The 966,131-nt window shown below is 46.4% G+C and overlaps 4 protein-coding genes and 1 non-coding gene across 14 annotated transcripts in view; 2 read left to right on the forward strand and 3 right to left on the reverse strand.

Moving 5' to 3' along the window:
- Positions 1-112,076: 112,076 nt before the first annotated feature.
- NEUROG2 (neurogenin 2) lies at positions 112,077-114,553 on the reverse strand. Its single transcript, XM_063941583.1, has 2 exons — positions 114,066-114,553; positions 112,077-113,875 (listed from the first exon to the last, which is right to left on the reverse strand). Exon 2 carries the CDS (start codon positions 113,866-113,868, stop codon positions 113,218-113,220), a length of 651 nt encoding a protein of 216 aa, XP_063797653.1. The 5' UTR covers positions 113,869-113,875; positions 114,066-114,553; the 3' UTR covers positions 112,077-113,217.
- Positions 114,554-196,724: 82,171 nt separating this feature from the next.
- LOC134940997 (5S ribosomal RNA) lies at positions 196,725-196,843 on the reverse strand. Its single transcript, XR_010181414.1, has one exon. It is a non-coding gene; the product is annotated as a 5S ribosomal RNA (ribosomal RNA).
- A 15,969-nt stretch (positions 196,844-212,812) lies between these two features.
- ZGRF1 (zinc finger GRF-type containing 1) lies at positions 212,813-576,677 on the reverse strand. Of its 6 annotated transcripts, none has more exons than XM_063920146.1 (28): positions 576,454-576,667; positions 493,622-493,680; positions 493,463-493,543; positions 449,813-449,872; positions 447,227-447,403; positions 444,492-446,187; positions 443,652-443,800; positions 403,689-403,782; positions 383,056-383,147; positions 382,525-382,639; positions 375,034-375,653; positions 324,759-324,897; positions 308,291-308,475; positions 306,599-306,795; positions 305,156-305,295; positions 288,775-288,921; positions 287,477-287,591; positions 286,544-286,791; positions 285,955-286,114; positions 251,741-251,818; positions 249,466-249,616; positions 245,667-245,794; positions 244,618-244,741; positions 243,012-243,188; positions 237,793-237,927; positions 228,984-229,248; positions 227,001-227,134; positions 212,813-213,231 (listed from the first exon to the last, which is right to left on the reverse strand). In XM_063920146.1, exons 2-28 carry the CDS (start codon positions 493,640-493,642, stop codon positions 213,226-213,228), a joined length of 5,634 nt encoding a protein of 1,877 aa, XP_063776216.1. In that variant the 5' UTR covers positions 493,643-493,680; positions 576,454-576,667; the 3' UTR covers positions 212,813-213,225. The 6 variants fall into 6 exon arrangements, with proteins under 6 accessions (XP_063776216.1, XP_063776215.1, XP_063776212.1 ...); XM_063920145.1 differs by lacking the exon at positions 212,813-213,231 and adding an exon at positions 216,729-217,095 and having other exon boundaries at positions 576,658-576,677; XM_063920142.1 differs by lacking the exon at positions 212,813-213,231 and adding an exon at positions 216,729-217,095.
- LARP7 (La ribonucleoprotein 7, transcriptional regulator) lies at positions 576,494-726,955 on the forward strand. Of its 4 annotated transcripts, none has more exons than XM_063920150.1 (13): positions 576,494-576,586; positions 611,563-611,772; positions 613,761-613,861; positions 613,938-614,021; positions 632,600-632,764; positions 666,357-666,465; positions 667,147-667,488; positions 667,648-667,786; positions 706,937-707,073; positions 710,036-710,121; positions 711,472-711,631; positions 725,078-725,169; positions 726,411-726,955. In XM_063920150.1, the coding sequence occupies exons 2-13, from the start codon at positions 611,571-611,573 to the stop codon at positions 726,489-726,491; spliced, it is 1,698 nt and encodes a 565-aa protein (XP_063776220.1). In that variant the 5' UTR covers positions 576,494-576,586; positions 611,563-611,570; the 3' UTR covers positions 726,492-726,955. The 4 variants fall into 4 exon arrangements, with proteins under 4 accessions (XP_063776220.1, XP_063776221.1, XP_063776218.1 ...); XM_063920151.1 differs by lacking the exon at positions 576,494-576,586 and adding an exon at positions 576,619-576,802 and having other exon boundaries at positions 710,039-710,121; XM_063920148.1 differs by lacking the exon at positions 576,494-576,586 and adding an exon at positions 576,620-576,802.
- A 235,417-nt stretch (positions 726,956-962,372) lies between these two features.
- The window catches only part of LOC134915769 (carcinoembryonic antigen-related cell adhesion molecule 3-like), a 93,031-nt gene continuing 89,272 nt past the window's right edge, over positions 962,373-966,131 (forward strand). For both annotated transcript variants that reach the window (XR_010177398.1, XM_063920152.1), the window contains exon 1: positions 962,373-962,531. Coding sequence is in view for 1 of the 2 variants with exons in the window: in XM_063920152.1 (XP_063776222.1) it covers positions 962,477-962,531 (55 nt within the window). In the remaining variant the exon portion in view is untranslated. The remainder of the gene's footprint in view (positions 962,532-966,131) is intronic.

Genomic DNA, 966,131 nt, shown 5'->3' on the forward strand with positions numbered 1-966,131 from the left:
GTTTGTTTTTATTGTGAAGCAGACAACAAATAGAACAAAATAACAGAAAACTTCAGCGTGCATAACTATTCACCCCCCTAATGTCAGTACTTTGTAGAGTCACCTTTTGCTGCAATTACAGCTGCAAGTTGCTTTGGATAAGTCACTATGAGCTTGCCACATCTTGCCACTGGGATTTTTTTCCATTCCTCAAGGCAAAACTTCTCCAGCTCCTTCATGTTGGATGGTTTCCGCTTGTGAACAGCAATCTTCAAGTCTGTCCACAGATTCTCAATTGGATTGAGATCTGGTTTTTAACTACGCCATTCCAACACATTTAAATGTTTCCCCTTAAACCACTCGAGTGTTGCTTTAGCAGTATGCTTCGGATCATTGTCCTGCTGGAAGGTGAACCTTCGTTCCAGTCTCAAATCACAGGCACAGGAACTAGGAAAATCTGTTTGCCATCCTTGAAAAAGTGCGCTGAGACGCACGAAACGCATTGGGGCAGGAAACACAGCACCGGGAGTTACAAGTGCGCTACCCGCTATCCGGTTCCCAGCCGGCGGCCCTGCCGTGACGTCACCCGCTGAGACTCGTGACCGCTGGACGCAGCAGTTCACGTTGATCCTAACAAAAGACACCAGCGCAGTCTGGTCGGGACACGGACAACATCACATGGCCGCTACGTAGGGAGAGGCAGGGTCACCACACATTTACAACGGACTCTGTATACGGACTGTGTTTACCCAGTCTAACTCCTAAAGGAGTTGTAAACATTGTTTCATTATTTTAATATTACTTTTTCTTTACAGGTGCCACATTTCAGTTTTTTAGCGCTCGTTTCTATCATTTTCAAATCACAGGCAGACTGAAACAGATGTTGCTCAAGAATATCCCTGTATTTAGCACCATCCATCTTTCCCTCGACTCGAAACAGTTTCCCAGTCCCTGCTGCAGAAAAACATCCCCACAGCATGATGCTGCCACCACCATGTTTCACTGTGAGGATTGTGTTCTTGGGGTGATGGGATGTGTTGGGTTTGTGCCAGACATAAGGGGTCATTCTGAGTTGTTCGCTCGCTAGCAGTTTTTAGCAGCCGTGCAAACACTAAGCCGCCGCCCTCTTGGAGTGTATCTTAGATTAGTGATATGGTGTTTGGAAGCACCTGTATTCTGGAAGCAGATACCAGGTGGTTGGCGTGACCCAGAGCAGAGGCGCGGAGTCTAACACACCGGGGGGTGTTCACCAGGGAACCCCGCAAGGGGATTTGGGCTTCGCTGCCCCTGATGTGCAGGTCGCGGCCCTCTGCCTGGTATCTGCACAGGAGTCCACAAGGTATAAACAGGATAATTTACCTGGAGAAATGCAGCTGGTAAGGCAGGGGTTAATTGCTGAGTGACTGACACAGCAGGGCTAATGGCAGAGGTTTGATGAGAGCTGAACTGGGACACAGAGGGAAACAAACTTGCAGGCTGAAAGTTCTGGATTGCAGAGCTGGAATTTGGCAGGATTCACAGGAGTTTGTTTGGAGTCTGGATACAGAATTGCAGGTACTGAATGGAGATCAACATGCAGAAAGGTCTGTGTGATTAGAGTGCTGTTTGCAAAACTGGACAGGTGCAGGATTACTGAGGCAAGATGCAAGACTGGCTGGAATGGTGCACAGATATCTTGAAGCAGGGATTCCAAGGCAGAAGGACACACTGGATATATAATTGTAGTAGATACAGGTCCAAGATGAACTGGATGCAGGACTGGCAGGAATACTGGGACCAGTTACCAGGACACAGGAGACTGGGAACTTGCACAGCGTGCAATGTTCAAGTGCTGAGCACACAGGAACAGGCTCTAAGGAGTCCAGACTAGAACCTGACACACTCTGATACTGAACTCTATCACTGGCACAGTGGTATGTGGATACTCCCTAGTTAAAGGGAGACAGACCAATCACATGATAGTCAGGCTGAAGTTGCAGGCAATGAGGTCCAGGTGATCAGTTGCTAGGAAACGAGAACAACAGAAGGGAGCAGCCGGATCCAGGTGCTAATCAATGCAGAAAGCAGAACTGACAGATTTGCAGCTGCTGCACACATAACAGTACCCCCCTCTTCAGGGGTGGACACCGGATACTCCACCTGGACCATGGAGAACTAATAACAAAACAAGAACAAGAATTGACAAGACAGACTCAATTCCTCCGACGAGACTTCTTCTTTTTCTTTTTCCCAGGTTGTTTAGGTTTGAACACAGTAATGCCAAATATATTATCTGAACTGAAGGTACCTTCAACCAAAGGAATTTCATCGGCTTCAGAGTTGTAATCTGAGTTGGAGTCCACATCCAAGGGAAGGATTACGGTTTTCTTTGTAATACAGGTTGAGTATCCCATATCCAAATATTCCGAAATACGGAATATTCCGAAATACAGACTTTTTTGAGTGAGAGTGAGGTAGTGAAACCTTTGTTTTCTCATGGCTCAATGTACACAAACTTTGTTTAATACACAAAGTTATTAAAAATATTGTGTTAAATGACCTTCAGGCTGTGTGTATAAGGTGTATATGAAACATAAATGAATTGTGTGAATGTACATACACTTTGTTTAATGCACAAAGTTATAAAAAATATTGGCTAAAATTACCTTCAGGCTGTATAAGGTGTATATGTAACATAAATGCATTCTGTGCTTAGATTTAGGTCCCATCACCATGATATCTCATTATGGTATGCAATTATTCCAAAATACGGAAAAATCCCATATCCAAAATACCTCTGGTCCCAACATTTTGGATAAGGGAGACTCAACCTGTAGATGGTACGGAAGAAGTAGCATGGCAAGATTTAGCATATGCAGGACTCATGACCGACTGGATGGACACTGGATATTGTGGGACATGCTTATTCATAACTTCACAGGACGGAGACAGAGAGGCATAGCCAGCAGTTAATATCCGGACTTGTGGTTTAGGTGAAGATGGTACTGAGCTGTGAACAACCTGAGACTGACAATCCTTAGACACTTGATTTTTCTTGTTAGAACCCGAATCCTTGCTCAAATACCTAGAACTCTCAGGGGATTCAGAAGGTACTAACTCAGGACCACCAAACTTCCTGATCACCGCCCGGCTGAAGGCATCAACGTTCTGCAGAACATGATCACTGGACTCAATTAACTGGTTAGCCCATTTTCTTGCCTTCCCTCTGAAAGACATAAGAATTAGTAAGACAATCTCTGCCGGAGAGGTACAGAGTGGAGCCGTCTCCATAATCTGTAGCATTAATTTGTGATACTGTTCCAGTTTTCCATAGAAGAGAGCTGGATCTGGATCTTGGTCTTTAGAAGGAGTCTGTGAACTTTGTGGTTGGAGTTTCTTCCCAGATTTTATAGGGTTGGAAGCAAGATCAGAAGTTTTTTCAGAAGTCCTCTCTAAGTACAAAGCATGAACCACCCCTCCTGGGGTCACGGCTGGAATTCTCCCTTCAAGGGATTCAACAACATTTACTCCTCTTAGGGTACTGACTGAAATGTCTCCTTCTGGAGTCGCAACAGGAATTTCCTCCCCTGAAATCTCAATAGGACTTTCCGCTTCAAGGGTCTTGACCGGAATTCTCTCTTCAGATATCTTGGCTGGAATCACCACTTTTGAGGTCTCGGCTGGAATTTCCCCTGCTGAGGTCACAACAGGAGCTACTTCTTCAAGGGTCATGACTAGAATCCTCTTTTCAGAGGCCTCAACTGGAGTCACCCTCCTTTCAGGGATCTTGGTTGGAACTCCCTCCTTCAGAGGAACCTTCCTTTCATGGGCTTCAGGTAGATCTGATGCACTCTCAGGAACTGATAAATCCAATGCTCTTTCTAGGACTATGCAATCATATGCCCCCTTAGGGGCTCCAGGCTTGGATGCTCCTTCTGGATTCCGAACATCGTACCCCATGCCTGAGGTCGGTAGAGTGGACTCTTTTCTTGGGATCCATACATGAGATTCCTCTCCTAGGGTCGGCACCTGGCACAAATTTTCTGAAGGCTGGACATCCCATATCCCCTCTCGAGTCCTAACATTGGACTTCCCTTCTGGAGTCAAAATATCGGCTACCCCTCCTGGGGTCAAGCCATAAGCAGACACATCGAGTACTTCTCCAAAGGCCTGGATATCAACTTCCCCTCCAGGGATCAAATCATTGATCATGAAGTCGGATGCCTCATTTGAAGATAAAGAAAGGTTTTCATCTTCTGAGGCAGGAACATAGCTCTCCCCATCTGGGGTCTGAACATTGGACGGAACATCAGATACTTCCTCTAGGGCTCGTGAGACAGAGCCCCCTCCTGGGGCTGGACACTCAGCCCCCACCTGGGGCTGGACACTCTGAGCCCCCACCTGGGGCTGGAGTGTAGGATGTACTTCCTAGGGCTGAAGAACCAGGGTTTACCCCGGAATAGAGGGATTTACAAAGCCTCAATTGGTTCCCAAATCTTAGCTTGGGGCGTCGGGTAAAGGGACCCCAGTTGTAGGCTGGACTGTCCTTTTGGGAACCTTTGGCACCTTCATTGGAACTTAGGGAGTTTGAAATGACCGTTAGAGTGGACTTATCGGCCTGGACCTTAATTAGTCGAGAGTTGTCACTTTTTCCTGACCTGCGGAGGGAGCAGTCCTTTATGAAGTGACTAGCGTTTCCGCAGTATATGCAAAGCAGGAGCTCCTTTCGTCGCTGGCGCTCAGCCTCAGAAAGTTTGGGGCGCCGCAAACTCTGGAATCTCCTTTCCATCACCTCCGGAGGAGTTACCCCACAACTAGGGGAACCAGAGTCGGCGACCTCTTCTGCTTCATTACGTACGGAAGCGACTCTCATGGTGTTCGAAGAACTTCCAATCGTTTCTGAAAGTAAACTATTTAATTCAGAACATGGTTTAGACAATTGCTGTAAAAGAGACTGGAACATCCTCAGTTGTTCAGGACTCCCACTCCTGGCAAACTGAGGAGATAATGGGCCTAATTCTGAGTTGATCGCAGCATCAAATTTGTTAGCAGTTGGGCAAAACCATGTGCACTGCAGGGGGGCAGATATAACATGTGCAGAGAGAGTTAGATTTGGGTGTGGCGTGTTCAAACTGAAATCTAAATTGCAGTGTAAAAATAAAGCAGCCAGTATTTAACCTGCACAGAAACAAAATAACCCACCCAAGTCTAACTCTCTCTGCAAATGTTATATCTGCCCCCCCTGCAGTGCACATGGTTTTGCCCAATTGCTAACAAACTTGCTGCTGCGATCAACTCAGAATTACCCCCAATGAACAGTCATCTTGAGAGGTGCCTTTTTCTCTTTGTCCACAAGACTGACAAAGATTGGATTTGAAAGATTTTTTTTTGCATGCAGGAATCTGTTGCTGCAGAGCATCTACACGAATTGTGAGCCCTAGGAAGGCTTGTGATAAAAGATTAAGCATATCTTCACAGACTTTCACTTTGCTGTGCAAAATCTGACCGGATTCACTTCCTGGATTCTGGATTGAAGTGGAAGACTGGACCGGATTAGACATGACTGCACTTGAATGTGCCTGGACCGGAGTGGATTTTCCTGGATTGCCCAGAGTGGAGTGAATTTGCCTGGACCGGACTAAATTTGCCTGGACCGGAGCTGGACCCCTCTTGCTATTCTCCAGTAAATGGCTATTGATAATGTTATGGTGTTTGGAAGCACCTGTATTCTGGAAGCAGATACCAGGTGGTTGGCGTGACCCAGAGCAGTGGCGCGGAGTCTAACACACCGGGGGGTGTTCACCAGGGAACCCCCGCAAGGGGATTTGGGCTTCGCTGACCCTGATGTGCAGGTCACGGCCCTCTGCCTGGGTCACCTGGTATCTGCACAGGAGTCCACAAGGTAAACAGGATAATTTACCTGGAGAAATGCAGCTGGTAAGGCAGGGGTTAATTGCTGAGTGACTGACACAGCAGGGCTAATGGCAGAGGTTTGATGAGAGCTGAACTGGGACACAGAGGGAAACAAACTTGCAGGCTGAAAGTTCTGGATTGCAGAGCTGGAATTTGGCAGGATTCACAGGAGTTTATTTGGAGTCTGGATACAGAATTGCAGGTACTTAATGGAGATCAACATGCAGAAAGGTCTGTGTGATTAGACTGCTGTTTGCAAAACTGGACAGGTGCAGGATTACTGAGGCAAGATGCAAGACTGGCTGGAATGGTGCACAGATATCTTGAAGCAGGGATTCCAAGGCAGAAGGACACACTGGATATATAATTGTAGTAGATACAGGTCCAAGATGAACTGGATGCAGGAATACTGGGACCAGTAACCAGGTAACCAGGACACAGGAGACTGGGAACTTGCACAGCGTGCAATGGCCACGTGCTGAGCACACAGAAACAGGCTCTAAGGAGTCCAGACTAGAACCTGACACACTCTGATACTGAACTCTATCACTGGCACAGTGGTATGTGGATACTCCCTAGTTAAAGGGAGACAGACCAATCACATGATAGTCAGGCTGAAGTTGCAGGTAATGAGGTCCAGGTGATCAGTTGCTAGGAAACAAGGACAACAGAAGGGAGCAGCCGGATCCAGGTGCTAATCAATGCAGAAAGCAGAACTGACAGATTTGCAGCTGCTGCACACATAACACTTAGCAGAAATACGAACGAATGCATCGCAGAACGGCTACAAAAAAATATTGTGCAGTTTCTGAGTAGCTTCAGACCTACTCAGCGCTTGCGATCACTTCAGACCATTCAGTTCCTGCTTTGGCGTCACAAACACGCCCTGCGTTCGCCCAGCCACGCCTGCGTATTTTCGAGCACTCCCTGAAAATGGTCAGTTGACACCCAGAAATGCCCACTTCATGTCAATCACTCTGCAGCGGCCATTGTGACTGAAAAGCTTCGCTAGCCCTTGTGTGAAAATACATCGGCCGTTGTGAAAGTACGTTGCGCGTGCGCACTGCGCCGCATACGCATGCACAGAAGTGACGGTTTTCACTTATTCGCAGCGCAGCGAACATTTTCAGCTAGCGATCAACTCGGAATGACCCCCATAGTGTTTTCCTCAGTGGCTGAAAAGTTAAATTTTCTCTGGCAGTGTCCACAAGTTATTTACAGGATAATAATGGGATATGATGAAGCGACAGCGGATTTGCACCAATCGGTCAAAGCTTTTCCGGCCTCCCAGCATGAAACGGGCCCATCCATATATCCCCGCCTCCTTGCTCAGGCAAATCATTTTTTTGTTTGGTGCGGCAGGAGCCGGACCATGGTCAGAGGGCTGCTGGTTTTTAGCAGCCCTAAGCTTGCTTATTTTATTTTTATAGTCTTACTATTTTTTCTTGAATGATCTTTCTAAACAGTGTGTTATACATACCTTAGAAAGAGCCACTCCAACAACTCTCCGCTGGGTCGTGACAACGCTTACCCAAAAGTACAGTGCTGTTTCGGCGGACGTCTGTGTCGGATATACTAGCAGGTCCAGCAGACATTACCAGGCTGTGGCCGGAGCACGGGGAGAAGGTAAGGCATCGGTTATGTTTAGAAGGGGAATACGGCCACAGATGCACTGTTTTGGGAGGAGACCACCAAACAGTCGCTGACGCGGCTGCCACCTCGGGTGCACCAGCGCTAGGCCTTAGGGATCAGAGACTCCAGGCATAGTATGAGGCAGCGATCCCTAGGGTTGATGTCAGCAGTGGGGAGTCAGATGCTCTCCTGGTCACCCCTCCCCCCGGTTCATGACCAGTTTCTCCCGCCTTGAACTGTTTCCCGCTTCCGTCTCAGACGCTGTACACGAAGGGGACCCAGTCGCAGCATAGGCGACGTTATGACTAGTGCATCGGTGTTCACTGAGCGTCTGTGTTCACTATAGGTTCATGGAGCAGCAGTGTACACTAGTAGCGTCTGGATCCACTCAGCGTTCGCTAACGTATTGATCGGTCCTGGAAGCGAGGTGAGTTTCCCTGTATCCCACTCAGGGCCGGCAACAGAAATCTCAGGGCCCCGTACAGTGATATCTGTGGGGCCCCATCTAATTTTATATATATATATATATATCCACACACAGAGGCTCCAGCAGGGGCTATGCTGCAGACAAGACCAGCACTCCATTCATAGCATAAAGTTATTTAATGTCATCCAAGACACGACTAGTGCAAAGTCAGCATATGGCATATTGGAATATTCTCACAAATAACGTCCATGCTGGGGACATGTGTCCAACCCAGCTGTGGCTCCCTCAGTCTGTCTGTCTCCAATGACTACATGCTGCATTCCCAGCTCCCCTGCCCTATGCCAAAGCAATATATACCCTCACCAATCCACTCTTATCCCGGGGAAAGATTCACCTGCGCTGCACTTTCCACTATCCAGACCCGCACACCACACAGCAGGTACCATGTGGCCCTCACACCCCACCAGAGGAGGCCAGCACAGGGCACAGGAATCCTGCCCAGCGGAGCTGCTGCCATGTCCCATAGCTGCTTGCAACAGATAGGGACCCGGAATAGCAGGTGCACACTTGTGCCGCATAATGACTGTGTGTAAGAGGCTCCTGTCACTCTGAGGCTCCATTATAGAGAGAGCACACCCCCTTTTTCATTTTGTACTGAGCCCTTAGGGAGCCCTGGCACTCTCCACATGGCCAGCTGTCTCAGTCCTATACAGCGCAGACTTGCTACCCCCGCCCTCCTGTTTACTCTGAGGCTGCGCCCACACCACCTACAGCTCGCTGCCCTATTTGGACAAGACGGCTCACATCCCTGACGGTCACTAAGTGGCATATCCTTGGGGCCCCCTCTGACCCTTGGGGTCCGGTACAGTTGTCCCCTTTGACCCCCCTGTCGCCGGCCCTGATCCCACTCTACTGAGTATGGGTTATACAGCACTACGTCTCTATCTACCCTTTGAGTATGAATAGTTAGATAAGTGCCTATTGCATATGAGTCTGTATACATTTACTGTTGTTTCTTTCGCAATTGCGTCTGAATATGTTAGATCTGTTTAAACATGATGCAGTAATATGTTCTCCTACATACTTAAAATGTAGTTGTAGTTGATGATATGCTCATATTGCTTATTATACTAATGTATAACATGTGACTGACTGCTAGTGTGATTGCTGACTTTACTATATTTGTGTCAGTTTGTTTATTCCGATCCTCAATGCTGGTGCATGGGTAGGGTCGGATTGTATGTCACTTTAAGAAGTTTAAAGTGATTACAGTCACAAATTGTGTAGTACACTGTGGAAGTGTTGATTATTTATCATGTCTAAGAGCAGCAAAGGTGAGGAAGGTACACCCACAGCAACACCAACACTCATATCATGTTTGTCTTGCAAAGCTGTGTTATCCTCTCAAGATCTGGTTCAGGATGGTTTGTGTGTAAATTGTTTTAGCTTTCACCAGGGGTTATTGAAAAATACAAGGCAGATTCAGGTGCAGATGGATCCACCTTGGGCTATGTTTGCACAGACTTTATCCAGTATAGCTGAACGGATAATTCTTCCAACTCCTGTACCAGGGATAGGTTATACTATTAACCCTTACATGCAGCTTCCCACCTATGGTGTATCACTTCCAGCAGCAGCCTCTCAAAAGAAACAAGCTGATAAGACGGTGGTACGTAAATCTTCACCCTCACAGGCTACACATGATTCAGATGAGGATTCATCGGAAGATGAAAGCTCAATAAATTCTACTTCGGCATACGAAGAGGAGGAGGAAGGTCTCAGCTCAGTGGATATAGCTGAGTTAATTAAAGCAATGAAAGCCATTCTATCCTTAAAGGATTCAGCAGAGCATGTGTTAAAAACCAAGGCACCTGTGTTTAAACGTCCCAAAACAGTTAAGACTGAGTTCCAGGGTCAGATCAGCTGACGGAAATTATGGAAGAGGCTTGGGCTATGCCCAATAAGAAGTTTAGAATTCCTAAGAAATGGAATTCCAATTATCCTGTTCCAGCTGGAGATTGTTTAAAAAGGGAGGTGGCTCCTAAAGTAGATACGCATGTAATTCAATTAGTGCGAAAATCTACATTACCTTTGCCTTCAACATCATTAAATGATGTCACGGATAGGAGAGTGGATGGTTTTCTAAAACAAAAAACATTTTTCCTGTCTAGGGCAGTCATAAGGCCAGCCATGGCTTCAGCTTGGATGGCAAAGGCAGTGGCTGCCTGGGCTGATGCATTGGAGGGGGATTTTTCAATAGCTTCTAGAAAGCAAAAGTCCCATATAGCTCATATAAAACAGGCTGCAATGTTCGTGGAAGAAGCAGCATTGGATATGGGTACTATTGCCTCCAGGGCATCAGTTTCAACAATAGCTGCTCGCAAAGCAATTTTGCTACGTACGTGGAAAGCTGATTCAGAATCTAAGAAGGTTTTGGAATCTTTGCCCTTTTCTGGAGATATTCTTTTTGGTAAAGAATTGACAGATATTCTGGAGTCAGAAGCAGACTCCAAGAAGGTCAAGTTTCCTTCCACATACAATTTGAAACCTAAAGTTACGGCTTTTTGGCCCTTTCGGTCTCAAGGAAAAGCTAAAGGAAAAAGTGATGGTGTCAGCGTCCGGGCTCTTACCGGGATGCCGGGACCGCGAGGTCTGCCGTGCGGGCGGCTTGTGGGCAGCAGCGGAGGAGGGCTGCTGTGATGGGTAGGCGGCTGTGGTGGGTCCGCTCGCGGTGGCGGGATGCCGCTGCAGCGGATCTCACTCAGATCAGTTGCTGTGAGGCCAGAGACAAGGGAGTGTCTAGGCACCAGCAAGAAGGTCTGCATTACAGGGAGCCGCCATGTTGGAGACCAAATCTGAGCAATGGTGCAGGCTTCCTGTTGTATCCAGCAATCCAGGGAAACCTCTCCTTATAAAAAGGGTCTGGTTTATGACAGGGGCGCCAGTGCTTCAAGTTACTACTACGTTGTAGGTGTTATAGGCCTGTGCTCCTAGGATTCCTTCCGTGTCCTGGTTACTCCCTGGCTTTGCTCTGCCATCATTTAGTTGTTGCTGCAGCCCTGCCGTCTCTAACCTACTGCCGTTTGTGAGAGCGTTCCTGGAAACCCCGACCCAGTAAGAGTCTCAGGTCACAGCCTCATCTCTCAAGACAGTGTACAAGTCCCTGCTCCACAGCCTCGTCTCCCAAGCACAGTTTGCAAATCCGTGCTCTTCAGCCTCGTCTCTCAATCACAGTTTACAAGTCCGTGCTCCACAGCTTTGTCTCTCAAGCACAGTTTGCAAATCCGTGTTCTTCTGCCTCGTCTCTCAAGCACAGTTTACAAGTCCGTGCTCCACAGCCTCGTCTCTCAAGCACAGTTTGCAAATCCGTGCTCTTCAGCCTCGTCTTCCAAACCACAGTTCACTAGTCTGCAGTTCAGTCTCATTGTTCAGAAACACCACTTACCAGTCTGCAGTTCTTGGTCTTCAGTTCTGTTAACTACCATACCTGCCTTCTAGTCCTGCCTACGTTCTTCAGTGGTCTCGTGTCCCATGCAAAGGAACTATATCTAGCCCCCTCGTCTTCTTCATCCGCAGGCAATCACTTCCCCGAGCAAACCTCAGTTGCCGGATCCTCAAACTCAGCCAAGCGTGACAGTAAGCACTGGCCCCATGGATCCGACGGGTGATCAGGTTTCAGGAGGTGATTCCACAGCGGACATTTGGTCACGTTTGAGTAAGCCGGAGGCCACACAATCTCAAATTGTGCAGTTCATGCAGAATATGTCTGATCGCCTCGACTCTCTCTTTGTAGCCATGATGGCACCCCAAGTATCTACGGCCGCTCCCACATTAGTGCCTCCAGCTCCAATTCCTCCTGTGCCGGTAATACTTCCACGGTTGCATTTGCAAACACCCAGTAAGTTTGATGGAAATCCAAAACAATGTCGCGTATTTCTCAACCAGTGCGAAATTCAGTTCGAGCTGCAGTCAGCTAATTTCCCATCAGCACAAACCAAGATAGCCTACATAATTTCTCTGCTTACTGGGCAAGCGTTGGAATGGGCTTCACTGTTGTGGGAGAGAGCGGATCCCATCCTTTCTAACTATTCGGAGTTTGTAGCCACCTTTCGTAAAATCTTTGACGAGCCAGACAGGACCTCTGCCACTTCATTGGAGATCCTGCGCCTACGTCAGGGCACACGTACTGTTAGTCAGTACGTAATCCAATTCCGTACCCTCTCCTCTGAACTAAACTGGAATGAAGAAGCCCTCATTGCAGCTTTCTGGAAGGGTCTCTCCGATAAGATCAAGGATGACCTGGCGACGCAGGACGTACCAGACAAATTGGATAAGCTAATTTCTTTGTGTAATAAATTAGATCTGAGGTACAGAGAATGCTATCTGGAGATATTGAGGTCAGATCATCCCAGGCCTCGAGTCATCCCGCCACCAAGACCGCCATCTCCAACTACAGAGGAACCTATGCAGATCAATCATTCCCGTCTCTCCAACGAAGAGCGCCAGAGACGGCGACAAGGGAACTTATGCATGTATTGTGGCGCATCCGATCATTTTGTTAAATCCTGCAAACAACGTCCGGGAAACGCCCGCTCCTAGCTTGTGCCGGAGAGGTTAAGCTAGGAGAATTCCCAGAATTACTTACCAAGAAAGAGTCTGTTTTGTTAACTCACCTGGAGCTCCCTTCTTCCGTCCTTCTCATCCCTGCACTACTCGACTCCGAGCCACCGAAAGCTTCATTACATCAGCTCTGGTTAAACAATCTGGAATACAAACGGTCCGTCTGGATCGTACTATTTCTGTTACTGCGGTGGATGGTAGTCACATTCCTGAGGGGATTATATCTTTTCGTACTATTCCTCTCAAAATGAAGGTTGGAGCTCTTCATTCGGAAAACATCTCTTTTTCCTTGTAATTCCTAAAGCCTCTCATGAACTGATCCTAGGATTCCCGTGGTTGATAAGACACAATCCTCGCATAGATTGGCAAACTATGGATGTGCTCTCATGGGGAAAAGTTGTTTCCAGAGTTGTCTACTCACGGTGAAACCCCTCTGTTCCTCCAGTCCATCCAGCCTTCTGATAAAGCTAAATATTTATCGTATATAAAACACTTTAAGAGGTCTAAGAACACTGTACGCTATCTACGTAAGAAGTACCGTAAGGGTACGCAAGTTGTGTAGCGATCGCTCAACCGTAGTCGAGACGCTCAAGCGTCACGTTCGCTTACGGTCCAGTGATCACAGGCAGACACGCTATTGGCTGCCGACTAACGTAATGATTCGCTATAGCGTAGCGTACGCTCGGGACCACGAGGAGATCACCAGCGGTGCAGACGCTTACAACGTTAAAACCTTTATATCTATACCTTTAACAACAAAATATACAGTATACCTTAGTGTAGAGACAGAGTGTAAGTGCAACCTGGTGTAACCTGATTAACTACAAAGCTGCTAGTGCGTCACCGACGCTCAGAGAATACTTAACCCTATAAAGAATACACAGATACCTGGGCTTAGGGTCCAAAACCTATTATATGTATTATAACTATTATACTTGCAAAAGGAATCACAGTACAAATGATACACTACAATATAACATAAACCAACTAACCAGATAACTACACAGGAAATACAATACAATACAATTTAAGGAAAATACGAGAGAAAGAGTAGAGAGAGAGAGAGAGAGAGATGGCTCACAGTAAGACAATATGATTACGGAGAAAACTTACGCACAAAGGGAAACGATCGCATGCGCCTCGATATCCAGCTCCCGATTATCAGCAATGAGAACCGTTGAAGAGAGTGAACTGGATACGGTCGGCCTGCCTATTTATGCCCCACACACAATACAATTCAATGGTCCCTACAATCTCATTGTCCATTGGACACAGGAATTCGGCTTCGCATTATAACAAAAGGTCATAGGTTGATTCATACAGGTGGGCTGTGACTATTTCCAACTGCTCAGGTGGGAGGGAAACTGGGTTTCCCGCCGCATGGGTAATAAAGTGCAAATAAAGTAAATGTTCATAAACTTCTTATGTCCATAACTATTCGCACGAGCGATTGATCTGCTTCAAACCAACACCGGAATATTTCTAATTAAATATTCTTCCGATGGATACTAAACACCACTGTATTACTCCTGTCTGACCCTTCGTATCAAACAGAGAGGGATTTCTCTGTTCATGAACATTCTATATTAACCAAACTTTCAGAATCTATCAAAGGGACCATGATCTACAAAATACATTATTAGTGAAAATATGTAATGATTGAGTCGCACGCTACGATCGCATAAACTCTACCGTAAATACGCATACCATGCGCCTGCGGGTGCCCGCGACTGTGAGTATGCGCACGTACGGGAGAGCGTACGCATGCGCAGCACGGACCTGAATGAGGTGCAAATATGGCAGTGTGCATAGAGATATTTTTCTGACTTTGACAGTCCACCCTTTGGCAGTCAATAATAACTGCCACTTCCTGAAAACATTTCAAAAGGAGAAAAATATATGTTAGGGGTTAATTCATTTCCATGGTTGGGTAAGGGAGGAGAGAGGAGTAGGTGTGAAGAGGGTATGACCTAGTGAGATAGCAGAAGCATGTGTGTATGAATCCGTGTTTGGGGGGTCATGTATCATCGTGCCGTACGTGTTGTAAATCAAGCTTCGAGGTATTGCGAAGTATACATTTGAATTCCTTCTTATCCCGTGGTACGGGTCTGTGGATGGGCTGTCAAACTTTACCGAGCTCTTTTCGGATTTGAACAAAATGGGGAGCACATTTTAGTTGATGATACATGGATGGGGGAATATGTGATTGCTGATATCTGTGCCTGTATTCCCTATACTATGTGTGTCATTACCTGAGGGTTGTAGAAATGAAGAAAAGACATAATTACGATAAATGCGGTGGTATTCTATGTCAGGTTAATGTACATCTGTCGGTTGAAGTTTTGTTCGGTATCAGTTGAAAGTCGTCTTCTTTGCGCTGTGTTGCCCATTAGGTGTGAGCAAGAAGCTTTGTCAATGCCATTAGATTTACAAAAAATGTTGGGCTAGCGTAAGTTTAAGAATTCTAGGGAAACTGGGGATCCATGGCAAAGTTCATCAAATGTCCATATCTCAAGTGGTCAAAACTTCTTCTTTGGTCTATCCGTTGTCTGTATAGCGTCTCGTCAACTTCCTCGTCCAAGGGGGTCTTTTTATCTTGGAGAAAAGCAGAAAAACACAGGTGAAAGAAACGGACCGTAGAAATCGCATTTTCATTACATCATTGTTTCTATCATTGGGTCATAAATCAAATCCAGGTTAATTACAGTTTCTTCACTCCTCAAACTCATTACCCTGGTACGATGTTTGCACTTCATTAAAGCCTGACCGCATCTAAATATCAATCCAATCGATATGACAACACCTAAGATACATAGGAGAAACTTCCCAACATCCATTATGACTCCTTGAGCCCAGTCTCCCAAACCGGAGAACCAATTTCGCGGGTTCAACCATGACACCCAACCAGTCAGCTCATTACCTACAGCAGCAAGAGTGAGATTGTGTTTTCGGCGAAATTCCCACTTCAATTGGAGAATATCGTCCATCTTTTGGTCTATGACCTCGACCGGATCCTCGGTGCTATTCGTGATATACGTGCAACACTTCACGCCGTACTGTGTTGCCAATGTAACACAATATCCGCCTGTCACTGCTGTGAGGTAATTGAGAACCATTCTATGCTGCACCAGTTCTGTTTTATAAGCTTGAAGTTCCCTTCCAGTATATCTAAACGTGTCATCATACATTTCAGTGATATTATCTAACAAATTTGCGAGCGCAGAAATGTATTTATAATTTAGCACTCCTCTAGCGGTGCGGGTGAAATCTAACGCGATTAAGAATTGAATCCCGGTGGATTCACTTATCAGATCAGAGGCCGGATGCTCTGTCTTCTCTATCAGGTGCCTTTTAACAACGTGCTCGTAATGGGTGTGAGTATAAGGAGCTTGGGCACCACGATGTATGTCTTTCATTTTGTCATGTGTTACAGTCATTACTTCAGGCAATACTTTTCCAATATAACACAATCCTTCAGAGTTTGGGGCAAGCCACTTGTACGCCTTTCTCCCGCATATGAAATATGCATCATCGGGGAGAACATATGGGACGGAGAAGGACATAACCATATTACAGACCTTCCAGGTGAAATCTCCTAACCCTAATTCTTCCATCTGCTTAATACACGTATCAGGTTGTACGATATGTGCACAGTATCCTGGTGATACTTCTCCAACTCTCGTAATCCTATTTCCTAAGGTGTACCTATACCGGAAAGATTTTCCTCTACTGGCTATGTGGCGTACAAGCTCTGTATCTGTAGGCATTCTATCTGCTCTATGCGAAAAGGTCATGGTGTGGTTACTCCATGACACTTCCCAATTTCCCGGCTTTCTGGGATTAGAGATGTTGAAACATAATAGGGACCTATCCACATGGTATTGGTGGAGCTTCAAACTAAGAGGGCTGGAGATATTAAACCTCCTGTCCACCGGTCTCCCACCATTTAACTCAAGTACCTCCCCTATCGTTAAAGGAAATGGTACTAGCCCTGATTTGCTATGACCTTGAGGTACTTGAGAGCATACCCAACAATCTGTTTTGTTTAACACATTACCCACTAAGGAGTGATAGTCACTCAATGGATGCCGGTCCATATGGATATTAAAACTGGATTGGCATTTCTTAATGCACCCATCTTCAATGACATTGTTACAGAGCCTACAGATACAGTTTTCCTCAGCTAACAATCCATCACAATTCCTTCTATGGTCAATGCTATCGGATCGTTTTCTGATACTCGCCTTTGCTTGTTGGTTAGGTTGATCTTGGAAAACTACGCCTCCATCTTTATCATCAGAACCCATTCCAGAACCTCTATCGACCTCCATGGTACTCTCGCCGGAACAGACTGCTCTGGTCAACATCATGGTCAACAGGAAAATCCGGATCACAGTCTCTTGGGGCAAGTCCATCTTATAGGAGGAAACGGAGAAGAATGAGAAGGAGGAAAAAGAAATTTGAGGGAGAGGGGATGGGAAGTGGAGAAAACAATAAAAGGGAGTGGGGAGTCGACAACAGCTCTCGGTCTTCAAGGCTCAGGTGCCGCCTCAGTCCTCCTGGAACAGACACTCCAGTGATACAACCTCTACCGTCTGTTCCTTATCACGGGACTTCTCTGGATCAGCAACCTTCTTGCAGTGGGATGAATGGACCCAAGTCTCTCTCTCAGCAAGCTTTAATGCTGTAGTGCTAGTCAATAAGACCTGGTATGGTCCTTCCCATCTGTCAATAAGGCAACCTGAGCGTAGAAAATTCCGTATCATTACATAATCCCCAGGTTCAATGTCATGACAATTACTATCAGGTAGATCAGGAATCACCAACTTCAGATTATCATTTTGATTCCTTAACTGTTTACTCATGTTAATCAAGTACTTTACAGTTACTTCATTGTTACATTTCAAATCATCCTGAGGGTTAATCATGGCATGCGGTTGTCGACCAAACAAGATTTCAAAGGGAGACAGATTAAGAGGGGACCTGGGAGTGGTTCTGATACTGTACAATACAATGGGTAAAGCTTCTGGCCATGTCAATCCTGTCTCTGCCATCACTTTACTCAATTTATTTTTAATAGTGCTGTTCACTCTTTCGACCTTCGCACTCGCCTGTGGCCGGTACGGAGTGTGCAGCTTGCTATCAATTCCCATCAACTTACACATTCCTTGAAAGACATCACCTGTAAAATGGGTACCCCTATCACTTTCGATTATTCTAGGGATACCATATCTACATACAAATTCCTGCACAATTTTCTTAGCAGTAAACATAGCGGTATTTGTAGCCGCAGGAAATGCTTCGACCCAATTTGAGAAAACATCTATACAAACAAGTACATATTTCAAATTCCGACAAGGGGGTAATTGTATAAAGTCAATTTGTATTACCTGGAAAGGGCCGCCGGCAGGTGGGATATGGGATGGTTCTGTAGGTATTGCCTTTCCAATATTCTTTCTCAAACAGGTAAGGCATGACATTGCTCTTTTACTCGCATGAGAGGAGAATCCTGGGGCGCACCAATATGCTCTCACCAATTTGCACATCCCTTCCTTGCCTAGATGAGTCAGCCCGTGAGCTGCTTCAGCCAGACATGGAAGATATGCTCTGGGGGCCACTGGTTTACCATGTCCATCCGTCCAGAGTCCTGAGGACTCCTGGCCATATCCCTTTGCCTTCCAGACTGCCTTTTCCTGTGTGGAACACAAATTTTGCATTTCACACAACTTCTGTGTGTTAATGGTATTAAATACCATCAATTGTGTGGTGTCTGTCTGTATGGGGGTAGCAGCTGCTAACTTAGCAGCTTCGTCTGCTCGGCTGTTACCAAGTGATACCGGGTCTTGGCTATAAGTGTGTGCTTTACATTTGATAACAGCCACTCTGTCGGGTTCCTGTATCGCTGTTAGAAGCCTTTTTATGTGAGCTGCATGCGCTACCGGTGTACCAGCGGCCGTCATGAAATTTCTGAGACGCCATAGGGCTCTGAAATCATGGACTACCCCGAATGCGTATCTAGAATCGGTGTAGATATTGGCTGACTTACCTTTAGCCAATTCACATGCTCTGGTTAGGGCGACCAGTTCAGCAACCTGGGCTGAGTGAGGTGGGCCTAGCGGTTCCGCTTCTATGGTGTCTTGGTCATCTACGACTGCATATCCAGTACACAAGTCTCCCGAGTCTGACTGTCTATGACAACTACCGTCCGTGTAGAACGTGAGTTCTGCATCTTCCAGTGGGTTGTCACTGATGTCAGGCCTTGCGGTAAAATTTTGGGTCAAATATTCCATACAATCATGTGTATCTTCCTTTGTATTAAATCCTCCTTCCCCATCACTCTCACCTTCCACCCTTTGTGCCTGACCAGGCACACCTGGGAGATACGTTGCAGGATTTAATGCACTGCATCTCCTTATGGTGATGTTTACGGGGGCCATTAGTGCCAATTCCCATCTTGTAAACCTCGCTGATGAGACGTGTCTGGTTTGGGCAGAATTCAATAAGGCTGATACTGCATGTGGCGTATGGATTGTGAGGTTGTGGCCTAGCACGACATCTTCGCTTTTTGTCACTAGCAATGCTATCGCAGCAACGCTTCGCAAGCATGTGGGGAGGGATCGCGCTACCGTGTCTAGCTGAGCGCTGTAGTATGCAACTGGCCTACTGGCATCACCGTGTTTTTGGGTTAGTACACCTGCCGCGCAACCAGCACTTTCTGTTCCGTATAGTTCAAAGGGTTTCCCATAGTCTGGCATACCTAGTGCTGGTGCCTGCGTTAGGCACTGTTTGAGTCTCTCAAATGCTGTTTCGGACTCGTCTGTATGCGAAATCCTATCAGGTTTGTTTGAGGAGACCATTTCCTGCAAAGGTAACGCCAAGATGGAAAACCCTGGGATCCAATTACGGCAATACCCACACATTCCTAAAAACGTTCTGATCTGTTGCTGGGTTTGTGGCAGAGTCATGTCTCTAATTGCTTGGATTCTATCAGCGGTCAGGTGTCTCAGTCCTTGTGTTAGACAGTGTCCCAAATATTTTACCTTAGTTTGGCATAATTGTAACTTGTCTTTGGACACCTTGTGTCCGGTGTCTGAAAGATGAAACAGGAGCTGTTTCGTATCCTTCAGAGATGCTTCCAGTGAATCTGAACACAGTAGTAAATCGTCCACATACTGTTTCAATACTGATCCACTGTCTGGTTGAAAAGACTGTAAACAATCATGCAAAGCCTGAGAAAATATACTTGGACTATCTATGAAACCTTGGGGTAATCGAGTCCACGTGTATTGGACTCCTCTGTATGTAAATGCAAACAAATATTGGCTGTCAGGGTGCAGAGGTACCGAAAAGAAAGCGGAGCAGAGGTCAATAACAGTGAAAAATTTGGCAGTGGGAGGGATTTGCATTAGGATGACGGCTGGATTTGGCACTACGGGGAACTGACTCTCAACTATTTTGTTAATCCCCCTTAGATCCTGCACTAGTCTGTAACCCCTCCCCCCACTCTTTTTAACAGGGAAGATGGGACTATTGGCAGTGCTGGACGTTCTTACCAGAATGCCCTGTTGCAGCAAGCGCTCTATTACTGGGTAAACTCCTAACTCCACCTCTGGCTTCAGAGGGTACTGTGGGATTTTTGGAGCTATCCTACCATCTTTTACTTGTACAACTACTGGAGCTACGTTTGCCATTAATCCAGTGTCTTGTCCGTCTTTTGTCCAAAGTGACTCTGGTATCTGAGATGTCATCTCTTCTATTTGGGATGGATTCCTATTTGTCATAATGGTATGTGACATTAATTTTGATGGGGAGTCTAACATGTCTCGCACTTCCTGAGCGTGTTTCTCAGGTATGTCCAAGAATACACCTTCAGGAGTACAATAAATGACGCACCCCATTTTACACAGTAAGTCTCTTCCCAGGAGATTAGTTGGTGCCGATGCAGCCAGCAAAAAGGAATGCTTGGTATGCAAAGGCCCTATTGTAATCTCGGCTGGTTTGCTAACAGGGTAGTGCTGGACTACTCCTGTTACTCCCATGGCTGGAATTGTCCTACCAGTGGTTCTCATGCCCACTGTCGAATTTATCACTGACTTGGCCGCCCCTGTGTCTACAAGAAAGTTTAAAGTTTTACCAGCTACATTAATTGCGATCTCGGGTTCACTTCCAAGGTTGGCAATTAATTTTACTGGCTGCAGATTACAGGTATGGCCACACCCCTATTGGGTATGGTGACCTTCCTGAATCCCGCTGGCAGCAACTAATTGTGAGGGAGATAGTTGGGAACTACCAGAGGCATGCCAGTCTCTGTTCGGGGGATATCTTTTTGTTTCCCCTGTATGTGGCTCATAACTCCGTTTCTGTGGACCCCGATCCCAATGTCGTGTGTCGTGTCGTTGTCTAGGGGGTTGGTATGAGTTTCGTGGATTCTTTACTCTACAATCTCGTGCCATGTGTCCCTGTTTGTGACAAGAATAACAAGTAACCATACTTGACTTACCCACAGGATTTGGTGATACAAACAAAGGCTGCCTTGTGGTCAGAGCCTGTATACTTACTGACATTAATTTATCACCTTGTTGTTCCCTGTGTCTGGTGATGTTTCTATCGTGATCAATAGCAGCCTCTCTCAGAGTAGCCACAGACAGACCTCGCCAACATGGTTGTGTGGTCTGTACCCTAGTCTTCAATGACTCTTTTAAACCATCCATCAGTACCGATACTGCTACTTCCCGATGGTTTGTGTCTGTTTTAATGTCCTCTATGCCTGTGTATTTTGCCATTTCTAATAATGCTCTGTGAAAATACTCTGCAGCTGTCTCTGACTCCTTCTGTTTAATGGAGAATATCTTATTCCATTTAGCTACCGCTGGGAAATACTCTTTTAACTGCAAGTTTATTCTTTTCACATTATCTTGGTTGTACACATCTGTAAGAGGTACATCATGATCTAGTCCGCAATCAGCTAAAAATTGAGTTGCGTCGACATTTGAGGGTAAACATGCTCTCAGCAATATCTGCCAGTCTTTATTGTTGGGCTCTGCAGTGTTACCTAAGTCTCTGATGTATTTTTGACTGGCAACTAAATCTTTTCTAGGGTCAGGAAATTCAGACACTATGGTCCTTAATTCCATTCGGGAAAATGGGGTGTACATGGCAATGTTCCTAATGGGAGTGGCTCCTGATGTGTCTGTTTTCCCATTTGGCACTGCTATTACTCTAACAGGTGTAAATTCTAACAACCTCATTCTGTGTAGATTCTACAGGCTGTGGTGAAATAGTCTCAGCATAATGCATGGTGCCGTACTTACCAGTTGATACGACCTCACCTATCCCTCCGCTAGGGGCCTTTACTAATCTCGTGGGTGGAGCTGTGCCTACTGTGGTCTCTGCTATGGTGGCTGCTAGAGAGAGCGCTGAAATCGTTGCCGATTCGTCCTCTTGATCACACTCCTGAGGAAAGTTCAAAACAGGGTACAACTTGCACGGGTTAATACTTGCATGGGTTAATGGGTTAACATTATCATTAACATTTACACAGTTACTAAGTGATTTTGTGTTACACCTTAGTGCGTCTTTCTCCGCAATCAACTTCTCTCCTGATATATATGGTGGCGGTGGGGCCGTGGCAATCAGTTTTCTGTTAGAGCCAGATCCCGCCGCCTGAGCCAAACCTCTCTGTATCTCACCTTCCTGTTGCCACAACTGTAAATAATCATAATGCTGGATTCGTCTCTTTGTTGATTTTATGAGACATATCCTCCTCCTTAAATTTTGTAACACTTCTGAGCTGAAGCTCCCTACTCTTGGGAATTTCTCCCCGTCATGTACAGTCATTCTCTCCCATTCATCACATAAAGTTTCTGTGTGACTTCCATATTTCTCACACATTATATACCTGGCCGACCCAATTGGTCGGACCACTGAATCAACCCGAACCGAGGTTGATCGCCCCCTACCTGAACAAGTGGCCCCCATAGTTCGAAAGTGTTGCTTTTTTAGCCAACCCTTACGCAAAACCAAATGTCCACAATAGGCTGACGGTGGCGGTTTACCGAGTACCCCACTCACTCGCCCACGCCGACCAATACGACCTGATCACACCGATATGGTGCTGGCGTACTCGACCTAGGGCCCCTGCGACCTGAACCTCTATTTACTGGAACCTGCGAGGGTTATCCGAAGAACACTTACTCTTTCCAGTAACTATTGGTTGCTGGATAGTTCCTGAGTGAGCAGCAAACTTCCCTTAAAATAAAAAAATTACACAAATCACGTTAGAGTGTACAAATAGCGTTTGTGACCCCTTTACTCTAATGGTATTAGGTCAGATTACTAACTACTGCACACACTTACGTGCGGTCCAGTCGTTCAGTACACAAACAACTAAGCTTATGTACGGAAAGACCAATGGAATCGAAACTTACGACTGCGAATTCCTTCAGCCAGAGCTTATGTGGCCTATATGGGTGTTGCACCAACCCTTTTCGGTGTTGTGCCTGTGAACTGTATAGCGGACTTCCTTGTCGGCTGTACCTGGACCTCCTGGTCTGCTATGACCTCCTGGTCTTGTTACAGTACGACCTCCTGGTCTTGTTACAGTATGACCTCCTGGTCTTGTTACAGTATGACCTCCTGGTCTGCTATACTCTAATGCTCAAAATTGTATATTTAACCAGAGATGCCTCCCTAGCCACCGTGCACGTCACTTACACGCATGTACCTCACGAGTACTCGACTTTTCTTGTGGTTCAACCTTTAAAGATTGTAAAAACACTCACTCATCACATGTACACTTTTGTTTCTATTTCTATTTCTGCGCAGAAATTTTTCTTTAGATCAGGTGTGTTACCAATTAGGAGCAGGATCTGTTAATTAAATTTCGGACACCCAAAAATAGACTTGCGTTATTTCTCGCCTCGCGTTATTTATCGCTTTGCGTTATTTATCGCTTTGCGTTAAAAATCAACTTATCGTGACTTGAGCTACGTGGGCGTAACCGGACGCTCCGTTGCGTAATATACGCTGCGTGCGTCGGCCTTTGGATTGCGTACGCAAGTCTTTGTTAGAGACACGTATACGCAAAGCAAAGATCCACCGTAACACAATTTATACTTTTATCAATGTAGATGATCCTTGATCATCTACCACACAACACACTGACTTCGCCTTATCTCCCAGGCAAAACTGTGTGTTTGTCTATCTTTTAACTATATTACCTTTACTCTTAAACTATGAAATAACGGCAAATCTCTTTTAGCACTTCTATCAACTATAAAACTGGCAGACAGGAGAGTGATATACGAAAATGAAAAAGAAAAAGAAATGCAGATATATATATATGTGTGCGTGCGTGTGTACGCAAGACAGAAAAATAAACAGTTTTAAAAGACACTAGCGTTTTGTTCTTACCTCCAGTTCCCGGATTCCTTCAGCACTCTTTACCTAAGCGAAGCAGACGCTTATCCTGTCAGCACTGCGAGGGATACAACCTCCCGCCCTTTGCTGAGGGATAATGTCTGCTGATCTACCTAGTGCAGATATGTGAAGGACGGGCGAGCCGCCAATTGATAAAGCTAAATATTTATCGTATATAAAACACTTTAAGAGGTCTAAGAACACTGTACGCTATTTACGTAAGAAGTACCGTAAGGGTACGCAAGTTGTGTAGCGATCGCTCAACCGTAGTCGAGACGCTCAAGCGTCACGTTCGCTTACGGTCCAGTGATCACAGGCAGACACGCTATTGGCTGCCGACTAACGTAATGATTCGCTATAGCGTAGCGTACGCTCGGGACCACGAGGAGATCACCAGCGGTGCAGACGCTTACAACGTTAAAACCTTTATATCTATACCTTTAACAACAAAATATACAGTATACCTTAGTGTAGAGACAGAGTGTAAGTGCAACCTGGTGTAACCTGATTAACTACAAAGCTGCTAGTGCGTCACCGACGCTCAGAGAATACTTAACCCTATAAAGAATACACAGATACCTGGGCTTAGGGTCCAAAACCTATTATATGTATTATAACTATTATACTTGCAAAAGGAATCACAGTACAAATGATACACTACAATATAACATAAACCAACTAACCAGATAACTACACAGGAAATACAATACAATACAATTTAAGGAAAATACGAGAGAAAGAGTAGAGAGAGAGAGAGAGAGAGAGAGAGATGGCTCACAGTAAGACAATATGATTACGGAGAAAACTTACGCACAAAGGGAAACGATCGCATGCGCCTCGATATCCAGCTCCCGATTATCAGCAATGAGAACCGTTGAAGAGAGTGAACTGGATACGGTCGGCCTGCCTATTTATGCCCCACACACAATACAATTCAATGGTCCCTACAATCTCATTGTCCATTGGACACAGGAATTCGGCTTCGCATTATAACAAAAGGTCATAGGTTGATTCATACAGGTGGGCTGTGACTATTTCCAACTGCTCAGGTGGGAGGGAAACTGGGTTTCCCGCCGCATGGGTAATAAAGTGCAAATAAAGTAAATGTTCATAAACTTCTTATGTCCATAACTATTCGCACGAGCGATTGATCTGCTTCAAACCAACACCGGAATATTTCTAATTAAATATTCTTCCGATGGATACTAAACACCACTGTATTACTCCTGTCTGACCCTTCGTATCAAACAAAGAGGGATTTCTCTGTTCATGAACATTCTATATTAACCAAACTTTCAGAATCTATCAAAGGGACCATGATCTACAAAATACATTATTAGTGAAAATATGTAATGATTGAGTCGCACGCTACGATCGCATAAACTCTACCGTAAATACGCATACCATGCGCCTGCGGGTGCCCGCGACTGTGAGTATGTGCACGTACGGGAGAGCGTACGCATGCGCAGCACGGACCTGAATGAGGTGCAAATATGGCAGTGTGCATAGAGATATTTTTCTGACTTTGACACTTCCTATAAAATACCAGGCCTTCCGGGATGTCTTTAGTAAACACGGGGCAGACATCTTACCTCTGCATCGAAGTTGGGACTGTCCCATTGATCCGGTACCAGGCAAAACTCCACCCCGGGGTCGAACTTACCCTCTCTCACTCCCTTAGACACAGGCAATGTCGTAGTATATCCGGGAGAATTTGGATAAGGGGTTCATCCGGTCCTCCACTTCTCCGGCAGGGGCGGGGTTTTTTTTGTCAAGAAGAAGGACGGGGGTCTGCGGCCCTGTATAGACTATAGAGGTCTCAATGAAATAACAATTAAAAACAGATATCCGTTACCTTTGATTCCAGAACTTTTCGACCGAGTTAAAGGGGCTACTGTATTCTCCAAATTGGACTTACAGGGGGCCTACAATTTAATACGTATTCGCTCGGGAGACGAATAGAAGACAGCGTTTAATACCCGCGATGGGCATTACGAATACCTGGTGATGCCCTTCGGTTTGTGTAATGCCCCAGCTGTTTTTCAAGAATTCGTTAACGAGATTTTCAGAGACCTCCTCTATGTCTGCTTGGTGGTATATTTGGATGACATTCTCATCTTCTCTAGGGATCTGAAGACCCACTGAGAACAAGTTAAAGAGGTTCTGACTTGTTTAAGGAGGAATCAGTTATTTTGCAAATTAGAGAAGTGTACCTTCGAAGTATCCACGATTCCATTCCTCGGTTACATTCTCTCGGTGCAGAAGTTACAGATGGATCCCGCTAAAGTCCAGGCGATCCAGGATTGGTCACTGCCCGCCACCCTTAAGGGGGTTCAACGTTTTCTGGGATTCGCCAACTTCTACCGGAAATTCGTTAAGAATTACTCATCCATCATAGCTCCCATCACCGCATTAACTAGAAAAGGAGCGGATCCTGCCAAGTGGTCTTCGGAGGCTTTAGAAGCCTTTTCATCATTGAAGAAAGCCTTCATGACCGCCCCTATCCTTCGACAACCCGATCTCGGTCGTCCATTCCTGGTCGAGGTGGATGCATCCACTGTAGGTGTGGGAGCAGTTTTGTCCCAGCTCTTCGAGGACAAGAAAGTCCATCCCTGTGCGTTCTTCTTGCGAAGATTCTCTCCCGCTGAACAAAATTACGCTATTGGTGAACAGGAGCTGCTGGCAATCAAGCTAGCCTTCGAGGAGTGGAGGTATCTGTTGGAAGGAGCTCAACATCCAATCTCTGTAACTACGGATCATAAAAATCTCCTATATTTACAATCAGCTCGATGCCTGAACCCACGCCAAGCAAGATGGGCTCTCTTCTTTACCCATTTCAGGTTCAAACTCCGTTACCGACCAGGTTCTCTCAATAGAAAAGCAGACGCACTATCTCGTTCTCTAAGTTCTGAAGAACCCATTGATCACTCAAGGGAACAGTTTATCTTGGAACCCACCTCTTTCTCAGCGACTCGCATGTCTCCGCTTCCTCCACCCGGAAGAACGTTTGTTGCCCCTAATCTTCGAAAGAGACTCCTTACATGGGCTCATTCCTCCTCCTTCATGGGCCATGCAGGTGGTCAGAAAACTTTCAAGTTCATTCAGCGTTCCTACTGGTGGCCTCATCTCAAAACTGATGTCCAAGAATTTGTAGCTGCTTGTCCGAAGTGTGCCCAACATAAAATTCCTAAAGGTCCTTCATCTGGTTTACTCCACCAACTATCTGTGCCACAAAGACCATGGACACATATCTCTATGGATTTTATTACCGATTTACCTGTTTCTGGCAGACGAAATACCATTTGGGTCATAGTTGATCGGTTCTCTAAGATGACACACTATGTTCCTCTCTCCGGGTTTCCATCTGCGTCCCAGTTGGCAAAGTTGTTTATAGCAGAAATCTTCCGACTTCATGGCCTACCGCAGGACATTGTATCAGATAAAGGTCCTCAGTTTGTGGCCAAGTTTTGGAGATCCCGATGTTCTGCCCTTGGTGTGAAGCTGAACTTCTCAGGATATCATCCCCAAACAGATGGCCAAACAGAAAGAGTGAACCAAGACCTGGAGACTTTCTTACATTTATTTATGTCTTCTTCTCAGGACAACTGGCTGGATTATCTCCCATTTGCTGAATTTGCCCATAACAACCTCTACCATTCCGCTACAAAATCTTCTCCATTCTACATAAATTACGGTTATCATCCAAGAGTTCCTGACTTTCAACTTTTACCTACACTTGAGGTTCCTGCCGCAGAATTAGCACTTCAACAGTTCACCAAAATTTGGAAACAAGTTCACGAGGCTTTGCTAAAGACTTCCAAGAGATAGAAAACTTATGCAGATTTGAAACGAAAAGCTGTACCGAACCATAAAGTGGGAGATCGAGTTTGGGTTTCCACACGTAACCTGAGGCTGAAGGTACCTACTAAGAAGTTTGCTCCCAGGTTTATTGGACCATATCCAATCGAGAAAGTATTAAATCCAGTGGCTTACAAGGTGAAGTTACCTCCTCATCTGAGAATCCCAAATGCGTTTCATGTTTCTCTTTTAAAACCTTTGGTGCTAAATCGATTCAGAGCTGCACTGCCTAAGACTCCCAAGATCCAGTCGGCGCAAGGGGACGAATTTGAGATTCATAAGATCCTCGACTCCCGCAGACGTTATGGTCGCCTCCAATACCTTATTGATTGGAAGGGGTATGGACCCAAGGAGAGGTCTTGGGTGGTAGCAGAAGATGTCCACGCTCCAAGACTACTTCGAGCTTTTCATGCCAAATATCCAGCCAAACCATTTAGGTGTCCGGAGTCCACCCTCAAAGGGGGGGGGGGGTACTGTCAGCATCCGGGCTCTTACCGGGATGCCGGGGCCGCGAGGTCTGCCGTGCGGCGGCTTGTGAGCAGCGGCAAAGGAGGGCTGCTGTGGCGGGTCCGCTTGCGGCGGGTAGGCGGCTGTGGTGGGTCCGCTCGCGGTGGCGGGATGCTGCTGCAGCGGATCTCACTCAGAGCAGTTGCTGGGAGGCCAGAGACAAGGGAGTATCTAGCCACCAGCAAGAAGCTACCATGTTGGAGACCAAATCTGAGCAATGGTGCAGGCTTCCTGTTGTATCCAGCCAATCCAGGGAAATCTCTCCTTATAAAAAGGGGCTGGTTTACGACAGGGGCGCCAGTGCTTCAAGTTACTACAATGTTGTAGGTGCTATAGGCCTGTGATCCCAGGATTTCTTCCGTGTCCTGGTTACTCCCTGGCTTTGCTCTGCCGTTATTTAGTTGTTGCTGCAGCCCTGCCGTCTCTAACCTACTGTTGTTTGTGAGAGCATTCCTGGAAACCCCGACCCAGTAAGAGTCTCAGGTCACAGCCTCGTCTCTCAAGCACAGTTTACAAGTCCGTGCTCCACAGCCTCGTTTCTCAAGCACAGTTTGCAAATCCGTGCTCTTCAGCCTCGTCTCTCAAGCACAGTTTACAAGTTCGTGCTCCACAGCTTCGTCTCTCAAGCACAGTTTGCAAATCCATGCTCTTCAGCCCTGTCTCTCAAGCACAGTTTACAAGTCCGTGCTCCACAGCCTCGTCTCTCAAGCACAGTTTGGAAATCCGTGCTCTTCAGCCTCGTCTCTCAAGCACAGTTTACAAGTCCATGCTCCACAGCATCGTCTCTCAAGCACAGTTTGCAAATTTGTGCTCTTCAGCCTCGTCTTCCAAACCACAGTTCACTAGTCTGCAGTTCAGTCTCATTGTTCAGAACCACCACCTACCAGTCCGCAGTTCTTCGTCTTCAGTTCTGTTAACTACCATACCTGCCTTCTAGTCCTGCCTACGTTCTTCAGTGGTCTCGTGTCCCATGCGAAGGAACTATATCCAGCCCCCTCGTCTTCTTCATCCGCAGGCAATCACTTCCCCGAGCAAACCTCAGTTGCTGGATCCTCAAACTCAGCCAAGCGTGACAGTTGGCAAGCAGCCCCAATACAACAAGTCTGGTAAGACTAAAAAGCATTGCGCTACCAGAGGACTGGTTGGGAAAACAGATAATAAGCCATCAGCCTGATGGTGCAGGCCTCCACCTGGGGGACCGACTTCAGTTTGCACAGATCTGGCAGCAGTCTACAACAGATGCCTGGGTGCAGGAAGCGGTAACTCTAGGTCAGTTATATCCAAACTGCGGCCCTCCAGCTGTTGAGAAACTACACATCCCAGCATGCCCTGACACAGCTTTAGCATTCTCTGACAGCAAAACTGTGTCAGGGCATGCTGGGATATGTAGTTTCACAATGGCTGGAGGGCCGCAGTTTGGACATGCTCTAGGTTATGCTTTTGCCTTCAAGAAGCACTCTTCTCGAAGGTTTTTTTGTACCAGCCCGTCTCGGGTAGAGACGAAGGCCAGTGCTTTGTTAGAGGCAGTTCAGAAATTGCTTCACTCAGGAGTAGTCAATCCAGTTCCTCCTGCACAACGAGGACAGGGTTTTTACTCCAACCTGTTTTTAGTTCAGAAGCCAAATGGGTCATTTCGGCCCATTCTCAATCTCAAATTACTGAACAAATTTGGGTACCTCGGTTTCACATGGAGATGTTATGTTCCATCATTTTGGCCATGGAGCCAGGGGATTATATGGTATCCCTGGATATACATGTTCCTATAGCACTGTCCCATCAGTGCTATCTCAGGTTTGCTATCCTCCAACAGCATTTTCAGTTCCAGGCCCTACCTTTTGGGTTAGCCACAGCTACCAGAGTTTTTACCAAGATTATGGTGGTAATGGCAGTTTATCTCCGCCAGCAGGGGATAAGAATATTTCCATACCTCGACGATCTTTTAATCCTGGCACAGACACAGGAATTGCTCTTTTGTCATCTGCAACATACAATAACGTGTCTGCAGAACCACAAGTGGCTCATAAATTGGGCAAAATTGTCTCTGGTTCCGTCACAGCGGATGACTCACTTGGGGGCTGTACTGGATTCAAGTCTTCAGAGAGTAATTTTACCTCTGAACAAGATATCCAAGGTTCAGTCAAGGATTCAGGACTTGTTACACATTCAAAAGGTATCCATTCACGCAGCAATGCGCGTGATGGGTTTGATGGTGTCAACATTCAACATGGTGGAGTATGCACAATTCCACTCGAGGCCTCTGCAGCATCTGATTCTTGCCAAATGGAATGGGTTGCAGACTATGATTCTTACGATAGAAGTAAGAAGGTCAATAGCCTGGTGGCTACAGACATCCCATCTGGACAAGGGGAGACCCTTTTGGATATCGGATTGGGAAATTCTGATGACAGATGCCAGTCTCCAGGGCAGGGGAGCAGTGTCAGGAAGGTTATGTTTTCAGGGGCAATAGACCAAGGAAGAAAGTTGCCTGCCAATAAATATATTGAAACTTCGGGTCATATACATGGCACTCATTCAGGCAAAGGACATTCTTCGGGGGAAAACCAGTCCAGATCCGCTCAGACAATGTGACGGCAGTAGCGTACCTCAACCATCAGGGAGGAACTCTCAGCCGAAAAGCGATGAAGGAAGTAAGTCACATACTAAAGTGGGCAGAACTTCATCATCCAGCCTTGTCCACAGTGTTTGTTTCGGGAGTCCTAAACTGGGAAGTGGACTTTCTCAGTCAACACGCCATTCAGGCAAGCGAATAGGCTCTACACCCGGAGGTCTTCCAGTCTCTAGTAGACAAGTGGGGGTTGCCAGAGATATATCTCATGGAGTCCCGGCTGAACAACAAAGTGCTCGCATATGGGTCAAGAACAAAGGATCTCAGAGCGATCCTTGTGGATGCCCTGTCGGTGAGATGGGATTTTCATCTGGCTTATGTGTTTCCTCCAATCACCCTATTACCCAGGGTGGTGAGAAAGATAAAGCAAGGAAAAGGTGCCGTGATACTAATAGGTCCGGCTTTATCCAGAAGACATTGGTACAAAGATCTGCAGAGGATGTCGATGGATGTTCCACTTCTGCTCCCTCAACGTCCAGATCTACTGATGCAGGGTCCTTGTTATCACAGACATCTGGATCGACTGTCTTTAACGGCGTGGCTCTTGAAAGCTTTATCATGAAGTCAAGAGGATTCTCACAACAGGTAATTCAAACTATGCTCAGAGTAAGGAAACCTTCCTAAGCTCGCATTTAACACCGAACATGGCAAACCTATATTCATTGGTGCAGTGAATGGAAAATGGATCCTAAGTCTTTCAGAATTTCCAGGGTCTTAGAATTCCTTCTGGCAGGAATGGATAAAGGTTTGAAGGTGGCTTCCTTGAGAGTGCAAGTGTCGGCATTGACTGTATGGTTCCAAAAGAAAATTGCCAATTTACAGGATGTGTGTACTTTTTTCCAGGGAATGCTACGCATTCAACCTCCTTTTGTTCCTCCTACAGTGCCTTGGGACTTAAGTCTAGTCCTGAAAGCCTTTCAAGTTGCCCTGTTTGAACCACTTAATAAAGGGGATCTTAAATGGTTGACAGCTAAAGTTCTCTTTCTACTGTTTATGGCATCAGCTAGAAGAGTATCAGATTTAGGGGCATTATCATGTCATTCCCCATTTCTGATTTTTTTATCCAGATAAAGAAGTTTTCAGAACTAGATCTGGGTATCTTCCGAAGGTGGTGTCTAAATTCCACCTTAATGAAGAAATTGTCGTCCCGGATTTCCAGGTACCGGGCCTTTCTGCGGGAGATGCATCGCTGGACGTAGTCAGTGCATTAAGGATCTACGTGGATCGTACCAGTGCCATCAGAAGGACAGATTCTCTCTTCATTCTCTACAGATTTCACAAGAGAGGATGGCCTGCTGATAAGCAGACACTGGCAAGATGGCTTCGGATGACAATTTCAGAAGCATATTCTCAGGCTGATCTCCCTGTTCCGCTAATGTCTCTGCTCACTCTACTCGTAAGGTAGGTCCATCATGGGCAGCACAACAGATATGTAAGGCAGCCACATGGTCTTCCATAAACACATTCATTAGACATTATGCTTTGGATACCTTTGCCTCTCATGGCGCTGAATTCGGGTGAAGGATTCTCCTGTCCAATCAGGAGCATCCCCACCACTAAATTGCTTTGGGAAATTCCATTGTTAGCCTGTGGATAACCTGTGGACTTTGCCGGAGAAATATACGTTATGGTAAGAACTTACCGTTGATAACGGTATTTCTCCTAATTCCACAGGGATACCACCCTGATGCACCTGACTTGAGGATCCTTTTACTCACTAATCTCTTCCTTCTTGTACGGAAGGGTGTGCGTGTGTGTTCTTATTGCCTGATTAGGGCTATCTATGATGCTCCTGCCTTGAGCTTTGGAATACAACTGATTTGCCTGAGCAAAGAGGCAGGGATATATGGACGGGCCCGTTGCATGCTGGGAGGCCAGAAAAACTTTGACCGATTGGTGGAAATCCGCGGTCGCTTCATCATATCCCATTGTTATCCTGTGGACTTAAGAGAAATACTGTTAGCAACAGTAAGTTCTTACCATAACGTATATTTAGTCTCATTTGACCAGAGCACTTTCGTCCATACATGTGGGGAGTCGTCCACATGCCTTTTGGCAAACTCAAAACGAGCCTTCTTATTTTTAACACTGAGTAATGGCTTTTTTCTGGCCACTCTTCCATAAAGCCCAGCTCTATGTAGTGTACGGATTATTGTGGTCACATGCGCAGATAAACCAGTCTCTGCTGTGGAACTCTGCAGCTCCTTCAGTATTACCTTTGGTCACTGTGCTGCCTTTCTGATTAATGCCGTCCTTGCCCGGTCTGTGAGTTTTGGTGGCCGGCCCTCTCTTGGCAGTTTTGTTGTGGTAACATGTTCTTTCCATTTGAAGATGATGGATTTGATGGTGCTCCGGGGGATCATCAAAGATTTGGATATTTTTTTTATAACCCAACCCTGACTTTGTCCCTGACTTGTTTGGAGAGCTCCTTGGTCTTCATGGTGTGATACCTCTTGCTTAGTGGTGTTGTAGCCTCTGGAGACTTTCAGAAAAGGTGTGTTTATACTGACCTCTGATTTTCTAGCTACAGCTGTGCAAGTTAGAAAGCCTGGATTTATAAACTTCCACTACAGGTGCAGAAAGTGCAGGCCTTGTTTTCTTCTCCCTTGGAGGAAGCTAATTCCACCAGAATGTGGGCATTTGTGGCGAGACACAAGCCCTCTCACCACAATATATAAAATAGGTTGTCGGCAAAAAGTACAAGTCAGAGATCATTTGGTTAGAGTAGACACTGGGATAGTTCATCATGTCTTGCGTATACCCCTTTTCCACTAGCTCAAAAAACACGGGTAAATGCATGGGGGCGCGCATTTACCCATGTTTTTTGCTAGTGGAAAAGGGTCAACCCGGATCAAGGGTAGTTTGCCGGGTTGAACACGAGTTCAACCCGGTAAGCTCTGCAGTGTAAACGGGAGCCATGTCGATGCGACACGGCTCCCGTTCACAGTCTATAGAAGGGAGGCGCTGGGAGATCATGTGATCTCCCAGCACCGCCCCTGCTGCGTCGCTAGCAGCGTCACCAACCCGGCAATATGCCGGGTTGGTGAGCGCAGTGGGAAAGGGGGCTGAGCATGGGCCGCAGCCGGGTAGCACCCGTGTCAGGCTCCTGGCTGCGACCCGTGCTCAGTAGGTGGAAAAGGGGTATTATACTGTACACTATTTCATTTATGACAGGTCGTTTGGGCTATTCAGTTCTGCAGACGAGGTGTGTGCATTACAGCACAGGCAGCCAAAAATGGACACATTTCAATTCAGTGCCTGGGTATAATAGTAAATGATTGCATTGTCATCACTTGGGGAGAGGTGATTCATGTTTTTATGCTAACACATTAAGTAACTCAGTGATCTGGGGTAGTGTAAATCACAGGGAGATAGACACGTGGGGGAGCAACATGTCATAAATCTAATTTGTATATCGTGCTGATTAGATCCCCCGTCCCTCTCATTTGTCCTAGAAAGTAATGAAGGGGTCACAGACAAGTCATATACATAACACAGCATGGTGCTTACCATTTACAGGCCATCTAATGCCAAATAAAATCCTTGCTGAGCTACTTTATATTGTTCTGTACATCAGTCCCAGAGGTTATGACTTTAATGAGAGCAGCACCATTGAAAAAAGTGACAAAACCTGGAAATATAACATTTGAATCCCTGCATGAACCATTAGTGTGTATGTGACATGCTGTCAAAGTTCATGTGGTGGATTATATGTTAATTCACTTAATGGATCATCTGGAATATGTTGAAATACCTGGGGCAGTCCAAAAAGCTATTAGATGGTTTTAGAGACAAAACCAGACCCAAAACCACATATTGCTCCATGAAAAGTCATAAATATCAATGAGGTGTTTTATATCTATCTATAAGCTGCTAGCATTACATTTGTTTAAAGTTTGCACTTCTCAAGCTGATGTCGGGGCAAACAGGTTTAAAGACATTTATCCATCAGTAGAAGCTGCTTTGTCATTTTTCATTATATTTTGTTCTTTTATTGCATGTATACTATTGCAAACGTTAGTGGTTGTGACAACTATTAAAGTAGGAGCAATGACCTAAAGACACTAGTTTTCTACTTCATCTGTCTTACAAGTGGAAAAATATTTTTTTTCTGTGTGCAATACACAGAGTGATGGAAGTAGAATTTCTCATTCATTTTAAAAGGGACAATTCAATTCTTTCTGGGTGTTTACAAAGTGCTACCGGAATGCTGGCACTTCATGGACACCAACACTATCCCCCCACACCAAATACAAGTATTATGTGCATTGTGTGAGTTCTAGTTGGCGCCGCGGATGGCTGCCTCGTTGCTGCTCTGCCAAGCAGCCTTAGTTTTTAGTCTTAAATGTATAATATGTCTACTGTACAGTTGCATATGTGCAGTATGAACTCATATGTGTAATGTTTGTAATGTATGCTACGTTTTTCCTCCATGTTGCTGCTTGGCTATGCATTGTACCACAAAGAATTCCTAGTGTACGTGAGTACACCTGGCCAATAAAGCTGATTCTGATTCTGATACTGCTGTACCATAATTCTTAGGGATGTTAGCAGGATACTCCAAACATGCACACTGCAGCCTGCACAGCCTCCTGTACTTCCTGACACTGGTGGCCCCGCCTCCTCAGCATGACGTCATGACATAATTCAGTCAGGTGGCATGGCCAATGCAGGGAGCTGTGCCACTGTGTTACTGCACTGATTGCAACCGCTTATGGCCAAGAATGGAATTAGCCTAAATGCTAAAGAAAACTGCCCTATATGATGTGTATTATACTGTATATGATATTTTTCTTAAGAAAAAAAGCAAGGCACTGATGGAATTCATGTGTGCACTGTTTTGTTTGTATTTTCTAAAAAAAAAAATATGTGAGTAGCTAATTGTTGGTACTGCCTGATTTTATTAGCTGCAGGAACCCCACGCACCAATTACATAATTTTATGTGGAATGAGTGGGTTAGCACGCGTTAACCCTGTACGGGGAAAAGGATAATTAATTGAATAGCTTTTCCTCGCACGGCGCACTGGCATATTTATAATGGGTGCAGTGCACACGGGCCCCCAGGGTCCAGGGGGCCCACACTGCACATCCAGCACCCATTGTTATTAATACTTACCCTCCAGAGTCCCACGGCGCAGCAGCAGCGCTGCATCAAATCACTGGGATAATGGTGTAACGCCATTTTCCCAGTGTTTTGCGATTGTGCAGCAGGAAAATCACTGGGAAAATGGCCACCGCTCCACTTTCCCGGAGATCTGCGCATGTGCTCTAGACCTGGGATAGCACTAGGGTGCCCTAGGGACCCTAGTGCTCAGAGCTACAGTGCTGCCGGCTGGAGAGGAGGGAGCCCAGACGGATCCTACACACAAGCTTCCTCCTCTCTAGAAACGCCCCTGGCACGTAGTGAGTGATTAATTACCTGCAGAGTAAACACTGCTGCTAATTCAATATGCCCCTAATGAATTTAGAGACTGTTTGAGGCCACATTTCTAGCCAACTTTAAAAAATAAGGGCCACGAAGATGTTATATGGATTACAAGTACCTTGGATGCAGTTTGTCAGGAGTTTTCTAGTACCAACAGGTCATGTTTTGTTTATTACTTTAATCATGCACAGGTGAATTAATCTTTTTTTGCTTGGTTAGTAATTATCCCACCATCTTCCACAGACAGACATGCTCAAAACATGACCTGTTAGGAAAATGTGGTGGTTGAGGATGAGAATCACAGTAGACTGTGATTGGTTGTGCACTGTTGTTCGGCCATCTCTTACGGCAACATCTGAAGCCAGCCATATTTTCCTACCTGTCTGATAAAATCTGATCTTTATTTTACCAACCTGATCTGATAGTATATGGTCGACACACTTGGCAATATCAGACCCTATCACAGCAAATGTGACTAACTTTAAATTAATATTTACTGAGTTAAATATTAAATGTAACTTAACTCTGTGAAGCATTAAAAAGTGTTATACTGAACATACCCATCAGGGCATTCTTCTTGACTACTGTTTTCACTTGACTCCTACTACATTATGGCAAAGCGTTGACACAGAATTGGTCACATATGGCATATTTCCTCTTGTGGATCGATCTACTGTATATTTTACACACAAATGTCTCAATTACTCTTTATGAACTGTCTGGGATCTATTAAATCTATCTTTATTGAGCATTTCCTGCCAGGTTTTTTATTTCAACACCACTATGCCATCTTACCATCATGCAGAATTATGCATTTCACTGATTTCGTTCTTTTTACAGTATGCTGTGTTACTCTTAATTTGTATGTTTATGTATAAACATAGCACAAAACTCCTTTATGGTTCAAAATTAAATTTAGATAAATTATCCAGAATGTGTAGCCTGTCTAAACACAAAGACCAAACTAAGATTTTCCACAAAGCCATTACTACTCTTTGTGGGTCATTTGCTAAAGATAAATTGTATTATGTATAGAATATTCTAATTAAGGTTAAGTGCACATCAGGTAAGACAGCCACACCATTTATAATGCAAACTGTGTGGTCCCCCTAGACTAGCCATCATGTTAATAAGGGGTGATTTGTAAACAGCACCTCCTCAGTCTCCCCCTCTATCATCACCCCTCCTCTTGGCCTCAGCTTCCCTTCTCAATGGCACAGATGCTGCTTTTTAGCTGACTGGGACCAAGCAACCATTAACAACAAATCTGCTGATGGAAATTAATGAAGGGGTTTGTTAATAAAAGACTGTCCTGGCCTTCTATGCTAGTTTGCTCCAAGCAGTAATTAATTTTTTAACTCACTAAGGTAAATAATCCAAAGCCACTGGGCCATCCCTTTGCCTTTGTCATAAGACAGGAGAAGTAGAAAAAAATAGTGATTGCTGCTCGGGATGCTAGAACTGATTAGACAACTGTGCGGTGAGTGGTGGCAACTGTGCCATGTTTATATACACTTCTCTGACATACAGATCACAGGACAATACGTGAATTAACAGTGTTAGGCAGTAGTTTTCCAACTGTGTGCCGTGGCATCCTGGGGTGCCTCAGGGACACTTGCAGCGGTGCCTTGGATTGGTGGTCCAGCATCAATTCAAATTATTTATGGTCAATATAATAGGCAAAACCAGTGCTGGTGACTTTCAGTTATAAAGTATGTGGACAGACAGAAGCAAATCTTGTCCCTCACCACACAATTGAACCTAAGGGTGACATATAAACAAAATTTACTTACGTTAATATTTCTTTCTAAATTTCTCAATAAGAAACGTTTGACCTATGGGCGCCATGAAAGAAACTCTGATGCTCTAGGGGGCCGTGATTCAAAGACGTTTGGTAACCACTGCTGTAAGGGCAGATGTACTAAGCCTTGGAGAGTGGTGAAGTGGAGAGAGATAAACTACCAACCAATCAGCTCCTATCATGTTTCACACACAGCCTGTAACATGGAAGTTAGGAGCTTATTGGTTGGTAATTTAACTCTCTCTCGAAGGCTTACTACATCTCCCCCTAAGTGAGAATTTAAATAAATAAGAGCTTAAACTTCACCTCAGTACATTTCTATGAAGAGCATTATTATTATCATCATTCTTTATTTATATGGTGCCACATGAGATCCGCAGCGGCCAATTACAGAGTACATAAACAAATAGGCAAAACAAAAAAACAGTGACTTACAATTCAAGACAAATCGCACAACAGTCAACACAGTGCTCAATATCCATGCTGAAGTCAAGACAGGTAGCTGAAAGTGACATAATGTGAGCCATCATGGATATGAAGTTTGTGTTTCAGATGCCAGCTGCCCTGTTGTGTACCCCACTGGTGCCAATCTATTGTCTGGAATCACTGTGACACATGTGCCTGAAAAGCTGTTTATAACAGGGACAGACAACCTAAGGCTCTCCAGCTGCTGTAGAACTACACCTCCCAACATGCCTTACCACAGTTTTGATTATATGGAATGCTAAAAGTGTGGCAGGGTATGCTGCGATGTGTAGTAGCACAACAGCTGGAGTGCCACAGGTTACCTAGCCCTGGTCTATAATATATATTGTAGTGTAGGATTGTTTGGGAAAACTGAGGTTTGTGGTGGTGTTGAATATCCAGTCATGGGATAATCAAAAGCCTGGGGTTATTGGTCATAAAACAGGCGGGGGATAGGAATATGGGTTATGGAGTCAGGGGTTAATTAAGGAAATAATAAATTAGGGAAATAATAACATGGTGGGGTAAATAGAACATTGCAGTCAACAAGGGCCGCCAAGAAAGCAGGAAATCCCAGATAAAGAGGGCATTGCTGTATGGCTACACCCTGTTGGGTGGCACTCATTCTTGGAAGAGGGATTTCGTCTCCTTGCCAGATCAAGTCTTGCAAATTGTACTAGTAGACCTGGGGCAGGCCCTGCATTTACCGAACTGCCTACATTTTTGGCCTAAATTACGACCAACCCTACATGAGCCCAACACAATTTTAGTGGTTAATTGAATTTAATGCGTACTTGTATTTTGTATTTGTATCTGCATTCATTACTTTTGATATTGTAAATGCAACTATCACATTTATTTATAATAGTGCTCAGATACTGTTCTCTTTTATGCTTAAGATGCTATATTATTATTATGTATTTATTTATTTATATGACGCCACAAGAGTTCTGTAGTACTTAAGACGGGAGTAGTATGTTATGCCAGCGGTCGGGCTCCCGGCGCCGGAATCCCGACCGCCGGCATACCAACAGCTGGGGGAGCGCAAATGAGCCTCTTGCGGGCCAGCACTTGCCACGCTGCGCTCGCCACGCTGCACTATCTAGTCTCCCTCCAGGGGGGTCGTGAACCCCCAAGAGGGAGAAAAGCTTTCGGGATTCCGGCGCCGGTATGCTGGTCGTCGGGAGCACGGCCGCCGGCAAACTGAAGACCACCCCTTAAGACTAGAACATATATTAATATTACATAGTTCAAAATGTCTCCAGCAGTCCAAATTTAATTATCAATCAAGTAATAACTTGCCACAAATATTTATAATATAGCAGCCACACAAGTATTATCATTGGAAGAGGTAAAGATTCAGTCAACTAATCTGAAATAACTAGCTATTGCTGCCAATCATCACCACTCAGCCTGTGCTTGCCCACGTTCCACCTCTCCAGTGACCATGAGGTATATTTACTAAAAGTCGAGTTTAGTATCTTAGTCGTTTTGCAAACTGACCATTTATTGAAGGCTAAACCGATGGCAAAATGACGACTTTAGAACAGTTTAGAACATTGACACACCTATTGATGTGTTTACCATTATGGCAGGGGAACTCCACACTGTGTTCCTCTACTATAGCATATGCCACTCAGCTAATTCAGGGGATGATTCAGAGGTGATCACAGTCTCTGACATGCAGGGGGACGTCCAGCACAGGGCTAGTCTGCCCGCATGCCAGGCCCTACCCCCCCCCCCCCCATCCCACGCACACACACACACTTGGCGATTAGCTCCCTGCCTATGCAGCCTAGCCTGTTATGTCCGGATCGCATCTGCGTTGTCCGGGCCGCGCCCCCAACGGTGCCAACACGCCCCCTCAGCGCCGCCGATGCACTCCGTGACCGCCTCTGCCTGTCAATCAAGCAGAGGCATTCTCACCAGTGAGATGCCGTTGCATCTCACATGTGCGCACACACCACAGGGCTCCAGACTGCGAACGCTGCCGTTGCAGCGTTCCAGTCTGAATTAGGCCCTCAGTCTGGATGTGGATATTGGAAAATAGGGGAACCCCACGCTGCTTTTTCCCCCTATTTTCCAATTCCAGCATAGGCTCAAAGATCTGTGACTGGTTATAGATTTAGGGGGACCCATGCAATTTTATTTTGGGGGTTTAGCCATTTATAAACCGTTTAACCAAATGAAGCCTTTACCTCCGAAGATCTGCTGTGGTATAGGGGTTTGAAATTCAACAGGTATCAACGTCGAATTTCAAACGACAGTTAAAACCAATGCATACTAAATGCTGTCTTTTTAGATGGCAATTCTACGTTGATACCCGTCGGTTTTAAAAACACACCAAAACAAATGTTTAGTACATTGGTACATTTACCCCCAAATCTGCACATCTGTCTGCGCATTTTTGGTAGAATGGATAATAAGGAAGTGCAAATTTTGTGATGAGAGCAAGAAGCTGGGTACAAACTGAACAAGCAATGGGTCTCTATCTAGTCACTGCAGAAGCTGGTTACAGGTGTCACCAGGGGACCAACAGTATCATCCCGCACCCTTGCACCTTAGACAGTAGCACTGGCTGCAACAGCCTCAGTATGTTCCTGCTTCTAGAGCATACAAGTAAAATATAGTGATACCGCATTGGATATGGCTAGAATGCCGGCAGGGGGGCCAGCGCAATGAAGCCCCTTGCGGGCTTGGTGACTCGCTGTGCTCGCCACAGATTCTATTCCCGCTCTATAGGTGTCATGGACACCCATGAGTGGGAATAGTCTCTGTTAGCCAGGATTCCAGCTAGCGGCATTGCCATTGGTCTGGATTCCGGCATTGGTATCCAGACCCCCGAGATCCCGACTGCCGGCAATGTAACTACATTCCGTGATACCTATCTATGTAGTTTTTGTTAGAGGGTAAGTGTGTCTTGTCGTTGTTATCTGTAATGTAATAGACAGGTGGAATAGAAATAGAAGGGGATGTAATTTGCCGCCGGTCACTATACCGATGCCCGGATCCCACCTGATTCAGAACCCGACAGTCGGCATGCTGACTAGCAGGGACTATTACCACTCGTGGGTGTCCACAACACCAATAGAGTGGGAACAGAACCTGTGTCGAGCGCAGCGAGCCCGCCAGGGACTTCATTGCACTCGCCCCCCGCAGCAATCTAAAGATCGGGATCCCGGCGTCGGTATGGTGACCCGCCTGTCACCTGAAGCCAACCCAACAAAAGATCCCTTAGCTTGCTTGGCAGCGAAGACTGTGAAACTATTGAGTTTCTGCCACTGAAATTCATTAAGCATCTTGGTTCCAGGCTGAATGTGATGCTGAAAGGGAACTTGTATAAACTGTACATCATTAATAAAAAGTTAAGCATTCGTGCCATTCAGACTTCCAAACAGCCCCATTATCTGTTGTTGTCCATTTTTCAAGCTTCGGACAAGTTTGCTACACATTAGGAAGCTTTACTTTGTATACTATTGATACATTATAGGAGGCTGCTTACTGTACACTAATTACCACCTAGGGCTAAATGTTAATGTAACAGAATATCCTACAGAGTCTTTGTGCTCCTCTCAAGCCAGTGTCTCTAAAGACTGAGAGAGCAATCACTGTAGGCAGCTGACATGTCACTGAGCTTTTATTGTTCCTGTAAGATTTGGTCCTGTGGAGGAATATATCATGTAACTAACATACGTAGGCCACACATGGGCAATCTATATCAAATGAAAACAATTGCTGCATGTTACTGATCAACCTTTCTCATGCCATATATTCTCCCAGGTAAATTATATATATATAAAGGTATATATATATAAAGGTAAAGTATACATTTTATACTGTGTATATATATCTATATATATATATATATATATATATATATATCCACCAAAGTAAAGGCACTCACTACTTTTTCATTTTTGACAATACAGTATTATTTTATTGTTCAATCTTCAGGCACAGCTGTATTAATCCGCTGCTTCAGTGTAATGAGCATGTTCATTAGCAGGGAGTCATAAATTCAACATAACGTCACTTTCCATACACTTCCGTGATTACTGGAAAATCCTCAATGGTTACAAACATATGATATTCCTTTATTCGACTCCACATAATATGACATCATGCTCTTCCTCCATTAAACACATCATATCTCTTTAATATGTCTGGCGACTTCGGCCTCTTACGTGCCTTACAAGACCCACATCTGTCCAGCCGGACAGATGTGGGTCTTGTAAGGCAAGTAAGCCTAGCACGGAGCACCAGGTCGAGGGAGATTGTCAGTGATTTTGTATTTCTTCCATTTTTTAATAATTGCACCAACAGTTGATCTCTTCTCCCCAAGCTGCTTTCCTATTGTCGAGTAGCTCATCCCAGCCTTGTGCAGCTCTACAATTTTGTCCCTGGTGTCCTTAGACAGCTCTCTGGTCTTGGCCATGGTGGAGAGGTAGCAGTCTGACTGTTTGAGGGTGTGGACAGGTGTCTTTTATACAGATAACCTGTTGAAGCAGGTGCCATTAATACAGGTAACGAGTGGAGGATAGAAGAGCTTCTTAAAGAAGAATTAACAGGTCTGTGAGAGCCAGAAATCTTGCTGCTTGGTAGGTGTCCAAATATTTATTTTCCACAAGAATATACAAATAAATTGTTTAAAAATCATACAATGTGATTCTGTCTCTCACAGTTGAAGTGTACCTATGATGGAAATTACAGACCTCTCTCATCTTTTTAAGTGGGTCAACTTGCACAATCGGTGGCTGTCCACATACTTTTTTGCCCCACTGTGTGTGTGTGTGTGTGTGTGTGTGTGTGTGTGTGTGTGTGTGTGTGTGTGTGTGTGTGTGTGTATATATATATGTATGTATATATATATATATATATATATATATATATGGGATTTGGTTAATATATTATATTATATATTAATCAATATTGGGACTGTGAGCTTAGATGTATTGTTCAATGTATGAACAAAACACCATTGTTTATTATGGTGAGTGCAGAGCCTCTGTGATTTTTATTTAAACAATGTGGTCACATACAGATGGAGCCACGCTAGTCGTGGCTCCGTCTGTGACTAGGTGCGCCTATTGCCAAGAGTGTCCCCATCCGCCCGGGCTCACGCGCCCGTGATGGAGACGCGCCCCATTCACTTGACAGATTCACAGATGTGCCCGGACAGAGACGCTCTAAATGGGAGCGTCTGCGCACACTCCGGGCGTGACTAGGCGGACAGACCGCCTAGTCACGCCGGGAGTGCTCATTTGCGATGGATCCACCTTACATGAGCGCGGCTCTATCTGTAACATATCACATGCACCCCAAAACTAGAAATGGTGAGTGCAGTGGTCTAATGCCTATATATAAATATATATACAGTATATATACTCTGTGTGTGTGTGTGTGTGTGTGTGTGTGTGTGTGTATATATATATATATATATATATATATACTTTCATTTTTTTTATTTCTGACAATGTGTTTTGTTTTTTCTTGTTTCTCCCCACCTAGTAATCTGCTTTCTATAGTTAGATGATGGGAATATTTATTTCAGGGAAAGCTGGATCTAGAAATGTAGCTCCAGGACATGAAAGTGCAGCCTCATATATAACCTTTCCTGGCTGCACTCATGGTACCAAGGACCGTGATTGACAGCCTATATTCAGCTATGTCAGTGTGCACATGCCAGTTTCCCACTAGTCTCGCTTCTAGCTGTAGATCCAAGGAAACAGGGATGTTTCTGCAGACTATAGACAACTGTGTAATACCAGAGAATATCTATCTTTTATTTTATATATATATATCTATCATGTATGTATATCACTCCAATAATAAAAGTACTCACATGAGTGGACAACCGTTAATAAGTATAATAGACAACTGCCTTTATTTCCTCTTCTTGGTACCTCACTTTTGGACCACTAGATGTGGAAATGATGAGGCCCAGGGAAATGTAAAAGTAAATGATGTAGCCCCCAGGAGAAGCTTTTTTCATTATTCCAACTCTGCAAGATTTATGTGCTACATGAAAGCCAGCTCATGCGAGCCCTTGGGGTTCAGCTTTTGTCACATTGGCACTAGTTTGGTCTGTTGTCACTATTCTTATGCCACTGAGGGCAATAAACCCCCATGAGAGCCATAGAACTGCCCCTTCATCCTTGAGCCTGCAGAAGAGCTTTTGTGGCAAAATACAATACACAAAAGGATCATAAACACATTTTAAAAGAAAGATGACCTTTGTGTGACAAGGGATTAAGCTTTTATGGGAATGGCTTCGCAAAGGCAAAACCTTTGATTTTTCTCCCCTATTTTTTGACTCTTTTCTCCCTTGTTCGATTCTTGAATTTTTCACTAGTTCAAAACTTTTGTTGTAGTACTGTATATATCATTCTTCTAACAAGCTCATCCATCATAGCGGCAGTATTATGAATAGGAGGGCAGGGTTATAATACAAAATCTGCAAAACAAAACTCTTGCAACCAATTGGTGATGAGTAGCCAACAGCCTAAAATGTAAAAACTTCATAAGTTGTCCGTTGCAGTGCCAGCGCATGCATCTATTCAGATATGTAATAACTGTAAATGCATATTACTTCATATTACCTATCTACCTATTACTTCCTATTTTGCACTAAAATATAAACCTATAGGCAAAATAGTGTATAACACATCAGCAAGTTATCCAGCAAGAATAAAGTTAGCCGTACAGGGATAATTTTCCATCCCAAGTTGTTGACTTTGTTTTGAATGGACTTCAAGTAGGTCAAAGTATCTGTGTAAAAAGCGTACAAAAGTAATTAACACCAGCTGCCTAATAAGTTATTGTACTATTGTTAAGATCATTTTTTACCCACCACAATAAACAGAAAACACCTTGAACTTCTAAAACAGGCCACTGATTCCGAGGTAGACGCTAATCCTGGTGAGACTGCGTCTTTATATCCAGCAGTACTAATAAATTATGCTAATGTCACAGCCGCTGGGATTTGCACAGATACGTCTGTTGCCGGCATCTCTAATCCACCGCTTGCGTATAAAGGTGCAGCATTGGTCTCACCATTGACCTACTGAGAAACTCTGGGGCTGCTGCCTGTACATCATCGCACAACGTACGCAGTACAAAAAACATTGGCCAACTGCATCAGCAGAGTGTCCAACAGTGAATCAGGCCCAAGGTGTGGAGTGAGAGTGCTCCACCAACATCTACAGGGCATCAAGAAAGTATTCACAGCTCTTCACTTCTTCCACATTTTGTTATGTTACAGCCCTATTCCAAACTGAATTAAATTAATTTTGTCCCCTCAAAATTCTACACACAATACCCCATAATGACATGAAAAAAGTTTTTTTTTTTTGAAATTTTTGCAAATTAATAAAAAATAAAAAACTAAGAAATCACATGTACATAAGTATTCACAGCCTTTGCCACGAAGCTCAAAATTGAGCTAAGCACTGATCATCCTTGAAATGTTCCTACAGCTTAATTGGAGTCCACCTGTGGTAAATTCAGCTGACTGGGCATGATTTGGAAAGGCACACACCTGTCTATATAAGGTCTCACACTTAACAGTGCATGTCTGAGTACAAACCAAGCATGAAGTCAAAGGAATTGTCTGTAGACCTCCGAGACAGGATTTTCTCGAGGCACAAATCTGGGGAAGAGTACAGAAAAATATCTGCTGCTTTGAAGGTCCCAATGAGCACAGTGGCCTCCATCATCCATACATGGAAGAAGTTCGGAACCACCAGGACTCTTCCTAGAGCTGGCCGGCCGTCTAAACTGAGTGATCGGGGGCGAGAAGTCAGGGAGGTGACCAAGAATCCAATGGTCACTCTGTCAGAGCTACAGCATTCCTCTATGGAGAGAGGAGAACCTTCCAGAAGGACAACCATCTCTGCAGCAATCCACCAATCAGTTCTGTATGGTACAGTGGCCAGACGGAAGCCACTCCTTAGTAAAAAAGCACATGGCAGCCCACCTGGAGTTTGCCAAAATGCACCTGAAGGACTCTCAGTCCATGAGAAACAAAATTCTCTGGTCTGATGAGACACAGATTGAACTCTTTGGCCTGAATGCCAGGCATCATGTTTGGAGGAAACCAGGCACCGCTCATCACCAGGCCAATACCATCCCCACAATGAAGCATGGTGGTGGCAGCATCATGCTGTGGAGATGTTTTTCAGTGGCAGGAACTGGGAGACTAGTCAAGAAAGAGGGAAAGATGAATGCAGCAATGTACAGAGACATCCTGGATGAAAACCTGCTCCAGAGTGCTCTTGACCTCAGATTGAGGCGACGGTTCATCTTTCAGCAGGACAACGACGCTAAGCACACAGCCAAGATATCAAAGGAGTGGCTTCAGGGCAACTCTGTGAATATTCTTGAGTGGCCCAGCCAGAGCCCAGACTTGATTCTGTTTGAACATCTCTGGAGAGATCTGAAAATGGCTGTGCACCGACACTTCCCATCCAACCTGATGAAGCTTGAGAGGTGCTGCAAAAAGAAATGGGCGAATCTGCCCAAAGATAGCTTTGCCAAACTTGTGGCATGATATTCAAAAATAACTGAGGCTGTAATAGCTGCCAAAGGTGCATCAATAAAGTACTGAGCAAAGGCTTTGAATACTTATGTACATGTGATTTCTTAGTTTTTTATTTGTAATAAATTTTAAAAAACCTCAAAAACATTTTTTTCATGCTAAAATTGCGGGGTATTGGCCCTCATTCCGAGTTGTTCGCTCGCTAGCTGCTTTTAGCAGCAGTGCAAATGCTAGGCCGCCGCCCTATGGGAGTGTATCTTAGCTTAGCAGAAGTGCGACCGAAAGGATTGCAGCATTGCTACAAAAAAAGATTGTGCAGTTTCTGAGTAGCTCGAGACCTACTCCTAGCTAGCGATCACTTCAGACTGTTTAGTTCCTGTTTTGACGTCACAAACACGCCCTGCGTTCGTCCAGCCATGCCTACGTTTTCCCCGCCACTCCTGCGTTTTTATCCGACACGCCTGCGTTTTTGCACGCACTCAAAAACGGTCAGCAGTGCGACTGAAAAGCATCGCTAGACCTTGTGTGAAACTACATCGGCTTTTGTGAAAGTACGACGCGTGTGCGCACTGCGCACCATACGCATGCGCAGAAGTGCCGCTTTTTCACCTAATCGCTGCGCTGCGGACTAAAGTAGCTAGCGATCAACTCGGAATGAGGGCCATTGTGTGTAGAATTTTGAGGGGAAAATTAATTTATTCCAGTCTGGAATAAGGCTGTAACATAACAAAATGTGGAAACCGTGAAACGCTGTGAATACTTTCCGGATGCACTGTATATCACATCTTGTGACACAGATTTTGTGCAACCTTGATAGCTTGCATGGGATATTGGTGGTCATTCCGAGTTGATCGCTAGCTGCATTTGTTCGCAGCGCAGCGATCAGGCTAAAAAATGGCAGTTCTGCGCATGCGGCGCAATGCGCACGCGTGACGTACAGGCACAACGAACGATGCAGTTTTGCACAGGGTCTAGCGATGCATTTCAGTCGCACTGGTTGCCGCAAAGTGATTGACATGAAGTGGGCGTTTCTGGGTGGCAACTGACTGTTTTCAGGGAGTGTTCAGAAAAACGCAGGCATGCCAGGGAAAACGCAGGCGTGGCTGGGCGAACGCTGGGCGGGTGTGTGATGTCAAATCCGGAACTGAATAGTCTGAAGTGATCGCAAGTGCTGAGTAGGTTTTGAGCTACTCTGAAACTACACAACATTTTTTTGCAGGTGCTCTGCGATAAAAACGTTCGCACTTCTGCTAAGCTAAAATACACTCCCAGTGGGCGGTGGCATAGCGTTTGCACGACTGCTAAAAACTGGAATGACCCCCATTATCAGGAGACTGATGGAAAGCCATCAGTAATCTGAGACAAAGATCCTATTGCATAACAAGATGCTTTTTTGAAAATCTTGGAATCGTGGATCTCTCACAATTGACCCTGGAACTCCTTATTTAAAAGAGCAAAATTATATTTTTATATATTATTTTAGACTCCATTTATGGGAAAATGTCTATTTTTATGTTCTACAGATGTATCCATGTTCATTATTGCTGCGATGCGGCATGCATGGTGTGCCAGGCTGCGACTATTTGTATTCGACGATCGCTCCATTAATTCCTAATTGAATTAATGGAGTGATTGCCGACTGCAAATAATCACAGTCTGGCGCGTCATGCAGCATGCCGCATCGTAGCAAAGATGAACATGGCTACATCTATCTTTAACTAAAGACATTTTTGCAGGAAACAGTGAACAGTGAAATAGCAGGCAATCATGAGCAGGGCCATATTAAGGCAGGGGTGGCCATCCCAGGGCACCCACACACTGTATTGTGAATTGTAGGAGTCGGAGTCTCTCTCCGGCCGCTCAGCTTTTATTAACAGCGACCGCCAAGGAGAGGAGCTCCTGCACAGGCAGTCTCACAGGATAGAGCCTGGAATTTCCATGAGACAGTTAAGTGGTGCTCGGGGCTGGGCTGTTTTAGGGCAACTGATGGTTCTCACACTGAAGGTAGGGATACATAATGCAGCTCTGAGGCCAGGAAGAAACATATTACAGGGAGCCCCTGAGCCCCACACTGCCTCCTGGAAACCCCTGAGCCCCACACTGTCCTCATTGGAGCCCCACAGTGCCCTGCTTGGAGCCTCACACTGCTCTCCTGAAAACCCCTTTGCCCCACAGTGCCCTGAGAACCCCTCAGTGTGTGCCATGAGGAGGGGGGGGGGGGGGCTTTGCCAGCGATATTAGTACTCTGTTGCCCTAGGCTCCCTTAGCCTTAATGCAGTCCTGGTCATGAGTGATCCTCATCATCCCTTTTGCTTCCTACCCTGGGAAGGAAGGGGTGTAGATCCTTTCCATTAGATTGTAAGCTTCTTGGAGCAGGGCCATCTTCCATCCCGTTCTCACAGACTTCTTCTCTAGCAATTCAATTGCAGCTCTCTACTACTCAGCAACCGTCTATACCCGCATCTCCTCTCGGCCGTTACTGGTTATCTCTTCCAATGACTGCCTGCTCCTAGTAGTCCGTCGATTACTTCTCTGCATCCTTACATCTCAGCTGTATTGTGTACAGAGAATTGTAGTGCTAATTGTTACCTGTGCTCTGTTTTAGTTTTTTAGTTACTGCAATATTGAGTTCTGTGTACCCCATATTGTTCTAATGTGTGCCATATGTACACCGCTGCAAAACACTTGTGGCACTTTATAAAGAAAAGGTAATAATAATAATAGATTGAGGTGGAGGAAAATAATTTTTATCACACATATGAGAAGGTCTATTCTGAACAGACAGCAAAAATGGGATTTTGGTACCTACCGGTAAATTCTTTTCTCTGATTCCACAGGGGACACTGGAAGCTACGCTGGGGTACAGAGGCTTGGTTGCTGGGAGCTAGGCACATTAATTCAGAGAAGTGTGTAGCTCCTCCTCCTCTAGTACCCATCATCCCCAGTTAGAAAATGTAGGCTGAGAGGAGATGAAACAGAGAAGGAATAAACCAGGAGAACACACACACAGAACAGACAAACAGGTCAAACTCCAGGTGATAGAGCTGTGTAGGGCGTCCATTGTCCCCTGTGTAATCAGAGAAAAGGATTTAGCGGTAGGTGCCAAAATCCCATTTTCTCTTTCATCCACTAGGGGACACTGGAAGCTATGCTGGGGACGTCCCAAAGTTTCCCCCTTGGGTGGGAGAGCTCTGAGGAACCTGCAGAACTAATTGACCAAAACGAGAGGTCGAAGCTGCAAATGTGTCAAACCGATAAAACTTAATAAACGTATTTGAGGAAGACCAAGTGGCCGCCAGGCAAAGCTGCAGGGTAGAAGCACCCCGACGCATCGCCCAAGATGTACACACCGATCTGGCGGGAAATGTGCTACAATGGAGGATGGAGGCAGCAAGTTCTTGCTGAGGTATGCCTGACGGATGGTCAAACAAATCTGTTAAGCCAACGTCTGTTTCGACGCCGGCCATCCCCATTTGGCAGCGTCATACAAAATGAACAATTTGTCTGATTTGCATATGGAAGCAGTTGTATCGACATAGATGCGCAAGACTCTGACCACATCCAGAGTGGAGGGATGTCCGGATACTTCCCGAAACGCTGGTACTACAATCGGCTGATTAATATGAAAGGCGGACACCACCTTCAGGAGGAAAGCAGCTTGTGTCCAAAGTTCTGCCCTGTCCTTGTGGAATAAAAGATATGGAGGCTTGCATAATAATGCGCTCAATTCCGAGACTCTGCGAGCAGACGCCAAGGCTAGCAAAAGTACCGTCTTCCAGGTGAGAAACCAAAAGTCTACCTCCTCCAACGGTCCAAACGTGGAGGAGTGAAGGAAGGATAACACCAGATTTAGATCCCATGGAGCTGTAGGTGGAACAAAAGTTGGTTGAATTCTGAGCGCTCCCTGAAGAAACGTCTGTACTTCCGGTAGCAGTGCTAAATGACGTTGGAAAAAAATAGAGAGATCAGAAATCTGGACCTTCAATGAACCTAAAAGTAAAAGATCCGAAAGGAACTGGAAGGAATTTGGCGACTCTGACACCAGAAAATGTAAGAGCGGCAAATGCAGTGATAATGACCATCTGTAACCGGTTTCCGGGCTCGTTACATGGTAGGGATGATGGATTCCAGAAAACCCTTACCTCTTAGAATAGCAGTTTCAACAGCCATCCCGTCAAATGCAGCTGCGTTAAATTGGGGTGTAGAAAAGGACCTTGGTGTAGAAGATCCGGTCTAAGTGGCAGCGACCATGGTTTGTCTGCTGGAAGAAGCTGAAGATCTGAGAACCAGCTTCTTCAAGGCCAGTCTGGTGCCACCAGAATGACCCTGACTGACTTGCATTTTATACGTTTGAGAACACGAGGGAGAAGGGGAATGGGTGGAAATATATACACTAGGTCGAAATTCCAGGGAATCGTGAGTACATCCACTGCTTCTGCTGCTGGATCTCGCATTCTGGACACGTACCTTTGCAGTTGATGATTCAACTGTGACACCATGAGATCGATTTGAGAGCTCCCCCACCTTTGAATGAGGACCTGAAAGACCTCTGGATGTAGTGCCCACTCTCCTGGGTGAATGTCCTGGCGGCTGAGATCCGCTTCTCAGTTGTCTACTCCTGGAATGAAGATGGCGGATAGAATCACCCAATTTTTCTCCGACCAATGCAAGATCCGGAAGGCCTCCTTCATTGCCAGATGACTGCAGGTTCCACCCTGTCTGTTGATGTATGCAACAGCCGTTGCATTGTCGGATTGTACTCAAACGGGACAAGCGTGAAAAATGTGAGACGCCGCCATCAGATTGTTGTATATTGCCCTGAGTTCCAGTACATTTATGGGTAACTGGCTTTCCTGGGTCAGCCACCTGCCTTGAAAGTGATAATCCTGGGCCACCGCACCCCAACCTCTGAGACTCACGTCCGTCGTTAGAATTGTCCAATTCCGAACTGACGTCCCGCGATTAGGTTGTTGATCTGGAGCCACCAGAGAAACAACATCCTCGTTCAAGGAGACAAGTGGACCCGTCAATGTAGTTGTAGGTGAGAGCCCGACCACTGAGACAGAAGGTCCATCTGAAATGGTCTCGAGTGAAAACGGCCTAATTGCAGTGCTTCGTAGGCTGCTACCATCTTTCCTAAGAGACGAATACAGAGGTGTGACGATACCCATCTTGGCTTTAAGACCATCTGGACCATCTGACGGATGTCCTGCACCTTGTCCATTGGTAGAGTGACTCTCCGAAGCTTTGTGTCGAGGATCAACCCCAGAAAATGAAGGCACTGAGTCGGGATCAGTTGAGATTTGTCGAAATTGATGATCCACCCATGATCTACTAACGTCTGATACGTCAACGACGCATGCTCTAGAAGTATCGACTCTAGTGGTGCCTTGATTAGCAAGTCATCCAGATAAGGAACAATGAAGACACCCAAGGATCATATGTGGGTGATCACCACCGACATGACGTTGGTGAAGATCCAGGGTGCCGAGGATAAACCGAACGGCAGAGCTTGAAACTGATAGTGTTCCTGTAAAATGGCAACCGGAGGTAGGCTTGATGTAGTTCCCAAATGGGGATGTGCAGATATGCATCCTTTATATCCAAGAAGATGAGATACTCTTCTGCTTCTAAGTTTGCTATCATGGATTGAATGAATTCTATCTTGAAGCGATACATCGTCAGGTACTCGTTTGAGGATTTTAAGTTTAGAATCAGCCTGACCGATCCGTCTGGCTTGGGAATGACGAAGAGGTTGGAGTAGAAACCCGACTCCTCTGATCCAATGGGACTGATACCAACACCCTGGATATGAGAGGGGATTTTATGGCCTTCTGTAAAACAGCTGCTTTGTCTGGAGACGGCGGTAGTACCGTTGTAAACAACCGGTTTGGAGGGAAAACTGAAAAATCTATTTTGAATCCTGACGACACCAAACGATGAATCCAAGGATCCGATGATGTGTGTAACCAAACGTGTTGGAATGTCAGGAGGCAAGCACCCACCTGTGGAGCTCCCAGGTGGGTTGGCAGCCCATCATGCCACTTGTTTCTCAGTTGTCTTGGTCTCTGGACGACGCACCACAGTTTGTGGACAACCCCTGGCACTGCCTCCTCTGCTCTGGGAGGGAAATCCTCTACCTCTTCCACGTAAAGGCTGCTGGGTCCGAAAGAACTGGAAATAAGGACCCATATAGGGTCGCCTGGCAGGTGGAGGTGCAGATGGTAAAAAAGTGGATTTGTTCCCCCGTAGCTTAAGAAATCCATTTATCTAACTCGGGAACGGAAGAGCCTCTTCTGACTTTTTTGACTCTGTATCCAAATGCCAAGAGTGGAGCCACAGAGTTCGACGTGTGGAAATAGCAGAAGCAGAGATCCTAGAACTAATTAAACTTATGTCTTTAGCAGCCGTAGCTAAATAACCTACTGATTCCCGTATGTGTTCTGCGATGACTTTTAGGTCCGACCGCGGTGAGCCGGAGTCCAGGCCGTTGCCCAGTTCTTCTGCCCACTTGACAATGGAGGGGGTCCCACTTACCTGTCATGGACGACTGAAAGGTGTTGTGAGAAATGAATTTTTGCAGAATCTGGAAATGCTTGTCTGGCTGTTTCCAGGCCGTTGCCAAATGGTCGTGTAATTGTTGAGAAAAGGGGAAAACAACTGAAGAAGTCGATTGTTCACCAAACAATTGAAATTCCTTTGGTTCAGGTACAGGATCCTCTGGAAAATTAAGGACCTTCTTTATCACCAGAATCAAGGGTTCCACTCCCTGTGCACCGGATTTCGTGTCCTGCAATGACTCCTTCAAAACCTCCTCCCATTTGCCTTCCTCCACGTCGTTGTGCGGTTGGTCATCGTCTGATTCATCAGATTGAAGTATTGCAGGAAGAGGACACTTCTGCCTAATGGAAGAAATGGGAGAAGGTCTACTAGAAGACCCCATAACAGTAACGAGACCTTCCATGGTCTTAGCTAAGTCCTTGGCCCAAGCCGGTTCTGACCAATGGGACTCTGCCAATTATGCTGATAAAGCAGCCACTGATCAGGCTAGAACCGAAACCCAAGGTGGAGTATTAGAAACATCAGGCTTGTTTGAGTTTATTATAGAACACGACTCGCACAAGGTAGAGTTCCCCTGCGGATTTGTGAGGATAAATTTAGTGTTGCACTGAGTACAGGAAAAGAGCTTCTGTGAAGCTTTTGTGTTTGACCTGCCTGTCATGTTTTGAGATACAGTTACTTACACATACTGTACACACGGAAAGGTGTTATAAGTACACTGAGAGAGAGAGAGACCAGAAAATGATGTGGAGGTAGAGGAGGGGATCACACAACCCACCCCGTAATTCCCTTTCTCCACCAACCAGCTTACCACCCCAGCGTACTCACAACCTTGTGATGTGTAGAGTTGTTGTTGTTGTTGTTGGAAGGAGATTTCTAGTCACTGCAGCTGTTGGAGACTTGTTCCGCAATCACTGTAGCTGTTTATCTGTTGTGAACTGTAGCACCTGTGCTCTGTGTTCTTGAAGCAGTAACTGTCTCTGATAAATAAAGGTACAGTTATCAGTGAATAATTATATTAATCTCTGTGAGAGAACAACTTATGTAGCTATGCAGTTTATTATGCTGTTTCCCTACAGCTAAAGGCGCCACTGTGAGGCTCCTCCCCCTCCTAGTTGTAAGATGCAAAGTGCCAGCATCCGCCCTAATGACCGCCCGAGTGTCCGTGATTACCCCCTGCGCTTACCTCAAGAGAGAGGAATCCTGACTGCCAGGATGCGCCTGTGAGAAGGAGCGGAGCTGTCCGCTCGACAGCCAGCTCCCCTCCTCCGCTGACCGCCGTGACTGCGCTATTTAACTCCTGCCGCGGCACTGTGGTATCCCGCCAATACAAGTAGCGGGGAGAACGTGATCGTGCTGGCCGGAGGGAGGAGCGGAGGACATACTCACAGTGACCCGGAGACGATGTTAGCACCTTTAAAGAGGTGCTGCAGCCGTGGAGGATGCAGGTGTAGCAGGAGCTTTAGAATAGCCCTGGGAACCTGTTTGCACTATATATGTGCAAATACCAGTAGCCAGGGGCGTAGCCAGATCTTTGTGGGCTCCATAGCAACATTTTGAAGGGGCCCCCATCCCAATGCTTCTAGAGAGACACTTCTCTGCAGCAGTTGTTCATTTTATGCCCTATAATAGTGCCCTAGTTCATTTTCTGAACCATAGTAGAGCCTTATTTAATGTTATGCCCCATAGTAGCGCCCTAGTTTCTTTAATGAATTGCAGTAGTGCTTAAGTTCACCATATGTCACATTTCAGAGCTGCCAGTACACATTTTGCCGCATAGTACCCCCAATTCACATTATGATTTATAGTGCCCCCCGTTCATAATCTGCCTCATTACAGTGCCCTGGTTCATATTATATAACGTTAAAATGCCCTCCAGTTCATTTTATACCACACTACAATGAGCAGGTCCAGGGGCATACCTAGATATTTTTCAGGCCCCAAGGAAAAGGTTTGAAAGGACCCCTACATACCACCCAATGGCAAAAAATGTATATAACACATGTAACTTTGATAGGGAAGGTGGCCCCTCTCAGCTTTGGGCCCCATAGCAGCTGCACTGCCCTCACCTATGGTAGCTATGCCCTTGCCAGTATCCCTGCTGTTAGATGGACCAGAGGTATGGGGTAGAAGAACAGAATAAAGTAATTAAAACAAAATAAAACCAAATAAAAAGAAAAATACCTAAGAAAAAGCTGGAGCAAGCTCCAGTGTGTGCCAACTCCCTGAGTCACAATTTCTAACTGGGGATGATGGGTACTAGAAGAGGAGGAGCTACACGCTTTTCTAAATTAATATGTGCCTAGCTCCCAATCCTCCATACCCCAGTGTAGCTTCTAGTGTCCCCTAAGGGATGAAAGAGAAAATACATTTATTCCTATATGTCTATTTTATAAAAAATATTGTAAAGTTTTTCAAAACAAAAATAATTTTATTTATATAGCACACTTTCTGCAACAGGGCTCAAGGCGCTTTATAGACATCAAAAACAATGCACATAATACAGAAAATTTAAGTAATACAGCGATAGACAAGCTGCACAGACATAAAAAATAAAAGCTTGAGCACACAATAAGTATAATGCAGGATTGGTGTAGGCATTTTGGGTAATAACTTCCACGGGTTGTGTATTTCACCCTCACAGGGTATCAGGTGAGGCAGGCATCTAGGGCGCACTGTGTAGGATTACCATGGGTAGAATAGTCTACCCCTAGAAGAGATGACACAAAATAGGGTGATTGCAGCACCCTAACGCTCAGAGTAGGGTCCCAACAAAACAGGTCCATGTACTTTTAATCTCATCCACAAGTGTACCAGATGAGGCAGCCATGTTGGGCACACTACGAAGGTTACACTGTGGGAGATAAGCCATACAAGGTCCAAATGCATATATGGGAATATTGACGTGTCTAGTATTATGCTATATCCTGCACGGAAAGATCCACATGAAGTACACCCTGCCCACGGAGGAACCATCCGAGGCAGCCAATGATGTTCTCAGACAGAGGGATAGTAGGCTTTGGTCCTGGTGTTATCATGGCAGAAGTGAGGAAGAGAGACATAATGATTTTGAGCTGCAGTGTTTGTGTATCTAGATTTAATTAGAGATTCTAGTGTAGTGCGAAGTCCAAATCCAGTTCAAACTCCGGTTCTAACTTCATCCTTAAGATACATCCTTAACAAATGCATACTTCACAAATGCTTGCAGGCCAAGTCCTGACTCCTGCAAGCATTTGTGAAGTATGCATTTGTTAAGGATGTACAGTATCTTAAGGATGAAATTAGAACCAGAACTAAGTCCCATCTCCCTTTTTTTCACAGGTAAAAAAAAAAACTCTTCATACTTGTATATCTGAGGTTACCATCTCTCTCTGGCTACACTTTTCACACCCCAAGAAAGTTTGTCTGCAACTGTCTGTGATCTGTTTTCAATGCAAAATCCCCTCTCTGTTAATTAGCTGAATGATGCACACCTCCCCATGTGCCAGCTGATATGGCACAGGAGGGCATACCAATATGGTTTAGTATGTCTTTAAATAGTAAACGGGTATAACTACAGTGGATGCAGGTGCTGCCCTTGCTATGGGGCCCAAATCAAATTCAAGGCCTGCTTCCCTTGCGCCCAGCTCACGCCACCGCCAAATGCTGCTCTAAGAGACTGGATTTAGAGGGGGCAGGAGGAATCTGCTGCAGTCCCCTCCGCTCACATGGGAACCCAGACACAGAAATGAGTCATCTGCACAATCCCCCCTCCCCCACAGCTGCCACATATAGAGGCGGGCAAGCACACAGACTGGGGCTGTGCTGCATGTTGGTCAAGTGCACGGCGCTACCTCCTCTGTTGCCTCCTCCCCACCTTCTCTGTGCAGTGTTGACTGGTAGGGCATGTTGATACTAAAAGCATACTTGCCTACCTGACCCTCTCCATGAGGGAGAAAATGCTCTGTTCCTGGACTTTCCTGGTAATGTATGATTGCCATCACCTGTGGTGAGCTAGTTAATTGATAATAAAGGTATTTCACCACAGATGATGGCAATCATACATTACCAGGAAAGTCCAGGAACAGAGCATTTTCTCCCTCATGGAGAGGGTCAGGTAGGCAAGTATGACTAAAAGTTGCACAACAGCTGGAGAGCCATACATTGCTTTTATTTGTTCTCAGGCTGATTTCACCTTATTAGTAAGATCGAGAGAGTGCACTTAAGTTAGATAATGTGTTAGTAATCATTAGTGTGTCCGCTACTGCATAGATCTTCATGAGGGCAACTGCATCTGATGTCAGTCTCCATGACAACCAACAGCAAGCCAGGTACTGAGGGAGCATGGATCAGTGCTAGCAGAGCCATAACACTGGGGTCTATGCATTAAGCCTTGGAGAGAGAGATTTGGGACAAGTACTGTACTAAGCAGTGATAAAAGTGGAGAAGTTGCCCATGGCAACCAAGCAGTATTGACGTAACATTTATAATTTGCATACGTTAAACATATTCAGAGCAGCTGATTGGTTGGCATGGGCAACTTCTCCATTGGCTCACTTCTCCACTTTTATCACTGCTTAGTACATGTCCCCCAAAGTTGACGGAGATAAGGGCCCTCATTCCAAGTTGATCGCTCGCTAGCTGCTTTTAGCAGTAGTGCAAATGCTAGGCCGCCGCCCTCTGGGAGTGTATCTTAGCTTAGCAGAAGTGCGAACGAAAGGATCGCAGCTTTGCTACAAAAAAAGATTGTTCAGTTTCAGAGTAGCTCGAGACTTACTCCTACCTTGCGATCACTTCAGACTGTTTAGTTCCTGTTTTGACGTCACAAACACGCCCTGCGTTCAGGCAGCCACTCACCCGTTTCTCCAGCCACTCCTGCATTTTTATCTGGCACGCCTGCGTTTTTACACACACTCCCCGAAAACAGTCAGTCACCACCCAGAAACACCCACTTCCTGTCAATCACTGAAAAACGTCGCTCGAGCTTGTGTGAAACTGCATCGGCTTTTGTGAAAGTACGTCGCGCGTGCGCAGTGCGCACCATATGCATGCGCAGAAGTGCCGATTTTTAGCCTGATCGCTGTGCTGCGAACAACGGCAGCTAGCGATCAACTCGGAATGACCCCCAAAGTACCTACCAACCAGCTCCTAACTGTCATTTTTCAATCACAGTCTGTAATACTGTAACATGGCAGTTAGAAGCTGATTGAATGGTACCTTATCTCCGTCCACTTTATTTCTGTATAAAAGTACATATGAGACTCCAATTTGTCCTATTTTGGAATGCTGATAGTGTTGACCTCTGGTGGTGAGGCATACGGTATTTAGGGGGTCATTCCGAGTTGATCGCTCGCTAGCTATTTTTTGCAGTGCTGCAATCAGATAGTCGCCGCCTATGGGGAAGTGTATATTCACTTTGCAAGTGTGCGTACGCTTGTGCAGCCGAGCAGTACAAAAAAGTTTTGTGCAGTTTCTGAGTACGTCTGAACTTACTCAGCCGCTGCGATCACTTCAGCCTGTCCGGTCCTGGAATTGATGTCAGACCCGCCCTGCAAACAATTGGACACGCCTGCCTGCAAATCTGATTATAGAAAATTTGATTATAGAAAACAAGCCAATCCCATATTCTCATTAAGGGGAACATTTACTAAGCAGTGATAAGAGTGGAGAAGTGAGCCAGTGGAGAAGTTGACAATGGCAACCAATCAGCAATGAAGTAACATCTATAATTTGCATACTATAAAATTATACAGAGCTGCTGATTGGTTGATGGGGCAACTTCTCCACTGGCTCACTTCTCCTCTCTTATCACTGCTTAGTATATGTCCCCCTAAGTCCCTTCGGGGATAACTTCTTAAGTCAATGAATCCAATACATTTAGCCCTGAGAAGCATTTAAGAATGGTCCACATCTCTCTTTGAGGGCAAAATAGGATCTATAATTAGATAATATGTAGCCGGGCTATGATGGGCTTCACTGAAATGTCTGGCAATTGGGTGTTCACTCTGACCAGTTTGTATGGCTGCTCTAATAGTGGAACGATGGGCAGCCATCCTCACTTTAAAGGCTCATTCAGTCTTTTACCACATAGGGCCATATGCAATTGTGGTTGAATTGCCGCAAGTGTCGAAAAACGGGGCATTTTCGGAAAAAAAAAACTATCGAATTGGATTCGACAATGCAATACAGTACTTTTCGTCAAAAAACCTGCCGTTTCAGATTCGACTTTTTGCAATTCGACATTTTCAAAATTCGACATGTCTGCAATGGTAAAAATGCGGCTTTTCGACAAAAGTATATTCAATTGAAGAATGTCGATTCGACAACAGTGCTTTTCGACAGTCATTTCGTCAATTTCCGTCCGCCTCATTTTGCTGTCGTGATCTAATTAAAAATTTTAAAAACAGGTTTTTTTTGTGTTTTTTTGATTGCTAATAGCATATCTATTTATATTAGAAGGGATTATCTACTTGGTTTGTCTATTTAGGAGCCACAAGTATTATTTTATATATTTTTTAAAATATTATTATTTTTTACTGACTAAAATAATATGGAGAGATCAGAGCATGTTTTTCAGTGGGAAAGTGTGTGAATGGGTTAAAAATCCTGAATAAAAATGCGTGGAGTCCCCCCTCCTAAGCATAACCAGCCTCGGGCTCTTTGAGCCGGTCCTGGTTGTAAAAATACAGGGGGGGGGGGAAATGACAGGGGTTCCCCCATATCTTAACATCCAGCACCGGGCTCTGCATCCGGTCCTGGTGGCAAAAATACGGGGGACAAAAGATGCAGTGGTCCCCCGTATTTTAACACCAGCACCGGGCTCCACTAGCTAGAGAGATAATGCCACAGCTGGGGGACACTTTTATACCGGTCCCTGTGGCCGTGGCATTAAATCTCCAACTAGTCACCCCTGGCCAGGGTACCCTCGAGGAGTGGGGACCCCTTAAATCAAGGGGTCCCCCCCTCCAGCCACCCAAGGGCCAGGGGTGAAGCCCGAGGCTGTCCCCCCCCCCCCCCCCCCCCCATCCAAGGGCGGCTGATGGGGGGCTGATAGCCAAGTGTCAGAAAAAAATAATATTTTTTTGTAGCAGAACTACAAGTCCCAGCAAGCCTCCCCCGCAAGCTGGTACTTGGAGAACCACAAGTACCAGCATGCGGGGGGGGGGGGGACGCTGGTAGCTGTAGTTCTACTGCAAAAAAATACCCAAATAAAAACAGTACACACACACCGTGACAGTATAACTTTATTACATACATGCACACCGACACACACATACTTACCTATGTTGACACGAGTCTCGGTCCCCTTCTCCACGTAGAATCCACCGGGTACCTGTAAATAAAATTATACTCACAACAATCCAGTGTAGATCTGTCCTCTTCAGAGCTTGTAATCCTCCAGGGTACCCCGGCCAGGGGTGACTAGTTGGGGATTTAATGCCACGGCCGCAGGGGCCGGTATAAAAGTGTCCCCCGGCTGTGGCATTATCTCTCTAGCTAGTGGAGCCCGGTGCTGGTGTTAAAAATACGGGGGGCCCTACGTCTTTTGTCCCAAGTATTTTTGGCACCAGGACCGGACGCAGAGCACGGTGCTGGTTGTTAAAATACGGGGGATCCCATGTCATTTTCCCCCTGTATTTTTACAACCATTACCGGCTCAAAGAGCCCGAGGCTGCTTATGCTTAGGAGGGGGGACCCCACGCAATTTTTTTCAGGGTTTTTTAAACACTTTTGTGTCGTCCATGAAGTCGAATCCAGGACGCACACTATCGTCAATTGGTCCGTTTTTCGACAGCGGGACTGTCGAATCCGTTTTTTTATTGAATATGTCGAATTCGGGTCCCGGCGGGAGGGTGTGTGACTGTCGAATTGTGTTGAATTAAAAAACATTACATATACCCCATAATGTCATCTACAGAGACAACTAAAAAGAGAAATAAATTTAGATGTACATGTCACTCTGTGGTGAACTTTTTTTCCAGAAAATGGGTGGAAAAACTTGTCTCCTGAGATCATATAACGACATGTAGTGCAATTAACACACTCAATATTTTGGTATTGAGGAAAAGTGACTATGTGCCAGCTTGAAAGACCTGATACATCCGTTTTCACTACATGATCCTTAATATTCCGGCCCCTTTTATATGCAGACATTAATTTCTTATTGAATAAGTTATGTAGGTGGGTGTGTGTCTGAACAATAGACCAACAGGTTTTAGAGATTTTGTTGATAGCTGGACTGACTGTATTAAAAGAGTTCATCCAGATAAAATTATAATTCTGTTTTCAAGGGGTAGCTTGAAGAACAACATCCTTAGACACATTGAGGACTTTTGTTTTTAATAGGTCGTCCAATCATATCCACATATTGTAAACTTATCAACCATCCTAGTGAGTCCCATGTCCAGTTTTGTTCTATCTCTCATTGTTCTACTAATGCATAACACCTGAGAGAAAGGGAGTTCCTTTTTCAACGCAGTGGGATGGTGGCTGGAAGGGTATCCGGTTGATAGATAGACAGTGTCTAGTTAGACAGTCAATAGATAGACACCATATGTTAGACAGACATTAGGTCGACAGGATCAAAAGGTCGACAGGGTCAAAAGGTCAACATGAAAAAGGTAGACAGTACAAAATTTCGACAGGGTCAAAAGGTCGACATGGAAACGGTCGACATAAAAAAGGTAGACAAATGTGTTTTTTTATTTAACATGTTTTTGGACTATTTCAAACCTTCTCTATCCATGTCGGCATAGAGTTGGTTATAAACCTTGTGGCGAGCCACTGAGCCTGTAGCGTGGCGAGCGAAGCGAATGCCTTTTTACAATTGGGGGTCCCAGATGACTAAACTATCTTCACAAACCACACAAATGCAAAAACATAGTGTCTACCTTTTTCATGTTGACCATTTTCATGTTGACCATTTGACCATGTCGACCTTTTGACCCTGTCGACCTTTTGTACTGTCTACCTTTTTTGTGACGACCTTTTGACCTGTCAACCTTTTGACCCTGTCGACCTAATGTCTGTCTAACATATGGCGTCTATCTATTGACTGTTTAACTAGACACTATCTATCTTTTATACCACACCCGGCTGGAAGCCAACAATATATTAAGGTTTGTCGGTTTTGAGAAAAGAGATGCATAATCCGACCGTCACTGATCTCAATCTTTACATCTAATAATTGATACTTTTCTAAATCAGTTTCATTATGTAACTCAATCAAAGCAGACAGAGATTCTCTGGAACCAGTCCACATAAGCAAAAGATCATCTATGTATCGATAGAACATTAACATATGGGATCTAATGGATGCATCATGAAACAAAATCTCATCTTGCACCCCATACATAAAGCTGTGAACGAAAGAAGGGGCAACATTATAATTATGTTCCAGTAAACAGATGAAAAAAAATCGATGTTGCTAAAAATAATGACTACCACGCCATTATTCTCCCTGACGTACAACACGTCGGCCCATTTTCGAGATGAACAGATAGCTGGATTATAGCTGGTTTGTGTTTGTGGATTTCAAATGATTGTATTCTCCCCACCACTTCAAGTATTAATATACAGATCGGGCTGAAACTGTTCTAACTCATTTGTCGCACAGATACTAAATGTCGCCTGATCACTGCCCTTGTTTATCTATTTGCAAACAAATGTAATTGACTTAATGGAGCTACATAGCTCTACAGTTATGTGTGTGTTGAAAGCTTTCAATAGCTTGTGATTATGAGGTACCACCCAGCAATTGTCGATGTCCAGCACACCATTGCACATAATTGCTGTCAACCCTCCATCATCAGGTTGCCTTCTGCAATACTTAAGGTATGCGTCTTCTCTGGTTGAAGTGGCACTTTGGAAGCTCTTCCAATATTTCTTGCTTCATGTGCTGGACTACATGCACGGTGATATTGGGTTCAAATGAACGCACAGCCTGTGGATCATGTGCTTCACAGTCGCGTGCAGTTGGGGGTTAGCATTCACATATGGAATCTCGCACTGATAGCAGAATCAATGTTTTCCTGTCTGATTTGTTTCTGCAGCTACAGAAGGTAATACATGTGTGGTAACCTCACATTTGTCACTCCACGAAATGCATGTAGCACTGTGTTGGTCCAAAAATGTTTCCTTTTGGAATTTATTTTTTAATAAAAAAAAAAAGGCAAAAAACCCTATTGATTATGTCATTTCCGTCTTGCAGGATGCTGTGTGCGAACACTGTATATTGTATTTTTTTCGGGCCAGTTAGGGTTACAAGTGAAAGTAATGAAGAGATTAGGTCTGCCTTCTTTTCTGACGCATGTCATTGCATCTTGTGTAAGTTCGTGCATGTATCAGGGGCCACCGATAAATGAAGACAGAAATATCGTAAGCTGGCCCACATCATCAATATGCGTGTTATTGCACAAGGCATCCTGGAGGTGTATATATTGTTCCACTCACAATTTTCGTTGATCACACCAGATGTAATTGAGTATTTCAGTCTCTGTTTATGCATATTGATGGCCCCAAAATTCAGGATTCAGCAACATACCGTATCGTAGGAGGGTGTTGAATTGTTCTGGCCGAACCGACATCCTGTGTACGTAAAAGTCCATGCAGGAGATGGTTTTGACAGTATGACCTGTGTCTGGGTCCATGTCAGGCTGCCTGTTGTCTGGACGGTTGACTATCAACATGCTTGTAGTCAGAGTGTTGTGCCAATGTGCATGCTGAGTGGCAGCCTTTTTGTCTGTGTGAATGATTAAGTTAAAGTCCGGAGTGTTTGGCGGGACATTTTCAAGAACGGTTTTGAAGATCAGGACGTAGTTGTTGTGCAGTTTCAGCACATTTTTTAAAGCTATAACCAGAGTTACATTGAGAGCCTGTTGAATATTATTGCATTGTGTTGTAGCCTGAGTACCAGGATCTTGAATGAAATATATTTGTAGGAATTTGTGTTCACCGGGGTTGGTGGGCATTACACTGCCGGCCATACGGTACATCAGGCCTAATTCAGACCTGATCGTAGATGTGCTAAATTTAGCACATCTACGATCAGCTTCCCTGACATTCGGGGGGATGCCCAGCACAGGGCTACTCTGCCCCACATGTCAGGCCCTACCCCACCACACAAGTACATAAGCATTGCACGGCGGCAATGCTTTTGTACTTGCAGAGTAGCTCCCTACCAGCGCAGCTCCTGCGCGCTGGCAGGAAGCTACTCGTCACTGTCCATGTCGCAGAGGCTGCGTGTGATGCCGCACGGTCCAGGCATGCCAGCGATCAGGTCTGAATTAGGTCACAGGGCTGAGTCAGCGCATGCGCACTTCAGACCTGATCGGCTGCTGTGCGAAAACGCACATCAGCGATCAGGTCTGAATTAGGCTCCTTATACCTTGAAGGTTGGCATGTAATCGCTTTTGACTACGGGCTTACTCTTGAAGGAAGTCATTTGGAATGCACTGTTATAGGATCTAAGATTTTTGACAAAGTCTTTGGTTAGAAGATGTTGACCGGAAAGCAATGAAAACAGAGGCTTCGGGTGCTGGAGGATTTTGGGCAATTTAACTTTTCAGTTATGGCAACAAAGGCCATCAATTTGTCTTTCCACTTAAGTGTATGACAGTATTGACACATGACATTCATAGGTCCCAAACACACCAACCCATCGTTACAGTAGTCTACATTAACAGCACAGTGAAAGGAAGAATATTCTTTATTGCGTCATTTAGTGAGGATGGGATTAGATACTTGGTGATTGTCTTTCCAAAACTCTAGCTGTTCTGAGTTCACGATGATGCATGCTATCTCGATCAAGTCATTTGCGTGACTCTGAAAATGTTTCAACCTCCCTATGGTGGTCATTCTGAGTTGATCGCTAGCAGAAAATTTTCGCTGCGCAGCGATGAAGCAAAAAGCCGGCACTTCTGCACATGCGTATGCAGCGCAATGCGCCGATGCTGTTTTACACAAGGTCTAGCGAAGCTTTTCTGTCGCACTGCTGGCCGCAGAGTGATTGAGAGGAAGAGGGCGTTTGTGGGTGTTATCTGACCGTTTTCAGGGAGTGTTTGAAAAAACGCAGGCGTGCCAGGAAAAACGCAGGCGTGGCTGGCCGAACGCAGGGCGTGTTCGTGATGTCAAAACAGGAACTGAATAGTATGAAGTGATAGCAAGCGCTGAGTAGGTCTAAAGCTACTCTGAAACTGCACAATTTATTTTTGTAGCCACTCTGCGATCCGTTCGTTCGCACTTCTGCAAAGCTAAAATACACTCCCAGTAGGTGGTGGCATAGCGTTTGCACGGCTGCTAAAAACAGCTAGCGAGCGATCAACTCGGAATGACCACCTATGTACAGTACAGGAGTTTGCACTCTTTTGCGAAGAGAGGCAGGCCTCGGTTTTTTCAGAGGTTTCATTCTCCCTATTTATCCTGGTACGTTCTGCTTGTGAAGAGAGGAGAGCTTATTTTTCTTTAGAGGTTTCAGTCTTCCTATTTATACTGGTATTCTCTTCATGCTAGGGGGGTAATTCTGAGTTGATCGCAGCAGCAAGTTTGTTAGCAATTGGGTAAAACCATGTGCACTGCAAGGGGGGGGGGGGCAGATATACCATTTGCAGAGAGAGTTAGATTTGGGTGGGTTATTTCGTTTCTGTGCAGGGTAAATACTGGCTGCTTTATTTTTACACTGCAATTTAGATTTCAGTTTGAACACACCCCACCAGAATCTAATTCTCTCTGCACATGTTATATCTGTCCCCCCTGCAGTGCACATGGTTTTGCCCAACTGCTAACAAATTTGCTGCTGCGATCAACTCAGAATTAGGCCCTAAGAGAGGTGAGCTGCATTTTCTTCAGAGGTTTCACCTTGCCTATGTAAATGGGTTCGCTCTCTTTGCAAGGATCGGCGAGAACTTCTCTCTGTTGAGCTTTTGCTTGCAGAGAAGCATGTCTCTCCCAGTCTTCTAAGAGGCTATGGGGGTCATTCCGACCCGTTCGCACGCAGCGGTTTGTCGCTGCGGTGTGAACGGGTCTGGAATTCACATGTGCGGTGGCCGCAGTGCGCGTGCGCGACGTTGCTGTCGCCGGGATACGTTGCGTCCTACGAAGGAAGCAGTCGCAGAGCCGACTGCAAAGAAGATTGACAGAAAAAAGGCGTACCTGGGCGGATCCAGACCGTTGAAGACCGTTTTCAGGGAGTGGAGAAGAAAACGCAGGCGTGTCCAGCAGAACGGAAGGCTGATGTCAAAGCCGGACCCAGCATCGCAGAGATCATCGCACAGGGTAAGTATGTCCAGGCCTAGTCTACTTTTGCTTGAAATTTTTTTAGCTTTGCAGGGCTGCATAAGCGATCGCAGCCCTGCTAAGCTAAAATACATTCCCCCATAGGCATGTACTAGTTGATCGCAGCACCAGCAAAAAGTTGCTGGCTGCGATCAACTCAGAATGACCACCAATGTTCTCTCTCCGGGCTATCCTCATTTCTTCTCGCAATTGCACTAGATTCTTCTGGACTGCCAAGACCGGTTGACCGTAGCAGTACCCATAAGGGGCCTTGTGACCTCCCCATTGCCCTATTTATGGCCCTGAGTAATTTTCATGACAGAGTCCCATTTTTCTGGGATTGTCTAACAGTCCCAACCGCAGGCCACAGTGTCCAGCCTCCGGTTGGGAGGTGGGGGGCGGGGGGGATGTTGGGAGGCCCCCTCTCACTCACTAATCTACTCAGCAGAGCAGTGGTAAATATTTGCATACAGCCTCTATTCGCCGCGAAAGAGGGACTGGGGGCATGGCCAGCAGCTCACAGAGCACTGGGCATGTCCCCACAGTGATAAAAATAGGAGGCATGGCTCACGATCACGATCCCATGATGCCATGCCCCCTTTGCTGAGGCCACGCCCCCTCCATGCAAGGGCCAAATGTTGGGAGATATGCATTACATACATATATGGAATTATGTATAAAGTTTTGGGTGCTCATCACAACATACCAGCACACATTCATGCCCAGGTGGGAAGGAAGTACTCGTACAAAGATTCATACCTTTTCTCATGCTCATACTTCTCTCAGACTCACCTTAGAGAGATCACACTCTGCCACAATACACTGATAGTCCAAAAATGTTCATGTTTGTCTCTTTCAAGTCCTAGCACTGTTGCCAAAAGTCAGTGAATATACTGAGGGCCATTAAAAGGTTACAATATATTCCTTTGGAATTTTTTTAAATTTGGAAAATGGAAACTAAATTTTTTTAATGAGCACCCCACAAAGCTATCCATAAGGGTTTTTAATCAGAGCAACATTGTTCCTACCACCATAATGTGTATTTCAGTATGGTAAGTTCCACATTAAAATTCTAAAGTGTTACTGTAGGTTCCTATCTAAAAGAGGCCACCTTGCATGGTAGATGAGCATCCACAATTTGAACAAAATGGGCAATAAAAACCCTATGGCCCTCATTCCGAGTTGTTCGCTCGGTATTTTTCATCGCATCGCAGTGAAAATCCGCTTAGTACGCATGCGCAATGTTCGCACTGCGACTGCGCCAAGTAACTTTACTATGAAGATAGTATTTTTACTCACGGCTTTTTCTTCGCTCCGGCGATCGTAATGTGATTGACAGGAAATGGGTGTTACTGGGCGGAAACACGGCGTTTCAGGGGCGTGTGGCTGAAAACGCTACCGTTTCCGGAAAAAACGCAGGAGTGGCCGGGGAAACGGTGGGAGTGCCTGGGCGAACGCTGGGTGTGTTTGTGACGTCAACCAGGAACGACAAGCACTGAACTGATCGCACAGGCAGAGTAAGTCTGGAGCTACTCTGAAACTGCTAAGTAGTTAGTAATCGCAATATTGCGAATACATCGGTCGCAATTTTAAGAAGCTAAGATACACTCCCAGTAGGCGGCGGCTTAGCGTGTGTAACTCTGCTAAATTCGCCTTGCGACCGATCAACTCGGAATGAGGGCCTATGTTTTTAAAAGACTGTTTTATAAAATCTATCATTTGTACACCCATATCTTGGATTGTGTAATGCAGGCTGCATTAAGTTTCATGGTGGCTGCAGGGCAAGAGGTTGCCGATCCTAGGCATGCACGGTGTCCAGTGATTTGTCCTGGAAGGAGCAGAGCAAATCAGATTCCAATCCCCTTTCCAATTCAGTCTTACCTGAATGCAATACTTTAAGTCTCTTTACGTTCAGACTGAGGAAGGGGTTGGAGTAGAGGAGCTTATATACCTTAAAGAGTTAACCTGCTGGCACCTCAACTCTCACTAACACCATGGTAAGAGATGTCCCCCAGATGAACTCAAAGAAAAAAATGTAATGGTTAGTAACAAAAATCTTGCTTTCCATGTGGACCCAGATACTGCAATAGTAAATGATCTCCAGGTGCCAGGACATTTTCCCTGATTATTTTATCATGTTCTCTCTTACTCTTCCAACGAGATAACTCTGAAGCTTCCCGAGCAAGTCTATGGGCCTCTCTCAATTATTTCTTCAATTATACCACATACTGCAAATGTGAGTCTTTTGTTGCATTGGTATATGACAGTCCGAAGCAAATATCCAAAGGAAGCCTAGCTTCTTATGTAAACATCAATCAGTGTGGAGAATACTTGGTAGACTCATTCTTAGCGCAGTTGTAAACATGGACCATCTGACTGTAATACTTGCTTCATCTAGATTTATGATATGGGTAGTCAGGGCAGCCATCAGGGGGGTACTGCAGGGACTGGAGTCCTGGGCCCTTATATAGAGAAGGGCCCACCTCTGGCTCCCACAGCCAATACCTGGAGAGCTGCACAGGCATTGCAACAACAGCAGGCTTATGCGCAGGGAAGACTTAAAACAATCCTTCCTTGCGCATCAGCTCTGTGAATCGTTCCTGTAGGTCCACAATGCTCCACCTACATGTAACGTCATGATTTGTGACATCACATAGGGGTGGAGTGATGTGGTAGAATCTTTTTTATCAGTAGGGGGGCCATGTCTATTTTGTCAGTCCCAGGCCCCACAATTTCTGATGGATAGTACCTAACATAGCCAGAGAGTCAGATTGAATATCTCACCCCAATGACCCTCGAGATGAAATGGAACAGTACTGAATTTCTCAGTCTCAGAGAGTTCAAACAATTCTTCAGTAAGGCAACTTAAAATCTTTCCCATGATGTGAAAAGATACATGCTGGAAAGCTATAGTGGATTAATTAAGTTCTCCCAAAGAATCATTGCAATTGTCACTACACTTTAATTACAGATATAGGTGTATTGTTTAAAGTGATCAGTTACCACCAATACTCAGTCACTGGGGGGAATTCAAATGTTTGAAAAGTCGGTTGGGTGTCTGTTTTTTCCTATTAGATTGGAAAAAACAGACTCCCAACTGACTTTTCAAACATTTGAATTCCCCCCATTGTCTCTCTCTCCGCCAAGTTTATGGAGAAGAATACTATGCCCACCAACTCCATAAGGCCTTAGTATGAAAAAGCTCTCACTGCAATAGTTCTTTCTGCATAAGTATTCATTCACACATCTCACAATGTCTTCCACATATTTTTCCCATTTCGCCAATAGAGCCAAACAGATCAAGATGTGTCCTCATACATCATTGCTGCAATCACACCAAACATCCTCTCTTGGCACGACAGGTCCTGTGAGACTTTGCAAGCATCAGGCAACTTTTCATGTCTTTTTGCCAAAAAAGCATCTTAGTCACTATGTGATGTAACTAGAAGTACCAGGAGACTGTGCCGATTAATTTGATATGCAACGCTTGTGTATCTGTATGTGACTGAGTATCTGAAGCTGTATACGAAGTACTATGATGCAGCGGCTGCAGCTGTTTTCCATGCCAAGTACTGTTGTGCTTTGTATACAGATTAATACTCGCACAGATATACAAGTGTTGCATATCAAATGAATCCTAGTGCATACTAGTTGCATCATGCTGTGACTAAGAGGGTAATTCCAAGTTGATCGCAGCAGAATTTTTTTTAGCAGTTGGGCAAAACCATGTGCACTGCAGGGGAGGCAGATATAACATTAGCAGAGAGAGTTAGATTTGGGTGCGTTATTTTATTTCTGTGCAGGGTAAATACTGGCTGCTTTATTTTTACACTGCAAATTAGATTGCAGATTGAACACACCACACCCAAATCTAACTCTCTCTGCACATGTTATATCTGCCTCCCCTGCAGTGCACATGGTTTTACCCAATTGCTAACAGAATTCCTGCTGCGATCAACTTGGAATTGCCCCCTAAGATGCATTTTCAACAAAAAACGATGCCCGACACTAGCACTAGCAGAGTTTCATGGGACCTGGGGGTTCACTCATGCCAGGCATCTCACGCTGCATGGCGTATTGAGGCTAGATGTTTCAGGACACATATGTACTAGACCAAGGGTCTTCTGAAACCCCAAATGCCCTGGTTGATTGTGCAATATCTCATCTTCTTGGGTCATCTGTACATCTTATAAATGAAAGTCTTTGTCAGATTGTGATAAACTCTGAAAACACTGAACTGACTGTGATGAAGTTTTCTCCATTGTGCCGATCATTTTTCCAAGAAGACCAGTCATCACAGAGCTGTGGGCATTATTTCCCATTGATTGCACATCTAAAACACCAACTGTCATCAAAACCCCATCACAGAGCCACAGCTGTATCACTCCACAACTGTCAATGCCAGCATCATTCACAGAGACACTACTCAAGAAAAAAAGCCCATCCCCGCCTCACTGACAGCAGCACAGCACTGCCTCACTGACAGCAGCTCTGCCTCACTGACAGCAGCACATCCCTGTCTCACTGACAGTAACCCATCCCCACCTCACTGACAGCAGCCCATCCCTGCCTCACTGAGAGCAACACATCTCCACCTCACTGACAGCAGCACATCCCGGCTCACTGAGAGCAACACATCCCTGCCTTACTGACAGCAGACCATGCCTGCCTCACTGACAGCAGCACATCCCTGCCTCACTGACAGCAGCACATCCCTGTCTCACTGACAGTAACCCATCCCCACCTCAATGACAGCAGCCCATCCCTGCCTCACTGAGAGCAACACATCTCCACCTCACTGACAGCAGCACATCCCCGGCTCACTGAGAGCAACACATCCCTGCCTTACTGACAGCAGACCATCCCTGCCTCACTGACAGCAGCCCATCCCCACCTCACTGACAGCAGCCCATCCCTGCCTCACTGACAGCAACCCATCCCCGCCTCGCTGACAGCAGCACATCCCCGCCTCACTGAGAGCAACACATCCCCACCTCACTGACAGCAGCACATCCCCGCCTCACTGACAGCAGCACATCTCTGCCTCACTGACAGCAACCCATCCCCGCCTCACTGACAGCAGCCCATCCCCGCCTCACTGACAGCAGCACATCCCGCCTCACTGAGAACAACACATCCCCACCTCACTGACAGCAGCACATCCCCGCCTCACTGACAGCAGGCCATCCCCGCCTCACTGACAGCAGCACATCCCCACCTCACTGACAGCAACCTATCCCCGCCTCACTGAAAGCAGCCCATTCCTGCCTCACTGACAGCAGACCATCCCCACCTCACTGACAGCAGCCCATACCTGCCTCACTGACAGCAGCACTTCCCTGCCTCACTGACAGCAGCACATCCCTGCCTCACTGACAGCAGCACTTCCCTGTCTCACTGACAGCAGCACATCCCCGCCTCACTGACAACAGCACTTCCCTGTCTCACTGACAGCAGCACTTCCCTGCCTCACTGACAGCAGCACCTCCCTGCCTCACTGACAGCAGCCCATTCCTGCCTCACTGACAGCAGACCATCCCCGCCTCACTGACAGCAGCCCATCCCCTCCTCACTGACAGCAGCACTTCCCCGCCTCACTGACAGCAGCACATCCCTGTTTCACTGACAGCAACCCATCCCCACCTCACTGACAGCAGCCCATCCCTGCCTCACTGAGAGCAACACATCTCCATCTCACTGACAGCAGCACATCCCTGGCTCACTGAGAGCAACACATCCCTGCCTTACTGACAGCAGACCATGCCCGCCTCACTGACAGCAGCCCATCCCTGCCTCACTGACAGCAGCACATCTCTGCCTCACTGACAGCAACCCATCCCCGCCTCACTGACAGTAGCCCATCCCCGCCTCACTGACAGCAACCCATCCCCGCCTCGCTGACAGCAGCACATCCCCGCCTCACTGAGAGCAACACATCCCCACCTCACTGACAGCAGACTATGCCCGCCTCACTGACAGCAGGCCATCCCCGCCTCACTGACAGCAGTACATCCCCGCCTCACTGACAGCAGTACATCCCCACCTCACTGACAGCAACCCATCCCCGCCTCACTGAAAGCAGCCCATTCCTGCCTCACTGACAGCAGACCATCCCCACCTCACTGACAGCAGCCCATCCCTGCCTCACTGACAGCAGCACTTCCCTGCCTCACTGACAGCAGCACATCCCTGCCTCACTGACAGCAGCACTTCCCTGTCTCACTGACAGCAGCACATCCCTGTCTCACTGACAGCAGCACTTCCCTGCCTCACTGACAGCAGCACATCCCTGCCTCACTGACAGCAGCACATCCCCGCCTCACTGACAGCAGCACTTCCCCGCCTCACTGACAGCAGCACATCCCTGCCTCACTGACAACAGCCTATCCCCGCCTCACTGACAGCAGCACTTCCCTGTCTCACTGGCAGCAGCACTTCCCTGCCTCACTGACAGCAGCACATCCCCGGCTCACTGAGAGAAACACATCCCTGCCTTACTGACAGCAGCCCATCCCTGCCTCACTGACAGCAACCCATCCCCGCCTCACTGACAGCAGCCCATCCCCGCCTCACTGACAGCAGCACATCCCCGGCTCACTGAGAGCAACACATCCCTGCCTTACTGACAGCAGACCATGCCCGTCTCACTGACAGCAGCCCATCCCCGCCTCACTGACAGCAGCACATCCCTGCCTCACTGACAGCAACCCATCCCCGACTCGCTGACAGCAGCCCATCCCCGCTTCACTGACAGCAGCACATCCCCGCCTCACTGACAGCAGCACTTCCCTGCCTCACTGACAGCAGCACATCCCTGCCTCACTGACAGCAGCCTATCCCCGCCTCACTGACAGCAGCACATCCCCGCCTCACTGAGAGCAACACCCCCACCTCGCTGACAGCAGCACATCCCTGCCTCGCTGACAGCAGCACATCCCCGCCTCACTGAGAGCAACACATCCCTGCCTTACTGAAAGCAGACCATCCCTGCCTTACTGAAAGCAGCCCATCCCCGCCTCACTGACAGCAGCCCATCCCCGCCTCACTGACAGCAACCCATCCCCGCCTCACTGCCAGCAGCACATCCTCGCCTCACTGAGAGCAACACATCCCCACCTTGCTGACAGCAGCACATCCCTGCCTCGCTGACAGCAGCACATCCCCGCCTCACTGAGAGCAACACATCCCCGCCTCATTGACAGCAACCCATCCCCGCCTCACTGACAGCAACCCATCCCCGCCTCACTGACAGCAGCTCATCCCCGCCTCACTGACAGTAGCCCATCCCTGCCTCACTGACAGCAGCCCATCCCCGCCTTACTGACAGCAGCACATCCCCACCTCGCTGACAGCAGCACTTCCCTACCTCACTCATAAACATATACATTTCTGACAGAAATAGGTCTACATAATTCACAGGACCAGACATCAATCCTCACCAGAGGTGACTAGTGCAATACTGATCTGTTCAAAGAACATGAACAGGACTATTTTGTCCTCCTATTCTGTATCTGTTTCTCCCTACATCATCTTGAGTCCATTTTATAAGATAGATATTAGTGATGAGCGGGTTCGGTTTCTCGGAAACCGAACCCCCCCGAACTTCACGCTTTTTACACGGGTCCAAAGCAGACTCGGATCTTCCCGCCTTGCTCGGTTAACCCGGGCGCGCCCGAACGTCATCATCCCGCTGTCGGATTCTCGCGAGGCTCGTATTCTATCGCGAGACTCGGATTCTATATAAGGAGCCGCGCGTCGCCGCCATTTTCACACGTGCATTGAGATTGATAGGGAGAGGACGTGGCTGGCGTCCTCTCCGTTTAGAGTAGACTAGAGAGTAGTAGAGAGTAGAGACACTTGATTTACTAATTTTGGGGAGCATATTAGGAGTACTACTTGCTGATAGTGTGACCAGTGACCACCAGTTTAATTAATCCGTTCTCTGCCTGAAAAAAAACGATACACAGTGTGATACAGTCACATACCATAACTGTGCTCAGCCTCAGTGTGCCCTCAGTGTGCTGCATCATCTATGTAATACTGTATATCTGACTGTGCTGAGTGCTCACTGCTCACACAGCTTAATTGTGAGGGAGACTGGGGAGCAGTTATAGCAGGAGTACATATTTTAACAGTGCACACTTTTGCTGCCAGAGTGCCACTGCCAGTGCCAGTGTGACTGACCACTGACCACCAGTATATTGTGATTGTCTGCCTGAAAAAGTTAAACACTCGTCGTGTGGTGTTTTTATTCTATAAACGCATTCTGCTGACAGTGTCCAGCAGGTCCGTCATTATATAATATATACCTGTCCGGCTGCAGTAGTGATATATATATATTTTATATCTCATTATCATCCAGTCTATATTAGCAGCAGACGCAGTACGGTAGTCCACGGCTGTAGCTACCTCTGTGTCGGCAGTCGCTCGTCCATCCATAATTGTATACCACCTACCTGTGGTGTTTTTTTTTTTTCTATCTTCTTGATACTACTAGTAGCTTACTTTAGGAGTCTGCAGTGCTGAGCTGACAGTGTCCAGCAGGTCCGTCATTATATAATATATACCTGTCCGGCTGCAGTAGTGATATATATATATATATTTTTATATCATTATCATCCAGTCTATATTAGCAGCAGACGCAGTACGGTAGTCCACGGCTGTAGCTACCTCTGTGTCGGCAGTCGCTCGTCCATCCATAATTGTATACCACCTACCTGTGGTGTTTTTTTTTCTTTCTATCTTCTTGATACTAGTAGCTTACTTTAGGAGTCTGCAGTGCTGAGCTGACAGTGTCCAGCAGGTCCGTCATTATATAATATATACCTGTCCGGCTGCAGTAGTGATATATATATATATATTTTTTATATCATTATCATCCAGTCTATATTAGCAGCAGACGCAGTACGGTAGTCCACGGCTGTAGCTACCTCTGTGTCGGCAGTCGCTCGTCCATCCATAATTGTATACCACCTACCCGTGGTGTTTTTTTTTTTTTTTCTATCTTCTTGATACTAGTAGCTTACTTTAGGAGTCTGCAGTGCTGAGCTGACAGTGTCCAGCAGGTCCGTCATTATATAATATATACCTGTCCGGCTGCAGTAGTGATATATATATTTTATATCTCATTATCATCCAGTCTATATTAGCAGCAGACGCAGTACGGTAGTCCACGGCTGTAGCTACCTCTGTGTCGGCAGTCGCTCGTCCATCCATAATTGTATACCACCTACCCGTGGTGTTTTTTTTTTCTATCTTCTTGATACTAGTAGCTTACTTTAGGAGTCTGCAGTGCTGAGCTGACAGTGTCCAGCAGGTCCGTCATTATATAATATATACCTGTCCGGCTGCAGTAGTGATATATATATATTTTATATCTCATTATCATCCAGTCTATATTAGCAGCAGACACAGTACGGTAGTCCACGGCTGTAGCTACCTCTGTGTCGGCAGTCGCTCGTCCATCCATAATTGTATACCACCTACCTGTGGTGTTTTTTTTTTTTTCTATCTTCTTGATACTACTAGTAGCTTACTTTAGGAGTCTGCAGTGCTGAGCTGACAGTGTCCAGCAGGTCCGTCATTATATAATATATACCTGTCCGGCTGCAGTAGTGATATATATATATATTTTTATATCATTATCATCCAGTCTATATTAGCAGCAGACGCAGTACGGTAGTCCACGGCTGTAGCTACCTCTGTGTCGGCAGTCGCTCGTCCATCCATAATTGTATACCACCTACCTGTGGTGTTTTTTTTTCTTTCTATCTTCTTGATACTAGTAGCTTACTTTAGGAGTCTGCAGTGCTGAGCTGACAGTGTCCAGCAGGTCCGTCATTATATAATATATACCTGTCCGGCTGCAGTAGTGATATATATATATATTTTTTATATCATTATCATCCAGTCTATATTAGCAGCAGACGCAGTACGGTAGTCCACGGCTGTAGCTACCTCTGTGTCGGCAGTCACTCGTCCATCCATAATTGTATACCACCTACCTGTGGTGTTTTTTTTTTTTCTATCTTCTTGATACTAGTAGCTTACTTTAGGAGTCTGCAGTGCTGACAGTGTCCAGCAGGTCCGTCATTATATAATATATACCTGTCCGGCTGCAGTAGTGATATATATATATTTTATATCTCATTATCATCCAGTCTATATTAGCAGCAGACGCAGTACGGTAGTCCACGGCTGTAGCTACCTCTGTGTCGGCAGTCGCTCGTCAATCCATAAGTATACTAGTATCCATCCATCTCCATTGTTTACCTGAGGTGCCTTTTAGTTGTGCCTATTAAAATATGGAGAACAAAAATGTTGAGGTTCCAAAAATAGGGAAAGATCAAGATCGACTTCCACCTCGTGCTGAAGCTGCTGCCACTAGTAATGGCCGAGACGATGAAATGCCAGCAACGTCGTCTGCCAAGGCCGATGCCCAATGTCATAGTACAGAGCATGTAAAATCCAAAACACCAAATATCAGTAAAAAAAGGACTCAAAAATCTAAAATAAAATTGTCGGAGGAGAAGCGTAAACTTGCCAATATGCCATTTACCACACGGAGTGGCAAGGAACGGCTGAGGCCCTGGCCTATGTTCATGGCTAGTGGTTCAGCTTCACATGAGGATGGAAGCACTCAGCCTCTCGCTAGAAAAATGAAAAGACTCAAGCTGGCAAAAGCACAGCAAAGAACTGTGCGTTCTTCGAAATCACAAATCCACAAGGAGAGTCCAATTGTGTCGTTTGCGATGCCTGACCTTCCCAACACTGGACGTGAAGAGCATGCGCCTTCCACCATTTGCACGCCCCCTGCAAGTGCTGGAAGGAGCACCCGCAGTCCAGTTCCTGATAGTCAGATTGAAGATGTCAGTGTTGAAGTACACCAGGATGAGGAGGATATGGGTGTTGCTGGCGCTGGGGAGGAAATTGACCAGGAGGATTCTGATGGTGAGGTGGTTTGTTTAAGTCAGGCACCCGGGGAGACACCTGTTGTCCGTGGGAGGAATTAGGGCCATTGACATGCCTGGTGAAAATACCAAAAAAATCAGCTCTTCGGTGTGGAAGTATTTCAACAGAAATGCGGACAACATTTGTCAAGCCGTGTGTTGCCTTTGTCAAGCTGTAATAAGTAGGGGTAAGGACGTTAACCACCTCGGAACATCCTCCCTTATACGTCACCTGCAGCGCATTCATCATAAGTCAGTGACAAGTTCAAAAACTTTGGGTGACAGCGGAAGCAGTCCACTGACCAGTAAATCCCTTCCTCTTGTAACCAAGCTCACGCAAACCACCCCACCAACTCCCTCAGTGTCAATTTCCTCCTTCCCCAGGAATGCCAATAGTCCTGCAGGCCATGTCACTGGCAATTCTTACGAGTCCTCTCCTGCCTGGGATTCCTCCGATGCATCCTTGCGTGTAACGCCTACTGCTGCTGGCGCTGCTGTTGTTGCTGCTGGGAGTCGATGGTCATCCCAGAGGGGAAGTCGTACTCGTAAGACCACTTTTACTACTTCCACCAAGCAATTGACTGTCCAACAGTCCTTTGCGAGGAAGATGAAATATCACAGCAGTCATCCTGCTGCAAAGCGGATAACTGAGGCCTTGGCATCCTGGGCGTTGAGAAACGTGGTTCCGGTATCCATCATTACTGCAGAGGCAACTAGAGACTTGTTGGAGGTACTGTGTCCCCGGTACCAAATACCATCTAGGTTCCATTTCTCTAGGCAGGCGATACCGAAAATGTACACAGACCTCAGAAAAAGACTCACCAGTGTCCTAAAAAATGCAGTTGTACCCAATGTCCACTTAACCACGGACATGTGGACAAGTGGAGCAGGGCAGACTCAGGACTATATGACTGTGACAGCCCACTGGGTAGATGTATGGACTCCCGCCGCAAGAACAGCAGCGGCGGCACCAGTAGCAGCATCTCGCAAACGCCAACTCTTTCCTAGGCAGGCTACGCTTTGTATCACCGCTTTCCAGAATACGCACACAGCTAAAAACCTCTTACGGCAACTGAGGAAGATCATCGCAGAATGGCTTACCCCAATTGGACTCTCCTGTGGATTTGTGGCATCGGACAACGCCAGCAATATTGTGTGTGCATTAAATATGGGCAAATTCCAGCACGTCCCATGTTTTGCACATACCTTGAATTTGGTGGTGCAGAATTATTTAAAAAACGAGAGGGGTGTGCAAGAGATGCTGTCGGTGGCCAGAAGAATTGCGGGACACTTTCGGCGTACAGGCACCACGTACAGAAGACTGGAGCACCACCAAAAACGCCTGAACCTGCCCTACCATCATCTGAAGCAAGAAGTGGTAACTAGGTGGAATTCAACCCTCTATATGCTTCAGAGGTTGGAGGAGCAGCAAAAGGCCATTCAAGCCTATACAACTGAGCACGATATAGGAGGTGGAATGCACCTGTCTCAAGCGCAGTGGAGAATGATTTCAACGTTGTGCAAGGTTCTGCAACCTTTTGAACTTGCCACACGTGAAGTCAGTTCAGACACTGCCAGCCTGAGTCAGGTCATTCCCCTCATCAGGCTTTTGCAGAAGAAGCTGGAGACATTGAAGGAGGAGCTAACACAGAGCGATTCCGCTAGGCATGTGGGACTTGTGGATGGCGCCCTTAATTCGCTTAACAAGGATTCACGGGTGGTCAATCTGTTGAAATCAGAGCACTACATTTTGGCCACCGTGCTCGATCCTAGATTTAAAACCTACCTTGGATCTCTCTTTCCGGCAGACACAAGTCTGCTGGGGTTCAAAGAACTGCTGGTGACAAAATTGTCAAGTCAAGCGGAACGCGACCTGTCAACATCTCCTCCTTCACATTCTCCCGCAACTGGGGGTGCGATGAAAAGGCTCAGAATTCCGAGCCCACCCGCTGGCGGTGATGCAGGGCAGTCTGGAGCAACTGCTGATGCTGACATCTGGTCCGGACTGAAGGACCTGACAACGATTACGGACATGTCGTCTACTGTCACTGCATATGATTCTCTCCCCATTGAAAGAATGGTGGAGGATTATATGAGTGACCGCATCCAAGTAGGCACGTCAGACAGTCCGTACTTATACTGGCAGGAAAAAGAGGCAATTTGGAGGCCCTTGCACAAACTGGCTTTATTCTACCTAAGTTGCCCTCCCACAAGTGTGTACTCCGAAAGAGTGTTTAGTGCCGCCGCTCACCTTGTCAGCAATCGGCGTACGAGGTTACATCCAGAAAATGTGGAGAAGATGATGTTCATTAAAATTAATTATAATCAATTCCTCCGTGGAGACATTGACCAGCAGCAATTGCCTCCACAAAGTACACAGGGAGCTGAGATGGTGGATTCCAGTGGGGACGAATTGATAATCTGTGAGGAGGGGGATGTACACGGTGATATATCGGAGGATGATGATGAGGTGGACATCTTGCCTCTGTAGAGCCAGTTTGTGCAAGGAGAGATTAATTGCTTCTTTTTTGGTGGGGGTCCAAACCAACCCGTCATTTCAGTCACAGTCGTGTGGCAGACCCTGTCACTGAAATGATGGGTTGGTTAAAGTGTGCATGTCCTGTTTATACAACATAAGGGTGGGTGGGAGGGCCCAAGGACAATTCCATCTTGCACCTCTTTTTTCTTTCATTTTTCTTTGCGTCATGTGCTGTTTGGGGGGTGTTTTTTGGAAGGGCCATCCTGCGTGACACTGCAGTGCCACTCCTAGATGGGCCAGGTGTTTGTGTCGGCCACTAGGGTCGCTTAGCTTACTCACACAGCTACCTCATTGCGCCTCTTTTTTTCTTTGCGTCATGTGCTGTTTGGGGAGTGTTTTTTGGAAGGGCCATCCTGCGTGACACTGCAGTGCCACTCCTAGATGGGCCAGGTGTTTGTGTCGGCCACTAGGGTCGCTTAGCTTACTCACACAGCTACCTCATTGCGCCTCTTTTTTTCTTTGCGTCATGTGCTGTTTGGGGAGTGTTTTTTGGAAGGGCCATCCTGCGTGACACTGCAGTGCCACTCCTAGATGGGCCAGGTGTTTGTGTCGGCCACTAGGGTCGCTTAGCTTACTCACACAGCTACCTCATTGCGCCTCTTTTTTTCTTTGCGTCATGTGCTGTTTGGGGAGTGTTTTTTGGAAGGGCCATCCTGCGTGACACTGCAGTGCCACTCCTAGATGGGCCAGGTGTTTGTGTCGGCCACTTGGGTCGCTTAGCTTAGCCATCCAGCGACCTCGGTGCAAATTTTAGGACTAAAAATAATATTGTGAGGTGTGAGGTGTTCAGAATAGACTGAAAATGAGTGGAAATTATGGTTATTGAGGTTAATAATACTTTGGGATCAAAATGACCCCCAAATTCTATGATTTAAGCTGTTTTTTAGGGTTTTTTGAAAAAAACACCCGAATCCAAAACACACCCGAATCCGACAAAAAAAATTCGGTGAGGTTTTGTTAAAACGCGTTCGAACCCAAAACACGGCCGCGGAACCGAACCCAAAACCAAAACACAAAACCCGAAAAATTTCCGGTGCTCATCACTAATAGATATACAGTACCACTCTTGGGTGTGCAGTCACTGTCTGAAATGCGCACACCTTGGTTGGCTGAACACACTCAACCTTTCCGGATCATATATGGTTGAGCTTGAATAAGAATCACACTAATTAGAAAAATTGCTGTTTGCACAATAAACACATTGGTTTATTACATCTAACACTTGTGTGATTGAGCGTGATGCAATATCGCGCTTCGATTTCCCTTGAAGCTCCCTGTGCGATAAATATCATCGAAAGTGCTTTTTTTGTGCATTCGATGCGCATACAATCATGCGATTTATCGCATGCCCCTTGTGACCAGAAATCGGGTGACCAGAAATGGGTGGATAGGAGTGTCCAGGAAGTGGGCTAAATAACTTGCAGATCGCACATCGCAGTGCGATAAACTGAATGTGGTAAAAACAGCATGCGATCGCACTTGTGATCCGATAAATATTAAGTGCAGCACATAATATCTTGAGATGCGAGATTCGACCAGCGTGCCCGCGCGTCACATCGGGGGATGTGAATACAATCCTGCGATTTATCACACCGATGCGGTCGAAATCGAAGGGTTGTATCAGATATCTCACAAGTGTATGGGCACCATAAGCTTTACTAACTAATCCTTATTAAGAATAATGAACTCTAGCACCTGGGGGTATATTTACTAAGGGTCGATTTTGTTTGGTTTTGTTCGATGTTAGATCAATTTTTAAATTGATAATAATCGATGTTGGGCTTCCAGGGTTAAAACACACATTTATTAGCAGATGATTTTTTATATTAATTTTTAAATGTTAGTAAATGTGTGTTTTAACCCTGGAAGCCCAACATCTATTAAAATCGATTTAAAAATCGATCTAACATCGAACGAAAACAAACAAAATCAACCTTTAGTAAATATACCCCCTGGGTACTACTCACTCATACCAGTGAGTAGTATTGTGAGTAGTGATGTGCACCGGAAATTTTTCGGGTTTTGTGTTTTGGTTTTGGATTCGGACGCGTTTTGGCAAAACCTCCCTGAAAATATTTTGTCGGATTCGGGTGTGTTTTGGATTCGGGTGTTTTTTTTACAAAAAACCCTCAAAAACAGCTTAATCATAGAATTTGGGGATCATTTTGATTCCATAGTATTATTAACCTCAATAACCATAATTTACACTCATTTTCAGTCTATTCTGAACACCTCACACCTCACAATATTATTTTTAGTCCTAAAATTTGCATCGAGGTCCCTGGATGGCTAAGCTAAGCGACCCAAGTGGCCGACACAAACACCTGGCCCATCTAGGAGTGGCACTGCAGTGTCAGGCAGGAAGGCACTTCAAAAAAATTGTCCCCAAACAGCACATGATGCAAAGAAAAAAAGAGGCGCACCAAGGTCGCTGTGTGACTAAGCTAAGCGACACAAGTGGCCGACACAAACACCTGGCCCATCTAGGAGTGGCACTGCAGTGTCAGACAGGATGGCACTTCAAAAAAATAGTCCCCCAACAGATATGGAGTGTTTTTCAGGCAGACAACGTATACTGGTGGTCACTGTCAGCAAAACTCTGCACTGTACTCCTCCTATATAATACAGCTGCTCCCCAGTCCCCACAATTAAGCAATAAGCACAAATATTTGCATCAACATTAATAAACGGAGAGGACGCCAGCCACGTCCTCTCCCTAACATTATGTGTGTGTGTATAAAAAATGGCTCCTGCATTATCAAGAGACCCAACAAGAAAAGTTACCAAATGTCACTCTGCGCTAATACTACATACCAGGCATCAATCTGGGTGTAGTCACATGAAACCAATTTGGATTTTTTTTTTTTTTATATTTTTTAGTTTTTATGCATATATTAGTAAAAAATAGCAATACAAAAACACAAACATAAAAGATCATATATGTATCAATGGTATAGTACAAGCATTCCATTAAGAAATATATTATCTCTTAAAAATAGCATAGACTAATGAAACTGAGGTGGATCAATTAAGCTATTCTCTGTGCACAATGAGAATAAAATTGAAAAAACTATTGAAACAGTGTATCTACATGTAGTTCAGATCAAACACAAGATGTAAGCAGTATAGATGTTAATTTACTTGTTACTGTTCCTTGAATCCAAACCCACGGATTGTAGCAAAGTGTCCTGAATAGGATCTCACTGCAGGCAGGTGTGATACAATGTCTCAGTCCCGGCCATATACAGCAATGCAAAGTTTTATGTCGGTACACTACAGAATCATCAGTGCCTGTAATAGAGATCACCGTAAGATGGGTTAGTAGGATAGAATCCCCCGGCTAGAGACCTTATACCAAAATAGGAAGGAGCCGACTAGGAGGCAACCGTCCAAACAAGCTGGTGCACTTTTTGTGGAGTCCGACTACAAGCATGTAACACAGCCCGGTATCCACAGCAGGTATCCCGTATGCCGGCTAACGCGTTTCGCTCTGTATTGGAGCATTTTCAAAGAGACGCCTGGTATCTAGTATTAGCGCAGAGTGACATTTGGTAACTTTTCTACATTCTAGGAAGGCAAAAATCACAGCGGAAAAGCTCCTGGCAGTCACAAAAAAATCACACATCAAATGGAATTATTATTCAAACTACTATCCCATTATTTACATGTAAATAATACAAAATCACACATCAAACTTCCAGAAGGCAGACATTTTAAATGTGGTTCTGATAATTGAGATTGCTGAAATTGTCTGTCCTTACAGGATGTTCCCTATAGAAAGAACAGTTTCTTTCTACTGAAGACCTGGTCTGTCTGGAATCATTATATGTACTAGAGCTCAGTGATGGGCAATGTAACATGGCTCAAATGCTGCATGTGCAAACTTCAAAGTATTGGTCATTAAACTTAATGTGAAGAGATAAAAAAAGAAAACAAAAACATTGCTCATTCCAAAATGCCCCCACATTCCCCTCAATTGCTTAAAAAATGCCACCACATGCCATTCAGACCCATACTTGATACAAAATGCCCCACAAACTAAAAAATATCATCTACAAGCCCTTAGATCCCACACATACTCCAAAACCCTCCCACGTGTTACACAGTCCAGATTAAAGTATTTATGTTAAGTGCTATTCCTCTTTAAAATTATATATATATATATATATATATATATTCAATTAATGGATGGTTGCTTTACAAGAAAGGAAACCCTATATGTTGCTTTCTATTTTACATTCAGTTCAGCTAAGAAGAAAGTTTAGGAAAGTGCCCATTGAAGTGTTTGTTGTTATTTCCTGGGCTTGGAGAGACTGTGCTGGTCCAGCTCTCATCCATCAGGGAACCCTCTACAGTTTGTGTTTACTGTCAACAGTAAGTATACATTTTCTTTCACAGTCTGAACGGGTGGGTGATTAGGGAATGCGAGTGAAGTGACTGAACATCGGTTTCTGATTGCTGACATTGTAGCATTTACAGAAGAGGTATGTTAACCAAATGTAATGAACACCAACAGGGTCGGATCATATCCTCTCCCCTGGCTCTTTTCTCTGTGCCACAAGATTAGAGCAACAACTAGACAATCATAGCTTTACACTTGGATGACTAGTGGATTGGGACCAGGAAGTCTCCTGTGACAGGTGTTTTATAATACGTTACAGGAAAGTGACTTCTGACTCTTTCTCACTTTCTGTTTTGGGCTAAAATAGATGCAGGTTGAGTAAGTGGTTATGTACACTGCCTCTATAAAGGCATGAGAACTCAAGGGCAAACATACTTATCTTGCCGCATATCATGTTTACTGTTATTGGGATGGTGTTTGCTGAAGATGGGCTTGCACCACCATACCTTTTGATTTGAGGACAAAAAGCTCAATATTTGTCTCATCAGACTACAAAACCTTAATTTACATTTAAGTTGGCTAACGCTGATGTTTTCTGCAACCTTCAGACTTGTTTTAATGTGTTTTTTTTTATTTTCAGTGATGGCTTCTTTCTAGTCACCTTCCTATACAGCTACTTTATGCAGAACTCTTGATATCGTTGACTGGTGCACCTTCCCTCCAGTCCATTTAACTCTGCAGCTCCTTCACAGTGATAGTCGTCTTCTCTGTATCTTTCCCCACAAGTCTTCCTCTTGTTATGGTGCAGAGTTTTGGTGAATGGCATTGTCTAAGCAATGCTTGACTGATATGGTGCAGCCAGGGTCGTTGAAAGCATACAAGGGACCAGGTACTGGGAAGGAGTTGTCAAATTGGGGGATGTGGCCTGCCCCCTCACCCGAAAAAAAAAAATACAGAGAAAGTACATTGCGCGGTGCCACTGATTCTCAGTTGGATGGAAATCTGGACTTTGACTTGGCCCTTTGTAAAATATTAACCTTTGTCTTGCTCAACCACATAAAGGGGCACGTCTGTAACTTTAGCTTTCATTTCCGTAGCTTTTGCACAGCTTTCCTTCAAATTCACAGTATGACCAATGTTTTTTCAATGAGGTTTTTTTTTTTTTTTAACTTAAAGCTGATCTCTTTTAAGGATTCACAGGTAGAGGGTAATTGAAAACCAGTAGAATGGGCAATATCTTTCACCTGTGTAATCTTGGAGCTTCCACCGCACAAGGGTTGAATACTTATATAAGTAGTTTTTTTCAGTTTTTATATATAGAATAAAAAATCTGCAGACAAATAACGAATTATGAGTTTTAGGATTAACAGCCAAATGGTGCGCAATAGAAATCCGGTCTGGAACACTGTGTGTAAGTGTATATTGTAAATACATTGACTTTTTAGTAGGTTGAATAATCTTGCAAGACAACAACATAAACAATATATTTTGAAGTGAAAAAACATATTAGAGTGGTGTGAACCACCAAGAAGAAAGAAAGTATAACCATTGGGCATGATTCATGTTTGTAGGGAATTGCACAGCCGCGGGGAAGCTGCTGAGCAATTCCGTGTCTTTACATTCTAATGCAGCAGTTGTCTGTAGTGGATAGACGCCTCCTGTTAGCATTAGCAAGGAATAGAGTGCTGCGTCTGAGGACCAGTGCCTGATTAAGGTCCAAAGGGGCCTGGAGCTGAAATTTATAAAGGGCCTATTGTGCGCCGCCACAGGGGGTGTCAGTGTTGCAGTCATTGACATATCTATAATGGGTGCAGTGTGTGCAGTAAACACGGGCTCCTGCATCCAGGGGGCCCCACACTGCACCCATGTGTAATTACTTACTTTCCAGAGTCCCACATTGGCGCTGCAGCAGAATAGCCACCACACATGCGCAGTAGAGATTAGTCAACGGAACATGGTGGATGCCATGTTTCCGGAGACCTGAGCATGTATGGAGTCGGCACACAGGTCCCATCCTCTGCACAGCTGCTTCCCCCTGTGTGTGGCTGTGCAATACCGTACATCTCTGAATCAGGCCCACAAATATTAAATAACCTTTATCACAACGCATACAGATCCTAAATAACCTAAATCACACGAACTAAATAAAGATAGATAGATAGATAGATAAAACCATGCTGCTGCTATAAAACACACATGTTAATGTGTGGGACCTCTGGTACTCTAATCTACAGTATATAGGAAAGATGCACTAAGACAATATATGGCATTTGGGCAACCAGTAGAAAGAGAGTAGGAAGCCTCTTACCTCTGCTGCAGGGGTACCCACACATTTCAGATGAACTCTGGGAGCCTCTCACCTGCCCCAGCACCATGGCATCTGTCCTGGTAACTTTCAGCAGCTATTTAACAATATCAACAATAACCAAAATACCCCTCTACGTAAGAGGATCCTCCAAGAGCAGATGAGGTCTTATCTGCTGCCTGAGCACATAGCAGGTGTCAATCTCTGCACAAAGATGCTGCTCTCACCCTGGGACCCTTAGCTGTGCAGGAGTGCTATACTGGTGTTAGTTCCTCAGTGCCGAAACAGGTTGTCTACATTCAGCAGTGCAGCCCTTTCCTGATTAGCAGGAGCCGAAGCGCTCTGTTTCAATGGATTCAGTATGATTTACCGGCGGGCTGGATGCCGGATATCCATATCCTGACAGCAGCATCCAGCCTGCCAGAATGCCGGCAGCAGGGCGAGCACAAAGCGTTCCCTTGCAGGCTCGCTGCGCTCACCATGCTGCAGGCTTGGAGGCTCGCTGCGCTTGCCACAGTATCTATTCCCACTGCATGGGTGTCGTGGACACACACAAGTGGGAATAGTCCTGTTTTGCCAGCTGTCGGTATTGTCGGCTATAAGGAACTCCGGCGTCGATATCCTGACCACTGGGTTCCCGACAGCCGGCAAATTGAATTTATCCCGTTTAGATCACCCAAGTTGGCTGCACGGAGTTGAGTTTGGCTCTTGTTGGGTGTTGTGGTGCGGCTGGTGTCATTTGTATGATGTAACATGGTGCGGAGGAGGTGCAGAGCAGAGAAACTGTGCGCCACTGTTGGCAACAATATGATGTTCGGAATTTGAATCCTGGGTGGCGGGGTTGGAATGGAGGAGGATCGGTGTGTTACAGTTTTAATGGATGGGATCTCAGATGGCCACTGGCAGACTGAACAGGAAAAAACATTCCTCTCTCCAGCTGCACAGCAGCCAGATTCTACGGTGGGCGGTGGTGAGTAGGCCTATTTTGATGGGGGCCTGGAGCTGCACCTCCACCCTCCATATTGTTAATCTGGCCCTACTGAGGATACAACCATGGATCACCAACATGACAATTGCGAACATCAGTTATGATTTCTGATTGTTACAGGCACCGGCCAGCCTGCATAAGCTGAAGCTTATTCAGGCTGGCCGTTGGATCCGGACACCCAAGTCCTGGAAGTCTGTGTCCAACGAAGCAGACCCTGGACCCATCATGCCTACAAAATGGAGATGACATGCCCCTGCTTTGAAGAACATCGCTGGGTGCCGCCACTGCTCTGCCCCCAAATATTGCAGCATGTCAGTCAACTGACACAGGGCTGAATGCGCAGAATGGGTTTTGCATCAAAAATCATATTTGTATGCAAACCGAATCCTGCACCGTGCTTGGGTGAATAAACAATGCATATAAACAGTGGAGTGCCATATCAAAAGTCGGTATGATCAAGGCCAAGTAAGCTGGGTACACACTAGACGATAATTTTTGATTTCTCATCTTGAGGAGAATATATATATATATATATATATACATGTAGTACTGTTCAAAGGTTTTAGGGGCTAATTCAGCATGAGTTGTAGTTTTGCAAGGAATTGCAAAACTACAACTACTTTCTCTAGAATGCTGAGTCCTCCCCCCCCCCTGCTGAAATGCGAGTGCATTGCTAAACAGCGATGCGCTCACAGCTTAAGGGTAGCCCTGCAAAGGCAGTCGCCGGGCCGCAATGTTTTGAGTCACAGGGGCTGCGTGTGATGTGACGCAGCTGCCATAGCCCACCCCCAACTGGTCCGGACATGCCTCCGTGTGATGTGACGCCGCCCCTACCCCGATTGTGATTGCGTGCAATCATAATCTAAGTTCTTGCACATGCACACAGTGGCATGCGTGCGTGCATGTGCAGAAGTGCAGAAATCGCTGAATAGCAATTTCCGCACTTCAGCTCACTGCTGAATTAAGCCCTTAGATAGATGTGGAAAAAATGCTACAAAGTAAGAATGCTTTTAAAAATAGAAGTGTTAGTAGTTTATATTTATCAATTAACAAAATGCAAAGTGAATGCACAGAAGTGAATATAAGTCAATATTTACTGTGACCACCCTTTGCCTTTAAAACAGCATATACTTGCACACAGTTTTTGAAGGCACTCGACAAGGAGGTTGTTCCAAACATCTTGGAGACCTAACCACAGTTCATCATCATGACGCCATGACGCCACGATTGCTGCACAAACCAATGGGATGGGACTAAGTGAAAAGGTGAGGCAGGAGGGAGGATTATGTGGCCAGACTCTTAGCTAAATTGGCGGGGTACAAGCAGTCAATTTAAAAAGTGCTAACAGGAGCTGTGGTCCCGTAATAGATGTCCCTGATCCCCGGTCCGTCTGGCCCCTCTGACCCCTGAGGTCCAGTACAGGTATCCTGTTTGAACCCCCCACCCCCCCACCCCCTCCCACCCCGCCGTCGCTGGTCCTGGTGGTTTCTCCTACATACAGTCAAGATGTATTGCGCCCAATGATAAATGGGTCCCTAAGCCACCAATACTAAGTATACAACTGTTTGGAAAGGCTCTCATTCATCTGCTACAAGCTGCAGCCAGATTTTAAAGGCATTTTTGCCCAGTGTGTATGCACAGCGATGATGGCTAACATCGCTTGGCTGAAAATCGCTCAGTGCATACAGCGATATCAGCAGGGGTGAACGACTTTCCATAGCAGGACGCTATGGAAAGCCATTCACCCCACCGTTCATCTACTGGCGATACCAGCAGAGGAACGGCGGCCGGCGGCGATGAAGCGGGGGCGCGCATCAGCGCTCATCACCGGGGCATACACACACGGCCGTATTGAGTTGAAAGCAGCTCAAAACACCAAAAGTGAGCTGCTTTCATCTCAAAATCGCCCAGTGTGTATGGGCCTTTACATTGTGCCACTCAGACTATTTCAGTTCTGTGACATCACACCTTAATCTTTTGTATTCATGTTTTTAGGTATATGTCCTTCTTGATCTATTTTATTGATTATTGTGTTTTGCATGAAATATTTTATAGCATTGAATGGATTATTAAATTGTCAATTCTATCTGTTTGCGCTACCACTGTTTTTCTTTTTTACTATTTTTTTGGTTTTATACATTGGGATTAGCATCTCCATCACTAGGTGGACGGCAGTCAGATACATTTGTATCTGATTGCTGTCCACCTGGTTATTTTCTTTTTATATAAAGATGACTGCCATCTCATGTGGCAACATTGCAGCTTTGTTGGCGTAGAAGAGAGGCTCTCTCTGGAGACCTAGGGGGAAATTTACTAAAGGCTGACTTTGGTCGATTTGGTGGGGGTATTTTGCAAAAAAGACACAATTTTGCGAATTGCGAATTTACTAAGGATCAATTCCAAATCGAGGCAAATCACCATCGGCACAAACATCGGCACAATAACAGTGGAATCAAAGGAAATCACACATTTACTAAGAATCGTCTTTTGAGGATGTTGACATGTGAGAACCATTTTTTCCCCTAAGTCCCATTCAAAGCCCCACCGAAGTAGCACAAAGAGCGCACCTCAGTGGACCACTTCCAAAAAGCAACATGTGAAAACCATTATAATTAAGACTTAACCAATCATAATGCAAATCAAAAGCCCACCAAGTTACCTGCAGCACTCACTTTCTGCTCTCAGCCAGGTGTTGGAGTAGCCTGGATGCAGGCAGTGATTTCATGTGGCCTGCACAAGCTGACTGACAGGGCCCAGGAGCAAGAACAGCAGGTCAGAATGTATTTTTGGACTTTGTTTCTTTACTGTGACCTGTGGAGGGATCTGAGGTGCATGATTTGCTTTGTGTTGACATGAGACTTCTGAGCCACTCTACTTCATATTATTGGGCATTCAAATGTGACTCCTGCGGCAAATAATAATACAAAACAACAAACACATTTCACACAAATCGCATACGCCACAATGCAACTAAATACACCACTGAAAGACAGAGATACAAGTGAAAGCGCTTGTTAGTAAATGTGAGATTTTTGTTCCGGCGCTAAGGGGCTATTATGGGTGATTTCTAATCTCACCTAATACCAATTCTTAGTAAACCTCACCCCCCACCCCACCCCCGCAGTGCAGAGTCATTGAAATATTTCCTGTGAGATATCACCTAGATGGTTAGGGCAGAAATGGCTAAAATGAATGATTTGACCACAGCTTTGTATGTTCTCCTCCCACAAAAATCACCAGAGTGCACTCAGAGCTACAGAGCCTCCCAAAGCTTTCTAGTCCATCACACTGAGGTGGGTGTCTTGGGAAGTATTAGCAACAATTACTGGGTTCTAAGACAGCTCTATATCATGAGGAATTAAATGTTCCATTTACAGCAGTTTCAGCACAGCCAATAGAAAATGCTTTCAGCTGAACATGTCTGGAGTCACTAAGAGCTGCAATTAGATTAGTTTCCATCCAGGTGTGCCAGCATAGTCCCATCCATTATTCATCGCAATATGAATTGCCACCACTGTTCTTGCAAAATAGATGCCAGGCGGTTTGGCCAAATCCAAGAACATGGCCAAGTCCCTTCCCCCAAACTTAGAAAAAAATGCTATGTGTTGCACCACGCACTGAAAAGGGGGATATGTGCCACCCTCAGCAGATCTGCAAAGGGGGATATTTGCTATTCCCAGCAGCTCTGCAAAGGGGGACATTTTGCATCTGACCCAGACCCCTGCAACAAGCCCAGCATGGGTAAGAAGCGTATACTGCAGCAGCGGATCCTACCTTTTTTGGGCAGGGGGGCTGCAGCTGCCCATGTCAGAGAGGAGAAAGCCGGCCACTGAGTGTGTGAGTACGCGTGCGCAAACCCCCAGCTTCTATGGACTGCATTGGCTAAAGCCCATAGAAGCCGGATTGGGCTGACGATGAGGTAGGGAGTGGCTTCCTACAGGAAGCCTACTCTCTGCTAATCTCATCCCGGTCTGGCAGTCCCAGAGGAAGGAATTACCTCCCAAATGGACTGTCTGTCCTGCGGATGAATGGCAGGTAGGACTTCCAACAGAAGGTCACTGCCAGTAACTGTGAAGCCACTGAGCCAAATGCAGTCACACAGACTGCATCTGGCTCAGCTGAGCTCACTAAAGTGGCAGATTTTACTGGGGGGGGAGGGGGGCAGTTCTGCAGCCCAAAGGTAAAATCCGCTACAGGTGTGCTGGTTTTTTTTTTGTGTGTACTTAATAAAAATACACCTTACCTGGATTCTCTGCAATGGGGAACCTCTGAAGAAACTGATCCTCCATGAGCAAACAGTCTCCAGTCAGTATTCACTATTCATGTAGGAGGTCACATGGTCCGGAAGATGCATCTTTGTGTAGGAATAATACCAATCATACAACAGAGGTTCAACCAGACTCATGCCCCCTTTTTCATCTTATGACCCATGTGTTCCCTCCAACCTCCAATTACCTGTGTGTCTCTCCACTGTCTCCAGCCTCCTATCCCCGTCTTTTCAGCCCCCTGTCTCCTATCAGTATAGCCTCCTGTCTTTTCAGCCCCCTGCCCCCTGTGTGTCTCCAACCCCATCTTTCTAGTCCCCTGCCCACAGTCTTTCAAGTCTCCTGCCCTATGTAACTCTGGCATCCTGTCTTTCCAGCCTCTTGCCTTCAGTGTCTCTTGTGCCCTTTTGCCCCTGTCCTCCCAGGTCTCATCTCATGGCATGGGGTTTAGGAAAGCCTGTGCTTCCGCTGCATGGGCGCTCATTCCTCAGCCTCACGCTGCTGCGTGGCCATGCAGTGTGACTCTTTCAGTCATGCTGACATTGCACACAGTGTGTATAGGCTGTGAGCACCTGTCACTCTGCACTGGGTGCTGGCGGCAGTGTGTGGCACTGCACTAGACCTCAAAATGGGACAAACTGTGTCCCATTTTGAATCAATGCAGGATTTAGCATGTCCTTTTTAAATACAGGCCAATCCTGTATAATACAGGAGAAGAGACACCATGAAACATATTTCTTTCCTTGGACACATCATTGTTTTCAGTAATCCACTATGGTCTGGAAATTTATGATAGCGGGAATTTTCAATATCTGCTTATGCCACATCCGCACCAATATGCCCTGCTTCAATGTAGTAGGTTTCCTCATAAACCAATTTTTTCTGGTTTGTGAAGGAAATACTGTCTCTGGATTGTTGCATGACTTTCACTAGTCTGTACATGGAGTATTTTGGGAACCTATACAATTTTTGAAATAATTAATTTGACACAAGTCTGTGTCCTTTTTATACTTGTAAATAAAAGGAATTTATTGAACAACCCACTGCATGTGTTATTATGTAACTGCCCCTGTTCACATACATCAACAGGTGCCATGGACCTCTTTTTTTAAGATCCGCTGTAGGAGAGCCCAAATCAAAACCAAATTGATCATCTAAAATTTCAGTGTGTGTAGTAGATGCCATTAGACCAAGGGACACATGAGGCTGCTATGTAGCCTTCAGATGATTTGTTTCCAGGTGAAATCAACCAGTTACTCAATTTAGAAACCATAACAAGACATTTATCCACTACTAGGATGGAAGTCTGATATGTAGAAAGGGCTGAAAAATATAGCATAATGAAAATCTAATAGGTCACTGCATAAATCAAAAAATCAAGTGGTTAACAATTCACCTGGGCAATGTTATGAAATTCTGCAATAGGAAGATTCACTGTAATTGCGGTCACTTATTTTACATAGATCTGCCATGCAGTAAAACTGTTCAATCTGACAATTACGAAGTAAAAAACAAACTGTCCATACACCTTCAGATTATCAGTCCAACCATTTAACCAGTTGGCATGTTGGAAAGAACATATGGAACTTTATGGAAGCAAATGATAATCGACCATTTGCTCCCAAACACTGGAAAACAGACAAAATCATTCAGACAAATTAGTTAAATCATACAGAATGACCAATTTATCAAATTATACTAACATGTATTTTGTATGAGGTAATAATTTACACTATAAACTTATGTCTACTCCTCTTCAGTCTCAATGTATTGGCACCTCCTAACCAGGGTCAGCACTACCATTAGGTAAAAGGCAGCAGCCAAGAGCTCCATCAATTTGATTCCTGTTGTGGACTGCATTAAGTGCAAGGTTGCTGCAGAGAAAATAAAAATAGTGTTGCTGCTCGGTCTCCAATGTGTCTCCTCCAAGGATGATGCTTCATTCCATTACCATGATGGCTACCACTGCCACTACTGAACATGCGCAGCACCATCTTGTTACTGTGTAAGAGTGACATAGTGAGAGATGGACATCTCCCCTTAGCTCTAAACACTATTACCCCCACCGCTGTTCCAAAACCTGCACCACTACCACAACCTAGAGACAATATCAGGATAGAGGTCTCATGAGGAGAATAAATTTAAGATGTGCACTGTATAATACAAAGTCGCATAAATGCATAAGAATGAGTGATTATTTAGACAGGATGATGTCTGTCTCTGAGCAATTAACACAAATAGATGACGAGGAAATAGCAATAGCCATGCTTCAAAATTTAACACTAGCGTTTGCCTTCTTAGTTGTGGTGTTACTGGCAAATACTGCAAAGCTGACAACAGGCACAGTAAGAGTAAAGCCATTATAGTTTCAGTAACATGTACCCTGTGAATCATACAGTGAGAGTAAGAAATTCAGAAAATTTAAGTTTAAGTGTTATAATTGTCACAAGATAGGTTGCTAACCAATTGACTGCAAGCAGTAAAAGTTAATCCTGTGCATAGCCAGAAATGTGATGACACAGATCAGCCAGCCCTGAGTGTTACAGAAATGCAGAAAGGATTGTTGGTATATTGATTTAGAGGCAACAAGACATTTCAGCGGCAATGAGGAGTGGTTCACCAAGCTAAGTGAGTGTGATCCTATCACAATCAAGGAAACTGGCCATAAATGTTTACAGTCACAAAAACTGGTACAATTGAAACTCACTTGAGAATTGGATCACAGAAATTCAAATTGTATTTTATGCACCAGAGATGGGAACAAATCTTATCGCCATCAATGTCCTAGAACAGAGAGGCCACAGAGTTTAATTTGACAAAGGAAAGTGCATTGTGAGAAAACATAAGTGGGACATTTCCTGCTACAGGCACAAGGCATCAGCAATTATATGTCCTTGATACACAGCACTGCAATGCAATGATGACAACTGAGTGCTCAAATCCAGTTACAAGAAAAATTGTTAAGTCCAGGGACATTGTATTTAAAGAGACAGCACAAGTTATAGAAAAGCTGGACTTTGACATGCAAAATAAGTATGTGTCATTGGACATGCCAGTAGCTGGAGATAAATCTGAACCAGACACTACCAGCATGGAAGTTCAAACACAGAAAAGATTGTCTGCTAGATCAAATATTGGCAAGCCACCTAGAAAAAATATGATGAGGAATTTGCAAATATTGCAATATTGGCCCTCATTCCGAGTTGTTCGCTCGGTAAAAATCTTCGCATCGCAGCGATTTTCCGCTTAATGCGCATGCGCAATGTCCGCACTGCGACTGCGCCAAGTAAATTTGCTATGCACTTAGGAATTTTACTCACGGCATTTTCATCGTTCTGGCGATCGTAATGTGATTGACAGGAAGTGGGTGTTTCTGGGCGGAAACAGGCCGTTTTATGGGCGTGTGGGAAAAAACGCTACCGTTTCCGGAAAAAACGCAGGAGTGGCTGGAGAAACGGGGGAGTGTCTGGGCGAACGCTGGGAGTGTTTGTGACGTCAAACCAGGAACGACAAGCACTGAACTGATCGCAGATGCCGAGTAAGTCTGAAGCTACTCAGAAACTGCTACGAGGTGTGTAATCGCAATATTGCGAATACATCGTTCGCAATTTTAAGATGCTAAGATTCACTCCCAGTAGGCGGCGGCTTAGCATGAGCAAATCTGCTAAAATTCACTTGCGAGCGAACAACTCAGAATGAGGGCCATTGTGTACCTCATGAGATTCAAAAGTCAAAATCAAAAACTGATTGGTGTGGGAGTGGAAGTCTAAAGTAGGAAAAGAGATTTTGCAAGATTTGGGAGTCAAAAGTACCAAAGGCATCAACAATTGTGACAGTGACAATAACACAAGATTTATGAGTCAAAAGACTATTGCTGAGGCCTATGTTGTCACTGAGAGGAGTCTTGCTGATGTTCCAGTCAAGAAGGCCAAACCACAGTTGTCTGATATGTTGATGTACTTTTATATGTCTACCGTCACCTTTATTTTGTGCTATGTGAAAGCTTCAATTGAGAGTTTGTGTAACATGGAGAAGCTTCAAGCAAGTGGGGTGTTAATAGTGGAGAGTGCTACTGCGCAGTTTCCAATATGGCTTCTTCGGGGATGATGCTTCATTCCCTTACCTTTACACTTGAGACCAGCAACGCTATTACCCGCTGTTCCAGCACACGTGAATCTTCCTAATACATGGGTATGAAGAGTTTATTGAGCTGAAAAAAATCTATGCAGCTGCAACTATACTAATGGTCTGATTGAATGTAGGTTGTTCTTGTTCAGCCTTGTCTACTTCATCTGTTGCTTATCTGTGTGTTCCAACTTATACCCCTTTTACACTGATGCTAAAAACCTGGGATATTGCTGTGATAACCCAGGAGCGGCTCAGTGTAAAAGGGTTTACCCGGGACCAGTGACCCAAGAATCAAACCCGGCTAACTTGCAGGGTTGGTCCCGGGAAAGACCTCAGTCAGGGTGTAGTGTAAACGGGTAAGCCGCAGCACCCTTTCACTGCATAAAAAGAGGCAGCACTTGGAGATCATATCTCCAAACGCCTCCTCTACATGCGTTTGCTGTAATGTTACCAACCCGGTCTCGCTGAGTCGCACCCGGGAAGGAGCCATGTACAAATCCCGAGTGCGAAACGGCAATTAGGTATAAAAGCAGTATAAGAATAAAATTACCGTATATACTCGAGTATAAGCCGACTTTTTCAGCACCTTTTTTTGTGCTGAAAAAGCCACTTCGGCTTATACTCAAGTGAGTATTTAGGAGGGACACGGAGGGCACAGTGTGCGGCTCTCCTGTGTCCCTCCAGCGTCTCCGGCGGCAGCGGCGTGTGTGTGTTAAAGGAAGTGCACGAACCGGCACTTCCTTTAACACACACACGCCGCTGCCGCCGGAGACGCAGGAGGAACACAGGAGAGCTGCGCGCTGTGCCCACCGTGTCCCTCCTTCAGAAGACAGCGTGGGAGCGACGGGACAGCGTGGGAGCGACGGAGGGTAAGTAGCAATCTGGCACTGTGGGGCATATCTGGCACTGTGGGGCATATCTGGCAGTATGAGGGCATATCTGGCACTGTGGGGCATATCTGGCACATCTGGCACTGTGGGACATATCTGGCAGCATGAGGGCATATCTGGCACTGTGGGGCATATCTGGCAGCATGAGGGCATATCTGGCACTGTGGGGCATATCTGGCAGCATGAGGGCATATCTGGCACTGTGGGGCATATCAGGCACATCTGGCACTGTGGGGCATAGCTGGAAGCATGAGGGCATATCTGGCACTGTGGGGCAAATCTGGCACATCTGGCATTGTGGGGCATATCTGGCAGCATGAGGGCATATCTGGCACTGTGGGGCATATCTGGCAGCATGAGGGCATATCTAGCACATCTGGCATTGTGGGGCATATCAGGCAGCATGAGGGCATATCTGGCACTGTGGGGCATATCTGGCAGCATGAGGGCATATCTGGCACTGTGGGGCATATCTGGCACATCTGGCACTGTGGGGCATAGCTGGAAGCATGAGGGCATATCTGGCACTGTGGGGCATATCTGGCACATCTGGCATTGTGGGGCATATCTGGAAGCATGAGGGCATATCTGGCACTGTGGGGCATATCTGGCAGCATGAGGGCATATCTGGCACTGTGGGGCATATCTGGCACATCTGGCATTGTGGGGCATAACTGGCAGCATGAGGGCATATCTGGCACTGTGGGGCATATCTGGTAGCATGAGGGCATATCTGGCACATCTGGCATTGTGGGGCATATCTGGCAGCATGAGGGCATATCTGGCACTGTGGGGCATATCTGGCACTGTGGGGGCATATCTGGCACTATGAGTGCTGTGTACGGCTAGAGCTGCATTTCCCACCCTAGGCTTATACTCGAGTCAATAAGTTTTCCCAGGTTTTTGTGGTAAAATTAGGTGCCTCGGCTTATGGCCCTCATTCCGAGTTGTTCGCTCGCTAGCTGCTTTTAGCAGCATTGCACACGCTAGGCCGCCGCCCTCTGGGAGTGTATCTTAGCTTAGCAGAATTGCGAACAAAAGATTCGCAGAATTGCGAATAGAAATTTCTTAGCAGTTTCTGAGTAGCTCCAGACTTACTCAGCCATTGCGAGCAGTTCAGTCAGTTTCGTTCCTGGTTTGACGTCACAAACACACCCAGCGTTCGCCCAGACACTCCCCCGTTTCTTCAGACACTCCCGCGTTTTTCCCAGAAACGCCAGCGTTTTTTCGCACACGCCCAGAAAACGGCCAGTTTCCGCCCAGAAACACCCACTTCCTGTCAATCACAGTATGATCACCAGAACGATGAAAATTCCTCGTTATACCGTGAGTAAAATACCTAACTTATGTGTAAAATAACTAAGCCATGCACTCTGCGAACCTTGCGCATGCGCATTAAGCGACTAATCGCAATATAGTGAAAATCGGCAACGAGCGAACAACTTGGAATGACCACCTATATTCGGGTCGACTTATACTCGAGTATATACGGTACATTAGGTGCTCTGACCATTGTCATAAGTATTAAACAGTGGCAATTGTAATCGGCTAGTATTTTGTCTTCAGTTATCTCACCCGTCAGTAATCATGTGACAGAAGAGGTTAGAGCTTGCTTATTGGGGACGTACAATGACCCAAACAATGAAGCAGAAATGATGATCATTACCTATGATATAATAGGCACAGTCAACACTACGTATTTTAAGATGCTGGTTTCATAAATTACGTAATAAGAATTCCCATAAAGTATATTAACTAATAATATATATTTTTTAACTGTCATAATAAAGGGCTTCGAGCAGTGTGCACAGTGGTAATTGATCATTATCTGCATCTAATTTGACCTACTGATTGCTGCAGTCTTCCTTATAAGAGGATCAAGATAATGGAATATTCTTAGCCAGTGGGTGGATATTACGCTGGAAGCTTCTGTTTAAGCTATTGCATACTGGCAGTGTAGTCTTCAAAGTAGGCTTTGGAAAGAGGTTGAGAAGGACAATCAGATCCATCACGCCTGACTTAAAGGAAAAACACAACCTCTATTTTGTGGCATTCCTAAAGTTTAGTCATTGAAGGGCATTGGAAAAAAAGAGGAAGGCTGAAGCTGTTTATGACAAGCTGCTGCACACTGTCACTGCAGTGAAAGATTGGAGTCTTTTTGTTACTCAAGGCCTATTGCAGATCTGGGGACCAATCTTCAGAATGTTAGACACTTCAAAGAACTGATTATGCAAATATTCACTTTTTTAAAGGAATTATTGAGCACACAATAAACCCCCTGCTTAGATAGGAAACAATAGATCAGGCAAGCTAGCACTTCTAGCCCAGGTCTGGTAGAAAAAAAGAAGAGCTCCTAGCAATTTATTAGCCTAACCTAATTTTACTAATTCTATTTTCACACATGTTATTTTATTAGTCAGTGTTTTGCTAGCTGAGCTTCACGCTTAGAAGATCCCACCACATTTAGAAGATTCATGGCAGAGGATTTTATTTAATTAATGCATTCACTTGAGCAAAGTGGATTTTGAACCTCAGAATGATTTCCAGGTGCTGGTGCTGGTGGCTTAAAGATCTGGAGAAAAAGAGAAAGTGAATAAAAGGATTGAGCTCTAGTTTTATTTGAATAGTGCAACAAAGCCAGTGGACACAGCAATTTACCCTCACCAGATATTAGAAAAAGCTTTTGTGACCAATTGTTTGTTTTAAGGTTTCTATCCTGGCCCCCAGCTCTCTTATAGCCTTTCCAATTCTAGTAGCCTCTCCAATTCTCATGGATGTTGAAATTTTACATGTCATTATAGTTTTACACTTGCACACGTAATGAAAAGATACTGGACCGCATTTACCACTCTTACTCCATGTGCAGCACAAAATGCCTTTGTTTTGGAGCAGTTTGCCCATCTGATACACCATGTCCAACTGTTCTCCACTTCCTTACTAGACCGCCATGTACTAGAAGTGCATGTACAGTAAGTGTGCTGGGAGGAGGCAGTATCTTTGCAAACTTATACAGTATGTCAAAACTACATCCTCCTAGTCCTAATACTTTAGAACCAGCGCTGTCATTAATTAAACATTTTTAGTTTTTGGGGGAAAATACTGCTCCATACAACCTCATGATGGCTTCATAAGAGACGGTGTTTGAAACTCTGTTTAAATTTGTCTTTTTTTAAAGAAAAATCTTTTTTTTTCTTTTCAGTAAAATGTGGGGCATCGGTGTGACTACTCCGCCCACTGGTTTGGGTTAACATCGGCTGCTGCACAAAAGCTGCTATCTTGCTCTGTAAACCTTGGTGCTTTATTGGAAACCTAAAGGGAATCAGTATGAGATCCCAGCGCTCAAAATACCGATGTTGGGATCCTGATTTTAAAGAAGCCGACGGGTGAGTAAGGGGTATTCTCCCATCTCCCCAACCCCCTACCCCTCCCTACCCGCAGCCTAACCCTAACCTCCCCCCTTGGTGCCTATCCCTAACCACCCCCCGAAGGTGTCAGCATTCAGAATAGTGTCGGTATTCCGGTGCTGGTATTCTGACTGACGGAATACCGACAGCCGAGATCCTAACCACCTAAAGTACACTTGCACAAACTGACACACAAGCAACTAGAAGATGAGAATAAAAAGATAATCTTTTTCAAACTAATTAAAGACAATTGAACGTTATTTGCTGGCAATCATTTCACTTCATATAAGTGTCACAGGCCACCGGGTGGTGAAGTGGCGGTGTTTCGTACCTTAATTTCCCCTGATGATGTCGGTCCCAGTCTTCTTGGACTTTGCTTTCTTGTCACCTCTGGATACCCAGCAGAAGGATGAGGCCCCGAAACAGACCCCAGACAAACAAGTCACCACACTTTTGGACAGTGACTGGTATTTTATTATCACCAATAAGGTGTCACTGCTATTGTGTTAAACGGTTTAGTAGGGTAGAATTGAAATTAAGCAATGTCACTATATATAGGAACAGATCAATATGCAGATCAGCAGTTCGAGATCATATGGTATCACAGGTAATATAGTCAAGCATTAAACATTTTAGTTACATATAACAAATTCACGGCTTTTAGGAGAACTCACAATTGCAAGTATTTCTTCAATATACTCGTAAATGAACTTCTCACAAATTATTTATCGTATACTATTACGTCACTATTAACCATAACCTTAAATGTCTACCAATTGACTGGCAGCAAGTAACCAGGAACGGTGTCCAAATTAGTGTCCCAAGTGTCCACACGGTGGCTGTAGAATTACTATTAACCGTAGTGTTCCTTACAGTATCTCAAGTGTCCACTAGAGGGTGTAGGAGTACAATCCGGCAGTGACTAGTAACTGAGTTTTGTATATTATCTCAGATATCTTATAGGAAGGCTTTCAGTATAAATCCTGAGGTAAATACGGACTAAAATAACTGAATGCAATTCTGTCAGATAGCCACTCACTATTTAGGGTAAGGGGGGGATCAATACTGTTCGCACGGGCTGGTTCTGTCGGTACTAGTGCTAACTAATATCACCTTCTTTAAGGTAACTCCTAATAGGCAGTAACCTTTTTTTCTCATTCCTTGGACACAACACTGTTGCTGTCCCCGGGTGACCTTGCGTAGATTAAAAGCATCAAATTCTCCCCCTGGGCTCTGCCTGTCGGACACGGCTGTGCTGCTGCGGTACTGGTTGGCTGACAGGTGTCATATATCTCAGGGCTCTTCCCCTCTCTGTCTGCAGTAACAAATGGGAATATTGCTGCATGAGGGAAGCACCTGGCTGAGTTGGCAAGGGTTGGCTGGCTGTCAAGTTGAGCTGCTGCTGAAATGGCCTCACTGACTGACAACACCTCTAACTGTCTGTCTGACCCTGGCAGCCTCAGGTGATGGGTGACAGGGGTCTTAGGCTGTGCTGACAGACTTAAACAGGGCTGACTGGAGAATGACACAAAAAGGGGTTCTGACTGTCACTGGGGTATGGCTGGCTGTGCTGAGGCACTGTCACTGGGGTATGGCTGGCTGTGCTGAGGCACTGTCACTGAGGTATGGCTGGCTGTGCTGAGGCACTGTTACAGACACAATGTGAAGGGGCAAGGTTACTCACTGTTCCCCGCAGCTGCACTCCATCCTCTCACTGTCAGGCAGCCTCTTCAGTGCTTCCCAGCTGTGATGACAGAGACTCCCTGCTGCTTGAAAGGAAAAAATTACCAGCGCTGGCTGATCATGTAGATAATGAAAACAATCCAATAACCAAAAGGCTTAAATTTAAAATATCACATTTATTATACAAATATAAATGATTAATTAATTAAATAAAATCAAATCATAAAGAATAAATAATAATGAAAACAAGGATAAAATTGTGAATCCGTTTTAAATGGAAATGCCACAAGATGCCTGAATTGTTAAAATGTCCACATTAGGCTATTTATTGACACTCAGAAGGACCTTGATCACTGGAGATGTCCATCACTAGTCGGTTATTTTCGCATAAACCGACAAATGGCAAATGTGAGGTAGTTACCAGTGATCCTTGGAGCAGAGAAAATCCACCTGTGATTGACTGGATCCGTTGTCCTCTTAGGCATGGAGGGATATGTCCAGAATAGTGGATACTGCTAGATGATTGTCCCAATTGGTATATTACCGAGTGTCAGGAGAGCCAGTGGTGCTGATAAACATCAGGATGAAGTAGTCGCTCAATGCGTTTCGCTGGTTTTAAATGGTCCAGCTTCCTCAGGAGCAACTTGCTCCTGAGGAAGCTGGACCATTTAAAACCAGCGAAACGCATTGAGCGACTACTTCATCCTGATGTTTATCAGCACCACTGGCTCTCCTGACACTCGGTAATATACCAATTGGGACAATCATCTAGCAGTATCCACTATTCTGGACATATCCCTCCATGCCTAAGAGGACAACGGATCCAGTCAATCACAGGTGGATTTTCTCTGCTCCAAGGATCACTGGTAACTACCTCACATTTGCTATTTGTCGGTTTATGCGAAAATAACCGACTAGTGATGGACATCTCCAGTGATCAAGGTCCTTCTGAGTGTCAATAAATAGCCTAATGTGGACATTTTAACAATTCAGGCATCTTGTGGCATTTCCATTTAAAACGGATTCACAATTTTATCCTTGTTTTCATTATTATTTATTCTTTATGATTTGATTTTATTTAATTAATTAATCATTTATATTTGTATAATAAATGTGATATTTTAAATTTAAGCCTTTTGGTTATTGGATTGTTTTCATTATCTACATGATCAGCCAGCGCTGGTAATTTTTTCCTTTCTTGTTATTCATTTTTCGGGGACCTACCATCCCCTTACCAGCCGCTATTGATAGCGCACCCAATTGTTCTTTTTGTATTTGATACTCCCTGCTGCTTCACTTGCGGCTCGCACGCTGATATGATTCCTGTCAGCACTTCTCTCTCAGCAGCTGCGACGCTTCCTTCCCTAGCGTCTCACTCAGTTGTCGGGCGCAGACGGCTCCACTTGCGGGTTGCGTGTCCTCACGCAAAAGCAACATTTATGTACAATGTCCTGACAGTCTTTCTCATAGCAACATACACAACATAAGTGAGTGACAGGAATGTTCCATATTTATTTCTGCTCTATTACTGCTATATATTGGTTGGGTCAGAGACAGCACCTGTCTGAGCTTTTACCTCCCAAAGGCATCCAGATAAAGCTGGGTACACACTATATGATCTATCATATAATATATTGTTTTGACAGGGATCAGAGCTATTTATTATACACATAGTATAGTGTGCACCCCATTGTTCCCGGACGTTGTTCATTGAATCGTCCCATGGGACGATTACACAGCAGATGCAATGTAGTTATATGCAGCATGTAACTATACATCATACAGCAGATCATATAGTGTGTACGGCGATTAGATGTATTGCTACATCGCCGTGGTGTTGGATTGCACACGTCACTGGTGTGTACCCAGCTCAAGACCAGTCTGTCTCCTCTAGAAAGCACCTGACCAGCCAGGAACAATATCTCCTTCAATAAAATAAAGGTGTCAGTATTCACCTAAAGTTAACAAGTTTTATAGTAGCTTCCATACTCTGCATATTGTATTAACTTCTGAAATTATTCCACTGCTTCTTTTCCTGTTTCTGGAACTAGTTATAGGAATTTAAGGGGTACATTTACTAAGCAATGATAAGAGCGGAGAAGTGAGCCAGTGGAGAAGTTGCCCACGGCAACCAATCAGCACTGAAGTAACATCTATAATTTGCACACTATAAAATGATACAGAGCTGCTGGTTGGTTGATGGGGAATTTTCTCCACTGGCTCACTTCTCTGCTCTTATCACTGCTTAGTAAATGTTCCCCTAAGATTTGAACAAAAAACAGGTGCTGGTACTAAGTATTGAAGCTGCATTCCGTGCCTCATATAAGAACATGTTGTCTGTGGCCTCACTAGTGAAACACCTCAGTTATGTATAATAACATTATAATGTACACTATGTGAATATATGCATTTTTTTTGCTTGTGGCAGTGTCATTATTAATCTGTTTCAAATAGGACATTGTTAGAAAATCTAATATATGATTTATTGTCAAGGCAACAGACGCCAACTAGAGTATACTGTGTCCTGGAGACAGGCAGAGTTGGTGTTGAATAATTAAAAGCACTGAAAGCTGGTCTCTGGGGAGTCTGCATCAGGCTGAGAACTAGACTATAGGCTACATACAGAGCACTCGTGTGCCAAGACAAGGCTCTCGTGACTGAGCGCCATCTCATTTCCTAATGCTAGGCTGAACACACCCTGCTTACAAGTCAGCGGGGAATAGTGGTGGAGCGTGAGGAAGGAAATGGAGTGAGGGACCAATGTAATATTGGGCTACTAATATAACATGCTGCACTGTGCTAATTACAATAATTAGTCTAAATAATGTTTAAAGTAGAATACAGGTTGAGTCTCCCTTATCCAAAATGCTTGGGACCAGAGGTATTTTGGATATGGGATTTTTCCGTATTTTGGAATAATTGCATACCATAATGAGATATCATGGCGATGGGACCTAAATCTAAGCACAGAATGCATTTATGTTACATATACACCATATACACACAGCCTGAAGGTAATTTTATCCAATATTTTTTATAACTTTGTGCATTAAACAAAGTGTGTCTACATTCACACAATTCATTTATGTTTCATATACACCTTATACACACAGCCTGAAGGTAATTTAATACAATATTTTTAATAATTTTGTGTATTAAACAAAGTTTGTGTACATTGAGCCATCAAAAAACAAAGGTTTCACTATCTCACTCTCACTCAAAAAAGTCCGTATTTCGGAATATTCCGTATTTCTGAATATTTGGATATGGGATACTCAACCTGTATTAGGAAATGTATGTAAAATTACAATTTTATTCCCACACTCTCTTGTAATGGATAAGGACAAAGTGTGTGTTATGTAAGTGACAAATATACTTTTTGTAGATTTATTTCACTATGCAGTAAAATATTTGACACTCGTTGAAATAAAAGAAACAAGAGCAGGATCCGTCTCCTGTGAAAATGCCTCCATAAGCTTACAGTGGTCACTGCCATCCGAAGATGCCGACAGACTTCTGCGTCAAACTCTGAAAATCGAGGCTTTTTGGAGCTTAGTACATAGGATCAGACTGCAGTCCCCACTGAGAATAATCATTGGGGCAGATATATTAAGCCTGGAGAAGTGATAAAGAAGTAATAAGTGCAAGGTGATAATGCACCAGCCAATTATTACAGGTTTGAAAAATGACAGAAGCTGACTGGCTGGTGCGTTATAACCTTGCACTTATCACTTTATCACTTGTTTATCCCTTCTCCAGGCTTAATACATCTGCCCCAATGAGTGCTGTGGTCTGCAAAGCTAATTACCTTTTACATTGTGATATCACCTACATTGTTACCTAGTCCCGACTCTTAAAATCATGGGTAAACTGCAGTTTCCCCATGTTTTAAGTAAAAAATGGCTTAATACATATGCCCCTTATACAGACATATTACATTTTATTCAGACGTTTCAGTCAATGGCTGATTCAGTCAATTTGAAATAAACATCTGTGCTCAGCTTTGATATCCTTAAATATCCTGGACTAATAGGGTGCCTTGAGGAACGAGTTTGGGAACCACTGGCATACACCCTTCTAATCATGGCTTTTTATCAGAGGAGGGGACCCTTGTGCAGAGTCCGGCTAGGTCCCATCCTCTGCACGGCACAGTAGTTTCCTAGCATTGTGCTGGAGTCTACTGCGCATATGTAGGTCTCCGAAAACATGTCGCCCACCATGTTCTGGAGACCAATTTCCTAACAGCGCATGTGCGGAGGCCATTTTGGCTGTGATTTTCGCTGTGGCTGCAGTGTCTGTCGCAGGACTCCAGAAAGGTAAGTATTAAAATATAGCTGCAGTGTGTGCCTCCCCTGGACTCAGGAGCCCGTGTGCAATGTACAAATTGCACCCATTATAGAAATGCCAATGCTTCTGATCAAAATAAATTACAGATTCCATTTAGGTTACCCTACGATATTGCAGACTCCATTCCAAGGACTCTAATAAACATTGCAAACCCCTTCTGGTGATTCATATGTAATTTACTTACCCCGCTGCCTCTGTCAGGGACTTATGGGCTCATTTATCATTCTATATTTGCGACTTTATCTCCAAAAATACCCGTTTTCAGGGGCTAGCCGCAAATATTATGTATCCCACGAATGTAAGAAGGAGGGACTGCAGCAAGTATCCCTCCATTGCCCCTGCAGCAGCATCCCCCATCCCTATGAGGGATGTGATGCTGCCCAATTTACCAATATCTGGAATGCAATGCACTCTATGGGCTACACATCGCATTGCGGGCCAGGCAGTGGATTCTCCCAGAACCCTCCCCAGGAGTGGCTGCTGTGCTTGTGTGTTCGAGCTGACCGCACATGCGCAGTGTCTCTGGCAGCCGCAACAACACTTCGCAGAGATCTGAGTCTTTTCTGAGCCCCTGCGTGTGCACAATAATACATTTTGTGGGATAGGATTCCTCCCATATTGCATTTAATATGTAATTCATGATAAATGGGCCCCCTAGTCATAAAGGTGACGAGGTAACAACAGTTTTAAGTAACAGGCCAATTCATCATTAAAGTCCAAATGCTAACTCCATTCATTCATTCATGAGGAGATCCAGAGTGAGAAGAGGCCTCCTCCGGCCCTCTATGTGCACATGCAGAGCCGTCTTAACAGCAGTGTAGGCCCCTGGGCACAGCAATGCACTGGGGCCCCTACCCACCCATCAGCGGATGGGGTGGGGGGTGCTATCAGCGGCAGCTTTGATGTCCCACGGAGGGTAGGGGTGTTCTATCTTTCGCTCAGCATGTAGGACCTGGAGAAATAATTTCTGCTAATTACTCCTTTACTGCACAAATGGGACAGGAAGGAGAACACTAAACTGTAGAAGGGGACATTGTGCTGAATGAAGGGGCCCTGGTACATGACTTCCAGGGTGCTATGGGGTGTTTAATACACAGGGGAGAGGTGGATAGTGGATTGGGCTTAATAGTCATCATTTTCCGGGGGTCAGGGCAGCTTGCTTTACTGCAGATATCTCCAGTTCCTGGAAATAGATTTCTTAGCTTTAATGGGTTAAAAAAACTATAGAGTCCCACATTTCAGGAGGTACTGGGGACTTGGGGATCAGACTTCAGGAGCCAGAGCAATCCACCAACAAAAATATAAAATAATAAAAATGCATATTAAGCGTGTGGAGCTAGAGCAGGGACCAGCTGCTTGAAGGCTAATATCTCTGGTTCTGGGCATAGTAGAGACAAGCTGCCAGTGTCCACTGAAAGGGGAGAGTTCCAGCTTTTGGAGTATACCCTCAGAAAAACTCTAAGTCAGACAGAACCAGAGATACAGTTTCTGGCTGGGAAGAACAATTAACAGGCTTGGATGGGGACCACTGCTTTGAAGTCGGATATCTCCGGTTCCCCAGGGACGATTTTCAAAAATCTGGTACCCCTGGAAAGGGGGGACCTTCAGCTATCAGCATATGGCCCTTTTAATCCTGGGGCCCTTGGGCAAGAGCCCATTGAGCCCATACAAAAAGATGGTCCTGTGCGCATCCCACAAGCGCACTTACCCAGCTTGTCTGTATAAACATGTTTATGGTAGGGCTCACAGGACAGATGCTTTCCATTAGCAGCTGGTTTGGAACCAAAACAATATTGATTTGCTCCTATAGTTTGATGTCTGCCTCCACAGCTAGTGGCAAGTCAGACACATGCTTTGCATAGCATTATTGCAGTATAATAATGAATAGACCCCTTGAAATCAACTAATTGCACAAAGTCTTGAGCTTGTATAAGCTACATTCACACAGATCTCAATTTCCTGTACTACAGCGAGTGAAGTCCGCAAAACTCTATCTGCCACTGAAATGTATATTTTATTTTGTCTACCTTGTATGTTCCCATGTTGTTATATGTTCTATCTTCTCCATGACCTGGTGCTCCTGTGTCTGATAGTAGGAGCAAAGGAAAAGGGTATTCTGTCTGGCTGTGAACGGTCAAGCAGATTTACAGGTGTCTTGCTGCCATGGTACCAGTAGAAGCTAATACAGGTTGAGTATCCCTTATCCATAATGCTTGGGACCAGAGGTATTTTGAATATGGGATTTTTCCGTATTTTGGAATAATTGCATACCATAATGAGATATCATGGTGATGGGACCTAAATCTAAGCACAGAATGCATTTATGTTTCATATACACCTTATACACACAGCCTGAAGGTCATTTAATACAATATTTTTAATAGCTTGGTGTATTAAACAAAGTTTGTGTACATTGAGCCATCAAAAAACAAAGGTTTCACTATCTCACTCTCACTCAAAAAAGTCCGTATTTCGGAATAATCCGTATTTCGGAATATTTGGATATAGGATACTCAACTTGTAGTTACATTAGCAGTACACTAGTAACAGGTTGGCATTGCTTGGGCTCCTCCTAACCACCTGGTTGGAATCAGTGTTCTAATCCCTGTCCTCAGGCAACCCTAACGTTTATGTTTTCCAGAACCCAGATGCCCCTTATAGATTCAGAGGTGAAATAATTAGTGCTGCATGCATATAACAGAATAAATCAGTAACTAATTAAGTATTATCAGTAACTAATAATGTGTCCTGATTAGAAATGTAGAAAACATGCCCTGTTGAGGTAGTCTGACAACCAGCTGAAGAACACAAGCATACATTATACAGGAGAATAATGTATATATAGATACATGTAAATATAACTGCCTGGAGTTTCTATGTATATTAGTGTCGCTTCATGTGAAAAGTGATTCAATTAAATGATTGTAGTGGCTGCAACAGACTGGATAATGGGAATAGTGAAAGTTTTGGCTTTGGTAGCACTACAGAATAAATGAGAGAATACGATTATAATGGCCAGATCCGCTCACCCTTTATTGAAAATTTATAATTGTGAGTAAACTGAATAGAAGCACAACTTTTTTGCCCTTTTTAGCATTACCCCAATTACTGGTAACGAAGTTCAGTATATGATATCACTGCGTTCTGCAGCCTTTAATTGCTGTGGGAGGGATGTTTATTCATAGAGGATTTAATGGCTTTGTGCTTGGGTTCTGCCAGGGGTATTGAGCCTGTCAGGCAGGGCAATGCCTGTAGACAATCTATATTCACAAGCCTGAGGACTGACAAGTGTTTAAAGAAGACTCAGTAGGAGGCAGGTAGCTCGTAACACATGTGCTTTCCCATACAGGAATGCCTCCGGCTAATTAGCCATATTTAAGCTTTAACTATATTTGCATCTTTATTTAGCATACTAATTCTCCACATAGTGGGCCTCTTACATGACTTCAGGGACAAATTATTGCTCTTGTACATGAATAAATTATGTCTAAACTATGAATTTCTTTTTATTTCAAAAATGTATAAATTATGCATGGAAACTGAGGTTTAGATATAGAAAAAATGACACCCCCAAAGGGCATACGTGAGTTAATGCCTGTGGTTTATTAAAATACAGGTGTTCATAATCTGTCATTACATTGTACATTTCTTTAAACTCAATTTTGTTTCACTTTTATCTATAAATCTGCACTTTTATTTTTTTCACAACTCTTCTAGTTTTCTTTAGAATTATCTTCCTACAAAATTAGCATGTTTTCCCAAAGTCTTTGTTCCTTCTTTCATAATATCACGTTGTTACTGTATTATATTATTTAACACTCTCTCCAAATTACTGTTTTTTTTTTATTTTGTATGAAATATTTTTCCTTCTATTGATATCTTCCTGTCCAAAAGACCTATATATTTTTAATTGTATAAGTTTTTTTTTAATAAACTTACAAAAAACAAATCTTAAGAAATTAGATAAAGTAGAAAATATACATTTGCTCAGTATATTAAAAAGTTCTGTATCCAAAGTGCACTAAATTCTTGTAGGCAGACAAAACAAGTTGCACTGAAAAGTACGATGAAGGTTGTACTGTAGAATAATGGAGGTATATATATATATATATATATATATATATATATTATACATATTATACACACACATACACACACACACACACACACACACACACACACACACACACACACACACACACACACACTATATTTCTTTAAACTCAGTTTTGTTTTACTTTTATCTATAACTCTGCACTTTTATTTTTTCAAAACTCTTCTAGATTTCTTTAGCATTATCTTCCTACAAAATTAGCATGTTTTCGCAGTCTTTGTTCCTTGTTTCCCTATTATATCACGTTGTGTGTGTGTATATATATATATATATATATATATATAAATAATACACACACACACACACACACACACACACACACACACACACACACACACACACACACTATATTAAAGTCTGGGATTTTTTTATTTTTCACTAAGGATCCAAGACATTAACAAAACAAACCATGAATTCAAATATATATTGTAACATGATTGTACAGTTAACTCTTTAGCTTAGTCCGAAACAGTTTTAATTCTGATAGACTAGTCTGGGATCGCCCTTGGGACCCATGATTCCATTTTAAGTACTAGTTATTATTATTTAGTTAAAATCCTCCTGTGTACAATATTATTAATATTTACATGATACACAGTATAATTCAAACTGACGGCAGGTTGACATGTTCTAGGTTATAGAATGTACTGTCATTACAAATGCATGTCTTTCCTGACAATCAGCAGAAGTGAGACATTCAATGTGGATGTGAAGGATGGTATAATGTTTGGAAGGATGACACAGTCACATTTTACAATGAGCGCTCAAGGGGCATAGCATTTGGGTTCTTTGTAATGAATGTCATTTTTACAGCAAATCTGTGCTATTATATGTTTTGACTGACTTCTTTACATTATTTGCAAAAATAAACTGTGTACTGAGGTTACACCTGTGCCAAGGAAGTGTTGCGACTATCTGTTAACTCACTCTAAAATATATTTGTTTTTAATCAAAATATGGCTTATTAGTTTTTAATAAGACAATTTTTCCAAGCTTAAATTTTCATTCAGCTATATATAAAAAAAAAATAATAATAATAATAATAATAATAATATACAATATATAATATGCAAAACATAATAAAAGTGAAATAGGCAAATATTATGAAAATTATATCGTTTATTTAATAATTATTAGCACAAGATGTTTTTCTTGCTGTAAATACATTCTAGAATAAACTCTTTCAAAAATATACAAAAAAATACATATACTCCGTGAAATTGTCATCTGTAATAAATAAAAGTGAACATGTATCTGATCAGTCATCACACTGCTCTGATGCTTTCTTTTAATCTCCTGAAAGAGGGGGTTTCTCATCCTCTGAGAGCTAAGATAAATAATGTATGAACGAAACCTCCCTTTTTAGTTTTCCCTTTTTTTCCACATTTTCTCCTTTTGATATTGAGTTCAGCCTACATTTTCACGCTTCCATTCAGGGGGAACAAAAGCCTACAAATTATACAATGACTTCTAACCTGGCCTTCTGGCGAACAACTTTTTTTTTTTTTTCCCCCAAATAAATCATACAGGACAGATGGAAATGGGGATAGCGAATGGCACAACAAAAAGGTATTGTGATCAAGTCTGGCAAAGTGGACGAAGTGCGAGTCAGCGGAAAGGTTCGGTCTGACAGGTGAAATTCTCACACCAATCACCAGGTCTAGATTAAGGTTTCTTGGGGCCCTTACCTATTAAATTGTCAAAATGATAATGTTACTAAAAAGTATAATGTGTAGATAATCTAAGTTTTAAAGTGTATTAAAGTTTTGGACACACTTTAGTGCCTCCAGTTGACATTATGCCACATAGAACCCCATAGTGCCCCCACACTGGTATTATAGCTATGTGTGGGGGCCCCTCTGTGTTTGGGGGCCCTTGGGAGACCTCCCTGTTAATCACAGGTAGAAGTGAATTTAGCACATGTGACAGATTATAATACCCTTATCTATAGAAACTGACAAATGTCATATTCTAACATAAGTGACATACAAATCACTGTCTCATGACTGGCTGTGCTGCTGGGATAAATAACATGACATTGAGCTACTTTCCCTCTGACAGAGTCACCAGCAGCCTTCATTACAGTCACTGGGTAGTAATCCCCTGACTTGTGCCAGCTCCTTCATCCAGCGGATGCCCAGGGAAGCAGCAGCTGGCATGTGCCTTGTACTGTCCCGGACTGAGGGGTGTGCTACATACACGGTGTCATAGTCTGACAGCAGGACGCTCCCATCCAGCTACGTGGTCCTGCACCGGGACATCGCTCAGCTGTATGCCATGCCGCCCGGGGCACAGTGTAAGCGCTGCCAATAGTCTAGGGCATCCGAGGCCGATGCTGCCGGGCTGGCCGGGGACAGGGAGCCGCAGGAGGAAGACGGGGACGTGCAGCTCCATGATGAGGTGGTAGAGCAGCTGGGAGATGGAGGCGAGTCGGTGAGCAGGGCACTGGGTGCCCCGGGGTGCAGCTGCTCGGCCAGCCGCAGGGTCTCGGAGAGCGCCCAGATGTAGTTGTGCGCGAAGCGCAGCGTCTCTATCTTGGTGAGCTTGGCGTCCTCAGGGAAGGTGGGCAGCACCTCCCGCAGCTCGTCCAGCGCCGAGTTCAGGTTGTGCATGCGGTTCCGCTCCCGGTTGTTGGCTTTCACGCGCCGGCACTTCTTGATCTTGGTCACCAGCTCCCCGCTCTTCCGCGCCCGGTGCCGCCTCAGCTTCTTGCTGCTGCCCTCCTCCTCCGACGGGTGCAGGTGCAAGGAAGCGGTGGGGATGAGGAGCTGCTCGTCCTCAGAGCTGAAGCAGGTGGCGGCGGCGGGGAGCTGCTGCTGGGGTGACGGCAGGCTGCTGGAGGAGGACACGGAGCAGGGAGAGGACAGCAGCTCCTCCTCCTCCTCCTCCCTGTACTCTCGCTGCTGCTGTATCATCTTCCTCCTGTGAGAAGCAGGGACAGAGACACATGTTACTATACGGCGCTGCTGCCCGGCATCCTCCCACTGCCCGGACACATGCAGCAGGTGTAGCCGCACACTGCCTCCCTGGCACCGGGGTCACCGCCGCTCACAATCTATAGCGTACGGCTATGTACAGGCAGGGGTGGCACTAGCAGTCAGCTGTTCCTTACCTGCTCTGACACTGCTGCTGCTGGCGGGCGGCTAGAGAGGGTGTCTCCGGGTGTACGCCTGGCACCGTTGGGTGTTGCGCCCTGGCACGCGTCCTGCCCTCCAAGCGCAAGTCCGGGGGAGCTGCCTGTGGCTGAGTGGCTGCGCGTCTGGCACACGACCCTCCTAAACCCCCTTATATACAGCCAGCAGCACAATCACAGCTACCCCGGGGCACAGTGCCCCCTCTCAGGGCTATTCTTTTCATTATCATCACTCATCTTCCCCACGTCCCCCCTTGTTGTCCTTACTGCCCCTCCTCCTAGCTCACTCCCGGCGCTGCTGCTGCCCGCTGCCTGCACGGCCATTGGTGGCTCCCGCTCGGCTGAAGCGTGCCGCTAATTTCATTAATGAATGAGGGGGTCTGTGGCAGCCAATGATAGGAGCCGGGTCCCGGGCCGGGGGGGCCCCCTAGACACGCGCGCCTGCTTCTGCCGCCCCGTGTGTGTGTCTGTGTGACCGCAGCTGATGATGGGGATGGGGGGGGGGAGGCAGCTGGGGGTTCAGTCACTGCGCACATACATCATACAGTACATACACACTCACTACATAGATAACATTAAACACTAGTCTCAGCACCACTTTCTGCTACTACACATGGTTCTATAACTCAAAGTCATACAGTATTTTGTATTATATTTATATATATATATATATATATATATATATATATAATGCGTCAGGTTCATTGTTCAATATTTCTATACGACAAAAGTTTTTTTTATACTGTTCAGTCATTGCCATTTTGAAAATACAGAAGAGTCTAGACCTAGTATCACAGTTACTTTTTCACCTGTGTGTCTTCTACAGTAGGAGTCTCAAAGTTTATTTTATAAACATAAGTTATGGATAAACGTTATATTTTTATATGATGTTTTATTTTAATTAGAACTAGTTATAGAAATAGGAAGACATCCTTTCACAAATGAATAAAATAAGCATGTAAGTTGCTATACAGTAACTCTTCTATCAACTTGTCGTTTTAGATCAGTACAGCAGTGGCGTGCGGTGAGGTCAGTGGCTGGTGAGGCACTACTGCCATAATGTCCACCGGATCCTGCCGATGACCCCTACCGCCACCGAGCCAATGCCCGCTACTGCCTCTGAGCCAATGCCTGCTGCCACCGCCAATGGCTTACAAACTTGCCTACCATCAACTGACCCAGCCCTCCGCCACTAATTTGCATCTCAGTCCGATGCCGCCAATGCCCGCTGCCTGCCTCTCATCATACTTGAAATATATTGTACATTTTTATAGAAAAAAAATAAAAATGAGTGTTTGGGACTGGGAAGGGAGTGGGAGGAGGACATGAATGCAATTTTGTTGTCCAGGGCTTCCATTAACTTAATGGAGAAGGGTCTTAATGGGTTAAAAAATGTAAAAAAAAATGCGTGAGGTCCCCCCTCCTAAGCATAACCAGCCTCGGGCTCTTTGAGCCGGTCCTGGTTGTTTAAATACTGGGGAAAAAATTGACAGGGGTTCCATGTATTTAGACAACCAGCACCGGGCTCTTAGACCGGTCCTGGTTCCAAAAATATAGGGGACAAAAGATGTAGGGGTCCCCCGTATTTTTAAAACCAGCACCGGGCTCCACTAGCCAGGGACATAATGCCACAGCCGGGGGACACATTTATGTAGGTCCCTGCGGCCGTGGCATTACCCCCCCAACTAGTCACCCCTGGCCGGGGTTCCCTGGAGGAGTGGGGACCCCTTAAATCAAGGGGTCCCCCCCTCCAAGCACCCAAGGGCCAGGGGTGAAGCCCGAGGCTGTCCCCAGCACCCCTGGGCGGTGGGTGCCGGGCTGATAGCCATAAGTGCGTAAAAAAAAAGAATATTATTTTTTGTTGTGGAGCTACAAGGCCCAGCAAGCCTCCCCCACTTGCTGGTACTTGGAGAACCTCAAGTACCAGCATGCGGGGAAATTACGGGCCCGCTGGTACCTGTAGTTCTACAACAACAAAAATACCCAAATAAAAACACAACACACACACCGTGAAAGTAAAAATTTATTAAAACACACTTACACACTCACACATACTTACCTACATCCCACGCCGGTCACGTCCACTTGTCCAGTAGAATCCAAAAGGGGTACCTATAAAAATGAAAATGATACTTACAAACGAATGAATGAATGAATATTATGCCCTCACTGACGCGGGAAGACGTTCGCCCCTTGTAGTTGTGCCCCTGTAGCTGCGCCCCTTGTAGTTGTGCCCCTGTAGCTGCGCCCCTTGTAGTTGTGCCCCTGTAGCTGCGCCCCTTGTACTGTGCCCCTTGTAGTTGTGCCCCTTGTAGTTGTGCCCCTTGTAGTTGTGCCCCTTGTAGTTGTGCCCCTGTAGCTGCGCCCCTTGTACTGTGCCCCTTGTAGCTGTGCCCCTGTAGCTGCGCCCCTTGTACTGTGCCCCTGTAGCTGCGCCCCTTGTACTGTGCCCCTGTAGCTGTGCCCCTTGTACTGTGCCCCATGTAGTTGTGCCCCTGTAGCTGCGCCCCTTGTACTGTGCCCCTTGTAGCTGTGCCCCTGTAGCTGCGCCCCTTGTAGTTGTGCCCCTGTAGCTGCGCCCCTTGTAGTTGTGCCCCTGTAGTTGTGCCCCTTGTACTGTGCCCCTTGTAGTTGTGCCCCTGTAGCTGCGCCCCTTGTACTGTGCCCCTTGTAGCTGTGCCCCTGTAGCTGCGCCCCTTGTACTGTGCCCCTTGTAGCTGTGCCCCTGTAGCTGCGCCCCTTGTACTGTGCCCCTTGTAGTTGTGCCCCTTGTAGTTGTGCCCCTGTAGCTGCGCCACTTGTACTGTGCCCCTGTACCTGCGCCCCTTGTACTGTGCCCCTTGTAGTTGTGCCCCTGTAGCTGCGCCCCTTGTACTGTGCCCCTTGTAGTTGTGCCCCTGTAGCTGCGCCCCTTGTACTGTGCCCCTTGTAGTTGTGCCCCTGTAGCTGCGCCCCTTGTACTGTGCCCCTTGTAGTTGTGCCCCTGTAGCTGCGCCCCTTGTACTGTGCCCCTTGTAGTTGTGCCCCAGTAGCTGCGCCCCTTGTACTGTGCCCCTTGTAGTTGTGCCCCTGTAGCTGCCCCCTTGTAATTGTGCCCCTGTTGCTGTGCCTCAAACACACACACATAAAAAAAAAAAAATACACACACACATACTTACCGCTCCTGCAGCGCTGCCTGCGTCTCCGTCCGCCGGCTCCTCTCTGCTGTACTATGGGAGAGATGTCATGACTCACGACGTCTCTCCCACTGTAGCGCCGCTCAGACACTAGGGGTCAATTATGACCTCTAGTGTCAGTCAGCGGCGCCGGCTGCAGTGGGCGCCCCCACACAGCCCACGGCGCCTGCTGCAGCCGGGAAAGGGGGATCGCTAGTGATTGGACAGCGGATCCAGCACTGGATCTGCTGGGCCAATCACATCTGGGGGAATGACAGGGGCGTGCATTCATCGGGGCTGAATGCACGCCCCTGTCATTGAGGCATCAGTAAAGGTGCCGCTTCCCCGTTCTTTTTCAATGGGCTTTCACAGCCCATTGCAGCGCCCCGCCCCCCGCTGCCCGGACTTTAATGTTAGGTGCGGGAGGCACCTCTCCCGCTGCCTCCCAGCCTAACTTTTTCACGTGGGGAGATTATTAAAATAATAAAAGAATATATTTATCACAGACTCTGTTATAAATATCTTCTTTTTTATTATTTTAATCATTATGACAGGGGAGGCACTGCCTCCCCTGACTGCACGTCCCTGCAGTACAGGTACCTTTTCTAATAGTAAAATAACCCCAAAACACTATTATATATCTCTCTATCATAATTGCAGCGATTTATCCAAAGATATCCCCAAGCAGCTGTAAGGGAATAGATGGTGTGTGGCTGTGATGGTTATGTTCAACATAATCAGATCAGCAATTTGAAACAAGTTGGAATAATTCTAATGTATTTATTTACTGTAGCTAGTTTCCATATGCCTGAATGATTTGGCACCATTAGCATTCCATTGTTTCCTATTTTCTACATACTGTACTACTCTGGTTGGTGGGGATTTTTAACAAGTTTTGAGCTTCCTTCAATCTAAGAATTTATATGTACTTGTTCTATTACTTTTTTTATGCGCTCAGAAGAGTCAACAAATCTTTAAACTTATATCATATATATATATATATATATATATATATCTATATAACAGTAAAGAAAAAGCAGCGGCACTCCGTTGAAATGAATCAGTAAACGTGTATTATGGGCAAAATAACATCACAATGGTCACATAAAGAACCAACGTTTCGGGGTCCTGAGACCCCTTTGTCAAGGCGTGAGCACATAAAGAACGTTGGTTCTTTATGTGACCATTGTGATGTTATTTTGCCCATAATACACGTTTACTGATTCATCTCAACGGAGTGCCGCTGCTTTTTCTTTACTGTTCCATGGATTATTTCTGCGGAGGGCACCCGGATTAACGTCAATATTTTGGGAGTGCCGGGCACTACAACACTGTATATTTCTATATATATATATATATATATATATCTATATATAAACACCCTGGAAGGTGGCACTCACGAGATTTGGTATGTACGAATAATCAGACGGACAGCGTCAACAGTTCAACGTTTCAGTCTTGTTAGACTTTTTTCAAGAACAAGTGCAAAAGTGTACAATCTTACCTTAAATAGTGACTATTTAAGGTAAGATTGTTCACTTTTGCACTTGTTCTTGAAAAAAGTCTAACAAGACTAAAACGTTGAACTGTTGACGCTGTCCATCTGATTATTCGTCCATACCAAGTCTCGTGAGTGCCGCCTTCCAGGGTGTTTATGCTATAGAGTCTGGGTAGACTCAAGGAGGGCACCCAAGCATTTCCTTAAAGGGACAGTACTGCGAGTGCCGACTTATTGCTGAATATATATATATATATCTCCTATATAATAGCCCAGATCTGTGACTTTGTGATTCATTTGCTAACGCTGGGCGGAGTCACAGTCACAGATCTGGGTGGCTGGATGCAGGCCAGGAACAGTCCCCTCCCTCGGTCCGCCCATCCCCTCCCACTCCCCTCTCTCCCCCCTCCCCGTACACTCCCTGCACCCTGGTGACACTACAGCCGCTGACTGCTCAGCTGCCGCACAGCCCGGAGGAGAATGCCGCGGACGACCACTGACTGCTGCCCCCGCCCCCCTCCCACCTGCGGCACCCACAGCCTTCACAATATCCGCCACACACCCGCGGCACACGCCCCGCACCCTCTGACCCGCGGCATCCACCCCTGCAGCACCCCCCACTTGCGGCACTCACTCCCCCACCATGGCACACACATCTGCAGCACCCCCCGCAGCTCCCCGTCCCGCGGCACTCCCGCCCCTCCCCCACCCATGGCAGCCACATCTGCAGTACCCCCCGCCCTTCCCCCCCCCCCCTACACCCCCGCTCCTCCCCAACCCCATATCCACCTCTTCACCCCCACCCCTTCCCCACCCGCGGCACCCACAGCATTTACCACATCTGCCCCCACTCACGGCACATGCCCCCCCCGCCCGCAGCACCCCCGCACCTCCCCCATCCCACCCCCATACCAATTTCTCCCCACCGCTACACCCCCGCACCCTCCACCCCACCTGCCCCTCCACCACCCGCTGCACCCACAACATCCACCACATCCCCCCACCCGCGGCACATGCCCCTCCCCCACCTGTAGCTAACACCACCCCTCCCCCACCCGCGGCACCCCCATACCCACCTCTCCCCCCCATACACCACCGCTCCCTCCACCCTTCCTGCCCCGCCCCTCCCCCACCCGTGGCACCCACCACATTCGCCCCCCACCCGCGGTACTCCCGCCCCCTCCCCCACCCGTAGCACCCACACCCGCCGCACCCCCTCTCCTGCCCGCAGCGCATACAGACCCTACCACACCCCTGCAGCTGCACCTCCCCCATCTTTCCCCCGCACCCTCCACCCCACCCGCGGCACCCACAGCATTCACCACATCCGCTCCCACCTGCGGCACACGCCCCTCCCCCGCGCGCTGCACTCCTGCCCTCTCCCCCACCCGCAGCACCTTCGCACCTCACCCCACCCCCGTACCCACCTCTCCCCCCCGCTGCACCCCACCCGCGGCACCTACCACATCCATCCCCCACCCACAGCACATGCCCCTTCCCCACCCGTAGCACCCACAACCCGCGGCACCCCCTGCCCCTCCCCCCACCCGCGGCACTCCCCCAGCTACACCGCCGCACCATAAAACCTGCCCGCCCCTCCCCCACCCGCGACATCCGCCTCGCACCCCCTACCCCACCTGTAGCACCCGCAGCACCCCCCACACCCACGGCACTCCCGCCCCCACCAGCAGCACCCACCGCCCCTCCTCCACCCACGGCACCCACCACATCCGTCCCCCACACATACCCCTCCCCCACCCGCGGCACTCCAGCCCCCTCCCCCCCATATCAACCACAACCCCCAAACCGCCCCTCCCCCACCCGCAGTACCCCCGCACCTCCCCCCCATATCAACCACAACCCCCAAACCGCCCCTCCCCCCCCCGCAGTACCCCCGCACCTCCCCCCCCGCTACACCCCCGCACCCTCCCCGCCCCCGCGGCACACACAGCATCCACCACATCCACCCCCACCCGTAGCACCCACACCCGCAGCACCCACCACCCCTCCCCCACCCCTATACCCACCTCTCCCCCCCGCTACACTCCCGCATCCTCCACTCCACCCGCCGCACCAACAGCATCCACCACATCTGCCCCCCAACCGCTGCAAATGCCCCCCCTCCCACCCACAGCATCCACCACATCCCCCTCCCACCTGCGGCACTCCCGCTTCCTCCCTCACCCGTAGCACCCACACCCGCAGCACCCTCCGCCCCCTCCCCTGCCCACAGCGCATCTGGACCCCCACCAAACCCCCGCAGCCACCACTCCCCCAACCACAGCACCTCCGGCCCCCTCCCCCAACCACATCATCTATAGACACCTTCCCCCATTCGTGGACCTACCACACTTTCCCCACCCGCAGCACCTCCGGACCCCATCCATGGCTCCCCTGCAGCCACCCCTCCACCCGCAGCACTTCTAGAACCTATCACCCAACCTAACCCACCTGCAACCCCACCTCCCCAAACACCCCCCCACTACATCGCCCCACACCCATGCACACCACCTCCAGACCCCCTCCTTCATCCACAGCCCCCCGCACCCACCCCTCCCCCACCAACAGCATCTACACTCCCCTTCCGCACCTGCACCTCCCCCACCCGCAGCACCTCTAGACCCCCTCCCCCATCCGCGCCCCCTCCACACCTACGCCTCCCCCACCCACAGCACCTCTGCACCTTTTCCACCATTCGTGTCACTGCACCCACCCCTCCACCACCCGCAACACCTCTGGACCCCCTCCCGCACCCACCCCTCCACCACACGTAGCACCTCGGACACCATCCGCAGCCGCTACAAGTGATTCCCTGAATCGGGGTGATCAGCGGCATGGATAGGCACCTCCACCTCACTGAACCCACCCTCTTTCCAAACCCCCCCCCCCCCCCACACACACACTGAACTTCTGTGAGTATAGTTGCTACCAATGGACATTGGATTAATAAAAAAAAAGTAATACTGTGGCCATTATGTGTCTAAGCGACACTGCTACCTGTGGCCATTGTGTATAAGTGGCACAGCTCCCTGTGGCCACTGTGTGTATACGCGGCTCTGGTACCAGTGGCCATTGTGTGTGTATAAGTGACACTGCTACCTGTGGCCATTGTGTGTATAAGCGCCACTGCTACCTGTGGCCATTGTGTGTATAAGTGGTGCTGCTACCTGTGGCCATTGTGTGTATAAGTGACACTGCTACCAGTGGCCATTGTGTGTATAAGTGACACTGCTACCAGTGGCCATTGTGTGTATAAGCGGTGCTGCTAAAAGTGGCCATTGTGTGTATAAGTGGTGCTGCTACCTGTGGCCATTGTGTGTATAAGTGACACTGCTACCAGTGGCCATTGTGTGTATAAGTGACACTGCTACCAGTGGCCATTGTGTGTATAAGCGGTGCTGCTAAAAGTGGCCATTGTGTGTATAAGTGGTGCTGCTACCTGTGGCCATTGTGTGTATAAGCGGCTCAGCTACCTGTGGCCACTGTGTGTATAAGTGCCTCTGTTACCTATGGGAATTGTGTGTAGAAGTGGCACTGCTACCGGGGTCCATTGTGTATATAAGCAACACTGCTACCTGTGGTCATTGTGTGTATAAACTGCTTTGCTACCTGTGGGCACGTTGTGTATCAACGTCTCTGCTACCTGTGGGCACTGTGTGTATCAACGTCTCTGCTACCTGTGGGCACTGTGTGTATCAGCGGCTCTGCTACCTGTGGGCACTGTGTGTATAAGCGGCTCTGCTACCTGTGGGCACTGTGTGTATAAGCGGCTCTGCTATCTGTGGGTATTGTGTGTATAAGCTGCCCTGCTACCTCTGGCCACTGTGTGGATACGTGGCTCTGATACCTGTGTCCACTGTGTGTATAAGCTGCGCTGCTACCTGTGGGCACTGTGTGTATAAGCGGCTCTGCTACCTGTGGGTATTGTGTGTATAAGCTGCCCTGCTACCTCTGGCCACTGTGTGGATACGTGGCTCCGTTACCTGTGGCCATTGTGTGTATAAGCGGCTCAGCTACCTGTGTCCATTGTGTGTATACGCGGCTCTGGTACCTGTGGCCACTGTGTGTATTAGCTGCGCTGCATACACTAGCAGTATATACTACACTATGTTATTCATTGTGCCCTGCGGCCACTCTTTACGCCCTCACAAAGGGCTACGCCCCCTTGACAATCACACGCTTCCCCCCCCTTGCAATATTTACCCAATAGCATAAACTATTTTGCAGGTAAAACTCCATATAATAACAATTATAGCACAGCTGAAGCCCGTGCAGGGGTTAACGGGTCGTAGCCTCTTGCAACGGTATTTTCTGTCTAACACCTTCCCTCTCTTTATCCTCTCCCTACCACCCTGACTCTCCCTATCCTTTACCGATCGCACCGCGTTTCTGTACATTCCCTTCCCCCCCCCCCTACGCCTCTCTATCTTTTCTCAACCGGACACCATTTCTGTATGCCCTCTATACTGCCCTGTGTTTCTGATTCTGTTATCTACCGGCCTGCGTGTGTGAAGAGCGCCCGTAGGGCGCGATGAATCACCTAGTATATATATATATATATACATACACACAAACACACACACACACATATATATACATATACACACACACGCACAGCGCTTCACTTTTTCTACATTTTGTTATGTTACAGCCTTATTCCAAAATGGAATTAACTTAATTTTTCCCCTCAAAATTCTACACACAATACCCCAAAGTGACGACGTGAAAAAAGTTTTTGGGAGATTTTTGAAAAATTATTTAAAAAAAAACAACTAAGAAATCACATGTACATAAGTATTCACAGCCTTTGCTCAATGCTTTGTTGATGCACCTTTGACAGCAATTACAGCCTCGAGTCTTTTTGAATATGATGCCACAAGCTTGGCACGCCTATCTTTGGGCAGTTTCGTCCATTCCTCTTTGCAGCACCTCTCAAGCTCCATCAGGTTGGATGGGAAGCGTCGGTGCACAGCCATTTTCCGATCTCTCCGGAAATGTTCGGATTCAAGTCTGGGCTCTGGCTGGGCCACTCAAGGACATTCACAGAGTTGTCCTGAAGCCACTCCTTTGATATCTTAACTGTGTGCTTAGGGTCGATGTCCTGCTGAAAGATGAACCGTTGCCCCAGTCTGAGGTCAAGAGCGCTTTGGAGCAGGTTTTCATCCAGGATGTCTCTGTACATTGCTGCATTCATCTTTCCCTCTACCCCAGGGGTAGGCAACCTGCGGCTCTCCAGCTGCTGTGGAACTACACATCCCAGCATGCCCTGCCACAGTTTAGAATATCCTAACAGCAAACCTTTGGTAGGGCATGCTGGGATGTGTAGTTCCACAGCAGCTAGAGAGCCGCAGGATGCCTACCCTGCTCTATCCTGACTAGTCTCCAAGTTCATGCCACTGAAAAACATCCACAGAGCATGATGCTGCCACCACCATGCTTCCCTGTAGGGATGGTATTGGCCTGGTGATGAGCGGTGCCTGGTTTCCTCCGAACATGACACCTTTGTCTCATCAGACCAGAGAATTTTGTTTCTCAGGGTCTGAAAGTCCTTCAGGTGATTGTGCCAAACTCCAGGCGGGCTGCAATGTGATTTTTACTAAGGAGTGGCTTCTGTCTGGCCACTTTACCATACATGCCTGATTGGTGGATTTCTGCAGAGATGGTTGTCCTTCTGGAAGGTTCTCCTCTCTCCACAGAGGAATGCTGTAGCTCTGACAGAGTGACCATCAGGTTCTTGGTTACCTCCATGACTAGGGCCCTTCTCCCCCAATCGCTAAGTTTAGATGGCCGGCCAGCTCTAAGAAGAGTCCTGGTGGTTCCAAACTTCTTCGATTTACGGATGATGGAGGCCACTGTGCTCACTGGGACCTTCAAAGCAGCAGATATTTTTTTGTACCCTTCCCCAGATTTGTGCCTTGAGACAATCCTGTCTTGGAGGTCTACAGACCATTCCTTTGACTTCATGCTTGGTTTGTGCTCAGACATGCACTGTCAAGTCTGGAACCTTATATTGACAGGTGTGACCCATTACAAATCATGTCCAATCAACTGAAGTTACCACAGGTGGACTCCAATTAAACTGTAGGAACATCCCAAGGATGAGCAGTGGAAACAGGATGCACCTGAGCTCAATTTTGAGCTTCATGGCAAAGGCTGTGAATACTTATGTACATGTGATTTCTTAGTTTTTTATTTTTAATAAATTTGCAAAAATCTCGAAAAAACTTTTTTCACGTCGTCATTATGGTGTATTGTGTGTAGAATTTTGAGGGAAAAAAATGAATTTGTTCCATTTTGGAATAAGGCTGTAACATAACAAAATGTGGAAAAAGTGAAGCGCTGTGAATACTTTTCGGATGCACATTATACACACACGCACATATACATATGTATAACTATGTACAGATACAGATTCATATAAAGCAGGGACTTACAGAAAAATGTTGTTACTAAAAAATGATTTATTACCACCCACGGGATTTCGTTCACTATGCTGGCTGTCGGGATCCCGTCAGTTGAAATACCGACACCAGAATTCTGACACCCGTCAGAATGGCGATGCCGGAATGCTGAAATGGTCAGGAGACCAACTCCGGAATCCCGACAGCCGGCATCTCGACTCATCAACATTTCAGTACCCTTGCAGACCATGCATCAGGAAGCAAAAAATCAGGTCACATTTGTTGTGAGCTGCCTATCTATCTATCTATCTATCTATCTAGAAGGAGAAAAAAAAAGTAGGAATACAAATGAAGAAAAATTTGCTGTATGCCTCAGAATAGTACAAATAGAGCAGATTAAATATAAAATAGCAATTGCCTTTTCAGTACCTCAAATAATCATGAAAAACATGCAGTGTGATACTGTAATATTGGCCAGACTATTGGAGTCGGTGATCTACTTTGAAAACTGAAAAGCCTTCTTGATCTACCTGGGCGGGATATTAGGGGTTTGGCTAACAAAAAGGTGGTGTGCCCCACCCAGAAAAAAACCTTGAACACGTTGCCAAACACAGGAAAAAAACTCATACACATTGCCCGGGATGTAGTTATGAGACCGCCGGTCACAATACCGATGGCTACACCCTGCCCTCCTCACAATTCCGACAGTCGGCATGCCAACTAACAGGTACTATTCCCACTCGTGGGTGTTCACGACACCCATAGAGTGGGAATAGAACCTGTGGTGCGCTCGCCCCCCACTGCCGGCCATCTAAAAGCCGGGATCCCGCCGTCGGTATGGTGACCGGCGGTCTCACGATAGCAACCCCACTGCCCTAAACAGTAAAATCACAAACATATTGCCCCCCATAGGAAAAAAAACCTCACAATGCCTTATATAACAAAAATAAATTGTCCCCTACAAAAAATAAAACCTATATTGAATTGATCCCCTGTGCAGAATCCCTCCCTTGTGCAGAAGTCCCCCACCCCCATTCGCTCCTGAGCAGCATGCCCCAGAGAACAGAACTTATCTTCTTCCCATTGGCTGCACATTACCATCGCTGACTCGATCTAACTGGCGTGACAGGCTAAGGTTTATATTTACCGAAATGCGGGATTACAAATGTGGAGCTGTTGCGCATAGTAGCCAACCATACTACATTCATCATTTTTATAGAGCCTTCTAGAAAATGATAGGATCTGACTGGTTCTATGCTACTGTGTGTAAACCCGTACGTTAGTGTTTGTGCACACAGGAGGTGTTGTTTCACCCATACAGTTTTGACCTATGTAGCACGGTCAACACAGGATTACATGGAGCATAAAACCCCTATGAAGAAATTTAGCATAGCAGAATGCGGATTACAGACCGTAGGACATAGTGGCAGACTACATTGACATTTTACAAAGTAGCCTAAATCCTAGAACTTCAACATATAAAACCCAGAGGTGCAAATACAATCTTGATAAAAGAGGACACATTTGGAATAAGCGACCGCTAGATATACGGTGACCCTGTGAATGTTTTCAGTATTTATTGAAAGAAACCTTATGTGCGCTGCTGGATGTGTCTCCATTGTAAATGTATTAGAGCTGTACACAATTCAGGACATCCCCCGTAACCTCCAGATTATAGGCACATGTTGGAGGTCTCAGTAAATGCCTCCCATCCTCTCATCTAATAGTTCTTGTAACATTCAGATACTGGGACACAGAATTCCCAGTCTTTTATCAGATTACCAGCTATGCCACGGCAGATTGCTATGTGGTTTGGATCAAAAAAATGTAATTTCTCTACTTAATCATCAATATCCAGAAAAAATGGTCTAGATAGTGCAATACAATATATATCTTTTAACATACAAATAATTTTATGTTTTTGGCAAAAAAATAAAATAAAACACAGATGTGACAAATGACAAAATGAAGCAACAATTTTCCTGTTAAGTTTTTAGTTATGACTGAGAATATTACTAGTTAGGTGACCGATATTTTTGTTTTATTCCTCCAGCCCTCATTTTTTCATGTATGAGATTAGAGGATATGCTCTATTAATGGCTGCCTTAGAGGTTCCTTAAGAAATAGGCAACAAGAGTTGATTGATTCTATTCACAGCAACAAGTTATTGGCATCCATAGGAATTAAGCACATTCCTCACCCACCTCCCCTTGGACTGGCCTATTCATGGTTGTCAACCATTCCTTGTGGGGGACTATAAGCTTTGAGAAGTGCCTACTTGCTGTAATTGAAATGTCTCTTGTCAGCACAAGCCCAGTAACCTGTACGACATTAGCATTACCACAACTGATCATAGGATACATGGTTGGCTCCTTAAGGTTACGTGTGGGTAAATAAGACTCCAGCGGATAAATAAAAATAATTAATCATTTTATTTCTATAGCACTCTTTCTCCAACAGGACTCCAGGTGCTTTACAGGAAACAAAAACAAAGTACATAGTACAAAAGATTAAGTAATACATTCTAATGAAGTACATCATGCTCACGGAAGAACCATCCGATGCAGGCACCTGGGGCACACTCAGTGTTGGACTGGCACACAGGGGAAATACCCGGTGGGCCCCACCTCTCCCTCTAGGGATCAGGTTCCAGACTGTGCACTTACAATACATATGTTACCTTACAGTGCACAGGACTATGGTCTATTTTCTACAATACATTGCTGTTACTAATCTAGTACATTGTCATGTATGCACTAGCAGTATTTACTATATGTATTTATCAAGGTGCTCAGATAATGCACTCTCTAATAGTTAGGCAAACCAATGTGGTGGCTGGCCACCCCCTTCTGTATACTGGCCGCACCCCATAGGTCCTTAATACTGCATTCCCCCCTGGTGGGCCCTTCATGCCCCAGTCCAACACTGGGCATACTGCTTAAGTTGATGCTGGCAGCAGGGCCACCATCAGGAGGGTGGTGGGGGCACAACTGTCCCGGGCCTGGCTGCTCTGACAGAGAGTGGAGGGCTCGGGCCCTATGCCGCCCACCCAGGGCCGGATCTAGGCCTTGTGCCGCCCAGGGGAAACAATAGGGGCGTGGCTTCAGAGAAGGGGCATGGGCAGTTATGCCCCCCCTGTAGCCGTGCCCTCAGCAGTTGTGCCCCCAGTACTGTGCCCCCAGTAGCGCCGATCACCCCCCCCCCCCCAAAAAAAAAAGTACCATCCCTGCTCCTGTGTCCCGACCACTGCTGTCCTCTGCCTCCGGCCACCGCTCCTCGGAACTATTGGAGAGACGTCATGACGTCTCTCCCATAGCACAGCATAGACACTAGAGGTCAATTATGACCCCTAGCGTCTATGTGCCGGTCCCACAATGCCATGCAGTGCGCAATGTCATCATAGCGCACCGCACAGCACCGGGGTACACCACCAGTAGCGGATCTTGCCACGGCGGCGGCGCCCTCTGGATGGCGGCAGCGGCACCCTCTGGAAGGCGGCGCCTGGGCAAAAATCCTGCGTGCCCATAGCAAGATCCGCTACAGCGCCCACCGCCACTGGGAGGTTCCCACTCTAAGCATTGAAAATGTCCCTCCCAAAATGGCTGCCACCTCAGAGGAGACAGTTATTTTAAATGCTAGAGGAGGCAGAGGCCATTTTGAAAGGGACATTTTCAAAAGGTTGAAGGGGGCAGGCATGAACAGCGCCCCCCGCCAGGACCGCAGACCTGTGGCAGAGATGGTTGAGAGTTGCCTTGACAATGAGCAAAACCCCTGAGAGCAGGTATTGTGGCATAAGGCACATAATATAGTGACAGGGGAATAACTGTGGGGGCATAATATGGTGTCAAGGGCATTACTGTGTGGGGCATAATTTGGTAACAGGCATTACTGAAAGTATATGCACAGGAATTTATATAATTTATTTCTTTATTTGGGGGGGGGCGGGGGGGGGGGGGCTGTCTATTTTGTCAGTCCCTGGTCTAACAATATCTGATGGCAGCCCTGGCTCCAGCCTTGGGAGAGAAGGAGCTCACAAAATATGTCCTGAGGGATTATCCTCAGCGGTCAAAAACCCTAATAAAAGGCATTCTTCCAACTAAAGTAGCTCTGGATCATCACTTTATTCGCATATTGGGGGTGATGGATGAAGCAGTGAAAAGAGTGGATAAGTGAGCCAGTGGAGAAGTTGCCCATGGCAACCAATCAGTTGCTACATATCATTTTATAAAATAGACTTGATAAATGCTACCTCAAAGGTGTTTGGTTGCCATGGACAACTTCTCCACTGGCTCACTTCTCCACTCTTTTCACTGCTTCATACATGTACCCCAATATGAGCTATAGCAAAAATAAATCTTCAGCCTTTGCAATTAATGCCGGGTACACACATAAAGATATGTGTACCCAGCAATATCAGCACCGATGGGACCCAGTGGCATACACACTTGCCGATGTCTACTGCAACTGAGCGGCGGCGGGGGAGGAGCTGTGCTATGCTGTGTACAGCAACAATACAGCTTCTGACTTTGCCAGAATGAGCTGCATGTACAGCTGACGTGCGATGTCGCAAGCGACCCGCGGGAGCGCGCATCGTTGGCGATATCATGGGTACACACTAGACAATATTTTGAACGATGTGTTGGAATCTGGCACATCGTCCACTATATCGTCTAGTGCAGTGATGGGGAACCTTGGAACTTCACCTGTTGTTGAACTACACATCCCAGCATGTCCTGCTACCGTTTTAGCATGGCAAATAGCAAAACTGTAGCTGGACATGCTGGGATGTGTAGTTCAACAACAGCAGGAGTGCCAAGGTTCCCCATCACTGGCTCTAGTGTGTACCCAGCTTAATAGTTAAAATGCTCTTTATTGAATAATCAATATTTTAATATCCTTGTCCTGAAGTGTTAAGCCAGGTACACACTGGAGTGACTGATTTCCCTTGAGCCTGGTTGTCGGTACACACCACATGACCCCAAACAGTGCAGATTCTGTGAGCAGACCTGGAAAACATGCACTGTTTGGGGTCATGAAGACTGAGTTTGAGAACCACTGCACTATATAATAGTGAAAATATTAATATTTCTGAAGCACGCCAGGAACGGAGGACGACTGCAAGAACGAGTAACCAGCAGCGCAGGGAGGGAAGGTAGGAAAGGGATAGTCAGATTGGGACTCCACCTCCAGCCCGCAAAAGACACGGAAACTCGGACACTAGCAACCTCCACACCGGCCGGCCGTTACCCCAAATCAAATACTCTGAAAAGAGTGTAAACATTTTGCCATACAGCATTGTTGTTAATAATACTTTTTTGATTTTGCAGGTACATACAGAACACTAAACTCTAGCGCTCCCATATCACCTTTCTAGTGGCCTTACATATTTGCTCAGGAGACACAGCACGGCGTACCACCTATGAGGGTCCTACAGATCTAGTAGAATGGGCAGAAATTGACGTTGGGACCGGCAAATCAACCCGATTGTATGCTTGTGCAGCAACCATTCTAATCCATCTGGCCAGCGTCTGTTAGTTAGCTGGTTAGCCACGCTTGTTAAATCCATAGGGTATGAATAGAGAGCCGAGCTTTCTGATAGAACTGGTTCGGTCTACGTAGATTTGTAATGCAGGTACTACATCCAAAGACCATTCTTTTGCTAAAAGATCTGGTGAAACAAAAGCCGGGACTAAAATTTCTTGATTTAGGTGGGGGCTGGACACCACTTTAAGAAGGTAACCAAGCCTACTCCGTAGAACTGACCTGTCATGATGAAAACAGGAAAGGTGGACGACAGGAGAGCTTCTAAGTCTGACACTCTCCTGGCAGAGGCAATAGCTAACAAAAATAATGTCTTAGCCGTCAACCATTTGAGGTCCACGGATTCTAAAGGTTCAAAAGGAGTCTCTTGAAGTGCATCCAATACTACAGAGAGATCCCATGTAGCTATCGAGGGTACATATGGAAGTTGTACATGTTTGACACCTTGAAAAAAGGTACGTATATCTGGTAGTGCAGAAATTTTTTGCTGAAACCATACTGATAAAGCAAAAATATGTACTTTCAGAGAAGCAAGGCGTAATCCTAGAGTCAAACCTCTGAAGAAAAGCAAGTATTCTTGATACTTTAAACATAGTTTTATTGTAGCACTAAGAAGCACCTCATGTGAAATAAGTATGCCCTACTCTATAGTACATCCGTGCTGAACCAGGCTTGCGTGCCTTGAGCATCATTTGAATTACAGAGGTTGAAAATCCTTTTGCTCTTAAAATGGATGTTTCAAGAGCCACGCTGTCAAAAACAACTGGCTCAGATCTGGATGTTAACAAGGCCCTTGAAATAGATTGTCTCATAGGTGAGGAAGTTGAAGGGGTTGCCCTACTGAGAGGCTCTGTAGGTTGGGTATCAGAATTCTTGTTTGAATTTCCTTATTATCTTTGGTAGAGGAGATATTGGGGGAAATATGTATGGTAAATGAAAGGTCCATTGTACCACAAGAGCGTCCACGAATGCCGCCTGTGGATCCCGTGACATTGATCCGTATACTGGAACAGTGTGATTTGAGGTCATTAGATGTAGGTCTGGCCGGCCCCACGGTCCAGTGGTTGGAACATTTCTAGATGGAGAGCCCATTCGCCCTCGTGCACATTCACACAACTGAGGAAGTCTGCTTCCCAGATGAGGAGGCCTGGTATGATCACCGCTGATATGGCCGGAAGATTACGTTTGTCCCACTTTAGTATTTTGGCTGCCTCTTGCATTGCCATTTTGCGGCAAGTGCCGCATTGGTGACTTTCTATGCCACTATTGTGGCATTGTCTGATTGAACTTGCACAGGCCTGCCTTGGAGAATACTGAATGCCAGTGTGAATGCTTTGTACACTGCCCTCAGTTCCAGTACATTGATTGGTAACTGAGACTCTGCCAGGCTAGCCATTCCACATGGCCAGAATCAGCATTTGTGAAGGCTGAGAGTGAAATTGTGCAAATTCTACCATGTCAAATGCAGATACCATCAGGCCAAGTACTATGGGTGTAGTATGGTATGCCGGCTGTCGGGTCCCGGCGCACAGCATGCCGGCGCCAGAATCCCGACCGCCAGCATACCGACAGCGTGGTGAGTGCAAATGAGCCCCTTGTGGACCCCCAAGAGGGAGAAATGGTGTCGGTATGCCGGCTGTCGGTATACTGTGTGCCGGCACCCCGACAGTCGGCAAACTGAAGACCACCCAGTACTATCATGGCCAAGTGGAATGACAATGGAGTGGATTGACACCAGAGGACGGTGAAGGAACTGATGTATTTTGTCCCTCAGTTTCAATATTTTGTTCATTGGTAGAAACAGTCTTTGATTTTGGAAGTCTAGCAGGGCTCCCAAATGTATCATCCTTTGAGACGGTACGAGAAAGGACTTTTTCCAGTTGATAAGCCATCCGTGACTATGTAGGAAGGCTATCATCGTCTGTATTGGCTGTGCAATAACTCCTGTAATTTGGCCAGTAGCAGTATGTCGTCAAGGCAAGGAAGTATCCCGACTCCTTGACGACGCAGGTGTGCTGCCATGACTTTTGTAAATATTCTGGGCGCTGTAGCCAGGCCAAATGGCAGCGCCTGGAACTGTGTTGGCTTAGGATCGCAAACCTCTGGTACTGTTGATGTGAAAGAGCAATAGGTATATGCAGATAAGCATCTTGTATGCCCAACAACACCATGAAATCCCCAGGCTGTAATACTAGAACTATGGAGCGTTGGGTTTACACGCGAAATTTGAAACATTCACAAATCTGTTGAGAGATTTGAGATTGAGAATAGGCCTGTACAATTCGGAAAGTATTCACATCGCTTCACTTTTTCCACATTTTGTTATGTCACAGCCTTATTCCAAAATGGAATAAATTAATATTTTCCCCTCACAATCCCCCATAAGTACAACGTGAATTTTTTTTTTTTTTAGATTTTTGCTAATTTGTTAAAAATAACAAACTAAGAAATCACATATACATAAGTATTAACAGCCTTTGCTCAATAATTTGTTGATGCACCTTTGGCAGCAATTACAGCCTCAAATCTTTTTGAATATGATGCCACAAGCTTAGCACACCTATCTTTGGGTGTGCTAAGCTTGTGGCACCTCTCAAGATCCATCAGGTTGGATGGGAAGCGTCGGTGCACAGCCATTTTCAGATCTCTCCAGAGATGTTCAATCGTATTCAAGTCTGGGCTCTGGCTGGGTCACTTAAGGACATTCACAGAGTTGTCCTGAAGCCACTCCTTTGATATCTTGGCTGTGTGCTTAGGGTCGTTGTCCTGCTGAAAGATGAACCGTCGCCCCACTCTGAGGTCAAGAGTGCTCTGGAGTAGGCTTTCATCCAGGATGTCTCTGTACATTGCTGCATTCATCTTTCCCTCTATCCTGACTAGTCTCCCAGTTACTGCCACTGAAAAACATCCCTACAGCATGATGCTTCCACCACCATGCTTCACTGTAGGGATGGTATTGGCCTGGTGATGAGCGGTGCCTGGTTTCCTCCAAACATGACGCCTGACATTCACGCCACAGAGTTCAAACTTTGTCTCATCAGACCAGATAATTTGTTTTTTCATGGTCTGAGAGTCCTCCAGGTGCATTTTGGTAAACTCCAGGTGGGCTGCCATGTGCTTTTTACTAAGGAGTGGCATCCGTCTGTCCACTCTACTATACAGGCCTGATTGGTGGATTGCTGCAGATATGACTGTCCTTCTGGAAGGTTCTTCTCCCTCCACAGAGGAATGCTGTAGCTCTGACAGAGTGACCATCAGGTTCTTAGTCACCTCCCTGTCTAGGGCCCTTCTTCCCCGATCACTCAGTTTAGATGGCTGGCCAGCTCTAGGAAGAGTTCTGGTGGTTCTGAACTTCTTCCATTTATGGATGATGGAGGCCATTGTACTCATTGGGACCTTCAAAGCAGCAGATATTTTCCTGTACCTTCCCCAGATTTGTGCCTCAAGACAATCCTGTCTCGGAGGTCTACAGACAATTCCTTTGCCTTCATGCTTGGTTTGTGCTCAGACATGCACTGTCAAGTGTGGGACCTTATATAGACAGGTGTGTGCCTTACCAAATCATGTCCAATCAACTGAATTTACCATTGGTGGACTCCAATTAAGCGGCAGGAACATTTCAAGGATGATCAGTGGAAACAGGATGCACCTGAGCTAAATTTTGAGCTTCATGGCAAAGGCTGTGAATACTTATGTATATGTGATTTCTTCGTCTTTTATTTTTAATAAATTTGCAAAAATCGCAAAAAAAAAAAAAAAGTTTTTCACATTGTCATTATGGGATACTGTGTGTAGAATTTGGAGGGAAAAATAGGATTTTGGTACCTACCGGTAAATCCTTTTCTCATAGTCCGTTGAGGATGCTGGTGTCCACATTAGTAGCATGGGGTATAGACGGGTTCACCAGGAGCCATTGGCACTTTAAGAGTTTGAGAGTGTGGGCTGGCTCCTCCCTCTATGCCCCTCCTACCAGACTCAGTCTACAAACTGTGCCCGAGGAGACGGACATCTTCGAGAGAAGGATTATACACAGATAGTGGTGAGATTCGTACCAGCTCACACATACAAGGCACGTCAAGCCAACAAAGCTTGAACACTCAGCAACTGCTGAAACATTACTTACCAAGTAACAATGCAGTACTCAACTAAATTAAGTTGTACTGAACCAATAACATTTGTAGGAAAACGAAGCACTGGGAGGGCACCCAGCATCCTTTACGGACTACGAGAAAAGGATTTACTGGTAGGTACCAAAATCCTATTTTCTCTTACGTCCTAGAGGATGCTGGGGTCCACATTAGTACCATGGGGATGTACCAAAGCTCCCAGAACAGGAGGGAGAGCGTGGAGGTTCCTGCAGAACTGATTGACCTCTGATGATCTGAAGTTCAGTCAAAGTATCGAACTTGTAAAACTTTCCAAACGTTTTCGATCCTGACCAAGTTGCAGCTCGGCAAAGTTGCACTGCTAAGACACCCCGGGCAGCCGCCCAGGAAGACCCCACCTTACGAGTAGAGTGGGCCTTAACAGATTTCGGACACGGCAGTCCTGCCATAGAATAAGCGTGCTGGATAGTGAACCTAATTCAGCGAGAAATAGTCTGCTTAGAAGCAGGACACCCAATTTTCTTGGAATCATTTAGGACAAACAGAGAGTCCGACTTTCTCTGACGAGAAGTTCTCTTCACATATATCTTCAGAGCCCTTACAACATCCAAGGACTTTGATGTAATTGAGGAGTCAGTAGCCACTCGCACCACAATAGGTTGGTTGATATGAAATGCCGACACAACCTTCGGAATAAACTGCTGACGTGTCCGGAGCTCAGCTCTATCTTCGTGGAAGATCAAGTAAGGGCTTTTACAGGATAAAGCACCCAATTCAGACAAGCATCTAGCAGAAGTTAAAGCCAACAACGTGACCGCCTTCCATGTAAGAAATTTGACCTCAACCTCCTGTAGAGGCTCAAACCAATCCGACTGGACGAACTAAAACACCACGTCAAGGTCCCAAGGCGCCGTAGGCGGTGCAAAGGGAGGTTGGATGTGCAGAACTCCCTTCAAAAAAGTCTGAACCTCAGGGAGGGCAGCATTCTGAAAGAAGATGGCTAGGGCCAAAATCTGGACCTTCACAGATCCTAACCTCAGGCCCATATCCACACCTGCTTGCAGGAAGAGGAGAAAACGTCCGAGTTGAAACTCTACCGTAGGAAACTTCTTGGATTCACACCAAGAGACATATTTCTTCCAAATACGATGGTAATGTTTAGACGTTACCCCTTTCCTAGCCTGTATGAGGGTAGGAATGACCTTCTTCGGAATGCCCTTCCGAGCAAGTATCAGGTGCTCAACTTCCATGCCGTTAAACATAGCTGCCGTAAGTCTTGATAGGCGAACGGCCCCTGCTGCAGCAGGTCCTCCCAAAGAGGAAGAGGCCTCAGTTCTTCTTACAGTCGATACAGAAGGTCCGCGTACCATAGGGTAGGGCCTCCACACTTTTCCTGGTTTCCGCGTCGGCCGACCACTGGCGCAGCCACAGTCCCGATGAGCTGAACTAGACATGGAAAATATTCCAACAGCCATGGAACCCAGGTCTTTCATGGATTCTACCATAAAACCTGCTGAATCATGTATGTTGCGTAAATATAAAACAACGTCATTCATATCCAAATCCTCAAGTAAGGTAGCCGACCACTTTACTATTGCCTTTGCAATCCATGCAGTAGCAATAGTGGGACGTAATATGGCCCCTGAAGCAGTGTACATTGGCCCTCATTCCGAGTTGTTCGCTCGCTAGCTGCTTTTAGCAGCATTACACACGCTAGGCCGCCGCCCTCTGGGAGTGTATCTTAGCTTAGCAGAATTGTGAATGAAAGATTAGCAGATTTGCGAATAGAAATTTCTTAGCAGTTTCTGAGTAGCTCCAGACTTACTCAGCCATTGCGATCAGTTCAGTCAGTTTCGTTCCTGGTTTGACGTCACAAACACACCCAGCGTTCGCCCAGACACTCCCCCGTTTCTTCAGACACTCCCGCGTTTTTCCCAAAAAAGCCAGCGTTTTTTCGCACACTCCCATAAAACGCCTAGTTTCCGCCCAGAAACACCCACTTCCTGTCAATCACACTCCGATCACCAGAACGATGAAAAATCCTCGTTATGCTGTGAGTAAAATACCTAACTTTTGAGTAAAATAACTAAGCGCATGCGCTCTGCGACCCTTGCGCATGCGCAGTAAGCGACTAATCGCAATATAGCGAAACTCGGCAACGAGCGAACAACTCGGAATGAGGGCCATTGATTTAAGCGTGTTATCAATTTTTCTATCAGCCGGCTCCTTTAAGGCTGTAGATCCTGGAACAGGCAAAACCACCTTCTTTGAGAATCTGGACACAGATGCGTCAACAATCGATGGGTTTTCCCATTTTTTCCTATCCTCCTCAGGAAAAAGAAACGCCATCTGGACCCTTTTAGGGACCTGGAATTTTTTCTCAAGGTTTACCCATGCTTTTTCAAATATAGTATTCAATTCCTTTGACGCAGGGAAGGTTAGTGAGGCTTTTGTATTTTCAGTGAAAAGAGCCTCCTCAACCTGCTCAGGTGTGGTATCATTAACATTCAACACATCCCTGATATCCTCTATCAACAACTGCACCCCCTTAGCAAGAGATGCGGACCCCCGCAACACATCCCCATCACCATCTGTGGTGTCAGAATCGGTATCCGTATCGTTTTGTGTGACCTGCACAAGCGCACGTTTGTGGGGGTATATAGTGGGGCATCCTGAGGTACAAGAAACCGGCCATACTGCCATAGAGCTCTGTAATACTTGGGTTGCAGATTCATTACTTGCAACCCTGTCAGAAATCTAAGAAATCCAAGATTTGATAGAGGAAAACCACACCGGTTCCCTTGCTGGTATCTGTGCTAAACCAGTGCTATCCTGATTACATGGAATGGGATCATCCTGGGAGGATAAATCCTCTGCAGCATATGACACAGTGTCCCTGGACATAGCTAAAGGAGACCACCAAACACTACACACACACACACACACACACACACACACACACACACACACACACACACAACACACACACACGAGGGCAGATAGAGTTTCCCCCCCAAGAATGGCAAGAGAGACACAGAGATTGGAGCCAACCCACACACAGCGCTTTTAGCAAAGGGAGACCCCCTGTCAGCGCTGACTGTGCACCTTAATAGGACACACAGTCTTGTTACAGCCTCCCCTCCCTTCTACAACCCCCTGGTACCGTGTACAGATAGCTGGAGTTGCTATGGAGGGACCTGTTCTTCCTCTCAACGCTGTGCAGGCAGGAAAATGGCGCTGGAACGCTGCTGGGTCCGCTCTGAGAAGCTCCGCCCACTTAATGGAGCTGTCTTCCCGCTCTCCATGGATTATACTGGCCTGAGGAAATTGTGCTGGCTGAGATCCGAGGACCCCGACAGGCTTCTGGACCAGTGTAGGGGGTAAGCGCTGGCCCAAGGCGCCCCTCACAGCGCCGCACCATGTGCCGCTGAGCCTTCCCAGGAGCGCAGTTAATACTGTGCTCCCTCCCCGCTGCCACCATCTTCACACCGGCCCCCTGCTTGCTAGGGGGTCGGTGTCTCACATACCACTTCTTCAGCTCTGTAAGGGGTTGGCGGCATGCTGCTGGGGCAAGCGGTTCCCTGTGGCGAAGAACGATCAGACCCCTCTGGAGCTCAGTGTCCAGTCAGCGGAGACAGTGGCTCAGACCCCACAGGGCGGAGACAGTGGCTCAGACCCCACAGTCCCTCGCTGCAGAAAGGCTGTTGCCAGCAGCCTTTCTGTACAATAATAAACTCTAAAAAAAATTACTTTTCTAGTGAAACTCAGGAGAGCTCCCCTAGCTGTGACCAGCTCCTCCGGGCACATTTTCTAAACTGAGTCTGGTAGGAGGGGCATAGAGGGAGGAGCCAGCCCACACTCTCAAACTCTTAAAGTGCCAATGGGTCCTGGTGGACCCGTCAATACCCCATGGTACTAATGTGGACCCCAGCATCCTCTAGGATGCAAGAGAAAAATGAATTTATTCCATTTTGGAATAAAATGTGGAAAAAGTGAAGCGCTGTGAATACTTTCCAGATGCACTGTATATACCATTCAGCTCTGGTAAAAGGAACAGGGTTGCATAATAGCCCCTTCCTTTTTGAGCCTGAGGAACTAACACTATTACTTCTGATTGGAGAAGTGATTGAACCACTTTTTGTAGTGTCAGGGCCTTTTCTGTGTCTGATGTAAGACTTATGCGACAAACTGCTGAAGGGGACATCCTTTGAAAGAGATGGCGTACCCGTGAGAGACTACCTCTTGCACCTATATGTCTGAAGTGGTCTTGATCCAGACTTGTGCGAAGTGAAGAAGTCAGCCTCCCATGCTGAGGTGCCCCATGGGGAGGCCCGTCAGGCTGTGGGTTTGTCAGGTTTTGCTGGGGGATGCATTGCTGCCCATGGCTGCGTAGTCTTGGGCTTAGTAGACCTTGAGGCATTTTATTGCCTAGGAAATGCTGGTCTTTTTGCTTTTCCTTGTGGATGAAAGGTACAAAATTAGAGTTGTTAGGCCATGGTGTAGCTGAAGGGAGAAAAACAGTTTTGGCAGCTGTTAAGGATGCCACCATATTGTTTAGTTCATCTCCAAACAGAACATCTCCTGTAAGGGGTAGTACTTCCAGAGTTTTCTTGAAATCTAAATCCTCTTTCCAAGAGCATAACCAGATAATGTGTCTTGCCAGCACTGACGTTGCCGACACTTTTGCCGCCAACACACCAGGATCAGATAGCGCATCACCAATGTAAGAAGTCGCATACTTGATATAATCAAAATAGATTCTGCACTCTTCTGATATATCTACTGTGAATTCCTCCTCTGTTGCCTGTAACCGAGATTCAATAGCTTTTGCTGCCCATGAGACCGTCACTGTAGGCCTATTTACAGCACCTGTCAGTGAAAAGATAGACTTGAGGCAATTTTCAATGCGTCTATCTGTGGGCTCCTTTAATGGAAGTGACAGGTAAAGTAGATGTCTTTACAAAACATGTGATATGAGAATCCCCTGGAGGAGGAGTCTCCCACCTCGCACAATTCCCACAGGAATAGGATAGCGAGATGAGATTCGTTTAGACAGAAGAAACATTTTACCAGGGGTGTTCCAAGGTTCCTGTCTATTTTCCATCAGATGGTCAGAATGCAGAATTTCTGATGATTATTTTCTGTTTAAATACATCAGTTTTCTTAGCGACAGCCGCAGGTTCATCCTCAGCTAGCTGAAGGATTTATTTGCATCTATTAATGCTGGTACATGTACAGTAATAGAAGCCTCCTCCTCTGCTACACATGAATCTGTGACAGAGAGAATATTCTCTTCACCTTCCTCCTCAGATGAATCGTTTGAGTCGGATATAATAGTGGACTGAGAGGAAGATGTAGTATTTCTAGTTGATCTGTTTGTTCCCTGGCAGCATCTTTTGTAAAACTATAGATGTCTGTGCCAGACTATGAACTGAAGTCGCCAGAGTTTTCACCGAGTGTATTTGTATCTGGGGCTGGTTCTGGCATAGGGGGACCCATGGCTGGTGTAAATCTGTCCGTCAGAGTACCCAAGAATTGTGGAATATGGTTATGATCGTTAGGTCGACACTTGTAACAGTAGCCCAGTTAGGTTCCTGTGACGGTACAGGAGTTGTTGACTGACTAGGAGGTGTATAACAATTAACACATAGCCCATCTTGCACAACATCGTGTGCAGATAACCCCACAAAGCACATTTTACAAGAAAGCAATAATGGGGTTTCTGACTGTTTGTGACCTTTTGCCTTGTTAGACATAACTGCAAACTTTGTGTGTTGTACTCAAACACTTTTATGGTAACAGTAACTGTATAACCAAGTGTAGTATGTGATTAAAGTCAGCAATGCTGCTCAGAATAACCCTAAAAGCACCTGTCTCACAGGGTATAAAGAATAGTGAAAACATTTTATATATATATATATATATATATATATAATCAGAAAAAAAATAGGATTTTGGTACCTACCGGTAAATCCTTTTCTCGTAGTCCGTTGAGGATACTGGGGTCCACATTAGTACCATGGGGTATAGACGGGTCCACCAGCAGCCAATGGCACTTTAAGAGTTTAAGAGTGTGGGCTGGCTCCTCCCTCTATGCCCCTCCTACCAGACTCAGTCTAGAAACTGTGCCCGAGGAGACGACATACTTCGAGAGAAGGACTTAACACAGATAGTGGTGAGATTCATACCAGCTCACACATACAAGGCACGTCAAGTCAACTAGCTTGAACTAATCAGCAAATGGCTGAAACCTTGCTTACCCAGTAACTATGCAGTACGCAACTAAACAAAGTGGTACTGAACCAAATAACATAAGCAGGAAAACGAAGCGCTGGGCGGGCACCCAACATCCTCTACGGACTACGAGAAAAGGATTTACCGGTAGGTACAAAAATCCTATTTTCTCTAACGTCCTAGAGGATGCTGGGGTCCACATTAGTACCATGGGGATGTACCAAAGCTCCTAGAACGGGAGGGAGAGCGCGGAGGCTCCTGCAGAACTGATTGACCGAACTTCAGATCATCAGAGGCCAAAGTATCAAACTTGTAAAACCTTGCAAACGTGGTCGACCCAGACCAAGTAGTCGCTCGGCAAAGCTGCGTTGCCGAGACACCCCGGGCAGCTGCCCAGGAAGACCCCCACTATCACTGACCTGGTTTGGGAGTGTTGTGGACTCGGGGCTTCTTCCGATGACCGGGAAGAGGAACCGCCACTGGGTCGTAGTAGAGATGGCCGGATGTAGGTCTTCCTCATGCAGGACTAAGACGGCAGGCGGGAGGCCCAGAGGAATTCTTGAAGGTCTCCTGTAAGACAAGACTTGTAGAAATACTGAAGGCTGGGGTACTGAGATATTGGAGACACTGTGGTATTGGAGGCACTGAGGTGCTGGGAGTACAGGGAGTGCAGGGAGGCCCTTGGAGGCACGGAGGTGCTTGGAGGCACGGAGGTGCTTGGGGCACGGAGGTGTTTGGAGACACCGAGGTGTTTGGAGGGATGAGGTGCTTGGAGGCACGAGGTGCTTGGAGACACGGAGGTAACTGGAGGCACGGAGGTGCTTGGAGGCACGGAGGTGCTTGGAGGCACGGAGGTGTTTGGAGACACCGAGGTGTTTGGAGGGATGAGGTGCTTGGAGGCACGAGGTGCTTGGAGACACGGAGGTAACTGGAGGCACGGAGGTGCTTGGAGGCACGGAGGTGCTTGGAGGCACAGAGGTGCTTGGAGGCACAGAGGTGCTTGGAGGCACGAGGTGCTTGTAGGCACGGAGATAATTGGAGGCACGGAGATAATTGGAGGCACGGAGGTGCTTGGAGGCTCAGGATGCTTGGAGGCACAGGATGCTTGGAGGCACAGGATGCTTGGAGGCACAGGATGCTTGGAAGCACAGGATGCTTGGAGGCACAGGATGCTTGGAAGCACAGGATGCTTGCAGGGACGAGGGAGCTCTGGAATCACAGCTTCTGCAGGAGAAACGAAGATATTCAGGCACCGGATCTCTGCCTGGTATCTGATTTTAAATTCTCCGCCCTAGCCTGATTGGCGGAGCAGGCAGGTGACGTCAGACCTGCTCCGCCTCCTTGCCCTCGCTTGTGATGGCGGCGTCCTTGCTTCCGGGAAGCCGCCGGAGAGCAGCGCCGACCCGCCGCTGAAGCCGGAGACCGTCAGGGGAAGAGAGGCGCCGGGCAGACCAGGCCACCCGCAGGGACAAGCGCGGTCGCCGCTGCCCGAGGTTCGTGACAGTACCCCCTCCTCCAGGAGTGGCCCCTGGACACTTCCCGGGCTTAGTCGGATGTCTGGAGTGGAAGATCCGAATCAGACGAGGAGCCGTTACTTCAGTAGCCCCAATCCAACTTCTCTCCTCAGGACCATAACCCTTCCAGTCCACCAAGTACTGTAATTTTTTATGAAGATAACGAGAGTCAAGAATAGCTTTGATTTCAAACTCCGCTCCAGCTTCTGCCACTACGGACGTTGGCCTAGGGAGTGCTGAGTGGAACCGATTCAGAATGAGGGGACGGAGTAGAGAAACATGAAAGGCGTTAGGTATTCGAAGATGGGCAGGCAAACCCAGTTTACAGACCACAGGATTTAAGACTTGTAGCACAGGGTAAGGACCGATGAACCTTGGAGCGAATTTCATGGTGGGCACCTTCAACCGGAGATTCCGTGTGGACAGCCATACCCTGTCCCCAACTTTATATTGAGGTGCGGCTTGCCGTTTCTTATCTGCGAAGAACTTGTACCGAACAGAAACCTGCTTAAGATTAGCATGAACCTTTCTCCAAATTTGTCCAAAGTGTCGTAGAGTGGACACTACAGCAGGAACCTCTATTATCGGAAGGCTTGGAAATTCCGGAACACGGGGATGGAACCCGTAGTTGACGAAAAATGGTGATTCCCCAGTGGAAGAATGAAACAAATGGTTATGGGCAAACTCCGCCCAAGGCAACAACTCCACCCAGTTGTCCTGTGAAGGAGAGAGATACAAACGAAGAAAAGTCTCTAGATCTTGATTGACTCATTCCGTTTGCCCATTAGTTTGGGGATGATAAGCAGACGAAAACTTAAGTTTAATGTGTAGAGTTGAACAAAGGGCTTTCCAAAACCTGGCGGTGAACTGTACTCCACGGTCAGAAACAATCTCTTGTGGCAACCCATGCAAACGAAAATGTTCTCGGATAAACAATAGAGCCAGTTTCGGTGCTGTCGGGAGACCAGTCAAGGGCACAAAGTGTGCCATCTTCGAAAAACGGTCAACGATAACCCAAACGGTGTTGCAACCCTTGGAACAGGGCAAGTCAGTGATGAAGTCCATGGAAATGTGAGTCCAGGGTCTCACAGGGATAGGCAGAGGACGAAGTAACCCTGCAGGAGGCAGACGAGGAGATTTATGTTGTGTACATTGGGGACACGAATTAACGCAATCTTGTACATCCTTCCTCATGGTGTTCCACCAGTAAGACCTTTGCAGAAACTTGTACATCTTCTGAGCGCCGGGATGACCGGAAAACTTGGAGTTATGGGCCCACAGTAGTATTCCTGGGCGGAATCTAGCTGGCACGGACATTCTTCCAGGAGGAGGAGCTGGAGTAGTTAAAGCAGCAGAGACAGAAACTGGATTCAGAATTAAACCCCGCTCCGGAGGTTCATCCTCGTCTGTGGGAACTTGTGAACGAGAAAGCGCATCTGCTTTAATATTGAGAGTCCCCGCCCGGTACTTGATAATGAACGAGAATCGGGAAAAGAAAAGTGCCCATCTCGCCTGGCGAGGATTCAAGCATTGTGCGGATTTGATGTACAGCAAATTCTTGTGATCCGTGTAGATGGTAAACACATGTTTAGCCCCTTCTAGAAGATATCTCCATTCTTCCAAGGCAGATTTGATTGCCAAGAGTTCCTGGTCTCCAATAGTGTAATTTCGTTCGGCTGGAGAGAATTTACGAGAATGGAAGCCGCACGGATGTAATTTTTTATCAGAGGAATACTGGGAGAGAACAGCCCCAACCCCGACTGAAGATGCATCAACTTCTAAGAAGAAGGGTTCCTCGAAATTTGGTTGTTGGAGAACTGGAGCCGTCATGAAAGCTAACTTTAAGCGAGAAAAAGCTACAATGGCTTCCGGAGGCCACAAACTAGGATTAGAACCCTTCCTCGTCAGGGCAGTAATGGGCGCAACAATGGTGGAGAAACCCTTAATGAATTTCCTGTAGTAGTTCGCAAAGCCCAGGAACCTTTGTATTGCTTTCAGGGAAAGAGGCTGAGTCCAGTCACGAATGGCCGACAACTTTTCCGGATCCATGCGAAGCTCCGTCCCCGAGATGACATAACCGAGGAACGGAATAGATGTTACTTCAAAGGTACATTTGGAAAGCTTGGCGTAGAGATGATTCTCTCGTAAACGGTGTAGCACCTCTTTGACTTGAGTCCTGTGTTCGACAAGATTCTTGGAAAAAATCAGTATGTCGTCCAGATATACCACAACGCTCTGATACAGCATATCACGAAAGATTTCGTTGACGAACCCCTGGAAAACCGCGGGAGCATTACTAAGACCAAACGGCATCACCAAGTATTCGTAATGCCCATCTCGGGTATTAAAGGCAGTCTTCCATTCATCCCCCTCTCGGATGCGTATAAGATTATAAGCTCCTCTCAAGTCGAGTTTTGAAAAAATGCGGGCACCACGAACCCTATCAAATAACTCTGTGATTAGTGGCAAGGGGTATTTATTCTTAATAGTAATGTCGTTTAGGCCGCGGTAGTCGATGCATGGTCTCAACCCCCCGTCCTTTTTCTTCACGAAAAAGAAGCCTGCACCGGCAGGGGAGGAAGAGGGGCGAATGAATCCCTTGAGCATATTGGACTTAATATACTCCGACATGGCTTGAGTCTCGGGAAGAGACAGAGGATATGTGCGACCACGAGGTGGCGTCTTCCCTGGGACAAGGTCAATAGGGCAGTCCCAAGGCCTGTGAGGTGGTAACAGGTCAGCAGCTTGTTCCGAAAATACGTCCTTGTACCCTTGATATGCCTCCGGAATGTGCTCTTCATCCGTTTTGGAGGTAACACGGAGCGGACAAACAGGAGTAAGACAATTAGTGTGACAAAAGGGACTCCAGGACAGAATTTGTGACGACTTCCAGTCGATGTGGGGATTATGACTTTTCAGCCAAGGCATTCCAAGAACCAGATCATGAGGCATTTCTGGGATTACCAAGAGTTCCAAATCTTCCTGATGTAGAGCCCCGACCTGCAGCTTAACTGGCCCCGTGCGCCACATTATAAGACCTTTGGAAATTCTAGTCCCGTTGATAGCCGTCAGCGAAATTGGCCGCTCGATAGGCCATAACTTTAAACCCAAACTTTGGGCACAGAAAGAAGAAACGAAGTTCCCTGCAGCTCCGGAATCCAATAGGGCTTCACAAGACCTGGAGACTGAATTGGAGACTAGAGTTACTGGAAGCAAGCAGTCCGAAGTTGGAGAAGCTTTTGTCGTAACTCCCAGCTTGACTCCTCCGGAACAAGCTAGGCCTGCCCGTTTCCCGGACGGGCTTTACAAGATTTAAGAAAATGATCTGCGGCTCCACAGTAAAGGCAGAGTTTACCCTCACGACGACGCTGTCGTTCTTCCGGAGACAGTCGGGAGCGGTTAATTTGCATGGGCTCATCTGAGCTGGGTGAGGCCACCGGCCTAGGAGTAGGATTCCGGAACCTGGAACGATCCGAACGGCTACGTTCTCTTCCACGCTCCTGCATCCGAAGATCCACCTTGACGCAAAGGGAAATCAAATCTTCTAATGGATCCGGCAGATCTCTAGTAACCAGCTCATCTTTCAGCCGGTCGGAAAGACCGTTCCAGAAGGCAGCTCTCAGGGCGTCATTATTCCAGCGTAGTTCGGAAGCAATGGTCTGGAAATGAACCACGTACTGGCCCACGGAACGGGCGCCCTGCCGAACACGGAGCAAATCGGAAGAAGCAGTGGTCATTCTGCCGGGCTCGTCGAAAATCCTTCGAAAGGACGAGATGAAGTTGGTGTAGTTGGAAACCATGGGATCAGATCGTTCCCATAATGGAGACACCCAATCCAAAGCAGAACCTTCCAACAGAGAAATAATATATGCTACCTTGGACCGGTCTGTAGGAAAGTTGTGTGCAAGTAGCTCGAAATGTACCTCGCATTGGTTCAAGAAACCACGACAATTTTTGGGATTCCCATTATAGCGGGACGGAGTAGGCAACTGAAGGCGTGGAGTGACACCGGCCGATGGTTGAACATTGCTGGCAACGGCAACTGGTGCGACTACTGGAACAGGTGCCGGAATTACTGAGGCCAGAGACGCCTGAATCTGATCCAGACGCCCGGACAACTGCTGGAGGTACTGCATCACCTGGCCTTGCGCTGCTTCCTGACTTTGCACTCGAGAAGCCAGGTTCTGAATGGCACTCGAGTCCGTGTTCCGATTCCCCGAGTCCATGTGGCCTGAGTATACTATCACTGACCTGGTTTGGGAGTGTTGTGGACTCGGGGCTTCTTCTGATGACCGGGAAGAGGAACCGCCACTGGGTCGTAGTAGAGATGGCCGGATGTAGGTCTTCCTCATGCAGGACTAAGACGGCAGGCGGGAGGCCCAGAGGAATTCTTGAAGGTCTCCTGTAAGACAAGACTTGTAGAAATACTGAAGGCTGGGGTACTGAGATATTGGAGACACTGTGGTATTGGAGGCACTGAGGTGCTGGGAGTACAGGGAGTGCAGGGAGGCCCTTGGAGGCACGGAGGTGCTTGGAGGCACGGAGGTGCTTGGGGCACGGAGGTGTTTGGAGACACCGAGGTGTTTGGAGGGATGAGGTGCTTGGAGGCACGAGGTGCTTGGAGACACGGAGGTAACTGGAGGCACGGAGGTGCTTGGAGGCACGGAGGTGCTTGGAGGCACGGAGGTGTTTGGAGACACCGAGGTGTTTGGAGGGATGAGGTGCTTGGAGGCACGAGGTGCTTGGAGACACGGAGGTAACTGGAGGCACGGAGGTGCTTGGAGGCACGGAGGTGCTTGGAGGCACAGAGGTGCTTGGAGGCACGAGGTGCTTGTAGGCACGGAGATAATTGGAGGCACGGAGATAATTGGAGGCACGGAGGTGCTTGGAGGCTCAGGATGCTTGGAGGCACAGGATGCTTGGAGGCACAGGATGCTTGGAGGCACAGGATGCTTGGAGGCACAGGATGCTTGGAAGCACAGGATGCTTGCAGGGACGAGGGAGCTCTGGAATCACAGCTTCTGCAGGAGAAACGAAGATACTCAGGCACCGGATCTCTGCCTGGTATCTGATTTTAAATTCCCCGCCCTAGCCTGATTGGCGGAGCAGGCAGGTGACGTCAGACCTGCTCCGCCTCCTTGCCCTCGCTTGTGATGGCGGCGTCCTTGCTTCCGGGAAGCCGCCGGAGAGCAGCGCCGACCCGCCGCTGAAGCCGGAGACCGTCAGGGGAAGAGAGGCGCCGGGCAGACCAGGCCACCCGCAGGGACAAGCGCGGTCGCCGCTGCCCGAGGTTCGTGACACCCACCTTACGAGCAGAGTGGGCCTTAACAGATTTTGGACACGGCAGTCCTGCCGTAGAATAGGCATGCTGGATAGTGAACCTAATCAAGCGAGAAATAGACTGCTTAAAAGCAGTACACCCAATTTTCTTGGGATCATATAGGACAAAGAGTCCGATTTCCTGTGACGAGAAGTTCTCTTCACATAAATCTTCAGAGCCCTCACGACATCCAAGGACTTTGAAGTAATCGAGGGGTCAGTAGCCACTGGCACCACAATAGGTTGGTTGATATGAAATGCCGACACAACCTTTGGAAGGAACTGCTGACGAGTCCGGAACTCAGCTCTATCCTCATGGAAGATCAAGTAAGGGCTTTTGCATGACAAAGCCCCCAGCTCAGAGACACGCCTAGCAGAAGCTAAGGCCAACAAAGTGACCACCTTCCATGTAAGAAATTTGAGCTCCACCTCCTGTAGAGGATCAAACCAATCCGACTGGAGAAACTGCAACACCACGTTAAAGGTCCCAAGGCGCCGTAGGCGGTACAAAGGGAGGTTGGATATGCAGAACTCCCTTCAAAAAGGTCTGAACCAGCCAACTGTTTCTGAAAGAAGATGGACAGGGCTGAAATCTGGAACTTCACAGATCCCAACCTCAGCCCCATATCCACTCCTGCCTGCAGGAAGAGGAGAAAACATCCCAGTTGAAATTCCACCGCAGGAAACTTCTTGGACTCACACCAAGAGACATATTTCTTCCAAATACGATGGTAATGTTCAGACGTTACCCCTTTCCTAGCCTGTATGAGGGTAGGAATCACTTCTTTCGGAATACCCTTCCGAGCAAGAATCAGGCGCTCAACTTCCATGCCGTCAAACGCAGCCACGGTCTTGATAGGCGAACGGACCCTGCTGCAGCAGGTCCTCCCGAAGAGGAAGAGGACTCGGCTCTTCTTGCAGTAGGGGTGTGGTTCATCAAATCGATAGTATCTAGGTCGACAATGTTTAGGTCGACCACTATAGGTCGACAGTCACTAGGTCGACATGGATGGAAGGTCGACAGGGTTTCTAGGTAGACATGTGCTAGGTCGACAGGTCTAAAGGTCGACATGAGGATTTTTATTTTTTTTGGTGTCGTTTTCTTCGTAGAGTGACCGGGATCCCAAATTAGTGCACCGCTTCGCTCGCCATGCTTCAGGCATGGTGCCTTCGCTCCGCTATCGCTTCGCTCGGCACAGATTACCGTTCCAATCGTAGTCCACGTGGATCGTTAAGTATGAAAAAATTCAAAAAAAGAAAAAAAATGTGAAAAACTCATGTCGACCTTTAGACCTGTCGACCTAGCACGTGTCGACCTAGAAACCCTGTCGACCTTCCATCCATGTCGACCTAGTGACTGTCGACCTATAGTGGTCGACCTAAACATCGTCAACCTAGATACTGTCGATCTTCAGACCGGATCCCTTGCAGTAGATCCAGAAAGTCTGCGTACCAAGCCCGTCTTGGCCAGTCTGGGGCAATGAGGATCGCTTGAACCCTTGTTCTCCTTATGAGCTTTAGGATTCTTGGGATGAGTGGGAGTGGTGGAAACACGTACACTGACTGGAACACCCACGAAGACACCAGGGCGTCCACCGCCACTGCTTGAGGGTCCCTCGACCTGGAACAATAACGCTGAAGCTTCTTGTTGAGACGAGAGGCCATCATGTCTATTTGGGGTAGACCCCAAAGATCTGTTACCTCCTTGAACACCTCCGGATGGAGGCCCCACTTTCCCGGATGGAGATCGCGTCTGCTGAGGAAGTCTGCTTCCCAGTTGTCTACTCCCGGAATGAAGATGGCTGACAGTGTCAACGCGTGCTTTTCCGTCCAGAGTATTCTTGTGACCTCTGACATCGCCGCTCTGCTCTTCATTCCGCCCTGTCGGTTTATGTAAGCCACTGTTGTTTCGTTGTCCGACTGTACTTGAATGGTCCTGTTTCTTAGAAGAGGGGCTGCCTGAAGAAGACCGTTGTAGACGGCTCTTAGTTCCAGAATGTTGATGGGCAGGCCGGCTTCCAGGCTTGACCATCTTCCCTGGAAGGTCACCCCTTGAGTAACTGCTCCACAGCCCCGGAGGCTCGCATCCGTCGTTAGCAGGACCCAGTCCTGAATCCTGAACCTGCGGCCCTCCAGCAGGTGAGGCAATTGGTGCCACCATAGGAGTGAAATCCTCGCCCTTGGCGACAAATTCTCTGATGCATGTGGAGGCGAGATCCCGACCACTTGTACAGGAGGTCCAGTTGGAAGGACCAAGCATGAAACCTCCCATACTGGAGAGCCTCGTAGGAGGCCACCATCTTTCCCAATAGGCGAATGCATTGATGAACCGACACCCGGGGTGGCTTCAAGACATCCCGGACCATGGATTGGATCACCAACACCTTGTCCCGTGGAAGGAACACCAGCTGTACTTCCGTATCCAGGATCATTCCCAGAAACTACAATCTCCGGGTCGGTTCCAAATGTGACTTTGGAAAATTCAGAATCCACCCGTGACTCTGAAGCAGCCGTGTTGTAAGAACAATGGATTGGAGCAACCTTTTCCTGGACGATGCCTTTATCAGGAGATCGTCCAGATAAGGAATGATGTTCACACCCTGTTTTCGGAGTAGCATCATCATCTCCGCCATCACCTTGGTAAACACCCTCGGTGCTGTGGAGAGGCCGAACGGCAGAGCCTGGAACTGAAAATGACAGTCCAGTAATGCGAATCGGAGATAAGCCTGATGCGGCAGCCAGATAGGAATGTGAAGGTACGCATTCTTGATATCTAGGGATACCAGGAATTCCCCCTCTTCCAGACCTGATCTCACCGCCCTGAGAGACTCCATCTTGAACTTGAACTCCTTTAGAAAGGGGTTCAATGATTTTAGATTCAAGATAGGCCAGACCGAACCATCCGGTTTCGGTACCACGAAAAGGTTCGAATAGTAACCCTTTGTCAGCATGTGCGGTGGTACCGGCACAATGACTTGTGACTCCACCAGCTTTTGGACAGCGTCCTGTAGCACTGTGCTGTCCTGCAACAGAGTTGGTAAGCCCGACCTGAAAAAACGAAGAGGAGGGAGACTTCGAAATTCCAGCCTGTATCCCTGAGAGACAATATCTACCACCCAGGGATCCAGGCCAGAGGAGACCCAGACCTGACTGAACTGTCTGAGTCTCGCTCCCACAGGCCCCACCTCCAGGCTCTCCCATCCACCATCATGCGGAGGACTTAGGGGTACCCAAAGCAGTCTTTTTTTCTTGGGAACCTGCAGCGGCAGGTTTCTTGGACTTAACCTTACCTCCCCTGAAGAAGGTATTGGATGACTTTGCATTTCTGGTCTTGTTGGGCTGAAAGGACTGCTACGTAGCTGAGGAGAACGATCTCTTCGGAGCAGGAGCTGCTGAGGGAAGATACCGAGACTTACCCGTAGCGGTAGAAATCCATGTGTCTAGGGCTTCCCCAAAGAGAGCCTGGCCTGTATAGGGTAGCGACTCCACACTTCTTCTGGATTCCGCGTCGGCCGACCACTGGCGGAGCTACAGTCCCCGACGAGCTGAAACAGTCATGGAAGAAATTCCCGCAGCTATGGAACCCAGGTCTTTCATGGATTCTACCATGAAACCTGCAGAATCGTTGAATTTTGGGTAAATACAATGCAACCTCATCCCTATCCATCGGATCCAAATCCTCCATTAAGGCAGCCGACTACTTCACTATTGCCTTTGCAATCCATGCACTAGCAATAGTGGGACATAATATGGCCACTGACTTCAGAGTATTATCAATTTTCCTGTCTGCCGGCTCCTTTAAGGCGGTAGATCCCGGTACCGGTAAAACCACCTTCTTTGAGAGTCTGGATACAGATGCGTCAACAATAGGCGGGTTTTCCGACTTTTTCCTATCCTCCTCAGGGAAAGGAAAAGCTACCAGAATCTTCTTACGAATCTGAAACTTCTTTTCAGGATTCACCCAGGCCTTTTTGAATATAGCATTCAGCTCTTTTGACGCAGGGAAGGTTAGCGAGGCTTTCTTGTTTTCAGTGAAGAAAGCCTCCTCAACCTGCTCAGGTGTGGTATCATTAACATTTAACACATCCCTGATAGCCTCTATCAACAACTGTACCCCCTTGCAAGAGATACGGACCCCCGCAATACATCCCCATCTGTAGTGTCAGAATCGGTATCCGTGTCGTCCTGTGTTACCTGCACAAGCGCACGTTTGTGGGGGTATATTGTGGGATGACCCGATAAACCTGACAAGGGCCAGACAGCCACCGAGAACTGCAATGCCTGGGTTGCAGACTCATTACTGGCAACCCTGTCAGAAATCTGAGAAATCCAAGTCCTGATAGAGGAAAACCACTCTGGTTCCCTTGCTGGAATCTGTGCTAAACCAGTGCTAATCTGATTGCATGGAATGGGATCATCTTGTGAGGATAAATCCTCTCCCGCATATGACACTGTATCCCTGGACATTGCTGCTAGTGACCACCAAACACACACAGGATGGGGTAAGACAGAATTTCCCCCCTAAGAATGACAAGAGAGAGACAGAGATTGTAGCCAACCCACACCAGCGCCTAAACCAAGGAGAAACCCCCTTTCCAGCGCTGACTTGTGCACCTTAAGAGGACACACAGCCTCCCCTCCCTTCTACAACCCCTTCTGGCACCGTTACAGTAAACTGGAGCTGCTGTGGAGGGATCAGGATCTTCCTTCAGCTTGTCAGCATGCAGGAAAATGGCGCTGGAACGCTGCAGGTCCGCTCTGAGAAGCTCCGCCCCCTTCCCGACGCTGTCTTCCCGCTCTTCTGAGTTTAAATTTGGTCTGAGGAGTTGTGCTGGCTGGGATCCCTGGGGCCCGATAGGCTTGCTGACCAAAAGTGAGGGGTAAGCGCTGGCCCAGGGCGTCCCTCATAGCGCCACAAAGTGTGCCTCTGGTACCGTCCGGGAGCGCGGTTAATACCGTGCTCCCTCCCCTGTTGCCTCCATTTTCGCACCGGCCTCCCCGCTTGCTAGGGGGGTCGGTGACTAACTCACCACTTTCTTCAGCTCTGTAAGGGGTCGGCGGCATGCTGCTGTGGTGAGCGGTTCTCCTGCGGCAGGGACCGATCAGCCCCTCTGGAGTTCAGAGTCCAGTCAGCAGAGTCAGTAGCTCAGACCCCGCAGGGTGGACACTGCTCCCCCCCTTAGACCCACGCTGCAGGGAGGCTGTTGCCAGCAGCCTCCCTGTAAAATAAAAAACTCTACAACTAAACTTTATTAGGAAAGCTCAGGAGAGCTCACCTAGCTGTGACCGGATCCTCCGGGCACATTTTCTAAACCGAGTCTGGTAGCATAGAGGGAGGAGCCAGCCCACACTCTTAAACTCTTAAAGTGCCAATGGCTCCTGGTGGACCCGTCTATACCCCATGGTACTAATGTGGACCCCAGCACCCTCTAGGACGTTAGAGAAAAGAGCTAAATCAGATAGCAGAACTAGCACAAGTCACATACACTGCAGATAAATACAACTGCAAGGAGCACTTGAATCAACTACTCAGCCTGTTTTTGAAAGCAGGTAGGATATAAGTGTTTGTAAAAACCTGGCTCCTTAGAGACGTTTTTACAGGGAGACTGAGACCAGTGTTCCCGGAAACCTTGCTTGCTGCATGCTGAAGATGGCTGCCCTGGTCTCTGAGGGAAGGAGAGAGTGTTGTTTACAGCTGAAGAGCGGGAAATCTGCAGTCGACTGACACCCAAAGCTGGGGGAAGGGCTACAGGTTAAGCGCCGCCTTCCCTTGGTGGTCTTCCACCCCAGATTCTAAAGGCCTTTATAAATTTAGTGTATACACTAAAAACGTATGCCTTATATGCCCTAGTGGTCTAGTGGAATCCCTGACCGGGGCCACACACTGCTGTCCGCTATCCGTTTCCCGGACATGCGTCGGACCACAATTTAAAATAAGAATTTACTTACCGATAATTCTATTTCTCGTAGTCCGTAGTGGATGCTGGGGACTCTGTAAGGACCATGGGGATTAGCGGCTCCGCAGGAGACTGGGCACATCTAAAGAAAGCTTTAGGACTAGCTGGTGTGCACTGGCTCCTCCCCCTATGACCCTCCTCCAAGCCTCAGTTAGGATACTGTGCCCGGACGAGCGTACACAATAAGGAAGGATCTTGAATCCCGGGTAAGACTCATACCAGCCACACCAATCACACCGTATAACTTGTGATCTGAACCCAGTTAACATCATGATAACAGAGGAGCCTCTAGAAAAGATGGCTCACTACAGCAATAACCCGATCTTTTTGGTAACAATAACTATGTACCAGTATTGCAGACAATCCGCACTTGGGATGGGCGCCCAGCATCCACTACGGACTACGAGAAATAGAATTATCGGTAAGTAAATTCTTATTTTCTCTAACGTCCTAAGTGGATGCTGGGGACTCCGTAAGGACCATGGGGATTATACCAAAGCTCCCAAACGGGCGGGAGAGTGCGGATGACTCTGCAGCACCAATTGAGAGAAACTCCAGGTCCTCCTCAGCCAGGGTATCAATTTTGTAGAATTTTACAAACGTATTTGCTCCTGACCAAGTAGCTGCTCGGCAAAGTTGTAAAGCCGAGACCCCTCGGGCAACCGCCCAAGATGAGCCCACCTTCCTTGGGGAGTGGGCATTTACAGATTTTTTGGCTGTGGCAGGCCTGTCACAGAATGTGCAAGCTGAATTGTACTACAAATCCAACGAGCAATAGTCTGCTTAGAAGCAGGAGCACCCAGCTTGTTGGGTGCATACAGGATAAACAGCGAGTCAGTTTTCCTGACTCCAGCCGTCCTGGATATTTTCAGGGCCCTGACAACATCTAGCAACTTGGAGTCCTCCAAGTCCCTAGTAGCCGCAGGCACCACAATAGGTTGGTTCAGGTGAAACGCTGAAACCACCTTAGGGAGAAACTGAGGACGAGTTCTCAATTCCCCCTGTCCGAATGGAAAATCAGATAAGGGCTTTTACAGGATAAAGCCGCCAATTCTGACACGCGCCTGGCCCCGGCCAGGGCCAACAGCATGACCACTTTCCATGTGAGATATTTTAACTCCACAGATTTAAGTGGTTCAACCCAATGTGACTTTTGGAAACCAAAACCTACATTGAGATCCCAAAGTGCCACTGGAGGCACAAAAGGAGGCTGTATATGCAGTACCCCTTTTACAAACGTCTGAACTTCAGGTACTGAAGCTAGTTCTTTTTGGAAGAAAATTGACAGGGCCGAAATTTGAACCTTAATGGACCCTAATTTCAGGCCCATAGACACTCCTGTTTGCAGGAAATGTAGGAATCGACCCAGTTGAATTTCCTCCGTCGGGCCTTACTGGCCTCGCACCACGCAACATATTTTCGCCAAATGCGGTGATAATGTTTTGCGGTTACATCCTTCCTGGCTTTGATCAGGATAGGGATGACTTCATCCGGAATGCCTTTTTTCCTTCAGGATCCGGCGTTCAACCGCCATGCCGTCAAACGCAGCCGCGGTAAGTCTTGGAACAGACAGGGTCCATGCTGGAGCAGGTCCCTTCTTAGAGGTAGAGGCCACGGATCCTCCGTGAGCATCTCTTGAAGTTCCGGTTACCAATTCCTTCTTGGCCAATCCGGAGCCACGAATATAGTGCTTACTCCTCTCCATCTTATCAATCTCAGTACCTTGGGTATGAGAGGCAGAGGAGGGAACACATACACTGACTGGTACACCCACGGTGTTACCAGAGCGTCTACAGCTATTGCCTGAGGGTCCCTTGACCTGGCGCAATACCTGTCGAGTTTTTCCCAACGGTTTATAATCATGTGGAAGACTTCTGGGTGAAGTCCCCACTCTCCCGGGTGGAGGTCGTGTTGAGGAAGTCTGCTTCCCAGTTGTCCACTCCCGGAATGAATACTGCTGACAGTGCTATCACATGGTTTTCCGCCCAGCGAAAAATCCTTACAGCTTCTGCCATTGCTCCTGCTTCTTGTGCCACCCTTGTTTGTTTACGTGGGTGACTGCCGTGATGTTGTCCGACTGGATCAACACCGGCTGACCTTGAAGCAGAGGTCTTGCTAAGCTTAGAGCATTGTAAATGGCCCTTAGCTTTAGGATATTTATGTGAAGTGACGTCTCCATGCTAGACTATAAGCCCTGGATATTCCTTCCCTGTGTGACTGCTCCCCAGCCTCGCAGGCTGGCATCCGTGGTCACCAGGACCCAGTCCTGAATGCCGAATCTGCGGCCCTCTAGAAGATGAGCACTCTGCAACCACCACAGGAGGGACACCCTTGTCCTTGGTGACAGGGTTATCCGCTGATACATCTGAAGATGCGACCCGGACCATTTGTCCAGCAGGTCCCACTGGAAAGTTCTTGCGTGGAATCTGCCGAATGGGATTGCTTCGTAGGAAGCCACCATTATACCCAGAACCCTTGTGCATTGATGCACTGAGACTTGGCTCGGTTTTAGGAGGTTCCTGACTATCTCGGATAACTCCCTGGCTTTCTCCTCCGGGAGAAACACCTTTTTCTGGACTGTGTCCAGGATCATCCCTAGGAACAGAAGACAAGTCGTCGGAACCAGCTGCGATTTTGGAATATTGAGAATCCAATCGTGCTGCCGCAACACTACCTGAGATAGTGCTACACCGACCTCCAACTGTTCCCTGGATCTTACCCTTATCAGGGAATCGTCCAAGTAAGGGATAACTAATATTCCCTTCCTTCGAAGAATATCATCATTTCGGCCATTACCTTGGTAAAGACCCGGGGTGCCGTGGACCATCCATACGGCAGCGTCTGAACTGATAGTGACAGTTCTGTACCATAAACCTGAGGTACCCTTGATGAGAAGGGTACATTTTTTACATGAAGGTAAGCCTCCTTGATGTCCCGAGACATCATGTAGTCCCCTTCTTCCAGGTTCGCAATCACTGCTCTAAGTGACTCAATCTTGAATTTGAACCTCTGTATGTAAGTGTTCAAAGATTTTAGATTTATAATCGGTCTCACCAAGCCGTCCGGCTTTGGTACCACAACAGTGTGGAATAATACCCCGTTCCCTGTTGCAGGAGGGGTACCTTGATTATCACCTGCTGGGAATACAGCTTGTGAATGGCTTCCAAAACTATCTCCCTGTCAGAAGGAGACATCGGTAAAGCCGACTTTAGCAAACGGCGAGGGGGAGACGTCTCGAATTCTAATTTGTACCCCTGAGTATCACCTGAAGGATCCAGGGGTCTACTTGCGAGTGAGCCCACTGCGCGCTGAAATTCATTGAGACGGGCCCCCCACCGTGCCTGATTCTGCTTGTAAAGCCCCAGCGTCATACTGAGGGCTTGGCAGAGGCGGGAGAGGGTTTCTGTTCCTGGGAACTGGCTGATTTCTGCAGCCTTTTTCCTCTCCCTCTGTCACGGGGCAAAAAAGAGGAACCTTTTGCCCGCTTGTCCACGAAAAGACTGCGCCTGATAATACGGCGTCTTCTCATGATGAGAGGCGACCTGGGGTACAAACGTGGATTTCCCAGCTGTTGCCGTGGCCACCAGGTCTGAAAGACCGACCCCAAATAACTCCTCCCCTTAATAAGGCAATACTTCCAAATGCCGTTTGGAATACGCATCACCTGACCACTGACGTGTCCATAACCCTCTACTGGTAGAAATGGACAACGCACTTAGACTTGATGCCAGTCGGCAAATATTCCGCTGTGCATCACGCATATATAGAAATGCATCTTTAAAATGCTCTATAGGCAATAATATACTGTCCCTATCTAAGGTAACAATATTTTCAGTCAGGGAATCCGACCACGCCAACCCAGCACTGCACATCCAGGCTGAGGCGATTGCTGGTCGCAGTATAACACCAGTATGTGTGTAATACATTTTAGGATATCCTCCTGCTTTCTATCAGCAGGATCCTTAAGGGCGGCCATCTCAGGAGAGGGTAGAGCCCTTGTTCTTACCAGCGTGTGAGCGCTTTATCCACCCTAGGGGGTGTTTCCCAACGCACCCTAACCTCTGGCGGGAAAGGATATAATGCCAATAACATTTTTATCAGTTGTTATTGGGGGAAACCCACGCATCATCACACACCTCATTTAATTTCTCAGATTCAGGAAAACTACAGGTAGTTTTTCCTCACCGAACATAATACCCCTTTTTGGTGGTACTCGTATTATCAGAAATGTGTAAAACATTTTTCATTGCCTCAATCATGTAACGTGTGGCCCTACTGGAAGTCACATTTGTCTCTTCACCGTCGACACTGGAGTCAGTATCCGTGTCAGTGTCTATATCTGCCATCTGAGGTAACGGGCGCTTTAGAGCCCCTGACGGCCTATGAGACGTCTGGACAGGCACAAGCTGAGTAGCCGGCTGTCTCATGTCAACCACTGTCTTTTATACAGAGCTGACACTGTCACGTAATTCTTCCAACAGTTCATCCACTCAGGTGTCGACCCCCTAGGGGGTGACATCACTATTACAGGCAATCTGCTCCGTCTCCACATCATTTTTCTCCTCATACATGTCGACACCAACGTACCGACATACAGCACACACACAGGGAATGCTCTGATAGAGGACAGGACCCCACTAGCCCTTTGGGGAGACAGAGGGAGAGTTTGCCAGCACACACCAGAGCGCTATATATATACAGGGATAACCTTATATAAGTGTTTTTCCCCTTATAGCTGCTGTATTGTTTATACTGCGCCTAATTAGTGCCCCCCTCTCTTTATTTAACCCTTTCTGTAGTGTAGTGACTGCAGGGGAGAGACAGGGAGCTTCCCTCCAACGAAGCTGTGAGGGAAAATGGCGCCAGTGTGCTGAGGAGATAAGGCCGCCGATAAGGGGGCGGAGCCTATCTCCCGTTTTTTGTGTATTTTTGGCATGGGTTAAATGCATCCATATAGCCCAGGAGCTATATGTGATGCATCTTTTGCCATTTAAGGTATTTTTATTGCGTCTCAGGGCACCCCCACCCAGCGCCCTGCACCCTCAGTGACCGGAGTGTGAAGTGTGCTGAGAGCAATGGCGCACAGCTGCGGTGCTGTGCGCTACCTTTTTGAAGACAGGACGTTTTCTGCCGCCGATTTTCCGGATCTCTTCAGGCTTCTGGCTCTGTAAGGGGGCCGGCGGCGCGGCTCTGGGACCCATCCAGGCTGGGCCTGTGATCGTCCCTCTGGAGCTAATGTCCAGTAGCCTAAGAAGCCCAATCCACTCTGCACGCAGGTGAGTTCGCTTCTTCTTCCCTTAGTCCCTCAATGCAGTGAGCCTGTTGCCAGCAGGACTCACTGAAAATAAAAAACCTAAAACTAACTTTTCACTAAGCAGCTCAGGAGAGCCACCTAGTGTGCACCCTTCTCGTTCGGGCACAGAAATCTAACTGAGGCTTGGAGGAGGGACATAGGGGGAGGAGCCAGTGCACACCAGCTAGTCATAAAGCTTTCTTTAGATGTGCCCAGTCTCCTGCGGAGCCGCTAATCCCCATGGTCCTTACGGAGTCCCCAGCATCCACTTAGGACGTTAGAGAAATGCTGGTACTTTTAAGAAGGGACCCTCTTTTTAACTTCAATAGTTTTTATTGCTTTTTATATGAATTACAAGAAGAAAAGGGGGGGGGGGGTACAGAAAAAAAAACCGGGTGGGGAGGGATGTACACGTCAAATGAAATACAAAATACATGAGAGACAGGTAACATAGCACTAGGTAGGTATTCAGGTATCCTAGCCATATTAACATATAAGAGTATGCAGGGCTAGGTCAATTCTATAAGGGAAGCAATTGATATCGTATAGACATAACCACTAGTATAAACCAAAAGGGATAACATGGGAGATGGAACATTCAAGGAGTAGCAGATTCCTCATTCAGGCTAAATTGTATAGGGGATGTCTTCCCTGGGTGTGATATGAGAGCAGAGCCTTCCCCCTCCGTAACGTATTCATGCCAATGGAACCATCGCATAGTGGGAGAGGAAGCAGAGGAAGAATAAGGCACACATTCCGTTTCCATGATATAGTGGAAATGAACCTTATGAAATACTTTTAGAGCAGGAGGTACTACCGCTTGTTTCCAGGCCTGGGCCAGGGTTGCCCTAGCTGCTATACAAATATGTCCCAATACGTATCTTTGGGAGGCTGAAACCTCTAGGGGATACATATGTAGGAGAGCTAAGGTTGGGGATGGGCTTAAGGATAGACACAGCACTTTATTTATCAGCATAAATACTTCTGCCCAGAAAGTTTGGAGGAGAGGACATGACCAAAAAATATGATACAAATGTCCTATTTCTCCGCAATTTCTCCAACAGAATGGTGAGCAGGAGGGCCAAAATGTGTGCAGTCTGTCCGGGGTCAGGTATAACCTATTCAACAATTTAAAATACATTTCTGAATGGTTTAAGCAGCGTGACATGCGGAATGTTAATCGATATAACTGCTCCCATTGTGTCTCTGCTATGGGAATATTCAAGTCCCTCTCCCAACGCTTCTGAGCATTAGACTTTTGGTGTGGGACCAATGATATGAGTGTATTGTACCAATAAGTGATATCTTTAGTTGATGTAGGCAATCCTACGCGGGATCGGATAGACTGAACTAGAGAGCTGGGGGGAGTTTGTACAGTAGGTAGACTCTTAAACCAGTGTCTGATTTGGAAGTAGTGAAATAGTTCAGTACTCGGGAGGAGGAATTTGTCCTGCAATTGGGGGAATGAAAGGAAGGCAGTACCATCTAGTAAGTCTCCAAGGGTATGAATATTGCATGCATTCCATGTAGAAATATGTAGGTTGGGAATTAATTTACTTATTGCTTTAAGTGAAAGGGCATTGTATGGGGTAGCGATGCCAGAAAGTTTACTCATCAAACTATCCCATATTCGTAAAGAGGAAGCTGTAGAGGGGAGGATGGTCATGTCATTGGGACGTAGGGCTTTAGGAGTCCACAACAAATCTGCTAATGGATATCTTGTGCAGCTGACATCCTCAATGTGGGCCCACAAGGATATGGGATTGGAGGAGTTCCAAGATTTCAGTTGTGCAAGCACACATGCTTCCTGATACATATTTAGGTCGGGTAATGCGAGACCTCCTCTGTGTCGAGGGAGTATCATTCTAGCGTGTGCTAATTTTGGGGGGTGCGATTTCCACAGGTATTTTGTCAAGACAATTCTGCATTTATCGAGATATTGTTTGGGAAAAGTATAAGGTATAGTGCGAAATAAATACATAAGTTTGGGTAATAGGGACATTTTAAAGGCAGCCAACCGACCCAGCCAGGATATTTCATATAAGAGCCATGAGGATGTCAGGGTCTGGAGAGTGAGTATCAGAGGAGGGAGATTTAAATCGAAAACAGTAGATGAGGTAGGAGGAATATGTATCCCTAGGTACGTAAGTGAGTTAATTTTCCAATTGTATGGGTATTGAGATCGTAAAGCAGTGGTGAGTGTATCTGGTAAGTGAACAGGTAAAGCGTCAGTTTTAGTTGTGTTCAGTTTGTAGTATGAGGCCTCACTGAAGTCGTGTAGTATGGAATGTAGGTTCGGGAGAGAAGAGGAGGGTCGAGATACAAAGAGAAGAACGTCGTCAAGAAGGGACCCTCTTACCTGCCTCCATATACCAGTCACACAGTCCTGGGGTCCCCACAGTGAGCGGTGCTAGATGTGTACCTGGTGGCCCAGTGGTCACTCGCCTACTCATGACAGCTGCAACAAGTCCAGCGCAATATCCAGGTCCTGGCGGTCATGTGACTGTCACTTCCTGTGCAGACCTTCTCCAGCTTTCAGGTAGGTATTCTTCGAACCCTAATCTCTTCCCCTCCTTCTACTACCTAACCCTCACTAATACCTCCCCACCAGGTCAATCCCTAAACCTCCCTTCCTGCAGCCTAATCCTAATGTTGACATTCTGATAATGTTGACATTTCTCATATCTGAGGAAGTGGCCTGCGATCTGCGAATCCGAGAATTGCCATTTATTATGGTTTAGACCAGGCTTGTCCAACCCGCGGCCCGCATGCGGCCCAGGTCGGCTAGTAATGCGACCCAGTGCAATTTTTTATTTTTTAAGAAATTCTAAAGTTTCAAGTTACACTGCCGATGCTTGCGGCAGGAATGCGGCCGGGGCACGTCACAACAGTGACGCCAGCTCGCTTCACCTGCCCCATCCATTTTTTTTTTTGCAGAGTACGGACACCACATGTGAAGCTGAGCCGGCCCCAGCAGGCTGTCAGCACATCCTGATTGGATTGCTGCCGCTGGGACCAGCACCAGCTCACGCCCTCTCTGCTGTCAGTCACAGTGTAGACCTCCTCCGCTGCATAACGGCACACGTGACTGAGCAGAACGAGAGTAGAGGAGCCCAGCGGAGAAATCGGTTCTACAAGAACTCGTAAGTGAGCCGGGGGGGGTTTGTGTCTGAAGTCCGTGGCCGCGCCGCTGTACAGTGTCCGGGGGGGGGGGGGTTGGGATCGGGATCTGAAGTCCGTGGCCGCGGCCCGTGCCGCTGTACAGTGTCCCGGGGGGGGGGGGGGGGGGGGGAGGAGAGGAGGTCTGAACCGCTGTACAGTGTCGGGGGAAGGGAGGGTCTGGTCTGAAGTCCAGCGCCACGCCGCAATACAGTGTCCGGGGGGTTTCTTGGGAGCTGGGATGGACTTGATGTCCAGCGCTGCAGCAGTAAAATGAGGCCGGCGGTGTCTAAACTCCACAGTACAGATTGGTTCGGGGGGAGGGGGTAACGAGGATGAAGTCAGGTGCCACTGCAGTACAATGTGTCCGGGAGGGGGGGGGGGGGGGGGGTTGGGGTCCGCTGTCAGTCACAGTGTAGCCCTCCTCTACTGCATAGTGGCACACGTGACAGCAGCACGGAGCTCAGCCCAGCGGGAGAAATTTGTGGGCCCTTGAAGAAGCACAGCGTGGAGGGGGGGGGGGGAGGGAGAGGAAGAGGACTACAGTGTGCGTGTGGGGGGGGGATGCATTGGTGGCTGAGAAACAATGTCAAACATCTCACTAACTTCATTTCCAAGTAAGTTAAATATGTTAACTATGTTTTCTATGGTTTTTTTGGATGATCAGGTATCGTTACTGTTATTTTATTTTATGTGCGGGCCAAACCAAATTTTTATCTTCTAATGTGGCCCAGGGAAGGTGAAAGGTTGGACACCCCTGGTTTAGACAGTGCTGGGGATAATTTGCCTTGTCTATGTACTGGAATTACAAACCATTCTGGTTAATTATTTCTATCTCAGTGGGATGTACAGTACTGCACAATCTCCTACTGGTCCTTGCTCTTAGAACAAATACAGTACAACATAGTCACTTGCAAGTTTCAGCAAGTGCTATCAGTTTGTAGATTTTCTTTTATTGTTACTGAATAATCAAATAGCAAATTAAAATAAAACTTTATATTTCATTTAACACTCAGGTATCCATCTATACATTATAACTAGGCTGTTCTGGAAAAAAAATACTGTCGTAGGAAAAAGATCTAAATCAAGGTCATCTACTAGCCAAAAGTGGCAGCACACCATATGAGCTCTTTATCAGGGTGTAGTATGTTATGCCGGCGGCCAGCATACCAGCGCCAGTATACCGCCTGCTGGGCGAGCGCAAATGAGCCCCTTGCGGGCTAGCTGCGCTCACCACGCTGCGGGCTCGGTGGCTCGCCACGCTATCTATTCTCCATCCAGGGTGGGCGTGAACCCCAAGAGGGAGAAAAGCTGTCGGTATGAATAATATTCAAGAAGTTAATTTGGTCTTGCTGAGAAATGTTGTACATCTAAAATCGGTCTTCCTTTTTCTCTGACGTCCTAAGTGGATGCTGGGACTCCGTAAGGACCATGGGGAATAGCGGCTCCGCAGGAGACTGGGCACAACTATAAAGAAAGCTTTAGACTACTGGTGTGCACTGGCTCCTCCCACCATGACCCTCCTCCAGACTCCAGTTAGAATCTTGTGCCCGGCTGAGCTGGATGCACACTAGGGGCTCTCCTGAGCTCCTAGAAAGAAAGTATATTTAGGTTTTTTATTTTACAGTGAGATCTGCTGGCAACAGACTCACTGCAGCGAGGGACTAAGGGGAGAAGAAGCGAACCTACCTAACTGGTGGTAGTTTGGGCTTCTTAGGCTACTGGACACCATTAGCTCCAGAGGGATCGACCGCAGGACCCGACCTTGGTGTTCGTTCCCGGAGCCGCGCCGCCGGCCCCCTTACAGAGCCAGAAGCAAGAAGTGTTCCGGAAAATCGGCGGCAGAAGACTTCAGTCTTCAACAAGGTAGCGCACAGCACTGCAGCTGTGCGCCATTGCTCCTCATGCACACCTCACACTCCGGTCACTGATGGGTGCAGGGCGCTGGGGGGGGGGCGCCCTGAGGGCAATATAAGACACCTTGGCTGGCAAATCTACACCATATATAGTCAGGAAGGCTATATAGGTGTAAAAATACCCCAGCCAGAATTCCAGAAAAAGCGGGAGAAGTCCGCCGGAAAAGGGGCGGGGCCATCTCCCTCAGCACACTGGCGCCATTTTTCCCTCACAGCTCCGCTGGAAGGACGCTCCCTGGCTCTCCCCTGCAGTTGTCAAGCTACACAAGGGTAAAAAAGAGAGGGGGGGCACTAAATTTAGGCGCAGTATATATATATATAAAATAAGCAGCTATAAGGGAAAACACTCATTTATAGTGGGATCCCTGTGTTATATAGCGCTCTGGTGTGTGCTGGCATACTCTCTCTCTGTCTCCCCAAAGGGCTATGTGGGGTCCTGTCCTCTGTCAGAGCATTCCCTGTGTGTATGCGGTGTGTCGGTACGGCTGTGTCGACATGTTTGATAAAGGAGGCTTATGTGGAGGCGGAGCAGATGCCTATAAATGTGATGTCACCCCCTGCGTGGTCGACACCTGAGTGGATGGTGCTGTGGAAGGAATTACGCGACAGTGTCGACTCCTTGCATAAAAGGTTTGACGACATACCAAATGTGGGACAGCCGGCTTCTCAGCCTGTGCCTGCCCAGGCGTCTCAAAAGCCATCAGGGGCTCTAAAACGCCCGCTACCTCAGATGGCAGACACAGATGTTGACACGGATACTGACTCCAGTGTCGACGACGATGAGACTAATGTAACTTCCAGTAGGGCCACACGTTACATGATTGAGGCAATGAAAAATGTGTTACACATTTCTGATGTTACCCCCGGTACCACAAAAAAGGGTATTATGTTTGGAGAGAAAAAACTACCAGTAGCTTTTCCTCCATCTGAGGAGTTAAATGAAGTGTGTGAAGAAGCGTGGGCTTCCCCTGATAAGAAACTGGTAATTTCTAAGAGGTTACTAATGGCGTACCCTTTCCCGCCAGAGGATAGGGCACGTTGGGAAACATCCCCTAGGGTGGATAAAGCGCTCACACGCTTGTCAAAGAAGGTGGCACTACCGTCTCCGGATACGGCCGCCCTGAAGGAATCTGTTGATAGAAAGCAGGAGGCTATCCTGAAGTCTATATATACACACACAGGTGTTATACTGAGACCAGCTATTGCTTCAGCATGGATGTGCAGTGCTGCAGCTGCATGGTCAGATTCCCTGTCGGAAAATATTGATACCCTAGACAGGGACACTATATTGCTAACCGTAGAGCATATTAAAGACGCACTTTTATACATGAGGGATGCACAGAGGGATATTTGCCGGCTGGCATCTAAAATTAGTGCAATGTCCATTTCTGCCAGGAGAGGGTTATGGACTCGGGAGTGGACAGGAGATGCAGATTCCAAAAGGCACATGGAAGTTCTGCCTTATAAGGGTGAGAAGTTGTTCGGGGACGGTCTCTCGGACCTCGTTTCCACAGCAACAGCTGGGAAGTCTACATTTTTACCCCATGTTCCCTCACAGCCAAAGAAAGCACCGTATTATCAGGTACAGTCCTTTCGGCCCAATAGGGGCAAGCGGGTTAAGGGCGCGTCCTTTCTGCCCAGAGGCAGAGGTAGGGGGAAAAAGCTGCAGCATACAGCCAGTTCCCAGGAGCAAAAGTCCTCCCCCGCTTCCTCTAAGTCCACAGCATGACGCTGGGGCTCCACAGGCGGAGCCAGGTACGGTGGGGGCCCGTCTCAAATATTTCAGCAATCAGTGGGCTCGCTCACGGGTGGATCCCGGGATCTTTCAAGTAGTATCTCAGGGGTACAAGCTGGAATTCGAGACGTCTCCCCCCCCGCCGTTTCCTCAAATCTGCCTTACCAACCACTCCCTCAGGCAGGGAGGCAGTGTTAGAGGCAATTCACAAGCTGTATTCACAACAGGTGATAGTAAAGGTGCCCCTACTTCAACAAGGACGGGGTTACTATTCCACAATGTTTGTGGTACCGAAACCGGACGGTTCGGTGAGACCCATTTTAAATTTATAATCCTTGAACACATATATAAAAAAATTCAAGTTCAAGATGGAATCGCTCAGGGCGGTTATTGCAAGCCTGGACGAGGGGGATTACATGGTATCACTGGACATCAAGGATGCTTACCTGCATGTCCCCATTTACCATCCTCACCAGGAGTACCTCAGATTTGTGGTACAGGATTGTCATTACCAATTCCAGACGTTGCCGTTCGGTCTATCCACGGCTCCGAGGGTCTTTACCAAGGTAATGGCAGAAATGATGATACTCCTTCGAAAGAAGGGAGTTTTAATTATCCCGTACTTGGACGATCTCCTGATAAAGGCGAGGTCCAGGGAGCAGTTGTTGGTCGGGGTAGCACTATCTCGGGAGGTGCTACAACAGCACGGCTGGATTCTAAATATTCCAAAGTCACAGCTGGTCCCTACGACACGTCTACTGTTCCTGGGGATGGTTCTGGACACAGAACAGAAAAAAGTGTTTCTCCCGGAGGAGAAGGCCAAGGAGCTGTCATCTCTAGTCAGAGGCCTCCTAAAACCAAAACAGGTGTCGGTGCATCACTGCACGCGGATCCTGGGAAAGATGGTAGCTTCCTACGAAGCAATTCCATTCGGCAGGTTCCATGCAAGAACCTTTCAGTGGAACCTGTTGGACAAGTGGTCCGGATCGCATCTTCAGATGCATCGGCTGATAACCCTGTCTCCAAGGACAAGGGTGTCTCTGCTGTGGTGGCTGCAGAGTGCTCATCTTCAAGAGGGCCGCAGATTCGGCATACAGGACTGGGTCCTGGTGACCACGGATGCCAGCCTTCGAGGCTGGGGGGCAGTCACACAGGGAAGAAACTTCCAAGGACTATGGTCAAGTCAGGAGACTTCCCTGCACATAAATATTCTGGAACTAAGGGCCATTTACAATGCCCTAAGTCAGGCAAAACCCCTGCTTCAAAACCAGCCGGTACTGATCCAGTCAGACAACATCACGGCGGTCGCCCATGTAAACCGACAGGGCGGCACGAGAAGCAGGACGGCGATGGCAGAAGCCACAAGGATTCTCCGATGGGCGGAAAATCACGTGTTAGCACTGTCAGTAGTGTTCATTCCGGGAGTGGACAACTGGGAAGCAGACTTCCTCAGCAGGCACGACCTCCACCCAGGAGAGTGGGGACTTCATCCAGAAGTCTTCCAAATGATTGTAAACCGTCGGGAAAGGCCACAGGTGGACATGATGGCGTCCCGCCTAAACAAAAAGCTAGAAAAGTATTGCGCCAGGTCAAGAGACCCGCAGGCGATAGCTGTGGACGCTCTAGTGACACCGTGGGTGTACCGGTCGGTTTATGTGTTCCCTCCTCTTCCTCTCATACCAAAGGTACTGAGGATAATAAGGAGAAGAGGAGTAAGAACTATACTCATTGTTCCGGATTGGCCAAGAAGAGCTTGGTACCCGGAACTTCAAGAAATGATCTCAGAGGACCCATGGCCTCTGCCGCTCAGACAGGACCTGCTGCAGCAGGGGCCCTGTCTGTTCCAAGACTTACCGCGGCTGCGTTTGACGGCATGGCGGTTGAACACCGGATCCTGAAGGAAAAGGGCATTCCGGAGGAAGTCATTCCTACGCTGATTAAAGCTAGGAAAGAAGTAACGGCTAACCATTATCACCGCATATGGCGTAAATATGTTGCGTGGTGCGAGGCCAGGAAGGCCCCAACGGAAGAATTTCAGCTGGGCCGTTTCCTGCACTTTCTACAGTCAGGGGTGACTATGGGCCTAAAATTGGGTTCCATTAAGGTCCAGATTTCGGCTCTATCGATTTTCTTCCAGAGAGAACTGGCTTCACTACCTGAAGTTCAAACTTTTGTTAAGGGAGTGCTGCATATTCAGCCCCCTTTTGTGCCTCCAGTGGCACCTTGGGATCTCAACGTGGTGTTGGATTTCCTAAAGTCACATTGGTTTGAGCCACTTAGAACCGTGGACTTGAAGTATCTCACGTGGAAAGTGGTCATGTTGTTGGCCTTGGCTTCGGCCAGGCGTGTGTCAGAATTGGCGGCTTTGTCATGTAAAAGCCCTTATCTGATTTTCCATATGGATAGGGCAGAATTGAGGACTCGTCCCCAATTTCTCCCTAAGGTGGTATCAGCCTTTCATCTGAACCAAGCTATCCTGGTGCCTGCGGCTACTAAAGACTTGGAGGCTTCCAAGTTGTTGGACGTAGTCAGGGCCCTGAAAATTTATGTTTCCAGGACAGCTGGAGTCAGAAAGACTGACTCGCTATTTATCCTGTATGCACCCAACAAGTTGGGTGCACCTGCTTCAAAGCAGACTATTGCTCGCTGGATCTGTAGTACGATTCAGCTTGCACATTCTGCGGCTGGACGGCCGCATCCTAAATCAGTGAAAGCCCATTCCACGAGGAAGGTGGGCTCTTCTTGGGCGGCTGCCCGAGGGGTCTCGGCTCTACAACTTTGCCGAGCAGCTACTTGGTCGGGGTCAAACACATTTGCTAAATTCTACAAGTTTGACACCCTGGCTGAGGAGGACCTAGAGTTTGCCCATTCGGTGCTGCAGAGTCATCCGCACTCTCCCGCCCGTTTGGGAGCTTTGGTATAATCCCCATGGTCCTTACGGAGTCCCAGCATCCACTTAGGACGTCAGAGAAAATAAGAATTTACTCACCGGTAATTCTATTTCTCGTAGTCCGTAGTGGATGCTGGGCGCCCATCCCAAGTGCGGATTGTCTGCAATACTTGTATATAGTTATTGTTTAACTAAAGGGTTATTGTTGAGCCATCTGTTGAGAGGCTCAGTTGTTGTCATACTGTTAACTGGGTATTGTATCACGAGTTATACGGTGTGATTGGTGTGGCTGGTATGAGTCTTACCCGGGATTCAAAATCCTTCCTTATTGTGTCAGCTCTTCCGGGCACAGTATCCTAACTGAAGTCTGGAGGAGGGTCATAGTGGGAGGAGCCAGTGCACACCAGTAGTCTAAAGCTTTCTTTATAGTTGTGCCCAGTCTCCTGCGGAGCCGCTATTCCCCATGGTCCTTACGGAGTCCCAGCATCCACTACGGACTACGAGAAATAGAATTACCGGTGAGTAAATTCTTATTATTTAAAAGATCTGAAATATATTCTTATGTTTTACTGTACAAAGTATCATCTTATTTAGTGTTTATTAAAATGTTTGAAATGTGATGTGAAATGCATCTGGAATTGCTGGTAAACACCCTGGAACACAGGAGTACACAAGCCGGACTTGCCATTCTAGGTACTACATGAGAGAGCAGCACACCAATTACTGCCAAAACTGCTCTTTCATTTAAATACCATAGATATCCACTCTGCTTCAAGTAATACAGCCACTGGAATCTGAAGCTGCCATATCCCAGGCAATAGCTCATCTATCATCCATCTCCAGGCTCACAGCCTTTAGTTCTATTAGAAATGGAGCTTGGATCACTGGCAGGAGGCAAATGGCATGAAAATACATGCTATTACTAGTATTTTTAATGTTAGAAAACAGGAAATAGGTAGGCGAACAGAACATATCATTTCTAATGACTCCCTACCCACTAACATTTGTTATTGGGAGCATTTGTGGTGCATTTATCTCAATGCTGCATGATAAATTTGCATGCATTCACAGCAAGTGAACGCATTGGGCCAATGCAATTCGAAGCATTTGTTAACTACTATGCAGTGACCAGTGTGGTTGCATCCTAATGCATCAAAATAAACACTTATAGGCCCATTGGTCGCGCTACATTTTTTTCTCTGAGTAAAATTATCTCTCCTTTCACTTTTTTAGAATATTTTTAACCTGAAAGGAGTATATAATTATCCGTAATCAAACCTAAAAGTAATTAGCATAGTTACAAGACTGTGGGCGGTAATGGTCAATTACAGTTTAACTAGATGATCAGGATCTTGATTGCCCTATGCATTCCTTCATCGTACCCATCAGTCCCCGTTTCTCACCATCACTCACCTGCACTACTGCCCGCTCTACATTGTCCGTGTCACCTTCCTGAAACTTCAAAATGGAGCAAATTTTTCTCCAGTAGCTCCCTTCAATAGAGCACTCTGGCACTCCAGTGGAAGCATCAGCGGGAAGAGAGCAGACACACACCCCTAACTTCAGCTTCAGGATGAACATTTTTTTTTATTTTTTTAAATGTTGTCTAATGCTTAGAAATATGCATGAGACCGTAAATAAAAAGACAAAGTAGATCTATTCGGGCGCACCCTGCAGCTGAAAAATATGTTGAACTGGAGGTATCACCAACCTCTAATATAGACAGAAATGGATACAAAAAATGGGCAAACATATAACATCAAGCGCTGGGAGATAAAATTCAAACCTTCCCTTATGAATGTGAAGAGAAAGGTTGCAATTGAAGGCGTTTTTCCTCTACTTCTTAAGGTGGAGACTCCAATCCTCCATTCACATCAGGAATCATGACATGTAAAAGAATATAATACAATGGTGTAGTATGTCTTCACTGGATCACACTTCACCCCAGTGGTTCTGATTAAATGGACAATGGGTGTTGAGCCTCCACCAGATCTTCAGAAAATTAAATAAAAAACAAAGAGCGTACCCAGACTCACAATAGAAATGGATGTTGTAAACATATAAAGGTATCTTTGTGTGAATATAGTCAGAAAAGACCGTCTAAAGGGCGTACCCCAACTCACAGTGACTAGGGGTGAATGAAGCCTATAAAGGTTTCTTTTAGGGAGTACTTTGAATCACAGCGTACCCCAACTCACAGTTAAACAGGTGTTCGTAATCATATCACGGTTTCTTTCACTCTCCAAATAGCCAGACAAACCTTTATAGGCTTCATTCACCCCTAGTCACTGTGAGTTGGGGTACGCCCTTTAGACGGTCTTTTCTGACTCTATATTCACACAAAGATACCTTTATATGTTTACAACATCCATTTCTATTGTGAGTCTGGGTACGCTCTTTGTTTTTTATTTAATTTTCTGAAGATCTGGTGGAGGCTCAACACCCATTGTCTATTTAATCAGAACCACTGGGGTGAAGTGTGATCCAGTGAAGACATACTACACCATTGTATTATATTCTTTTACATGTCATGATTCATGATGTGAATGGAGGATTGGAGTCTCCACCTTAAGAAGTAGAGGAAAACCGCCTTCAATTGCAACCTTTCTCTTCACATTCATAAGGGAAGGTTTGAATTTTATCTCCCAGCGCTTGATGTTATATGTTTGCCCATTTTTTGCACCCATGCATGAGACCGTATTTGAAGACACCTATACAGACATTAATGCGATCAATGTTTAAGTCTTTCATACTATACATTAAGCAAATATTTTTGTCACATTGCTTGACATTTTCATTACTGGGTCACCTGCCATCCCATACACATATGTGAAGCTTGGAGGCAATCAGATTTTTGGTACCTACCGGTAAATCTCAAGGTCCATTTGGAGAAAGTATATTCAAAATGGAAAGTATATTCAGGTTAAAAACGAGTTTTATGGTAAGAACTTACCTTTGTTAAAACTCTTTCTGCGAGGTACACTGGGCTCCACAAGGATTGGACAATGGGGTGTAGAGTAGGATCTTGATCCGAGGCACCAACAGGCTCAAAGCTTTGACTGTTCCCAGAATGCACAGCGCCGCCTCCTATATCACCCCGCCTCCCAGCACAGGAGCTCAGTTTTTAGTTAACCAGCCCAATGCAGTAGCAGGAAAAGAGACGACAACAGTTAGTAGCCACAAACACCACATTCTCACGACAAGAGAAGTGTCAGCGGCTAATGCCATACCAACCCAAAGAAGCTAAGTGCGTCAGGGTGGGCGTCTTGTGGAGCCCAGTGTACCTCGCAGAAAGAGTTTTAACAAAGGTAAGTTCTTACCATAAAACTCGTTTTCTGCTGCGGGGTACACTGGGCTCCACAAGGATTGGACAATGGGGATGTCCTAAAGCAGTTCCTTATGGGAGGGGACGCACTGTAGCGGGCACAAGAACCCGGCGTCCAAAGGAAGCATCCTGGGAAGCGGCAGTATCGAAGGCATAGAACCTTATGAACGTGTTCCTGGAAGACCACGTAGCCGCCTTGCACAATTGTTCAAGGGTCGCACCACGTTGGGCCGCCCAAGAAGGTCCAACAGACCGAGTAGAATGGACCTTAATGTGAACAGGAGCAGAGAGACCAGCCTTCACATAAGCATGTGCAATCACAATTCTAATCCATCTGGCCAGGGTCTGCTTGTGAGCAGGCCAGCCACGTTTGTGAAACCCAAACAAAACAAAGAGAGAATCAGATTTTCGGATAGAAGCAGTTCTCTTCACATAGATATGGAGAGCCAGTACTACATCCAAAGACCGCTCTTTGGGAGACAAATCAGGAGAGACAAAGGCTGGAACCACAATCTCCTGATTAAGGTGGAACGAAGAAACCACCTTAGGTAAATATCTGGGACGAGTCCTAAGAACCGCCCGATCACGGTGAAAAATCAGATATGGGGAACTACAAGACAAGGCACCCAGATCCGACACTCTTCTAGCAGAGGCAATAGCCAGCAGGAACACCACCTTAAGGGAAAGCCACTTAAGGTCAGCTGAACCAAGGGGTTCAAACAGAGGCTCCTGCAACACCTCCAAAACCACCGACAAGTCCCAAGGAGCCTCAGGCGGGACATAGGGAGGTTGGATACGCAACACACCGTGAGTGAAAGTATGAACATCAGGCAAAGTCGCAATTTTTCTCTGAAACCACACCGACAAGGCAGAAATATGAACCTTTAGGGAGGCCAGACGCAGGCCCAACTCTAGGCCTTGCTGCAGAAAAGCCAAAAGCTTGGCTGTACTAAATTTGGAAGCGTCATAATTGTTAGATGCGCACCAAACAAAGTAGGAATGCCAGACCCTATGGTAAATCCGAGCAGAAGCCGGTTTCCGGGCCCGCAACATAGTTTTAATGACCTCTTCAGAAAAACCCTTAGCCCTCAAGACGGAAGCTTCAAGAGCCACGCCGTCAAAGACAGCCGGGCTAGGTCCTGGTAGACACAGGGGTCCTGAACGAGGAGGTCTGGGGGTTGTGGAAGTAGAATTGGACGCTCTGACGATAGACCCTGGAGATCTGAGAACCAGTGCCGTCTGGGCCACGCCGGAGCTATGAGAAGCAGATTTCCTTTTTCTTGCTTGAACTTCTGAATTACTCTGGGCAGGAGAGACACTGGAGGGAACACATACGGCAGCCGAAACCTCCATGGCACCGCCAGTGCATCCACGAATGCTGCTTGAGGATCCCTTGTCCTTGCTCTGAAGACCGGAACCTTGTGATTGTGTTGAGACGCCATCAGATCCACGTCTGGAAGACCCCACTTTTCCACGAGGAGTTGAAACACTTCTGGATGGAGGCCCCACTCGCCGACATGCACATCCTGACGACTGAGAAAGTCCGCTTCCCAATTCAGGACTCCCGGAATGAATATTGCCGATATGGCCGGTAGATGGCGTTCCGCCCAACGTAGAATCCGTGAGACTTCCTTCATTGCCAAACGGCTTTGAGTGCCGCCTTGATGATTTATGTAAGCCACTGTGGTGGCGTTGTCCGACTGTACTTGAACAGGACGGTTCTGAATTAAATGCTGGGCCAGGTTCAATGCATTGAAGACCCCCCGCAATTCCAGAATGTTGATCGAGAGGAGAGATTCCTCCTTGGTCCTCCGACCCTGAAGGGAGTGTTGCTCCAGCACCGCTCCCCAACCTCTTAGATTGGCATCTGTCGTCAACAGGACCCAGTTGGATATCCAAAAGGGACGACCCCTGCACAATTGTTGGTCCCGGAGCCACGAGTGTAGCGACAGACGGACCACCGGAGTCAAGAAGATCATTTGAGATCTGATCTGGTGAGGCAGGCCGTCCCACTTGGCTAGAATCAGCCTCTGGAGGGGGCGAGAATGGAATTGAGCATACTCCACCATGTCGAATTCTGATACCATTAGGCCCAGCACCTGCATTGCCGAATGTATCGACACTTGCGGACGAGAAAGGAAGCAACGAATCCTGTCCTGAAGCTTCAGGACTTTCTCCTGAGACAAGAACAACCTCTGGTTGTGACTGTCCAACAACGCTCCCAGGTGCACCATGCTCTGAGCAGGGACCAGGGAGGATTTCTTCCAGTTGATGAGCCACCCGTGGGCTTGTAGAAACCGGACCGTCATATCCAGATGACGTAGGAGAAGATCTGGGGAATTTGCCAGGATTAACAAATCGTCCAGATACGGCAGTATCCTGACCCCTTGACGGCGGAGTACCACCGTCATCACCGCCATTACTTTGGTGAAGACTCGCGGAGCCGTTGTTAAACCAAAAGGTAACTCCCGAAACTGGTAATGTAGGTTGCCAATAGCGAACCTCAGGTATTGTTGATGTGACACTGCTATAGGAATATGCAGGTAAGCATCCTGTATCTCCAGGGAGACCATGTAGTCCCCAGGTTCCAAGTCCAGAACTATAGAGCGAAGGGTTTCCATATGGAACTTGGATCCTTCACAAACCTGTTCAATGCCTTGAGGTTGAGAATGGGCCGGGAGGACACATTCGGTTTCGGGACTAGAAACAGCGGAGAATAGTACCCCCGGCCCCTCTGAGCAAGAGGCACCTGTACTACGACTCCTGTATCAAGGAGGGTCTGTACCACTGAGTGTAGAGTTTTTGCCTTTGTCTGGTCCAAAGGGACGTCTGTCTGGCAAAATCGATGAGGGGGTCGGTATTTGAAGGCTATGGCGTAACCTCGAGCGACGACTTCTCGTACCCAGGTCTCTGAAGTGGTCTACAACCATTCCTGGGTATAGCCTAGAAGCCGGCCCCCCACCCTGGGATCCCCCAGGGGGAGGCCCGCCCCGTCATGCGACAGGCTTATCGGTCTTGACAGCTGGCTGACGGGCAGCCCAGGCTCTTTTGGGCTTCGGCTTACCAGGTTCGGAAGTGCGGGCCTGCTTATGGTACACTTGACCGTTTGCTTTACCTGAAGGAAAAAAGGGGCGAAAGGACGTACCTTTAGCCTTCGACACAGAAGGAGCGGTATTAGGCAGACAGGCAGTTTTGGCAGTAGCCAAGTCAGCCACAATCTTATTTCAGTCCTCCCCAAACAGAATATCTCCCTTGAAAGGGAGTACCTCCAGGGTTTTTCTAGAGTCCAGATCCACAGACCAGAATCTCAGCCACAATATCCGGCGAGCCAGGACTGACGTAGTAGAGGCCTTGACTGCTAGGATACCGGCATCAGAAGCCGCCTCTTTAATATATCGAGAAGCTGTGACAATATATGACAAGCATTGTCTAGCATGGTCAGAGGAGATTTCAGCTTCTAACTCCAAGGCCCATGCTTCAATAGCCTCTGCAGCCCATGTAGCTGCAATTGTGGGCCTTTGTGCAACACCCGTGAGGGTGTAAATCGCTTTCAGACAACCCTCCACGCGTTTATCCGTAGGCTCTTTTAGAGACGTGACGGTAGTGACAGGTAGAGCTGAGGAAACCACCATCCTAGCCACATGTGAGTCCACTGGAGGAGGCGTTTCCCAATTTTTAGACAGCTCTGGCGCAAGGGGATAGCGAGCCAGCAGCTTCTTTTGAGGCACAAACTTCATACCCGGGTTTTCCCACGGTTCCTGACGTATATCCACTAGGTGGTCAGAGTGAGGTAAAACTTGCTTAACCACCTTCTGACGCTTGAACCTATCTGGTTTCTTAGGAGGGACGGATGGCTCGGGATCATCCGTAATCTGCAGAATTAACTTAATAGCCTCCAAAAGATCAGGAACATCCACATGTGAACTACTCTCCCCATCAGCCGTATCTGAGTCAGAACCTGAGGGGTTAGTATATGTGCCGTCTTCTTCAGACGAGGTGTCAGTGACAGCAGTTGATTGTGAGGAGATAAGCGCTCGCTTAGAGGACCTCTTGGATTTAGGCGAGCGTTGGTCAGACTTTTTAGTAGTCAAGGACTGGTTCAACTTCTTTAATTGAGCAGATAAAACGTCCGCCCACGGCGGGTTAGCTGCAGGGACCACATACGGTTGTACCGGCAATGGGGGTCCCATAGGGGGAGTTAGTTTATGAACTAGCGTATGCAGACGCGTGGAAAAAGCGGCCCACGGTGGGTCAGTATGTGCCTCCGTTGCCACAGTCCCACTGAGGGGCAAGGAGCTCCCAGAACCAGAGCCCACAGCTGCTATATTCTCCTCATATGGCCCCGTGGCTTCAGCAACACCGGCAGTGTGTTCAGCCCCAGAACCGTTACCCTCAGAAGCAGACATGATATAACTTGCAGTATGAGGCTAACACAGCACAATTATCAGCAGCACTATACCTCTAAACCCAAACCCCTGCGCAGTGTAGTCAGCACTAGCAGAGATAAAGGAGAGATATGGTGACTAAATCACAGAGAAAAATACGTAATACAGTATATCTTTGTGAAAATCCTATATTAGATAACACCTGACGCACCAAGCCCCCTCAGGTTATGGAATATAGGGATAGAAGGTTGAGTGAAAGACACGAAATGGACACCACTCAGCTATCAAATGCACACACAGAAAGTCACAGATTGTACAATGCAGAGGTTATTACTGACAATAATACTGCACTGGACTAGCTTACACAGTTATATAACAATAGATATAACAGTACACAGTAAGAACTGGATGTATATCACAGGGTAATTGTACTATAAAACCCTGACTAAATGCACTCTTTCTTAACTATCACTGTCTAAAAAGGCAGGTAGAATACTTAAGTGTCATGTAAAGGCACAGCGCTGACAACCAGGCGGCTTTACATAGGGGGATTTACCCAAGCAGTCCCAGGAACAGTGAGCTGAGGGATAATGGCGCCGCAGACACTGACAGGGAGTGAGGAAAAGACAGATATGCAGCTCCAGGGCGGGAACACTTGCTAGAAATGGCACACTGGGGCTGGGGGCGGTGCTTCAGGTCTAAGCCTTATCCCTTCTGCTGGCAAAACCACTGGGTACTGTGGGCGATAATAAGAATTTACTCACCGGTAATTCTATTTCTCGTAGTCCGTAGTGGATGCTGGGTACTCCGTAAGGACCATGGGGAATAGACGGGCTCCGCAGGAGACTGGGCACTCTAAAAGAAAGATTAGGTACTATCTGGTGTGCACTGGCTCCTCCCTCTATGCCCCTCCTCCAGACCTCCGCTAAGGAAACTGTGCCCGGAAGAGCTGACACAACAAGGAAAGGATTTGGAATCCAGGGTAAGACTCATACCAGCCACACCAATCACACTGTACAACTTGTGATAACCATACCCAGTTAACAGTATGAACAACAACTGAGCCTCAGTAACAGGTGGCTCATAACAATAACCCTTTAGTTAAGCAATAACTATATACATGTATTGCAGAGAGTCCGCACTTGGGACGGGCGCCCAGCATCCACTACGGACTACGAGAAATAGAATTACCGGTGAGTAAATTCTTATTTTCTCTGACGTCCTAGTGGATGCTGGGAACTCCGTAAGGACCATGGGGATTATACCAAAGCTCCCAAACGGGCGGGAGTGCGCGGATGACTCTGCAGCACCGAATGAGCAAAGGCAAGGTCCTCCTCAGCCAGGGTATCAAACTTGTAGAACTTAGCAAATGTGTTTGAACCCGACCAAGTAGCAGCTCGGCAAAGCTGTAAAGCCGAGACCCCTCGGGCAGCCGCCCAAGAAGAGCCCACCTTCCTTGTGGAATGGGCTTTTACTGATTTAGGATGCGGTAACCCTGCCGCAGAATGAGCTTGCTGAATCGTGTTACAGATCCAGCGAGCAATAGTTTGCTTTGAAGCCGGAGCACCCAGTTTGTTGGGTGCATGCAGGATAAACAGCGAGTCAGTTTTCCTGACTCCAGCCGTTCTGGCTACATAGATTTTCAAAGCCCTGACTATGTCCAGCAACTTGGAAGCCTCCAAGTCCCGAGTAGCCGCAGGCACCACAATAGGTTGGTTCAAATGAAACGCTGATACCACCTTTGGGAGAAATTGTGGACGAGTCCTCAATTCTGCCCTGTCCATATGGAAGATCAGATACGGGCTTTTACATGACAAAGCCGCCAATTCTGACACACGCCTAGCTGAAGCCAAGGCCAACAGCATGACCACCTTCCACGTGAGATACTTTAGCTCCACGGTCTTAAGTGGCTCAAACCAGTGTGATTTCAGGAAATCCAACACAACGTTAAGATCCCAAGGTGCCACTGGATGCACAAAAGGGAGCTGAATATGCAGCACTCCCTTAACAAACGTCTGAACTTCAGGCAGTGAAGCCAGTTCTTTTTGAAAGAAAATAGATAGGGCCGAAATCTGGACCTTTATGGAACCTAATTTTAGGCCCATAGTCACTCCTGACTGTAGGAAGTGCAGGAATCGACCCAGCTGGAATTCCTCTGTAGGGGCCTTCCTGGCCTCACACCAAGCAACATATTTTCGCCATATACGGTGATAATGTTTTGCTGTCACGTCTTTCCTAGCCTTTATCAGCGTAGGAATAACTTCATCCGGAATGCCCTTTTCCGTTAGGATCCGGCGTTCAACCGCCATGCCGTCAAACGCAGCCGCGGTAAGTCTTGGAACAGACAGGGCCCCTGCTGTAACAGGTCCTGTCTGAGAGGCAGAGGCCATGGGTCCTCTGAGATCATTTCTTGTAGTTCTGGGTACCAAGTTCTTCTTGGCCAATCCGGAACGATGAGTATAGTTCTTACTCCTCTCTTTCTTACTATCCTCAGTACCTTGGGTATGAGAGGAAGAGGAGGGAACACATAAACCGACTGGTACACCCACGGTGTCACTAGAGCGTCCACAGCTATCGCCTGAGGGTCCCGTGACCTGGCGCAATATTTTTTTAGCTTTTTGTTGAAGCGGGACGCCATCATGTCCACCTGTGGCAATTCCCAACGATTTACAATCTGTGTGAAGACTTCTTGATGAAGTCCCCACTCTCCCGGGTGGAGGTCGTGCCTGCTGAGGAAGTCTGCTTCCCAGTTGTCCACTCCCGGAATGAACACTGCTGACAGTGCTAGCACGTGATTCTCCGCCCATCGAAGAATCCTTGTGGCTTCTGCCATTGCCATCCTGCTTCTTGTGCCGCCCTGGCGGTTTACATGGGCGACCGCCGTGATGTTGTCTGACTGAATCAGTACAGATTGGTTTTGAAGCAGGGGCTCTGCTTGACTCAGGGCGTTGTAGATGGCCCTTAGTTCCAATATATTTATGTGTAGAGAAGTCTCCAGACTTGACCACTGTCCCTGGAAGCTTCTTCCCTGAGTGACTGCCCCCCATCCTCGGAGTCTTGCATCCGTGGTCACCAGGATCCAGTCCTGTATGCCGAACCTGCGTCCCTCGAGAAGATGAGCACTCTGCAGCCACCACAGCAGACACACCCTGGCCCTTGGGGACAGGGTGATCAACCGATGCATCTGAAGATGCGATCCGGACCATTTGTCCAACAGATCCCACTGAAAGATCCTTGCATGGAACCTGCCGAAGGGAATTGCTTCGTAAGAAGCCACCATCTTTCCCAGGACTCGCGTGCAGTGATGCACCGACACCTGTTTTGGTTTCAGGAGGTCCCTGACCAGAGATGACAATTCCTGGGCCTTCTCCACCGGGAGAAACACCTTCTTCAGTTCTGTGTCCAGAATCATGCCGAGGAACAGCAGACGCGTCGCAGGAATCAGCTGCGACTTTGGGATATTCAGAATCCAGCCGTGCTGTTGCAACACTTCCCGAGAGAGTGCTACGCTGACCAACAACTGCTCTCTGGACCTCGCCTTTTTAAGGAGATCGTCCAAGTACGGGATAATTATAACTCCCTTCTTCCGAAGGAGTATCATCATTTCGGCCATTACCTTGGTAAATACTCTCGGTGCCGTGGACAGACCAAACGGCAACGTCTGGAATTGGTAATGACAATCCTGTACCACAAACCTGAGGTACTCCTGGTGAGGTGGGTAAATGGGGACATGCAAGTAAGCATCCTTGATGTCCAGCGACACCATAAAATCCCCCTCTTCCAGGCTTGCAATAACCGCCCTGAGCGATTCCATTTTGAACTTGAACTTCCTTATATAAGTGTTCAATGATTTTAAATTCAGAATGGGTCTCACCGAACCGTCTGGTTTCGGTACCACAAACATTGTGGAATAGTAACCCCGTCCCTGTTGAAGGAGGGGAACCTTGATTATCACCTGCTGGAGGTACAGCTTGTGAATTGCCGCCAGTAACACCTCCCTTTCCCTGGGAGCAGCTGGCAAGGCTGATTTGAGGTAACGGCGAGGGGGAGTCGCCTCGAACTCCAGCTTGTATCCCTGAGATACAATTTGTACAGCCCAGAGATCCACTTGTGAGCGAACCCACTGGTTGCTGAAGTTTCGGAGATGCGCCCCCACCGCACCCGGCTCCGCCTGTGGAGCCCCAGCGTAATGCGGTGGACTTAGTGGAAGCGGGGGAGGATTTTTGTTCCTGGGAACTGGCTGCCTGGTGCAGCTTTTTTCCTCTACCCCTGCCTCTGGGCAGAAAGGATGCGCCTCTGATCCGCTTGCCTTTCTAAGGCCGAAAGGACTGTACATGATAATACGGTGCTTTCTTAGGCTGTGAGGGAACCTGAGGTAAAAAAGTTGACTTCCCAGCTGTTGCCGTGGATACGAGGTCCGAGAGACCGTCCCCAAACAATTCCTCACCCTTATAAGGCAAAACCTCCATGTGTTTTTTAGAATCAGCATCACCTGTCCACTGCCGGGTCCATAATACTCTCCTGGCAGAAATGGACATTGCATTAATTCTAGATGCCAGCAGGCAAATGTCCCTCTGTGCATCCCGCATATATAAGACGACGTCTTTTATATGTTCTATGGTTAGCAAAATAGTATCCCTGTCGAGGGAATCAATGTTGTCTGACAGGGTATCCGACCATGCTGCTGCAGCACTACACATCCATGCTGAAGCAATAGCAGGTCTCAGTATAGTACCCGAGTGTGTATACACAGACTTCAGGATAGCTTCCTGCTTTCTATGCGCAGGCTCCTTTAGGGTGGCCGTATCCTGAGACGGCAGTGCCACCTTTTTTGATAAGCGTGTGAGCGCCTTGTCCACCCTAGGGGATGTTTCCCAACGTAACCTGTCCGTTGGCGGGAAAGGGTACGCCATCAGTAACCTCTTAGAAATCACTAGTTTCTTATCGGGAGAACTCCACGCTTCTTCACACAATTCATTTAATTCATCAGATGGGGGAAAAGTCACTGGCTGCTTTTTCTCCCCAAACATAATACCCTTCTTGGTAGTAACCGAGTTAACATCAGAAATGTGCAATACATTTTTCATTGCAGTAATCATGCATCGGATGGCTTTTGTAGACTGTACATTTGTCTCATCCTCATCTACACTGGAGTCAGACTCCGTGTCGACATCTGTGTCTACCATCTGAGCTAGCGGGCGTTTATGAGCCCCTGATGGCCTCTGAGACGCCTGGGCAGGCGCGGGCTGAGATCCCGGCTGTCCCAAGGCTGCTGCGTCATCGTACCTTTTATGTAAGGAGTTGACACTGTCTGTTAAGACCTTCCACATATCCATCCAATCCGGTGTCGGCCCTGTCGGGGGCGACACCACACTTATCTGCCCCTGCTCCGCCTCCACGTAACCCTCCTCATCAAACATGTCGACACAGCCGTACCGACACACCGCACACACACAGGGAATGCTCTGAGTGAGGACAGGACCCCACAAAGTCCTTTGGGGAGACAGAGAGAGAGTATGCCAGCACACACCACAGCGCTATATAACACAGGGATTTACACTATAATTAGTGATTTTTCCCAATAGCTGCTTATTATCCTATTTGCGCCTAAATTTATGTGCCCCCCCTCTCTTTTTTACCATTCTTGTACAGGATACTGCAGGGGAGAGCCTGGGGAGCGTCCTTCCAGCGGAGCTGTGAAGAGAAAATGGCGCTGGTGTGCTGAGGAAGAAGGCCCCACCCCTCAGCGGCGGGCTTCTCCCGCGTTTTGTATAGCTTAATGGCGGGGGATTTTACACATATACAGTTTTCCAGACTGTATTATGTGTATTTAGTGCCAAAAGGTATTCTTATTGCTGCCCAGGGCGCCCCCCCCCCCAGCGCCCTGCACCCTACAGTGACCGGAGTGTGTGGTGTGCTGTGGGAGCAATGGCGCACAGCTGCAGTGCTGTGCGCTACCTTAATGAAGACCGGAGTCTTCTGCCGCCGATTTCATCTCCTCCTTCTGTCTTCTGGCTCTGCAAGGGGGACGGCGGCGCGGCTCCGGGAACGGACGATCGAGGTCAGGCCCTGTGTTCGAACCCTCTGAAGCTAATGGTGTCCAGTAGCCTAAGAAGCACAAGCTAGCTGCACGCAGGTAGGTTTGCTTCTCTCCCCTCAGTCCCACGTAGCAGTGAGTCTGTTGCCAGCAGATCTCACTGAAAATAAAAAACCTAACAAATACTTTCTTTCTAGCAAGCTCAGGAGAGCCCACTAGGAGCACCCAGCTCTGGTCGGGCACAGATTCTAACTGAGGTCTGGAGGAGGGGCATAGAGGGAGGAGCCAGTGCACACCAGATAGTACCTAATCTTTCTTTTAGAGTGCCCAGTCTCCTGCGGAGCCCGTCTATTCCCCATGGTCCTTACGGAGTTCCCAGCATCCACTAGGACGTCAGAAAAAATAAGAATTTACTCACCGGTAATTCTATTTCTCGTAGTCCGTAGTGGATGCTGGGAACTCCGTAAGGACCATGGGGAATAGACGGGCTCCGCAGGAGACTGGGCACTCTAAAAGAAAGATTAGGTACTATCTGGTGTGCACTGGCTCCTCCCTCTATACCCCTCCTCCAGACATCAGTTAGGGAAACTGTGCCCGGAAGAGCTGACACAACAAGGAAAGGATTTGGAATCCAGGGTAAGACTCATACCAGCCACACCAATCACACTGTACAACTTGTGATAACCATACCCAGTTAACAGTATGAACAACAAATGAGCCTCATTTAACGGATGGCTCATAACAATAACCCTTTAGTTAAGCAATAACTATATACATGTATTGCAGAGAGTCCGCACTTGGGACGGGCGCCCAGCATCCACTACGGACTACGAGAAATAGAATTACCGGTGAGTAAATTCTTATTTTCTCTGACGTCCTAGTGGATGCTGGGAACTCCGTAAGGACCATGGGGATTATACCAAAGCTCCCAAACGGGCGGGAGAGTGCGGATGACTCTGCAGCACCGCATGAGCAAACTCAAGGTCCTCCTCAGCCAGGGTATCAAACTTGTAGAACTTAGCAAACTTGTTTGACCCCGACCAAGTAGCAGCTCGGCAAAGCTGTAAAGCCGAGACCCCTCGGGCAGCCGCCCAAAAAGAGCCCACCTTCCTTGTGGAATGGGCTTTCACCATTTTGGATGCGGCAATCCAGCCGCAGAGTGAACCAGCTGAATCGTGCTATAGATCCAGCAAACAATAGTCTGCTTCGAAGCAGGAGCGCCAACCTTGTTGGCTGCATACAGAATAAACAGCGAGTCAGACTTTCTGACTCCCGCCGTTCCGGAAACATAAATTTTCAAAGCCCGGACTACGTCCAGCAACTTGGAATCCTCCAAGTCCCTAGTAGCCGCAGGCACCACAATAGGCTGGTTCAAATGAAACGATGATACCACCCTAGGGAGAAATTGGGGACGAGTCCTCAATTCTGCCCTGTCCATATGGAAGATCAGATAAGGGCTTTTACATGACAAAACCGCCAATTCTGACACACGCCTAGCCGAAGCTAAGGCCAATATCATGACCACTTTCCACGTGAGATATTTTAGCTCCACGGTCTTAAGTGGCTCAAACCAGTGGGATTTCAGGAAATCCAACACAACGTTAAGATCCCAAGGTGCCACCGGTGGCCCAAAAGGAGGCTGAATATGCAGCACCCCCGGTACAACGTCTGAACTTCAGGCAGTGAAGCCAGTTCTTTTTGAGAGAAAATGGATAGGGCCGAAATCTTGACCTTTATGGATCCTAATTTTAGGCCCATAGTCACTCCTGACTGTAGGAAGTGAAAAAGGAAAAAGGGATGGGGAAACTACTGCACTAGTAACAAGGTTTGTATACAATACCCCTTCATATGTTATACTGCCTGGTATCTGGTCAGATTTAGGGGGTGCTGCCACTTAACATATTGTTGCCAATATAAAGACTAAATTCAAAGGGAAAGGGAAGGATTGGACTAGTAGTGGCGCACTCAAATTAAGCAAATGTAATTAAAATATAACTTTTATTAACGTCTTCATAAAAGAGCCAAGAACTGTGAAATTAATAAAAACAATGCAGACAAATGTGAGACAAAGTGCAACATATAGTGTTAAAAACACACACTCACTATATCCAATGTGCTGTGCAATGTCTAATCTATACAATAAACGTATTCGAGGTTCAATGACCTTGCCAGTAATTAATTGGTGCTGTCAGATATCGAGTCAGGTACAGGTTAAAGTCAGAATTATAGCATTATGGTGTTAATAATTGTTTTTTTGTCTAATAGATTCAGAAAATCTATTTGACTTAATGTGTACTGTGTGACAATATATATAACAGACTGTATCCCGAGATTGATCCTTATTACATTAAGTCGTGTGGAACAGACCTAAGCGCTCTCAGTCTCAGCTGTCAGCGCGTTAATCCAATTGTAGGTATGCACAGCTAGTGCCTATGAATTTCCTTGACACAGAGTTAGACAAGGTACCACTCTTTATTTGGAACAATAACAAGGGCTCTCAGTCTCTGCTGTCAGCCCTTATTTATTCCTTATCACGAAATGAATCTGTAGTCATAAATTGTATAAACATATGGTGGGCAGGGTACCCCTCTATTGTTTGAGGTATTGAGCAGTGCTCTCAGTTCTCTGCTGTCAGCACTCATTGAGGGTATCCCCCATACCTAAACCCATAAAGATAATGACTACCGTTTACCAAAATTTATAGGCGGTCCCTTTGTTTAGGGTCTGTTGGCCACACTGCAGTGTTCACTATAATACACCAGAACTCCCTGTAATGGGATTGTAATATCTCTATCATTTGATACTCTCAGTCTGAGATGTCAACACTCATTATTCGAGTCAGTGAGAGGGTATACAGCAAAGATGACTGATAATATGTATTTTTTATTACTTGTTTATGTTTGTATTGAACACATACACTTCTGATCGACTGGTTGTATATCAGGGCTATTCCACCCTTGATTTCTTCTCACTATGTTATCACCATATATATTAAATGTAGCAGCAATAAATACTTGTCATCTATTTAGACCACATTCAATATGGGGACTAATAATATAACAAGCCGACGGGTGTGAGAATTTGACACCTTAATGTATGGTCACAAGTATTATATATAAGTGGTTGCAAATCTCTGTTTCAGATATTCAATAATTTCAGTCACTATAATTAGTGTTGGAGTCTCATTTATCGAAGTAGACTAATCGTAGAAGCTACATAAATTATCTTTTTCCTCTATATTGATTTTAATAATAATGGCTTGTATATAGCGTTTGTTAATTCACAATAATTACTGAGATCTCCAATTATGCATTCAAAGTATCGGTTTCACTATATTCAATTGATGTTAATGAATGCCTGTGTTCTAAATTTCTGATTGCCAGTTAATTTCCAACACTTATGTGCAATATTACTTATTCGTAATTTATTGCCTGGGCCATCTTAAACATATATAGGGGCCCTGTGTCGTTAGTAACTGAATGCAATTCCTAATTACTGTTATAAACTGTTGCGTAAAAGTAGCTACCTATAAACTGTTTGATATAACAAGATAGCTGCCCGCATGTAGCAGTAATGAGTGGAGGTTTGAGCAAAGTTCCTCTGTATAATTGTATTGGGAGCTGAAAAGCCGATACAATGTTACTAAACAGAGTTGCAATCTGAGCTGAGGCATGGAAAGAGCCGATACTGCACTTGACCCTATGCCTTGTCTCACGTACAGTTCTTTGTATATATACACACAATCACTGACTATTGCATCTTTCTGACTAGCACAATGAAATAGGACATGCACGATGGATTAAACACATGGTTAGGAGTGTGAATCGCCGACGCGCGTTTCACAGTTTTAGTTTCGTCAGGGCTAACCAGAATGTCTGCCCCGTTTGGAATATCACTGTTAAGCCGCACCAATCATGGAGCGGTATTGCGGTCACGTGGTAAATTCGGCCTATCATTACGCGGCTCTCGTCACTCAAAATCTAATGATGCAGCTGGTCCGGTCACGTGGTCCAAATAGGCCAATCGTGAGCCGGATACCGTCGCTAGGGAGAGAATATATATGTTAATTATGTGTCTGATGTACTGGGCTTCGTTTTGCTGCCATGAAGCCTAAGTCACTCGAAATCTAGTGATACGGCTGGTCCGGTCACGTGGTCCGAATAGGCCAATCGTGAGCCAGATTCCGTCGATAGAGGGAAAGATGAATGTTAACTATATGTCTGGTGTACTGGGCTTCGTTTTACTGCCATGAAGTCTCGGTCGAGTAGCTGTCTTCTCGTATACGATTCCGCTGTCCTGTGCTTTGTGATTAACAGGATTGACAGATATGTGATTAACAGATCCTATATGTATATTAGGGGACCATATTTATATTTATACCTTAAATCTAATAATAAGTGTAAATGTCTAATAAAACCAAGAACGTGAAATAAAAATAAGTAGAAAAAAACACACTGTGAAAATGTATACAAACACTGTGCACGTGATTAAAAAGAAGATAATGTAACACATGGTGCGAGTGATACTGTGTAAAGGCGTGTGATGTAATTATTAATAGGAAGAACGTTGTTAAACAAATGTGTGCACATGGAGCTGTGATGAAGTTACCCTGATGGATTAGTAATAGAAGTTGGACTTGTGGTTGTGTTTGGTGCCGTGTTAAAAATAATAAATAAAATAAACATAATAACGTGAGATTAGTTAAAACAAAAGAGAATTTTTGTAAAATTATATATTATTCCCTGGTGGTTGTCTCATCCCCGTGAATGAATGCCTGGTCTGTACCAAAGCTCCGTGTTGTGCTTGGTGATTGGTGTTAAAGGTACTGGTAATACGTGACTTCAGTGTGTAATATCTAGCCTACCTATAATACCACTTACAATATTATTGTATTGTATTTAAATGTATCGTTAATTCCTCTGCCCCCTAATAGACAAATCATAGTGTCTTTTATTATGTATACTGTCATGTTTTGGTTATGGTTATGGTTATGTTAATTGTGTAATATTTCGATTTTTAAGTTATTGATTAATCATTTATTATCTATTTCCTTACACAGGATCGTCCCAGCTACTCATCATGGTAAGTATCTAGCCATAAAACATAGTCATTTAGTCTGGATTCAGCCTTAAGGATTCATTAAAATTTATTTAGTGATCCATTCACATGTTGTTTAACTTTTTCATTGTTGATTTTTGTTTTTTTTGTTTTGATGTTAATCTGTAATCTTTATGCATATAGGGACAAAGATTATTGTCATTTAAAAAGTTGGATTGTGTCTATAGTCCAAATCTTTCTAGACACGAAAAGGATTAAGAAAGGAAGCTATATACCCATAGTCAGATATATAACCTCAGAAAAGTGGGATAGCCCATTTTTGAGGGTTTCTTCCTACCAGCCTTATTACACTGGGTCCAATTAGATTGCAAAAGAGGAATGCAAAATTACATTCCTATTTAATACAATAGCATTTATCCCTACACAAATGGAAGGTAACTATTGTATTCATTAAGCCCCACTGGTTGCATGCTGCCCATCAAAAAAATGAGTTTGGTTTCCAGTTTCAGTAATTCTTTATCCATATTGCCACCTCTGATACCCAGCTGGATACGTTGCATGCCATATGCTTTCAGGCCTCCGGTCTCTCCTCCATGATATTGCAAGAAGTGTTTGGCCACTGATGTGAGGGTTCTAAACCTCTCTACATCCTTTCTCGCATTTTTTATACTATTGGCATGTTCCAAAATACGGACCTTAAGCGGGCGGATGGTCTTACCGATGTAGCTCTTCCCACATGGGCATTCAAGATGATACACTACACCCAATGTGGTACAATTAATAAAATTCTGAATCAGCCATTTCTTGCCGAATTTGTCTGTATACGACTGTTGTGTTATCATATATTGACAGGCTTTGCACCGGCCGCATTGATATGATCCTTTCTTATGGTACAGTTGTTTTGAGGATACCGTGAGATGACTATGTACAATTAGATCTTTCAAATTCTTTGATCTCCTCCAACTACTTTGTACCCGGGTGGGTAACACTTGCTTTAGAGCTTCATCCGTCTGTAGTACAGACCAGTGTTTTTGCAGAATGTCATTGATTTCCTTCCATCTGGAGTTGAATGTACTGACAAATCTGACTGGTTCCTCCCTTTGGGGTCTAATTTTGGGGGTTAGTAGTGAGTCTCTAGTGTATGATTTGACATTATGAACGGCGGATTTAATAACCTTATTACTATATCCCCGTTTCTTGAGTCGATTACACACTTCAGTCTCACGTTCTCGATAGGTCTTCTCATCAGAGCAATTTCGTTTAGTACGGAGTAGTTCCCCTTTGGGGATTGCTTTAATAGTTGCAGGTAAATGGGAGCTGTTGTAGTGTAAGGTACTGTTGGTTGCTGTTTTTTTACGAAAGACATCAGTACTGATCCTACCATCACTTTCGATCGCAATACTCAAATCCAAAAAGTGAATCTCTTTCTGATCTCTCTCTCCTGTCAGTTTTAGGTTGAGATCATTATGGTTCAGGGTGGTGATGAATTCATCCAGCATCTCTCCTTCCCCCTCCCAAATCAATAGGATGTCATCGATATAGCGGAGGTATAGTAGGATGTGCTGTGTATATTCCTCCATCACCTCATTAAATACCTGTTCCTTCTCCCACCATCCAAGATAGAGGTTTGCATACGATGGGGCACATGCCGTCCCCATCGCGGTCCCCCTAACTTGGAGGTAGAATCTTTCTTCACTAATGAAATAATTCTTTGTGAGTATAAATTGCAATAATGAGATTAGAAAGTCATTGAACTCATAATGTATCCCCATGTTCAGGAAATATCTTATGGCTGCCAATCCTTTGTTGTGGTCAATGCTCGTGTACAAGCTTTCGACATCGTAGGTGGCCAGCCATGTTCCCTGGTTGACAGTCATGTCCTGTAATTTTTTCAAAACATCCATGGTGTCCCTGGTGTAGGATGGTAATGTTAATACGTGATGTCTAAGATATTGATCGACATACATACTCGCTTTTTCTGTTAAGCTTCCTACACCAGAGACAATCGGTCTTCCCGGGGGAGTTCTTTCATCTTTGTGGACTTTCGGTAAGAGGTATAGTGTTGCCACCTTTGGATTGTCAGTTTTCAAAAAATCCAAGTCTTTTTTCCGTATAATTCCACTCTGATGTGCTTTTAGGATGATGGAATTATATGCATGCAGAAAATTTTTGGTAGGGTTAAAGATCAATAACCTATAACAGTTTTGATCACTCAGCTGTCTTCTCAATTCGGCAGTATACAATTGTTTCGGCCACAGTACTACGTTCCCCCCTTTGTCTGAGGGTTTAATCACAGTATCTTCCCATTTGATAATTTCCTGTAAAGCTGTTCTTTCCCCTCTTGTCAGATTATCAGTACCTAGTTGGAGGGATTGTTCTCGCATGAACAAGTGGTTGAGATCAGCGGAAACCAGGTCATAGTAGACATGCAACCCCCGCCTTAGTGACATCTGGGACATCCCTAACTACTGAAGACCAAGCAGCCATTGAGATACTGGAAGAACTGGAGTCAGAAAATGATCCCGCTGCTGCCCCCTCTCCGTTTGATCCTCAAAAAATTAAAAATAAATCTTCCTTCTTCCCTGAATATAAAATTTCTCCTCCAGCCAAAGTCTACTATGACCTGGTTTCCGCTGATCTCAACCACTTGTTCATGCGAGAACAATCCCTCCAACTAGGTACTGATAATCTGACAAGAGGGGAAAGAACAGCTTTACAGGAAATTATCAAATGGGAAGATACTGTGATTAAACCCTCAGACAAAGGGGGGAACGTAGTACTGTGGCCGAAACAATTGTATACTGCCGAATTGAGAAGACAGCTGAGTGATCAAAACTGTTATAGGTTATTGATCTTTAACCCTACCAAAAATTTTCTGCATGCATATAATTCCATCATCCTAAAAGCACATCAGAGTGGAATTATACGGAAAAAAGACTTGGATTTTTTGAAAACTGACAATCCAAAGGTGGCAACACTATACCTCTTACCGAAAGTCCACAAAGATGAAAGAACTCCCCCGGGAAGACCGATTGTCTCTGGTGTAGGAAGCTTAACAGAAAAAGCGAGTATGTATGTCGATCAATATCTTAGACATCACGTATTAACATTACCATCCTACACCAGGGACACCATGGATGTTTTGAAAAAATTACAGGACATGACTGTCAACCAGGGAACATGGCTGGCCACCTACGATGTCGAAAGCTTGTACACGAGCATTGACCACAACAAAGGATTGGCAGCCATAAGATATTTCCTGAACATGGGGATACATTATGAGTTCAATGACTTTCTAATCTCATTATTGCAATTTATACTCACAAAGAATTATTTCATTAGTGAAGAAAGATTCTACCTCCAAGTTAGGGGGACCGCGATGGGGACGGCATGTGCCCCATCGTATGCAAACCTCTATCTTGGATGGTGGGAGAAGGAACAGGTATTTAATGAGGTGATGGAGGAATATACACAGCACATCCTACTATACCTCCGCTATATCGATGACATCCTATTGATTTGGGAGGGGGAAGGAGAGATGCTGGATGAATTCATCACCACCCTGAACCATAATGATCTCAACCTAAAACTGACAGGAGAGAGAGATCAGAAAGAGATTCACTTTTTGGATTTGAGTATTGCGATCGAAAGTGATGGTAGGATCAGTACTGATGTCTTTCGTAAAAAAACAGCAACCAACAGTACCTTACACTACAACAGCTCCCATTTACCTGCAACTATTAAAGCAATCCCCAAAGGGGAACTACTCCGTACTAAACGAAATTGCTCTGATGAGAAGACCTATCGAGAACGTGAGACTGAAGTGTGTAATCGACTCAAGAAACGGGGATATAGTAATAAGGTTATTAAATCCGCCGTTCATAATGTCAAATCATACACTAGAGACTCACTACTAACCCCCAAAATTAGACCCCAAAGGGAGGAACCAGTCAGATTTGTCAGTACATTCAACTCCAGATGGAAGGAAATCAATGACATTCTGCAAAAACACTGGTCTGTACTACAGACGGATGAAGCTCTAAAGCAAGTGTTACCCACCCGGGTACAAAGTAGTTGGAGGAGATCAAAGAATTTGAAAGATCTAATTGTACATAGTCATCTCACGGTATCCTCAAAACAACTGTACCATAAGAAAGGATCATATCAATGCGGCCGGTGCAAAGCCTGTCAATATATGATAACACAACAGTCGTATACAGACAAATTCGGCAAGAAATGGCTGATTCAGAATTTTATTAATTGTACCACATTGGGTGTAGTGTATCATCTTGAATGCCCATGTGGGAAGAGCTACATCGGTAAGACCATCCGCCCGCTTAAGGTCCGTATTTTGGAACATGCCAATAGTATAAAAAATGCGAGAAAGGATGTAGAGAGGTTTAGAACCCTCACATCAGTGGCCAAACACTTCTTGCAATATCATGGAGGAGAGACCGGAGGCCTGAAAGCATATGGCATGCAACGTATCCAGCTGGGTATCAGAGGTGGCAATATGGATAAAGAATTACTGAAACTGGAAACCAAACTCATTTTTTTGATGGGCAGCATGCAACCAGTGGGGCTTAATGAATACAATAGTTACCTTCCATTTGTGTAGGGATAAATGCTATTGTATTAAATAGGAATGTAATTTTGCATTCCTCTTTTGCAATCTAATTGGACCCAGTGTAATAAGGCTGGTAGGAAGAAACCCTCAAAAATGGGCTATCCCACTTTTCTGAGGTTATATATCTGACTATGGGTATATAGCTTCCTTTCTTAATCCTTTTCGTGTCTAGAAAGATTTGGACTATAGACACAATCCAACTTTTTAAATGACAATAATCTTTGTCCCTATATGCATAAAGATTACAGATTAACATCAAAACAAAAAAAACAAAAAATCAACAATGAAAAAGTTAAACAACATGTGAATGGATCACTAAATAAATTTTAATGAATCCTTAAGGCTGAATCCAGACTAAATGACTATGTTTTATGGCTAGATACTTACCATGATGAGTAGCTGGGACGATCCTGTGTAAGGAAATAGATAATAAATGATTAATCAATAACTTAAAAATCGAAATATTACACAATCAGGATTTTGGTACTTACCGATAAATCCCTTTCTCCGATTCCACAGGGGCCACTGGAGTGTAGTTACAATGGGGAGATAGTAGGTGGTATTGGTAGCTGGCACTTTAAAAATTCTCACACTGTGGCTAGCTCCTCCCCTACTATCTCCCCTCCAAGCCAGTCTACGTTAAACTGTGCCCGAGGAGAGCTGTAATAAACAAACCGTAAGGTAGAGGAGGTTAACGACGCCCTGTAAACCAGGCGAACACAAACTAAACCTGGAACAGAACCTGACAAAAAACCAGGCTAGCCTGAACCCAACAAGCAGTCATATGGTGATCTGCAATCGTTAATCAAACAAAAATCAGGAGAAACAGCGCTGGGCGGGCGTCCAGTGGCCCCTGTGGAATCGGAGAAAGGGATTTATCGGTAAGTACCAAAATCCTGATTTCTCCTTCATCCACTAGGGGCCACTGGAGTGTAGTTACAATGGGGACGTCCCAGAGCTCCCAAAAAACGGGTGGGAAAGCGCTGAGAGTCCTGTAAAAACTGCTCGGCCAAACAGTGATGCAGAGGCCGTAAAAGTGTCAAACTTGTAGAATTTGACAAAACGAATGTCGGTTTGACCAAGTAGCCGCCCGACAAAATATTCATGGAGACCCCGCGGGCGGCTGCCCACGAAGGTCTTACAATGCGCGTAAAGCGCGCTGAAATGGAAAACGGAGGTTCCCTAGTAACCGCCAAGAAGACTGTCTGATGATCAGATGTATCCAACTGTCCAGCATATGCTGGGGCCCCGGCTATTTAGTACGGGAGCATCGTCCAGAGCAAAGAAGAAAAAACACTTCATCGAATAGCCTGAGACCTCTGTAGAGAGAGTTGACGAGCCCTGACAACATTCAGAGAGGATTGAAAACCACTAGTGTCAGATTTATATGAAAAATGGACCTCCCCTCTGGAAGAAACGACCGCTGAGGCCGAAGCCGAGCCCGGGGAGTTGCCAATAGAGTACTCCCTGAACAAGAGGCCGAACTTACGGCCGCTAGGCTAATCTCATTTGGAAGAAAAGCGAAAAAGGCAGAGACCTAAAATTCCGGTCAGTGTGGTTTGAAGCGCAGCGGAGCAAAAAACCTCCCAGAGAAACCAAAGATGAATGGTAACTGGAAGAAGGGGGAAAAAACCCCTTTTATCTTCATTATGTTCCATAAAGTTTTCCCAAAGTGGCAAAAGCGAGAAGAGGTAATAGACTTCTGAAATCGGAGCCCAGTAGGCCTAACCGAACTAGGGAACTCCTCCCTTCTGAGGTCTCGTGAACAGTCACACGGGTAACCGAAACCAGTGTAAAATTGAACAAGGAGAAAAAAGGAGCCTGTTGAAGTAGACAGTCCAGTCGAGGTAGGAGCCAAGGCTCCTCTACTGACAACAGGCGTATCTGTATCTTCAAGTCATGCGTGGCCCAACCAGCGCCACCGAGAGGACTAGCACGCATAATCCCCTCCTGTGTTACTGAACATGAAGTAGAAATAGAAAAGGAGGCAGGATAGAATAACCAGAAAACTCCCCGGAGCCCTGAGGGCCTCCACGGCTACTGCCGTCCGAGAGTAATAAAGGGTTAAAGAGTCAGTCAGAACGCCCTGAGGTCGATCCGAAATCTCCGCCCACAGCGGACCAGCTGACAAAACTCCGGGGCATGTTCCCTCACCCAGGAGTCTGACCTGGTGGCTTGATCTGGAAACAAGATTGTTGTCCCCCGTTCCGAGAGGAATGGAGGCGACCACTCATTACGTCGCAACTTGACTGAAGAAATCGAGTCTCTGGTGCCGAGGAATGAAAAAACCTCTGACGGACCGTGTTGAGAAACGTCTATGCGGAGCATAAATTGGATCTGTGTCGAATCAGAAGCTCGTGGATCCTCCGGATATTCAGAAGCCACCTAATGTACAGAGTGGGATAGTAGCAGTAAATTGTCCCATTAGGGAACCAACGTCACCCACTGCCCTTGAAAAAGAGTTATTCTGTTATCTTCCTAAACTCTGTGGGAGCGGAAGAGAGAAGAGTAAAGGACTTACAGTGAAAATGAGAATCCTGTTAAGGGGGAATCTGAGAAAAGCCTGTCCAACGGAAATCAGTAAACAGGCATCTCTGAAGACAAGGGACACGTAAAACTCCCTTTCTTGTTTAAACTAGCAATCACAGACTAAAAGGATTGTAAGGCCAGAATAGGCCTGTCCGAGCCACTTGGCTTCGGAACGTGAAAAGAAAACAAAGGCCTGAGAACTGTCCTAATTCAAATGATATGTGAAAAACAGGGATCAACACCCTTTGCGGTTAGAAACCTATGGAGCGCAGCCTGCAGTATGACTCTCTTGTCATCGTAAATCAGCCGACCTATGCCGAGGGACTCCTGAGACGGTTGTAACCGCCCAAGCCTTCTCCCATCGACCTGCGCCTACCCTGGGACCCTGCAGGTGTAATGGGTGTATAGGATGACATAAAATCAGACTGGACTGAGGATGTTGAACCTCTGCTTCAGCCTTTTTACCCTGAGAACCCCTGGCGACGAAGATATCACCCGTGTGGAGTCAAAAACCTGAAAGGGCACGAAAAAATCTAAAGGGAAGACCAGTAAAGGTCTGTCTTGGAGCTGGGGCAGTAGTAGGAGAAATCAAAGTGGACCTACCTCCATTGGTTCAAGAAATCCTGCAGAAAGTTCCTTCCCCAGAACCATCTGCCCCGTAGGATTTCATGTTTACTTGTCACTGTCGCAGCCCCAGAGGTCGTCGGGTTAAGACAGCCCAAGCGAAGATGCAGGGTCCGAGTCTGTAGACATGGAGACCTCCAAGGAACATAAAGCAGAATCGTGATTCTGACCTGTATCAAAGTATCAATTGATCCTGATGCGAAGCATCCTGTAACCTAGAGGACAATTGTTCCCCAACCTACCTGCTCCGGATACGGTAGAACCATGCTGCCGCATATGTCGATGGATCCCTGAGCAAGGTTGCCTCAGGAAAACGGCGGCTTGATGGACCAGCGATACACCGAGGTGTATACCCTAGAGAGGTTCTGATACCATCTCCTGCCATCTGCGGGGAAAAGATAGGAAAACAAACCTTGTTTGATACCTGATATTGTGTATTCGGGTGTCTGTCGGCCGCCTACCGGAGCCTGCCCAGCTCATCCGAAACTGAACCAGTCGCTGTCATTTTCGTCAATGGCGTGGAACCCTGATGGACTTGACGTGTCCTCCTCCTTTACCTGCAGTATCAGATGAACTGCTGTATTATGTACCTGTATATTCTGAGACACTGGTTCAGATCCACAGAAAACAGACATCAGTAATGCATGGAATGTTAGCAAAGTTTCTTTTTGGAAAGGTGTGTTTGGTCCCGCTGTGATTTGATCCTGTGACCTTGGAAACCATGAGTTATTGTCTGGTTAATAGTGACATTACCTGCATCATTGATCAAACAGGGGTGTGCAGGTGCGTGGAGGGCGAAGCAGATGGCTCCGCCGCATACTTCACACCTAAGAGGGAATTCTTCGACTATCCCAGGAGAGACAAACGAAAGGAGAAAAGGTGGGTTAAATAAACAGAGCCCTACGTAAGGTGTGCACTATAATGTGTAGTGACCGATACGATTAAAATAAACTTTCTGGAGCAGCGGAGACCTGAACCAGCAACGCTGCGCTGTGGGACAGGAGTCTTAGCCCTAGGCTATAGGAGTTCTCCTTAAAGTTTTGTTTGGAGTCAAACCCCTATTCAGATACCCGCTACTAGCGTACTGAGCCGCAGCGCTATTTGTCTGATGCCTTACACGCATTCCACAATTACAAATAGCATTAGTAACTAGTGACAACAAGGAATAATAAAGGGAAGGCAACACCCCGCCCTGTATTTAGTGTACCGCTAATTAAGGTGCACCAGATGTTTCTCTGAGGTTCCGCTGGCTTTTCAAAATGGTGACCAGCCTGTGAGAAAGATGGGGGAAAATGTTATGTGCAAGATGTTGTTATTAGAAAACATTGCGGAAGTAGCCTACAGCACCTGGTATTCCCAGGCGGTCTCCCATCCAAGTACTAACCGGGCCTGACCCTGCTTAGTTTCCGAGATCAGACGAGATCGGGCGTGTTCAGGGTGGTGTGGCCGTAGGCTTTTATCCCCTATATCTGGTATTTTATGGATTTATCTATATACATACCTACACGCACTTAAATATATATATCTATATATATACATGCACAAACATAACTATATATGTATATATACACACACACCGTAGGTAAATAAATACTGCACAGTAGATCCTTTTAATTATTATTGAGCTGAGTCCCAGCTACTGTAATAGAGCAGGTTCCCTGATTTGCAAGTAGGAAAATGCTGGGTAGAGGACTCTACTGCAGGAGGAATGTATCTATATTTCAGCAGCCTGAAGTATCGAAAAGTTACAAATCCCAGAGCTGTTGCCTAGCGACGGGGAGACCTGGGAGCCCGCTGAGTAAAGCAGGTTAACTGTTAATATACCTGGGACTTTATTTGTATTTGTCTCTGAGTATGCAAGATTAGCCCACTGGGCTATAGGAGACACTGCAAATATGAAGCCAGGTCTGTGCAGGGAGGAAATGGCCGCCAGAGTGAAACTCCTCTGGGCTATGCGATAAAATCTATATAGTGGATAACTGGATTAGTGCTGAGCCACTCTGACTATATCACATTCTCCCCATTTAACTCACATAAATGCCTATTACACTATAACAGTGGCCGGGGAGCGGAGAATGCTGAGCCCGCTGTACAGAGCAGGAGTTAGCTCCGCCCCCCGGCTATGGCGCCTTATTGCAAAACTAAGCGGGAAGCGAGCTGTACCCTCCGCTGGGCCTGCGAGTCACCGCCGGGGAGCGCTGAGCGCTGAGCCCGCTATACAGCGCTAGTAGAGCCCTGTATCTGCTAGCCGCCGCCGGGGAGTGTTGCGCTGAACAGAGCGCGAGTCGCCGCCTGGGAGCAGGGAGCGCTGAGCTCGCTTTACAGAGCGGGACTTAGCTCCGCCCCCTCCGTACAAGGCGCCAAATTTAAACATTGCTTTGCGCTCGAGCGGGATCCCTGTGCCGGCTCTGTGAGTCGCGCTGAGTGGGGATCTGTGCGGGGGGTGCGGGGAGCTGGGGGAGCAGAGGGTTATCAGAATGACACACACCCGTTTTTCAGTCAGGGTTGTATAAACACATACTCAGCCTCCCCCAATCATCCTGTCTGTTTCTCCATGAGGAGGACAGGTAAGGATACAATAAAGTACATTACAGCCCCAGAGAGCCCTTCTGGAGTGGGTTGTACAACAATAAACAGTGCATTGCTCTAAAAACATACATAGCCACCACAAATAAAGTATACTTCACTCACCACTGTGTTCTTGGTGGATCGGCCCCGACACACGCCGCACGCAGCGGCGTCCAGCCGGAATCTTCTGTGGTGGGGTGGTCCCGACACAAGCCGCACGCAGCGGTGTCCGACCATTTTTTGATACTCACCGCTGCCATGCTGCCGGAATCTTCTGCTGGATGGAGTGGCCGCGACACGCGCCGCACGCAGCGGTGTCCGCCAACTCAGGAGAGCTCAGTGTCTCCCTCAGCCGGGGCCCATCCCTAGCCGCACGCAGCTGCGATGGGACCCCGCCGGCAGCTCCCACGGTGCAGACTGGCAGTGGCAGAGCTGCCAGTCTGTGAGTGTGTGTAAGAAAAATAAAATAATAAAGAAAAAAGAAGAAAATTCTTCAGCTAAACCCAAGTGAACCAGCTACCTCGGGCACTTAACTAAGACTGGCTTGGAGGGGAGATAGTAGGGGAGGAGCTAGCCACAGTGTGAGAATTTTTAAAGTGCCAGCTACCAATACCACCTACTATCTCCCCATTGTAACTACACTCCAGTGGCCCCTAGTGGATGAAGGAGAAATTAACATAACCATAACCATAACCAAAACATGACAGTATACATAATAAAAGACACTATGATTTGTCTATTAGGGGGCAGAGGAATTAACGATACATTTAAATACAATACAATAATATTGTAAGTGGTATTATAGGTAGGCTAGATATTACACACTGAAGTCACGTATTACCAGTACCTTTAACACCAATCACCAAGCACAACACGGAGCTTTGGTACAGACCAGGCATTCATTCACGGGGATGAGACAACCACCAGGGAATAATATATAATTTTACAAAAATTCTCTTTTGTTTTAACTAATCTCACGTTATTATGTTTATTTTATTTATTATTTTTAACACGGCACCAAACACAACCACAAGTCCAACTTCTATTACTAATCCATCAGGGTAACTTCATCACAGCTCCATGTGCACACATTTGTTTAACAACGTTCTTCCTATTAATAATTACATCACACGCCTTTACACAGTATCACTCGCACCATGTGTTACATTATCTTCTTTTTAATCACGTGCACAGTGTTTGTATACATTTTCACAGTGTGTTTTTTTCTACTTATTTTTATTTCACGTTCTTGGTTTTATTAGACATTTACACTTATTATTAGATTTAAGGTATAAATATAAATATGGTCCCCTAATATACATATAGGATCTGTTAATCACATATCTGTCAATCCTGTTAATCACAAAGCACAGGACAGCGGAATCGTATACGAGAAGACAGCTACTCGACCGAGACTTCATGGCAGTAAAACGAAGCCCAGTACACCAGACATATAGTTAACATTCATCTTTCCCTCTATCGACGGAATCTGGCTCACGATTGGCCTATTCGGACCACGTGACCGGACCAGCCGTATCACTAGATTTCGAGTGACTTAGGCTTCATGGCAGCAAAACGAAGCCCAGTACATCAGACACATAATTAACATATATATTCTCTCCCTAGCGACGGTATCCGGCTCACGATTGGCCTATTTGGACCACGTGACCGGACCAGCTGCATCATTAGATTTTGAGTGACGAGAGCCGCGTAATGATAGGCCGAATTTACCACGTGACCGCAATACCGCTCCATGATTGGTGCGGCTTAACAGTGATATTCCAAACGGGGCAGACATTCTGGTTAGCCCTGACGAAACTAAAACTGTGAAACGCGCGTCGGCGATTCACACTCCTAACCATGTGTTTAATCCATCGTGCATGTCCTATTTCATTGTGCTAGTCAGAAAGATGCAATAGTCAGTGATTGTGTGTATATATACAAAGAACTGTACGTGAGACAAGGCATAGGGTCAAGTGCAGTATCGGCTCTTTCCATGCCTCAGCTCAGCTCAGATTGCAACTCTGTTTAGCAACATTGTATCGGCTTTTCAGCTCCCAATACAATTATACAGAGGAACTTTGCTCAAACCTCCACTCATTACTGCTACATGCGGGCAGCTATCTTGTTATATCAAACAGTTTATAGGTAGCTACTTTTACGCAACAGTTTATAACAGTAATTAGGAATTGCATTCAGTTACTAACGACACAGGGCCCCTATATATGTTTAAGATGGCCCAGGCAATAAATTACGAATAAGTAATATTGCACATAAGTGTTGGAAATTAACTGGCAATCAGAAATTTAGAACACAGGCATTCATTAACATCAATTGAATATAGTGAAACCGATACTTTGAATGCATAATTGGAGATCTCAGTAATTATTGTGAATTAACAAACGCTATATACAAGCCATTATTATTAAAATCAATATAGAGGAAAAAGATAATTTATGTAGCTTCTACGATTAGTCTACTTCGATAAATGAGACTCCAACACTAATTATAGTGACTGAAATTATTGAATATCTGAAACAGAGATTTGCAACCACTTATATATAATACTTGTGACCATACATTAAGGTGTCAAATTCTCACACCCGTCGGCTTGTTATATTATTAGTCCCCATATTGAATGTGGTCTAAATAGATGACAAGTATTTATTGCTGCTACATTTAATATATATGGTGATAACATAGTGAGAAGAAATCAAGGGTGGAATAGCCCTGATATACAACCAGTCGATCAGAAGTGTATGTGTTCAATACAAACATAAACAAGTAATAAAAAATACATATTATCAGTCATCTTTGCTGTATACCCTCTCACTGACTCGAATAATGAGTGTTGACATCTCAGACTGAGAGTATCAAATGATAGAGATATTACAATCCCATTACAGGGAGTTCTGGTGTATTATAGTGAACACTGCAGTGTGGCCAACAGACCCTAAACAAAGGGACCGCCTATAAATTTTGGTAAACGGTAGTCATTATCTTTATGGGTTTAGGTATGGGGGATACCCTCAATGAGTGCTGACAGCAGAGAACTGAGAGCACTGCTCAATACCTCAAACAATAGAGGGGTACCCTGCCCACCATATGTTTATACAATTTATGACTACAGATTCATTTCGTGATAAGGAATAAATAAGGGCTGACAGCAGAGACTGAGAGCCCTTGTTATTGTTCCAAATAAAGAGTGGTACCTTGTCTAACTCTGTGTCAAGGAAATTCATAGGCACTAGCTGTGCATACCTACAATTGGATTAACGCGCTGACAGCTGAGACTGAGAGCGCTTAGGTCTGTTCCACACGACTTAATGTAATAAGGATCAATCTCGGGATACAGTCTGTTATATATATTGTCACACAGTACACATTAAGTCAAATAGATTTTCTGAATCTATTAGACAAAAAAACAATTATTAACACCATAATGCTATAATTCTGACTTTAACCTGTACCTGACTCGATATCTGACAGCACCAATTAATTACTGGCAAGGTCATTGAACCTCGAATACGTTTATTGTATAGATTAGACATTGCACAGCACATTGGATATAGTGAGTGTGTGTTTTTAACACTATATGTTGCACTTTGTCTCACATTTGTCTGCATTGTTTTTATTAATTTCACAGTTCTTGGCTCTTTTATGAAGACGTTAATAAAAGTTATATTTTAATTACATTTGCTTAATTTGAGTGCGCCACTACTAGTCCAATCCTTCCCTTTCCCTTTGAATTTTGACTGTAGGAAGTGCAGGAATCGACCCCGCTGGAATTCCACTGTAGGGCCTTCCCGGCCTCACACCAAGCAACCTATTTTCGCTATATACAGTGAAAAAGTCTTGCTGTCACGTCTTTCCTTAGCCTTTATCAGCGTAGGAATAACTGCATCCGGAATGCCCTTTTCCGCTATGATCCGGCGTTCAACCGCCATGCCGTCAAATGCAGCCGCGGTAAGTCTTGGAACAGACAGGGCCCCTGTTGCAACATGTCCTGTCTGAGAGGCAGAAGCCCTGAGTCCTCTGAGAGCATTTCTTGCAGCTCCGGGTACCGAGTCCTTCTTGGCCAATTCGGAGCAAAGAATATTGTTCTCACTCCTCCTTTTATTACAATTCTCAGCCCTTGGGTATGAGAGGAAGAGGAGGGAATACATAGACCGACTGGAACACCCACGGTGTTACTAGTGCGACCACAGCTATCACCTGAGGGTCCCTTGACCCGGCGTAAAACCTTTTTTAGCTTTTTATTGAGGTGGGACGCCATCTAGTCCACCTGAGGCAGTTCCCATCAATTTGCAAACTGCGTGAAGACTTCCTGATGAAGTCCCCACTTTCCCGGGTGGAGGTCGTGCCTGCTGAGGAAGTCTGCTTCCCAGTTGTCCACTCCCGGAATGAACACTGCTGACAGTGCGCTTACTTGATTCTCCGCCCAGCGAAGAATTCTGGTGGCTTCTACCCTCGCCACCCTGCTCCTTGTGCCGCCTTGGCGGTTTACATGAACCCCTGCGGTCTGACTGGATCAGAACCGGTTGGTCGCGAAGCAGGATCTCCGCTTGACTTAGGGCGTTGTATATGGCCCTTAGTTCCAGGATATTGATGTGGAGGCAAGTCTGTTGACTTGACCACAGACCTTGGAAATTTCTTCCCTGTGTAACTGCCCCCCACCCTCGGAGGCTTGCATCCGTGGTCACCAGGATCCAGTCCTGAATGCCGAATCTACGGCCCTCGAGAAGGTGAGCACTCTGCAGCCACCACAGGAGAGACACCCTGGCCCTGGGGGATAGGGTGATTAGCCGATGCATCTGAAGAGGTGATCCGGACCACTTGTCCAGTAAGCCCCATTGGAAGGTCCTCGCATGGAACCTGCCTAAGGGGATGGCCTCGTATGATGCCACCATCCTTCCCAGGACTCGAGTGCAGTGATGCACTGACACCTGTTTTGGTTTTAATAGATTCCTGACCAGTGTCATGAGCTCCTGAGCTCTCTCTATCGGGAGATAAACCCTTTTCTGGTCTGTGTCTAGGATCGTGCCTAGGAGAGGCAGATGAGCTGTAGGAACCAACTGCGACTTTGGAATATATAGAATCCAGCCGTGTTGCCGTTACACTTCCAGAGAAAGTGATACGCTGTTCAGCAACTGCTCTCTTGATCTCGCTTGTATGAGGAGTTCGTCCAAGTACGTGATAATAGTGACACCTTGCTTCCGCAGGAGCACAATCATATCCGCCATTACCTTGGTTATGACAATCCCGTACCGCAATTCTGAGGTACGCCTAATGAGGTGGATAAATGGGGACATGAAGGTATGCATCCCTTATGACCCGATTCACGATAAAGTCTCCCTCTTTTTAGGCTTGCCCTGACCGCTCTTAGCGATTCCATCTTGAACTTGAACCTTCTCAGGTATATGTTCAGGGATTTTTAATTCAATATGGGTCTGACCGAACCGTCTGGTTTCGGGATTACAACATGGTCGAATAATAACACCCTCTTGTTGAAGGAGGGGACCCTTGACCACCACCTGTTAAAGATACAATTTGTGAATTGCAGTTAACACTGGCTCCCTCTCTTGGGGGGAAGCCCGCAGGGCCGTCGGTGAGGGGGCACCTTCTCACAGTCCAGCTTGTATCCCTGAGACACAATATCTATTGCCCAGGGACCTAACAGGGAGTGAACCCACTTGTGGCTGAACTTACGAAGGCGTGTCCCCACCAGGCCTAGCTCTGCCTGTGGAGCCCCAGCGGCATAGGTGGATTTTTGTAGGGGCCGGGGAAGACTTCTGTTCCTGGGAACTAGCTGTGTTGATCCCGGCTCTGACAAGAAAGGACGCACCTCAGACTTTCTTGTTTCTTTATTCGAAAGGCTGCATTTAATAATGTCGTGCTTTCTTAGGCTGTGCAGGAATATAAGGCAAACTAGCAGAATTACCAGCTATAGCTGTGGAGACCAGGCCCGAGAACCCTTCTCCACACAATCCTCAGCCTTCCATATGCCTCTTAAGTCGGCATCATCTGTCCAATGCATATTCTACAGGACACGTCAAGCAGAGATCGACATAGCTTTGACTCTAGGACCCAGTATACTCATGTCTCTTTGGGCATGCTTTATAACTATATATCTATCACTTAAGACAGCATCTTTAATATATTTACTAGGGTCTCAATCTCTGCTGATAAGGTACCTGTCCACGCTGCCACAGCGCTATAAACCCATGCCGACACAATCGCCGGTCTGGGTAGTATACTAGAATGTGCACGCTATCTGCATGATCCCTGAGAATAGCAAGTGCTACCGTCTGTGCAAACAGGACACCCTAGGGGAAGATTCTCAACACATCCTGGCCCTAGTGGGGAAAGGATACAGCCTGAGAATTCTCTTGTGGGAAGCTGCCGTCTCTTGTCTGGAGATTCCCGCTCTTTTTCCTCATGAGAGGAGGGAAATTTACCTCAGCATTCTTCCCCTTAAACATGTGTACTCTCGTGTCAGGGACAGATGAGTCATCGGTGATATGCAAATCATCTTTTATTTCAATAATCATATATTGAATACCTTCTAGCCATCTTGGCTGTAACTTTGCATTATCGTAGTCGACAGTGGAGTTAAACTCCGTGTCGATACCAGTGTTTGTTATTTTGGATAGTGAGCATTGTGAGACTCTGAAGGTCTCTGTGACATAGGGACAGACATGGGTAGATTTCCTGTCTGTTCCCTAACCATTTGTGCAATAAATTCACCTTAGCACTTACACATATCCAAACAGGTGTCGGCGTTGTCGACGGAGACACCCTCTCACACACATATCCGCTCTATCACCTCCTTAGAGGAGCCTTTTACCTGACATGTCGACACGCGTACCGACACACCACACACACAGGGGATGCTCTTTTTGAGGACAGTTCCCCCACAAGGCCCTTTGGAGAGACAGAGAGTATGCCAGCACACACCCCAGCGCTATATAACCCAGGGATTACACTACAACTCAGTGTTTACCCAGTAGCTGCTGTATATACAATTTTTGCGCCTAAATTTATGTGCCCCCCCCCTCTCTTTTCACCCTTTGTGTACCAGGATACTGCAGGGGAGAGCCTGGGGAGCTTCCTTCCAGCGCAGCTGTGAAGAGAAAATGGCGCTGGTGTGCTGAGGAAGAAGGCCCCGCCCCCTCAGCGGCGGGCTTCTGTACTGTTTCTGACTAAAAACGTCGGGGGTTTTACACATATACAGTCACAGACTGTATTATGTGTATTTTTATGCCAAAGGTATTTTTATTGCTGCCCAGGGCGCCCCCCCCAGCGCCCTGCACCCTACAGTGACCGGAGTGTGTGGTGTGCTGTGGGAGCAATGGCGCACAGCTGCGGTGCTGTGCGCTACCTTAATGAAGACAGGAGTCTTCTGCCGCCGATTTCATCGCTTCTCTTCCGTCTTCTGGCTCTGCAAGGGGGACGGCGGTGCGGCTCCGGGAACGGACGATCGAGGTCAGGCCCTGTGTTCGAACCCTCTGGAGCTAATGGTGTCCAGTAGCCTAAGAAGCACAAGCTAGCTGCAAGCAGGTAGGTTTGCTTCTCTCCCCTCAGTCCCACGTAGCAGTGAGTCTGTTGCCAGCAGATCTCACTGAAAATAAAAAACCTAACAAATACTTTCTTTCTAGCAAGCTCAGGAGAGCCCACTAGGAGCACCCAGCTCTGGCCGGGCACAGATTCTAACTGAGGTCTGGAGGAGGGGCATAGAGGGAGGAGCCAGTGCACACCAGATAGTACCTAATCTTTCTTTTAGAGTGCCCAGTCTCCTGCGGAGCCTGTCTATTCCCCATGGTCCTTATGGAGTTCCCAGCATCCACTAGGACGTCAGAGAAATAAGAATTGGTTTCGAGAGAAAACCTGACCTGCGCCCATGCCCTGGTGATCTAGTGGGATCGCCTGTACTGCCACAGTGTCCACCGCCACCGCGCGGGGCCCGCCTCCCACTGACCGCGCCGGATCGTGATAAAGACCAGGTCCCGCAAGCCGGACCCACTTACCACCTCCCGAAGCGCCGCCACGCGATCCTGGAAAGCCCCAGCCGTGTGTGTCTAACGTGAAGAAAACCGGAGCCTCCGCTGTAGGTACCCGGCAACCAGGGCTCGGGAGTGTACAGCGCCGCTGGGGAGAGCTGGAGCTGCAGCAGTGAATGTCACAAGACATTTACCACCGCTGCTGCCCTTGAAGTCTTCACTTTTTATCTCATAAAAAGCTTTTCTTAGGGCTGCTTGGAGCAGCCCCTCTGTTAAGTGCCTGCTTACTGCAGCACCAACTTACAAAACTGAGCTCCTGTGCTGGGAGGCGGGGTGATATAGGAGGCGGCGCTGTGCATTCTGGGAACAGTCAAAGCTTTGAGCCTGTTTGTGCCTCGGATCAAGATCCTACTCTACAACCCATTGTCCAATCCTTGTGGAGCCCAGTGTACCCCACAGCAGAAAATTAGTTTGCTCACTATGTACATGATGTATTTGTGCATTTAAATAAGCTGCAGCTAGTGTTGTAGCTGTCAGAATCACTCTGGGACTTTTATGCAATCAGTGCAAAGTTGGTGTTACCAGTAGCCACCAACCAAATGAATGGACAGCATAAAACAAACGCCCGTGGGCAACGCCAAATTCCTCCTCCTAATCAGATTACAAACAGGGTACATCTTCCCACTGTGAACAAATCTCTAAACCACAGGTAATCACGGTAATGTGCAGACAACAAATTCATGCTCTCAATGATAGAAATGCATTCATGCATCTCCCTGATGAACTTGCTGCAATGCGATTACTCATCACAAGTACAATAATAACTGGCCATAAAATGGAAACAAAAGCAATGCCTAACATGATAAAGAAAAGTCACCTCTCTACTGTCCAGCGCATGAACTGGTCCTGAGGGTCAAACTGTTCAACTCCATCCCTTTGTAGGGAAATCCTACTTTACATCAACAAAGGCACAAAACCAGGCAAGGATCAAGAATTCACAAACAATGGTTTCAACTTGTCCCACCAGCAATTCTGCAAGAAAGGAAACTCTCCAAGTTTTAAAGAACGCTCATTGTTTGTCTGAAGGGTCCAAAAATAACCACAGAAATCTAAATGTGTTTATAGTCATTGAAAGAAATAGACCCCACAAGTAGCATGCCTGGGTAGCAAGAAGTACTTCTTTTGTTTATTTCATGTCAACTGGAAAGAAGGGCATAGTGTGTGTGTGCCCAGAAAAAAGACTGGCACTCCAGTTCAATATTGCAAATATAATTTTTAGTAGATCTTTACATCATGCAGTCAGCCGACGTTTCGGTGCACTTACCACACCTTTTTCCAGGCTTACATGACGGGAAGAAAATAAAACAAGGCCTTGTTTTATTTTCTTCTCGTCATGTAAGCCTGGAAAAAGGTGTGGTAAGTGCACCGATACGTCGGCTGACTGCATGGTGTAAAGATCTACTAAAAATTATATTTGCAATATTGAACTGTAGTGCCACAGCCTTTTTTCTGGACTTATTAACTCTTTCACCACTGGAGGCACCCACCACTATTCAAGTCAGCGCCGAGTGCCGGTTCTAACACGCAAGTTATATATATATATATATATATATATATATATAAAAATAATAATATTTATATATATATATATATATATATATACACACACACACACAGCTGTGGGACCGGCACTCCATAAAATGATAACCAACTGCTCCCGGTGCCCTCATAAGGGAAAGTATAGCAAGTAGGTGATGCGGCACTCAGGATATTGAAAAACTCCCAATCAGCGCTGATTGTGAGTTTTTTCAATATCCTGAGTGCCGCATCACCTACTTGCTATATATATATATATATATATATATAATATATACACTGCTCAAAAAAATAAAGGGAACACTAAAATAACACATCCTAGATCTGAATGGATGAAATATTCTTATTAAATACTTTGTTCTTTACATAGTTGAATGTGCTGACAACAAAATCACACAAAAATTATCAATGGAAATCAAATTTATTAACCCATGGAGTTCTGGATTTGGAGTCACCCTCAAAATTAAAGTGGGAAAACACACTACAGGCTGATCCAACTTTGATGTAATGTCCTTAAAACAAGTCAAAATGAGGCTCAGTAGTGTGTGTGGCCTCCACTTGCCTGTATGAATGCTCCTGATGAAGTGGCGGATGGTCTCCTGAGGGATCTCCTCCCAGACCTGAACTAAAGCATCCGCCAACTCCTGGACAGTCTGTGGTGCGAGACATGATGTCCCAGATGTGCTCAATTGGATTCAGGTCTGGGGAACGGGTGGGCCAGTCCATAGCATCAATGCCTTCGTCTTGCAGGAACTGCTGACACACTCCAGCCACATGAATTCTAGCATTGTCTTGCATTAGGAGGAATCCAGGGCCAACCGCACCAGCATATGGTCTCACAAGGGGTCTGAGGATCTCATCTCGGTACCTAATGGCAGTCAGGCTACCTCTGGCGAGCACATGGAGGGCTGTGCGGCCCCCCAAAGAAATGCCACCCCACACCATTACTGACCCACTGCCAAACCGGTCATGCTGGAGGATGTTGCAGGCAGCAGATCGTTCTCCTTGGCGTCTCCAGACTCTGTCACATGTGCTCAGTGAGAACCTGCTTTCATCTGTGAAGAGCACAGGGCGCCAGTGGCGAATTTGCCAATCCTGGTGTTCTCTGGCAAATGCCAAACGTCCTGCACTGTGTTGGGCTGTAAGCACAACCCCCACCTGTGGACGTCGGGCCCTCATATCACCCTCATGGAGTCTGTTTCTGATCGTTTGAGTAGACACATGCACATTTGTGGTTTGCTGGAGGTCATTTTGCAGGGCTCTGACAGTGCTCCTCCTGTTCCTCCTTGCACAAAGGTGGAGGTAGCGGTCCTGCTGCTGGGTTGTTGCCCTCCTACGGCCTCCTCCACGTCTCCTGATGTACTGGCCTGTCTCCTGGTAGCGCCTCCATGCTCTGGACACTACGCTGACAGACACAGGAAACCTTCTTGCCACAGCTCGCATTGATGTGCCATCCTGGATGAGCTGCACTACCTGAGCCACTTGTGTGGGTTGTAGGGAGGTCATACAGGAACGTGGAGGCCACACACACTACTGAGCCTCATTTTGACTTGTTTTAAGGACATTACATCAACGTTGGATCAGCCTGTAGTGTGTTTTTCCACTTTAATTTTGAGTGTGACTCACAATCCAGACCTCCATGGGTTAATAAATTTGATTTCCATTGATAATTTTTGTGTGATTTTGTTGTCAGCACTTTCAACTATGTAAAGAACAAAGTATTTAATAAGAATATTTCATTCATTCAGATCTAGTATGTGTTATGTTAGTGTTCCCTTTATTTTTTTGAGCAGTGTATATATATATCTATATATATATTTATATATATAGATATATATACACATACACCCTACAAATGGCTGAAAACTATGCTATGTTACATCACATCAGTACATTAAAAAGCAGACAAAACAAAAGTGTTGTCTATGAACAGTCATCATATATTTTCAGCTCTCGGAACATTTCAGACATGAGTATCCATGTGCAGAAATATAAGCTGCAAGGACACCAACTAAAAAGGCAAGAACTAACGTATGATTTCCAAACCTTACCTTATATGTAGTTCAGAAACTTTAACATTTAATTCAATTTTATTTACATGGCTCTCATTAAGACACTGCTACCTCTTCAGGACTGGATTTTATAGTAAGACGCTATCTTTGCTTAATCCTGTCTTAAAGAAACTAATGCATTTATTTTACCATGCAGAGTAATAGTAAGCTGCATAGTAGAGTAAATTGTGGTTATAATAAGCTGTGTATTGTGCATAATCCTGTTTTCAGCTGTGAAAAATACATGTGAAGTCAGTGGATTTCATCACATCCTGGAAGGATCTCCCTGCTGAGTTCCTTCAAAAACTGTGTGCAAGTGTACCTAGAAGAATTGATGCTGTTTTGAATGCAAAGGGTGGTCATACCAAATATTGATTTTGTCCACACTTGCCTAAAACTTTTACACAGTACTGTATATACACTAGTTACCAGCACATCTAAATGACGGAGTTGCTGGGAGCTGCAGCTCTGTCGTGCGGAGGTGTGTGCGCGCTTGAACGGAGTAACACTTGAATTTCTCCATCAGGCGCCATCTAGTGGCTGTTGGCGCACTATAGAGGTGAGGAGCAGCATTAGCCTTTTATTATATAAGATATATATATATAAATAAATAAAACATTTGTATGTATCGGTTCATGTTCCATAGTGCAGCAAATATACACTGCGCTATATTTTGAGCCTACCTCCTGCTGACCACATACCCTCTTCTAGTACAACAACAAAGGTTAGCTCTCCTAGTGCAATTGGTAAGATTAAGTCCAGTCAGACTGTGCTTTATTATATTCCTCTCATACTACAAAGATGCATAGAAAAGAACAGCCTATTGTGTTGAAGCTCTTGCCTGCAAAAAGGGACATTGGCCATCCAGGCAAAAGTGGGAAAATAAGAGCACTAATCGCTGATACAGCAGACAAATACGATTACGAGCTCGGAGCCCTGAGTCAGAAAGTCTCATAGACTTTAAGATGTTAATCCTCAGCATAATCCTTCCTTTGGCGTGTAGGAATAGTACAGCCACAAGAGTTGTTTTGTTATTTATATTGGCGTTTAATAAAACTCAGCCAGTGGTGAATGGACTGCCCACTCACCAATGGTAATTAATTCCCCATTTCAGTGACCCAATTGTGCTGAGATATAGCAATAGGCCAGTGGCTGTGCTCCAATCCTCCTTTGTGCTGTTACACTGCTCTCGTGCTCCAACAGCTATGGAAACTCAATCTTTTCATGTCTTTCAGGGAGTTTTCCTTGGGCATCTTCTAAACTTCAAGGATGCCTTTCTTTTCACGGCGTCACTGAAAAGCTGTGCTAGCTTGGCCACCTCTGTTGAATTTAATGATTTGGCTGAAAGCCTTTTGGGGTTTGAACTAGGAATAATAAAGAAGGGAGGGAGGGGATTTTACAGGCAGCTATACAAGTTAGGCTATACCATGTTACCAATAAAAACACATTGGTTGTGGTAATACATATCTGCAAAGCACTGTACATTCCACTAATAGATATTGCAGTCACAGATGAAGAACATTCTCTGTCCTCTAATATTCTAATTTAGTAGTAAAAGCTTTGAGCTCACCAAGTCTTGCTATGCAACTAAAATGTATGGGAATTACCATATTTTGGGATATAAGTTAGACCCCTTAGCGTTGGGGAACAATTTACTAAGCCTTGGCAGGAGATAAAGTCGCCAGAGATAAAGTACCAGTCAATCAGCTCCTAACTGCCATGCCACAGGCTGTGTTTGAAAAATGACAGTTGGAAGCCAATTGGCTAGTACTTTATCTCCAGCGACTTTATCTCCATCCAAAGGTTAGTAAATAGACCCCTAAACTACTTCCCTGGTAATGTGTACCAGGATATTTGTACATTATACAGTGTTGCTATATAGAACCATTTTACTCCAAGTTTTCAGATGATCTGTATTGTCTAAAGGATTTAGTAAGAATCCATTTGTCTATAATTGATAACCAAGGATCACTTTGTCTTTATATGTGTACATACATTTCCATCTGACTTGACTTCTATTACAAATAAAATGTTAAATGTAACCGTTCCGGCCAGTCTGGATATCACACAGACAGGTCAGCAGCTTATAGAAACTCTGGTACAGAGCAGGGAAAATGGGGAATTATAAATATATATATATATATATATATATATATATATATATATATATATATCTATATATCTTTCCAGAAATGAGAAATTAAATAAGACACCTGGCCTTTTTATTTAGTTCAGAGAAATCCTCTAACAGGCTATAGATATAGATTATGAACTTGCAGGCAGGCCTTTTAAGAATAACCCCATAAAGCAAAGTCTGCATTTGGAAACACAATTTGTAAGTAATGCCAAAACAAGTTGAGGATCCTCTGCATCCCCACACACACACGCACACAGAAAGCATACTACCAGAATACAGAGTGTAGCATATGGCCATGGAAGCCTGTACTGCCTACATTTTCCTGCAGACAAAGAGGGGATTGAGAGTTGAAGGCAAAGAGACAAAAAAAAAAAAACTTTCCAGCTGATGAAGCTGTTGTCTGGAAGCAATGATCCCACATCTCAAGGCTTTATTCCAAGCTCCGACTGAGACGTGATATGTCATATGATTAGCATCTTTCATATTTACAAGGGTAATAGAAGCTGCTAGGCTTTAGAAAAAGGCGAGAGAAAGAAGGGGCATATGCTAAAATGGATTTAGCATTTGAAAGAGAGAAAAAGAATTGGATAAATACACTTAAACGAGGATTTAGTTTTACTCCTGTTGAGCTCTAATGGATTGTTGATTGAGATTTTAAGGAACTATCCAGAGATGTCAGCAGTAATTTAAATGAGATACTGCAATACCCCCTAGATTTGGCTTTATTAATTTCTAAGCTCCTAGCTATAATATAGTTGAGCAATGTTAATAAATCCATAGACCTTTGCATATATAAATTAGCTCCAAAAAACTAAAATGAAAATGTGATCATTCTACATATTAGTACTTTTCAGATTTCTATTACAAAGCTGAATGAAGTGGTATTCCATTAAATTTAATTTCCGTGTTGGTCATGGAGTTCACATAACGCTGGCTGTCTAGAGTGTTGTAAAAGTGTAGAGATAACACAGCACATGTGGCTGGATAACACTGTCACTACGCATCACATACACATAACAGCAATACTGCAGATTGTAATTAGCATATAAAATACTATAGTGCCACCTAGTGTAAATTACACAATTCATTTATTAGTACTTGTGTTCAATGCACCATAGAAAAAGACTTACAAATAAGGCCAACCTGTAAATAATGATATTACTTTGCACAACAGCAGATTTTTGAAAATATCTGGAATTATTAAAAACGGGGGATTTTCCCTTCATAAAGGTAACACCATGTGACAATGCTGACATTACATTTGGATACCTTTTCTGCAAGCAAAATACATACAAACAGCACAAAAAAACAATTGTAGAAATAAGGTGCATATAGGATATTGTCAGCTCTTAGAGTGAACAGGCAGCAAAAATGCTTGGCAGTTTGTATGAAAAATCACAATGAAAAGGATGGTGAGGAACAATGGTAGAAGTCTTCTCTCTCACACATAATTGAAGACAATTCTTATACCGTGTTTCATCATTTCAGATCTGTAAGAGAGGTTTATCAGCAATAAATGGCAAGCTTTTCATACATGAGGACTATAATTAAATGTAAACATTGCGTAGTATGCGTTTCATATTGCACCTGATTACTTTTTCCTTGGTCGCCCCCTAGTGGTGGTTAAACAAATTAATTCTACAATGGTTTAGTAAAAAGCAATATAATGTATGTTTATTGGAAGTAAATTAAAAGCTTGACCATATAATTAATTATACCATCTCTGATAACATGACATTATATCATTCCCATGCTCACAGCTCTGTATGGGGCATCCATTTGTGTTGAAACAGGTACGAAGATTCAATATAAATGACTCCTGGGCCCATCAGTACTTATTATTACACTTCATTTATGAAGCACCATAAGTGGTCCGTAACAGTGATCAAAACATGAACAGAGCACAAGTAACAATTAGCATCACAATTCTCAGTACACAATACAGTTGGGAAGCAAGGTGAGCAAGGGAGTAATCAGCGAAGGGTGGAACCTGTTCCAATGGTGACGACACGACTAGCAGGAGCAGACTCACTGGAAGAAATGAACGGCTACGAGTGAGATGAATTCTGGGCTACATGGCCACTGAGTATGTGAAAGTCATTGAAGTGCTGGAGAAGAAGACTGAGGACAGGAGCATAAAAATCCAATAATGACTGATTGGCACCGCTCCTTATTGGATGCACCTATTAGTAGGTGGGGGAGTTGCTGGTGATCTGAGATTATTGTTGAATGAATGATAAGGAATCGGTCACTTTCTGTCCTTTAGAGTCACTTCCATTCTGTTAAATGACATTTGAGCCATTACAATGCCTTTCAGCAAGTGAAAAAGTTGGAGATAAAGTTGGATGCTTCATATTAAAAACACTATCTTTACGGAATTCAGAATCAGGCTTTCTTTTCCAAGTCCGTCTGGAGGAAAAAGGTACTAAACAAGATATGGGAAAAATCTTGCTTGGAAAATTTTATTCCTCACACCAGACAAAGTAGGATTTCCAAACTATTATAGACAAATACGGATTCCATGTTCTTCACTGCAAAGAATTAATTTTATCCTGAGGGAGAAACACTCTCTGAAGGACCGTGCCAAAATAAAGGCCCAAGAACAAAGTGAAGTGAAAATTTTGGACAGATGGTAACTGTTTCCTGGGTCAACCCTACACCAAGAAATAATGCAGATTGGAAAAATCATGAGCTCCTGTAAAGGCTCACAAAGTGGACAAAAGATGGTGATAGAGCTCCCTGGAAAGCACCAAAAGTCCCCCCATATGGGAAATGAAAGTAGATATATTTATTATTTATTTATTAACAGTTTCTTATATAGTGCAGCAAATTCCGTTGCGCTTTACAACTTGAATTAACAATAACAAAATGGGTGATAACAAATATCTGACATCCAAGGATACCATGTCAGGGTGTGTACACACGGTGAGATCCCTGCTATGTTCGATTTTGACTATGCGATTTCCCTTGAACTCCCCCAGAGCCCAGATAGCACAGATAGTACAGATTTTGACTATCTGTACTTCCAATTTTGTCTATGTACGATTTTAACTAAGTGACAATTTTGACTATACTTTGTACTAGATTGTACACTAGATAGTCAAGATTGACTTGCTTGCACAGTCTATCTAGCCTTACGATACCGACCCCACGGGAGCGTGCATCGGGATCGAATAGGTATCACAAGCTGCCTAGCACCATGAGATATGCACTAACTTTTCATAAGATTTTGACTATATAGTCAAAATCTCACAGATTTATCTCACCGTGTGTACACACCCTATGGCTTGAATCCACTCAATCTTGCATCGCTTTTGCTATATGATCCAAAACCATCCAGAAAAAAACCCCATACTGCTTTCCTATTATGGAAAGATAGGGGTAAAAACCACAATCACTCTGAATACCCAGGCTAGGGCAGATGACAGCTGTGTTCAGTAACCCTTGAATGGAGAAGTGAAAAGCATTACTTTGCTCAAAGTCTAGGAAACCCTTAGAGATGAAAAAAGTGAGCTCCAAAAAAGATATGCTATTTTTGACAGTGAGCATCCAGAGGTCGGATGCCAAGTATAACCAGTAACCGACAAACATAGGGGGTCAATCCGAATTGTTCGCTCGTTGCCGATTTTCGCTATGCTGCGATTTGTTGCAAATTGCGCATGCGCAAGGCACGCAGGGCGCATGCGCTTAGTTATTTAACACAAAACTTAGCAGTTTTGCTGTGGCTTCTGCGGCGCTTTTCAGTCGCACTGCTGTTCGGTAAATGATTGACAGGAAAGCTGCGTTTCTGGGCGGGAACTCAGCGTTTTCCCGGCGTTTGCAAAAAAACGCAGGCGTGTCAGGGAAAAACGCGGGAGTGTCTGGAGAAACGGGGGAGTGGCTGGCCGAAAGCAGGGCGTGTTTGTGACATCAAACCAGAAACTAAACGGACTGAGCTGATCGAAATCTGTGAGTAGGTCTGGAGCTACTCAGAAACTGCTAAGAATTATTTAGTAGCAGTTTTGCTAATTTTTTGTTCGCTATTCTGCTAAGCTAAAATACACTCCCAGAGGGCGGCGGCCTAGCATGTGCAATGCTGCTAAAAGCAGCTAGCGAGCGAACAACTCGGAATGAGGGCCATAATGAGATGAGAACCAACCACTTTCTAGTTCTTGGGTTCTAACTGGTAGTCTGTGAGATTTATCTCTGTCACTAGGCTTGGAGAATTAGATCAGTATTGCTTCTTTTCAGGCTACATTGCACCTAATAGTACAATACAATGGATCGCTGCGCTCTGTCCCGATGCTGGGTCTGTTAGTAATGATTGTGACCAAGATGTCAATGGTGTAAAACACTTTACTTAAATGTTTCCAGTTCACAAGTATACAGCGTGTAAGCCAATATATGGTACAGTGTGATAAACAATATAGAACAGTGTGGTCAATATCCATAATTTTCAACTTGCAAAGAAGTGTGCATGTGCAAATTGTCAAGAATAGTAATATAGATATATAAACAGAAAAAAAGAGAGGAGATTGGTGTTGCAGATCGCCTCTGCAGGTGCCGCACGTCACTGTCTGGTGCTTACTGTGATGATGTAAAGGTGATGGTTTCCAAATGCAAAAAGTCTTTGTCTTTGGTACGGGGGATGAATGTCCAAAAGTTTATATCCTCAATGGTGTCTCTGAGAAGCCATCCTGGAGTGCGGCGTCCCGCTACTCCAGAGGCCCAGATACCGGAGATGGTGGATGGGTGGTGTGGCCACAGTGGGGTATTGTGCGCCAGTGACGGTGGAAGAGTGCGTGTCCCGGACTCTTTTACCTGCTGCATTGGTGGGGCACTCAGGGTCCGCCTGGTTGGGACGTAGCCTAAGGCTCCTTCTATCAGCGCAGCAGTGCTTAGTCTGTAAGGAGGGGATGCACCGGCTTGGGTCCCGTGAGATCTGTCACCAGGCACTCCCTTCACTTAATACAGGAGCTCGCCTCCTCACCCTCCCTTTTCCTGTTGACCCTTCTGCCTTTACCTAGTTTCCGGTCACGTGACTGACTGCGATGTGCGACAATTTCAGCGGTTGTAGCTCGGTTTCTCCTGGTGTGGGTATGAATGGTTTTGTTAGTGGCCTCCAACGCATTTCAACCCATCAGGATCTTCTACTGCTCCCAAAAGAAGATCCTGACGGATCGAAACGCGTTGAAACTAGGGTGTGATGAAGATATTAGAGCTCTGAGTGTGCCTTCTGCAACACCTTCTGAAATTGTTCTGACTAAGCAAATGAGGCATTAGCCACCCAAGTCCTCTTGTTCACTAAGGTCTTAAAAGTACTCCATGAAATTAAACAGTTTATAGCTGGTGAGGATTCCCACAACTTTAAATCCCTATGAGAAAAGAAGCAAATAACTCAGACATGTTGCCTATTCTCTTGACCCCCAACTGCTTAAAAAGCTGGCAAAAACAACTAGGCTAGGGGACCACTCTCTAAAAAAGTAGTACAGAGATTTGTGGTTGATGTTGGTTCTGTGTAACCTGAATGTCCAAAGATGAAATCACTACTTTGAGAAAAATTTCAACAGAATCATTTGCTAGAAGGAACTCAGGATTCTAGAAGAGCTACCAAATTGTCTATGACCCCCATCCTTGTCATCCTCATCACTAAAAGATAATGCAGCACAACTTAACACATACATTCTCTAGGACCTTAATTGTTGGGAAAGTGAGGTGCCTATGCTTCAGGAGAACTAGTGTTCACTCTAGGAATTTTTTTAGGGCAGGGTGCTTATCACGGGGAGGGCACACTTTTCATTCGGGAGGGCACATTTTTCAGTTAGAAGGGCAAAACTATGTACATACTATAATGCTTGGCCCTCCCATTCCCACATGCTAAAGAATGGACAGTGCGTGCCGAAGGCGCGCAGCAAAAATTTAGGGGCGTTGTTTTTCACACAGTAGTGCAGCTAATACACACTGCACCAGGTAGAACCTCCTATACACACTGCACCAGGTAGAGAGCACTGAGACACATTGCACCAGGTAGAGAGCACTGAGACACATTGCACCAGGTAGAGAGCACTGAGACACATTGCACCAGGTAGAGAGCACTGAGAAACATTGCACCAGGTAGAGAGCACTGAGAAACATGGCACCAGGTAGAGAGCACTGAGAAACATGGCACCAGGTAGAGAGCACTGAGAAACATTGCACCAGGTAGAGAGCACTGAGAAACATGGCACCAGGTAGAGAGCACTGAGAAACATTGCACCAGGTAGAGAGCACTGAGAAACATTGCACCAGGTAGAGAGCACTGAGAAACATGGCACCAGGTAGAGAGCACTGAGAAACATTGCACCAGGTAGAGAGCACTGAGAAACACTGCACCAGGTAGAAAGCACTGAGACACATTGCACCAGGTAGAGAGCACTGAGACACACTGCACCAGGTAGAGAGCACTGAGACACACTGCACCAGGTAGGGCACATTTTTGATCTCAGCTTTTTTTTCTGCCAATTTTACTTACTGGGGGCTGATGCTGCGGGAGTTGATCGCGCTGGTTCCCCCCTCACACACCGCGGAGCTAGTTGAAAATGGCCACCACACTGATCCATGCAGAGCTGGATTAAGGGTCTGGGAGGCCAGGGGCACTAAAGAGCAGGGGGCCCCCATGGACTAAAATTGAAAGATGTTATATATATATATTTATAGAGAGAGAGAGAGAGATACGGAAGAGATTAGGCGGCACTCACAGGGCTGAATATGAAGAAATTAATATCGAGGCAACTAGTGCCTAATTATCATCAACGTTTCAGTTTTATTTGAAAAAAAAAAACTTTCGTCAGGATACTATTTTTTTTTAAATAAAACTGAAACGTTGATGATAATTAGGCACTAGTTGCCTCGATATTAATTTCTTCATATTCAGTCCTGTGAGTGCCGCCTAATCTCTTCCGTCTCTATATTCCACTTCTTCGAGTGGTAAGGAGGGCACCAAGGCGCTTACTACATCCAGGACAGAGTGCCGGCCGTTACTGATAGAATATATATATATATATATATATATATATATATATATATATATGTGGAGGTAGGGGAGAAGAACAAGCGCCATATGGTGTAGTAATTCAGATAAATCGGAAAATTGTGGACACGTAATTGTATTGTAAGTACCGGATAAATTCTTGGAATCAGGCCTATCTGTCTCTCTTTTTCCTCAGTGGCTGTTCCCCACCTCATGTGTCAAACACAAACGTGAAATACAGATACGGCAAGGACACTGGAGTACCACTGGCTGTCTGTTTGGAAAGTTTTTTCCTGTGTGAATCTGTATGGACAGCTTACCCGTATCTGTATTTCACGTTTGTGTTTGACACATGAGGTGGGGAACAGCCACTGAGGAAAAAGAGAGACAGATAGGCCTGATTCCAAGAATTTATCCGGTACTTACAATACAATTACGTGTCCACAATTTTCCAATTTATCTGAATTACTACACCATATGGCGCTTGTTCTTCTCCCCTACCTCCACAGAATCGCATGACTGAATCTACCCAGGTCATTTCCTGAAGAACTGAGCTGCCACCAAAGAAGTTTGGGAGGTGTTTATAGAGCACGGAGTATTCGCTAGAAGGCTATTGATATGGACCAAATACGACTAATTAAGTCTCAGTATATTGACATTCGGCGACCCCTTCTTTGGAAGGAATTTTCGAACGTTGGATAAGCGCACTGATCTATAAAACTCTTTCCACATATATATATATATATATATATATATATATATATATATATATATATAATACCAGTCAAAAGCAAAAGTCTGGACACACTTTCTCATTCACTCCAGTGAGAAAGTGTGACAAAACTTGTGACTGGTACTGTATGTGTGTGTGTGTATGTATATATATATATATATAATAAGATTTTACTTACCGATAAATCTATTTCTCGTAGTCCGTAGTGGATGCTGGGGACTCCGTCAGGACCATGGGGATTAGCGGCTCCGCAGGAGACAGGGCACAAAAATAAAGCTTTAGGATCAGGTGGTGTGCACTGGCTCCTCCCCCTATGACCCTCCTCCAAGCCTCAGTTAGGATACTGTGCCCGGACGAGCGTACACAATAAGGAAGGATATTGAATCCCGGGTAAGACTCATACCAGCCACACCAATCACACTGTACAACCTGTGATCTGAACCCAGTTAACAGTATGACAACGTAGGAGCCTCTGAACAGACGGCTCACAACAAGAACAACCCGATTTTTTTGTAACAATAACTATGTACAAGTATTGCAGACAATCCGCACTTGGGATGGGCGCCCAGCATCCACTACGGACTACGAGAAATAGATTTATCGGTAAGTAAAATCTTATTTTCTCTAACGTCCTAGTGGATGCTGGGGACTCCGTCAGGACCATGGGGATTATACCAAAGCTCCCAAACGGGCGGGAGAGTGCGGATGACTCTGCAGCACCGAATGAGAGAACTCCAGGTCCTCTTTAGCCAGGGTATCAAATTTGTAGAATTTTACAAACGTGTTCTCCCCCGACCACGTAGCTGCTCGGCAGAGTTGTAATGCCGAGACCCCTCGGGCAGCCGCCCAGGATGAGCCCACCTTCCTTGTGGAATGGGCCTTGACAGATTTAGGCTGTGGCAGGCCTGCCACAGAATGTGCAAGTTGAATTGTGCTACAAATCCAACGAGCAATCGTCTGCTTAGAAGCAGGAGCACCCAGCTTGTTGGGTGCATACAGTATAAACAGCGAGTCAGATTTTCTGACTCCAGCCGTCCTTGAAATATATATTTTCAATGCCCTGACAACGTCCAGCAACTTGGAATCCTCCAAATCGCTAGTAGCCGCAGGCACTACAATAGGCTGGTTCAGGTGAAACGCTGACACCACCTTAGGCAGAAAATGAGGACGCGTCCGCAGTTCTGCCCTGTCTGAATGGAAAATCAGATATGGGCTTTTATACGATAAAGCCGCCAATTCTGACACTCTCCTGGCTGAAACCAGGGCCAGTAGCATGGTTACCTTCCATGTAAGATATTTCAAATCCGCCGATTTGAGTGGCTCAAACCAATGGGATTTGAGAAATTCCAAAACTACATTAAGGTCCCACGGAGCCACTGGGGGCACAACCGGGGGCTGTATATGTAGTACTCCTTTTACAAAAGTCTGGACTTCAGGAACTGAAGCCAATTCTTTTTGGAAGAAAATTGACAGGGCCGAAATTTGAACCTTAATGGACCCCAACTTGAGGCCCATAGACAATCCTGTTTGCAGGAAATGTAGGAATCGACCCAATTGAAATTCCTCCGTGGGGGCCTTCCTGGCCTCACACCACGCAACATATTTTCTCCAAATGCGGTGATAATGTTGTGCAGTCACCTCCTTCCTGGCTTTTACCAGTGTAGGAATGACCTCTTCCGGAATGCCTTTTTCCCTTAGAATTTGGCGTTCAACCGCCATGCCGTCAAACGCAGCCGCGGTAAGTCTTGGAATAGACACGGTCCCTGCTGAAGCAGGTCCCGTCTTAGAGGTAGAGGCCACGGATCTTCCGTGAGCATCTCCTGAAGTTCCGGGTACCAAGTTCTTCTTGGCCAATCCGGAGCCACGAGTATCGTTCTTACTCCCCTTTGCCGTATGATTCTCAGTACTTTTGGTATGAGAGGCAGAGGAGGAAACACATACACTGACTGGAACACCCACGGCGTTACCAGAGCGTCCACAGCTATTGCCTGAGGGTCTCTTGACCTGGCGCAATACCTGTCCAGTTTTTTGTTGAGGCGAGACGCCATCATGTCCACCTTTGGTTTTTCCCAACGGTTCACAATCATGTGGAAGACTTCTGGATGAAGTCCCCACTCTCCCGGGTGTAGATCGTGTCTGCTGAGGAAGTCTGCTTCCCAGTTGTCCACTCCCGGAATGAACACTGCTGACAGTGCTATCACATGATCTTCCGCCCAGCGAAGAATCCTTGCAGCTTCTGCCATTGCTCTCCTGCTTCTTGTGCCGCCCTGTCTGTTTACGTGGGCGACTGCCGTGATGTTGTCCGACTGGATCAACACCGGCTGACCCTGAAGCAGGGGTTTTGCCAGGCTTAGAGCATTGTAAATCGCTCTTAGCTCCAGTATATTTATGTGAAGAGATATCTCCAGGTTTGACCATACTCCCTGGAAGTTTCTTCCCTGTGTGACCGCTCCCCAGCCTCTCAGACTGGCATCCGTGGTCACCAGGACCCAGTCCTGTATGCCGAATCTGCGGCCCTCTAACAGATGAGCACTCTGCAACCACCACAGAAGAGACACCCTTGTCCGTGGCGATAAGGTTATCCGCTGATGCATCTGCAGATGCGATCCGGACCATTTGTCCCGCAGATCCCACTGAAAAGTTCGTGCGTGGAATCTGCCGAATGGAATCGCTTCGTAAGAAGCCACCATCTTTCCCAGGACTCTTGTGCATTGATGCACAGACACTTTTCCTGGTTTTAGGAGGTTCCTGACAAGTTCGGATAACTCCTTGGCTTTCTCCTCCGGAAGAAACACCTTTTTCTGAACCGTGTCCAGAATCATTCCCAGGAACAGCAGACGTGTTGTCGGGGTCAACTGAGATTTTGGAAAATTCAGAATCCACCCGTGTTGTTGCAGCACTACTTGGGTTAGTGCTACTCCGTCCTCCAGCTGTTCTCTGGACCTTGCCCTTATCAGGAGATCGTCCAAGTAAGGGATAATTAATACGCCTCTTCTTCGCAGAAGAATCATCATTTCGGCCATTACTTTGGTAAAGACCCGAGGTGCCGTGGACAATCCAAACGGCAGCGTCTGAAACTGATAATGACAGTTTTGCACCACGAACCTGAGGTACCCTTGATGTGAAGGGCAAATTGGGACATGCAGATAAGCATCTTTTATGTCCAGGGACACCATAAAGTCCCCTTCTTCCAGATTCGCTATCACTGCTCTGAGTGACTCCATCTTGAACTTGAATTTTTGTATGTACAGGTTCAAAGATTTCAGATTTAGAATAGGTCTTACCGAGCCGTCCGGCTTCGGTACCACAAATAGTGTGGAGTAATACCCCTTTTCCTGTTGTAGGAGGGGTACCTTGACTATCACCTGCTGAGAAAACAGCTTGTGAATGGCTTCCAATACCGTCGCCCTGTCTGAGGGAGACGTTGGCAAAGCAGACTTTAAGAACCGGCGAGGGGGAGACTTCTCGAATTCCAACCTGTAACCCTGAGATACTACCTGTAGGATCCAGGGGTCCACCTGTGAGCAAGCCCACTGCGCGCTGAAATTCTTGAGTCGACCCCCCACCGCTCCTGAGTCCGCTTGTAAAGCCCCAGCGTCATGCTGAGGGCTTTGCAGAACCCGGGGCGGGCTTCTGTTCCTGGGAAGGAGCGGCTTGCTGCCCTCTCTTACCCTTTCCTCTGCCTCGGGGCAGATATGACTGTCCTTTTGCCCGCTTGTTCTTATAGGACCGAAAGGACTGCGGCTGAAAAGACGGTGTCTTTTTCTGTTGGGAGGGGGTCTGAGGTAAAAAGGTGGATTTTCCGGCAGTTGCCGTGGCCACCAGATCCGATAGACCGACGCCAAATAATTCCTCCCCTTTATACGGCAATACTTCCATATGCCGTTTGGAATCCGCATCACCTGACCACTGTCGCGTCCATAAACTTCTTCTGGCAGATATGGACATCGCACTTACTCTCGATGCCAGAGTGCAAATATCCCTCTGAGCATCTCGCATATAAAGAAAAGCATCCTTTAATTGCTCTAAAGTCAATAAAATACTGTCCCTATCCAGGGTATCAATATTTTCAGTCAGGGAATCCGACCAGACCACCCCAGCACTGCACATCCAGGCTGAGGCGATGGCTGGTCGCAGTATAACACCAGTATGTGTGTATATACTTTTTAAGGTAGTTTCCAGCCTCCTATCAGCTGGATCCTTGAGGGCGGCCGTATCAGGAGACGTAACGCCACTTGTTTTGATAAGCGTGTGAGCGCCTTATCCACCCTAGGGGGTGTTTCCCAGCGCGCCCTAACCTCTGGCGGGAAAGGGTATAATGCCAATAACTTTTTTGAAATTAGCACTTTTCTATCTGGGTTAACCCACGCTTCATCACATACATCATTTAATTCCTCTGATTCAGGAAAAACTACAGGTAGTTTTTTCACACCCCACATAATACCCCTTTTTGTGGTACTTGCAGTATCAGAGATATGTAAAGTCTCCTTCATTGCCGTGATCATATAACGTGTGGCCCTACTGGAAAATACGTTTGTTTCTTCACCGTCGACACTAGATTCAGTGTCCGTGTCTGGGTCTGTGTCGACCGACTGAGGTAAAGGGCGTTTTACAGCCCCTGACGGTGTCTGAGACGCCTGGGCAGGTACTAACTGGTTTGCCGGCCGTCTCATGTCGTCAACTGATTTTTGTAATGTGCTGACATTATCACGTAATTCCATAAACAAAGCCATCCATTCCGGTGTCGACTCCCTGGGGGGTGACATCACCATTACCGGCAATTGCTCTGCCTCCACACCAACATCGTCCTCATACATGTCGACACACGCGTACCGACACACAGCAGACACACAGGGAATGCTCTATTGAAGACAGGACCCCACTAGCCCTTTGGGGAGACAGAGGGAGAGTTTGCCAGCACACACCCAAGCGCTATAATATATATGGGAACAACCCTATATAAGTGTTGTATCCTTATAGCAGCTTAAATATAGTAATATCGCCAAAAAAGTGCCCCCCCCTCTCTGTTTTACCCTGTTTCTGTAGTGCAGTGCAGGGGAGAGTCCTGGGAGCCTTCCTCACAGCGGAGCTGAGCAGGAAAATGGCGCTGTGTGCTGAGGAGAATAAGCCCCGCCCCCTATTTCGGCGGGCTCTTCTCCCGGAGTTTGTGAGATCTGGCAGGGGTTAAATACATCCATATAGCCTCAAAGGCTATATGTGATGTATTTTTAGCCATAAAAAAAGGTATTATACATTGCTGCCCAGGGCGCCCCCCCCCAGCGCCCTGCACCCTCAGTGACCGCTGTGTGAAGTGTGCTGACAACAATGGCGCACAGCTGCAGTGCTGTGCGCTACCTCATGAAGACTGAAAAGTCTTCTGCCGCCTGTTTCTGGACCTCTTCAATCTTCGGCATCTGCAAGGGGGGTCGGCGGCGCGGCTCCGGGACCGGACTCCATGGCTGGGCCTGTGTTCGATCCCTCTGGAGCTAATGGTGTCCAGTAGCCTAAGAAGCCAATCCATCCTGCACGCAGGTGAGTTCACTTCTCTCCCCTAAGTCCCTCGATGCAGTGAGCCTGTTGCCAGCAGGACTCACTGAAAATAAAAAACCTAAAAACTTTTTCTAAGCAGCTCTTTAGGAGAGCCACCTAGATTGCACCCTGCTCGGACGGGCACAAAAACCTAACTGAGGCTTGGAGGAGGGTCATAGGGGGAGGAGCCAGTGCACACCACCTGATCCTAAAGCTTTATTTTTGTGCCCTGTCTCCCGCGGAGCCGCTAATCCCCATGGTCCTGACGGAGTCCCCAGCATCCACTAGGACGTTAGAGAAATATATATATATATTATATACAAGTCAGCAGCACTCCATCCAGTAATAATGAATAGTCAATATGCCGATGCCCTCCAAGTAACAACCCTGAATCGGGTGTCCATACATATGCAAAACAATCAGCGGCACTCACGGCTCCCGAAAGGGGAAATGAAGACTCTGAGTCGTTGTGCGGTCAACGTTTCAATGTTATTCACATTAACATTTTCATCAGGACATGAAAATGTTAATGTGAGTAACATTGAAACGTTGACCGCACAACGACTCAGAGTCTTCATTTCCCCTTTCGGGAGCCGTGAGTGCCGCTGATTGTTTTGTATATATATATATATATATATATATATATATATGCAAGCACTGCAAGGCGGCACTCACGAGACTTGAGACAAGAGTAATCAGACGGACAGCGTCACCGTGTTTATTTATATATATATATATATATTATAATATATACACCCTGTAGATGCAGGATACTGGAACCAGGCAGAGGCACTCAGATATTTTCAAAGTGCAGCAGGCACAGGGGGCCACACAACATGGGAGGAGGAAGGAGGGGGTAGATGGTTCCGCACACACATAAGACAAGGGGTAGTGGGGCCACACACAGGGGGTTGGGGGGGGGGGTAGATGGTTCCGCACACACATAAGACAAGGGGTAGTGGGGCCACACACAGGGGGTTGGGGGCAGGAGGGCACAAGGTGTCACACACACGGGGGGGGGGGGGGGAGGGCACAAACCAGGGTGAGGGGGGTAAAGTGTGCCACACACAAAGGCTGGGGGTAAATGGGGCCACATGCAGGGGGTGGGGGGTGGGGGCAGGATATGGCAAAGCATTAAAATACATGTACATTACTTTGTGTATATCTACTCACACTCTGGCAGCTGAGGGTCACACTCCGGTAGGTGGGTACGCTGGCCAGTGGCACTGGCTGGTGGGAGATGGGGGCTGCCCGCGGGTGTCTGGCCATGCACACAGAGGCAGGAGGGCTGGGTTTGCCTCGGCGTGAGAGGCAAACCCAGCCCTCCTGTCTCTCGCAGAGGAGGGGAGATGCGGCGGCTGACAACTAAGGACGGGTGGGACGAGGCGGGCGGGACGGACGAGGCGGGCCGCGGAGGTCTCTGTCTCTCATGCAGGGAGACAGTGTGACTGTGATTAATCACACTGCAGTAATCACACTGCAGTAATGAGTCCGGCGGCGTGGCGGGGTCCGGCGGGCAGCAAAGAGCGGGGCGGGAGGGCGCACACAAACGGGCAGGGCGGCAATCAGGTGTCTAAAAAAGGGGCAGGGCGCAGCGCTCTGTCAAAGACACCTAGAGTGAACACTAGGAGAACAATATGCCTCAAGAGGACTAATGGGCAGCCATATGGTAAAAGTCCAGATTTTTCATCAATACTGCTGCAGGATTTAAAGCAGGGCATTTTTAAAAAGGCAAAGGCAGCCTGGCTTAACCTATAAAAACAAAAATTGCTGCTTTAAATCCCACCTTGACCTAGACATCACAACGACGGTTTCAGTCTTGGTAATAAAAACGGATTAAGGTTTTGTAATGGGGTCCTGCGCTAAGATAGACTTACTTTTCCACCCTGTCAGGGAGGGGTTTTACTAACCACTACAACTTGTGCTGAGAATATAAGTTATAAGAAAAAGGCACATCCACAACATCTAAACAACTTTGCTTATTTTCTCAAAACCATTATTACTTTTACCTTCACAACTGTTGTTGCAGCAGGTTTCTTTTGCACACAGGAAATTTCCTCTTCTTTCTTTTCTTGGTAAAGCTTAAGAATAGTGTTTAGCTTTTCGTCACACTGACTGACATGTTTTAATCCATTCTTATGACCTGGAAACAAGAATGGTAACATATTTGCATTTGTGCAATTGACACATATGACTGTAATAAAAAACTTGAATACTGTTTGTCAAAGGCTACTGTAAAAGACTGTTTGCAGGTAAGGCAGGACAAATTGAGCTTAAAACATAACCAACACCTTTTATAAGAATAATACTTTGGAGAACCTTCAACCTGATATATTTAGTAAGCTCAAGTAGGACAGAAACTTCCAATAGAGCAGAAAGGCTCAGATATTAATTTAATCTCAAAGCAGTTCATTTAGTATCCTCACTGGAGTCAAACATTTAGGCACCAAGTTAGCTGGGCTCCAATGACTTGGGCACTTAACCATTTGCATGGAATAGACATATGTGATGTGACCGCAGACAAGATGCGTTACCTGGCCAGGTCGTATCACATACATTGGGCTGCCGTGCTGTGTCACCCATCTTTAATGTAGGAAATCGGTTCTGCACAAGTGTAGAACGGTCTTCCTCCTGCTACTGCAGCCCCTTGGGAGTGTTGTTGCGGTCTGTGACTGCCGACATCACTCCTGAAGTTGCTCCCCAGAATGCCTTACGAACTGCATTCTGGGGCGCATGTGCCAGAGCAAAAAGTGCTAGGAGGGGGATACAAGTCCCCAGCACAGGTATGCTTATCTCTGTGTGCAGAGACCAGCTGCAGCAGGGGGGACTGATGATCAAACCCACTTAACTGTGCAATAAGGTGAGGGGGCGTGGCTATGATGGGGGGTGGAGTAATAAAGGGGTAATGTTTCTGTTTGGCTGGGGGGGATATATAGTATATATAAAATATTAACGTATAGTGACACATGGGTTTCCCCTTGGTTTCTTTTCTAAAATAATATATTACTAAAAATACTTTATAAACAAAACAAAAAACAACAATCTCTAAACTCTTTGTAGAAAAAAAAAAAATCAGTTAAGTGATTAAACAGTTACCCCACTGGCTGCAAACTGATAACTATGAGGGACCAGGGAAAAGCAGTTATTAAATAGCAAGGGTTGTTCATACTGCAGTTGGGAAGGGGATCAGTACACGATCCCAGCGAACGGGATGCCGGTGGTCACAATACCAATGCTAGCATCCCGATGTTCAAGATCCCGAAAAGGGTTGAGGTAGGTATTAACGGCTACCGGGATCCCGACAGTCGATATCCTGAACGTATACCATTGGGAAATGCCTGTCATAACATAATCATTACTAGAGAAGACTGATCAACTCATATTAAACTGTACATTTGTTATTTTTCCTTTTTATCAACAATCAGTTTTGAGTGTAAACTGTGATATAACCGTCTTGCTCCCAAATAACATAACAGTATGCAGTTATAAGCTGCCCAGTAATCGCTGAGCTTCTCTGGGTCTGTGTTGCTATTGCCTGGTAATGTTACACCAGAGGGATGGAAGCCCTGAACAATGAGGAAGGATATTTTGGCACATATATTAAGGCTAGGGAAGAACAGTCCTTCACGCTTTTTTGAATCATACTGTCTTTTTTTTTAGTTTATCAATAGTTTTTAATCAAAGTATATTATAGATTAATTGGTATAGTAATAGTCTGCGTAGTTTGCTACAGAGCCAAAGAACTTAATGTTCTTATTTAGCAGCATGACAATTATATCAAAACCATGTTGTCTACACTCATCAATGGACATCAAAATGTTTTGACTTACATTTAAACTTGGTACTCAAAACTACAAAATTTATCGACTGATACTTTCTTTTTTTTTTTTTTTTTATTCAATAGGTTTTTATTGATTTTGCTTGTAACAAATAACACAAATAAACATTACATTATACCAAAAAAAAAAGGCGACTGATGATTTCTAACGTACTTTCACAGTGATGGATCACCTGCTCCCATAGCTTGTTCTTTCTTAAGCACGCGAGACTGCCGACAATCAATAAATGTCTCTTTCCCCTGGTTAGTGCCACGTTCATTCTCTTTTCTGAGTCTATGAATCCGACCTGCCTTGTTCTGACACAGGACAGGATAATGATTTCCTTCTCAGCTCCCTGGAAAGCATCCACAGTGGACACCTGGACTGCCTTCACCTCCACTGGGTCACACTGAGCAGCACAGCTAAGCATACAGGATATCTGCATACAGAGATGATTACTTTGTTAATAACAAAAATTAAAAACACTGGCAAAGCTATAAACATTCCAAGATATGCTAAAAAATGCACTCTAAAAAAAGGAAAGAACAAAAGTTATTTTGTAACGCCACTACAGAACTACTAAATGTAGAAATCCTTTACTAAGATGGGCAGTAGGTATGGTGTAATGGTTAGCATTACTGCCTCACAGCACTAAGGTCATGAGTTCAATTCCCACTATGGCTCTGACTGTGTGGAGTTTGTATTTTCTCCCTGTGTTTGCGCGGGTTTCCTCCGAGGACTCTGGTATCCGGCCACAATCCAAAAAGATACTGGCAGGTTAATTGTCTCTAAGCAAAATGAACCCTATTGTGAATGTGTCTGCATATACATGCGCATGTGGTAGGGAATATAGACTGTAAGCTCCACTGGGGCGGGTATTGATGTGAATGGGCAAAAATTTTCTTTGTAAATCGCTGAGGGATATGTGTGCGCTATATAAATATCTGCTAGTAAATAAATAAATAATAAATACATTAATATAATCAACAAACATATTGGTTATAAAGCTATACTTCTATTTCTAAGAGGCTTACCACTTATTAACTAGGTTAAGAGTAAAGGGTCCCATACACTAGAGCGATAATGCCCGATTTAATCCGATTTCGGGCATTTGGCCCGATATATCGGATGAAATCGGGCATTTTGGAGGTGTTTCCGATCCGATGCGCGTTACCGTGATCAGATTCTCCAGATTGAATGTGCTGCACATTCAATCAGGTCTGACCTGGGGGCATGGGTGGGATCGCCCAGGAACGCCCAAGATGCATTGTATGCAAAAGGACAGAATATGATGCATCTTGGGCGATCCTGCCCCCCGGGAGGCTGCCGGGTGATCGCCTGCGACATGTGGTGGCATAAGTATACGGGGCCCTTTAGATTGGTCCTCTACAAATCCTTTTATTTCAAACTGTGCTACTCCACTTACTAGACTGTTTAATTATAGTGTAGCCATATTTATTTTGTAACCATGGGGCAGATGTACTAAACACTGGAGAGTGCTAAAGCGTAGAGAGCCTGTAACATGGCAGTTAGGAGCTGAATGGCTGATGCTTTATCTCTCTCTAAGGCTTAGTAAATACACCCCCATGACTACAGCACTAATTTGAGCGTTATCGTTTATTTTTAGGCTTATATCATCCAGTGTGTATGGGGGCAATATTGGTGACCGATGAATGATGCACGCTACCGCACGCTGTTCAGCGATCACCAATATTGAGCTGACATGCAGCTCAACCCGTCAATGTCAGGCTGAGCTGCATGGTCGGGAATGCCGGTGGTGACGTCACTGAACGTTATGATTGAATGATAATGTTCAATGTGTACGCAGTATATCGTTGAACGCTATATCGTTCAACAATGTAGTCATTCACCGCCGGCAAATCCCCATCGCGTAGTGTGTACCCGCCTTAACCTGCTAAGATTACAGAGGAGAAGAGAATAGCCAAAGTTGTGTATAGTGTAGGTGAGAGCATTGGCAGTTTGGGTAGTAGGAATTCCATAAATGGATAGGGAGGAGGATGATACAGTGAAACAGTCTACAGTCAATATGTCAACACCATATGGTCGACAGTCAATAGGTCCACAGGTACATTAGGTCGACAGGTTCAAAAGGTTGACGTGATAATGGTCGACACACATATGATGGACATGTGTTTTGGGGGGGGGGTTTCATGTTTTTATAACTTTCACTGAATTTACTATCCCTGTCACAAACTATTACCTCTAGTAACTTTGTGGTGATCAAAGTGAGCCAACGTGCCTGAAGCGGGGAAAGCAAAGGGAGCCAGTGAGGGGATGTGTGTCTACTAATTTGGGTCATATATGGTTAAACATATAAAATAACACCCAAAGATTTTAAAAAACCCAACCTGTGTCGACCATTTTCATGTCAACCTTTTTACCGTCAACCTTTTGTACAGTAGCTGTCAATGTTTTGTACTACCTTTTTACCATGTCAACAAATTGACTATCGACTATATGGTATAGACTGTACACCTTTTGACTGTCTATCTGTTAATACACACCCAATGGGTAGTGGCACAAGAAAAATACTGTGGGCTAAACGGAGAAGCCATTACCAGAAGAAAGGTGAAACACAGGTCAGAAAGAGATCAAAGGATGTGAAGGAAAATATTTTCAGAAGAGATCTGAGATGTACGAAGGGTTTGTGTTGATTGCTTTGAAGGCGTGGATGAATAATTTGAATTGGTTTTCGAAGGACATGGGGATGCAATTTAGGGAATTTCAAAGTTGTGCAGTGAATGTGAAGTAACTTATAGCAAGGATTTCAGTGCTGAACCTGAACCAAGCAGCAGTCAGTGCAGTACCGTGCTTACAAGATAAAGCATGTGATCTTCTAATACTAAAATAAGGCAGTCCAGAAATAGTATTGGGTAAGTCAACATGCAAAGAAGCAAAAATGGGATTACTGTAGTTGAGTTAAATCATTTCTCATAGTTCATTGGGTGATACTGACAACCATGGGTATAGAGGCTGTGCAGAGAGCTAACAGGAAGGTACCTTCCATATAAGGAATTTCAACTGCATCTAATCCAACGGTAAGAAGCACTGCTTTGATCCCAAGGCAATAAAGGAGGGACATATGGAAACGGAACATGCATAACTCTCTGCAAAGAGTTCTAAACCTTTCTTAAAGAAAACCAAAAGAGCAGAGACCTGTACCTTTAAGTTCCAGGACTAGAGCCAACTCAGTTGGACATAAGATACTAAAGAACTCCCTCAAGAGCAAACATCTTTGTTCATAGAGTTAAAAAATGTATAAGGCGAATGAGTACGTTTTCTTAAGTTGTGCAACTTACACTAAAACCAGTTTAGTTAAAATGTGAAGCCTTAGTCCTAAATAATTAGAACAGTATCTTTTTTTAAAACTTGAGTTTTACATCAACATTAAAAATGTGGTAATTAGTCCACCCATGGATCCAAAAGATCAGCGAGTTAAAGGTTAAAACATCGAGGAAATAGAAGTAAAAAAAATTAAAAGATGATTAAAAAGTTGATGTATATTCTATACCAGTGGTTCTCAACCGCGGTCCTCAAGTACCCCCAACAGTTCATGTTTTCCAGGTCTCCTCACAGGATTGCAAGTGAAATAATTTGCTCCACCTGTGGGTCTTTTAAAATGTGTCAGTGAGTAATGAATACACCTGTGCACCAGCTAGGTGACCTGGAAAACATGAACTGTTGGGTGTACTTGAGGACCGAGGTTGAGAACCACGGTTCTATACCACTTTCCAATACACTGTATATTTAGAGGAAACCCCAACGTCAGGTATAATGCTTTCAATTCCATGAACTTAATGTTACAGATCATATTACATGGTACCCCTGTTACAAATAGGAGTTGTGCTAATTTCGATTACACAGTAAAAACACAAAAATAATGATGCTCTGCTGTCTGTACTTTGCCTCGCATATATTAGCTCACATTCCAAACTGTGCTAGTGAAACTAGATCACATTTATCCTAATTTAAATCATTCCATTGGACGCATGGTATATAGCGAAATGCCAATACGCATTTCACTACTTAACTACTTTGCCAAACCAAGAAACAGTGGAAAGACTGGGATAATTGAACTTATCGCCACATGTCTGGAGTGAATTCTCCAATTGTTAAGGCATGATAGATCCTTGAGTGATACAGGAATCTTTTATTAAAATATACTGCATCACAACTCTATACAAGAATGGTGCTGTACCAAAAAATATGAAAACCCGAAAGGGTCTTCCCTTATGCAAGAAAGTGCATAGATTTCTTCCACCTTTCCAGTTTTAGATATAAAAAAATAAAAAAAACAACAGCACATGATAAAGCTCACTCGCAGGTGAGTGTTGGTGCTGGTTCTCCACCTCACATTCTGTGCTCAGGTATCCATTTTGGACTTGGCACAGGGCAATTTGGAGTAACATGTGAAGCAGGCTAAAATCTTTGCCAATATCCCTTCCTGCAGACTGAGTCGTAGATGTACTCTTTTTTTCCCCAGAGGGAGACGTAGGATAGAAAAGAAATCAGGCTGCACAACCCAGGAGAATGTGAAGTAGGCCAAGACACAGGAAAGAGACAGGGAAAAGCACACACACAAAATAAAAAATACAGCACGCCAAAACACCTCATCACTACTTCCCTGAAAATAAGAGGGCAGAAGGGAAGCAAAATCAGCTTCAGCTGCTGGCTGCTATCTGAAAGTATCAGTTATTCCTGTTCTGGTGAGCTTGCCAAGCAGCAGGACACATTAGGGAGGAAGTCTGAAGTGGATGGAACCTCCTTCAGGACCAAGCACAGTGAGATGGCAGCCACCCAAAGGCAGCTGTCCATGGTACCATTGACTGTGGGATGGGCAGAATTGTAATCTGAAAATAAATCTGTTTTAAACTATGAATAAACAGCACAAAGAGTCAGGAAGCACTGAATCTAAACTAAGTTTCCTAGGCAGCCATCAGGGTAGAGATGGGAGGGTCCTTAAAGTACCCAGCTCTCCTTCACCACCAACTATATTACATGGAGTTCTCCAGTGTCCCCCAGTGGATGCCTGATAAAAACATATATAAAGAACTTAAAAGCGATTCTGATCCTTTAGACAACAGTGTCTTTCCTAATAGATTTACCTTTGAAGCTCCGAGACATTTAAAAATAAAAGAGGATTTATGTCTTACCTTGGTAAATCCTTTTCTTTGAGTCCATAGGGGGCACAGGAGAAGCTTAATGCTGGGGCATAGGCTGGCTGGGAGCAGGCTGGCACCAAAAGGGTTACTTAAAAGTACCCAGCAGGTCTCGTCTCCCTTGTCCCCTATACCCCATCCCGCCACTTTTATCAGCAAGCCCAAGGAAGGAAAGGAAGAAAGAACACCACACACAGAGAGACACTGCGAAGATGGTTGGCCACACAGTAACTCAGATCCGCAGGACAGGTGCGTCAGGGAGGGCGTCCTGTGCCCCCTATGGACTCAAAGAAAAGGATTTACCAAGGTAAGATTTTAATCCTCTTTTCTTTTTCGTCCACTAGTGGGCACAGGAGAAGCTTAATGCTGGGACGTCCCAAAGCTGGCCCCTCAAAGGACGGGGACGCTCCTGGACTGCGCTTAGGACCCTACATCCGAAGGAAACGTCATCTGATGCACAGGTGTCGAACGCATAGCACTTAATGAAGGTCTGGGCAGAGGACCATGTAGGAGCTTTACAAGGCTGCCCGGACGAAGCCCCACGAGAGGCAGTCCAGGAAGCTCCCACAGCACGTGTGGAATGAGCTTTGACCTCAGAGGTGGAGGAAGGCTCGCAGCTGTATAGGCGTGTTGAATGGTCAACAGAAGCCATCTGGCCAAGGCCTGTTTGGAGCCGGCCACTCCCGTTTGTGGGAATCCAGTAACACAAACAGCGAGTCCGAGCGTCGTATACCCTTGGTTTTGGCCACATAGATGCGAACAGCGCGGACTACATCTAAGGAAGCATCCTCAGGAGGAGCCACTCTTAAGGCCGGCACCACGATTTCTTGATTCAGATGGAATCTAGAAACCACTTTAGGAAGAAAACCTGTCTGAGTGCGAAGGACTGCCCTGCCTGAGTGAAACACCAGGTAGGGCAAGCGCCAAGATAAGGCACTGAGATCAGAAACTCTTAGAGCCGAAGAGATAGCCAAAAGGAACAAGTTCTTCCGTACGAAATGCCCTGAAGACCAGGGAAAGGTCCCACAGAGCTACCGGAGGATTGAATGGCGGCTACACATGAAGCACACCCTGAAGGAATGTTTTGACATCTGGAATGCTCGCAAATTGTTTTTGAAACAGCACAGATATCGCCAAGACCTGGACCTTCAAGGACGACAACTGGAGTCCCAGATCTAAACTTGACTGGAGAAAGGCCAAAAGTTGAGGCAAGCTAAAAGACCGTGGGCTGAAGTGACGATTCGCGCACCAGGAAAAGTATGCCTTCCAGATGCGATGATAGACCCTGGCAGACAATGCTTTCCTGGCATTAAGCATAGTTTTGATGACAGTCCGGGAAAACCATTTTTGTATTAGGACGAATGGCTCAATAGCCTCGCCGGCAATGCGAGGCGAACTGGGTCTGGATGTACACAGGGTCCCTGTAACAGAAGGTCCGGGCGAACCAGAAGACGCCACGGGGCATCTATGGACAGATTGAGAAGATCCGCATACCACGGGCAACGCGGCCAATCTGGAACCACTGGTATCATCATGCCACCCTGTTGCTTGAATTTTCGGAGCAGTCGGAGAATCATGGAAATCATGGGAAAGGCATACACCAGGGGAAACGACCAATTGGCTGTTAGGGCGTCCACCAGGAATGCTTGAGGATCTCAGGGTGCGAGAGCCGAACCGGCTGACCTGCCTGTTGTGGCGGGATGCCATGAGGTTTATGTCTGGCATTCCTCACCAAGACACCAACTGGTCGAACACCTCCGGGTGGAGTTTCCACTCTACTGAGTGAGCGTCCTGTTGATTTAAGAAGTCCGCTTCCCAGTTGAGTGCCCCTGGAATGAACACCGCTGACAGCGACGGAAGATTTTGCTCGACCCACAGGAAAATCTTGGTTACCTCTTGCATTGCCCCTCGACTTCGAGTGCCGCCCTGGAGGTTGATGTATGCCACCGTCGTCGCGTTGTCCGACTGGACTTTGACAGGCCACCCATGGAGGAGGGATTGAGCTGAATGTAGTGTGTTTAGAATTGCTCTAAATTAAAATAGGATGTGCAGCTGGTAATTACACAGGACAGGGTGTTCATCCAAAACCCCCAAAGCATAGAAAAAAATATAAAAAGCTGTGTAATTCACCTGCGCTTCCTATTTAAACATGTGTTGTGCACCCAGGTGGAGGGATTAACACAATAGGTTGAACCACAACCAAACACAAACAAAATACTGAACTTAATTGGTCACAGCATAGATTCGAGTATATTCAGTTATCTGGTATTCCTCCAAGTTCCTTTTTGGAGGAGAAATTTATGGATGTGGTCCTTTCAGTAACCTTTATCTAAAACACAAAAATGTCTTGCACACCGTTTCAGGTGTGGGAAAGGCACAGAAAAGAGAGAAACAATAGTGCAGTAACTTCAAAACAACAGCAGGGTTTCTTTTGTGATGTATTGCAATCTGGGGAGGAGGAATTGGATAGGACTGACCTGTTGCAGAGGCACCAGGCGGTACTGGATCCGGTGGAGATACATGTGGCGTAGCAAAGCGCCAGTTGCGCCATAACCTGTGTGAGGGTGGTCGCCCAAGCCAGTTCCTGTATGACAGGTGCAGTTGCCGGATCAGCTCGTGGCGGAGCTCCCACACATGCAGTGCATAGGTCCGCAGAATCCTGTGAAGAGAGAATATTACAGCACACACGACAAGTGGGAGGCTCAGGTGTAACAAGCTTTTTGCCTCTGGATGACATTCTTACAATGAGACAGAGACACACGTGTACTAATCAAGGATGACAATGAGTGAGGACTAAACACCACGTAAATTACTCAGTTAGCTAGGCCGGTCACTGGGGCACCCCCTGCAGACTTAGGCTCTGCATAAGGGATGTGAAGCCAACCACATGTACTGCAGTAGCACACCCACAAACACTTAGCCACACGATGCTTGAAATAAAACAAGAAAATGGGCCAAGATACTCAACTGTCCTCCAGTGGGGTACAGGGGAGAATATGGCCAGACCTTCCTCTCACAGCAACTCCCAGCCATCATGTGAGCTAAAATGGCTGCTCAGCGTTTTCTCGGAGGGATTGTGAGAGCGGGGAGGAGGAACAGCCCTGGGGCAGACCCTGAGCAAAGCTACCAGTGAGCCCTAGGGCTGCAGGCTGGGCACCCTCCGCCTCAGATGATGGACCCCAGGGATCTTGCCCACCTGCCCTGCAGCTATTACCCTGGTGGTCTAGTGGAATAAGGCACAGTGCACCTGGGCCCCCACTCATCTGCCCTCCCGCTGTCTCCGTTCAGCGGGAAGGGATCACCGCTCGTCATGGCTCCCTGAACACAGGGAGCCGTTCAACTTAACCTCTAGGTCCGGACACGGCTGTGGGAGGAGGATGAGTGCTGCCTGGCTGTCCCGCGGCGGAAGACCCCGGCCCAGTTACCGGCGCTGCCGCCCGCGGACTCTGGGTGTTGGAGCGGGCATGCTGGGCGCTAAGTGCGCCATCATCCCGCTCTCTTCGCTGTGGCTGCAGCGCTATGTTAATTAAAAAAAAGTAACCTAGCTGTTTAGAAACAGCTCCTAGTGAGAGGTGCTGTGTTCCTGCCTTGGTACCAAAAACTGGCTGGCCCGGGGACCGGGGTGGGGTATAGGGGACAAGGCCTGATGGGTACTTTTAAGTAACCATTTTAGTGCCAGCCTGCTCCCAGCCAGCCTATACCCCAGCATTAAGCTTCTCCTGTGCCCCCTAGTGGACAAAAAAGAAATAAAGTATTTTAAGTATTCCTCTTTTCAGGCTTTTACTACATTTCTAGAAACACACCTTATTCATCTGAGACTTATAGAGGGTTATTACACCAATCATGGATCCCTGCATCCCACTTGCTATCAGAGACTGGATAAGCTTCACTGTAAAGTTGGCTTCCTCTACATTATGGAAGCTGTTGTTTCCTTGCACCTAAATACAAGTCAAGGCGAAAAATGTATTATTGAAAACTAATGAAACTAAACAGAATAAAATGTGCATTCTTATTAAAATGCCCAATATATATATATCTTGCCCGCCCCTTTATATGCCCCAATTTATAAAGTAACATTTTTATAAGGTACTTTTATTAAACTGGATCCTATAAAAGCATATTAAACCTCAACACATATGTATTCAATTGTTTGAAAAGTCAGTTTGGTGTGTGTTTTTTCCTATCTAATAAACAGGAAAAAACAGACACCCAACCGTTTTTTCAAACAATTGAATATCACCCATGAAATCTAGAATAAAAATATTAGCATGCAACAGCTTTAGTACTGTACATCTTCACATACTGTCACTGAAACAAGCATTTCACAAAGTAACTGAATGTACTATGCCCTATTTAATTTGGGGTCATCTGATGAAATATACAGTGGGGTTTGAAAGTTTGGGCACCCCAGGCAAAAATTCATTTTAATGTGCAAAAAGAAGCCAAGGAAAGATTGGAAAATCTCCAAAAGGCATCAAATTACAGATTAGACATTCTTATAACATGTCAAAAAAAGTTTGATTTTATTTCCATCATTTACACTTTCAAAAGAAACGAAAACAAAAAATGGCGTCTGCAAAAGTTTGGGCACCCTGCAGAGTTAATACCTTGTACTGCACCCTTTGGCAAGTATCACAGCTTGTAAACGCTTTTTGTAGCCAGCCAAGAGTCTTTCAATTCTTGTTCGAGGTATCTTCGCCCATTCTTCCTTACAATAGTCTTCCAGTTCTTTGAGATTCCTGGGCTGTCTGTGACGCACTGCTCTTTTAAGGTCTATCCATAGATTTTCAATTATGTTGAGGTCAGGAGATTGTGAAGGTCATGGCAAAACCTTCAGTTTACGCCTCTTGATGTAATCCACCGTGGATTTTGAGGTGTGTTTAGGATCATTATCCATTTGTAGAAGCCAGCCTCTCTTTAACTTCATCTTTTTCACAGATGGCATCAAGTTAGCGTCCAAAATTTGCTGGAATCTTATTGAATCCATTTTTCCTTCTACTCGTGAAATGTTCCCTGTGCCACTGGCTGCAATACAACCCCAAAGCATGATTGATCCACCCCCATGCTTAACAGTTGGACAGAGGTTCTTTTCATTAAATTCTGTGCCCGTACCTTTGCTCATTCCGGCCAAAGACACATGTCTGACGTTTTAGACACGTCTGGCAGCCTCCAGGTTCATTTTGACGGTGAGCTGCTCCACTGTAGTGTGTCGGTCGGCCCTCACGCACCTTCGTAGCTGACATTCACCTCTCACATCAATGGCACGTGGTGCTTCACAGTTTACACGTCTGTTATTCGTAATGGTGCCATTTGTCCAGTCATGATACACTTTCACCACAGCAGAACGCAAACAGTTCACAAGCTGCGCTGTTTCAGAAGTACTGCCACCCTGTGGCAGAGGCCGTCTGTGTTGCGGTCTCTGCCTTCGGTGGGCCACGGGCTCCGGCGTCTGGCTGGCGCGGCTCCCGGCGGTTCTCCAGGGCATGGGCGCCGCCATGACACCCGGCATCACGTGGCGGGAGATTCAAAGTCAGACGCCGGACAGAGCCTCAGCGCCTGAGTATCGTCTTTCCCTGACGTGGATGCCAGCGCTCTTGTTCCCGGCAAGGATCTCTGAAGTTGTACTCCAGTGTCTCCGGCATTTCTAGGTGCCAGTTCGCTGCACCGGTTCCAGTGTATTCAGCGGCCGGTGTATCTCTCTGCGGTCCAGTCACCAGTGCTCCTAGGAATCAGCGTGGGCTGCGGGCCCTAAATCACCGTTCTCAAGTTCTACGAATCACCAGCATCTTAAACCCCTGCACCTCAGTTCTTCACATCATCAGCGTCTCACTCACCGTTCTCAAGTTCTACAAATTAACAGCGTCTTAAACCCTTGCACTTCAGTTCTTCACATCATCAGCGTCTCAGTCACCGTTCTCAAGTACTACAAATTAACAGCGTCTTAAACCCTTGCACTTCAGTTCTTCACATCATCAGCGTCTCAGTCACCGTTCTCAAGTACTACAAATTAACAGCGTCCTAATCCCTTGCACTTCAGTTCTTCACATCATCAGCGTCTCAGTCACCGTTCTCAAGTTCTACAAATTAACAGCGTCCTAAACCCCTGCACTTCAGTTCTTCACATCATCAGCGTCTCAGTCACCGTTCTCAAGTTCTACAAATTAACAGCGTCTTAAACCACTGCATTTAACTTCTACTAATCATCAGCGTCCTAAACCCCTGCACTTAAATTCTTCAGATTACCAGTGCCTTAATCTCCGCTATCAGTGACTTTTAAACATCACCCACAGTTCCTTCAGTCACCAGCATCTCTAACATTGCTCACAAAACCCTTCAATGGGTCTGGACATTCCTTTATAAGTTCCTTTATGACATATGACTTTAAGTTGTTCTTTTCTTACAATAAAGCTCTTCAATATTTCACCAAACCTTACTGTCAGCGTCCTGTATGAGGAAATCCTATATTAGGCCACCCCTGTTCCGGCTCAGTTGTGGTTCCTCTTCCCAACCATCGGAAGAATCCCCGAGTCCACGACACCCTCAGTCTAGGCCAGTGACAGTATACTCAGGCCACATGGACCCGGGGAATCGGAACCCAGAGGCAAGCACCATGCAGGACCTGGTTTCCAGAGTACAGAGTCAGGAAGCAGCACAGAATCAGGTGATGTATTATCTCCAGGAATTATCTGGCCGGCTGGATCAAATCCAGATTTCTCTGGCCTCAGTGGTTCCGGCTCCAGTTCCAGTATCTGCTCCAGTGGTTGTCTCTAGCAATGTTCCGTCCTTGTCTGGAACCAGGTCACGCCTTCAGCTTCCCACTCCTCCTCGTTATAACGGGAATCCAAAGAATTGCCGTGGTTTCCTCAATCAGTGTGAAGTACATTTCGAACTCTCACATAACTTCCCTACTGATCGGTCTAAAGTGGCATACATTATCTCTTTGCTTGAGGGTTCAGCGTTGGAGTGGGTGTCACCGTTGTGGGAGCGATCAGATCCGTTAGTTTCTAGTTATACCAACTTCATCACGTCATTCTGAAGGATCTTTGATGAGCCCGGTAGGACGACCGCTGCCTCTGCTGACTTGCTCCGAGTTCGACAAGGCTCTCGTACAGTGGGACAGTATGTGATTCACTTTCAAACTATAGCTTCAGAACTGTGCTGGAATAATGATGCCCTTCGGGCTGCTTTTTGGAACGGGCTCTCGGATCGTTTAAAGGACGAGTTGATCACTAGAGATCTGCCAGAATCCTTGGAACAGTTGAGCTCACTCTGTGTAAAGGTGGATCTTCGCATGCAGGAACGAGGTGGAGAACGTAGTCGGTCAGACCGGTCAAGATTCCGATTTCTTCCATCTAAGCAAACAGTTATTTCAAGTCCAGACGAACCCATGCAGATTAATCGGTCTTGGCTGTCCCCAGAAGAACATCAGCGTCGTCGTGAGGGTAGACTCTGCCTCTACTGTGGAGCGGCGGATCATTTCCTCAAGTTCTATTTTAACCTCATTGGTCCACAGAACTTTATTCCAAAATGCATCAGGCTTGTCTATATGTTCATTTGCAAACTTCAAACGCTGATTTTTGTGGTGAGGACGTAGAAGAGGTTTTCTTCTGATGACTCTTCCATGAAGACCATATTTGTACAAGTATCTCTTTATAGTGGAATAGTGTACCACAACTCCAGTGTCTGCCAGATCTTCCTGGAGGGATCATGCAGTAAAACGTGGATTTTGACTTGCTTTTCTCACAATCCTGCGAGCTGTTCTGTCTGATATTTTTCTTGGTCTTCCAGATTTAGCTTTAACTTCCACTGTTCCTGATGACTGCCATTTCTTAATTACATTCCGAACAGAGGATATGGGCATCTGATAACGCTTTGCTATCTTCTTATAGCCTTCTCCTGCTTTGTGAGCGTCAATTATTCTCAGTTTCAGTGTTCTACACAACTGCTTAGAGGAACCCATGGTGCTGATTGTTTGAGCAAGGTCAGATGAGTCTGGGCTTTTAAAACCTTTGAGATTGACATCACCTGGTCTTTCCAGACGATGATTGAGAACAATCCATGACACTGCCAGGTCTCAGCTGTCCAAAATGGGGCAGTACAAGGTATTAACTCTGCAGGGTGCCCAAACTTTTGCAGATGCCATTTTTTTTTCTGTTCTTTTGAAAGTGTAAATGATGGAAATAAAATCAAACTTTTTTTGACATGTTATAAGAATGTCTAATCTGTAATTTGATGCCTTTTGGAGATTTTTCCATCTTTCCTTGGCTTCCTTTTGCACATTAAAATAAATTTTTGCCTGGGGTGCCCAAACTTTCAAACCCCACTGTACACGGCAGAATCACATTATTATGACCACCAGCTACTAGCCAGAGTAACCACAGTGTGCAGCACAGACAGCAACTAGATGGGTTGAACTGTCGTTTTAGACACATGTCTGGCAGCCTCCAGGTTCATTTTGACGGTGAGCTGCTCCACTGTAGTGTGTCGGTCGGCCCTCACGCACCTTCATAGCTGACATTCACCTCTCACATCAATGGCACGTGGTGCTTCACAGTTTACACGTCTGTTATTCGTAATGGTGCCATTTGTCCAGCCATGATACACTTTCACCACGCAGAATGCAAACAGTTCACAAACTGCGCTGTTTCAGAAGTACTGCCACCCTTGGCCCAAAAGCTGATAATCCCCCCTTTATGCAACTCTGATAAATTGCCCCTATTACCCATGGCAGTAACGAGTGATATTGGTGCAGACGGCAATCACACACCTTATATACCCACCAAACCAGCATACGACACGTGACATGCTTCATGGGCTGCCAACATCAAATGTAGAGGTGGTCATAATAATGTGACTCAACTGTGTATATGTTCCTAGTATGTGTACAGAGCAAAGATGTAATACAGTACATCTACTCTCATACTGTACTTACAATTTCTGTACTTGAAGAAGACTGAATATGTACAAACATAATGATTAGAAATAAAACTGTATCACAACATACAACTATTTAAGAATGTACCTGTTCTGTGCCATTGGCATTATAAAAGCATATAGTGGGTAACCAGTCTAAGAGAGGTTTCCGGTCTTCACCTGATACTCCATTTAAAAGATGACCTTCATAAAACAGTTCATTAGCAATAGCGCTAATAGCAGGATGACAGCGATACTGAGTTCTTAACATAACTGTTGGATGACCCTGGAGATCATAGAAATAAAAGTAAATATTTGTTGAATTTGTAGAACCTTAAACTATATAATTACTCTGGAGGTTTGTCCCATCTCCCACATTCATGTGCAGTGAGAGCCAGGATGTGTGCCATCCCTCTACCTAAGCCTACTACGAGGGAGATGGGACAAACCTTAGCAAGAGAGGAGGACGGTGCAGAGTGGGGGTGGGGCGGAACGGAGCTGTGGAAAAAGGGGGTTGGGGTGGAACAGGACAGGGGTGGGGGAAGCTGTATGGGGCCAGGAGAGGATGGACCCTTGTGACCAGAAACCCTTTCCTGGTATTTAAATAATTTCTTAAATTATGCAACACAAATCTGAAAATACAGGCATATCTTGTTGGATTGTGAAGAAAAGTTAAAACTAGCACTTAAAGTGTCAGTGAGTTGCAAAGCAAATTTTCATTAATTAAATTAGAATATAAAAATGCATAATAACATATGTTTCAAACCAAACCAAAGATCTACTGACTATGTGGCTGTCGCCTACCAAACCAGATTTGATTATAGAGGAGCTGTGCTGTCCAAATATTTATATCATAATTACATGTTTGTAAGACAAATACTATTCAATAAAGCAATGCCAATCAGCACAGTCTTGCTGAAAACCTGAGAGCTTCGGCCAACAGTCAGCCAGCCAGAGTGCTCTGAGAAACAGCAGAGGTGTGTTAGGGTGTGTACACATGGTGAGATCCTTGCTATGCCCGATTTTCACTTGCAATTTCCCTTGAACTCCCCGGAGCCCAGCACCACCGATTTTGACTAACTTTTCTTGAGATATGGACTATGTGTGCTTACGATTTTGGCTTATGTGAGATGTCATTGACATGTGAGATGAACTAGATAGTACACCGATCTAGCAAGGATTGACTTGCCTGCACAGTCTATCTTTTCTTTCGATGCCGACCTGGCGGGACTGCGCATTGGGATCGAATCGGGATCGTAAGGTGACTTTCACCTTGTGATCTGCACTAACTTTTCCTGCAATTTTCACTGTATAGTCAAAATCGAAAAAATAAAATATTTCACCGTGTGTACACACCCTTACTCACGAGTCCTAGCATTATTGGTCAGTCATGCAGTACAATCAATGAAAAACTACCTCTTTTTTGGGGGGACCAGAACAGCTGACAGAGACACTTTTAGGGGATAATATGAACTACAACCTAGTAAAAAGTTGGCAGGGCAGCTTTAAAAACATCAAAAAGCAAACAGCAGCCATTACTATAAAGGGTGTTGTAGAAAGTAAGTGAAAGCAAAGAGAAAATAACCAGTAGATTATTAATAGCATGTTTCCCCTATCCCACCACCATGTATGTTCTACAAAGAATGCAGGGAGAATAAAATGCGAAACATAACAGACAGACAATTCATATACTGTATAATAAACAATGATTATACCATTAAGCAAAGTCGACTGAAAAGTGTTTGTTCCAATCCATATTCATGTGCAAACTCAGAGCCCTGGATAGTGGGAGACAGTTGCTTGGGATCCCCAACCAAGATCAGCTTTTCACACTGAAATCTGCATGGGTCAGAAAGGATTTATATACACCTCATTATTTAATTCAAATATACTTTCAATTTCAGTGAATCTGCAAAAAGTAGGGACCCCAGTTTTATACAGTTAATCTGTTTAGGTATAGCCATGAAGGTAATGTCACTCCTCGTTGGCATCTTTGCCTTCTACAAGAAATATAGTTTCATTATTATTAGGAATGGTATCTGTCTGTACTCCTGCTTCTCTGCATAGGAGTGTAGCAACTTTCTTGTTTAACTGTGGCTATACCCTGTACATTGCCAATTGCCTTTAATAATATGTATTGGGAAAAAAATAATGAAACTTATGAAAGAGAATACACCAAAATAAATGACAGCTTTTTTATGCCTGCTTAAGCAGTCAATTAAAGGAAATTGCAACATATGGTAAGATGTGCAAGTAAATAATGTCAAACCATAAAGTAGAGGTTGGTTCTGCAGACCATTAGAGAGACTTCCCCTTGAATGTACAAGCCAATATTTCCCTGCTCCAGTGCTTAGGGAACTTTAACAGTGCATGTTTTCCTTATCTCCTTGATGGGGCACAAATACATTCATTACGGACTGACACGTTTAAAACAATTCTACAGGTGGTGCTAATTATTAACTTGTGATTCTGTAAGGAAACCTTGAAAACATGCAGTTATTCGGGTTCCAGGGAGTTGTAGTTGGAAAAAACTTATGACAAATTTTTGATTTTTCAAGAGGAGTCAAATTACAGTTTAAGAAACGACTGTATATGTGAAAATAAGTAGACAGTTTCATCCCTTCCCATAAGTCCACTATATCAGCCAATTGGCATAAGCTACAATAATACCTACACTACTGTACTGTGTCTAGGACTAAAAATGTGATGAATTGCACAAAAGCGCAAAATTAAGAATAAACCAATTCTGTCAATGGGGCATTACCTGGCAATAGGAAGCAAAGAGGCTGGCTCGGTCATTTGGCTGCATTCATCGAGAATCACAACCGGGAATTTCAGGCTGCTTAAACAAGCAAAAGGACATGCTGCACATGTTGCACCAACCACACGTACCTTGAATTAAGCATAGGAGGGGCTTTTGAGAAAAGAAATAATCTTTTTATACTGATTATACAAAGAGTTACTGCTAGTTTGTGGCAAATAAAGGGATCTCTTACAGCCCCCGTTCTATCCATATCTCTAAATCCATCTGGGGAACACTGGTATACCTCGGCTGTGTAGAGGAGCAGGCACAAATTTTAAAGTAAGCTTGTTTTTTTCCCATTTACATCCCATTAGGTCAATGGATCCAGTGGAAATAATTTTTAACTAGATAAACCTATAGCAGAGATAAAAGAGAACCCATAAATAGAACACTACAAAAGAGTGAACAGAACAGAGTTAAAGGGGATAAAGAAAGTATCTAAAGTTGCAGAATATTAATATAGCCTTGTAGCTTTGTAATATAGCCTGCTTGTTCCCAAATAGTTCAAGCTAAAATAACCAAATGTAACATACAGTACAAAGCGCTAGTGCAGCCAGAAAAAAAATAAAACAGATGAACCACTTCGTAAAAATATATCTAAACATTTAATTACATAAAAGCAAAATAATAAATGTAGCAAAACGCAGTGTTGAGATCTCACAGATAAACCAGGAAGCAAATAAAACGAACATCCAGAACTAGGACAAGTGAACATGGAAAACCTCAAAGGAAGTGGCTAAATCGGAAAAGTAGGTGAAGTTTGCTGAAAAACAGAGCTGAAACGGGAAAATCAAAAGAGAGACCAAGGTCTTATTTCGTGCCATGCTGGAGAAGACTAAATGCATGAAAAACAAAATCCAAAGAGTGGACCAATGTACCCAGGCCCAATTCAAGTGCCTGTGAAATCACAGAAACATGATTACAGGCCATGTTTCGAAAAAACAGCCTTGACTGAATAGGCGACCACAGTCCGTACGACCACAGCACTGCCAAGGCATCCATTGGGAATGAAAGCTGAACCCAGTATTGAACCACTGAAGGGTGTAACTGAGACTTTAACATGTGGATCCAACTTGCCCATAGTCCAGAGAAAAACCACCATCAGGAAAGAATGGCATACAGGAAGAGAAGACAGCGTTACAGTAAACTACTCAGACGTAAACTGCCAGGACATCCCGATTTCACCCAGAGGAACCACATCTTACCGTACTTGCCAAAAGGAATGGAATACCCCATATGGGTCAAGTATGCTGCAGTCATAGCTTTGTCCTATGGAACTCCATAAATACTGTAACTGAAGAGGGAGTAAGCTCATAGTAGCGCTTCTAGCAACCTCCTATTAACACTAGAATGTAAAGAGGCCCCTGCAGGTAAACCTGCAAGGGCCACGGATATGGCAGGTGAATGTCCTTGGTCAGCAATCCTCAACCATGATCCAAGTTCAAGATGGTTCATTCCCAACTAAATGGGAAGAGACCTTGGCTGAAACAGCATCATCACAGTCACCACCAGGGGGCCGACGAGTCATAGGAGAAAAGCTTGTCAACAGTGCAAGAATAATTTGAAAATGCTACCAGAATCTGAACCAGATAGAGAAGCCACAGAGTGGAAACTCTGCTCTTCACCTCTGCAAAACAGATTAACAATGCCCCCATCATAGCATGCAATGAAGAAGGAACATTGCAGAAATCCAGGTGAAATCCAGTGAAGGGACAACATTGATGGGCTCCCTGACCTGTAGTAAACTCACCACCACAGGACACACAGCAAAGTTATTCAGCTCCAACGGCACGCCCTGGATCACAAAACAATTTGACCAGGTGTACCTTCGTTCCTAGACGCATGTACCATACGAGACATCCTATCTTCAACTTTCATCTGGACAGATAGCAGGTATGTTGAACTTGGAACATATTCAGTGACTAAAAGCAGTACTTAATTACAATTAAATATGGAAAGACTCAGAACTACACCAACCAAAGAAAGTCCAGACTCAACATTAGAAAAATGAGGACAAGTACCGCAACGGAACACTGAAGCTAGAAGGCATTACACATTAAAGTAAAATAGGTAGAGTACTGTATTGTGATACAGTACCTGATTCCATTATGTATGCAATTTCAGTGTTTTACGAAACAGAGTGATTATCAGAAGACTTTTGCGATGTCACTTGCAGTGAGGATTTATGCAGGCCTGTCAAGGCCATTTTCGGGGGGTTGGGGGGGGGGGGGGGGGGGCTTGGTTCTGCCTTCAGCTGCGATCATGTACATAGAGAAACACGGTGCCAGCGTAACTACTACCATAGCCAGTCTGCATGACCATAGACTCACCCAGGGAGTCGATGTTCCTCTTTTCTGCGTTGATGCTCTGTATGTGTACAGTTGCTGAGGACATTGTGATGGCATCTCTGTTCTTTTCTGGGCAGCTGATTCACTTGCAATAATTAGCATACAAAACGAAATCAGGCCCAGAGTTCTGGAGTTGGTATCAACTAATTAAAATGGAGAAAGTACACTGGCAGGATAAATTAGCTGATGAAAGTGTCAGCACCCCACAACAAAAGTGGAGAGAGTACAATCACATCTCATTTGCTAAGTAGGTAGAAGGTGTGTACACACTACATATATACATACACACACAACGCAAAATAACACTTTCGGTAAGGAAAATTTACTCAAAGTAGTGGAGAGAATACCATGTTAAAATAAAGTAACCCATAAAGCAATACTCAACATATGTACAGAGCCCCATGACTGTACGTAATATTAGTATAGAGTACAAAACATATGTCAGTAAGACAGTACTGAGGACTATCAGTAGATGGAAATAATATTGTGAACTAACATATTACTGTATCAATACAAAGAATATGGCTAGAGCAGAGCAACGTAAGCCCATAGCTTATGAGGTGGAAACCCTTATAAAAGATGGAAGCATAACACATTAGCTTGCCTGTCACTGTAAATGGCGGAACATAGGAGCCATGAAGTGAGTACTCAATCTAGACCAGGAGAGTAACAGGATATAACACGAGAACCTTGGAAAGCAGTATCTTGCCAAATATTGCTGCAAGCCCCATCTCAATCACAGTAAGCAAGACCGTTTGTGTACAGTGCCCAGAGGTGTGTAACCAGAGACCAGTGAGGTAAGGTGAGGTCAATGACTGGGTGGGAGGCACTGGATAGTATTAGAGCCAGATTTAGAAACACACATATGATTTGGTAGTGAGCTTTGACTATAAAAATAATTACAATAATACAAAGATGATATGAAAAATTATACAGAGATCATTTTTATATGTTACATATATTTTATAGTCAAAACTCTGGAGTGTACTGGAGTATGACAGGTGAGGCTCTACCTCCCCTGCCTAACCTGACCCCACTTCCAGCAGCATGGAAATTATTGGAGGGGCCTTAGGGTCTATCTGATTGACAAACCCCTCGCCCGACCTTCCCCCCCCTGGGAAATATCACCCTGTACTCCACAGTTACTGAGATATAAGTAAATAACAATTCAGCTGCAGCTGCCCACTCCTGTGAGGCACAAAAGAATGGATTTCCTGTGGATCCTGTGGCCTGATGGGATGCAGTAAGGGTCGAGCAAGTTTTCAAAAAAGTTCAGTATGGTGTCCTCTGCATCCAGGGTATACCTGGGTCCTCTAGATTGTACATTAAAATACTTCATACTATACAGTACACTGGGAGTTACTAGTACTGAAGACAAAACTGAATTAGAAAGTCATGCACATAATTAATACCTGTCCCAGCAGAGTCTTATTGGTACCCAGTTTATGTAGTTCAATACTTTTTCGAACACAAGCCTTTTCTCCAGGAGTTAGGTCATCTCCCTTTAAAAGTGCTAGAAGCTCCTTGAGTTGCTCACTTTCATTCTCGGACCCAGTGTGCAAGCTGTACAACGACACAGAATACTAGATGTCATTAGGGAAAATGCATGCCCACAGCGACAGAGATAAGTAGTGCTACGAACAACAGATTTTGTATTGATGTGCATAGGCTTAGTAGCGAGAAGCCGCTTTAAAAATATGCATTTAAACTACCAAAGCTTAACTTTTAATAATACAATGAAACTTGACTTACAAGACACACAAAAACATATCAACCGTCTATAATATTTTTGCTATAAATGATTTTTGTTCTTGTGTGTCTTGTAAGTCAAGTTTCATTGTATTATTAAAGGTTAAGCTTTATTAGTTTAAACGCATATTTTTAAAGATTTCCTCAGACCAAAAAAGAGTTTTCTCTCCTCTTTGTTCTCACTACTAATATTTGTATAACTCTTGGGAGCGCCACCGGTATCAGTTATGTCGCCTATATTGATTGTCCTTTGGCTATCTGTGGCCATTCATTATTTATCATATATTACTTGTCAACACACAGGTCCCTTACTATTAACTCCAAATTTTCTTTAGGGTGAAATCAGTGCACCTCCCAAACCCTAATATTTGTGTGCATAGGTTTAAAAAGTTCATGACAGATACTAGTATATCCAAATAATAACCGTGCCTATACGCCCTGTACCCAACGCGTTTCAATCAATAAGGAGATCGGGCCGTTGGTGTGATCGATGTTTGCCCGGGAGTCTTGTCATCTCTTCAGACACTATAGGTCTCTTTTTATCAACAATCTGGTAGGAAGCCACCGTCACTTTTTTTTTTTACGTTTTTAATTAAATATGGTCAGTTTGATTTGATTTTCCAATACCTCCTTTTCATTTCATTAACTTGTGACAACCTTTTAGAACAATCTGCACTAGATTACTGTGTTTGTGTCTTTACATGTATTCCACATTTGGACAATTTTATTTATGACTATAAAAAAAAAAGAAGAAAAAAAAAAGAAAGAAAGAAAGAAAGATAGATGTCTTAGTCAACACATGGGAACAGTTTAATCTTTATTAAGATAAGTGGTTAACAAACATTTTTTTTTTAACTTGTCTGTAAATATTGATAAGTGCCGCTACTGGGGGTCATTCTGACCCGTTCGCACGCATCGGTTCTTCGCTGCGGTGCGAACGGGTCAAAACTGCGGCTGCGCGGCGCCTGCATTGCGCATTCGCGTTGTTGACCAGCGACGGCAGTCGCCGGGCAACGATGCCAGGACCGAAGAAAGCGAACGCAGGCCCGATCGCAAGAAGATTGACAGCGTGACGGAGGTTCGGGGCGTCTACTCACCGTTTCCCGGGTGTGGTAATGTGAACGCAGGCGTGTCCAGGCGTTTGGACCTTCATCGCTGGATCCGTCGCACAGGGTAAGTAACTGCAGGGCTGGTCTTGTTCTGCACAAAACTTTTTTAGCATAGCAGGGCTGCACAAGCGATCGCAGCCCTGCTATGCTAAAATACACTCCCCCATAGGCAGCATCAAGTTGATCGTATGAGCAGCAAAAAGTTGCTACGTGCAATCAACTCGGAATGACCACCAATGTTAGAGTTCCCCATCTTTTACATTACAAGACCTTTTTCTTATTTGCAAAAATGTTCATCTTACAAATTCAGAATGCTATTTCAGAGATTGCCTTTGGGACTTACAGTATACTCTATAACAGCTTTCCTGGCCTTATCATGTTGCATTTATGTGACACAATAATTAGAAATGCAGGGCTCTATGGTATACAGTCGGAAAGTCTCTGGTTACAATGTCGACAGCAGAAGGTCGACATAGATGGTATAATTTCAACATAATGTAGACAGCTGCCTAATGTTGACATTTCCATTAGTGTTCCGAACATGTCAACAGGTTCAATGTCAACATTGTAAACATCTGCAAAATATACCACCCGCGGCTGTGTGTATTATAGCCCTACATTGTAAGGGTAATATTTAGCGTGACTAAAACATGATGATTTCAGAATTAAATTATTTCTTCCATGGGTTGGAAACAGCACTGCACAATAGGACTTTTTTCTGTTGTGTTTTTAATAAATAAAATGTGCGAAATACAGACAAACAGAACCATTTCAACTGCACTATTATTTGGAGCAACACTAAATACAAAACACAGAGACCTATATTCACCTGTGGGGTAAGATGGGCTTTGCAATTTTCCGAATGCTTCCAACTCTAATAAACTGGTCAAATCCTAGATCAAGCAATCTGTTCCAAAGAGAGGACAATGTGCTTTATCAGACACACATAAAATGCATTTGAGTTCCACATTTTGTTCCACAATGACCTCTGTTGTCATGCACTCGTATAAGCACTGGAGATCTGATTGGTGGTGAACAGTCAAAACAGCAACATAAAGGCTTTCTACATCTGTTAATTTTAACATTTGTTATTAAAGCATACAAAGCATGCGAACACAGATCATACCCTGGCCTAAATAATGTAAGGAAATGGACACACACACACACACACACACACACACACACACACACACACACACACACACACACACACACACACACACTTACTAACAAGCAGTGTTCAGAAGTGTTGAAAACAATGGAGTGATGTGGCAACACCTGCTAAGTAACATTGGTGGTCATTCCGAGTTGTTCGCTAACTAGCTGCTTTTAGCAGCATTGCAAACGCTAGGCCGCCGCCCTCTGGGAGTGTATCTTAGCTTAGCAGAATAGCGAACAAAAGATTAGCAGAATTGCTACTAAATATTTTCTTGCAGTTTCTGAGTAGCTCCAGACCTACTCCTATATTGCGATCAGCTCAGTCCGTTTAGTTCCTGGTTTGACGTCACAAACACGCCCTGCGTTCGGCCAGCCACTCCCCCGTTTCTCCAGACACTCCCGCGTTTTTCCCTGACACGCCTGCGTTTTATAACACACTCCCGGAAAACGCTCAGTTACCACCCAGAAACGCCCCTTTCCTGTCAATCGCTCACCGATCAGCAGTACGACTGAAAAGCGCCGCAAAGACAACAGCAAAACTGCTAAGTTTTTAGTAAAATAACTAAGCGCATGCGCGCTGCGTACCATGCGCATTTAGCAACTAATCGCAGCATAGCGAAAATTGGCAATGAGCAAACAACTCGGAATGACCACCATTATGTTACTGAGAAACTTTGTTAACATGTTTCTAATACTCTGTTAAAAGCAAGTACAAAGTGCTATTCTTTGTCTAGTTTTTTTTTTTTATAGTGTCGGTACGTACCAGTTCTAATAAAGATAATAATTTGTAGTAAGGGAGATACTGATAATTCTATACAATATATTTCTTCCCAATATGTTATGATGCTGTTCTATAAACTTTAATTCTCCTTCATATGGATATATTTGTATTTTAACTTTAGAGGCATAATGACATATAGTGGTCAGGTTCAGCGGGACACACAGGGGGGGTTTATGAGTACCCCGAAACCTCTACTAACATGCCAGGTTTTTTTGTGTTTTTTTGAGACGTCTCCATCTCTACAGTGATTGCTGGAGCCATTGACGCACATTCGCAACAGACAGCAGCTCCTCACTCAGAGCTCTGCCCTTGAGAACTCATAATTTCCAACATGGGCATTCGGCAGCAACGGAGGAAAAGGGAAAGGCAGGCACTCGGCTGAAGTGCCCTCGTAAGCAGTGGGAGCAATGGGAATGGGGTGGGGGGACGGGACACTTGGCTGGAGTGCACTCCAGAGCGATGGGCACTCGCTACACATACAGTATATGCAGCAGCAGCCTGAAGTGTGTCTCTCAGATGAGGGCTTCCCGGTGAGCGCTAAAGCGAGTGTGTAAGTATGTATCTGTATTAATGTTCGTGTGTGCGCGCATATATATATATATATATATATATATATATACACACATACATACATAGGGTGATTCAAAAGTCGCAGTACACCCTTTTGTTTCAAAAACTGTGTAGGGAATGGGAAAACTGAATACTCCAGTAAGGTATGGTGAGGTGGGCTAACTTTTAGGGTATGTATCGAACATGGGCGCCATCTTGAAATCGGCCATGTTGAATCTAAGTCAGTTTTTTCATGATGCACATGACTTACAATCTGGGAACAAGCACTGTGTATATCATGTGTAAATCATGTGTATGAAGTGTGGTGTAAATTGGTCCAGGCAATTCGGAGTTATGCTGTCTCCTGATATACTCTGTGCTGCTAGGGGTGTGTTACCCCTACAGTGTTTGCTCCCATATTGTGAGTCATGTGTGTACAAAGTTTGGTGTAAACTGCTCCAGGCATTCCAGAGTTATGCTGTCTGCTGAAATACTTTGTGCTGCTGCCTCACCCCTAAGGGTGCTAGGGTTGTCTTCCCCCCATAGTGTTTGTTCCCAGATTGTAAGTCATATGTGTACCAACTTTGGTGCAAATTGCTGCAGGCATTCTGGAGTTATGCTGGAACATATTACATATACACATATATACACACATCCATTTCTGACGATTTCCGTGGACGGACAGTGACATTAGTAAAACCGGTTCTTAGCAAGCACCTGGGACCTAAGCAGAAGCTACCTGCCAAATTTCAAGATTGTAGGCCTTGTGGTTTAAGAGATTTTGTGATGAGTCAATCTCCTTTTTATATAAATATATATATATATATACACACACACACACACACACACACACACACACACACACACACATATATATATATACACACATATACATATATATATATATATATATATATATATATATATATACACATATTGAATCGAAGGTATGTTCTAAAGTGCCTCATAGTGCAAATCTATATAAAATGAAAAAAGTGCTCAAGTAAATATTTTGGGAAAACGCTTATTAGTCAACGTCTTCAGTCAGCTGACCACCATATAGTCAAGTTGTATATAAAAGAATAGGAAAAACAATAGAGACCATCGTGGGTAACGTTTTAACTCTGCATTTTTGTTTTTAAAAACCCAAAGGTACTGTGTGAAATCCAGGGAAAGCAATTCCAAACAATTAGATTTTTCCTTTATCATAAACACAGTTTTAATTATAATTATAAGAAAAACATATTGAAAAACAATGGGTAACAAATCGCAGGTAATGGTAGGTGGCACACGTGCAAGAGGTCACAAACGAAACAGCTCATCTGTCCAAGGTGGCATTCCTGGGTACAGTAGTAGGTCCAACGCGTTTCATCCTTAGTATAGACTTCATCAAGGGGGTATACAGATGGAGCCACCTTTATCTTGGCCTTTAATAGGATTAATTGAGCCAGGGCAGTCGGATTCAATCCCCTGCTGTAATGACTTAATCCCCTTATGTATTGTTTTCTCTGTATTGTATTGCATCTGAAAACAATAGATGAAAGGCTTATGCTAATAAACCATGGTGTGCCTAGGCACAGCAGAGAAGTCAAGATAAGCGTGAAACCATGGTGTGCCTAGGCACAGCAGAGAAGTCAAGATAAGCGTGACTTCATCTGTATAATATATATATATATATATATATAAATAAATAAAAGTACAGGTAGGCGGCGCTCGGGAGACTTCATCCAATTTCTTTTAATGAAGGTAAAAAAAAATATATATATATATATAATTATATAATTCCAGACAGACACACACACACACACACACACACACACACACACACACACGTATATACCAGAATTTTGACCATATAAAGTATATGAAAAATACAAAAAATAAGATTTTACTTACCGATAAATCTATTTCTCGTAGTCCGTAGTGGATGCTGGGGACTCCGTCAGGACCATGGGGAATAGCGGCTCCGCAGGAGACAGGGCACAAAAGTAAAAGCTTTAGGATCAGGTGGTGTGCACTGGCTCCTCCCCCCATGACCCTCCTCCAAGCCTCAGTTAGGATACTGTGCCCGGACGAGCGTACACAATAAGGAAGGATTTTGAATCCCGGGTAAGACTCATACCAGCCACACCAATCACACTGTACAACCTGTGATCTGAACCCAGTTAACAGCATGATAACAGCGGAGCCTCTGAAAAGATGGCTCACAACAATAATAACCCGATTTTTGTAACAATAACTATGTACAAGTATTGCAGACAATCCGCACTTGGGATGGGCGCCCAGCATCCACTATGGACTACGAGAAATAGATTTATCGGTAAGTAAAATCTTATTTTCTCTGACGTCCTAGTGGATGCTGGGGACTCCGTCAGGACCATGGGGATTATACCAAAGCTCCCAAACGGGCGGGAGAGTGCGGATGACTCTGCAGCACCGAATGAGAAAACTCCAGGTCCTCTTTAGCCAGGGTATCAAATTTGTAGAATTTTACAAACGTGTTCTCCCCCGACCACGTAGCTGCTCGGCAGAGTTGTAATGCCGAGACCCCTCGGGCAGCCGCCCAGGATGAGCCCACCTTCCTTGTGGAATGGGCCTTGACAGATTTAGGCTGTGGCAGGCCTGCCACAGAATGTGCAAGTTGAAATGTGCTACAAATCCAACGAGCAATCGTCTGCTTAGAAGCAAGAGCACCCAGTTTGTTGGGTGTATACAGGATAACAGCGAGTCAGTTTTCCTGACTCCAGCCGTCCTGGAAACCTATATTTTCAGGGCCCTGACAACATCTAGCAACTTGGAGTCCTCCAAGTCCCTAGTAGCCGCAGGTACCACAATAAGCTGGTTCAGGTAAAACGCTGACACCACCTTAGGAAGAAACTGGGGACGAGTCCGCAGTTCTGCCCTGTCCGAATGGACAATGAGATATGGCTTTTGTGAGACAAAGCCGCCAATTCTGACACTCGCCTGGCCGAGGCCAGGGCCAACAGCATGGTCACTTTTCATGTGAGATATTTAAAATCCACAGATTTGAGCGGTTTAAAATGTGATTTGAGGAATCCCAGAACTACGTTGAGATCCCACAGTGCCACTGGAGGCACAAAAAGGGGGTTGTATATGCAATACTCCCTTGACAAACTTCTGGACTTCAGGAACTGAAGCCAATTCTTTCTGGAAGAAAATTGACAGGGCCGAAATTTGAACCTTAATGGACCCCAATTTGAGGCCCATAGACACTACTGTTTGCAGGAAATGCAGGAATCGACCGAGTTGAAATTTCTTCGTGGGGCCTTCCTGGCCTCACACCACGCAACATATTTTCGCCACATGTGGTGATAATGTTTTGCGGTCACCTCCTTCCTGGCTTTGACCAGGGTAGGAATGACCTCTTCCGGAATGCCTTTTTCCCTTAGGATCTGGCGTTCCACCGCCATGCCGTCAAACGCAGCCGCGGTAAGTCTTGGAACAGACCTGGTACTTGCTGAAGCAAGTCCCTTCTTAGCGGCAGAGGCCATGAGTCCTCTGTGAGCATTTCTTGAAGTTCCGGGTGCCACGTCCTTCTTGGCCAATCCGGAGCCACGAGTATAGTTCTTACTCCTCTACGTCTTATAATTCTCAGTACCTTGGTTATGAGAAGCAGAGGAGGGAACACATACACCGACTGGTACACCCACGGTGTTACCAGAACGTCCACAGATATTGCTTGAGGGTCTCTTGACCTGGCGCAATACCTGTCCAGTTTTTTGTTCAGGCGGGACGCCATCATGTCCACCTTTGGTCTTTCCCAACGGTTCACAATCATGTGGAATACTTCCCGATGAAGTCCCCACTCTCCCGGGTGGAGGTCGTGCCTGCTGAGGAAGTCTGCTTCCCAGTTGTCCACTCCCGGAATGAACACTGCTGACAGTGCTATCACATGATTTTTCGCCCAGCGAAGGATCCTTGCAGTTTCTGCCATTGCCCTCCTGCTTCTTGTGCCGCCCTGTCTGTTTACGTGGGCGACTGCCGTGATGTTGTCCCACTGGATCAATACCGGCTGACCTTGAAGCAGAGGTCTTGCTAAGCTTAGAACATTGTAAATTGCCCTTAGCTCCAGTATATTTATGTGGAGAGAAGTCTCCAGACTTGATCACACTCCCTGGAAATTTTTTCCCTGTGTGACTGCTCCCCAGCCTCTCAGGCTGGCATCCGTGGTCACCAGGACCCAGTCCTGAATGCCGAATCTGCGGCCCTTTAGTAGATGAGCACTCTGCAGCCACCGCAGAAGAAACACCCTTGTCCTTGGAGACAGGGTTATCCGCTGATGCATCTGAAGATGCGATCCGGACCATTTTTCCAGCAGATCCCACTGAAAAGTTCTTGCGTGAAATCTACCGAATGGAATCGCTTCGTAAGAAGCCACCATTTTTCCCAGGACCCTTGTGCAATGATGCACTGACACTTTTCCTGGTTTTAGGAGGTTCCTGACTAGCTCGGATAACTCCCTGGCTTTCTTCTCCGGGAGAAACACCTTTTTCTGGACTGTGTCCAGAATCATCCCTAGGAACAGCAGACGTGTCGTCGGAAACAGCTGCGGTTTTGGAATATTTAGAATCCACCCGTGCTGTCGTAGAACTACTTGAGATAGTGCTACTCCGACCTCCAACTGTTCTCTGGACCTTGCCCCTATCAGGAGATCGTCCATTTTCTTTGAAGAAGAATCATCATTTCGGCCATTACCTTGGTAAGGACCCGGGGTGCCGTGGACAATCCAACCGGCAGCGTCTGAAAACTGATAGTGACAGTTCTGTACCACGAACCTGAGGTACCCTTGGTGAGAAGGGCAAATTGGGACATGGAGGTAAGCATCCCTGATGTCCCGGGACACCATATAGTCCCCTTCTTCCTGGTTCGCTATCACTGCTCTGAGTGACTCCATCTTGATTTGAACCTTTGTATGTAAGTGTTCAACTATTTCAGATTTAGAATAGGTCTCACCGAGCCGTCTGGCTTCAGTACCACAATATAGTGTGGAATAATACCCCTTTCCTTGTTGTAGGAGGGGTACTTTGATTATCACCTGCTGGGAATACAGCTTGTGAATTGTTTCCACTACTGCCTCCCTGTCGGAGGGAGACGTTGGTAAAGCAGACTTCAGGAACCTGCGAGGGGGAGACGTCTCGAATTTCCAATCTGTACCCCTGGGATACTACTTGTAGGATCCAGGGGTCCACTTGCGAGTGAGCCCACTGCGTGCTGAAACTCTTGAGACGACCCCCCCCACCGCACCCGAGTCCGCTTGTACGGCCCCAGCGTCATGCTGAGGACTTGGCAGAAGCGGTGGAGGGCTTCTGTTACTGGGAATGGGCTTCCTGCTGCAGTCTTCTTCCCTTTCCTCTATCCCATGGCAGATATGACTGGCCTTTTGCCCGCTTGCCCTTATGGGGACGAAAGGACTGAGGCTGAAAAGACGTTGTCTTTTTCTCCTTTATACGGCAATACTTCCATGTGCCGTTTGGAATCTGCATCACCTGACCACTGTCGTGTCCATAAACAACTTCTGGCAGATATGGACATTGCACTTACTCTTGATGCCAGAGTGCAAATATCCCTCTGTGCATCTCGCATATATAGAAATGCATCCTTTAAATGCTCTATAGTCAATAAAATACTGTCCCTGTCAAGGGTATCAATATTTTCAGTCAGGGAATCCGACCAAGCCACCCCAGCGCTGCACATCCAGGCTGAGGCGATCGCTGGTCGCAGTATAACACCAGTATGTGTGTATATACTTTTTAGGATATTTTCCAGCCTCCTATCAGCTGGCTCCTTGAGGGCGGCCCTATCTGGAGACGGTACCGCCACTTGTTTTGATAAGCGTGTGAGCGCCTTATCCACCCTAAGGGGTGTTTCCCAACGCGCCCTAACTTCTGGCGGGAAAGGGTATACCGCCAATAATTTTCTATCGGGGGAAACCCACGCATCATCACACACTTCATTTAATTTATCTGATTCAGGAAAAACTACAGGTAGTTTTTTCACACTCCACATAATACCCTTTTTTGTGGTACTTGTAGTATCAGAAATATGTAACACCTCCTTCATTGCCCTTAACAAGTAACGTGTGGCCCTAAAGGAAAATACGTTTGTTTCTTCACCGTCGACACTGGAGTCAGTGTCCGTGTCGACCGACTGAGGTAAAAGGACGTTTTAACGCCCCTGACGGTGTTTGAGACGCCTGGACAGGTACTAATTGGTTTGCCGGCCGTCTCATGTCGTCAACCGACCTTGCAGCGTGTTGACATTATCACGTAATTCCTTAAATAAGCCATCCATTCCGGTGTCGACTCCCTAGAGAGTGACATCACCATTACAGGCAATTGCTCCGCCTCCTCACCAACATCGTCCTCATACATGTCGACACACACGTACCGACACACAGCACACACACAGGGAATGCTCTGATAGAGGACAGGACCCCACTAGCCCTTTGGGGAGACAGAGGGAGAGTTTGCCAGCACACACCAAAAACGCTATAATTATACAGGGACAACCTTTATATAAGTGTTTTTCCCTTATAGCATTTTAATATATATAGTCATATCGCCAAATAAGTGCCCCACCTCTCTGTTTTAACCCTGTTTCTGTAGTGCAGTGCAGGGGAGAGCCTGGGAGCCTTCCCACCAGCATTTCTGTGAGGGAAAATGGCGCTGTGTGCTGAGGAGAATAGGCCCCGCCCCCTTTTCGGCGGGCTTCTTCTCCCGTTTTTCTGAGACCTGGCAGGGGTTAAATACATCCATATAGCCCCCAGGGGCTATATGTGATGTATTTTTAGCCAGAATAAGGTACTATCATTGCTGCCCAGGGCGCCCCCCCCAGCGCCCTGCACCCTCAGTGACCGCTGCTATGAAGTGTGCTGACAACAATGGCGCACAGCTGCAGTGCTGTGCGCTACCTTATGAAGACTGAAAAGTCTTCTGCCGCCGGTTTCTGGACCTCTTCACTTTTCGGCATCTGCAAGGGGGTCGGCGGCGCGGCTCCGGGACGAACCCCAGGGTGAGACCTGTGTTCCGACTCCCTCTGGAGCTAATGGTGTCCAGTAGCCTAAGAAGCCAATCCATCCTGCACGCAGGTAAGTTCACTTCTCTCCCCTAAGTCCCTCGATGCAGTGAGCCTGTTGCCAGCAGGACTCACTGAAAATAAAAAACCTAACAAAACTTTTACTCTAAGCAGCTCTTTAGGAGAGCCACCTAGATTGCACCCTTCTCGGCCGGGCACAAAAATCTAACTGAGGCTTGGAGGTGGGTCATGGGGGGAGGAGCCAGTGCACACCACCTGATCCTAAAGCTTTTACTTTTGTGCCCTGTCTCCTGCGGAGCCGCTATTCCCCATGGTCCTGACGGAGTCCCCAGCATCCACTAGGACGTCAGAGAAAATATATTAGAAATATCTTCTTTGTATTATTCTAATCATTTGTATAGTCAAAACTCTGAAGTAAAAACTCTATGGCAGGTGGGGCACTGCCTTTTCTGCACATCTCTGATCAAAACTCAGCCATTTATACTGCTGCACCTGTATAATGCCACAATATTTATATACATTATACATTTAAAAACATGACAAACCGCTGTACGAGCCGCCAATTTGCATATCTGAAAGAACCCCTCTTACAAATCCTGCGTTTGCCCCCGAGATTCTTTATAGGCCAGCTATAGGTGCCAGATCGTCGTAAAATCTTGGCGAGTCTTCGACAGAGACAATATAAGATCTTCCATAGACATATAATGAACATCGTTTAATCATAGTACATCGTTTAATCGAGTACATCGTTTAATCATAGTAGGTACAGAAATTGATCTCCAGTGAACTGGAGTAACAGCCTTTGAGGAGCAAAGACTGTGTTGTAATAGTGTCTCTTTGTATTGTGCTTGAGGTCTCCGTAGGAGATTTAATGGCCAAAAACTAGGACATGAGGGCAGGTCCTCATGAAGAAAGAAATGCCTTAATTATTGTAACTGCTTGGCATACTCACACCATGACACGTTCTAATGTCCTTCTTATGTTTAAAATAAAAGACACACTTATGCCTGGAGACCGCTTCTATTACTTATTTGGGAGTTGTTACTGTATTACTGCTGCAATTTACCTAAATTAGCCAGTATTTATGGTTACTAAAACCCCATCTCCACAGGTAGGCGAGAGCGAATTGAGATAACAGATGTGTGGGAGGCCTGCAGACAATGTACACATATAAAATACAGACAGAAGATTATCGGCGACATGTGGCAGACAAGCACTTCTCTAACAAGGTTATACCTCACAGATATTACAAGAACACAGCAGCATATGCTTCTTTAATTAAGATTTATTTTAGGGCTTCGGGGACTTGGATGCCCTAAACTTCCCTCAGGTCACTATTTAACCCTTAACCCTCAACACTTTGATGTGCCCTCCAGCATTCTAGGGTTAATAGTACTGTTTCAGTATAATGGCCTTAATATAGTAATAATGAGCTTAGAAAAAAATTATTTGTGTTATCTGAGGCACACTGACCCAGTTGCCTAAAGAACTCACTTATCTTGTTAGAGTACAGATAAATACCCTTTCTGCAGCAGCAAATCAAATATACTGTACAGCTGGCAAGTCACCCATTGGGGCAGATGTATTATACTGGAGAAGGCATAAGGAAGTGATAAACCAGTGATAAGTGCAAGGTGATAAACGCACCAGCCAATCAGTTCCAATATGTAAATTGACAGTTAGGAGCTGATTTGCTGGTGCGTTTATCACCTTGCACTAATCACTGCTTTATCATTTGCTTATGCCGTCTGCAGGCTTAATATATCTGCCCCATTGTTCTGGCAGGTATGTCTCTCCAAGGAAAGCTACAGGTAAACCTTTACAAATTTATAAATAAAGGTTTCTAACATTTTTAAATATTTAAGAAACAGAAGGAATACTTAAAAGCATTAAATCATAGTCTAATATGTGAAATGGGTTCAAACACTGTGATGTAAAACATGAATATAGGATTTTAATTACCTACAGGTAAATCCTTTTCTTGTAGTCCATAAGGGATATTGGGGAGACTTAGTACGATGGGGGGTATAGATGGGGTCCAAAGGAGCCGGTGCACTTTAAATTTCTTTAAAAAAAGGTAAATCAATCAAGAGAAACCTAAACGGGCGCTGCCAGGGCTGATTCTCTCAGCTGTGTAGGAGATAGTCACACTCCTCAAACTAACATGAAAAATACAGAAAAACAGCGCTAGAAACCAATTTAAACTGAGTGACTATTATGTCGCAAAGTGATCTAAAACAATTTTTAATATAGAAGTTTACTTCAATTGTTACAACAGAGTTGTCTCAAATAAAATCAGTGTGTATAAAACATATATCTGTTAGTAGTATACCAATACAATAAGCAATAAAAACATCAATAAATGCAAAGCAAAAATTGCAATACTTGCATACAACCCCTTTGAATGGTCCACAGAATCTGACTTTAAAGTTTTAGACCAGAGAACAACCGAAAAGGGTCTTGAGGTTTGAGCAACCTCTACGGAATTCAAATGTAAAAAATTCAGGAGAGATTTAGATGATTATAAAAGAGGAGAGGAAAGGACGTATGGAAAGAATAGGATTAGAGAAAATGAGGCCTTCAAGGAGAATGGCAAATCTGGTAACCGGGGGAACGCTGGGGGCGGTCCTTTGACGACAAGACGGAGGGTCCACTCCGATCGCGGTCGGGACCGGCCGGCAGCAGACTGCCGGGAGGCCATACTCTCTCATCCAAGCAGATCCCCAAAAAGGGATAATGTGAGACAGGGTGCTCGACCAAAAACATGGTCAAGATATGGCCCTACTGATCAGACTAACACTACCAGTGAGGTTTTTTTAGACACACTCATAGTGTTTCTAGACATTTTTATGATATACATCATGGTGATCCAAGCACCCTTAAACTAACAGCACTGGAATTCATTCCCGTTACTACATGAGGCGGGGATCGTATTCATAGATTGTGCCGACAAGAGATTTATTGGATTTTTCAGTTAAATACACTGCACCCATATGGACTGAATGAATCCATGGAATTGAATACGCTATTTTAGATAGGCACGGTTCTCTTTTCTCTCCTCTCATAATATATTATATATATATATTCATCAAATTCATAAGTGTATATAATGTGTTAATTAGGGACCATTTACCATATTAGGCCTGTCTCTGATTGTTCCAATGCAGAATCCATCTAGACTGGAATTTGAACTAAAGAATAGCTTAACTTTGGAATCTGTCTCTATCAAATATTTGTGGTTACTTGTAGAGTGAATACTAGATAGCTGTGGTGTTTGGATTTACATTATTACTTACCTGGTGTTGTTAAATCTGAATGGCTCACATGCCCCACACAGTTAAATTCTATTAGAATGCTATAATGTAATAATATGGTACCAGATAGTCTGGAAAAAATATTAGATGCAAAGAATTAATAGAGGTGCTCATGAAATCCACACACCATGTTTTCACAGTTTCAAAAAACAACCAAAGAATCAATTAAATAAATAAAGGGTATATATATTTTTATTTTTCACAATAATTAATAAAATACCTTCTAATATAGATAATTATTAATAATAACTCTCTAAATTACCACATGCATATGTTTATAGGTATATAAAATTACATAAATTAACTAGGCTATAACCATTATCATGTATAGTATTCAACTTCCACTGAACTAAATAGTTTAAAAGTTCACAATGTAACAGTGTGTTACAATCCTTTAGATACACTGTTGCTAAAATTTGGATATAGTTCCAGGATATGTCACAGTGGCTGCACGTTTAAAACCTGAGCTTCAATAGGATTAATGGCATAAATTGACGGTGTGGAAATAAAAGAATTACCTCTCCAAAAGGGCTGGTGAACCCGAGCGTCCCCGGGTGAGTCCAAATTTTACCCTATAAATTGTGCAACTGGAGGGTACGTGGTGTATCTGAATATATCCCCTAGCCGCTGAGTTTTGCTCAGTTGAACTGATAATTGAGCATCCAGTGTATGTCGTGCAGACAAAGGCAGGCGGCGGACGTGAAGCCGTTCGAGTATAAGCCGTCCACAGAGATCAGGCCGCACTATGATGTTTCCTTTCGGACTGCCTGGACGTGCCCCGTCCGCCGGCAGTCAGCAGTATGGAAGATGACAGGGCCAGTAAGTGCCGCCGTGCAGATCACACAGTTCGATTTTTGTGCAAATGAGTGGTCGCCCGTCACTGCCGCTGATGGAATGCCGGCAGGGAACCTGCGTCCCAAATTTACCTGGATAGGTGTTCAATGGAAAAACGTGGGGGAGGAGTCCTGTGCAAACAAGGGCAGGCGGCGGGCGTGAAGCCGTTCAAGTATAAGCCGTCCACAGAGTTCAGGCCGCACTGTGGTATTTCCTTTCGGACTGCCTGGACGTGCACCGTCCGCCGGCAGTATGAAAGATGATAGGGCCAGTAATTGCCGCCGTGCAGATCCCACAGTTCAATTGTGTGCAAATGGGTGGTCGCCCGTCACTGACACACAATTGAACTGTGGGATCTGCACGGCGGCAATTACTGGCCCTATCATCTTTCATACTGCTGACTGCCGGCGGACGGTGCACGTCCAGGCAGTCCGAAAGGAAACATCATAGTGCGGCCTGATCTCTGTGGACGGCTTATACTCGAACGGCTTCACGTCCGCCGCCTGCCTTTGTCTGCACGACATACACTGGATGCTCAATTATCAGTTCAACTGAGCAAAACTCAGCGGCTAGGGGATATATTCAGATACACCACGTACCCTCCAGTTGCACAATTTATAGGGTAAAATTTGGACTCACCCGGGGACGCTCGGGTTCACCAGCCCTTTTGGAGAGGTAATTCTTTTATTTCCACACCGTCAATTTATGCCATTAATCCTATTGAAGCTCAGGTTTTAAACGTGCAGCCACTGTGACATATCCTGGAACTATATCCAAATTTTAGCAACAGTGTATCTAAAGGATTGTAACACACTGTTACATTGTGAACTTTTAAACTATTTAGTTCAGTGAAAGTTGAATAATATACATGATAATGGTTATAGCCTAGTTAATTTATGTAATTTTATATACCTATAAACATATGCATGTGGTAATTTAGAGAGTTATTATTAATAATTATCTATATTAGAAGGTATTTTATTAATTATTGTGAAAAATAAAAATATATATACCCTTTATTTATTTAATTGATTCTTTGGTTGTTTTTTGAAACTGTGAAAACATGGTGTGTGGATTTCATGAGCGCCTCTATTAATTCTTTGCATCTAGTTAAATTTCATAGGAGTTTCGCATATCTCCTCATAGTGGCGAACGTGGTTCCACACCATCAGTTTTAGGTTTATCTTATTCGAGATTGATTAGTTTACAGATAAACACAGGCGCAGCAAAAGAGTATTTCCTCTCTTTTTGTTTGTATGGAAAAAATATTGCTTGAGTTTGATATTAATATATTAGTGTAAACCACAAACATAACATCAGCGCCGCTCTATGTGATGAGTTGCTAGGCAACTGATCTAACTATCCGGAGCCACGTGATCGGGACACGCGTGGCTCCTTCCTGTATACCAGCGGTTGCCTAGATACGGACTGACGACTTAGGGGCAAAGTAGCTCCTACGTATGATGACCCAAAGTTCGATCATGTGATCGTGACTCTATTGCTGGACTGTAGGATTCTTCCGGTCACGTGGTCGACGAGTCTTATCACGTGACCGGACCTAACAATATTGTAGTAACTGGCTCCAATTACGTGACAAATCAGTCACACGGCCGGATTTATCCAATAAATAGAGGGGAACCAGTGTACTAATACACATGATTAGAATGAGCATATGAGGGCTAGTGGCATGGAAACTTCATTTACCCAATAAGGATAAAGATACTATCCCCTCGGGTCACATGACCAAAAGGAACATGATGTAAATATAAGTCTTTAAAGGTTACAATACTCTTTTTTATATAAAACAATATTGTTTATATGTAGGTTTGCCTATTACTATTTAGTATAAGAAATACAGGATTTGTTAAATTTATAAAAATCTGTGAATCTAAGTGAAGCACATGTGTGTATAGTGATCTAATCAAATACCACTATATAAAGGGGAGAGATGCAATACTGTGTCAGCTTTGATACAGCTGTCTAAAGACAGCGAAACGCGTCAGCGTCTGCATTCCCCCTTGGTCAGTGGGCGACTGAAAGGACTCTCCTTTGGTCACGGGATTACCACGGTGGATTCTTCATTGTGCACGGCCCAAGCATCGGAGGTTAAAGGGACCCCAACAAATGCGTCTCCTTTTTGCCATCTAACAGGATTGACGCTAAGTGGACTTTTCCCTTCACAAATACCTCAGTATCGGTAACTATATCCACCCTTGGACAATCATTTATGATCCCAGTCAACTAATGCAATTTCACAGACTTTTATTATATACAGGACCATAACTGTGAGCCCACACATTATGACCATTCAAAGGGGTTGTATGCAAGTTTTGCAATTTTTGCTTTGCATTTATTAATGTTTTTATTGCTTATTGTATTGGTATACTGCTAACAGATATATGTTTTATACACACTGATTTTATTTGAGACAACTCTGTTGTAACAATTGAAGTAAACTTATATATTAAAAATTGTTTTAGATCACTTTGCAACATAATAGTCACTCAGTTTAAATTGGATTCTAGCGCTGTTTTTCTGTATTTTGCACTTTAAATTTCTTCACTGGGTGTGCTGGCTCCTCCCCTCTATGTCCCCTCCCACAGGTAGTTATAGGTAAAAACGTGCCCGAAGGAGAACGGACATATATGACAGAAGGAACATAACAACAATGAGTGGTGAGATTTATACACCAGCACACCACTAACATACAACAACCAGCAATGGCTGGTAACAACAGCACCAACAGCTGAACAGGTAACCATATAAAAGACAACCTGCAGAAAAGTCAACGCACTGAGGCGTGCACCCAATATCCCTTATGGACTATCAGAAAAGGATTTACCGGTACGTAATTAAAATCTTATTTTCTCTAGGATCAATAAGCGATATTGGGGAGACTTAGGGGGTAATTCAGAGTTGATTGCAGCAGCAAATTTGTTAGCAGTTGGGCAAAACCATGGCCCTCATTCCGAGTTGATCGCTCGGTAATTTTCTTCGCATCGCAGTGAAATTCCGCTTAGTACGCATGCGCAATATTCGCACTGCGACTGCGCCAAGTAATTTTACAATGAAGATAGTATTTTTACTCACGGCTTTTTCTTCGCTCTGGCGAACGTAGTGTGATTGACAGGAAATGGGTGTTACTGGGCGGAAACACAGCGTTTTCGGGGCGTGTGGATAAAAACGCTACCGTTTCCGGAAAAAACGCAGGAGTGGCCGGAGAAACGGGGGAGTGTCTGGGCGAACACTGGGTGTGTTTATGACGTCAAACCAGGAACGACAAGCACTGAACTGAACGCAGATGCCGAGTAAGTCTGAAGCTACTCTGAAACTGCTAAGTAGTTTGTAATCGCAATATTGCGAATACATCGGTCGCAATTTTAAGAAGCTAAGATACACTCCCAGTAGGCGTAGGCTTAGCGTGAGCAACTCTGCTAAATTCGCCTTGCGAGCGATCAACTCGGAATGAGGGCCCATGTGCACTGCAGGGGAGGCAGATATAACATTTGCAGAGTTAGATTTGGGTGGGTTATTTTGTTTCTGTATTGGGTAAATATTGGTTGCTTCATTTTTACACTGCAATTTAGATTTCAGTTTGAACACACCGCACCCAAATCTAACTCTCTCTGCACGTGTTATATCTGCCTCCCCTGCAGTGCACATGGTTTTGCCCAACTGCTAACAAATTTGCTGCTGCGATCAACTCTGAATTAGGCCCTTAGTATGATGGGGATGTTCCAAAGCTTCCAGGACGTGCGGGAACGTGCCGAGACTGCTTCAGCACCGCCTGCCCAAAGTGGGTATCCTCTTTGGCCAGGGTATCAAACCTGTAGAACTTAACAAAAGTGTTCTTCCCCGACCAGGTGGCAGCTTGGCATAGTTTCAATGCCGAGGCTCCACGGGCAGCCGACCAGGAAGAGCCCACCGATCTTGTAGAATGGGCCTTCAGAGACCTAGGAACAGGTAAGGCTGCGACACATAGGTCTGTGGGATAGCAAGCCTAAGCCAACGAGCAAGGGACTGCTTTGAAGCAGGGCAACCCTTTTTCTGCGCATCATAGAGCACGAACAAGGAATCCGTTTTTCTGATCCGAACCGATCGCTAAACATAGATCTACAAGGCCCGCATAGCATCCAATGGCTCCAGAGGAGCAGAAGTTGCAAAACTGGATGAAACCACAATAGGCTGATTCAAGTGGAATGCAGAGACAACCTTCGGCAGGAACTGCTGCCGAGTCCTGAGCTCCGCTCTGTCCTCGTAAAAGACCAAGTAGGGACTTTTACACGATAATTCTGAGACACGTCTAGCAAAAGCCAGGGCCAGTAACATCACTGTCTTCCATGTGAGGTACTTGTCTTCTTCCGTCATCAGAGGTTCAAACCAGGAGGACTGTAGAAATTCCAACACCACATTCAAATCCCAAAGTGCCGAAGGTAGCACAAAAGGAGATTGTATGTGGAGCACCCATTGCAAAAAGGTCTGAACTTCTGGCAACACGCCAATTTCCTCTGAAAGAAAATTGAGAGAGCTGAAATCTGGACCTTAACGGAACCCAGACATAAGCCCTTATCCACACCAGCCTGCATCCCTTGCATCAAGAGACATATCTTCTCCAGATATGATGATAAGTGTTTTGACGTCACAGGTTTCCGGGCCTGAACCATGGTAGCAATAACCTTCATGGAAAGGCCCTTGTGAGCTAGGATGTACCTCCATGCCATCAAACAAAGTCGCCGTAAGTCCGGGTAGATGAACGGCCCTTGTTGAAGAAGATCTCTTCTGAGTGGTAGAGTCCAAGGGTCTTCGATGTACATGCACAGAAAATCCACGTACCACGCCCTCCGAGGCAAATCCGGGGCAATCAGAATTGCCTAGACTCCCTGATTTTGGATTTGCTTGAGCACCCTTGGGAGCAACGGAATCGGAGGAAACAGGTAGACCAGCCGGTAAGAATATTGGAAAGAAGAAGAAGATAAAAAAACTCTTTTTGGGAGCACTCTTTAAACATGTACTATATCAATTGTAGATCAAAAATGAGTATGTTCTGGTGAGTAATTTAAAACGTGACTTTTATTCTGTTATATCTATTAAAATAAGGACAAAATGTCACAAATGTTTAAAAATCTTGATTCAACCGGTAATCAATAAGGTTACAAAATCACAAAGGGTGAAAATATATTTGATGATGCTATATCTACTTAGAGCTGTTAGTTATTTATCCGTGATGAAAGATAACAAAAAAGTTAAGTACTCATCCACTTAACAACAAAAGTCCACAGTACCTAGTGTTCCTGAGTGGTCTCCCATCCAATTACTGACCAGGCTTCCGAGATTGATTTGGATCGGGCGTGTTTCAGGATAGTAAGACCGTGGGCAATTATGTCAGGATGACGAAGCAAGGAAACAGAACCCACTTCTGCTGTCTGTACTCTGCCTGGGTCCAAGGCATAAAATGCCGGTCCCAGGACTATTCCAGATGAAAAAGAGTGTTGGAAAAAGAAAAGAAGAAAAATAAAAATAAGCGTGAGGATGGTATCCAGAAGTGAAATTTAGAAATAAGAACTCTGGTTGCTAAAGCATATTCCTAGGTCTGAAAGAAGGTGAGACACTTCTGCTGTCTGTTGTGACTGCAACTTGTTCACTGAAGTGAGCAATGCCCAGGTCAGTAATGCTGTCAGCTAGGTGAGAGAGTGATAGAATGCTATCAAGTTCAACACAAAAAAGCAATCATACACCAAATACTGTTGTGAAAATACCACAAAAATATAAAAATGGAGCCTAAACATTTGACCTTAATGTAGTTAAATGACTGTAGACCATGTATCCTATACATAAGGGAGCATGTATCCCATAAGCGTATACAAAAAGAAGAATATACTTAATGCATACAGGAGCTCAAACTCCCGTGGGTGTTCAATCTCCAACTGACAAATAAGATATTAGTCTAATTCCACTATTCAGGACACTTCGTCGTGTATATAGTAACATAGTATTCGAGGTTGAAAAGAGACAAAGGGGCAGATGTATTAACCTGGAGAAGGCATAAGGAAGTGATAAACCAGTGATATGTGCAAGGTGATAAAGGCACCAGCCAATCGGCTCCTAACTGTTAATTTACATATTGGAGCTGATTGGCTGGTGCCTTTATCACCTTGCACATATCACTGGTTTATCACTGCCTTATGCCTTCTCCAGGTTAATACATCTGCCCCAAAATGCCCATCGCGTTCAACCTGTATTTTGTAATAAGTTGAGTTGATTTTAATGTAACTGCTGAAGTAATGTAACTAGTTAACAACTACAAATCATGTTACACCCGGATTAACAACTTCAATATTTCAATATTTTAAGGGGTATATGCAATTACCGGCGAATCGCGGCAATTTTTCGCCCGTTTTTTAATTCAACACAATTCGACCGTCGAATTCCGGCAAGTGGGTGCCGAAATTTAACATATTCAATAAAAAACGGATTCGACAGTCCCGCTGTCGAAAAACGGCCAATTTGACGGATTTTGTTCCGATTTTTAAAAAACGGGAAAAAACCCGGAAAAAAATTGTGTGGGGTCCCCCCTCCAAAGCATAACCAGCCTCGGGCTCTTCGAGCCGGTCCTGGTTCTAAAAATCCGAGGAAAAAACTGACAGGGGATCCCCCGTTATTTTAAAACCAGCACCGGGCTCTGCGCCCGGTGCTGGTGCAAAAAATAAGGGGGTCAAAAAGAGTAGGGGTCCCCCGTATTTTTTACACCAGCATCGGGTTCCACTAGCTGGACAGATAATGCCACAGCCGGGGGTCACTTTTATACAGCGCCCTGCGGCCGTGGCATTAAATATCCAACTAGTCACCCCTGGCCAGGGTACCCTGGGGGAGTGGGGACCCCTTCAATCAAGGGGTCCCCCCCCCAGCCACCCAAGGGCCAGGGGTGAAGCCCGAGGCTGTCCCCCCCCATCCAAGGGCTGCGGATGGGGGGCTGATAGCCTTGAGAAAATTGAAAGAATATTGTTTTTTCCAGTAGTACTACAAGTCCCAGCAAGCCTCCCCCGCAAGCTGGTACTTGGAGAACCACAAGTACCAGCATGCGGGAGAAAAACGGGCCCGCTGGTGCCTGTAGTTCTACTGGAAAAGAAATACCCAAATAAAAACAGGACACGCACACCGTGAGAGTAAAACTTTATTTCACACATGTCGACACACACACATACTTACCTATGTTCGCACGCCGACCTCTGTCCACTTGCCCAAGTAGAATCCACGGTGTACCTGTGAATAAAATTATACTCACCTCGATCCAGTGTCCATGTCTTTTAAAATAATCCTCGTACTTGGCAAAAAAACAACAACAACGAACACCCGAACCAGCCGGACTGAAAGGGGTCCCATGTTTACACATGGGACCCCTTTCCCCGAATGCAGAGACCACCCCGTGACTGCTGTCACAGAAAGGTCTCTTCAGCCAATCAGCGAGCGCAACGTCCTGGCACTCTGCTGATTGGCTATGCGCGTCTGAGCTGTCAGACAGCGCATCGCAAAGCCTCTCCATTGTATTCAATGGTGGGAACTTTGCGGTCAGCGGTGAGGTCACCCGCGGTCAGCGGCTGACCGCGGGTAACCCCACTGCTGACCGCAAAGTTCCCACCATTGAAACTAATGGAGGTAGCTGTGCGATGAGCTGTCTGCCAGCAGACGCGCATACAGCCAATCAGGAGAGTGCCACGAAGTAGCGCTCGCTGATTGGCTGAAGAGACCTTTCTGTGACAGCAGTCACGGGGGGGTCTCTGCATTCGGGGAAAGGGGTCCCATGTGTAAACATGGGACCCCTTTCAGTCCGCCTGGTTCGGGTGTTCGTTTTTTTTTTTTTGCCAAGTACGAGGATTATTTTAAAAGACCAGGACACTGGATTGAGGTGAGTATAATTTTATTCACAGGTACACCGTGGATTCTACTTGGACAAGTGGACAGAGGTCGGCGTGCGAACATAGGTAAGTATGTGTGTGTGTTGTCATGTGTGAAATAAAGTTTTACTCTCACGGTGTTTTTTTGCCGAAAAGTACTGAATTGCATTGTCAAATTTTTTTTTTGGGCGAAAATGTCCCGATTTTCGACATTTTCGGGAATTCGACCGCAATTGCATATACCCCTAAATGTTGTAACCTTGGATCTCCTTTTCAATCAGAAAATCATCAAATCCCCTTTTAAATGCATTTACAGAGTCCGCCATTACCACCTTCCCTGGCAAGGAATTCCAAATCCTTATTGACCTAACAGTGAAGAACCCTTTCCTCGGTTGCGTGCGGAATTTTATCTCCTCCAGCCTCAGCGAGTGCCCACGTGTCCTAAACAGAGTTCTTTTAATAAATAATTCCTCTGATAACTCTCTTTGTAGTGCCCCTTTACATATTTTAAGACATTAATAATGTCTCCTCTTAGACGCCTCTTTTCCAGTGTATAAATATTCAACCTAGTAAGCCTTTCCTCGTAATCCAGTCCTTCTAGCCCTTTAATCAATTTAGTAGCTCGCCTTTGAACCCTTTCGAGTTCACCGATATATTTTTTATACAGTGGTGCCCAAAACTGAACACAATATTCCAGGTGCGGACGTATCAATGATTTGTACAGCGGCAGAATGACATCCTCGTCCCTTGTCTCAATTCCCCGTTTTATGCACGCTAACACCTTACTTGCCTTCTTTACTGTGCTTTGACATTGTATACGGTTATTACGTTTATTATCAATGAGTACCCCCAAATCCTTTTCCAAAAGTGTTACCCCTAGACTTTCCCCGTTTAATATGTTGAGACATGAAGTTTTCATTATTGTAATAGATTTTGGATATATGTGAACAGTTAGTGCGGAACCAATAAATTTTGCGGAGACCAAGGCGACGTCAGTGCATCTACTGCCCTTGCCTGAGGGTCCCTGGTTCGTGAGCAATACCAGTGAAGCTTCTTGTTGAGTCGAGAAGCCATCATGTCTATTTGTGGGCAGTGGAGCCCCCACTCCCCCGGGTGGAGATTGTGACGACTCAGGAAGTCCGCTTCTCGGTTGTCCACTCCCGGAATGAAGATCTCTGACATTGCTTTTGCATTTCTTTCTGCACAGAGGAGTATCTTTGACACCTCTTGCATGCAGGCTCTGCTTTTTGTCCCTCCTTGCCGATTGATGTACGCCACTGCAGTGGCGTTTCTGACTGTACTTGGATCGCGTGATCCTTGAGCAGAAGAGAGGCCTGAAGCAGAGCATTGTAGATCGTCCGAAGTTACAGAATGTTGATCGGAAGGAGGGCTGACCACCTGCCCTGGAACTGAGCCCCTTCGGTGACAGCTCCCCATCCCCTCAGACTCGCATCCGTCGTGAGGAGGATCCAATCCTGAAACTCCGGCGTTCCAGGAGATTGGAGGACTGCCGCCACCACAGGAGGGAAATCCTGGTCTGAGGTGACAACTGTATCATCCGGTGCATCTGTAGATGTGATCTAGACCACTTGCTCAGGAGATCCAACTGAAATGTTCTGGCACTGAACCTCCCATACTGGATCGCCTTGTATGAGGCAACCATCTTCCCCAACAATCTTATGCAAAGATTGTCCGCATGGTGCTCTGACCTGCTTGAGTACCCATCCATCTCCTGAAGTGTTCTCGTTTTGTCCTCTGGGAGGAACACCTTCTGGGCCACAGTATCCAGTAACATCCCCAGGACAGGAGCCGCTGAGTTCCAGGTGGGACTTCTGTAAATTGAGAATCCACCCATGGTGTGACAGAAGTTGGATAGTGCGGTCGATATGGAGCAATAAAAGCTCCCTTGCTTTTATCAGGAGATCGTCCAGGTAAGGGACATCATTGACCCCCTGGACCCGGAACATCATCTCCGCAATTAGCTTTGTAAATACCCTCGGAACTATGGATAAGGCCGAAGGGCAGTGCCTGGAACTGGTAGTGATCGTCCAGTAGGTCAAATCTCAGATAAGCCTGATGAGGTGGCCAAATTGGAATATGAAGGTATGCGTTCTTGATATCCAAGGAAACCATGAATTCCTGTTCTTCCAGGCCCGCAATTACTGCTCCCAAGGATTCCATTTTGAACTTGAAAACCTTCAGGTAAGGGTTCAAGGACTTTAGATTCAAAATGGGTCTTACCGAACCGTCTGGCTTCGGTACCACAAACAGGTTGGAGTAATAACCCTTTCCTCGTTGTGGTATTGGTACTGGAACAATGACGTGGGGCTGGACCAACTTTTGGATGGCCTGTTGCTATGTAACTTGCGTATCCTCCAAAGCTGGTAAGCTTGATTTGAAAAATCGTTGGGGAGAAGCACTGTCGAACTCCAGCTTGTAGTCTGAGAAATGAGGTCCTTGACCCAAGAAACCTCCCAGATGCGGCTGAAGTGACGCAGATGAGCTCCCACCTCGATATCCCTTCGGGGTGGGTGGTCACCGTCATGCTGAGGACTTACTGGAAGCAGAACTGGTGCTCTGTTCCTGAGAACCGGTGTTTGCAGGTCTTCTTGTCTTACCACTGGGGCCTCTAGCCGCATTGGGGTACCTCTGGCCCTAGATCGAAATCTGTTAGACCGAAAGGACTGAACAGACGGCCACGGGTGGAAACGCCTAGCCAGCGGGGCCCCAGAGGGGAGAAACGTGGATTTCCCTGCAGTGACTTTGGGAATCCCCGTATCCACTCAACCCCAAAGAGCCATTCCCAAAGAAGGGGAGAGATTCCACATTGCACTTGGACTCTGCATCCGCTATCCACTGACGCAACCACCAGGCCCTGCGCCGACACTGCCATGGCAGAATTGCTAGCATTAATATTGCCCAACTCCATGAGCAAGCCACAAAGGACGCGGGCAGTGTCCTGAATGTGATTCAGGAGAGTCACCGTAGTGACCAGAGGCATATCCCCGAAGAGGCCCTCCTGAATTTGAGAAGCCCACGTGTGAATGGCATGGGTTATCCAGCAATCCGCTTTGACCGGCCTTTACGATACACCTGCTGCTGTATAGATAGACTTTAGTGTAGACTCTATTTTTCTGTCCCCAGGGTCCTTTATGGTAAAGAAGCCTGGGGCAGGCAGCACCACCTTTTTTGACAGTCGTGAGACTGATACGTCTATCACGGGGGTTCTTCCCAGAATTTCCTACCTTAAGGAGCAAATGGGAAAGTGTGAAAAAATATTTTTGACACTTGTTTTTTTTGTCTGGATTTTTCCAGGCTAACTTAAATAGGTCATCTAACTCTGCAGAATCAGTGAAAGGCTTGTGTTGTGTAAAGAAAAACGACTGCTGTGACGCAGCGTCCTCTAGAGGGAGCGTTAACACGTTCCGTATAGCCAGAATGAGGGGTTCAATACCCTGAGCAGAAGAAAAATCCCCACTAATGGGATCCAATTCATCCCCATCCTCCTGTACATCCTCATCTGAATCAGAGAGTAAGGCAGGTAAACCACACTTTTGTGGTACTGAGTTAAGAGGGGTGGGGGGGGGATGGGGTGATGTGTAACATCTGCCCTAGCAGCTAAGTCTGCAACAGCCTGTTGTAGTAGCTGAGTTTTCTGAACATTAGCAGTGAGTTGTGATGACATATCAGACATCATATTCTTAAGGGCCCCTAGCCAGGAGGGCTCTTGACCCTCTACCCCAGCCCCCTGACTGAGTTGTGAAGATTGTCTGCATTGTTCGCATGAAACAGAATCAGATGATAAGGGAGAGAATCCAGTGTGGTACACACTGCATAGTTTGTGTTTTCCCATGTTCACAGTAAATCACGACATACACACAGACAGTAAAACTTATCAAACCTGCCCTTACTGTATGTAAGAGGGAGACATACAGAGAGAGAAGACCAGCACACCCCAGCTACACAGCCCCAGTGAGGCAGTCAGATTATTAGATCACAGTGAAACACTAATGATTTCTGTCCTGTATAGGACACAGACTGTGTACAATAGCGGCTCTACCCCTTTGCTACACCCTGTACCAGTTTTCCAGAGTTTTTTGAGTGTCAGGAGGAGCTGTGTGTGCCTGCTGCTGCTGCAGTAAGCAGAGGAAGGCGCCAAAATGCCGCTGGTCCCGCTCTGAGGTAGCTCCACCCCCCAATGGCGCCGGAGGTACAGAATTTTTTATACTGGCAATGTCTCCTAAAGTGCCTAAAAACATCACACAAGTGCTAGTTTAAGATACCGCTAGCCAGTGTACACAGGGTGCTCTAGCGGGTTTCCCCCAGGAGGGTCCCGTATGCCGCGCCCGCATTCAGCCGCACCATGAACCGGGGGACCCCCCTAGCGGGGCCCCTGGTTTGTACTCACCACTGTCGTCACATTCAGGTGTATCTGTTAGGGGTGTACGTCATGCTGCGATTGCGAGAGCTAAGGCGCAGTGCCCCTCTGCACAAACAACCTCTCAGGACGGTGGTCCCGCAGCGGGAATGCGGCTCTGACACCTCACAAGGCCGGTGCCCCCCCCTAACTCCAAGGGTGCAAGTATGCTGTTGCCCAAACAGCATACTGAAAATAAAAGTTTAAAAGAAACTGAAGAAAACTCTCTGGAGCTGCAGAGATGTGCCTCCTCTCCTGAGGGCATTTTTTTCTAAACTGTCTGTGGGAGGGAATTTTAGAGGGGAGAAGCCAGCACACCCAGTGAAGAAATTTAAAGTGCACCGGCTCCTTTGGACCTCGTCTATACTTTCCATCGTACTAAGGGGGTAATTCTGAGATGATCGCAGCAGGAACTTTGTTAGCAGTTAGGCAAAACCATGTGCACTGCAGGGGAGGCAGATATAACATGTGCAGAGAGAGTTAGATTTGGGTGGGTTATTTTGTTTCTGTGCAGAGTAGATACTGGCTGCTTTATTTTTATACTGCAATTTAGATTGCAGATTGAACACACCCCACCCAAATCTAACTCTCTCTGCACATGTTATATCTGCCTCCCCTGCAGTGCACATGGTTTTGCCCAACTGCTAACAAAGTTCCTGCTGCGATCAACTCGGAATTACCCCCTAAGTCTCCTCAATATCCCTTATGGATGCTAGAGAAATATATTTATACTTTGTTTTTACGTTGTGAAAAAGAAGAAATGCCTGCCATGTAAGGGGATAAAGATGAATTTAAGATACAGTATGAAGGAGGTAGATAGCCAGAGACAGGGCTGGTGACAAGGGGGGTCAGAGGGGTCACCTGTACCTGGCCCCAAGGATCAGAGGGGCGCCAAGAATATGCCATTTAGTGCCCGATAGGGATGTAGCCATCTTGTCCAAATAGGGCAGCGACCTGTAGACGGTGTAGGCGCAGCCTCAGACTGACAGGAGCCTCTCACACACACACAGTGACTGTGCAGCGCGAGTGTGCGCTTGCTCTTCTGGGTACAGATCTGTTGCAGGCAGTTATGGGACATGGCAGCAGCTCCACTGGCCAGGATTCCTGTGCCCTACACTGGCCTCTTCTGGTGGGGTGTGAGGGCCGCATGGTACCTGCTGTGTGGTGTTTGGGTCTGGATACTTGGGAGTGCAGCATAGGTGAGTCTGGCCCCAGGGTAAGAGTGGATTGGTGAGGGAATACAGGGCTCTGGGATGATGTGGGGGAGCTAGAAATGCAGCATGGAGCTATTGAGGAGAGACAGACTGTGGGGTGTGTGGGAAGAAGGAGCGAGCGAGACACAGACTGTGGTGTGTGTGGGGGAGGAGGGAGAGATATACACACTGGTATAGCGCAGTAAATTCATTTGCACTTTAATACTCTGAAGGGGCCCCACAAATATCACTGTATGGAGCCCCAAGATTTCTGTTGCTGGCACTGGCCAGAGAATGGTATAAACATTCAGAGACTAAGAAAATGAGGACAGACTGAAATAACATTATGTAGAAAAAGAATTGGAATATGAAAATGAATGTGTCAGATGGGTGCCAAACCCGACAGCATAATTGGAGTACTGTATTATATGGTTTACTACAAGAGGATCGCCTTGAGATTTTACACCCAGAGCTAATCAATTTGAAACTTATGTACTCCCGCAATTTAAACCCAAGGCTAATGCACATTAACCCATAGGTTAAATTCTAAGCTCTACTTTGCTGCAGATGTCTGTTTGTACCTCAGGAGGGCAGAAACCCCCAGTAAGGGCAGTCTGTGGGCACTGCAACAAACCCGCAGTAAACTCTGTGGTTAATTGAATATGCACCACAAGGTAGCATATGTCTATGCAATGTATTCTAAAGCTGTTCTGGAGTACATTATTCATTCTTCAAGTGCAGGAATAAAAAGGCTTGTGGTAGATTCTGAAAATGTATATAAAAAAATGAATTTTATGGTAAGAACTTACCTTTGTTAAAACTCTTTCTGCGAGGTACACTGGGCTCCACAAGGATTGGACAATGGGGTAGAATAGGATCTTGATCCGAGGCACCAACAGGCTCAAAGCTTTGACTGTACCATGAATGCACAGCGCCGCCTCCTATATCACCCCGCCTCCCAGCACAGGAGCTCAGTTTTTAGTTAACCAGCCCAATACAGTAGCAGGAAAAGAGACGACAACGGTTAGTAGCCAATTACACCACACTCTCACGACAGGAGAAGTGTCAGCGGCTAATGCCATACCAACCCAAAGAAGCTAAGTGCATCAGGGTGGGCGCCTTGTGAAGCCCAGTGTACCTCGCAGAAAGAGTTTTAACAAAGGTAAGTTCTTACCATAAAACTCGTTTTCTGCTGCGGGGTACACTGGGCTCCACAAGGATTGGACAATGGGGATGTCCTAAAGCAGTTCCTTATGGGAGGGGACTCACTGTAGCGGGCACAAGAACTCGGCGTCCAAAGGAAGCATTCTGGGAAGCGGCAGTATCGAAGGCATAGAACCTTATGAACGTGTTCCCTGAGGACCACGTAGCCGCCTTGCACAATTGATCAAGGGTCGCACCAAGTTGGGCCGCCCAAGAAGGTCCAACAGACCGAGTAGAATGGGCCGTAATGTGAGCAGAAGCTGACAGACCAGCCCTCACATAAGCATGTGCAATCACCATTCATCTCCATCTGGCCAGGGTCTGCTTGTGAGCAGGCCAGCCACGTTTGTGAAATCCAAACAAAACAAAGAGAGAATCAGATTTTCGAATAGAAGCAGTTCTCTTCACATAGATACGGAGAGCCCGTACCACATCCAAAGACCGCTCTTTGGGAGACAAATCAGGAGAGACAAAGGCCGGAACCACAATCTCCTGATTAAGGTGGAACGAGGAAACCACCTTAGGTAAATATCCGGGACGAGTCCTAAGAACCGCCCGGCCACGGTGAAAAATCAGATATGGGGAACTACAAGACAAGGCACCCACATCCGACACTCTTCTAGCAGAGGCAATAGCCAGTAAGAACACCACCTTAAGGGAAAGCCACTTAAGGTCAGCTGAACCAGGGGGTTCAAATGGAGGCTCCTGCAATGCCTCCAAAACCACCGACAAGTCCCAAGGAGCCACAGGCGGGATATAGGGAGGTTGGATACGCAACACACCCTGAGTGAAAGCATGAACATCAGGTAAAGTCGCAATTTTTCCTCTGAAACCACACCGACAAGGCAGAAATATGAACCTTGAGGTAGGCCAGACGCAGGCCTAAATCTAGGCTTTGCTGCAGAAAAGCCCAAAGTTTGGCTGTACTAAACTTGGAAGCGTCATAATTGTTAGATGCGCACCAAACAAAGTAGGAATGCCAGACTCTACGATAAATCCGAGCAGAAGCCGGTTTCCGGGCCCACAACATAGTTTTAACGACCTCTTCAGAAAAACCTTTAGCCCTCAAGACGGAAGCTTCAAGAGCCACGCCGTCAAAGATAGCTGGGCTAGGTCCTGGTAGACACAGGGGCCCTGAACGAGGAGGTCTGGGCGTTGTGGAAGTAGAAGTGGACGGTCCGACGATAGGCCTTGCAGGTCTGAGAACCAGTGCCGTCTGGGCCACGCCGGAGCAATGAGAAGCAGATTTCCTCTTTCTTGCTTGAACTTCCGAATTACCCTGGGCAGGAGTGACGCCGGAGGGAACACGTACGGCAGCCGAAACCTCCACGGCACCGCCAGCGCATCCACGAATGCTGCTTGAGAATCCCTTGTCCTTGCTCCTAAGACCGGAACCTTGTGATTGTGTCGAGACGCCATCAGATCTACATCTGGAAGACCCCACTTTACCACTAGGAGTTGAAACACTTCTGGATGGAGGCCCCTCTCGCCGGCATGTACGTCCTGACGACTGAGAAAGTCCGCTTCCCAATTCAGGACTCCCGGAATGAATATTGCCGATATGGCCGGTAGATGGCGTTCCGCCCAACGTAGAATCCATGAGACTTCCTTCATTGCCAAACGGCTTTGAGTGCCGCCTTCATGATTTATGTAAGCCACTGTGGTGGCGTTGTCCGACTGTACTTGAACAGGACGGTTCTGAATTAAATGCTGGGCCAGGTTCAACGCATTGAAGACTGCACGCAATTCCAGAATGTTGATCGAGAGGAGAGATTCCTCCTTGGTCCACCGACACTGAAGGGAGTGCTGCTCCAACACCGCGCCCCAACCTCTTAGACTGGCATCTGTCGTCAACAGGACCCAGTTGGATATCCAGAAGGGACGACCCCTGGACAATTGTTGGTCCCGGAGCCACCAAAGCAGCGACAGACGGACCTCCGGAGTCAATAAGATCATTTCAGATCTGATCCGGTGAGGCAGGCCGTCCCACTTGGCTAGAATCAGCCTCCGGAGGGGGCGAGAGTGGAATTGAGCATACTCCACCATGTCGAATGCTGATACCATGAAGCCCAGCACCTGCATTGCCGAATGTATCGACACTTGCGGACGAGAAAGGAAGCAACGAATCCTGTCCTGAAGCTTCAGGACTTTCTCCTGAGACAAGAACAACCTCTGGTTGTGAGTGTCCAACAGCGCTCCAAGGTGCACCATGCTCTGAGCAGGGACCAGGGAGGATTTCTTCCAGTTGATGAGCCACCCGTGGGCTTGTAGAAACCGGACCGTCATATCCAGATGACACAGGAGAAGATCTGGGGAATGTGCCAGGATTAACAAGTCATCCAGATACGGCAGTATCCTGACCCCTTGACGGCGGAGTACCACCGCCATAATTTTGGTGAAGACTCGCGGAGCCAGTGTTAAACCAAAAGGTAATGGCCGAAACTGGTAATGGATGTTGCCAATAGCAAACCTCAGGTATTGTTGATGTGACACTGCTATAGGAATATGCAGGTAAGCATCCTGTATGTCCAGGGAGACCATGTAGTCCCTAGGTTCCAAGGCCAGAACTATAGAGCGAAGAGTTTCCATACGGAACTTGGAAATCTTGAGAATGGGCCGGGAGGACCCATTCGGTTTCGGGACTAGAAACAGCGGAGAATAGTACCCCCGGCCCCTCTGAGCAAGAGGCACTTGTACTATGACTCCAGTATCCAGGAGGGTCTGTACCACCGAGTGAAGAGTTTTCGCCTTTGTCTGGTCCAAAGAGACATCTGTCTGGCAAAAACGATGAGGGGGTCGGTTTTTGAAGGCTATGGCGTAACCTCGAGTGACGACATCCCGTATCCAGGCATCTGAAGTGGTCTTCAACCAGCCCTGGTTATACCCTAAAAGGCGGCCCCCCACCCTGGGATACCCCATCATGCGGCAGACTTATCGGTCTTGGCAGCTGGCTGACGGGCAGCCCAGGCTCTTTTTGGCTTCGGCTTACCAGGTTTGGAAGTGCGGGTCTGCTTATGGTACGCCTGACCTTTTGCTTTACCTGATGGACGAAAGGGGCGAAAGGACGTACCTTTAGCCTTCGACACAGGAGCGGTATTAGACACACAGGCAGTTTTGGCAGTAGCCAAGTCAGCCACTATCTTATTTAAGTCCTCCCCAAACAGAATATCTCCCTTGAAAGGGAGTACCTCCAGAGTTTTTCTAGAGTCCAGATCCACAGACCAGGATCTCAGCCACAATATCCGGCGAGCCAGGACTGACGTAGTAGAGGCCTTTGCTGCTAGGATACCGGCATCAGAAGTCGCCTCTTTAATATATCGAGAAGCTGTGACAATATATGACAAGCATTGTCTAGCATGGTCAGAGGAGATTTCAGCTTCTAACTCCAAGGCCCATGCTTCAATAGCCTCTGCAGCCCATGTAGCTGCAGTAGTGGGCCTTTGTGCAGCACCCGTGAGGGTGTAAATCGCTTTCAGACAACCCTCCACACGTTTATCCGTAGGCTCTTTTAGAGACGTGACGGTAGTGACAGGTAGAGCTGAGGAAACCACCATCCTAGCCACATGTGAGTCCACTGGAGGAGGCGTTTCCCAATTCTTAGACAGCTCTGGCGCGAGGGGATAGCGAGACAGCATCTTCTTTTGAGGCACAAACTTTGTACCCGGGTTTTCCCAGGGTTCCTGACGTATATCCACTAGGTTGTCAGAGTGAGGTAAAACTTGTTTAACCACCTTCTGACGCTTGAACCTATCTGGTTTCTTAGGAGGGACGGATGGCTAGGGATCATCCGTAATCTGCAGAAATAACTTAATAGCCTCCAAAAGATCAGGAACATCCACATGTGAACTACCCTCCCCATCAGCCGTATCTGAGTCAGAACCTGTGGGGTCAGTATATGTGCCGTCTTCATCAGACGAGGTGTCAGTGACGGCAGTGGATTGTGAAGAGACAAGCGCTCGCTTAGAGGACCTCTTGGACTTAGGCGAGCGTTAGTCAGACTTTTTAGTAGTCAAGTACTGGTTCAATTTCTATAATTGAGCAGATAAATCGTCCGCCCATGGCGGGTTAGCTGCAGGGACCACATACGGTTGTACCGGCATTGGGGGTCCCATAGGGGGTGTTAGTTTATGAACTAGCATATGCAGAAGTGTGGAAAAAGTGGCCCACGGTGGGTCAGTATGTGCCTCCGTTGCCACAGTCCCACTGGGAGACAAGGAGCCCCCAGAACCAGGGCCCACAGCTGCTATATTCTCCTCATATTTGTCTGTGGCTTCAGCAACACCAGCAGTGTGTTCCGCCCCAGAACCGTTACCCTCAGAAGCAGACATGATATAACTTGCAGTATGAGGTAACACAGTACAATTATCAGCAGCACTATACCTCTAAACCCCTGCGCAGTGTAGTCAGCACTAGCAGAGATAAAGGAGAGATATGGTGATTAAATCACAGAGAAAACTACATAATACAGTATATCTTTGTGAAAATCCTATATTAGATAACACCTGACGCACCAAGCCCCTTCAGGTTATGGAATATAGGGATAGCAAGATGAGTGAAAGACACGAAATGGACACCACTCAGCTATCAAATGCACACACAAATAGTCACAGTTTGTACAATGCAGAGGTTATTACTGACAATAATACTGCACTGGACTAGCTTACACAGCTATATAACAATAGATATAACAGTACACAGTAAGAACTGGATGTATATCACAGGGTAATTGTACTATAAAACCCTGACTAAATGCACTCTTTCTTAACTATCACTGTCTAAAAAGGCAGGTAGAATACTTAAGTGTCATGTAAAGGCACAGCGCTGACAACCAGGTGGCTTTACATAGGAGGATTTGCCCAAGCAGTCCCAGGAACAGTGAGCTGAGGGATAATGGCGCCGCAGATACTGACAGGGAGTGAGGAAAAGACAGATATGCAGCTCCAGGGTGGGAACACTTGCTAGAAATGGCACCCTGGGGCTGGGGCTTCAGGTCTAAGCCTTATCCCCTCTGCTGGCAAAACCACCGGGTACTGTGGGCGATATAAGAATTGGTTTCGAGAGAAAACCTGACCTGCGCCCATGCCCTGGTGATCTAGTGGAATCACCTGTACTGCCACAGTGTCCACCGCCAGCGCGCGCGCGGCCCGCCTCCCGCTGACTGCGCCGGATCGCGATAAAGACCGGGTCCCGCAAGCGGGAACCACTTACCACCTACTGAAGCGCGGCCACGCGATCCTGGAGAGCCCCAGCCGTGTGTGTCTAACGTGAAGAAAACCGGAGCCTCCGCTGTAGGTACCCGGCAACCAGGACTCGGGAGTGTACAGCGCCACTGGGGAGAGCTGGAACTGCAGCAGTGAATGTCACAAGACATTTACCACCGCTGCTGCCCTTGAAGTCTTCACTTTTTACCTCATAAAAAGCTTTTCTTAGGGCTGCTTGGAGCAGCCCCTCTGTTAAGTGCCTGCTTACTGCAGCACCAACTTACAAAACTGAGCTCCTGTGCTGGGAGGCGGGGTGATATAGGAGGCGGCGCTGTGCATTCTGGGAACAGTCAAAGCTTTGAGCCTGTTGGTGCCTCGGATCAAGATCCTATTCTACCCCATTGTCCAATCCTTGTGGAGCCCAGTGTACCCCGCAGCAGAAAAATAAAAAAGATTTTAAAGCTCAAATCTATATCCTATGCTGTTTATACAGAGACATCTCACAAATAACGGATTACAATGATAGAAAGTAAAATGAAATCCACCTAAATTAACGTAATAATCAGCCAATGCTAACTACTGTGACAGAAGCCTCCGCATTCCATAGAGAGGAGGCTTCTGCACATGTAGTTTTATATGTCTGTCAACCCCAGGTAAGTATAAGAAAAACACCCTTGAGCTGCATGGTAAGACTCATCCTACACAGCTTTATTTGCAACGGATGGTTCCTGCTTAGCAAGGACTGTGCCAGATCATCTTCTGCATGTATTTCATAAAAATACAAAAGGCATGGGCTGCAGATGGAGGGCTCTTATTTTGGTCACTTCTACCCCTTTCATACCTCATTGCCAGGCAGCACCTGGGATTTTGTACACGGATCAAACCCAGGTGCAACTCGGCTGAGACCCCTTTTAGACTAGTGGCCCAACCGGCTTATTGCCGGGTCGATGACATCACCGCAGACACGTGCCGATTATCTCCAAGTGGCGGCTCTTCAATTGCCGTGAACGGGTTCCGGGTCGCATTGACCCAGCTAACCAGTTCACATTGCACTGCGACCCAGGTTGAACCTGTGTTCAACCATGCTCACTACCCAGGTTGAAATGGCGGGTCACTGGACCCGGGTTATTTCAACTGGACCCTTTCAGACTGCACAAAAACCCGGGTTGTTGCGCGTTCACTTGCAATAATCCGGGTTATTGCTGGCAGTCTGAAAGGGGTATTACAGTAGTTGCAATAGCCTTACTAAGAAAAGACTGGTGTACGTTATACCTGATCATACATGGGCAGCGACAGTATCATTATACTGACATCATTACTCACGGATTATAACAGGCCACAATATTAAAGTATTTATTGATAAACCTGTTTATTATGATATATAATACTAATTATACATTACATATCTCTGGTTACAAGCTTTTTAGTCATTATGCTAAACTTACCCCAGAAGAACTCTATCAACTGCAACATTGGTGGATGATGAGATGAGAAGCTTCCAGTGAGATGAACCAGGATCTTTGGCAGGATCATGGCTTTCAAATAGCTGAACTAAGAACAATACTACCACCGCCAGTAGGTAACTTTTTCCAGAACCAAAAACTCCTGAAATACACAAGTATAGTATTTACATTTGGAGCTCTATTGCAGAACATTAAAGTGTTACTGTGGCTTTTACAGGCAGACTTGCAGGTGACAGCTTACTTCCGTTTCATCATGACCCTCGTTTGCATTTTACGTGTGATTCTACTATGCACATTACCAAGCAATTAAGTGGTGCCTAGCAATGAGTGATGCACAAAAAGGGAACTCTGCACAAAGTAAGTACATCAGTTCCTTTCCAAATGACTAAACACCAAATTTGACCTGTAAAATCAGTGTTTTTTTGAGAATATTTGCATGATATTTAAAATCAAGAGTTACATTCTCTCTTTTTAGTGTGTGCAATCTATGAGTGAAAATATAAGACAGGTTTAATACTGAAAAGAGGCAGAATTCTATACAGTTCTTCATAACCCAAACATGTTCTCTTACCGTGGATGATTGTGATGGGAGCAGTCTGTTGTTTCTGGTGTCCATCACAGCCGGCCATCATATGTGCTATTTGTAGTAATGCTTTTCCTTGGTCTTCATTCAAACAGAATTGTTTAATCGTCTCCATTGCTAAACTCAGCACATAGTTGTAATCAGGAACCTCACACTTGTTGGGGACTCTGGCAGTAATGGCAGGTGATTTGAACTTCCCTCTAGAAATCTTATTAACTTTCTCAGTTTCAGCGGACCTGGAGCAAGGCAAATGCATCCAGACATCTAAATTTACTGATCACTTTTATAAATATGCTGATGAAACTGCTAATACGAAACGGGATACAAATGAAACTAAATTACAGGTTGAGTATCCCATATCCAAATATTCCGAAATACGGAATATTCCGAAATACGGACTTTTTTTGAGTGAGAGTGAGAAACCTTTGTTTTTTGATGGCTCAATGTACACAAACTTTGTTTAATACACAAAGTTATTAAAAATATTGTATTAAATGACGTTCAGGCTGTGTATATAAGGTGTATATGGAACATAAATGAATTGTGTGAATGTACACACACTTTGGTTAATGCACAAAGTTAGAAAAAATATTTGCTAAAATGACCTTCAGGCTGTGTGTATAAGGTGTATATGAAACATAAATACATTCTGTGCTTAGATTTAGGTCCCATCACCATGATATCTCATTATAGTATGCAATTATTCCAAAATACGGAAAAATCCGATATCCAAAATACCTCTGGTCCCAAGCATTTTGGATAAGGGATACTCAACCTGTAATTTGAAATAGTAAAACGTAATTCATCATAAGATATGTGAATGTATAGGTTGTAGAAACAGTTGCTACTTCTGTCAGTCAGGGGTGGCTGCCTTTTGCCATCTAGTTGGTCATGCAGTCCTGTAACTGCGGCATTACTTACATTGCCAGGAGATGAGGCATGAGAGGTAGTGTGGTTGGGTTAAAGTGCTCCTGTATGTTTCTCGATGTTGTCAGCTCTGTGCTTGCATTACACACTAGCAGTGCATGGACGACCACTGCAAAAAAATAAAACGGAGGTTTGGACGATAATTTCAAAACCAATGTTGTGTTTATCTTTAAATTGCAATACACTAGTGGAGAGATTGGGGTGTTGGAAGCAATTTATAGCGTGGGAATTTATTTATTTCCTGTAATGCATTTGACCACAATGAGCAACAGCCAAGGGAGTACTACTGCTTTGAGACAGATAGGTTCCTGTTATTTGAGCGTCATCCTCCACAAAATACAAATGAAGACTAATATAAAAAAAAAAGCTGTCATCTCACAAGTGCCATGTGTTCCCATGTCACCAGAACTCACAAAATCACCAGGGGCAATGTCTCACCTCTCTCCCACACCTCGTCGGTGCTACAGGAAGAATTTTGCAGTTTTCTCTATATACTGAATGATATTTAAATTCAAGTAAGTTTTACTATGCATTTGTTTGGTGGCTTAGTGGGGACTGAAGTAAATCTGATGACAATGTGGTACTGGAGGTTACCTCTATACCTAACAGTTTATTGGGGAGGCCAGGACAGCAGCCAAAGCAGAGCAATGGCAACTAGAGGCAAAGCATAAGTCCCAGATACATGCAGCAGAGCAGCGACGCCTGACGGGCTGGGGGAACAGGAATCATGGAAGGCGGGCATATCCGTTAAATGACAGCACCCCCATTTCCCACACTGGGGTGGCAAAGTAAACCTTTCCTGCCATACCACTCCAACCCTCATAATAAGCCAAAGATCCCACGAGACTTGAGCCAATTTATGATTAAAGTAGGCTGTCAGTAAATAACAATAAAACATTCCTTGTGCAGTGCCAATGTTTACCTTTATTCACCTTTAAAGCTTCAATGATGGAGCCTCAGAGCTGAAATCCCTGATCTTGTAATACTGCATGTGTTTATGTTTACACTACATTACCCTAACACGTATATATATTCTTCATTTTAATTTTCTGTAACGTTCTTCGTCTCAGCACACATTTACTGATTGATGCTGAGCAAGTGAGTGCAATCTACTGAATGAGTACATAAGGACAGACCAGTGCATTAGTTGTGCATCGTCATCTGATAACCTACATAAATATGTAACTATTCATATTTCCACTTTAACAAAGAACAAAACTATAGAAATATTTAACAATGATCGCATCTAAATGACAAACATTTTTGTTATCTATATAGGTTTGGGCACCTACTATTTGACGGCCAGTTGGAAGGGCTATATCCATTCAAAGGACAAATCTCTATATCATTGTTAGAGGATGGACCAAAGAACACACTGCACGCAATGAATGTATCCAGTGAATCGAAGTTTAAGGTCTTGGAAACAACCCACAGATCATCTAAAGAAATGATACAGTGAGTCACAAATACTGTAGTATAATTATGAATCAGAATCAAGATGACAGATTAACAAGTTAAAATAAATGGAAATGTTCTTGTAAGAAAGTCTTATACAGGTCAGACCACTGAACTTGTAGGCTACACTAAGGGGTGTGATACACTGACATTAATACCTAAAAAAATAACATTCACTTACACAATTATAAAGTAATGTCATGGTTTCTGTCCATACATATGTACAGTGCATCCGGAAAGTATTCACAGCGCTTCATTTTTTCCACATGTTACAGCCTTATTCCAAAATGGAATAATAAGAATTTACTCACCGGTAATTCTATTTCTCGTAGTCCGTAGTGGATGCTGGGGACTCCGTAAGGACCATGGGGAATAGCGGGCTCCGCAGGAGACTGGGCACTCTAAAGAAAGATTTAGTACTATCTGGTGTGCACTGGCTCCTCCCTCTATGCCCCTCCTCCAGACCTCAGTTAAGGAAACTGTGCCCGGAAGAGCTGACATTACAAGGAAAGGATTTTGGAATCCAGGGTAAGACTCATATCAGCCACACCAATCATACTGTACAACTTGTGATAAACTTACCCAGTTAACAGTATGAACAACAACTGAGCATCACTCAACCGATGCTACATAACCATAACCCTTTGTTAAGCAATAACTATATACACGTATTGCAGAAAGTCCGCACTTGGGACGGACGCCCAGCATCCACTACGGACTACGAGAAATAGAATTACCGGTGAGTAAATTCTTATTTTCTCTAACGTCCTAGTGGATGCTGGGGACTCCGTAAGGACCATGGGGATTATACCAAAGCTCCCAAACGGGCGGGAGAGTACGGATGACTCTGCAGCACCGAATGGGCAAACACCAGGTCCTCCTCAGCCAGGGTATCAAACTTGTAGAACTTTGCAAATGTGTTTGAACCCGACCAAGTAGCAGCTCGGCAAAGCTGTAATGCCGAGACCCCTCGGGTAGCCGCCCAAGAAGAGCCCACCTTCCTTGTGGAATGGGCTTTCACTGATTTTGGATGCGGCAATCCAGCCGCAGAATGAGCCTGCTGAATCGTGTTACAGATCCAGCGAGCAATGGTTTGCTTTGAAGCAGGAGCACCCAGCTTGTTGGATGCATACAGGATAAACAGCGAGTCAGTTTTCCTGACTCCAGCCGTCCTGGCAACATAGATCTTCAAAGCCCCGACTACATCAAGCAACTTGGAATCCTCCAAGTCACGAGTAGCCGCAGGCACCACAATGGGTTGGTTCAAATGAAAAGATGACACCACCTTTGGCAGAAACTGCGGACGAGTTCGCAATTCTGCCCTATCCATATGGAAAACCAGATAGGGGCTTTTACATGACAAAGCCGCCAATTCTGACACACGTCTAGCTGAGGCTAGGGCCAACAGCATGACCACTTTCCACGTGAGATACTTTAGCTCCACTGTCTTAAGTGGCTCAAACCAGTGGGATTTCAGGAAAGCCAAGACCACGTTAAGATCCCAAGGTGCCACTGGTGGCACAAAAGGAGGCTGAATATGCAGCACTCCTTTAACAAACGTCTGAACCTCAGGCAGTGAAGCCAGTTCTTTTTGAAAGAAAATGGATAGGGCCGAAATCTGGACCTTTATGGACCCTAATTTTAGGCCCATAGTCACACCTGACTGTAGGAAGTGCAGGAATCGACCTAGCTGGAATTCCTCTGTAGGGGCCTTCCTGGCCTCACACCAAGCAACATATTTTCGCCATATACGCTGATAATGTTTTGCTGTCACGTCCTTCCTAGCCTTTATCAGCGTAGGAATAACTGCATCCGGAATGCCCTTTCATGCTAGGATCCGGCGTTCAACCGCCATGCCATCAAACGCAGCCGCGGTAAGTCTTGGACCAGACAGGGCCCTTGTTGCAACAGGTCCTGTCTGAGAGGCAGAGGCCATGGGTCCTCTGTGAGCATTTCTTGCAGTTCCGGGTACCAAGTCCTTCATGGCCAATCCGGAACAATGAGTATTGTTCTCACTCCTCTTTTTCTTACAATTCTCAGCACCTTTGGTATGAGAGGAAGAGGAGGAAACACACAGACCGACTGGAACACCCACGGTGTTACTAGTGCGTCCACAGCTATCGCCTGAGGGTCCCTTGACCTGGCGCAATACCATTTTAGCTTTTTGTCGAGGCGGGACGCCATCATGTCCACCTGTGGCAGTTCCCGTCGATTTGCAATCTGCGTGAAGACTTCTTGGTGAAGTCCCCACTCTCCCGGGTGGAGGTCGTGCCTGCTAAGGAAGTCTACTTCCCAGTTGTCCACTCCCGGAATGAACACTGCTGACAGTGTGCTTACGTGATTCTCCGCCCAGCGAAGAATTCTGGTGGCTTCTACCATCGCCACCCTGCTCCTTGTGCCGCCTTGGCGGTTTACATGAGCCACTGCGGTGATATTGTCTGACTGGATCAGAACCGGTTGGTCGCGAAGCAGGGTCTCCGCTTGACTTAGGGTGTTGTATATGGCCCTTAGTTCCAGGATATTGATGTGAAGGCAAGTCTCCTGCCTTGACCACAGCCCTTGGAAATTTCTTCCCTGTGTGACTGCCCCCCACCCTCGGAGGCTTGCATCCGTGGTCACCAGGACCCAGTCCTGAATGCCGAATCTGCGACCTTCGAGAAGGTGAGCACTCTGCAGTCACCACAGGAGAGACACCCTTGCTCTGGGGGATAGGGTGATTAACCGATGCATCCGAAGATGTGATCCGGACCACTTGTCCAGTAAGTCCCATTGGAAGGTATGGAACCTGCCGCAGGGAATAGCCTCGTATGATGCCACCCTCCTTCCCAGGACTCGAGTGCAGTGATGCACTGACACCTGTTTTAGTTTTAATAGATTCCTGACCAGTGTCACGAGCTCCTGAGCTCTCTCTATCAGGAGATAAACCTTTTTCTGGTCTGTGTCTAGGATCATGCCCAGAAGAGGCAGATGAGCTGTAAGAACCAACTGCGACTTTGGGATATATAGAATCCAGCCGTGTTGCCGTTTCACTTCCGGAGAAAGCGATACGCTGTTCAGCAACTGCTCTCTTGATCTCGCTTTTATGAGGAGATCGTCCAAGTACGTGATAATAGTGACACCTTGCTTCCGCAGGAGCACCATCATTTCCGCCATTACCTTGGTAAATATTCTCAAGGCCGTGGAGAGACCAACCGGCCACGTCAGAAATTGGTAATGACAATTCTGTACTGCAATTCTGAGGTACGCCTGATTAGGTGGATAAATGGGGACACGAAGGTATGCATCCCTTTTGCCCCGAGACACCATAAAATCTCCCCCTTTTTTAGGCTTGCAATGACCGCTCTTAGCGATTTCATCTTGCACTTGAACCTTTCCAGGTATATGTTCAGGGATTTTAAATTCAATATGGGTCTGACCGAACCTTCCGGTTTCGGGACTACAACCTGGTGGAATAATAACCCCCTCCTTGTCGAAGGAAGGGAACCTTGACCACCACCTGTTGAAAATACAACTTGTGAATTGCAGTTAACCCTGTTACCCTCTCGCAGGGGGAAGCCGGCAGGGCCGTCAGTGAGGAGGCATCTTCTCCAAATCCAGCTTGTAACCCGGAGACACAACATCTATTGCCCAGGGATCTAATAGGGAGTGAACCCACTTGTGGCTGAACTTACGAAAGCATGCCCCCAACCGGGCCTAGCTCCGCCTGTGGAGCTCCAGCGACATTCGGTGGATTTTTGCAGAGTTCGGGGAGGACTTCCCTGGGAACTAGCTGTTCCATTGCTTATTCTACAGGACACGTCAAGCAGAAATCGACATAGCTTTGACTCTAGGACCCAGTATACTCCTGTCTCTTTGGGCATGTTATATATATATATATATATATATATATATACCTATCTCTTAAGACAGCATCTTCAATATATATATATCTCTATATATACATATATATATATATATATATATCTATATGCATACTAGGGTCTCAATCTCTGCTGATAAGGTACCTGTCCACGCTGCCACCGTGCTATAAACCCATGCCGACACAATCGCCGGTCCGAGTAGCGTACTAGAATGTGCACGCTATCTGCAGGATTCCTGAGAATAGCTAGTGCTACCTTCTGTGCAAACATGATACCCTAGGGCAAGATTCCCATCACATCCTGGCCCTAGTGGGGAAAGGATACTGCCTGAGAATTTTTTTGTGGGAAGCTGCAGTCTCTTATCTGGAGATTCCCGCTCTTTTTCCTCATGAGAGGAGGGAAATTTACCTCAGCTTTCTTCCCCTTAACATGTGTACCCTTGTGTCAGGGACAAATGAGTCATCAGTGATATGCAAATCATCTTTTATTACAATAATCATATATTGAATACCTTTCAGCCATTTTGGCTGTAACTTTGCATTATCGTAGTCGACACTGGAGTCAAACTCTGTGTCGATATCAGTGTTTATTATTTTGGATAGTGAGTATTGTGAGACTCTGAAGGTCTCTGTGACATAGGGACAGACATGGGTAGATTTCCTGTCTGTTCTCTAATCTTTTGTGCAATAAATTCACCTCAGCACTTACACATATCCAAACAGGTGTCGGCGTTGTCGACGGAGACACCCTCTCACACACATATTTGCCCTATCTCCTCCTTAGGGGAGCCTTTTACAAAAGACATGTCGACACACACGTACCGACACACCACACACACAGGGGATGCTCTATTTGAAGACAGTTCCCCCACAAGGCCCTTTGGAGAGACAGAGAGAGAGTATGCCAGCACACACCCTAGCGCTATATGACCCAGGAATCACACAGTAACTTAGTGTTAACCCAGTAGCTGCTGTATATATTGTTTTTGCACCAAATTTATATGCCCCCCTCTCTTTTTACCCTCTTCTATTGCAGGGGAGAGCCTGGGGAGCTTCTCTCAGCGAATCTGTGGAGAGAAAATGGCGCTGGTGAGTGCTGAGGAAGAAGGCCCCGCCCCCTCAGCGGCGGGCTTCTGTCCCGTTTCTGTGTAAAAATAATGGCGGGGGCTCGTACATATATACAGTGCCTGACTTTATATATGTATAATTTTGCCAAAAGGTATCTTAATTGCTGCCCAGGGCGCCCCCCCCCCCCCTGCGCCCTACAGTGACCGGAGTGTGCGGGTGTGCTGTGGGAGCAATGGCGCACAGCTGCAGTGCTGTGCGCTACCTTAAGTGAAGACAGGAGTCTTCTGCCGCCGATTTCGATGTCTTCTTGCTTCTGCTGCTTCTGGCTCTGCGAGGGGGACGGCGGCGCGGCTCCGGGAACGGACGATCAAGGTTAGGTACCTGTGTTCGATCCCTCTGGAGCTAATGGTGTCCAGTAGCCTAAGAAGCACAACTTAGCTGCAGTGAGTAGGTTTGCTTCTCTCCCCTCAGTCCCACGTAGCAGAGAGTCTGTTGCCAGCAGAAGCTCTCTGAAAATAAAAAACCTGACAAAGGACTTCCGGTGGGCGGACCCCCTGCTGGCCGCATTTTAAAGGAGCTCTCCGTCCCCTGTTGCCCGAGTGACACCTAACGGGTTAAACACCGGGATCTGAGCCCCAAAATCTACACCAGGGGCCAGCGGAGATAGTGGTGGGCAAGAGGGGACCACCTCCCCGGCTCCCCACCGCCTCTATCCCCGGAGTTCGAGCGCCAGCTGTGGCGCATGCTGCCAGCGGCCGCCATATTGGAAGTGGCCGAGCACCCTGACCCTTACCTTCCCGGCCTGGCTCTCTGCTCCCTGCCCGAGACGGACGTCGATACCGGGCACGTCTAGCTCCCTGCACCTCCGAGCTCCGTGACACTGCTGCTGGCGGCGAGGAGGGTGACGCCGCAAGTGTCCGCCTGGAGTGGAGACGCGGCCTGGAGACGGGTGAGTGCGCCACACTAGGCCCCACACACTGCCGCCATTAACAGAGGCCCGCACACGTCACACTGCACCTCCGCAGCTTGCAGCCAAAAGGTGCCTGGAGATAGCCACTATAAGCAGGGGCACTGAACCAGTCTTCCCCCACTGATTTGCCCCGCCTGGCACCACAGTGATCCCAGGAACAACAGGCTTCTTGGCCTGTACCTCACGAGCCCCAGACATCAGAAACTCCACAACAGCAAGGGTGGCGGACTGTATCTCAGCCAACTTGATCCAATTCAGCAAGTCAGGACCCGTTCTACACATCCTTTATCGGGACCCCTGACCACAGGCTACATTACACAGATCCTGCAGTAAGCTAACATTATCTAGACAAGGGTCGTGGTGATCTAACATACCAATAAAAGTGGTTACGCACCCTCACTTCCTCCCTGCAGGGCAGGTTATTTGAAATCACCTATTTTCTGTATCGTGCGACCACCACGCTTATATGGATAAATACGTGGCCAAACCTCAAAGAGGGGGGCGCGGCACTGCACCGGCAAAAACCAAAGACACCAGGGCATCTGCCTCGGTCTCTAATAACTCACCGCCCTCGTCCCCTAATGCCAACGTCTTGGATGGCGTACCAGACCCCAATAGATACACTATGGACGCGGTGGCCAGAGCACAGGAAATCTCTGACATACTCTCGCCACTGCTGGACAAGAAACTCGCAGGACTGAAAGACGCCATTGATTCCACCATGACGCAGTTAAAAGAACATAGCTCACGACTGGATGAAGTCGAACAACGGGTCTCAAATCTGGAAGACGATCTGACCACCGCCCGCTCCGTCATCGACTCTCAAACGTCTACCATCTCCGCGATACAGGAAAAGCTAGAAGATTTGGAAAATCGTAACCGTCGAAATAATCTTCGCATGATTGGCTTACCGGAATCAGTCAGACCTAAAGAATTGCTAGCTTTGGTCTCCTCTTGGCTACCACTCGAGCTGGGTTGCCTGGCGGATGGGGAGTCCTTAGCGATTGAGCGGGCGCACCGAATTGGTCCTGACTCCCAGACAGATCGCAGGAGACCTAGACCGGTAATATTCAAGTTCCTCAACTACCCAGATAAAGTCAAAGTGATGGATGCATACCGCAAAGCCAGAGAGCTTTCCTTTCATGGAGAAAAGCTGCTTTTGTTTCAGGACTTCTCCTATAATGTGGCCATGAAAAGGAGGGAATTATCTCCCACTTGCAAGATCCTGTTTGACGAGGGCATTCAATTCGCTCTACTCTACCCGGCGAAGCTCCGCGTTCAACATAACGGCAAGACGTATCTATTTGACACATCTTCAGAAGCAAAGACTTTTGCAGAATCCTTACGACAACACTCCTCTCCTGCCTCCAAAGACAGAGACTGATATCGAACTTCATCATAGAATTAATGCATATATCATCTCCCTTATGGAGGTCGTTCTCGGTAATGTATGGCTGATCACTAATACTCTGTATGTTCTGCTTATTACAGTACTATTTGCTTTTGATATTGGAAAATGCGGGGCCCTTCCGCCCCTTCTCTCCTTTTCCTCTCTGTTCATCTTTTTGCCCCTCCCTTTCCCACCCCTCCCTTCCCCCCTCCCCCCTCCCTTTCATCCTCCATCTGATCAGAACTTTACTACTAGGTTTAGACCACTGTTATGGGTTCAAAAAAATTTGGAAAATGGACTTACTGTATCAACCTGGTTACAGATACTTCTAATGTAAATGTTTTGGCACAGTGTTACCACCCCTATTGATGGTTGGGTTTCCCTATTTGCTGGGACATGGGGAGCCCCACGGTATATCTTATTTCTCTAACGTCCTAGTGGATGCTGGGAACTCCGTAAGGACCATGGGGAATAGCGGGCTCCGAAGGAGGCTGGGCACTCTAGAAAGATCTTAGACTACCTGGTGTGCACTGGCTCCTCCCACTATGACCCTCCTCCAAGCCTCAGTTAGATTTCGTGCCCGGCCGAGGTTGGATGCACACTAGGGGCTCTCCTGAGCTCTTAGAAAGTAATAGTCTTAGATTTTTTTATTTTCAGTGAGACCTGCTGGCAACAGGCTCACTGCAGCGAGGGACTAAGGGGAGAAGAAGCGAACTCGCCTGCTTGCAGCCGGATTGGGCTTCTTAGGCTACTGGACACCATTAGCTCCAGAGGGATCGACCGCAGGCCCAGCCTTGATGTTCGGTCCCGGAGCCGCGCCGCCGTCCCCCTTACAGAGCCAGAAAGGGGCGCCCTGAGGTAGCAATAAAAACACCTTGGCTGGCTAAAATACCTCAATATATGGCCCCAGGGGCTATATATGAGGTAAATACCCCTGCCAGAATTCCATAAAAAACGGGAGAATAGGCCGCGAAAAAGGGGCGGAGCCTATCTCCTCAGCACACTGGCGCCATTTTCCCTCACAGCTCCGCTGGAAGGAAGCTCCCTAGCTCTCCCCTGCAGTCTACAAAGGGTTAATAAAGAGAGGGGGGGCACTAAATTTAGGCGCAGTATACATTATATATAAAAACAGCAGCTATAGGGGACATAACTCAGTTAGTCCTTGCATTATATAGCGCTCTGGTGTGTGCTGGCATACTCTCACTCTGTCCCCCCAAAGGGCTTTTGTGGGTCCTGTCCTCGTTTAGAGCATTCCCTGTGTGTCTGCGGTGTGTCGGTACGGCTGTGTCGACATGTTGAATGAGGAGGCTTATATGGTGACGGAACAGAGGCCGATATATGTGATGTCGCCCCCTGTGGGGCCGACACCAGAGTGGATAGATAGGTAAAAGGTATTAACCGACAGTGTCAACTCCTTACATAAAAGGGTGGATGACGTAACAGCTGTGGGACAGCCGGCTTCGCAGCCCACGCCTGCCCAGGCGTCTCAAAGGCCATCAGGGGCTCAAAAACGCCCGCTCTCTCAGATGGCAGACACAGATGTCGACACGGAGTCTGACTCCAGTGTCGACAAGGTGGAGACATATACACAATCCACTAGGAACATCCGTGACTTGATCCCGGCAAAAAAAAATGTGTTATACATTTCTGACTTTAACCCAAGCACCTCTATAAATGGGTTTTAGGTTTGGGGAGAAAAAACAGGCAGTGTTTTGTTCCCCCATCAGATGAATAAATGAAGTGTGTGAAAAGCGTGGGTTCCCCCGTTAAGAAACTGGTAATTTATAAAAAGTTACTGATGGCGTACCCTTTCCCGCCAGGAAGATAAGTTACGCTGGGAGATATCCCCTAGGGTGGATAAGGCGCTCACACGTTTGTCAAAAAAGGTGGCACTGCCGTCTTAGGATACGGCCACTTTAATAGGTACCTGTTGATAAAAAACAGGAGGCTATCCTGAAGTCTGTATTTACACACTCAGGTACTAGACTGAGACCTGCAGATAGTGCTGCTGCAGCGTGGTCGGTGACCCTGTCAAACAGGGATACTAGTTGGCAAACATAAAAACATATTAAAGACGTTGTCTTATATATGGGGGATGCACAGAGGGATATTTTGCCGGCTGGCATCCAAAATAAATGTAATGTCCATTCTGTCAGGAGGGTATTAGAGACCTGTCACTGGACAGGTGATGCTGACTTAAAAAGCGCATAGAGAGCCTTATAAGGGTGAGGAATTATTTGGGGATGGTCTCTGGGACCTCGTATCCACAGCAACTGCTGGGAAGAAATAATTTTACCTCAGGTTTCCTCACAGACAAAGGAACAGTCCTTTCGGCTTCAGAAAAGCAAGCGGGTCAAATGGCGCTTCCTTTCTGTACAGAGACAAGGGTAGAGGGAAAAAGCTGCACCAGTCAGCCTGTTCCCAGAATCAAGATTCTTCCCCCGCCTCCTGTGAGTACACACCATGACGCGGGTGCTCCACAGGTGTAGCCAGGTACGGTGGGGGGCCGTCTCAAAAATTTCAGCAATTAGTGGGCTCGCTCACAGGTGGATCCCTGTTTCTTTCAAGTAGTATTTCAGGGGTACAAGCTGGAATTCGAGATGTCTCCCCCCAGCCGTTTCCTAAAATATGCCTTGCTGACAACTCCCTCAGGCAGGGAGGCTGTGCTAGAGGCAATTAATAAGCGGTATTCCCAGCAGGTAATACTCAAGGTGCCCCTACTTCAACAAGGACGGGGTTACTATTCCACACGGGTTGGGGTACCGAAACCGCATGGTTCGGTGTAACCCATTTTATATTTAAAATCCTTGAACATAAAAAAATTCAAGTTCAAGATGGAATCGCTCAGGGCGGTTATTGCAAGCCTGGACGAGGGGGATTACATGGTATCCCGGGACATCAAGGATGCTTACCTGCATTTCCCCATTTACCATCCTCGCCAGGAGTACCTCAGATTTGTGGTACAGGATTACCATTACCAAGTCCAGACACTGCCGTTTGGACTGTACATGGCACCGAGGGTGTTTTATCAAGGTAATGGCCGAAATGATGATACTCCTTCGAAAAAAGGGAGTTGTAATTATCCCGTACTTGGACAATCTCGTTATAAGGGCGAGGTCCAAGGAGCAGTTGGTAGTCGGGGTAGCACTATTTTGGAAAGTGCTACAACAGCATAGTTGGATTCTAAACAGTCCAAAGTCACAGCTGGTTCCTATGACACGTCTACTGTTCCTGGGGATGGTTCTGGACATAAACCAGAAATAGTGTTTCTCCCGGAGGAGAAAGCCAAGGAGTTGTCATCTCTAGTCAGAGACCTCCTGAAACCAAAATAGGTAGCGGTGCATCATTGCACGCGAGTCCTGGGAAAAATGGTAGCTTCCTACGAAGCAATCCCATTAGGCAGGTTCCATACAAGAACTTTTCAGAGGGACCTGTTGGACAAGTGGTCCGGATCGCATCTTCCGATGCATAGGCTGATAACCCTGTCTCCAAGGACCAGGGTATCTCTACTGTGGTGGCTGCAGAGTGCCCATCTTCAAGAGGGCCGCAGGTTCGGCATACAGGACTAGGTCCTAGTGACCATGGATTCCAGCCTTTGAGGCTGGGGGGCAGTCACACAGGGAAGAAACTTCCAGGGACTTTGGTCAAGTCAGGTTATTTCCCTACACATAAATATTCTGGATCTGAGGGCCATTTACAATGCCCTGAGGCCAGCAAGGCCTCTGCTTCAAAACCAGCCGGTACTGATCCAATCAGATAACATCACGGCAGTCGCCCATGTAAACCAACAGGGCGGCACAAGAAGCAGGATGGCGATGGCAGAAGCCACAAGGATTCTCCGATAGGCGGAAAATCATGTGTTAGCACTGTCAGCAGTGTTCATTCCCGGAGTGGACAACTGGGAAGCAGATCTTCTCAACAGACACGACCTCCACCCGGGAGAATGGGGACTTCCTCCAGAAGTCTTCCAATAGGATTGTACACCATTGGGAAAGGCCACAGGTGGACATGATGGCGTCCCGCCTCAACAAAAAGCTATAAAAGATATTGCACCAGGTCAAGGGACCCTCAGGCGATAGCTATGGACGCTCTGGTAACACCGTGGGTGTACCAGTCGGTTTATGTGTTCTCCCCTCTGCCTCTCATACCAAAGGTACTGAGAATAATAAGAAGGCGAGGAGTAAGAACGATACTCGTGGATGGCCAAGAAGAGCTTGGTACCCAGAACTTCAAGAATTTATATCAGAGGACCCATGGCCTCTGCCACTCAGACAGGACCTGCGGCAGCAGGGGCCCTGTCTGTTCCAAGACTTACCGCGGCTGCGTTTGACGGCATGGCGGTTGAACGCCGGATCCTGAAGGAAAAGGGCATTCCGGAGGAAGTCATTCCTACGCTTACTAAAGCCAGGAAAGAGGTTACAGCAACTCATTATCACCGCATATGGCGAAAATATGTTGCATGGTGTGAGGCCGAAAGGGCCCCAACAGAGGAATTTCAACTAGGTCGATTTCTGCATTTCCTGCAAGCAGGAGTTAATATGGGCCTAAAACTAGGCTCCATTAAAGTACAGATCTCGGCTCTGTCGATTTTCTTTCAAAAAGAACTAGCTTCAGTACCTGAAGTTCAGATATTTATAAAAGGAGTGCTGCATAGTCAGCCCCCGTTTGTGCCTCCTGTGGCACCTTGGGATCTCAACGTGGTGTTGAGTTTCTTAAAATCACATTGGTTTGAACCACTAAAAACCGTGGATCTGAAATATCTCACGTGGAAGGTGGTTATGTTATTGGCCTTGGCTTCTGCCAGGCGAGTATCAGAATTGGCGGCTTTGTCTTGTAAAAGCCCTTATTTGATTTTCCATATGGATAGGGCAGAATTGAGGACTCGTCCCCAGTTTCTCCCAAAGGTGGTGTCAGCGTTTCACCTGAACCAGCCTATTGTGGTGCCTGCGGCTACTAGGGACTTGGAGGACTCCAAGTTGCTAGACGTTGTCAGGGCACTGAAAATATGTTTCCAGAACGGCTAGAGTCAGAAAATCTGACTCGCTGTTTATCCTATATGCACCTAACAAGCTGGGTGCTCCTGCTTCTAAGCAGACTATTGCTCGTTGGATTTGTAGTACAATTCAGCTTGCACATACTGTGGCAGGCCTGCCACAGCCAAAATCTGTCAATGCCCATTCCACAAGGAAGGTGGGCTCATCTTGGGCGGCTGCCCGAGGGGTCTCGGCTTTACAACTTTGCCGAGCAGCTACTTGGTCAGGGGCAAACACGTTTGCAAAATTCTACAAATTTGATACCCTGGCTGAGGAGGACCTGGAGTTCTCTCATTCGGTGCTGCAGAGTCATCCGCACTCTCCCGCCCGTTTGGGAGCTTTGGTATAATCCCCATGGTCCTTACGGAGTTCCCAGCATCCACTAGGACGTTAGAGAAAATAAGAATTTACTCACCGGTAATTCTATTTCTCGTAGTCCGTAGTGGATGCTGGGCGCCCATCCCAAGTGCGGTTTATCTGCATTACTTGTACATAGTTATTGTTAACTAAATCGGGTTATTGTTGAGCCATCTGTTGAGAGGCTCTATTGTTTCATACTGTTAACTGTGTTTCATATCACGAGTTGTACGGTGTGATTGGTGTGGCTGGTATGAGTCTTACCCGGGATTCAAAATCCTTACTTATTGTGTACGCTCGTCCGGGCACAGTACCTAACTGAGGCTTGGAGGAGGGTCATAGTGGGAGGAGCCAGTGCACACCAGGTAGTCTAAGATCTTTCTAGAGTGCCCAGCCTCCTTCGGAGCCCGCTATTCCCCATGGTCCTTACGGAGTTCCCAGCATCCACTACGGACTACGAGAAATAGAATTACCGGTGAGTAAATTCTTATTTGTTACCTCATATGTCTGACAGGACAGGTATAGGCTAGATCTGACATCTTTATGGCTGCCTCTTTAGAAATTAAGACGAAGCTAAAGTTCCTTACTTGGAACGTGGAGGGTCTTAATACTCCAATTAAACGAAAAAAGATATTACAACACCTTAAACGATTAAGACCCGATGTAGCAATGTTGCAAGAAACTCATTGGAAATCGGGGGACCCCAATGTGCTTAGAGATAACTGGATCCAGAGTTTTCATGCAGCATCCTTTACCTCTAAGAAACGAGGAGTAGTAATTATATTTCACAAGTCCCTTAGCTATAACATAATAGACACCTTGGAAGATGTAGAGGGTCGGTTCTTATTCATCAAAGCGCAAATAGAAGGGGAATACTACACTTTGGTGAACATATATGCACCGAATTCGGATCATAAAGCCTTCTTTTCAAACATTTACGTCCGACTCCAAGAATGGGCCGAGGGTAGCTTGGTTATTGGAGGCGATTTTAATTCCACATTACAACCATCCCTGGATAGGTCAGGTACTCTTAGCGGGCAGAACTACACTATACCAGCTTCTCTGCAATTCTTACTGTCATCCTTACACCTAGTAGACCCATGGCGACACCAACACCCCGTTAATCGGGAATACACTTTTTATTCTCATCCACATGCCACGTCTACTAGGATAGACTATTGGTTGCTCCCAGCGGGATTGCTCTCCAGGATATGCGATTCAAAGGTAGAAAATATCGCCATTTCTGACCACGCACCAACATGGTTCACACTCAAACTAGAATCCCCTAAGCAGACCTCCTTTAATTGGAGATTTCCCTCACATTTGTATACTTCCCCTGACTTTAAACTATATTTGGAGGCTAATTTCCTTAACTATGCCAATGACAACGCACAACACACAGATGACATTAACCTTTTCTGGTCTGCATCCAAGCCGGTGATACGGGGCTATATCATTGCATATGTGGCTGCTAAGCGCAAACGCCTAAATCAACGGTTCCGTGATCTCGGCCTGGCCCTGACAAATTCCTATGCAGCGTTGTTAGCTTCCCCGACGGAAGACAACTGCAGAATTTACATTGAGACAAAACATATTTACGACAACCTCTGTACAGAGAGAGCCCAATATGCTTTGGACTTTCAAAAACACAAGTACTTCAGATGGGGAAATAAAGCCGGCAAACTCTTGGCAAATGTAGTTCGCAGTCAGCGCCCTACTTCACACATTCTATCCCTCCAATCTGATGCTCAGCTGTCCTCTAACCCGACAACCATCGCTGATACCTTCTTGACTTATTACAAGGAACTATATACGGCTCCACCAGATGAATTATCAAATCTTACACCGATCCTACATCACACCAAAACTAAGGCTTCAAATGGGGGCGGCCTCTGATTCTAAATGTTTTAAATGCGGCATGGTAGATGCTGACATATACCACTGTCTGTGGAGCTGCCTAGAAGTACGTAAATTTTGGGACATAATACAAACCTTTATTAAAGACAAGCTACATCTCACCCTAGACACCTCCCCGGAGTGGGTCATCTGGGATATACACCCGACACCTTCTGCTTCCAAGATGTCGACTGGCCAACGCCTGTTATTAACTAAAATAGCAGCAGCAGGCAAGAAAACAATACTATCGCAATGGATAGCTACAGACTCCCTATCCTTAGCTTTATTCTTACCACGACTATCATATTTATTTCACATGGAGTGGTTGGAAATGCTAATTGACAAAGAAAACAAAATAAAGAGATTCTTTGATATATGGCTCCCCTACGTCCAGATGCTAGATGGTCCTGTTAAGATCCCCTTACGACAAGCAGTGACACACACTACATGGTATAATCTTGAAATGATAGATCAGGGACACCCACCCTTTTAAGAGGAGTTTCATAGGATACTCCATAACCCTGTTTGCATGATTGACCCTTTTGCTTTCTTTTTTCTGTACCACATGGTTTATACTGGCAGATTGCTGACCAGGGTGCAACTGTGTCCTTATACTATATACTAATGTATGTAATTGTTATACAGTTGACCAATAAAGTATTTGAAAAAAAAAAAAAACCTGACAAAATACTTTCTTTTCTAACAAGCTCAGGAGAGCCCACTAGGAGCACCCAGCTCTGGCCGGGCACAGATTCTAACTGAGGTCTGGAGGAGGGGCATAGAGGGAGGAGCCAGTGCACACCAGATAGTACTAAATCTTTCTTTAGAGTGCCCAGTCTCCTGCGGAGCCCGCTATTCCCCATGGTCCTTACGGAGTCCCCAGCATCCACTAGGACGTTAGAGAAAAATTCATTTTCCCCTCAAAATTCTACATTCATCACCAATTTGTCGAACCACCCTCATAATCAGGTATTACATGAAACTCAGCAAGACTCTCCTACAATCTGACTACCCATTGTAAGCATATTTAACAATTTAGAAGACAAACTTCATATGGGATCCAGTTAGCATACCGGCGTTCAGGATGCCAGCAGTCGGTAAACCAATGCCGGAATCCCGTCACTGGTTGGAATGCTGATACTGGAATCCCGACAATGGTTGGAATACTGATGCCGGAATCCCGACACTGGTTGGAATGCTGATACTGGAATCCCGACAATGGTTGGAATGCTGATGCCAGGATCCCAACATGGATCAATATGCCCGAGCTGGACTGCTTACTACCTGCATCCTTAATGTAAGCATGCTGGGGCCCTTTAGGGTCAGGCTGGGGGTGGGAGTGGATAGGTTTAGGCTGTGGGAAGGGGGCGTTAGGGTTAGGCACCACCAGGGAGGGTTAGTGTTAGGTTGCGGAGGATGGAGGGTTAGGTTTAAGCTGCAGGAAGGGGGGGTTAGGTTTAGGCACCACCGGGGAGGGCTAGGCTGTGGGAAGGGAGGGTTAGGGGGGTACAACGGGACTGTTAGCATAATTACCTTCTAGGTATCGGGATCCGGTGCATCGAGATGCCGATGTCTGTATTCTGACTGCCAGCATCCCGATACTATCCCCTTCATACACCTTAGAACAACTGCAGTGGAGTCATACCTTTGCTGTAAACAGAAGAAAGATCTTTCCTACTAAGCTTAAGATAAAGTTTGGTTTTTGATGCATCACAAAACTCTGAATCCGCATTCACAATTTTTGAAAACTTGCCAAACTGTCTTCTTGGTAAAGTAGCCATTCTCCTGTAAAAGACAAGGTGAGAGCAACATTTCCTTAGAGTCAAAGTACACTGGACCAACCCTCACATAAACATAATTGGCCTTCTATTTATCTTTTTGCAACATTTATTGTTTGCCTGATTCACTCCTAGAGGGACTGAACTTTATACTAGTAGAGTCAATGTTCACTCGTTACAAACCACCCTCTCAACTCCCATTACCTGAAAGATGTTACTGGTGAACATACACAGTTTGTCACATGTGGTACCAGATTACAAAGAGCAAATTTATCACCTGCCAAATATTATATTCTCCAGGAATCTTGATTCACTCAACAAGGTTCTCAATTTACAGAATGTCCCTGGTACAGTTCAGTTGCAAATCTAGAATCTTAAATTATACTGTTACTCCATAAACTGGGCAACATGTTTGTACTTCACCCATATTCTTATACAATTAATTATTTCACTAAGGGTACTAGGCATATTTCTGAGACAACTAAGGCAATTTAATAGAAGGTAAGTTTTTAAAAGTAAAACTGCAGTAATAATAATAATACAGGTTGAGTATCCCATATCCAAATATTCCGAAATACGGAATATTCCGAAATACGGACTTTTTTGAGCGAGAGTGAGATAGTGAAACATTTGTTTTCTGATGGCTCAATGTACACAAACTTTGTTTAATACACAAAGTTATTAAAAATATTGTATTAAATGACCTTCAGGCTGTGTGTATAAGGTGTATATGAAACATAAATGCATTCTGTGCTTAGATTTAGTTCCCATCACCATGATATCTCATTATGGTATGCAATTATTCCAAAATACGGAAAAATCCGATATCCAAAATACTTCTGGTCCCAAGCATTTTGGATAAGGGATACTCAACCTGTAATAATTTTATTTATACTGACCTTCAGGCTGTGTGCATAAGGTGTATATGAAACATAAATGAATTGTGTGACTGTACACAAACTTTGATTAATGCACAAAGTTATCAAAAATATTGGCTAAAATTACCTTCAGGTTGTGTGTATAAGGTGTATATGAAACAAATGCATTCTGTGCTTAGACTTAGGTCCCATCGCCATGATATCTCATTATGGTATGCAATTGTTCCAAACTATGGAAAAATCCAATATCCAAAATACTTCTGGTCCCAAGCATTTTGGATATGGGATACTCAACCTGTAATAATTTGCTTCACATAACATGTTACTGAATATGCAAAAGTAAATCTGGCGTTGGAACATAAGAGATTAACTATTTCAATAAGAACAAAATGCTAAAGTGTTCAGGACATAAATCACCAATAAAGCACATACCGTATAATAAGCTGGCTCTCCTCATACAGCTTTATATTCTGGCATCTGACATAGCTAGACAAGCTCTTCATATCCCCCAGGACAACTCTGGAGTCAGGTTTCATTCTCTCTGGATGTGTCCCCTTTACTTCATCCAGCCATTTAAAGAATTTACACTGATCAGCTTTAGAGGCATCACAAGTATAAAAGTAACGGCCCTGGAAAAAGAGATCAACCATTATAAGCATATAACATCTGTCAGAATACAAACACACTATACATATTATATTGCTGATTACAATGATTTATATACAAACAAGGTAAGGAGCCATTACAAATAATTCACAAAAACAAAAGTACATAAATATGTGGTCTGTTTAAATATAGAGGAAGTAAAACATTATGGGTGGAAGTCAAATGTTTGAACAGTCGGTTGACTCCCAACTGACTTTTCAAACATTTGAATCTCCCCCTATATGTATATACAAGAATTAGTATAGACAACAAGTTAGTACATGAAATCCAAGAGTAATAACAATAAATAATCAAGAAGAATATTTAATATTTCGTAGCAGGGTCAACGATAGTTTTGGGAAGTCTTATATCCATGTAAACTTTATTTTGGAATTATGTGTTTATATTTTCTCTTTTGGTATAATGGTCAGGGGGTCTTAGAGATACTTGTCGATTATACAAAGACTACTAGGTTGGCAAAGTTTAAAATTCTGTTCACTCTCCCAGCACCCACAGCTTAGGCTCTAAAGAGCCCATATTTAAATGGCTTATTATGTGTATATTCAGTACCAGCACTAAGGAGTTTTATTTTCAGAGCAACTGTGGCAAATCAGAGCACAATTTAATGTGACACTCAGACTGAATCATAACAAATTAAATTCTATGCTTCATAGAACCCTACACCCAGCTAGTGTGGGCAGAGAACACAACATAACAGCCACTTATTTTAGTCACTGCATTCAGTTACGTTCCTATCTTATCTACTGGCAATCTGTCACAGTGACGACATGATGTAGAAAACACATGAAACTATAAAAGTGGATACGAAGACACAGAGATGGCGCTACGTCTCACCTAACTACTTTGAATCCTTGATTTACACCCCCCTTCCACCCATTTCCGACTTCTACTAACCCCACCACCTCACACTTAGCACACATAAAACGTTAATGAGAGATAATGGACAATAGTTTTCCTTAATCTATGCTTTACAAAACAAGCATTTCTAATTTTACAAACCATTTAATTCCACCGCCCAGGCTAGCAGTCCACACTACTGACTGCCTTACTTTTACTCTGGCCACTCTTCCAAGATCTAGCACCTGGAAGCAGCACTCCACAGCTACATAGAGCTAACAGGGAATCCTGTTGGCTACGGAACACATGTGTAATTGATATGCACTAACATTATCTACATTATGAACATATCAGCATAAGGGTCAGGCTTAGATATTATGGTTGACATTCTCACTGTCGACATGTCAGTGGTGACGTGTACCTATTGTCAGCATTCAGACCATGACTACTTTCTGATTGATGAACCGACAAACCAACAACAGGTGCAATAGATGCCATGCTTTATTTGGTGAATCAGACCATTGCCCTAACATTGCTTCTATTTTATGGAGGAAAGAAATCATCTATTTCCATAAACACAACACATTACTGTTACAATGACATACTGTATACACACAATACCTTATTGGGCCCTTCTTTTCTGACCATTACAAGCTTGGCAGGCTGTTGGTGCAGGCAGTGTGGAGCAGATTTATTGTTTCCGACTGTCTCGTCTCTACTTGGTGACGTATAGAAGGACATGTCAACTTTGGAGAAAGCTTTGTGCAACCGTTGGGACAGCTCGAACATTATTATATTTAAATGCTCTGCAGAGAAATAGAAGGAGAGGTGGTTTTAGTTGAAATGAAATTACTAAATAACAGGAGTTGTGCGGCTTCAAGGGCAAAGATTGCAGACCAGGGCCGGTATCCAAATAGCCGCAGAAAAGTTGGCGCTGTAAAAATAAGAATTTACTTACCGATAATTCTATTTCTCGTAGTCCGTAGTGGATGCTGGGGACTCCGTCAGGACCATGGGGTTTAGCGGCTCCGCAGGAGACAGGGCACAATAATAAAAGCTTTAGGATCAGGTGGTGTGCACTGGCTCCTCCCCCTATGACCCTCCTCCAAGCCTCAGTTAGGATACTGTGCCCGGACGAGCGTGCATAATAAGGAAGGATATTGAATCCCGGGTAAGACTCATACCAGCCACACCAATCACACCGTACAACCTGTGATCTGAACCCAGTTAACAGTATGATAACAACGAAGGAGCCTCTGAAAAGATGGCTCACAACAAGAATAACCCGATTTTTGTAACAATAACTATGTACAAGTATTGCAGACAATCCGCACTTGGGATGGGCGCCCAGCATCCACTACGGACTACGAGAAATAGAATTATCGGTAAGTAAATTCTTATTTTCTCTAACGTCCTAAGTGGATGCTGGGGACTCCGTCAGGACCATGGGGATTATACCAAAGCTCCCAAACGGGCGGGAGAGTGCGGATGACTCTGCAGCACCGAATGAGAGAACTCCAGGTCCTCCTCAGTCAGGGTGTGCCCCTGACCAAGTAGCAGCTCGGCAAAGTTGTAAAGCCGAGACCCCTCGGGCAGCCGCCCAAGATGAGCCCACTTCCTTGTGGAATGGGCTTTTACTGATTTTGGCTGTGGCAAGCCTGCCACAGAATGTGCAAGCTGAATTGTACTACAAATCCAGCGAGCAATCGTCTGCTTAGAAGCAGGAACACCCATCTTGTTGGGTGCATACAGGCTAAACAGCGAGTTAGATTTTCTGACTCCAGTCGTCCTGGAAACATATATTTTCAGGGCCCTGACAACGTCAAGTAACTTGGAGTCCTCCAAGTCCCTAGTAGCCGCAGGTACCACAATAGGTTGGTTCATGTGAAAAACAGAAAACACCTTAAGGAGAAATTGAGGACGAGTCCTCAATTCTGCCCTGTCAGAATGAAAAATTAAGTAAGGGCTTTTATATGATAAAGCCGCCCATTCTGACACACGCCTGGCTGAAGCCAGGGCTAATAGAATCTTCACCTTCCATGTGAAATATTTTAATTCCACAGTGGTGAGTGGATCAAACCAATGTGACTTTAGGAAACTCAAAACAACATTGAGATCCCAAGGTGCCACTGGGGGCACAAAAGGAGGCTGTATATGCAGTACCCCTTTTACAAACGTCTGAACTTCAGGCACTGAAGCCAGTTCTTTCTGGAAGAAATTCGACAGGGTCGAAATTTGAACCTTAATGGACCCTAATTTTAGGCCCATAGACAGTCCTGTTTTCAGGAAATGTAGGAAACGACCCAGTTGGAATTCCTCTGTAGGGACCTTCTTGGCCTCACACCACGCAACATATTTTCGCCAAATGCGGTGAAAATGTTTTGCGGTTACATCCTTCCTGGCTTCGACCAGGGTAGGGATGACTTCATCTGGAATGCCCTTTCAGGATCCGGCGTTCAACTGCCATGCCGTCAAACGCAGCCGCGGTAAGTCTTGGAACAGACAAGGCCCCTGCTGGAGCAGGTCCTTTCTTAAAGGTAGAGGCCACGGTTCTTCCGTAAGCATCTCTTGAAGTTCCGGGTACCAAGTCCTTCTTGACCCATCCGGAACCACGAGTATCGTTCTTACTCATCTCCTTCTTATGATTCTCAGTACTTTTGGTATGAGATGCATAGGAGGGAACACATACCCTGACTGGTACACCCACAGTGTTACCAGAGCGTCCACCGCTATTGCCTGAGGGTCCCTTGACCTGGCGCAATATTTGTCTAGTTTTTTGTTCAGGCGGGACGCCATCATGTCCACCTTTGGTTTTTCCCAACGGTTTACAATCATGTGGAAGACTTCCCGCTGAAGTCCCCACTCTCCCGGGTGGAGGTTATGCCTGCTGAGGAAGTCTGCTTCCCAGTTTTCCACTCCCGGAATTAACACTGCTGAGAGTGTTATCACATGATTTTTCGCCCAGCGAAGAATCCTTGCAGTTTCTGCCATTTCCCTCCTGCTTCATGTGCCGCCCTGTCTGTTTACGTGGGCGACTGCCGTGATGTTGTCCCACTGGATCAATACCGGCTGACCTTGAAGCAGAGGTCTTGCTAAGCTTAGAGCCTTGTAAATTGCCCTTAGCTCCAGTATATTTATGTGGAGAGAAGTCTCCAGACTTGATCACACTCCCTGGAAATTTTTTCCTTGTGTGACTGCTCCCCAGCCACTCAGGCTGGCATCCGTGGTCACCAGGACCCAGTCCTGAATGTCGAATCTGCGGCCCTTTCATAGATGAGCTTTCTGCAGCCACCGCAGAAGAAAACACCCTTGTCCTTGGAGACAGGGTTATCCGCTGATGCATCTGAAGATGCGATCCGGACCATTTTCCCAGCAGATTCCACTGAAAGGTTCTTGCGTGAAATCTACCGAATGGGATCGCTTTGTAAGAAACCACCATTTTTCACAGGACCCTTGTGCAATGATGCACTGATACTTTTCCTGGTTTTAGGAGGTTCCTGACTAGCTCGGATAACTCCCTGGCCTTCTTCTCCGGGAGAAAACATCCTTTTCTGGACTGTGTCCAGAATCATTCCTAGGAACATTAGACGTGTCGTCGGAAAAAGCTGCGATTTTGGAATATTTAGAATCCACTCGTGCTGTCGTAGAACTACTTGAGATAGTGCTACTCCGACCGCCAACTGTTCTCTGGACCTTGCCCTTATCAGGAAAGCGCCCATATTTCTTTTAGGAAGAATCATCATTTCGGCCATTACCATGGTAAAGACCCGGGGTGCCGTGGACAATCCAAACGGCAGCTTCTGAACTGATAGTGACAGTTCTGTACCACGAACCTGAGATACCCTTGGTGAGAAGGGCAAAATTTGGACATGTAGGTAAGCGTCCCTGATATCCAGTGACACCATATCGTCCTGGTTCGCTATCACTGCTCTGAGTGACTCCATCTTGATTTGAACCCTTGTATGTAATTGTTCAAATCTTTTAGATCTCACCGAGCCGTTTGGCTTCAGTACCACAATATAGTGTGGAATAATACCCCTTCCCTTGTTGTAGGAGGGGTACTTTGATTATCACCTGCTGGGAATACAGGCTGTGAATTTTTGTTCCAATACTGCCTCCCTGTCGGAGGGAGACGTTGGTAAAGCAGACTTCAGGAACTTGTGAGGGGAAGACGTCTCGAATTTCCAATGTACACCTGGGATACTACGTGTAGGATCCAGGAGTCCACTTGCGAGTGAGCCCACTGCGTGCTGAAACTCTTGAGATGACCCCCCACCGCACCTGAGTCCGCTTGTATGGCCCCAGCGTCATGCTGCGGACTTGGCAGAAGCTGTGGAGGACTTCTGTTCCTGGGAATGGGCTGCCTGCTGCAGTCTTCTTCCCTTTCCTCTAACCCTGGGCAGATATGACTGGCCTTTTGCCCGCCTGCCTTTATGGGTACGAAAGGACTGAGACTGAAAAGACTGTGTCCTTTTCTGCTGAGATGCGACTTGGGGTAACAAAAGTGGATTTTCCAGCTGTTGCCATGGCCACCAGGTCCGATGGACCGCCCCTTTATACGGCAATACTTCCATGTGCCGTCTGGAATCTGCATCACCTGACCACTGTCGTGTCTATAAACATCGTCTGGCAGATATGGACATCACATCTACTCTTGATGCCAGAATGCAAATATCCCTCTGCGCATCTCGCATATATAGAAATGCATCCTTAAAATGCTCTATAGTCAATAAAATATTGTTCCTGTCAAGGGTATCAATATTTTCAGTCAGGAAATCCGACCAAGCCCCCCCAGCGCTGCACATCCAGGCTGAGGCGATTGCTGGTCGTAGTATAACACCAGTATGTGTGTATATACTTTTTAGGATATTTTTCAGCTTCCTATCAGCTGGCTCTTTGAGGGCGGCCGTATCTGGAGACGGTAACGCCACTTGTTTTTATAAGCGTGTGAGCGCCTTATCCACCCTAAGGTGTGTTTCCCAACTCGCCCTCACTTCTGGCGGGAAAGGGTATACCTCCAATAATTTTCTATCGGAGGAAACCCACGTATCATCACACACTTTAATTTATCTGATTCAGGAAAAACTACAAGTAGATTATTCCCACCCTACATAATACCCTTATTTGTGGTACTTGTAGTATCAGAAATATGTAACACCTCCTTCATTGCCCTTAACATGTAACGTGTGGCCCTAAAGGAAAATACGTTTGTTTCTTCACCGTCGACACTGAAGTCAGTGTCCGTGTCTGTGTCGACCAACTGAGGTAAATGGGCGTTCTTACAAGCCCCTGACGGTGTCTGAGACGCCTGGACAGGTACTAATTTGTTTGCCGGCCGTCTCATGTCGTCAACCGACCTTGCATCGTGTTGACATTATCACGTAATTCCTAAATAAGCCATCCATTCCGGTGTCGACTCCCTAGAGAGTGACATCACCAATACAGGCAATTTGCTCCGCCTCCTCACCAACATCGTCCTCCTACATGTCGACACACACGTACCGACACACAGCACACACACAGGGAATGCTCTGATAGAGGACAGGACCCCACTAGCCCTTTGGGGAGACAGAGGGAGAGTTTGCCAGCACACACCAAAAACGCTATAATTATACAGGGACAACCCCTTATACAAGTGTTTTCCCTTATAGCATTTTCACATATGTAAACATATCGCCAAATAAGTGCCCCCCCTCTCTGTTTTAACCCTGTTTCTGTAGTGCAGTGCAGGGGAGAGCCTGGGAGCCTTCCTCACAGCAGAGCTGAGCAGGAAAATGGCGCCGTGTGCTGAGGAGAATAGGCCCCGCCCCCTAAAACGGCGGGCTCTTCTCCCGGAGTTTGTGAGATCTGGCAGGGGTTAAATACATCCATATAGCCTCAAGGGCTATATGTGATGTATTTTAGCCATAAAAAAGGTATAATACATTGCTGCCCAGGGCGCCCCCCCCAGCGCCCTGCACCCTCAGTGACCGCTGGTATGAAGTGTGCTGACAACAATGGCGCACAGCTGCAGTGCTGTGCGCTACCTTATGAAGACTGAAAGTCTTCTGCCGCCTGTTTCTGGACCTCTGGACCTCTTCAACTTCGGCATCTGCAAGGGGGGTCGGCGGCACGGCTCCGGGACGAACCCCAGGGTGAGACCTGTGTTCCGACTCCCTCTGGAGCTAATGGTGTCCAGTAGCCTAAGAAGCAAATCCATCCTGCACGCAGGTGAGTTTACTTCTCTCCCCTAAGTCCCTCGTAGCAGTGAGCCTGTTGCCAGCAGGACTCACTGAAAATAAAAAACCTAACTTAAACTTTTATTCTAAGCAGCTCAGGAGAGCCACCTAGATTGCACCCTTCTCGGCCGGGCACAAAAATCTAACTGAGGCTTGGAGGAGGGTCATAGGGGGAGGAGCCAGTGCACACCACCTGATCCTAAAGCTTTTATTATTGTGCCCTGTCTCCTGCGAAGCCGCTAAACCCCATGGTCCTGACGGAGTCCCCAGCATCCACTTAGGACGTTAGAGAAATAGGATTTTAGTACCTACCGGTAAATCCTTTTCTCTTAGTCTGTAGAGGATGCTGGGGACTCCAAAAGGACCATGGGGTATAGACGGATCCGCAGGAGCTTGGGCACACTATAAAGACTTAAACTGGGTGTGAACTGGCTCCTCCCTCTATGCCCCTCCTCCAGACCTCAGTTAGAAAACTGTGCCCAGGAGAGATGGACATTTCGAGGAAAGAATTTATTGTTATAACCACGGTGAGTGTCATACCAGCTCACACCACGAACATACCGCAGAACGTGACATTCAATAGAATACTAGCCAACGGCATGAATAATACACAGCCACATGCTGAGAGAATATATAACACAACCTGTGTGTCAACACAACCAATAATAAGACACCGCATGCCATGGCATGAAGAATGGTAGCAACAGCCTGACAGAGAAGAACCACCACCAGGGTGTAACCAAAACCAATAACTGCAGACACAGTACGCACTGGGATGGGTGCCCAGCATCCTCTACGGACTAAGAGAAAAGGATTTACCGGTAGGTACTAAAATCCTATTTTCTCATACGTCCTAGAGGATGCTGGGGACTCCAAAAGGACCATGGGGTCTATACCAAAGCTCCAGAACGGGCGAGAGAGTGCGGACGACTCTGCAGCACCGACTGAGCAAACAAAAGGTCCCCATCAATCAGAGTATCAAACTTGTCGAACATAGCCAAAGCGTTTGAACCCGACCAAGACTCCGCTCGGCCAAGTTGAACCGCCGAGACTCCTCGGGCATCCGCCCAAGAAGAGCCCGTCTTCCCAGTAGAAATGGCCTCCACCGACTTCGGTGACGGCAATCCAGCCGTAAAACAAACATGCCAAATCGCATTACAGATCCAGCGTGTAACAGACTGCATAACGCAGTCTTCCAAACCATGCTGGGAACATACCAGACAAACAGAACCTCTGCTCCTCCAAACTGAGCCAAATTGGCGACCTAATATTCAAATCCCTGGCTACATCGAGAGAGTTTGAATCAGCTAATGCATAAGTAACCACCGGCATCAAAATAGGCCGATTTCTGCGACACCCAGAAACCACTCTTGGCAGAACTACTAACAGAGTTCTCAATTCCTCTCTATCCACATGAAAGATCAAATAAGGCTCTTGTGAGACAAAACCACCACTTCTGACACCCGCCATGCGGATGTCAAAGCCAATAGCATGACCACTTTCCAAGAGAGAAATTTTTGCAAAGAAACTTATTAAGCCACACTGCACTGAAATGGAGCTCCACTTTAGGCTTGCATACACACCGGCTTGTAAAGTATGGATAAGAACGACCTAGCCGAAATTCTTCCATAGGAGCCTTCCAGGATACACACCAAGACACATAGGTACGCCAACTACGGTGGTAAAGCTTTGCCGTTACTTCTTTCCTAGCCTGAAGAATCTGAGGAAACAACTTCACTGGGAACCCCCTTTCGGCTTAGGATATGGCATTCCACTGCCCGATCTCGTTGTAACAGTCCCTCACGTAGAGGAAGAGGGCAGGAATCTTCTATGAGTAAATCAGGAAAACACTGGATAGCAAACCCTCCTTGGCTAGACCGGATCCAAGAGGATCACCTGAACCTTTGTTCATCTAACGTTTATCACCTTCCAAAAAAGTGAAAGCTGAGAGGCCACATAGACCGACAACAAACACCCACGGTGTCACTAGGGTGTCCACTGCTATAGCTTGAGTGTCCATTGACCTGGAACAATATCCCTGAGGCGAGACGCCAACCTGTCCAATAGCGACATTCCTCAAAGACTTGTCACATCTGTGAAAACTGCTCGATGATGACTGAATGTCTCCTGGATGGAGATCGCGTCAGCAGAGGAAATCTATTTCTCCGTTGTTCACCTCCGCAACGAAGACTGCTAATATAGCGTTTTCCAGACTTTCCACCCAATGGCAAAACTGTGCATCTTCTGCCATTGCCGCTTTGCTCCTTCGGCTTACTTACGTCACTGTTGACAAGTCGCCTGGCAGAATGAACACAGGCAGAACACGAAGACTACGTTCGTTGAAACTAACCCTTAATTCAAGAAAGCTTATTTCTGACAAGTTTTCCAACTTGCCCTTATCCCCTGGAAACACGTCCTTTGTAAGGACTGCTCCCCAGCCTCGGAGATCTGTATGCACGGACACCAGGATCTACCCCTGGAACTCGAACCTTCCTCCCTCTAGAAGGAGAGAACCGAGCAGACACCACAGGAGCGATGTCCTGGCCATTAGGATTATATTCTTGTGCATGTGCAGGTGACCCCAGGACCACATTCCCAACTGGTCTCTTGAAAGCCACTCTAGCTTTAGACCTGCTCACCAAAAAAGGCCTCTGAGGCCGCACCCAACTGTCTTAGTAACGGAACACATTGATGAAGTGTCACAGCAAAGCTGATCCAACTCTGGATCCTCAGACCTCTTTCCACAGGAAAACACCGAACCTTATTCAGTCATTATCTACTCTGAAAACCACCTCCGACAACTGTGTCGTTGGAAGCAACAGCCAATCCCTGTGTCGAAGAACAGTCAGAGAGAAACAACGATTTGCACCTTTATACAGAGACAACCGGACAATGTCCTGAACCTGACGCACCTCTGTATGGTGTCGCGTACAATCTCCCTTTCCAGAGTGGAACGGCAAGATCAATTAAAAAAACAGTAAGGGGAAACAACCGTAACTCAGAATGTCCCCCTTTGGATTCTATAAAAAACCCACAGGTCCTAGTCTATTTCTGGACCAACTGAAAATAGTAGACGAGTGCCCACCAGAGTAGGGACCAGCCCGACAGACTCAGCTACCATGGTGGATGTGGTGGAAACAGAAAACGACATTCACTTCTGCGAACCTAGCCAGGCTGCAGAACTCTTACCTTTTCACCTTCCACTGTCAGCACAGAAAAGGAAAAAAGAACGGTATCGAACCGATTAAAACGACTGCATCCACAAAAGAATGCGTCACCAACCGTTGTGAAGGAGGCTAACTCACGAAGTTAGACTTACCAGTGGTATCCGCCAAGATTGACTGAACAGGGGCCTGTCCCAGCAGCTGAATACCTCCCTCCAGTATCTCTCGGAGACATCCTCAGCATTTTCCCGGTCACACCTCCTGCTGTCACGTGGCAGCCTGCTGCAATGTTATAATGTAGAATCAACATAGGCAAGCCTACCCACTCTGTGTAGGGTAATTCTATCGGATGCCTACCCGAATACCACACTCCCTCAAGTGCATACAGTGCAAATAAGGTCAAAGTATAGAAATAAAATATCACTTCGCTTCCTGGGTATGATCCTTTGCGACCGGGCTCTGCGTCGACCAGGAGTTGACTGCCATAATGTTCTCTCCGCGACAGGAAGAGAATAATATGCGGACTCCTTGAGAGGATTGAAAACCAACTCGTCACGGACAATCTAGAGCTTAATCAACAGAGCACATGAGAAGAATACCATTATTTCAGCATTCATGGATATACATAATGTAATACACAATAAAACACACATATCCTAACCATGCATATATAAACATATATCTACATATATACATATAGATATAACCTATACGCAAGTGGATCGTCCAGACCTGACAGGTCCCTAGTGACAGTAATGTGTTGTGAATGTGTATGACCATGTACTAACATGCCCCAGATGTGGATTTACCAGGAACGTTATGGTCGACAGAAACTTAGTAAATGTCGACATCAAGGAATAGTAAGCGGGCAAAAAATAATAATAATAATAATAATAATAATAATAATAATAATAATAATCTTGGAACCCCGAGGGGTCTGAGGGAAGGATACATATACAAATTCAATAACACTCCCCCCACATATCCTATAAATATAGGTACAAGGCAATAACAGCCTTTTAATTTTTTTACCCAGGAAATACCGTTGATGCCGACAGGGCATCCACAAACAACTGTGCCTCCCCTCACGTGTTTACTTTTTCAAGCACACAAACACCAATCTGCTAATACTTAATTTTCCGAATCAAGTACCGCCATGCGCCGGCGAAGCCGGCAGTTATCCCCCAGTAGTGTGTGACAAAGCCCTGACACCTGTCGACATTTGTCGACTAACCGATAGTGGGAAACAACAGGAAAACACTGAATTTAGGTATCACAACAAGGATTATGCGTCCATTATCAAACATAATGCTATATGACACCCATATAGCTTTAAAAACGCTGTGCCCCCCTCCTTCATACTATACAGTAAATCTTGGTGGGGACCTGAGAAAAATGGGGCTGACTCCTCTGTGAGGGCTAAGCTCCGCCCCTTCCCAGTGCGCTTAAGCCCACTCAAACAATATATATATATATATATATATATATATATATATACATACACACCTATATTCAGCTGGGGCGACCTATATACAGTGAGTAACCCCCTGTATATATATTCTTTTAAGCCCCGCCCCTCGGCGTGCTACAGCTCCAATATCTTATCTATAAACAGGTCGGGCCCCATATATAGTGTAAAGACACTATATACCATCAGACACTAAAGTCGCTCCCCCCGTGCGCCCTGCACCCAAGCAGACCATCGGCGTGTGTAAGCCGCAGCGCGCCCCCACTATCAAATGGCAGGGTTATCGCATGGGGCGCCCGGGACCCACAAATAAACTGTACACATATACATAAACGATATATATATATATATATATATGGTGACCAGGGCGCCGGGGGGGGTGTGATGGCGCAGCTCCGGGAACAAGCAGCTAGGCGCACCAAGTGATCGAACCCTCTGGAGCTAATGGTGTCCAGTAGCCGAGACGCTGAGCCTTTAAACTAAGAGGAAGTAGGTCCTGCTCCACTCCCCTCCCCTCACTCCCACGCTGCAGGGAGCCTGTAGCCAGCAGGTCTGCCTGAAAATAACAAACCTAACATAAAGTCTTTTGGAGAAACTCAGTAGAGCTCCCCTAGTGTGTGACCCATCACTCCTGGGCACAAAGTCTAACTGAGGTCTGGAGGAGGGGCATAGAGGGAGGAGCCAGTTCACACCCAGTTTAAGTCTTTATAGCGTGCCCAAGCTCCTGCGGATCCGTCTATACCCCATGGTCCTTTTGGAGTCCCCAGCATCCTCTAGGACGTATGAGAAATTGGATAGCCCTGTATTTGTTCAAATTACATATTCAAACATTAAATATTTTTATGAATTTATTTTATTGACCTATGACAACATATACAATAGACACTGCTACATAATAACAACACTACGTATATAGCGAAGGCGTGCTGAGCGCAAGGACTGCGTTCAGATGTATCTGAGTAAAATAGCTAAATGCTGTATTGACCTTCGCATATCAGGTGCTATTAGGTTTAATACCGCTGCAATTTCTGGCAGATTTTATAAAACACAAGTCAATATTTAAAGTAATACAGGTTGAGTATCCCATATACAAATATTCCGAAATACGGAATATTCCGAATTACGGACTTTTTTTTAGTGAGAGTGAGGTAGTGAAACCTTTGTTTTCTGATGGCTCAATGTCCACAAACTTTGTTTAATACACAAAGTTATTAAAAATATTGTATTACATGACCTTCAGGCTGTGTGTACAAGGTGTATATGAAACATAAATGAATTGTGTGAATGTAGACACACTTTGTTTAATGCACAGTTATTATAAATATTGGCTAAAATGACCTTCAGGCTGTGTGTATAAGGTGTATATGTAACATAAATACATTCTGTGCTTAGACTTAGGTCCCATCACCATGATATCATTATGGTATGCAATTATTCCAAAATACGGAAAAATCCGATATCCAAAATTCTTCCGGTCCCAAACATTTTGGATAAGGGATACTCAATCTGTACTAAATTATAACATACAATGGCAAGAAGTAGAAGATAGACATATATAAATTGTTCCCCAAACTTCTTATAGTGTTTGCAAGTTTGGGCAGTCTTATCTTAGATCAGTGATGGCTAACCTTGACACTCCAGCTGTTGTTGAACTACATATCCCAGCATGCCTTGCTACAGTTTTGATATTTGGCCATGCTAAAATTGATGCAGGGCATGCTGGGATGTATAGTTCAACAACAGCTGGAGTGTCAAGGTTAGCCATCACTGTCTTAGATTATGTGTATATTTTATACAATAACAACAGATTGTTTTCCAAAAATGGACCCAGTCGCCGTCCCTTCCCCAACCCCAAATTACTGCGGCCTGTAAATCAAGCTGGGTCTTAGGGAGCATTGCGTGCGAGGACGCAGCCCCCATTCTGCACATGCGCAGTGTCCCCACCATCGGACCTGTACGCTAACCATCGGGTAAATCGCTTCATGTGTGCAAGCTTAACCCAGGTCTGGGCAATTGCCACAGGTAGACTCTGTACCAATTATATTACTGCTGTCACCTGAGTCACTTACAGAGTTGACTGATTGGTGCCTGATTTCTACAATGTTCTGTCCAATGTTGACTTTTGCTCTATAAAAATCCAGAGTGAATCAGATGCTGATCACTGATTTCCAGCATTGCCTTATTAGTAACTGGCCTCATACAAAATAATTGCATTTTAAACAACCAATACTAATAAAGAGCAGGATGAAACTACAATACTAAAAGATCTATACAAATGAGCATAAAACCAAAACACTGCAGTATTTACAGTAAACAAATGACTTTGTAAGCGGCTATAATCATTAGATATCTCCTTCATGATGACTCATGAAAATGGGAATCAATTCTGTATTGTAGTTAGGTGTTTTCTGCAATTGTCCACTTTAAAGAGGTGCTAGCTAATCCTACTTGCAGGGCCATGCAAATCCTGTCACTATGATAACCATCTCTTTAGGATTAAAGGACATAAGCCATTCTGTAGTCTTGGTAATTGCAGGAGGAGGAGGCGTTGAAGGTAGACATGTACAGTATGTATTTTAATAGAAATGCAGTCATGTAATGCATTCATGAAATGTACTTATGACACACTACTAAAAATGAATGGGGGAATTCAATTGTTATCACTGCCCAATCGCCTGTCTAAAGTGACAGGAGACTGCAGGGGCAATATTCAATTGTTACTGGTTATAGCGCCGGTTGTGCCCATTAGTGTCGGATTTGGCCAAATAAAGCAACTAAACTAAGGAGCGCAATTGCAAAATGTGCTGTTTGGGGGCTCAAACTGGTCACTTTTCTCACATTTCAGCTCCCAACCCCCGGGGGATGGAGAGCTGAAATGCCGGTGCCAGCAGCTAGTCACGCCTGACAGGAGCAACAATTGAATGGCTCCATCAGGCACGCAGGAAAGACAGCTGTCGGCGGTAACAACTGAATTCCCCCCCTAAAAGTGACTGTGAAGCTCTTACTTTATTACTGACTATCCTTATAATTTGCTGCAGAAATTAATCGAGTGTGGGTGGAGGGAGCGTTATCTTATGCAGGACACGGCACTGTGAGTGGCGTTCACCCTTGAAATCTATAAAAATATCAGAATAATGCCTAAAGTAATCTCATGATTAACATTTTAGCCAGAAGCAAGCCACTGTTCAATACTGCACTTTATGATATTTTCATCTCTTGTTTCCCCATTAATTATATTTGCTTTTATTTATGTTATTTGCTTATATCATTATTTCCTTGTTTTACATGTACAGCAACCAATAAAAATGAGGCACAACAATGGGGGTCATTCCGAGTTGATCGTAGCTGTGCTGAATTTAGCACAGCTACGATCATGTTCCCAGACATGCAGGGGGGACGCCCAGCACAGGGCTAGTCCGCCCCGCATGTCTGGCCGGCCGCCCCCCCACAAGTACAAAAGCGCAATGCTTTTGTATTTGTGGAGTTGATCGTCGCTGCCCCTGGTCGAAGCGGCTGCATGTGACGTCACGCAGCCGCTGCGGCCCGCCCCCCCACGGTCCGGCCACGCCTGCGTTGGCCGGACTGCACCTCCATAATGGCGGCCAAATGCCGCCGTGCTGTCCCCTCCCGCCCAGCGACCGCCTCTGCCTGTCAATCAGGCAGAGGTGAGCGCGTGGGAACGACGGCCTTTGGCCATCCGGCATGCGCCGGCGCGTGCGCAGTTATGACCAGATCTCTGCGATAAACTGCAGCGAGCAATCAGGTCAGAATGACCCCCAATATAAATCCCAATTTATATATGTAAAAAATAGAATTGATGTAGCTCTTACAAAAAGGTTAATAAAAATGACCAACGCTATTAGAGATATCTTCATTCAAATGTTGTTAATTAAGGCATTAAGAGATATGTACAGATGTGTCCACTTACATCTAGCCTCCCTGCACATTAAACAGCCCTTTACGTCTTTGGGGTGTATTCAAAAGCTGTCGGAATCTGCCAGAAAGACGTCAGCTTCCGACAGATTTCGGTCGGATGGGGTTCCGACCTATTCAAAATGTGCATATTTTTTCCGATAAGTCAGGAATTCCCGACTTGACAGAAAACACGTGAATCGGCGGAATAGACGCTGATCCATGTGCTTCTGACGGAAATGGGGCCAAATCCAACAGGTTTTGGCCCGCTTTCCGACAAACTCAATCCGACTTGAAAACAAGTGGGATTGAGGTGATGAGACGGGGAGCGGTGCGGCGGGCTACGGGGATGAGAGGTACCTTGCCTGGCCGCACCTCTCTCCCTGCAGCACCTACCCCCGCCACCGCAGACATCACCGTCGCTGCCGCAGACACTGTCAGCTCCCCCTGCCACCGTCCAGCTCCCCCCGCACCCGTCACCTCCCCCCGCTGTCTGTCGCCGTCTGCTCCCACCGCCGCCGCTGTCAGCGCACCCGGCAGCTGCTGAAAGCAGTGGCAGGACAGGACCCCGGGTACGGCCAAATCCGACAGTTGGATATGGCTCAAATCCGACAGTCGGATTTGGCCGTCCATTGAATAGCCTTTGTCGGATCCATTCCGACAAATGCATGTCGGAATGGATCCGACACTTATTGAATACACGCTTTTACGTGTGACTTATGCTGATTACGAAATGCTGCGCTACAGTGGTATCCTAGAAGCTACATTACAGTGTTTTCCTAGAAACCATTTTATACACAGATACCGCTGCAGACACACAAGGAATATAGGCATTGCGCATATCATTTTAATCAGCAAAAGCTGCTATGCATCCTATTTCGTGATGTGAATAAGGCATATTTTCAGTAAAAAAAAAAATGTCTGACACTAACGGCGTTGCACTGGACCTAACAAGCTAACTCACGCCAAGCATCTCCCGCTACGTGATGTATTGAGGCAAGATGTATGCGGACACTTCTGTAACTATCTTACCAAAACGGAAAGTAAGACTATGATACAAATCATCTTAATGTCAAAAGAACAGAGGAATGAAATGTTATCCTATGCAAATAACTCACCACACTGCTGCCTTTTTACTGACAAGATTCTAGAAATTTGCTAGAAGAGGCTTTGATCTGAAACATATATCACAGCTCCAAACACATGACCAGACAGAATTTCTCTATTCTAATACCAGTTGAGGAATTACATAGTTCGATCAAATTTATCTCCAGCTGACCTTATGTGGTTGCATGGCCACTTCTAAAATACGTTTTAATTTTATAGTTATATTTGGGACTCTCCTTCCCCACTGAAGTCTATTAAACTTAACATTAGTGCCTACATGGATTACTCTGAGAATTTACTAAAACAGTGATGATCATGTGCTTTTGAAGCTGTGATTTTCATTATTAGTTTAAGACTGGTATACTGTTAAATAATTCAAATATAATTATCCATTACCTGCCACTCACTGACAAGACAGCCATTAGACACCAACTGCAGAGGTGATCTATTAGTTCTTTATGGGTCAAACAGATTTATCAGGCTTGTAGCTTTTATTTGACATTGGATTTTATTTTATATTATATTGATATGTAATGTCATTTTTCTTATGTGTATTAAATTGAGGTCTTTTAGCATTGTGATCTTTTGTATCATAGCTTTCAGCTCCTTTTGATAAGATAGTTACAGCATATATCTGTCTTAATTGGCAAAATTTAAATTTGCCAATTTTTGTTTTATATCAGTCAGCTACTGTATTTTATTTAATCCTTTTTGCTGTTGTTTATACATGTTTGTAGATACTGATGCAGCCTTTATGTGCTTACAATAAATGTTATTTTATTCATAATTTATCGGTCACAAGTTTGTACTAACACTACTGTGTTGTTTGACAGCCTGATACAATTATTCTGATATATTCACCAGAAACTTTTCCAGATATTTTGGAAACTGATTGATTAATCTTTTGTAAATGTTAGCATGCATTTAGATAGAAGGTTGTCATTAATGATATGTTTATGACATTCTGGTAATGTTGTAACATTGTATTTCCACTTGATCACTTGTTACTGACAATATTTTTTAGAATAGGTTTAATTCGAAACAGCATTTGGAGACTCATTATCTGTATCATAAGGGTTTATAGCCAGCTACTCTATAAAATAGATAGATAGATAGATAGATAGATAGATAGATAGATAGATAGATAGATAGATAGATAGATAGATAGATGGATAGATGGATAGATGTTTGTAAAATCCACTGAAGTGAAAAACTCCTACCAGCAAGTGATGCCCTGAAAACTTGCTTATAATGTGCTGGAGACTTGAATACAGCTGGGATATTCACTTTTCTTTTAGGAACGGATACAGACAGTACAACCTGTCTACACGGAAATCCCAGCTCACATGATGGCCAGATCTAAAACAATAATATAAAAAAATATTCAATAGGCAGACTATATAGACACATTTATAAAACATAACCCTGCTTTAAAAATACTCTGTTCTACACAAAATGTTGAAAAGTAAATAATACTAATTTGACAATGATTTTATTATCAATTGTAGACAAATTAAAAACAATGCACAGTGTTCCCTTTTAAGTTGTGACAAATTTCAGTTCTTGATCCAGGGCCTAATTCAGACCTGATTGTAGCAGCAAATTTGTTAGCAAATGGGCAAAACCATGGGGGTAATTCGGAGTTGATCGCAGCAGGATTTTTGTTAGCAGTTGGGCAAAACCATGTGCACTACAGGGGAGGCAGATATAACATGTGCAGAGGGCGTGGTTTGGCTAGCAGGGAAGGTGGCTGTGTTTCACCTCAGCTCCTCCGGTGAACACACAAACAAAGCCCATATAACCCCTCTACCTGTCTTGCACACAGCTAAGAAGTAACCCAGCAGACCCTTTTACCCCACAACCACAACCTGGGGAGTCCCGCGGAGTCGGGAAGCGCTTTTAATCGCTTCTGCGGACTGCGGCCTTCTCCCCGGGCGGAAGCCGGGGCCTAGAGTTGGAAGGGAGCCCGGATCGCTCCATCCGGAAGTGGACCTCCGCTACACGAGGGCGCCCGGCGGCTTTCACCACGCCACTCGGACTCACCAAGCCTCGGCTGAGGAACAGAAGACAGGTCCTGCATCCGGGGGTAAGTCCGCTCCACGCACGGAGCTCGGGCCGTGAACGCTGTGACGGCTCCCGCCGGCCATGACCCCCGTGATCCCGCTGCCTCATCCGCGGCCCTGCAGCGCAGCATTGTGCGCCCCGCTGCGCGGACCACCCGGCGGCCCCGCTGAACGGATAGCGGCATCCGCTTCCCCTACGTCCCGCAGACGCTAAAGCTCCCCCCTCAGCCTTCAGTCATACCACTCCAGGAGGCCTCACCCTGCTGCACGAGGCAATAGCCCCGGTGGGACTGACACCATCCCCACAGGAGTACACTCCCTTTCCTCCAGCACTCACTCATATTCTACTACTACAGGGGTACTATTAACTGGGTTCGCGGAGCCGGGGGGGGGGCCCTGAAATCCCCCTGCAGGTTGCGGCCTAGCCCCTCCTCTGAAGCTGGGGACTCAATTAATCACTGCACCTGAGAAAGGCTTCCTCGTAAATCCAGAGTCTTTGCTCACACAGAAAACTCCCCCTGGTGGCTACTTTAAGATAATTCACCAAAGAAGTGCATTTAAACCCACTCAAGGGAAAACATCTGAATGTTTTCTTGTAACTCTGAGTAAATGGCGATACCAACTATACACCACATCTGGCTGCTGTTGCTACTGATACTGTAATGCATTGCAGATGCTAAACCGCAGGGAGCTGATCTGCTGAAGGCATTCTTATGCGAGCTATGTAAATAAATCCAACCTCGTTAAACTGACTTCAGGGAACCTTAAATCCCCCTCCGCTGGTAGAGTGATGACCAGGAACAAAAGACCTACTAAAAAGGCTGACACGTCAACCCCCCGAGGAAACATGTCACAATCCGCTATGAGATCCTTTCTACAACCCACTCCACCCGCCCAGATCGATAACCCTTCTGCTGCGGACTCCCCCTCCCCACCGCAGATCCCACACCCATCTCCTTCAGGTGTGGAAACACCACACGCTTGCTCCCTAGGAAGTAAAGATCTGCAAGATATTTTAGCCTACATGAAAAATCTACCCACAAAGAAAGATCTGCAAGATACAGTGCGACGTGAGCTGGCGGCCGTGAGACAAGATATTTCTCTCATCTCAGACCGGGTGACGAGCCTGGAAGATCACCAGGACTCCTCCGACACATTTCTACAGTCGTTGACAACCATCATTGAAGCTCAGTCCACAGAGATCCGTTCACTCCAAACACGTTTAACAGATTTGGATAACAGAGGGAGAAGAAACAATATCCGTATTCGGGGTCTACCGGAGGACGTCCCCCAGACGGGTCTAATAGATGCCTTTACGAAAATCTTCAACGAGATCCTAGGCAATGACCCCGCCGACATTATTACTTTCGATAGAGCCCATAGAGCCCTAAAACCAAGGGGTCTCTCTGCAGACAGACCACGCGATGTAATCTGCAGATTGCACTACTTCTCCCAAAAGGATGACATCATGCGCAAAGTCCGTCAACTTGACGGGGTTGACTTTAACGGCTCACCAATCCAAATATATCAAGATTTGTCCTGGCACACTCTCCAACAGCGAAAGGCCCTCAAGCCCCTAACGTACGAACTCCGTAAACGCCAATTGAAATATCGATGGGGCTTCCCTTTTAATCTCCAAGCATCCTTGTCGGGGAAAACACACACCCTCAACTCATCTTCGGATCTCCCGGAATTTTGCACAGGATTGGGCATCCCAAAACCTAACCTGCGTGATTGGGACTTCCCTACACCAGAACTACCATCTTTCCAGCCCCTGCACTCCGGGGCTCCATGGACGGAGGTGCGGAGGAAGGGGAAAAGAAGCTCCAACGGTCTCCCTCCGGATGAGGACTCCCACGTCACCTGATAGAATGAATATGGCGGGATACGGTTTCCTGGAACACAGCGTGATATCATTTTCCATTACTGAAGGATCTTCGTTTGAGATCTCGCTGAAGCTGGGACTCGAACCCCTCCCCCCTATTTTGTCTCGAGTCACTGACTGCAAACTTATGATCCCTGACCCTGAGATTTATTGCAATCGGTCACTCGACGTAATTTACATGTTAACGAGGTTTACAGTTTGAAGTTTACAAATAGCTAACACTATGTATGCTCATTGATTTTTGCTCCACTTTTGTTTATTGATAAGATGCCCTAGGCGGAGACTCCCTTATCCGCCCCGCACCCGCACTTGGCAGTAATGCCTCTTGGGTTTCCAATCCTCAGCAGGACTGGTAACCTTAACGCGGGTTCTTCGAATGTTAATGTTGTTGTTCTTTCTCTCCCCATGTTTTACCCCTCTCACGCTCTTCCCAACTCCTCACCTCCCCTTCTCACTGACCATTCTAGACCTGCAATCCCCCACCACGACCTACGCCCCCCATGACTTCCCTTGGCAGAGTTAAAGTAACATCGGTCAATGCGAAAGGCCTTAATGTCCCGGAGAAGAGGGCATCCCTGTTGCGGTCCCTATGGGCTGACAGAGTGGACGTCGCGCTAGTCCAGGAATCACATTTTAAAATTTCCGCCAAAAACCCACCCTTGACTAACTACCGCTACCCCCAGGCTTTTTATAACAACAATCCGGACGCCAAGTCCAAGGGAGTGGCGATCATATTCTCTAGGACTATCCAGCTGTCAGACATAACAGTACACAAACCGATCCCAGGTCGCCTTCTGATAGTCAACTGTAAAATATGTATGTGCCCATACACATTTGTTGTACTCTATGCCCCAAATAAGGACCAGATCCCATTTCTCCGTTCTTCCCTTGCCTTAGCGGAACCATTACTTTCGGGGGTTGTGGTCGTGGGGGGAGACCTGAATTTTATAATGGATCCATCACTGGACTCATCCTCCGGCTCTCCCCGGACGTCCCAACGTCAACATCGACAGGTTAGGCGACTATTTCACGACCTCCAGCTGGTAGACTCCTGGAGAGTCCTCCATCCCTCTGATCGAGACTACTCCTTTTACTCGGCCCCGCACAATGCTTACTCTCGTCTCGATTACTTATTCCTGAGTCACAGACATCTCCCTCAACTAATAGATTCCTCCATAGGCTCGATAACCTGGTCTGACCACGCCCCAGTACATATGACTCTCTCAACCCCCCAGGCAGCCCCGGGCCAATGGACTTGGCGTCTTAATGAGTTACTACTGCAGGACCAATATTGCAAAGGTGAAATAGAAACGGCCCTGACGGAATTTTTCTCCTTTAACGACACCGATGAGGTTTCCAAGGTTACTCTGTGGGAAGCACATAAATGTACCATAAGAGGCAAACTTATACAGCTGGGGATGTTTATGAAGAAACAGAGGTCAGCACTAATCACTAAATTACTAGAACGACTTCACCACCTCGAGTCCTCACACAAAATGTCCCTTTCAGAAACCGATTATCTAGAACTAATTGACACCCGTGCCCAATTGAAAAAAACCCTCACAGATAGTATCCAACTCTCTGTTCGCAAATGCAACTATAAATACTACCAGTGGGGCAACAAACCTGGCCGCCTCCTGGCCCAGGCTCTTAGAGCCCATCGCTCCTCTCTGTACATTAACAACATAAAAGACAACGGAGGAATCCCCCGATTTAAGACCCCTGAAATTGCTGCATGCTTTAAACAATATTATTCCCTCCTCTATAACCTAGAGAACCAAACCGACGATACTGCCACTCCTTATAACTTCCAACAGGCGAAAGCATACTTGGAAAAGGTGTCCTATCCTGTCCTAACTCCTGCAGATAGAGAGGCACTGGAACAACCCTTTACCCAGCTAGAGTTGGAGAATGCCCTGGCCTCGTCACCTTCTGGTAAGAGCCCAGGGCCGGATGGCTTCACACTCACATACTACAAACAATTCAAAGACCTCCTCTCCCCCTACCTTCTCCAGGCCTTTAACTCCATCTCCGCTGATACCCATTTCTCAAGCCAATCCCTGGAGGCCCACATTTCTTTTCTGCCTAAGCCCGGCAAGGACCCCTCGGTGTGCTCCAGCTATAGGCCCATATCTCTTCTGAATGTCGATGCCAAGCTGTTTGCAAAATTAATGGCGAATAGACTAAATGCACTCCTACCCTTCCTGATCCATAACGATCAGGTGGGTTTTGTCCCGAACCGCGAGGCCAAAGACAATACCACTAAGGTTCTGAGCCTAATTCATATAGCATCCCGGGGGGGCCCCCCTACCGTGTTATTGTCTACCGACGCCGAAAAGGCTTTCGACAGAGTTGGCTGGGGCTTTCTGAGGTCTGTGCTGGGGCACATCGGACTGGATCCCCTAGCACTTGGCAGGATCATGGGGCTCTACAGATCACCCACGGCCCGGGTCCGAATCAACGGATCCTTATCCGAACCCTTCTGTATATGTAATGGGACGCGACAGGGATGCCCACTATCCCCTTTACTTTTTGTCCTCTGCATTGAAGCCTTCGCGAGGGCTATTAGTGCCAATGATAACATCACAGGCCTGAAGGTTGGAGATACAGATCACAAACTCTCCCTGTTTGCTGATGATCTATTGGCCACACTAACACACCCGACCACCTCCCTTCCCCACTTCATGCAAGAACTGACCCATTTTGGGCAACTCTCTAACTTTAAGATTAACATATCCAAGTCCTGCGCCCTGAACATCTCCGCACCCCCCGACACTGTGACTAAACTTAAGCGATCCTACCCCATCACCTGGAACACCTCCCACCTATCCTATCTGGGTGTACAGCTGCCGAGAGACTTGACTTGTCTGTTTAATTTGAATTTCGTACCCCTTCTCCGGACACTCAGAGCTGATTATAGCAGATGGTATCTTAAACCACTCTCATGGCTGGGGAGAGTGAACGTTGTAAAAATGAATACTCTCCCTAAGCTGCTATATAAATTACAAGCCCTCCCCATACGGATCCCAGACTCCTGGTTTAAGTCCATACAACTCTTGATACAACAATTTATATGGTCTCGGAGGCGACCCAGAATTAGTAGATCCACTATGACCCGTCCCACCCGAAGTGGCGGTTTCCAATTACCAGATATTAGAGGCTATTACTGGGCAATTCTGCTTAACAGGGTTCTGGACTGGACGAGGAGTCGAGATACCAAACAGTGGGTGGCTCTAGAGGGGCTATACATGCAGCAATTCCCAGATAAATTCCCTTGGCTCCCCTCCCTGCCTCCGACCCCTCCCACCCACCCGACTATCAACGCAACCCTCTCTTTCTGGAAAAAAGCACGCAATAGGCCCTTCCTTTCCTCCGCTTTTGGCCCGCTGACCTCTTTCCTAGCAAACCCCGACTTCCTGCCCGGCTTAACGCCCTCCCACTTTAGTGACTGGGCCCTAGCGGGTCTCTTTAGGGTGGGCCAGTTGGCAACCCCCTCAGGAGTTAAGCAGTTTTCAGAGGTGCGACAAAAATGGGACGTCCCACAACGTGACTTCTGGAAATATCTGCAGCTTAGACACTTTTTGCATTCCAGGCATAGATATCTCCAGGCTTCAAGGGAACTAACGCAGTTTGAGAGAATGTGTGTCTCCAGGTGTACCCCCCAGCATACTGTCTCTACGCTCTACAAACTGCTTCAAAGCATTGATGTTCAAACACCTACATCCTTCCAGAAGGACTGGGAAAGGGACCTGGGAATTCAATTGTCGGATAGGGAGTGGCAGACAATATTCCTCAAATCCCACAAAAGTTCAGTGTGCATACAAGTTAGGGAAACCCAATACAAACTCCTAATGCGATGGTACAGACACCCCTCTCTCCTTCACTTCATGTATCCTGGAGTGACAGACAGATGCTGGAGATGCCTTGGCGCCACCGGCTCCCTATTGCACATTTGGTGGAGTTGCCCCCTACTTCGCCCTTTTTGGGCTGAGGTCATTTCCATTTCTCAAGATATTCTCCACGCCTCTGTCCCTACTGACCCGGCCTTCTGGTTGCTTTCCCACTCCTCTATCCCATTGGCCCAGCATAAAATATCACTGCTCCGCCATTTATCCAACGCAGCAAGGGCAATCATCCCCACCCTCTGGAGGTCCCCAACCCCGCCCACAAGAAAATTATGGTTCACTAGAATCAACTACTACATGAATATGGAGAACATCCTCCTGGTTTCTAGAGACAAACTTTCAGAGTTTATGGCCACGTGGCTACCATGGGTAGAATACACCACCTCCAAAGACTACAAGGATTACATCTATGCAACCAAGTGATTTAGCATCGCACTGACCGATCGCAATGGCGGCACTACACCCATTTCTTAGCTTGCAGATCCCCCAAGACTGGTCATCCTCTGTCTCTCCCCCCTCTTTTTCCCTACTTATCCCTCATTCACTCTATAATTATCCTACTAAACTCACCCAGATACCATGATTGTATTATTGTGTAGACAGAAAGCAAGTGGATACTGTATTGATGCTATAGGATGATGTATTGATGCCTTCATTTCTACAGACCCCCAGGGTCTGAGGCAATCCAACACTCTGCTACTATAGGCAAAAATGTACTTATCCTTATCCTTACTCATAGCTGCTTTGTATCTGGCTGTGATGTAACCTTTATACTTTTCTGAATAAAAACAGAATATACAAAAAAATAACATGTGCAGAGAGAGTTAGATTTGGGTGTGGTGTGTTCAATCTGCAATCTAAATTGCAGTGTAAATATAAAGCAGCCAGTATTTACCCTGCACAGACACAAAATAACCCACCCAAATCTAACTCTCTCTGCACACGTTATATCTGCCTCCCCTGCAGTGCACATGATTTTGCCCAACTGCTAACAAAAATCCTGCTGCGATCAACTCAGAATTACCCCCCATATGCACTGCAGGGGAGGCAGATATAACATGTGCAGAGAGAGTTAGATTTGGGTGGGTTATATTGTTTCTGTGCAGGGTAAATACTGGCTGCTTTATTTTTACACTGCAATTTAGATTTCAGTCTGAACACACCCCACCCAAATCTAAGGCGCCCTACACATTAGGCGATGTGCCCGACGGCCGACCCGGCGGCGGGGGGGCAGTGACGGGGGGAGTGAAGTTTCTTCACTCCCCCCGTCACCCGGCTCCATAGACGTGAAGGCAAATATGGACGATCTCGTCCATATTGGCCTGCATGCACAGCCGACATGTCACCAGCGATGAACCAGCGCGGGGCCGCGCATCGTTCATCGCTGGTGACTCCACACTGCACGATATGAACGTTATCTCGTTCATTAATGAACGAGATCGTTCATATCGTGCAGTGATATCGGCATGTGTGTAGGGCCTATAACTCTCTCTGCACATGTTATATCTGCCACCCCCTGCAGTACACATGGTTTTGCTCATCTGCTATTTAATTTGCTGTTATGATCAGGTCTGAATTAGGTTTGCTTAATTAACACACGCTTTTGAAGGGAATTTTGCTTTTGGGTTTGGGCTTTAAACAGACAATGAAATTCCAGAACTGTCGCTTTTATATAATTAAATCTGCAGACACCATTCTGAGCACTTGTGTGTCTGGATAAAGCATGCAGCCTTGGAATCACCACCTAATATTATGGTGCTGCCACAGTCACTTGCAGTCCAGTCCTCATACTGTATGAACACAAACAATACAATAGTATGTACTGCTCTGACAATTCTGATGAGGGGCTACATGATGTTCTGTCACCTCCTAATTTAAAACAGTAGGCACAGTTGTATAGGAGAGGAAAAATGAAAAACACAAAGTTGGTACGATCCTACATCCTACGATACATTTAAATTAGCGTAAAACCACAATAAAGTTTTTGATTTCATTTTTCAACCTATACCTCAAAAGTACCAAATAGTTCTGACAATACCACCTTCATTCTCATCAGAAATAGATGCAATACCACCCTCTCTCACCTCATACTTCTGAACTAGGAAATTCACATCACCACAACGCTTTATTGTGCTTCACAATGACTGACTGTCTAGCATGGACGCAGGGGCATCTTACTTGGGTGGTGGTGTTCAAATTAGAAATGTATCGTCTGGGATGCTGTATCACATCGCACCAAACTCATCCTACTTCTCCTGGTTTTGAGTGCTACTAACACAGCACCCAAAGGGAGTATTCCCATCTAGTGGAAAATCCACTTAACCCACCTGTACAATGTAGACAAATAAAACGGGATTTTTGACTTACCACTTAAATACTTTTTTCTGAAACCATGGGGTAAATTTACTAAGATGGGAATTCTATTTAAGATGGGATGTTGCCCATAGCAACCTATCAGATTTAAGGTATTATCTTCTAAAAGGTGCTAGATAAATGAGAAGTAGAATCTGATTGGTTGCTATGGGCAACATCCCATCTTAAATAGAACTCCCATTTTAGTAAATTTAGCCCCATGGTGGACGCTGGGACAGTTTGTATGGGTAGAGCTTAAGCAATAGACACCAAGGGGTATATGCAATTGCAGTCGAATTCCCGAAAATTTAAAAAAACGGGGCATTTTCGACACAAAAAAAACAAAAAATCGACAATGCAATACAGTACTTTTCGACAAAAAAAACGGACTTTACAGATTCAACTTTTTGCAATTCGACATTTTGAAAATTCGACATGTCTGCAGTGGTAAAAATGCGGCAATTCGACAAAAGTATATTCAATTGAAGAATGTCGATTCGACTTCAGAGCTTTTCGACAGTAATATCGTCAATTTCCTTCCGCCTCACTTTGCTGGCGGAATCTAATAAAAAAAATGTAAAACATGTTTTTTTTTTATTGCTAATAGCATATCTATTTATATTAGAAGGGATTATGTACTTGGTTTGTCTGTTAGAGGGACACAAGTATTATTTATATATTTTTAAAAATAATATTTTTTTTTTAACTGCCTAAAATAGAGAGCATGGTTTTTAGTGGGAAGGGGTGGGAATGGGTTAAAATCAAAGAAAGAAATGCGTGGGGTCCCCCCTCCTAAGCATAACCAGCCTCGGGCTCTTCGAGCCGGTCCTGGTTGTAAAAACCCGGGGGAAAAACGGACAGGGGATCCCCCCGTATTTTTAGAACCAGCACCGGGCTCTGCCTCCGGTCCTGGTGCAAAAAATATGGGGGACAAAAAGCGTAGGGGTCCCCCGTATTTTTTATACCAGCACCGGGCTCCACTAGCTGGGGAGATAATGCCACAGCCGGGGGACACTTTTATACCGGTCCCTGCGGCCGTGGCATTAAAACCCCAACTAGTCACCCCTGGCCGGGGTACCCTGGAGGAGTGGGGACCCCTTAAATCAAGGAGTCCCCCCCTCCAGCCACCCAAGAGACAGGGGTGAAGCCCGAGGCTGTCCCCCCCATCCAAGGGCTGCGGATGGGGGGCTGATAGCCTTGTTGAAAATGAAAGAATATTGTTTTTTGCAGAAGAACTACAAGTCCCAGCAAGCCTCCCCTGCAAGCTGGTACTTGGAGAACCACAAGTACCAGCATGCGGGGGGAAAATGGCCCGCTGGTACCTGTAGTTCTACTGCAAAAAAAATACCCAAATAAAAACAGGACACGCACACCTTGCAAGTACAGCTTTATTACATACATGTCGACACACACACATACTTACCTATGTTGACACGACGTTCGGTCCACTTGTCCAAGTAGAATCCACGGGGTGTACCTGAAAATAAAATGATACTCACCTAAATCCAGTGTCCTGTTATTATTTGTAATCCTCGTACTTGGCAAAAAAAAAAAAAAACGCATACCCGATCCACACGGACTGAAAGGGGTCCCATGTTTACACATGGGACCCCTTTCCCCGAATGCTGTGACCCCTCGTGACTCCTGTCACTGAGGGTCCATTCAGGCAATCAGGGAGCGCCACGTCCTGGCACTCTCCTGATTGCCTATGCGTGTCTGAGCTGGCAGACAGCGCATCGCACAGCCCCTCCATTATAGTCAATGGTGGGAACTTTGCGGCCAGAGGTGAGGTTACCCGTAGTCAGCCGCTGACCGCAAAGTTCCCACCATTGAATATAATGGAGGGGCTGTGCAATGCGCTGTCTGACAGCTCAGACGCGCATAGCCAATCAGGAGAGTGCCACGACGCAATTGCATATACCCCCAAGAAGATAAACTTTGAGTGCAGCCGAGGTTCCTCCTCCCCCATTCCCTGCCTGCATCCCCCTAAAGCCTGTTTGACTATACAACCCCTAAAGGAACAGGAGGGAGAGGAAGAGAAAAATAGGATTTTAATTACCTACCGGTAAATCCTTTTCTCGTAGTCCGTAGAGGATACTGGGGTCCACATTAGTAGCATGGGGTATAAACGGGTCCACTAGGAGCATTGGGCACTTTAAGAAATCAATAGTGTGCGCTGGCTCCCCCCTCTATGCCCCTCCTACCAGACTCAGTCTAGAAACTGTGCCCGAGGAGACGGACATAATTTGAGAGAAGGATAGATCAGGTTAGTGGTGAGACCGAACCAGCACACACAACAAGAGGAAAGCCATGCTAACCAAACATGAAACAGGAACAGCAACAGCTTAACCAACAATACTTAACCAAGTAACAGTGCAGAAAACGAAGCACTGGGCGGGCGCCCAGTATCCTCTACGAGAAAAGGATTTAGCGGTAGGTAATTAAAATCCTATTTTCTCTTACATCCTAGAGGATACTGTGGTCCACATTAGTACCATGGGGATGTACCAAAGCTCCAAACCCTGTGGGAGAGTGCTGAGGGTCCTGCAGAACTGATGGACCAAACTAAAGGTCCACAGAGGCCCAAGTATCGAACTTGTAGAATTAAGCAAACGTGTTCGAACCCGACCAAGTAGCTGCTCGGCAGAGCTGTAAAGCCGAGACACCCCGGCAGCCGCCCCCGAAGAACCCACCGACCGAGTAGAGTGGGCGTGTACAGATTTAGGAACCAGCAAACTTGCTGTAGAGTAAGCATACTGGATAGTAAGCCTGATCCAGCGAGCAATAGACTGCTTTGAAGCAGGACACCCAATTTTACTGGGATCATAGAGCACAAACAGCGAGTCCGATTTTCTGTGACGAGCTGACCGTTTGACATAGATCTTTAAAGCCCGCACAACATCCAGGGACTTTGAAGTACAAGAGGTGTCAGTAACCACCGAGACCATGATAGGCTGGTTGATATGAAACGCAAACACCACCTTTGGAAGAAATTGCTGACGAGTTCTGAGTTCAGCTCTATCTTTATGAAAAATCAAATAGGGGCTCTTGTGATTCAGACACACGTCTTGCTGAAGGCAAGGCCAACAGTGTGACGGTCTTCCACGTAAGAAACTTTACATCAACCTCCTGTAAAGGCTCAAACCAGTCAGATCGTAGAAACTGCAACACCACGTTGAGATCCCAAGGTGCCATGGGAGGCACAAAGGGCGGCTGGATGTGCAGAACACCTTTCAAGAACGTCTGAACCTCAGGGAGGGAAGCAAACTGTTTTTGGAAGAAAATGGACAAGGCCGAAATCTGGACTTTTATGGAGCCCAGGCGTAGCCCCACATCCACACCAGACTGAAGAAAAAGCAGAAACCGATCCAGTTGAAATTCCACCACAGGAAAATTCCTGTTTTCACACCAAGACACATATTTTCTCCAAATCTGGTGGTAATGTTTTGACATTACCCCTCTTTTGGCTTGGATCAAGGTAGGAATTACCCTGACCGGAATCCCTTTCCGGGCTGGAATTTTACACTCAACCTCCATGCCGTCAAATGTAGTCGCGGTAAGTCTTGATAGACGAATGGCCCCTGTTGCAGAAGATCCTCTTGAAGAGGTAGTAGTCACGGATCCTCCAGAAGCATGTCCAGTAGATCCGCGTACCAAGCCCTCCTTGGCCAATCCGGAGCAATGAGAACTGCTTGAACCTTTTCCCTTTTTATTCTTTTTGAGAATTCTTGGAACAATGGAAGTGGTGGAAACACATACACCATCTGGTAGACCCATGGAGTCACCAGAGCGTCCACTGCCACTGCTTGTGGGTCTCTCGACCTGGAACAATAGTTCCTGAGCTTCTTGTTGAGACGAGAGGCCATCATGTCGATTTGTTGAATTAGCCACCGATGTGTCACGCACCCGAACACCTCCGGGTGTAGGCCCCACTCTCCTGGGTGGAGATAGTGTCTGCTGAGGAAGTCTGCTTCCCAGTTGTCTACTCCCGGAATGAAGATCGCGGACAACGCCACAGCGTGTCTTTCTGCCCAGAGGAGAATCCTTGTTACCTCTGACATTGCTGCTCTGTTCTTCGTTCCGCCCTGTCCGTTTATGTACGTTACCGCTGTCACATTGTCCGATGAACCTGGATGGCCTGATCTTGAAGAAGATGTGCTGCCTGCAGAAGGGCATTGTATATGGCCCTTAGTTCCAGAATGTTGATTGGAAGAATGGTTTGCTGACTTAACCATTTTCCTTGGAAGTGTTCCCCCTTGGTGACTGCTCCCAAACCTCTGAGGATTGCGTCTGTGGTCAGGTGAGAAGTCTGAAGCCACCACAGAAGGGAAATCCTGGCTCTTGGCGATAGACGAATCCTCTAGTGCTTGTGGAGATGCGATCCGGACCATCTGTCCAACAGATTCAGCTGGAAGTACCTTGCATGAAACCTTCTGTACTGCAGCGCCTTGTAATTGGCTACCATCTTTCCCAGAAGGCGAATGCATAGATGCACCGATATCTGGGTTTGTTTTAGAACATCCCGCACCATCGACTGGATTACCAATGCCTTTTGAAATGGAAGGAATACCTTCTGTGCCTCCGTATCCAGTATCATCCCCTAGAACGGAAGCCTCTGTGTTGGTTCCAGGTGAGATTTTGGTAAGTTCAGAATCCACCTGTGATCCCGGAGTAGTCGAGCTGAGAGGGCAATGTTGTCCAATAACTGCTCCCTGGATGGTGCTTTTATCAGCAGATCGTACAAGTACGGAATTATGTTCACTCCCCGTTTGCGGAGGAAAAATGTCATCTCTGCCATTACCTTGGTGAACACCATCGGTGCCGTGGAGAGGCCAAAAGGCAGAGCCTGGAACTGGTAGTGACAGTCCTGTAAGGCAAACCTTATATAGGCCTGATGAGGTGGCCAGATCGGGATATGAAGGTATGCATCCTTGATATCCAGAGACACCAAGAATTCCCCTTCCTCCAGACTCGAGACCACCGCTCTCAGAGACTCCATCTTGAATTTGAACACCCGTAAATACGGGTTCAACAACTTGAGATTTAAAATGGGTCTCACCGAACCGCATGGTTTCGGTACCACAAACAGGTTGGAATAATAACCTCAGTTCTGTAGCTGAGGTGGAACTGGAACAATGACCTGTGTCTGTAACAGTTTTTGAATTGAATCCTGTAAATTTATACTTGCCTCCTGAGAAGCTGGTAAGCCTGACTTGAACAATCTGTGAGGTGGGAGTTCCTGAAACTCCAGTCTGTTCCCCAGAACGATGTCCTCTTTGACCCAGGGATCCTGGCATGATGTTGCCCACATGTGACTGAAATCTCTTAACTGGGCTCCCACCTGCCTGTCTTCCAGGCAGTGTGGTCCACTGTCATGCTGGAGCCATTGAGGAAGCAGAACCGGAGTTCTATTCCTGTGAACCTGCAGTCGCTTGTTTTCTGGGTTTACCTCTATTGCCTTGGAAGGCTGTAGAAGAACCTTTGGCTTTATTTTTAAATTCTGCTGTCTGAAAGGACTGCAGAGTTGGAGCAGAGCAGGTCTTCCTAGCTGGGGGAGGGGGGAGGCTGTGGAAGGAAGATATGTAGACTTACCCGCCGTAGCCTTGGATATCCACGTATCCAGTTCATCTCCAAACAGGGCCTTACCTGAGAAAGGTAGGCTTTTCAATACCTTTTCTGGAATACGTATCCGCCGTCCACTGACGTTACCATAGGCCCCTGCGTGCTGACACTGCCATGGTGCGTGCATTGAGCAATCCAATTTCTTTTATGGCCTCCACCATAAAATTTGCAGAGTCCTGTATATACTGTAGTAGTAAAACCATCTCACCTCTGGGTAAGGAATCTAACCCCTCAATTAGGTTACCGGACCATTTTGCAATGGCCCTAATGATCCAAGCACAAGCAATAGTGTGCCTCTGGGCCACCCCCGCAGCTGTGTACAGAGATTTGAGAGTGGACTCAATCTTGCGGTCTGCCGCTTCCTTTAAGGAGGGTGCCCCCGGGACCGGTAAGACTATCTTACGTGACAACCTAGATACCGATGCATCAACAGTCGGTGGGTTTTCCCATTTTTTCCTATCATCCTGAGGAAAAGGGAAGGATGTCAGTAACATTTTAGGGATCTGAAACTTCTTGTAAGGATTAGTCCAAGTTTCTTCAAATAGGGAAATTAATTCCTTAGATGCAGGGAAAGTAGCAGAGGATTTCTTTTTTACACTAAAATAAGATTCCTCATCATCCTCTGGCGCTTTGTCAGGAATGTGCAGGACATCTCTAATAGCTTCTATCAGGGCCTGTATTCCCTGTGATATAGCTGCATCCCCCCCTCACCCTCCTCAACGTCTGATACATCATCATCAGTATCGGTCTGCAGGATTTGGGCCAGTGTACGCTTTTGTGGACAAATGGCAGGGGTCTGAGACGCTGGAATGGCCACTGAATCTCTATTCATCAGGTCATCTACAGATTGTCTTAAGTATTGCGTCTCTTTCTCATTTTGGGATAATTTATTTGAAATATTTGATCATCCCTTTCAATGAATCCAACCATACTGGTTTGGACCCGCTAGCCTGAAAATGTGTACTATCCTGAGTACACTGTAGTGATCCCCTGAGTGAGAAAAACACTCTGCTATGCATGAAACACACTCCCTGTGTCACGATCCGGGTATCTGGACGCCATTACTTACCCTTCAGATGCCTCCTAAGGCTGGCTCAGCATTCCAGGACCGGATCCCGCTGTTTCTGAGTTTCCACATGCAGAATGTCAGAGTGGTGATTTCATCAGCCGCGGCCTCCGCTGTGCCCGCGTGGTTAAATGTGCGCTTGTCAGTCTGGCGTCTCCTGTCTCCTGTGGCCGGCGTCGCCATTACTGTTTCAATTCTCACATGGATTACAAACCAAACTTCCCTCCAAGTGTCTGCATGGGCGCAGCCATCTTGGTTTTTGTCATCTGATCATTTCCACCAATCTGCTGTCTGTATTGTTGATTTGCATAATTGCCTAGCCAACCCCTTCCTTGCTGCAGGTATAAGTAAGCTGTGCCTGAACAAGGAAGGCGTCAGTGCTTTGGTTGTCTAACCTAGTTCCAGTTTGTCTCTCTCCTGTGGTTGTCTAACCTAGTTCCAGTTTGTCTCTCTCCTGTGGTTGTCTTCCAGGTTCCAGCTCCTGTCTCCAGACTTCTGCTATAGAGACCCGCACCAGCATTCCATCTGCGGTGTAGCCTGACTCTCCGATCCATTCTGGACTCACCTGTTTCCAGCTACAGCAATCACCTGCTTCCAGCCGAGCTTCCAGCAGTGTACAGCTTCCCTTAAAGGGCCGGTGTCCTTTCTGCAGTTTACCACTCTCCACCGGTATTATTATTTCATCGCTCTCAAGTCAATCACCTGCTTCCAGCCCAGCTTCCAGCAGTGTACAGCTTCCCTTAAAGGGCCGGTGTCCTTTCTGCAGTTTACCACTCTCCACCGGTATTATTATTTCATCGCTCTCAAGTTTGTTTATTATTTAACTGGTTCCAGCCAGTATCCACTCCGTACCAACAACAGTCTGGTTCCAGCCAGTATCCACAGCAGCCGTTTTATCTTCTGCAGCCCAGCCTTTCCTGGAACACCAGCTGGTACGATCCTGGGTTCTCTCCATTGCTACAGTCAGGCCTGGTAAGGACTTTCCAACTAGAAGATTATTAGAACTGTCTCACACTACCAGTGCCTGTGGCCCTTGCCACCCTGTAGTACCCAGGAACTGTATTATTGCCCTGCTGACTTTTATGTTTTCTTATTTTCTGCTGTGTTACGGAGTTTGTCATAATAAACATCATTGACTTTTATCCTGGTTGTCGTGGTCACGCCTTCGGGCAGTTATTCTACATGTTACTTACATGTCTAGGGGTCTGATACAACCTCCCAGGTTCCGTTACATCTCAGCCCCTACAACTGAGGTTGCCTCCCGTCAACTCAGGCCCTCAGTTGTGACAGTAAGCACTGACCTAATGAATCCAGCCGGAGACCAGGATCAAGCGGCCAGGCCGATGCAAGAACTGGCAGCCCGACTTGAACATCAGGAGGCTGCACAGGGCCACATCATCCGCTGTCTCCAGGATCTCTCCACACGGCTGGATGGGATTCAAACGACCCTCCGTGGACCTGGCACGTCCGGTGCGTCCACTACAGTGACACCAGCTGTAACCCCACCCACCTTACCCATTTCCAGTCCACATCTTCATCTTCCAACGCCAGCAAAATTTGATGGATCTCCAAGGTTCTGCAGGGGATTTCTCAATCAATGTGAAATCCACTTTGAGCTTCTACCTGGCAATTTCTTCAGTGACCGTACCAAAATTGCCTATATCATCTCCCTTCTCAGTGGCTCAGCCCTTGACTGGGCATCACCTTTATGGGAGAAGTCTGATCCCCTGCTATCCTCCTATACTGACTTTGTAGCTACATTCAGGCGCATCTTCGACGAGCCAGGCCGGATAACATCTGCTTCATCTGAGATTCTTCGTTTACGCCAGGGAACACGTACCGTGGGACAGTATCTTATACAGTTTAAAATCCTGGCATCCGAACTGGCATGGAACGACGAGGCCCTGTATGCTGCATTCTGGCATGGCTTATCAGAACGCATCAAGGATGAGTTAGCTACCAGAGACTTGCCCTCTAAGTTGGATGAGCTAATTTCTCTTTGCACGAAGGTTGATCTACGTTTTAGAGAGAGAGCAACCGAGCGAGGAAGATCATCTACTCCTAAATCTTCTGCTCCTCCTTCTCGTCAACCATCTCCATCCAAGGATGAGCCTATGCAAATTAGTCGTTCCCGTCTATCTCCTGCTGAGCGCCGAAAACGTCTCTCTGAGTCTCTCTGTCTCTACTGTGCAGCTCCGTCGCACACTATCAATGCCTGTCCCAAACGTCCGGGACTCCAGATCCTAGCTCGCCAAGGAGAGGGCCGGCTAGGAGTGATGATCTCCTCTCCATCTCCTCATGACTGTAACCTCCCAGTGTCGCTCCAAATTGCTCAACGTTACAGGAACGTCATTGCCCTCCTTGATTCCGGAGCAGCTGGGAATTTCATAACCGAAGTTTATGTTAAACGGTGGTCCCTACCCACCGAGAGACTGTCCTCGTCCATCTCTTTGACTGCCGTGGATGGCAGCAAGATTTTTGACGCAGTCATTTCCTTAAGGACTCTTCCAGTTCGTCTGAGAGTGGGAGTTCTTCATTCTGAGTATATTTCTTTTTTAGTGATTCCAAGAGCCACACATCCAGTGGTTTTAGGCCTTCCATGGCTCCGTCTCCACAACCCATCAATTGACTGGACGACTACGCAAATACTGGCATGGGGTCCCTCCTGTGCTGAGACTTGTTTAGCCAAAGTTCTTCCTGTTTGTTCTTCCTTCCCCAGGTCAACTGATGTTCCGCCTCCTCCATATCAAGACTTCACGGATGTGTTCAGTAAAGCCTCTGCTGATATCCTTCCTCCTCATAGAGAATGGGACTGCCCAATCGACCTCATTCCAGGGAAGGTTCCACCGCGAGGCCGAACTTATCCGTTGTCTCTGCCCGAGACACACTCCATGGAAGAGTACATCAAAGAGAACCTGGCGAAGGGTTTCATCCGACCATCTTCTTCTCCAGCCGGCGCAGGCTTCTTCTTCGTTAAGAAGAAAGACGGTGGTCTGCGTCCGTGCATCGACTACAGGGGTCTGAACGACATTACCGTCAAGAACCGATACCCTTTACCCCTGATTACTGAGCTCTTTGATAGAGTTAGTGGTGCAACCATTTTCACAAAGCTGGACTTGAGGGGTGCCTACAATCTCATCCGAATCCGTGAGGGTGACGAGTGGAAGACCGCCTTTAACACCCGTGACGGACATTATGAGTACCTCGTCATGCCCTTCGGATTGAGCAACGCTCCAGCAGTCTTCCAGCACTTCGTGAATGAGATCTTCAGGGACATCTTGTACCGCCATGTCGTGGTTTATCTAGACGACATCCTCATCTTTGCTAATAATCTCGAAGATCATCGTTTCTGGGTAAAAGAGGTTCTTTCCCGTCTCCGTGTCAATCACCTCTATTGTAAATTGGAGAAGTGTGTGTTTGAAGTTAAAACCATTCCGTTTCTAGGTTACATTGTGTCCGGTTCCGGACTAGAGATGGATCCTGAGAAACTCCAAGCAATCCAGAATTGGCCTATACCCTTAAGCCTCAAAGGGGTCCAGAGGTTCTTAGGGTTCGCCAATTATTATAGAAAATTTATACGAGACTTTTCCACCATTGTGGCGCCTATCACTGCATTAACCAAGAAAGGTGCTAATCCGTCCAAGTGGTCCGAGGAAGCTACACAGGCCTTTCACCTTCTGAAGCAACGGTTCATCTCTGCACCAGTTCTGAAACAGCCTGACACCGACTCTCCTTTTATCTTAGAGGTAGATGCCTCCTCCGTTGGAGTAGGAGCAGTGTTATCCCAGAGGGCCAAAGATGGACATCTACATCCTTGCAGTTTCTTCTCCCGGAAGTTCTCCCCAGCTGAGCGCAACTATGCCATTGGCGATCAGGAGTTGCTAGCCATCAAGCTCGCTCTGGAGGAGTGGAGATACCTGTTGGAGGGAGCTTCCCACTCAATCACCATACTTACCGACCACAAAAATCTTTTATATCTCAAAGGCGCACAATGTCTCAACCCTCGTCAGGCCAGATGGGCACTTTTCTTTTCCAGATTTGACTTTAAACTCCAGTTCTGTCCGGGTTCTCAGAATCGTAAGGCCGATGTCCTTTCCCGCTCATGGGAGCAAGAAAATGAGTCCGAGTCTGCAGACAAGCATCCTATTATTAATCCGTTGGCATTCTCCACGGTAGGGATGGACTCTACGCCTCCACCAGGGAAAAGTTTTGTTAAGCCAGTTCTAAGGAAGAAGCTCATGCATTGGGCCCATGCTTCCCGTTTTGCTGGACATACAGGCATTCAGAAAACCCTTGAATTTATTTCTAGGTCCTACTGGTGGCCAACTCTGAAGAAGGACGTTATGGAATTTATTGCCTCCTGCCCAAAGTGTGCCCAACACAAAGTCTCCCGCCAGTCGCCTGCGGGGCAACTGGTTCCATTATCTGTTCCCCGTCGACCTTGGACCCATTTGTCGATGGACTTTGTTTCCGATCTACCTATCTGCAACAAGTTTAATACCATCTGGGTGGTAGTTGACCGGTTCACCAAGATGGCACATTTCATCCCTCTCACCGGTCTTCCGTCAGCTTCCAAGTTGGCTCAAGTGTTTATACAAGAGATCTTCCGACTTCACGGTCTTCCTGAAGAGATCATCTCGGATCGTGGAGTACAATTTGTAGCCAAATTTTGGCGAAGTTTGTGTCAAGCCCTCCAAGTCAAGTTAAAGTTTTCCACGGCTTACCATCCTCAGACCAATGGTCAAACCGAGAGGGTGAATCAGGACTTGGAGGCCTTCCTCCGTATATATGTGTCTTCCTCTCAAGATGACTGGGTTCAACTCCTTCCTTGGGCCGAGTTCAGCCACAACAATCAATACCATTCCTCATCTTCTTCTACACCATTCTTCATTAATTATGGATTCCACCCTAAAGTCCCAGAATTCCAACCGCTTCCCGCAACTTCTGTTCCAGCAGTGGATGTCACCTTGCGTCAGTTTTCAAATAACTGGAAGAACGTCCGCGCAGCCCTGCTTAAAGCCTCATTCAGGTATAAAAAGTTTGCCGATAGGAAGCGTAGAGCGGTTCCTGCTCTCAAGGTGGGTGATCGTGTGTGGTTGTCCACGAAGAATTTGAGGTTGAGAGTTCCCAGCATGAAATTTGCACCTCGCTACATCGGACCCTTCAAGATTGAACAAGTCATCAATCCTGTTGCCTACAGGTTACAGTTACCATCCTTCTTGAAAATACCCAGGACATTTCATGTTTCTTTGTTGAAACCGCTGATCCTGAATCGGTTTCATTCCGCACTTCCTCCAGCTCCCAAAGTTCAGACTCAACGGGGAGTCGAGTACGAGGTGGCCAAGATTTTGGACTCACGTTTCCGTTACGGTCAGTTACAATACCTCATTGACTGGAAGGGCTATGGTCCTGAAGAACGCTCTTGGACCAATGCCTCAGACGTCCATGCTCCTGCCTTGGTCCGAAATTTCCACGCAAAGTTTCCTTTAAAGCCTAAGAAGTGTCCTGGGGCCACTCCTAAAGGGGGGGGTGCTGTCACGATCCGGGTATCTGGACGCCATTACTTACCCTTCAGATGCCTCCTAAGGCTGGCTCAGCATTCCAGGACCGGATCCCGCTGTTTCTGAGTTTCCACATGCAGAATGTCAGAGTGGTGATTTCATCAGCCGCGGCCTCCGCTGTGCCCGCGTGGTTAAATGTGCGCTTGTCAGTCTGGCGTCTCCTGTCTCCTGTGGCCGGCGTCGCCATTACTGTTTCAATTCTCACATGGATTACAAACCAAACTTCCCTCCAAGTGTCTGCATGGGCGCAGCCATCTTGGTTTTTGTCATCTGATCATTTCCACCAATCTGCTGTCTGTATTGTTGATTTGCATAATTGCCTAGCCAACCCCTTCCTTGCTGCAGGTATAAGTAAGCTGTGCCTGAACAAGGAAGGCGTCAGTGCTTTGGTTGTCTAACCTAGTTCCAGTTTGTCTCTCTCCTGTGGTTGTCTAACCTAGTTCCAGTTTGTCTCTCTCCTGTGGTTGTCTTCCAGGTTCCAGCTCCTGTCTCCAGACTTCTGCTATAGAGACCCGCACCAGCATTCCATCTGCGGTGTAGCCTGACTCTCCGATCCATTCTGGACTCACCTGTTTCCAGCTACAGCAATCACCTGCTTCCAGCCGAGCTTCCAGCAGTGTACAGCTTCCCTTAAAGGGCCGGTGTCCTTTCTGCAGTTTACCACTCTCCACCGGTATTATTATTTCATCGCTCTCAAGTCAATCACCTGCTTCCAGCCCAGCTTCCAGCAGTGTACAGCTTCCCTTAAAGGGCCGGTGTCCTTTCTGCAGTTTACCACTCTATTATTTCATCGCTCTCAAGTTTGTTTATTATTTAACTGGTTCCAGCCAGTATCCACTCCGTACCAACAACAGTCTGGTTCCAGCCAGTATCCACAGCAGCCGTTTTATCTTCTGCAGCCCAGCCTTTCCTGGAACACCAGCTGGTACGATCCTGGGTTCTCTCCATTGCTACAGTCAGGCCTGGTAAGGACTTTCCAACTAGAAGATTATTAGAACTGTCTCACACTACCAGTGCCTGTGGCCCTTGCCACCCTGTAGTACCCAGGAACTGTATTATTGCCCTGCTGACTTTTATGTTTTCTTATTTTCTGCTGTGTTACGGAGTTTGTCATAATAAACATCATTGACTTTTATCCTGGTTGTCGTGGTCACGCCTTCGGGCAGTTATTCTACATGTTACTTACATGTCTAGGGGTCTGATACAACCTCCCAGGTTCCGTTACATCTCAGCCCCTACAACTGAGGTTGCCTCCCGTCAACTCAGGCCCTCAGTTGTGACACCCTGGACATAGTAAAAACAGGATTTTAATACCTACCGGTAAATCCTTTTTAAGACTTTTTCAGAGTGTGAACTGGCTCCTCCCTCTATGCCCCCTCCTCCAGACCTCAGTATAGAAACTGTGCCCAGGAGACGGACATCTTCGAGAGAAGGATTTACTTTTAAGCTAGTGGCAAGATTCATACCAGCTCACACTTCAACCATGCCGCACAACATGGCATTGAACATAACACATGCCAACACGCATGAACAAGTTCAGCAACATGCTGAAGAACAATTTTAACACAACAACTTGTGTAAGAACTATAAAAATAGAACTACTGCAGGTAAAGAAGCACTGGGCGGGCGCCCAGCATCCTCTACGGACTAGGAGAAAAAGATTTACCGGTAGGTATTAAAATCCTGTTTTCTCTTACGTCCTAGAGAATGCTGGGGTCCAATTCCGTACCATGGGGTTGTACCAAAGCTCCCACTACGGGCGGGAGAGTGCGGATGTTCCTGCAGAACTGATTGACCAAATTTTAGGTCATCAGCAGCCAAGGTGTCAAACTTGTAAAACTTTGCAAACGTGTTTGCCCCTGACCAAATAGCTGCTCGGCAAAGCTGTAAAGCCGAGACACCCCGGGCAGCCGCCCAGGACGAGCACACCTTTCTTGTAGAATGGGCCTTTACCGAATTCGGTACCAGCAATCCTGCCGTGGAATGAGCCTGCTGAATCGTGCATCTGATCCAGCGTGCAATAGTCTGCTTAGAAGCTGGACACCCAATCTTGTTGGGGTCGTACAGGACAAACAGAGCCTCTGTTTTCCTTAACCGAGTTGTTCTCGTGACATAAATTTTCAAAGCTCTGACTACATCCAGAGACTTTGACACAGCTGATGTGTCAGTAGCCACTCGCATTACAATAGGTTGGTTCATATGAAAAGAAGAAACCACCTTTGGAAGAAATTGCTGACGTGTTCTTAGTTAAGCCCTATCTTCGTGAAAGATCAAATAAGGGTTCTTGTGAGACAAGGCCCCTAACTCAGAAACCCGCCTTGCGGATGCCAAAGCCAATAGCATGACCAATTTCCAAGTGAGAAACTTCAACTCCACCTCTTGTAGAGGTTCAAACCAATCTGATTGAAGGAACTGCACATTAAGATCCCATGGTGCCGTAGTAGGCACAAAAGGAGGTTGGACGCGCAGGACCCCCTTCACGAATGTCTGAACTTCAGAAAGGGAAGCCAACTGTTTCTGAAAGAAAATGGACAATGCCGAAATTTGAACCTTGATTGACCCCAATCTCAAGCCTGCATCCACACCTGACTGTAAAAATAGGAGAAGTCATCCTAATTGAAATTCCTCTGTTGAAGCCTTCTTGGTTTCACACCAAGATACATATTTTCTCCAAATACGGTGGTTATGTCTAGACGTAACTCCTTTCCCGGCCTGAATAAATGTGGGAATGACTTCTTCGGGAATACCCTTTCGGGCTAGGATCCGGTGCTCAACAGCCATGCCGTCAAACGTAGCCGCGGTTAGTCTTGATACACACATGGCTCCTGCCGGAGCAGGTCCTCGCGCAGAGGAAGAGGCCGAGGATCTTCTATGATTAACTCCTGAAGATCTGGATACCAAGCCCTCCTTGGCCAGTCTGGGACAATGAGGATCGCTCGGACCCTTGTTCTTCTTATGATCTTGAGAATTTTTGGTATTAGTGGAAGTGGAGAGAACACATACACCGACTGAAACACCCACTGGGTCACCAGTGCATCCACTGCTATTGCTTGTGGGTCTCTCGACCTGGAACAATATCTCTGAAGCTTTTTGTTTAGATGAGATGCCATCATGTCTACTTGAGGAACGCCCCAATGACTTGTCACCTCTGCAAAGACTTCTTGGTGGAGGCCCCACTCTCTTGGATGGATTTTGTGTCTGCTGAGGAAGTCCGCTTCCCAGTTGTCCACTCCCAAAATGAAAATTGCAGACAGAGCTCTTGCATGTCTTTCTGCCCAGAGAAGAATCTTTTTCACCTCTGAAATTGCTGCTCTGCTTTTCTTCCCTCCCAGACGATTTATGTAAGCTACCGCTGTTACATTGTCTGACTGGATCTGTATGGGTTGATCTTGAAGAAGATGCACCGCTTGTAGAAGGCCGTTGTAAATGGCTCTCAACTCCAGAATGTTTATGTGAAGAAGTGTTTCTTGACTTGACCATCTTACTTGGAAGTTCTCCCCTTGTGTGACTGCTCCCCAGCCTCGGAGACTTGCATCCGTGGTCACCAGGATCCAGTCCTGAATCCTGAACCTGCGTCCCTCTAGGAGGTGAGAACTGTGTAGCCACCACAGGAGCGAAATTCTGTCTTTTGTCGACAGGATTATCTTCTGATGCATGTGTAGATGTGATCCGGACCATTTGTCCAACAAATCCCACTGGAATACTCTGGCATGGAAGCGGCCGAACTGCAGTGCTTCGTAGGCTGCTACTGTCTTTTCCAACAAACATACGCATTGATGAATCGGCACCCGTGTTGTTTTTCAGAATTTGTTTGACGATCTTCTGAATTTCCAGAGCCTTTTCCACTGGAAAAAATACTTTCTGTACTTCGGTGTCCAGTATCATTCCCAGAAATGATAATCTTCTCGTCGGTTCCAACTGTGACTTTGGAAAATTTATGATCCAACCATGCTGTTGAAGCACTGTCAGGGATAGAGCAATACTCTGCACCAACTTCTCCCTGGACCTCGCCTTTATCAGGAGATCGTCCAGGTAAGGTATAATGTTGACACCTTGCTTGCGAAGGAGAACCATCATCTCCGTCATCACCTTGGTATACACCCTCGGTGCTGTGGATAGCCCGAATGGTAATGTTTGGAATTGGTAATGACGATCCTGTACTGCGAACCTCAGGTAAGCTTGATGCGGAGGATAAATTGGAACATGCAAGTAAGCATCCTTGATGTCCACAGACACCATGAATTCCGTATCCTCCAGACTGGAGATCACTGCCCTCAGAGACTCCATTTTGAATTTGAACCTTTTGAGGTAAAGATTCAGTGTTTTCAGATTTAGAATCGGTCTGACCGAGCCGTCCGGCTTCGGGACTACAAAGAGGCTTGAATAAAAACCTCTTCCTTGTTGTGACAAGGGAACTAGGACAATTACTTCGTCCTGACATAATTTCTGTATTGCTTCTGTCACATTTGTTTTGTCTTGAGCAGAAGCTGGTAAGGCTGATTTGAAAAATCGGCATGGGGGAAGGTCTTCAAACTCCAGCTTGTACCCTTGGGACACTATTTGTAAAATCCAAGGGTCCAGATCTGATTGTACCCAGATCTGACTGAAGAGTTTCAGATGTGCCCCCACCTGCGTGGACTCCTGCAGAGGAGTCCCAGCGTCATGCTATGGTTTTTGCAGAAGCAGAAGATGATTTCTGCTCCTGTGATCCTGAAGTCGTTGAGGACTTCTTACCTTTTCCCTTTCCTCTTCCTGCGAAGAAAGGGGTACTTTTGCCCTTTTTGTATTTGTTGGGCCGAAAGGACTGCATCTGATTTGAGTGAAGTGTCTTCTTTGCTGGAGCCGGTGCATAAGGCAGAAAAGTCGACTTACCTGCGGTAGCCGCAGAAACGAAGGCATCCAGCTGATACCCAAATAATGCCACCCCTTTGTATGGGAGGGTCTCCATATTCCTTTTGGACTCCGCGTCTGCATTCCATTGACGAATCCACAGCGCTCTACGTGCTGAAATCGCCATGGTAGCGGCTCTTGATCCCAAGAGCCTAATATCTTTCATAGCTTCCACCATGTAACCTGCAGCGTCCTTTATATGACCTAACGTTAGGAGCATATCATTTTTATCTATAGTGTCAATACTTGCTGACAAGTTTTCTGACCACCTTTCTGTAGCATTACTCACCCATGCACAGGCAATGGTAGGTCTGAGTAATGTACCATTTGTCACAAAGAGATTTTAACGTTGTCTCTAACTTGCGGTCTGCCGGCTCTTTTAATGAAGCCGTCCCAGGCGCAGGCAAAATCACCTTTTTAGTTAACCTTGACAGAGCACTGTCAAAAATGGGGGATGACTCCCACTTTTTTCTGTCCTCTTCAGGAAAGGGGTAAGCCGCCTGAATTCTTTTGGGAATCTGAAATTTCTTTTCTGGGTTAGACCAGACCTCTTCAAAGAGTTTATTTAGTTCATTAGATGGAGGAAACTTTACATCAGGCTTTTTATTTTTATTAAAATAAGCATTTTCCTGAGGCACAGGAGGTGTCTCTGTAACCTCTAACACTTCCCTAATTGCAACAATCATACATTGAAGGCTTTTTGCCAGATTTGGTTCAATCCCCCTGGAATCACTAATCTGAGTCCGTGTCGATATCATTCTGGACTACTTGTGCAAATGACCGTTTTTGTGACCCGGATTGGTCCCCTGTGGATGAGGAGGAAAGACTAGCAAAAATCACGTTTTCCACGGATTTTCTCCAGTTTTCTGCATGCTGTTCAGACTTATCTAATCTTTTATTAATTTTAGATACACATTTGCGTAACTCTCTCACCCACTCAGGCTCTTGCTGCGACGGCAGCGCCACCCCATTACATTCCTGTGTACCTAAAATGGTTTCCTCAGGGGAAGAGCTACCTCCGTTCTCAGACATGTCCCACACGTGTAATTTCACACCACAGACACTCAGGGGGGCTACCGGAGACAGACCCACAGTGAAATCTGTCAGAGGAACACAGAAAAGAGTCGCCAGCTCACAGCTCAGCGCCTTATTAAAGATTTCTGTATAAATATCAAATGTATACAAAAAAACCTTTCAGCGCTATATATTGCCAATAATAGGTCCACAGACCTAAAACTATACTCCCCCCCCCCACACCCTTCCCCCCTTCCATAACACCCTGATACTTGTTCAGATGTTGAGAGGAGGACCAGCGTTGCTTCAGCCTTGCATCCACAGGAGAAAATGGCGCGGAGTTAGGGAGTGCTGGCAGCCTGAGGAGAAGTCCCGCCCACCTGTGATGGCGCGCTTCTCCTCAGCAGAATGCAATAATATTATTTATACTGGCGGGGGTGTAAAAACAGAGGTAAAACACATGTATATTACGTTCCTTGCCAGTGAGAGTAGGTGTTTCATGCCGCTCAGGGCGCCAGCACCCTCCCCCCCTTCCTGCGCCCTGCACCCGTGCTGGGCTCTGTGTAATGGAGAGCATGCTCGCACAGCGACCCGTTCGCTGCGCAGTACCTTTTACCGTCACGATGACCGGAGCTCCCCTCTCTTCAGGTCTCCGGTAATGTACTCACCCACCTTCTGACTTCTGGCTCTGTTAGGGGGGTGACGGCGTGCTGTGGGAGTGAGCGCTAGCCGTAGCTAGTGTTCAGTACCCTTCAGGAGCTAATGGTGTCCTGTCAGCAGAAGCAGAGCTATGAAACTACATAGGAAGTTGGTTCCTACTTCTCCCCCTAAGTCCCACGAAGCATGGAGGCTGTTGCCAGCAGTCTCCCTGTAAAATAAAAAACCTAACATAAAGTCTTTTAGCAGAACTCAGTAGACCTCCACTAGCGTGCGACCAGTCTCCTGTGCACATTTTTATAAACTGAGGTCTGGAGGAGGGTCATAGAGGGAGGAGCCAGTTCACACTCTGAAAAAGTCTTAAAGTGCAAATGGCTCCTGCGGACCCGTCTATACCCCATGGTACTGAATTGGACCCCAGCATCCTCTAGGACGTAAGAGAAATGTAAAAGGACACACACACACACACACACACACCCACACACAAGAGAATAGGTTAAAATAAGAATTTACTTACCGATAATTCTATTTCTCGTAGTCCGTAGTGGATGCTGGGGACTCCGTAAGGACCATGGGGAATAGCGGCTCCGCAGGAGACTGGGCACAAAAGTAAAGCTTTAGAACTACCTGGTGTGCACTGGCTCCTCCCCCTATGACCCTCCTCCAAGCCTCAGTTAGGATACTGTGCCCGGACGAGCGTACACAATAAGGAAGGATTTTGAATCCCGGGTAAGACTCATACCAGCCACACCAATCACACCATATAACTTGTGATCTAAACCCAGTTAACAGCATGATAACAGAGGAGCCTCTAGAAAAGATGGCTCACTACAGCAATAACCCGATTTTTTGGTAACAATAACTATGTACCAGTATTGCAGACAATCCGCACTTGGGATGGGCGCCCAGCATCCACTACGGACTACGAGAAATAGAATTATCGGTAAGTAAATTCTTATTTTCTCTGACGTCCTAGTGGATGCTGGGGACTCCGTAAGGACCATGGGGATTATACCAAAGCTCTCAAACGGGCGGGAGAGTGTGGATGACTCTGCAGCATCAATTGAGAGAACTCCAGGTCCTCCTCAGCCAGGGTAACAAATTTGTAGAATTTTACAAACGTATTTGCTCCTGACCAAGTAGCTGCTCGGCAAAGTTGTAAAGCCGAGACCCCTCCGGCTGCCGCCCAAGATGAGCACACCTTCCTTGTGGAATGAGCTTTTACAGATTTTGGCTGTGGCAGGCCTGCCACAGAATGTGCAAGCTGAATTGTACTACAAATCCAACGAGCAATAGTCTGCTTAGAAGCAGGAGCACCCAGCTTGTTGGGTGCATACAGAATAAACGAGTCAGATTTTCTGACTCCAGCCATCCTGGAAACCTATATTTCCAGGGCCCTGACAACGTCTAGCAACTTGGAGTCCTCCAAGTCCTTAGTAGCCGCAGGCACCACAATAGGTTGATTCAGGTGAAACGCTGAAAACCACCTTAGGGAGAAACTGAGGACAAGTCCTCAATTCCGCCCTGTCCGAATGGAAAATCAGATGAGGGCTTTTACAGGATAAAGCCGCCAATTCTGACACGCACCTGGCCCAGGCCAGGGCCAACAGCATGACCACTTTCCATGTGAGATATTTTAACTCCACATATTTAAGTGGTTCAAACCAATGTGACTTTTGGAACCCAAAAACTACATTTAGATCCCAAGGTGCCACTGGAGGCACAAAAGGAGGCTGTATATACAGTACCCCTTTCACAAACGTCTGAACTTCAGGGACTGAAGCTAGTTCTTTTTGGAAGAAAATTGACAGGGCCGAAATTTGAACCTTAATGGACCCCCATTTCAGGCCCATAGACACTCCTGTTTGCAGGAAATGTAGGAATCGACCTAGTTGAAAATTCCTCTGTCGGGGCCTTACTGGCCTCGCACCACGCAACATATTTTCGCCAAATGCGGTGATAATGTTTTGCGGTTATATCTTTCCTGGCTTTGATCAGGATAGGAATGACTTCATCCGGAATGCCTTTCTCCTTCAGGATCCGGCGTTCAACCGCCATGCTGTCAAACGCAGCCGCGGTAAGTCTTGGAACAGACAGGGTCCTTGCTGGAGCAGGTCCCTTCTTAGAGGTAGAGGCCACGGATCCTCCGTGAGCATCTCTTGAAGTTCCGGTTACCAAGTCCTTCTTGGCCAATCCGGAGCCACGAATATAGTGCTTACTCCTCTCCATCTTATAATTCTCAGTACCTTGGGTATGAGAGGCAGAGGAGGGAACACATACACTGAATGGTACACCCACTGTGTTACCAGAGCGTCTACAGCTATTGCCTGAGGGTCCCTTGACCTGGCGCAATACTTGTAGAGTTTTATAAACATGTGGAAGACTTCTGGGTGAAGTCCCCACACTCCCGGGTGGGGGTCGTGTCTGCTGAGGAAGTCTGCTTCCCAGTTGTCCACTCCCGGAATGAATACTGCTGACAGTGCTATCCCATGATTTTCCGCCCAGCGAAGAATCCTTGCAGCTTCTGCCTTGCCCTCCTGCTTCTTGTGTCACCCTGTCTGTTTACGTGGGTGACTGCCGTGATGTTGTCCGAATGGATCAACTCCGGGTGACCTTGAAGCAGAGGTCTTGCTGAGCTTAGAGCATTGTAAATGGCCCTTAGCTTCAGGATATTTATGTGAAGTGATGTCTCCAGGCTTGACCATAAGCTCTGGAAATTCCTTCCCTGTGTGACTGCTCCCCAGCCTCGCAGGCTGGCATCCGTGGTCACCAGGACCCAGTCCTGAATGTCGAATCTGCGGCCCTCTAGAAGATGAGCACTCTGCAACCACCACAGGAGAGACACCCTTGTGCTTGGTGACAGGGTTATCCACTGATGCATCTGAAGATGCGACCCGGACCATTTGTCCAGCAGGTCCCACTGGAAAGTTCTTGCGTGGAATCTGCCGAATGGGATTGCTTCGTAGGAAGCCACCATTTTTCCCAGAACCCTTTCATTGATGTACTGAGACTTGGCTCGGTTATAGGAGGTTCCCGACTAGCTCGGATAACTCCCTGACTTTCTCCTCCGGGAGAAACACCTTTTTCTGGACTGTGTCCAGGATCATCCCTAGGAACAGAAGACGAGTCGTCGGAATCAGCTGCGATTTTGGAATATTGAGAATCCAATCGTGCTGCCGCAACACTACCTGAGATAGTGCTACACCGACCTCCAACTGTTCCCTGGATCTTACCCTTATCAGGGAATCGTCCAAGTAAGGGATAACTAAAATTCCCTTCCTTCGAAAGAGTATCATCATTTCGGCCATTACCTTGGTAAAGACCCGGGGTGCCGTGGACCATCCATACGGCAGCGTCTGAAACTGATAGTGACAGTTCTGTACCACAAACCTGAGGTACCCTTGGTGAGAAGGGTAAATTGGGACATGAAGGTAAGCATCCTTGATGTCCCGAGACATCATGTAGTCCCCTTCTTCCAGGTTCGCAATCACTGCTCTGAGTGACTCAATCTTGAATTTGAACCTCCGTATGTAAGTGTTCAAGATTTTAGATTTAGAATCGGTCTCACCGAGCCGTCCGGCTTCGGTACCACAACAGTGTGGAATAATACCCCGTTCCCTGTTGCAGGAGGGGTACCTTGATTATCACCTGCTGGGAATACAGCTTGTGAATGGCTTCCAAAACTGCCTCCCTGTCAGAGGGAGACATTGGTAAAGCCGACTTTAGGAAACGGCGAGGGGGAGACGTCTCGAATTACAATTTGTACCCCTGAGATATCACCTGAAGGATCCAGGGGTCTAATTGCGAGTGAGCCCACTGCGCGCTGAAATTCATTGAGACGGGCCCCCACCGTGCCTGATTCTGCTTGTAAAGCCCCAGCGTCATACTGTGGGCTTGGCAGAGGCGGGAGAGGGCTTCTGTTCCTGGGAACTGGCTGATTTCTGCAGCCTTTTTCCTCTCCCTCTGTCACGGGGCAGAAATGAGGAACCTTTTGACCGCTTGCCCACGAAAGGACTGCGCCTGATAATACGGCGTCTTCTTATGTTGAGAGGCGACCTGGGGTACAAACGTGGATTTCCCAGCTGTTGCCGTGGCCACCAGGTCTGAAAGACCGACCGCAAATAACTCCTCCCCTTAATAAGGCAATACTTCCAAATGCCGTTTGGAATCCGCATCACCTGACCACTGTCGTGTCCATAACCCTCTACTGGCAGAAATGGACAACGCACTTAGACTTGATGCCAGTCGGCAAATATTCCGCTGTGCATCACGCATATATAGAAATGCATCTTTTAAATGCTCTATAGTCAATAATATACTGTCCCTATCTAGGGTATCAATATTTTCAGTCAGGGAATCCGACCACGCCAACCCAGCACTGCACATCCAGGCTGAGGCGATTGCTGGTCGCAGTATAACACCAGTATGTGTGTAAATACATTTTAGGATACCCTCCTGCTTTCTATCAGCAGGATCCTTAAGGGCGGCCATCTCAGGAGAGGGTAGAGCCCTTGTTCTTACAAGCGTGTGAGCGCTTTATCCACCCTAGGGGGTGTTTCCCAACGCACCCTAACCTCTGGCGGGAAAGGATATAATGCCAATAACATTTTAGAAATTATCAGTTGTTATCGGGGGAAACCCACGCATCATCACACACCTCATTTAATTTCTCAGATTCAGGAAAACTACAGGTAGTTTTTCCTCACCGAACATAATACCCCTTTTTGGTGGTACTCGTATTATCAGAAATGTGTAAAACATTTTTCATTGCCTCAATCATGTAACGTGTGGCCCTACTGGAAGTCACATTTGTCTCTTCACCGTCGACACTGGAGTCAGTATCCGTGTCGGCATCTATATCTGCCATCTGAGGTAACGGGCGCTTTATAGCCCCTGACGGCCTATGAGACGTCTGGACAGGCACAAGCTGAGTAGCCGGCTGTCTCATGTCAACCACTGTCTTTTATACAGAGCTGACACTGTCACGTAATTCCTTCCAACAGTTCATCCACTCAGGTGTCGACCCCCTAGGGGGTGACATCACTATTACAGGCAATCTGCTCCGTCTCCACATCATTTTTCTCCTCATACATGTCGACACAAACGTACCGACACACAGCACACACACAGGGAATGCTCTGATAGAGGACAGGACCCCACTAGCCCTTTGGGGAGACAGAGGGAGAGTTTGCCAGCACACACCAGAGCGCTATATATATACAGGGATAACCTTATATAAGTGTTTTTCCCCTTATAGCTGCTGTATTGTTTATACTGCGCCTAATTAGTGCCCCCCTCTCTTTTTTAACCCTTTCTGTAGTGTAGTGACTGCAGGGGAGAGCCAGGGAGCTTCCCTCCAACGGAGCTGTGAGGGAAAATGGCGCCAGTGTGCTGAGGAGATAGGCTCCGCCCCCTTCTCGGCGGCCTTATCTCCCGTTTTTCTGTGTATTCTGGCAGGGGTTAAATTCATCCATATAGCCCAGGAGCTATATGTGATGCATTTTTTGCCATCCAAGGTGTTTTTATTGCGTCTCAGGGCGCCCCCCCCCAGCGCCCTGCACCCTCAGTGACCGGAGTGTGAAGTGTGCTGAGAGCAATGGCGCACAGCTGCAGTGCTGTGCGCTACCTTGTTGAAGACAGGACGTCTTCTGCCGCCGATTTTCCGGACCTCTTCTGTCTTCTGGCTCTGTAAGGGGGCCGGCGGCGCGGCTCTGGGACCTATCCATGGCTGGGCCTGTGATCGGTCCCTCTGGAGCTAATGTCCAGTAGCCTAAGAAGCCCAATCCACTCTGCACGCAGGTGAGTTCGCTTCTTCTCCCCTTAGTCCCTCGATGCAGTGAGCCTGTTGCCAGCAGGTCTCACTGAACATAAAAAACTTAAAACTAAACTTTTCACTAAGCAGCTCAGGAGAGCCACCTAGTGTGCACCCTTCTCGTTCGGGCACAAAAATCTAACTGAGGCTTGGAGGAGGGTCATAGGGGGAGGAGCCAGTGCACACCAGGTAGTTCTAAAGCTTTACTTTTGTGCCCAGTCTCCTGCGGAGCCGCTATTCCCCATGGTCCTTACGGAGTCCCCAGCATCCACTAGGACGTCAGAGAAAAGCAGTTAACCCACACAGAGCCCACTAGGGAGACACAGAGTATGATGGAGCCAGCCACACAGCGCCCTTATAGCTTATTACAAGTTTAGCTGGGTCGCAAACTAAGTACCCTTAATAAGGGCTTAGTATTCTAATATTGCTCCCCACCCGCTTTGCTATGACCCCCTGGTACCGCTGAGGCAATCTGAAGTCCTTGTGGAGGAGCTGCGCTTCCCTGCCAGTCTGTCTGTGTACAGCTGCAGAGGGAAAATGGCGCTGGTGAGCTGCTGGATCCGCTCAAAGTGAAGCCCCGCCCCCATAATGGCACGCAGTCTTCCCGGTTTTTATACTGGCTGAGGTGTACATGATGCTTAACAGTGGGTTAAAAGGAGGGAGGAGCCAGTGCACACTATTGATTTCTTAAAGTGCTCAAGGCTCCTAGTGAACCCGTCTATACCCCATGGTACTAATGTGAACCCCAGTATCCTCTAGGAGGTAAGAGAAACCAGCACAAACATGCAATACCAGACACTCCAGCTACCTCTCGCACGTTAGACTGATTTCTCAATAGCCCCCCGTCAAAGCTAATCGAGCTAGGTTGGGTCGAAAGGCATGGTGTCTGGGACAGAAGATCCGTCCAAAGAAGCAGACTCCACGGAGGGGCTATTGAAAGTTTGAGGTGGTCTGGGTACAATCCCCCCGTTTCCAGTCTGCAGCGATAAGATGGCTGTGACCCCGTCTTGTTTCAACTTGCGTAGAACTATTCTAAGAAGACCAACTGGAAATAAGAGGTATACTAGTGAGAATGGCCAAGGCATCTACTAGAAATGCGCCTGGATCCTGGGTTAGAGAGTCGTAATGAGGAAGTTTGCAATTTAGCCTGGGGGCCATCAGCTCTATGAGTGGACGACCCTAGCGACAAATCAGCGTCCGGAAGACTTTGGGATGGAGTGGACGTCCTGCCTGCTGAGGAAGTCTGCATCACAATTTTGTACTCTTGGAGTGAAGACTGATGAAAGTGCTCCACCCAAAAGAGAGTAAGACTGACCTTCGTCATTGTGGCACAGCTTTAGGTCCCATCTTGATGGTTGATATAGGCGACAGCTGTTTTATTATCCGACTGAACCATCACTAGTGTCTCAAGAAGGGCATGCCTGACAGAGCGCTTGGTATACTGCGAGTTCCAGTACATTGATGGGGAGGGCTCGACTCCTGGGCTGTCCACCTTCCCTGGAAGGAGTGGCTCCCAGTGACGACCCTGCAACCCTTGAGACTGGGATACGTTGCTAGAAGGCCTCAGTGGCCAAGAATGGTCTTTGATCAAGAATTTTCTATGGTAATGTTTGAAACTTGAATCCAGATGCAGACAAAAAAAAAATAAGATTTTACTTACCGGTAAATCTATTTCTCGTAGTCCGTAGTGGATGCTGGGGACTCCGTAAGGACCATGGGGAATAGACGGGCTCCGCAGGAGACAGGGCACTTTAAGAAAGAATTTGGATTCTGGTGTGCTCTGGCTCCTCCCTCTAGGTCCCTCCTCCAGACCTCAGTTAGAGAAACTGTGCCCGGAAGAGCGGACAGTACAAGGAAAGGATTTTGGAATCCAGGGCAAGACTCATACCAGTCACACCAATCACACCGTATAACTTGTGATAAACTTATCCAGTTAACAGTATGAACAACAACAGAGCATCAGATCAACCCTGATGCAACCATAACATAACCCTTATTTAAGCAATAACTATATACACGTATTGCAGAAGAAGTCCGCACTTGGGACGGGCGCCCAGCATCCACTACGGACTACGAGAAATAGATTTACCGGTAAGTAAAATCTTATTTTCTCTAACGTCCTAGTGGATGCTGGGGACTCCGTAAGGACCATGGGGATTATACCAAAGCTCCCAAACGGTCGGGAGAGTGCGGATGACTCTGCAGCACCGAATGAGCAAACACAAGGTCCTCCTCAGCCAGGGTATCAAACTTGTAGAACTTTGCAAAAGTGTTCGAACCTGACCAAGTAGCTGCTCGGCAAAGCTGTAATGCCGAGACCCCTCGGGCAGCCGCCCAAGAAGAGCCCACCTTCCTTGTGGAGTGGGCTTTTACTGATTTTGGCAGCGGCAATCCAGCCGCAGAATGAGCCTGCTGAATCGTGTTACAGATCCAGTGAGCAATAGTTTGCTTTGAAGCAGGAGCACCCAGCTAGTTGGATGCATACAGGATAAACAGCGACTCAGTTTTCCAGACTCTAGCCGTTCTGGCTACATAAACCTTCAAAGCCCTGACCACATCTAGTAACTCGGAATCCTCCAAGTCACGAGTAGCCACAGGCACCACAATAGGTTTGTTCATATGAAAAGATGACACCACTTTTGGCAGAAATTGTGGACGGGTCCGCAATTCTGCCCTGTCCATATGGAAAACCAGATAGGGGCTTTATGTGACAAAGCCGCTAATTCTGACACACGCCTAGCTGAAGCCAAGGCTAATAGCATGACCACCTTCCACGTGAGAAATTTTAACTCCACGGTTTTAAGTGGCTCAAACCAGTGTGACTTCAGGAAACTCAACACCACGTTAAGATCCCAAGGTGCCACTGGAGGCACAAAAGGGGGCTGAATATGCAGCACTCCCTTTACAAACGTCTGAACTTCAGGCAGAGAAGCCAGTTCTTTTTGAAAGAAAATAGACAGGGCCGAAATCTGGACCTTAATAGAACCCAATTTTAGGCCCAAAGTCACTCCCGTCTGTAGGAAGTGAAGGAAACGGCCCAGCTGGAATTCCTCCGTGGGGGCATTCCTGGCCTCACACCAAGCAACATATTTTCGCCATATATGGTGATAATTTTTAGCCGTCACGTCCTTCCTAGCCTTTATCAGCGTAGGAATAACCTCATCCGGAATGCCTTTTTCTGCTAGGATCCGGCGTTCATCCGCCATGCCGTCAAACGCAGCCGCGGTAAGTCTTGGAACAGACAGGGCCCCTGTTGTAACAAGTCCTGTCTTAGAGGCAGAGGCCATGGGTCCTCTGTGAGCATTTCTTGCAGATCTGGATACCAAGTCCTTCTTTGCCAATCCGGAACAATGAGTATTGTTCTCACTCCTCTTTTTCTTATGATTCTCAGCACCTTGGGTATGAGAGGAAGAGGAGGAAATACATAAACCGACTGGAATACCCACGGTGTCACTAGTGCGTCTACAGCTATCGCCTGAGGGTCTCTTGACCTGGCGCAATACCTCTGTAGCTTTTTGTTGAGGCGGGATGCCATCATGTCCACCTGTGGCAGTTCCCACCGACTTGCAATCTGCGCAAAGACTTCTTGATGAAGTCCCCACTCTCCTGGGTGGAGGTCGTGCCTGCTGAGGAAGTCTGCTTCCCAGTTGTCCACTCCCGGAATGAACACTGCTGACAGTGCGCTTACGTGATTCTCCGCCCAGCGAAGAATTCTGGTGGCTTCCGCCATCGCCACCCTGCTTCTTGTGCCGCCTTGGCGGTTAACATGAGCCACTGCGATGATGTTGTCTGACTGAATCAGAACTGATTGGTCGCGAAGCAGGGTCTCCGCTTGACGTAGGGCGTTGTATATGGCCCTTAGTTCCAGGATATTGATGTGAAGGCAAGTCTCCTGACTTGACCACAGACCTTGGAAATTTCTTCCCTGTGTGACTGCCCCCCACCCTCGGAGGCTTGCATCCGTGGTCACCAGGACCCAGTCCTGAATGCCGAATCTGCGGCCCTCGAGAAGGTGAGCACTCTGCAGCCACCACAGGAGAGACACCCTGGCCCTGGGGGATAGGGTGATCAGCCGATGCATCTGAAGATGTGATCCAGACCACTTGTCCAACAGATCCCATTGAAAGGTCCTCGCATGGAACCTGCCGAAGGGAATGGCCTCGTATGATGCCACCATCTTTCCCAGGACTCGCGTGCAGTGATGCACCGACACCTGTTTTGGTTTTAATAGGTCTCTGACCAGTGTCATGAGCTCCTGAGCCTTCTCCATCGGGAGATAAACCCTCTTCTGGTCTGTGTCCAGAATCATGCCCAGGAAGGGCAGACGAGTCGTAGGAATCAACTGCGACTTTGGAATATTTAGAATCCAGCCGTGCTGTTGTAACACTTCCCGAGAGCGTGCTACGCTGATCAGCAACTGCTCTCTGGACCTCGCCTTTATGAGGAGATCGTCCAAGTATGGGATAATTGTGACCCCTTGCTTTCGCAGGAGCACCATCATTTCCGCCATTACCTTGGTAAATATTCTCGGTGCCGTGGAGAGACCAAACGGCAACGTCTGGAATTGGTAGTGACAATCCTGTACCACAAATCTGAGGTACGCCTGATGAGGTGGATAAATGGGGACATGAAGGTATGCATCCTTTATGTCCAGAGACACAAAAAATCCCCCCCTTCCAGGCTTGCGATGACCGCTCTGAGCGATTCCATCTTGAACTTGAACCTTTTCAGGTATATGTTCAGGGATTTTAAATTCAAAATGGGTCTGACCGAACCATCCGGTTTCGGTACCACAAACATGGTTGAATAATAACCCTTTCCTTGTTGAAGGAAGGGAACCTTGACCACCACCTGCTGAAGATACAATTTGTGAATTGCAGCTAACACTATTTCCCTCTCTAAGGGGGAAGCTGGCAGGGCCGATTTGAGGTATCGGTGAGGGTGCATCTCCTCGAATTCCAGCCTGTATCCCTGAGACACAATCTCTATTGCCCAGGGATCCACCTGGGAGTGAACCCACTTGTGGCTGAAATTTCGGAGACGTGCCCCCACCGGGCCTAGCTCCGCCTGTGGAGCCCCAGCGTCATGCGGTGGATTTAGTGGAAGCCGGGGAGGACTTCTGGTCCTGGGAACTAGCTGTGTTGTGCAGCTTCTTTCCTCTGCCCCTGCCTCTGGCAAGAAAGGACGCACCTCGGACTTTCTTGCCTTTTTGTGAACGAAAGGACTGCATTTGGTAATACGGTGCTTTCTTAGGTTGTGAGGGAACATATGGCAAAAAATTTGACTTTCCAGCAGTAGCTGTGGAGACCAGGTCCGAGAGACCCTCCCCAAACAATCCCTCACCCTTGTAAGGAAAAAACCTCCATGTGCCTTTTTGAGTCGGCATCGCCTGTCCATTGCGGAGTCCACAGGACCCTTCTGGCAGAAATCGACATTGCATTTATTCAAGAGCCCAGTAGGCTAATGTCTCTTTGAGCATCTCTCATATATAGGATAGTGTCTTTTATATGCCCCAGGGTCATTAATATAGTATCCTTGTCCAAGGTATCAAGTTCCTCAGATAAGGTATCCGTTCATGCTGCTACAGCACTACACACCCAGGCCGACGCAATTGCCGGCCTTAGTAAGGTACCTGAATGTGTATAAATGGACTTCAGGGTACCCTCTTGCTTTCTATCCGCAGCATCTTTTAGGGTGGCCGTATCCTGTGACGGCAGGGCTACCCTCTTGGATAAGCGTGTTAGAGCTTTGTCCACCCTAGGGGAGGATTCCCAGCGTAACCTGTCCGTTAGCGGGAAAGGATACGCCATAAGCATCCGTTTGGAAATCTGCAGTTTTTTATCTGGAGATTCCCAAGCCTTTTCACATAACTCATTTAGCTCATGTGAAGGGGGAAAGGTCACCACCTGCCTTTTTTCCCCATACATATGAACCCTCTTGTCAGGGACTGGGGTTTCCTCTGTGATGTGAAAGACCTCCTTCATTGCTATAATCATATAATGGATGGCTTTAGCCAATTTAGGCTGTAACTTTGCATCATCGTAATCGACACTGGAGTCAGAATCCGTGTCGGTATCTCTGTCAACAATTTGGGATAGTGGGCGCTTCTGAGACCCTGACGGCCTCTGCGACATAGGATCAGGCATGGGCAGGGACCCCGACTGTCATAAGGTTTCAGCTTTATCCAACCTTTTATGCAAGGAATTAACATTATCATTTAAAACCTTCCACATATCCATCCAATCAGGTGTCGGCGCCGTCGGAGGAGACACCACATTCATTTGCTCCCGCTCTGCTTCCACATAGCCTTCCTCGTCAAACATGTCGACACAAGCGTACCGACACACCACACACACAGGGGATGCTCTTTTTGAAGACAGTTCCCCCACAAGGCCCTTTGGAGAGACAGAGAGAGCGTATGCCAGCACACACCCCAGCGCTATATGTCCCAGGAATCACACAGTAACTTAGTGTTAATCCAGTAGCTGCTGTATTATATGTTTTTGCGCCTAATTTATGTGCCCCCCCTCTCTTTTTACCCTTTTCTACCGTGAATCTGCAGGGGAGAGCCTGGGGAGCTTCCTCTCAGCGGAGCTGTGGAGAAAAAATGGCGCTGGCGAGTGCTGAGGAAGAAGCCCCGCCCCCTCAGCAGCGGGCTTCTGTCCCGCGTTTCTGTACAATATAATGGCGGGGGCTCATGCATATATACAGTGCCCAACTGTATATATGCCCAACTTTTGCCAAGAGGTCCTAATTGCTGCCCAGGGCGCCCCCCCCCCCCCCCTGCGCCCTACAGTGACCGGAGTATGTGGGTGTAGTGTGGGAGCAATGGCGCACAGCTGCAGTTTGAAGACTGGAGTCTTCTACCGCCGATTTTGAAGTCTTCTTGCTTCTTTCACCCGGCTTCTGTCTTCCGGCTCTGCGAGGGGGACGGCGGCGCGGCTCCGGGATCGGCCGACAAAGGGTGAGATCCTGTGTACGATCCCTCTGGAGCTAATGGTGTCCAGTAGCCTAAGAAGCAGGACCTAGCATCAGAGAGTAGGGCTGCTTCTCTCCCCTCAGTCCCACGATGCAGGGAGTCTGTTGCCAGCAGATCTCCCTGAAAATAAAAAAACTAACAAAATACTTTCTTATAGCAAGCTCACTAAACAGCACCCAGCTCGTCCGGGCACAGATTCAAACTGAGGTCTGGAGGAGGGACATAGAGGGAGGAGCCAGAGCACACCAGAATCCAAATTCTTTCTTAAAGTGCCCTGTCTCCTGCGGAGCCCGTCTATTCCCCATGGTCCTTACGGAGTCCCCAGCATCCACTAGGACGTTAGAGAAAATAAGATTTTAAACCTACCGGTAAATCTTTTTCTCCTAGTCCGTAGAGGATGCTGGGGACTCCGTAAGGACCATGGGGTATCGACGGCTCCGCAGGAGACATGGGCACTGTAAAGTTTTAGAATGGGTGTGCACTGGCTCCTCCCTCTATGCCCCTCCTCCAGACCTCAGTTAGGACCGTGCCCAGAGGAGACTGACAGTACGAGGAAAAGGATTTTGTTATCTAAGGGCGAGATACACACCAGCCCACACCATACACACCGTACAACGTGGTATACAATAACCAGTTAACAGTATGAATAAAAATAGCATCAGCCATAGGCCGATCTCAACTGTAACTTAACCCTTAAGTATGCAATAACTATATACAAGTCTTGCAGAATGTTTCCGCACTGGGACGGGCGCACAACATCCTCTACGGACTAGGAGAAAAAGATTTACCGGTAGGTTTAAAATCTTATTTTCTCTTACGTCCTAGAGGATGCTGGGGACTCCGTAAGGACCATGGGGTTTATACCAAAGCTCCAGAACGGGCGGGAGATTGCGGATGACTCTGCAGCTCCGACTGAGCAAACACGAGGTCCTCATCAGCCAGGGTATCAAACTTATAGAAGTTTTCAAAAGTGTTTGAACCCGACCAAGTAGCTGCTCGGCAAAATTGTAATGCCGAGACGCCTCGGGCATCCGCCCAAGAAGAGCTCACCTTCCTAGTGGAATGGGCCTTTACTGAATTTGGTACTAGCAAATCAGCCGTAAAATTAACCTGCTGAATCATGTTACCGATCCAGCTAGCAATAGTCTGCTTAGAAGCAGGAGCGCCAACCTTGTTGGCTGCCTACAGGACAAACAGTGCATCTGTTTTCCTAACCATAGCCGTTCTGGCTAAATAAAACTTTAAGGCCCTGACTACAACCAGGGGCCTGGAATTCTCCTAGTCACCCGTAGCCACAGGCACTACAATAGGTTGGTGTACATGCAATAACGCAACCACTTTAGGCAGACTTTGAGGACGAGTCCTCAACTCTGCTCGATCCGCATGGAAGATCACATAGAGGCTTTTGTGAGACAAGGCCGCCAATTTGGACACCCGCCTTGCAAATGCCAAGGCCAATAACATGATCACTTTCCAAGTGAGAAAATTCAATTTAACTGTTTGAAGCGGTTCAAACCATTGTGACTTAAGGAAACTTAACACCACGTTAAGGTCACATGGTGCAACTGGGGGCACAAAAAGAGGTTGGATGTGTAACGCTCTTTTAACCAAAGTCTGGACTTCTGTGAGAGAAGCCAATTCCTTCAGAAAGAATATGGATAAGGCAGAAATCTGCACCTTAATTGCACCTAACTTTAGGCCCATATCCACTCCTGTCTGTAGAAAATAGAGAAAACTTCCTAGTTGGAAATCCTCAGTAGGAACATCCTTGGCTTCACACCAAGACACATATTTTCTCCAGATACGGTGATGGTGCTTCGCCGTAACATCTTTTCTTGCTTTAATAAGAGTAGGAACGACCTTCTCTGGAACACCCTTTTCAGCTAGGATTTGGTGTTCAACCACCATGCCGTCAAACGTAACCGCGGTAAGTCTTGGAACACGTACAGCCCCTGTAGTAGCAGGTTCTCTCTGTGAGGAAGGGGCCACAAATCTTCTGAGATCAGTTCCTGAAGATCTGCATACCAGGTCCTTCAAGGCCAATCTGGAACAATGAGTATTGTCTGCACTCTTGTTTGTAATAGGATTCTCAATATCTTTGAGATGAGAATACGTGGAGGGAGCACATAGACCGACTGAAAACACCCACGGTGTCACCAGGGCGCCCACCGCCGCTGCCTGAGGGTCCCTCGACCTGGAACAATACGTCCGAATCTTCTTGTTGAGGCGTGATGCCCTCATGTCTATATGAGGAAGTCCTCAACGACTTGTCACCACTGTAAAGACTTCCTGATGAAGTCCCCACTCTCCTGGATGGATATTGTGTCCTCTGTAATGAAGACCTCTGACGGAGCGCTTACATGCTTTTTCGCCCCGCGAAGAATCCTTGTGGCTTCTGCCATTTCTGCTCTCTGAACATTGTTTCCCTGTGTGACTGCTCCCCATCCTCGGAGGCTCGCGTCCGTAGTCACAAGAACCCAATCTTGAATGCCGAATCTGCGACCCTCTAGAAGGTGAGCACTCTGGAGCCACCACAGGGGAGAGAAAGAGAGAGAAAGAGAGACCCTGGCCCGGGGGGACCGGGCTCCGATGTATGTGACGGTGGGACCCTGACCACTTGTCCAGAAGATCCCACCGAAAGGTCCGTGTGGAATGGCCTCGTAGGCCCCACCATCCTTCCTAATAATTGAGTGCATTTAGTCTCTGACCATGTTCTGGAGTACTTGGACTTTTTCCTCTGGGAGAAAGACCTTTTGTTTTTCTGTGTCCAGAATCGTGTCCAAAAACGGCAGTCGAGTTGTTGGAACCAACTGTGACGTTGGTAGATTTAGGATCCTGCCGTGTTGTTGTAGTATTCTCAGGGAGAGAGATAAGCTTTGTAATAATTTTCCCCCTTGAACTCGCCTTTACCAGGAGATCGTCCAAGTATGGGATAAATGTGATGCCTTGCTCACGCAGGAGCACCATCATGTCCGCCATGAACGTGTCGGACGTGGGAATAACAATCCTGTACAGCGAATCTTAGGTACGCCTCATGAGAAGGATAAATGGGGACATGAAGGTATGCATCCTTTATGTCAAGTGACACCATAAAAACCTCCCCTTCCAGGCTGGAGATCACTGCCCGGAGAGATTCCATCTCGAATTTGAACCTTTTCAGATATAGGTTCAGGGATGTTAGATTCAGAATGGGCCTGACCAAGCCATCCGGTTTCGGGACCACAAAAAAGGCTTGAATAAAACCCCTTCCCCTGCAGAAGGGGAACCTTGATAATCACATACTGATGATACAGTTTCTGTATGGTAGTTGCCACTGTTTCTCTCTCTGAGGAGGAAACGGGCAAGACCGATTTGAAAAATCGGTGGAGGCACATCTTCAAATTCTAATTTGCATCCCTGGTATACAATTTTTACCACCCAAGGATCCAAGTCCGACTGAACCCAGACTTGTCTGAAGAGTCGAAGATGTGCACCCACCGGCGTGGACTCCCTTAGCGGAGCCCCCGCGTCATGTAGTGGCGTTTGTAGAGGACGGGGTGGACATTTTGTCACTGGGAAATAGCCGTAGCTGGTGTTCTTTTCCCTATACCTCCACCTCTGGCGAGGAAGGAAGAGCCCCGACCCTTACTGAACTTATGCGACCGAAGGGACAGCATTTGATATTGCCGTGTTTTCTTTTCCTGTGGGGGAACATAAGGCAAAAGAGTAGATTTACCCACGGTCGCTGTGGTTACCAGATCCGCGAGGCCCTCCCCAAATAAAACTTCACCTTTGTAAGGCAAAGTCCTTTTTTTTTTTGTTTTTTTTAAAAAGCCTACCTGTCCCTTGGCAGGTCCACAGGGACCGTCTAACAGAGATCTCCATGGCATTGGCTCTTGAACTCAACAGCCCAATATCACTCGCAGCTTCTCTCATATATTATACTGCGTCTTTAATGTGACCTAAGGTCACCAAAATGGCATCCTTTTCTAGGGTGTCAATGTCAGATGACAAGTTAAATGCCCACGCTGCAACTGCGCAACCCACCCATGCCGACGCTACTGCCGGCCTTAGTAGGGCACTCGTATGTATACATTGATTTTAAGGTAGTTTTCTGTCTGCCATTAGCAGGACTCTTAAAGGCTGCCGTATCAGGGGAAGGTAGCGCCCCCCCTTTTTCAACAAGCGTGTAAATACCTTGTCCACCGTGGGTGAGTATTCCCACCGTAACCTGTCCTGGGAGTGGAAAGGTTACGCCATAATATTTTCTTGGGAATCGGCAGTTTCTTATCTGGAGTTTCCCAAGCTTTATCAAACAGGGCGATCAGCACGCGAGATGGGGGAAAAGTTACCTCAGGATTCTTTCCCTTACATGCCGACCCTTGTGTCAGAGACAGAAAGGTCCTCAGTGATATGCAAAACATCTTTAATTGCCACAATCATACAGTATATTGAATACACTTGTCCACCCTTGGGTGCAACTTAGCATCATCACCGTCAACACTGGAGTCAGAATCCGTGTCGGTATTGGTGTCTACTACCTGTGAAAAGGGACGGTTCTGCGACCCCGAAGGGCCCTGTGACACAGTAAAAGCTATGGATTGACTCCCTGCTTTAATCCTTGGACTCAGCTTTGTCCAAACTTTATAATAAAGTCACATTAGTCATTCAATCAGGTGTCGGCGGCACCGACGGAGACACCACAATCATCTGTTCTGCCTCCTCCCTATATGAGCCTTCCACCTCAGACATGTCGACACAGACGTACTGACATCCCCACACACACAGGGACACCTAATATAATGGGGACTGACCCACCATAAGGCCCTTAGGAGAGACAGAGAGAGTATGCCAGCACACACCCAGCGTCATTGTATACTGAGACAAAAAACCCAGTCTGTCAGCGCTTTTTAGTACAAGTGTAAAACACCACATACTTTGCGCCAATAAACGTGCCCCCCCCCCCCCTCGTTTTGACCCTCTGTATTAACAAGCAGCAGGGGAGAGTACGGGGCCGCTTCTCTGTATGCTGAGAAAAAATGGCGCTGGTTAGTGCTGGAGGAAACAAGCTCCGCCCCCCGACGGCGGGCCTCGTTCCCGCTCTAAATCTTTATACTGGCGGGGGATTCTGAAATATATATCCTTTTTAGTGTATATAAGTACTTTGCCAGTGTTATGTGAGGTATATTAATGCTGCCAAGGGCGCCCCCCCTGCGCCCTGCACCCTTACTGTGGTGCCTGTGTGTGTGAGCTGGGAGCAATGGCGCGCAGCATTACCACTGCGCGTTACCTCATGAAGATCTGAAGTCTTCTGCCGCCTTTGAAGTCTTCTTTCTTCTTATACTCACTCGGTTTCTATCTTCCGGCTCTGTGAGGAGGACGGCGGCGCGGCTCTGGGATGAACTACAGGGTGAGACCTGTGTTCCGACTCCCTCTGGAGCTAATGGTGTCCAGTAGCCTAAGAAGCAGAGCCTATCATTTAAATAGGTCTGCTTCTCTTCCCTCAGTCCCACGAAGCAGGGAGCCTGTTGCCAGCAGTGCTCCCTGAAAATAATAAACCTAACAAAAGCTTTTTCAGAGAAACTCAGGAGAGCTCCCCTGCAGTGCATCCAGTCTCCACTGGGCACCGGAAATAACTGAGGTCTGGAGGAGGGGCATAGAGGGAGGAGCCAGTGCACACCCATTCTAAAGCTTTACAGTGTCCATGTCTCCTGCGGAGCCGTCGATACCCCATGGTCCTTACGGAGTCCCCAGCATCCTCTAGGACGTAAGAGAAACATAAATTTTCCCTATTAAACAAGTAACTGAGGAATAAGTGAAAAGACAAATACTACAACCACAAGGCAGACATATGGAAAGATCTTTTGTGAAATAGGGGGAGTTGTATTAAAACTTGGAGAGCAAGGCTCCAAATGGACTATGGTCGTTTTTAACTGCAAAATTAAGGAACCTCTGATGATCTTCCCAAATGGGAACATGCAGATAGGCATTCTGGATGTCCAGTGGATCCCCCAATTCCAAAGTCTGGATTGGAGTGACTCCATCAGGAACCTGGGAACTTTGAGGAACAGGTTCAGCTGCTTGAGGTTCAGATGGAAGGAACCGTCTGGTTTTTGTACTAAATAGGGTTTCGGTTAAAATCCTATACATCTGAAGATGCGGAACCGGGATCATCATGTTCGCTGACAGAAGGGAACGGATTTAATTGCGGAGCGGTCGTGATTAACTGCACCAGAGGTCACTCCTGAAAGGAAAGGGAGTACCCTCGGGACACAATGCACCTGACCCACAAGTCGGTTGTAGTCTCCAGCCACCAGTCAGCAAAGCAGAGAATACGTCCGCGCACATTTCGAGATCAGAGGTGGGGACCAACCCTGTCATGCCATGTTTGTCTGATGGCGACCAGACACAGCCTTTAGGTTAGGAGCACTTACAGGAAGGGATTAACTCTAGCAGAAGATTGACTCTTTGCTTTTCCTTGTGGCCAAAAGGAATGAAAGGAGAAGTGTTTTAGTTGTAGGAGCTGCTGAGGACAAGAAGACTGTTTTGGAAGCCGCCACTGTAGCCACAATCTTGTCCAATTCCAGACCAAAGAGGACATCTATGAAAAAGGGAATAGAGCCTATTTGGATTTACTATCAGCATTACAATTGAGCAGCCAAAGTGCCCGCCTAGCTCTACGAAGATGCCAAATTCTAAGACTCAATGGTGCCAGAATCAAGGGCTGCCACGCCTAGGTATGTGGAAGCCTCCCTTATATGATCCACCATGGAGGGAAGTTCAGAACAACGGGCCCCGGATCTAAAACTCTCGTCCAAGGAGTCAGCTGAGGCAAGGGCCGGAAGCACAGCCACACCGGCATTAGGAGTGGAGGTGGAAGAGGGTAGAAAGGAGAGGTACACCTGGAAAACAACAGCTTTTTGTTAGGATGAGATCAAGCCTCTGCTCGGTATGTGTAGATCAGGCATTCCCAACCACAGTCCTCAAGGAACACTAACAGTACAGGTTTTATTGATATCCATGCATAGCACCGATGACTTAACTAGTACCTCAGTTATTTTGATTTAACAATCTGTGAAGTCTGGATATAAATAAACCAGGACTTTTAGTGAGTTTTGAGTACCGAGGTTGGGAATGTCTGGTTGTAGATGGTGGGAAGATGAAAGGATCTTTTGTCTTACTTTTAAATAGGGGTGCTTCTGAAGCCACCACCTAATCCGCATCCTTGATCTGCAAGACAGATATCACCGCCTTAACCAAAGCGTCTGCTCTGTGTCATGTGATCTTCCTGTACAGAGAAAGAGTCCACATCAGAAGCCTGAGACGCAATGTCCTCGTCGAAGAGGAAGTATAGTGGTTCCCTGTCTGGATGACGTGAGTTTGGCTGTAGGTCCCAGTAAGTGTTGTAAGGAACCTGGACCAACCAATGCACTGAATGTGACAAATTCGGAACCCAGGCTGGCTCTGAGAGAGATTGCTGGGGGTTCTCTACAGGAGACTGATGAGAGGTTTGCTGCAGTACCTCTGTAAAGGCTGCAGGGGGCCGAGGAAGTTGAGAGGCAGCTAGCTGAGAGGCTACCTTCCACATAGCGAGGGACAGCGAGGCTGCCCAATCTGGTTCTGGCGGGGGGGGCACATCAGGATACTCCCGCAGAGCAACAGTCACATATGCCAGTTTGATTCTGAACAAAGCATGAAAAAAAAATTCTTACAGGCAGTATATGTATATGAATGCAGTACAGAAGCACCCATTTCCTTATGGGAGGATTTAGCAGAGGACCTCTTGGATGACATTACTTAACTAACGAAGGAATGATACACAAATAGCAATAAACTGAACAGGTATGTGTGTAGGATCAAGAGAGCAATGAACAAAAGAACCACAAATAAAAGAATAAGTGGTTCAAGTGATGAACAATTTAGGCTCCAAGTACAGCAAAGTGACTGAAGTAAATAAACAGTAGGCAATAAAGTTAGTATACACTGATTAACTAACCGTATCCTTGTTCACAATTATGTTAAATGCCAATGCTAACAGACAAGAAAAATAATAAACTGTGTCAAACTGACACAGTAAGCAATACAGAACTCAGGGCCTAATTCTGTATGCAATCCATAGCAATGCAAATGCAAGAAGTGCATACCGCCTCCTTCCTGCCTTTGCGTTCTCTAAACTGCGATGCGATCGTAGTTCTGGAAGAACTGTTCATTTGAGACTGCATGCTGAGTAAGCCTGAGCTTACTCAGACTAGCAGTCACAGTGCAGCTTACGAGACCAAGGAAACCGCATCTGGGACGTAGTCCTTGGCCTTGCCACTCCTGGAAAATGGGGGCCCACGCACCTCCGCACAAAGGCCTCTGCCTGATTGACACTAAATTACTGCAATGCGATTGCAGGACCCGTTTTGCACATACGCAGAACAGGTCCTGCGCATGCACAGTTTCCAGACCGTCGGGAAACTCAGTTTGGATCGCATAACTGATCCAACCCACAATCAGGTCCTCAGTTCACTTGCTCTTATAGATGTATATTTGTGCAAGGAAGGAACATAAATATCACACATACAGGTATAAATAAGCACAACAGTGCACCAAGAGGTGAGGAAGGGGATATGAGCAAACCTGACACCACAACAGTGGGAGGCAGGAGTACTTCTCTCCTTGCTGGTAGGCTGTGTGAAAATAGCCTCCAAGATGGCAGCAGTGGGAGAAGAGAAGCTACTCTTGGCAGGAAAACTCAGGATAGGCACCAGCCGAAAGGGTGGGGCTTGGTAGACAGATAGAGGCTCCACCCCCACCTGGAAACCCCAAGAACCTGCCGCCAGAAACCGCCTCCTCAATTACAGATATGTCCCTGGTGGTCTAGAGGTAACGCAGAGAGAAATGTGTACCATCGCCAGGACCACCAGTGGGCACAAACCCCCCTACCCCCACTGGCAGTATTGCAGCTAAAGTGCTGACTTCCCTGATGTGGGTAGCCGCTTACCTTGATCCCCCGTGTGCTGCATGGGTGGCTGCTGTCATTGGCGGGGTGGTCAGTGCATCTATCGCCAGTGGAGTCCATTGGAGTAGTCGGCGGCAGTGCTAGCAAGGTTACCGTTGGTTTGCTCAATGACAGTGAAAAGAAAGAAAAAATATTTAACTATAAAGCTAACTGCCCCCTAACCTATATTGTGCCATGGGCCTTGAGGGACCAAGGAAAAACTGGCTTCAGGGGGATGCAGGCGGGGTATAGGGGGGGCAGGAGATAATCTTTTTTTCTAAATCCATGTCGCTCCCTCTTACGCCAGGCTAGCTGGGGGATACCTGCCCTTTCCTGGCAACTTGTGTCAGGTTAGTTGTTGTACCTGGTATTACATGTTTGTGCTGGTTTTCTCTTCCTCTCCTTTCCTCCTTATCCTTGGGGTTTGTATAGTCAAACTGGCATCAGGGGGATGCAGGCAAGATATGAGGGAGGAGGAGCCTGGGCATGAACTCAAAGTTCCACCTATACCCACTATCCCAATGTCTAAAAGGAAATGAAAGAAAAAACGTGATTCTTTTCTAGAGAATAACCTTTATTATAGAGAGGCAGTTCTATATAGGATGAGGAACATGGCTAATGGGCCTACATGGGTCACATCTAAGTAACCCAGCAGGTTTTGTCTTTCATTAATGTTTATATATCGTCAAAATCAAAACATGTAGTATTTGCATGACTATTTACAAACCTGCTCATTTGCTGTGTCACGAGAGGGTATTTTCTTTCTTCCCACAGGAGGTAAAGATCCATCAGCCGGGCCAAGGAATTTGGCGAGTAGCTGCACACGTGGTCCAGAATTTTCACCATTCTGGTATCCAAGTGTGTCCCTTAGGGGACCAATGTGCGATGACGCCACCATTTCCAACTCATTATTCTGGATACCCTCTATTCCGTCTGCATTTCTAAAAACACTCTGTGCACAAAAATCATTACCCTCTCTCTTATCTATATTTTGTGAGCATCTGGGAGAAACGTTCTGATACTTTGCCCACTTGCTTGGCTGTATATGTGCTGACACAACACAATTTTCTTGCGGTTTCAGTATTACAGGGCCTCTTTCTCTGCTCTGTAGAAAAAACTCCCCCCTGCTTTCGTTTATATCAGGAATCAAGGTAGCGCTTGTGGTGGTGGTTTTACAATACCCAACCCCTAATGAGAGGTTGCTGTCTTTAGGAGATTCAAATGGATTGAATGCATCATCCACAGGTCTTAACCTGGAATACGCATCAATTATTGGTGCAGGGGCTGCTGGTACTTGCATCTGAAGTCTGGATCGAACTTTGGATACCTTATTTGTGTTCATAATACCTAAAAACAGATAAGAAAATAATAGTACATATGTAAAACATTGATGGATTGAAAATGTGGCTTTTGAGAATTTGCACATATTTTTGGAATCATCATTTAAAGTTTCTCATATAACATTTCTTGGTAAACATACAGGTCACTGATGCCTCAGAATGCTTGAAACTGTGAGATAGAATGACTTCTGTTGGCTTTGTGAGGAACGAGCAGAAACTTGGCTACCATAATTGCGCTTATGAAAGTAGCAAAATCATTTCATTGAATCTTCCGTGTGTGCTGGCCTCCGGCTAACCACCAAAGTGCAACTGTCTGCAGACCTGTCAGGTCAGTTAATGATCAAGCCACCAGCGTGGTGGAAAGATAACATTTGTTTAAAAAAAATGGATTTAGCACCTTTTCCACTATTTTCTTGCTTCTATTAAATTATAATGGTATTTAAATGTGGAATGCACTAAAAAAACACCAGATGATCTTTGTGGCATATAAAATCCGTATTCTATTTCTAACTAGAATGCATGTACCTTATCCTGCGCAGTTTTGATCTTCTAAAGAAAAGTGTTTTAACTGAGTAACATGAAAAGCTTTCCAATCAAACCTGGTGACATCAAGTTTGTGATGTACCAGAGGATGGCAGATGAAGCCAAGAAAATAAGAATTTACTTACCGATAATTCTATTTCTCGGAGTCCGTAGTGGATGCTGGGGTTCCTGAAAGGACCATGGGGAATAGCGGCTCCGCAGGAGACAGGGCACAAAAAGTAAAGCTTTAGGATCAGGTGGTGTGCACTGGCTCCTCCCCCTATGACCCTTCTCCAAGCCAGTTAGGTACTGTGCCCGGACGAGCGTACACAATAAGGGAGGAATTTTGAATCCCGGGTAAGACTCATACCAGCCACACCAATCACACCGTACAACTTGTGATCTAAACCCAGTTAACAGTATGATAACAGCGGAGCCTCTGAAAAGATGGCTCACAACAATAATAACCCGATTTTTGTAACTATGTACAAGTATTGCAGATAATCCGCACTTGGGATGGGCGCCCAGCATCCACTACGGACTCCGAGAAATAGAATTATCGGTAAGTAAATTCTTATTTTCTCTATCGTCCTAGTGGATGCTGGGGTTCCTGAAAGGACCATGGGGATTATACCAAAGCTCCCAAACGGGCGGGAGAGTGCGGATGACTCTGCAGCACCGAATGAGAGAACTCCAGGTCCTCTTTTGCCAGGATATCAAATTTGTAGAATTTTACAAACGTGTTCTCCCCTGACCACGTAGCTGCTCGGCAGAGTTGTAATGCCGAGACCTCTCGGGCAGCCGCCCAAGATGAGCCCACCTTCCTTGTGGAATGGGCCTTAACCGATTTAGACTGTGGCAGGCCTGCCTCAGAATGTGCAAGTTGAATTGTGTTACAAATCCAACGAGCAATCGACTGCTTAGAAGCAGGCGCACCCAACTTGTTGGGTGCATACAGTATAAACAGCGAGTCAGATTTTCTGACTCCAGCTGTCCTGGAACATATTTTCAGGGCCCTGACAACTTCTAGCAACTTGGAGTCCTCCAAGTCCCTAGTAGGTGCAAGGCACCACAATAAGCTGGTTCAGGTGAAACACTGACACCACCTTAGGGAGAGAACTGGGGACGAGTCCGCAGCTCTGCCCTGTCCGAATGGACAAACAGATATGGGCTTTTTTGAGAAAAAACCACCAATTTGACACTCGCCTGGTCCAGGCCAGGGCCAAGAGCATGGTCACTTTTTATGTGAGATGCTTCAAATCCACATATTTGACTGGTTTTAAACCAATGTGATTTGCGGAATCCCAGAACTACGTTGAGATCCCACAGTGCCACTGGAGGCACAAAAAAAGGGGTTTGTATATGCAATACTCCCTTGACAAACTTCTGGACTTCAGGAACTGAAGCCAATTCTTTCTGGAAGAAAATTTACAGGGCCGAATTTGAACCTTAATGGACCCCAATTTGAGGCCCATAGACACTCCTGTTTGCAGGAAATGCAGGAAACGACCGAGTTGAAATTTCTTTGTGGGGCCTTCCTGGCCTCACACCACGCAACATATTTTCGCCACACGTGGTGATAATGTTGTGCGGTCACCTCCTTTCTGGCTTTGACCAGGGTAGGAATGACCTCTTCCGGAATGCCTTTTTTCCCTTAGGATCCGGCTTTCCATCGCCATGCCGACAAACGCAGCTGCGGTAAGTCTTGGAACAGACATGGTACTTGCTGAAGCAAGTCCCTTCTTAGCGGCAGAGGCCATAAGACCTCTGTAAGCATCTCTTGAAGTTCCGGGTACCAAGTCCTTCTTGGCCAATCCGGAGCCATGAGTATAGTTCTTACTCCTCTACGTCTTATAATTCTCAGCACCTTAGGTATGAGAAGCAGAGGAGGGAACACATACACCGACTGGTACACCCACGGTGTTACCAGAACGTCCACATCTATTGCCTGAGGGTCTCTTGACCTGGCGCAATACCTGTCCCGTTTTTTGTTCAGACGGGACGCCATCATGTCCACCTTTGGTATTTCCCAACGGTTTACAATCATGTGGAAAAAAACTTCTCAATGAAGTTTCCACTCTCCCGGGTGGAGGTCGTGCTGAGGAAGTCTGCTTCCCAGTTTCCATTCCCGGGATGAAAAACTGCTGACAGTGTTATCACATGATTTTCCGCCCAGCGAAAAGTCCTTGCAGTTTCTGCCATTGCCCTCCTGCTTCTTGTGTCGCCCTGTCTGTTTACGTGGGCGACTGCCGTGATGTTTTTCCCACTGGATCAATACCGGCTGACCTTGAAGCAGAGGTCTTGCTAAGCTTAGAGCATTATAAATTTACCCTTAGCTCCAGTATATTTATGTGGAGAAAAAGTCTCCATACTTGATCACACTCCCTGGAAATTTTTCCCTTGTGTGACTGCTCCCCAGCCTCTCAGGCTGGGCTCCGTGGTTACCAGCATCCAATCCTGAATGCCGAATCTGCGGCCCTCTAGAAGATGAGCACTCTATAACCACCACAGGAGAGACACCCTTGTCCTTGGATATTGGGTTATCCGCTGATGCATCTGAAGATGCGATCCGGACCATTTGTCCAGCAGATCCCACTGAAAAGTTCTTACGTGAAATCTGCCGAATGGAATTGCTTCGTAGGAAGCCACCATTTTTACCAGGACCCTTGTGCAATGATGCACTGTTTTTAGGAGGTTCCTGACTTGCTCGGATAACTCCCTGGCTTTCTCTTCCGGGAGAAACACCTTTTTCTGGACTGTGTCCAGAATCATCCCTAGGCACAGCAGACGTGTCGTCGGGATCAGCTGCGATTTTGGAATATTTAGAATCCACCCGTGCTGATTGTAGCAGTATCCGAGATAGTGCTACTCCGACCTCCAACTGTTCCCTGGACTATGCCCCTATCAGGAGATCGTCCAAGTAAGGGATAATTAAGACGCCTTTTCTTCGAAGAAGAATCATCAATTCGGCCATTACCTTGGTAAAGACCCCGGGGTGCCGTGGACAATCCAAACGGCAGCGTCTGAAACTGATAGTGACAGTTCTGCACCACGAACCTGAGGTACCCTTAGTGAGAAGGGCAAATTTGGGACATAGAGGTAAGCATCCCTGATGTCCCGGGACACTATATAGTCCCCTTCTTCCTGGTTCGTTATCACTGCTCTGAGTGACTTCATCTTAATTTGAACCTTTGTAAGTGTTCAAAAAAATTTTTTTAGAATAAGTCTCACCTAGCCTTCTGGCTTCAGTACCACAATATAGTGTGGAATAATACCCCTTTTCTGTAGTAGGAGGGGTAATTTAATTATCACCTGCTGGGAATACAGCTTGTGAATTTTTTCCCATACTACCTCCTTGTCGGAGGGAGACTTGGTAAAGCAGACTTCAGGAGCCTGCGAAGGGGAAACGTCTCGACATTCCCATCTGTACCCCCGGGATACTACTTGTAGGATCCAGGGGTCCTGTACGGTCTCAGCGCCATGCTGAGAACTTGTCAGACGCGGTGGAACGCTTCTGTTCCTGGGAATGGGCTGCCTGCTGCAGTCTTCTTCCCTTTCCTCTATCCCTGGGCAGATATGATCTTATAGGGACGAGAGGACTGAGGCTGAAAAGACGGTGTCTTTTTCTGCAGAGATGTGACTTAGGGTAAAAAACGGTGGATTTTCCAGCAGTTGCCGTGACCACCAGGTCCGATGGACCGACCCCAAACAAGTCCTCTTCCTTTATACGGCCATACTGTGCCGTTTGGAATCTGCATCACCTGACCACTGTCGTGTCCATAACATCTTCTGGCAGTTATGGACATCGCGTTTATTCATGATGCCAGAGTGCAAATATCCCTCTGTGCATCTCGCATATATAGAAATGCTCTATAGTCAATAAAATACTGTCCCTGTCAAGGGTATCAATATTTTTAGTCAGGGAATCCGACCAAGCCACCCTAGCTCTGCACATCCAGGCTGAGGCGATCGCTGGCCGCAGTATAACACCAGTATGTGTGTATATACTTTTTATTATATTTTCCAGCCTTGTCAGCTGGTCCTTGAGGACGGCCCTATCTATAGACGGTACCGCCACTTGTTTTGATAAGCGTGTGAGCGCCTTATCCACCTTAAGGGGTGTTTCCCAACGCGCCCTAACTTCTGGCGGGAAAGGGTATACCGCCCATAATTTTCTATCGGGGGGAACCCACGCATCATCACACACTTTATTTAATTTATCTGATTCAGGAAAAACTATGGTAGTTTTTTCACATCCCACATAATACCCTCTTTTGTGGTACTTGTAGTATCAGAAATACGTAACACCTCCTTCATTGCCTTTAACGTGTGGCCCTAATAAGGAATACGTTTGTTTATTCACCGTCGACACTGGATTCAGTGTCCCTGTCTGTGTCTGTGTCGACCGACTAAAGTAAACGGGCGTTTTAAAACCCTTGACGGTGTTTTTGAGACGTCTGGACCGTACTAATTGTTTGTCGGCCGTCACATGTCGTCAACCGACCTTGCAGCGTGTTGACATTATCACGTAATTTCCTAAATAAGCCATCCATTCCGGTGTCGACTCCCTAGAGAGTGACATCACCATTACAGGCAATTGCTCCGCCTCCTCACCAACATCGTCCTCCTACCTGTCGACACACACGTACCGACACACAGCACACACACAGGGAATGCTCTGATAGAGGACAGGACCCACTAGCCCTTTGGAGAGACAGAGGGAGAGTTTGCCAGCACACACCAAAAACGCTATAATTATATAGGGACAACCTTATATAAGTGTTTTCCCTTATAGCATCTTAATATATATATAAGCATATCGCCAAATTAGTGCCCCCCCTCTCTGTTTTAACCCTGTTTCTGTAGTGCAGTGCAGGGGAGAGCCTGGGAGCCTTCCCTCCAGCCTTTCTGTGAGGGAAAATGGCGCTGTGTGCTGAGGAGATAGGCCCCGCCCCTTTTTCGGCGGCCTCGTCTCCCGCTCTTAACGGATTCTGGCAGGGGTTAAATATCTCCATATAGCCTCCGGAGGCTATATGTGAGGTATTTTTAGCCAAAATAGGTATTCATTTGCCTCCCAGGGCGCCCCCCTCCCAGCGCCCTGCACCCTCAGTGACTGCCGTGTGAAGTGTGCTGAGAGGAAAATGGCGCACAGCTGCAGTGCTGTGCGCTACCTTTAGAAGACTGAGGAGTCTTCTGCCGCCGATTCTGGACCTACTTCAGCATCTGCAAGGGGGCCGGCGGCAAGGCTCCGGTGACCATCCAGGCTGTACCTGTGATCGTCCCTCTGGAGCTGATGTCCAGTAGCCAAGAAAGCCAATCCATCCTGCACGCAGGTGAGTTCACTTCTTCTCCCCTAAGTCCCTCGTTGCAGTGATCCTGTTGCCAGCAGGACTCACTGTAAAATAAAAAACCTAAGCTAAACTTTCCTAAGCAGCTCTTTAGGAGAGCCACCTAGATTGCACCCTTCTCGGCCGGGCACAAAAATCTAACTGGCTTGGAGAAGGGTCATAGGGGGAGGAGCCAGTGCACACCACCTGATCCTAAAGCTTTACTTTTTGTGCCCTGTCTCCTGCGGAGCCGCTATTCCCCATGGTCCTTTCAGGAACCCCAGCATCCACTAGGACGATAGAGAAACATACATGTTAGATATACCTTGCTAAAGAGTATAGATAAAGGGGGAAATGTCATAGAGTAAAAGTTGGAAAATCTGTCATGTTTCTGGTGAGTTTCGAATCACTGTATTTCATAGAATGACTATATTGGCAAATTCACCACAAATCGACCAATATCGCTCGGTGTCCCAACTCTTACTATGGTAAACGTACAATTAACCAGATGTAATAGCTAGTGAGTTGTAAACCCGCCAATATAACTTAACTTACTAAACAATAGCAGCTATCTTGCTGTGCGCTATCTGTTTTCATATTTAAAATAATTACGGCTAAAAATGTGCAGGGTACTTATAAAAAGAAAAACCCACGAGATAACGCTACTTGTTCCTTTCGGGACCTGACACTACGGAGGTATCACTCACGGAAACTCTGCTTATGAACGAATAGGGCTGTATCTCACAAATCTAAATCCATATGCAGATCAGTAATATTTTTGGGTCGATATGCACTGAAATTTGCACCCAATAAGATCTCAAAAGGTATGCCATTTAAAATGGTATGGGCAATAATAGAGGGCACTTATTAAACAAATTTATTATTATTCCTGGTCCTGTATTTCAAGAGTGAATAATCAAAAACAAAGCAAAAACAAAAAAACACTTTTAAATGAATACACATGGTATAAATATATTATTTATAATCAGAAACAACATATTACTAAAATTAATTTCCCTATATTCTTACTATGTTGCTCTGGAGAAGATGTCAAGTTGCTCAGTGGTGCTCCAGAGTCACATCTAGACCGCAGAAAGAATGGGCGTTCCAGATTGGGTAACTCTTCCTGTGTTGGTGATGTCACCTGATGAACCACAACAGATAAAAATTAAGCCAAGATAAAATATTTGCAACTTGAAAAAGCACCATGTTTCTTTTGTACTGATATAAATCACATTACAATCCTCTCAAATTTTAAAATCCCTACAATTACAAAAAACAGGCAAATGGTTTTTACATGAACCGATCATTGTGCTTGCTGCTGACCAGGGAGGGCAAATAAATTAGGTTCTTTGTAACATTTGGGGCTTATATATTACTATAAAAAAAATCAGGAAAAACCCCATTTAATTAATTTACAACTAATTATTTAAAAAAATGTCCATTAATGACATAGTCATTTCACACCTTGCAATGCAGAAATTGCAAGGTGTGATTTTATGATTAGCATACATTTTAAAAAACTGCAATACAAAAGTATCTTCATGAAACTACACTAACCTTATTAACTAAACACTGTGACAGCTCCCAATCACAGTCTGATCCTGGAGTTCCCGCAATGCAAAAAGGAAGGGGATATTTCATAGAATTCACTGTTGGATAAGAGACATTTATTTAAAAACAAGCCAACCGAAGAAAAAAATGTTCAGCCAATATATATATATATATATATATATATATTTTTTACATACAGGAGGATCATGCACACATGGCGCGTTAGTTTCTAGGCCCACGCTATAAACCAAAAATTGCTTTAAACTTGAACATTGTCTATGCAGCCACAGACATATTGTACCTTGCTCACTACAATATACAGTATGTAATAATATCTAACTTGACATTTAAAGCAGTGGTTATCAAACTGTGTGCCTGGGCACCCTAGGGTGCTGCAGGGCTCATGCATGGTTGCCTCGGGTTAGTGGTCCCGGACCAAATCAAATCATTTATGTGATAGGCAAAACTAGTGCTAGTGGTTGCCAATCACAAAACGTGGACCGTCAGAAGCAAAACTGTACACCAACACATAATTAAACCTAAGGATGACAGGTAGGCACAACTGGCTTCCATTTCTAAAAATTTTTTTAAATTAATAAAAAAACTTTTATCCTAGGTCTGCCGTGAAAAAAATGCTGATACTCTTGGGTGCCGTGATTCAAAAGTTTGAACCACTGATTAAAAGTAAGAGGCTAGGACACTGCGCAACTGTACTATTCTGTAATTGTGCCCTTCTCCAATCCAGTTAAGTTAGTCAACCCCCTTCAAAAAAGGGAACAGTCTCCAAAAAGAAAGAAAAGAAAAATGAACGGATATAAAACTGACCACCACTGTATTAGCATAATTCCATAAAGCAGGACCCTCCTGTATTATAAAATGCTATACATATTTATAGATAAACGATATGTATTTCTACAAAGTATTGACTTATATACAACATATAGATTGCAAAACATGGGCAGACACCATTTACTGTTGACCCTTTTCAATTGCCAAGCTACTAAGGGTCAAGCCAATTATGTGCGAGTTGGCTTGTGCGAATGCAAGTTGCAATTATTGCAAACTCGCATTCCATTCTCCCTGCAGAATTGCATTTTTTTGTGCATAACCCCCGAGCTTATTTTAAGGTAAACATTTTGGGACTTGCTTCAGAACCGCTTGGACACCCCCCTAATGACTAATTAGGCAACAGAGAGTTTACCAGTAGCTTAATGGGGCCAATAATTTCATGTCTAAAAAAAAATGACCTTAAATTGCCCCAAAATCATCTTTCTCTTTTTTTTTATGCACCATAAATTTGAAATATTAAAAAAATAAGATTTTACTCACCGGTAAATCTATTTCTCGTAGTCCGTAGTGGATGCTGGGGACTCCGTAAGGACCATGGGGAATAGACGGGCTCCGCAGGAGACTGGGCACTCTAAAGAAAGATTTAGGACTATCTGGTGTGCACTGGCTCCTCCCCCTATGACCCTCCTCCAAGCCTCAGTTAGGAACTGTGCCCGGAAGAGCTGACACAATAAGGAAGGATTTTGAATCCCGGGTAAGACTCATACCAGCCACACCAATCACACCATATAACACGTGATAGGAACCCTGGTTAACAGTATGATAACAATTGGAGCTTCTGAAGAGATGGCTCACAACAAAACCCGATTTTTGTAACAATAACTATGTACAAGTATTGCAGACAATCCGCACTTGGGATGGGCGCCCAGCATCCACTAAGGACTACGAGAAATAGATTTACCGGTGAGTAAAATCTTATTTTCTCTGACGTCCTAGTGGATGCTGGGGACTCCGTAAGGACCATGGGGATTATACCAAAGCTCCCAAACGGGCGGGAGAGTGCGGATGACTCTGCAGCACCGAATGAGAGAACTCCAGGTCCTCCTCAGCCAGGGAATCAAATTTGTAGAATTTAGCAAACGTGTTTGCCCCTGACCAAGTAGCTGCTCGGCAAAGTTGTAAAGCCGAGACCCCTCGGGCAGCCGCCCAAGATGAGCCCACCTTCCTTGTGGAATGGGCTTTTATTGATTTAGGCTGCGGTAATCCTACCGCAGAATGCGCCAGCTGAATAGTGCTACAAATCCAGCGCGCAATAGACTGCTTAGAAGCAGGAGCACCCAGCTTGTTGGGTGCATACAGGATAAACAGCGAGTCAGTTTTTCTGACTCCAGCCGTCCTGGAAACATAAATTTTCAGGGCCCTGACTACGTCCAGCAACTTGGAATCCTCCAAGTCCCTAGTAGCCGCAGGCACCACAATAGGTTGGTTCAAGTGAAAAGCTGAGACCACCTTCGGGAGAAACTGAGGACGAGTCCTCAATTCTGCCCTATCCATCTGGAAAATCAGATAAGGGCTTTTTCAAGACAAAGCCGCCAATTCTGAAACCCGCCTGGCCGAAGCTAGGGCCAACAGTACGACCACTTTCCACGTGAGATATTTTAATTCCACAGTCTTAAGTGGTTCGAACCAATGTGATTTCAGGAATGCCAAAACCACATTGAGATCCCAAGGTGCCACTGGGGGCACAAAAGGAGGCTGAATATGCAGAACTCCTTTAACAAAAGTCTGAACTTTAAGCAGTGAAGCCAGTTCTTTCTGGAAGAAAATCGACAGAGCCGAAATCTGGACCTTGATGGACCCCAATTTGAGGCCCAACGTCACCCCTGCTTGCAGGGAGTGTAGGAATCAACCCAGTTGAAATTCCTCCTTCGGGGCCTTCATGGCCTCACACCAAGCAACCTATTTCCACCAAAGGCGGTAATAATGTCTTGCGGTGACATCCTTCCTGGCTTTGATCAGGGTAGGGATGACTTCCTCCGGAATACCCTTTTCCTTTAGGATCCGGTGTTCAACCGCCATGCCGTCAAACGCAGCCGCGGTAAGTCTTGGAACAGACAGGGTCCCTGCTGCAGCAGGTCTTGTCTGAGCGGCAGAGGCCAAGGGTCCTCTGCCAGCATCTCTTGAAGTTCCGGGTACCAAGCTCTTCTTGGCCAATCCGGAACCACGAGTATGGTTTTCACTCCTCGCATTCTTATTATTCTCAGTACCTTGGGTATGAGAGGTAGAGGAGGAAACACATAAACCGACTGGTACACCCACGGTGTCACTAGAGCGTCCACAGCGATCGCCTGAGGGTCCCTTGACCTGGCGCAATATCTTTTCAACTTTTTGTTGAGGCGGGACGCCATCATGTCCACCCGTGGTCATTCCCAACGGTTTACCCGCATTTGGAAAACTTCTGGAAGAAGTCCCCATTCTCCCGGGTGTAGGTCGCCCATCGGAGAATCCTTGTGGCTTCTGCCATCGCCATCCTGCTTCTTGTGCCGCCCTGTCTGTTTACATGGGCGACCGCCGTGGTATTGTCTGATTGGATCAGTACCGGCTGGTTCTGAAGCAGGGGCCTTGCTTGGCATAGGGCATTGTAAATGGCCCTTAGCTCCAGAATATTTATGTGAAGCGAAATCTCCTTGGAAATTTCTTCCCTGTGTGACTGCACCCCAGCCCCGAAGGCTGGCCTCCGTGGTCACCAGGACCCAGTCCTGTATTCCGAATCTGCGGCCCTCTAGTAGATGAGCCCTCTGCAGCCACCACAGCAGCGACAACCTGTTTCTTGCCGACAGGGTTATCCGCTGTTGTATCTGGGACCATTTGTCCCACAGGTCCCACTGGAACGTCCTTACGTGGAACCTTCCGAATGGAATTATGCTTCGTACGAAGCTACCATTTTTTCCAGGACTCGTGTGCTTCCACTGGAAGAAACACTCTTTTCTGGTCTGTGTCCAGAATCATTCCCAGGAACAGAAGACGTGTCGTCGGGACCAGCTGTGACTTTGGAATATTGATAATCCAGTCGTGCTGTTGTAGCACTTCCCGAGAGAGTGCTACCCCCAATACCAACTGTTCTTTGGACCTCGCCTTTATCAGGAGATCGTCCAAGTACGGGATAATAAAAACTTCCTTCTTGCGAAGGAGTATCATCATTTCGGCCATTACCTTGGTAAAGACCTTCGGTGCCGTGGACAACTCCAACGGCAGCGTCTGGAACCGATAGTGACAGTCCTGTACCACACATCTGAGGTACTCCTGGTGAGGAGGGTAAATGGGGACATGCAGGTACGCATCCTTGATGTCCAGGGAGACCCTGTAATCCCCCTCGTCCAGGCTCGTAATAACCGCCCTGAGCGATTCCATCTTGAACTTGAATCTTCTGATATAAAAGTTCAAGTATTTTAATTTTAAGATGGGTCTCACCGAACCGTTCTGTTTCGGTACCACAACCATTGTGGAATAGTAACCCCTTCCTTGCTGAAGGAGGGGCACCTTGACAATCACTTGTTGTGATTATAGTGTTGAATAGCCACCAACACCGCCTCCCTGGCAGAGGGAGGTGCCGGTAAGGCAGATTTTAGGAAACGGCGGGGGGAAGAACGTCTGGAACTCCAGCCTGTACCCCTGAGATACTACTTGAAGGACCCAGGGATCCATGTGAGAGAGCACACTGGGCGCTGAAATTTCTGAGACGGGCCCCCACCGTACCCGGGTCCGCCTGAGCAGCCCCAGCGTCATGCTGTGGACTTACCGGACGCAGGGAGGACTTCTGCTCTTGGGAACTAGCTGTGTGCTGCAGCTTTTTCCTCTACTTTTGCCTCTCGGCAGAAAGGATGAGCCTCTAGCCCTCTTGCTTTTCTGGGGCCGAAAGGACTGTACTTGATGATACGGTGCTTTCTTTTGTTGTGGGGTAGCCTGTGGCAAAAAAGTCGATTTCCCAGCAGTAGCTGTGGAAACGAGGTCTGAAAGACCATCCCCAAACAGTTTTACCCCCTTATAGGGCAAAACTTCCATGTGCCGATTCGAGTCGGCATCGCCTGACCATTGCCGAGTCCATAACCCCCGTCTGGCGGCAATGGACCTAGCGCTTATTTTTGATGCCAGCCGGCAAATATCCCTCTGTGCATCACGCATGTATAAGACCACGTCTTTTATATGCTCTATTGTCAGCAAAATATTGTCCCTATCCATAGTAATTTTCCGACAGGGAATCTGACCACGCAGCGGGAGCACTGCACATCCATGCCGAAGCAATGGCTGGTCGCAATATAATGCCCGAGTGTGTGACTATATCTTTCAGGGTAACCCCCTGCTTTTTATCAGCAGGTTCCTTCAGGGCGGCCGTATCCGGAGACGGTAGTGCCACCTTTTCTGATAAGCGTGTAAGCGCTGTATCTACCCTATGGGGTGTTTCCCAACGTGACCTATCCTCTGGCGGGAAAGGGTACGCTGCCAAGTACCGTTTAGAAATTATCAATTTCTTACCGGGGGAAGACCACGCTTCCTCACACACCTCATTTAATTTCTCAGATGCAGGAAAAACTACTGGTAGTTTTCTCTCACCAAACATAATACCCTTTTATGTGGTACCTGGGGTATTATCATAAATGTGTCATACATTTTTCATTGCCTCAATCATGTAACGGGTGGACCTATTTGGAGGGTACACTAGTCTCATCGTCGTCGACACTGGAGTCGGTATCCGTGTCAACATCTGTTTCTGCCATCTGAGGTAGCGGGCGTTTTTAGAGCCCCCCATGACATTTGAGACGCTGGAACAGGCACAAGCTGAGTAGCCGGCTGTTCTGTGTCGTCGACCTTTTGTGTAAGGAGTTGACACTTTCACGTAATCCTTCCATAAGTCCAACCACACCGGTGTCGATCCCGCAGGGGGTGACATCACATTTACAGGCATTCGCTCCGCCTCCACATCATTATCCTCCTCATACATGTCGACACAGCCGTACCGACACACAGCACACACACAGGGAATGCTCTGACAGAGGACAGGACCCCACAAAGCCCTTTGGGGAGACAGAGGGAGAGTATGCCAGCACACACCAGGGCGCTATATATCACAGGGATATCACATATAAGAGTGTTTTCCCTTATAGCTGCCTATATATATTGTATACTGCGCCTAAATTGTGCCCCCCCTCTCTTTTTAACCCTTTCTGAAGTATTGACTGCAGGGGAGAGCCAGGGAGCTTCCCTCCAACGGAGCTGTGAGGGAAAAATGGCGCCAGTGTGCTGAAGGAGATAGCTCTGCCCCTTTTTCGCGGACTTTCTCCCGCATTTTTATGGATTCTGGCAGGGGTTAAAAAGCACCTATATAGCCTCTGGGGCTATATATGGTGCCAGTTTGCCAGCCAAGGTGTCAGTATTGCTGCTCAGGGCGCCCCCCCCCCCAGCGCCCTGCACCTATCAGTGACCGAAGTGTGTGGTGTGCATGAGGAGCAATGGCGCACAGCTGCAGTGCTGTGCGCTACCTTGGAGAAGACAGAAGTCTTCAGCCGCCGATTTTCCGGACCACCTTCTTGCTTCTGGCTCTGTAAGGGGGACGGCGGCGCGGCTCCGGGAACGGACGACGAGGTCGGGTCCTGTGTTCGATCCCTCTGGAGCTAATGGTGTCCAGTAGCCTAAGAAGCCCAAGCTACCACCACTTAGGTAGGTTCGCTTCTTCTCCCCTTAGTCCCTCGATGCAGTGAGCCTGTTGCCAGCAGGTCTCACTGAAAATAAAAAACCTAACAAACACTTTCTTCCTAGGAGCTCAGGAGAGCCCCTAGTGTGCATCCAGCTCAGCCGGGCACAGAAATCTAACTGAGGCTTGGAGGAGGGTCATAGGGGGAGGAGCCAGTGCACACCAGATAGTCCTAAATCTTCTTTAGAGTGCCCAGTCTCCTGCGGAGCCCGTCTATTCCCCATGGTCCTTACGGAGTCCCCAGCATCCACTAGGACGTCAGAGAAAATACTGAAGCAGACGGTCAGCGTGCATTCCGACAAGTCGGGTTTCCCGACTTGTCGGAAAAAACAGGGCCGTAATGAATAGGTCGTAACCCCTTCTGACCTAAAACTGTTGGAAGCTGCCGTCTTTATGACAAGACGGCAGCTTCCGACAGTTATTGAATATACCCCTAAGTCACCAACTCTGTTTCAAGGCATACACCCAGTCCCCAAACCTTGGAACTACCCATGAAAACTAAATCTATACTTATAGATTTGTAAGTGTGCCCAAAACGCATCCTGAAAACAGTGAAATGTCCTGCTTACTACTACCTTGGATGGTTATTTATTATATAAACTTCATGATTTTTCTCCTGAGATACTGAGATGTAAAGCGGTAGTAATTAGTTTTGCCTTTTAATTGTTGGTACATTCATTTTTTTTTAAGCTTTTGTATACAGTGTTGGAGTTTCAGCTTAGCAACAACCGATTAGAGGATTTTGGTACTTTCTCTGAATCCACTCGTAGACATTGGAGATCTCAGACAGCTGGGTTGTGAAGGATGCTGACCGGAGGTAGCACAATATATAAAAAAAATTATGTACAGTTGCTTCCTCCCCATTCAAGGCCATACGGGAAGGAACCAACCGTACCAACAAGTCAAACAGCAACCAAGAACTATGAACATAATAATCAAACTGTTTGAACTAAATTTAACAAGAACACGCAGGCTGACCGTACCGAGGCGGGCATCCAGTGTTCCCGAGTGGATTCAGAGAAATGGATTTATTGGTAAGTACCAAAATCCTCTTATCTCTTTCATCCACTAGGGGGCACTGGAGATCTCAGACAGCTGGGGACATCCCAAAGATACTTCCATGGGCGGGAGTGCTGTCCGAAGCCTGAAGAACCAAACGTCCAAACCTTGTATCTCAAGATGCAAACGTATCAAACTTGTAGAATCGAGTGATGTGTGTGATGATGACCACACTGCAGCTCTGCAAAACTGGGTAGTGAAGGCTCCTCTAGCCGCAGCCCGTGGTATGAGCACCTACTATATGCCTGTTTGATGGTTAGACATATCTATCTGGCCAAGGTTTGTTTTGAAGCCGGCCAACCCCTCCTGGGCCCAACAGAACAAACAAAGGTGTCAGATTTCCTATTAGAAGCCATAGCCTGTACGTAAATCCTAAGGCTCTGACCACATCCAAGGACAAGTCCCCTTCTGCCAATCCTTGAAAGGAAGGGACCACTATGGGTTGGTTAATGTGGAAACCCGACACCACCTTAGGTAAAAACTCTGCTTTTGTATGGAGTTCCGCTCTGTCCTTATGAAAAACTAGGAAAGAACTTTTACACGACAGAACCCCTAACTCAGAGACCCTCCTCGCTGATGCCAAAGCTAGAAGCAGGGCAACTTTCCAGGTCATGTATTTCAGATCTGCCATCTTCAAAGGCTCGAAAACGGCAGATTAAAAAAATTCTAGGGCTAAATTTAGATCCTATGGGGCCGAGGGAGGACAAAAAGGTGGTTGTATCCTCAACACACCCTGCAAAAATGTCTGGACCTCCTGCAAGGACGCCAGACGTTGCTGGAAAAGAATGAGGAGAGCCGAGACTTGTACCTTCAAGGATCCCAATCTCAAAGCACCATCCAAACCATTTTGGAGAAACCTCAAAAGTCTATTAAGGCGGAACTCTCTGGGATTCCAACCCTTAGACTGACACTAGTCTATGTACTTCTTCCATATTCTATAGTAGTGTGCTGCAGTTACTAGCTTCCTTGCTGCTAACATGGTGGGAATAGCCGATTTCGATATATCCCTGTCTCTTAGTATCCTGGTCTCAAGAGCCACGCCATCAAACGAAGACGGTTCAGGTCTGGGTGAAGGAATGGGCCTTGTAACAACAGGTCTTCCTTTTGTGGAAGCTTCCAAGATCTTCCGCTAGGAGTCCCCTCAGGTCCGAGTACCAACTTCTGCAAGGGAAGTCTGGTGCTATTAAAATCACCCACACTCTTTCCCGTTTCACCCTTTTTAACACTCTCGGTAACAGGGGAAATGGCAGGAAGATGTACACCAGATCGTATGACCAAGGAATCGCCAGCGCGTCCACCGCCTCTGCTGCTGGATCCAGCGTCCTGGCCACATACCTTGGCAGCTGATGGTTGTTCCGAGAAGCCATTAGGTCTATCTGCGGTAGACCCCACCGTCGTACTACTGCATTGAATACCTGTGGGTGTAGACACCACTCCCCTGGATGCATATTTTGACGACCGAGGTAGTCTGCTTCCCAGTTGTCCACTCCTGGAATGAAGACTGCCGACAGGATTATGTTGCACTTTTCTGTCCAAGACAGAATCTTTGTTGCCTCTTTTAAAGCCATGCAGCTTTTTGTTCCTCCCTGACGGTTTATGTATGCGTTGCCATCACATTGTCCAACTGCACTCTCACCTGTTGAGCCCATACTAGGTCTTCCGCCATCAGAAGTGCATTGTAAATGGCTCTTAGCTACAGTACATTTATTGGGAGACTGCTCTCCTGCGGTGGCAATCTTCCATGAAACTGATGACTGTCCAATGCTGCTCCCCAACCACTGAGATTTGCATCTGTTGGCAAAATTTTCCAGTCCCAGATTCCGAACCTCTTTCCCACCAAATTAACGACGTCCTGGCCCGGGGCAACAAGCGAATCCTTCTGTGAAGAAGTAAATGTATGCCTGCCCCTTGGGCAATCAGATTCAGCCGAAACTGTCTGGAGTGTAGTCTGCCATATTGGATCGCTTCAAAGGAAGCTACCATCTTACCTAGAAGGCATACACAAAGATGCAAATAGACCATCTGGTTTTGTAGAACTTGACATACATTACCATCTCCTTGATGTCTTGAATCTTGTCTTCTAGGAGAAACACCTTCCTTTGAATTGTATCTAAAATTCGGCCCAGGAATTGAATCCTCTGTGTTTGTTGCAGATTGGATTTCTTGAAATTCATGATCCAGCCGTGCCGAATCAGAAACTGGTGAGTGATCTGAGCGTTCCGGATCAACCGGTCCTGAGAGGGAGCCTTGATAAGGTAGTCCAGATACGGTATTATCATTATCCCCAATGATCTCAATTTCGCTACCATGACTGCCATGATCATTGTGGAGACTCTCGGGGCTGATGATAGGCCGAACGTTAGAGCTCTGGACTGGTAATGAGACTTGTCCACTGCAAACCTTAAATAGGCTTGGTGCGAGGTCCAAATTGGGACATGGAGATATGCATCCTTTATGTCCATTGACACCATGCGCTCCCTTTGCTCTAATCCCGCAATGACTGACTGTATTGAGTCCATCTTGAATCTCTAAACTGGCAGGAATTGGTTTAACACCTTTAAATTGAGAATTGGTCTGACAGACCTGTCTGGTTTTGGCACTACAAAAAGATTAATAAAATCCCGTTCCTCTTTGAGGAGTCTGAACAGGCAAAATTACTTCCATCTGAAGTAATTTTCAAATTGGCGTGTCTAATGCGTTCGCTTTCTGGGGGCACCGAGGAAAGCCTGTTGTGAAGAACTGACTGTGAGGTCGGTTCAGAAATTTACTTTTCTGCCTATCACGTATCCTAGTACTACGCCACCGGTTAGAAGAAATTACTCTGGTGTTTAATTCATTTAGGTCTCAATCCTTTCAAGCTAGAGGAAGAGGTTTTGGCGGTCAAACTCATGGGACAGAGGCCATCCTCAGTCCACAGCCTGAAAACTGGACCCTAAACCCGCTGACAAGACCGTGGCATGACGATCTCCCAGCTCACCTTGGGTCTCCTATGGTGGGCGCACGGTTGGAAAGGTTTCAGGACACCTGGGCCGAAACCTCACCAGATGTCTGGACCAAAAATATTATTTCCCAGGGTTACAAAATAGAATTTTCCCACTGTTGCCTGCGAAATCCATTTGTCCAGTTCTGGCCCAAATAAAGCTTCCCCTACAAAGGGAATCGCCTCCACTGCTTTCCACTCGCCATTCTCTGAGCCAAAGAATCCTTCTGGCCAATATATAGCCGAAGCCGAGATGCATGACGCTATGCTGCAAGCTTCCTCTGTAGCTTGGCAAATGTATTCAGCCGGCTCACGGACATGGTCCGCTAGTCTAACTATTTCTTCCTGGCTGTTATCTTCCGCCACTGCCTGAAAAACTTGACAAGGCCATGCAACCCATAGCCTTATTTACCGAAGCACTGATAATCGTAGGTCTGTGTGACGCCCCTGTGGCCACAAAAATAGATTTTAGTGTCGCATCCAACTTATGATCTGACACATCCACTAGTGTAGTCACGTATGGTATCGGTAATATTGTCTTCTTAGACAGTCTAGCCAGGGAGCCGTCCACAATCTGAGGAACCTCCCAGTTAGACATGACACTCTTGGGAAGTGGGTACTTAGCCGTGAACTTTTTAGGAATCTGAAAGCGTCTATCTGGCTGCTTCCATGCTTCCCCCATTTGACATTGGAGAGTCTGAGGAATCGGGAAACAGCTGTTTGCGGTTTCTGAGACTCAAATAGATCATAGATCTCAGGTTCCTCAACCTCTTCTTCCTTGAAGTTAAGGACCTGTTTTACTGCTTAAGGACCTGTTTTACTACTTAACCTCAGCATCCTCCTCCTGAGGGCTGGCATCAATAATTGCCTCTACTGACTCTCCCTCCTCAGCATCCTCTATGAGACCCTCTTTCTCCTCCGACTCTTCCTGTAGGAGAGGCAGGTATCTTTTTACCGCATTACTCTACCCTGTGCGGGTAGAGTAATTCTAATTAGGAATTCCTCCATAGTTTTGGAAAAGCCTGCTGCCCATTCTAAATGTTGCTTGCGGGATTCCATCATGTCCTTAGAAATATCTGCCAGGGCATTTTCTCATGACCCAGACGGACCACTGCTCCCAGGTTGAGCGTCCATTCCCAAACATGTTTTGCACACCCCAGAGCTGCCAACATTAGTGGTCTTTTTACCACATTTTGAACATACATAACAAGTTTTTGTGGTTTTGGTTGGTGCTTTAGACATGTTAAAACACTTGTACACCAATCAGCAGGACTTTCACCCTATAAGAATAGGAGGAGAAAGAACGTAGGGATATAGGGAGCAGTTAAGAATTTGGAGTCCCACAGCTGGAATTATTTTAAACACTGAGCAAAAAAACAAACCTTTACCAGCCTAACGTTTGAAACCCTCACACCACCAACTGTTGATACAGCTTGAGTTGCCCGGGTTGAGAATTCTGTTGCTCCTCCTCCGCAGGATCTGTCAGCAGAGTCCCTTGGAAGATAAAACAGGATTTTAATATCTACCGGTAAATCCTTTTCTCCTAGTCCGTAGATGATGCTGGGGTCCACTTCAGTACCATGGGGTATAGACGGTTCCACAGGAGCCATGGGCAGTTCAAGACTTTTTCAGAGTGTGAACTGGCTCCTCCCTCTATGCCCCTCCTCCAGACCTCAGTATAGGAACTGTGCCCAGGGAGACGGACATTTCGAGGAAAGGATTTACTTTTAAGTTAATGGAGAGCTTCATACCAGCTCACACCTCAACCATACCGCACAACATGGCATTCAACACAACACATGCTAACTAGCATGAAACACTACAGCAAACGTGCTGAAGAAATTTTAACAAATTAACAACTGCAAGTAAAGTACGCACTGGGTTGGGTGCCCAGCACCCTCTACGGACTAGGAGAAAAGGATTTACCGGTAGGTATTAAAATCCTGTTTTCTCAAACGTCCTAGAGGATGCTGGGGTCCACTTCAGTATCATGGGGTTATACCAAAGCTCCAGTACGGGCGGGAGAGTGCGGATGACCCTGCAGCACCAATTGACCAAACTTGAGGTCCTCATCGGACAAGGTGTCAAACTTGTAAAACTTAGCAAACGTGTTTGTCCCTGACCAAGTAGCTGCTCGGCAAAGTTATAATGCCGAGACCCCCCGGGCAGTCGCCCAGGATGAGCCCACCTTTCTAGTAGAATGGGCATTCACTGAATTCGGTATTGGCAATCCTGCCGTAGAATAAGCATGCTGAATCTTACCTCTGATCCAGCGCGCAATAGTCTGCTTAGAAGCAGGACACCCAATCTTGTTGGGAGCATACAGGACAAATAGAGCCTCTGTTTTCCGTATCCTAGCTGTTCTTGCGACATAAATTCTCAAAGCTCTGACCACATCCAGAGACCTTGAAGCATCGAAGGTGTCAGTAACCACTGGCACCACAATAGGCTGGTTTATATGGAAAGAAGAAACCACCTTTGGAAGAAACTACTGACGAGTTCTTAACTCAGCTCTATCTTCATGGAATATCAAGTAAGGGCTCTTGTGAGACAAGGCCCCTAACTCAGAAACCCTTCTTGCGGATGCCAAGGCCAACAGCATGACCACTTTCCAAGTGAGAAACTTCAACTCTATCTCCTGGAGAGGTTCAAACCAATCCGATTATGGGAACTGCAACACCACGTTAAGATCCCATGGTGCCACCGGAGGCACAAATGGAGGTTGGATGTGCAGAACCCCTTTTACGAACGTCTGAACTTCAGGAAGGGAGGCCAATTGTTTCTGAAAAAATACGGACAAGGCCAAAATCTGGACCTTGATTGAACCCAATCGTAGGCCCGCACCCACACCCGCCTGGAGAAAATGGAGAAAACGTCCTAACTGAAACTACTTCTTGGTTTCACACCAAGACACATATGTTCTCCAAATACGGTGGTAATGTTTAGACGTTACTCCTTTCCTGGCCTGAATAAGAGTGGGAATGACTTCTTTGGGAATACCCTTTCGGGCTAGGATCCGGCGCTCAACAGCCATGCCGTCAAACGTAGCTGTGGTAAGTCTTGATACACGCACGGCCCCTGCAGCAGCAGGTCCTCGCGAAGAAGAAGAGGCCGAGGATCTTCTATGAGCAACTCCTGAAGATCTGGATACCAAGCCCTCCTTGGCCAGTCTGGGACAATGAGGATCGCTCGAACCCCTGTTCTTCTTATGATCTTGAAACTTTCAGAATGAGTGGAAGTGGAGGGAAGACATACACCGACCGAAACACCCACTGGGTCACTAGTGCATCCACTGCTATTGCTTGAGGGTCTCTCGACCTGGAACAATATCTCTGAAGCTTCTTGTTGAGACGAGATGCCATCATGTCTACTTGAGGAACTCCCCCAAAGACCTGTCACCTCTGCGAAGACTTCGTGGTGGAGGCCCCATTCTCCTGGATGGAGATCGTGTCTGCTGAGGAAGTCTGCTTCCCAGTTGTCCACTCCCGGAATGAAAATTGCCGACAGAGCTCTTGCATGTCTTTCTGCCCAGAGGAGGATTCTTGTCACCTCTGCCATCGCCGCTCTGCTTTTCATTCCGCCCTAACGGTTTATGTATGCAACTGCTGTTACATTGTCTGACTGGATCTGTACGAGTTGATCTTGAAGAAGATGCACCGCTTGTAGAAGGCCGTTGTAAATAGCTCTCAACTCCAGCACGTTTATGTGAAGATAAGTTACTTGACTTGACCATCTTCCTTGGAAACTTTCCCCTTGAGTGACTGCTCCCCAGCCTCGGAGACTCACATCCGTGATTACTAGGACCCAATCCTGAATCCCGAACCTGCATCCCTCTAGGAGGTGAGAACTGTGTAGCCACCACAGGAGTGAAATTCTGGCTTTGGATGACAGGATTATCCTCTGATGCATGTGTAGATGGGATCCGGACCATTTGTCCAACAGGCTCCACTGGAAAACTCTGGCATGGAATCGGCCAAACTGTATTGCCTTGTAGGCCGCTACCATCTTTCCCAACAACCAAATGCATTGATGAATCGACACTCTTGTTGGTTTCAGAATTTTTGACCATTCTCTGGATTTCCAGAGCTTTTTCTACTGGAAGAAATACCCTTTGTACTTCTGTGTCCAGTATCATCCCCAGAAAGGACAATCTTGTCGTCGGTTCCAACTGTGACTTTGGAAAATTGATGATCCAACCGTGTTGTTGAAGTACTGTCAGGGAGACTGCAATGTTCTGCACCAACCTTTCCCTGGACCTCGCTTTTATCAGGAGATCGTCCAGGTAAGGAATTATATTGACTCCTTGCTGTCGAAGGAGGACCATCATCTCCGCCATCACCTTGGTGAACACCCTTGGTGTAATGGAGAGTCCGAACGGCAGTGTCTGAAATTGGTAATGGCAATCCTGTACAGCGAATCTCAGATAAGCTTGATGTGGAGGATAAATGGGAACATGTAAGTTGGCATCTTTTATGTACACTGACACCATGAAATCCCCTTCCTCCAGACTGGAAATCACTGCCCTCAGAGATTCCATCTTGAACTTGAACCTTTGCAGGTAGAGATTCAGTGTTTTCAAATTTAGAATCAGTCTGACCGAGCCGCCCGGCTTTGGAACTACGAAGAGGCTTGAATAAAAACCTTCTCCTTGTTGTGACAGGGGAACCAGGACAATTACTTGATCCTGACACAATTTTTGTATTGCTGCTGCAACCACTTCCCTGTCTGTGACAGAAACTGGTAAGGCGATTTGAAAAATCGGCATGGGGGAATGTCTTGAAACTCCAGTTTGTACCCGTGGGACACTATTTGTAAGAGCCACGGGTCCAGGCCAGATTGAACCCAGAACTGACTGAGTTTCAGACGTGCCCCCACCTGAGCGGACTCCTGCACGGGGGCCCCAGCGTCATGCTGAAGATTTGGCAGAAGCAGAGGTTGATTTCTGCTCCTGTGATCCTGGAGACGCTGTGGACTTTTTTCCTTTTCCCCTTCCTTTACCCGCAAAGAAAGGGGAACCTTTACCCTTTTTGTATTTATTGGGCTGAAAGGACTGCATCTGAGAGTGATGTGTCTTTTTTGCCGGCGCAGGAGCATTGGGCAAGAATGTGGACTTACCTGCGGTAGCTGCAGAAACTAAGGCATCCAGCCCATCTCCAAACAAGGCCTCGCCCTTGTACGGGAGAGCCTCCATATTCCTTTTGGAATCTGTGTCAGCATTCAATTGGCGAATCCACAGCGCCCTCCGTGCTGAGATTGCCATGGTAGCGGCTTTTGATCCCAAGAGACCAATATCTTTCATAGCTTCTAGCATGTACGCAGCAGCGTCTTTCATATGACCTAATGTTAGGAGTATCTCATCTCTATCTATTGTGTCAATTTCTGATGACAAGTTTTCTGACCACTTTTCAATAGCACTACTCACCCACACACAGGCAATGGTAGGCCTGAGTAGTGTCCCATTGGCCACATAAATAGATTTCAACGTAGACTCTAACTTGCGGTCTGCCGGCTCCTTTAGTGAAGCCGTCCCAGGCGCAGGAAGAATCACCCTTTTTTGTTAACCTTGGCAGGGCACTGTCTAAAACAGGGGGGGGGGTGACTCCCACCTTTTCCTTTCCTCTGCAGGGACAGGGTAAGCTACCTGAATTCTTTTGGGAATCTGAAATTTCTTATGAGATGGAGGAAAAGTTACATTAATTTTCTTTTCTTTATAAAAGTTAGCCTCTTCCTGTGGTAAAGGAGGAGGCTCCGTATCTTCTAAGACCTCCTTTATAGCAACAATCATGTACTGAATGTTTTTCGCTAATTTTGGATCTATTCCTCTGGAATCACTAATGTCGACATAGGAATCAGAGTCCGTGACGGTATCAGTTTGTACTACTTGTGTAAATGACCTTTTATGTGACCCAGAGGGTTCCCCTGTGGATGAAAAGGCAGAACTATTAAAAATCACATCTTCCACGGATTTTCTCCATGTTTCTGCAAGAGACTCAGACTTATTCAATCTCTTACTGATATGATTCACACTATCACGTAATTCTTTCACCCATTCAGGCTCGTGGTGTGCCGGCAGCGCCACCACATTACAACTCTGTGTCCCTATAATGGCTCCCTCAGGGGAAAAGCTCCCTGACTCAGACATGTCACACACGTGCACAAACACACCACAGACACTCCGGGGCTTATAGAGGACAGACCCACAGTAAAATCTGTCAGAAGGACACAGAAGGGACTTGCCAGTTCACAACTCAGTGCCAATGTTAAAAATCCTGTGACATGTAAAACATCCACAGAGACCCTTAGCGCTTTTACACTTGCCAAACAGTATAATTGAGCACCAAAAACACTCTGCCCCCCCCCCCCCCCCTAATTTGCACCCTGATACTTGTTTCTTCCCTGCAGTCTGCTTGGAGAAAATGGCACTGAGCAGTGTGCTGGCTGAGGAGGAAGCCCCGCCCCCTGTAATGGCGAGTTTCCCCTCAGATCTCATCACTATTATTTATACTGGCGGGGGTGTAGGACTGTGTCCACGGCATCATATGCTACTTTTTGCCAGTCTAAGAGTAGGTTTCATGCTGCCCAGGGTGCCCCCCCACCACGCCCTGCACCCTGCTGTGCGCTGTGTTATAGGAAGCATGGCCGTGCAGCGTTCCCGCTCGCCGCGCGGTACCTTGAGCCATCACGATGACCGGAGGTCCCTCTTGCAGATCTCCGGTAACACTACTCACCAGTCTTCTGACTTCTGGCTTTGTTAGGGGCGTGACGGCGTGCTGTGGTAGTGAGCGCATAGCCGCAGCTAGTGTTCAGTACCCTTCAGGAGCTAATGTTGTCCTGTCAGCAAGAAGCAGAGCCATGAAACTATTCAGGAAGTTGGTTCCTACTTCTTCCCCCTAAGTCCCACGAAGCAGGGAGACTGTTGCCAGCAGTCTCCCTGAAAATAAATAACCTAACAAAGTCTTTTTAGTGAATCTCAGTAGAGTTCCACTAGCGTGCGACCAGTCTGCCTGGGCACATTTTCTAAACTGAGGTCTGGAGGAGGGGCATAGAGGGAGGAGCCAGTTCACACTCTGAAAAAGTCTTAAAGTGCCCATGGCTCCTGCGTAACGGTCTATAACCCATGGTACTGAAGTGGACCCCAGCATCCTCTAGGACGTATGAGAAAACATGTAGTTTCAGTATTCAGAAAGATCACAGCAGCTGAGTACTATTAAAATTGCTAACTGCAAACAGAGCAAGTAATGATAATTCTACTGTAAGAATTCCCATACGTCTTATGACTCTAAATTCCCTTCAGTGATCGGACTCAATCCATGTCCGCCCCCCTCAGAGGTGAAAAGCCCGCTAAAGCTGCGCGCCTAACCAGAGCCCCAAAATGGCCGCAACTGAAATGATCCATTCACATCCCAGCCTGTCATGTCAGCGCAGAGACAGTATCTCCTCCTCCGCTGCACTGATCTGAGTACCACGTGGCTACAGGGAGCCCTGATGTCTGCCCCCCTCCACTTGTCTATGTACCCGCGCTCCGTACCTAATTCTCCCCCTGCATTGTGAGCGCTGTCCGCCCCCCTTACCGGAGCCTTACAGTCCCACTGCAGGTTTACCTCACAGCCTGTTCTGGCTGACTGCGCCGCTCAGACGCTGGGTCTCCGCCTGCTTCAGCGGGGACCTCAGCAGCTGTATGCTTTCTGACACTGCTCGCTGCAGGGAGAATTTACTTAGTTGCTGGGGGAAAAAGGTTGGTCTGCTGCACGCTACCTGCCCCCTAAGTGCCGCTTGGAAGTACTCACTGCTGCTCAGTTGATCTTCTGAGAGAGAGATGCAGATTCCTTCCCAGGGAACTTTGTCTTTCCTATACATCAAGTATAGTTTTAGGGAGCCTTCACCCTCCTTTCACACAGGCTGGATCGGCCCACTTATTCTGAAGCAAAAATAAAATCTATATGGAGCAGGAGCTTCTTTCCTGTGCTGCTACCTCCAGCACAATTTTTCAAACTGGAGGGATTAGGGGCCATGAAGGGGAAGGAGCCAGGTGTGCATAATTATTATTATTTTTTTTTTATATTGTGCTACCTCCGGTCTGCATCCTTCACACCCCAGCTGTCTGAGATCTCCAGTGTCCCCTAGTGGATGAAAAAGTACTACCAATTGCACTTTACAAGTGGAAATGAATACTAAAAGTAAGAGGCAAGAGAAATTTTAGTGAACAGAAAGACATTGTTTAAGCCCATAAAATTCAAAATCTATGCAGAAGTAAGTAAACTTCTATAAGGGAAACCAGTAGTCTGATAAACACTTTGGGATGAAGGTCTCAGAGAGCAATGGAAACTAAATCTGAAAATGTAAACTACTGTACATCTATACTTGCCTAAACTTTTAATGGCAATACAAAAATGAAACAAGCAATATAAGGACTTTCATTTGGATAGCTGATGGGAGAGATGCCAGGCTCACACAAGACAACAAACATCACAATTTGGATATGTAGGGGTCACTAGCGGTCACACCAACAACTGAATGGCACTGACCCAGGTAATAAATAAAATGCACGCTGCTAACAAGGACGCAGAAGAGTAAACATACCTCTTTCTGTGGGGCCATATTCACAGTACTAACTATGCCTGCGTGTGGTGTAAATGTCAGTAGGTTATTCTCATCTCCCGGAGAATAGGGCAAAAACACCTAATCGATCGATTAGGGCTAATACTTATAGTTATTACAAGTAAACAGTTGATAATTATAGCACAACTTCTAGAATGTCCAATCATGCAGATTTATTTACTCTCTGGAAAAAGGGAAGAGGGAGAAGGGATTTCCGCACCAGATCTTGTATGAGTTAGAAAAAATATATATTGATCTATTTGATGGACTCTGGGTAATTAAACATACTGTATGTATTCCATTGATAGTACATCAAACCATAGATCAAGTGCAACCCTCCAATATACTGCATAATCTGGAGAAAAGAGGAAAAGAATTGGATTTTAGCGGGTGCACATTTGTTCAATTATTCAAATAAAAAATTACTTTTATTAACCTTATATCATTAAAATTTCTCAGCAATTCACATACTCTAAGCCTGTCTGGCTGATATGATATATTCTATATTTACAAAATAACCCACTCAGGGGCTAACTAGAGTGAAATATTGCAGGCTGACATTATTATTTGATGAACAATGGCTATGGTATAAAATCCCACTGTGCACAAGTCAGGGAAACATTAGTCAATATGAGCAGCTAATAAAGATACATTTGGCTGACTAGAAACATTTCTAAATGTATCTCTTCCCCTTCTTTAAAAGTGTAACCATTTTGTAGCTAAGATATACTACTACAGCGGTGAATGTAATTCTAGACCTGATCAAGCCTATGAAACTGAATAGATCAGTTACAATACATGTGTTAACATAATAATTACATTATAAAGACAGGACGCATTAAATATTTTAAAATATTGTTTCTTTTTATTCACAGAATACATCTTTATATTCACCTTACACTACACCTTTCACACTTAATATTTCACTCTAGTTAGCCCCCGAGTGGGTTATTTTGTAAATATAGAATATATCATATCAGCCAGACAGGCTTAAGGCCCGTACACACTGGTCGATATATCGGCCATTCTCTTGAACGGCCAATATATCGCGGGACCGTCGGCCAGTGTGTACGGGCGATACGTCTGTGAACTCCGCCGTTCACAGACGTATCACGTCGGCCGCGCAGCACAGCCGACGGCCAATATATCTACCGATATATTGGCGCGTCGCTGTGTGTGTACGGGCGGTCGGCCGACAGTTCATGACGTCAGTCACCGACGGATCGGGCAGTATGTATGCACAGCACACTGCCCGATCCGTCCATAGATATATCTGCAGATCAATTGATCTGCAGATATATCTATTAGTGTGTACCCACCTTTAGAGTATGTGAATTGCTGAGAAATTTTAATGATATAAGGTTAATAAAAGTAATTTTTTATTTGAATAATTGAAAAAATGTGCACCCGCTAAAATCCAATTCTTTTCCTCTTTTCTCCAGATTTATTTACTCATTTACTTACATGAATCGGAGTCATGAAGCACCACACTGCGCTCAGATACAGTCTGGGAGTAATTACTATGGTAGGTTTTCTTCTGGGGAGAGCCGGGTGAAGCCTGAAAAGAGGATTTACATTTAGGCTATTACACTAGGCATTGTATTAAAAAAAAAAAAAATCAAAATTATTTATTAGTCCAAATAGATTTCCTAAATCAATAAACACCACCCATTGTCACATGCTCCCAAATCACCCGCCGCAACCCCACCCCTCAAACACTTGCCATGTCTGCATAGGAGTCAGCATAAATACCACTACATCCCTAAATACAAATAAATACATTTTTAGTTTAAAAATCGCAACTACAGCACCTGTACTAAGATACTAACAGCAGTAACACAAGCCCGGCACTTCATTATAACGAAGCAATACGTTGCTATAAAATGAGTGATACGAATGCTTGTATAAAAAGTTGTAAAAAAGCATCCTTTATCAGTAACAACTGGTTTGGACTAAAACGCCCATTTTAGGACACGACAAACAGTAAAAAGATAACTATTTATTTTACACTTGTTCACGCACTGTGTTTGACTAGTCGGTTACGCGGCTTCATTCCTTATTTCCTCTGGTTAATGTAAGCAGCCAAATACTAATACTAGTAGTGAATGTAGCCCTCTTCTTCCAGAGATTTGTCTAGCTGTGAAGCCGGGTTCACAATGTACTGATTAAGATGGCACTTGAAGACCACAATGGATTGAAGGCTGAAAATAACGCTTAGTTTAAAGAATAATCCAGAAAGATGGGAAAAGGAGACATCAAAACAGATGCACAGTTCTGGGATCCTTCTGGCTGTGGAGATTGAAAAGAGAGAGGTAGTCTTATATGTAAGAAAATGTAACTCCACCAAATCTAAATGTGTGAAAGGGTGTCAGCACTGAGATAAGGCACTACTAAAATGCTGTATGAAGGCTGCACATTCATCTCTGTATAATTTCTTTAACAAGATTGGCATTTCCCGTAGAAGTGACAGGTTACTCTGAAAGGAAACAAATACAGTAGGGTACAGACCTGAACTTTCAAGTAGCAAAGTCTCAAGTGCATAAAGAGTCAGAAAAAAAAAAAAAAAAAAGAAGTGCCACAGAAAAAGAGAAAGGAAGGAAATCTCTTCCTTTCACAGCAGATGTGGTTCTTCCAGCATCTGGCCTTGTTATGCAGCTCCTTGATGACCATGGTGTATCAACACGGTGGAGTTGTCTAATTGGATCTTAACAGCCTTTCTTTGCAAGTATGGTCGCGCGCTGCCTATGGCAATGAACACTGCTCTAAACTCCATCAGAAATGGCACAGGAAGGTGCTAGTCCTTCAGGCTGAAGCCTACAAAAATATTTAATGTCTTCCGAGTCACTTGCATTACATCTTTTACTCCCTATTGCATACTCATCTGGACACAAGAAAACCTTGGGGTATGAGCTTTCAGATATTTAGCTGAATGAGAGCTCTATGGGATGAAGAGTTGCTCTTCTGCTCCGGAGAATGTGTGATAAGCAGTGGAAGCATCGCAACAGTCTGGGGAAAAGGCTTTGCCCAGGTTGGGCTTGCATACCATGAATAGGATATGTGTAACAGCACCTGTATCTGCATTCAAAATGGTACGTTAGTGTTTTCTAGGCACGGCGTGACTAGAAGGGCTGTTTAAAATGCAAGGAGGCTAGATGTGAGTGGACACATCCGCACAGTTGAAAATAAAAAAAAATTCACAATTGTAATTATTGAAAATTCTGAATAAAGAATTAATTTCTCTGTGTATAATAATCATTCCAAAATCTATATACACAAGTAGTATTCCACTCTGGCGCTTCACTAGGTTTACATGTATAGGAGTATCTTCATATCCTTTAGAACCTATATATATATCTTACATCCAATTTTTCAAGGATGTAAGTAAAGAAAAAGGAGAACAATATAGTGCAGAGACCTTTTTTGAAAATGGTATATTTACAAAGACGAATATACACTCACAAGCCGATTTTTAAACATAAGCCCATCAGAATTTCTCTCTCTTGTGTTGATTCCAAATGGGATTTTATTCTTCATTCTCCATAGCATCAACCTGAGTAAAGTGTGTATGTGTCTCCCACAATGGAAATACACAATGGCTCACACACATAAAACAAAGAAAGGCTTATAGTGCAGACGTCCTTAAAAGTATAACAAGGTTTTATTCTGACAAATTTGCACTTACATAACATAAAAGAATAAAAGGCATATAGAATCTCTATATCACTTCCCACAAATGCCAAGATGATCCACACCGGAGCGCAGAGATCACAATAAACTTCTGGTTGGCTACGGTCCCGGGAACCGTGTAGCTCACCTATTCCAGGGGACAGCGATGGTATTTCAGGCAGATAGTGGTATCGTGATGCAGACCCGCTTAACGCGTTTCGGTTTCCCTTTTTCAAAAGCGGATACTGTTAAACTGCAAACCCCTTCCTTATAAACCCCAAGATCCTCCCACTTAATAATGGACAGCTGTAAGGAGTTCAAAGAGTTCGTTAACGTAATTCGGCTGTTCGTGACTTCCGGTCACGTGATTCTGCGTTCCACCGCCGGATGTCAGATTTCACTTCCTGCTTATGCGGTTCACGTGCGTTCCAGATGCCGTGAAAGCGGAAGTTCATCGGGTATCGTTCTATTTTCATAAAATTCACATATATAGCAGCATTTTTGAAGCGGCAAGAACTCCATTCATAGATCATAAGGCAAGGTGCTCAGATACATAAAAAGATATAAAATTAAAAACAACAAATTATAATATGAAATATATAAATTATTAATCATTTAAAAACCATTTTAATTCAAATTCACCGTTAAGCCCACGTGGTACCAAGGTTTTAAGATCAAAAATCCATTTCATTTCTGTTTTTGCTAGTTTAGTTTCAATATTTTTATTTTTCCAATTTCCTATAATCTGTTCTAATCCCCAAAAGTTTCTTATTTCACATTCTTTGGAATTATGGCAGTATTTAAAGTGCATCGAGAGAGTGTGCGTTTCAAGGCCTTTCCTGATATTATAAATGTGTTCACATAGTCTCACTTTTAGCATTCTAGTGGTCTTGCCTACATAGAGTAAGCCACACTTGCATTCTATAGCGTAGATCACATTCTTGGATGTACATGTGATAAATTGATTAATCTTATAGCATATACCATTGATGTTAATCTCTTTATATTTAGAACTTGTGGTTTTAACCGTTCTGCATACCAGACAAGACCCACATCTGTGGAAGCCACGCACACGTTCACTACTCCTTTTATTATCACTTAGAGCACTTTTAACCACCTTATCTTTGAGAGATTTAGACTTCCTATATATAAAGGATGGTCTTGTGGGTATATTCCCTTTTAGAACAGGATCTTGTTCAAGAAGTTTCCAATTTTTATAGAAAATCCTTTCTATCTCTCGATGTAGACAACTGTAACCAGAAATGAAAGACCATTCATGATTTTTTGGAGTAGGTTTTGTTGATTTTTCAGTTAATAATTCATGTCTGTTCTAAAAGGGAATATACCCACAAGACCATCCTTTATATATAGGAAGTCTAAATCTCTCAAAGATAAGCTGGTTAAAAGTGCTCTAAGTGATAATAAAAGGAGTAGTGAACGTGTGCGTGGCTTCCACAGATGTGGGTCTTGTCTGGTATGCAGAACGGTTAAAACCACAAGTTCTAAATATAAAGAGATTAACATCAATGGTATATGCTATAAGATTAATCAATTTATCACATGTACATCCAAGAATGTGATCTACGCTATAGAATGCAAGTGTGGCTTACTCTATGTAGGCAAGACCACTAGAATGCTAAAAGTGAGACTATGTGAACACATTTATAATATCAGGAAAGGCCTTGAAACGCACACTCTCTCGATGCACTTTAAATACTGCCATAATTCCAAAGAATGTGAAATAAGAAACTTTTGGGGATTAGAACAGATTATAGGAAATTGGAAAAATAAAAATATTGAAACTAAACTAGCAAAAACAGAAATGAAATGGATTTTTGATCTTAAAACCTTGGTACCACGTGGGCTTAACGGTGAATTTGAATTAAAATGGTTTTTAAATGATTAATAATTTATATATTTCATATTATAATTTGTTGTTTTTAATTTTATATCTTTTTATGTATCTGAGCACCTTGCCTTATGATCTATGAATGGAGTTCTTGCCGCTTCAAAAATGCTGCTATATATGTGAATTTTATGAAAATAGAACGATACCCGATGAACTTCCTCTTTCACGGCATCTGGAACGCACGTGAACCGCATAAGCAGGAAGTGAAATCTGACATCCGGCGGTGGAACGCAGAATCACGTGACCGGAAGTCACGAACAGCCGAATTACGTTAACGAACTCTTTGAACTCCTTACAGCTGTCCATTATTAAGTGGGAGGATCTTGGGGTTTATAAGGAAGGGGTTTGCAGTTTAACAGTATCCGCTTTTGAAAAAGGGAAACCGAAACGCGTTAAGCGGGTCTGCATCACGATACCACTATCTGCCTGAAATACCATCGCTGTCCCCTGGAATAGGTGAGCTACACGGTTCCCGGGACCGTAGCCAACCAGCAGTTTATTGTGATCTCTGCGCTCCGGTGTGGATCATCTTGGCATTTGTGGGAAGTGATATAGAGATTCTATATGCCTTTTATTCTTTTATGTTATGTAAGTGCAAATTTGTCAGAATAAAACCTTGTTATACTTTTAAGGACGTCTGCACTATAAGTCTTTCTTTGTTTTATGTGTGTGAGCCATTGTGTATTTCCATTGTGGGAGACACATACACACTTTACTCAGGTTGATGCTATGGAGAATGAAGAATAAAATCCCATTTGGAATCAACACAAGAGAGAGAAATTCTGATGGGCTTATGTTTAAAAATCGGCTTGTGAGTGTATATTCGTCTTTGTAAATATACCATTTTCAAAAAAGGTCTCTGCACTATATTGTTCTCCTTTTTCTTTACTTACATCCTTGAAAAATTGGATGTAAGATATATATATAGGTTCTAAAGGATATGAAGATACTCCTATACATGTAAACCTAGTGAAGCGCCAGAGTGGAATACTACTTGTGTATATAGAAATTGTCTTGGAAGTAGGTGAAACTTCCTTTGTATTTTTCACTGGGTCGATTCACTTGGTCTGATTGCGCACTCTGTCTCCACCAAAGCCTTGGTTTTAGAATCATTCCAAAATGATTAAAATGTTTCTTCCCCCTAAATTGCACTAATATATACAGATGCGTCCTCATACATCTATGCTGCAGTCACGCGAAACAGCCCACTTGGAACGCCATGTTGTGTGAAAATCTGCTAGTGTCTGGTGTTTGCTTTGCTGAAAATGCATCTTAGTCGTGATGAAACTAGGATACACGAGGAGACTGTGCTGATTAATTTGATATGTGACACTTGTATACTGTGTGTGACTGAGTCTGTATACACAGCAGAACAGAACTTGTAGTGGAAAAAGCTGCGGCTTCTACATTGTAGCACTTCATATACAGATTCAGAGACTCACAGATATACAGTGCATCCAGAAAGTATTCACAGCGCTTCACTTTTTCAACATTTTGTAATGTAACAGACTTTTTCCAAAATGGAATAAATTCATATTTTCACTCAAAATTCTTCACACAATACCCCATAATGACAACATGAAAAGGTTTTTTTGAGATTTTTGCAAATTTATTAAAAATAAAAAACTAAGAAATCACATGTACATAAGTATTCCCAGCCTCTGCCATGAAGCTCACAATTGAGCTCAGGTGCATCCTGTTTCCACTGATCATCCTTGGGATGTCACTACAGCTTAATCGGAGTCCACCTGTGGTAAATTCAGTTGATTGGACATGATTTGGAAAGGCACACACCTGTCTATATAAGGTCCCACACTTGACAGTGCATGTATGAGCACAAACCAAGCATGAAGTCGAAAGAATTGTTTGTAGACCTCCGAGACAGGATTGTCTCGAGGCACAAATCTGGGGAAGGGTACAGAAAAATATCTGCTCCTTTGAAGGTCCCAATGAGTACAGTGACCTCCATCATCCGTAAATGGAAGATGTTAGGAACGACCAGGACTCTTCCTAGAGCTGGTCGGCCGTCTAAACTGAGCGATCGGGGGAGAAGGGTCCTAGACAGGGAGGTGACCAAGAACCCGATGGTCACTCTGTCAGAGCTACAGCATTCCCCTTTGGAGAGAGGAGAACCTTCCAGATGGAATCCACCAATGAGGCCTGTATGGTAGAGTGGCCAGACGGAAGCCACTCCTTAGTAAAAGCACATGGCAGCCTGTCTGGAATTTGCCAAAATGCACCTGAAGGACTCTCAGGCCACGAGAAACAAAATTCTCTGGTCTGATGAGACAAAGATTGAACTCTTTGGCGTGAATGCCAGGCGTCATATTCGGAGGAAACCAGGCACCGCTCATCACCAGGCCAATATCATCTATACAGTGAAGCATGGTGGTGGCTGCATCATGCTGTGGAGATGTTTTTCAGCGCAGGAACTGGGAGACTAGTCAGGATAGAGGGAAAGATAAATGCAGAAATGTACAGAGACATCCTGGATGAAAACCTACTCCAGAGCGCTATTGACCTCAGACTGCGGCGACGGGTCATCTTTCAGCAGGACAACGATCCTAAGCACACAGCCAAGATTATTATTATCCTTTGTTTATATGGCGCCACAAGGATTCTGCAGCGCCCAAATACAGAGTACATAAATAATCAAACAGGAAAACAGCAACTTACAGTTGATGACAGGATAGGACAAGTACAGGGTAAATAAAAACAAAGTTACATCAGCAGATGACACTGGAATAAGTATCAGGTGGCAGAAGACTGCTGGATGTGGTACAGTTGAAGATTATTAAAGTAGGACAAAGGACAAGCACATGAGGGAAGAGGGCCCTGCTCGTGAGAGCTTACAATCTAAAGGGGAGGGGTAGACAGACAGGGGTGACACAGATGGGGTACATAGAGAATGTGGAACAGAGGCTTAGGATGAGATTTGGCTGGGTTTGGTGAAGAAGTGGGTCTTGAGAGCCCGTTTGAAGTTTTGTAGATAGGTGGAGAATCTGAGAGGGAGAGGTAGGGAATTCCAGAGAAGTGGTGCAGCACGTGAAAAATCTTGGAGGTAGGAGTGGGAGGAAGTAATCCGTAAGCAAGAGAGTCGTCATGCATTAGCAGAGCGAAGAGGACGTGTGGGAGTGTAAAGGGAGATATGGTCAGAGATGTAGATGGGAGAGGAGTGGGTGAGGGCTTTGTAAGAGAGTGTGAGAAGCTTGAAATGGATTCTAAAAGGGAAGGGTAGTCAGTGAAGGTCTAGTAGGAGAGGAGAGGTAGACGTAGTGCGTTTGGTGAGGAAAATGAGCCGGGCAGCAGCATTGAGGATAGATTGGAGTGGAGAGAGGTGTTTGTCAGGAATGCCAGTCAGGAGGAGATTACAGTAGTCCAGTCTGGAGATGACCAGTGAGTGGATAAGAGTCTTAGTAGCATCCTGGGTCAGAAAGGGTCTGATCCTGGAAATATGTTTTAGATGAAAACGGCAGGTTTGTGAGAGGTGCTGAATGTGTGGTTTGAAGGAGAGGGAGGAGTCAAGGATTACTCCAAGACAGCACACTTGGGGGCTAGAGGAGATAGTAGTGCCATCAATAGATAATGAGATTGTTGGAGGTGAGGTTATGCGGGAGGGAGGGAAGATGATCAGCTCGGTCTTAGACATGTTAAGTTTAAGAAAGCGCTGGGACATCCAGGAAGAGGTAGCAGAGAGACAGTTGGGAGATACGAGTGAGGAGAGCAGGGAAGAGGTCTGGAGAGGAAAGATAGATTTGGGTGTCATCAGCAGAGAGATGATATTGGAAGCCAAAAGAACTAATGAGCTTACCTAGTGAGGATGTATAGAGAGAGAAGAGAAGAGGACCAAGGACAGAACCTTGGGGTACACCTACAGTTAGTGGAAGTGAGGCGGAGGTGGAGTCATGAGAGGAGACAGAGAATGAACGGTCAGAGAGGTAGGAAGACAGCCAAGAGAGGGCAGTGTCACGCAGACCAATGGAGTGAAGGATTTGCAGTAGGAGAGGATGGTCCACAGTGTCAAAAGCAGCAGAGAGATCAAGTAGAATAAGTATAGAGTAGTGTCCCTTAGATTAGCAGCATGGAGGTCATTGCAGACTTTTGTGAGGGCAGTTTCAGTGGAGTGGAGAGGACGGAAGCCAGACTGGAATGGGTCAAGTAGTGAGTGTGAGGAAAGAAAGGAAATAAGGCGGTTGTAGACAATACGCTCAAGGAGTTTGGAGGCAAAAAGGAGGAGAGAGATGGGTCGGTAGTTGGAGAGAGTGTTTGGATCAAGGGTAGGTTTTTTTAAGAATAGGAGAGATGAGTGCATGCTTGAAGGCAGAGGGGACAGTGCCTGATGAGAGGGAGAGATTGAGAAGGTGGGAAAGATGGGAACAAGCAGAAGGAGAGAGGTAGCGGAGGAGGCGGGAGGGGATACGGTCAAGTGGGGAGGTGGTGAGGGGACAGGAATGAATGAGGGCCATGACTTCCTCTCCAGATGCATGGGAGAAAGATGTCAGAGTTGGTGGGAGGGATGGGGAGGGGTGGTAAGGGATGGGAGAAAGCTGGTTAATGATGGTCTGGTGTGATGTGATGTCCTTACGTATGGAGTCAATTTTGGATGTGAAGTAAGTGGCAAAGTCAAGAGCAGAGAGTGAGGAAGGGAGATGAGGTGGAGTTGGGCAGAGGAGTGAGTTGAGAGTAGCAAAGAGGCGCCGGGGCTGGAAGACTGGGAGGAGATGAGCTTCTTGAAGTATGACTGTTTAGCAAGAGAAAGGGCAGCACTGAAGGATGAGAGCATAAGTTTGAAATGGAGGAAGTCTGCCTTAGAGCGTGATTTCCTCCAGTGACGCTCAGCAGTACGTGAGCATTTTTGCAGATATCTGGTGCATTTGGTGTGCCAGGGTTGAGGTGTTAATTTGCGAGGGTGAATAGTGGTTGGTGGAGCAACAGAGTCAAGAGCAGAAGTGATGGATGCATTGTATATGGAAGTGGCTTGTTCAGGGCATGAGAGAGAGAGAGAGAATAGGAGAGAGAAGTGAGTCAAACAGGGAGGAACGTAATGTGGTGTCAATAGCCTCAATGTTACGCTTAGTGATGGTAGCCGTGGGAGGTAGAGACGGGGAAGTTGAGAGAGATAGGTTAAAGGAGAGCAGGTGGTGGTCAGAGAGGGGAAATGGGGAATTGGAAAAATCAGAAATATCACAGCGGTGAGTGAAGACCAGATCCAGTGAGCTCCCATTCACATGGGAGGGTGAGGAGGTCCACTGGGAGAGACCAAGTGAAGAGGTGAGGTTAAGGAGTTTAGAAGCAGGGGATTGTGTGGGGTTGTCAATAGGGATGTTAAAATCGCCTAGGATAATGGAGGGAATGTCAGAAGAGAGGAAGTGAGGAAGCCAGGAAGCAAAGTTGTCGATGAATTTGGAAGCAGCGCCAGGGGGGCAGTAAATGACAGCTACTCTAAGATGGACTGGTTGGAAGAGGCGTATAGTATGGACCTCAAATGTAGAGAATGTAAGGGATGGTTCTGGTGGTATGAGTTGGTAGGAGTAACTAGAAGGTAAAAGGACCCCAACACCACCCCCATGGCGACCCCCAGGTCGGGGGGTGGGGGTTGAATGTGAAGCCCCCAGCAGAGAGAACAGCAGGAGTGGTAGTGTCAGAGGGCGTAATCCAAGTTTCAGTAATGGCTAGTAGGTGTAGGGAGTTGGAAATGAAAAGGTCATGAGTGGGGACCAGTTTGTTACAAACAGATCTGACATTCCAGAGGGCACAGGATAGGGGGTATGAGTTTGTGGGAGAGATGTGAATGAGATTATCAGGGTTGCTGTAGCGATGAGGAGAGATTAACTTTGAGGGCTGGGATGATGAGAGAGTAGTGATGGTGCGGGTGCCTGAGCTAGGAGGGGAAACTGCAGGAGGTGGGCAGGGAGGGAGGTCAGTGTGATGTGGATGGGGGTGTGGGGAGGTGACAGGGAAGGGAGGAATGGAGCAGGGCTGAGTTGTGGGGTAGCAGGACCATGGGGTAGACGTGAGTGAAAGTGGGGTAACAGGAAAGGAGGGGAAAGAATACAGAGAGATTGAGGGGAGACAGAGAAGGGGAGGGAGGAGGAGGTGTAGGAGACTAGGGGGGAAGGATAAAGATACATGATTAGGTAGACACTGAGTGATGTGGGGAGTATAAGAAAGCCTTGACATAGTGTTTAGTAGGTAAATAGGTTGTGGGAAAGTGGAAGTAGGAGTGGAGGCTGTAAGGAATTCAGAGCCGAAGAATTGCAGAAATGCAGGTGAGAAAAGCAGTATCGGCTCAATGGGTATTGATTTAGTATGAAATGAATCAGAAGCGTAGATAAAGTGGGTGTTGAAATGTATTTGGACCGTAAGAAATGAAAAGAATTGTGAGGTTTGAGAAGCAATGGTAATTCTGTACGATTTTAAGTGTTTGTAGGTAAGATTGCATTGGTGCAGCTGTGCATTAAAAACAAAATTACAATAATACAGATACAAGCATTTGTTGGTGAAATGGATGGTTTATGAAATGTCCAAGTAAGGTATCATAGGAGTGGCTTCAGGACAACTCTGTGAATGTCCTTGAGTGGCCCAGCCAGTGCCCAGACTTGAATCCGATTAAACATCTCTGGAGATATCTTAAAATGACTATGCACCGACGCTTCCCTTCCAACCTGATGGAGCTTGAGAAGTGCTGCAAAGAGGAATGGGCGAAACTGTCCAAAGATAGGTGTGCCAAAGCTTGTGGCATCAGGTTGTAATTGCTGCCAAAGGTGCATCAACCAAGTATTGAGCTAAGGCTGTGGATACTTATGTACACGTGATTTCTTAGTTTATTTATAATAAATTTGCAAAAGTCTCAAAATAACTTTTTTCAGGTTGTCATTATGGGGTATTGTGTGTGTAGAATTGTGAGAGAAAAATAAATGTATTCCATTCTGGAATAAGGCTGTAACATAACAAAATGTGGAAAAAGTGAAGCGCTGTGAATAATTTCCAGATGCACTGTACATTTGCCATATATTAAATTAATCAGCATAGTCTCCACATGCGTCCTAGTGTACCTTCAGCAAACAAGACGCCAGGTGTTAGCAGAGTTGCATGGGACCTGGTGGCTCACTCATGCCAGGCATCTTGAGCTGCATGGGGTATGCTTGATGTATGAGGACACATTTGTATATGCTGTGAGAAATGTATATATACATATAATTTTACTTATGATCTAATTGAATTAATCATATCAGAATGTAACGAGTAATCCTTATTTGTATTTTGATGTGAATGTTCAGGAATCCAATATCTTGAATATATGCATAAATATAAATTAAAAATTTTAAATACATCTTTAGTCATGTTTTACAGAAATCACCTTCATAATATGGCCACAAGGTGGCACTATTCAATTAGTGTTTAGGATTATTTCATTTACTTCCAAACCGTAACAATTACAGCAGTTCCAATACGAATACATACAAATATGTGCAGTAATTACTATTTACTTCATATAGTGTCAGCCTCTTCCATAGTGCTTCACAACTGGGAACACATACAGTAATAAAACAAAGAAGAGGGCCTGCTTGCACACTAACAATCTATAGGACAACAGGACTTGATACATGAGGTAAAAGCACATATTGTATATTGGTTCATTCAGAATGGAAGGGCGTAGTGCTTTGAGAAACTATGTGATCCAATGTCAGGCCAGTGAATTTCTGCATCAAAAATGCTCATTAGAGGTATTATTATTATTAATAATAATAATAATAATAATAATAAAAAAGGGAAATACAAGGGTCATTCTATTATTGAGAGGAAGGTATAAGTAAATATATGACTATGTAGTAATCTTCCAAATATACATGGAAACAGATTAAGATGGTCATTTTTAAATGTTATTAATTTTCTTTAAAATGTTATATTCTTATAAATCTGAGAAATATTACATTTGCATGTGTGATTAAAAGTTTATAGGGGTTTTATTCTCCACCCCCTAAATAGTATCTTGTTGGGTTTATTCAAATCACAGAAATTATTTTCTTTTTTTCAAAAAAAAAAAAAAAAAATAACAAAAACACACAAAATAAATACATGTGGGGATTGTGTAATCCTTATATTAGACAGAACATATCATGTTTATTTGTTAGGTGTATCAAGGTCTAGAGACGAGAATTATCTTCATATATTAATAATAAATAAAAATTCCACCCAAAGCATGTGTGGACAAAATTTAAAGGGCAAATTGCGCACTGCCCCTTTTGCGGTGCCCTGCTAAAACAGCATGCAAGGTGCCCGTGTGAATAGATGTCGCACGCACACGCACGGCATCTATTCACATTCAACGGAGAGATTGTGGAAAACCCAGAACCTCCGAAGGTGCTGGACACGCCCCCACAAGTGACGTCGAGGGGGCGGCCCACCCAAATAGTGATGCCAGCGGGGCGGTGCCCCCTCACAGGCTGTCCACGCCCCCTTTACATGCACCCCCCCCCCCCAGCACCCTGCCCACAAAATATCCTGTGAGAACACTATAGTACGTATCCCTAAGGTAAAGCATATACGTATACTTATTCTGTGTAAGGTGTAGTACTGAGTTTAAGAGTCATATGTATGAAGCTCCTTTTTAGTGAAATCATGCAGAAATTGCAGTTTCCACATGATTATACGCATCAGGCTATATTGAAATACACTTATGTAGGAAATATCACAGAAATATCCTGCAAAAAGTTAGCGCTTCTGACTGCAGTTCCCATAACTAATACCAAGGGGGACTGTAGTTTGATCACTATGTAGCAGGGTAAAAAAAAAAAAGAAAAAAAAAAGAAAAAGTTTAATAAAAATTGAAATGCTTTTTTTTGTTTTTATTTAAACCATCTGATTTGGTTTAAACCATTTTTTTTTTGCATTAAATGTATTAGAAACCTTGATCATCCATGTTTTAATGCTTTCTAACATTAATAATGTTATTAGGCTCTGTCGCCCCGCTGAAGTGTTTTGGTAAATGATACTGTGTAAAGACTCGTTTTGTGCCTAGATGTATTGCACAGAGACAGTGGTTCTCATAGCCGCTGTCACTGCAAAAATAGACGTTATGGTAAGAACTTACCGTTGATAACGTGATTTCTCTTATGTCCACAGGTATCCACAGGATAACATTGGGATATGCCGGAGCGACAGCGGAAATGGCACCAACACGGTCACGAGCTTCCTGGCCTCCCAGGATGCATCGGGGCTTCACCATATAATCCCGCCCACTGACTCAGTCAAATCAGTTCTTTCCACAGCGATTAGGCAGGAGCATCAGGTAGAAACCTATTTAGGCGATAAGAACACACATACACACTCTTCCATACAAGAGGGAAGAGGTTTAGTGATTGTCAAGATCCTCAAATCAGGTGCATCAGGGTGGGACCCCTGTGGATACCTGTGGACATAAGAGAAATCACGTTATCAACGGTAAGTTCTTACCATAACGTCTATTTCTCTGGCTGGGTCCACAGGATTATCCACAGGATAACATTGGGATTCCCAAAGCCAGTTTTAGTGGTGGGGACGCTCCTGATTACACAGGAGGACCTTTCGCCCGAAGTCTGCGTCATGAGAGGCAAAAGTATCCAAGGCATAATGTCTAATGACCCAGTGCATAACCCAGTGCTGAAGCCGCGCCTCCACCCCCCTGCCTCATGCCGTGAACATCTCAGCTTTGCTTGCATACTGCCATCAGGCAACCTCCCACTTGCCTGCACCTCTTGTCATCTGTCTGTCGCCCCTCCCCACTAGATTGTTAGCTCTTCAGAGCAGGGCCCTCTTTCCTCTTGTTATCTAAGCCCTCGTCTCGACACATTTCACTCGCAGCTCTCCCCTACTCAACGACCATCTTTATCCTGCTAGTAAAGGCTCATCTCCATCTGTGGCCACCAGCCTCTAGTAGTACGATGATCACTCCATCAATACTTACATCTTAGCTGTATTATGTCTTGAGAACGTGTGGTGCTCTGTTACCTGTACTCTGTTTCTGTTATTTATTTACTGTAATGCAATGTTTTGTCTCCCTGTACTGTCCTTTGTACCGCGCTGCGAAACACATGTGGCGCCTTATAAATAAAATGTAATAATAATAATGAATGTGTTTATGGAAGAACATGTGGCTGCCTTACAAATCTGTTCTGCTGAAGTACCCTGTTGTGCTGCCCAAGAAGGACCTACCTTGCGTGTAGAGTGAGCAGAGACATTAGCCGGAGTAGGGAGATCTGCATGAGAATAAGCTTCTATTACCATTCGGAGCTATCTTGTCAGCGTCTGTTTACTAGCAGGCCATCCTCTTCTATGAAGTCCGTAGAGGATGAAGAGAGAATCTGTTTTCCTGATGGCACTAATACGATCTATGTAGATTCTTAATGCTCGGACTATGTCCAGCGACGCTTCTCCTGCAGAAAGTCTCGATACCTGAAAAGATGGGACTACAATCTCTTCGTTAAGGTGAAACTTTGAAACCACCTTTGGAAGATAACCAGATCTCGTTCTGAGAACTGCTCTGCCTGGAAAAAAACTTAGGAAAGGAGACTTACACGATAAGACTCCTAAATCTGACACTCTTCTGGCTGACGCCATTGCCAGTAGAAAAAATAAGATTTTACTTACCGATAAATCTATTTCTCGTAGTCCGTAGTGGATGCTGGGGACTCCGTCAGGACCATGGGGAATAGCGGCTCCGCAGGAGACAGGGCACAAAAGTAAAAGCTTTAGGATCAGGTGGTGTGCACTGGCTCCTCCCCCTATGACCCTCCTCCAAGCCTCAGTTAGGATACTGTGCCCGGACGAGCGTACACAATAAGGAAGGATTTTGAATCCCGGGTAAGACTCATACCAGCCACACCAATCACACTGTACAACCTGTGATCTGAACCCAGTTAACAGCATGATAACAGCGGAGCCTCTGAAAAGATGGCTCACAACAATAATAACCCGATTTTTGTAACAATAACTATGTACAAGTATTGCAGACAATCCGCACTTGGGATGGACGCCCAGCATCCACTACGGACTACGAGAAATAGATTTATCGGTAAGTAAAATCTTATTTTCTCTGACGTCCTAGTGGATGCTGGGGACTCCGTCAGGACCATGGGGATTATACCAAAGCTCCCAAACGGGCGGGAGAGTGCGGATGACTCTGCAGCACCGAATGAGAGAACTCCAGGTCCTCTTTAGCCAGGGTATCAAATTTGTAGAATTTTACAAACGTGTTCTCCCCCGACCACGTAGCTGCTCGGCAGAGTTGTAATGCCGAGACCCCTCGGGCAGCCGCCCAGGATGAGCCCACCTTCCTTGTGGAATGGGCCTTGACAGATTTAGGCTGTGGCAGGCCTGCCACAGAATGTGCAAGTTGAAATGTGCTACAAATCCAACGAGCAATCGTCTGCTTAGAAGCAAGAGCACCCAGTTTGTTGGGTGCATACAGGATAACAGCGAGTCAGTTTTCCTGACTCCAGCCGTCCTGGAAACCTATATTTTCAGGGCCCTGACAACATCTAGCAACTTGGAGTCCTCCAAGTCCCTAGTAGCCGCAGGTACCACAATAAGCTGGTTCAGGTGAAACGCTGACACCACCTTAGGAAGAAACTGGGGACGAGTCCGCAGCTCTGCCCTGTCCGAATGGACAATCAGATATGGCTTTTGTGAGACAAAGCCGCCAATTCTGACACTCGCCTTGCCGAGGCCAGGGCCAACAGCATGGTCACTTTTCATGTGAGATATTTCAAATCCACAGATTTGAGCGGTTTAAAATGTGATTTGAGGAATCCCAGAACTACGTTGAGATCCCACAGTGCCACTGGAGGCACAAAAAGGGGGTTGTATATGCAATACTCCCTTGACAAACTTCTGGACTTCAGGAACTGAAGCCAATTCTTTCTGGAAGAAAATTGACAGGGCCGAAATTTGAACCTTAATGGACCCCAATTTGAGGCCCATAGACACTCCTGTTTGCAGGAAATGCAGGAATCGACCGAGTTGAAATTTCTTCGTGGGGCCTTCCTGGCCTCACACCACGCAACATATTTTCGCCACATGTGGTGATAATGTTTTGCGGTCACCTCCTTCCTGGCTTTGACCAGGGTAGGAATGACCTCTTCCGGAATGCCTTTTTCCCTTAGGATCTGGCGTTCCACCGCCATGCCGTCAAACGCAGCCGCGGTAAGTCTTGGAACAGACCTGGTACTTGCTGAAGCAAGTCCCTTCTTAGCGGCAGAGGCCATGAGTCCTCTGTGAGCATTTCTTGAAGTTCCGGGTGCCACGTCCTTCTTGGCCAATCCGGAGCCACGAGTATAGTTCTTACTCCTCTACGTCTTATAATTCTCAGTACCTTGGTTATGAGAAGCAGAGGAGGGAACACATACACCGACTGGTACACCCACGGTGTTACCAGAACGTCCACAGATATTGCTTGAGGGTCTCTTGACCTGGCGCAATACCTGTCCAGTTTTTTGTTCAGGCGGGACGCCATCATGTCCACCTTTGGTCTTTCCCAACGGTTCACAATCATGTGGAATACTTCCCGATGAAGTCCCCACTCTCCCGGGTGGAGGTCGTGCCTGCTGAGGAAGTCTGCTTCCCAGTTGTCCACTCCCGGAATGAACACTGCTGACAGTGCTATCACATGATTTTTCGCCCAGCGAAGAATCCTTGCAGTTTCTGCCATTGCCCTCCTGCTTCTTGTGCCGCCCTGTCTGTTTACGTGGGCGACTGCCGTGATGTTGTCCCACTGGATCAATACCGGCTGACCTTGAAGCAGAGGTCTTGCTAAGCTTAGAGCATTGTAAATTGTCCTTAGCTCCAGTATATTTATGTGGAGAGAAGTCTCCAGACTTGATCACACTCCCTGGAAATTTTTTTTCCTTGTGTGACTGCTCCCCAGCCTCTCAGGCTGGCATCCGTGGTCACCAGGACCCAGTCCTGAATGCCGAATCTGCGGCCCTTTAGTAGATGAGCACTCTGCAGCCACCGCAGAAGAAACACCCTTGTCCTTGGAGACAGGGTTATCCGCTGATGCATCTGAAGATGCGATCCGGACCATTTTTCCAGCAGATCCCACTGAAAAGTTCTTGTGTGAAATCTACCGAATGGAATCGCTTCGTAAGAAGCCACCATTTTTCCCAGGACCCTTGTGCAATGATGCACTGACACTTTTCCTGGTTTTAGGAGGTTCCTGACTAGCTCGGATAACTCCCTGGCTTTCTTCTCCGAGAAACACCTTTTTCTGGACTGTGTCCAGAATCATCCCTAGGAACAGCAGACGTGTCGTCGGAAACAGCTGCGGTTTTGGAATATTTAGAATCCACCCGTGCTGTCGTAGAACTACTTGAGATAGTGCTACTCCGACCTCCAACTGTTCTCTGGACCTTGCCCCTATCAGGAGATCGTCCATTTTCTTTGAAGAAGAATCATCATTTCGGCCATTACCTTGGTAAGGACCCGGGGTGCCGTGGACAATCCAACCGGCAGCGTCTGAAACTGATAGTGACAGTTCTGTACCACGAACCTGAGGTACCCTTGGTGAGAAGGGCAAATTGGGACATGGAGGTAAGCATCCCTGATGTCCCGGGACACCATATAATCCCCTTCTTCCTGGTTCGCTATCACTGCTCTGAGTGACTCCATCTTGATTTGAACCTTTGTATGTAAGTGTTCAACTATTTCAGATTAGAATAGGTCTCACCGAGCCGTCTGGCTTCAGTACCACAATATAGTGTGGAATAATACCCCTTTCCTTGTTGTAGGAGGGGTACTTTGATTATCACCTGCTGGGAATACAGCTTGTGAATTGTTTCCACTACTGCCTCCCTGTCGGAGGGAGACGTTGGTAAAGCAGACTTCAGGAACCTGCGAGGGGGAGACGTCTCGAATTTCCAATCTGTACCCCTGGGATACTACTTGTAGGATCCAGGGGTCCACTTGCGAGTGAGCCCACTGCGTGCTGAAACTCTTGAGACGACCCCCCCCACCGCACCTGAGTCCGCTTGTACGGCCCCAGCGTCATGCTGAGGACTTGGCAGAAGCGGTGGAGGGCTTCTGTTTCTGGGAATGGGCTGCCTGCTGCAGTCTTCTTCCCTTTCCTCTATCCCATGGCAGATATGACTGGCCTTTTGCCCGCTTGCCCTTATGGGGACGAAAGGACTGAGGCTGAAAAGACGTTGTCTTTTTCTCCTTTATACGGCAATACTTCCATGTGCCGTTTGGAATCTGCATCACCTGACCACTGTCGTGTCCATAAACAACTTCTGGCAGATATGGACATCGCACTTACTCTTGATGCCAGAGTGCAAATATCCCTCTGTGCATCTCGCATATATAGAAATGCATCCTTTAAATGCTCTATAGTCAATAAAATACTGTCCCTGTCAAGGGTATCAATATTTTCAGTCAGGGAATCCGACCAAGCCACCCCAGCGCTGCACATCCAGGCTGAGGCGATCGCTGGTCGCAGTATAACACCAGTATGTGTGTATATACTTTTTAGGATATTTTCCAGCCTCCTATCAGCTGGCTCCTTGAGGGCGGCCCTATCTGGAGACGGTACCGCCACTTGTTTTGATAAGCGTGTGAGCGCCTTATCCACCCTAAGGGGTGTTTCCCAACGCGCCCTAACTTCTGGCGGGAAAGGGTATACCGCCAATATTTTCTATCGGGGGAAACCCACGCATCATCACACACTTCATTTAATTTATCTGATTCAGGAAAAACTACAGGTAGTTTTTTCACACTCCACATAATACCCTTTTTTGTGGTACTTGTAGTATCAGAAATATGTAACACCTCCTCCATTGCCCTTAACAAGTAACGTGTGGCCCTAAAGGAAAATACGTTTGTTTCTTCACCGTCGACACTGGAGTCAGTGTCCGTGTCTGTGTCTGTGTCGACCGACTGAGGTAAAAGGACGTTTTAACGCCCCTGACGGTGTTTGAGACGCCTGGACAGGTACTAATTGGTTTGCCGGCCGTCTCATGTCGTCAACCGACCTTGCAGCGTGTTGACATTATCACGTAATTCCTTAAATAAGCCATCCATTCCGGTGTCGACTCCCTAGAGAGTGACATCACCATTACAGGCAATTGCTCCGCCTCCTCACCAACATCGTCCTCATACATGTCGACACACACGTACCGACACACAGCACACACACAGGGAATGCTCTGATAGAGGACAGGACCCCACTAGCCCTTTGGGGAGACAGAGGGAGAGTTTGCCAGCACACACCAAAAACGCTATAATTATACAGGGACAACCTTTATATAAGTGTTTTTCCCTTATAGCATTTTAATATATATAGTCATATCGCCAAATAAGTGCCCCCCCTCTCTGTTTTAACCCTGTTTCTGTAGTGCAGTGCAGGGGAGAGCCTGGGAGCCTTCCCACCAGCATTTCTGTGAGGGAAAATGGCGCTGTGTGCTGAGGAGAATAGGCCCCGCCCCCTTTTCGGCGGGCTTCTTCTCCCGTTTTTCTGAGACCTGGCAGGGGTTAAATACATCCATATAGCCCCCAGGGGCTATATGTGATGTATTTTTAGCCAGAATAAGGTACTATCATTGCTGCCCAGGGCGCCCCCCCCAGCGCCCTGCACCCTCAGTGACCGCTGCTATGAAGTGTGCTGACAACAATGGCGCACAGCTGCAGTGCTGTGCGCTACCTTATGAAGACTGAAAAGTCTTCTGCCGCCGGTTTCTGGACCTCTTCACTTTTCGGCATCTGCAAGGGGGTCGGCGGCGCGGCTCCGGGACGAACCCCAGGGTGAGACCTGTGTTCCGACTCCCTCTGGAGCTAATGGTGTCCAGTAGCCTAAGAAGCCAATCCATCCTGCACGCAGGTGAGTTCACTTCTCTCCCCTAAGTCCCTCGATGCAGTGAGCCTGTTGCCAGCAGGACTCACTGAAAATAAAAAACCTAACAAAACTTTTACTCTAAGCAGCTCTTTAGGAGAGCCACCTAGATTGCACCCTTCTCGGCCGGGCACAAAAATCTAACTGAGGCTTGGAGGAGGGTCATAGGGGGAGGAGCCAGTGCACACCACCTGATCCTAAAGCTTTTACTTTTGTGCCCTGTCTCCTGCGGAGCCGCTATTCCCCATGGTCCTGATGGAGTCCCCAGCATCCACTAGGACGTCAGAGAAAGTACTTTAGCCGTTAACCATTTAAGATCTGCTCTCTTAAGCGGTTCAAACGGAGGTCCCTGGAGGAATTTAAGAACTAAATTCAAATCCTAGGGAGCTGCAGGAGGAACAAATGGAGGTTGAATATGTACAACTCCCTGAAAGAAAGTACGTACATCCTGTAAGTCCGCAATCTTTCGCTGAAACCATACAGTTAACGCTGATACTTGAACTCTCAAGGAAGCTACTTTCAAACCTTTATCCAATCCTGCTTGAAGGAAATCCAAAATCCTGGATACTTTAAAAGATCTTGGATTCAAAATGTTTTCAGTACACCAATGAATATAGGCTTGCCATATTATATGATACACACGAGCTGAAGAAGGCTTTCTTGCTCTAAGCATAGTTTGGATTACTTGTTTCGAAAATCCTCTAGCTTCTAAGATAGAGGTTTCAACAGCCACGCCGTCAAAGACAGACGATCCAGATGGCTGTGACAACAAGGACCCTGCATTAGCAGATCTGGACGTTGAGGAAGCAGTATCGGTGCTTCCACGGACATTCTCAGTAGATCTGTGTACCAATGCCTTCTTGGACAAGCTGGAGCTATTAGAATTATTGCTCCCTTTGCTTGCTTTATTTTTCTCACTACTCTGGGTAACAGAGATATTGGAGGGAACAGATATGCCAGATGAAATTTCCATTCTACTGACAGTGTGTCTACAAGGACCGCTCTGGGATCCTTTGTTCTCGATCCGTACTTCGAAACTTTGTTGTTTAGACGAGACGCCATGAGGTCTATCTCTGGTAGACCCCATCTGTTCACTATTGTCTGAAACACTTCTGGGTGTACTGCCCATTCGGTTTCCTGAATGGTGTGTCGACTGAGAAAATCCGCTTCCCAGTTCAGTACACCTGGGACAAATACTGCTGACAATGCTGGGAGATGGAGTTCTGCCCATCTTAGAATGGGAGTTACTTTTTCCATCAATCTTTTGCTGTGAGTTCCTCCTTGATGATTGAGGTATGCTACTGCTGTCGCATTGTCTGAGCGAATCTGGACCGGTCTTCCTTGCAGACTGTACTTTGCCTGAACTAGAGCCATGTAAATGGCCCTTATTTCCAACAGATTTATTGGCAGGCGACTTTCCCTTACGGTCCACTTTCCCTGGTACCAAAGGCTTCCGAGTACCGCACACCAGCCTTGCAGACTGGCATCTGTTGTCAGGACTTGCCATTCTCTTATCCAAAAGGGTCTCCCCTTGTTTAAATGGTCTGTCTGTAGCCACCACGCTAGAGACCTTTTTACCTTTACTGGAAACGTTATCATCTGCTTTTTTATTGTCTGATGATTTACGTTCCATTTGGTCAGAATAAGGTGCTGTAAAGGTCTGGAGTGGAATTGCGCATATTCCACCATGTCGGAGGTTGATACCATCAGACCCAACAGTCGCATTGCTGCATGGACTGACATTGTCTGGGCGTGCAACGCTTCCTGAGTCATGACCTGCATCTTTTTCTCTGGTAAGAAAACTCTCTGTAGGTCTGAATCCAATATGGCCCCCAAATGGGCCATCCGCTGTGACGGATTCAGAGACGACTTTTCCCAATTTATGAGCCACCCGTGTCTCTGTAACAAACTATTGTCTGTTGAAGATGGCTCAAAAGTAACTCCTGCGAATGTGCTAGGATTAACAGGTCGTCGAGATATGGAAATATTCTTATCCCTTGCTTGCGGAGAGAAGATGCCATAACCACCATAATCTTGGCTAACACCCTAGGTGCTGTTGCTAGCCCGAAGGGCAAGGCTCGGAACTGAAAATGTTCCTGAAGGATGGCAAACCTGAGGTAGCACTGATGAGACAGTGCTATAGGCACATGTAGGTAAGCATCCTGTACATCCAGAGATACCATGTAATCTCCCGGTTCCATAGCCAACATTATGGAGCGTAATGTCTCCATGTGGAACTTTGGGATCCAAATGTATTTGTTTAACATTTTCAGATTGAGAATTGGTCGAAAATGACCCATTTGGCTTCTGGATTAGAAATAGATTGGAGTAAAACCCCTGTCCCCTCTGTGATGGCGGTACTGGGAAAATCACACCTGACTGCAGTAAATTTTGGACTGCTTCTTGCAGGGCATTGGCCTTCGGCTCTATACGAGACGGGCTGGTGCAAAAAAATCTTTGAGGAGGCTGCCTCCTGAATGGGAACCCATACCCCTGAGATACCACCTTCTGCACCCAATCATCTGTCGTCGACTGTTGCCATATGTGTGCAAAATGAAGGAGTCGGCCCCCAACCCTGGAATCCTCCAGGCGGAGGCCCGTCTCTTCAGGCTGATGGTTTCTGTTCAGGCTTGGAAGCTGGCTTTCTACTAGCCCATTGCTTCCTACCGCTGGCCGATATATTGGACTGGGGCTGCTTAGACTCCTCTTTAGCTTTCGCTTTGCCACCGAAATGAGCGAAATTTTGAACCCCTAGTCTTAGGGTTATAAGTAGCCGGAAATCTGACCTTTTTTGATTCAGCCTCTGATTCTAGGATATCAGATAATGGTTTCCCAAACAATATATTACCAATGAAAGGCAATGCTTCCAATTCTTTCTTGGATTACGCATCTGCTTTCCAGGTACGTAGCCAAACTGCTCTATGAGCGGCTATTGTCAAGGCTGAAGCTTTAGAAGCAACTGTACCCATATCAATTGCTGCTTCTTCCAAGTATTGGGCAGATTGTCTTAAACGGCTTAAAAGATCCTCTTGCTCCCTATTAGGAGAAGAGAGGCCATTCTCTAGTTCCTCTATCCATTCGCCCATTGCCGAAGCCATAGCAGGTCTTACCACTGCTCCTACTAGAGAAAATACATTTTTCAAGAAACCACCCTTCTGTCTGAGACATCATTTAGTGAGGTAGATGACAGTGGTAAAGCAGATTTATGCACAAGTCGCAGTACATGTGCATCTACTTTTGGAGGAACTTCTCTTTTCGAACAATCCACAGCTGGAAATGGATAATAAGAATTCCATCTTTTCGGAATCTTATACTTTTTACTGGGCGTCGCCCAAGACTCATCCATCATTTCCGTCACCTCATCTGACGCTGGGAATTCAGTTTTAACTGTCTTTGCTCGTTTAAACACAGTTGCTTTAAATTTTGACACTGTCTTGGCTGGCTCTTCCAAGGAGAGAACAGCCTTCACAGCGTCAATAAGTTCAGCTACATCCTCTGAACTAAAACTCTGTGACTGATCATCATACGGAGTATTTGAATATACTGTATCATCATCTGTTGTATCATCTTGTGTAGTCTGCCACATAGACGCATCTGTCTTAGTCTTACCTGTCCCTTGGTTACTTGTAGACTCTACTGGAACCAAGCCGTAGGAAAGGAGCTGCATATATGGGTTAATAGTGTAACCTAACCCCTGGGGTGGCGCTACCGGAGTTAACCTGTCCGCTATTGAAGACAAAGTCTTTGCGAACATATTCCATGGTGGGTCTGTTGGTTGTTGAACCAAATCCTGTTTTTTTCTTTGCTGAAAAGCAAAACAGTTCGCACACAACCCCTCATAAGTGACCAACTGGTCCATACCAATTATCCCTATCTTACAAGATAAGCATGTTAGGGATGTAGGAGTGCCTGATAAATTCTCCTCGTCACTTTTGCCGCTCACAGACATGGTAATATTCTGTTAATGACTACACAATTTGTGACTGAAAATCACCTATATATGGATATATAGAAGTGAGATCAATCTGACCACAACCGTGCACCTGATTTGAAGGTCAGAACAGGACTGACGACATAGAAAAGTCAGCACACATACTAGCAGTCAGTCACATGTTAAGGCATTAGACATTGTCATATGAGAATACAACCCCCATAACAACTTATAAGTAAGTAGGAAAATTGTACTTCTGTTTTAACTGATTTTTTTCAAACATAACATGCAGAAACCACAGTAATATACAGATCTCATATGCAATATGTACTAAAAATTAACAATTCATACTAACAAGTAGAGAGAATTTTTAGTACTGTATAGCCTTCCTCCGTAGAGCGGGATACAGGGAGACTTACCACACTTCCATATCCAAACAAATACGCTCGCAAGACGCTGAGTGGATTCAGACGCTACTGGTGTACACTGCCTTTCGGATAACTGATGCAAGACACGGACGCTCACTGACGGACACGGACGCTCAGTGACTTACACGTGTATACAGACGCTAAGGCCTGCGACTCGGTCTAGGCGGGATCTCTAGTGTACACAACCGCAGCGTCTAAGCTGCGACCGAGTACCCTCGTGGTAGCGTCTGAGACGGAAGTAAGGTCATTCAGTTCATGGACGGGAGACGCGCGGAAACTGGTCATGAACTTGGAGGAGGGACTGCCAGGAGAGCGTCTGATTCCCCCCGTTGACTTAAACTTTAAGGATCGCGGCCTCAACCTAGTCCTGGCGCCTATGATCCCTAGAGCGTAGCACTGTCGCACTCGAGGTGTTCGGCGCATCAACACACTGTTTGTAGTCTCCACCAATACAGTGTAGCTGTGGCCGGACCCCCCTAGTAAGAGGAAATCCATAGACTTACCTTCCCCCCATGCACCGGCCACAGCCTGGTTACGTCTGCTGGACCTGCTAGAACATCCGACACAGACGCCCGTCGAGACAGCACTGTACCGCGAAGGTAAGCATTGTTGCGACCTGGTGGGGAGTTGTTGGAGCGACTCTTTCCCGTATGCGTTTAAGACGCTGTCAGGAAAAGTCGCTCAAAAAAACTTAGTAAGACTATAAAAATAACATAATAAAAGCTTTAGGCTGCTTTATTCACAGCAGCCCTGTGACCATGGTCCGGCTCCTGCCGCACCAAACAAAAAACTGATTTGACTGAGTCAGTGGGCGGGATTATATGGTGAAGCCCCGATGCATCCTGGGAGGCCAGAAAGCTCGTGACCGTGTTGGTGCCATGTCCGCTGTCGCTCCGGCATATCCCAATGTTATCCTGTGGATAATCCTGTGGACCCAGCCAGAGAAATGTATGGTAACTATGCTAAAAAAAATAAATAATAATTATTGCTACGTAAGGCACAAAATATTTCTGATAAGAAGGATATTGTAAGAGAGGATACAACTGTTTCTTTTGTATTTGATACAAAGTCTAGAGGCTGGTACACACTAGGCGATGGACAACTATATCGCTGAATGATAGAAAGTTCAACGATATAGTGCGTACAAACTGAACGTTATCGTTCAACGATAACGTTCAGTGACGTCACCGCCAGCATTCCAGGAATTTGCAGATCAGCCCGACATTAACGGGTTGAGCTGCATGTCAGCTCAATACTGGTGATCGCTGAACGGCATGCGGGAGCGTGCATCATGCACCAACAATACCCCCATACACACAGGACGATTTCAACCTAAAAAGAAATGATATCGTTATCGTTTATTTTTTAGGCTGAAATCGCCTAGTGTGTACCCCCCTTAATTGAAAGATGTTCTATCTATAATTTTTAAGATATATACTGGCTGCCTTTTAAAAAAAAAAAAAGATACATTTAGTAAGTTTTTGCGGTTAAAAAAAAGCTCTTTTCAGAATATAGCTAAATAGCATTTACACAGAGATTACACTGCAGATGCACATCTAAAGGGGCATACACACGAGAAGATTCTGCCTCAATAAAGATTTCTCTTGAAATGTCCCCAGCTGCAGAATGAAAGATAAAGTTAAGGCATTCCCAACCTCGGTCCTCAAGGTACACTATCACTCCTGGTTTTAGGGATATCCAGGCTTGAGCACAGGTGACTTAACCATTTAACGGACGATTTATTTCACCGAAAACCGCTCCGAAATTGTCGGGTTTTTTAATGAGTGAATTAGGTGAAGAACATGTATTTAACCCTATCCCAAATGATTTTAGTTTAAAAAAATAAGATTTTAAACCTACCGGTAAATCTTTTACTTCTAGTCCGTAGAGGATGCTGGGGACTCCGTAAGGACCATGGGGTATATACGGGCTCCGCAGGAGACATGGGCACTATAAAGAACTTTAGAATGGGTGTGCACTGGCTCCTCCCTCTATGCCCCTCCTCCAGACCTCAGTTAGAGAAACTGTGCCCAGAGGAGACGGACAGTACGAGGAAAGGATTTTGGTAATCTAAGGGCAAGATTCATACCAGCCCACACCATCCACACCGTATAACCTGGAATATACGCAACCAGTTAACAGTATGTCCGCACTGGGACGGGCGCACAGCATCCTCTACGGACTAGGAGAAGAAGATTTACCGGTAGGTTTAAAATCTTATTTTCTCTTACGTCCTAGAGGATGCTGGGGACTCCGTAAGGACCATGGGGATTATACCAAAGCTCCAAACCGGGCGGGAGAGTGCGGATGACTCTGCAGCACCGATTGAGCAAACACGAGGTCCTCATCAGCCAGGGTATCAAACTTGTAGAATTTTGCAAAAGTGTTTGAACCCGACCAAGTAGCTGCTCGGCAAAGCTGTAATGCCGAGACACCTCGGGCAGCCGCCCAAGAAGAGCCCACCTTCCTAGTGGAATGTGCCTTTACCGAATTTGGTACCGGCAATCCAGCCGTAGAATGAGCCTGCTGAATCGTGTTACAGATCCAGCGAGCAATAGTCTGCTTAGAATCAGGAGCGCCAACCTTGCTGGCTGCATACAGGACAAACAGAGCTTCTGTTTTCCTAATTCGAGCCGTCCTCGCTACGTAAATTTTTAAGGCCCTGGCTACATCAAGGGAGTTGGATTCCTCCGAATCTCCCGTAGCCACAGGCACCACAATAGGTTGGTTCATATGAAACGATGACACCACCTTAGGCAAAAATTGAGGACGAGTCCTCAACTCTGCTCTAGCCACATGGAAAATGAAATAGGGGCTCTTATGAGACAAGGCCGTCAATTCGAACAGCCGCCTTGCAGATGCCAAGGCCAATAACATGACCACCTTCCAAGTGAGAAATTTTAACTCAACAGTTTGAAGAGGCTCAAACCAGTGAGATTTTAGGAACCGTAACACCACGTTAAGGTCTCATGGTGCCACTGGGGGCACAAAAGGAGGCTGGATGTGCAGCACTCCCTTTACAAAAGTCTGGACTTCTGGGAGAGAAGCCAGTTCTTTCTGGAAGAATATAGAAAGAGCCGAAATCTGTACCTTAATGGAGCCTAACTTTAGGCCCATATCCACTCCAGTCTGTAGAAAGTGGAGAAACCGGCCCAAGTGGAAGTCTTCCGTAGGAGCATTCTTGGCTTCACACCAAGAAACATACTTCCTCCAGATACGGTGATAATGTTTCGCCGTCACCTCCTTCCTAGCCTTTATCAGAGTAGGGATGACTTCTTCCGGAATACGCTTCCCAGCTAGGATTTGGTGTTCAACCGCCATGCCGTCAAACGTAACCGCGGTAAGTCTTGGAACACGCAGGGCCCCTGCTGTAACAGGTCCTCCCTGAGAGGAAGAGGCCATGGATCTTCTGTGAGCAGCTCCTGAAGATCTGAATACCAGGCCCTTCGAGGCCAATCTGGAACAATGAGTATTGTCTGCACTCTTTTTCGCCTTATGATTCTCAGTATCTTTGAGATGAGAGGAAGAGGAGGGAACACATAGACCGACTGAAACACCCATGGTGTCACGGGAGCCCTTGACCTGGCACAATACCTCCGAAGCTTCTTGTTGAGGCGTGACGCCATCATGTCTATTTGAGGAAGTCCACAAAGACTTGTTATCTCTGCAAAAACTTCTTGATGAAGTCCCCACCCTCCTGGATGGAGATCGTGCCTGCTGAGGAAGTCTGCTTCCCAGTTGTCCACTCCCGGAATGAATACCGCTGACAGAGCGCTTACGTGATTTTCTGCCCAGCGCAGAATCCTGGTGGCTTCCGCCATCGCCACTCTGCTCCATGTCCCGCCTTGGCGGTTTACATGAGCCACGGCTGTGACGTTGTCTGATTGAATCAGAACCGGTAGGTCGCGAACAATATTCTCCGCTTGTCGTAGGCCATTGTATATGGTCCTCAATTCCAGTATGTTGATGTGTAGACAAGCCTCCTGGCTTGACCACAGTCCCTGAAAATTCCTTTCTTGTGTGACTGCTCCCCATCCTCGGAGGCTCGCGTCCGTGGTCACCAGAACCCAGTCCTGAATGCCGAACCTGCACTCTGGAGCCACCACAGGAGAGACACCCTGGTCCTGGGGGACAGAGTTATTTTCTGATGTATTTGAAGGTGGGACCCGGACCACTTGTCCAGAAGGTCCCACTGAAACGTCCTCGCATGAAACCTGCCAAAGGGGATGGCCTCGTAGGTCGCCACCATTTTCCCCAGTATTCGAGTGCATTGATGGACTGACACTCTTTTCGGTTTTAACAGGTCTCTTACCATGTTCTGGAGTTCCTGGGCTTTTTCCCTCGGGAGAAAAACCCTCTTTCGTTCTGTGTCCAGAATCATGCCTAAGAAAGACAGCCGAGTCGTTGTAACCAACTGCGACTTGGTAGATTTAGAATCCATCCATGTTGCTGTAGCACTCCCAGGGAGAGCGACACGCTTTTCTGCAACTGTTCCTTTGATCTCGCTTTTATCAGGAGATCGTCCAAGTACGGGATAATTGTGACTTCTTGCCTGCGTAGGAGCACCATCATTTCCGCCATTACCTTGGTGAACACCCTCGGGGCCGTGGAAAGCCCAAACGGCAACGTCTGAAACTGGTAATGACAGTCTTGTACAGCGAATCTCAGGTATGCCTGATGAGGAGGATATATGGGGACGTGAAGGTATGCATCCTTTATGTCTAATGACACCATAAAATCCCCCCCTTCCAGGCTGGAGATGACTGCCCTGAGCGATTCCATCTTGAACTTGAACCTTTTTAAGAACAGGTTCAGGGATTTTAAATTTAGAATGGGTCTGACCGAGCCATCCGGTTTCGGGACCACAAATAGGGTTGAATAGTACCCTTTCCCCTGTTGTGTTAGGGGAACCTTGATAATCACTTACTGTTGACACAGCTTTTGAATTGCAGCTAAAATTATCTCCCTCTCTGGGGGAGAAGCTGGTAAAGCCGATTTGAAGAATCGACGAGGAGGCACGTCTTCGAATTCCAGCTTGTAGCCCTGGGATACAATTTCCATCGCCCAATGATCCACGTCCGACTGAACCCAGACGTGGCTGAAGAGTCGAAGACGTGCCCCCACCGGTGCGGCCTCCCTCAGTGGAGCTCCAGCGTCATGCGGTGGATTTAGTAGAAGCCGGGGAGAACTTCTGTTCCTGGGAACTGGCCGTAGCAGGCATTCTTTTCCCTCTACCCTTACCTCTGGCGAGGAAGGAAGAGCCCCGACCTCTTCTGGACTTTTGCGACCGAAAGGACTGCATCTGATACTGTGGAGTTTTCTTTTGCTGTGGGGGAACATAAGGCAAAAAGGTAGATTTACCCGCGGTAGCTGTGGAAACTAGGTCCGCGTGACCTTCCCCAAATAAAACCTCACCCTTGTAAGGTAAAACTTCCATATGCCTCTTTGAGTTGGCATCACCCGTCCATTGGCGGGTCCACAGTGCTCGCCTAGCCGAGACCGCCATCGCGTTGGCCCTTGAACCTAGTAGTCAGACGTCTCTCTGAGCGTCTCTCATATATAAGACTGCGTCTTTGATGTGACCTAAGGTCAACAAAATGGTATCCCTATCTAGGGTATCAATATCAGCTGACAAGGTATCTGTCCAAGCTGCTACCGTGCTACAGACCCAAGCCAATGCTATAGCCGGTCTGAGTAAAGCACCAGTATGTGTATAAATCGATTTTAAAGTCGTTTCCTGTCTGCGATCAGCAGGATCTTTGAGAGCTGCCGTGTCTGGGGACGGTAGCGCCACCTTTTTGGATAAGCGCGTCAAAGCTTTGTCCACCCTGGGCGAGGATTCCCACCGTACCCTGCCCTGTGCCGGGAAAGGATACGCCATAAGAACTCTTTTGGGAATCTGCAGTTTTTTGTCTGGAGTTTCCTAAGCCTTTTCAAATAACGCGTTCAGCTCATGAGATGGGGGAAATGTTACCTCAGGTTTCTTTTCCTTAAACATGTGTACCCTCGTGTCAGGGACAGAGGGGTCATCTGTGATATGCAAAATATCTTTTATTGCAATAATCATATAATGAATACTTTTGGCCACCCTTGGGTGTAGCCTTGCATCATCGTAGTCGACACTGGAGTCAGAATCCGTGTCGGTATCAGTGTCTGCTATTTGAGATAGGGGACGTTTTTGAGACCCTGAAGGGCCCTGTGACACCGTCAAAGCCATTGATTGACTCCCCGTATTATCCCTGGACTCTGCTTTGTCCAATCTCTTATGTAACAAGGTAACATTTGCATTTAAAACATTCCACATGTCCAACCAATCAGGTGTCGGCGTTGCCGACGGAGACACCACAATCATCTGCTCCACCTCCTCTCTAGAAGAGCCTTCCGCCTCAGACATGCCGACAAAGGCGTACCTACACCCCCCACACACACAGGGATTGTATATATATATATATGGAGACAGTTCCCCCAATAAGGCCCTTTGGAGAGACAGAGAGAGAGTATGCCAGCACACACCCAGCGCTAATAACACTGGAAACAAAATTCCCAGATAAATAGCGCTTTTATATAATCATATAGATAAATCTATACACTCACTGCGCCTTACAAGTGCCCCCCCCCCCCTCTTTTTTGCCCTCTGTCACCGTGTTCAGCAGGGGAGAGTCCGGGGAGCCAGCTTCTGCAGTGTGCTGTGGAGAAAATGGCGCTGGTTAGTGCTGTGAGATCAAGCTCCGCCCCCTCAGCTGCGGGCTTCGGTCCCGCTCAAATTTATTTATACTGGCGGGGGATTATAAAATATACTGCCTCCGCAGCCTATATATTCATATGAGCCAGTCCTAGAGGTTTATTGCTGCCCAGGGCCCCTGCGCCCTGCACCCATCAGTGCCTGCAGTGTGTGTAGTGTGTGGGAGCAATGGCGCTCAGCGTTACCGCTGCGCGTTACCTCATAGAAGATCTGAAGTCTTCTGCCGCCTTTGAAGTCTTCTTTCTTCTTATACTCACCCGGCTTCTATCTTCCGGCTCTGCGAGGAGGACGGCGGCGCGGCTCCGGGACGAACGGCGAGGGTGAGACCTGCGTTCCGACTCCCTCTGGAGCTAATGGTGTCCAGTAGCCTAAGAAGCAGAGCCTATCATTTAAGTAGGTCTGCTTCTCTCTCCTCAGTCCCACGATGCAGGGAGCCTGTTGCCAGCAGTGCTCCCTGAAAATAAAGAACCTAACAAAATTCTTTTTCAGAGAAACTCAGGAGAGCTCCCCTGTAATGCACCCAGTCTCCTCTGGGCACAGGATCTAACTGAGGTCTGGAGGAGGGGCATAGAGGGAGGAGCCAGTGCACACCCATTCTAAAGTTCTTTATAGGGCCCATGTCTCCTGCGGAGCCCGTCTATACCCCATGGTCCTTACGGAGTCCCCAGCATCCTCTAGGACGTAAGAGAAAATGGAAAAAAAACAATTCAATTTCTTTTTTTTAAAAACATTTTTCTCAAATATCGAAACATCGATCGGGAACATTGCGGCTTTCATTTTGAAAGCCGGGACAGCCTGCAGATATACTGGGGGGTCTGGCGGTGGCTTGGGAGGGTTCATTTACACTCCCCAGCAGCTACCATTGTCTGCAGCCGCTGGAGGGGGTTCTGCCGTGCTGACCGATCAGCAGTGATCAGCAGCACGGCGATCAGTAGGGGAGAGTGCAGGGAGTCAGAGGGACTTTCAGGTCCCACTGACCGTAGCAGCGGAGGGAAGTTTCCATTCCCTGCCGCTGCTAACACTCTCTATCTGATTGGTCGCATCCTGTGCGACCAGGTCAGATAGAGTACTTGCAGGCATGGTCGCATCTGATGCGACCATGAAAGGCAAGTGGTTAATTAGTACCTCAGTTGTTTTGATTTAGCCATCTGTGCTGAATCCTGGATATCACGAAAACCTGCACTGTTAGTGTGCCTTGAGGACCGAGGTTGGGAATGCCTGATATAGAGCATACACACTGAGCGATATAGTGAGCAATATCGTTCAGTAACGTCACCCCTCCCATCCCTGAACATGCAGTCATGAAAGATATAGCCTAAATTAGACTGCATGTTCAGTTGATACAGATAAACGATAACGACCCTCGGGAGCGCGCATCTTTATCATGCATACACACTGGACGATATGCATAATATCTTTATCGTGCATATCGTACATTTTTATCTTCTCGCGTGTATGCCCCTTTAGGCACAAGGTATAATAAATTAGAGATAGAATTGTCATATAGGGGGATTCCAATAAGTTTAAAAAAAAAAAATTTTATTTGTGGGGTTTTTTTTATAGTTTTTTTCCGGCCTATCCAAATAGCCCTGTTTTCTCAGTCATAAAAATGTTTTTCATCTGAAACACAGGGGATCTGCGAAATTCGTGGACCTATGTGCTTTCGAGGCCACGATCATAGAAAAAAAAAAAGGACTCATCTTGGATTTGTTAGAACAAAATCCCTAATAAGTGCGGACGTCGGGGCTAACTGGATAGCCTAGGAGAGGTAATTAGCCGCGGCTAAATGGATGCCGCCCATAGTCTCTTTTTCAATTGATGGCAATAATAGAAAGTGTTCAAGTTTATCTTTACCTGCATATATTAATGTATGACAGACATTCCACAGATAAAGACCAGGACACATAATATAATTCATTTATTAGATTATTGTCCCAAGGACTTTTAAATGTCAAAAGCATGTCATGATATTTTATAATAAAGAAAGGAATATAATTGGCAGGCTACATACAAGTAATATAACAGCTTATTAGGTCACTGTTACAAGCTGCAACCGCAGCTTGCAGTCTGTTCATGTTCTGATGCTATGATCTGTTTCTATTGTATCAGCTTGCCATGTTTTCCTGCATTCCAAATTCATTTCATGCCAAATCAAGCAAATACCAGTATTGTGCCACACTAAAGAGAATTCCTGTGACCATAAAACAGATATTCTCAGCATAAAATAAGAGAATAAAATACAGACACTAGTGTCCAAACACCACGATATACCTGTATCACCAGATGGTGAGCCAAAAGCATGAGAAGGCATATCCTGTAATAAAGTGTCAGCATAGTTTCACGAACAGGCAATTCACAGACAGCATCGGAAACCAAGTCACCAAAACACAAAATGATAGTAGAAAACTCCAATGGCAGCTGAATGATTCCACGGGTGGCACTTTATATACCGGCTGTCGGGATCCCGGCGCTCACCATACAGACGCCGGAATCCCGATCGTCAGTATACCGACAAGTATTCTCCCTCTTGGGGTGTCCACGACACCCCTGGAGGGAGAATAAAAAGCGTGGCGAGTGCAGCGAGCCTGCAAGGGGTTCTTTTGGGCTTGCCCCGCTGCCGGCATTCCGGCGGTTGGGATCCCGGCGCCGGTATGCTGGGCGCCGGGATCCCAAGCGCCAGGGGAAACATACCACACCCGATCCCACAATAGAGACTGGTAAGTAGGTATTATACCTCCAGAGCAGTAAGGAGGGGAGAGGATAAGTGGGGAAAGCATTGCAAGATGGCACACCAGACAGTACTGGCGAACGTGAAAGGTACCAGGTGTCCGGAGGATGATCAGACAGTGACCGCCAACACAATACTCCAGTAGGAAATACTGCAAATAGATGAAGGTCTGAGTTCCGTGGATACAGGGTAAAGTACAGGAAAGTTAGGATTTTTTACACTTCCATCATTGCCATGCGGCTTAAAGTGCCGCCTTGATGGTTTATATATGCCACTGTGTTGGCGTTGTCTGACCGTACTTGAACAGGCCTGTTCTGTATCAGAGGAAGGTGAGAGACAAAGCATTGAACACTGCCCGTAATTCCAGAATGTTTATTGGGAGGAGTGATTCCTCCATGGCCCACCGACCCTGGAAAGAGTGTTGCTCCAATACCGCTATCCAACCCCTCAGATTGGCGTCCGTAGCCAATAGAACTCAGTTGGGGATCCAGAAGGGACGGCCCCTGCTCAACTGCTGGTCCTGCAGCCACAAGGCCAGCGACAGACGAACTTCCGGAGTCAAGGAGACCATGTGAGACCTGATCGATGAGGCAGGCCATCCCACTTGGCAAGGATTAATCTCTACAGAGGGTGGGAATGAAATTAAGCGTACTCTACCATGTCGAACGCCGACACCATCAGGCCTAGCTCTTGCATCGCAGAGTGTATCAACACTATTGGGCGAGAAAGGAAGTATCGATCCTGTCCTGAACCTTCAGGACCTTCTCTGGAGACAGAAACAGCCGTTAGCTGTGTGTGTCCAGCAAATCATCCAGGTGCACCAATTTAAAATTGGTACCCATTTAAGAAGTTATATTTAGTGCGCTTGATTGACACAGTCTTGACAGTTAAAACCATTAGGGGTTGGACAGTCAAAACGGTGTGGTTTTGCACCATGATTTGAGCTGGGACCAGCGAGGACTTCTTCAAGTTTATGAGCCACCCGTGGGCTTGGAGGAAGTTTACCGTCAGTTGCAGATGACTGAGGAGGACATCGTGGGAGTTTGCCAGAATCAGCAAGTCGTCCAGAAACGGCAGGATCCTGACTCCCTGCCGATGGAGAAGAGCCGTCATCATGGCCATAAACTTGGTGAAGATCCGAGTAGCCATGGCCAGTCCAAACGGCAGAGCCTGGAACTGATAGTGAAGGTTGCCAATAGCAAACTGCAGATATTGCTGATGCGATATGGCAAGAGTAGTGTTCACTCTAGGGGATGGGCAGGGCACGGGTCCGTGAGGGGCACTAGCGCGTGCGCGGCTTAGCCGCGTGCACCAAAAGGGGGTGTGGTCATGCAAATAGGGGGCGTGGCCACTTGCACGTAATGCAAGTGGGCGGTTCAGTCCACAGACGGGGCCGTGGGCGGCCGGCGCCGTCACTGTTGGGAGGGCAGAAAGTGGGCGGCTGTTTTAGCAGGGCGCCGCAGAAAGGGCAGGGCAGGTTTTGCCCTTAAAAAAAAAAAATCGGGAAGGGCGCGGCGCCCTGCTAAAACAGCCTAGAGTGAACACTACAAGAGGTATATGCAGGTAAGCATCCTGTATATCCAGGGATACCATATAGTCTCCGGGTTCCATGGCCAGTACAATTGAGCGCAGTGTTTCCATATGGAACTTGGACACTCTCACAAACTTGTTCAGTGATTTGAGGTTGAGTATAGGCCGGAAGGACCCATTGGGTTTCGGTACTAGAAACAGGGTCGAGTAGTATCCTCTACATCTCTGGGACTGAGGTACCGGCACCACCACTCCTGTATCCAGGAGGTAACGCAGAACCAATTGAAGAGCTTGCGCTTTTAAACAGATCCAAAGAGATAACAGTGGTTCAAAACTGGCGAGGGGGACGTCTCTTGAAAGAGACTGCGTACCCGAGAGAGACAACTTCTCGCACCCATGCGTCTGAAATGGTCTTTTACCAGACCTGGGTGAATCGCAGAAGTCATGCAGCAGGCTTGTCGTTTTTAGAAGCAGGCTGATGGGCTGCCCAGGATTGTTTTGCCTTGAGCTTTGTGGTTTTGGAAGCACGAGTTTGTCTCGGGTAAGTCTGACCCTTTGCTTTCCCTTGAGGTCGAAAGGAGCGAAAAGTGGTACATTTTGCCTTCTGTGCAGAAGGAGTAGTATTAGGGAGAAAGGCAGTCTTAGAAGCCACTAAATCAGCCACAATTTTATTGAGGTCTTCCCCAAATAAGATGTCTCCCTTAAACGGGAGAACCTCCAAGGTCTTTTTGGAGTCCAGGTCCACCAAACATTACCTCAACCACAGAATACGAAGAGCCAGGATGGACATAGACAACGCCTTGGCTGCCAACACACCCGCCTCAGAGGATGCCTCCTGAATGCAATAGGCAGTGGTGGAAATATGAGACAGGTACTGTCTGGCATTGTCAGATATATCCTGGGGCAACTCGTCCTCTAATGCCTGAACCCATGCTTCAATTCCTTTTTCTGCCCAGGAGGCTGCTACAGTGGGTCTATGTACAGCACCTGTAAGGAAGTAAATAGACTTCAGGCATCCCTCCACATGCTTATCTGTCGGTTCCTTCAGTGATGTGACACTGGTGACAGGCAGAGTAGATGACACCACCAGACGGGTGACATGGGAATCCACCAGCGGTGAATTTTCCCATTTGTTACACAACTCTGTAGGGAGAGGATAGCGAGCTACCATCCGTTTAGACAGGGAGAATTTCTTCCCTGGAGTAATCCAGGGTTCTTGTCATATGTCCACTAAATGACCAGAATGCGGTAATAATGTTTTAGTTACATTCTGATGTTTAAAATTATCAGGTTTTTTAGACACCGTAGTGGAATCCTCATGATCATCTGATATTTGCAGGATCCGCTTAATAGCAAACACTAGGTCAGGGACATCAACCTGAGTTGTAGAATCCTCGTCAGAAGCAGCTGTGTCAGTGTCTGATGGGACAGTGCGCTCCCCATCCTCTTCAGAAGAATCTTCTGAGAGATTAGTGGATTGTGAAGAGGAAGATAACCCTGTGACACGAGAGTGGCTTGGGGCAGTCTTATGTCTAACCAAAGCTTGATTCAATTGCTGCAACTGGGTAGACAAGTTATCCACCTAAGGTGGATTTACCATAGGGACAAGATGTGACTGTAATGGCACAGGAGGTCCCATATGGGGCATAAGGAGCAGTGATCGCAAAAACGCGCTATGGCGCGTATTTTACTCACTTTTGAGGACTTAGGACTCACATTTTGAAAACAGGCAGGTCCCCAGGACGCGATCCGTCCGCAGCCAATCCCGCGGCAGTGGGGTGGGTCCTGAGTGTTCCCGCGGCTGCCGTGTTCACTTCCCTAGTGTTCCCGCAGCTGGATTCAGAGCTGAAGGGCTGGGGTAAGTGGTGTGTGTGCCGACGGGGGAATGCAAAGAGGCACGGAGGGGTGCAGGGATCGGCAGCGCATGGAGGAGCTGCTGCTGGAGAACCAGCGACTGCGCTCCGCCCTGTGCGTCCTGTACACGCTGCCAATAGCTGCCGTCTGGCCACTCTGCGTGCTTAGGGGAGGTGCAGACACTGGGCTGCTCCCCGCACACAGTGTCCGCAGCCGCCTGCCCCGGACACCGGATCCCCGGGCTGTCACCCCTCACACCCTGCATCCTGGCCAGCATGCCCCATAAGCTGCGGGGGGGGGGGGGGGCACGGGGACGCACGCGGAGAGGCAGAGAGGGGGGAGCGCAGAGAGGCACAGAGGGGGGGGGACGCAGAGAGGCACAGAGGGGGGGAACGCAGAGATGGGGAATGCAGAGAGGCACGAACGCAGAGAGGCACAGAGGGGGGGAACGCAGAGAGGCACAGAGGGGGGAGCGCAGAGAGGCACAGAGGGGGGGAGCGCAGAGAGGCACAGAGGGGGGGAGCGCAGAGAGGGGGCAGCGCAGAGAGGCACAGAGGAGGGGAGCGCAGAGAGGCACAGAGGGGGGGAGCGCAGAGAGGCACAGAGGGGGGGAGCGCAGAGAGGCACAGAGGGGGGGAGCGCAGAGAGGCACAGAGTGAGGGGGATGGCAGAGGGACACAGGGGAGGGAGGTGTGAAATGACAGGAGACTGGATTGACACAAGCGTTGTTTCTATTTTCACTTTGTGAAAAGGACCCAGATGCTACTTTGACACAAGGGGCAGGAGGCTGTAAAGGTAGGGGGCTGGAGAGACACAAGAGGTTGGAATAGATTCAGGGGGTGTATTATGGTATGCCAGCGGCCAGGCTCCCGGCGACCAGCATACCGGCGCCGGGTGCCCGACCGCCGGGATACCGACAGCGTGGCGAGTGCAAATGAGCCCCTTGCGGGCTCGCTGCGCTCGCCACGCTGCGGGCATGGTGGCGCGCAGCACGCTATTTATTCTCCCTCCAGGGGAGTAGTGGACCCCCACGAGGGAGAAAATCTGTCGGTATGCCGGCTGTCGGGATTCCCAACTGCTGCCTGCCCTCATCCACCATAATTTGTGATGGGACCCAGAAATTGTAGAATAGGACCCCAATTTTTTTACATAATGGGTCCCTGGGACCCACAATTTTTTCCGCTCACCGCGATCACTGAAGGAGTGTCATATAGTACACAGACCATCAGACAAAACTTCCCCCTCAGACAAAGCCTTGGCGCATGCGCTGCATTATGCAAGAGCATCCTCGGATTTCCCGTCCTTTGTGTTAGACATTTTCAGTAATGCAACAACAGAGCGCATTAGTACGATACAGCCAGACAGAGTACAATATCTGCGAACAAATTCCCTAGTATGTGACTGCGTACACAGTACACAACACCAGCGAATGAGTACGGTATTATGCAACCGAGTCCCCAGTATACAACACCAGCAAATTAATCCGGTATTATGACTAATAGGTTAAGGTGTACTGCAAACAATATTTGTATCCATAAAATAATATAATTATATAAAACCACGTGCTACAAGGGCACTGTCAAATAACACAAAAGAAAGAAACATGCTCAGGTTACAGCATACATATAAACAAGATATATAATTATGCAGAACACATTTCACAACCAAAGTAATTTGAAATCCTTTCAGTGAATTGATTTTTAATAAATACTTTATCACATGGACTCTTGGGAGCACCAACAACACATATGGGCCAATGTACTAAGCATTGCATTGATAAAGTAGAGAGAGATAAACCACCAACCAATCAGCTCCCGTCATTTTCCAAACACAGCCTGTAACATGGCAATTAGGAGCTGATTGGCTGGTATCTCTTTACAAATTATCACTCTCTAAGGAGGGAATTCAATTGTTATCGCCACACGATCTCCCATCTAGTGATGGGAGATCATTGGGGCGATATTCAACTGATGCAAATTAGTGTAGGGTTTAGCCGCATAAAGCAGCTAAACCCGACTAAACTACTGGGCTCGATTACAAAAAGTGCTGTTTGGGTGCCAAAACATGTCACTTTTTTTCACATTTCAGCTCGCCACCCCTGGGGCATGCGAGCTGAAATTCCGCCAGCTGGTCGTATCAGACATGAGCACCAACTGAATAGCTCTGTCAGGTGCGCAGGAGGGACAGCCGCGGGGGCTAAAAACTGAATCCTCTCCAATGACTCAGTACATCTCCCCATAATCTTTTAAGGATTTGTTTTCAGTACATCTCCCCATAATCTTTTAAGGATTTGGTAGTAGTTGGTACTTTTTTGGTACTACCAACACTGGTACAACTGTTTTGTTCATGCACGTTACCACATGACCTCATAATCAATGCACCAATCTAGTGCAGAATTAAACCCCTTTTACTTTCTTGAAGTGTATAGATAATGACAAACTCCAACCTGACAGCTTACCACGAATACTTAGCATTTGTGTCATCATCTATTAATATCTGTAGTGCTACAAATCTGTAGTGCTACAATGACAAACATTGTAATGGTTGTTACTAATATTTGCTCTGCCCATATCTTTACCGAGCAGCTTCATTTTTTAGAACCATAGCTACAAAAAAACGTAGAGCTCCCAAGTGAGGATTTGTGCACACACTGAGCTATGGTGAACAAAATCAGTAACAGACTCTTGGGCTACCAGACAGTATTTCATGATAAATAAATATTGCAAATTGTATTTAGATGTATTCTAGAATTTCAAGGCATGTCCTATAGTAGTTACCAGCTGTGGAGAGCCAGGCAGGGGACTGCATGATGGCGGCATGTCATCGGTATGAAGCCCTGGTGGTAAGATAGGCTCTGTAGAAAAGAAATGTGTTCCTTGGTAATCTTCTGGCAGCTGCATCTCCTTGTGACTTGGCCTGTGAAGAGCTTAAGGTTTGCAGTACATTCTGCTTTACTTCAATATTTGAAAACACTTGTTTTTTTAATCTGTTTAAACTACATGCAAAAAAGCTAAATGCATTGGTCAATTGTAAGTCTGACACCAATGATCAGTATCATTTAAATGTAAGAAACAGGGACAACAGCATATATCTCCATATCTGCTACGGTCCCTTTCATTTCCGACAGTAGCTGTAGCCCCCATTGGTTTCTATGGGGGCTGCTAAGCAGTCAGGTTTACCAAGCTTCGAAAAACTAAATATTCAGTTTGGTCCCAGCGGCTAACGCCATCTGAAGATCGTCCAGCACTTTTCCCGGCAATGGACACAGCACATGCATGGTCCACTGAGTGCATGGGCTGTACCACTGCAGAGTACCCATGTAGAGGTGAAGTGCCCATAATACGATTGCTACACTTCTAACACATTGTAGGGACAAGCTCCTATCGAATCCCCTATCCCTAAATGTGTACTTTGATACATCCCTGTGAGTATTACTTTTGTATTGCCACAAACAAGAAACTACAATTAGCAGGTTTAGAAACCGATACTTCATAAATATGCCCCTAAGCATCTTCTAAATGATCAACACTTGTGTAGTGACAGCTTGAGAACAAACGTCAGATTTATCACTTTATTTTCCTTTTATTTCTGTTTCATTAATAACCCAGAATTCTGACCTTCATCTGCTCCCCTCTCCAGGCATGTTTCTGCATCAGTGTCTCTTTTCTTCTCTGTGGATGGGGAGTTCATCTTTAGAACGCTTAGACTCTCTATAGCGCAGGTAGGGTTACTCAGACTTCTCAAGAGGGAAAGGTTTATTCCCATATGTGACTGTTCAGGTGAGTCCGTAATCATGTCATTACACCAGATCTCTTTAGCTGAATGCTGTATGTTGGTAACTGGTAACGGAGGTGGGGATTTGCTCTTACAGTATCCAAAGCTGAAATCATGACTAATTTGTGTAGCTTCCTGCTTTGAAGGATCAGCTGAACACAAAGCTGACTGACTGCTGGAAATATGACCTTCCTTCTCTATAGCTCTGTTATTAATTAATGGCAAAGAGTTTTCCAATGTCTGTTTTTTATTGTTCTCACTCATTCCCTTTGGCTCGCTGTTGCAATGACCACTTGTTGCCATGCTGTGAATATTGGGAAGTATAAAACAGTCACTTTCCAGTTTGCATGAAATCCCAGATACCGCAGGAGCAGTACAATATCTACTATCATTAGATTTCTCTTCCTCCAACACATGAATAGCGCATGTATCTGGCTCTTTCTTTTGTAAGATATTGTCCTCAATTAAGTCCTCTTTTGCCATAGCTGATACATTTTGGGAAGGAGGTTGATCCAATTTTGTACTTTCATCATCTAGTTCCGTAAAATCAAAACTATCCATCAGATTAAATGTGACCTCTGAGAACAGGTCATCGCATTTATCATTATCTAAACTGAAATTCTCAGTATCAACTTTCACTGTATTAGGAGAAGTAGTAACGGTTTCTGGTATAGGGGATTGTCTATGACTAAGGCCATGCTTACAGGAAACATCATAAGATTGTTGGTCAGTATTTAAAAGCAGTTTGTCTGTTTTTAAGACATCTGCTAAAACAGCAGCTTTGTCATCTTTAATTGAGAGGTTATCAGCTTTTGAATTAAACATGTCTTCTTCTTTTATTTCATCATGTTTTGCCCCATTATCTTGTATGCATATAACAGGTCCAGCATTGGGCCTCTTGTCTGGGCTACTAGACAGAACAGATAAGTCATTGTTGTCGCTATTAACAGTGCTGTCGGCTTGGGACTGATCTAGGTATATATCCCACCGACTCTTGATAGTCACAGGTTTTACAGGAGAAAGTGCATGAGGGTGTCGCCAATGCTTTTCCCTCTCTAATACAATGGCACTACTTGTACATACATCCTGCAGCACCTCACTGTTACATCTAACCAGTGGTTCTTTAGAACATGGCTCAGCAAAGTTGGTACACAATCCCATTTCATTTGGCTTGGATTTTAAAAGAGCCAAAATCTGTGCTGCGCTTCGTATGTTTTGTTTAATCTTGCCTCCTTCTACGGTTACGTCAGCAACATGTTCTATTTCTACTGTTTGCTTTGGAGTGACTGAAAAGTTACAGGACAAGTTATCTCCATTAACATCAGGATTCCGCCAGGTGACAATTCTGTCAGGACAGAAGTCAGGTGACTGAGTAGAGTCTGACCGATCCCTGCACGATGCGGCAAACAGAGGAGATGTAGTGTACAGCCGGGCAGGCAAAGAAGAGCATCCCTGTGATAGCTGAGAAGACGACGTAGTCATAGGTTCCTCCACCACTACAGATGGCTTCTTTGAAATTTCACGAGGACCTTGAAAACCCTGAAATAATATACATATTGTTCTTAATAGACATATGAAACGGCAACCCCTTGTTTGTCTAAAATAGTTTGTTGCAAAATAATTCTTTAGAAAGTATGTAACGGTTAGAACACTAAAATAGAAAAGCCATTTTATTTGGAGAGCTTCATGGGCACTTCTTAGTACTTTGTTTATGATCCTCGTCTCCACCTAATATGGTAATGATAGAGCTGTACCTGAAGCAACACCGGTAAAAGAATGTAACTGACTAAAACAGTAACTGAACTTCAACTAAATCTGTCTGGTGCTAAACATATCCCTCATGTGCGCACGTACACAATCACCTGACAGACCAAACAAATACACAGAGCTTTCTTATTCAGCTGAAAACAGAGCATAATCTGACATAATAGCTAGGGAAAGGGAAAGGTCCAGGGTGTAGTCATATGTGAACATTTCCTATTAATTCCAGCAAAATCGCTAAGCATTTGGTTTTAAAATACATTTTACTCTCGGGGATCTTCAATTCATGTAATGAATAATAAAATGTGCCTAAACAGACAAAGGGGTAGATGTATTAACCTGGAGAAGGGATAAAGAAGTGATAAGTACAAGGTGATAATGCAAAAGCCAATCAGTTCGGATTTGAAAAATAACAGTTAGGAGCTGACTGGCTGGTGCGTTATCACCTTGCACTTATCACTTCTTTATCCCTTCTCCAGGCTTAGTACATCTGCCCCAATGGCTGGCAGAGACTGTCCAGCACAGGTGGTGGAGGATGCCATTGTAATCGGCATACAAGCCCATCTTTCATCTTGAGAACCAATGTCAAAACCAGCAACGTTATTACCAATAGAGGTCCGCACAATGTGTTTAAAAGGGTTTTAAAATATATACATACAAAGTTATCTGCATAAAGAGAATATAGTTCCAGCATCATCACACAGGCATTCATTCCTGCGCGACAGAAGCCACCATGCTCTGCAACAGGTGTAAATGCTGAATTATCATATGGTAGATTTCCTTTGCATTACATAAGACACATTTGAATTGTTCTCACACTAAATTTCCTCTTTAAACCAGACGGCGGTCGCAGGCCAACAGGTTTCAGTCCATTTCTGTTAATATTGGGCACATTCTTATCCTCAGTGGAGCTCTGAGAGGCAGAGCTGCCTTTTCCTTCTGTCTCCACAGTGATTAGGAAGCGGTCACTTTCCAGATCATCCCCAGGACTCACCTGCAAGGTTAAAAATGTGCTGTAAGTAGACCAGTTACTACCAGAGTGTAATCAGCAGTTCCCTATCATTAGCTTCATCAGACGGGCAAGATCAGATCTCTTTGCTTTGGAGTAATTAGAGTATATAGGGCTCCATTCAAGAACGAGTCATACTGTAACTCCTTTGGCTCTTCCCAAAGGGGTTATCTCGTTTGTTACTGTACTACTGCTGGCATCTACAGCCTTCCTGGATTTGCTACGTCCCTGCCAGGCTGAAGCACATTAGCCCATTACTGGTTGTGTTACACAAACAGCGCAGCTGAGAACGCCAATGAGGAGGGGAATATTGTTGGACAGGTAACTTATGTTATATTCTGGCAGTTTATTAATTAGTATCACAGTGATAGTCAACGAAATATGCCACTGGCAATAAGTATCATTGTTATGTGTAGTCCATAATCTGGTAAACACTTGATGCAGTGAATCTCTAATGTGACGCAGAATTAAATATGTAAAGAAGGCTTGTTTCTCATACACATTCTTAGCTAAAGTATTAGCATAAAGTGATACAATGACATACTCAGGAAGAGGGATATGAGTTACATAGATATGCAACTTAAACATGCACTAACATCTCATTTTTCTCATCCCTTGATAATGACTGCACAATGGGGTCGTAAGAAGCAATGAAGAGCCGTAATGTCTAGGACTGTGCCTCTGCGTTGGTCTTCCCTCTCACATCCCCTCTCCGAAATATTACAAAGCCTCAATTTTCAGACTGGATGGTGTAATTTAATATGGTTCCTGTGAATAAATTGCTGCATGGAGCATCTCCAAAGGATCTGGGAGGGGGCAGAGTGATAATGCTCCACTCCCCACCTAGTAGGCATTGCAGTTTAAAGGCTGCATTGTCCCACATTTTTTTTCCCGTAATCTGGGATTCACTGTGTCAGCATACCACTGTTCTGGATTTAAAAGAAAAAAGTAGTCCACAGTAGATATGAAGTAAATCGGACATTCACTGCACCATAAAAACTGATGCTGGAACCACTCTTGGGACCCCTACTGGCTGTACTAAGGAACTGGGTCCCCATTAAAACACAAAATGTAAATTTCAGATACAAACCATAAAAGTTGTTGTTGTTTTTTTTGCTTTTGCTGGGTGGTCCACATTGCCCAGCACACAGCCTGCCCTGGCTTACAGAGGACGCTAGCAACAGCTCACTCCATGGAACTATCCACGTCGGAAGGAGGTTCCCAGGCGTCCCCTTCACCTTGACCCCAGCCCACCTTCACTGAAGCCAAGTACTGCACTCACTTCATACCCAGACTCGACCAAACAGTAGGTGGAATGCCAAGTGGGAGGGTGATAGGCTGCTGCTTACCTTTTATAATAGGCTACCTCATATTGCCGCCCAGCATAATAAAGGGGTATGGAACTGCGTTCACCACACAGAAAACACTGCTAAATATAGTGTAGCAAGACCAAGTGCACAAACCAAACTGTTCCTACCTGAACAAATACTGCAACATCCCACTACATCACTGACAAATAACACCACAAGTCTTTCAGAAGAAAAGACTAAAGTATTCATAATAACACTAGGCAAACAGACTAACCATAGACTTCAGTAGTCAAGACCCGTCCTCCCATACGGCTGCCAAGCAAACAGCTCCAAAATCACACTAATCTCACACCAGAGAGCGTATCACTGGTATTCTCTCCTAATAGGTAAAGACCAGCATGTGCATACCTGAACCAAATACAGCGCTTACAACACTGATCAGCGAGCCCATACACCACTTAGGCTCCCACAATGCATCAGAACTACAGACGCACACAAAAATCACAGGGCACAGTGGGCCACTAAAATAGTCTAGCATTAACATTAGTGAATAAGTATCCTTGTGAATTGACTGGTGATTCAGAGTCAGACTGGTTTCGGACAAGTGGTGTGTATGCTGTGTCTTGCGCACAAAGCATGTTTGGGGTGTTGCATAGACAAGCATGCATACAGCTCAGAATATTGCCATAAAATTGCATTTGCAAAATGATCACAATGTGTAATTAGGCACAACAAATAAAAGAACCATAAAAGCTATTAAACATTAAAATAGTCCACTGGCCCCCTATACAGAACAATGACTATTCCACATGACAATTGTACAATCTCTTCAAGTGAACTAATCAAATACCACTGAATCGCAAGACACACTACCACGGGCACTAGGCAGTGCTTGCGAATATTTTTTGCCACCTGGCAGATGTAGTCAGGCAAGACCAGGCTAGTTCCAGAGAAACGGAGGCGACCTGGAACAAGAGCTTTAGCATGCAATTTCCTGGACTATGCTAAGGGAAAATAGAAGCTTAATTAAATTTATGTTTAATTAGGAATGCTCCTTAATGTTGTCCATTGAATAGGAACTCACCTCGCTAGTTTTAAGGAAAACACTTTCCAGGCGCTGTCCTTTGTCACTGTATAAAACAGCCTATAACAGAAGAAGAAAACTAGTGAAATAATGATACATAATTATATCTCCAAGTAAAATAGTTCAGATACCTTATATTAACTATTATGGCTTGCGATTGATCTCGCTTCCTGCTGACACAGAACTATGTGTGGCACCCTTCAGTGGCAGATGGCCATATTGCGCTGGTCTATCCAGAGCATGAATCTACCTAAAATTACTGTAACTGGTACAATTTGTAGGCAAGCTTAAGATGCCAGTCCCATTACATGCTTTTGTTTGGTAAAGGGGTCATCCACTGTGCAACAACATGAACACAGAGACTTCCCGATGCCAAACACTGCAGTGAGACTGCAGCTAACAAGTTATGAGGGCTGCTTAATGACAGCCCCTCCGACAAATGGGTGCCAAGCCTGTGAGTCAGTACTTGTTAGCACCCACCATACTAAAGCCACACTGGGAAATAGTTGGACTGGTCATGGATACACTAGTTTGTGCCAGGGATTTGGATTTGTAGCCTCTGTGGAGCTTGCCAAAAATCAGGGAGACATCAGGCTTAGTCCCTAATTTGCTGCTAAAGGAGCTGGAACAGCACTCTCTGTAAACCAGCGACTATAAGCACCTTTCAGATATGGTTACACGTTTTTGGTGTGGTGAATTCATATCTAAAAGTGTTTTAATCTGTATGTTGTATACGAATAATACCAAACATGTTCAGGCGCACAGGACATGATCAAATTAAATAAATGTAGACTGAAAACATTTGTACCATGCGTTTTCAAGTTTGCATTAAACCAGTGGTTCTCAAACTCGGTACTCAGGACCCCACACAGTTCATGTTTATCAGGTCACCTGTAGATCAGCTTGGTGACATGGAAAACGTGCACTGTGTGGGGTCCTGAGGACAGAGTTTGAGAACCACTGCATTAAACTAAAACTAAATTACCCTATTCATTAAGTCATGGTCCTAGCCAAACACACTTGCTCAGCTGAGGCCCCATGCCATGCACCAAGGCTGTCAGTACCAGAAAGTCTCAAGCCCCTATCCAGACTGTCCTAAAAGAAGAGTATTAAATTGGACAAGGGAAAAGAGAAGGTTGTAAACCAGTTGTTCCCAAACATTGTCCTCTAGGCACCCCAACAGTACAGGTTTTAGGGAAATCCCTGCTTGTGCTCTTGAAGACCGCATTTGGGAACAACTGTTGTAAACCATTTCCTGTCATAACCTGTGATAATTCCTGATTTTAATAAAAACTGGCTTCTTGGCCTTGAGTGTGGTCTGAATGGTTTAAATCATGCTTTCCAGAAACTCTAAAGATCATAGCTTCAGCAGCATTTAAAGCCAGCCAGAGGTCAATTCTATTGATGAAAAGGTCATTGACAAGAAGTCTGGTCTTACCATCAGATGCTGAGAATGTCTGCATACCACTCACATCCCCTGAATACCCACACATTTTACCTTTACACCACTTATGGAAGCATTTTCATCAGTATCAAAAACACTCTTTATTGTTCAACCGACTTGCTGGCTGACCCCACCTGCCCACAACCTGCTGAAAGACTTCCGGGTGAAGAAACCATATCCCCGTTAAGGGCCTGCCTGCTGAGAAAAACTGCTCCAGTTTTACACCACTGGTATGGACAACGTCGTGATGGCTGGAATGTTTTGCTCTGCCCATCACATGATACTGCTGGCGTGTCTCATGGCCAATGCAATCCTGGAGCCACACTAATGGATGAGTCATGCCACCGCAATGGCAATGTCTGACTGGGTCTCTATGGTCCATCTTTGCAAGAACAGGTGTGCTCTGAGTGCCCTGCTATCCTAAGTTCCTGCATATGTATTTTGAGGTCCAAAGACTCTGGAAACAGCACTGAAAGGTGACAACTTCCCAACCATGTAGGCAGACAGCCATAATCTTCAAAGTCCATTTCCAAATGGTGAAAGGAGCTGCATGTTGAGGTTGTCATCCCTCAGCCACTGACCAGAGAAGCGACTGGCACACCGCTGGAAACCATATACAGGTATATACACATAAACTTATTCTCAAACCGCGCCAAATAACTAGATTTAGTACACCACAGACTTTGCGACTAAACACTAATCCTAAATATCTAATACACTACAAGTGAGCCAAGATGCAAAAGTGAAAATAAAGTAGCCCAATGGGGAAAAAGTAGCAAAACATGAGGAAAAAGTACACAACACAAGAATCGCAACAGGCTATACAAAAAGAATAGGTGCATGAGAACACATCTGTAATTAAATCTCCATTCATGACCTGGAACACCATCAAGTTAAACCATGCAAATTACACCACATATAAAGTAGAGCCCATCTTGACTAGGACTTTCAATTAAAAGTTAGCACATACCAGTCCACAAGCAAATAGGTACTTCACAGGGGAAAAGCATACTCTGCTCTGCTAGTGTGTGGCAAACAGCAGTCCCAGGAAGACCATCCACTGGTAAAGAGTGAGGAAGGACTTCTTGTATTTTATAACCCAAACATAAAATTCTAAAATCTGTGTAGTTTCCCAAACATGCACTTGCAGCAAAGGCAAGGAAGCAACTATTAATCAGTAAAACATCCAAGAAAGGAATCACTGTCACCATCTGGATCTCAGAACGTGCACAATCTCAGCACTGTAAAATGGCCAAAGGATAGAGTGCAACACACTGAAACTGGAAAGACTGTACTGCAAATCTGAGGAGACAAGTACCCCTCCCCAACTGGAACATGCAACTATGTATCACTCAATAGAATAAGACAGCGCTAGGAGTCAAAAAGTATAGGTATCAAGAATATAAAAATAAGATTTTAAGCCTACCGGTAAATCTTTTTCTCCTAGTCCGTAGAGGATGCTGGGGACTCCGTAAGGACCATGGGGAATAGACGGGCTCCGCAGGAGACATGGGCACTATAAAGAAACTTTAGAATGGGTGTGCACTGGCTCCTCCCTCTATGCCCCTCCTCCAGACCTCAGTTAGAGAAACTGTGCCCAGAGGAGACGGACAGTACGAGGAAAGATTTTGTTAATCCAAGGGCAAGATTCACACCAGCCCACACCATCCACACCGTATACCTGGAATATACGAACCAGTCAACAGTATGAAACAGAACAGCATCAGTCAAAGACTGAACAAACCTGTAACATAACCCTTAAGCAAGCAATAACTATATACAAGTCTTGCAGAATGTTGTCCGCACTGGGACGGGCGCCCAGCATCCTCTACGGACTAGGAGAAAAAGATTACCGGTAAGTTTAAAATCTTATTCTCTCTTACGTCCTAGAGGATGCTGGGGACTCCGTAAGGACCATGGGGATTATACCAAAGCTCCAAAACGGGCGGGAGAGTGCGGATGACTCTGCACAACCGATTGAGCAAACATGAGGTCCTCATCAGCCAGGGTATCAAACTTGTAGAATTTAGCAAAAGTGTTTGAACCCGACCAAGTCGCCGCTCGGCAAAGCTGTAATGCCGAGACGCCTCGGGCAGCCGCCCAAGAAGAGCCCACCTTCCTAGTGGAATGGGCCTTTACCGAATTAGGTAACGTCAATCCAGCCATAGAATGAGCCTGCTGAACCGTGTTACAGATCCAGCGAGCAATAGTCTGCTTAGAAGCAGGAGCGCCAACCTTGTTGGCTGCATACAGGACAAACAGAGCCTCTGTTTTCCTAACCCTAGCCGTTCTGGCTACATAAATTTTCAAAGCCCTGACCACATCAAGGGACTCGGAATCCACCAGGTCCCTTGTAGCCACAGGCACCACAATAGGTTGGTTCATATGAAAAGAGGAAACCACCTTAGGCAAAAATTGAGGACGAGTCCGCAACTCAGCTCTATCCTCATGGAAAATCAGATAGGGGCTTTTGTGAGACAAAGCCGCCAACTCAGACACTCGCCTTGCAGATGCCAAGGCCAACAACATAACCACTTTCCAAGTGAGATACTTTAATTCCACGGTTTGAAGAGGCTCAAACCAGTGAGACTTAAGGAACTGTAACACCACATTAAGGTCCCATGGTGCCACTGGGGGCACAAAAGGAGGCTGGATATGCAGCACTCCCTTCACAAAAGTCTGGACTTCTGGGAGAGAAGCCAATTCCATCTGAAAGAAAATGGACAGGGCCGAAATCTGTACCTTAATGGAGCCTAATTTTAGGCCCAAATTCACTCCAGTCTGTAGGAAGCGGTGAAAACGGCCCAGATGGAATTCTTACGGAGGAGCATTCTTGGTCTCACACCAAGACACATACTTCCTCCAGATACGGTGATAATGTTTCGCTATCACCTCCTTCCTAGCCTTTATCAGAGTAGGAATGACATCATTCGGAATGCCCTTTCCAGCTAGGATCCGGCGTTCAACCGCCATGCCGTCAAACGCAGCCGCGGTAAGTCTTGGAACAGACAGGGCCCCTGTTGCAACAGGTCCTCTCTGAGAGAAAGAGGCCACGGATCTTCTGTGAGCATTTCCTGCAGATCCGGATACCAGGCCCTTCGAGGCCAATCTGGAACAATGAGAATTGTCCGTACTCCTTTTCGTCTGATGATTCTCAATATTTTTGAGATGAGAGGAAGAGGAGGGAACACATAGACCGACTGAAACACCCACGGTGTCACCAGGGCGTCCACAGCTACCGCCTGAGGGTCCCTTGACCTGGCACAATACCTCGGAAGCTTCTTGTTGAGGCGTGACGCCATCATGTCTATTTGAGGCAGTCCCCATTGACTTGCAATCTCTGTAAAGACTTCTTGATGAAGTCCCCACTCTCCTGGATGGAGATCGTGTCTGCTGAGGAAGTCTGCTTCCCAGTTGTCCACTCTGGAATGAAAACTGCTGTCAGAGCGCTTACATGATTTTCCACCAATTCTGGTGGCTTCTGCCATTGCCACTCTGCTCTTTGTTCCGCCTTGGCGGTTTACATGAGCCACTGCTGTGACGTTGTCTGACTGAATCAGAACCGGAAGGTCGCGAAGAACATTCTCCGCTTGACGCAGGCCGTTGAATATGGCCCTCAATTCCAGTACGTTGATGTGTAGACAAGCCTCCTGGCTTGACCACAGTCACTGGAAGTTTCTTCCCTTTGTGACTGCTCCCCATCCTCGGAGGCTTGCGTCCGTGGTCACCAGAACCCAGTCTTGAATGCCGAACTTGCGACCCTCTAGAAGGTGAGCACTCTGCAGCCACCACAAGAGAGATACCCTGGCCCTGGGGGACAGGCTGATCATCTGATGAATATGTAGATGTGACCCGGACCACTTGTCCAGAAGGTCCCACTGAAAGGTCCTCGCATGGAACCTGCCATAGGGAATGGCCTCGTAAGACGCCACCATCTTTCCCAGAACTCGAGTGCATTGATGGACCGACACCCTTTTTGGCTTTAACAGGTCCCTGACCAAGTTCTGGAGTTCCTTGGCCTTTTCCAACGGGAGAAAAACCCTTTTTTGTTCCGTGTCCAGAATCATGCCTAAGAAAGGCAATCGGGTCGTTGGAACCAACTGTGTCTTTGGTAGATTGAGAATCCAGCCGTGCTGCTGCAACACCCTCAGGGAGAGTGATACGCTGTTCAGCAACTGTTCTCTCGATCTCGCTTTTATGAGGAGATCGTCCAAGTACGGGATAATTGTGACACCCTGCTTGCGCAGGAGCACCATCATTTCCGCCATTACCTTGGTGAAAATCCTCGGGGCCGTGGAAAGCCCAAATGGCAACGTCTGAAATTGGTAATGACAATCCTGTACAGCAAATCTCAGGAACGCCTGATGAGGAGGATATATGGGGACATGAAGGTATGCATCTTTTATGTCCAGGGACACCATATAATCCCCCCCCTCCAGGCTGGCGATGACCGCTCTGAGCGATTCCCCAGCTTGAATTTGAACCTTTTCAAGTATAGGTTTAAGGATTTTAAATTCAGAATGGGTCTGACCGAACCGTCCGCTTTCGGGACCACAAACAGGGTTGAGTAGTACCCCGTCCCCTGTTAAAGCAGGGGAACTTTGACCACCACTTGTTGAAGACACAGTTTTTGAATTGCATTTAAAACTACCTCCCTCTCTGGAGAAGCAGCTGGTAGGGCCGATTTGAAAAACCGGTGAGGAGGCACCTCTTCGAATTCCAGCTTTTAACCCTGGGAAACAATGTCTATTGCCCAAGGATCCACCTGTGATTGAACCCAGACGTGGCTGAAAGGTCGAAGACGTGCCCCCACTGGGGCGGACTCCCTCAGCGGAGCCCCAGCGTCATGCGGTGGATTTTGTAGAAGCCGGGGAGAACTTCTGCTCCTGGGAATTAGCTGTAGTTGGCAGCTTTTTCCCTCTGCCCGTACCTCTGGCGAGAAAGGAAGATCCCCGTACTCTTTTGGATTTATGCGACCGAAAGGACTGCATCTGATAATGTGGCGTTTTCTTTGGCTGTGAGGAAACATAAAGTAAAAAAGTGGATTTACCTGCAGTAGCTGTGGAAACCAGGTCCGTGAGACCTTCCCCAAATAAGTCCTCACCCTTGTAAAGCAAAACCTCCATATGCCTCTTTGAGTCGGCATCACCTGTCCATTGGCGGGTCCACAGGGCTCGCCTAGCAGAAATCGCCATGGCGTTGGCTCTGGAACCCAGTAGGCCAACGTCTCTCTGAGCATCTGTCATATATAGGACAGCATCCTTAATATGACCCAAGGTCAATAAAATGGTATCCTTATCCAGTGTATCAATGTCAGCAGACAAGGTATCTGTCCACACTGCTACAGCGCTACAAACCCAAGCCGACGCTATCGCTGGTCTGAGTAATGTACCAGTATGTGTGTATATCGACTTCAAGGTAGTCTCCTGCCTGCAATCAGTAGGATCCTTGAGGGTTGCGGTATCTTGAGACGGCAGCGCCACCTTTTTGGATAAGCGCGTCAACGCTTTGTCCACCCTGGGGGAGGATTACCACCGTATCCTGTCCTTAGCCGGGAAAGGATACGCCATAAGAATCCTTTTGGGAATCTGCAGTTTCTTGTCTGGAGTTTCCCAAGCCCTTTCAAACAACTCATTTAGCTCATGTGAAGGGGGGAAAGTAACCTCAGGTTTCTTTTCTTTAAGCATGTGGACCCTCGTGTCAGGTACAGAGGGGTCATCTGTGATATGCAACACATCTTTTATTGCAATAATCATATAAAGAATACTTTTCGCCAATTTTGGCTGCAACCTTGCATCATCGTAGTCGACACTGGATTCAAAATCTGTGTCGGTATCAGTGTCTACTACTTGGGATAGTGGGCGCTTCTGAGACCCAGAAGGGCCCTGTAACATAGTGAAAGGCAGGTACTTTCCCTGGACTCCGCTTTGTCCAACCTTTTGTGTAATAAATTCACATTTGCATTTAAAACATTCCACATGTCCCCCAATCAGGTGTCGGCGTTGCCGACGGAGACACCACACTCATTTGCTCCACCTCCTCCCTAGAAGAGCCTTCCGCTTCAGACATGCCGACACACACGTACCGACACCCCACACACTAAGGGAAATCTCTAATCTGGAGACAGGTCCCCAACAAGGCCCTTTGGAGAGACAGAGAGAGAGTATGCCAGCACACACCCAGCGCCAATGACCCTGGAAACACAATTTCCAGATATATATAGCGCTTTATATACTCACTGCGCCAAAATTATGTGCCCCCCCCCCTCCTTTAAAGCCCTCTATCACCGTGTTCAGCAGGGGAGAGCCTGGGGAGCCAGCTTCTCAGCAGCGTGCTGTGGAGAAAATGGAGCTGGTTAGTGCTCTGGGATCAAGCTCCGCCCCCTCAGCGGCGGGCTTTGGTCCCGCTCAAAATACAAAAAACCTGGCGGGGGATTGTATATAATAATGCCACAGCTTAATATACAATTATTTATGCCAGCCAAGAGGATCATTGCTACCCAGGGCGCCCCCCCCCCCGCGCCCTGCACCCATCCGTGCCTGTATTGTGTGTGTGTGTTTGTGTGTGCAATGGCGCGCAGCGTCACCGCTGCGCGTTACCTCAGTGAAGATCCGAAGTCTTCTGCCGCCTGTGAAGTCTTCTTTCTTCGTATACTCACCCGGCTTCTATCTTCCGGCTCTGCAAGGAGGACGGCGGCGCAGCTCTGGGACGAACGGCTAGGGTGAGATCTGCGTTCCGATCCCTCTGGAGCTAATGGTGTCCAGTAGCCTAAGAAGCAGAGCCTATTACTGAAGTAGGTCTGCTTCTCTCTCCTCAGTCCCACGACGCAGGGAGCCTGTTGCCAGCAGGACTCCCTGAAAATAAAAAACCTAACAAAATTCTTTTTTACAGAGAAACTCAGGAGAGCTCCCCTGAAAGCACCCAGTCTCCTCTGGGCACAGGATCTAACTGAGGTCTGGAGGAGGGGCATAGAGGGAGGAGCCAGTGCACACCCATTCTAAAGTTTCTTTATAGTGCCCATGTCTCCTGCGGAGCCCGTCTATTCCCCATGGTCCTTACGGAGTCCCCAGCATCCTCTAGGACGTAAGAGAAATCATAAATAAAAAATAAGTCACAAGTAGCACTAATTCTCTTCTACAGTAAAAAGTTAAAACTTTTAACTGTGATACTACTGTGTCAGGTTGCTGCAATAAGCTTGTAACAATGTTGCATATTTCAGTATTCGATTTCAGTAGGGAAATGCAACTGTTTCCAGATAATAAAATAAGAATTTACTTACCGATAATTCTATTTCTCATAGTCCGTAGTGGATGCTGGGGACTCCGAAAGGACCATGGGGAATAGCGGCTCCGCAGGAGACTGGGCACAAAGTAAAAGCTTTAGGACTAGCTGGTGTGCACTGGCTCCTCCCCCTATGACCCTCCTCCAAGCCTCAGTTAGGATACTGTGCCCGGACGAGCGTACACAATAAGGAAGGATTTTGAATCCCGGGTAAGACTCATACCAGCCACACCAATCACACCGTACAACTTGTGATCTGAACCCAGTTAACAGCATGATAACAGAAGGAGCCTCTGAAAAGATGGCTCACAACAACAATAACCCGATTTTTGTAACAATAACTATGTACAAGTAATGCAGACAATCCGCACTTGGGATGGGCGCCCAGCATCCACTACGGACTATGAGAAATAGAATTATCGGTAAGTAAATTCTTATTTTCTCTAACGTCCTAGTGGATGCTGGGGACTCAGAAAGGACCATGGGGATTATACCAAAGCTCCCAAACGGGCGGGAGAGTGCGGATGACTCTGCAGCACCGAATGAGAGAACTCCAGGTCCTCCTCAGCCAGGGTATCAAATTTGTAGAATTTAGCAAACGTGTTTGCCCCTGACCAAGTAGCTGCTCGGCAAAGTTGTAAAGCCGAGACCCCTCGGGCAGCCGCCCAAGATGAGCCCACTTTCCGTGTGGAATGGGCTTTTACAGATTTTGGCTGTGGCAGGCCTGCCACAGAATGTGCAAGCTGAATTGTACTACAAATCCAACGAGCAATCGTCTGCTTAGAAGCAGGAGCACCCAGCTTGTTGGGTGCATACAGGATAAACAGCGAATCAGATTTTCTGACTCCAGCCGTCCTGGAAACATATATTTTCAGGGCCCTGACTACGTCCAGCAACTTGGAATCCTCCAAGTCCCTAGTAGCCGCAGGCACCACAATAGGCTGGTTTAAGTGAAATGCTGAAACCACCTTAGGAAGAAATTGAGGACGAGTCCTCAATTCTGCCCTGTCCGTATGAAAAATTAGGTAAGGGCTTTTATAGGATAAAGCCGCCAATTCTGAGACACGCCTGGCTGAAGCCAGGGCTAACAGCATTACCACTTTCCATGTGAGATATTTTAAGTCCACAGTGGTGAGTGGTTCAAACCAATGTGATTTTAGGAATCCCAAAACTACATTGAGATCCCAAGGTGCCACTGGAGGCACAAAAGGAGGCTGTATATGCAGTACTCCCTTAACAAACGTCTGAACTTCAGGAACAGAAGCCAGTTCTTTTTGGAAGAATATTGACAGGGCCGAAATTTGAACCTTAATGGACCCTAATTTGAGGCCCATAGACAGTCCTGTTTGCAGGAAATGCAGGAAACGACCCAGTTGAAATTCCTCTGTAGGGGCCTTCCTGGCCTCGCACCACGCAACATATTTACGCCAAATACGGTGATAATGTTGTATGGTTACATCCTTCCTGGCTTTGATCAGGGTAGGGATGACTTCATCCGGAATGCCTTTTTCCTTCAGGATCCGGCGTTCAACCGCCATGCCGTCAAACGCAGCCGCGGTAAGTCTTGGAACAGACATGGTCCCTGCTGGAGCAGGTCCTTTCTTAGAGGTAGAGGCCACGGGTCTTCCGTGAGCATCTCTTGAATTTCCGGGTACCAAGTCCTTCTTGGCCAATCCGGAGCCACGAGTATAGTCTTTACTCCTCTCCTTCTTATGATTCTCAGGACTTTTGGTATGAGAGGAAGAGGAGGGAACACATACACTGACTGGTACACCCACGGTGTTACCAGAGCGTCCACAGCTATTGCCTGAGGGTCCCTTGACCTGGCGCAATATCTGTCCAGTTTTTTGTTGAGGCGGGACGCCATCATGTCCACCTTTGGTTTTTCCCAACGGTTCACAATCATGTGGAAGACTTCTGGGTGAAGTCCCCACTCCCCCGGGTGAAGATCGTGTCTGCTGAGGAAGTCTGCTTCCCAGTTGTCCACTCCCGGAATGAACACTGCTGACAGTGCTATCACATGATTCTCCGCCCAGCGAAGAATCCTTGCCACTTCCATCATTGCCCTCCTGCTTCTTGTGCCGCCCTGTCTGTTTACGTGGGCGACTGCCGTGATGTTGTCCGACTGGATCAACACCGGCTGACCCTGAAGCAGAGATCTTGCCTGACTTAGGGCATTGTAAATGGCCCTTAGTTCCAGGATATTTATGTGAAGTGACTTTTCCACGCTTGACCACAAGCCCTGGAAATTTCTTCCCTGTGTGACTGCTCCCCAGCCTCTCAGGCTGGCATCCGTGGTCACCAGGACCCAATCCTGAATGCCGAATCTGCGGCCCTTTAGGAGATGAGCACTCTGTAACCACCACAGGAGAGACACCCTTGTCCTTGGAGACAGGGTTATCCGCTGATGCATTTGAAGATGCGATCCGGACCATTTGTCCAGCAGATCCCACTGAAAAGTTCTTGCGTGGAATCTGCCGAATGGAATCGCTTCGTAAGAAGCCACCATCTTTCCCAGGACCCTTGTGCATTGATGTACTGACAGTTGGCTTGGTCTTAGGAGGTTCCTGACTAGGTCGGATAACTCCTTGGCTTTCTCCTCCGGGAGAAACACCTTTTTCTGTACTGTGTCCAGAATCATCCCTAGGAACAGCAGACGTGTCGTCGGAATCAGCTGCGATTTTGGAATATTTAGAATCCATCCGTGCTGTCGTAGTACTACTTGAGATAGTGCTACTCCGACCTCTAACTGTACTCTGGACCTTGCCCTTATCAGGAGATCGTCCAAGTAAGGGATAATTAAGACGCCTTTTCTTCGAAGAAGAATCATCATTTCGGCCATTACCTTGGTAAAGACCCGGGGTGCCGTGGACAATCCAAACGGCAGCGTCTGAAACTGATAGTGACAGTCTGTACCACAAACCTGAGGTACCCTTGGTGAGAAGGGCAAATTGGGACATGGAGGTAAGCATCCTTGATGTCCAGAGACACCATATAGTCCCCTTCTTCCAGGTTCGCTATCACTGCTCTGAGTGACTCCATCTTGAACTTGAACCTTTTTATGTAAGTGTTCAAGGATTTCAGATTTAAAATGGGTCTCACCGAGCCGTCCGGCTTCGGTACCACAAACAGCGTGGAATAATACCCCTTTCCCTGTTGTAGGAGGGGTACCTTGATTATCACCTGCTGGGAATACAGCTTGTGAATGGCTTCCAATACCGCCTCCCTGTCGGGGGGAGACGTTGGTAAAGCAGACTTCAGGAACCGGCGAGGGGGAGACGTCTCGAATTCCAATTTGTACCCCTGAGATACTACCTGCAGGATCCAGGGGTCCACTTGCGAGTGAGCCCACTGCGCGCTGAAATTCTTGAGACGGGCCCCCACCGTGCCTGAGTCCGCTTGTAAGGCCCCAGCGTCATGCTGAGGACTTGGCAGAAGCGGGGGAGGGCTTCTGTTCGTGGGAAGAGGCTGTTTGCTGCAGTCTTTTTCCCCTGCCTCTGCCCCGGGGCAGATATGAGTGGCCTTTTGCCCGCTTGCCCTTATGGGGACGAAAGGACTGAGCCTGAAAAGACGGTATCTTTTTCTGCTGCGAGGTGACTTGGGGTAAAAAGGTGGATTTTCCAGCCGTTGCCGTGGCCACCAGGTCCGATAGACCGACCCCAAATAACTCCTCCCCTTTATACGGCAATACTTCCATATGCCGTTTGGAATCCGCATCCCCTGACCACTGTCGCGTCCATAATCCTCTTCTGGCAGGAATGGACATCGCACTTACTCTTGATGCCAGAGTGCAAATATCCCTCTGTGCATCTCGCATATATAGAAATGCATCCTTTAAATGCTCTATAGTCAATAATATATTGTCCCTGTCCCGGGTATCAATATTTTCAGTCAGGGAATCCGACCAAGCCACCCCAGCACTGCACATCCAGGCTGAGGCGATTGCTGGTCGCAGTATAATACCAGTATGTGTGTATATACTTTTAAGGATATTTTCCAGCTTCCTATCAGCTGGTTCCTTGAGGGCGGCCGTATCAGGAGACGGTAACGCCACTTGTTTTGATAAGCGTGTGAGCGCCTTATCTACGCTAGGGGGTGTTTCCCAACGCGCCCTAACCTCTGGCGGGAAAGGGTATAATGCCAATAATTTTTTAGAAATTAGCAGTTTTTTATCGGGGGAAACCCACGCTTCATCACACACCTCATTTAATTCATCTGATTCAGGAAAAACTACGGGTAGTTTTTTCACACCCCACATAATACCCTTTTTTGTGGTACTTGTAGTATCAGAAATGTTCAAAACCTCCTTCATTGCCGTGATCATGTAACGTGTGGCCCTACTGGAAAATACGTTTGTTTCCTCACCGTCGACACTGGAGTCAGTGTCCGTGTCAGTGTCTGTATCGACCTGAGGTAACGGGCGTTTTATAGCCCCTGACGGTGTTTGAGACGCCTGTACAGGTATTAACTGATTTGCCGGCTGTCTCATGTCGTCAACAGTCTTTTGTAAAGTGCCGACACTATCACGTAATTCTTTCCATAAGACCATCCAGTCAGGTGTCGACTCCCTAGGGGGTGACATCACTAACACAGGCAATTGCTCCGCCTCCACACCATTTTCCTCCTCATACATGTCGACACAGCGTACCGACACACAGCACACACACAGGGAATGCTCTGATAGAGGACAGGACCCCACTAGCCCTTTGGGGAGACAGAGGGAGAGTTTGCCAGCACACACCAGAGCGCTATATATATACAGGGATAACCTTATATAAGTGTTTTTCCCTAATATAGCTGCTGTATATATTAATATGCCAATTTAGTGCCCCCCCTCTCTTGTTTTACCCTGTTTCTGTAGTGCAGGACTGCAGGGGATAGTCAAGGAGCCTTCCTCCAACGGAGCTGTGAGGAAAAAATGGCGCTTGTGTGCTGAGGAGATAGGCTCCGCCCCTTTTTCGGCGGCCTTTCTCCCGCTTTTTTGTGGAAAACTGGCAGGGGTTAAATACATCCATATAGCCCAGGAGCTATATGTGATGTATTTTTAGCCATTTAAGGTATTTTCATTGCGTCCCAGGGCGCCCCCCCCCCAGCGCCCTGCACCCTCAGTGACCGGAGTGTGAAGTGTGCTGAGAGCAATGGCGCACAGCTGCGGTGCTGTGCGCTACCTTATTGAAGACAGGACGTCTTCTGCCGCCGATTTTCCGGACCTCTTCACTCTTCTGGCTCTGTAAGGGGGCCGGCGGCGCGGCTCCGGGACCCATCCATGGCTGGGCCTGTGATCGTCTGTCACAACTGAGGGCCTGAGCTGACGGAAGGCAGCCTCAGTTGTAGGGGCTGAGATGTACCGGAACCTGGGAGGTTGTATCAGACCCCTGGACATGTAAGTAACATGAAGAGAAACCGCCCGAAGGCGTGACCACGACAACTTGAGTAAAAGTCAATGATATTTATTTATGACAAACTCCATGCATCACAGTAGCAGTAAAAAGTGACATAAAAATCAGCAGAGAAATAATAATACAGTTCCTGGGTACTACAGGGTGGCAGGGGCCACAGAGCTCTGGTGGTATGAGACAGTTCTTATTATCTGCAAGTTGGAAAGTCCTTACCAGGCTCAACTGTAGCAATGAGGAAAGCCCAGGGTCGTACCAGCTGGTGTTCCAGGGAAAGCTGGACTGCTGTAGATAAAATGCTGCTGTGGGTACTGGTTGGAACCAGACAGGTGTTGGCACGGAGTGGATACTGGCTGGAACCAGTTAAATAATAAATAAAGCTTGAGAGCGATGCAATGTAGATGAAATGTAGAATTTGAGAGCGGAGAAATAATAATACCGGTGGAGAGTGGTAAACTGCAGAAAGGACACCGGCCCTTTAAGAGAAGCTGTACACTGCTGGAAGCTGAGCTGGAAGCAGGTGATGTTGTAGCTGGAAACAGGTGAGTCCAGTATGGATCGGAGAGTCAGGCTACACCGCAGATGGAATGCTGGTGCGGGTCTCTATAGCAGAAGTCTGGAAACAGGAGCTGGAACCTGGAAGACATTCACAGAAGAGAGACAAACTGGAACTAGGTTTGACAACCAAAGCACTGACGCCTTCCTTGCTCAGGCACAACCTATTTATACCTGCAGCAAGGAAGGCATTGGCTAGGCAATTATGCAAATTAATAATACTGACAACGGATTGGTGGGAAAGATCAGCTGACAGAATCCAAGATGGCTGCGCCCATGCAGACACTTGGAGGGAAGTTTGGATTGTAATCCATGTGGTCTGGAAAACAGTAATGGCGGCGCCGGCCACCGGAGACAGGAGACGCCAGGCTGACAGATGCACATCCAACCACGCGGACACAGCGGAGGCCGCGGCTGACGTAATCGCCACTCTGAATGCAGAAGCTCAGGGACGGCGGCGGAGGCCGCGGGAGACGCCATGCCAGATGTATAAGGCGTTACTGTGACTGCGTCCAGAGAGACAGGCGAGGATGCGGGAATGTGCACATCAGGATGACAGATGGGATCCGGTCCTGGAGCGCTGAGCCAGCCTTAGGAGGCATCTGATAGGTAAGAAATGGCGTCCAGATACCCGGATCGTGACAGCACCCCCCCCTTTAGGAGTGGCCCCAGGACACTTCTTTGGCTTTTGAGGAAACTTGGAATGGAATCTCCGGACCAAGGCTGGAGCATGGACATCAGAAGCATTGGTCCATGAACGTTCCTCAGGGCCATAACCCTTCCAGTCAATAAGATACTGAAGTTGACCGTAACGGTGACGTAAGTCCGGGATCTTGGCCACTTCATACTCAACGCCTCGTTGAGTTTGGACTTTCGGAGTTGGAGGAAGTGAGGAATGAAACCGATTCAAGATTAGCGGTTTCAACAGGGAAACATGGAATGTCCTGGGTATTTTTAAGAAAGGAGGTAACTGGAGTCTGTAAGCAACAGGATTGATGACTTGATCAATTTTAAAAGGACCGATGAAGCGAGGTGCAAACTTCATACTGGGAACTCTCAACCTCAAATTCTTCGTGGATAACCATACCCGATCACCCACCTTGAGAGCAGGAACTGCTCGATGCTTCTTATCCGCAAACTTCTTGTACCTGAACGATGCCTTGAGCAGAGCTGATCGTACGCTCTTCCAGATATTGGCAAACTGATGCAAGGTGATATCCACTGCGGGAACAGAAGTTGCTGGAAGCGGTTGGAACTCAGGGACTTTAGGGTGGAATCCAAAGTTGGTGAAGAATGGTGTTGAAGAAGATGAAGAATGATACTGGTTGTTATGACAGAACTCGGCCCAGGGAAGTAATTGAACCCAGTCATCTTGAGAGGAGGACACATAGATGCGGAGGAAGGACTCCAAGTCCTGATTCACCCTCTCAGTTTGACCATTGGTCTGAGGATGGTAAGCCGTGGAAAACTTTAGCTTGACTTGGAGGACTTGACATAAACTTCGCCAGAATTTGGCTGTGAATTGAACTCCTCGATCTGAGATAATTTCTTCTGGAAGACCGTGGAGTCGGAAGATCTCTTGTATAAATACTTGAGCCAACTTGGAAGCTGACGGAAGACCGGTGAGAGGAATGAAGTGTGCCATCTTGGTGAACCGGTCAACTACCACCCAGATGGTACTGAACTTGTTGCACATGGGCAAATCTGTAATAAAATCCATCGACAAATGGGTCCATGGTCGACGGGGAACAGATAGTGGAACCAGTTGCCCCGCAGGCGACTGGCGGGATACTTTATGTTGGGCACACTTTGGGCAAGATGCAATAAACTCCAAAACGTCCTTTTTCAGAGTTGGCCACCAATAGGACCTAGAGATAAACTCCAGGGTTTTTTGGATACCTGTATGTCCGGCAAAGCGGGAAGCATGGGCCCAATGCATGAGCTTCTTCCTTAGTGTCGGCTTCACAAAACTTTTCCCTGATGGGGGCGTAGAGTCCATCCCTACCGTGGAGAATGCCAACGGATTTATAATAGGATGCTTGTCTGAAGACTCTGACTCATTTTCTTGCTCCCATGAGCGGGAAAGGGCCTCGGCCTTGCGATTCTGAGAGCCCGGACAGAACTGGAGTTTAAAGTCGAACCTGGAAAAGAAAAGTGCCCATCTGGCCTGACGAGGGTTGAGACATTGTGCGCCTTTCAGATATAGAAGGTTCTTGTGGTCTGTAAGGATGGTGATTGAATGAGAATCTCCCTCCAACAGATATCTCCACTCCTCTAGAGCGAGCTTGATGGCTAGCAACTCCTGGTCGCCAATGGCATAGTTGCGCTCCGCTGGGGAGAACTTCCGTGAGAAGAAACTGCAAGGATGTAAATGGCCATCTTTAGCCCTCTGAGATAACACCGCTCCTACTCCAACGGAGGAGGCATCCACCTCTAAGATGAAAGGAGAGTCGATGTCAGGCTGTTTCAGGACAGGCGCAGAGATGAACCTCTGTTTTAAAAGATGAAAAGCTTGCATGGCTTCTTCAGACCACTTGGACGGGTTAGCACCCTTCTTGGTGAAAGCAGTAATAGGCGCCACAATGGTGGAAAAGTCTCGTATAAACTTTCGGTAATAATTGGCGAACCCTAAGAACCTCTGGACCCCTTTGAGGGTTAAGGGTACCGGCCAATTCTGGATTGCTTGTAGTTTCTCAGGATCCATCTCTAGTCCGGAACCGGACACAATGTACCCTAGAAACGGAATGGACTTGACTTCAAAGACGCATTTCTCTAATTTGCAATAGAGATGATTGACACGGAGACGGGACAGAACCTCCTTTACCCAAAAACGATGTTCCTCTAAATTGTTGGCAAAAATGAGGATATCATCTAGATAGACCACGACATGACGGTATAGAATGTCTCTGAAAATCTCATTGACGAAATGCTGGAAGACAGCTGGGGCATTGCTCAATCCGAAGGGCATGACGAGGTACTCATAATGTCCGTCACGGGTGTTAAATGCGGTCTTCCACTCGTCACCCTCACAGATCCGGATGAGATTGTATGCACCTCTCAGGTCCAGCTTTGTAAAGATGGTAGCTCCGCTAACTCTGTCAAAGAGCTCAGTAATCAAGGGTAAAGGATAGCGGTTCTTGATGGTAATGTCGTTCAAACCTCTGTAGTCGATGCACGGCCGCAGACCACCATCTTTTTTTTTTACAAAAAAGAAGCCTGCGCCGGCTGGAGAAGAAGAAGGTCGAATGAACCCCTTTGCTAGGTTCTCTTTAATGTATTCCTCCATAGAATGCGTCTCAGGCAGAGACAACGGATAAGTTCGGCCTCGAGGTGGAACCTTCCCTGGAACGAGATCAATCGGGCAGTCCCATTCTCTATGAGGAGGAAGGATATCAGCAGAAGCTTTACTGAACACATCCGTGAAATCTTGATATGGAGGAGGTGGAACATCAGACGACCTGGGGGAGGAAGAACAGACAGGCAACACTTTAAACAAACATGTCTCAGCACAGGAGGGACCCCATGCCAGAATTTGCGTAGTCGTCCAATCAATTGTAGGATTGTGAAGACGGAGCCATGGAAGGCCCAGGACCACAGGATGTGTGGCTCTTGGAATCACTAAAAGTGAAATAAGTTCGGAATGAAGAACTCCCACTCTCAGACGAACTGGTAGAGTCCTTAGAGCAATAACTGTATCAAAAATTTTACTGCCATCCACGGCAGTTAAGGAAAAGGAGGATGGAAGTCTCTCGGTGGGTAGGGACCACCGTTTAACATAGGCTTCGGTAATAAAGTTCCCAGCTGCTCCGGAATCAAGGAGGGCAATGACGTTCCGATAACGTTGAGCAACTTGAAGCGAGACTGGGAGATTACAATCTTGAGGAGATGGAGAGGAGATCATTACTCCTAGCCGGCCCTCTCCTTGGCGAGCTAGGGTCTGGAGTCCTGGACGTTTGGGACAGGCATTAATAGTGTGAGACGGGGCTGCACAATACAGACAGAGAGACTCAGAGAGACGTCTTCGGCGCTCAGCAGGAGTTAAACGGGAACGGCCAATTTGCATGGGTTCATCTTTAGTTGGTGACAGTTGGCGAGGAGGAGGAGCAGAAGAATTTGCGTAGTCGTCCAATCAATTGTAGGATTGTGAAGACGGAGCCATGGAAGGCCCAGGACCACAGGATGTGTGGCTCTTGGAATCACTAAAAGTGAAATAAGTTCGGAATGAAGAACTCCCACTCTCAGACGAACTGGTAGAGTCCTTAGAGCAATAACTGTATCAAAAATTTTACTGCCATCCACGGCAGTTAAGGAAAAGGAGGAAGGAAGTCTCTCGGTGGGTAGGGACCACCGTTTAACATAGGCTTCGGTAATAAAGTTCCCAGCTGCTCCGGAATCAAGGAGGGCAATGACGTTCCGATAACGTTGAGCAACTTGAAGCGAGACTGGGAGATTACAATCTTGAGGAGATGGAGAGGAGATCATTACTCCTAGCCGGCCCTCTCCTTGGCGAGCTAGGGTCTGGAGTCCTGGACGTTTGGGACAGGCATTAATAGTGTGAGACGGGGCTGCACAATACAGACAGAGAGACTCAGAGAGACGTCTTCGGCGCTCAGCAGGAGTTAAACGGGAACGGCCAATTTGCATGGGTTCATCTTTAGTTGGTGACAGTTGGCGAGGAGGAGGAGCAGAAGATTTTGGAGCAGATGATCTTCCACGCTCAGTTGCTCTCTCTCTGAAACGTAAGTCAACTTTTGTACAAAGTGAGATTAGCTCATCTAACTTGGAGGGTAAGTCTCTGGTAGCTAACTCATCTTTAATACGCTCGGATAAACCATGCCAGAATGCAGCATACAGGGCCTCGTCGTTCCATGCCAGTTCAGATGCCAGGATCTGGAACTGTATAAGATATTGTCCTACAGTATGTGATCCCTGGCATAAACGGAGAATCTCAGACGAAGCTGAAGTTACCCGGCCTGGCTCGTCGAAGATGCGCCTGAATGTTGACACGAATGCAGTGTAAGAAGATAGCAGGGTGTCGGACCTCTCCCATAACGGTGATGCCCAGTCAAGGGCTGAGCCACTGAGAAGTTAGATGATGTAGGCAATTTTTGTACGGTCACTGGGAAAATTGCCAGGTTGCAGCTCAAACTGAATCTCACACTGGTTGAGAAATCCCCTGCAGAGTCTTGGAGATCCGTCAAATTTTGCTGGCGTTGGAAGATGAAGATGTGGAGCAGAAACGGGTAAGGTGGGTGGGGTTATAGTTGGAGTCACTGTGGTTGACGCCCCAGATGCGCCTGATCCACGGAGAGTTGTCTGAATCCCATCCAGCCGAGTAGAGAGATCCTGGAGACAGCGGATGATGTGGCCCTGTGCAGCCTCCTGATGTTCAAGTCGGGCTGCCAGTTCTTGCATCGGCCTGGCCGCTTGATCCTGGTCTCCGGCTGGATTCATTAGGTCAGTGCTTACTGTCACAACTGAGGGCCTGAGCTGACGGAAGGCAGCCTCAGTTGTAGGGGCTGAGATGTACCGGAACCTGGGAGGTTGTATCAGACCCCTGGACATGTAAGTAACATGAAGAGAAACCGCCCGAAGGCGTGACCACGACAACTTGAGTAAAAGTCAATGATATTTATTTATGACAAACTCCATGCATCACAGTAGCAGTAAAAAGTAACATAAAATCAGCAGAGAAATAATAATACAGTTCCTGGGTACTACAGGGTGGCAGGGGCCACAGAGCTCTGGTGGTATGAGACAGTTCTTATTATCTGCAAGTTGGAAAGTCCTTACCAGGCTCAACTGTAGCAATGAGGAAAGCCCAGGGTCGTACCAGCTGGTGTTCCAGGGAAAGCTGGACTGCTGTAGATAAAATGCTGCTGTGGGTACTGGTTGGAACCAGACAGGTGTTGGCACGGAGTGGATACTGGCTGGAACCAGTTAAATAATAAATAAAGCTTGAGAGCGATGCAATGTAGATGAAATGTAGAATTTGAGAGCGGAGAAATAATAATACCGGTGGAGAGTGGTAAACTGCAGAAAGGACACCGGCCCTTTAAGAGAAGCTGTACACTGCTGGAAGCTGAGCTGGAAGCAGGTGATGTTGTAGCTGGAAACAGGTGAGTCCAGTATGGATCGGAGAGTCAGGCTACACCGCAGATGGAATGCTGGTGCGGGTCTCTATAGCAGAAGTCTGGAAACAGGAGCTGGAACCTGGAAGACATTCACAGAAGAGAGACAAACTGGAACTAGGTTTGACAACCAAAGCACTGACGCCTTCCTTGCTCAGGCACAACCTATTTATACCTGCAGCAAGGAAGGCATTGGCTAGGCAATTATGCAAATTAATAATACTGACAACGGATTGGTGGGAAAGATCAGCTGACAGAATCCAAGATGGCTGCGCCCATGCAGACACTTGGAGGGAAGTTTGGATTGTAATCCATGTGGTCTGGAAAACAGTAATGGCGGCGCCGGCCACCGGAGACAGGAGACGCCAGGCTGACAGATGCACATCCAACCACGCGGACACAGCGGAGGCCGCGGCTGACGTAATCGCCACTCTGAATGCAGAAGCTCAGGGACGGCGGCGGAGGCCGCGGGAGACGCCATGCCAGATGTATAAGGCGTTACTGTGACTGCGTCCAGAGAGACAGGCGAGGATGCGGGAATGTGCACATCAGGATGACAGATGGGATCCGGTCCTGGAGCGCTGAGCCAGCCTTAGGAGGCATCTGATAGGTAAGAAATGGCGTCCAGATACCCGGATCGTGACATCGTCCCTCTGGAGCTAATGTCCAGTAGCCTAAGAAGCCCAATCCACTCTGCACGCAGGTGAGTTCGCTTCTTCTCCCCTTAGTCCCTCGATGCAGTGAGCCTGTTGCCAGCAGGTCTCACTGAAAATAAAAAAACCTATTTAAACTTTTACTCTAAGCAGCTCAGGAGAGCCACCTAGATTGCACCCTTCTCGTTCGGGCACAAAATCTTAACTGAGGCTTGGAGGAGGGTCATAGGGGGAGGAGCCAGTGCACAATAGCTAGTCCTAAAGCTTTTACTTTGTGCCCAGTCTCCTGCGGAGCCGCTATTCCCCATGGTCCTTTCGGAGTCCCCAGCATCCACTAGGACGTTAGAGAAATAACATTACCCAGTCAGTGGGGTATATTCAATTAGGGTCGGATCCATTCCGACATGTATTTGTCGGAATGGATCCGACAATCCCTATTCAATCCCATCTCCATTCGACTTTAAACAAAGTCAAATTGAGATGAGACCTGTGAGAGGAGGTGAGACCAGCGTGGAGAGCCGCGGGCGGACGGAGGAGAGCAGCGCTACAACATCGCTGCAAAAGGATGTCTCACAGACGCCAGACCTCACGGCAGTGTCCACCCGGCTCCAGCAAGCGTGACCTCACTTGCTGGAGCCGGGTGGACGCTGCCATGAGCTGTGACACATCCTCCTGCAGCGCTGTGCTGTAGCGCTGCTCTCCCCCGGCTCCCCGCCGCTCTCCTCCGTCTCCCTCCCCCCTCTCCTCCTCTAAGGTCCCTCATCTCAGTCTGACATTTTTTTTATGTGGGACTGAGATGGTCGGAAAAGGAGCCAAATCATGTAGAATTTGGCCCCGTTTACCTCAAAAGTACGTGAATCGGCGGTATAGCTGCCGATTCACGTACTTTTGAGGGAAACGGGGCCAAATTTGACAGGATTTGGCCCCTTTTCCGACCATCTCAGTCCGACAGTCGAATTCCCTGACTTGTTGAATAAAAATAGCGGGGACTGAATAGGTTGAATCACAATTCGACTTTAAAAAGTCGAAAACTGCCGTCTTTTCGACAGACGGCAGCTTTCGACCCTAATTGAATATACCCCAGTATTTCTTACATATAAATAGCACCTTTCAGGTTGATTGGGAGCAAAATCAATCCATATTTCTAGGGATCACAATGTCCCGGGACCTTAAATGGGAATCCAACGCTGACGCCACTGTCGGGAAAGCGCAGCAGAGGTTGTTCTTCCTCAGGCAACTACGGAAGTTCAACATCCCTCAGAAGCTTCTGCTCCTCTTCTACTCCGTGATTGTGGAGTCTGTACTGTGCTCCTCGATACTGGTATGGTACATCTCCGCCAGCGCGAGGGACAGATGCAGGCTCCAAAGGTTGTCAGAACTGCAGAGAAGATCATCGGGACCGACCTTCCCGCAGTCCAGGACCTGTACCTGTCCAGAGCTAAAAAGCGGGCAACAAAGATAATAAAGGACCAGCTACACCCCGGCCACAGCATGTTTAACCTGCATCCGTCAGGCAGGCGTTACAGGGCCATCCCCGCCAGGTCCACCAAAAGCCTCAAAAGTTTCTTTACCCAAGCGGTCCACCTGCTGAACTCCTGAACATTGACTGTCTAGACGTACATGTCACTTGTGTCCCTACGGTATTCCTATCTGTATGACTTTACTTTCCGCCCCCCCACCTGCTTATCGGTTTCCTACTTGGTTGTTGTATAGCAAACCGAAGACAAATTCCTAGTATATGCAAGTATACCTGGCCAATTAAGCTGATTCTGATTCATATAGATAATTAAACGTAAATTGCTCCTTTTATGCATTTTTTTACAATTGCAGCAGCACAGATTAATATGGGGCTCCTGTTTGATATCAATAGCGAGTGCTGTTAACTCCTCATTAGGGGAGTTCTCCCTTATAGAGTGGGATCCTTGTAAGTCCCATAAATCCAAAAGTGCACGTATATGTCCGGTATCTTAGTCTCTGTAACAATTTTACACCAGCGTAGTTTAACAATGAGTTTAGCAGAAGTGCCCAGTGTAACAGCATTTAAGGATTACCAGAAATATCCAGAGCTTCTGCAGTAAGATCAGTCTGCATCCTGCAGAGTAGGGCACAGTAGCCCAAGGCGGTCAGCACGTTAGCTCGAGGAGGTCTGTGGTAATCTCCTCGGCTGATGTAAGCAGGGGTAGCTGGCACACTGAGTCCAGCGGTTGGCTGTACAATACAGAACAGTGGTTTAGGGACAACAGAAGTGCTCATGATTGTTTGCAGCACGGATGTCCAAATCAAAGGAGCAAGTGGTGAAGGAAGGGCTAACACGTTTCATCAAGCACTCATGAATTTATCAAAGGCATACCTCTAATGCCATGGTTTTCCTTTATATACAGTACCTGTATGAGAATTATGTAGCACCTGAATATGCGTAACTGATGCTCATGAAAACGAAGATCTATTCCCTGCCTCCCAGTGTTGGGAGAAAGAGGGGTGAGTGTAGCCAAACAGAGAGGACAATTACAATTAGCAATAGTATGCAGTACTCCACTACTGAAGCTCAGGTTTCACCCTCCTGTAGCCTCGGCACAATGACTCCTCCGAGAAGTACATTGGTGTACTTACCAAGATGGGTCTGCCAGCTGAAGATTGGCAAGCGATCACTTGACATTGACAGTTGGTTGTAAACTGGAGCATAGAAGCCGTAGCAGGCTCAGTCCATAAATGTATCTCAGCTAATCCCCTGTGGTGTAGACAGGGTCAGGTGTGCAGATAAAGAGTTTCAAGTCAGAGGTATCTAGATCACTGCACAAGGTCAGCAGGCTGTGTGTTGGATGTAGAGTCATGTAAGCAGAAGGCTAAGTTTCGGGGAAGCATACATCTTGGGCAGCAGCAGGCATGACAGGTCCATGAAAACAGGTAATTGCAGTAGGAGGGAAGTCCTGTTTAGCTGAAGCCCCACAAAAAAGGAGATTTATGGTAAACTTGCCATTGTTAATTCTCTTTCTGCGAGGTACACTGGATTCCACAGGGAATAACATCGGTGGGTGTAGAGTTGGATCTTTATCCGAGGCACCAACAGGCTAAAAGCTTTGACTGTTCCAAGGATGCACCGCACCGCCTCCTCTATATAACCCGTCCTCCGTGCAAAGGAGCTCAGTTTTGTTAACCAGCTCAATGCAGTAGCAGGTAAAGAGACGGTAGATGTTAGTTACGTAGAACCACATTCTCACAAAAGGAGAAGGGACCAGCGGCTAATGCCATACAAACCGAAAGAAGCTAAGTGCATCAGGTTGGGGGCCCTGTGGAATCCAGTGTACCTCGCAGAAAGAGATTTAACAATGGTAAGTCTACCATAAATCTCCTTTTCTGCAGCGGGGTACACTGGTATTCCACAGGGAATAACATTGGGGATTCCTAAAGCAGTTCCTCATGGGAGGGGACGCACTGTAGCGGGCACAAGAACCTGGCGTAAAAAGGAGGCATCCTGGGAGGCGGAAATATCAAAGGCATAGAATCTGATGAACGTGTTCACTGAGGACCACGTAGCTGCCTTGCGCAATTGTTCTGCGGATGCGCCACGGCGAACCGCCCAAGAAGGTCCAACAGACTGTGTAGAATGGACCTTGATAGCAGCAGGAGTTGGGAAACCAGCCTGCGCATAAGCTTGTGCAATCACCATTCTAATCCACCTGGCCAAAGTTTGCTTGTATGCAGGCCAGTCACGTTTGTGAAAACCAAAAAGTACAAAAAAGTATGACCTCCTGATAGAGGCAGTCCTCTCCACATATATACAGAGAGCCTGTACCACATCCAAAGACTTTTATTTGGAAGACAAACCAGGAGAGATAAAGGCCGGAACCACAATCTCTTGGTTAAGGTGGAAAGATGACACCACCTTAGGCAGATAACAAGGGCGAGTACGGAGAACTGCCCTGTCACAATGAAATATCAGGAAGGGCGGACGACAGGACAAAGTGCCTAAGTCCGACACTCTTCTAGCAGAGGCAATAGCCAACAGGAACAGGACCTTAATAGTTAGCCATTTCAGGACAACAGAATCAAAAGGCTCAAAGTGAGACCCTTGAAGGGCATTAAGGACAACAGACAGATCCCATGGAGCCACAGGAGGGACATAGGGAGGTTGTATCCGCAAAACACCTTGAGTGAAAGTATGAACATCAGGAATAGACGCAATTTTCTTCTGAAACCACACAGACAAGGCAGAAATATGAACCTTGAGGGAGGCCAGACGAAGGCCTAAGTCCAGGCCTTGTTGCAGAAAGGCCAGAAGCCATGAGGTTCTGAACTTATATACACCGTAGTTCTTAGCAGCACACCAGGTGAAGTAAGAGTTCCAGACCCTGTCGTAAATCCGAGCCGAAGCCGGTTTACGGGCCTTCAGCATAGTTTGAATGACCGCCTCAGAAAATTCTTTGGCCCTCAGGAGTGACGCTTCAAGAGCCACGTCGTCAAAGCCAGCCTAACCAGGTCTGGGTAGACACAAGGGCCTTGAACGAGGAGGTCTGGGCGTTGAGGAAGTAGTAGAGGACGTTCCATCGCTAGATCCTGCAGGTCTGAGAACCAATGCCGTCTGGGCCAAGCTGGAGCGACTAGAAGTAGCATTCCTCCTTCTTGCTTGAACTTCCGCAGAACCCTGGTCTGGAGTGACACCAGAGGGAATACGTATGGTAGTCGAAATTTCCATGTAATCGCTAGTGTGTCCACGAATGCTGCTTGAGGAACCCCTGTCCGTGATCCGAAGACCGGAACTTTGTGATTGTGTCACCATTCAGGTCTACGTCTGGTAGGCCCCACTTGTCCACTAGGAGTTGAAACACCTCCGGATGAAGGCTCCACTCTCCGGCGTGCACGTCCTGATGACTGAGGAAATCCGTTTCCCAGTTGAAGACACCCGGAATGAACACTGCCGATATTGTTGGCAGATGGCGTTCCGCCCATTGAAGAATTCTGGACACTTCCATCATTGCTTTTTGGCTTCGAGTGCCGCCTTGATGATTTATGTACGCCACCGTGGTGGTGTTGTTAATCTGTACTTGAACAGGCCTGTTCCTTTAAGGGTCATTCCACATCACATCAACACAGCCATTTTCATGACCATCACCGATTTCAATGAAATTTGCTGTACTTGTTAGGTCTGATGAGAAACTAATTTACACCAAATTTCAACATCACAGGTTCGATATTTTTGGAGGTGGAGCCATTTAAAAATGAACAAAATATGCAATTTTACTGGCGTGGGGGTCTTTTCGTTTGCCTGTAACTTGAGTTCTAATTAAGACAGAGAGATGAAATTAGTGTCATTTTGAAGCTTATGACTAGATCTTTTCACTTCAATTTTAAATTTAGTAAGGTAGTACTAAAAAAAAGTTTAATAACCTTTGACCTCAATTTTTTGAAATAGGGATTTTTTATTTTTTTTAAATGAGTTTTCCCATATTTGATTTAAACATGTACCAAATTTCACTTTGGGACTCCCATGGGATAATGCGATAACAATAATTTACTGACAAGCAGGCAGCTAAATTATACAAAATTCTCACTTGCCGACAGTGTATTATAAAGTTTTGAAAAACAGCAATATAACCTTAATATATATAACAGACCAGGTTTTGTTCATGCTTTTCATGAGTTTAGTTTTGAAGCTGCAGACAAAAGTTTCTCTTTCTGTAACGATGTTTACACATCCTGTTGTAGTCAGTGGGTCTACTGTTGTTAGTATATCACAACGATGAACTAGAAGAATTTCCCTGGGTATTTGTATGATGGGGATGGTCCTTGTGGGTGGAGAAAGCTGACCTTTACTAATTCGTACTTTTCATAAACGTCAAGAACACATGCTACCCACCACTCTGCATCATACACACAAGTGACAAATCCTTTAATGTCTTTAAATTCTACTTCGTCCTCCAGTAAACAAACTCGTTCCACTTTCGAAGATGTAGAGTAGGAATAAACTTTAGTTGACAGAGTAGTTGTTGATAAGGGAATAAAGGAATGTAGTTTCTGGGTTCCAGCAGTTGTGCGGGATTGCTCAAATCGAGCTTCCAGGAACTTCTCTTCTGCCTCGTGGTCAGCTGAACTGGATAACTTGAAAGAGACAGCTGGAACATTCTCAACGGCCCAATCAAACAATTGTCGAGGTATCATTATTTGTTGATCGTACGGCCTTTGGAGACTAGCTCGTGCAGCTAATCTTTTCACAGTGCCACCAACTCCATCACATGCTCCTTTTCCATGGGAGGGTGCTGAAAAGTGCCACTCGGCTGAAATTCCAAAGTCTTGCTCGTGACAGCAAAAAATAAGAATTTACTTACCGATAATTCTATTTCTCATAGTCCGTAGTGGATGTTGGGGACTCCGAAAGGACCATGGGGAATAGCGGCTCCGCAGGAGACTGGGCACAAATTAAAAGCTTTAGGACTAGCTGGTGTGCACTGGCTCCTCCCCCTATGACCCTCCTCCAAACCTCAGTTAGGATACTGTGCCCGGACGAGCGTACACAATAAGGAAGGATCTTGAATCCCGGGTAAGACTCATACCAGCCACACCAATCACACCGTACAACTTGTGATCTGAACCCAGTTAACAGCATGATAACAGAAGGAGCCTCTGAAAAGATGGCTCACAACAACAATAACCCGATTTTTGTAACAATAACTATGTACAAGTAATGCAGACAATCCGCACTTGGGATGGGCGCCCAGCATCCACTACGGACTATGAGAAATAGAATTATCGGTAAGTAAATTCTTATTTTCTCTAACGTCCTAGTGGATGCTGGGGACTCCGAAAGGACCATGGGGATTATACCAAAGCTCCCAAACGGGCGGGAGAGTGCGGATGACTCTGCAGCACCGAATGAGAGAACTCCAGGTCCTCCTCAGCCAGGGTATCAAATTTGTAGAATTTAGCAAACGTGTTTGCCCCTGACCAAGTAGCTGCTCGGCAAAGTTGTAAAGCCGAGACCCCTCGGGCAGCCGCCCAAGATGAGCCCACTTTCCGTGTGGAATGGGCTTTTACAGATTTTGGCTGTGGCAGGCCTGCCACAGAATGTGCAAGCTGAATTGTACTACAAATCCAACGAGCAATCGTCTGCTTAGAAGCAGGAGCACCCAGCTTGTTGGGTGCATACAGGATAAAAAGCGAATCAGATTTTCTGACTCCAGCCGTCCCGGAAACATACATTTTCAGGGCCCTGACTACGTCCAGCAACTTGGAATCCTCCAAGTCCCTAGTAGCCGCAGGCACCACAATAGGCTGGTTTAAGTGAAATGCTGAAACCACCTTAGGGAGAAATTGAGGACGAGTCCTCAATTCTGCCCTGTCCGTATGAAAAATTAGGTAAGGGCTTTTATAGGATAAAGCCGCCAATTCTGAGACACGCCTGGCTGAAGCCAGGGCTAACAGCATTACCACTTTCCATGTGAGATATTTTAAGTCCACAGTGGTGAGTGGTTCAAACCAATGTGATTTTAGGAATCCCAAAACTACATTGAGATCCCAAGGTGCCACTGGAGGCACAAAAGGAGGCTGTATATGCAGTACTCCCTTGACAAACGTCTGAACTTCAGGAACAGAAGCCAGTTCTTTTTGGAAGAATATTGACAGGGCCGAAATTTGAACCTTAATGGACCCTAATTTGAGGCCCATAGACAGTCCTGTTTGCAGGAAATGCAGGAAACGACCAAGTTGAAATTCCTCTGTAGGGGCCTTCCTGGCCTCGCACCACGCAACATATTTACGCCAAATACGGTGATAATGTTGTATGGTTACATCCTTCCTGGCTTTGATCAGGGTAGGGATGACTTCATCCGGAATGCCTTTTTCCTTCAGGATCCAGCGTTCAACCGCCATGCCGTCAAACGCAGCCGCGGTAAGTCTTGGAACAGACATGGTCCCTGCTGGAGCAGGTCCTTTCTTAGAGTTAGAGGCCACGGGTCTTCCGTGAGCATCTCTTGAATTTCCGGGTACCAAGTCCTTCTTGGCCAATCCGGAGTCACGAGTATAGTCTTTACTCCTCTCCTTCTTATGATTCTCAGTACTTTTGGTATGAGAGGAAGAGGAGGGAACACATACACTGACTGGTACACCCACGGTGTTACCAGAGCATCCACAGCTATTGCCTGAGGGTCCCTTGACCTGGCGCAATATCTGTCCAGTTTTTTGTTGAGGCGGGACGCCATCATGTCCACCTTTGGTTTTTCCCAACGGTTCACAATCATGTGGAAGACTTCTGGGTGAAGTCCCCACTCCCCCGGGTGAAGATCGTGTCTGCTGAGGAAGTCTGCTTCCCAGTTGTCCACTCCCGGAATGAACACTGCTGACAGTGCTATCACATGATTCTCCGCCCAGCGAAGAATCCTTGCCACTTCCATCATTGCCCTCCTGCTTCTTGTGCCGCCCTGTCTGTTTACGTGGGCGACTGCCGTGATGTTGTCCGACTGGATCAACACCGGCTGACCCTGAAGCAGAGGTCTTGCCTGACTTAGGGCATTGTAAATGGCCCTTAGTTCCAGGATATTTATGTGAAGTGACGTTTCCATGCTTGACCACAAGCCCTGGAAATTTCTTCCCTGTGTGACTGCTCCCCAGCCTCTCAGGCTGGCATCCGTGGTCACCAGGACCCAATCCTGAATGCCGAATCTGCGGCCCTCTAGGAGACGAGCACTCTGTAACCACCACAGGAGAGACACCCTTGTCCTTGGAGACAGGGTTATCCGCTGATGCATATGAAGATGCGATCCGGACCATTTGTCCAGCAGATCCCACTGAAAAGTTCTTGCGTGGAATCTGCCGAATGGAATCGCTTCGTAAGAAGCCACCATCTTTCCCAGGACCCTTGTGCATTGATGTACTGACACTTGGCCTGGTCTTAGGAGGTTCCTGACTAGGTCGGATAACTCCTTGGCTTTCTCCTCCGGGAGAAACACCTTTTTCTGTACTGTGTCCAGAATCATCCCTAGGAACAGCAGACGTGTCGTCGGAATCAGCTGCGATTTTGGAATATTTAGAATCCATCCGTGCTGTCGTAGTACTACTTGAGATAGTGCTACTCCGACCTCTAACTGTTCTCTGGACCTTGCCCTTATCAGGAGATCGTCCAAGTAAGGGATAATTAAGACGCCTTTTCTTCGAAGAAGAATCATCATTTCGGCCATTACCTTGGTAAAGACCCGGGGTGCCGTGGACCATCCAAACGGCAGCGTCTGAAACTGATAGTGACAGTTCTGTACCACAAACCTGAGGTACCCTTGGTGAGAAGGGCAAATTGGGACATGGAGGTAAGCATCCTTGATGTCCAGAGACACCATATAGTCCCCTTCTTCCAGGTTCGCTATCACTGCTCTGAGTGACTCCATCTTGAACTTGAACCTTTTTATGTAAGTGTTCAAGGATTTCAGATTTAAAATGGGTCTCACCGAGCCGTCTGGCTTCGGTACCACAAACAGCGTGGAATAATACCCCTTTCCCTGTTGTAGGAGGGGTACCTTGATTATCACCTGCTGGGAATACAGCTTGTGAATGGCTTCCAATACCGCCTCCCTGTCGGGGGGAGACGTTGGTAAAGCAGACTTCAGGAACCGGCGAGGGGGAGACGTCTCGAATTCCAATTTGTACCCCTGAGATACTACCTGCAGGATCCAGGGGTCCACTTGCGAGTGAGCCCACTGCGCGCTGAAATTCTTGAGACGGGCCCCCACCGTGCCTGAGTCCGCTTGTAAAGCCCCAGCGTCATGCTGAGGACTTGGCAGAAGCGGGGTAGGGCTTCTGTTCGTGGGAAGAGGCTGTCTGCTGCAGTCTTTTTCCCCTTCCTCTGCCCCGGGGCAGATATGAGTGGCCTTTTGCCCGCTTGCCCTTATGGGGATGAAAGGACTGAGCCTAAAAAGACGGTATCTTTTTCTGCTGCGAGGTGACTTGGGGTAAAAAGGTGAATTTTCCAGCCGTTGCCGTGGCCACCAGGTCCGATAGACCGACCCCAAATAACTCCTCCCCTTTATACGGCAATACTTCCATATGCCGTTTGGAATCCGCATCCCCTGACCACTGTCGCGTCCATAATCCTTCTGGCAGAAATGGACATCGCACTTACTCTTGATGCCAGAGTGCAAATATCCCTCTGTGCATCTCGCATATATAGAAATGCATCCTTTAAATGCTCTATAGTCAATAATATATTGTCCCTGTCCAGGGTATCAATATTTTCAGTCAGGGAATCCGGCCAAGCCACCCCAGCACTGCACATCCAGGCTGAGGCGATTGCTGGTCGCAGTATAATACCAGTATGTGTGTATATACTTTTAAGGATATTTTCCAGCTTCCTATCAGCTGGTTCCTTGAGGGCGGCCGTATCAGGGGACGGTAACGCCACTTGTTTTGATAAGCGTGTGAGCGCCTTATCTACGCTAGGGGGTGTTTCCCAACGCGCCCTAACCTTTGGCGGGAAAGGGTATAATGCCAATAATTTTTTAGAAATTAGCAGTTTTAATTCATCTGATTCAGGAAAAACTACGGGTAGTTTTTTCACACCCCACATAATACCCTTTTTTGTGGTACTTGTAGTATCAGAAATGTTCAAAACCTCCTTCATTGCCGTGATCATGTAACGTGTGGCCCTACTGGAAAATACGTTTGTTTCCTCACCGTCGACACTGGAGTCAGTGTCCGTGTCAGTGTCTGTATCGACCTGAGGTAACGGGCGTTTTATAGCCCCTGACGGTGTTTGAGACGCCTGTACAGGTATTAACTGATTTGCCGGCTGTCTCATGTCGTCAACAGTCTTTTGTAAAGTGCCGACACTATCACGTAATTCTTTCCATAAGACCATCCAGTCAGGTGTCGACTCCCTAGGGGGTGACATCACTAACACAGGCAATTGCTCCGCCTCCACACCATTTTCCTCCTCATACATGTCGACACAGCGTACCGACACACAGCACACACACAGGGAATGCTCTGATAGAGGACAGGACCCCACTAGCCCTTTGGGGAGACAGAGGGAGAGTTTGAGACGCCTGTACAGGTATTAACTGATTTGCCGGCTGTCTCATGTCGTCAACAGTCTTTTGTAAAGTGCCGACACTATCACGTAATTCTTTCCATAAGACCATCCAGTCAGGTGTCGACTCCCTAGGGGGTGACATCACTAACACAGGCAATTGCTCCGCCTCCACACCATTTTCCTCCTCATACATGTCGACACAGCGTACCGACACACAGCACACACACAGGGAATGCTCTGATAGAGGACAGGACCCCACTAGCCCTTTGGGGAGACAGAGGGAGAGTTTGCCAGCACACACCAGAGCGCTATATATATATACAGGGATAACCTTATATAAGTGTTTTTCCCTAATATAGCTGCTGTATATATTAATATGCCAATTTAGTGCCCCCCCCTCTCTTGTTTTACCCTGTTTCTGTAGTGCAGGACTGCAGGGGAGAGTCAGGGAGCCTTCCTCCAACGGAGCTGTGAGGAAAAAATGGCTCTTGTGTGCTGAGGAGATAGGCTCCGCCCCCTTCTCGGCGGCCTTTCTCCCGCTTTTTTGTGGAAAACTGGCAGGGGTTAAATACATCCATATAGCCCAGGAGCTATATGTGATGTATTTTTAGCCATTTAAGGTATTTTCATTGCGTCCCAGGGCGCCCCCCCCCAGCGCCCTGCACCCTCAGTGACCGGAGTGTGAAGTGTGCTGAGAGCAATGGCGCACAGCTGCGGTGCTGTGCGCTACCTTATTGAAGACAGGACGTCTTCTGCCGCCGATTTTCCGGACCTCTTCACTCTTCTGGCTCTGTAAGGGGGCCGGCGGCGCGGCTCCGGGACCCATCCATGGCTGGGCCTGTGATCGTCCCTCTGGAGCTAATGTCCAGTAGCCTAAGAAGCCCAATCCACTCTGCACGCAGGTGAGTTCGCTTCTTCTCCCCTTAGTCCCTCGATGCAGTGAGCCTGTTGCCAGCAGGTCTCACTGAAAATAAAAAAACCTATTTAAACTTTTACTCTAAGCAGCTCAGGAGAGCCACCTAGATTGCACCCTTCTCGTTCGGGCACAAAATCTTAACTGAGGCTTGGAGGAGGGTCATAGGGGGAGGAGCCAGTGCACACCAGCTAGTCCTAAAGCTTTTACTTTGTGCCCAGTCTCCTGCGGAGCCGCTATTCCCCATGGTCCTTTCGGAGTCCCCAGCATCCACTAGGACGTTAGAGAAATTAATGAAATCTTTCGATTTTTATACTGAGAGGCAGTTCCAGCTGAGAAATTAATGATCTTTGTAACGATAGGATACTTTTCCTTAAGAAAATTTATGAGTTACCCCTGGAATAACTGAGCTGCAACAAAATCATGGTGAAGGCAGTCTGATATAATAACAAAGCTGACATGCTTTAGACTCCCTGCCTCATCTATGAAGTATGCTACACAAGGATGAAGAGATGCTTGTGCTTTATTCCAGTGGAAACCTTGCACTTCGTCTTGCAGTACAAACAAATAGTTCTCTGCAAAGTAGCAGATAACCAAAAACTCCCCTGGTTGCAAACTTAATTTAAGGTCTGCTTGAAAAGACAACTGTTGTCTGGCAATGAAGGAATGGCGCAGCAGTATTTGTAACTTGTCACAAAAAGCGTCCAGAAAGTAATCAGATGAATGCGTAACTGTTTCAAGATTAGAACGGTCAACAGAGACCCATTGTTTGTAAGAAATATTATCCATCATGCTGTCATCAATTAACTGCCTCAACTCTTCCGTAAAATGTTTGAGGCGGTTGGCATCTTCACATTCATTACACTCATTAAGGTAGCATGCTGGCTGAGGAGGATTGCATATTATCATCGCCAAACAATCCTTATACGATTTCAGTGGGATCTCTTCCTTTGATGTCAAATCAGAAATCTTTGCACCTAATATCATGAGTTTGACATTCTGGTGGATGGTGCAGACACCCACTGAATGTGTACCACTTCCTCCAGCTGAGGTGCAGTGTTTGGGGCGAAGTTCTGCAAACTTTGAAACCCTAGACATTGCAGTGGAAACTTTTCTTTAAACAAGGTATACGCCTCTTTTAAATTGCTTAAAACCATCCGTTTCTGAGCATGAACTCTTTTTCCATCTGGCATTTTTACCGAAACAAAGTCTTTCTTTCCGGGCATGATGCGACTTATATCATCAGATTCATAAAAGTTTCTGACAACATTTGCAGTTTCTTCTGTCAGCACCTTCCCTGGTTTTGGATTAGGTGTGGAAAGTATACCTTTCTCTTTAACAAGCTTTTTAGCTACACGAACCATAAAATTGGACGCACCAAACTCTTCCTCCACTTTTTTAATACTCCAACTTTTTACAACAGGACATGTGTACACCATTACAGAAAGAGAAACTCTGTCTGCAACTTCAAAACTAAATGAACAAAACCTGGTCTGTTACATATATTAAGGATATATTGCTGTTTTTCAAAACTTTATAATACACTGTCAGCAAGTGAGAATTTTGTATAATTTAGCTGCCTGCTTGTCAGTAAATTATTGTTATTGCATTATCCCATGGGAGTCCCAAAGTGAAATTTGGTACATGTTTAAATCAAATATGGGAGAACTCATTAAAAAAAAAAAAAAAAAAAACATTATCAAAAACAAAACAAAATATCTCTATTTTAAAAAATTGAGGTCCAAGGTTATGGTCAAAGGTTATTAAACTTTTTTTAGTACAACCTTACTAAAGTAAAATTGAAGTGAAAAGATCTAGTCATAAGCTTCAAAATGACACTAATTTCATCTCTCGGTCTTAATTAGAACTCAAGTTACAGGCTAACGAAAAGACCCCCACAGCAGTAAATTTGCATATTTTGGTCATTTTTAAATGGCTCCACCTTCAAAAATATCAACCTATGATGTTGAAATTTGGTGTAGATTAGTTTTTTCCCCCATCCTACTGGTAAACCAAATTTCATAAAAATCGGAGAGGGTCAGCAAAATTTTAATGCTTTTTTGAGTTGATTTGATATGGAATGACCCAGCAGCTATATGTCACACTTAGTCACAAACAAAATGCAGGAGTAATGTACACAACAATAATACTGCACTGGACAGGTAATTTACATATAATAGCAGATATGTATATGCAGAGAGATGAAACAATGCACAGCAGTACTAGATGTATATCACAGAATAACTGTACCACCTATTGTCAGCAACACACTTTTCTCTTACGTCCTAGAGGATGCTGGGGACTCCGTAAGGACCATGGGGTATAGACGGGCTCCGCAGGAGATAGGGCACCTAAAAAGAACTTTGACTATGGGTGTGCACTGGCTCCTCCCTCTATGCCCCTCCTCCAGACCTCAGTTAGATCTTGTGCCCAGAGGAGAATGGGTGCACTGCAGAGAGCTCTCCAAAGTTTTCTGTGGAAAAATAATTTTGTTAGGTTTTTTATTTTCAGGGAGTCCTGTTGGCAACAGGCTCCCTGCATCGTGGGACAGAGGAGAGAGAAGCAGAGCTGGCTTGTAAAGTTGGGCACTGCTTCTAGGCTACTGGACACCATTAGCTCCAGAGGGAGTCGGAACACAGGTCTCACCTGGGGTTCGTCCCGGAGCCGCGCCGCCACTGTCCTCCTCACAGATGCCGAAGATAGAAGCCGGGTGAGTATTGAGGAAAAGACTTCAGGCGGCAGAAGACATCAGATCTTCATGAGGTAAGCCATTGCTCCCAGTCACACACACAAAGCAGGCACTGAAGGGTGCAGGGCGCAGGGGGGGGGGGGGGGAGCCCTGGGCAGCAATAAACCTCGTTTTTGGCCATAAATAAGGTGGATTAGGCTGGGGGACAGTAAATCCGCGGACCCCCGCCATTTTATTAATATATGATGAAGGGACCGAAGTCCGCCGTCGGGTGGGCGGGGCTTGATCCTCAGCACTAACCAGCGCCATTTTCTCCACAGAGGCTGCATGAGAAAACGCTGGCTCCCTGTTCTCTCCCCTGCTGAGCTTCACAGGTTGGAAAAAGGAGGAGGGGGGCACTTTGGCGACGCAGTGAGTGGAGATTACGATTATAAACATATAAAAGCGCTATCTGGTTGTATATTCCAGTGTTTTTAAGCACTGGGTGTGTGCTGGCATACTCTATCTCTCTGTCTCTCCTAAGGACCTGGTTGGGGTTTTGTCCCCTTATAGGTAAATCCCTGTGTGTGTGGGGTGTCGGTACGTGTGTGTCGACATGTCTGAGGTGGAAGGCTTCTCCAAGGAGGAGGTGGAGCAAATGAGTGGTGTGTCCCCGTCGGTTGTGCCGACTCCTGATTGGATGGACATGTGGCATACGTTGCATGCAAGTGTGGCATCTTTACATAAAAGGCTTGATAAATCTGGTTTAGGGGGGACATCAGGCGGTCAATCCTCAGATTGGACCGACTCACAGTGCCTGTCGGGGTCTCAAAAGCGTCCCTTAACACTAGACACTACTACCGACACGAATTCTGATTCCAGTGTCGACTATGACAAAGTAAAATTGCACCCTATGGTGACTAAAACTATTCAGTGTATGATTGTGGCAATAAGGGATGTGTTGCATATTGTGGATGAACCCTCAGTCCCCGACACAAGGGTACACATGTTTAAGAAAAAGAAACAATTAATTTTCCCACATCTCATGAATTAAATGAGTTCTTTGGAAAAGCTTGGGAGACTCCGGATAAGAGACCGCAGATCCCCAAAAGAATTTTTATGGCATACCCTTTCCCTAAGCAGGACAGGGAGATTTGGGAATTACCCCCCACTGTGGACAAGGCTCTGACGCGCTTATCCAAGAAAGTGGCGCTACCGTCTCCTGACACAGCGGCCCTTAAGGACCCAGCAGATCGCAGGCAAGAAACTACCTTAAAGGGTATTTATTCTCATACGGGTGCTGTGCTAAGACCGACGATTGCGTCGGCATGGGTGTGTGGCGCAATTGCAGCTTTAACAGATGAGCTCACAGATCAATTTGATACTATGGATAAGGATACTATATTCCTAACTCTAGCCCATATAAAAGACGCAGCCTTATTTATGAGGGATGCTCAAAGGGACATTGGATTGCTAGCTTCTAGGGCCAATGCCATGGCTATCTCAGCGAGAAGATCCTTATGGACTCGCCAATGGACGGGTGATGCGGATTCCAAGAAACATATGGAAGTACTACCCTATAAGGGGGATGTATTGTTTGGGGATGGGCTGACGGACCTGGTCTCCACAGCTACGGCAGGTAAATCAAATTTTTTACCATATATTCCCCAACAGCAAAAGAAAGTAACACTCTATCAGATGCAGTCCTTTCGGTCGCACAAGTCCAAAAGAGGTCGGGGATCCTCTTTCCTCGCCAGAGGTAAGGGAGCACCTGCTGCGGTAGGTGCCCAGGAACAAAAGTCCTCCCCGGCTGTTCCAAAACCCACAGCATGACGCTGGGGCTCCCCTGAGGGAGTCCGCACCGGTGGGGGCACGTCTTCGACTTTTCAGTCAGGCCTGGGTCAGTTCGGACCTGAATCCCTGGGTGTTGGAAATAGTTTCCCAGGGTTACAAACTGGAATTCGAGGAGGTGCCCCCGCGCCGATTTTTCAAATCGGCCCTACCAGCTTCCACATCGGAAAGGGATGTAGTGTTAGCTGCAATTCAAACGCTGTGTATACAGCAAGTGATAATCAAGGTTCCCCTGCACCAGCAGGGTAGAGGTTGCTACTCAACCCTATTTGTGGTCCCGAAACCGGACGGTTCGGTCAGACCGATTTTGAATCTGAAATCCCTAAACCTGTACATAAAAAGATTCAAATTAAAAATGGAATCACTCAGAGCGATAATAGCCAACATGGAGGAGGGGGAGTTTATGGTGTCTCTGGACATAAAGGATGCGTACCTTCATGTCCCCATATATGCCCCCCATCAGGAATACCTGAGATTCGCTGTACAGGATTGTCATTACCAATTTCAGACTTTCCACGGCCCCGAGGATTTTCACCAAAATAATGGCGAAAATGATGGTGGTCCTGCGCAAGCATGGAGTCACAATTATCCCATACTTGGACGATCTCCTGATAAAAGCGAGATCAAGGGAGAAATTGCTGAGCAGTGTGGCGCTCTCTCTGAGAGTGCTCCAGCAACACGGTTGGATTCTAAATCTACCAAAGTCGCAGTTGATTCCGACAACTCGACTACCGTTCCTAGGTATGATACTGGATACGGAACAAATGAAGGTCTTTCTCCCAATAGAGAAGGCCCAAGGCATCCAGAACATGGTCAGAGAACTGCTAAAACCGAAAAGGGTGTCTGTTCACCAATGCACTCGAGTTCTGGGAAAAATGGTGGCGGCCTACGAGGCCATTCCCTTCGGAAGGTTCCATGCACGGACTTTTCAATGGGACCTTCTGGACAAGTGGTCAGGGTCCCATCTGCACTTACATCGGAAAATAACTCTGTCCCCAGGAACCAGAGTGTCCCTCCTGTGGTGGTTGCAAAGTGCTCACCTACTGGAGGGTCGCAGGTTCGGCATTCAGGACTGGATCCTGGTAACCACGGACGCGAGCCTCTGAGGATGGGGAGCGGTCACACAGGGAAAGACTTTTCAGGTCTGTCTACACATCAATGTGTTGGAACTCAGGGCCATTTACAACGGCCTTCGACAAGCGGAGAGTTTTCTTCAAAACCTACCGGTTCTGATTCAATCAGACAATATCACAGCAGTGGCTCATGTGAACCGCCAAGGCCGGACAAGAAGCAGAGTCGCGATGGCGGAAGCCACAAGGATTCTTCGCTGGGCGGAAAATCATGTAAGCGCTCTGTCGGCTGTCTTTATTCCGGGAGTAGACAACTGGGAAGCAGACTTCCTCAGCAGACACGATCTCCATCCAGGAGAGTGGGGACTTCATCAAGAAGTCTTTGCAGACGTAATACGTCTTTGGGGAACTCCTCAAATAGACATGATGGCGTCACGCCTCAACAAAAAACTTCGGAGGTATTGCGCAAGGTCTCGGGACCCTCAGGCAGTAGCAGTAGACGCACTGGTAACACCGTGGGTGTTCGAATCGGTCTACATGTTCCCTCCTCTTCCTCTCATCACGAAAGTGTTGAGGATCATGAGACGAAGAAGAGTACAGACGATAATCGTTGTCCCAGACTGGCCTCGAAGGGCCTGGTACTCGGATCTACAAGAGATGCTCACAGGAGACCCCTGGCCTCTTCCTCTGAGGGAAGACCTGTTGCAGCAGGGGGCCATGTGCATCTCAAGACTTACCGCGGTTACGTTTGACGGCATGGCGGTTGAACGCAGAATCCTAGCAAAAAAGGGGATTCCGGAAGAGGTCATCCCTACTTTAATAAAGGCTAGGAAGGAGGTGACGATAAAACATTATCACCGTATCTGGCGAAAGTATGTGTCTTGGTGTGAGACCAAGAATGTACCTACGGAAGATTTTCATCTGAGTCGTTTACTCCACTTCCTACAGACAGGAGTGGATATGGGCCTGAAATTAGGCTCGGAAAAGGTACAGATTTCGGCCCTCTCGATTTTCTTTCAGAAGGAATTGGCTTCTCTTCCAGAAGTCCAGACGTTTGTAAAGGGAGTGCTGCACATCCAGCCCCCTTTTGTGCCTCCAGTGGCACCATGGGACCTGAACGTGGTGTTGCAGTTCTTGAAATCACACTGGTTTGAACCGCTTAACAAGGTTGAGTTGAAATTTCTTACTTGGAAGGTGGTCATGTTGTTGGCCTTAGCATCAGCAAGGCGAGTGTCAGAATTGGCGGCTCTCTCACACAAGAGCCCCTACTTGATTTTTCATGTGGATCGAGCTGAATTGAGGACACGTCCGCAATTTTTGCCTAAAGTGGTTTCTTCGTTCCATATGAATCAACCTATTGTGGTGCCTGTGGCTACCGGTGACCTGGAGGATTCCAGATCCCTAGACGTAGTCAGGGCCTTAAAGATTTATGTAGCCAGGACGGCTAGAATTAGGAAAACAGAGGCTCTGTTTGTCCTGTATGCGGCCAATAAGATTGGCGCTCCTGCTTCAAAGCAGACTATTACTCGCTGGATCTGTAATACGATTCAGCAGGCTCACTCTACGGCTGGATTGCCGGTACCAAATTCGGTTAAGGCCCATTCCACTAGGAAGGTGGGCTCTTCTTGGGCGGCTGCCCGAGGCGTCTCGGCCTTACAACTTTGCCGAGCGGCGACTTGGTCGGGGTCAAACACTTTTGCTAAATTCTACAAGTTTGATACCCTGGCGATGAGGACCTAGCGTTTGCTCAGTCGGTGCTGCAGAGTCATACGCACTCTCCCGCCCGATTGGATGCTTTGGTATAAACCCCATGGTCCTTACGGAGTCCCCAGCATCTTCTAGGACGTAAGAGAAAATAAGATTTTAAACCTACCGGTAAATCTATTTCTCCTAGTCCGTAGAGGATGCTGGGCGCCCGTCCCAGTGCGGAAACTCTGCAAGACTTGTATATAGTTGTTGCTTCCATAAGGGTTATGTTACAGTTGACTTCGGTCTAGGACCGTTACTGTCGTTTTTGTTCATACTGTTAACTGGTTATGCAGGTTACATGGTATGATTGGTGTGGGCTGGTATGAATCTTGCCCTTGGATTGCTAAATCCTGCCTTGTATTGTCCATCTCCTCTGGGCACAGTTCTCTAACTGAGGTCTGGAGGAGGGGCATAGAGGGAGGAGCCAGTGCACACCCATAGTCAAAGTTCTTTTTAGGTGCCCTATCTCCTGCGGAGCCTGTCTATACCCCATGGTCCTTACGGAGTCCCCAGCATCCTCTACGAACTAGGAGAAATAGATTTACCGGTAGGTTTAAAATCTTATTATTTCTTAACTAAGACAGTCAAATGACAGGTAGAATACTCAAGTGTCCTGTAGAAGCACGGCGCTGGAACAGGCGGCTATATAGAGGAGACAGCAACCAGCAATTCCATAGAGAGCAGCCCTTCAGCTAAAAATGGCGCCAGGTCTCAGCAGGGAGTGAGGGGAAAGTGAAAGCAGCTCCAGGGCGGGAACATCTGCAGGAGATGGCGCCCGGAGCTGGGTGGAGGGGCTACAGGCAGCGCTCTATCCCCACAATGCTGGACTTCACCGCCGGTACTGTAAGGAGCCTAAAATAAATGCCTGTGCTCCCAAATCGCCCTAGTGGATATAGTGGGGTCCCTGAGCAGTACAGTGTCCTCGCCAGCAGTGCGGTCCGTCTCCCATGTCCAGCAGCCACGCGATCCAGGAGATGAGCAGCGGCGGTGTGCCAAATTACCGTGCGTCTTCGCAGTTAGTACCCGGGAACCAGGCCGTGGGAGTATACAGCGCCCGCAAAGGGGAGGTGATGGGGCTGCGGCACAGCGTGTCTGCCAGACATAGAAGTGCTGTGGCTCAGCATAATAGTAAAAGCTTTTCTTCATTTTCTTCAAATTTCTCCCACCTGCAGGCACAAACTTTAAAACTGAGCTCCTGTGCACGGAGGAGGGGTTATATAGAGGAGGCGGTGCGGTGCATCCTGGTAACAGTGAAAGTTTTTAGCCTTTTGGTGCCTCGGATCAAGATCCAACTCTACACCCCGATGTTATTTCCTGTGGAATACCAGTGTACCCCGCTGCAGAAGTGAAGCGCACAACCCTGTTCACCACCACCATATAACTAAACCTTAGGTTGACAGGTAGCCACAAAAAAGAAAAAATCAAGAAAGTTTGGGAACCTCTGACATACCAGATTTCCACCTACGAGCACGGGTCGCAGCTGGGAGCCTGACACGGGAGCTGCCCGGCTGCGACCCATGCTCAGCCCCTTTTCCATCAGCAGTCACCAACACGGCATACTGCCGGGTTGGTGACGCTGCTAGTGACGCGGCAGGGGCGGCGCTGGGAGATCACATGATCTCCCAGCGCCGCCCTTCCATACAGTGTAAACGGGACCCGTGTCGCATCGACACGGCTCCCGTTTACACTACAACCCTACCCGGATCATTCCCGTGTCCTATCCAGGTAGATAGCCGGGCAGGATTCACGGGTCACTTGATCCGGGTTTTTGCGGGGGGACCCTTTTCCACTTGCAAAAAACACGGGTAAATGCGATCCCCGGGCCTTTATCCCGAGTTTTTTGAGCTAGTGGAAAAGGGGTATTAATGTGTATTCTGTAACAGTTATGTTAGAATGTAGCAATAAACCAATGCCACTTTTTTCTTATACTAATAATTAAAATGGTGTAAACATCTTACAATATGAAGAACAATTCTAAAGACAAGTGATTTATCATCTTCTCTATTTTAGAGAAAACCACCCAGAACACAAGGAGAGAACGATATGGAGATGGGAAGTGGGTATTTTAATAGCTTGATGTGCATTTAATATTAAAACTGGTTTCACACCAACTATTTTTTGTTGTCAGTTCAATGCAATTAGCAATACCATAATAAAAAAGAAACTAGCCAATCATCAACTTATAGTAATTGGTTATGCTGAAGTTATAAGGCTAAGTGTCGGACTGGGGCATGTCGGCACCGGGGAGATGCAGTGGTAGGGGAGCATGTTAGGAGTGTGGCCAGTCTGCAGAGGGGGTGTGGCCTGCAACCTCATTGGTTTGACTAACCATTAGAGAGTGCAACATCTGGGCAGCTTCATAAATATATACAGTAAATTCAGCTGCTGCATGCATGATAATGTACCAGCTCAATAACAGATTAATAACAGCAATACACTGTAGAAATACACCATAGTCCAGTATAAGGTAACATATGTATAATGTATCATTCAAGTGCACAGTCTGGAACCTGATCCTTAGAGCAGAAGGTGGGCCCCCAGGCAGTAGTGCCCACCAGTGGTTTCTCCTGTACCCCTGTGGGCCGGTCCAAGCTTGACACTGTCCCACGGGCAGACTCAGAGTCACGGCCACCAGTAGTATCTAACAAGCCTTGTTAACAGACATAACTTCCCACTACTCCAGTTCCAAGGAAGAACTTGCTTTTCTAAAGTTGCAGAAAACTATTGGCTAAGAGGGTGAGTGAGCTGATTAGAGCAGAGATGTACTGGGGTTGGAAGATGTAGAATGAAAGCATAGGGTGATGCTGTGTCAGAAATAAGATGCCAAATTATGTGATCACTTCCCTATACACAATACAGTACAATAATTAAATTACTAAGAATATTCCAATATACACGGGAAGCAAATACACACTGAACAAAACTACTCACCTGATTTCCTTCTCCCAGTAGCTTCAAAATTCCATCTTGCCAAACTTTAGATTTCTTAGTCTTCTGATGAGTATACAAAACCTTAACAGAGATGAAAAATTTTAACTCTAGAAACGTATTACCCTATGTTGGCCAAGCAAAATAAAACGTTGTACTTACTGTAAATACCTGACCAGCCATGGCTTCACACGAGTAACCATTTATTCAAGCTGGAGAACCTGCAAAAAAACAAACAAAAAAACCCAGAAAGATTCAATTTATACAGGGCGAGTCAAAAAAGCCTTCCAAATTTTAAAGGTCAACAAAAAAGACATCCAATGCTATTCAAAATTTTAGCACATACAGTAATCTAAAAGTGCATGGAATAGTTAATTTTCAGTTGATTTGAATAGGAGGACATCCAGATGGTGGCCTTCATTTGCGATATATATTTATAGTCAATTTTTGAAAGCGATCTTTGTCACTTGTGAGTAGAACAGTGTTTCCAGGAACATTTTGAAGAACATGCTCACAACATGCCATTCGGTTCTCCCAGTCGCATTCATTAAGTTCCTGAACAACCATAATTTTGTACGGATGGAATCGAATGGGATGTTGTAAGGATATCTTCCAAAATGTTCCAGCAAACACTGTTCTGTTCACAAGTGAAGTATCTCTCAGAAATCTGTATATATATTATCTGACCCTATCAAGACTGCTTTAAGATTTAAGTTGTTTCATCTACCTTAAACAAAACAAAAAACACAAAAAAAAATAAGATTTTACTTACCGATAAATCTATTTCTCGTAGTCCGTAGTGGATGCTGGGGACTCCGTCAGGACCATGGGGATTAGCGGCTCCGCAGGAGACAGGGCACAAAAATAAAGCTTTAGGATCAGGTGGTGTGCACTGGCTCCTCCCCCTATGACCCTCCTCCAAGCCTCAGTTAGGATACTGTGCCCGGACGAGCGTACACAATAAGGAAGGATTTTGAATCCCGGGTAAGACTCATACCAGCCACACCAATCACACCGTACAACTTGTGATCTGAACCCAGTTAACAGTATGACAAACGTAGGAGCCTCTGAACAGACGGCTCACAACAATAACAACCCGATTTTTTTGTAACAATAACTATGTACAAGTATTGCAGACAATCCGCACTTGGGATGGGCGCCCAGCATCCACTACGGACTACGAGAAATAGATTTATCGGTAAGTAAAATCTTATTTTCTCTGACGTCCTAGTGGATGCTGGGGACTCCGTCAGGACCATGGGGATTATACCAAAGCTCCCAAACGGGCGGGAGAGTGCGGATGACTCTGCAGCACCGAATGAGAGAACTCCAGGTCCTCTTTAGCCAGGGTATCAAATTTGTAGAATTTTACTAACGTGTTCTCCCCCGACCACGTAGCTGCTCGGCAGAGTTGTAATGCCGAGACCCCTCGGGCAGCCACCCAGGATGAGCCCACCTTCCTTGTGGAATGGGCCTTGACAGATTTAGGCTGTGGCAGGCCTGCCACAGAATGTGCAAGTTGAATTGTGCTACAAATCCAACGAGCAATCGTCTGCTTAGAAGCAGGAGCACCCAGCTTGTTGGGTGCATACAGTATAAACAGCGAGTCAGATTTTTTGACTCCAGCCGTCCTTGAAATATATATATTTTCAATGCCCTGACAACGTCCAGCAACTTGGAATCCTCCAAATCGCTAGTAGCCGCAGGCACCACAATAGGCTGGTTCAGGTGAAACGCTGACACCACCTTAGGCAGAAACTGAGGACGCTTCCGCAGTTCTGCCCTGTCCGAATGGAAAATCAGATATGGGCTTTTATACGATAAAGCCGCCAATTCTGACACTCTCCTGGCTGAAGCCAGGGCCAGTAGCATGGTTACTTTCCATGTAAGATATTTCAAATCCACCGATTTGAGTGGCTCAAACCAATGGGATTTGAGAAAATCCAAAACTACATTAAGGTCCCACGGAGCCACTGGGGGCACAACCGGGGCTGTATATGTAGTACTCCTTTTACAAAAGTCTGGACTTCAGGAACTGAAGCCAATTCTTTCTGGAAGAAAATCGACAGGGCCGAAATTTGAACCTTAATGGACCCCAATTTGAGGCCCATAGACAATCCTGTTTGCAGGAAATGTAGGAATCGACCCAATTGAAATTCCTCCGTGGGGGCCTTCCTGGCCTCACACCACGCAACATATTTTCTCCAAATGCGGTGATAATGTTGTGCAGTCACCTCCTTCCTGGCTTTTACCAGTGTAGGAATGACCTCTTCCGGAATGCCTTTTTCCCTTAGAATTCGGCGTTCAACCGCCATGTCGTCAAACGCAGCCGCGGTAAGTCTTGGAATAGACACGGTCCCTGCTGAAGCAGGTCCCGTCTTAGAGGTAGAGGCCACGGATCTTCCGTGAGCATCTCCTGAAGTTCCGGGTACCAAGTTCTTCTTGGCCAATCCGGAGCCACGAGTATCGTTCTTACTCCCCTTTGCCGTATAATTCTCAGTACTTTTGGTATGAGAGGCAGAGGAGGAAACACATACACTGACTGGAACACCCACGGTGTTACCAGAGCGTCCACAGCTATTGCCTGAGGGTCTCTTGACCTGGCGCAATACCTGTCCAGTTTTTTGTTGAGGCGAGACGCCATCATATCCACCTTTGGTTTTTCCCAACGGTTCACAATCATGTGGAAGACTTCTGGATGAAGTCCCCACTCTCCCGGGTGTAGATCGTGTCTGCTGAGGAAGTCTGCTTCCCAGTTGTCCACTCCCGGAATGAACACTGCTGACAGTGCTATCACATGATCTTCCGCCCAGCGAAGAATCCTTGCAGCTTCTGCCATTGCTCTCCTGCTTCTTGTGCCGCCCTGTCTGTTTACGTGGGCGACTGCCGTGATTGTTGTCCGACTGGATCAACACCGGCTGACCCTGAAGCAGGGGTTTTGCCAGGCTTAGAGCATTGTAAATCGCTCTTAGCTCCAGTATATTTATGTGAAGAGACATCTCCAGGCTTGACCATACTCCCTGGAAGTTTCTTCCCTGTGTGACCGCTCCCCAGCCTCTCAGACTGGCATCCGTGGTCACCAGGACCCAGTCCTGTATGCCGAATCTGCGGCCCTCTAACAGATGAGCACTCTGCAACCACCACAGAAGAGACACCCTTGTCCGTGGCGATAAGGTTATCCGCTGATGCATCTGCAGATGCGATCCGGACCATTTGTCCAGCAGATCCCACTGAAAAGTTCTTGCGTGAAATCTGCCGAATGGAATCGCTTCGTAAGAAGCCACCATTTTTCCCAGGACCCTTGTGCAATGATGCACTGACACTTTTCCTGGTTTTAGGAGGTTCCTGGCTAGCTCGGATAACTCCCTGGCTTTCTTCTCCGGGAGAAACACCTTTTTCTGGACTGTGTCCAGAATCATCCCTAGGAACAGCAGACGTGTCGTCGGAAACAGCTGCGGTTTTGGAATATTTAGAATCCACCCGTGCTGTCGTAGAACTACTTGAGATAGTGCTACTCCGACCTCCAACTGTTCTCTGGACCTTGCCCCTATCAGGAGATCGTCCATTTTCTTTGAAGAAGAATCATCATTTCGGCCATTACCTTGGTAAGGACCCGGGGTGCCGTGGACAATCCAACCGGCAGCGTCTGAAACTGATAGTGACAGTTCTGTACCACGAACCTGAGGTACCCTTGGTGAGAAGGGCAAATTGGGACATGGAGGTAAGCATCTGTCCCGGGACACCATATAGTCCCCTTTTTCCTGGTTCGCTATCACTGCTCTGAGTGACTCCATCTTGATTTGAACCTTTTTATGTAAGTGTTCAAATATTTCAGATTTAGAATAGGTCTCACCGAGCTGTCTGGCTTCAGTACCACAATATAGTGTGGAATAATACCCCTTTCCTTGTTGTAGGAGGGGTACTTTGATTATCACCTGCTGGGAATACAGCTTGTGAAATGTTTCCACTACTGCCTCCCTGTCGGAGGGAGACGTTGGTAAAGCAGACTTCAGGAACCTGCGAGGGGGAGACGTCTCGAACTTCCAATCTGTACCCCTGGGATACTACTTGTAGGATCCAGGGGTCCACTTGCGAGTGAGCCCACTGCGTGCTGAAACTCTTGAGACGACCCCCCACCGCACCTGAGTCCGCTTGTACGGCCCCAGCGTCATGCTGAGGACTTGGCAGAAGCAGTGGAGGGCTTCTGTTCCTGGGAATGGGCTGCCTGCTGCAGTCTTCTTCCCTTTCCTCTATCCCATGGCAGATATGACTGGCCTTTTGACCGCTTGCCCTTATGGGGACGAAAGGACTGAGGTTGAAAAGACGTTGTCTTTTTCTCCTTTATACGGCAATACTTCCATGTGCCGTTTGGAATCTGCATCACCTGACCACTGTCGTGTCCATAAACTTACTTCTGGCAGATATGGACATCGCACTTACTCTTGATGCCAGAGTGCAAATATCCCTCTGTGCATCTCGTATATATAGAAATGCATCCTTTAAATGCTCTATAGTCAGTAAAATACTGTCCCTGTCAAGGGTATCAATATTTTCAGTCAGGGAATCCGACCAAGCCACCCCAGCGCTGCACATCCAGGCTGAGGCGATCGCTGGTCGCAGTATAACACCAGTATGTGTGTATATACTTTTTAGGATATTTTCCAGCCTCCTATCAGCTGGCTCCTTGAGGGCGGCCCTATCTGGAGACGGTACCGCCACTTTTTTGATAAGCGTGTGAGCGCCTTATCCACCCTAAGGGGTGTTTCCCAACGCGCCCTAACTTCTGGCGGGAAAGGGTATACCGCCAATAATTTTCTATCGGGGGAAACCCACGCATCATCACACACTTCATTTAATTTATCTGATTCAGGAAAAACTACAGGTAGTTTTTTCACACTCCACAAAATACCCTTTTTTGTGGTACTTGTAGTATCAGAAATATGTAACACCTCCTTCATTGCCCTTAACAAGTAACGTGTGGCCCTAAAAGAAAAAATAAGATTTTACTTACCGATAAATCTATTTCTCGTAGTCCGTAGTGGATGCTGGGGACTCCGTCAGGACCATGGGGATTAGCGGCTCCGCAGGAGACAGGGCACAAAACTAAAGCTTTAGGATCAGGAGGTGTGTACTGGCTCCTCCCCCTATGACCCTCCTCCAAGCCTCAGTTAGGATACTGTGCCCGGATGAGCGTACACAATAAGGAAGGATATTGAATCCCGGGTAAGACTCATACCAGCCACACCAATCACACCGTATAACTTGTGATCTGAACCCAGTTAACAGTATGACAAACGTAGGAGCCTCTGAACAGACGGCTCACAACAATAACAACCCGATTTTTTTGTAACAACAACTATGTACAAGTATTGCAGACAATCCGCACTTGGGATGGGCGCCCAGCATCCACTACGGACTACGAGAAATAGATTTATCGGTAAGTAAAATCTTATTTTCTCTGACGTCCTAAGTGGATGCTGGGGACTCCGTCAGGACCATGGGGATTATACCAAAGCTCCCAAACGGGCGGGAGAGTGCGGATGACTCTGCAGCACCGAGTGAGAGAACTCCAGGTCCTCCTCAGCCAGGGTATCAAATTTGTAGAATTTTACAAACGTATTTGCTCCTGACCAAGTAGCAGCTCGGCAAAGTTGTAAAGCCGAGACCCCTCGGGCAGTCGCCCAAGATGAGCCCACCTTCCTTGTGGAATGGGCATTTATATATTTTGGCTGTGGCAGTCCTGCCACAGAATGTGCAAGCTGAATTGTACTACACATTCAACTAGCAATCGTCTGCTTAGAAGCAAGAGCACCCAGTTTTTTGGGTGCATACAGGATAACAGCAAGTCAGTTTTCCTGACTCCAGCCGTCCTGGAAATCTATATTTTCAGGGCCCTGACAACATCTAGCAACTTGGAGTCCTCCAAGTCTCTAGTAGCCGCAGGTACCACAATAAGCTGGTTCAGATGAAATGCTGACACCAACTTAGGGAGAAACTGGGGACGAGTCCGCAGCTCTGCCCTGTCCGAATGGACAATCAGATATGGGCTTTTGTGAGACAAAGCCGCCAATTCTGACACTCGCCTGGCCGAGGCCAGGGCCAACATCATGGTCACTTTCCATGTGAGATATTTCAAATCCACAGATTTGAGCGGTTTAAACCAACGTGATTTGAGGAATCCCAGGACTACGTTGAGATCCCACAGTGCCACTGGAGGCACAAAAGGGGGTTGTATATGCAGTACTCCCTTGTCAAATTTCTGGACTTCAGGAACTGAAGCCAATTCTTTCTGGAAGAAAATCGACAGGGCCGAAATTTGAACCTTAATGGACCCCAATTTGAGGCCCATAGACACTCCTGTTTGCAGGAAATGCAGGAATCGACCGAGTTGAAATTTCTTCGTGGGGCCTTCCTGGCCTCACACCACGCAACATATTTTCGCCACATGTGGTGATAATGTTGTGCGGTCACCTCCTTCCTGGCTTTGACCAGGGTAGGAATGACCTCTTCCGGAATGCCTTTTTCCCTTAGGATCCGGCGTTCAACCGCCATGCCGTCAAACGCAGCCGCGGTAAGTCTTGGAACAGACATGGTACTTGCTGAAACAAGTCCCTTCTTATCGGCAGAGGCCCTGAGTCCTCTGTGAGCATCTCTTGAAGTTCCGGGTACCAAGTCCTTCTTGGCCCATCCGGAGCCACGAGTATAGTTCTTACTCCTCTACGTCTTATAATTCTCAGTACCTTTGGTATGAGAAGCAGAGGAGGGAACACATACACCGACTGGTACACCCCTGGTGTTACCAGAACGTCCACAGCTATTGCCTGAGGGTCTCTTGACCTGGCGCAATACCTGTCCAGTTTTTTGTTCAGGCGGGACGCCATCATGTCCACCTTTGGTCTTTCCCAACGGTGCACAATCATGTGGAAAAAACTTCTCGATGAAGTCCCCACTCTCCCGGGTGGAGGTCGTGCTGAGGAAGTCTGCTTCCCAGTTGTCCACTCCCGGAATGAAAACTGCTGACAGTGCTATCACATGATTTTCCGCCCAGCGAAGAATCCTTGCAGTTTCTGCCATTGTCCTCCTGCTTCTTGTGCCGCCCTGTCTGTTTACGTGGGCGACTGCCGTGATGTTGTCCCACTGGATCAATACCGGCTGACCTTGAAGCAGAGGTCTTGCTAAGCTTAGAGCATTGTAAATTGCTCTTAGCTCCAGTATATTTATGCGGAGAGAAGTCCCCAGACTTGATCACACTCCCTGGAAATTTTTTCCCTGTGTGACTGCTCCCCAGCCTTTCAAGCTGGAATCCGTGGTCACCAGGACCCAGTCCTGAATGCATAACTGTGGCCCTTTAGTAGATGAGCACTCTGCAGCCACCACAGAAGAGACACCCTTGTCCTTGGAGACAGGGTTATCCGCTGATGCATCTGAAGATGCGATCCGGACCATTTGTCCAGCAGATTCCACTGAAAAGTTCTTGCGTGAAATCTGCCGAATGGAATCGCTTCGTAAGAAGCCACCATTTTTCCCAGGACCCTTGTGCAATGATGCACTGACACTTTTCCTGGTTTTTGGAGGTTCCTGACTAGCTCGGATAACTCCCTGGCTTTCTCCTCCGGGAGAAACACCTTTTTCTGGACTGTGTCCAGAATCATCCCTAGGGACAGCAGACGTGTCGTCGGAGACAGCTGCGATTTTAGAATATTTAGAATCCACCCGTGCTGTCGTAGAACTACTTGAGATAGTGCTACTCAGACCTCCAACTGTTCTCTGGACCTTGCCCTTATCAGGAGATCGTCCAAGTAAGGGATAATTAAGACGCCTTTTCTTTGAAGAAGAATCATCATTTCGGCCATTACCTTGGTAAAGACCCGGGGTGCCGTGGACAATCCAAACGGCAGCGTCTGAAACTGATAGTGACAGTTTTGTACCACGAACCTGAGGTACCCTTTGTGAGAAGGGCAAATTTGGACATGGAGGTAAGCATCCTTGATGTCCAGGGACACCATATAGTCCCCTTCTTCCTGGTTCGCTATCACTGCTCTGAGTGACTCCATTTAGAATAGGTCTCACCGAGCCGTCTGGCTTCAGTACCACAATATAGTGTGGAATAATACCCCTTTACTTGTTGTAGGAGGGGTACTTTGATTATCACCTGCTGGGAATACAGCTTGTGAATTGTTTCCAATACTGCCTCCCTGTCGGAGGTAGACGTTGGTAAAGCAAACTTCAGGAACCTGCGAGGGGGAGACGTCTCGAATTTCCAATCTGTACCCCTGGGATACTACTTGTAGGATCCAGGGGTCCACTTGCGAGTGAGCCCACTGCGTGCTGAAACTCTTGAGACGACCCCCCACCGCACCTGTTTTTACGGCCCCAGCGTCATGCTGAGGACTTGGCAGAAGCGGTGGAAGGCTTCTGTTCCTGGGAATGGGCTGCCTGCTGCAGTCTTCTTCCCTTACCTCTATCCCTGGGCAGATATTATGGGGACGAAAGGACTGAGGCTGAAAAGACTATGTCTTTTTCTGCTGAGATGTGACTTGGGGTAAAAAAGGTGGATTTTCTAGCTGTTGCCACCAGGTCCGATGGACCGACCCCAAATAACTCCTCCCCTTTATACGGCAATACTTCCATGTGCCGTTTGGAATCTGCATCACCTGACCACTGTCGTGTCCATAAACATCGTCTGGCAGATATGGACATCGCACTTACTCTTGATGCCAGAGTTTCGCATATATAGAAATGCATCTTTTAAATGCTCTATAGTCAATAAAATACTGTCCCTGTCAAGGGTATCAATATTTCCAGTCAGGGAATCCGACCAAGCCACCCCAGCGCTGCCCATCCAGGCTGAGGCGATCGCTGGTCGCAGTATAACACCAGTATGTGTGTATATACTTTTAGGATATTTTCCAACCTCCTATCAGTTGGCTCCTTGAGGGCGTCCGTATCTGGAGACGGTAACGCCACTTGTTTTTATAAGCGTGTGTGCGCCTTATCCACCCTAAGGTGTGTTTCCCAACGCGCCATAACTTCTGGCGGGAAAGGGTATACCGCCAATAATTTTCTATCGGGGGAATCCCACGCATCATCACACACTTCATTTAATTTATCTGATTCAGGAAAAACCACCTGTAGTTTTTTCACACTCCACATAATACCCTTTTTTGTGGTACTTGTAGTATCAGAAATATGTAACATCTCCTTCATTGCCCTTAACAAGTAACGTGTGGCCCTAAAGGAAAATACGTTTGTTTCTTCACCGTCGACACTGGAGTCAGTGTCCGTGTCTGTGTCGACCGACTGAGGTAAAAAGGATGTTTTTAACGCCCCTGACGGTGTTTTAGACGCCTGGACAGGTACTAATTGGTTTGCCGGCCGTCTCATGTCGTCAACCGACCTTGCAGCGTGTTGACATTATCACGTAATTCCTTAAATAAGCCATCCATTCCGGTGTCGACTCCCTAGAGAGTGACATCACCATTACCGGCAATTGCTCCGCCTCCTCACCAACATCGTCCTCATACATGTCGACACACAAGTACCGACACACAGCACACACACAGGGAATGCTCTGATAGAGGACAGGACCCCACTAGCCCTTTGGGGAGACAGAGGGAGAGTTTGCCAGCACACACCAAAAACGCTATATTATACAGGGACAACCTTTATATAAGTGTTTTTCCCTTATAGCATTTTAATATATATATACATATCGCCAAATAAGTGCCCCCCCTCTCTGTTTTAACCATGTTTCTGTAGTGCAGTGCAGGGGAGAGCCTGGGAACCTTCCCACCAGCATTTCTGTGAGGTAAAATGGCGCTGTGTGCTGAAGAGAATAGGCCCCGCCCCCTTTTCGGCGGGCTTCTTCTCCCGTTTTTCTGAGACCTGGCAGGGGTTAAATACATCCATATAGCCTCCAGGGGCTATATGTGATGTATTTTTAGCCAGAATAAGGTATTATACATTGCTGCCCAGGGCGCCCCCAGCAACGCCCTGCACCCTCCGTGACCGTTGGTGTGAAGTGTGTGACAACAATGGCGCACAGCTGCAGTGCTGTGCGCTACCTTCATGAAGACTGAAAAGCCTTCTGCCGCCGGTTTCTGGACCTTCAATCTTCAGCATCTGCAAGGGGGGTCGGCGGCGCGGCTCCGGGACGAACCCCAGGGTGAGACCTGTGTTCCGACTCCCTCTGGAGCTAATGGTGTCCAGTAGCCTAAGAAGCCAATCCATCCTGCACGCAGGTGAGTTGAACTTCTCTCCCCTAAGTCCCTCGATGCAGTGAGCCTGTTGCCAGCAGGACTCACTGAAAATAAGAAACCTAAAAACTTTTTCTAAGCAGCTCCTTAAGAGAGCCACCTAGATTGCACCCTGCTCGGACGGGCACAAAAACCTAACTGAGGCTTGGAGGAGGGTCATAGGGGGAGGAGCCAGTACACACCACCTGATCCTAAAGCTTTAGTTTTGTGCCCTGTCTCCTGCGGAGCCGCTAATCCCCATGGTCCTGACGGAGTCCCCAGCATCCACTTAGGACGTCAGAGAAATACGTTTGTTTCTTCACCGTCGACACTGGAGTCAGTGTCCGTGTCGACCGACTGAGGTAAAAAGACGTTTTAACGCCCCTGGCGGTGTTTGAGACGCCTGGACAGGTACTAATTGGTTTGCCGGCCGTCTCATGTCGTCAACCGACCTTGCAGCGTGTTGACATTATCACGTAATTCCTTAAATAAGCCATCCATTCCGGTGTCGACTCCCTAGAGAGTGACATCACCATTACAGGCAATTGCTCCGCCTCCTCACCAACATCGTCCTCATACATGTCGACACACACGTACCGACACACAGCACACACACAGGGAATGCTCTGATAGAGGACAGGACCCCACTAGCCCTTTGGAGAGACAGAGGGAGAGTTTGCCAGCACACACCAAAACGCTATAATTATACAGGGACAACCTTTATATAAGTGTTTTTCCCTTATAGCATCTTAATATATATAATCATATCGCCAAATAAGTGCCCCCCCTCTCTGTTTTAACCCTGTTTCTGTAGTGCAGTGCAGGGGAGAGCCTGGGAGCCTTCCCACCAGCATTTCTGTGAGGGAAAATGGCGCTGTGTGCTGAGGAGAATAGGCCCCGCCCCCTTTTCGGCGGGCTTCTTCTCCCGTTTTTCTGAGACCTGGCAGGGGTTAAATACATCCATATAGCCCCAGGAGCTATATGTGATGTATCTTTTAGCCAGTATAGGTATTTCATTGCTGCCCAGGGCGCCCCCCACAGCGCCCTGCACCCTCAGTGACCGCTGGTGTGAAGTGTGTGACAACAATGGCGCACAGCTGCAGTGCTGTGCGCTACCTCATGAAGACTGAAAAGTCTTCTGCCGCCGGTTTCTGGACCTCTTCACTTTTCGGCATCTGCAAGGGGGTCGGCGGCGCGGCTCCGGGACCGGACTCCATGGCTGGGCCTGTGTTCGATCCCTCTGGAGCTAATGGTGTCCAGTAGCCTAAGAAGCCAATCCATCCTGCACGCAGGTGAGTTCACTTTTTCTCCCCTAAGTCCCTCGTTGCAGTGAGCCTGTTGCCAGCAGGACTCACTGTAAAATAAAAAACCTAAAAACTTTTTCTAAGCAGCTCTTTAGGAGAGCCACCTAGATTGCACCCTGCTCGGACGGGCACAAAAACCTAACTGAGGCTTGGAGGAGGGTCATAGGGGGAGGAGCCAGTGCACACCACCTGATCCTAAAGCTTTATTTTTGTGCCCTGTCTCCTGCGGAGCCGCTAATCCCCATGGTCCTGACGGAGTCCCCAGCATCCACTAGGACGTCAGAGAAAATGTTTTATTTATGAGATGCAATTCTGTTTTCAATAGATGCACATCTTTCCAGGCCCAAGAGTGTAGGTGTATATCTTGCAGTTATAAACCTCACTCTCTTTAGAAGGAATAAGGAAGAGTTAGATGAGAGCACAAATACTGATTTCACTTCAACAATTTTGAGGATTTTGAGCAACCTTTAAAAATTCAGTGTTCCTTCTAGGCCAGGCATTCCCAACCACGGTCCTCAAGGCACACCAACAGTGCAGGTTTTAGTGATATCCAGGCTGCAGCACAGATGGTTAAATCAAAATAACTGAGCTACTAATTAAGTCACCTGTGCTGAAGCCTGGATATCACTAAAACCTGCACTGTTGGTGTGCCTTGAGGACCGTGGTTGGGAATGCCTGTTCTAGGCTGTTTCAGCAGGGTCCTGCATCCTGCCCATTTTTGAAATGTGAAAAAGCACCCTGCCCTTTTTCAGTGCACCCTGCAGGACCATAAATCACCCCCTTGTATACAGAATGCAACAGAGTGCATGATACAATGTTATTGTCTATTCCTTGCCCATCTCTGAAATTGGAACACAATTTCTATCCTTAGCGAACTGGATGGCAGATGAGGGACTGTAAATGACATCACTTTTGTGGCTGCCTGCAAAGCACAGCACCCTGATAAAGAGGGAAAGGACAGGGTAAGCAGTGAGCAGGTACTGCTTACAGTATTTCCGTAGTAGAACAGACTTTTTATTTTTTTACCTATATATTTTAACCCTCTGCTTAACTTTTCTGTTTTATAACACATACGGATTATAACTACTTATGTATATGCTGCAGCCAATCTTTTGTCAAAGTCAGAAAAATATCTCTATGCACACTACCATATTTGCACCTCACACAGGTCCGTGCTGCGCATGCGTGCGCTCTCCCGTACGTGCGCATACTCACAGTCGCGGGCACCCGCAGGCGCACGGTATGCGTATTTACGGTAGAGTTTATGTGATCGTAGCGTGCGACTCAATCGTTACATATTTTCACTATATAATGTATTTTGTAGATCATGGTCCCTTTGATAGATTCTGAAAGTTTAGTAAACTTAGCATGTTCCTGAACAGAGAGATCCCTCTTTGTATTGTACGAAGGGTCTAACAGGGGTCATACAGTGGTGTTTGGTACCCATCGGAAGAGTATTTAAATAGCAATATTCCGGTGTTGGTTTGGAGCGGATTAATCGCTCGTGCGAATAGTTATGGACATAAGAAGTTTATGTCCATTTACTATTATTTGTTCTTATTTAGTCATGCGGCGGGAAACTCAGTGTCCCACCCACCTGAACAGTTGGAAGCAGTCACAGCCCACCTGTATGAATCAACCTATGACCTTTTGTTATAATGCGAAGCCGAATTCCTGTGTCCAATGAACAATGAGATTGTAGGGACCATTGAATTGCATTGTGTGTGGGGCATAAATAGGCAGGCCGACCATATCCAGTTCACTCTCTTCAACGGTTCTCATTGCTGATAATCGGGAGCTGGATATCGAGGCGCATGCGATCGTTTCCCTTTGTGCGTAAGTGTTTCTCCGCAACTATATTGATCTTCTTGTTATTGTGGGCCAATTTCTCTCTCTCTCTCTCCCTTCTCCTCTTTCTCTCTTATTTTCCCTTAAATAGTATTGTATTGTATTGTATTTCCTGTGTAGTTATCTGGTTAGGTAGTCTATGTTATATTGTAGTGTATGATTTGTATTTGTATTAATTCTTTTGCAAGTATATCATTCAAAATATATACATATTAGGCGTTGGACCCTAAGCACGGTATCTGTGTAATTCTTATAGTGTTAAGTATTCTCAGAGCGTCGGTGACGCTCATTCAGCTTTTGAGTTAATAAGGTTACACTAGGTTGCATCTACACCCTATCTCTACACAAAGGTTTTACAGCATATTACATTGTTTATGGTTTAGATTTAAAGGTTTAACATTGTGAGCGTCAGCGCCGCTCGTGATCTCCTCGTGGTCTCGAGCGTCCGCTACGCTGATAGCGTAGCATTACGGTAGTCGCTCACCTATAAGTGTGCCCGATACCAACAGCGTATTCTCGTGAGCGTCTGTATCGCTCGAGCAGCCCGCTCCCGATACAGCGTCCGTTACGCTATAGTGAACCATTACGTTAGTCAGCGGCCAATAGCGTGCCTGCCTGTGATCTCTTGGCCGTGAGCGAACGTGACGCTTGAGCGTCTCGACTACGGCTAAGCGATTGTTACGCAGCGAGCGTACCCTTACGGTACTTCATACGTAAATAGCGTACAGTGTTCTTAGACCTCATAAAGGGTTTTATATACGATAAATTTCTAGCTTTATCACTTTCAAGAAGACTGGACATATACAGTATGTTGGTCAGTACAGATGTTGGGTGTTACATTGGCATCCTATATGTATGTATGGGTAGATGATATACTAAGGGGAAAATGTATGTACAAAAACTATAAACATTTGCGCTATGCTTTGTGCGCAAAGCGTCACATCAAAAATGTGCCCTTCAAAATAAAAATGTGCCCTCCTCAATGATCAGCACCCTGCCCTAAAAAAATCCTAGAGTGAACACTAAAAATTGTTATATTTTTTCATTTTAAAGACTTTAAAGACAATTAGGGGGACAGGAAGAGATTGATTGGGAGCTAAATAAAAAAAATATATATTCAATTTAAATATAATTTCACTTAAACCCAATTTATGACAATAATCATACAATAATTACTTGCATATGTATAGTTTGCTGAAAAACAATCTCCTAACGGGATACGGTCATTAGGTCGACAGTCATTAGGTCGACCTCTATTGGGCAACATGCATTCGGTCAACAGGGTCACTAGGCTGACATGGTCATTAGGTAGACATGTACTAAGTCGACAGTTCAAAAGGTCGACATGAGTTTTTCAAATTTTTGAACTTTTTCATACTTTACGATCCACGTGGACAACAATCGGTAACCAAAGTGAGCCATGCGAGGGGACACGGTGCACTAATTGTGGTTCCCCATCACTTTACAAAGAAAACGACACCAAAAAAGTAAAAAAAAACCTCAGGTCGACCTTTTGACCTGTCGACCTACTACATGTCGACCTAGTGACCCTGTCGACCTAATGCATGTCGAACAATAGTGGTCGACCTAATGACTGTCGACCTAAGTTGTGTCGACCAAACGACCCATACCTCTCCTAACATGTGCTAGAATACAAACAGAACAGCATCAGTCTTTGATATATGAGGAAAACAACCATAAAGCATTATAACATTGACTAAAAGAATATAGAAAAACACTGCTTATATTCTTAAAACAGCATTACCACCCTAAAAAAATTGTTATGGTAGACTAACCATTGTTAACTCTCTTTCTACGAGGTACATTGGTTACACAGGAAAACATCAGGGTGTAGAGTGGATCTTGATCCAGAGGCACCAACAGGCTAAAGCTTTAGACTGCCCCAGGATGTTTTGGGGCCTCCCCTATAAACCCTGCCTCCAGGAACTGGGAACTCAGATTTGTTAACCAGTCCAATGCAGGAGCAGGCAAGAGAAAAGGTAAATTGTTAGTCACATAGAACCACATTCTCACGACAGAAGGTACCAGCAGCTAATGCCATACAAACCCAAATAAGCTAGATGCGTCAGGGAGGGCGCCCTGTGGAACCAATGTACCTCGCAGAAAGAGTGTTAACAATGGTAAGTCTACCATAACTATTATCTGCAGCAGGATACATTGGTTTCCACAGGAAAACATTGGGGATGTCCTAAAGCAGTTCCTCAAGGGAGGGGACGCGCCTTAGCGGGTATGAGAACTGGCGTCCAAAGGAAGCATCCTGGGAGGCGGAAGTATCGAAGGCATAGAACCTAATGAACGTGTTCACAGAGGACCACATAGCCGCCTTGCACAATTATTCTGTGGACGCACCATGGTAGGCCACCCAAGAAGGTCCAACAGACCAAGTAGAATGGGCTTTAATAGAAGTTGGAGCTGGGAGTCCAGCCTGTGCTAAGCTTGTGCAATCACCATTCTAATCCACCTGGCCAAGGTTTTCTTATTCGCAGGCCAGCCACGTTTGTGGAAACCAAACAATACAAAGAGGGAATCTGACCTCCTGATAGAGGCAGTCCTCTCCACATAAATACGGAGCGTCCTTACCACATCCAAAGAACGCTCTTTGGAATACAAGTCTGAAGAGATAACGGCCGGAACCACAATCTCTTGGTTAAGGTGAAAAGATGACACCACCTTAGGCAAATAACCCGGTCGAGTTCGTAGAACTGCCGAGTCTCTGTGAAAAATCAAATACGGTTGACGAAAGGACAAAGTCCGACACCCGTCTTGCCGAAGCAATAGCCAGCAAGAACAGGACCTTGGCCGTGAGCCATTTAAGGTCTGCTGACTCAAGAGGTTCAAATGAAGACTCTTGAAGGGCTTTCAGTACCACAGTTAAATCCACTGGAGCCACAGGAGTGACATAGGGAACCTGAATCATAAGTACGCCCTGAGTGAAAGTATGAACGTCAGGTACAGACGCAATTTTTCTCTGAAACCATACCGAAAAGGCAGATATGTGAACCTTGAGTGAGGCCAGACGGAGACCTAAGTCAAGACCTTGTTGCAGAAAACCCAGAATTCTGGAAGTTCTGAATGTAGAGACATCATATTTCCAAATTTCCAAACCCTGTAATAAATCCGAGCCGAGGCCAGTTTGTGGGCTTTCAACATAGTCTGAATAACCACCTCAGAAAAACCTTTGGCCCTCAGGAGTGATGCTTCAAGAGCCACGCCATCAAAGCCAGTCTGACCAGGTCTGGGTAGAGACAAGGGACCTGCATGAGAAGTTCCGGCCGTTGAGGAAGTAGAAGGGGGCTCTGTGTTGACAGACCCTGCAGGTATGAGAACCAATGCCTTCGAGGCCACACTGGGGTGACCAGAAGAAGTATTCCTCCTTCTTGTTTGAACTTCCGTAATACCCTGGGCGGGAGCGACACTGGAGGGAACACGCAAGGCAGCCAAAAGTTCCATATAACTGCCAGTGCGTCCACAAACGTTGCTTGAGGATCCCTTGTCCTTGATCCGAAGACTGGAACCTTGTGATTGTGTCGAGACGCCATCAGGTCTACGTCTGGTAGGCCCCATCTGTCCACTAGGAGTTGAAAAACTTCCGGATGAAGACTCCACTCTCCGGCATGCACGTCCTGCCGACTGAGGAAGTCCACTTCCCAGTTCAGGACACCTGGAATGAACACTGCCGATATGGCTGGCAGATGGCGTTCCGCCCAACACAGGATTTTCTACACTTCCATCATTGCCAAGCGGCTTCAAGTTCCGCCTTGATGGTTTATGTATGCCACCGTGGTGGCGTTGTCTGACCGTACTTGAACAGGCCTGTTCTGTACCAGAGGCAGGGTGAGTGATAACGCTCTGAACACTGCCCTCAGCTCCAGAATGTTTATTGGGAGGAGTGATTCCTCCTTGGTCTTGCTACCCTGACACCAGTGTTGCTCCAACACCGCAGTCCATCCCCTCAGACTGGCATCCGTTGTCAGCGTGACCCAGTCGGGGATCAAGGGACGGCCCTTGCTTAATCATTGGTCCTGTAACCACCAGGTCAGCGACAGACGAACCTCCGGAGTTAAAGTGATCAACTCAGATCTGATCCAATGAGGTTGGCCATCCCATCTGGAAAGGATTAACCTCTGTAATGGTCAGGAATTAAATTGAGCGTACTCTACTATGTGGAATGCAGACACCAGCAGGCAAAGTACTTGCATCGCCGAGTTATCGACACTCTAGGGCGATAAAGGAAGCATCTTATACTGTCCTGAAATTTCAGGACCTTTTCTGGAGACAGAAACAGCCTTTGACTGTGTGTGTCCAGAAATGCCCACAGGTGCACCATGCTCTCAGCTGGGACCAGTGAGGACTTCTTCCAATTGATAAGCCACCCGTGGGCTTGCAGAAAGTTTACCGTCAGTTGCAGATGACTGAGGAGGACATTGTGGGAATTTGCCAGAATCAGTAGGTCGTCCAGATACGGCAAGATTATGATCCCCTGGCGACGGAGATGTGCCGTCATCACGGCCATGACCTTGGTGAAGATCCGGGGACCCGTAGCCAGTCCATATGGTAGAGCCTGGAATTGAAAGTGTAGGTTGCCAATAGCAAACCGCAAAAACTGCTGGTGTGACATGGCAATAGGTATATGCAGGTATGCATCCTGTATATTCAGGGATACCATATAGTTTCCGGGTTCCATAGCCAGTACAATTGAGCGCAGTGTTTCCATACGAAACCTGGACACCCTCACAAACTTGTTCAGGGATTTGAGGTTGAGTATAGGCCGGAATGACCCATTTGGTTTCGGGACTAGAAACAGGGTCGAGTAATAACCTCTGCCTCTCTGGGACTGAGGTACTGGCACAACCACTCCTGTACTCAGGAGGGAACTGACACTCGTTTTCAAAGCTTGCGCCTTTAACGGATCGGAATGTAGAACCGTGGTGCAAAACTGGCGAGGGGGACATATCATGAAGGAGACCGCATACCCGTGACAGACAACTTCCAGCACCCATGCGTCTGAAGTGTTCTTTAACCAGACCCGGGCGAACTGCAGAAGTCGGGGGAGGCCTGTCCCGTCATGCCCAGGATTGATTGGTTTTAGGAGCACAAGATTGTCTCAGGTATTCCTTACCTTTTGCTTTCCCTTGAGGCCGAAAGGAACGAAAGGTGGTACCTTTTGCCTTCTGTGCAGAAGGATAAGTATTTGGGAGGAAAGCAGTCTTGGCAGCTGCAAATCCAGACACAAGTTTATTCAGGTCTTCACCAAACAAAATGTACCTTCAAGGTCTTTTTAGAGTCTAGGTCCACCTTCCATGACCTCAACCACAGAATACGGCGGGCAAGGACAGACATAGACGACGCCTTGGCAGCCAGCACATCTGCCTCAGAGGACGCCTCTGAGGCAGGTATTGTCTGGCAATGTCAGATAATCCTCGGGCAGCTCTTCCTCTAATGCCTGAACCCAAGCTTCAATACATTTTGCAGCCCAGGAGGCAGCAATAGTGGGTCTATGCAAAGCTCCTGTAAGGGAGTAAATAGATTTCAGGCATCCCTCCACACGCTTATCTGTAGGTTCTTTCAGTGAGGTGACAGCCAGAGTTGATGACACCACAAGTCAGGTGATGTGAGAATCCACAGGTGGTGAATTTTTCCACTTGCTACATAACTCTGCAGGGAGAGGATAGCGAGCCAAGGCCCAATTATGCAGAGGGAATTTCTTCCCTGGAGTAGACCAGGGTTCCCTTCTGATGTTCACTAAATGGTCAGAATGGGGTAACATAGTTTTAACCACTATCTGCCGTTTAAACATATTACTTTTCTTTGCCACAGCAGTGGAATCATCATCATCAGAGATTTGTAGAATTTGTTTAATAGCCACCACTAAGGCAGGGACATTAATCTGCAAAGGAGAATCCTCATCAGTAACACCAGATTCAGTGTCTGTCAGGACCATATGCTCCCCCTCCTCTTCAGATGAAACATCAGAGAAGCATGTGGACTGTGAGGAGGAGTAGCCAGTTTAGATGACCCAGAGACACGAGTGTGACCTAGAGTGAATTTCTGTCTAACCAAAGACTGATTTAATTGCTGTGGCTGGTTAGATACATTTTCCGCCCACGGCGGATTAACCATAGGGACACAGTAGGTTTGTGAGTAGACACAGGAGCTGCGGACTGACAAGAAGGTGTATGACACATAGTACACAGATCATCATACAACACCTCCCCCTCTGGTAAATCCTTGGCGCATGCTCTGCATGATGCAGAAGCTTCCATTGATTTACTGCCCTTTCTGTTAGACATTATGGTACAAATGCAACAACAGAGCAACTACGAGTACGATACAGCCAAAGTACAATACCTGCAAGCAAATCCAGTATAATGGGACTGAGTACACAGTATAATATACGTATACGGATAAAAACTGTGTCGCACTATCTGACCCAGACGCACATAGTACCTGAGGGTACAGAATATAGTGATAGATCTATTTGGGAAACACTAAAAGTGAAACCACACAGCAGATACAGGCACACACAGTCACAGGCAATGCAGAAATTATTACAAAAATAGGGCTGGACCTCCAGTCTAGGGCCGTGCTGTGAGTTATTATATATATATATATATATATATATATATATATATATATATATATATATATATAAAAACCTTAAGGCTGCACTCTCATAAACAATGTCCATCAACTGGGGTGTCACCAGAGAGACTCAAAAGAGCATGCACATTTAGAACCAGAAAATGGAGCACTCACCACCAGGATTATTTCAAATTACAAAATACACAAGAAAAAATAAAACAAGTGAGCGCTAGTAAAATTGGCTATGAGACAACTATACTTTACATTGACTGCAGCTTCTCAATTTGAGGTGCTGAACCTCAAAAAATCATGGACAATGGTAAAAAACAAAGAAGCGCTGTCATTGAAAGTATTATACAATTTATTAAAAATATATATATATGATAATCACAAAAATAAAACCTGGTATCCTGTAATTTGATAACACAGCATATATAGTATAGCAAGCATCAATACTTATTAGTAGCAGCAAATGATGGACATATTAACAAAATCCCCTAAAACGATATAACCACCTGTGCTTCAGATGGTAATATAGCACTTGTAATTAAAAAAAGGGCTCCTTGCTGGGAGCTCCACATGTGGGTTAATTAGACGTATAGGCTCATAAGATGATTTTATGGATTTAAAAGTCCATCCGTGGTGTAAATATAAACAGTTCACCTTTGTTTTGTCCACTTTATAATATCTGCTCCCAATACTTATTCCGTATTTTAGAAAAGGCTTTTTACGGGTGATTTTAATTAGCACAATTCCGTGCACAGCACAATGACATTTAAGCATGGAACGCTATTTTGACAGTCTCGTATTGTGCTTACCCCAGCCTCTGCTGATTGCAATTATTCGGTATTTCCTTTGAAAATGTTGGGCGCCGGCTGCCCACGCCGCTTGACTGCGGCACCGAAGGGATGAAATAAAGCAGAATGTATTGGTGAACTGAACGCTCGGAACCGCTCACTTGCAGTGATATAGCGGGAGCCGTCAGAGACGTGCCTGTAGCTGGAGCCGTTCGAAGACGTGCTTGTAGTCTCTGGTGGTGGAGAGAAGCAGGATACCAGACAGGATACTGGGAGGAATGCTTGACGCGTTTCTCAGCCTCAATCCTGGGGCTGTTTCATCAGAAGTACCGCCTCCAGATCCTTGGGCATTTTTATACTCCTAGCCTCACTAATCATTGATACAGCTGTCTATAAACAATTAAGCAATTAAAAACTGATATAATGAGTGTTTGCAAGCTTCTATTCATATAGCAAGACAATCTAGGGAAATATAAATAATAAAAGGTTTTTATACCTCGCCATTTAAATCATTATACAATATTTAGAATAAATAAAACCAAACAGTGAGGCAGGAGAATTATAACAAAACAATTATTAAAATTTAAATACATAAATATACCTGTGGATGTCTCATAGCCAAATAATTACCATATATTTGTTCTATTAGAATGGTAGTGTCAATAGTCATTATAATAATAATAAAAAAAATATATATATATATGTATATTCCTGATAATATAATTTCTAAAACTTAGATACGCTCTCAAGGGCCAATGGGCTCCTCTAACGATTCTTTAAGGATTTTTTATAACTTCAGGAAAAACAGCAAAGTGGAAAAACATTATTGCATTGATTTTTCAAGAACCCTTAGATATAAATATCCAATTAGATCATATCACGCCTATATGTAAACATATGTGTATAGTATCAAAATATTTTTTTTTTTTTAATATATTTTTATTTTATTTTTTTGAAAAAACATAAAAACTACACCCAATTAGAACTACTGATTAAATTAATGCGGAGCTACCTAACCCAGTATAATATTGGGGGGTCTAGATGACCATTGGGGCTTCGCCAGTCCTTTTCAGAACTTCCTCAATGTTCTAAACTTACTAAACATTATAACCTGAAAATAAAGGGAGAGATAGAACCGAAACTGTGTTTGGAAGTCTGTTAAGGGGGAGAAATAAGGAATTTTTTCTGGAAATGATGGAAAAGGGTAGTGCACCTGGGATGCCTATCTATAGCCTCTATTCACACAATTAAATATTGTTGAGCTCGATAGTATCATTCAGGCCCGCAGGAACCATAGTTCCAAGTTTGTAGATCCAAAAGGCCTCCTTGCGGCACAACTTCTTATATCTATCTCCCCCTCTGGTCGATGGGGGGATCTGTTCAATAGCTTGTACTTTAATGTCCTTGAGAATCCCCTTAGGACACAATCCAAAATGACAAGGTAAACTATGTGTTCTATTATCTTTAATAAGAAGCCTCCTATGTTCCAGAAACCGAACATTAAGTGTTCTCGTGGTACGGCCCACATATTGAACCCCACACCCACATGAGATGACATAAATAACATAACATGATTGACAGTTGAGAAAAGATTCTAACTTATATGATTCATTATTGCTAATGAATCATATAAGTTAGAATCTTTTCTCAACTGTCAATCATGTTATGTTATTTATGTCATCTCATGTGGGTGTGGGGTTCAATATGTGGGCCGTACCACGAGAACACTTAATGTTCGGTTTCTGGAACATAGGAGGCTTCTTATTAAAGATAATAGAACACATAGTTTACCTTGTCATTTTGGATTGTGTCCTAAGGGGATTCTCAAGGACATTAAAGTACAAGCTATTGAACAGATCCCCCCATCGACCAGAGGGGGAGATAGATATAAGAAGTTGTGCCGCAAGGAGGCCTTTTGGATCTACAAACTTGGAACTATGGTTCCTGCGGGCCTGAATGATACTATCGAGCTCAACAATATTTAATTGTGTGAATAGAGGCTATAGATAGGCATCCCAGGTGCACTACCCTTTTCCATCATTTCCAGAAAAAATTCCTTATTTCTCCCCCTTAACAGACTTCCAAACACAGTTTCGGTTCTATCTCTCCCTTTATTTTCAGGTTATAATGTTTAGTAAGTTTAGAACATTGAGGAAGTTCTGAAAAGGACTGGCGAAGCCCCAATGATCATCTAGACCCCCCAATATTATACTGGGTTAGGTAGCTCCGCATTAATTTAATCAGTAGTTCTAATTGGGTGTAGTTTTTATGTTTTTTCAAAAAAATAAAATAAAAATATATTAAAAAAAAAAAAAAAAATTTGATACTATACACATATGTTTACATATAGGCGTGATATGATCTAATTGGATATTTATATCTAAGGGTTCTTGAAAAATCAATGCAATAATGTTTTTCCACTTTGCTGTTTTTCCTGAAGTTATAAAAAATCCTTAAAGAATCGTTAGAGGAGCCCATTGGCCCTTGAGAGCGTATCTAAGTTTTAGAAATTATATTATCAGGAATATACATATATATATATATATTTTTTTTATTATTATAATGACTATTGACACTACCATTCTAATAGAACAAATATATGGTAATTATTTGGCTATGAGACATCCACAGGTATATTTATGTATTTAAATTTTAATAATTGTTTTGTTATAATTCTCCTGCCTCACTGTTTGGTTTTATTTATTCTAAATATTGTATAATGATTTAAATGGCGAGGTATAAAAACCTTTTATTATTTATATTTCCCTAGATTGTCTTGCTATATGAATAGAAGCTTGCAAACACTCATTATATCAGTTTTTAATTGCTTAATTGTTTATAGACAGCTGTATCAATGATTAGTGAGGCTAGGAGTATAAAAATGCCCAAGGATCTGGAGGCGGTACTTCTGATGAAACAGCCCCAGGATTGAGGCTGAGAAACGCGTCAAGCATTCCTCCCAGTATCCTGTCTGGTATCCTGCTTCTCTCCACCACCAGAGACTACAAGCACGTCTTCGAACGGCTCCAGCTACAGGCACGTCTCTGACGGCTCCCGCTATATCACTGCAAGTGAGCGGTTCCGAGCGTTCAGTTCACCAATACATTCTGCTTTATTTCATCCCTTCGGTGCCGCAGTCAAGCGGCGTGGGCAGCCGGCGCCCAACATTTTCAAAGGAAATACCGAATAATTGCAATCAGCAGAGGCTGGGGTAAGCACAATACGAGACTGTCAAAATAGCGTTCCATGCTTAAATGTCATTGTGCTGTGCACGGAATTGTGCTAATTAAAATCACCCGTAAAAAGCCTTTTCTAAAATACGGAATAAGTATTGGGAGCAGATATTATAAAGTGGACAAAACAAAGGTGAACTGTTTATATTTACACCACGGATGGACTTTTAAATCCATAAAATCATCTTATGAGCCTATACGTCTAATTAACCCACATGTGGAGCTCCCAGCAAGGAGCCCTTTTTTTAATTACAAGTGCTATATTACCATCTGAAGCACAGGTGGTTATATCGTTTTAGGGGATTTTGTTAATATGTCCATCATTTGCTGCTACTAATAAGTATTGATGCTTGCTATACTATATATGCTGTGTTATCAAATTACAGGATACCAGGTTTTATTTTTGTGATTATCATATATATATATTTTTAATAAATTGTATAATACTTTCAATGACAGCGCTTCTTTGTTTTTTACCATTATTTCAAATTAATACACATAAAGGATTTATTTGTTCAGATAGCATATACTCAGCTTGAGTTCAACATAGAGGAATCCATTGCTCAAACGTTTTCGGTCATAAGCTGACCGTCATCAGTAGACACATTTGCACAGCAGCTATCTCATCAAAGTTCCCAAGGACAAGCAGTGTAACTAGCCAGTGCCTCCCAGGCTCCTTATATACCCCAAAACAAATCAAAAAAGGTGCCACAACAAAACGCCATCGACGTCATAATGCGTCACTGCACCTCCCAGTTACTTATAAATGACCACAACAATAGCTGGATTAATTTACACATAAAAGATTATACACATAATCTATAATATATAATGCACACCTTTTCAGAGTACTGGCCTGCCATGGGGCACAGGGTCAGTTTTACCACAATGCGATCCAATCACTGGCTGCATAACAACCAGCCACAGATCGGTCCGCCACTTCCACGTTCGTGGAATGCATACATCACTTGCGGACAGTGCGAGACACATCACCAGTGACCGGAAGTGACGTTCCGCACCATGGTAACAGAGATAACATCTCAGCAGCATTAATAGCCAGAGGAGAATGAAATAACAAACGGCATACCATGATGTGCGCACCCGATGGCAGGCCATATAAGTGCATCCAATAGCAATATTATAAGTGCATCCTAGTGCATACTCTCCTCACTACAATTGAGGTATCTGGAGCCGGGGTGGCATTGAAAAAAATGACAATCCACAGTAGAAATTACAAAACACAATATAACTTATCAGAAAATCAAACATATACAAATCTATATATAACTATATATTTATAACTATAACTATAAATAATAGGTGAGTGCATTGGTCAAAGAAAAGAAAAATAATATATAAAACTAACGCAAAAAAATAGTCAATGAATTTGATTCATTAAGTCCATTGGGGGCAAGTGTGCCCAATCTGAAAATCCATCTAGCTTCTAATTTTCTCAAAATTAAAGCTCTATCTCCTCCTCTCACCGGGGCGGGTACCCAATCAATCATCCGACACCTAAGTGTAGAAACCTGATGTCCTGCTATCAAGAAATGTTGAGCAACCGGTTTACCAGTAGCCCCTGATGTCAGGGCCTGGTGAATTGAGCTTCTATGGTTGGCCATTCGCTCACGGAAAGTACAGGTCGTCATTCCAACATAGGCCAAACTACAGGGGCATAAAAGCATTTATATTACAAAGCTCATTCTGCAGTGGAGCTTATAGCAAATATTGATTGGCTTCCCCGTGTGGGGATGTGGAAACATGCTACCCGGTATGAGTGCTCGACATGTAGTACATCCGACACACTTAAAACATCCTGGTTTCTGAGTGTTTAACCAGGTCTTATTACATATGCCTGTTTGCCGGGCTGGGTGCATCAAGATCTGTTTCAGATTACGTCCACGTCGATATGCCATCATAGGCGGATTCTCCAATGTACCACAGAATCTTGGTTCAGAGCTTATTAGAGGCCAATGTCTCCTGATAGATTTAGATATTACAGGTGCCACATTGTCATATTGAGTCACAAAGATCCTTGGGAACTTTGATGAGATAGCTGCTGTGCAAATGTGTCTCCTGATGACGGTCAGCTTATGACCGAAAACGTTTGAGCAATGGATTCCTCTATGTTGAACTCAAGCTGAGTATATGCTATCTGAACAAATAAATCCTTTATGTGTATTCATTTGAAATAATCCTGGTGAGTGCTCCATTTTCTGGTTCTAAATGTGGATACTCTTTTGAGTCTCTCTGGTGACACCCCAGTTGATGGACATTGTTTATGAGAGTGCAGCCTTAAGGTGTATGTATGTATATATATATATATATATATAAAATAACTCACAGCACGGCCCTAGACTGGAGGTATATATTAGAATACTTGTACAATATATTCTATAACAGGCACACTTTTTCTTAACTAACAGTGGCCCTCATTCCGAGTTGATCGCTCGCTAGCGACTTTTAGCAGCCGTGCAAACGCATAGTCGCCACCCACGGGGGAGTGTATTTTTGCTTTGCAGGAGTGCGAACGCCTGTGCAGCCGAGCGGCTGCAAACACATTTTGTGCAAAACAAGACTAGCCCTGTAGTGACTTATTCTGTGCGATGATTGCTGCGACAAATGACACGGTAATGACATCAGATACCCGTCCAGCAAACGCCCGGCCACGCCTGCGTTTTTCCAAACACTTCCAGAAAATGAGTCACAACACACAAGCCGCAACCAGGCGCTAATAAATAGCTAATCTCAATTAATAAATCACCATTCGTTATTTTCAAGCTGCAACACAGAGTTACTGACTTGGGGTCTTCAAGTCAGAATAATTAGCACAGGTGAACCCTGTGCTAGTTCCCAAAGTTAATCTAACACTTAACTCTTTGCGCTATTAAATATGGTATGGCTGATGTTCAAATAACCAAACTGCAAATTTTCTTATAATTCATGAGTTTTAATACACATAAAAAACTAGACCGGTCTAAGATATCTTAACAATATAAGAACAATAATATAATCAGTATTATCAAAATACTATTAAAAATGACTCAAGGAGGTGGAGCCAAGCTGATCTGTGCACAGTTCTCAAACGGACAAATTAGTAACTATATTTCAGTCCGCATCATACCCTTGTAATAATGCGCAACAATTTGCTTCTAGAACCCATGTAGAAATGTAAGTTCCTTAGATGTTTTTTATGTAAAGGCAATGTTCCATATTTTATTGCCCATCAGCAAAGACAGAATAATGGCATGAAGATATGCTCCTAAACGGAGCCTTACGTGTGGTTTCCGTCAGTGTTGTGTAACGCAAGATGGATCCCCAATGGTGAGTACAGCGGTCCCGGTTTCAGGGGATCCAGCGCCTGCAATGACGCCCGCTGATGGCGAGGATGTCCTAGTGGATGCTGGGAACTCCGTAAGGACCATGGGGATTATACCAAAGCTCCCAAACGGGCGGGAGAGTGCGGATGACTCTGCAGCACCGCATGAGCAAACTCAAGGTCCTCCTCAGCCAGGGTATCAAACTTGTAGAACTTAGCAAACTTGTTTGACCCCGACCAAGTAGCAGCTCGGCAAAGCTGTAAAGCCGAGACCCCTCGGGCAGCCGCCCAAGAAGAGCCCACCTTCCTTGTGGAATGGGCTTTCACCATTTTGGATGCGGCAATCCAGCCGCAGAGTGAACCAGCTGAATCGTGCTATAGATCCAGCGAACAATAGTCTGCTTCGAAGCAGGAGCGCCAACCTTGTTGGCTGCATACAGAATAAACACGAGTCAGACTTTCTGACTCCCGCCTTTCTGGAAACATAAATTTTCAAAGCCCGGACTACGTCCAGCAACTTGGAATCCTCCAAGTCCCTAGTAGCCGCAGGCACCACAATAGGCTGGTTCAAATGAAACGATGATACCACCCTAGGAAGAAATTGGGGACGAGTACTCCATTCTGCCCTGTCCATATGGAAGATCAGATAAGGGTTTTTACATAACAAAACCGCCAATACTGACACACGCCTAGCCGAAGCTAAGGCCAATAGCATGACCACTTTCCACGTGAGATATTTTAGCTCCATGGTCTTAAGTGGCTCAAACCAGTGGGATTTCAGGAAATCCAACACAACGTTAAGATCCCAAGGTGCCACCGGTGGCACAAAAGAAGGCTGAATATGCAGCACCCCCGGAACAACGTCTGAACTTCAGGCCGTGAAGCCAGTTCATTTTTAGAGAAAATGTATAGGGCCGAAATCTTGACCTTTATGGATCCTAATTTTAGGCCCATAGTCACTCCTGACTGTAGGAAGTGCAGGAATCGACCCCGCTGGAATTCCTCTGTAGGGCCTTCCCGGCCTCACACCAAGCAACCTATTTTCGCCATATACAGTGAAAAAGTCTTGCTGTAACGTCTTTCCTAGCCTTTTACAGCGTAGGAATAACTGCATCCGGAATGCCCTTTTCCGCTAGGATCCGGCGTTCAACCGCCATGCCGTCAAATGCAGCCGCGGTAAATTTTGGAACAGACAGGGCCCCTGTTGCAACATGTCCTGTCTGAGAGGCAGAAGCCCTGAGTCCTCTGAGAGCATTTCCTGCAGCTCCGGGTACCGAGTCCTTCTTGGACAATTCGGAGCTAAGAATATTGTTTACACTCCTCCTTTTTATTACAATTCTCAGCCCTTGGGTATGAGAGGAAGAGGAGGGAATACAGAGACCGACTGGAACACCCACAGTGTTACTAGTGCGACCACAGCTATCACCTGAGGGTCCCTTGACCCGGCGTAAAACCTTTTTTAGCTTTTTATTGAGGTGGGACGCCATCTAGTCCACCTTAGGCAGTTCCCATCAACTTGCAAACTGCGTGAAGACTTCCTGATGAAGTCCCCACTTTCCCGGGTGGAGGTCGTGCCTGCTGAGGAAGTCTGCTTCCCAGTTGTCCACTCCCGGAATGAACACTGCTGACAGTGCGCTTACTTGATTCTCCTCCCAGCGAAGAATTCTGGTAGCTTCTACTCTCGCCACCCTGCTCCTTGTGCCGCCTTGGCGGTTTACATAAACCCCTGCGGTCTGACTGGATCAGAACCGGTTGGTCGCGAAGCAGGATCTCCGCTTGACTTAGGGCGTTGTATATGGCCCTTAGTTCCAGGATATGGGTGTGAAGGCAAGTCTGTTGACTTGACCACAGACCTTGGAAATTTCTTCCCTGTGTAACTGCCCCCCACCCTTGGAGGCTTGCATCCGTGGTCACCAGGATCCAGTCCTGAATGCCGAATCTGCGGCCCTCGAGAAGGTGAGCACTCTGCAGCCACCACAGGAGAGACACCCTGGCCCTGGGGGATAGGGTGATTAACCGATGCCTCTGAAGAGGTGATCCGGACCACTTGTCCAGTAAGTCCCATTGGAAAGTCCTCGCATGGAACCTGCCTAATGGGATGGCCTCGTATGATGCCACCATCCTTCCCAGGACTCGAGTGCAGTGATGCACTTACACCTGTTTTGGTTTTAATAGATTCCTGACCAGTGTCATGAGCTCCTGAGCTCTCTCTATCGGGAGATAAACCCTTTTCTGGTCTGTGTCTAGGATCGTGCCTAGGAGAGGCAGATGAGCTGTAGGAACCAACTGCGACTTTGGAATATATAGAATCCAGCCGTGTTGCCGTTACACTTCCAGAGAAAGTGATACGCTGTTCAGCAACTGCTCTCTTGATCTCGCTTTTATGAGGAGATCGTCCAAGTACGTGATAATAGTGACACCTTGCTTCCGCAAGAGCACAATCATATCCGCCATTACCATGGTGAATATTCTCGGGGCCGTGGAGAGACCAAACGGCAACATCTGAAATTGGTAATGACAATACCGTACCGCAATTCTGAGGTACGCCTAATGAGGTGGATAAATGGGGACCTGAAGGTATGCATCCCTTATGTCCCGATTCACAATAAAGTCTCCCCCTTGCACTGACCGCTCTTAGCGATTCCATCGTGAACTTGAACCTTCTCAGGTATATGTTCAGGGATTTTTAATTCAATATGGGTCTGACCGAACCGTCTGGTTTCGGGATTACAACATGGTCTAATAATAACACCCTCTTGTTGAAGGAGGGGACCCTTGACCACCACTTGTTAAAGATACAATTTGTGAATTGCAGTTAACACTGGCTCCCTTTCTTGGGGGGAAGCCCGCAGGGCCGTCGGTGAGGGGGCATCTTCTCACAGTCCAGCTTGTATCCCTGAGACACAATATCTATTGCCCAGGGATCGAACAGGGAGTGAACCCACTTGTGGCTGAACTTACGAAGGCGTGTCCCCACCGGGCCTAGCTCCGCCTGTGGAGCCCCAGCGACATTGGTGGATTTTTGTAGGGGCCGGGGAGGACTTCTGTTCCTGGGAACTAGCTGCCCGGCTCTGACAAGAAAGGACGCACCTCAGACTTTCTTGTTTCTTTATTCGAAAGGCTGCATTTAATAATGTCGTGCTTTCTTAGGCTATGCAGGAATATAAGGCAAACTAGCAGAATTACCAGCTATAGCTGTGGAGACCAGGCCCGAGAACCCTTCTCCACACAATCCTCAGCCTTCCATATGCCTCTTAAGTCGGCATCATCTGTCCAATGCATATTCTACAGGACACGTCAAGCAGAGATTGACATAGCTTTGACTCTAAGACCCAGTATACTCATGTCTCTTTGGGCATGCTTTATAACTATATATCTATCACTTAAGACAGCATCTTTAATATATTTATATTGCATACTAGGGTTTCATCTCTGCTGATAAGGTACCTGTCCACGCTGCCACAGCGCTATAAACCCATGCCGACACCATCGCCGGTCTGGGTAGTATACTAGAATGTGCACGCTATCTGCAGGTTCCCTGAGAATAGCAAGTGCTACCGTCTGTGCAAACAGGACACCCCAGGGGAAGATTCTCAACATATCCTGGCCCTAGTGGGGAAAGGATACAGCCTGAGAATTCTCTTGTGGGAAGCTGCCGTCTCTTGTCTGGAGATTCCCGCTCTTTTTCCTCATGAGAGAAGGGAAATTTACCTCAGCATTCTTCCCCTTAAACATGTGTACTCTCGTGTCAGGGACAGATGAGTCATCAGTGATATGCAAATCATCTTTTATTTCAATAATCATATATTGAATACCTTCTAGCCATCTTGGCTGTAACTTTGCATTATCTTAGTCGACAGTGGAGTTAAACTCCATGTCGATACCAGTGTTTGTTATTATGGATAGTGAGCATTGAGAGACTCTGAAAGTCTCTGTGACATAGGGACAGACCTGGGTAGATTTCCAGTCTGTTCCCTAACCTTATGTGCAATAAATTCACCTTAGCACTTACACATATCCGCTCTATCACCTCCTTAGAGGAGCCTTTTACCTCAGACATGTCGACACACGCGTACCAACACACCACACACACAGGGGATGCTCTATTTGAGGACAGTTCCCCCACAAGGCCCTTTGGAGAGACAGAGAGAGAGTATGCCAGCACACACCCCAGCGCTATATAACCCAGGGATTACACTACAACTCAGTGTTTACCCAGTAGCTGCTGTATATACAAATCTTGCGCCTAAATTTATGTGCCCCCTCTCTTTTCACCCATTCTGTACCAGGATACTGCAGGGGAGAGCCTGGGGAGCTTCCCTCCAGCGGAGCTGTGAAGAGAAAATGGCGCTGGTGTGCTGAGGAAGAAGGCCCGGCCCCCTCAGCGGCGGGCTTCTGTCCTGTTTCTGACTAAAAATGGCGGGGGTTTTACACATATACAGTTTTCCAGACTGTATTATGTGTATATATTGCCAAAAGGTATTCTTATTGCTGCCCAGGGCGCCCCCCCCCAACGCCCTGCACCCTACAGTGACCGGAGTGTGTGGTGTGCAGTGGGAGCAATGGCGCACAGCTGCAGTGCTGTGCGCTACCTTAATGAAGACCGGAGTCTTCTGCCGCCAATTTCATCTCCTTCTCTTCCGTCTTCTGGCTCTGCAAGGGGGACGGCGGCGCGGCTCCGGGAACGGACGATCGAGGTCAGGCCCTGTGTTTGAACCCTCTGGAGCCAATGGTGTCCAGTAGCCTAAGACGCACAAGCTAGCTGCAAGCAGGTAGGTTTGCTTCTCTCCCCTCAGTCCCACGTAGCAGTGAGTCTGTTGCCAGCAGATCTCACTGAAAATAAAAAAACCTAACAAATACTTTCTTTTCTAGCAAGCTCAGGAGAGCCCACTAAGTGCATCCAGCTCTGGCCGGGCACAGATTCTAACTGAGGTCTGGAGGAGGGGCATAGAGGGAGGAGCCAGTGCACACCAGATAGTACCTAATCTTTCTTTTAGAGTGCCCAGTCTCCTGCGGAGCCCGTCTATTCCCCATGGTCCTTACGGAGTTCCCAGCATCCACTAGGACGTCAGAGAAAACAGGGATAGGGAACCTTTGGCCCTCCAGCTGTTGTTGAACTACACATCCCAGCATGCCCTGCTACAGTTTTGCTATTTGGCCATGCTAAAACTGTTGCAGCGCATGGTGGGATGTGTAGTTCAACAACAGCTGGAGGGCCGCAGGTTCCCTATCCCTGTTTTAAAGCTTTAGACTGTCTCAGGATGCATTGGGGCGTCCCCTATAAACCCCGCCTCCAGGCACTGGGAGTTCAGTTTTGAGTTGGTGCCTGCAGCAGCAGGTCACCTAACAGGAGGGCTGCACTAGCAGCCCTGAAAAAATCTTGCTAAGAAGATTTTTTCACCACTGCTTTAGAATGTTAGGTGCGTCTGGATCAAGATCTACTCTACACCTCGATGTTTTCATGTGGAAACCAATGTATCCTGCTGCAGAAAATATTTTACTAAGGTACCCTACCAGTTAGTCAAACTTTACTGCTTTTTCCACCAGCTTACACCCACTAAGTCTCCGTTTACAGATGGCAGGCATCATTCTGTATTACAGAACTGACACAGTCCTGCAAAAAAGTGAGCTATCTAGCAGTGCCTGGTGCTATGTCTATAAGGAAGGACAATTTACTAACATTTTCTACATAGGTGTTACTGTTAGTGCCGCTGTAAGAGGTTGGAAACAATTACATTTTAATAAGGATACAAAAAAAAGATGATAATTTTATTGTAAAAATTATCTGTACTCACTGGTAAACAGATAAAGATACAACAGCATAGCCGTCTGCAATCCCCAATTCCCTTTTGCAGTGGTTCCCAAACTTTTTTGAATTACAACACTGTACAGTATAAAAAAATATTGTCACGGCGCCCTAGGCCTAAAATTTCTTATTCAGACAAAAAAATCTGAAATTAAGTAAAAAAAGATTTTACTCACCGGTAAATCTATTTCTCGTAGTCCGTAGTGGATGCTGGGGACTCCGTAAGGACCATGGGGAATAGCGGCTCCGCAGGAGACTGGGCACAGCTAAGAAAGATTTAGGACTACCTGGTGTGCACTGGCTCCTCCCACTATGACCCTCGTCCAGACTTCAGTAAGGATACTGTGCCCGGAAGAGCTGACACAATAAGGAAGGATTTTGAATCCCGGGTAAGACTCATACCAGCCACACCAATCACACCTTATAACTCGTGATAATATACCCAGTTAACAGTATGAACATAACAGAGCCTCTCAAAAGATGGCTCAACAATAACCCTTGTAGTTAACAATAACTATATACAAGTATTGCAGACAGTCCGCACTTGGGACGGGCGCCCAGCATCCACTACGGACTACGAGAAATAGATTTACCGGTGAGTAAAATCTTATTTTCTCTGACGTCCTAGTGGATGCTGGGGACTCCGTAAGGACCATGGGGATTATACCAAAGCTCCCAAACGGGCGGGAGAGTGCGGATGACTCTGCAGCACCGAATGAGAGAACTCAAGGTCCTCCTCAGCCAGGGTATCAAATTTGTAAAATTTTGCAAACGTGTTTGCCCCTGACCAAGTAGCAGCTCGGCAAAGTTGTAAAGCCGAGACCCCTCGGGCAGCCGCCCAAGAAGAGCCCACTTTCCTCGTGAAATGGGCTTTTACAGCTTTAGGCTGCGGCAGGCCAGCCACAGAACGCGCAAGCTGAATTGAGCTACAAATCCAGCGAGCAATAGTCTGCTTTGAAGCAGGAGCACCCATCTTGTTGGGTGCATACAGGATAAATAGCGAGTCAGTCTTCCTGACTCCAGCCGTCCTGGAAACATAAATTTTCAAGGCCCTGACTACGTCCAGTAACTTGGAGTCCTCCAAGTCCCTAGTAGCCGCAGGCACCACGATAGGTTGGTTCAAGTGAAAAGCTGATACCACCTTAGGAAGAAACTGGGGACGAGTCCTCAATTCTGCCCTATCCATATGGAAAATCAAATAGGGGCTTTTACATGACAAAGCCGCCAATTCTGACACACGCCTTGCCGAAGCCAAAGCCAAAAGCATGACCACTTTCCACGTGAGATATTTTAAATCCACGGTTTTGAGTGGCTCAAACCAATGTGACTTTAGGAAACCCAACACCACGTTGAGGTCCCACGGTGCCACTGGAGGCACAAAAGGAGGCTGAATATGCAGCACACCCTTGACAAATGTCTGAACTTCAGGCAGTGAAGCCAGTTCTTTCTGGAAGAAAATCGACAGAGCCGAAATCTGGACCTTAATGGAACCCAGATTTTGGCCCATAGTCACCCCTGACTAGGAAGTGCAGAAATCGACCTAGCTGGAATTCCTCCGTTGGGGCCTTCCTGGCCTCACACCACGCAACATATTTTCGCCATATGTGGTGATAATGTTGTACGGTTACATCTTTTCTAGCTTTAATGAGCGTAGGAATGACTTCCTCCGGAATACCCTTTTCTTTTAGGATCCGGTGTTCAACCGCCATGCCGTCAAACGCAGCCGCGGTAAGTCTTGGAACAGACAGGGCCCCTGCAGCAGCAGGTCCTGTCTGAGCGGCAGAGGCCATGGGTCCTCTGAGATTAATTCTTGAAGTTCCGGGTACCAAGACCTTCTTGGCCAATCTGGAACAATGAGATTAGTTCTTACTCCTCTTTTCCTTATTATCCTCAGTACCTTGGGTATGAGAGGAAAAGGAGGGAACACATAAACCGACCGGTACACCCACGGTATCACTAGAGCGTCCACAGCTATCGCCTGAGGGTCTCTTGACCTGGCGCAATATTTTTCTAGCTTTTTGTTTAAGCGGGACGCCATCATGTCCACCTGTGGCCTTTCCCAACGGTTTACCATCAGTTGGAAGACTTCTGGATGAAGTCCCCACTCTCCCGGGTGGAGGTCGTGCCTGCTGAGGAAGTCTGCTTCCCAGTTGTCCACTCCCGGAATGAACACTGCTGACAGTGCTAACACGTGATTTTCCGCCCATCGGAGAATCCTTGTGGCTTCTGCCATCGCCGTCCTGCTTCTTGTGCCGCCCTGTCGATTTACATGGGCGACTGCCGTGATGTTGTCTGACTGGATCAGAACCGGCTGGTTTTGAAGCAGGGGCTTTGCCTGACTTAGGGCATTGTAAATGGCCCTCAGTTCCAGAACATTTATGTGTAGGGAAGTCTCCTGACTTGACCAAAGTCCTTGGAAGTTTCTTCCCCGTGTGACTGCTCCCCAGCCCCGAAGGCTGGCATCCGTGGTCACCAGGACCCAGTCCTGTATGCCGAATCTGCGGCCCTCTCTGAGATGAGCACTCTGCAGCCACCACAGCAGAGACACCCTGGTCCTTGGAGACAGGGTTATCAACCGATGCATTTGAAGATGCGATCCGGACCATTGGTCCAACAGGTCCCACTGAAAGGTTCTGGCATGGAACCTGCCGAATGGAATCGCTTCGTAGGAAGCTACCATCTTTCCCAGGACTCGCGTGCAATGATGCACCGACACCTGTTTTGGTTTCAGGAGGCCTCTGACTAGAGATGACAGCTCCTTGGCTTTCTCCTCTGGGAGAAACACTTTTTTCTGGACTGTGTCCAGAATCATCCCCAGGAACAGTAGACGTGTCGCCGGAACCAGCTGAGACTTTGGAATATTCAGAATCCAACCGTGCTGGTGTAGCACCTCCTGAGATAATGCTACGCCGACCAACAACTGCTCTCTGGACCTCGCCCTTATCAGGAGATCGTCCAAGTATGGGATAATTAAAACTCCCTTTTTCCGAAGGAGTATCATCATTTCTGCCATTACCTTGGTAAATACCCTCGGTGCCGTGGACAAGCCGAACGGCAACGTCTGGAATTGGTAATGACAATCCTGTACCACAAATCTGAGGTACTCCTGGTGAGGATGGTAAATGGGGACATGCAGGTAAGCATCCTTGATGTCCAGAGATACCATGTAATCTCCCTCTTCCAGGCTTGCAATAACTGCCCTGAGCGATTCCATCTTGAACTTGAATTTTCTTAAATATGTGTTCAAGGATTTCAAATTTAAAATGGGTCTCACCGAACCGTCCGGTTTCGGTACCACAAACATTGTGGAATAGTAACCCCGTCCTTGTTGAAGTAGGGGCACCTTGACTATCACCTGCTGGGAATACAGCTTGTGAATTGCCTCTAACACAGCCTCCCTTTCTGAAGGAGTCGTTGGTAAGGCAGATTTGAGGAAACGGCGGGGGGATGTCTCGAATTCCAGCCTGTACCCCTGAGATACCACTTGAAGGATCCAGGGATCTACCTGTGAGCGAGCCCACTGATTGCTGAAGTTTTTGAGACGGCCGCCCACCGTACCTGGCTCCGCCTGTTGAGCCCCAGCGTCATGCGGCGGACTTAGCAGAAGAAGCGGGGGAGGACTTTTGTTCCTGGGAAGTGGCTGTATGCTGCAGCTTTTTTCCCCTACCTCTGCCTCTGGGCAGAAAGGACGCGCCTCTACCCAGTCTGCTCTTTTGGGGGCGAAAGGACTGTACCTGATAATACGGTGCTCTCTTTAGTTGTGAGGGGACATGTGGCAAAAATGCTGATTTCCCAGCTGTTGCTGTGGACACTAAGTCCGAAAGACCATCCCCGAACAACTCCTCACCCTTATAAGGCAAAACTTCCATGTGCCTTTTAGAATCTGCATCACCTGTCCACTGCCGGGTCCATAACCCTCTCCTGGCAGAAATGGACAGTGCACTTATTTTAGATGCCAGCCGGCAAATATCCCTCTGTGCATCTCTTATGTAGAAGACAGCGTCTTTAATATGCTCTACGTTTAGCAATATAGTGTCCCTGTCTAGGGTGTCAATGTTTTCTGACAGGGAGTCTGACCATGCAGCTGCAGCACTGCACATCCATGCTGAGGCAATAGCTGGTCTCAGTATAATACCAGTGTGTGTATATATAGCTTTCTGGAGAGCCTCCTGCTTTCTGTCAGCAGGTTCCTTTAGGGCGGCCGTATCCTGGGACGGCAGTGCCACCTTTTTTGATAAGCGCGTAAGTGCTTTATCCACCCTAGGGGGTGTTTCCCAACGTGACCTATCCTCTGGCGGGAAAGGGTACGCCATTAGTAATTTTTTTGAAATTACCAATTTTTTATCGGGGGAAGCCCACGCTAGTTCACACACTTCATTTAATTCTTCAGAAGGGGGAAAAAATAAGATTTTACTCACCGGTAAATCTATTTCTCGTAGTCCGTAGTGGATGCTGGGGACTCCGTAAGGACCATGGGGAATAGACGGGCTCCGCAGGAGACTGGGCACTCTAAAGAAAGATTTAGGACTATCTGGTGTGCACTGGCTCCTCCCCCTATGACCCTCCTCCAAGCCTCAGTTAGGAACTGTGCCCGGAAGAGCTGACACAATAATGAAGGATTTTGAATCCCGGGTAAGACTCATACCAGCCACACCAATCACACCATATAACACGTGATAGGAACCCCGGTTAACAGTATGATAACAATTGGAGCCTCTGAAGAGATGGCTCACAACAAAACCCGATTTTTGTAACAATAACTATGTACAAGTATTGCAGACAATCCGCACTTGGGATGGGCGCCCAGCATCCACTACGGACTACGAGAAATAGATTTACCGGTGAGTAAAATCTTATTTTCTCTGACGTCCTAGAGAATGTTGGGGACTCCGTAAGGACCATGGGGAATATACCAAAGCTCCCAAATGGGCGGGAGAGTGCGGATGACTCTGCAGCACCGAATGAGAGAACTCCAGGTCCTCCTCAGCCAGGGAATCAAATTTGTAGAATTTAGCAAACGTGTTTGCCCCTGACCAAGTAGCTGCTCGGCAAAGTTGTAAAGCCGAGACCCCTCGGGCAGCCGCCCAAGATGAGCCCACCTTCCTTGTGGAATGGGCTTTTATTGATTTAGGCTGCGGTAATCCTACCGCAGAATGCGCCAGCTGAATAGTGCTACAAATCCAGCGCGCAATAGACTGCTTAGAAGCAGGAGCACCCAGCTTGTTGGGTGCATACAGGATAAACAGCGAGTCAGTTTTTCTGACTCCAGCCGTCCTGGAAACATACATTTTCAGGGCCCTGACTACGTCCAGCAACTTGGAATCCTCCAAGTCCCTAGTAGCCGCAGGCACCACAATAGGTTGGTTCAAGTGAAAAGCTGAGACCACCTTCGGGAGAAACTGAGGACGAGTCCTCAATTCTGCCCTATCCATCTGGAAAATCAGATAAGGGCTTTTTCAAGACAAAGCCGCCAATTCTGAAACCCGCCTGGCCGAAGCCAGGGCCAACAGTACGACCACGTTCCACGTGAGATATTTTAATTCCAGTCTTAAGTGGTTCGAACCAATGTGATTTCAGGAATGCCAAAACCACATTGAGATCCCAAGGTGCCACTGGGGGCACAAAAGGAGGCTGAATATGCAGAACTCCTTTGACAAAAGTCTGAACTTCAGGCAGTGAAGCCAGTTCTTTCTGGAAGAAAATCGACAGAGCCGAAATCTGGACCTTGATGGACCCCAATTTGAGGCCCAACGTCACCCCTGCTTGCAGGAAGTGTAGGAATCGACCCAGTTGAAATTCCTCCTTCGGGGCCTTCATGTCCTCACACCAAGCAACATATTTCCGCCAAAAGCGGTAATAATGTCTTGCGGTGACATCCTTCCTGGCTTTGATCAGGGTAGGGATGACTTCCTCCGGAATACCCTTTTCCTTTAGGATCCGGTGTTCAACCGCCATGCCGTCAAACGCAGCCGCGGTAAGTCTTGGAACAGACAGGGTCCCTGCTGCAGCAGGTCTTGTCTGAGCGGAAGAAGCCAAGGGTCCTCTGCCAGCATCTCTTGAAGTTCCGGGTACCAAGCTCTTCTTGGCCAATCCGGAACCACGAGTATGGTTTTCACTCCTCGCATTCTTATTATTCTCAGTACCTTGGGTATGAGAGGTAGAGGAGGAAACACATAAACCGACTGGTACACCCACGGTGTCACTAGAGCGTCCACAGCGATCGCCTGAGGGTCCCTTGACCTGGCGCAATATCTTTTCAACTTTTTGTTGAGGCGGGACGCCATCATGTCCACCCGTGGTCATTCCCAACGGTTTACCCGCATTTGGAAAACTTCTGGAAGAAGTCCCCATTCTCCAGGGTGTAGGTCGCCCATCGGAGAATCCTTGTGGCTTCTGCCATCGCCATCCTGCTTCTAGTGCCGCCCTGTCTGTTTTACATGGGCGACCGCCGTGATATTGTCTGATTGGATCAGTACCGGCTGGTTCTGAAGCAGGGGCCTTGCTTGGCATAGGGCATTGTAAATGGCCCTTAGCTCCAGAATATTTATGTGAAGCGAAATCTCCTTGGAAATTTCTTCCCTGTGTGACTGCACCCCAGCCCCGAAGGCTGGCCTCCGTGGTCACCAGGACCCAGTCCTGTATTCCGAATCTGCGGCCCTCTAGTAGATGAGCCCTCTGCAGCCACCACAGCAGCGACAACCTGTTTCTTGCCGACAGGGTTATCCGCTGTTGTATCTGTAGATGGGACCCGGACCATTTGTCCCACAGGTCCCACTGGAACGTCCTTACGTGGAACCTTCCGAATGGAATCATGCTTCGTACGAAGCTACCATTTTTTCCAGGACTCGTGTGCTTCCACTGGAAGAAACACTCTTTTCTGGTCTGTGTCCAGAATCATTCCCAGGAACAGAAGACGTGTCGTCGGGACCAGCTGTGACTTTGGAATATTGATAATCCAGTCGTGCTGTTGTAGCACTTCCCGAGAGAGTGCTACCCCCACTACCAACTGTTCTTTGGACCTCGCCTTTATCAGGAGATCGTCCAAGTACGGGATAATAAAAACTTCCTTCTTGCAAAGGAGTATCATCATTTCGGCCATTACCTTGGTAAAGACCTTCGGTGCCGTGGACAACTCCAACGGCAGCGTCTGGAACGGATAGTGACAGTCCTGTACCACACATCTGAGGTACTCCTGGTGAGGAGGGTAAATGGGGACATGCAGGTACGCATCCTTGATGTCCAGGGAGACCCTGTAATCCCCCTCGTCCAGGCTCGTAATAACCGCCCTGAGCGATTCCATCTTGAACTTGAATCTTCTGATATAAAAGTTCAAGTATTTTAATTTTAAGATGGGTCTCACCGAACCGTTCTGTTTCGGTACCACAACCATTGTGGAATAGTAACCCCTTCCTTGCTGAAGGAGGGGCACCTTGACAATCACTTGTTGTGATTATAGTGTTGAATAGCCACCAACACAGCCTCCCTGGCAGAGGGAGGTGCCGGTAAGGCAGATTTTAGGAAACGGCGGGGGGAAGAACGTCTCGAACTCCAGCCTGTACCCCTGAGATACTACTTGAAGGACCCAGGGATCCATGTGAGAGAGCACACTGGGCGCTGAAATTTCTGAGACGGGCCCCCACCGTACCCGGGTCCGCCTGAGCAGCCCCAGCGTCATGCTGTGGACTTACCGGACGCAGGGAGGACTTCTGCTCTTGGGAACTAGCTGTGTGCTGCAGCTTTTTCCTCTACCTTTGCCTCTCGGCAGAAAGGATGAGCCTCTAGCCCTCTTGCTTTTCTGGGGCCGAAAGGACTGTACTTGATGATACGGTGCTTTCTTTTGTTGTGGGGTAGCCTGTGGCAAAAAAGTCAATTTCCCAGCAGTAGCTGTGGAAACGAGGTCTGAAAGACCATCCCCAAACAGTTTTACCCCCTTATAGGGCAAAACTTCCATGTGCCGATTCGAGTCGGCATCGCCTGACCATTGCCGAGTCCATAACCCCCGTCTGGCGGCAATGGACCTAGCGCTTATTTTTGATGCCAGCCGGCAAATATCCCTCTGTGCATCACGCATGTATAAGACCACGTCTTTTATATGATCTATTGTCAGCAAAATATTGTCCCTATCCATAGTAATTTTCCGACAGGGAATCTGACCACGCAGCGGGAGCACTGCACATCCATGCCGAAGCAATGGCTGGTCGCAATATAATGCCCGAGTGTGTGACTATATCTTTCAGGGTAACCCCCTGCTTTTTATCAGCAGGTTCCTTCAGGGCGGCCGTATCCGGAGACGGTAGTGCCACCTTTTCTGATAAGCGTGTAAGCGCTGTATCTACCCTATGGGGTGTTTCCCAACGTGACCTATCCTCTGGCGGGAAAGGGTACGCTGCCAATTACCGTTTAGAAATTATCAATTTCTTACCGGGGGAAGACCACGCTTCCTCACACACCTCATTTAATTTCTCAGATGCAGGAAAAACTACAGGTAGTTTTCTCTCACCAAACATAATACCCTTTTATGTGGTACCTGGGGTATTATCATAAATGTGTAATACATTTTTCATTGCCTCAATCATGTAACGGGTGGACCTATTTGGAGGATACACTAGTCTCATCGTCGTCGACACTGGAGTCGGTATCCGTGTCGACATCTGTTTCTGCCATCTGAGGTAGCGGGCGTTTTTAGAGCCCCCCATGACATTTGAGACGCTGGAACAGGCACAAGCTGAGTAGCCGGCTGTTCTGTGTCGTCGACCTTTTGTGTAAGGAGTTGACACTTTCACGTAATCCTTCCATAAGTCCAACCACACCGGTGTCGATCCCGCAGGGGGTGACATCACATTTACAGGCATTCGCTCCGCCTCCACATCATTATCCTCCTCATACATGTCGACACAGCCGTACCGACACACAGCACACACACAGGGAATGCTCTGACAGAGGACAAGACCCCACAAAGCCCTTTGGGGAGACAGAGGGAGAGTATGCCAGCACACACCAGGGCGCTATATATCACAGGGATATCACATATAAGAGTGTTTTCCCTTATAGCTGCCTATATATATTGTATACTGCGCCTAAATTGTGCCCCCCCTCTCTTTTTAACCCTTTCTGTAGTATTGACTGCAGGGGAGAGCCAGGGAGCTTCCCTCCAACGGAGCTGTGAGGGAAAAATGGCGCCAGTGTGCTGAAGGAGATAGCTCTGCCCCTTTTTCGCGGACTTTCTCCCGCATTTTTATGGATTCTGGCAGGGGTTAAAAAGCACCTATATAGCCTCTGGGGCTATATATGGTGCCAGTTTGCCAGCCAAGGTGTCAGTATTGCTGCTCAGGGCGCCCCCCCCCCCAGCGCCCTGCACCTATCAGTGACCGAAGTGTGTGGTGTGCATGAGGAGCAATGGCGCACAGCTACAGTGCTGTGCGCTACCTTGGAGAAGACAGAAGTCTTCAGCCGCCGATTTTCCGGACCACCTTCTTGCTTCTGGCTCTGTAAGGGGGACGGCGGCGCGGCTCCGGGAACGGACGACGAGGTCGGGTCCTGTGTTCGATCCCTCTGGAGCTAATGGTGTCCAGTAGCCTAAGAAGCCCAAGCTACCACCACTTAGGTAGGTTCGCTTCTTCTCCCCTTAGTCCCTCGATGCAGTGAGCCTGTTGCCAGCAGGTCTCACTGAAAATAAAAAACCTAACAAACACTTTCTTCCTAGGAGCTCAGGAGAGCCCCTAGTGTGCATCCAGCTCAGCCGGGCACAGAAATCTAACTGAGGCTTGGAGGAGGGTCATAGGGGGAGGAGCCAGTGCACACCAGATGGTCCTAAATCTTTCTTTAGAGTGCCCAGTCTCCTGCGGAGCCCATCTATTCCCCATGGTCCTTACGGAGTCCCCAGCATCCACTAGGACGTCAGAGAAACTACTGGTAGTTTTTTCTCCCCAAACATAATACCCTTTTTTGTGGTACCTGGGGTCACCTCAGAAATGTGTAAAACATTTTTCATTGCCTCAATCATATAACGAGTGGCCCTATTGGACATTACATTAGTCTCTCCGTCGTCGACACTGGTATCAGTATCCGTGTCGACATCTGTGTCTGCCATCTGAGGTAGCGGGCTTTTTAGAGCCCCTGATGACTTTTGAGACGTCTGGGCAGGCACGGGCTGAGAAGCCGGCTGCCCCGCATTTGGCATGTCGTCAAATTTTTTATGTAAGGAGTCGACACTTTCGCGTAATTCCTTCCACTCCGGTGTCTGCCCCGCAGGGGGTGACAACACATTTATAGGCACCTGCTCCTCCTCCACATAAGTCTCCTCATCAAACATGTCGACACAGCCGTACCGACACACCGCACACACACAGGGAATGCTCTGACAGAAGACAGGACCCCACAAAGCCCTTTGAGGAGACAGAGAGAGAGTATGCCAGCACACACCAGAGCGCTATATAAATCAGGGATTAACTAAATGATATCCCCTTATAGCTGCTATATGTATATTGCGCCTAAATTTAGTGCCCCCCCTCTCTTTTTTACCCTTTCTGTAGTGTAGACTGCAGGGGAGAGCCAGGGAGCTTCCTTCCAGCGGAGCTGTGAGGGAGAAATGGCGCCAGTGTGCTGAGGGAGATAGCTCCGCCCCTTTTTCGGCTGACTTTTCTCCCGCTTTTTTATGGATTCTGGCAGGGGTATTTATCACATATATAGCCTCTGGGGCTATATATTGTGATATATTTGCCAGCCAAGGTGTTTTTATTGCTTCTCAGGGAGCCCCCCCCAGCGCCCTGCACCCTCAGTGACCGGAGTGTGAAGTGTGTATGAGGAGCAATGGCGCACAGCTGCAGTGCTGTGCGCTACCTTGGTGAAGACTGATGTCTTCTGCCGCCGATTTTCCGGATTCTTCTTGCTTCTGGCTCTGTAAGGGGGCCGGCGGCGCGGCTCCGGGACCGAACATCAATGGCCGGTTCCATGCGGTCGATCCCTCTGGAGCTAATGGTGTCCAGTAGCCTAAGAAGCCCAAGCTACCACCAGTTAGGTAGGTTCACTTCTTCTCCCCTTAGTCCCTCGCTGCAGTGAGTCTGCTGCCAGCAGATCTCACTGTAAAATAAAAAAATAAGAATTTACTTACCGATAATTCTATTTCTCGGAGTCCGTAGTGGATGCTGGGGTTCCTGAAAGGACCATGGGGAATAGCGGCTCCGCAGGAGACAGGGCACAAAAGTAAAGCTTTTACAGGTCAGGTGGTGTGTACTGGCTCCTCCCCCTATGACCCTCCTCCAGACTCCAGTTAGGTACTGTGCCCGGACGAGCGTACACAATAAGGGAGGATTTTGAATCCCGGGTAAGACTCATACCAGCCACACCAATCACACCGTACAACTTGTGATCTAAACCCAGTTAACAGTATGATAACAGAGGAGCCTCTGAAAGATGGCTTCCTAAACAATAACCCGAATTAGTTAACAATAACTATGTACAAGTATTGCAGATAATCCGCACTTGGGATGGGCGCCCAGCATCCACTACGGACTCCGAGAAATAGAATTATCGGTAAGTAAATTCTTATTTTCTCTATCGTCCTAAGTGGATGCTGGGGTTCCTGAAAGGACCATGGGGATTATACCAAAGCTCCCAAACGGGCGGGAGAGTGCGGATGACTCTGCAGCACCGAATGAGAGAACTCCAGGTCCTCCTTTGCCAGGGTATCAAATTTGTAAAAATTTACAAACGTGTTCTCCCCTGACCACGTAGCTGCTCGGCAGAGTTGTAATGCCGAGACCCCTCGGGCAGCCGCCCAAGATGAGCCCACCTTCCTTGCGGAATGGGCCTTAACAGATTTAGGCTGTGGCAGGCCTGCCACAGAATGTACAAGTTGAATTTTGTTACAAATCCAACGAGCAATCGACTGCTTAGAAGCAGGTGCACCCAACTTGTTGGGTGCATACAGTATAAACAGCGAGTCAGATTTTCTGACTCCAGCCGTCCTTTAAATGTATATTTTTAAGGCTCTGACAACGTCCAACAACTTGGAGTCCTTCAAGTCGTCTGTAGCCGCAGGCACTACAATAGGCTGGTTCAGGTGAAACGCTGATACCACCTTAGGGAGAAAATGCGGACGCGTCCGCAGCTCTGCCCTATGTTGAATGGAAAATTAAATAAGGGCTTTTATAAAACAAAGCCGCCAGTTCAGATACTCTCCCGGCCGAAGCCAGGGCCAGTAACATAGTCACTTTCCATGTGAGATATTTCAAATCCACATTCTTTAGTGGTTCAAACCAATTGGATTTGAGGAAATCTAAAACTACATTTAGATCCCACGGTGCCACCTTAGGCACCACAGGAGGCTGTATATGCAGTACTCCTTTGATAAAAATCTGGACCTCAGGGACTGAGGCCAATTCTTTTTGGAAGAATATTGATAGGGCCGAAATTTGAACCTTAATAGATCCCAATTTGAGACCCATAGACAATCCTGATTGCAGGAAATGTAGGAAAACGACCCAGTTGAAATTCCTCCATCGGAGCACTCCGCTGCTCGCACCACGCAACATATTTTCGCCAAATACGGCGATAATGCTTCGCGGTGACTTCCTTCCTTGCCTTTATCAAGGTAGGAATGACTTCTTCTGGAATGCCTTTTCCTTTTAGGATCTGGCATTCAAACGCCATGCCGTCAAACGCAGCCGCGGTAATTCTTGAAAAAAACAAGTACCCTGCTGAAGCAGGTCCCTTCTCAGAAGTAGAGGCCACGGATCGTCCGTGACCATCTCTTGAAGTTCCGGGTACCAAGTCCTTCTTGGCCAATCCGGAGCCACTAGTCTTACTCCTCTTTGCCGTATAATCCTCAATACCTTTGGTATGAGAGGCAGAGGAGGAAACACATATACCGACTGGTACACCCAAGGTGTTACCAGCGCGTCCACAGCTATTGCCTGCGGATCTCTTGACCTGGCGCAATACCTGTCCAGTGTTTTGTTGAGGCGAGACGCCATCATGTCCACCATTGGTTTTACCCAACGGTTTTATAGCATGTGGAAAACTTCTGGATGAAGTCCCCACTCTCCCGGGTGAAGGTCGTGTCTGCTGAGGAAGTCTGCTTCCCAGTTGTCCACGCCCGGGATGAATACTGCTGACAGTGCTATCACGTGATTCTCCGCCCAGCGAAGGATCCTGGCAGCTTCTGCCATTGCCCTCCTGCTTCTTGTGCCGCCCTGTCTGTTTACATGGGCGACTGCCGTGATGTTGTCCGACTGGATCAACACCGGTCTTCCTTGAAGCAGAGGTTCCGCCTGGCTTAGAGCATTGTAGATTGCTCTTAGTTCCAGAATGCTTATGTGAAGAGACTTTTTCAGGCTCGACCACACTCCCTGGAAATTTCTTCCCTGTGTGACTGCTCCCCAGCCTCTCAGGCTGGCCTCCGTGGTCACCAGGATCCAATCCTGCATGCCGAATCTGCGGCCCTCCAATAGATGAGCCTCCTGCAACCACCACAGAAGGGATACCCTTGTCCTCGGCGACAGGGTTATCCGCAGGTGCATCTGAAGATGCGACCCTGACCATTTGTCCAACAGATCCCTTTGCATGGAATCTGCCGAAAGGGATTGCTTCGTAAGAAGCTACCATTTTTTCCCAGGACTCTTGTGCATTGATGTACAGACACCTTTCCTGGTTTTAGGAGGTTCCTGACCAGGTCAGATAACTCCTTGGCTTTTTCTTCGGGAAGAAAAACCTTTTTCTGAACTGTGTCCAGAATCATCCCCAGGAACAGCAGACGAGTTGTCGGCATTAATTGGGATTTTGGAATATTCAGAATCCATCCGTGCTGCTTTAGCACCTCTTGAGATAGTGCTAAACCCATCTCTAGCTGTTCTCTGGACCTTGCCCTTATTAGGAGATCGTCCAAGTATGGGATAATTAATACGCCTTTTCTTCGAAGAAGAAATATTATCTCGGCCATTACCTTTGTAAAGACCCGAGGTGCCGTGGACAAACCAAACGGCAGCGTCTGAAACTGATAGTGACAGTTTTGTACAACGAACCTGAGGTACCCCTGGTGTGAGGGGTAATTGGAACGTGGAGATACGCATCCTTGATGTCCAAGGATACCATAAAGTCCCCTTCTTCCAGGTTCGCTATCACTGCTCTGAGTGACTCCATCTTGAACTTGGACTTCTTTATGTACAGGTTCAAGGACTTCAGATTTAGAATAGGCCTTACCGAGCCATCCGGCTTCGGTACCACAAAAAGAGTGGAATAATACCCCTTCCCTTGTTGTAGAAGAGGTACCTTGACTATCACCTGCTGAGAATACAGCTTGTGAATGGCTTCCAAAACCGTCTCCCTTTCTGAGGGGGACGTTGGTAAAGCAGACTTCAGGAAACGGCGAGGTGGCTCTGTCTCTAATTTCAACCTGTACCCCTGAGGTATTATCTGCAGGATCCAGGGATTTACCTGCGAGTGAGCCCACTGCGCGCTGTAATTCTTGAGACGACCGCCTACCGCCCCCGAGTCCGCTTGCGAAGCCCCAGCGTCATGCTGAGGCTTTGTAGAAGCCGGGGAGGGCTTCTGTTCCTGGGAAGGAGCTGCCTGTTGCTGTCTCTTCCCTCGTCCTCTGCCTCGTGGCAGATATGAATAGCCCTTTGCTCTCTTATTTTTAAAGGAACGAAAGGGCTGCGTTGAAAGGTCGGTGCCTTTTTCAGTTGGGGAGTGACTTGAGGTAGAAAGGTGGATTTCCCGGCCGTAGCCGTGGCCACCAAATCCGATAGACCGACCCCAAATAACTCCTCTACGCATCGCCTGTCCACTGTCGTGTCCATAAAGCTCTTCTGGCCGAAATGGACATAGCACTTACCCGTGATGCCAGTGTGCAGATATCTCTCTGTGCATCACGCATATAAAGAAATGCATCCTTTATTTGTTCTAACGACAGTAAAATATTGTCCCTGTCCAGGGTATCAATATTTTCAATCAGGGACTCTGACCAAACTACCCCAGCACTGCACATCCAGGCAGTCGCAATAGCTGGTCGTAGTATAACACCTGCATGTGTGTATATACTTTTTTGGATATTTTCCATCCTCCTATCTGATGGATCTTTAAGTGCGGCCGTCTCAGGAGAGGGTAACGCCACTTGTTTTGATGAGCGTGTTAGCGCTTTGTCCACCCTAGGAGGTGTTTCCCAGCGCTCCCTAACCTCTGGCGGGAAAGGGTATAAAGCCAATAACTTCTTTGAAATTAGCAGTTTTTTATCGGGGCACCCCACGCTTCATCACACACGTCATTTAATTCTTCTGATTCGGTAAAAACTACTGGTAGTTTTTTCACACCCCACATAATACCCTGTTTAGTGGTACCTGTAGTATCAGCTAAATGTAACATCTCCTTTATTGCCAAAATCATATAACGTGTGGCCCTACTGGAAAATACGGTTGATTCGTCACCTTCACCACCGGAATCAGTGCCTGTGTCTGGGTCTGTGTCGACCGACTGAGGCAAGGGGCGTTTTACAGCCCCTGACGGTGTTTGAGGCGCCTGGACAGGCACTAATTGAGTGTCCGGCCGCCTCATGTCGGCAAACGACTGCTTAAGCGAGTTGACGCTATCCCGTAATTCCACAAATAAAGGCATCCATTCTGGTGTTGACCCCCTAGAAGGTGACATCCTCATATTTGGCAATTGCTCCGCCTCCACACCAATAACGTCCTCATACATGTCGACACACACGTACCGACACACAGCAGACACACAGGGAATGCTCTATACGAAGACAGGACCCACTAGCCCTTTGGGGAGACAGAGGGAGAGTCTGCCAGCACACACCAAAAAGCGCTATATATGACAGGGATAGCCTTATGATTAAGTGCTCCCTTATAGCTGCTTTTATATTAATATATTGCCATTTATTTTGCCCCCCCTCTCTGTTATACCCTGTTTCTGTAGTGCAGTGCAGGGGAGAGACCTGGGAGCCTTCCTGACCAGCGGAGCTGTGACAGAAAATGGCGCCGTGTGCTGAGGAGATAGGCCCCGCCCCTTTTCCGGCGGGCTCGTCTCCCGCTATTTAGTACATTTAGGCAGGGGTAAATATCTCCATATAGCCTCTGGGGCTATATGTGAGGTATTTTTAGCCTTTTTATAGGTTTTCATTTGCCTCCCAGGGCGCCCCCCCCCCAGCGCCCTGCACCCTCAGTGACTGCCGTGTGAAGTGTGCTGAGAGGAAAATGGCGCACAGCTGCAGTGCTGTGCGCTACCTTAAGAAGACTGCAGGAGTCTTCAGCCGCCGATTCTGGACCTTTTCTTGCTTCAGCATCTGTGAGGGGGCCGGCGGCGTGGCTCCGGTGACCATCCAGGCTGTACCTGTGATCGTCCCTCTGGAGCTTCATGTCCAGTAGCCAAGAAGCCAATCCATCCTGCACGCAGGTGAGTTCACTTCTTCTCCCCTCTGTCCCTCGTTGCAGTGATCCTGTTGCCAGCAGGAATCACTGTAAAATAAAAAACCTAAGCTAAACTCTCTAAGCAGCTCTTTATGAGAGCCACCTAGAATTGCACCCTTCTCGGCCGGGCACAAAAATCTAACTGGAGTCTGGAGGAGGGTCATAGGGGGAGGAGCCAGTACACACCACCTGACCTGTAAAAGCTTTACTTTTGTGCCCTGTCTCCTGCGGAGCCGCTATTCCCCATGGTCCTTTCAGGAACCCCAGCATCCACTTAGGACGATAGAGAAACCTAAAATATACTTTCTCTCTAGGAGCTCAGGAGAGCCCCTAGTGTGCTTCCAGCTCAGCCGGGCACAGGATTCTAACTGAAGTCTGGAGGAGGGTCATAGTGGGAGGAGCCAGTGCACACCAGGTAGTCCTAAATCTTTCTTAGCTGTGCCCAGTCTCCTGCGGAGCCGCTATTCCCCATGGTCCTTACGGAGTCCCCAGCATCCACTAGGACGTCAGAGAAATTATGTTTATATGTCATTCTTAGATTCAGGTAAACTACACCCATCATCACGCATTACAGTTTACATCACCATAGGGCTGTGCATGAAAATGTGCAATTTAGGTTATACTGGGGCAAATGTATTAAGCCTGGAGAAGTGATAAAGCAGTGATAAGTGGATGGTGATAACACACCAGCCAATCATCACGGGTTTGAAAAATGACAGTTACAGATGGGTCCACACTTATCTTGACCTTTAATAGGATTAACTAAAACTGGCCAGTCAAACTTAATCCCCTCCTTTAATGACTTAATCCCCTGCTGTATTGTTCTCTGTATTGAATTGCAGCTGAGAACAATAGATGAAGGGTTTATGCTAATAAGTAATGTTGTGACTAGGCGCAGAAAACTAGCCAAGATATGTAGGAGTTGATTGGCTGGTGCGTTATCACCTTCCATATATCACTTCTTTATCACCTCTCCAGGTTTAAGACATCTTCCCCACTGTATGGATGTGCACTGAGTCAAACATAATTTAATCATCCAAAAAGTGTAATTACATATACAGGTTGAGTATCCCATATCCAAAATTCTTGGGACCAGAAGTATTTTGGATATCGGATTTTTACATATTTTGGAATAATCGCATACCATAATTTGATATCATAGTGATAGGACTCAAGTCTAAGCACAGAATGCATTTATGTTTCATATAAACCTTATACACACAGCCTGAAGGTAATTTTAGCCAATATTTGTAATAAATTTGTGCATTAAACAAAGTTTGTGTACATACACACAATTTCACTTATGTTTCATATACACCTTCTACACACAACCTGAAGGCAATTTAATACAATATTTTTAATAACTGTGTATTAAACAAAGTTTTTGTTCAAAGAGCCATCCGAACACAAAGGTTTCACTACCTCAGTCTCACTCAAAAAATTCCGTATTTTGGAATATTCCGTATTTCGGAATATTTGGATATGGGATACTCAACCTGTATATTCAGGAAATGTCTCCTGTGATGTAACGCAATGTGCTTAGAATAAATTCTCATTTTGGAAGTACAGACTACTATATAATACTCTTTCCCACTCTATCATTCTCAAGGTGCTGCTCTGACACTACCACACTGCACGCATATATATATATATATCACAATAGCCCAACACTCACAAATAGAAGAACTCACATAAAGGGCTAAATTGTCTTGCCACTAGATCCTGTGCTGTGACCCATTAATAATAAGAATTTACTCACCGGTAATTCTATTTCTCGTAGTCCGTAGTGGATGCTGGGACTCCGTAAGGACCATGGGGAATAGCGGCTCCGCAGGAGACTGGGCACAACTATAAAGAAAGCTTTAGGTCTAACTGGTGTGCACTGGCTCCTCCCACTATGACCCTCCTCCAGACTTCAGTTAGGATACTGTGCCCGGAAGAGCTGACACAATAAGGAAGGATTTAGAATCCCGGGTAAGACTCATACCAGCCACACCAATCACACCGTATAACTCGTGATACAATACCCAGTTAACAGTATGACAACAACTGAGCCTCTCAACAGATGGCTCAACAATAACCCTTTAGTTAAACAATAACTATATACAAGTATTGCAGACAATCCGCACTTGGGATGGGCGCCCAACATCCACTACGGACTACGAGAAATAGAATTACCGGTGAGTAAATTCTTATTTTCTCTGACGTCCTAAGTGGATGCTGGGACTCCATAAGGACCATGGGGATTATACCAAAGCTCCCAAACGGGCGGGAGAGTGCGGATGACTCTGCAGCACCGAATGGGCAAACTCTAGGTCCTCCTCAGCCAGGGTGTCAAACTTGTAGAATTTAGCAAATGTGTTTGACCCCGACCAAGTAGCTGCTCGGCAAAGTTGTAAAGCCGAGACCCCTCGGGCAGCCGCCCAAGAAGAGCCCACCTTCCTCGTGGAATGGGCTTTCACTGATTTAGGATGCGGCAGTCCAGCCGCAGAATGTGCAAGCTGAATCGTACTACAGATCCAGCGAGCAATAGTCTGCTTTAAAGCAGGTGCACCCAACTTGTTGGGCGCATACAGGATAAATAGCGAGTCAGTTGTCAAAGTCAGAAAAATATCACGCTACACGTTGCCATATATTCACCTCATGCGCGTGCCTGCTGCACGTGCACATTCTCTCCCGTGCGTGCGGATACTCGCAGCCGCCCATGGCGCCTCGGCCATGCGCTCGAACGCGTGGTATGTGCATTTACGGTAGACTTTGTGTGCGTCTAGCGGGCGACTCAATCGTTTAATGATAGAACCAAATAGCATGTTTTATAGGTAATGTTCCCTTTAGTAATAACTGTAAGTTTGTTTAATGTGACTTGTTCACGGACTTGGGAATCCCTCTTTGCGTGATACAAAGGGTCTGTTTAAGGTTGAACAGTGGTGTCTGGTACCTAACCGAAGAGTATTTTAATAGCAATAATCCGGTGTTGGTTAGGTAAAGATTAATCGCTCCTGCGTGTAATTATGACCATTAGTAGTTTCTGGACATATTCTATATTTGCAGTTCATTATCCATGCGGCGGGAATCCGGAGATTCCCACCCACCTGAGCTGTTTGAAATAGTCACAGCCCACCTGTTCAAACTAACCTATGACCTTTTGATAAAGTGCAGAGAGACATTCCTGTGTCCAATGAACAATAAGGTTGTAGGGCCCTTTGAAGTACACTGTATGTTGTGTATATAAGGGTCACTGTCCCCAGACCGGCCAGTACTCTCTCTTCAACAGTTATCGCTGATAATTGGAGGACTGGATTCCGGTTGCGCCTGCGAGTGTTCCCCGTATGGTATGTTTCTCTGTTGCCACTTTGTTACCCGTGTAATGTTAGCCATACATTCTTAGTCTATGTATTTGTATTTGCGATTGTTTACTATTGTGTATATTTCTGTCTAGATATCCTGTTAGAATTATATGTTAGCCTGTAGTGTATGACTTGTTAACTGTTTCTCTTTTTGAAATAACTAAAAGATATGTTAGTAAAGGTGTTGGATCCTTAGCACGGTATCGAGTGTTCATTACATTGCAGTGGGTAATAGGAGCGTCACGATCGCTCAAACAGCTTTAGTGTTAACAAGGTTAAGCAGCGTTATATCGCTACAGTGTTTCAGTACAAGGTTTACAGTATAAGAGTATCCTTTCTGTGTGTTACATTCAAGGTTTACAGATTGTCATCTTGTGAGCGTCTGCGCCGCTCGTGATCTCCTCGTGGTCTCGAGCGTCCGCTACGCTGATAGCGTAGCATTACGGTAGTCGCTCGCCTATAGCGTGCTCGACACCACGCATTAAGCTGTGAGCGAGCGTGCCGCATGTGCGTCTCGATCATGGCCTAGCGTATGCTACGCTAAATACGTACCCTTACGGTACCTCATACGCCAATTGCGTACTGTGTCTCTTAACCTTTTATAGTGTTTAATATAGGATAAATATTAGGCTTTATCAATTGGGAGCTCCTCCGCTCTTCACATATCTGCACTAGGTAACTTTAGCAGACATTATCGGTCAGCAAAGGGCGGGAAGGTGGTATCCCTCGTAGTGCTGACCAGATAAGCGTCTGCTTCGCTTAGTAAGGAGTGCTGAAGGAATCCGGAACCGGAGGTAAGAACAATACGCTATTATCTTTTAAAACTGTTTTTTTCTGTTTTTGCATACGCACACACACATGCACGCACACATCTACATTGTTGCAGCTCACTTTCTTGCTGCCATTAGAATTGATTATTAGACACGTGCTGAAGAAATCTGGTGCTATTTAGTTGAGATTAAATAGGATAATTTTTAAGGGAATAATTGTAAAGGACACGCACACAGCATAGCAAATACTGTGTGGTGTACGGTAAGCGATCATAGTTGAATATCGTTTACATTGATAGAAGCGTGTTGATTGTGTCGCTGTGGGCATATCTGCACTTTGTGCATACGTGTCTCGGACAAAGTGCGAGATCACGTACGTGACGCAAAGGCATACGCACGTGGCGTGTTTTACGCAACGGAGCGTACGGATACGCCCACTGAGACTCAAATCACACAATAACCTTGTTTAGGGTGGGCGGTATAGTACAGCCACCTGATAATAGCACACGGTTGTTCAGTTTTTAAAAAAAAAAGTATTAGTTAAAAGAAAACCTTTTTCTACTGCAAAACCCAGGGATTAGACCCCTACCTGTATGAAAGGAATTTCTGTACAGAAAAAGATCAGTGTGTATATGAGTGAGTAGGAGTGAGTGTGGAACTTAAGGTATTATTTTTGTGAACCCACAAATCGGGATCCCGTCGGAGACCACATCAGGTGAGTGGACACTTGGTGGCGTGGGACTAGCTCACCCGCGTTACCATTGTAGAAGGTAAAAGGAGCAAGTAGTTTCCGCAGACAAAAGGACTGCGAGGTATTTAAGCGCAGCCCCGGGGGTTTGGCGTAGCACCCATATAGTCAAGTTAAAGCTCCGGCTGAAGGTTTCGCAGCCTAAACAACCGATTCCGCTGGTCGTAAGGCGGATAAGTAATAGTTACTTATACGCAGTGCGACTGTACCGCACGTAATTGTGTGTATTAGTTTGTTACCTTGATACCCATCAACAATTTACTGTGGGATCATAAACGCTATTTGTACATTCTAACGTGATTTGTGTAGGTGTTTGTTATTTTAAGGGAGTTTCGCTGTTCACTCAGGAAATCTCTAACAACCAATACTTACTGGGGAGGGTAGCATACTCCCACGCGCCCCAGTAAATAGAGGTTACAGGACGGAAGTGAGTGAAGGCACTAGTTGAACTTTCACCGTCGCCTTACCGAGGGCAAGTTGGTCTGTTTGTAAGAATTAGCTAAGACAGCAATATCTGCAAACGATGGGGGCCAGTTGTTCAAAGAAGGGACGTCCAACAAGGGTTCACGTTGGTAGTTGCTGGCCCAAAGGGTCCGCACGGTATATAAAGTGTGAAAAATACGGATCACACACACAGGTATTATGCAAAGAATGGGAACGTATGACAGAGGATGATGGGGAACAGTTTCGCCGGGTAGGCAGTCTGAACCCTGATGTATTGCAGAATCTAAGAAAAAGGATAGGTCTAATAAAATCTGCAAAGCAGAGGATTAGACATTATGATTGTTTACAGATATGGCAACAGGAAAGTGAAATACAACAGGAATTAGCTCAGAAAGCAATTCCAGATCCTGGTAGAAATCTAGTAGCAACGGCACCACCACCATATATAGTAGGGGACAAAGTGGCTACAGAGAATGACATGCGGGTGTACGATAAGAGTGCACTTAATCAATGTAGTAGTGATAAGGTTAATATAAAAGTTAATGCAAATGTTGATACTAACGCTAACCCATGCAAGTTGTATCCTATGTTAAACTTCCCCCAGGAATACGACCAAGAAGATGAGCCCACTACGATTTCAGCTCTCTCTCTAGCGGCCACCATAAGCGATACTTCAGTGGGCATCGCCCAACCAGTAAGATTGGCATCTAAAGCCCATAGCTCAGGGACAGGTGAGGTTGTGTCTACAGGTAAGTACGGCACTGTACAATATGCTGAAACTATTGCACCACACACTGAAGAATCAAACCAGAGTGAAGTAATTAATATTAACCCTGTTAGAGTAATAGCGGTCCCCAATGGTAAGACTGACACAAATGGAGCCACACCCATTAGGAATATTGCTATGCACTGTCCCTGGTCCCGAGCAGAATTAAGAACAATTTTGTCTGAATTTCCTGATCCCAGAAAAGATTTAGCCGCATGCCAGAGGTTCATTAAGGACCTAGGTAACTCCACTGAACCTAACAACAAAGACTGGCGGACACTACTGCGGGCATGTCTGCCCTCTAGTATTGACCCCATAAAGTTTATAGCCGACTGTAAATTAGATGAGGAGGTACCCCTTACGGATGAATATAATCAAGACAATGTAACCAGAATCAATCTGCAGTTGGGAATATACTTCCCAGCTGTAGTAAAATGGAACAAAATATTCTCCATTAAACAAATGGAAGGGGAAACTGCCCCTGACTATTTCCACAGGGCATTGGAGGAAATGGCTAAATATACTGGGATCGTGGACATTGAGGCAAATATACACCATAGAGAGGTAGCGGTGTCCGTCTTGATGGATGGTTTAAAGCAAGTATTAAGGAGTAGAGTACAAACTACTCAACCTAACTGGAGAGGTATGTCGGTGGCCGCCTTAAGAGAGACTGCTGTTGGGCACGACAGGAACATCACAAGACGCAGGGAGTCACAAAGTGATAGACTGATGGCAATAAGTATCCAGGCCCTTACAACAAGGCCACCTCAGTCCCGATCACAGACCCCTGGTGGTAAGCCGCATGTGGTAAAATGTTACAATTGTAACAGGGAAGGACATTTTGCACGTAACTGTACAAATAACTCACATAATGCACATAAAAACCCTAGACAACGACATGACATACGAAATTGGGATCAAGGACCGCAGAGACGGAGTTATGAGCCACACGCAGAGGAAACAAGAAGGTATCCCCCAAAAAGAGACTGGCAAGTCTCTGATAATACCCATTTACCCCCTTCACAGGTAATAGCTGCCACTGCAATGCAGGGAGGTCATCACGCACCATAGGGGTGTGGTCACACCTGTAATCTGCAGCCAGTGAAATTGATTGCGAGCCTTGGAAGTGAACCCGAGGTTACAATTGATGTAGCTGGTAAATCTCTAAATTTCCTTGTAGATACGGGGGCGGCCAAGTCAGTGATAAATTCGACCGTGGGCATGAGAACCACTGGTAAAACAATTCCAGCCATGGGAGTAACAGGAGTAGTACGACAATACCCTTTAAGCAAACCAACAGAGGTTACGATAGGGCCTTTGCATACCAAGCATTCTTTTCTGCTGGCTGCATCGGCTCCGACTAATCTCTTAGGGAGAGATTTATTGTGCAAAATGGGATGCGTCATATATTGTACTCCTGAAGGTGTGTTCTTGGACATACCCGAGAACCACGCTCAGGAAGCACAAGATATGTTAGACTCCCCAACAAGATTAATGTCACACACTGTTGTTGTAAATAGGTGTCCGTCCAGGGTAGAAGAAATGATTTCCCAGATACCGGAATCACTTTGGACCAAGGATGGACAAGACACTGGATTGATGGCAAATGTAGCCCCAGTAGTTGTGCAAGTAAAAGATGGTAGGATAGCTCCAAAAATCCCACAGTACCCTCTGAAGCCAGAGGTGGAGTTAGCAGTTTTCCCTGTAATAGAGCGCTTGCTACAACAGGGCATTCTGGTAAGGACGTCCAGCACTGCAAATAGTCCCATCTTCCCTGTTAAAAATAGTGGGGGGAGGGGTTACAGATTAGTGCGGGATCTAAGAGGGATCAACAAAATAGTTGAGAGTCAATTCCCCGTAGTGCCAAATCCAGCTGTCATTCTTATGCAAATCCCTCCCACTGCCAAATTTTTCACTGTAATTGACCTCTGCTCCGCTTTCTTCTTGGTACCTCTGCACACTGACAGTCAATACTTATTTGCATTCACATACAGGGTAGTTCAGTATACCTGGACTCGCTTACCACAAGGGTTCATAGACAGTCCAAGTATTTTCGCACAAGCCCTGCATGATTGTTTACAGTCTTTCCAACCAGTGAGTGGATTGGTATTGATACAGTACGTGGACGATTTACTACTGTGTTCAGATTCATTGGAAGCGTCCCTGAGAGATACGAAACAGCTCCTGTTTCATCTTTCAGACACAGGACACAAGGTTTCCAAGGACAAGTTACAATTATGCCAGACCCGTGTGAAGTATTTGGGACACTGTCTAACACAAGGACTGAGACACCTTACCGCTGATAGAATTCAAGCAATTCGTGACATGACCCTGCCACAAACCCAGCAACAGATTAGAACGTTTTTAGGAATGTGTGGGTATTGCCGTAACTGGATCCCAGGTTTTTCCATACTGGCCTTACCTTTGCAGGAGATGGTCTCATCAAGCAAACCTGATCGGATTTCGCACACAGACGAATCCGAGATGGCATTTGAGAGACTTAAACAGTGCCTAACGCAGGCACCAGCATTAGGTATGCCAGACTATGGGAAACCCTTTGAGCTGTACGGAACAGAGAGTGCTGGTTGCGCAGCAGGTGTCCTAACCCAGAAGCATGGTGATGCCAGCAGGCCGGTAGCTTACTACAGCGCTCAGCTAGACACGGTAGCGCGATCCCTCCCCACATGCTTGCGAAGTGTTGCAGCGATAGCATTGCTAGTTACAAAAAGCGAAGATGTAGTGCTAGGACACAACCTCACAATTCATACACCACATGCAGTGTCAGCCTTACTAAATTCTGCCCAAACCAGACACGTCTCATCAGCGCGGTTTACAAGATGGGAATTGGCACTGATGGCCCCCGTAAACATCACCATAAGGAGATGCAGCGCATTAAATCCTGCAACGTATCTCCCAGGTGTGCCTGGACAGGCACAAAGGGTGGAGGATGAGAGGAATGGTGAAGGAGGATTTAATACAGAGGATGACACACATGATTGTATGGAATATTTGACCCAAAATTTCACGGCAAGGCCTGACATCAGTGACAACCCACTGGAAGATGTAGATTTTACTTTCTACACTGACGGTAGTTGTCACAGACAGACGGACTCGGGAGACTTGTGTACTGGATACGCAGTCGTAGATGACCAAGGTACCATAGAAGCAGAACCGCTAGGCCCACCTCACTCAGCACAAATTGCTGAACTGGTTGCCCTAACCAGAGCATGTGAATTGGCTAAGGGCAAGTCAGCCAATATCTACACAGATTCTAGGTACGCATTCGGAGTAGTCCATGATTTCGGAGCCCTATGGCGCCTCAGAAATTTCATGACGGCAGCTGGCACACCCGTAGCGCATGCAGCCCACATCAAAAGACTTCTAACAGCGATACAGGAACCCGACAGAGTGGCTGTTATCAAGTGTAAAGCTCACACATATAGCCAAGACCCGGTATCACTTGGTAACAGCCGAGCAGACGAAGCTGCTAAATTAGCAGCTGGTACCCCCAGACAAACAGATATCACACAACTGATGGTATTTAATACTGTAAACACACAGAAATTGTGTGAAATGCAAAATTTGTGTTCCCGACAGGAAAAGGCAGTTTGGAGGTCAAAAGGATATGACCAGGAGTCCTCAGGACTCTGGACAGATGGACATGGTAAACCAGTGGCACCCAGAGCATACCTTCCAAGTCTAGCGGAAGCAGCACACGGGCTGACTCATCTGGGCAAAGAAGGGATGTGTAAGCTAGTAAGAGCTTATTGGTGCGCCCCAGGATTTTCTTTCCATGCGGGTAAGAGAGCGATGACATGCCTCACCTGCTTGAGGAAGAATATCGGAAAGGCAATACCGACAGAGCCATCTCATATCCCTCCAACAGATGGCCCTTTCCAGGTGATACAAATTGATTTCATACAATTGCCACCTTGTAGAAATTTAAAGTATGTTTTGGTCTGTATTGATGTGTTTTCAAATTGGGTTGAAGCATTTCCCGCGGTCACAAATACCGCTGTGTTTACTGCAAAGAAAATTGTGCAGGAATTTGTGTGTAGGTACGGTATCCCTAGAATAATTGAAAGTGATAGGGGTACCCACTTTACAGGTGAAGTCTATCAAACAATGTGTAAATTGATGGGAATTAATAGTAAGCTGCATACTCCGTATCGCCCCCAGGCGAGTGCAAAGGTGGAAAGAGTTAACAGCACTATTAAAAATAAATTGAGCAAGGTAATGACTGAAACAGGACTGTTATGGCCGGAAGCTTTGCCAATTGTATTATACAGCATCAGAACCACCCCCAGGTCCCCTCTTAATCTGTCTCCTTTTGAAATTCTGTTTGGTCGACAACCCCATGTTATGATTAACCCTCAGGATGATTTGAAGTGTAACAATGAAGTGACTGTAAAGTACTTGGTTAAGATGAGTAAACAGCTAAGGAATCAGAATGATAATTTGAAGTTGGTGATTCCTGATCTGCCAGATAGTAATTGTCATGACATTGAACCTGGGGATTATGTAATGATACGGAATTTTCTACGCTCAGGTTGCCTTATTGACAGATGGGAAGGACCATACCAAGTCTTATTGATTAGCACGACAGCATTGAAGGTTGCCGAGAGAGAGACTTGGGTTCATTCGTCCCATTGTAAGAAGGTTGCTGATCCAGAGAGGTCTCGTGATAAAGAACAGACGGTAGAGGAAGTTGTATCACTGGAGTGTCTGTTTCAGGAAGAGTGAAACGGCACCTGAGCATTGAGAATAATAGGATCGGAGGCAGTTGTCGATCCCCTGTTCCCTTTTATTGATTTTCTCCACCTCCCATCCCATCTCCCTCAATTATTTCTTTCCCCCTTCTCATTTTTCTCCATTTCCTCCTATAAGATGGACTTGCCCCAAGAGACTGTGATCCGGATTTTCCTGTTGACCATGATGTTGACCAGAGCAGTCTGTTCCGGCGAGAGTACCATGGAGGTCGAGAGAGGTTCTGGAATGGGTTCTGATGACAGAGATGGAGGCGTAGATTTCCAAGAACAACATAATCACCAAGCAAAGGCGAGTATCAGAAAACGATCTGGTAGCATTGACCATAGAAGGAACTGTGAAGGATTGTTAGCGGAAGAAAATTGCATCTGTAGGCATTGTGATAACTTAGTTGAGGATGGGTGCATCAAGAAATGTCAGTCCAGTTTTAACATTAACATGGACCGGCATCCATTGGGTGACTATCACTCATTAGTGGGTAAGGTGTTAAACCAAACAGACTGTTGGGTATGCTCTCAAGTACCTCAAGGTCACAGCAAGTCAGGACTAGTACCATTTCCTTTAACGATAGGGGAGGTACTCGAGTTAAGTGGTGGGAGGCCGGTGGACAAGAGGTTTAACATCTCTAGTCCTCCTAGTTTGAAGCTCCACCAATACCATGTGGATAGGTCCTTAGTGTGTTTTAACATTTCCAATCCCCAAAAGCCGGGAAACTGGGAAGTGTCATGGAATAACAAAACCATGACCTTTTCATATAGAGCCGATAGAATGCCTACAGATACAGAGCTTATACGCCACATAGCCGATAGTGGAAAATATTTCCGATATAGGTATACCCTAGGAAGTAGGACCATGAGAGTTAAAGAGGAGTATCACCAGGATACTGTGCACATATCATACAACCGGATACGTGTACTAGACAGATGGGAGAATTAGGGTTAGGAGGGTTCACATGGAAGATGTGTAACATGGTTCTAACATATTCAGTCCCATATGTTCTCCCCGATGACGCATATTTCATATGCGGGAGAAAGGCGTATAAGTGGCTTGCCCCAAACTCAGAGGGATTGTGTTATATTGGAAAAGTATTGCCTGAGGTAATGACGGTATCACATACCAAAATGAAAGATATTCACCGCAGTGCCCCAGCTCCTTATACTCACACCCATTACGAGCATGTAGTTAAACGGCACCTGATAGAAAGAACAGAGCATCCGGCCTCTTACCTGATCCATGAATCTACCGGGATTCAATTCCTAATCGCGTTAGATATCACTCGTACCGCCAGAGGAGTGATAAATTACAAATATATATCTGCGCTTGCAAATTTGATAGACAATATCACTGAAATGTATGACGACACTTTTAGGTATACTGGAAGGGAGCTCCAAGCTTATAAAACAGAACTGGTTCAGCATAGGATGATTCTCAATTATCTCACAGCTGTGACAGGCGGGTATTGTGTTACCCTAGCGACTCAATATGGAATAAAGTGTTGCACGTATATTACAAACAGCACGGAGGACCCAGCCGAGGTCATAGACCAAAAGATGGATGACATCTTGCAATTAAAAATAAGAATTTACTTACCGATAATTCTATTTCTCATAGTCCGTAGTGGATGCTGGGGACTCCGAAAGGACCATGGGGAATAGCGGCTCCGCAGGAGACTGGGCACAAAAGTAAAAGCTTTAGGACTACCTGGTGTGCACTGGCTCCTCCCCCTATGACCCTCCTCCAAGCCTCAGTTAGGATACTGTGCCCGGACGAGCGTACACAATAAGGAAGGATTTTGAATCCCGGGTAAGACTCATACCAGCCACACCAATCACACCGTACAACTTGTGATCTGAACTCAGTTAACAGCATGATAACAGAGGAGCCTCTGAAAAGATGGCTCACAACAATAATAACCCGATTTTTGTAACAATAACTATGTACAAGTATTGCAGACAATCCGCACTTGGGATGGGCGCCCAGCATCCACTACGGACTATGAGAAATAGAATTATCGGTAAGTAAATTCTTATTTTCTCTGACGTCCTAGTGGATGCTGGGGACTCCGAAAGGACCATGGGGATTATACCAAAGCTCCCAAACGGGCGGGAGAGTGCGGATGACTCTGCAGCACTGAATGAGAGAACTCCAGGTCCTCCTCAGCCAGGGTATCAAATTTGTAGAATTTAGCAAACGTGTTTGCCCCTGACCAAGTAGCAGCTCGGCAAAGTTGTAAAGCCGAGACCCCTCGGGCAGCCGCCCAAGAAGAGCCCACTTTCCGTGTGGAATGGGCTTTTACAGATTTTGGCTGTGGCAGGCCTGCCACAGAATGTGCAAGCTGAATTGTACTACAAATCCAACGAGCAATAGTCTGCTTAGAAGCAGGAGCACCCAGCTTGTTGGGTGCATACAGGATAAACAGCGAGTCAGATTTTCTGACTCCAGCCGTCCTGGAAACATATATTTTCAGGGCCCTGACTACGTCCAGCAACTTGGAATCCTCCAAGTCCCTAGTAGCCGCAGGTACCACAATAGGCTGGTTTAAGTGAAACGCTGAAACCACCTTAGGGAGAAATTGAGGACGAGTCCTCAATTCTGCCCTGTCCGTATGAAAAATTAGGTAAGGGCTTTTATAGGATAAAGCCGCCAATTCTGAGACACGCCTGGCTGAAGCCAGGGCTAACAGCATTACCACTTTCCATGTGAGATATTTTAAGTCCACAGTGGTGAGTGGTTCAAACCAATGTGATTTTAGGAACCCCAAAACTACATTGAGATCCCAAGGTGCCACTGGAGGCACAAAAGGAGGCTGTATATGCAGTACCCCCTTGACAAACGTCTGAACTTCAGGAACTGAAGCTAGTTCTTTTTGGAAGAATATCGACAGGGCCGAAATTTGAACCTTAATGGACCCTAATTTTAGGCCCATAGACAGTCCTGTTTGCAGGAAATGCAGGAAACGACCCAGTTGAAATTCCTCTGTAGGTGCCTTCCTGGCCTCACACCACGCAACATATTTACGCCAAATACGGTGATAATGTTGCACAGCTACATCCTTCCTGGCTTTGATCAGGGTAGGGATGACTTCATCCGGAATGCCTTTTTCCTTCAGGATCCGGCGTTCAACCGCCATGCCGTCAAACGCAGCCGCGGTAAGTCTTGGAACAGACAGGGTCCCTGCTGGAGCAGGTCCTTACTTAGAGGTAGAGGCCACAGGTCTTCCGTGAGTATCTCTTGAAGTTCCGGGTACCAAGTCCTTCTTGGCCAATCCGGAGCCACGAGTATAGTCCTTACTCCTCTCCTTCTTATGATTCTCAGTACCTTGGGTATGAGAGGCAGAGGAGGGAACACATACACTGACTGGTACACCCACGGTGTTACCAGAGCGTCCACAGCTATTGCCTGAGGGTCCCTTGACCTGGCGCAATATCTGTCCAGTTTTTTGTTGAGGCGGGACGCCATCATGTCCACCTTTGGTTTTTCCCAACGGTTCACAATCATGTGGAAGACTTCTGGGTGAAGTCCCCACTCCCCCGGGTGGAGGTCGTGTCTGCTGAGGAAGTCTGCTTCCCAGTTGTCCACTCCCGGAATGAACACTGCTGACAGTGCTATCACATGATTTTCCGCCCAGCGAAGAATCCTTGCAACTTCCGTCATTGCCCTCCTGCTTCTTGTGCCGCCCTGTCTGTTTACGTGGGCGACTGCCGTGATGTTGTCCGACTGGATCAACACCGGCTGACCCTGAAGCAGAGGCCTTGCCTGACTTAGGGCATTGTAAATGGCCCTTAGTTCCAGGATATTTATGTGAAGTGACGTTTCCATGCTTGACCACAAGCCCTGGAAATTTCTTCCCTGTGTGACTGCTCCCCAGCCTCTCAGGCTGGCATCCGTGGTCACCAGGACCCAGTCCTGAATGCCGAATCTGCGGCCCTCTAGAAGATGAGCACTCTGCAACCACCACAGGAGAGACACCCTTGTCCTTGGAGACAGGGTTATCCGCTGATGCATTTGAAGATGCGATCCGGACCATTTGTCCAGCAGATCCCACTGAAAAGTTCTTGCGTGGAATCTGCCGAATGGAATCGCTTCGTAAGAAGCCACCATTTTTCCCAGGACCCTTGTGCATTGATGCACTGACACTTGGCCTGGTTTTAGGAGGTTCCTGACTAGGTCGGATAACTCCCTGGCTTTCTCCTCCGGGAGAAACACCTTTTTCTGGACTGTGTCCAGAATCTTCCCTAGGAACAGCAGACGTGTCGTCGGAATCAGCTGCGATTTTGGAATATTTAGAATCCACCCGTGCTGTCGTAGTACTACTTGAGATAGTGCTACTCCGACCTCTAACTGTTCTCTGGACCTTGCCCTTATCAGGAGATCGTCCAAGTAAGGGATAATTAAGACGCCTTTTCTTCGAAGAAGAATCATCATTTCGGTGTCACAACTGAGGGCCTGAGCTGACGGGAGGCAGCCTCAGTTGTAGGGGCTGAGATGTACCGGAACCTGGGAGGTTGTATCAGACCCCTGGACATGTAAGTAACATGAATAATAACTGCCCGAAGGCGTGACCACGACAACTTGGATAAAAGTCAATGATGTTTATTATGACAACTCCGCAACACAGCAGCAGTAAAAGAAAACGTAAAAGTCAGCAAAGAATAAATACAGTTCCTGGGTACTACAGGATGGCAGGAGCCACAGGGCACTGGTAGTGTGAGATAGTTCTTATGATCTTCTAGATGGAAAGTCCTTACCAGGCCCGACTGTAGCAATGGAGATAACCCAGGATTGTGCCAGCTGGTGTTCCAGGAAAAGCTGGGTTGTTGAAGATAAAACAGCTGCTGTGGATACTGGCTGGAACCAGACTGTTGTTAGCACGGAGTGGATACTGGCTGGAACCAGTTAAATAATAAATGAACTTGGGAGCGATGAAATATGAACTGAAATGTAGAACTTGAGAGCGGAGAAATAATAATACCGGTGGAGAGTGGTAAAGTGTAGAAAGGACACCGGCCCTTTAAGGGAAGCTGTACTCTGCTGGAAGCTGAGCTGGAAGCAGGTAATGTTGTAGCTGGAAACAGATGAATCCACAATGGATTGGAGAGTCAGGCTACACCGCAGGTGGAATGCTGGTGCGGGTCTCTATGGTGGAAGTCTTGAGACAGGAGCTGGAACCTGGAAGACAATCACAGGAGAGAGACAAACAGGAACTAGGTTTGACAACCAAAGCACTGACGCCTTCCTTGCTCAGGCACAGTGTATTTATACCTGCAGCAAGGAAGGGATTGGCTAGGCAATTATGCAGATTATCAATACTGAGAACAGATTGGTGGAAATGATCAGCTGACAGAATCCAAGATGGCTGCGCCCATGCAGACACTTGGAGGGAAGTTTGGTTTGTAATCCATGTGGTAATGAAAACAGTAATTGCGGCGCCGGCCACCGGAGACAGGAGGCGCCAGGCTGACAGATGCACATCCAACCACGCGGACACAGCGGAGGCCGCGGCTGACGTAATCGCCACTCAGACACTCTGCATGCAGAAGTTCAGGGACGGCGGCGGAGGCCGCGGGGGACGGCGGCGGAGGCCGCGGGAGACGCCATGCCAGGTGTAATATGGCGTTTACTGTGACAGCGTCCCAGAGTGACAGGAGAGGATACAGGAATGTACACATCAGGATAACAGATGGGATCCGGTCCTGGAGCGCTGAGCCAGCCTTAGGAGGCATCTGATGGGTAAGAAATGGCGTCCAGATACCCGGATCGTGACATTCGGCCATTACCTTGGTAAAGACCCGGGGTGCCGTGGACAATCCAAACGGCAGCGTCTGAAACTGATAGTGACAGTTCTGTACCACAAACCTGAGGTACCCTTGGTGAGAAGGGCAAATTGGGACATGGAGGTAAACATCCTTGATGTCCAGAGACACCATATAGTCCCCTTCTTCCAGGTTCGCTATCACTGCTCTGAGTGACTCCATCTTGAATTTGAACCTTTGTATTGTAAGTGTTCAAGGATTTCAGATTTAAAATAGGTCTCACCGAGCCGTCCGGCTTCGGTACCACAAACAGCGTGGAATAATACCCCTTTCCCTGTTGTAGGAGGGGTACCTTGATTATCACCTGCTGGGAATACAGCTTGTGAATGGCTTCCAATACCGCCTCCCTGTCGGAGGGAGACGTTGGTAAAGCAGACTTCAGGAACCGGCGAGGGGGAGACGTCTCGAATTCCAATTTGTACCCCTGAGATACTACCTACAGGATCCAGGGGTCCACTTGCGAGTGAGCCCACTGCGCGCTGAAATTCTTGAGACGGGCCCCCACCGTGCCTGAGTCCGCTTGTAAGGCCCCAGCGTCATGCTGAGGACTTGGCAGAAGCGGGGGAGGGCTTCTGTTCCTGGGAAGAGGCTGCCTGCTGCAGTCTTTTTCCCCTTCCTCTGCCCCGGGGCAGATATGAGTGGCCTTTTGCCCGCTTGCCCTTATGGGGACGAAAGGACTGAGCCTGAAAAGACGGTGTCTTTTTCTGCTGAGAGGTGACCTGGGGTAAAAAGGTGGATTTCCCAGCCGTTGCCGTGGCCACCAGGTCCGATAGACCGACCCCAAATAACCCCTCCCCTTTATATGGCAATACTTCCATATGCCGTTTGGAATCCGCATCACCTGACCACTGTCGCGTCCATAACCCTCTTCTGGCAGAAATGGACAGCGCACTTACTCTTGATGCCAGAGTGCAAATATCCCTCTGTGCATCTCGCATATATAGAAATGCATCCTTTAAATGCTCTATAGTCAATAATATACTGCCCCTGTCCAGGGTATCAATATTTTCAGTCAGGGAATCTGACCAAGCCACCCCAGCACTGCACATCCAGGCTGAGGCGATTGCTGGTCGCAGTATAATACCAGTATGTGTGTATATACTTTTTAGGATATTTTCCAGCTTCCTATCAGCTGGTTCCTTGAGGGCGGCCGTATCAGGAGACGGTAACGCCACTTGTTTTGATAAGCGTGTGAGCGCCTTATCTACCCTAGGGGGTGTTTCCCAACGCGCCCTAACCTCTGGCGGGAAAGGGTATAATGCCAATAATTTTTTAGAAATTAGCAGTTTTTTATCGGGGGAAACCCACGCTTCATCACACACCTCATTTAATTCATCTGATTCAGGAAAAACTACGGGTAGTTTTTTCACACCCCACATAATACCCTTTTTTGTGGTACTTGTAGTATCAGAAATGTTCAAAACCTCCTTCATTGCCGTGATCATGTAACGTGTGGCCCTACTGGAAAATATGTTTGTTTCCTCACCGTCGACACTGGAGTCAGTGTCCGTGTCTGGGTCTGTGTCGACCATCTGAGGTAAGGGGCGCTTTAGAGCCCCTGACGGTGTTTGAGACGCCTGTACAGGTAATAACTGATTTGCCGGCTGTCTCATGTCGTCAACAGTCTTTTGTAAAGTGCTGACACTATCACGTAATTCCTTCCATAAGACCATCCAGTCAGGTGTCGACTCCCTGGGGGTGACATCACTATTACAGGCAATTGCTCCGCCTCCATACCATTTTCCTCCTCATACATGTCGACACAAACGTACCGACACACAGCACACACACAGGGAATGCTCTGATAGAGGACAGGACCCCACTAGCCCTTTGGGGAGACAGAGGGAGAGTTTGCCAGCACACACCAGAGCGCTATATATATACAGGGATAACCTTATATAAGTGTTTTTCCCTTATATAGCTGCTGTATAGATTTATCTGCCAAATTAGTGCCCCCCCTCTCTTGTTTTACCCTGTTTCTGTAGTGCAGGACTGCAGGGGAGAGTCAGGGAGCTTCCCTCCAACGGAGCTGTGAGGAAAAATGGCGCCAGTGTGCTGAGGAGATAGGCTCCGCCCCCTTCTCGGCGGCCTTTCTCCCGCTTTTTAAAGGAAAAATTGGCAGGGGTTAAATGCATCCATATAGCCCAGGAGCTATATGTGATGTATTTTTTGCCATATAAGGTGTTTTTATTGCGTCTCAGGGCGCCCCCCCCCCCAGCGCCCTGCACCCTCAGTGACCGGAGTGTGAAGTGTGCTGAGAGCAATGGCGCACAGCTGCGGTGCTGTGCGCTACCTTATTGAAGACAGGACGTCTTCTGCCGCCGATTTTCCGGACCTCTTCAGTCTTCTGGCTCTGTAAGGGGGCCGGCGGCGCGGCTCTGGGACCCATCCATGGCTGGGCCTGTGATCGTCCCTCTGGAGCTAATGTCCAGTAGCCTAAGAAGCCCAATCCACTCTGCACGCAGGTGAGTTCGCTTCTTCTCCCCTTAGTCCCTCGGTGCAGTGAACCTGTTGCCAGCAGGATTCACTGAAAATAAAAAACCTATACTTAAACTTTTTTTACTAAGCAGCTCAGGAGAGCCACCTAGTGAGCACCCTTCTCGTTCGGGCACAAAAATCTAACTGAGGCTTGGAGGAGGGTCATAGGGGGAGGAGCCAGTGCACACCAGGTAGTCCTAAAGCTTTTACTTTTGTGCCCAGTCTCCTGCGGAGCCGCTATTCCCCATGGTCCTTTCGGAGTCCCCAGCATCCACTAGGACGTCAGAGAAATGGGAGTTCCGAAGGAAACACAATCTCACCCTTGCTGCTGTGGGTAATGAGCTGACCAGTTGGGTGTCATGGTTGAACCCACGAAATTGGTTCTCTGGTTTAGGAGAATGGGCCCAAGGTATTATCATTTATGTAGGGAAATTTCTTTTGTGTATTCTGGGTGTCATCATATTGGTCGGTCTGATATTTAGATGCGTTCGGGTTTTAACGAAGTATAAACGTAATGCCCGAGTGATGAGTTTAAGAAGTGAAGATACAGCAACAACAACGACTAATTTGATTTATGACCCAACAATAGAGACAATGTTGTGATGAAAATGTGATTCCACGGTCCGTTTCTTTCACCCGTTTCTCCTTTGTTTTCCTCCAAGGTACAAAGACATCCGCTTGGAAGAAGAATTTGACAACCTTTTACACAGACCATTGATGGACAATGCCATAGACCCCCAATATCCCTAGCGATTTTAAAATTTTACGATAGCCCAACACTTTTGTAAGTCTATGGACATTGAGAAAGCTTTTTGCTCAAGCAATTATAGCAAAAGCATCGGGAGACTACAGTCAACATGTACATCGAGACAAGACACAAGACAAGACTTCAATCAACAAATATATATTAAACTCACATAGTTTATGACTGCATTTACCATAATTGCTCCTTATCTTCATCTCTACAACCTTCAGGTAATGACACACATAGTCAATAGGGAATATAGGCACAGATATCAGCACTCACATATCCCCCCCCATTCATGTATCATCAACTAAAATGTGCTCCACCATTTTGTTGCAACCAAAAGCCGAAAAGAGCTCGGTAAAGTTTGACAGCCCATCCACAGACCCGTACCACGGGATAAGAAGGAATTCAAATGTATACTTCGCAATACCTCGAAGCTTGATTTAAAACACGTACGGCACGATGATACATGACCCCTCAAACATGGACTCATATATACATGCTTCTACTATCTCACTAGGTCATACCTTTTTCCCACCTTCTCCTCTTCTCCCTTACCCAATCATAGAAATGTATTATACATGACATATATTTTTCTCTTTTTGAACTGTTTTAGGAAGTGGCAGTTATTGGTGACTGCCAAAGGGTGGACTGTCAAAGTCAGAAAAATATCACGCTACACGTTGCCATATATTCACCTCATGCGCGTGCCTGCTGCACGTGCACATTCTCTCCCGTGCGTGCGGATACTCGCAGCCGCCCATGGCGCCTCGGCCATGCGCTCGAGCGCGTGGTATGTGCATTTACGGTAGACTTTGTGTGCGTCTAGCGGGCGACTCAATCGTTTAATGATAGAACCAAATAGCATGTTTTATAGGTAATGTTCCCTTTAGTAATAACTGTAAGTTTGTTTAATGTGACTTGTTCACGGACTTGGGAATCCCTCTTTGCGTGATACAAAGGGTCTGTTTAAGGTTGAACAGTGGTGTCTGGTACCTAACCGAAGAGTATTTTAATAGCAATAATCCGGTGTTGGTTAGGTAAAGATTAATCGCTCCTGCGTGTAGTTATGACCATTAGTAGTTTCTGGACATATTCTATATTTGCAGTTCATTATCCATGCGGCGGGAATCCGGAGATTCCCACCCACCTGAGCTGTTTGAAATAGTCACAGCCCACCTGTTCAAACTAACCTATGACCTTTTGATATAGTGCAGAGAGACATTCCTGTGTCCAATGAACAATAAGGTTGTAGGGCCCTTTGAAGTACACTGTATGTTGTGTATATAAGGGTCACTGTCCCCAGACCGGCCAGTACTCTCTCTTCAACAGTTATCGCTGATAATTGGAGGACTGGATTCCGGTTGCGCCTGCGAGTGTTCCCCGTATGGTATGTTTCTCTGTTGCCACTTTGTTACCCGTGTAATGTTAGCCATACATTCTATGTATTTGTATTTGCGATTGTTTACTATTGTGTATATTTCTGTCTAGATATCCTGTTAGAATTATATGTTAGCCTGTAGTGTATGACTTGTTAACTGTTTCTCTTTTTGATATAACTAAAAGATATGTTAGTAAAGGTGTTGGATCCTTAGCACGGTATCGAGTGTTCATTACATTGCAGTGGGTAATAGGAGCGTCACGATCGCTCAAACAGCTTTAGTGTTAACAAGGTTAAGCAGCGTTATATCGCTACAGTGTTTCAGTACAAGGTTTACAGTATAAGAGTATCCTTTCTGTGTGTTACATTCAAGGTTTACTGATTGTCATCTTGTGAGCGTCTGCGCCGCTCGTGATCTCCTCGTGGTCTCGAGCGTCCGCTACGCTGATAGCGTAGCATTAAGGTAGTCGCTCGCCTATAGCGTGCTCGACACCACGCATTAAGCTGTGAGCGAGCGTGCCGCATGTGCGTCTCGATCACGGCCTAGCGTATGCTATGCTAAATACGTACCCTTACGGTACCTCATACGCCAATTGCGTACTGTGTCTCTTAACCTTTTATAGTGTTTAATATAGGATAAATATTAGGCTTTATCACAGTCTTTCTGACTCCAGCTGTCCTGGAAACATAGATTTTCAGGGCCCCGAATACGTCCAACAACTTGGTAGCCTCCAAGTCTGTAGTAGCCGCAGGCACCACGATAGGTTGGTTCAGATGAAAAGCTGATACCACTTTAGGAAGAAACTGGGGACGAGTCCTCAATTCTGCCCTATCCATATGGAAAATCAGATAAGGGCTTTTACATGACAAAGCCGCCAATTCTGATACACGCCTGGCCGAAGCCAAGGCCAACAACATGACCACTTTCCACGTGAGATATTTCAATTCCACGGTTTTAAGTGGCTCAAACCAATGTGACTTTAGGAAATCCAACACCACGTTGAGATCCCAAGGTGCCACTGGAGGCACAAAATGGGGCTGAATATGCAGCACTCCCTTAACAAAAGTCTGAACTTCAGGTAGTGAAGCCAGTTCTCTCTGGAAGAAAATCGATAGAGCCGAAATCTGGACCTTAATGGAACCCAATTTTAGGCCCATAGTCACCCCTGACTGTAGGAAGTGCAGGAAACGGCCCAGCTGAAATTCCTCCGTTGGGGCCTTCCTGGCCTCACACCACGCAACATATTTTCGCCATATGCGGTGATAATGGTTTGCGGTTACTTCTTTCCTAACTTTAATCAGCGTAGGAATGACTTCCTCCGGAATGCCCTTTTCCTTCAGGATCCGGTGTTCAACCGCCATGCCGTCAAACGCAGCCGCGGTAAGTCTTGGAACAGACAGGGCCCCTGCTGCAGCAGGTCCTGTCTGAGCGGCTGAGGCCATGGGTCCTCCGACATCATTTCTTGAAGTTCCGGGTACCAAGCTCTTCTTGGCCAATCCGGAACAATGAGTATAGTTCTTACTCCTCTTCTCCTTATTATCCTCAGTACCTTTGGTATGAGAGGAAGAGGAGGGAACACATAAACCGACCGGTACACCCACGGTGTCACTAGAGCGTCCACAGCTATCGCCTGCGGGTCTCTTGACCTGGCGCAATATCTTTCTAGCTTTTTGTTTAGGCGGGACGCCATCATGTCCACCTGTGGCCTTTCCCAACGGTTTACAATCAGTTGGAAGACTTCTGGACGAAGTCCCCACTCTCCCGGGTGGAGGTCGTGCCTGCTGAGGAAGTCTGCTTCCCAGTTGTCCACTCCCGGAATGAACACTGCTGACAGTGCTAACACGTGATTTTCCGCCCATCGGAGAATCCTTGTGGCATCTGCCATCGCCGTCCTGCTTCTCGTGCCGCCCTGTCGGTTTACATGGGCGACCGCCGTGATGTTGTCTGACAGGATCAGTACCGGCTGGTTTTGAAGCAGGGGTTTTGCCTGACTTAGGGCATTGTAAATGGCCCTCAGCTCCAGAATATTTATGTGCAGGGAAGTCTCCTGACTTGACCATAGTCCTTGGAAGTTTCTTCCCTGTGTGACTGCCCCCCAGCCTCGAAGGCTGGCATCCGTGGTCACCAGGACCCAGTCCTGTATGCCGAATCTGCGGCCCTCTTGAAGATGAGCACTCTGCAGCCACCACAGCAGAGACACCCTGGTCCTTGGAGACAGGGTTATCAGCCGATGCATCTGAAGATGCGATCCGGACCACTTGTCCAACAGGTCCCACTGAAAGGTTCTTGCATGGAACCTGCCGAATGGAATTGCTTCGTAGGAAGCTACCATCTTTCCCAGGATCCGCGTGCAGTGATGCACCGATACCTGTTTTGGTTTTAGGAGGCCTCTGACTAGAGATGACAGCTCCTTGGCCTTCTCTTCCGGGAGAAACACTTTTTTCTGTTCTGTGTCCAGAACCATCCCCAGGAGCAGTAGACGTGTCGTAGGGACCAGCTGTGACTTTGGAATATTTAGAATCCAGCCGTGCTGTTGTAGCACCTCCCGAGACAGTGCTACCCCGACCAACAACTGCTCCCTGGACCTCGCCTTTATCAGGAGATCGTCCAAGTACGGGATAATTAAAACTACCTTTCTCTGACGTCCTAAGTGGATGCTGGGACTCCGTAAGGACCATGGGGAATAGCGGCTCCGCAGGAGACAGGGCACAAAAGTAAAGCTTTAGGATCAGGTGGTGTGCACTGGCTCCTCCCCCTATGACCCTCCTCCAAGCCTCAGTTAGATTTTTGTGCCCGAACGAGAAGGGTGCAGGCTAGGTGGCTCTCCTGAGCTGCTTAGAAGTAAAGTTTAAATAGGTTTTTTATTTTCAGTGAGACCTGCTGGCAACAGGCTCACTGCATCGAGGGACTAAGGGGAGAAGAAGCGAACTCACCTGCGTGCAGAGTGGATTGGGCTTCTTGGCTACTGGACATTAGCTCCAGAGGGACGATCACAGGTACAGCCTGGATGGGTCCCGGAGCCGCGCCGCCGGCCCCCTTACAGATGCTGAAGAGTGAAGAGGTCCAGAAATCGGCGGCAGAAGACGTTCCTGTCTTCATTAAGGTAGCGCACAGCACTGCAGCTGTGCGCCATTGCTCCCAGCACACTTCACACTGCGGTCACTGAGGGTGCAGGGCGCTGGGGGGGGGCGCCCTGGGCAGCAATGTAAATACCTCCTATGGCAAAAAATACATCACATATAGCCCCTGGGCTATATGGATGTATTTAACCCCGGCCAGTTTTCCAGATAAAAGCGGGAGAAGAGCCCGCCGAGAAGGAGGCGGGGCCTATCTCCTCAGCACACGGCGCCATTTTCCCACACAGCTCCGCTGGTAGGAAGGCTCCCAGACTCTCCCCTGCACTGCACTACAGAAACAGGGTACAACAGAGAGGGGGGGCACTTATTTGGCTAAAAATATATATAAGCAGCTATAAGGGATAGACACTTATTATAAGGTTGTCCCTATACAGTTTATAGCGCTTTGGTGTGTGCTGGCAAACTCTCCCTCTGTCTCCCCAAAGGGCTAGTGGGGTCCTGTCCTCTATCAGAGCATTCCCTGTGTGTGTGCTGTGTGTCGGTACGTTTGTGTCGACATGTATGAGGAGAAAAATGATGTGGAGACGGAGCAGATTGTCTGTAATAGTGATGTCACCCCCTAGGGGGTCGACACCTGAGTGGATGTACTGTTGAAAATTACGTGACAGTGTCAGCTCTGTATAAAAGACAGTTGTTGACATGAGACAGCCGGCTACTCAGCTTGTGCCTGTCCAAACGTCTCATAGGCCGTCAGGGGCTCTAAAGCGCCCGTTACCTCAGATGGCAGATACAGACGCCGACACGGATACTGACTCCTGTGTCGACGGTGAAGAGACAACCGTGATTTCCAATAGGGCCACACGTTACATGATTGAGGCAAGGGAAAATGTTTACACATTTCTGATAATATGAGTACCACCAAAAAGGGGTATTATGTTTGGTGAGGAAAAACTACCTGTAGTTTTCCTGAATCTGAGAAATAAAATGAGGTGTGTGATGATGCGTGGGTTTCCCCCCGATAACAATTGATAATTTCTAAAAAGTTATTGGCAGTATACCTTTTCCCGCCAGAGGTTAGGGTGCGTTGGGAAACACCCCCTAGGGGGGATAAGGCGCTCACACGCTTGTAAGAACAAGGGCTCTACCCTCTCCTGAGATGGCCGCCCTTAAGGATCCTGCTGATAGAAAGCAGGAGGGTATCCTAAAATGTATTTACACACATACTGGTGTTATACTGCGACCAGCAATCGCCTCAGCCTGGATGTGCAGTGCTGGGTTGGCGTGGTCGGATTCCCTGACTGGAAATATTGATATCCTAGATAAGGACAGTATATTATTGCCTATAGAGCATTTAAAATATATGCGAGATGCACAGCGGAATATTGCCGACTGGCATCAAGTATAAGTGCGTTGTCCAATTCTACCAGTAAAGTGGTCAGGTGAGGCGGATTCCAAACGGCATTTGGAAGTATTGTCTTAAAAAAGGGGACATTTGGGGTCGGTCTTTCAGACCTGGTGGCCACGGCAACAGCTGGGATATCCACGTTTGTACCCCAGGTCGCCTCTCAAAATAAGACGCAGTATTATCAGGCGCAGTCCTTTGCTGGCAAGCGGACAAAAGGTTCCTCTTTTCTGATCGTGACAGAGGGAGAGGAAAAAGGCTACAGAGATGAGCCAGTTCCCAGGAACAGAAACCCTTTCCCGCCTCTGCCAAGCCCTCAGTATGATGCTAGGGCTTTACAAGCTCAGGCACGGTGGGGGCCCGTTCTCAATGAATTTCAGTGCGCAGTGGGCTCACTCGCAAGTAGACCCCTGGATCCTTCAGGTAATATTTCAGGGGTACAAATTGGAATTCGAGACGTCTCCCGCTCGCCGTTTCCAAAAGTCGGTTTTACCGACGTCTCCCTCTGACAGGGAGGCAGTTTTGGAAGCCATTCACAAGCTGTATTCCCAGCAGGTGATAATCAAGGTACCCCTCCTGCAAAAGGAAACGGGGTATTATTCCACACTATTGTGGTACCAAAGCCAGACGGCTCGGTGAGACCGATTCTAAATCTAAAATCTTTGAATACAGAGGTTCAAATTCAAGATTGAGTCACTCAGAGCAGTGATTGCGAACCTGGAAGAAGGGGACTACATGATGTCTCGGGACATCAAGGATGCTTACCTTCATGTCAAAAAAAAAAAAAAAAAAATTACCCTTCTCACCAAGGGTACCTCAGGTTATGGTACAGAACTGTCACTATCAGTTCAGACGCTGCCGTAGGGATGGTCCACGGCACCCCGGGTCTTTACTAAAGTAAGGACCGAAATGATGATATTCCTTCGAAGGAAGGGAATTTTAGTTATTCTTTACTTGAACGATTCCCTGATAAGGGTAAGATCCAGGGAACAGTTGGAGGTCAGTGTAGCACTATCTCAGGTAGTGTTGCGGCAGCACGATTGGATTCTCAATATTCCAAAATCGTAGCTGGTTCCGACGACTTGTCTTCTGTTCCTAGGGATGATCCTGGACACAGTCCAGAAAGAAGGTGTTTCTCCCGGAGGAGAAAGCCAGGGAGTTATCCGAGCTAGTCAGGAACCTCCTAAAACCGAGCCAAGTCTCAGTGCATCAATGCACAAGGGTTCTGTGTAAAAATGGTGGCTTCCTACGAAGCAATCCCATTTGGCAGATTCCACGCAAGGACTTTCCAGTGGGACCTACTGGAAAAATGGTCCGGGTCGCATCTTCAGATGCATCAGCGGATAACCCTGTCACCAAGGACAGGGGTATCCCTCCTGTGGTGGTTGCAGAGTGCTCATCTTCTAGAGGGCCGCAGATTCGGCATTCAGGACTGGGTCCTGGTGACCACGGATGCCAGCCTGCGAGGCTGGGGAGCAGTCACACAGGGAAGGAATATCCAGGGCTTATGGTCAAGCCTGGAGACATCACTTCACATAAATATCTGAAGCTAAGGGCCATTTACAATGCTCTAAGCTTAGCAAGACCTCTGCTTCAAGGTCAGCCGGTGTTGATCCAGTCGGACAACATTACGGCAGTCACCCGCGTAAACAGACAGGGTGCCACAAGAAGCAGGAGGGCAATGGCAGAAGCTGCAAGGATTCTTCGCTGGGCGGAAAACCATGTGATAGCACTGTCAACGGTATTCATTCCGGGAGTGGACAACTGGGAAGCAGATTTCCTCAGCACGACCTCCACCCGGGAGAGTGGGAACTTCACCCAGAAGTCCTCCACATGATTATAAACCGTTGGGAAAAACTCGACAGGTATTGCGCCAGGTCAAGGGACCCTCAGTCAATAGCTGTAAAGGCTCTGGTAACACCGTGGGTGTACCAATCAGTGTATGGGTTCCCTCCTCTGCCTCTCATACCCAAGGTACTGAGATTGATAAGATGGAGAGGAGTAAGCACTATATTCGTGGCTCCGGATTGGCCAAGAAGGACTTGGTAACCGGAACTTCAAGAGATGCTCACGGAGGATCCGTAGCCTCTACCTCTAAGACGGGACCTGCTCCAGCAAGGACCCTGTCTGTTCCAAGACTTACCGCGGCTGCGTTTGACGGCATGGCGGTTGAACGCCGAATCCTGAAGGAAAAAGGCATTCCGGATGAAGTCATCCCTATCCTGATCAAAGCCAGGAAGGATGTAACCGCAAAACATTATCACCGCATTTGGCGAAAATATGTTGCGTGGTGCGAGGCCAGTAAGGCCCGACGGAGGAAAATCGACGATTCCTACATTTCCTGCAAACAGGAGTGTCTATGGGCCTGAAATTGGGGTCCATTAAGGTTCAAATTTCGGCTCTGTCAATTTTCTTCCAAAAAGAACTAGCTTCAGTCCCTGAAGTTCAGACGTTTGTAAAAGGGGTACTGCATATACAGTCTCCTTTGGTGCCTTCAGTGGCACCTTGGGATCTCAATGTAGTTTTTGGGTCCCAAAAGTCACATTGGTTTGACCCACTTAAATCTATGGAGTTAAAATATCTCACAGGAAAAGTGGTCATGCTGTTGGCTCTGGCCTGGGCCAGGCGCGTGTCAGAATTGGCGGCTTTATCTTGTAAAAGCCCTTATCTGATTTTCCATTCGGACAGGGCGGAATTGAGGACTCGTCCTCAGTTTCTCCCTAAGGTGGTTTCAGCGTCCACCTGAACCAACCTATTGTGGTGCCTGCGGCTACTAGGGACTTGGAGGACTCCAAGTTGCTAGACGTTGTCAAGGCCGGAAAATATATGTTTCCAGGACGGCTGGAGTCAGAAAATCTGACTCGCTGTTCATCCTGTATGCACCCAACAAGCTGGGTGCTCCTGCTTCTAAGCAGACGATTGCTCGTTGGATTTGTAGTACAATTCAGCTTGCACACTCTGTGGCAGGCCTGCCACAGCCAAAATCTGTTAAAGCCCATTCCACAAGGAAAGTGGGCTCATCTTGGGCGGCTGCCCGAGGGGTCTCGGCTTTACAACTTTGCCGAGCAGCTACTTGGTCAGGGGCAAACACGTTTGCTAAATTCTACAAATTTGATACCCTGGCTGAGGAGGACCTGGAGTTCTCTCATTCGGTGCTGCAGAGTCATCCGCACTCTCCCGCCCGTTTGGGAGCTTTGGTATAATCCCCATGGTCCTTACGGAGTCCCAGCATCCACTTAGGACGTCAGAGAAAATAAGAATTTACTTACCGATAATTCTATTTCTCGTAGTCCGTAGTGGATGCTGGGCGCCCATCCCAAGTGCGGATTGTCTGCAATACTTGTATATAGTTATTGTTACAATAAAATCGGGTTGTTTATTGTTGTGAGCCATCTTTCAGAGGCTCCTACGTTTTTATCATACTGTTAACTGGGTTCAGATCACAAGTTGTATGGTGTGATTGGTGTGGCTGGTATGAGTCTTACCCGGGATTCAAAATCCTTCCTTATTATGTACGCTCGTCCGGGCACAGTATCCTAACTGAGGCTTGGAGGAGGGTCATAGGGGGAGGAGCCAGTACACACCACCTGATCCTAAAGCTTTACTTTTGTGCCCAGTCTCCTGCGGAGCCGCTATTCCCCATGGTCCTTACGGAGTCCCAGCATCCACTACGGACTACGAGAAATAGAATTATCGGTAAGTAAATTCTTATTTTTTTCGAAGGAGTATCATCATTTCGGCCATTACCTTGGTAAAGACCCTCGGAGCCGTGGATAGACCGAACGGCAACGTCTGGAATTGGTAATGACAATCCTGTACCACAAATCTGAGGTACTCCTGGTGAGGATGGTAAATGGGGACATGCAGGTAAGCATCCTTGATGTCCAGTGATACCATGTAATCCCCCTCGTCCAGGCTTGCAATAACCGCCCTGAGCGATTCCATCTTGAACTTGAATTTTTTTATATACGTGTTCAAGGATTTCAAATTTAAAATGGGTCTCACCGAACCGTCTGGTTTCGGTACCACAAACATTGTGGAATAGTAACCCCGTCCTTGTTGAAGTAGGGGCATCTTTACTATCACCTGCTGGGAATACAGCTTGTGAATTGCCTCTAACACTGCCTCCCTGCCTGAGGGAGTTGTTGGCAAGGCAGATTTGAGGAAACGGCGGGGGGGAGACGTCTCGAATTCCAGCTTGTACCCCTGAGATACTACTTGAAAGATCCAGGGATCCACCCGTGAGCGAGCCCACTGATCGCTGAAATTTTTGAGACGGGCCCCCACCGTACCTGGCTCCGCCTGTGGAGCCCCAGCGTCATGCTGTGGACTTAGAGGAAGCGGGGGGGAGGACTTTTGCTCCTGGGAACTGGCTGTATGCTGCAGCTTTTTCCCTCTACCTCTGCCTCTGGGCAGAAAGGACGCGCCTTTAACCCGCTTGCCCTTATTGGGCCGAAAGGACTGTACCTGATAATACGGTGCTTTCTTTGGCTGTGAGGGAACATGGGGTAATAATGTAGACTTCCCAGCTGTTGCTGTGGAAACGAGGTCCGAGAGACCATCCCCGAACAACTCCTCACCCTTATAAGGCAAAACTTCCATGTGCCTTTTAGAATCTGCATCTCCTGTCCACTGCCGAGTCCATAACCCTCTCCTGGCAGAAATGGACATTGCACTTATTTTAGATGCCAGCCGGCAAATATCCCTCTGTGCATCCCTCATGTAGAAGAGTGCGTCTTTAATATGCTCTACGGTTAGCAATATAGTGTCCCTGTCTAGGGTATCAATATTTTCCGACAGGGAATCTGACCAAGCAGCTGCAGCACTGCACATCCATGCTGAAGCAATAGCTGGTCTCAGTATAACACCTGTGTGTGTGTATATAGACTTCAGGATAGCCTCCTGCTTTCTATCAGCAGATTCCTTCAGGGCGGCCGTATCCGGAGACGGTAGTGCCACCTTCTTTGACAAGCTTGTGAGCGCTTTATCCACCCTAGGGGATGTTTCCCAACGTGACCTATCCTCTGGCGGGAAAGGGTACGCCATTAGTAACCTCTTAGAAATTACCAGTTTCTTATCGGGTGAAGCCCACGCTTCTTCACACACTTCATTTAATTCCTCAGATGGAGGAAAAACAACTGGTAGTTTTTTCTCTCCAAACATAATACCCTTTTTTGTGGTACCCGGGGTAACATCAGAAATATGCAACACATTTTTCATTGCCTCAATCATATAACGTGTGGCCCTATTGGAAGATACATTAGTCTCATCGTCGTCGACACTGGATTCAGTATCCGTGTCGACATCTGTGTCTGCCATCTGAGGTAGCGGGCGTTTTAGAGCCCCTGATGGCTTTTGAGACGCCTGGGCAGGCACAGGCTGAGAAGCCGGCTGTCCCATATTTGGTATGTCGTCAAACCTTTTATGCAAGGAGTCGACGCTGTCGCGTAATTCCTTCCACTGAACCATCCACTCAGGTGTCGACCCCGCAGGGGGTGACATCACATTTATCGGCATCTGCTCCGCCTCCACGTAAGCCTCCTCATCAAACATGTCGACACAGTCGTACCGACACACCGCATACACACAGGGAATGCTCTGACAGAGGACAGGACCCCACAATGCCCTTTGGGGAGACAGAGAGAGAGTATGCCAGCACACACCAGAGCGCTATATAACACAGGGATCCCACTATAAATGAGTGTTTTTTCCCTTATAGCTGCTTATATTATATATATATATATATATATATATTGCGCCTAAATTTAGTGCTCCCCCTCTCTTTTTTACCCTTATGTAGCTTGACACTGCAGGGGAGAGCCAGGGAGCGTCCTTCCAGCGGAGCTGTGAGGGAAAAATGGCGCCAGTGTGCTGAGGGAGATGGCCCCGCCCCTTTTCCGGCGGACTTCTCCCGCTTTTTCTGGAATTCTGGCAGGGGTATTTTTACACCTATATAGCCTTCCTGGCTATATATGGTGTAGATTTGCCAGCCAAGGTGTATTATATTGCCCTCAGGGCGCCCCCCCCCAGCGCCCTGCACCCATCAGTGACCGGAGTGTGAGGTGTGCATGAGGAGCAATGGCGCACAGCTGCAGTGCTGTGCGCCACCTTGTTGAAGACAGAAGTCTTCTGCCGCCGATTTTCCGGAACACTTCTTGCTTCTGGCTCTGTAAGGGGGCCGGCGGCGCGGCTCCGGGACCGAACGATCGAGGTCGGGTCCTGTGTTCGATCCCTCTGGAGCTAATGGTGTCCAGTAGCCTAAGAAGCCCAAGCTACCACCAGTTAGGTAGGTTCGCTTCTTCTCCCCTTAGTCCCTCGCTGCAGTGAATCTGTTGCCAGCAGATCTCACTGTAAAATAAAAAACCTAAAATATACTTTCTTTCTTGGAGCTCAGGAGAGCCCCTAGTGTGCATCCAGCTCAGCCGGGCACAAGATTCTAACTGAAGTCTGGAGGAGAGTCATAGTGGGAGGAGCCAGTGCACACCAGTTAGACCTAAAGCTTTCTTTATAGTTGTGCCAAGTCTCCTGCGGAGCCGCTATTCCCCATGGTCCTTACGGATTCCCAGCATACACTTAGGACGTCAGAGAAATATTATTGCAAGAAAGCGACACTCTGGAGACTTGAAAAAGTGTGAAGCGGTGATCTACACATCAATGTTTCGGGACGCAAGGGCCCAGTCATCAACTTGTTGTGTGTCCTGAAGACGGGGCTCTTGCGTCCCGAAACATCTTTTCAAGTCTCCAGAGTGCCGCCTTATTGCCGTGTGTGTGTGTGTGTATATATATATATATATATATATATATATATATACATACACACACACACATACATATGAAAACTTCCGGCACTCAGAAAAAATGCCAGGTTGCCCTCCAAATAATAATGCAGTAGAGGTATCCTTCCCCACCTGTGGCTCAGGTGTTAGCAGCGAAGGAAATGAGGCGGCACTCCATGGACTTATGCACAAAAACGTTTGTATTAAAAGCATAGTGACAACAAATAACATTGTGTCCAAAGAAACAAAATGCAGGTATCTTACAACGTTTCAAGGCATGGCAGCCTTTTCATCAGGTAAGTAAACCCTGGTGCTGTGAAAAACAGAAAATAAAGATGTACCTGTGTGTCACTAAGTGACCGCTCATAGGCGGTCATTCCGAGTTGAACGCTTGGCAGCTTTTAGCAGCCGTGCAAACGCATAGTCGCCGCCCACGGGGGAGTGTATTTACGCATTGCAAGTGTGCAAACGCATGTGCAGCACCAAAACATTTTGTGCAGAACAAGACTAGCCGTGTAGTTACTTATTCTGTGCGATGATTGCAGCGACGAAGGTCCCGGAATTGACGTCAAGATACCCGCCCTGCAAACGCCTGGACACTCCTGTGTTTTTCCAACCACTCCCTGAAAACAGTCAGTTGACACCCATAAATGCCTTATTCCTGTCAATCTCCTGTGCGAATGGTATCGTAGCTATAAGCAGTGCAAAACAACGATGCTCTTTGTACCCTTGCGCATTGCGCCCCATACGCATGCGTAGTTTTGCAGGTTTTTAAAAAATGATCGGTACGCAGCGAACATCGGCTGATCGGCAGCTAGCGATCAACTCGGAATGACCCCCATAGTCCGTGGCACATGTGATGTGAGGCGACAGTAATCTGTGCCAGTAATAATACGACCGACACAATATTTATACTCACACCCCCGGCGGCAGCCGCAGCAGCAGCGGCTTTACTCATATTTCCCGCGAGGTGACGCCATAGCCCAGCGCCGCCTCCCCGGGAGATATGGGTACGGCTGTTTGAGTTCGTGACCCTGCTTAATTTCGGGCAGGTATGTTCTGTATCGTGATTACATTGCCCTACAGACAGGCTGACGGCGATTATCTGGCAGGGCGCTGTTACCATGGTAACGCAGGCGCAGGTTGAAGCCCCTGCCGGGGTCTTCAGCAGTGGCGTGTCGCGCGCGCGGTGATGTCAGAGTCAGCCCAATCTGAGCCTGAGACCTGGCGGCGCTAGTCACTCAGCGCTGCTGCTGCTGTTACTGCAGGTGGGTGGCGTGTGTGCTGTGAACGGCAGGACCGGGGCGGCCACTGGTAGTAATAATTACTGTACTGTACGTGTGATTGTTATATCGCGTCGCAGCGGAGCTCTGCGGGCTGTAGCCGGTCATTAATCCTCCCCGCACCAGGCAGCTGCAGATTGCGCCCACAGTACTGCCCGGCAGCTGCCCTGTGAGTATACTGCCTTTACTTAGCACATCGAATGCATCAAAACAGGGTCGTAGCAAAACACGTGGCTTGTCTTGTCAATAATTTAGTGGTAAATGCTAAGGAGACATGCTGACCTAGCTTGTACACAATGTTGTACTGTGATATAGGAGTCTAGTTACTATGCCTTGGACGGAGATAAATTCCCAGCCAGTCAGCTCCTAACTGTCATGTTACAGCCTGTGTTGGAAAATGACAGGAGCTGGTTTGCTGGTACTTTATCTCCCTCCACTTTATCTCTTTCCAATGCTCCGTAAATAGACCACAAAGTGTCCTAATCACAGACTAGACTAGAGCGTGGGTTTTCTTATTGATAAAAACGAAGGTTGCATTTTCCAGGTAGTATACAATTAAATACAGTCACAAGTAAAAATAAATGTAAATGCAACATTTGCCTTCCCCAGAGAATTTTAATTGCAATTTTCTCTCACCGCTGTCAAGTAATGTAAATAGGTGGCCACAACTGCATCTAGCATAGAATCCACACTCTTTTATATACAGTCCATACGTGATCAGCCAATCAGAAGTAGCAAAATTGTAGTTCATGTTACTATAATTTCCTGCCTAGACTATTGTAATCTCTCATCTTTTCCACTGCTGTCGGTCATGAACGATGCACTAGCCCTATTTACCTCTCACAAATGCAAACTGTTTCCCTGGCTACCCATTCTCCACACTTTTATAAAGCCCTCAATGACTCCACTCTTCCATCTGCTGCCTCATCTCTGCTCTGATCACCTCCTCTAGCTCACACATCCAAGATATTACCATTATACTTCTCTACGTTTGACCGCACTCCCTCTATCAGACGATGGTGCCCATTTATCAACGAGTGTTAACTCTTTAAAACTCATTGTGTATGATAAATAGTCTCCAGCCAATCAGTACCCAATTGTCATGTGTTTGAAAAATGACAGTTGGGAGATGATTGTCTGGAGCACCATTTATCATACATAATGAGTTTTCTCTAACGTCCTAGTGGATGCTGGGGACTCCGTAAGGACCATGGGGAATAGACGGGCTCCGCAGGAGACAGGGCACTTTAAGAAAGAATTAGGATACTGGTGTGCACTGGCTCCTCCCTCTATGTCCCTCCTCCAGACCTCAGTTTGAATCTGTGCCCGGACGAGCTGGGTGCAACTTAGTGAGCTCTCCTGAGCTTGCTAATAAGAAAGTATTTTGTTAGGATTTTTTATTTTCAGAGAGATCTGCTGGCAACAGACTCTCTGCTACGTGGGACTGAGGGGAGAGAAGCAGCCCTACTCACTGAAGATAGGTCCTGCTTCTTAGGCTACTGGACACCATTAGCTCCAGAGGGATCGTACACAGGAACGCACCCTTGGTCGTCCGATCCCGGAGCCGCACCACCGCCCCCCTCGCAGAGCCAGAAGACAGAAGCCGGCGTGAGAAGCAAGAAGACTTCGAAATCGGCGGCAGAAGACTCCAATCTTCATATGAGAGCGCACTGCAGCTGTGCGCCATTGCTCCCACACTAAACCCACACACTCCGGTCACTGTAGGGTGCAGGGGGGGGGGGGGGCGCATGGGCAGCAATTGGGAACCTCTTGGCAAAAAGCAGCATATATACAGTTGGGCACTGTATATATGCATGAGCCCCCGCCATTATTTTACACACAAAACGCGGGACAGAAGCCCGCCGCTGAGGGGGCGGGGCTTCTTCCTCAGCACTCACCAGCGACATTTTCTCTCCACAGCTCCGCTGAGAGGAAGCTCCCCAGGCTCTCCCCTGCAGAATCACGGTAGAAAGAGGGTAAAAAGAGAGGGGGGGGGGGGCACATAAATTTGGCGCAAAAACAGTATATACAGTAGCTACTGGGTTAACACTAAGTTACTGTGTGATTCCTGGGTCATATAGCGCTGTGGTGTGTGCTGGCATACTCTCTCTCTGTCTCTCCAAAAGGCCTTGTGGGGGAACTGTCTTCAAATAGAGCATCCCCCGTGTGTGTGCTGTGTCGGTACGCTTGTGTCGGCATGTTTGACGAGGAAGGCTATGTGGAAACAGCTGGTACAAATGAATGTGGGGTCGCCGCCGACACCCGATTGGATGGATATGTGGAAGGTTTTAAATGATAATGTTAATTCCTTGCAGAAAAGGTTGGATAAAGCTGAAGCCTTGGGACAGTCAGGGTCTCAACCCATGCCTGATCCTACATCGCAGAGGCAGTCAGGGTCTCAGAAGCGCCCACTATCCCAAATTGTTGACACAGATATCGACACAGATTCTGACTCCAGTGTCGATGGCGATGATGCAAAGTTGCAGCCTAAAATGGCTAAAGCCATCCGCTACATGATTATAGCAATGAAAGATGTGTTGCACATCACAGAGGAAACCCCATTCCCTGACAAGAGGGTTTATATGTATGGGGAGAAAAGGCAAGAGGTGACCTTTCCCCCTTCACATGAGTTAAATGAGTTATGTGAAAAAGCTTGGGAATCTCCAGATAGAAAACTGCAGATTTCCAAACGGATGCTTATGGCGTATCCTTTCCCGCCAACGGACAAGTTGCGCTGGGAATCCTCCCCAAGGGTAGACAAAGCTTTAACACGCTTATCCAAGAGGGTAGCCCTGCCGTCACAGGATACGGCCACCCTTAAAGATGTTGCGGATAGAAAGCAGGAGGGTATCCTGAAGTCCATTTATACACAATCAGGTACCTTACTACGGCCGGCGATTGCGTCGGCCTGGATGTGTAGTGCTGCAGCAGCATGGACAGATACCTTATCTGAGGAACTTGATACCTTGGACAAGGATACTATATTACTAACCCTGGGGCATATAAAAGACGCTGTCCTATATATGAGAGATGCTCAAAGAGACATTAGACTACTGGGCTCTAGAATAAATGCAATGTCGATTTCTGCCAGAAGGGTCCTGTGGACTCGGCAATGGACAGGCGATGCTGACTCAAAAAGGCACATGGAGGTTTTACCTTACAAGGGTGAGGAATTGTTTGGGACCTGGTCTCCACAGCTACGGCTGGAAAGTCAAATTTTTTGCCATATGTTCCCTCACAACCTAAGAAAGCACCGTATTACCAAATGCAGTCCTTTCGATCACAAAAAGGCAAGAAAGTCCGAGGTGCGTCCTTTCTTGCCAGAGGCAGGGGTAGAGGAAAGAAGCTGCACAATACAGCTAGTTCCCAGGAACAGAAGTCCTCCCCGGCTTCCACTAAATCCACCGCATGACGCTGGGGCTCCACAGGCGGAGCCAGGCCCGGTGGGGGCGCGTCTCCGAAATTTCATCCACAAGTGGGTTCACTCACAGGTGGATCCCTGGGCTATAGAGATTGTGTCTCAGGGATACAAGCTGGAATTCGAAGTGATGCCCCCTCACCGTTACCTCAAATCGGCCCTGCCAGCTTCCCCCATAGAGAGGGAAATAGTGTTAGCTGCAATTCACAAATTGTATCTCCAGCAGGTGGTGGTAAAGGTTCCCCTCCTTCAACAGGGAAGGGGTTACTATTCGACAATGTTTGTGGTACCGAAACCGGACGGTTCGGTCAGACCCATATTGAATTTAAAATCCCTGAACATATACCTGAAAAGGTTCAAGTTCAAGATGGAATCGCTCAGAGCGGTCATCGCAAGCCTGGAAGGGGGGGATTTTATGGTGTCTCTGGACATAAAGGATGCATACCTTCATGTCCCCATTTATCCACCTCATCAGGCGTACCTCAGATTTGTGGTACAGGATGGTCATTACCAATTCCAGACATTGCCGTTTGGTCTCTCCACGGCACCGAGAATATTTACCAAGGTAATGGCAGAAATGATGGTGCTCCTGCGAAAGCAAGGAGTCACAATTATCCCATACTTGGACGATCTCCTCATAAAGGCGAGGTCCAGAGAGCAGTTGCTGATCAGCGTAGCACGCTCTCGGGAAGTGTTACAACAGCACGGCTGGATTCTAAATATTCCAAAGTCGCAGCTGATTCCTACGACGCGTCTGCCCTTCCTGGGCATGATTCTGGACACAGACCAGAAGAAGGTTTTTCTCCCGACTGAGAAGGCTCAGGAACTCATGACACTGGTCAGAGACCTCTTAAAACCAAAACAGGTGTCGGTGCATCACTGCACGCGAGTCCTGGGAAAGATGGTGGCGTCATACGAGGCCATTCCCTTCGGCAGGTTCCATGCGAGGACCTTTCGATGGGATCTGTTGGACAAGTGGTCCGGATCGCATCTACAGATGCATCGGCTGATCACCCTATCCCCCAGGGCCAGGGTGTCTCTTCTGTGGTGGCTGCAGAGTGCTCACCTTCTCGAGGGCCGCAGATTCGGCATTCAGGACTGGGTCCTGGTGACCACGGATGCAAGCCTCCGAGGGTGGGGGGCAGTTACACAGGGAAGAAATTTCCAGGGTCTGTGGTCAAGTCAGGAGACTTGCCTTCACATCCAATATCCTGGAACTAAGGGCCATATACAACGCCCTAAGTCAAGCGGAGACTTTGCTTCGCAACCAATTGGTGCTGATTCAATCAGACAACATCACCGCAGTGGCTCATGTAAACCGCCAAGGCGGCACAAGGAGCAGGGTGGCGATGGCGGAAGCCATCAGAATTCTTCGATGGGCGGAGAATCACGTACGAGCACTGTCAGCAGTGTTCATTCCGGGAGTGGACAACTGGGAAGCAGACTTCCTCAGCAGGCACGACCTCCACCCGGGAGAGTGGGGACTTCATCAGGAAGTCTTCGCGCAGATTGCAGGTCGGTGGGAACTGCCACAGGTGAACATGATGGCATCCCGCCTCAACAAAAAGCTACAGAGGTATTGCGCCAGGTCAAGAGACCCTCAGGCGATAGCTGTAGACGCACTAGTGACACCGTGGGTGTTCCAGTCGGTTTATGTGTTTCCTCCTCTTCCTCTCATACCCAAGGTGCTGAGAATCTTAAGAAAAAGAGGAGTGAGAACAATACTCTTTGTTCCGGATTGGCCAAGAAGGACTTGGTATCCGGAATTGCAAGAAATGCTCACAGAGAACCCATGGCCTCTGCCTCTAAGACAGGATCTGTTGCAACAGGGGCCCTGTCTGTTCCAAGACTTACCGCAGCTGCGTTTGACGGCATGGCGGTTGAACGCCGGATCGTAGCAGAAACAGGCATTCCGGATGAGGTTATTCCTACGCTGATAAAGGCTAGGAAGGACGTGACGGCTAAACATTATCACCGTTTCTCTGACGTCCTAGTGGATGCTGGGGACTCCGTAAGGACCATGGGGATATAGCGGCTCCGCAGGAGACAGGGCACAATAATAAAAGCTTTAGGATCAGGTGGTGTGCACTGGCTCCTCCCCCTATGACCCTCCTCCAAGCCTCAGTTAGATTTTTGTGCCCGGCCGAGAAGGGTGCAATCTAGGTGGCTCTCCTGAGCTGCTTAGAATAAAAGTTTAAGTTAGGTTTTTTCTTTCAGTGAGACCTGCTGGCAACAGGCTCACTGCTACGAGGGACTTAGGGGAGAGAAGTAAACTCACCTGCGTGCAGGATGGATTTGCTTCTTAGGCTACTGGACACCATTAGCTCCAGAGGGAGTCGGAACACAGGTCTCACCCTGGGGTTCGTCCCGGAGCCGTGCCGCCGACCCCCCTTGCAGATGCCGAAGTTGAAGAGGTCCAGAGGTCCAGAAACAGGCGGCAGAAGACTTTCAGTCTTCATAAGGTAGCGCACAGCACTGCAGCTGTGCGCCATTGTTGTCAGCACACTTCACCAACAGTCACCAACTGTCACTGAGGGTGCAGGGCGCTGGGGGGGGCGCCCTGGGCAGCAATGTATAATACCTTTTTATGGCTAAAATACATCACATATAGCCCTTGAGGCTATATGGATGTATTTAACCCCTGCCAGATCTCACAAACTCTGGGAGAAGAGCCCGCCGAAAAGGGGGCGGGGCCTATTCTCCTCAGCACACGGCGCCATTTTCCTGCTCAGCTCTGCTGTGAGGAAGGCTCCCAGGCTCTCCCCTGCACTGCACTACAGAAACATGGTTAAAACAGAGAGGGGGGGCACTTATTTGGCGATATGATTACATATATAAAAATGCTATAAGGGAAAACACTTGTATAAGGGGTTGTCCCTGTATAATTATAGCGTTTTTGGTGTGTGCTGGCAAACTCTCCCTCTGTCTCCCCAAAGGGCTAGTGGGGTCCTGTCCTCTATCAGAGCATTCCCTGTGTGTGAGCTGTGTGTCGGTACGTGTGTGTCGACATGTAGGAGGACGATGTTGGTGAGGAGGCGGAGCAAATTGCCTGTATTGGTGATGTCACTCTCTAGGGAGTCGACACTGGAATGGATGGCTTATTTAGGAATTACGTGATAATGTCAACACGCTGCAAGGTCGGTTGACGACATGAGACGGCCGGCAAACAAATTAGTACCTGTCCAGGCGTCTCAGACACCGTCAGGGGCTTGTAAAAACGCCCATTTACCTCAGTCGGTTAACACAGACACAGACACGGACACTGACTCCAGTGTCGACGGTGAATAAAAAAAAAACAAAAAAAAAAACGTATTTTCCTTTAGGGCCACACGTTTCATGTTAAGGGCAATGAAGGAGGTGTTACATATTTCTGATACTACAAGTACCACAAATAAGGGTATTATGTAGGGTGTGAATAAACTACTTGTAGTTTTTCCTGAATCAGATAAATTAAATGAAGTGTGTGATGATACGTGGGTTTCCTCCGATAGAAAATTATTGGCGGTATACCCTTTCCCGCCAGAAGTTAGGGCGAGTTGGGAAACACACCTTAGGGTGGATAAGGCGCTCACACGCTTATAAAAACAAGGGGCGTTACCGTCTCCAGATACGGCAGCCCTCAAGGAGCCAGCTGATAGGAAGCTGAAAAATATCCTAAAAGTATATACACACATACTGGTGTTATACTACGACCAGCAATCGCCTCAGCCTGGATGTGCAGCGCTGAGGGGGCTTGGTCGGATTTCCTGACTGAAAATATTGATACCCTTGACAGGGACAAGATTTTATTGACTATAGATGCATTTCTATATATGCGAGATGCGCAGAGGGATATTTGCATTCTGGCATCAAGAGTAAATGTGATGTCCATATCTGCCAGACGAAGACACGACAGTGGTCAGGTGATGCAGATTCCAGACGGCACATGGAAGTATTGCCGTATAAAGGGGCGGTCCATCGGACCTGGTGGCCATGGCAACAGCTGAAAAATCCACTTTTTGTTACCCCAAGTCACATCTCAGCTGAAAAGGACACAGTCTTTTCAGTCTCAGTCCTTTCGTCCCCATAAGGGCAGGCGGGCAAAAGGGCCAGTCATATCTGCCCAGGGGTAGAGGAAAGGGAAGAAGACTGCAGCAGGCAGCCCATTCCCAGGAACAGAAGCCCTCCACAGCTTCTGCCAAGTCCGCAGCATGACGCTGGGGCAGTACAAGCGGACTCAGGTGCGGTAGGGGGTCATCTCAAGAGTTTCAGCACGCAGGGGGCTCACTCACAAGTGGACTCCTGGATCCTACACGTAGTATCCCAGGTGTACATTGGAAATTCGAGACGTCTCCCCCTCAAGTTCCTGAAGTCTGCTTTACCAACGTCTCCCTCCGACAGGGAGGCAGTATTGGGAACAATTCACAGGCTGTATTCCCAGCAGGTGATAATCAAAGTACCCCTTCTACAACAAGGGAAGGGGTATTATTCCACACTATATTGTGGTACTGAAGCCAGACGGCTCGGTGAGATCTGAAATATTTGAACACTTACATACAAGCGTTCAAATCAAGATGGAGTCACTCAGAGTAGTGATAGCGAACCAGGAAGAAGGGGACGATATGGTGTCACTGGATATCAGGGACGCTTACCTACATGTCCAAATTTGCCTTCTCACCAAGGGTACCTCAGGTTCGTGGTACAGAACTGTCACTATCAGTTCAGACGCTGCCGTTTGGATTGTCCACGGCACCCCGGGTCTTTACCAAGGTAATGGCCGAAATGATGATTCTTCTTAAAAGAAATATGGACGCTTTCCTGATAAAGGCAAGGTCCAGAGAACAGTTGGAGGTCGGAGTAGCACTATCTTAAGTAGTTCTACGACAGCACGAGTGGATTCTAAATATTCCAAAATCGCAGTTTTTTCCGACGACACGTCTACTGTTCCTAGGGATGATTCTGGACACAGTCCAGAAAAGGATGTTTTCTCCCGGAGAAGAAAGCCAGGGAGTTATCCGAGCTAGTCGGGAACCTCCTAAAACCAGGAAAAGTATCAGTGCATCATTGCACAAGGATCCTGTGAAAAATGGTGGTTTCTTACAAAGCGATCCCATTCGGTAGATTTCACGCAAGAACCTTTCCGTGGGATCTGCTGGAAAAATGGTCCGGATCGCATCTTCAGATGCATCAGCGGATAACCCTGTCTCCAAGGACAAGGGTGTTTCTTCTGCGGTGGCTGCAGAGTGCTCATCTATGAAAGGGCCGCAGATTCGGCATTCAGGACTGGGTCCTGGTGACCACGGATGCCAGCCTGAGTGGCTGGGGAGCAGTCACACAAGGAAAAAATTTCCAGAGAGTGTGATCAAGTCTGGAGACTTCTCTCCACATAAATATACTGGAGCTAAGGGCAATTTACAATGCTCTAAGCTTAGCAAGACCTCTGCTTCAAGGTCAGCCGGTATTGATCCAGTGGGACAACATCACGGCAGTCGCCCACGTAAACAGGGCGGCACAAGAAGCAGGAGGGAAATGGCAGAAACTACAAGGATTCTTCGCTGGGCGAAAAATCATGTGATAACACTCTCAGCAGTGTTCATTCCGGGAGTGGAAAACTGGGAAGCAGACTTCCTCAGCAGGCATGACCTCTACCCGGGAGAGTGGGGACTTCATCGGGAAGTCTTCCACATGATTGTAAACCGTTGGGAAAAACCAAAGGTGGACATGATGGCGTCCCGCCTGAACAAAGATATTGCGCCAGGTCAAGGGACCCTCAGGCAATAGCGGTGGACGCTCTCGTAACACTGTGGGTGTACCAGTCAGAGTATGTGTTCCCTCCTATGCCTCTCATACCAAAAGTACTGAGAATCATAAGAGGGAGATGAGTAAGAACGATACTCGTGGTTCCGGATTGGCCAAGAAGGACTTGGTACCCGAAACTTCAAGAGATGTTCACGGAAGACCCGTGGCCTCTACCTTTAAGAAAGGACCTGCTCCAGCAGGGGCCTTGTCTGTTCCAAGACTTACCGCGGCCGCGTTTGACGGCATGGCGGTTGAACGCCGGATCCTGAAAGGGCATTCCAGATGAAGTCATCCCTACCCTGGTCAAAGACAGGAAGGATGTAACCGCAAAACATTTTCACCGCATTTGGTGAAGATATGTTGCGTGGTGTGAGGCCAAGAAGGCCCCTACAGAGGAATTCCAACTGGGTCGTTTCCTACATTTCCTGAAAACAGGACTGTCTATGGGCCTAAAATTAGGGTCCATTAAGGTTCAAATTTCGGCCCTGTCGAATTTCTTCCAGAAAGAACTGGCTTTAGTGCCTGACGTTCAGATGTTTGTAAAAGGGGTACTGCATATACAGCCTCATTTTGTGCCCCAGTGGCACCTTGGGATCTCAATGTTGTTTTGAGTTTCCTAAAGTCACATTGGTTTGAACCACTCACCACTGTGGACTTAAAATATCTCACATGGAAGGTGACGATGCTATTAGCCCTTGCTTCAGCCAGGCGTGTGTCAGAATTGGCGGCTTTATCATATATAAAGCCCTTACTTAATTTTTCATTCTGACAGGGCAGAATTGAGGACTCGTCCTCAATTTCTCCTTAAGGTGTTTTCTGTTTTTCACATGAACAACCTATTGTGGTACCTGCGGGTACTAGGGACTTGGAGGACTCCAAGTTACTTGACGTTGTCAGGGCCCTGAAAAATATGTTTGCAGGACGACTGGAGTCAGAAAATCTGACTCGCTGTTTAGCCTGTATGCACCCAACAAGATGGGTGCTCCTGCTTCTAAGCAGACGATTGCTCGCTGGATTTGTAATACAATTCAGTTTACACATTCTGTGGCAGGCCTGCCACAGCCAAAATCTGTAAAAGCCCATTCCAAAAGGAAGGGGGCTCATCTTGGGCGACTGCCCGAGGGGTCTCGGCTTTACAACTTTGCCGAGCAGTTACTTGGTCAGGGGCAAACACGTTTGCTAAATTCTACAAATTTGATACCCTGGCTGAGGAGGACATGGAGTCTCTCATTCGGTGCTGCAGGGTCATCCGCACTCTCCCGCCCGTTTGGGAGCTTTGGTATAATCCCCATGGTCCTTACGGAGTCCCCAGCATCCACTAGGACGTCAGAGAAAATAAGATTTTACTTACCGATAAATCTATTTCTCGTAGTCCGTAGTGGATGCTGGGCGCCCATCCCAAGTGCGGATTGTCTGCAATACTTGTACATAGTTATTGTTACAAAAATCGGGTTATTCTTGTTGTGAGCCATCTTGTCAGAGGCTCCTTCGTGGTTATCATACTGTTAACTGGGTTCAGATCACAGGTTGTACGGTGTAATTGGTGTGGCTGGTATGAGTCTTACCCGGGATTCAATATCCTTCCTTATTATGCACGCTCGTCCGGGCACAGTATCCTAACTGAGGCTTGGAGGAGGGTCATAGGGGGAGGAGCCAGTGCACACCACCTGATCCTAAAGCTTTTATTATTGTGCCCTGTCTCCTGCGGAGCCGCTATATCCCCATGGTCCTTACGGAGTCCCCAGCATCCACTACGGACTACGAGAAATAGATTTATCGGTAAGTAAAATCTTATTATATGGCGAAAATATGTTGCTTGGTGTGAGGCCAGGAATGCCCCTACAGAGGAATTCCAGCTGGGCCGTTTCCTTCACTTCCTACAGTCGGGAGTGACTTTGGGCCTAAAATTGGGGTCTATTAAGGTCCAGATTTCGGCTTTATCCATTTTCTTTCAAAAAGAACTGGCTTCTCTTACTGAAGTTCAGACGTTTGTAAAGGGAGTGCTGTATATTCAGCCCCCGTTCGTGCCTCCAGTGGCACCATGGGATCTTAACGTGGTGTTGAGTTTCCTGAAATCACACTGGTTTGAGCCACTTAAAACCGTGGAGTTAAAATTTCTCACGTGGAAGGTGGTCATGCTGTTAGCCTTGGCTTCAGCTAGGCGTGTGTCAGAATTGGCGGCTTTGTCACATAAAAGCCCCTATCTGGTTTTCCATATGGACAGGGCGGAATTGCGGACCCGTCCGCAATTTCTGCCTAAAGTAGTGTCATCTTTTCATATGAACCAACCTATTGTGGTGCCTGTGGCTACTCGTGACTTGGAGGATTCCGAGTTGCTAGATGTGGTCAGGGCTTTGAAGGTTTATTTAGCCAGAACGGCGAGAGTCAGGATAACTGAGTCACTGTTTATCCTGTATGCACCCAGCAAGCTGGGTGCTCCTGCTTCAAAGCAAACTATTGCTCGCTGGATCTGTAACACGATTCAGCAGGCTCATTCTGTGGCTGGATTGCCGCTACCAAAATCGGCGAAAGCCCATTCCACAAGGAAGGTGGGCTCTACTTGGTCGGCTGCCCGAGGGGTCTCGGCATTACAGCTTTGCCGAGCAGCAACTTGGTCGGGTTCAAACACTTTTGCAAAGTTCTACAAGTTTGATACCCTGGCTGAGGAGGATCTTGTGTTTGCTCATTCGGTGCTGCAGTCATCCGCACTCTCCCGCCCGTTTGGGAGCTTTGGTATAATCCCCATGGTCCTTACGTAGTCCGTAGTGGATGCTGGGCGCCCGTCCCAAGTGCGGACTTCTTCTGCAATACTTGTATATAGTTATTGCTTAAATAAGGGTTATGTTATGGTTGCATCAGGGTTTATCTGATGCTCTGTTGTTGTTCATACTGTTAACTGGGTAAGTTTATCACGAGTTATACGGTGTGATTGGTGTGGCTGGTATGAGTCTTACCCTGGATTCCAAAATCCTTTCCTTGTACTGTCAGCTCTTCCGGGCACAGTTTCTCTAACTGAGGTCTGGAGGAGGGACATAGTGGGAGGAGCCAGTGCACACCAGTATCCTAATTCTTTCTTAAAGTGCCCTGTCTCCTGCGGAGCCCGTCTATTCCCCATGGTCCTTACGGAGTCCCCAGCATCCACTACGGACTACGAGAAATAGATTTACCGGTAAGTAAAATCTTATTTTAAAGAGCTAATACTTGTTGATTAATGGGCTCCAAAATGTGGGCCTCCTACTTTTTTTTAAATAAGCTTTTGAGACTCACTACTTCATAAAAGCCTTTCGGCACTCAATACTCTATTCTGCCCACCCACCTATCTTCTTTCCCAGTTGACCCTTATGGTTACTGCTCTCTCTATTGGCCCTTAAATACTCACAGTCGGAACCCTCTTCCTTTGTGGTTTCCCAGCACTGTACCTGTCACGAGCGCACATGTGCCCACCAGTGACTGATTCTGTCTGTTCACCCACTTAGTACATACTGTACAGGTTCATCGAGGGCAGTCTGCTCCATACTCGCCCTGTGAGGCCCTTCATTGCTTGCTATTCTTAGTGCACATCATTATAACTATTAATCCTCTTACTCTTCTGCTGTCTTTGGTTTTAGCTTTGTGGTTTACTTGTCCTATGTATTTATGCTGTATTTAAATCATTGTCTTATCACCGAAAATCACTGTGGACACCTTGTTGTACCCTATTAAGAAGTTTATAATTATAGTCTTCAGTACAGTGTTACTGTTACTTAATAAATCACTCAATGTAACTTCATTATCCTTTGTTCCAGAGTTACCCAGATGTGATTGAAACACACAGTGGTGTTTCCAATGATTCTCCTTTCACTCATTTATTAATTTATTACTTATTAACAGTTTGTTTCTTATATAGAGCAACAAATTCTGTTTGGGGGGGGGGGGGTTATGTTAAAGAAATCTATATGGGAATGGTATTAGCCTCCAATTTCTGAGCATTTCTTTTCAGCAAGTTGCAAATCATCATAGGTTAGTGGTACCCAAACTTTTTATTTTTATCATGGAGCCCCCTATCATCAGAATTTCTTTCACGACATCCATAGGTCAAAACTTTCTTAATGAGAAATTCAGAAAGAAATATTAAAGTAAGTAAAAAAAATTCTGTGTCATCCATGGAATGCAGTGAGGGACAGGATTTGCTTCTGTTTGTTCACTTATTTTATGATTGGCATCCACAAGCACTGGTTTTGCTGATTACATTGACCATAAATAATTTGAATTGGTCCTGGACCACCAATTCGAGGTACACCTGCAAGTGCCCTGAGCAGGGCCGGTTCTGGGGCTCTGTGCGCCCCGGGCGGCAATAGGGGGTGTGGCTTCGTACAGGGGGCGTGGTCATTTACGCTCCCTGTACAGACTGAAATGATGTGCGGTGCGCGATGACGTAATCGCGCACAGTAAAGGACCTGTCCACGAAGGGAAACTAGATGCGTACGCGTAATAGTGTGCCGAGCGCAGCGAGGCACCGTGCCCGAAGCATGGCGAGCGCAACGAGCCATGCGAGGGGACGTAGTACACTTTATATGGTGTCCATGTTGACTTATGTTGACATGCACACAAAAAACAACAAAAAACCCGCATGTCGGTATTTTGACCTGTCGGCATTTTACATGTTGGTATTTTGACCTTGTCGGTATTTTAAATGTCGGTATTTTGTCCATGTCGGGATTTTGACCTTGTTGGGATTTTGACCATCGGTCAATTGGTGTCGGGATTTTGAACGTCGGGATTTTGATTGGAGGTATTTCATACCGATCCCCCTTCGGCAGGTTCCATGCACGGACGTTTCAATGGGACCTTCTGGACAAATGGTCCGGGTCGCATCTGCACTTACATCGGAAAATAACTCTGTCCCCAGGGGCCAGGGTGTCTCTCCTATGGTGGCTGCAAAGTGCTCACCTGCTGAAGGGTCGCAGGTTCGGAATTCAGGACTGCATCCTGGTTACCACGGACGCGAGCCTCCGAGGATGGGGAGCAGTCACCCATGGAAGAAATTTTCAGGGACTGTGGTCAGACCAGGAGTCCTGTCTACACATCAATGTGTTGGATCTCAGGGCCATATACAACGGCCTTCGACAAGCGGAGAGTCTTCTTCGAAACCTACCAGTTCTGATTCAATCAGACAATGTCACAGCAGTGGCTCATGTGAGCCGCCAAGGTGGGACAAAAAACAGAGTCGTGATGGCGGAAGCCACAAGGATTCTTCGCTGGGCGGAAAATCACGTAAGCGCTCTGTCGGCTGTCTTCATTCCGGGAGTGGACAACTGGAAAGCAGACTTCCTCAGCAGACACGATCTCCATCCAGGAGAGTGGGGACTACATCAAGAAGTCTTTGCAGACATAACACGTCTTTGGGGAATTCCTCAAATAGACATGATGGCGTCACGCCTCAACAAAAAGCTTCAGAGGTATTGTGCCAGGTCTCGGGACCCTCAGGCAGTAGCAGTAGACGCCCTGGTAATGCCGTGGGTGTTCCACTCGGTCTACGTGTTTACTACTCTTCCTCTCATCACAAAAGTGTTGAGGATCATAAGGCGAAGAAGAGTACAGACGATACTCGTTGTTCCAGACTGGCCTCGAAGGGCCTGGTACTCAGATCTTCAAGAGATGCTCACAGGAGATCCCTGGCCTCTCCCTCTGAGGGAGGACCTGTTGCAACAGGGGCCCTGTATATTCCAAGACTTACCGCGGTTACGTTTGACGGCATAGCGGTTGAACGCCGAATCCTAGCGGAAAAGGGGATTCCGGGGGAGGTCATCCCTACTTTAATAAAGGCTAGGAAGGAGGTGACGGTGAAACATTATCACCGTATCTGGCGAAAGTATGTGTCTTGGTGTGAAACCAAGAACGCGCCTATGGAAGATTTTCATTTGGGGCGTTTTCTCCACTTCCTGCAGACAGGAGTGGATATGGGCCTGAAATTAGGTTCTGTTAAGGTACAGATTTCTGCCCTTTCGATTTTCTTTCAGAAGGAATTGGCTTCTCTTCCGGAAGTACAGACGTTTGTAAAGGGAGTGCTCCACATCCAGCCTCCTTTTGTGCCTCCAGTGGCACCGTGGAACCTGAACGTGGTGTTGCAGTTCCTAAAATCACACTGGTTTGAACCACTTAACAAGGTTGAGTTGAAATTTCTTACCTGGAAGGTGGTCATGTTGTTGGCATCGGCAAGGCAAGTGTCAGAATTGGGGGCCTTGTCACACAAGAGCCCCTACTTGATTTTTCATGTGGATAGAGCGGAATTGAGGACACGCCCTCAATTTTTGCCTAAGGTGGTTTCTGCATTCCATCTGAACCAACCTATCGTGGTGCCTGTGGCTACGAGTGACTTAGAGGATTCCAGGTCACTGGACGTAGTCGGGGCTTTGAAGATTTATGTAGCCAGAACAGCTAGAATGAGAAAAACATTGTCCTGTATGCTGCTAATAAGATTGGCGCACCTGCTTCGAAGCAGACTATTGCTCGCTGGATCTGTAATACGATTCAGCAGGCTCATTCTACGGCTGGATTGCCGGTTCCAAATTCGGTTAAGGCCCATTCCACTAGGAAGGTGGGCTCTTCTTGGGCGGCTGCCCGAGGCGTCTCGGCATTACAGCTTTGCCGTGCGGCGACTTGGTCGGGGTCAAACACCTTTGCTAAATTCTACAAGTTTGATACCCTGGCTGACGAGGACCTAGCTTTTGCTCAGTCGGTGCTGCAGAGTCATTCGCACTCTCCCGCCCGATTGGGAGCTTTGGTATAAACCCCATGGTCCTTACGGGGTCCCCAGTATCCTCTAGGACGTTAGAGAAAATAAGATTTTAAACCTACCGGTAAATCTATTTCTCCTAGTCCGTAGAGGATGCTGGGCGCCCGTCCCAGTGCGGAAACTCTGCAAGACTTGTATATAGTTGTTGCTTACATAAGGGTTATGTTACAGTTGGAGTCGGTCTTGGACCGTCACTGTTGTTGTTCATACGGTTAACTGGTTATGTATGTTCCAGGTATGATTGGTGTGGGCTGGTATGAATCTTGCCCTTGGATTTTTAAATCCTGCCTTGTATTGTCCATCTCCTCTGGGCACAGTTCTCTAACTGAGGTCTGGAGGAGGGGCATAGAGGGAGGAGCCAGTGTACACCCATAGGAAAAGTTCTTTTTAGGTGCCCATGTCTCCTGCGGAGCCCGTCTATACCCCATGGCCCTTACGGAGTCCCCAGCATCCTCTACGGACTAGGAGAAATAGATTTACCGGTAGGTTTAAAATCTTATTTTTTTTAATTTACCAATAAGAAACTTTTGGACTAGGGGTGCCTTGAAAAAATGCTGATACTCTAGTGTGCCGTGATTCAACAAAGTTTGGGAGCCACTGGACTATGGAGTGTACTTTGCTTTAACCCTTCACATTCCAGCTTAATTTGGCAGATTTTGGGCCAGGCACATTCCAGCATCAGTATTCATAATTATTTATGCAGTTCACACACAAACTATACCTTACTTACGGAAGATTTTGAGTTTCCAGAAAATAGCATTAGTTTGTGGTCAACTAAAGGGCACTACACAATGGACGATGTGTATGGGCTATATGAACGATAAACCGTATGCATTAACGATGAACGATGCGCGGCCCCACGATCGTCCATCGTTGATCTATCGTCGTTTAAACATTTGGACGATATACAGTAGATGTAATTTCCCCTCATATCGTCCAAATTGACCATCAATATCGTTCAGTGTGTAGGCTGAATTGACCACCGATGTATCATTGGCGATATATCGTTGGTCGATTAACATTGTCCAGTGTGTAGGGCCCTTCCGCCTATATTTATAAAGCCTCGGCTTGCAGATTAAAATGGAAAGTGTCAGTAGCATTAAATGTAAATTTCACTAGGTTTTACACTTAAAGGCATATTCAATAAGGATAAATGTGTAGCACATAGGAATAAAGAGACAAACACACACAGATTTTATAGGAAAAATAGCCTTTATACGGAATAAATAATTTGCATTGAATAAACGTTGATCGTAGTCTTGTAGTTTTAATATCACACTTTATTTTAAAATCACACTATTTTCGGGCTACCCTGGACTGCTTTGGATTTGCAGGTAGGATACTCGACTCCATCCTGGCCCTGTACTCCTCCCCATCGGCCTCGGTGTTCACCAATGGTTGTAATTCATATACATTCAATATCACGAATGGGACCCGTCAAGGTTGCCCCCTTTCACCCCTCATTTTTGTGCTGGCTATTGAGCCCTTGGCGGAGCGGATCAGGACACTAGACTCCATTGTTGGCCCAGTGGTGGAAGGGACGCACCATAAAATATGTCTTTTTGCTGACGATATCTTAGTATGCCTTAGCGACCCTGAATCGTCATTACCGCATTTACACTCTCTCTTAGACTCCTATGCAGCGATCTCCTATTATAAGCTAAATACCACTAAGACCGAGGCCCTCCCTCTGAATATTTCAGATGACGCTCTTAGGCGTCTAAAGACGGCCTACAAATACGCATGGCAACTCAGGTCACTTAAATATTTGGGTGTGCAAATTTCCAGAGAGCGAGATTTAATGGGATGTAACTATGACCCCCTCTTTAGAACATTTGAGCTATTTATTAAAGACTGGATGATGCAGGAGGTTTCATGGGTCGGACGAGTAGCAGCTGCGAAGATGGTGCTCTTACCCAAACTGATGTACCTTTTCCGCACCATTCCTAGGACCTTCCCTAAAGATATTTGCAATAGATTTAACCGTTTACTATCAAACTATGTGTGGGGGGGCTCAAAACCGAGGATAGCAAAATCCACCCTGGTTGCGCGGAAGTGTGACGGGGGAGTGGCCTACCCAGATTTAGAGAGATACCACAATGCTTGTTTACTCGCTCAGGCCAGAGACTGGTTCACTCAAGACACCCCTAAACCATGGGTGGCACTGGAACGGAGTGCCGTCTCCCCCTTCACACTATCCGACTTGTTTTGGCTGCCTACAGCTTCTATCCCTCCAGAGGGGGTGAGAAACGCGGCGGTTCAGGCAACGTTGTTAGCATGGAAAACCGTACTTAAATCCGTCCCCGCCGGAGCCCTTCCCTCCCCCCAATTGTCTCTCCACACCATAGCCACATTGATCCCAGACCTTCATTTACACCATTGGCGAGACAGGGGCCTCTCCACCTTGAAGGATGTCCTTCGGGACGGTGTGTTAGTCCCATTTTCCTTACTTCAGGAACAATTCCAGGTACCTAAACAAGATTTTCACAGATATCTGCAATTGAGGCATTGGCTTCAAAGTTTTTCTCCTAACCGAGTCCCCCATATTGGCCCCCCTAAATTGCTGATGTCACTCCTGTTGCCTGTCAGTAATAAAGGCGGCATCTCCAGATGGTACCAATATCTTGTGACTGAGGCCCGGCGTGGGGTATTCCCCTCACAGACCAAATGGGAAAAAGACCTCCCTGCGGTCTTCACCGAGGATATTTGGAAAATTATCTTTCAATCCTGCTTTAAAATTTCTAAATGTATAAATCATTGTGAAATGTACTACAAATTGGTCCATAGGGTGTACTTTACGCCGGAACGCTTGCACAAGATTTGGCCTGATGTCTCTGCTAGTTGCTGGAGGAACTGTGGGATGGTGGGGGATATCCTTCACATTTTCTGGCTATGCCCAGCAATCCGGTCACTTTGGAGAGATGTGTTTCTTTTCATATCACTTGTCCTGGGGGTATCCCTTACACCTGATCCCCTATTAGCACTATTTCACTACTACCGTGGTGAGATGTCTAACTGCGACAGATATCTCTTAGGTCACATCCTCATAGCAACTAAGGCCGCCATTGCCTCCAAATGGAAGTCGGCGGTCGTTCCCACGCTATCAATGATAGAACAAAAAGTTCACCAACATTATGTGTTTGAAACGTCGGAGGGCGGATTTTCCCCCGGGATTCCCAATATGAGTAGGAAATGGGATAAGTGGTTCCTATATAGAGAGAAATTGGGCCAAAGTAGTTTATCCGGTACCAGGATTGCCCTACCTGACCCTTCTGAGCTTAACTCCCCAAACCAAGATGGCCCCTAATTCAATTCAATACGGGTTTCAGATCTCACCACTTTCATTATGTTTATATTCTGATTTTATTGTTATTCACAGATGTCCCTGATACCTAACCCTCCTTCCCCTTGTCTTAATTAGTTCTGTTATGTACTTGTCTTCTCCCCCTATTTCTGTTTTATTTCTCATTTACAAATTCAAATGTAACTATAATTTGTACAAAATTTCAATAAAAATCTAATATTTAAAAAAAAAAAATCACACTATTTTAATATTTCACCAGTCCCAGAAATAATTTGAATGCATATCTAATAAAGACAAGTTATTTTCTCTTACGTCCTAGAGGATGCTGGGGACTCAAAAAGGACCATGGGGTATAGACGGGAACCGCAGGAGCTTGGGCACACTGAAAAGACTTTGACTGGGTGTGAACTGGCTCCTCCCTCTATGCCCCTCCTCCAGACCTCAGTTAGACTTTGTGCCCAGGAGTGACTGGACACACACTAGGGGAGCTCTACTGAGTTTCTCTAGAAAATACTTTTGTTAGGTTTTTATTTTCAGGGAGACCTGCTGGCTACAGGCTCCCTGCATCGAGGGACTGAGGGGAGAGAAGTCAGACCTACTTCTACTTAGTTACGGGCTCTGCTTCTTAGGCTACTGGACACCATTAGCTCCAGAGGGTTCGATCACTTGGTTCGCCTAGCTGCTTGTTCCCGGAGCCGCGCCGTCACCCCCTCACAGAAGCCAGAAGAAAGAAGCCGGGTGAGTATGAGAGGATCCGAAGACATCAGACGGCAGAAGACTTCAGTAACGAGGTAACCGCAGCGGTAGCGCTGCGATCCATGCTCCCACACACTTCACCAACGGCACTAGCGGGTGCATCGCGCTGGGGGGGGGGGGGAGCGCCCTGGGCAGCTGGTTACTGGGGTCGTAAAGGGCTGGCAGACGGGCACCGTTTTCCGTACCCCCGCCAGCATAGCAGTTTGAATTTTTGCGGGACTGAAGTGGGAAGGGGCGGGGCTTGGCCGCACAGCTCACCAGCGCCATTTTCTCTCATCCACAGCCGCTGCATGAGACGCTGGCCCGGGACCTCCAGGCTCCATTCAAGTAAAACGGAGCAAAACGGGGGGGAGGGCACAGATATTTGGTGCTTATATTTTAATTAAGAGCAGCGCTATCAACATATATTGTTTTGGTGTGATATATGGGAGCTGGGGTGTGAGCTGGCATACTCTCTCTGTGTTTTCTCTCTCCGGGCTTCCTTGTGGGTCTGTCCCCTAGCTGAGGCAGTGTGTGTGGGTGTGTCGGTACTACGTGTCGGCATGTCTGAGGCTGAGTGTTTCCCCGGAGGAGGTTGCTGGGGGCGCAAAAACGGGGCTGGAGATGGCTCTGTCGGCACAGCCGACACCTGATTTGGTTACGATGTTAAGTACACTTAATGCAAATGTGTCCTCATTGTCTAAGAGATTGGATAAATCTGAGTCTCAGACACAAGTGTGGAGGAAATCCATGGAAGATGCTTTGACTCAGGTGCAGGCCCCGTCAGGGTCACAAAAGCGTTCGTTTACCCAGATGGTAGATACGGATACCGACACTGATTCTGATTCCGATGTCGACTTCAATGAGGCTACTTTACACCCAAGGCTAGTTAAGAGTATTCAGTACATGATTGTGGCTATTAAAGATGTTTTACGTATCTTTGACGAACCTGCGGTGCAGGAAACAAGGATTTGTTTAATTAAAGGAAAAAGGCCTGAGGTGAAGTTTCCCCCCTCTCATGAAATGAATGCTCTTTGTGAAAAGGCTTGGGAGTCGCCGGAGGTGGCAGATTCCCAAGAGAATGTTCATGGCGTATCCTTTCCCCTCTGATGACGGGGAAAAATGGGAGTCTCCAAATGTCGACAAGGCTCTATCCCGTTTGAAAAATGAAATGTAAGGTATGTTCCTGCGCACTCTCTTTGCTGCCTTGCGTAGGGTCCTACCCTGATGTGTCACCACACACACCTATAGGAGACTATATAAAATGAAAGATCGGATGGAATCCTACTGTTGGCGCAAAGTCAAAATAGCAGTGGTATTTTACCGTGATGGTCACTGTCCATGAAAACTATTAAAGGAGTCCATGAATTTTCACAATGGCTCGTCTTCGTAGGAATTCAATTCCATTTGATGACATGTGAAGAAAGAACACAAATGGTATACAAAAGTTCAGTAGAAGTTCCAGAAAGAGTTAATTTAAAGGAGGGTGTGTTGGAGTGGTACTTCAAACCCTTGGTGGAGCATGTGAGGGTTTGAAGTACCACTCCAACCAGTTCTTTCAGCAGGAAAGCGGTGAGATATCCCGGGTTAACATCTATTTCACTGTTGGATTGTGCTGTATAACATCTATGATACTGGCTTTCTGTTGTGGTATACAAACCAATATTTGTTTTTAAGATATTTTTAATAATAAATGTATATGAAACCTCAGAATAATTGTTAAGAAATGTGGATTTGTCTCTGTCGGTTCTGCGACAACACGGTTGGGTTCTAAATTTGCCAAATTCTCAGTTAATTCCGGCCACCCGGCTGCCCTTTCTGGGCATGATTCTAGACACGGAGTTACAGAGAGTGTTTCTTCCGGAAGACAAAGCTCTGGAACTACACACAATGACCATGGAGCTTCTGAGGCCGACAAGTGTGTCGATTCATCAATGTACTCGGGTTCTGGGGAAAATGGTTGCGGCGTACGAAGCCATTTAGTTTGGCAGGTTCCATGCCAGAGTGTTCCAGTGGGACCTGCTGAGCAAATGGTCCGGGTCGCACATGCACCGGAAAATAAGTCTATCTTACAGGGCCAGGATTTCTCTCCTGTGGTGGCTACAAAGCTCTCACCTTGTAGAAGGGCGCCGATTCGGAATCCAGGACTGGGTCCTACCGACAACAGATGCAAGTCTCCGAGACTGGGGCGCAGTCACCCAAGGAAGAAATTTCCAGGGGAAATGGTCAAACCAGGAATCTTGTCTCCACATAAATGTTCTCGAGTTAAGAGCCATTTACAACGGCCTGCTACAAGCAAAAAGCCTTCTTCAGGGTCGACCTGTCCTGATCCAGTCGGACAACATAACAGTGGTGGCGCATGTAAACCGTCAAGGCGGAACAAGGAGCAGGGCAGCTACGGTGGAGGCCACAAGAATCACTGGGCGGTACAGCACGTGAGTGCTCTGTCAGCAGTCTTCCTCCCGGGAGTGGACAACTGGGAAGCAGATTTCCTCAGCAGACACTCTCCATTCGGGAGAGTGGGCTCTTCACCAAGAGGTATTTGCAGAAGTGACGCAGCGTTGGGGAATTCCTCTGATAGACATGATGGCGTCTCGCCTCAACAAGAAGCTTCTGAGGTATTGTTCCAGGTCAAGGGACCCCCAAGCCAGTGCAGTGGACGCCCTGGTGACTCCGTGGGTGTTTGAGTCGGTGTATGTGTTCCCTCAGCTTCCTCTCATTCCAAAGGTGCTGGGGATCATACGACGAGTAAAGATTCAGGCGATTCTTGACGTTCCAACCTGGCCACGCAGGGCCTGGTATCCGGATCTTCAGGAATTACTAGTGGAAGATCCTTGGCCGCTTCCTCTAAGAGAGGACCTGTTATTGCAGGGACCATGCATGTTTCCGGACTTACCGCGGCTGCGTTTGATGGCATGGAAGTTGAGCGCCAAATCTTAGCTCAAAAAGGTATTTCTGGGGAGGTCATCCCCACTCTCCTTAAGGCCAGGAAGGAGGTTACGGCGAAACATTATCGCCGTATTTGGAGAAAGTATGTTTAGTGGTGTGAGACCAAAACTGCTCCTGCGGAGGAATTTCACTTGGGTCGGTTTCTCCATTTTTTGCAGGCAGGCGTCGATGCAGGCCTGAAATTGGGTTCCATCAAAGTGCAGATTTCGGCTTTATCTATTTTCTTTCAAAAGGAATTGGCCGTCCTTCCAGAGGTTCAGACTTTTGTGAAGGGAGTGCTGCATATCCATCCTCCATTTGTGGCCCTGTGGGATCTTGAAGTGATCTTGCAGTTTCTTATGTCTCCCTGGTTTGAACCTTTGCGTAAGGTGGAGTTAAAGTTTCTCACTTGGAAGGTGGTCATGCTTTTGGCTCTGGCGTCTGCCAGGCGAGTGTCAGAGTTGGCGGCCTTATCTCACAAGAGTCCATATTTGATCTTCCATTCGGATAGAGCAGAATTGAGGACTCGTCAACAATTTCTGCCGAAAGTGGTTTCTTCGTTTCACATTAACCAACCTATTGTGGTACCTGTGGTTACAGATGCTGTGGCAGTTCCAAAGTCTCTTGATGTTGTAAGATTTTTGAAAATGTATGTCGCCAGAACGGCTCTTACCAGGAAAACTGAGGCTTTGTTTGTCCTGTATGCTTCCAACAAGATTGGAAATCTTGCTTCTAAGCAAACTATTGCACGCTGGATTTGTAGTACGATTCAGCAAGCTCATTCTTCGGCTGGGCTACCGTTGCCGAAGTCAGTTAAGGCCCATTCTACCAGAAAAGTGGGCTCGTCTTGGGCGGCTGCCCGAGGGGTCTCGGCACTTCAGCTTTGCCGAGCAGCTACGTGGTCGGGTTCAAACACCTTTGCTAAGTTTTACAAGTTTGATACCCTGGCTGCTGAGGACCTCATGTTTGCTCAATCGGTGCTGCAGAGTCGTCCGCACTCTCCCGCCCGTTCTGGAGCTTTGGTATAAACCCTATGGTCCTTTTGGAGTCCCCAGCATCCTCTAGGACGTAAGAGAAAATAGGATTTTAGTACCTACCGGTAAATACTTTTCTCCTAGTCCGTAGAGGATGCTGGGCGCCCATCCCAGTGCGGACTGTTACTTGCAGTGTATTATTGCTGGTTAAATTTGTTTACACGCGGGTTGTGTATTAGTTGTATTCAGCTTGTTGCTGTTGTTAATTCATACTGTTATCTGGTTTCCTGATACTCCGGTTGTACGGTATGTTGTGGTGTGGGCTGGTAGGTTTTCTCGCCCTTAGTTTAAACAAAAATCCTTTCCTCGAAATGTCCGTCTCTCCTGGGCACAGTTCCTATAACTGAGGTCTGGAGGAGGGGCATAGAGGGAGGAGCCAGTTCACACCCAGTCAGTCTTTTCAGTGTGCCCAAGCTCCTGCGGATCCCGTCTATACCCCATGGTCCTCTTGGCGTCCCCAGCATCCTCTACAGACTAGGAGAAAATGATTTACCGGTAGGTACTAAAATCCTATTTTAACGATTACTGGGGTTCCAGTGCATCCTGAAAAATGCTTTTCTCGTACGTCCTAGAGGATGCTGGGGACACCATTAGAACCATGGGGTATCCCATGGATACGCAGGAGACATGGGCACTTTAAGACTTTGAAAGGGTGTGAACTGGCTCCTCCCTCTATGCCCCTCCTCCAGACTCCAGTTTTAGAATTGTGCCCAGGCAGACTGGATGCACTCTGAGGAGCTCTACGGAATTTCTCTGAAAAAGTGTTAGGTTTTTAATTTTCAGGGAGACTGCTGGCAACAGTCTCCCTGCTTCGTGGGACTAAGGGGAGAGAAGTATGACCTACTTCCAGTGAGTTCAAAGGCTCTGCTACAGGACACCATTAGCTCCTGAGGGTTTGATCGCTAGGTACGCCTAGATGCTCGTTCCCAGAGCCGGCCGTTACCCCCCTTACAGAGCCAGAAGTCAGAAGACAGGTGAGTAGAAGAAGATCAAGAATACTTCAGTGACGGCATTCTGAGGCACCGCACAGTGATCGCACGCTGCGCGCCATGCTCCCACACACACAGCAGCACTACAGGGTGCAGGGCGCGGAGGGGGGCACCCTGGGCAGCAGAAAAACCTCAAAATTAAACTGGCAAGAGGGGACATAAGTGCCTAGGCACTGTCCTAACCCCCGCCAGTATAAATATATAGTTAAAAAAAAGCGGGACTGAAGTGCGCCATTAAGGGAGCGGGGCTTCGTTCCTCACAGCTCAGCGCCATTTTCCTCTTCACAGGCTGCAGAGACGCTGGTCCTTCCTCACACTTCTGAATAAACGCAGGGGGTCACAGAAATATTGGTGCAATATATGTATTTAATATAAGCGCTGCAGGTCTGGGGCATTCTTTAGTGTTTCAGAACCGGTGATTAGGCGCTGGGTTGTGAGCTGGCAAACTCCCTCTGTGTCTCTCTGACAGACTTTATATGCCCAGTGTGTCTGTGAGTGTTTGGTGCACGAGTGTTGACATGTCTGAGGCTGAAGGCTCTTCCCAGGAGGAGGCTGTATTAGGGACACAGACGACTGCGGGGGTGACCCTGTCGGCACCGTCGACACCTGATTGGGTTAATGTGTTGAACGCCTTGAATGCTAATGTTGCTCTTATCAGTAAGAGGCTAGATAAGTCTGAATCCCAGACACAGGCATGGAAGAAATCTGTGGAAGATATGTTATTCCAATTTCAGGCTCCCTCAGGGACACAAAAACGTGCGTTGGCCCAGTTGGCTGACACGGACACTGATTCCAGTGTCGACTATAGCGATTCCAGGTTAGACCCAAAATTGGCAAGTTTGGGAAGGTCCTGACAGAAAGTTTCAAATTCCCAAAAGAATTATGGCAGCTTATCCGTTTCCCTCGACGGATAGGGAAAAGTGGGAGTCGCCCCCCACTATGGACAAGGCCTTGTTTCGTTTGTCTAAAAAGGTGGCTATCCCGTCACCTGACACAGCGGCCCTTAAGGATCCTGCGGATCGTAAACAAGAAACTACGTTGAAGTCCATTTATGTGACCACGGGTACACTACTCCGACCTGTCATTGCGTCTGCATGGGTAAGTAGTGCTATCGAAAAGTGGGCAGATAACTTGTCATCTGATATAGATACCCTAGACAGGGATAACATGCTCTTGACGCTGGGTTATATCAAGGACGCGGCAGCATACCTTAAGGAAGCTGCGAGAGATATTGGTCTTTTGGGATCAAAGGCCAATGCCATGGCTGTCTCAGCTAGGCGTGCGTTGTGGATTCACCAATGGAATACTGATGCTGACTCCAAGAAAAGTATGGAATCTCTACCTTATAAAGGTAAGGCCTTATTTGGAGACGGACTTGATGATTTGGTGTCTACGGCTACCGCGGGTAAGTCATCCTTTTTACCTTATGTTCCTCCACAACAAAAGAAAACGCACCATTATCAGATGCAGTCCTTTCGGCCCAATAAATTCAGAAAGGGCAGAGGTTCTTCCTTCCTTGCTACTAGAGGACGGGGAAGAGGTAAACGATCTCCAGCCTTGTCAGGCTCCCAGGAGCTGAAGTCCTCCCAGGTTTCTGCCAATTCCACCGCATGACATTGGGGCTCCTATGCGGGAGTCCGCACCGGTGGGGGCCCGTCTCAAACTCTTCAGTCAGTTTTGGGTTCGTTCGAACCTAGACCCTTGGATTTTACAAATAGTATCCCAAGGGTACAAGCTGGAGTTTCAAGACGTCCCCCCTCGCCGTTCTTTCAGATCGGCCTTACCAGCTTCTCTTCCCGACAGGGAGGTAGTTTGCGACGCAATACGAAAATTGTGTCAAAATCAAGTTATCGTCAAGGTTCCCCAGTCACAACAGGGAGAAGGTTTTGATTCGAGCCTGTTTGTGGTCCCAAACCCGGACGGCTCGGTCAGACCAATCCTAAACCTGAAATCCCTGAATTTCTACCTAAGGAGATTCAAATTCAAGATGGAGTCTCTCCGAGCAGTGATCTCCAGTCTGGAGGAGGGGATTTTATGGTGTCGGTGGACATAAAAGATGCCTACTTACATGTTCCCATTTATCCTCCGCATCAGGCTTACCTGAGATTTGCAATTCAGAATTGTCATTATCAATTTCAAACGTTGCCGTTTGGTCTATCCTAGGCTCTGAGGACTTTCACCAAAGTGATGGCGGAGATGATGGTTCTCCTTCGCAAGCAAGGAGTCACGATTATCCCATACTTGGACGATCTCCTAATAAAGGCGAGATCCAGGGACCAGTTGGTCCGAAACGTTGCACTCTTCATGACAGTTCTTCAACAACATTGTTGGCTCCTAAACTTGCCAAAAGCACAGTTGATTGGACAAGACCACAGTCTGTTGGACACTTGTCCGTGTCCCATCTACACACGCACCAGAGGATAATACTGTCTACTTTGTGATAATACTGTCTTCCAAGACCAGGGTATCACTTCTGTGGTGGCTGCACAGCTCTCACCTCCTAGAGGGGCGCAGGTTCGGGATATAGGACTGGATCCTAGTGACCACGGATGCAAGCCTCCGAGGCTGGGGGGCAGTCACAAGAGGAGAAAACTTCCAAGGAAGATGTTCAAGTCAGGAAACTTGTCTCCACATAAATGTTCTGGAGTTAAGGGCCATTTACAGTGGCCTCCTTCAAGCGGAACATCTTCGAGATCTGCCTGTACTGATCCAGTCGGGCAGTGTAACAGCAGTCGCGTACATAAACCGTCAGGGTGGAACGAAAAGCAGAGCGGCAATGGCAGAAGCCACAAGGATTTTCCGCTGGGCGGAAAAACAGACAAGCGCTCTGTCAGCAGTATTCATTCCAGGAGTGGACAACTGGGAAGCAGACTTCCTCAGCAGACACGATCTCCATCCAGGAGAGTGGGGCCTCCACCAAGAAGTCTTCGCAGAGGTGACAAGTCGTTAGGGAGTTCCTCAGATAGACATGATGGCATCTCGTCTCAACAAGAAGCTTCAGAGATATTGTTCCAGGTCAAGGGACCCTCAAGCAATAGCAGTGGATGCACTGGTGACACCGTGGGTGTTTCAGTCGGTGTATGTATTTCCTCCGCTTCCTCTCATTCCAAAAGTTCTAAAGATCATAAGAAGAACAAAGATCCGGGCGATCCTCATTGTCCCAGACTGGCCAAGGAGGGCCTGGTATCCAGAGCTTCAGGAATTACTCATAGGAGATCCCTGGCCTCTTCCTCTGCGCGAGTACCTGTTACAACAGGGGCCGTGTGTGTATCAGGACTTACCGCGGCTGCGTTTGACGGCATGGTGGTTGAGCGCAAAATCCTAGCCCGTAAGGGTATTCCCAGTGAAGTCATTGCCACACTTATTCAGGCCAGGAAAGGGGTAACATATAAACATTACCACCGTATTTGGAGATAATGTTTCTTGGTGTGAATGCAAGGGGGCTCCTACGGAAGAGTTTCGCGTAGGACGTTTTCTCCATTTTCTACAAGCAGGTGTGGATGCGGGCCTAAAATTAGGCTCGATTTAAGGTAAAGATTTCAGCCTCATCGGTTTTCTTTCAGAAACAATTGGCCTCTCTTCCAGAAGTTCAGACTTTCGTGAAAGGCGTGTTGCACATCCAACCTCCATTTGTGCCTCCAGTGGCACCATGGGATCTTAATGTGGTGTTGCAGTTCCTTCAATCACATTGGTTTGAACCTTTACGGAAGGTGGAGTTGAAATTCCTCACTTGGAAAGTGGTCATCCTGTTGGCCTTGGCCTCTGCAAGGCGGGTGTCTGAGTTAGCGGCCTTGTCTCACAAGAGTCCTTACTTGATCTTCCATGAAGATAGAGCTACATTGAGGACACGTCAGCAATTTTTACCGCAGGTGGTTTCCTCTTTCCACATAAACCAACCTATTGTGGTACCTGTGGCTACTGACGTCTTTGCTGAGTCGAAATCTCTGGATGTGGTCAGAGCTTTGAAGATTTATGTCGACAGAACGGCTCAGATTAGGAAAACTTAGGCTCTGTTTGTCCTGTATGCTCCCAACAAGGTTGGGTGTCCTGCTTCTAAGCAGACCATTGCACGCTGGATCTGTAACACGATTCAGCATGCTCATTCCACAGCTGGCTTGCCGTTACCGGAATCGGTGAAGGCCCATTCTACTAGAAAGGTGGGCTCGTCCTGGGCAGCTGCCCGGGGGGTCTCGGTGTTGCAACTTTGCCGAGCAGCTACTTGGTCGGGGTCAAACACTTTTGCAAAGTTCTACAAGTTTGACATCTTGGCCGATAAAGACCTTAAGTTCAGTCAATCGGTGCTGCAGAGTCGTCCACACTCTGCCGCCCGTTCTAGAGGGGCGGCGGTCACTGGCCTCTCTAAGGTGTCAGATCCACTTCCCTGCTGCAGGACCACTGTCCTGAGAGGTTGTTAATTCTGCGGGGCACTGCGCCATGGCGGTTGCAATCGCACACCCCTAACAAAGCCTGAAGGTGTTATCAGTGGTGAGTACAAACTGGGGGCCCCGCTAGGGGGTTTCCCCAGTTCTTGGTTTTGCAAAACTCGTGGGCGGTGTACGGGATCCTCTACCGGGGGACCCACTATAGCCCCCCGTGTACACTGGCAGCAATAGTGCAAACTAGGGGGGGGGGGGGGGGGAGGAGTCAGGAGCCAGGAGCCACCCTGGCTCGGTGCCATAAAGACTATGATGGCAGACATGTCATCATCTCAATGCTAATAAACAGACAACCAACAACTGCAACAGGCTGTTGCAGACCTGGCTGCTAAGGCTGATGAAAGACAGCCCCACCTCACTAGTTCAGGGCCTCTTAAACGTGGGCTGCCTGCTCTACTCTCCGAATCTGATGAGGATAGTCAGTGGGAGGAAGAGGAATTGTAACCTGATATAGAAGATTCCACTTCTGCACAGGGTATTGAGCCCCTCATTCTTGCTATCAAGGATGTATTAAAAATCCTTTTGGAAGATGCTGCGGCTCCGCACTCGTTTTTCCTAGCACAGAAGAAGCTTAATGTAACCTTCCCTGATTCTATGGAACTAGATGAGGTTTTTAAACAAGCCTGGAAAACTCCTGATAAAAGATATCCGGTTACAAGGAAGTTTTTAGCTTCCTTCCCATTTACATCGGAAGGTAGGAAACAATGGGAAGAACCCCCAGCCGTTGATGTCTCAGTCTCCCGCCTCTCTTAAGATGGTAGTACTGCTGCCGACCCCTGTGTCTTCTCAGCTCAAAGACCCTGGGGACAGCAAAATAGAAACTATACTAAAGTCTATTTACACAACGGCTGGCGTATCACAAAGACTTGTGATAAGCGGGTTGCTGGATGTCTCATGCCATCTGTACCTGGGTGACTCAACTTCAAGAGGGCCTTGCAGGGGATATGCCCCTGCTCACTACAGTGACCCTCCTCAAACACATTCAATACACTGCATGCGTGTTGTGTGACTCTCAGGGAAATAGGCACTATTAATGCTAGGACTACTACCATGGCAGTGCCGGCGCGCAGAGCTTTGTGGCTGTGGCTGTGGACGCAGATTCCAAGCGCAGTGTGGAGTCTTTCTCAGGGTTGAATTAGATACATGGATTTCTAAGGTCACTGAAGGGGTAAATCCATGTTTCTCCCCTCAGGATCCCCGTCGGCTAGGCGTTCCTACACGGGGCTGTCCAACCAGTCCTTTTCGGACCACCAGGTTCAGATCAAGAGCCAGAGGTGCCTCCAGTGCGGCACGAGGCACCAGAGGAAGTCAAGAAAACCAGCTGCTGCTGTTTCCCAGGCACCAAGCACCAGTGCAGCTTCCTCAAAAGCCTCAGCATGACTGTGCCTCCCCACCCCGAGGGGACCTTGAGGTGGGAGCTCGTCTGCACCACTGTAGCCGCATCTGGGACGGATCCTGCCAGGTTAGCTGGGTAAGGGACCTCATTTCCCAGGGCTACAAGCTGGAATTCGACAGAGCTTCCTTCCCAACGATTTTTCAAATCAGGCTTACCAGCTTTGGGGTATATACGGGTTACCATGCAACAGGCTATCCTAAAGTTGGTCCAGTCAAAGGTCATTGTTCCAGTACCACTGCCACAACAGGGAGAGGACTAATACTCCAACCTGTTTGTGGTGCAGAAACCAGACGGTTCGGTACAGCCCATTCTGAATCTGAAATCCTTGAACCCTTACCTCAAGGTTTTCAAGTTTAAGATGGAATCCTTGAGAGCAGTGATTGCCTGGAGGAACGGGAGTTCCTGGTCTCTCTGTATATAAAGGATGCTTATCTCCATATACCCATTTGTCCGCCTCACCAGGCTTACCTGCAGTTTGCCCTGCTGAATGTTCACTACCAGTTCCAGGCCCTACCCTTCAGCCTATTCACAGCCCTGAGGGTATTCACCAAGGTGATAGCAGAGATGATGCTCCAACTCTGGGTTCAGGCGGTCAATATTGTCCCTTATCTGGACGATCTCTTGATAAAGGTAAGATCCAGGGAGCTTTTATTGCACCATATAGACCGCACTGTCCAACTTCTGTCACACCGTTGGTGGATCCTCAATTTCCAGAAGTCCCACTTGGAGCCTACCCAGTGGCTCCTGTTTCTGGGAATGTGGCTGGATACTGTGGTCCAGAAAGTGTTCCTCCCAGAGGACAAGGCAAAAACACTTCAGGAGATGGTACGACTAGTCCTACGGCCTGCTCGGATATCCATTCATCTTTGCATAAAGTTGTTGGTAAAGATGGTAGCCTCCTACGAAGCCATTTAATACGGAAGGTTCCATGCCAGAACGTTTCAATTGGATCTCCTGTGCAAGTGGTCCGAATCACATCTTGAAATTCACTGGATAATTTGGCTGTCATCTCAGGCCAGGATCTCCCTCCTGTGGTGGCTACAGTCCTCCAAGCTACTGGAAGGTTGCAGTTTTGAGATTCAGGATTGGATCTGACTCACGACAGACACAAGTCTGAGAGGATGGGGAGCTGTCACCCAAGGGGCTCAGTTCCAGGGCAGATGGTCAACCCACGAAGACCTTCTTCCAATCAACGTTCTAGAACTTCGGGTGATCTACAATACTCTGCTTCAGAAATCGGGCAATCCAGGTTCAGTCGGAGAACGCCACGGCAGTGGCTTACATCGACAAGGAGGGACAAAAAGCAAGCCTGCATGCGAGAGGTGTCAAAAATACTCCTCTGGGTAGAAAGAATCGCAAAAGCAATGTCCGCATTCTTCATTCCGGGGGTGGACAACTGGGAAGCGGACTTCCTCATTCGTCACGATCTCAACCCGGGAGAGTCGGGTCTCCACCAATAGGTGTTTCAACAGATCGTCAACTTGTGGGGCTGTCCACAGGTTGTCATGATGGCTTCTCGACTCAACAAGAAGCTTCGCTGGTATTGCTCAGGGACCCTCAGGTGAGGGCAATAGATGCGCTGACGTCTCCTTGGCCTTATCGGTTGGTCTACCTGTTTCCTCCGATTCCATTGCTCCTGAGGATGCTCAAACTAATCAGGAATCGCAGTCCAGGCAATTCTGATTGCCCAGATTGGCTTCGGAGGGCGTGGAAATGTCCTTGACAGACCCTTGGCCTCTGCCACTGAGAAAAGATCTTCTGCAACAGGGACCGTTCGTCTACCCGGACTTACGGCGACTTCGTTTGATGGCTTGGAAGTTAAGCGGAGCATCCTAGCTTGCAAAGGCCTTTCCAAGAAGGTTATTGCAACCATGGTTCAGGCCAGAAAACCTGTAACGTGAAAATAGTATCATTATATCTGAAGGAGATATGTCTCCTGGTGGAAGGAACGCACATATCCACCTGCAGAGTTACTTAGGACGTCTTTTACATTTCCTGCAGGCTGGTATTTATAAGGGCTTACGTCTGGGTTCCCTTAAGGTCCAGATTTCAGCTCTCTCAATTTTCTTCCAGAAGAGTTGACAGTGTTGCCAGAAGTTCAGACCTTCTTGCAGGGAGTTCTCCACATACAGCCTCCATTTGTGCCGCCTATGGCACCATGGGACTTGAATGTGGTGTTGGAGTTTCTACAGTCCTCCTTGTTTGAACCTTTGATGACGGTAGAAGACCAGTACCTCACGTGGAAGACAGTGATGTTGCTGGCCCTGGCTTCTGCTAGGCGTGTCTCAGAATTGGGGGCCCTATCATGTAAAAGTCCCTACTTGATATTTTACGAGGACAGAGCTCAGCTCAGGACTAGACAGCAGTTCCAGCCGAAGGTTGTCTCTGCATTCCACTTGAATCAACCGATTGTAGTCCCGTCAAGTACTGGTACATCTGCTCCTCCGGAGTTGTTAGATGCCACGAGGGCCTTGAAGATCTATGTCAAGAGAACGGCTGGGATCAGAAAGACTGATTCCTTGTTTGTGCCATATGATGCATAGAAAAAGGGTTGCCCTGCTTCTAAGCAGTCCATTGCTCGTTGGATTAGGTTGACTATCCAACAGGCATATGTGTCTGCAGCATTGCCCGTTCCACAGTCCCTGAAGGCCCACTCTACATGATCAGTGGGTTCTTCCTGGGCGGCTACCCGTGGAGCCTCGGCCTTGCAACTATGCCGAGCTGCTACCTGGTCGTGGAAGAACACCTTTGTGAAGTTCTACAAGTTTGATACCCTGACCAAAGAGGATATCCAGTTTGGGCAGGCGGTACGGCAGGCATCTCTGCACGTTCCCACCCGTTCTGGATGCTTTGGGACGTCCCCAGCTTATTAAGTGAACCCCAGTATCTCTTATGGATGAAAGAGAAAACAGGATTTTAATACTTACCGGTAAATCCCTTTCTCGTAGTCGATAAGGGACTTCTCTGCAGGTTTCTCTTTTTCAATAGTTACCTGTTCAGCTGTTGCTGTTTTGTTCCAGTTGTTGCTGGTTTTTTGTTATGGTGTTCTGGTTTGTGAATCTCACCACTTCATACTTGCCTACCTGACCCTCTCCATGAGGGAGAAAATGCTCTGTTCCTGGACTTTCCAGGTAATGTATGATTGCCATCACCTGTGGTGAGCTAGTTAATTGATAAGAAAGGTGTTTCACCAGAGGTGATGGCAATCATACATTACCAGAAAAGTCCAGCAACAGAGCATTTTCTCCCTTATGGAGAGGGTCAGGTAGGCAAGTATGCACCACTTGTTATGTTACTTCTCTCAAGCATGTCCTTTCTCCTTCGGCACTATTTAACGAATAACTGCCTGTGGGAGGGGGCATAAAGGGGAGGAGCCAGCACACCCAGTTGAATAAATTTAATATGCACTGTCTCCTTTGGACCCCTTCTATACCCCATTGTATTAAGTGAACCCCAGTATCCCTTATGTACTATGAGAAAAGGATTAACTGGTAGGTATTAAAATCACATTTTCTAAATACAAAAAAGTAAAAAAAATCTTGCAACAAAATGTGAATTACCATGGGTATGTGTGCTCAATTTAAAAAAAAAAAGTTGTTGCTTGATTTTTTTCATTTAAAATCATGTGGGGTAAAAAAAAAATGCATTCACGGAACACCGAATGCTTACCTGTGTGTTCCTGCCGCTTCGCTGGTCTCTTCAGGCTCCCTGCAGTTCCCCTCCTGAGTAGTTCTTCCAGGATGCAAAATCTTGCACCTCTGTGTAAGATTTTTTGATAATTCGCACCTAATTGAAAATGCCTGTTAATGATAGTGCCGCTTTTAAATTATCAGTTGAAACCCTCCTGGAAGCAAGGTTTATAAAAACCGAAGCTTAGCAAATGTAGGTAGTAGGTGCACCTTTCATATATATTTTTCTTTTTCTTTTTTTGTGTGTGTGTATGTATATTTAGCTAACACAATGATGGAGATGGATACACTGAGGAGTAAGCAGAAGGAAGATGAAAGCACAGAGGCGAAGAAGGATCGAGAGAAGAAGAAGCGTTCTCGGGTGAAGCAGATACTTGCTGACATTGCCAAGCAAGTTGACTTCTGGTTTGGTGATGTCAACCTTCACAAGGATCGTTTTCTGCGGGAGCAGATTGAGAAGTCCAGAGATGGCTGTAAGTCCTATCATATAATACTACTACTTCACTTTTCTTTTTCTTCTACGTTGGATTTCTGTTTCTTCATTTTACAGCTTGCCTGGGGTTTCACTAATTAGCGGAGTCTAGCCTGTCTTATTTTGGAAGAAAATGTACTGTCATCGTTGAATCCATAATTAAAATATACAAATAAATTGTCATCTGTATGGCTTTTTCTTATATTCCTGCTGCTTCTATGCACTAATGGCTGAAATCCGTGTAAAATGATGCCTTGTTTTATTAGTGCATTGCTTTCAGAGTGAAGATAATATTTTGCCATTAAGTTACAACTGAAATATATCCACCAGAAAAGGCGCATATATGAGCCTAAGCTGATATGCTGTTCGCTGCTCTCAAAGAAACCAGGGTATTAGCAAGCCCTGTATAAACAGTAAAGAAAAGGAACAAAGAGAGCGCAAACCGACTGAAGTATTAACAGTTTTAATTTTAGACAAGAAAATCCCACAAACAGGATAAGCACTTGGTAATTAAATGTTATTAACCAGTTAGATTGTACATATATAAATCGGATAAAAAACATTAAAAGTTATAATAAATGGAATCCTCCAAACTGTGGTCCACTGATTATTTCCACGGAACTAGAAACAATGATGAAATACCGAATTGGATGGTATACTTTTCCTTATAACCTTATTCCTTAAAACAAATGAATTCATCAAATGATATTTGGGAGTTTTAACAGATGTTAAACTTTCTCTTGGAGCATGGAGTAAATACCCTTTGGAGAAAGTTTAACAACTGTTAAAACTCCCAAATATCATTTGATGAATTAATTTGTTTTAACATAAGGAAAAGTATACCTTGTTTCTAGTTCCGTGGAAATAATCAGTGGACTACAGTTTGGAGGATCCAATTTAATATAACTTTTAATGTTTTTTATCTGATTTATATGTGTGCACTTGGTAATTAAATAACATTTAATTACCAAGTGCTTATCCTGTTTGTGGGATTTTTTAGTATAAAATTAAATTTGTTAATACTTCAGTCGGTTTGCGCTCTTTGTTCCTTTTCTTTAAGTTACAACTGAGTTGACTTATACTGGAAAGTGACTGAAATTCTTTCTTACTGTAGTATAAACATTCAACTATATTACCATGTGTTTATGCAATTCTATGTTCTTACATTATGCTTTACAATTATTTGCAGAAAAATGACACCTTTTACTACGTTTTATCATTGGTACCGCAACTGATGTTTCTAGAATACACTACTATATGCTTTAAATAACCAACCTGTTAAAAAAATCAAATAAAAAAAATAATGCATTTACAGTTAGGTGAGCTGTAGGCACGTTAAGGTCTCACAGGATATCAAACAAACTTCTCATTTGTCCACGCACCCTAATTATGATATTCACATCTCATGCTACAAAAGAATGAGTTTCACCCTGTGCTCTGATTAATTGTAACACAGTTGAGGACTAAAATGGCACCAACTACTGACTGTAGTGTCCCCATTAAGGTGAAAATGTTTTGCATGCAGTTTTTTTTTTTTTTTTGGGGGGGGACAGCCGCAGCTAGTGTTGCTGTCTACCAAACACAACATGCAATTTCAGCCATAAAACTTTTGATAGAGGGTGAAACAATTGTGACATAATGTGCTTGCGATACTGACTATGTGCAATTTTGACTATATTTTCTACGAGATAGTCAACATTGACTTGCCTGCAGTCTGTCTAGGCTTGCGATGCCGACCGCGCATTGGGTTCGCAAGGTGATTTTAACCTTGTGATCTGCACTAACTTTTCTTATGATTTTGACTGTATAGTCAAAATCGTAAGAAATTATCTCACCGTGTGTACACACCGTTAGAAAAGTCCCTTCATGTGTGAACATTTCACAAACACATGTATCTGGATAACCTAAATCTGCTCTACTAATTAGGTCTGTTTATTTACTCAATATTTTCAGCTCGTATACCCTATGCTTTCTGTCCTTTTCATTTAGACATTGACCTATCCATACTGGCCTCCTTTAACAAAATGAAGAAACTAACCACAGATGCCAAGCTGATTGCTAGAGCCATCAAGAATTCCTCGGTTGTAGAGGTGAGTGTTTGTAGGTCCTATCCCTATGCCTGAACTATGGTTGGGATGTCGCTCATTTTTATTTAATTCATTCAAGGTAAATTTGGAGAGTACCAAAATCAGGAGACGGCTTCCGCTAGGGCAAAAGCCGCCGGATGTGGATGAGCGCACGGTGTATGCGGTAAGTCATTCTTGTAAATCAGTTGTTAACCTAAAACAAAGTAATGTGTGCACTGAATGGTAATATCATAATAACAAGTAATTTTAAGTACAGGTTGAGTATCCCATATCCAAATATTCCAAAATTAGTAATTTTTTGAGTGAGACTTGACAACCCTATTGATGATTCAGAAATAGTTTCTGTTTGCCTTGAAGCGCTTATTTTAGCGGTCCGCCAGGTCCTCCAGATTACGGACTCAATTCGGGTACAGCTCAGCCTTTTTTCTTCAATAAGAAACAAAGGTCGGCTATTACATTCCCAGTTTCCGCAGAATTAGACGATCACCTGGCATTTGCATGGAAACACCCTAATAAAAAATTTCAGGTTGCTTGCAGTTTTCTGTCTACTTAAGGCAATTTATACCGTTTCAGGAGTTGTAATCCGTCCTACACTGGTAGGTTCTTGGGTTAATAAAGCTGTAGAAGCCTGGGCTGAACAGTTGGCTTTGGGGTTACAGTCACGGGTATAAACGGAAAATCTGGTTATGTTAGCAGAACATATCGGAGAGTCTGCCATTTACTTGGGAGACGCATCTAGAGACACAGGTACAGTAGCCTCTAAAACTTCAGCGTTGGCTATTTCTGCTCGCAGAGCACTCTGGCTCCGACAGTGGCAAGCAGACGCGGAGTCCAAAAAAGCTGTTGAAGCCATACCTTTTACGGGTGAATTTTTGTTTGGTCCCGATTTGGACAAACTAATATCCAAGGGAACTGGAGTAAAATCTACGTTCCTTCCATCAACCACTCCTGCTTTCCGCAAGACATACTCAGGTCTATCTTTTTGTTCCTTTCGGGCTCCTTCTAAATTCAGAGGAAGAACTAGAGGTGGAGCTACAAGCTCCAGAGGCAATAGAGGATGAGGTTGTGCTATCCTACAAACCAGAAAGCCAAGTATACAACTAAGCCCACTGCATGACTGGCTTCTCTTCCACCTGGGGCATCACGGGGTGGGAGCCCGACTAAGAAATTTCGGGGACATTTGGAAGAAAAATTGCTCAGACGCCTGGGTTTGTGAGGTCATCACACAAGGATACAAAATCCAATTTCTGCCTCCCCAACATTTTTTCACCACGGGTTTGCTAGTTTCTGTAGACAAAATACGGGTTCTACAGGAGGCGATCCAAAGACACTTGTCAACAGGTGTTACCCTACCAGAACTAAATCACCAACTACGACAGGGGTTTTACTCCAGCCTGTTCGTGGTTCCGAAACCTGACTGTTCGGTCAGACCCATCCTAAACTTGAAATCTTTCAATCCGTTTGTACGAGTGTTCAAGATGGAATTTCTTTGATCAGTTATCGCTGGACTGGAGGCGGGGAGTTCATGGTGTCTTTAGACATCAAGGACGCCTATCTTCACATTCCCATATGGCCTCCTCACCAGGAATATCTCTGGTTTGCAGTTCAGAACGCACATTATCAATTCCAGGTATTGCCCTTCGGACTGTCCTCTGCTCCATGAGTCTTCACGAAGGTGATGGCAGTAATGATAGCTCTATTACGCACTCAGGGAGTAAATCTAATACCTTATCTCGACGACTTTCTATTCAAGGCTCAGTCCAAGGAGCTTCTACTGCGGGACATTGGACTGACTCAGCAATTACTCATCCAACACTGGCCCTCATTCCGAGTTGATCGCTAGCTGCTGTTGTTTGCAGCGCAGCGATCTGGCTAAAAATCGTCACTTTTGCGCATGCGCGACGTACTGTCACAAAAGCTGATGCAGTTTTACATAAGGTCTAGCGACGCTTTTCAGTCGCACTGCTGGCCGCATAGAGATTGACAGGAAGTGGGTGTTTCTGCGTGGTAACTGACCGTTTTTTCGGGGAGTGTGTGTAAAAACGCAGGCGTGCCAGATAAAAACGCAGGAGTGGCTGGGGAAACGTAGGCGTGGCTGGCCGAACGCAGGGCGTGTTTGTGATGTCAAAACAGGAACTAAAGAGTCTAAAGTGATCGCAAGCTAGGAGTAGGTCTCGAGCTGCTCAGAAACTGCACAATCTTTTTTTTTTTTTTTTTTTTTGTAGCAGCGCTGTGATCCTTTCGTTTGCAATTCTGCTAAGATACACTCCCAGAGGGCGGCTTAGCGTTTGCACTGCTGCTAAAAGCAGCGAGCGAACAACTCTGAATGAGGGCCACGGTTGGATCTTGAACTTCCAAAAATCTCATACGCAGAGACTCCACTTTTTGGGGATGATTTTAGACATGGTTCAACAAAGGATTTTTCTACCTCAGGACAAGATTCACTCCATTCAGACAATGGTGAGACAGGTCCTATTACATTCTCGAGTTTCCATTTACTTATGCATCCGGCTGCTGGGGAGATGGTAGCCGTCTTTGAGGTTCTACCATTCTGCAGATTCCTTTCCAGGACCTTTCAACTAGATCTACTATCCCAGTGGTCAGGATCTCATCTGTTCCTCCATCAGCGGGTGCAGCTGACTGCCAGGACAAGGACGTCTCTTCTGTGGTGTACAAAATCGTCAAACCTATCTCAGGGGACGAGATTTGCCATATCCGAATAGACTTCTCACCACAGATGCCAGTCTCCGAGGTTGGGGAGCGATATTATCGAATTATCCGTTTCAGGGACGATGTTCTGCTCAGGAAGCTACTTTACCCATCAACATTAGGGAGGCCAATCCCGGGATTTGGGAATGAAAAACGCTCAATCCCGGGATTGCAGTAGGGATCAGTGAAGGGCAGTGGAGAAGGGTGTAGGGAGCAGCGCTGGAGGGTGGGTGTAGGTAGCGGCGCTGAAGGGAGGGTGGGTGTAGGTAGCGGCGCTGAAGGGAGGGAGGGTGTAGGTAGCGGCGCGGAAGGGAGGCTGTTAGAGAGTACTGCACAGAGGAAGGGTGGGTGTAAGTAATACTACTTACTATTAGGTGGGCGGCAGCCATGGACACACTGAATGCGGCGGCATTCCAAATGAAGCACCGGCCGCCAGCCTACCAGTGTTGGCGGACCGGCAGCCAATCAGGGAAGCGGCCGCAGCAGTCGCTCCTGATTGGCTGCTGCGGCAGCTTCCCTGATCGGCTGCCGGTCCGCCAACACTGGTAGGCTGGCGGCCGGGGCTACATTTGAAGTGCCGCTGCGTTCAGCGTGTGTTCATGGCTGCCGCCCGCCTAATAGTGAGTAGTATTACTTACACCCACCCTCCCGCACATGCGCAATGTAATCCCGTGAATCCCGGTATTGGAGGCTCCTATCCCGGGATTCAAATCCCGTCATTTTGGGGCACAAATTCCAGGATCCTGCCGATCACGGGATTGGCTTCCCTAATCAACATCCTCGAATTTAGAGCAATTTACAATGCTCTGAGCTTGGCTCTACCCTTGTTACAACACCGAGCGATATGTCTACAATCGGACAATGCCACGGCTGTAGCCTACATGAATTGGCAAGGGGGCACTCGCAGCAAAGTAGCTATGCGGGAGGTATCTCGCATTCTTCAGTGGGCAGAAGTCTTTGCGGAGGCAATATCAGCTGTGTTTATCCCGGAAGTCGACAACTGGGAGGCAGATTACCTCAGTCGACAAGATCTACACCCGAGAGTATGGGAACTTCATCCTCAGGTTTTTCAGCAACTGGTAACTCGGTGGGGACTTCTACAGATAGACCTCATGGCATCCAGACACAATCACAAACTGCCACGTTACTGCTCCCGTTCAAGGGGCCCACTAGCGGAGGCAGTAGATGCCCTGACAACTCCCTGGCATTAGTTTTGTATACCTATTCCCACCGTTTCCACTGCTACCTCGTCTTCTCAAACGAATCAAGAAGGAGAGGTTCGAGGTACTACTGGTGTCACCAGACTGGCCTCGCAGATCATGGTACGCCGATCTACACAAACTATTAAGGTCAGTACTCACTGGCCGATGCGGGAGAGATGTGTGCTGAGCGAACCGCTCAACACACATCTCTCCCGACACTCAGCACAGCGCGATGTGTGCTGAGAGTGCGGGGGACGCTCATTTCACCCAGCGGGTGAAATGAGCGACCTGCTAGATTGGCCTGCACGGCAGGCCAATCTAGCACCAGCGATAGCGATGCGCGGGGCTGCGCATCGCTTTCGCTGTGGGGGCTACACACGGAGCGATCCTGCTTAAAAGCTAAGCAATCTAGTCAGGTTGCTTAGATTTTAAGCAGCAATCGCTCCGTGAGTTACCCCTTTAATCACCGATCCGTGGCCTCTACCACTTCAAGAGTATCTTCTACGACAAGGCCTTTTCGTTTATCCAGACAAAGTGGCTGCGTTTGACGGCTTGGTTGTTGAGAGGACCATTCTGATGGAGAGAGGTATTCCGTCAGCTGTCATCCCTATTATGATACGAGCTAGAAAGGAGATTACCTCGCAACATTATTACATAATATGGAAAGCTAATGTCACTTGGTGTGAAAATCGTGGTACTTTAGCTACAACCTTTAAGCAGTCCAGACTTTAACTTTTTCTTCTTCTTCACTCTGGTTTTGATTCAGGCCTCAGCTTGGGATCTTTAAAAGTACAAATATCAGCGCTTTCTATTTGCTTCCAACAGAAGTTGGCATTGATTCCGGAGGTTCAGACCTTTTTCCAGGGTGTACTTAGACTGAGATCACCTAGGGTTACGCCTCTGGCTCCGTGCGATCTTGAATTGGTTCTATCTTTTCTTCAGTCTTCTGTTTTTAAACCTTTGGAGTCCACAGATTTAAAATATCTCGCGTGGAAGGTGATTTTGCTCTTAGCACTGTCTTCGGCCAGAAGAGTCTTGGAACTGGGAGCTCTCTCCTGTAAAACACTGTATCTTGTTTTTCATTCTGACAGAGCGGAATTACGCACCTGTTTGTCTTTCTTACCAAAGGTTGTTTCGGCGTTCCATATTAATCAACCGATAGAGGTTCCAGTTCTGACTGATACCTCCCCTTCGACACGGTCTCTGGATGTTGTCAGAGCCCTGAAGATTTACGTGGACAGGATCGCTTCTCTCTGCAAGACTGATGCCCTGTTTATTCTTTATGATGCTTCTCATCCTGGGTGGCCTGCTTCCAAACAGACTTTGGGCTGTAACACACGTGCCGGTTTCTCCCGGATGGCAAAAAGCCGGACAAACTTTGTCCGGCTTTTTGCCATCCGGGAGAAACCGGAAGATTCTCTCACACAACGGCTTTGAGCCGTGTGTGATGCTGTGCGCATGCGCAGCATTAAACACGGCTTGGACAAAAAACGTTGTGTGTGAAAGCTCCCCTTCACACACACGGTCCACTGACTGCAAAGACTGCCCGGCAGCCGGACCTTCCAGTGGATAGTTCCGGCAGCCGGGCCGGGGACGTGCAGTGTGTAAGGACACTACTCCTCACACTGTTCATTACAATGCCGGCACGGGAAAAAGCCATCCGGCTTTTTCCCGGCCGGCAAAAGCCGGCTCGTGTGTTTTAGCCCTTTCTCTAGCATCCATAAGGGATATTGGGGAATCTAGTACGATGGGGTATAGGAGCCATTGCACTTTTAATTTCTTCAACTGGGTGTGCTGGCTCCTCTCTATGCCCCCTTCCACAGGCAGTTTAGAAAAAAGTGCCCTCAGGAGAGGATGCACATCTTTTGAGCTCCAGAGAGTTTTCTTCAATTTTTTTTTTCTGTTTGTTATTTTCGGTATGCTGTCTGGGCAACAGCATACCTGCACTGTGGGAGTTAGGGGGGGATGGTCACCGGCCTTCCGAGGTGCAGAGCTGCTTCCCCGCTGCAGGACCACTGTCCTGAGGGGGAGTTGTTCAGCGAGGCACTGCGCCTTGGCTGTCACAGCCGCACTACGCCACACACCCCTAGCACTGCCTGAATGTAATATCGGTGGTGAGTACATACATTACCACTGTTCAAAGTGCAGCGGACCACGGGCCACGATCCTCCTGGGGGATCCCGCTAAGATCCCCTGTGTGAAACTAGCACAAAAACGCTTGACTAGCACTTGTTGTGATGTTTTGAGCTAAAAAGTAGACTTTGCCAGTATAATATATTAGTGTTACTCCGGCGCCAGGGGAGGGGCGGAGCTACATCAGAGCGGGACCTGAGGCGTTTTGGCACCTTCCTCTGCTTACTGCTGCCATCCACAGCACACAGTGCTTCCTGATTCCTCAGCCACGCTGGATAAATTGTGTGTTGCAAAGGGGGAGAGTCGCCTGTGTACACTATCTGGATCCTATTTAGGACAGAAATTGTTAGTGTTTACTGTATTATAGGGAGCTGACAGCCTCACTGGGGCTGTGCAGCTCGGCGTGTGCTGGTGTCCTCTCTCTCGTACAGTAGGGCAGGCTTGCAATATCACTGTCTGTGTGTATATCTATGTTGTTGTGCTTACTGTGAAACATGGGTAAACACAAACTCTGCAGTCCTAAGTCACACCAGATTCTCTCCATTATATACTGATCCTCTTTCTTGTGAACAATGCAGTTAATCTTCACAAATCAGTGAAGGAGCTGGGGGAGAGGGTCCAGAGCCCCACTGGTTAGGGTCTTTCAAAACTATGATGTTAGATATGTCATCCCAGCTCACTGCTAATGTGCAGAAGACTCGGCTACTACAACAAGCTGTTGCAGATTTAGCTGCTAAGACAGATGCACAGCCCCCTCTCTCATGCAGGTCCACAGAAACGTGGGTTACCTGATCAACTGATACATATGATATACAGGAGGATGGGGATGACCTGGATCCCAGTTCTGCTTAGGGTATTGCACCCCTAATTCTGTCTATACGGGATGTGTTAACGATCCCTCTAGAAGACGCTGCGTCACAGCAGTCGTTTTTCTTTGTACAACACAAGCCTAATGTCACTTTCCCTGACTCGACAGAGTTAGATGACCTATTCAAACAGGCTTGGAAAAATTAAGACGAAAAATCCACGTTTCTCCCTGCTGGTGAGACGCTCCTACCCGGGGCTGTCTGTCCAGTCCTTTCAGACTCACAGATTTCGATCTAAGGCCAGAGGTTCCTCCAATGCGACTAGAGTCACCAGCAAACCAGCAAGTACCAGCTCTCAGGAACAGTCCACCGGTTCTCTGTCCACTAAGGTCTCAGCATGATGGTGCCCACCCACCCCGAGGGGATCTCGAAGTGGGAGCTCGACTGCGTCACTTCAGTCGCATCTGGGAGACTTCCTGCCAGGATTCCTGGGTCAGAGATCTAGTTTTTCAGGGCCAGAAGCTGGAGTTCGACAGTACTCCTCCCCAATGATTTTTCAAATCAAGCTTACCATCTTTGGAGGATATGCAAGTTACGTTGCAACAGGCCATCCAAAAGTTGGTCCCATGTCATTGTTACACTACCAATGCCGCAACTCTGCAAAGGGGTTTTACACAAACCTGTTTGTGGTGCTGAAACCGGACGGTTCGGTCAGACCCATTTTGAATCTAAAATCCTTGAATCCTTATTTGAAGGTGTTCAAGATGGAATCCCTGCGAGCAGTGATTGTGGGCCTGGAAGAACAGGAATTTATGGTCTCCTTGGACATCAAGGACACCTACCTCCCATATTCCGATTTGGCCGCCTCATCAGGCGTACCTGCGGTTTGCCCTTCTGGACAATCGCTTCAAATTCCAGGCACTGCCTTTCGGCCTGTCCACAGCCCCGAGGGTTTTCACAAAGTTGATGGCGGAGATGATGATCCAACTCTGGGTCCAGAGGGGGGTCAATGTTGTCACTTATCTGGACGATCTGGTAAAAGCACGATAGAAGGAGCTTTTGTTGCTCCATATCGACCGCACTATCGATCTTCTGTCAGACCATGGATGGATCCTCAACTTACAGAAGTCCCACCTGGAGCCAACTCAGAGGCTCCTGTTCGTGCGGATGTTGCTGGATACTGTGGCCCAGAAGGTGTTTCTACAAGAGGACAAGGCGAGAACACTGCGGGAGATGGTCCGCATGGTGCTCAGACCTACTTGAGTGTCCATCCATCTTTGCATACTATTGATGGGAAGGATGGTTGCCTTATACAAGGCGATCCAGTATGGGAGGTTCCATGCTAGAACGTTTCAGTTGAATCTCCTGAGCAAGTGGTCCGGATCGCATCTACAGATGCATCGGATGATTCGGCTGTCACCTCAGGCCAGGATTTCCCTCCTGTGGTGGCTATTGTCCTCCAATCTCCTGGACGGCTGGATTTTCTTGATTCAGGATTGGACTCTCCTCGCGATGGATTAAAGTTTTCAGGGATGGGGAGCTGTCACCCAAGGGGCGCAGTTCCAGGGCGGTGGTCAGCCCTCGAGGCCCTCCTTCCGTTCAACATTCTGGAACTTCGGGCGATCTACAATGCTCGGCTTCAGGCCTCAACTCTGCTCAAGAATCACGCGATCCAGGTACAGTCGGACAATGCTCACGGACCAGGGATTCTCGGGCAAGGGCAATGGACACCCTGGCATGGCCTTGGACTTACCAGCTGGTCTACCTGTTTCCTCTGATTCCATTGCTCCAAAGGGTGCTAAAACGAATCAGGAATCAAAGTGCCTCGGATTGGCCTTGGAGGGCGTGGTACGCGGATCTTCTGGACATGTCCGTTGAAGACCCTTGGCCTCTACTCCTAAGAAGTGATCTTCTTCAACAAGGACCGTTCGTCTACCCGGACTTACGGCGTATTCGTTTGACGGCATGGAGGTTGAGCGAAACATCCTAGTTCACAAGGGCCTTTCCAAGAAGGTTATTGCTACCATGGTTCAGGCCAGGAAACCTGGAGGAGATATGTCTCTTGGTGCGAGAAACGCACGTATCCGCCTACTGAGTTTTACTTGGGGCGTTTATTACGTTTCCTGCAGGCTGATGTTGATAAGGGCTTACGTCTGCGTTCCATTAAGGTCCAGATTTCATCTCTCTACAGTTACTGAAATTGGCAGTGTTGACAGAAGTTCAGACCTTCTTGCAAGGAGTACTCCACATACAACCTCCTCTTGTGCCACCTATGGCATCCTGGAATCTGAATGTAGTTTTGGAATTTCTACAGTCCTCCTTGTTTGAACCTCTGATGATGGTAGAAGATAAGTACCTCACGTGGAAGACGGTGATGTTACTGGCCCTGGCTTCTGCTCGACGGGTCTCAGAACTGGAGGCCTTGTCGTGTAAAAGTCCCTACTTGGTCTTTTATGAGGACAGAGCGGAGCACCGCACTAGGCAGCAGTTCCTGCCGAAGGTTGTCTCTGCGTTTCACTTGAATCAGCCTATTGTGATTCTGTCCAGTTGTGGCACTTCTGCTCCTCCGGAGGCATTGGATTCTGTGCTAGCCTTGAAGATCTATATCAAGAGAACGGCTTGGATCAGAAAGACGGTTTCTTTGTTTGTGCTCTATGATGCACAGAAAAAGGGTTGTCCTGCTTCAAAGCAGTCCATTGCTCGTTGGATTAGACTTACTGCCCAACAGGCCTATGTGTTGGCAGCATTACCTGTTCCTAAATCTTGAAGGCTCACTCTACAAGATCAGTGGGTTCTTCCTGCGCGGCTGCCCGAGGAGTCTCTGCCTTGCAACTGTACAGAGCTGCTACCTGGTCGGGGAAGAACACCTTTGTGAAGTTCTACCAGTTTGATACCCTGACCAAAGAGGTTACCCAGTTTGGGCAGGCGGTGCTGCAGAAGTCTCCACACATTCCCGCCCTTTCTGGAAGCTTTGGGACATCCCCATCGTACTAGATTTCCCAATATCCCTTATGGATGCTAGAGAAAATACCGGTAAATCCCTTTCTCGCAATCCATTAGGGATATTGGGCGCCCGCCTCAGTGCGTTGACATTTCTGCAGGTTCTTGTTATATGGTTACCTGTTCAGCTGCTGTTACCAGCCGTTGCTGGTTGTTATGTTAGTGGTGTGTAGGTGTGTATATCTCACGACTCTTTGTTATCATATTTCCTTCTAACATGTCCTTCCTCCTTCGGGCACGTTTTTACGTATAACTGCCTGTGGGAGGGGGCAAAGAGGGGAGGAGCCAGGACACCCAGTTAAAGAAATTTAAAGAGCACTGGCTCCTTTGGACCCCGTCTATACCCCATCATACTAGATTCCCCAATATCCCTTATGGACTACGAGAAAAGGATTCACCTAGATAAAAGGATTTTTATCTAGGTGAATTCGCTTTACAGTCCGTCAAGCTTATCTGACATCATCCAGACATCCTCCACAGGCTTTTTTCAGCGCACTCTAATTGGTCAGTTGGTACCTCTGGGCGGCTGCCAGGGGGGGTCTCCCTGATCCAATTGTGTAGGGCAGCTACTTGGTCAGGCCGGCATACCTTCCTTAACTTTTACCGGTTTGATACATTCCCCGCTCCCATCTCTGTTTGGCCAAGCAGTGCTGCAGGGTTCTCATCACTCTCCCGCCCAACAAGGGAGCTCTGACACATCCCCACGGTCTTAAGCCTTCCAGTGTTCCCCTAGTGGATGAAGGAGAAAACAGGATTTTGGTACTTACCGGTAAATCCCTTTCTCCGATTCCACAGGGGACACTGGACGCCCACCCAGCGCTTCTTTCCCTGCCATGCTGTTTAGTTATTACAGTTACTTGTACATATATCGATATTAGGTTATTTATTCTTGGTTTTCATGTTCCTTCACTGTTCTGTTGTTGTTATTTCACCTCCTCGTCTGTTGTTGGGTCTTCCGTCTCTCCTCGGGCTCAGTTTCTCTAACTGGTCTAGAGGGGGAGGAGCCAGCCAAATGTTTAAATTCTTAAAGTGCCGGCTCCAACTACCACCATCTATACCCTCTACGGTCTTAAGTCTTCCAGTGTCCCCTAGTGGATGAAGGAGAAAGGGATTTACCGGTAATTACCAAAATCCTTTTTTTAGGGCAGGGGTGTTCAACATGAGGCCCTCCAGCTGCTGTGGAACTATGTGTCCCAGCATGCCCTGCCACAGTTTTGCTGTTAAGACATGCTAAAGCTGTGGCAGGGCATGCTGACATGTGTAGTTCCACATCAGCTGGAGGGCCGCATGATAAATACGCCTTTTGTAGACTTTGACAGAGTTGTCCTCCAGGTGCATATTTTGACCACTTGACAGAAAAGTTATTTTTCAAAAAAATCGCCTGAAATAGTCAGGGTTTTTTTAAAGCATTTAATTAGGTCAATAACTGCTGTTTTCCATAGTTATTAAGCTATTTTAGGAGGTAAATATGCTACTAGAGGAGGTAACAGCACCTGGAGGGAGGTCTCTAGCAGAATAATGTCACATTAACTCTCAACCCTCCAGTGGCTATAGATCCACCCAGTGGCATTGCCCCTCCACCCACACCAATGTACATGTCCGCACTGTGGCGTTACACCCGCCTCCCCCAATAAATAATAAATGTCTCACTGGCAATTAATCCCACCCACTAGCGACCAGTGACAATAGATCCCGGCCCAGGGTTTTTAATCCCACCCACTAGCGACCAGTGACAATAGATCCCGGCCCAGGGTTTTTAATCCTTGCCCTCATGCAGATATATTAATGCAGATAAGGCCATATGCTGCAGCTGATCTCTGCACCCTTGAGCATATTAGTGCTCAGAGTGGAATTGAAGTAAGTGGTCCATCCGCTCTAGAATGATAATTGTCAGTGATGTTGGCAGTCGAAGACCACCACATGCTGTAACTGTTGGAGAGCCAACGAGCAGGAGGAAATCTGTTCTGCACATTTAGTGTTTCTCTAACGTCCTAAGTGGATGCTGGGGACTCCGTAAGGACCATGGGGAATAGCGGCTCCGCAGGAGACTGGGCACATCTAAAGAAAGCTTTAGGACTATCTGGTGTGCACTGGCTCCTCCCCCTATGACCCTCCTCCAAGCCCCAGTTAGATCTTTGTGCCCGAACGAGAAGGGTGCACACTAGGGGCTCTCCTGAGCTTCTTAGTGAAAGTTTTAGTTTAGGTTTTTTATTTTCAGTGAGACCTGCTGGCAACAGGCTCACTGCATCGAGGGACTAAGGGGAGAAGAAGCGAACTCACCTGCGTGCAGAGTGGATTGGGCTTCTTAGGCTACTGGACATTAGCTCCAGAGGGACGATCACAGGCCCAGCCTGGATGGGTCCCAGAGCCGCGCCGCCGGCCCCCTTACAGAGCCAGAAGGCAGAAGAGGTCCGGAAAATCGGCGGCAGAAGACGTCCTGTCTTCAACAAGGTAGCGCACAGCACTGCAGCTGTGCGCCATTGCTCTCAGCACACGTCACACTCCGGTCACTGAGGGTGCAGGGCGCTGGGGGGGGGGGCGCCCTGAGACGCAATAAAAAACACCTTGGATGGCAAAAAATGCATCACATATAGCTCCTGGGCTATATGGATGCATTTAACCCCTGCCAGAATACATAGAAAAACGGGAGATAGGCTCCGCCCCCTTATCGGCGGCCTTATCTCCTCAGCACACTGGCGCCATTTTCCCTCACAGCTCCGTTGGAGGGAAGCTCCCTGTCTCTCCCCTGCAGTCACTACACTACAGAAAGGGTTAAATAAGAGAGGGGGGGCACTAATTACGCACAGTATTAAAGATACAGCAGCTATAAGGGGAAAAACACTTATATAAGGTTATCCCTGTATATATATAGCGCTCTGGTGTGTGCTGGCAAACTCTCCCTCTGTCTCCCCAAAGGGCTAGTGGGGTCCTGTCCTCTATCAGAGCATTCCCTGTGTGTGTGCTGTATGTCGGTACATTTGTGTCGACATGTATGAGGAGAAAAATGATGTGGAGACGGAGCAGATTGCCTGTAATAGTGATGTCACCCCCTAGGGGGTCGACACCTGAGTGGATGAACTGTTGGAAGGAATTACATGACAGTGTCAGCTCTGTATAAAAGACAGTGGTTGACATGAGACAGCCGGCTACTCAGCTTGTGCCTGTCCAGACGTCTCATAGGCCGTCAGGGGCTCTAAAGCGCCCGTTACCTCAGATGGCAGATATAGACGCCGACACGGATACTGACTCCAGTGTCGACGGTGAAGAGACAAATGTGACTTCCAGTAGGGCCACACGTTACATGATTGAGGCAATGAAAAATGTTTTTACACATTTCTGATAATACGAGTACCACCAAAAAGGGGTATTCTGTTCGGTGAGGAAAAACTACCTGTAGTTTTCCTGAATCTGAGAAATTAAATGAGGTGTGTGATGATGCGTTGTTTTCCCCCGATAACAACTGATAATTTATAAAATGTTACTGGCATTATATCCTTTCCCGCCAGAGGTTAGGGTGCGTTGGGAAACACCCCCTAGGGTGGATAAAGCGCTCACACGCTTGTAAGGGCTCTACCCTCTCCTGAGATGGCCGCCCTTAAGGATCCTGCTGATAGAAAGCAGGAGGGTATCCTAAAATGTATTTACACACATACTAGTGTTATACTGCGACCAGCAATCGCCTCAGCCTGGATGTGCAGTGCTGGGTTGGCGTGGTCGGATTCCCTGACTGAAAATATTGATACCCTAGATAGGGACAGTATATTTTTGCCTATAGAGCATTTAAAAGATGCATTTCTATATATGCGTGATGCACAGCGGAATATTTGCCGACTGGCATCAAGTCTAAGTGCGTTGTCCATTTCTACCAGTAGAGGGTTATGGACACGTCAGTGGTCAGGTGATGCGCATTCCAAAAGGCATTTGGAAGTATTGCCTTATTAAAGGGAGGAGTTATTTGGGGTCGGTCTTTCAGACCTGGTGGCCACGGCAACAGCTGGGAAATCCACGTTTGTACCCCAGGTCGCCTCTCAACATGAGAAGACGCCGTATTATCAGGCACAGTCTTTTCGTGGACAAGCGGGAAAAAGATTCCTCATTTCTGCCCCGTGACAGAGGGAGAGGAAAAAGGCTGCAGAAATCAGCCAGTTCCCAGGAACAGAAACCCTCTCCCGCCTCTGCCGAGCCCTCAGTATGACGCTGGGGCTTTACAAGCAGAATCAGGCACGGTGGGGGGCCCGTCTCAATGAATTTCAGCGCGCAGTGGGCTCACTCGCAAGTAGACCCCTGGATCCTTCAGGTGATATCTCAGGGGTACAAATTAGAATTCGAGACGTCTCCCCCTCGCCGTTTCCTAAAGTCGGCTTTACCGATGTCTCCTTCTGACAGGGAGACTGTTTTGGAAGCCATTCACAAGCTGTATTCCCAGCAGGTGATAATCAAGGTACCCCTCCTGCAACAGGGAACGGGGTATTATTCCACACTGTTGTGGTACCGAAGCCGGACGGCTCGGTGAGACCGATTCTAAATCTAAAATCTTTGAACACTTACATACAGAGGTTCAAATTCAAGATTGAGTCACTCAGAGCAGTGATTGCGAACCTGGAAGAAGGGGACTACATGATGTCTCGGGACATCAAGGATGCTTACCTTCATGTCAAAGTTTACCCTTCTCATCAAGGGTACCTCAGGTTTATGGTACAGAACTGTCACTATCAGTTCAGACGCTGCCGTATGGATGGTCCACGGCACCCCGGGTCTTTACCAAGGTAATGGCCGAAATGATGATATTCCTTCGAAGGAAGGGAATTTTAGTTATCCTTTACTTGGACGATTCCCTGATAAGGGTAAGATCCAGGGAACAGTTGGAGGTCGATGTAGCACTATCTCAGGTAGTGTTGCGGCAGCACGATTGGATTCTCAATATTCCAAAATCGCAGCTGGTTCCGACGACTTGTCTTCTGTTCCTAGGGATGATCCTGGACACAGTCCAGAAAAAGGTTTTTCTCCCGGAGGAGAAAGCCAGGGAGTTATCCGAGCTAGTCAGGAACCTCCTAAAACCGAGCCAAGTCTCAGTGCATCAATGCACAAGGGTTCTGGGTAAAATGGTGGCTTCCTACGAAGCAATCCCATTCGGCAGATTCCACGCAAGAACTTTCCAGTGGGACCTGCTGGACAAATGGTCCGGGTCGCATCTTCAGATGCATCAGCGGATAACCCTGTCACCAAGGACAAGGGTGTCCCTCCTGTGGTGGTTGCAGAGTGCTCATCTTCTAGAGGGCCGCAGATTCGGCATTCAGGACTGGGTCCTGGTGACCACGGATGCCAGCCTGCGAGGCTGGGGAGCAGTCACACAGGGAAGGAATATCCAGGGCTTATGGTCAAGTCTGGAGACATCACTTCACATAAATATCCTGAAGCTAAGGGCCATTTACAATGCTCTAAGCTTAGCAAGACCTCTGCTTCAAGGTCAGCCGGTGTTGATCCAGTCGGACAACATCACGGCAGTCACCCTCGTAAACAGACAGGGTGGCACAAGAAGCAGGAGGGCAATGGCAGAAGCTGCAAGGATTCTTCGCTGGGCGGAAAATCATGTGATAGCACTGTCAGCAGTATTCATTCCGGGAGTGGACAACTGGGAAGCAGACTTCCTCAGCACGACCTCCACCCGGGAGAGTGGGGACTTCACCCAGAAGTCTTCCACATGATTATAAACCGTTGGGAAAAACTCGACAGGTATTGCGCCAGGTCAAGGGACCCTCAGGCAATAGCTGTAGACGCTCTGGTAACACCGTGGGTGTACCAGTCAGTGTATGTGTTCCCTCCTCTGCCTCTCATACCCAAGGTACTGAGATTGATAAGATGGAGAGGAGTAAGCACTATATTCGTGGCTCCGGATTGGCCAAGAAGGACTTGGTAACCGGAACTTCAAGAGATGCTCACGGAGGATCCGTGGCCTCTACCTCTAAGAAGGGACCTGCTCCAGCAAGGACCCTGTCTGTTCCAAGACTTACCGCGGCTGCGTTTGACGGCATGGCGGTTGAACGCCGGATCCTGAAAAGGCATTCCGGATGAAGTCATCCCTATCCTGATCAAAGCCAGGAAGGATGTAACCGCAAAACATTATCACCGCATTTGGCGAAAATATGTTGCGTGGTGCGAGGCCAGTAAGGCCCGACGGAGGAAATTCAACTGGGTCGATTCCTACATTTCCTGCAAACAGGAGTGTCTATGGGCCTGAAATTGGGGTCCATTAAGGTTCAAATTTCGGCCCTGTCAATTTTCTTCCAAAAAGAACTAGCTTCAGTCCCTGAAGTTCAGACGTTTGTAAAAGGGGTACTGCATATACAGCCTCCTTTTGTGCCTTCAGTGGCACTTTGGGATCTCAATGTAGTTTTTGGGTTCCAAAAGTCACATTGGTTTGAACCACTTAAATCTGTGGAGTTAAAATATCTCACATTGAAAGTGGTCATGCTGTTGGCCCTGGCCTGGGCCAGGCGCGTGTCAGAATTGGCGGCTTTATCCTGTAAAAGCCCTTATCTGATTTTCCATTCGGACAGGGCGGAATTGAGGACTCGTCCTCAGTTTCTCCCTAAGGTGGTTTCAGCGTTTCACCTGAACCAACCTATTGTGGTGCCTGCGGCTACTAGGGACTTGGAGGACTCCAAGTTGCTAGACGTTGTCAGGGCCCTGAAAATATGTTTCCAGGACGGCTGGAGTCAGGAAAACTGACTCGCTGTTTATCCTGTATGCACCCAACAAGCTGGGTGCTCCTGCTTCTAAGCAGACTATTGCTCGTTGGATTTGTAGTACAATTCAGCTTGCACATTCGGTGGCAGGCCTGCCACAGCCAAAAATCTGTAAATGCCCACTCCACAAGGAAGGTGGGCTCATCTTGGGCGGCTGCCCGAGGGGTCTCGGCTTTACAACTTTGCCGAGCAGCTACTTGGTCAGGAGCAAATACGTTTGTAAAATTCTACAAAATTGATACCCTGGCTGAGGAGGACCTGGAGTTCTCTCATTTGGTGCTGCAGAGTCATCCGCACTCTCCCGCCTGTTTGGGAGCTTTGGTATAATCCCCATGGTCCTTACGGAGTCCCCAGCATCCACTTAGGACGTTAGAGAAAATAAGAATTTACTTACCGATAATTCTATTTCTCGTAGTCCGTAGTGGCTGCTGGGCGCCCATCCCAAGTGCGGATTGTCTGCAATACTGGTACATAGTTATTGTTACCAAAAAATCGGGTTATTGCTGTAGTGAGCCATCTTTTCTAGAGGCTCCTCTGTTATCATGCTGTTAACTGGGTTCAGATCACAAGTTGTACGGTGTGATTGGTGTGGCTGGTATGAGTCTTACCCGGGATTCAAGATCCTTCCTTATTGTGTACGCTCGTCCGGGCACAGTATCCTAACTGAGGCTTGGAGGAGGGTCATAGGGGGAGGAGCCAGTGCACACCAGATAGTCCTAAAGCTTTCTTTAGATGTGCCCAGTCTCCTGCGCTATTCCCCATGGTCCTTACGGAGTCCCCAGCATCCACTACGGACTACGAGAAAATAGAATTATCGGTAAGTAAATTCTTATTTTTTCTTTCTCCATTACACCACTGAGAAATAGGGGCACGTATCCTATGTAAGTAGAATACCTGCTTATTCTTTTCTTTTTCTAGAACTATTTTAGACAAATTGACTACAGCTGAATTGTGAAGTTTTTGCCTCTTATGTTCCCCCTTCATGCTCTCCTCTCTCTGCTAATAGTACATTGACCTCAACACTGAATTATATCTGCATTGTTTATTACATGTACAGATGTGTCCTTCTACATCTTTCCTCAATCCGCCACATAGCGGAAGATGCCTGCGTGTGTGAGCTGACTGGTTCCGTGTATCTCTTTTAGCATCAGGCATCTATTTGCCGAAGATGCGTCTTATTTGCATCGCTATGCGAATAGGATGCAAAAGCAGACTCTGCTAATTAAAATTATATGCAGCATGTCTATGTTCTCTGTGCGTCTGTGGCTGTATCTCCATACAAAATGGTACATTATAGTGTCAGTTGCTGTTTTCTAGGAAAACAATAAAGCGTAGCATTTCATATGCAGATACAGCCGCGGTTGCATAAAGAATATAAGCATGATGCATATTTTAATTTCACAGGTTGCTTGTGCGCCCCATTCGCATCGTTTTGCGAATTAAACACATTTTAATGGAGAAGTCGCAAGTAAAGATGCTCAGCGCTTCCGCGTCATACCACGGCATGGCTTGACTAGAAGACCTGTTTAACATACGGGGAGGCTAGCTATAAGTGGACACATCTGTAGTACCAACAAGTTTTTGTTTTATAGAATACATTTTGTCAGCCTAGGATGTAAATTAACTTCATTGCACTCAAAGCACACACACCCAGCGTTACTTTACATACCAAACACCAGGGGGTGGATGGGACTTAGTCTTGACATGTCTGTGCAATATGCAATATCTAGGAGCCAGGATGGAAGTGTAGGAGCCAGACTACCGCCCCCTTCTCCCCCAACAAACCAAAAAAAAAAAAAAAAAACCATGAAAACCAGCCCTCCACGGCTACCTCCCGGGCAAACAAATTACAGGTTTCACTTACCTTTTTTCTTTCTTACCCGTAGAGATCTGCAGTGATTTATCAGTCATGCATAACCTGTGAATGTAGTACTTTTTAGTTATGGCTCTTCTAGATATAATTCTGTAGAATCATTTGAAAGCCTGGGTTTTTTCTAACAGACCATATAACAGTATCCTACAGTACCAAGAGTTCTATGATCCACCTAGAAAAGCCTATTTTTGGCAGCCTACAAAACTGTTAACGTTGTCGGTTCATCTACCCTTACACAACTGCAGTTAACGTGATGTTTCTTGTGTTCTCAGGAGCTGCTGCCTAAAAACGTTACCCACGGCTGGATTGAACGGGTTTTTAGTAAATGTGGCACAGTGGTCTATATAAGCATTCCCCGGTACAAATCAACAGGCGACACAAAGGGATTTGCATTTATTGAGTTTGAGACTCGGGAACAAGCTGCTAAAGCAGTTGAGGTAATGATCCTTCTATTTATTATATGGCTGGTTGTAAGCATTCAAGCTTAAGTAGTGCGCAAAGTGGAAAGTGTTGTCAGTGTTCACCCCACGCTCTAAATTACGGGCGGTCCGCCCGGCAAGCATCCGCTTAGCACCCATCATGCAAGACCTCCTGACGCCCGGCAGCTTTTACCGCCACTGTGTCTGTCCCCGTGGCTCGCCCCAGTAGTGTGCACGTTCCCTGTCGTTCGCCCGGCACCCTCTCTAAAGTTAACATGTTTCCGGAGGAGACTGATGCTGGACGGACTTCCGGATGTGACTAAAGACAGTGTCACATCCGGTGCTCTGTCCAGCATCCCTCTCCGCCAGAAACATGTTAACTTGGGAGAGGGTACCAGTTGAACGACAGCGCTAAGCGCTCCATTCGGCATCCGGGGACGCACACACTGTGAAGTTGACGGAGGGCAGAGATACATTCCACTGCTTAGATGGAAGAGACGTGCTGTCTGGGTGGGAACAAATTGAAGAGAGTGGACATCTAGCGTCCGCTCTCTGTTCCTTATCACTGTGTTGTATAAAAAAAAATTGGTGGAGCTAGCAAGTGGGGGCAAAGACTAGAACAGGCCTGGCCAACCTGTGGCTCTCCAGATGTTGTGAAACTACACATCCCAGCATGCCCTGGCACAGTTTTAGCATTCCCTAATAGCAAAACCGTGGCAAGGCATGATGGGACTTGTAGTTTTACAACAGCTGGAGAGCCACAGGTTGGCCAGGCTTGGACTAGAAGTATCTGAGAGCTGTTTGTGGGGACAGTTAGTGTTCTGAAAAATAGTTTAAAAAACAATTGTGCCATCAAGTGGGGCAAAGTCATCTCTTTTTTTTTTCTGAGAACTGTTTGTGGGGGCAGTCAATATTTTGAAAAGCTGTTTGACCAGCTGTTTTGACCACTTGCCTGGCATGGTCGCATCAGATGCGACCATGCCTGCAAGTGCTTTATCTGACCTGGTCGCACAGGATGTGACCAGTCAGATAGAGAGTGTTAGCAGCGGCAGGGAAGAGAAACTTCCCTCCGCCTCCCTGCACTCTTCCCCCACTGATTGCCGTGCTGCTGATCGGTCAGCACGGCAGGATCCCCCCCCCCCTCCAGCGGCTGCAGACAATGGCAGCCACTGGGGAGTGTAAATGAACCCTTCAAGCCACCCCCAGACCCCCCTTATACCTGCAGGCTGTCCCGGCTTTTTTTTCTCTCATACGTCCTAGAGGATGCTGGGGACTCCAAAAGCACCGTGGGGTATAGACGGGATCCGTAGGAGACATGGGCACTTTAAGACTTTGAATGGGTGTGACCTGGATCATCCCTCTATGCCCCTCCTCCAGACTCCAGTTAGATTCTGTGCCCAGAGAGAAACATGTTTTTGAAGAAACTGGGATAGGAGAAATTGAACGATCCATTTCAGTTTTGATTAACTTGCATAGAGATGCTTTTGTGGGAGCTTTTAGAACGATGTATTGGTTGGCAAAAAACGAACTACCACATACTACATTGTATGTAAATTGACTTGAGCACTGTAAGGCTGTACATACTTATCCAATCTTGATACTGGAAAAAATGCAAATTACACTTCGGAAAGAATAATGCAATTTAGCTTCACAATTAAGATGCAAAATACTTAAACAATTACATTCAACAGAATATTTCTCTTGCGTCCTAGGGGATAGTGGGAATCCTTTTAGTACCATGGGGTATAGACTGGTCCACTAGGAGCCATGGGCACTTTAAGAAATTGATAGCGTGCGCTGGCTCCTCCCTCTCCTCCCTCTATGCCCCTCCTACCAGACTCAGTTTAGAAAATGTGCCCGGAGGAGCCTGTCACGTCTCTGGAAGTTTTTCTGCATTTATTTTCTCTGTTATTTTCAGGCAGGACTGGATGGCACCAGCCTACCTGCTACATGGGACTTAGGGGGGGTGAACGTCCCAACCACTCTCAGGTTTAACGGTCCCGTTCCCCGTTGACAGGACACTAGCTCCTGAGGGAACTATTTGCAAGCCCCACCACAGCGAGCGTACATTCCCGCAGCACGCTGCCACCCCTAACAGAGACAGAAAAAACAAGAGTGGTGAGTACTAAATCGACGTCCCAGTTAGCGGGTCGCCGGCCATTATGGCAGCTTGAAGGTTCAGAGACGCACAGCTTCTAAACGGGGCAGACTGCGTCTCCCACAGACACTGAACAGCGGACACAGTACCCAGACTGGCAACATAGCCATAAAAGGAGTCTGTCTCCATTTTATGCACTTAGAGACATACAGCCAGTATAAAGAAGAGCGGGAAGACTGCGCGCCATTGAAAGGGCGAGGCTTCCCTATGAGCGGTTCCAGCAGCTCACATCGCCATTTTCCCTCTGCAGCTGACACAGACACTGACTGACAGGGATGCGCAGCTCCTCCGGAGAGACTCCAGATTACCTCAGCAGTACCTGGGGAGCGATTATTAGTGTACTAAGTCCCTAATCTAGGTACTTAGTCTGCAACTCGGCTAAGCTTGGCATTAGCGGTAAGTGCGCCTTATGCCGGTTCCATACTCCCTTTGTCTCTCCCTGTAAGGGCTCTTTGTGGGTTAATTGTGCATTTAACCTTTTCGTGTGTGTGTGCTGTCACTATTACAGTATGTCAGGCAAAGAGTGTGTTTCATGTAAGGCACAGTGTTCCCCTTCCCTAGGGAGTTCACTAGTGTGACTGTCCCTTCCCAGGCTAGTGGGACAGAACCAGCATGGCTGGACTCCATTAGGGGAATGATTTCCACTATCTCTACTAAGTTATCTTGCAATGAGAAAGAGACGCAATACTTAAAACAATCTATGACTCCGTTTATGAAAAGAGACTCCGTACCCAAACCAGCGTCTCAGTCCCCTGCCATTTGTCCGCAAAAACACATTTTGGCCCATATCCTGCAGTCTGACTCGAATGATGAGGGATCAGAAATGGAGGAGGGGGGAGGTGGATGCAGAGGTGGGGGAGGGAAGGAATAGAGGCTCTCATAGAAGCTATCAGAAAAGTTTTAAATATCCCTGATGAAGTGACAGAGGAGCGTGAGGAATCTTATTATAAACAATAAATCCTCAGGCACTTTTCCTGTGTCAAAGGAACTAAATGCTCTGTTTGAAGAACCTTGGGTTAATCCTGATAGGAAATTTCAAATCCCTAAACGGTCTTTCCTTTTCCTCCTGAGGATAGGAAAAAATGGTAAAATCCACCGATAGTGGATGCATCAGTATCCAGGCTTTCACAAAAAATTGAATTGCCTGTCCCGGGTGCAGCCTCCCTAAAAGACGTGGCTGATCGTAAAATTGAGACTACGCTCAAATTTTTGTATACAGCTGCTGGGGTGGCCCAGAGACCCACTATAGCATGTGGGTGGATTACACGAGCCATTGCTAAATGGTCGGGTAACCTAATTGAGGGGTTAGATACCTTACCTCAACATATACAGGATTCTGCAAACTTATGGTGGAAGCCATAAAAGAAATAGGCTTGCTTAATGCACGCACTACAACTATGGCAGTATCTGCACGCAGGGGTCTTTGGCTATGCCAGTGGACTGTGGATGCGGACTCCAGGAAAGGTGTGGAAGGATTACCTTTCACAGGGGAGGCCTTATTTGGAGATGAACTAGACAAATGGATCTCCAAAGCTACGGCAGGTAAGTCCACATACCTTCCTTCTGCAGGTCCCCCAACTAGGAAGGCCTACTCAGGACCCAATTTACAGTCCTTTCGGACTGCCAAGTTTAGGGACAAGGCCAGAGGTTCTTCTACCGTCCCTAGAAGCACTAGAGGGAAACCACGTAAACCAGCAACTGCCGGTTCACAGGAACAGAGCTCAGGATCTGCTTCCTCAAAGCCTTCTATATGACAGTAGACAGCGATGCCTGGAAGACTGACAGGTGGGAGCCCGGCTGAAAATTCTTCAGTAACATCTGGACTGGATCGTGCCAGGATCCCTGGGTCATAGATCTTATATCCCAGGGCTACAGACTATATAGTTCCAGGAGCTCCCACCTCACAGATTCTTCAAATCAGGCTTAATAGTTTCACAAGAGGCAAGTATAACTTTACAGGGTGCCATTCAAACACTGGTACAGTCTCAGGACATTGTTCCAGTTACACCTCACCTGCAAAACAAGGGTACTATTACAACTTGTTTGTAGTACCGAAACCGGGCGGTTCTGTAAGACTGATTCTGAACCTAAAGTCAATAGGGGGAATTCCTAGTGTCTCTGGATATCAAGGATGCATACCTTCACATTCCGATCTGGCCGCCTCATCGGGTGTATCTACAGTTTTCACTGCAGGGCTGTCACTACCAGTTCCAGGCCCTGCCATTTGGTTCCTCCATGGCACCGAGGGTTTTCACCAAAGTGATGGCAGAGATAATGTTTTTTACTCCGCAAACAGGGAGTGAACATAATTCCGTACCTGGACGTTCTTCCGATACAGGCACTGTCCGGGGAGCGGTAGTTGGACAGCATTGGCCTCTCAACGAGACTACTCCTGGATCACGGGTGGATTCTGAACCTACCAAAATCTCACCTAGAACCAACACAGAGGCTTCCTTTCCTGGGAATGATACTGGATAGTCTCAGAAGATGTTCCTTCCCTTAGAAAAGGCAATGGTAATCCAGTTGATGGTTCGGTATGGACTGAAGCCAATTCGGATCTCTGTGCATTTGCCTTCTGGGGAAAATGGTGGCCTCTTACAAGGTGCTTCGTTACGGAAGTTTTCATGTGAGGCCCTTCCAGCTGGATCTGTTGGACAAATGGCCCGGATCGCATCTTCACATGCACCAGAGGATCTGTCTGTCGCCAAAAGCTAGGATCTCCCTTCTGTGGTGGCTACAGACTTCTCACCTAGTTGAGGGTCGGAGGTTCGGGATTCAGAATTGGATTCTGCTAACCACAGACGCAAGCCGCAGAGGTTGGGGAGCAGTCACTTAGGGGGTGCAGTTTCAGGGAAGATGGTCAAGTCAAGAAGTCATCCTTCCAATAAACATCCTGGGGGCTATATACAACGCCCTTCTGCAGGCCTCATCTCTTCTTCAAAATCATTCCATTCATGTCCAGTCGGACAATGTGATGGCAGTGACGTACATAAACCAACAGGGCGGAACGAAAAGCAGAGCCGCAATGTCAGAGGTGTCGAGAGTTCTCTGGGCGGAAAAACACTGTGGCGTTGTCGGCGGTCTTCATTCCGGGAGTAGACAACTGGGAAGCAGACTTCCTCAGCAGACACGACCTGCACCCAGGAGATTGGGGCTTTCACCCGGAGGTGTTCAGGTGGTTTGACACGTCGGTGAGGATATCCACAAATCGACATGATGGCCTCTCGACTCAAGAAGAAGCTCAAGCGCTATTGTTCCAGGTCGAGAGACTCATGGGCAGTGGCGGTAGATGCTCTGACGACTCCGTGGGTCTACCAGCTGGTGTACGTGTTTCCTCCACTTCCTCTGATCCCAAGAATTCTAAAAAGGGAAAAGGTTCAAGCAATCCTCCATTGCTTCAGACTGGCCACGAAGGGCCTGGTATGTGGATCTTCTAGAGATACTGATCGAAGATCCTTGGCCTCTACCTCTTCGCGAGGATCTTCTGCAACAGGGCCCATTCGTCTATCAAGACTTAACACGGCTACGTTTAATGGCATAGAAGTTGAACGGCTGATTCTAGCCAGGAGAGGGATTCTAGAAGAAATGGGTGTCTTGGTGTGAGAGCAGACAATATTCTGCGGTAGAATTCCATCTGGGATGTCTTCTGCTTTCTCTGCAGTCGGGAGTGGATTTGGGCTTACGTCTAGGCTACATAAAAGATTTCGGCCTGGTCTATTTTCAGAAACAATTGGCTTCTCTTCCTGAGGTCCAGACATTCTTGAAAGGTGTTTGCACATGCAACCTCCCTTTGTGCACCTTGGGATTTCAATTTGGTGCTGCAGTTCCTCCAATCGGACTGGTTTGAACCATTACAGGAGGTTGATTTAAAGTACCTTACGTGGAAGACCATCACACTGTTGGCCTTGGCTTCAGCAAGACGTGTGTCAGAGTTGGGGACTTTTGTCTTACAAGAGCCTCTACCTAATTTTCCATGAGGACAGAGCTGAACTCAGGACTCGTCAGCAATTTCTTCCTAAGGTGGTGTCCGCGTTTCACATAACCAACCTATTGTGTTTTCGGTTGTTACTATCGCCTCTGTTACTTCAAAGTCCTTGGATGTTGTGAGGGCTCATCACAGGAAATCAGACTCGCTGTTTGTTCTTAGTGATCCCATTAAAATTGGGTGTCTTGCTACAAAGCAGTCTATTGCACGCTGGATCAGGCTCAGTATCCAGCATGCTTATTCCACGGCAGGCTTGCTGGTTCCAAAATCTGTACAGGCCCACTCTGCTAGGTCGGTGGGTTCTTCTTGGGCAGCTGGCCGGAGTGTCTCAGCTTCACAGCTCTGCCGAGCAGCTACTTGGTCAGGTTTGAACACATTTGCTAAGTTTTTCAAGTTCGATACTTTGGCCTCTGAGGAACTTCAGTTTGGTCAGTTAGTTCTGCAGGAACCTCAGCACTCTCCCACCCGGTTTGGAGCTTTGGTACTTCCCCATGGTACTAAATGGATTCCTAGTATCCCCTAGGATGTAAGAGAAAATATTATTTTAATTAGCTACCGGTAAATCCTTTTTCTCTATCGTCCTAGTGGATGCTGGGGTTCCTGAAAGGACCATGGGGAATAGCGGCTCCGCAGGAGACAGGGCACAAAAAGTAAAGCTTTATGAACAGGTGGTGTGTACTGGCTCCTCCCCCTATGACCCTCCTCCAAGCCTCAGTTAGGTTTTTGTGCCCGGCCGAGAAGGGTGCAATCTAGGTGGCTCTCCTAAAGAGCTGCTTAGAAAAGTTTAGCTTAGGTTTTTTATTTTACAGTGAGTCCTGCTGGCAACAGGATCACTGCATCGAGGGACTTAGGGGAGAAGAAGTGAACTCACCTGCGTGCAGGATGGATTGGCTTCTTTGGCTACTGGACATTAGCTCCAGAGGGACGATCACAGGTACAGCCTGGATGGGTCACCGGAGCCTCGCCGCCGGCCCCCTTGCAGATGCTGAAAAGAGAAGAAGGTCCAGAATCGGCGGCAGAAGACTCCTCAGTCTTCTTAAGGTAGCGCACAGCACTGCAGCTGTGCGCCATTGCTCTCAGCACACTTCACACGGCAGTCACTGAGGGTGCAGGGCGCTGGGGGGGGGCGCCCTGGGCAGCAATGGAAACCTGTTATTTGGCAAAAAATACCTCACATATAGCCTCCGGGGGCTATATGGAGATATTTAACCCCTGCCAGAATCCGTTGAAGAGCGGGAGACGAGCCCGCCGAAAAAGGGGCGGGGCCTATCTCCTCAGCACACAGCGCCATTTTCCCTCACAGAAAGGCTGGAGGGAAGGCTCCCAGGCTCTCCCCTGCACTGCACTACAGAAACAGGGTTAAAACAGAGAGGGGGGGCACTAATTTGGCGTTAGAAATATATATAAAGATGCTATAAGGGAAAACACTTATATAAGGTTGTCCCTATATAATTATAGCGTTTTTGGTGTGTGCTGGCAAACTCTCCCTCTGTCTCTCCAAAGGGCTAGTGGGTCCTGTCCTCTATCAGAGCATTCCCTGTGTGTGTGCTGGTGTGTCGGTACGTGTGTGTCGACATGTATGAGGACGATGTTGGTGAGGAGGCGGAGCAAATTGCCTGTAATGGTGATGTCACTCTCTAGGGAGTCGACACCGGAATGGATGGCTTATTTAGGGAATTACGTGATAATGTCAACACGCTGCAAGGTCGGTTGACGACATGAGACGGCCGACAAACAATTAGTACCGGTCCAGACGTCTCAAGAACACCGTCAGGGGTTTAAAACGCCCGTTTACCTTAGTCGGTCGACACAGACACTGACACGGACACTGAATCCAGTGTCGACGGTGAATAAACAAACGTATTCCTCATTAGGGCCACACGTTAAGGGCAATGAAGGAGGTGTTACATATTTCTGATACTACAAGTACCACAAAGATGGGTATTATGTGGGAGTGAAAAAACTACCGTAGTTTTTCCTAAATCAGATAAAATAAAATAAAATGAAGTGTGTGATGAGGCGTGGGTTTACCCCGATAGCAAATATTGGCGTTATACCTTTTCCCGCCAGAAGTTAGGGCGAGTTGGGAAACACCCCTTAGGGTGGATAAGGCGCTCACACGCTTATCATGTGGCGTTACCGTCTTCAGATACGGCCACCCTCAAGGAGCCAGCTGATATGAAGCTGGAGTAATATCCTAAAAAGTATATACACACATACGGTGGTTATACTGCGACCAGCGATCGCCTTAGCCTGGAAATGCAGTGCTGGGTTGGCTTGGTCGGATTCCCTGACTGAAAATATTTTAGTGATATAGAGCATTTAATAGGATGCAGTCTATATATATATATATATATATATATATATATATATATATATATATATATATATATATATATATATATATATATACGAGATGCACAGAGGGATATTTGCACTCTGGCATCAAAATAAGTGCGTTGTCCATATCTGCCAGAAGATGTTATGGACACGACAGTGGTCAGGTGATGCAGATCCCATACGGCACATGAAAGTATGGTCGTATAAAGGAGAGGAGGTACTTGGGGTCGGTCCATCGGACCTGGGGGCCACGGCAACAGCTGGGAAATCCAACCTTTTTACCCCAAGTCACATCTCAGCAGAAAGAGACACTGTCTTTTCAGCCTCAATCCTTCCGTTCCCATAAGGGCATGCGGGCAAAAGGCCAGTCATATCTGCCCAGACATAGAGGAAAGGGAAGTAGACTGCAGAAGGCAGCCCCTTTCCAGGAACAGAAGCCCTCCACCGAGTCTGCCAAGTCCTCAGCAGGACGCTGGGGCCGTGCAAGCTGACTCAGGTGAGGTGGGGGGTCGTCTCAAGAGTCTCAGCGTGCAGTGGGATCACTCGCAAGTTGACCCCTAGATCGTACAAAGTATTATCCCAGGGGTACAGTTTGGAGATTCGAGACATCTTTTCCTCGCAGGTTCCTGAAGTCTGCTTTACCAAAGGCTCCCTCCGACAGGGAGGCAGTATTGGAAAAAAATCACAAGCTGTATTTCCAGCAGGTGATAATCAAAGTACCCCTTCTACAATCAAGGAAAAGGGTATTAGTCTTCCACACTATATTGTGTTACTGAAGCCAGACGGCTTGGTGAGACATATTCTAAATCTGAAATCTTTGAACACTTACATACAAAGGTTCAAATCAAGATGGAGTCACTCAGAACAGTGATAGCGAACCGGAAAAAAGGGGACTATATGGTGTCCCTGGACTTCAAGGATTACCTCCATGTCCAAATTTGCCCTTCTCAACAAGGGTACCTATGGTTCGTGGTACAGAACTGTCAATATCAGTTTCTGACGCTGCCGTTGAATTATCCACGGCACCCCGGGCCTTTACCAAGGTAATGGCCGAAAAGATGATTCTCTTCAAAGAAAAGGGCATCTTAATTATCCCTTACTTGGACGATATCCTGAAAAGGGAAAGGTCCAGAGAACAGTTGGAGGTCGGAATAGCACTATCTAAAGTAGTTCTACGACAGCACGAGTGGATTCTAATATTCCAAAAATCGCAGCGTTTTTCCGACGATACGTCTGCTGTTCCTAGGAATGATTCTGGGCATAGTCCAGAAAAAGGTGTTTCTCCTGGAGGAGAAAGCCAAGGAGCTATCCGAACTAGTCTGAAACCTCCTAAAACCAGGCCAAGTATCAGTGCATCAATGCACAGGAGTCTTGGGAAAAATGGTGGCTTCTTACGAAGCAATTCCATTCGGCAGATCTCACGAAAACGAATGGTCCGGATCGCATCTTCAGATGCATCAGCAGATAATCCTGTCTCCAAGGACAAGGGTGTCTCTTATGTGGGGGCTGCAGAGTGCTCATCTTCTAGAGGACAGCACATTCAGCATTCAGGACTGTGTTCTGGTGACCACGGATGCCAGCCTGAGAGGCTGGGAAGCAGTCACACAGGGAAGAAATTTCCAAGGAGTGTGGTCAAGTCTGGAGATTTTTCTCCACATGAATATACTAGAGCTAAGAGCAATTTACAATGCTCTGAGCCTAGGAAGACCTCTGCTTCAAAGTCAGTCGGTGCTGATCTGGTCGGACATCATCATGGCAGTCGCCCACGTAAACAGACGGGGCGGCACAAGAAGCAGGAGGGCAATGACAGCAAGAACTTTTCGCTGAGCGAAAAATCATGTGATAACACTGTCAGCAGTGTTCATTCCGGGAGTGGAAAACTGAATTTCCTCAGCAGGAATGAATTCCACTCGGAAAAGTGGGAACTTCATCTGGAAGTTTCCACATGATTGTAAACCGTTGGGAAAGACCAAAGGTGGTCATAAGATGGCGTCCCACCTGAAGCGCCAGGTCAAGAGACCCTCAGGCAATAGCTGGGTCGCTCTGGTAACACCGTGGGTGTACCAGTCGGGTATGTGTTCCCTCCTCTGCCTCTCATACCCAGGGTATTGAGAATTATAGGAAGGAGAGGAGTAAGAATTATACTCGTGGCTCCGGTTTGGCCAAGAAAGACTTGGTAACCGGAACTTCAAGAGATAAGAAGGGTCTTGATTCAGCAAGAATCATGTCTGTTCCAAGACTTACCGCAGCTGCGTTGACGCAGGGGCGGGTGAACGCCGGATCCTAAGGGAAAAAGGCATTCCGGAAGAGGTCATCCCTACCCTGGTCAGAGCCAGGAAGGAGGTGACCGCACAACATTATCACAGTTTAGGTGAAAATATGTTCCATGGTGTGAGGCCAGGAAGGCTCCACGGAAGAATTTCAACTAGGTTAATTCCTATATTTCCTGCAAACAGGAGTGTCTATGGGCCTCAAATTGGGGTCCATTAAGGTTCAAATTTCGGCCTGTCGATTTTCTTCCAGAAAGAATTGGCTTCAGTTCCTGAAGTCCAGAAGTTTGTCAAGGGAGTACTGCATATACAACCCCTTTTGATGTCTCCAGTGGCACTGGGGGATCTCAACGTAGTTTTGGGGATTCCAAAAATCACATTGGTTTAAACCACTCAAATCTGTGGATTTGATATATCTCACATGAAAAGTGAACATGCGGTTGGTCCTGGCCTCGGCCAGGCGAGTGTCAAAATTGGCGGCTTTGTCTCACAAAGCCATATCTGATTGTCCATTCGGACAGAGCAAAGCTGCGGACTCGTCCCCAGTTTATCTCTAAGGTGGTGTCAGCGTTTCACCTGAACCAGCTTATTGTGGTACCTGCGGCTACTAGGGACTTGGAGGACTCCAAGTTGCTGGATGTTGTCAGGGCCCTGAAAATATAGTTTTCCAGGTCGGCTGGAGTCAGGAAATCTGACTTGCTGTTTTATCCTGTATGCACCCAACAAGCTGGGTGCCCCTGCTTCTAAGCAGACTATTGCTCGTTGGATTTGTAGTACAATTCAGCTTGCACATTCTGTGGCAGGCTTGCCACAGCCAAAAATATGTAAATGCCCATTCCACAAGGAAGGTGGGCTCATCTTGGGCGGCTGCCCGAGGGGTCTCGGCTTTACAACTTTGCCGAGCGGCTACGTGGTCGGGGGAGAACACGTTTGTAAAATCCTACAAATTTGATACCCTGGCTAAGGAGGACCTGGAGTTCTCTCATTCGGTGCTGCAGAGTCATCCGCACTCTCCCGCCCGTTTGGGAGCTTTGGTATAATCCCCATGGTCCTTTCAGGAACCCCAGCATCCACTAGGACGATAGAGAAAATAAGAATTTACTTACCGATAATTCTATTTCTCGGAGTCCGTAGTGGATGCTGGGCGCCCATCCCAAGTGCGGATTATCTGCAATACTTGTACATAGTTATTGTTAACTAAATCGGGTTATTGTTGTAGTGAGCCATCTTTCAGAGGCTCCTCTGTTCTCATACTGTTAACTGGGTTCAGATCACAGGTTGTACAGTATGATTGGTGTGGCTGGTATGAGTCTTACCCGGGATTCAAAATCCTTCCTTATTGTGTACGCTCGTCCGGGCACAGTATCCTAACTGAGGCTTGGAGGAGGGTCATAGGGGGAGGAGCCAGTACACACCACCTGATCATAAAGCTTTACTTTTTGTGCCCTGTCTCCTGCGGAGCCGCTATTCCCCATGGTCCTTTCAGGAACCCCAGCATCCACTACGGACTCCGAGAAATAGAATTATCGGTAAGTAAATTCTTATTTTCTCTGACGTCCAAGTGGATGCTGGGACTCCGTAAGGACCATGGGGAATAGCGGCTCCGCAGGAGACAGGGCACAAAATAAAAGCTTAAGGATCAGGTGGTGTGCACTGGCTCCTCCCCCTATGACCCTCCTCCAAGCCTCAGTTAGATTTTTGTGCCCGGCCGAGAAGGGTGCAATCTAGGTGGCTCTCCTGAGCTGCTTAGAATAAAAGTTTAGTTTAGGATTTTTTATTTTCAGTGAGTCCTGCTGGCAACAGGCTCACTGCATCGTGGGACTAAGGGGAGAAGAAACGGACTCACCTGAGTGCAGAGTGGATCGGGTTTCTTAGGCTACTGGACATTAGCTCCAGAGGGACGATCACAGGTTCAGCCTGGATGGGTCACCGGAGCCGCGCCGCCGTCCCCCTTACAGAGCCAGAAGAGACGAAGAGGTCCGGTGAAATCGGCGGCAGAAGACGATCCTGTCTTCAGACTAAGGTAGCGCACAGCACCGCAGCTGTGCGCCATTGCTCTCAGCACACTTCACACTCCGGTCACTGAGGGTGCAGGGCGCTAGGGGGGGAGCGCCCTGAGACGCAATATTACAGTATATACCTTAGGTGGCTAAAAAGAATACATCACATATAGCTCCTGGGCTATATGGATGTATTTTACCCCTGCCATTTTACACAAAAAAAGCGGGAGATAAGGACGTCGTGAAGGGGCGGAGCCTATCTCCTCAGCACACAAGCGCCATTTTCCCTCACAGCTCCGCTGGAAGGACGGCTCCCTGACTCTCCCCTGCAGTCCTGCTTCAGAATCAGGGTAAAAAAGAGAAGGGGGGGCACGTTTGGCAGCAAATAAATATATTAACAGCAGCTATAAGGGAGTAACACTTATATAAGGTTATCCCTGTATATATATATAGCGCTGGGTGTGTGCTGGCAGACTCTCCCTCTGTCTCTCCAAAGGGCTAAGTGGGGTCCTGTCCTCTATCAGAGCATTCCCGGTGTGTGTGCTGTGTGTCGGTACGCGTGTGTCGACATGTATGAGGAGGAAAATGATGTGGAGGCGGAGCAGTTGCCTGTGTTGGTGATGTCACCCCCTAGGGAGTCGACACCTGACTGGATGATTGTATTTAAACAATTAAGTGATAATGTCAGCAATTTGCAAAAAACTGTTGACGATATGAGACAGCCGGCAAATCAATTAGTGCCTGTCCAGGCGTCTCAGACACCGTCAGGGGCGCTAAAACGCCCGTTACCTCAGTGGGTCGACACAGACCCTGACACAGATACTGAGTCTAGTGTCGACGGTGACGAGACAAACGTAATGTCCAGTAGGGCCACACGTTACATGATCACGGCAATGAAAGAGGCATTGAACCTTTCTGACACTACAAGTACCACAAAGAAGGGTATTATGTGGGGTGAGAAAAAACTACCAATAGTTTTTCCTGAGTCAGAGGAAATAAATGAGGTGTGTGAAAAAGCGTGGGTTTCCCCCGATAAAAAACAGCTAATTTCTAAAAAATTATTAGCATTATATCCTTTCCCGCCAGAGGTTAGGGCGCGTTGGGAAACACCCCCTAGGGTAGATAAGGCGCTCACACGTTTATCTAAACAAGTAGCGTTACCGTCTCCTGATACGGCCACCCTCAAAGAACCAGCTGATAGAAGGCTGGAAAATATCCTAAAAAGTATATACACACATACTGGTGTTATACTGCGACCAGCAATCGCCTCAGCCTGGATGTGCAGTGCTGGAGTCGCATGGTCGGATTCCCTGACTGAGAATATTGATACCCTGGATAGGGACAATATTTTGTTAACTATAGAACATTTAAAGGATGCATTACTATATATGCGTGATGCACAGAGGGATATTTGCACCCTGGCATCAAGAGTAAGTGCTATGTCCATCTCTGCCAGAAGAGCGTTATGGACGCGACAGTGGTCAGGGGATGCGGATTCCAAACGGCACATGGAAGTATTGCCGTATAAAGGGGAGGAGTTATTTGGGGCTGGTCTATCGGACCTGGTGGCCACGGCAACGGCTGGAAAATCCACCTTTTTACCCCAGGTCACTCCACATCAGCAGAAAAAGACACCGTCTTTTCAAACTCAGTCCTTTCGTTCCCATAAGTACAAGCGAGCAAAAGGCCACTCTTTTCTGCCCCGGGGCAGAGGAAGAGGAAAAAGACTGCACCATGCAGCCGCTTCCCAGGAGCAGAAGCCCTCCCCTGCTTCTGCCAAGTCTTCAGCATGACGCTGGGGCTTTACAAGCAGACTCAGATATGGTGGGGGCCCGTCTCAAGAATTTCAACGCGCAGTGGGCTCACTCGCAAGTGGATCCCTGGATTCTACAGGTAGTATCGCAGGGGTACAAACTGGAATTCGAGGCGTTTCCCCCTCGTCGGTTCCTGAAGTCTGCTTTACCAAAGTCTCCCTCCGACAGGGAGGCAGTTTTGGAAGCCATTCACAAGCTGTATTCCCAGCAGGTGATAATCAAGGTACCCCTCCTGCAACAAGGAAAGGGGTATTATTCCACGCTGTTTGTGGTACCGAAGCCGGACGGCTCGGTGAGACCAATTTTAAATCTGAAATCCTTGAACACTTACATAAAAAGGTTCAAATTCAAGATGGAGTCACTCAGAGCAGTGATAGCGAACCTGGAAGAAGGGGACTATATGGTGTCTCTGGACATCAAAGATGCTTATCTCCACGTCCCAATATACCCTTCTCACCAAGGGTACCTCAGGTTTGTAGTACAAAACTGTCATTATCAGTTTCAGACGCTGCCGTTTGGATTGTCCACGGCACCTCGGGTCTTTACCAAGGTAATGGCCGAAATGATGATTCTTCTACGAAGAAAAGGCATTTTAATTATCCCTTACTTGGACGATCTCCTGATAAGGGCAAGATCCAGGGAACAGTTAGAAGTCGGAGTAGCACTATCTCAGGTAGTGTTACGTCAGCACGGGTGGATTCTAAATATTCCAAAATCGCAGCTGATTCCAACGACACGTCTACTGTTCCTAGGAATGGTTCTGGACACAGTCCAGAAGAAGGTGTTTCTCCCGGAGGAGAAGGCCAGGGAGTTATCCGAGCTAGTCAGGAACCTCCTAAAACCAGGCCAGGTCTCAGTGCATCAGTGCACGAGGGTCCTGGGAAAAATGGTGGCTTCTTACGAAGCGATTCCATTCGGAAGATTCCATGCAAGAACATTTCAGTGGGATCTACTGGACAAATGGTCCGGATCGCATCTGCAGATGCATCAGCGGATAACCCTGTCACCAAGGACAAGGGTGTCTCTCCTGTGGTGGCTGCAGAGTGCTCATCTTCTAGAGGGCCGCAGATTTGGCATTCAGGATTGGATCCTGGTAACCACGGATGCCAGCCTGAGAGGCTGGGGAGCAGTCACACAGGGAAGGAATTTCCAGGGCCTGTGGTCAAGCATGGAAACATCTCTTCATATAAACATTCTGGAACTAAGGGCCATTTACAATGCCCTAAGTCAAGCAAAACCTCTGCTTCAGGGTCAGGCGGTGTTGATCCAATCGGACAACATCACGTCAGTCGCCCACGTAAACAGACAGGGCGGCACGAGAAGCAGGAGGGCAATGGCAGAAGCTGCAAGGATTCTTCGCTGGGCGGAAAATCATGTGATAGCACTGTCAGCAGTTTTCATTCCGGGAGTGGACAACTGGGAAGCAGACTTCCTCAGCAGACACGACCTTCACCCGGGAGAGTGGGGACTTCACCCAGAAGTCTTCCACCTGATTGTAAACCGTTGGGAAAAACCAAAGGTGGACATGATGGCGTCACGTCTAAACAAAAAACTGGACAGATATTGCGCCAGGTCAAGGGACCCTCAGGCAATAGCAGTGGACGCTCTGGTAACGCCGTGGGTGTACCAGTCAGTGTATGTGTTCCCTCCTCTGCCTCTCATACCAAAAGTACTGAGAATCATAAGAAGGAGAGGAGTAAGAACTATACTCGTGGTCCCGGATTGGCCAAGAAGGACTTGGTACCCGGAACTTCAAGAGATGCTCACGGACGAACCGTGGCCTCTACCTCTAAGAAAGGACCTGCTACTGCAGGGGCCTTGTCTGTTCCAAGACTTACCGCGGCTGCGTTTGACGGCATGGCGGTTGAACGCCGGATCCTGAGGGAAAAAGGCATTCCAGAAGAAGTCATTCCTACTCTTGTCAAAGCCAGGAAGGACGTAACCGCAAAACATTATCACCGCATTTGGCGTAAATATGTTGCGTGGTGTGAGGCCAAGAGGGCCCCTACAGAGGAATTTCAACTGGGTCGTTTCCTTCATTTCCTGCAAACAGGACTGTCTAGGGGCCTAAAATTAGGGTCCATTAAGGTTCAAATTTCGGCCCTGTCGATTTTCTTCCAGAAAGAACTGGCTTCAGTACCTGAAGTTCAGACATTTGTAAAAGGGGTGCTGCACATACAGCCTCCTTTTGTGCCTCCAGTGGCACCTTGGGATCTCAACGTGGTGTTGAGTTTTCTAAAGTCACATTGGTTTGAACCACTTTCCACTGTGGACTTGAAATATCTCACATGGAAGGTGTCGATGCTGTTAGCCTTGGCTTCAGCCAGGCGTGTGTCAGAATTGGCGGCTTTATCATATAAAAGCCCTTACTTAATTTTTCATTCTGACAGGGCGGAATTGAGGACTCGTCCTCAATTTCTACCTAAGGTGGTTTCTGCATTTCACATGAACCAACCTATTGTGGTACCTGCGGCTACCAGGGACTTAGAGGACTCTAAGTTGCTTGACGTTGTCAGGGCCTTAAAAATATATGTTTCCAGGACGGCTGGAGTCAGAAAATCTGACTCGCTGTTTATCCTGTATGCACCCAACAAGCTGGGTGCCCCTGCTTCTAAGCAGACGATTGCTCGTTGGATTTGTAGTACAATTCAGCTTGCACATTCTGTGGCAGGCCTGCCACAGCCAAAATCAATAAAAGCCCATTCCACAAGGAAAGTGGGCTCATCTTGGGCGGCTGCCCGAGGGGTCTCGGCTTTACAACTTTGCCGAGCAGCTACTTGGTCAGGGGCAAACACGTTTGCTAAATTCTACAAATTTGATACCCTGGCTGAGGAGGACCTGGAGTTCTCTCATTCGGTGCTGCAGAGTCATCCGCACTCTCCCGCCCGTTTGGGAGCTTTGGTATAATCCCCATGGTCCTTACGGAGTCCCAGCATCCACTAGGACGTCAGAGAAAATAAGATTTTACTTACCGATAAATCTATTTCTCGTAGTCCGTAGTGGATGCTGGGCGCCCATCCCTAGTGCGGATTGTCTGCAATACTTGTATATAGTTATTGTTACAAAAATTCGGGTTATTATTGTTGTGAGCCATCTTTTCAGAGGCTCCCTTGCGTTTATCATACTGTTAACTGGGTTCAGATCACAAGTTGTACGGTGTGATTGGTGTGGCTGGTATGAGTCTTACCCGGGATTCAATATCCTTCCTTATTATGTACGCTCGTCCGGGCACAGTATCCTAACTGAGGCTTGGAGGAGGGTCATAGGGGGAGGAGCCAGTGCACACCACCTGATCCTTAAGCTTTTATTTTGTGCCCTGTCTCCTGCGGAGCCGCTATTCCCCATGGTCCTTACGGAGTCCCAGCATCCACTACGGACTACGAGAAATAGATTTATCGGTAAGTAAAATCTTATTTTTCTCGTAGTACATAGGGGATACTGGGCGCCAGCCCGGTGCTTTGTTCTTCCTGCACTGTTACTTGGTTTAGTAATGTTCTTTGGTTCAGCTGTAGCTGTTCCTGTTTCAGGTTTGGTTAGCATGGCTTTTCTCTTGTTCTGTGTGTGCTGGTTCGTAATCTCACCACTTTCCTTATCTATCCTTTTCTCAAAGTATGTCCGTCTCCTCAGGCACAGTTTCCTAGACTGAGTCTGGTAGGAGGGGCATAGAGGGAGGAGCCAGAACACACTATCAATTTCTTAAAGTGCCCATGGTTCCTAGTGGACCCATCTGTACCCCATGGTACTAAATGGATTCCCAGTATCCCCTACGGCAGGCTTTCCCAACCACGGTCCTCAAGGCACACCAACAGTGCAGGTTTTAGTGATATCCAGGCTGCAGCACAGATGGTTAAATCAAAATAACTGAGCTACTAATTAAGTCACCTGTGCTGAAGCTTGGATATCACTAAAACATGCACTGTTAGTGTGCCTTGAGGACCGTGGTTGGGAATGCCTGCCCTACGGACTACGAGAAAAGTTTTTACCGGTAGGTAGTTAAAATCCTATTTTCAGTGTGATGAAACTACAGATATCTGTTTTGAAGCAGCTTACTATATACATTAAACGTTAGTCAATTTAAAAAAGAGATTACTGTTAGTTTTATATGAACATGTAGTATCACTGATGGCAAAGCTGAAACTAACAAAATAATTGAGTAAATTGACAATATAGGGCTATATTCAATAACTGTTGGAAGCTGCCGTCTTGCCGTCCTATTCAATAGGGGAAATCCGACCGGTTTTGGCCCCTTTTTCCGACAAACTCAATCCGACTTGAAAACAAGTCTTATTGAGATGAGAAGACAAGCGGTGCTGCTGGCAGCTGGGGGAAGCTTAGAGCGCCGACCGGCGGGGGGGACATGTCTGCAGTGGCGGGGGAGGAGATCCAGGGAGAGAGGTGCCTGGCCGTCCCCCGGCCAGGCACCTCTTTCCCTGCAGCGCCTCCCGCTGCAGACATGTCCCCCCGCTGGCCATCGATCTATGCTCTCCCTGCTGCCCACAGGCACCTCTCTCCCTGCAGCCAACTCCTCCGGCTGCCGCCGATCTCTGCTTATCCCCACCGCTCAGCTTACCCCCACCGCCGTCCCGTTCTCGTCCGCCGCCATCTGCGCACCTGGCCGTTGCTGTCGGCGCATCTGCAGCCGCTGACAGCAGCGGCAGGACGGGTCCCTGTGTACGGCCAAATCCAACAGTCAGATTTGGCCGTCCATTGAATAGGGGTTGTCTGATCCATTCCTACAACTGCATGTCGGAATGGATCCGACTCTTATTTAATATACCCCATAAGGTTGAAAAAATCTAACTTGGTGGGCCTAGGCTCTGATGGAGCAGCAGTGATGATTGGGTAGCACAAAGGGGTAGCAAAACTATTAAAAGAAAACAGGCGGGGTCATAGTCAACTGTCATTGTATAAACCACTGTCTTGCTAGTGCCAAAGCAGCTGCTGAGGTGCCTTATTTAGTCAAATTTAATGACATCTTAAGACAACTGTTTTCAAAATTCCCCAGTTACAATGGCTGGGTTAACGGAAATGCAAAATATTCTGAACAGTCCTCACATTAAACTTAAAATGGCCAGTGACACTAGGTGGCTGGCTGTTGACTTTGCTGTACAGTCTTTAAACGAATCCCAAGTTATTGTCATTGCTGCATTGGAAAGAAAGGCGACTGAGAGAAATGACATCACAGCTGAAGGTTTAAGCAAATATATGAGAACATACAATTTTGTAGCTTCACTTATGATGCTTTCAGATGTGCTGCCTTATTTGTCTTAAGTTGTCTAAAGTTTGGCAAAGGCAAGATGTTAATTTAACAGAAATAGACCCTATCTTAAAAGCTACAAAACTGTGCATCATGAAACCAAAAGATACACCTGCTACTCATTTGAAAAATCTCCAGCGACAGCTTGCTGGTGAATGGTCAGACCTTCGAGTAAACTGTTCCGATGCTAATGCTACTGTTTTTAAGAGAAATGTCTATGGTAAATACATACACCGTTATTAACCACCTAGAAGCAAGATTTCCAGATATGCCAAGACTTTTCAATACAGAAAGCCATGATCAAAATGAGGCGTGTGAGATTCTTTTTGAGCATTGTTCTAAAAATGGAAGACCCACAATCTTACATTCTGAAAATATTAAATTAGAATGGGCTGTTGCATCAAAATTGTTTCAACTACAATCTTATAAAAATCTAGATTCAAAACAAATTATGCTGAATTTTTTCAGCGACATCTGAGCTCAGAGAATCAGAAAAACTAGCTGCTATTGGACTGACCTACCCGTAAGCACAGCTGAATGTGAAAGGATTTTCTACTCTAAAATGAATTAAAACCTGTCTAAGGAACCGGATGAAGCAGGGCACCCTAAATAACCTGATGCTTATTTCACTATAGGGACCAGATCCTGCAGACTTTGATTATGAAAAAGCTGCAGACGACTGAGCCTCTAAGAAGAAGAGAAGAATAAATCTATAAAAATCTCAAGTTTAAATTAATATGGTCATGATTTAAAATTTGTATTATTGTGAAGGTCCCTACCCGACTACTTCTTGATACCACCCAGCTGGAGAGAACACTGGTTGTTTTCTATAGCAACCACCCAGCAATTGGTTTTAATTGATCTATCTAATGTTAAGGTGTAATTGTATCAGCTCATTTTGTCATTTCAGGCAATTTAGATGGCAAAATGCACCAGTGTGATTGTAATTGTTCAGTTGTCTATAGCTAGATGGACAGTGATATATTGCACTAATTTAGACATATGGTCAGTGATCCTTCATAGCCAAGTTGGGGACATGCTCTGGCATTCAATCTAATTGCTAAGTCTGCCCATGTATGGGGTATTTTTAGTGCAAGAGGTTGCTGTAGGCATTTATATATTGTACTGTCGTACCAGCAGGCAGTGCAGCTTATTATAGACTGTCTCCTGCCCACTGAAGGTGCATACACACGGTGAGATTTTAACTTTGCGTTTTACCCTGAACTGCCTGGAGCCCTGAACCACCGATACTGACTATCGTTACTTGAGATTTCTGCTGCGGGGTACACTGGGCTCCACAAGGAAAGACATAGGGGTGTAAAGTAGGATCTTGATCCGAGGCACCAACAGGTCAAAAGCTTTGACTGTTCCCAGAATGCATAGCCCCGCCTCCTCTATAACCCCGCCTCCTTGCACAGGAGCTCAGTTTTGTAGTTGGTGCCGCAGATAGCAGGCACATAACAGAGGGGCTGCTCTGGGCAGCCCTAAGAAGAGCTTTTTTTGAGAAGAAAGTGAAGACTTCAAAGGCTGTAGCAGTGTGTACATGTCTAGTGACATTCACTGCTGCAGCTCCATCTCTCCCCAGCGGCGCTGTACACTCCCGAGCCCTGGTTGCCAGGTAACTACAGCAGGAGGCTCCGGTTTTCTTCTGAGTCAGGCACACACAACGGGGGCTCTCCGGGATCGCGTGGCCGCGCTTCGGGAGGTGGTGAGTGGGTCCCGCTCGTGGGACCCGTGCTTTATTGCGATCCGGCGCGGTCGGTGGGAGGCGGCCCGTGCGCGGTGGACACTGTTACCAGGGCATGGGTGCAGGTCAGGTTTTCTCTTAAAACCTTTTTTTGTGTGTAGCCCGCAGTACCCGGTGGTTTTGCCAGCAGAGGGGATAAGGCTTAAACCTGGAGCCCCTCCCCCAGCCCCAGGGCGCCATTTCCAGCAAATGTTCCCGCCCTGGAGCTACATATCAGTCTCTCCCTCACTCCCTGTCAGTGTTTGGGCGCCATTTCTCTCAGCTACACTGTTCCTGGGACTGCTTGGGCAAATCCTCCTTTGTAAAGCCGCCTGGTTGACAGCGCTGTGACTTTACATGACACTTAAGTATTGTACATGTCAATTAGATAGTGTTAGTTAAGAAAGAGTGCATTTAGTCAGGGTTCTCTGGTACAAGTACCCTGTGATATACATCCAGTTCGAATTGTGCAGTGTTATATCTATTGACTACATAGATATATATTTCTCTTACGTCCTAGAGGATGCTGGGGACTCCGTAAGGACCATGGGGTATAGACGGGCTCCGCAGGAGATAGGGCACCTAAAAAGAACTTTGACTATGGTTGTGCACTGGCTCTTCCCTCTATGCCCCTCCTCCAGACCTCAGTTAGATCTTGTGCCCAGAGGAGAATGGGTGCACTGCAGAGAGCTCTCCAGAGTTCTGTGGAAAAATAATTTTGTTAGGTTTTTTATTTTCAGGGAGTCCTGTTGGCAACAGGCTCCCTGCATCGTGGGACCGAGGAGAGAGAAGCAGAGCTGGGTTGTCAAGTTGGGCACTGCTCCTAAGGCTACTGGACACCATTAGCTCCAGAGGGAGTCGGAACACAGGTCTCACCTGGGGTTCGTCCCGGAGCCGCGCCGCCGTCCTTCTCACGGATGCTGAAGGTAGAAGCAGATAGAGAAGACAGAAGACATCTTAGGCGGCAGAAGACATCAGATCTTCATGCTCCCAGTCACACACACACAGTGCAGCATTGAATGGTGCAGGGCGCAGGGGGGGGGGGGGGCGCCCTGGGCAGCAATAAACCTCACATTTTGGCACAAATACAGTGGCATTAGACTGCGGAGGCAGTAAATCGCTGATCCCCCGCCATTTTATTGAAAAATCACTGGGACCGAAGCCTGCCGTTGGGTGGGCGGGGCTTGATCCTCAGCACTAACCAGCGCCATTTTCTCCACAGAAGCTGCATGAGAAAGAAAACGCTGACTCCCTGGTCTCTCCCCTGCTGAACACAGGCTGGAAAAAAGAGGAGGGGGGCACTTTGGCGACGCAGTGAGTGGGAATTGACATAATATATATAAAAAAGCGCTATCTGGATATATATATTTTCTTCCAGTGTTGTTAAGCGCTGGTGTGTGCTGGCATACTCTTTCTCTGTCTCTCCTTAGGACCTGGTTGGGGTTTTGTCCCCTTATAGGTTGATCCCTGTGTGTGGGGGGTGTCGGTACGTGTGTGTCGACATGTCTGAGGTGGAAGGCTTCTCCAAGGAGGAGGTGGAGCAAATGAGTGGTGTGTCCCCGTCGGTTGTGCCGACTCCAGATTTGATGGACATGTGACATACGTTGCATGCAAGTGTGGCATCTTTACATAAAAGGCTTTATAAGGCTGGTTTAGGGGGGACATCAGGCGGTCAATCCTCAGATTGGACCGACTTACAGGGCCCGTCGGGGTCTCAAAAGCGTCCCTTAACACAAGACACTACTACCGACACGGATTCTGATTCCAGTGTCGACTATGACGAAGTAAAATTGCACCCTAGGGTGACTAAAACCATTCAGTGCATGATCGTGGCAATAAGGTATGTGTTGCATATTGTGGATGAACCCTCGGTCCCCGACACAAGGGTACACATGTTTAAGGTAAAGAAACAGATTATTAATTTTCCCACATTTCATGAATTAAATGAGTTCTTTGGAAAAGCTTGGGAGACTCCGGATAAGAGACCGCAGATCCCCAAAAGAATTTTTATGGCATACCCTTTCCCTAAGCAGGACAGGGAGATTTGGGAATCACCCCCCCACTGTGGACAAGGCCCTGACGCGCTTGTCCAAGAAAGTGGCGCTACCGTCTCCTGACACAGCGGCCCTTAAGGACCCTGCAGATCGCAGGCAAGAAACTACATTAAAGGGTATTTATTCTCATACGGGTGCTGTGTTAAGACCGACGATTGCGTCGGCATGGGTGTGTAGCGCAATAGCAGCTTGGACAGATGAGCTGACAGATCAATTTGATACTATGGATAAGTATACTATATTCCTAACTCTAGCCCATATAAAAGACGCAGTCTTATTTATGAGGGATGCTCAAAGGGACATTGGATTGCTAGCTTCCAGGACCAATGCCATGTCTATCTCAGCGAGAAGATCCTTATGGACTCGCCAATGGACGGGTGATGCGGATTCCAAAAAACATATGGCAGTACTACCCTATAAGGGTGATGTATTGTTTGGGGATGGGCTGACGGACATGGTTTCCACAGCTACAGCAGGTAAATCAAATTTTTTACCATATATTCCCCAACAGCAAAAGATGCAGTCCTTTCGGTCGCACAAGTCCAAAAGAGGTCGCCAGAGGTAAGGGCAGAGGCAAGAGAGCACCTGCTTCGGCAGGTGCCCAGGAACAAAAGTCCTACTCTGCTGCTCCAAAAACCACAGCATGACGCTGGGACTCCCCTGAGGGAGTCCGCACCGGTGGGGGCACGTCTTCGACTTTTCAGTCAGTCCTGGGTCAGTTCGGACCTGAATCCCTGGGTGTTGGAAATAGTTTCCCAGGGTTACAAATTGGAATTCGAGGATGTGCCCCCGAGCCGGTTTTTCAAATCGGCCCTACCAGCTTCCACATCGGATAGGGATGTAGTGTTAGCTGCAATTCAAACGCTGTGTATACAGCAAGTGATAATCAAGGTTCCCCTGCACCAGCAGGGAAGAGGTTACTATTCAACCCTATTTGTGGTCCCGAAACCGGACGGAACGGTCAGACCGATTTTAAATCTGAAATCCCTAAACCTGTGCATAAAAAGATTCAAATTCAAAATGGAATCTCTCAGAGCGATAATAGCCAACATGGAGGAGGGGGAGTTTATGGTGTCTCTGGACATAAAGGATGCGTACCTTCATGTCCCCATATATACCCCCCATCAGGAATACCTGAGATTCGCTGTACAGGATTGTCATTACCAATTTCAGACGTTGCCGTTTGGACTTTCCATGGCCCCGAGGATTTTCACCAAAATAATGGCGGAAATGATGGTGGTCCTGCGCAAGCATGGAGTCACAATTATCCCATACTTGGACGATCTCCTGATAAAAGCGAGATCAAGGGAGAAATTGCTGAGCAGTGTGGCGCTCTCTCTGAGAGTGCTCCAGTAACACGGTTGGTTTCTAAATCTACCAAAGTCACAGTTGATTCCGACAACTCGACTACCGTTCCTAGGTATGATACTGGATACGGAACAAATTAAGGTCTTTCTCCCAATAGAGAAAGCCCAAGACATCCAGAACATGGTCAGAGACCTGCTAAAACCGAAAGGGGTGTCCGTTCACCAATGCACTCGAGTTCTAGGGAAAATGGTGGCGGCCTACGAGGCCATTCCCTTCGGAAGGTTCCATGCAAGGACTTTTCAATGGGACCTTCTGGACAAGTGGTCAGGGTCCCATCTGCACTTACATCGGAAAATAACTCTGTCCCCAGGAACCAGAGTGTCCCTCCTGTGGTGGTTGCAAAGTGCTCACCTGCTGGAGGGTCGCCGGTTTGGGATTCAGGACTGGATCCTGGTTACCACGGACGCGAGCCTCTGAGGATGGGGAGCGGTCACACAGGGAAAGACTTTTCAGGGTCTTTAGTCAGACCAGGAGTCCTGGCTACACATCAGTGTGTTGGAACTCAGGGCCATTTACAACGGCCTTCGACAAGCGGAGAGTTTTCTTCGAAACCTACCGGTTCTGATTCAATCAGACAATGTCACAGCAGTGGCTCATGTGAACCGCCAAGGCATGACAAGAAGCAGAGTCGCGATGGCGGAAGCCACAAGGATACTTCGCTGGGCGGAATATCATGTAAGCGCTCTGTCGGCTGTCTTCATTCCGGGAGTGGACAACTGGGAGCAGACTTCCTCAGCAGACACGATCTCCATCCAGGAGAGTGGGGACTTCATCAAGAAGTCTTTGCAGACGTAACACATCTTTGGGGAACTCCTCAAATAGACATGATGGCGTCACACCTCAACAAAAAACTTCGGAGGTATTGCGCAAGGTCTCGGGACCCTCAGGCAGTAGCAGTAGACGCACTGGTAACACCGTGGGTGTTCGAATCGGTCTACGTGTTTCCTCCTCTTCCTCTCATCACGAAAGTGTTGAGGATCAGAAGACGAAGAAGAGTACAGACGATACTCGTTGTCCCAGACTGGCCTCGAAGAGCCTGGTACTCGGATCTACAAGAGATGCTCACAGGAGACGCCTGGCCTCTTCCTCTGAGGGAAGACCTGTTGCAGCAGGGGCCCTGTGTATTTCAAGACTTACCGCGGTTATGTTTGACGGCATGGCGGTTGAACGCCGAATCCTAGCAAAAAAGGGGATTCCGGAAGATGTTATCCCTACTTTAATAAAGGCTAGGAAGGAGGTGACGATAAAACATTATCACCGTATATGGCGAAAGTATGTGTCTTGGTGTGAGACCAAGAATGCACCTACGGAAGATTTTCATCTGGGTAGTTTTCTCCACTTCCTACAGACAGGAGTGGATATGGGCCTGAAATTAGGCTCGGTTAAGGTACAGATTTTGGCCCTCTCGATTTTCTTTCAGAAGGAATTGGCTTCTCTTCCAGAAGTCCAGACGTTTGTAAAGGGAGTGCTGCACATCCAGCCCCCTTTTGTGCCTCCAGTGGCACCATGGGACCTGAACGTGGTGTTGCAGTTCCTAAAATCACACTGGTTTGAACCGCTTACCAAGGTTGAGTTGAAATTTCTTACCTGGAAGGTGGTCATGTTGTTGGCCTTAGCATCAGCAAGGCGAGTGTCAGAATTGGCTGCTCTCTCTCACACAAGAGCCCCTACTTGATTTTTCATGTGGATCGAGCTGAATTGACGACACGTCCGCAATTTTTGCCTAAAGTGGTTTCGTCGTTCCATATGAATCAACCTGTTGTGGTGCCTGTGGCTACCGGTGACCTGGAGGATTCCAGATCCCTGGACGTAGTCAGGGCCTTAAAGATTTATGTAGCCAGGACGGCTAGAATTAGGAAAACAGAGGCTCTGTTTGTCCTGTATGCGGCCAATAAGATTGGCGCTCCTGCTTCAAAGCAGACTATTGCTCGCTGGATCTGTAATACGATTCAGCAGGCTCACTCTACGGCTGGATTGCCGGTACAAAATTCGGTTAAGGCCCATTCCACTAGGAAGGTGGGCTCTTCTTGGGCGGCTGCCCTAGGCGTCTCGGCTTTACAACTTTGCCGAGCGGCGACTTGGTCGGGGTCAAACACTTTTGCAAAATTCTACAAGTTTGATACCCTGGCTGATGAGGACCTAGCGTTTGCTCAGTCGGTGCTGCAGAGTCATACGCTCTCTCCCGCCCGATTGGATGCTTTGGTATAAACCCCATGGTCCTTACGGAGTCCCCAGCATCCTCTAGGACGTAAGAGAAAATAAGATTTTAAACCTACCGGTAAATCTATTTCTCCTAGTCCGTAGAGGATGCTGGGCGCCCGTCCCAGTGCGGAAACTCTGCAAGACTTGTATATAGTTGTTGCTTACATAAGGGTTATGTTACAGTTGACATCGGTCTAGGACCGTTTCTGTTGTTTTTGTTCATACTGTTAACTGGTTATGTATGTTCCAGGTTACATGGTATGATTGGTGTGGCCTGGTATGAATCTTGCCCTTGGATTGCTAAATCCTGCCTTGTATTGTCCATCTCCTCTGGGCACAGTTCTCTAACTGAGGTCTGGAGGAGGGGCATAGAGGGAGGAGCCAGTGCACACCCATAGTCAAAGTTCTTTTTAGGTGCCCTATCTCCTGCGGAGCCCGTCTATACCCCATGGTCCTTACGGAGTCCCCAGCATCCTCTACGGACTAGGAGAAATAGATTTACCGGTAGGTTTAAAATCTTATTTTATATATATATATATATAGATAGATAGAGATATATGCTGGTCCAGTGCAGTATTATTGTTAGTAATAACCTCTGCATTGTATAACTGTGACTATGTGTGTGTGCATTAGCTCGTGTCTCTCACTAAACTGGCTATCCCTATATTCTATAAGCTGAGAGGGCTTGTTGCGTCAGGTTTTATAATTATATAGGATTTTCAAAGATATACTTTAATACGTATTTTCTCTGTGATTTAGTCACCATATCTCTCCTTTATCTCTGCTAGTGCTGACTACACTGCGCAGGGGTTTGGGTAAGAGGAATTGTGCTGCTGATAATTGTACTGTGTTACTTGATACTGCAAGTGATATGTCTGCTTCTGAAGGTAACGGTTCTGGGGCTGAACACACTGCCGGTGTTGCTGAAGCCACAGACCCCTATGAGGAAAATATAGCAACTGGGGGCTGTGGTTCTGGGGGCTCCTTGCCCCCCAGTGGGACTGTGGCAATGGGGGCACATAATGACCCACCATGGGCCGCTTTTTCCACGCTTCTATATACGCTAGTTAATAAACTAACACCCCCTAGGGGACCCCCTATGCTGATACAGCCGTATGTGGTCCCTGCAGCTAACCCGCCGTGGGCGGACGATTTTATCTGCTCAATTGAGGAAGTTGAACCAGTCCCTGACTACTAAAAAGTCTGACCATCGCTCGCCTAAGCCCAATGGGTCCTCTAAGCGAGCTCTTGTCTCCTCACAATCCACTGCTGTCACTGACACCTCGTCTGATGAAGACGGCACTTACACTGACCCCACAGGCTCTGACTCAGATACGGCTGATAGGGAGGGTAGTTCAAATGTGGATGTTCCTGATCTTTTGGAGGCTATTAAGTTGATTCTGCAGATTACAGATGATCCCGAGCCATCCGTCCCTCCTAAGAAACCAGATAGGTTCAAGCGTCAGAAGGTGGTTAAACAAGTTTTACCTCACTCTGACCACCTAGTGGATATACGTCAGGAACCCTGGGGGAACCCGGGAAAGAAGCTTGTGCCTCAAAAGAAGATGCTGGCTCGCTATCCCCTCGCACCAGAGCTGTCTAAAAATTGGGAAACGCCTACTCCAGTAGGCTCACATGTGGCTAGGATGGTGGTTTACTCAGCTCTACCTGTCACTACCGTCACTTCTCTAAAAGAGCCTACGAATAAACGTGTGGAGGGTTGTCTAAAAGCAATTTACACCCTCACGGGTGCTGCACAAAGGCCCACTATTGCAGCAACATGGGCTGCAGAGGCTATTGAAGCATGGGCCCTAGAGTTAGAAGCTGAAATCTCTTCAGACCATGCTAAACAATGCTTGTCATATATTGTCACAGCTTCTGACTATATTAAAGAGGCGGCTTCTGATGCCGGTATCCTAGCAGCCAAGGTCTCTACTACGTCAGTCCTGGCACGCCGGATATTGTGGCTGAGATCCTGGTCTGTGGATCTGGAGTCTAGAAAAACCCTGGAGGTACTCCCTTTCAAGGGAGATATTCTGTTTGGGGAGGACTTAAATAAGATAGTGGCTGACTTGGCTACTGCCAAAACTGCCTGTCTGCCAAGTACCGCTCCTTCTGTGTCGAAGGCTAAAGATACGTCCTTTTGCCCCTTTCGTCCTTCAGGTCAAGCGTACAACAAGCAGGCCCGCACTTCCAAACCTGGTAAGCCGAAGCCCAAAAGAGCCTGGGCTGCCCGTCAGCCAGCTTCCAAGACCGATAAGCCTGCCGCATGACGGGGCGGGCTTCCCCCTGGGGGATCCCAGGGTGGGGGGCTAGCTTCTAGGGTATACCCAGGAATGGTTGAAGACCACTTCAGATGCCTGGGTACGGGAAGTAGTCACTCGAGGTTACGCCATAGCCTTCAAAAACCGACCCCCTCATCGATTTTGCCGGACAGACGTCGCGTTGGCCCAGACAAAGGCAAACACTCTACATTCGGTGGTATAGACCCTCCTGAATACAGGAATCGTAGTACAGGTGCCTCTTGCTCAGAGGGGCCGGGGGTACTATTCTCCGCTGTTTCTGGTCCCGAAACCGAATGGGTCCTCCAGGCCCATTCTCAACCTCAAGGCGTTGAACAGGTTTGTGAAAGTTTCCAAGTTCCGTATGGAAACCCTTTGCTCTATAGTTCTGGCCTTGGAACCTGGGGACTACATGGTCTCCCTGGACATACAGGATGCTTACCTGCATATTCCTATAGCAGTGTCACATCAGCAATACCTGAGGTTTGTGATTGGCAACCTCCATTACCAGTTTCGGGTGTTACCTTTTGGTTTAACTACGGCTCCGCGAGTCTTCACCAAAGTTATGGCGGTGATGACGATGGTACTCCGCCTTCAAGGGGTCAGGATACTGCCGTATCTGGACGACTTGTTAATCCTGGCAAATTCCCCAGAACTTCTCCTACATCATCTGGATCTGACTGTCCGGTTTCTACAAGCCCACGGGTGGCTCATCAACTGGAAGAAATCCTCCCTGGTCCCTGCTCAGAGCATGGTGCACCTGGGAGCGCTATTGGACACTCACAACCAGCGGTTGTTCTTGTCTCAGGAGAAAGTCCTGAAGCTTCAGGACAGGATTCGTTGCTTCCTTTCTCGTCCGCAAGTGTCGATACATTCGGCGATGCAGGTGCTGGGCCTCATGGTATCAGCATTCGACATGGTGGAGTATGCTCAATTCCATTCTCGCCCCCTCCAGAGGCTGATTCTAGCCAAGTGGGACGGCCTACCTCACCGGATCAGGTCTCGCATGATCTCATTGACTACAGAGGTCCGTCTGTCGCTGTACTGGTGGCTCCAGGACCAACGATTGTGCAAGGGCCGTCCCTTCTGGATATCCGACTGGGTCCTGTTGACGACAGATTCCAGTCTCAGAGGTTGGGTAGCGGTGATGGAGCAACACTCCCTTCAGGGTCGGTGGACCAAGAAGGAATCTCTCCTCTCGATCAACATTCTGGAATTGCGGGCAGTCTTCAATGCGTTGACCCTGGCCCAGCATTTAATTCAGAACCGTCCTGTTCAAGTACAGTCGGACAACGCCACCACAGTGGCTTACATAAACCATCAAGGCGGCACTCGAAGCCGTTTGGCAATGAAGGAAGTCTCACAGATTCTACATTGGGCGGAGCGCCATCTACGGCCAGATCGGCAATATTTAATTCCGCTTCCACAGGATGCTTCCTTTGGACGCCGGGTTCTTGTGCCCGCTACAGTGCGTCCCCTCCCATAAGGAACTGCTTTAGGACATCCCCAAAGTCTTTCCTTGTGGAGCCCAGTGTACCCCGCAGCAGAAAACGAGTTTTATGGTAAGAACTTACCTTTGTTAAAACTCTTTTTCTGTGAGGTACACTGGGCTCCACAAGGCGCCCACCCTGACGCACTTAGATTCTTTGGGTTGGTATGGCATTAGCCGCTGACACTTCTCCTGTCGTGAGAGTGTGGTGTATGTGGCTACTAACCGTTGTCGTCTCTTTACCTGCAACTGCATTGGGCTGGTTAACTAAAAACTGTGCTCCTGTGCACGGAGGCGGGGCGATATAGGAGGCGGCGCTATGCATCTTGGGAAGAAGGTCAAAGCTTTTGAGCCTGTTGGTGCTTCGGATCAAGATCCTATTCTACACCCCCAATGTCTATCCTTGTGGAGCCCAGTGTACCTCGCAGATAGAGTTTTAACAAAGGTTCTTACCATAAAACGAATATTTTCCAGGTCTCCTCACAGGATTGCAAGTGAAATAATTTGCTTCTCCAGTTGATCTTTTATAATGTGTCAGTGAGTAATGAATACACCTGTTCAACTGCTAGGTGACCTGGAAAACATGAACTGTTAGGGTACTTGAGGACCGAGGTTGAGAACCACTGGTTTAGTACACTGGTGCCTAACAGAGTTATTCAAATGTTGCTCCATTGTGACGCGATCAGCTGCCGGAGCCTGCATTTCAGCTCGCTACCCCCGGGAGTGGCAAGCTAAAATGAGCAAAAAGTGACCCGTTTGGATGCCCAAATGGGACTTTTTCGCGTTGCGCCCATTACTTAGAGCGGGTTTAGCTGCTTTACGTGACTAAACCCAACCTCACTGGGCACAATAAAAAGAGTGCATGCACATACCAGATGGTCGTCAGTCCTCACCCAGGTACATAGATGCAGTCCTTACTTATAATCCCCAGAAAACATATTTACAAAAAATGTTGGATTATAAGTAATGACTGCATCTCTGTACCTGGGTAAGGATTGATGATCATCCGGTGTGGGCTCCTTGACTAAAGATACATTTTGATGAACGCGGCACCTTATATATTGGTGAGTGTATTTCTTATAGAGAGCTGAATGCATGATGGGCGTATGTTGGTGAAGGGTATAAAAGCCCCAAAGAACCTTTTCAATGCACGCATCTCACTCTGTTGAGGTGAGTGTTCTGGCCAAGCACTGGGTACAAAAAGTGCCATCAATTACCACTGTTGAGGTTTCTTTGTTCTTTTAAACTGCTGGAGAATTTTGAAGAAGTTTCCTGAGGAACCCCACAAAAGAAAGAGGAACATTCTGTGTATTTTATTATAACAGCTTTTGTAACCATCGACACTTTATATATTTTGTGTATCTATAGTAGCCTACCCTGTATGGCACTGGCTTACTCTCACATTGGGGGAGAGTCAAATGTTTGAAAAGTCGGTTGGGAGTCTGTTTTTTCCTGTCTATTAGGAAAAAACAGACTCCCAACTGACTTTTCAAACATTTGAATCTCCCCCATTGTGTGTAACTATAGCAGCCTACACACCCTAAACATTAACCGTAATATACTAACCTCCGACCCTAACCTAACTGCAAACTTCTAGGTTTCCTGGCCTCTGCGACAGAAGGCTTACGCGGCGACATGGGTGTTGTAAGCCTTTTCTGATGGTGGATGAGTGATCCAATGCCATCGCAGCTCAGATCACTACTGCAGCAGGAGGTGTCTACCTGTAATATGTATCTCCGGCTTCATCACCATACAGAGCTATCACTGCTGCTACCAATTATTAGATCGATGCACATAAATCAACATAATTGTTGATTTATTGGTGGACACATGTTCCATAGCATCAGTCTTACAGGTGTGACATACACGAGTCCAAAAAATATAAGAAAATGGATACAATAACCACGATTAAAAAGACATGAATACAGTTAAGCAGTGCTACCTAATGTGCTTACTTCACCACTACTGGGGTATAGTGATTCCCTGTCACCATCCCAAGAGGTGTAGTCTCCCCTAGAACAGCTCCTGGGTGTGCAGTCACGTGTATACAGTGCACCTCCTGGATGTCGATGGCTAATTCCTTGCTGGTATCTTTCTGTGTGCCAGTCTGCTGTGGGTATCGTAGAGTGCAAGTTTGGAGACACTAGGCTCTAACTCAGACCTGAAAAAGCAAGTTCCTCCAGCACACTGCAGTGAACACCAAATGAGATTTACAGCCTACATAATAATACAAATCTGTTACATACATTTGCATACATGGTAAGCCACCATCCATGGTAAAGCGTCTCTGCTTTGGTGGTCCCACATTATATGATAATAGCACCTACTTTGTGACATATGTTTGTATTTCTACATTTTCTTTTGTCTACTTCCAATTGGGGGGGGGCAAACAGTGTAGTTTTATGCAATATGTCACGTCTGCACTTACACAGTAGGTGTTACTTTCACAAGCTCTCTGAAATGCTTTTTCACAATTAGGCAAGTATGGCACTAATGTGTCAACTATGGGCACCAGTTGTGGCATTTTGCAGTTGCCCATAGCTGACAGGAGATAACATTTGATTTAATGTTTTCTATTAACATAACTAAAGCAATTAATATGCTCCATGAAACCACGTGGTGATAATTATATTCGTCCACCTTTATTCCCCCTTAAACTGTTTAGTTTCTAAATAACCCTCCAGAAGAAGCACCAAGGAAAGCTGGGATGTTCCCAAAAACAGTGAAAAGCAAGCCTGTTCCTGAGCTTACAGCATCGGAGGCGAATTACTTTGGTATGTAATAAATATTTGTCCGTGAATAGGATGCTAAATCTGTGCAGGTTCCATGTATTTATCTTCTAGCTTATTTGATTTTTGTATATTACATTTGGTTATAATCGATTAACTTTTACCATCTCTATCTGAACAAGCAAATTCTGTCTAAAGGCCCATACACACTAGAAGAATTTGAGCTCAAAGTAGCTCACTTTTGGAGTTTTGAGCTACTTTGAGCTCAAAACCTCGTTGTGTGTATGGACAGGTGATGAGCGCTGATGCGCGCTCCCGCATAATCGCTGTCCACCGCCATCAGTTTTACCGGCTGAGTGAACCACTTTCCACAGTCTCCTACTGTGGAAAGTGGTTCATCACTGTGAATATCGCTGGGCACAGTGAAAATCGCTCAGTGTGTATGCACTGAGCGATATTCCTGCCAGTGACGTTCACATTATCGCTGTGCATAAACGCCCAGTGTATGCACCTTTACACAGAAAAAATTACATTTGACATGTTAACATTGCCCTGCGCAGCTATTTAGCCGCTCCCCCACCTCTCTGGTATTTTACTGCGAGAACTAACACAACAGTGATGGTATGTTAAAATACACTAACAATGTAGTCATTGCCCGATCAATAATGTGGACGTGGGGGTGTATACATATGGTAGAAGTGTAATTGAGTTCTATTTATTTGCTAGAGGAGAAGAAAAAGAAGAAGAAAAAAAAGTCTAAAAGCCGAAAGGAAAACAATGAGAAAGCAGAAGAGGAAAATAATGACCAGAATATGGAAGTATCCATGAAGGTAGAAAGGACAAAAAGGCATCGCAGTGTGTCGGAAAGCTCTATGACAGAGACATCAGAAACTAAAGAGCAAACTTTTAAGAAAGAGACGAGGAAAAGGGATAGGGCAGAGAGCTCAGACCAGTCAGAGGAAGGCCGATCTGGCAAGAGGAAACGTAGCAGCTCAGAGGACTCCTCATCTAAGCACAGGAAAGTGAAAGATGAAGCAGGGAAGTCTACAGACCTCCCTGAATGTAAAGGTGACATTTCTATTACTTTCTTATTAAATATTCAAGATAGCTCATATGTATGCTAATGTAATTAATGGGTCTCTGAGATTCAGATTTGTTTGAGGCCATGGCACCTGAGACATAGTAAATAGTGTTTGGGTTTTTTCCCATTTCATGTATGTTTATCAGAAGTTTCTACAGAAGAAGAAAAGGACGCAATTGACAAGAAGGAAACATCTACAGTGAAAATTAAGCGGAAACGAAAGAAGAAACATAAGGAGAGACATAGAGTTGGGGAAGAGGTTGTCCCCTTAAGAGTCTTGTTCAAGTATGTAATTTACAGTGTTTTCTATAAAACAATGTCACAGATTCTTTTTTGTATTTATGCAGTGGTGTAACTTGAAAAGGGCCACAACATTAGTAAACATAGAGGAACTATGTAACGTCACAATGTGCATTCCAACACAGGCTACTGTAATATACAGTAATGTGCGCATTCGCAATTGTCCCCCTAATGACTTGGGTGTAAGTAGTGTGATGTGCTTTTTAAAAAGCTGCTGAATTGTGTGCGCTATATAAATAAATGTGCGACCTATGGGCCTGATTCAGAGTGAGAATCCGATTCCCAGCTATCTGGAATCTGTGGCTGTGCAAGGTCTAATCTGCGCATGCACAGAATAGCCTTGCGATGTCGCCCACAGTTCCTCTCTGCCACTGTCTGATTGACGGGCTGTGGCATTGAGGGGGAGGAGGGAGGTCTGCATTTCCCGAAGTGGCGCCCTGTTTTCTGGCAGGGGAGAGTCCAAGGTCTGCTTGTTACCACACAGACTTCCAGGCCTCGCAGCCCCCACTTCGGTCAGTCAGCTTACCCTCTGCATGGAACATCTCAACCGATATCCAGCTTGCAACGTCGGTCACAATGCTGGGATCGCAGCTACATGCAGAAGGTGTCTTCTACGGAGACGTCTCTGCTTATAATCAGATGGAAATAAAAAGCTGCTTGCAAGTTTCTCCTCTTTTTACAAAAAGGAAGAGTGCTGTATTGCATGCAAGTTCAGAAACAATTTTTTATTTTTTTTATTTCTCTGACGTCCTAGTGGATGCTGGGAACTCCGAAAGGACCATGGGGAATAGCGGCTCTGCAGGAGACTGGGCACAACTAAAGAAAGCTTTTAGGTCACCTGGTGTTTACTGGCTCCTTCCACTATGACCCTCCTCCAAGCCTCAGTTAGATTTTGTGCCCGGCCGAGGTTGGATGCACACTAGGGGCTCTCCTGAGCTTCTAAAAAGAAAGTATATAATTAGGTTTTTTATTTTACAGTGAGACCTGCTGGCAACAGGCTCACTGCAGCGAGGGACTAAGGGGAGAAGAAGCGAACCTACCTGCTTGCAGCTAGCTTGGGCTTCTTAGGCTACTGGACACCATTAGCTCCAGAGGGATCGACCGCATGGAACTGGCCTTGGTGTTCGGTCCCGGAGCCGCGCCGCCGTCCCCCTTACAGAGCCAGAAGCAAGAAGAGGTCCGGAAAATCGGCGGCAGAAGACATCAGTCTTCACCAAGGTAGCGCACAGCACTGCAGCTGTGCGCCATTGCTCCTCATACACACTTCACACTACGGTCACTGAGGGTGCAGGGCGCTAGGGGGGGGGGGGGCGCCCTGAGCAGCAATAAAAACACCTTGGCTGGCAAAAATACCACAATATATAGCCCCAGAGGCTATATATGTGATAATTACCCCTGCCAGAATCCATAAAAAAGCGGGAGAATAGTCCGCGGAAAAGGGGCGGAGCTATCTCCTTCAGCACACTGGCGCCATTTCTCCCTCACAGCTCCGCTGGAAGGAAGCTCCCAGGCTCTCCCCTGCAGTCTACAGTACAGAAAAGGGTAAAAAAGAGAGGGGGGACACTAAATTTAGGCGCAGTATATATAACAGCAGCTATAGGGGACATAATTCAGTTAGTCCCTGCATTATATAGCGCTCTGGTGTGTGCTGGCATACTCTCACTCTGTCTCCCCAAAGGGCTTTTGTGGGTCCTGTCCTCTGTTAGAGCATTCCCTGTGTGTGTGCGGTGTGTCGGTACGGCTGTGTCGACATGTTGATGAGGATAATGATGTGGAGGCGGAGCAGATGCCTATAGAAGGGATGTCACCCCCTGCGGGGCAGACACCTGAGTGGATGGACTTATGGAAGGAATTGCGTGCACGTGTCGACTCCTTACACAAAAAACCCGCTACCTCAGATGGCAGACGCGGATGTCGACACGGATACTGACACCAGTGTCGACGACGATGAGTCTAGTCTAATGTCCACTAAGGCCATTCGTTGCATGATTGAAGCAATGAAAGAGGTGTTACAAATTTCTGATATAAACCCAGGTACCACTAAAAAGGGTATTATGTTTGGGGAGAAAAAACTACCCGTAGTTTTTCCCCCTTCAGAAGAATTAAATGAAGTGTGTGAAGAAGCGTGGGCTTTCCCTGATAAAAGATTGGTAATCTCTAAGAAGTTACTAATGGCGTTCCCTTTCCCGCCAGAGGATAGGTCACGTTGGGAGACACCCCCTAGGGTGGATAAAGCGCTCACACGTTTGTCTAAAAAGGTGGCACTACCGTCTCCGGATACGGCCGCCCTCAAGGAACCTGCTGATAGAAAGCAGGAGGCGATCCTGAAGTCTGTACATACACACTCAGGCATTATACTTAGACCAGCTATTGCGTCAGCATGGATGTGCAGTGCTGCCGCTGCGTGGTCAGATTCCCTGTCAGAAAATATTGACACCCTAGACAGGGACACTATTCTGCTAACCATAGAGCATATAAAAGACTCAGTCTTATACATGAGAGATGCACAGAGGGAGATCTGCCGGCTGGCATCTAAAATAAGTGCATTGTCCATTTCTGCTAGGAGAGGCTTATGGACTCGCCAGTGGACAGGGGATGCAGATTCAAAAAGGCACATGGAAGTTTTGCCTTATAAGGGTGAGGAGTTATTTGGGGATGGTCTCTCGGACCTAGTTTCCACAGCAACTGCTGGGAAGTCAGCATTTTTACCCCATGTTCCCTCACAGCATAAAAAGGCGCCGTTTTATCAGGTACAGTCCTTTCGGACTCAGAAAAACAGGCGTGGAAAAGGCGGGTCCTTTCTGTCCAGAGGCAGAGGTAGGGGAAAAAGGCTGCAACAAACAGCAGGTTCCCAGGAGCAAAAGTCCTCCCCCCGCTTCTTCCAAGTCCGCCGCATGACGGTGGGGTTCCACAGGCGGAGCCAGGTACGGTGGGGGGCCGCCTCAAAAATTTCAGCGGTCAGTGGGCTCGCTCACAGGTGGATCCCTGGATCCTGCAAATAGTATCTCAAGGGTACAAACTGGATTTCGAGGCGTCTCCACCCCACCGGTTCCTAAAATCTGCCTTGCCGATTACTCCTTCAGACAGGGAGGCTGTGCTAGCGGCAATTCACAAGCTGTATTCCCAGCAGGTGATAATCAAGGTGCCCCTACTTCAACAAGGACGGGGTTACTATTCCACACTGTTTGTGGTACCGAAACCGGACGGTTCGGTGAGACCCATTTTAAATTTGAAATCCTTGAACACATACATAAAAAAATTCAAGTTCAAGATGGAATCGCTCAGGGCGGTTATTGCAAGCCTGGACGAGGGGGATTACATGGTATCCCTGGACATCAAGGATGCTTACCTGCATGTCCCCATTTACTATCCTCACCAGGGGTACCTCAGATTTGTGGTACAGGATTGCCATTACCAATTCCAGACGCTGCCGTTTGGACTCTCCACGGCACCGAGGGTGTTTACCAAGGTAATGGCGGAAATGATGATACTCCTTCGAAGAAAGGGAGTTTTAATTATCCCGTACTTGGACGATCTCCTAATAAAGGCGAGGTCCAAGGAGCAGTTGTTGGTGGGAGTAGCACTATCTCAGTAGGTGCTACACCAGCACGGTTGGATTCTGAATATTCCAAAATCACAGCTGGTTCCGACGACACGTCTACTGTTCCTGGGTATGATTCTGGATACAGTCCAGAAAAAAGTGTTTCTCCCAGAGGAGAAAGCCAAGGATCTGTCATCTCTAGTCAGAGACCTCCTGAAACCAAAACAGGTATCGGTGCATCACTGCACGCGGGTCCTGGGAAAGATGGTGGCTTCTTACGAAGCAATTCCTTTTGGCAGGTTCCATGCCAGAATCTTTCAGTGGGACCTGTTGGACCAATGGTCCGGATCGCATCTTCAGATGCATCGCCTAATAACCCTGTCTCCAAGAACCAGGGTGTCTCTGCTGTGGTGGCTGCAGAGTGCTCATCTTCTAGATGGCCGCAGATTCGGCATACAGGACTGGGTCCTGGTGACCACGGATGCCAGCCTTCGAGGCTGGGGGGCAGTCACACAGGGAAGAAACTTCCAAGGACTATGGTCGAGTCAGGAGACTTCCCTACACATAAATATTCTGGAACTAAGGGCCATTTACAATGCCCTAAGTCAGGCAAAATCCCTGCTTCTACACCAGCCGGTACTGATCCAGTCAGACAACATCACGGCAGTCGCCCATGTAAATCGACAGGGCGGCACAAGAAGCAAGATGGCAATGGCAGAAGCCACAAGGATTCTCCGATGGGCGGACAATCACGTACTAGCACTGTCAGCAGTGTTCATTCCGGGAGTGGACAACTGGGAAGCAGACTTTCTCAGCAGGCACGACCTCCACCCGGGAGAGTGGGGACTTCATCCAGAAGTCTTCACGCTGATTGTAAATCGATGGGAACGGCCACAGGTGGACATGATGGCGTCCCGCCTAAACAAAAAACTAGAGAGATATTGCGCCAGGTCAAGGGACCCTCAGGCGATAGCTGTGGACGCTCTAGTGACACCGTGGGTGTACCAGTCAGTTTATGTGTTCCCTCCTCTGCCTCTCATACCAAGGGTACTGAGAATAATAAGAAAACGAGGAGTAAGAACAATACTCGTGGTTCCGGATTGGCCAAGACGAGCGTGGTACCCGGAACTTCAAGAGATGATCTCAGAGGACCCATGGCCTCTGCCGCTCAGACAGGACCTGCTGCAGCAGGGGCCCTGTCTGTTCAAGACTTACCGCGGCTGCGTTTGACGGCATGGCGGTTGAACGCCGGATCCTGAAGGAAAAGGGCATTCCGGAGGAAGTCATTCCTACGCTGATTAAAGCCAGGAAAGGTGTAACTGCAAAGCATTATCACCGCATATGGCGGAAATATGTTGCTTGGTGTGAGGCCAAAAAGGCCCCAACAGAGGAATTTCAACTAGGTCGATTTCTGCATTTCCTACAGGCAGGAGTGACTATGGGCCTGAAATTAGGCTCCATTAAGGTACAGATCTCTGCTCTGTCGATTTTCTTCCAGAAAGAACTAGCTTCACTACCTGAAGTTCAGACGTTTGTGAAAGGAGTGCTGCATATTCAGCCCCCGTTTGTGCCTCCAGTGGCACCTTGGGATCTCAACGTGGTGTTGAGTTTCTTAAAATCACATTGGTTTGAGCCACTTAAAACCGTGGATCTAAAATATCTCACGTGGAAAGTGGTCATGTTATTGGCCTTGGCTTCGGCCAGGCGTGTGTCAGAATTGGCAGCTTTGTCATGTAAAAGCCCTTATCTGATTTTCCATATGGATAGGGCGGAATTGAGGACTCGTCCCCAGTTTCTCCCTAAGGTGGTATCAGCTTTTCACTTGAACCAACCTATTGTGGTGCCTGCGGCTACTAGGGACTTGGAGGATTCCAAGTTACTGGACGTAGTCAGGGCCTTGAAAATTTATGTTTCCAGGACGGCTAGAGTCAGGAAAACTGACTCGCTATTTATCCTGTATGCACCCAACAAACTGGGTGCTCCTGCTTCTAAGCAGACTATTGCTCGCTGGATTTGTAGCACAATTCAGCTGGCGCATTCTGCGGCTGGACTGCCGCATCCTAAATCAGTAAAAGCCCATTCCACAAGGAAGGTGGGCTCATCTTGGGCGGCTGCCCGAAGGGTCTCGGCTTTACAACTTTGCCGAGCTGCTACTTGGTCAGGGGCAAACACGTTTGCAAAATTCTACAAATTTGATACCCTGGCTGAGGAGGACCTTGAGTTCTCTCATTCGGTGCTGCAGAGTCATCCGCACTCTCCCGCCCGTTTGGGAGCTTTGGTATAATCCCCATGGTCCTTTCGGAGTTCCCAGCATCCACTAGGACGTCAGAGAAAATAAGATTTTACTCACCGGTAAATCTATTTCTCGTAGTCCATAGTGGATGCTGGGCGCCCATCCCAAGTGCGGATTGTCTGCAATACTTGTACATAGTTATTGTTAACTAAAGGGTTATTGTTGAGCCATCTGTTGAGAGGCTCAGTTGTTTTCATACTGTTAAACTGGGTATAGTATCACGAGTTATACGGTGTGATTGGTGTGGCTGGTAAGAGTCTTACCCGGGATTCAAAATCCTTCCTTATTATGTCAGCTCGTCCGGGCACAGTGTCCTAACTGAGGCTTGGAGGAGGGTCATAGTGGGAGGAGCCAGTGCACACCAGGTGACCTAAAAGCTTTCTTTAGTTGTGCCCAGTCTCCTGCGGAGCCGCTATTCCCCATGATCCTTTCGGAGTTCCCAGCATCCACTACGGACTACGAGAAATAGATTTACCGGTGAGTAAAATCTTATTTTTTTTTTTAAGACCACTCTAACTACAGCTTACCAATATATGTATTCATTATATCTGGAGTAACTTTATTTTCACTCAGTTTACTGTACATTTATAACGACCCTGATCTAGACAATTAAAGGGTGTTTCCGCAGTGTTACCATACAGGACTGCCTGCATAGTAATACAGTGAAAATCAAATTCACTTGCAGATTGCCCCAGCAATTCACTTGGAAGCAGCTATGGCAGTCTTATAGAGAATGCTGGGACATGCTGCAGGTGAGTAATGGTGTCCATACACTTGTGCGATTGGCCGTGAATTGAATTCACACTGCGATTTCCCCGGCAGGCAAGCCTGCGATAAATCACATCTGTAGTGCTTTTTTGCATTCAGTGTGCATGCGATATCGCATGCCCCTTGTGACCTGAAATTGGTGTATAATAAGACATTGGTGGTCAGTGGGCCAACATAATGTTGGGCAGGGTGCAGCCAGCATATTGCATTGGTGGGCAGGGTGCGGCCAGCATAACAGTGCCCAAGGTGCAGCCAGCATAATATTGCATTGGTGGGCAGTGGTGTAGCCTGCTTAAAACCCACTTACGATGCGATAAATATTAAGTGCAGCACATAATATCTTGAGATGCAAGATTCGACCAGCTTACCCGCGCATCGCATCAGGGGACACATGCGATTGACATGCAATCCATGCGATATTTCGCACTGATGCGGTCGCAATTGCATGATTGAACCCGATATCGCCCTAGTGTATGTGCACCAAAAGTTATCTGTTGGATTGCTATGCAAGTGGACGTTTGTCAGTCATGATTGGCTTGCCACTGTGTGGAAGGTCTTCTGTTCTGCTGCAGGTACACGTACACACGTGTATAAGTCTCTCTATGTGATGCATAACTATAACTAGCTTTAAGTTGTTCAAATGAATAGGCAACCGTGTGTTGTGTGCTATTCACTTTAATATTGTTTCTCTGACGTCCTAGTGGATGCTGGGAACTCCATAAGGACCATGGGGAATAGACGGGCTCCGCAGGAGACTGGGCACTCTAAAAGAAAGATTAGGTACTATCTGGTGTGCACTGGCTCCTCCCACTATGACCCTCCTCCAGACCTCAGTTAGATTTCTGTGCCCAGCCGAGCTGGATGCACACTAGGGGCTCTCCTGAGCTCCTAGAAAGAGAGTTTATTTTAGGTTTTTTATTTTACAGTGAGACCTGCTGGTAACAGGCTCACTGCATCGAGGGACTAAGGGGAGAAGAAGCGAACCTACCTGCTTGCAGCTAGCTTGGGCTTCTTAGGCTACTGGACACCCTTAGCTCCAGAGGGATCGACCGCAGGACCCGTCCTTGGTGTTCGTTCCCGAAGCCGCGCCGCCGTCCCCCTTACAGAGCCAGAAGCATGAAGATGGTCCGGAAAATCGGCGGCAGAAGACTTCTGTCTTCACCAAGGTAGCGCACAGCACTGCAGCTGTGCGCCATTGCTCCTCATACACACTTCACACTCCGGTCACTGAGGGTGCAGGGCGCTGGGGGGGGGGGGCGCCTTGAGCAGCAATAAAAACACCTTGGCTGGCAAATATATCACAATATATAGCCCCAGAGGCTATATATGTGATAAATACCCCTGCCAGAATCCATAAAAAAGCGGGAGAAAAGTCTGCGAAAAAGGGGCGGAGCTATCTCCCTCAGCACACTGGCGCCATTTTCTCTTCACAGTGCAGCTGGAAGACAGCTCCCCAGGCTCTCCCCTGTAGTTTGCAGGCTCAAAGGGTTAAAAAGAGAGGGGGGGCACTAAATTTAGGCGCAATATTGTATATACAAGCAGCTATTGGGAAAAATTCACTCAATATAGTGTTAATCCCTAAATTATATAGCGCTCTGTTGTGTGCTGGCATACTCTCTCTCTGTCTCCCCAAAGGGCTGTGTGGGGTCCTGTCCTCAGTCAGAGCATTCCCTGTGTGTGTGCGGTGTGTCGGTACGGCTGTGTCGACACGTTTGATGAGGAGGCTTATGTGGTGGTAGAGCAGATGCCGATAAATGTGATGTCGCCCCCTGTGGGGCAGACACCAGAGTGGATGGATAGGTGGAAGGTATAAACCGACAGTGTCAACTCCTTACATAAAAGGCTGGATGACGTAACAGCTGTGGGACAGCCGGCTTCTCAGCCCGCGCCTGCCCAGGCGTCTCAGAGGCCATCAGGGGCTCAAAAACGCCCGCTCCCTCAGATGGCAGACACAGATGTCGACACGGAGTCTGACTCCAGTGTCGACGAGGTTGAGACATATACACAATCCACTAGGAACATCCGTTACATGATCCCGGCAATAAAAAATGTGTTACACATTTCTGACATTAACCCAAGTACCACTAAAAAAGGGTTTTATGTTTGGGGAGAAAAAGCAGGCAGTGTTTTGTTCCCCCATCAAATGAGTGAATGAAGTGTGAAAAAGCGTGGGTTCCCCCGATAAGAAACTGGTAATTTCTAAAAAGTTACTGATGGCGTACCCTTTCCCGCCAGAGGATAAGTTACGCTGGGAGATATCCCCTAGGGTGAGTAAGGCGCTCACACGTTTGTCAAAAAAGGTGGCACTGCCGTCTTAGGATACGGCCACTTTGAAGGTACCTGCTGATAAAAAGCAGGAGGCTATCCTGAAGTCTGTATTTACACACTCAGGTACTAGACTGAGACCTGCAGATAGTGCTGCTGCAGCGTGGTCTGTGACCCTGTCAAACAGGGATACTATTTTGCGAACATAAGAGCATATTAAAGACGTCGTCTTATATATGAGGGATGCACAGAGGGATATTTTGCCGGCTGGCATCCAGAATAAATGCAATGTCCATTCTGTCAGGAGGGTATTAGAGACCCGACACTGGACAGGTGATGCTGACTTTAAAAGGCACATAGAGCCTTATAAGGGTGAGGAATTGTTTGGGGATGGTCTCTGGGACCTCGTATCCACAGCAACAGCTGGGAAGAAAAATTTTTACCTCGGGTTTCCTTACAGCCTAAGAAAGCACTGTATTATCAGGTACAGTCCTTTCGGCTTCAGAAAAGCAAGCGGGTCAAAGGCGCTTCCTTTCTACACAGAGACGAGGGAAGAGGGAAAAAGCTGCACCAGTCAGCCAGTTCCCAGAATCAAGATTCATCCCCTGCTTCCTCTGAGTCCACCGCATGACGCGGGGGCTCCACAGGCGTAGCCAGTTACGGTGGGGGGCCGCCTCAAAAATTTCAGCGATCAGTGGGCTCGCTCACAGGTGGATCCCTGGATCCTTCAAGTAGTATCTCAGGGGTACAAGCTGGAATTTGAGGCGTCTCCCCCCTGCCGTTTCCTCAAATCTGCCTTGCCGACAACTCCCTCAGGCAGGGAGGCTGTGCTAGAGGCAATTCACAAGCTGTATTCCCAGCAGGTGATAGTCAAGGTGCCCCTACTTCAACAAGGACGGGGTTACTATTCCACACTGTTTGTGGTACCGTAACCGGACGGTTCGGTGAGACCCATTTTAAATTTGAAATCCTTGAACACATACATAAAAAAATTCAAGTTCAAGATGGAATCGCTCAGGGCGGTTATTGCAAGCCTGAAGGAGGGGGATTACATGGTATCCCTGGACATCAAGGATGCTTACCTACATGTCCCCATTTACCATCCTCACCAGGAGTACCTCAGATTTGTGGTACAGGATTGCCATTACCAATTCCAAACACTGCCGTTTGGACTGTCCACGGCACCGAGGGTCTTTACCAAGGTAATGGCAGAAATGATGATACTCCTTCGAAAAAAGGGAGTTTTAATTATCCCGTACTTGGACGATCTCCTTATAAAGGCGAGGTCCAAGGAGCAGTTGTTGGTCGGAGTAGCACTATCTCGGGAAGTGCTACAACAGCACGGATGGATTCTATACATTCCAAAGTCACAGCTGGTTCCTACCACACGCCTACTGTTCCTGGGGATGGTTCTGGACACAGAACAGAAAAAAAAAAAAGTGTTTCTCCCGCAGGAGAAAGCCAAGGAGCTGTCATCTCTAGTCAGAGACCTCCTGAAACCAAAACAGGTATCGGTGCATCACTGCATACGAGTCCTGGGAAAAATGGTAGCTTCTTACGAAGCAGAATTCCATTCGGCAGGTTCCATACAAGAACCTTTCAGTGGGACCTCTTGGACAAGTGGTCGGGATCGCATCTTCAGATGCATCGGCTGATAACCCTGTCTCCAAGGACCAGGGTATCTCTACTGTGGTGGCTGCAGAGTGCTCATCTTCAAGAGGGCCGCATATTCGGCATACAGGACTGGGTCCTGGTAACCACGGATGCCAGCCTTCGAGGCTGGGGGGCAGTCACACAGGGAAGAAATTTCCAAGGACTTTGGTCAAGTCAGGAGTCGTCCCTACACATAAATGTTCTGGAACTGAGGGCCATTTACAATGCCCTAAGTCTGGCAAGGCCTCTGCTTCAAAACCAGCCGGTACTGATCCAATCGGACAACATCACGGCAGTCGCCCATGTAAACCGACAGGGCGGCACAAGAAGCAGGATGGCGATGGCAGAAGCCACAAGGATTCTCCGATGGGCGGAAAATCACGTCTTAGCACTGTCAGCAGTGTTCATTCCGGGAGTGGACAACTGGGAAGCAGACTTCCTCAGCAGACACGACCTACACCCTGTCTTCCAACTGACATGATGGCGTCCCGCCTAAACAAAAAACTAGATATTGCGCCAGGTCAAGGGACCCTCAGGCAATAGCTGTGGACGCTCTAGTGACACCGTGGGTGTACCAGTCGGTTTATGTATTCCCTCCTCTGCCTCTCATACCGAAGGTACTGAGCATAATAAGAAAACGAGGAGTAAGAACGATACTCGTGGTTCCGGATGGGCCAAGGAGAGCTTGGTACCCAGAACTTCAAGAAATGATATCAGAGGACCCATGGCCTCTACCGCTCAGACAGGATCTGCTACAGCAGGGGCCCTGTCTGTTCCAAGACTTACCGCGGCTGCGTTTGAAAAGGGCATTCCGGAGGAAGTCATTCCTACGCTGATAAAAGCCAGGAAAGAAGTAACCGCAAACCATTATCACCGTATTTGGCGAAAATATGTTGCGTGGTGTGAGGCCAGGAAGGCCCCAACAGAGGAATTTCAGCTGGGTCGTTTTCTGCACTTCCTACAGTCAGGAGTGACTATGGGCCTAAACTTGGGTTCCATTAAGGTCCAGATTTCGGCTCTGTCGATTTTCTTCCAGAAAGAACTGGCTTCACTGCCTGGAGTTCAGACATTTGTAAAGGGAGTGCTACATATTCAGCCCCCTTTTGTGCCTCCTGTGGCACTTTGGGATCTCAACGTGGTGTTGAGTTTCCTAAAATCACATTGGTTTGAGCCACTTAAAACTGTGGATTTGAAATATCTCACGTGGAAAGTGGTCATGTTATTGGCCTTGGCTTTGGCCGGGCGTGTGTCAGAATTGGCGGCTTTGTCATGTAAAAGCCCTTATCTGATTTTCCATATGGATAGGGCAGAATTGAGGACTCGTCCCCAGTTTCTCCCTAAGGTGGTATCAGCTTTTCACTTGAACCAACCTATTGTAGTGCTTGCGGCTACTAGGGATTTGGAAGATTCCAAGTTACTGGACGTAGTCAGGGCCTTAAAAATTTATATTTCCAGGACGGCTGGAGTCAGGAAAACTGACTCTTTTTATCCTGTAGGCACCCAACAAAATAGGTGCTCCTGCTTCTAAGCAGACTATTGCTCGCTGAATGTGTAGCACAATTCAGCTGGAGCATTCTGCGGCTGGATTGCTGCATCCTAAATCAGTAAAAGCCCATTCCACGAGGAAGGTGGGCTCATCTTGGGCGGCTGCCCGAGGGGTCTCGGCTTTACAACTTTGCCGAGCCGCAACTTGGTCAGGGGCAAACACGTTTGCAAAATTCTACAAATTTGATACCCTGGCTGAGGAGGACCTTGAGTTCTCTCATTCGGTGCTGCAGAGTCATCCGCACTCTCCCGCCAGTTTGGGAGCTTTGGTATAATCCCCATGGTCCTTACGGAGTTCCCAGCATCCACTAGGACGTCAGAGAAAATAAGATTTTACTCACCGGTAAATCTATTTCTCGTAGTCCGTAGTGGATGCTGGGCGCCCATCCCAAGTGCGGATTGTCTGCAATACTTGTATGTAGTTATTGCCTAACTAAGGGTTATTGTTGAGCCATCTGTTGAGAGGCTCAGTTATATTTCATACTGTGAACTGGGTATAGTATCACGAGTTATACGGTGTGATTGGTGTGGCTGGTATGAGTCTTACCCGGGATTCAAAATCCTTCCTTATTGTGTCAGCTCTTCCGGGCACAGTATCCTAACTGAGGTCTGGAGGAGGGTCATAGTGGGAGGATCCAGTGCACACCAGATAGTACCTAATCTTTCTTTTAGAGTGCCCAGTCTCCTGCGGAGCCCGTCTATTCCCCATGGTCCTTACGGAGTTCCCAGCATCCACTACGGACTACGAGAAATAGATTTACCTGTGAGTAAAATCTTATTTTAAACTGCCAAAAAGCTATGGATATTTGTATACTTCTGTGCAATCTTTTATTCTTTAATATAACACCACATAATTATTTGACAGTTGTGGACATACTGTATTGTAAATTAATATAAAATTTACACAACTTCCTGCCATGATAAGTAATGTACCAACAGTGTAGGTAAGTCACACGCAGTCACCATTGCTAAAGTGCAATTCTTGCTCTTATACCACAGAGGTGCACATTGGCAATAGTAACTGCATGCAGTAGTAATGTAAATTTGCCATATGCCCACCAGCATGCATCAGGAGGCACATCAGAATGTGCTCCATGTTTCCTGCGCTTGTCACTTTCATCCAGGGTACCATGCTGTAACAATTCTCTCTATCAGGATTACAGGATTCACCAACACTAAAACATTAGAGCACTTACTCTTTTTTCCAAGATTCAGTAAGCATCCCAATGTTAAAGTACTGGGGGTCCTTTTCAAATGTTCTGTGGTCCAGTTAGTTGATACGGCAGATAGATGTCTTTCTTGATAATATTGTGATCATTGTGTGTCCACGGCAATTTTTTCCGTCGTGTTGATAACTGTCCTGCTAGAATTCTAAGTGTCAAGAAGCAGAATCCACTGTCACAAAACCATGCAAGCACTTCACTAAAGCGAATGCTAACAATGGCCTTCATTCCGAGTTGTTCGCTCGCAAGCTGCTTTTAGCAGCTTTGCACACGCTAAGCCGCCGCCTACTGGGAGTGAATCTTAGCTTAGCAAAATTGCGAACGAAAGATTCGCAATATTGCGAAAAGACTTCTCTGTGCAGTTTCTGAGTAGCTCGAGACTTACTCTTCCAGTGCGATCAGTTCAGTGCTTGTCGTTCCTGGTTTGACGTCACAAACACACCCAGCGTTCGCCCATACACTCCTCCGTTTCTCCAGCCACTCCCGCGTTTTTCCCAGAAACGGTAGCGTTTTTTCAAACACTCCCATAAAACGGCCTGTTTCCGCCCAGAAACACCCACTTCCTGTCAATCACATTACGATCACCAGAACGAAGAAAAAAACCTTGTTATGCCGTGAGTAAAATACCAAACTTCATAGCAAATTTACTTGGCGCAGTCGTAGTGCAAACATTGCGCATGCGCAATTAGCGGAAAATCGCTGCGATGCGAAGAAAATTACCGGGCGAACAACTCTGAATGACCACCAATGTCTTCAGTTCTTATGTAGGCTCTTCTTTGTGCCGATTTCTGTCTTATTTTTAGTTCCTGATCTAGAGTAATAAAGAAAGGACACCTATATTGAGGACAAGACATTAGATTTATACCAGTAATACATTATGTTGATAGAACTTGACACTAAAATATAATGTTACTTTTCCAGTGCTACTCATATGGCAACAATATACTTAAGGTAATCAGCATGTACGTATTTTCATCAAATAGCTATGGAATAAGAAGATACACAGTGCATACTGCAACTCAGACTGCTTGTTTTTTGGAGGCTCAAAAATTTAATATATGAATATAAGAAAAGTGGTGTAAATAAAACATGCCACTTGTCATTATGCTTTATGAATTACTAATGACAGAATATACACTGAGTCTTAATGCAGCTTTATTCAGTGTTGGGTATATTCAACAGCAACAATCCTGAAAAGTGTGAATGACTTAGTTCTTTGTTCTGCCATTATTTCAGGGTATCAGGGCTACAAAATGCATATTAAGGGGGCTATTTATCAAAGCTAGAGAAGTGTGAGTACTAGCCAATCAGCTTGTGCCTTACATTTTACAGACTGTTTGAAAAATGTCAGGAGCTGATTGGTTGGTACTTTATCTCTTACAATTTTATGTTTCTCCAAGCTTTGATAAATACCACCCTAATAGACTTTTACATTAATAATTTTGAAATGCACATGGCTGCTTGTGGCTAGGGTGATAACAGCGACATGTCAGGGTTAGTAAAACATAAACACATAAGGTAAGGATGTGATTGCTTAGTGCAGGTATGATGACATTAATCTCCCACCTAGATCCAGTGTTACTCACCTGCAAGGCCTGTATCTCCTCTCATGTTTTGCTGACTTGGTTGATGGACTTTGCCTTTCCATCCCTGACTTTTATACCTCCATATTATCTCTGGGATAAATCTAATCCAGAAGCAGTAGTTGTTGCCCTTTTGCTATTGTGATGCACAAGTTGTGTGCAAAATGAAACCTTTGGGGTGGCCGCTTTAACTCTTTGTCTCATGTGACCAGAGGAAGTCGTTAACATTTAACTCTTCTCATTCCTGTATTGCATTAAATGGCATGCTTTCAAGTGCATTTCATATGCTAATAAGTTCCTGCAAGGGTTAAAGCTCCCAGTTAAACTTACTGTGCTTTCCTGGGGCAAATGAACACAAGAATGACCTACAGCCAGGAGAGACCATTGTGTTGCATTCAGGCTGGGCTTTGACCGCATACTAATAGTATACACAACTAGAGATTATTTGGGATGTGTGCAAACTTCAGTTACCTTTGTGAACCCTTCAAGCAATTCTATCTTTTAATTAGCATTGTTCACACTAAAACAACAAAAACAAATACTCAAATAGGCGCTCAGTGTTGTTTCATATAAACAAATATGGTGAATACTTGAAGTCCATATGTGCGACAAAGGAAAAAAGAGTCCAACTCCAATAAGAACCTCCTGTAGGGATGTTGACGAATCTTCTATTCCACAGATAACTCACGGTGATATGCAATGGAAAAATAAATAAAATATGGTGTAGTAAGTCCAGTAAATCTGAATGATATTCTCTCAGACAATTGCTAGACCAAATGTTAAAGGGTGGCGTTCCCCACTCACAATGGATAAAATTGAGCTTCACACGTAAAGGTATCTTTTTAGACTGGGCTGTAAGGATATTCCATAACAATGAATGCGTACCATTACTCACTCAGAATCAAGCGTAGATCCTCCCATAACGGTTTCTTTTATGTCCTGCTCCAAAAATGGACGAGGGAGTGGTAATATAAAACACTATTTATTTAAAAAGTTAAAAATTGTCAGGAGACCACACATATACAACTCAAGGGTGGCAATAGAAAAGCCGGTGGTGGCCGCTGGCCGAAAACGGCAATACCAGCCAGATGTAATGCACAATCACAACTACAAGAGATGAGTAATGTGTGATACTACCTTACTGCACCCTTCCAACGCGTTTCTCCCCGTTTATGGGGCTTTTTCAAGGAACAAGAGTGCCTTTACCTGTCTGTTATTTAAATGAAATCCCCGGAGATTAACACAGAGAAAATCTAATTGAGCTGGATTGGAACAGCTGTGTTGCCTTAGCAACACATGTCCACGTGGGGCCAGCATGCAATGCACAAAGTTACAATTGCCTACGTCCTGTGTGGGCATCGTCGTCCACAGACGGAAAACACATTTTCGCCCGCAGCGACGTCACTTCCCGCGTGTGTTGCCGTGGCAACCCGTAATATCGCTTGATGCCGCGGAGTGCAATGGATCGACTACATATCCTTATTGTCCCGTATATCTATGGGACCAGCAAACCAACAATGTGAGGATAATACTAAAATCCTATTTCTCTGACGTCCTAAGTGGATGCTGGGACACCGTAAGGACCATGGGGAATAGCGGCTCCGCAGGAGACTGGGCACAACTAAAGAAAGCTTTAGGACTACCTGGTGTGCACTGGCTCCTCCCTCTATGACCCCCCTCCAGACCTCAGTTAGAATTTTGTGCCCGGCTGAGCTGGATGCACACTAGGGGCTCTCCTGAGCTCCTAGAAAAAGAAAGTTTATTTTAGGTTTTTTATTTTCAGTGAGATCTACTGGCAACAGACTCACTGCTACGAGGGACTAAGGGGAGAGAAGCGAACCTACCTGCTTGCAGCTAGCTTGGGCTTCTAAGGCTACTGGACACCATTAGCTCCAGAGGGATCGAACACAGGGCCCGACCTCGATCGTCCGTTCCCGGAGCCGCGCCGCCGTCCCCCTTACAGAGCCAGAAGCAAGAAGAGTCCTGGAAATCGGCGGCAGAAGACTTCGGTCTTCAAACAAGGTAGCGAACAGCACTGCAGCTGTGCGCCATTGCTTCCCATGCACACCTCACACTCCGGTCACTGATGGGTGCAGGGCGCCTGGGGGGGGGCGCCCTGGGCTGCAATATTAAGTACCTTGGCTGGCAAAAAAACACATAATATAGTCATAGAGACTATATATGTGTAAAATACCCCTGCCAGATATACATAGAAAAAAGCGGGAGAAGTCCGCCGAAAAAGGGGGGGGGGGGGGGGGGGGCGGGGGCTATCTCCCTCAGCACACTGGCGCCATTTTCCCTCACAGCTCCGCTGGAAGGATCGCTCCCAGGCTCTCCCTGCAGTTTCCAGACTACATAGGGTAAAAAAGAGAGGGGGGGCACTAAATTTAGGCGCAATATTGTGTATACAAGCAGCTATTGGGAAAAATCACTCAGTTATAGTGTTAATCCCTGTGTTATATAGCGCTGTTGGTGTGTGCTGGCATACTCTCTCTCTGTCTCCCCAAAGGGCTTTGTGGGGTCCTGTCCTCAGTCAGAGCATTCCCTGTGTGTGTGCGGTGTGTCGGTACGGCTGTGTCGACATGTTTGATGAGGAGGCTTATGTGGAGGCGGAGCAAGTGCCGATAAATGTGATGTCACCCCCTGCGGGGCCGACACCTGAGTGGTTGGACTTGTGGAAGGAATTACGTGAAAGTGTCAACTCCTTACATAAAAGGTTTGACGACATATCAGATGTGGGACAGCCGGCTTCTCAGCTTGTGCCTGCCCAGCTGTCTCAAAAGCCATCAGGGGCTCTAAAACGCCCGCTCCCTCAGATGGCAGACACAGATGTCGACACGGATACTGAATCCAGTGTCGACGACGATGAGACAAATGTACATTCCAATAGGGCCACACGTTACATGATTGAGGCAATGAAAAATGTGTTGCACATTTCTGATATTACCCCAGGAACCACAAAAAAGGGTATTATGTTTGGGGAGAAAAAACTACCAGTGGTTTTTCCCCCATCTGAGGAATTAAATGAGGTGTGTGAAGAAGCGTGGGCTTCACCCGATAAGAAACTGGTAATTTCTAAAAGGTTACTAATGGCGTACCCTTTCCCGCCAGAGGATAGGTCACGTTGGGAAACATCCCCTAGGGTGGATAAAGCGCTCGCACATCTGTCAAAAAAGGTGGCACTACCGTCTCTGGACACGGCCGCCCTAAAGGAGCCTGCTGATAGGAAGCAGGAGGCTATCCTGAAGTCTGTATATACACACTCAGGTATTATACTGAGACCAGCTATTGCTTCAGCATGGATGTGCAGTGCTGCAGCTGCGTGGTCAGATTCCCTGTCGGAAAATATTGATACCCTAGACAGGGACACTATATTGCTATCCATAGAGCATATAAAAGACGCAGTCTTATACATGAGAGATGCACAGAGGGATATTTGCCGGCTGGCATCTAAAATAAGTGCAATGTCCATTTCTGCCAGGAGAGGATTATGGACTCGGCAGTGGACGGGTGATGCAGATTCTAAAAGGCACATGGAAGTTTTGCCTTATAAGGGTGAGGAGTTGTTCGGGGATGGTCTCTCGGACCTCGTTTCCACAGCAACAGCTGGGAAGTCAGCATTTTTACCCCATGTTCCCTCACAGCCAAAGAAAGCACCGTATTATCAGGTACAGTCCTTTCGGCCCCATAAAGGCAAGCGGGTTAAAGGCGCGTCCTTTCTGCCCAGAGGTAGAGGGAAAAAGCTGCAGCATACAGCCAGTTCCCAGGAGCAAAAGTCCTCCCTCGCTTCCTCCAAGTCCACCGCATGACGCTGGGGCTCCACAGGCGGAGCCAGGTACGGTGGGGGCCCGTCTCAAAAACTTCAGCAATCAGTGGGCTCGCTCACGGGTGGATCCCTGGATCCTTCAAGTAGTATCTCAGGGGTACAAGCTGGAATTCGAGACGTCTCCCCCCTGCCGTTTCCTCAAATCTGCCTTGCCAACAACTCCCTCAGGCAGGGAGGCAGTGCTAGAGGCAATTCACAAGCTGTATTCCCAGCAGGTGATAGTCAAGGTGCCCCTCCTTCAACAAGGACGGGGTTACTATTCCACAATGTTTGTGGTACCGAAACCGGACGGTTCGGTGAGACCCATTTTAAATTTGAAATCCTTGAACACATATATAAAAAAATTCAAGTTCAAGATGGAATCGCTCAGGGCGCTTATTTCAAGCCTGGACGAGGGGGATTACATGGTATCACTGGACATCAAGGATGCTTACCTGCATGTCCCCATTTACCATCATCACCAGGAGTACCTCAGATTTGTGGTACAGGATTGTCATTACCAATTCCAGATGTTGCCGTTTGGTCTGTCCACGGCACCGAGGGTATTTACCAAGGTAATGGCCGAAATGATGATATTCCTTCGAAAAAAGGGAGTTTTAATTATCCCATACTTGGACGATCTCCTGATAAAGGCGAGGTCCAGGGAGCAGTTGTTGGTCGGGGTAGCACTATCTCGGGAGGTGCTACAACAGCACGGTTGGATTCTAAATATTCCAAAGTCACAGCTGGTCCCTACGACACGTCTACTGTTCCTGGGGATGGTTCTGGACACAGAACAGAAAAAAGTGTTTCTCCCGGAGGAAAAAGCCAAGGAGCTGTCATCTCTAGTCAGAGGCCTCCTGAAACCAAAACAGGTGTCGGTGCATCACTGCACGCGAGTCCTGGGAAAAATGGTAGCTTCCTACGAAGCAATTCCATTCGGCAGGTTCCATGCAAGGACTTTTCAGTGGGACCTGTTGGACAAGTGGTCCGGATCGCATCTACAGATGCATCGGCTGATAACCCTGTCTCCAAGGACCAGGGTGTCTCTGCTGTGGTGGCTGCAAAGTGCTCATCTTCAAGAGGGCCGCAGATTCGGCATACAGGACTGGGTCCTGGTGACCACGGATGCCAGCCTTCGAGGCTGGGGGCAGTCACACAGGGAAGAAACTTCCAAGGACTATGGTCAAGTCAGGAGACTTCCCTACACATTAATATTCTGGAACTGAGGGCCATTTACAATGCCCTAAGTCAGGCAAAACCCCTGCTTCAAAACCAGCCGGTACTGATCCAGTCAGACAACATCACGGCAGTCGCCCATGTAAACCGACAGGGCGGCACAGGAAGCAGGACGGCGATGGCAGAAGCCACAAGGATTCTCCGATGGGCGGAAAATCACGTGTTAGCACTGTCAGCAGTGTTCATTCCGGGAGTGGACAACTGGGAAGCAGACTTCCTCAGCAGGCACGACCTCCACCCGGGAGAGTGGGGACTTCATCCAGAAGTCTTCCAACTGATTGTAAACCGTTGGGAAAGGCCACAGGTGGACATGATGGCGTCCCGCCTAAACAAAAAGCTAGAAAGATATTGCGCCAGGTCAAGAGACCCTCAGGCGATAGCTGTGGACGCTCTAGTGACACCGTGGGTGTACCAGTCGGTTTATGTGTTCCCTCCTCTTCCTCTCATACCCAAGGTACTGAGGATAATAAGGAGAAGAGGAGTAAGAACTATACTCATTGTTCCGGATTGGCCAAGAAGAGCTTGGTACCCGGAACTTCAAGAAATGATCTCGGAGGACCCATGGCCTCTGCCGCTCAGACAGGACCTGCTGCAGCAGGGGGCCTGTCTGTTCCAAGACTTGCTGCGTTTGACGACATGGCGGTTGAACACCGGATCCTGAAGGAAAAGGGCATTCCGGAGGAAGTCATTCCTACGCTGATTAAAGCTAGGAAAGAAGTGACCGCAAACCATTATCACCGCATTTGGCGAAAATATGTTGCGTGGTGTGAGGCCAGGAAGGCCCCAACGGAGGAATTTCAGCTGGGCCGTTTTCTGCACTTCCTACAGTCAGGGGTGACTATGGGCCTAAAATTGGGTTCCATTAAGGTCCAGATTTCGGCTCTATCGATTTTCTTCCAGAAAGAACTGGCTTCACTACCTGAAGTTCAGACTTTTGTTAAGGGAGTGCTGCATATTCAGCCCCCTTTTGTGCCTCCAGTGGCACCTTGGGATCTCAACGTGGTGTTGGATTTCCTAAAGTCACATTGGTTTGAGCCACTTAAAACCGTGGAATTAGAATATCTCACGTGGAAAGTGGTCATGCTGTTGGCCTTGGCTTCGGCCAGGCGTGTGTCAGAATTGGCGGCTTTGTCATGTAAAAGCCCTTATCTGATTTTCCATATGGATAGGGCAGAATTGAGGACTCGTCCCCAGTTTCTCCCTAAGGTGGTATCAGCCTTTCATTTGAACCAACCTATCGTGGTGCCTGCGGCTACTAAAGACTTGGAGGCTTCCAAGTTGTTGGACGTAGTCAGGGCCCTGAAAATTTATGTTTCCAGGACAGCTAGTGTCAGGAAAACTGACTCGTTGTTTATCCTGTATGCACCCAACAAGCTGGGTGCTCCTGCTTCAAAGCAGACTATTGCTCGCTGGATCTGTAGTACGATTCAGCTTGCACATTCTGCTGCTGGACTGCCGCATCCTAAATCAGTGAAAGCCCATTCCACAAGGAAGGTGGGCTCTTCTTCGGCGGCTGCCCGAGGGGTCTCGGCTCTACAACTTTGCCGAGCAGCTACTTGGTCGGGGTTAAACACATTTGCTAAATTCTACAAGTTTGACACCCTGGCTGAGGAGGACCTAGAGTTTGCCCATTCGGTGCTGCAGAGTCATCCGCACTCTCCCGCCCGTTTGGGAGCTTTGGTATAATCCCCATGGTCCTTACGGAGTCCCAGCATCCACTTAGGACGTCAGAGAAAATAATATTTTACTCACCGGTAAATCTATTTCTCGTAGTCCGTAGTGGATGCTGGGCGCCCATTCCAAGTGCGGATTGTCTGCAATACTTGTATATAGTTATTGCCTAACTAAAGGGTTATTGTTGAGCCATCTGTTGAGAGGCTCAGTTATTGTTCATACTGTTAACTGGGTATATTATCACGAGTTATACGGTGTGATTGGTGTGGCTGGTATGAGTCTTACCCGGGATTCAAAATCCTTCCTTATTGTGTCAGCTCTTCCGGGCACAGTATCCTAACTGAGGTCTGGAGGAGGGTCATAGAGGGAGGAGCCAGTGCACACCAGGTAGTCCTAAAGCTTTCTTTAGTTGTGCCCAGTCTCCTGCGGAGCCGCTATTCCCCATGGTCCTTACGGAGTCCCAGCATCCACTACGGACTACGAGAAATAGATTTACCGGTGAGTAAAATCTTATTTTTGCGCTGTATAATGTCCCTTTCATTTTTCCTAATTCTGTTTGTGATGGTTTCTTCCATACTTTTGTATTCCTCTAGATCCTTAAATGGTGTTAAAAGAGGTTCTAGAGCAGGGGTGGGCAACATGCGGCCCGCGGGCCGGATGCGGCCCGCGAACCGATGCTGCCTGGCCCGCTGTCCCCCACCAGTGTGCAATGACAAGTGGCCCGACTGGCTGAGCCGCTTGTCATTGCGCTACAGAGCTCTGAGATGCGGCGGCGCTGAGGAAAGACCCGGTCACGTCACAGGGACTGCTGACCGGTATTTCCTCTGTGACGTCAGGCGCTGGGCGGCGCTGGGGGTGGAGCCACGGCAGGATCGTGGATATGTACCCTCTGCATCAGCGGCAGCAGCAGCGGGGCCGCACTGTCTTGTCTTTGTTTGAATGCGCTGGTAGTGTATGTAGCTGTGCGCTCAGCTCTGTGTCTGCTGAGCACACCTCTACATACATTACCCCGCATTACATCGGTGTGGCCAGCACTCATTGTCTGCCCCCTCTTCGCTTGGTCATCAGATGTCCTCACTCCACAGGTGACATTAGCGGGGAGGCGATGCAGCTGCATGGGCACATGCTCGCCTCCCTTCCCCAGCTCACTGATCAGTGCTGCCTCCTCCTCAGGCAGCTTGGCGCCACCACCTCCTCCTACTACGGGGAAACAGGATCCTGCAAGGTGAAAAATCACACACTCATGTCATGGGCATGAGTGTGTGGAGGACAAGTGATGTATTGTTGCTTTGGTTAAAAATTATTGGTATTTTGTACATTATATTAGTGTGGCTGTGGATGTCACCAGCCTTGAACTGCTTGCTCGCTCTCTCTCTCGGTCTCTGCTTGCCTAATGTGTAAAAAGGGGGGCTCTGCTGCCGTAATGTGTAAAAAAGGGGGACTCTGCTGCCGTAATGTGTAAAAAAGGGGGACTTTGCTGCCGTAATGTGTAAAAAAGGGGGGCTCTGTTGCCATAATGTGTAAAAAAGGGGGACTCTGCTGCCGTAATGTGTAAAAAAGGGGGACTTTGCTGCCGTAATGTGTAAAAAGGGGGACTCTGCTACTGTAATGTGTAAAAAGGGGGACTCTGCTACTGTAATGTGTAAAAAGGGGACTCTGCTACTGTAATTTGTAAAATTGTCTTGTATTGTATATACAAGATACTTTGTGTGTGGCCCTCGAATGTTCACTGGAAGTGTTAAGCGGCCCCCCAGCTGAAATAATTGCCCACCCCTGTTCTAGAGACTTAATTTGAGCATCCAGTGAATCGGCCTCCTTTCGCCGTTCCTGGATGATCAATTCCATCAATGAGAATGAGCACATTTCCAAAATGCTACTCCATTTGGAAGAAAAATACTCATTCATGTCAGTAAAAGAGGCCTGTTTTTGTATCTGTAGGCCCTTGGGAATCAATTTTAACATAAGGTACTTCTCAAGTGTCACAATCTCCCACCAGATGCGATTCTCCTTGAGAAGTATCTTTTCCAATTTACTCATGATGTTTTCAAGGGTCTCATCTTCCACATCTATAACAGGATTACCTTCAAATATAATATCTACCAAACCATTACGTTTGGTCCTGTGACGAAACATGTTTGCTGCCTAGAGAACTGATATAAGTGAGAACAATATGACAAGAAAAATAATCAGAAACCCAAGGCGCAAACACACTTGTGCAGCATTGTTCACACTGTCCATCCTTTTTCTCCAGATTGCAAACTTGGTCATTCTGTGGGAAAACTGTAATAAAGTACATATTAGTAATGCAACATATCACTTATTGTAGTATTTTATGTACAACTTTTGTCAGTAAAGCATTAGATGTAGCTGATGCGTTAGCTTTATTTGGCTGACAACTACAGTAACCTCTAAATGTTTCAACATAATTAAAAGATCTGTGTACAAACTAGATTTCTGCAAATAGGAGCCCATGTACTATATGCCTGCATATGTGCAGGCGTCTTTACTACACTACAGTAAAACAAATGATTGAGGATCTAGGTAGACTAGAGGAATGGTCAAGAGTGTGGCAATTACAGTTTAATGCCAAAAGCAAAATCATTCACTTGGATCTCAAAAATTCAAAGGCTAAATATAGTATTAATGGCACTATACTGGAAACTACTGAGGAGGAAAGGGATATAGGAGTTACTATTTCAGGTGACTTAAAGGTAGGTAAGCAATGTAACAAGGCAATGAGGAAGACTAGTCAGATGCTTGGCTGCATTGGGAGAGGAATCAGCAGCAGAAAGAAGTAATAATGCCACTGTATAGGTCATTGGTACGGCCTCATCTAGAATACTGTGTTCAATACTGGAGGTCATATCTTCAAAAGGATATTAATACATTAGAAACTGTACAAAGAATGGCAACTAAAATTGTGCATGGCCTACATCACAAAACATACCCAGAAAGACTAAGAAATCTCAATATGTATAGTTTGGAGCAGAAAAGGGAAAGGGGAGACATGATAGAAACCCAAATATATCAAGGGTTTTAACAAAGTCCAGGAGGGAAACATTCTCCAAATGAAGAGAAGCAATAGGACATGAGGACATGCACTGAGACTGGAGGGGGGGAGGTTCAGGGGAAATTTGAGGAAAAATTACTTCAAAGAAAGGGTAGTGGACAAGTGGAATAGTCTCCCATCAGAGGTGGTAGAGGCTAAGACAGTGGAGCAATTTAAACATGTATGGGATAAGACCTAAGGATATGCTTACAAAGAAATAAGGATCAAACAGGGTTAGAGAAACAAATAATGTAAAAAATAAATAAAAAAAAGGGGGCAGACTAGATGGGCCAAGTGGTTCTCATCTACCGTCAAATTCTATGTTTCTACAGTGATGTCTTTGATTTGCTGTTTTTGTTTGCTCATAATAGTTGTAAGACCTCTCAAACATAAGTGATGTGTCTCATGGCATTTATTTGTACAGGGTGGGGCAACAATAAAACTCCCATCTGAAAGCTGAGGTCTACAAACATCAACCAAGAACCATTAATGAACTGAAGGCTTCTATACATCACAAAATTACTATAGCATATTCAGAACCTACTGAAAATAAACTCTATTCCATGCGCTTTTAGATCATGTACCATTTACCATGCCTTTTTTGTTAACATTTAAAATCTGGGAGGTTTTTTGCTTCACCCTGTATAAGTTCCACATCCGGCTCTGTGTCCCCATGTGATTTGTGTGGACTATCCTTTAGACTTCCTGTTATTAATCTGTGAATGACTTATTGATTAATTCTGGATTTGAGTGCTACTATTTTATAACCAGGTTTTGCATGCCTGTAATCATATCGCCCACAAACTGCAGGTTTACTTTGGTAAGGTGCAATTGTCTTCCGCTCACATTATTCTCATTGCCCAGGGCCATCAGTTTCTGGTTATTTGAGGTGATGACTTAGTATTTTTAAATTGAGGTGTTTCTGTAAATTAGTTATTTGTCTAGATCAGTGGTTTCCAAACTTTTTTGAATCACGGCGCCCTAGAATATCAGAATTTATTTCACGGCACCCCTAGGACAAAAATTTCTTATTGAGAAATTTAGAAAGAAATATTGCATTAAGTAGATCGCGTTTATATGTCATCCTTAGGGTCAGTTGTGTGGTGAGGGACAGGATTTGCTTCTGTTTGGCCACATATTTTATGACTGGCAGCCACTAGCACTGGTTTTGCCTATTATATTGACCATAAATAATTTGAATTGGTCCTAGACCACCAACCCAGGGCACCCCTGCAAGTGTCCCGAGGCACCCCAGGGAGCCACGGCACACAGTTTGGGAACCTCTGGTCTAGATCCTTTTTTGTTTGTGCTGCATCAGGAAGAAAAACAAATAAAGTGGTATTCCTTGAACTGTGCATTGCATTACTGAATATGCTAGCCGCAGGTGTTTTCCTTAATGTTAAAGAATAATGGAAATCATTTTTCTCTGACGTCCTAGTGGATGCTGGGAACTCCGTAAGGACCATGGGGAATAGCGGCTCCGCAGGAGACTGGGCACAAAAAGTAAAAGCTTTAGACTAGCTGGTGTGCACTGGCTCCTCCCCCTATGACCCTCCTCCAAGCCTCAGTTAGATTTTTGTGCCCGAACGAGAAGGGTGCAAGCTAGGTGGCTCTCCTGAGCTGCTTAGAAGTAAAAGTTTAAATAGGTTTTTTATTTTCAGTGAGTCCTGCTGGCAACAGGCTCACTGCATCGTGGGAATAAGGGGAGAAGAAGCGAACTCACCTGACTGCAGAGTGGATTGGGCTTCTTGGCTACTGGACATTAGCTCCAGAGGGACGATCACAGGTTCAGCCTGGATGGGTCCCGGAGCCGCGCCGCCGGCCCCCTTACAGAGCCAGAAGAGCGAAGAGGTCCGGAGAAAGCGGCGGCAGAAGACGTTCCTGTCTTCAAATAAGGTAGCGCACAGCACTGCAGCTGTGCGCCATTGCTCTCGGCACACTTCACACTCCGGTCACTGAGGGTGCAGGGCGCTGGGGGGGAGCGCCCTGAGACGCAATATAAACGATATAAAAACCTTATATGGCTAAAAAAAATGCATCACATATAGCTCCTGGGCTATATGGATGCATTTATCCCCTGCCAGTTTCCTGAAAAAAGCGGGAGAAAAGGCCGCCGTGAAGGGGGCGGAGCCTTTCTCCTCAGCACACAAGCGCCATTTTCTTTCTCCTCAGCACACAAGCGCCATTTTCTTTCACAGCTCCGCTGGAAGGACGGCTCCCTGACTCTCCCCTGCAGTCCTGCACTACTGAAACAGGGTAAAACAGAGAGGGGGGCACTATTGGCAGCTAATATATAAATACAGCAGCTATAACAGGGAGTAACACTTTTATATAAGGTTATCCCTGTATATATATATATAGCGCTCTGGTGTGTGCTGGCAAACTCTCCCTCTGTCTCCCCAAAGGGCTAGTGGGGTCCTGTCCTCTATCAGAGCATTCCCTGTGTGTGTGCTGGGTGTCGGTACGATTGTGTCGACATGTATGAGGAGGAAAATGATGTGGAAGCAGAGCAATTGCCTGTGTTAGTGATGTCACCCCCTAGGGAGTCGACACCTGACTGGATGGTAGTAATTAAAGAATTACGTGACAATGTCAGCACTTTGCAAAAAAACTGTTGACGACATGAGACAGCCGACAAATCAATTAGTGCCTGTTCAGGCGTCTCAGACACCGTCAGGGGCGCTAAAACGCCCGTTACCTCAGATGGTCGACATAGATAAGGCGCTCACACGCTTATCAAAACAAGTGGCGTTACCGTCTCCTGATACGGCCGCTCTCAAGGAACCAGCTGATAGAAGGCTGGAAAATATCTTAAAAGGTATATACACACATACCGGTGTTATACTGCGACCAGCGATCGCCTCAGCCTGGATGTGCAGCGCTGGAGTGGCTTGGTCGGATTCCCTGACTGAAAATATTGATACCCTGGATAGGGACAGTATATTATTAACTATAGAGCATTTAAAGGATGCATTACTATATATGCGAGATGCACAGAGGGATATTTGCACCCTGGCATCTAGAGTAAGTGCGATGTCCATTTCTGCCAGAAGAACGTTATGGACGCGACAGTGGTCAGGTGATGCGGATTCCAAACGACATATGGAAGTATTGCCGTATAAAGGGGAGGAGTTATTTTGGGTCGGTCTATCGGACCTGGTGGCCACAGCAACGGCTGGAAAATCCACCTTTTTACCCCAGGTCACCTCTCAGCAGAAAAAGACACCGTCTTTTCAAACCCAGTCCTTTCGTCCCTATAAGGGCAAGAGGGAAAAAGGCCGCTCGTTCCTGCCCCGGGGCAGAGGAAGGGGAAAAAGACTGCACCATGCAGCCTCTTCCCAGGAGCAGAAGCCCTCCCCCGCTTCTGCCAAATCCTCAGCATGACGCTGGGGCTCTGCAAGCAGACTCGGGCACGGTGGGGGGCCGTCTCAAGAATTTCAGCGCGCAGTGGGCTCACTCGCAAGTGGACCCCTGGATCCTGCAGGTAGTATCACAGGGGTACAAATTGGAATTCGAGACGTCTCCCCCTCGCCGGTTCCTGAAGTCTGCTCTACCAACGTCTCCCTCCGACAGGGAGGCAGTATTGGAAGCTATTCACAAGCTGTATTCCCAGCAGGTGATAATCAAGGTACCCCTCCTACAACAGGAAAAGGGGTATTATTCCACGCTGTTTGTGGTACCGAAGCCGGACGGCTCGGTAAAACCAATTTTAAATCTAAAATCTTTGAACACTTACATAAAAAGGTTCAAATTCAAGATGGAGTCACTCAGAGCAGTGATAGCGAACCTAGAAGAAGGGGACTATATGGTATCTCTAGACATCAAGGATGCTTATCTCCATGTCCCAATCTACCCTTCTCACCAAGGGTACCTCAGGTTTGTGATACAAAACTGTCATTATCAGTTTCAGACGCTGCCGTTTGGATTGTCCACGGCACCACGGGTCTTTACCAAGGTAATGGCCGAAATGATGATTCTTCTTCGAAGAAAAGGCGTATTAATTATCCCTTACTTGGACGATCTCCTGATAAGGGCAAGGTCCAGGGAACAGTTAGAGGTCGGAGTAGCACTATCTCAGGTAGTGCTACGTCAGCACGGGTGGATTCTAAATATGCCAAAATCACAGCTGATTCCGACAACACGTCTACTGTTCCTAGGGATGATTCTGGACACAGTCCAGAAAAAGGTGTTTCTCCCGGAGGAGAAGGCCAGGGAGTTATCCGAGCTAGTCAGGAACCTCCTAAAACCAGGACAAGTGTCAGTGCATCAGTGCACGAGAGTCCTGGGAAAAATGGTGGCTTCTTACGAAGCGATTCCATTCGGAATATTCCATGCAAGAACCTTTCAGTGGGATCTGCTGGACAAATGGTCCGGATCGCATCTTCAGATGCATCAGCGGATAACCCTATCTCCAAGGACAAGGGTATCTCTCCTGTGGTGGTTACAGAAGGCTCATCTTCTAGAGGGCCGCAGATTCGGCATTCAGGATTGGATGCTGGTAACCACGGATGCCAGCCTGAGAGGCTGGGGAGCAGTCACACAGGGAAGAAATTTCCAGGGCTTGTGGTCAAGCATGGAAACGTCTCTTCACATAAATATCCTAGAGCTAAGGGCCATTTACAATGCCCTAAGTCAAGCAAGGCCTCTGCTTCAGGGTCAACCGGTATTGATCCAGTCGGACAACATCACGGCTGTCGCCCACGTAAACACAGGGCGGCACAAGAAGCAGGAGGGCAATGGCAGAAGCTGCAAGGATTCTCCGCTGGGCGGAAAATCATGTGATAGCACTGTCAGCAGTGTTCATTCCGGGAGTGGACAACTGGGAAGCAGACTTCCTCAGCAGACACGACCTCCACCCGGGGGAGTGGGGACTTCATCCAGAAGTCTTCCAAGTGATTGTAAACCGTTGGGAAAAACCAAAGGTGGACATGATGGCGTCCTGTCTCAACAAGAAACTGGACAGATATTGCGCCAGGTCAAGGGACCCTCAGGCAATAGCGGTGGACGCTCTGGTAACTCCGTGGGTGTTCCAGTCGGTATATGTGTTCCCTCCTCTTCCTCTCATACCAAAAGTACTGAGAATCATAAGAAGGAGAGGAGTAAGAATGATACTCGTGGCTCCGGATTGGCCAAGAAGAACTTGGTACCCGGAGCTGCAAGAGATGCTCACGGAGGACCCGTGGCCTCTACCTCTAAGGAAGGACCTGCTCCAGCAGGGACCTTGTCTGTTCCAAGACTTACCGCGGCTGCGTTTGACGGCATGGCGGTTGAACGCCGGATCCTGAAGGAAAAAGGCATTCCAGATGAAGTCATCCCTACCCTGATCAAGGCCAGGAAGGATGTAACTGCAAAACATTATCATCGCATTTGGCGAGAATATGTTGCGTGGTGTGAGGCCAAGAAGGCCCCTACGGAGGAATTTCAACTGGGTCGTTTCCTACATTTCCTGCAAGCAGGATTGTCTATGGGCCTAAAATTAGGATCCATTAAGGTTCAAATTTCGGCCCTGTCGATCTTCTTCCAGAAAGAACTGGCTTCAGTGCCTGAAGTTCAGACGTTTGTCAAAGGGGTACTGCATATACAGCCTCCTTTTGTGCCTCCAGTGGCACCTTGGGATCTCAATGTAGTTTTAGGGTTCCTAAAATCACATTGGTTTGAACCACTTGCCTCAGTGGATTTGAAATATCTCACATGGAAAGTGGTAATGCTGTTGGCCCTGGCTTCAGCCAGGCGTGTATCAGAATTGGCGGCTTTATCCTATAAAAGCCCTTACCTGATATTTCATTCGGATAGGGCGGAATTGAGGACTCGTCCTCAATTTCTCCCTAAGGTGGTTTCAGCGTTTCACATGAATCAACCTATTGTGGTACCTGTGGCTACTAGGGACTTGGAGGACTCCAAGTTGCTGGACGTGGTCAGGGCCCTGAAAATATATGTTTCCAGGACGGCTGGAGTCAGAAAATCTGACTCGCTGTTTATACTGTATGCACCCAACAAGCTGGGTGCTCCTGCTTCTAAGCAGACGATTGCTCGTTGGATTTGTAGTACAATTCAACTTGCACATTCTGTGGCAGAAAAGAAAATACCCGAAGGTAATTGGGCGCTTTAGGTGTGAGATGCTTCGTCGAGCTGCAGTCACAAGAAAGGGGGGAGAGTCACTCCCGTATGTTATAGCACAAAAAAGAGGGGTTTTTTTTTTTTTTGTGACCGGAAGTAAACAGAATATCGTAACCTCAGTCCCGTCTCGCAATTGTTTCCCCACCTATAATGCCGGTTGCTTGGCAACCGCTTCTATATTCCGCCGCATGTTGCGGACATAGTAGAAGAAAAACTCCGATCACGTGACGAGTCACGTGACCGGAATAGAATGTTCCTATATAACTCCGGTTCTCGTCTCTATCTCTTCCCCTACCTATAAGGGAAGCTAATAACCTTGTCCCCCAGGCAACAGGAGTCACAACAAACATAGCCATTGGCTAAGGTCCGTTTGCACACTTCCTGTTTGCCCTTATTCATTTATTTACATATTAATAAAAACCTTTTGAAACATCTCGTTTTTACAAATAATATACACATTTGTTACTTAACACATGTCATTTGAAGTAGGTCTGTCTCAGCTTTCAAGATTATTATGATTTTATGTATTTAGCCTAAAATATGGTCATGTAATTGCACTCATGTGTTCTAAGGGGCTAATTAGCCACCATATTAGAGGTGGTATATAAACCCCTCATGTTTTAGACTGCACATACCTTTGAGAAAGCTGCCAGTTGGTTGCAGCGAAACGCGTCAGGTGCTACCAGGGACCCCTGCCAGGAGTGACTCTAAGGAGGACCGAACCATTCCCCGAAGCTTCGTCCAGACGTCCTGCTTTATTCTCGGACTGCATATGGCAATCGTCGCTTAAAGGACAGCATACACCGTAATGCATGAGGAGCTCTCCACTACAGATTCTGGAGCATATTACCCTCTAACGGTAACAAGTCCATCCATTGAACATTGCCTAAAATTCTGAGACTATTATTTAAGCTGGACTATGCTAATATAGGGGAAATACATCAGGAACGGTCACTGCATAGATCTCCACTGAGTCCTAATAAAACACCTGGCGAATTGGGTAGTCCTTCTATATGCTAATTTTATATTTTAATAATTGTATTATTTAATACTCGATATATGTGCATATTTTATTTAATACCTTACGTATACCTATTGTGCTATTTTAGAAATAAATTTGTTTTATTGAAATATACATCAGTGTTGTGATCATCACATTCTGTGGCAGGCCTGCCACAGCCAAAATCTGTAAAAGCCCATTCCACAAGGAAGGTGGGCTCATCTTGGGCGGCTGCCCGAGGGGTCTCGGCTTTACAACTTTGCCGAGCAGCTACTTGGTCAGGGGCAAACACGTTTGCTAAATTCTACAAATTTGATACCCTGGCTGAGGAGGACCTGGAGTTCTTTCATTCGGTGCTGCAGAGTCATCCGCACTCTCCTGCCCGTTTGGGAGCTTTGGTATAATCCCCATGGTCCTTACGGAGTTCCCAGCATCCACTAGGACGTCAGAGAAAATAAGAATTTACTTACCGATAATTCTATTTCTCGTAGTCCGTAGTGGATGCTGGGCGCCCATCCCAAGTGCGGATTGTCTGCAATACTTGTATATAGTTATTGTTACAAAAAAATCGGGTTGTTTATTGTTGGAAGCCATCTTTTCAGAGGCTCCTACGGTTATCATACTGTTAACTGGGTTCAGATCACGAGTTGTACGGTGTGATTGGTGTGGCTGGTATGAGTCTTACCCGGGATTCAAGATCCTTCCTTATTATGTACGCTCGTCCGGGCACAGTATCTTAACTGAGGCTTGGAGGAGGGTCATTAGGGGAGGATCCAGTGCACACCAGCTAGTCTAAAGCTTTTACTTTTTGTGCCCAGTCTCCTGCGGAGCCGCTATTCCCCATGGTCCTTACGGAGTTCCCAGCATCCACTACGGACTACGAGAAATAGAATTATCGGTAAGTAAATTCTTATTTTTAAATTGTAGGAACTTCTAAGAATGTAAGCCGTTGGGTAACTGTGTAGCAATTCAGCTGTGGTTTTTATTACACTGAAGCAGTCACTGAAGAACTGTATGCAAAAGCCTATATCGATTTAGAGGGGATGCAGTTGAAATGCTGGCTGTCGGATCCCGGAGTTTAGGATACCAACGCCAAAATCCCGACAGTGCCGACAGCTAGAATCCCGGCGCACCAGGGCTATTCCCACTTGTTGGTGTCCACGACACCCATAGTGGGAATGGATCCTGTGGCAAGCGCAGCGATCACCGCAAGGGGACTCTTAGCGCTTGCCCCGCTGCCAGCATTCTGGTGGGTGGGATGCAGCTGTCGGTATATTGACAGCCGGCATCCCGTCTGCCGGTATAACGTATGTAACCCATCTAGAGTATGAATAGTTAGTGGAGGAAGTACTTGAGAATGGTAATTGCATTGGTGGCTGCGTAGAGCTAACATCTGCTTTCAGAGGATCACTGCTCTCGGTGGTGAAATTACAAAGGCGAATGTTTCTTCAGCTTTACCAAGTATTGATGGTCTCCAGTGGTCTGTGTGTCAGAGAGAAGAGTTGTCCAGCTGGATGGCTTCTGTGGTTATAGCTGTACTAGATTATTAGCAATTTATGTGACCACGCCTTCTTTTATCCTCTAACATAATTTCTCTAACGTCCTAGTGGATGCTGGGAACTCCGAAAGGACCATGGGGAATAGCGGCTCCGCAGGAGTCTGGGCACAACTAAAAGAAAGCTTTTAGACTACCTGGTGTGCACTGGCTCCTCCCACTATGACCCTCCTCCAAGCCTCAGTTAGATTTTTGTGCCCGGCCGAGCTGGATGCACACTAGGGGCTCTCCTGAGCTCTTAGAAAGAAAGTATATTTTAGGTTTTTTATTTTACAGTGAGACCTGCTGGCAACAGGCTCACTGCAACGAGGGACTAAGGGGAGAAGAAGCGAACCTACCTGCTTGCAGCTAGCTTGGGCTTCTTAGGCTACTGGACACCATTAGCTCCAGAGGGACCGACCGCATGGAACTGGCCTTGGTGTTCGGTCCCGGAGCCGCGCCGCCGTCCCCCTTACAGAGCCAGAAGCAAGAAGAAGTCCGGAAAATCGGCGGCATGAAGACTAATGTCTTTACCAAGGTAGCGCACAGCACTGCAGCTGTGCGCCATTGCTTCTCATACACACTTCACACTCCGGTCACTGAGGGTGCAGGGCGCTGGGGGGGGGCGCCCTGAGCAGCAATAAAAACACCTTGGCTGGCAAAACAATCACAATATATAGCCCCAGAGGCTATATATGTGATAATTACCCCTGCCAGAATCCTTAAAAAAGCGGGAGAATAGTCCGCAAAAAAGGGGCGGAGCTATCTCTCTCAGCACACTGGCGCCATTTTTCCCTCACAGTTCCGCTGGAAGGAAGCTCCCTGGCTCTCCCCTGCAGTCTACACTACAGAAAAGGGTAAAAAAGAGAGGGGGGGCACTACATTTAGGCGCAGTAAATATTATAGCAGCTATAGGGGACATAATTCAGTTAGTCCCTGCATTATATAGCGCTCTGGTGTGTGCTGGCATACTCTCTCTCTGTCTCCCCAAAGGGCTTCTGTGGGGTCCTGTCCTCTGTTAGAGCATTCCCGGTGTGTGTGCGGTGTGTCAGTACGGCTGTGTCGACATGTTTGAGGAGGAAAATTATGTGGAGGCAGAGCAGATGCCTATAGAAGTGATGTCACCCCCTGCGGGGCAGACACCTGAGTGGATGGTTTTATGGAAGGAATTACGTGCAAGTGTCGACTCCTTACACAAAAAATTTGACGACATGCCAAATGCGGGACAGCCAGCTTCTCAGCTCGTGCCTGTCCAGGTGTCTCAAAGGCCATCAGGGGCTCTAAAACGCCCGCTACCTCAGATGGCAGACGCAGATGTCGACACGGATACTGATACCAGTGTCGACGACGATGAGTCTAATCTAATGTCCACTAAGGCTATTCGTTGCATGATTGAGGCAATGAAAGAGGTGTTACACATTTCAGATATAAACCCAGGTACCACTAAAAAGGGTATTATGTTTGGGGAGAAAAAACTACCCGTAGTTTTTCCCCCATCTGAAGAATTAAATGAAGTGTGTGAAGAAGCGTGGGCTTTCCCTGATAAAAGATTGATAATCTCAAAAAAATTACTAATGGCGTTCCCTTTCCCGCCAGAGGATAGGGCACGTTGGGAAACACCTCCTAGGGTGGATAAAGCGCTCACACGTTTGTCTAAAAAGGTGGCACTTCCGTCTCCGGATACGGCCGCCCTGAAGGAGCCTGCGGATAGAAAGCAGGAGGCGATCCTGAAGTCTATATATACACACACAGGCATTATACTTAGACCAGCTATTGCGTCAGCATGGATGTGCAGTGCTGCCGCTGCATGGTCAGATTCCCTGTCGGAAAATATTGACACCCTAGACAGGGACACTATTCTGCTAACCATAGAGCATATAAAAGACTCAGTCTTATACATGAGAGATGCACAGAGGGAGATCTGCCGGCTGGCATCTAAAATAAGTGCATTGTCCATTTCTGCTAGGAGAGGCTTATGGACTCGGCAGTGGACAGGGGATGCAGATTCCAAAAGGCACATGGAAGTTTTGCCTTATAAGGGTGAGGAGTTATTCGGGGATGGTCTCTCGGACCTCGTTTCCACAGCAACAGCTGGGAAGTCAGCATTTTTACCCCATGTTCCCTCACAGCCTAAAAAAGCGCCGTTTTATCAGGTACAGTCCTTTCGGACCCAGAAAAACAGGCGAGGAAAAGGCGGGTCCTTTCTGTCCAGAGGCAGAGGTAGGGGAAAAAGGCTTCAACAAACAGCTGGTTCCCAGGAGCAAAAGTCCTCCCCCGCTTCTTCCAAGTCCGCCGCATGACGGTGGGGCTCCACAGGTGGAGCCAGGTACGGTGGGGGGCCGCTTCAAAAATTTCAGCGATCAGTGGGCTCGCTCACAGGTGGATCCCTGGATCTTTCAAGTAGTGTCTCAGGGGTACAAGCTGGAATTCGAGGCGTCTCCCCCCCGCCGTTTCCTCAAATCTGCCTTGCCAACAACTCCCTCGGACAGGGAGGCTGTACTAGAGGCAATTCACAAGCTTTATTCCCAGCAGGTGATAGTCAAGGTGCCCCTACTTCAACAAGGACGGGGTTACTATTCCACACTGTTTGTGGTACCGAAACCGGACGGTTCGGTGAGACCCATTTTAAATTTGAAATCCTTGAACACATACATAAAAAAATTCAAGTTCAAGATGGAATCGCTCAGGGCGGTTATTGCAAGTCTAGACGAGGGGGATTACATGGTATCCCTGGACATCAAGGATGCTTACCTGCATGTCCCCATTTATCATTCTCACCAGGAGTACCTCAGATTTGCGGTACAGAATTGCCATTACCAATTCCAGACGCTGCCGTTTGGTCTGTCCACGGCACCGAGGGTGTTTACCAAGGTAATGGCGGAAATGATGATACTCCTTCGAAAAAAGGGAGTTTTAATTATCCCATACTTGGACGATCTCCTAATAAAGGCGAGATCCAGGGAGCAGTTGTTGGTAGGAGTAGCACTATCTCAGGAGGTGCTACACCAGCACGGTTGGATTCTGAATATTCCAAAGCCACAGCTGGTTCCGACGACATGTCTACTGTTCCTGGGAATGATTCTGGACACAGTCCAGAAAAAGGTGTTTCTCCCGGAGGAGAAAGCCAAGGATCTGTCATCTCTAGTCAGAAACCTCCTGAAGCCAAAACAGGGGTCGGTGCATCACTGCACGCGAGTCCTGGGAAAGATGGTGGCTTCTTACGAAGCAATTCCTTTCGGCAGGTTCCATGCCAGAATCTTTCAGTGGGACCTGTTGGACCAATGGTCCGGATCGCATCTTCAGATGCATCGGCTGATAACCCTGTCTCCAAGAACCAGGGTGTCTCTGCTGTGGTGGCTGCAGAGTGCTCATCTTCTAGAGGGCCGCAGATTCGGCATACAGGACTGGGTCCTGGTGACCACGGATGCCAGCCTTCGAGGCTGGTGGGCAGTCACACAGGGAAGAAACTTCCAAGGACTATGGTCAAGTCAGGAGACTTCCCTGCACATAAATATTCTGGAACTGAGGGCCATTTACAATGCCCTAAGTCAGGCAAAAACCCTGCTTCAAAACCAGCCGGTACTGATCCAGTCAGACAACATCACGGCGGTCGCCCATGTAAACCGACAGGGCGGCACGAGAAGCAGGACGGCAATGGCAGAAGCCAGAAGGATTCTCCGATGGGCGGAAAATCACGTGTTAGCACTGTCAGCAGTGTTCATTCCGGGAGTGGACAACTGGGAAGCAGACTTCCTCAGCAGACACGACCTCCACCCGGGAGAGTGGGGACTTCATCCAGAAGTCTTCACACTGATTGTAAATCGTTGGGAACGGCCACAGGTGGACATGATGGCGTCCCGCCTAAACAAAAAACTAGAGAGATATTGCGCCAGGTCAAGGGACCCTCAGGCGATAGCGGTGGACGCTCTAGTGACACCGTGGGTGTACCAGTCGGTTTATGTGTTCCCTCCTCTGCCTCTCATACCAAAGGTACTGAGAATAATAAGAAAACGAGGAGTAAGGACAATACTCGTGGTTCCGGATTGGCCAAGAAGAGCGTGGTACCCGGAACTTCAAGAGATGATCTCAGAGGACCCATGGCCTCTGCCGCTCAGACGGGACCTGCTGCAGCAGGGGCCCTGTCTGTTCCAAGACTTACCGCGGCTGCGTTTGACGGCATGGCGGTTGAACGCCGGATCCTAAAGGAAAAGGGCATTCCGGAGGATGTCATTCCTACGCTGATTAAAGCCAGGAAAGATGTAACTGTAAAACATTATCACCGCATATGGCGGAAATATGTTGCTTGGTGTGAGGCCAATAAGGCCCCAACAGAGGAGTTTCAGCTGGGTCGATTTCTGCACTTCCTACAGGCAGGAGTGTGTATGGGCCTAAAGTTAGGCTCCATTAAGGTGCAGATATCGGCTCTGTCGATTTTCTTCCAAAAAGAACTAGCTTCACTACCTGAAGTTCAGACATTTGTAAAAGGAATGCTGCATATTCAGCCCCCTTTTGTGCCTCCAGTGGCACCCTGGGATCTCAACGTGGTGTTGAATTTCCTAAAATCACATTGGTTTGAGCCACTAAAGACCGTGGATCTAAAATATCTCACGTGGAAAGTGGTCATGTTGTTGGCCTTGGCTTCGGCCAGGCGTGTATCAGAATTGGCGGCTTTGTCATTTAAAAGCCCTTATCTGATTTTCCATATGGATAGGGCAGAATTGAGGACTCGTCCCCAGTTTCTCCCTAAGGTGGTATCAGCTTTTCACTTGAACCAACCTATTGTAGTGCCTGCGGCTACTAGCGACTTGGAGGATTCCAAGTTGCTGGACGTAGTCAGGGCCTTGAAAATGTATGTTTCCAGGACGGCTGGAGTCAGGAAAACTGACTCGCTATTTATCCTGTATGCACCCAACAAACTGGGTGCTCCTGTTTCTAAGCAGACTATTGCTCGCTGGATTTGTAGCACAATTCAGCTGGCGCATTCTGCGGTTGGACTGCCGCGTCCTAAATCAGTTAAAGCCCATTCTACAAGGAAGGTGGGCTCATCTTGGGCGGCTGCCCGATGGGTCTCGGCTTTACAACTTTGCCGAGCTGCTACTTGGTCAGGGGCAAACACGTTTGCTAAATTCTACAAATTTGATACCCTGGCTGAGGAGGACCTTGAGTTCTCTCATTCGGTGCTGCAGAGTCATCCGCACTCTCCTGCCCATTTGGGAGCTTTGGTATAATCCCCATGGTCCTTTCGGAGTTCCCAGCATCCACTAGGACGTTAGAGAAAATAAGATTTTACTCACCGGTAAATCTATTTCTCGTAGTCCGTAGTGGATGCTGGGCGCCCGTCCCAAGTGCGGATTGTCTGCAATAATTGTACATAGTTATTGTTCACTAACGGGTTATTGTTATGAGCCATCTGCTGAGAGGCTCAGTTAGGTTTCATCCTGTTAACTGGATATGGTATCACGTGTTATACGGTGTGATTGGTGTGGCTGGTATGAGTCTTACCCGGGATTCAAAAATCCTTCCTTATTGTGTCTGCTCTTCCGGGCACAGTATCCTAACTGAGGCTTGGAGGAGGGTCATAGTGGGAGGAGCCAGTGCACACCAGGTAGTCTAAAAGCTTTCTTTTAGTTGTGCCCAGACTCCTGCGGAGCCGCTATTCCCCATGGTCCTTTCGGAGTTCCCAGCATCCACTACGGACTACGAGAAATAGATTTACCGGTGAGTAAAATCTTATTTTTTGCAATGAATTCAACCCACATGCACATAATGTGAACATATGCGTCCCATTTCATTCAAGTACTCTAACAGTACTGCCGTAGATGAATGTTCTGTCACTTTCTCTGCAGGAAAGAATGGATGGTTCTGAAGGCTGAATATTTGGCACTGCAGCGAGCCAGCATGGCCTCCCTCAAAAAGGCAATAAGTAGCAGAAATCAGTCAACTACAGGAGAAGTGGAAGCAGAACCTAAAAACATGAAAGACGGTAATACTGTAGTTATGTGAAGCTGAACAATTTCCACCTCTAACGCTGGTAGTCTTATATAGAGCTGCACACACTTTAGTTGATGGATTTGCTGCTTCATGTCCTTTGAGCTCAATACAACATGGTCAGTCCAATTAGGTGCGAGTTTGCATCATGAAACCCTCATATATTGTGGCAATGCGCGCACCCGAGGAATGCAAGATCCAGTTAGAAATGCCAATTCACTGTATCCGCGGTGAAGTTGAGTGTGACTTTCCCACATATTTAACACATTATTGTACTTTTTTTTATTTTTATTTTTTTAAGAAAATCACCTGCAAACTGACGTCATCGGACAAGTTCTGCTATTTAAGCCTCTCAAAGTGTGTAATTATTCATTGGGAGGGGTGCAGCAGAGGTTCTGCACTGTCCTTAAATTTTTACATAAAAATTTTCACACTCTTCACCTGCTCAGGGGTGTGCCCAAAAATCATGAATTTCCTTTGAAAAAGCAATGCCAGTTTGGAATTGGATTGCAAATGTAAATTCATGGTGTTAGTTTGCAGTGAGAACGGCTCACAAAATCCAACTCGCACCTTATTGGATCGGCCTCTAAAACTGAAATAAAAATGGACTGAGGGTACTCCAGTAATGTAAATAAAGCCTTTCTCCCTTTCCCATAGTGATCGCATAACTTTATAGTAAAAAGAGTGTAACTTTATCATTTGATAACACACATGTTATAGTTTTTTTTAGGCAGGAAAACACAGGTTTCTCCCCATACTGTGAGCAAGTAGATGTGCAGCATGTAAAGTCTCTACATATTCCTGTACTAGCAGATACATATACATTTTATATTTTTTAGCTGGAGAAACTCTGTAAAGGTTGACATTCAAATGTTAAATGCACAACAGTTACTGACAACATTGTTTTTTGGTTGTCATGTCACTATGCACAAAGGGCTTCTTCGGTTGGTCTGATACACAGTAGATAACCCGGTTATATAAAAGACTTTGGGCGGTATTCAAATGATATATCACAGCCGATCTCCTTTTTAAAGTGATTCACGTTATCGCGCCCATAGTAATCAGGTTTAGGTACGTAAAGGGTTAAGCGTCTCGCTACCCCAGGGGTATCGAGCTGAAATTATGATGCCACACCCGTCAACAGAAACAGAATGGGTGTGAAAGTGGGTGGAAGGAATTGAATACCGCCCTTTGTGTTTAGCATGCTTTCTGTGCAGTGTTGTACTAATATAGGAGCTAGTTTTCAATAGAACATAGACAGTATTTAAGAGGGCCACAAAATGCTAACTTCTAAGGTCTGTACAGTTGTTTGTTGTTTTTTTTTGAACATGCATCTGAAGGACTAAGTAGCTTGATTTGCTGTGTAGGGAAAGAAGTATTTGTAAGGAAGTGGTTACGCCTAGTATGCTTGTGGTATGCTTAGCATACACAGTGCTGCAAAACCGTACACAATACACCAGTGTTTACCCCCGCAGTCTCATATCCACTATACAGTACACATTATATCTTTTTTTCAGAATTGTACCTGTCTAAAACTAATTCAGAATATAATGGCTTTTGCCAGTGTTAACATTGTCCTGATAGTCACGTGTACTGTGCAGAACTCGTACATACAAATTTTAATTTGAAGTTGCAGTATTTTCAGTAATTTGTGGTTTCTCGGCTGTTCTGATTGCTTCTAACATATTTACAAACTATTTAAATGATGACAATCCTATGCTTTTCATAAACATGAGTGCCAGGGTCTTAAATACAAGGGTATCATGCTTTGCCAGTATGCGCATTGACAAACTTCCCTGTTCTGGGCAACACATCACTGCTGTCAAGCTGTCCACACAAGTACAGGTATGGTATCCTGGTTTGGTCATTTTCAACCTAGTTGACAGACTGGGCCATCAGTGAACTCTAAAACAATTGTTTTTGACATTTTTTCCTAACTCCAGTTCTCAGGGCACAATAACATTGCATGTTTCTAGTTCTCCTCCCAGAATCTCAAGTGATTAGTACCACCTGTGGATCTTTTAAAATGAGACTCAGTAATTACTAAATTCCTGCTTGGCAAGGAGATGTGGAAAACATGCACTGGTTTCCCTGAGGACTTTGCCATCAATCGGGGTAAGTGACAAAGGGATGCATGTACTAAGCATCGATATCGTAATGCAGTACATCCGGCCACTTACCGCATTCATACTAATGCGATTAGTATCGCAAAGGACAGCTCCCACGATAAGGGCTGTCCTTTGTGATGTTGGGGCTCCCAGAATTCGGACGCAGGGATCCCTCTGCACATGCTCAAAAGAGATGCGGTAGCCATGGGGGGTGCTGGGGAAAATGCGTAAAGAAGCTGGTGTTACCTACTGCATCCAATCCCTGGAATGCATTGCATTCCAGAGCTTGGTACATATGGGAAATGCGGCCAAAGTCCAAAAACTGAAGTTTTCTGGGGTTTTCACGCATTTTCCCTTAAGTACATCCCACCCTAAATCCCTATGTCCATCACATTTGTTGCAGTGATTGTGAGTTGAATTTGCCAAAGTCTTGACAAAGATGTATGCAGAGTGTAATCCTGTCATTTAAAAGGGTCTTTTATTGTTATTAGGGGTATAGAAGTGGCTAGGTCCAATCTAATACACAGATCAGTGGACATTACACATAACAGGATCTGATAAAGTGACTTAATTCTATAATAAAAAAGAAATAGTGTAGTTCTATGCAGAATCCTTACGGAATACGCCCATTCAAAGGTTTTAACATTTTGCAACTGTTTAAGAGTTATAGCCTGTAATCCCATATTTAGAACATTTTACTTATGCCACAGGGGGAAAAAATTATAATCCATACATGGCTAGTCTCTGATTTTTAAATTTTATAGGAAACATAAAAAATATAGATGAATGAATATAGATATAATTATTTTTCGTTATGTCACAATTGTTTTCATGTTATTTGTCTTCTAGTAGAAACACTTGGACCTCAGTTCGTTAGTGGAGTCATTGTGAAGATCACCAGTTTAGATCCACTGCCAAATCGCAAACTTGTAAAGGTAACACTTCATTTTATGTTTTGTTCCATACATATTACAGTAGCTGTGAGTGGGCTGTCCTCGCATAATGGCAGTGACACATAGCTTACATCACAAACTCGGTCCTCGGGACCCCACACAGTTCATGTTTTCCAGGTTACCTGTGGATTTTTAAAATGTGACAGTTGGCGATGCACAGTGCACCTGCCGGGTGACCTGGAAAACGTGAACTGTGTGGGGTCCTGAGGACTGGGTTTGAGAACCACTGGCTTACATAATAAGGCCACAAAGATTTAAAGATGGTCATACACGGACCAGTACTGTTACTCAATGCTAGCAACTGGATTAATGTCCAATTTAGCCACATACTTATCTTCTGGCCGCAAGGGGCGACCAATGATGACAGAAGTTGACCTCATAACCCCTTACTATGTATAGATCACTTTAAATTAAACCGTGTTAGCAAATAGAGATAGCAAAGGTTAGATAGCAGATGATCAAACAATGGGGGTAATTCTGAGTTGATCGCAGTAGCAAGTTTGTTAGCAATTGGGCAAAACCATGTGCACTGCAGGGGGGGGCAGATATAACATTTGCAGAGAGAGTTAGATTTGGGTGGGTTCTTTTGTTTCTGTGCAGGGTAAATACTGGCTACTTTATTTTTACACTGCAATTTAGATTTCAGTTTGAATACACCCCACCCAAATCTAACTCTCTCTGCACATGTTATATCTGCCCCCCTTCAGTGCACATGGTTTTGCCCATCTGCTAACAAAAATGCTGCTGCGATCAACTCAGAATTAGGCCCAGTATGCGCTAAAGGGCGTTCTCTCTTTTATACTATTGTCAGGACATTAATAGGTTACAAATAAATGTTATATACAGTATTCTTATACCTATGTGGGTAGTGATTGCTATTGTTTTGTTACTTTTGTGGTCATTATGAAATACTGTAAGGTCAAACCAACACATAGCAAAATTGCAGTACTTTGTGTTGTAAGACTGTGCACCACATGCCAAAAAATAGACATTGTTACCTTTTCCTCTTAATGGTTAGTAGTGGAACCTATTTGCAGCCCAATAGTATGTTGGTGTAAAGGATTCCATTGATAGTAAATATACCCCGTTTTCTATCAGTCGGTGTCACTTCCAATCCATTGTCAAAGCCGCCAGTTATTGGTGGCTGGGACAAACTGATGGATATCAAATATGCTCACAGGCTAATTGTAATGGTGATCTGCAATGATAGCATAATGGGTCATAAAAAGTAATTGTGTACTGATTAATAGAAGTGGGGGTTAGATGCTTCTTGTTGCAATGTCGAGAATACAAGTTTCTAAAGATTAGAAATGTGTTTCCCATTCTTTCTAGGATGCGTTGTCTGGAGTGTCTGAAGTGGTCTATGTAGATATGCTAGAGGGAGACACAGAGTGTCATGTCCGTTTTAAGTCTCCTGAGGATGCTCAGACTGTCCTGAAAGCACACTCAGATCTGCAGAGCAAGCACAACTGGAAGCTTCTCATCCTTTCTGGTAAGTGCTTTGTTAAGCAGCATCAGCTATCTGACAAACAGTGATAAAAGGTAGCAACATGTGTTGCCTTCTACCAATGTGTCCAAACAATAGACTATTGTGATTACTTTGTTGACACTGTGGTAGTTCAAATCAAGCTTTTGTAAGCATGCACAAATTCAGCCTCTCTTTGCATTTAACTCATTAATGACCTAGAGTAGGTGCCGTATCTTGTACTTTTTTTATGTGTTCTGATCTCAATTTTACATTGCATTTGTAGCATTGTAACATGTTTGTTTATTTTTTATTTGCACCTGTAATTAGTCTACATTTTATTTCTCTGACGTCCTAGTGGATGCTGGGACTTCCGTAAGGACCATGGGGAATAGCGGCTCCGCAGGAGACTGGGCACAAAAAGTAAAAGCTTTAGACTAGCTGGTGTGCACTGGCTCCTCCCCCTATGACCCTCCTCCAAGCCTCAGTTAGATTTTTGTGCCCGAACGAGAAGGGTGCATGCTAGGTGGCTCTCCTGAGCTGCTTAGAAGTAAAAGTTTAAATAGGTTTTTTATTTTCAGTGAGTCCTGCTGGCAACAGGCTCACTGCATCGTGGGACTAAGGGGAGAAGAAGCGAACTCACCTGCGTGCAGAGTGGATTGGGCTTCTTGGCTACTGGACATTAGCTCCAGAGGGACGATCACAGGTTCAGCCTGGATGGGTCCCGGAGCCGCGCCGCCGGCCCCCTTACAGAGCCAGAAGAGCGAAGAGGTCCGGAGAAATCGGCGGCAGAAGACGTTCCTGTCTTCAGATAAGGTAGCGCACAGCACTGCAGCTGTGCGCCATTGCTCTCAGCACACTTCACACTCCGGTCACTGAGGGTGCAGGGCGCTGGGGGGGAGCGCCCTGAGACGCAATAAAACATGTTTCTCTAACGTCCTAGTGGATGCTGGGGACTCCGTCAGGACCATGGGGAATAGCGGGCTCCGCAGGAGACAGGGCACATCTAAAAAGCTTTTTAGGTCACATGGTGTGTACTGGCTCCTCCCCCCATGACCCTCCTCCAAGCCTCAGTTAGGTTTTTGTGCCCGTCCGAGAAGGGTGCAAACTGGATGGCTCTCTTAAGGAGCTGTTTAGTAAAGTTTTTTTTAGGTTTCTAATCAGTGATTCCTGCTGGCGACAGGATCACTGCAACGAGGGACTTAGGGGAGAGACTTGCAACTCACCTGCGTGCAGGAGGATTGAAGTTTTAGGCTACTGGACACTGAGCTCCAGAGGGAGTCGGAACACAGGTCAGCCTGGGGTTCGTCCCGGAGCCGCGCCGCCGATCCCCCTTACAGACGCTGAAGAAAGACGGCGGAACGGAGGTCCGGAAACAGGCGGCAGAAGACTTCACAGTCTTCAGAGAGGTAGCGCACAGCACTGCAGCTGTGCGCCATTGTTGCTACACGGCTCACTGACACGGTCACGGAGGGTGCAGGGCGCTGCTGGGGGCGCCCTGGGCAGCAATATAAATACCTATTTGGCAAATAAATACATCACATATAGCCATTAAGGCTATATGTATGTATTTAACCCAGGCCAGTTTTCCTAATAACCGGGAGAAAAGCCCGCCGTGAAAGGGGCGGAGCTTATTCTCCTCAGCACTCAGCGCCATTTTCCTGACCAGCTCCGCTGGTGAGGAAGGCTCCCACTCTCCCCTGCACTACAGAAACAGGGTTAAAGAGAAGGGGGGCATAAATTGGCGATATAATTATATATTAAGAGCCCATATATAGAAACAACACCTTCTAGGGTTGTTATATACATTATGGCGCTTTTGGTGTGTGCTGGCAAACTCTCCCTCTGTCTCCCCAAAGGGCTAGTGGGTCCTGTCCTCTATCAGAGCATTCCCTGTATGTGTGTGCTGTAGGTCGGTACGTGTGTGTCGACATGTATGAGGAAAATGTTGGTGAGGAGACGGAGAAAATTGCCTGTAATGGTGATGTCACTCTCTAGGGAGTCGACACCAGAATGGATGGCTTACTTATGGAATTACGTGATAATGTCAACACGCTGCAAGCCGGTTGACGACATGAGACAGCCGGCGGACAAATTAGTATCGGTCCAGGCGTCTCAGACACCGTCAGGGGCTTGTAAAAGCGCCCATTTACCTCAGTCGGTCGACAGACACTGACACGGACACTGACCCCAGTGTCGACGGTGAAGAAACAAACGTATTTTTCCTTTAGGGCCCCAAGTTACATGTTAAGGGCAATGAAGGAGGTGTTACGTATTTCTGATACCACAAGTACCACAAATAAGGGTATTTTGTAGGGTGGGAATAAACTACTTGTAGTTTTGCCTGAATCAGATAAATTAAATGAAGTGTGTGATGATACGTGGGGTTCCTCCGACAGAAAGTTATGGGCGGTATACCCTTTTTCCCGCCAGTAGTAAGGGCGAGTTGGAAAACACACCTTAGGGTGGACAAGGCGCTCACACGCTTATAAAAAACATGGCGTTACCGTTTCCAGATACGGCCGCCCTCAAGGAGCCAGCTGATAGGAAGCTGGAAAATATCATAACAGTATATACACACATACTGGTGTTATACTACGACCAGCAATCGCCTCAGCCTGGATGTGCAGCGCTGAGGGGGCTTGGTCGGATTGCCTGACTGAAAATTTTGATACCCTTGACAGGGACAGGATTTTATTGTCTATAGAGCATTTTAAGGATGCATTTCTATATATGTGTGATGCGCAGAGGCATATTTGCATTCTGGCATCAAGAGTAAATGTGATGTACATATCTGCCAGACGAAGACACGACAGTGGTCAGGTGAGGCAGATTCCAGACGGCATATGGAAGTATTGCCGTATAAAGGGGCGGTCCATTGGACCTGGTGGCCATGGCAACAGCTGAAAAATCCACCTTTTGTTACCCCGAGTCACATATTGGCAGAAAAGGACACAGTCTTTTCAGTCTCAGTCCTTTCGTCCCCATACGGGCAGGCGGGCGAAGGCCAGTCATATCTGCCCAGGGGGAGAGGAAAGGGAAGAAGACTGCAGCAAGCAGCTCATTCCCAGGAACAGAAGCTCCTCACGGCTTCTGCCAAGTCCGCAGCATAACGCTGGGGCCGTACAAGCGGACTCAGGTGCGGTAGGGGGTCATCTCAAGAGTTTCAGCAACACTCGCAAGGGAACTCCGGGATCCTACATGTAATATCCCAGGTGTACATTGGAAATTCGAGACGTCTCCCCCTCACACAATTCACAGGCTGTATTCCCAGCAGGTGATAATCAAAGTACCCTTCTTACAACAAGGAAGGGGGTAGTATTCCACACTATATTGTGGTACTGAAGCCAACCGGCTCGGTGAGATCTGAAATATTTGAACACTTACATACAAGCGTTCAAATCAAGATGGAGTCACTCGGAGCAGTGATAGCGAACCAGGAAGAAGGGGACGATATGATGTCACTGGATATCAGGGACGTTTACCTACAGGTCCGAATTTGCCCTTCTCACCAAGGGTACTTCAGGTTCCTGGTACAGAACTGTCACTATCCGTTCAGACGCTGCCGTTTGGATTGTCCACGGCGCCCCGGGTCTTTACCAAGGTAATGGCCGGAATGATGATTTTTCTTAAAAGAAACATGGACGCTTTCCTGATAAGGGCAAGGTCCAGAGAACAGTTGGAGGTCGGAGTAGCACTATCTTAAGTAGTTCTACGACAGCACGAGTGGATTCTAAATATTCCAAAATCGCAGCTTTTTCCGACGACACGTCTACTGTTCCTAGGGAAGATTCTGGACACAGTCCAGAAAAACGTGTTTCTCCCAGTGGAGAAAACCAGGGAGTTATCCGAGCTAATCGGGATCCTCCTAAAACCAGGAAAAGTGTCAGTGCATCATTGCACAAGAGTCCTGGTAAAAATGGTGGCTTATTACGAAGCAATTCCATTCGGCAGATTTCCCGCAAGAACTCTTCAGTGGGATCTGCTGGACAAATGGTCCGGATCGCATCCTCAGATGCATCAGCGGATAACCCTATATCCAAGGAAAAGGGTGTCTCTCCTGTGGTGATTACAGAGTGCTCATCTTCTAGAGCAGGCATTCCCAACCACGGTCCTCAAGGCACACCAACAGTGCAGGTTTTAGTGATATCCAGGCTCCAGCACAGGTGACTTAATTAGTAGCTCAGTTATTTTGATTCAACCATCTGTGCTGCAACCTGGATATCACTAAAACCTGCACTGTTGGTGTGCCTTGAGGACCGTGGTTGGGAATGCCTGTTCTAGAGGGCCGCAGATTCGGCATTCAGGATTGGATGCCGGTGACCACGGAGGCCAGCCTGAGAGGCTGGGGAACAGTCACACAGGGAAAAAATTTCCAGGGAAGTGTGATTAAGTCTGGAGAATTCTCTCCGCATAAATAAGCTTAGAGCAAATTTATAATGCTCTAAACTTAGCTAGACCTCTGCTTCAAGGTCAGCCGGTATTGATCCAGTGGGATAACATCACGGCAGTCGCCCACGTAAACAGAAGGGTGGCACAAGAAGCAGGAGGGCAGTGAAAACTGCAAGGATTTTTCGCTAGGCGGAAAATCATGTGATAGCACTGTCAGCAGTGTTCTTTCCGGGAGTGGACGACTGGGAAGCAGACTTCCTCAGCAGGCATGACCTCCACCCGGGAGAGTGGAAACTTCATAGGGAAGTTTTTCAACATGATTGTGGACCGTTGGCAAAGACCAAAGGTGGACATGATGGCGTCCCGCCCGAACAAAAAACGGGACAGGTATTCCGCCAGGTCATGAGACCTTCAGGCGATAGCTGTGGATGTTCTGGTAACACCGTGGGTGTACCAGTCTGTGTATGTGTTCCCTCCTCTGTTTCTCATAACCAGGGTATTGAGAATTATAAGACATAGAGGAGTATGAATTATACTAGTGGCTCCGGATTGGCCAAGAGGGACTTGGTACCCGGAACTTCAAGAAATGCTCACAGAGGACTAAGGGCCTGGGGAGCTAAGAAGGGACTTGATTCAGCAAGTACCATGTCTATTCCAAGACTTACCGCGGCTGCGTTTGACGGCATGGCGGTTGAATGCCGGATCCTGAGGGGAAAAGGCATTCCATAAGAGGTCATACCTACCCTGGTCAAAGCCAGGAAGGAGGTGACCGCACAACGTCATCACCACATGTGGTGAAAATATGTTGCGTGGGTGAGGCCAGGAAGGCTCCACGACGGAAATTCAACTAGGTCGATTTCTACACTTCCTGAAAACAGGAGTGTTTTGGACCTCAAATTGGGGTTCATTAACATTTAAATTTCGGCCCTGTAGATTTTCTTCCAGAAAGAATTGACTTCAGTTCCTGAAGTCCAGATTGTAAAGGATGTATTGCATATACAGCTTTTTTGTGCCCCTAGGGGCACCGTGAGATCTCAACATAGTGTTGGGATTTCTTAAAATCATATTGGTTTGAACCGCTCAAATCTGTGGATTTGAAATATCTCACATGGAAAGTGACCATGCTGTTGACAAATATCTCACATGGGAAGTGACCATGTTGTTAGCCCTGGCCTCGGCCAGGCGATTGTCAGAATGGGCGGCTTTGTCTTACAAAAGCCCATATTAAAATTTTCCATTTGAACAGGACAGAACTGGGACTCGTCTCCAGTTTCTTCATAAAGGGGTGTCAGCGTTTTCACCTAAAACAACCTCTTGTGGTGCCTGCGGCTACTAGGGACTTGGAGGACTTCAAGTTACTAGACGTGGTCAGGGCCCTAAAAATATATATATATATATATATATATATATATATATATATATATATATATATATATATATAGTTAGGACGGCTGGAGTCAGAAAGTCTGACTTGCTGTTTATACTGTATACACCCAACAAGCTGGGTGCTCATGCTTCTAAGCAGTCTATTGCACGCTGGATTTGTAGTACAATTCAGCTTGCACATTCTGTGGCAGGCCTGCCACAGACGAAATATGTAGATGCCCATTCCACAAGGAAGGTGGGGCTCATCCTGGGCGGCTGCCCGAGGAGTCTCGGCATTACAACTTTGCCGAGCAGCTACGTGGTCAGGGGAGAACACGTTTGTAAAATTTTACAAATTTTGATACTCTGGCTAAGGAGGACCTGGAGTTCTCTCATTCGGTGCTGCAGAGTCATCCGCACTCTCCCGCCCGTTTGGGAGCTTTGGTATAATCCCCATGGTCCTGACGGAGTCCCCAGCATCCACTAGGACGTTAGAGAAAATAAGAATTTACTTACCGATAATTCTATTTCTCGTAGTCCGTAGTGGATGCTGGGCGCCCATCCCAAGTGCGGATTGTCTGCAATGCTTGTACATAGTTATTGTTACAAAAATCGGGTTATTACTATTGTTGTGAGCCATCTTTTCGGAGGCTACTTCGTTTTGTTATCATACTGTTAACTGGGTTCAGATCACAAGTTGTACGGTGTGATTGGTGTGGCTGGTATGAGTCTTACCCGGGATTCAAGATCCTTCCTTATTGTGTACGCTCGTCCGGGCACAGTACCTAACTGAGGCTTGGAGGAGGGTCATGGGGGGAGGAGCCAGTACACACCATGTGACCTAAAAAGCTTTTTAGATGTGCCCTGTCTCCTGCGGAGCCCGCTATTCCCCATGGTCCTGACGGAGTCCCCAGCATCCACTACGGACTACGAGAAATAGAATTATCGGTAAGTAAATTCTTATTTTAAACCTTATATGGCTAAAGAAATACATCACATATAGCTCCTGGGCTATATGGATGCATTTCACCCCTGCCAGTTTTCCTAAAAAAAGCGGGAGAAAAGGGCGCCGTGAAGGGGGCGGAGCCTATCTCCTCAGCACACAAGCGCCATTTTCCCTCACAGTTCCGCTGGAAGGAAGGCTCCCAGACTCTCCCCTGCAGTCCTGCTACAGAATCAGGGTAAAACAAGAGAGGGGGGGGCACTATTGGCAGCTAATATAAAACAGCAGCTATAAAGGGAGTAACACTTACATAAGGTTATCCCTGTATATATATAGCGCTCTGGTGTGTGCTGGCAAACTCTCCCTCTGTCTCCCCAAAGGGCTCGTGGGGTCCTGTCCTCTTTCAGAGCATTCCCTGTGTGTGTGCTGGGTGTCGGTACGATTGTGTCGACATGTATGAGGAGGAAAATGATGTGGAAGCAGAGCAATTGCCTGTGTTAGTGATGTCACCCCCTAGGGAGTCGACACCTGACTGGATGGTCGTGTTTAAAGAATTACGTGACAGTGTCAGCACTTTGCAAAAAACTGTTGACGTCATGAGACAGCCGGCAAATCAATTAGTGCCTGTTCAGGCGTCTCAGACACCGTCGGGGGCGCTAAAACGCCCATTACCTCAGATGGTCGACCCAGACACGGATACTGAATCCAGTGTCGACGGTGAGGAGACAAACGTAATGTCCAGTAGGGCCACACGTTACATGATCACGGCAATGAAGGAGGCATTGAATATTTCTGACACTACAAGTACCACAAAAAAGGGTATTATGTGGGGTGTGAAAAAACTACCAGTAGTTTTTCCTGAATCAGATGAATTAAATGAGGTGTGTGATAAAGCGTGGTTTTCCCCCGATAAAAAACTGCTGATTTCTAATAAATTATTGGCACTATACCCTTTCCCGCCAGAGGTTAGGGCACGTTGGGAAACACCCCCTAGGGTAGATAAGGCGCTCACACGCTTATCAAAACAAGTGGCGTTACCGTCTCCCGATACGGCCGCCCTTAAGGAACCAGCTGATAGAAGGCTGGAAAATATCCTAAAAGGTATATACACACATACTGGTGTTATACTGCGACCAGCAATCGCCTCAGCCTGGATGTGCAGTACTGGAGTGGCTTGGTCGGATTCCCTGACTGAAAATATTGATACCCTGGATAGGGACAGTATATTATTAACTATAGAGCATTTAAAGGATGCATTACTATATATGCGAGATGCACAGAGGGATATTTGCACCCTGGCATCTAGAGTGAGTGCGATGTCCATTTCTGCCAGAAGAGCGTTATGGACGCGACAGTGGTCAGGTGATGCGGATTCCAAACGACATATGGAAGTATTGCCGTATAAAGGGGAGGAGTTATTTGGGGTCGGTCTATCGGACCTGGTGGCCACAGCAACGGCTGGAAAATCCACCTTTTTACCCCAGGTCACCTCTCAGCAGAAAAAGACACCGTCTTTTCAAACTCAGTCCTTTCGTTTCCATAAGGGCAAGCGGGCAAAAGGCCACTCATTTCTGCCCCGGGGCAGAGGAAGGGGAAAAAGACTGCACCAGGCAGCCTCTTCCCAGGAGCAGAAGCCCTCCCCCGCTTCTGCCAAGTCTTCAGCATGACGCTGGGGCCTTACAAGCGGACTCAGGCACGGTGGGGGGCCGTCTCAAGAATTTCAGCGTGCAGTGGGCTCACTCGCAAGTGGACCCCTGGATCCTGCAGGTAGTATCACAGGGGTACAAATTGGAATTCGAGACGTCTCCCCCTCGCCGGTTCCTGAAGTCTGCTCTACCAACGTCTCCCTCCGACAGGGAGGCGGTAGTGGAAGCTATTCACAAGCTGTATTCCCAGCAGGTGATAATCAAGGTACCCCTCCTACAACAGGGAAAGGGGTATTATTCCACGCTGTTTGTGGTACCGAAGCCGGACGGCTCGGTGAGACCAATTTTAAATCTAAAATCCTTGAACACTTACATAAAAAGGTTCAAATTCAAGATGGAGTCACTCAGAGCAGTGATAGCGAACCTGGAAGAAGGGGACTATATGGTGTCTCTGGACATCAAAGATGCTTATCTCCATGTCCCAATCTACCCTTCTCACCAAGGGTACCTCAGGTTTGTGGTACAAAACTGTCATTATCAGTTTCAGACGCTGCCGTTTGGATTGTCCACGGCACCACGGGTCTTTACCAAGGTAATGGCCGAAATGATGATTCTTCTTCGAAGAAAAGGCGTCTTAATTATCCCTTACTTGGACGATCTCCTGATAAGGGCAAGGTCCAGGGAACAGTTAGAGGTCGGAGTAGCACTATCTCAGGTAGTGCTACGTCAGCACGGGTGGATCCTAAATATCCCAAAATCACAGCTGATTCCAACAACACGTCTACTGTTCCTGGGGATGATTCTGGACACAGTCCTGAAAAAGGTGTTTCTCCCGGAAGAGAAGGCCAGGGAGTTATCCGAGCTAGTCAGGAAACTCCTAAAACCAGGCCAAGTGTCAGTGCATCAATGCACGAGAGTCCTGGGAAAAATGGTGGCTTCTTACGAAGCGATTCCATTCGGAAGATTCCATGCAAGAACTTTTCAGTGGGATCTGCTGGACAAATGGTCCGGATCGCATCTTCAGATGCATCAGCGGATAACCCTATCTCCAAGGACAAGGGTGTCTCTCCTGTGGTGGTTACAGAGTGCTCATCTTCTAGAGGGCCGCAGATTCGGCATTCAGGATTGGATGCTGGTGACCACCGATGCCAGCCTGAGAGGCTGGGGAGCAGTCACACAGGGAAGAAATTTCCAGGGCTTGTGGTCAAGCATGGAAACGTCTCTTCACATAAATATCCTGGAACTAAGGGCCATTTACAATGCCCTAAGTCAAGCAAGGCCTCTGCTTCAGGGTCAGTCGGTATTGATTCAATCGGACAACATCACGGCAGTCGCCCACGTCAACAGACAGGGCGGCACAAGAAGCAGGAGGGCAATGGCAGAAGCTGCAAGGATTCTTCGCTGGGCGGAAAATCATGTGGTGGCACTGTCAGTAGTGTTCATTCCGGGAGTGGACAACTGGGAAGCAGACTTCCTCAGCAGACACGACCTCCACCCGGGGGAGTGGGGACTTCACCCAGAAGTCTTTCAAGTGATTGTAAACCGTTGGGAAAAACCAAAGGTGGACATGATGGCGTCCCGTCTCAACAAAAAACTGGACAGATATTGCGCCAGGTCAAGGGACCCTCAGGCAATAGCGGTGGACGCTCTGGTAACACCGTGGGTGTACCAGTCGGTGTATGTGTTCCCTCATCTGCCTCTCATTCCAAAAGTACTGAGAATCATAAGAAGGAGAGGAGTGAAGACTATACTCGTGGCTCCGGATTGGCCAAGAAGAACTTGGTACCCGGAACTGCAAGAGATGCTCACGGAGGACCCGTGGCCTCTACCTCTAAGAAAGGACCTGCTCCAGCAGGGACCTTGTCTGTTCCAAGACTTACCGCGGCTGCGTTTGACGGCATGGCGGTTGAACGCCGGATCCTGATGGAAAAAGGCATTCCAGATGAAGTCATCCCTACCCTGATCAAAGCCAGGAAGGATGTAACTGCGAAACATTATCACCGCATTTGGCGAAAATATGTTTCCTGGTGTGAGGCTAAGAAGGCCCCCACAGAGGAATTTCAACTGGGTCGTTTCCTGCATTTCCTGCAAGCAGGACTGTCTATGGGCCTAAAATTAGGATCCATTAAGGTTCAAATTTCGGCCCTGTCGATCTTCTTCCAGAAAGAACTGGCTTCATTGCCTGAAGTTCAGACGTTTGTCAAGGGGGTACTGCATATACAACCTCCTTTTGTGCCACCAGTGGCACCTTGGGATCTCAATGTAGTTTTAGGGTTCCTAAAATCACATTGGTTTGAACCACTCACCACTGTGGAATTAAAATATCTCACATGGAAGGTGGTCCTGCTGTTAGCTCTGGCGTCAGCCAGGCGTGTCTCAGAAATGGCAGCTTTGTCATATAAAAGCCCTTACCTAATTTTTCATTCAGACAGGGCAGAATTGAGGACTCGTCCTCAATTTCTCCCTAAGGTGGTTTCAGCGTTTCACATGAACCAACCTATTGTGGTGCCTGCGGCTAATAGGGACTTGGAGGACTCTAAGTTGTTGGACGTAGTCAGGGCCCTAAAAATATATGTTTCCAGGACAGCTGGAGTCAGAAAATCTGACTCGCTGTTTATCCTGTATGCACCCAACAAGCTGGGTGCTCCTGCTTCTAAGCAGACGATTGCTCGTTGGATTTGTAGTACAATTCAGCTTGCACATTCTGTGGCAGGACTGCCACAGCCAAAATCTGTTAAAGCCCATTCCACAAGGAAAGTGGGCTCATCTTGGGCGGCTGCCCGAGGGGTCTCGGCTTTACAACTTTGCCGAGCAGCTACTTGGTCAGGGGCAAACACGTTTGCAAAATTTTATTCGATACCCTGGCTGAGGAGGACCTGGAGTTCTCTCATTCGGTGCTGCAGAGTCATCCGCACTCTCCCGCCCGTTTGGGAGCTTTGGTATAATCCCCATGGTCCTTACGGAAGTCCCAGCATCCACTAGGACGTCAGAGAAAATAAAAATTTACTTACCGATAATTCTATTTCTCATAGTCCGTAGTGGATGCTGGGCGCCCATCCCAAGTGCGGATTGTCTGCAATACTTGTATATAGTTATTGTTACAAAAAATCGGGTTGTTTATTGTTGTGAGCCATCTTTTCAGAGGCTCCTACGTTTATCATACTGTTAACTGGGTTCAGATCACAGGTTGTACAGTGTGATTGGTGTGGCTGGTATGAGTCTTACCTGGGATTCAAAATCCTTCCTTATTATGTACGCTCGTCCGGGCACAGTATCCTAACTGAGGCTTGGAGGAGGGTCATAGGGGGAGGAGCCAGTGCACACCAGCTAGTCTAAAGCTTTTACTTTTTGTGCCCAGTCTCCTGCGGAGCCGCTATTCCCCATGGTCCTTACGGAAGTCCCAGCATCCACTACGGACTATGAGAAATAGAATTATCGGTAAGTAAATTCTTATTTTTTCCCTTTTATCAGTATAATCCCAGAAATATTTCACACCATTTACGTTATTCTCACAAATATTTTCCTTTTGGCATGAGGGCTAAAACCGAAAGTTTTTTTTTCTTGTTTTTTATTCAATTTTTATTACAAATTAGAAGTTTTTCATGCTTGATGAGTCTACTCTACTGCCTTAATTATATTGTGTACATGTATGTAATATATATTTGTGTGTGCATGCGGAATACGTACTATTTGCCAGTGGACGGGACCCCGACAGCGGGATCCCGTCTGCCAGAATACCTGCAGCAGGGTGAGAGCTACAAAGCCCCTTGCGGGGACACTCACACAGGGAAAATAGTCTGTGTCAGGGGTATTTCACCCCCTGTCGCTATTCCAGTGTCGGTATTGTGACCGCCGGGATCCTGACTGGTGGGATTTTATCCGCTTCCCATGCATGCATATGCTGTACATTTTATTTAATTTTTTTACTTTTTGTTTTTATATTGAATTAAATGTCAATGGCATCATCTTAAATACACACCGTGTCTTTTTGTGTATACCATGCCAAAAATTGTTCTTGTAAACTTGTAACCGTAGTGAGACTCCTTTTGTGGAGTCTTCTCAAAGCCTCTTGTGTAAGTTGTATATACATTAGTAACAATATTATTGAACTGCAGCAGGGTCTCTCATTGGTGATTGCTTTTCAGACTGCAGGCTTGGATTAAAGTATTTTCTGCCATTAGCATGTGAAGGAAGTACAGCAAATTAGACAAGATTGCAGGATGTTATGCTATTTTACATATGTCGCCTCTCCCTATATTATTCAGTTATGAACACACTCAGGATGATCACATGACATTCATGTGATCCCGCAGTACGTGCAGCCAGCAAATCCTATTCGACATCAGTGATAAAATAGTGCATGTTTTACTGTTCATTGCTCTGTAAAAATAAAGACATTCATGTTGTGTTTTCTTAACAGTAAAAGATTATGCGATAATATGAGAAAGCTAAAAGTTGAACAAGACCACAACAAATAATTAAGTTGAAGAGCAGTAGTCAACAAATTGTGTGGCAGGTGTAGCCTTTGAATGCCCCCTGTATTAAATACATAAGATTGAAAGCTAATGAAAAGGCATTAGAACTATATAATTGACTAGCATTTAAAAATGAATATAAAAAATTGTCTGTTAGTCAGTGTGTGTGTGTTAGCCTCTGAAACACGACATCGGTTTTGATAGTTTTCAATCTATTAAAAATCTGTGGAAATTGTAGTAAATTTACTCTCTACTCTTAGTGCATTTCGTGTGCCCCATGCACAGCAAAATGATTGCAGTGTGCTGGAAAACTGCTGAATTAAACCAACAATGATAGTTTATTGCCACCTCTGCATGTTGCAGCTAATTTCCAAAGTCTCGTTTATTATTATTATTATTATTATTATTATTGTTGTTGTTAAGTTTGATGTCCAGTTGTGTTCCATAGGCCTGACACATTCACCGACCATCCGCATTACACTATTGTGCAAAATCAACCCAAGATCTCATTATCTTTGTTAAAAAGAAACCTCCCCCAGCCCAGTATCTGATTGCATCAATGAGAGACATCCATGCTACTGGTCTTTTTTTTTTAAATCGTACTAGTTGTTTTAGTAAATACTAAACAATGTTTTCTTCTATCTTCTTTTAGGAGACAATGAGCAGAGATACTGGCAGAAAATTTTGGTGGACAGGCAGGCAAAACTAAACAGACCACGTGAAAAGAAACGTGGGACTGAAAAGGTAATTTTCTTGACTTTTATGTACAATAAGCTAGTATTGTAGCCTTCTCTCTATCTACTGTTTTATACTGTTTACACTTTGTTATGTCCGCTATTTGGTGCCGATTCAATTGTTTTTTGCGTGGCCGCCACTAGAGGGTGCCCAATGGCAGCAATTCAAATGTTACGCAGTTCGGGCCCCAGCGGCCGCGGAGCTCACATTTTTTTTTCTCACTCTCCTGAGGTGCGAGAAAAAATGTGTTGAAACTCAGCACTTTGGCTGTCCAGACTATTACATTTCTGCCATTGGACGCCCTCTAGCAGGGAGTTTAGACGGGTTTAACCATTTTAGGCGACTAAACCGAGACTGTTTGGGTGCAACATGCGCGATATGCTTTGGCACCCAAACACAATTGAATTGTAACAATTGTTTTGACAAGATTTTTAGATGCCCAAACAATTATGCTGTACGCTAGAACAATTGTTATGTGATAGTGGGTCTCTGGTTCAGTTCTAGGAAAGAAATTAGCAGTTTACTTTTGTACATGTGAATAATCATTTCTCATACGTAGGAAAGATCACATATATCTTATATTCTTTCAGGCCAAGCAGTGTGTAAAGCTTCTTAAAAACACACTACCTAAGAGAATTTTCCTAACATACTTACTCCAACTACAGTAGCTGGAGCCGGGTTCAGTATGATATGCCGGCTGTTAGGATCCCGACAGCTGTAATACCAACAGCGAGTCCTCTTGCGGGCTGACTGCGCTTGCCATCTACGGCCCTGGTGGCAAGCTGGGTTCTTTTCTCCCTCAGGTGGTGGTGTGGACCCACCACCTGAGTGGGAATACCGGTACTCCAGCCATCGGAATCCTGAACTCCTGGATCTTGACAGCCAGTATATTAACTACATCCACTGGATCCATGGTTTCTCTCACACTCCACCACCACCAGTTAAAATGTAATAATAATATAACATTACACACAGCTGGGATTTATTTTGATGTCTGTCCGTGTAAAGAGTGGTGTAAAAAAAGTTAGAGAAATGAGAAGAGCAGAAGTATTGGTAGAGCAATGTTTTGTTAAGAATCTACCAATATTTATCCGGTATGGAGCTGCATGTTCTGCTGATCTTTGGAAAACAGAGTAACCTGAAAATTATTATTACAAAATAGGACTGTGAATAGTACAACGGAGTATCAAGTTTCTCTTGGTAGATTATATTTTTATTCATTTTAATTGCATTTGTTTGTTTTGTTACAGTTGGTTGCCAAAGCTGAAAAGATAAGGCTTGCCAAAACACAGGAAGCAAGCAAACACATCCGCTTCTGCGATGCAACCTGAGACGCAGGATTTTATGTTTTATTTTACTTCTTTTTCAATTTTGACTCCTATAAAAATGCAAGGTTTACTCTGACAAGTCCAATACAGTTGATGTTAAAGATATGGCAAAAGAAGTTAATAAATGGACTACCTGTATTCCAGAGCTTTATATTCCATATTGGACGTTACCCCCACAGTGATGCATGGTTTTGGTTACATGCGTTATTCTGTTGCCATATCTTTGACATCAGAATTATTTGAGATTATGTTGTGTTTTGATTTAGGCATGCTTTTTTAATGTTTTTTTGTTCAATAGAACAATTGTATATTTTTAAAGGTTGTATTGGATGTAAATACGGAACAAAATATTTTTCTGTACCAATGGTTCTCACAGGCACGAGAGGATTTTTTATGTAATAATGTTCTCTGCATTTTGTTTTTAATTGAGCTGACCAAGCTACTTAAGTAAAGCCTTAAAAAATGTTTTCATGTTTTAAGAATTTTTTTATTATTATTATTTTACTTTTGCACTAAATCATAGAAACCAGACACTTTCATTCATTGTCAAACTTACACTAGACAGATAAAAGTTAGTTGCTGATTGGTTCCGTACACATTTTACACTTAAATGGCACATTAGTGTCAGAGGGGCTTGTTTGCTGGTGTAAGACTAGCTATATACTATACTACAGCTAACTGTATTACAACAGTGTTTACCCATTTGTATTATTTGACATCCTTAATGACCCACTTTATTTATAATCCTTTAAACTATGGGGAGTATGAAAAGTTACTGTGCACTGAATGTAGTGATGTAATAATGCAGCAAAAAGTGCTGTGTCTCGTCTCCGTCACATGTAGCCCTGCACTGCACGTGTTGAGTGATTACTCATCTCAGCGCAAGGACAATGATGTTGACGGTTGAACAGTGTGTGTGTGCTTTCAGTGTACAGTAACTTTTTGACCACACTGTCTTTACAGTTATTCCCTGAAATAAAAGTAGAATTGTAAGTCCTTGTCATAAGATGTTAAGCAATATCCCACTTAATTTGTTTTGAGTTGGTTTTATTCATTACCTATATATTTGGTTACCTAGGGGGTACAACATGCTACAGTAAAAAAAAAAAAAAAAAACACTAAATGAATACTGGCTTTTCTTCAAAGAGGATTGAATCTAGGTTTACGCCTTGCTACTCTGAAAGTACACATTTCTGCCCTATCAGTATGCTTTCAGAGCAAAATTGCTACACTACCGGATATACGTACTTTGTCTAGCATCCATAAGGGATATTGAGGTAAACTAGTACGATGGGGTATAGGCAGGGTGCAAAGCAGCCAGTGCACTTTAAATTTCTTCAACTGGGTGTGCTGGCTCCTCCCCTCTATGCCCCCTCCCACAGGCAGTTTAGAAAAAAGTGCCCTCAGGAGAGGATGCACATCTCTGCAGCTTTTCTTTTAAACTTTTATTATTTTCGGTATGCTGTCTGGGTAACAGCATACCTGCGCCGTGGGAATGAGGGAGGGGGGGGGGGGGTCACCGGCCTTCCGAGATGCAGAGCCGCTTCCCCGCTGCAGGACCACCGTCGGATTGCAGACGCAGAATCCAAACGTAATGTGGAATCCCGCCCCTTTTTTGGGGTGGTCCCGCTAAGATCCCCCGTGTAGGACTGGCACAAAAGGGCTTGACTAGCACTTGTGTTATGTTTTAAGCTATGAAGGAGACTTTGCCAGTCTAAATATTCATTATAGCTCTGGCGCCATTAGGGGGGCGGAGCTAACTCAGAGCGGGACCTGAGGCGTTTTGGCGCCTACCTCTACTTACAGCAGCCATCTACAGCACACACGCTCTTCCTGCCTCACAACACACGCTGGACAACTGGTACAGGGTGTAACAAAGGGGAGAGCCGCTTGTGTACAGTATCCTGATCCTGTGTAGGACTTAAATTGTTAGTGTTTACTGTGTATAAAGCGGACAGCCTCACTGGGGCTGTGCAGCTCATGGTGTGCTGGTGTCCTCTCTCTCATCTGTGTCTCCTCTCACATACAGTAGGCAGGGCCGTGGTCAGTTACGCCCCCTTTACTGTAGTAGGATGTGCGGTGCGCGATGACATCATCGCGCACCGCACAGCAAAGGTCCTCTCCACGAAGGAAAACTAGACGCTAAGCGTCTAGTTCCCTTCGTGGGGAGGACCTTTGCTGTGCGGTGCGCGATGACGTCAATGCGCACCGCACATCATTACAGTAAAGGTCCTCTCCACGAAGGGGTTCCCTTCACAGCGGGCAGCGGCACGGGGGGCACAGCAGCAGCGGTTCTTGCCATGGTGCGGCGCCCTCCGGAAGGCGGCGCCCCGGGCAAAAGTACTGCTTGCCCGTGGCAAGATCCGCTACTAACAGTAGGGCAGGCTTGCATTATAACTGTCTGTGTATGTTATTGTGCTTACTGTGAAATATGGGTAAACACAAGCTGTGCAGTGTATGTCACACCACATTCTCTCCATTATCTAATGATTCTGTTTCCTGTGAGCAATGCAGTCAATCTTCACAAATCAGTGAAGGGGCTGGGGGGAAGTGAAGGGGCTGGTTAGGGTCTCTTAAGACTATGATGTCAGATATGTCATCCCAGCTCACTGCTAATGTGCAGAAGACTCTGCTACTGCAACAAGCTGTTGCAGATTTAGCTGCTAAGGCAGATGCACAGCCCCCTCCCTCCCCCTCTCATGTAGGTCCACAGGAGCGTGGTTTACCTGTTTCAGATGATCATATTCAAAATGATGGGGATGAACTGGATCCCATTAGTTGGGATCCCGATTCTACTCAGGGTAATGAACCCCTCTTATTGGAATTGGAATTTGGTTTTATTGTCATTAAATATTCAACGCATGAATAATCAATTAAATTTTCATGTAAGCAAAAGAACAGACACCACGAAATATATATAACACAAAGAACAATACCATAAGATACTTTTTAAAAAAAAAGCCGTAAGGACATGATAACACATAGGCAGCTGCGACAATCCTATCTACATTTAGAACCATTAAGCATTGTTATAGCCCTAGGAAAAAAGCTATCTTTCAGCCGGCTGGTCTTACACAATATCGATCTATAGCGAGAGTTTGAGGGGAGTAAAGTAAACATCCCATAATTAGGATGAGTCGCATCACCCAGTATACTCCCAGCCTTCGCAAGGAGCCTCTTCTCATAAACAGACTGAATACTAGGCAATTGTAACCCAATTTTCTTTTTCATCCACTAGGGGTCACTGGAGTACTCTTGGGATATGGACGGGCTTCCGTAGGAACACAGCACTGAATATTTAAATTTAGTAACACTCCACCCCTCCATATCCCTGAGCACTTACTCAGTGTTTTTTCTGTGCTGAACGTGGCAACACATGCTTAGCTGAAGTCACGGTTTTGTTGAAGAAACTTTTATTTATTTTTATTTTTATTTTTTCTACTGTTTGACCACATCCCTGTCCCCCTTCCAAAAGGCAGGGTCAGGGATAGTGCAGCTGCTGATTGCAGCACGGGCGTGTCGGGCCTCTCTGAAAGAGCTCCCTCACAGCCCTCACATCCTCCTGCACTGGCTGGCCGGCGCTTACTGAAAAGCCCCGTCGGAGCCTCCGCACGTCTGCAGGAGTGAGGTATGTGAAACGGGGCGGTCAGCTCCCGCTGCCGCCCCGACGTGTGGAGACATAGTGCTGGGTGACGGCAAGGAGCGGCTCTCCCCTCTCAGCCTCCGGCATCTTCCCGCTCAGGCGCCCGCCCATTCCACCCCGCTCAGGCGGCCGCACGTTCGTCCACAGACCTCCGTGCAGGCACCGCGGCTCTCTCCACTCAGGCGCCCGCACGTTCGTCACAGACCTCCGTGCAGGCGCAGCGGCTCTCCCCTCTCAGGCGCCCGCACGTTCGGCCACAGACCTCCGTGCAGGCGCAGCGGCTCTATCCACTCAGGCGCCCACACGTTCGGCCACAGACCTCCGTGCAGGCGCCGCGGCTCTCCCCGCTCAGGTACCCGCCCGTTAGGCCACAGCCTCCGGCCAGGCACCTCGGAACGCTACCTTGGTAGCTGACACGCTATATATAGGAGCCCACCGCTGGGACACACGTAGCGCTCTACGATACCCGCTGGGGGCCCACACGCTGCGCTGCCGCTGTAATAAGATAAACAGCCATTACAGGGGGGACATATCAGTGAAATACTGCAGCAGCAGAGGGATTGTTACAGTATAATCAGTGAATGCACTGTGATTATGTGTATAAGTATAGCAGGGCAGCCATTTTAACAGCTTCCTGTGTCTTCCTCTGTGATTCCAGAACGTTCCTGTCCTACATCTCTTCTCCACCGGAGGCGCAGGGGTGTTCGTGGGAATTTGGGATCAAATTTCATAGTACTGGCCACGTGTATTGCACTGGGCCAGATATATATACAGAGCCACCTTATTGCTATTTTACTGAGTCGTGCAGGTGTCTGTGTTTTGTGTATTGTATTGTCTGTCGCCATAATGAGTAAGGCACCAGCAAAAACTAAAAAGCATATTTGCAAAGTATGTGGCAGTGTGTTACCGGTTGGATCTACCACATGTAACGTATGTTTTGTGGATTCCGTTCAGAATACCATTTCTGCTCCGGTTTTGCAACCAATTTCATCACCGGACCCTCCGTGGGGTATGTTAGTAAATGTACTGGAGAAATTTCAGACTGAAATGACCGCTGCTCGTCTGGAGCGAGAAACGCTAAGATCTGAGTCTAGGGTGAGACCGCCAGAACTACCGGAGGCGTCTCAGCCTTGCGTAGGGTCCAAATCCATTTTGGGCAAACGGGATAATTTTCATATGTCTTATGATTTTCCAGTGTCTGCTATGTTGCAGTCTGACGATTCCATCCCAGACCTCACGGAACACGATGAGGGGGAGGAGGGCGAAGTGGAGTCAGACGGCGAGGATGTTAACAGTTCCGGCATTGATGATCTCATCAGAGCGGTACGGCAGTCGCTAAGGTTTCCTGAAGCTGAGCAGCCTCTCACCAATGATCAGGTCATATTTACTAAACGACGGAAGACGCCAGTAAGTTTTCCTGTGTCGGATTCTCTAAATCAGATGTTAGTAGAATCCAGACAGAATCCAGATAAACGGTTTTCTATACCTCGCAGATTTAAGTCTAGTTATCCGTTTCCAGAATCGGTAACGGGTACATGGGAGAATCCACCAATAGTTGATTCTTCAGTGTCAAAGCTTACCAAGAAATTAACCATACCAGTGCCATCAGCTACTACGCTTAAAGATCCGTCACGAAAACCTGATAATTCAGGTGAATCAAATGATTGAGGCTGTAGAGTATCTCTGTACAGCGTCTACTGACGTCTGTCAGCTCACTTCTCGTATTTCATCTTCGCTAGTTACGGCACGAAGAGCACTCTACCTGCGTACTTATCAAGCGGAGGCAGAGGTCAAACGAAGTATAGAGGCGTTGCCTTACGATGGCAAGAAGTTGTTTGGTCCAGAATTGGACGCATGGATTAAGGAGGCTACGGGAGGTAAGTCTGTGTTCTTACCATTGCCTCCACCTGCGCCAAGAAGAAGGTACGCTGGACCTTCGTTCAAATCCTTTAGACCTCAGCCCTTTCGAGGACGTGGCAGAGGATCAGCCACGCCTGCTAGACGTGGTCGAGGACGTGGTTTCCATCAAACCAACACAACTCGCCAAGACGCTAAGGTTACCGACAAGCCAGTGGCATGACGGGTTACCAGCCCATCTCGGTTCTCCAATTGTGGGAGCACGCCTTCAGACGTTCCATGGGGCGTGGTTCCACACATCCGCGGAGGGCTGGATTCGCAATTTAGTGTTAAAAGGTTACAAAATAGAGTTCGACTGTCTGCCGCCTCTGCGGTTTTTCAAGACAGGATTGCCTCTGTCGGACGACAAGAGGAGAGTTTTGCAAATTGCCATTCAGTCCTTACTGGATTCGGCAGTGTTGATTCCGGTCCCTGTACACCAACAGGGTCAGGGTTATTATTCAAGCCTGTTTGTGGTCCCGAAGCCGGATGGCTCAGTCAGACCAATATTGAACTTAAAGGGCCTCAATCAGTACGTAACTTACTACAGATTCAAAATGGAGTCTCTACGGTCGGTGATTGCGGGGTTAGAGACCAAGGAATTTATGATTGCGCTAGACCTCAAGGATGCGTACTTACACATTCCAATTTGGCAGCCTCATCAGAAATTCTTACGATTTGCAATACGCCAGAACCATTACCAGTTTCAGGCTCTGCCGTTTGGCCTGTCATCAGCGCCTCGGGTATTCACCAAAGTAATGTCTGTGATGATAGCTCACCTCAGATCCCTGGGAGTGACGATAGTTCCGTATTTAGACGATCTGCTCATCAAAGCTCCGTCTCAACAGATACTTACCCAACATGCGCTGCTAACTTACAATGTATTGGTTCACCACGGTTGGATTGTCAATTTCAAGAAATCACATCTGATTCCGTCTCAACGCCTTCAGTTCCTAGGTATGATTCTCGATACGGTCAATCAAAGGATTTACCTACCACAACAGAAAGTACAAATGCTACGCCATCTAGTACAATTAGTACTCAAACCACGCACAGTGTCGGTACACTTGTGCATTCGCCTGTTAGGCACAATGGTGGCAGCTTTCGAGGCGCTTCAGTTCGGGAGATTTCACTCTCGTCCATTTCAGCTGAACGTGCTTGCCCAGTGGTCGGGCTCGCATCTGCAGATTCACCACAGAGTGAGGTTGTCACCAATAGCAAGAGTTTCTCTGCTATGGTGGCTCAAGGAACACAATTTAACCGCAGGAAGACGGTTCGGAGTTTGCAATTGGATAATTCTAACTACGGACGCCAGTCTCAGAGGTTGGGGAGCGGTAATTCAAAATTGTCAGCTCCAGGGTCTCTGGGCGGATCACGAAAAATTGCTGTCAATAAATGTTCTAGAACTCCGCGCGATTTTCAATGCGCTACGACAAGCGGTGCACATGGTTCGCTCTCAGCCTGTCCAAGTGCAGTCGGACAATGCGACAGCGGTCGCATACATCAACAAACAAGGAGGAACGAGAAGCCGCATGGCAATGCGGGAAGTAGCTCGAATCCTCAATTGGGCAGAATACCACCAGGTGATATTGTCGGCCGTGTTCATTCCGGGAGTGGACAACTGGGAAGCGGATTATCTCAGTCGTCGGGATCTTCACCCAGGCGAATGGTCATTAAATCCAGAAGTGTTTCACATGTTGGTTCAGCGATGGGGTTATCCTCAGGTGGACCTGATGGCATCTCGACACAATCATCAAACGCCCCAGTATGTGTCCAGAACAAGAGATCCAAAGGCAGTCGCGGTGGATGCTCTCACTGTCGCGTGGCCGTACAGTCTAGTGTATCTGTTTCCACCGTTTCCGCTGCTCCCTCTGGTGCTAAAACGGATCAAAAGAGAGTCGCTCACAGTCATACTAGTGGCGCCTCATTGGCCTCGGAGAGCTTGGTTCTCGGATCTTCGAGGATTACTCGCAGACGATCCGTGGCCGCTCCCGATACGTCCAGACCTGTTACAACAGGGTCCTTTTCTTTACCCCGATTTAGCGCGGCTGCGTTTGACGGGGTGGCTGTTGAGACCGCCCTCTTAAAAAGAGAGGGCATTCCAGATTCAGTTATACCAACCATGTTACGAGCTAGGAAGCCGGTTACGGCAGCTCATTATTACAGAATATGGCGTGCCTATATAGGTTGGTGTGAAGCTCGGAAATTTCCGACATCAGCTTTCAAGTTATGCCGCCTTTTGTTGTTTCTACAATCAGGCTTAGATGGAGGTTTGCGTTTATCTACACTAAAGGTGCAGGTATCTGCTTTGTCAATTTACTTTCAAAGACGATTGGCTCTATTGCCGTCTATACGCACCTTTCTCCAAGGTGTAATCAGGGTACAGCCTCCTTTCATTCCACCTACAGCGCCATGGGACTTGAATCTGGTTTTGGAGTTCTTACAGTCTTCATATTTTGAACCCTTACAACAAGTGGATATAAAGTTTCTCACTTGGAAAACAATTTTTCTCTTAGCCTTAGCTTCGGCAAGGCGTGTTTCGGATTTGGGTGCCTTGTCATGCAAGCCACCGTATTTGGTGTTTCATGATGACAGAGCGGAACTTCGGACGAATCCCGCCTTCTTACCAAAGGTAGTGTCATCTTTTCACATCAATCAACCAATAGTAGTTCCTGTGTTGACAGCACAGTCTGGAACTCTGGATGTGGTTCGTGCGTTACGCGTTTATGTAACCCGAACGTCTTCAGTTCGTAAGACGGATACGTTATTTGTTCTCTATGATGCTGCCAAGATGGGTTGGCCAGCATCTAAACAAACTTTATCCAGATGGATAAAACTGACCATACGCCAGGCTTACCTTCATGCTAGGTTACAACCGCCTACGTCAGTAACCGCTCATTCCACACGTTCTGTGGGAACTTCATGGGCAGCTGGTCGTGGGGCTTCTGCGACGCAGCTTTGCCGGGCGGCTACATGGTCTTCAGTGCACACGTTTGTGCGCTTTTACAAGTTTGATACTTTTGCGGCATCAGCATCTAGCTTTGGCCGCCTAGTGTTACAAGTGCCAAACTGCTCTCCCGCCCACGGGGGAAGCTTTGGTACGTCCCAAGAGTACTCCAGTGACCCCTAGTGGATGAAAAAGAAAGTAGGATTTTGGTACTTACCAGGTAAATCCTTTTCTTTGAATCCATAGGGGTCACTGGACGCCCACCCAGAGCAGTTTACTTACTTGGGGTTAGTTCTGAGGATCTTATGGTAACACATTTTCACCGACTGGTTCAAGTTACAAGTGCTGGTTAGGGTGTCAACTGTTAGTTGTCAGTAACGTTATGGGTTAACTTCGTTATTGTCAGTTATGTTATATGTAATACTCCATTATTAACCTCTCTTAATTCCTGTTCGGCTCAGTAAAAAACACTGAGTAAGTGCTCAGGGATATGGAGGGGTGGAGTGTTACTAAATTTAAATATTCAGTGCTGTGTTCCTACGGAAGCCCGTCCATATCCCAAGAGTACTCCAGTGACCCCTATGGATTCAAAGAAAAGGATTTACCTGGTAAGTACCAAAATCCTACTATCTTGCCAGCAGTTTTCACAATTCTTTCCAATAAGTTGCGCTCTATAATACTACAACACTACTGGCTGTAAGGGACATGTTAAAGCTCCCTCTAGAGGACGCTGCATCACAGCAGTCGTTTTTCTTTGTCCAAAACAAGCCCAATGTCACTTTCCCTGATTCTCCAGCGTTAGATGGCTTATTCAAACAGGCCCGGAAAAATCCATACAAAAAATTCCAAGTGTCCAAAAAAAATTTGCACACTTTCCCATTTGTTCCTCAAGGTAGAAAATTTTGGGAGGAACCCCCTGCGGTGGATGTCTGCCCCGGGCTCCTGTACTATGAAGGATCCTGGGGATCGTAAGATAGAGACTACCCTAAAATCTATATACACCGCAGCCGGCCTTTCACAAAGACCGGTCATTGCGGGTTGCTGGATGACCCATGCTATTCATTCTTGGGCCAAGCAAATTCAGGGGGGCCTCTCGGGGGATATGTCCTTAGTTACTATGGTAACCCTCCTGAAGTACATTCAGGACACTACCCGTGTCCTCTGTGATTCCCTCAAGGAGATGGGGACCATTAATGCTCGGACGTCTGCCATGGCGGTGTCGGTGCGCAGGGCCTTGTGGTTGCGTCAGTGGATTGCAGACACAGAATTCAAACGTAATGTGGAATCCCTCCTCTTTTCTGGGGAATGGCTTTTTGGGGTTGAACTAGATGCATGGGTTTCCAAAGTTGCGGCTGGGAAATCCACGTTTCTCCCCTCTGGGGCCCTGCCGGTGAGACGCTCCTATCCGGGACCGTCTGTCCAGTCCTTCCGGTCTCACACAATTCGATCGAAGGCCAGAGGTAAGTCCAGAAAACCTGCAAGTACCAGTTCTCAGGACAGTCCACCAGTTCTGCTTCCACTAAGGCCTCAGGTGCCCACCCACCCTAAGGGGACCTCGAGGTGGGAGCCCGACTGTGTCACTTCAGCCGCATCTGGGAGACCTCCTGCCAGGATACCTGAGACAGGGAGCTCGATTCTGAAGGCTACAAGCTGGAGTTCGACAGTACTCTCACCCACCACAACGTAACTTGCATATCCACCAAAGCTGGTAAAGCTTTGGTGGATATGCAAGTTACGTTGCAACAGGCTATCCGAAAGTTGGTCCAGTCCCACGTCATTGTTCCAGTACCACTAACGCAACGCGGCAAGGGGTTTTACTCAAACCTGTTTGTGGTGCCGGACGGTTCGGTCAGACCCATTCTGAATCTGAAATTCTTGAATCCTTATTTGAGGGTATTCAAGTTCAAAATGGAATCCCTGCGAGCAGGGACGATCTTCTGATAAAGGCAAGATTCAGGGAGCTTTTGTTGCTTCATATCGACCGCACCATCCATCTTCTGTCCGACCATGGGTGGATCCTCAACTTACAGAAGTCCCACCTGGAGCCAACTCAGTGGCTTCTGTTCCTGGGGATGTTGCTGGATACTGTGGTCCAGAAGGTGTTTCTACTAGAGGACAAGGTGAAAACACTTCAGGAGATGGTCCGCATGGTGCTCCGACCTACTTGAGTGTCTGTACATCTCTGCATAAGATTGTTGGGAAAGATGGTTGCCTCATACGAGGCAATCCAGTATGGGAGGTTCCATGCCAGAACGTTTCAGTTGGATCGCCTGAGCAAGTGGTCCGGATTGCATCTCCAGATGCACCGGATGATTCAGCGGTCACCTCATGCCAGGATTTCCCTCCTGTGGTGGCTACAGTCCACCAATCTCCTGGATGGCAGGAGATTCAGGATTGGACCCTCCTCACGACGGATGTGAGCCTGAGGGGATGGGGAGCCGTCACCCAAGGGGTGCAGTTCCAGGGCAGGTGATCAACCCACGAAAGCCTTCTTCCTATCAACATTCTAGAACTTCGGGCGATCTACAATGCTTCAAGCCTCCCCTCTGCTCAAGGATCACACGATCCAGGTACAGTCGGACAATGCAACGGCGGTGGCACATATCAATCGACAAGGAGGGACAAAAAGCAGAGCCTGCGTGCAAGAGGTGTTAAAGATACTCCTCTGGACGGAAAGAAATGCAAGAGCCATGTCAGCAATCTTCATTCCGGGTATGGACAACTGGAAGGCGGACTTCCTGAGTCGTCACAATCTCCACCCAGGTGAGTGGGGACTCCACCATCTGATGTTCCAGCAGACCATCGACCAGTGGGGTTGCCGACAAATAGACATGATGGCTTCTCGTCTCAACAAGAGAGCTCGCGGATCAGGGACCCTCAGGTGAGGGCAGTGTACGCACTGGCGTCGCCTTGGCCGTACCGGCTGGTCTACCTGTTTCCTCCGATCCCATTGCTCCCAAGAGTGCTAAAGCGAATCAGGAATCAAGGTGTCCAGGCAGTTCTAATTGCCCCGGATTGGCCTCAGAGGGCTTGGTATGCGGATGTTCTGGACATGTCCGTCGAAGACCCTTGGCCTCTACCCCTAAGAAATTATCTTCAACAAGGACCGATTGTTTTCCCGGACTTACGGCGACTTTGTTTGACGGCATGGTGGTTGAGCGGACAATCCTAGCTCACAAGGGCCTTTCCAAGCAGGTTATTGCAACCATGGTTCAGGCCTCGAAACCTGTGACGTCAAAACACTATCATATCTGGAGGAGATATCTCTTGGTGCGAGGAACGCACATATCCACCTGCAGAGTTTCACTTGGGACGTTTCCTTCAGGCCTTCTTGCAATGGGTACTCCACATATAACCACCTTTTGTGCCACCTTCGGCACCCTGGGATTTGGATGTAGTGTTGGCATTTCTACAGCCCTCCTGTTTTGAACCTCTGATGACTGTAGAAGACAAGACAAGTACCTCACGTGGAAGACTGATGTTACTGGCCCTGGCTTCTGCTCGACATGTCTCAGAATTGGGGGCCTTATCGTGTAAAAGTCTGTACTTGGTCTTTTAAGAGGACAGAGCGGAACTCCGGGCTAGACAGCAGTTCCTACCGAAGGTTGTATCCGCGTTTCACGTGAATCAACCTATTGTGGTTCCGTCCAGTTCTGACGCTTCTGCTCCTCCGGAGGCATTGGATGTTGTGCGTGCCTTGAAGATCTATGTCAAGCGCACAGCTCGGGTCAGAAAAATGGATTCCTTGTTCGTGCTCTATGATGTGCAGAAAAAGGGTTGTCCTGCTTCAAAGCAGTCCATTGCTCGTTGGATTAGGCTTACTATCCAACAGGCCTATCTGTCAGCAGGATTACATGTTCCTAAGTCTCTAAAGGCCCATTCTACAAGATCAGAAAGATCTTCCTGGCGGCTGCCCGTGGTGTCTCGGTCTTGCAACTATGCCGAGTTGCTACCTGGTTAGGGAAGAACACCTTTGTGAAGTTCTATTAATTTGGTAACCTGGCCAAAGAGGATACCCAGTTTGGGCAGGCGGTGCTGCAGCAGTCTCCACACGTTTCCACCCGTACTGGAAGATTTGAGACATCCCCATCGTACCAGATTCCCAATATCCCTTATGGATGCTAGAGAAAATGGGTTTTTAATACCTACCGGTAAATCCTTTTCTCATAGTCCATAAGGGATATTGGGCATCCGTCTCAGCGCGTCGACTTTTCTGCAGGTTCTTGTTATGTGGTTACCTGTTCAGCTGTTGTTACCAGCCGTTGCTGGTTGTCATATGTTAGTGGTGTGCTGGTGTGTAAATCACACCACCCTTTATCATGTTCCTTCTCTCATATACAGATGGGTCCACGGTTATCTTGGCTAGTTTGCTAGAAATTTAAAGTGCACTGGCTCCTTTGGACCCCGTCTGTACCCCATCATACTAAATTCCCCAATATCCCTTAAGGACTACAAGAAAAGGATTTACCGGTAGGTGTTAAAATCCTATTTCTGCCCATTCTACTAGATTTATAGGTCCCTCATGGGCGAAACGCCTTGAGGTGTCTTCTGAGCAGTTATGTAAGGCCACTATGTGATCTTCAATTCACATGTTTCTAAAATTCTACTCATTTGATACCTTTGCATCCCACTATGTATAGAATGATAATGACTAAGCAAAATGGCAGGCCTCTGCTAGGTTTGAAATACAATTTAATACCCCCCCTCCCCCATCCACATCTATTTAAATATATACATACATTTTACTATACACCATCCTCCTTACCCTACTCCATGGAGGCTACCCTGATAATTGTAGACTTAAGGTGTATACACACGGTGCAATTTTTCTTACAATTTTGACTATATAGTAAAAATCGTAAGAAAATTTTGTGCATATCGCACCGTGTGTATAGTCCTTGCGATGCCGATGTGCGGTCCCGCGGGATCGGCATCGCAAGGAAAAATAGATTGTGCAGGCAGCCCAACATTGACTATATCAGCGGGGCCAGGCTCCGGCCCCGTCGAATAGCAATGTCGGGCTTACGACGCATCGCGCCATGTGTACACACCTTATATTGTAGAGTTATTAAAACTTCTAAAAATTAGTGGCTGGGATGCCCATAGCAACCAGTCAGATTCTAGTTATAATCCTCTTGAATGTACTAGATTGGTATCTACATCCAGTCATTACTGCTTTATGTAATTTATCTAAAGTTCTGCTGCATAACCATTGTCTTCAAGAATACCAAATCATTGATGAACAATAACAGTCTTCCATTTCTTCAATAAATGCTATGGGGTCAATCCAATTAGTTGCGATATCCTCACGGCAGCATTTTACGGCGGGCCGTATTTGCACAAAACTGCTCGCCACCCCATGGAGGTCCGAGCAATTTGGGGCTAATTCGAGCCCACGAAGGGTGTGAGATCAGGTGCCATTGCCGGCATTTAAACGCTATTGCAACGGCATTTGGCATCCTTCACAGATTATTGGATTGACCCCTTAGTGTTTGCCTCTTCTGTGCTGCAGCAACTTTCACATACAAGGATTTCCGCAAAAAGATCAGTAATATCTTATAGTATGTTACTATTCAGAAATGCATTATACCGCTGGATATACAAAGTGATAGTTCAGCAGATCTTTTGACCAGCCTATGAATCTTCTTAATATATACAAGTCCCACAGGCCTCAGACTTGCTTGAGTGAGGCCATGTGGTTTGAAGGACAGCTGGAATATTTTATGTTAAAAGCCTATGAACTGTAGCTCTGTGAGTTGCTCTCAAGTGAGATTCCTTACTTCATTTATAATACATTTCATACTATAGTTATTCTCACATAAATATTTAAATAACGTTTGGCTACTTGTATTTTATATTGTGTATAAAATCACCGCTATTTTTCTGCTGCGGGGTACACTGGGCTCCACAAGGATTAATCGGGGTGTAGAGTGGGATCTTGATCCGGGGCACCAACAGGCTCAAAGCTTTGACTGTTCCCAAGATGCACAGCGCCGCATCCTCTATAACCCCACCTCCATGCACAGGAGCTCAGTTTGTAAGTTGGTGCCATGCAATAAGCAGGCAATCAACAGGAGGGCTGCTCCTGCAGCCCATTTTCTAAGCTAAATTTCAGAAGAAAGGACACATTTGAAGACTTCAAGGGCTGCAGCTTTCATGAATGTCAGTCAGACATCCTTTGCTGCAGCTCCATCACTCCCCCAGTGGTGCTTTATACTCCCGCGCCCTGGTTGCTGGGTAACTACAGCGGAGGCTCCGGTGTACTTCTGGTTAGTCACACACACCCGCCGCTGACCTGGATCACGTGGCCTCAAGTACAAGGGGAGGTAAGGAGTCTCTTTGGCCCGCTGTTAACCGCGATCTGGCGTGGCCGTGGGAGGCGCACGCTGGCGTGGACACTAACGGAGCAGCCGCTCCACTAGTCACTGGGACAATAGGGCACAGGTGGGCGTTTTTCTCTCTTAAAATCCCGTTTTAAACAGCCCGCAGCGCCCGGTGGGGAAGCCAGCAGGGGGATAAGGCCTAACCTGTAGCCCCAGGGCGCCATTTCAGTGAATGTTCCCGCCCTGGAGCTGCATATCTCTCCCTCACTCCCTGTCAGCCGCCATCACACGGAGCTGCGCTGCTCCTGGGACTGCTGGGGCAAATCCTCCTCTGTAAAGCCGCCTGCTCGCCAGCGCTGTGCATATTACAGGACACTTAAGTATTCTACCTGTCATGGGACAGTGTTAGTTAAGAAGGAGTGTATACATTCAGGGCTGTGTGGTACAAACACCCTGTGATATACATCCAGTATCTTCTGTGCTTTGTTATATCTATTGTTAACATACAGTATATAGCTATACTGAGTATTACTTTGTATTGCTAGTCCAGTGCAGTTTTATGGTATATAATTTCTGCATGGTACATTTGTGACTATATATGTGTGTGTGCATGTAGCTGCTGCGTGGCCATCATATCGGGTATTTCACTCAGCGTCCTGCTCCTATATTCTGTAACCTGAGGGGCTAAGTGTGTCAGGTTTGCAAAATAATATAGGTATTTCACAAGATATACTTGCTGTGTATTTTTCTTTGTGATTTATAGTCACCATGTGTCTCTTGGATTCCCGGTTTGTGCTGACAGAAAAGTCACACTGCACTGGGAGTTCTTGCTAGGTATATCGCCTGTAAGATTGTACCAGGTTGCCCAATATTGTGCTTACTGTTATGTCAGCTACACGAAGCAACGAAGCTGGGGCTTCTCCCACATTGCGTTGTGGTGATGCTGCAGACATTTTGGAGGAAAGTTTGACAGCAGAGAGTTCAGGTTAAGGGGGTTCCTTACCCCCCAGTGGGTCCGTAGCACCGGGGGCAACAAATGACCCACCTTGGGCTACCTTCTCCACGCTGTTAAACACGCTTGTAACTAAACTGGCGCCCCCTGTGGGACCACCTGTGCCAATGCAGCGGTTTATGGACCCTGCAATTAATCCGCCATGGGCAGATCAAATCTCCACTCAGTTACAGCAATTGAACCGGTCACTGACTAAATCTAAATCTCTCGCCCTCCTAAGACTAAATGTCTTCTAAACGGACAATTACCTCCTCACAATCCACTGCTATCCCGGACACATCCTCGTAGGAGGATGGTGCATATACAGACCCCACAGACACTGACTCAGATGCTTCTGAGGGGGAAGGGAAGTCAATGGTGGATGTCCCTGATTTGATTGAGGCTATCAGGCTCATTCTTCATATCTCTGATGAACCTGAGCCTGTCTCTAAAAAGCCAGACAGATTTAAACGTAAGAAGGTGGTTAAACAAGTTTTACCTCATTCTCAACACCTGGCTGACATATGTCAGGAGTTCTGGGAAAATCCGGGGATGAAATTCACACCAAATAAGAGACTGATGGCTCGCTATCCTCTCTCTGCGGAGCTATGTAAAAATTAGGAAACTCCTCCGCCTGTAGATTCTCATGTGGCACGCGTGGTAGTTTCCTCTGCTCTGCCAGCTACTACTGTCACCTCTCTGAAGGAACCAACGGATAGATGCGTGGAGGGTTGTTTGAAAGCGATTTACACCCTAACGGGGGCTGTGCATAGGCCAACCATTGCAGCAACTTGGGCTGCTGAAGCTGTTGAGGCGTGGACTCTGGAGCTAGAGGCGGAGCTGCCTTCTAATGCATCTGAGCATGCTCAACAATGTCTCTCATATATTACCACGGCTTCTCTGTACCTTAAGGAGGCGACCTCCGATGCCGGGGTGCTGGCGGCCAAGGCTGCTACTACGTCCGTCTTGGCCAGACGTATCCTTTGGTTGAGATCCTGGTCGGTGGATATGGATTCCAAGAAAACCCTGGAGGTGCTTCCTTTCAAGGGAGACATTTTCTTTGGAGAAGACCTCAATAAGATTGTGGCTGATCTGGCTACTGCTAAAACAGCTTGCCTACCTAGTACGGCTCCTTCCACACAGAAGGCTAAAAATACTTTCCCTCGGCCCTTTTGTCCTCCAGGTAAAGCAAAAGGTCAGGTGTACCCGAAGCAAGCTTGTGCTTCCAGACCTGCCAAGCCCAGACTAAAGCGGGCGTGGGCTTGCCTGTCAGCCTGCTTCCAAAACTGACAAGCCTGCCACATGGCGGGAAGTCATCACTCGAGGTTACGCCATACCCTTCAAGAATTGTCCCCCTCATCGTCACACGACAAAGGCAAAAGGCAAACACTCTGCATTCGGTGGTACATTCCCTCCTGACCACAGGAGTGGTAGTACAGGTGCCTCTGGCTCAGAGAGGCAAGGGGTACTATTCGCCGCTGTTTCTAGTCCCAAAACCGAACGGGTCCTCGCGGCCCATTCTCAATCTGAAGTCCTTGAATAAGTATGTGCGGGTCTCCAAGTTTTGTATGGAAACTCTGCGCTCTATTGTTCTGGCCTTGGAGCCTGGGGACTATATGGTCTCCCTGGACATACAGGATGCCTACCTGCATATTCCTATTGCAGTGTCTCATCAGCAGTACCTCAGGTTTGCGGTGGGCAATCTTCATTACAATTTCGGGCATTACCCTTTGGTTTGACAACGGCTCCCAGAGTTTTCACCAAAGTAATGGCGGTCATGACGGCTACACTCCGCCATCAAGGGGTCAGGATCCTACCGTACTTGGACGATTTGTTGATCCTGGCAAATTCACCAGAACTTCTTCTGTGTCATCAAAATCTGACGGTCCGGTTCATGAAAGCCCACGGGTGGATAATCAACTGGAAGAAATCCTCCCTGGTTCCTGCTCGGACCATGGTACACCAGGGAGCATTATTGGACACTCAAAACCAACGGTTGTTCTTGTCTCAGGAGAAAGTCCTGAAGCTTCAAGACAGGATTCAATGCTTCCTATCTCGTCCGCAAGTGTCGATACATTCGTCAAGGCAAGTGCTGGGTCTCATGGTGTCGGCTTTCGACATGGTGGAGTATGCTCAAATCCATTCTCTCCCTCTGAAGAAGTTAATTCTGACCAAGTGGGATGGCCTGCCTTGCCGGATCAGATCTCACATGATCTCCTTGTCTCCGGAGGTCCGTCTGTCACTGAGCTGGTGGCTTCAGGACCTACGATTGAGCAGGGGCCGTCATTTCTGCATATCCAACTGGGTCCTGCTGATGACAGATGCCAGTCTGAGAGGTTGGGGCGCGGTGTTGGAACAACACTCTCTTCAGGGTCGGTGGACCAAGGAGGAGTCTCTACTCCCGATAAATATTCTGGAACTACCGGCAGTGTTCAATGCGTTGCCAATGGCCCAGCATCTCATACAGAACAGACCTGTTCAAGTACAATCGGACAACGCCACCACGGTGGCGTACATCAGTCATCAAGGTGGCACTCGAAGCCGCATGGCAATGAGGGAAGTATCACGGATTCTTCAGTGGGCAGAACGTCATCTGCCGGCCATATCCGCAGTGTTCATTCCGGGAGTCCTAAACTGGGAAGCGGACTTTCTCAGTTGTCAGGACGTACACGCCGGAGAATGGAGCCTCCATCCAGAGGTGTTTCAACTTCTCGTGGACAAGTGGGGCCTTCCAGATGTGGACCTGATGGCGTCTCGACACAATCACAAAGTTTCGGTCTTCGGGCCAGGGACAAGGGATCCTCAAGCAGCATTTGTTGATGCTCTGTCAATCACATGGAACTTTCGGATGCCGTATGTGTTCCCTCCGGTGTCACTACTGCCCAGAGTAATACGGAAGTTTAAGCAAGAGGGAGGAAACCTACTTCTGATCGCTCCAGCGTGGCCCAGATGGCACTGGTTCTCCGATCCACAGGGCCTCTCGCTAGATCGTCCCCTTCTACTTCCACAACGACTAGACCACCTTGTTCAGGGCCCTTGTGTTTACCAGGACTTGGCCCGTCTGGCTTTGACAGCATGGCTCTTGAAGCTTCCATCCGAGGGCCAAGGGTTTTTCTGAGGCGGTTGTTCAAACTATGTAAGCCGGCTTCTGCTCAGATTTACCATAGGGTCTGAAATTCTTACTTTACTTGATGTGCATCTCACAATCATGACGTTTTCAAGTTTAGCACGGCCAAACTGTTGGCCTTCCTACAACAGGGCCTGGACTTAGGCCTTCATCTGGCCTCCCTCAAGGTTCACATTTCTGCCTTGTCGGTTTGGTTTCAGAGAAGATTGCTGCCCTACCTGATGTTCATACATTCACTCAGGGCATGTTGCGGATTCAGCCTCCTTATGTACCTCCTGTGGCCCCTTGGACTCTGTCGGTGGTGCTGGAGGCCTTGCAAGAGTCTCCATTTGAACCTCTTGCCTCTGCTGACTTTAAGTGGCTTTCCCTTAAGGTGCTATTTTTGCTGGCTATTGCTTCAGCTAGAAGGGTCTTGGACTTGGGTGCCTTATCCTGTAAGTCCCCCCCCATTTGATTTTTCGTGACCGGCGGTTCTTAGAACGCGAACGGGTTATTTACCCAAGGTGGTGTCTTCCTTCCACTTTAACCAGGAGATTGTGGTTCCGGACTTTAATTCTCCCGAGTTGTCTTCCAAAGAGCGGTCTTTGGATGTGGTACGGGCTCTCCGTATCTATGTGAAGAGAACCTCCTCCACAAACGTGGCTGGCCTGCTTCCAAGCAGACCCTGGCCAGATGGATTAGAATGGTGATTGCACATGCTTATGTACCGGCTGGTCGTCCAGCTCTTGCTACCATCAAAGCCCATTCTACTCGGTCGGTTGGACCTTCTTGGGCGGCCCACCGTGGTGCGACTCTTGAACAATTGTGCAAGGCGGCTTCGTGGTCCTCAGGGAACACGTTTATAAGGTTCTATGCCTTCGATACTTCCACCTCCCAGGATGCTTCCTTTGGACACCGGGTTCTTGTGCCTGCTACAGTGCGTCCCCTCCCATAAGGAACTGCTTTAGAACATCCCAGATGTTAATCCTTATGGAGCCCACTGTACCCCGCAGCAGAAAATTAGATTTATGGTAAGAACTTACTGTTAAATCTCTTTCTGCGAGGTACACTGGGCTCCACAAGGCGCCCACCCTGACGCACTTAGCTTCTTTGGGTTGTTGTGACATAGCCGCTGACACCCTCTCCTGTGGTGAGTGTGTGGTGTGATTGGCTACGAGCGATTGTTGTCTCTGGTACCTGCTACTGCATTGGGCTGGTTAACGAAACTGAGCTCCTGTGCACGGAGGTGGGGTTATAGAGGAGGCGGTGCTGTGAATCTTGGGAACGGTCAAAGCTTTGAGCCTGTTGGTGCCTCGGATCAAGATCCTACTCTACACCCCGATGTTAATCCTTGTGGAGCCCAGTGTACCTCGCAGAAAGAGATTTAACAACGGTAAGATCTTACCATAAATCTTGTTTTTAAGATTACTATGTGCTTTAGTTCTATTGTTTATATGTCTTTACTTAATATAGGGAAGCTGTCTGGACATGCTTGTTTCACGTTATTAGTTATTTACTGTATGCTGGCTATACTATTAATGATTTTCACTAGGTTACAGAAATAGCATCTGATCGGAGTATCGTTAAGGATATGGGTCCAAGATATCAGACAATCTTCTCATTCCCTTGTTCCTCTGCGTCAAATAAAGAAGTGTTCCAAGTTAGGAGTAATGCCCAGATATAGGTAGAAAGTGCATGCTTGCTTATTGAATATGGTGATCAACTTTCTGATCTCTCTCCAAGCAAGACTAGTATCAGGGTATTCAGGTGTGAAACACAAACCATAGTTCCCTCTGTTCAGAATACATGTAATATTAGCAAATATAAGTAATGTGTTTAGTGTGGGAGTTGTTCTTCGGTAATCAAAGGAAGAAAATATATCTACATGGTGTGTAGGCCATACAGTGTGAAACCACAGTATACTGTATCACCTTTCAGAAAAAAAATGTATTTCAATGAGTTGATGGTAATGGTTCTTTATTTTATAAATTTATAAAAATGACAAAGGGTGCAATATTTTAAACCAAGAACTTGCATAATAAGTGGATGTGTGCACATTTGGGTATGTTAAAAAATAAAAATAATGAACATAAGTTTCTCAGTTATAACTGCATAGTCAGAGATCCTCTTCAAACATTGCAACACGTTTCTTAGGGGAATATTTATCAAAACATGTAGAGGGAAAAAGAGGAGAGATAAAAGCACTAACTAATCCTCTTCACTCTCATTGTACAGGCTGTGTTTGACACTTAGGAGCTGTGATTTATTTATCTCAGTTTTCCCTCTTTACCACCTATCTGCTTCATCCATTTAATGATATAATTAATATAATCCATTTAATAATATAATTAACACAGTGCTCTGTAAGTTAGCATCTTTACATCTTTCTCTTACGTCCTAGAGGATGCTGGGGACTCCGTAAAGACCATGGGGATAGACGGGCTCCGCAGGAGACATGGGCACTTTAAGAAAGACTTTAGGTATGGGTGTACACTGGCTCCTCCCTCTATGCACCTCCTCCAGACCTCAGTTTACTACTGTGCCCAGAGGAGACTGGGTGCATTACAGGGAGCTCTCCTGAGTTTCCTGAAAGAAAGTATATTTGTTAGGTTTTTTATTTTCAGGGAGCCTGCTGGCAACAGACTCCCTACATCGAGGGACTGAGGGGAGAGAAACAGACCTACTTTAATGTTTGGCTCTGTTTCTTAGGCTATTGGACACCATTAGCTCCAGAGGGATCGGTACGCAGGTCTCACCCTCGCCGTCCGTCCCAGAGCCGCGCCGCCGTCCTCCTCGCAGAGCCGGAAGATAGAAGCTGGGTGAGTATGAGAAGAAAGAAGACTTCAGAGGCGGCAGAAGACTTCAGATCTTCAATGAGGTAACGCTGTGCGCCATTGCTCCCACACAGCACACACAAACGGCAGTCACTGTAGGGTGCAGGGCGCAGGGGGGGCACCCTAGGCCGCAATAAACCTCGTTTCTGGCAAAAGTAGATATATACAGCTGGGCACTGTATATATAAAGAGCCCCAGCCAGGTTTTTAGATATTTGAGCGGGACAGAAGCCCGCCGCCGAGGGACCTGGCAGTGGACAGGTGATGCCGACTCAAAGAGGCATATGGAGGTGTTACCTTACAAGGGTGAGGAATTGTTTGGGGAAGATTTCTCGGACCTGGTCTCCACAGCTACAGCTGGTAAATCAAATTTTGTGCCTTATATTCCCTCACAGCCTAAGAAAGCACCACATTATCAAATGCAGTCCTTTCGGTCACAAATAAACGAGAGTACGAGGTGCGTCCTTTCTTGCCAGAGGTTAGGGCAGAGGGAAAAAGCTGCACAACACAGCTAGTTCCCAGGAACAGAAGTCCTCCCCGGCCTCTACAAGATCCACCGCGTGACGCTGGGGCTTCGCTAAGGGAGTCCGCCCCAGTGGGGGCACGTCTTCGAATTTTCAGCCACATCTGGGTTCACTCACAGGTGGATCCCTGGGCAATAGAAATAGTTTCTCAGGGTTACAAGCTGGAAGAGGTGCCTCCTCGCCGGTTTTTCAAATCGGCCCTGCCGACTTCTCCCCCAGAAAGGGAGATAGTGTTAAATGCAATTCACAAATTGTATCTTCAACAGGTGGTGGTCAAGGTTTGTAGTCCCGAAACCGGACGGTTCGGTCAGACCCATTCTAAATTTAAAATCCCTGAACCTATACTTGAAAAGATTCAAGTTCAAGATGGAATCACTCAAAGCGGTCATCGCCAGCCTGGAAGAGGGGGATTTTATGGTATCTCTGGACATAAAGGATGCATACCTTCATGTTCCCATATATCCACCTCATCAGGCGTACCTGAGATTTGTGGTACAGGATTGTCATTACCAATTTCAGACGTTGCCGTTTGGGCTTTCCACGGCCCCGAGAATTTTCACCAAGGTAATTTCGGAAATGATGGTGCTCACAATTATCCCGTACTTGGACGATCTCCTCATAAAAGCGAGATCACGAGAGCAGTTACTGAACAGAGTGTCACTTTCACTGAAGGTGTTACAGCAACACGGCTGGATTCTCAATATCCCGAAGTCACAGCTGGTTCCTACGACTCGTCTGACCTTCTTTGGCATGATTCTGGATACGGACCAGAAAAGGGTTTATCTTCCAATGGAAAAGGCTCAAGAGCTCATGACTCTGGTCAGGAACCTATTGAAACCAAAACAGGTGTCAGTGCATCACTGCACTCGAGTCCTGGGAAAGATGGTGGCATCTTACGAGGCCATTCCATTCGGCAGGTTCCATGCGAGGACATTCCAATGGGACTTACTGGACAAGTGGTGTGGGTCACATCTATAGATTCATCAATTGATCACCCTGTCCCCCAGGGCCAGGGTATCTCTCCTGTGGTGGCTGCAGAGTGCTCACCTTCTAGAAGGTCGCAGGTTCAGCATTCAGGACTGGGTTCTGGTGACCACGGACGCGAGTCTCCGAGGTTGGGGAGCAGTCACACAAGGAAGAAACTTCCAGGGTCTTTGGTCAAGTCAAGAGACTTGTCTTCACCACAACGTCCTGGAGCTGAGAGCCATATACAACGCCCTTCGTCAAGCGGAGACCTTGCTTCGCGACTTACCAGTTCTGATCCAGTCAGACAACATCACCGCAGTGGCTCATGTAAACCGCCAGGGCGGCACAAGGAGCAGAGTGGCAATGGCGGAAGCCACCAGGATTCTTTGCTGGGCGGAAAATCATGTAAGCGCATTGTCAGCAGTGTTCATTCCGGGAGTGGACAACTGGGAAGCAGACTTCCTCAGCAGACACGACTTGCATCCAGGAGAGTGGGGACTTCATCAGGAACTCTTCGCACAGATTGCAAGCCAGTGGGGACTGCCCCAGATAGACATGATGGCGTCCCGCCTAGAAAAAAAGCTGCAGAGGTATTGCGCCAGGTCAAGAGACCCTCAGGCGGTAGCTGTGGACGCCCTAGTGACACAGTGGGTGTTCTAGTCGGTCTATGTGTTTCCTCCTCTTCCTCTCATCCCAAAGGTGTCTAGAATAATAAGAAAAAGAGGAGTACAGACAATTCTCATTGTTCCAGATTGGCCATGAAGGGCCTGGTATCCGGATCTGCAGGAGATGCTCACAGAAGATCCGTGGCCTCTTCCTCTAAGATAGGACCTGTTGCAACAGGGGCCCTGTCTGTTCCAAGACTTACCGCGGCTGCGTTTGACGGCATGGCGGTTGAACGCCATATCCTAACGGAAAAGGGCATTCCGGATGAGGTCATTCCTACTCTGATAAAGGCTAGGAAGGACGTGACCGCTAAACATTATCACCGTATATGGCGAAAATATGTTTCTTGGTGTGAGGCCAGGAATACTCCTACGGAAGCATTCCATCTGGGCCGTTTCCTTCACTTCCTACAAACTGGAGTGAATTTGGGCCTAAAGTTAGGCTCCATTAAGGTTCAGATTTCGGCCTTATCCATTTTCTTTCAAAAAGAATTGGCTTCTCTCCCAGAAGTACAGACTTTTGTGAAGGGAGTGCTGCATATTCAGCCTCCTTTTGTACCTCCGTTGGCGCCTTGGGACCTTAACGTGGTGTTGAGTTTCCTTAAGTCATACCTCTGATGAAACCGCCCACTTTAGAGGCGGAATAACGCGTCAGGTGACATATTCGACTGTGGAATGCAGCCGGAAACCCCGAACCCGGAAGTCGCGGAACGCGGCACCACAGCGTCCCCTGCTACCCAGGACTTGCACGTGGGACTCTCTGTTCTCCGCTCCACCCTGGCCCAGTGTCAGCTGCCAGCACACTGCACCACCAACGGCAGGACTTGCCCCAGGGAACCGCCGCAGAGCGGTCGGCCACGCAATCGGCCAGTGAATCAAGCAAGGCTCACGGACGTGAGACAGGTGGACCCAGCTCAGCTAGCATCACCACAAGCCTACTATTGAACTCTCCCCATACCAGTTCTGTATTGGTGAAGTATCAACAGGCTTTACAAGTACTAACCAGCCTTTTTCTCAATTTTGCACTTTGAGCTCAATTTGCACTAACTCTTTACAGCCATTTAACAGCTGGCTTTTGCATGCAAAAAACTTACACATTAAGTTTTATGTCTAATTACCAGCAAGTCCTGAGGCCTAGGACATAGTCTTTTATTTTATTTTATATATATATATATGTTTTATTTTATTTCTTATTTATAACTGTGCACATGTAATGTAAAGGCATCCAGCCATTCAGTATCTATATATTTTTTAGAAATAATATTTTACCAATAAACTAATTTGTATATTTACAAAACCAGCAGCCGTTGTACTAATATCCCCTCCGAGCGCCCACATATTTTCTTTCTTCTTCCGTTTCCTTAAGTCGCACTGGTTTGAACCACTTAAAATCGTGGAGTTAAAATATCTCACTTGGAAGGTAGTCATGTTGTTAGCCTTGGCTTCGGCTAGGCGAGTGTCGGAATTGGCGGCTTTGTCTCATAAAAGCCCCTATCTAGTTTTCCATATGGATAGAGCGGAATTGCGGACCCGTCCTCAATTTTTGCCTAAGGTGGTGTCATCTTTTCATATGAACCAACCTATTGTAGTGCCTGTGGCTACACGAGACTTGGAGGATTCCGAGTCCCTTAATGTGGTCAGGGCTTTGAAAATTTATGTGGCCAGAACGGTTACAGTCAGAAAAACAGAAGCACTGTTTGTCCTGTATGCAGCCAACAAGGTTGGCGCTCCTGCTTCAAAGCACACTATTGCTCGCTGGATCTGTAACACGATTCAGCAGGCGCATGCGACGGCTGGATTGCCGTTACCAAAATCGGTCAAGGCCCATTCCACTAGGAAGGTGGGCTCGTCTTGGGCGGCTGCCCAGAGGGGTCTCGGCACTACAGCTGTGCAGAGCTGCTACTTGGTCAGGTTCAAACACCTTTGCAAAGTTCTATAAGTTTGATACCCTGGCTGAGGAGGACCTCCTGTTTGCTCAATCGGTGCTGCAGAGTCATCCACACTCTCCCGCCTGTTTGGGAGCTTTGGTATAATCTTCATGGTCCTTACGGAGTCCCCAGCATCCTCTAGGACGTAAGAGAAAATAAGATTTTAAACCTACCGGTAAATCTTTTTCTCGTAGTCCGTAGAGGATGCTGGGCGCCCGTCCCAAGTGCGGACTACTTCTGCAAGACTTGCATATAGTTTTGCTTACATAAGGGTTATGTTATTGTTTTCATCGGTCTCCGACTGATGCTATGTTGTTTTTTCATACTGTTAACTGGTTAGTTTATCACAAGTTATACGGTGTGAATGGTGTGGGCTGTTATGAATCTTGCCCTTCGTTTAACAAAAAGCCTTTCCTCGTACTGTCCGTCTCCTCTGGGCACAGTTTCTCTAACTGAGGTCTGGAGGAGGGGCATAGAGGGAGGAGCCAGTGCACACCCATACCTAAAGTCTTTCTTAAAGTGCCCATGTCTCCTGCAGAGCCTTTCTATCCCCATGGTCCTTACAGAGTCCCCAGCATCCTCTACGGACTACGAGAAAAAGATTTACCTGTAGGTTTAAAATCTTATTTTTTGGGTGTAGCTTCTTACAATTATTGGACACTGCAGTGGTTTTACATCTTAACCTTATAGGGGGTTGTCAAAGTCGAAAAATATTGCAGTACATACATTACGTACAAACTACACACAGATGGCCTCCGTGCGCGTACTTGCTCAGCCGTGCGTGCGCATATTCGCAATTTGCGTATGGTCGCTCCCGCGGACCTGCGTATTAGCGCGTGGTATGAGTATTTACGGTAGAGTTTGTGAACGCATGTAAAGGCTATCAAAACACATTACATATTTAATCCAAATAGTGCACATTTTACACATAGCCTCCCTGCACCACAGCAGCAAGTTACAGCAGTTTAAATGGTTTGAGAACAAAGGGATTCACCTTTACAGGATAGGTGGTGGTGTTTGGTATCCAGCTGTAGGGTATTTTAAGGGTAATATTCCGGTGTTGGTTTGAGGAAGATCGCATGTTCCTGCGGATAGTTATGTGCAGGAGCAGAATATAGATATAAACTGTATTTACTGTACATTATGTATGCAGCGGGAATCCAGAGGAGACCACCCACAAGAGCAGTTGGAACAGACATCGCCCACCTATTCAAACCGACCTATGACCTCTCCTGTACTGTAAATGACCACCCCTGTGTCCAATGGACAAAGAGATTACAGTATCCATTGTGTTAAGTTTTGGAAGAATTGTATAAAGAGAGCCTGCTGCAGGCCTGGTCTGACACAAGACTCACAAAGTTATCTATCAGATGACCGAGGACCAGATCTGGGTAGCGCGGCGAATCCAATCACGTATGTACCATTGATTGTAGCCATTATTCTATTGTATTGTTTGTATTGTAACCCCCTTTCAGCAATAATACGCTGTGGTGTCGGAACCCAGTGGTTTGACTACAGACTGGTGTCGTGTCTTCCTTTCCCTGCTAAGGTTTAAAGTGTATTAGTATCGCATTGCATTGCTGTATAAGGTTTAAAGTGTATTCATTGGGTGTGTACGCGCTGTGTGTACTTTGTACCGTCAGTGCGGCGTTTGTACGCAAAGTCCGTATACGGTACGGGACTCTGTACGCTAATAGCGTAAAAGGTGCGTAGAGTGTGTATTAAGTTTAGCGGCCGCAGCGGCTCCATGGTAAACTGTATTTACAGTAGTGATGTGCACCGGAAATTTTTCGGGTTTTGGATTCGATTCCGCGGCCGTGTTTTGGATTCGGACGCGTTTTGGCAAAACCTCCCTGAAAATTTTTTGTCGGATTCGGGTGTGTATTGGATTCAGGTTTTTTTTTTACAAAAAAAACTCAAAAACAGCTTAAATCATAGAATTTGGGGGTCATTTTGATCCCATAGTATTATTAATCTCAATAACCATAATTTACACTCATTTTCAGTCTATTCTGAACACCTCACAATATTATTTTTAGTCCTAAAATTTGCACCGAGGTCGCTGGATGACTAAGCTAAGCGACCCAAGTGGCCGACACAAACACCTGGCCCATCTAGGAGTGGCACTGCAGTGTCAGGCAGGATGGCACTTCAAAAAAATAGTCCCCAAACAGCACATGATGCAAAGAAAAAAAGAGGTGCACCAAGGTCGCTGGATGGCTAAGCTAAGCGACACAAGTGGCCGACACAAATACCTGGCCCATCTAGGAGTGGCACTGCAGTGTCAGGCACGATGGCACTTAAAAAAAATAGTCCCCAAACAGCACATGATGCAAAGAAAAAAAGAGGTGCACCAAGGTCGCTGGATGGCTAAGCTAAGTGACAAAAGTGGCCGACACAAACACCTGGCCCATCTAGGAGTGGCACTGCAGTTTTCTAGCGAGAGGATGAGTGCTTCCATCCTCATGTGAATCTGAACCACTAGCCATGAACATAGGTCATGGCCTCAGCCGTTCCTTGCCACTCCGTGTCGTAAATGGCATATTGGTAAGTTTACGCTTCTCAGACGCTTTTAATTTTGATTTTTGGGTCATTTTACTGAACTTTTGTTTTTTGGATTTTACATGCTCTCTACTATGACATTGGGCATCGGCCTTGGCAGACGACGTTGATGGCATTTCATCGTCTCGGCCATGACTAGTGGCAGCAGCTTCAGCACGAGGTGGAAGTGGATCTTGATCTTTCCCTATTTTACCCTCCACATTTTTGTTCTCCATTTTTTAATGTGTGGAATTATATGCCAGTATCAATAGCAATGGCCTACTACTATATATACTGCGCACAACTGAAATGCACCACAGGTATGGATGGATAGTATACTTGACGACACAGAGGTAGGTAGAGCAGTGGCCTACTGTACCGTACTGCTATATACTATATACTGGGGGTCAGCAAACTGCAAAACTGAAATGCACCACAGGTATGGATGGATAGTATACTTGACGACACAGAGGTAGGTAGAGCAGTGGCCTTCTGTACCGTACTGCTATATATTATATACTGGTGGTCAGCAAAATTATGCACTGTACTCCTACTATATACTACAATGCAGCACAGATATGGAGCGTTTTTCAGGCAGAGAACGTATAATACTGGTGGTCACTGGTCAGCAAAACTCTGCACTGTATTCCTCCTTTATAATACTGCTGGTCCCCAGTCCCCACAATAAAGCAGTGTGAGCACAGATATATGCAGCACACTGAGCACAGATATGGAGCGTTTTTCAGGCAGAGAACGTATAATACTGGTGGTCACTGGTCAGCAAAACTCTGCACTGTACTCCTCCTATATAATACTGCTGGTCCCCAGTCCTCACAATAAAGCAGTGTGAGCACAGATATATGCAGCACACTGAGCACAGATATGGAGCGTTTTTCAGGCAGAGAACGTATAATACTGGTGGTCACTGGTCAGCAAAACTGCACTGTACTCCTCCTATATAATACTGCTGGTCCCCAGTCCCCACAATAAAGCAGTGTGAGCACAGATATATGCAGCACACTGAGCACAGATATGGAGCGTTTTTCAGGCAGAGAACGTATAATACTGGTGGTCACTGGTCAGCAAAACTCTGCACTGTACTCCTCCTATATAATACTGCTGGTCCCAAGTCCCCACAATAAAGCAGTGTGAGCATAGATATATGCAGCACACTGAGCACAGATATGGAGCGTTTTTCAGGCAGAGAACGTATAATACTGGTGGTCACTTGTCAGCAAAACTCTGCACTGTACTCCTATATAATACTGCTGGTCCCCAGTCCCCACAATAAAGCAGTGTGAGCACAGATATGGAGCGTTTTTCAGGCAGAGAACGTATAATACTGGTGGTCACTGGTCAGCAAAACTCTGCACTGTACTCCTCCTATATAATACTGCTGGTCCCCAGTCCCCACAATAATGCAGTGTGGGCACAGATATTTGCAGCCACCTGAATAAAACTGAGAGGACGCCAGCCACGTCCTCTCACTATAATTTCCAATGCACGAGTGAAAAATGGCAGCGACGCGCGGCTCCTTATATAGAATCCGAATCTCGCGAGAATCCGACAGTGGGATGATGCTGTTTGGGCGCGCTCGGGTTAACCGAGCTAGGCGGGAAGATTCGAATCTGCCTCGGAACCGTGTAAAATGGGTGAAGTTCGTGGGGGTTTGGATTCCGATGAACCTATCCCGCTCATCACTAATTTAAAGTGTGTATAAGGTATAGCTTTTCATTCCTGTTGATAAATCAGCATTATCAATTGGGGGCGTCGTCCGGTTTTCCACATACCCACAGCCTAACAGGTCACAGCAGACTTAATCTATCAGCAAAAGGGCGGACAGAAAGTATCCTACGTAACCTTTTCTTGGACGGTGGATGCACTGAAAACCCTACTTGTTTGCTGATTAGATGACGTCTGCTCTGTATGGTTTGTAGGGATGCTGGTAGAACCCGTAAAGTAAACAGGAAAAAAGCTATTTAAAAGTCTGAATTTTTTTTCTGGCACCAAAAGCGTACATAACAAAGGCACCCATACTATGTGTACACCCTCTCACATTGGGGTATATTTACTAAAATTCGTATTTTCCCGTTTGAGGTCAAAGTTCAATCACGAATGACATCGAAAGTGTAAAGTTGCAACTTTTTGAATTTATTACGACTAATTTACTAAGCTGTCGTATTCTGCATTTTCGGATTTACCGATGTCGATGTCATTCGTTTTTTTTGGCAGTGTTTTACGTGAGTGACTTGTAAAACACTGCCGACTTTAATACAATGAATCTCGGCCGGATCTGAGAGATCCGTGCTGGGCTTCATTGTGCACCTTTTTAAAAATTGTAATCAGTGTTAAAATAAAAAATAAAAATTGCGTGGGGTCCCCCCTCCTAAGCCAAACCAGCCTCGGGCTCTTTGAGCCGGTCCTGGTTGAAAAAATATGGGGGGGGAAATGATAGGGGTTCCCCCATATTTAATCAACCAGCACCGGGCTCTGCGCCTGGTCCTGGTTCCAAAAATACGGGGGACAAAAAGCGTAGGGGTCCCCCCGTATTTCTGAAACCAGCACCAGGCTCCACTAGCCAGATACATAATGCCACAGCCGGGGGACACTTTTATCTAGGTCCCTGCGGCCCTGGCATTACATAACCAACTAGTCACCCCTGGCCGGGGTACCCTGGAGGAGTGGGGACCCCTTCAATCAAGGGGTCCCCCCCCTCCAGCCACCCAAGGACCAGGGGTGAAGCCCCAGGCTGTCCCCCCCCATCCAAGGGCTGCGGATGGGAGGCTGATAGCCTTTTTGTCAAAAAATGAATATTGTTTTTAGTAGCAGTACTACAAGTCCCAGCAAGCCTCCCCCGCAAGCTGGTACTTGGAGAACCGAAAACCGGGCCCGCTGGTACCTGTAGTACTACTACTAAAAAAATACCCCAATAAAAACTTTGTGGTCAGCGGTGAGGTTACTTTCGGTCAACCGCTGACCACAAAGTTCCCACCATTGGTTGGCTGGAGGGGGGGACCCCTTGATTGAAGGGGTCCCCACTCCTCCAGGGTACCCCGACCAGGGGTGACTAGTTGGTTATGTAATGCCAGGGCCGCAGGGACCTAGATAAAAGTGTCCCCCGGCTGTGGCATTATGTATCTGGCTAGTGGAGCCCGGTGCTGGTTTCAGAAATACGGGGGACCCCTACGCTTTTTGTCCCCCGTATTTGTGGAACCAGGACCAGGTGCAGAGCCCGGTGCTGGTTGTTTAAATATGGGGGAACCCCTATCATTTTTTCCCCATATTTTTTCAACCAGGGCCGGCTCAAAGAGCCCGAGGCTGGATTTGCTTAGGAGGGGGGACCCCACGCATTTAAAAAAAAAAAAAATAACACTTTCCCATCCCCTTCCCACTGATAAACAGGCACGGATCTCATGGATCCGTGCATGCCTATCCAAACACGGGGGGAAAAAGCAGGTCTGGTTTTTTTTTAGCACTTTTCCACAAATTGTATTTCAGCACGGCAGTGTTTGGCTATTGTCGGCAGTGTTTGTGATTTGCACTTTTTAGTAAATGACCGATTTCTACCAAATTGCAGGCGTATTTGACCGATGGTGTATTGATTCGTAATTTTTTCCTAGGACTTCCAAAATATTACGAATGCCCTCATCACTGCCGAGATTTTTGCTTAGTAAATTCCCGAGATGACACTTTGAAGAAAAAACGTCATCTCGGTCAAATTCGGGACCTTAGTAAATATACCCCATTGTTGCCATAACACTCAGATTGCTAGATTAATTTAGATCTGTGTGAAACCAAATACATTTGTTGCTATATAGTTAAAACTAAAAATAAATGTTTAAGGAAGTAAGTGTAAGACACAAACGCAGTCTGGCCTAGTTGAAAAGGTTTATACAGAAAGAAACTGTGTTGTGTTTAGTGAGCGATTATAGTTAATATTGCTCACATTTATAGAAGTTGTGGGATTTGTGCTATTGCGGACGTACGGTTTTGTACACATGTCTCGGACAAAGTACAGGACTGCGCACGCAGCGTAAGAGACGCGCGCGATCGCGTGTTTACGCAAAGTGCGTAAGAATACGGGTGTTAAGTACAAATTACACAATAGTGTCGTTTAGTTTAAAGGTGGGACAGTAGCCACGCTACAATAGCACAAAACTGCTCGGTTTCCAAAGATCAGTATAAAACTTCTTGTTCAAACTGTATTGCCTCTGGGGGAAAAGCTGCTTATCTGAATGAATCATAATTTTCTGTACAGAAAAGACAAAGTGTACTTGAGTAAGCGAACGTAGGAGTGAGTGAAATTCGAACCCCAGAATACGGGATCCCGTCGCTTGGTACATCAAGTGAGTGGAGGCTTGGTGGCGTGAGAAGGCTGACTCACGTTAGTATAAGGTTTAATACGCAAATCGTGAGGTGATTTGTAGAGGAGCGTGATAGTGCATTGTATTGCACAGTATTGAAGTAAAAAGGTTTTTTTGGTATTACGCTCTGGACTGAGGATCCCAGTTTGTACAACGACCCGTGGTCGTATGGCAGATAAGTAACAAGTACCTATACGCTGTGCGATTGGACCGCGCGTTTGTGGGTGCGATACATAGCGCAACGTGATATCCTTTTGCAAGCTTTTGTGTAAAATTGCGGTATCATTAGCGCTATGTAGAGCATACGCAAGCGTGATTTGTGTATAATAAAGTGCATAGGGAGTTTTCGCTGCTCTCTCAGGAAAATCTCCAACGACCGATACTTTACTGGAAAGGGTAAGTTATTCCTAAAAACTTCCAGTAAATATAAGTCAGATAGGGCCCTAGGTTGGGTACATTGCCTTCGCTATCAACAGTGTATGGTAGTACTGGCCAACGTGGGCGTGAGTGGGTGAAAGCGCTCTGAGAACTTTCACCGTCTATTCGTATTGTGCATTGGGGATTGCGTAAAAGGAAAAAGTCCGTGATGGGATCCAATTGCACAAGCGGTGGACGTTTTGTAACCAGGGTTTAGGTTGAAGAGCCGCGGCCCAAGGGGTCAGCGAGATTTGTTATGTGTGGAAAATAAGGTTCACACACGGAAGACTTTTTGTCTGAATTGGTACGTATGACTGACAAAGATAGGGTACCATTCCCTAAAGTGGGCAGCTTTGAACTAGAGGCACTGCAGAATGTGTGCAGTAAAATATGTCTTCTTAAATCCAGAAAACAAAGGATTAGACATAATTATTGTTTAAATTTATGGCAACAAGAGAGGGATATGCAAAGGGAACAAATTCGCAAAACAGGTTCAAAACCTAGCGGGAATGAGAACACAAACACACCATTGTCGACACAGGTCGAAGCGGAAGAGATGGCTACAATCAATGGTATATCAGTAAATGATAATAGTATGCAAAAACAATGTATTAACCCTAATATTTGCAAGATTTATCCTGTTTTGGAGTCTTTTCAAGGTTATAGGTCACAAGAAGATGAAGGATCCAGCCAAATTGCAGCTCTCCTCCAAGCAGTCACCTTGCAGGGAACTCAGGTGGGGCCTGTCCAACCAGGTAGAGCAGTAACAATATTCCCCAATAAAAGAACTGGTGAGGTCACAGCTACCGGTAAGTGTGAGACAGTTCATTGCACAGAGACAACAACACCTCACAGTAAACAGATTAGGAACGGAATGGTAGAATTACACCCTGTCTTGGAAATAGTAACTCCCAATGGGGGAACCGATAGTCAGGGAGTAGTCCTCACCAGGAATAATGCAATGCATTGCCCGTGGCCCAGAGATGAGCTGCGATCATCATTTCAGAATTCCCCGACCCTCGGAAGCATTTAGCCAGATGTCAGAAATTTATCAGAGATCTGGGTAATGCGTATGAACCGACAAACAAACACTGGCGGATATTTTTGAAAGCGTGCCTACCCCCTAATATTGACACCCAAAAATGTATCACTGATTGTAGATTAGAGTCGGATAGTCTTATGACTGACAAACACAATCAGGAGAACTTAGAGTGAATTAACATGCAACTAGAGTTGTATTTCCCCACAACTGTTAAGTGGAGAAAAATTTCCATCGAGCCCTGCAAATAATGGATAGATACATTGGGGTATCAGATACAGGGAACGATGCGAATTACAGGGAGGTGGCTGTCTCTGTGCTAATGGACGGACTCAATAAGACAGTAAGGGACAGGGTACAAACATTTTTGCCTGATTGGAGAGCGACCACAGTAGCTTGTCTTAGAGAGTGCGCGATTGAACACCATGAGAATATTGCTAGGCGTAGAGAACTACAGGAGGAAAGGCTGAGGATTGAAAGAATACAGGCTCTTACATCAAAGTCTCATCAACCTAAACCCCAAAACCCGGATAGTAAGCAAACACCTAGGATATGTTACACTTGTAGGAAGGAAGGGCATTTTGCCAGAGATTGTAGGTATAGTAGAACACATAGTCAAGATAGACCCCTAGACAGAGAAAACAAGCCACGTTATTAAACACATAGACGGGATCAAGGGACATATAGTAAGGAATCACGAGCCATATAGAAAACACAGATTCAGTTAATGGGAAGAACAGAATAAATGCAACTTTACCCTTTTGACAGAACTTGCTGGGGTTAGGAGAAGGCCTCTAAACTTTTGCTTCTCTCTCTAGCAGAAGTGACCTCTAATTAACTTAACAGGAGTTTTGTTAGAGATGGTATACATATTGAGTGCTCCCGCCCAGGATGTACAAAGTATGTTGGATACCCACGAAGACTAATGTTGCATTTCACTGTTTTAGATGCATGTCCATCACAGGTAGAGGAAATTATCTCAAAGATACCGGGTTCCCTATGAACTTAGAATGGACAGGACACTGGATTGATGGCTGGGATAGTCCCAGTAGAGATATAACACACATAGGGGTATATTTACTAAGGTCCCGATTTTGACCGAGATGCCGTTTTTTCTTCAAAGTGTCATCTCGGTAATTTACTAAGCAAAAATCACGGCAGTGATGAGGGCATTCGTAATATTTTGGAAGTCCTAGGAAAAAATCACGAATCAATACACCATCGGTCAAATACGCCTGCAATTTGGTAGAAATCGGTCATTTACTAAAAAGTGCAAAACACAAACACTGCCGACAGTAGCCAAACACTGCCGTGCTAAAATACAAATCGTGAAAAAGTGCTAAAAAAAAACACCTGCTTTTTTATCCCGTGTTTGTATAGGCATGCACGGATCCATGAGATCCGTGCATGTTTTTCAGTTGGAAGGGGTGGGAAATGTTATAATTTTTCCAAAAAAAAAATGTGTGGGGTCCCCCCTCCTAAACCAAACCAGCCTCGGGCTCTTTGAGCCAGCCCTGGTTGCAAAAATATGGGAAAAAAATTGACAGGGGTTCCCCCATATTTAAGCAACCAGCAACGGGCTCTGCGCCTGGTTCCAAAAATACGGGGGACAAAAAGCGTAGGGGTCCCCCGTATTTTTGAAACCAGCACCGGGCTCCACTAGCTGGACAGATAATGCCACAGCCGGGGGTCACTTTTATACAGTGCCTTGCGGCCGTGGCATCAAATATCCAACTAGTCACCCCTGGCCGGGGTACCCTGGGGGAGTGGGGACCCCTTCAATCAAGGGGTCCCCCCCCCAGCCACCCAAGGGCCAGGGGTGAAGCCCGAGGCTGTCCCCCCCCATCCAATGGGCTGCGGATGGGGGGCTGATAGTCTTTGTGAAAAGTGTTTGATATTGTTTTTAGTAGCAGTACTACAAGGCCCAGCAAGCCTCCCCCGCAAGCTGGTACTTGGAAAACCACAAGTACCAGCATGCGGCGGAAAAACGGGCCCGCTGGTACCTGTAGTACTACTACTAAAAAAATACCCCAATAAAGACATCACACACACACCTTGAAAGTATAACTTTAATACATACATGCACACCAACATACATACATACTTACCGGTTGACCGAAAGTGACCTCACCGCTGACCTGAAAGTTCCCACCATTGGTTACAATGGAGCGCATAGGCGCTACATTGTAACACTGCCGTGTGCCGCCTGTCAGACAGTACAGGAGCACACAGCCGATCAGGAGGGTGCCACAACGTGGCGCTCCCTGATTAGCTGAAGAAACCCACTTAGACATCAGTCAGAGGGGGTTTCTGGCATTCGTGGAAAGGGGTCCCATGTGAAAACATGGGTCCCCTTTCAGTTCGTGGTCGGGTATCCGTTTTTCTCTAACGTCCTAGTGGATGCTGGGGACTCCGTCAGGACCATGGGGATTAGCGGCTCCGCAGGAGACAGGGCACAAAAATAAAGCTTTAGGATCAGGTGGTGTGCACTGGCTCCTCCCCCTATGACCCTCCTCCAAGCCTCAGTTAGGTTTTTGTGCCCGTCCGAGCAGGGTGCAATCTAGGTGGCTCTCCTAAAGAGCTGCTTAGAAAAAGTTTTTAGGTTTTTTATTTTCAGTGAGTCCTGCTGGCAACAGGCTCACTGCATCGAGGGACTTAGGGGAGAGAAGTGAACTCACCTGCGTGCAGGATGGATTGGCTTCTTAGGCTACTGGACACCATTAGCTCCAGAGGGAGTCGGAACACAGGTCTCACCCTGGGGTTCGTCCCGGAGCCGCGCCGCCGACCCCCCTTGCAGATGCCGAAGATGGAAGAGGTCCAGAAGCAGGCGGCAGAAGACTTTTCAGTCTTCCTGAGGTAGCGCACAGCACTGCAGCTGTGCGCCATTGTTGTCAGCACACTTCACACAGCGGTCACGGAGGGTGCAGGGCGTTGGGGGGGCGCCCTGGGCAGCAATATATAATACCTTTTTATGGCTAAAAATACATCACATATAGCCCTTTGAGGCTATATGGATGTATTTAACCCCTGCCAGATCTCACAGATTCCGGAGAAGAGCCCGCCGAAATAGGGGGCGGGGCTTATTCTCCTCAGCACACAGCGCCATTTTCCTGCTCAGCTCCGCTGTGAGGAAGGCTCCCAGGACTCTCCCCTGCACTGCACTACAGAAACAGGGTAAAACAGAGAGGGGGGGCACTTTTTTTGGCGATATTAATATATTTAAGCTGCTATAAGGATACAACACTTATATAGGGTTGTTCCCATATATATTATAGCGCTTGGGTGTGTGCTGGCAAACTCTCCCTCTGTCTCCCCAAAGGGCTAGTGGGGTCCTGTCTTCAATAGAGCATTCCCTGTGTGTCTGCTGTGTGTCGGTACATGTGTGTCGACATGTATGAGGACGATGTTGGTGTGGAGGCAGAGCAATTGCCGGTAATGGTGATGTCACCCCCTAGGGCAGGCTTTTTCAACCAGTGTGCCGTGGCACACTAGTGTGCCGCGACCAGTTGCAAGGTGTGCCGCGGAGTCAGAGCAGGTTCCTGCACCTTCAGAGTGAACTGTTGGCCCAGGCTCTTCTTAGAGGATCAGTCGTGCTCTGACCGTGACCTATGCCTTGGTGACGCGGCGGTGTGTTATCATAGGTCACGGACGCTGCATCTCACCACCCAGCCAGCCCACCCGCCTGCATACACATATTCCAGTTACTGCCTGCATACACAGCTTTCCTTGCCCACCCACATCCACACCTGCCCGACCGCCCACTGCTCAGTATTCGCAGCACTCCACTATGAACAACCCCTGCCACTGAGGGACAGGGAGGAGGACAGCTGACTGGTAGGGGCTAATATTTGTTATTTTATTTCTCCTGTGGGGAGCAATAGGATTTATGTGGGGAGAATAAGGATTTATGGATTTATTGATGGGAATAATGTGAATAATTCATGTGGGGAGCAATAGGATTTACGTGGGGAGAAATGTGATTGATTTATTTGTGAGCAACATGATTTATGTGGGGAGCAATGTGATTGATTTATGTGGGGAGCAATAGGATTAATGTAGGGAGCAACATGATTTATGTGGGGAGCAGTGTGATTGTTTTTTCTGTGTAGGCCAATGTATGTGTGTTTTTTTTTTTTACTGTGAGGTCCAATGTGTGTTTTTTTCTGTGGGGAACTGGTGGTGTGCCTTGGCAATTTTAAAATATTGTTCGGTGTGCCGCGAGTAAAAAAAGGTTGAAAATCACTGCCCTAGGGAGTCGACACCGGAATGGATGGCTTTGTTTATGGAATTACATGATAATGTCAGCACATTACAAAAATCAGTTGACGACATGAGACGGCCGTCAAACCAGTTGGTACCTGCCCAGGCGTCTCAGACACCGTCAGGGGCTGTAAAACGCCCTTTACCTCAGTCGGTCGATACAGACCCAGACACGGACACTGAATCTAGTGTCGACGGTGAAGAAACAAACGTATTTTCCAGTAGGGCCACACGTTATATGATCACGGCAATGAAGGAGACTTTGCATATCTCTGATACTACAAGTACCACAAAAAGGGGTATTATGTGGGGGGTGAAAAAACTACCTGTAGTTTTTCCTGAATCAGAGGAATTGAATGATGTATGTGATGAAGCGTGGGTTAACCCAGATAGAAAAGGGCTAATTTCTAAAAAGTTATTGGCATTATACCCTTTCCCGCCAGAGGTTAGGGCGCGCTGGGAAACACCCCCTAAGGTGGATAAGGCGCTCACACGCTTATCAAAACAAGTGGCGTTACCGTCTCCTGATACGGCCGCCCTCAAGGATCCAGCTGATAGGAGGCTGGAAACTACTCTAAAAAGTATATACACACATACTGGTGTTATACTGCGACCAGCCATCGCCTCAGCCTGGATGTGCAGTGCTGGAGTGGTCTGGTCGGATTCCCTGACTGAAAATATTGATACCCTGGATAGGGACAGTATTTTACAGACTTTAGAGCAATTAAAGGATGCTTTTCTTTATATGCGAGATGCTCAGAGGGATATTTGCACTCTGGCATCGAGAGTAAGTGCGATGTCCATATCTGCCAGAAGAAGTTTATGGACACGACAGTGGTCAGGTGATGCGGATTCCAAACGGCATATGGAAGTATTGCCGTATAAAGGGGAGGAATTATTTGGCGTCGGTCTATCGGATTTGGTGGCCACGGCAACTGCCGGGAAATCCACCTTTTTACCTCAGACCCCTCCCAACAGAAAAAGACACCGTCTTTTCAACCGCAGTCCTTTCGGTCCTATAAGAACAAGCGGGCAAAAGGACAGTCATATCTGCCCCGAGGCAGAGGAAAGGGTAAGAGAGGGCAGCAAGCAGCCCCTTCCCAGGAACAGAAGCCCTCCGTGGGTTCTGCAAAGCCCTCAGCATGACGCTGGGGCTTTACAAGCGGACTCAGGAGCGGTGGGGGGTCGACTCAAGAATTTCAGCGCGCAGTGGGCTTGCTCACAGGTGGACCCCTGGATCCTGCAGGTAGTATCTCAGGGTTACAGGTTGGAATTCGAGAAGTCTCCCCCTCGCCGGTTCCTAAAGTCTGCTTTGCCAACGTCTCCCTCAGACAGGGCGACGGTATTGGAAGCCATTCACAAGCTGTTTTCTCAGCAGGTGATAGTCAAGGTACCCCTCCTACAACAGGGAAAGGGGTATTACTCCACGCTATTTGTGGTACCGAAGCCGGACGGCTCGGTAAGACCTATTCTAAATCTGAAATCTTTGAACCTGTACATACAAAAATTCAAGTTGAAGATGGAATCACTCAGAGCAGTGATAGCGAATCTGGAAGAAGGGGACTTTATGGTGTCCCTGGACATAAAAGATGCTTACCTGCATGTCCCAATTTGCCCTTCACATCAAGGGTACCTCAGGTTCGTGGTGCAAAACTGTCATTATCAGTTTCAGACGCTGCCGTTTGGATTGTCCACGGCACCTCGGGTCTTTACCAAGGTAATAAATAAGTGAAGATGTTTCCCCAATAATAAAGACTGTGGATGAAATCTGATATAATAACATTAATTTATTAATTAATTTATCTAAACATAAAAATCTAAAAATGGGAAATTATCCAATAAAAACATGAAATACAGGGCATTGATGGAGCTCAGAAATAGTTGGAAATGGCTGCTAGCAAGTGTCCACAGTGGATCCCGGACTGAAAGTATGCAAAGTTCCCTGGGAATAGGAATTATAAACAGCTGGTGTTACCCTTTAGCGATTGAGACTTCCAGAGGAATGTATTTGCCAGCCGGCAAGCTGTGCTGTTTTGTGTGAGCACTGGGGCTCTCCAGTCGGTGCTGTTTGGTTGAAAATCCCACAGGAAAAGTTCCAAAGTGTTTGGTTCAAAAGTCCATATCTGGATCCGTTTTAAAATGCAGGACACTGGTGTGATGGCAGCATGAATGCTGCCATCACACCAGTGTCCTGCATTTTAAAACGGATCCAGATATGGACTTTTGAACCAAACACTTTGGAACTTTTCCTGTGGGATTTTCAACCAAACAGCACCGACTGGAGAGCCCCAGTGCTCACACAAAACAGCACAGCTTGCCGGCTGGCAAATACATTCCTCTGGAAGTCTCAATCGCTAAAGGGTAACACCAGCTGTTTATAATTCCTATTCCCAGGGAACTTTGCATACTTTCAGTCCGGGATCCACTGTGGACACTTGCTAGCAGCCATTTCCAACTATTTCTGAGCTCCATCAATGCCCTGTATTTCATGTTTTTATTGGATAATTTCCCATTTTTAGATTTTTATGTTTAGATAAATTAATTAATAAATTAATGTTATTATATCAGATTTCATCCACAGTCTTTATTATTGGGGAAACATCCAGCGCCAGTTCTTCACTTATTTCTTACAGTTCTTCTTGGGATTGACAATCCCTACTGGCAGCTGTGACAGCGCGTCTGGGTGTGTGCTACTTTTTTTTACCAAGGTAATGTCCGAAATGATGATTCTTCTGCGAAGAAGAGGCGTATTAATTATCCCTTACTTGGACGATCTCCTGATAAGGGCAAGGTCCAGAGAACAGCTGGAGGACGGAGTAGCACTAACCCAAGTAGTGCTGCAACAACACGGGTGGATTCTGAATTTCCCAAAATCTCAGTTGACCCCGACAACACGTCTACTGTTCCTGGGAATGATTCTGGACACGGTTCAGAAAAAGGTGTTTCTTCCGGAGGAGAAAGCCAAGGAGTTATCCGAACTTGTCAGGAACCTCCTAAAACCAGGAAAAGTGTCTGTGCATCAATGCACAAGAGTCCTGGGAAAGATGGTGGCTTCTTACGAAGCAATCCCATTCGGCAGATTCCACGCACGAACTTTTCAGTGGGATCTGCTGGACAAATGGTCCGGATCGCATCTGCAGATGCATCAGCGGATAACCTTATCGCCACGGACAAGGGTGTCTCTTCTGTGGTGGTTGCAGAGTGCTCATCTGTTAGAAGGCCGCAGATTCGGCATACAGGACTGGGTCCTGGTGACCACGGATGCCAGTCTGAGAGGCTGGGGAGCGGTCACACAGGGAAGAAACTTCCAGGGAGTATGGTCAAGCCTGGAGATGTCTCTTCACATAAATATACTGGAGCTAAGAGCGATTTACAATGCTCTAAGCCTGGCAAAACCCCTGCTTCGGGGTCAGCCGGTGTTGATCCAGTCAGACAACATCACGGCAGTCGCCCACGTAAACAGACAGGGCGGCACAAGAAGCAGGAGAGCAATGGCAGAAGCTGCAAGGATTCTTCGCTGGGCAGAAGATCATGTGATAGCACTGTCAGCAGTGTTCATTCCGGGAGTGGACAACTGGGAAGCAGACTTCCTCAGCAGACACGATCTACACCCGGGAGAGTGGGGACTTCATCCAGAAGTCTTCCACATGATTGTGAACCGTTGGGAAAAACCAAAGGTGGATATGATGGCGTCTCGCCTCAACAAAAAACTGGACAGGTATTGCGCCAGGTCAAGAGACCCTCAGGCAATAGCTGTGGACGCTCTGGTAACACCGTGGGTGTTCCAGTCAGTGTATGTGTTTCCTCCTCTGCCTCTCATACCCAAAGTACTGAGAATTATACGGCAAAGGGGAGTAAGAACGATACTCGTGGCTCCGGATTGGCCAAGAAGAACTTGGTACCCGGAACTTCAGGAGATGCTCACGGAAAATCCGTGGCCTCTACCTCTAAGACGGGACCTGATTCAGCAGGGACCGTGTCTATTCCAAGACTTACCGCGGCTGCGTTTGACGGCGTGGCGGTTGAACGCCGAATTCTAAGGGAAAAAGGCATTCCAGAAGAGGTCATTCCTACACTGGTTAAAGCCAGGAAGGAGGTGACTGCACAACATTATCACCGCATTTGGAGAAAATATGTTGCGTGGTGTGAGGCCAGGAAGGCCCCCACAGAGGAATTTCAATTGGGTCGATTCCTACATTTCCTGCAAACAGGATTGTCTATGGGCCTCAAGTTGGGGTCCATTAAGGTTCAAATTTCGGCCCTGTCGATTTTCTTCCAGAAAGAATTGGCTTCAGTTCCTGAAGTCCAGATTTTTGTAAAAGGAGTACTACATATACAGCCCCCGGTTGTGCCCCCAGTGGCTCCGTGGGACCTTAATGTAGTTTTGGATTTTCTCAAATCCCATTGGTTTGAGCCACTCAAATCGGCGGATTTGAAATATCTTACATGGAAAGTAACCATGCTACTGGCCCTGGCTTCAGCCAGGAGAGTGTCAGAATTGGCGGCTTTATCGTATAAAAGCCCATATCTGATTTTCCATTCGGACAGGGCAGAACTGCGGACGCGTCCTCATTTTCTGCCTAAGGTGGTGTCAGCGTTTCACCTGAACCAGCCTATTGTGGTGCCTGCGGCTACTAGCGATTTGGAGGTTTCCAAGTTGCTGGACGTTGTCAGGGCATTGAAAATATATATTTCAAGGACGGCTGGAGTCAGAAAATCTGACTCGCTGTTTATACTGTATGCACCCAACAAGCTGGGTGCTCCTGCTTCTAAGCAGACGATTGCTCGTTGGATTTGTAGCACAATTCAACTTGCACATTCTGTGGCAGGCCTGCCACAGCCTAAATCTGTCAAGGCCCATTCCACAAGGAAGGTGGGCTCATCCTGGGCGGCTGCCCGAGGGGTCTCGGCATTACAACTCTGCCGAGCAGCTACGTGGTCGGGGGAGAACACGTTTGTAAAATTCTACAAATTTGATACCCTGGCTAAAGAGGACCTGGAGTTCTCTCATTCGGTGCTGCAGAGTCAACCGCACTCTCCCGCCCGTTTGGGAGCTTTGGTATAATCCCCATGGTCCTGACGGAGTCCCCAGCATCCACTAGGACGTTAGAGAAAATAAGATTTTACTTACCGATAAATCTATTTCTCGTAGTCCGTAGTGGATGCTGGGCGCCCATCCCAAGTGCGGATTGTCTGCAATACTTGTACATAGTTATTGTTACAAAAAAATCGGGTTGTTCTTGTTGTGAGCCGTCTGTTCAGAGGCTCCTACGTTGTCATACTGTTAACTGGGTTCAGATCACAAGTTGTACGGTGTGATTGGTGTGGCTGGTATGAGTCTTACCCGGGATTCAAAATCCTTCCTTATTGTGTACGCTCGTCCGGGCACAGTATCCTAACTGAGGCTTGGAGGAGGGTCATAGGGGGAGGAGCCAGTGCACACCACCTGATCCTAAAGCTTTATTTTTGTGCCCTGTCTCCTGCGGAGCCGCTAATCCCCATGGTCCTGACGGAGTCCCCAGCATCCACTACGGACTACGAGAAATATATTTATCGGTAAGTAAAATCTTATTTTTTATTTTTTCAAGTACGTGGATTACAAAAGGATTACAAGCAGAGGAGCCTTCAACCATGGATTATGTGAGTATAATTTTTTCTACAGGTACACCATGGATTCTACTGGAGAAGAGGACCGACCTGCGTGGGAACATAGGTAAGTATGTATGTATGTTGGTGTGCATGTATGTATTAAAGTTATACTTTCAAGGTGTGTGTGTGATGTCTTTATTGGGGTATTTTTTTAGTAGTAGTACTACAGGTACCAGCGGGCCCGTTTTTCAGCCGCATGCTGGTACTTGTGGTTCTCCAAGTACCAGCTTGCGGGGGAGGCTTGCTGGGCCTTGTAGTACTGCTACTAAAAACAATATCAAACACTTTTCACAAAGGCTATCAGCCCCCCATCCGCAGCCCATTGGATGGGGGGGACAGCCTCGGGCTTCATCCCTGGCCCTTGGGTGGCTGGGGGGGGGACCCCTTGATTGAAGGGGTCCCCACTCCCCCAGGGTACCCCGGCCAGGGGTGACTAGTTGGATATTTGATGCCACGGCCGCAAGGCACTGTATAAAAGTGACCCCCGGCTGTGGCATTATCTGTCCAGCCCGGTGCTGGTTTCAAAAATACGGGGGACCCCTACGCTTTTTGTCCCCCGTATTTTTGGAACCAGGACCAGGCGCAGAGCCCGGTGCTGGTTGCTTAAATATGGGGGAACCCCTGTCAATTTTTTTCCCATATTTTTGCAACCAGGGCCGGTTCAAAGAGCCCGAGGCTGGTTTGGCTTAGGAGGGGGGACCCCACGCAATTTTTTTTTCAAGTTTAAACATTTTTTTTTTTTTTTTACAAGGTGCACAATGAAGCCCTGCACGGATCTCTCAGATCCGGCCGAGATTCATTGTATTAAAGTCGGCAGTGTTTTACAAGTCACTCACGTGAAACACTGCCTAAAAAAACGAATGACATCGACATCGGAAAAAACGAAAATGCAGAATACGGCAGCTTAGTAAATTAGTCGTAATCAATTCAAAAAGTTGCATATTTACACTTTCGATGTCATTCGTGATTGAACTTTGACCTCAAACGGGAAAATACGATTCTTAGTAAATTTACCCCATAGAATTTTTTTTTAGGGGAGCAGACCAAGTAGAGAATCATTCCCCCGCAGTGCCCAATCCAGATGTCAAATTTTGTAAAATCTTCCTTGCCTCTACAAACTTATCTGTTACTAAACTCTATGTGATTTGTCTTCAAAGTTTCCTCTTCATCTCTTGCGTTCACCGACAGGATTACAGTTCAGATGCCACATGCCTACTCGGTCCTTCAGAGTTCTGCCCAAATCCAGTATATCTCACCAGCATAGGGACAGTATTAATGCAGTGTGCCTGGTCATGCACAAAGGGTGGAGATTGGGAATACTGGTGAAGGGAGGATGTGCATAGACACCGATATGCATGATAGTGTGACAGCCTGATGGTGAACGCAAATCTGACAAATTTTCTTTTTATTATTTCCCCTCTCTTTTCGCTTTCCACAGACGGTTTACTTCACACAACTGATAATACACAACAGTTAAACACATTGAAATGCAAGATTTGTGTTCCCTGCAGAAAAAGGCGGTCTGGAGGTCAAAGGGGTATGGCCAGGAGTCCTCAGGACTGTGGACAGGTGGACAAGGTAAGCTGGTGGCCCCCAGAGCATATCTTCCAAGCTTAACTGAGGCAGCACACGGTCTGACTCATCTGGGCAAAGAGGATATGTGTAAGCTGGTGAGAGCCTACTGGTGTGCGCCAGGATTCTCTTCTCATGCAGGTAAGAGAGCAATAACATGTTTTACTTGCTTGAGGAAAAATATTGGAAAGTCAATACCAACAGAGCCATCCCATATCCCTCCAACAGACGGACCTTTTCAGGTAATACAAATCGATTTCATACAGATACCACCCTGTAGGAATTTAAAATATGTGTTAGTTTGTATTGATGTCTTTTCCAACTGGGTAGAAGCATTCCCTGCTGCCACAAATACTGCTACGTTCACTGCAAAGAAAATTGTGCAGGAATTTGTGTGTAGATACAGTATCCCTAGAATAATTGAAAGTGATAGGGGTACCCATTTTACAGGTGAAGTCTTTCAGGTCATGTGCAAACTGATGGGAATTAATAGCAAATTGCATACTCCGTACCGACCACAGGGGAGTGCGAAGGTGGAGAGAATGAACAGCACTATTAAGAACAAGCTGAGCAAAGTGATGGCTGAGACTGGATTGTTGTGGCCAGAAGCTTTGCTACTAGTGTTGTACAGTATCAGAACCACCCCCAGGTCTCCCCTTAACCTATCACCTTTTGAAATTCTTTTTGGTCGACAACCTCATGTAATGATAGACCGCCAGGATGATTTGAAATGTAATAACGAAGTGACTGTGAGATATTTGGTTGGGATGAGCCAGCAGCTGAGAAATCAACAAAGAAATTTAAAGCTGGTGATTCCTGACCTACCGAACAGTAATTGTCATGACATTGAACCTGGGGATTATGTAATGATTATGTAATGATTAGAAATTTCTTACGCTCAGGTTGCCTCATAGACAGGTGGGAAGGACCATACCAAGTCTTGCTAACTAGCACGACAGCATTGAATGTCGCAGAGAGAGAGAGACTTGGGTCCACTCGTCCCACTGCAAGAAGGTCGCTGACCCGGAGAGAACTCGTGACAAAGAGCAGAGTGTAGAGAACCTCGTATCACTGGAGTGTCTGTTACGGGAAGGTTGAGAGGCAGGACTGTTGAAGGGCATCCGAGCACAGATCTAGAACGGTTGTTGTATCATTTTCTTTTTTTTTCACCTCCCCCTGCATTTTCCTTTCTTTTCTCCTTCTTATTTTCCTCCTTTCCCCAAACGAAATGGATCGATCACAAGAGACTGCGTTTCGGGTTCTGTTAGTAATTCTGGTTTTAATCAGGACAGTTTGTTTTGGTGAGGGCCCAAGAGAGGTCGAGCAGGGATCTGGAATGGTTTCTGATGACGAGTATGAATTTGTAGGATCTCAGGAGCAGCACATCGCTCAAGTAAAGGCTAGCATCAGTAAGCGCTCTGGTAGTCAGGGAGCTCGGAGGCACTGTGTCTGAGGAAAATTGTATCTGCAGGAATTGTGAAAATATAGTCGAGGATGGGTGCATCCAGAGATGTAAGTCCAACCTTAATATCGACATGGACCGTCATCCGTTGAGTGATTACCACTCACTAGTGGGTAAGATCTTAAACCAGACAGAATGCTGGGTGTGCTCACAAGTACCTCAAGGTCAGAGCAAGTCAGGATTGATACCATACCCTTTAGCAATAGATGAGATACTCGAATTACGGGGTGGGAGACCGGTGGACAAGAAATTCAATATTTCTAGGCCCCCTAGTTTGAAGCTCCACCAGTATCATGTAGACAGGTCCTTATTGTGCTTTAATATTTCCAATTACCTACAACCAGGAAATTGGGAAGTGACGTGGAACAACCAGACAATGACCTTTTCACACAGAGCTGATAGGATACCCATAGACTCTGAACTTGTACGCCAAATAGCCAAAAGTGGGAGGTATTATCGGTATAGGTATACTCGTGGAAGCAAGACCATGTGGGTTGGAAAAGTATCGCCAGGGTATTGTGCCCATATCATCCAGCCTGAGACTTGTACTGAGCAGATGGGAGAACTAGGGATTGGTTTCTTTACTTGGAAAGTTTGTAATATGGTGATGTCATACTTTATCCCCTATGTTCTCCCAGATGATGCCTATTTCATATGTGGGAGGAAGGCGTACTAGTGGCTTGCCCCGAGCTCAGAGGGATTGTGATATATTGGGAGAGTACTGCCAGAGGTTATGACCATAACCCATGATAAGATGAAAGACGTTCACCGCAGTGCTCAGGCTCCTTATACTCATACTCACTATGAACACATCATCAAGAGACACCTCATAGATAGGACAGAGCACGCAGCCTCTGATTTGATACACGAATCCACCGGGATTCAGTTCCTTCTCGCATTAGACATCACCCATACTGCCAGAGGCACTATAAATTATAGGTATATCCACACGCTAGCGAACTTGATAGACATTAGCACTGAGATGTATGACGACACCTTCAGGTATACGGGAAGGGAGTTACAAGCCTACAAGAAGGAACTGATTCAGCACAGGATGGTCCTTAATTATGTCACAGCCGTGACAGGTGGGTACTGTGTTACTCTGGCAACTCAATATGGTGTGAAGTGCTGTACATATATCACGAACAGCACTGACGACCCCACGGAGATCATCGATCAAAAGATGGACGATATTTTGCAGTTGAAGTGGGAGTTCAGGAGGAAACACAACCTTACCTTAGCGATTGTGAGTAATGAACTGACCGGCTGGGTCTCATGGTTGAACCCACGCAATTGGTTCTCAGGTTTAGGAGAGTGGGCTCAAAATGTCATCATGAGTGTAGGGAAGTTTCTCCTTTGTATCCTGGGAGTCGTCATAATTATGGTTCGATATTTAGGTGTGTTCGAATTCTGACGTGGCACAAGCATGGCACAAATTTGCTGAGTCTAAGGAGCGAGGGCGCTGTTATAGCAGCAGATTTGATTTATGACCCATCCATAGAGACAGTGTTATGATAAGGATTGCAAATGAATTTCATGGCCTGTTTCTTTCACCTGTTTTCCTTTTGTCTCCCCCTCTGCCCAGATACATCCATCCGGAAAAAGACATCAGCATTATCCAAAATGTTTATGTAAATGTATTTTTATATATGTGTCTTATCTTCATCTCTGCAACCTTCAGTTAATGGCACACATAGTCGACAGGTGATATCCAAATATACTAGCACTCACATATGTTTCCCCCTTCATGTATCATCAACTAAATGTGCACCCCATTTGTTGGAACAAGAAGCTGAAAAGAGCTAGGTAGTGTTTGTTGGCCCACTTACAGACCCTTAATACGGGATGAGAAGGATTTAATGTATACTTTGCAGTACCTCGAAGCTTATTTAGAACATTTACGGCACGATGATACATGCCCCATAGACATGGATTCATACATACATGTTTTTTACTATCCCACTAGGGATACGTACAAACTACACACAGATGGCCTCCATGCGCGTACTTGCTCTGCCGTGCGTGCGCATATTCGCAATTTGCGTATGGTCGCTCCCGCGGACCTGCGTATTAGCGCGTAATATGAGTATTTACGGTAGAGTTTGTGAACACCTGGAAAAGCCATCAGAACACATTACATATTTAATCCAAATAGTGCACATTTTACACATAGCCTCCCTGCACCACAGCAGCAAGTTACAGCAGTTTAAATGGTTTTACAACAAAGGGATTCACCTTTGCAGGATAGGAGGGGACAGAACAAGGTTATAAGGTGGTGTTTGGTATCCAGCTGTAGGGTATTTTAAGGGTAATATTCCGGTGTTGGTTTGAGGAAGATCGCATGTTCCTGCGGATAGTTATGTGCAGGAGAAGAATATAGATATAAACTGTATTTACTGTACATTATGTATGCGGCGGGACTCCAGAGGAGACCACCTACAAGAGCAGTTGGAACAGACATCGCCCACCTATTCAAACCGACCTATGACCTCTCCTGTACTGTAAATGACCATCCCTGTGTCCAATGGACAAAGAGATTACAGTATCCATTGTGTTAAGTTTTGGAAGAATTGTATAAAGAGAGCCTGCTGCAGGTCTGGTCTGACACAAGACTCACAAAGTTATCTATCAGATGACCGAGGACCAGATCAGGGTAGCGCGGCGAATCCAATCACGTATGTACCATTGATTGTAGCCATTATTCTATTGTATTGTATTGTAACCCCCTTTCAGCAATAATACGCTGTGGTGTCGGAACCCAGCGGTTTAACTACAGACTGGTGTCGTGTCTTCCTTTCCCTGCTAAGGTTTAAAGTGTATTAGTATCGCATTGCATTGCTGTATAAGGTTTAAAGTGTATTCATTGGGTGTGTACGCGCTGTGTGTACTTTGTACCATCAGCGCGGCGTTTGTATGCAAAGTCCGTACACGTTACGGGACTCTGTACGCTAATAGCGTAAAAGGTGCGTAGAGTGTGTATTAAGTTAGCGGTCGCAGCAGCTCCATGGTAAACTGTATTTAAAGTGTGTAAAAGGTATAGCTTTTCATTCCTGTTGATAAATCAGCATTATCAGGGTACACACGTACCGATGTGTGCTGAGCGATCTAGCACAGAACGCTCAGCACACATTTCTCCCCCTGCTCAGCACACAGCGTGATGTGTGCTGAGTGAGGGGGGGAGATGGAGGGATGCTCACTTCACCCAACGGTGATCTAACTAGATTTGGCCTGCGTGCAGACCAATCTAGAGTCAGCGATAACGACCCGTGGGGCTGCACATCGCTATCGCCATGGAGCATACATACGGAGAGATGTGTGCTTCATTTCTAAGCAATCTAGTCAGATTGCTTAGAATTTAAGCACACATAACTACGTGTGTACCCCCTTTAAAACCCCTCTTCCACTACTGAGCACGGGTCGCAGCCGGGAGCCTGACACGGGTGCTACCCGGCTGCGGCCCATGCTCAGCCCCCTTTCCCACTGCGCTCACCAAACCGGCATATTGCCGGGTTGGTGACGCTGCTAGTGACGCGGCAGGGGCGGCGCTGGGAGATCACATGATCTCCCAGCGCCGCCCTTCCATACAGTGTAAACAGTTACAGTTTACACTACAACCCTACCCGGATCATTCCCGTGTCCTACCCAGGTAGTTACCCGGGTAGGATTCACAGATCACTTGATCCGGGTTTTTGCGGGGGGACCCTTTTCCACTAGCAAAAAAAACTGGTAAATGCGCGCCCCCGTGCATTTACCCGTGTTTTTTTGAGCTAGTGGAAAAAGGGTATACGTCTTCTGTCTGCTGAGCTCATTGTGTATTCTAGCACTATCTTAGATTGCTTGCTGCGCGACTACCTGTGTGGCTTTAATATTTATTTTTATCTGCTCCTGGACAAATACTGGTTCATTCAGAATCCCTTACAATAGTTAATGATTTGTGGATAGTTTTAAGATATGCTGGATAGTAACAATGCAGCTAGGCTTACGGCAGGTATATTTAGGCTCACACCAACCTAGGGTGTAAATATTAGCTTTAATTCAGCTTATTAGCAATTAAACACTACTTGTTCTTACCCATTACCTCATATTAACCTTTGTTACATAAAAGGAAATGCAGCAGTTCACCATAAATATATACTGTCTTCTAATATACAGTATTACAACCACTTCAGATGAGCTTAGTTAAGAAAAAAAAAACACTTCATGTAAATGCTTTATTCTTAGTAACAAATCACTTGTGCATTGACCGCAATCTAACCAGTGTAAGCCTCATGTTCAAAAAACAGGTGGTATTCATGTGACCAGCAGCCCCCCCCCCCCCCCTCGTAACACAAACTCAAGTTCAGTTTATTGTCATCAGCCAAAGCAAATTGACAGACGAAATTTAAAAAAATACAATAACTCATAAAAATAATACAATCATACATTTAACATCCGTACTGCAAATGGAATAAAACTGTTCTTAAAACTAGTACGTGCCAGCAGAGTTCGAAACCTCTTTTCGAGATGGAAGTTCGACAAAAAGCTCATTAAAAGGATGTCCACTTTCTGATAAAATACTTCTGACTTTACTTAAGGTCCTGCGCCTATACAGCTCATCAAAGGTAGGCAGCGGCATACCAATGATTTTGCTAGCGATCATTCTAATCCGCATTAATGCACTCTGGTCATTTAAGGTGCAGCCACCATACCATGTCACTATTCCATAACTAAGGATGCAATCAAGCGCCTATAAAAGTTTAACATGGTCTGGTTTATCAAGTCACAGCCACTCCCCCTTATACTGCAGTTTTCACTATATTTATTTTCACCCACCCACCTGTGTATAATATGCATATCCTCCCCACCCCTTCTGTATGTATGGTATGTGTAGTGTATCCTTCATCTCCACCCGGCACACGCCTGTGCATATTTCTCACATGTCCTAGAGGATGCTGGGGTCAATTTCATGACCATGGGGTATAGACGGTTCCGCAGGAGCCATGGGCACTTTAAGACTTTTTAAGAGTGTGAACTGGCTCCTCCCTCTATGCCCCTCCTCCAGACCTCAGTTTTAGAAATGTGCCCAGGCAGACTGGATGCACTCCAGAGGAGCTCTACTGAGTTTCTCTTAAAAGACTTATGTTAGGTTTTTTATTTTCAGGGAGAACTGCTGGCAGGCGGGAGCGCAGCACGCCATGTTGCCCACACATACACAGGCACTGCAGGGTGCAGGACGTGGCGGGGGAACCCTGGCAGCATGAAACCTATGGAAAATTGCATAAATAAGGGGCATAAATTGCTCAGGCACACTCCTACCCCCGCCAGTATAAAAAATTACCTTATAAAAGCTAAGGAGAAAGACACCATTGAAGAGTGGAGCTTCCTCCTCAGTCAGCCAGCACACTGCTCAGCACCATTTTCTCTCTCTCCTCAGGCTGCAGAGACCACGCTGGTCCTCCTCCACTACTGAACAAGTATCAGGGTGCAAAACGGGGGGGGGGGGGGCACAGTGAATTTGGTGCTATATAATTGGATGATTAGCATTATAAGCTGCATGTCAGTGGGCATTTTGTGTTCACAGACATTGTGTTACTGGCGCTGGGTTGTGAACTGGCAAATCCTATCTGTGTCCCTCTGACAGATTTTACTGTGGGTCTGTCCCCTATAAATCCCGGAGTGTCTGTGGTGTGGTTGAGCACGGGTGTGACATGTCTGTTGCAGGGAATCTCTTCCTCTGTGGAAGACATGTTAGAGACATAGAGGTGTAAGATGACACCAAGAGCCTGACTGGGTGAAAGGTTACATGATAGTGTGAATCACTACTGAATCTCATACAGAAAACTGAATATAATCTGTTGAAGATGTGATTTTTAATAGTTCTGCCTTTCATCCACAGGGACACCTCTGGGTCACATACAAATTTGCAAGTAGTACAAACTGATACCGACACGGACTCTGTTTCCTGTGTCGACACTAGTGATTCCAGGGGAATAGGTCATAAATTAGCAAAAAAAGCATTCAAAACATGTTTTAGCTATAAAAGTGGTGTTAGAAGTTACAAGGCCCCTCTTTTACCACAAGGAGAGGGTTTACTTTAGTAAAAAAGTAATGTAATTTTCCCTCCACCTCAGGAACAGTCTCTTGGAGGGAGTCTGATTTAACCTGAAAAGAAATTTCAGATTCCCAAAAGGAATTCAGGCAGCTTACCTTTTTCCAAAAGGTGGGAGTCACCCTGCATATTAGACAGGGCCCTGTCATAAAAGAGAAAAGGTGTTTCTCCCTGCGCCTGGAATGGCTTCACTTAAGGAACCGACAGGCGCAAGTGAGTGAGGTGATCTATTGATGTGACCAATGGGACACTACTCAGGCCTACCATTGTCTGTGCATGGGTGAGTAGTGCTATTGAGAAGTGGCCAGAAAACTTGTCATTAGACATTGACACAATAGATGGAGACGAGATACTCCTAACGTTAGGTCATATAATTGACACTGCTGCGTACGTACTAGAAACCATGAAATATATTGGTCTCTTGGGATCAAGAACCGCTACCATGGCAGTATCGGCTCGGAGGGCGTTGTGGATTCGCCAGTGGAATGCTGATGCAGATTCCAAAAGAAATATGGAGGCTCTCCCGTATAAAGGTGAGGCCTTGTTTGGTGATGAGCTGGATGCGTTAGTCTCGGTGGCTACCACAGGTAAGTCGACATTCTTGCCTTATGCTCCTACACCGGCGAAAAAGACACATCACTCTCACATGCAGTCCTTTCGGCCAACAAATACAAAAAGGCCAAAGGTTCCCCCTTTTTTGCAAGTAGGGGAATGGGGAAAGGAAAGAAATCCGCAGCGTTTTTCAGTCAAATCTGGATTTAATCTGGCCTTAACCCATGGGTCTTACAAATAGTGTCCCATGGGTACAAATTAGAGTTTAAAGACGTCCTCCCATGCCGAGTTTGCCAGCTTCTCTTCCAGAAAGAGAGGCAGTAACAACAGCAATTCAAAAATTATGTCAGGATCAGGTCATTGTCCTGGTACCCTTGTCACAGCAAGGAGAAGGTTTTTATTCAAGCCTCTTCGTAGTTCCGAAGCCGGACGGCTCGGTCAGACCGATTTTAAACCTGAAAAATCTGAAACTCTACCTGAAAAGGTTCAAGTTCAAGATGGAATTCCTGAGGGTAGTGATTTCCAGTCTGGAGGAGGGGGACTTCATGGTGTCAGTAGACATAAAGGATGCTTACTTGCATGTTCCCATTTATCCTCCTCACCAAGCTTATCTGAGATTCGCAGTACAGGATTGCCGTTACCAGTTCCAGACGTTGCCGTTCGGACTCTCCACGACACCGAGGGTATTCACCAAGGTGATGGAGGAGATGATGGTCCTCCTTCGTCAAAAAGGAGTCAATATAATCCTTATCTGGACGATCTCCTGATAAAAGCGAGATCCAGGGAACAGTTGGTGCAGAACATCGCACTCTCCCTGTCAATACTCCAATAACACGGTTGGATCATGAATTTTCCAAAGTCGCAGTTGGAACCGATGACAAGATTGTCCTTTTTAGGGATGATTCTGGACACAGAAGTACCAAGAGTATTTCTTCCAGTGGAAAAGGCTCTGGAAATCCAGAAAATGGTCAAACAAATATTGAAACCAACAAGCGTGTTGTTCCATCAATGCCAGAGTATTCCAATGAGACCTGTTGGACAAGTAGTACGGATCCCACTTACACATGCACCGGAATAATCCTGTCCCCCAAAGCCAGGATTTCGCTCCTGTGGTGTCTACACAATTCTCACCTACTAGAGGGACGCAGGTTTGGGATTCACGACTGGGTCCTAATAACCACGGATGCAAGTCTCCGAGGCTGGGGAGCTGTCACACCGGGGGAAAGCTTCCAAGAAAAATGGTCAAGTCAGGAAGCCTGCCTTCACAAAAACGTTCTGGAATTGAGAGCCATTTACAACGGCCTTCTACAAGCGGTACATCTTCTTCAAGATCATCCCGTGCAGATCCAGTCAAACAATGTAACAGCAGTCGCGTACATAAACAGGTAAGGCGGAACGAAAAGCAGAGCGGCAATGGCAGAGGTGACAAGGATTCTCCTCTGGGCAGAAAGACATGTAAGAGCTCTGTCAGCAATTTACATTACGGGAGTGGACAACTGGGAAGCAGACTTCCTCAGCAGACACGATCTCCATACAGGACAGTGGGGCCTCCACCAAGAAGTCTTCGCAGAGGTGACAAGTCTTTGGGGAGATCCTCAAGTTGACATGATGGCATCTCGATTAAACAAGAAGCTTCAGAGATATTGTTCCAGGTCGAGACACCCTCAAGCAATAGTAGTGGATGCACTGGTGACCCAGTGGGTGTTTCGGTCGGTATATGTTTTCCCTCCACTTCCACTGATTCCAAAAGTTCTCAAAATAATAAGAAGAACAAGAGTTCGAGCAATCTTCATTGCCCCAGACTGGCCAAGGAGGACTTGGTATCCAGATCTTCAGGAGTTGCTCATAGAAGATCCTCTGCCTCTTCCTCCTCGAGAGGACCTACTACAGCAGGGGCCGTGTGTGTATCAAGACTTGCCGCGGCTACGTTTGACGGCATGGCTGTTGAGCGCCGGATCCTAGCCCGAAAGGGTATTCCCAAGGATGTCATCCCCACTCTTATTCAGGCCAGGAAAGGAGTAACGTCTAAACATTACCACCGTATTTGGAGAAAATGTGTGTCTTGGTGTTAATCCAAGAAGGCTCCTACGGAATAGTTTCAGTTGGGACGTTTTCTCCATTTTCTGCAGCTGGTGTGGATGCGGGCCTTAGATTGGGGTCAATCAAGGTCCAGATTTCGGCCTTATCAGTTTTCTTTCAAAAACAATTGGCCTCCTTTCCAGAAGTTCAGATGTTCGTGAAAGGGGTTCTGCACATCCAGCCTCCATTTGTGCCTCCAGTGGCACCATGGGACCTTAATGTGGTGTTGCAGATCCTTCAATCAGATTGGTTTGAACCTCTGCAGGAGATAGAATTTAAGTTTTCTCACTTGGAAAGTGGTGATGCTTTTGGCCTTGGCATCCGCAAGGCGGGTGTCTGAGTTGGGGGCCTTGTCTCACAAGAGCCCTTACCTGATCTTCCATAAAGATAGGGCAGAGTTAAGAACTCGTTAACAATTTCTTCCAAAGGTGGTTTCATCCTTCCACATAAACCAACGTATTGTGGTGCCAGTAGCTACTCACACTTTCACTGAGTCACAGTCTCTAGATGTGGTTAGAGCTTTGAAGATTTATGTCGCAAGAACAGCTTGGTTACGGAAAACAGAGGCTCTGTTTGTCCTGTATGCTCCCAGCAAGATTGGGTGTCCTGCTTCTAAGCAGACTATTACGGTATTGAGGTACGATTCAGCACGCTCATTCTACGGCTGGATTGCCGTTACCTACGTCGGTGAAGGCCCATTCTACTAGGAAGGTGGGCTCGTCCTGCCCGGGGGGGTCTCGGCATTGCAACTTTGCCAAGCAGCTACTTGGTCAGGGTCAAACACTTTTGCTAAATTTTATAAGTTTGACACTTTGGCCGATGAGGACCTCAAGTTTGGTCAATCGGTGCTGCAGGGTCATCCGCACTCTCCCGCCCGTACTGGAGCTTTGGTATAAACCCCATGGTCATGAAATGGACCCCAGCATCCTATAGGACGTGTGAGAAAACACTATTTTAATACCTACCGGTAAATCCTTTTCTCCTAGTCCGTACAGGATGCTGGGCGCCCGACCCAGTGCGTACTTTACCTGCAGTTTTGTTCAGTTAGTTACACAAGTGTGTTACATTTGTTTTCAGCATGTTGCTGTAATGGTTCATGCCTGTTGGCGTGTGTTATGTTGAATGCCATGTTGTGCGGCATGGTTGAGGTGTGCGCTGGTATGAATCTCACCATTAGTATAAAAGTAAATCCTTTCTTCGAAATGTCCATTTTCCTGGGCACAGTTCCTATAACTGAGGTCTGGAGGAGGGGCATAGAGGGAGGAGCCAGTTCACACCCTTGAAAACCGTCTATACCCCATGGTCATGAAATGGACCCCAGCATCCTCTACGGACTAGGAGAAAAGGATTTACCGGTAGGTATTAAAATCCTGTTTTTATGTACCGTATTTGCCGGCGTATAAGACGACTTTTTCCCCCTGAAAAACATGCCTCCAAGCGGGGGGTCGTCTTATACGCCAGGTGGGAAGTCCGTCTTATACACCCGGCGCGGGAAGTCGCGAAACAGGGGCGTGGCCTATCATAAGGGGGCGTGGTCTCGCAGGCGGACCCCCGTTTTCAGCAATCCAGGGGGTTAAGAAGATGATGTTGGCTGCCCCCCACCACTTCCCCCGTGAAGTGCCTCTATCTCACGGTGAGTGTATGGTGCTGCCGGCGGGTGAAGCTGTGTGAAGTCCGGCTCCTACACAGGGACAGGAGCCAGGTGCTGCACGTATTGCTACAGTGCAGCACCCGGCTCATGTCACTGAGCAGGAGCCGACATTCAGCAGTGACAGGCGGTTAGGCAGGGAGGACAGCGGACAGAGGCAGCACTGACATGTATGCATAAGAAGGGGGGGGACAGCGGCTTAGGCAGGGGGGACAGTGGCAGCACTGCAGGGAAGCTGCAGGTGAGGGGGGCTTACAACTTTATGTGGTGGGCTAATACTGGTACTACAGGTATCCATAATATGGATTCAAGGGCGGACCAGACAGCTGCTAGTGACAGGGAGACGGCAGGGACCAATCCAATCAGGCAATAACAAACTCTATATTTTGAGTGGAAATGTTGGGGGGTCGTCTTATACGCCCAGTCGTCTTATACGCCGGCAAATACGGTATACCCTTCCCCCTGTGCTTGTTTCTCCAGGTACAGGAAGTAAGCTAGATACACGTTTCCAGCGATTGGCTGAGAATGTCGTATAATTTCAGTGTAAAACGGAATATGCTGAAGAATGTAGTGTTCACACTGCATATAAAATAGCATCCAGTGAGTGCAGCTGAAGTTTGCAAGTGAGGATGTCAGAGTATTAGAATCAAGTACTTATCATGCTATTTATGATAATAATTGTAATCTAGATGAGGGTTTGAGGTTATGGCAGCCCGAGGCACCCAGCATGCCAGAGCACGGGCTAGTGATACCCCCCATAACAGGAAGAAGAGTGGCAGTTGGGCCTGATGCATTGTGGACATGGTGGTCCTACCTAGAGATGGGAATCTGAAGCCCACCATCAAATGATGACTAGTCTTCCACATAACTTATGATGCAATGGTAACTAACCATCGCATCTAGACAATCTGATGGGAAAAAAGCTTTGCGATGGTGCACACATGTAAAAAAAACTGCAGATACGCAATAGCAATCCTGCTTGATGTTTAACAGCTAAATTCAGATGTAACAATAAATGGCCATCACTTGATCGCCATGTGATGGCTGCTGCCATTGGATGGTAAATACACTAACATCACAAGAAAAACGTAGATGGTGTTAAACCTTCGAAATTCAATATCCATCACTATTCCTATCTGGGAATAGAAGCTCCTAACTCGGGTGGCCAACCAGTAAGATTGAAAGATCCCAAAAATATCTGTAGTCAAGTGAAAGAACAGTGCAAAAATATGGGACGTGGCCTAACTGGCACAATACCACGCTCCATTTTTTTTTGTGCGCACGTCTGAGGTATTACATTTTTAGGAGCATGATCGTGTGTCATACCCGTTTTCTCTTACGTCCTAGAGGATACTGGGGTTCCATTTAGTTCCATAGGGTATAGACGGGTCCACTAGGAGCCATGGGCACTTTAAGAATTTGATAGTGTGGGCTGGCTCCTCCCTCTATGTCCCTCCTACCAGACTGAGTTTAGAAAATGTGCACGGAGGAGCCGCAGTCACGCTGAAGGAAGCTCCTGAAGAGTTTTCTGCATTTATTTTATGTTTTTTATTTTCAGGCAGGGCTGGATGGCACCAGCCTGCCGTGCGTGGGACTTAGGTGGGGAATGGCCCAACCTCTTGAAGGGTTAATGGTCCCATTCCCCGCTGACAGGACACTGAGCTCCTGAGGCAACTATTCGCAAGCCCCACCACGGCGAGTGTACATTCCCGCAGCACGCAGCCACCCCTAACAGAGCCAGAAGAATGAAGTGTGGTGAGTACTAAGCTGGCGTCCCGGTTATGGTTCTAACCGGGGCGGAATGCGTCTCCAGACACAGTACACAGTTGCGTCTCAGTACACTGTACACAGTACCCACACTGGTAAAAACAGCCTTAAAACGTTTTTTTTTCCATTTTAAGCACCAGATTACCTCAGCCAGTATAAAAAAATCGTGAAGACCGCCATTGAAGGGGTGGGGCCTTCACTATGATCCAGCAGCTCACCAGCGCCATTTTCCCTCTGCAGTGGACACAGACGCTGACTGTCAGGGACGCGCAGCTCCTCCGGAGAGACTCCAGATTACCTCAGTGGTACCAGGGGGTCATTGTAGGGGGGGAGCGATTATTAGTGTACTAAGGGGTCTATTTACTAAGCCTTGGCTGGAGATAAAGTCACTGGAGATAAAGAACCAGCCAATCGGCTCCTAACTGTTATGTCACAGGCTATGTTTGAAAAATGACAGGAGCCGATTGGCTGGTACTTTATCTCCAGCGACTTTATCTCCATCCAAGGCTTAATAAATAGACCCCTAAGTCCCCTATCAGGCAAAGAGTGTGTTTCTTGTACAGCGGAGTGATCCTCTTCACCAGGGGGCTCACTATTGGGTGTTCAGGGCAGTGCACCTTCCAGAATAGCAGGGCTTAATCGGAGTGGGTTAATTCCATTAAAGCAAGCATTCCCAACCACGGTCCTCAAGGCACACCAACAGTGCAGGTTTTAGTGATATCCAGGCTGCAGCACAGATGGTTAAATCAAAATAACTGAGCTACTAATTAAGTCACCTGTGCTGAAGCCTGGATATCACTAAAACCTGCACTGTTAGTGTGCCTTGAGGACCGTGGTTGGGAATGCCTGCATTAAAGGAATGATCTCCAATATTTCTACGAAATTATCCCGCAATGAGAAAGAGACGCAATGCTTAAGACCGACTGTGGATGAGTTTATGAATAGAGACTCAGTCGCCAAACCAGCGTCTCAATCCCTTCCCATTTGTCCACAAAAATTATCTCTGGGCCATATCCTGCAGTCTGACGCTGACGGGTCAGACGTGGAGGAGGGCGAGGTGGATTTGGAGGGGAAGATGCTACTCTGTCACAGGGAATAGAGGCTCTTATAGAGGCTATCAGAGAAGTTCTGCAGTATCCTGATAAGATGTCAGAGGAGTGTAAGGAATCTTATTTTAATGTAAAAAAAAGAAGTCCTCAGTCACTTTTCCTGCGTCAATGGAATTGAATACCCTGTTTGAGAGGGTGTGTGGCCTGGACGTGGACAGAGGCAGCAGCAGCTTTCCAGAGCTCCGTGATTAAGGGCACTTTGGAGGGCTTTCCACTGCTTCTACCCAGGCTGTCCTGCCACCTTAACATCACCTAACCCCCCTGGCCAACGCTGACCTGCTTTGGAGGGCGCTTCTGGGACCTGCTGGAGTGTGACCACGTCCTGAGGCCTACTCCAGGCGCCGGACCGCGGCCTTGATTTTAGAAGTCGCGCACCCGACCCACTACATGCGTGCACGTTGGGAGCAGCTGGACTCTCCTAGCGTGTGTGGAGTGGGAGACTGCAGCCTTTCCAGACTGGGGAAGTGTATGACGCTGGAGCCTTACAAGTTACAGGAGTCTGCCAGAGGTACTGTACTGTGCAGCGGCACCATCTTGCCTGCTTGCTGTGCATAACGGAGCTTTTTCTCCGCACAGCTCACCTTTCTATTTACATATCTAGCCTACACTTTGGATTTTCTACTAATTATGCCCCGCACTATTAAGGAAAACATGTATGCTGCTGATTAACAACCCGCCAGGGCCTCCAGCCTCACATGCTTATTACAATATGACGAGCTGATATATTTCACAGTCTATCTCCTGCACACTTATATTGATGCTCACGGCTGCATGCTTTCTGTTATCATCTCTCTATTGAGCTCCCACCTGAAAGTTTGATTATACCTGCCTACACTGGATCTTATCTTTACCCATTGTTGGGGACAATAATGGAAAAAATCATAACGCCTGCTACACCGGCGAGGCCCGTACGGGGCAAACCGGGAACAAAGAGGGACCATTCTACTACCTCTGATGCTTCTGACTCGGAACAAGGAGGTCCCGCTTCCTCTCATCCCCCTCAGGCTTGCACTTCTCTGAGTTATGAAGATGTGGTCAGAGCCATTACCGCCACAATGACCCCCATAATGGATAAACAGGCAACAAAGTTTGCGGCGGCTATCAAAGATATCAAGGCCCACATAGATTCCACCGATATTCAAGTTGTGGAAAATCAAAATAAAATAGAGGAACATGATCAAGCGATATGTGACCTTCAACAACAACTGGAGGATGAACAGAAACACACTCTCTGCCTTATTAACAAAGTTGACAACTTGGAGAATCGTTCCTCATAACAATCTACGTATCGTGGCGTAACAATCTACGTATCGTGGGCCTCCCTGAATCTGTTAGAGGCCTGGATCTTTACAGATTCTTGTCTACTGATCTTCTACAAATGTTAGACCTGCGTGATGTCCTGAAGGATTTTGCAGTGGAACGGGCTCATCGTCTTGTACCTGTTCGAGACACTAGGCGCCCACGTGTCGTCATCTTCAGATGCCTGAATTTTGCTCATAAATCAATGATCTGGACTGCAGCACATAAGCTGAAATCCTTGGAATGGCAAGACAATCGCCTGCTCATCTTTCAAGACTATTCGGCAGAGGTCTCGAAAGCGCGGAAGGATATGTCCCATGTTTGCTCCAGACTGGTTCAGTCGCACCACAAGTTTGCCCTTCTCTTTCTGGCAAAACTCCGCATCTTTACTGGTTCCGACTTCAAGGACTTTAAGGACCTTTTGGAGCCTGCTGATGCTGTGGCCTATCTAGATGGTGAACCGCCGACTGACGATATATATACAAGTTATGGTGTTTTCTCTTGCTATTATTATTGCTTTTGCCAATAATGTTTGCAAGGTCTTATATTTTTCTTTTCAGGTCAATGATACTTGTTCACTTCAGAATATCTCTCTCTATTCATGTTTACTGGGATTCTTCTTGTGTTTGGGAGCATCCTCTCTCTCAATGTTTGCAGCTCTGTTAATTATGTGGTTGTTTTTTTTGTTTTTTGTTTTTATGCGGAGTTGACTGCCAGAGAGGCTGGGGTTCCCCCGGCATGGAATCGATATGATTCCGACAGACATGTTTGTTCTCTGGTTTGAAATACCTGTTAGTGTGCTGTTTACCTGTGGCGGGTTTCTGGCTTCTTTATCCTATTTTTTCTTTTCTCTTTTTCTTACTCTCTTTCTTTGTTTCTGCCCCCTGATGTTTTTCTCTTCCCTTTGGTACCTCTTTTATATATGCATAACTTACTGGTATCTATGGTTATGTTTTTATATTCCATTTATATGTTGTCTACGGGTGATGTGTTTTACTGCAATCATTTGGGACCTGACCTCTGCAAATATATTTAATTCCCATCATAAGCTATGACCAGTCTTAAAATTTGTTCCTGGAATGTCCAGGGTATCCATTCCCCAGCCAAATGACGTAAACTTCTTTCCTATTTGAATCTACACAAGGTAGACATTTCTTTCCTCCAGGAAACCTACCTGACCGACTTGGAACATCAGAAACTCTCAATGTTGGGTCATAAGATTGTAGCCTTTGCTTCTTATAACTCCAAATCTAGAGGGGTCGCCATACTGGTGAGAAAGGGTATTCCTTTCACAATATCTTTGCAGAGGTCGGACCCAGGTGGGCGCTATGTATTTATCCAGGCTGAGATTTCTGGGACTCAATATACCCTCTGTAACCTATATGCCCCGAAATCCTAGGAAATTTCTTGTCAATATTGTTAATTTGTTATACCCGTATATGGATTCTTATTTAATATTAGAGGGTGATTTGAATATGGTAAGGGATCCCTACATGGATAGACAAGCCAACGCATCCCCACCATACCAGATGGGTAGGATTAATATCAAATACATTTGGCCGATATATGGAGAATACACGATCCTATTGATAGGGACTTTACATACTACTCAGCTCCACATTTAATGTACTCTAGACTGGATTATCTATTGCCTGCCTCTAGTTTAGCAGTTAGGATTGATAACTCGGGTATAGAACCTCTGAGTTTGACGGATCATGCTCTTATCTGGTTTAACTTGTCCCCTTTGGCTCCCTCGGGCAATTGTAGGATTTGGCGCTTTCCTTCGTACTTGGCCTCATCTAACCTCTTCAAAGATATGCTCCAATCTACCTTGGACGACTATGCATACTCATTAATTATGCACATGCATCAGACCCTGCTTTATATTGGCAATCGGCTAAGGCGGTTCTCCGTGGCCAAATTTTGTTGTATGCCTCCCATCGCAAAAAACACTGACAGTCCCTCCTTCTTGACTCCCAAACGGCTTTAATGCAGGCCTATCGCATTCTTAGACAGAGCCTATCCCCTGCACATAGGCTGAAATATGAGGAATATAAAATAGTTTTGACTCCCTTATGCAACAAGCTGGGGATGCAGGGGTCTGATCTAATAAGTATATATTTCATAAATTTGGCAACAAAAATAGTAAGCTGCTTTCTAACTTACTGAGAAGTGAAAGAACTAGTTCAGCCATTTTATCTTTGAAGGACTCCTCAGGAGTGACGCACACGACGGGTCCATCCATCATTAAGGTTTTACATTCCTTCTATACTGACTTATACTTACAGGACGAAATTGATGTAGAGAATAAATCTTCATTTTAGGATAAGGTTTCCCTACCCAGACTGACAACCACGCAAATAGATGCTCTGACTCTCCCCAAATCGGAGACTGAGGTTCTCCCCGCTATCTAAAATCTTAAAATAGGAAAGGCCCCGGGTCCGGACGGATTTACTGGGGAATTTTATAAAATTTTACAATCCTCAGTGTCGCAACCCTTAACTGATCTTTTCAACTCCTTTATTTCTGGTAGTCAACTTCCTCCCTATTTTAATGATGCCATTATTAAGGTTTTACCGAAGCCTGGATGAGATCTTACTCTTCCAGGCTCTTACCGCCCGATATCACTGTTGAATGTAGACTACAAGCTTTTTACCAAGATACTTGCGGAGAGGTTCAAGAGGGTGATCCCGGCACTGATACATCAAGACAAAACCGGTTTTATCTGGGGTCGCAATGCGGTCACCAATATCCGAAAGTCTTGGTTGTACGCCGAAATTTAGATGATCTTCATATTAATGATCTTCATGTGCTGCTTTCGCTTGACGCTGAGAAAGCGTTTGACTTAGTGGCTTGGGATCATCTTTATGAGACTCTCCGCAACTTTGGTTTTCCGTCCCAAACCCTCTCCTTGATCCAATTATTAAATTCGACCTCTACATCGAGAGTGCTAGCGAATCATTTTCTCTGATCCTATTTCTATATACAGAGGTACAAGGCAAGGATGCCCCCGCTCCCCCCTCCTATTCGCGCATGCATTGGAACCCTTAGCCATAACCCTTCGAGCTAATGCCTCATTCACAGGTATTAAGGTAGGCAAGGAAGATTTAAAATTGTCACTTTTTGCAGATGACATGTTACTTTTTATTTCACAACCCTCTGTCTCGATCCCGGCTTTTTTGTCAGACATATATACATTTAGTTCTTTTGCTGGCTACAAAATTAATGCGGTTAAATCAGAGGTACTCCCATTAACTAGGCCTGACCTGTTGTTGACTTGTCCGGCACTCTCTGTGTTCCGTCTAGTAACCCTCCATCTGAAGTACTTAGGGATTCTTATCACACCTAATATTAGTGATCTTTACTCTGCTAACTTCCCTCCTATCATTGGTAAAATTGCTGAGATTGCAAAATACTGGATGTCATTGCCGCTATCACTTATGGGCAGAGTAGCCGTGGTCAAGAGCGTAATGTTCCCCAAATTATCCTTTATATTGCAGATGTTACCTCTTTTTCTTTCTAAATCTGATCAAGATAAGTGCAACAATGTTTTCCAAAAGTTTATATGGAATTCCAAAAAGCCGAGAATAGTTAGAGCCCGGCTACTGTTACATAAAGAAAAAGGCGGGCTTAATCTCCCTGACATTTATACTTTCTCCTGCGCGGCTGCATTCTGTTATATTTCGGATTGGTGCCTTCGTCAATCGAATTTTGTCAATTTAACTTTGGAGGAAACATTGTTTGCACCTTATTCCCAAGCTGTGTTGTTACATTTGCCTGGACGCGAGTTGGCCGTGGGAGTCAAACATAATGTCTTATTCAGGGATACTTATTGAGCATGGTCTGTTTTCCATAAACGAATGGGAACGAATCCCTTCCTAACTAAATATATGCCTCTTTGGGGTAATCCAGTCTTTCACCCTCACTTATGTCACCTCACCTCTTCTCTTGGAGATGTAAAGGGATAGCTATGATTCGGGATGTTTTTGACCCGGGGGGGGGGGGTCACACTCTCCTTACTGAAAGCTGAATTACTTCATATAATTTATTTTGACTGTAAGACTGCATTGAATGATATAGAAAGAAGAGTCGAGAAGTTTTATACTAAATGGAGACTTTATTTAGATTTCTTACCACAAGACTTAACTACATATATCATGTTAGTTTTTGATAACACCGCCTGGTCATTACACCATAAACTGCTATAGACTCTCCCTTTTTGTATAATCTGGACCTTTAGAGATAAACTGCCCTTTGACACTCTATACTCTACACTTTGTAGATACTGGGAATAAAAATTCAAACCTTCCCTTTATGGATGGTTGTATTGAGGGTGTGTTGCTACCCCCTCTTCCTCTATTCCACTTCTTGTGGGGACCACTTCAATCCTCAATCCACATTCAGGATCGTGACATGAAAAAGAACATATAATACAATGGTGTAGTATGTCTTAGCCGGATCACACTTCACCCCAGTGACTTTAGTTCAAGGAGTTGATAGGTGTTAAGCCTCCACCAATTTTTTCAGGGAACAGAGAACAGAAAAAGCGTACCCAAACTCACAGTAGGAATGGATATGATAATCGTGTAAAGGTATCTTTATGTGAAATCACGGAAGATAGTCTAGAGGGCGTACCCCAACTCACAGTGACTAGAGAGAAATGAAACCCATAAAGGTTTCTTTTGGTGAGGACTTCAGATTACAGCGTACCCCAACTCACGATTAAAAAGATGTTTGTAATCATATCACGGTTTCTTTCACTCTTCAAATACCAGATGAAAAGTCGGTGCAAAAAGGTTTATTCCATAAAATTCAATAAAAATATTCACGCAGGAATACACAATTAACTAATAAAAGTCAACTAAAAAGGAGCATAGATGTACGATCATACCACCCAGGTTTGGACACCTGGAGTATATCACCTGAGCATGCAAGTTCCGGAGTTCTTATTGGTGCATCCAGGGTCCAAAGTTCAGGTGGGAAGAAAGTGCATCAAAATGAAGAAAAAAAGCTCCTGTCTGCTGCCAACGCGTTTCAATCTCTACAAGAGATCTTCCTCAAGGCCTGCAGACCAGGGGCCCATGTACCGGTATTTATACCCATAGTAAATTGTTAAACAGGAAGTGAGGTCACACCATGATAACATTTTCATACAATATTAATTTCTATATACATTTGTTTTCACAGTTTTTTAATACTATTATCCAGTTGGAAATGATCAAGTGGAGCGATTCTGCTCTATCCAGACAGCAGGATTAGTAAACCTTAATAGAAAACTCAAACGCCGAAACCGGAAGTGAATAACCGTGGAACGCATGCGTTCCACCGGTCACGTGATCGGCGGCTCATGTGTTGTTCAAGTCGAATGGATTCATCCGCTCCGACAACACTAGTGCAGAGCCGTCTTGAGTCGGCACCGCACAGATGGAGACTTCCGCTTTCCCCTACTTCATTGCATGAGCCGCGGACCACGTGACCAGTGGAACGCATGCGTTCCACGGGAGTTCACTTCCGATCCCGACTCAAGACGGCTCTGCACTAGTGTTGTCGGAGCGGATGAATCCATTCGACTTGAACAACACATGAGCCGCCGATCACGTGACCGGTGGAACGCATGCATTCCACGGTTATTCACTTCCGGTTTCGGCGTTTGAGTTTTCTATTAAGGTTTACTAATCCTGCTGTCTGGATAGAGCAGAATCGCTCCACTTGATCATTTCCAACTGGATAATAGTATTAAAAAACTGTGAAAACAAATGTATATAGAAATTAATATTGTATGAAAATGTTATCATGGTGTGACCTCACTTCCTGTTTAACAATTTACTATGGGTATAAATACCGGTACATGGGCCCCTGGTCTGCAGGCCTTGAGGAAGATCTCTTGTAGAGATTGAAACGCGTTGGCAGCAGACAGGAGCTTTTTTTCTTCATTTTGATGCACTTTCTTCCCACCTGAACTTTGGACCCTGGATGCACCAATAAGAACTCCGGAACTTGCATGCTCAGGTGATATACTCCAGGTGTCCAAACCTGGGTGGTATGATCGTACATCTATGCTCCTTTTTAGTTGACTTTTATTAGTTAATTGTGTATTCCTGCGTGAATATTTTTATTGAATTTTATGGAATAAACCTTTTTGCACCGACTTTTCATCTGGTATTTGAAGAGTGAAAGAAACCGTGATATGATTACAAACGTCTTTTTAATCGTGAGTTGGGGTACGCTGTAATCTGAAGTCCTCACCAAAAGAAACCTTTATGGGTTTCATTTCTCTCTAGTCACTGTGAGTTGGGGTACGCCCTCTAGACTATCTTCCGTGATTTCACATAAAGATACCTTTACACGATTATCATATCCATTCCTACTGTGAGTTTGGGTACGCTTTTTCTGTTCTCTGTTCCCTGAAAAAATTGGTGGAGGCTTAACACCTATCAACTCCTTGAACTAAAGTCACTGGGGTGAAGTGTGATCCGGCTAAGACATACTACACCATTGTATTATATGTTCTTTTTCATGTCACGATCCTGAATGTGGATTGAGGATTGAAGTGGTCCCCACAAGAAGTGGAATAGAGGAAGAGGGGGTAGCAACACACCCTCAATACAACCATCCATAAAGGGAAGGTTTGAATTTTTATTCCCAGCGCTTGATACTATATGTTTGCCCATTTTGTATTTTCTGTTCACAACAGAGGTTGGTGATACCTCTAGAGCAACATATTTCTCAGCTGCAGGGGTGCGCCAGAATAGATCAATTTATCTTTTGTGTTTTACTTTGTAGATACTATCATCTTGATGTTATTAGACACAGATATAATGTTATGGTACCAATAACCTTTTGTTCTTCCCCCCTCCTCCTTTTTTCTCCCCGTCTTGCTTGCGCTCTACTTCTTCTGTCACTCTTTGCTTTCTCTCCTCTTTCCTCTTCTTTTCCTATCTTTGCCTCCTTTTCTTTTCTTCTCTCTGTTTCTCTATTATAAAACAGAAAAATGGTATTCTGTGTATTTGTTTATACATCCTTTGGATTGCACAACCCTTTTTTTATTTTTTTTATTATTTATATTGTTCAGGCATCTAAGGTTTACCCTGCTGTTTATGTGATGTGTTGTTGTTTTCTGCCTGATTATACACTATGTGATGTGTAATCTGTCTATATATTATACCAATAAAAATTGTTTAAAAAAAAAAAAGAAAGAATACCCTGTTTGAAGAACCGTGAGTTAATCCTGATAAGAAATTTCAAATCCATAAAAGGTTGCTCTCATCTTTTCCTTTTCCTCTGGTGTATAGGGAAAAAATGGGAAAATCCACCGATAGTGGACGTATCAGTCTCTAGGCTGTCACGAAAGATTGTATTGCCTGTCCCTGGTGCAGCCTCCATAAAAAACACGGCTGATCGTAAAATTGAGACTACACTCAAATCATTGTACACAGCTGCTGGGGTGGCCCAGAGACCCACTATTGCATGTGTGTGGATCACTAAAGCTATTGCTAAATGGTCAGGTAACCTAATTGAGGGGTTGGAATCCTTGTCTATGGGGGATGTTGATTTACTCCTGCAGCATATACAGGACTTTGCGAACTTTATGGTGGATGCCATAAAAGAGATAGGCTTGCTTAATGCACGCACCACTGCTATGGCAGTGTCAGCACGCAGGGGCTTGTGGCTATGCTACTGGACTGCTGATGCGGATTGCAGAAAAGGCGTGCAAGGCTTACCATTCACAGGAGAGGCCTTGTTTGGAGATGAACTAGACAAATAGATCTCCAAAGCTACTGCGGGTATGTCTACGTATCTTCCTTCTGCAGCTCCCACAGCCAGGAAAGCTTATTCAGCTTCAAATTTGCAGTCCTTTCAGACAGCCAAGTTTAAGGGAAAAGCCAGAGGTGCTTCTATGGCCTCCATAGGCGCAAGAGGTAAACCACACAAACCAGCAACTGCAGGTGCTCAGGAACAGAGCTTAGGCTCTGCTTCCTCAAAGATTTCAGCATGACAGTGGACCGCGATGCCTGGAGGGCTGTCCGGTGGGAGCCCGACTAAAATTCTTCAGTCACATCTTGTCAACTTCATGCCGGGATCCCTGGGTCATAGATCTTATTTCCCAGGGCTACAGACTGGAGTTCCAAGAGCTCCCATTTCACAGATTCTTCAAATCAGGCTTACGAGTTTCACAAGAGGTTAAGAGAAGCAAGAGAAATTCATCTACACACTTATAAATTTATAATAGCAACTTTGCGTATAAGTGAATCTATTGAGACCCCAATATTCGTGTGTCTTAATTAGACTTTTAACCTCTCTGGGGGTGCGACTCTATTACAACCAAAGTATAACGACACAAAAAGAGAACTAAAAAGGTGGTTATTGAGTTGGGTGCACAAATCCTATTTGTTGAGTTAATTATAACAATAAAATGTAGCTTTTATTGCTTATATTAATATTAAGAAGGTCCTTTCAGTGGGACACATACAGCAAAATATAGAGGTTAAAAACATGACATTAACAAACATATAAGTGATAAAGAATGAGAAGATTGTGTAAGAAAGATTCATAAAAAGTGGGGTCACCACAATGACTCCTGCAACTGTGTATTAATTTATTTTTGTGTAAGGTTCGAGCCCATTGGGATTCTTGGATGCGTAATTCTTATGCGTACCTGGATATACTAATGAAATATTGGAATATCCAATATGATCACAGTTAGTCAGATATTATGCTTGAACTATATCACGTCCTTATAGGTATACGCATATAAATGTGTGTATCATAATCTACTAATCCTAATATTTTGTACTGCCACTAAAACATGAATAAGTAAATTGTAGAGTGCATCGATTATAACCTATGCCACACAGGATACATTTATGGGGGTGAATAACTCTTATATAGTGACAAGAAAGAACTAAATTGAAAGCGCTGTCCACAATAAAGGATAGATAAAATTGTATTTATTTTGTATTGATAACTGTTTTTTTTTTTCCAAAATATTTTTATTTAGGTCAAAAAGGCATATTGAATCATAACAGGTGATGACATATAATGACATATAATTCAACTGCACCTGGGGCCACATTAGCCGCCCGGAACAGTCGTGTATAAAAGGAAAGAGAAAATAGAATCCGAAGCCCAAAACAGAGAACCTCACATTTTCACTTTTTACATCGAGACGTCTAGATATATGTTATATCCTAGTATTGTGTAACCAAATAGCAAAATTAGTAAACATAAAATATGATGGAACAGCTAATGTGTTCCTGCTAATTAGCAGATTCTTTGCCTAGCAGTAAAGCATATTAATGCGTCTCCCCCTTTGGGGATCGCTAAATCCTAAAACAATAAAAACACTAACAATATTAACAACATTATTAACATTATTAATCGTACCTGCCTGGACCCATCCACGGAGACATCAACAGTGTGATAAGAAGAGATAGACGATAGATATCCAGTGTTAGGGAGTAGGAGGAGGTAGATGTAAGAACTTAAGGGTCAAGTGTTGGCAATCAGAGTTGAGATGATGAGAGGGGATAGAAAGCAAGAGAACAAGAGAAGAGTAGAAGGTAGGGAAGAGGAGAGGGGGCTAGGGTGTAGTCATGGAAGAGCGATGGGGGGGTCATCTGCTAGGACTTGGTGTCCGTACCAGGTGGTGCAGTGAAAGCTTTGTTTGATGGCTGTTTTTGTCGGAGTAGGTAGTGTGTTGATAAATCGTCGCCAGCAGTGAAACAGAGTGGGGGTTAATATTTCTTTGTTAAGGGAAGTCTCCAGCCAGTCCATCGTGAATAGGAATAGTAGTCTAGAGGTAGTGTGGGAGGGGTATTGGATATCCATTGTTGTAATATGGCCTTTCTGCCCACCGCTGAGAGGATCATAATTAGTTTCGTGTCTCGAGAGGGAATATCGCTTTGGTCACGGACCTACCCGAATAGCGCCCAAGAGGCAGTACACTGGAAGCGCAAGCCCAACTCGGCAGTTCCGTAGGTGTGTAGTTCTGTCCAAAATTTTTGAATGTGGCAGCAGTGCCAGAAGCAGTGCATAAGATCTGCTATTAGTGAAGAGCATTTTAAGCATTTAGCCGAGTCGGACAAGCCCATCAAATGGCTCCTCCTTGGTGATATGTAGGCTCTGTGTAGTATTTTGTATGCCATTTCTTGATAGAGGCTGGCAGGGATAAGTTTAAGGGAGCTCGCAAAGCTATCCACTATGTTCTCCGGGGACATGGACGGGATTTGGGTGGACCATGTTTGTATTTGTGTGAGGTCTGTGGTGGGTATGTGTTCCGTGCGTATGCGGGTATATATTGCTGAGATGGAGCAGGTCCCTGAGCGCAGAAGTGCGTCCAGAGAGTTAACCAGGTCTGGGGCAGTAAGATGTGAGAGAATCGATCGTATATAGTGTGATATTTGGTAGAAATAAAAGCGATGGCGGAGGCTAATTCCATATTTGGTTGATACCTCCGTGAAAGTGAGTATTCTTTTGTTGGAGTCGAGGAGGTTTCCTATACATGTGATACCTGAGGCGTACCAATTGGTAAAGGGGATGTGAGCCTGACCATTTTGGAATTGTGTATTCCCGACCAAAGGGAGAAAAAGTGAGTAGGTGTGGTGTAGCTTGAGAGATCTGCGGGAGAGTCTCCACGCTATAATAGTAGAAGTTAATAGAGGGTTATCCAAACGAAGGTTAGATATTTCAGATTTGTTTGCATGGAGGATATAGCTGAGGGATAGGGGGGCACAGAATTGGGAGTCGACTAGTGAGTCGGTAAAGGTAGACGTTCCGTGGATCCAGTCCACGGCGAATCGGAGGAGACAAGCATGGTTGTACTGCTCCACGCTCGGCAGATTCACCCCTCCGTTCTGTATTGTTTGGGTTAATTTAAAAAGACTTATCCTGGGTCGTTTATTGGCCCAGATAAATTTCGAGATCGAGGAATTGAGATGAGATACATCAGCTTTTGAGAGTATGATGGGCAACATCTGCAGGACGTAGAGCAGTCTGGGGAAACTAACCATCTTGACTAGATTACAGCGTCCCAATAGATTTAAGGGTAGTGTTTGCCATAGCGTAAGTTCTGTCTGGATCTTATTGAGAATTGGGTGGATGTTGTCAGTGTATAGATGGGTGGGGTCAGCGGGAAGTATGATGCCTAGATATGTAATGTGAGTGCTAGCCCATCGGAATGGGAAGGGGGTATCCCAGCCTTTGGTAATCTGGGGAAATATGGCTAATGCTTCCGACTTGTCGAAATTGACGGTGAAGCCCGCAAAAGAGGAAAAGCGGGCAATAGCTTCTTGTAGTGCTATTACCGACTGTCGTGGATTGGAGGTAAGTATAAGGATGTCGTCTGCAAATGCCATAAGTTTAATTTCCCTGTTGCCAATTTTTATACCACGAAAGGTGGGTAAGTTGGTGATATATCGTATAAGGGGTTCTAGGGCGATGTTGAAGAGGAGGGGGGAAAGGGGGCAACCCTGTCTAGTTCCTCTCTCTAGGAGAAAGGGTGGGGAGGGGATATTGTTAACTATCACCTGCGCAGATGGGTTAATGTAGAGAGAGTCAACCAGTCCCCGAAACGTCTCGCCAAATCGCTGGTAGAGTAGAACTCTTGTTAAGTGAGGCCAGGCAATTTTGTCGAAAGCTTTTTCAGCGTCCAGGTTGATTAGGATGTTGTCTGTGATATTATTGGTGTGGGAGTGAGTAATGGCTGCCAGCGCCACTCTGATGCCTCGCACTGATTGTCTGTGTTTAAGAAATCCCATCTGCGCTGGCGATATAATATGGGAAAGGCATAGTTGTAGTCGATTGGCCATCAATTTGGTGAGGACTTTAAAGTCTTGATTAAGGAGTTAAATCGGTCTGTAGGACCCAGGCAGGGAGGGGTCTTTGCCTGGTTTTGGTATAACAATAATTGTGGCTTCGTTAAATCTAATGGGGATTTGTTTGGAGGTGAGAATATGGTTATAGAGTGATGTGAGGGTAGGGGCGAGTTTGTCTCTTAATATTTTGTAAAATTCCGCTCCGTATCCATCTGGGCCGGGGCTTTTATTGTTCGGTAGGGTCTTGATGACCTCCACCACCTCCTCCACTGTTATCGGTTTATCTAGGGATTCCCTCTCCTCTTGGGTCAAAATGGGGAGGTCTGCCTCTCTCAAAAATGAGTGGTTGGCAGCAGGATCATCAGGGCCTTTGGTATATAAAGATTGGTAGAAATTTCTAAATTCTGAACAAATGAGGTCAGGAGTGGTGGTCAGTTTGTCCGCATGCATGATCGCGTTGACCCAGTTACGGGATTTGGGTCCTTTGATTAGATTTGCTAATAATTTGCCTGATTTGTTACCCCATCTGTGGAGTCTATTCCGCTGATAGTCGTAGGAGAGCTGAGCCCGTTCCGTGAGGAATGTATCATATACAAGCTTGGCTGAGAGGTATGCCTCTTTATGGGCGGGGGTGTCATGTTGTGTGTAGCTGCGGTATGTAGAGGTGAGAGTGGAGCTCAGGGCGTGTAGTTGGGAGGAAAAATTTTTCCGTTTGGCGTGTGTATAGGACATGATGTGTCCCCTCAGGACTGCCTTTGCCGCCCCCCAAAAGACTGGTGAGTCTAATTGTTGGTCGCTATTGTCTGAGGTGTAGTTATGCCAGGACTGTTTGAGGTGAAGCATAAAATCAGTAGACTGGCGGAGATAGGCTGGAAATCGCCATCTCAAGGCGGTGCGTTGTGGTAATCCTAGCTGGAGACGGAGAGATATAGGGGCGTGGTCCGAGATGATAATGTTCTCGATAGATGTATAAGTGATTTTGGGTAGGAGATTGGTGCCGGTAAAGATGTAGTCGATTCTGGAGTGGGATGAATGGGGGTGGGAATAAAAGGAATAGTCTTTTTGGGTGGGGTGGAGTATTCTCCACGGGTCTAGGAGGTTTAGTTGGGTACAGAAGGAGGAGAGCAAGTGGGTGTGGGGAGTAGAGGTAGTAGCACTTACCCTGGATCTGTCCATGGATGGGTCGACGACCGTGTTAAAATCTCCGCCAACTATCAAGTTTTGGCCTCCCCAGGTAATAAGGGTCGATAGCAGATCTGCAAAAAAAGAATCAGGTGAAGTATTTGGTGCATATACGTTGAGGAGAGTGTATGTTGTGTTTTGTATGTTTATATCTAATAATAAAAATCTACCCTCTAGGTCAAGCTGTTTTCTGAGGATTGAATGCTGTAGGTTGGCATGGATTAGAATCGCCACACCCCTATATTTCGCGTGATAGGGAGACGATATGCAACTCCCTATCCACGGGGCACGGAGGGTATGTCTAGGATCATCCAACCAGTGTGTCTCTTGTAAAAATACAATCTGAGGAGACATACATTTCAAATGAGCCAGCACTTTTTTCCGTTTGACCGGGTGATTAAGGCCCTCTACGTTCCAAGATACCATGTGGAGTAGTGTGGCCACTGGATCTACGTCTATGGGAGTTTGTGAGTGGGAGTCGGAGGGCATATTATCCCACTCCCATCGGGAAAAATATCATTAGAAAGGTTGGAAGGATAAGATGGGGTCCCACCCCGACCCAGCGAACGGGGGGGGAGTTTCCCAGTGGGGGGAGGGGGCTCCGACCCAGGCAGGCACAACTGACAAAACATAAAAACAATAACATAAGTAGTTTCCAACTATGGAAACCTAAACAACAGAAAATATACATGAGTGCGGGATATTCGCACTCCTTATATTCTGCATCTGAGACCCGAAAAGAAGGTTCGGATAGTGTTTAGCCATTATCAAAAAGAGTCACGTGATGATCAAGTGGAAGGAAGGGCGAAATGTAGCCTAGCTTCGTCTGGATCTTCAAAGAACTTCGAGCGTCCGTCTTCAAAGACTCTGAGGCGCGCTGGGTATAGTAGTGCGAATTTGATCTTTGCCTCAAAGAGGTGTTTGCATATGGGGGCAAAGTCTTTGCGTTTCGCCGCCACCACAGCTGAGAAGTCCTGAAAGATGAGAAGGCATTCTCCGTTGATCGACAAATTGGCTGTTTTTCGGTATTGGTCTAGGAGTCTCGTTTTGTCTGCGTAATTTAAGATCCTCATGATGACCGGACGTGGGCGGCCTGATGGGTTTTTCCGTTCCGGGCCTAATCTGTGTGCTCTTTCGATGATCAGGGGAGATCCCTTGAGGTTCATGGACAGTTGTTCTGGGATGGCTAGCGAGAGGAGATCTAAGAGTTCGTGGCCTTTTACGGATTCGGGTATACCGATGACTCGTAGGTTGTTTCGTATGCTACGATTTTCCAGGTCATCGAGCTTATCCGAGAGATCCGCGACTTCGAGTTGTTTCGCCTGTAAGGATCTTTGAGCTTCAGTCAGGTCATCTTCTAGGGCCGAGATCCTTTGCTCTGCCTCATCAAGGCGAGTGGAGTGTTGGGTTAATAGAGTTGATGATGATTCGATAGCCTCCTTTATGCCCGCTAGTTTCTCGTCGAGAAGAGGGCCTAGTACCGCCAGTAGGTCTTTATGCTTCATTTTGGGATGTTTGGCAGGCGGTTTAGATTTGCGGGAGCTTCTGGAAAGCGAGCGTGTAGTAGAGGGATCAGAGTCCGATGAGTCTATTTCCGGGGTGTCCTCTCGGGCTTGTTGGTCAGTCCCTGCGGGCATTACGGGTAGAGGTATCAAGAATTTTTCCATGCAGGGTCGCCCAGAGGGGGAGGTTAAGGCTAAAAACACTAGGTGCTTAGGTAGTAAATGATGTAGTGGGTCTCATGTGCTAGGTGGTCATTTATTGCTGGTCTTCATTTAGTGCGTTGCAGGTGCTCATCGAATATGGCATCTAGCTCACTACAGCAGAGATCAGGGTGAGGGGGGCATGGGTATCCCTTGACAGATGTTGAGGAGGTTGTCAGAGGTATGGATAAGAGTTGTAGTGGGCTTAATTTTCGCTATCAACAGCCGCCGTGAAATTAGGTGTCACTGTTCAGGCGCAGCGGCTTGGTGTCTGCGGCCTCGGTCCCTCAGAGGTGAGGTACCGGTGATGGTGCTGGGTGTCTTGCCGCGGCCTCCAAAAGTTCTCTAGGACGGCGGGACTTCCGGGTGTCCGATGTGACAATGGGCAAAGCAAGGCCCCGGTTCTTGTCCGGTGACCGGGCCGCTTTGGGGTCAGGCGCCACCAGCCAGGCGGTCAGCAGGGTCTGTGGATGCTGTTAGGGAGACGCGGCGGTCATCGTCATAGGCTTCTCTCCGGTCCGGCGGGTCAGCGCCCGTGGCCCCGGTCCCACGCTGGTAAGGGTGTTAGAGATAACCCCCGGGGGTCTCTTCACGATCCCCAAGAGTCCGGCAGGGAGGCGGGCGTCGGCGGGGTCGCCGGGCGTCCGGCGTGGCAGTGATCGAAATGAAGTCCCCGGCTGTTCTCCGACCTCCGCGGCCCGCGGCGTTGCGGGGTATCGTTCGTGGCCCCGGCCCCCCCGTGCTGGGGCGTCAGTGATGGTGCTGAGAATCCCACCGCGGTCCCCGGAGATCTGGCAGGGAGGCGGGTGTCGGCTGAGTCCTCGGACTTCCGGCGCGGCAGCCGCCGAAATTGAGGCCCCGGCTTTTACCTTGTGACTGGGCCGCAATCCGCGGGAGCGTCCACGTTGCTCCCCGATTCCGCGGTCCAGGTCTGGCGAGAGCGGGGTGCTGAGGGAGATCTGGCAAGGAGGCAGGTGTCGGCTGAGTCCTCGGACTTCCGGCGCGCCAGCCGCCGAAATTGAGGCCCCGGCTTTTACTCTGTGACTGGGCCGCAATCTGCGGGAGCGTCCACGTTGCTCCCCGATTCCGCGGTCCGGGTCTGGTGAGAGCGGGGTGTTGAGGGGAGGGTTAGTGAGTGGGGGTAATGGTAAGGAGCGGGTCTAGGCAGTCCTGGAGGGGATTTTTGATGTTTTAAAGCAGGAGCTCTTTCAGGCTGCGACTGCTCTCCTCCTGTGCCAGGCCACGCCCGTATTGATAACTGTTAATATAAACACTTAAAAATCTAAAACATAATATGTATATCTACAAAGCCTATTTCTTCAGTGATCCTTATCACAGGTACCTTGTGATTGCACTGGTAATGAATACTAGATTGCTGATTAGAACAATATAGCATGCAATAGGTGCTCTAATTAGCTCCACAGTGAACAATTCTTAGTAGCAAATTATATTATTCAGCCTCCTAAATACTTAAGTACACTTACTGTATATGGAACACTTATTTTCACAGCCCAAATATATATAGAGGAAATGCATACAGTTGATAAATGCTTTTTCACCTCCCGCTGGGACAGAGTAGTGATACAATGGGGGAAATTTACTAAGCTCCCGATTTTGACCGAGATGCCGTTTTTTCATCAAAGTGTCATCTCGGTAATTTACTAAGCACTAATCACGGCAGTGATGAGGGCATTCGTAATTTTTTGCAAGTTCAGGTAAAAAATTACGAATGAATACACCATCGGTCAAAACGCGGCTGTTTAAGTATGAATCTCGGTCATTTACTAAGAAGTGCAAAGCAAAAAACAAACAAACACTGCCGTGAAAAATTACAACTCGTAAAAAAGTGCTAAAAAAAAACAGACCTACTTTTTTTTTCCGTGATTGGATAGGCATGCAGGGATTGTCAAAGTCAGAAAAATATCTCTATGCACACTGCCATATTTGCACCTCATTCATGTCCACGCTGCGCATGCGTACGCTCTCCCGTACGTGCACATACTCACAGCCGCGGGCACCCGCAGGCGCACGGTATGCGTATTTACGGTAGAGTTTATGTAATCATAGCGTGCGACTCAATCGTTACATATTTTCATTAATAATGTATTTTATAGATCATGGTCCCTTTGATAGATTCTGAAAGTTTGGTTAATATAGAATGTCCCTGAACGGAGGAATCCCTCTTTGTATTGTGCGAAGGGTCTAACAGGAGTCATACAGCAGTGTTTGGTACCCATCGGAAGAGTATTTAAATAGCAATATTCCGGTGTTGGTTTGGAGCGGATTAATCGCTCGTGCGAATAGTTATGGACATAAGAAGTTATGTCCATTTATTATTATTTGTTCTTACGTAGTCATGCACCTGAACAGTTGGAGACAGGTATCAGTGGGTCTCAAATGGCTCTTTGACCTCAGAGATCCCCCAAACAATAGTTTGCATGTTGGGAGGGCCTCATATCTTTACATGCATAAGGTAAGCACCGGAATAGTAATTGAAGATCAATTGTACTCCAAATCAGTATCTTTCCCGCAGACGGAGTACAATAGTCTTTAATTACACTGAGCTTTGAGACTCAATGAGGAGGGCCAACACCTGTGTTTTCGAATGGATTAGGGTTTGTATCCAGGAGAATGAGGGCTGAGATGTCATTGTCTCAACTGAAAGTGGACATCATGAATATAGAACAAAACCCAGACAGGATTCTGTTTTGTATTCGTCAAACAATAGCTCTCCAGAAGACAGGAATGTGTTGGTCATCACCCATTGTGTTGCATAACCAAGGCCACTGATACAAGACAGCCCACCTGTATGAATCAACCTATGACCTTTGTTATAATGCGAAGCCGAATTCCTGCGTCCAATGGACAATGAGATTGTAGGGACCATTGGATTGCATTGTGTGAGTAGCATAAAAGACGGGCCTGTGGCATCCAGCTGGCACTTCTCTCATCAAACGGTTCTCATTGCTGATAATCGGGAAGCTGGCTGTCCAGAAGCGCTTGCGATCGTTACCCTTGTGCGTAAGTTTCTCTCCGTAATCATTGTCTTTCTGTGAGCCATTTCTCTCATATATCTCTCTCTCTCTCTCTCTCTCTCCTCACTTTCTCTCGTATTTTCCCTTGATTAGTATTGTATTGTATTGTATTTCTTGTATAGTTATTTGGTTAGGAAGTCTCTGTTATATTGTAGTGTATCATTTGTACTGTGATTCTTTTTGCAAGTATAATAGTCATAATACAGATAATAGGCTTTGGACCCTAAACAAGTATCTGTGTATTTTCTCATAGTGTTAAGTGTTCACAGAGCGTCGGTGACGCTCAAGCAGCTTTGTAGTTAATCAGGTTACACCAGGTTGCACTTACACATTGTCTCTACATAAAGGTATACTGTGTATCTCATTGTTAAAGGTATAGATATCAAGGTATAGCGTTGTGAGCGTCTGCGCCGCTGGTGATCTCCTCGTGGTCTCGAGCGTCTGCTACGCCATAGCGAATCATTACGTTAGTCAACAGCCAATAGCGTGCCTGCCTGTGATCTCTGGGCCGTGAGCGAACGTGACGCTTGAGCGTCTCGCCTACGGCTAAGCGATCGTTACGCAACTAGCGTACCCTTACGGTACTTCTTAAGTAAACAGCGTACAGTGTTCTTAGACCTCATAAAGGGTTGTTTATACGATAAAGGAATTCAGCTTTATCAATTGGGGGCCGTCCAGTCCTTCACATATCTGCACTAGGTAGATCAGCAGACATTATCCCTCAGCAAAGGGCGGAAGGTTGTCTCGCAGTGCTGACGGGATAAGCGTCTGCTTTGCTTAGATAAAGAGTGCTGAAGGAATCCGGGAACCGGAGGTAAGAACAAAACGCTTGTGTTTTTTTAAAACTGTTTATTTTTCTTCTGTCTTGCGTATATACGCACGCATACATATATATATCTGCATTTCTTTTCCATCTGTGTATTTCATTTTTCGTATATCACTATCCTGTTTGCCAGTTTTATAGTTGAAAGAAAAGTGCTAAAAGAGACTTGCTGTTATTTCATAGTTTAAGAATAGAGGTAATAGTTAAAAGTGTAGACAAACACACAGGTTTGCCTGGGAGATAAGGCAAAGCCAGTGGGGTACGCGGTAGATGATCAGGGATCGTTTACATTGATAAAAGTATATTGTGTTACGGTGGATCTTTGTTTTGCGTACACGTGTCTCTAACAAAGACTAGCGTACGCAATCCAAAGGCCGACGCACGCAGCGTTCATTACGCAACGTAGCGTCCGGTTACGCCCACGTAGGTCAAGTCACGATAAGCGATAATTAGCGCAAAGCGGTAGATAACGCGACGCGGTAAATAACGCAAGTCTATTTTTGGAAATCTGAAATTTAGTTTAACAGATCCTGCTCCTAATTGGTAACACAGCTGGGCTAAAGAAAATTTCTGCGCAGAAATAGATATAGAAACGAAAGTGTACATGTGTTGAGTGAGTGTGTTTTTATTATTACATAAGTTTATATAACTTAGAGGTTGAACCAAAAGGAAAGTCGGGTACTCGTCAGGAACATACGTGTAAGTGACATATACGGTGGCTAAGGAGGCATCCTTGGTTAAACATAATATTTGAGCATTAGAGTATAGCGGACCAGTATAGAACAATACCAGGAGGTCAGACCAGGAGGTCATAACAGACCAGGAGGTCATAAGGAGACAAAGAAGTCCGCTATAAAGGTAAGAGGCACAACCCCGGGGGTTGGTGCAGAACCCATATAGGCCATATAAGCTCTGGCTGAAGGAATTCGCAGCCGAAATTTTCGATTCCATTGATCTCTCTGTACATAAGAAGTAGTCTTATGTACTGAACGATTGTACCGCACGTCATTGTGTGCATTAGTAAACCTGACTAGTATCATTTTGCGTACAAAGGTCATAAATGCTAGTTGTACATTCTGACGTGATTTGTGTAATTTTTTATTTTTGGAAGGGAAGTTCGCTGGTCACTCAGGAACTATCTAACAACCCCACCTTTACTGGAAAGAGTAAGTGTCCTGCGGGTAACCCTCACATGTTCCAGTAAACAGAAGGTTTTTGGTAGGTGCCCTGTATCGAGTACGCCAGCACCATATCGGTGTGATCAGGTCGTATTGGTCGAGGTGGGCGAGTGAGTGGGGTACTCGGTAAACCGCCACCGCCGGCCTATTTTGAATAATTTGGTTTGCTGTAAGGGTTCGCTGAAGACCGTGATATAAAGATCAAAGGAGTAGTAAGCAACACCTGCAGATTATGGGGGCCAGTTGTTCAGGTAGGGGGCGATCAACCTCGGTTCGGGTTGATTCAGAAGACCGTCCAGTAGGATCGGCCAGGTACATAATGTGTGAGAAATACGGAAGTCACACAGAAGTTTTATGTGATGAATGGGAAAGAATGACTGTACATGATGGGGAGAAGTTCCCAAATATAGGCAGCTTTAGCCCAAAAGTGTTACAAAATTTAAGGAGGAGGATATGTCTCATTGAACCAACAAAGAGACGAAGTAAACATTATGATTATTTGCAGTTATGGCAACAGGAAGGTGAATTACAAAGAGAGTCAATTGACTTTTCTGACTCTTATCTTGAGAAGAGAGACATGGCATCAGGGAGGATTGTGGTTGCGGAGAAAAGCACAAGGTTGAACAATAAAAACGCTCTTAGCAACTGTAGTATAGATCATAAGAATAGTGTAATAAATGTAACAATGATTATTGTAATACTGTTGAATGTACAACTATTAACCTATGCAAGTTGCACCCCATGTCAAACTTCCCTCAGGAATACAAACAAGAAAGTGAGCCCAGAACAATGTCGGCACCTCTTCCAGAAGCCATCCTACAAGACATCCAGGTGGACACGATCAAATCGGTAAAGGCAATAATCAAACCCCCTAACGGAGGGTCAGGTGAGGTCGTGTCCACAGGTACGTACAATGTTTTATATCACGCACCAACAGGGGAACCACATATTGTAAAACCAACACCAGATGATGTAGCTGAGTTCGATCCGGTCAGGGTGATTGCAGTCCCCAATGGGAAGACTGACGATCAGGGAATCATTTCCGTCAAGGACAGTGCAATGCACTGTCTTTGGTCCCGGACCGAATTGGGATCAATTATGTCTGAATTCCCTGATCCTAGGAAAGATCTAGTAGCCTGCCAAAGATTTATTAAAGAACTAGGAAACTCCACAGAACCCACCAACAAAGATTGGCGGATAGTGCTGAGGGTATGTTTGCCCTCCAGTGTTGACCCTGCGAAATTTATTGCTGATTGTAAATTAGACACGGAGGTACCTTGGACGGAGGAACACAATCAGGAATGTATTAAGCAGATCAACCGACAGTTGGAAGTACATTTCCCAGCCATTGTCGAGTGGAACAAAATTTTCTCCATAAGACAAAACGAAAGGGAAAGTACTTCCAATTATTTCCACCGGGCATTGCAGGACCTGACTAGGTATACGGGTATAGAAAACATTGAAGCAAGCACACCGCACAGAGAAACAGCAGTATATGTGCTAATGAATGGTTTAAAGGATGAATTAAAAACAAGGGTACAGACCACCAACCCAAACTGGAGAGATATCTCGGTGGCCGCACTAAGAGAGGCCGTCATTAATCATGATCAGAATATCACCAGATACAGAGAGTCACTAAGAGATAAGTTAATAGCAACAAGTATACAGGCCCTAACCACAAGACCACCTCAACAAAAGCCCCACACCACTGCGAAAAATTCAAATCTGAAAGTCTGTTATAACTGCCAGGAGGAAGGTCATTATGCAAGAAATTGCAGGCCTAGAAGCACACACAAGGTATATACACCCCCTAGACAACAACATAACCATGATATCCAAGGAAGCAGGGAGGTACAGGGAAAGCGGTTGAGGGTGATGAGCATCCAAGCGTTTGAGGAGGCATCAAATCAGCCAAGACCCCAGTTCACTGACACTTGGAGAAAGCCAAGGATCTGTTACCATTGTAGAAGAGAAGGGCATTATGCCAACAACTGTAATAACCCACATAAAGTTAGACCCCCTAGACCAAGAAATGAGCAAAATTACAACACACACCATTATAATCAGAGATCAGATAGGAGGAATTTTGAGCCACACCCATGATAGGTAGTCAAGAAAGATGAGCATACGACGGATGGTAAGCCTGAGGTAACGGTTAACAAAGTGGGAGGTCATTCACTGAAGACACAGGAATGACCAGGTGAAAAGTTGTAAATGTATTTGTGAAAAAATGTTTTTTCTCTCTCTCTCTATCCCCATCTCTGACGAGTATTGGTAAGAATTCACACATTGCATATCCACTTGGTCCTTGCAGAAGTCTACCGAACCCCAGCATGACCTCCGCCACAATGTATTTCTGGCCAGATACAGACAGTGGAGTAATGCAGGTGCTGGTGGGGAGGGACTGCTCAAGGAGACCATTAGACACATAGATATGACAGCCTAATAAGTCTGACAATGTTTTTCTAATGCTAACAATGTTTTCTTAATGTTGACAATGTTTAAAAATGTTTTGTTTCTCTTTTCTTATTGATGGTTATTGTCGAGTTATGTAATGTATATATGCACATGAATTGTTCTCTATCTCTTTTGTTTTTTTTTGTTGTCTCTCTCTTCCCACTCATGTTTCCATGGTTTAAAGATGCTATGTCACCCCTCAGTTGGACCAATGGTAATGCCAGATTTTTGCTCCTTACAGAAAGATCGTCGGTTAGGGAGGGAATATTGCATCACCAGAATGTTCGTTTGGAAGACTGAGAGACAGCACCTTTGAGAGGACAGCAGAACAAGAAGAACAACAAGACGAGAGAACTTATTATCGTAACAAGTTCTCTCCCCCTCAAACTGTTTTCTTATACCCCCTTTACAAATTTCTTCTTTTCTCCTCCTGTAAGATGGACTTGCCCCAAGAGACTGTGATATGGATTTTCCCGTTAACCATGATGTTGACCAGAGCAGTCTGTTTCGGTGAGAGTACCAGTGAGGTCGAGAAAGGATCCAGAAAGGTCCTGATGACTGAGACGGAGGTGTAAATTTCCAATAGCAACCCAATCACCAAGCAAAGGCGAGTACCGGGCACGATCTAACAACCATGTTATCTGTAAACATTTTCTTTGAAGGATTGTTAGTTAAAAAGAAAACTGTATCTGTAGGCTCTGTAACAATAATGCCAATCCAGTTTTAATATCCATATGGACCGGCATCCATTGAGTGACTATCACTCCTTAGTGGATAGTGTGTTAAATAAAACAGATTGTTGGGTATGCTCTCAAGTACCTCAGGGTCATAGTAAATCAGGGCTAGTACCATTTCCTTTAACGGTAGGGGAGGTACTTGAGCTAAATGGTGGGAGACCGGTGGACAGGAGGTTTAATATCTCCAGCCCTCCTAGTTTGAAGCTCCACCAATACCATGTGGATAGGTCCCTCTTATGTTTCAACATCTCCAATCCCCGAAAGCCGGGAAATTGGGAAGTGTCATGGAGCAACTTAACCATGACCTTCTCGCATAGAGCAGATAGAATGCCTACAGATACAGAGCTTGTACGCCACATAGCCAGTAGAGGAAAATCTTTCCGGTATAGATACACCCTAGGAAATAGAATTACTAGAGTTGGAGAAGTATCACCAGGATACTGTGCACATATCGTACAGTCTGATACGTGCATTAAGCAGATGGAAGAATTAGGGTCAGGAGATTTCACCTGGAAGGTTTGTAATATGGTCATGTCCTTCTCCGTCCCATATGTTCTCCCCGATGATGCATATTTCATATGCGGGAGAAAGGCGTACAAGTGGCTTGCCCCAAACTCTGAAGGATTGTGTTATATTGGAAAAGTATTGCCTGAAGTGATGACTGTAACACATGATAAAATGAAAGACATACACCGTGGTGCCCAAGCTCCCTATACTCACACTCATTACGAGCACCGAGTTAAAAGACAACTGTCAGAAAGGTTAGAGCATCCGGCCTCTGATCTGATCCATGAATCCACCGGGATTCAGGTTCTGGTGGCGTTGGATTTCACTCGCACCGCTCGAGGAGTGATGAATTCTAGATACATCTCTGCGCTTGCAAATTTGTTAGATAATATCACTGAAATGTATGATGACACGTTTAGATACACTGGAAGAGAACTCCAAGCTTATAAAACAGAACTGGTACAGCATAGAATGGTTCTTAATTACCTCACAGCAGTGACAGGCGGATATTGTGTTACATTGGCAACACAGTGCGGCGTGAAGTGTTGCACGTACATCACGAATAGCACCGAGGATCCGGTGGAGGTCATGGACCAAAGGATGGATGATATTCTCCAATTAAAGTGGGAATTTCGCCGAAAACACAATCTCACTCTTGCTGCTGTGGGTAATGGGCTGACTGGTTGGGTGTCATGGTTGAACCCGCGAAGTTGGTTCTCCGGTTTAGGAGACTGGGCTCAAGGAGTCATAATGGATGTTGGGAAGTTTCTACTATGTATCTTAGGTGTTGTTATATCTATTGGATTGATATTTAGATGCGGGCAGGCTTTAATGAAGTGCAAACAAAGTACAAGAGTGATGAGCTTGAGGAGTGAGGAAACTGTAATTAACCTGGATTTGATTTATGACCCAATGATAGAAACCAGGATGTGATGAAAAATGCGATTATACGGTCCGTTTCTTTCACCTGTTTTTCTGCTTTTCTCCAAGATAAAAAGACCCCCTTGGACGAGGAAGTTGACGAGACGCTATACAGACAACGGATGGACCAAAGAAGGAGTTTTGACCACTTGAGAAATGGACATTTGATGAACTTTGCCATGGATCCCCAGTTTCCCTAGTATTCTTAAACTTACGCTAGCCCAACATTTTTTGTAAATCTGATGGCATTGACAAAGCTTATTGCTCATGCCTAACGAGCAAAACAGCGCAAAGAAGACGACTTTCAACTGATACCGAACAAAACTTCGACGACAGATGTACATTTACCTGACATAGAATATCATTGCATTTTCCATAAGTGTTCTTCATCTTCATCTCTACAACCCTCAGGTAATAACACACATAGTATAGGGAATACAGGCACAGATATCAGCAATCACATATTCCCCCATTCATGTATCATCAACTAAAATGTGCTCCCCATTTTGTTCAAAAGCCGAAAAGAGCTCGGTAAAGTTTGACAGCCCATCCACAGACCTGTACCACGGGATAAGAAGGAATTCAAATGTATACTTCGCAATACCTCGAAGCTTGATTTACAACACGTACGGCACGATGATACATGACCCCCCAAACATGGACTCATACACACATGCTTCTGCTATCTCACTAGGTCATACCCTCTTCACACCTACTCCTCTCTCCTCCCCTACCCAACCATGGAAATGAATTAACCCCTGACCTATATTTTTCTCCTTTTGAAATGTTTTAGAAGGTGGCAGTTATTATTGACTGCCAAAGGGTAGACTGTCAAAGTCAGAAAAATATCTCTATGCACACTGCCATATTTGCACCTCATTCATGTCCACGCTGCGCATGCGTACGCTCTCCCGTACGTGCACATACTCACAGCCGCGGGCACCCGCAGGCGCACGGTATGCGTATTTACGGTAGAGTTTATGTAATCATAGCGTGCGACTCAATCGTTACATATTTTCATTAATAATGTATTTTATAGATCATGGTCCCTTTGATAGATTCTGAAAGTTTGGTTAATATAGAATGTCCCTGAACGGAGGAATCCCTCTTTGTATTGTGCGAAGGGTCTAACAGGAGTCATACAGCAGTGTTTGGTACCCATCGGAAGAGTATTTAAATAGCAATATTCCGGTGTTGGTTTGGAGCGGATTAATCGCTCGTGCGAATAGTTATGGACATAAGAAGTTATGTCCATTTATTATTATTTGTTCTTACTTAGTCATGCACCTGAACAGTTGGAGACAGGTATCAGTGGGTCTCAAATGGCTCTTTGACCTCAGAGATCCCCCAAACAATAGTTTGCATGTTGGGAGGGCCTCATATCTTTACATGCATAAGGTAAGCACCGGAATAGTAATTGAAGATCAATTGTACTCCAAATCAGTATCTTTCCCGCAGACGGAGTACAATAGTCTTTAATTACACTGAGCTTTGAGACTCAATGAGGAGGGCCAACACCTGTGTTTTCGAATGGATTAGGGTTTGTATCCAGGAGAATGAGGGCTGAGATGTCATTGTCTCAACTGAAAGTGGACATCATGAATATAGAACAAAACCCAGACAGGATTCTGTTTTGTATTCGTCAAACAATAGCTCTCCAGAAGACAGGAATGTGTTGGTCATCACCCATTGTGTTGCATAACCAAGGCCACTGATACAAGACAGCCCACCTGTATGAATCAACCTATGACCTTTGTTATAATGCGAAGCCGAATTCCTGCGTCCAATGGACAATGAGATTGTAGGGACCATTGGATTGCATTGTGTGAGTAGCATAAAAGACGGGCCTGTGGCATCCAGCTGGCACTTCTCTCATCAAACGGTTCTCATTGCTGATAATCGGGAAGCTGGCTGTCCAGAAGCGCTTGCGATCGTTACCCTTGTGCGTAAGTTTCTCTCCGTAATCATTGTCTTTCTGTGAGCCATTTCTCTCATATCTCTCTCTCTCTCTCTCTCTCTCTCTCCTCACTTTCTCTCGTATTTTCCCTTGATTAGTATTGTATTGTATTGTATTTCTTGTATAGTTATTTGGTTAGGAAGTCTCTGTTATATTGTAGTGTATCATTTGTACTGTGATTCTTTTTGCAAGTATAATAGTCATAATACAGATAATAGGCTTTGGACCCTAAACAAGTATCTGTGTATTTTCTCATAGTGTTAAGTGTTCACAGAGCGTCGGTGACGCTCAAGCAGCTTTGTAGTTAATCAGGTTACACCAGGTTGCACTTACACATTGTCTCTACATAAAGGTATACTGTGTATCTCATTGTTAAAGGTATAGATATCAAGGTATAGCGTTGTGAGCGTCTGCGCCGCTGGTGATCTCCTCGTGGTCTCGAGCGTCTGCTACGCCATAGCGAATCATTACGTTAGTCAACAGCCAATAGCGTGCCTGCCTGTGATCTCTGGGCCGTGAGCGAACGTGACGCTTGAGCGTCTCGCCTACGGCTAAGCGATCGTTACGCAACTAGCGTACCCTTACGGTACTTCTTAAGTAAACAGCGTACAGTGTTCTTAGACCTCATAAAGGGTTGTTTATACGATAAAGGAATTCAGCTTTATCAGGATCCATGAGATCCGTGCATGTATATCAGTGGGAAGGGGTGGGAAAGTTGTTATTTTATTAAAAAAAATTGCGTGGGGTCCCCCCTCCTAAGCATAACCAGCCTCGGGCTCTTTGAGCCGATCCTGGTTGCAGAAATATGGGGAAAAAATTGACAGGGGTTCCCCCATATTTAAGCAACCAGCATCGGGCTCTGCGCCTGGTCCTGGTTCCAAAAATACGGGGGACAAAAAGAGTAGGGGTCCCCCGTATTTTTAAAACCAGCACCGGGCTCCACTAGCTGGACAGATAATGCCACAGCCGGGGGTCACTTTGATATAGTGCCCTGCGGCCGTGGCATCAAAAATCCAACTAGTCACCCCTGGCCGGGGTACCCTGGGGGAGTGGGGACCCCTTCAATCAAGGGGTCCCCCCCCCAGCCACCCAAGGGCCAGGGGTGAAGCCCGAGGCTGTCCCCCCCCATCCAATGGGCTGCGGATGGGGAGGCTGATAGCCTTTGTTGTAAAAGAAAAGATATTGTTTTTAGTAGCAGTACTACAAGGCCCAGCAAGCCTCCCCCGCATGCTGGTACTTGGAGAACCACAAGTACCAGCATGCGGCAGAAAAACGGGCCCGCTGGTACCTGTAGTACTACTACTAAAAAAATACCCAAAAAAAGACAAGACACACACACCGTGAAAGTATAATTTTATTACATACATACACACATACATACATACATACTTACCTTAAGTTCCCACGCAGGTCGGTCCTCTTCTCCAGTAGAATCCAAGGGGTACCTGTTGAAGAAATTATACTCACGAGATCCAGGGGTCCAGGCTCCTCGGGAAATCCAGGGGTAATCCACGTACTTGACAAAAAAAACAAAACGGTGTCCCGACCACGAACTGAAAGGGGACCCATGTTTGCACATGGGTCACCTTTCCACGAATGCCAGAAACCCACTTTGACTTCTGTCTAAGTGGGTTTCTTCAGCCAATCAGGGAGCGCCACGTTGTAGCACTCTCCTGATCAGCTGTGTGGTCCTGTCCTCACTGACAGGCAGCACACGGCAGTGTTACAATGTAGCGCCTATGCGCTACATTGTAACCAATGATGGGAACTTTCTGCTCAGCGGTGACGTCACTTTAGGTCAACCGCAGGGCAGAAAGTTCCCATCATTGGTTACAATGTAGCGCATAGGCGCTACATTGTAACACTGCCGTGTGCTGCCTGTCAGTGAGGACAGGACCACACAGCTGATCAGGAGAGTGCTACAACGTGGCGCTCCCTGATTGGCTGAAGAAACCCACTTAGACAGAAGTCAAAGTGGGTTTCTGGCATTCGTGGAAAGGTGACCCATGTGCAAACATGGGTCTCCTTTCAGTTCGTGGTCGGGACACCGTTTTGTTTTTTTTGTCAAGTACGTGGATTACCCCTGGATTTCCCGAGGAGCCTGGACCCCTGGATCTCGTGAGTATAATTTCTTCAACAGGTACCCCTTGGATTCTACTGGAGAAGAGGACCGACCTGCGTGGGAACTTAAGGTAAGTATGTATGTATGTGTGTATGTATGTAATAAAATTATACTTTCACGGTGTGTGTGTCTTGTCTTTTTTTGGGTATTTTTTTAGTAGTAGTACTACTACAGGTACCAGCGGGCCCGTTTTTCCGTCGCATGCTGGTACTTGTGGTTCTCCAAGTACCAGCATGCGGGGGAGGCTTGCTGGGCCTTGTAGTACTGCTACTAAAAACAATATCTTTTCTTTTACAACAAAGGCTATCAGCCTCCCCATCCGCAGCCCATTGGATGGGGGGGGACAGCCTCGGGCTTCACCCCTGGCCCTTGGGTGGCTGGGGGGGGGGACCCCTTGATTGAAGGGGTCCCCACTCCCCCAGGGTATCCCGGCCAGGAGTGACTAGTTGGATTTTTGATGCCACGGCCGCAGGGCACTATATAAAAGTGACCCCCGGCTGTGGCATTATCTGTCCAGCTAGTGGAGCCCGGTGCTGGTTTTAAAAATACGGGGGACCCCTACTCTTTTTGTCCCCCGTATTTTTGGGACCAGGACCAGGCGCAGAGCCCGATGCTGGTTGCTTAAATATGGGGGAACCCCTGTCATTTTTTCCCCAATATTTTTGCAACCAGGATCGGCTCAAAGAGCCCGAGGCTGGTTATGCTTAGGAGGGGGGACCCCACGCATTTTTTTTTATTATTTTACAGTGTTTAATTAAAAATAAAAAATAAAAAATAAACCCCAGCACGGATCACACAGATCCGGCCGAGATTGATTGTAAAAAAAGTCGGCAGTGTTTTGCTAATCACTGCCGTAAAAATAGGTAAAAAACCACGAATGACATCGACATCGGAACAAAAGAAAAACCCGAATACGACAGCTTAGTAAATCCATCGTAATCAATTCAAAAAGTTGCAATTTTACACTGTCGATGTCATTCGTGATTGAACTTGGATGAATTTGGAAAATACGAATCTTAGTAAATGTACCCCAATGTGTCCAAAGTGTCTCTGCCTTAGAATCAGGCTGAATATGTAACAAAGAATCAAGTCTCCTATGGAAGCTTTCCAGCTGATTAGCTTCTGACAGGCATCCCTGTCTAAGCATAAAATAATTATGGATGAGATTCTTATGAAATAAACTGATTGCACAGTAACTTGAATGTCCACTGCAGGTGAACTGTAGAGATAGCTTATCTCACCGGTTTGTGCAGCTACCACATCTCCCGCCGGGCTCCGTCTCTGCCGCACATAGTGCTCAGCGGATCTATCACTGACGTCAGCGCTGTATTCCTCCCGTTGGTGTGGGTTGGATGCAAGCGTGCAAACAGCTTGGAGCACAGAGATCCTCCGGCCAGTGGTTCAGAACTGCATCGGCTGTTATGCGCTTGGCCCGTAATGGCAGGGCTGTTTCCTCAGAAGTGAGGAAACAGCCACGGGTAACATGTTAAGTTTTTACCCCTGTATATGGACTTGAGCTTCTACAAAGCCGACATCACTTCTCCTAACGCCGCTGCCGGTGAGAACTTGTGCCGCCATGCCATTACGGGCCAAGCGCATAACAGCCGATGACATCAGTAATAGAGCCGCTGAGCGCTATGTGCGGCAGAGACGGAGCCCGGCGGGAAATGTGGTAGCTGCACAAACCGGTGAGATAAGCTATCTCTACAGTTCACCTGCAGTGGACATTCAAGTTACTGTGCAATCAGTTTATTTCATAAGAATCTCATCCATAATTATTTTATGCTTAGACGGGGACGCCTGTCAGAAGCTAATCAGCTGGAAAGCTTCCATAGGAGACTTGATTCTTTGTTACATATTCAGCCTGATTCTAAGGCAGAGACACTTTGGACATATTGTATCACTACCAGTGCCATAACTAGGCATTTTAGCGCTGTGTGCAAGAAACGACAGTGGCGCCCCCCCCCCCATGTAAGATAGGGGCAGAGCGCGCCGTAGGCGCGCAAAAAAAATCTAGGGGCGTGGCTTCACGGGGAAGGGGCGTGGCCACAAAATAATAGCAATTCATACTACGGTGCACAGTAGTCTACATTATTCAAATTACGCTGCACAGTAGCGCCACTACACCAGGTAGAGCCCCTTTTATACATTACAGCAGAGAGTGTCCCCCTTTTTACACATTGCGGCAGCCAGTCCCCCTTTTTACACATTGCGGCAGATAGACCCTTTTTACACATTGCGGCAGCCAGTCCCCCTTTTTACACATTACAGCAGCCAGTCTCCCTTTTAACACATTGTGGCAGCCGGTCCTTCTTTTTACACATTGCGGCAGACAGCGTCCCTTTTTTACAATTACAGCAGACAGCGTCCCCGTTTTTACACATTACGGCAGACGGTGTCCCCCTTTATACACATTGCGGCAGCCAGTCCCCCTTTTTACACATTGCGGCAGCCAGTCCCATTTTACACATTGCGGCAGCCAGGACCCCATTTTACACATTGCGGCAGCCAGTCCCCATTTTTTACACATTGCGGCAGCCAGTCCCATTTTACACATTGCGGCAGCCAGTCCCATTTTTTACACATTGCGGCAGCCATCCCCATTTTTTACACATTGCGGCAGCCAGTCCCATTTTTTACACATTGCGGCAGCCATCCCCATTTTACACATTGCGGCAGCCAGGACCCCATTTTACACATTGCGGCAGCCAGTCCCCATTTTCTACACATTGCGTCAGCCATCCCCATTTTTTACACATTGCGGCAGCCAGTCCCATTTTTTACACATTGCGGCAGCCAGTCCCATTTTTTACACATTGCGGCAGGCGGTGTCCGAGAGAGAGACAGAGAGAGAGAGACAGAGAGAGAGAGAGAGGGGGGGGAATATACTTACCTTCTCCCCGCTGACAGGCTCCTCATGCTGCTCCCTCGGTGGCGGCAGTGAGATGAGAAGGAGGAGGAGGGAGGGGGAGCAGGGAGCCGCAGCAGCGCTATGTTATTGGTAGTAAGCGCCGCTGCAGCATCCCCCTCTCCTTCTGTATTGGCTGCCAATACGGAAGGAGAGGGGGATGCTGCAGCGGCGCTTACTACCAATAACATAGCGCTGCTGCGGCTCCCTGCTCCCCCTCCCTCCTCCTCCTTGTCCGCTGCCTCCGGCGCTGGTCTCTCTCCTCCAGCGCGGCGCACGGCGCACACAGAGGCGGCATGTAATGAGTCAATTTGACTCATTACATGCCGCTGGCCGTGCGCCCCCAGGGCAACTGCGCTGTGTGCCAAGCCCCCTTGGCACACACGTAGTTACGGCTCTGATCACTACTCTGTCCCAGCGGGAGGTGAAAAAGCATTTATCAACTGTATGCATTTCCTCTAGATATGTTTGGGCTGTGAAAATAAGTGTTCCATATAAGTGTACTTAAGTATTTAGGAGGCTGAATAATATAATTTGCTACTAAGAATTGTTCAATGTGGAGCTAATTAGAGCACCTATTGCATGCTATATTGTTCTAATCAGCAATCTAGTATTCATTACCAGTGCAATCACAAGGTACCTGTGATTAGGATCACTGAAGAAATAGGCTTTGTAGATATACATATTATGTTTTAGCTTTTATATTAACAGTTATCAATACAAAATAAATACAATATTATCTATCCTTTATTGTGGACAGCACTTTCAATTTAGTTCTTTCTTGTCACAATAAATATATTGGGAACCAACAACCCAATAACTTGAGAGCGGCAGTCCTTAATAAGGAGAGGAGTATTAATGAACTGATAAAGCATTTTAGCAATTTGAGTTGGGACAGCTGACACACATTGAAGCTTAGCGCTTTTTTTGCTTGGAGTTTGAACTCTTATAGGCCCTACACACTGGCCGATTTGTTAGAAAGATATGAACGAGAACTCGTTCATATCTTTCAGTGTGGAGGCTCCAGCGATGAACGATACGCGGCCCCGCGCTCGTTCATCGCTGGTCCCCCGTCGGCTGTACATGCAGGCCAAAATGGACGATCTCGTCCATATTTGCCTGCACTTCAATGCAGCCGGGTGACGGGGGGAGTGAAGAAACTTCACTCCCCCCGTCACTGCCCCCCCGCCGCAGGGTCGCTCGTCGGCCGTATCTGCCGTCGGGCAGCTCGGCGGCGGGTCGGCCAGTGTGTAGGGCCCATTATATAGATAACATTAGCTGTATTATCTCAGATCGATGAAAATAGAGAGGATATACCACTGGTAACCTATACTTTGATATACTGCGCGTCTCCCATATACTGAATCTGGATTGGTTTGAGAGATACTTCAAATAAAATAATTTCTTGCACAAATGTGTCAATATGGGGGTATTGAGTGCTTAAAAGGGTACCACAATCTGTGGTGGTATATAGGTTAAATGTGAGAAAGAAAATATATAAGCTAATTGCTATATCTGTGGGTGTTATGCGTCACCCTTTCAATTAAATCCAAAGTGATCAGAATAAAGCCCCGTATATTGGAGGGGTTGCAAGGATATAAGATTAAATACCACAATCAACACTATTCGTAAATAGAGACGGGGAATGTTTCCACTTGTCTTATTGATAATACACGATCAACACTGTTTATAAGTAGAAAAGAAAATGTTTCAAATTACCTTAGAATAATATTACACAAAAGCAACAATTGTTGCAATGATGATTCATAAGATAGATTGTGGGATTTAAAATATAACACTTTACAGGTGTGTATAATACAGGTGTCTCTCGTTATAAATGACACCGTTCTGTGTAGATGAATGATGGGCTAATGCCTTTGCGAATCAAATAAATATATCCCTATTAAAAGACTGGTTACTTTCAATATATAGGGTGTAGGATATAAAAGGTATATCGCGGTGTTCACTTGAGGGGTATTTAAATACTGATAAGTCAGAGGTATTGGGACAGTGATCAAATCAGCCGCAGAGGCGTACAGTCTATATGGTAGAATAATTAATCCTTCTTATGAGGATTTAGGCTACTATACAGTGATTCCCGCTGCAGCTGACTTAAGTAACCCCTGCTGTGTTATTGGCTTTGATACGTGACCTGCTGTACAATTCCTAGTTCATGTAGTTTTAATCGGGGCAGTACTAGTGCTAATTAGCACAACATTGATACGTTCACATAAAGTGCCATATTGCCATTAGAGACAAAACATGTGATAACACACTGAAACATCTAATTCAGCAATCTGGTTAGCCACTGAAGCGTGCCGTCCAAGTAATTGGTTCCTCTAGTAGGAATATAGGCTGGGGTGATTCCCCTTGTTGCTATCTTAAATGACCCTTACTGGGTTTCTAAGCTCGTGTAGACAGCCTGCTTTTCCGATCCTAACTAATGTGGCTATAGTAAAGTCAGTGCTGGTGCAGGTAGATACAATATTGATATATTTACACAAAATACAACATTGCAATCAATTTTAAGGAGTGCGGTAGCCCACTATAAAGCCGACATGCATGTTTCGCTGTATGGGCAGCTTTAACAAGGCTGAACCCAAGTGTCTCCTGCGATCGTGATTTAAACGGTAAGTGTGACTAATCTCGTCGATGGATAGGATCATGTGTTCCGCACGACCTATCCTGAAGCTGGCCCGACGAGCCCGGGCGTGGTAACGGGGACCCTTCACTAACACTATGGTCTGATGTAGATGTAAATTACAGTTAAGATCACGTGATCTGCACCCCGTACCTCTTCCATTATCACTGGGAACCTGAAAAAATTAATTATATAAACAGAATACCAATTGATAAATAATATCAAACCTGGGAGTATGTGTCTTTATTTTATTAGACCTGACAGAAGAGAGCATAATATAACCTAAATACGGATTCACGCTCCGATCACATGATCGGACTTAATGTGACGTGATCAATCATCTATTCTATTATGGATTGAATATAAAGAAAAATTGAAAGAGACTAAGAAAAGGCTTTTTTTACTTAGAGAAGCATTAAACAACAGAATATCAATGGGTAAGTATTGTCCATAGTGGAAATGTATATCTTCATGATGCTGGGATGTTAGGATGGACCTGAAATAAGATTACTAATTATGGACTGGTCTCCTATTCAAGACAAAAATTACATGTGATATATTGGATTGAAATGTAAAAAGAGAATATATCAAAAATATATGTTTATGTTTTCATTGAAGTATATATAATGCTAGAGTTAATACAGTAGCGGATCTTGCCACAGGCAAGCAGGACTTTTGCCCGGGGTGGCGCCATCCGGAGGGCGCCGCACCATGGCAAGATCCGCCACTGTGCCCCCCGCTGCCGCTGTGTCCCCCGCTGGTCCCCCCGCAGTGAAGGGAACTAGACGCTATCCATCTAGTTTCCCTTCGTTCAGAGGACCTTTGCTGTGCGGTGCGCGATGACGTCACGCGCTTCGCACAGCATTGTGGGACTGGCACAGACGCTAGGGGTCATGATTGACCTCTAGTGTCTATGCTGTGCTATGGGAGAGACGTCATGACGTCTCTCCCATAGATCCGATGAGAGGAGCGGCGGCGGCGGCGGAGGAGGTCTGCAACGACCGGGACTCGGAAACAGGGATTGTAAGTATCCTTTTTTTTTTTTTTAAGCGGCGCTACTGGGGACACAAATGGCGCTACTGGGGGCACAAATGGCGCTACTGGGGGCACAAATGGGGGCACAACTCTACAGGGGGCGTAATTGACCACGCCCCTGTATAAAGCCACGCCCCTATTTTCCTCCCGGGGCGCCACAAGGGCTAGAACCGGCCCTGAGTTAATAGCATATTATTAATTGACTAATAAATACATTCTATAAGGTAGGGATTGTTATGTGAATTATTTTGAGATTGAATGTTTTAATATCATAGGGTCCAGGAATTACATATATTATATGGACCCCACCTAATAAATAATATATATTGGCAGAAATTGCTGAATACGTCTCTCATAAAAGTATTGTAACACATATAATTTAAATTTAATGTAGTGATGAGTGAATACAAATATGAAGAGAGAAAAGGGGAGGAAATGGGGATGATGCTGACAAGGGTGGGTGAAAATAAAAATGTGACTGTGGAAATTAAGAAAAATCTTCCATATGCAAAAACAAGCTATAAAATGAAGAGGAAGAGTGTAAAATCCCTGTGAAATAATAAGTGCAAGAGAAGAGGGGGAAAATCCCCTGGGTGTAAGTGAGGAGATAAGATTAATAATATTTAAATGCAGTGTAAAAAATACGATGATATAGATGAAGTGAAGAATGTTATCTGTGTTTGGGGGAACTAAACCCCTGGGTGACTGTGAGGGAATAATCATGAGTGATATTAACGTACTATAAAAATTGAATTAAATTTTTTTTTTTTTTTTAGAAAAATTACATTAATTTACTTGAATTTATATTAAGAAGAGAAAGTATGACAAATGTATCTATTAGTGAGATTATATCCTGCTACTGTTCCAATAAGTGTCTACTGCTGACTTGCTTATCCCAATAAAATACTAGATATTTCATAGAGAAATATTATAAGCCTACTGATCTAAAATGGGGTTCTGTCTCGTATAGAATATGTTGAAACTATACTTCTGACGAATACTTGAGAGTATCTTTTTATTTTGGATATGGTTCGAAAAGTCACCATCCAAAAAACATCAGGAGATTTACAAGAATGAGCTATGAGCTGTTAGCTTAATTCCAACCATCTGGATATTGACATTTGTGCAAGAAATTATTTTATTTGAAGTATCTCAAACCAATCCAGATTCAGTATATGGGAGATGCGCAGTATATCAAAGTATAGGTTACCAGTGGTATATCCTCTCTATTTTCTTTGATCTGAGATAATAGAGCTAATGTTATCTATATAAGAGTTATTCACCCCCATAAATTTATCCTGTGTGGCATAGGTTATAATCGAGGCACTCTACAATTTACTTATTCATGTTTTAGTGGCCTTACAAAATATTAGGATTAATAGATTATGATACACACATTTATATGCGTATACCTATAAGGACGTGATATAGTTTAAGCATAATATCTGACTAACTGTGATCATATTGGATATTCCAATATTTAATTAGTATATCCAGGTACGCATAAGAATTACGCATCCAAGAATCCCAATGGGCTCGAACCTTACACAAAAATAAATTAATACACAGTTGCAGGAGTCATTGTGGTGACCCCACTTTTTAAGAATCTTTCTTACACAATCTTCTCATTCTTTATCACTTATATGTTTGTTAATGTCATATTTTTAACCTCTATATTTTGCTGTATGTGTCCCACTGAAAGGACCTTCTTAATATTAATATAAGCAATAAAAGCTACATTTTATTATTATAATTAACTCAACAAATAGGATTTGTGCACCCAACTCAATAACCGCCATTTTAGTTCTCTTTTTCTATCAGTTTCACAAGAGGCAAGTATAACTTTACAGCAGGCTATCCAAAAACTGGTACAGACTCAAGTCATTGTTCCAGTTCCACCTCATCTGCACAACAAAGGGTACTATTCCAACTTCTATGTAGTACCAAAACCGGACGGTTCGGTATGGCCGATTCTGAACCTCAAGTCCTTGAACCTGTTCTTAAGAGTGTTCAAGTTCAAGATGGGACTCTTGAGAGTCTCTGGTCTGGAGGAAGAGGAATTCCTAGTGTCTCTGGATATCAAGGATATGTACCTTCACATTCCGATCTGGCCGCCTCATCAGGCTTATCTACGGTTTGCACTGCAGGACTGTCACTACCAGTTCCGGGCCCTGCCATTTGGTCTCTCCACGGCACCGAGGGTATTCACCAAAGTGTTGGCTGAGATGATGTTTATACTCCGCAAACAGGGAGTGAATATAATTCCATACCTGGACGATCTTCTGATAAAGGCGCCGTCCAGGGAGAGGTTGCTGGACAGCATCGGTCTCTCAACCAAACTTCTCCAGGATCAGGGGTGGATTCTGAACCTTCCGAAATCTCACCTAGAGTCAACACGGAGGCTCCATTCCTGGGAATGATACTGGACACGGAGTCGCAGAAAGTCTTCCTTCCTTTGGAAAAGGCATTGGTAATCCAGTCGATGGTTCGGGAAGTCCTGAAGCCCACCCGCATATCGGTGTATCTATGCATTCGCCTTCTGGGAAAAATAGTGGAGTCTTACGAGGCGCTTCAATACAGAAGGTTTCACTTAAGACCCTTCCAGCTCGATCTGTTGGACAAATGGTCTGGATCGCATCTTCACATGCACCAGAGGATCCGTCTGTCGCCAAAAGCCAGGATCTCCCTTCTGTGGTGGCTACAGACTTCTCACCTCGCTGAGGGTCGGAGGTTCGGAATTCAAAACTGGATCCTGTTAACCATGGACGCAAGCCTCAGAGGTTAGGGAGCAGTCACCCAGGGGGTGCAGTTTCAAGGAAGATGGTCAAGTCAGGCAGTAATCCTTCCAATCAACATTCTGGAACTCAGAGCCATATACAACGCCCTTCTGCAGGCCTCATATCTTCTTCAAGATCGGGCCATTCAGGTCCAGTCAGACAAAGTGACGGCAGTGACGTACATAACCCAACAGGGCGGAACGAAAATCAGAGCAGCAATGTCAGAGGTGTCAAGAATTCTCCTCTGGGCAGAAAAAAATGCTGTGGTGTTGTCAGCGGTCTTCATTCCAGGAGTAGACAATTGGGAAGCAGACTTCCTCAGCAGACATGACCTGCACCCAGGGCAGTGGGGCCTGCACCCGGAAGTGTGCAGGTGCTTGACACGTTGATGTGGATATCCATCTTGGTACGCGGACCTTCTGGAGATGCTCCTTGAAGATCCGTGGCCTCTACCTCTTCGCGAGGATCTTCTGCAACAGGGCCTGTTCGTCTATCAGGACTTACCGCGACTACGTTTGACGGCATGGAAGTTGAACGGCTGATTCTAGCCAGAAGAGGGATCCCTAACAAAATTATCCTGACTATGATCCAAGCCAGGAAGGGGGTAAAGTCTAGAGATTACCACCGTATTTGAAAGAAATACATCTCTTGGTGGGAGAGCAGAAAATATTCTGCGGTGGAATTTCATCTGGGACGTTTCCTGCTTTTTCTGCAGGCAGGTGTGGATGTGGGCCTACATCTGGGCTCCATAAAAGTCCAGATTTCGGCGTTAAAAAAGAAAAGGCTGAGGTGCTCAGGTAAGTGTTGTATGGATTTGTCAGCAGCCACTGGGAAGAGGAATTGCCAATCCCCTTAAAACATTAAAACACAAACCAAGTGGCGCGCAACAATACCAAATAGATTAAAACATTTATTAGAAGTTGAAAGAGTTCACAGATACACCTCCCGGGAGAACAATACAGGTATATTCCTGAAAGATATTACTATAAAATATGATATTAATAAAATGTCCAATTAATTTAATGGGAGCAGTGTAGATAGCACTTAATCAACTGCACATTGAAAGTTCCTTTTTTAAGGTAAAAAGTGAGGTATCTCAGACTAACGTAATAATGAATTATTCCAATGCTGCACCATAATGTATTATAATACAAAGATTTCCAGATAGTTAATAAGTCACTCACTCTAGTGATGCAGCTCCAGGGCAATCCACTTCCATTAGTATGTGCGCCGGGTCCAGCGCTTCAATAGGAAATTAATGAATCCCCGACGTGAGCGACGGTGTGTGCAGTGAAATCTCCACAGGTATCCGTTGGTGGTTGTTAAGATGAAATTAACTCCGACCACCCTGGACGTGGCATGCAACAGGGGGGAACCCGGAATCTGCTCTGTGGAGTTGGAGGCAGCAGTGGCACTCATGGCCAGAGGTTCCGTGTAGGCTGCTGTGGCAGTGGGAGAAGCAGTCGCTCCCTGTAGTGGCAAGCACGTACTGAACGCTGCAGAGTGTCTGAGCCGAGTGCGGTTTCTGACCTTGAAGGACACAGACATGTTTCTTCTTGCGGTATCAGAACTGCCCGGCTGACCTTCCAGTGGAAGCCGTGCTGGGAGATTACGGCGATCAGAGCCCGAACACGGCTCAGACACTCTGCAGCGTTCCGCTCAGGGCCGGCTCCAGGCATGTTCGAATAGAGCGGCCGCACAGGGCGCCACCCTTAGTGGGCGCTGCGCGCTGGCGCCGCCATATTCGAACCTGGAGCCGGCCCTATGCAGCATTGGCCGTGAACTCTTGTGTGCGCTATGCAAGCTGAGTGGCGCTGGTGTCTAACGTCAGACGCCGGCGCCGCTCAGCGCGCCTAGCGCACACAAGCGCTTTGGAGGCCGCCCGGCCGCCCGGCCGCACCAGAACCCGGACCTGCACCTGCAGCATCCGGCCGCCCGCCCGCATCCGGACCCGGACCTGCACCCGGACAGCAGTACTCCTCCCCCTCCCAGCGCCGCAGGTATTTTTTTGGGGGGGGGCATTTATGGATGGCACTGGGGGGGGGGCATTTATGGATGGCACTGTGTGGGGGCATTTATCTGGAACTGAGGGGGGGCATTTATCTGGCACTGTGGGGTCACATCTGCACTGTGGGGGCATTTATCTGGCACTGGGGGCATTTATCTGGCACTGTGGGGGCATTTATATGGCACTGTGGGGGCATTTATCTTCACTGTGGGGTCACATCTGCACTGTGGGGGCATTTATCTGGCACTGTGGGGGCATTTATCTGGCACTGTGGGGGCATACCTGGCACTGTGGGGGCATTTCTGTATCTGGCACTGTGGGGGCATTTATCTGGCACTGTGGGGGCATTTATCTGGCACTGTGGGGGCATACCTGACACTGTGGGGGCATACCTGGCACTGTGGGGGCATTTATGGCACTGTGGTGGCATTTATGGCACTGGGGGGCATTTCTGTAACTGGCACTGTGGGGGCATTTATGTATCTGGCACTGTGGGGGCATTTATGTATCTGGCACTGTGGGGGCATTTCTGTATCTGGCACTGTAGGGGCATTTATGTATCTGGAACTGTGGGGACATATCTGGCACTGTGGGGGCATTTATGTATCTGGCACTGTGGGGGCATTTATGTATCTGGCACTGTGGGGGCATTTATGTATCTGGCACTGTGGGGGCATTTATGTATCTGGCACTGTGGGGGCATATCTGGCACTGTGGGGGCATTTATGGCACTGTGGTGGCATTTATGGCACTGGGGGGCATTTCTGTAACTGGCACTGTGGGGGCATTTATGTATCTGGCACTGTGGGGGCATTTATGTATCTGGCACTGTGGGGGCTTTTCTGTATCTGGCACTGTAGGGGCATTTATGTATCTGGAACTGTGGGGACATATCTGGCACTGTGGGGGCATTTATGTATCTGGCACTGTAGGGGCATTTATGTATCTGGCACTGTGGGGGCATATCTGGCACTGTGGGGGCATTTATGGCACTGTGGGGGCATTTATCTGGCACTGTGGGGGCATTTATCTGGCACTGTGGGGGCATTTCTGTATCTGGCACTGTGGGGGCATTTATGTATCTGGCACTGTGGGGCATTTATGTATCTGGCACTGTGGGGGCATTTCTGTATCTGGCACTGTGGGGGCATTTCTGTATCTGGCAGTGTAGGGGGATTTATGTATCTGGAACTGTGGGGACATATCTGGCACTGTGGGGGCATTTATCTTCACTGTGGGGTCACATCTGCACTGTGGGGGCATTTATCTGGCACTGTGGGGGCATTTATCTGCACTGTGGGGGCATTTATCTGGCACTGTGGGGGCATACCTGGCACTGTGGGGGCATTTATGGCACTGTGGTGGCATTTATAACACTGGGGAGCATTTCTGTAACTGGCACTGTGGGGGCATTTATGTATCTGGCACTGTGGGGGCATTTATGTATCTGGCACTGTGGGGGCATGTCTGTATCTGGCACTGTAGGGGCATTTATGTAACTGGAACTGTGGGGACATATCTGGCACTGTGGGGGCATTTATGTATCTGGCACTGTAGGGGCATTTATGTATCTGGCACTGTGGGGGCATTTATGTATCTGGCACTGTGGGGGCATTTCTGGCACTGTGGGGGCATATCTGGCACTGTGGGGGCATTTATGGCACTGTGGTGGCATTTATGGCACTGGGGGCATTTCTGTAACTAGCACTGTGGGGGCATTTATGTATCTGGCACTGTGGGGGCATTTATGTATCTGGCACTGTGGGGGCATTTATGTATCTGGCACTGTGGGGGCATTTCTGTATCTGGCACTGTAGGGGCATTTATGTATCTGGAACTGTGGGGACATATCTGGCACTGTGGGGGCATTTATGTATCTGGCACTGTAGGGGCATTTATGTATCTGGCACTGTGGGGGCATTTCTGTATCTGGCACTGTGGGGGCATTTATGTATCTGGCACTGTGGGGCATTTATATATCTGGCACTGTGGGGGCATTTCTGTATCTGGCACTGTGGGGGCATTTCTGTATCTGGCAGTGTAGGGGCATTTATGTATCTGGAACTGTGGGGACATATCTGGCACTGTGGGGGCATTTATGTATCTGGCACTGTAGGGGCATTTATGTATCTGGCACTGTGGGGGCATTTCTGGCACCGTGGGGGCATTTCTGGCACTGTGGGGGCATATCTGGCACTGTGGGGGCATTTATGGCACTGTGCAGGCATTTATGGCACTGTAGGGCATTTATCTGGCACTGTGGGGGCATACCTGGCACTGTGGGGGCATACCTGGCACTGAGGGGGCATTTCTGTATCTGGCACTGTGGGGGCATTTATGTATCTGGCACTGTGGGGGCATTTCTGTATCTGGCACTGTAGGGGCATTTATGTATCTGGAACTGTGGGGACATATCTGGCACTGTGGGGGCATTTATGTATCTGGCACTGTAGGGGCATTTATGTATCTGGCACTGTGGGGGCATTTATGTATCTGGAACTGTGGGGGCATTTCTGGCACTGTGGGGCATATCTGGCACTGTGGGGGCATTTATGGCACTGTGGGGGCATTTATGTATCTGGCACTGTGGGGGCATTTCTGTATCTGGCACTGTAGGGGCAATTATGTATCTGGAACTGTGGGGACAAATCTGGCACTGTGGGGGCATTTATGTATCTGGCACTGCTGGGGGGCATGTCATGTGTAGCTGGCACGGCTGGGGAGCATATCATGTAGTGATCCCGCTAGGCGTCTGTGGCTAGGCAATGTGTCTAACGTGCTCTGCCTGGCGCAAAGTGTCTAACGTGCTCTGTCTGGCGCAAAGTGTATAGGAGGTTCTACCTGGTGCAGTGTATATTAACTGCACTACTGTGCGGTGTAATGCGAATTGCCACTATTATGTGGCCACGCACCTTCCCCATGAAGCAACGCCCCTAAGTTTTTGCTGCGCGCCTTCGGCGCGCACTGTCCATGCTTTCCCATGTAGGTTGATGAGCACCAAGCATTACAGTATGTACATCATTTTACCCTCCTAACTTAAAAATGTGCCCTCCCTGAGATCAGCACCCTGCCCTAAAAAGTGAACACTATCATGTGTAGCTGGCACTGCTGGGGGGCATATTGTGTGTAGCTGGCACTGCTGCGGGGAATGTCATGTGTAGCTGGCACTGCTGCGGAGCATGTCATGTGTAGCTGGCACTGCTGCGGGGCATGTCATGTGTAGCTGGCACTGCTGCGAGGCATGTCATGTGTAGCTGGCACTGCTGCGGGGCATGTCATGTGTAGCTGGCACTGCTGCGGGTATGTCATGTCTATCTGGCACTGCACATTATGTGTATCTGGCACTATACTGGAGACATTATGTGTATCTGACACTATACTGGAGACATTGGGGGTAATTCCAAGTTGATCGAAGCAGGAATTTTTTTAGCAGTTGGGCAAAACCATGTGCACTGCAGGAGAGGCAGATATAACATGTGCAGAGAGAGTTAGATTTGGGTGTGGTGTGTTCAATCTGCAATCTAATTTGCAGTGTAAAAATAAAGCAGCCAGTATTTACCCTGCACAGAAACAAAATAACCCACCCAAATCTAACTCTTTCTGCACATGTTATATGTGCCTCCCCTGCAGTGCACATGGTTTTGCCCAACTGCTAAAAAATTTCCTGCTGCGATCAACTTGGAATTACCCCCATTGTGTGTAAGGAACACTACTGTGGCTGTTATGTGTAAGGCTGCTAATTGTGTGCGTAGAGGGGGTGTGAAAATATATTTATTTATAGACTAATAATATGAAGTTATGAGGCCACGCCCACTTTTCCTGGAGCGCCCTGCGCGCCTTCGGCGCGCGCATAGGGGGAGGGGGGGGGCGCTTTTACATGTTCTCGCTCAGGGTACTAGTAGGCCTGGAGCCGGCCCTGGTTCCGCTTCCACCTGCACCGTCACTTCTCTGACAGTACGTGCTTGCCACTACATGGAGGGCTGAAGGAGCGACTGCTTCTCCCACTGCCACAGCAGCCGACGCGGACCCTCTGGCCACGAGTGCCACTGCTGTCTCCAACTCCACAGAGCAGATTCCGGGTTCCCCCCTGTTGCATGCCACGTCCAGGGTGGTCGGAGTTAATTTCATCTTAACATCCACCAACGGATACCTGTGGAGATTTCACTGCACACACCGTCGCTTACATCGGGGATTAATTTCCTATTGGAGCGCTGGACCCGGTGCACATACTAATGGAAGTGGATTGCCCTGGAGCTGCATCACTAGAGTGAGTGACTTATTAACTATCTGGAAATCTTTGTATTATAATACATTACGGTGCAGCATTGGAATTATTCATTATTACGTTAGTCTGAGATACCTCACTTTTTACCTTAAAAAAGGAACTTTCAATGTGCAGTTGATTAAGTACTATCTACACTGCTCCCATTAAATTAATTGGACATTTTATTAATATCATATTTTATAGTAATATCTTTCAGGAATATACCTGTATTGTTCTCCCGGGAGGTGTATCTGTGAACTCTTTCAACTTCTAATAAATGTTTTAATCTATTTGGTATTATTGAGCGCCACTTGGTTTTGTGTTTTCTTTCAGATTTCGACCTTGTCCATTTTCTTTCAAAAACAATTGGCTTCTCTACCTGAGGTCCAGACTTTCTTGAAAGGTGTTCTGCACATCCAACCGCCCTTTGTGCCTCCCACGGCACCTTGGGATCTCAATTTGGTGCTGCAGTTCCTCCAATTGGACTGGTCTGAACCGGTACAGGGGGTGGACGTAAAATATCTTACGTTGAAGACCGTCACACTGTTGGCCTTGGCGTCAGCAAGACGTGTGTCGGAGCTGGGGGCTTTGTCTCACAAAAGCCCCTATTTAATTTTCCATGAGGACAGAGCTGAACTCAGAACTCGTCAGCAATTTCTTCCTAAAGTGGTGTCTGCGTTTCACTTCAACCAACCTATTGTGGTTCCAGTTGTCACAGACACTTCTACTACTTCAAAGTCTTTGGATGTTGTGAGGGCTTTGAAGGTATATGTAAAGAGGACAGCTCATCACAGGAAATCCGACTCGCTGTTCGTTCTCTATGATCCCAATAAAATTGGGTGTCCTGCTTCAAAGCAGAATATTGCACGCTGGATCAGGCTCACTATCCAGCATGCTTATTCCACGGCAGGCTTGCCGGTTCCAAAATCTGTACAGGCCCACTCTGCTAGGTCGGTGGGCTCTTCCTGGGCGGCTGCCCGAAGTATCTCTGCTTTACAGCTCTGCCGAGCGGCTACTTGGTCTGGTTCGAACATGTTAGCTAAGTTTTACAAGTTCAATACTTTGGCCTCTGGGGACCTTCAGTTTGGTCAATCAGTTCTGCAGGAATTTCAGCATTCTCCCACCCGGTTTGGGAGCTTTGGTACATCCCCATGGTACTAAATGGAACCCCACTATCCTCTAGGACGTAAGAGAAAATAGGATTTTAATTACCTAACAGTAAATCCTTTTCTCGTAGTCTGTAGAGGATACTGGGCGCCCGCTTGGTGCTTCGTTCTTCCTGCACTGTTAATTGGTTAAGTATTGTTGGTTGAGCTGTTGCTGTTCCTGTTTACAGTTGGGTTAGCATGGCTTTCCTCTGGTTTGTGTGTGCTGGTTCGGAATCTCTCCACTATCCTTTATATCCTTCTCTCAAAGTATGTCCGTCTCCTCGGGCACAGTTTCCTAGGACTGAGTCTGGTAGGAGGGGCATAGAGGGAAGAGCCAGCCCACACTATCAAATTCTTAAAGTGCCCGTCTATGGTGGTAATTCAGAAGAGTTGATAGCAGCAGCAAAATTGTTAGCAGTTGGGCAAAACCATGTGCACTGCGGGGGGGGGGGGGGGCAGATATAACGTGTGCAGAGAGAGTTAGATTTAGGTGGGTTATTTTGTTTCTGTGCAGGGTAAATACTGGCTGATTTATTTTTACACTGTAATTTAGATTTCAGTTTGAACACACCACACCCAAATCTAACTCTCTCTGCACATGTTATATCTGCCCCCCTGCAGTGCACATGGTTTTGCCCAACTGCTACCAAATTTGCTGCTGCCATCAACTCTGAATTTGGCCCTATACCCCATGGTACTAAATGGAAACCCAGTATCCTCTACGGACTACATGAAAAGGATTTACCGGTAGGTAATTAAAATCTTAACATTTTTAGTCCAACTGGGGATGAGAAACACTGAAACAATCCAGATCCACATGAAATACACTGAAACAAGCCAGCCTCCCACCCTTCACTCTGTGCCTTTCAGCATGCCACCTCTGTCTTTCAGCCTCCCCCCTTCACTCTGTGCCTCATCCTCCCATATTTCACTCTGTCTCTCAGCCTGTCCCCCTTCACTCTGTGCCTCTCAGCCTCCTACCCTTTACTCTGTCTCTCAGCCTTCTTCCACTTCACTTTGTGCCTCTTAGCCTGCTTCCCCTTTACTCTGTGCCTCTCAGTCTGCTCCCCCTTCACTCTGTGCCTCCCAGCCTCCTAACCTTCACTCTGTGCCTCTCAGCCTGCTCCCCATTCACTCTGTGCCTCTCAGCCTGCTCCCCCTTCACACAGTGGCCCTCATTCCGAGTTGATCGCACGCTGCTGATTTTTGCAGCCCAGCGATAAGGTTAATACTGCGCATGCATATGCACCGCAATGCACACGCGCATCGTATGGCTACAAACAGCATTGTTGCTGTGCAATGCTTCTAGCGACGATTCCATTCGCACAGCCGTTCTCAAGAAGATTGACAGAAAGAGGGCGTTTATGGGTGTCAACTGACCATTTTCTGGGAGTGGTTGGAAAAATGCAGGCTTATCCAGGCGTTTGCAGGGCGGGTGTCTGACGTCAATTCCGGGACCGGACAGGCTGAAGTGATCGCAAGGGCTGAGTAAGTTCAGACCTACTCAGAAACTGCAAAAAACGTTTTCGTCCCGCTCGGCTGCACATTCGATTGCACACTTGCAAAGCGAAAATACACTCCCCCATGGGTGGCGACTATACGTTTGCACGGCTGCAAAAAGTAGCTAGCGGGTGATCAACTCGGAATGAGGGCCAGTGTCTCTTTACCTTCTTCCCCTTTACTCTGTGCCTCTCAGCCTGCTCCCCCTTCACTGTGTTTCTCATCCTCCCACCCTTAACTCTGTGCCTCTCAGCCTGCTTCCCCTTAACTCTGTGCCTCTCAGCCTGCTTCCCTTTCACTTTGTGCCTCATCCTTCCACCCTTCACTCTGTGTTTCTCAGACTGCTCCCCCTTCACGCTGTGTCTCTCAGCCTGCTCCCCCTTCACTCTGTGCCTCCCTGCCTCCTAACCTTCACTCTGTGCCTCTCAGCCTGCTCCCCCTTCATAGTGTCTCTTTACCTGCTCCCCTTCACTCTTTGTCTCTCAGCCTGCTTCCCCTTTACTCTGCGTCTCTCAGCCTCCTAACCTTCACTCTGGACCTCTCAGCCTGCTCCCCCTTCACGCAGTGTCTCTTTTCCTGCTCCCCTTCACTGTAAGCCGCATCCTCCCACCCTTCACGCTGTGTCTCTCAGCCTGCTCCCCGTTAACTCTGTGCCTCTCTGCCTGCTCCCCCTTCACTCTGTGCCTCACTGCCTGCTCCCCCTTCACTTTGTGCCTCTCTGCTTGCCCCCCTTTCACTCTGTGTCTCTCAGCTTCCTTCCCATCTTCAACTGGAGGCACTGAGGAAGCAAACGGCAAGCTCCTCTATCAAGCATGTCCCAACACTGCACCTCTCCAGTGAAGTGAGCCAACATGGTCTTTGTAGTGTTGACTGGAAATGAACTGGATTCAAGATGTAGCTTTTCCTAAAAAGATTTGATGTGAGAGGTGAACGTCAGAGTCTGCCACTTCCATTCACAGCCAGAATCTCTCAAGATCCATTCTGTGAGTTGCACTGAGAAGGTTTTCATTGCGTTGTGATTGTCAAATCAGCTTTATACTTTTTGAAGTATTTTTTTCTAGAAGTTTTCTATATACGGGCTAATACCTGAATCAGAAATAGTCCTGATTGTAAGATCTGGATATCTTATTCAGGCAGTGCGTCAAAATCTGACTGCCAGTATTTTTAAAGGGAACCTCAATCAATAGTCCCTGTAAGGAGCTCCACAAAGGAGTCTCGAATAATTATCTTTAAGGCAGAATTTTATATCTAGGACTATCAGGATTCCTAAAAGGAACCACCAAGAAAGCTCCTATCAGGAGCTAACCTAAGAGAATCCTATTTTTTTTATCACTATACCCAAGGTTGTGATTCTCTACACACAAATCTATTAATGGCAAATAAGCCTGTTTTATATACTTGTTACTCCTGATGAAGTCGATAAGACGAAACGTGTTGGGTTTGTCAGTCAGGAGTTTCCAGCATAGTTTGTAAAGATACTCCCTCTTGAGCTCGCACCTTGAAAAAGGTGAGGGAGTATCTAGAGTTAAAGACCATACAACGAACATACTGGTTATCCTTTATTGTCATCATTTTAAATACATCTTTGTAAACACTAGATGATGAATTTTATGTGAAAACTGTATTTGTTCAAATGTGTTATTAAAACAATTTTTTACTAATTGGCCTTGGGCCTCTTGTTTGGGTGACCATCTTGGTGAGGGGTGTCCGTTACAGGTTCCCAGATACAAATCTTCTCCAGTATTCAATTTTGACTCATGGAAACAACACTGGAAGAATCATTGTAGATATAGTCTTATTTTAGCGCACTTGGTAAATTGTTTTTTATTCTGTATGCTATTGAGGTCCTCCAACAGGGACCTCTCCCGTTGTGCTGCTTTGAACTTGGCGCAAGATAAAGATACTGTTGTGTTTCTCATATATATATATATATATATATATATATATATATATATATATATATATATATATATAGTGCATCTGGAAGTATTCACAGTGTTTCACTTTTCCCCCTCGAAATTCTACACACAATAGGCCTAATTCAGACCTGATCGCTAGGGTGCGTTTTTTGCATCCCAGCGATCAGGTAGTGGCCGCCTAAAGGGGGAGGGGGTAGTCACTGTGCAGGGGTGGGATCTCATGTGCAGAGAGCTGCACAAACAAAAGTTTGTGCAGTGTCTGCACAGCTCAGGACTTACTCTTCCAGTGCGATGATCTGGCCAGGAACCCTCCCTCAAAACATCAGGAACCCGATCTCAAAACGCTTCGACACACCTGCGTTTTTCCGGACACTCCCTGGAAACGGTCAGGTGACACCCACAAACTGCCTCTTCCTGTCAATCTTCTTGCGATTGCTGGTGTGGTCGCTTTCTTTGTTAGTTCCATCACTGTCCAGTGGCCCCTGTCGCCGCGGGGCGACGCGCCTGTGCATTACGGTGCATATGCATGCGCAGTTCTGACATGATTGCAGCGCTGCACAAAAAGCTAGATCAGGTCTGAATGACCCCCAATACACCATAATGTCAACGTGAAAATTTTTTTTTGTTTTTCTTTTGCAAATTTATTCCAAATAAAAAACTAAGAAATCACATGTACATAAGTATTCAAAGCCTTTGCCATGAAGCTCAAAATTGAGCTCAGGGGCATCCTGTTTCCACTGATCATCCTTGAGATGTTCCTACAGCTTAATTGGACATTATTTGGAAAAGCACACACCTGTCTATATAAGGTCCCACACTTGACAGTCTGAGCACAAACCAAGCATGAAATCAAAGGAAATGTCTGTAGACCTCCGAGACAGGATTGTCTTGAGGCACAAATCTGGGGAAGGTTGCAGAAAAATATATGCTGCTTTGAAGGCCCTAATGAGCACAGTGCTCTTCATCATTCGTAAATGGAAGAAGTTCGGAACCACCAGGACTCTTCCTAGAGCTGGCCGGCCATCTAAATTGAGCAATCGGGGGAGAAGGGCCCTAGTCATGGAGGTGACCAAGAACCTGATGGTCACTCTGTCAGAGTTACAGCATTCTTCTGTGCAGAGAGGAGAACCTTCCAGAAGGACAACCATCTCTGCAGCAATCCACCACTCAGGCCTATATGGTAGAGTGGCCAGATGGAAGCCACTCCTTAGTAAAAAGCACATGGCAGCCCGCCTGGAGTTTGCCAAAATGTACCTGAAGGATTTTCAGACCATGAGAAACAAAATTCTCTGGTCTGATAAGACAAAGATTGAACTCTTTGGCATATATGCCAGGCGTCATGTTTGGAGGAAATCAGGCACCGCTCATCACCAGCCAATAACATCCCTACAGTAAAACATGGTGTTGGCAGCATCATGCTTTGGGGATGTTTTTCAGCGGCAGGAACTGGGAAACTAGTCAGAATAGAGGGAAAGATGAATGCAGCAATGTACAGAGACATCCTGGATGAAAATCTGCTCCAGAGCGCTCCTGACCTCAGACTGGGGCGACGGTTCATCTTTCAACAGGACAACGACCCCAAGCACTCAGCCAAGATATCAAAGGAGTGGCTTCAGGACAACTCTGTGGATGTCCTTGAGTGGCCCAGCCAGAGCCCAGACTTGAATCCGATTGAACATCTCTGGAGAGATCTGAAAATGGCTGTGCACCGATGCGTACCATCCAACCTGATGGAGCTTGAGAGGTGCTGCAAAGAGGAACGGGCGAAACTGCCCAAATATAGGTGTGCCAAGCTTGTGGCATCATATTCAAAAAGACTTGAGGCTATAATTGCTGCCAAAGGTGCATTAATAAAGTATTGAGCAAAGGCTGTGAATACTTATGTACATGTTATTTCTTAGTTTTTTTTATAAATTTGCAAAAAATCTCCAAAAACACTTTTTTCATGTTGTCATTATGGGGTATTGTGTGTGGAATTTTGAGGAAAAAAACAATTTGTTGCAGTTTGGAATAAGGCTGTAACATAACAAAATGTGGAAAAAGTGAAGCGCTGTGAATACTTTCCAAACGCATTGTGTGTGTGTATGTATGTATGTATGTATGTATGTATATATATATATATATATATATATATAATGTGTGTGTGTATATATGTATATGTATACATTGCAACATCCAGCCTGCCCTCCACTGTGTAGCCAACAATGCTTGCCCTGGTGCCTTATGAGGTATTTTTACACCAATAAAACCAATGAATCACCGCAGCACTCATGTGTATAATGACTCAAAGACAACTTTGTCTACTCATTGTGGTGTAGTTTGACCAGACTTAGGTTTCTGCCTGTGTTTGAACTTTGACAGGGCCATGGAGATCTACATGATTGCCACCAACTAGACCGTGGAGTCTCTGAATTTAACTTTTTGGTTAAGCAACTTTGCTCAGGATGTCTCCCAGTGACAAAAACAGCACTGATCTGAAGGCGCAGGCTGATGGGTACCAGTGGGCGGGACAGAAGAGCAGTGAGTTGGAGGATCAACTGTCTCACTGTACTGGCACTGACCGCTATTTGCCATGGTCTCCAATGTTGGTCTGCAGAAATTTATCTTCGCCAGTGATTTCTGTTCTGCAGTGATTTCTGAAACAGCAGTGATTATGGAAGCTATACTGATTTCTGTTGTGTAAGTTAGTCTGTTCCTGATATACTCCATTCCACAGTCAGAGAATATGCCTGCCTGCACTGTCTGAAGGCAGAAGGTATTGACCTGCAAACTCCTTGCTTTTCCCATGGACAGTTGAATGTGCCATGTTCAAGAGTAGGAGTTCCAAATAACCTTTTCATTCTGGCTCCTAATGGAATAAACAAACAACTTTGCTTATACCTCAGTGTTGAGATAACAGTGGGGTCCTTTTTAGGATCAATTATGGGGTTATAGGTGAGGACAATGTAAAAAACTGAAGTCTGTAAATGTACTTACATAGTCCATTTTTCAACCCGAAAAATGCGGCGTATCCCAACTAGTATTAAATGTTTCTTTGATAATGGTTACATTTCTTCTCTTTCTTACACCACTTCCTCTTTGTATTTTACATTGTAAATGTTATGTCTTGTCTCCTTATGTAACCAATATATACACTTGCAGCATCTTTATAGCATAATTACCTTTTCTTTCAAAATGTACAGAAGACTCCCAAATTTTGGGGGAGCTTCCCTGATAAGTAGAAAGAGCCTCTCGGACCCCGACTGCTTCCTCAGTGAAGTCTGTTGTCCTGAGGCTTCATGACATGATTTTCCGTGAATTGTGTAATATTGCCCATGCCCCATTGCACAATGGGGGTCATTCTGAGTTGTTCGCTCGTTATTTTTTTCTCGCAACGGAGCGATTAGTCGCTAATGCGCATGCGCAATGTCCGCAGTGCGACTGCGCCAAGTAAATTTGCTATGCAGTTAGGTATTTTACTCACGGCATTACGAGGTTTTTTCTTCGTTCTGGTGATCGGAATGTGATTGACAGGAAGTGGGTGTTTCTGGGCAGAAACTAGCCGTTTTATGGGTGTGTGCGAAAAAACGCTACCGTTTCTGGGAAAAACGCGGGAGTGGCTGGAGAAACGGAGGAGTGTCTGGGCGAACGTTGGGTGTGTTTGTGACGTCAAACCAGGAACGACAAGCACTGAACTGATCGCAGATGCCGAGTAAGTCTGAAGCTACTCAGAAACTGCTAAGAAGTGTCTATTCGCAATTCTGCTAATCTTTCGTTCGCAATTTTGATAAGCTAAGATTTACTCCCAGTAGGCGGCGGCTTAGCGTGTGCAAAGCTGCTAAAAGCAGCTTGCGAGCGAACAACTCGGAATGACCCCCAATGTTCTACATAGTACAGCAGGGTGGCTGGAACATGATTCAGTGCACCACATGCACCTCCCATTTGGGCCATCTCATACAGGATCTCTGCGATGATATCTAAAAAGTCGGCAAATGTGAACTAGTAGTACTTTAACAGGCATATGTACACCTTACTATCATTGCAACACTAACACCTCAATCACACAGTTGAACTAAAATCATACAATTTAAGTGTAGTAAAACATTAATTCTGTCTCCAAGCAAATCTACTTCTTGGAGTACTTCCAGGTAAGCCAACACCTTTTTTGTGGGTTGGCTCTCCAGATAAGCTCTGTGGCAGTGCTTGTTGACTGGTGATGCAAATTCCTCCCAATATCTATGAATGATACAATGGAAACATAATACTGTTGCGAACATATTTCATTTATTTGGGTTTTGGGGTAATATTACATTTTTTTTTTTTTTTTTAATTTGCTGGCACTACAGGATATAGAAACGCACAAGCTTTTCACATGTATTGATGGAAACCTGACTTAGGGGTTGCAATGCAGAGCTGTTGTTGTCACGGCGGAATTTGCTACTTGAAGTGCCAATGATCCGCCTGCATTGTAAACTGAGCAGAGTGTCCAGACTATCATACAGTATGTCCAATTTTCTGGGCAGCAAGTGTCTGTGTGCCCTGGAAACCAGGGCCCACAGCCACTTGAAAGAAAAACTAACCGCAATACACCCACAGATTTTGTTACCTGGCTTAGTTAAAAAATCAAAATTGATGCTGTCATTTATTTCCTTGAAGGACCCCATTGTGAACAACAACTTCAAACCGCTCATTCCCATAGAAATGAATGAATGGACATTGGTCAAAGCTAAACTGTTCTCATGCTAACTGTAACCAATTACAGATTTATGTGTTAGATGAGAGGGGAGGTGAAGCAGGGAAGGGCAAAAAGGTGGCATTACAAGACACTAATTAAATACTAACTGAATTAGTACACACACCTATATATTGAAGCCGTTACACCCACTGCCATCAAAACTCTTGAACAAGTCCAGGATCAAGATGAAACTAGTTGGGACGCTATTACAGACTGATTGGCATATAGCTCTGACAAGACTTATTGTTATACCAAGTTCTGAACCTCCTGCACTCTACAGCCTTCGGCTGAATATACGGACAGGTCTGTTCCTGCTTTTAAGTTAATAAAAGGATTTCCACTAGCAGGCAATATCATCTTACCTACCTACTGTAGTTGTGTCATAGTGTCTGACTGCACCTGATACTGCACATTTTTGTTTCTGAGGTGGATGGGTATACATACGCCAAACTGAGCTTATTTACACTGAATGGGACATTTGTGTGACAGAGGAGTACAACACATGGACCTTCCTACCTACTAGGACATATTTGTCTAGACGAACATCATGCGTACTAATCTTAAGAACTGTTAACAGTGACTATATTTAATCAAGAATCCCTGATTCATGAGACTGATTAATGGACAAATACCATCACAAGTAAGAACTACTTAGCTTCAACAAGGAGCACATACATGATTTTTAAGAATGATATATAATTGGTATCCTAACGACTAACAACCACCTTGCAGTATATATAATTTTTCTTTATTCCAGTACCCTGTAGTGCTCCCTACTCTGTACTCTGTATCAATACTGTACGTACAAGGTTAGGACACCTCTATATGTTTGTGAGCTGCTTAGGGTACTACCATACACCTAAGTAGTGATGACCCTCATCTGAACATCTTTAGTTGGATATGGGTGCCCAGAAGATGTTGGGGACTGAGCCCCAATAGAGAGAACCCCAGAGCATGTCTGCTGTGGTCAGGGACTGGAATCAGTAGTGTTATGCCAACAAATTTACATGGTTTGCAAGATTATTTATTTACCTTTCACTCAAATAGCATTTACTTTTTCTCTCGATGTTGTTGCCTTTGAATCACCCAAACAACATAATTATTTTTTTGTGGTTGTAATCAATATCTTTAAAAGCTCTGAGGCACACCTATGTCCAAGGCCACAATCTGGAGGACATTAATAAATAATGTTCTATTTACTAAACATGGTGCATGTACTTTTCTTTAGTTTTCAGTTAGCTTCCTTTAAACTTTAACATTTTGTTCAGAGGGGGCAGTCATACTAATCCTAATATTGTAATCAGTTTCTACAAGTTTTTTTATGGCCCATATATTTGAAACTAAAACTTTTACATAACTACACAAAATTGGTTGGAGGTGAGGGCTGCTAATCACATAATTTTCTACAGGATAAATAAAAATGTTTTATTGTTTGGAAAAGTTGAAATTCAATATTGTATTGTATTTATAATGAACAATAATACATTGTGAAAATGTTTATCAACTTCTTTTAATGAAATGAGAATTTAAAATTATTTTTAGCAATAAAAAATAAGTGTTTTGAAGAAAAAGGGTGTGTTTGTAAAGTCATCCTCTCTTTATTAGCAACCGAGTATAATTATATCAAATTGTATTCCATTATTAATCAGATAGAAATATACCAAATTATATTACAATAAGTGCGCTCCACAGAAATACATTCTTTTTCTTTATATATATATATATATATATATATATATATATAGCAATTAATTTATAACAACATAGATTTGTAGAATATTTTTAAAAAAGCATAAAAAGATAAAAGCTTTTTTTGAGGTATATAAAAAATAAAGTGCATGCAGTTATTAATGAGACAGGTATAGATAGCAGATAGCAGAGAGGTTCTTCTTCCTGTTGGGCTGTTCCAGTCATATTGCAGCTGTAATCCCTGATGTTCAGATAAGCTCTATGGGGGTAATTCCGAGTTGATCGCTCGCTAGCTAGTTTTAGCAGCCGTGCAAACGCTATGCCGCCGCCCACTGGGGAGTGTATTTTAGCTTAGCAGAAGTGCGAACGCATGTGCAGCTGAGCTCTGCAAAAACAGTTTGTGCAGTTTCTGAGTAGCTCTGAACCTACTCAGCGCTTGCGATCACTTCAGCCTATTCGTGTCCGGATTTGACGTCATACACCCGCCCAGCGAACGCCCAGCCACGCCTGCGTTTTTTCAGACACGCCTGCATTTTTGCAAACTCTCCCTGAAAATGGTCAGTTGACACCCAGAAACGCCCCCTTCCTGTCAATCTTCTTGCGGCCGTCAGTGCGACTGAAAACTTTGCTCGAACTTGTGCACAACCACAAAGGGATTTACACCCGTACGTCGCACGTGCGCACTGTGGAGCATACGCATGCGCAGAAATGCCGATTTTTAGCCTGATCGCTGCGCTGCGAACAACGGCAGCTAGCAATCAACTCGGAATGACCCCCTATATCTTTAACTTAATTGTATGTTTATGTATTTCACAGAATAAATGTATTAAAAAATATACTTCACTCTGTCATTATCTTCACCTCACAGACTGGCACTGCTGTGGTTGTCAGCTCTAGAAGCCATACAGTGAATACACTTGGAGAATGTGAAAAGGGCGTCTTAGGCCAAAATATTTTTTTTGACTGTGCAGTTCTTGAAATTTTTTGGATCACGTTGAAGTTTGATTGAATTACTACACTAGGAGGCGCGCCTTGTTATCATTGGACTTAAACATAGCGCTGCCACCTGATAAATGGGGATTGCTTTTATACAGAGATCTCTTTTCTTCTTTAAGAGACTTATTTTTCATTAATTAGCACTTAGTTGATTGCATGTATTAGCGGCAGAGCTATTACTGTTATATAGGGAATAACGCTCACATGATTTATTTTAAATGTGCCCTTGTGCCCTCACCTAATGTAGACAGATAAATGCAGGAACAGATACAGGAGGTTCCTGTTTACCTTTTAAAGACACCCACCATCCACCACATACTTCTGCTGCTGAGTGCTCTCATTGATTCCAGGTGTATCCGCAGAGAGTGGACATTCTTTAGACGTTTTTGGCGATTTGTTTATGACGATTATGCTGGTCGACCATTACTTTCATGTATGCAATTTTATTACACATTTATTCATTTTCAAATTTATTGCACTATGGGGTGGATTCAATTGCCGGGCAATTGTTCGCTCAGCTGAATCTGTGCAGCACATGCCGCACTTTATGGTAGTGGGATCTTGCACAATAGTGTTCGCTACCCATAGGGTAACGAGCACTTTTGTGCTAATCAGCCAGGTGAAAGAGAGAAGGTGCCATTGCCGGCATTTAAGCACCATAGCAACGGCAATTCTCACCCTTCACGAATTATTATTTATTATTATTTATTAACAGTTTCTTATATAGCGCAGCATATTCCGTTGCGCTTTACAATTAGAACAACAGTAATAGAACAAAACTGGGTAAAAACAGACAGACAGGGGTAGAAAGGCCCTGCTCGCAAGCTTACAATCTATAGGGAAATAGGCATAGATACACAAGGATAGATGCTACCTATTGCATAATGGTCCACCAGATTGCTAGGTTCTTAATGGGTTGTATGATGATACCCCACAAAGTTGGCCAAGTGTCAAGAGGGTGTGAGACTAAAGAAAGACAAGATATGTGATGTTATGAATACTCTACAGAGGATGTCATTAGATAGGGAAGCACTGAAGGTTATGTGGGTGGGTCTGGAATTTGATAGGCTTGTCTGAAGAGGTGAGTTTTCAGGGAACAGTTAAAGGTTTGGAGACTAGAGGCGAGTCTTACTGTGCGTGGGAGGGCATTCCACAGAGTGGATGAAGCCCGGATAAAGTCCTGTAATTACCATTTCAATGTAGCGGTGATATCAGCAAAATCATGCAGGTTCTACCAATGGTTGGAAATAATGACATGGCAGTTATCCGTTATCTATTACAGGAGAGACATGATATGCATCTTTTCTCATAATAGGGTAAATGTATGAAGCAGTGATAAGAGAGGAGAAGTGAGCCAGTGGAAAAGTTGCCCATGGCAACCAATCAGCTGCTCTGTATAATTTTATAGTAGGCAAATTACAAATGTTACTTCAATGTTGATTGGTTGCCATGGGCAGCTTATTCACTGGCTCACTTCTCCACTCTTATCACTGCTTCATACATTTACCCCATTGAGTGCTGTGTTATTACATTACGGTGCCAGAGAACCAAATCAAACCTGTTACCAGATATTCCAACTAAAACTCCAACTGTGACTTCTATTTTGGATGGGTGCCTATCTACACTTTGTCAGTATAAAGTGCCACTGATAGAACACAGTATGTTAGTGGTTGGGTACTTGATAAATTTTAATTCCCCTTTGGAAAAAGTCAATATAGAGGCCTGTTAATAGTGTCCATTCAAAACTAAACCACTAAAAAAATTAATTATATTTCCACCGGCCAATAGTAGTTTCCAACCTGATATCTCTATCACTGTTGAGAACTCTGCAATCACCCCTACCCCACAAGCTCGCTGCCTAGGTGTCATTCTTGACTCTGAACTGTCCTTTGTTACCCACATTCAATCTGTCTCAAGATCATGTTACATACATCTAAGAAACATATCCAAAATACGTCCTTATCTTACACAAGACACAGCAAAAACTCTAATCCATGCTCTCATTATCTCCCGCATTGATTATTGTAATAGTCTCCTGACCGGTCTTCCCAAACATAGGCTCTCACCACTACAATCCATTTTGAATGCAGCTGCGAGGCTAATCTTCCTTGCCAGACGTTCATCGTCTGCAGATCCGCTCTGTCAGTCCCTCCATTGGTTACCGGTATTCTACCGTATTAAATATAAAATACTTTTACTCACATACAAGGCTATTAACCAAACTGCACCAACATACATCTCTTCACTCATCTCAAAATATCTCCCTACCCGACCACTCCGCTCTCCACAAGATCTACGTCTCTCAGCCACACGCATTACTTGTTCACACTAAAAATTACAGGACTTTATCCGGGCTTCACCCACTCTGTGGAATGCCCTCCCACGCACAGTAAGACTCGCCTCTAGTCTCCAAACCTTTAAATGTTCCCTGAAAACTCACCTCTTCAGACAAGCCTATCAAATTCCAGACCCACCCACATAACCTTCAGTGCTTCCCTATCTAATTACATCCTCTGTAGAGTATTCATAACATCACATATCTTGTCTTTCTTTAGTCTCACACCCTCCTGACACTTGGATAACTTTGTGGGGTATCATCATACAACCAATTAAGAACCTAGCAATCTGGTGGACCATTATGCAATAGGTAGCATCTATCCTTGTGTATCTATGTCTATTTCCCTATAGATTGTAAGCTTGCGAGCAGGGCCTTCCTACCTCTGTCTGTCTGTTTTTACCCAGTTTTGTTCTATTACTGTTGTTCTAATTGTAAAGCGCAACGGAATATGCTGCGCTATATAAGAAACTGTTAATAAATAAATAAATAAATAAAAGCTACAACATATTTGCCTTTGCACAGCCTACCACTAGATGGCGCTATATTATAAGCTTCAATCCCAGTACTGTAGGTAGACAAACCCTGTTACAGTATGAATAATTCTAGTCGAATAAAGTGTTTCAAACAAGCAGTTTAGAAAGTGAATGTTGAGTAATCTGATTTGAAATCAGGAAATCTAAAAATAAAAAGAACAAGACAATTAGGAAGTGTAGTTTGCATTTGATGTATTTTTATTTTTTGATGTATTCCTTATAACTCTGGCGAAGATTGATATGACCTAAAAATGTGAGAAATAGGCATGAATTTATGACCTTAAGAAGGCTGAAATATAACCAAAGTTATAATATAACTTTAGATTTTTTATTACGTTTCATTCAATTACTGTTAATCCACATTTATGTTGCTAAATAATTTATGCCTTCCAGTTCACGTATATTTAATTTGGTTCTTCACCACGCATTGAGATACGCAGCATATTATGAACCCTACAAGTAAAAAATATACATATATTACATGTAATACATACAAGAGGGGTGGCTCTAGACTGCACACCCTTATTTTCTGCTGTAATGAGGTGCTATCTGCCTAATTAATGGTACTATGTAACGAAAAATAGGTGCAGATGCACTACTCAAAATTAAAATATCTATTACAATTAAATATAAGGGGTTGCTTGCATATTTTTGGATAAAGATACGGAGCTGCCCACCGCGTCCAGGTCACCTCTTTTTGGGAAGTCCCTAACACTCTAGGGTTCTTGTTTGGGATGCAGGGCACCCCCAAACCAGCCCAGCCAAAAAAATAAAACACCTAGGGCATCACACTAGTGAAAGATCGCTGTGAAGGGTTAAAGAATATCAGGAGTGAGAAAGTAATTAGTCAGTCTGGGGAGTGTTATAAGAGTAAGGCCGGGGCCACACATAGCGGTTTAGCAGGATGCAGCATAATAGGATCTGTTTGGCAGCATATACCTTCTTGGGTTCACATGAGGCCACACATTGCGTTTTAGCAGGATGCAGTCAAATAGGACCTATAGTTACACCTGAGCCAAAGACTGCCTGCTTCCAATACTGCAAGCTTTCGGCAGGCGGGTTTGCGGTTCTACCACACTGTGTACACACATACATTCAAATTTATGTGTTGTACTTATCATCCAGCCGTCCTGTCATCCTGCTGAACCGCGGCATGCTGCTGTTGCATCCGGCGGATGCGGTTCAGCAGGATATGTGTAGACGGCCACATAGAATACTATGTGCAGGCTCCTTCCTGCCAAGCTAAACCTCTGTGTGTAAGAGTATGAAAAAATACATGAATAATAATCACACAAAGATAGTGATATAAAATGTGAGTATTAGTGTTAAGGTGTGATGCCCTGGAATGAACCAGACAGACAAGGGGGCCCCACGCCCCAAACGCACTCCTACAAAAACTGACACATTCAGAAATGTGCAGTCAAGTGTTAGTCCCTGCTTAAAATCAGTTGGAAAGGTGGGGGTGGCGTACCAGTCAAGACTGAAGCAATCTCCAACTGCAAGTGTGAATATATACACGGCATGTGGTTAAATTACCGGCTGTCGGGATCCCGGCTGTCAGGATACCGATGCCGAAATCCTGACAGCCGGGCAAACGCCGGCAGTCTGAATCCCGACCCAATTCCAGTATGTCCAAGCTACCATCCAAAGGGCAATATATTAGTGTGGCGACACCGGGCCCGAAGCGCGACGAGGGCAGCGAGCCCACGAGGGGACACGCTGTGCCCGCTGCCAGGATTTTGACTGTTGGGTTCCCAGCGTCGATCTCCTGACCGTGGGGATCCCATACCAATCCCCTATCTGCTGAGATTATTGGCACTACATATTATATCTCAGCAGGTAGCACCACATTGTAACATATAGAGAAAATGGGTGCAGATGCACTACTCATTAAATACATTCATGAAAATTAAGAAGTTTAAAGGCATCAATAGGAGAAACCATACCTCCATTTTCACATTCAGAAGCAGGGCTTCGGCGCGTGCCCGAAAAGGGATGGGACCTATTTGAAAGGAGGCGTGACCTCGCAGTAGTGCCACGATCGCGAGTCACACCCCTGTTTGCCATCACTGAAAGGAGCATGACCAGCGCTCTGAGAGATGCTGGCATGCCCCCTGTTCCTCCGTGTCCATTGAATAGACACTGTACGCATGCGCACATCCTCTATTCACTGCTAAGCAGAGCAGCGAGTAACAGGAGTCTCCCAACTGGTATCCGTTTGATAGATAGACAGTATCTAGTTAGACAGTCAATAGATAGACACCATATGTTAGACAGACATTAGGTCTTCAGGGTCAAAAGGTAGAAAGGATCAAAAGGTCGACAGGGTCAAAAGGTCGACATAAAAAGACATAGACAAATGTGTTTTTTTTAATGTAACATGTTTTGGACTATTTCATACTTTCTCTATCCATGTCGGCATAGAGTCGGTTATAAACCTTGTGGCGAGCGCAGCGAGCCACCGTGCCCGAAGCGTGGCGAGCGAAGTGAGCCCCGCGAGGGTATGCCTTTCTACAATTGGGGGTCCCAGATGACAAAACTATCCACACAAACCACAAAAATGCAAAAAACACGGTGTCTACCTTTTTTCATGTCGACCATTTTCATGTCGACCTTTTGACCCTGTCTACCTTTTGACCTGTCGACCTTTTTCATGTCGACCTTTTGACCCTGTCGACCTTTTGACCCTGTCGGCCTAATGTCTCTCTAACATATGGTGTCTATCTATTGACTGTCTAACTAGACACTATCTATCTTTTATACCGGAACACTCCCAACTGCCCCTCCCCACTACGGGACACTGCGGCCTGCGGGTGGGACAGCAGGACAGTCCCGTAAATCAGGACAGTTGGGAGGTATGGAATAAACTAGTACTGTTATTGTAAGAATAAAAAAATACTTTGGAAGTCAAATATTCTTACCTAGCATTACTCTCCATAGACAGAAGAAGTTCAATGGATAAACTCTTTCATTTTCAGTTTTTAGAACTCAGAGCTTCTACTCTTGTCTTTAACAGCCAAGGGAACTTCCCATGTTCAGAGATTATACAGCTACTGCGTAGAGCTGTTCCAGTCACAGGGAATACACCATCACGGAATATTCATTGCTCTTTGAGAGCTAATCCCCCCTCCACCATGAGTATTATTAATGGCTGTCTAGCGTCCTCTGCAGTCTGCTGTCTTCCTGGTGGCACTTGTAAGTGCTTAATAAAAGTTTACTTTATTTTAATTATAGTACATACAGTATATATCCATGTGCATACATATATACACACACACACACACACACACACACACACACACACACACATATGCGTATATACGTGTACTGTATGTATATATACAGAGGCGGATTGGCCATAGGGTTTTCAGGGAAGATTCCCGGTGGGCCGACGCACCCGTGGGGCCTGTTTTGTTTGAGGACATGTGGTCCTTTTTACAGACATAATGAATAAGATGCCAAACAATTTGCATATATGAAAATGACTTTGCCACTTAGCCTGTGATTGCAGATGATCTAGTGTATGCTCTGTCTGTCTGCTTGGCTGACATATAAGATTGAGTTAATAGTGATTGGGATACGGTTGGTGTAATAAGCAAGAAAATATATATTTCTAAAGAATGATATAGTTTCCTAAATTCTAAAGATGTATCATATAATGTGCTCATAATATTTAATTTTATTTCCTTTTAACTTCCCCCTTGATGCTGGACATGCCCACTATCTGGAAAGTTTTGGGGGGAGGGAGCTGCTGCCATGGCCCATGGCTAGACCTTACACCTCTGGTGCTGCCCATGTGGGGCCACTAGTACAATTATTTTCCAGGGCCGCTTTTTGTTCCCAATCCACCCCTGTGTGTGTGTGTGTATATATATATATATATATATATATATATAGAATGTGGTTGCGGGCGGCACTCTCGGCGTAAATGAAGACAGACACGTAAGTCTTTTAAGTCATCAACGTTTCAATGTCCAGAGTGACATTTTCGTCAGGATAAAGTTACAAACAGGTATTACTCACCATTTTATCTCCGTCGGGTGGTCCGTGGAGCCATCAGCCGTCGCGTCTCGTTCCGTTCAGCAATGACGTCATCACGAGGTGCCGGCATCGGCGTCAGGGAACACCTGGACCGGAGCACATAAAAAAACCTAGAACAAGTGCAAAAGAACAAGTGCAAATGAACAAAACAATAAAGTGACTATTTACAAAGCATCATTAGGGCCATATTTGTAATCATGTATCACTTTTACAATCACAGTATGAAAATGTAGCCACTTGGTACTAGAGAAAAATATACTATTATGCCATAAATGCACATAATATTTGATATTTATAAACCCGTTATTATGCTAGAAGAGCCAGTGTAATACCACAATTTATGGGGCAACTTCATTGTACGCAAAAAGGTGTGACAAACCGTTATGGTAAGGTCATTTAAATAAAGGCTGACAAGCCAAGCTGTTCATTTAATCCGCGTGGAGATAATGTATCTAGTAAAAAAATCCACTTAGCCTCAGCCTTTAATAGTAACTGAGATCGATCACCCCCCCGTGTGAGTGGGGGAATGTGATCAATTATTCGGTGTCTCAGGGCAGCTACTGAGTGTTTGGCTTGCAAGAAGTGTCTAGCAACTGGCTGATCGCTTTTGCCAGAGTTGATGGCTGCTCTGATGGATGCTCTGTGGCCAGCCATGCGCTCCTTGAACATGCAATCTGTTTTCCCCACGTAGTGGAGACCACAGGGGCAACTTAACAGATACACCACAAAGCGTGTGGTGCAAGTTACTCGATGACGAATTTTATATTTTTTGCCTGTATAAGGATGACAGAAATTGTCACCCGTTAGCATATGGCTGCACGTAGTGCAGCCAAGGCACTTGTAGCACCCTGGGCAAGAAGATTTGAGAAATGTGGTAGTAGTACTCTTTTTGGGGATACTTTCAATATTTGTTTTTACCAAGAAGTCCCGTACATTTTTACCCCTCCGATATGCCGGCATGATACGTGTGGAGGATGAAAAACCTATTTTTTTGTCGGTTTGAATAATGGGCCAGAATTTCTTAGTGATTTTATTAATGATAGGGCTTTGAGTACAAAATTGATTAACCCATATTAGTTTATCTTGTTTGTCTGATTTTTTGTTAGACGTTAGGGTTTTACTTCTAGGGATTTTCAGTACTTTGTTTTTAATAGCTGTAAGCTCAAGTTGATTATAGCCCCGTTGTATAAACTTAGTGATCATATTGTCACATGCCTCTTCTAGTTGTGATTCATCACTAATGATGCGCTTAAGGCGCAGCATCTGGGAGTATGGAAGACCTCTTCGTAAAGATACAGGGTGATGGCTAGAAGCCTGTAGGAGGTTGTTTCTATCCGTACTTTTAGTGAACAAAGTTGTGGCAATTTTCCCATCATTAACAGAAATCTGTACGTCAAGGAAATTGATACTTTGTTCATGTATAAGGTAAGTAAATTTGACGGGGGATGTGAAAGAATTATGTGTATTGAGTGTGAACTCTAATAATTCACGGGGCCCCGTCCACAAGAGAAACAGGTCGTCAATGAATCTCAGGTATAACAAGACATACGGTTTGGTTGCCTCATTGGAAAGGAACAACTCGTCCTCCACTCGCAACATGTAACTGTTTGCGAATGAGGGCGAGACGTTGCTCCCCATGGAGCACCCTGCTAGCTGTAAATAATAATTTTTGTTAAACAAAAAATAATTTCTCTGCAGGGTTAATTGTAGTAACTGCAAAAACAATTCAATAGTAGGACCATTGTAAGATGGATTGTTACGTATCAGTAGCTCGACCGACCGCATGCAGTCCTTCTGTGTGTGGGATGCATGTATATAAATTCTTAACATCAATGGTTGCTAATAAGCAGTTATTTGGAACAGATGGAATGGCCGACAGTTTGTTCAATAAATCTGTGGTGTCCTTCAGGCAATGTTCAATAGATTGAATGCACGGCTGCAGATAATGATCTAAAAAAATAGATATTTTTTGAAATAATGAATCTCTGGCCGAGATTATTGGACGACCAGGGGGTGAACGGCTGTCCTTATGGATTTTGGGTACTGAGTACAAAATCGGTACCACTGGGAATTTGGTCATAAGCGCCTCTGTCTGATTAGATGTCAAGTGACCATCTTTGGCAGCTGAGGATAGAACATTGTCCAATTCCCTTTTAAAGGTGACAGTGGGATCCGAGGGCAATTTGCGATATGTGTTGTTATCAGATAGCTGGCGGTCCAATTCAAAGATGTAATCGTGGACATTTTGCACTACAATGGCGCCGCATGCTATGTGTATATGTTTATGTGTATATGCATGTGTGTATATATATATATATATATATATATAGGTGTATATTCGGTATATATATTTGTGTATATATATATATATATATATATATACACACACACACACACACACACACACACACACACACTAGTTTTACGGACCCAGCCTATACTGGGTCACCTCAGTCCCCACCTCCGTGCTTGGCTCCACCCAGTTCTGGAAACCCCCCCCATGCAAATTCTGCGTTTGCCACTGTCTGGGGGGACAGCCTCAAGTCCCACACTATACAGTATGTTCATCTAATAGGAGATATGACTGTGGAAGAGAAGTCATATGTTTAGCACATATATTTTGATATTATTGCAAGTGGTAGAGTTACTGGCTAGACTTTTCATACAAGTCGCTATTTAAATCTCATTTTTGGTTATTACTTATACTAGATACGGCCCTATGGGCGGAGCAAGGCACGCCCCTTCGCTACGTTTACTACAGCAGTTTACCTGAAAAGCAGACAAGTATGGTTCAGTGATCAGGGATAGATTAAAATCCACAAAGGCCGTGGGCTGAAAGCGATCTAATGCCTATAGCCCAAAGCAAAGGGGGTGGGACAAGAGCCATATCAATAGGTGATGCTGTTACCCAGGGCACAGGACCTAGGGTGTGGCAGCCTGTAGAGCCGCCATAGAACGTCCTCTTCCTTGTCCTGGAAGCCCCGCCTTCTCAATGAATGTCATAAAGTAACATGTTCTGTGGTGGGGCTAGCACAGGACAGATTATAGTCCTGCTATGGCTCTGACTGTGACCAATGACCACTGTTGTGTGGGTGTGGCCAGTGCATAGAGGGCTTGGCTAGCATCTCCATCTACCCATCTACATTTCTACATCATCGATACGTCATCATTCATTATGTGATTCGTGCATTATCATGTTACCTTTTCACAATATTTATTATTATTTATAAAGTGCACACTTATCCCACAGCGTTTTACAGAGAATATTCAGCCATTCACATTAGTCCCTGCCCCCAGTGGAGCTTTCTAATACACATCTCGGGGTGTGTGCGTCTGGGTCTGTACTGCAACTATGCACGAACACCTTTTGGATGCATGCACATGCGAGAAACACTACACACACAAAAAAAACATTGGCCCCCACAGGAAAAAACAGGTAGACAGACATCAAGAGACCAGCAGAAAGAGAAGGACAGCAAGAGAGTAGCAGTTACAGCAGAGAGAGACAGACAGCTAGAGAGCAGCAGAGAGATAAACAGCAAGTGAGAAGCAGAGACAGAAAGACAGCAAGAAAGCAGCAGAGAGATACAGACAGAAAGCGAGCAGAGATAGCCAGAGACCAAGATAGCAGCCGAGAGAGACAACAGGAGAGTAGTAGCGAGAGACAGACAGCAAGAGCACAACAAAAAAACAGACAGCAAGTGAGCAGCAAAGAGAGACAGACAGCAAGATAGAAGAAGAATGAGATCAGCAGGGACAGACAGAAGTGCAGAGAGAGAGACGGGTAATAAATAGTGGAGAGACAGCCAGCATCCCAGACTCACCTTTGATTGGAAGTGGATGTTTTGCTGAAAGGCTTCTGTGCAGGGGGACCCACAAGTCACTGCACCCCGGTCCTGTCTCCTGGGGTCGGGAGCTCCCGTGAGACAGAGGACCCCGCTCATTCCCCTCGGTGTGTCTTCTCTGTGTGGCTGTCTGCTTGGGGTGTCCAAGACATAGTTATACTATGCCCGACTCCCCTGGGCTCCGGCTGCCAGGGTGCCACAGTGCCGTCACACCTGTTCCAGCAGCTCTCAGGCTGTGGATTACCAGAAGGGCCCAATTGCCTTGAAGATCACAGCTTCTGGTATCCACTGTTGAAAGCAAATCCCGAAAGTACAGTATCCGGCGGCAGACTTATGTATCGGGCTAGCAGGCAGGGTGAGCCGGCCTGGCAGAGAGGCAAATGGGACCGGCCAAGTGGGAACATACCTGCTGCCCGGTGGGCCAATCAGCCCCTGAATATAGCCCAGCAAGCGCTTTTTACTCTTTCAGTCTTGCTTAACAATTATGCAATGCAGCAATTAATCTTATGTATTAAAACTCCTATTATCCTATAGATTGTAGCAAGCTTGCGAGCAGAGCCCTCTCATCTCTCTAATGCTTGTGTTATATAAAATAGGATTTTAATTACCTACCGGTCAATCCTTTTCTCGTAGTCCGTAGAGGATACTGGGGTCCACATTAGTACTATGGGGTATAGACGGGTCCACTAGGAGACTTGAGCACTTTAAGAAATCAAGAGTGTGCACTGGCGACTCCCTCTATGCCCCTCTTACCAGACTCAGTCTAGAAACTGTGCCCAAGGAGACGGACATATCCTGAGGAAGGATGTAATAGAACAGTGGTGAGATTCGAACCAGCACACACAAACAAGAGGAAAGCCATGCTAACCAAACTTGAACAGGAACAGCAATAGCTGAAGCAACAATATTACTTAACGAAGTAACAGTGCAGGAAATACGAAGCACTGGACGGGCGCCCAGTAACCTCTACGGACTACGAGAAAAGGATTTACCGGTAGGTAATTAAAATCCTATTTTCTCTTACGTCCTAGGGTAAACTGGGGTCCACATTAGTACCATGGGGATGTACCAAAGCTCCCAAACCGGGTGGAAGAGAGCTGAGGTTCCTGCAGAACTGATTGACCAAACTGAAGGTCCTCAGAGGACAAAGTATCGAACTTGTAGAACTTAGCAAACGTGTTTGAACCCGACCAAGTAGCTGCTCGGCAGAGCTGTAAAGCCGAGACACCCCGGGCAGCCGCCCAGGAAGAGCCCACCGACCTAGTACAGTGGGCCTGTACTTTAGGAACCGTCAATCCTGCCGTAGAATGAGCCAGCTGGATAGTAAGCCTGATCCAGCGAGCAATAGACTTCTTTGAAGCAAGAGACCCAATTTTCTTGGGATCATAGAGAACAAACAGCAAGTCCGTTTTTCTGTGATGAGCTGTCCGCTTCACATAGATCTTCAAAGCCCTCACAACATCCAAGGACTTTGAGGTAGCAGAGGTGTCAGTAGGCACCGGAACCACAATAGGTCGGTTGATATGTAACGCAGACACCACCTTAGGAAGAAATTGCTGATGAGTTCTGAGTTCAGCTCTATCTTCATGAAAAGTCAAATAGGGGCTATTGTGAGACAACGCCCCCAGTTCCGACACACGCCTTGCTGAAGCTAAGGCCAACAGTGTAACAGTCTTCCACGTATGAAACTTTACGTCAAACTCCTGTAAAGGCTCAAACCATTCCGATTGTAGAAACTGCAACACCATGTTAAGATCCCAAGGTGCCGTGGGAGGCATAAAGGGCGGTTGAATGTGCAGAACACCCTTCTAGAACTTCTGAACCATAGGGAGGGAAGCCAATTGTTTCTGGAAGAAAATGGACAAGGCCAAACTCTGGACTTTCAAACGTAGGCCCACACCTTACTGTAGAAAAAGGAGCAAACGCCCCAGTTGAAATTCCACTGCAGAAAATTTCTTGTTTTCACACCACAAGACATATTTTTTCCAAATACTGTGGTAATGTTTGGACATTACCCCTTTCCTGGCTTGGATCAGGGTTGGAATAACCTTGTCCGGAATGCCTTTCCGGTCTAGAATTTGACGCTCAACTTCCATGCCGGCAAACGTAGCCGTGGTAAGTCTTGATTGACGAACGGCCCCTGTTGTAGACAGTGGCGTAAGTTTGCCCCAGTCACCCGGAGGCATGATAAATGTTGTTGCCCCCCCCCTACATACATACACACCCCCACACACACACCCTCTTCATATGTAGCTATCCGGCACTCATGGTGAACAGTAGCAGCGTGCTCAGGTGCCTTTCCCAATAGTAATATAGATACACAAGCAAAGTGGACGGCACTCCAAGTCAGTCATCACAATAAAATAGACACCAGCATACCTTTATAGCACACCTACAGTACTCCCTCACCCACCAGCGTGTCACAATGTAGATGCTTTGGCGCAGTGGTGTGCCGATATATATATCTATATATAAAAAATGCACAAATGCCTTTTTCACTTAAAAACACACAAACGCCTCTTTCACATAAAAACACACACACACAAATGTCTCTTTCATTTAAACACAAATACCTATTTTACTTAAAAACACACAAGCGCCTTTTTCACTTAAACACACACACAAATGACTCTTTCACTTAAACACACACACATGCCTCTCACTTACACTCACGCCTCTTACTTACACACGCCTCCTTCGCTTAAACACACACACACATGCCTCCTTTGCTTAAACACACATGCCTCCTTCGCTTAAACACACATGCCTCCTTCGCTTAAACACACACACTCCTCACTTACACACATGCCTCTCACTTACACACACGCCTCCTTTACTTAAACTCACACAACACGCTTCCTTCACTTAAACACACACATGCCTCTTTCACTTAAACATACACACGCCTCTCACTTTTACACACACACAAATGCCTCTTTTAAACACACATATGCCTCTCTCTCACACACACACACACACACACACACACACACACACACACACACACACACACACACATCTCCCTTACATGCACACATACCTCTGTCACTTAAAAACACACACACACACACACAAACAAAAACACATGCCTCCTTCACACACACACACACACACACACACACACACACACACACACACACACACACACACACACACACACACACACACCTCACTTAAACATGCACACATAAAACACAGTGCTGCCAACATTTATTAAAGACCCCCCAAGCACCCCTCCCCCTTCCAACTACACACATCCCCACACAGTGCAGCTTGAGGCAAGTGCTGCCAGTGCCTACCTGCTGCTATCAGCACAATGGAGGAACAGGGAGCTTCACTCGGCCAACTCAACTGGAAGGGCCTGGCAGGAGCTGCACTCTGGAGCTCCCCCTAGCTGCAGCCACAGCCAGCTCTCTGTATATATGAGGAGGCAGCTTCTGTGTCACTGACTCGAAAGCTCCTCGCAGCAAATGATCGCCAGGGTCAGTCAGCTGGAGACAATGGAGGAGATTTGCCCCCTTGAGGGCAGGAGCCCGGCGGCAGCTGACTCCACTGCCTCCCAGAGTTCTGCCCCTGGTTGTAGAAGATCCTCTCGAAGAGGCAGAGGCCATGGGTCCTCTAGGAGCATCTCCAGTAGATCCATGTACCTGGCCCTTCTTGGCCAATCTGGAGCAATGAGAATTGCTTGAATCTTTTCCCTTTTTATTCTTTTGAGAATTCTTGGGATCAATGGAAGAGGTGGGAACACGTAAACCATCTGGTAGACCCATGGAGTCACCAGAGCATCCACTGCCTCTGCTTGTGGGTCTCTGGACCTGGAACAATACCGCTTCAGCTTCTTGTTGAGACAAGAGGCCATCATGTCTATCTGTGGAATTCCCCACCGACGTGTTAAGGACTCAAACACCTGCGGGTGAAGGCCCCACTCTCCTGGGTGGAGGTCATGTCTGCTGAGGAAGTCCACTTCCCAGTTGTCTACTCCCGGAATGAAGATTGCCGACAGCGCCACCGTGTGTCATTCTGCCTAGAGAATTCTTGTTTCCTCAGACATTGCTGCTCTGCTCTTCATTCTGCCCTGTCGGTTTATGTACGTTACTGCCGTCACATTATCCGACTGAACTTGAATGGCGTGATCTTGAAGATGTGACACCTGTAGAAGGGCGTTGTATATGGCCCTCAGTTCCAGAATGTTGATCGGAAGAATGGCTTCCTGACTTGACCATTTTCCTTGGAACCGTTCCCCCTGGGTGACCACTCCCCAACCTCTGAGGCTTGCGTCTGTGGTTAGCAGAATCCAATTTTTAATCACGACCCTTGGTCAGGTGAGAAGTCTGAAGCCACCACAGAAGAGAAATCCTGGCTTTTGGCGACAGACGTATCCTCTGGTGCATGTGAAGATGCGATACGGATCATTTGTCCAACAGATCCAGCTGGAAGGGCCTCGCATGAGACCTTCCATACTGCAGAGCCTTGTAAGAGGTGACCATCTTCCCCAGAAGGCAAATGCATAGATGCACTGATATCCGGACTGGTTTAAGAACATTCCGCACCATCGACTGGATTACCAATTCCTTTTCCAATGGAAGGAATACCTTCTGTTCCTCCGTATCCAGTATCATCCCCAGCAATGGAAGCCTCCGTGTTGGTTCCAGGTGGGATTTTGGTAGGTTCAGAATCCACCCGTGATCCTGAAGTGGTCGGGTTGAGAGGACAATGCTGTCCAACAACCTCTTCCTGGATGGTGCTTTTATCAGCAGGTCATCCAGGTACGGTTTTATGTTCAGTCCCTGCTTGCGGAGGAGAAACATCATCTCTGCCATTACCTTGGTAAATAACCTCGGTGCCATGGAGAGGCCAAATGGCAGGGCCTGGAACTGGTAGTGACAGTCCTGCAGTGCAAACCTTAGATAAGCCTGATGAGGCGGCCAAATCGGAATATGAAGGTATGCATCCTTGATGTCCAATTCCCCTTCCTCCAGACCTGAGATCACCGCTCTCAGAGACTCCATATTGAACTTGAACACCCGCAAGTACGGGTTCAGTGATTTGAGGTTTAAAATGGGCCTTACCAAACCGTCCGGTTTCGGAACCACAAACAGGTTGGAGTAATAACCCTTGTTTTGTAGTTGAGATGGAACTGGGACAATGACCTAAGTCTGTACCATTTTTTTGAATGGCTGTTTGTAAAGTCATACTTGCTTCTGGAGAAGCTGGTAAGCCTGATTTGAAGAATCTGTGAGGTGGGAGTTCCTGAAACTCCAGTCTGTATCCCTGGGTGATAAGGTCTTTTACCCAGGGATCCTGGCAAGATGTTGCCCAAATGTGACTGAAACAATGTAACCGGGCTCCCACCTGCCTGTCTTCTAGGCAGTGCGGTCCATCGTTATGCTGAAGGCTTTGAGGAAGCAGATCCGGAGGTCTGGTGGTGGTTTACTGGGTTTACTTTTATAGCCTTTGAAGGTTGTAGAAGAACCTCTGGGTTTGCCTTTAATTTCGCTGTCCGAAAGGACTGCGGAGTTGGAGCAGAGTAGGTTATCCTAGCTGGGGGTGCTGCGGAAGGAAGGTATGTAGACTTACCCACCGTAGCCTTGTATATCCACGTATCCAGTACATCTCTAAAAAGGGCCTCACCTGTGAATGGTAGGCTTTCCACGCCTTTCCCGGAATCTGCATCCGCAGTCCACTGGTGTAGCCACAATCCCCTGCGTGCCGACTCTGCCATAGCAGTGGTGCGTTGAGCAAACCACTTTCCATTATGGCTTCCACCATGAAGTTAGCAGAGTCTTGAAAATGCTGTAGGAGTAAAATTATTTCCCCCCTGGATAAGGAATCTAATTAATCAATTAGGTTACCTGATCACTTAGCAATGGCCTTAGTGATCCATGCACAAGCAATAGTGGGTTTCTGGGTCACCCCTGCAGCAGTGTATGAAGATTTGAGAGTGGTCTCAATCTTGCGGTAAGCCGAGTCCTTTAAGGATGCTGCCCCAGGAAGAGGTAAGACTATCTTACGTGACTACATAGAAATCGATGCGTCCACAATCTGCTGTTTTTTTCCATTTCTTTCTATCTTCCAGAGGAAAGGGAAAGGATGTAATTAATCTTTCAGGGATCTGAAACTTTTTGTCAGGATTAGCCCAAGTTTCTTCAAACAGTACATTCAATTCCTTTGATGCCGGAAAAGTTGCTGAGGATTTCTTTTTTACATTAAAATAAGATTCCTCCTCTACCTCCGCCACCCTGTCAGGAATGTGCAGGATGTTTCTGATAGCTTCTATCAGGGCCTGTATTCCTTGTGAGAGGATAGCAACCCCCCCATTCGCATCCACTTCACCCTCTTCTGGGTCTGATGTATCATCAGTATCAGCTTGCATGAGCTGGGTCAAAGTACGCTTTTGTGGGCAAATGGCGGGGGCCTGGGACGCTGGTATGGGAACTGAATCTCTATTCATCAGGTCATCCATAGACTGTCTTAAGAATTGCGTCTCTTTCTCAGTATGGTATAATTTAATAGAAATATTAGATATCATCCCTTTAATGGAATCTAACCATGGGGGTTCAGCCCCACTAACCTGAGAATGTTCACTATCCTGAGCACAGGGTAGTGAGTCTCTAGAGGAGGACAGACACTCTGCTGTGCAGGAAACACAGTCCCTGGACATGGTAACGTGAATGGACACCCACACACAGAAGATGAAAACACAGTTTAACCCACACAGAGCCCGCAGGGAGACACAGAAGATGGAGCCAGCCACACAGCGCCCTTGTAACCAAGTACCGCTGAGGAGACGTGGAGGATTTGTGAAGAAGCTGCACTTCCCTGTGATTCCTGTCAGTGTGAGCTGCAGAGGGAAAATGGTGCTGGTGAGCAGCTGGATCCGCTCATAGTGAAGCCCCGCCCTTGTAATGGTGCACGGCTTCCCAATTTTTTTATACTGGCCTGAGGTATTAGTGTGTCTAACAGAGGGTTAAAACCCTTGTTAGGTATGTGGCCAGTGTGGGTAATCATTGGTGGCTCAGCGGCCCCTCACAGCGGGACACACTTATGTGTATGTCCTCCTGATCCCCCTGGAACGCAGCCTGCATCAGAGCTGCGCTTCTACCCTTGTGCCGACATTCCCGCCAGCAACCCGCTAACCGGGATGCCGGTGCTGTACTCACCACTCTTCTATCTTCTGGCTCTGTTAGGGGTGGCGGCGTGCTGCGGCAGGGTACGCTTGCCATGGTGGGGCTTGCAAATGACTCCCTCAGGAGCTAAGTATCCTGTCAGCAGAGAAACGGGACCATTGACTCTTAGGAAGTTGGGCCGTTTTCCCCCCTAAGTCCCACGAAGTAGGCAGTCTGGTGCCAACCAGCAGTGCCTGAAAACAACAAACCGAAAATAAATGCAGAAAACTCTTCAGGAGCTTCCCTGAGCGTGACCGGCTCCTCCGGGCACATTTTCTAAACTGAGGCTGGTAGGAGGGGCATAGAGGGAGGAGCCAGTGCACACTATTGAATTCTCAAAGTGCCCAAGGCTCCTAGTGGACCCGTCTATACCCCATGGTACTAATGTGGACCCCAGTATCTTTTAGGATGTAAGAGAAATACTATTAAGTATGAATATGGCATTAAGCTATAACTTTATATATCTAGCAAATGTGTTTAAATCTTCAGTATTATTTCCATAAATGTTGTAAGTTACTTGATCATAAAAATGTTTTAAATAAATAATAAGTTTACCTTAAATACCATGATGTTTGATCCAGCAAACATAATCACAGAAATAATATATGCAGTACACTCACGGGATTCAGTATGAAATCTCGTCTGCCGGGATCCCGGCGGTTCAGGAGACCGACGCCGGGATCCGGTGGCGACCTTAGATCCCCATAGGGTTATATTTCCCCTTGAGTGGTGGTGTGAACCACCACCCGAGTGGGAAGTACAGCTGGTGGTATTTCAGCGGGTGTCGGGATTCCGGCGTTTGTATCCTGACAGTCAGCAAAATGAATGCCTCCCCACTCACGGGTAGGTGGTAGAGTCAAATAGTAGTCGCAATTACGGGAGGCCGGTTTCCCAGAGTGCCCTGTGGACTTCATCGGGAATGGGAAGAAAGCTGGCGACCATCTGTAATGGGATTGAGTGAAAGCTATAGAACAGATAGTTGCTGCTTTCCCGGGAGTTAGGTAACTAGTCCCACTCATAACCCTTCTCACCCTACCCAGATCACTAGAGTTCCCCCACCCCCTCCTCCCCCTCAGTCAGTCACCAGATAGGTGATCTCCTGGCGGTCTCAACAAGACTGCAGGTTAGGGGTCCTGGCCAGGCCTAGTCACAGGGAGTCTACCTGAAGCAGGGCTGTGAACTCCCTGCCCGGCCACCTCAGTATGCCATCCCGGGGATACTGCACTACATTCAGCACGAGTGTGCTCGCTTTGAGATGGAGAGATCACACTGGGAGGTGGTGAGGGCCGAGTTGCAGGTGACAGGGCAGTCCTGCTGTCTGGGTAGGGGCCTGCTGGAGATCCCTGTACCCCATTGTGTATACATTCATATAATAATCATCTGCATGGCAGGAGGCAGGTCACTCTGGGGAGGCCATCTTGGTCTGGCACATGAAGTGTGCCATATACCAGGTGTGCCCTTACCTGGTGCTCAGACTCCTCTGCAGGGCAGAATAATCCTATCTCCTGTCCCTGACCACAGGCTCATGTACCCTTGCTGTCTCTACTGACGTGCCAGGTAGGTAGGTGACCTTGGGTGTATTACTCCTTGTACATCAGTGCTAGATGCAGGTTTGACAGGACACTTGAGGAGAGGGTACTTTATGGAGTTTACTGCAGAATTTTACAAACTCTGCTTTCATAAATGCGAACACCCTTTCAGTCCTCCTCAGATGTGGTGTATGTCACCCTATTTTGTGTCATCACTTCTAAGTGTGACATATTTCACCTAGGGTAATCCTACATAGTGCATCCAACATGGCTGTCTCACTTGGTACCTTTCGTGTTTGGAATATATAACCCATGGAATTTATTACCCAAAAAGACTGCACCAACCCTGCAGGGCTCTCTAGGTTTGTTTTATTACATTTCTTTTATTACAGTGTGGTTTTTCTAACTTGAGTCCTATTGCAGAATTAGCACTAGATAAATACAATTATTATTATTATTATTATTATTATTATTATTATTATTATTATTTCTGGTGTGGCGCCCTGGGTAGTGCCTGGCCCGGAGACTTGCACAGCAGGCAGGAGCCAATTTTACTGGTGCCAGTGTCCAGCACTGCACGAGACTACAGAGAAGAAATCAAAGTAAACTACAGCTCCCACCAGCCCTTGTTTATTTTGACTTTAATCACTGTGGTGAGGAAGCACTACAGCTGTGTGGGCATACTGCGTAAGGGGCACTACTATTGTGTGGGCATAATGTGCAAGGGGCACTACTACTGTGTGGGCATACTGTGTAAAGGGAATTACTACTCTGTGTGCATAATGTGCATGGGGCACTACTTCTGTGTGGTCCCAATATTGTGCCAGGAGCACTGCTACTATGTGGGCATAATGTAGAAGGCGCACTACAGCTGTGTGGGCATAATGTGCGAGGGGCACTACTACTGTGTGGGCACAATATTGTGCCAGGAGCACTACTACTATGTGGGTATAATGTGCAAGGGGCACTACTGGGTTAGGGTCCCTATGTATTGTGTCACCCAAGATGAGAAATGTATATAACACATGTAACTGTGACAGACAATGTGGCACCTCTCAGCTTTGGGCCCATTAGCACCTGCATTCCCTGCACCTATGGAAGATACGCCCTTGTATTTAACACATGTAACTGTGACAGGGAAGGTGGGCTACGTTCAGCTCTGGGTCCTATAGCAGCTGCACTCCCTGCACCTATGGTAGGTATGCCCTTCGACGTGAATCTCTGCATTGTACAGCAGGGAGAGCTGTAATGATGCAATTCATGGCCCCAGCACCTCCCACTTGGCTCTTCTCAGTAATCTGCAGGAAGGGACCATGAAAAGTCGGTACATATTACTGCACGGTACATATTACTGCACTTTACAAGCGACAACCACTGTATTAGAAGCAGATACACTTTAAGAAATTTTTGAAGGTCTCTGTCAGAGACATCTATTCCCAATCTCTGTACAATACAAAAATATAAACAGAGTGCATTATTTATCACATCCGCTCTTCAAGCCAACAACAGCAAGGAACATTTTACCATTATGCCCTGTAATGAACAAGTGGAATTCAGATACAAATTGCATTGTGAAACATGTTTAAATGCCTTTTAAAAAGGTCTATCTAATTACATCCTGACAACAAGGAAGTGCATTTGCTGGGGAACTCAGGGCCATCAAAACAAATGATGATTTACCCAAAAAAATCTCATTGCTGCATTTCTGCTGTGCTGTTAAAGAGACAGAAACATTTGAGGCATTTGTCTTAGCAAGTTTTATTTCCGGTAAGACAAATGCTTTTGCTAAGGGAAGCCTTGGTGCCAGGTTCACTTACAATTATCTGAGATTTGGGGGGGAGGCTTCTGGAATGGTTGGGAGAAGGCACTTTAGTGAGCGAGATAATAGAAGGGATGTCACTCGTCACATAGAGCTGTACAGGAAATGTAGTGATGCATAGTAATATTGGCTGATGCATGTGTGTGCACATTGTGTTGCTCTAAATTCCCCACATAGATTATGAGACATGGTCTCTGCTGCAGTTACCCCTGTGTCTGTAGGCTAATGCTGCTGCAATGTCCTTCCCTAATGTACAGCCGTGCTTCTGAATGTGCAGGGACTGCGGCGCTGACATACTGCTCTAGATGCACTGCCAGTCGCATCACAGAAACATCCACAAGCACTATGGCAAATGCAGTTTCTCCATCTGGGCATGGCCATGTGAGCAGCTCAGCATCTTTGTATGCAGCCGCTTTCAGCGACATGCCTGAGCCACTCCCATAGGACGCAGCATCTCTGTGCATTTTTTTAGTCAACCCATGTTATTTCCCAGTCAGCATTAAGGAACCCTTACATTTCTACCACTGTCTGTGCGTCTAACTTTGATCTTCGACTCTATATGAATATAATCAGGGCACATGTATAGTGCAACTCAGACACATGTGCAGAAAAACAAACATCATCCGTGAATATCAGCATTGCATGCAACTCTCAGACCTATAATGTTAGAATGTAACATGCAAACTTGTTTAAATGGAGAGTGGGATGTTATTTATTATTGTTGATTGTGAACATTTTTCTTAGATATGTATTAGAAAAATATCTCTCTATCTCTCTCTTACTAACGTGTAAGTAATCCCTTGGTGTTCTCTCCAGCACACACACAACTGGATTTTGCTGGCCTGAAAGACTATTGTGCTCAAGGCCATATTAGGGGTCTGTGACTGATATTAGTTTGTAAGCTTAAATGGGGCAGTGAATGATTACATATTTTCTGCACAGTAGTGCATATATATGATGGCAATACATCAGGGCCACCAATCAGAGTGCTGACAGCCATTTACTGTATAGAAGCATGTGGAGAGATGGCACAGGACTGCAGAAGTGACATGTTGTGATTTTTTTTTAAATGGCTCCTGTTAATGAGTGTGTAGGGGCAAAGTGCATTGCTTTGCCCAGGGCCTACAATGCTGCTAAAATGGCCCTGGCCCAAGAGGAGTTGTCATTTACCTCTGGGACTGCCAGTACGGGCTGTGAATAGCAGAAAGCATACATCTGTGCAAGGCCACTCCCTGCCTTTCGAGCAACCCTAACCAGCTTCTATGGGCTGCAGTGGATGCAGTACCCTAAAAGCTGGTATTTTGCGCAGACGCAGTCCCACCGCTGCTTAAATGCATGCGCTGGTCCCGGCGCCTGCCGATTCCATTGCGCAGGTGCCAGGATGCAGGGTCACCTCAGTCCTATCAATCCCCCCCCACCTATGCTCGGCCCCACACCCTCTTTGGAAACCCCCCTTCCTACTAGGGAAGGGCCTTTACTTTCCTTTACTTTTAGTACACTAGATAGGTCCTCCTATAGCAATAAGTAAGAGTCCAAAAATAAAATCAGCCATTTCTTTCAGGAGCTTATCAGACTATGGCTGGTGTATTGATCTTATGGGGGGAGATTTATCAAAGCTTAGAGAGAAATAAAGTACCAGCCAATCAGTTCCTAAATGTAATTTTTCAAACACAGCCTGTAAAACAACAGTTAGAAGTTGATTGGTTGGTACTTTATCTCTCTCCACTTTATCTTTCTCCAAGTTTTGATAAATCTCCCCCATGGAGTATTCTCAGTAACTCAAGAGAGTTATCTTTTGTCCCCATCAAATTTCAGATGGCGTTAGCCTGTTACCTCCAATGGGACAGCCATGCCACATACTGACCTTGTGATCTCTCACCAGTCATTTGAACCCAGAAGTAAAGTGATTTGTATACAAACACTGTTCTTCTTACTGATCACTGTGACAGGCTTCTATCGGAGCTAGTGTTTGGCGACATAGATTTGTACATTCCCTCCAAAAAAATATTCCTTATTGCTGCGATATGCAGCAATTCAAATTCTTATTTTTGGTGAATTGTTTTTTTGTTTTTTATAAATATGCCCCTTTCTTTCCCAGCATGATGTTCCATATAAACTAGGGATGACATCGGCGACAGAAATATTTCTACATATTTTGGGCAGTGTAGTGGCACAGTGGCTGGGATAACTGCTTCACAGCACCAGAGCTATTGATTTTGGTTCCTACCAGTGCTCTATCTGTGTAGAGTTTGTTTATGCTCCATGTGTTTGAGTGAGTTTCCTCCAACAGTAAAAAACATAATGTTAAGCTGATTGCTGTCAAATACAGATATTGCTGGACTTCCGTGGAAGTTGATTTAGACTGTAAGCTTAAATGGGGCAGTGAATGATTACATATTTTCTACACAGTGGTGCATAATATGATGGCAATATATCAGGGCCATCTTACCATATAGGTAGACTGGGCAACTGCCCAGAGGCCCACAATTCTAGAGGCCTTTGAGCAAGGGTGGGTGGTGGCCACACAATCAGAGTGGTGAGGCAGCATTCTCTATCTGCTTTCCAGTCTGCAGCCAGATAGTGAATGGCTTTCAGCATGCTGATTGGTGGATGCAGGAGCTATCCACCAATCAGAGTGCTGACAGCCATTTACTGTATGGAAGCATGTAGAGAGATGGCACAGGACTGCAGTAGGAGCATGTCGTGATTTTTTTTTTTAAATGGCTCCTGTTAATGAGTGTGTAGGGGCACGTACGTTCTTTTGCCCAGGGCCTACAATGCTGGTAAGACGGCCCTGCTCTACATAAATAATTAGACATCATTATTATGGCTGACTCTGCTCCAAATTCCTCTGTGGGCTTCTGTGGAAAACATGAGCTATTACAATTAGTTAAATTTCACTATAGATCAAAGGGTTTATTGAATCACAGATTAAATCAAACACAGTAATTACCATATTTGAAAATTAGAAGATGTAAAGCAATCTATCTTCTATATAGTACATTACTTTCCCATGCTTTTCAATCTTCTGACTCATTTGAAACATCTTGGGAATATGACTTGGGGGTATATCTGGATCAGAAGGCTTGTTCACTCATCAAGTAACATATAGCTACGATTTCAATTAGCGATGTATAAAAAGTATATACAACGTGGTATTTAGTTCCCTCTAAGGGGCATATGTATTTAATATTGAGGAATGTACATTGCAGCCCGGATAATAATTTTTTACATTATGCCAGATATGTACTAAATGTAACTGGCGATAACAATAACTGCTGTCCCTGAGAGTTACTTCCCAGGGGTATCAGAGGAGCCTTTACATGTTTGAAAGCCTCCTCCTGGGAAACTGATACTGCACATGTGCACTGTGTCAGGGTTTGGAGTCTGCGGCAGGAGGATCGTATGCTGTTTACGCCAGTCTGATCCCTATGCACTCCATCTGGTACATAGGGAATACACTACATTCCCTATTAAAAATAATGGTGCAGTTTGCAGTGGCAGTTATCCTTGTACAGGCTGTTGTTACATAGCGATTAAACAAAAAATGAAGCAGTAACTGCATTTTCGGCAGTTTTATGAAAACCTGGTTTGATAACTACGTTTAAGCCTGAAGAAGTGGCTAGGACATCTGAGAAACGTGTAGCTCTTTTCCGTGGTATTATTCCTTTTTTGTCTCATTATAAAGCTTTTAAATTTGTTCTTGCAATTTATATTGTGCTTTTATTTATTTATATATTTTTATGTATACCATGTTATTGGACATATATAATGGTAGATGCTCAATTAGCTTAGTGATATCATTCAAGTGCTTGAAGGGGAGGGGTATTTCTTTCTAAGCAATAAAAAAAGAGGCATTTTGTTTCCCCCAGCACCCTGAATGATAACAGTAACCAGAATAAAATCCCACACAATATTAGAATTCAGAGATCTAGGTTACATATATTTGCGCAAATGTATGAATAAGCCCCAAAGCCGCATCAAGGCGTCTCTGTATATTTGGGGTCCCTAGCGCTATATATAGGTGCAGGGTATGGCACCCCAAAGCACCAGCATAAACCAGAAAGTCCAGGGCAGCATACCAGTGAAAAAACTATAGTGTTAATAAATTAGTGTCAGGAAGTCGAAGCTATAAAGGTGATACAAAAATTAGATGTAACTAAAATGGAGAAATAGTGTTAAAGAAATTAGTATGTGAAAAGTGTTAATAGAATGTAAAGGTATGCCACACTGGGGGCGTGGCCTGGCACAGCATGGAGTAAGCAGCAGGCTGCTGTAGCTCCCTATTCTTCATCCTTGAACCCAGGGCCGGTGCTAGGGTGTTCGGCGCCCCCCTGCAAACTATAAATTTGCGCCCTCCCATATTCGCGCCGGGAAAAGGGGTGTGGGCTCACAAGTAAGGGGCATGGCCACACAATAGTACCCCCATTTAAAATTACGCCACAATGTAGCACAATCTTACTCCTCTTATACATAATGCCCCACCCGTAGTAGCAGCGTCATATGTAATGCACCCCAGTAGTAGTAGCATCCTTATACATAATGCCCCCCAGTAGTAGTAGTATCCTTATACATAATGCCCCCCCAGTAGTAGTAGCATCCTTATATGTAGTGCGCCCCCAGTAGTAGACGCGTCCTTATACGTAATGCTCCCCCAGTAGTAGTAGCGTCCTTATACGTAGTGCACCCCCAGTAGAGGTATCGTCCTTATACGTAATGGCCTCCCCAGTAGTAGCGTTGTTTCACAAAATGCCCCCCCAGTAGTAGTAGCGTCCTTACATGTAATGCCCCCCCCAGTAATAGCGTCATTATACGTAATGCCCCCCCAGTACTACCATCCATAAAGTGCGCGTACACAGACATACCTCACACACACACACACACACACACACACAATTCACACATATATACACACACGTACACACCCACCATATACACACACACACACACACACCGTATGCACACACACACACACACCATATACACACACACACACACACATACACACCCACCATATATACAAACACACACTTTTCTCTCACCCTCTACTTACCTAAGCCAGTCTCCCTCGGTACAGCAGCCTGGTCCATGTAGCTCCGCCCCTTCCATCCCATTTAGCTCCGCCCCTTCCATCCCGTTTAGCCCCGCCCCCCTCCGTTCCGTACACAGCCATTGTCACACAGGTGAGGGGAGGGGAGGGAGGAGGCTTTTCACGCTGCAGGCGCCGCTGCCAGTGACTGTCACAGTCATACAGTGACAGACACAGCAGCAGCAGCAGCAGGGGGACCAGGACGGCGCAGCAGGGAAGGGATGCAGAGCATGGGGAGCGCCTCTCCGTCCCAGCGCCTCCCTGTACTGCATCCCTTCGCTGAGTGGGTAGCGCCGGGCCTGCTTGAACCCATCCTTAACCCCGGTGTTTTTGGAATTCACACACATCTGTTGCTGTGTGAACTAGGGATGAGCGGGTTCGGTTCCTCGGAATCCGAACCCGCCCGAACTTCATGTTTTTTTACACGGGGCCGAGCGACTCGGATCTTCCCGCCTTGCTCGGTTAACCCGAGCGCGCCCGAACGTCATCATCCCGCTGTCGGATTCTCGCGAGGCTCGGATTCTATCGCGAGACTCGGATTCTATATAAGGAGCCGCGCGTCGCCGCCATTTTCACACGTGCATTGAGATTCATAGGGAGAGGACGTGGCTGGCGTCCTCTCCGTTTATAGAGAAGAGAGTGAGACAGTAGAGAGAGACACAGTAGTAATTTTGGGGAGCATTAGGAGGAGTACTAGTTACTTGCTGAAGTGATAGATAGTGTGACTGTATATTATCTGACTTGTGGGGGAGACACTGACAGTGGGGAGCAGTTAGAGTCTGAGAGCAGGACTCAGGAGTACATATAACGTACAGTGCACACTTTTGCTGCCAGAGTGCCACACTGCCATTGTGACCACACTGACCACCAGTATAATATATATTGTGATTGTCTGCTTAGGAGTACTACTTGCAAGTTGCTGATAGTGTGACCAGTGACCTGAGCACCAGTCACCACCAGTTTAATATATATATATATATATATATATATAAAACCAGAAAAGTACCGGCTCTCCCATCAGCTGTGCATCTGCGCCGGGTGCCCGCAATGTGGAGTTCAATAGATACACGTGGATGTGCGGCACTCCAGACGACTTGAAATAACGAGACTCAGGCAGTAAATGAAAGCAACGTTTCAATGCTTAACACATCGTCTTCAGGCTTAACAAACATACATAGAAAGACACTCACCTAAATAGTGATCTCACCCCTGTGACTGGCGCCATTGTTCCGAGGGCGGGATTGCAGCCCGCTCAGGTGCGCGAACGCAAGCGTCACTGACGTCATCATAGTGCTCCCATCACCAAGGCAACATGACAACAAGCATAAACTACATAGAAAAACATGTAACGTAACATAAGCCTACTTATAATTAGCAATTGCACAGATACAGGCCTATCATAACTAGTCATCATACTGATGGCCCAAGTTATAAATTCATGTATAAAAACCTATCTAGGTACATATAATACATATCTGTAACTACATTGTGCATAGTATTAAATGACAGACTCCAGGGTCCTAAACCAAACAGCCCAAACCCAGATGTTCGTTTAGTCCACGAGGTGCCATGGTATCTAGCCGCTGGATCCATTGGACCTCTAGTTGTAATAATTTTAACCCTCTATTGCCCCCTCGAAGAGAGGGCTGGACCTGGTCGATCATCCTATACTTCAAGGAGGTCAATGTGTGTCGGGCTTTGGCAAAATGCCGAGCCACAGGCTGTTCGCTATTGCCAGAAGTTATGGCAGCTTTAATGGCTGACCTGTGGGCTGTCATACGCTCCTTAAATGCCCTCTCCGTTTTACCTATGTATGACAGGCCACAGGGGCACAAAAGTTGATAAACGACAAACTTGGAACTACATGTCAACCGGTATCTAATCTGGTACGTCCTACCAGTATGCGGATGCTGGAAGGTACTACCAGAAATTAGATACTGGCAAGTGGTACAGGTACACTTGTAACACCCTTTTCTACCCGCAAATGCCATGGTTTGTTGTGTTGGATCATAAATATCCGATTTCACTAGTATATCCCGTAGATTTCTGGGTCGTTGGTAACATGGCATTAGTCTGGTATGTGTAAGCGGCAAATCTGGATCCGATTGGATCAAGTGCCAATGTTTTTTAGCTGACCTCTTAATGGAATTGCTGACTGAATGAAAACCATTAACCCAGGGCAGAATGCTGTCATTATCCTTATCTTTATGATGATTTAATAGCTGTTGGCGGTCTAATGCCATAACTTTAGTTTTAGCCTGATTTAGTAACAGGGGGTCATATCCTCGCTCTAGAAATTTTTGAGACATATTATCAATATGGTGTATAGCTAATTCTGGATCAGAAGTGATCCGTTTAGCCCGCAAGAATTGAGAATAAGGTAGCCCTCGTTTCAGAGGCACTGGATGACTACTTGAAAAATGAAGGTAATTATTGCGGTCAGTGGGCTTAGAGTACAATGATGTCGTAATTTTACCTTTATCTATAGTCAATTGAACATCCAAAAATTGAATGGTATTAAAATCCATAGAATATGTAAATTTAATGGGATGCTCTTTGGAATTTTGGTCATCTAGAATGGCAATCAAAGATTCTTTAGAACCCTGCCAGATGACCAACAGGTCATCTATATACCTGCAAAAAAATAGGATCTTGTTAGATATTTCTGCATTAATAAAAAATATTTCATTCTCTATCCCAAACATATAGATATTGGAGTACGACGGGGCCACGCTGGACCCCATCGCACACCCCCGACGCTGCAAGTAATATTTACCGTCATACAAAAAGTAATTTTTCAATAAAGTCATCTCCAATAGTCTAAGACACAGGGAGATGTCTGGCCCCTCGTAATCTGATAGGGAATGCAAAAATGCATCAACTGCTGCTAAGCCCCCTTCATGAGGGATGACTGTATACAGGCTCTGCACGTCAATAGTGCAGAGCACTGTATCCATAGGTAACAATGGTAGAGCCTCAAGACGTCTCAATAGCGTACTCGTGTCCAATAAATATCTAGGCATCTTTTGAATATATGGCTGGAAGATTTCATCCAAAAAAATAGACACCGGTTGAAATAACGACCCCCTGGCCGATATAATTGGTCGACCAGGGGGTTTATCCAACCGTTTGTGTATTTTGGGCGTGGTATACAATAATGGCACCACAGGGTGCTGAGGAATGAGGGCATTTTTTACATCAGAGGAAATCTGACCAGCCATAACAGCAGAATTAAGACATTCATTAAGATCCTTTGTGAATTGTCCCGTAGGGTCACCTATTAGGCGACAATAAGTCTCACTGTCACTAAGCTGCGCTGAAATCTCTTCCTTGTAATCCTTAAGATTTTGGATAACTAAGGCACCCCCCTTGTCCGCAGGTCTAAATACAAGATCTTTATTTGCTGCCAACTTTGCCAATGCCTCTCTCTGGCCTCTAGTAAGATTGTCCCGAATGGGGGGTGGCTTGTTAACCAATGGATCACATTCCTGCTCCACCAACCGCATATACGTACGGATAGAGGCATTAGTGGATTGTGGATCGAATGTAGATTTTGGTAACAGTTTTTTCAACTTATTTGGTATCCATGCTACCGGATCTTGTGTAGCAGGTGCAGGTACAGCGGATTGCTTAGCAAAAAACTCTTTCAACTTTAAAGTTCTATTAAGCCTGTATTTTTCAACCTTCCACTGTAAGGGTTGTGGTTTAGACACAGGAGCAAAGGACAGGCCTTTGTTCAGAACTTGTTTTTCTGTGTCATCAAGTTCATAGTCTGAAAGATTGATTATCGCACTGTTTTCCCCTTGGGGGGTTTGTTGCCCCTGCCCCTGCCTCTGCCTCTGCCTTTGTCTCTTACACTGCCTCCCGCGCCTGGTGTACGCTCGCCATCTGGATCTCCGTTCTCCTTGGCCCTGGTAGTCACCCCTAAAGGGCCCCTTGCTTGGGATGACTGGGCTTGGGAGTCCGATTCACTGGCCGTAGACGTATACTCATTAGATGACTCCTCGAGATGTCGATTATCTCGACGACGACGGAAAAAAGGTTTGCGGTTAACATTGGTACGCTGATTATCATTCCAACGGTAGACATTGTTGTTGTCATAGTCCAAGTCTACCTTAGCTTTCTTTTCAGCTTTAAATTTAATCAGATCTCTCTTATAGACCTGTAACTGATTGTTTAATTTATCATACCAATTGTTGGCAGTGTCTGTTTCCAAAGCTACCTTATGGATAGCCTCAAAAGCCGTGATTTTCTCTTTGATAAGATTCATCTCTTTAGTACTCTGTTCTATGATCAAAAGCATTAGATCCATGGAGCATCTATTCATGATTCCAACCCATTTTCTACAAAAGATTGGGTCATGCCTCCCTATAGTGGGAGAATTGGTCATCCTCAGGCCCCGTGGAATCTTTTTGGATCTATAATACTCACTTAGCGACAGGCAATGGTAGAGGTAATCCGTCTCTTTCCGTTTGTATTTGAGTAGATTCCGATACACACTCTCCAATGAACATGCCTCCGCTTGATCTTCTAGTACTGCTTTGTACAGAATTTCCTCAGCCTCTGATTCAGAATACATATGCAGAACCCCCAATGGGCTCACTCGAGGCATAAAACCACTGGTAGTCTCCTCAGTGGTGTTAGCGGCTGTCATTTTAATAAGTGGCTGTTGCTTAGTAGATCCAATTTGCATATGGTTGTTGCTAGGCAATGTAAATTCAAAAGTGCAAGTGCAAACATAAAATCACCTTCAGCTGTAAATCACGGCTTTTGGCTCCAAAAAGACACCTGGATGCGGTATCCACTAGATAATGAATGCCTGGAAAATTACTATAACAAAAGAGCTGGGGAGCCTTGTAAATTAGTCCCACCTAGCTGCCACTGGTGAGACTGAGAAATAAAACCAGAAAAGTACCGGCTCTCCCATCAGCTGTGCATCTGCGCCGGGTGCCCGCAATGTGGAGTTCAATAGATACACGTGGATGTGCGGCACTCCAGACGACTTGAAATAACGAGACTCAGGCAGTAAATGAAAGCAACGTTTCAATGCTTAACACATCGTCTTCAGGCTTAACAAACATACATAGAAAGACACTCACCTAAATAGTGATCTCACCCCTGTGACTGGCGCCATTGTTCCGAGGGCGGGATTGCAGCCCGCTCAGGTGCGCGAACGCAAGCGTCACTGACGTCATCATAGTGCTCCCATCACCAAGGCAACATGACAACAAGCATAAACTACATAGAAAGCAGGGGGACCAGGACGGCGCAGCAGGGAAGGGATGCAGAGCATGGGGAGCGCCTCTCCGTCCCAGCGCCTCCCTGTACTGCATCCCTTCGCTGAGTGGGTAGCGCCGGGCCTGCTTGAACCCATCCTTAACCCCGGTGTTTTTGGAATTCACACACATCTGTTGCTGTGTGAACTAGGGATGAGCGGGTTCGGTTCCTCGGAATCCGAACCCGCCCGAACTTCATGTTTTTTTACACGGGGCCGAGCGACTCGGATCTTCCCGCCTTGCTCGGTTAACCCGAGCGCGCCCGAACGTCATCATCCCGCTGTCGGATTCTCGCGAGGCTCGGATTCTATCGCGAGACTCGGATTCTATATAAGGAGCCGCGCGTCGCCGCCATTTTCACACGTGCATTGAGATTCATAGGGAGAGGACGTGGCTGGCGTCCTCTCCGTTTATAGAGAAGAGAGTGAGACAGTAGAGAGAGACACAGTAGTAATTTTGGGGAGCATTAGGAGGAGTACTAGTTACTTGCTGAAGTGATAGATAGTGTGACTGTATATTATCTGACTTGTGGGGGAGACACTGACAGTGGGGAGCAGTTAGAGTCTGAGAGCAGGACTCAGGAGTACGTATAACGTACAGTGCACACTTTTGCTGCCAGAGTGCCACACTGCCATTGTGACCACACTGACCACCAGTATAATATATATTGTGATTGTCTGCTTAGGAGTACTACTTGCAAGTTGCTGATAGTGTGACCAGTGACCTGAGCACCAGTCACCACCAGTTTAATATATATATATATATATATATATATATATATAATTGTATATAATATATATATAATATTGTATACCACCTACCCATGGTTTTTTTTTTCTTTCTTCTTTATACATACTACTATAGTAGCTTACTGTAGCAGTCTGCGGTGCTGCTGAGCTGACTGTGTCCAGCAGGTCCATCATCAGTCATTACATAATAAATATATATACCTGTCCGGCTGCAGTACTAGTGATATTATATATATATATATTGATTTCATCTCATTATCATCCAGTCTATATTAGCAGCAGACACAGTACGGTAGTCCACGGCTGTAGCTACCTCTGTGTCGGCAGTCGCTCGTCCATCCATAATTGTATACCACCTACCCGTGGTTTTTTTTTTTCTTTCTTCTTTATACATACTACTATAGTAGCTTACTGTAGCAGTCTGCGGTGCTGCTGAGCTGACAGTGTCCAGCAGGTCCGTCATCAGTCATTACATAATAAATATATATACCTGTCCGGCTGCAGTACTAGTGATATTATATATATATATATATATATTGATTTCATCTCCTTATCATCCAGTCTATATTAGCAGCAGACACAGTACGGTAGTCCACGGCTGTAGCTACAGATGTAGCCAACTTTATCTTGACTGTTTCTCCGCCGAGACGGGCGTCTAGCCACGCTAATGCGATAGCTGAGTTTCATCACAGGCAGGCGCGTTGAGACGATCTAGATACTCATCATGCATTACACATCTCCACCACTGTGTCGCTAATGCTCCACTAATCCAGTACTTTCGATCGTACAGTATAGCGGCGGATTGATCTACAGCTCTGGCAATACTGTAGGCGTAACGGGAGGCGGTGGAAAAAGTATGGAGTATTGTACAGTACAGTATGTGTATGGAGACGCAACTACAGTAATTGTGTAAAAGGAAGAATGTACAGTACAATGCATAAACACCGTGCTTTTAAAATATATGAGCGTCTGAGTTCGCTAATGCATAATGGGAATGGAGGACTAGCAGGAGGCGGAGGAAAACACCGTGCTTTACAAATGCGAGCGTCCGAGTCCTCTAAGGCATAAACCAACAGCAATGGGGCGGGGGCCGGGCGCTGTTTGCAGTACTTTCACACATGAAATTGGAAATCTCTCATGAGGCGTCGTGGGCTAGGGGTGAAGGCTCCCACCTCCCTCGCTGGGAGTCCAGGGTTCGAGACCTGATGTGCTTTCTTTCTTTTTTTTTTTTTTTTCTGTAATAATGCACTGTATTATTTTATTTACATTGTAAGACAGTCAATGGAAGGATGCACACAGGTTTCACATAAATCAAAGTACATCTGCAGGAGCGATTCTTTACGCTAAATGCACCTAAACAGCGGGAATGAAATGAGTGTATTCTGACGCTACCAACTGAGCAAAACAGTACTGTAGATCTTCAGCGTTTGTGTATTGCACAGGACCTGAATTTCCTCCCTGTGCAGGCCCCCAGGGGGGAAGGGCGATGGGGGTAGGGGGGAGACGATGGAAAATACTGTGCCTTTGAAATGCAATTACAGTACATGAGCGTCCGAGTACACTACGGCATACTGTAAACCAACACCAATGGGAAGGAAGTGCCAACCTTATTTTTAATGTGTTCCCGTGACATTCACTTTAAAAAAAAAAAAATTCTCTCCAATACAGTACATCCAATGGAAGGATGCACACAGGTTTCACATAAATCAAAGTACATCTGCAGGAGCGATTCTTTACGCTAAATGCAACCTACAGTACGGTACTGTAAGTGAGCAAAATAGTACTACAGTGGGCGTTTGTGTATTGCACATGACCTGCATTCCCTCCCTGTCTACTGCATGATCTGTGCAGGCTCCCATGGGGGAAGGGCAACAGGCTAGCAGGAGGCGGAGGAAAACACCGTGCTTTACAAATGCGAGCGTCCGAGTCCTCTAAGGCATAAACCAACAGCAATGGGGCGGGGGCCGGGCGCTGTTTGCAGTACTTTCACACATGAAATTGGAAATCTCTCATGAGGCGTCGTGGGCTAGGGGTGAAGGCTCCCACCTCCCTCGCTGGGAGTCCAGGGTTCGAGACCTGATGTGCTTTCTTTCTTTTTTTTTTTTTTTTCTGTAATAATGCACTGTATTATTTTATTTACATTGTAAGACAGTCAATGGAAGGATGCACACAGGTTTCACATAAATCAAAGTACATCTGCAGGAGCGATTCTTTACGCTAAATGCACCTAAACAGCGGGAATGAAATGAGTGTATTCTGACGCTACCAACTGAGCAAAACAGTACTGTAGATCTTCAGCGTTTGTGTATTGCACAGGACCTGAATTTCCTCCCTGTGCAGGCCCCCAGGGGGGAAGGGCGATGGGGGTAGGGGGGAGACGATGGAAAATACTGTGCCTTTGAAATGCAATTACAGTACATGAGCGTCCGAGTACACTACGGCATACTGTAAACCAACACCAATGGGAAGGAAGTGCCAACCTTATTTTTAATGTGTTCCCGTGACATTCACTTTAAAAAAAAAAAAATTCTCTCCAATACAGTACATCCAATGGAAGGATGCACACAGGTTTCACATAAATCAAAGTACATCTGCAGGAGCGATTCTTTACGCTAAATGCAACCTACAGTACGGTACTGTAAGTGAGCAAAATAGTACTACAGTGGGCGTTTGTGTATTGCACATGACCTGCATTCCCTCCCTGTCTACTGCATGATCTGTGCAGGCTCCCATGGGGGAAGGGCAACAGGCTAGCAGGAGGCGGAGGAAAACACCGTGCTTTACAAATGCGAGCGTCCGAGTCCTCTAAGGCATAAACCAACAGCAATGGGGCGGGGGCCGGGCGCTGTTTGCAGTACTTTCACACATGAAATTGGAAATCTCTCATGAGGCGTCGTGGGCTAGGGGTGAAGGCTCCCACCTCCCTCGCTGGGAGTCCAGGGTTCAAGACCTGATGTGCTTTCTTTCTTTTTTTTTTTTTTTTCTGTAATAATGCACTGTATTATTTTATTTACATTGTAAGACAGTCAATGGAAGGATGCACACAGGTTTCACATAAATCAAAGTACATCTGCAGGAGCGATTCTTTACGCTAAATGCACCTAAACAGCGGGAATGAAATGAGTGTATTCTGACGCTACCAACTGAGCAAAACAGTACTGTAGATCTTCAGCGTTTGTGTATTGCACAGGACCTGAATTTCCTCCCTGTGCAGGCCCCCAGGGGGGAAGGGCGATGGGGGTAGGGGGGAGACGATGGAAAATACTGTGCCTTTGAAATGCAATTACATGAGCGTCCGAGTACACTACGGCATACTGTAAACCAACACCAATGGGAAGGAAGTGCCAACCTTATTTTTAATGTGTTCCCGTGACATTCACTTTAAAAAAAAAAAAATTCTCTCCAATACAGTACATCCAATGGAAGGATGCACACAGGTTTCACATAAATCAAAGTACATCTGCAGGAGCGATTCTTTACGCTAAATGCAACCTACAGTACGGTACTGTAAGTGAGCAAAATAGTACTACAGTGGGCGTTTGTGTATTGCACATGACCTGCATTCCCTCCCTGTCTACTGCATGATCTGTGCAGGCTCCCATGGGGGAAGGGCAACAGGCTAGCAGGAGGCGGAGGAAAACACCGTGCTTTACAAATGCGAGCGTCCGAGTCCTCTAAGGCATAAACCAACAGCAATGGGGCGGGGGCCGGGCGCTGTTTGCAGTACTTTCACACATGAAATTGGAAATCTCTCATGAGGCGTCGTGGGCTAGGGGTGAAGGCTCCCACCTCCCTCGCTGGGAGTCCAGGGTTCGAGACCTGATGTGCTTTCTTTCTTTTTTTTTTTTTTTTCTGTAATAATGCACTGTATTATTTTATTTACATTGTAAGACAGTCAATGGAAGGATGCACACAGGTTTCACATAAATCAAAGTACATCTGCAGGAGCGATTCTTTACGCTAAATGCACCTAAACAGCGGGAATGAAATGAGTGTATTCTGACGGACTGTGCATCTTCGGTATTTGTGTATTGCATAAGACCTGTGAAGGCTCCCAGGAGGGAAGGGCGTAGGGCAAGACAGTGGAAAATACTGTGGTCAAAGAAAGGGCATATTTAAAACTAAGGGAAACTGTCACAAAGTACAGTAACTACAGTACTGTACGTTGAATGCCTGGACCGCATGACGTCTGAGACGCACGACGTCTGAGGCGCACGACGTCTGAGACGCTCATTGAGCATAAGGACGGTTATGGCTGCTGCACGGGACCGTCCCTATGCTCTTGGTGAGCTGCGTCTCCTCGTTCGCTGGCGGGACAGAACTCTCGCCAGCAACGAGGAGAAAGTGAGGGCATACCGGAGGGCCAGCAGGGACATCCTCCGGAAGTATAACAGGAGGAGAACGGTGAGGTCTCTCCAGAGGAGGTGGAGTGACCTCGTGAGGCGGACCCCACGACGCCTGCAGGCCATAAGGGATTGTAAGTACAGTACATTACTGTAGATAACTGTACTTTAAGTTACTGTAGTTACAGGTACAGTACATTATAGCAGGGGCTGCTGTAGCAGCAGGTATCCGGTCTATACAGCACTGTACAGTATTTGTGGTAAACAAATGGTTAAACAAGGACCAAACATTAACCCGGGTCAAAAGGTCAATTTGTTTTTTTGCGTCGACCTAGATGGTGCGGCTTTTGAAATTGGTTGACACCAGTTACTGTAGGTTGACATGGTCGTTAAGTTGACATGGAAAAAGATCGACATGCGTTTTACAAAAACAATTGTTATTTTTTTAAACTTGTGTATATACAGTAGTTCTTTACAATCCAGGTGGTCTACGATTGTGCAGTGTACAGTATCATGCAGTGTACAGTATATGCAATGTATCACAGTGTATCGTGCTGCGTAATTGCAGCGTGTCATGCAGTGTACATTCAGAATATGGTATTGTGCAGTGATTGTAATACATAGTGAATCACATCGTGCAGCAGAGCCGGCCTTAGGCATAGGCAAACTACAGTAGGCAAATGCCTAGGGCATTTGCTATGCTTAGGGGCACCAGCAGCTTCTGCTGATTAAAATGATATGCGGCATGCCTATATTTTGCGTGACTGCGGCTGTATCTGTACCTGGCTAGGGCCAGCACTGTCGTGCAGTGTACTGTATACACATGTGGTAATTGCAGTTTTTTGTGTAGTGTACATTGTATCATATTTTGCAGGGAAATGTGCAGTTTGTCATATCACGCAGTCGTGCAGTGCATTGTGTGGTTTAATTGCAGTGTGCCGAAATTTGTGTTTCAGATAGTACAGTGTTCTAAGGGATGTTACGGTGGCCATTTTTTGTGTGCATAGAACTCGCTTATCCACATAGGCCCCTGTGTTTTTAACTACTATATTGAGATGCACATTTCTAGGCCTACAGTATTTAATATACAGTAAGCAGCATTGTTGTTAGGCAATAATTGAAGAATTTACATACAGTACTGACATGTACTGTATGTAATGCTTGTACATCATGTCAGTCGACCCTTATGCTGTACACTACTGTAAGTCTCACAGGGCCCATGCACTTCCAAGGAGGGTTATTTACTGTACTGTATCTGTTTCATACAGGAAACTAATTGCAGTCCATAACACTGAAGTTGTATTTTCAGTACTGTACAGTATACAATACTTAAATTTGAACATCAGGTACTGGATAGTAAACATGTACAGTATTAACTTCTATCATAAAACTCTTATGCATTTTCAGATGTGTAAATTTTAGACTACAGTATTCACAAATGTTTTCTCTCCATACAGGAATTATAGTTGGACAACATGCCAGTAACTATCAACAAAACGATGAGCAAGATAATCGCCAACATGAAAAAAGAAAATAAAACCATCAAAGAGATCCATGCATGGCTCAAGGAAAGTGGCATTATAGTCACTTTAGAAACGGTGCGCTATCATGCATTCGAGAGAACAACGCCCAGATTTGTATTTCCTACAAAATGCACATGGTACGTACTGTACACTACTGTAATGTTTAAATGACTTGCTTTATACCATAAACAATTTTTTTGAAATAAAATTAAAACTTCATCAATTGTAACTGTGATTGTGCTGTTCATGAATTCATATTTTTCATACTGTATTGTACTGTAGGAGAGTGCAACAAATTGTGGAGGAACTAACTCGTGAGGATGATGAGCGTACTGCTCTGCAAATAAAACGAATTCTCCATTCCAAGTATGACCTGGACATATCGGCCACCAGCATCAGAAGGATGCGACGGAAAATGGGATGGACCTTTGGCGCAACAAGGTAAAATACTGAAAGCAGTATAAACCATACAGTAAATGCACTGTTAATAATCCCTTGATACGTGATATAATAATGCCATAAATCATTATACAGAGTGTGTACTTTATACTATATACAGTATGTGTGTGTGTATATACTGTATATACAGTATTCTATCCCAAAAGAGATACCTACTGTATAGGCACTCAGAGACAGCAATGAAGCATTGCCGGCTTATTGTGATGATTACATACTGTATACTGTGTGTGTGTGTTTGTGTGTATGTACAGTATGTATATATATATATTACTCTGTATGTAACTTAATGTACTGTATGTACAGTTTAATGTATACAGTAGGTATATAATACAGTATACTGCACATACAGTCTACTGTATATACAGTAATCTGTAAATCTGTAATTTCATAACTGTATCTGATTTCATTATTTTTGGCTCTTCACAGGATATCTCCAATGATAAGAGATGTGAATAAAGAAAAGAGAGTGGAACAGGCACGGCGATGGATTGAGAGTGGTGAAACATTTGATGATGTCATTTTCACAGATGAATCGTCTGTTGCCCTTGAGCGGTTCTCCAGAATGTCATTCAGGAAACGTAACCATATCTCTTTAAAACCACGCCCAAAGCATCCATTGAAAATCCATGTATGGGGAGGCATATCACGATTAGGAGCTGGTCCCCTATTATTTTTCGAAGGTACAGTACAGTACTATACTTTATTCTGTGCCTGTGTTCTGTAAAAATACATGTTGTACTGTAGAGTACGTGTAACTGCACAATAAAAGGAGTTGCTTATTAATGAACAACATTTTTTGATTTCTGTAGGAATCATGGATAAGAAATATTTCCAAGAAACAATAGTAGAGAAATGTATGGTGCCATTTGTGAATAAATATTACCCAACTCACCATAGGATATTCCAAGACAATGATCCTAAACACTCCGCCTCAGCCAAATTTATGGAAGAGAAAGGTATGAATTGGGAACGCACACCACCAGAGTGAGTATTCTTTCAACAGTGTACAAGTAAAATTTTGGATAGCACTCTAGTACTGTAAAAAAAAATTTTGTTTAATAAACAGTACAATATTGTATGTTTAATTTTCTCTATTTACTGTAATGTACTGTAATTAATTTTTTCTATACGCTTTTTTTTTTTTTTTAATTAGATCACCAGACATGAACCCAATCGAATTAGTGTGGGCTCAATTGAAGAGGTACGTTAGGAGTGTTGCAAAGCCAACAACAAAACAGCAACTGGTGGATGGGATAAAGAAATTTTGGCTAGAAGTACTCACACCTGAACATTGTAATAATTATATAAATCACCTGTATAAAGTATTACCTGTTGTAGTTGAAAGAAATGGTCAAGCCACAAATATGTAGTTCTGTATTTTCTGTTTAAAATTTTAAATTGGTGCATTATTAAAAAAAATGATAAAATTGCCTTTGTCTGATTATTGCATAAACTAATGTAGAATATTATACAGTAGTAATGTTATTGATGTGTACTGTATGAACAGTTATTTTCAGTTTTATAAGTCCTGAATAAGAGTACTGTACATTTTGATCAGTGCAGTACATGGAATCGGATGTTGTAATACTTTATTTTTACATTAATATTGATGTTTTTCCAATAAATATTCAATTTTACAGTATGGTACGGTACAGTACATGAGGGTACCTGTACAGTATGATACGTCATTATGGGGGAGAAATACTGTATCCACTAAATGTACAGTAAAATGTTTTTTTCTTATTACAAACACACAAATGCATCTCAGATGGAAATATGCTATACACAGCAGACAGCTTATGGTGACAGAACTTCCCTACTGTATCCCCACCCATAGTCGTGGTATATTTTAGATTGCCTAATGAGACACTCCTGCAGCATTGCCAATGATTCATGTAAAACCTGTGTGCAAACAGTATCTGTATTGAATGCAAAGTACAGTAAGAGTACAGTATACAGTATTATCAGAGCCAAACCTGACCAACATGATGCCCTAGGCTAGATTTTGGCTGATGCCCTCTTGCACAGATGCTACGTAGTTCCGCCTCTAACCCTGCACCCCTTTCCCAGCACCATCACCCATTTTGGCGCTCCTACCCCCTATAATCTAAATAAGAACAATGTGCACATTTAGTGCCAGCCCAAAACAGTGTACAGTATGTTCTTGCTGGGAAGGGGCATGGTAACACAATAATACCCGAAGATGAAATGACACAACACAGTACTGCAACTTTATTCACATTATATCATGCAGTGGTGTCTCTTATTCTCATGACATCATATCATAGTACCACATTACTCCTAACAGTAATGCCCCTTATTCACATTACACCCCACCACATTCATCTTTATTTACATTAGACCACAGGTTCTCAAACTCAGTCCTCAGGACCCCACACAGTGCAGGTTTTGCAGGTCTCACAGAATCACAAGTGAAAAAATTAGCTCCACCTACTGTATGGACCTTCTAAAATGTGTCAGTTAGTAATGAATACATCTGTGCACTTGCTGGTTTACCTGCAAAACATGCACTGTGTGGGGTCCTGAGGACCAAGTTTGAGAACCACTGCATTAGACCATGCAGTAGTGCCCTTTCCTTATGTTACACCAGAAAATATTGTAGTACACCTTATACACATACAGTACAGTAATGCCACACATTAGTAATGCATTTCATATTTAAATTTTCTGATTTAATTTCATAGAGCCGCAGTCACTCACAGAATATAGGCATGTACTGTAGCATCTCATTTTATTCTGCAGAAGCTGATTATTCCCGTTTGGCTAGTTTGCCGCCTCTGTACAGTACAGTATATCACAATAGAAAAAAGTTATAGTGTCAGTGAAAAAAGCACCTCATGACAGATACTGTACACAAGCTCATGTCTAAATACTGTATACTGTAAGCAGTGACATTAAGGGGTACAGTACTGTATATGCAATTGCAGTCGAATTCCGGAAGGAATACGGAAAAAATGGACACGGGATCCCCCATCTTTTTAGAACCAGCACCGGGCTCTGCGCCTGGTCCTGGTGCAAAAAATAAGGGGGACAAAAAAAGCGTAGGGGTTCCCCATATTTTTTGAATCAGCACTGGGCTCCACTAGCTGGACAGATAATGCACAGCCGGGGGAGACTTTTATACAGGTCCCTGCGGCCATGGAATTAAATACCCAACTAGTCACACCTGGCCGGAGTACCCTGGAGGAGTGGGGGCCCCTTAAATCAAGGGGACCCCCCTCCAGCCACTCGATTATCTCTATCACCCCTGTGTATTGTAGCTAGGGGATTGTGACGCTCCTTCAGCATTGCCCCGTAGCCTGCAAAATCTGTGCTGTTATTTGCTCCATAGCTGAGTGCCTCCTAGGAGCTACTGTAGGAGTCACAGGCGGTAGCCATTTCAATTGAGTCTGCCCTGCTATAGAATTGTACAGGTATGTGTACATTACCGTACGGTGCATAGAACCTTTACAGTAGAAACTCTCCTGCAGCTTTGGCCTGCTTTACTGTATGTACTGTAAAACTTGTGTTTTGTCAGTTTGCTATGCGACCGAGCCCGGTGTAACGTACTGTACAGTACTGTAATGTGCATAGACCTCGCTTACAGTATCTCTGTGTATTTTGGCTAGGGGATTGTGACGCTCCTTCAGCATCGCCCCGTAGCCTGCACAGCTTATGCCATTTCTCATTCCATACCCAACTGCTGCCTGCCACGAGGTGGGGGTTCAGGAGGTGGGGGTTCATGGGTAGTGGTCGTTTTGACAGTGTGCTATGCGATTGAGTCCGGTGTACCGTAATACTGTATGCAATCCTACAGTAGCTTATCCCTCCCCTGTGTATTTTGGCTAGGGGATTGTGACGCTCCTTCAGCATAGCCCCATAACCTGCACAAGGGTTCAGGGGCGGCGGCCATTTTGCCAGTGTGCTACAGTATGTCGAGTCCGGTGTACCATAATATGCATACTGTGTATTTTAGCTAGGGGATTGTGACGCTCATTCAGCATTGCCCCATAGTCTGTACAATCTGGACTATTACTTGCTCCGTAGCCTAGGGCCTCTGTGGGGCAAGGAGTCATAGGTGGTAGCCATTTCTATTCAGTCTGCCCAGCTACAGAATTGTATGTGTACTGTGTACGGAGCATAGTACCTTAACCTGCATAGAACCTGCAGATTATGGTACACCGGACTCGATCGCATAGAACCGCTCATGCAGCTACTGTATGCCCTGGTTTGCAGTATGTGAATAAAAAAAATAATAAAGTGTCTGAAAAAAACTACAGTAACATGCATTCGTACAGTACTTAAGGAATCGAACCCTGGACTCTGAGTATAGGAAGCGAAACACTTCACCACTTCGCCGCAGACAAATGTATAAATCCGTTGGTTTTGATTATGCTGTAATGGCTACGGGATTAGGACGATAACACTGTAGAAAATTCCTAATCTTGAGAGGCAATAGTGAACTTGTAACACACATCCATTTGCGACAGTGTACACTACTGGTTTTACAGTACTGTGTTTTGTCTGCGGGACTTGCACGCTCACATACAGTATTCATAAAGTATTGTAGATGGATCATATACTGTATGCTGTACTACTGTATTTGCGTCGGTGTCGTACTGTATATACTGTACAGTACTGTATTAAATAATGCAGCGTAATGAGTACAGTATTTGCTGTATGCAGCGTAATGAGACGCCTTAGTAAAGTAGTCCTTATTATGTATGTCAGTATTGTATTTTACGGGAGACCACACGCATGCGCAGTGGTGATTGTAAAAAGCGACATCTGGTGGCTGATCGCAGGTATTACACGTAAAGGTAACGCCAAACGTCAAATGTCTGTCTCCGTGCGATTAGATAGCCTCTCTGTGGCTAGGCGCGCCTCGCTACGCCACAGTACGCTGCGTATGGTCGAACGGGCCAACCGCCGCGGCCACTCAAGATAAAGGTGGCTACATCTGTACCTCTGTGTCGGCAGTCGCTCGTCCATCCATAATTGTATACCACCTACCCGTGGTTTTTTTTTTCTTTCTTCTTTATACATACTACTATAGTAGCTTACTGTAGCAGTCTGCGGTGCTGCTGAGCTGACAGTGTCCAGCAGGTCCGTCATCAGTCATTACATAATAAATATATATACCTGTCCGGCTGCAGTACTAGTGATATTATATATATATATATATTGATTTCATCTCCTTATCATCCAGTCTATATTAGTAGCAGACACAGTACGGTAGTCCACGGCTGTAGCTACCTCTGTGTCGGCAGTCGCTCGTCCATCCATAATTGTATACCACCTACCCGTGGTTTTTTTTTTCTTTCTTCTTTATACATACTACTATAGTAGCTTACTGTAGCAGTCTGCGGTGCTGCTGAGCTGACAGTGTCCAGCAGGTCCGTCATCAGTCATTACATAATAAATATATATACCTGTCCGGCTGCAGTACTAGTGATATTATATATATATATATATATATTGATTTCATCTCCTTATCATCCAGTCTATATTAGCAGCAGACACAGTACGGTAGTCCACGGCTGTAGCTACCTCTGTGTCGGCAGTCGCTCGTCCATCCATAATTGTATACCACCTACCCGTGTTTTTTTTTTTTTCTTCTTTATACATACTACTATAGTAGCTTACTGTAGCAGTCTGCGGTGCTGCTGAGCTGACAGTGTCCAGCAGGTCCGTCATCAGTCCGTACTTATACTGGCAGGAAAAAGAGGCAATTTGGAGGCCCTTGCACAAACTGGCTTTATTCTACCTAAGTTGCCCTCCCACAAGTGTGTACTCCGAAAGAGTGTTTAGTGCCGCCGCTCACCTTGTCAGCAATCTGCGTACGAGGTTACTTCCAGAAAATGTGGAGAAGATGATGTTCATTAAAATGAATTATAATCAATTCCTCCGTGGAGACATTGACCAGCAGCAATTGCCTCCACAAAGTACACAGGGAGCTGAGATGGTGGATTCCAGTGGGGACGAATTGATAATCTGTGAGGAGCGGGATGTACACAGTGATATATCGGAGGATGATGATGAGGTGGACATCTTGCCTCTGTAGAGCCAGTTTGTGCAAGGAGAGATTAATTGCTTCTTTTTCGGTGGGGGTCCAAACCAACCCGTCATTTCAGTCACAGTCGTGTGGCAGACCCTGTCACTGAAATGATGGGTTGGTTAAAGTGTGCATGTCCTGTTTATACAACATTAGGGTGGGTGGGAGGGCCCAAGGACAATTCCATCTTGCACCTCTTTTTTCTTTCATTTTTATTTGCATCATGTGCTGTTTGGGGAGTGTTTTTTGGAAGGGCCATCCTGCGTGACACTGCAGTGCCACTCCTAGATGGGCCAGGTGTTTGTGTCGGCCACTAGGGTCGCTTAGCTTACTCACACAGCTACCTCATTGCGCCTCTTTTTTTCTTCTTTGCGTCATGTGCTGTTTGTGGAGTGTTTTTTGGAAGGGCCATCCTGCGTGACACTGCAGTGCCACTCCTAGATGGGCCAGGTGTTTGTGTCGGCCACTAGGGTCGCTTAGTTTACTCACACAGCTACCTCATTGCGCCTCTTTTTTTCTTCTTTGCGTCATGTGCTGTTTGGGGAGTGTTTTTTGGAAGGGCCATCCTGCGTGACACTGCAGTGCCACTCCTAGATGGGCCAGGTGTTTGTGTCGGCCACTAGGGTCGCTTATCTTACTCACACAGCTACCTCATTGCGCCTCTTTTTTTCTTCTTTGCGTCATGTGCTGTTTGGGGAGTGTTTTTTGGAAGGGCCATCCTGCGTGACACTGCAGTGCCACTCCTAGATGGGCCAGGTGTTTGTGTCGGCCACTAGGGTCGCTTAGCTTAGTCATCCAGCGACCTCGGTGCAAATTTTAGGACTAAAAATAATATTGTGAGGTGTGAGGTATTCAGAATAGACTGAAAATGAGTGGAAATTATGGTTTTTGAGGTTAATAATACTTTGGGATCAAAATGACCCCCAAATTCTATGATTTAAGCTGTTTTTTAGGGTTTTTTGAAAAAAAACACCCGAATCCAAAACACACCCGAATCCGACAAAAAAAATTCGGTGAGGTTTTGCCAAAACGCGGTCGAACCCAAAACACGGCCGCGGAACCGAACCCAAAACCAAAACACAAAACCCGAAAAATTTCAAGTGCACATCCCTAGTGTGAACCTCTCCTGCACCCCCTGAGACGTCTGGCGCCGCTGTGCGCCTTGTACCTGCAGAGATTTGGACATTGTGGAGGGACCTGCCTGGCCCACAGCAGCGCCTACTGCCCTGCTTGTGACCTCTCTCTGCACAAGGTACTCTCCCCTCCCCTCTCTGTGGTGCTGGGACACATGCTCCATTATTAACTGCTGCTGGCAATTACAGAGACCCGCTGCTTCCCACCCAGTGTGCTGCAGTATATATGTTTGTGCCTGGGCCCGGCATTGGGCTGGTTGCCTGAGTCTCTCTCAACATATTTGGATTACAATTCTGATGTGCTGCACTGCCTTCTGCCCTGTTTATCTTGGATCCTGTTTGATCACACTCAGGGGTGCATTTTGTGTTTCTTAATTCCCTGAAGCAGCTGCTTGTTATGATTCCAGCACTCTGGTCTGAGGAGATCTTATAACAAGGACCTGAGCACTGGAAAGTAATGCTGGGAAAGGGAGCGGGAATGGAAAATAGCCCCTTGCGCCCTAACTCCATTGTCTCGCCCGTGCTGTCAGAAATCCCTTGCGAGACTATGGTTGCTTGAGCCCATGGCAGCCGCGTTTGAAGGGCGGATTACGTCTGCCCAACTCCGATGCCCCCTCAGGTCTTAATGGGAGACAAAGGGAAATCCGAGACAGGGTGATAACAAGGGACCCTCTAACTAAGCAACAAGGCCAGGGGCTACAAGCTAACTTAAAACTAGAATATGTGCGGAAACACCGCCAGGGAAAAGGACAACCAAAATACCCACTTGTCCACTCTCCTACCCGGCACCGCCGAGTTCCGGAGAGGACTTGTGGAAGCGGAACCCTCCGCAAATGCTCCAAAACAGAATACAAAATAAAGCGGGCTGAGCCGCAGCACACGGCAGAGCCGCAACTCACGAACACCACACGAGATTCTCTGGCGATCGTTGCGGACAATAAGGGACCAGAAGACTTCTTGGGATGAGATGACAGCTCCAAGATTCAGGACCTCTGAGGACAGGAATGACCGGACACAGCAGGACTGGAACAGATGTTCAGCAAACCTAAGCAGCATGCAGGAAGCTATTACCGGCGTCTGTGTGAAGCACTGAGAAGGTATTTAGCAATGAGTCCTCCAATCAGATGTTCAGAATCTGATTACCCTAAATGCTGTGCAGCTGCCCTGCTGCACGCCCAGAAAACCAGTGTGTGTGTGTGTGTTGTTAAATTGACCCTGCAACGGGGAACGCGGTCCGCCCGTGGCGTCCCCGTTGCTAGGGTCCAGGTGGCTCAGCACGCCCGGCGTCCCTGCATTGCCAGGGAGCCGGCGGCTACGCGCGCACGGCGTCCCAGCGTTGCTAGGGACCCGGCGGCTAGCACGCTCGGCGTCCCTAGTTGCTAGGCGCCGGGCCGCGAGGACATCGCGGACCCCGGCGCCTAACACTGCTGTACTCCAAGCTTCACTATATAAGACTTTGCCACTCTCTTTGTGCTTATTTACTCTTTTTTTCCTGAAGCGATTATTCCTCCTGCAGTGCTATTGGAAAAACCGGCAATGCTGCTGCCACTGCTGCGCGCTTGGAAAGATTTGCTAGAAATCCACACGGGCCGACACCCCCGCGTACCCAGGCTACACCGCCTCCCTCACCGCAGCACGCTTCGGAGGAACCCTCTGTTACTGATGTTATGCAATCCATACAGCACATTCTGCAAGCCATCAATACGTCTGAGACGAGGGTGATGGACAAGATCGGCCAAGTTCAGGCTGACATCTCAATTATTCGTCATGACATGCAAAGGCTGCGTGAGCGTGTGGGGGGTGTAGAGCAACGTTTCTCTCAAGGATAGTGTTGCTGACCTTTCATCCAAGATGGCTGCTATTAAAACCAAGTTGTCGGATATGGAGGGACGCTTATGAAGAAATAATGTTTGCTTTGTGGGGCTGCCTGAGCGAGCTGAGGGTACACATCCAGAAAAATTCTTGGAGGACTGGCTACTCAGTGTGTTTAAAAAAGATGATTTTAGTGCGCAATTCGCGGTGGAGCGCGCACATCGTTTACCCTTTCAGGCCCCCCCTCCCGGTGCCCCAGCGCGCACCTTTATTGCCCGCATGCTCCACTTCAAGGATCGGGATGCCATTCTCCGCCTGGCCAGGTTGCACGGTCCGTTGCAGTTCGATAACCACTCTGTGTCTGTTTTCCCTGACTTTGCTATGGACGTACAGAAATCCAGGTCCCAATTTCTTCACGTCAAACGAAAGCTGAGGGACAGGCAGAATCAGTATTCGATGCTGTTCCCTGCCAGACTGCGGGTGATATATGAGGGCTCTACCCATTTCTTCAACTCTCCGAGAGAGGCCGAGGCGTGGCTGGAGCAGAGACTCCGTGCACCTCGCTGAATGGAGCTCCTATTGTACCGCCAGTTTATTCTGTGGTTTTTTCCTCTCTCTCTCAGGTTTTTCTTTTTTTTTTTATTATGTGAAAGTTCATATAGTTGACTACTGTATGTGAAGTTTTATTTGTATGTCTTTTTACCGGGGGCCACTCTCCTTTACAGGGAGCCCTTGCTGTGATATAGTAGTTGGGGGTGTCTACTCCTAACTGTTCCCTTTTTACGACCTTTACTATTTAGGTTTTTTTTTGTGGATGTGTTCTGGCGTCCTTGTTTCTCGATTGCTCCGAACTTTTTCTCTTCCTCTCTTTTGCGTATTTGTATGCCTGCTGCTCTGATCTACATGTGCTCTGATGAGGTATTCTCTGTCATTGTGTCATTTCACCTTTTTCTCCTTTTCTCCTGTTTTCCAGTCTAACGTCTTTCAATGTTGGTAGCATCCGAGGGGCTTCACCTACTCGGCTGGAATGTGAGGGGCCTTAACAATAAAATAAAGAGAGCATTGGTCCTGTCGCAAGCTAAAAAATGTAAGGCGGATATTATTTGCTTTTCGGAGACTCATTTGGTTGGTGTTAAGACGATGGCCCTGAAAAAAACGTGGGTGGGATGGCTGGTTCATTCTACCTTTTCACAAAATGCCAGGGGGTGTCTGTACTTATCAGAAAATCTGTAAATTTTCATTTAGATCATAGTCAGGTGGATCAGTATGGTCGCTTTGTTTTTCTTAGAGCCTTCATTAACTCCACCCTTCTGCATATTCTTGCAGTATATGTCCCCCCCCTTACAATAATGATGTTTTGCGACAAGCTATGTCGTTTGTTGCATTGTCACCGTCTACTCCCACCATCTGTATTGGTGACTATAATAATGTAATGGACTTATCTTTAGATAGGTGGAGAGAGAGCCCCCATACTGATTTATCATCTCCTTCTCCTACCCCCTTCTCTAATTTAACTACTGAATTGGAATTAATTGATATTTGGAGGGTCCGGTTTCCCCATGAGAGCCAATACTCCTGCTATTCGGCTACTTTTAATACATTCTCCCATATTGACCTGGCCCTCATATCACCAGATTTGACCCCTAAGGTAACTCAGATTAAATACTTACCCAGAGGGATTTCCGACCATTCACCTGTCTTATTGGTCTTAGATCCTTTGTCTCCCCAGGGGGTCTTGTTTTGGAAACTTAGCCCATTCTGGCTGTCCTTAATGGGTGATGGAGCTGATTTGCTTGCTGACTGGCGAGACTTCCAGGATTTTAACGCCTCCTGCCCTACCCCTACTGTTAAGCATGATGCATTTAAAGCCTCTATCCGTGGCTCCCTTATTAAAAGGGTGGCTGCTATTAAAAGGTTTAGTAGGGAAGAGGAATCCCGCCTTGAAAAAATTTGTTGTCAATTAGAAGCCGACTATATTTTGCACAAATCCCCCTCCTTGCATGCTAGCTGGGAGATGGCCAGACGGGAGTGGACGACGTTTCTTTTAGATAAATCCAAGCGTCGGTTATTGTTCTCCAAGCATTCTCTATACTCACAGGCGGATATTGGGGGTAGTTATCTTGCGTTCCTATCTAGGGAAGAGAGGGGTAGTATTTCTGTCCAACAGGTGTGTGATCCCCAGGGTGTTATGAAGTACTCGTGCCCTGATATTACTGAAGTATTTTTTGATTACTACTCTTCGCTGTACGGGTCTAAAGTGTCTTATACAATGGATCAACTGAGAGACTATATCTCCCATATACAAATGCCCCAACTGTCTCCGGAATCTGTTGAATATTTGGATTCCCCATTCACCACTGAGGAATTAGATGCTGCTATAGCATCGTTCCCTAATAATAAGGCTCCCGGGTGTGACGGAATACCCATTGAATTGTACAAACGCTTTAAAGAATTCTATACCCCTTATTTGGTTGAACTATTTAACACTTTGTTTGACTACGGTTCTTTGCCCCCCTCGATGTCTGAGGCTATAATAATAGTAATTCTTAAGCCGGGTAAGGACCCCACCTCCCCGGACTCCTATCGCCCTATCTCCCTATTATATACAGATGTAAAAATTTTGGCTAAAATTTTAGCTGTTCATTTAAATAAAGTTGTTACATCTATTGTCCACTGTGACCAAATGGGTTTTATGCCGGGGAAGTCTACGGTACAGAACCTCCAAAGACTCTTTTGCCATCTGCAGAGAGGGGACAGGTCCGAGGCGGGGGCAGTGGTGGTGTCCCTGGATGCTGCCAAGGTCTTTGACTCGGTAGAATGAGGGTACCTGTGCATAAATTTGCGTTCGGTCCTAAATTTGTTCAGTGGGTCCAGTTGCTCTATTCTTCCCCGGCTGCTCGTGTTTCAGTCAATGGTCATGTGTCACGACCATTTTCACTGGAGAGGGGTACGAGGCAGGGCTGCCCACTCTCTCCGGCCCTATTTGCCCTTGCCATTGAACCGCTAGCTAGTTGCATACGTATGTCCCCGGACATTGTAGGCATTAAGGTTAGGAGCCACGTTGATACTATCGCACTATATGCTGGCGATATGCTTTTATTTCTTAATGATTCTGAGAATTCGTTACTCACTATGTTGCAGTTAGTTAATCATTTTGGAACTTATTCTGGTTTACAGATAAATTGGAACAAGTCCAATATCTACCCCATATCTGGTGTTCTCCCTGATGTGACGGACTCCTCTTGCCCGCTGCAGTGGACCCTTCAGTTTAAATATTTGGGGATTTGGATCTCTCCTTGTCCGCAGGACTATGTTGCGTTAAATGTGGAGCCTGTGACACGTAATTTTAAAAAGAAGGCTTACCTGTGGAAGAAGCTTCCTCTCATTGTGATGGGCCGTATTAATTTACTTAAAATGTCTATCCAACCCAGGTATCTGTATGTGCTGCAACATTCTCCTGTGTACATACCTAAAAAAGTTTTTTCCTCTATTGACAGCGTATTGAACTCTTTTGTTTGGGGAGTCGGGGCGCCTAGGGTGGCTATGAAGGCCCTGGTTAAGTCCAAGTTAGATGGAGGTCTTGGCCTTTCTAATTTGAGACTATACTACTTGGCCTCTCAGCTGGTTTACCTTTCTTGTTGGCTCCTGGATGCAGGTGGGGACACATTGTTGGGGTTCTATGCCGAGTGGGTGGAGTCTCCTCTCTCTCTACTTCATTTTTTGCTATCTGGCTCTACTCTCTCTGGTCTTCCCCCTATTCTTAGACAGGCTCTTCTGGTCTGGCGATTGGTGCACACCTTTTTTGACTGGCAAGACATTGATACTGATACACCCCTGTGGTTTAATGCCTCTTATAGGGAGCTAGCTACTGCCCCTATCCTCGGATACTTTATGGCGGCGGATGGGAGTTACAACATTTGCTCAGCTTTATGATAATGGTATTCTTAAATCATTTGAGCGGCTACGTGGCGACTATGCTGTTGCTAATACTGCTTTTTTTCACTACCTACATCTGCGTCATGCACTGCAGGCGCAGCTGGGCACGGCCCCCTTAACTATATCGGTGTCTCCAGTCAAGAAATTGCTCCTTTCATTGGGGTCCAGGGGACACATATCTCTGATTTATGCCGCATTGAATGTGCAGGTTAATTCTCATCTGTTTGACCCCTTGAAACTTAAATGGGAAGGTAATATTGGCGATCCTCCACTGAACAATGGATACAGATTTTGGGATCCATTCGTTATACCACCCCGTGTGTTCGATATCAGCGGGTATATTTTTATACCTTACATAGAACATATCGTAAAAGAAACAACAAAGAGCTGCTATATAGCGCCTCAGGAAATAGAAATGGAACCAATGATTGATTATAATTGCTCTAGCACCTGCGCTGCCGTGAAACACTGTGTGGGTGTTTAATTAGAATCAGGTATAGAGAAATGGGGAAAAACGGCTGCGCAATGTGTTAGGGCAATAGGAATGAGAGCTGACGTGTAGATAATAAAAAGTATTTTATTTATACTAATAACATCACATAAAAAACGAGTTGTATATTAAGATAAGAATTGTACCAAATTGGATATTGAACACCTTGAATTTTATAGGGATATGGGCTGCAGGTAAACACCTGCAATAATAATGTGATAATGTGTCCAGTAGCAAGCTCCAGAAATAATGTCCACAGTAAATGAGCAAAATATAAAGGTGCCGGAAAACAGTCTCAATGTAGCAAATATAAGTATAAGCCTGTTGTCAGACGAAACAGTAGATACCTCTCCGTGGGCTGGTACAGACCGAGCATCCTCGGCTGTATGGTCCTGCAGTGCCCACTATTTGCTATGCAGCGTGGAGGTGATTGTGCTGTCGTCAGGTAGGTATGACGGGTTCTCAACGGCGTGCTGGTGCGAACAGCGAACGGCAGTGGCGTTCTGCCAGGATGTGGAGCCGGAGCAGAGATAACTTAATCAGCAGCTTGCTACCTTAGCAAATACCAAAAATCAAGGTGTGCAAGAGGGCAGGGTCCTAACGCGTTTCGTCACATACCATGTGACTTTCTCAAAGGTATATCCCAGCCTCTTAGATCTATCGGTATTTAAAGCGTCACTAATATGGAAAACATATGTAAATAATTAGCTCATTAGGTAGTCCATTTAAAAAACAAGATACACGTCAGCTCTAGAGAATTAAATCAGTCGTAATACACATACCTAAGATAACCAGTTCATTAATATATAAAACTAAAAACAGATAATATGTCTTAAAAGATAATAAGGATCAATACATATCATTATATGAAGGAGTGTACAATTAGTCTGAATGTACTAATTTGGGAGTAAAGCCCAATAAACACAAGTTATATGATAAGTCACATAATAAGGGTACAATGTAAACAGCTCCATATGTGCATATAATACCATATGACAATGTATTAATGTATCACACGGTAATGAGTAAAAAGATCATCAAAACTTATTATAAAAGCAATTGAAGGGAGGAGACAGCAATTATGAGACCAAAAAAAGAAGAAAATATATGAGGATGGAAAAGTGGGAATCGAACACCCGATACACCGGGGGACACTAGAGTCCTCATTCAAAGTGGATTAGCGGTCAAACCAGATGCGCTGATTAAGTGTATGGAATATAGAGGCATCTATAGTATGCACATGAATAAAGTGTGCCCCACATTCAAACCATTTTGTATGGGCATGAGGCTAAAAAGGGAAGTATGTTTAAATAAATAAGAATCTTACATTATATCACATAAATAAAACAAAAAGAGGGGGGATAAGGCAGGAGGATACAGATATCCAGAAGGAATAAAACCATGAGGCAAAACTGTGTATTAACATAAGTCCATTTCAATGGATTCATTAAGTCCCTCGGGGACGAGAGTTCTTAATTTATGGATCCGATAATTTTCCCTGAGGCACAGCTTTCTGTATCTATCCCCACTCCATGCAGTGGGCATTATAGTCTCAATACCAATTAATTTAATGTCTTCCGGATGTTTATGATGTGTATCTAGAAAATGTCTAGAGACACTATGAAAAAGAAAACCCTTAAGTATATTGCGTCTATGCTCCAAAAATCTGATGCGCATTTTACGTGTTGTCCTGCCTACATAAATGAGATTACAACTACACACTAATAAATAAATAACATAAGTGCTGTTACAATTAATAAATGATCGTATATCAAATTGTGAGTGATTAGATGAAAAAAAGACTTTAGAACTATTCTGAATATAGGAACAAGAAATACATTGTTTGGCGCTACATTCAAAGCAGCCTGTGACTTTTGGAAGCCACTGTGAGATTTTATCTACAGCTGAGGATGGTCTAGGAATTCTCTTATCTATAAAGAAACTGGGAGCAAGGTGTTGATGAAGATTATTAGATCTTTTAAAAATAACAGATGGAGTGTTACTTAGTTTAGTTTTCAGAACATGAACATATCGTATCTCAGTAATTAGAGATGAGCGCCTGAAATTTTTCGGGTTTTGTGTTTTGGTTTTGGGTTCGGTTCCGCGGCCGTGTTTTGGGTTCGAACGCGTTTTGGCAAAACCTCACCGAATTTTTTTTGTCGGATTCGGGTGTGTTTTGGATTCGGGTGTTTTTTTCCAAAAACACTAAAAAACAGCTTAAATCATAGAATTTGGGGGTCATTTTGATCCCAAAGTATTATTACCCTCAAAAACCATAATTTACACTCATTTTCAGTCTATTCTGAATACCTCACACCTCACAATATTATTTTTAGTCCTAAAATTTGCACCGAGGTCGCTGTGTGAGTAAGATAAGCGACCCTAGTGGCCGACACAAACACCGGGCCCATCTAGGAGTGGCACTGCAGTGTCACGCAGGATGTCCCTTCCAAAAAACCCTCCCCAAACAGCACATGACGCAAAGAAAAAAAGAGGCTTTTTACTGATATTTGGTGTTTTGGATTTGACATGCTCTGTACTATGACATTGGGCATCGGCCTTGGCAGACGACGTTGCTGGCATTTCATCGTCTCGGCCATGACTAGTGGCAGCAGCTTCAGCACGAGGTGGAAGTGGATCTTGATCTTTCCCTAATTTTGGAACCTCAACATTTTTGTTCTCCATATTTTAATAGGCACAACTAAAAGGCACCTCAGGTAAACAATGGAGATGGATGGATTGGATACTAGTATACAATTATGGACGGGCTGCCGAGTGCCGACACAGAGGTAGCCACAGCCGTGAACTACCGCACTGTACTGTGTCTGCTGCTAATATATAGACTGGTTGATAAAGAGATAGTATACTCGTAACTAGTATGTATGTATAAAGAAAGAAAAAAAAAACACGGTTAGGTGGTATATACAATTATGGACGGGCTGCCGAGTGCCGACACAGAGGTAGCCACAGCCGTGAACTACCGCACTGTACTGTGTCTGCTGCTAATATATAGACTGGTTGATAAAGAGATAGTATACTCGTAACTAGTATGTATGTATAAAGAAAGAAAAAAAAACCACGGTTAGGTGGTATATACAATTATGGACGGGCTGCCGAGTGCCGACACAGAGGTAGCCACAGCCGTGAACTACCGCACTGTACTGTGTCTGCTGCTAATATATAGACTGGTTGATAAAGAGATAGTATACTCGTAACTAGTATGTATGTATAAAGAAAGAAAAAAAAACCACGGTTAGGTGGTATATACAATTATGGACGGGCTGCCGAGTGCCGACACAGAGGTAGCCACAGCCGTGAACTACCGCACTGTACTGTGTCTGCTGCTAATATATAGACTGGTTGATAAAGAGATAGTATACTCGTAACTAGTATGTATGTATAAAGAAAGAAAAAAAAACCACGGTTAGGTGGTATATACAATTATGGACGGGCTGCCGAGTGCCGACACAGAGGTAGCCACAGCCGTGAACTACCGCACTGTACTGTGTCTGCTGCTAATATATAGACTGGTTGATAAAGAGATAGTATACTCGTAACTAGTATGTATGTATAAAGAAAGAAAAAAAAAACACGGTTAGGTGGTATATACAATTATGGACGGGCTGCCGAGTGCCGACACAGAGGTAGCCACAGCCGTGAACTACCGCACTGTACTGTGTCTGCTGCTAATATATAGACTGGTTGATAAAGAGATAGTATACTCGTAACTAGTATGTATGTATAAAGAAAGAAAAAAAAACCACGGTTAGGTGGTATATACAATTATGGACGGGCTGCCGAGTGCCGACACAGAGGTAGCCACAGCCGTGAACTACCGCACTGTACTGTGTCTGCTGCTAATATATAGACTGGTTGATAAAGAGATAGTATACTCGTAACTAGTATGTATGTATAAAGAAAGAAAAAAAAACCACGGTTAGGTGGTATATACAATTATGGACGGGCTGCCGAGTGCCGACACAGAGGTAGCCACAGCCGTGAACTACCGCACTGTACTGTGTCTGCTGCTAATATATAGACTGGTTGATAAAGAGATAGTATACTCGTAACTAGTATGTATGTATAAAGAAAGAAAAAAAAACCACGGTTAGGTGGTATATACAATTATGGACGGGCTGCCGAGTGCCGACACAGAGGTAGCCACAGCCGTGAACTACCGCACTGTACTGTGTCTGCTGCTAATATATAGACTGGTTGATAAAGAGATAGTATACTCGTAACTAGTATGTATGTATAAAGAAAGAAAAAAAAAACACGGTTAGGTGGTATATACAATTATGGACGGGCTGCCGAGTGCCGACACAGAGGTAGCCACAGCCGTGAACTACCGCACTGTACTGTGTCTGCTGCTAATATATAGACTGGTTGATAAAGAGATAGTATACTCGTAACTAGTATGTATGTATAAAGAAAGAAAAAAAAACCACGGTTAGGTGGTATATACAATTATGGACGGGCTGCCGAGTGCCGACACAGAGGTAGCCACAGCCGTGAACTACCGCACTGTACTGTGTCTGCTGCTAATATATAGACTGGTTGATAAAGAGATAGTATACTCGTAACTAGTATGTATGTATAAAGAAAGAAAAAAAAACCACGGTTAGGTCACTGGTATATACAATTATGGACGGGCTGCCGAGTGCCGACACAGAGGTAGCCACAGCCGTGAACTACCGCACTGTACTGTGTCTGCTGCTAATATAGACTGGTTGATAAAGAGATAGTATACTACTAATATTATATACTGGTGGTCAGGTCACTGGTCACTAGTCACACTGGCAGTGGCACTCCTGCAGCAAAAGTGTGCACTGTTTAATTTTAATATAATATTATGTACTCCTGGCTCCTGCTATAACCTATAACTGGCACTGCAGTAGTGCTCCCCAGTCTCCCCCACAATTATAAGCTGTGTGAGCTGAGCAGTCAGACAGATATATAATATATATAGATGATGCAGCACACTGGCCTGAGCCTGAGCAGTGCACACAGATATGGTATGTGACTGAGTCACTGTGTGCTGTGTATCGCTTTTTTCAGGCAGAGAACGGATTATAAATAAAAGTGGTGGTCACTGGTCACTATCAGCAAAACTCTGCACTGTACACTACTGAGTACTCCTAATGCTCCCCAAAATTAGTAAATCAAGTGTCTCTCTAATCTATTCTAATTCTAAACGGAGAGGACGCCAGCCACGTCCTCTCCCTATCAATCTCAATGCACGTGTGAAAATGGCGGCGACGCGCGGCTCCTTATATAGAATCCGAGTCTCGCGATAGAATCCGAGCCTCGCGAGAATCCGACAGCGTCATGATGATGTTCGGGCGCGCTCGGGTTAACCGAGCAAGGCGGGAAGATCCGAGTCGCTCGGACCCGTGAAAAAAAACATGAAGTTCTGGCGGGTTCGGATTCAGAGAAACCGAACCCGCTCATCTCTATCAGTAATGTTGTATAGTGCACATCTTCGCTCTGATACCTGCTGTCAGAAGTGCAATGGGGAGGGTGCTGACTTTTGGCACCTATTATGGTCATGCCCAAGGTTGGCACCATTTTGGGCTGCAGTTTGGAATGATATTGTCCTTACAGAACCATCATTGCCAGTAATGAACTCTAGATTGTGCCTGTTCGGGTTAGACCTTGAAGAGACGCATTCTCTGGTCATATATCGTTATGTACTATGCTTAACCACTCTGGCAAAAGTCTTGATAGCCAGAAAATGGTTCTCCCCTGAATTACCCAATATATCTCATTGGCGGGCTCTGGTCAACGAGGTTTCTGGCCATGAACGAGCAATGTTTAGATCTAGTGACATGCTGGTTAAATACTCTAATAAATGGGATAGATGGAATACGTCAGCCTTTGGAGTGGGTGGGACGTGATGGAAAGGGGAAGGTATCCTGTGTAATGTATACTGTAGCTAATACGGAATGTGATATTATGTCTGTTTGCTCTGGGGCGATGCGGGAAGCATGGAGGCTTTAGAAATAACTCCTTATTGTTGTATTGACTATATATATGCGATATGTTGCCTGCTACATGTCATATCTTGTTTAACAGATATACTGTAAATCCAATGTCATTGATGTTTTTGATATACTATTTTTTGTACTTGACCTGTTTGTTGAGCTAGGTTTAGCTGCTGTATGTTTTTTTTGTGTGTATATGTAAAACACTATCAATAAAAAATTACTGAATAAAAAAAAAAAAAGGTATGCCACACTAAAGCCATCCAGCTCAGCCAGTCCAGAGGCACCACACCTCCATAACCCCAGTCTGGGTCTATGATTAACCAGCAAGGAGCCATATGATAATAGTTCCTTACTTAAATAGATCTAAGCTAAGAGCTACCTACCTTGGAGCAACCCCATAATGCTCCATATGACATGTCAGGGCCTGCACCTCCTCCTAATGCAGGAACCTCTCTGCCTCTCACAACAGACATATATAATGGTAGATGCTCAATTAGCTTAGTGAAATCATTCAGGTGCTTGAAAGCATGTTATTAGATAATAAATATATTTTAGAGCACCTATGGGGACATAGGGTTATACAAATAAATGTCCAAAGTGCCTATTCAACTAAAGAAAGATAACTAATATACCGTCTCAAGTCCATTGGGACAAAAATTCTTCCACAATTTGATCTGCACCATGTTTGGAACCTTATCTTCCTTATATATGAGGTATTTGAACAACTAAAACTGTCCCTGAGAAGAAATCAAGAAATTGGCAGACTTCAGAGGAAAAAAATATCCTAGTAAGAGATGTGCACGCAGAGGTGTAGTTAGGTGCCATGGTGCCCAGGTCAAGGGAATTTTTTGGCACCCTTCTTCTGCATGTTACATTTGAAAATATTTTTTTTTTAAAAATCCTAAATTGGTGACAGGGCCGGTTCTAGACCTTGAGGAGCTCAGGGCAAAGGTTTCCTTTGGGTGCCCCCATACTTCAAAGAGGGACAGTGCAAGCTGAAGGTGTGTAACAAATATATAGGGGTGTGGCTTCATGAGATAGGGACGTGGCCAGAGATTAGCACCAATTCAAATTACACCGCATAATATTGTCTGTTATTCACATGACACTGCACAGTATTGTCCATTATTCACATCACACAGTAGTGCCATTATACACTTTATGCAACACAGTAGAGCCACTGACACATGTTATGCCCCTGTAAAGCCGTTTATACATGTTACACCACACTAGGGCTGCTTATACATGTTATGCCACAGTAGAGCCGCTTATATATGTTACTGTGCAGCTTCTAATGCAGAGAGAGGTACTGCAGCAGCTGGGACAGAGAGAGGTGCTGCAGCAGCCAGGGCAGAGAGCGGTGTAGCAAGACACAAGTTACCCTGCTGCACAGCTACAAGTAGACAGTGAGACATAAAAAGAGGGAGGCAGAGCTCCGGCACATACCAGCTGTCAATGTTTCCTGCTGTTGCCTCTGACATGCCCTGTTCCCTACCTAGTCTCCGAGTCCGTCAGTGCGTTTCCTCCTTCTGCTCTGCAGCTGCCTGTACAGTGGCACGCGGTATAGCGCGCAGAGTGGGGGGGTGTTGTCAGGCAGCTGCGCGCCCTCTAATTTTTCCGGCGCCCAGAGCTCGCACTCCACCAGAGCCACCCACACTACACCCGTGTGCACGGACCCTTGTGCTTTGGTTTTGGTTCTAATTCATCATCTTGTTTGTTAGGAAATGAGTATCTGGAACTCTGGAAACTGGATGGCAACGAGGGAGTTCCAGAACTCACATGTGGAGCTGTGGCTGGGAATGAGTAATCGCAGCTACACCTACTCTACCCCTGACTCTGTTACTCCTCCCAGTGGTCAGATGGTGCCTGCAGAGCTAGTCTTCTGCCTTTAGCAGCCGCGTTTGAATGTGCGATTTAGGTCCGCCCAGACTCCGATGCCCCAGGTCTTATTAGGTAACAAGGCACCAACCAAGACTGTGAGTGAGTAAGGGGAAAGCTAACTAAAACCTGCAAGACTACCAATGGAAAGTAATACAAACTGTAGAGGCAACAATGCCCTGAGATGTTTTAAGTGGATATGGGACGCTGGGTCGACTCAACTTAGGTCGACAGTCATTGAGTTGACCATGGAAGGTCGACATGCATTAGGTCGGCAGGGGCACTATGTCGACATGGTCATTAGGTTGACACATACTAGGTTGACAGGTCAAAAGGTCGACGTGGGTTTTTGGACTTTTTTTGTTGTTGTTTTCTTCGTAATGTGACGGCGAACCCCAATTAGTGCACCGTGTCCCCTCACATGGCTCTCTTCGCTCACCATGCTTCGGGCAAGGTTCCTTTTCCGCTACCGCTGTGCTCGGCACAGGTTACCGTTCCAAATTGTAGTACACGTGGATCGTCAAGTATGAAAAAGTCCAAAAACAGTAAAAAAAAATTTAAAAAAACCCATGTTGACCTACTGACCTGTCGACCCAGTATATGTCGTCCTAATGACCATGTCGAACTATTGACCATGTTCACCTAATGCATGTCGACCTTCAGTGGTCGACCTAATGAATGTCGACCTAAGCTGTGTCAACCTAACGACCGTATCCCGTTTTAAGCAACCAAACAGTATATTTGTGTACAACAATGCACAGGATGTAATAATAAATAATAAAGCAATGAGTTCCTAAATATCTAGGCAGAGCAAAGCGAAGTCTAAACAAGAACATTTAGCTGCAAGAGACTCCTGGATTCCGGGCTAGGCTACACAGAGCAAGACAAGGCAGGAACAACCAAAGCTGTCTGATACTTCTTCCAGGCAAGATATCACATGAACAATCAGGAACTCAGGTAATAAGAAAAATGTGCTACCAACTCTGGCAGGACAGAACACACAGGATTCAGACTGGAACAGGAAGTCAAAACCATGCAGTGGCACCAACTGTAGAAGTTCAAGATAACATTCCATAGGACAGGGACCAGGTACAAGTACATACTGGACATGAAGCGGTCACCGGCTCCAGGTGCAGGGCAAGCTGGGTAATAAAGGAAGCATGCCCCAATCAGGATGACTGGAAGCCAGACACAAGGTAATGGCCTAAATAACTGACATGTGAGACAGCACAAGCCACACATACAAGAGACATGCTGCAGTTACACAGACTCACCACATAATGGCCTAATTATCTGACAGGTGAGGCTGCACAGGCCACACATATAGCAAACAGGCTGCAGTGACACAGACTCACCAAGGGCGGCTGCAACAGAACTCTAAACAAGTACATAAGAAAACCTGGCATGCAACAGATATACAACATAAAATACATGAACAGAATGCAAACAGGAATGAGCCACTGCTGTGGCTCATGACAGTGTTTTGATTTTAACAAAAACCACCCTTAAGTGTTTTGGTTCAGATTCAGATTTCAGTTTAAAATCGATAAAAAAAATAATATTAAATATCAAAATTGAGAAAAACGCAAAACCTGAAATACAATTTAAAATCTGAATTCTGAACCGCAGGAAGATTTGTACCGGGACTTGGTTTGAATCTCCTCAGGGGATCCTGACCAGGGTTTGGTCATATTCAGACCCACAAAATGTGCAGAGCACCAAACCGTACATCTCTAATCCTCATGCACAATCCCTGTGCAACAGAAGAAAAACCCTGACATCAACCTGTACCTACTAGTTGTGTCTGCAACCACTGTAGGACACTGGTGCAATTTACAGTATGTTCCACGTCTATTTCCACCCTAGAAAGGGAAACTAAATTACATAATTTCCTACCCTTCTACCACAGTGTACACTATTGTTATTTTTTTCTTTTCCTGCTCATATATTTCCGTTTATATTTTCTGGATATTTCAGCACTGAAGATTAAGCACTGGAACAACCTTCTTTTCCAAATAGACTCTAAGGGCCTGATTCAGAGATGGACACAGTGGGCCTAATTCAGACCTGATCACTCCTCTGTGAATTTGCAGAGGTTTGCGTTCAGATAGTCCCAGCCCAGAGTGAATACCCGTCCTGTGCAAGGCTGCATACACTGTGCGAAAAGCTTTACTTACACTGGCCAGCTGCAAGTCGGTTCCCAACTCACTCACCATCAAATGTTTTTTCCAGTCTGTCCAGTCTGTGCGTAGCCCAGGACCGACTCCTACAGTGCGATAGAATCAGACTGATTGGGGATAGAGCTGATGTCACACACCCTCCCTGAAAACACTTGGAAACGCCTGTGTTTTTCCTGACACTCCCAGAATACGTCCATTTACCACCGCCAAATGTTCGCTTCCTGTCAATCAACCTGCGTACGCATAGTGATCAAAAAAGACACTGAATACTTTTGCCGTTTGGCCTCACGCGTGCGCACTATGATCCGTATGCATGCACAGTTGATCAATAATCGTCCGCCTTGCGAATTCGCACAGCAGTGATCAGGTCTAAATTAAGTCCAGTGTCACTATATCCCCAGAAAGAAGAACCATGGAAAACCTAATGATCGTAGACTTAGTCACCTTACTCACCAAGACAGACTGACAGCTTGATGTGAGAGATAGACTATTTAGAGACCCTTTCCTGAATTTTGGCCCAAGAGTCCTCCTCCAGGGGATCCCCAAGATCGATTTCCCATTGTAACTCGTATTTTGGGGTGAGGGGATCCATAGAATGCAATAGCAGGATGTACACAGATGAAATCATACATTTCATGAGGGCGTTATTCAGACATAGGGGCAATATGTAATAGGGTCCAAGTTTGCTAGAGGTGCGGGATACCGGATGATGTCAGAGGGTTTTTTAAAGCGGCAATCATTTACAAGATAAAACCATGCCTTGTAAATGATTGCCACTTTTAAAAAAAACTCTGAGATTGGCTGGCATCCGGTACCTTCAGCAAACGCGGACCCTATTACATTTGCCCCATAGTCATTCCAATGAGGTCATAGATTGAGGATGCACTGAACAGCGTAGGGATGTAACAAAGTGTTTCAAATGGAGATAAGTAAAAAAAATGTACATCTGGGAAAAAACTTATTCTGCAAGTCACCCAGGCTCATACAGCTGCCATCCTCTACAGCATCTGCCACAAACCTGTTACCTCTAGCAATCCAAGGTGCAGAGAGAGAGATACAGTGAGTCCAGGAGTAAACAATAGACTGTCCCAGAGAGGAGTGAGAGGGGAAGCGGCAGAGAGACATAAACTTGCGTATACACTGATCCCAAAAAGTGCAGGTGAAATTGGCTATTGGTTGAGATGAGACAGGCAATGGACGATGCTTTGAAGAGAAGGGATCTTATCATCGTTAGTGAAATGAGAAGGACCGGCGCATCGTTTGTAATATCGATCAGGTGGGTACACACTGAGCGATATGTCATCCAATCCGGTGATCAGGCTGACATGTCACTCAATTCAGTGCATATCGGGCAGTGTGTATGCCTAATATGCAAGTGTCCACTCTCGCTAGCGACGTAGTCAAGTTTGACGTGCTGCACATCAAACCCGATGATATTGCTAGGAACACCATGTATGCTAATGAAGGATGGAACAGTTATCATTCTTCATTAACATCATTCAATGTGTACCCAGGTTCTGATATGTTGGTCTATCGGGGCATCATATCGCCTGGGTTCAGATCGCTCCAGTGTGTGCCCAGCTTTAGTCTCTCTATAAAATCACTCACTAAACTTTTACATAAACTTATCCTTTAAATATGAAACACTGCTAAATTCCAAATAGCTAATGTTTGAAAGAAACCAGCCCAGCCTGGCAGAAATGCATCCAGAGATAAAATATGATATATAGCATTACAGGTTGAGTATCTCTTATCCAAAATGCTTGGGACCAGAGGTATTTTGGATATCGGATTTTTCCGTATTTCGGAATAATTGCATACCATAATGAGATATCATGGTGATGGGACCTAAGTCTGAGCACAGAATGCATTTATGTTTCATATACACCTTATACACACAGCCTGAAGGTCATTTTAGCTAATATTTTTAATAACTGTGCATTAAACAAAGTTTGGGTACTGTACATACACACAATTTATTTATGTTTCATATATACCTTATACACACAGCCTGAAGGTCATTTAATACAATATTTTTATAACATTGTGTATTAAACAAAGTGTCTGTACATTGGCCCTCATTCCGAGTCGTTCGCACGGTAATTTTCTTCGCATCGCAGCGTTTTTCTGCTTAGTACGCATGCGCAATGTTCGCACTGCGACTGCGCCAAGTAATTTTGCTATGAAGATAGTTTTTTTACTCACGGCTTTTTCTTCGCTCCGGCGAACGTAATGTGATTGACAGGAAATGGGTGTTACTGGGCGGAAACACGGCGTTTTATGGGCGTGTGGATGAAAACGCTACCGTTTCCGGAAAAAACGCAGGAGTGGCTGGAGAAACGGAGGAGTGTCTGGGCGAACGCTGGGTGTATTTGTGACGTCAAACCATGAACGACAAGCACTGAACTGATCGCAGATGCCGAGTAAGTCTGAAGCTACTCTGAAACTGCTAAGTAGTTTGTAATCGCAATATTGCGAATACATCGTTCGCAATTTTAAGAAGCTAAGATTCACTCCCAGTAGGCGGCGGCTTAGCGTGTGTAACTCTGCTAAAATCGCCTTGCGAGCGAACAACTCGGAATGAGGGCCATTGAGCCATCAGAAAACAAAGTTTTCACTATCTCAGTCTCACTCAAAAAATTCAGTATTTCGGAATATTTGGATATGGGATACTCAACCTGTAATAGAATTTATCTTCATCCTGCTCAACAACAAGGTAAAAATCTTTCACAAAATTCTGGATCTTTGGTATGCACCTTATTCTGCGCCTTTTTTTTCCTTGGCTTTTTTTTTCTTTATTCTTTTATGCTCATAGACGAACATTCCTGTATACCCATTGAATCTGGCAGCTCCATCTACCATCCCACTACAGTACAATTACTGAATGACAGCTGTTATTACATTTTGTGTTAGCTTAGAATGGACCTGTGTAATGAATGGTATACATTTAAACATGTTACTTTTAAGAGATTCTTTAATGCCTTTGAGCATAATATGGTATTATGATTTTATGTGGTATTGTAGGCTTATAATTCCTTATTGCTTTCTTATTAATAACATTTCTTATATAGCGCAGCATATTCCGTTGCATTTTACAATTGGAAGGGATATTTAAATGTGATGGGTAATAAAATCAATTAGCAAGATTGACAGTTTTTGTTTAAAATCAAGTAGCCATGAATTACCTGACTATGTGAAAGGATGAAGAGTGAAATGAAAGTGAAATAATTGAACTGATTACTTTAGAGTATAATTAAGGGTTGTTGTTGTTGTTGTGCTATAAAAAGCACAAGCAAATGGGTTATGTGGGTTAATTACTTTAAAACTGAAAAATAAAATCTGTTTGATATTCTGTATTACATTTTCGTGTGGTCATACATCTTATTTTCCACTGTAAAAGACTAAATAAATCAAACAAAGGTTTTATTTATTTTTTCTATACCACATTTTTTCAGGTTTAATGTTCTTCCAAATATCAATGTGAGAAGAATAGACTCAAGAAACATGTCTTATATTTTCTATATGCATATTTTATTCTAATGATATATACAGTATTTGTGATCGCAGTACATGCTGCTTTTGTCATGTGCTTCACATGTCGTATAGGCTAAAGATAAAAATTGTTGATGTATTCAAGGCTACATAAATGTCCTACTAGAAAAGAATCTGGATAGAACTATCAGAACTGCATGGGGTCACGTTGTAAGATGATGATAAATAATATACTGTGACTGCCATTCCTTTGATCTTGAATAATGCTGACGAGTAGCTCTCTGATCCTGAAGCTATTATCATTTCCTATCTACAATACGTCTCTGCATGCCTCTCAATAGTTTTGTTCAGCATCCAATTAGATACATTTTGAATGTGGTCCAGTTTTCTACTCTGTCCAAAGATGCATTGGCTCTTTTGGAAGCAGATATAAATATGGAGAAGGTAGCTATTTAGTAGCATTCCACACTGCCGACATCACGGTGAATATATTCCAGTGATAACAAGCCATATGTATTCCCTTATATTTACCTATATAAGGATTTGCAAATGCAAATAAAGACTGTGGCATGGTGGAATTTCTCCATGCAAATCCTTTCAACCACTTAACTGGCATGGTCAGATTTCATGCAACTGCGCCGTCCTACCCTGTCCCCCCGTTTTTGATGAGGAGATCTGTTCTGCAGATGTACATAATATAATGTTTAAATATTTAAAAAAAATACTTTTTCAACTTTACTAAATAAAATAAAAATTTTTTAAACAATGTTGTTAACGCTTTTGAAGGGAAAAATCGTCAGCTAAGTGGTTTTAATAAAAATTTTAACTATTGCCCAATTAATCAGTGTATTACAGTGTCGGACTGAAACATGAAGCGCCCACCGGGTGAATGCAGTTTTAGGGGCCAAACTGTGGTGTGGGTAGCGCTCTGGCGCCATAAGGGTGTGGCCAGCCCCCTTAAAGGCTTGACTAACAATTAGAGAAAGCATTGTCTGGGCCCCCTGATAATATATACAGTAAATACTGCTAGTCCATGCATGATAATGTACCAGATTAATAACAACAATGCACTGTAAACAAAAACACCATAGTCCTGTGCAGTATAATGTAACATAATTATAATGTATGTGTATGTGTGTGTGTGTGTGTGTGTGTGTGTGTGTGTGTGTATATATATATATATATATATATATATGTGTATATACACATTTATATATTTCATAATGTCTATCCCATCTCCTGATTATATGTAAAGGATTGTTCCGGATGGCACCAGGGCAGTGAATTGCAATTGGAGGGAGTGCCGGTTCATTTCTGTATATATATATATATATATATATATACATACATATATACGGTGGGGCAAAAAAGTATTTGGACAGCCACCGATTGTGCAAGTTGACTTAAAAAGATGAGAGAGGTCTGTAATGTCCATCATAGGTATACTTCAACTGTGAGAGACAGAATCTGAAAAAAAAACCTAGGAAATCACATTGTATGATTTTTAAACAATTTATTTGTATATTCTTGCGGAAAATAAATATTTGGACAAATCAAAAAGTTTAACTCAATACTTTGCAATATAACCTCGGTTGGCAATTACAGAGGTCAAACATTTCCTGTAGTTCTGGACCAGGTTTGCACACACTGTAGCGGGTATTTTGGCCCACTCTTCCATGCAGATCTTCTGTAGATCGGTCATGTTTTGGGGCTGTCGCCGGGCAACACGGACTTTCAACTCCCTCCACAGATTTTCTATTGGGTTGAGGTCTGGAGACTGGCTAGGCCACTCCAGGACCTTGAAATGCTTCTGACGGAGCCACTCCTTAGTTGCCCGGGCGGTGTGTTTGGGGTCATTGTCATGCTGGAAGACCCAGCCATGTTCCACCTTCAATGCTCTTACTGAGGGAAGGAGGTTTTTGCCCAAAATCTCACGATAAATGGCCCCATTCATCCTCTCCTTAATACGGATCAGTCGTCCTGTCCCCTTTGCAGAAAACCAGCCCCAAAGCTTGATGTTTCCACCCCCATGCTTCACAGTGGGTATGGTGTCCTTGGGATGCCATTCATCATTCTTCTCCTTCCAAACACGGCGAGTGGAGTTTATACCAAAAAGTACGATTTTGCTCTCATCTGACCACATTACATTCTCCCAATCGTCCTCTGGATCATCCAGATGGTCACTGGCAAACTTTAGACGGGCCTGGACATATGCTGGCTTAAGCAGGAGGACTTTTCGGGCGCTGCAGGATTTCAATCCACGATGACGTAGTGTGTTACTAATGGTAACCTTTGTGACTGTGGTCCCATCTCTCTTGAGGTCATTGACCAGGTCCCCCCGTGTAGTTCTGGGCTGATTCCCCACCGTTCTCAAGATCATTGATACCCCACGAAGTGAGATCTTGCATGGAGCACTAGGTCGAGGGAGATTGTCAGTGATCTTGTATTTCTTCCATTTTTTTATAATTGCAGCAACAGTTGATCTCTTCTCACCAAGTTGCTTTCCTATTGTCGAGTAGCTCATCCCAGCCTTGTGCAGCTCTACAATTTTGTCCCTGGTGTCCTTAGACAGCTCTCTGGTCTTCAAAATCATGCAATGTGATTTCCTGTTTTTTTTCTTCCAGATTCTGTCTCTCACAGTTGAAGTGTACCTATGATGAAAATTACAGACCTCTCTCATCTTTTTAAGTGGGTCAACTCGCACAATCGGTGGCTGTCCAAATACTTTTTTGCCCCACCGTATATATGTATGTATATATATATATATATATATACACACACAGAAATGAACCGGCACTCCCTCCAATTGCAATTCACTGCCCTGGTGCCATCCGGAACAATCCTTTAAATCCAACAAGCCCAGCAGCGGCGGCACTCACGGGTCGTTTCGGGGTCACAACGCCCCTTTTTTCAAGGTGATACATGTATCACCTTGAAAAAGGGGCGTTGTGGCCCCGAAACGTTGGACACTGAGTGATGAATTAAATGCACTTTATGCACTTTACTGACTGAGAATAGACCCGTGAGTGCTGCCGCTGTTGGGCTTGTTGGATATATATATATATATATATATATATATATACAGTGTCACCAAAGACGACGTTGATGAGCAGCTGTTTCACTGTGGGGCTGGAGGGAAGCCACTTAGGAAGCCTTTGGAGGCTAGTAGAACCAAAAAATCTGACACTGCATTGGGGAAGCTGTGGCAGCCAGCCAAGCCAGGCCTGTGAGACCTTGGGGTATATTTACTAATGTTCGATTTTGTATTCGATCTAAATAGACTGAAATTGGATCAAATCAACATTCTTTTTACCTCATCAAATCACACATTTACTAAGATTTGGATTTGAAATCAGTTTCAAAATTGAATTCAATGTTGTTTGATTTTGACTAGTGATTTTGGGTTCAGTTTAAGATATCCATTTCAAAATGGAGCATAAAATCACCTATAAAATTTAAAATAAAATGTATTGAAATAGAACAAGCACTTCCCTATGTACAGTATTTATATTGAACAAAACATATCATATGCAAGAAGTGACTGTGGTTCCTCTAATTCTGGTCTGCAAACATCTCTGATGGTGGGACGTCTGTGCATGCATCCGTTCTGTGCATGTGCAAAATTGTCACCTAAGCCGCATCCTGTCACCGGTTGGGGGCAGGGAATCCAAAGATGCAGGAGTGATGTGCAATACATCCATCTCTGAATGAGGCCGATAATTCCTACAGCCACAGTATGGTGAGAGGGCTTGTTTCTCTTGTGTCTCACCACAATTGCCCACATTTCTGTGGGATCAGATCAGTGGTGGGATTCAGCCGGTTCGTATCGGTTCCGCAGAACCGAAACCTAATGTTAGGTATGGTTCTGCAAGCCGTTTGCTAATAAGCGCCGCCCGCACACCTGCCCGCCAGCACAGACCAGCGACCCCAACAGGAGTTCCTCCGCGCCCGGCCCTGGCCTGCTGACTCCTAGTCTCCCTAGTATCCTTTGTCCTGACATGCGCAGTAAGTATGTCAGGACGTTGAGAGATGGTGGACTAGGCGCGGAGGAACTCTGCAGTACTACACAGAGACGCGGCTGCTCGGCCATGTTGCGGTCTGTGCTGGCGGGTGTGACTGCGGGAGTGGACAGTGGATAGCGGAGCGCAGTGGAGTGGTCACCCACCAACCACCACACACCACCAGCGTGCAGGAATCAAGTGCAGGCCCTGTCCTGGGGCAGCCCGACTGGCTGGTCTTGTATATGTATTCAGGGCCAGTGCTAGGGTGTTCGGCGCCCTCCTGCAAACTCTAATTTTTGCGCCCTCCTACAAATACAGATGTGGCTCTCTGATCCTAGCCACGCGCAGTCGCATCACGCTTGCGACCAGCTGCGGAAACCTGGGTCCGAGATGTGGTTTATCAGGGATTTTGTTTCTCTTGCCTCAGGCAGGCGAAACCAAATCCCAGGGAACAGCCAACAGCAACACAGCGCATCAGCAAGGTACAGCAGCAGAATATTATGTTTCCCATGGCAAATTTAAAAAAAAGCACCCCTTAAATTGTAATTTCAAATTCTGGCTGAATTTTCATAGTCTATAAATACTCAAATAAACATACATTGCAATACAGTGCCCCCTCCTTGTTATCTCTTCATAGTTCCTCCCTAGTCTGTACACTTGTCATACTGTAGTTCCCCCTTGTCTGAACTTTCCTCATAATGTCCCAACTTGTCTGTACTCACCTCATAGTACCTCTCTTGTCTGTACTCATCTCACTATACAGGGGTTCATTATGACACTACACAGGGGTCCATTATATCAATGCTGTAAATAGACATTTTAGCGCTGTGTGCAAGAAACGGCATTGGCGCCCCCCCTATGTAAAATAGGTGCAGTGCGCGCCGCAGGCGCGTGCAAAAAAAATAGAGGTGTGGCTTCATGGGAAGGGGTGTGGCCACAAAATAATTCCAATTCCTATTACAGTGCACAGTAGTCTCCATTATTCAAATTACGAAGCACAGTAGTGCCACTACACCAGGTAGAGTCCCTTTTACACATTATGGCAGACAGATTCCCCTTTTTACACATTACGGCAGCCAGTCCCCCTTTTTACACATTACGGCAGACATAGTCCCCTTTTTACACATTGCGGCAGACAGCGTCCAAATTTTTACACATTACGGCAGAGTCCCCTTTTTACACATTACGGCAGACAGATTCCCCTTTTTACACATTACGGCAGACAGCGTCTCCCTTTTTACACATTACGGCAGACAGCGTCTCCCTTTTTACACATTATGGCTGACAGCATCCCCTTTTTACACATTACGGCAGACAGCGTCCCCTTTTTACACATTACGGCAGAAAGAGTCCCCTTTTTACACATTAGGGCAGACAGCGTCCCCTTTTTACACACTAAGGCAGACAGCGTCCCCTTTTTACACATTAAGGCAGACAGCACCCCCTTTTTGCACATTAAGGCAGACAGCGTACCCTTTTTACACATTACGGCAGTGTCCCCCTTTTTACACATTACGGCAGACAGCGTCCCCTTTTTACACATTACGGCAGACTGCATCCCCCTTTTACACAGTACGGCAGACAGAATAGATAGAGAGATAGACAGACAGATAGATACTTACCATCTCTCCGCTGGCTCAGGCAGTCAGGCTTCTCTGTGTTGGCAGCTCCGGAGGCAGGGGAGAAGGAGGAGGAGGAAGGAGGGGGAGGAGGGAGCCGCAGCAGCGCAGTGTAATTGCTGGCACCGCCGCATGCAGCTGTCCCTCTCCTTCCGCATTGGCTGACCGCCACCACTGTGAATGCTGGGATGAGGGAAGCGCATCCCAGCATTCACAGCAGCGCCGACCAGTCAATGTGGAAGGAGAGGGACAGCTGCAGCTGCGCCGCTACCAATTACATAGCGCTGCTGCGGGTCTGGAGTCCCTCTCACTCCTCCTCCTCCCCTGCCCCCGGAGGTGCTCCTCTCCTCCTCCAGCGCACTCAGCACAGGCGGTTTGTAATGAGTCAATTTGACTCATTACAAGCCGCTGACTTGGAATTCGGGCAGTTGCGCCCTCAGGGCGACTGCGCTGTGTGCCAGGCACACCTGGCACACACGTAGTTATGTCTCTGCATTATATACACACTGACACTACACAGGAGTCCATTATATACACACTGACAATACACAGGGGTCCATTATATACTAGGGATGTGCACTTGAAATTTTTTGGGTTTTGTGTTTTGGTTTTGGGTTCGGTTCCGTGGCCGTGTTTTGGGTTCGAACGCGTTTTGGCAAAACCTCACCGAATTTTTTTTGTCGGATTCGGGTGTGTTTTGGATTCGGGTGTTTTTTTCAAAAAAACCTAAAAAAACAGCTTAAATCATTGAATTTGGGGGTCATTTTGATCCCATAGTATTATTAACCTCAATAACCATAATTTCCACTCATTTTCAGTCTATTCTGAACACCTCACACCTCACAATATTATTTTTAGTCCTAAAATTTGCACCGAGGTCGCTGGATGACTAAGCTCAGCGACCCAAGTGGCCGACACAAACACCTGGCCCATCTAGGAGTGGCACTGCAGTGTCACGCAGGATGGCCCTTCCAAAAAACACTCCCCAAACAGCACATGACGCAAAGAAAAAAAGAGGCGCAATGAGGTAGCTGTGTGAGTAAGCTAAGCGACCCTAGTGGCCGACACAAACACCTGGCCCATCTAGGAGTGGCACTGCAGTGTCACGCAGGATGGCCCTTCCAAAAAACACTCCCCAAACAGCACATGACGCAAAGAAGAAAAAAAGAAAAAAGAGGTGCAAGATGGAATTGTCCTTGGGCCCTCCCACCCACCCTTATGTTGTATAAACAGGACATGCACACTTTAACCAACCCATCATTTCAGCGACAGGGTCTGCCACACGGCTGTGACTGAAATGACTGGTTGGTTTGGGCCCCCACCAAAAAAGAAGCAATCAATCTCCCCTTGCACAAACTGGCTCTACGGAGGCAAGATGTCCACCTCATCATCATCGTCCGATTCATCACCCCGTACACTGTGTACATCCCCCTCCTCACAGATTATTAATTCGTCCCCACTGGAATCCACCATCTCAGATCCCCGTGTACTTTCTGGAGGCAATTGCTGCTGGTGAATGTCTCCAAGGAGTAATTGATTATAATTAATTTTAATGAACATCATCTTCTCCACATTTTCTGGAAGTAGCCTCGTACGCTGATTGCTGACAAGGTGAGCGGCGGCACTAAACACTCTTTCGGAGTACACACTGGAGGGAGGGCAACTTAGGTAGAATAAAGCTAGTTTGTGCAAGGGCCTCCAAATTGCCTCTTTTCCCTGCCAGTATACGTACGGACTGTCTGACGTGCCTACTTGGATGCGGTCACTCATATAATCCTCCACCATTCTTTCAATGGTGACAGAATCATATGCAGTGACAGTAGACGACATGTCAGTAATCGTTGGCAGGTCCTTCAGTCCGGACCAGATGTCAGCATCAGACTGCCCTGCATCACCGCCAGCGGGTGGGCTCGGAATTCTGAGCCTTTTCTTCGCACCCCCAATTGCGGGAGAATGTGAAGGAGGAGATGTTGACAGGTCGCGTTCCGCTTGACTTGACAATTTTCTCACCAGCAGTTCTTTGAACCCCAGCAGACTTGTGTCTGCCGGAGAGATCCAAGGTAGGTTTTAAATCTAGGATCGAGCACGGTGGCCAAAATGTAGTGCTCTGATTTCAACAGATTGACCACCCGTGAATCCTTGTTAAGCGAATTAAGGGCTCCATCCACAAGTCCCACATGCCTAGCGGAATCGCTCTGTGTTAGCTCCTCCTTCAATGTCTCCAGCTTCTTCTGCAAAAGCCTGATGAGGGGAATGACCTGACTCAGGCTGGCAGTGTCTGAACTGACTTCACGTGTGGCAAGTTCAAAAGGTTGCAGAACCTTGCACAACGTTGAAATCATTCTCCACTGCGCTTGAGACAGGTGCATTCCACCTCCTTTGCCTATATCGTGGGCAGATGTATAGGCTTGAATGGCCTTTTGCTGCTCCTCCATCCTCTGAAGCATATAGAGGGTTGAATTCCACCTCGTTACCACCTCTTGCTTCAGATGATGGCAGGGCAGGTTCAGGTTTTTTTGGTGGTGCTCCAGTCTTCTGTACGCGGTGCCTGCACGCCGAAAGTGGCCCGCAATTCTTCTGGCCACCGACAGCATCTCTTGCACGCCCCTGTCATTTTTTAAATAATTCTGCACCACCAAATTCAAGGTATGTGCAAAACATGGGACGTGCTGGAATTTGCCCAGATTTAATGCACACACAATATTGCTGGCGTTGTCCGATGCCACAAATCCCCAGGAGAGTCCATTTGGGGTAAGCCATTCTGCGATGATCTTCCTCAGTTGCCGTAAGAGGTTTTCAGCTGTGTGCGTATTCTGGAAAGCGGTGATACAAAGCGTAGCCTGCCTAGGAACGAGCTGGCGTTTGAGAGATCCTGCTACTGGTGCCGCCGCTGCTGTTCTTGCGGCGGGAGGCAATACATCTACCCAGTGGGCTGTCACAGTCATATAGTCCTGAGTCTGCCCTGCTCCACTTGTCCACATGTCCGTGGTTAAGTGGACATTGGGTACAACTGCATTTTTTAGGACACTGGTGAGTCTTTTTCTGACGTCCGTGTACATTCTCGGTATCGACTGCCTAGAGAAGTGGAACCTAGATGGTATTTGGTAACGGGGGCACACTACCTCAAGAAATTGTCTAGTTCCCTGTGAACTAACGGCGGATACCGGACGCACGTCTAACACCAACATAGTTGTCAAGGCCTCAGTTATCCGCTTTGCAGCAGGATGACTGCTGTGATATTTCATCTTCCTCGCAAAGGACTGTTGGACAGTCAATTGCTTACTGGAAGTACTACAAGTGGTCTTCCGACTTGCCCTCTGGGATGACGATCGACTCCCAGCAGCAACAACAGCAGCGCCAGCAGCAGTAGGCATTACACTCAAGGATGCATCGGAGGAATCCCAGGCAGGAGAGGACTCGTCAGACTTGCCAGTGACATGGCCTGCAGGACTATTGGCTTTCCTGGGTAAGGAGAAAATTGACACTGAGGGAGTTGGTGGGGTGGTTTGTGTGAGCTTGGTTACAAGAGGAAGGGATTTACTGGTCAGTGGACTGCTTCCGCTGTCGCCCAAAGTTTTTGAACTGGTCACTGACTTATGATGAATGCGCTGCAGGTGACGTATAAGGGAGGATGTTCCGAGGTGGTTAACGTCCTTACCCCTACTTATTACAGCTTGACAAAGGCAACACACGGCTTGACACCTGTTGTCCGCATTTCTGTTGAAATACTTCCACACCGAAGAGCTGATTTTTTTTGGTATTTTCACCAGGCATGTCAATGGCCATATTCCTCCCATGGACAACAGGTGTCTCCCCGGGTGCCTGACTTAAACAAACCACCTCACCATCAGAATCCTCCTGGTCAATTTCCTCCCCAGCGCCAGCAACACCCATATCCTCCTCATCCTGGTGTACTTCAACACTGACATCTTCAATCTGACTATCAGGAACTGGACTGCGGGTGCTCCTTCCAGCACTTGCAGGGGGCGTGCAAATGGTGTAAGGCACATGCTCTTCACGTCCAGTGTTGGGAAGGTCAGGCATCGCAACCGACACAATTGGACTCTCCTTGTGGATTTGGGATTTCGAAGAACGCACAGTTCTTTGCTGTGCTTTTGCCAGCTTGAGTCTTTTCATTTTTCTAGCAAGAGGCTGAGTGCTTCCATCCTCATGTGAAGCTGAACCACTAGCCATGAACATAGGCCAGGGCCTCAGCCGTTCCTTGCCACTCCGTGTGGTAAATGGCATATTGTCAAGTTTACGCTTCTCCTCCGACAATTTTATTTTAGATTTTTGAGTCCTTTTTTTACTGATATTTGGTGTTTTGGATTTTACATGCTCTGTACTATGACATTGGGCATCGGCCTTGGCAGACGACGTTGATGGCATTTCATCGTCTCGGCCATGACTAGTGGCAGCAGCTTCAGCACAAGGTGGAAGTGGATCTTCATCTTTCCCTATTTTTGGAACCTCAACATTTTTGTTCTCCATATTTTAATAGGCACAACTAAAAGGCACCTCAGGTAAACAATGGAGATGGATGGATACTAGTATACTTATGGATGGACGAGCGACTGCCGACACAGAGGTAGCTACAGCCGTGGACTACCGTACTGCGTCTGCTGCTAATATAGACTGGATGATAATGATATAAAAAATATATATATATCACTACTGCAGCCGGACAGGTATATATTATATAATGACGGACCTGCTGGACACTGTCAGCACTGCAGACTCCTAAAGTAAGCTACTAGTAGTATCAAGAAGATTGAAAAAAAAAAAAAACACCACAGGTAGGTGGTATACAATTATGGATGGACGAGCGGCTGCCGACACAGAGGTAGCTACAGCCGTGGACTACCGTACTGCGTCTGCTGCTAATATAGACTGGATGATAATGATATAAAAAATATATATATATCACTACTGCAGCCGGACAGGTATATATTATATAATGACGGACCTGCTGGACACTGTCAGCAGAATGCGTTTATAGAATAAAAACACCAGACGACGAGTGTTTAACTTTTTCAGGCAGACAATCACAATATACTGGTGGTCAGTGGTCACTGGTCAGTCACACTGGCAGTGGCACTCTGGCAGCAAAAGTGTGCACTGTTAAATATGTACTCCTGCTATAACTGCTCCCCAGTCTCCCCCACAATTAAGCTGTGTGAGCAGTGAGCACTCAGCACAGTCAGATATACAACATAGATGATGCAGCACACTGAGGCTGAGCACAGATATGGTACTGTGTCACTGTGTATCGTTTTTTTTTCAGGCAGAGAACGGATTATATTAAATAATAAAACTGCACTGGTGGTCACTGGTCAGTCACTACTAGTAAACTCTGCACTCTCTGAGTACTCCTAAGCTCCAGTAAATCAAGTGTCTCACTCTCACTCTCTATCTATTTCTATTCTAAACGGAGAGGACGCCAGCCACGTCCTCTCCCTATCAATCTCAATGCACGTGTGAAAATGGCGGCGACGCGCAGCTCCTTATATAGAATCCGAGTCTCGCGATAGAATCCGAGCCTCGCGAGAATCCGACAGCGGGATGATGACGTTCGGGCGCGCTCGGGTTAACCGAGCAAGGCGGGAGGATCCGAGCCTGCTCGGACCCGTGTAAAAAAAGCTGAAGTTCGGGCGGGTTCGGATTCCGAGGAACCGAACCCGCTCATCACTATTATATACACACTGACACTACACAGGGGTCCATTATATACACACTGACACTACACAGTGGTCCATTTTATATACACACTGACACCACACAAGGGTCCATTATATACACTGACACTACACAGGGGTCCATTATATACACACTGACACTACACAGGGATCCATTATATAAACACTGACACCACACAGGGGTCCATTATATACACACTGACACTACACAGGGGTCCATTATATACACACTGACACTACACAGGGGTCCATTATATACACACTGACACCACACAGGGGTCCATTATATACACACTGACACTACACAGGGGTCCATTATATAAACACTGACACCTCACAGGGGTCCATTATATACACACTGACACTACACAGGGGTCCATTATATAAAACACTGACACCACACAGGGGTCCATTATATAAACACAGACACTTTATAACGTTCATGCACACTCACAAATTGACAGTATATATCCTTTATATGCTATCGCGGGTAGAAGGGAACATCTATTGTTATTAGGACTGGTGGGCTGGAGATAAAGACTCTCTTACCACCGGTCCTCCTGATCCTCTTCTGCTCTGCCTCCATTGCTACGATCCCGATCTGACAGGTATGCCCATTTCCGCTACAGGCACGCTGCTACCCAGATGTGTGTGTGGTATATGTCTATCGTGGGTGCAGGCGGGGGAAGGTGGAGAGGGTTTGCGCAGTGATTGTGCGCCGCACGCTTGTAAAAGTACGCAGGGTTGGGAACTGGGAGTGAGACAGTGAGTGCTGACAGGTATAGTGTGGAGGAGGCGAGGAGCAGAGGCAGACATATGGGGAGGGGATGATGGCAGCAGCCTCCGGGAGATTGGTTTCGAATGCTGGAAGGATCATGGATGACACACATGGGTCTGGTCCTGTGTAGCTCCGCCCCCTGAGGTCCCGTGTAGCTTCGCCCCTGAGGGCCCTGTAGCTCCGCCCCCGAGGTCCCATGTAGATCCGCCCCTGAGGTCCCGTGTAGCCGTGTAGCCCCCTCCCTTTTCGGCTGAACATTGACACTGCCTTGTCACAGGGGAGAGGGAAGAGGAGGCTACAACAAACTGCCGGCGCTGCTGCCTGTCAGTGTGACAGGCGCAGCACTGCAGCAGCCGGCAGCAGGGGAGACAGGCAGCGCAGCAGGCCAGGGATGCAGAGCAGGGACAGCGCTTCTCCAACCCTGGCGCCTCCCTGCACTGCATCCCTTCGCTGAGTGGTTAGCGCCGGGCCTGTATGTATTTCCTCTTTTTCCCCTCTGCTACTCACACTTTTCCGCCCTCTGCTAGTCCCACTTTTCTGCCCTCTGCTAGTCCCACTTTTCCGCCCTCTGCTAGTCCCACTTTTCTGCCCTCTGCTAGTCCCACTTTTCCGCTCTCTGTTAGTCCCACTTTTCTGCCCTCTGCTTGTTTCACTTTTCCACTCTCTGCTACTTCCACCTTTCACCCTCTGCTAGTCACACTTCACTGCAAAGAGGATACTGGGGGGCCATGACCATAGAACGTGTTGTTAATTTATTTGAATCCCACCACTGGATCAGATCTCTTCTAGAGAGAGGAAAGCAAGACCTACACATTCTAGACATGCTGTAGTAATTTGTAATTCCAGGCTTTCTGGATTGTACAGCTAAAAATGGAAAAATAGTATTCTGTATCTTCCAGCTCACCCAGAGCCAGCAGGAAGTCAGAAGCAGGAGAGGAGTTTAAAACTCCCATACACCCAGAGGTCCTACCGAAGGCTGATTCTACAAGCACTGAGGTGAAATTAAACCACAAGGTGTTTTGTGTGTTGCCATTTTAAATGCTATGTTATTATTGCTCTTTTAAATGGTATGTTTAGGACATACTTGCCTACTCTCCCGGAAGCTGCAGGAGACTCACGTTTTTTGGGGTAGCCCCCCGCACCCCCAGAAGAGTAAGCAGGTCTCCCACATCCTGCTAGCACCCTAGTGATGCGGGCAGAATGGAGAGATAATCTCCTGTATTTGCGGGTCCGTGGGGTGGGGAAGGGGTTAAAATTATGCAAATTGTCATTTTAGCCCCGCCCCCTTCCAGCGGACCTGCGAATCGCGACTTTTCCCCATGTGGGGGCAGGGCTTGATGATGTTACAGCCTGGACACGCCCCCAAAAGTCTCTGCAGCATCTCCTCTTCGGGATTCTCCTGGAGAGGATAAATTTAAGGTAGGCAAGCAAGGTTTAGGAGTCAGCCAATAGTGGGGCGGAGATTTTGTTTTGAAACCAGTCTGAGGCAGGTTATCAGCCTATTGGTAATGACTGTTGGACATGGGGAGTGCTAAGACAATTACTTTCATTTGTTAATTTTAAGTTATGTACCTGCGTGACTAGGCACGAGCCTGTGTATGCTTTGTCCAGTGTCTGATGCCAGTAAAGACACTGTACCTGCCTTCCGAGTCTTTATTTCCAGTACCCGTTTTACAACAGAGAACCACATGTTTGGGACCCTTTTTATTAGAGATGTGCGCAAATCCTTAAGTGTTTCTTGATTTCTTTTAAAATGTATAAAAACGTCTAAAGTCGTATACTGTCATTTGGGTCGGTCACATAGAGCCTTACAGTATTATTAATATCTGGCCTGCTTCATTGACAGATGCTATGGTGACTGTACCTGTGATGCAGTGGCGTGCGGTGAGGTCAGTGGCTGGTGAGGCACTACAGCCATAATGTCCGCTGAATCCTGACGATGACCCATACCACCGCCGAGCCAATGCCCGCTGCTACCGCCAATGGCTTACAAACTCGCCCATCATCAAGTGACCCAGCCCTCCGCCACTAATTTGCATCTCAGTCCGATGCCGCCAATGCCTGCCTGCTCATCATACTTGTACATTTTTATAGAAATAAAAATAAAAATTAGTGTTTGGGACTCGGAAGGGAGTGGGAGGAGGACATGTACGCAATTTTGTTGTCCAGGGCTTCCATTAACTTAATGGAGAAGGGTCTGAATGGGTTAAAAAATGTAAAAAAAAAAATGCGTGAGGTCCCCCCTCCTAAGTATAACCAGCCTCGGATTCTTTGAGCCGGTCCTGGTTGTTTAAATACTGGGGGGAAAATTGGATAGGGCTTCCCCGTATATCCTGGTTCCAAAAATATGGGGGACAAAAGATGTAGGGGTCCCCCGTATTTTTAAAACCAGCACCGGGCTCCACTACCCAGGGACATAATGCCACAGCCGGGGGACACATTTATGTAGGTCCCTCCGGCCGTGGCATTACCCCCACAAATAGTCACCCCTGGCCAGGGTTCCCTGGAGGAGTGGGAAGCCCTTAAATCAAGGAGTCCTCCCCCTCCAGGCACCCAAGGGCCAGGGGTGAAGCCCGAGGCGCCGGGCTGATAGCCATAAGTGTGTAAAAAAAAAAGAATATTGTTTTTTGTTGTGGAACTACAAGGCCCAGCAAGCCTCCCCCGCTTGCTGGTACTTGGAGAACCCCAAGTACCAGCATGCGGGGAAATAATGGGCCCACACACACACCTTGAAAGTAAAAATTTATTAAAACACACTTACACACTCACACATACTTACCTACATCCCACGCCGATCACGTCCACTTGTCCATGTAGAATCCAATAGGGGTACCTGTAAAAATGAGAGAGAGATTACTTACCTATATCCCACACCGATCACATCCACTTGTCCATGTAAATTCCAATAGGGGTATCTGTAAAAATGGAAATTATACTTACAAACTCTGCTCCTGAAGTGATCCACAGGAGGGGGCAGAGGAGAGAGAGAGAGAGAGAGACTCGTCTACCTACCAGGCGCTGGCTCCTCCGCACGCTGCCACTGCTATGCATGTCCTTGGCGATGTTCCCCCGTACAGCACTGGCAGTGACAGCCGGATACTGTTAGTGCTGAATCTGAAAACACGTCCCTGCGAGGCACTTGTACAGGTGCCGCTTCCTGTGGATTTTTTAATGGGCTTTTACAGCCCTCTGCTTGGTCCCACCCCTGCTTCCGGCCATATACAATGGCCAGCGTGAGGCACCGCTCTCAGTAAGGCACTGCCTCACCTGCCTCCCCTGACTGCACGTCCCTACTGTGTTGTACACGTTTAGTATGTGCAAAAATTATTTAAAAAACTGAGCAGCCCTGAGAAAATACAGAGACTCCCAGCACAGTAATCGCAAATGCACAGCAACTGCATACACATTCCCAGCACACATGCAGATCCATCGATCCATTGTCAGCTCATTTAAATCAATGGCCATGCAGCATGGCAGCCTGAACAAAGATGCTGAAGGCATGCTGCTTAAATACAGATTTGCAAGCACACCCGGTGAAACGCCCCCAAAATGGCCGCAACATGCCTGTATTTTTGCAACCACTTCCCTGTCAATGCACACAAACGGTGCCTGACTGTCAATCACTCTGTGTAAAGGTAACTGCTCCAAGCGGAATTGCTATTAGACTTTGGTGCATGTGCAGTGCAAAGCGTATACATGCACAATTTACAGATAATCGTTCAATTGCAAAAACATTGGCATATCGTCAGTCATATCTACAGAGCCGGCCCTAACCAATATGATGCCCTAGGCAAGATTTTGGCTGGTGCCCCCTAGCACCACCGCTGGGTCTGCCTCTGACCTTGCACCTCTTTCCCAGCACCATCACCCCTCACCCATAGCAGTCCTTGTACCCCCTATATTTTAAATAGGAACAGTTCGCACATTTGACGCACAGCCCAAAAAGGGGCATCTTCTTGCTGGGAAGGGGCATGGCCACACAATAGTAGCCCCAATCCCAATTACGCCACACAGTACTGCAACTTTATTCACATTTTATCTTGCGATAGTGTCCATAATTCATATTACATCCCACAGTAGTATCACTTTACCTTATAAACGTTACTCATCACAGTAGAGCCCCTTATTCACATTACATCACACTGAATTGCTCCTTATTCACATTACACCACACCTTATTGCTCTTTATTCACATTAGACGACACAGTAGTGCCGTTTCTATTTGCAACGCCACATAGTAGAGCACCTTATACACATAATGCCACACATTAGTAATGCATTTATACACAATTCCACACAGTAATGCCCCTTACACATATGAGACACATTAATGTCCTTATAAACATAATGCACCTTACACATTATGACAACCTTTATTAATGCCCTTTTACACATAATGTCCCTTACACATATGCTGCACATTATTAATGCCCTTATACACATAATGACACACATAGTGGCCCTTTACACATATGTTGCACATTATTAATGCATTTTTACATGACACACATAATGCTCCTTACACATATTCTGAACACTACTGCACAACCAACCCACTCACATGCACACAGCACTCACACTTCCACTAACACTGTGACCTCTGCCTCTGCTTGGATACAGATGTGTCCTCACAAATCTTGCATCAATGCTAACGACGGGCACTTTTTTTTAATGAAAATGCATCTTATTTGCATTGCTATGTGGCTAGGATGCACAAGCAGCTTCTGCTGATTAAACTGATATGCAGCATGCCAATATACTGTGTGAGACTGTGGCTGTATCTGCATATGAAATGCTACATACAGAATATAGGCATGCCGCATATCATTTTAATCAGCAGAAGCTGATGATGCCCCTAGGCATATCAAATGCCCTAGGCAATTGCCTAGTTTGCCTATGCCTATGGCCGTCTCTGCATATCTACTTTTATAGGAATCATAATGAAGGTTTGGGAAATAAAATGATGTCTAGAAGCTAAAATCGCCTGTCTGCTATTAGTCTATTATTTTGGGGATTTGAGTTCAATTCTGTGTTCGATTTGTGTTTGATTTTCAATCTGAATGTTAGTAAGTCAGGGGATTCTATAGTCGACTTTGTAAAAGAGATGTACGGAGCGTTATGGGGGTAATTCAGACCTGATCGTAGCAGTAAATTTGTTAGCAGATGGGCAAAACCATGTGCACTGTGTGTGTGTGTGTGTGTGTGTGTGTGTGTGTGTGGGGGGGGGGGGGGGGGTCAGATATAACATGTGCAGAGAGAGTTACATTTGGGTGAGGTGTGTTCAAACTAAAATCTAACTTGCAGTGTAAAAATAAAGCAGGCACTATGTTCTCTGCACAGAAACAAAACAACCCATCCAAATCTAACTCTCTCTGCACGTTATATCTGCCACACCTGCAGTGCACATGGGGGGTCATTCCGAGTTGTTCGCTCGGTAAAAATCTTCGCATCGCAGCGATTTTCCGCTTAATGCGCATGCGCAATGTCCGCACTGCGACTGCGCCAAGTAAATTTGCTATGCAGTTAGGATTTTTACTCACGGCTTTTTCATCGTTCTGGCGATCGTAATGTGATTGACAGGAAATGGGTGTTACTGGGCGGAAACAGGCCGTTTTATGGGCGTGTGGGAAAAAACGCTACCGTTTCCGGAAAAAACGCAGGAGTGGCCGGAGAAATGGGGGAGTGTCTGGGCGAACGCTGGGTGTGTTTGTGACGTCAAACCAGGAACGACAAGCACTGAACTGATCGCAGATGCCGAGTAAGTCTGAAGCTACTCAGAAACTGCTACGAGGTGTGTAATCGCAATATTGCGAATACATCGTTCGCAATTTTAAGATGCTAAGATTCACTCCCAGTAGGCGGCGGCTTAGCGTGTGCAAAGCTGCTAAAAGCAGCTTGCGAGCGAACAACTCGGAATGACCCCCATGGTTTTGCCCAACTGCTAACAAATTTGCTGCTGCGATCAAGTCTGAATTACCCCCTTTGTGTTTTGGTTTTGGATCTGGATCCCCACTCGTGTTTTGGGTCTGGATTCGTTTTGCCAAAACCACCCTTTCAGGTTTTGGTTTTGGACCTGGATGATTTTTGAAAAACATAAAAACAGCTACAATCACAGAATTTGGGGGTAATTTTGATCCTACGGTATTATTAACCTCAATAAAATTCATTTCCACTCATTTCCAGTCTATTCTGAACACCTCACAATATTGTTTTTAGGCCAAAAAGTTGCACCGAGCTAGCTGGATGACTAAGCTAAGCGACACAAGTGGGCGGCACCAACACCTGGCTCATTTAGGCGTGGCACTGCAGTGGCAGACAGGATGGCAGTTTTAAAAACTAAGCCCCAAAGAGCACATATTGCAAAGACAAAAAAGAGGCGCAAGATGAAATTGTCTTCGGACCTCCCACTCACCCTTATGTTGTTTAAACAGGACATGCACAGTTTAATAAACCCATCATTTCAGCGACAGGTGGTCCCCCTGGAAAAAGCTCACCAAGTTCTCCAAACATACCACCTTCACATTTGATGACTTTTCACATTATGAGAAGAGGCAAAAGGAAGAGGACAGTGTCAAGAAGGTGATTCAAAATTAGAGAGGCACACGCAATCAGGAACAACACACAGGCTTTCACCTCCACTCCTATATTGGTGTGGAACAGAAAGGACTTCAACCAAGCAAATATATAATTATTAATTATCACATTACTGGACAAACTGAAAAACTAGGGGCCAAAGCCTCCAAAATTGTACCCCCTTCTCCATTTTCAGGGATTAAGATAATCTCGGATTTAATGCTGGGATGCAAATAAACTGGTATATAGTTATACCACAGGATCAAGATTGGATATTTTCGCCTCCATGGAGTCTGGAGACTAATTTTGTGAAAATCATGTGGGTTTCTTTTTTCACCATTTTTTTTATTGCAATTTTATTTACATATTTTGTGGCCGATGCCTTATTTTTGTTTTTCATGGGCTCCCAGTTACATGCATGTGAGCACACCTGTGTGTCTTGTTTATTTTATTAATATTTTATTTTTAAATACAGCAGCTCCTTAGATGTTTTAGCAGCCCCTCCTGAGCCCCCACAGCAGCCCAGGATGGGGCAAGTTGAGTTCAGGTGGGTTCTGTAAAGTACTAAGCATGACTGTGCAGTCAATTTTTTGGTTATTGAGCCCATGCCCTAGTGGAGTTTACCACTCTACAGTCCAAACTAATTTCATACTATAAGTAGGACTGTGGGAGAAAGCAATGCTAACCTCTGTGCCCACAGTATGCCTCAGCCTGGCAAGCCAGACATCTTCCTGGCTGTAAGCCACCATGAGACTCCATACTGGGCCTTATTCAGTAACTGTTTGTGCCTCACAGGAGCTCCTGGTCCATCTAGTGCTGCAGTGCAATGGAAAGCTGATGCAATGCAAGATCACTGAAACTCTGTTCTTCTAAAACGCCAAGGTCTTGCGATAACCCTATGCAGCCCTTAGGAAAAGAAGATCTCAAATTGTGGAACATCAATAATAAATCAAAATGAAGGTTGACTAATTGGAGCCATTCATTTGAGTGAGTCCCTAACTTGAAATAATTGAGAAGAACCTCTCTCTAATGCTCTGGCAGAAAATATCCCTTTTACCTTTCCGGCAATTGCGCTGGATTATGATTTAGTCTCTTCTGAGTCACACTGATTTTGGCAACAAATGTGGTCTCTCCCCACTTTATTTAAAAACACTTTGGCAATTTCCATTTCCACCTTTGCAAATAGTTTTCACAAATCTGTGATGTTGAAGCTTGTTTCATATCTTCTCTAGGCGTTCATTTAAACCTAGGATCAAGTACAGCAGCACCACTGGAATTATACGGCAGCACCCCATGACTTATACAGCATAGGAAGCACCCCTGGAGAATTACACAGCACAGCAGACAGGCAGCAGCACCTCTGAACTTAAATTGCAGTGGGGCAGCACCCCTGGACTAATAGAGCAAAGGGGCAGCACCCCATATAGGGCAGCACCCCTGGAATAATGTGTCAAAGAAAAGACGTGCAAGATGGAATTGTTCTTGTGCCCTCCCACCCACCCTTATGTTGTATAAACAGGACATGCATACTTTAACAAACCAATTATTTCAGCGACAGGGTCTGCCACACGACTGTGGCTGAAATGATTGGTTTGCTTGGACCCCCACCAAAAAAGAAGCACTTAATCTCTCCTTGCACAAACTGGCTCTACAGTGGCAAGATGTCGTCCTCATCCTCAGATCCCCCCCTCTTCAGTGTTTACATCCTCATTCTCACAGAGAAATACTATTCAAATAAACAAACCACATCATTTAGGTGTCAGTGGACTGCTTACGCTATTACCCAAAGTTTCTGAACTTGACATTGACTTATGATGAATGCGCTGCAGGTCACGTATAAGGGAGGATGTTCCTAGGTGGTTAATGTCCTTACCCCTACTTATTATGGATTGACAAAGGCAACACATGGCTTGACACCTGCTGTCTGGATTTGTGGAGAAATAATTTCACACCGAAGAGGTGGCTTTTTTTTATATTTTGCCCAGGCATGACAATGGGCTTTTTCATCCCATGGGCAACAACTGTCTCCACTGTGCCTTATTCAAACAAACCACATCACAATCAGAATCCTCATCGTCAACTTCCTCCGCAGCACCACCCACATCCTCCTCATCCTGGTGTACTTCTACAGTGACATCCTCTATCTCAATATCAGCAACTGGACTGGCAGTGCCCTTCCCAGTACTTGCAGGGGATGTGCAAATGGTGGTAGGAGCCTCCTCTTCCCATACAGTGTTGTGAAGGCCAGGCCTAGACATCGCAACTGCGGGCAGTGACAGCACCCCTGTATTTTCACAACACCCCTGTAATTTTACAGCATACAAGACAAGGCCAGTGTACATTTATTTTCACTGCACCCCTGTATTTTTACAGCATACAGGACAAGTGTACTTTTATTTTAACAACAGCACCCCTGAATGTTTACAGCATACAAGACAGGGCCAGTGTACATTGATTTTCACTGCACCCTAGATTTAATACAGCATACAAGACAGGGCCAGTGTACATTGATTTTCACTGCACCCTAGAATTATTACAGCATACAAGACAGGGCCAGTGTACATTTATTTTCACTGCACCCCTGAATTTTTAAAAGCATACAGGGTCAGTGTACATTTATTTTCACTGCACCTCTGAATTTTTACAACGTACATGACAGGGCCATTGTACATTGATTTTCACTGCACCCTAGAATTATTACAGCATACAAGAAAGGGCCAGTGTATATTGATTTTACTACACCCCTGAATTTTTACAGTATACAGGGCCAGTGTAATGTTATTTTAACAGCATCACCCCTATATTTTTACAGCATACAGGACCAGTGTGCTTTTAATTTTTAAAAGTGCACCACTGAATTTTTACAGCATACAGGTCCAATGTAATGTTATTTTAACAACAGCACCCCTATATTTTATACAGCATACAGGACATGTGTACTTTTCATTTTTAACAACTGAACCCCTGAATTTTTACAGCATACAGGACCAGTGTAATGTTATTTTAACACCAGCACCCCTATATTTTACAGCATACAGGAGGACAGCTACACCCATGTACAGCTGCAGCACCTGTAACAGCACATGAAACACCAGTGACAGCCAGGACAGCACCCCTAACACAGCACAGGTACATCACAGTGACAGCAGCAGCACCCCTACAGAGCACACACTAACCCCTCCCGACACCACCATCCACAGAGAGACAGAGGTCTGTCTCCCTCACTCTCCAAGTCCGTAGTGAAAATGGCGGTGACGCGCAACTATTTATAAGGAATCCAAAACCCGCGAGAAGTCCGACAGCGGGATGATGACGTTTTGCCTCGTTTTGGTTTTCCGAGACTCGAATCCGGGCTCGGAACGGGATGCTTCGGTTCAATTCTCTGTGATCCGAACCCGCTAATCTCTATTAAAAGTACAGATGTTTGTTGATATTCGATTTTGAGTGGTATTTGGTTTTATATTTGATTTTACATTCAATTTTGCATTTAGTAAATCTCCAAAATAAAAAACAAATGAATGCAAATCGAATGCAAAATCACAAAAAAACATAATGGAACATTAGTAAATATACCCCTGTTTTTTTGTTTCCACAGCTATACGGCAAAGGAAGAAGACTCCTGCCAAAAGGCGACGTCCCCAAACAGAAGAAGATGAGTCCAAAACAGAAACAAATAACATGAAATTACAATCAACCCATGGGTCAGCAGGCCTCTGCAATACATCTATATACTGTAGTCACATAACATTACCATTGCAACATTAAGGTCTAAATCAATTAAATGGTGGACACTGCTAAATATACCTTTGCTGACTAGATAAAGGGAACAATTTTCATAAACTTTGAAGCCTCCACCGATAGGTGGCATTATAGGAATGGACACACCCACAAAAGTTTGCCAGCACTTTTTTGAATACTACTATGTATCCAGGGTGTTTACTGTATTTGCTGATCAATTTTAATATGTCAATACTGTCTTTTAATACTGCTTTATATTAAATATGCCATATTTTTAATTATCAATTGTTCTATCTAGATAATGCTGTTATTTAGTGCCACCATCCCCCTCTTCCTTATTATTATATTCTTATGGGTCGGACAACCCCCGTATATGGTGGCTGCTTACATTGAAGCAATCCATAACATGCGCCGAGGTGGTATTTGTTGGCCATTTCTTCTTGCAGTCCAAATCATCTCTCACCTGGTCATATAAGTTCTGGAGGTTTGTATGGTACAACCTCGCCAGCCAGAAATAGGTCTATAAAAAATGCAATTTTTTTTTTATTTTTATTTTTGTACAAATAGTTTTGGGCAAGCTTACATTGTGTGAGTTGTATATTTTAAATGGGAAAACATCTGGATGCAAGTTTGAGGCATGCCAGTAGTGGAAATATATTTAATTAGTGCGAGTTTGTATGTTCCCACAGACAATTGCATGTGCCAATTCTGAAAATGTGCGAGTTTTCAGAACTTGCACCCTATTACATCTAGCCCCACATCTCCTTTCAGTAGACTGCAGGAAATTACACTGTGGCAACCTCCAGCAGGATCTGTAGTCTTCAAAAAAGCCTTTTTGTAGAGTACATGCACAATGTGAGCTGTGCATGTATTGTATGTATGCTTGTAAAGCACTTTTTTGAAGTTAAGACACCAGATTGATGTTAAAGTTACTGTAACGTTATTGGGAAGTCTGAGGTTAACATACTATTTAATTATAGATTTTAAAAAACCTTTTGGAGTCATCTGGAATAGTCTTCATTAACCCTGGATAGCGCTAATGCCACTTTGCAGCGTCATTTTACTGCACCGGGGGTCACAGCGCAGCACATGAGGGGACCTGGTGCTCGGCAGCGCTCAGCGGAGCAGCGGACACCGGTTCCCTGGACTGATAAGTATGGGGGGGTTTTTTATCAACTTTTTATTTTTTCACAGGGCACTCTGCTGTGTCACACTTTTTTTTTTTTGTAAATTTGGCCACATCACATTTCTTATTATAAGTATGGGGAATGCGATGTGGATTACTAAAAAAAAAAGTGAATTAAAGGGTTTGGAGCAGTTTTTCATGAAATCTGCTCCAAATTAATACATTCAGGTGATACTAAAATAATGTGAAAAGGATGTGAAAACACCCTTTTTCACATTATTTAGTAAAAATAATGTTAATAAATGGGCCCCTATAGCTTGAGATAATCCATTACTGTATGTTACGTGATTGTATCACCTACTATACACAGATTGAGACATGCTGGTCAGAAGACAAATTTGCAACAGTTAAGGGTGGTACACACGTACCGATTCGGGCTCAGCGCGATGTGTGCTAGCCCAATCCATACTAGACCACAAGGCTTAATGAGAGCCTGGCGATCTAGCCAGATCTTGACTGCATGCAGTCAAGATCTGAGCCAGCGATAGCGCTATCGCTATGGGGCATACACACGGTGCAATCCGTGCTTAATTTCTAAACAGCCAGATTGAAAGGAAATTAAGAAAAAAATTGCTACTTTTGTACCCCCCTTTACTATCCTAATCTTTAATCTTTTATTCCTCACTGCAGTCTGGTAAAACTATAAAAACATCCCACCCTGGAACTCACGAAGAATAAAATCCTCATAAGTGCCTAGATCAGATTCCTTGCACAAATCGGCATTCAGGTTTCCTGAAAGAGACTTGGTAACACAGATACACATTTCACACTGTATGGCTTTTATTGTAAGGATTCCTTGTGAAAACTTTTTTTGTAAAGCACTAACATGGCAATTAAGCATTAAGCACTAATTAAAAAAAAAAACAGTCTTCATTTTAAACAAATGGATATGTATATCTGTCATAGTCCATTAGTCAAAGTGTCTTACATGATGTAAATAAGATAGATAAAGTGTTATGGTTGACTAATTTTTTTTTTATTTATCTGTGGCAAGCATGTTATACAGTGTGTAAATATTTTCGAACAAGCATTCTTTTCATATAATGATGTTTGGGTAGTTTGGATCAGTGACATGCAGATAAAAATGTTCTGTGCTTTTAGTTGCACTCTAGGGGCCATATGTTGTAAGCCTAGGTTACCTGAAAGCAAAAAGCTTCTCTTCTAGAAGCTGTGATTGAGACATATTTGCACCCAAAAGGTTAACTACAAGATGATGATGATGATGATGATGATGATTAACATTTCTTAATAAATATTTCACTGTGCTTTATAATCGGGAACAAAACAGCAATAGCATGAGACTGAGAATTAACATACAGACAGAGAGGTATAGGACCCTACCTGCAAGCTTACAATCTATAGGATAACATGAGTTTAATACATGAGGATAAGCACTACATACAGTAATACACTGCACTAACCAGGGTCTCCATTAAAAGGGCTGCCACACTGAAAAGAATACATTTAACTACAAGAAAATGGCCACCGCACTATAGAGGATATTGTAACTGATAGTGATTACAATCAATACCCTGGCTCTACTGGCTGCTGTTTCCTGGTGCCGTGGCGGGCGCATGCGCACAAGGATCCCGGAAGTGGGGCGGAAGTACCAGGCATGCGCACAACATGATCGCGGACACCGGAGAGAGGCGGAAGTACCGCTCTCGGAGATAAACTGTGATTTAATCCATTTTCTATGTTTAAAAACATTTGGTTTTGTGCATGTCACTAGAACAGTCTATAATATGTATATATACACTCCAGTATTGATATTGTCTCAGTGAACATCTAGTCAAGTTGCTAAACAGGATGTGATGTCATAATTGAATATCTGACCACTATAAGTATAAATAGACACTCAGTCCCATTCTGCCTTTACCCCTTGATGAAGTCTGAGAGATGAAACGCGTTAGCCTACCTTTACTGACCTCTAATCCAGATAAGATAATTATCTTACTTGTCTTTTTGAAAACTTAAACTGCACTTTATTTTTATCCTATTTTATATATATATATATATTTTTTTATATAGAACAGTGTTAAATCCTTCGATTTAATTAATAAATTGTAATACTTTTTTAATATTGGGTATCTGATCCTTTTTCATTTTGAACATTTTATGACACCATTGGTCGCTTATACCCCCATCCCTTTGTTGTAGATTCAATAATTTAAGTGATTGACCATCTCTGTATCCTTGGGGGGCAGCAGATGCCCTATATATTATTTGGGGAGTGTCAGTGCAATTTTTTTTCGAAATATTTATGAAATTGTGATTTTATCCTCTGAGATGAGATTTTTAGGGTAAAAGGATCCTGGTGGGCAGAGTGAACCAATCACATAGCAATGTTGGTGTGGGGTCTTAGGGTCACACCATCAAAACTTGCACAAACCCTATGGCCAGTGGGGAACCACTAACGGTGCAGCCAGTGCATTGCACCGTGGCCCACCGAAGTGAAGAGGCCCACAGTCGCCAGCATTATAATAAGTCACACTGACTCATTATATGCCGCTGTGAGTGCTGCGCCTGCCACCAGTGCCCCAGAGTCTGCACTGCCGGGCACAGAAAGTACAGTCAGTGTTTGCCTACTTGCCGATTGGGTCCCGGCCACAGCGGGAGGAGGGATCGCTCTCCTCCCCTCTCATCTCCGCTCCTCCCCTCAGACTTAGCAGTACAGCCAGGAGTCCTGCCAGTGCTGATTCCACCTCTTGCTGATGCTGGCAGGGATAGCTGGAGGGGCTGCTCTTTTGTTGTTCAACATTGCCTTTGGAAGGCAAGAACTAAGTTTGACTCCACAATACCCGGTCCAAACTCTTCTTCTGCATCAGATCGGATGGTATTCACTACCACTTATGATACATTTGTCTAGCAGAGTCAGTAGTGCCATAAGCAAGAATTGGCCAATCATTGCCACGGATACGCATCCTAAGTTGAAAAAAAGTCATCCACCAATGATGGCATACCACAAAGCCCCTAATCTTAAACAACTTCTACTTAGACCGATGGCTGGTCCCAACAAGACTAGCACCACGACTTGGTTACATGAGAGGAAACCTGGTTGCTATAAATGCACAGGGTGTGTTACATGTAGAAGTATGTTGACAGGCCCCACATTCTCGCATCCACATACAGGATGACCTATCAGCATTAGATTCAAACTGCATTGCACCATGGACCATGTGGTCTATCTTTCGACGTGCAGTGCGGATGGTATAACGGTTAGCATTACTGCCTCTCAGTACTGAGGGCATGGGTTCGATTCCCACCATGGCTCTACCTGTGTGGAGTTTGTATATTCTTCCCGTACTTGCGTGGGTTTCCTCCAGGTACTCCGGTTTCCTCCCAAAATTCTAAAATATAATGGTAGGTCAATTGGATTCCAACAAAAATGAACCTTAGTATGAATGTGCGCACGTGTACATGTGGTAGGGAATATAGATTGTAAGCTTCACTGGGGCAGGGACCAATGTGCATGGCCAAATATTCTCTATGTAAAGTGCTGCGGAATATGTGTGCGCTATATAAATAACTGGTTATAAATAATAAATAATAATATAACCCCCATTATCTCATTGGCACATGTTTACCTCTTGAGAAGTGTCATTGGCCTTATTGTATCAAGTCTACATTGATCACGTATTACATGTATTATTTTTGTAAGTGTATACTATACTCTGGCAATTGCTTACTCCCAGGTCTCTGTTACCTTCTGACCTTTAGGTGAGTTTATCACCATAAGGTATCACCTTTTTTACCCAAAGGGCACTTAGTTTCATTGTGCGATTCCTCATTAGAATGAGGCTTGCTTGAGACCATGTAGTGGATTGATCACTTAACGTCCTTTGTGCTGTATTTATTTATTTCTCCTCTGTATTTTGACTCACTCCCGGCCCCGACCAGAAGCGACGTTTGCGTTCCAAGCCCTGGAACGCAAACAGTGTCCAGATGTGGCGGCTCTGGTGCTCCGTATTGTGCACCACACTTCACCCCTATTTATCTTCATGACCTGGTGTTTTTACACATATATATATTCTCAGCGCTGCCACACTGTAATACACTTTATTTTAGTAACTATACCCGCACCGGCTGGACACTTCCGGTATCACTGGAAGTGGTGCGTGCTCTCCGGCCGGTGGAGCGCACTGACCAGCAGACGTGGGCGGGACTGGCGCCTTTCTTCAATCAGTGAATGGGTATTTAACAGGTACATGGGAGGCTCAGTCCTCAGTTCCAGTTCCCTGTTGTCTACACCTGCTACTACTGTGTTGCTGTGACTCTGCTGTCGTACCTTGAAAAAGGTCCTGGTTTGGACCGAAACAATGGTAAATTCCACATATGGAACTGCGAGAGTATACATGTTTTCCGTTTTCTTCATGAAATTAATTTTTTGCTTATGAATATTTAAAGTCTGGAGAGTGCTATCATTACCACGATTGTGGGAAACACTGCACAGTACTATGTGTCCCACCCGCTGGTGGGTTGGACTCTGATTTGGCACCCCAGCTGTTATCTAGGATGGGCGAGAGTGCGGGATTTCCTACACACACACATTATATATATATATATATATATATATATATATACACATACAGAAATCAGTCCTTTGCGCTATAATCCTTGGTTATCCAGAATAATGTCCATTTGCACTTCAATACCCTCCGTGCCACCGGAGCAAAATGGAAACTGGTAAACAAATTGGAGAGCGCAAATAAGTAATAAAAAGTATATAGTTTTACTTGTAAATTCTGCTTAAATACATTTCAGTTTAAAATAAACGGCATATGTGGACTACTGCAACTCAGCCACTTCGTCCGTACTGCAGACTTCTCTCAGTGCCCGCTCTGGTCACGGTCAATGACGTCACAACGTCCACGTCCAAGCCACGCCCTACGCATTTCTTCCAATCAGGGACTTCGTCAGGGGTGTGGTTTGCATTCACAGAAGATGTCTCTTATAAACCCATATTGGGCGGTTCTTTCCCATGTTTCTCTCATTATTTCATTAATACTATTACGCACAAATATATAATCATACTAGGACAATGATTTTGAGAGAGGATCCTTATAAGAATAACCGTTTGAAGATTTTTTCCCCCCGAATAGTTCTAAAAAACATACACATTTTACGAGAATTTAACCCTTTATCTTAAGTTATTTATAGAGTTATAAATTTAGACGGCTTGTCAATATTGATCCTGACTCATCACAAATTAAAAAGCACATATCAAATGATTAGAACACATAATAACCAGGATAGTGATCACTTTCTGCACTATTAACCCTCCCAATGCCGCGCTACACATGCAGGAACCGGGACATCGCCACTGCCGTTCTCGCACAGAGCGATATTCATAGAGGAGTTCACAGTACACAAGTGATCTCCTACATGATCACAAGTCTTTAACACATTACTACCCACTACAATACTACAGGGTACATGATAACAATGGTAGTTTTTATATAAAGAGTAAATACTCACTTGCATGATCCAATCGTCCGTAACATAGTAACATAGTAACATAGTATCTGAGGTTGAAAAAAGACAATTGTCCATCGAGTTCAACCTATTTGTGGTCTCCTATGCATGATGATTTGACTAAAATTTCTGACTGATGCTGCTGTCAGCCGTTGCATTTTATCCCTATTTATAGTAACTATAATGCATGACTATGCACCATACCCCTGGATATCCTTATCCATTAGGAATGTATCTAACCCATTCTTAAAGGTGTTGACAGATTCCGCCATTACAACTCCCTCGGGCAGGGAATTCCAAACACGTATTGTCCTTACCGTGAAAAAGCCTTTACGTCGTATTGTGCGGAATCTCCTCTCCTCTAACCTGAGCGAGTGTCCACGAGTCCTCTGTGTTGATCTAACCAAAAACAGGTCCCGCGCAAGCTCTGTGTATTGTCCCCTTATATATTTGTAGATGTTGATCATATCCCCTCTTAGTCTCCGCTTTTCCAATGTAAACATGCCTAGTCTTTCAAGCCTTTCCTTGTATTCCATCGTCTCCATGCCCTTAATTAGTTTGGTCGCCCTCCTCTGTACCTTTTCAAGCTCCAGGATATCCTTTTTGTAGTACGGTGCCCAGAATTGTACACAGTATTCAAGGTGTGGCCTCACTAGTGATTTATATAACGTGAGTATAATACTCTCGTCCCTAGCATCAATACCCCGTTTTATGCATGCTAATATCTTATTAGCCTTCTTTGCTGCAGTCCTACTTTGGGTACTACTGCTTAGCTTGCTATCTATGAGGACACCAAAGTCCTTTTCCAGTACAGAATCCCCTAATTTTACCCCATTTAGTAGGTAGGTGTAATTTTTGTTCTTGTTATCACAGTGCATTACCTTACACTTGTCTGTGTTGAAGCGCATTCTCCATTTGGCTGCCCATGCTTCTAATATAACTAAGTCGTTCTGAAGAGACTCTGCATCCTCCTCTGTATTTATAGCCTTACACAATTTGGTATCATCTGCAAAAATTGACACCATGCTCTCTAGACCTTCTGTTAGGTCGTTAATGAAAATATTGAACAATAGCGGTCCTAATACTGAGCCTTGCGGCACACCACTTAGCACTTCAGTCCAAGTTGAAAAAGATCCATTAACCACAACGCGCTGCTCCCTATTATCTAACCAGTTTTTGACCCAAGTGCATATTGTGCTTCCTAGCCCTGATTCTTGTAGCTTGTAGATAAGTCTCATGTGTGGTACAGTATCGAACGCTTTGGCAAAGTCTAAAAAGATTACATCCACGTCTTTACCCTGATCTAGGTTTGCGCTTACTGTTTCATAAAAGCCAAGTAAGTTGGTTTGACAGGATCTGTCCTTCATAAACCCATGTTGATTCCTTTTAATGACCTTATTGGTTTCAAGGAACTTCTGAATACTATCTCTTAGAATACCTTCCAATACTTTCCCCACTATAGATGTAAGACTAACTGGTCTATAATTACCTGGTTCAGCTTTACTTCCCTTTTTGAATATAGGCACTACTTCCGCTATACGCCAGTCTTTGGGAACCATACCTGATATAACTGAATCCTTAAAGATCAAAGATAGCGGTTTTGCCAGTTCAGAGTGAAGCTCCATTAGAACCCTTGAATGAATGCCATCGGGCCCTGGTGATTTATTAATCTTTAAATGTTGCATGCATGAAACGGGATAAACCACTACCATTCATGCACACCTGTCACGAACAACCAATTAATCACGCAAAAATGGAACAATGTCACATCCCTCATTTAATCCAAAAGGCACAAAAGTATTTAATGTGTAAATCCAGAATGTTTCTCGCTGCGACAAGCGTTTTAATATATCTCCCTTTCTCTCATCTACTTGAATTTTTTCTATAGCTTTAAATGAGAATCCCTGTAATTTAGATTCGCAACACTCTTTGAAATGACGTGGAACGCTATGATTTTCCACTTTATTTAATATATTATGTGTGTGTTCCAAAATCTGGAGTTTTAATATGCGTTTTGTTTTTCCTACATAGCGTTTTCCGCATTTACACTCCAGTAGATATATCACAAAGGTACTCAGGCAACTTAATATCCCTTTGATCTTCCAGGATTTAATATTTGCTGAATTAAAAAACTGCTTATTATCTTTACTTACAAACTGGCATACTTTACATTTAGTACATGCAAAGAATCCTTCCAGTTTTCTAGTTTTATCCTCATCTGATATACTTTTTTAAATTACTTGGCGCCAATTTATTTTTTTAATGAACATGATCTTTTATACACTACCTGTGGTTGTGTAGGTATAATATCACTTAAAAGTGGATCAAGACATAATATTCCCCAGTGTTTCTGTAATATCCTCTTAATACTAGCTCCCTTTGTATTAAATCTTGTTACAAAGGGGATTCCAAATTTTTTATTATTATTTCTTTCCCTTTCTTTATAGACTACTAATTCTGCTCTATTCCTATCTCTTGCCTTTGTATAGCTTTCTTCAATAACATTTTCTGGGTATTTCTTACTATTAAACCGTTGTTTATAAATGGAAGCCTGTTCATCAAAGGTAACCAAGTCCGAACAGTTACGTCTTAAATGAATGAATTGTGAGTACGGTATGTTATCCAGCCATTTTTTGTAATGGCAACTCTGATAGTGTACATAGCTGTTTCTATCTGTTTTCTTGATATATGTATAAGTTCTTATATTATCTCCCATATTACACCCAGTACTATCCAGGGTTAGATCAAGAAAATTAATTTTATCTTTTTGAATATTTGAGGTAAAACGAAGGTTAAAACAGTTCTTATTCAAATAAGACATGAAGTTATCAAACATAAGTTCATCACCTGACCAAATCATTAATATATCATCTATAAATCTTTTATATAGATGTATAAAAGACAAAAATGGATTATTGCTTTTTTCCACAGTCTCCTCCTCCCATTTGCCTTGGTATAGATTTGCTAGGCTCGGAGCATATGAAGTCCCCATCGCCACTCCGCAATCCTGGTTAAAATAATTATCCTGGAATTTGAAATAATTATTATTTAAGACATATTGAATGCATTCTAATAAAAAAGTTTTCTTTTCCACAGTAATGTTCTCATCCTTATCAAGAAACATTCGCACTGCTTCTAAACCCCCATTATGGGGTATACTAGTGTACAATGCTTCAACATCTTAACTGACCCTACCGCCTCAACAGACCCTGGCACTATTAAGGCTGCTTCCATAAATTTCCCAAGCTGGTTTTTCATCCCAGTCCACCTCCGACCTGGCCTGATTGGCTACTTCCTGAATTGGTGTAACTTTATTGATGGCCAGATTATGCATGTTTCTTTTCAACGCACAGAAAGTGATTTCTCACTTGAAACAGATTTTCTGTCATAGACAGATGGGAATATTACAATAGAAAAGCAGTGTACATCCCAGTGAGGAAGAAACTTGTGCTTTTGCTGCAACTTCTGATTGTCATGCCAGTGCCCACAGAACGCAGTGTCCCTGGACTGTCACAGTGCCAGAATATGCCTTGAGTTATACATCAATTGCGGTAATGTAATAGGGTGTGAGAATCAGAAAGTGAGAGGTTTTTATGAGAGTGTTCCTGTTTTCTTTAAAGTGGCAATCATTTACATGCAAAACCAGGTTGATTTTGCTATGTAAATGACTGCCACTTTAAAAAAAAAACCATGAAAACTCTCCCTTATTCTCTCACTGCCTGATTCTCACACCCTATTATATCCACCCTGTGTACTGTCAGCGTGTTTGTCTGATGTGTAATACTAACACCAAAATACCCAGGTCCATCATGGGTTATTGAACAAGGTTATAAGCCATGTCACAGCTGCTTGAAACCCTGTTCACACCGCAGGCTGGTTCCTCATTAATCTCAGTTCTCGCCTCTGCCAGCTCTTGGAGATGACATTATCTCCAAGCACTGGTGATTCAACTCTTCAAATGCTGTAATTGTGTTCCAGGTCAGGTGACTCTTGACACACCATTCACACTGTGAGCTACCCGGACCGGTTTCGGGTACAACCCTGTTAAGTACCGGAGTCGGATTCCCAGGTAACACAACCTGGGTAGACCATTTAACACCAAATATGGATCCGGGTTGCACCGGCAATAACTCAGGTTATAAGTTTGATGTGAAAGGGGTATAAGTCTGTCTCCTAGTGCCAGAGAGTCTGTCCTTGGAACCTGTCTTCCACCTGTCTGTCTATATTGTATTTCTGTCTTCCAACATTTATGTAATTAGGTAAAACTATTTTGATTATTAAAAAACATTTGACTATAAAGAGTCATCATTTTATTTTCAACTATACAAAAATCTTGACACACATTTCCTAGACATGGTAATAATTCTTGAACTCTAGCCCATCATTACTTTTTGTTTTAAACCCATTAACCTATGTCAAGGTCCAGGATGGAGAATGTATAGGCACCAATTGTGCCAGAGCTTAGGGGCATCATAGAGCTGTGGAGTGCTAGGTTGAAAAGAATCCAAACCTCACTTGGTGTCCCAATGGTGGATAGCTTGTTGGGAGTCAGTCAGGACTACTATAGTCTTGGGAAAGTGTTTTTAATTTAGAGAAATATAGAGAAGTATATATCATGCAATCACCCCGGTGCCATCCACAGTAAGGTAGCATATAGAGAAATGGAGGCGGCACTCAACAGACTTCATAAGATGAAATAACAACCACTGTACCAACCACCGTAAAGTCTAACATTTCAGAAATTATTATTCCTTCATCAAAGATCAAATATAAAATGTGCATGAGCCCAGCCAATGTGATCAAACACCCACAGCGCTGCAACCCCGGCACTGAGAATTCCCCCTGTATAATACATAAAATTAGAGCTGTGCGTCGGATACTTTTCAGGTTGTGGGCGGGATGTATTTACATCGCCGCCCCTTGCCGGTTACCGCAGCGATGTTGATCGCATATGTACTAACATATGCAATCAACATCGCGATGCGGTGACAGAGGCCCCCTGCGATAACTGTTAGGTGGTCTGCGGGGGGTCTCCGTCACCTCCCAGGGGACCCCACACAGGCTAGATGGCGGGAAGCAGCAGCAGGCTGCCCTCGGCACCTCCTCCTCCCCCTTGCAGCCGGAAGGACGTCCGGCTGCATTGCTAGGGGGAGGAGATTACCTTCCGGGTCCAGGGCAGCCTGGAGGAAAGTAAGCTGGGGGGGAAAGGGTCGGCGTCTGCGGCGGTGTCGGCGGGTTGCGGCGGTCGGTGAAAAGAAGCCCATAGGCTTCTATAGGGTATCGCCATCCAGAGATGGCGATACCCTGGATGCCGAAAATGCGGCGGTAGGGTGTTAGTAAATATGAAAATGCGGTAAAACCCCCGTTTTCGGGGGTTTTACCGCATTTTTGCTTTAGTACATCCCGCCCTTTGTGTTTTGTTTTGGATCTGGATCTCCATTCGAATTTTGGATCTGTATTGGTTCTGCCAAATCCACCCTATCGGGTTTTGGCTTTGGATCTGGATTTTTTTGAAAAAAAAACAAAACATAAAACTGCTAAAATTACAGAATTTGGGGGTAATTTTGATTTTACGGTATTATTAACCTCAATGAAATTCATTTCCAATCATTTCCAGTCAATTCTGAACACCTCACAATATTGTTTTTAGGCCACAAAGTTGCACCGAGGTCGCTGGATGACTAAGCTAAGCGACACGAGTGAGCGGCACAAACACGGAGTGGCACTGCAGTGGCAAACAGGAAGGCAGTTTTAAAAACAAGGCCCCAAAGAGCACATAATGCAAAGAAAAAAAGAGGTGCAAGATGGAATTGTCCTTTGTCCCTCCCACCCACCCTTATGTTGTATAAACAGGACATGCACACTTTAACAAACCAATCATTTCAGCGACAGGGTCTGCCACACGACTGTGGCTGAAATGATTAGTTTGTTTGGGCCCCCACCAAAAAAAGAAGGAATTAATCCCCCCACCAAAAAAGAAGCAATTAATCTCTCCTTGCGCAAACTGGCTCTACAGAGGCAAGATGTCGCCCTCATCCTCCGATTCCTCACCCCTTTCAGTGTGTACAACCCTCATCCTCACAAAGTATTAATTCGTCCCCACTGGATTCAACCATCACAGGTGTCTGTGTATTTTCTGGAGGCAACTGCTGGTAAAGGTCTTCCTGGAGGAATTTATAATTCATTTTGATGAACATCATCTTCTCCACATTTTGTGAAAGTAACCTCCTATGCCGATCGCTGACAAGGTTACCGGCTGCACTAAACACTCTTTCGGAGTACACACTGGAGGAGGGGGGGGGGGGGGGCAACTTAGGTAAAATAAAGCCAGTTTGTCCAAGGACATCCAAATTGCCTCTTTTTCCTGCCAGTATACATATGGACAGTCTGATATGCCTACTTGGATGCTGTCGCCGATATAATCCTCCAACATTCTTTCAATGGTGACAGCATCATATGCAGTGACAGTAGCTCCTTCAGTCCGGACCAGATGTCAACACTTGCTCCTGACAGTCCTGCATCACCCCCAGCGGGCGGGCTAGGAAATTTTACTCTTTTCCTCGCAGCCCCAGTTGCGGGAGAAAATGAAGGAAGAGCTGTTGACGGGTCACGTTCGCTTGAGTTGACAATTTTCTCACCAGCAGGTCTTTGCACCTCTGCAGACTTGTGTCCGCCGGAAAGGGAGATACAACGTAGGCTTTAAACTTAGGATGTAGCACGGTAGACAAAATGTAGTGCTCTAACTACCAGCATAGTTGTTATGGCCTCATTAATCTGCTTTGCACCAGGGTGACTGCTGTCATATTTCATCTTCCTCGCAAAGGACTGTTGGACAGTCAGTTGCTTAGTTGAAGTAGTACAAGAAGTCTTCTGACTTCCCCTCTGGGATGATGATCGACTCCCAGCAGCAACAACAGCAGCGGCAGGAGCAGTAGGCGTACCATTCAAGCATCCTCTGGAGGAATCCCAGATATGAGAGGAGGAAATTGATGTTGCGGGAGTTGTTGGTGTGGATTGCAGGAGCTTTGGTACAACAGGGAGAAGGGATTTAGGTGCCAGTGGATTGCTTACGCTATTACCAAAAGTTTCTGAACTTGACAATGACTTACAGTATGATGAATGTGCTGCAGGTGACTTATAAGGGAGGATGTTCCTAGGTGGTTAACGTCCTTACCCCTACTTTTTATGGATTGACAAAGGCAACACATGGCTTGACACCTGTTGTCCAGATTTGTGGAGAAATAATTCCACACCGAAGAGGTGGCTTTTTTGATGTTTTGCCCAGGCATGACAATGGGCTTTTTAATCCCATGGGCAACAACTGTCTCCACTGGTGCCTTATTCAAACAAACCACATCACCATCAGACTCTTGATTGTCAACTTCCTCCTCAGCACCAACTACACTAATATCCTCCTCATCCTGGTGTACTTCTACAGTGACATCCTCAATATCAATATCAGCAACTGGACTGGTGGTGCTCCTCCCAGCACTTGCAGGGGGTGTGCAAATGGTGGTAGAAGTCTCGTCTTTTCACACAGTCTTGGGAAGGTCAGGCCTCGACATCGCAACCGCGGACACACTTGGACTCTCCTTGGGTATTTGTGATATCTCTGAATGCACAGTTGTTTTTTTCCTGTGCTTAATTTGTTTTTAATTTTTCAAAAGGGAGGACGGCTTCCACCCTCATGAGAAGCTGAACCACCAGTCATGAACATAGGCCAAGGCCTTAGCCTTTCCTTTCAACGCCGTGTTGTGAATGGCATATTGCCAATTTTACGTTTCTCATCAGATAAAAAATTTTTCTGATTATTAATTTTTGCTTTTTGGATTTTACATGCCCTCTATGACTTTGGGCATCGGCCTTAGCAGATGACGTTGATGGAATTGCATCGTCAATGTCATGACTGGTGGCAGCAGCAGCTTCAGCACTAGTACTAGGAACTGGAAAGTGGTTCCTGATCTTCCACTAGTTTTTCCTCCAAATTTTTGTTCTCCATCTCACAGGACAGCACCCCTTTATTATTACAGCACAGTGCCCCTTTATTTTCACAGCACCCATGTAATTTTACAGCATACAAGACAGGGCCTGTATACTTTTATTTTAACAACAGAACCCCTATATTTGTACAGCATACAGAGCAGGGCCAGTGTACTTTTATTTTAACAACAGCACCCCTTTATTTGGGCCAGTGTACATTTATTTTAACAACAGTACCCCTGTATTTTTACAGCATACAAGACAGGGCCAGTGAACATTTATTTTCACTGCACCCCTGTATTTGTACAGCATACAAGACAGGACCAGTGTACATTTATTTTCACAGCAGCACCGCTGTATTTTGACAGCATACAAGACAGGGCCATTGTACTTTTATTTTAACAAAAGCACCCCTGTATTTTTACAGCATACAAGACAGGGCCAGTGTACTTTTATTTTAACAACAGCACCCCTGTATTTTTACAACACAGGGCCAGTGTACTTTTATTTTAACAACAGCACTCCTGTATTTTTACAACATACAAGAAAGGGCCAGTGTACTTTTATTTTAACAACAGCACTCCTGTATTTTTACAGCATACAAGACAGGGCCATTGTACTTTTATTTTAACAACAGCACCCCTGTATTTTTACAGCATACAAGACAGGGACAGTGTACTTCTATTTTAACAACAGCACCCCTGTATTTTTACAGCTTACAAGACAGGGCCAGTGTACATTTTTTTTTCACTGCACCCCTGTTTTTTACCGCATACAAGACAGGGCCAGTGTACATTTATTTTCACTGCACCCTTGAATTTTTACAGCATACAAGACAGGGCAGTGTACACTTATTTTCACAGCACCCCTGAATTTTTACAGCATACAAGACATGGCCAGTGTACATTTATTTTCACAGCACCCCTGAATTTTTACAGCATACAAGACCCTGATACAGCACCCCTTTATTTTTGCAGCATACAGGAGGACAGTGCCCCTGCCCCCTGTACAACACAGTGACAGCCAGGACAGCAACACCCATGTATAGCTGCAGCACCCCTAACAGCACATGAAACACCAGGGACAGCCAGTGCAACACCCCTAACATCACAGGGACACCACAGAGACAGGACAGCACCCCTGGAGAGCACACACTGACCCCACCTGACGCCACCACCCACAGAGAGAGACAGAGGTCTGTCTGCCTCACTCTCCAAGTCCGGAGTGAAAATGGCGGCAACGTGCGGCTCTTTATTTGGAATCCAAAACCCACGAGAATCTGACAGCAGGATGATGACGTTTTGCCTCATTCTGGGATCTGAGTCTGGCGGGAAGTACCGAGCTGGACTCGGTTCCCAGCTCGGATCGTGAAGTCTCTGAGAACTGAACCCACTCATCTCTATATAAAATATAGCCACATTTAGTTCCCAATCCACGCACTGGGTGGAGAACAGGAATACCTACTGTACATGTTCATAGATATAGTGTCTGGAAGCTAATTTTCTTACACATACTGAGTATGCTCAGGGAGCTTTATATTGTTACAGGATTTGTGCTGCGAACAGAAAGAACTGGGCCTGATAAGGTGTATCTCCATACATGTTCTGTGGTCAGTGGGGCAGTGTTTGGGTGCTGAAATAAGGATCATCATGCAGCTTTTCTGGGTTTTCATAAATGTATGATGCATTAATGTTGCCAGCATAAAGTTACAGAAAATAATAGCCTAGACCTCTTCCAGGAACCTATCTCACTTTACCAGCCCTATCTAGCTAGGGGCAACTAGTCTGCAAATGCTTCACAAAAAGTCTCAGTCCTGCCTGCTTCTTGCAGATATGACCACAGGCTTCCTGACCTCTGCTGGCCTGGCTTGGCTGCTATAGCCTCTCTATAGCCATCTAACCCACTGCTCTCTTGGCAGCAGTGTTGTAGACTCTGGGCACTAGAATCACTAGGGTAACCTAGCGCTGTCCCAGAGTCTAGTGCGTACGCGGCGGTCTCCTGGAAAATGGTGTGGCGGACATTTTCCCAGAGATGTTGTTACTGTGCATGCACAAAAACCATTGCACCATTTTCCTGGTGATTCCTGCAGCGCTGCTGCCGACGTGGAACTCCGGGGGGTAAGTATTGAAAAAAACTGGGTGCAGGGTGTACGGTGTATGACCCCCTGGACCCCGGGCACCTGTGTACACCGCACATACTGCACCCATTATAAATACACCACTGCATATTCCCTTTTCAACTTGTGTGGGGGATCCCTCATCTCCACACCGAATCAGTGACTCAGTAACGCCACATAGCCTAATTCTCTCTCTCTCTCTCTCTCTCTCTCTCTCTCTCTCTCTATTTTATATATATCACACTTAAAAATACTTTTTATTTTGTTTGTTTCTTTTATTAACATTGTTTTATCTGTCTGTATAATTACTTGTGTGTGCCAATGTGGGACAGATATTAATCTCAGCTTTTTCCTGCAATAGAAAGAAACAGAAAAAAATTATTTTCTCTCACTAAAATGCTATAGAATAGAATACACATTTTTGGTTTACTAAATAGAATACTATATCTGTTTATGCTCCAAGAGAGTACCCAAGAAACATAATTTCAAAGAAGAACCAAATTAGTAAAGAAAGAAAAGGAAAAAAAAAGAATAGCGAAGACTTGCTATTTTCTGAATCATTAAAGGCTTGAAATTATATTTTGGATCCCTCACAATACATAACCGCAATCTTTTTATGGTAGAAACACTCATAAATATGTATTTGTAGCTCATTCGGAGTCTGGTACTTCAATCAATTATTTATATTTCAAAGAATAAAATAGTTGACATTAAAATAGCTGCAGATTCTGACTTTTCTCATGTCATTATAGCACATAATAATGGCATATTAAACTCACACGACAGTCAAGTCTAGTCTATTCTGATCCATCAGAAAAGGTAATTGAATGAGATGTATCAGTAACATTACATATGAATTCATGTACATAATTGTATGTACTGTGGGGGTAACCATGGCAAAACCATGTGCAGTGCAGGTTTGGCAGATATAACATTTGCAGAGAGAGTTAGATTTTGGTGGGTTATTTTGTTTCTGTGCAGGGTAAATACTGGCTGCTTTATTTTTACACTGCAATTTAGATTTCAGTTTGAACATACCCCACACAAATCTAACTCTCTCTGCACCCCCTGCAGTGCACATGGGGGTCATTCCAAGTTGTTCGCTCGTTATTTTTTTTTCGCAACGGAGCGATTAGTCGCTAATGCGCATGCGCAATGTCCGCAGTGCGACTGCGCCAAGTAAATTTGCTATGCAGTTAGGTATTTTACTCACGGCATTACAAGGTTTTTTCTTCGTTCTGGTGATCGTAGTGTGATTGACAGGAAGTGGGTGTTTCTGGGCGGAAACAGGCCGTTTTATGGGTGTGTGCGAAAAAACGCTACCGTTTCTGGGAAAAACGCGGGAGTGGCTGGAGAAACGGAGGAGTGTCTGGGCGAACGCTGGGTGTGTTTGTGACGTCAAACCAGGAACGACAAGCACTGAACTGATCGCAGATGCTGAGTAAGTCTCGAGTTACTCAGAAACTGCACAGAGATGTCTTATCGCAATATTGCGAATCTTTCGTTCGCAATTTTAAGAAGCTAAGATTCACTCCCAGTAGGCGGCGGCTTAGCGTGTGCAAAGCTGCTAAAAGCAGCTTGCGAGCGAACAACTCGGAATGACCCCCATGGTTTTGCCCAACTGCTAACAAAGTTCCTGCTGCGATCAACTCAGAATTACCCCCATTGTTCATTGGATAAATGCTTTATTTACAAAATGCAGAATTATTATATTTCCTCTGTTGTCAACACCCTGAGCTGGCAGTAACAGAAAACATACTATGGTGGTACATGTAATGCTGCATCAAACTTCCCCATGTAAAGCATGTGGAAAACCAACTTCATATAAACCTGTTGATTCTTATCACCAGCTGAATCTACAGCCGATGATTACATTGCAACCATAAACAGTAATCCCTTAATGTATGTCAGCAAAAACACAGATTTTCACACCACTGACTGATGATGTCCCAAAGGCGCTGGTAAATGAAGCACTGCCCAAATTGTCCTCATGATGCTCTGTGGGGCTGCAGAGACTGCAGGGTTCCTCCTTAGAGCATCTAAAGGATACTCTGAGTAGCACTGCAGCAGCGATACTGGCTGAGAGATGCCGTTCCAGGAAGAGGTGGATTTAGATCTCAGGGGGCCCTAAGCAAGACACCGATTTGGGGCCCCCTTCCTAAAACAATCCGTAGCACTATAGTTTAGTTTCTGATTTATGCCTTACATTATTTGTTAGCAGTGTGTGTGCCAAACTCTACAGCTATTAAAGGCCCATACACACTGGGGGATTTTGAGCTCAAAGTAGGTCACTTTTGGCATTTTGAGCTACTTTGAGCTCAAACTCGTCCAGTGTGTATGGGCTAGCGATGAGCGGTGAGCGCTGATGCTCGCTCCCGCATCATCGCTAGCCGCCGCCATCCGTCAGGCTGTTTGTACAGCCGAGTGAAGCACTTTCCATAGTGTCCTACTGTGGAAAGTGCTTCAACCCCCCGTGAACATCGCTGGTACAGGGAAAATAGCTCAGTGTGTATGAACTGAGCTATTTTCCTGCCAGCAATGTACACGATGCATCACTATGCATACATGTAACATGCATGTACAGTCTTGTGTTGTTGCAAGTGCAGGTGTCGGTTAACGTACCTGGGGGTAAATTTACTAAGACGGGAGTTCTATTTAATATGGGATGTTGCCCATAGCAACCAATCAGATTCCAGGTATTATCTTCTAGAAGGTGCTAGATAAATGAGAAATAAAATCTGATTGGTTGCTATGGGCAACACCCCATCTTAAATAGAACTCCCATTTTAGTAATTTTACCCCCTGGATTCTTCGCCTGTGATCACCTCTTGGACCAGATCTACTGCTGGAACCCTAGGCAGGGGGACAAAGAACCTCAACCCCAGAGGACTCAATACAATAGTCACCACACGTTAGGGCGGTGACAGAATTTTTATTATTCGGGAACAAACTGGTCACCACTGTGGGTTTAATGGAGTAAGCAACAAAGTACAACTCACAATATGATGAAAACAATACATGCACAAATACTAAATAGCGTTGCACATAACCGTGTAGAATTACAGTATACTGGTAGGATATCCCAACATATAGTTTACATTGGCATTAGTATACTAAGCACTAATAATGACCCATAAATGTCCACCAAGTTACAATCTCACGCTAAAATGTTGAATACAGAATTTAGGGTAGTCTCTCTATTATCCACTCTAAGTTGTGTGGGTTAGGCTGCACTGAAGAATTTCCTATAATGTCTTTATAGTCTAATCAAGCAGCTGGGTAAATGCTAGGCTATCAAAACCTTGTCCATTAGAAGCATACAGTAGTTACTGTGGCAAGCAGGATGGTCTAGCAGGAATGTGTATGCAGAGATTAACGGTTAGCAATGGGATTATTAAAGCAGTCAATAATGTCAGAGAGGCTTAAACCAGTCATAGTAAAATTAACAAGAGGTGGCTCAGTTCAGTTCCCAAGAAGCAACAGCATATCACTGTCCCTCAGCAGAAGCAGGGTGATGAAAGGATTGCAAAAGCATATTACAAGCAGTACAGAGTCTAACCCTGGCAGATGGAGCAGGTTAATGGATAGGCAATACAGGTCACTCAGTCTAAAGCGTTTTTCTCTCTGTGGTCAGTATTAGCTGGCTTCAGCACCTTGTAACAGAAGTACACTTGATCTATCCACAGGACTCTTTACTTATAGACAAGTTCCTCACTATGCTTCCAATTAGTGGAGTCTAAATATGTGGTATAGTCTCTCCTAGTTAGATATACAACCTTTCGGATAGATTGCGGGCTGAGCGGCTGGCTGGCAGCATGTGGTTTACTGAGGTAGAAAGAGAGCTGTCTGCAGGGGCTCTTGTCCTAATGGCTGCACTAAGTCTCCCACTTACTGTATGTGGAAGGGGAATATGCCGGCTAAGGCTGCCGCTGGCTGGGACAGGTTAGGTCTAAGTGCTGGCAAACTGGGTTTGGCTTGTCTGTAGTGGGGCTGTGAGCACTTCGAATTACCTGCTCACTATGTCTTCTCTGCTCTCTCTCCCTCTCTCTCTGCACAGCGGGCGAGCCTCTCCTCACGCACTGGTCATAACTCCCGTCATTTACCGGCTGCTGCCCCGCTGGATGCCGTGCAGCTACTGGTGACTCTCTACGGACCAACGCTCCTCCCTGCTCCCTTCAGCGGTGGATCTGCCCAGCACGGCTTCTGGCACTACAGTTTACTATATATAACCCCCAGACCACAGGTGTATGTTTCAGAGTGTCACATACACACTAGGCCAGGCGTAGCCAACCCTGGTCCTCGAGAGCTACCAATAGTTCACGTTTTGCAGGTCTCCTCACAGAATCACAAGTGAAATAATTAGCTCCAACTGTGGATCTTTTAAAATGTGTCAGTTAGTAATGACTACACCTGTGCACCTGCTAAGTGAGCTGGAAAACATGAACTGTTGGTAGCTCTCGAGGACCAGGGTTGTCTACCACTGCGTGACTAGGCAAAAACGCCCAGTGTGTATGCACCTTTACAATGGCCCTCATTCCGAGTTGATCGGTCGCAAGGCGAATTTAGCAGAGTTACACACGCTAAGCCTACGCCTACTGGGAGTGTATCTTAGCTTCTTAAAATTGCGACCGATGTATTCGCAATATTGCGATTACAAACTACTTTGCAGTTTCTGAGTAACTTCAACCTTACTCTGCCTGAGCGATCAGTTCAGTGCTTGTCGTTCCTGGTTTGACGTCACAAACACACCCAGCGTTCGCTCAGACACTCCCCCGTTTCTCCAGCCACTCCTGCGTTTTTTCCGGAAACGGTAGCGTTTTCATCCACACGCCCATAAAACGCCGTGTTTCCGCCCAGTAACACCCATTTCCTGTCAATCACATTACGATCGCCGGAGCGATGAAAAAGCCGTGAGTAAAAATACTATCTTCATTGTTAAATTACTTGGCGCAGTCGCAGTGCGAATATTGCGCATGCGTACTAAGCGGATTTTCATTGCGATGCGATGAAAAATACCGACCGATCAACTCGGAATGAGGGCCAATGTAATAATATAATTCAGTTGTAAAGCGCAATAGAATGTGCTTGTGGGGTATAAGTAATGGGATATGGGACCTGCTAACAGGTGAATGGGTACATTTTCAAAATGTTTTATTTTTTTTAAATTAAGGTTTAAGATTATCTTTTAATCAATTTAATTTTAATTACCTTTTCACATTGTTGCAACTGAATGCCCAAATCTGTGTTATTGTACGCATGTGCACATCTGCAAAAACTAGCCACCAAAGGGAAATTGCAGGACACTGCATTAGAAATTAAATGGGCTGCTTGTATTTTTAAATGGCACATTGGGGGTCTTTCCGGCCTGTTCACACACTGCAGTTTGTCGCAGTGGTGCGAACGGGTCGGAACTGCGCACACGCATCATTACCGACGCCGCAGGTGGTAAAAGTGATCGCAGCGGCGATCACAAGAAGACTGACAGGCGGGAGGCGTTCCGGGGCATCAACTGACCATTTTCCAGGCGTGGTGAGGCCAACGCAGGCGAGTCCAGGTGTTTGGAGGGCGGATGTCTGACGTCAATCCTGGGACCTTCGTCGCACAGGGTGAGTAAGTCTGACCCTGGTTTTGTTTTGCAGGAAACTTTTTTAGCTTAGCAGGGCTGCACAAGCGATCGCAGCCCAGCTATGCTAAAATGCACTCCCCCATAGGCGGCGTAAAGTTGATCGCACGAGCGGCAAAACGTTGCTACGTGCGATCAACTCGGAATGAGGGCCGATGTGAGGGAGGTTTCAGTGCTGGACCTTGCAGAGCCTGGCCTGTTATCTCACTAAAACAGGCTTCATCTTCTGTTATCAGCCCTGTTCAGCCCCAGCTGACTCTTAAAGTGACGGTAGCCCCCCCCCCCCCATTCCAATGTAGCAGGCAGGCCCCTACTCAGTCAATGTATGCCGCCCCTCCCCCCTGTCACACATTCCGTCTCACTGCACACTGTCACACATTCCCACTCGCTGTCACACATGTCCACTCACCCCTCACTGTCACACATGTCCACTCACCCCTCACTGTCACACATGTCCACTCACCCCTCGCTGTCACACATACCCACTCACCCCTCACTGTCACACATACCCACTCACCCCTCGCTGTCACGCATACCCACTCACACCTTGCTGTCACACATTCCCACTCGCTGTCACACATACCCACTCACCCCTCGCTGTCACACATTCCCACTCACCCCTCACTGTCACACATACACATTCATCCCTGTCACACATACACACTCACTGTCACACATACCCACTCACCCCTTGCTGTCACACATACCCACTTACCCCTCACTGTCACACATTCCCACTCACCATTCACTGTCACACACTCCCACTCACCATTCACTGTCAAACGTATCCACTCAACGCTTACCGTCACACATTCCCCCTCACCCCTCACCATCATACGTACCCATTCACGATTCACTGTAACACATTCCCACTCATTGTCACATGTACCCACTCACTCCTCATTGTAACACATACCCACTCACCCTTCACTGTCACACATACCCCATACTTGCCTACTCTCCCAGAATGGCCGGGAGGCTCCCGAAAATCTGGTGACCCTCCCGGCCCCCCGGAAGAGCAGGCAAGTCTCCCGATTTTTGTCGTCCCCCCTGCCCGGCCACCCACTTAGTGAGTAAAGTGGGCGGTCTGAGCAGTCAATGACATGATTCTTGTTGAATCATGTCATCATAGCCACACTCCCTGCAGTATAATGCCGGTAACAGAGGCATTACACAGTGGGGGGGCGTGGCTTAAATGACGTGATCCATCAGCCATGCCCCACCCCGCCTCCACCCTGCCCCCATTCCACCTCTGCCCCGCCCCCCTCTGCTCGTCACTACCGTGCCCCGCTCCCTGCTGAGCCGACCTGGAGAGAGCAGCCATAAAGTCGGTAAGTATGATATACCCACTCACCCCTCATTGTAACACATACCCACTCACCCCTCGCTTTCACACATTCCCACTCACAGTCACACATACCCACTCACTGCTCATGTCACACCTACTCCAGAGCCGGATTAACAATGTGGCGGATGGAGCTGCAGCTCCAAGCCCTCCATTGAAAATAGGCCCACAGCATACTTGCCTACCTGACCCTCTCCATGTGGGAGAAAATGCTCTGTTCCTGAACTTTCCTGGTAATGTCTGATTGTCATCACCTATGGTGAAACACCTTTCTTGTCAATTAACTAGCTCACCACAGGTGATGGCAATCATACATTACCAGGAAAGTCCAGGAACAGAGCATTTTTTCCCTCATGGAGAGGGTCAGGTAGGCAAGTATGGCCCACAGCATCCCAGGCATTGCAGCCAGTGGTGACAGGAGAACATTTTTCCTGTCACCACCACAGCACATCTCCTCCCCCACCCGGCCGACAGAAGCCCCTCCTACGTGAGACTAAGGTGACCATGTCAGGACCTCGGTTGTGTATAGGCTATCTCTGCGGCTGCCAGAATGGTTGAGGGCAGGGAAGTGACGCGCCAATGGACCCTGAAGAGTCCCGCCACCGGAAAAATGGACATGCACCTGCTGTGGAAGGCTGGAGGAGATCACAGGACACTGGCTGCGGCGGGACCAGAGGCGATCCCAGCTGCTGAAGAGGACTCCTGCTGCATAACCCGAGTGCGTGCAGGCAGTGAGAGCGGAGCGCTGCGGAAGGACCCCCGCAATGAGTACCCTGCCTGGAGTACCTCCAGGAGTCAGACGCTGCAAAAGACTGAGACATCCCAATGGAGGCGAGTCTGGTGATGGCATCGCAACAAGGAGAGGAGCCACCCAGCACCAGGTGAGAGAGGAGCTGTGGAGCATCTGTAGAGAGCCCTGGTCAACTAGAGCAGCCGCGGGTGACACTGCCATGCGTGAGACCCCTGGTTCAGTTGCTTCAGCTGGACTGGTAGCAGGCAAGTGCTGGTTTCTGAGGTCAGGTAGCGGCTGTTGTAGAGGAGAGAGTGAAGAATGTGACCGGGTAGTAGCTGGTGTAGGTGTTGTAGCATCAGGCCCTGTATTCTGCCTGTATTTCCCCTAGAGGAGGGAAGGACCCTGCAGCTTAAAATGGGTGTGTTAGCACCAGAAGATGCCTGGTAGGAGTAGAGTGATATGAGAGCTCTTTATTGTCTATTGGAAAACTGTTTAGTCATACCCCTTTTCCACTAGCTTTAAAAACACGGGTAAATGCGCGGGGGCGCGCATTTGCCCATGTTTTTTCCTAGTGGAACTAGCCCCCCCTGCAAATTCCCGGATCAAGTGATCCGGGAATCCTACCCGGGTAGCTTGCCGGGTTGAACACGTGTTCAACTCGGTAAGCTGTGTAGTGTGAACGGAAGCCGTGTCGATACGACACGGCTCCCGTTCACAGTGTATGGAAGGGCGTCGCTGGGAGATCATGTGATCTCTCAGCGCCGCCCCTGCTGCGTCACTAGCAGCGTCAACAACCCGGCAATATGTCGGGCTGGTGAGCGCTGTGGGAAAGGGGGCTGTAGCATGGGTCGCAGCCGTGTCAAACTCCCGGCTGCGACCTGTGCTACAGGTGGAAAAGGGGTATAATTGGGGGGCAGGCCTCTGCTAGGAGCAGTGTCGGATTTGGCTACACTGTAAGAGTTATTTCACACTAGCTGGTTTTCATCGACCATCAAAAAGCTAGATGGCTTTTTGACTTGCATTGTTTTCAGTGATTTATGAAAACACATTGCTCCTTTCACACGGCACGGACACTGCCCGGTTGCTGTGTTGCAGCCGGAAATATCCACTGAATAGGATGGCTGCCGGGCCATGGCTGTGCCGTCCCAGGAGGCAGTGCATGTGCACAGCATTAAACATGGCTTAAAGTTGATGTGTGTGAAAGGGCAGTGACTGCCAGCAAAAAACTGTCCGGCTTTTGCTGGCTTTTTGCCGGCCGGTGAAAACGGGATAGTGTAAAATGGCTCTAAGTCTCCACTGGGCCAGTCCCATTCTCGGCTCTGCTGGCCCAGGCTCATCCATACATCTGCCGGGCCAGCTGCAGCGATTCCAGGATTTTCACTCCACTGTGGAACGCAAACCAGAAGCTACCATCTGCTCTAGCTTGCAGGCACTTCAGTTTCGAGATCCTGTGCACACCTAAGCCAGCCACCCATGGACTGATGCACTGTAGTGAGTAGGCAAACAGCCAGAGTAGACCCTTTCCTGCTCCTATACTCAGCTGTACCCCTTTTTTCCTTCTACTCCTCCCATCCCCATCCTCAGGCCCAACTCTCCATTCCCCCTATCCTGTTTGTATTGTCTCACTCAAAGCTTCTCCTCCGGAGCTGCTCTGTACGTAGAAAATAGGGCAAAGAGACAGAGAAAAATGTAGTGTGGAGAGGCAGTGTAGTAATGTAGTGTTGGGAGGTGTAGTGTGGGGTGGTAGCGAAGTGATATAGTGTAGGATCAGGGGTGGATTTAGGGGACAGGCCACCCCTAGGCACATTTTTGGCCACCTGCCCCCCCCCCCCCCCCCCCCCAATTACAGCACAGCCCCTATCTTTTCGTGGCCAGTTCTGATGCCTCAAGGCCACCAAAGCAGCCCCAACCTCACCACTACCAGCTCCCGGACCACAATTTGCTGCCCATTGTCTAACTCCGATCAGTTGCAAAATAAAAAAAAGTAAGTCATAATGACAAAAAAACAAACAAAAGAATCACCTGCCTTATGTGCCGCCCCAAGGCACGTGCCTCATGTGCTTAGTGGGAAATCAACCACTGTGCGGGATGTAGTGCATTGATATTGTGCGGGGAGGTAGCATGAGAAGTAGTTCAGTGTAATGTAGATAAGTGTAGTGTAGATCGGTGAGCTCTCTCTGGGTAGCTGGTCACCAGGCTCCTGCTCTGTGAACCTGGTCAGCTGTGCAGTAAACTGGTACCTCACTTTAGAGCATATGAGATGTCGGTTCACAGCTGATCTCGATCACAGAGCAGGACCCTGTGATCAGCTGACCGGAAGAGAGCTCACCAATCACCAGGCAGATAAGAGTAGGCTGAGGTGGGTGGGGGTCACCTGGATGGGTGCCCGGTGGCGGAACATGTGCTTTACAATCTCAGGGTAATTTTCACAAAAAATACCCTGAGAATTGTGGTAACTCGATTCTCAGTGACAGAAGCTTTCTCACAAGCTCTATCCCTGTATGTGATAATTAATACAGCCTTGTGATGTATTCAATTATCGCAATGCAATTTTGGTTGAATATATCGCATCCCATCCACATCTCGGATGTGAATTGTGATAAATATGATCCATAGTGTGGAGATGTAGTGTACTAGTTATATAGTGAAGAGATGTAGTGGGGGAAGGAAGTGCAGTGATGTAGTATGCCACATCCCACCATGTCCAGACAGGGAGAAATTCTTTGTGGCGCTAATCACACCCACTGCGCGGCACACAATAGGCCCTTCAAAAATGTCAGCTCCAGGCCCATGTGAACCATAATCTGACACTGACCTACTCACTCACCCCTCACTGCCACACATTCCCACTCACCGCTCACATATACCCACTCACCATCGCACATACCCACTCACCACCACACACACCCACTCACTGTAGCACATTCCCAATCACTCCTGATTGTAATACATACCCAACTCACTCCCAGAGACGGCAATAATCACACGGTCACACATTAGTATCCTCCCCTCCAATGCCACAAATGCTCCCGCTACCCATCTATACTATATCCAGACGTCTCTCCACCTCCCTCTCACCTTGAATGAGCAGGACAGTGCGGCACCTAGCGCTCCTTCTGCTACAGCCTGCTTCCGGACACAGATTTGGCCATCACCCATAAGCGGTAGTTGCACCGCGACCCGACCGGCTCCTCTCTGAATGCGTGTGATGTCATACGCATGTACGTCATGACGTCACACGCACAGCTCAGTAGGATACAGGCGAGCACTGGCGGAGCAGGTCACCGGCAGCTGTCTAAATACTGACAGCCTGCCGGGACCATTTAAACAGCCTGGCTCACATAGATATTTATAAATGCTGTGAGTAAGCCGGGCACTTTCGGCGAGCCCCTGGGTCCTACCGGGCCCTAGGCATCCGCTTTGGATGCCGCGCGTTAAATCCGCTCCTGGTTCCAGGCACCCTACTAGCCAGATGCAGGGACTGTCAGACAGCACTGGTACCACCCACAGATCCTTGCGCTCTGTGCAGTGGCACTGCTCGCACACCCCAAGGTACAATCTTGATAAATATGCACTAATATTTTGATATGGAGATTCTAAATTTAGTGATTTTAGCAGATGGGGATTCCTATTGACTTTTGATTTTAACAGAGTTTAATGTACAGTACACATCAGCAGATTGCAAGATGACCCAAAAACCCAGGTCTAGTGTAGCTTAACCAAAGAAAGCACTGTGGTTTATTGTGCAGATGGTAGTACAGCCATACTCACTGTTGTACTTACTTAGAACAGCAAGGAAAATATTATAGGACAGAGGAAAATGAAAAAATGAGGAGGTGTGTGTGTAATGTGTGTGTGTGTGTGTGTGTGTGTGTGTGTGTGTGTGTGTGTGTGTGTGTGTGTGTGTGTGTATGTGTAGGGGGTGGTGGTGGGGTAGGAGGTGTTTCCCGAAAACTAGAACACTGGGAACAAACAAACGAAGAGGGACAGAGCCAGTGGTCAAAACAAACGCTTTCTTCTAACAATTCCAGCAGTGACTTTCATCAAAATATACGAATTCTACAATATGTATACAGATACTTAGAAATATCACATATAGTATACTTAGCAGATATATGCTTAGTGGCCACTTTATTAGATACACAGTTATACCTGCTCATTAATGCATATATTTAATTAATTAATCAATCATGTGACAGAAATTCAATGCATAAAATAATGCAGACATTGTCAAGGGGGTTAGTTTGTGAATAATCTTGAAGTGCATGGGCCATAGCCGTAGAAGACCACACTTGGATCCATTCCTGACAGCTAAGGACAGGTAACTGAGGTTTGTGTACAAGCTCACCAACACTGGACCGTAGTAGGGTAGAAAAACATTGCTTGGTCTGACAAATCTTGATTTCTGAATTTGTTGCAAACGACATGAAACAATCCTGCCTTTTGGTTGTTGATGGTGGTGTAATTCAGCCACATCTGAGTGCTTGTAAATAAATGCATATCTTTGCCTATATTTACAGTTGGCTGCATCTATGCAATCGCCTTGCCCCTGTACATCTGCTAAATAAATACATGACTAAGGATTTTTCGTAATATATTCTGCTTAGATCTGGCTCTGCCGCCAGCAATAGTGAGGATGGAAACTTTGATAATGCTTTTCTCTTACCACAAATTGCAGTCCATTATCATAGTCATGCCCTCAAAACAAGACTACATTTTTGCATTTCTGAATACAAATCCCACTTCTCCAGCATTTCATACTGATCTCCCATCAAATAGAGCTCACATCCCCCTGTCTGCAGTCAGCACCATCATGTGCATCCAGTAAAACATGCATCACATAGGCACCAAACAGCACACTAAATAAACACCACTTATGTTTCCAGTCTGCCTTTTCTATGAATTCAGAAATATATGTGACTGTAATGAAGAACCATTGCCTCCATGCTGAGCACAACAATTCTGTACATCACAAACCTAACTCCGCAAACACAGCAAAGTGCAAAGGTCACCAGGTTCAGTACCATGTTAAATGATATTATATGCCACGTGGGTTTTGTATGTGTGACCGGTGGCCAGGAGTCCACAGGTCACAATACCCACGCCGGGATCCCGGCTGTGAGATGGCCGGCCGGGTGGTGTGGGGGGGTGAGGGAGTGAGCACAACGAAGCCCCTTGCGGGCTTGCTGCGCTCGCCACGCAGCGGGCTCGGTGGCTCGGTGGCTCGCTACAGGTTCTATTCCCACTCTAAGGTTGTCGTAGAATAGTCCCTGTTGGTCGGCATGATGACCTGCGGGATTTTGATTGAGCGGTACGTAGTGGTCGATATTGTGACTGGCGGTCTCCTGACCACCGGTGACCTACAGTAACTACATCTCTGCAGCACAGCATAAGGCCTAAGGAGCAGACTTCCAGTTGCAATGCTGAATGGGCACCGAAACATCCAGAAAATGGAAACATTTATATATTGAAATCCATTTAAATAGTTTTTGTTTCTTTCCAATCCTAAACCCACATTTTGTCATGTACTTTCATGTTTACTGAAATGAATTCTGATAGACTATTCCTGCTTATCTTGTTCTGTAGTGTTATTGCAACAGTTGCATTGCCTCAGAAACCTTGAATAATTAAAGTGGGCTGGGCTTGATGCTGGTAAGCCACATTCCCATAAAATCCCGGGCAATTAAAATGTTGTTTTCTGCTTCCTCCTTCCTGAATGTGAGACAGAAAATGAAGACACATTTTACAAAATGTTCTATGGTGGATACTTTATGAACTGGCAGCGCTGGAGATGTCTTCTAGCAGGTAAGCAAACTATGTTTAACAGTAACATTGCACTGTGCAGCCGAGGTGGCAGTGTCATGTTTTGGGAGGGGAAGGGGAGCTGCAATTATAGTTCTAAGGCTAGGGACACACTACAGCAACAGCCAATCATCTCAATGGTCAGATCAAATTCCCTTCAGCCGGGATCAGCGGGGATTGGCTATACACATATGAAGGATGGAATGACATATCATTCTGTCCTTCATTTACACACTGCATGGGTCGCTAGCGCACAAATGGGGCGTATACACTACAGGATATAGACGTTTTGTTGTTATGAAATAGCAAATTGTCCCGACATCGCTGTAGAGAGTGTCCCAGCCTAAGTCCCAATATTAGCCATGTATTTTATTTTCTCATAACTTAGTGATTCAGTTCTCAGTCCTCATCATTAAATATCCTGCTGCCTGTACTCTCATACTGTATGTTAACATTTTCTCACATGATCCTTATCACTTAAGAGATGAGTTCATAATCATATAGACACTTCTTGTAGCAGCCTATGTTTTTGCTCTTGTGATATGCTTGTACTGTATTACTTTTCCCCCACATATATATATATATATATATATATTAATTAAATAGAGATGAGCGGGTTCGGTTCGTCAAGATGCGAAACATCCCCCTCCCCCCCGAACTTCACCTATTACACGGTTCCGAGGCAGCCTCGGATCTTCCCGCCTTGCCCGGTTATAGTTGTGCGCCCAAACGTCATCATCCCACTGTCGTATTCTCGCGAGATTCGTATTGCATATAAAGAGCCGCGCGTCGCCGCCATTTTCACTCGTGCATTGGAGATGATAGCGAGAGGACGTGGCTGCGTTCTCTCAGTTTCTGTGTTCAGTGTGCTGCAAATATCTGTGCTCAGTGTGCTGCAAATATCTGTGCTCAGTGTGCTGCAAATATCTGTGCTCAGTGTGCTGCAAATATCTACGTTCTCTGCCTGAAAACGCTCCATATCTGTGCTGCATTGTAGAATATAGTAGGAGGACAGTGCAGAATTTTGCTGACCACCAGTATATATATAGCAGTACGGTACAGTAGTCCATTGCTCTACCTCTGTGTCGTCAAGTATACTATCCATCCATATCTGTGCTGCATTGTAGTTGTGCGCAGTATATAGTAGGAGGACAGTGCAGAATTTTGCTGACCACCAGTATATATATATAGCAGTACGGTACAGTAGTCCATTGCTCTACCTCTGTGTCGTCAAGTATACTATCCATCCATATCTGTGCTGCATTGTAGTATATAGTAGGAGGACAGTGCAGAATTTTGCTGACAACCAGTATATATATAGCAGTATGGTACAGTAGTCCATTGCTCTACCTCTGTGTCGTCAAGTATACTATCCATCCATATCTGTGCTGCATTGTAGTTGTGCGCAGTATATAGTAGGAGGACAGTGCAGAATTTTGCTGACCGGCGCGCGCACTCCAGAAAAAGTGGGTGTGGCCTCCTGGAAAAGTGGGCGTGGCCTCATATTATCACACTATAAATATATTTTCACACCCCCTCTACGCACACAATTAGCAGCCTTACACATAACAGCCACAGTAGTGTTCCTTACACACAATGTCTCCAGTATAGTGGCAGATACACATAATGTGCAGTGCCAGATAGACGTAATATGCCCCCCAGCAGTGCCAGCTACACATGACATGCCCCGCAGCAGTGTCAGCTACACATGACATGCCCCGCAGCCATGCCAGCTACACATGACATGCCCCCCAGCAGTGCCAGCTACACAAGACATGCCCCGCTGCCATGCCAGCTACACATGACATGCCCCGCAGCAGTGCCAGCTACACACAATATGCCCCCCAGCAGTGCCAGCTACACATGATAGTGTTCACTTTTTAGGGCAGGGTGCTGATCACAGGGAGGGCAAATTTTTAAGCTAGGATGGCGAAATTCTGTACATACTGTAATGCTTGGTGCTCATCTACCCATACGCCAGAGCATGGACAGTGCGCGCCAAAGGCGCGCAGCAAAAATTTAGGGCAGTTACTTCGTGGGGAAGGTGCGTGGCCACATAATAGTGGCAATTCGTATTACACCACACAGTAGTGCAGCTAATATACATTGCACCAGGTAGAACCTCCTACACACTTTGCGCCAGGCAGAGTACGTTAGACACATTGCGCCAGGCAGAGCACTGAGACACATTGCGCCAGACAGAGCACTGAGATACATTGCACCAGGCAGAGCACTGAGACACATTGCGCCAGGCAGAGCACTGAGACACATTGCGCCAGGCAGAGCACTGAGACACATTGCGCCAGGCAGAGCACTGAGACACATTGCGCCAGGCAGAGCACTGAGACACATTGCCTAGCTACAGACGCCTAGCGGGAACACTACATGATATGCTCCCCAGCCGTGCCAGCTACACGTGACATGCCCCCCAGCCGTGCCAGCTACACGTGACATGCCCCCCAGCAGTGCCAGCAACACGTGACATGCCCCCCAGCAGTGCCAGATACACGTGACATGCCCCCCAGCAGTGCCAGATACACGTGACATGCCCCCCCAGCAGTGCCAGATACATAAATGCCCCTACAGTGCCAAATAAATGCCCCCACAGTGCCAGATAAATAAATGCCCCCACAGTGCCAGATAAATAAATGCCCCCACAGTGCCAGATAAATAAATGCCGCCACAGTGCCAGATACATAAATGCCCCCACAGTGCCAGATACATAAATGCCCCCACAGTGCCAGATACATAAATGCCCCCACAGTGCCAGATACATAAATGCCCCCACAGTGACAGATATGCCCCCACACAGTGCCAGTGCCCCCACAGTGCAGATACGACCCCACAGTGACAGATATGACCCCACAGTGACAGATATGCCCCCACACAGTGCCAGTGCCCCCACAGTGCAGATATGACCCCACAGTGACAGATATGCCCCCACACAGTGCCAGTGCCCCCACAGTGCAGATATGACCCCACACAGTGCCAGTGCCCCCACAGTGCAGATGACCCCACAGTGCAGATATGACCCCACAGTGACAGATATGCACCCACACAGTGCCAGTGCCCCCACAGTGCAGATATGACCCCACAGTGACAGATATGCACCCACACAGTGCCAGTGCCCCCACAGTGCAGATATGACCCCACACAGTGCCAGTGCCCCCACAGTGCAGATATGACCCCACACAGTGCCAGTGCCCCCACAGTGCAAATGACCCCACAGTGCAGATATGACCCCACAGTGACAGATATGCACCCATACAGTGCCAGTGCCCCCACAGTGCAGATATGACCCCACAGTGACAGATATGCACCCACACAGTGCCAGTGCCCCCACACAGTGCCAGTGCCCCCACAGTGCAGATATGACCTCACAGTGACAGATATGACCCCACACAGTGCCAGTGCCCCCACAGTGCAGATGACCCCACAGTGCCAGATATGCCCCCACAGTGCAGATATGACCCCACAGTGACAGATATGCCCCCACACAGTGCCAGCGCCCCCACATTGACAGATATGCCCACACAGTGCCAGTGCCCCCACATTGACAGATATGCCTCCACAGTGCAGATGACCCCACAGTGCCAGATATGC

Source organism: Pseudophryne corroboree, chromosome 1, assembly GCF_028390025.1.
Source record: "Pseudophryne corroboree isolate aPseCor3 chromosome 1, aPseCor3.hap2, whole genome shotgun sequence".
Classification (NCBI taxonomy): domain Eukaryota; kingdom Metazoa; phylum Chordata; class Amphibia; order Anura; family Myobatrachidae; genus Pseudophryne; species Pseudophryne corroboree.

Excerpts from the sequence above, each read along its gene's own strand:
- NEUROG2 (XM_063941583.1), bottom strand. The coding sequence starts at position 113,868 with ATGATACAGCAGCAGCGAGAGTACAGGGAGGAGGAGGAGGAGGAGCTG.
- ZGRF1 (XM_063920145.1), bottom strand. The coding sequence starts at position 493,642 with ATGGCTGGTCAGGTATTTACA. Across the intron at positions 493,544-493,621 it reads TGGCTGGTCAGGTATTTACA|GTTTTGTATACTCATCAGAA; the intron begins GTAAGTACAACG and ends ATCTCTGTTAAG. Across the intron at positions 217,096-227,000 it reads CTGCAACAACAGTTGTGAAG|GGATTTAAAGTTGTGGGAAT; the intron begins GTAAAAGTAATA and ends CTTTTCTCATAG.
- LARP7 (XM_063920150.1), top strand. The coding sequence starts at position 611,571 with ATGATGGAGATGGATACACTGAGGAGTAAGCAGAAGGAAGATGAAAGC. Across the intron at positions 613,862-613,937 it reads AGAATTCCTCGGTTGTAGAG|GTAAATTTGGAGAGTACCAA; the intron begins GTGAGTGTTTGT and ends AATTCATTCAAG. Across the intron at positions 667,787-706,936 it reads CCCTTAAGAGTCTTGTTCAA|GAAAGAATGGATGGTTCTGA; the intron begins GTATGTAATTTA and ends CTTTCTCTGCAG.